The 1055207-nt window shown below is 35.1% G+C and overlaps 28 protein-coding genes and 5 long non-coding RNA genes across 58 annotated transcripts in view; 14 read left to right on the plus strand and 19 right to left on the minus strand.

The window, feature by feature from the left end:
• Positions 1–24594: 24594 nt before the first annotated feature.
• LOC101893470 (endoplasmic reticulum aminopeptidase 2) lies at positions 24595–177895 on the minus strand. 4 transcript variants are annotated; one of them, XM_059127066.1, is made up of 16 exons: positions 174642–174810; positions 163084–163650; positions 144428–145155; positions 82688–82828; positions 62305–62493; positions 57448–57530; positions 49842–50050; positions 45345–45525; positions 44396–45265; positions 44173–44331; positions 41829–42147; positions 41557–41699; positions 41226–41488; positions 28269–28398; positions 27833–28204; positions 24595–27760 (listed from the first exon to the last, which is right to left on the minus strand). In XM_059127066.1, the coding sequence occupies exons 3-16, from the start codon at positions 144579–144581 to the stop codon at positions 27611–27613; spliced, it is 3363 nt and encodes a 1120-aa protein (XP_058983049.1). In that variant the 5' UTR covers positions 144582–145155; positions 163084–163650; positions 174642–174810; the 3' UTR covers positions 24595–27610. The 4 variants fall into 4 exon arrangements, with proteins under 4 accessions (XP_058983049.1, XP_058983050.1, XP_058983051.1 ...); XM_059127067.1 differs by lacking the exon at positions 174642–174810 and adding an exon at positions 174031–174409; XM_059127068.1 differs by lacking the exons at positions 163084–163650; positions 174642–174810 and adding an exon at positions 177551–177895.
• Positions 145242–145700, plus strand: LOC131804314 (uncharacterized). Its single transcript, XM_059126996.1, has 2 exons — positions 145242–145248; positions 145300–145700. The coding sequence occupies exons 1-2, from the start codon at positions 145242–145244 to the stop codon at positions 145698–145700; spliced, it is 408 nt and encodes a 135-aa protein (XP_058982979.1).
• Positions 177896–179019: 1124 nt separating the features above from the next.
• Positions 179020–181263, minus strand: LOC101895653 (uncharacterized). Its single transcript, XM_005180384.4, has 4 exons — positions 181069–181263; positions 179785–180999; positions 179416–179635; positions 179020–179359 (listed from the first exon to the last, which is right to left on the minus strand). The coding sequence occupies exons 1-4, from the start codon at positions 181115–181117 to the stop codon at positions 179269–179271; spliced, it is 1575 nt and encodes a 524-aa protein (XP_005180441.1). The 5' UTR covers positions 181118–181263; the 3' UTR covers positions 179020–179268.
• Positions 181264–183997: 2734 nt separating this feature from the next.
• Positions 183998–185523, plus strand: LOC131804334 (uncharacterized). 2 transcript variants are annotated; one of them, XR_009343083.1, is made up of 3 exons: positions 183998–184374; positions 185086–185217; positions 185273–185523. It is a non-coding gene; the product is annotated as an uncharacterized LOC131804334 (long non-coding RNA). The 2 variants fall into 2 exon arrangements; XR_009343084.1 differs by having other exon boundaries at positions 185103–185217.
• Positions 185176–185827, minus strand: LOC131804335 (uncharacterized). The gene is made up of 2 exons (XR_009343085.1): positions 185552–185827; positions 185176–185479 (listed from the first exon to the last, which is right to left on the minus strand). It is a non-coding gene; the product is annotated as an uncharacterized LOC131804335 (long non-coding RNA).
• Positions 185828–186251: 424 nt separating this feature from the next.
• LOC101895471 (transcription elongation factor B polypeptide 3) lies at positions 186252–197062 on the plus strand. Its single transcript, XM_011292922.3, has 7 exons — positions 186252–186471; positions 193022–194242; positions 194304–194527; positions 194590–194684; positions 194743–194942; positions 195917–196208; positions 196272–197062. Exons 1-7 carry the CDS (start codon positions 186397–186399, stop codon positions 196349–196351), a joined length of 2187 nt encoding a protein of 728 aa, XP_011291224.2. The 5' UTR covers positions 186252–186396; the 3' UTR covers positions 196352–197062.
• Positions 197063–199151: 2089 nt separating this feature from the next.
• On the minus strand, positions 199152–202404 carry LOC101895303 (TAF5-like RNA polymerase II p300/CBP-associated factor-associated factor 65 kDa subunit 5L). The gene is made up of 7 exons (XM_005180382.4): positions 202097–202404; positions 201855–202021; positions 200954–201790; positions 200263–200541; positions 199900–200200; positions 199497–199843; positions 199152–199436 (listed from the first exon to the last, which is right to left on the minus strand). Exons 1-7 carry the CDS (start codon positions 202220–202222, stop codon positions 199307–199309), a joined length of 2187 nt encoding a protein of 728 aa, XP_005180439.3. The 5' UTR covers positions 202223–202404; the 3' UTR covers positions 199152–199306.
• Positions 202405–206882: 4478 nt separating this feature from the next.
• LOC101893133 (peroxisomal membrane protein 11C) lies at positions 206883–218239 on the plus strand. 2 transcript variants are annotated; one of them, XM_005180370.4, is made up of 5 exons: positions 206883–207093; positions 216611–216793; positions 216862–217043; positions 217110–217166; positions 217760–218239. In XM_005180370.4, exons 1-5 carry the CDS (start codon positions 207028–207030, stop codon positions 217974–217976), a joined length of 705 nt encoding a protein of 234 aa, XP_005180427.1. In that variant the 5' UTR covers positions 206883–207027; the 3' UTR covers positions 217977–218239. The 2 variants fall into 2 exon arrangements, with proteins under 2 accessions (XP_005180427.1, XP_058983100.1); XM_059127117.1 differs by lacking the exon at positions 206883–207093 and adding an exon at positions 207300–207441.
• A 27170-nt stretch (positions 218240–245409) lies between these two features.
• Positions 245410–411767, minus strand: LOC101895133 (myb-like protein P). 4 transcript variants are annotated; one of them, XM_059127063.1, is made up of 12 exons: positions 410678–411767; positions 380587–382163; positions 291692–292001; positions 257434–257834; positions 253448–253602; positions 253058–253220; positions 249708–250167; positions 249467–249653; positions 249221–249407; positions 248995–249160; positions 248714–248933; positions 245410–246348 (listed from the first exon to the last, which is right to left on the minus strand). In XM_059127063.1, the coding sequence occupies exons 2-12, from the start codon at positions 380602–380604 to the stop codon at positions 245937–245939; spliced, it is 2679 nt and encodes an 892-aa protein (XP_058983046.1). In that variant the 5' UTR covers positions 380605–382163; positions 410678–411767; the 3' UTR covers positions 245410–245936. The 4 variants fall into 4 exon arrangements, with proteins under 4 accessions (XP_058983046.1, XP_058983045.1, XP_011291222.1 ...); XM_059127062.1 differs by having other exon boundaries at positions 249467–250167; XM_011292920.3 differs by having other exon boundaries at positions 249467–250167; positions 410674–411767.
• LOC109612084 (uncharacterized) lies at positions 348763–349237 on the minus strand. Its single transcript, XR_009343077.1, has 2 exons — positions 349018–349237; positions 348763–348958 (listed from the first exon to the last, which is right to left on the minus strand). It is a non-coding gene; the product is annotated as an uncharacterized LOC109612084 (long non-coding RNA).
• On the plus strand, positions 366509–368139 carry LOC109612049 (hexokinase type 2-like). Its single transcript, XM_020035677.2, has one exon. It carries the CDS (start codon positions 366590–366592, stop codon positions 368030–368032), a length of 1443 nt encoding a protein of 480 aa, XP_019891236.2. The 5' UTR covers positions 366509–366589; the 3' UTR covers positions 368033–368139.
• Positions 411768–415738: 3971 nt separating the features above from the next.
• Positions 415739–419848, plus strand: LOC101892955 (cell division cycle protein 16 homolog). The gene is made up of 10 exons (XM_005180369.4): positions 415739–416371; positions 416429–416591; positions 417592–417707; positions 417774–417943; positions 418008–418268; positions 418336–418415; positions 418471–418676; positions 418847–419040; positions 419103–419271; positions 419329–419848. The coding sequence occupies exons 1-10, from the start codon at positions 415907–415909 to the stop codon at positions 419722–419724; spliced, it is 2220 nt and encodes a 739-aa protein (XP_005180426.1). The 5' UTR covers positions 415739–415906; the 3' UTR covers positions 419725–419848.
• A 97-nt stretch (positions 419849–419945) lies between these two features.
• On the minus strand, positions 419946–421095 carry LOC101894645 (high choriolytic enzyme 1-like). Its single transcript, XM_005180379.3, has 2 exons — positions 420268–421095; positions 419946–420215 (listed from the first exon to the last, which is right to left on the minus strand). Exons 1-2 carry the CDS (start codon positions 421093–421095, stop codon positions 419985–419987), a joined length of 1059 nt encoding a protein of 352 aa, XP_005180436.2. The 3' UTR covers positions 419946–419984.
• A 3991-nt stretch (positions 421096–425086) lies between these two features.
• LOC101894484 (hatching enzyme 1.2-like) lies at positions 425087–426673 on the minus strand. Its single transcript, XM_005180378.3, has 2 exons — positions 425405–426673; positions 425087–425351 (listed from the first exon to the last, which is right to left on the minus strand). The coding sequence occupies exons 1-2, from the start codon at positions 426224–426226 to the stop codon at positions 425091–425093; spliced, it is 1083 nt and encodes a 360-aa protein (XP_005180435.1). The 5' UTR covers positions 426227–426673; the 3' UTR covers positions 425087–425090.
• Positions 426674–434625: 7952 nt separating this feature from the next.
• On the plus strand, positions 434626–439340 carry LOC101894320 (low choriolytic enzyme-like). Its single transcript, XM_005180377.3, has 2 exons — positions 434626–435566; positions 439041–439340. The coding sequence occupies exons 1-2, from the start codon at positions 434658–434660 to the stop codon at positions 439251–439253; spliced, it is 1122 nt and encodes a 373-aa protein (XP_005180434.2). The 5' UTR covers positions 434626–434657; the 3' UTR covers positions 439254–439340.
• A 4811-nt stretch (positions 439341–444151) lies between these two features.
• Positions 444152–445218, plus strand: LOC131800561 (zinc metalloproteinase nas-8-like). The gene is made up of 2 exons (XM_059126997.1): positions 444152–444989; positions 445057–445218. The coding sequence occupies exons 1-2, from the start codon at positions 444234–444236 to the stop codon at positions 445216–445218; spliced, it is 918 nt and encodes a 305-aa protein (XP_058982980.1). The 5' UTR covers positions 444152–444233.
• A 3459-nt stretch (positions 445219–448677) lies between these two features.
• On the minus strand, positions 448678–450468 carry LOC101893971 (coiled-coil domain-containing protein 63). Its single transcript, XM_005180375.3, has one exon. It carries the CDS (start codon positions 450393–450395, stop codon positions 448743–448745), a length of 1653 nt encoding a protein of 550 aa, XP_005180432.1. The 5' UTR covers positions 450396–450468; the 3' UTR covers positions 448678–448742.
• Positions 450469–454272: 3804 nt separating this feature from the next.
• On the minus strand, positions 454273–456314 carry LOC101893797 (glutamate dehydrogenase, mitochondrial). The gene is made up of 5 exons (XM_005180374.4): positions 455807–456314; positions 455455–455742; positions 455092–455396; positions 454644–455039; positions 454273–454579 (listed from the first exon to the last, which is right to left on the minus strand). Exons 1-5 carry the CDS (start codon positions 456189–456191, stop codon positions 454355–454357), a joined length of 1599 nt encoding a protein of 532 aa, XP_005180431.2. The 5' UTR covers positions 456192–456314; the 3' UTR covers positions 454273–454354.
• Positions 456315–457810: 1496 nt separating this feature from the next.
• Positions 457811–763297, minus strand: LOC101897626 (ETS-like protein pointed). Of its 4 annotated transcripts, XM_059126975.1 has the most exons (9): positions 762066–763297; positions 727246–727597; positions 714072–714174; positions 566331–566447; positions 562740–562940; positions 550491–551009; positions 460008–460894; positions 459771–459928; positions 457811–459298 (listed from the first exon to the last, which is right to left on the minus strand). In XM_059126975.1, the coding sequence occupies exons 2-9, from the start codon at positions 727579–727581 to the stop codon at positions 459235–459237; spliced, it is 2385 nt and encodes a 794-aa protein (XP_058982958.1). In that variant the 5' UTR covers positions 727582–727597; positions 762066–763297; the 3' UTR covers positions 457811–459234. The 4 variants fall into 4 exon arrangements, with proteins under 4 accessions (XP_058982958.1, XP_058982959.1, XP_058982960.1 ...); XM_059126976.1 differs by lacking the exons at positions 714072–714174; positions 727246–727597; positions 762066–763297 and adding exons at positions 566622–567013; positions 573911–574060; XM_059126977.1 differs by lacking the exons at positions 714072–714174; positions 727246–727597; positions 762066–763297 and adding an exon at positions 566622–567105.
• LOC131804307 (uncharacterized) lies at positions 659980–669703 on the minus strand. The gene is made up of 3 exons (XR_009343072.1): positions 669274–669703; positions 668824–669050; positions 659980–661476 (listed from the first exon to the last, which is right to left on the minus strand). It is a non-coding gene; the product is annotated as an uncharacterized LOC131804307 (long non-coding RNA).
• On the minus strand, positions 661470–665023 carry LOC131804306 (uncharacterized). Its single transcript, XM_059126978.1, has 2 exons — positions 663107–665023; positions 661470–663038 (listed from the first exon to the last, which is right to left on the minus strand). The coding sequence occupies exons 1-2, from the start codon at positions 664844–664846 to the stop codon at positions 662979–662981; spliced, it is 1800 nt and encodes a 599-aa protein (XP_058982961.1). The 5' UTR covers positions 664847–665023; the 3' UTR covers positions 661470–662978.
• Positions 763298–776683: 13386 nt separating the features above from the next.
• LOC101896392 (vesicle transport protein SEC20) lies at positions 776684–778055 on the plus strand. Its single transcript, XM_005181361.4, has 2 exons — positions 776684–776934; positions 776993–778055. The coding sequence occupies exons 1-2, from the start codon at positions 776854–776856 to the stop codon at positions 777599–777601; spliced, it is 690 nt and encodes a 229-aa protein (XP_005181418.1). The 5' UTR covers positions 776684–776853; the 3' UTR covers positions 777602–778055.
• A 150-nt stretch (positions 778056–778205) lies between these two features.
• Positions 778206–781351, minus strand: LOC109612176 (uncharacterized). The gene is made up of 2 exons (XM_059127106.1): positions 781342–781351; positions 778206–780009 (listed from the first exon to the last, which is right to left on the minus strand). Exons 1-2 carry the CDS (start codon positions 781349–781351, stop codon positions 779726–779728), a joined length of 294 nt encoding a protein of 97 aa, XP_058983089.1. The 3' UTR covers positions 778206–779725.
• Positions 781352–784180: 2829 nt separating this feature from the next.
• Positions 784181–800105, plus strand: LOC101896571 (N-acetyl-D-glucosamine kinase). 3 transcript variants are annotated; one of them, XM_005181362.4, is made up of 5 exons: positions 784181–784462; positions 788809–788915; positions 795592–795802; positions 795929–796154; positions 799174–800105. In XM_005181362.4, the coding sequence occupies exons 2-5, from the start codon at positions 788890–788892 to the stop codon at positions 799776–799778; spliced, it is 1068 nt and encodes a 355-aa protein (XP_005181419.1). In that variant the 5' UTR covers positions 784181–784462; positions 788809–788889; the 3' UTR covers positions 799779–800105. The 3 variants fall into 3 exon arrangements, with proteins under 3 accessions (XP_005181419.1, XP_019891544.1, XP_058983041.1); XM_020035985.2 differs by lacking the exon at positions 784181–784462 and adding an exon at positions 784743–784917; XM_059127058.1 differs by lacking the exon at positions 784181–784462 and adding an exon at positions 788540–788677.
• A 3951-nt stretch (positions 800106–804056) lies between these two features.
• On the minus strand, positions 804057–809770 carry LOC131804319 (cytoplasmic FMR1-interacting protein). The gene is made up of 12 exons (XM_059127009.1): positions 809610–809770; positions 809102–809389; positions 807873–809036; positions 807147–807814; positions 806910–807083; positions 806733–806851; positions 806527–806639; positions 806265–806464; positions 805663–806198; positions 805508–805602; positions 805055–805441; positions 804057–804993 (listed from the first exon to the last, which is right to left on the minus strand). Exons 2-12 carry the CDS (start codon positions 809306–809308, stop codon positions 804787–804789), a joined length of 3870 nt encoding a protein of 1289 aa, XP_058982992.1. The 5' UTR covers positions 809309–809389; positions 809610–809770; the 3' UTR covers positions 804057–804786.
• A 1512-nt stretch (positions 809771–811282) lies between these two features.
• LOC131804316 (programmed cell death protein 2-like) lies at positions 811283–814287 on the plus strand. The gene is made up of 3 exons (XM_059127005.1): positions 811283–811502; positions 811780–812903; positions 813214–814287. The coding sequence occupies exons 1-3, from the start codon at positions 811395–811397 to the stop codon at positions 813467–813469; spliced, it is 1488 nt and encodes a 495-aa protein (XP_058982988.1). The 5' UTR covers positions 811283–811394; the 3' UTR covers positions 813470–814287.
• A 545-nt stretch (positions 814288–814832) lies between these two features.
• LOC101897100 (F-box only protein 9) lies at positions 814833–817888 on the minus strand. The gene is given in 3 exon segments (XM_005181365.4): positions 814833–815751; positions 816490–816938; positions 816940–817888. Coding segments are annotated over 3 exon segments (1473 nt in total). The 5' UTR covers positions 817255–817888; the 3' UTR covers positions 814833–815042.
• Positions 817889–822174: 4286 nt separating this feature from the next.
• LOC131804339 (uncharacterized) lies at positions 822175–823899 on the plus strand. The gene is made up of 3 exons (XR_009343095.1): positions 822175–822412; positions 822473–822526; positions 822581–823899. It is a non-coding gene; the product is annotated as an uncharacterized LOC131804339 (long non-coding RNA).
• Positions 823900–826674: 2775 nt separating this feature from the next.
• LOC105261692 (uncharacterized) lies at positions 826675–830420 on the minus strand. 6 transcript variants are annotated; one of them, XR_009343092.1, is made up of 4 exons: positions 830248–830420; positions 827664–827761; positions 827043–827610; positions 826675–826970 (listed from the first exon to the last, which is right to left on the minus strand). XR_009343092.1 is itself a non-coding variant. In XM_020035994.2 (3 exons), the coding sequence occupies exons 2-3, from the start codon at positions 827749–827751 to the stop codon at positions 827051–827053; spliced, it is 648 nt and encodes a 215-aa protein (XP_019891553.1). In that variant the 5' UTR covers positions 827752–827761; positions 830012–830416; the 3' UTR covers positions 827039–827050. The 6 variants fall into 6 exon arrangements, 1 of the variants encoding a protein (XP_019891553.1); XR_009343091.1 differs by having other exon boundaries at positions 829980–830419; XR_009343093.1 differs by lacking the exon at positions 830248–830420 and adding an exon at positions 829843–829955.
• Positions 830421–833521: 3101 nt separating this feature from the next.
• On the plus strand, positions 833522–834815 carry LOC131804321 (ubiquitin-like domain-containing CTD phosphatase 1). Its single transcript, XM_059127011.1, has 2 exons — positions 833522–833832; positions 833891–834815. Exons 1-2 carry the CDS (start codon positions 833667–833669, stop codon positions 834685–834687), a joined length of 963 nt encoding a protein of 320 aa, XP_058982994.1. The 5' UTR covers positions 833522–833666; the 3' UTR covers positions 834688–834815.
• Positions 834816–837748: 2933 nt separating this feature from the next.
• LOC131804320 (uncharacterized) lies at positions 837749–852252 on the minus strand. The gene is made up of 8 exons (XM_059127010.1): positions 851301–852252; positions 846447–846854; positions 846186–846375; positions 841553–841974; positions 841264–841477; positions 840956–841207; positions 838156–838928; positions 837749–838084 (listed from the first exon to the last, which is right to left on the minus strand). Exons 1-8 carry the CDS (start codon positions 851437–851439, stop codon positions 837855–837857), a joined length of 2628 nt encoding a protein of 875 aa, XP_058982993.1. The 5' UTR covers positions 851440–852252; the 3' UTR covers positions 837749–837854.
• A 35431-nt stretch (positions 852253–887683) lies between these two features.
• LOC109612178 (proteoglycan Cow) overlaps positions 887684–1055207 on the minus strand; it is a 298610-nt gene continuing 131086 nt past the window's right edge. For 3 of the 8 annotated variants that reach the window (XM_059127027.1, XM_059127026.1, XM_059127028.1), the window contains exons 3-12: positions 1007998–1008109; positions 998000–998102; positions 994146–994607; positions 965081–965229; positions 951102–951277; positions 945535–945654; positions 909998–910097; positions 909488–909916; positions 900832–900969; positions 887684–888634 (exon numbers count right to left, since the gene is read on the minus strand). In XM_059127027.1, coding sequence (XP_058983010.1) covers positions 888528–888634; positions 900832–900969; positions 909488–909916; positions 909998–910097; positions 945535–945654; positions 951102–951277; positions 965081–965229; positions 994146–994607; positions 998000–998102; positions 1007998–1008109 — 1896 coding nt within the window. In that variant the 3' untranslated portion in view covers positions 887684–888527. The remainder of the gene's footprint in view (positions 888635–900831; positions 900970–909487; positions 909917–909997; positions 910098–945534; positions 945655–951101; positions 951278–965080; positions 965230–994145; positions 994608–997999; positions 998103–1007997; positions 1008110–1055207) is intronic. The other 5 variants (XM_059127031.1, XM_059127030.1, XM_059127029.1 and 2 more) reach the window with 5 other exon arrangements.
• Positions 922601–930342, plus strand: LOC131804322 (uncharacterized). Its single transcript, XM_059127025.1, has 2 exons — positions 922601–926455; positions 928716–930342. The coding sequence occupies exons 1-2, from the start codon at positions 922786–922788 to the stop codon at positions 928757–928759; spliced, it is 3714 nt and encodes a 1237-aa protein (XP_058983008.1). The 5' UTR covers positions 922601–922785; the 3' UTR covers positions 928760–930342.

The following is a 1055207-nucleotide window of genomic DNA, read 5'->3' on the forward strand; positions in this document are numbered from 1 at the left end:
CCCCCCGCATCCTCATACAGTCCACACAACATACATAAAACCATCATCTTCATCAATTATCAACAAAATAACAGGTACGTGAAATCATTTTCTAAAAGTGAGCGAAAAGGAAAAAATAGAATAAACGAAAGGAAAAAAGTCGCGAGTGCATATTCGGAACATAATTGTATTAAACACATATGTGCTGGTCGTCCATCTATCACCCTAATCTCGGCATTAACGGCAATATACGTATTTGGTTAGCATTGTGTTTCCTTTTTATAATACCCATGCATTGAAGTCCCTTCCAAGAAGTGTTAACAATTTAATATTTGTTAAAGTTTGAATTCGGACAGACATACTTCTCTATAAGCATCATTTATTGTCGTTTAAAAAAAAAAAAAAAAAAAAAAAAAAAAAAAAAGAGCATTGGTTTATGCAGTAGTGAATTTGCCTTTCGTTTTGATCATTCACTTACAGCATACCTACTTCGCCAAACGATCTAGTTGTTTGTTGTTATTGTTATGCCTATTCGCCGTCTCTCATTGCATTGAAAAAAAATAACAATAACAACATATCGATATTCCAACCACTGGTCGCATACCGAAAAAAAAACTATTTGGTTGTTCGCTCCGTTGTTGTGAGAGCTTGCACTTACTTCTTTATTTTTTCTAACAACAACACACTCAGTTGTTGCTGCTCTGCCGCTTGACCGCTTTCTTATGCACCACCACAGGCACGTTGACTACGCTGTCGACGTCGCTTGTGTTTTATTTCGTTTTGTCTGCTTTCGTTATTTCGCTGCACAGTGGGTCGCAGGTGAAAAATTCATAATTTATTTTTAATAAATTTATTAAAACAGAAAATTGGCGTATTTTCTCAAATTAATTAATTTTTTGCTACCAACGGGTTTTTGGATGTTGTGCACGCTACAACCAGCCACATATGTACAAATAAATATTTTTGTCGGCTAAGAATAGTTTTGATTATTTGTATAAAAATATTTATTTGGGTTCTTTTTGCAAATATTATTATCTGTTTTTCATTGAACTTCAGTTTTATTTTCTTGCGTACCCTACATTCGGTCATATACGCCAAAAATAACAAAATTGTTTATTTCTCTTGGAAAATTGAACGAGATTTTCAGATTGTTTTTATATTTTCTTACATTAAATATCAGCTGTGTAGTATTTCTCGGAATTTTACTTTTTCTCTAAACGCACACCCTACGGACAGCCCCACTGAAATTTTGAAAATATAATAGGTGAAATTATTTTTTTGCAGATTTCAAGCATAATTTCGTAGGAAATCAATATTTTTAGAGATTTTACCTATCTAGTGCTCGTTGTTTGCCTTTAACTTGATAAATCGTAGATCTTATTGAGTATATATTTTTTCCGCTGCAATTTTAAGTATTTTTCTGGTTTCTTATTCACCATGCCATTTACCCCATTGGACATGTTTATTAGAGCTTCGGATGCTCTCATTAAATTTGATGCACATTTCAATTTGGTGCGCGATGAGGATATAGATGAGTTTGAACTAGAGGTTCGCGGCGCTGAAATCGAGAAATTGTGGGCTAAAGTTCAGGAAATGTTTGATAAATGCCTGGACTATTTGATGTCATCGGTAGATTCACAAAATGAGGATATCGATTCAGTAGACAGTAAATATGAGGTTTCGCATCAGACATATATTAAATGTCTTTCGGCCATTAAGCGGAGACTTACCAAATATCGGAAACTCCCATCGTCACCTTCTAATTCTATCTTAAATGGTTCTATTGTGTCATTAATTGAAACTTCGGAAAACGCAGTTCCCAATTTAAGTTCGTCGTCCCGAACATCTAAGGATATGGGAACGCAGGTCGATACAATTGCTTCTGAAGTTGATTCAATGAAAAGTGCTAGAAACAACGTCTCGGGTTGGTTTCCTTCGGATAATGTTCACTCTCTTACCCTTCCTCCGTGCGATATTGAGGTTTTCAAAGGAGATTTTCTTTCATGGCCGACTTTCCGGGATTTGTTTACTACGGTTTTCATAAACAATGCCCGCTTAAGTGATATAGAGAAACTTTGCCATTTAGTGCAAAAACATCCGGGGAAGCTAGGGAAATCGTAAACAAATTTCCTCTTACTCACCGAAGTTTCACTTTAGCTTGGACCGCTTTAAAAAACACATATGACAATAAACGAGTCATTGTAAATAGTCATCTGAAGATTTTATTTGACCTTCCCGCTGTAGATCGAGAATCTAGTTCCAATTTAAAAATAATTCAACGGGGCATAAACACTTGTTTGTCGGCTATGGCAGTTTATGATATTCCAACGGATCAATGGGATCCTATTTTAGTCTTTTTGTGCATTCAACGTTTGCCTAGGTTAACGGTCACCTTGTGGGAGCAAAGTATACGGGATAAATCAGCAATATCTTTGTGGTCAGATTTAGATGCATTTTTGACAGAGAGAATTCAGACTCTTGATTGTTTACGGGACATTAAGGGACCTGATTCACATACCAGATCTAATCAGGCCAGGGTTCAGCCTCACTTCACTAGCGCTTCGGTGATTGTTCACGCCAAATCCACTTCGGAATTCTTTTGTTCCCTCTGCCCTAGACAAAACCATTCTCTTCGGTCATGTCCTAAATTCCGAATATTGTCGATAGAAAAGAAATTGTCTGTTGTCAAAACACAGGGATGTTGTTGGAACTGTCTGTCTCGGGGACATTCAGTTAAAGAGTGCAAAAGTTCTAATCGGTGTAGTATTTGCAAAGGCACTCATCATTCGTTAATACATAGACAAAGCAGTGATACTCGGGTATCAAATAGCTCATCCTCGCCCTCGTTTGCCCTATCAAATCCTAACGTCGCATCCACTTCTACTGGTTCTAATCCCACTACCACCAATACGCAAGTTTTTCACACATCGCAGAATAGGAATGTCTTGCTAGGTACGGCTATGGTCAATATCCTTCATCAGGGTGCCTCTTATCCAGTTCGGGCTCTAATTGATCCTGGATCTGAGGCGTCCTTCATTACTGATCGCATTCAAAAGCAACTTCGGTTACCAGTACGTACGGTAGATGCTACGGTTTCGGGTGTTAACGGTTCCGTTTCTGCCACAGTAAGGAAAAATTGTTCGATTTGCCTTGGTTCTAACCACATTCCTTCTGTTAAGCTTGAGACCGTCGCTTTCATTCTCCCTCAGATTTCGGAAAACTTGCCTTCATTTGCTGTTCGGTCTAATCTTTTTGATCAATTGCCAAGCTACCATTAGCTGATCCTCACCTCTTTGACCGTCGTCCGGTAGATTTGTTGATAGGTGCTGATTTGTATCCCCAGATAGTGTTAGAGGGAGCTCATCAAAAGGTTCTAGGGTCACTTGTAGCTCAAAATACGGTATTCGGTTGGATCTTAACGGGCCCATTGTTAACAAAACATATGCAAGTTTTTAGTTCTAGGCTGCATTTCGAAAAAAAGGAAAATCTTTTAGGCGATTCAATATTGTCTCCTCCGATTAAAAGATTTCGCAGAGGTTCAGCTGTACCTCAATCGTTTTGTAATAGAAAACGGGAAGAAAACTCACAAAATTTGGCTTGGAGGCTAGATCGAGTTGTTAAGGTTCACCCCGGCGGTAATGGAATGGTTCGGCTAATTAACGTAAAGACATCACAAGGGCCAATAACAAAGCGCGTCGTTCTCGCCAATTAAATTATGCTACTTTCTCTTGGGTTTCTTATTTATGTCACAATATACGGTTCGGATGGATTATTTAAACTCATGCACTCGTTATCAATTTACAAATGAATTAATAAACAAAATATGAAATACGCTCACTAGAAACTGATCTCACGTCTTCTTACTATTAAGTTACTTTGATTAAGTTCATAACTTGTTGATTCCATTTAATTTATGGTCAAAGGGATCTCGGGATCCGTCGAATTACATTGCTTGCTACCATAAATTAAATGGCCAATACGAATTATATTGATTCCACGCAATTTGGTACAAACGATAATAATTAATATAGCAAACTAATTTATATTTATAATTATTGTAACATTGTCCAATGTTTCAAGGTGGGCGGCAATGTTTAAGTTAGAATTGCAAATTGCCAAACGATCCAGAGAGCCTACGTTCGCTTAGTACGGACCGTAGAGAGATGCATTCTTGGGCTAAAAGGTTGCCTGCTACTTCCCCTTGGAGCCTACGTTCGCTTGGCTCGGACCGTAGGAGAAAGCCTTCCTAGTCTGAAGATTTTCCCTACAACTCTCCTTGGGGCCTACGTTCGCACAGCTCGGACCGTAGGCAGCTTTTCCAAGTCATTTCTCTACAACTCTCTCTGGGTACTCTCTCAGCCCGTGTTGCTGTTAGAGATTTCCTGGAAGCATCGGTGCTTCCAGCCACCTCGATGCATTGCGACTTGGCATTCATAGTAACTCTCTTGCTAGCTACGGAGCTAACCGCATAAAAAAGGTAATCTGTCAACTCGGGTTGACAAACTCTCACAACAATAAACGGTCATTTATATTATATTAATACTAATCCCCTTGGTTTTATTTATCTTTTTATTTCTATACGGTCACGGGTTGTATGCCTGAGAGAACATCAACGTCTCATACGGAGAGAAACATTGTCAATTTCGTATCTGACATAAGTCTTATTGAAACCAGATTTTTACAATACTACTGCTTCACTTTATATAAGATATGGTGTAATTTTTGAAAAAAAAAATCAAATGTGCGTGATGTAACAGATACAGTGGACCAAAGTATTCCACTTCATGTAATACTGACACAAATATTTGGATGTGAAATATTAAAAGATACCTGAAGTTTGATGAAAACTGCTGACATATTTCGCGTGTTATTTGCGATTTAAGTACTCGAAATGTTGACCATTTGCGGTGCAGGTACCAGAAGGAGTGAATTAATATATCTTCACACCAGCTTAGAATGAATCGGATACTTATTTCGGATTTTATGATCGTTTTGGCTATTCAAAATTTTGACCACTTTGTGGGGTAGGTACCAGAAGTAGTGGGCCGATATCTATCATCTTCACACTAGATATTCTTTTAGTACAAATATTGGGACGTGTGAAATTTGAAGAGACTTTTAAACTCAAATCGCATTTTACGATCATTCTGGTTATGCATTTTTTTGTGGCTCGATATATTCCAACTTCACACCAGATCTTGTTTTTACAGAAATATTGGAATGTGCTGACTTCGAAAGGAATCGCATGCTTATTTCACGATTTGATGAGCTTCATGACAATTCAAAATTTAAACCCCCTTGTGGAGGAGGTACCTAAAGGAGTGGGCCGATATATCCTAACACAGATCTTGTTTTTGTAGAAATATTGGGATGTGTATTTTAAGAGTATTGGATGCACAATTTGATTATTCCGCATTTTATAATAGTTGTAATTATTTGACATTTTGACCCGTTGTGAGAGAGGTACTTGATGAAATGGGCCAATATTGTCAATTTTCGCACATAACAGTTTGTACAAAATTGGACGACCCAACTGCCATTGTACAGGTTATTAATTTTCGTGAACTGTCAACCAAGTTCCTGTGAAATATTAAATCAATATATCTAAAAAATAAATAAAACTATTTACGCTACAGTGATGCCCAACTTCTGTGGTAAGGTTGGTCGAATATTGATAATATTTGTGCACTCATCGGAGTTTTTACGAAATTAATAAAACAATCAAAGTTAGAAAGATCCGTCTAAATCCTGGTATAATGTAAAGGATTTACCTTGTGCCATATTTAAATAATAATAAAATTATTAGTTAAATAATTAAAATTATCAATTAAAAAGTGGCGCCCAAATGCAAATTGATTATTTACGACACTCTCTCGGAAAATGCGAAGTAAGCAGTCTTTCTAAACTACTATTTCATTTTATCTATTAACATAAGATCTTGTGTGTAGGTAATGGGCATTGGCCCAATCCCTCCGCAATTGAACTAAGTAACCTAAAACTCCTTTGCTCTTTTACGAAGAAACCAGCCGATCACTTAAGCCAATTATAAAAGCGTTCTAAGTATTCTCACCTTCAGTCAATTTGTCATGTCAGATAAGTCCTGTCTAACATCCTTGGCTTTAAAAGCTGTTATGTGTGGTTCTCATATTCAATAAGCAGATATGACGTATGCCAAAAAGTTGGTTAGCGCAGACTTACACCTTGGCAAACCTGTAATGAAAGTGTTCCTTTTTGGCCACAGTAGATGACATTTCTGAGGGTGAATATCAGTTGGCAAATCGATTGAAAATTAATTTAAATTTCCATGAAAATGGTGGCAAAACTCCTATAACTATTAGTTAGTTTATCGAGTGGATATAATAGAATCAATCAATAATTTATTGACCATATTTTTCAACTGATTGTATTATATTTTGCTTTTCTTTATTTTGAAGAGCATAGCGGTTTATTCAGTTTAGAGTTTAATTTTTAAATGTTGATTTTTTTTCAATACGATTTTCTTTCTTGCACTGTCGTATCAATCTTGTAAAACAGTTTACAAAATACATCATATTTTTCACATGAACTGGCGTTTAAAGATTTGGGGAAAATATGACAGTCACTCCATTTAATTTGTAAACAATCGAATCGAATTTCCAAATTCGAGTTTATCAAAGCTAGCTGCATCAGGTGAACAGGTTTGCAATCAAAATATTTATTTTAAATTTAATTTTCTGATGAAACACAGCAACCCCCACCACTTCTAATCTTTTGACCCGCTTACACTAATGGTACGTTTATGGAAATCGATTACGTTTTTTGTGGTTCATTTGAAATTTTTAAAGAAAATATGTAAACTGATGGTGGATCGTAAAATGTACGAATTTACTCCACTGTTCCATTTTGGGTTGACCGTGCGTGAGAGCAGATTTTAATGTGAGTTCGTGGTACCCCGCGTCAGAGCAAATCTCATCGTCTATTTAATATTGATAAGTAGAGATAACGAGTTTCTTTTATAGAAGCATGAACATCAGAAATGTCCATTTGTTTGGTTTAACTTTATTTGAATAAAGAAAAGAAAATTCAATTTAAAAAGAATTTAGCATTTCAGATAATAGTAAAATATTTTGCGGTGCAACAAAATTTTCAATTATTACAGGAAAATTTGTCCAAATTATGAAAGTAGAGCTAAAAATAGGATACTATCAATCAACATTGTTTTAAATATGGCTATATTACAGGTAAGAATGCGAGAACTGTGTACGTATTTTACTTTTGGACCTTTTTTATCAATATGGTCTAAAACTCTCCTTAGAGGGAATCGTAGCAAGTCAAAATATTTCACAATTGTCTATTATAGGTTTAAAAATACATCAAGAATTCTACATCTCACCTTAACACCAGGAATTGATAAATAATAAAAATCTATTTTAAAACAAGTAAGCAAAGGCTACAGTCGAGCGGGGCCGACCGTTGAATACCCTACAACACTATAATAAACGATACAGTTTATATAGGCGAGATACCCGAAAGAATTCCACAAGATATTGTGACAAATAATAAAAGAAAACCATCTGGTTTCGTTCTCTAATTTTCGAATAATAGCAACTTTAACTAATATGCTCATTTCCAATTTATTGGAAGATGTTGCACGTAAATGGTCTTCCTAGACCAATATTTCCCAAAGACCTATAATCTCTCAGAAGTGGCAAAAGATTAACATTTATTATTGGTTTTTGACTGAAACGCATCTATATAAGATACAGCCATTTGACTATATTCTTCAACGAAATTAGCTTTAACGAAATAGTCAGAAGTGCGTCTTTCCTGTATTTGTGAATTCTCCAAAAAGTCACTGGAATGGACATTTTCGTATTTTGTCTACAAAAGTTGGCAAACTCCTTCACACATTGAATATTTTTGGATGGCCATCCAAAACTGTAAGGATCGGGCCATAAATGCGATCTGTATATGATATCCTGAAATCCTAACTACTTAGTTTTGTTAGCTGTAGAAATATTACCAAATGTTTAATTCAAAATGAAAATATGCCAAAAATATGACAAAATTGAAAAAATATGAGAAAATGTTACAAAATCAATATTTTCATGTTTAGAGAGATATTTTTATGCGATTTTTTAGACGTTTTTTCTTTCCTGCCAAGAGGCCATTCTGAATTAATGAGAACTGTCGAAATCAGTTCAGCCGTTCTCGACATATAAGAGATCTTTCGAGCATATCTTCTTTGATAGACATATATATCGCACATATTCTGCTATATATCCGATTTGTTGGATGTTAACATCAATGTAAAGATCAGAAGTAACCTTGTCATGGCTTCGTGATTTCGCCAGGATTAAAAATATTCGGTTTAATGAAAATTTTTGATTTTTTCAACACAAAATATATGGTCTATTTTACCCGCTAAATATTATCCGATGACCACCCAAATTGGCTTCTTCCCCGCCCTAAACTCTAGCTACATGCGAAATTCCGCGTCGATTGGTCTATAATTGCGACCTGTATAGCTACTGCAAAATCCGAAATTTTTTCAGTATTTGGTCCATTTCAACCCCTAAATATTATGCGATCATCTCCAAAAGAAATAGGGTTCTATTCTGACCTTAACCCCACCTCCATTTTCAATTTCGTGTGGATCGGGCAATAATTGCGACCTGTAGCGTGATTACAAATTAACATGGACAGACGGACAGACGGACGGACGGACATACATAGCTAGATCGACTCAGCTCGGCGATCTAGGAAGATCCATATATACTTTCCTATGTGGGAAACCAATATTTCGAGGTGTTACATAAATTCTGGCCCAATCAAACGTATAATACCCCCAACACATAGTGTTGTATGGTATAATTAAGGCCTTTCTTTATGTCAGCCTACGCTAAATTCTCCTATAAAGCATCAATGTTCCAAAAAAAAATCGAAAATATTTTCTGATAAATTCATATATAACAAGTAAAAAACATTGAGTTCTGCCGGGCCGAACTTTAAATACCCTCCACCATTGGGTAAAAAACAGTTTTATATAAAGTATCTGAATTCACTTTTAAATTCAATTCCACTTCGAACTACAAATACCAATAAGACCGTTTGGATAATGCTGTTCAACTTTTCAAAAAACATTAAAGTGGGTTAGGTCGTTATATGGGGGCCATACAATAACTGGGACCTATATTTAAATTTTATACTTCGACAATCCTCATCTACCAAATCTTCTAAAATACCAAATTTGAAACAATTGCTTGGGTAAATGTGACGAGGATTATTAAAATACCGGATATCTGTGGGTATCATTAAATGCGCGCTATAGAAAGAAGGGCACATAAATACAACCCATTATGACCTATAAAGATCAATTTTTACACAAATCCGTGAAAAAATGTGACAAAAATCATCAAAATACTGAATATCGGGAGGTACCGTTTTATGGGGGCTATACAAAAACGAGGACCGATACAAAAGAAATTGTTCTGCCAAACTTTAAAACGTCCCTGTTATTGCCCACCATATATTTAAAATCAACACAAATTGGAGAGATTTTTTCATATAAAACCGAATTTTTCCATTTGTTGAAACCGGTAATAAAATAAATAAATATTTTTAATAAAATATATAAATAAATAAATATAAATATTTTTAATAACAATAAATATTTTTAATAAAATCCTTATCGAGCAATGTTATTTGGTACTAGAGAGTTGAAAAGAGATTGAGAATTGGATATAGTTTCCAAATTGTGATTACTTTAATACCATCAAATAAGGTTCATAGTTGGTATGATCTACTTCACATAAATTTTCCCAGAACCCATCTCTATCGCAACTCTACGCACCATGACTGACCCTAGTGCAGATTCTAGCTTCAGCCGTCTCGTCTGGGCATGGATTCTCTGTCCGTCAGTTCACTGCTTTTTTGTATATAGATAGTACGAGAACACAATATCCATTATTATGGCCTCAACAATGGTATGGCGGGTATAATAATTTTATGATTCAGCTGTAACACCTTGAAATATACATTTTAGACTCCACAAAATATAAATATTCTTGATCAGCATAAAATTCTATGTCGATTTAGCGATGTCCGTCCGTTTGTAGAAATCACCCTAGCTTCCGAACGAAATTAAGTAGGCTGATACAATTTTACTCAAATGTATGTTATATCTTCAGGACTTTTGGTATTGAAAATTTAGGTCCAAGTTTTGGTATAGCCCCCATATAATGGTACCTTTCTATTTTCGGTATTTGGTGATTAAAGCAACATTATTCACCGTAATTGTTTCAAATTTAGTATTATTATTAATATATAATATATTATTAAAATATTAAACTTCCTTATTGAAAAGCGCATCTGTGTGAAGAGGGAATAAGATCTACATGAAAAGCCCGTAAAATCTGTTTGTTATGTTATCACGATTATAAAGTGCACCTGCAGCCCAATAAATGTATTTATATAAAAATGCCTTCCCTTGAAACAATTTAATTTTTTGTTAGATACTGCACCCAGTGTGAACGCCACAATTCCAGTGTTTACTTTGAACGATATTTAATTAAAATCAAATGGAACTAAAATTTTCTCGAAAAGAGAAACTCACAACTTAAAGAGAAGCTTAAATTATTATATGAAGAGAGTAAGAGCACAACACACGACTACGATACGGAATCAATCGGTGTTGACATTAATCATGACAAGATCAAAGTTCATCAATGACGGAGTGGCATGTGTCTACGATACTCATCCAAAACGGTTCCACTTGTTGTCTTCGTGGAGTTAAAAACTTGTTTGATTTGCTTTTTTTTTGTAATTTTTTTGTTCCAATTGTGCGCAGACTGTGTCAGACATGAAGGCTATAATTAAAATAATACAATTTTTATAGCAACATTTTAGAGTTCATAAAGAGAGTATAACTGAAGAATAGAATTTTTGGGGGATTTTTTTGATTTTTTGGCGGTATTTCTGTAAAGAACATTCAGCTATTAATAACGCAATCATCTTCAGTTTCCCATTAAATTCTTTAGTTTCTAGAGGAAACCAAAACAAAAACAGATCTTGTGATTCTCTATACATAAGTAGTAAGAAGGCCTACAGAGCAGACCAAGTGATCGTTGATTCAGAAACAAAAAAATGGTTGTCATCTTAGGTATGCAACTTTCAAAGTTTCTGTAATGGCAACACATACCTCTGAATTACCAGTACTTAAAAAGAAAGCAAAAAAAATATTCCAGAAAGGAAAGGGGCCGACTATATGATACCCTACACCACTATGCGTATTTAGTAGAGCTCTCGTAAAAGGGTACGAAAAGTACTAAAAATGAAATACTTTTTATCGAACAAACGAAATGAGCTAGAATTCTGAAAATTGGAATGAGAGTCACTTATAGTGCAGGATAGATGTACCAAAGGGCTTTTGGAAATTCGAACTTTAATCTAACGAAAAGTTCTAAAATGTGAACGGATAGAGCTAAAATCTGTGAAAATATATCTTTGAAGACCAAGATTGGAAAGAACGTTTTATGGTTGTGGAAATGTGTACTAAGTGTGCGAACTGTACTAAATGGTTCTAAATTTGGAACAGTTTGGTTTAGAATGAATCTATGGAGCTGAAATGTAGTATTGGGTCCCTTTTGTTGGTCGGTTTGTGATAAAGAGATGGTTTCGGAAATGTATACTACAAGTGTGCGAAAAGTACTAAAATGTACTAAATTTGGTAGAAATTGGTAATGGGTGAACAGACAGTGCTTGAAATCTAAAATTTGGTATTAGGGTCGCTATTCATTGGCAGCTTTGACATATGGAGGTGGTTTTGCAAATGTGCTCTATATTTGAACGAAAAGTACTAAATGGTACTATATTTGACATTGGCTTAAGGGATACAGATAAAATTCTTAAATTTGATATTTAGATTACTGATAGTGTCTGTGTTTGAGATTTGGCGGTTGTTTGGAAATACGTCTCATAATGGTACCATTATTGGTACTGGATAAAGAGATAAGACTAAAATTCTCAAATTTGATATGGATACAATTGTTGGTATCTGAAATTAAGATATGGGGGTGGTTTTGAAAGTGTACACTTTAATTGTACGGAAAGTACTAAATGGTACTATATATGGTATTGGGTGAAGGGATAAATATAAAATTTTGAAATTTGATATTGATGTCTCCCTTGGTAGCTGGAATTGAAATTGGAGGCGGTGTTGAAAATGTGTACAATTATTGTACGAAAAACACTAAATAGTACTAAGCTTGGAGTTGGATAAATTAATAAAGCTGAATTCCTTAAATTTGATATAGATGTCTGTGGTGATGTCTGTGGCTTTGGAAATGTGTACAATAATTCTTTGAAAAGTACTAAGTGGTACTAAATTGTGTATTGGGTGGAGGAAAAGAACTGGAATCCCGAAATTTGAATCGAGGTCTTTTTTGAAATTGAGATATCCAGGTGGTTTTGAAAATGTGTATTATAATTGTACGAAAATTAATAAATAGTACTAAATTTGGAATTAGGTAAAGGGGCTGGAATCCTCTCATTTATTATTGAGGTTTTTGTTGGTATCTGCAATTGAGATATGGATGTGGTTTATAAAACGAGTACTGCGTTTGTACGAAAATTAATAAATAGTACTAAATCCGGTATTGGGTGAAGGAATAGAGCTGAAATCCTGAAATTTGATACTGTTGGCTCTGTTTGTATCTGGAAGTGAGATAGGGAGATTATTTTGAAAACGCGTATTATGATTGTATGGAAAGTACTAAGTGGTACTTTATTGCGTGAAGTGATTGGGCTTGAATCCCAAAATTTTGATTTTGAGTTTTTTGTTGGTACTAGAACTGTGATATGAAGTTGGTTTCGGAAATCAGTAGTATAATTGTACGAAAGTACTAAATTCTGTAAGAATAGGGCTGAAATCCTGAAATTTGATATGCAGATAACTATTGGTATCTTAGGTTGAGATTTGGAGATTGCGTTAAAAAGCTGTAAATTTGAAATTTGAAACTGAAATCTCGGTTGGTGTCTGGAGTTAAAATATGGAGGTGGTCTTGGATATGAGTGCAATCATCTTCGAAAAATATTCAGTGGTACTTAATTGAGTAGTGGGGTGAAGGGATAGAGCTGGAATTCTATTTTAAAGTCTCTGTTGGTATCTGGAATTTATATACGGAGTTGGTTTTGGAAATATGTACAACAATTTTGGAGTGTAGAGAGAAGTAAAGTGTTTTGGATATGCGTAATAAATGTTACTAAATTTGGTATTGGGTGAAGGGATGAAGTTGAAATTTGATACTGAAATGAATGTTGGTCTCTAGGTTTTACATATGGAGACGTTGAAATAGTTTTGGACGGAAAAGGTAGATCTGGGTCGATTGTGCAATGATTTTACAAATATCCTGCTCGGTAAACTTCAAAATAATTTTCCAATTATTTTTCTTTCCGAAAAAGAAAAATTTGGATAATATATAAAACCTTGAATTTCAGAAAATTTAGTACGATGTATGAAGTTTTGATTAAAAATTTTTTAACTTAACAAATTTTGCAGTTGGTGTACCAAAAAGGCTTAACGAGAACTGTTGGGTTGAATCCACAATTTTAGGGCGGACTTTTAGCTGACCAATTGACGGGCCTTGCTAGTTTTGGTAGTAAAACTCGTACAAGTGAGAATTGTTCAATTCGCTTTCAGTTAATTACTCTGCTCACAAACAAAGCTATAGAAGTTTAACGATAGGACATTATATAGTCAATTGTATTCGTAATGATGCTCTGTAATTAGGTTTTTACGCTAACAAGTCCCGGTTGTTCACAAAATATACCTATTTATGTTATTGCCCCGAATTTATTAAAGAAAGATATATATATATTTTTTGAATTTATGGCAAATGTTTCTTTTTTATTTTGTTTTTGTCTTTGTTGTTGTTTTATTACAATATACATTTACATTTAAAGAGTTTTTTGTTTAAATATTATTCCCTTTTTTGTTTTGTTCTGTAGGCTTTGTTTTAATTTTTGTCACATGTTTGTGTTTTATACTTATTTTTATATATATTTGTTTTTTTTTTTTTTGGTTTTGTTTATAAATTATTCTTGTGTCTGGGTTTTGTTTGTTACAATTTTTTTGTTACATCTTCTTTGCATTTAACCAGTGCACATTTGTTTTTTCTGTTTTAAAAATTTACATTTAAATTAATTTAACTAAATTTTAACAAATTTCTAACATATGAATTAAAATAAATTTGAATGATGATACCTATTTTAAAATAAAACGAAAATTTTATTTTAATTTTTTTGGAAACTATTGATTTTGAAGTGAAAATTTAGGGAACAAATTTTAAATGTCGAAAAATATATTTTTGAGTTTAAGGTAGAAAATTTATGAATAAACAAACGTTGTTTTTATAAAAACAACAATAAAGGGATAAGCCTGACCATTTTGCAACAACAAAACAAATAATTGCTTTTTTTTGGGGGGGGGGAAATTTGGTGTAGAAAATTTTTACAAAAAATAAATGGACGGACAATAGTTAAGAGAAGTGATGACGAAAATTACATGGCATTATGATTGGTAGTTAATGAAAAACAGAAAATAAATGAAATAATAGATAAAAGAAAAACAACACACGGTTTGAAAGGGCGCGGACGCCATTAAGAAATGTAAAGAAACTTGCAGGGCAGAATGTAAGCATTTTTCACATAATAAACCAGAATTGGGAAAAATCTAGATTTTTGAGATGTAAAGCGTGAGATGAAAAAACTGCTACCAACTTCAGACTGCTGTCATTTCTAAGCCCCCGATCGACAGCTCTTAAAATTATTCAAGTGACAGCTCATTATGTTTTTATAAGCATACAAAAGCATTTTGGTGAGAATTTTCCAGAAAAAAAGTTATTCGTGATGGAATTCAAGTGTGATAGTGTGATTTCTTTATTTTTGGCTTGAAAACCACAAGTTAGAGCACTCCAGCATTTAAATGTAAATAAATCTTTTGTGTCTCGTACCATCGCTCGTTGCCGTGATACTGGTAGCGACGCCAAGGAAGAGGACGAAAGAAAACAGCAACATCAGCAGAAATGGTCCGAAAAGTAAAGAAGCGACTTGATCGAAACCCACGTCGCAGTGGCCGAAAAATGGCTCGTGAGCTGAACATATCGCAATATTCCATTCGGCAAATATTGAAAAATGAGCTCGGGGTAAAGCCATTGACATTTCAAAAAGTGCAAGAACTTACACCGCAACGGAAAGAAAATAGACTCAAAAGAGCTAAAAAGTTGCTTCCCTTGGCCGAAAGTGGTGAACTGCCGAATTTTTTTTTCTCCGATGAGAAAACATTCGTTGTCCAGCAGTTTGTATGAAAGATCGTGTTTACTTGCCAAAGAGTTCTGCTGAAAATGTGCACCTTCGGTTGGCCACCAGAACTCAAGCGCTGGCCATGGTGATGGTTTGGGCCGCCATAACAGCATCAGAAACCAGTAAAGAAAGTCTTAAAGTCGGGCGGGGCCGACTTTATGATACCCTACACCACTTTGCTAATTTAGTAGAGCTACACATAACAATTAAAAGTTTTTATGGGAGAATTCAATCATACACGCTATGATTACAATTATAACTTAAAGTTCAAAAGACTAAATATGCCGAAGCATATGTATCTTTTAAATTCGGAATTGTACTGCCATTTGGATTAAGATATATATGGGAGCTATATCCAAATCTGAACCGATCTCGATAAAATTTGGCAAAGATATTTCTGAGCTGTATTTGATATATTTCCCTGAATATCGTTGTTACGGAGTGCATATTACGGCGGCAGTGGACAAAAATAACAAATCGGATGAACAATATATATGGGAGCTATAGCTATATCTGAACCGATTTCCATCAAATTTGGCATACTAGCTTCTAGACTCAATTCGGTCGTAAGTGCCAAATTCCATCCCATTTGGACAAATATTAGACGTTTGGTGCACAATAAAAAGTAAATCGGACGAAGTTATATATGGGAGCTATATCCAAATCTGAACCGATCTCGATAAAATTTAGCAAATGTATTTCTGAGCTGTATTTGATATATTTCCCCAAATATTGTTGTTGCAGAGTGCATATTACGGCGGCGGTGGACAAAAATAGCAAATCGGATGAACAATATATATGGGAGCTATAGCTTTATCTGAACCGATTTCGATCAAATTTGGCATACATATTTTCAGGCCTAATTTGGGTGTATATGCAAAATTCCATAAAATTCGGGCTGATATTACACGTTTGGTGCACAATAAAAAGCAAATCGGACGAAAATATATATGGGAGCTATATCTAAATTTTGACCGATTATCTCCAATTTCAATAGGGTTCGTCCTTGGGCCAAACAAATGATCTGTGCAAAATTTCATCTGGATCGGGCAATAAATACGACCTGTACTTTGTTTACAAAAATACATGGACAGACGGACGGACGGACGGACGGACAGACGGACGGACGGACGGACGGACATGCATAAATCGACTCAGAATGTGATTCTATGCAGATCATCAAAAGGAACTATGGGTCTATCTCGTTTCCTTCTGCCTGTTACAAACAAATGCACAAAGACATAATACCCTGACCACCTTGTGGTGTAGGGTATAAAAATGCCGAATATTATCGCGAAAATATTCTGGAGTGTGTGTTAAAACCTTTGCACGCAAACATTTTGGCCGCAGACCTTGGACATTCCAACACGACTCAGCACCATCGCACTTAGCACACGCCATCCAAGAATGGTTACAAAATGAGGTTCCTCGCTTAATTTCTAGCGCACAATGGCCACCAAAATATCCGGATACCAATCCGTTGGACTATTGTGTCTGAAGTATTTTGGAATGCAAGGTTGCACTAAAAAATACCAAAGTTTCGATCACCTCAAGCAAGTACTTCGCCAGGAATGGGCCAAAATACCGCAGAACTACATTCGAGCAGCTTTTGACGGTTCCATTGACAGTTGAAAGCCATAATCCATGCCAAACGTGACGAATTCGAACAAATCTAAAATTATTCTAAAATTAGATGCTATTCCCGACATTTTTTGCTTTCATTCAATGAAATTTAAAAAAAAAATGTAATAGTTATGGCGTTTGACTTTGTTGCAGTTTTTTTATCTCACCCTGTAGTGTGAATGCATAAAATCCTATGATTTCACTTAATTCCAAAATAAACAAATTTTCGTTTTGAAACGGAATCTCTTCTTACATCTTGGTCATGGGTCCACGACCTCTAACCCCACATGTGTCATTGGAATGGAAAATAAAATATGGCTTGGACATTTGTTTCTCTCATGATTGCTGTCTATTCTTTTTGTTGTTTGTTCTTTTTGTTGTAATTTGTAAAATCTATTTTACGATTTGGAATGTAAAGTTTCATTTATAAAGTTCATGTTGCTGTTGTTGATTTTTGTTCTTTGTATGCAATGCAATGTCGTTATTGTAAAAGTTTCTAATTTTTTCTTCTTTCTATAGTTAATAAATGTTATTGTATGTTTGTTGTTGTTGTTGTAGGTTTTTTGTTAATAATTTTCTTGTCGTTTAGAGTAAAATGCATCCAAAAGTTGTTATGTTGTTGTTCTGTTTTAAATTTTTTTCTTGTAATATTGTTCAATGTTTTCTTATGTAGTTGTTGTTGCTTCTGTTACTACGATTGACATTTGTTTGTTTTAGATCGCTAAAAATATCTTTTAGATAGTCTTATTTGTTTTTATTATTATTATATTTTTCATCAAGTTAAAAGAAAATATTGGGGGAAAACAATTCTTGGGTAATTTTAAAATTAAAACAACTACAAAAAAAAATTATTAAAAATAGATGAATGAGAAAGTGAAGACAACCGGGCAAAATCATTAATGGATAGGAAAAGTGTTCGGGATTTTTCGAATTTTGAACTAGAAGGGTATAAAATGTAGCTAAAGGTGCGAAGCATTGTATCAATGGTTTTGAGCGATAGGTAAGAACCAGAACCTATGCCAAAAATGACGTGACAATAATTTGTAAGATAATCGTTCTAAAAGGATACGAAATTCATTTTCCTTGATGCTTTCAATGTACTAGTGAGAATCGCTCTTGATATGCAGGGATAAAATAAAATAGGGGTCTTTTTAAATTCTTACCAAATTGATACGAAAAGCTTTAACTTGTGGAACGTACCATTTACCATGTTTCTTGTGGTACGGTTGTAATGTCAATGTTTGAAAATATCTCCAAAAAGCAAGCTTTGGCAAACAGCTAAATTCTAAGTGAGTAGTACACAGTAAAATATCAAAATCCTATTAACCAAAATAGAATTGACTTTGGCTCATGTAAGTATGTCAGATTTGGTTTATAAATAGCTATAGCTACGACAAATACAGGGTGAGATGAAAAACTGTAACCAACTTCAGACTGCTGTCATTTTTAAGCCACTCGTCCGACAGCTGTTAAAATTTTTCGAGTGACAGCTCATTATATTGTTTACACGGGTAGAAAATCATTTTAGTGAGAATTTTCCAGAAAAAAAGTTATTCGTGATGGCATTCCAGCGTGATAGCGTGATTTCTTTATATTTGGCTGGAAAACCACAAGTGGCTATCGTTAGAGTACTCCAGCATTTAAATGTGAATAAATCTTTTGTGTCTCGTACCAATGATCGTTACCGTGGTACTGATAGCGTAGCCCGACGTCAAGGAAGAGGACGGAATAAAACAGCAACATCAGCAGAAATGGTTCGAAAAGTAAAGAAGCGACTTGATCGAAACCCGCGTCGCAGTGGCCGAAAATGGCTCGTGAGCTGAACATATCGCAATATTCCATTCGGTAAATATTGAAAAATCAGCTCGGGGTAAAGGCATTGAAAATCCAAAAAGTGCAAGTACTTACACCGCAACAGAAAGAAAATAGACCCAAAAGAGCTAATGAGTTGCTTCGCTTGGCCGAAAGTGGTGAACAGCCGTTCGTTGTCCAGAAGTTTGTAAACAAACAAAATGATCATGTTTACTTGCTAAAGAGATGGCGTGGGCCGCTATAATAGCCGATGGTCGCTCTCCGCTCCTATTAATCGACTGTGGCATCAGAATAAATTACGAATATCATGGCGAAAATATTCTGAAGGGTGTATTAAAGCCTTGAGCACGCAACCATTTGGCCGCAGACCTTGGACATTCCAACAGGACTCAGCATAATTGCACTCAGCACGCGCCATCCAAGAATGGTTACAAAATGAGGTCCGTCGCTTCATTTCCAGCGCACAATAGCCACCAAAATCTCTGAATACAAATCCGTTGGACTATTTTGTCTGGAGTATTTTGGAATGCAAGGTTGGCACTGAAAAATATCAAAGTGTCGATCATCAAGCAAACGCTTCGCCGGGAATGGGCCAAAATACCGCAGAGCAACATTCGGGCAGCGTGTGTCGGTTTCGTTGGCCGTTTGAAGGCCATACTTCGTGCCAAAGGTGACAAATTCGAACAAATCTAAACTTATTCTAAAATTTGCTTTCATTCAATAAAATTTAAAAAAGAATCTAAAAATTATGGCGTTTTACTTTGTTGCAGTATTTTTATCTCACCCTGTATGTTTCATCCTATTTCGTATTTAAGTCTCTCACATCCTTAGTATGCACTCCACAACAACGATATTTGGTTTTAGATATTAGGCACATCTCATAAATACTTCTTCTACATTTTGTCAAGATCGGTTCAGATTTCGACATAGCTCCTATTTATATCTTCATCTGATTTCAAGCTTTTTGTGCACCAAATGGTTAATATCATCCCAAATGGAGCGGATTTTGTCAATTCCAACCGAATTTAGCCTGGAAGCAAATACGAAACATAATTTGGTGAAAATCGGTTCAGATATATCTATGGCTTCGATACACGGTTTTTTTTTACATGTTTTAATTTAAGCCTTCTTAATAACAATGGTATTTGGTACTAGAGGTAAAAACATATCCATCAAATTTAGTGGAAATCAATTTAGAGTAGGATATACCTATCACAGTACAGTTATAGTACACAGTTCCAAAATCACCTCCATGTATCCAGGCTATACATGAACAATGACCCTAATACGAAATTTCAGATTTTAAGCACTATCTCTTTTTATTACTTTTGTGTACTTTTGTATATATTTCTGAAGCCACCTCTGTATCGCAAACCTAACATCAACAAAGACCCCAATGCATAATTTCAGAATTTCAGCATCATACATTTACCCTAAACTAAAATGTTAAAATTTAGTACCATTTAGTACAGTTCGCATACTTAGCACATATTTCCGAAACCACCTTCATATATAAAACTTACTTTCCAACCTTGATTCACATACAAAAGTTCAAGTTTTTATCTCTATCCGTTCACAAAATACTAAATGCTACCATTTAGAAGTTTTTGTACGGGTTTGGTACTAGTTTCCAAAAATTAGTACCCTTGTGCAAAAATTCAGCTTTATTCCAACTTCAGCCGTGTGGTCTGCACATTGATTATGGATCAATCAGTACGTCTGAGATCACATACTAAATTAGAACCCCAAATACCAAATTGAGAGCTGAGCCTTTTTGCACCATTAAAAATGAAATATTTTGAAAAACTATCCAAAAACCGGAAAAAATCGAACTTTTGGTGAACGTTTTGCTGCCAAGAAAAACAAATACAATATGTCAAATGCAACGATTTTGGTAACATAATCGACACGAACGATGTAAATATTGAACGTTACGAGGGCAGTTCGGAAACTACTTAGCGTAGCACAATAAGCGCGGTATAAACAGAAAAAAAGTTAAGTTTTTTTTTTTGGAAACTTCCATCTCTGTTACGAACACATGTTAAATTTTGTTTCGATTTAGCAACTCTTTCATATAGAAAAAGGTGTTTAAAAAAGACGTATCCGCAATTTTTTACAATGGAAAAATTAGAAATTCGTGGTTTTATTAAATATTTACATAAAAAAAGGTTTATCAGGACAAGAAATTCATAATGATATTGGGAATGTGTTAGGTGAAAGTGCTCCTTCATATGCAACAGTAAAAAATTGGGTTACTAAATTTAAGCATGGGCGTTCAAGCATTGAGGATGACCATGTAGTGGACGTCCAAAACCCTCAACAACAGCAGAAATTGTAGACAAAGTGCATGATATGGTATTAAATGATCGACGAATAAAAGTGCGTGAAATTTCTAATATCATGGGCATCTCCAATGATCGAGTCCATTTAATTTTGCATGAAGAACTACAGATGAAAAAGCTTTCTGCAAGATGGGAGCCGCATTTGTTAACAGTCGATAAAAAACGCATAAGAATGAACATTTCTCAAGCTTGTATTTTATTGATTGACTATATGCAAAAGGGTAAAACAATAACAGAGTCCAAAAAGGGCCCATTATGGGGGTAAATAAAATTGATGCCAAATTATAGCTGACACTCTTATCTTTCCAAAATGCTACAATTTGTGCGAGTACATTATTTGACACTTTTGGAAAATAGCCGGCCTTTGGTCGGGGCTTGAGATTTTCTCCTCTGAGTATGTCCAACACCGGCTAACGCGAACCAAAATTTTCTAAATGTGGTGTTGTAATCCAACGACTTCGCGCAGCCGTCGTAAACCTTTTTTATTGAAAACATAATTTTAATGAACTGGTAAGAATCGGGTTATGCGGACGGATGCGAACGATACCTATATTGTCAATAGTCTAGTCGGGGTTTTGAACTCGGACTTTGGGGTTAAAAAGCTGGGTTCTCGGGTACGTCCACCAAGAAAAAAATAGTTTCCCGGGATCAGGGTAAAAATACCTACTACTGGAAAAAATGTCGAAAAAATTTAAGAGTTTTTACCAAACTAGAATTAAGCCCAGAGTACTATTGCAATCTTTTGGATCAATTAAATGTACAAATTCGAAAAAAAACGTCCTGACCCACAACACAAAAAGAGGTAGAATTGCTAGAAAAGCGTTGGACTAAGTGCAGGAAAGTTCCAGAAGATTATATTGAAAAATAATTTTTTTTTTTTTGAATAACTAACTATTCTCTTTCATTGATAGGGAAGAAGTTTACGAGCCGACCTCGTTAGTAGTGGACCAAAGGAAGTTTGAAGAATAATTTTATATGCATAGAGAAAGAATAAGATACGTAGTAAATGAAAAAAGTGTAAAATGAAATGATGTTGTCTCTTTTTTTACTTTTTTATATAAATTTAATTTCTGTTTTAGTATTCCAAAATATATATTTTATATTAAGACATCGTTTTTGTATTTGTTTGTATATTATTTATTTTTTTTACTTATAACTAAGTTTGTTGCTAGATTCTAAGTGGTTTTGCGTTTTTTCTTTCCTTTAATTTCTCAGAAAAAAAGATATTATAATTATGGAGGGTAATAAAAATTGTGATTCTAATATTTAGGTAATATTGAAGAGGTTATTACAAAAATATATTATTTAAAAAAAAATCGTATGTGATTATTTGTTAAATTGGATTATTGATTGATTATTTAGTGGCATTCATAAAAAATTGTTTATTAAAATGGGAAGAAACTATGGATTTATTTTTTTTTAATTATTTATTTTGTAGTTGTATGGGGAAATATTGTTATTTTACAATTTCGCGTTAATGTTGGTAATTTTGCTTAAATAAATCTTTTCATATTTTCAAAATCAAAATTGGTTTATATTTAAAATTATTTCTGTTGTATTTTTTGTTGGAAATATATTTGCTTGTTATATTATTTTCATATACATTTACAACATATCTGTGGACATTTATACATTACACATAAATTACAGATTATAATTTACTAAATATTTATACTTAATTACATAGAACTAAAAAGACTATTCACTATAGTTGTATATAAATATCGTTTTAATATTGATAAAATATTAATATATATTTTATTTTTAATAATAAGTTTAATTAGTTAAAATCAAAACAGATTTTTCTTGATAGTATTATAATCATTTAAATAATAATAAACGTTTTATTTTATTAAATGTAGATTATTTAAATTTGTATTAAATCAAAAATAAAATATAAATAAAAATGTTTCGAACAATAGAATTTTACTAGAACAGACTTATTGGTGCAGTTTTTTATGTTACAATAATAATTCAATAATTATAAATAATATTTAAAATTAAACTAAAGACAAATATGATATGATTGATAAGTTTACGAATTTCTCTAACTTCATTATTCTTATTACCTGCTTTCCTTTAGAATTTATTAAATTCCAAGTATATTAGGGTGTAGTGTAAAAGAAATTTCAATAAAAACAAAAAAAAAAAGATTCGGCATTTTTGAATGATTAATTAGCTAAGATATACGATTGGAAAGGACATTTCAAAGCCAAATCGATTGGGGAGAATTACGCATCTTGGGAAGAATTAAACATTTTGCCATTAGATTCACTACAATGGACAGAACGTTACCCCAATTTTATATTGAAAACACACACAACTGTATTAAGAGACCATTGTACAATTAGAAGTGTTAGAAGAAATTTCTAAGAAAAGTTATTCACTGAATTTTATAATTATATATAAATTTATAATTATAATTATAATTATAATTATATATAATTATATATAATTATAATTTATAATTATATATATTTGTACACCCTCCACTATAGTATATTAAGTTTGTCATTTCATTTGTAAGACCTCGAAATATACATTTTAGACCCCACAAAGTATATATATATATCCATGATCAGCATAAAATTCTATGTCGATTAAGCGATGTCTGTCCGTCTGTGGAAATCAAGTAGGTTGACGAAATGAAGTAGGTTGATAAAATTTTACTCAAATATATATTATGTCTGCAGGACTTTGGGTATTGAAAATGGGCAATGTAGGTTCACGTTTTGGTATAGTTCCCACATAAAGGCACCTCCCGATATTCGGTATTTTGATGAGTTTAGCGACATTATCCACCGGAATCGCTTCAACTTTGGTATTTGAAGCTTGTAATGGATACTACAACCTATGACAGAAAATTTTCTGTGCCGATACACGTCTTCGTATAGCCCCCATATAACGGTACCTCCCGATATTCCGTATTTTGATGAGTTTACCGGCATTATCCACCGGAATCGCTTCAAATTTGGTATTTGAAGCTTGTAATGGATACTACAACCTATGACAGAAAATTTTCTGTACCGGTCCACGTCTTCGTACAGCCTTCATATAACGGCACCTCCCGATATTCGGTATTTTGATGTTTTTATCTACATTATCCACCGGAATCGCTTCAAATCTGGCATTGGAAGTTCATAATGGATACTACAGCCTAAGACAGAAAATTGTCTGTGCAGGTCCACGTTTTGGTATGGTTTGGTTTGGTAGCTATAGCTAAATTTTTCACCGAATTTTTTTTTTCAAGTTTCGCATTTGAATGCAGGTCCACGTCGTCGTATATACCCTAATATAACGGCTACATTAGGTAGTTTTAAGATTTTAATATATATATATTTTATGATTTTTTTTTTGAAAATTGTCAAATTCGTTCCAAATGGTGGAGGGTATTCAAAGTTCGTCCCGGCCGAACTTATAGCTTTTTTACTTGTTCATATTCAATTCAATATTTGATGGTATTGTTTACCTTACGATCTCGTCGCTTGGGTAAAAAAAGTTTTTGTCATAGGATTTATTTTAAGATAACCACTGGGGAGAGTATCGCCAGCGAAAAACAAAAGAGAACTGATGAGAATTGGTGGCTATTTTCTAAACCTAGGTATTGCCTGCCCTACACCCTGGTAAACATTACCATCTTTCTTCACTAATAAACGAACGTTGTTTTCAGAAAAACAACAATAATGGGATTGAGCCTTACTATTTTGCAACAACAAAATACTACGCATCCAGAACAAACATGCCAACACTGTTCTATTTTTATACCCTACACCAAATAGTGGTAAAGGTATTATATCTTTGTGCATTTGTTTGTAACATGGAGAAGGAGGTGAGATAGACCCATTGATGATCTGCAAAGAATCAAATTCTGAGTCGATTTATGCATGTCCAACCGTCCGTCTGTCAATGTATTTTTTTTAAAGTACAGGTCAAATTTATTGCCCGACCGGACGAACCCTATTGAAGCTGAAGATAATCGATCAAAATTTAGATATGGCTCCCATATTTATCTTCAACCGATTTCGGGTTAATTGTGCGCCAAATGGCCAATATCAGTCTAAATGGACTGAATTTCGGAATTTCCAATGAAAATACGCCCAGAAGCAAGCACTTCAAATGTATGTGAAAATCGGTTCAGATATGGTGTTAAAGTCTCTCACATGCGTAATAGGCACTCCATAACAATTATATTTGATACCGAACATCAGATACAGCTTGAAAATACCTCTTCCAAATGTTATCGAGATTCGGTAGGGTATCATATAGTCGGCCCGCCCGACTTTTGACCTTTCCTTACTGGTTTCATATTCTATTTTCACTAAGCATAAACATGGACCTATGTCAATATTGTTGGAAAATATTGAAAATCGCTAAAATCGACTTGCAGGACATTGGTCCTTGAGAAGAACTGTACATATTGGTCAAAGTTGTGGTGTAGACCCAATATAGCTGTACCTCCTGATATTCGGTATTTTGATAATTTAAACTGATTTTTAATGGTTTCAAAGTTGATATTGGAGTTGGTATCTGGAGTTCGTAATAGGTATCACCTCGTAGTACAGCAGGGTAATTTACAGGTATACGTTTCCGTATATAACTGTACTAGCCGACACTTTACATCTGGTGGAGGGTGTTGAAAGTTTGCCCTGTCGAACACAACTCCTCTTTTACTTTTTATAAGGTAAATTATGTCTTCGGAAAATGTTGAATCTATATGGGGAGGTACCAGAATGATGGGTTGATTTTGTTCCGACGGCAACTGCGAATCTCTTGAAATGAATTTCGCCCAAAAAGACCTAGTGTATAAAACCGTTATTTCAATGAGACACATTTTAGCCATATCAAATGATATATACCATTTCGTTCTTGTATCATGTTCATTAATTCGTTCGTAGACAGTTCCTAGCTCATGCCCCACGCTTTGTAACTAGCCTTCACATTTAAATAGCTTGATACCTGGTGCATACTCACAGTTCGTAATTATCATTACGTCATTAATAATCCTCACTGCTCCTAGCTGGATCACTGTTCGTGAACCACTTGTGACTGGATCCTTTCATATATTCCTAATGCCTTCTTCTTCTTCAATATTACCTCCATTGAATATTTGAAACAACTTTAGTTCAGTCAAAACTCTTCGATTTATTCAAAGGCATTTTTACCCTGATTCCGGGAAACTATTACTATGATTGCTATGATTTTTTGTTTAATTTTTTTGACCCCCTTAATGGGCCCTTTTTCCACATTTTGCGGTTTTATAAAAAATCCTGGTCTAAAAAATCGATGATTTGACTTTAACTTCCAATTAAATAGCCCGCAACAAGTGACCACTAACTAGTTGGATAGGTATTTTCATAAGCGATACCTATATTGTATATATTGGATCAATATATTGGCCTAGTCAGGGTCTTGAACTCGGACTTTCGGGTCAAAAATCTGGTTTGCAGGGTCCGTCCCCCCAGAAAAATGATTTCCCGGAATCAGAGCAAAAATACCCAACACTGGAAAAAAAATTGAAGAGTTTTTTTTATAAACTTTTTTATCTGCTTTGCAACTTTGGCGAAATTTCTTTTAGCATATGCTGAAAGCAGTCCTTGTTAATTCTGGAGTAATTTAAAAATCTTAAAGAACACATTAAGTAAATATTTTAATTAAAAAAGTTTTTGCTCATGGAAACGTCTTCCCAATGCAAAGTTAAAAATTGTATGTTAAATTTTTAGATATTGTTCCTCAAAATTTTGTTAAATATTTTATTTTATTCCAAAACAAATCTCTATTTCGAGTTTTTATGTGACTATTTTACGTTTATTCTACACCCTACCATATACACAAATATTTATTGTTATTTCTGTACTTAAACTGCTGTTAAAAAATAAAAAAAGTACTTATAATGTTTTGCGATAGATATGGAAAGAAGGAATAATCTATAACCTCAAAAAAGGATTTTATTCTCAAATATTTGCATATGTATGTGTTTTTAGATGTATTTATGTATTCCTGATGATAATTACAACAACATAATAAATATTTCTTTGTTATTTGTTTGTTTGTTTTGTTGGTTAAAAGAATTTTAGTTTTGCTTTTGTGATGCTTTGTTACTTTCATTTTTGTCTTTTCGCTTTTCCAAAGGAACATAATTACAAATGAGGATATATGTGTATGTATGTGTGTTTTCTTTCAAAACATAAGATGAAATATTTTCATTCTTTACTAATTTAAGTGATGTATGTACCATATGTTATTAATGACTTTAATATATATAATAGTTCCTCTTTGATCACTTTTTTATTCATTCATTTCTTATTTTGATTGTTTTTGTTTTGTTGGTTTGTTAAGTTTTTTTTTTATTTTATATATATGTATGAATATATTTTTGTTTTGAAAAAATGATAATAATTATGTATATAAATAAATAGATATTTAATACTATACAGATTTTACATTTAATGTTTGAGTGAGTTTTCCTTCTTGGTAGATGTGTGTGTGTGAGGGAAAGCGTTTGATACCCTGTGGTTTTAATGGGAATGCAGGTTACTTTCCACCCATTTATACAGTGAAGGCTGAGATCTGGCCACCCATTCTACATTGGAAGCCACACTACTTAAGGTCATATTTAAAACTCCCAAACCGGGTCCCCGGCCAAAACGATGTACCAAGGATTTGAGCTAGAAGGAAAAGAAAACAATTGTGTTCTGGAGTTCTCCCGAAAAACATGGCTCCTATATTTTCCAACTTACCTCATCATAATCGAATTTTGTGGCACCATATTGCGTTATGGCCGATATCACTTTGGCAAAGGCCAAAGTTCCCTGGCCCATACGCGATTCTAGTTCAAACCATTTGGCTTGCAAAAATCGACAGGCCATTGCACCACCTGTGGGCGTTCCAGCAATTGCCTGCAACACCTGTACCACCTCCGCTGTGGGCAGCATTGTTACATGGGAGAGTAGGCGATTTTGTAGCCAAGCATCTTTGGTTCTGCCCAGAGCTCGCAAGAGTTGCATGCGTTCCACATAGCTATCGGAGTTTCTTTGCAGCGTTACAAAACGTTCCCAACAATGTTGCCAGAAAATATATTCTCCCGATAATATGGAACCCGTATAAACCACCTGTAGGAGCATATTGATATTTTTGTACATACAAATTTAAAGAGTTGTTATAATGGAAAATTACCTCTCTGAGATTTGGCGGTATTGCTGAGCCATTGTAGAAGAGAAATTGATTTAACATATTTTTTGCCTTGGTTATGCTGTCGATATCTTCCCACAGCACGGAGGCCAGTAAAACTTCCGGTCGCATTAATCTGAAATGAAAATTTTATAAATCGTGGAGATGGATTACAATGAGGAGGAATTATTCTGAGGAGCGTCTAAAAGTATGTTATAACAAGTAAAAAAACATTAAGTTTTCCCGAAGGGAACTCGTAATACCTTCCACAATTAGAAAAGTATCTGGATTCAAACGTATTTCACAATGATCTGCAAATATCAGTAAGATCGGTTGTATAATACAGGTAAAGGCTAGAACCATCTAAATACCGAATATCTGTGGGTACAGTTATATTGAAACCGTGGACGAATATGGACAACGTTATTACACCTGCCGAAGAACCCATTACGAACTATAAATACCGAATTTGAAACAAATCCGAGAGAAAATGTGGCTTAAATCCTAATAAGACCGATTATCCAAAGGTACTGTAATATGGGTGATAATGTAAAACGTGGACTTATATAGACAATGCTGAACTACAAACCCTTAATGCCAATTCCATGGAAAAATGGGGCTAAAATTATGAAAATACCGAATGTGGGGAGGAACCGTTATATGGGCCCTATAGGAAAACTTGGAACGACAAATCTCATTTTTAATGCCAACCATCCAAAACACAATACAAATTGTTGTTCCAACTTTCAAAGCTCTACATCTGTGTCATGACTTTAAATCATATTAGAATTTTATGCTGATCATGAATATATATAATTTATGGGGAATGACAAATCTAGTATAGGATGATATATATTTTGGAAGAAGAAGGGTACATATTCCAAGGCGGAGGGTATAAAAATACTACAGGTTATTATGGAAAAGGTCAGTTTACATATGACTCTAATATCATATGTAGTCGGGCCACTAACTTGTTTCTTCATCAACGTCTAGGCCGAACGGTTTAAAAATGTATAGAACTTCCTATGATTGTACTGTATAGAGTGCCAATTCCAGGATCTATTTATATTAAGTAGATCATACCACCTATCAAAATTTGGCTTTAGAGCAGTTATAGTTTGCTATAAAGTACATGATATCATTTGGAGAAGGATTATATAAAAATATATATATCGCAGTCGAGTTGCACACAATGGAAACGTACGTCCCGAAATTCACTCCATTTGGGCTAATATTAGCCATTATTTGCACAATAAACCCGAAATCGGTTGAAGATATAAATATTTTAATAAAATTTGGCAAAGGTATTTCTGGGTTGTATCTGATAACTAGTACCAAATATCATTGTTGTCGAATGCATATTACGAATGTGAGGGACTTAAACACAAAATCATATGAAACATATATATGGGAGCTATAGCTATATCTGAACCGATTTTTTCCGAATTTAATGTACTTGCATCTAGTCTGAATTCGGTCGGATATGCCAACATTCAGGTAATTTGGACTGATATTGGCCATTTGGTGCACAATTAACCCGAAATCGGTTGAAGATATATATGGGAGCTATATCCAAATGTGAACCGATCTTGACAAAATTAGATACACTTATTTCAGGGCAGCATCTGATATCTGGTACCAAAGATCTTTGTTGTGGAATGCATATTACGCTTGTGAAGGACTTTAACACCAAATCGAATGAAACATATATATGGGAGCTATACCGATTTTCACCAAATTTGAAATACTTGTTTCTACGATAAATCTAGTAGGAACTGCCAAAATTTAGTCCATTTGGGCTGATATTAGCCATTTGTTGCACAATAAACCTGATATCGGTAAAAGATATATATGGAAGTATATCCTAATCTGAACCGATCTCGATAACATTTGACAGAGGTATTTTTGAGCAGTATCTGATGTCCGGTACCAAATATCATTCTTCTGGAGTGCATATTACGCATGTGAGGGACTTAAAACCCCAAATTTGATTTACTTGCTTCTAGACTGAGTTCGGTGGGATGTACCAAAATACAAGTCATTTGGACTTATATTAGCCATTTGGTGCACAATTAACCCGAAATCATTTGAAGATATATGGGAGCTATATCTAAATCTGATCTGATTATCACCAATTTCAATAGGGTTCGTCCTTGGGCCAAACAAATATTGTTTGCAAAATTTCATCTCAATCGGATTATAAATGCAACCTGCATTTTTTCACAAGAATATATGGATGGACAGGCTGACTGACATGCATAAATCGACTCAGAAAGTGATTCTATGAAGATCCTCAAAAGCAACTTGTTATCTTTACTAGTTATCTTTAGCACCAGAAAATCAAGTTTTTATACCCTACACCACATGGTGGTAAGGGAGATATGGGTCTATCTCGCTTCCTTCTCCATGTTACAAACAAATGCACAAAGACATAATACCCTTACCACCATGTGGTGTAGGGTATAAAAACTTGATTTTCTGGTGCTAAAGATAACTAGTAAAGATAACAAGTGAAAACAGTTATGTACAGCGGGGCCAAACTGTTGATACCCTCCACTAAGTAGACAATTTTTCGGCTATGGGTAGAAAATTCCATAAAAAATATTTCTAAATATTTCGGAGTAATTTTTTGTGGGGGAATATATGCAATCGTAGGCCTATTTAAACAATTTTTATTAGAGTCGTATGTACCTATTAAGAACTTCACAAATACCCGAAATGAACTTCAAATTCAGACGTATGTACACGCGTTTTTGGCAGATTCATAATAGCCTATTAGGAACTTAACACATCGGATTCCAGACAAATCCATGCGGCTAAAATCATCAAGAAACCAAATACCCGCTCGTACCGAACTTGACAAACGACAAAAAATTGATCTGTGCAAAATTTTAGCTTGCCAACTTAATTCCTTTCGACTTCAGCGTGTATAGCAAAGACGAACGGACGGACAGAGCTAAATTATCTTATCTCTTCCTTTCTGCCTCAGAGTACTTATCCAGATTTGTGAGTTCTTGATCCAGATATATCCTTAGAATCCATACACTTATTAAATTCTTACATATTCTTATGTTTATGTCTTACCAATACTTGCTTAAGTACTTATTAAAGTATCCTTGCATATGCTTGTGAAGCCTTGCTTGTATATTTATTAAGGTATATTTCCACAGTAGCTTGAGTACTTCTTAAAGTCTACTGCCGTTGTAGTCGAATCCCTGTAGAGCTCTGATTGATTATGTCTGTGGTATCCTTCAGTTCAAGCAGTTGTAGCCTTTTGCATCCTTGCTCGATTACTTTTTCCGTAAAATGCATTTTCTTAAAGACTATCACCATATCCTTTGGAGAACCATATCCTTAGAAACAGGTGTCTGATCTATCAGACTCAGACCTCCCAATTCCCCCTGTCATGAATCCGTATCAAGGTCTCAAATCCGCCAAACTCCGGTTACTTCTTAGTTTTAGTAAAATTAATTGCTTTATTAAGTTCTTTCTTTGAATTCCAACACCTATCCAAAATTTAATGCTTCTATCCTCTCCCAAACTCTAACTCGAATAGGTTCATTATGGTGACTTGTAGAGAGACCAGGGAAATCAGGCGAAATTTCAGTTTTTAGTTAATTTCATTCCATTTCCATTTCGACCCTATACTTAACCTCATGAAAAATTAAAAAAAAAAACAAGTGAAGTATCAGTCAATTTTGTCGACAGTTATATACCCTCAGCTTATGTCCGAAAATAATATATATTTGACTTGATTATTGAAAATCTTCACTCCTTATTCCGATAATACCGAAGGAAAGGGCCAATATTTTCCACTTCGCATATGACCTAAGTGTATATATTGTTACGTTCTTGGATTTTACTTAATCCCGTGTAGACGTTGTTTTATTTCCCAATACAGCTCGTACCAAATAAAACGCGGGTTCTTTCGGATTACGATTATTACAATGATTTTATTCACACAACTTTACTTTGCACTTTACTTCACTCGACGGTTTCAATTCGCGATCTGATTCACAACTGACTAACTGCCTTTCCATTTCCCCTATTTATATGAGCCTCGCCTGTCGCTACAGATGTTTCTAGACGATCTGGTAACGCCTAGATTACGAACAATCTACCAATGCAACGAACACATACAAACTTACATTGAGTGAACAATAACAAGAACACATACAAACTTACATTGAGTGAACAATAACAACAACACATACACAGGCGAGGGGATAACAAAGAAAGAGGAATTAAGCGATCATCAATGATGACGTTTAACAAGAATTGTACGTCAGCAACAAAATAGAAAATGAAAGAGGAAATGGAAGGATGTAGAAAAATCTATACAGTAGTTGTTGTTGTGAAGTTATTCAAATAAACTGCGTAGTAGAAATTTACGTTACAATTCAAATTCTTAAATTAACGGAATTCATCTAAATTAACTTAAATCTAAAGTTATATTCGTAACATTGCCCCCCGCTTAAGCCTGTTCGTCCCGAATAGGCACAGTTCCCGTTCCGTAGGGGGTCAGCCGCTCCAAATGTACAACTTTCATCTTCGACCTGGGACTGTCGCTCCTCTGGATGCGATAAACGACGTCATTTATTTTCGTGACAATCTTGTAGGGTCCTTCCCAGTGCGTTTGTAATTTGGGGCATAGTCCTTTCTTTCGTTGTGGGTTGAACAATAGTACCAGTTGCCCTTCTTGAAACCCATCGGTATTTGCCGCTCGATCGTACCTTGCCTTCATGCGGTTGCTAACCATTTTTATTCGATGTCGGACTGCATCGTGGACTTTACTAAAAGAGTTTTGACTGTCTTCATCTTGGTTCACATCGTCGTTTGGGGTAGCACCGAATATCAAATCGCCAGGTAGCTTTAATTCATTTCCGAACAGAACTTTGGCTGGGGTCCGGGATGTGGAATCATGAATGGCCGATCTATAAGCCAGTAAAAACTTGGGAATATGCTCATCCCAGTCTCGTTGGCCACTGTCCACCACTTTCCGTAGATGTTCTTCCAGGGTGCGATTGAATCTTTCCACCATGCCATCTGATTGTGGATGTAGGGGCGTCGTTCTGGTTTTCTTGATTCCGTAGGAGTCACACATTTCCTTGAAGATCGCTGATTCAAAATTCCTCCCTTGATCGGAATGAACCTCAGATGGAACACCATAGCGACAAATCCAATTTTTGCTGAACACATCCACAATTGTCCTGGCTTCTTGATTTGGGATAGCATAAACCTCTGGCCATTTACTGAAATAATCCATGACCACTAAGACATACCGGTTCCCAGAGTCGCTTGTTGGGAACGGTCCAGCTACATCCATTGCGATTCTTTCAAAAGGGGCTCCTGAATTATACTGCTGCATGTAGCCTCGACTCATCCGTGTTGGACCTTTAGCTCTTATGCACCTTTCACAATTGGCGATCCAGTCGGCAATGGATTTTTGACAGCCGACCCAGTAGAATCTCTGCTTTACCTTTTCAGCGGTTTTTGCTATGCCAAGATGTCCTCCACTTGGCCCATCGTGAAACTCCGACAAGACATCTCTTATTTTGGAGTCTGGGACGACGATCAAGTTCCGGTGAGATTTACCGTCCTCACTTTCCCATTTGCGATATAGGCAACCATCTATTATAAGTAGACTGTCCCACTGGGCCCAATAGGATTTTAAAAGAGGGCTTTCGGAGGTAATTTCTTTGCGACTAGGTCGTTTGCCCGTTTCTATGGCCGAAATTACTTTGCCCAGAATGGGATCTCTTCGTTGTTCCGTCGACCAATCTTCACCCCACTCAAATTGCAATAGTCGGACATCAACGATATTCTCTTTATTCTCAGCCTTTGAGCAGTGCTTGCATTCTACTTTGCATGGCCGACGAGACAGGGCATCAGCATTACCGTGTTTTCCGCCTTTGCTGTGCTCGATTCTGAAGTCATAACTCTGGAGCCTCTCGATCCAACGGGCTAGTTGACCTTCCGGATTCTTGCCGCCAGGTATAGGGTATGCCAAAATGGGGGCTCTGCATAGCATGTCTTTGAGCTTTCTGAATGCCTCCTCCTGGTCGTTGCCCCACTGAAACCTCTGGCCTTTTTGCGTCAAACGGTATAGACAGGCGGCGATGTTGGCAAAATTTTGGACAAATCGACGGTAGTATGTGCAGAGACCCAGAAAGCTTCGCAGCTCATGGAGATTTCGGGGCTGCGGCCAATCTCTGACGGCTTGAATTTTCTCCTTATCCGTCGATATGCCCTCCGGCGTCACGTGGTGCCCCAGGAACTTCACCTCTCGTTGGAAGAGACTGCACTTCTTTGGGTTCAGCTTGAGGCCTGAAGACGAAAGCTGCTGTAGAACATCCTTTAAGTTCTTGATGTGTTCGTCGAAGTTGCGTCCCATGACTATGATGTCATCCAGGTATATGAGGCACGACTTCCACTGCAGCCCTTTTAATACACGATCCATCAGCCTTTCAAATGTAGCCGGGGCGTTGCAGAGTCCGAATGGCATGACATTGAACTGCCAGAGACCCCCATTTACGCCAAACGCTGTTTTCTCCTTATCTTTCTCGGCGATCTCTACTTGCCAGTACCCACTCTGCAGGTCGAGGGTGGAGAACCATGACGTCACGGCTAATGTGTCCAAAGTGTCGTCGATTCTTGGGAGCGGATAGCTGTCTTTCTTGGTGACATCATTCAACTTTCTGTAGTCCAAACAAAATCGGGTGCTTCCGTCTTTCTTCTTGACCAAGACCACTGGGGAGCACCATGGACTTGACGATGGTTCTATTACACCACTCTTTTCCATTTCACTTATCAGCTTCTGAACCTCGTCTCTTTTTGCCAGGGGAACACTTCTTGGAGGCTGTTTAATGGGTCTCGCGTCTGCTGTATTGATTTCATGCTTCACCACTGATGTTCTTCCTTGGTGCTCTTTTGTCAACGCAAAGGTAGAGGCATATTTCCATAATAGCTGCTTAGCCTTGTTCCTCTCGGAAGGTGATAATTGGTGTGTCCACTCTTTTATGTAGCCGTCGAGGTGCTTCTTCTCCATGGCAGCTGGCTTTTCGGTGCTAGTTTCCAAATTAACTACAGCTTCAGCTGGTGTGCATTGTCCAACATCGGAAAATTGGCAAATTTGCTCTTGCTTGTTTGACAGGTTCAAAACTCTAACAGGAATTAATCCGTCCTTGTTGCTTTTCACCAGGGCATTCGCTATTAGGATGTTACTGTTTCTGTTTTCTGTTGGTTCCACCACCCACAACTTCTCGGCTCCACAATCTCCATTCATTGGTACCCATATTATTGCTTCGGCACAGGGCGGTATTATCTCTGGATGGTCCGTGGTCAGACGTCTAATGGGTGTACTTTCATCGTAGCCCACGTTTAACGGAATTTCGACGTTAGACCAGGTCATCACACGTTCTTTCATATCCAGATTGATACCAAAGGCAATCATAAAATCTGCGCCTATTATCACTTCGTCTACGATATCGGCAACTATAAACTCGTAATTCTCCGATTTATTGGCAATAGTTAGTCTCAGGGTAATCTTGCCGTGTACTGCCGCGGGCTCCCCCGTTGCTGTGCGCAGTCTGACTCCATTAAGTTGCGTTATTTTTCCCTTTACCAGATCTGATCTTACGATGGACTTTGATGCGCCAGTATCTAACGTCAGAACTCGCTTATCACCATTGATGTACCCAGTTGTTGTTAGGTTGTGACTTTCCTGTTGTACTATTGCTATGGAGATTGTGGGGCCATCGTCGATGGGAGCCAGTTCATGCCCCGCTGGACTGGCTCGATTTAGTTTAACTGTGACTCATTGGTGGACTGTTGGGCCATTCTTCTACCATCTTTCGTTGGAGGTGGTGACGATGACCTGGATCGTTTGCGCTTAGCTCTGCATTCGCGCGCAATATGACCTGCTTTATCGCAGATGTAGCATCTAACCCTGGGCTTAGTCATCCCAACTAACTTTGTCTCTTCTATTACCCGCCTCATGGCGTCTTCGATCGAGTTAACGAGAGATTTGGGTTCGCAACCTTCGGTCTCCAGTTGGCGAATCTTGTGGGTCTGGGGCTTAACAACTATTCTTGCCGTCTCTTGGGCAAGGGTAACCGACACAGTTTCGGAAAATGGTGCTTTTGGTGACGCATATGTTGCATACTTAATCTCAGGATCACGTATGCCATTCACAAAGGTTTCGATTTTCATACGGTCCAGCAATGGGTGATCCTCTCCTGGATACGTCATTAGCACCAAACGTTCCACCTCAGCTGCAAAGTCTTGTAACGTCTCGTTTGCCCTCTGTACTCTTCTCCTTAATTCCATAAGGTTGATGTTTCGTTTATGTTCGCCACCGTACTTACGATCCAGTGCAGCAATAACATCTTCATAGTTGTTTCTAGAAGCGACAGGAATACTCTGTATAACATCAGCAGCACTGCCCTTCAATGCCAGAAGTAGTGCAACCGCTTTGTCGCTGTCGTTCCACGAATTTCTAGAAGCCACTGTCTCGAACTGTAACTTGAAAACATTGAATGACGTAGAGCCGTCGAATACAGGAGGTTTGATTTTTAGTGTGTTATCAGGAACTCGCACCGGACCACCTTTGATTTCCAGTTCCGAAATTTTCTTCTCCAGATTTGTAACCCTATGGTCGTGGGACAGAAATTTCTCGTCAACCGACTGCACTTTCTTATCCAACTCTTTAATTTGGACCTCCACGGTTTCCACTCTCCTTCCAATAACTTCTGCAATGTACTCGAGTTTCTCGTTCGTTATTCTTGAATTTTCTTCGAACCTTCTGAAATTTTCCTCAAACATTTTGGCTAGCATTTCTCTGAAATCGTCACCCCTGGCAGCTACTGACGAGACTTCCCCACCGTTGGATTCGCCCATTTCCGATAAATCCACTTCATCCTTACTGTCAAACTCATGTGTATCGATGTTCATACCACGGCGCTCGAACTCATCCAACAGACGTTTTTGTAGTTCAGCCTTGTTGCCAGTAGAGGACAATTCCAATTTATTAAGTTCCTTCTTCAAGTCTTCCACTCGTAGATCCTTAAACTTCATCGTAGTATTTTCGTAATCTCACTTCCGACACCAATTGTTACGTTCTTGGATTTTACTTAATCCCGTGTAGACGTTGTTTTATTTCCCAATACAGCTCGTACCAAATAAAACGCGGGTTCTTTCGGATTACGATTATTACAATGATTTTATTCACACAACTTTACTTTGCACTTTACTTCACTCGACGGTTTCAATTCGCGATCTGATTCACAACTGACTAACTGCCTTTCCATTTCCCCTATTTATATGAGCCTCGCCTGTCGCTACAGAAGTTTCTAGGCGATCTGGTAACGCCTAGATTACGAACAATCTACCAATGCAACGAACACATACAAACTTACATTGAGTGAACAATAACAAGAACACATACAAACTTACATTGAGTGAACAATAACAACAACACATACACAGGCGAGGGGATAACAAAGAAAGAGGAATTAAGCGATCATCAATGATGACGTTTAACAAGAATTGTACGTCAGCAACAAAATAGAAAATGAAAGAGGAAATGGAAGGATGTAGAAAAATCTATACAGTAGTTGTTGTTGTGAAGTTATTCAAATAAACTGCGTAGTAGAAATTTACGTTACAATTCAAATTCTTAAATTAACGGAATTCATCTAAATTAACTTAAATCTAAAGTTATATTCGTAACAATATAATATAATTATTGTGATGTGCCAGGTTTGGACTATATCGACTACATCCTCCGTTTTATTTGAGATAGTTGTACATATTATTTGGCAAATGTTGAACTTTCGTGTGGGAGTTAGGATAAAGAGAGGGCTGATGTATTAATACAGTAGTATTATAGTGATAAAAATATGGAGATATGCAAAAATTATTTATTTCCAGTTTTGTAGGATTAATTTGTAATCCACATTGTTTTTATTTTTTGGGGGAGGAATGGTCCGAGTGCCACATCAGATCTCGAATTCAATCATGTTGTTGTCATGTTCGCATGCTATAAGGGATATAAGTAGCCAAAATGTTGACCATTTGTGTGGGAGGTACCAGAAAAAGTGGACCGGTAGATTCAATTTTTCCTGCAGATCTTGTTTTGAAAGTGTTATTGAGATGCACCGTGTTCTAACGGAGTAGGATACTCATTTCATAGTTCTTCAACATTTTGTTGTGGGAGAGAAACCAGAAAACGTGGTCCATTGTAATTATTCAAACTGTTGATCATTTGTGGAGGATGTACTTGATGGAGTGCTCCGTGTTCACACCAAATCTTGTGTTGATATAGCAATTGAATTGTGCCGAGTTTGGACGGAGTCGGATGCTCATTTCACATTTTATGAGCTTCATGGTTATTCTAAAATCCGATGTGGGAGGGGTACCGGAAGGAGTGGACCAATATCTTTTATCTCCACATCAGTTAGTAGTATTCATATATATCCTTACAGAATATTGGAATGTGTGAAGTCTTGAATGGCCCAGTCTATCTATGCTGTCTACTATTTATTACTTAATGATACCCTTTTTATACCCTCCACCATACTATGGAGGGTATATTAATTTTGTCATTCCGTTTGTAACTCCTCGAAATACTCATGTCAGACCCAACAAAGTATATATTCTTGATCAGCGTAAAATTCTAAGACGATTTAGCCATGTCTGTCTGTCTGTTGTAATAAGGCTATCTTTCGAACAAATTGAGAAGGCTTAAATTTTGCACACATGTATATTTTGCCAGTAGGCAGGTTAAGTTCGTAAATGGGCCATGTAGGTCCAAGTTATCATATAGCCCCCATATAACGGTACCTCCCGATATTCGGTATTTTGATGATTTTAGCGACATTATTCACCGGAATTGTTTCGAATTTGGCATTTAAAGTTCGTAATGGAAACTACAGCCTAAGACAGAAAATTATCTGTGCAGGTTTACGTCTTCGTATAGCCCCCATATAACGGTACCCCCCGATATTCGGTATTTGGATGATTTTAGCGACATTATTTAACGGAATCGTTCCAAATTTGGTATTTGAAGTTCGTAATATCATCCCATGCCAGAAAATTGTCTGTGAAGGTCCACGTCTTCGTATAGCCCCCATATAACAGTACCCCCTATATTCGGTATTTTGATGATTTTAGCGACATTATTTGGCGGAATCGTTCCAAATTTGGTATTTGAAGTTCGTAATAGATACTGCAGCTTAAAACAGAAAATGGGCCATATAGGCTTACGTCTTCATATAGCCCACGTCTTCATATAGCCCCCATATACCGTACCCCCGATATTCGGTATTTTGTTGATTTTAGCGGCATTTTTTACCGGGATTGTTTCAAATTTCGCATGTGAAGTTCGTAATGGATACTTCAGCCCATGCCAGAAAATTGTCTGTGCAGGTCCACGTCTTCCTGTAGCCCCCATATAACGGTACCCCCCATATTCGGTATTTGGATGACTTTAGGCATTCGGTATTTTTTTTTTTAAATTTTAACAGAATTTTTAACGGATTTTATTTTTTGAAAATTTCTAAATTTGTGCCAAATGGTGGAGGGTATTAAAAGCTCGGTCCGGCCGAACTTACAGCTTTTTTACTTGTTGTACAATAGATACATACTCCCAAATTTCAATTTTGAGTTTGTAACATCCCTAAATATTCGTCGTGGTTCCCAAAAAGTATATGAATTTATAATCAGCATAAAATTCTAAGTCGATTTAACGATGTCCGTCTGTTTGTCCGTCAGTCCGTCTGTCTGTTGAAATCACGATACAGCCCACACTATTTGATGTGTAGCGTCAAAATTTGGCAGAATGATTTGTATTTTGTCTAGGATGGTTGGTATTGAAAATGAGTAGCGATATATCCACTTTTTGGTATAGTCCACATATAACGGTACCTCTCTACAGGTTTGCCCATATTCGACGGGCCCATCTGGCAACGCCATAACTTTTGACAGAGATGTCACATCGCTTAATGACATATCGCGTTTGAAGCGTCATTCCAAGCAGATTTTTACCATAAATCAATACACGCCACGCGAGCGCTCCACGGATTTGTTTAAAACTTGGTATTTGTAGGTCATGATGGGTTCCAGCTCGTGTGGCGAAACATTGTATGCATAGGTCCACGTTTTTTTCTAACCCCCACCCGATATTCGGTATTTTGACGATGACATATTTTTCCACGGATTTGTCTAAAAATTGGTATTTGCGGGTCATAATAGGTTCTAGCCCGGTGGCGGAACATATAACGGTATCTCCCGATATTCGGTATTTTGATGATGTTTTTGCTAAATTTTTCCAAGGATTTGTCTAAAAATTTGTATATGTAGTTTATAATGGATTCTAGCCCGGTGGCAGAACATTGCATATTTAGTTTCAAGTTTCCTTATAGCGCATATATAACGATACTCGCCGATATTTGATATTTTGATAATCAGATTTTGGTAGATAACAATCATTGATATATAAAATTATATATAGACAGATTTTCTCACTTTATGTTTTTTTTTTAAAGTTTAACTGCATTATCAAAACGGTCTTACTGGAATATGAAGTTTAAAATGAAACACGCTTGAATTCAGATACTTTTATATACAAATGTTTCCTTTACCCAAAGGTGGAGGCTTTTAAAAGTTCGGCCCTGCCTCACTCCACTCTTTAATACCGCTTTGTACAAATTTGTAAAAACCCGCTAATAGCTACCATTATGTGAAATTTCAAGATTTTACGCCTAACCGAATTTTAGAAGTCTATAATTGTTGGTCTATAGAGAACCATGTTTTTGTATAGACCTAATAACAAAATATTGTATATCGACACTTATTGACATATTTTTTGAAGGTGTTTATATCCAAGATCTTAAGTTAAAGAACCTAATTCCCCATCTATTTGATCTAAGCAGAATGGATTTCAAATTTATATTTCCTTCTTACCTTGTTGCCTCATCGCCCTCATCATTCCAACCGATCTTTTCAATAACTGTGGATAACTTCATTTTTATAAATTCCGATAGCATCAGGAAACATTCGGAATATTTCAAGATGCGACGCCATTTTTCCAAATGCCTTAAACTCAAGGCCATTGGACCCCAATTTGTTTCACTTGGCAAATATTGAATCAGGTTCATTGTTATTTCACATGGCAGCAAATTGGCATGGCAGAGAGTAAATGCATCGGACAACAAGCCCAAGCGATCCTGAACAAGAAACAAATACATAAATTATTAAAAGCATTAACAAAAATATAGGCTTTCTATTGGCTTACTTCTCCGGTAAATTTCTCCGGATCATTTGACATATCTTCTATGATATTTGCCCAGTTGTCTTCATTATAAAGCACGCGATAATAGCCTGACTGGCGGGCATTTACCTTAATCCATTTAACACTTTCCGGTACGTTAAAGTTGACTGCGGGAGGGAAGAGAGAGAGAAAAGCACAAAAATTAGGGAGGTGATTTTTCCTACCAAATATTGGTTTCAATATTTTTCGTGGACTGCTATTCTTGAATGATCTTCTTTTCTCTACTTCGCACTTACCATCGACATTCTGCATCCACAGCGTTTCCGTATTGTTGTTAATATCTGTTACATAGGTTATGGGAAAAATCCATTTCATTTGTTGCGGAGGCTTGTGTTTACCGCTGGCCGTTGTTGGGGTCGGCGTTGTTGATGTTGTTGTGCCATTTGTGGAATTCGCTGTGGTCTTGTTGTAATTATTACCATCATAGGTATCATCATGAATGGCTAAAAATTCGGCAGGTTTGAATGGTTTCTGTGATATGGTAATACGATTGCCCATTTTCGTTACGGTCAGCAGGGGAAAACCTGGCTGGTGTGTCCACAGTGACATCATGTCCTGGAGGAAGAAAGAAAAGGGTGATTCAATGAAGTGAAACTTCTAAAAAGAAAGGTCTTCTATAAACGCAAGACCATAAAAAAGTTTTCTATTGACAGAGGGATCTTATAGGGGCAGTAGATTTTCCAAAGGACTTTAAACGGTATTAGATACATAGCTGACCTTCATCTTCGAATAGATAATGTTATAGACAGAATCTTGGAAATATATTTCTGAGAGCAACAAAGTTCGAAGGTTTCTTTTTAAGGCACAACTTATTTCAAATGGCCTTCTATAGAGATAATGTATTGCTATGGTTTTCTTTTAAATTTCACTATAAAAGGGAAGACAGTTCCAAGGTTTCCTCTAATAAGATAGGCAGAATATTTTTCTTCTATAACCTTAGACTTTTCTTCAATACACAGAACAAGGTATTCCGACTATAGGAAACTTTTAACATGATTATTTTCTTGGGAAACTTTGAAATGGGTTTCTGTCTCTAGGAAACTTTTGCAAATTTGAAGACTATTGGAAGATCTTCTCTCTATAGAAGGCCTTGAAAGGTCTTCTCTGTATAGAGAACCTTAAAAAATCTTCTCTCTATATAAGAGACCTTTGCTTTGGACGGTCTTTTCTGTGTAGAACACTTTGGACGGTCTTTTCTCCATAAAATATCTTGGTCTTGGTCTACTTTTTGTAAAATACCTTTTTTCGATGTACAGAAGAACTTAGAAAGTCATTTCTTTATAGAATACCTGTGAAAGTCTTCTGCGTATAAAAGATCTTGGAAGGTCTTAGTTAAAACTGTCTATGGGAGACTGAAAGAGCTCTTCTCTCTGAAAAAGACATTTCTGTCTATAGAAGACATTTCAAATGTCCTCTGTATGTAGAACATTTTGAAATGGCCTTCTGCTTATGAAAGGCTTCGTCTTTGGAAAACTCTTCTGCCCATAGAGGAAAGTGGAAAGACTTCTCTCTATAGAAATGTGAGAGAATGTGATCTTCCTGTAGAAGATCTTGGAAGATCGCCTGCATGTAGACAATTTTGAAATGGTCTTCTGCTTATGAAAGGCTTTGTCTTTACAATGCTCTTCTGCCCATAGAGGAAAGTGGAAGGACTTCTCCCTATAGGAATGTGAGAGAATGTGATCTTCCTGTAGAAGACCATGAAAGATCTTTTGACTATTAAATACATTTGGAAGCTCTGCTGTCCATTAGAAGATCTTCTCTTAGAAAAACTTGGAAGGACTTCTCTGTGTAAAAGACCTTGAAAGGACTATTGTCTTTGGAAGGCCTTTTTAAGTTTTCTATCTTTAGTAGCCATTTTAAACCTCTCTCTACAAAGAAAACTTTGAAGGATACTTCAGAGGTCTTCGTCTACGAACAACTTTTGCTAGGTTTGCTGTTAAATGGCTTCTGTATATGAAGGGAAGTGGAAGAACTTCTCCAGAATATGCTTCCCTTATAAAGGATCATGGAAAGTCTCTGCACTAAGATCTTATGACTGTTAAGAAACTTTGATAGGTCTTCTGTGTATGGAAGAGTTGTAATTGTTCTCTCTCTCTCTCTCTCTATCTAAGATATCTTCGCACTGCTGAAAAAACTTTAATAGATCTTATCTTCCTTTAAAAGTGGCTCCCTCTATTAAATACTTTTGTACGATCCGATCATTATAGAAGACCAGAAGTTTTTTTGCTATAGAATATATTTCAATGATATTGGCTTTAAAAAGCTATCTCTCTTTAAAAAGTCATCTCTCTATACAAGTCATAATTAATTTTTCGCCGTGGATGTCAATGGAAGGATCAACAATGACAGAAAACGCATGTTTTTCTAAAGTCCAGATGTCTTTCATGGGTCTTTGTGGGCATTGAAACTTTAAATGGTCTTTGTAGTCAGAAACTCTTCAGGTGGATATCTATAGACATCGGACTCTGCAAAGGTCTTCTGCTGACAAAAAAAAACCCTCATAGGTCTCATACTGAAAGTTTCAAAAATAGCCTGGAGGTCCCTCAATATTATTTTGCTCCGAAATAAGTCTCTTACCTTTATATTTTTTGCACCATTGGCTTTCTTGGTGCAAATATTCCACAAATCCAGGGGTTCGGCAGTTTTGAAACGATTCAATTTTAGAAAACCTCCCAAGCAACTTCTGAAACGATCTTCTCCTATAGCCGTATGTAACATGGAAAATATGGCGGCAGTCTAAAAGAAAAGTCGATATTATTTCAAAATAGGAACATTTCAACAAGAACTCTCCAAAACTCACTTTTTGTATAAAGAAATCCTCGTTGTTGCCATCATGACTGGTGCCATTCATGATGCTGTCCCAACCCTGGATGGCATCAATGTCCAGAGCAGCTGTGGCCATGTTAAACAAATACATTTCTCTCAGCGGCCAATTTTCTTGCAGCGGCGATAAGGTGTGGATACCCAAATATTTAATAAGACCCTCCCACAACCAAACATCCTTCAAGATTTTCCTCGAAGTTATGCCACCGAAAAACTGTCTAACAATGGCCTCTGCCACCAACAGGGCACTCTCTTGATATTGTACCGTTGTAATGGATTCCGGTTCCGTGAGAAAAGATGTCTTCAGAGTGACCAAACCTAACGACGAGATAATATTCCTATCCAACGATGGCAATGCCACAAAATCCACTTTGGTCAACGGGTAGCTGACCTCCAACCATGTCTGAAGATATTCCAAAACATCTCGTGACGTATGCAGTATAAAGGAAGATCTTTGCAGTAATTCTCGCGGAGCATAAAAAGTGTACGACGGTGCTCGGGTAATACTTGAGCGTGTCGATTGGCTAAGGGCTGTTAAATTTTTGGTATCCAAATCCTTGGGGGAAGCTGTAGTTGTTGTTGTTGTGGTGGTGTGATTTTTACCCAAAATGTTGATATTCAATGAATGCGTCAGGGCCGTGATGTTACGCACCGGTGGCTTTTTATCCTTTTGCAGGGTATAGTTACTCAGTTGGCCGGATTTACGACCACTACCACTTGATGGCGGAGCTTGTGTTGCAGGTAAATAGGCAGCCGAGGGTTGCAATGACTCACGCTGGAAATCACTTACAACCCAAGCCACAGCATCGGCTGGCAGTGGTGGTGTCTCTATGAAGTCATCACGTAACTGAGCGTAAGGAGGAAGAGAAAGAGAAAACAAAATGATTTAATATTGGTTTATTTCGAGATAAAATGGCATTACTTACCAACCCTGTACCCATGTAAAAGCCCACATCCTCTGTTGTATGGACTATGGAATTGGAGAGACCAATATGGAAGCGATCGCGGAATACTGAAACTCGGAAGGGTGCTCTTATGTGAGGCTCATCGAAACAAGGAAATGCTTTTCGTGCTCCATTCGGCCGAAAAACTGTGGCAGCCAATAATCTGCAAAAAGAGTACGTACATTAAATAAAATTGGGATAAAGACCGTATACGTTTCAAAACTAAAAGTAGTCATAAAATGTTATGCAGTTGTACTCTTAAGAGCTTTTTTCAAAAGAAGTTTTAGAAAATAACAAAAACAGTTAATTTAATTAATTACATTTTCTAGCAGAATTGTTTTAAACTCGATATTTAGAGTTCATAGATAATGGGGGGGCATTGTCTACATAGACTATACGTATTCCTATAGACCACATTTAATGTCACCTCACGATATTACGTATTTTAACTGTGTTTCTCTAACGAAAGTATATACGTTTTTGTATTTGATGTTCGCAAAAGGTACCTATTACGAAAATAACTGTTTATATCGGCGTTCGTTTACCTATAGCCCCCATATTTCGGTACATTCCTGTATTTGGTATTTTGGTGGTATTATCCACATATCCGCCACAATATTTAGAATTGTGCTGATACAACGCTGTCTATAGAGTTCAATATTTTGAAATAACCCTCATACATCGATACCTTCGAATATTCGGTATTTTGACAATGTTGTCCACATTTTCTTCGGATTTGTTTATAGCACCCATCTAAATGTAGCTTTCATTCAGTTTTTCTCTCATTTTTTTTTTAAGATTTAAGACAATCGAATTCTCCAAACGATTTTACTAACATTTACAGTTTAAAACACATTTCGTTTGAATATTTAATAACAACACTTTGAAAGCTCTTTTCTCTATAGAAAAAATTTGAAAAGTTTTCGTTTTAAAAAAGTCATTTCTCTATAGGCGATTGACTTTCCCTTTATTGAAGGCCTGCGGAAGAGATAGAGAAAGATAAGTATTTTTAAAATTCTACGAACATTGAATTGCAATTATTTTATTTACAAAGGTTTTCTCTATTTCTTCATGAAAGGCATTAAAAGTCGACCTGGTCGAACATAGATCATTTTTACTATGGTGAATAATGTAGCCAAAATCTTCAAAATACCATACATAGGGAGGTACCGTTATATAAAAGCTATACGAAGACCTGGAACTGCATAGACAATTTTCTGCCTTAGGCTGTAATATCCATTTCGAACTTCAAACACCAAATTTTAAACAATTCCGGTGAAGAATGTCGCTAAAATCCTCAAAAAACCGAATATAGGTAGGTACTGTTATATGGGGGCTATACGAAGTCGTGGACTTGCACAGACAATTTTCTGTCTCTGGCTGTAAAATCCTTAAAATACTGAATATCGGGATGTACCGTTATATGGGGGATATACGAAGACGTGGACCTGCATAGACAATTTTCTGCCTTAAGCTGTAGTGTCCATTTCGAACTTCAAACACCAAATTTGAAACAATTCTGGCGAATAATGTCGCTAAAATCATCAAAATACCGAATATTGACAGGTACAGTTATATGGGGGTTATACGAAGACGCAGACCTGCACAGACAATTTTCTGTCTTATGCTGTAGTATCCATTACGAACTTCAAATACCTAATTTGAAACAATTCAGGTGAATAAGGTCGCTAAAATCATCAAAATACCGAATATCTGGAGGTACATTTATATGGGGGCTATACGAAGACGTGGACCTGCACAGACAATTTTCTGTCTTAGGCTGTAGTATCCATTACGAACTTCAAATACCTAATTTGAAACAATTCCGGTGAATAATGTCGCTAAAATCGTCAAAATACCGAATATCTGGAGGTACCTATATATGGGGGCTATATGAAGACGTGGACCTGCACAGACAATTTTCTGTCTTAGGCTGTAATATCCATTACGAACTTCAAATACCTAATTTGAAACAATTCCGGTGAATAATGTCGCTAAAATCATCAAAATATCGAATATTGACAGGTACAGTTATATGGGGGCTATATGAAAACGTAGACCTATCGTCTTAGAATTTTACTCTGATCAAGAATATATATACTTTATTGAGTCTAAGATCATTATTTCGATGAGTTACAAACGGAATGACAAAATGAATATACCCTCCATAGTATGGTGGAGGGTATTAAAATATATCGGAGCCGAGTTGCACATAATGGAAACGTACGTCCCGAAATTCACTCAATTTGGGCTGATCATTAGCCATTATTTGCACAATAAAACTTAAATCCGATTAAGGATATATATCCAGAGCTATATCCAAATCTTAGCACTTCTCGATAAAATTTGGCAAAGGTATTTCCGAGCTTTATGAGATCTGGTACCAAATATCATTGTTGTCGAATGTGAGACACTTAAACACCAAATCGGCTTAAACATATATGTGGAAGCTATAGCTATAACCGAATTCGATCTATTTGCTTCTAGACTGAATTTGTCGGATGTACCAAAATTCAGGACTTTTGGACACATATTGGCAATTTGATGTACAATTAACCCGAAATCGGTTGAGGATGTATGTATGGGAGCTATATCCAAATCTGAACTGATTTTGACATAAGCCCAAATGGACTGAATCTTGGCAATTAGGACAGAATTCATCTTATAAACCAGTACTTCTAATTTGGTGAAAATCGGTTCAGATATAGCTATAGCTCGCATATATATGTTTTATCCGATTTTGGGTTTAAATTCCCTCACAAGCTTAATATGCATTCCACAACAATGATCTTTGATACCAAATATCAGATACAGCTCCGAAATAAGTGTGCAGTGATATCCGGTACCAAATATGAGGGACTTAAAACCCCTAGACTGAATTCAGTGGGATGTACCAAAATTCAGGTAATTTTTCATTCCTGTGAAGCCCATCCCCTCCACAGATCATAAATATCTATAAAAGGCATTCTCACTGCATTGGTGTGATTGAATAAAAGGAAAAACGTTGTTGCGGAATTTGAGAATTTGTGTAAAGCAGTAAAAAAAATTGGGATGTAAATGTCTGCATGTCTCTCTGCTTTGCCAAATAGGCCAAAAATAATGACAACTACATACCTGTTGCCCAGATTTGGATATAGCTCCCATATATATCTTCATCCGATTTCGGGTTAATTGTGCACCAAATGGCCGATATAAGTCCAAATGGACTGAATTTTAGTACATCGGACCAAATTCAGCCAAAAAGCAAGTATATCAAATTTAGTGAAAATCGGTTCAGATATAGATATAGCAACCATATATATGTTTCATCCGATTTAGAGTTTTAGTCCCATACATTCGTAATATTCACTCCACAACCGTGATATTTGGTACCAGGTATTAGATGGAGCACAGGAATAGCTGTTTTAAATTTTATCGAAATCGGTTCAGATTTGGATATAGCTCTCATATATATCTTCATCCGATTTCGGGTTAAATGTGCACTAAATGGTCAATATCAGCCCAAATCACCAGTCTAGAAGCTAATACGTAAAATTTGGAGAAACCTGGTTCAGAGATAGCTATAGTTCGTAAAATGCACGATAGAATTAGATAGATTTTGATTTTGTACCAAATATCTCATAGAGCTCTGAAATGCCCTGTATAAACCTTTTTACGAGAGCTCTACTAAATATGCATAGTGGTGTAGGGTATCATAAAGTCGGCCCCGCCCGACTTTTGAGCTTTCCTTACTGGTTTTTATCTTACAAAATAATAAGTAACAGAGTGTGCACGTCGTGAGTATGTGACGTACCCAGCTTCTAGTCAGAATATTGCAAATTCAACCTCTTAACTAATTTATTGGATTTTGGTGGGAGTTTAGTAAGCAATTTTTTATAATACCCTGTTTTGTAAAAATAGGGTAAAAATAACATAATAAACCCATTATTTAATAATGACTAACCTTATGGTATTTAATGTCGTGTCATTGATGTTCAGTAAACGGTGATATAATATTCAATTCACATATGACAGCGAATCGGCACGACGAATGGACCAAAAAAATATTACCAGGCGCCTTCCTTTAATTACATTAAATTAAGCCAACGGTTGTACATTTCAAAAGTGTATTTTTTGTGGCGTACGTTCCTTGCTGGTACTTTATACACAAATAAAAATATACTCTATTTTTTTAAAACTGAATTTCTTGAGATCTGACACTCTATTTAAAAAAAAAACTGAACGATATAGAAATGGTATTTAATTTGAAACTATTCGAATAAGAAATAGTTTAGTTAAAAATTAATTTATGGCAATTGCCCTTGAAATAACGCAGACCAACTGAAAATATAAATCCACTTTGCATATCATTGCAAGGACAAGGGTCACCCATTTAATTACAATTCAATGGCTTCCATTATTCTATGTATATACATATATCAAATTGTTGGCGAAACTGTGCTTCTTTTGAAATATTACTTTATTTCATAGCTACATTACCTTTCCAATCCATTCGAACTTTCGTATTGATCCACATAGAAACCCTCCGGCTCGGGGTTGAGCTTTGAATACCAACGCAAATTAAGTGTGTAATTGGATTTCTTTCGCAGTTTATCTTTCACTTCGATATACAGCTGTTGTCGTGGTGGGTATTCCAAGAATTTGACAATTTTAATGGCATTACCTTTGTTGCCCATTGGTACAATGGCCTGAAATGAATTGAGAGATGGAGGGAGACAAGGTTTTAGTAACAATTTCATACAATAGCAGGATTACAAACATGCAACTAAAATATAATAAAGAAAAGTTAAAAACAAAATTATAAGGAATGCCGATAAGAAAGAAAGAAAAATACTATTTCTATTTATGCGTAATACCTAGCATAGGCCGCACAAATTTAACAACGATTACCATGAGGTCAGAGTTTGAATAAAAAAAACAAGTGTTTAATTTTCTATATATATATATATATATACTAGCCGAACCCGGTGCGCTTCGCTACCCCTTTTGATTTTATATGCATTCAAAATTTTATTTACGAATATATGTAGGATAAAGAAAAACAAATTTAAAAATTAAAAAAAAAATATTGCACTAATTTAATGCGTTAATAAACAAAATCATTACAAAAGCAGTAACATGACATGCATACACGAAGGGTTTGTCCTTTGGATTTATTTATTTCATAGCAAATACCAAGCGTGCAGGAAACTGCAATTTTTTTAAGTAGAGTGGCATTTTTATTGCAATTAGTGAATTCGAGATAGCAACATACTTCGCCGTAATAAGCGTATTTCAAATAAATTGTTGTGTTGTTTTTTAGTGTTAGCCTAAGGCGATGTGGGTCAATGGTTCTTATTAAAAATGCAAAATTATTTGAAATCAGATAAAGATATATATGGGAACTAAATCCAAATCTGAACCGATCTCGATAAAATTTGGCAAGTATATTTTTGAGCTGTATTTGATATCGTTGTTACGGAGTGCATATTACGGCTGTAGGTAACAAATACAACAAATCGGATGAACAATATATATGGGAGCTAAAGCTATATCTGAACCGATTTCGATCAAATTTGGCATACTTATTTTCAGGCCTAATTTGGTTGTATGTGCAAAATTCCATACTATTCGGGCTGATATTACACGTTTGGTGCACAATAAAAAGTAAATCGGACTAAGTTATAGATATATGGGAGCTATATCTAAATTTTTACCGATTATCTCCAATTTCAATAGGGTTCGTCCTTGGGCCAAACAAATGTTGTTTGCAAAGTTTCATCTCAATCGGATAATAAATGCGACCTGCATTTTGTTCACAAGAATACATGGACAGACGGACGGACGGACGGACTGACATGCATAAATCAACTCAGAAAGTGATTCTATGTAGATCATCAAAAGGAACTATGGGTCTATCTCGTTTCCTTTTGCCTGTTACAAACAAATGCACAAAGACATAATACCCTGACCACCTTGTGGTGTAGGGTATAAAAAATTACTTTTACACCAAACTCCGCCACACCTTTCATATTTCATTGAAATTGGTGCGTCAAATATGTGAAATCGGCCGAGAATATATATATGGGAGCTATATCCAAATCTTAACTAATTTCACATTTATTATTATAACCAAATTCCGCCACACATTCTGAATTTCATTGGAATCGAACATTCATATTGTGTTTGAGGCATCAAATGAACGAAATCGGTCGAAAATATATATGGGAGCTATATCCAAATGTGAACCGATTACAATATAATTTGGCAAACTTATTTTTGTTCCTAATTACGTTTCGTATTCCAAATTTGGAGACTGTATCTTCAACCAATCATTTCAACCAATTCGAGTCCATAAATTACAAACAAACAAACAAACATACAAACATTTTCCTCTTTTATAGATATATATATATATATATATATATATATATATATATATATATATATATATATATATATATATATATATATATATATACCTAAGTCTGTTTTTACACGGTAGATTGGTTCCAGAAGAAGCCGTGTAAAAAAAGACATTGATCTTATACTAAAATGGGTGATTTGTTCCTAATCTCTAAAACCAATTAATATTAGTGAAAAACAAGAATTTTTAAGAACAAAAATTCATGTTTATTTTATTAAATCAAATATATAATGCTTATTTTCACAAGCATAGTAATTAATGATAAAAAGATATGCACTCTGTAATATAAGTTAAATGTATGGCAAGTTCAGGAACTAAAAAACTATGTTGTGAACGAAAAGAATAGGTTATTCAATTTTTAAGGTAAAAAATAAAATAGCATAACTATCGACGGTTTAAGACTTTTTTCTTTCATAAATACCTTTTTGTGATATGAAAATATTTCGCAAAAATTAAATTTGACAAAAAAATTAAGTACATAAAATTTAAAATCGTGCTAAACGGAATAAAATAGTGTAAAAAATTAAAAATATTTAATTTTCAAACCGTGTTATATCAAAACCGTGTAAAAACAGACTTAGGTGTATATATATATATATATATATATATATATATATATATATATATATATATATATATATATATATATATATATATATATATATATAAAAGAGGAAAATGTTTGTTTGTAATTTATGGACTCGAAAACCGCTGCACAGATTTTCTTGAAAATTTCTAAGTTTACGACAATTTAAAGGTAACATAAGCTATATAAATTTTTGAAATTCCACTTGAAAAAATTTATTTTTTTTCCAAAATTTAGATTTTATATGTACATATCAATTGATATATTACAGATACACTCTCCAAATTTGGAATGCGTAATGGAATTTGAAACAAAAATAAATGTGCCAAATTATATTGAAATCGGTTCATATTTGGATATAGCTCAGCCCATTTCATGTACTTGATGTATTAAACACTATGTGTAAGCCACATTTCAATGAAATTTGGAATGTGTGATGGAATTTGTCTAAAAAATGTGTTTGTTAAATTATATTGAAATCGATTTAGAATTGGATTCAGCTCCTATAAATATTTTAGACTGATTTCGTTTATTTGATGTACAAAACATGCTATTTATCTCTAATTTCAATGAAACTTGGAATGTGTAACGGAATTTGAAACATTTGCCAAATTATATTCAAATTGGTTCAGATTTCTATATAACTCCCATATATATTTTCGGCCGATTTTATATATTTGATGCACCCAACGCGATACGTATGTCAGATTTCAATGAAATTCGACATGGGAACGAAATTTGGTACCAAAAAAAAAAATTGCCAAATTATATTGAAATCGGTAGAGGTGTGGGTATAGCTCCCATATATATACAGAGGTGGGTTTTTGCAAATAATCCGAATCTGATGTTTTAAATATTTTTATACCCTCCACCAAAAAAGGTATGGAGGGTATATTAAGTTCGTCATTCCGTTTGTAACTCATCGAAATAATCATTTTAGACCCAACAAAGTATATATATTCTTGATCAGCGTAAAATTCTAAGACGATTTAGCCCTGTCCGTCCGTCTGTCCGTCTGTTGTAATCACGCTACAGTCTAAACGAATTAAGATAGGAAGCTGAAACTTTGCACAGATCTCTCTTTTGTCTGCAGGCAGGTCAAGTTCGAAGATGGGCTATATCGGTCCACGATATCGTATATCCCCCATATAACTGTGCCCCCCGATATTCGGTATTTTGATGATGTTAGCCACATTTTTCAATGGAATTGTCTTAAAATCCACACAAGTAGTTCCTTGTGAGTACTTTACCCCCTGAGAGAGAATTGTCTATACAGGTCCACGATATAGTATATACCCCATATAACGGTACCCCCGATATTCGGTATTTTTATGATTTTACCCACATTTTTTATCGGAAATGTCTGAAAATCCACACAAGGAGTTCCTTGTGGGTACTTTATGCCTCGACAGAGAATTATCTATATAGGTCCACAATATCGCATAGCCCCCATATAACGGTACCCCCGATATTTGGTATTTTGATTATTTTATCCACATTTTTCAATAAAATTGTCTGAAATTCCACAAAAGGAGTCCCTTGTGGGCATTTTACCCCCTCAAAAAGAATTGTCTATATAGGTCCACGATATCGTATATTCCCCATATAACTGTACCCCCGATATTCGGTATTTTGATGATGTTAACCACATTTTTCAATGGAATTATCTGAAAATCCACACAAGGAGTTTCTTGTGAGTACTTTACCCCCAGACATAGATTTGTCTATATAGGTCCACAATAGCGTATATCCCCCCATATATCGGCACCTTCCGATATTAGGTATTTTAAAGATTTTAACAGAATTTTCAATGGATTTTATTTTTTTGAATATTTTCTAATTCGTTCCAAATGGTGGAGGGTATTCAAAGTTCGGCCCGGCCGAACTTACTGCTTTTTTACTTGTTTTCTAATTCCAACTTAGCTTTATAATTCCAAAATTAAATTATGTGCGAAGATAGAGTTTTTGGTACCATAGCCTGACAGTTTACATATTTAAACACAACCAATTTATGCATTCTAAGTTTTTTTGGTACTATTTAGTGAAATTTCCGATCATGAGCTTTATATGCTTTGGAGCTTCCTGGGCCTACATTCTCTCAGTTTAAAGTCAGTATCCCGACCAAACTATTCCAAACTTTCGGTTCCACATCAAAACTACAGCTTACTTCCGAAGTGAAAATAGATTATTGTGACAAATAAGCATGTTCATTATAATATTGCTACTGCTATGACAAGCATGAAGACAGCTCTGTTGAAAGACTACCATGCAGCATTCTCAGCCGAATCGGCATTAAATGAGGTTTTGATCATAAAGCAATAACATTAAAATTTTAACAAAATTGTCAATTAAGCACATTTCAACAACTATCATGTAAAACTTAGCTCATGCTGATTTAAGAAAAAAATTATTTTTTTCTCCGCCGAACGAATATGGTTGTGTATACGCTTGGACAAAGCTGGGAAATATTGAGACATTACTTAGAAAATAATGATAATGTTACAGAATGTGTGGGAAAATAGCGTAACGATTTTGGAAGAAGGCAGATCCCGTCAGCTCCGTATGTAGATAAGAACAAATAAAAAAGCAGCTAAGTTTTTATTACGTCCACCATTTGGGAGAAACTTTCAAAAAACTTCCGGAAACTACCACTTAAATGAAAACTGTTATATGGAGACTATACGAAGACGTGGATCTGCTTACGAAATTTTTTCTTATATGCTGTAGTGTCCATTACAAACTTCAAATACCAAATTTGAAATAATTTCGATGAATAATTTCGCTATATTCATGAAAATACCGAATATCGGTATGTACCGTTATATGGTGGATATACAAAAACATGAACCTACACACGATTTTTTTTTTGTCATAGGCTGAAGTACCCATTTGGAACTTTATATACGAAATTTGTTACAATTCCGGTGAATAATGTCGCTGAAATCATGAAAATACCAAATATCGGGAGATAGCGTTATATGGGGGCTATACGAAGACGGTGACCTGCATACAAAATTTTTTGTCACAGGCTGTAGTACCCATTACGAACTTTAAATATTAAATTTGAAATAATTCCGGTAAATACTGTCGCTAAAATCATGAAAATACCGAATATCGAGAGGTACCGGTTTATGGGGGCTATACGAAAATGTGGACCGACATGGCCCATTTACGAACTTAACTTGTCAACTGGTAAATTATGTAAATTTTAGCCTTCTATCTCAATTCGTTTGAAAAACAGCGTGATTACAACATACAGACAGACAGACGGACATCGCTAGATAGAATTTTACGCTGATCCAGAATATACATATATACCTTGTAGGGTCTATTATAAATATTTCGAGGAGTCACAAACGGAAAGGCAATGTTAATATACCCTCCATAGAATGGTGGAGGGTAAAAAAGTGTCGGATTTGGGATACAGAAAATCCGCACGAATGCTTTGAAAAGCCGATGCATCCAAAACGAGTCATTGCTTGGTGCGGATTTTTGTCCAGAAGCTAAAAAGGTGATGAATGATGAATGAATTTTTGTTCACAAAGAAGAATATTGTAACATTCGCTTTTAACAGGATGTTTTACGCGTTATCAGTGCTGATGTCGATTGGCCGCACAGGTACTGCGATTTGACATAGTTAGACTATAATTTGTAAGGTGCCATCAAAGATATGTGTAACGCCGACAAACCAGAGACAATTGACGCTTTAAAGGACAAATTTCGTGTAACAAAGCTGCACACAATCGATAATGTGCTTAAAAATTGGCAAGTCGAGACTGCCATGGCCAGCCGAGACAGCCATTTGAATAAAATTATTTTAAATTATAATACGGAAGGTGTGTGTTTTCAAATAAAAAGAATTTAAAAAAAATATTCGCCATGTGAAAAGAAACAAATTTTATTTTAAACCAGTAAAGAAATTCTTACCGCCCGACTTTATGATACCCTACACCACTTTGCTAATTCAGTAGAGCTCCGCATAACAATTAAAAGTTTTTATGGGAGAATTCCATCATACACGCTATGATTATAATTATAATTTAAAGTTCAAACCACTAAATATGCCGAAGCATTTGTATCTTTTAAATTCGGACTTGCATTGTCCATTTGGTGCGCAATTAACTTGAAATCAGATAAAGATATATATGGGAGCTATATCCAAATCTGAACCGATCTCGATAAAATTTGGCAAAGATATTTCTGAGCTGTATTTGATATATTTCCCTGAATATCGTTGTTACGGAGTGCATATTACGGTTGTGGGTAACAAATATAACATATCGGATGAATAATATATATGGAAGCTATAGCTATATCTGAACCGATCTTCACCAAATTTGACATACTAGCTTCTAGACTCAATTCGGTCGTAAGTGCCAAATTCCATCCCATTTAGACAAATATTAGACGTTTGGGGCACAATAAAAGGTAAATCGGACGAAGTTATATATGGGAGCTATATCCAAATCTGAACCGATCTCGATAAAATTTAGCAAATGTATTTCTGAGCTGTATTTGATATATTTCCCAAAATATTGTTGTTACAGAGTGCAAAGGACAAAAATAATAAATCGGATGAACAATATATATGGGAGCTAGAGCTATATCTGAACCGATTTCGATATAATTTGGCATACTTATTTTCAGGCCTAATCTGCTTGTATGTGCAAAATTCCATACCATTCGGCCTGATATTACACGTTTGGTGTACAATAAAAGGCAAATCGGACGAAGACCACCTTGTGGTGTAGAGTATACCACCTGACCACCTTGTGGTGTAGGGTATAAAAATAATGGCAAGGTCGAGTACTACGAGATGTGGGTAGCAATATTCCAGTTAGCAAATGAGACTACCTTTAACGTTTTGCCATGGTCCCATCTATTGTTGGGAATAATTATGATGTCATTAACACATTTAATTCAAGAAGATACTTAAACCTAGAATTTCTTTAATATTGTCAATTAGGCAATATCCTCCTGCCACTCAATGAAATTACAGTGAAAAGATTACATTGTCATATACTGGCATACATAATCAAAAAAAAAAAAAAAAAAGTCGCAGGTTGGCCCTAGCCAAATAAATAGCTACTCACCTTTTCTGTGACATTTAGATCCTGAATGTGCAGCACAATGAAATTGGTTTCCTTCTCAATGAATAGATCGATTGTCACTTGACCTTAAATGTTGGAATGGAAATAGAAAAAAAAATGTGAATACAAATGATTAGTGGAAGGTAGTTTAGAAATAGAAATAAGGGCTAGTGATTAATTTGGAGAACACTTCAATTATATAATGAGTTATGTGTATATTAGGGTGGAATATATCATTGTACATTGTAATGGTGTTTTTAATTATTTTAAAGTAGAACCTTAAACCTATTTACCATTATTTACAAAAATTATTTTTGGAACCAAAGTGAAAGTTTCTATTCGATATGAGATGCCGTCAATGAAATAAAATGGTGTTTGTTTTGGGAAAAAAATTCAACGCTACAAGCATTAATTAATTTGTATAGCTTTAGACATATATTCTGCACTCAGGCTTTAGTATTCTATCAAAATAATATACATGATGTTCGAACTTTAAGACTCATAGTAACTATCATGTTAGGCCCTATAATGTATTTTTTCTGGGTGAGCCAAGTGCGCCCGTCTGTAGATCTAGTTATCGTATTTAAGTCGCATTTTTAAGGAGTTGGGATTTTAGGCTACAATTAGGCTACTGCAACAAAGTCTGATGCCACGGTCGATTAATATGAGCGGAGAGCGACCATCGGCAGTTATGGCTGCCCACACCATCACCATGACCGGCGCTTGAGTTTTGGTGGCCAACCGAAGGTGCACATTTTCAGCTGAACGATCGTTTTGTTTGTTAACAAACTGCTGGACAACGAATGTTTTCTCATCGGAGAAAGCCAAATTCGGCAGCTCGCCACTTTCAGCCAAGCAAAGCAACTCTTTAGCTCTTTTGAGTCTATTTTCTTTCTGTTGCGTTGTAAGTTCTAGCACTTTTTGAAATTTCAATGGCTTTACCCTGAGATCATTTTTCAATATCTGCCGATGGAATATTGCGATATGCTTAGCTCACGAGCCATTTTTCGGCCACTGCGACGCGGGTTTCGATCAAGTCGCTTCTTTACTTTTCGAACCATTTCTGCTGATGTTGCTGATTTCTTCCGTCCACTTCCTTTAAGTCGGGCTACGCTACCAGTATCACGGTAACGAGCGATGGTAGGAGACACAAATGATTTATTAACATTTAAATGCTGGAATGCTCTAACGATAGTCACTTGTGGTTTTCCAGCCAAATATAAAGAAATCACATACAGGGAAATCACAAAGAAATATCACGGTTGAATTCCATCACGAATAACGAATATTTTTTTCTGGAAAATATAATGAGCTGTAACTGGAATAACAGCTGTCGGATGAGTGGCTTAGAAATTACAGCAGTCTGAAGTTGGTTGCAGTTTTTTTCATCCCACCCTGTATGTGTCTTGCGATATACAATTCAAGTTCGACAATGGGCCACATTGGTCGACCAATTGTGGCATAGCCCCCATGTAAAAGTACATCTCGTTATTCAGTAGTTTAATGGTTTGTACCACATTTTTAATGGAACTGAAAGAACATTTTGTATATGCCTTTACCAACATAACGATGTTATATAACATTTTGGGGTTTGGCCGTAGGATTTTCGCGGCCAAAATGCCAGTAATTGGCTATTTCTATACTCTCTGCCAAAAATTTGTAGTTTGTAACACCTTGAAATTGTTCTCCCTATATTAGAAATGTATACTCCTGTTTAGTGTAAAACCCAATGTCGAATAACCCGCGCCGTCCATCCATTCGTGTGTCTGGTTGTATATCATCCTCTTGAAAGATAGAGGTTTGAAATTTTGCAATGACATTGATATTCGGACGTATGATATTGAAAATGGAATATATCGGTACCTCCAAAGTTTCAGTATTTTGGAGGTTTCTGCCCCAATTTCTAACCAAATCAACTCTTATAAAAATAATAGGAAGTGCCCGCTACTTTATCAGCGAAAATCCCACCTTAAAATTTTTGATTCGTTTCAACTGTTCGTGTTTGGCTTTTTTAGTACTCAAAATTTACAATTTTTCAGTTTGGCAAATTTTTTAATCCAAACTCATAGGGTAAGTGTGCCTAAGTTCGGTATGTCCCAGTAGTCGGCACTTTTTATATTTAAGCCCAAATAACTGAAACTATTATAACTAAATGTATTTTGTTTACGTCAAATATATTGCCAGCTATCTTTGTGCACAATTTCGCTAAGAAAAAATGATTTATTCTAATAGAAATTAAATTTTTGTCTGTGAAGGTCCACAACAATTCATATTCTTAAGAAAAGTACAATAAAGACGTCGAATCAGTTTACCTAAGCAAAAATATTATATTTTAATGAATTAATTTATTATTATTGTTAAAAAAAATTGGTATGCCGACTATTGGAACTTGCCATACCGACAATTGGCAAGTGGTGCCGACTACTGGCAAAAAAGCATTGTTTTAATAAAACTACAAATTTATGAAATTTAATAAAAAGTTATTAAACTTATGAATAAATTAACTTTGTAATAATTGAAATGTTCCACTCAGAATGGTGAGCGATTAAAAACGCGAAAATCCTAAAAATGCCGACTACTGGTACACTTACCCTACATCCTACTTAATTTTCAGACTTTCAATGTTTAATAAATTATTTAAGTTGGTCCTTTTTCGGAAAGAGTAATAGGAAAATATTTAACTTTTTTGCCAAAAATTCTTTAAAATCTTTCATTTTTCAGATTACAGAGGGGGATATTAGATATTTTTTTCTGTCCAAAATATTTTCAACGTCTCAAATATAAACCACAGAAACAAACCGTGACTTCAATATCAAATTTCAAATTTCCCTTTATCCAATACCAAATTTAGTAATATTTTGTACGAATATCCAAAAAATCTACATCTCTCCCTCCTAGACACCAACAGTGATCTAAAATTTGTACAATTTAGTATTTTTTAACAAATTGTAAAACCACGTCCATATCTCAATTCCAGATTCCAATAGAAACCTCAATATCAAATTTCCCTATCGCTTCACCCAAAACGAATATAGATCGAATCAGGATTTCAGCTCTATCCCTTCACTCAATACCAAAATTTAGTACCATAAAGTAATTATACCCTCAGCCATATGGCTACAGAGGGTATATATCATTTGATACGGCCAAAACGTGCCTAGTCGAAATAACGGTTTTAGACCCTAGGTCTCTTTGGACCAAATCCGTTTCAGAACATTTGGAGTCGATCTAGCGTCCGTCCGTCTGTCTGTCTGTCTGGCTGGTGCGCACGATAACTCTCGAAGGGAGTATCCGATTTGGTCCAAATTGGCTACATCGTAATATTTTTATCAAACTTATATCGAGTTCGGAGATAGGCAATATCGGTCCACTCCTTCTGGTACCTCCCCCACAAAAGGTCGAAATTTTCAAAAAATATATTTTTTGCACAGAAAGTATAATCCGAATTTGCTCCAACTTTGCAAATCCTAATATTTGCGTCAGTGCTAGGGCAGGTGTGGAAATGGACAATATCAGTCCACTCCATCAAGTACCTCCCCCACTAATGGTCAAAATTTTGAATAATTACAACTCTCATAAAATGTGATGTAAGAGTCCGATTGTCTTCAAATTTCACACATCCCAATATTTATATTAACCCAAGGTCTGGTGTTAAGATGAACAATATCGGTCCACTCCTTCTGGTACCTCCCCCATAAAAGGTCGAAATTTTCAAAAAAAAAAAAACATATTTTTTGCACAGAAAGAGAAAGGCTAATCCGAATTTGCTCCAACTTTGCAAATCTTAATATTTGCGTCAGTGCTAGGGCAGGTGTGGAAATGGACAATATCGGTCCACTCCATCAAGTACCTCCCCCACAAATGGTCAAAATTTTGAATAATTACAACTCTCATAAAATGTGATGTAAGAGTCCGATTGTCTTCAAAGTTCACACATCCCAATATTTATATTAACCCAAGGTCTGGTGTTAAGATGAACAATATCGGTCCACTCCTTCTGGTACCTCCCCCACAAAATATTGCAATTTTGAGTACCCATGAAGCTCATAAATCGCCAAATTAACATCCGATTCCATTTAGACTTGGCACATCTGTCGAAATATTTATATCATATTTTTGGGTCCGATAGGAAATGGGCAATATTGGTCCATTCCTTCGGGATCTGCTCCATAGAGGGTCAAACGTTTGAATAGCCTTTACACTAGTCAAAATATATTTAGATAATCAGGCTGGGGTATATCTCTGGCGGCAATGCCGACTAATACTTTTTAACTTGTTTTCGTACAAATATAGGATGCATTTTAATCTCAACCTCACATACCTCACATTTATATCAAATTTCAGCTATGTAATTTATTACCATTTATTACAATTATAGTACGCATTTCCAAATTAGCTTCTTTTCTCACAGACATCAACAGTGACTTCAATATTAAATTTTTGGATTTCGGCTCTATCCCTCAAGCAAGCGCTTTGCCAGGAATTGACCAAAATACCGCAAAGCAACATTCGGGCAGCGTGTGACGGTTTCGTTGCCAGATTGAATCTAAAATTATTCTAAAATTTGATGATATTTCCGAAATTTTCATTTAATAAAATTGAAAAAAAAAACATAAAAATTATGGCGTTTGACTATGTTGTAGTTTTTTTATTTGTAATATTAAAGAATTCAGTAAGAATGTTAAAAAAATATGCGGATAAAACCACTTATCGTATGCCCCTTACGCCAACCCTAAGAAACTAGGAGCGTTTTCAACATATGTAGGTTTCATTATGGGTACAATTGTATTATGATTCATCGTGTGTTCCACCCTAATATGTTTATGAAATACCTCACACAAAATACACATATGTACATACCTTTAACATCTAACGTCGTTAGATTCGGATGGATTGTCACCATGTAACGCATTGGTCGAGCGTAGGTGGGTAAGGTTAAATTCAGCCATGGAAACGGTTCACCATTCGTCGCAATCGGATTAAAGGGTTCAGTTACATTCTCTGCGTCCGTTTGAAGACCCGTCGGTAATTTACGTGCACACGAACAATCTGGAACGGAAATGAGACAAAAGTTAAAATCGAATGGAATCATTACAGCTATCAACGTCATTGTTGTCAGCACCAACTAAGGCGAACACCAACAAGTGTTGGTGGTGGTTGCCATTCTCTATCATTTCTCTGCTTTAGCTATTTTTCGATACAACAAATAAAACGAGTATTCTAATTTGAGGTTTTTTTACTGTTTTTTTTTTTTTCTCTTTTCTATTTGTAGCTGCTATTGTTATTAATGATGTTGTCTGACGTTGCAAAAAAAAAAAACTGACTTTTACAGAAAGAATTTTGCAGTGACAGCAACATCGCCTCTAACAATAGAAGGTTTGAAGGTGAAGTTGTTTCTTCTTTGTCTTCTTTTTAAAGGATTTTTTTTTTCACTAACAAAAATAAGTTTATAACAGAATATACAATTTGCTTTGAAAAAAATATCGTTTTAAACTAAATAATTATTTAAGAGAGGTGTGTACTAAAATTACAGTGGAGGAAATTTCATAGTTTGTTATTTATAATTTTAATTTGCAATTTTGATGTTATATGATTTAATCCTTTACGTGCCAAGATCATTTTATATTTTTGTAAATTATTGTTAAAAAAAAAAAAACAGTTTCCTTAACCGAAGAGGTAGCAAAACTTGCTGACAAATGAAAGAGACTACTTATATACAACGTTCTCTTTTAATACTTTTTACTAGAAAAAATTGGCAGAACGACTGCATCTGAATGAATAATATATCGACTTCGAAGGATTGGTTCACATTTGTTTTGTTTTCTATTATCAGATACAACTCTTGCTGTGTTCCCTTTTTTATACCCTCCACCATACTATGGAGGGTATATTAACTTTGTCATTCCGTTTGTAACTCCTCGAAATACTCATATCAGACACAACAAAGTATATATATTCTTGATCAGCGTAAAATTCTAAGTCGATTTAGCGATGTCTGTCTGTCTGTCTGTCCGTCTGTCTGTCCGTCTGTCTGTCTGTCCGTCTGTCTGTCTGTTGTAACCACGCTATCTTTAGAACGAATTGAGATACAAGGCTAAAATTTTGCACACAGGTTTATTTTTACAGTAGGCAGGTTAAGTTCGTAAATGGGCCATGTAGGTCCACGTTTTCATATAGCCCCCATATAACTGTACCTAACGATATTCGGTATTTTGATGATTTTAGCGACATTATTCACCGGAATTGTTTCAAATTTGGTATTTGAAGTTCGAAATGGATACTACAGCCTAAGACAGAAAATTGTCTGTGCAGGTCCACGTCTTCGTATAGCCCCCATATAACGGTACCTCCCGATATTCGGTATTTCGATGATTTTAGCGACATTATTCACCGGAATAGTTTCAAATTTAGTATTTAGAGTTCGTAATGGAAACTCCAGTCTGTGACAGAAAATTGTCTAAGCAGGTCCAGGTTTTCGTATAGGCCCCATATACCAGTACCTCCCTATATTCGGTATTTTGACGATTTTAGGTACAATACTCACCGAAGTTGTTTGAAATGTCGTATTTGAAGTTCATAATGGGTGCTACAGAATATGACAAAAAATTGTCTACGCAGGTTCAGGTCTTCGCACAGCTCCGATATAACGTTACCTCCCTATATTCTATACTTTGATGTTTTTAGCTACATTATTCGCGTTTATTTCAAGTTCCGAATTTGAATCTGGTAATGACTCATGACAAATAATGCCTGTGTGGGTCCACGTCGTATAGGCACCAATATAACGGCAATATTCGGTATTTTTAAAATGTTATCAACATATTTTCAGGATTTTATTTCCAAATTCGTTCCAAATGGTGGAGGGTATTCAAAGTTCGGCCCGGCCGAACTTACTGCTTTTTAACTTGTTTTTGCTTTGCGTGAACTGTTTAAAACTAGAAGAAATCCCGAAACTAGATCAGAGTCCTTCAACATCAGTATATCATTCAATTTCTATACTCAGTACTTTCTTGTCAATAAGTTAAAAACAAACCAATTATACCATCTTGAACGTACGGGTACAAAACACGATACCAATTTCAAAACTAGCTGTCACTCTTTAAAAATAATACATCTGCGAATTCGAAGTTGGCTTCGAGGTTACTATTTTTATATCCTCCATACGGAGATACATTAAGTTCGCCATTCCGTTTGTAACTGATCGAAATAATAAATTTAGACCTAAGACCAAAGTATATATATTCTCGATCAGAGTATATATACTTAGAATTCTAAGACGATTATCCCTGTCCCTCCGTATGTCCGTCTGTTGTAATCACGCTGGAGCCAATTTCAAAAATACTGATCTACAATTTCATAGATCAGTCTTTTGTGTTCCGGCAAGTCAAGTTCGAAGATGGTCTATATCGGTCCACGATATCGTATGGCCCCCATTTAACGGTAACCCCCGATATTCGCTATTTTGATGATTTTGAGCACATTTTTTAATGGAATTGTTTGAAATTCTACACAAGGACTTCTTTGCAGGTACTTTACCGACTGTAAGAGAATTGTCTATAGATGTTCACGATATCGTATATCCCCCATATAACGGTACATTCAGATATTCGGTATTTTGATGATTATAGCCAATAGAATTGTCTCAAGGAGTACCTTTAGCCCTGGAAGAGATTTGAGTATATAGGTCCATGATATCGTATAGCATCCATATAACGGTACCCCCGATATTCGGTATTTTGATGATTGTCTGAAAATCCACACAAGGAGTTCCTTCTGAGTATTCTACCCCCTGGAAGAGAATTGTCCACGATACTGTATAGCCCCTATATAATGGTAACCCCGACTTTTGGTATTTTGATTATTTTATCAAAAGTTTGAAGCTCGCAATGAGTACTACAACTAATGCAGAAAATTTTCTATGCACGTCCACGTCTTCGTAGATCCCACATATAACGGTTTTCATTTAAGTGGTGTTTTCCGACTTATTTTTTCTTTAATTATCCAAGATCCTGGAAAATTGTAGAGGGTATTAAAAGCCGAATTTAGCTGCTTTTTACTTGTTTATACCCTCTACCATACTGTGGATGGTATATTAACTTTGTTATTCCATTTGTAACTCCCCAAAATACTTATGCTGGACCCAACGAAGTATATATATAGAGTTACAAACGGAATAACAAATCAGCGTAAAATACTAAGTGGGTTTAGTGATGTCCGTTTGTCTGTCTCTCTGTGTCTGCCTGTGTGACTTCCGAACGAATTGAAATAGAAGGCCGAAATTTTGCACGCATGTGTATTTTGTCCAAAATTTTGCACACATGTGTGTCTTGTCTGTAGGCAGGTTAAGTTCGTAATTGGGCCTGGGATTGGATTCTTGTTCTATGAAAATATGAAATGAATTATATTTCCTTTATAAAATTTTTCATTTGACATTTCTTTCCTTTAAAAAAGTTTTCATTTCACATTTTCATATAACAAGAATTGAGGCCCTGGCCCACATTTCCGTATAGCCCCTCATGTAACAGAAACTCCTGATATTCCGCATTTTAACGATTTAGATCACATTTTACAAACATTATTGAATCCGGTACATAGAGTTTGTAATATGCACTATCTCCTGCAGAAAAAAATTGTCTTTATGGCTCCACGTTTTCTTAGAGCCCCCATATAACTGTACCTCCCGATATCCGGTGTTTTAGGAATTTATACGAATTGTTTAAAATTCGGTTTATAGATTTTTCTTCACTACATTTGGTATTCTGATGATTTTAACCACATTTTTAGGGGAATTGTTTACAATTCGTTATGTAGATTTTGTAATGGGTTATGCCTTCTACGACAGAAGACTGCTGGAATTGGTTCATTTGTTATTTGGTGATTTTAGCCATATTTTTCAAAATAAACAAGGTTTTTATTAGTAAAAATGAATAATATTTTTCATGGTTCATATTGAAAATACAAATTTCTTTTGTTCAAAGACTCGCAATGAAATTTGATCTAAAATAATTCTTCCTTAGACATATTCTCTAAAAATGAAGTATAAAGCGATCTTTTGAATAGGATTGGGTATGTGTTTAATAAACAATAAAAAACACATAATTTTCACTTTAAATAAAAAAAATTGAATGTAATTTTCATAAAAAGTAGTGTACCCAGATATATGGTATATTCTGAGATTAACCCTAAAAGGTATTTTTAATATATATGATCTCCTGACGTTTAGGTAAGATTTAGACTTTTAATGTCTTCTAGGACTTATAATAGAATTTTATGACAAAAAATTTTTTAGAATGCCTTTATTATTTATTGTTGAAAACAATTAATTTTTGTAGCACAGCGTAATTAATTAGATTTGAAAATTGTTTTTTAAAATTTAAACAATCCGAGACTCAGAAGGCATTTTTATATGGGGAACTCCGCTCAAATATGGTCAGACCTAAGCGATAATCTTAATCTAGCATTCTACGAACGATACTAGGTCAAATTTCCAAAAAGTATTTTTAAACGACGTTATTTCTATTATTTCTATATTTATATTGCCAGTATTTTTTCAATGTCAAGGATCTATGTTGGGCGTGGTTCTATATTTCCCTTATATAACGACAACGCCTATTTTCATGTGGTATTACGATTTCTTCACAAACATCCTTCAATTAAAAATACTATTTCTAATATTGATAAATATCCTCCACTGTTCTAACTGATATAATAATAGTAGTATATGTGTACATAAGATATAGACATAGAAAAAGAAAAAAATATCAGCACACAAAATAGAAAAAAGTACAAAAAGAAACAAATGAAAAAAAATACAAAATAAAATAATTGCATTTGGTTTACATAGCAAAACAGCATTGCAAGACCGATATTTAGAATGGGTAAATGATGTGGATTGTTTGTCGGGCTGGCGAGTGTCTAAATAAATGGATGGTAGGTGGAATTCATTGAATGTCAAGCTCTGTGATATGTCCTTTGATTGAGTGGGAAGATACCAAACATGTTGGAATAAATATATATGCCTAAACACACAAATACAAACACACATTATTGGTACACGAACACTATGAATAAAAAGAGAAAGTACAAAAAATAAATAAAATTTAAATAAACATTCAATGAATAACAAAGAAACATCAATATTATTATACAATATTAAATCAAACAGGGATGTTTTTTTGTTTAATTTGGAAACTAATTTCTCTGATGGCTTGGACAAATGCAAATATCTTGTGTGTGTGGGTTTGTATGGAAATATTGGAAAGTCTTTTGGAGTTCTACTTCCATTTCCTAGATATTTGGCGGCAGTTTTATTTTGGCAACCTTCCATCTACTAATTTTTGATTAAAATTATTGAGTGGGCAAAAGCAAACTGATGTACAAATATTTCCATGGCTTGTATTTTTATGTCGTCGAAAATAAAAACAAGTATAAGGCCTTTAAAACATTTGTTTGAAAAGGTGATTTCAAGGAAACCGAAAGCTGTCATATTTTTAATAAACGAATCAAGCTATCATTGTGGGAAATGCCAATAGAATTGTAGTCAATTTGGTATGTAGCTATTTCTTCATCAAAAATAGAACAGAAATTCACAATTTGTTTAGTTTTAAGGTTTTATATATTTTTCAAGTTTTTTTTCGGAAAATATAATAGAAAAATGTTTAACTTTTAATTTCTCCAAAATCTTTTATTCTGAACTTTATCCAGGAGGATGTTCGTAAAACCATTGCACAAGGGACCTACATCCGATTTTTCTATCCAAAAAAATTCAACTTCTCCATATGTGAACTCTAGAAATAAACATTTAACTCAATATCAAATTTAAAAATTTCAGCTTTATCCATTCACTTAGTGGCAATATTTAATGCGCATATCCAAAACAATCTACCTCTCTCCATCCTAGACATCAACAGTGACCCAAAATAAATACCATTTAGTACTTTTACAACATTGATAGAATGCATTTCCAAACCCACCTACAAATCTCAATCATAGATTTTGAATTGCAGATCTATACATCAAATTCCAGCTCTATACATGCAGTCTATATCAAAGTTAGTGATATTCAGTACTTTTCTAACATTTAGTACGCATACCCAAACCAATCTACATCTATCCATCCTAGACACCACCAATGATCCAAAATTAGTACAATTTAGTACTTTTCGAACAATAATAGAACTCATACCCAAAACTATCGCTAGATCTCAATTCAAGATACCAACAGGAATATCAATATCAAATTTCGGGATTCCAGATTCACTAGCACTTAGTACTTTTCGAACAATTATAGTACGCAACCTCAGATACCAACAGTGACCTTTAAATTAAATTTCAGGATTTCAGACCTTTAATTTTCTCATTACCAAATTAAGTACAATTACAGATTGAGATGAAAAAACTGCAACCAACTTCAGACTGCTGTCATCTCTAAGCCACTCGTCCCACAGCTGTTAAAATTATTCCAGTGACAGCTCATTATATTGTTTACAAGCGTGAGAATTTTCCAGAAAAAAAGTTATTCGTGATGAAATTCAAGCGTGATAGTGTGATTTCTTTATATTCCAGCATTTAAATCTGGTAAATCTTTTGTGTCTCGTACCTTCGATCGTTACCGTGGTACTGATAGCGTAGCCCGACGTCAAGGAAGTGGACGGCAGAAAACAGCAACATCATCAGAAAAAAATGGTTCGAAAAGTAAAGAAGCGACTTGATCGAAACCCGCATCGCAGTAGTTGAAAAGTGGCTCATGAGCTGAACATATCGCAATATTCCATTCGGCGAATACTGAAAAATGAGCTCGGGATAAAACCGTTGAAATTCCAAAAATTGCAAGAACTTACACCGCAACAGAAAGAAAGTAGACTCAAAAGAGCTAAAGAGTTGTTTCGTCTGGCCGAAAGTGGTGAACTGCCGAATTTGGTTTTCTCCGACGAGAACACATTCGTTGTAAAGCAGTTTGTAAACAAAAAAAATTATCGTGTTTACTTGCCAAAGAGGTCAGCTGAAAATGTGCACCTTCGGTTGGCCACCAGAACTCAAACGCCGGCCATGGTGATGGTGTGGGCCGCCATAACAGCCGATGGTCGCTCTCCGCTTGTATTAATCGACCGTGGCATCGGAATAAATGCCGAATATTATCGCGAAAATATTCTGGAGGGTGTATTAAAGCCTTGGGTACGCAAACATTTTTGCCGCAGACCTTGGACATTCCAACAGGACTCAGCATTATCGCACTCAGCACGCGCCACCCAAGAATGGTTGTAAAATGAGGTTCCTCGCTTCATTTCCAGCGCACAATGCCAATCCGTTGGATATTGTATCTGGAGTATTTTGGAAAGTAAGGTTGGCACTAAGAAATATCAAAGTGTCGATCACTTCAAGCTAGCCCTTCGCCGGGAATGGGCCAAAATACCGCAGAGCAACATTCGGGCAGCTTGTGACCAATTCGAACAAATCTAAACTTTTTCTAAAATTTGATGCTATTTCCGACATTTTTGTTTTCATTCAATAAAATTTAAAAAAAGAAATGTAGAATTTATGGCGTTTGACTTTGTTGCAGTGTTTTTCTCACCCTATATAGTGTAAACGTAAAATTCTCTGATTCTATTTACGTAAATTCGAATTTCATATATTCGTAAATTAAAAAAAAAACAGTTACTTCTTCGTCTTCTCTGTTTAGCTCTATTTTCTACTGGATTTTTCGTAATTATTTCTCTATAATTGATGAATATTAAGGAATTTTGTCACACAGTATTAGCAAATGTTTTAAACTTCAAGTTCACTGAATTTATTTAAAAAAAATGTTAACTTTTTAAGTAAAAAATATATATATCTTTATACTTGCAACCAAAAATTATCTCACGGCATTACAACTACGTTCTTCTCTAAAGTCTTTACATCTGTTATTACTTTTGACTGAAACAAAACATAGAATGCCAAAAAGGGAAATATGAAATAAGGAAATTCCTATGAATTTGTTACTGCTAGTAAACATCAAACATGCCATGTTGTGTTTTAATAAATTGTGAATTTTCTAAGAAAACCCCAGAGAAGGGGAAGTAAGTGAAACAATAAATAAGTAAGAAGAGGAAAAAATCTGGGAAATATAAAATACTAATTACAAGAATGAAATAATAAATTATATATTTTCAAATATAAATCATAATTCTAAGTAATAACATTCACAAATATGTATATAGTACATTAAAAAAAGAAAGGAAGTTCATTAAGAAAAAAAAAAAAAAAATAAGAATAAATAATGGCATTTGGTTTTTCTTTTTTTCTCATAGAAGTAAAATACAATTGTTGTTGTTCATCATCATCGTCATATTGTTACTCACATTTTGAACCAATCAAACAAGCATAAATATAGAGATATGTATGTATATATTTTTTTGCAATTATCGTATAGTTTTTTTTTATTTCCAAAAAAATATATCATTAAAATAAACAAAATACAAAAAAAAAAAACAAGAAAACATATATAGAAATTATGTTTGAAAGTAATACGGAAAAATAGTTCATTTAGCATTTTGTGGGTTGCAATTTAAATCCTGTTGTTTTTTTTTTTCAACTTTGGTATAAGGATAACAGATGATGGATGTAATGGAAATGGGTTTAAATAAAAAAATGCTATAAAAATGTTTTTATTTGCAGTGACTATGGAAATTATGTAACTTAACCGAATATAAAAAATGTGTTGATATATTTTACATGAATGGTTACGATTAAAAAAAAGTATTTACAAATATTGTTATTTTATTGGCAATTTTAGTTAAACTATTATAAAGGGAATTTTAATAAAAAAAAAGTGTAATAGCTAAGGTTGCCTAAAACAAGGTTGCTATCCAGATAATATAAATAATCTCTCTTAGCTTTTAGCGACCTGTAAAAAATATCGGCTAAATTCCAAATAAAACAAGTAAAACCAGTAAGGAAAAGACAAAAGTCGGGCGTTGCCGACTATATGATACCCTACACCACTATGCACATTTATATCTGCCGAGATGCACAAAATGGAAACGTACGTCTTGAAATTGAATTTTGGGCTGATATAAGCCATTATTTGCATAATAAACCTGAAATCGGATTATGGATATATATATGGGAGCTATATCCAAATCTTAGCCGTTCCCGATAAAATTTGGCAAAAGCATTTCCCAGCTTTAAACGATATTTGGATCCAAATAGCATTGTTGTCGAATACATATTAAGAATAAGAATAAAATCGGATAAACATATATATATATATATATATATATATATATATATATATATATATATATATATATATATATATATATATATATATATATGGGAGTTATAACAAATTTTCTCAGAATTCTATGTACTTGCTTCTAAACTAAATTCGGACGGATATACCAAAATTCAGTATTTTCGGATTGATATTGGTCATTAGGTGCACAATAAACCGATATCGGTTGAAGATGTATATGTATATGGGACATATATCCAAATCTGAACCGATCTTGATAAAATTTGGCAGACGTATTTCTGGGCTGTATCTGATAACTGATACCAAATTTCATTGTTGTCGAATGCATATTACGAATGTGAGGGCCTTAAACACCAATCTGAATTGATTTTCAACAAATATAATCTCATTCCTGGTATCAAACATCATTGTTGTGGAATGCATATTACGCTTGTGAGGGACTTTAAACCCCAAATCAGATAAGACATATATATGGGAGCTATAGCTATATCTGAACCGATTTTATTAGACATTTGTTGCACAACATATACGAAATCGGTTGAAGATACAGGGTTGCTCATATTCGACGGACCCATGTTTTTTGGGCCCATTCCAATCGACGAGACTTGTCCGCAGGCAACATTCTTTGCGTCAATTGAATTTTGTACGGGAACAAATGCAAATCAATGCGAATAATCCGTTGTAAAGTGGACCGAGCCATGCCCAACTACTGAGAACGGCGTTTTTGGGATGTTCTTGGGGACCTCTCAACACTGGCTCGTACGGCAGCGATATTCTCGGCCGATCGCCTTGGTCGACTTTTATATGGCCTTTTCGGATTAGAAAGAGCCTTACCAGTCGAAAATTTTTCGTATAAACGCCTAATGGTGTTCTTAGAAGGCGCACTTCTCACATTTTTTAATGTTTAAAAAGCACGTTGAGTTTTCACAATTGACTTCTTCTGTTGAATGTAAATTTCAACTATTTCAGAGCGCGTGTATTGGTTCATTGTAAAAATCTGCTTGGAGTGACGCTTCAAATGCGGTATGTCATTAAGCGATGTGACATCTCTGTCAAAAGTTATGGCGTTGCCAGATGGGTCCGTCGAATATGGGCAACCCTGTATATGGGAGCTATATCTAAATCTTATCCGATTATCACATAGGGTTCGTCCTTGGGCTAAACAAATATTGTTTATAAAATTTCATCTCAATCGGATAATAAATACGACCTGCATTTTGTTCCCAAGAATACATGGACGGACTAATATTGGCAACCACCCTTAAAACCTAGAAATTAATAAATTTCATGCCCAAATTTCAGAATTCATGCCCTATCCATTTACAGAACGTTAAATTTAGTACCATTTAGTACTTTTCGTGCAGTTATACTACACATGTCCAAAGCCACTTCAATCTCTACACCCTGATACCAAAAATGACCTCAATACCAAATTTCAGAACATATCTTTATCCCAACACCCCACCTCATATTTCTGTAATTTTGCATAATACGAATTACCAAAACCACTTCTATCTCTCAACTAGAAACACCAATAGTGACACCGAAATTTCAAGATTTCCGCTCCATGCCTTCACTCAATACCAAATTTAATAGCGTTCAGTTCTTTTCGTACAGTTAAAGTACGCATTTAAAAAAAAAACATATTTTAATCTCAGTTAACAAAACTGGCCTTAATATCAAAATTCAGGATTGCAGCTCTGTAATTTTTCCCATTGTACAAATTTAGTACCATTTAGTACAATTATAGTTCGTATTTCCAAAACCACCTTTATATCTTAACCCCAGACACTAACATTTATATCCAATTTCAGTATATCAGTTCTATTCCCAATTAAGTACTATTTTTGCTATATTTACTCTTTAGTACTTTTCATACAATTATATTACACATTTTCAAAAAAAAAAATCTCCATATTTTAATCTCAGTTAACAAAACTGTCCTTAATATCAAAATTCAGGATTGCAGCTCTGTAATTTCTCCCATTGCCAAATTTAATACCATTTAGTACAATTATGGTACGTATTTCCACTATCTTTACCATAGACACCAACAGTGACATTTATATTAAATTTCAGTATTTCAGCTCTATTCCCAATTTAGTACTATTTTTACTATATTTACTCTTTAGTACTTTTCGTACAATTATATGACAAATTTACGAAACAAACTATATGTCTTAATTCCAGATACCAACAGTAACCTCAATATCGAATATGAGGATTTCAGCCCTATCTCTTCACCCAATACCAAATATACAAAATAAAGTACCATTTAGTAGTTTTCATACAATTATGATACACATTCCGAAACCACCTATATGTCCAGGCTACACAAGAACAATGACCATAATACCAAATTTCTGATTTCAGCACTACCTGTTCACCCAACACCAAATTATACCATATTTTGTACTATTGTACAAAACTCAATATCAAATTTGGGAATTTTGGCGCTATCCCTTTTCCCAATACTAAATTTAGTTCCATTTAGTACTTTTCGTACAAACATAAGACACATTTCCAAACAACCGCCAAATCTCAAACACTGATACCATCAGTAATCTAAACATCAAATTTCAGAATTTTATCTCAATCTCTTCATCTAATACCTAGTATTGTACCGTTCAGTACTTTTCGTACAATTTTATATGTCCAGACTACATATGAACAGCGGCCCTGATACCAAGTTTCAGATTTCAAGAGCTATCTACTATTTAGTACTTTTCGTATAGTACACATTTCGAAAACCATTTCTTTATCACAAACATACTGTATAAGTGGTTACGCCAAGGTATATGTTTGATACATTGTTCCCCTTCCCCAGTATTCCAATTAACACATTAATTGGCCTCTCAGTTGAGATTAATAGGGAAATCTTTTCTGCCTTACCTAAGGCCAAAGCTCCAAAACTGGCCATCGTGCAGAATTTCCAGATCCTAGTCTCAGCCGTTTCGCCTGGGCGTTGATTCTAGATCAGTCAGTCAGTTACTTCACTACTCTTTATCATGATCAAATGATGAGGGCATATATCTGTCGGAATACCGACTGATGCTTTCTAACTTGGATTTGTCGACATGTTGTTCTTCGTGAAGAAAAAAACACCAGATGGAGTAGTAATTTAAATCGATCTAAACATACGTCCATCTGGTGATTGAAAATATCGCTCCACTTTTCCTGTACCTTCCTCACGATAGTTCAAAATTCTGGAAATTAGGCGATGAGAGAACCTGCTATAGTTTAAATTTAACACATCATAATATTTAGATAAAACTTAGTTTAGGTTTGAAAAATTTAGAATATTGACGCAATCTTTCTTAACATTAACATATTGAATAATAACCATCATAATATGTAAAATCGAGGTCCGACTTTTTTAAAAAATTAGTACATCTCAAACTGAGAGCGAATATAGGAAGTATAATATATCGATCCTCTCTTTCTTGTGTCTCCCCCCTACAAAAGATTAAAACTGTGATCTGATGTTCTCTAAATTCTTGGCATTTTAGTGCGTAAATGATATCAGTCAATATCAGTCTACTCTTTGCAATACCTCCCCCACAAAAGTTCAAAAACTTAGAAGGAAGAAATCATAAATGCATCTCATATAAAACGAATCTTGTGTCCAAGCTTGGTCCTTGTTGATATGTACATCAAACTAAGGTCAGAAGCCATCATGGGAAAAATCGGCACACTACTTATCTTACTTCTCCGAAAAAAGTAAAAACAAAAATTTTCCGCTTTTCTTCAATCTTCGAATATACTAATAAGAAGTCATGAATATACCAAATAATAATCATAAATTTCATAAAAATATTCACGAGTATTTTTCATTAGATCTAATGAAAAAATGGGATTTGTTTGTCCAATCTTTTGATACGTCCCCCACAAAGGGTGTACGTGAATAAGCGTTTATCTAGTGTATTTTATATACGAAATAAATTCCATAAAAATATTCCGACATTTCATACGCATTATATGAGATTTTAATACCCTCAACCATAGTATGGAGTTTGTCATTCCGTTTGTAACACCTCGAAATCTACATTTTAGACCCCACAAAGTATATACATTCTTGATCACAATGTCGATTTTGTGATGTCTGTCCGTCTGTGAAATCACTTTAGCTTCCGAACGAAATGAAATAGGTTGATAAAATTTTACTCAAATGTATATTATGTCTGCAGGACTTTTGGCATTGGAACAATGGACCATGTAGGTCTACGTTTTGGTATAGCCCCCATATAACGGTACTTCCCGTTATTCAGTATTTTGAAGATTTTTGCGATATTATTCACCGGAATTGTTTCAAATTTGGTATTTAAAGTTCGTAATGGATACTACAGCCTAAGACATAAAATTGTCGTGCAAGTCCACGTTTTGGTATAGCCCCCATATAATAGTACCTCCCAATATTCGGTATTTTGATAATGCAGGTCCACGTCGTCGTATAGACCTTAATATAATGGCAACATTCGGTCTTTTAAAATTTTAACAGAATTGTAAACGGATTTTATTTTATTTATTTTATTTTTTTTTTTTGAAAATTTCTAAGTTCGTTTCAAATGGTGGAAGTATTCTAAGTTCGGCCCGGCCGAACTTACAGCTTTTGCACTTGTTTTTTTTTTTTTTAATTTTCGGACTTTTTTGTGGAGGTACCTGAAGATATTGCCTTTTGAGCAGGGTTAGCTATACGGACATGGCTAAATTGACTCAAAATACCTTGAAAAGAATTTCTTCGAACATTTTGCCATTATTTCAATGATGCACATCTTGGCCGTAACAAATGATATTTTCCTTCTGTAGTCTCAAGACTGAGAGTGCAATAAGCTGTAAGAGCTATTTTCTAATGTCTTCGGGGGTTACAATAAAACAAAATTATTATATAATAATAATTAGCTAAGAGGCTGATGACTCGCAACTTTTTGCCAATGAAATTTTTATCAAGAAAATAGTAATATGATTTGGGTAAATTTTGACCAAGGAATAGGGAATGAGGGTTAAAGTAAAATGGAGCTATGTAATAATAATTTACCAGCATGAAATCAGCAAAGTTTGACTCACGACAAATCTATACTAATTGTTTGTTTTTGTATTATCAAAGGCTACGAAAAGAAATGATATGCAAAAAAAAAATCTTAAATATATAAGCGGAAGATATCTTATTAGTTTTAGCACAAAGTATTCCCGTTTGTGGAACAAATAATTAAATTAAAAACATTTTAATGTATTCAGGGATTATCTCTCGCCCAACCCAATGAGCTAGCTGTCCCATTATAACATGCATTTTTAAACTCTTCTCTCAGCTCAGCAAGGTGAACTAAGCGTTTGCGAATCTAATAAAGACCACTTTGTGTTCACAAAGCAAATATGATGAAGCCAAGGATAACTAACAACTCGCAAACAAACGGACCAGTAAACCCGGGAAAATGAATATTTAATTTGCAGTGACTGCCGACATGAGTGATTCCTCGAAGCTGGTCATGGCGAACAATGAAGGACAATAACTAAATATTAGAAGTCTGGATATGATGAATAAAACACACACACCTACACTCGCGCACCCCAACCCCATATCCTGACTTACACACTCACAATAGAAACACAACATTTTAAAAGGCTCCACTTATTGTCATTGCCAGCGCACAATAAACGCCAACCGCAGCAATAAAGGATAACGAAGTGGAAGTGGAGGAGGAGGAGGAGGAACCACAAAACAACAGCAAGGACCAAAGAAACATCATACAGGATGCATTCATTTAATCAATTATTAATGCACTTACAAATGCTCCTGCGAAGATAAGAGATGGTGTGAGTCAAAGAGTATTTTTTTTTTTAAATTGTATCCTTATGTGTTTATGTGTGTGTGCGTTGTTATGCTTCTTTGACAAACAAACCACATACAAGGACCAAAGTAAATTCAATTAGTATACAAATAACTGGTGGCAATTATAATGCCGGGAAAAATGTAAACGAATCGTGGTCATATGCGTATCAAACTGCTTGCCAGCTGCTTATCATTGCCGTTGCCAATAACAGGATATTACTTAATGCAATAAATTGTACTGTTAACCGCAAAATGTTATAAAAAAGGAACGCAAGGATCACGAAATATGGATTTATTGCTCTTGCGAAAACTGAATTTAATGGATATCCAGGTATTTTGGGAAGTGAAAACAGGAATTCTTACATGAACATGTGCATGTTGCAGGAAAATCAGCGTATTGGTTAGATTACAAACTAGTCAAATATAAAACCAGTCTGGAAAGCACCAAGGGACACAATACCGAAAGGATGGACAATTTTGTTCATTGGTACTTTTTCCAGTACAATTTTATTAAAAATATACCAAAGTATTTCCGTAGATAATTTAGTGTAATTTAGTTTACATTTTTCATCATTATACCCTACAACACTATGTGTTGGGGGTATTATAAGTTTGATTGGGCCAGAATTTATGTAACACCTCGAAATATTGGTTTCCCATATAGGAAAGTATATATGGATCTTCCTAGCTCGCCGAGCTGAGTCGATCTAGCTATGTATGTCCGTCCGTCCGTCTGTCCGTCTGTCCATGTTAATTTGTAATCACGCTACAGGTCGCAATTATGGCCCGATCCTTACGAAATTTTGCACGAAGATGGGGTTAGGGTCAGAATAGAAGCCTATTTCTTTTGGAGATGATCGCCAAATGTTTAGGAGTTGAAATGGACCAAATACTGGAAAAATGTCGGATTTTGCAGTAGCTATACAGGTCGCAATTATAGACCAATCGGAATTTCGCATGTAGTTAGAGTTTAAGGCGGGGAAGAAGCCTACCAATTTGGGTGGTCATCGGATAATATTTAGCGGGTAAATAGACCATATCTTTTGTGTTGAAAAAATTCAAAATTTTTCATTACACCGCGAATATTTTAAATCCCGGCGAAATCACAAAGCCATGACAAGGTTACTTCTGACCTTTAAATTGATGTTAACATCCAACAAATAGGATATATAGCAAAATATGTGCGATATATATGTCTATCAAAGAGGATATGCTTGAAAGATCTCTTATATGTCGAGAACGGCTGAACTGATTTCGACAGTTCTTATTAATTCAGAATGGCCTCTTGGCAAGAAAGAAAAAGCGTCTAAAAAAATCGCATAAAAATATCTCTATAAAGATAAAAATATTGATTTTGTAAAATTTTCTCATATTTTTTCAATTTTGTCATATTTTTGGCATATTTTCATTTTGAATTAAACATTTGGTAATATTTCTACAGCTAACAAAACTAAGTAGTTAGGATATCAGGATATCATATACAGATCGCATTTATGGCCCGATCCTTACGAAATTTTGCATGGGGATAAGATGAGGGTCAGAACAGAAGCCTACTCTTTTTGGAGATGATCGCCATATATTTAGGGGTTGAAATGGACCGAAAAACTGCAAAATTATCAGCAGGTCGTAATTATCGCCCGATCCTCACGCACATTTACTTACCGGACATTGCAAAAGGCAAGCAGTTTTGGATGGCCATCCAAAAATATTCAATGTGTGAAATAGTTTGCCAACTTTTGTAGACAAAATACGAAAATGTCCATTCCAGTGACTTTTTGGAGAATTCACAAATACTGGAAAGACGCACTTCTGATTATTTCGTTAACGCTGATTTCATTGAAGAATATAGTCAAATGTGTGTGTCCTATAATAAATGTTAATCTCCTGCCACTTCTGAGAGATTATAGGTCTTTGGGAAATATTGGTTCCAGATCTAGGAATACCATCTAAGTGCAACATCTACCAATAAATTGGAAATGAGCAAATTAGTTTAAGTTGCTATTATTCGAAAATTAGAGAACGAAACCTGGTGGTTTTCTTTTATTATTTGTCACAATATCTTGTGGAATTCTTTCGAGTATTTCGCCTATATAAACTGTATCGTTTATTATAGTGTTGTAGGGTATTCAACGGTCGGCCCCGCTCGTCTGTAGCCTTTGCTTACTTGTTTTTGATATAAGTTTCCCAGTGGTGTTCAATAGACAGTCCACTTGAATTTTATAGGCGGAATACTTTCAAGAGGTCTCCTATGTAAAGAAAATCTTCTAAGGCATAAAACCTTCCACAGAACTATAGATATAAGACCCCCCGAAAGATTCCATACGTAGATTGTCTCTAGATGTCCTTCAAAAAGTCTTCAAAAGGTAGAACATTTTCCAGAAAAGGTCCTTCCACACAAATGGAAAATCTTCCACGGGGTTTCTAAGTATACTAGGAGATAAAATCACTTCCCGATGTATTTTGTCGACAGAAGAGAAGAAAGGATACAGTTTTAGAATAAAAATTACCATGATAGTCCAAAAAGTACCTTTTAAGTACAACTGCATTTTGAAGTTTTCCACTCCCGGTTAGCAGAGCTTATATTGGAATTCGTGGAAAGTAACTCATACAAACTGTGATCATGACTTAATGACAGAACTGAATATAAATTTGATAAAAATGTACTCGATTCAGGAGCTGATGGATCTAATAGTCCTTAAAGAATTTTTGTTTCTGAATTTGACAGTCGTAAAAATCCACGTTTGTGACTTTGAAAGGTCCACAGATTTTTTTCGTTTAAAATCCAAGTTTATGGCTCTGAAGAGTTTTTGTTTTGTGAGTCGTTGAAACTCAGAAACTCACATATGTGCCTTTAAACAATCCATGACCTCCACCATACATAGTATGGAGGGCATATTAAGTTCGTCATTCCGTTTGTAACTCATCGAAATACTAATTTTCGACCCAACAAAGTATATATATTCTTGATCAGAGTAAAATTCTAAGACGATTTAGTCCTGTACGTCCGTCTTTCCGTTCGTTGTAATCACGCTACATTCAAAACGAATAAAGATGAGAAGCTAAAATTTTTATCTGTCTTTTGTCTGCAGGCAGGTCAAGCTCGAAGATGGGTTATATCGATCCACGATAACGTATAGCCCCCATATAACGGTACCCCCCGATATTCGGTATTTTGATGATTTTAGCCACATTTTTCAATGGAATTGTCTGAAAATCCACACAAGGAGTTCCTTTCGGATACTTTATCCCCTGGAAAATAATTATCTATGTGGATCACGATATCGTATATCCCCCATATAACTGTACCTTCCGATATTTGGTATTTTGATGATTTCAGACAAAATTGTTGATGGAATTGCCCTTAAATCTACACAAGGTATTCCTTCTGAGTACTTTACCTCCTACAAGAGAATTGTCTGACCCCCATATAACGGTTTCCCCCATATTGAGTATTTCTATGATTTCAGGCAAATTTGTTAATGGAATTTTCTTAAAATCCACAAAAGTAGTTCCTTGTGAGTACATTACCCCTTGAAAGAAAATTATCTATATGGGTCCTATATAACAGTTCCTCCTGATATTCGGTATTTTGAGGCCATATTTTTCGACCGAATCGTCTGAAAATCTTCACAAGGAGTTTATTGTGAGTACTTTATTCCCTAGATGAGAATTGTCTATATACGTCCATATAACTGTACATCGTATACCTCCCATATAACCTTACCCCCGATATTGGGTATTTTTATGATTTCGGCAAAATTTTCCTTCTGAGTACTTTACCCCCTAGAAGAGCATTGTCTAAATACGTCCACGTTTTTGTATAGCGCCCATATAACGGATATTCAGTATTTTCATGATTTTGGCGACATTATTCACCGGAATTTTTTCATGTTTCGTACATATAGTTCGAAACCGTTACTACAGCCTATGACATAAATTACTTATGCAGGACCACGTTTTCGTATAGCCCCCCATATAACGGTTTTCATTTGAGCGGTATTTTTCGTTTGTTTTTTTTTTTTAATTTTTCAAGTTTCTTCCAAATGGTGGAGGGTATACAAAGCTCGACCTGGCCGAACTAAGCTACTTTTTTACTTGTTTTCTCTAAAAATTCACTTCTTTTGCTCTGATAATCCGCAAACACATTTTCTTTAAAAATCCAGGCATGTTTCTGTATGAGGTACCGTAAGGGTTGGGTCCATATTGCCCACCATCGAACTCGGTCTGGGTTTTATATACATATTACGATATACCACCGTTCTCACAAGCCAGACAGACAACCCTACAAATAATCCTCAAACCCGTTCCAAATCTTTTAAAGCGTAGAGATTACCTGCGATAGTCCCAACTACAGAAACCAAACTTAGCTCATAAAATATGGTGGCGTCCCTGTTGGGGCCTCGCTATATAAATCTCCACAATTAATAGAAGTATTCATTAAATTATTAGTTTATGTTTGTATTTCCACTCGCTGGACGTACCCGGAAATACATTACGAAACTATTTTTGGTTGTCCCACTAAAATATTAAATTAAAATTTGCAAACAATGTTAGAATAGTAAATCTTTCTGGTTCCATCGGAATCGGAGATACCTATTTATTTTAGTTATTATTCATCGTTTCTTTCAAAATAAAGGAATTCTATACACGCTAAACTGAATGGCTTAAAACTTAGCAAACCCCTAAATGTTTTGATAAACTTTATTAAATTCCTAAGCTGTTGTTCATTTAAATCACGACCATTTACTAAGTTAATATAAAACAAAATTGTTTTACCCCAAAATAAAATTCTACGAATTTTTATTTTAATAGTGGTTTTGGTGCAATAAAAACAATATGGAAATATTAAATAAATAAAATGTGTTGTTAGACTAATGAAATGAACTCTAAAAAAATGAGAAACAAAAGCGGAAATAAAAGAGGAAACGAAAAAAAAAAAACGAACACCGGATAAAAGCAAAGCAAACCAACCAAACAATGAAACAAACGAAGTGAATTGAATGACGGCGAACAGTTGTTTGCTTTTGGCGGTGGGTGGGCTTTTATTTGGGGACTATGTTACAGGACTCCGGACTCCGTGTATGTTGGCGGAATGAATGTTCACGGAATGCCAGCAGGAACAACAAAACATTTCAAATTGAAACTAAAACCAAAAATACAAAAACAACAGAATCTCTTACCCGTCGTTGGTCCAGCATAGGCTATGATTAAAGCTGTTAGCAGGAGTGAGCCTAACACCACACCGGCCACTAGGAGGGCACGTTTTTGTGAGCAGACGGCAACACCATTGCGTGTTTGTCGGCCACCGCTGGATTCGCCACCTGCAACAATGCACAAAGAACAATAAGTCAAAAATGTAATAACAACAATTACAACAATAATATAAGAGTACATAAAAAGTCAACATCTGAGAGAATTTAATTAAATATTAATGGTCGGTTTTAATGCACCTGTGATATGAGATAGAGGGCATCAAATTGCCGGAAGGGTATTAAATAACACAGAATTGTTATTATTAAAGTCAATGAGGTTTTTTTGTGGAGCATACTGTAGAAATATTTAATTATCAAGACATGGAAAGTTAGATTATTTTCCAGAGGTCAGTACAGGCGTTACAAAGGTTTTTTAAAGCTTTCGAAAGCCTTCTATTGATTGAATTTCTGGTGAAGGCAGCCTGTTGACCGAAAACCTTTGGAGGGCTTCTATATAAAGAAGACTTTCGGATGTCTTCTTACAAATTACAATTGACCTTGTAATGGAACTCCGTAGACAAAAAAAACTTTCGGAGGTATTCGATAGGGCCTTTGGACTTTTCTGCCTGCAGAAGACTTAAACAAGACCTTGTAACGGTCTTACATAGAGAGAAAACCTTTTGTAGGTACTATATATGGAGAGAAAACCTTGTGGACTTCTATACTAGACAGAAGGTCTTCCACAGACAGAAGACCTAGTGAAGGTCTTATATAGATAGAAGACCTTTTGAAGGTCTTCTACAGTTATCTTTCTATAGAATAAATTCAGAGAGTCTTCTGTCTAAAGAAGAAGGGAGCATATATACTGAAGACCTTGTGAAGGTCTTTTACAGGCAGAAGACCTAGTAAAGGTCTTATATAGACAGAAGACCCAATGAAGGTCTTCTACAGACAGAAGACCTAGTGAAGGGTTCTATAGACAAAAGACCCAATGAATGACTACTATAGACAGAAGACATTGTGAAGCTCTTCTATAGACAGGTGACCTTGTGAAGGCCTTCTATAGACGGAAGACCTTGTGAAGGCATTCTATAGACTGAAGACCAAGTAAAGGTCTTTTATAAACAAAAAGACCTCGTGGAGGTCTTCTACAGACAGAAGACCTTGAGAAGATCTTCTGTAGACAGAAGACCTTGAAAAGATCTTCTGTAGACAGAAGATCTAGAGAAGATCTTCTCTAGACAGAAGACCTTGAAAAGATCTTCTGTAGACAGAAGTCCTTGAAAAGATCTTCTATAGACAGAAGACCTGGTGTAGTTTTTCTATAGGCAGAAGATATTGTGAAGGTCAGAAAGAAGATCTTGTGAAGGTCTTCTACAGTTATCTTTCTATAGAAAATTCAGGAAGTCTTCTGTCTAAAGAAGAATGTAGCATATAGACAGAAGACTTTTTGAAGCTCTTCTATAGACAGATGACCTTGTGAGGGCCTTCTATAGACGGAAGACCTTGTGAAGGCATTCTATTGACTAAAGATTAAGTAAAGGTCTTTTATAAACAGAAAGACCTCGTGGAGGTCTTTTACGGACAGAACACCTTGAGAAGATCTTCTGTAGACAGAAGACCTTGAAAAGATCTACTATAGACAGAAAACCTCGTGAAGGTCATCTATAGACAGAAGACCTTGTAAAGGTCTTCTATACACAGAAGGTCTTGTGAAAGTCGTCTATAATCACAAGACCTTGTGAAGGTCATCTGCAGAAAGAATACCTTGTTGAGGACTTCTATAGACATATAAGAACTTCAGTAGACAGAAGACCTTGTGAAGGTCTTCTATAGACAGAAGATCTTGTTGATGTATTGTATAGACAGAAGACCTTGTGAAGGTCTTCTATAGACAGAAGATCTTGTGGATGTATTGTATCGACAGAAGACATTGTGAAGGTCTGCTGTAAAGAGAAGATTGAATATTTTTCTTTTTGAATTTTAATAATAATACATTTTTTATTTCTTTTATTTGTGTACATTTTACCTGATAGAAAAGCACAATCATCCAAATCTGGATCATTTGTCATTTCGATACGTTCACGTCGCCAAACTTTCGAACCCCTTTGACCACCGCCAACGATCGAAATCTTAACGGGGCCACTACCGCTTTGTCTTCCTGCCAATACGTTCGATTAGACGTTTTGCTTAAACGCAACAATATTGCGGAATTTCGGATTTATTTTTGTTGCGAATAAAATTGAGATAAAAATTTTTCTTTTCGATTTTTTCGACACTTTCAATTTTAAAGACTACATACAAAAATTTGATTTTCCAATGATATTAGAAATTAAGATATTAATTTTGCCAATAAAAATGATTTGAAGTTGTTGATTTCGTTGGTATTCTGTCAACACCACAAAATATAAATAATTGAAATATATACACCACAAAAATCGATTAAATGACAGGTTAACACATTTTGCCCCATAAATATACCCTAAGGACGTGTCTAAGTAAATCGCAACAAATTCCTGTGACCAACATGTATAAAGGGAAACACTTTCAGGATATTTGTAAGTGTTTACTTTTTCCGCCGGCCTGTCAAACTTATAAATTTAACAGCCCACCACAAATGTTGCCTTAGCATCTGTTGAAAACCATAATGCTTACGTATTTTATCGTTCGCCCCAATGAAGCAGAAACGAAATCAAACTTTATCGATGAATTTCAGCAAGAAAAATCTCATCCTACGATTCCGCTCGTCTCGATGATTGCACAGGAAAATTTATCGTCTACAAAACTTTAGTAGGAAAAGCAGCAGAATCCAACAGATTTAGCTAACCAAGTAAATAAGAGGAAAGAAAAGAGACAACCTCAAAGGACTCCTTGCTACGGCAATAATCAAAATAATAATAATTTATAACAGCGAAACCACCAACCAACCAAGAAGATAACCCTCAAAGGAGAATTTTGTATTTCATGTTTTACGAATTAAGGAGCAACTTTGTTACCTTTCGTCCCAAGTCATAAACATTTTTATTTACCTTTTTCTTTCCTTTTTTATTTACTTTCCTGTGAAGTCACTTAATTTTTTAAGAATTTTCCGGAATACATTTTTGTAACAGTAGGTGTTATTGGAAAGCATTTATCAAAAATATATCGCTTATTTAATATGACTACAGAAACACATATTTGCAAAAATGTGACCAGATACCAGTGATATATTTCTGTGTAAAATCAAGCATGGCTTAAAGTATTTAAATATATAGTTTTGTTGATGTATTTCCAAACGTCTTATTAAACAAGTAAGCAAAGGCTATAGTCGTGCTGGCCAACCATGTGATACCCTACAACAGCAAAATATGTTGGAACCCCCCTTATACCCAAATACATTTTGGAAGAATTCGCTTTTGAAATAACGTCATAGAGCCCTACCCAGATGTTACCCTAAGCTTTTTGATCGGGGGAATTTTCCCAATATTTACGTATAGCCCCCATATAACGGTACCACCGAAATTCGGTATTTTATGATTTTAGCCACATTACTCAATTGAATTGTCTGAAATTCTACACAAGGAGTTCTTTGAGAGTACTTTACCTCCTGAAAGAGAATTGTCAATATAGGTCTGTATTTTGATATTCAGTATTTTGATTATTATAGCCAAATTTTTCAATTTAATTGAACTCGTTCTTAGTACGTTACCTCCAGGGAGAGATTTGTCTATTATCTATACGATATCGACTCGCCCCCATACAACTTTACCCCCCATATTCGCTATTTTGATGATTTTAGCGACATTTTTTACCGGAATGGTTTAAAATGTCGTATTTAAAGTTCGCAATGGGTACTACAGCCTATGACAAAAAATTGCCCCCATATAACGATACTTCCCTATATTGGGCATTCTAATGATTTTTAGAACACTATTCACCGAAATTGTTTTAAATTTGTCATTTGAAGCTCGAAATGGGAATTACAACCCATGACGGAAAATTTTTCTAAGTAGGTCCACGTCTACATATAGTCCACATATAAAGACACTTCCCTATATTTGGTATTTTGGTGATATTAGCAGCATTATTATCCGGAATTGTTTCAAGTTTGAGGATATTAAATTCACTTTTTTTACCGGAATTATTTCAAATTTCGTGTTTAAAGTCCGTAATGGGTACTTTGAAAAATATTGTATATGCAGGACCATATCTTCGTTATACTGCGTATAAAGGGTTTTCTTTGAGGGAAATTGTCCACGAAATTTGTCAAGTTCCTTCAACGGCCGAACTTAACTGCTTTTTTACTCAACCAGTAAAGAAAGGTCAACACATATATTTCGGAGTTATAGCTATGTCTGATCCGTTTTTTAATGGTCTCTTGCCTGGAAAGGATAAAATCTAATCGAGTAAAAATATGATATGTGAATATTTTTTGTAACATCTTTTCAATTGTTGAATGAACAATTTATTGAGGGTATTATATATAGGTCGCAATTATCGTCCGAGCCTCACGAAATTTTGCATGGGGGTAGATTAGGGCCAGAATAAAAGCCTATTGCTTTGTACATTAGGGGTTCAAAAATTTTCCATATTTTGCAGTCGCTCTACAGGTCACAATTGAAAATCGACAATCGACATGGAATTTTGTGCGAGAAGAGAGTTAAAGCCAGGACAGAAGTCCATCATTTTGAATGACCATTGGATCATATTTAGCTGTAAAATGGACTACATATTTCGTGTGAAATTGTTTTGAATATCTTACAACACGTTATATGGGGGCTATACGATATCGTGGACCGATATAGCACATCTTCGAACTTGACCTGCCTGCAGACAAAAGACTAATCTGTGAAAAAATTTAGTTTCCTACCTTAATTCGTTTTGACTCTAGCTTTATTACAACAGACGCACAAATGTACGGAGGGACAGCGCTAAACCGTCTTAAAATTTTACGCTGATCAGGAATAAATAATGATAATTTCGAAGAGTTACAAATTCATTTATTACTATTAGTGGGCATTCTATAATGCACAGAACTATAAAGTTTTTAGTGAATGACATTCATGACTATAAGAGGCAAAATAAGTCAGATTTTTAGAAATTTATTTTCTAAGATAAAGAAAGATAAAACAAGAATTAAATTTTAGATTCAATAAAAAAAAAACTTGGTAGTAAATTTTGTGTATCAGAAAAAGGGAAACAGATTTTCCAAAATTTTCAAACTTTGGGCTAAGTAAACGTTTTTTTGGAAATCGTATATTCCGGGTACCAATAATATGATCGGATATTCTTATCAATGTGTATAGGATAATCAATGAAAAGTTCAAACTTTTTGAATGCGTACTTTTCATCAGGAAAAGGTATAAACAGTGGTTAAAATTAAGAGACAAACAAGTAAAAAATCGCCGTTGGAAATATAATTTCAAAATTAAAAAAATCCATTAAAAAATGCCGCTATAACTTTTAAAATTCGAAATATCAGTTGTTCCATTTTTATGGGGCAACAGAAAAACGCGGAACTCTACAGCCAATTATCTGCCAAAGAGGATGGTGCCTAAGTGCCAAGCACAAAGTTTGACATAATTCTGTTGAAAAACATAGCTAAAATCATTAAAATACCGAATATTGGCAGGTACCATTATATGGGGACTATACGAAGACGTGGATCTGTTCAGGCAATTTTCTGTCATAGGAAGTAGTACCCATTGCGAACTCCGAATTCTGAATTAGAAATAATTCTAATGAAAAGAATGAAAGACCTTAAATCTGCCGGTACAGTTATATGGGGGCCTATATCAAAACGTGGACCTATACAGGGTGAGATGAAAAAACTGCAACCAACTTCAGACTGCTGTCATTCCTAAGCCACTCGTCCAACAGCTGTTAAAATTATGCCAGTGACAGCTCATTATATTGTTTACAAGCGCATAAAAGCATTTTAGTGAGAATTTTCCAGAAAAAAGTTATTCGTAATGGAATTCAAGCGTGATAGTGCGATTCTATATATTTTGGTAGAAAACCACAAGTGGCTATCGTTAGAGAACTCCAACATTTAAATGTGAATAAATCTTTTGTGTCTCGTACCATCGCTCGTTACCGTGATACTGGTAGAGTAGCCCGACGTCAAGGAAGTGGATGGCCACCAAAATCCCCGGATACCAATCCGTGGAAATATTGTGTCTGGAGTATTGCAAGGTTGGCACTCAAAAATACCAAAGTGTCGATCACCTCAAGCAAGCGCTTCGCCGGAAATGGGCCAAAATACCGCAGAGCAAGATTTGGGCAGTGTGTGACGATTTCGTTGGTCATTTGAAGGCCATAATTCGTGCCAAAGTTGACCAATTCGAAGAAATCTAAACTTATTCTATAATAGAACAGTGTGGCTTGTTTATTCGGGATACCGTAGTATTTTGTTGTTGCAAAATGATCAGGCTTTATCCATTTATTGTTGTTTTTATAAAAACAACGTTTGTTTATTGGTGGAGAGCAATGGTAATGTTTACCAGGGGGTAAGGCAGGGAATACCTAGGTTTCGGTAAGAGCCACCAATCCTCATCAGTACCCTTGTTTTTTGTCTGGGATATTCTCCCCAGAAGTTATTTTAAAAATAACTTCTATGACAAAAAACATTTTTTACCCAAGTGACGAGATCGTAAGCTCAATAGAAGAGGAACCAAAGAATTATATAAAACTAAAATTCTTTTGGAAAATCTTCTAAATCTTACAACCGCACTTATAAACATTTACATCTTTCTCCACTTGTTATGCTTTCGATCAACCTGAACGAAGTAGCATAACCATGTAAGTTGGTTGTAAGTTATTCTATAATTTGATGCTATTTCCGACATTTTTTGCTTTCATTCAATAAAATTTACAAAAAAAATGTAAAAATTATGGCGATTGACTTTGTTGCAGTTTTTTTTATATATTTGAATTTATATTTTATATACACAAATTCCCAATATAAACGTATGCTTCATTCAGATAAAACTGTCAAATTTACAAAGCTGTGTAGGGTTTCATACAGTTGCTTTCGTTCGACTTTTCCTTACAGAGATTACTGTCGAATTATTAATTTTGAAATCGGTTATGTAAAAATTGGTGGTGCGGCATGGAGAAAAATATGTAATCGTTTAATACCATTATGAACATAAATTCAAATAATTTCAATTTTTATTCAAGCTATATTTGGGTATGTCTTTTTCAACATCCTGAATGTTTTCGTATCCTGTTTCGTTGGATCGCTTATACGACCAAGTGTCACATGTATGTGTATACACTTATGTGTGTGGATGTGTGTACACTTATTAGTGTACGACCTAGCAATATTACTTTTACTTCATTTAAATAATAATGCATTTCTATTTTTAATTCCATCTCAACATATGGAAATATATTTTGCAAACCAAATCCATTTGTATAATTTTCCAATTAAATAAATATTTTTTTTCTTCAGGAAATCCTACAATCAACAACAATGTGCCTGATTTTTCATAAACATTAAGATTTAATGCTGTCGCATGCCATGCAAAATGGAATGAACGTTTTTCAATAATCCAATTCCCTTGAACTCTGCCTGCGGCACGCACTGTAAACACGAAAAACCAGAAGACGAAGAAGAAAAAAGGAAAAAAGTAACCGACAAAAAAAACGGAACAAAAAGAAAATCATAGTTAATTCAAAATATACAAAACCCATACACTCACACAAAGCCATCTCGCACACACGGACACAATCTCCACAATTGCGAAACACGTGCTGCTTGTTAAAAGACATGGCTGGCTATATTGGTAGGAAATTCAAACAAACGTTTATTTTTGGTGGCATAGAAATATTCAGAATAAAGGAGCAGCAGCCCGCCATAGACATGAATGTTTGTCTGGCAGGCTGGCTGTCTGTCTGCCTGTATGGGTGACTGTGTTGAGTGTCTGGCAATCAGCCAAGCCAAACCAAGTAAACCAGACGGCAAGTACTACTCCCAAAAAATGAAAAAGAAACCCCCTCCCCTCTCGACAGAAGGCAGGAATGTTTCGCAAGAGACAAACCCGGCCAACTGAGGCTGACTACAGTGGCAAAAATTCACACACACTCACCCATACACTCAGACAAAGACACAATCATTATTTATTTTATTCAAGTTGAATAAAAATCCTGGTCTCAGCCGTTTTGTTTCCCCGTCCCCTATGTCGGGAACCCTTGTCGCCTTTTTCCGCATTTTAATGTTTATGTGTGTATGGCTGTTTCAGACAGACAAACTTAGGCAGGCGTTAGAAGGGTAATTCATATCGTAATAGTGTCAGCCACTCAGACAGTGAGACCGGCATAAAACGTCAGCATCGAAGTGATTCTGTCTGTGGGTATAAGTGAATATTATATATTGATGATCGTTATGTCATGATAATTAGGAGGCCAATATTGAAGAGGGTTCTCGTGCTCTCAAATTAGGCATGGTCAGATTGGTGTTACAGTAAACGCCAGGATATTATTGTAAATAGAAAAAATAATAAAATATTAAATAAATAAAAAAATAAATAATAATATTTTCAAAGTTCAAAGTTAGAACAGAACGTCCGTTATATGTGAAATGTTACGTTATGGTGGACATATTAAGTTTGTGGAGTACATTTCTTATTAGTTTGAAGTTCTCAGAGTTGTGAAGGAGTGGTCCAATATTGTCCATTTCGCAACTGATCTAAGTCTAATATAAATATTACAACGTACCAGATTTAGACTGTATTTACTAGTTCCTTCAATTTATATGAAAAATGTTGCATGTGCGTGAGGTACCAGATATAATGGACCGAAATGTTCCACTTCATCTAATACTAATAAAATCATGTGTTGCTAAAAATTTGAAGGAAATCAAAAATTTATTTCAATTTAATGCAATTCAAAATTTAAGCCAATTGTAAGGGAGAAACCAGAAGGAGTTGGGCGATATATTCCATATCAACTGACTTGATTCGCAAGTTATAAGAGGTAGGGAAGGTACCAGAAGGGGCGGGCCAATATGCGTCGACCACAATACATCACAAATCACACCAGATCATGATTTAGTAAAAATGTTGGGAAGTGTGAAATTTCCAGGGAATCGAATACTTACTTCGCATCTTATGAGCGTTTTGTTATTCGTAATTTTTAACCCTTCGTGGGGGAAGTTCCAGAGGGAGTGAACCGATGTATCCAATCTTTACAGCGAATCTTGTGTTAGTACAAATATTGGGATGTGTGAAATTTTAATATAATCGGATCGGGAATTTTACCCTTTGTGGGGGAGGTACCAGAAAAATTGGGCCACCATACACGATCTTGACCACAGTTTTTATCTTAGTAAAAATATTAAGATTTGTTTCGTATTTTAAGATTATATTATATTATTAAATTAAGATTATATTGGATTAATTATTCAAAATTTTGACCCGTTGTAGGGGAGGTGCCAGAAGGAGTTTTAATATATATATATATTGAAGTTTTAATATATTTTTGAAAAGAACCAGAAGCTTATTTTGCGTTTTACGAACTAGTGGCTATTTAGCATTTTGACCCGTTGTGGGGCAGATACCAGAAGTAGTGAACCGACACATCCCATCTTTACATCAGATTTTGTGTTAATGAAAATATTTGGATGAGTGAAATTTGAAGACAATCGGTCTCTTATTTCATATTTTGTAAGTGTTATAGTTATTCCAAATACTGACCCTTTGTGGGGGAATTACTTGATGAAGTGGGTCGATATGGCCAATTTTCGCACCTGAAAAAATTATTGGGATTTGAAAAGTTTGCACTTCTTTCTATGAAGTAAATCATATTCTTGATAATGTTAACATTTTATGGGGTAGTGGACCGTTATTGCCCATCTCCGAACTAGATCTAAGTTTGATAATAATATTACGATGTATCAAGTTTGGGCCAAATTAGATACTCCCTTCGAGAGTTATAGTGCTCACCTACCAGCCAGACAGACGGGTGGACGGACGGACATCGCTAGATCGACTCCAAATGTCCTGAAACGGATAAGGACTAAAACAGATATTTCGATGCCGCACGTTTTGGGCGTATAAAATGATATCATAGCCATGACTGAGGGTATAATTAAATACCTTGTATTAACAAACGATGGATTTGGTATTTGGAATTTTGGAAGTACGGAAAATAAATTCGGTATTTAGGGAATTTGTTTGAGGTCACTGTAATTGAGTAGAGGTGAGAGTTTGGAAGTGGTTTTTGGAAATGCGTCCTAAAAAGGTAAGGGCGTAAGGTACAAAATGGTTTTAAATTTGATATTTGGTTAGCCTCGGCCTCCGGGCCGAACTTTAAATGCCCTCCACCATTTGGAAAGAATATGGAAATTTTCCAAAAATAAGATCTTTAAAAAATTCTGTTAAAATTTTAAAAATACCGAATATAGCCGTTATATTTTGGTCTAGGCATTGCCGAAATTTGAATACCCGGGCCGAAATTTGAATACCATCCACCATTTTGAAAGGATTTGGAAATTTTCAAAATATTAAATCCTTAAAAAATTCTGTCAAAATTTTAAAAATACCGAATGTAGCCGTTTTATTGGGGTCTTTACGACGTGGAACTACATAGGCATAGTTTGTCATAAGCATTGCCATATTCAAATTGAAATAAACGGTGGATAATGTAGCTAAAATCATCAACATATCGTATATAGGGAGGTACGGTTATATCTGAGCTGTGCAAAGACCTGGACCGGCGCAGACAATTTTCTGTCATAGGCTGTAGCATCCAACTCGTGTACCTAAACTCGTTAAAATACCGAATATAGGGAGGTACTGAAATATGGGGCTTGTACGAAGACCTGGAGCTGCATAGACAATTTTCTGTCATAGGCTGTAGTATCGATTACGAACTCTAAATGCGTAATTTGAAACAATTCCGGTTAGTAATGTTGCTAAAATCATCAAAATATTGAATATATTGAGGTACCGTTATATAGGGGCTATACGAAGTCGTGGACCTGCACAATTTTCTGTCTTATGCTGTAGTATTCATTTCAAACTTCAAATACCAAATTTGAAACAATTCCGGTGGATAGTGTCGCCAAAATCATCAAAATACCGAATATCCGGAGGTACCGTTATATGGAGGCTATATAAAAACGTGGACCTACATGGCCCATTTACGAAATTAACCTGCCTACTGGAAAAATAAACATGTGTGCAAAATTTACAACTTACAAACAGAATGACAAAGTTAATATAAACAGCTAAACTAATGCATAAACCTGAAATAGAACTTAAAACATCTTGCATATTTTCTCTAAAAATATCATCAATAAATATAAATCTTTAAAAGTTTATCAAACAAAATTTAACAAATTTTCCCAACATATCATAAACTGAACTGTTTGATAAATAACCAACAAAAATAATGTGGAAATGTGTTTTGGAATGAATCATCCATTTGTATTTAGTTTATAGTTTCCATCTGTTATTTTCCTCTTTGTTTTGTTTTTCATGATTTTTTCGCATACATTTTTTATATCCTTGCTCTTGTCCTTTCAATTCAATGTCGTGTTGAATGGGTGTTTTTGTTTTGTTTATATTTCATAATAACAACAACGCGCCATTCCCGGCAAAATAGACCTTTAGGGATTTGTTCAACAGCGAAAAATGCCGGTGGTTATTTATGCCAACCTTCTTCCATCACAACATTTCTGGCTGGTGCTGGACCTTTGGCGGGAATGAAAAATCGGAGTCGAATATGAGAAAAAGGTGGCTTTTAATTGTGTTTGGGAAATTGCATTACTCGTCGTTACGACAGATAACGGGCAAAATAGTGGCAATAACAAATAAAACAAAAATGGAAATGTAGCCGGAACAAAAAAAGAATCACAAAAACAACCAAAAAAACACGTCCTGTGTCTGAGCTGTGTCCAATAGACTTGATGATGATGGCTATAGAACCACCCAACCGAACTGAACTGAACCCATGACAAAGGCAGGCTGACTGGCTGCATGGATACTTACAAATAAAAGCCGGGCGTTTTGTTGCTGTTGTTTGTTTTTTACCCAGCTTTAGTTTCAAGTGTTAATTATATATAATTTTGTATATTCTGCACCAAAAATGGGGATTATGCTGCAGAGTTTGTTTTTCATTTTTTTTTCTCTGACTGTCTGTCTAGCACTGAACGTCATTTAAAGCAAAATTCGAAAAAAATAACAAAACTCAGGAGGCCTATTTGGCTTTGAAACAAGATTGTAATTTAACTTGGAAATTTGTTTAATTAAATTCCCTTTATTTGGGGAAGGGGTCTAAGTAGTGACGCTTGCCAACCATGAATGGCATTTAAGTATCCTTCATGGCAGACAAACTACAAATTTCTTTGTGGGAGTATACAATGCCTCTGTCTGTTGCAATTTGGCAGCCAATTGAATTACGTTGTCGGTAGCTAATTTCATAAAGGATAATTGAAATGAATTTCTAAGAAAAGATAGATAGTTTCATAATGAAATTTCATCAAGATTTATTGTGCAGTTTAATTTTAAAATGTTAGTATGTGACACGGGAATCAGCTATGCTATTCATATATTGCTTGAAATGAACCTTAAAACTTTAAAATGAACGTTCTAAGATAAACAAGTTAAAAAACAGTAAGTTCGGCTGGGCCGAACTATGAATACCCTTCACCATTTTGAATGAATTTCAAAATTTTCAAAAAATAAAATCCGTTAAAAATTCTGTTAAAATCTTAAAAATACCGAAGAAAGCCGTTATATTGGGGTCTATACGACGTGGACCTACATAGACATTGTTTGTTATAAGCCATTACCACATTTAAATTCGAATCTTCAAATAAGCGGTGGATAATGTAGCAAAAATCATAAAAAACCGTATATAAGGAGGTACCGTTATATCGGAGCTCTGCGAAGACCTGGAACTGCATAGAGAATTTTCTGTCACAGGCTGTAGCATCCATTACGAACTTCAATACTACATCTCAATACAAATCCTGCGAGTATTGTACCTAAAATCAAAATGCCGAATATAGGGAGGTACTGATATATGAGGCCTATACAAAGACCTGAACCATAGACAATTTTCTGTCACAGACTGTAGTTCCCATTACGAGCTCTAAATACGTAATTTGAAACTACTCCGGTGAATAATGACGGTAAATCATCATAATACCGATATTGGGAGGTACCGTGATATGGAGGCTATACGAAGACGTGGACCTACACAGACAATTTTCTGTCTTAGGCTGTATTACTTTTTTCAAACTTCAAATACCAAATTTGAAACGATTGCGGTGAATAATGTCGCTAAAATAATGAAAATACCGAATATCGGGAGGTACCGTTACATGGGGGCTAAACGAAGACGTGGACCTGCACAGACAATTTTCTGTCTTAGGCTGTAATATCCATTTCGAACTTCAAATACCAAATTTGAAACAATTCTGGTGAATAATTTCGCTTAAATCATCAAAATACCGAATATCGGGTGGTATCGTACCAGTACCATTTACGAACTTAACCTGCCTACTGGCAAAATAAACATGTGTTCAAAATTCTAGCCTTCTATCTCAATTCGTTCGAAAGATAGCGTGATTACAACGGACAGACGGACGTCACTAAATCGACTTAGATTTTTACGCTGATCAAGAATATATATTCTCTGTTGGGTCTGACATGAGTTTTTCGAGAAGTTACAAACGGAATGACAAAGTTAATATACCCTCCATAGTATGGTGGAGGGTATAAAAATTCAACCGCACCCATAGCATTTGTATATTCTAAGTTTACTGTGTTGTATACTCGATGATGATAATTATACGCAGAATTAGTTTACTTGAAGCGTAACTACAGGCACATTTCTCATTGTCTACCCTAATTTAAAGAAATTTCCTTCGATTCCAATAGCAGGTTTGCAGCAGGATTCTCTCTCGATTAAGACGAAATACCGGATGGATAGTATTTCTTTATTATTCTTTATGACAAAAGATGTTCTGGCCTTCTTAGCTAGAGCCCTGTTTATAGATAATATCATAATTGAGGGCAATATGTGATACTTTTTAGCATCAAACAGGAGCAACCTGGAGTACAAAATGTAAGATTTAGAAGACCTTCCAAAAGAATTGTAGTTTTATGCAATTCTTTGGTTCCTCTTCTATTGAGCTTACGATTTCGTCACTTGGTTAAAAAAAGTTTATTGTCATAGAAGATATTTTTAAAATAACTCCTGGGGAGAATATCCCAGACAAAAAAAAAAAAACAAGGGAACTGATGAGGATTGGTGACTCTTTTTAATACCCAGGTATTCCCTGCCTTACCCCCTGACAAAAAAAAAAAAAAAAAAAAAACAATAATGGGATTAAATCTGACCATTGTGCAACAACAAAACAGTGAAATAAGTTTTATTTATTCAATTTGTATATGCAATTAATCCATGAGTACCAAAGTGTAAAGATTGCACCATATTTCACTTGCATACATTTCTAAATTAACCACAAAAGCATTTAAGTGAAGACTTCCCCAACAGATTTTTTCATTAACCTTGAAACATATTTAAAAATTTTCCCCTAACAGACTTTTACCAGGCACAAAAACACATCGCCTTTAAGAATACACAAAATACGAGCAACACAATAACTTCAATTACACGTTGAACAGTTCCATATGTGTTGAATGAATGCCAGCTTATTATGGCCAAAAATCTCCCAGATACACAATTTAATATTTTCATAAAGAGAGACCTGTTAATTCATCCATATTCATCCATCCCACCACCCCTAACTGTGAACCATTAACCTTGACAGTGACAGTACCCCAACAGAAGCACATTCATGAAATTCTATTAATTTAGCATTTTTTCCGTGTTAATTAACAAAAACATATGGAGAGCAGAATATGTGGACCCTTTAAAATATTTAACAAAGATATCAAAATAATATACACACAACGCATTCAAACTTTATATATAGTATATGTTTGATATTCGTTGTGAGTTTTTGTTTTGTATACTATGCGTGAAAAACAACTTGCTGCTCTTGCTGCCTGAGGAAGTTCAAATTCAGACACACAAATTCACACACATACATTCGTCGTTATTAATGTCAAAGTCAAACATATAATAAATACTTGTGTTAATGGTATTGTTATTGTCCGAACGAAGATGCTGTTACATATAGCATAGCTCTAGGCGGCAAAGTCATGCATGCATCGTTCACATACATTTGAGGGAGGGTATAATTGTATGTATGTGTTTGTTTTGGTAAAAATCATTTTCCTGCAATGAAACTAAAGGCGGGAAATTTCGCTTAAATGGCGAAATTCAATGCGAAAAACAAATAGTAAGCATATGTTTGGGTTATTAGAGATGGGCAATGAAAAGAGAGGAAGAGATAGGGAGTCATTTTTACTGGAAAGAGAGCAAATGCAGAGTAAAACAATCATGCTCTTCGTCTTAGTTCTCATAATTAGTTTTAAAAGTTATCACAAAGAGTTTTTTACCGCAAAATGAAAGAGATATGACATCTGTTCTCTTAATTATTTTAACATTCGAAACATTTCGAAAAGAAGGACTCTTCAACTCTCCCAAAAACCCATTATACATTGAGATGTTCTCCTCTCTTGTTTTCTCCACTATGTCAGCCTTAATTTTCAAGTGTAGACAAATCAGATGCTTTTCAAGTTCTTTCCTCCTCTGTGGAGAACATTAAGGAATATTCCTTTTGAAATAAAGCGAAAATTTATATTCAAAACAAAAAACGAAACAGAAATTCACAAAACATAACGAAAAGAAAATGATGCAGCTTTGTGGGCTGGTTGTTGTGAAAACAAGTCACATACCGAGAGGAAAAGCAATTCAGAATAGAAATGAATAATATAAACACCGAAAATGGTATGAATACATGTCAAAGGAAAAACAAGTTGTAGCTACGAAAATCAGCGTTGCCATCAATGAAGTTTTCGACCAGAGATTTGGACAAAAAAAAAACATGGGTGAGAATATTTTCATATATTCCCAGATGAAACGAATATGGCCAGAATCATAAAATCTGTAAGTTTGAGTTTTTACTAATTCGTACCAGATGCTAGTTGTTTTTTTTTCTTTTCTTGGCTAAAATTCTATTATTTTAAGTCAAGATTCTTCAAATCCCGGTTCTGGGTAATTGTCGATGCGAATCTTCTGATATGGTTGCGTTTTTAGAAATTGGTACTAAACTGTATTATGGCGTTAAATTTTATACATTTAAGGTTACAATATTCAACTTTTGCTTCTAGGTCCCTCTTTATGCGAGACATCATATGCGAGACATCATATGCGATGTTGTTTTTGGAAATTGGTAGTAAAAAGGTATTAAATAATGTACTGTTATATGTATAATTTTGCAATTTGATTTGTAGCATATTCCCATAAAACCAAAGTTGATATCAAAAAGTTGTATCAAAAAGTAACAAAATGCGAAAAAGTAGAACCAGAAATATTAAATTTAGCATAAAGAGGTGAAAAAGTGTCGAATGTATTGACATTTTTACTAAAAGCTACACAATACTAAAAATTATTAAATACCAAGTAGAACTTAATAATAAAATATAAGGACCTTGACTTTAAGCATTTTATGAAATTTATTGAAGTTTTTGACAACTTTTGCTAAAAACCACTAAATATTGAACTTCCAGAGCAAGAATTATACTGGCGAAGCCTGCGAAAGTCTATACTATAATTGATACTTTCCTTAGTATTAATAATGCTTATGAATAGAGCTGGAATTCCGATATTATGTATGATGGTATCTTTTGGTGTGAAAGGTGCAGGGTGCATGAAAATTTGTACTATAAGAAACTAAATACTAGGCTTCTGCAGCCCAAAATTTATACAACATGTAGAAAATACTATCGGAAAATCACAAATTAAGTTAGAATTTTGAGAAATTTAAACTAAATATTAAACAGCTTGAGCAACAATTCTGAAATTAAAAATATTTTTTTATTTGCCGAAATTATATTTGGAAACGGAATTAAAAACGACAGGGTGTAATGGAAATTGTACTAAAAGGTTCTAAGAACGACTATAATCTTAATTCTATTTGATACTTTTGAACACAAATGTTTGCGTAGATAGAGTTCTAGAAGTGTGACATCGGAATTATTTGGTAGATAGGGGTTCATTAACTAAATATTGTAAAATTAGTATAAGGTGAATATACAGAGTGAGAATTCAAATGTTTGATATTGGAGTTTATTTTCTAAATTATTATAAAGGGAACAAAAGCACAAAATTATACGAATTTTTGATTAAATTAGGTTTGGAAAACGTGATTTAAACCGGCACTAAATATTGTAGCACCTGTGTTAAATAGTAAAACACTGTTAGTATATGTAATGAAATGCGCGAATAGAACTAACGTTTTTACCTTTGCTGTGACTTTATTAACATAATTGGCAGTATTTCTAATGGAAATTTGTTCATACTGTGCCCAATGGGGCTTTAAAATGTGTACGTTATACAAAAAAAAAATTGGGAAAATATAACGACTATAAGGTTTAAAATATGAGTTATATAAAAACTAATGAAACGCGAACGTTCAAGATCTTCCACCATGATTTATTGAAAACCTTTGTAAACTGCAAATGACAGTGAAATTATTTAGAGAATGCAGTTAAAGTCTGCAAAAAACGTGGATTCATATGGGCAAAGCTCTTTCACAGCAGACACTACCCATTTTAATCCATATATATCAAAATTTAAACAAATTATTGTCATCAAAGAAGATAGAAGTCGTTTTGGACTCTATATATTGAATTTTAAAAAAAATTTTTTGGAATCAACAATATAAAGAATATCGGGAGGTACCGTTATATGGAGCTATTGTATAATATTACCTTTCTACTAACAAAATACACACACAAGGTAAACTATGCGGCTCCGGTGTGGTCCAACGTCAGTGCTACGCAGTGGAAAAATGTGCAGTCCTGCCAGAATGCCGCCCTTAGAACCGCAACAGGGTGCCTCTCATGACACCTGTCGATCACCTACATAAGTAGGCGAAGGTCTTACCGGTGCGACAGCATAACAAAATGCTGTCAATGCAATAACTGCTTGGGTGTTATAGACAAAGCCATCCAAATCACCATCTTGCGGATAGGCATTCTCCGCCCAGGCACGTTAGGAAAGACCTTCATGATCTAGAGAGAGAGGTACAGAGGTATAAGAGAGAGCCTCTAGATCAACAGGCCTATCAAGCGGGACTGAATAGTATTCACTCTAATGCGGTCTCAGAAGCCATTGAAGTATATCGAGTGAATACTGTGCTAGGAGACCATCCCCCTCCCGTCGCAGCTGAAGAACGAGAGCTGCCCCGACAAACCCGAGTAGTCTTGGCTCAATTACGATCCGGATGGTGCAGCCGCCTAAATTCCTACTGGGCCCGGGCAGAACATCTGCCAGCGCATTAATAAATTTTTGTGTTGAACAAATAAAATCATCCTTATGCTTTGTCGAACCGAAATCTTTATACTCATTTTACCCTGGAGAAGCTCAAGCTATATCCAAATCTGTTGGCCTCAATACCCCTAAAAGTTAGCATTACTTGAAGGAAGTATTGAATACCGAAAATAAGGAGGTACTACTTTATGGCGACTATACTATAATATTTAATCGGGGTACAGTTAAATGGGGGATATTCCAAGTATAAGACAATACTTAACATTATTTGACAATTGTTACAAAACGTCCTTACTGACCTAAAATCTAGAATCTTAAAATTTGGCACGAGTGCCAGTCCTTTTGCAACGGATACGAAAAGTTCTAAAAGTACTGAAATTTGAATTTTTTTTTATTGGCCAAACGGAACTCACTGATGGAGTGTTGGAGTGGTGGTTTTTGGAAATTGTAATTTTAAGGTTACGACAACTTCTAAAATGGTACTAAACTTCTGAATTGGTACCATTTGAATAGAGCTAAAAACTTTGAATTTATTTTGAGAATCAATTTTGGAAAGTAAGTTTGATGTATGAATGTTTTGGAAATGTGTACTAAGTATGCAAACAGTACTGAATTTGGAACAGTTGAAAACAGTAAAATTTTATCTTGCGGTCCCTGTTGTTGACTAGTCTGTGATAAAGAGGTTGTTTTAGAAATGGGCACTACAAGTACACGAAAAGTTCTAATTAGTACTATATTTGGTACAATTTGATATAGGATGAACAGATAATGCTTGAAATCTGAAATTTGGTATTTCGCTCGCTGTTCATGTGTTGCCTGGTGTAGCCTATAATACGTCCTATATTTCTACGAAACTTACTAAATTCTACTAAATATGGCATTGGGAGAAGAGATACGCATGGAATCTTCAAATTTGATATTGCAGTCTCTATTGGCATCAGTAATTGAGATATGGAGGTAGTTTTGGAAATGTGTGCTATAGTTGTACGAAAAGTACTAAAAAGTACTAAATTTGGTATTGGGTGAAGGAATAGAGGTTAGATCCTTAAATTTTATACGGATGTCACTGTTGGTACCTGTAACTGAGAGAAGAAACTGGTTTTGAATATGCGTCTGCAATTGTACTAAATAGAACTGAATTTGGCAATAGGGAAATTACAGATCTGGAATACTGTAATTATTTAGGTCATTGTTTCTGGAAATGCGAACCACCTGAAATGTGATATTGTGGTGCCTGTTGGTTTCTAGGATTTAGATATGTTTTGGCCAATTTTTATTATGAAAAAACTTTGAAATAATTTTGGCCAGAGAAATTTGATGTGAAGCCATTGTGCAAGGGTTTAACTAATATGCTTTTCGGTAAACTTCAAAAAGAAAGACTTTTTTGTAAACATATTTTGATTATGCTTTTCGATAAAGGAAAGACTTGAATATGAATAAAGTGTTATCGAACTCGTTTTATTTGGAAAATTTTGTCTAAGAAATAATGAACAAATTGTGCATGTTGAGTACTAAAATTAATTGTAGAAACTAATCTAAAATTTTAAGGTCGACTTCTCGCTGCCTGCTGTTGCTAATGCTGTTATATAACAATGAATTTTTGAATTCGGCGTTAATTCCTTTATTAAATAATATTAGCAACTACACATACTCGTTTATTTAGGAATAAAAAGGAGTCAATTTAGAATCATCACTTAGGCATTAAATTTTGCACTACTACTACTTAAATATAACTAGTACTGGAACTAATAACATTCCCTCAATTCGAATTTTCATTGTTAGTGCTTTGGTCATTTCCTAACGAAACTTTAGATAACCAAAATAAATCTACTATGGCAATCCTACTGGAAAGTAAGTCACTCTCTAACACATGCATACATCACATAACTCAAAATGTACAATACGATGTGATACATTCATTCATATACAGCCGTACACACATTCATTTGTCTGTCATTTACACCCAAAGAAGATTCCTAGCTTGCGGTGGAAAACAGCATCGATACAAAGTTTTCGTCGCCCACACCCCCTGTGAAATGGGGAAAAACAGAAACATTCTTAACAGAAGAAGTTTTCTTTACGTTTGACAAATCCCCATTACTTTGATTGTAACCAGTTTTGTTGTCTTGTTTCGAGGTTTCACAGCAAAGCTTCATTTTTTGGTTTCAACCCTCACCGGTTACAATTCGAAATGCATGGATGTGCAAAGTGATGTATGAATGGATGTATATACGTGTTTGAATGTTAACTTTCCTTGCCGTTTTAATTTTCCCCCTTTTTTGTAAAACAAAACAAAAAAATTGTTACAGTACTGTCGGTTTATTCTGAAATCGCAACAAAATGAAAAGTTGTTGTTGCTGTTGTTCGAGTATTTGTTATGTTGTATATATGTCAATGGAGTAATTTCCAGTTTTTCAGTTTTTTTTATTTTTCACCACCATCATCACATGTTTTACGTGGGTGGTGTGAGAATGTTTATTTTTTCTTTTTCTGTTTGATTTGATTTGACCGGAGTTTTAATTGGAAATTGAGTTTAATCCAACGGGTGATAAGTATTTCAACCCTAAATATATGGACAATTTATCCACCAAAAACAGGGGCTAATTAACGTATATGATATCGACAATATTTCGATCGAAAGATCAGTGGTTGAACACACCGAATATTAGAATACGATGTGTCACGAAACGTAACGATCAGAGAATGCCTCCCAAATATTCAAATTCTTTGGCTCCGTTCAATAATATCCAAACTATAAAAAATAAGTACAAGATTAGTACGTTCGACCGGGCCGAACTTTTAATACCATTCACCATGATATATACAAAGTCAAAATTAGACACCCACTAGAAAATTTAGCCAATTCCGTTAAAACAATTGGAGAAAACCATCATCTCAATACTTTAGAAAGATAGCGTGATTACCAGACATGGATGGACATGGCTAAATTGGATTCGAATTTTATGAATATACTATACAGCTGTAATATCAAAGCCACTCATCCGACAGCTGTTAAAATATTCCAGTGACAGCTCATTATATTGTTTACAAGCACACAAAAGCATTTTAGTGAGAATTTTCCAGAAAAAAAGTTATTCGTGATGGAATTCAAGCGTGATAGTGTGAATTCTTTATATTTGGCTGGAAAACCACAAGTGGCTATCGTTAGAGCACTCCAGCACTTAAATGTGAATAAATCGTTTGTGTCTCGTACCATCGCTCGTTACCGCGATACTGGTAGCGTAGACCGACGACAAACAAATAGACGGAAGAAAACAGCAACAACAGCAGAAATGGTTCGAAAAGTAAAGAAGCGACTTGATCGAAACCCACGTCGTAGTGGCCGAAAAATTGCTCGTGAGCTGAACTTATCGAAATATTTCATTCGGCAAATATTGAAAAATGAACTCGGGGTAAAGCCATTGAAATTCAAAAAAGTTCAAGAACTTACACCGCAACAGAAAGAAATTAACTCAAAAGAGCTAAAGAGTTGCTTCGCTTGGCCGAAAGTGGTGAACTGCCGAATTTGGTTTTCTCCGATAAGAAAACATTCGTTGTCTAGCAGTTTGTAAACAAAACAAAATGATCGTGTTTACTTGCCAAAGAGGCCTGAAAATGTGAACCTTCAGTTGGCCACTAGAAATCAAGCGCCGGCCATGGTGATGGTGTGGGCCGCCATAACAGCCGATGGTTGCTCTCCGCTCGTATTAATCGATCGTGGCATCAGAATAAATGACGAATATTATCGCGAAAATATTCTGGAGGGTGTATTAAAGCCGTGGGCATGCAAACATTTTGGCCGCAGACCTTGGACACCCAAGAATGGTTACAAAATGAGGTTCCTCGCTTCATTTCCAGCGAACAATGGCCATCAAAATCTCCGGATACCAATCCGTTGGACTATTGTGTCTGGAGTATTTTGGAAAGCAAGGTTGGTACTAAAAAATACTAAACTGTCGATCACCACAAGCAAGCGCTTCGCCGGGAATGGGCCAAAATACCGCAGAGCAAACATTCGGGCAGCGTGTGACGGTTTCATTGGCCATTTGAAGGCCATAATTCGTGTCAATGGTGACTAATTCGAACAAATCTAAACTTAATTTAAAATTTGATGCTATTTCCGACATTTTTTGCTTTTATTTAATAAAATTAAAAAAAAAACAGTAAAGAAAGTTTTAAAGTCGGGCGGGCCGACTTTATGATACCCTACACCACTTTGCTAATTAAGCTCCGCATAACAATTAAAAGTTTTTATGGGAGAATTCAATCATACACGCTATGATTATAATTATAATTTAAAGTTCAAAGGACTAAATATGCCGAAGCATTTGTATCTTTTAAATTCGGAATTTTATTGCCCATTTGGTGCACAATTGATTTGAAATCGGATAAAGATATATATGGGAGCTATATCCAAATCTGAACCGATCTCGATAAAATTTGGCAAAGATATTTCTGAGCTGTATTTGATATATTTCCCTGAATAATGTTGTTACGGAGTGCATATTACGGTTGTGGGTAACAAATATATCAAATCGAATGAATAATATATATGGAAGCTATAGCTATATCTGAACCGATCTTCACCAAATTTGACATACTAGCTTCTAGACTTAATTCGGTCGTAAGCGCCAAATTCCATCCCATTTGGACAAATATTAGACGTTTGGTGCACTATAAAATGTAAATCGGACGAAGTTATATATGGGAGCTATATCCAAATCTGAACCGATCTGGATAAAATTTAGCAAATGTATTTCTGAGCTGTATTTGATATATTTCCCCAAATATTGTTGTTGCATAGTGCATATTACGGTGGCGGTGGACAAAAACAACAAATCGGATGAACAATATATATGGGAGCTATAGCTATATCTGAACCGATCTTCAAATTTGGCATACTTATTTTCAGGCCTAATTTGGGTGTATGTGCAAAATTCCATACAATTCGGGCTGATATTACACGTTTGGTGCACAATAAAAGGCAAATCGGACGAAGATATATATGGGAGCTATATCTAAATTTTGACCGATTATCTCCAATTTCAATAGGGTTCGTCCTCGGGCCAAATAAATGATCTTTGCAAAATTTCATCTGGATCGGGCAATAAATTTGTTTACAAAAATACATGGACAGACGGACAGACGGACGGACGGACATGCATAAATCGACTCAGAATGTGATTCTTTGCAGATCATCAAAAGGAATTATGGGTTTATCTCGTTTCCTTCTGCCTGTTACAAACAAATGCACAAAGAAATAATACCCTGACCACCTTGTGGTGTAGGGTATAAAAATGTAAAAATTAGTGCATTCGTCTTTTTGCAGTTTTTTTATCTTCCCCTGTGGGTTGTTGGGTTCAAAATGATTATTTCAATGAGTTACAAACGGAATGACAAACTTAATATATTCTCTTAATAGTACGTATGGTGGAGGGTATTAACACTACTTAGTTATGGTCACGAAGTAACTAGTTATGTGAAGTGAATAAATATAAACTTTTGGGCGCTAAATATATCGTTAGTATTAAGCATACTTTCATAAAATAAACATAAAGATGACAACAATTTTACACGGGAGAATTCAAAATATCGTGTTACCGTGTTGTGCACAAAATGGCCTAATGACATGAATTTTGGTACATCTGACCGAATTCAGTCTAGAAGCAAGTACACCAAATGGTGAAAATCGGTTCAGATATAGCTATATTTTTAATTTGTATATCATTTGACTCGCTCTCTAGGTCTCTTTGAACGAAATCAACGCATTTGGAATCGATTTTCGATCTATCCGCTCTAACTCTCGAAGGGAGTATCTGATTTGGTTGATACATAGATCGAGTTCAGAAATGGGTAATATCACACACAAAGGGCCAAAATTTGGAATAATTATAACTCTTATAAAATGTGAAATAAGAACCCGATTATCTTCAAATTTCAATTTGTTAACGATAGTTCTGGTGTGGAGATGGTGTTAAAATTTAGAATAATGAAAATGCTTATAAAATGTGAAATATGTATCTGATTCCTTTTAAATTTCGTACATTCCAATATAAAGATGGCATATATCGCTCCTTCTAGTACCTTCCACACAAACGGTCACAATTTTCAATTTTCGCCTGATGCTATACATCTGCCGGCAAATCCGAATAATACATTTAAACTTGTTGTTACAATAAAAAGATCACGTTTTTCTCCCCAACAAAAAAAAAAAAATTAAAATGTCTCTGGCGATTGCAAAAATGCAGAATTTCTACCCAAAAAAAAACATTTTGAGCCACTGTGTGTCGATTGTGCAGAAATATTTATGTTTATATTTTGATACATATTTTCTTTCATTTGGGTCTAATTTTTATATATTCCGATTTTAAAGGTCACCTAATTGTATCAAATTTCCCTTCAATCCATATTAATAAGCCCACCTCTGTGAATGTTTCAAACTAGTTCATGTGGATCAGTCACTTAGGAGACTTTAATTTATACAGTTCAGCTTTACTATAAAAAAAAAACAATACCGAACAAGACCTTGAGCAATAGTGATTTATTTCCAATATTACAGGTAATATACTAAGGTCATGAAGTGGCCATTTCCGCCGGTTCTAACCTCTTGAAATGGTTTTATTATTCATAACAACCTGAAAACCGCTTTTTACAGACACACACACACTTACACTCCAGTAAAAGAAATTTCATTATTTGTTCCTATAACCCCAAAAGTGATTTCAACGACAACTTCTTAATAACAAAATTTGCTCTAATGAAATGAAATTGGGAAGAGTGATGGAGGGGAAGGGGGAAATTATGAATTTCAATTACTTTGCCTTATTACAACTCATTACCCTCACCACGCAGCTGATAATGTGGCTGGCACTTCCTAATGATTTTTCCACGTTGCTCTCTATTACCGATGGTCTTGTTGTTTGTGATGGTGGTTGTTGTGCCGCTGCATAAGGCAAGCATAAAAAAGGCAAACTTCACTTTAATTTTCATTAGAACGAAAAGCAAAAGAAGTGAAAACAGCGACGACGATGACGAAAGGACGTTAGGACGACGGCAACGACAACGACAACGAAGGCAGAGAAACAATTAAGTTTGCCCTTTACATGTACACAAAACGCAGCAAGCAACAAAAACAACAAACAAACAAAAAATGAGGACGCTGCTTTTGAAAGGAAGCAAAGGCAGGAGAATCACTCACACGCACACACTGCTAGGAGAAACCAGCAACAACAACACCAACGAAGTATATGTAGGCTAAGTAGAGTAGGGACATTTTGTAATTCATAACGAAGAATGGAGGCAAGATGTCCTCCTCTTCTGGTCGGCAACCTATTTCCTCGACGTGTGTACCTACTACATCTCCGCCTAATGAAAAAGGCCAGCTTGTTTTTTTTTTTGTTGGCTTTTACCTTTTTTGCTTGTGGCATGCAAACAATACGAAACGAAATCAACTACTTTTCTTTTTCTTGGTGACAAAGAGTCCTCCTTTCGGCCACGTTAACCCAGAAATGGGTAATGTTCAAATAAAAAACAAAACTTTTGAATACTTTTTTCCTCCACGTTGAATTTTGCAATTTAATATTTTAAAAAACACAAAAAAAGAACGAGAAGAAACTTCAAAGGATATTTTCCAAGCTTTGACTTAGTTGTGCTTCTTATTCTTCTTCACTTTTTTTAGGGGTGGTATTTTTCACTATATTTTTTCTTCTTTGGATTCTTTCAAATGAAAATATTTCATTTTCCAAGAAAAACACTTGTACTATTTCCAAAATTGCCACTCAATAATTCGCTTCAATTGATTTCCTTGAAATTTTCCATATAAATTCAATATTTTCCGGATATCTGTTGTGTGGTTCTTGATTTTGATGTGTTCCTTTTTTTTTGGTTTGACACTAGAGCAATTTTTCTTTTCTTTTTTTTTGGGAAATTATTGTTGTTTGTGTAACACTTGACGGATACCGTTAGCCGTAACCGTTTTAGCCGTTAGTTTCAAGCACTGACGTTATTTTCATACGGACTGGCGTTTCCCAACTGGATGCTGCTCGCAACTTTGCCAAACACTTTACTCGCCGAATCAAAGCAAGAAAGAAACCCCCGAATGGCCTTTTCCGATGATGGAGAAAGTTGAGTGTGTGGGTGTGTGTGTGTATACAAGAGTATGTTTTCCCATTACAACCCTCCGCAAAGATATCAAAAGCACAACACACACGAATACTCTCCACTGAAAATCCAAAGGAAAACCCCTGATAGATACTCACAGTTGTACGTGCGGTACGAACTATTTTCAATGCGAGTTATTTTCGAAATTTATCGCTTTATCTCCCATTCGCATAAATAGCGCATGCGATAATGAAATAAGTTCTGCTGCCCTTGTTGTTGTTGTTTTTGTCGGGAGACATGCAAACATGTGTGAGCAGCAGCGGATGGAACCCAGAGATAGGAGATGACAACCGAGCATTTATCAAAACACAACTTGACTGGTACCATCCTTTGGTAGAGACACAGTGTTTTGCAGAGTTATTCATTAAATCATTCATAAGTAAATGCTATTGCAAAATCCGCGATTTGAAGATATAAAGTCGTTTAGATAAAAGACTTTCCACAAATCCTGATTTTTTTTACAAGATAAACGCTGAAATATCCAAATGATTGGCCGGAAAATCTTCGAAGATGTCTAATCTGTTGGTCCTTGAAAAATGTTCATAAAATATAGGCTGTAAGCCTCATTGGGTTGAAGATCCCAATGAGGCTACATCAACCCCATTTCCAAGTATTAATTCACACTCCAAATTTCACATACTTCCAAATTGCACCAAATTTAATCCATTAAACGAACTGTTAAAATTTCTAAAATAAAGACACTAACTCTAAATTTCAGACTTCCAGCACTATTTCTTTCCCAAATACCAAAGTTAATCCTATTTAGCACTTTTCGTACTTTTTAGTACGTATTTCCAAATCCCCCGCCATGTATCATCCGATCCGCACAAAAAGTGATCCCAATGCCAAATTATACGATTCCAATTCAATTCCTTAACCAAATACCAAATGTAGTACTTTTTAGTACGTATTTTCAAAACCACCTCCAATTCTCGAACCTACACACTAACTTTGATCTTAATGCTAAATTTCAGATATCAAGCAGTATTCGATCACGAAATACCAAATTTAGTACCATTTAATACCTTTTGTACGCTTACTGAACGCATATTGAAACCCAACTCTTTATCTTACCTCTACCCACCAGAAAAGACCCCAATATCAACATTTTAAATTTCCAAAACAATCAAAATACCAAAAGGTACAAAATTTAGTGAATTTTAGTACACTTTCTATTCCGAATTTTCAAAAGCCCAGCCTTATCCCACCCCTAAATGCTTGCAAGAAAAAGTATGGCATTTGGGGCACAGAACACCCGCACGTATTCTTTAAAAAGCCGATGCGCCCAAAACGAGTCACTGTTTGGTGCGAATTTTGGTCCGGAGGCATAACGAACAATAAGTGTACGAAAAGTAGAATATAATGTTATATGTTGAACTATTGATCAGGGTGTCGGAGTCGGAGACCGAATCCACTTATGTATTGTAGGAAGATTTGTATTGAAATATATTGGTTTACATTTAGGTATGGCCCTATGCAAGTGGATACGGGTTTTCGGTATTCTGAATGCTTCAGGGTTTCGATTGTTTTAACGTGAAAACTAATAATACCATGTTCCTATTTTGCGCAGCCTCTATCAAATGGGACTCATTAATTTCAAATATTGCAAAGGTTTGATATGAATTTTTCAAACAAATTAACTTCAATTGGGCGAGTCTGGTTCTCAAAGAATGTAATCTCTTCCTATCCTATAAAAACTATTTGCTCGATAGCATATGGTTTTCGGAATTTCAAAGATTTAACGACTTAAATGACATTCGTTTGAAATTTTAAATATGAGTTCAATTTTGCGATTTATAATTTTGAAATCTTAATGAGTAAACATATTCTCGTAAAATAACTTGATTACAGGTCTTAGATTTACCTCCAATTATTTAGAATTTCCTTTCTTCATTATATTTAAAGATTTACAGGACTAAAATTTTCAATCGGGATGACTTTGTAAATACTTCTTCTGATTGAAAGGGAAGGCATAAAACTTTCCATTTCTTAAATAATAAATAGGATTTTAAAATCAATGTTGTTCAATTGGACAACTCCTGAGTTGCTATGAAAAAGTGGCTCGAATAATATCTGCATCTTGCTTTTGTAGAGTTGAGCTACGATTTTGGAATGGCTTATTATGAGTATATGACACTCAGTAGCATTTATTAAACGAATATAGCCACATTCTTAAAACCTGCTTTTAGAGAAACTATTACCTATTTGACTGAAACAAATTGCAAACTTTTCGCCACTTTTCGCACCTCTTTCACAAAAGGTTTGTGAAAATAGCATTTTGGTGACAATTCTCCAGAAAAAAGTTATTCGTGGTGGATTTCAAGAGTGATACTGTGAATTCTTTATATTGGGCTGGAGCACTCAAGCGTTTAAATGTGAATAAATCTTTTGTGTCTCGTACCATCGCTCTATACCGTGATACTGGTAGCGTAGCCCAACATCAAGGAAGTGGACAGAAGAAAACAGCAACACCAGCAGATATGGTTCGAAAAGTAAAGAAGCGACTTTATCGAACCCCGCGTCGCAGTGGCCGAAAAATTGCCGGTTTTCGCCATTGGTTTTCGCGAACTAGAAAACATTTGTTGTCCAGCAGTTTGTAAACAAACAAAATGATCGTGTTTACTTGCCAAAGAGGTCAGCTGAAAATGTGCATCTTCGATTGGCCACCAGAACTCAAGCGCCGGCCATAATGATGGTGTGGGCCTCCGTAACAGCCGATGGTCGCTCTCCGTTAGTATTAATCGACCGTGGCATCAGAATAAATCCCGAATATTATCGCGAAAATATTCTGGCCGCAAACCTTGGACATTTTAACAGAACTCAGCACCATCGCACTCAGCACGCGCCACCCAAGAATGGTTACAAAATGAGGTTCCTCGCTTCATTTCCAGCGCACAATGGCCACCAAAATCTGCGGATACCAATCCGTTGGACTATTGTGTGTGGAGTATTTTGGAAAGCAAGGTTGACAATTAAAAATACCAAAGTGTCGATCACCTTAAGCAAGCCTTTCGCCGGGAATGGCCCAAAATACCGCAGAGCAACATTCGGGCAACGTGTGATGGTTTCATTGGCCGTTTGAAGGCCATTATTCGTGGTAAAGGTGACCAATTCGAACGAATCGAAACTTATTCTAAAATTTGACGCTATTTCCGACATTTTTTGCTTTCATTCAGTAAAATTTAAAAAAAAATATGTAGAAATTATGTAATTTTTTTTTCTTTTACCAAACACTGTGCAGCCAGTCCATTACGACATTACTATACAAATGATGATTATCACAATGTGCTTGCAGTTGATGATTATCATCGTTATTTCATCTACCTACATTCCAATGTTATTCTCTTCACAACACCAGACGCGAGTGAGTTGTTCTCTTAACTTGTGAATTGCTCTTCATGACAAGAGCATCTTTCATGCTCTGGGGTTTCTACTCTTCGTTGTAACACCACGAAAGGCAAGCAGTTAGTGCGTTTCTATTTTTGGTGTTTTATTTCATTAGAGCTTTTGTTGTCCTCATCATTGTCGGCAATTTACGAAGTTTGGTTGTTGAAAACTTTGTTTTGATTTCCTTCCGTTAGTTGCTGTTTACCGCTATGACAGGTTTCTATAAGTGTGTATGTGTGTACATTTCATGAGCACCACCACAACCTCCCCAAAAACAATCTAACAATATTATGAAGAGGATAGAAGGAAAAATATTTTCCCCCCAAATATTGTGTTGTCTTCACCCAAAACAACCACCTGATTTTGTATTCTCCCTCGTCCCGCCGTTCTATGCAAGCCACCGGCTTAATTCTCATCCCTTAGATACAATTTAAACATTTCCCTTTTCTAGTTTTTGTGTCCATCATCTTGCATTACATCGGATGGGGGAAGGGTGGTTACAGTGCTTTTGATTGCTGCCCATTACGATTCCTCTTCTCTTTTTCGTCGTCTTCGGTATATTTCCTTTATGTTTTGCTTCTTTTGTTTTGGCTCTGATACGCATTATTTTGGTTTTATGCCGCTTCTTTCTGGCAATTCAAACAGTCGTTTTATGTTTTGATGTGGTATTTGGTGGCATTGTGTGTGAGTGGTGGTGGTGTGGAAGAACTGGAGGGGGTTAGACATTTATCGAATGTTGCTAGCCGGTATTTTTGAATTATCATTCACAACATGTGCCCCGGCCAGCTAAGATTTTGTGCAATGTTTGTGGCATTCGAATAAGTTTTGTTTTTGGGGAAGCATCAAAACGAGGTCAGGGTATGTGAGGATTGGAAAAAATCTATATAATCCATATATTTATTTAAAACAAATTTAAAAAATGATGTTTTCCCATAGGAATTGAATGAAACATAATTTTTCCTAAAGTAAAAAATATTAAAAATTGATTTTTTCGGTAGGATAAATTCTTATAAAAACGGGAAACTTTCTTACTAATTTTTTTCCCAAATTGCAAAAATTATTATTAGTTGCTGAGGATAGTTTTTATCACAGAAAAAATTACGGAAATGACTTCTTTACTCTTTCGAGTATTTAAAGGTAAGAGGCTCACAAAATAGTCTCGGGTATTCCCTTTATTTTTTTGGAATCTGTTTGAGAAAAATATTTAGATATACCAAGTTTGAAAGAACCGCTTAACTGTGGGGGAGGTATGATAAGGAGCAGACTGATATATATGTCTTCACAGCAAATCTTGCGTTAGTACAAATATTGCAATGTGTAGTATGGAGGGTATATTAAGTTTGCCATTGCGTTTGTAACACCTCGAAATATATATTTTAGACCCTACAAAGTATATATATTCTTGATCAGAATAAAATTCTATCCCGATTTAGCGATGTTCGTCCGTCTGTGGAAATCACTCTAGCTTCCGAATGAATTGAAGTAGATTGATAAAATTTTAGTCAATAACAGTACCTCCCATTTTACCATAATTTTTTCAAATTTGGTATTTGTAGTTCGTAATGGATTATTTTATATTATCGGTATTTGGATGATTTTACCAGAATAGTTTCAAATTTCATATTTAAAGTTCGTAATGGATACTACAGCCTAAGATAGAAAATTGTCTGTGCAGATCCACGTCTTCGTATAGCCCCCATATAATGGTACCTCCCGATATTCGTTATTTTGATGATTTTAGCAACATTATACACCGGATTTTTTTTTGCTTCAAATTTGGTATTTGAAGTTCGTAATGAATACTACAGCCTAAAACAGAAAATTGTCTGTGCTGGTCCACGTCTTCGTATAGCCGCTATAAACCTATACCTCCGGTTATTCGGTATTTGGATGATTTTACCAGAATAGTTTCAAATTTCATATTTAAAGTTCGTAATGGATACTACAGCCTAGGACAGAAAATTGTCTGTGCAGATCCACGTCTTCGCATAGCCCCCATATAACGGTACCTCCCGATATTCGGTATTTTGATGATTTTAGCTACATTATTCACCGATTTTATTTTTCAATTTCGCATTTGAATATTGTAAAGGCTTATGACAAAAATTGTTCACGTCGTCGTATACATACGGCTACTTTCAGTATTTTAAGATTTGAACGGAATTTTTAATGGATTTTATTTATTTATTTTTTTTAATTGCCGAATTCGTTCCAAATGGTGGAGGGTATTCAAAGTTCGGCCTGGCCGACTTGACAGCTTTTTTACTTATAATTAAAAAATTTGAGCCTTTATGGAAGTGGTACCAGAAAGATGGGGCCGATATATTCCATCTTCACGCCAGATCTGGTGTTGATAAAAGTATAAGGAAGTGACAAGTTTGAAAAGAATCAGATGCCTATTTTGCATTCTATGTGAGTTATGGTTATTCAAAATTTTGACCCATTGTGAGGGAGGAATAAAAAAAGGGGTTCATATAGCCCATCATCATACAAGGTGTACAGTCTGATAAAAAAATATTAGAATTTACAAAGTTTGCACAAAATTTGATGATAATTTCTTGTTCTATAAGTTAAATTATTTTCTGTGAAAATTTTGAGCTTTTATGGGGTACCTTCATACAACATTTTTTAGAATAATTTTTTCAAAGATCCTGTATCTTACAAGTATATCTCAGCGATCTGGTGATATAGACCTTTTATCACAGTTACACCCAAATTAAATTATTTTCTGGTTTTAATCAACCGATTTTGCTAAAAAAAATAAATATAGCGTTTTTGTCAGAAAGAAATCTTTAAATTAAAATTTTAAGCAATTTGAACGGATTTTCGAACCGAATTGACTGAAAGTAGAATTTTTCTCAGAGGATAAACATAAACTTTCTGGGTCTGTCAGTTTCGAACAAAATCCATGCTCGGAGTGTTTGGTCTCTAAAGCCAACCATTTGACGTGAGAAAAAAAAGGTTTAGACGATATCTCCATGGACAATAGAAAATCTTAATGAGAGAACACCGCCCTCCCTGTAGCGATTGCTAAGATTTCCGTTTCAATCTCTCAAAAAAAATCATAGGTAACAAAGCGCGGATTTTATGTACAGTGAAATCTTAGTTCCAAGAATGTATTGTTCTTAATAGGAAAATATATTCTAGAGTCTTGATTTTTTTCCATTAGAAGTAACTCTTTCCAAGAAAATAGCACATTTGTTCAACCGTCCCGATCACACTACCTACCTCAAACATCTCCTTCGATTTTTGTTCACTTTGCCACCAAGAAAGAATACAGAATACAAACAAAATAAAAAAGTCGTTATTCAATTTTTTTACTGTCTACGTGTTTCCATACTCTTGGGGGTAGTTGGTATTATCCCCACTACATATATCCCTCCCCCTACCCCACCCACTCACTCTGCCATGAATGTTATGCCAACGATTTATACGTTTGGGGGATTCTCTTGTCTGTCCGTCCACCCGTCTGTATGTCTGGCATTAAGGTCGTTAAAAGTACACTGTACCAATTTTTTTGTTTGTTCCTTGCGCGCCAAGCAATGACATTTGTGGCATTGGCGAACGGTAACAACAACACAACTATACTACAAAAATATTTGATGCTATTGATGTTGTTGCTGCTGTTGCAAGGACATTTTAACTGTGAGAAGGAAATAAAATATGCCATTGATAAAGATTAGCCGATAGCACACGTAGCCGATGAGGTCAATGTGATAAAATTCTCGTAATTGCTTGCAATGGCAGATTTAGTTTTGATGATTTTTTTAACTTTGATTCTGGACATACGAATTTAGTTATGGTCGATTTTGCTTAAATCTCAGGAGGGTATTGGATGGAAATAACCTTCTTGATTGTGAGGCAAATTGGTAAGGGTTGTGAAAAACGTATTAAGTGCTGTCAAGATTTAATTGAGGCTATTTTCAAATGGGTAATATTCATAGATGCTGATAAAGAAGAAGAATTTTTTTTATTGATGTCAGAAACAATTTTTTATTGAAATTTGATTTTAAGTCTTTTGTGTTTGAAGTGTAGATTTTTTTGTTTTAAAAAGCTGTATATGAGTTTATTGTATAGAAATAATATATGTTTCTCGGGTACTGTCATATTCAAACCGTAGTGGATCAGAACTTCCAAAGTTTAAACAAATAAAAAAGCAGCCTCTTATATCCTCCATCATTTGGAAGGAACTTGCAAAATTTAAAAACAGTCCGTTGAAAATACACTTAAAGTTTTAAAAATTCCGAATATCAAGTGTTTCCGATATTTGGGACAATAAAAAAACAATAAAACTTAGACATCTCTAGCCAATTATCTGCCAACGAGGGTAGTGCTTATTCCGTTGAAAAATTCAGCTAGCATCATAAAAATACCAAAGATAGGGAAGTATCGTTATATGGTGCCTATATGAAGACGTGGATCTGCACAGGCAAATTTCTGTTATATGAAGTAATAAAAATCTAACATTGAAATATTTCCAGTGAAAATTAAAAAAAAAAAAACAGTAAAGAAAGTCTTAAAGTCGGGCGGGGCCGACTTTATGATACCCTACACCATTTTGCTAATTAAGTAGAGCTCCACATAACAATTAAAAGTTTTTATGGGAGAATTCAATCATACTCGCTATGATTATAATTATAATTTAAAGTTCAAAGGACTACATATGCCGATAAATTTGTATCTTTTAAATTCGGAATTGTATTGCCCATTTGGTGCACAATTAATTTGAAATCGGATAAAGATATATATGGGAGCTATATCCAAATCTGAACCGATCTCGATAAAATTTGCCAAAGATATTTCTGAGCTGTATTTGATATATTTCCCTGAATATCGTTGTTACGGAGTGCATATTACGGTTATGGGTAACAAATATAACAAATCGGATGAATAATATATATGGAAGCTATAGCTATATCTGAACCGATCTTCACCAAATTTGACACACTAGCTTCTAGGCTCAATTCGGTTGTAAGTGCCAAATTCCATCACATTTGGACAAATTTTAGACGTTTGGTGCACAATAAAAGGTAAATCGGACGAAGTTATATATGGGAGCTATATCCAAATCTGAACCGATCTCGATAAAATTTAGCAAATGTATTTCTGAGCTGTATTTGATATATTTCCCCAAATATTGTTGTGACAGAGTGCATATTACGGTGGCGGTGGACAAAAATAACAAATCGGATGAACAATATATATGGGAGCTATAGCTATATCTGAACCGATTTCGATCAAATTTGGCATACATATTTTCAGGCCTAATTTGGGTGTATATGCAAAATTCCATACAATTCGGGCTTATATTACACGTTTGGTGCACAACAAAAAGCAAATCGGACGAAGATATATATGGGAGCTATATCTAAATTTTGACCGATTATCTCCAATTTCAATAGGGTTCGTCCTTGGGCCAAACAAATGACTTGTGCGAAATTTCATCTGGATAGGGCAATAAATGCGAACTGTACTTTGTTTACAAAAATACATGGACAGACGGACGGACGGACGGACATGCATAAATCGACTCAGAATGTGATTCTATGCAGATCATCAGAAGGAACTATGGGTCTATCTCGTTTCCTTTTGCCTGTTACAAACAAATGCACAAAGACATAATACCCTGACCACCTTGTGGTGTAGGGTATAAAGAATCAGTTGGTTTAGCCGAAAGATGTATTCCCTCAGCCAATGTTCGATTAGTTAAACATATTTTGACTCCTATTATAATCATTCACATGGAGTACGTTCCTTTAGTTATTCAAAATCTTGAACCCTTTGTGGGGGAGGTACCAGAAGAAATGATCTGATCTCTACCATCTTTATGAAAGATCTTGTGTTGATGGAAATATTGAGATTTACCAAGTCTAAATGGAATCGGTTGTTAATTTGGTTTTTTATGAGCTTCATGGATATTCAAATTTTTTACCCTTTGTGGGGGTGGTACCAGAGGGAGTGGTCCGATACATTCCATTTTCTCATCAGATCTAGTGTTAGTAGAAATAATGAGATTTGTGAAATATAAAGAGAACCGGATGCCTATTTTGAATTTTATAATCGTTTTGGTTTTTCAAAACTTTGACCTTTGGTAGAGGAGGTACCAGAAGAATAGGTCCGATATCTACCATCTTAATAACAGATCTTGAGTTGATAAAAATATTAAGAAGTTCGTAGTCTGAATGGAATCGGATATTAATTTGGCATTTTATGAGCTTCATGGATATTCAAAATGTTAACCTTTTGGAGGGGGTGTACCAGAAGGAGTGGACCGATATATCCCATCTTCACGCCAAACCTTGGGTTAATAAAAATATTTCGTGTAATTTGAAGGCAATCGATTTCTTGCATCACATTTTATAAGAGTTATAATTTTTCAAAATGTTGACCCTTTGTGGGGGAGCTACTTAATGGAGTGGACCGATGCTGTCCATTTTCGCACCTAACCTAGCACTGGTGCAATTATTAGGATTCACAAAGTTGGAGCAAAATCGAATTGTCCTTTCTCTCTCTCTCTCTGTGCAGAATTTTTTTTTTTTTTTTTTTTTGAAAATTTCGACCTTTTGTGGGAAGGTACCAGCAATCAGACTCTTACATGACAATTTATAAGCGTTATAATTTTTCAAAGTTTTGACCCTTGTGGGGGAGTTACTTGATACAGTGGACCGATATTGTCCATTTTCGCACCCAATCTATCACTGATGCAAATATTAGGATTTGCAAAGTTGGAGCAAACTTGGATTATCCTTTCTCTTTCTGCAGAAAATTTTCCGACCTTTTCTGGGGAGGTACCAGAAGGAGTGGACCGATATTGCCCATCTCTGAACTCGATCTAAGTTTGATAATAATATTACGATGTCCGTATCAAATGATATAAACCCTCTCTAGCCATATGACTGAGGGTATAACTAGCCATATGGCTGAGGGTATAACGAGCCATATGGCTAAGGGTATAATTAAAAAGCTCTATATTAAATGTTGCGAATTATAGAGCAAAAAAACTTAGGCCCCTGTGTATGGATAAGGCTATATAATGGACATAAAAAATTGGTCTGGGAATACAAAACCCTTTTCGGATTTTTATATACTAACTAAATACTATCAACCCCACTTCGAGTTTCCTTCGAGTGTTATATGTATGTCACCAAAATGAATTGTCTCGTTTCCTTTTGCACAAAGACATAATACCCTATACCACAATGTGGGTATTAAAACATCTTTCATATTTCATAGATTTTTTCCGCTACTGAAATTTACTTGAAATATAATCGTTAAAAATTCGATATGATACAATTTATAAACAAATCAACACTTGTTTAAAATAAATTTGTTAAATTTTTCCAACCCATAAATATTTTGCATTAAGCCACCCATTAATCATTTATTACGCTTAACTAAACTTATAAGCATTCCTTTTCTTTATTACCCACAAAAAATGATCCGTTTAAGGGCTTTATTAGAGAAAAGATGAAATATCATACAATTTCCTTGTGGCTCCAGAGATTATGTTGCTAGGAGATTCCATCAAAATACAAAAAAAAAAAACTACAACCCCTGCTTGTTGTTGCTCATACAAATCTTCCCTCTCAAAAATTACGGAAAAATGTGACATTTCATGGAAATATGTAATTGTTGCAATTATCCCTCATTATCAATGTGATAATGAAGCTTTTTGTCCTCCAGACTCATACACGCCCCTACCGAATGGACATTGACACAAGGCAATGCTCAAGGGAATACAGAAACAAGCAGCCATCAAAACGAAGAAACCTTGATGAGATATTCGATGGCATTCACAAATTTTGACATTCAAGCAAAAGGTCCGGCGTGTCCTTGCCAAGCCTGGTTACTTTATCTATAATTAACCAAACGATTTCGAAATGTTGCGAATTTCCTTCAGATTCTTAATTCCCTAATGGCAATTTCGTTATTCGTTCACAGTGTGAGCGTGAGTGTGTGGGCGAGAATGTCTGGTTGACGGTCGATGGAGGGAGAGGTGTATTTAAGATTTCTGAGAAACGCCAAGCGAATTCGAAGGGTAAATGGAAAATGAATTGAATGCCTTGGCTGATTCAATGAATGATGAATGGGTGGATGGATGGATGAATTCAATTCAATACAACTTCTCACAAAGGGAAAACATAAATGCCCACAGGGCATAATGGAGCCAAAACAAAATCGACAACAATGCCGGGGGCCATAACAACCGCACAACGAAATTCAAAAAACCAAATAACAAGGAAAATAATAATTGCAATACCTAGAAAATCAAAAGCAAAACTTGAAGGGTGGTGATTTGCAGCCACCCTTTATCCGCCATCTCAAGCGAATGAAGCGACCCCACTTGCTTTTCATTGCAGCACCCTTAGAGCTCACCCAATGCGAGTGACTGATGATTGCTGGCTATAGCTCTATTAATATGTTTGTTCTTGTAAGTCTACCACAAAATTTGTTTGTTTATTCTCGACAAGAAATTAAACGAACATTACGCCAACATTTCCGCCACATCGACCTGGCGACCAAACTCAAGAGGTCTCAAGTTGTGGCGATAAATTGAATGAATGATTATGGACAAAAATCCAAAGTTATCGCTACATTTGTTTTGAATGCGATTCAGGGAAGGGGGCTCAGGGGCAGCAGTGTATGTACAGCATTGATCCTAAAGGTATATATTGACCTCCGGTTACTTTTTATAAACATACCTACAACTAAGGATTTATGTATGAGTATGTTGTTATACCATACATTTTCATGGTACAACAGTGTGGTAAATTCGCACTACTTTTATTACCTCCATTGTTTGCAAAAACTAAAAATATTCGCCGGAGACCCCAAGAATTATATAATTTGATAAATAATGTAATCCTCAGATTTAACATTGTTCACCTGTCTGTCTATTAAAACCACACATAATTATACCCTCAGCCATATGACTACAGAGGGTATACGGTGTAAACGTGCACCACCGAAATAAGGGTTTTAGACCCTAGGTCTCTTTGGACAAACCCGTTTCAGGACATTTAGAATCGATCTAAGGATGTCCGTCTGCCTGTCTTGCTAGTGAACACGATAACTTTCGAAGGGAGCTTCCCATTTGATCCAAACTTTTTACATCATCATATTATTATCGAACTTAGATCGAATTCGGAGTTAGGCAATATCGGTCCACTTTTTCTGATACCGTCCACACAAAAGGTCGACATTTTCACAGAAAACTACTTACAAAGAAAGGATTGTTCAATTTTGTGCAAAATTTTCGTATCCCAATATTTTTGTCAGTGGTATGTCAGGTGTATCTCCCCCACAAAGGGTCAAAAATTAAAATAAGTATAACTCTTATAAAATGTGAGATAAGAGGACGATTATCTTAAAGTTTCACACATTCAATTATTTTTACTGACAAAAGATCCGGGGTGAAGACGTAATATATCGGTCCACTCCTTGTGGTTCCTCCAGCACACAGGGTCAAAATATTGAATATTTTATAAAATACGAAATAAGCACCCGATTGCCTTCAAATTTCACACATCCCAATATTTCTATTAACATCTAGTGTGAAGATAAGACATATCGGTCCACTCCTTCTAGTACCTCCATCACCAAGTGTGAATAACAGAACGCGCATAAAATGCGAATTAGGCGTTCAATTATCCTAAAATTTCCCACATACAAATATTTCTTCCAAAAAAATATCTGGCCTGAAGGTAGAATATATGGGACTACTTCACAATGGGTCACATTTTTGAATTATTATGTCTCTCATAAAATACGAAATAAGCACCCGATTGCCTTCAAATTTCACACATCCCAATATTTTAAGTACCATCTGGTGGGAATATGCTACCTCCCCCACAAAGAGTCAACATTTTGAATATCCACGGAGCTCATAAAACGCGATATCAACATCCGATTCCTTTCAAACTCGGCACATCGCAATATTTCTTTCAACACAAGATCTGGAGTGAAAGCGGTAGATATTGTAGATAACCACTCCTTCTGGTACCTCCCTAAAGGCGGATCAAAATTTTGAAGAACCATGAAGCTCATAAAACGCTAAATGAGCATGTTATAACGTTCAAACTCAAAAGTTCAATGGTTTTGAACTGAAAATAAATATTCGAACTTCTTTATTATTATCAGTATTAGATGAAGTGAAATACTTGGGTCCGCTATACATAAAATGTGAAGGAAATAGTCGATATAGGCCAAATTTGGCATGTTGTTTTATTTATATCAGCCAAAAGTCAAATACGAAATGCCCTGAATTGGCACGGAACCACTGTCATGAAGGGTCAACTATAGATTCACTTTTGGACTATTGAATCCAAACCGTCAAATTATAGATGATTTGGTTGAAAATGGGACATAAACATTCAAAATACCGACTGTATAAAACTGTATATTGGGTCTATGCCTGAATGTTGACCGATGTATACCATTTCAATATGAAACATCCTTGGAACAATATCAACGTCTGTGATTTATCTTTAACACCACAAGGTGGCCAGGGTATTATGTCTTTGCGCATTTCTTTGTAACAGGCAAAAGGAAACGAGATAGACCCATAGTTCCTTTTGATGATCTGCATAGAATCACATTCTGAGTCGAATTATGCATGTCCGTCCGTCCGTCTGTCCATGTATTTTTGTAAACAAAGTACAGTTTGCATTTATTGCCCTATTCAGATGAAATTTTGCACATATCATTTGTTTGGCCTAAGGACGAACCCTATTGAAATTGGAGATAATCGGTCAAAATTTAGATGTAGCTCCCATATATATCTTCGTCCGATTTGCCCTTTTTTGTGCACCAAACGTCTAATAATTGCCCAAATAGTATGAAATTTTGCACATACAACCAAATTAGGTCTGAAAATAAGTACGCCAAATTTGATCGAAATCGGTTCAGATATAGCTATAGCTCCCATATATATTGCTCATCCGATTTGTTATTTTTCTCCTCCGCAGCCGTAATATGCATTCTGTAACAACAATACTTGGGGAAATATATCAAATGCAGCTCAGAAATACCTTTGTTAAATTTTATCGAGATCGGTTCAGATTTGGATATAGCTCCCATAAATAACTTCGTCCGATTTACCCTTTTTTATACACCAAACGTCTAATATCTGTCCAAATGGGATGGAATTTGGCACATACGACCGAATTGAGTCTAGAAGCTAGTATGTCAAAAATATATCAAATACCACTCAGAAATATCTTTGCCAAATTTTATCGAGATCGGTTCCGATTTGGATATAGCTCCCATATATATATTTATCCGATTTCAAATTAATTGTGCACCAAATGGGCAATACAAGTCCGAATTTAAAAGATACATATGCTTCGGCATATTCAGTCTTTTGAACTTTAAATTATAATTATAATCGTAGCGTGTATGATTGAACTCTCCCATAATGGTGAGTCATCAGAATACCGAATATAGGGTGATACCGTTATGTGGGTGATATACCGAAATGTGGACCTATGAGCCACATGTGCTGAAATGTCAAAAATGAGGAGTTACCGTTATACGGGAGCGGGGCGGTCTTCGTATATAGAAGACCTTAAATAATTTTTGTCATTTTCAAGAAGACTTGGAGATTCTATATAAAATCAGAAAAAGGCTTTAATTTATTGAAGACCTGGTCCTCTGGCTACAGAAGGCTTGCAGAATTGCAAGACAATCAATTTTTTGAAAGACAAGCAAATTATCGACCCTAGGGAAAATCTTCCTCTTATAGAAGTCCTTTAAATGCTCTCCAAAAGATATTATATCTATAGAAAATCTGAATAAAGCCTTCAATTTCTAGCAAAGACACTCCGTCGAAAGAAATAAAAAAAAGAATACTTAAGCCATAAAAGACACGCAGAAAGTCTTCCTCAAAGGTTCTCAATTCATGGGAAACCTGCTGATGGTCTTCATAGAATTATCTTGAAGCATTATATTCTACAGAAGTCCTGAAAAAAGTCCCGCAGAACTTCAAAGTATCTGATTATATCGATCGAAAAATAACTACTTACTTACTTATAAGTTCAGAAAATTCCATCCCAGACACAATAATGTTGTTATGCCAAATTTTGAAGCTCTACGTCAAGTGGGCATCGTTAAGTCGACTTAGCATTTAATGCAGATCGTGAATATATATACTTTATGAGGTCTACAACGAATATTTAGAGATGTTTCAAACGGAATTACAATATATATTTACCCTCCTTTTCAAAAGGCATAAAACTCCCAGAGTATTTTATTCCCTGCACCATAAGTTGCCTTCATTCAAAAAAAAAAAATACCATGGCTCTATCTTTTATTAATCCCTCAGAAACAAAGAAGGTACATCTTGAACTAGAACTTTTTCGTACGCTTGAAGTACGACCTGTCAAAGTCCTGACTAATTTCACACCTTCACCCATAAAACTGCAAAATCTAGCTTCTAGCGATTAGTTACAGAACTAATGTACTAATATGTTTTTGTCTTCAACCTTTTTTGTACTCTTTAAGAAAGTACCATGTAATTAGAACGAATTTTCAAAAATCCCTTATATCCCACTGCTTTAGAGCATCAGTAACCCTCATGACCACGTTCAATGCTCTAGCTTGGACCTTCAATAAATAGATTTGAGAAAAGAGAATTTTTTTACCAAAAAAATTATTCCAATTCGTAATCATATCGTTCAGAATAAAATCTATTGAATACACTGTATTTAGCTGGACATTGCATGAATCCTCCCGTCCATACTTCACACACACACACATACACAGACACAATTTGCGGAACTGGGAAAAATTGCTCGTCCTACAAAAGTTTAATGCTGCTGCAACAAATCGATAACAACTATAAAGACCAGTCACTGGATAGTACACAACTAACCAACAGCCGGTCAGCCAGCCAGCCAGACCGCCCGCCAGTGAGTGTTTCAGTCAGACAAAAATCAATCATGCACACATACAAAAAGCTATAGCCTTGCTGGCAAAGGTGTCTTGTTCCTGATGATACATCAGGAACATATGTACCACTTTAACCGAACAGTCTTAACGACGTTAATGGATGCAATGCTGTCACAAACAAAGCAGCGCACCAAAGGCATTCATACGCACACACACACATACAGAATATTATCGTGCCACAGCTCCGGCACACATGGACTGGTAGCATAAACGCAAAATGCCAACAGACCATAGACCATACACATGCGACAATGAGCCAAGGCACATCACCACCCACCCACCTCAATTGACACCCAACCATCCACCCTCTTTCAATACACGTGCATTTCCACACCATTTATTTAACGCTTTATCTCTGCAAAAGACTCAAATATATGGATGGCATCGACGAACGATTCGTTGTGGGTGTCAATGGCGGATGTGACGCCAGAAGGCTTTATCGTCTGTTTTGCAATGCATGCTGAATTCGCCTCAGCTGTTTATGGGCAAATGAACACAAGGAGCTATGGAACAACCGACGGGTGTACAGACAGACCGACCGACAGACTGTTATGCACAGTAATGCAGTTTTCTACCTCGAACAACGGATGTTGACAATACTCTCCTCATACACCGGTTATTTTGTTGGCTTTCCTTTCCAACCTTTGGCAGTTGTTTCTTTAACCGCCATCCTTTCGCTACGGAGGAGGATATTTGTGGTCTGTTACATTCTCCAGTTTCTTTGCTTCCAATATTTTGCTGAACATATTTGCTTGGCATTTAGTGTCGTCTGGCGTCTATTTAAAATCTAATCAAATAAACTAATCGATAATTTAGTTGACTTGGAGCAATATTTTCTTAATGTATCACAAAGTGAATTTAATTAACTAGACCGACACGACCGAAAGGTCAGGATGATAGTTGCCTAAGAAAGGATAAAGAATGGAAGATTTCAATTTTTTTTTTCTTTATGATGTTGATGATACATATATGTTCTCCTAGGTATACGAATGGAATAAGAGTGAGATGTTAATTGTACAAAGATTTTCTACTTGGCTGAGGTGAGTTCGCCCCACGAGACTCTATTGAAAGAAGAGACTTAATTTTCCTCTTGGTTATAAGTCAACTATTTATTAATTTGAATACCACACAATTTTAATTATAATTCAATAAATAATAAATAAGGAATTTCCTCTTAAAATAAAAATAAACGATTTTAATTCAGAAATAATATTAACAAGTAAGCAAAGGCTACAGTCGAGCGGGGCCGACCGTTGAATACCCTACAACACTTTAATAAACGATACAGTTTATATAGGCGAGATACTCGAAAGAATTCCACAAGATATTGTGACAAAAAATAAAAGAAAACCATCAGGTTTCGTTCTCTAATTTTCGAATAATAGCAACTTTAACTAATTTGCTCATTTCCAATTTATTGGTAGATATTGCACTTAAATGGTCTTCCTAGATCTGGAACTAATATTTCCCAAAGACCTATAATCTCTCAGAAGTGGTAAATGATTAACATTTATTATTGGTTTTTGACTGAAACGCATCTATATGAGATACAGACATTTGACTATATTCTTCAACGAAATCAGCGTTAACGAAATAGTCAGAAGTGAATTCTCCAAAAAGTCACTGGAATGGACATTTTCGTATTTTGTCTACAAAAGTTGACAAACTATTCACACATTGAATATTTTTGGATGGCCATCCAAAACTGCTTGGCATTTGCAATGCCCGGTAACCCCCATTCAAATGTGCGTGAGGATCGGCCAATAATTACGACCTGCCGACAATTTTGCAGTTTTTTGGTCCATTTCAACCCCTAAATATATGGCGATCATCTCCAAAAAGAGAAGGCTCCTATTCTGACCCTCATCTGATCCCCATGCAAAATTTTGTTAGGATCGGGCCATAAATGCGATCTGTATATGATATCCTGATATCCTAACTACTTAGTTTTGTTAGCTGTAAAAATATTACCAAATGTTTAATTCAAAATGAAAATATGCCAAAAATGTGACAAAATTGAAAAAAAAAAAAATTGAAAAAATTTTACAAAATCAATTTTTTCATCTTTAGAGAGATATTTTTATGCGATTGTTTAGACGTTGTTTCTTTCCTGCCAAGAGGCTATTCTGAATTAATGAGAACTGTCGAAATCAGTTCAGCCGTTCTCGACATATAAGAGATCTTTCAAGCATATCTTCTTTGATAGACATAAATATCGCACATATTTTGCTATATATCCGTTTTGTTGGATCTTAACATCAGTAGGAACTCGTCTATTGAATTTCAGAAATTCCAATAAAAGTGAGACTCTCCATATGGAATTTTATATATTCTATTTTGAATTCAGAAAATTATAATTAGAATTCAGAATTTCTCTCAGTAGTGGGATTCTCTAACGCATTTTTTGAGTTACCGACAAATATCGGTAAAATTAAAAGGCAAAATTTTGAATGAGAAATTAAAGTAGCACATTTATAAATCACTCGTCCGACAGCTGCTAAAATTATTCCAGTGACAGCTGTACCAAAGCATTTTGGTGAGAATTTTCCAGAAAAGAAGTTATTCGTGATGGAATTCAAGCGTGATAGTGTGAGTACAAAATACTTTGTACATACTTTTGAGTGCGGTTAAGGCGCTGGAAAAATCAAGCAATAAACAATAAATATTCTAAAATTACATATTTCCCAGCCGTCATAAAACACTACAGTGAACAATTCGGTGAACTTGTGCGCTGACGCATACGATAATATGTGAGATTATAAAGGCTATGACCCACACGCACAGATATCAATGCGCTCAGTAGATGTACAAGACCACATGAATGAAATGACAAGCAGCCTTCAATGTTCTCCATTCAGTATTAGAATAGATAAGAATAATTGTGTGGCTGCGATTAGGTTAAGATAGATTAGTTGCAGTAGTACTTAAGGAATATACTTTTAAATAAAAATCAGAATTGAATCAACAGCCAAATCATTCGGTCGTATTCTTTTCTCGCCCTTTTACAGTGTGATTTCTTTATATTTGGCTGGAAAAACATTAGAGCATTTAAATGTGAATGAATCTTTTATGTCTCGTTAACGTGATACTGGTAGCCAAGGAAGTGGATGAAAAGAAGCAGCAACATCAGCACAAATGGTTCGAAAAGTAAAGAAGCTACTTGATTGAAATCCACGTCGCAGTGACCGAAATATGGCTCGTGAGCTAAACATATCGCAATATTCCATTCGGCAAATATTGAAAAATGAGCTCGGGATAAAGCCATTGAAATTCCAAAAAGTGCAAGAACTTATACCGCAACAGAAAAAAATAGACTCAAAAGAGCTAAAGAGTTGCTTCGCTTGCCCGAAAGTGGTAAACTGCCGAATTTAGTTTTCTCCGATGAGAAAACATTAGTTGTCCAGCCGTTTGAAATGTAAGATCTGATATCAATATGATAGATATCAGCTCACCCATTCACCCATAATTTTCAATACTAATGTCTATCATAACTTGCGAAACAAGTCATCTCAACCAGAGATCTGATGTGAATAAAAATATATCGGCCCAGTCTTTCTGGCAGTTCACCCACAAAGGGATAAACTTTTGATTAAGTATTATTTTCATAAAATTGAAGATACATTTTATATTTTCTTTAAATTTTGCACATCCCAGAATTTTTTATCAGTATCGATCAAAAAAAATTCACCATAATGGAAAAATAATATGTCGAACAACTTCTTTCTATTTTGTTCGCTTCCATATTCCACAAAAACCATAAGGGTTGCGCAAAATCATAATCTCATATAAATAGATAAATAGGTATCGGCACACTTCGACAAAGGATCCAATCTTCAAATTCCATTTAATGCAAAAGAGTACGTAATGGTACTCTTCTACTTCTTCTTCAAAAAAATTGAAAACATAGAGTTATTCGATCCAAATCTTGTGCATGTTGATAAGATTTTTATTTTTCAAAGCTCAAAAATTGCATATGAAAAACAAAATAACTTAAAATTGTATAAAAAAATGTTTCAGAACCAATACATTGCTAGTTATTTAAGATCATTAAAACTGTTTTTGTTTTACCTTTTCATAAGTGTTGTCACTTTTAAACATGAATTTCGTTAATACAAAAACACTACTCAATTTAAATCAATCTCCCATTCAAATCTACTCATCTGTACGACGATATAATATCACTTGATTTCTCTTAATTGCTTTTCCTCCAAATCATCTTCTAGGTACGTTTTTTGTAAACCCGATTTCACACATCTCCCTATCATACATACATACACACATACATATCTTTTTAATTAATGGCAAATTTGTATTTTCTCTACACTTAATTTAACGGGAAAAAGCTACTTTTTTCAGCTTAAATAAATTTTAATTGCCAACGAATCAGCCCAAAACGCATTACATTTTTTCACTTAACATGAATTCCTTAAGGATACATTCGGTAGTATGAATCTATTTGCCATGGGCAACAGGAAAAACTAAGCGAAAAATCGAAAGTTAATGCTGTTGAATCGCAGATGACACACATTTATGGCACGCTCTTCCTTCACACACACAAGCATTCCAGATCATAGCATCTCAATGAGCCAGAATATGACCCAAGTGCATTTTCTCAACGCAGCGAAGGAGTCCCGTTACTCAACATATCGCCCCGGTTCAGTATATAATTGAGAAAAAAAAGTGAAGCATCCTCAAAGGGTTTGGTCCCGAGATAAAATAAAGTCAACAATATCATGACACTTGAGTGCTAGCGAACGTCGCAAAAAAAAAAAACAACCAAACACACAAAACAAATAGGACAAACATGTGTATGTGTAAAACGATTATGTACGTGTAAAGGATACTATTTAGGAGGTCTTGACAATTAATTTAGAAGAAAGGGTATTTGGATATTCATCAGTAAGTCTATTATCCACAGAAGATCTCCTGATAGTCTTCTATATACTGAGAGGACCTGTTTAATGTATTCTATCCATGGAAGGTCTGTTGACAGTCTTCTCCTTAAAAAAATGTTGAAGGCCCGCTAATCAAAAAACAATTATGGATGGTATTTTATCCGCAGACGACTTTTTGAATGTTACTTATCCGTAGAAGATTAGATAAAGATCTTATATCCATATAAGTTCTGCTGAATCTCGAAAATCTGAAAAGATTTTCAACAGCTCCTCTATTAATAGACCTTTAACCGGTCCTCTATGGATAGACCTTTAACCTGTCCTTTATGGATAAGCCTTTAACAGGTCTTATATTGATAGGGGATTTTTAACAGGTCTTCTATAGATAGGTAAAGAACCTTTAATAATTCCTCTTCAGATAGAGTACCTTCAACAGGTTCTCTGTACTCTTTTAAAGGTCTTTATCTATAGAGAACGTGTTGAAGGTTCTCTATCTATAGAGGACCTGTTGAACGTCCTTTATCTTTAGAGTACCTGTTAAAGGTCCTTCATCTGTATAGGGCCTGTTGAAGGCCCTTTATCTATAGAAGACCTGTTAAACGACCTGTTGAAGGTCCTCTATCTAGAGAGGACCTGTTGAATGTCCTTTATCTATAGAGGACCTGCTGAAGGTCCTCTATTCATTGAAGACCTGTTGAAGGTTCTCTATCTATGGAGGACCTATTGAAGGTCCTTTATCTATGGAGGACCTGTTGAAGGTCCTTTATTTGTAGAGGACCTGTTGAAGAGCCTTTATCTATAGAGGATCTGTTGAAGGTCCTTCATCTACAGACGATCTGTTGAAAGTCCTCTATCTGTAAAGGACCTCCTGAAAGTTTTCCTTCATATACAGGACCTCTTGGAGGTATTCTATCTATGAAAGACCTGCTGAAGGCCCTTATTCTATGATGGACCTGTTGAAGTTACTCTAACTACAAAGGACCTGTTGAAGATATTTTATCTATAAATATCTGGTCTTCTACCTACAAAGAACCTGTTGAAGGTCTTTGGCAAACAAAGGACATGTTGAAAGACTTATTCTACAAAGGACCAGTTGAATTTCTTCCATCTATAAAAAAGCTATGTAATGTCCCCAATCTATGGTCCTCAATCTGTAGAAAGCATCTTTTGAGGTCTTTCGTACATATGGAAAATCTCTTCTATGTCCCTTTCTATGGTGGGACTGTTGAAGTTACCCTACATAAAAGGATCTTTTGAAGAGCTTTCATCTACAGAAAACTCTTTGAAGGTCCTTTGTCTAGTGAAGGCCTTCTATCTATAGAAAGTTTGTTGAAGGCCTTTTATCCATATCTACCCATAAAAGACCTCCGTCTATCCTACAAAGATTTTCGGGAAATTTCCTCCATTTCTCTATAATTTAGTTAACGACCCCTCTTATAAAATATAAAAAAATAGCAAACGAATCCATTTAAAAGAAGTTACTATTTCTCCAGAATTCTAAAAGATGAGAGATATGGCTCAAAGATGAGATACACAGGGCTAAAATGCAACATTAACAACTGGGAATAAAAAGAGGATGCAATGCCATGCAGCCATGAATGTTATCAGATACATTCTCACACACGATTGTAGATACAGTCACAAACGCTTAGAACGTGTTTTTGTAATCTTAAAGAAGGCTCAACAGCTAGAACAACAACAACAGGGACTCATTCATGGTTGCATGTACAAATAAAATAATGTTAATAACACAAATGTTCACACACACACGTGTGTGTGTGTATCTATGTACTTTGTTAACAGGATAAATGTGTGTGTGTGTGTGTGTCTGTGCCATCCTAGCTGACAAGAGAGTAAACAACACTCAAGTAACTTAAGCTTTAAGTGGTCCTCAAAAAACACTGGCAATGCTGTAACGTTATATCAACTTAGAGTAGGGAGCCCAACCGTCACGTCTGACCGTTGTTCAAAATGCTTTCGCTTCCTTCATCCTTGAATGAAGCGGCAAGAAATTGAAACAACAGTGAAGTTTATCAGCTATGTCACCAGCCTACAACACTTTTTTGCCAGTCATTTAAGGTATAGTCGGAGGCATTTGCAATCACTTCTCCAACACCCTCTCCGTTAACCCTTACCCACATAATGAAACATTTTCTATCTATTCATGTTAGTCACTCTTGTAATGATATTTTTTCTTTTATTTTTTTGCTGGATTCCATGATAAAATCAACAACAATCAGAGCAGCACCGACACCAGTCAGTAGAAGAAACAACAACACATGCAACTCGAACGAAAGTGAAGGTGGAAATATGTGTTTTTAGGTCGTCCACGTCGTCATCGTCGTCATAATCATCATCCTCGGCAGCGGCAGCTCCATCAAGCCACTCGAATAATGCAAAATTGTGGTGACTAGAAAATTACATTGTAAGCCCACTGGCGGGCAGGCAGCAAGCAACCTTCCTGTATCTACCAGCCAGTCCAATGTTGGTTGCCGTGATGTCCTCGTGTTATGGAAAATGGATTTTCATTCAAACAAAATTTACCAACATGCAATCCAATCCAATTGCTTCGAACAGTGATTTGTACACCAAAATATAAATATATAACGACATTTATAAATACAATTGAAAATTCAGAATTGAAAACGTATAATCATTTCCTGGAGAATGGTTACGACTCTTTCGTAAAAAACAGAAATTCCTACAAATATATATTTCTATGTTTATAACATGGTCACAAAATAATAATTCAAAAGTGTTGATAGTCAAAGTTTACAAAAACTGTCAAATTATATCGAGCAAGATTGGTATTGTTGTATGGATTCTTAACAAGAGCATTGCTAAGAACTAAGCTCTATATGAAAAATAGAAATATGTAGGGTTCCCTAAAAAAAGTAGGGATTTGAAGCGTTTTTTTTTTCATATATTGATAATGAAGGCAAGACAAAAAACAAACAAAAACAAGTTAAAAAGTTTCAGTCGGTATTGCCGACAGATATATACCCTCAGACTATGTTCGATTAAATAATCGAAATATAGTTGACTAGTGTTACAATTATTCAAACGTTTGACCCTCTATAGAGCCGGTTCCGAAGGAATGGGCCAATATTGTCCATTTTGTATCAGACCCAAAAATATGTTATAAATGTTCCAACGTTCCTGGTATGGATTATATTGACTCACTCCTTCACTTTTTATGAGACATGTAATAATTTTTAGAAAATGTTAAAATGTGCGTGATGTTCCATATAGAGTCTACCGGAATATTCCATTTTTATACTTCATCTGATACAAATAAAAAATATTGAGCGAAATATTGGGCTAAATTACAATAAAGGATATTTATGTCCAAAATCATAAATTCCGATAAATGACATATTCATATCAGGCTTCTTATTGAGAGAAATATTTGAGCATAGCAAGTAGTAAAGAATTGCTAAATTGTTTCGAAAGTTATGACAGATACAATTATTGAAAATTGTGACCCTTTTTGTGGGTGAGGTACCAGAAGGGGTTCGCAGATATATATCAACATCATAACAGATCTTTTGTTAGCAAAAAAATTTATGTGTGAAATTTGAAGAGATTTGGATGCTTATTTCGCTTTATTTGAGCGTTTTGTTTTTAAAATCTTGAACCCTAAGTATGGGGGAGATACCAGAACATGTGTTGATAGAAATATTGAGATGTGCCAAGTCTAAATGGAATCGGATCTTAATGTGGCGTTTTATGTGCTTCATGGGTATTCAAAATTTCGACACTTTGTGGGGGAGGTACCAGAAGGAGTGGACCGATACATTCCATGTTAACAGCAGATCCTGGGTTTATTAAAATATTGAAATGTGTGAAATTTGAAGACGTTCGGATCCTTACATCACATTTTATAAGAGTTATAATTATTCAAAATGATGACCCTTTGTAAGGGAGGTACTTGATGGAGTGGACCGGTACTGTCCATTTTAGCACCTGACCTAGCACTGATGAAAATATTATGATGCGCAAAGTTCGAGCAAAATTGGATTATCCTTTCCCTTTCTGTGCAATAAATTATTTTCTTTGAAAATTTTGACATTTTGTGTGGGAGGTACCAGAAGGAGTGGACCGATATTGCCCATCTCCGAACTCGATCTAAGTTTGACAAAAATATTATGATGTACCAAGTTTGGATCAAATCGGATACTCCCTTCGAGAGTTATCGTGCGCACCAGCCAGCCAGACAGACGGACGGACATCGGTAGATCGACTCCAAATGTTCTGAAATGGATTGGGTCCAAAGAGACCTAGGGTCTAAAACCATTATTCGACAAGGCACGGTTTGACCGTATCAAATGATATATAGCATTTTCAGATTAAATGAAACCTTTTGCAATTCAAATGAAACCTTTTGCAATTCAAATGAAACTTTTTGCAGCGGAAATGAAACCTTTTGCAGTGGAATTGAAACATTTTGCAGTGGAAATGAAACCTTTTGCAGCGGAAATGAAACCTTTTGCAACCGAAATGAAACCATTTGCAACCGAAATGAAACTTTTTGCAAATCAAATGAAACTTTTAAATTTATAGAAGGAAAAATAACAAAACATTTTTATTTTTTGTAGTTTTCAAATTAAATCAATTAATTATAACTAATATATTGACAAAGAGGATTTTTTATTGATTATAAATATCTACATTTATTTATATTATTTCTTAAATTTTCAATTATTGTAATGACAATGGTTCTTTATTGATTTGATATAAAATGCTTCCGAATTGTTAAATTCCAAATGCTTAACGCTAAAAAGAGAAATTTAAACAAATTTTTGTCTTTATAGGTATGGCTTCATTTCCACTGCAAAAGGTTTCATTTCCACTGCAAAAGGTTTCAATTTCACTGCAAAAGGTTTCATTTCCACTGCAAAAAGTTTCATTTGAATTGCAAAAGGTTTCATTTAATCTGAAAATGCTATATACCCTCTGTAGCCATATGGCTGAGGGTATAAATACCTTTGGTCAAAGAATTAAAAAATAATAAAATTTAACGGTTTCACCTCTATCCCTTCACCCAACGTAGTTTAATTTAGTACTTTTCAAATAACCATTGAACGCATTTTTAAACCCACCTTCCTATGTTAACCACAGGTACAAACAGTAATATATATATATATATATATATATATATATATATATATATATATATATATATATTACTGTTTGTATATATATTAAAATTAGAATTTTAGCTCATTTCCTTCACCCAATACCAAATCTAGTATTATTTAGTGCTTTTCGTACACATTTCCAAAAACACCTACATATCTCAATTCCAGATACCAACAGAGACCTTAATATCAAATTTGGGGATTTCAGGTATATCCATTCACCCAATACCCAATTTAGTACTTTTCGAACGATTATTGTACGCACTTGCAAAACTCAACACCAGATAACAACAGCGACCTCAATATCAAGTTTCAGAATTCCAACTCTATACGTTGACTCAATACCGAATTTAGTTACAATTAGTATTTTGGTAATAATTTTAGTACTCATTTGCAAAACCGTACCACATCTCAATCCTAAACGCCAACACTTATTGCAATGTTAATTTCACGGTTTCTGCTCAACCCCATCACACAATCCCACACCAAACTAGTAAGCATTTTTATCTCTATTAACAAATATAGAACCACTCCGTACATTTCTTACAATTAGAGTACACATTCCTGAAACAAACTCTATGTTTCAATCCAATAGTGAGATCAATATCAAATTTGGTGTTTCTAGCTCTATCCCCTTACCCAATACTCAATTTTGTAACACTTAGTCCTTTCAGTACTCATTTGCAATGCGTTCCATATCTCAATCTTAGACACCAACAAAGACATTATTATCAAATTTCACGATCACCCCGATACCAAAAATAGTACCATTTAGTACAATTATAGTACAAATTCCCAAACCACCTCCATATGTTCAGGCTACAAATGAACAGCGACCCTAATACCAAGATTCAGATTTCAAGCAGTACCTGTTCTCCCAATACCAAATATAGTACTTTTTGCCACTTGTTGTACACATATCCAAAACCACATCTTTATCACAAACCAACCGCCAACAGGGGTTTCAATACAAAATTTCAATATTTCAGCTTTATCCATTCATCCTAAACCAAACTGTTCTAAATGTTCAAAACCTTCATACATCAAACTTAACTAGTACCAAATATTTTTATACCCTCCACCATACTGTGGAGGGTATATTAACTTTGTCATTCCGTTTGTAACTTCTCGAAATACTCATGTCAGACCCATGTATATTCTTGATCAGCGTAAAATTATAAGTCGATTTGCGATGTCCGTCTGTCTGTGTGACTGTTGTAATCACGCAATCTTTCGAACGAATTGAGATAGAAGGCTAAAATTTTGCACAATTGTTTCAAATTACGTATTTGAAGTTCGAAAAGGATACTACAGCCTTAGACAGAAAATTATCTTTGCAGGTCTACCTCTTCGTATAGCCCCCATATAACCGTACCTCCCGATATTCGGTATTTTGATGATTTTAGCGACATTATTCACCGGAATTGTTTCAAATTTGGTATTTCAAGTTCGAAATGGATACTACAGCCTAAGACATATATACTACAGCCTTAGACAGAAAATTGTCTGTGCAGGTCCACCTCTTCGTATAGCCCCCATATAACGGTACCTCCCGATATTTGGTATTATGATGATTGCAGCGACATTATTTTCCGGAATTGTTTTAAATTTGGTATTTCAAGTTCGTCTTCGTATAATCCCAATATATCAGTACCTCCCTATATTCGATATTTTGAAGATTTTAGCTACAATACTCACCGAAATTGTTTGAGATGTCGTATTTGAAGTTCGTAATGGATGCTACAGCCTGTGACAGAAAATTGCCTATGCAGGCTCAGGTCTTTGTATAGCTCCGATATTACCTCCCTATATACGGTATTTTGATGATTTTAGCTACAGTATTCATCGTTTATTTCAAGTTTCAAATTTGACTTATGACAAACAATGCCTATGTAACGACTACATTCGGCATTTTTAAGATTTTAACAGAATTTTGAACGGATTTTATTTTTTGAAAATTTCCAAATTAGTTCCAAAAGTTCCGAACTTACTGCTTTTTAACATGTTTTAGGCTCTATTTGTTCGTATAATACCATAGAAATTTAAGTTACTATTGACTTCGAATTTTCAAATCCATTTGTTCATCTATCAGTGACTCTCATTCCAAATTTCAGAATTCTTGCTCATGCCGTTTTCTAATACAAAGTATTCAATTTGTATTACATTTTAGAACTTTTCGTGGAATTTGCAAAAACACAGCATTATCACACACCTTCACACCAAGACTGTCCCTCATTCAAAATTTTAAGATTCTAGCTTCAGTCAGTCAGCCTGTTATTTCACTGCTCTTTTATATATAGATTATGAAGGGTTCTTGATTACGTATATGACCCTTATACACTAAGAACCAAAATATCTACTTCCAACCAATTCGTTCAGAAAATGAGGCTCATAAAGATTGAACAGGTCGGTAACATATGTTTCCGACACGTAAATATGCCTTATATCAATATTAAGCCAAATCGTTGGATTATTGCGGAGAAACCCCTGAAAATACCTAAAATCAGGACCACAATAGCCGCAGCTGATATACAAAAAACTTAATAGATCATGGCATCTTCGACCTGTGTATACATATGTAATTACGAAGCCATTAAGAGAACCTTTAGATACAGCCTATATAAATAGAAATAATAAAAGGTTTACACATTAAAATAAGGTTACAAAAAATACGGAAGTTTTATAGAACTTAAACTCAAATATAATTACCCATTACATTTTAATATCTGATGCTTCATTCAATCATTATACGATCAAAGAACGATTAAAAAGTCACAATGACTGATAAAAATATGGTCCACACAAAACCCTTTAAATTTATTCCTCATTTTGAGCATTTGTTCAACGAAAATTCAATTTTAAAGATACTACGATTTATCTGGAATCATTTCCTTCACTCAACTAAAAATTGTAAAGTTTTTGAAAAAAAAATAATTTTGTCACTTTGTGGGCCCATTCTTTCCCCACAAGAGGCAAAAATTTGAATAACATATATTTTTTTATGTTTGCTACAGAAAAATGTCATTTAAAAGGAGTCATAACTATTTATAAGATATTGTGTATTCCAAATGTGAAATATTTGCTTAATCAGAATAAAACTTGATATTCACATCTAATTCTATTTAAAAAGTAATCAGCCCACTTTTGATAAAATCGATTCAGATGTCCATAGATATAGCCCTGGTATATTTTCTTCAGATCTTATATTTATGGTAAAATTCTAAAATTCATAAAACCCATCCAATATGCTTTCGATTTTGTAGACGCAAACCACAGTAAATGAAATCATTTAAACAGAGAAACAACTTGAAATGGGAAGACAACGAAGTGAAAGCTTTTTGTTGCAAATGGAAAATGGCACAAGTGGAGGAAATGCTAAAATATATGCCACAACTAAATAAAAAAAGAAAAACAAAACAAAACACAACAAAAACGGCTTCATTCCATCACTTCATCCATCTCCTATTCTGAAGTCCCTAACAAACATTGCATTGCAGTTGTCCCTCCAGCCACTGCGGTTCCTCCAAATGCTCCGGTTGCTGTTGCTGCTGCTGATGATACTTGGCAAAGTGGGAAATAATTTTATTTTAACCATAGAAGATGCGGGCTTGAACCACTTGAATTGTTGTAACTAGGCCTTGCAGAGGAAAATGAGAGAACGTCAACGATAACGGAACAGCGGAAAAGGAAGAGACGACATAAACGTTAGAAACTAAATAAAAAAATAATAGGAGTATGGGTTGCAATGCAACTGCAATATGTTGCATGCCTTATGTTGCCACATAGTAATTAAATTGCTGGCATGCAGCAAATGTTTTACAATCCCTGCACTCGCATCTCACCCTCTGTTTTACTCTCCACGAACGACTCCATAAATTGTCATAACACACTTTTGCGGAAAAGAAAGCAAAATTGCACCACTTTCCACTTAATACTAAACTCCTAAATGTATGCTTTCATTTCAGTTCACCCCTTGTGATGGGCTCTTGTTGCCATATGTTCTCGCTCGCTATGTCAAATGGTACCCCAAAACTTTATTACTCCTCAAAGATGAGTTACAGCCAACACCACTTCTTTCCATTTCACACCACTCCAGCATTTCGACGCTAAGGCCGTAACGGCAATATCCACTACTACATTTACACAAAATTGTAATTTATGGCGAACAATTTTATTTCTAATTATGTCAAAAATTGTGGTATAACTACAACAACAACAGCAAAAATACAAACGTGTACTCGTATGTATGCCACACTGAAATGTCCTGGAAAAAGTTCAATGTCCTCTAATCACAACTGGCTTGCTAAAATACCAATAACAATATGTGGTGGTAAATGTGGGCAATATATTTGTGAGTGACTATTATGAGGCGGCTTAGGGGAACACAATGAAGTCGCTGAAGACAGAAGAAGAGGATAAATGAGTCTTTAGAGACGAACCCACAACGAATTGTCTCTATAGGCGACCCGGAGAGCGTCTTTATAGACGACCTGAAGAGCGTCTTTATAGGCGACCTGAAGGGCGTCTTTATAGGCGACCTAAAGGGCGTCTTTATAGACGACCTGAAGGGCGTCTTTATAGACGACCTGAAGGGCGTCTTTATAGACGACCTGAAGGGCGTCTTTATAGACGACTGAAGGGCGTCTTTATAGACGACCTGAAGGGCGTCTTTATAGACGACTGGAGGTCGCCTCTATAGACGACCTGGAGAGCGTCTCTATAGACGACCTGGAGAGCGTCTCTATAGACGACCTGGAGAGCGTCTCTATAGACGACCTGGAGAGCGTCTCTATAGACGACCTGAAGGGCGTCTTTATAGACGACCTGAAGGGCGTCTTTATAGACGACCTGAAGGGCGTCTTTATAGACGACCTGAAGGGCGTCTTTATAGACGACCTGAAGGGCGTCTTTATAGACGACCTGAGGGCGTCTTTATAGACGACCTGAAGGGCGTCTTTATAGACGACCTGAAGGGCGTCTTTATAGACGACCTGAAGGGCGTCTTTATAGACGACCTGAAGGGCGTCTTTATAGACGACCTGAAGGGCGTCTTTATAGACGACCTGAAGGGCGTCTTTATAGACGACCTGAAGGGCGTCTTTATAAAGGACCTGAAGGGCGTCTTTATAGACGACCTGAAGGGCGTCTTTATAGACGACTGGAGGTCGCCTCTATAGACGACCTGGAGAGCGTCTCTATAGACGATCTGGAGGGCCTCTCTATAGACGACCTGGAGGGCGTCTCTATAGTTGACTTGGAGGTCGTCTCTATAGTTGACTTGGAGGTCGTCTCCATAGACGACGATGGCGGACGTCTCTGTAGCTCGTGCAATCATTTTTGTTGTCCAAAGTTTTCGCTTCTACCGTCGCTCGTCACTTTTTTCCACCAAACTTTCCAACCTATTTCTTTCATTTTTTTCCTCATGCAAAATTTGACCACAAACTCAGTTCGGTTTGTCATATATGTCTATCGATCCCTCGGGCTGGAAAACTTTGTGTATTTGCCATCCATTTTAGGTTCATTCAACTTTGAAACATTTTTGACAGGTGATGTTCAACCGATGCTAATAAAAATTGACACCAACCAAAAAGGTTACAGACATTTGTTCAAATGAAAACAAACACACACACGGGCACAGAGAAGTTCTCTCCCTCTCTGGGGCATTCTTTAACTACCAAATTTCTGTCGACAAAATTGCAGTATTCTAGAATATTTATAACCAAATTTTGCAGAATGACTTATGAAATTCCGGTGAACACTCAAGAATCGATGTTGTTGAAAAATTATGCTGCTGCATAGCTTGATTGTTGTTGTTGTTATGAATTTAGTTGAGTTGGATGGAGTTGGTTCAGCATGGCCACAATAACCTCTCCACAGACGGCGGTCGATAAAATTTTAATTAGTCGATTTTTTATTGAAGTATTTGTTCTCAAACTTTACCGATTTCTAAGTGAAATACCTTTTAAATATGTCTGTCGGTCCCAGTATGGCTTCGAGAGCGGTGCATTCATTGCATGATGTTGTTATGCTGTTGCATTTTCAATTGCCTGGAAAACTGTTTTCATGGAGGGGTATAGTCATAATTACAAACGTTTAGTGTTGCAAAGCATTGATCGATAATGGGTTATGTTTGAATGAAATGAGGAAGGAGAAAAAGGCGGACAAAGAGGATATATCAAGCGTTTGACAACTACATGACATAAACTTAAAAACATGACATGTTATTGGAATTTTATTGGAGGATAAAATTGAGCGATGACAATATTACAAAAGCACTAACCGGGTGAGCTTAGAGGGGGGGGGCTTTATAAAAGAGCTTAAAGTAAGTTTATTTTTACGCCAGAGGGGAGCCAACAGAAAATCCTAACAGACGAGCTGAAAGGCAGTCTGTATAAAAAAAGGCTGACTGTAAGTCTGAATGGACGACAGAGAAGACGTCGACAAAATGAATCATTATAGACGAACAGAGGGAAGATTTTATATATAGGCATTTTTTCACACATTTTCCTCTGACATTTAATTGAATAACAACCTGCCGGATATTACTGATTTTATGCAAAGCAGTAGATTTGGGTGCCCATTATTGAAATAATTGAGGTATTTTAAGCCCCTGATATTTGGTGAACAAAAAATTTTAAATTATATTCATAATGAAATACGTTTATGGATACACCAATGCCAACAACAAGTACAAATGCATAAACTCATTCCATTATGAATTCCTCGAATCCGTCAGTAAGTACCACGATTGTTCATTGTTCTCGAAATTCCATAACGAATTCCTGCCGCAACAAAAAAAACCAACAACACGTTTGCAATTAAGCAATTGTCACAATGAATGATGGTATTCGTGAAGTGAAAGAAATACACTCAAAGAAATGAAAAATTCGAAGTTATTAGACACACATCATAGACAACTTATAAAAATAGGATTTACAGGATTTACATTTTACAGAACATGGAAGGTTATAAATGTGGAGTTCTTAGATTTGCAACCAAATCTGGTGTAATCTGACATTTCGGATTCTCAATGGGTAGTTTAACTCTTCGCAAAAATCCTTGTAGGCCCATATTGTGATATAGCTCCCACTTTCCATAGGAAAATAGCTATGAATGGTAGCCTTATTCAGGCCAAAGGTGACCAATTCGAACAAATCTAAACTTATTCTAAAATTTGATGCTATTTACGATATTTTTTGCTTTCATTCAATAAAATTTAAAAAAAGTGTAAAAACTATGGCGTTTGACTTTGTTGCATTTTTTTTATTAAATTTATATTAAATATTACAAAATGCCTAAACTCACGTTTATTTCCTTGTCCCTTTTTGATATATTTTTTTAACCCCCATTTGTTTACAGCATTTGTGATTTCTGAAAAATAATATTTTTAAAATCCACTTTTATAGCTTTTGCTATTAGTCAATTTTTTAAATCCACGTTAGAGCCTCTGTAATTTTTATTCTTTGTAGTTATTGATATCTTAAATCCCAGTTTATCCAAGTGATTCTTAAAAGCAGAGTTTAATGTTTAGAGAAAAAAATTTAAAACCCACCTTTATATTATTTTATAATTTTTATATTTTTAACTTCTATGATTTTGGAAAAACATTTTTAAGTCATTTTTAAATCTTTGGTATTTTTTGAAATATAATTTTCTATTTTCTACGTAACTTTTGCAAAAATAATTGTAAAATCCATGTTTATAGCTTGAATTTTTTGTCGTCCATGATCCAAATCCTCTTAAATTAAGCTCTGGATCTTGGCAAAATAATATGTATTTTTTTTAAAACTTTAAATAGTTTAAAAAAAAAATTCTTAAAAATATTTTTATGCAAAGTTTGTTTAAAAATTAAAAAAATAACTCAAACATTATCCCACAAATTCAATTTGTAGATCTTACAATAAATTAATTTGTAGATCTTACAATAATTTCTAAAAAAAAATTTCATGAAAAATTTCCACCGGTATAATCTGTTTCATAGAAAATCAAGTGACAACCTCTGTGGTCCTTCAAGAAATGTTCAAAAAGGTAAATATTTATTTCATAAATCAATAATCTTAGGCCAAGATGTCAGAGGAAAAATATTCTTCTAAATCCACATTCCAGTTTATTTGACTCCCCGATTTATTCCTCTTAATAAAATCATTATTCGAGTGTAATGCACGAAGGATTTTCCAGAATTTTTTCATTAAACCATTAACACGACGTTCCAACGTACATATGGTCGTGTGTAAATGACAGACAGTAAGTTGAAGTCAATGGCGATGACAATGATGAGGATTATTATGATGACGACAACGATGTGGAGGACGTTAAGATGTCGACGACGTTTGTAATGAATGATTGCATGGAAGGTGGTAGAGTTGGGATGCGGCCTGGCTGACTAGCTGACTGCTTGGCTGGCATAATTCTTCCCGGTGATGAAAGGAAAAGTATGAATGGCGAACGTATACAAAACCACTTAAGGGTTCTTAACTTAATTATGGAATGAATAAAACATTTAAGGGTTGCTTGTCACAAAGCACCAGCGACAGCAGCCGCAGCAACAATAACAGCAGTAGCTCTGGGGAGTGAGTTAGACAATAAAAGGCTGTTGTCGAGTAAATCCCCTCCAAAAAACACATACCCAAAATTAGTTTTCCCACACATACAAATGTGTACCTTATAAATGTGTCAACACAATTATCCTTGTTATATCCTTTAGAAATAACATTTTTATTTTTATTTACTTTTTTTTCTCTCTCTTCAGTGACAATAAAACTACTGGTGGAGCAAATTTTCATGGTTTCGGTACTTACCAAATGTAACACCATTCGTCTGTTTCTCATTATCCTTTTCCTTGTCCTTATCCATTTTCTCGCCGCCCAAGGGCTCCAGTTCTATGCCATCCATTGTGGCAACTTTGTAGTCTCGCTTTGACATGTTGCCACAACAAAAACCGCAACATAACATTTGACCAATTTTGAAACCAATTTTTCTGGTTGTAGCTTAAAAAACACCGGAGAGGAGGATAGATGTAGATATGTGTGTGTGTGTTGTTGTAGAGAATGACCACCGCTACAAACTCCTGTAGTTGTTTATATCTTTTACTGCTTCTGTTTGGTTTTATTTCCCAATAGGATGTCAACCCGGGAGCGCAGAGAGGAAGCGATCCTTAAATAGCTGTGATTTACTGCAATTGTAGGTGTTTTCTGGGTATTACTTATGTGGTTGATTAAAAGTCCGGATTCCAGCTAAGCTCTACTCTTTGGAAAACTTACTACTTAAGGAGTTTCCTAATGATGTATGTGGGAGTTTTGTGTGTGTAATTCAGGATAGTAAAATATTCCGCAATTTTTGTTGTTTTTTTTTTTTTTCTTTTTTTGGTATAGAATAGTGATTTGTTGCTCTAATCTAAGGATTTTAGTGTAAACTTCTAGTCTATTTCAACTAACAGCTAAGGGGGGTGTAAATGATATATATTCAAGTATAAATTGTTGTTGTTTCCTTATTCTTGTGTTAAAAGGTGTAAAAATTGGTCCAAGATCTGAAAGAGAAAGGAACAAAAGAAATGAGAATAATTATTAAAATATAATTTGAAGAGAATAACTAAAGGACTAATATGGCAATATAATGAGCCGCACGTTTTGTGGCCATGAAAATATATTTTGCATTTAGATCGCACTTAAAGACGTCTATGAAGGCGCCCTTAATGTCGTCTATGAAGACGCCATTCATGACGTCTATGAAGACGCCATTCATGACATCTCTGAAGACGCCATTCAAGACGTCTCTGAAGACGCCATTTATGAAGACGCCATACATGACACCTACGAAGACGTCCTTCACGACGTCTATGAAGACGCCATTTATGAAGACGCCATTCATGACATCTCTGAAGACGCCATTCATGACGTCTCTGAAGACGCCATTCATGACGTCTCTGAAGAAGCCATTCATGACGTCTCTGAAGACGCCATTCATGATGTCTCTGAAGACGCCATTCATGACGTCTCTGAAGACGCCATTCATGATGTCTATGATGACGTCATCCATGACGTCTATGAAGACGCCATTTATGACGTATATTAGGACACCATTTATGGCGTCTATGTTGACACTATTTATGGCGTCTTTGTTGAAGCCCTTTATGGCGTCTTTGTTGAAGCCCTTTGTGAAATCCTTTTGGAAAATATTTTTTTCTGCAATTATTTCTCTTCTTTGCAAAAATATTCCTAAAGGAAAACTCCCTGCTGCATTCCCTCTGAAAATCCTCCAATTATAGCTCTCAAGTGAACATCCTTTCGCTAAAATAGCTTCGATGCATTAACATGCATCAGCGAATCCGGTTAGCAGTGGAAAGGGATCTGACATACCTATTGTTCTTCCAGCTACATTCGTTTATTCCTCTTAAAATAAAAACAGAAAACACGTATTCGAAGCCCTTATGGCAAATAACAAAATATTGCGGTGGCATTTGTCTAAAGTGGCCCCAGTAGTCATTGAACCACTGCTAGGGAATAATGAAGGCGAGAGGAGGAAAACAACTCTACATTTTCTTGTATGTTTTCTTTAAACAAAAAATAAAAACAAAAGGTTTCGTTAAAGGATATCCGTTTGCTTGGCTGTTACGAGGAGGTATTGCTGTTTGGTTTTAGAGAAGACGCCCATGCATTGAAAACTACGGACAATTGGAGAGAAAGGCATCGACTGGCAATTAGAGCCATATTTAGGAGGGGTATCGAATTGCAGGCCACATTGATTAAGAAATATATTCGAAAGAGTTAAACGAGAACTCCGACAGATATAAGGCAAATAGTGAAGACTTCCATCGATCGCGGACTAATAAAAAGTTGTCAATGTAGCAAATAATATTAATGTGGATCCTATGTGGCCTACTAAAGAAGTCCTCATTGGCATATCACTTAATTCCGCCTTTTTAAATATTCATATACCCCCAACAGCAGAATGACTGCCAAAAAAGCCGAGGATAATTTTTTTCCACCAAATTGTGACGCTTTTACATTTTCCTTATTTTTATGTTTGCTATTTATTTGTGGCCCCCGGTTAAATGAGGTAATTCATATTTTTGGTATCAAGGATACGATTTGTTTTTTCTTTATTTTTTTTAGCACTGCAAGGTATTCTTACAAATGCATACCTAACCAAACTTAACCTTACAATTGTATAGGTGAACAACACTGCACAAACACTAGCATTTACATAATATAACAATTTTAATTTACAGTGGCCCCAAACATTCACAAGCTTCGGAGGCTCGGAATAAAATTGCCACAGAAAATATAAAACGAAAGAAAAAAACAAAAAATCCACAAACAAATGACCCTGGATAATTGTGGACGGAAGTAATAAAAATGTCCTTTTAATTGGATAAAGTAGAACAGAATAAACTTGGAATCATCCATCAAAGACGGAAAACTTTTGTTTTAAGGAAAGAATGAAAAGTTTTGTTGTAGAAACGAAAGGAAATCCATATAAAAGTGTCTTTGTTACGACTTCACTTCTTTGGCAATAAATTTCACATTTTTACGCAATATTAAAAATTTGCATTTTCTACAGCGCCGCAATCATTTTCTTTGATAACTTAGTTTAACGCTACAAAAGTTTGGTATATTTTGTGGTGATTTGAAAAGGCAATTAAACTTCAAGCAATAATACTAATTTGAATATTAACTACAGAACATGCGGCGAGTGCTTGCTCATACATACAGAAAATAACGTGAACAAATATAGATAATGGAAATCAATGTGGCGTATGATTCACATGGCGTTGAGTGTCACTCATTCGATCCCCTTTATCATGCGTAGTATGGAGTCATTCCATTTGTAATTCATCGAAAAAACAATTTTAGACCCAACAAAGAATATATATATATATATACAGGGTGAGACAAAAAACTCCAATAAAGTCAAAGACAATAATTTTTACATTTTTTTTTTAAATTTTATTGAATGAAAGCAAAAAATGTCGGAAATAGCATCAAATTTTAGAATAAGTTTAGATTTGTTTGGATTGGTCAGCTTTGGCACGAATTATGGCCTTCAAACGTCCAATTAAACCGTCACACGTTGCCCGAATGTTGTTCTGCGGTATTTTGGCCGTTCCCGGCGAAGCGCATGCCTGAGGAGATCGACACTTTGGTATTTTTTAGTGCCAACCTTGCTTTCCAAAATACTCCAGACACAATAGTCCAACGGATTGGTATCCGCAGATTTTGGTAGCCATTGTGCGCTGGAAATGAAGCGAGGAACCTCATTTTGTAACCATTCTTGGGTGGCGCGTGCTGAGTGCGATGGTACTGAGTCCTGTTGGAATTTCTAAGGTATACGGCCAAAATGTTTGCGTGTTCAAGGCTTTAATACACCCTCCAGAATATTTCGGTCGACTAATAAAAGCGGAGAGCGACCATTGGCTGTTATGGCGGCCCACATGGCCGGCGCTTGAGTTCTGGTGGCCAACGAAGATGCACATTTTAAGCTGACCTCTTTGGCAAGTAAACACGATAATTTTGTTTGTTTACAAACTGCTGGACAACAAATGTTTTATCATCGAAGAAAACCAAATTCGGCAGTTCACCACTTTCGGCCAAGCGACGCAACTCTTTAGCTCTTTCATACCCTCCACCATTCTATATAGGGTATATTAACTTTATCATTCCGTTTGAGACTCCTCGAAATATTCATAATAGACCCTACAAAGTATAACAATACTGGATCAGCGTAAAATTCTAAGACGATTTAGCGATATTGGTCTGTCTGTCAGTCTGTTATAATCACGCTATCTTTCGAACGAATTGAAAACAAGGCTAAAATTTTGCATACGTGCATAGTTTACCAGTAGGAAGGTTAAGTTCGTAAATGGGCCATGCCGGTCCACGTTTTCATATAGCCCCCATAAAGCCTTACCTCCATATTTTCTGTATTTTCATGATACTAGCCACATTATTTACCCGATTTATTTCAAATTTCGTATTTGAAGTTCCTATTTGGTACACAGCCTATGACAAAATTTTTTGTATGCAGGTCCAAGTCTTCGTATAGCCCCCATATAACGGTACCTCTCGATATTCGGTATTTTGTTGATTTCAGCAACATTATTCACCGGAATCTCTTTAAATTTCGTATCGTAAGATCCTAATGGGTACTACAACCTATGGCAAAAATTGTTGTATGCAGGTCCAGATCTTCGTATAGCCCCCATATAACGGCAACTCGGGATATTCGGTATTTTCATGATTTTTGAGACATTATTTACCGGAATTATTTAAAATTTCTTATTTGAAGTTCGTAATGGGTACTACAGTCTATGACAAAAATTTTTGTATTCGTATAGCCCCCATATAACGGGTTTTGTCGGTATTTTGACGATTTCAGCGACATTATTTCCCGGAATCGTTTCAAATTTCGTATCTTTATGGGTTATAATAGCAAAAAAATCGTATGCAGGTCCCCGTCCTCATGTAGATCTCATATAACGGTTTTCATTTAAGTGGTAGTTTTCGGAAATGTTTATGAAAATTTTCAAGTTCCTTCGTAATGGTGGAGGCTATTACAAGTTTTTTGTTTCGTTTTTTTGGAATTTCAATGGCTTTACCCCGAGCTCATTTTTCAATGTTTGCCGAATGGAATATTGCGATATGTTCAGCTCACGAGCCATTTTTCGCCACTGCGACGCAGGTTTCGATCAAGCCGTTTTTTTACTTTTCGAACCATTTCTGCTGATGCTGCTGTTTTTTTTCCGTCCGTACGAGACACAAAAGATTTATTCACATTTAAATGCAGGGATGCTCTAACGATAGCCACTTGTGGGTTTCTAGCCAAATATAAAGAAATCACACTATCGCGCTTAAATGCCATCCATAACATTTCTTTTTTTTGAAAAATTCTCACCAAAATGCTTTTGTACGCTTGTAAACAATAGTGGCTTAGAAATGACAGCAATATAATACTACAAGGATTGAAAACGTGGACGTATATATTCAATGTTCTACCACCGGAGCTAGTTATATGGGGGGCTATACGAAGACGTGGACCTGCATAAAAAATGTTTGTCATAGACTGTAGTACTCATTACGAACTTCAAATACAAAATTTAAAATAATTCCTTTAAATAATGTCGCTAAAATCATGAATATATCGAATATCGGGAGGTACAGTTATATGGGGGCTATACGAAAACGTGGATCCACATGGCCCATTGAGGAACTTAGCATGTCTTAGAATTTTACGCTTACCCAAAATATATATATACTTTGTAGGGTCTATTATGAATATTTTGGGGAGTTACAAACGGAACGACAAAGCTAAAATACCCTCTATAGAATAGTGGAGGGTATAAACAATCCACTATTATAGCTCTGAAAGCCCTTCAAAAGCTAACAGTGAAGCTCAGATAGTCCCTTGAAAAACATATTAAACCAGTAAGGAAAGCTCAAAAGTCGGGCGGGGCCGACTATATGATACCCTACACCACTATGCATATTTAGTAGAGCTCTCGTAAAAAGGTTTATACAGGGCATTTCAGAGCTCTATGAGATATTTGGTACAAAATCAAAATCTATCTAATTCTGTCGTGCATTTTACGAACTATAGCTATCTCTGAACCGGGTTTCTCCAAATTTTACGTATTAGCTTCTAGACTGGTGATTTGGTCTGATATTGACCATTTAGTGCACATTTAACCCGAAATCGGATGAAGATATATATGAGAGCTATATCCAAATCTGAACCGATTTCGATAAAATTTAAAACAGCTATTCCTGTGCTCCATCTAATACCTGGTACCAAATATCACGGTTGTGGAGTGAATATTACGAATGTATGGGACTAAAACTCTAAATCGGATGAAACATATATATGGTTGCTATATCTATATCTGAACCGATTTTCACTAAATTTGATATACTTGCTTCTAGGCTGAATTTGGTCCGATGTACTAAAATTCAGTCCATTTGGACTTATATCGGCCATTTGGTGCACAATTAACCCGAAATCGGATGAAGATATATATGGGAGCTATATCCAAATCTGAACCGATTTCGATAAAATTTAAAACAGCTATTTCTGGGCTGTATCTTATATCTGGTACCAAATATCATTCTTGTGGAGTGCATATTACGAATGTGAGAGGCTTAAACACCAAATCGGATGAAAGATATATATGGGAGCTATAGCTATATCTGAACCGATTTTCTCCAAATTTGATACACTTGCTTCTAGGCCGAACTCGGTTGGGTGTGCCAAAATTCAGGTAATTTGGACTGATAGTGGACATTTGGTGCACATTTAACCCGAAATCGGATGAAGATATATATGGGAGCTATAGCTGTTTCTGAACCGATTTTCTCCAAATTTGTTGTATTAGCTTTAAGGCTAATCTCGGTCACATGTGCCAAAATTCGGGCCATTTGGGCTGATATTGGCCATTTGGTGGTCAATTAACCCGAAATCGGATGAAGATATATATGGGAGCTATATCCAAATTAAAACCGATTAAAATTTAAAACAGCTATTTCTGTGCTCCATCTAATACCTGGTACCAAATATCACGGTTGTGGAGTGCATAGTAGGAATGTGATGGACTTAAAGATCAAATCGGATGAAAGATATATATGGGAGCTATAGCTATATCTGAACCGATTTTCTCCAAATTTGATATACTTGCTTCTAGGCCGAACTCGGTTGGGTGTGCCAAAATTCAGGTAATTTGGACTGATAGTGGACATTTGGTGCACATTTAACCCGAAATCGGATGAAGATATATATGGGAGCTATATCTAAATTTGATCCGATTCTCACCAATTTCAATAGGGTTCGTCCTTGGGCCAAAAAAATATTGTTTGGAAAATTTCATCTCAATCGGATAATAAATGCGACCTGCATTTTGTTCACAAGAATACATGGACAGACGGACGGACGGACGGACGGACAGACGGACTGACATGCATAAATCGACTCAGAAAGTGATTCTATGAAGGTTCTCAAAAGTAACTATGGGTCTATCTCGTTTCCTTCTCCATGTTACAAACAAATGCACAAAGACATAATACCCTTACCACTATGTGGTGTAGGGTATAAAAATCTACGATTGTAGTTCGCATTGTCCTCCAAAATATATATATCCTTAAACACCACGAGTCCCTTAAAAAAATAAAAAGTACACAATTATAGCTAATACCGTCCTACAAAAAATCCAGAATTATTACCCCGAACTCTTAAAAAAGTTTCACTGGTCTCCCTCATAAAATATAAATCCATGATTTTTGCTCCGAAAATATTTCAAATATTTTTTAAAAAAATCAACTATTATAGCTCTGGAAGTCTCTCAAAAAATAGTTCTAAAAACTCAACGATTATAGCAAGGATTATCCTTCAAAACTTTTTTCTTACAAATCCGTAATTATGTATCTGCAAGTCTTTCAAACAATATTTGTTATAAAACCACGGTTATAGATCCTATAATCATTCAAAAAAAATCCACGGTTTTAGCATTGACAGACCTTTGAAAAAGGTTTTTGAAAAATCCAGGATATTACAACTCGGGCAGTACTTCAAAAATTATTTTTAAAAAAATCTCCGCAAATATATTGTTCGCGTGTTAAAATTAAAAAAAAAAATTATAAAAATTCCACGATGGACATTTATTCATAGGAATGTATAAATTTAAATTCTGATTGCCCTTTGAAAAATGTTGGAAGTGTCGGATTATTCCTCTAATAATCCTTAAAAAAATCTGAATACCGTTTACCAAACATAGATATCACAAAAGAGCCATACATTTCAATCTCTTATGTTTCCTTTGCTTCACACTTAATAAGCATTTGATTAAACCCCACATAACCCCAGGCTTACTGGTTTCAACTGTAAGAAAATTAAAAAAAAGGAATTCAAGAAAACCTTTCGACATTTATTTTTCCTTAGGATATTCACAAAGGAAAGAAAACAGCAACAAAAAAAACAACTCCCTTTGAAGAAAACAGCAACCCAACAACCAAAGAAGAAATATTTCAAAAAGAAAATCTACAAACATTCCGCATAACCTTTTCGAGATGTGATACAATCCATCATCTAAATGTCAGAGGACAAAGGAAGAAAAAAACACACAACTTTTATTGCTCGGGGGCGAACATGTCTCATTCTAGGAAAATTGACAAAGTGAGAATGTTTGTTTAGTGATTTGTTCCATTTAAGTTGCAAACATGGTATCTTGGCTCCCCACAATTTTTTTTGTGCACATAATTTCTATGTGCGAGTTGTTGCACTTTTCAGCACTCCCGTTCGTCCTTATAGAAATGTTTTTCTGGCAGTTATGCTCGACACACTAACGTCAAGAAGTTTTAATGTATATTAGAAATATAAAATGGGCTCGGTGGAAAAGTTGCAACACGAATGGAGCGGCAATAATTGTATTTAGATGTAGTTGAAGTTACGAGCTGTGCAGCTGCATCATGACAAAACAAATCCACAAAATAATAACAACAATAACATGTCGACTGTGCCATTTCCCAACTTCCTTTGATAACACCGGAAAACCTCGAGATTTTACTGGGTTATATCGTTAATGTTGTTGTTGCTGATGTTTTTTTTTCAGTTCAATTTACGGAAAAGTGTGCTGCATTACAATACCCACATTTTGTGTCCTTTACTATGTGCAACGAACACTGCTTCACAACAATACAACAATTGGGGACACCCAAAAAAAAGGGGAATAAATGCTCAGCAACAGGACAAGAGAATTCAAACAATTGAAGTAGGACTCGGAACGAATATAAAAATGTTCTACAACAATTGCCAATTGTAAACCTGTTGTGACAAATGGCCTCATAATCTATTCGAATTTTGGGAAGAATAGCAATCTGTTATTCCATTAAAATATATTGGTCAAAGTTCACTGGACGCAATACAAAGTTGGCCGATTTCGCACCAACTAAAGGTTTTAAACATGATTTTATCATAGTCACTAGCATGGATAATTTAATAAAAACATGTTAAAAAGTATCCGTCAGTTTTGCCGAAAGATGTACAGGGCGAGATGAAAAAAACTGCAACAAATTTCAGACTGCTGTTATTTCTAAGCCACTTGTCCGACAGCTGTTAAAATGTTTCCAGTGACAGTTCATTATATTGTTTACAAGCGTACAAAAGCATTTTGTTGAGAATTTTCCAGAAAAAAAAGTTATTCGTGATGAAATTCAAGCGTGATAGTGTGATTTCTTTATATTTGGCTGGAAAACCACAAGTGGCTATCCACTCCAGCATTTAAATGTGAATAAATCTTTTGTGTCTCGTACCATCGCTCGTTACCGTGATACTGGTAGCGTAGCCCGACATCATGGAAGTGGACGGAAGAAAACAGCAACATCAGCTGAACATTTCGCAACATTTCATTCGGCAAATATTGAAAATGAGCTCAGGGTAAACCTATTGAAATTTCGAAAAGTGCAAGAACTTACACCGCAACAGAAAGAAAATAGACTCAAAAGAGCTAAAGAGTTGCTTCGCTTGGCCGAAAGTAATGAACTGCCAAATTTGGTTTTCTCCGATGAGAAAACATTCGTTTTCCAACAGGTCAGCTAAACATTTGCACCTTCTGTTGGCCACCAGAACTCAAGCGCCGGCCATGGTGATGGTGTGGGCCGCCATAACAGCCAATGGGCGCTCTCCGCTCGTATAATCGACCGTGGCATCAAAATAAATGCCGAATATTATCGCGAAAATATTCTGGATGGTGTATTAAAGCCTTGGGCACGCAAACATTTTGGCCGCAGACCTTGGACATTCCAACAGGTCTCAGCACGCGCCACCCAAAAATGGTTATTAAATGACGTTTCTCGCTTCAATTCCAGCGCAAACTGGCCACCAAAATCTCCGAATACCAATCCGTGGGAATATTTGAATGGGCCAAAATACCGCAGAACAACATTTGGGCAGCGTATGACGGTTTCATTGGCCGTTTGAAGACCATAATTCGTGCCAAAGGTGACCAATTAAAACAAATCTAAACTTATTCTAAAATTTGATGCAATTTCCGACATTTTTTGTTTTCATTCAATAAAATTAAAAAAAAAAAATGTAAAAATTATGGCGTTTGACTTTGTTGCAGTTTTTTTATCTCACCCTGAAAATATAGATAATATTATCTTCAAGCAAAACATTCGCCTTTACATAAGCTGATAATTTTATCCACAGACGTGAATTTTTTATCTACAATCAATGATAGTTTTGCCCATAGACGTAGATACTTTTATTCGCAAATGCTGATAATTTCATCCGCATAAACCGATAATTTTATCCACAATCATTGATAACATTATCCCCAATAATGGATAATTGAACCCACAATCATGAACGATTTTTTCGACAATTATGGATAATTTGGTCCATAAACGTGGATTATTTTATCGACAGTCATTGATAATGTTATCCAAAATCATTCATAATTTTATGCACAATCTTGAATGATTTTATCCACAATTGTGGATAATTTTATTTACAAACGCGGATAATTTAATCCACCAACGTTGATATATTATCCACAAACTTGAATAATATTTTCCATGAACGTGGATATTATTATCCTCCAAGGTGAATAATTTTATCCACAAACATAGATATCCTAGTTCTCCAATGTGAACAATAATTTCCACGAATTTGGGTAGTTTTATTTATCAATATGCATAATTTTATCCAGAAATATTATAATATTATCAACCAACGTAAATATTTTTTCCACGAACATGGATAAAATTATCATACATTGTGAATAATTTTATCCACGAGCCTAGATATTTTATACATCAACATGGATAATCATGTTCACTAAATTATAGATTTTATCAATAAATGTAGATATTTTTATCCGAAAACTTGAATACTTTTTTCGACAGAATGGATAATATTTTGTTCACAAACGTGGATAATTTTATCGACAAACATGGATAATTTTATCGACAAAAGTGGATAATTTTATCCACCAATATAGATAATTTCGTCCACAAATTCAGAGCAAACGTGAACAATTTTATCTACGAGCGGGGATATTTTTTCCCCACCAAAGTGGATAAATTATATCCACCTATGAAACAATTGTATCCAAGTGGAATAATATTATCCACAAACGTGGATAATCTTGTCCACCAATGTGGACCATTTTTTCCAACAATGTGAATAATTCATTGCGCAAACATAGATAATTATATTGTCAAACATGAATAATTTTGACAATATTATAGTATATATGTAAGCACCCTCTGTACACCACCAACCATTCAAACATTCATAGCCCACTAAACAAACCGCACACCCAGAATAATCTGGACTGGAAGCGGGTGAAACTGGCAGCGGGTGGAAAACAATAAATGCCATGGAATCCTTAAATTACATCACACAAAACCACGACATTACAAACCATTGCATCCAGCAGCAACAACAACAACAGGAACCACAAATACTAGAGAATACGGTTCAATGGCCGTTCTACATGTTGCTCACTTCTATTTTGCAGCAGCAGCACAGTTGTGACATTCTCTCTTGTTGTTCTTTTAAAAGGATACAACAGAGAATCAGGAGGAGCCACAGATGAGGAAAAAGCAGAAACAACAATAACAAAGATGACAAATAATGCTGATGATGCTGGATGTGCGATTTGTTGCGCACTGGCAAGCTTGTTGCCGGCTGGCTTTGCCGCTCTTAACGCTAAATGCTGTTCGTATGCAAATTTTTAAATTGTTATTGTTGTTGCCAACAAAAAAGGGCCTGCTGAGCAGGCTGCCCAAGTATTATGTTGTTGTAACTGCTGTTGCTGCTGCAGAAGCTGTTTGAGCCGGTGTCATTGTGTGACGTCAGGTGTTCTTGCTTGGATGCCTCTTGACTTGTTTTGTTATTGTTATTGTTGTTGTTGATGATGCCGCTACCTTTTACAAAAAAAAGCTGTAAAAAATGCTTTTAGATTTTAGTCGGCTCTTCTTTTTGGGGGTAATGTGTTTCATCGCATCGAAGCGAAAATGTAAGGACTTTGACGAAATTGGAACACCCTTTTTATTGTTGCGTAAATGGATTTCTCTAATGCATTCGGGAGAAAATAAATGGATTTCTATTTGGGAAAATGAATAACACGTATTTCATTTTTGGGACACATATTTTTCAGTGATACTTTCGATAAGAATCAGTTTTGATATGAAAGTGATTTCAGTTTGCTATTACCTACATATTTGATGGGCACTTAAGCAAGGATATTATAGGCCGAAGCCTTTTTGACAGTCTTCAATATGAGGAAGATCTTTTGGAGGCTTAGGTAATTTCAATATTATATGAAGGATAATACTTTTCAAGGATTATTACAGATATATTGGGGGATTTCATATCATTTTTCTAAAGACATTTACCGTTGCTATAGTGAATTTTTAAAAACATTTTTGAAAGGACAACCTCAGCTATAAATGGGGATTTTTTAAAAATATTTTATGAGGGAATATCTCGTTTCGTGTTGTTGTTTTTTTTTTTAAGTTGTAATTGTAGATATTTTGGAAATATATTTTATGAAGCCCTATCGGAGTTATGACTGTGATTTTTTTTAAATATATAGTTGACTATGACTTTGAGATTTACTATTGTGAATTTTTAAAATTATATTTCGAGGGAGTTTCGTAAGAATGTTGAAGAACTATTGCAGCTGTAATCAGTGATTTTAAATAATTTTCTTCTAGACACTACCAGAGTAATAATTATATTTTTAAAGCTACATAAAAAAACAAACAAATTTATTTTTTGAAAATAGTTTTGCAGAAATTACATTTTTTTAAATTTAATTTTGAATGACTATCAGCTGTAATACTTCGCTCTAATCGTGGATTTTTTTAAAATATGTTTTAAAGCACTATCAGAGCTATACTCGATGATTTTGTAAAGACTACCACGTCTGAACTCGTCTATTTTTTTATTTTAATATATTTTTCGGAGTCACTGTGGGTTTTCTAAAAATAATTTCTCATGGAATATGAACATTTAAAAATTTATTGAGGAGCATTTAGAGAATAGTTTTAACCTACTTTTGGAACAGTTTTTGATAGACTATCATAACAATAGCCACTGAGTTTTCAAAAATATTTGTCGATGGGTTATCATAGCTGTAATCAAAGATTTTTTGTAAGATTACAACAGCTGCAAATATTCAGTAGTCGTTTTTGAGGGATTATCTGAGTTATAAGCGTATACAGAAAAAAATTGCAACGAAGTCAAACGCCACGTGTTTTTAAAATTTTATTGAATGAAATAAAACAAGTCGAAAATAGCATCAAATTTTAGAATAAGTTTAGATTTGTTCGAATTGGTCACCTTTGGCAGGAATTACGGCCTTCAAACGGCCAATGAAACCGTCACACGCTCCACGAATGTTGCTATGCGGTATTTTGGCCCATTCCCGGCGCTTGCTTGAGGTGATTGACACTTTGGTATTTTTTACTGCCAACCTTGCTTTCCTAAATACTCCAGACGCAATAGTCCATTGTGCGCTGGAAATGAAGCGAGGAACCTCGTTTTGTAACCATTCTTGGGTGGCGCGTGCTGAATGCGATGGTGCTGAGTCCTGTTGGACTGTCCACGATCTGCGGCCAAAATGTTTGCGGACACACCATCACCATGGCCTGCGCTTGAGTTCTTGTGGCCAACCGAAGGTGCACATATTCAGCCGACCTCTTTGGCAAGTAAACACTATCATTTTGTTTGTTTACAAACTGCTGAACAACGAATGTTTTCTCATCGGAGAAAACCAAATTCTGCAGTTCACCAATTTCGGCCAAGCAAAGCATCTCTTTAGATCTTTTGAGTCTATTTTCTTTTTGTTGCGGTGTAAGTTCTTACACTTTTTGGAATTTTAATGGCTTCACCCCGAGCTCATTTTGCAATATTTGCCGAATGGAATATTGCAATATGTTCAGCTCACAAGTTATTTTTCGGCCATTGCTACGCGGGTTTCGATCAAGTCGCTTCTTTACTTTTCGAACCATTTCTGCTAATGTTGTTGTTTTCTTCTGTCCACTTCCTTGACGTCGTGCTACGCTACCAGTATCACGGTAACGAGCGATGGTACGAGACACAAAAGATTTATTCACATTTAAATGCTGGAGTGCTCTAACGACAGCCACTTGTGTTTTTCTGCCAAATATCAAGAAATCACACAAATAACTTTTTTCTGGAAAATTCTCACCAAAATGCTTTTGTACGCTTGTAAACAATATAATGAGCTGTCACTGGAATAATTTTAAAAGCTGTCAGACGAGTGGCTTAGAAATGCCAGCAGTCTGAGGTTGGTTGCAGTTTTTTCATCTCACCCTGTATGTTTTACTAATATTTTGAAGGACTTTTACAGCTTTAATGGCAACCCATTTGAGTAACATAGCATAGGATTTTAAAAATACATTCTTAGAAGGACTATTTTAGCTATACTTATAGATTATTTAAAAATATGTTTGTGAGACTATCAGAGCTATAATCGGGGATTTTAACAATAGTTGTTAAAGGACTATCAGAGCTGAACTCGTGGAATTTTAACTAATATTGTTGATGGATTTTGCGTTAGCAGTCGTGAATTTTTTTGAAAATAAAACCGTGGATTTTTAAAATATATATTTATAGTCTTTTGTTTTCTTTTTCTGGACTTTTTGAAAATATTTTAAAGACTGTCGGAGCGAAAACACTATTTTTAAATTTTTAAGACATATAAAATCTATAGTTGTGCATTTGTTATTTATTAATTTTTTTTTTAATATTAAAGTTAAAAAATAGATGTTTTTAAATTTTTTAAAATTGTAGATTTGTAAATTGTAGATTATTTATCGCAATTAAAATAGATTTACCAAAAAATCCAAAGACTACATTTGTGTAGTATTGGAAAATTATTTTTGAACAATTATCCAAACTTAAATCGTAATTTTTTAATTATTTTAAAGAACTATATGCTTTATCTATTTTAAAGAATCTATAATCATAGATCTACAGAAATATTTTTAGAGTCTTTAAGAGCTGATTTTAAGGACTTTTAGCGCTATGGCTATGGACTTTTTTAAATTTGTTTTTTGAAGGTCAATAAGGGGTTTAGTCGCAAAAATAGTTAAAGGGCTGTAAACATAGATTTTTTATTTGTTTTCCTTCAAAATACTAGCAAACTGTTTATACCTATGATAACATTTAAAAAAATAATCTCTAAAAATTTTAATTTAAATGGAAAATCTTAAATGTTATTGTTAAAGGACATCTCATATATTTCCCACAGTTCTTTAATAGATACATATTTTTAAAAACTCATCGCCCTTCCAAACTTTTACTATAGACAGAAGACCGTTAAAATGTCTTCTATAATCTGATCATACCACCCCACGCTTGTTTTTCACATCACCACTCGTTTAGAAAATTAATAAAGAAAAAAGAACATTCTTTCACATCATAAAAGAACTCCACGAAAGGGCGAAACGTCTTTGCACCCAAAGTGTAATTAGATGAAGTTGAAGTTAACTTTAAAAACTTCTTGAGGTGCCACTTCACGACCAAAGTCCTAATGTCTGAACACCGCTCAAACTTGCTCACCTTCTCCCTTCCATGTGTGTGTGTCTAGTCGGCAAACTATGAAAGAAGGACTTGAACATAATTCTCAAAAGTTCTTTAGAATTAAATTTCTATTATTAAAACGTCTACGCTTGCAAAGGCATGCCCACAATCATATAAGCTCACTATGACGAACATACAAAGAAAGGAAGCAGGTTACGCAGATATTGAATTGTATGCAAATACTTAGGAAATTCCATTTTAAGATTATGGATGATAAATCCTTAGAAATGGAAAATACATATTTTATTATCGTTTTTACATTTTGGATGCTGAATTAGATAGAATTTGAAAAAAACTATATTATTTGAATATGAGAAAATATATTGTTTTGCTACAGTTATAGCCATATTATAACCCTTTGTAAATATTTTAAAAATAAGCTTCATTTAATTTCCTGATAGTATTTTTGCAAAAATATTTTTAAGAAACCCACATTAGTAATTTTGAAAAAAAAATTGGTTTTCCTTTTGGAAAAAATGCGATTGAAATGCAATTGAAAAATTATGAATTTAAGATATGTGCAGTTATAACACTGATAGTCCTTTAGAAAATATATTTTAAACTAATTTAGTAATACTACTATTACGTATAATAGTTAAAAAATGTGCACAGGGTGAGATGAAAAAAATGCAACCAGTTTTAGACTGCCGTTATTTCTAAGCTGTTAAAAGTATTCCAGTGACAGCTCATTATATTGTTTACAAGCGTACAAAGCATTTTGGTGAGAATTTCCCAGAAAAAAGTTATTCGTGATGAAATTCAAGCGTGATAGTGTGATTTCTTTATATTTAGCTGGAAAACCACAAGTGGCTGTCGTTAGAGCACTCCAGCATTTAAATGTGAATAAATCTTTTGTGTCTCGTACCATCGCTCGTTACCGTAATACTGGTAGTATAGGCCGACATCAAGGAAATGGACGGAAGAAAACAACAATATCAGCAGAAATGTTTCGAAAAGTTAAGAAGCGACTTAATCGAAACCCGCGTCGCAGTGGCCGAAAAATGGCTAATATTGAAAAATGAGCTCGGGGTAAAGCCATTGAAATTCCAAAAAGTGCAAGAACCAACACCGCAACAAAAAGAAAATAGTCTCAAAAGAGCTAAAGAGTTGGTTCGCTTGGTCGAAAGAGGTGAACTAACAAATTTGGTTTTCTCCGATGAAAAAACATTCGTTGTCCAGGAGTTTGTAAATAAACAAAATAATCGTGTTTACTTGCCAAAGAGGTCAGCTTAAAATGTGTCCGTTGGACTATTGTGTCTGGTGTATTTTGAAAAGCAAAAGATACCAAAGTGTCGGTCACCTCAAGCAAGCGCTTCGCCGGGAATGGACCAAAATACCGCAGAGCATTCGGGAAGCGTGTGAAATTTTCATTGGTCATTGAAGGCTATAATTCGTGCCAAAGGTGACCAATTCGAACAAATCGAAACTTATCCTAAAATTTGATGATATTTCTGTCATTTTTTTGCTTCCATTCAATAAAATTAAAAAAAATGTATAAAAATTATGGCGCTTGACTTTGTTGCAGTTTTTTTATCTCACCCTGTATATATAGGAACTATAGTAATTTCTTAACGATTTTCAAAATTTAAATACTTGCCTCCAGGCTAAATTAAGACCTACGTGCCGAAATCCACTCCATATGGGCTTATATTAACCATTTGATGCACAAAAAACCTGGAACCGCATGAAGATATATATAAGAGCTAAATTTGGCATCGATTTTTCGGAGCTGCATGTGATTTCTAGTACTAAATATAATTCTGTGCATATTGCGAATGTGAGGAATGAAGCTATATGGAAGCTATAGCTTATTCTGAACTTATTTTCAACAAATTTTAAAGTACTTCCATCAAGTCTGAATTTGGGCGGATGTGCCGAAATACATCCTATTAGGACCAATACAGGAGCTATATCTAAATTTGGCCCGATTATCACCAAATTCACTAAGGTTCTTCCCTGGGACAAACAAATGATTTGTGGGTGGAATTTCATCTCAATCACAATAAATGGGACCTCTACTTTATTTTACAATAATACATGGACGAACGGACGGACGGTGGACGGACAGACATGCATTAATCGACTCAGAATGTGATTTTATGAAGATCATATGAAGGAACGGTGGGTCTATTTCATTTCCGTCAGCATGTTACAATCTGATGAATTAAAAAAAATCCATGATGCCATTTTGAAAAAATATTTTTAAAAATCTAATATAATCTTTTTAGAAAATATTATTAAAAAAATAATAATAACATCATTTATGACAGTGACAGTGCCGGAGAAAATATTTATCAAGTCCACAATGGCTCTTTTGGAAAATATTTAAAAAATCAACGACAATAACTCCAAGTGTCCTTTTGAAAAATATTTAAAAAAAAGCCAAGTACTTTAGAAAAAAAATATAAAAAAACATGTCGTCTTTTTGGAAAAGACTAAAAAAAGCCTAGAAAATTATTTTAGACATAATCCTCCCTACTAATTTCAAATATTTACTCTCTTTGTTAAAGGCAATTTTGAACATTTATTTAACATTAATGGAATCCATTAACATCCCATTCCCATACATGTTAAATGCAGACGTCAAGATAATATGCTTAATGTAATTGCCCGGAAATTCTAAATAAATTATTAAATGTTGCTGGTTTTTGTTTTTGTGTGTTCTGACGAAATAGAAGAAATAGAAGTCAGACTCAGAAAATTTGCTTAGGGGAAATGTTTAATGGGCGGGGGGCGAAGTCCTATAAATATTTTATTTAACTATGTGAATCCTTGCCAATGTGTGTTTGTTATATGTACATTCACCTATATATATAATATTGTTTATATATTATGTATGTATATAGATACTCACATTATGTATTTGTTGTTTCAGTTGTTATTTCTTGTCGTTTTTGTAGATGATAGATGAAACGTGTAGAATTCCTTCACGCCCTGTTGACTCCTGTCTCCTGAACGGTGGCTGCCGGTACTTTGGAACGTGGAAATGGTAATTTGATAGCAGCAGCAACAATGGCACAATACCAAAAGCTGCTCTATATTTATTAGTTGCGCACAAAATTTGATGTTGAGCGTATAAAATTTCACCGATACTTTGCGATGCAAGTCCTTGAAACTAACACCATTGAGTACTACCGAGGGGGATATGTCGTGTTAATGGTGTGATGATAGTGGGGAGGGACGAAGGTGATGACAACTACGTTGATGACACTAATGATGTGGATGATGGCGGTGTTAGCAATAGCTCTAAAAACGATGACAATATCACGTTGATATTTTCTTGTTAAAACAAATTCGTACCGTAAAGACAAAACGTTTTTATTTTAAGGCGTTTTTTGTTTTGGTGGGTTCTTCTTTTTTGCTTTTTGTGTTTTTTATTTTTTTTCGATACAGTTTTGTTGATTATGTTTCTAAAATTACACTAAAAGATATGTTGGATTTTAGGACAGCTAGAAAAACTATAATTTTACAACTAATGATATCTATATATAATTATATATAATGTTAATTGCTTAAAAGATCGACATTATCTGACAGGTGAGAAAATTGTTGTTGTCCTCGAAAATTGCATCAACAGAATCAGTGATTCGATTTATTGGAACCAAATATGTAGAAGATCTCCTATCTATAGAGGTCATTAAGAAGGTATTTTAAACACCTCGAAAAGATGTTTTATAATATAAAATTTCCAGAAACCGAGACTCCTTTGGAGTTTTGATCAACAAACGAGTGCTATCAAGTCTTCTTTGAATTTTTCGCAATGCAGACTGGCTATTGTACAGTGAAATTATAAGGACATTTGCAGCGGATTGAGAAACATTGCTAATTTTTTTAAAGTAAACAATGTTTTAAAAACAAACATTTATAATATACTAGCTGGCCCGGTCCGCGTTGCCGGCCCATAGTTTTTGTCTATTATGCATATTTGTCAAAGCATGATTATTCAAAGATATGAATGTTATAAATGTTCACGTACTGGTCGATTAGTTTTTAATTTTTAGTCAAATGAGCAGTAATTTGGAATTTACTGTACTTTGTACAACTCGTAATTGAGGGCTAATTGATTTAAGAATAGGCAAAGTTAATTACTTTTTTGAACCCATTAGCACCTCAAATTGTGCATTAGAGTCCTCTTAAGTCCCCCTAACCATGTCGGTCTGTTTGTCCGCCAAAAGGTGGACTTGAGGGGATACTATTACATGGAGAAAATCCTAAAATTTGTAGATATGTTGAAATTTTTGTGTAAGATTTTCATCCCCAAATACTCATTTTTAGCCAAATCCTTTGAAATATGGTAAAATGCGAAACATCGACCTACATTGAAAACTTTCTTCACCCCTTATAATCCAAGATGACAAATAGAGGCCAAATCAAAAATATAGCTATTTTACATCCATTACCGTAAGATGGGAATTAATTTTATTTGCCATTTAAATTGTAAGTTGGAGTCCATATTTTTCATCATAGTATAATTTAATGACGATTCAACAAATATTCGGTCCCGTGCTAATTTCTTATATTTGTAATTTGTTCATGTTTTCACAATTTATTTCATATAGATGTATATCCCAAATCTACATTCCCAACCAATATTCTCTTGGGGGTTACAAATTAAATAGAATACAAATTTTTCTTTTCTGACCACACATTAGATGTGAAAGTGGACTTGGGGATACTCCAATGTGGGGACCAATATGGGCCCTACTCCGAAAATTTTATGCGAAGAGGTTCTCTACCCCCCTTAGAAACAAAGATGCCAAATAAGGGCCAAAAATAGAAGAAAATGGCGAAGGCTCCAAAAATGGCTTAAATCATACGATGATTATTTATGATCGATATCATGACCTGCTAAAGCGATTTAAGGTATCTTAAATGTTCAGGCAGAATTTTTGGAAGGATAGAAATCCTTTTCTTACTAAAAGTCCCATTCGCTCTACTATTTTGCACCCTTTATATTTGGTATTTTACTGATTGTACTCCCAAAAATTTTTGCATTTTGAGCTCTCATTGGACGGATTATTGTCACAGGAAAGAAGTAGGGCCACGCTTTGAAATAAGCCCCATTAGTCTTTTTCGGTCATTTTTGTTTGTTTAAATGTCTGCGCATCTTCCAGCTGAAGCACGATGTAGGCCCTGGAGTTGAAAGGTAGATGTCAGTTACCATCGTATTTCGCACTTATTTCATTTTTTTGGTGAAAAATTGTATATAGTGAAAAATTATTCTTTATTTTGTTCACAAAAAATCCACTGAATTCAATATGATATTACAAATTGAAAAAAATTGACAAAAGAAGAATAACAAATTGAAAAAATCTTTAACTTGTTCGCTGATTTTTTACAGCAACTGTTTAAAGATCCTTACAAAGTTTGTCAATAGAATGTACTTTTATTTTAAAATTCAATTCCATTGGAATTTTTTTCGATATTTTCCCGTTTTGAGAATTGTTGCAATGAGATCTCTTTTTTCGTGTTTCTTTTTAACGATTTTGAAAAAGTAATTTTCTTTTAACTTTGGTGTGACCGCATTAAATTATTTCGGTATCATCTATTCCGTTTCGCCACCACATAATTCGGTACTACACTTCCATGTAACCCGTTATCAATTTCAGTTCTCAAGAAATCAAGTCAATTAAATAAATTGGTATTAATATTCGAATTCAAAAATAAAATATAAAAAACACTACAAATGTACATTAGAAAAAAGTAAGTCAAAATGGAAAAAATCATGCAAAATAAAACATTACTATTGTACATTTCAAAAGTCAAAATGAAAATGTTAACATATCACATTTTTACGCGATTTTTTTGGATATTATCCTTTTCGGATAAGAGACAATTCCAGAGACAATGAATCATTAAAATCAGTTCAGCGGTTCTTAAGTTATAAGCGTAGTAACTAACACAACTTTCATTTATATATATAGATTTGTATGGTACATCTCTATATGTAATAGAGTAGTGAAATAATTTTCTGGTGGAGAATCAACGCCTAGTAAAGGCTAAAGCTAGAATCTTGATTTTTTGCAAGGGGGTCAGTTTTGGCGCGTGGGCTGGGTTGTTGGAGACTCGTACCAAAATAATACGAAAAGTAATGTACCAAAAATTGAATACTTTGTATTGTACAAACGGAATGAGCTAGAATTCTGAAATTTGGAGAGTCACCGATGAAGGAACTTTAAGTTTACGAAAAGTTCTAAACTGAAACAAAACTTCTAAAATGGTACTTTTTGAAAGTAAGTTTGATATATGAAGGAGGTTTGAAAAAATGTACTAAGTATGCGAACTTTTGGTACTAAACTTTAAATGGTACTAAATTTGGAACAGTTTGGCTTAGGGTGAACGGATGAAGCGAAATTTTGAAATTTTGTATAGGAGTTCCTGTTAGTGGTAGGTTTGTGATAAAAAGGTAGTTATGGAAATTTTTACTATACATGCACGAAAAGTACCAAATAGTACAGATAGTGCTTGCAATCTGAATTTTTTCATTAGAGTCGCTGTTCATGTGTACTACAAGCATACTACAGGGTGAGATCAAAAAACTGCAACCATTTCTAAGCCACTCGTCCGACAGCTGTTTACAAGTGTACAAAAGCATTTTGGTTAGAATTTTCCAGAAAAAAAGTTATTCGTGGTGGAATTCAAGCGCGGTAGTGTGATTTCTTTATATTTGGCTGGAAAACCACAAGTGGCTATCGTTAGAGCACTCCAGCATTTAAATGTGAATAAATCTTGTTTGTCTCGTACCAACGCTCGCTACCGTGATACTAGCAGCGTAGCCCGACGTCAAGGAAATGGACGGAAGGAAACAGCAACATCAGCAGAAGTGGTTCGAAAAGTAAAGAAGAGACTTGATCGAAACCCAAGTCGCAGTGGCCCAAAAATGGCTCGTGAGTTGAACATATCGCAATATTCCATTCGGCAAAGATCAAAAAATGAGCTCGGGGTAAAGCCATCGAAAGTCCAAAAAGTGCAAAAACTTACACTGCAACAGAAAGAAAATTCAAGAGAGTTGCTTCGCTTGGCCGAAAGTGCTGAACTGCCGAATTTGGTTTTCTCCGTTGAGAAAACATTCGTTGTCCAGCAGTTTGTAAACAAACAAAGCGATCGTGCTTACTTGCCAAAGAGGTCAGCTGAAAATGTGCACCTTCGCTTGGCCACTAGAACTTAAGCGCCGGCCACGGTGATGGTGTGGGCCGCCATAACAGCCGATGGTCGCTCTCCGCTCGTATTAATCGACCATGGCATCAGATTAAATGCCGAATATTATGGCGAAAATATTTTGGAGGGTGTATTAAAGCCTTGAGCATGCAAACATTTTGGCCGCAGACCTTGGACATTCCAACAGGACTCAGCACGCGCCACCCAAGAATGGTTACAAAATGAGGTTCCTCGCTTCATTTCCAGCGCACAATGGCCACCAAAATCTCCGGATACCAATCCGGTGGACTATTGTGTCTGGAGTAGCTAGGAAAGCAAGGTTGGCACTAAAAATACCAAAGTGTCGATCACCTCAAAAAAGCGTTTCGACGGGATTGGGCCAAAATACGGCAGAGCAACATTCGGGCAGCGTGTGACGGTTTCATTAGCTGTTTGAAGGCCACAGGTGACCAATTCAAACAAATCTGAACTTATTCTAAAATTTGATGCTATTTCCGACAATTTTTGCTTTCGCTCAATTAAATTTAAAGAAAATTTAAAAATTATGGCGTTTGACTTTGTTGCAGTTTTTTATCTCACCCTGTATATGTAATAGAGTAATGAAATAACTGAATAGCAGAGTATAGAAGCTAGAATCTTGACATTTTGCACGGGGGTCAGGTTTTTGGAAAATCGTACTAAATGTGTGAAAATGTGTACTAAGTATGCGAACTTTTATAAATGGTACTAAATTTGAAATATTTTGGCTTAGTGTGAACGGATGAAGCGAAATTTTGAAATTTTATATCTTTGTTGGTATTTGGAATTGAGCTATGGGGATGGTTTTGGAAATGTGTACCATAATTATACGAAAATAACTAAATTTGGTACAATTTGATATTGGGTGTGCAGATAGTGCTTTTAATCCGAAATATAGTATTAGGGCCTGGACATATGGAAGTGATTTCGGTAATGTGTACTATAGTTGGCCTTGGTTGAAGGGATGGAGATAGAATTCTGATATATGATATTTAAATTATTAATGGTATTTGTGTTTGATATTTAGCAATGGTTTGGAAATGCGTTCTATATTTGTACGTAAAGTACTAAATGGTACAAAAATTTAGTATTGGTAGGAGGAATAGGACTGGATTTGGAGTTAAGAATGTTATAGGTGTTGATATTTAGATAATGTATAGAGCTAAAATCTCAAATTTGATATTGAGACGTTGAAATTTTTTTGGACACAAAACTATTCTATCATTGATAGAGCTCTAACAATTGATAGAGCTCAAATCTAATCAAAATTGCATAACTAAACTGTTTTCAAAGAAATATTAATTTTTACGAAACCCAGCTGAAAATCTATCAATTTTTTTAATTTCTTCATTTCTAAAAGTATTTAATTTGCTCTCCACATTCTTTCACAGCTATCGATATTTATATTTCTTGTTTTCCTTGGCCTTACTTTTTCTTCGACGAAAACAATCCAATTTTCTCACCTTCAGAGCCGGCTATAAACCAATATTATAAACATTTATTTTTTTCACTCGAACACATTTATTATTGCCCTGAGCACTCATTCTTGACGTTGAGCTTTTAATATATATATTACGAATTAGAATTCACGTCACGTTATTAATTTTTATTTTTGTTATTGTATGAAAAAAAGGTTGTGTTCTTTTCTTCTGTGTGCTTTTATTGACAAATCTAATGGCAAAGGAGGCATTGATTCACCAGTTTTTGCTGTTGTTGTTTATTTAATTTCGATACACTCACGGAATACACAAAAAGGATGTAACAAAAATAGGAACAAAACAAAATTTAAGGTGAGAGTTAATTCATTACAAGACGCAAAAATAAACAAACACCAACGCAACTAACACGATGTATACATGTGTGTGTATAAAGAGCAAAGAAAAATCCTCACGAACACAAACACTCATAACTAAAAGCGTTGTTGAAACATTTGCGAAAAAGAACATAGCCTCATATAACTGACCCCGTCACGACCCTATGATGCTATACATCACCTTTGATATGTACATAATTCGTCAGGGATTTTGTGAAAATCTTTATGGAAACAATTGGAAAAAAGCATAAAATTTGGTGGGGTTGTGGTTGTCGAATAAGCTAAAAAAATACTGTCAAATGGAAAGAGAACTTTCGCACTGGAACTTCTGACTAATGTGGGTCTATAAAGATTTGATTTTCAATATTAAATTTCTGAATATGAGAGCACCATTTAAAACTTTTCTATTTGTAATTCAAATTGCGTTGATTTATAATTTCAATTTGAATCCAAAATCATTCATTTTGAAATTCGAACTTAGCCACTCGAATTCAGAACTTTTCATTTAATATTTAAATTACTATAGTTCACATCTAAACCCTCTTAGATGTAACTCCAAAGATTGCAACTTTAAAATATAATTTATAAGTGGAGTTTACCACTTTCGGTTAGCAGATAAAAATCCCAAAAGGGTTTTGGGTTCCCAGACCAAACTTTTTTAAGGTCCATTTTATATAGAGTCTTAACCATACACGAATTGCCTCAAATATTTTGATGAAAGCAAAAAATGTCGGAAATAGCATCGAATTTTAGAATAAGTTTAAGTTTGTTCAAATTGACCACCTTTGCCACAAATTATGGCCTTCAGGCAGCAAATGAAACCGTCACACGCTGTCCGAATGTTGCTCTGTGGTATTTTGGCCCAATCCCGGTGAAGCGCTTGCTTGAGGAGATCGACACTTTGGTATTTTTCAGTGCCGACTTTCCAAAATACTCCAGACACAATAGTCCAACGGATTGGTATCCGGAGATTTTTGAGCCATTGTGCGCTGGAAACGAAGCGAGGAACCTCATTTTGTAACCATTCTTGGGTGGCGCGTGCTGAGTGCGATGGTGATGAGTCCCATTGGAATGTCCAAGGTATGCGGTCAAGATATTTGCGTGCCTAAGGCTTTAATACACCCTCCAGAATATTTTCGCTATAATATTCGAGCAAAGAGCGACAATTGGGTGTTATGGCGGCCCACACCATCGCCATAGCCGGCACTTGAGTTCTGGTGGCCAACCGAAGGTTCACATTTTCAGTTGACCTCTTTGGCAAGTAAATACGATAATTTTGTTTGTTCACAAACTGCTGAACAACGAATGTTTCCCCATCGGAGAAAACCAAATTCGGCAGTTCACCACTGTCGGCCATGCGAAGCAACTCTCTTTTTCTTTCTGTTGCAGTGTAAGTTCTTGCACAAGCTCATTTTTCAATCTCGGCCGAATGGGATATTGCGATATATCCAGCTCACGAGCTTCTTTGCTTTCCGAACCATTTCTGCTGATGTTACTGTTTTCTTCCGTCCACTTCCTTGACGTCGGGCTACGCTACCAGTATCACGGTAAAGAGCAATGGTATGAGACACAAAAGATTTATTAACATTTAAATGCTGGAGTGCTCTAACGATAGCCACATGTGGTTTTCCAGCCAAATATTAAGAAATCACACTATCACGCTCGAATTCCATTACGAATAACTTTTTTTCTGGAAAATCCTCACCAAAATGCTTTTGTATAAATTTTAACAGCTGTCGGACGAGTGACTTTAAAATTACATCAGTCTGAAGTTGGTTGCAGTTTTTTTCATCTCACCCTGTTGTGTTTTAACCTTCAATACAGACCATTCGGTTACATTTGGAATCATTTGTACAAAATATCGGTCTTGTTGATCTACGTTTCAGTACGTTTTAGCCATTTTTTAGCCTCACCATACTATGCAGTGTATATTTACTTTGTCATTCCATTTGTAACTCCTGGAAATGCTCATGTCAGACCCAGGAAAATATATATATTCTTGATCAGCGTACAATTGTAAGTCGATCTGTGTGTCTTTGGAACGGATTGAGATAGAAGGCTAAAATTTTGCAAATATTTGTATTTTGTCAGTAGGCAGGTTAAGTTCGAAAATGGTTCAAGTCAACAACCTATGTCAAATAATTACCAATGAAGGTCCACCCAAATTCGGTATTTTATGATTTTAGAAACTGTTTCAAATTTGGTATTTTAAGTTCGTAGTGGGTATTACTTTGTATGCAGATCCACGGTTCGTATAGCCCCCCAAATAACGATACCTCCCAATATTCGGCATTTTGATAATTTTAGCGGCATTATTCACCGGAATTATTTTAAGTTTCGTATTTGAAGCTCGGAAAAAATACTAATGCAAGTCCTCCCGTCTTCGTATAGTCGCCATATAAATTCTTCTTCAAAATGGTTTGAGGGTATTAAAAGTTCGAACCGGCCCAACATAGGCACTTTTTTACTAGTTTATACTAACATTGGTAATTTGAGCTCTTAGTAGAAGCCATCCTTGCAAATATGTTAATGTAGGCCCACGTATAGGTATAAACCTCATATGAAGGTATCACCAATTGAGTTGGTCCACATTTGGCACGTTGGTTTCTAAGGGGGTAGAAAATGTAGGTCAATGTTTTTGGAGTAGCGTCCATAAAAATATGCCTCCTGATTTTACCTATTTCGAGGGTCTTCACCACATTTTTCAATCGATTTGCCTAAAAGCTACTATGAAAACAGAGAACCATTTTACAGAAAAATAGTCCACAAGTAACGATACCTCCCAGGTCCACGTTTCAGCCAATATTGTCGGGGAGTTAAGAAATTTTAAGTGAAGGTAATCGGTTCAGGTAGTTACAACAAATCCCTTAAGTCATAACCGTCTTGGCGGACGTTACACCTTTTTACAACCTGCATTTGAAAGGTTGAAATTTCCATAACTGGAAATGTTTAATTCTATTTTGGCAAGTATTATGACATTTGGGCTATATGGCGCCTTGGTCATTGTGCTCAAAACCAGACAATGGATGAACTAACTGCCAAAGTAGCTGGAAAATGTTTCCAATTTAATAGGAAAAGTCTGAAAATCCATAAAGTGGGCATGAAATTATTTTTCCGATTTTTTTTATAAAAATATTGAGTCATCATCAAATGACAATTGTTTAATAGAAAAAACATTAATTTCGGCCAGGCCAAACTTTTGGCACAATTTGGTTATATGTGCCAAATTCCATCCCATTTGGACTAATATTACACATTTGGTGTTCAATAAAATCAGACGAAGATATATATGGGAGTTATATGTAATTTTTGACCCATTATCTCCAATTTGATTAGGGCCAAACAAATGTTTTGTGGAAAATTTCATATTAGTCGAACAATAAATACGACTGGTACTTTGTTTACAAAATTTAATGGACAGACGGAGGTACGGACGGACATGCATGAATCGACTCAGAATGTGATTCTGTGCAGATCATCAAAAGGAACTATAGACCCATAGTTCCTTTTGATGACCTGCATAGAATCACATTCTGCATAGAATCACTCGCTTCCTTCTCTATGTTACAAACATATAATACCCTGACCACGGTGTGGTGTAAGGTATAATAAAAATGTCGTCAAAATACCGAATTGCACTATACGTGAACGTACATATCCAATGTTACGCCCCGGAGCTAGAACCCATTACGAACTACAAATACCACTTTTTCCACAAATCGGTCGAAAATGTGGCTAAAACCATCAAAATGCCGAATATCGAAAGGTACCTTTATATTGAGACTGTAGTAAAACGTGGATCTATACAGAAGTGGATGCCACTAGAGTAGAACCCGTTTCTAACTCTTAATATCAAATTTTAAACAATTCCGTGAAAAAATGTAGCAAAAATCATCGAAATACCGAATATTAGGAAGTATGGAATATGGAGGCTAAACGAAAAAGATGACGTGTATGTCTCATTTTTAATACCATCCTAGATACAATACAAACTATTGTGCCAACATTTAAAACTCTACGTCAAATAAGGTGGGCTGTATCGTGATTTCAATAGGGTCCTGAATTATTTTTGATATTGTAATTATCACCAGTCTGGCAAATATCTTTTTACCATTCAAAAGGTACTGGAAGAAGCTATTCTAAATCATTGTGCGGTGTTTAGCCGATCATAACGCACAAAATCAATTTTGGTCGTTATGTCCATTGGGCGCCATGTTCCTTGGGCACTATTTCTGAAAGAAATGCTGGAGCTGCCCAAAACAGAAGGAAAAAATTGAAAATACTTCCTAAATGGTAAAAAGCATTCAAAGGGAACAGGAAGAAGCTATTCTGAATAATGTGCGGCGTTTAGCCGATCATAACATACAAAATCAATTTTGGTCGTTATGTCCATTGGGCGTCATGTCCCTTGGGCACTATTTATGTTAGACGTTAATTTTTCCGGAGGCCCTGGCCGTTGGGTTCCATGTAACTTGAGTTCCATATACACTTGTCGTCATGTCTTACACTATTTCCAATGTGAAAAGTTGCCAATTTGGTAGGAAATTGCATCAAATCCAAAAAATCAACAACAAAACTTTTTTCGAAAAAATTTTAAGACTGTGACCTTTGAATTCTTATTAAATTCCCGACCAAAAAACCTACAATTTGAAGTTTCAAGAATAAAATTTCTTAATGAAATTCGCCTACATCCAGTGGTTATTTGGTTAAATACTATCCAATTACGAGGCATTCGACGCAATAAAGGAATGTTGCAGATTTTTGGTTTATATTTATAATTTCATTTTAATATATACAATTATACACACTTACATTTGTTTATTGTAAAATAATCAAAACCAAAAATTAAATGGAAACTATTAACTGTATACAGGGGAGCTCTATCAAAGAGACAACAAACTTTAATTGGCATGTAAAACTAAAAAAATAACAACAACCAAGTTGTACAGATAAAATAACTACAAGAGGGCTGCACTTAAAATTGCTGTATTTTTTATTTGTAATGATACTATGTGCGTATACTGCTGTTTTCAAAGTTGTATTTGTTTTGAATCCTTGTTATTTTTTGTTTGTTTTTGTCCGTCTATCTCACTTTTCTCACTTGTTAAGTTTGTTTGTGACTTTAATTTTAATGGCTTTTTTATGTAAATTTATTTAATTTCTTCTTGTCATCATTAATTATTTATGACAAAAAACAGACACCAAAGGATACACACAAACACACATGCACACATTTGTACACAGTATATTCAGTTTAAGTAGAGAAATCACAATAATGAAATTGACACACATACGCTCCAACAAACGTTTAAGATTTTCACGTCACTAGAAATTGCTACAATAACAACAACATGAATGTGAAAAACAAAATATTTAATTATTTGCTATATTTTTTCATTACAATATTTCAATTTGTTAAGCACCTTTTGAAAAAATCACGATGACTTTCAATAAAATCTTGCTTTGTTTCAAAAAAAATATTCTTTGTTTTATTATTTTTTCACTTAGGCGTTTGTCTGTTTCTTTTGTTTTTGTTGTTGTGGTCTTCTAGCATGGGAATGCACAAGAAAAATAAGCAACCGTTTAGCACAAAGGATGTACTCTTTCTGACTGCCTAAAACTATGCAGCATATAACACAGGCCATAAGGCTGAACATGGATTCTTATATGACTGGAAAAGCTCTCTGGGAAAACAATACACAAAATAATTGTATCTCATCTCATAGGAATTTTCTCTTAACCACCACGTAATAATAACAAGAGAAATATCCTTAGAAATCCACACACACAGTGTCAGAATGTAAAGGCGCGCACATCTCCAGCGAATGTTGTGCCAACTATTTCATCGGATTCGCAATTCTCTTTTCCGAGTTATATCGTAAACTCTTTCACATAAATGTGCTCTTCAAATGGAATATGTACAGCTCTTTCATTTGTAAAAGTTGAAATCTCAGCAATTTATGTATTCCTTTTGTGGGAGAACACATCATGGCGAACCATTAAATCTCTACACCTAAGAGTAAAAACCAACCATCCACCCACTTTACCACAATCGCATCCCCCGTTTAAGAAGCAACCAGCAAACATCCTTTACAGCAACCCTCTTAACCACCCCACCGAGCCAAAGAAAACTCGTGTTAGTTGTGTTGTTTTTATTTCATATTTACAATTTATGCCTAGGTGAATGCTTTGAAAGCTCATGTGGTGTTAGAGATAAAAGACTGGGTCGAATCAAACAGTATTTTGTAAAAAAATATATATTCAGTTATATAAAAAGTAGAGAATATGAAAATATTAAAAAAATCACATTGATGTTCAAAGAGGACTACTTTAATAGGAAGAAGACATTATTTAAGGAAATATTTTTTAAACATTCGGCGTTCAAAAATCAAAAATTCCTTAGAAAATATTTTTGATATGATAGGAGCCTTTAGAATTTGTTTTTAAAAATCCAATGTTTGAAGATTTTTATAAATATTTTTAAAAATATGCTTTCACAAGGAAATAATTTATAATGTGCCACATTTAAACGATGATTTGAGCGTTTATAAAATATTTGTGTAAGGCCTTTTTAGTAAAACCATTGCACAATGCACGTCTATATCAAATTACAGGATTTCAGCTCTACCCTTTCACCCAATACCATATTAGTAGCATTTAGTTCTTTTCGTTAAAGTACGCATTTTCAAAACAATATTCATCCATGAAATGAAAAAGTTGCAGCAAACTTCAGACTGCTATCATTTCTAAGCCACTCGTTCGACAGCTGTTAATAGTATTCCAGTGACAGCTCATTATATTGTTTACAAGCGTACAAAAGCATTTTGGTGAGAATTGTCCAGAAAAAAAGTTATTCATGATGGAATTCAAGCGTGATAGTGTGATTTCTTTATATTTGGCTGGAAAACCACAAGTGGCTATCGTTAGAGCACTCCAGCATTTAAATGTGCATAAATCTTTTGTGTCTCGTACCTTCGCTCGTTACCGTGGTACTGGTAGCGTAGCTGCGGAAGAAAACAGCAACATCAGCAGAAATGGTTCGCAAAGTAAAGAAGCAACTTGATCGAAAACCGCGTCGCAGTGGCCGAAAAATGGTATTCCATACAGCAATTATTGAAAAATGAGCTCGTTGTAAAGCCATTGGAATTCCAAAAAGTTCAAGAACTTACACCGCAACAGAAAGGAAATAGACTCAAAAGAGCTAAAGAGTTGCTTCGCTTGGCCATGAGAAAACATTCGTAGTCCAGCAGTTTGTAAATGAACATAATGATCGTGTTTACTTGCCAAAGAGGTCAGCTAAAAATGTGCACCTTCGGTTGGCCCCCAGAACTCAAGCGTCGGTCATGGCATTGATGTGGGCCGCCATAACAGCCGATGGTCGCTCTCCGCTCGTATTAATCGACCGTGGCATCAGAATAAATGCAGAATATTATAGCGAAAGTATTCTGAAGGGTGTATTAAAGCCTTTGGTACGTAAACATTTTGGCCGCAGGCCTTCGACATTCCAACAGGACTCAGCACGCGCAACCCAAGAATGGTTACACAATGAGGTTCCACACTTTATTTCCAGCGCATAATGCCCATTCGGGCATCGTGTGACGGTTTCATTGGCCGTTTAAAGGCCATAATTCGTGCCAAAGGTGAACAATTCGAACAAATCTAAAAAAATTCTAAAATTTGATGCTATTTCCGAAATTTTAGCTTTCACTCAGTAAAATTGAAAAAAATGACTTTGTTGCAGTTTTTTATCTAACCCTGCATTTTTCATTCTGTCCCTGCAAACGTTTAAAATTGGCTTTTATCTTCTCTCAGCAATTCTTTACTCTTTTTCTTTTCTGACTCTTTTTCTTAAAAAAAGATGATAGTTGGCAATTTTCAATTGTTAACGATATGCAATTAATAATGCGTGACTTTTAGGAAGATAAAAAAGCGACACATCATGTTTTCCAAAAACAATTACTTAAGATTCCATCGCTTAGGTAACTTTCACACCAGCTATTATCTCAGAAGTGGAACAGTTTCATTAGTTATTCTTATATTCTTGGATAAGAATGAGATTGTACATTCTTATCAGCAATAATTTTTAATTGAAGTTTTCGTCACTCAGGCGATAGAAATTATTTGCAGGGATGAAGCCTCCTGTATAGTGAGTGAGCAGCTTAAAATTACTTTAATAGTAATAAAAACTCTTTCCACCCATTTTGATGTTTTTCTAAAAATCTTAGTTCTACGTCAAATAATTCTGTTTAAACATCACCAATTATAGATCTAATTTTAAAATTAATCATACCATCATATGTTATGTACTTTATCTTCTCACATCCACACTCACTTCAAATATTAGCTTCCATCGAATTGCTATGTTGACTTTTGATGTTGTTTTCAATTCACTTGTAAACGTAATGTATCTAATGAATATTTGGTGTAATCCTTGTTTGTTCTTCCTTTCCATTTTCCCCTGTTATAAAAAAGGGGATATGGTGGTGGGTTATTTGGCCGGCCTTTTTTTATTATGTTGAAAGGAAACTTCGCTATTTGTTGTTATTCTTAGTTTGGAATTATAACATGGTTTGTGCTCATCCTGTCTATGGAGTAGTTGATGTTTTAATTAAATCAAAAGTAGCTACCAAGTCCAATTTTGCCTTTTTAGACAATCCGAGAGATTTCCTATAATTTTCAAATTTAAAACCATTTTTTATTTTGGAATGACATATTTTTCAGTGCCTGGTAATTTTTACATTATTTGAGTCACAAAAATTTGAGTCATGAGGATGACTTTAATTATCAAGTTCAAGTGGACCAAAATCCTTTTTGGAATATTTATTTATTTTAAAAATTGCGTGTTTGACCCGTAATCAAGAGCATTTTTATAAACGATTCGTAACGAACGAATGCAAGGGCTTGGGTCAAGGTCCACAATAAAGTCAGACAGAAGCACACAGATCTTTCCCCTCAACATCATGGACCAGATTAGTTTGGACACTGTAGATTTTCATCTGAAATTAGATTAGCCTTTTCAGATAGAAAAAAATAAAATAGCTAAACGGTGGTCTAAGAGTGTAATCGATTGTGTGCTCTGCGTTTGTCCTATCTTAAAAGGCTGGACTAATTTCCGGAATTTTATTACCTATTTGACCAGCAAACTAATAAAGAATAAGTGTAATTAAGTACCTAAAGAAGTACCGTTCCGCGGCTATAAATCAATGCAAAATTTATAGTAAACAACTTATGTGATTTGAATGTCACTTGTCTATCAACATATATAATTACAAATCCAGTAATGATATTTCCGTATCAACTCCACAGGCGTCCTACAACTTCGCTCTAAAAAACTCTGCATGCCATGCGCACCAGTACCAGGCACACCACCCATCCAGTCATGTTTACTTGGTATAAATACGTCGATAGATTAAAAATCAAAGCGGGTTCATTTCAATTAAAATATCACGGCCCAACCGCGTGCAGGATCGTCGCACTTGCAAAATTTAAAGAACGCAATGCTCCTCTCATTACTTATAAATGGTCCTACATTGTTCTGAGAAGTCTTCAAAAGGTCTTCCCTTAGTAAATGCTGGTAAACCTTGTTAAGATCATTTAAAATGGAAAATTTAAATCTTCTATAGGTAGAGGACTTTTCCAAATGTCTTTTGATGACAAAAGGCATTCTAAAAGTTTACTTTAGACAAAAAAAGTTCTAAAGAAGAATTATCAAAAACTTCATCCGTAGATATATGGGATTCGAAAGTTGTTCCAAATAGACTTTTAATATTCATTCTGAGAAAAATAAGTGCATGCAGTGCATTCATGTTAGGCTCCACTATAAGCTTTTATTACATTGTACTTTATTAAAAATTATAAGATTCTAACGATTCTGACAAATTTGTCTATATTTTAAGAAAAAACATACATTATTTAAAACGGTTATACATAAATATTTTGTTTCAAATTAAGAAAATTCAATAGATGCAACTAATAAAAAGATAATGCATACAATATACGAAATTTAGATAAAACCAAATTTGGAATGGAATGGTATATTTGGGAAGTGTTTTATTCTCTGAGACGTAAGTCAATAACTTCACCACCTTCCAAATCTAAATCTGCTGGAGTATCATTAAGTTCTAGGGGTTCGCCATCAAAACTGTAAATAAAAGTGATAGTTTTTTTTTGAGTGGTATTTATTGTTAAATAGCTTACCTCAGACTGATTTTCTCCGTTGTTATGTTCAACTCCTCGGCACATTTTATATACAAAATACGAAATAAATCAGTTTTTTTAATATCAATTTGAAGCGGTCTCTTCCATTTATCCGACTGCACTTTCACACTTATTTGATTGGCGTTGCGATGTTTCTTTGTAACTGCCGTTTTGCCCGTAGCTAATGGCGAATTAAATTTCATAGTTACAACACGTCCGTCTGTAAATGGAAGACAAAACCATAATTCGAAATTGAAACGTGATTCGTTTGAGATCCTACTGAGATTTTCTCAGGTTGGGAATAATATTAGATCCTTCTACTTTTTCTAAAGATATGTAGGATTTTAAGCCATAAAATTATATACTCACTAATAAATTGGAAAATCTTATAATCTATCGACTCGGGAGTATCATCTGCTGTTATAATACGATCATCTAAATTTAAAACAATACTATCCATACCAGCATTTTCACGTTCAGCTAATTTTTGAATTATCACAGCAAATTTTTGGTATTTGCGAAGTTTAAATGATTCGGGTTTACCGTTCCATTTTATCTTGACAGATATTTCGGGATTATCTTCTTCAATTGAAACGTCCAGCGTGGAAGTAGTTTCTGTATGTTTCCTCCTACCAAGACTTATGGGCTGCTGATTGGGATCTATTTCTCCATCAGAGTCTAGAGATATTGTACCTTCGACACGAGGCAATGGACTAGATACTAAATCAACAAAGTCAACCTGTGTAGACCGTGCTGCAAGTTCTGCCATTTGATTTCGCCGAGAACGGGCAGATTGGCTGTTTCTTGTTTGGCGACCTCGCCCGCGAGCTAGTCCCAAGAAACTTTCCATAATGGATGGCAAACCTGCTAATACGCCTACAGGAGATGGTATATAGGTGGGGGCATGCGTATCTGCCTCCCCCAATGCCTGGGGAACATATTCTCCATCTGAGTCGGTATTATTAGAACAGCTATTATCATTCGATAGATTTTCGGCAATAGCATTTCTTCCACTACGACCACGACCCCGTCCCCGTCCCCTTCCTCTCCCTCTTCCACCACGTCCTTTTATTTTGCTGGTATTTTCCTTATCTCTTCTTTCGGCTTCAGCAGCAGCTGCTGCATTTTTTTCTGCTATTTTCCTTAAGGCGTCAAAGCTTTTTCTGGTTACTCTGGGCAATTCCGGTACTGTATCCATAACATCATTATGTCCAGCATTCTTATCGAAATTTACTAAGCAATCTAGGGTTGGAGACAAGGATCTCTCTGAAGACGAAGTAGATCTGCGATGAACTGTCTTTCGACCTTTTTTCTTTGCTTTATCTTTTTTATCTTTGGAGGCAACAGTGTCTTCAGTTCCTTTAGCATTTTTAGACTTTGCTTGCGCACAGATTTCGTCACTGGCCTCAACATTATTCATTTTTCTACGTTTCGAGGGACTTTTTTTGGTTACATTATTGTTCAGCATGGATTCAAAGTCCTTATCCAAATCGCTGTCATCGCTACTGAGCAATCCATTAGTGTCGTTTGCATCCTTAGCGGCATTTGAATTTTCAAGCGATTTGAGTTTATCCAAAAGATTAACTGTAACAGAGAGAATAAAATTGAGCCTTAAATATATGTAGAATTATTCTTGGCAATTTCATCACTTACCATTTTTTAGGGCATCTAAATTCCCAAATATATTAAACTCCCCGCTCATATTTCCAGATCCTTGTAACAAAACAAAGCGAATCTTGCTTGCAAGTGATGCGAAGTTTACAAATACCGCATTTGTAAATACAGAGAAATGGCAAGTTTTTGTAAAAGTAACTGGTAGTCACTGCATAGTTTCACAATGGCATCTTCTTTTTATGCTCTGTTCCAGAACCTGCAAAAATATATATAATTTTGCCATATCTACACTGAATTCGTAGTTCACCAAATTGTACGAAATCGAAATGAAAGAACGAATGAATGAGGAATTCGAACAGAACTCATGATTAGAAATATTGTAGTAGTGTAAATATTCTGTTTAAAAAAGTGATTTTTTTTGTACAAAAAAAAAACATTGCAGTTGATTCACCAATTTCCCTGAGCACATATTTGTTGAAAGGACCACCATCATTTATTTTTTTGTGACACAATTCTTTTAACGTATACGGTCCAATTTGTGAGGGGTTCCGAGGAATTTTGTTTTTCGGTAAGCTGTGACCAACTTGTTTCGGCAACCACTCGATCAGCCTTGACATAGCCCCTCGTTGGTCCTGGTGGCTAGTTGGTCCTGGTAAAATCTATGACAACTGTTTCTTGTGTCGAATTCCTGGGACTGCCCATAAAATACTAGTCAATGATTAATTGATTAAATAGCATTCCACAATACATATTTCACATATTTTAAGATAATTACATTTTTGTACAAAATTTGTTTTTTCTCTTTGCTTTAGTTTATTATTCGTAATACGTATAATTTTTGTTTGAAGAAAAAAGTTATTTTCAAGAAAAAAAATGATGTGGCAACACTTTCTTAACAATTGGTTTCGTCAATTCAGAAGCCCATGGTAGAATAATACATGTAACAGCAAGAGTTTTTGTACAACAATCGTAACAAAAAACACATTAAAATTTGTTTTTGTAAGTAATACAAGTGTCAGAGTAATGTGTCCAAAAATGTAAACAAAATAATTAATTTTCAATAAATTATTTTAATTTCAAAAATATACATTCTTGGAATTTGGATTATTAAATTGAAAATGCAGGAGAATTCTTCTTAAAATATTTAATTTTAATGCTTCCACATCATTCCCCTGAATGTATAGTTGTTAGCTGTTGGTCCTAATCTCTCAACACTTCAAGCAATCGCTAGAAAATCGCGGTTGACTTTCTAGATGAAACCAAACAGCATACATACATAAAGTATTCTACATTTTGCAGTTTTAGGAAACATGAAATATACGAATGTATTATCTAATGTGGTGTCGTTGTTCCTTCGGCGTTTTGTTAGGTACAGCGGCGATTTTTTCTATTATTAGGCAAAAAATAAGTTTACATTGCCCTGCAGTGAAATTTTATATCAAAAAGAGTATACCTACTGTTACCTGTAGAAATTATACCATGTTAGAAACCATTAAAGTTTGCTAATTATTTTAAATAAAAAGACAAAAAAAAAAAAAAATACATTCAATGGTGTATTTGTCATTAAGATAAAATTTTTATTACTTAAAGTCACAAGTTTCCATAAAAATACAATTTCACTTACAAAAACAAATGTGGTTTCAAACCGAAGTTATTTGAAGTGACACAAAAAACGAATTTGTAATTTATTTCATGAAATAAATCTATATTTCAGTTCCTCAATATAAAATAAACGATTTGCATTATGCTTTTTTATTTAAATAAATTTTGCTGTTATTGCCATAATATCAATATGAATTAAATAAACTTGACTTTAAAAGATAAAAGAAGGATGTGATATTTTTCTTACCATATTTAAAATAAACTTGTAATAATGAAAAAACTATTTATGTGTCCGACATCATCATTTTTTTATCTATCGGAAAGATGTAATAACCCATGGTTCAATAAGAAAGGTTACCCATCTCAAAGAAACTAGAAAAATTCAACTCTGTGCTGGAGTTTTATGGATCGAATATTGGGTTTTCTCCACAAAATTGAATTCAGTATAGAGGGACAATATTGTTTAGTCCCAAAATTTTACAATGTGTTGCCCATTAAAATATTCATATATTCATTTATTTTGCAACCGAATTTTAAAATAATTTCAAATTATTTTATTTTCTGAAAATTTTTTAAATTTGATTCGGGTTTGCATTTCTAAAAATCATATTTCTTTTTTGAATTTTAATTTATTGAGCGGAACCAAAATTGTTTATTCCCTCAGCATATTTGGGGGGAATTAAGTAGTAATTTAATAAATAATGGTCGAACAACAAATTAGAGCGAATCACGTGCTATGTTAACTTAGCCTAAAACAAGTCCTATTTATTTTGACATTTCATGTGGAAGGAACAAACGAAATGTCAAGGCGTTAAAAACAGATGAAATGTCAAAATTTATTTACATTTTGTTAGCTTTGTTAATCTTTCGTTCTGTGATTTCAATCACAATAATGCATTTTGACATTACATTTGGTAGGCTGCTGGCATAGCAGAATAAAGATGGTAAAGTTATGCAATCATATGTTTACAATTCTATCAAAATTATTCATTTGACAAAATCTCATTGTCAAAATATATTTGCAAATCCATTTTAAATACACAAATGCAGTGAAATTTGACAAGGTAAATTACAGAAAATGCAGAGACGGATGTGCTTATATACCTTCTTTATTTTACCATGTTGAAAACAATGCACGCACAAACAAAAACCGTGTATATTCTTTGTCAGAATAGGGACTTCAAAAGAAAAAAATTTATTTAAGAGGTATCTTTATTCTACCTTGTGTAATAGTTACCAAGGTATAACTTATGATATTTATATTTGGATTTGAATTTGAAAGGGATTGGGCTTTTCAAAGATTTCCTAGCGATCCCGTAAGTGATACAAGATTTGTACTTGCTGCTGTCAACTTTACATTAACAGCCTGTTCCACGATCTCGAAAGAAAATTTGTGCGAACGAAGGCTACTCACTCACTTTCGTATAAGAATGCGTTCCACTAACTTTCGTTCTTTCTTTCGCATAGCCTTACGTGATTCAGTGTTGCTAAATATTTTTTTGGAAAAATTAATCGCGAAATAAAGCAAACAAAGCGTAAAATGTCTAATTTAAACGCGAAAAAGCAGCAGTGGCTCTGTCTCAACTGACATTTCAGTTGTAAACAAACAAATTGTAAATAAACAAACAAAATAAAATTTCTAGTGATTGTGTTCAAACTATTTGTGCTCTTAGAAAATAAAAAAAAAGGGAACAACTCTAGTTTAGTAAAAACTCTTAGATTTTTTCGAAATTTTTTCCAGAGGTAGGTATTTTTACCCTGATCCCGGGAAACTATTTTTTTCTTGGGGGACGGACCCGGGACCCCAGATTTTTGACCCGAAAGTCCGGGATCAAGACCCCGCCTGGACCTGGATCCACTTACCCGATATAGACAATATGGGTATCGATTGAAAGCTTATGGAAATACCTATCCAACAAGTGGTCACATGAAGGGGTAAGTTGGCATGGTTCGGAAGTTATAGTCAAATTATCGATTTTTTGGACCCGGATTTTTTATGAAACCCCCAAAAAGTCAAAAAAGGGCCCATTATGGGGGTCAACAAAATTGTTTCCAAATTATAGCTGACACTCTGACCTTTCCAAAATGCTACAATTTGTGCTAATACCTTTTTCGGGTCCAGAGATATGGGTCTTTCCATCCGCATAACGCGATTCTAACCAGTTCATTAAAATGATGTTTTCAATAAAAAAGGTATATTTTGCGTAAGCATGAAGTTCAGAAATCTTTGGTTCGCATTAGCCGGTGTAGGACATAAGTTATAGTCAAATTAGCTTTCCAACGATACCCACATTGTCTATATCGGGTAGGTGGATCCGGGTCTAGTCGCGGTCTTGAACCCGGACTTTCGGGTCAAAAATCTGGTGTCCCAGGTTCGTCCCCCAAGAAAAAAATAGTTTCCCGAGATCATGGTTAAAATACCTACCACTGAAAAAAATTTCGAAAAAATTGAAGAGTTTTTACTAAACTAGAGTTAAGCCAAAAAAAGAATATTTCCGTAGCCCTATTTTTTATGGAGGAGGTTCGTAATGTGCCACGGAGGCATTTAAGAGATGCTTCGAATTTATTTGAAGTACCTAACAACCAGTAAGTATGATTGTATTTTTACATTTTTGAAATAATAAAAAATGATTTTTTCTAGGTTTGTGGCCAACTTTCGTGTGTCGAAGAAAGTTTTCGGGCTCTTTTGGATATGATGGAAGAGAAGTGGGTGCCTGGTTGCAGAACTACCCAAACCCGCCCCGATTTAAAACTTCTTCTGCTGCTTCCAAAAATTGGCATTCCTCTGGCGAACACAGGATTCTCCTCCATTTACTCAACTAGTGCCCGCAGCTGTTTTTTTTTCGTGCTGGAATTGAGAAAATAAAAAAATATATATTGGTTATTCACATATTAAATTGCATTTATTATTTTTACTTACATTTTTGTTTCCATTTTCAATCAAGCAATGTTTATGTTAAAACAATTTTCCTTAATTGTTATTATACGATAGCAAACACACAAGTGACTGATTTTGACATTTGTGTTCGCATGCGTACGAAAGAAAAAAGATAGTGGAACGCAAAATTACACTGAAATGCTTACGTTTTCGTTCTGATAGATTTTAGTGGAACGGAAATCACCTGTTTGTCGTGTAAAAGTTGTGCGAACGTGTTCTTTTGATATCGTGGAACTGGCTGTAAGAAGAACGATCATATCCTTTAAGATATAAATATATTAAAATTAAACGCTTGAGGAAGATTTGTTCGGTTTTTTGAATTTAATTTGAATATTTTCTGAACAATTTTTTTGTTATTGAAAATAAAACACATACATAAACAAATAAAGATGACATATTAAGCCAAGGAAATAAAAAAATAAAAATCATATGGTATCATAGCCCTACCTTGATATCATTGTACCATGTTTGGTCATATAATTCTGAATTTCTTTTCAAAAGACAAAGTGGTCTTGACATCCTCCTGCCTTTTTTACGCCATTTTTTATTTTTTATTTTTTTATTGTTTGAAGTCAATGCACCACTGTCAATTTATTTTCGTGCGAACAACCCTTGCATTTAATAACTGACCACAAATACCAACTATCAATACAAATGAATACATTTAGCGATTAGTTGGTAGCCAGATCATTCGGTTTTTTCATTCCTAACTTAATTTGACGGCTCGACATTTTTTGTTTGTTGTGTCTTTAATTAATTAATTAATTAAGCGATAAAGGTGAACTTTTCTTGCTATCCAAACACACGAAGTGGACAAGTAAACCGCAATGACCACTTCCATTGTTGAAGTTATACAACATTATCAGCGTAGCATTGATAACAGCCAAGACAATGAGGCCAGGGTAAGTTGTCGCAGCAGAAATTCACAACTTAAAAAAAGTTGTCTCTTCCGAAAGATTCCATGCCATATGATGGAAACGTATGCAGAAATTTTGTTGGAGGCCTTCTTGGCATTGGGCGAAAACCAAATAGAAAAAATTCATGAAACGGCAAATGCATTGTGAAATTGTAACAATTTTGACAGATGTATGGCGTCTATTTTTATTCCAGTATATATCTATTTCCGATTTCATTGATCCGGGGAAAATCCAAAAGAAATGCATTAAAGTAAGGTGTCACTGCGTACGCCGTCAAAAGAAAAACAAAAACAAGAAAAAGGGAAAACTCAAATGGACCTAAAGAATTGCAACAACAGCAAGAAGGAAAGCGAAAGCAACGATTACAACAACAACCCACAATGTCCCAAGAAACTAACAGATGTTTTTATTTACGCTCATATTGTTGTTGTTTGTTTGTGTTTGCTTTGTGATTGTTGTTGTAGAGAACGCATCATTTGATTTTCCTAGTGTGCGAAGAAAGTATGTTTAGTTTTGAATATATAATACTTGAAAGTGGATTAAAATTAGGACATAGTCCTCTGGGAGCAAGGCTAATTATTTGAAGAAAATAACGTTTTACAATCAACTTGTTTTGCTTGTCAAAAGAGTTATAAGCTCCAATTCTTCAAAAAGATGTATTCTGCTTACATATTATTTAAACCTTTGGATCAAGTAGCTAAGTAGATTGATTGAGCTAAATTTTTCCACAAAAATATGTATAAATTGTCGATAACGTTCCTTATATAAATAATCGCATAGTTTGTCAATAATCTTTTCTAATTGATTCACTATATTTTGTGCTAATTTAGCAAGTTCCCGCAGATATTCTTAATTCATGGATTCAGTTATACATTAAACATCATTTTTCACATACTTCTGGATAGTAGATCAGTAGTGCGATTCTGTACTCAGTTAAGGACAGAATGAACAAAAAGTATCGATAACAGCAAATTTAAATTTGTTAATAACTCCAGTAATTATAGAAAACTAGCTGGCCCGGTCCGCGTTGCCGGTCCGTAGTTTTTGTCTATTATGCATATATGTCAAAACATAATTATTCACAGATATAACTGACATAAATGTTCACGTACTGGTCGATTAAAAGTGTTTTAAAATGCCTGTACCCATATTTAAGCCGTGGGCTTCAATATTTAAACCGTGTGCTTCAAATGTGTGGATGTGCTATACAAACCTATCAAAAATTATATATCAATCTTATCCCCATGTAAGGGATCAAATTAATTTTTAGAATGTTAAAAATCGTAGCAAAATTTTCCAGTCAAATGAGCAGTAATTTGGAGTTTACTGCAATTTGTACACCTCATAATTGAGGGCTGAATGGTTTAAGCCAAAGTTAATTACTTTTTTAAACCCATTAGCACCTTAGATTGTGCATTAGAGTGCACATAAGTCCCCCTAACTATGTCGTTCTGTTTGTCCGCCAAAAGGTGGACTTGAAGGGGTACTATTACATGGAGAAAATTCTAAAAGTTGTACATATGTTGAAATTGTTGTGTAAGATCTTCAGCCCCGAAATACACATTTTTAGCCAAATCGTTTGAAATATGGTAAAATCAGGTGGTACCTTTATATGGGCACTACTCCGAAACATCGACCTTTCTTCTACCCCTTATAATCTAAGATGACAAATAGAGGATGACAATATGGCAGAAAAAAATAACATGTCAAACTGAAAAAATCAAACTGAAAAATCGCGTGATTTAAATAAGTAAGAATAGTTTTATCCCCCTCATAGTTAAATATAATTACTATTTTACACCCATTACCGTAAGATGGAAATTAATTTCATTTGCCATTTAAATTGGAAGTTGGAGATCCCATAAAGTCCGTATTTTTCATCATAGTATAATTTAATGACGATTCAACAAATATTCGGTACCGTGCTACTTTTTTATATTTGCAATTTGTTCATGTTTCCACAATTTATTTCATATAGATGTACATACCTAATCTACGTTCCCAACCAATATTCTCTTGGGGGTTACAATTCAATAGAATACAAAATTTTCTTTTCTGACCACGCATTAGATGTGAAAGTGGACTATCCCCAAGTCCAATGTAGGGACTTTTCTTAAATAAATTCCTATGTGGCAATTATCTGTATGATAGTTCCCTACACCAGGGTAGCATAAATACAATTTTTTAGCCAAATCAATTGATTAATGTGATCAAGGCCAATATGGGCCCTTTTCTGAAAATTTCATATTTTATGCGAAGATTATATCTATCCCCTTGGAAACAAAGATGCCAAATAAGAGCCAAAAAATTAAAAAAAGTGGCCAGCAAAAATAGCTTAAATCATACGATGGTTATATACATATGAAATCGGATTGTACCCTTATCCGTGAGTTATGATCGATATCATGCGATACCTGCAAAAGCGATTTAAGGTATCTTGAATGTTTGGGAAGAGTTTCTGGAAGGATAGAAATCCTTTTCTTACCAAAATCCCATTCGCTCTACTATTTTACACCCTTCATATTTGCTGTTTTACTGATTGTACTCCCAAAGAATTTTGCATATTGAGCTCTCATTGAAATGAGCTCCATTAGACTTTTTCGGTCATTTTTGTGTGTTAAAATGTGTTCGCCTCTTCCAGCTAAACCACGATATAGGCCCTGGAGTTGAAAGGTAGATGTCAGTTAACATCGTATTTCGCACTTATTTCATTTTTTGGTGAAAATTTTTTTATTTTGTTCGCAAAGAATCCCCTGAACGCAATATGAATAACAAATTAAAAAAAATAGACAAAAGAAGAATTACAAAATCAAACAAAAAAAAATCTTCAACTTGTTCGCTGATTTTTTACAGCTAATGTTTAAAGATCCTAACAAAGTTTGTCAATAGAATGTACTATTATTTTAAAATTCCATTCCATTGAATTTTTTTTTTCGATTTTTTCCCCATTTGAGAATTTTTGCAAAGAGATCTCTTTTTCGTGATTTTTTAGCGATTTTGAAAAAGTAATTATCTTTTAACTTTGGTGTGACCGCGTTAAATTATTTCGATATCATTTATCTGTTGCGCCACCACATAATTCGGTACCACACTTCCATGTAACCCGCCATCAATTTCAGTTCTCAAGAAATCAAGTCAAATAAATTGGTATTAATATTCGAATTCAAAAATAAAATAAAAAAAAACTCTACAAATGTACATTAGAAAAAAGTAAACCCAAATGGAAAAAATCATGCAAAATAAAACATTACTATTGTACATTTCAAAAGTCAAAATGAAAATGTTAAAATATCACATTTTTACGCTATTTTTTATACCCTACAACACTATGTGTTGGGGGTATTATAAGTTTGATTCGGCCAGAATTTATGTAACACCTCGAAATATCGGTTTCCCATATAGGAAAGTATATATGGATCTTCCTAGCTCGCCGAGCTGAGTCGATCTAGCTATGTATGTCCGTCCGTCCGTCTGTCCATGTTAATTTGTAATCACTCTACAGGTCGCAATTATGGTCCGATCTTCACGAAATTTAAAATGGAGGTGGGGCTAGAGTCAGAATAGAACTCTATTTCTTTTGGAGATGATCGCGTAATATTTAGGAGTCGAAATGGACCAAATACTGAAAAAATATAGGATTTTGCAGTAGCTATACAGGTCGCAATTATAGACCAATCGACGCGGAATTTCGCATGTAGCTAGAGTTTAGGGCGGGGAAGAAGCCTACCAATTAGGGTGGTCATCGGATAATATTTAGCGGGTAAAATAGACCATATATTTTGTGTTGAAAACATTCAACATTTTTCATTGAACCGCGAATATTTTAAATCCCGGCGAAATCACGAAGCCATGACAAGGTTACTTCTGACCTCTACATTGATGGTAACATCCAACAAATCGGATATATAGCAAAATATGTGCGATATATATGTCTATCAAAGAAGATATGCTTGAAAGATCTCTTATATGTCGAGAACGGCTGAACTGATTTCGACAGTTCTCATTAATTCAGAATGGCCTCTTGGCAGGAAAGAAAAAACGTCTAAAATAATCGCATAAAAATATCTCTCTGAAGATGAAAATATTGATTTTGTAATATTTTCTCATATTTTTTCAATTTTGTCATATTTTTGGCATATTTTCATTTTGAATTAAACATTTGGTAATATCTCTACAGCTAACAAAACTAAGTAGTTAGGATATCAGGATATCATATACAGATCGCATTTATGGCCCGATCCTAACGAAATTTTGCATGGGGATCAGATGAGGGTCAGAATAGAAGCCTACTCTTTTTGGAGATGATCGCCATATATTTAGGGGTTGAAATGGACCAAAAAATTGCAAAATTGTCAGCAGGTCGTAATTATTGCCCAATCCTCACACACATTTGAATGGGGGTTACGGGCATTGCAAAAAACCAAGCAGTTTTGGATGGCCATCCAAAAATATTCAATGTGTGAAATAGTTTGCCAACTTTTGTAGACGAAATACAAAAATATCCATTCCTGTGACTTTTTGGAGAATTTACAAATCGTTAACGCTGATTTCGTTGAAGAATATAGTCAAATGTCTATATCTCATATAGATGCGTTTCAGTCAAAAACCAATAATAAATGTTAATCTTTTGCCACTTCTGAGAGATTATAGGTCTTTGGGAAATATTGGTTCCAGATCTAGGAAGACCATTTACGTGCAACATCTACCAATAAATTGGAAATGAGCAAATTAGTTTAAGTTGCTATTATTCGAAAATTAGAGAACGAAACCTGATGGTTTTCTTTTATTATTTGTCACAATATCTTGTGGAATTCTTTCGAATATCTCGCCTATATAAACTGTATCATTTATTATAGTGTTGTAGGGTATTCAACGGTCGGCCCCGCTCGACTGTAGCCTTTGCTTACTTGTTTTGTATATTATCCTCAGTCCAGCGGTTCTTAAGTTATAAGCGTAGTAACTAACACAACTTTCTTTTATATATATAGATAAAGTAGTTGCTGAAACTCTTCTATATAATCATTTTACAAGAAAATGTACCGTTTGAAATAAAAGGCACGCCTAATTTTCATTGACTTTAGATTTGTAATATTTTTGTTCGCATAGCCAATTTGATATGAGAAGAGATTTGGTTGTAATCAATCGTTTTCTTTGTTGAATTAAAGATTTTGTGGCTAAGTTGAACTCGTTTCATTTTAGAGCCTATATCTAATTGTCGTAGGAATGTAAATTCTTATGGTTGAGCAGTGCAGTGTATAAAATGTATAGGAGTAGCAGTTAAATTTGGAACTCCCGCGGTAGAACTTCTTAAGCTGTATATACCGCCTAAGAACTTCCAGTAAGATTGATACTGTTATCTCCATACACAAACTAAACAAAGTCATTATCTAAATGAAATTTGAATTGTCATGTGCAATAAGCTTGTTGTAATTCGTAATGTAACTTATTTATTTAATTGGCAATTCTGGATATCTGAAATGTTAGCATTTAAATTTATATTTATTTCTATTCATTTTCAATTTGTACAGTAACCTAGTTCATAAGGCCATGGACGGTTCCAAAAACTTCTATACATGACTACTCTAAAAAAAAACCTTATCAAAAGTTTATTAGAGAATTCTTCCAACCGCTATTTCTTCATTCTCCATTAACAAAAGCTTTATTATACCAATTTAAAGAGCAATTCCAGTTTAAATATGCTAACAGGGACACATAGCGCAACAATAGCTCTCTATTCGAATGGAACGCTAATTCCCACATAATGAATCTAATATCTCAAATAATTTCAATTTCGACAAAAAGTGTTAAGATTTGTGTCTAATTTGCAAGTGCCTCCTCCTCCTTCGATTCCACTCAACTGTTACAATAAAAACGTAACGTGTGTTTTACCAGACCCTTAATTTATTCCCGTAAATCTACGTTAAATGGATCTTGTGGGAGGAAATTGTTTTTACACATACCCATATCCAATTCTATGCACCCATTGTATTTTCAAAATTTTTCTAATAATGTCTTCAGAAGAGGACTCCCGATTCGATTCAAAATGTTACAACCACAGGACATACATTTCATTAAGTTTAGCAATAAAAGCTCTTTCTACTGATCTAAGGGGTTTTAATTTATATATTTAAAATAGAAATTAAGGAAGAAAGTAGAAAGATATAATGAGGTAGACCAAGACGAACAAAATCGAGCCTGTTGTACAGGTCAGAATATATACCGTAAAGCAATATTTTACTCGAATATCAACAGATGGGAGAGAAAATATTAAAAAGGCGTAAAATATATCATAGTATGTCGTATAAATCTACCAGAGCGATGTCAAAATATACGATTTTAATATTTACGTACGGTTCAGTAGTATTCAAAGCCATTCTTTTTTTTATAACTGCGGTCGTCGAGCAAAAGTTTTTTTTTAACGAGCATATGTATGTAGATCAGCATTTTGATATATTACTACCAAATATTAGTCATATTCTGTAGAACATTTCAAAATTATCTTAACTTATTTCTCTTTTACTTTCTCATTTCCCAGCTACTTCACTGTATAAATAAACTTTACAAATTACCAATAAAAGTTGAACATCTGCAAGAAACGGGTGTTGGAAAGACAGTCAATTCGCTTCGAAAGTTTAATGGCGAAATTGGTGTGGCAGCTAAAAGCTTAGTAACAAAATGGAAGGCTATGGTAGCAGCCGAAGAGGAGCCTATGGACACAACATCCCAGTCATATGAAAATGAGACGCAACACAACAATGACAACGATGAGCCGGATCCATCGCCAAACAATAACATTATGAATGTGGATGAAGATGAGAATAGAAATCATCATAGCAGCAGCAGCAGACATTCAAATCATTCTGAAAAGGAAAGACATAAAGATCAAAGTCATAGTAGCAGCAGTAGTAACAATACACAACACAAGGAATCTTCTAAACACTCGTCTTCTTCCAAACACACTAGTGAACATAAGTCGTCCTCATCTTCATCGAGCCGGGATAAAGAAAGTCATCACAAAAGTAGCAGTAAAGATAAAGAAAAACACGAACACAAATCTAGAGATAAACACAAGGATAAACACCATGAAAAGGATAGGGAACATAGTGAGAAACGCAAGGAGGATAAACATAAATCAGACAAAGAAAGCAAAAATGAAGAAAAAAACAATCATAAATCCTTCTCCAAGGAAAGAGATAACAGTGAAAGGGAGAAGCCTAAAGAACGATCTGAAAAACACCATAAAAGTTCATCCAGGGATAAACACAAGGAAAAGGATAAAAACCATGAAAAGACTAAAGAGGAGAAACCATCATCCTCATCGAAAGACAAACATAATTCACCTCCAAATGCCACCAAAGAATCATCGGAAAACAGAAAACGCCACAATTCAGATACAGAGTCAAGTGATTTTAAATCACCTTTGCCCAAAATTGCCAAAACATCACAACACAAGAGCTCCGGCAAAGTGGTTGAATCTGTTTCGCCACCTCAAGATGCCGAAGATGATGACGATGGTTTTGATTCAACAATGGGCACTAATTTTGATGACATATTGGGCATGTTGGATAAACCGGTTAAGAAAGGCAAAAAATCTAAAACGTCGTCATCAGTTGGCAGCAGTAGCAGCGGTGGCGGTAGTTCCAAAGAATCTCCTCCCAAACCATCAACAAGTAATCCGCGTAAAAATGGTATTACCAGCACGCCTGCATCGTACAGTCCAATGTCAACACCAACACCTTCAAAACTACCAACAGCGGTAAGAAGTGTACATGAAAACAATTTACCCACCGTTTTTATCTCCATTCCCTTTTATGTAGAAGCCAGATCTTTTGGCTTCCTCCGCCAAGTTGGCGCCGTTGGATCCAAGCATAGCCTTGGAATTGCCGACAATATCAACAAATTACAGACCCATGCCATTGAATCAAACTGTAATGGATTGTGTATTTAATACCTCGTCGAGTTCTTCGTCTAGATCAGCACCTGTGCGCACGTTAAGTGATGCCGAAGCCTTACAGCATGGAATTTCCTCAAAGACCATAAGGTTTGATTTGAACATTTTGAATTTGAAATCTCTCCTAAAACCCAGTATTTTTACACATATAGAACAAAAATCTATTCTGGTACAAAAACTGGTCAAATATATCAAGTGCCCACGTTGTTTGACATGTGTATAAGAATTTTACAAAAGAATATCGATGGTAATTCGAATTTTGCTTTTTGTTCTTTATTTGTTTAACAATTAATATTCTTTTTTAGCATTGGAATATACTGGTGGTGTACCATTCGAAGTCTTGCGACCAGTTTTGGAAAGAGCTACACCACAACAGCTGTTCGTATTTGAAGATTATAATCCCTATTTAATGGAGGATAGTGATGTTCTGTGGCAGGTTCATGTATCGCGAAATTATCGCAATCAAAAACGTCTTGAAAATGAATCGTGGAGGGAAATGTTTATGGTAAGTAAATAATTTAAATGTGTGTTAAGAAGAATTATGAAATGCTATGATTAGAAGATAGACTTTAAACTTAATAACTCAGCAATATTTTCCTAAAAGTGGTTGCATGTTGATTTGGAGGAGATTGAACAGCAATACGCAATACATTACTGTTGTGACATACATACAAAATATTTGGCTTGGGTGATTTATGATTTTATTTGGGCAGGCAAAGTAATAAGTTGTTATTAACACCACTTTTGCCCGCCAATTTAGAAGAGATTGCCACACACGTTGTCTGAGCAACCAATAACTTTCATTCGTATGAGTCAATCATCGACAGACCACTAGACTTTATAATCCGAGAACACCGATTGAGAGTGTCGAGGGCTGATTAGGAGTCATAAAGCAAGACAAATTAGAGGTTAAAATAACAAGCGCGTATCATCGGATTTGTCACCGTTCCGTCGATAAACGTGACAAAGGTTCTATCATCCTTTTTCCAGGGCTTGTTACTGTTACCTAGATTTTACTCATATAGGTTTCAATGTTGCAACACTTTAGATGGCCTAGACACATTTTTCAGCTTTGCTTGAGTACCTTCACTGTCAGCAGAGTTGAAACGGCGGAGCTCATCACGCTAATTTGCTAGACCCCTGGAATATATGGTCTTACTTCAGATATTGGATCAGCTGGTATATATCCAGCGACTGCTGGTATTCACTAACGATTAGTGAACTCTCTGAATTTCTGCCATTTACCTTTCTTATGATTAAGGAGAGAGCGCCATTGAGAGATTATGAAATCGGATAATTGGGAGATGGTTATAGAGACGAGTATTGGATTTCCTCATTTACAATGCCTAATGTAGAGCATTAAGATCAAAAATATTTCTATAAAATGTTATGTCTAGTTGCCGTTTACAATGACATTACTAAATGAACCAAGAAATCATTAAAAACAACAAATTTTCTTTCTCTTAATTTTCTCCGTAGCGTTGCCAAGAAGACGAGGAAAGACGTTTAAGTTTTCTCAAGGATAGCATTAAACAATCACAAAAAATTGCCGCTGCTCCCGTTCGAAAAACACAATTGGCGTTTGTAGATTCAATGGTGAAGCCACCCAGAAATATTCAACGTAAGCAGGAACAATATGGTACAAAATCTAAAATGGTTGCCACACCAGCTGCCCGTGTAGCTGCACTGCAGAGTGTAACACCAAATGCCGCCAAGACAGGAGATCAACGTTTAAAGGTTCCATCTACGGTTAGAGATCATGCTCAAGTTTGTAAGTATTCAGAAAAGATCAAATAATTTTGAATACTAATCCATACCTTCTTTTTCTTTGCAGCACATTCTTCAGTACGACCCAAAAAGGCCCCACTAATGCAAAAAACATTGGCTTTTATGCGTGGAAGACTTAAACGCTAAGAAAATAAATCTTGGCAAGAAAACATTAAATTAATTTAGATATAGTTATTTAAAGAGAATTACTAAATTATTAGAAAACAAAAACATAAAAGTGATAGTCCTCTTTTAGTTGGCTCAAACAACAAAAATACTTTATTTCTTCATTGCCTCATTTATTTTGAAAAGAAAAACTTTCCTATTTAGCTTATAGTTTAAGGGTATATTGTTTATATTATTATCTACTCTTTCATGTCTACTTTCTTTCCTTTCCCATCTTTCGTACAGTGGTTTCTAACTGCCTCTCCTATTTGCATCCTATGTTTAAAAACATAAATTCATTATTTATTATTTTGTTTCATGCAAACAGAAAATAGTGACCTTAAAGAATCCCACAACAATAATCACATCACACATAAAAACAATATAAATACTGCGTACGTATAAGTAAAAAATAAATTGTTTTTTTTTTATTATTTTTTTGTGAATAACAAACCCCCATCTCAATTTCTAAAAAAAAAACATAATTGCAGCTCGTTTGTCTCAAAGGAATTTAAAATTATTTCATGTCTTTTTTTACTTAGTTGTAGGTTTTTCTTTCTTTTTCGAAATTGTATTAATGTTCCATCAAAATTTGCCAATTCTTATTTCTCCCTTCTTATGTCCATGTTTTACAATAGAAAAAAGTTATGAACATATTTTAAATACAATAAAAATAATAACTATAAAAGCAAATATTTATTACTCAGTTTAATATTATTGTGTTGTAAAGCTGGTGAGATCTGGGCAAACGTTGACTTGAAAGAACAAACATTAGAAGTGTCAGTTAAGGTGTTAGACGATCTATGGTTGAAACAAATACGTGAGACCTAATTGAAATTTATTTTAAGGGTGATAGTTTAAACACGTCTTGATATTACAGAGATGCAAACACACAATTCGTTTTATGAGCAATATAAGTTGGGTCCTGTCGGAAAAGTATAAAACAGTCAAAAAAAAATTGCCAAATTATCCATAATACTACAGGGTGAGATAAAAAACTGCAACAAAGTCAAACGCCATAATTTTTACATTTTTTTTTAATTTTATTGAATGAAAGCCAAAAATTTCGGATATTGCATCAAATTTTAGAATAAGTTTAGATTTGTTCGAATTATGGGCTTCAAACGGCCAGTGAAACCGTCACACGCTGCCCGAATGTTACTCTGCGGTATTTTTTGGCCCATTCCCGGCGAAACGCTTGCTTGAGGTGTTCGACATTTGGCATTTTTTGTGCCAATCTTGCTTTCCAAAATACCCCAAACACAATAGTCTGACAGATCGATATCCGGAGGTCTTGGTGGCCATTGTACGCTGGAAATGAAGCGAGGAACCTCATTTTGTAACTATTCTTGGTTGGCGCGTGCTAAGTGCGATGGCGCTGGTTCCTGTTGGACTGTCCAAGGTCTGTGGCCAAAATTTTTGCATGCCCAAGGCTTTACTACACCCTCCAGAATATTTTCGCTATAAATCGGCATTTATTCTGATGCCACGGTCGATTAATGCGAGCGGAGAGCGAACATCGGCTGTTATGGCGGCCCACACCATCACCATGGCCGGCGCTTGAGTTCTGGTGGCCAACCGAAGGTGCACATTTTCAGCTGACCTCTTTGGCAAGTAAACACGATCATTTCGTTTGTTTACAAACTGCTGAACAACGAATGTTTTCTCATCGGAGAAAATCAAATTCGGCAGTTCACCACTTTCAGCAAAGCGAAGCATCTCTTTAGCTCTTTTGAGTCTATTTTCTTTCTTTTGCGGTGTAAGTTCTTGCACTTTTTGGAATTTCATTGGCTTTACCCCGAGCTCATTTTTGAATATTTGCCGAATGGAATATTTAGCTCACGAGCCATTTTTCGGCCACTGCGACGCGGTTTTCGATCAAGTCGCTTCTTTACTTTTCGAACCATTTATGTTGATGTTGCTGTTTTCTTCCGTTCACTTCCTTGACGTCGGGCCACGCTACCAGTATCACGGTAACGAGCGAAATTTATTCACATTTAAACGCTGGAGTGCTCTAACGATAGCCACTTGTGGTTTTCAAGCCAAATATAAAGAAATGACACTATCACGAATAACCTTTTTTCTGGAAAATTCTCACCAAACTGCTTTTGTACGCTTATAAATAACATAATGAGCTGTCAGTAGAAAAATTTTAACAGCTTAGAAATAACAGCAGTCTGAAATTGGTTGCAGTTTTTTCATCTCGCCCTGTATATATATAATAGAGTAGTGAAATAACTGACTGGCGGAGAATCAACACCCAGTAACGCGCATGACTTATACAGTCTTATATAGTTACGCGTCCTAAGTCCTTTATAGGATACTACCAACGGGATCTCACATCAGTACTTTTGTTGACTGTGAGTTCTAAAAGTTCCGCTTGTTTATTTAACTTTAAAGCGACTGCCACTCCTCAAGCTTCTTATGTGAATAAATTGTCAATCCTTGCAAAAACATTTGTGCATATTTCTGAGTCTAAATGTGATCTGTGTGAAGATGTCAAAGTTCCAAAGTTTTTCATTTTTTGCACGGAATAATCGCCGGACGTCTACATTGTATATCAATGTATATCTTGAATTTTGAAAATTCAAATCATACGAAGATTTCGAACCGGGATCTTGTAAACACTAAGGTATTATGAGTAAATGATAAGGTAAGTATGCAATATCAAAATTGAAAGGCAATCCCCTGAATCCATTCCAATGTTTATTAAATGAATTGCTATCTCCAATACTTGAAAGACTGTAACGTTCTATACTGTACATTGAAAACGAAATAAAGGTTAATAATTTTTAATGTGATTCCTATTATTATTTCTTTCTAAAAATTATTAAAATTAATCTTATACACATCTAAATAATATCATTTAAAATAATCTTACATTGTCAAATTGGGATGGACAGTCTTATAATACAAAAAAACGCTCACACAAACATTTTAACAACCTAAACAAGAAATACTTTCATTATTGCTGAAAAATATTTTCACCAAACGCTGACAACTTGTGGGCAAAGCAACAATGCGATTCAATGTGGCCGATGAAGATGATGACGATGAACTACTTTCACTGAAAATAAACCAAAAAATTAACTATTTTTACACACACAAGTAAAAAACTCCAACATACCTCATTGCCGACAACTTCTTGACATCCCATATTCTTAGGCTGCCATCCCGACTACCCGATGCTATGTAACGGCCATTTGAACTCCACACAATGTTTGTAACAGTGGCCGTGTGATCTTTCAGCTCATTTAATTGTGAGCCAGCTGCTAAATCAAAAATGCGGATTTTTGATTCTTCCCCACCAGCTGCCAGCATTTTACCATCTGGACTAAAAATTAAACTGCTGACAGGCTGCTTGCAATCAGAAAATACGCGCATTAATTTGCCGCTGGTAACACACCACAGACGTACTGAAAAATCAGCTGAACCCGTGGCAATGTAATTTCCATTGGGATGAAAAGCCAGACACTATCAAGAATAAAATTAATCATGGATCTCAAAAAAATCTGTTTATTATATCTAACCTCAACATCTTGGGTATGACCAGCATAGGTTATTAAAGGAAAATCCCGTTCAAGTGACCACAATCGGGCAGTTAAATCCTTTGAACCCGTTGCCACATACATACCAACTGGGCTCTCATCCATACACCAAATGGGATAACGATGCCCCCGATAAATAGCTGCAGTTTGAAGATTTTCAGAACGCCAACAACGCATTGTGTTATCTTTGGAAACACTATAAATCAAAGGATAATGATGGGAAAAACGAACATCTGTCACTCCCGCTCCATGACCACGCAGGCTAACACCTCCAAAGGCATTACTAAATAGTTCAGAAATAATATTTTTACATTGAACGCTAATATAAATACTTTGAAAACTTACTAAGAGTTATCTTCATATTTCTTTTCATAGTATTTATCTTTTACATATTCCATTTGTAAATCTTTGCTTTGATGCAGCTCCTTTATAGACTTTTCCATTTCGTCTTCATTTTCTTTACAGAAATTATTTAAATCCCAACGACAATGTTTTGATAAATTACGTCCATAAAGATTTTTGCCTTGGGTAAAATGTTGATTCATTTGCCACAATTGTATGACGGAATTGTCAAAACCCGCCACCAGGTGGCATTCCAAAGGATCCAAACTGGCAGAAGTTAAACTAAATAAAACGTTAATAATGAGACAAATTTAATATAATATGGTCAACAATGTGATAAATCACTCAACGAATTAATAGGTTTGCATAAAGTTCATCCTACAGTAATGAATACTGTATATGTCCTATTCTCCTGTAATTGTTTAACTTCCTGAAAGATATGACTGTGTTTTATTGGATTTCATTTACAATGTCACTTCGATGAAAAACAAGACTTCTCCAATTGAAATCCAATCATAATCTACAATACACCGTCTGGTATCTTCTCTTTTCATTCATAAAATTTTTATTCTTAAAAATAAAAAAGTTTCTTTAAGAAAAATATCCCCGGAAGTTTTTTGAAATTAATTATGAAGAAACCAAGACCCCATTTTCAAAAACCAATTGTTTCTGATATCTTTTTACTACAACTTACCCTTGATTTTTGTCAGCAATCTTAACGACTCGCGGATATTCTAGGGGATTTTTAAAAATTTGTTCGCGACTCTCTTTAATTGTCTTCAGACAATCCTTGACATTGTAACCGCTAACTTTGCTATCGTTGGCATCCATTTCCGTTTTGATTTGTACATCAGCTGGTTCCTCGGCTGATCTTTTATTTGAACTTCTTTCACTAGACGAAGAAGAATGAGATTTTGTTTTAACCACTGGAATTTCACTATCATCTTCATCATCCTGTTGCATTTCATCGGCCGGCATAAAGATGGTATCTTCAGACAATTGCCGAACCTCATTGTCGATAATGTGAATATGTATCCAGTTGTAGATAAGATTTAATATTAAAACATGACCACGTTTTTCCAAAAAGGTTTTCAAAGCATTTATGACAGCCTCATTTGTGTGTATTTCATATTTGGATGATCTATACTGGACAACTTCAGGATCTTGTTCTAGTGTCTCTAGTTTTTGGCAGGCTGATATTTTTTGTATTAATTTCATAAAGAATTCCAATTCGGGATCATCTTCGGCAAAAGATTCTCGTGTGTAGCGTATGTTCAAATGTTGCCAAGCTGAGTCGGATATATTCAAATCAGCTGATGGCACTGAACAGCCATTTATTTTTGTGGGAAAAGGAGCCTCGTATGTGTCAACAGGCGCCACTAAATGGGAATATTTGCGCAGAAAATCTACAGCAGCTTTTGTCTCACGTCCCTTGATCAATTCCAAATATAAGTGGCATAACAATGGGCCATAGAAACGTTTTAGCTCGCAGCGTATGTCTTCTGGTTGGGAGTCCACAAATTGAGAAAATCTATAAAAGGTTAATATGGTCATAAGCAAACTGTATGGCAAAGGGCTCAAATGTTCTCACTTACTTGGCAAATTGTTGATCCACCATGTTATAGTTGTTGGTCAGACACAAAACGTTGGAGTAGACAAAGGAATTGCCTCCATGCAAATCGGCATCAATCATTTTTTGCAAGACAAAATGTTTCTTGTTTTGTAGTAATGCAAAATCCGATTTGCGAAACTTATCAGTGCCCTAAGCAGAAAAAAATAAATAAATAAAATTACTATATTCGAACCACTTGAATAAAAAACATCATTCCCTTCTTACCACAAAACATTTTTGCTTCAGATAGAGACGACCGACAGCCGCCCTTAAAATATCCGTCTTCGATTTTTTTGATTTGTTGCCACTGCAGAGTGGACTTGAAGCGTGGTGGTTGCTTTGAACGCTCATTTAAATGTTTTAAATATTATTCGTTTAGTTGTTTATAATCTATCTGGCCACTAGATCTGATCTTCTGTTTAGGAGGCGAGTTGTACATCTGCTTCTGGGCGCGTAGGAATTGAGAAATGCAAAAAAGGAAAATAAAAAATAAAGAGAAAGCAAAATCCCCGAAAGCCTCTGTTGTTTACGAATGAGAAATGAGGAAAAAGAAATCAGGTGGAAACATTCATTTAATGACAGCGGAACTAGTTGCCAGCGATAAAATTTTGTATGTCCACAGAGATGTTTAAATTTGGCACTTTTAGATATTGCTGATGTTGCCAGATTATAAATGTTTATACCCTCCACCATAGTACGAAGGAATTTATCATTCCGTTCGTAACACCTGAAAATATCCATTTTAGACCTCAAAAGATTATATTTTTTATCAACACAAAATGTTATGATAATATAGCCATGTCCACTTACTCTAGTTTCTGAAAGAAATCAAGGAGGTTGATAGGTTCGATTTTATTGAGATGTATTCATGGTAAAATTAAGAAGGTAAAGTCATTTCAAATAAGCATTTCCATCTTTGCATTTTCTATAATTTACCTTGTCAAATTTCACCGCATAGATAATTTTGAAAAAAATGTAAACATATGATGCATTAATTTTAACATGGATGCCTTTTAGGGATAGTAGAATTTTTGGTATTGATTGGCTGTAATTTGACAGTTTGAGTTCCCAGTAAGTAAAAATATCGTTGCAGAGCACTGTCAATATAGTTCCAATTTCGGTATAGTCTCCATATAACTAGACATCTAGAAATTCGGTATTTTGATGATAGTGGCAACATTTTTCAACGGAACTCAAAATTGGTATTTGGAGCACGCAATAGGTACTCCCTTCTCTTGCAGATATTCAGATTCACGTTTTCATATAGTCCCGATATAACTGTATCTGACAATATTTAGCATTTTAATGATTTGCCATATTTTTCTATGGAATTGTATCATGTTTGGTATTTGAGTCCGTAATGGTTACCATTTGCTTTGATATAATATTAAGGTGAGAGTACATAAATGGTATATCATAAAGAAATGCTAGAGCCGCACTCATATTCTGCCGTCGTCCCCCTTTATAATCTGACATTTATATGCCTAGCCATGATGCCAACCTTCTTATGTACCCCCACCTTTACCAATACAGGTCAACATCTTCGTATATCCCCTATATAATGGTGCCTTCTGATATTTGCCAATTTTAGTCACGTCAAAGGCCATAATACATAAAACGCTTTTTTGATTGGCTTAAGTCATCTGCTGGCTTCTTCGAAAAGAAAAAGAAGCTCAAGGCTCACTTAATTCAATTTCGGCCCATAATTTATACTTGTTAACCCTACGCTTCTTTGTTCTTTTATATAGAATCAGCAGATAACTTAAGTCAGCCAAAAAGCGTTTCATGTATTCTCACCTTAAGAGCTTTTTACTGGCTTAAGACATCGGCTGGGTTCATCGTAAACGAACAAAGAAGTGTAGGGTGAGCAAGAATACATTATGGACTGAAATTGAACAAAGTAAACCTTAAACTCACTTTCTCTTTTATGAAGAAGCCAGCCGATAACTTAGCCAGTCAAAAAAAGTATTTTACATGTCGCCACCTTAAGGCATGTAAAACTTGATTATGGAATGGTTGAATTTTGCCATGGTAGAAGTAATAGGTAGACGCATCGACACAGCTGTTGGGACAATGAACTGTCAAACCAATTTTGGAATTGAAAATGTATTTAAATTTGTAAAAATTGTTGAAAAACGCGAATTATAATAGCCTAAGAATGACGTAGTATAAGAAAACATATGAAGATCTACTTATATTTGAAAACACATTTGAATTTTTTTGACATATCAATGCTCCCAAGCGTTGTTGCATCAACCTGTATTCTTCTGCCATGAATTTTGCTTCAAACCATCATTTTGCGGCAGCTAGGACAAGTATGAAGATCGAAAATATATCGGCTTATTTTGCTACAATATTGGTAAAAGATTGAAAACATTAATTTTCAATCGAATCGGCGTAAATTTAATTGCAAGAAATTGTCAGCGTAAGATTTAGCTTTGCTTTAGAATCCATATAGCAGCATGATACACGCATGGTAGAATTAAGAAGGTAAAATAATTCAATCAGTTTTTCAAAATCAGTTAACAAAATTTTCAACATCTTATTGTCAAAATATTTATTTATAATTCCATAGCATGGTAGAAGAATACAGGTAGTCGCATCGACACAGCTGCTGGAACAATGAGTAGTCAAACCAATTTCGAAGTTGAATTTTTGAATAAAAATTTATTCAAATTTTTAAAGATTGTTAAAAATGCTTATCATCCTACCTAAAGCGCTTATGCGTCTGGCTTAAGTCATTGGCTGGCTTCTTCGGAAATGAACAAAGGAGCCTAGGGCCTAAATCGAACTACGTCAACCTAAAACTCCTTTGTTCATCTACGAAGAAGCCAGCCGATGACTTAAGGCTGGAAATACATAAAGCGCATATTTGGCTGGCTTAAGTCATCGGCTGGCTTCTTCGGAAATAAACAAAGGAGCCTAGGGCCAAAATCGAACTAGGTCAACCTAAAATTCCTTTGTTCATTTACGAAGAAGCCAGCCGATGACTTAAGCCAGCCAAATATGCGCTTTATGTATTTCCAGCCCTAAGCCAGCCAAATAAGCGCTTTATGTATTCTCAGCTTAATTGTTTTTGTAGAACAACTTTACAAAATATGAAAAATCTAAATATTAACATGTAATAAGAAAATAAAAGACTATTTCCAACAATTTTAGACAAACGCCATTAGCAACACGTTTAAAGGATTCCGAATCTATCTTTCTATTATATTCATATTTTATTGCTAATTTCCTTTTTATTTATAAAACTTGTAAAATTGGTGGTGCTTCCTTTCTTTTAATTCTTTTAATGGGGGACAAATTGGTTTGTTTTGACAAAACAGCTGACTAGTTGCAAGCTTCTGTAGAAATACCGTCTGTTTACTTTTCGCTTTTTCTTACAAAAGAGAATAAAACTATCTTACTCTCTCAGAAATATGTTGCCGGACAATTCCTGCAGGAAAAGTAACCAGACACACCTAATATTTATGTGTTGGTTAAATACATGTCACATACACGTCAGTTTGTTTTCGGTCCAATACGATTAATCCACAATTTGGGCGGTATACTTCGGAATACATGGTTTTTAGGCCAAAAACTCGAATACTGTGTAAGTTCGGACAAGAAGACTACAATTGGCAATAATAGTTGTGTTCCAGAACCTACAAATTTGTACTAATTACTGCTAATTCTGCTACAACGCGTTCCCGTACTCCAAAAAGAAGAAAAAAATGGCGTTGAGTGGTGCACATTTCTGCTTGTTTTAGCTACATGAATTTGGCCGAAATTGTAAATTTGACATTTAATTGGCAGAGCTAACAAGATTGAAAAATGTATTGATACATTTCAATGTTCGGGCGTGACAACAAATGTAAAGAAAAAAGATAAACTTAAAAACTGAAAAAAACTAATATTTGTCGTGTAAAAAACAAAAAGAGAAAATATGGAGCAACTGATGTATTCACTTTTGGATGATTCCAGGAGTGAAGAGGGCTGCCTGAATGAGGAATCAGATTATTAATTATTATTATAGATTATTAATTTTAACTTATCGTCTTCAATATTCATTTTTTAAATTTTGGCGTCCATTTCAGTAAGGTTTCACCAGTCCGATTTAGACTGTTTACTTTTGGAATTTTGAATTTTGACATTTTATGACATTTCTGCTAATTTTCCGTCTCCTTATTTTTTGAGAACACCTAAATGAGAACGACATTTCGAACTGTTCTCTCTTCTGCTAGTTTTACTACTAAAAAAGTACTGGAACACAACTAATTTGACGATTAAACTATTACTTGTTACACAACTGTAATTGCAAATCACAATTATATATTTTTAGAGCAAACTTAAGGTGAAAGTACATAAACAGCTTGAAGTCTTCGCATGGCATATTTCGTGACACAACATAAAGGGATGTCAGAGCCGCACTCGAATTTGAATTTCCCTTTATAATTTGACATTAATATGCCTAGCCATGATGCCAAGCGGCTTATGTACCCTCACCTTTAGGTAGGCTAACTTGGAAAAAATTGCAAGCATAGAGGTCTAACTGTTTGGCTTGTAATGTCAGAATTACTATCAAAACAATAAAAAAAAACCATACAACTTGTTGCTTTGATTTGAATGTATAATTGAAAACCACGAAAACTGAATGAAAGGTCAACATTTATTTTTAAAATCATGTTCTATATATCTCTTAAGGTTTATTTTGCTGCAAAACTGTAAATGTTGTCAATGTATACGTTGCAATAAGAATTTTGAAATCACCCGAATTTGAATATTTTCTGAACAATTTTTTATTATTGAAAATAAAACACATAAACAAATAAATGTGACATGTTAGGCCAAGGAAATAAAAAAAATTAAAATCATATGGTAGTTATGTCCTACCTTGATTTTATTGTACCATGGTTGTTAGATGGGATCAATTTTTTCAGTGTAAAAAAGAAAAACTAACAATGTTTCAACCCTGCAAGTGTTATGCTACGTAATTTTACAACCAATCCAACACAGCTGTTTGCGTAAATTTTTAGTTTGTTGATTGAATTCATAGCGGTTAGTGTGTTTTTGCCGGAAAACGGAATCTTAGACACGATATTGGCTCAATATTTTCGGAAGTATTAACAGTGATACGAACTATATACCTGTAATAGAAAACATATCCCAGGAGAAATATGCCATACGATAAATATTTAAACGAATTCTGTGATATTATCGATACCTATGGCGGTCGCGATAAGGTAAAGAAGATAATTAAAAACTAATCTACCTATGTACAACGAACGATTATGGGTTGATCTGTTGTTACCACCTCACACAGTTCCATCCCACAACCAAACAACAGTTAATTCACTTTCGATTGTCGTTTGATTGCCGCCATTCACCTTTCGTCGGTCGTTTGCTCGTTGCTATTGCCAACAAACATACAAATCAATTAGATTTAATTGATTCCGTAAAATAATTGCAAAGCTTGTTGGAATCGAAGAAGAGTCGGTCGGTCTGTAGTTGGCCATTTATTGGAATTGAATTGTACTTTCGATGTTTGTTTACATGTAAAAAAGTTTACAGCGCAACAGTGTTTATAGCAGGTGATCAGAGTCAAGTAACTGCATTGTTGGCATTGTCGTCAGCTTTCCGGAATGCCAACATAACCAACCAACCCTCTTCTGTTATGTAGCTGTGGAAGTTGTTAAACTAGTCTAAACTTTTTCCCATTCCTCAATATTGACTGACTTGCCGACTGTGAATGTCACATCTCCAAACCCAACAGGTTTTCTTTTGAATAAAGTGGTCTGTTTTGTTATTGCTGTTGTTGTTTTTTGCTTTGGGTAGTATTTAAAAAACGGAGATTGTAATGCAGTCTTGCTGATTATAGTCTGGCATTGTTGAGATATTGTTATGTGTGACGAGGGAGTACGTTGATTGTGTTTATGACCAAAACAACAAAGCGAACATGAACTACTAACCAAATTCACTAGTTTGCGTGAAGTTTGGACCTTGAATTCGTCATCTTCAGTAATAAAAGGAAAAACTTCAAACTGTTGATTTTGTAAAGAAAATAAGTTAAAAAGCATCTACCGGTTTTGCCGACAAATATATACCCTTAGTCTATGTCAGTTTATTAAAATATATTTTGACAAGCGTTATGATTATTCAAAATGTTGACCCTTTATAGGGGAGGAATGGACCAATTTATCACATCTCCACATTAGATCTTATGTTGGTGGAAATATAAGCGTGTTTTAAGCTTGAAGAGAATCGGATGTCCGATAGTGTAGTGGACCGATATAACGTATCTCCGAACTCGATCTAAGTTTGATAACAATATTACGATGTATCAAGTTTAGATCAAATCGGATAGTCCCATCGTGCACACAACTAGCCAGATAGACGTTCGGACATCCCTAGATCGACGCCAAATGTTTTGAAACGGATTTGGTCCAAAAACCGTTATTTCGTTGAGGCACGATTTGGCTTTCTGTAGCCTTATGGCGGATGGCACAACATTACTCAAGCTAAGTGAGTCAGATTCACGCAATTCTTTGTATTAGATATCCCAAAGAGAATTTTTTGTTACCTTTGCAACTATTGAAGGCTTGGTGGTACCTTGTCATCGCAACTCTAGAAATCTTTAAAGAAATGATTGTGGCTACAATTCTATATGTTGTAACCGGTTGAATTTGCTTTTTCGACTAGTGTCGGCAAATATTCCTTATATGTTTCGAACGAATAAAAGACTAACATTTGTCACGCAATTCCAAGAACTTGTGTGACGATATATCGGACCATTTCTGCTGGTATCCCCCCCCCAAGGGGTTCAAAATTTTTAATAACCAAAAGTCTCATGAAATTTTATATATACCAATATGTTTATTAACGAAAGATCTAATATAATGAATAGATATAACGGAGCACTCCTTCTGGCACCTAAAATTAAATTGGAAAAAATGCTCGATTTTCTTTAAATTTTGCCAATATTTTAATGAGTATTGGATGAAAAGAATACTTTGGTCCACTTTATGTGGTATATGGTGCACATTTGAACATTTTAAAAAAATTATCACATATCTCACATAAAGAGACTTTTATTCTGTTTACTGTATCTTGAATTTAAACAATCTCAAATAATGTTATTTTTAAATGATTAAAATATGTTGTTTTACAAACTAGCCGATGAAGTAGATTCTAAAGCTTGTTTTCAATTTCCCTCTCAATTTGCATTATGATGTGTACGCGGTCCCTACAGGGATGGGAAAGTGAGGCATGTGAACGGTCTATTCAATAAATTGTGTCCTGAAGTTTGATTATGATTTGATTTTTAATGGACAGAATGACGAGCAAACAGTGCAATGTTATCTTTGGTGCGACACAAAATTTAAAAGTTCTGCAAATAGTAGTGTAGAGCAGAATCATTTTAGAAATTTAAGGTAGAATAACCTGGTTAGATTTAGATACTGCATCAAATGTGTATATAAGCCCAAATAGAAGGAAGTCCGTTAAAAAAGCTATATCTTCCATACATGTATTTCATCCGATTTCATTCCATAACAATTATATTGGGAAACAAGTAAGCAAATACTATAGTCGTGTGGGGCAGACCATGTGATACCCTACAACATTACAATATGTTAGAAGCCCTCTTATGTCCAAATCCATTTTGAAGGATTTCGCTTTTAAAATTATGTCATGGAGCACTGCCTAGATATTACCCTTTGCACTTTTACCAGGAACATTTGCCCAATATTTACGCACTCCATCGTTCTCTTAGTTGTTGTGGTTCATTTTACAGCTAAATATAATTCAATGGTACTCCAAAATGCTAGACTTCTTCGCTGTCCTTAACTCTCTTCTCAGGCGTGTCGATTGTCTTCAATTGTGTGATCAGAAAATTTTTTCTGTTTTTGGTTCATTTGGTATTTTTTACACAAAAGTAGTGGTCCATTCTACCCACTGTCATGGTACAATAAGGAGGTAGAACAGCCTCGTAAAACTACAAAAATACAGCTCTGAGGCTATGCCCGCTTCCTGTCAGACTCATTCAAATTTATTGTTTTCACTTTTTTTATATTTTTCCTCATTTTTAAAATGAGTTAAAAAGCGCGAAGAATGAATGAAATGTCTGGATTTTGCTCTCAAAAATATAATCCTAACCATTCAATCATTCAATTTCATGGCTATATTGGTTAATAGCTTTAATGCGCGAGTCGCAATTTATGTGTCTTCCAATCATTGGTTGTGAAAATTTTCTTGAGGATCGGAGGTTAATTGCAATCTGTACACAATAAAACAAACAAGGTGAAAAAATATTACAAAATATACACTTCAATATTATAAGTCAAAATGAAAAAATCACATGCGATAAAAAATATGAAAAAATGTCACAAAATACTACAAAATCTATATATTAACATCATTATTTTTCATCTATTTATCCGATTTTTTAGAATTTATTATTTTATGACAAGAGGGTATTCTGAATTGCCAAATTTTTGAGATATAAGCATTCTAGCTAACATCCCCTTCCTTTGTATATACATATTGTATATATTTCGCTATATATATCCGATATATTTACTATCGGCATTTATGTAACGGTCAGAATTGGCCTGTTCGTCTGTTTGTGATTTCGCCGGGATTGAAAATATTCGCGGTTTAATGCAAAATTTGACTTTTATTTAACACAAATGTTATGGTCTGTTTCTCCCACTAAATATTACCCGATGACCATCCAAATTGGATTGCTAAGTTCCACGTCGATTGGACAGAGCTAGATCGATTCAGCTCGGCGAGATATGATGATCCATATATACTTTCCTATGTGGGAAACTAATATTTTGATGTGTTACATAATTTTTGGCCCAATCAAACTTATAATACCCAACACATTATGTTGTTGGGTTTAAAAAATGTTTTGGAGATCATTTGAGGCTTACATACAATATCTACAATATGTATATATTTCCTTTTAATTTAATGTAAATAATGCACCAACCATGCTACTTTTGTCCAATTAATTTGAATTCTGAATCAAAGGATAAAGTTCGGTTTAGAAAAAATATCTGAGTAGTTTGGCCCAAATTGATGTAAATATAGCTCCCATGTGTTTCATATTTAAACCTGTGGCCCACCGGTTTTTTTGTCCTGTCCTTACTGGTTTTATTATTTTTATATTATTATTTATGTTATATTTATACCCTACAACACTATGTGTTGGGGGTATTATAAGTTTGATTGGGCCAGAATTTATGTAACACCTCGAAATATTGGTTTCCCATATAGGAAAGTATATATGGATCTTCCTAGCTCGCCGAGCTGAGTCGATCTAGCTATGTATGTCCGTCTGTCCAAGTTAATTTGTAATCACTCTACAGGTCGCAATTATGGCCCGATCTTCACGAAATTTAGAATGGAGGTGGGGTTAAGGTCAGAATAGAACCCTATTTCTTTTGAAGATGATGGCATTATATTTAGTGGTTGAAATGGACCAAATACTGAAAAAATGTCGGATTTTGCAGTAGCTATACAGGTCGCAATTATAGACCAATCGACGCGGAATTTCGCATGTAGCTAGAGTTTAGGGCGGGAGGAAGCCTACCAATTTGGGTGGTCATCGGATAATATTTAGCGGGTAAAATAGACCATATCTTTTTTGTTAAAAAAATTCAAAAATTTTCATTAAACCGCGAATATTTTAAATCCCGGCGAAATCACAAAGCCATGACAAGGTTACTTCTGAACTTTACATTGATGTTAACATCCATCAAATCCGATATATAGCAAAATATGTGCGATATATATGTCTATCAAAAAAGATATGCTTGAAAGATCTCATATATGTCGAGAACGGCTGAACTGATTTCGACAGTTCTCATTAATTCAGAATGGCCTCTTGACAGGAAAGAAAAAACGTCTAAAAAATCGCATAAAAATATCCCTCTAATGATTAAAATAGTGATTTTGTAACATTTTTCATATTTTTTCAATTTTGTCATATATTTGCCATATTTTCATTTTGAATGAAACATTTGGCAATACTTCTACAGCTAACAAAACTAAGTAGTTAGGATATCAGGATATCATATATAGATCGCATTCATAGCCCGATCCTTACGAAATTTTGCATGGGGATAAGATGAGGGTCAGAATAGACTACTCTTTTTGGAGATGATCGCCGTATATTTAGGGGTTGAAATGGACCAAAAAAACTGCAAAATTATCAGCTGGTCGTAATTATCGCCCGATCCTTTGAATGGGGGTTACCGGACATTGCAAAAGCCAAGCAGTTTTGGATGGCCATCCAAAAATATTCAATGTGTAAAGGAGTTTGCCAACTTTTGTAGACAAAATACGAAAATGTCCATTCCAGTGACATTTTGGAGAATTCGCAAATACAGGAAAGACGCACTTCTGACTATTTCGTTAACTCTGATTTCGCTTAAGAATATAGTCAAATGTCTGTATCTCATGTAGATGCGTTTCAGTCAAAAACCAATAATATATGTTAATCTTTTGCCATTTCTAAGATATTATAGGTCTTTGGGAAATATTGGTTCCAGATCTAGGAAGACCATTTACCAATAAATTGGAAATGAGCAAGTTAGTTTAAGTTGCTTTTATTCGAAAATTAGAGAATGAAACCTGATGGTTTTCTTTTATTATTTGTCACAATATGCTGTGGAATTCTTTCGAGTATCTCGCCTATATAAACTGTATCATTTATTATAGTGTTGGAGGGTATTCAACGGTCGGCCCCGCTCGACTGTAGCCTTTGCTTACTTGTTTTAAATAGGTTTTAAATGTAGAGTTTATTTAGTGTTATAGGCTACGAAATAGTAAATTAATTAAGTAATCTCAAATTTACACCAAGAACACTAGAAATATTCCGATTACGGTTTTGGATAACAAACACTTTCGATTATTGGACATATCAACTCGTTATTTTATTCAACACAGGCGACAATTGCTGCTAGTCACGCGATTTAATTATTTATTGAATAATTGAAAGAATTTCGTGGGCTTGTATTGACATCGCAAATGTGTTGTTGTTGTCGACCTAAGTGAAGCATTTAAACAATGGATTATCTAATGCGTTGTTTTGGAATAAATGACGACATTGTCTGTTTCGAATTTAAAGACATTTTGTGACAGTGGGTATACAAATTACAATTTAAACGATATATAATTGATTTATTAATTATAATTAATTTGTTATTAAGTTTCGTCAACTACATTAGGAAGAGATCAAGTACATAAAATATACCTAAGATTGTGTTTTTGCGAAAATAAAAAATAAACTATTTATGTATTTTTTTAATTTGCCGTGTAAACGTTTATGTAAAATTATAATCTATTCTTTTCTGATTGAATTAACAATTTTACATACAGGTATACAATACATACATTTTTCCAATCAGATCCAATAGCAGATTTAATGACCAGAGAAATTTTTAATTGTTTAAAAGATTTTTGTGATGGCAAATCATTTCAAATCAATCAGAGAAATCACTTGCGTGTAATCTTTCATCAGTTTAAATTATTTTTTTTGGAAGGGAAGAAACGTAATATACATGCCAACCTCACCTACCCTCATTTGAAAAATGTTATTATCAGATTAAAAAATATGAAACATCAATTAACCATCTTCATATCTACCAATAGTCTAGAAATGTTTGTTAATAGTAAAATGTCATAACTGTCTATTGACGTTTAGAACAACAATCGAAGATAAAAATAACATGCTTCGCTGACAGGCCAATGACAATAAATGGTATTACGTGAAATACACGCTTGTATCGCAGTTTTGTATGTGTTTTTACAATTGATCATGGAGGTGTGTCGACTTTGTGGATGCCCTTCACAAATGGTGACACTAAAAAAATGCAGGATAAGGCTACAAATTGAATAATTTTAGGGCAACTTTAGGAAAATCTCCATTTAATGCCGTTTTCCTTTGTTTAAACAATTCAGCAATGAAATTCAAATTTTTTAGATTTTTTTTAATTTAATTATTAACCAGTAAAAAAGGAGGCTTTTGCACCTCTCGTACCAAATAACCATACAAAAAAGTGCATAATATGAATTCGAGGAGGATTATAATAAAATGGGAACCGAGTATTAATAAATGCTGTTGTATTTATTTCCAGGATAAATTCAGTTAAATGTGGATTTGGGTAGAAGTTACATATTTGGTGCACAATAACTGTAAAATCAGATGAAGATATTTATGGAATCAGATGAAGATATTTATGGAAGCTATATCAGATGAAGATATTTATGGAAGCTATATCAAAATTTGAACCGATACCGTTCAATTTGGCAGAGATAATTCTGAGCTGTATTTGATATCTGGTGCAATATATCATTGTTGTTGAGTGCATATTTCGAATGTGAGGGACTTAAACATCAAATCGTATAAAACATATATATGGGAGATATAGCTATATCTTAAACGGTCTGTTGCTAAATATCATTATTGTGAAGTGCATATTACGAATGTGAGGAACATAAACACCAAATCGGATGAAACATATATATGGGAACTATAACTATATCTTAACCGATTTTCGTAATTTGAAGTACTTGGACAATAGTTATGAAATCGAACGACACTATATATGGGAGCTTTGATCTGATTATTAACAATATGAAAAGGGTTCGTCCATGGGCCAATTAAATAACCTGTACTTTGTTTACAAAAATACATGAACACATGGACGGACGGACATGCGTTAATCGACTTAAAATGTGATTCTATGTAGATCATCAAAATGAACTAGACCCATAGTTTCTTTTGGTATAATTTCATTTTCGACATAATTCCCTGTACCCTGGGTGTGGGTAGGGTACGTAGGGTATAAAAGCTATATTGTTGCCGATCATCTTGCCAACGTAAACAACATTTTAGTAGAAGAAAACACATTCTGACATCAACTACAGTAAACATTAGATAAGAAATTGTGTTGATAATGAAATAAAAACAATAAGGTAGATGTAAATCTATTGTCCAATAACCAACTGATGAGTCGCTTTATAAGAAGTGTATTACCGTTGGTTGGAGAAAGCAGTTAAAGTGAACCTATTGCATGTTTCAAGTACCAGATTTGAAACAATTCTCTTGAAAAAGGGAAGCACTGTTAAACGTGGGTCCATGAAGCCAATTGTCTGTTGTCTGTGGACAATGTGCGTTTAGCAGGGAAAGTAAAGTTGGGTTTAAGGATGCGTAGTTACCCACTTTGACAACCACTCCTTTCGGAGAATTTTCGGTCTATTGTGTTCATTCTTGAAATTAGATAGAAAGTGGGGAGTGGTGGTATAACAACCCTCACAAATGTTTCTAGGGATAATAAGAAACTTGATCGTTGATTAGAAAATGTGTACTACATTGCTTTCGAGACGTGACGACCTGCCATGTTTCAAAACCGCCGGAAACTTAATGGTAAAGTAACGGCTTTCAATAGTGTACTATCGTCATATAGTCACTGGTCCCTCAAGTTTCTTGGTTCTGGAGGCTAGCAAATCTGGCGAAAATTGCTGCCTGAAACACGCTACTAGCCTGAATGAATATTCTGGGCTTAGACCATTGCAGAACACGTGCTGCTCTCCCTCTTAGACCTATCTATACCCAGTGGGAAAGAGAATCGATGGCCATCTCATGAACACTTCGATTTATTGATTCCATAATAAAAGATAGTTATGGAATCAATGTATAAGATGCATTTCACAATAATATATTTATGGTCATGGTTTTTCTCAATTACATTTAATAAATTCAGTAGCGCAAATATAATAACGCACGAAATTATTGATTATCAAGGTAATATATTCTTAATTTTCCAATATGTAAAATTGTACTGAAATAAGTAACTGATTGAGAATGAACGCCCAGACAAAACGGCTGAAGCTAGGACCTTGACATTTTGCACGAGGTCCAGTCTTGGTACGTAGTCGTGTAAAAGGGCTGGGTTTCGTGCTAAAAGGGTCTGAAAAGTACTAATATGTACTAAGAACTGAATACTTTGTATTAGAAAAACGGAATGAGCTAGAATTCTAAATTTTGAATGAGAATCACTGATGGAGTGCAGGATAGTTGTATCAAAGGGTTTTTGGAAATTCGAAATTTAAGCTTACAAAAAGTTCTAAAATTTTGAATAAATCAGCATAGGGAATTTCGGGATATATCGCTATATGGAATCTAAAAAACGAGGACCTTTGCCACAGTCGTTGGTGTCAACACTTCCGTTTTTAAATTATCATGAAAATACTGATAGAAAACGTGTGCCATGTATTGTCAAAGGAAGTAGGTCCCATTACAAACTATAAATACAGAATTGTAAATAAAATACATATATGTATATGCACAAATTGTGCCTTTTTTACATCAATTTGTTTTAAAGATATTGCGATTGCAATAGACAGATTGACATCGCTTAATCACTTAGAATGCGTTGATCAAGAATATGTTCGCCACATTATGGTGGATGGTATAAAAATTGGAATTGCGAAGCGGATTTACACTACCAAACGGAAATTGCAATTTATGTAGGCCTAAGCATTCTTGCTTCGCAAACAGCTAAACGTTTTGATATATGAGGGGAAGACATTTTCGTTTAGAGTTTTCTTTACGTAGTACAGATTTGGTATAGGATTAGGTACTGATATATAAACAAATTTGCATCTGCCCTGTTTTCATACGGACAAAATATGTTCAATATTTAAGCACATTTTTAAAAATAATATTTTCATTTTTTCCAATTTTAGGTAATGAAAGCCCTCTGTTACGGATCCAAATTAATAGCTGGCTATTATGGTGATCGTAAACCAGAATTGGCTAAACGTTATGCAATTGCTAGTTCACGCATATCCGGAGCAAGAGCAACACTACGTTTAATAGATGACATTCCCATGATACAGTATGCCTTGGAATATGGGTTCGGACAAGGAGTAAGTGAACATTAATCCCTCGTTTTTAAAATTAGAAGTAATACAACTCTTCTCTTCTCTTCTCTTAGGAATCAGATAGCATTATGGCTGTCCTAGGAGTTGCAGCCAATTTCGTTGATCTACTCTATTATCCTGTTGAGAAAATTTGTTGGTTATCAGAACACAAAATCGTTGATATTAAAAATCCCGATTATTGGGATAATGTCAATACGATATTTTGGGTTGTGGGTGTCTATTTGAATTTAATGAGGTAAGACAGTTTGAATTTTTCTCACATAACTATTTTTTTTTCTCACTTATTACATTGGGCTTGCAGAAATATACGCAGTTTTGGTTTAAATCAACAAAAAATAAACAATATTAGGGAGACAAAGTAAGTATTTAAAAACAGCGAACGAAAACAAACGAAACTAATAACGTACTGCTCACACGAAGTCACAAACTTTAAATTTATTTCCAATCGTTTTGTACTTCAAACAAAACAATACCACAAACATTTCAACGCCATATCGTTTGCGAACGAATCGCCCGGAAACGTTTGCTGCGCGAAATGATGACTCATACTTTTAGAGTCGTCATTCTAAATATTGGTTTTTACACTGTTTCCATTGTATGATGGACGTAATAAATAAACAAAAAGATATTAATTTAAAATAATATTAGTTTTTACTTTATTTGCAATGAGTTAATGTACAGGGAAACGTTTGTACAGTTTCTTTTCCTATGTTGCGTCATCCAGCAAAGTACATTTCAGTTTTGTTTTTGTTTCCACTCATCTACGCAAACAGTACAAAATACAAAACATGTCCCGTTATCTTAATATCGGTTTTATTTCGTTTCGTACTTCAAGAAATACGGAACAAAACGATTGCAAACGTTTGGTAAAGTTTATTTTCGTACGCTGTTTAAAAATATCATAATCACAAATTTCACCAATTTCTCATTTCTCATTTCTCTTTCTTACAGAGATAATCCGGACGTGGAAAAAATGTTAAAGAAACATCGCATTGAAATTCTAACATTGATCCGCTTATCCCTAGATTTTGTCCATGCTGGAAGTTATTTGCCAAAAGGCTACCTTTGGGGTGGTAAATTGTCGACATTCCAAATTGGAGCCATTGGAACAGCATCAGCGGCGATAGGAATTTATCAAATTTTTGCCAAACGGAGACTCAATAAATAGACAGAAAATACAGATAATTTGTAAATCATTTTTAACATGGCATTGCTATTATTTATTTTGTTTTGAGACTGCATTGTGTGTGTGGATGTTTTGTGTTTTATTTTCTGTGTTTTACAGTGCAATTTATTGTCCAGATATTTGAATACTTGGTATTGTTTAGTTCCTAAGTTTAAATTTTTGTGTTGAAAAAAGACAATGTATAGAAGAGATTTGTATGTGTATTGTAAATGTTGTAAAATAAAGTTTAGATATTTTTTATAGAATGTATGTTGTTTTTACATTTTAAATCTTATATTATTTCTTCAGATCATTTATATATCATTTTTAGTGATATCTTGAAATATATTATATTCTGGTTTGCAAAAAAATTAAGTAGGGTCAATATTTGCAACACACACAATTTATATGTTTTAGGAAAGAATAATGGAGGTTCTGAAGACCACCTCTATGCCAAATAGGACTGTTAGCAGGCATTTGTAACTCCTCGAAATAATCACGAAAGACCTTACAAAGTACATAAATTCTTGCTCAGTATAAAAGTCTTAGTCTATATAGCGAGGTCCGTCTGTTACAACCACGCTATCATTCGAACAAGAGAACAACGAGAATGCTAAAACTTTGCACATATGTCTCTGCTATCACTTGACAGGGTAAGTTTGTAAATGGCCCACATTTTCCGAAATTCGGTATTATGACGATTGAGCCACATTTTTAACGGAATTGCTTAACATTTGGTATTTAGAGTTTATTATTTACATTTTCCTATAACCTCCATACAAAACAAACCTCCATGTATTTAGTATTTTAATAACTGAGACATATATTTTAGGAGCTTCAAATCTATATTTTAATGTTCACAATAGAGACCAACTAGCAGATAATTGTCTGGTTTTTATAGCCCCTATTATGTTTTATTTGCCACATTTTCCCGAAGATTTTTTCAAAGTTTGTATTTTTTTTTGGATGGCTGTTCTTGTTAACCAACTCGTCGAATCCTATTCTGTCTTTTACCCTTTAAGAAGACAGCACTTGCGATATAGTAGGCAATCTTGAAGTTCTTGAAGGAGAATGCCATCCTTCTTTAATATGCGTTTCCTCCCGGATCTGTTGACACATACTTGGCATGCAACATAGTTTTATTGAAGCGAAGAATCTGGTCTTTCCTCGCAACCTTTAATATTTTAACCAGAGGCTCCATTCTTATTCTCTGATAATGTAAAAAATGAAATGTCTGGAGATATGAGATGGCTGATCTTTTCCATCTTCAATGCCTATATTTCTCTTCTATAGAAACTTCTTTAAAAATTTTCGTTTTCATTGAAATTTATTTATGATGATGGCGTTTTTAGCTATTATTTGTGATAATTTTTTTAAGAATGAATTAATAAAAACTTTAAAATGGCCATAACCCCTCAAATATTGAGTTTTCGGCGTTTTTAGCTATAATTTGTGATCACTCCTTTAAGAGTGAATTAATAAAAACTTAAAAATGGCCATAACTCGTTACATATTGAGTTTTCGGCTTTTTTAGCTATTAATTGTGATCACTTTTTAAGAGTGAATTAATAAAAACTTTAAAATGGCCATAACTCCTTAAATATAGAGTTTTCGACTTTTCTTAGCTATTACTTGTGATCACTTTTTAAGAGTGAATTAATAAAAACGTAAAAATAGCCATAACTCCTTAAATATTGAGTTTTCGGCGATAATTTGTGGTCACTCCTTTAAGAGTGAATTAATAAAAACTTTAAAATGGCCATAACTCGTTACATATTGAGTTTTCGGCGTTTTTAGCTATTAATTGTGATCACTTTTTTAAGAGTGAACCAGTAAAAGCTTTAAAATGGCCATAACTCCTTAAATATTGATTTTTAGTCGTTTTTATTTATTATTTGTGATCACTTTTTTTAAGAGTGTATTAATAAAAACTTTGAAATGGCCATAACTACCTAAATATTGAGTTTTCGGCGTTTTTATCTATTATTTGTGATCACTTTTTTAATAAAAACTTTCAAATGGTCATAACTTCTTAAATATTAAGTTTTCGGCGTTTTTATACCCTCCACCATAATATGGAGGGTATTCAATGTTCGGCCCGGCCGAACTTATAGCTTGCTTACTTGTTAGCTATTATTTGAGATCACTTTTTTAAGAGTGAATTAATAAAAACTTTAAAATGGCCATAACTCCTTAAATACTGAGTTTTCGGAGTTTTTACCTATTATTTGTGATCACTTTTTATACCCTACAACACTATGTGTTGGGGTATTATAAGTTTGATTGGGCCAAAAATTATGTAACACCTCGAAATATTTGTTTCCCACATAGGAAAGTACATACGGATCTTCCTATCTCACCGAGCTGAGTCGATCTAGCTATGTATGTCCGTCTTTCCGTCTGTCCATGTTAATTTGTAATCAAGCTACAGGTCGCAATGATGAACCGATCCTCACGAAATTAAAAATAGAGGTGGGGTTATGGTCATAATAGAACCCTTTTGTTTTTGGAGATGATTGCACGATATTTAGGCTTTGAAATGGACCAAAAACAGAAAAAATGTCTGATTTTGCAGTTGCTCTATAGGCCACAATTATGAACCAATCGACGCGAAAATTTACATGGAGTTAGAGTTTAGGAGTGGGCAGAAACCTACCAATAATTTCAATCCCAGCCAAATCACAAATACATTAAGATATCACTTCTGACCATTACAGTGATGCTAATAGCCAAGAAATCGGATATATAGCAAAATAGGTACAATATATATGTAAAAGAATTGATCTTATTTAGTCTGCTTATAAATCAAGAACCGCTGGGCCGATTTTCACAATTCCCAGCAATTCGGAATGGTCTCTTGGAAGAAAACGATAAAATCTAAGAAAAACGCGGAAAAAATATGCTAATAAAAAAGTGAATATCTTTTGTAGATTTTTTCAATTTTTGTCATATTTTTTATCGCATGCGATTTTATCAATTTGACTTACAATTTTGAATTGTAAATTTTTAAAATTTTTACACACCCCAACACTACGTTTTGAAGGTATTTTATGCATATCACAATTATCGTCCGATCCTCACGAAATTTTGCATGGGGGTAGGGTTAGGGTCAGAATTAAAGCCTATTGTTCTTAAGATGTACATTTAGAGGTGCAAATGGACTAAAAATAAATTTATTTTCTTCTAATTTTGTAGTCGCTCTATAGGCCACAATTGAAAACTAATCGACACGGAATTTCGCATCGGAAGAGAGTAAAATGGACCACAACTTTCCTGTGAAATTGTTTTGAATACTTACAAAACTACGGAGTGCGTAAATATTGGCCAAATTCTCCAGGCCAAAAAAAACTAAGGGTAACCTCTGGGTGGGGCTCTTTGACATTATTTCAAAAACGAAATCTTCCAAAATGGATTTGGATATAAGGGGACTTCGAACATATTGTAGTGTTGTAGGGTATCACATGGTCGGCCCCGCACGACTATAGCCTTTGCTTACTTGTTTAAGAGTGAATTAGTAAAAGCTTTAAAATGATCATAACTCCTTAAATTATTTTGATCACTTTTTTAAGAGTGAATTAATAAAAACTTTAAAATGGCATAACTTCTTAAATATTGAGTTTTTGGAGTTTTTAGCTATTATTGGTGATCACTTTTTTGAGAGTGAATTGGTAAAATGTGAATAAATCTTTTGTGTCTCGTACCGTCGCTCGTTGCCGTGCTCCTGGTAGCGTAGCCCGACGTCAAGGAAGTGGACGGAAGAAAACAGCATCATCAGCAGAAATGGTTCGAAAAGTAAAGAAGCCACTCGTGAGCTGAACATATTGCAATTCGGCAAATATTGAAAAATGAGCTCGGTTTCATTGGCCTTTTGAAAGCCATAATTCGTGCCAAAGGTGACCAATTGGAACAAATCTAAACTTATTCTAAAATTTGATGATATTTCCGACATTTTTTGCTTATCAATAAAATTAAAAAGAAAAAACAAATGTTTTACTTTGTTGCAATTTTTTTATCTAACCCTGTAAATCCAAGACTGTTGCCAGCTCCAACTCAAGCATACCATCTTCTTTTGTACTGAATTAAAATACTATTTTTATTTAGTTTTGTATGTTTTGAAATGCTTTATTTATTTTGATTATATGATTTGTGTTTCTTGTTGTTATTATTACTTATTTTTTTTTACATTTTTTGTTGTCTTCTTTCCAAAACAAAAACTTAAATATTTTTTTAGGCTTTTATATTGTCATTATACATTTTAAAAATGATTTCCTTTTATTTTTGGTTTTGTTTCAAAATTTGCTATTTGGATCAAAATGATGCTATTGCTTTGTTGCTATTGTTTTTGTTTAGAGATACATAATAAATTAAAATTAATAAAATTCTAGTATATGTTTTATTTATTTTTGGTATTCTCGGTTGTTATTGTTAATTGTTGTTTTTGTTGGTTGGCATTCGGTTTGTTTGTCTGTCTGTCAGTTAGTTTTCATTCATTAAATAGTTTATTGCTAAAACATAAAAATCCATACTTATTTGGTTATGATTTTTTTTTAAAACTTAATACAACAATAATTTAAAAACAATTTGAATTCCCTAGTGTTGAAATTTTCACAATTTTTTTTTTTGGTAATTTTCTTTTTTCTTCGTAATAAGTTCTGTTTTGGGTTTTTCATTCTTTTGTTTTTAAGAACTCATAAGGAAATCTCATATTAGTTTAAAAGCTAATATGCTGATTAATAATATGAGTATTTTTTTGTATGTATGTTGATGTTAATGTGAGTGTTTTTATTAATTATTTTGTATTTAAGTATAGCTCATTGTTATTTGGTTGTAATATTATGGTTTTTATTTCAAAAATTTCCATTAACCTTTTTCTATTAGTTTTTCAATAATATTTTTTTTTATTTTTTGTTTAAATAAAAGCTCATATATAAATATATAGGTTTAAATGTTGGGGACTGTCTGTGTGTGTGTTTTTTGTTGTTGTGATTGTAGTTGTATTGCATGTGTTTGTATAGTTTAATATTTTTTGTTTTGTTTCTTTTATATTATTCCTTTAAATATTTTTTTGTCAAAATGGTGTTGACCTTTATTAGTTTTGGTTTTGTTTTTATTTTTATAAATTTCATTTCTGTGGGATTTATTTTTTATTTATTGTGTTTTCATAAAACTTGTCTCGCCTTTTTTTCGTGGTCTTGTGATTGTGTTTTATTGAGTTGTATTTGTTTATTTTTCTTTCTTTCTTTTAATTATAATAATAATTATTTTCTATATTAATTTTTAAATAATTGGTTTTGTATACTGCCTAGCTACATTTGTTGTGGGTTTTAAGTTTGCATTTTATTTGTTGTTTAAATATTTTTAAGTTTTGTAATGATGCTTAGTGTCTAATTCAATTTTAATTATTGTTTTGGCCTTTCTGTTTTGACGAAGTTCACATTACGATAATTTCAGTGAGCATATTTCGAAATTTGTAAAATATTTTGGTTAGTGCCTAGTTTTTCTGCGGAAAATCGAAAATGAAAACGAAACGAAGGCAGTCACCTGAAGTCTACTTGAATTGGGATTCTATTAACTCATAGCTCTCTTTCGACTTAAATTCTATTTAATTGAGAGTTTATTTTTGCGGCACTGAGAAATAATTGAAAATTAAATACCAAAATCGAAAAAAATTAAAAACAAGTAAGCAAAGGCTATAGTGGTGCGGGGCCGACCATGTGGTATCCTACAACACTACAATATGTTAGAAGCCCCTTTATATCGAAATCCATTTTGGAAGATTTTGCTTTTGAAATTATTTCACAGGGCACTGCTCAGATATTACCCTTAGCATTTTGACCAGGGACATCCAAATGGTCATCCAAAATGCTAGAATTCTCCCCTGTCCTTAACTCGTGTCGATTGGCTTCACTTGTGTGATCAAGAATTTTTTTCTGTTTTTGGTTAATTTGACCAGCCATATTTTTCCATCATCTCCAAAAGCAAGAGACCCCTCTGTATCTGCAAAGTCAGACTCATCTATATGATTTGCTTGTCTACGATATTTGACTATATTCGTCAACGTAGTCAGCATAAAAATCAGAAGTTCGCCTTTTAAGTTATTTTCAGCCTTTCGGTAGAATGGATATATTGGTATTTTTTCGCACAAAAGTAGAGGTTCATTCAACCCGTTGCCCTAAACTCTAACTTCATGCGAGATTTTGGGTCCTTTGGTTTCTATTTGTGACCTTTACAACGGCTGAAAATCAGGAAAATTTTTAGTTGTTGGTCCATTTCAATATATAAATATATTTCGGACATCTTTTAAAACAATAGGCCAAGCCCCTCTGAGCCTAACCCTACCCTTGTGGAAATTTTCGTGAGGATCGGACAATAATTGCAATCTATGTATAATATACCCAACCTGTGTTGCAAGGTGAAAAAATATTACAAAATGTACACTGCAATATTATAAGTCAAACATGTGATAAAAAATATGAAAAAACAAGTTAAAAAGCAGTAAGTTCGGCCGGGCCGAACTTTTAATACCCTCCATCATTTGCAACGAATTTGGAAATTTTCAAAAAATAAATTACTTAAAAAATTCTGTTAACATTTTAAAAATACCGAATATAGCCGTTATATTGGGGTCTATACGACGTGGACATAAATATGCATTGTTTGTCATAAGCCATATTCAAATTCGAAACTTGAAATAAACGGTGAATAATGTAGCTAAAATAATCCAAATATCGTATATAAGGAGGTGCCGTTAAATTGGAGCTGTGTGAAGACCTGGACCAGCATAGACAATTTTCTGTCACAGGCTGTAGCATCCTATACGAACTTCAAATACCACATCTTAAACAATTTTGGTGGGTATTGTACCTAAAATCGTCAAAATACCGAATATAGGGAGGCACTGATATATGGGGCCTATACGAAGACCTGGACCCGCACCGACAATTTTCTGTCACAGACTGTAGTTCCCATAACGAACTTCAAATACCAATTTTGAAACAATTCCGGTGAATAATGTCGCTAAAATCATCAAAATACCGAATATAGGGAGCTACCGTTATATGGGGGCTATACGAAGACGTGGACCTGCACAGACAATTTTCTGTCTTAGGCTGTAGTATTCATTACGAACTTCAAATACCAAATTAGAAACAATTCCGGTGAATAAGGTCGCTAAAATCATCAAAATACCGAATATAGGGAGGTACCCTTATATGGGGGCTATACGAAGACGTGGACCTGCACAGACAATTTTCTGTTTTAGGCTGTAGTATTCATTACGAACTTCAAATACCAAATTAGAAACAATTCCGGTGAATAAGGTCGCTAAAATCATCAAAATACCGAATATCGGGAGGTACTCTTATATGGGGCCAAACGAAGACGTGGACCTGCACAGACAATTTTCTGTCGTAGGCTGTAGTATCCATTACGAACTTCAAGTATCAAATTCGAAACAATTCCGGTTAATAATGTCGATAAAACCATCAAAATACCGAATAGAGGGAGGTACCGTTATACGGGGCCAAACGAAGACGTGGACCTGTACAGACAATTTTCTGTCTTAGGCTGTAGTATCCATTACGAACATCAAATACCAAATTTGAAAGAATTCTGATGAATATTGCCGCTAAAATCATCAAAATACCGAATATCAGGAGGTACCGTTATATGGGGGTTATACCAAAACGTGGACCTTTATGGTCAATTTTGAATACCAAAAGTCCTGCAGATATAATATACATTTGAGTAAAATTGTATTAATCTACTTTATTTCGTTCGGAAGCTAGAGTGATTTTCACCGACGGATGGACATCGCTAAATCGACATAGAATTTTATGCTGACCAAAAATATATATACTTTGTGGGGTCTAAAATGTATATTTCGGGGTGTTACAAACGGAATGACAGTCTTAATATACCGTCCATACTATGGCGGAGGTTATAAAAAGTAGAGTAAATACCTGAAGTCTGGTCCGCAATTTAGAAAAAAGAACACAGAAAACCCTTACGGGATAGGAAGATTTTTTCTGTGTTAAGTCACCGGTTTTCAGTTGCTAAACTCCTCAGTTATTTTACCTAAGAAAGCCCATGCATAGAGGGTATAGACGAGGATATCAATAGTTTCACGGAGATTTTAGTAAAGTCATTCGAGGAAGCTGTCTCCTTCGAGAGAGGAAATCTGCCTGCGAAAAACCCAAGGCACACGTAGATATATCGACTGATAGGAGAAATGTGACTGATGAAGCATCAAATATTGATGGTACATGATGCCATTAAAAGTTTCCAACCATTTAAGGCAGCGAGACCAGATATGGTCTTCGCTCCCAATGGAAGTGGACTATATTTTGTCTAACTTTGCCGAAATTCTCAACGCATGCCTTAAATTTGAGTATACACCAAAAACCTGGCTGGAGGCGAGGGTAGTTTTTTTCGCAAACCTGGGAAGGCAAGTACGCAATACCTAAGTCTTATCGACCGATAAGTCTAACATCATTCTTACGCAAAACAATTGAACGTACAGCCGACAAAATAAATAAGAGCAAACGATATGCTTAAACATACATACATACATGCTTACGTTAGAGGAAGATCAGTGGATAACGCATTGTACGAGGTTGTACACCACATCGAGAGCACTTTCGATAAATAGATGTATTTACTGACTGTATGCATTGATATCGAAGACGTTTCTAATACGTCACCACAGATACAGTGAGTTAAATGGGCAGTCTATTAAGGATGCAAACCAACGAAGGATTTGAAGCAGTATGTTATGCAGACGATGATATAAAACTTCTGAGGGGAAAGAATCTCAGCATGTTGTCCTGAGGGGCCGAGTTGGCTCTGAAACTTACATACAACTGGGCTAAACCAACAGGTATAAACGTAAACTTGAAAAAAAAAAACAGAGAAATGTCTTTTTGCTAGGAAAACAAAATTGGTTCATTTCGATGGACCAGTTTTCCTATGCAATACAATCAACATTTCCTGAAAATAATTTCTTAAAAAAGACATAGGATTGTTATTTTGATGAAACACATTTTGAACTAATCATATAATGTGTACCGTATCTGGGAATAATATTCGCAGTTAGACGGAAATATGCCCGTCCTAAACTCTAGGCCTTTTTATTTCGCAATATTCGTTGGAAGGTACAAAGTTTTGAAACGTTTCACAGACAAAAAAATAACATTTAAGAGATAGCTCCATAAAATAGCACTTCCGTTTTTCGATATTTGGTGGTTTTAGATACAATTCACAATGGAATGAGTCGCCTTGTAATATTTCGAATGATTAGTACGTATATATATAGTATGGTATACCGCTGATATAGCTATTGCCGACCTTGGGTACATTGATGGCCAGAGAATGCGAAAGAAAAGCAATATTTTTCATAAGTTTTTTACATTTTTTAGCAGTTTAGGTGGTGGTGTAACACAGGCTTTAAGATTTGTTAACAGTTAAATTGTCGGAAATCTCGCATAATGGAAGTTCGTCAAAATGTGTAATCTCCTCAGGCCATTAATCGGAAAATCTCACTTTCTAATTCAACATTTTAAGAGATTGCATTCAATTGTGTTTTATTCGTCAGCCTTAAAGTAGTGGTGTGAATACCTTTGTTTATATATTTTTTTACTATAGTTTTTTTTTTATTTTGATTTAGAAGCTTGTAAATATGTTTTTCATATATGTTTTTGTTATTGTATGTATATATGTATGTATAATTTATATATTTTGTTTCAAAAATATATGTAATTAATTTGAAACACCTTTATTTTTTTTTCTTATAAATATATAACTTAATGGTTTTTTTGTTTTTGTTTGTAAAAACGTAAAATTGCTATGCATTTTATTGATTGTTAAGGTTATGTTGGGGGTTGTTTAAACAAATTAATGATCATTGAATTGGAAACAATAAGAGTATATTTAATGCCGAACTGAGGAAATAAGAGATATAAAAAAACATGTCAAAAGAGCCGGGTCGAACATTCTATTCCATTAGAACTCAGTATATAAAGAAAAACAGCCAATTCCGTTGAAATATTTGAATGACGTAAGAAATGCAAGAACTTCTTCGGTTTGATGTGATACGGGAAAAATGCAGAAGATTATGAAAAAAGGAGACACGTGTATCGGTGTTTTGAAAGTTTACATTGAAAAGTAATCAAAATAGAGGAGCAAGTTCCCGCCTCTTCAACACTTAAGATTCCTCGGAATCTGTGCATTTTAGGTATATAGTGTCTCCGGCAATATCGCAGACAAAAACAGGAGAAAAATTTTGGTCGGAAATTTTAGTCCTCAAGCGAGCCATCAAAATGCGTCTTTTTGGCCCATTCTTTAAAAGTTAAAATACTCTACAAAATTATTTGTCACAAAATTCTACCATAGGCCCTGGAAGACGTAGAGAGTCTAAATCTTGTCTAAACTCCAGGAATTTATATATTTATATATATATATATATATATATATATATATATATATATATATATATATATATATATATATATATATATATATATAAATTTTGGTCGGAAATTTTAGTCCTCAAGCGAGCCATCAAAATGCGTCTTTTTGGCCCATTCTTTAAAAGTTAAAATACTCTACAAAATTATTTGTCACAAAATTCTACCATAGGCCCTGGAAGACGTAGAGAGTCTAAATCTTGTCTAAACTCCAGGAATTTATATATTTATATATATATATATATATATATGTATATGTATATATATATATATATATATATATATATATATATATATATATATATATATATATATATATATATATATATATATATATAAATTTTGGTCGGAAATTTTAGTCCTCAAGCGAGCCATCAAAATGCGTCTTTTTGGCCCATTCTTTAAAAGTTAAAATACTCTACAAAATTATTTGTCACAAAATTCTACCATAGGCCCTGGAAGACGTAGAGAGTCTAAATCTTGTCTAAACTCCAGGAATTTATATATTTATATATATATATATATATATATATATATATATATATATATATATATATATATATATATATATATATATACATATATATATATATGTGTATATATATATATATATATATATATATATATATATATATATATATATATATATATATATATATATATATTAAAAACAGCCGTACTTTTTGTGAGTTTGTGTGAAATTGAAAATGACAATTACATTCAAAATGTGTAATTTATGTTAAAAGTAAAAAGTATGTTTTTGCTTCCTTTAATGTTAATTTAAAACGTATCCAATTCGAGTCAAAGTCTGCTTTATACTTCATTTTTTGCGGAATGTGTCAAATAAAGAGTTATTTCAGATCTAATTAATTGTGAGTCTCTGAAGAAAAGAAATTTGTTTACTTAATATATACCATAAGACTGGCATACATTTTTGTTAATAAAACAGTGAGGAAAGGTCAAAAGTCTGGCGGAGCCGACTTTATGATACCCTACACCACTATGTGTACTTAGTAGAGATCCCGTAACAAAAAAAGTTTATATTTGGAATTTATGTGAAGTAGATCATACCAAAAGTCATATTAAAACAAGTAAGGAAAGGCTATAGACGTACGGGCCCGACCATGTGATACCCTACAAAACTACAATATGTTAGAAGCCTCTTTATATAGAAATCCATTTTGGAAGATTTCGCTTTTAAAATTATGTCATGGAGCACTGCCCAGATATTACCCTTAGCATTTTGACCAGGGACATTTGACCCATATTTACGCATCCCTGCATGCTGCTAGTTGCTGTGGTCCATTTTACAGCTAAATATAAACCAATGGTAATCCAAAATGCTAGACTTTTTCCCTGTCCTTAACTCTCTTCTCATGCAAAATTCCATGTCGATTGGTTTCAATTGTTTGTTCAGGAAATGTTCTCTGTTCATTTGCACCCCTAAATAATGAAAATATGACAATATTGAAAAAATATGAGAAAATATTACAAAATCAATATTTTCATCTTTAGAGAGATATTTTTATGCGATTTTTTTAGACGTTTTTTCTTTCCTGCCAAGAGGCCACTCTGAATTAATGAGAACTGTCGAAATCAGTTCAGCCGTTCTCGACATATAAGAGATTTTTCAAGCATATCTTCTTTGATAGACATATATATCGCACATATTTTGCTATATATCCGATTTGTTAGATGTTAACATCAATGTAATGATCAGAAGTAACCTTGTCATGGCTTTGTGATTTCGCCGGAATTTAAAATATTCGCGGTTTATTAAAAATTTTTGAATTTTTACAACACAAAATATATGGTATATTTTACCCGCTAAATATTATCCGATGACCGCCCAAATTGGTAGGCTTCTTCCCCGCCCTAAACTCTAGCTACATGCGAAATTCCGCGTCGATTGGTCTATAATTGCATCCTGTACAGTTACTGCCAAATCCGACATTTTTTTCAGTATTTGGTCCATTTCAACCCCTAAACATTTGACGATCACCTCCAAAAGAAATAGGCTTCTATTCTGACCCCAACCCCACCTTCGTGCAAAATTTCGTAAGGATCGGGCTATAATTGCGACCTGTAGAGTGATTACAAATTAACATGGACAGACGGACGGACGGACATACATAGCTAGATCGACTCAGCTCGGCGAGCTAGGAAGATCCATGTATACATTCCTATGTGGGAAACCAAGATTTCGAGGTGTTACATAAATTCTGGCCCAATCAAACTTATAATACCCCCAACACATAGTGTTGTAGGGTATAAAAATCGCATGCGATAAAAAATATGAAAAATATTACACAATACTACAAAATCATCATTATTGGCATCCTTTTTCGATTTTTTTAGACTTTATACTTTTATGCCAAGAGGGCATTCTGAATTGACAAAATTTGTCAAAATCGGTCCTGCCATTCTTGAGATAAAAGCCTTTTAGCTAACATCCCCTTCCTTTGTATATACACATTGTATATATTTCGCTATATATATTCGATATATTTACTATCGGCATCTACCTTTTTGACCTTTATGGTCTATTAATGATAGACCTTTATGGTCTATTAATGATAGACCTTTATGGTCTATTAATGATTAGAATTATTCGCGGTTTAATGGAAAAATGATACCTGGCGTCAACTCCTAAAAAAGTCCGATGAAAAATTGATCACAAATAGAAGGATTTTTTTTGGGAAATAAGGATGTAAATATTCCTCGTATTTCTGCAATATTGTTGAACCCACAATATACTTTAAATGCACGGATCCAAGTGTGGAAGAGTTGGGAACTTGACCCCTTAATTGTTGTTATTTTCTATGCAATTTTTCGTGTGTTCTTTTTTCTATATTTTCATAGTCTGCTGGATTTTCCCCTTAATTATTGAAGAAAATTAAAATTAGTCATATAGTGTAGTGAAACTTCTTTCATTATTTCAATAAAGATGGTGTAAAATCAATGAATATACACAAAAAGATAACATTTCTTGTTTTAAAGATTTTTTGCTTACTACACACACAGTTGGGAAAATAAGGGAAAAGTCATTCTTAAGGGATACACAGGAGTAAATTCCTTCATTTGATGCATAACCCAATGCCTATCAAGGCTATCAAGATTTTCATGGAATTCCCGGGATTTTTGCTAAACTGTATGCCGTCATGGGTGTCTAGAAGACCAAGCCATGTGTCGTTAAATTGGGATAAACGGCCAAGATTGTTTTAATCTGTTGATGCAAATATCGGCATTGAATACTTTTTTTATAGATAATAAAATAAGTGTCATTTTATTTTTAGTATTGCACTTATACTAATTGTTTTAATAGCCTTATAATCTAAGTTTATATCTATTCTGTTTTTGCTATAATGCGGTTTATTAAAGTTTAATATTTATTGGAAGCTACATATTTTTGTGTGTTTTTTTAAATACTTTCTTGATTTTTTTTTGTTAAATGGCACTGCAGTATATTTTTATTTCATTGATAAGGTGGGAAAACAATTTAGAATATATATATTGATGTATATATATTTCATAGTTTGTTTTTGTTGTTGTTAGTGTATATGTTTTTTGTTGTAATATATATGTATATAATTTTAAGGTATATATAAAATCCAATGTTGTTTGTTTTGTTTTTGCAAAAACCTTTTGTTTTGTAAAGTGTTTAACATTTTTTTTTGTTTTTTTTGGGGGGGGGGAGTAGTACATATTTTTTAAGGTAAGTTGAGAAATAAAAAATTAATTTGGTTAAGTGTTAAGGAATTAAAAACGAAGTTTTATTTTAAAATGGAGTAAATTCAATATTTTGGCACTTATGTTTCCGTTTAGTTAACGGCATCAGCTGTTGTTTGTCTATTAAGGATTTAATAAAATTGTCATCAACTGAGAATAAACCCAATTTGTTTTAAACATTTAAAGGTCACATGAAAGAAAACATTAAATTTTGAAATAAGAGGCAAATAATTTAAATTATAATTTTTCGTTATATGTATGAAAATATGTTTTTTTCCTTATTTAAAATTATTATTATTTTTTTTTTTGTTAATTCCATTTTGTCATTTTCACGTTTTTGTATTCATATTACGCATTTTATAAAAAGCACTCACTTTTAATAACAGTTGTAACAATATTTTATGTTTGATTTGTTAATATGGGGTTAATAGGTAATTCTATTACATTTTTATTATTTATTCAATGTTTTGCAATTATTAATTATATTAACACTTTGCAATTCAGAGGAATGAATAAGACGATGAGGGAAGAAGTTTTTCACACATCTTGGACGATATTCGACCTTATTCTATGTGTCGATTCCGACAAAAGTAGACGTCGAATTGGCGAATCGGTATTGTAAATGTCAATATTACCATTTATCGATATTTGTTTTTTGGCATTTTAAAGAAAATGTTGACTTGACTTGACGTTGATTTCTATTGGCTCTGACATTTTCGTTACAGTTTTTGATGTTGACTTGTATTTTTTTCTTTTTTTTAATATAATAAAAATTGAAAATCCCAAAATGAGAATAATAAATTCAAGTCAATTTAATACATTAGTTGAAGAGGTAGAAAAATGTTTGTCTCTGGCAAGAGGATTTCGCAGAGGTACCGTTCCAAATGATTCAAGGAAATTTCTTTCCAAGCGCTTAGTGCTCTTCTCCCACCAAAACATCTAGTTATGAAATGCAAAAGTTAAAGCAAAAATAAACTATATTTTAGAAAAATAGGTTGTTTGACACAGTCCTTCGTACAAGTTTGGGGGACTTAAAATGTAAAAAAAATCAAGTAAAAAAACTGTAAGTTCGCCCGGGCCGAACTTTAAATATCCTCCATCATTTGGAACGAATTTGGAAATTTTCAAAAAATAAAATCAGTTAAAAATTATTTTTAAATTATAAAAATATCGAATATTGCCGTTATATTGGGGTCTATACGACGTGGCCATAAGCCAATACCGTATGTAGGAAGGTACCATTATATCGGAGTTATACGAAGACCTAGACCAGTATAAACAATTTTCTGTCACAGGCTGTAGCATCCATTACGAACTTCAAATACGACGTCTCAAACAATTTCGGTGGGTATTGTACCTAAAATCGTCGACATGCCGAATGTAGGAAGGTACTGGCCTATACGAAGACCTGAACCTACAGTCACAGACTGTAGTTCCCATTACGAACTCTAAAGACGTAATTTGAAAATGATCCGGTGAATAATGACGCTAATGTCATCAAAATACCGATTATTGGAAGGTATCTATATATGGGGGCTATACGAAGACGTGGACCATCATAGACAATTTTCTGTCATATGTTGCAGTATCCATTACGAACTTCAAATACCAATCCCGGTGAATAATGTCGCGAAAATCATCAAAATACCGAATATCGGGAGGTACCGTAATATGGGGGCTATACGAAGTCGTGGACATACATGACCCATTTACGAACTTAACCTGACTATTTGCAAAATAAACATGTGTGCAAAATTTTAGACTTTTATATCAATTCGTTCAAAAGATAGCGTGATTACAACAGACAGACAGACGGACATCAACAGAATGACAAAGTTAATATACCCTACATAGTATGGTGGAGGGTATAAAAAGAATTCCGAGGCGGAATATTTAAGTAACTGACACTCAGTCTGACTGGCTTAAGTCATCGGCTGGCTTCTTCGCAGAGGAACAAAGGAGTCTTAGGTTGACTTAGTTCGATATTGATCCTACACTCCTTTGTTCTTGTCCAAAGAAGACAGCCGATGTCTTAAGCCAGTCAAAAAAGCTCTTTATGTGCTTGCACCTTTACATTTCTGGCTCACAAGTCTTCTTTTCTTATCGAATTACATTCAGGAATAAAAAACATTTTCTGTCTTAAAAAATGTAAACAAAAAAAATCAGGTCCCACAAATGTTAGAGATAACGGAATCAAATTATCGTAAAATAGTCGACGCCGTTACGGAGTACCAAATTAAAGGCCATATCAAGAATACAAGTACATGTGGCGAAAACAGCATCAACCAACCACCCAAGTATTCGTTGGTCGCGAAATGGACAGATCAACTTTCGGGAATATACCGTTTACCTCAAAAATCAAATAATTTTCATTAACATGGTAATGTCGGTTAAAAAAGTTTTTGGTTTGGGTTACGATGATACAGACTTGCTACTGCAGGGGGACTTGCCCACGGGTAGTTAGTGATTTTCTGAATCATTTTCTGTCCTCCGACTATCAAAATCGTTAGCTGGGAATACCTTTTCCTTTTCTGCTTGTTTCGGCTCGCTCGTTGTTCCGCAAGAGCTTCGGTTCGCTTTTCCATATCATAGCTTAAACATTGTTAGTGGAGTGGAGATTTTCCCGTGAAAATAGGTCGAAGAAGTACATATGTGATCGAAGAAGTACATATGTACTTTACAAGGTGAGATGAAATAACTGCAACCAACTTCCGACTGCAGTCACTTCTAAGTCACTCGTCCGACAGCTGTTTAAATTATTCCAGTGACAGCTCATTATATTGTTTACAAGCGTACAAAAGCATTTGTTGAAAAGTTTCCAGAAAAAAAGTTATTCGTGATGGATTTCAAGCGTGATACTGTGCTTTCTTTATATTTGGCTGGAAAACCACAAGTGGCTATCGTTAGAGCACTCCAGCATTCAAATGTGAATATTTTTTTTGTGTCTCGTACCATCGTTCGTTAAAGTGATATTGGTAGCGTAGCCCGACGTCAAGGAAGTGAACGGAAGAAAACAGCAACATCAGCAGAAATGGTTCGAAAAGTAAAGAAGCGACTTGATCGAATCCCGCGTCGCAGTGGCCGAAAAATGACTCGTGAGCTGAACATATCGCAATAATCCATTCTGCAAATATTTGTATTTAGCCTTGGGTACGCAAACATTTTGGCCGCAGACCTCGGACCTTCCAACAGAACTCAGCACCGTCGCACTCAGCACGCGCCACCCAAAAATGGTTACAAAATGAGGTTCCTCGCTTCATTTCTAGCGCACAATGACCACCAAAATCACCGGATACCAATCCGTTGGACTATTGTGTCTGGAGTATTTTGGAAAGCAAGGTTGGAACTAAAAAATACCAAAGTGTCGATCACCTCAAGTAAGCGCTTCGCCGGGAATGTATCAAAATACCTCAGAGCAATATTCGGACAGCGGGTGACGGTTTCATTGACCGTTTGAAGGCCATAATTCGTACCAAAGCTGACCAATTCGAACAAATCCAAACTTATTCTATAATTTGATGCTATTTCCAACATTTTTTGCTTTCATTGAATAAAATTTTAAAAAAATGTAAAAATTATGGCGTTTGACTTTGTTGTAGTTTTTTTTATCTCACCTTGTATTTTACAATTAAAATGTCTTCCATGTATCACACGGTGTACGCAACTTTTATCGTCTGATAGCAGCTGTAGACCCATAGTGGATTACAAGCCATTTGATAATCCACGTTCACATTAAAATTTATAGCTTACATGGCAAATATTTTTCCAATATCGGAATAATTTTGTTAAATTTTTTCCTGACAATGTATTAATAGTTTTTAATAATTGCATAAACATTATTTCTCGTATGAGTTGTTATTGTTTTAAAGAGCCATAATAAGTGTTTCAATTTCGAAATTTTTTGTTTTTATTTTCATTACCGGTAAGCATGTTTCTCTTTGATTTTTTTTACGTGTAGCAGTATTGCATATTTAGTTTTTGCTGCTGTTATTGTTGATAGTATAAAATTCTAAAATGTAGTTCAATGGGAGTTGGTTTTCAATTTTTGAAATATTGAGAGTTTTTGTTTGTATTAAATATTTTGACAAGAATATTTGATTAGTATATTTCGACGATAGTAGTAGAGTGAGTGTTTTTAGGGGTTTGGTTCAATATATAAGTATGTATATAATTATTTATGTATATATTTTGTTTTGGGGTTTCTTTCACTGTGTGTATATATATTTGAAAACTGTTTTTTTTTTGTATTAATGATAATTAATGTTATCATTTCTTTCTAAAAAATTGTTAAAATTTTATATAATATTGCCAGGTTAAAATATTTGTTTTCTTGTTTTTTTTTTAATATTTAATATTATCGTTTTTAAGTGGGAAGCGTTTGATTTTGGTTCCATATTGTTTTTTATTATTAATTATTATTTTATTCATTTAGTTTTTAACTTATAGTTAAAATGGGTTTGAATCTATTACCCTAGGTTAATAGAATTTTTATTTTTTTTGTTTTTGTTGCAAATTGGTCTTTAAGAGTTGCCTTCTTTTAGGGGGAACAATGACTTTGGTATTTTTGTTGTTGTCATGATTTCTATAAATTCCAATTGTTCCGTTTTGTTTAAATTCAATTTATTTGTATTTAATTTTCTTTAACTTCAATTTCATTGTTCGGTAGTTTTAGTTTTATTGTTGTTAGTTTTTGTTTTCTTTTGAATAGAAATTTTAAAATTTTTGTTTTTGATTTAAAGTAAGAAATGTTATCAAGAGTTTAATTTTAATTTTGATTTAGTTTAAAAAAATATTTGATTTTTTGTTTGTCTTTACTTTAAAAATTCCAATGAGAGTGTATAAAAAATTGTCTTAGAATATTTAGTTAAAAAATTTTCGGCTATATAATAAATTGCTTTAGTTTTAAAAACAAAGAAAAAACACATTTAAAATTATATTTTATAAAAATTAGTATTATTATATAAATATGTATGTATGAGTGTTTTAGTTTTTACTTTGGTTTTTGTTTTTTTAGTAAAACATTAAAATTGTTTGCTTCACATTTAAAATTGAATAAAAAATTATATTAATTTTATTATGGAAATTGTTTTGTTTTAAAGTCTATTTGAGTAATTGCCAATATTTTGAAGCATTAATAGTTTGAGTAATTATTTTTATTTGAATTATTTTTTTTTTCGTTTAAAAGCAAAACAAAAATTTACATGAGACAAACATAACAAATATGTTATAAATTTTATGTAACAGAATTTGGTGTAATTGGTTTTCGGTTAATCCGAAGGTTAATCCAACTTTCACAAATATGGGAAATTGGATTTGTCTCCATAAATAAGACGAAATCAACAAAACGTGTGTGGCCTTTGTTGAAAATAATTAATAGATAGTCTTCGGTTATTAATTAAAAAAAATGAAGGATTTTTAAAAAATTCCTTTGAATAGTCTACGATAATAACATCGAGGCAAAACTCAAAATTTAACATATTTAACTGAGCCTGGGTAGTATTTAAAACACGGACCTCAAGCTTACAATTTACTAGATGTCGCATTGGCTATCTTTTCCAGAACGAAAATTAATCCGACTTTCATGAGTCCTGGAATTTGGTTTTTGTTTCACCGTCCAATTCTATTAAACCATCTTTCAAAAGCTGGACAAGATTTCCAAGAAAAAGAGAAATATCCAAGCAAAGAAAGTCATAGATGTTGGTCAAACTGCAAGAGAGCAATATGTTTGAAAAATACGCTAAGTCCGAAGATGATACACTGGCAATTCAAGGGCCCAATAAGACCTATTCCAATATACCCGTATGTAATCTGGTAGACATGGTGTTGCAAAAATGCATTTGTGAGGACTGCACGAAGTAGAACATTAAAGAAAATAAAGAAGTGTGAAGCAGATTGGAGATGAATGGAGATTCAATAACGACGTTGTATCAGGGCAGATACCCGAAAGAAATCTAGTTGATTTGTATGAAACGCTGATAAGTGACAGAGATAGAAAAAGTATAGAAATGTCATCTGGAAACTGTAGATATACGCTTCATCAAATGAACATTAACGAACGGTGAAACCGTAGGTGGAAACCGTAGGTGGTGGATGAGAAAACTGTAACCAACTTCAGACTGCTGTCATTTATAAGCCACTCGTCCGACAGCTATTAAAATTATTCCAGTGACAGCTCATTATATTGTTTTCAAGCGTACAAAAGCATTTTGGTGAGAAATTTCCAGAAAAATAGTTATTCGTGATGGAATTCAAGCGTGATAGTGTAAAATTCTTTATATTTATTTATATTTTGGCTATTGTTGGAGCACTCTAGCATTTAAATGTGAATAAATCTTTTGTGTCTCGTACCATCGCTCGTTACCGTGATACCGGTAGCGTAGCCCGCCGTCAAGGAAGCAGAAGTGGTTCGAAAAGTAAAGAAGCGACTTGATCGAAACCCGCGTCGTAGTGGCCGAAAAATGGCACGTGTGCTGAATATATCGCAATATTCCATTCGGCAAAGATCAAAAAATGAGCTCGGGGTAAAGCCATTGAAATTCTAAAAAGTGCGAGAACTTACACTGAAACAAAAAAAAAAAAAAAAATAGACTAAAAAATATCAAAGTGTCGATTACCTCAAGCAAGCGCCTCGCCGGGAATGGGCCAAAATACCGCAGAGCAAAATTCGGCAGCGTGTGACGGTTTCATTGGCCGTTTGAAGGCCATACATAATTCGTTCCAAATTTGACAAATTCGAACAAATCTAAACTTATTCTAAAAGCTGATGCTATTTACGACATTTTTTGCTTTCATTAAAATAAAATTTAAAAAATATGCGAAAATGATGGCGTTTGACTTTGTTGTAGTTTTTTATCTCACCCTATAGTGTATAATATAAGAACCTGAAAACGCCCTTGCCCATGAGGCAGGGACGTAGTCAGGATTTTATTTCTGGGGGGCAATCAAGTCTGAAATATTACGAATGGATACTTAAAAGTTTATTGAACACTCATTTAGATTTAAGAATACACCGTAGTTTTTGTATTGTTTTTAAACTCTCTGTTTTCACCTCATTTTTATAATTTTTATAATATATTTTCAAAAAAAAGTTATAATTACGTCAAAATCAATATGTGTGTGTTATTAATTGGTCTGAGTAAGGTATAAAACCGGTTGATTCATAATACCCTTCAGGATCTGAGTTAGAAACGTTCGATCTTTATTTTTGTATTCCTAGTTAGTCCTTACCAACGTTCAAGTTTATAGTTTAAAAAATCTAGCGCAAATACAAAAAGAAAACATATTCATGAAAGTCGCTCCTCTATATTTCGTTGACGAATATATTCAAAAATCGAAGATAAAGGCCAATCACTATGAGAACTCTATGACACTATGAGAACTCTATGACACTATGAGAACTCATAGTGTTTGGCCTTTATCTTCGATTTTTGAATATATTCGTCAACGAAATATAGAGGAGCGACTTTCATGAATATGTTTTCTTTTTGTATTTATACTGTGTGGAAGGTACCATAAGGAATGAGGCGATACCTACCATCTTTATACCAGATCTTTTATTGATAGAAATATTGGGGTGTGACAAGTTTTAAAGGAATGCTTATTTCGCATTTTATGAGTTTCATGGCTATTAAAAATGTTATTCCCTTGCGGGGGAGGTACCAGAAGGAGTGATTCTATCTTCACACCAGCCCTTGAGTTGATGAAAATATTAAAATGTGTGAAATGTGAAGTCATGAATATTCTAAATTGTGTCCCTTTGTGGGGTAGGTACTTGATGGAGTGGGTCGATACTGTTCATTTTCACATCTGACTTAGCACGAACACAAATATTGGTATTTGCAAAGTTTACACAACATCGAATGATCCTTTCTATGAGGTTAATTATTTTCTTTGAACAGTTCCTTTGTTTTTTTTGTCTTGGATATTCTCCCCAAGGGAACTGGTAAGGATTTGCGGAACTTTCCGAAATTTAGGTATTCCCAGCCTTACCCCCTGGTAAATATTACAATCGCTCTCCACTAATAAAAATAACAATAATGGGATTAAGCCTGACCATTTACTATGGTCATAATACTATAATACTATGGTATCCCGAACAAACAAGCCATCACTGTTCTATTAACAGACAAGGCGTGGTCGTCGAATTGGTTTTTGTTGTAACAGACAAAACCAACTTACATGGTTATGCTACTTCGTTCATGTAAAACGAAAGCATAACAAGTGGAGAAAGATGAAAATGTTTGTAAGTGCGGTTGTAAGATTTAGAAGATTTTCCAAAATAATTTTAGTTTTATGTAATTATTTTCTATTGAGCCCCCTGCGCACCCCCTGATAACGTCGATGCATTTTTACATTCGGAGGAATATTATTGAATTATGTTGATGAGATGTTGGAGCTTGGAAAAGCGCTGTCCACATTTTTCACCACTTGCAAAGGAATTAAATTGAAGAGAATTAAATTCCACATTAGTTTCAAATTTGCTAAGCTCTTTCAAATTAAAATTAAATATGTGCTAATAGAGCGAGCAAAATTTCCTAACGGCTCAAGTTAACGTTGTTCTTTATTGTTAAAATTTAAAAAAAAATGTTAAAATTTAAATAATACAAATAATAATACTGTTGAACAAGTCCACTTCTGCTTTATTCCAAGGTATAAGTCTAATTTCCCACAAAATTCCCATTTTGTCCAAGGAGTCCGCGTATATTTGTTAAGTTTGCTCGAAAGAATCATGAAAATATTTTTAAGTGTTGATTTAAGAATATTTTAAAATTTTTCTGATTTTGAAATAGGTATTTGTTGTTACTTTAGTGTTTAGAAATAGTGTAAGTTTATATTCATAAAAACAAATTATGTTTCTTTTTTTAATTTTACATTTTGTATTGAATATTGATTATCGGTATTAAGATCGTTTTTTAAATATGCTGTCATTCTGAATATGTTTTTGGTTTTTTTTTTTGGTAATTTGTTGTTCTTGATTTGCTGTCAAGACACATTTTTTAAAATCTTTTTTGTGTTTTTTTTTTTGTTTCTTTATAATTCAGCTAAAGCACCATATTTTGTTTATATATGTGTATATTTATGTTTTTTCTTTAATGTTGTATATAATGTATAGGTTTTTTGTTTACAATAATATTTTAGTTTTAAAATAGAAAACACAAAAAGGCACTGGGATTAAGAAAAATAATAATAAAATTAAACACATTTGTTTTTATGAATCTTAGCAAAAATGTTTTTGTTTTGTTTACTTAACATTTATTATTATTTATTTATATTTATTACTATTTAGTTATTAACATAGTATTTGTTGTCATTATCCGTAGTTTTTCAAGTCATCGTCATTATTATGCTACCCTGTCTGACCTAATGCCTATTTGTGTTTTCAAAAACAAATTTTTTATAAATTAGTTTTTTGTGTTTATTTTAATTTTTTATATAATTTTCAATTTTTTTTTTTTGAATCTTACCAAAGTGTTTGTCAAATTTTGCCTTGAAAATCCCATTTTGATTTTAATTTAAGTTTTTTTTTTGTTTTGCATTCTCACGAATATATATCTAAATATCTGTATATATATTTTTTTTAATTTAACAACTTGGTTGATTGAATAAATAAACAAAATCATGACCATATATGGGGGCAACCTAATCTACAACAGAAACCATAGTTAAGAGGCATTTATGTGGTTGTTGCATTGTTAGGTTAGGGGTATTATTATTTTACTTAGGTATTAGTGTTTAATTATTATTTTCTTTCAGATTTGTTTTAAAAATTTCCATAATTTTTGTTTTTTTTTTTTTTTTTTGGTTTGTCGACTACTGTAAAATCCCTGTATGTCGTGGATTTAAAAATGTTGTTTTTGGTTTCGTGTTTAAAATTTTGTTTTGTTGTTAATTCCTTTCATTTTTGGGGATTTTGTTCTTCTATAATTAATGTTTCAATATGTTTTTGTGATTATCTAGAGAATTTAAATAATATGCCATGAATATGTTTTCATATTATGATGAAAATGATTAGCATCATTTCGTTTTTAGAACGAGTTTAAGTATTGTTGAAATTTTGGATCAAAACCAACTCAAATAGACAGGAAAAATGTTAAAATAATTAACAAAGAAGGCAAATAAGGAGCTAAAGAATTAAAAAAAAAAAAAAACAGTAAGCTAAAGTTAAAAGTCGACTAGCCACTATGTATTTTAAGTAGAGCTCCCGTAACAAAAGAATTTATTTGATGTAGATCATACCACCTATCAACATTTGTGTTTAGAGCAGTTATAGTTTGGTTTCAGAGGGAACTAATATGTATATAGGAGGCATATCTAATTCTGAATCGATTTTCACTAATTGTGACGGACATTTTAATCTTTTATGCTAAATAAAATTGCTATAGAGTGCTTTATATCATTTCGAGAAGGATTATAATGTACGTCCCGAAATTCTATCCGTTTAGGTTGATATTGGCCATTTGGTGCACAATTAACCCGAAATCGATTGAATATATATATGAAAGCTATATCTAAATCTGAACCGATCCTGATAAAATTTGGCATAGATATTTGTGGACTGTATCTGATATCTGGTACCAAATATTATTTGTCGAATGTATATTACGAATGTGAGGGACTTAAAACCCCAAATCGGATGAAACAAAAATATGGAAGCTATAGCTATACCTGAACCGAACCAAAATTGATGTACTTGCTTCTAGACGGAATTCGATGGGATGTTTCAAAATTCATTTCATTAGTACTTACATTGGCCATTCGGTGCACAACTAACCCCAAAACAGTTGAAGATATATGGGAGCTATATCTAAATCTGATCCGATTATTACCAATTTCAATAGGCTTTGTCCTTGGGCCAAACAGATATTGTTTGAAAAATTACATCTCAATCGGATAATAAATGCGACCTGCATTTTGTTCACAACAATACATGAATGGACGGACGGACTGACATACACAAATCGACTTAGAAAGTGGTTCTATGAATATTCTGAAAAGTGACTAGCAGAGAAGATTTCAACAATTTACAAATAACGTTTAAATATTATCTATTTTATCCAAATAACGTTTAAATATTATCCACGTTATCCGAATAACGTTTAAATATTATCTACTTTATCCGAATAACATTTAAATATTATCCATGTTATCCGAAAAACATTTAAATATTATCCATGTTATCCGAAAAACGTTTAAATATTATTCACGTTATCCGAATAACGTTTAAATATTATCCACGTTATTCGAATGCCCTTTAAATATTATCCACGTTATCCAAATGAGGTTTAAATATTATCCACGTTATCCGAATAACACTTAAATATTATCCACTTTATCCGAAAAACCATTAAATATTATCCACTTTATCTGAAAAAATAACATTTAATATTATCCACTTTATCTGAAAAAATAACATTTAATATTATCCACTTTATCTGAAAAAATAACATTTAATATTATCCACTTTATCTGAAAAAATAACGTTTAAGTATTATCCACGTTATCCGAATTACGTTTAAATATTATCCACGTTATCCGAATAACGTTTAAGTATTATCTACGTTATACAAATAACGTTTAGGTATTATTCACGTCATCCGAATGCCCTTTAAATATTATCCACGTTATCCAAATGAGGTTCAAATATTATCCACGTTATCCGAATAACATTTAGACATTATCCACGTTATCCGAATAACATTTAGACATTATCCACTTTATCCGAAAAAAACCATTAAATATTATCCACGTTATCCGAATAACGTTTAGACATTATCCACTTTATCCGAAAAAACATTAAATATTATCCACGTTATCCGAATAACGTTTAGACATTATCCACTTTATCCGAAAAAAACCATTAAATATTATCCACGTTATCCAAATGACGTTTAAATGTTATCCACGTTATTCAAATGACGTTTAAATATTATCCACGTTATCCAAATGACGTTTAAATGTTATCCACGTTATTCAAATGACGTTTAAATATTATCCACGTTATCCGAACAACGTTTAAATTTATCCACGTTATCCAAATAATGTTTACATATCATCCACGTTATCCAAATAACGTTTACATATTATTCACGTTATCCTTATAACGTTTACATATTATCCACGTCATCCGAATGCCATTTAAATATTATCCACGTTATCTGAATAACGTTTAAATATTATCCACGTTATCCGAATAACGTTTAAATATAACCCACGTTACCCTAATAATGTTTAAATATTATCCACCTTATCCGAATAACGTTTACATATTATCCACGTCATCCGAATGCCCCTTAAATATTATCCACGTTATCTAAATGACGTTTGAATATTCTCCACATCCTCCAAATAACGTTTAAATGGTATCAACTTTATGCACATAACGTTTAAATATTATCCACGTTATCGACATAAAGTTGAATTATTATCCACGGTATCCAAAAAGCGTTTAAATATTATCTATGATATCCAAAATCGTGTAAATATTATCCAAAATATCAACCACCCTATCCTAATAAGTTTTAAGTATTATTGACTTTATCCAAATAACGTTTATATACCATATACATTATTCAAATGACTTCATTGTCTAATGTAACGTGAAAATAATATTTCCTTTATCCAATGGAAGTATAAAAATTATACAGAATGTATAAATTAAAATAAATAAAATCAAAAAAACCAACAAATATTTTATTTTCCAAAAGATTTGGAGTATATTTATATTTCAAACAAAATCGTTGAACAAAAAGCTTTCAAAGAAGAAAATATTGAAGAATTTTATTTATGAAAAAATAATTACAACTCTGCATACACATGGCATTAAGTAAACTTAAAAAATAAAAATATTCAGCTCTCAAAACAGAAGAAAAAAACTCAAACGAAAAATAAATAGCCCAAAATAAAATAATAATATGAACAAACAATAAATTACAAAACGAATGAAATTTTAGAGAAAAAGAATATACTAAAAATAATTATAATATTCTATATATAGTAATTTGTATAAACTGAAAAATGAATAAATAACAAGAAATATAAATTTAATAATAAACATTTGACAATACTAAACAGAAATAGGAAAATTTCACAATTTTTTTAATACATTTTTAATAAAAAATTGCAATTTTCCAAAATAAATTATAAAACGAAAACATGAATTCTAAATGTTGTAACATTTTTAAGCTAAATTTAGTAGAAATAAACTCAAGTATTTCTAGAAAATAGCAAAGAATTTTTTTGTAACAAAAAAAAAAAAAAAAGGCACTGACAAGCAAAACATTTGGAACATGAAGAAAACAGAATAAAGTGCAAAACATGGATCAAGAAAAAAGCCATCGCCACTTGTCTTGGCTTTGCACCACAATACATAAACTGAAAGCAGAACTTCTAATGAGTTTTATGAAAAAAAGAGATATAATATAAAAATAAGAGATCCATTAAAAATTCTTCATCTCTTCCTCTATCTCTCGCATTTAAACAAAATGATGCTGATATGTTTTATAAATACAATAATGATGATGGGTTGCTCGTTTGTGAGTGAGCGGGTGTTTGTTTCCTTTGCAAGGATAGAATTCAAAACCTAAACTTGTGTCTCTCTCTTCGAGACGTTAAACTCCCTATTTATATACAACAATGATAATAAATAAAATAAGGCTTCTTAAAAAAATTAACTTCAACATCAAAACAATCAATGTTCTCCTCGTGATTCTCTAACATTTTCTTTATGAGATGTTCTCTAACATCTCTCATCAATTGCTTGATCTTCTCTTTTCTAAAAATGAAAGGCATTCAGAGCAGGAATTTGCTGTTGTTGTTGTTGCTGCTGCTGTTGTGATTGAGAGGATTGTGTCTGCAACTGAAAGCCAGCCTGAGATGTCTGCTGTAGCTGTTGCTGCTGGCGACGATGATGTTGCTGTTGTTGTTGCTGCTGTTGAATTGCATTAAACGATTCTTGTGCTTGCGTTTGACCAACCACTGGCTGGGGAGTTTGACGACAATTCAATACTGGGCGGGAATTAATCGATGGCAATGATGGGGTAGAGGCATTCGATGCAATTGATGCCGTCGAAGTGGCTGGTCCGATGCCAACCAATGTCTGAGATTTCGAATTTCTGCTCAACGGCTTGTGATATTTGACGAGATCGGTTGAGTGTTGCCATTCCCAACAGGAGCGACAGAAGTATCTGAAAATTGATGCATAAAAATGGAAATATTAGTCAATGCGGCATACAAGAAGAGGATATAACTTGAAACGGCAGCCAGTGATAGTGATTCACATAAAGATTGAAAAATTTCTGTATATAAGGAAGATATTCGGCGAATAGCGACTTGTGAAGGGTTTATGCGAACAAATTTGCTAGAGTCGGGGTATAATTCGAAAAAATCGACTCCTACTCAGGGTAATATTTCTTATATCTTTCTTTTTAGTATTAAAGTTTCCATTTTTTTGCATTACATTTCACGCAATGCTTCTTGGAGGAAGGGGTTGATATTATAAATAAAAGTTTTAAAAATGTTTAAAATAAATGAAATTTATCTGTTTAAGGAGTCTTCGTACTATGGTGAAGGGTATACAGGTTTTGAGTGCCCATGGCTTTAATACATCCTCCAGAATATTTTCGCGATAATATTCGGCATTTATTCTGATGCCACGTCGTTTTATACGAGCGGAGAGCGACCATCATCACCATGACCGGCGCTTGAGTTCTGGTGGCCAACCGAAGGTAAAAATTTTCAGCTGACCTCTTTGGCAAGTAAACACGATAATTTTGTTTGTTTACAAACTTCTGGACAAAGAATGTTTTCTCATCGGAGAAAACCAGATTCGGCAGTTCACACTTTCGGTCAAGTGAAGCAACTCTTTACCTCTTTTGAGTCTATTTTCTTTCTGTTGCGGTGTAAGTTCTTGCACTTTTTGGAATTTCAATGGCTCGACCCCGAGATCATTTTTCAATATTTTCCGAATGAAATATTGCGATATGTTCAGTTTACGAGCCAGTCTCACCTGAAAAAGCTTAAAATTCCTACTAAAGATGTAAGAAAAGTAATGCATGGTACTAACTTTGGCACAATTGGTATTTAGACAATGAATAGCACTTGGACATGGAAATTGACAAAGAGCGACTTTGCTATTATAAGGTAATAGTAAAAAATCCGTGAAAGCCAATTTGTGTTGGAAAATCTGTACAAAAAATGCTACTGGAGGGTCATCTGTATGTATAAGACCAGTGAACGTTTTTTGGTGTAAAGAAGAACAGTGGAAGTTCTTTTGTTTCCAGTGTATAAAAAGACCTGCGAAAAGGCTTATTTTTATATAAGGTTCTCCTGTATATACAAGACCTGTGGAAGAGTTGTGTCAGTCTAGTTCAAAGTTCCATACACCAGTCCCTAAACGACTGCTGCCATTTCTAAGCCACTCGTTAAAATTATTCCAGTGACAGTTCATTATATTGTTTACAAGCGCACAAAAGCATTTTGGTGAGAAAGTTATTCGTGATGGAATTCAAGCATGATGGTTTGATTTCATTATATTTAGCTGGAAAACCACAAGTGGCTATCGTTAGAGCACTTCAGCATTTAAATGTGAATAAATCTTTTGTTACCGTGATACTGGTAGCGTAGCCAGACGTCAAGGAAGTGGACGGAAGAGAACAGCAACATCAGCAGAAATGGGCCGAAAAGTAAAGAAGCGACTTGATCGAAACCCACGTCGTAATGGCCGAAAGTGGAGAACTGCCAAATTTGGTTTTCTCCGATGAGAATGCATTCGTTGTCCAACAACGTGTGTTTACTTGTCAAAGAGGTTAGCTGAAAATGTGCACCTGGGTTGGCCCCCAGAACTCAAGCGCCGTTCATGGTGATGGTGTGTGCCGCTATAGCAGCCGATGGGCGCTCTCCGCTCGTATTAATCGATCGTGTCATCAGAATTAATGACGAATATTATCGCGAAAACATTCTAGAGGGTGTTCTAAAGCCGTGGACACGCTAACATTTTGGCATTCCAACAGGACTCAGCATCATTGCGCTCGGCACGCGCCACCCAAGAATGGTTACAAAATGAGGTTCCTCGCTTCATTTACAGCGCACAATAGCCACCAAATTCTTCGGATGCCAATCCGTTGGACTATTGTGTCTGGAGTATTTTGGAAAGCAAGGTTGGCACTAAAAAATACCAAAGTGTTGATCACCTCAAGCAAGCACTTTGCCGGTAATGGGTCAAAATACCGCAGAGCAACTTTCGGGCAAGGTGTGATGGTTTCATTGGCTGTTTGAAGGCCATAAAACTAAACTTACACAAAAAATGTGATGCTATTTGCTTTCATTCAATAAAATTAAAAAAAAAATGTAAAAATTATGGCATTTGACTTTGTTGCAGTTTCACCCTGTATATTCTGTATAGATGGTATATGAATATTCCACACTGGAATATTAAAAGTACTACATTTTTTAACCTTTCAGGATGATTTGTACAAAATGCATAATATTTATACTTGTTTAAGTTTTTTTGGTTTTCCTTTTCAATACTAACCAACCTCTACGGACTCTCACCTGAAGCAACTGAGTTCTCGACAATAATATGGTCCGTGTTGTACTCCGCATATTGAGCATAGAGAATCTTCGAGATATGGATCGATTTGCACTTTTTTGGTGAATTTCGGTGTGCGAATTTCGACGAATGCAGCCGAAATGGCTTTCAAATAGGAGCGATTGTTGTTGAAAGTTACACGTCCCGAACCAATGGGATATTTGTATTTGTCCGTGTCGATACCTTAAAAAGAAAACGAAAAAATAAGAACACATGGCATCTGAAATAGTAGGAAAAGACATACCTGCATATAGAACTCCATCAAAGAGATCATCCATAATTTTGGCCAAACCCTCGGCCGTCAACTTGCCATGCAGGGCACCAACGAATACAGTTTTGGTAGGATCCAACTTTTGAGAAGTAGATTTGACATAATTCGAGTCACCAATTAACCAGGGTATAACTTCAACCTGTCGGACCAAAATGCGATTAGTTTGATGTTGCAGTTATTTCTGGTTTTTAATACTTACATCCTTTGCCTTGATGCGCCTCGAGGAGATTTTAAAATAAAAAATACCATCACCATGTTGACGCTCATCGGCCTGGACAGCACAGGCGGAGAGTAAAGCCTTGACTTGTTTGTCCGATTCGAATATAATATAAACATAGCCTCTTGGTTGTTGGGTGCCTTCCTCTTCCTTGCCTGGCCACTCAACCCTTAAAATAAGCAATTATATTTCAATATCCTCAATAAATAATGTTGTCCATTTTCTTACTTTATCTGGCCAAATGGCCTGAAGATTTGTATCAACGACTGTTCACTAATGTCCCAGGGTATGCCGCCCAAAAACACTTTGGGTGAGAATTGATAGAGACGATGTGACCGTGGTGGCAATTGACCGCTCCATGTACAGGTGGGCTCACAAAACGCTGCAGATCCTCGATAGAACTTTGCTGCTTGCTCTAAGGGGGGCTGCTCGGTACCATTAAAATTAAAAGCGTTGATAAAATTATTACCGTTGTTTAAACGTTGCGGTATCGATGGGGGTACCGTTTGTTGCTGTTGTTGTGGGGGAGGAGCAGGCGGCTGCTGCTGTTGTTGCTGCTGCTGCTGTAATTGCCAGTTCTGAAATTGATTGATGGTATTGTAGGTCTGCAAGAGATTTTGCAGCAAAGGCATTTGTTGTTGTTGAGCCTGCCACAGGGTAACAGCATTCAGGGCCTGCAACTTGGATAGTTCCATATCGAAAGCCGACAAAGCTTCGAAATTTTCCAGATTTTGTTCATCGAAAAGATTTGTAGGATTGCTGATGCTATCAAAATCGGTATTAAGGAATTCAGTTTGTTGTTGTTGTTTTAGGCGCTGTTGTTGTTGCTGCTGTAGGTTTGCATCCTGTTGAATGTTTAGCGACTGTTGTTGCTGCTGCTGCTGCGGCAATTGATTTTGCTGATTGTTGGCAGCAACCTTGAGGAATTTCTAAAAAAATATAATTTTTTTTTTTAATTTTATATTTTAAATTCCTAAATTTTATAATAAAAGACGCATTTTATACTTTATTGATAAAAGTTATCGTTTTAGAAATATTATAGCCCCCACTTTGGAGAGTATATTAACTTTGTATTTCCGTTTGTAATTCCTCGAAATACTCATATCAGACCCAACAAAGTCTACAAATTCCTCTATGACAATCTATGACAATAAATTACTTATGCAGGCATTGCATAGCCCCTATATAACGGTACCTCCAAATATTCGTTATTTTTTGTCACCATACAGAGGTGGATGAAAAAATTGCAACCAACTTCGGACTGCTGTCATTTCTAAGCCACTCCTCCGACAGTTGTTTATATTATTTAAAAGCGTGCAAAAGCATTTTGGTGAGCATTTTCCAGAAAAAAAAGTTATTCGTGATAGAATTCAAGCGTGATAGTGTGACTATGTTCATTATATTGAAATTATGTTTCCAGAATAAAAAAAAAAACTTTAAATATCCGGATCCGTCCTCCAAGAAAAAATAATTTCCCGGAATGAGGATGAAAATGCCTACCTCTGGAAAAAAAATCAAAAAAAAAAAAAAAAAAATCGAAAGTTAAGCCAATAAATGTAAATGAGTCTGATTCCCATTGACTTGAAAATGCTCTAAACTTAAAGAGCTCGCAGTTCACCAAAGTCGTCCAATCAAAATCTTAAAAGCCAAGTGGCCATTCTCTTCGCCGAGATTTGCGAAGATGCTTCGACAGCTTTTTGTACTTCCACAAAGGAGCAATATTATAAAGAATCATACAAGGCGGAATAATTCGTAGATCTCTCCTCCTCTATTCTTCGTTTACCTCCCCATCAAAAACTTAAGCTTTCTTGTAGAAGGCGAAGCAAGCATTCAATTCGGACGTCATAATATATATATCCGACTACATCAGGTATGAAACTGGGCCCACTACTTCTTATTCCTCCCCACACAAAGCTTCAATTTTTTTAATGATCCTAACTCTCCAAAAACGTAAAATAGCACAACAATATCATAAATCCGTCGTCACACTTGTTCTCAATATAGTTTCAAATTTCATATTGGAAGATCTTAATGGGTACTACAGCCTATGAGAAAAAAAATACTTATGCTGGTCCACGTCTTCGTCTAGACCCCATACAACTGTACCTCCCAATATTCGGTATTTTTATGGAACTAGACACATTATAGACCGAAATTGTTTTAATTTTCGTATTTAAAGTGCGAAATAGATACTTGACAGAAAATTGTCTATACAGGCTCACATCTTCATATAGCTCTATATAACGATGCCTCCCGGTATTCGGTATTTTGATGATTTTAGCGACGTTATTAACTGGAATTGTTTCACATTTCGTATTTGAAGTTCGTTATGGATATTTCCACATATGACAGAAAATTTTCTATGCAGGTCCACGTCTTCGTAAACCTCACATATATTGATATTTTGATGATCTTAGCGACTTTATTCAACAGAATTGTTTTAAATTTCATATTTGAAGGTCCTAATGGGTACTACAGTCTATTACATACAAGTAAAAAAGTTGTAAGTTGGGCCGAGCCGAACTTTGAATGCCCTCCACCATTTGGAACGAATTTGGCAATTTTCCAAAAAAAAAAAAATAAATAAATAAATAAATAAAAAAAAGTAAATAAAATCCGTTAAAAAACCGGTTATAATCTTAAAAATAAGGAAAGTAGCCGTTATATTAGGGTCTATACGACGACATAGACCTGCATAGGAAACTTTTGGCTATTACAATATTCAAATGCGAAACTTAATCAAAATACCGAATATAGGGAGGTATCATGTGGGTTATAGTAAAATGAGTCATAGGTTGTAGTATTCATTACGAACTTCAAATGCCAAATTTGAAACAATTCCGGTGAATAAAGTCGCTAAAATCATCAAAATACCGAATATCAGGAGGTACCGTTGTATGGGGTCTATGCGAGGACTTGGACCTGCACAAATAATTTTCTGTCATAGGCTGTAGTATACATTACGAACTTCAAATACCACATTTGTAACGTTTCCGCTGAATTATGTCGCTTAAATCAAAGTACCGAATATCGAGTGGTACCGTTATATGGGGGCTATACCAAAACGTGGACCTACATGGCCCATTTTCAATACCAAAAGGCCTGCAGAAATAATATACATTTGAGTAAAATTTTATCAACCTACTTCATTTCTTTCGAAAGCTAGAGTGATTTCCACAGACGGATAGATGGCCAGACGGACGGACATCGCTAAATCGACATAGAATTGTATGCTAATCAAGAATATATATACTTGGTGGGGTCTAAAATGTATATTTCGAGGTGTTACAAACGGAATGACAAACTTAATATACCCTCCATACTTTGGTGGAGGGTATAAAATTGCGTACGCAGGTGTTCGTATAGCCTCCATATGAGGTTGATAATTTTGAATAATAATTTCTCTCACAAAACGTAATTTTTTTTGTCTGATTTCTTTAACTTTTTATTTTTCAATATTTCTGACAATATAATCTACCTCCTTAAAATTGTCACTGTTTTATACCCCTTTAATAGGCGAACGAAGACAAAGTCAAACCCTTGCCCATCGTAAGATTTTTGTTAAACTTGAGCCAGAAAAGAGGAATTTCTCCCCACAAGTGGACAAAATTGTGAAAAATGTAAAATTAGCGTCCGAATTTCCTCTAACTATTTTCTAACGAGCTTAGGTGAAGTACGATTATAGGATGCATGGGTTTAATTTTAAATAAATCCTCTACAAACTGGTATTAATTTATAATAAACTTGTCTCCCATTAAACTTTGACTATATCTCCCTCTCTAAATTATTCATCAATGGGGAAATGTGAAAAATACTTACCATCATATCAATCAAGTTATTCTCATTCGATTGATTACTATTTTGACTCTCAGGCGATGTGGAACGGGTTGAAGTCAGTCCATTGGTATTGTAACCATTCTGATAGACCATGGGTATGGAGTCCAAAGACAAGCCATTGGCTGAGGATGAATTGCTGCTATCGCTAAAGGATTTCGTTAAAAAAAGCAAAAATTAAATAAAAACAAAATTATTATCAAAACCAGGATATTTTGAAAAATATCAAACACACTGACGAGCACGCACACACATCTACAACTACACACATTGTAAATTATTAAATAAAAATTGAAACGGAGACCATAGCATTAACTAATCACATTTAAAATGTTGTTAATTATTATTTTTTTGCTCATTTCATTTGATTATTACCTGACTAAGGGTGAACTTTGAAAAGAGTTATTATAAAGAGATGTAGGCGTACTGGGCGATAAGGGTGCAGAACAATCGAAGCTGATATTTCTTTGGAACACCTTGAGTGGTGTATTTTGTTGTTGGTGTTGTTGTGATGGTGCAATATTGTCAAACTAGAGATTGTTTTTTTTTTAATAATTTATAAGCGGTAGTATAAGAAAAGAAGAGAGAGAAAGAAAGAAAGAGGTGATATAAGTTTCAGTTGTAGTGATGATGGTGGTGGTGATGGAAAGTTTGGTAGTTAAGAACAGTTCGAAAGCATTACACAGTAGTAGTTGAAAGACGATCATTTTTTTTGTTTGGTTAAAAAGTAGTTAACATGAAAAAATTGATATGAAAAAAAAATGATTGAAATTGAAACACATTATCATTAAACATTGTTTTGCAGTAAAATTGGCGACGAAATAATCATAAGCTGAGGATGTAGTTTAATTATAATTTTAAGAAGATCTAACAAAAAAAATAATAATGTTACAAATTGATTACATTAAAGACAATTTTAAAAACAGCAGGTCCTTCCCCCTTACCATCAATAATGTAGAAACTCCAACAATCTTTGGGGAAAAGATTTTCCAAAATTCTTATACTATATAAGAACTATAGAAGAACTTTCAGAATTTTTATGTAAACGGTTTCGGTCTCGGTGCGTGTGATAAAAATTTAATTCTAAAATTTGGAATGAGAGCTACTGATGGAGTGCAGGATAGATGTACCAAAGGATTTTTGGAAATTCGAACTTTAAGGTTACGAATACTTCCAAAATGGTACTAAACTTCTAAAGTGCTTCCATTTCGTATTATGTGAAGGAATAGACTTAAAAGCTTGAAATTTGTTATGAGAATCAAGGTTGGAAAATATATTTGATATCATGGTAAAATAAGGAAGGTAAAGTCATTTCAAATAAGCAAACCCACCTCTGCTTTTTCTGACAAACAAACAGTACTAAATTTGAAACAGCTTTGTATCGGGGTCCCTTTTAGTGGTATGTTTGTGGTTTGTGGTTTGTAAAAGTAAAAATAAAAGTAACTGCAACCAACTTCAGACTGCTGTTATTTCTAAGGCACTCGTCCGATTGTTTACAAGCGTACAAAAGCATTTTGGTGAGAATTTTCTGAAAAAAACTTATTCGTGATGGAATTCAAGCGTGATAGTGTGATTTCTTTATATTTGGCTGGAAAACCACAAGCGGCTATCGTTAGAGCACTCCAGCATATAAATATAAATATATCTTTTGTGTGGTGTGGAAGCGTAGCCCGACGTCATGGAAGTGAACGGAAGAAAACCGCAACATCAGAAGAAATGGTTCGAAAGTCGCAGTGGCCGAAAAATGGCTCGTGAGCTGAACATATCGCAATATTACGTTCGGCAAATATTAAAAAAATAGCTCGGGGTAAAGCCATTGACATTCCAAGAAGTGCAAGAACTTACACCGCAACAGAAAAAAATAGACTTAAAGGAGCTAAAGAGTTGCTTCGGCTGGCCGGAAGTTGTGAACTGCCAAATTTGGTGAGAAATTCGATGAGAAAACATTCGTTGTCCAGCAGTTTGTAAACAAACAAACTGATCGTGTTTACTTGCCAAAGAGGTCAGCTGAAAATGTGCACCTTCGGTTGGCCACCAGAACTCAAGCGCCGGCCATGGTAATGGTGTGGGCAGCCATAAGAGCCGATGGTCGCTCTTCGCTCTTATTAATCGACCGCGGTATCAGAATAAATGTCGAATATTATTGCGAAGGTATTCTGGAGGGTGTATTAAAGCCTTGGGCACGCAAACATTTTGGCCACAGACCTTGGACAGAACCATCGCAGTCAGCGCCACCCAAGAATGTTTACAAAATGAGGTTCCTCGCTTCATTTTCAGCGCACAATGGCCTCAAAAATCTCCGGATACCAATCCGTTGGACTATTGTGTCTGGAGTATTTTGGAAAGCAAGATTGACACTAAAAATACCTATGTGTCGATCACCTCAAGGAAACGCTTCGGTTGGAATGGGCCAAAATACCGCAGAGCAACAATAGGTAAAAAATATAGTTTTTGACATTGTTGCAGTTACCCCGTATTTTGATTCAATTTGGTAATTGGTGAACAGAGGTGGTTTCGGAAATGTATACTGTAATTCGACGAAAAGTGCTGAATGGTACTAAATTTATTGTTTGTTGATGATATAATTCTAAAATTTGATATTTAGATTACTGATGGTATCTGTGTTCGAGATTTGGCGGTGGTTTGGAAATGTGTCTTTTATTTGTACGAAAAGTACTAAATTGTACCAAATTTGGTATTGAGTGAAGGGATGGGGCTGGAATCCTCAAATTTGTTATTGAGGTATCTGTTGGTATCTGGTATTGAGAAGTGTTTATTATAATTGTACGAAATGTAGTAAATGGTTTTAAATTTGGTATTGGGTGACGGAATAGAGCTGAAATCCAGAAATTTGATATGAATGTCACTGTTAGTGTCTATGGTTAAGATATAGATATGGTTTCGGGAACGTATACTATAATTGTTCGAAACGTACTAAGTTCTACTAAATTAGGTATTTGGTAAAGGGATGGGGCTGGAATCCTGAAATTTGACATTGAGATCTCTTAGATTGAGATTTAGTAGTAAAATTCGGTATGGAGATTACTATTAGTGTCGGTGGTTGAGGGATGCAGCTGGTTTAGGATATGCGTACTATAATTGTACTAAATGATACAAAATTTGATAATGGGGGAAATAACAGAGGTGAAATTCCGAAATTTGAGATTGTGGTCTTTGTTGGTATCTCAGGTGAATATATGACGATTTTTTTAAACGTGTACTTTAACTGTACGAAGAGTATTATTGGTTGAAGGCATAGAGCTGAACTTCTGAAATTTTATATTGAGACCACTTTTGTTTCTAGGGTTTACATATGGAGACGTGACAATGAACGAAATTTTAACAGAATCGGATTTTCCCTATTCTATTTGTGAGATTAATATTTCCTGAAAATTCTGTCTTCTGTTTCTGATCTATCCTCGAACTTCATCTACAAATTTTAAAAGTGTGCAAAAGTTAGATCAACTCATATATTTCCTTTCAGAGTTATTTTGAGCACCAATAAGCCAGATATGCTCTTGGACTGACACAGGTAGATCAATTAATGAATGCTGACAACAAAACAAGTAAAAAGAGGTAAAGAGCGAGAGAGAGTGGTATTACTTAAAGAGTTTTGCTTGGGATGTTAAAATTTTGAAAAAGAGCTTTTAGTGTCTAGTTGGTAAATATTTGATACGGCCAAAATATGTCTTGGGCGAAATCTATTTCGAAACACTAAGAGTTAATCTTGAGATGTCCATTCGTCCGATTGTATGAATAGGGACTTAGTGGGGGCACTTCTTCTGGTACCTCCCCCAAAAAGTCTAAAAATGTTGCAGCATGCGACAAATTTTAACTAACAACTACTAATCTAAAATTTAAAGAAGTGTTCCCTCCAACCAATACTTAGCACATCCGTATTTTTTGTATCAGTATTAATTTTAACATCCGAAGAAAATATACAGCTGCTTATTTATCTCTTATGTCTATGGATAGTGCTGAGCCGCGTCCGCTCCTTCGGCAACTCTTCCATAAAGGGTCAACATTTTGAATTATCGTAACGCAAGTTAGAATATATTTAATTTAGCCACAAATATGGTCCTTAAAATTAAACAAACGAAGTAGCTATTTTTTAAATAGTCAAATATTTCATTTTCAGTCAGCTTATAATTATTTCGTTCGTAATTTCTTCGCTTTTCTATATATATATATTTTTTTTTGAAAATTTAAATCAATGCAAATGAAATATCGAAATACAACAAATAAAGTGAATGGGAATTTTTCTGAGGTGCATTTCGAAGTGCTGGCGAAAGAAAAAAGATCAAATGCAATTATTTTCGATGGCCCATGGGCGTATGGTCATCGTTTACTACAAAACTTACCTGGAACATGTCGAAAGTGTTGCCCGTTGCCGTTGTGCCCGGTGATATGGAGGATTGCGTGGAGCTGGGTGTGAGTGGCATGTAAGCGGCCGCCAAGGCATTTGCATTGCCATTACAATTCAAGACATCGATATTGGTTTGGAGACTTGTGCCATTGCAAGCCGATGTGGTGGATGATGAGGCATTAACTCCGCCTCCAACGCCAGTTATGGCAGCCATGCGACCAATACCATTAGCCCCCACGGCTCCACAAACTTTGCCAATAATCGACGACGAAGAAGTGCTGGTGCTGTTGCCCACGTTAGCTAAATTTAAAATGTTGTTTGTCATTGTTGTTGCTGTTGTTGGATTTGTCGAACGATTGTCCAAGCCAAGAAATTCGGCCGTCAATGCAATGGGATCTGCAATGAAGATAAAAATGGGAAATATTTTTATGAAACACTATCAAATAGGAAAACACACAGAAAGACATACTCCTGCCTATGTACAAAGAAGCTGTAGGAGGTGGAGCAAAAAGCAAAAAAAAAAAAAAAAAAAAAAAAAAACTGCGCTATCAATATAAACAAATTCAAAATTGGGTAGGAGTAGCATATGAAATGTTATGAAGTAAAGCATGAAACGGAGATGCTTTTACATAAACATGAAATGTTTCCATATAACGAAAAAGACAAAGTGGAAGAAGAAGAAAAACAACAACAACAACAATAGGAATAATATACAAGAATTGTTGGACATTTTGCACATAGAAAGAAAGCTCAGTGTTCTGTACAATATCTTGCAAAGATAACAAGCAGAGGATGTGTTCCGAATCGGAAGTTACACTACAATGCCATGTTATCGAGTAAGTACATCCGATTGGTAGAATGTGTTTGCGAGTCGAGAACTCTTTTAAGGCTCGATGTTATTAGTTGTCGTTTTTTCGTTGGGAGATGAACATATTTCCGGTAATTATAAAAAAATCTACATTGTTGTTGCCCTTTTGACTTCCACTTCCTGAAAGCTGGATTAAATATGAGCGAGTATTTAAGGTTTCTATCAGTTGTTTTACAGTTTAATATTGTTTTTATTTTTCTCACTTCAAAAATTTTCAGTTTGGCAGTGATTTGTTTAAATAAAATCATAGTATCTACATAGAAAACTAATTCATGAACAACATGAAGTGTAATGTCTCAGAAAGGGAAGGGTTATTTACATTACTTCTATAGAGAAAAAAAATCAAATTATTACAAAAATAAATATATTCGCAGACATTTAAAGTTAAGGGATCTGCCGGTACCTAGGTACAAGGAAGGGTCCGCTCTACGGCAGCACTGCTAAATGATATTGGTAGCTTATGTAGGTAGTTTATAATGAAAGGGCTAGTCGATTTCCTGGGTAGCTCTTTACGTGTGTAACACTCTGCAACAAGTTTTCAGGGTTGCGAACAAAATAAAATCGCCATTCCGTTATTACAACCTCAAAATATCTGTCGAAGACCCCATGATCAGCAAAAAAATTCTAACTCGATTAAAAGATGTTCGCTTGTCTGCCTCCCTATTCAAGATACAGCCTGTATTATCTGACGTAGAACAAGAAATTTTGCATAATAAATTATATTGTGTCTAGGATGGTTGGTATTGAAAATTATTTATTGGTCCAGATTTTCGTATATGCCCCATATGACGGTATCTCCCGACATTCGATATTTGAATGATTTTAGCCGCATGTTTTAACGGAATTACTTACAATTTAATATTAAGAGTATGTAAACGGCTTTACTTCCGATAGCAGTACATTGTCTATATAGGTCCACGTTTTACAATAGTCCCCATATAAAGGTACCTTCCGACATTCGCTATTTTGATGATTTTGGTCGCATTTTCTATCGGATTTCTTTAAAATTCTGTATTTGTAGTTCATAATAAGTTCTTTCGCCAGAGTCTGAATCACATTGATCCACATATATATATATATATATATATATATATATATATATATATATATATATATATATATATATATATATATATATATATATATATATATATATATATATATGTATATATATATATATATATATATATATTATTCATTTGGCAACATATATATATATATATATATATAAAATGTTCCATGGTAAAGAAGGTAAATTCATTTCAATAAGCATGCCCATTTCTGCATTTTCTGTAATTTACCTTGTTATATTTCACTAAATAAAAACCGGTTCCCATCTTTGATTTGTGTATGTACAAAAGATTTATAAATACAAATTTTGACAATGAGATGTTGCCAAATGAATAATTTTTTAAAAAAAAATGATAATATATGATTGCATGACTTTACCTTCTTAATTCTACCATGAAATGTTCATCAGGCTTGGAAAACAAGAATTTCGAAAAAAGATGTGATTTTCAATCTGGAATCAAAAGCAGTGATTCAACAACTCTGATGCTTTATTTGGTTTTTTTTGTTTTTTTTTTGTCGAAGGTATTTTTTAGAAAATATTGGTTGTAGATTTGTGAGGATTGTGCGAAAGAGGGCCTAATTATTACCTTTTAAATTAGAAATGAACACATTGCTCGAAAACGAATTTTAGAAAGTAAACCTTGATATTTCGAATTATTTTTTAAGTAGTCCATTTATGCATTGCAATACCTGGAGAATTTCGTTCATTCTATTTCTGGAGTATCACATCTGTAGCTTTCCCTGCATGTGTTGGTTTGCAACTGGCCAGGCCAGGTCGAACTTGACTTATTTATTACTTGTTAAAATAGATTTATGTGCTGAAAATAATGCATTTTAGAAATTAACAGTGTACTTTCTCAAAATCGCAACCTGGACCCATAAGTTAAGGAACAAGAAATACTTCAATTATTCGTAATAAATGTTATTACTAAGAATTCTGACAATTTTGGAACGAGGTACCAGAGGTGTGATGTTGTGCCATTTTAAATGCGAAGTTTAGAGGCAATTGGATACCAAAGAGCTTGGAATTAAAAATTTTATCTTCTACAACTGACTAAGATTGGTCTCTACAGGGTAAGATAAGGAACGGCAACAAACGCCATCATTTTTAATTTTTTTTTATTTTATTGAATGAAAGCAAACAAGTTAAAAAGCAGTAAGTTCGGCCGGGCCGAACTTTGAATACCCTCCACCATTTGGAACGAATTTGGAAATAAAATCCTGAAAAAAATTTGGTAAAATTATAAAAATACGGAATATTGCCGTTATATTGGTGCCTATACGACGTGGACCCACACATGCATTATTTGTCATGAGTCATTACCAAATTAAAATTCGGAACTTGAAATAAACGCGAATAATGTAGCTAAAATCATCAAAGTATAGAATATAGGGAGGTACCGTTATATCGGAGCTGTGCCAAGACCTGAAACTGCGTAGACAATTTTTTGTCATATTCTGTAGCATCCATTACGAACTTCACATACGACATTTCAAACAACTTCGGTGAGTATTGTACCTAAACTCGTCAAAATACCGAATATAGGGAGCTACTGGTATATGGGGCCTATACAAAGACCTGGACCTGCATAGACATTTTTCTGTCACAGACTGGAGTATCCATTACGAACTATAAATGCGTAATTTGAAAAAAAATTGGTATATAAAGACGCTAAAATCACCAAAATACCGAATATATGGAGGTACCGTTATATGGGGGCTATACGAAGACGTGGACCTGCACAGACAATTTTCTGTCTTAGGCTGTAGTAACTATTTCAAACCTCAAATACTAAATTTGAAACTATTCCGGTGAATAATGTCGCTAAAATCATCGAAATACCGAATATCGGGAGTAACCGTTATATGGGGGCTATATGAAAACGTGGACCTACATGGCCCATTTACGAACTACTACTACTGTAAAAATAAACCTGTGTGCAAAATTTTAGCCTTGTATCTCAATTCGTTCGAAAGATAGCGTGATTACAACAGACAGACAGACGGACAGACAGACGGACATCGCTAAATCGACTTAGAATTTTACGCTGATCAAGAATATATATACTTTGTTGTGTCTGACATGAGTATTTCGAGGAGTTACAAACGGAATGACAAAGTTAATATACCCTCCATAGTATGGTGGAGGGTATAAAAATGTCGGAAATAGCATCCAATTTTAGAATAAGTTTAGATTTTTTCGAATTGGACAGCTTTGGCACGAATTATGGCCTTCAAATGGCCAATGAAACCGTCACACGCTGCTCGAATGTTGCTCTGCGGTATTTTGGCCCATTCCCGGCGAAGCTCTTCCTTGGGGTGATCGACACTTTGGATTTTTTAGTGCCAACCTTGTTTTCCAAAACACTCCAGCCACAATAGTACAACGGATTGGTATCCGGAGATTTTGGTGGCCATTGTGCGCTTGAAATGAAGCGAGGAACTTCATTTTGTAACCATTCTTGGGTGGCGCGTGCTGAGTGCGATGGCGCTGAGTCCTGTTGGAATGACCATGGTCGGCGGTCAAAATGTTTGCGTGTCCAAGGCTTAAATACGGCCTCCAGGATATTTTCGCGATAATATTCGGCATTTATTCTGATGCCACGGTCGATCAATACGAGCGGAGTGCGACCATCGGCTGTTATGGCGGCCCACACCATCACAATGGCCGGCGCTTGAGTTCTGGTGTCCAACCGAAGGTGCACATTTTCAGCTGACCTCTTTGGCAAGTAAACACGATCAGTTTGTTTGTTTACAAACTGCTGGACAACGAATGTTTTCTCATCGAATTTCTCACCAAATTAGGCAGTTCACCACTTTCGGCCAAGTTAAGCAACTCTTTAGCTCTTTTGAGTCTATTTTCTTTCTGTTGCGGTGTAAGTTCTTGTACTTTTTGGAATTTCAATCGCTCATTTTGCAACGAGCTATTTTGATGAAGTCGCTTCTTTACTTTTCGAACCATTTCTGCGGATGTTGCTGTTTTATTCCGTCCACTTCCTTGACGTCGGGCTACGCTACCAGTATCACGATAACGAGTGATGGTACGAGACACAAATGATTTATTTACATTTAAATGCTGGAGTGCTCTAACGATAGCCACTTGTGGTTTTCCAACCAAATAAAAGGAAATCACAGTATCACTCTTAAATTCCATCACGAATAACTTTTTCACCGAAATGCTTTTGTACGCTTGTAAACAATATAACAGCTGTCGGACGAATGGCTTAGAAATGACAGCAGTCTGAAGTTGGTTGCAGTTTTTTCATTTCACCCTGTATCGGGAACTCGATTCGTTTTATTTAGTTCGTTTTATTTTTAAAATTGTGTAGGAAAGTTACTTAAAAGAATTCTGAATTTCTCCAACATAACAGAAAAATATTGTCCATTTTTGCACCTGACCTGTGTCCTATTTAAGTATTACGATATGCCAAGTTCGCTCAATATGAGATGGGGAAGTACCAGAAATATATATTTATAACGGTATCAGAATGAGTGAATCGATATTGTCCATTCTCGAACTCGATTTTAGTGTGGTAATGATGTATCACACTGATTGCATTTGAAGATACCTGAGGTTTAAAATCATTGACGTAGTCTGGAGTGACCACTGACATTTTTCACACATTTTGCATGGAAAACTCATATTTCGTCCGTTGACCATCTCCCTCCGAGTGGATCCTTTCTCATTTCTGATACCGTCCAATTTTATGTTTTATCCCAGTCTATTTACCTTTAAAAATTATTGGATGTTCGAAGTTCCGAAAGATTATCAAAAAAGTTTATAAGACATCTATATAACTTTTACACAAGAAAAAAGTCCATATTATTTTCCGTCAGATTTTGTTATATTAACGATTTATCGTTGAGTTTTTGTTAAAAAAAAAAACATATTAAGCATTATCGCGGAGCACGAAAAACTGCCTTAAAATAACATAATTTTATTCCAACAAAGGAAAAGAATTAGCTGGCCGAGAGAGTAATTGTGATTTTTATCGCATTGCATTTACCCCCATCTGATTTGGTGGCATGGCTGGGCATTTATTCATAATGCAGCCATAAGACTAATAAATAATATTTGACTGCGTAGAATTACTTTATTTTCGAGAGAAATTATTAGTTTTATATACAGCGATTCGATAGTTGTTTTGTAATAACAACTATTCTTCTCTACCCTCTCCTCTTCGTAGTTTGGCTGCTTTAGACGACATTTATGCAGTTGTAATGCATATTGGCGGAGAACAGATATAAATATAAGGCCTACACATAAATGTGTGTAATGACATATGGTATGAAAATAGACATGTGTGGGTATCAGTAAAAGGACATTGAACATTAAAGTGGGTCGAGGTGAAGAAATGTTTAGCATTATCGGATTTTTTTTATCGCATATTTTCAAAAGTTCCTATTAAGCAATTTAAAAATAGTAATGATATTGTCAATAACAATAATAATATTATTATTATCATTACTGTTAAAAGTAATAATAATAATTTGGACAATAAAATTATTATAATAAACATTTATTGCTATTTCAAAATTTAAATTTTTGAGCTCTCTCTCAAAAAAAAAAAATAATAGTCACAAAAAAGCTAAAATCATTTCAAAAATTTGAACAACCCCTCTTAACATTTCTTCCATGCAAATACACGCGCAAAACGTCAATTTGCACATACATGCACAATTAAATGTGTGTTAGTGTTGGTAAAATCTTTTTTAGATTTGTTTCGCTTTGTCGAATATATTTTATATACTCTGCTGCATATCATGGTCGATGAAAATGAACATTTAAATTGTCACAATAAATATTCATACAAACAAATAAAACAACAACAGTAGCAGCCGTTGTTGCAGTGGAAACAGTGGCAACTGTGAGAGCAAACATCAATGTTTCTGCTCCCAAAAGGGGAAAACCGAAAACATTTTGAGGAACAAAGCAACAACTTATGCAGTCGCAGCAGGACAATAAACACATACATGTATGTGTGTAAGTATGTGAATTAGAGCCAAAGTAATGTGATGTATTTTTTTTTCAAAGCTCTTTACATTTTGATTTTTGAGCTTAAAATAGCTGTTAAGAGAAGTATCAAAAGTTTTTAACATTGTTAATTTTAGGTATATTTTTCAAGGACGAATTCTAAAGGAGATTTTTTCCAGGGCAATTCCAGCTATTTTCAGTCTTGCTATAGAGCCAGATTGGTCGAATTGATCCAAAATTCGGCCATTGGATGTGGGAAATGTGGGTCCATTCCTTATCTCTCACATATTGAGCGAGGAGAGAATCCGAATCAACTCGACACATTGTAATATTTAGATAAGAAAATGAATAATGTGTTCCCACTGCTCCCTCTCCCACCAATGGTCAAAATATTAAATAATAATAACACTAGCAAAATCTGGGTCTAAATTTCATCAAAATTCGCAGAAGCTAATAAATTTGACTGTATTACACCAAAAGTGAAAAAGAAAAAAATGCATATCGGACTTTTTATACCCTCCACCATAGTATGGAGGGTATATTAACACCTCGAAATATACATTTTAGTCCCCACAGAGTATATATATTTTTGATCAGCATAAAATTCGATGTCGATTTAGCGATGTTTGCTGGTCCATCCGTCTGTGGAAATCACTTTAGCTTCCGAACAAATTGAAGTAGATTGATAAAATTTTACTCAAATGTATATTATGTCTGCAGGACTTCTGGGATTTAAAAAGGGGCCATGTAGGTCCACATTTTGGTATAGCCCCTTTATAACGGTACCTCCCGATATTCGGTATTTTGATGATTTCAGCGACAATGTTCATCGAAATTCTTTCAAATTTGGTATTTGATGTCCGTAATGAATGCTACAGCCTATGACAGGAGATTGTCTGTGCAGGTCCCTGTTTTCCTATAGCCCCCATATAACGGTACCTCCCGATATTCAGTATTTTGATCATTTTAGCGATAATATTAACCGGAATTGTTTCAAATTTGGGATTTGAAGTTTGTAATGAATACTATAGTATAAGACAGAAAATTGTCTGTGCAGGTCCACGTCTTCTATAGCCCCATATAACGGTACCTCCCGATATTCGGTATTTCGATGATTTTAGCCACATTATTCACCGATTTTTTTTAATTTCGCATTTGAATATTGTAATGGCTTATGACAAAAGTTACCTAAGCAGATTCATGTCGTCGTATAGACCCTAATATAACGGCTATATTCGGTATTTTTAAGATTTTAACAGGATTTTATTGCTTTTGGAGGGTATTCAAAGTTACAGCTTTTTTACTTGTTTAAGATTAAGATTACCGCAAAAAAATAACTGAAAATTATAAATCGATTTTGGAGTTGGTCTTTTTGGGGGAGGTACCGAAGGAATGGGCGAAAATGGACAATATCGGCCCACTCCTTCTGGTAACTCCCCCACGAAGGGGTTAACATTGTGAGCAACTAAAACAAATCTGCACATCCCAATATTTCTATCAACACAAGATCAGTTTAGAAAATGGAATATATCGGACAACAGTTTCTGGCACCTCTCCCACAACGGGTCAAAATTTTGAAATAAGTATGTCTCTCATAAATGTAAAATAAGCATCAGATACCCATTCTGGTACCTGCCCCACAAAAGGTCACAACTTTCTATATTTATTTTTTTTAATTAAGTATATCGAAATATTTCTCTCAATTGGAGACTTTATGTGAATAAGGAATTTATCAGACCAATCCTGATGATATGATAATATAGTCCAAATCAGAATTAGGTCAGATACGAATAGGACGATAACGGGTCTACCATAACGGGTCAACATTTTGAATAATCATTACCCAAGTCAAAATACAAAGTGAGATAAAAAACTGCAACAAAGTCAAACGCCATAATTTTTAATTTTTTTTTAAATTTTATTGAATGAAAGAAAAAAATGTTGGAAATAGCATCACATTTTAGAGTTTAGATTTTTTCGAATTGGTCACCTTTGGCATGAACTATTGTCTTCAAACGGCCAATGAAACCGTCACACGCTGCCCGAATGTTGCTCTGCGGTATTTTGGTCCATTCCTGACGAAGCGCTTGCTTGTGGTAATCGACACTTTGGTATTTTTAGTGCCAACTTTACTTTCCAAAATACTCCAGACACAATAGTCCAACGGATTGGTATCTGGAGATTTTGGTGGTCATGGTGCCCTGTAAATGAAGCGAGGAACTTCATTTTGTAACCATTCTTGGGTGACGCGTGCTGAGTGCGATGGTGCTGAGTCCTGTTGGAATATCCAAGGTCGGCGGCCAAAATCTTTGCGTGCCAAGGCCCAAGGCACCCTCCACGATCGATTAATACGATCGAAGAGCGACCATCGGCTGTTCTGGTGGCCCACATCACCATGGGGCCAACCTTTTTCAGCTGACCTCTTTGACAAGTAAACACGATCATTTTGTTTGTTTACAAACTGCTGGACAACGAATGTATTCTCATCGGAGAAAACCACAACTTTTGGTCAAGCAAAGAAACTATTTAGCTCTTTTGAGTCTATTTTCTTTCTGTTGCGGTGTAAGTTCTTGCACTTTTTTGATTTTTTATGGCTTTACCCCGAGCTCATTTTTCAATATTTGCCGAATGGAATATTGCGATATGTTCAGCTCACGAGCCATTTTTCGATCACTGTGACGCGGGTTTCGACTCGCTTCGAAGTCGCTTCTTTACTTTTCGAACCATTTCTGCTGATGTTGCTGTTTTCTTCTGTCCACTTCCTTGACGTCGGGCTACGCTACCAGTATTACGGTAACGAGCGATAGTACGATGCACAAAAGATTTATTCACATTTAAATGCTGGAGTGCTCCAACGATTTCCACTTGTCGTTTTCCAGCCAAATATAAAGAAATCACACTATCACGCTTGTATTCCATCACGATTAACTTTTTTCTGGAAAATTCTCACCAAAATGCTTTTGTACGCTTGTAAACAATATAATGAACTGTCACTGGAATAATTTTAACAGCTGTCGGACGATTGACTTTGAAATGACAACAATTCGAATTTGGTTGCAGTTTTTTCATTTAACCCTGTATTTATCGTGTTTGGGGCATCAAATAAACAAACTCGGTCGAAAATATATACGGGAGCAATATCCAAATCTGAACCGATTTCAATATAGTTTGGCAAGCATATTTTTTAAACAAATTCCATCACACATTCAAAATTTCATTGAAATGTGGCGTAGACAGCTTGTTTAATGCATCAGATACATGAAATCGGCCGAAAATATATATGGGAGCTATATCCAAATCTGAACCGATTTCAATATAATTTGGCAAATTTATTTTTGTTCCCGATTCCATTATACATTCCTAATTTGGAGACTATATATGTAATCTATCAATAGATATGTGCATATAAAATCATAATTTTTGGGAGGTACCTCCGATTCTGATTTCATATCTCCAGTTCCAAGTGGAGCCCATAAATTACAAACAAGCATACAAACATTTTCTTCTTTTAGATTTCTTCTAATATTTGATTTTTTTTTTTTTCATTATTAGTTTTTTTTATTATTTTTTATTACACAGATGAAGTTCAATAAAAAAATTATTTGAAATTCGAAATAATTCAAATATAATTTGAAAATTTCGTCTGTGTTTAGTTTTATTTCATTTGAAATTCAAATTATTTTGTTTGTAATTTCATTTTTTTAATTTAAAATTCAAATTACTTTATTTTTAATTCAAATCAAAAACGCAAAAAAAGAAAAGAAAAACCGATTTTGCAAACATGATTTTTTTTTAAATTCTAATTTCAAATGAAATAATTCAAAATAAAACAAAACGTAATTTTTTAGTGATTGTCAATTCTTAAGGAATATTTTTAAAAGGATTAGAGAAAAGTTTTAGTTTGTAGGTCCTTACATTTCATTTGTTATTCGGCCTTATAATTTGCAATTCCAAACAATTCAATTGTAATACGAGAATATCATTTGTAATAGACTCCCAATTGAAATTATAATAAACCAGGTCCACGTTGCCGGCCCGTAGTTTTTGTCTATTATGCATATTTGCCAATGCATAATTATTCACAGATATGACTGATATTAGTGTTCACGTACTGGTCGATAAAAAGTGTTTAAAAATACCTGTACCCATATTTAAACCGTGGGCTTCAAATGTGTGGATGTGCTATACAAATCTATTAAAAAGTATATATCAATATTATCCCCATGTAAGGGATCAAATTAATTTTTAGTATGGTAAAAATCGTAGAAAAATTTTCCAGTCAAATGTGCAGTAATTTGGAATTAACTGTATTTTGTACACCTCATAAATGATTTAAGAATATTCAAAGTTAATTATTTTTTTAAACCCATTGGCACGTCAAGTTGTGCATTAGAGTCCTCATAAGTCCCCCTTACCATGTCGGTCTGTTTGTCCGCCAAAAGGTGGACTTGAGGGGGTACCTTTATATGGGCACTACTCTGAAACATCGACCTACATTGAAAACTTTCATCTATCCCTTATAAACGACGATGACAGATAGAGGCCAAATCAAAAATAAAGCAGAACAACATAGCATGTCAGACTGAAAAAAATTTCGCGTGATTTAAATAAGTAAAAATAGTTTTATTCACCTTATAATTAAGGGCAGAATGATTTCAGAATAGTCAAATATAATTACTATTTTACACCCATTACCGTAAGATGGGAATTAATTTTATTTGCCATTTAAATTGTAAGTTGGAGAATCCATAAAACCCATATTTTTCATTTTTCATCATAATTCAATGACGATTCAACAAATATTCGGTCCCGTGCTACTATCTTACATTTGTAATTTGTTCATGTTTTCACAATTTATTTCATATAAATGTACATCCCAAATCTAAGTTCCCAACCTATATTCTCTTGGGGGTTACAAATTCAATAGAATACAAAATTTTATTTTCTGACCACACATTAGATGTGAAAGTGGACTTGGGGATACTCCAATGTGTATGATGGTTCCCTACACCACGGTAGCATAAATACAAGAGGTTCTCTACCCCCTTAGAAACAAAGATGCCAAATAAGGGACAAAATATGAAAAATGTGGACAAGACCCCAAAAATAGCTTAAATCATACGATGATTATATAAATATAAAATCGGGTTGTACCCTTATCCGTGAGCTATGATCGATATCATGACCTGCAAATACGATTTAAGGTATCTTCAATATTTGCGAAGAACTTACTAAAAGTCCCATTCGCTCTACTACTTTGCACCCTTTATATTTAATATATTACTGATTGTATTCCAAAGAATTTTGTATTTTGAAAAAGAATTTTGTATTTAAAAATCCTTACAAAGTTTGTCAATAAAATGTACTATTATTTTAAAATTCGATTCCACTGAATTTTTTTTCTATTTTTTTCCCGATTTGAGAATTTTTGCAATGAGATCTCTTTTTCGTGATTTTTTAGCGATTTTTAAAAAGTAATTATCTTTTAACTTTGGTGTGACCGCGTCTAATTATTTCGGTATCATCTATTTCGTTTCGCCACCACATAATTCGGTACTACACTTCCGTGTAACCCGCCATCAATTTCAGTTCTCAAGAAATCAAGTCAATTAAATAAATTGGTATTAATATTAAAATTCAAATTCTATATCTATAAAAGAGGAAAATGTTTGTATATTTGTTTGTTTGTTTTTTTGTTTGTTTGTTTGTAATTTATGGACTCGAAAACCGCTGAACAGATTTTCCTGAAAATTTCCATGTATAATACAACCTCGCCTGAAAGTAACATAGGCCATATACATTTTTGAAATTCCATTTGGAACTGGAGATATAGCATCAGAATCGGAGGTATCTCCCAAAAATTTAGATTAACTTACTATTTAAATAACTATTGATCGATTACAGATACAGTCTCCAAATTTGGAATGCGTAACGGAATTTAAAACAAAAATAAATTTGCCAAATTATATTGCAATCGGTTCAAATTTGGATATAGCTCCCATATATATTTTCAACCGATTTCGTTTATTTGATGCACCAAACACGATATGTATGTTCTATTCCAAAGAAATTTGGAATATGTGACGGGATTTTGATTAGAAAATAAATTAGTCAAATAATATTAAAATCGGTTCAGATTTGGCTATAGCTCCCATATATATTTCCGCACAAAACGCGATACGTATTTCCGATTCCAATGAAATTCGACATGAGTGACTTAATTTGGTACAAAAATAAATTTGACAAATTATATTCAAATTCGCTCAGATTTGATTATAGCTCCCATATATATTTTCGTGAATGTGACAAAAAATAATTGGAAATTAGTTAAGATTTGGATATAGCTCCCATATATATATTCTCGGCCGATTTCACATATTTGACGCACCAATTTCAATGAAATATGAAAAGTGTGTGCTACCTCGAATTCACTAATTGCAATAAAAATGCCACTCAACTTCAAAAGATTGCAGTTTCCTAAATAAATCCGAAGGACAAACCCTTCGTGTATGCATGTCATGTAACCGCTTTTCTAATGGTTTTGTTTAATTACGCATTAAAGTAGTGCAATAATTTTTTATACCCTACAACACTTTGTGTTGGGGGTATTATAAGTTTGATTGGGCCAAAAATTATGTAACATCAAGAAATATTGATTTCCCACATAAGAAAGTATATATGGATCTTCCTATCTCGCCGAGCTGAGTCGATCTAGCTATGTATGTCCGTTCGTCCGTCTGTCCATGTTTATTTGTAATCACTCTACAGGTCGCAATTATGGCCCGATCTTCACGAAATTTAAAATGTAGGTAGGGTTAAGGTCGAAATAGAACCCTATTTCTTTTGGAGGTGATCGCATAATATTTAGGGGTTGTAATGGACCAAAAATTTCCTGATTTTGCAGTTGCTCTACAGATCACAATTATAGACTAATCGAAAGTTAGCATGGGGCTACAACCTTGGGCTGGGCAGAAGCCTTCCAAGTTTGATGGCCATCGGGTAATATTTAGTGGGTGAAATAGACCATGGCATTTGTGATAAATAAAAGTCAAATTTTCTATTAAACCGCGAATATTTTTAATGCCGGCGAAATCACAAATAGACGAACAGGTCAATTCTGACCGTTACGTAGATGCCGATAGTAAAAATATCGGATATATATAGCGAAATATATACAATATATATATATATATATATATATATATATATATATATATATATATATATATATATATATATATATATATATATACAAATGCTTGAGCCAGAATGGCTGGAGCGATTTTGACAAATTTTGTAAATTTAGAATGACCTTTTGGCATAAAAGTATAAAACCTAAAAAAATCGCATAAAAAGATGCCAATAATGATGTTAATATAGATTTGGTAGTATTTTGTGATTTTTTTTTTATTTTTTCATATTTTTTATCTTATGCAATTTTTTCAATTTGACTTATAATATTGAAGTGTATATTTTGTAATATTTTTGTACTTTACAACACAGGTTGGGGTTATTATTTATATACAGATTGCAATTATCGTTCGATCCTCATGAAATTTTTCACAAAGGTAGGGTTAGGTTCATAAAGGCAAGGCTATTGTTTTCAAAAATGTCCTCAATATATTTAGGGGTTGAAATGGACCAGCAACTCAAAATTTTCCTGATTTTATAAAGGTCACAAATAGAAACCAAAGGACACGAAATATTGCATGAAGTTAGAATGGACCACTACTTTTGTGTGAAAAAATACCAACATTACTTACAGGCGATATCCGAAATACACAATAGGCGAACTTCTGGCTTTTTATGCTGATTTTGTTGACGAATGTAGCCAAATATCGTAGACAAGCAGTGCGATTCTAATCCTGGATTTTTAAAGAATATTTTTCTAAGGATACTAATAACTCGGAAAATTATAACTCTGTTGTTTTGGCAACAAAAAATTTAACTTTTAATGTTATTAAAATGCCACATTAAAATTAGTGTGGGCATGTTGCTCTCTCTTAGTATCTAATATCACTATCGACACAATTCACCAGACAACAACAGCAGCAACCAGAAAAAGGCGTGCAGTCGAGACAAAACTTTGCAAAAGATGCGGCGAAGATACTCGCAAAACGACATGCATTCGAACTTAATTCCATAAAATATGCTCAAAAACCGAATAAATCAAAATTATAAATTTCTATTTTTTTGTGGCAATGTTTTATTTGTTTATTTTTTGTTGTTATGAGGAAGTGTGTGTGAGGGAGATAGAGAGAGATAGAAAGGACCAGTTTTGTTGTTTGTTTGGCGTAGGCATTATTTGTTTGTTAAGGAGTTGATATTTGCTGTGTGCAGAGTTAGGGGAAGAGCAGGAAGGCCACTAAATAAAGTGCAGTATCCAATCAGCAGTTCCCCATAGTGGTATTGGTAGTTATTGTTGTTGGTGTTGTGCTGTTATTCTTTCAAGAAACATATGGAATATTTGAAAATGGTCCTCTAACTCAGACCAGGAATGGTTTGGGGCTTCTCTGGTAGTTCAGTTGCCATAAGTTTTCTTGGTGCTGTTGTGGCGGCTGGTGCTGTCGCTGCTGTCTATTTAAGTATCTTTTCGAGTAAATACATCTAATAAATTAAAGTAATATGCAATACGAGTGCGATGTCTCTTGTCCGTTTTTTTCTGCTGGTCGTTTTTTTTCTCCTGCAACGAATGCCATTTCTTAGCCACTCATTCACTCACTCGCTCGCTAGCTCACTTACTTATTTGAACATAAAAGAATTCTTTTCATATTTCTTTTATGCGTTTGAACAATTTAATGGCGGCGAAGGCATAGCGACAGCGTGTGGCCGGTCATACGGCCGACCGTTTGGCCAATACATCTCTCCGTCGACGACCGAGCTCAAAAACACAAAACACAAACATAAAACTTCTTAAGTTTCCTTGATAGTTTTCTGCTGTTATCGACTCTTCTCTTTTAAGATGTGTTTTTGTTTGTGTTCTGGGTTCTGTGTTTGTTGTTAATGTGCTTAGATTTGATGGATACAACAGTGGGGAGGGGATGAAAATGCGACCCACTCTATTAGACTATGTGTCCGCAAATGATATATCCTTAAGCATTGTGAAAATATTTGTAGCAATTTTAAAATGTCCTTTTTGAGGGGTATTTAAAATTATCATGGAAAGTTGAGCATATATTATCAGGTATTTAAAATTATATTATTTAATATCCCACGGAAGAAATTAGACTTCAGTAGAATTTTCTTAAGTGGTTAGTAACATTTTAAAAGAAATGTAGCTTCTTCTATATGGATTAATCGTACGGAATAAGGAGTCATATGGCTACAGAGGTATCATTTGATATGACCAAAACGCACCTAATCGAAATAACGGTTTTAGATCCAAGGTCTCTTTAGACCAAATCCGTTTCAGGGCATTTGGAATCGATCTAAGACTGTCCGTCTGTCTGATTTGCTGGTTGGTGTGCACCACAACTTTCGAAAGGAGTATCCGGTGGTTTAGTCAAAACTTGGTACATCGTTATATTATTACCAAACATAGCTCAAGTTCGGAAATGGGCAATATTGGTATACTCTTTTTCGTATCTCCCCCAAATTTTTCACAGAGAATAATTTGTCCCATAGAAAAAGACAAGATCATTCAATATTGTGCAAACTTTGCAAGTCCTATCTTCTATCTTCAGGTGCGAAGATAGAAGATAGATATCGGCCCCATCAATTACCTTCACCACAAAGGTCCAGATTTTTTATAAATTAAACTCTTATAAAATACGAAATAAGCATCCAATTCTTTTTAAATTTTACACATCTCAATATTTCTACTAACACAAGTTCTGGTGTGAGGATGATAGATATCGACACCTCCCCCACAACGGTTCAAAATATTGAATAATTATGACTTTCATAAAATGCGAAAAAAGCATTTGCGTTTTTTCAAATTTCACAAATGGGTCAAAATAATACGCTCCAAAAATACGAAAGAATCATCCAATTTTCTTCAAATTTCACACATCCCAATATTTCTGTTAACACAAGCTCTGGTGTGAAGTTTATTGATAACGACCCACCCCTTCTTATGTAAAATTTAGCAATATATAAAATAGTCAAAAAATGGCAGAAAAGTAGCCACTTCGACTTGGGCTTGGGTCCCCAACCGGTTTACCTCCCTGAATCCGATATAATCGGATCAAACATAGACCGCCGGTATGGGCTTGTCGGCAATTACTGTCAATTTAGTGTGGCCACTAGTACTACTCAAAATGACATGCCATACATCTTTCACAGGAGCCAACCCCTTACTAACGAGCGAGGGCTGAGAGTTACCATAGTATTAATGTCCTCCTTTTCGTCAGACGGTGTGCTTTTGTTAGAAGTCTACAGGAATGCTGTCCTGACTCAATTCAGTCTCGACAATAATTAGGCGGATTTCTTGTCACTGTCTGGAAATGTTGACGTTAGCTAGGTGCAGTGCCTAAGCATTGTTATCTCCCAAGCTTTCCGTCCGTTTCGTTTTGCTAGTGATAGTAAACGTTCCTGAATCACTGTCCGAGTCCGATATTAAGATAAATTTTGATGAGGTGGAGGAATATTTTTCCCTTGCAGCGGGATTGGGTGAAGGTACCAGAAACATAATTGCTTTTTTGGGGTACATGGGGTGAATTATATATTAATCTTCCATACGTCAGAGTTTTTTGAGGTAGACCATGGCATAGCTTCCGTACCATGAACGAATTTGGTAGCCCAATTTGAGATTCATTGAGGTGCCCAGGAATTAACGAAGCTTCATTAGAATACAATCGGTACCCTCACTTCTAACCTATAACACTGATGGGTATATGGTCGCATAATACCTCAGCGTTAGGTGGTCCTCTTTATGTGGCACCGAAACATCGCCTTTTCTGTCTAAGGATACTTATATCGAGACTCACCACGCCGACAGGAAGACATTGATATTATACCAACGATTTTTGGTGTAGCCCCACTGTAGCGGAGCCGCTTGATTTTCGGTATTAAAAAGATTACGGTCCCATTTTTTCCAGTGGCTAATTATTGTCTCACAAATTTATTTAAAGTATCGTTTTCGGCTCTGATTTCCAGTCGAATCAGATGCAATTAACTCTTCTCATAAAATATTCAATACAAGGATGGCCCCAATATAACGGAACTTTAAAGTTGTAGAGATTTTGGGCAGGTATAATCCATAAATAAAACGGTTTTTATACCATACTCCATACATAAAATGGAGGGTATATTTAGTTTGTCATTCCGTTTGTAACTCATTGACATATCATCTTAGACCCAACAAAGTATATGTATTCTTAATCAGCGTAAAATTCTAAATCGATCTATGTAATAATTTAAAATTCTGTATTTAGAGTTCATAACGGCTCCTATATCCTATGGTAGAATATTGCCTATCAACAGGGTGAGATGAAAAAACAGCAACCAACTTCGGACTGCATTCATTTCTAAGCTACTCGTCCGACAGCTGTTAAAATTATTCCAGTGGCAGCTAATTATATTGTTTACAAGCGTACTAAAGCATTTTGGTGAGAACTTTCCAGAAAAAAAGTTACTCGTGATGGAATTCAAGCGTGATAGTGTGATTTCTTTATATTTGTCTGGAAAACCACAAGTGGCTATCATTGGAGTACTCCAGTATTTAAATATGAATACATTTTTTGTGTCTCGTACCATCGCTCGTTACCGTGATACTGGTAGCGTAGCCCGACGTCAAGGAAGTGAACGGAAGAAAACAAAAACAATGGTTCGAAAGAAGGGGCTTGATCCGCGTCGCAGTGGCCAAAAAATGACTCGTGAGCTGAAATTCGCAAAATTCCATTCAGCAAATATTAAAAAATGAGCTCGGGGTAAAGCCATTGAAATTCCAAAAAGTGCAAGAACTTACATCGCTACTGAAAGAAAATAGACTGAAAAGAGCTAAAGAGTTGCTTCGCTTGCCGAATTTGGTTTGCCCGGTCAGAAAACATTCGTTGTTCAGCAGATTGTAAACAAACAAAATGATCGTGTTAACTTGCCAAAGAAGTCAGCTGAAAATGTGCACCTTCGGTTTGTCGGCATATGGCTGAAATATATTCTTATATAAATGTTATATATAAATGTATAAGCTGATGATATATCCATGGCTAACGAACTGATATTCTCTTACTAATTCAAATTCTTTTTCTGTATCCTTAAATATAGTCCGGAAAAGGTCTTATAAAAATTGCTATTTTGATAATAATAAAATAAAAGCAATTTTGGATGTATGATTTTCCATAAAATATTGTTTGCCCGTAATACTGAAAATTTTCACCAAGTTTCGTTATACAATTGTCACTTTGGATACCCTCCTTACTTCCTTCCTGCATTACTTTTTTTGTCCCTCCAATACCATAGATATAATATCCTTTCAGTTTGAAATATTACTGTTACTTTATACCGGTATTCAAAATGTACTTGATGCAACAATCGCTGCTGTCGTTACTGGCGTTTCTATCAACTTGCCTACTTCCCAGTCAGCCTGCCTGTTGATATTTGCAAAAGTTCTGAGGGGAAATAGAGAATTTTCACACAAGGCGACAATTGTTCGTCAACGACAGCCAACGAACTAACCAACCAGGAGAAGGAAATGTTCCAAAGATATTTTTCTTTGTCACAGAGTTTTCAATACAGTTTTTATTTTCCGTTCATTTTTATCACTCATTGTGGATATGACAAAAAGCGAACATTTTATTCTTCACATCGTGTTTTTTCCTTTTGTGGAGATCTATGTGGAAATGAAATATGAAAAATGTGGGTTTTTCGTTCGTTCGTTCGAGTGTCGGCATTCACTTGCATTCGACCGACTTTGATTGATGTGTGGTGGTGGTGGTGTTGGCGTATGAGTGATATGATCACAAATGCATTGTATTTATAACTTAAAAAAGTACTCATACGCACTGATGATACATTTGATAGCATAGTAACAGAGAACAGCAATGTGCGAATTTATACAAATAGACTTTGAATTATTAGCGGGGTTTTTATTGAAAAGTTAATTGAATTAACTTGTATTTCATATATATAAAAGCATAAAAATGATTGACTGACTGACTTATTCATCAATGCCCAGGAGAAAATACTTAAACTAGAATCTTGAAATTTTGCACGAGGGCCAGTCTTGGTGTATTGGCGTGCGATAAGACTTGGTTTTGGGAATTTCGTACTAAAAACGTACGAAAAGCTAAAGCTAAATGGAATGAGCTAGAACTCTAAAATTTGGAATGAGTGTCACTGACATAGTACAGGATAGATGTAGCAAAGGGTTTTTGGAAATTCGAACTTAAAGGTTATGAACATTTCTAAAATGTTACTAAATTTATAAAATGCTACCATTTGGTATTATGTAAACGGGTAGAGCTAAAAACTTGAAACTTGGTATGAGAATCAAGATTGGAAAGTAAGTTGGTGGTTTTGAAAATGAGTACTAAGTGTGCGAACTATACTAAATGGTACTAAATATGGGACAGTTTGGTTTAGGTTAAAGGGATAAAGCTGAAATTTTGTATTTGGGTCTCTGTTTGCATTAGGTTTCTGATAAATAGGTGGTTTTAGAAATGGTACCATGTTTGCTACAATTTGGTATTGGGTGAACAGATAGTGCTTGAAATCTGAAGTTGGGAATTAAGGTCATTGTTCACGTGTTTAGCCTGGACATATGTAGGTGGTTTCGGACATTTTTACCATATTTGTTCGAAAAGTACTGAATGGTACTATATCTTGTATTGCATTCCGAAATTTGATATTTAGATTACTAATGGTATCTGTGTTTGAGATTTGGCGGTGGTTTGGAAATGCGACCTATATTTTACGAAAAGTACTAAATAGTACTAAACTTGGTTTTGGGTGTAGGGATACAGCTGAAATCCTAAAATTTGACAATAATCTTCCTTTTTGAAGTCTGTGGCTAAGATACGGAGGTGGTTTTGGAAATGCGTACTATAATTATTCAAAAAGTACTAAATTGGGTATTGAGGCAATGTATAGAGCTCGAATCCCTAAATTTGATATTGTGGTCTCTGTTGGCATCTGGGATTGAGCTTTGGCGGTGGAAAATTCGTACTATATTTGTACGAAAAGTACTAAGTGGTATCACATTTGGTATTGGAATCCTGAAATTTGATATGGATGTCACTGCTTGTGTCTGTGGTTGAAAGAAGCTGGCGGCTTAGGACATGTGTGTTATAATTGTTTTAAATGTTACTAAATTAAAGGGGGAAATTGAAGTGCTGAAATCCAAAATGTTGATATTAAGGTCACTGTTGGTATCTAAGTTTGAGATATGGAGAGTGTTTTGCAAAAGCGTACTATAATTGTACGAAAGGAATGGCTCCAAATTTGGTAATGAGTGAATTGCTGAAATTTAATATGGATATCACTGATGGTGTCTGTAGTTAAAAAAATGAGGTGATTTTGGAAATGCGTACTATAAGCGTACGAAAGTAGATTGAGGTCACCTTTGACGTCTAGGGTGGAGAAATTGAGTTGTTTTAGACATGCGTTTTGTAACTGTACTTAAAGTATTGAAATAAATTTGGGATTGGGTCTTAGGATAAATCTGGAATTCTGAAATTTGATATGGAGGCCCAGTTGGTATTTAGTTTTGAGAGAAGGAGGTGGATTTGGGAACGCATACTATGATTAATCGAAAAGTACTTAATGGTACTAAATTTGCCGTTGAGTGAAGGGAACGGCTTGAATCCTGAAATCTGATATTAAGAACACAGTTTGATTCTGGGATTTAGATATGATTGTGTCCAAATTTTAGTATTGAAAAAAATTTGAATGTGGAACCAGAAAAATTAAATGTGGAACCTAAAAATATTAAATATTTATTACAAAAACCTAAACTACCCGACGAGATCCCGTAAGATTACAGCTTTTTCTTGGAAAATGAAACCAAAAGAATGAAAAACCTTTTTTGAATATTTTTGGGAGAACCTAAATTGAGATACTAAGCCGAAGTCTTCAAATCAGGTAATACCGTACCTTAATGTCCAAACAATTATGTCAAAAATTATTCATTTGTCTGGAAAATTCTAAAGTCAATCCGTCAGGATAGGCGGACATAGTTTAATCAATTAAGAATTTTATGCTGATGGGCTCGCCGATGAATATTTCGAGTTGTTGAAACGAAATGTGAACGAATACTGATGGTTAATGCTGAATATACACTTTCCACCACTTATTACTTCGTACTTTTTGTACCCCTAAATTGGAAATTTTAGAATAATTTCAGAAGTATTCCACCAAGGCTTATACTCATGAACATTTTCAAAGTCCTTACTGTTACTGATAGCCTTGTTACAATGCTTCCCTTTATTGCTTTCTGAAATATATTCTTATATAAATGTTATATATAAATGTATAAGCTGATGATATATCCATGGCTAACGAACTGATATTCTCTTACTAATTCAAATTCTTTTTCTGTATCCTGAAATATAGTCCGGAAAAGGTCTTATAAAAATTGCTATTTTGATAATAATAAAATAAAAGCAATTTTGGATGTATGATTTTCCATAAAATATTGTTTGCCCGTAATACTGAAAATTTTCACCAAGTTTCGTTATACAATTGTCACTTTGGATACCCTCCTTACTTCCTTCCTGCATTACTTTTTTTGTCCCTCCAATACCATAGATATAATATCCTTTCAGTTTGAAATATTACTGTTACTTTATACCGGTATTCAAAATGTACTTGATGCAACAATCGCTGCTGTCGTTACTGGCGTTTCTATCAACTTGCCTACTTCCCAGTCAGCCTGCCTGTTGATATTTGCAAAAGTTCTGAGGGGAAATAGAGAATTTTCACACAAGGCGACAATTGTTCGTCAACGACAGCCAACGAACTAACCAACCAGGAGAAGGAAATGTTCCAAAGATATTTTTCTTTGTCACAGAGTTTTCAATACAGTTTTTATTTTCCGTTCATTTTTATCACTCATTGTGGATATGACAAAAAGCGAACATTTTATTCTTCACATCGTGTTTTTTCCTTTTGTGGAGATCTATGTGGAAATGAAATATGAAAAATGTGGGTTTTTCGTTCGTTCGTTCGAGTGTCGGCATTCACTTGCATTCGACCGACTTTGATTGATGTGTGGTGGTGGTGGTGTTGGCGTATGAGTGATATGATCACAAATGCATTGTATTTATAACTTAAAAAAGTACTCATACGCACTGATGATACATTTGATAGCATAGTAACAGAGAACAGCAATGTGCGAATTTATACAAATAGACTTTGAATTATTAGCGGGGTTTTTATTGAAAAGTTAATTGAATTAACTTGTATTTCATATATATAAAAGCATAAAAATGATTGACTGACTGACTTATTCATCAATGCCCAGGAGAAAATACTTAAACTAGAATCTTGAAATTTTGCACGAGGGCCAGTCTTGGTGTATTGGCGTGCGATAAGACTTGGTTTTGGGAATTTCGTACTAAAAACGTACGAAAAGCTAAAGCTAAATGGAATGAGCTAGAACTCTAAAATTTGGAATGAGTGTCACTGACATAGTACAGGATAGATGTAGCAAAGGGTTTTTGGAAATTCGAACTTAAAGGTTATGAACATTTCTAAAATGTTACTAAATTTATAAAATGCTACCATTTGGTATTATGTAAACGGGTAGAGCTAAAAACTTGAAACTTGGTATGAGAATCAAGATTGGAAAGTAAGTTGGTGGTTTTGAAAATGAGTACTAAGTGTGCGAACTATACTAAATGGTACTAAATATGGGACAGTTTGGTTTAGGTTAAAGGGATAAAGCTGAAATTTTGTATTTGGGTCTCTGTTTGCATTAGGTTTCTGATAAATAGGTGGTTTTAGAAATGGTACCATGTTTGCTACAATTTGGTATTGGGTGAACAGATAGTGCTTGAAATCTGAAGTTGGGAATTAAGGTCATTGTTCACGTGTTTAGCCTGGACATATGTAGGTGGTTTCGGACATTTTTACCATATTTGTTCGAAAAGTACTGAATGGTACTATATCTTGTATTGCATTCCGAAATTTGATATTTAGATTACTAATGGTATCTGTGTTTGAGATTTGGCGGTGGTTTGGAAATGCGACCTATATTTTACGAAAAGTACTAAATAGTACTAAACTTGGTTTTGGGTGTAGGGATACAGCTGAAATCCTAAAATTTGACAATAATCTTCCTTTTTGAAGTCTGTGGCTAAGATACGGAGGTGGTTTTGGAAATGCGTACTATAATTATTCAAAAAGTACTAAATTGGGTATTGAGGCAATGTATAGAGCTCGAATCCCTAAATTTGATATTGTGGTCTCTGTTGGCATCTGGGATTGAGCTTTGGCGGTGGAAAATTCGTACTATATTTGTACGAAAAGTACTAAGTGGTATCACATTTGGTATTGGAATCCTGAAATTTGATATGGATGTCACTGCTTGTGTCTGTGGTTGAAAGAAGCTGGCGGCTTAGGACATGTGTGTTATAATTGTTTTAAATGTTACTAAATTAAAGGGGGAAATTGAAGTGCTGAAATCCAAAATGTTGATATTAAGGTCACTGTTGGTATCTAAGTTTGAGATATGGAGAGTGTTTTGCAAAAGCGTACTATAATTGTACGAAAGGAATGGCTCCAAATTTGGTAATGAGTGAATTGCTGAAATTTAATATGGATATCACTGATGGTGTCTGTAGTTAAAAAAATGAGGTGATTTTGGAAATGCGTACTATAAGCGTACGAAAGTAGATTGAGGTCACCTTTGACGTCTAGGGTGGAGAAATTGAGTTGTTTTAGACATGCGTTTTGTAACTGTACTTAAAGTATTGAAATAAATTTGGGATTGGGTCTTAGGATAAATCTGGAATTCTGAAATTTGATATGGAGGCCCAGTTGGTATTTAGTTTTGAGAGAAGGAGGTGGATTTGGGAACGCATACTATGATTAATCGAAAAGTACTTAATGGTACTAAATTTGCCGTTGAGTGAAGGGAACGGCTTGAATCCTGAAATCTGATATTAAGAACACAGTTTGATTCTGGGATTTAGATATGATTGTGTCCAAATTTTAGTATTGAAAAAAATTTGAATGTGGAACCAGAAAAATTAAATGTGGAACCTAAAAATATTAAATATTTATTACAAAAACCTAAACTACCCGACGAGATCCCGTAAGATTACAGCTTTTTCTTGGAAAATGAAACCAAAAGAATGAAAAACCTTTTTTGAATATTTTTGGGAGAACCTAAATTGAGATACTAAGCCGAAGTCTTCAAATCAGGTAATACCGTACCTTAATGTCCAAACAATTATGTCAAAAATTATTCATTTGTCTGGAAAATTCTAAAGTCAATCCGTCAGGATAGGCGGACATAGTTTAATCAATTAAGAATTTTATGCTGATGGGCTCGCCGATGAATATTTCGAGTTGTTGAAACGAAATGTGAACGAATACTGATGGTTAATGCTGAATATACACTTTCCACCACTTATTACTTCGTACTTTTTGTACCCCTAAATTGGAAATTTTAGAATAATTTCAGAAGTATTCCACCAAGGCTTATACTCATGAACATTTTCAAAGTCCTTACTGTTACTGATAGCCTTGTTACAATGCTTCCCTTTATTGCTTTCCATTCCTTTTTAAGACGAAGTTCCAAAAAGTGACTCTCATTCAAAATTGTAAAGGTTCGGCTCCGTTCAAACGCTCAATATCAATGTTGCACCTAAGAAGTATGAATTTTCAATAATCTCTTCTTCAATCTCTCTCTCTACCAATATGCCCAAGAACTGACCAAAAATATCCAAACTCTAGCTCTAATTGGTTTGTGCGGTTTCGCACTTTTAATACACTTTCAGTATGAATTTCCATAAATTCCGCCTTATTTCATCCCTATCATAATATTGGTAGCCCTCATGCTTAATTTTCGAATTATAGCTTAACTGCTACGCCTTGAGTTTTAAAGATATATTTTCAGTATCCAAAACAGGGTGAGATGAAAAAACTGCAACCTACTGCACACTTCTGTTATTTCTCAGTGACTCGTCCGACAGCTGTATTCCAGTGACAGCTCATTATATTGTTTACAAGCGCACAAAATCATTTTGGTGAGAATTTTACAAAAAAGGTTATTAGTGATGGAATACAACCGTGATAGTGTGATTTCGTTGTATTTGGTAGGAAACCCACAAGTGGCTGTCGTTAGAGCTTTGCGACATTTAAATGTGAATAAATCTTTTGTGTCTCGTACCATCGTTCGTTACCGTGAAAAAGGAGTACGGAGCATTGACATTGCAAAAAGTGCAAAAACTTACACTGCAACAGAAAGAAAATATACTCCAAAGAATTAAAGAGTTGCTTCGCTTGGTCGAAAGTGGTGAACTGCCGAATTGGTTTCCTTCGATGAGAAAGCATTCGTTGTCCAGCAGTATGTAAACAAACAAAATGATAGTGTTTACTTGCCAAAGAGGTCAACTGAAAATGTGCACCTTCGGGTGGCCACCAGAACTCAAGCGCCGGCCGTGGTGATGGTGTGGGCCGTCATAACAGACGATAGTTTCTCTCCGCTCGTATTAATCGACTGTGGCATCAGAATAATTATCGCGAAAATATTCTGGAGGGTGTGCTAAAGCCTTGGGCACGCAAACAAACAGGCATTAGACATTCCAGCACCATCCAGTACTCAGCACCATCGCACTCAGTACGCGCCACCCAAGAATGATTACAAAATTAGTTTCTTCTCTTCATTTTCAGCGCACAATGGCCACCAAAATCTCCAATCCGTTGGACTATTGTGTCTGGAGTATTTTGGAAAGCAAGTTTGGCACTAAAAAATACCAAAGTGTCGATCACCTCAAGCGAGCGCTTCGTTGGAAATGGGAAAAATACCGCAAAGCAACATTCGGTTTCATTGGCCGTGCAAAAGGTGACCAATTCGAAAAAAATCTATAGTTATTCAAAATTTGATGCTTTTTCCGACTATTTTTGCTTTCATTCAATAAAATTAAAAAAAAGTTAAAATTATTGCATTTGACTTTGTAGCAGTTTTATTATCTCACCCTGTATACATTACTAGCTGAACCCGGTGCGCGTCGCTACCCCTTTTGATTTTATATGCATTCAAAATTTTATTTACGAATATATGTTGGATAAAGAAAAACTTATTTAAAAATTAAAAAAAATATATTGCACTAATTTAATGCGTTAATAAACAAAATCATTGCAAAAGCAGTAACATGACATGCATACACGAATGGTTTGTCCTTTGGATTTATTTATTTCATAGCAAATACCAAGCGTGCAGGAAACTGCAATTTTTTTAAGTAGAATGGCATTTCTATTGCAATTAGTGAATTCGAGATAGCAACATACTTCGCTGTAATAAGCGTATTTCAAATAAATTGTTGTGTTGTTTTTTAGTGATAGCCTAAGGCGTTGTGGATCAATGGTTCTTATTAAAATCATATCCCAATCTGATCCGATTTAAATATAATTTTAAAAAAATTACTTTTACACCAAACTCCGCCACACCTTTCATATTTCATTGAAATTGGTGCGTCAAATATGTGAAATCGGCCGAGAATATATATATGGGAGCTATATCCAAATCTTAACTAATTTCCAATTAATTTATCACATTTATTATTATATCCAAATTCCGCCACACATTCTGAATTTCATTGGAATCGGTCATATATATCGTGTTTGGTGCATAATATGTATGAAATCGGCCGAAATATATATGTTAGCTATATCCAAACCTCAACTGATTTCAATATAATTTGGCAATTTTTGCTGGTGCCAGATTTTGTCTCTCTCGCTTTGGGTGCATCAAATATGTGAAATCGGCTGAGTATATATATGGGAGCTATAATCAAATCTGAGCGTATTTGAATATAATTTATCAAATTTATTTTTGTACCAAATTTAGCCACTCATGCCGAATTTCATTGGAATCGGAAATACGTATCGTGTTTTGTGCATCAAATATGTGAAATCGGCGGAAAATATATATGGGAGCTATATCCAAATCTGAACCGATTTTAATATAATTTGACTAATTTATTTTCTAATCAAAATCCCGTTACTTATTCTAAATTTCTTTTGATTCGAACATACATATCGTGTATGGTGCATAAAATACATGAAATCGGTCGAAAATATATATGAGAGCTATATCCAAATCTGAACCGATTTCAATATAATTTGACAAGTGTATATTCGTTTTAATTTCCGCTACACATTCCAAATTTCATTGAAATTAGAGATACATAGCGTGTTTGGTGCATCAAATACATGAAATCGGTCGAAAATATATATGGGAGCTATATTCAAATCTGAAACGATTTCAATATAATTTGACAAATTAATTTTTGCTCCCAATTCCGTAACTTATTTTAAATTTCATTACAATTGGAAATACATATCGTGTTTGGTCCACCAAATACATGAAATCGGCCGAAAATGTATATGGGAGCTATATCCAAATCTGAACCGATTTCAATATAATTTGACAAATTTATTTTCGGATCAAATCCCGTCACACATTCCAAATTTCATTGGAATCGAACATTCATATTGTGTTTGAGGCATCAAATGAACGAAATCGGTCGAAAATATATATGGGAGCTATATCCAAATCTGAACCGATTACAATATAATTTGGCAAACTTATTTTTGTTCCAAATTCCGTTACATATTCCAAATTTGGAGACTGTATCTTCAACCAATCAATAGATATGTGCATACAAAATCTGAATTTTTGGGAGGTACCTCCGATTCTGATGCTATATCTCCAGTTCCAAGTGGAAATCCAAAAATGTATATAGCCTATGTTACTTTCAGGCGATGTTGCAGTATATATGGAAATTTTGAGGAAAATCTATTCAGCGGTTTTCGAGTCCATAAATTACAAACAAACAAACAAACAAACATACATACAAACATTTTCCTCTTTTATAGATGTAGATAAGAAAAATGTACGGAAGTCTATGGCTCGGGTTTTTCCAAAATGGTTAGTTTTTAGACATTTTTTAACATTCTACATGAATCAGATAGTTTTTTCTAGTTTGTCATTTTTATTATATTTATTTTAAATCAAATATTTTATAACATTTTAGGAAACCCCTGACCATTTATATCACTGCAAAACTCCTTGAAGTCCAACACCTTTATTTAAACCGATAGGCGTTATGAAAAAAAGTTGTTTGCAAACCGTATTTCATTCTTTCAATTTGTATTAACAAAACTGAGCAAAACTCAGAAAAGAACATCGACATTTATATCTGAAGAGTAAATCTCTATTTCTTCAAAGTCACCCACAAATCCAATCATGCTCCCATAGCTCCTACTATCCATCCATTCATTCACTCAGCGATACACCTTGAAGTTTGTATTTGAAAGTAAATTGAAATTAAGTGGTTTTCGAGGCATCATTTGTTCAATAAAACCACAAAGCGGAGGAAGAGGATGTAGAACAACAACTACCAAATATTGTATTCAATGATATAAATAAAAACAATAACAACAGCAGTGATATTGAACAGCCATGGAAGACATATTTATCCTTTATAGCAAGTGCCGGCAATGGTGAGAAAGATAACCGTTTGTCAAATACTTGTCTGCATTTGGGGTCAACTGTGGCCCATAGTATAATAATTATGTTATCTGAATTTACTTTAAAATATGACCTTTGATGGTCAATAAAAAAACATGTATTAAAAATCACCACTGCAGCATGTATTGTGATTGAAAAATAATTTAAAAAGAGAATCCACGACTAAATCTCTGAAAGTTTTCGAAAAATATGTCTAAAATCTGTTATTATACAGTCCTTAAAAAGGTAAGTTAAAAATCTACAACTATTGCTGGTTGAAACTTTTTAAATGTTATTTTTTTACTAAATACAAAAAAATATTTAAAACACATTTTAAAGTCCTCTTATATCATTGTCGAGTAAATGAGTTTGTAAAGATATAGGACTATTACTCTGAAATATGTCTAAACAATTATTTATAATAAAAAATTATAAAAAATTTCATTACAAATTCAGAAAAGTTTTTAAAATGTGATCTTCAAAATTCTAGGCAAATCATTGAAAAATGTGTTGACACCATTTAAAGGTCTTTGCAACATATTTTAATAAGTAGTGAAAAGAGTTAGAAAAGTTAGAACTTTGAATACCCTCCGCCATTTGGAACGAATTTGGCAATTTTCCAAAGAAATAACATCGTTTAAAAATCCTGTCAAATCAATACGGCGATGTTGACCTGCATAGGCAGCTTTTGTCAGAAACCAATAAAATATTCAAATGCGAAACTTGAAAAAAATCGGTGAATAATGTACCTAAAATCATCAAAATTCCGAATATAGGGAGGAGCCGTTGGTTATTGGGGCTAATCGAAGACGTGGCCAATTTCTTGTCATAGTCTGTAGTATTCATTACGAACTTCAAATAAAAAATTTGAAACAATTCCGGTGAATAATGTCGCTTAAATCACCAAAATACCGAAAAATTGGAGGTACCGTTATATGGGGGCTATACCAAAACGTGGACCTACATCACCTATTTTCAATACCAAAAGTCCTGCAGACATAATTCATATTTGAGTAAAATTTTATCAACCTACTTCATTTCGTTCGGAAGCTAGAGTGATTTCCACAGGCGGACAGACAGACAGGGCATCGCTAAATCGACATAGAAATTTTTGCTGATCAAGTATATATATACTTTGTGGGGTCTAAAATGTATATTTCGAGGTGTTACAAACGGAATGACAAACTTAATATACCCTCCATGCTATGGTGGAAAATTTACAACACCTCGAAACATCGAAATAAAATTTGTAACACCGCAACACTAAGCGTTTGAGTATTATATACAAGTCGCTTTTATCGTCCGAACCTTACGAAATTTTGCATGGGGGTAGGGTTTGAGTCAGAATTAAAGGCTATTGTTTTTAAAGATGTACATTTAGGGGTTCAAATGGACCAAAAAATCGTTTTACAGTTCTCAATTGAAAACCAATCGACACGGAGTTTTTTTCCTGAGAAGAGAGCTGAGGACAGGGAACAAGTCTAACAGTTTGGATGACCACTGGATTATATTTAGCTGTAAAATGGACTACAACTTTCGTATGAAATTGTTTTGAATAACTAACAATATGAAGAAGTGCCTAAATATTGGATAAGGTTAACATCTGGACAGGGTTCTATGATATTATTTCAAACACAAAATCTTCCAAAATGGATTTAGAGATAAGGGGGCTTTCTCAAAAAAAAAAAAAAAAAAAAAAAAAAAAAAATTAAAACATAAGCCGATGTGATATACTACAATATGTTTGTAGTATATCACATCGGCTTATGTTTTCATTTTTTTTTTTTTTTTGAGAAATAAAAATATATTAAAAAAAATCACAATGGAAAGTTCTTAAAAAATATTTAGAAATCTAAAAGCCATAAAACACATTTCAAAAAATCCTCAACACTGAAAGTCTTGAATTACTCTGGAAAAATCCACAACTTTGAAAATTTAGAGAAATATTTAAAATACAAAATCACGGTTCTGAAAGTCCGAAAAATATTTTTAATAAACCCTTTCTCTGAAAGTGCTGAAGTTGTATTTTTTAAAAATGTACTCCTCTGTAAGTAATGACCAAATGTTTAAAGATTCTAGAAAGTGGAACTCGTGAGAAAATTCAAAACAATTAACGGGTGTGAAAGTCGACATAAATCCAAGTCTACGAAAATCGTTGATAAAATATTTAAAAAAATCCACGAATGTGGAAGTCGTCAAATTTTAAAAATTTATAATATTTTCTACTTGAAAGCTTAGCCTTGAAAATAATTATATTGTACGACACCGAGAGAACGTGGTAAACATATTCATATAAAATCCACGACGTTCACAATATATTAAAAAAAAAAAAAAATAAACAGAATTCTAAAAGTTCTTGAAGATATTGTTTTTATTCACGTTTCCGAATGCTTTGAACATATTTTGTTTAAATCCAAAAAAAAAAAAAAAAAAAACATTCATTCAAAAATTATGTTTAAATAATCCACAGCATGGAAAGTAATAAAAAAATCTTAAATAAAATATTTTTTAAAAAATTCACGACTATGGAAATCCTTAGAATAATAGGTTTAAAAATAAGACTTTTGAAGATATACAGGGTAAGATAATAAACTGCAACAGTGTCAAACGCCATAATTTTTACATTTTTTCAAGTTTTATTGAATGAAAGCAAAAAATGTTGGACTATTGGTGTGAGAAAAGAGGATTTTCTTAATTCTTGAAAACAAATCTTTTTTATACCCTCCACCAAAAAAAGTGTGGAGGGTATATTAAGTTCGTCATTCCGTTTGTAACTCATCGAAATAATCATTTTAGACCCAACAAAGTATATATATTCTTGATCAGCGTAAAATTCTAAGACGATTTAGCCCTGTCAGTCCTTCTGTCCGTCCGTCCGTCTGTTGTAATCACGCTACAGTCTAAACGAATTAAGATAGGAAGCTAAAATTTTGCACAGATCTTTCTTTTGTCTGCAGACAGGTCAAGTTCGAAGATGGGCTATATCGGTCCACGATATCGTATACCCCCCATATAACGGTACCCCCGATATTCGGTATTTTGATGATGTTAGCCACATTTTTCAATGGCATTGTCTGAAATTCCACAAAAGGAAGATTTGTCTATATAGGTCCACGATATCGTATATCCCCCATATAACTGTACCCCCCGATATTCGGTATTTTGATGTTGTTAGCCACATTTTTCAATGGAATTGCCTTAAAATCCACATAAGTAGTTCCTTGTGAGTACTTTACCCCCTGAGAGAGAATTGTCTATACAGGTCTACAATATCGTATATCCCCCATATAACGGTACCCCCCGATATTCGGTATTTTGATGATTTTACCCACATTTTTCATCGGAATTGTCTGAAAAGGAGTTCCTTGTGGGTACTTTATACCTCGGCAGAGAATCATCTATATAGGTCCACGATATCATATAGCCCTCATATAACGGTACCCCCGGTATTCGGTATTTTGATGAGTTTATCCACGTTTTTCAATGGAATTGTCTGAAATTCCACAAAAGGAGTCCTTGTGGGCATTTTACCCCCTCAAAAAGAATTGTCTATATAGGTCCACGATATCGTATATCCCCCATATAACTGTACCCCCGATATTCGGTATTTTGATGATGTTACCCACACTTTTCAATAGAATTGTCTTAAAATCCACACAAGTAGTTCCTTGTGAGTACTTCACCCCCTGAGAGAGAATTGTCTATACAGGTCCACGATATCGTATAGCCCCCATATAACGGTACCCCCCCATATTCGGTATTTTTATGATTTTATCCACATTTTTCATAGGAATTGTCTGAAAATCCACACAAGGAGTTCCTTACGGGTACTTTATACCTCGGCAGAGAATTATCTATATACGTCCACGATATCGTATAGCCCTCAAATAACGGTACCCCCGATATTCGGTATTTTGATGTTTTTAGCCGTATTTTTCAACGGAATGGTCACAAGGGGTTCTTTGTGAGCACTTTACCCCCCGACAGAGAATTCTCTATAGGTTAGCGATATTCGGTATTTTGATGATTTTAGATACTTTTTCCAATTGAATTATCTGAAAATCCACACAAGGAGTTCCTTGTGAGTACTTTACACGCAGACATAGATTTATCTTTATAGGTCCACAATATCGTATATACCCCCATATATCGGCACCTTCCTATATTAGATATTTTAAAGATTTTAAAAGAATTTTTAATTGATTTTATTTTTTGAAAATTTTGTAATTCGTTTCAAATGGTGGAGGGTATTCCTAGTTCGGCCCGGCCGAACTTACTGCTTTTTTACTTGTTTTTATTATGTTTACGACATAATTTGAATGTTCTCACTAAAATTTATTTGAAATTCGAATCTTTTAAAACGTTTTAAAATCCACGACTGCAACTTTGAAAGCCGTTTCGAAACGTTCTTGATAAAATACACTTTCAAAGTCCGCGTCAATAGATCCAAAAGCACTTGGGAAATTTATTGTAAATATTCTTTGTGGTTTCTAGGAGCCACTGCATTGCCCTTTCTCAATCGACAGACGAAAATCGACCGAGCTACCTTTCCGACATAAATAAAAACACAACAACAGTAACAACTATTTAAATGAAATTGGCATCCCGATTGAAATCGTAATCGCATCAATGAGGGGAATAAAAAAAATGACGAGATTCAATGCCAATGGAAGTCGAAGACAGACTAGGTGGACGATGCAAATCTGATTGTGTTCACTTACCATTTAATGTTGAGGTTAGGGTATCCGATGTTGAGTTTGTTGAATTGGTTAGCGTTGTGTTGGCCGCGTCTCTTGTTGTACTGGCGTGACGGGTTAGAAAGTCCTGGCGTCGCTGCTCAATTATGGAATTAATTGAATGCTGTTGCAGCAGTTCAGTGCCAACTGTGGCCGCAGCGGCTGCGGCAGCAGCTGTCAATGTCGTTGTGTCTGCTGACAGGCCAGTAATGGTGTTGTTGGGAGATCTCATCGCGCCCGGGGATGTAGTTGTATTCAATGAAGCTTGATGGCAGTTGGAATCATTTGAATTGAACTGGAAAAAGAGAAGGAGGAAGAAGAAAATGAAAAAACAACCGTTAGATTGGTGTATTCACAGTTATTCAAATAATTAAGACAATTAAGCTGTGATAATTGTTTGCAAAAACAGCCAAAGAAAGAGTAACACACAAATGTCAAGTGCGGCATAATTGTTGAGAGATTTCCGGTGCTATTGTTGTTGTTGTTGTTGCTGTCGTTATTTATTCGTTGAATGCCAAAAAGAAAGAATGCCTTTCATTTAATTGTGTTAATATTTACACTTGGGGAATTTGTGGATAGACATCACCCAGCAAAAGTCCCTGAGCTCAGCAGGTAAACATTAGCAAAAGAACAACTGTCATCAGAGCAGAAGAGCTCCTAAAGTGTGTCTTGTTAAGGAAACCCCGTTAAGGAGTTGCAACAGTTTGAAACACAGCGGCATGAGTATTTCTAAACATACAGACATACATAGGTGCACGAATACATATATTCACACAAAACACGCAAACTTGTCAATGAAGACTCATTATTTTTCTTCACATACGTCAAGAGTTGGGAGACAGTGGTTTTAATGATTTGTTTTTTTTAAATCTAACATGGATTCACATAGTTATTCGAAAGATGAAAATACTTGTTTTAAATCCATGAATCAAAGCGTGATAGGAATTTAAAAAGTAATTTTGAAAAATCCAAGACCCTCATCCTTAAAATTTTGGACAGTTATTTGATCAAAATAAGTTATAAAAAAAATCACGTCTTCAGAAACAATACTTTTTTAAATCCACGACTCGAGGTGTACAGGCCCATGAAAAAATACCATAATACCATACCATACACGACTCAAGCTGTGTAAGTCTTTGTTTATTTTTAATTCAAAACTTAAGGTATGAAGATCATTGAAAATCATTGAAAGGTCGTTGCAAATAACAATTTTCATAAATCTACTAATTAGGCGTTCAAGACCTTGAAAAAATATTTTTAACAAATTTGCTACTTAAAATCTTCAAAATTGCAGATAAAAAAGCTTAAGGTTAAAAGGTCATTTTAAAAAATAAGTTATAACATGCCACGACTGAAGTCTAATCCGAAATTTTTATAAATCCACGTCATAACTATTAAATTTTCTTGAAAAAAATAGAATCTAAAATCCTTGTCCTTAAATTTTTTTTTGGATTATCCACAACTCAAGGTTTGGAATACTTAAAGGTTATTAATACTTTTTTGACCATAATAAATTATAAAAAATTCACGTCTTCAGAAACTTTACTTTTTTAAATCCACGACTCGAGGTGTACAGCCTCATAAAAAAATACCTTTTTGAAAAATACATAACACAACCTGTAAAAGCCCTTGAAAATCAGTTCTTGGAATATACACGACTCAAGCTGTATAAGTCTTTGATTATTTTTGAAGTCCTCAACTTAAAGTATGAAGATCATTTAAAATAATACGTTTTGAAAATCAACGAGATACCGCCTAAAGGTCCTTGCAAATAACAATTTTTAAAAATCTGCTAATTAGGGTCTTAAATTGTAGATAAAAAAGTTATTGAAAAACCCACGACTTGAGGCTAAAGGGTCATTGTAAAAAACAAGTTATAACAATCCATAACTGAAATCTAATTTAGTCTTAAATTCTAAATATCCTTGAAAAAAATACGTTTTACAAATCCAAGACTAAGGATCTGAAATCATTGCCCTTAATTTTTTTTTTTTGAAAAAATTTACTGGTTTAAATTCTGAAAGTCTATAAATAATCTTTCATTCATTTCTGAAATTATTTCTCTATATCAACATGAGTTTAAAAAGATTTTCAAAAAGTCGCGAAGTCCTCAATTTTTTAAAGTACTTATAAATTTATTTTTTTTAAAAATTTACAATTTAGAGTCTTTGAAAAATGCGCTAAAAACCCGCAACATAGAAGTTCTTAACGAATATTTTATTACGAATACACGACTCAATTTCTCAAAGTTTTCAAAATAACAAGTAAAACAGCTGTAAGTTCGGCCGGGCCGAACTTTGAATACCCTCCAAAATTTAGATCGAATTTAGGCAAATTTCAATAAAAAATTATGTTAAAATCTTAAAAATACCAAATGTAGCCGTCATCTGAACGACGATGTGGACCTGCATGGGCAACTTTTGTCATAAGCCATTACAATATTCAAATGCGGTTAATAATGAAGCTAATATCATATATATAGGGAGATATACCAAAATGTGAACCTGCACAGACAATTATCTGCCTGAGGCTGCAGTATCCATTACGAACTTCAAATATCAAATTTGAAACAATTTCGATGAATAATGTCGCTAAGAAAATCAATATACCAAATATGGGGGCTATACGAAGACGTTGATCTGTACAGACAATCTCCTGTCATTGGCTGTAGTATCCATTTCGAACTTCAAATACCGAATTTGAAACAATTCCGGTGAATAATGTCGTTAAAATCATCAAAATACCGAGTATCGGGAGGTACCGTTAAAATGTGGACCTACATTTTCAAAACCAAAAGTCCTGCAAATATAATATGCTTTTGGGTAAAACTTTAACAACCTACTTCATTTCGTTCTGAAGCTAGAGTGATTTCCACAGACGGGCAGAGAGATAAAAGGACAGACGGACGGACATCCCTAAATTGACATATAATTTTATGCTGATCAAGAATATATATACTTTGTGGGGTCTAAAATGTATATTTCGAGGCTTTACAAACGGAATGACGAACTTAATATACCCTCCATACTATGGTGGAGGGTATAAAAATCGAAGATTTATATTCTTAAAAAATGGGAACTATTGATCTGAATATTCTTTTAAAAACTGTTTCTTTAAAAGTCTGAGGAAAATGTCATTGAAAAACTCACACCTATAGCATGGAATATCCTTGGGAAATTTTCTCTTTAAAACTTCTTGAAACCCTGTTTTTAAAAACCAGGGAATGTAGCTCTTTAGAATATTAAGGACATGAAAGTTCTTGAAATGTATATAGTTTGAGATGACATTTTTTTTCATTTTCAATCACTGTGAAAAAAAAGAAAAAAGAGTAAATTTCGACAAGTTCACCAAAAGATTTCCAGGGCACTTGAGCCCCTTGCAGACGTCATAGTTGTGCCCGAAATGAACAGCAAACAAAATTACGGTACATACAATTTGTCATATGTACGTGTGTGTATGGCCATGGGATGACGACGACGACGACAACACAACGACAGAATGCCACCAGCAACAGCTTCAACAGCCGAAAGAGTGAGCCGTAGCTGTGAAAACTTGAAGAACAAAATGAAGCACTTGAATAAAAACGTTTTGGCGCGCAATTAAAAGAGCATCAAGTGTCAGATAAAGTGGCAGTAAAGTACACTTAACAAAATGCCAAATTAGTACAAATATTGTTATCAGCTCCCACACAACTACTCGCACAGGATGGCAATTTTCCGGCAATACATTTTGGATTTTGCTTCGTCTGTCTGCTTGCCTACCATACATCTCTGGACGGGTTGTGTTCCTTCAATAGTTTCGTTTCGTGTTATTTTTACTTTTTTTTTTCTATTTATGGATGTTTGTTTATTTTCCGTTTTCCTTCACTCATTCTATCCTTGTATTTGCCATGCCCGCTTCGCTACGACCCAAATGAGTGCAGAACACTTGAAGCTTGTTGTTTGAAATACACAAAACACAATTAAACACAAATGACGAAACCAAGATGAGGACGGGCATGACGGCGAGGACAACGACGGCGACGACGATGGCTTTGGTGACGACAGCGGCAACGAATTTGTTTTTCACAACTCATTATGGAAGATTAACGACGATGAACAGTAAATGGCTATGGAATAACAGCAACAACATAAATTCAGCTACAGGACATTCGGTACAGCAACAAAAAGCATTCACACTTTCACAGCCGCAAAACGAATTGCAAGGAAACTGCCTCAAAAGGAAAAAAATAACAACAAGCAAATTAAGGCGGCAACAAGTTGTAAGGGAGAAACGAAAAGAAAAATAACGAATCAACTTATACGAAGAGCCGCAAAATGCCTAGACAACGTAGAGGAAAAAATAACAATCCTTTGGTATCCTTCCACGTTAATCTCCCTCGCCCAAAAAAACACAGCCGTCACATCATTGCAGATTCTCTCGTTCTCGAAAATGTGGCCTCTACTCAATGAACGGGCAACTGAAGTCAAACAGACCCTGAATTAGTCATCCTCCCTCTTACCACCTGCTACACACTGCGATTGACAATTACAAATCCTTTTGATGGGCGTAAAAGGATACTCTCGAAAACTGTGAGTGGGAATAGAAAAAATGTGGGAACAGGCGTCAAACCAAAGTAAACACCGCATGAAAGTGACGACTTCATTTTGGACAGAAAAAAATCTCTTTTTTGCATTCAATTTATCTATAAAATTACATTCGAGAACAACGTCAGAGATCCTTATTCGACTGTCACGTACGTGTTTGGATTTCAATTGATGGGAGCTTTTAGTGTCCTTGTAGGACACTAGGTATGATGTAAAGGATTTTTTTTTGAAGAGAGCTAAAGTTAATTTTTTCAGTTTTCCAACTCGGTGAAGCGGAGTAAAAAATCTAAGGTTCTGCACAATACATTATAATGTCCTCTAAAAAATCCTATCAACTAATTTTAAAATAATTTACGGCGATACTCTTATACCAACCTATAACCATGATGAAAAGATATTCTTAATAAAAATTTATGACCACAGCTTTTAAAGACCTTGAAAATATATTCTTAGAAATACCTTAAAATATGTTTGGAAGGATATTCAGTCCGAAAGTGTCAGATAAGGCTGGGTTTTGGGAAATGTGTACTATGAATAAACGAAAAGGACCAAAATGTTCTATATTTGGTACCATTTCGTATCATGTGAACGATAAGAGTTAAACATTTGAAATTAAGAATGGTAATCAAGGTTGAGGAGTAGAGTAGGGATGTAGTTTTGGAAGTGTATGCTCATATATACGAAAAGTTCTAAAGAGCACTAAAATTGCTACAATTCGAATTTGGAGGAAATTGAAATTTTAAAAATTTTAAATTGAAAATGCTATTAAATTTGGTTCAATTTCGATAAGGTTGGCCCGATAGACCTGGAATGCTGAAATTTGGAAATACAATTATTTTTGCATTGTCGGACTGAGGTATGTAGGTAGTATTGGAAATTCGTACTTATGTGTACTAAATGGTATTAAATTTTGTAAAATTAAAATTTTGGGAGAACCGGTAGAGTTGGAATCCTAAAAAAATTGAAATCTATATATGTATATAGTCGAAACGGCTGAAGCTAGAATCTTCCAATTAAGCATGTTTGTTAATGTTGTGGGTAGGGTGTGATAGACAGAAATTTTGGAAATTCGAAAAATTATTCGACAAATTATTACCTTTTGGTTTTAGTACAAAAATTAATAAAAAAAATAATTTTTAGAAGTAGTATTGATATAAAGAGGAATTATGTGAATAGTGGTAAAATCTAAAAATTTGGGAAATATGAGTATCAATTCTTGGAAATGGGGTTGATGTAAGCAGGTCGTTTTGGAAATGTGTACTAAGTGTAAGAACTGTACAGGGTGAGATAAAAAACTGAAACAAAGTCAAACGCCATAATTTTTACATTATTTTTCTAAATTTTATTGAATGAAAGCAAAAAAATGACGGCAATAGCATCAAATTTTGCAATAAATTTAAATTTGTTCGAGTTGGTCACCTTTGACACGAATTATGGCCTTCACACGCTGCCCAAATGTTGCTCTGCGGTATTTTGACCCATTCCCTGCGAAGCGCTTGTTTGAGGTCCAGACACAGTAGTCCAACGGATTGGTATCCGGAAATTTTGGTGGCCATTGTTCGCTGGAAATGAAGCAGGAACCCCATTTTGTAACCATTCTTGGGTGGCGTGTGCTGAGTGCGATGGTGCTGTGTCCTGTTGGAAAACCTAAGGTCTGCGGCCAAAATGTTTGCGTGCCCAAGGCTTTAACACTCCCTACAGAATATTTTCGCGATAATATTCGGCATTTATTCTGATGCCACGGTCGATTAATACGAGCGGAGAGCGACCATCGGCTGTTATGGCGGCCCACACCATCACCATGGCCGACGCTTGAGTTCTGGTGTCCAACCGAAGTTTCACATTTTCAGCTGACATCTTTGACAAGTAAATACGATCATTTTGTTTGTTTACAAACTGCTGGACAACGAATGTTTTCTCATTGGAGAAAACCTAATTCGACAGTTCACCACTATCGGCCAAGCGAAGCAACTCTTTAGCTCTTTTGAGTCTATTTTCTTTTTGCTTCTGTGTTAGTTCTTGCACTTCAATGTTAGTTAGTTCTTGCACTTCAATGGATTTACCCCGAGCTCATTTTTCAACATTTGCCGAATTTAATATTGCGCTATTTTCAGCTCACGAGCCATTTTTCGGCCACGATCAAGTCGCTTCTCTACTTTTCGAACCATTTCTGCTGATGTTGCTCTTTTCTTCCGTCCACTTCCTTGACGTCGGGCTACGCTACCAGTATCACGGTAACGAGCAATGGTACGAGACACAAAAAATTTATTCACATTGAAATGCTGGAGTGCTCTCACGATAACCACTTATGGTTTTCCAGCCAAATATAAAGAAATCACACTATCACGCTTGAATTCCATCACGAATAACTTTTTTATGGAAAATTCTCACCAAAATGCTTTTGTATAATGAGCTGTCACTGGAATAATTTTAACAGCTGTCGGACGAGTAGCTCAGAAATGACAGCAGTCTGAAGTTGGCTGCAGTTTTTTCATCTCACCCTGTACTAATGAGTACTTAATTTGGTACTATTTTGTTTTGAGTGAATGAACAAAGCTGGTGGTACGTTTGTGGTACATACTTGGTTTTGGAAAGTACTAAATATAACTATATTTGGCACAATTTGGTATTGGATGAGCAGATAGTGCTTGAAATATGAAATTTGGTATTTGGATAATGGAACGCGTCCTATATTTGTACCAAAAATATTAAATGATACAACATTTAGTATTGTGTGTAGGATTAGAAATAAAACTGTGTAATATTTACATAACTATTGGTTTCAGCGGTTGAAATCTGGACGTGGATTTGGAAATGCGTACTATAGTTGTTCGAAAAGTACTAAAAACTAAATGTCGTATTGAGTGGATGTATACAGCTGGAATTCCGGAATTTGAAATTTAGGTCTTTGGTGGTATCTGGTGGTTGTTTTTTAAACGCGTGCTATAATTATTCAAAAAGTACTAAATGTACGAAAAGTATTAATTTTGAATCACTTTCGGTGTCTAGGATGGAGAGATGTAGATTGTTTTGGATATGTGTTCTAATTGTTACTAAATGTATTATTATTTGAAAGGATAGAACTGAAATTCTGAAATTTAACCAATTTTGGTTTCTAGGGTTTACATGTGGAGACGTTGAAATAGTTTTAGACAAAAAAAAAAAAAAAAAAAAAGTAAGCAAGGCTACAGTCGAGCGGGGCCGACCACTATAATAAACGATACAGTTTATATAGGAGAGATACTCGAAAGAATTACACAAGATATTGTAAAAAATAATAAAAGAAAACCATCAGGTTTCGTTCTCTAATTTTCGAATAATAGCAACTTTAAACTAATTTGCTCATTTCCAATTTATTGGTAGATATTCCACGTAAATGGTCTTCCTAGATCTGGAACCAATATTTCCCACAGACCTATAATCTCTCAGAAGTGGGAAAAGATTAACATTTATTATTGGTTTTTGACTGAAACGCATCTATATGAGATACAGACAATTGACTATATTCTTCAACGAAATCAGCGTTAACGAAATAGTCGGAAGTGCGTCTTTCCTGTATTTGTCAATTCTCCAAAAAGTCACTGGAGTGGACATTTTCGTATTTTGTCTACTAAAGTAGACAATCCAAAACTGCTTGGCTTTTGTAATGTGCGGTAACCCCCATTCAAATGTACGTGAGGATCGATCGATAATTACGACCTGCCGACAATTTTGCAGTTTTTTGGTCCATTTCAACCCCTAAATATATGGCGATCATCTCCAAAAAGAGTAGGCTTCTATCCTGACCCTCATCTTATACTCATGCAAAATTTCGTAAGGATCGAACCATAAATGCGATCTGTATATGATATCCTGATATTCTAACTACTTAGTTTTGTTAGCTTTAGAAATATTTCCAAATGTTTAATTCAAAATGAAAATATGCCAAAAATATGACAAAATTGAAAAAACTATGAGAAAATTTTACAAAATCAATATTTTCATCCTTAGAGAGATATTTTTATGCGATTTTTTTAGACGTTTTTTTCTTTCCTGCCAAGAGGCCATTCTGAATTAATGGGAACTGTCGAAATCAGTTCAGCCGTTTTCGACATATAAGAGATCTTTCAAGCATATCTCCTTTGATAGACATATATATCGCACATATTTTGCTATATATCCGATTTGTTGGAAAATAACATCAATGAAAAGGTCAGGAGTAACCTTGTCATGGCTTTATGATTTCGACGGGATTCAAAATATTCGCGGTTTAATGAAAAATGTTGATTTTTTTCAACACAAAAGATATTGTCTATTTTACCCGCTAAATATTTTCCGATGACCATCCAAATTGGTAGGCTTCTTCCCCGCCCTAAACTCTAGCTACTAGCGAAGTTCCGCATCGATTGGTCTATAATTGCAACCAGTATAGCTACTGCAAAATCCGGTATTTTTTCAGTATTTGGTCCATTTCAACCCCTAAACATTTGGCGATCATCTCCAAAAGCAATAGGGTTCTATTCTGGTCCAAGCCCCACCTACATTCTAAATATCGTGAAGATCGGGCCATAATTGCGACCTGTAGAGTGATTACAAATTAACATAGACAGACGGACAGACGGACGGACGGACATACATAGCTAGATCGACTCAGCTCGGCGAGCTAGGAAGATCCATATATACTTTACTATGTGGGAAACCAATATTTCGAGGTGTTACATAATTTTTGGCCCAATCAAACTTACAATACCCCCAACACATAGTGTTGTAGGGTATAAAAATGTATAGATTCTCCTCAGTATATTTAGATAGGAACCTTGAAAGTCTGAAATTAGTACTAAGTTTTAATTTAAAAATGTTTTTAAAAATTAATAAATTGTGCATTTTGAGAATTAAAAAGACCTAACACGAACTGTTGAAACGAATCCAAAATTTAAAAGTGGGCTTTCGCTGACGATGTAGCGGGTTCTTCCTAGTACTGTATATATTGTCACATGGTCACGGTTTTTGAGCAAAACTATGAGACCATGCAAAATTTCGGGATAGTTGAAAATATATTAACAATTTGTTGTTTTTCCTATGGATCTCCGGTATCTCATCATTCGCTCAATCATTGCGACCGGTAGAACTCCTCTAAAATCAAGATGAAATTATGTTTTTTGTCCAACTCGCACTTTTAATAGCTAAGAATCACTTCAGTGTCGGATCATAATGACGACCTGCAGGGTGATTATACCCTACAACACTATGTGTTGGGGTATTATAAGTTTGATTGGGCTAAAAATTATGTAACACCTCGAAATATTGGTTTCCCACATAGGAAAGTATATATGGATCTTTCTATCTCGCCGAGCTGAGTCGATCTAGCTATGTATGTCCGTCCGTCCGTCTGTCCGTCTGTCCATGTTAATTTGTAATCACTCTACAGGTCGCAATTATGGTCCGATCTTCACGAAATTTAGAATGGAGGTGGGGTTTGGGCCAGAATATAACCCTACTAGCTGAACCCGGTGCGCTTCGCTACCCCTTTTGATTTTATATGCATTCAAAATTTTATTTACGAATATATGTTGGATAAAGAAAAACTTATTTAAAAATTAAAAAAAAAAAATATTGCACTAATTTAATGCGTTAATAAACAAAATCATTGCAAAAGCAGTAACATGACATGCATACACGAATGGTTTGTCCTTTGGATTTATTTATTTCATAGCAAATACCAAGCGTGCAGGAAACTGCAATTTTTTTAAGTAGAGTGGCATTTCTATTGCAATTAGTGAATTCGAGATAGCAACATACTTCGCTGTAATAAGCGTATTTCAAATAAATTGTTGTGTTGTTTTTTAGTGATAGCCTAAGGCGTTGTGGATCAATGGTTCTTATTAAAATCATATCCCAATCTGATCCGATTTAAATATAATTTTAAAAAAATTACTTTTACACCAAACTCCGCCACACCTTTCATATTTCATTGAAATTGGTGCGTCAAATATGTGAAATCGGCCGAGAATATATATATGGGAGCTATATCCAAATCTTAACTAATTTCCAATTAATTTATCACATTTATTATTATAACCAAATTCCGCCACACATTCTGAATTTCATTGGAATCGGTCATATATATCGTGTTTGGTGCATAATATGTATGAAATCGGCCGAAATATATATGTTAGCTATATCCAAACCTCAACTGATTTCAATATAATTTGGCAATTTTTGCTGGTGCCAGATTTTGTCTCTCTCGCTTTGGGTGCATCAAATATGTGAAATCGGCTGAGTATATATATGGGAGCTATAATCAAATCTGAGCGTATTTGAATATAATTTGTCAAATTTATTTTTGTACCAAATTTAGCCACTCATGCCGAATTTCATTGGAATCGGAAATACGTATCGTGTTTTGTGCATCAAATATGTGAAATCGGCGGAAAATATATATGGGAGCTATATCCAAATCAGAACCGATTTTAATATAATTTGACTAATTTATTTTCTAATCAAAATCCCGTTACTTATTCTAAATTTCTTTTGAATCGAACATACATATCGTGTATGGTGCATAAAATACATGAAATCGGTCGAAAATATATATGAGAGCTATATCCAAATCTGAACCGATTTCAATATAATTTGACAAGTGTATATTCGTTTTAATTTCCGCTACACATTCCAAATTTCATTGATATTAGAGATACATAGCGTGTTTGGTGCATCAAATACATGAAATCGGTCGAAAATATATATGGGAGCTATATCCAAATCTGAACCGATTTCAATATAATTTGACAAATTAATTTTTGCTCCCAATTCCGTAACTTATTTTAAATTTCATTACAATTGGAAATACATATCGTGTTTGGTCCACCAAATACATGAAATCGGCCGAAAATGTATATGGGAGCTATATCCAAATCTGAACCGATTTCAATATAATTTGACAAATTTATTTTCGGATCAAATCCCGTCACACATTCCAAATTTCATTGGAATCGAACATTCATATTGTGTTTGAGGCATCAAATGAACGAAATCGGTCGAAAATATATATGGGAGCTATATCCAAATCTGAACCGATTACAATATAATTTGACAAACTTATTTTTGTTCCAAATTCCGTTACATATTCCAAATTTGGAGACTGTATCTTCAACCAATCAATAGATATGTGCATACAAAATCTGAATTTTTGGGAGGTACCTCCGATTCTGATGCTATATCTCCAGTTCCAAGTGGAAATTCAAAAATGTATATAGCCTATGTTACTTTCAGGCGATGTTGCAGTATATATGGAAATTTTGAGGAAAATCTATTCAGCGGTTTTCGAGTCCATAAATTACAAACAAACAAACAAACAAACATACAAACATTTTCCTCTTTTATAGATATAGAAGATTTCTTTTGGAGATGATCGCATAATAATTAGGGGTTGAAATGGACCAAATACTGAAAAAATTCCTGATTTTGCAGTTGCTCTACAGGGAAGTTAGCATGTGGCTAGAGCTTAAGGCTGGGCAGAAGCCTTCCAATTTTGATGGTAATCGGGTAATATTTAGTGGGTGCAAAGGCCATGACTTTTGTGTTAAATAAAATCAAATTTTCCATTAAACCGCGAATATTTTTAATCCCGGCGAAGTCACAAATAGACGAACAGGTTCAATCCTGACCGTTACGTAGATGCCGATAGTAAATATATCGGATATATGTAGCGAAATATGTACAATACATATATACAAAGGAAGGGGATGTTAGCAAGAATGCTTATATCTCAAGAATGGCTGGACCTATTTTGAAAAATTTTGTCAATTCAGAATGCCCTCTTGGCATAAGAGAATAAAATCTAAAAAAATCGCATAAAAATGTGCCAATAATGGTGTTATTATAGATTTTGTAGCATTTTGTGACATTTTTTTATTTTTTCATATTTTTTATCGCATGCGATTTTTTCAATTTGACTTAAAATATTGAAATGTACATTTTGTAAATTTTTTTCACCTTACAACACGGGTTGGTGTTATTATATATAGATTGCAATTATCGTCCGATCTCAGAAGAGCTATTGTTTTCAAAGATGACCGCAATATATTTAGCGGTTGAAATGGACGAACCACTAAAAATGTTCCTGATTTTGCAGCCGCTATAAAGTCGCAAATAGAAAACAAAGGACAGCGGGAGGATTGGACCTCTACTTTTGTGTGAAAAAATACCAACATTACTTACAGGCTATATCCGAAATACACAAAAGGCGAACTTCTGGCTTTTTTATGCTGATTTCGTTGATGAATATAGCCAAATATCGTAGACAAGCAAATCATATAGATGGGTCAAAATTTGTAGATGCAGAACGGCTTTTTGCTTTTGGAGATGATCGCAAAATATTAAGGGACTCAAATGAAGCAAAACAGAAAAAAATTACTGATCACACAATTGAAGCCAATCGACACGCCTGAGAGGAGAGTTAAGGACAGGGAAGAATTCTAGAATTTTGAATGACCATTGGATTATATTTAACTATAAAAAGGACCACAACAACTAACAGCACGACGGAGTGCGTAACTATTAGGCAAATGTCCCTAGTCAAAATGGTAAGGGTAATATCTGGGCAGTGCTCCATGACATAATTTTAAAAGAGAAATCTTCTAAAATGGATTTCGATATAAAGAGGCTTCTAACATATTGTAGTGTTGTAGGGTATCACAAGGTCGGGCCCGCACGACTATAGCCTTTGCTTACTTGTTATAATTTAAAATTAACAGATTGGCGTACCACAAACTTTGCATATAGTTAGATCGACTAAGCTCGTCGAAATATGGTGATCGGTACACAAATATTGCATATTCTCTGCCAACCGTTTGCTTTTTACCATAAGACTCGGTCATTAAGTACTGACCCCACTCTATAAATTGCTTCCTACTCTGGACCAGAATTCATTATACAATCTATTCCAATTAACTATAATTCTCAACACCCTTCTCCGTGAAACTAGAAATAAAAGGGACTTTGGAATGAAAAAGGTCATTTGATGACCGAATATAAAGGAAATGCAGTAAAAAAACACAATTCCTAATAACGGTACTAAACCTAACAATTTCCATTGGCACATTCAAACGTACGTCCCCAATAGTAGTACAAAGTTTGGTGCTAAACGAACGAAATTCTTTCACAATTGCTTAGGATTTAAATGTTTCTCGAATGTGTGTTGTGAAAATATTTGCGTTTCTATGCAAAGTGAGTAAACAACGCTACGCTGTAGAAAAGAAAAAGCCTCAAAATACATCATTCAAATTGAAATCGCCCAAAAATACGAACAAAACTTAATATCCTCAATAACAAGTTGAAGAAATATTCCAATAAAATGTTCAGTGTTTGGGTGTGTGTGAGCAGGATGATAGAACAGAGAAGTTTCTTTGTATTGCCATACTTAAACCAGTAAGGAAAGCTCAAAAGTCGGGCGGGGCCGACTATATGATACCCTACACCACTATGCATATTTAGTAGAGCTCTCGTAAAAAGGTTTATACAGGGCATTTCAGAGCTCTATGAGATATTTGGTACAAAATCAAAATCTATCTAATTCTATCGTGCATTTTACGAACTATAGCTATCTCTGAACCGGGTTTCTCCAAATTTTACGTATTAGCTTCTAGACTGGTGATTTGGGCTGATATTGACCATTTAGTGCACATTTAACCCGAAATCGGATGAAGATATATATGAGAGCTATATCCAAATCTGAACCGATTTCGATAAAATTTAAAACAGCTATTCCTGTGCTCCATCTAATACCTGGTACCAAATATCACGGTTGTGGAGTGAATATTACGAATGTGTGGGACTAAAACTCTAAATCGGATGAAACATGTATATGGTTGCTATATCTATATCTGAACCGATTTTCACTAAATTTGATATACTTGCTTCTAGGCTGAATTTGGTCCGATGTACTAAAATTCAGTCCATTTGGACTTATATCGGCCATTTGGTGCACATTTAACCCGAAATCGGATGAATATATATATGGGAGCTATAGCTGTTTCTGAACCGATTTTCTCCAAATTTGTTGTATTTGCTTTAAGGCTAATCTCGGTCACATGTGCCAAAATTCGGGCCATTTGGGCTGATATTGGCCATTTGGTGGTCAATTAACCCGAAATCGGATGAAGATATATATGGGAGCTATATCCAAATCTGAACCGATTTCAATAAAATTTAAAACAGCTATTTCTGTGCTCCATCTAATACCTGGTACCAAATATCACGGTTGTGAAGTGCATAGTAGGAATGTGAGGGACTTAAAGATCAAATCGGATGAAAGATATATATAGGAGCTATAGCTATATCTGAACCGATTTTCTCCAAATTTGATATACTTGCTTCTAGGCCGAACTCGGTTGGGTGTGCCAAAATTCAGGTAATTTGGACTGATAGTGGATATTTGGTGCACATTTAACCCGAAATCGGATGAAGATATATATGGGAGCTATATCTAAATTTGATCCGATTCTCACCAATTTCAATAGGGTTCGTCCTTGGGCCAAAAAAATATTGTTTGGAAAATTTCATCTCAATCGGATAATAAATGCGACCTGCATTTTGTTCACAAGAATACATGGACAGACGGACGGACGGACGGACGGACGGACAGACGGACTGACATGCATAAATCGACTCAGAAAGTGATTCTATGAAGGTTCTCAAAAGTAACTATGGGTCTATCTCGTTTCCTTCTCCATGTTACAAACAAATGCACAAAGACATAATACCCTTACCACTATGTGGTGTAGGGTATAAAAAGGATGTGCGGTATACATGTTGTGTGTGAGTGTGGAAATGTTGGTGTTCGTGCGCCTTGAAAGTGGAACAATTTCATTTGCAAAGAATTATTATCAATTTCCGTACAATTTGAAATCTTGGGACGAGCGGATGGACGGACACACTTATCGGCAGTTCGACATACAACTGAGCACCATTATTATGTTAGTCCCAGTGGGAGATAAATACATTTAAAACTTTTGTGTGGCACTACAAGCCCGCATACCACACACGTACATACATACCATGGTGTCGATGATGGCGACCAATAAAAAAGGGGTTCCGACTGTTGTTTCATTTCAACGAAAGAAACAAAAACAAAAAAGCACCAAACCCAAGAATGTTTGCAATTTTTAACACTCTATTTTATGGAGATACATGGAAAAATGTCTAAATCTTTACATATTACATTTCATGACATTCACTCACTTAGACACACACAAACACACACAGACACAAGCGCAAGTTCACATGTTTGAACTTATATGAATTTGACTGGAAAAACTTTGAAATACAAAGAAATAACGGGGACATTATGACCCCCCATTGAAAATATTATGTCGTCTTGTCTAATGGAACGACATTTAAGAAAAAAAAAACACAAAATAGCAACAGCAGCAACAAAGTTTTGAATACTAAATTGCAAATCCGACAAGCGTGTTTATCCAAACAAGTTAAAAGACACTTTTGATGTCCAAACATATAAAACTATTATGATTTCTTATGTTTCGAAATTGTTTTACATGAAAAGTTCTTAAAAAAGAAATTATTTTTGATGAAGATGATGAATTTGATAGAAGGTAACACACACACACATAGATGAATTTTTTTTTATCAATCAAACAAATATCGTTGCACTTGTTAACACTATGGGTTGAGGGAATTATGATCATTATCAAAAAAAAGTTTGTACTACCACGAAATATTGATTCTGTTATATATCAGTCTTCAGATCTCACCGAGCTGAGTCCATCTAGCTATGTGTGTTCTTCCGAACGTCCGACCATGTAAAATTGTATTCACTCCCCAATTATGATCCATTTTCGCAAACATGGAGTTAGGCTTAGGGTCAGAATAAAAGTCTATTATTTGTGGAGATCATTGCAAAATATTTTAGGGTTAAAATTGAAATTTGAAATTTGCAAATTTTCCTGATATTCAGTTCACAATTATGGATCAACTAGCAAATGTCCGTTACTTCATATGCATATACAGGGTGATATAAAAAAAAGTCTGGAACAAAGTCAAACGCCGTCAAAAAATGTCGGAAATAGCATCAAATTTTAGAATAAGTTTAGATTTGTTCAAGTTGGTCACCTTTGGCACGAATTATGGCTTAAAAACGACCAATGAAACCGTCACACGCTGCCCGAATTTTGCTCTGCGGTATTTTGGCACATTGTGGTTTCCAGCCAAATATAAAGAAATCACGATTGAACTCCATCACGAATAACTTTTTTTCTGGGAAATTCTCACCAAAATGCTTTTGTACGCTTGTAAACAATAAAATGAGCTGTCACTGGATGGAATAATTTTAACAGCTGTCGGATGAGTGGCTTAGAAATGACAGCAGTCTGAAATTGGTTGCAGTTTTTTTTTCTCACCCTGTATATGTTTTTATGTTAAATGGATTTGGAATGTGGAATGTATTAAATAAAAGATCATCATTTCATGTTATTAATTGAAGTGCTAATCTCCATGTACATCGAAAATAGTTGATTTGCATAAAATAAAGTTATACGTATATACAAACGGGACTTTTCTGTCTAATATATTTCTAAAAAGTAAGCAAAGTCGTGCGGGGCCGACCATGTGATACCCTACAACACTACAATCAAAGACATAGAAGTGTAAAGATAGGACAAGACAGGTTCAAGATATGGTAACCCTGTGAAAATAACTCTGTTGTTACGATATCATGACAACATAGTTACCAATGTTGACTGGTTTAAACCGCTAAGGCAATGTGCAAATTTTCGGAAAGGTCCATGGAATAGAATTTTGAAACCAAAATTTTGGATTTTTCAAATTTTTATTTGTTATCTGTTTTTGTAATTGTGGTTTTTATATTAATATGTCTCTGCCATGAGCTGTTACTTTATGTATTGTAGACACAAACCATTTGCTCAAAATGCATTTTGTCTAGTCTTTACCATTTTAGGTCTTTGCTACAATATGTGAGAAGCCACCTCATGTCCAAATCCATTTTGGAAGATTTCGCTTTTGAAATTATGTCACGGAGCACTGCCCAGATATTACCCTTAGCATTTTGACCAAGGACATATTCCCTATATTTATGCACTCCGTCGTGCTGTTAGTTTTTGTGGTCCATTTTACGGCTAAATATAATGCAATGGTCATGTAAAATGCTAGAATTCCTCACTGTGCTTAACTATCTTCTCAGGCGTGTCGATTGGCTTCAATTGTGTTATCAGGATTTTTTTTCTGTTTTTGGTTCATTTGAACCCCTAAATATTTTGCGATCATCTCCAAAAGCAATTTGGCTATATTCGTCAACGAAATCAGCATAAAAAAGCTAGAAGTTCGCTTATTGTGTATTTCGGATATCACATATGTTTAATGTTAATATATTTCGTGAGGATCGAATGATAATTGCAATCTCTATATAAATAATAATCCCCACCTGTGTTGTAAAGTGCAAAAATATTACAAAATATACACTTCAATATTATAAGTCAAATTGAAAAAATCGCATGCGATAAAAAATATGAAAAAATAAAAAAAAGTCACAAAATACTACAAAATCTATATTAACATCATTATTGGCATCTTTTTATGCGATTTTTTTAGATTTTATTCTCTTATGCCAAGAGGGCATTCTGAATTGATAAATTTTGTCAAAATCGCTCCAGCCATTCTGGAGATATAAGCATTCTGGAGATATAAGCATCCCCTTCCTTTGTATATATACATTGTATATATTCCGAAATTTTTACTATCGGCATCTACGTAACGATCAGAATTGACCTTTTCGTCTATTAGTGATTTCGCCGGCATTAAAAATATTCGCGGTTTAATGGAAAATTTGACTTTTATTTATAACAAATGCTATGGTCTATTTCAACCACTAAATGTTACCCGATGACCATCAAAATTGGATGGCTTCTGCCCAGCTCAAAGATCTAGCCCCATGCTAACTTTCGCTTCGATTGGTCTATAATTGTGACCTGTAGAGGCACTGCAAAATCAGAGAATTGTTCAGTTTTTGGTCCATTTCAACACCTAAATATTATGCGATCATCTCCAAAAGAAATAGGGTTCTATTCTGACATTAACCCCATCTACATTTTAAATTTCATGAAGATCGGGCCATAATTGCGGCCTGTAGAGTGATTACAAATTAACATGGACAGACGGACAGACGGACGGACATACATACATAGCTAGATCGATTCAGCTCGGCGAGATAGGAAGATCCATATATACTTTCCTATGTGGGAAATCAATATTTCGTGGTGTTACATAATTTTTGGCCCAATCAAACTTATAATACCCCCAACACAAAGTGTTGTAGGGTATAAAAATGGGTGCACGAATTGATTCTCATACAACATTTAAAGTTTTTACCATTATTCGTTCACATAATTCGAATAGGTACAGCATTCAAATACATTTGGTACACGTGTTGTTAGAATTTCGAAAAACCCATTAGTTTGTCTATCCCACACTACATCAAAGACTCTCAATTCAAATTTCAAGTCCAATTACTTCCTCAATGTTTATATTATTTAGTGCTTTTCGTACTTTTAAGTACGAATTTCTAAATCCCCCGCCAACCATCAACCACACCAAAAGGTAATACTAATGTCAAATTTGAGACTTCCAACTCAATCCCTTACTAAATTTAGTACATTTTAGTTCGTATTTCCAAAACCAGCTCCAAATCTCAATCCTTAACACTAACAGTGATCCTTTAGCAAATTTTAAGATTTCAAGCACTATCCATTCACGAAATACAAAATTTGGTACTATTCAGTACCTTTCGTGCACATGAGTACAAATGTCGAAAACTACGTTCATATGCCAAACAGTAACCTTTATTCCAAATTTCAGGATTCCAACTCTATTGGTTTACCCAATTGTACCAAATTTAGTCAATTTAATTCACATAAGTACAAATTTCCAAAACTGAACGGTAATCTTATATCTAAATTTCAGGATGCCAGCTCTATTGGTTCACCCAAATTCAAATTATATCTAATTTAATGACATTTGGTACACATACGTGAAAATTTCCATAATACAATGCAATAGTAATCTCATTTCCAAATTTCAGAATTCCGTGCACAAATTTCGAAAATTACCTACATATACCAATCCTACCTCCGCCAGTAATGTTAATTTCCAATGTCATAAATCCAGCTCCATTCGTTTCTCCAAATTCAAATTGTACGAAATTTAGTACCGTTTCATCCATATACCAAACATAGAGAGCACTCGGTAGAGGCTACTGGGTAAGCAAATTCTGTCCGACTTGTTCTCCTTCTCATAACGTGAACCAGTAGCAGGCAAAGACTGACTATCATAATTTGTTTATCCCTATCTTCTAACTCTATCCTTCTTCTCTATTTTATACCCTCCACCATACTATGGAGGGTATATGAACTTTGACATTCCGTTTGTAACTCCTCGAAATACTCATGTCAGACCCAACAAAGTATATATATTCTTGATCAGCGTAAAATTCTAAGTCGATTTAGCCATGTTCGTCTGTAGGCAGGTTAGCCCCCATATAACGGTACCTCCCGATATTCGGTATTTTGATGATTTTAACGACATTATTCACCGGAATTGTTTCAACTATGACAGAAAATTATCTGGGCAGATCCACGTCTTCGTATATCCCCCATATAACGGTACCTCCCTATATTCGGTATTTTGATGATTTTTGCGGCAATTTTTCAAATTACGTATTTAGAGTTCGTAATGGGAACTACAGTCTTTGACAGAAAAATGTCTATGCAGGTCCAGGTCTTCGTATAGGCCCCATATATCAGTACCTCCCTATATTCGGTATTTTGCTGATTTTAGGTACAATACCCACCGAAATTGTTTGTGATGTGTTATTTGAAGTTTGCAATGGATGCTACAGCCTGCGACAGAAAATTGTCTATGCTGGTCCAGGTCTTCGCACAGCTCCGATATAATGGTACCTCCCCATATACGATATTTTGATGATTTTAGCTACATTATTCACCGTTTATTTAATGTTTCGAATTTGAATATGGTAATGGCTAATGGAAACAATGCCTATGTAGGTCCACGTCGTATAGATCCCAATATAACGGCAATATTCGGTATTTTTATACCCTACAACACTATGTGTTGGGGGTATTATAAGTTTGATTGGGCCAAAAATTATGTAACACCTCGAAATATTGATTTCCCACATAGGAAAGTATATATGGATCTTCCTATCTCGCCGAGTTGAGTCGATCTAGCTATGTATGTCCGTCCGTCCGTCTGTCCGTCTGTCCATGTTAATTTGTAATCACTCTACAGGTCGCAATTATAGCCCGATCTTCACGAAATTTAGAATGGAGGTGGGGTTAGGGTCAGAATAGAACCCTATTTCTTTTGGAGATGATCGCCAAATATTTAGGGGTTGAAATGGACCAAATACAGAAAAAATGTCGGATTTTGCAGTGGCTATACAGGTCGCAATTATAGACCAATCGACGAATCGGAATTTCGCATGTGGATAGAGTTTAGGGCGGGGAAGAAGCCTACCAATTTGGGTGGTCATCGGATAATATTAAGCGGGTAAAATAGACCATATCTTTTTTGTTGAAAAAAATTCAAAATTTTTCATTAAACCGCGAATATTTTAAATCCCGGCGAAATCACAAAGCCATGAAAGGGTTACTTCTGATCTTTACATTGATGTTAAGATCCAACAAATCGGTTATATAGCAAAATATGTGCGATATATATGTTTATCAAAGAAGATATGCTTGAAAGATCTCATATATGTCGAGAACGGCTGAACTGATTTCGACAGTTCTCATTAATTCAGAATGGCCTCTTGGCAGGAAAGAAAAAACGTCTAAAAAATCGTATAAGAATATCTCTCTAAAGATGAAAATATTGATTTTGTAATTTTTTCTCATATTTTTTCCATTTTGTCATATTTTTTGGCATATTTTCATTTTGAATTAAACATTTGGTAATATTTCTACAGCTAACAAAACTAAGTAGTTGGGATATCAGGATATCATATACAGATCGTATTTATGGCCCGATCCTAACTAAATTTTGTATGGGGATCAGATGAGGGTCAGAATAGAAGCCTACTCTTTTTGGAGATGATCGACATATATTTAGGGGTTGAAATGGACCAAAAAAACTGCAAAATTGTCAGCAGGTCGTAATTATTGCCCGATCCTCACGCGATTTTGAATGGGGGTTACGGGCATTGCAAAAAGCCAAGCAGTTTTGGATGGCCATCCAAAAATATTCAATGTGTGAAATAGTTTGCCAACTTTTGTAGACAAAATACGAAAATGTCCATTCCAGTGACTTTTTGGAGAATTCACAAATACAGGAAAGACACACTTCTGACTATGTCGTTAACGCTGATTTCGTTGAAGAATATAGTCAAATGTCTGTATCTCATATAGATGCGTTTCAGTCAAAAACCAATAATAAATGTTAATCTTTTGCCACTTTTGAGAGATTATAGGTCTTTGGGAAATATTGGATCCAGATCTAGGAAGATCATTTACGTGCAACATCTTCCAATAAATTGGAAATGAGCAAATTAGTTAAAGTTGCTATTATTCGAAAATTAGAGAACGAAACCTGATGGTTTTCTTTTATTATTTGTCACAGTATCTTGTGGAATTCTTTCGAGTATCTCGCCTATATAAACTGTATCGTTTATTATAGTGTTGTAGGGTATTCAACGGTCGGTCCGCTCGACTGTAGCTTTTGCTTACTTGTTAAAATTTAAAAGAATTTTTTAAGGATTTTATTTTTTTAAATTTCCAAATTCGTTCCAAATGGTGGAGGGTATTCAAAGTTCGGCCCGGCTGAACTTACTGCTTTTTAACTTGTTCTTACCTCCCCTTCTTTCCTTTCTCTCTATTAATTCTTTTTCAGAGGGGATGAACACAATGGACCAGCAGGTCACCGAGTGGAGTGGTTATTAAACGCATCCAAACCACGTATCCTTTAACCTAACTTAACCTAGTACCGTTTAGTACTTTTCGTATACAAGAGTACACATTTCCAAAACTTCATCCTTACATCCACCCTACTCCTCAACCGTGATTCATATTCCAAACTTAAAGTTTTTAGCTCTAACCGTTCACAGGATGGTAATCAAGTTAGTATATTTTAGTACTATTCGCACACTTATGGTGTGAATTTCCAAAAACCCTTTGGTACTTTCATCATACACTCCGTAAGTGACCCTCATTCATAATTAAGAGTTCGAGCTCTTCTGGTTCGTCCACTACAAAGGGTACCATATTTAGTACCTTTTCGTACCGTTCTAGTAGTAGTAGAATTTCCAAATAGTAACTCTCACCCAAAATTTCAAGATTTTAGCTTCAGCCGTTTCGTCTTAGTTTCGTTTAGGACAAGACGAGGGGTCATCATTTTTGATGGATAATCGGATAATATTTAGCGGTTGGGAATTTAATGCGCTAAGTCAATTTTCCGCGAGTATTGTATGTATTAAAACGGTATTTGCCAAATGTATTAAAACAGTACTTCCGACCTTCACGTTGATGTTGATTTCGTTGAGGTATATAGCTAGATAACGGAGATCTAGCAAGATATAAGATGGACTCTAAATTGTCAAATATTGTTTTGAATACATGACAATTGCCACGACATTTTACATGGCTCCCTTAAAAATATCGGGTGCTATAACCAAATGTGGACGAAATATACTATTTTAAATTTCTGACTTAAAATTACCATGAGTCAAACATTAGTCATATATGTAGATCGATTAATTCAAAAGTAAGAGTGGTTCTCACAGACGGACATAAGAAAAAGACTAACGCTTATCAAGGCATATGTTCTCTATGGGGTCTTTGAAGGACAAAGGCAGCTACAAACTTTAAATACACTTCCATCACATATTGGACGGTACAACAATTTATTTAAAGAACTTGGTCTAAGTATGCAAATTAATATTTTCCTGATTACTTTCGTTAAATATTTTGATGAACAATAGAACTCATACCTTACCGCGTGTAGATGAGCTCTGAACATTGTTATTTGACTTTTAATTAAACCAAACTGTAAAATGGCAAAGTAACAACAGGCCTCTTACCCCTCACATACCGTCAACACATTGACCGTTGAATACTCTTTTGAAGGTTTCTTAATAATATAGAATCTCTTATTATTTGAATGCTCGTTGTTATTGTTGGACCACCAAGCCTATGTACACGACATACACACAATGGCTAAGGCACACCGTCCGGCTAAGATCCTCATCTCGGTGGAACTATTGTGAAAAACTGTGATTTTTCACAATTCAAGGTGAAGGTGCCAGAGAGTGGGAGTCTGGATGGATGTGGGCCTATGAATAAAATGACAATGCGAATGATGATGACGATGGAACTGTTGCTGACGACAATAACCACATTAACAACAACAACAACAACTGCGTCATCTACCTTTACAACAATGCAGATGTTGAGGACAATAACAAACAATCAAATCATTTTTATTATTGGTCTGAAAACGAGTAGCGAATAAATTGCCATTATTGGAGTAAAAAAGGAGCAAAAGTTAGTGGTGGACCCATGGATTAAGCGAATCTGCAAAATTCTGACTCCATTGAGCTATACACACATACACACGAGTTGTAGTCCACTCCATTGGAGTTTTGTAAGGAGCAATAAAAAAAACAGCAACTTCTTGATGGCCGTCGTTTGTTATTGGCAATGATGCAAATTAAATGAAGAAATTTGTATGACTGGTTCCTCTTTCTCTGCCTCAAAAATAATGAAGAATTTTAACAAGTTCCTTGCTTCAGAACACAGGGTAACAGGGGGATAAGGAAGAGGGTACGATGTTTTAAATAATAAGAAATGACTAGATTAAGAACCAAGCAAATGTCACGCGACTAAAGATGATTCCCTTTGATGAGAACACAAGGAGGTTTGCTAGCAATCATTGCACTCCGGCCGCACCACGACCGCCACCGGTCTGGAGTTCAATGCAATGGAATTGTCAACTAACATGCATTCATTCATTTGTTCGTTCAGTCTCTTTTAGGCCTCTAGGCACATCATTAAATCAAATGTCTACTACAAACATTCACCAATACAGCCGGCCCGCTATGCTCTCTCTCTGCCTTTCCCCTCACTCCAGCTCTTGTTCTTGGCCGGGCTATAAACTTGTACTTAGTCGGTCTTGATCACAAATAAATTTCGTATTGAATTGAAATCCACAAAAGACTTTTGTAAATGTCTTGTTTCGTGTCATGTCGAGACAAGACGAAATGAACAAAAATCAATTTGAAAAATGCGCCCAAAAATTTTTTGAATGCAAATTATTCTGTTTTTATGTACTTGGACCTTGGTTGGCTGCTCAAGAGCAAGCAATGATTTAATATGCAATGAATCACAAAATATTGTATTGTTTAAATATTTTAGACCGTAGATTGGGTGAATCACAGATTTTTTATACCCTCCACCTTAAAAAGGAGGGTATATTAACTTTGTTAATCCGTTTGTAACAACCCTAAATATTCGTCGTAGACCCCATAAAGTACAGTGAGTGTCACCTTGTTTGATGCAAACAGTGAAAAAACAGTAAAAGTCTTATGTCATAAAAAGTATATAAAATATTGAAAATATAAAACCGGGTTTTTAAAGAGAAAAATGTTTGTTTTAAATAAGCATTCCACCTATTTCTTTCTTTTAGTCATTGTGCTCAGATATAGCAAAACATAAATATATAGCATTTTCAGATTAAATGAAACCTTTTGCAATTCAAATCAAACTTTTTGTAGCGGGAATGAAACCTTTTGCAGTGGAAATGAAACCTTTTGCAGCGGGAATGAAACCTTTTGCAACCGAAATGAAATCTTTGGCAACCGAAATGAAACTTTTTGCAAATCAAATGAAACTTTTAAATTTATAGAAGGAAAAATAACAAAACATTTTTATTTTTAGTAGTTTTTAAATTAAATCAATTAATTATAACTAATATATTGACAAAGAGGATTTTTTATTGATGATAAATATCTACATTTATTTATATTATTTCTTAAATTTTCAATTATTGTAATAACAAATGGTTCTTTATAGATTTGATAGAAAATGCTTCCATATCATTAAATTCCAAATGCTTAACGCTAAAAAGAGAAATTTAAACAAATTTTGGCCTTTATAGGTATGGCCAGGACTGAAATGTGAAACTAAGCGTTACCACATTTTTTATAGTTATAGTATACTATTAATCTTACCTAATAAAGGATTCCCGCTTCGCAGCTTTATTGATTATTGAGATAGAGCAGTCGTGATTTCAATAGATAGATAAGTGGAAATCATTAAATCAACTATGATCATGATTGCATATACTTTATGGGGTCTACGATGAATATTTAGAGGTGTTACAAACCGAATGACAAATTTAATATATCCTCCTTTCCATGGAGGAGATTATAAAAAGATACATAATTCGGGTCCTTTAAAAACTACCTTGAAAAACTTTTTTCAATCTTCCTGCATCTACACTTGTGTTTTATGGAAACTTTAAGAAAAAATTTTATAAAAACATATATATTAATAATCAATAAAAATTCCTCTTTAACTATATAATAGTTATAATTAGTTGATTTTATTTTAAACCTACTAAAAATAAAAATGTTTTGTTATTTTTCCTTCTAAAAATCTAAAAGTTTCATTTGATTTGCAAAAAGTTTCATTTCGGTTGCAAAAGGTTTCACTTCGGTTGCAAAAGGTTTCATTCCCGCTGCAAAAGGTTTCATTTCCACTGTAAAAGGTTTCATTTCCACTGCAAAAGGTTTCATTTCCACTGCAAAAGGTTTCATTCCCGCTGCAAAAAGTTTCATTTGAATTGCAAAAGGTTTCATTTAATCTGAAAATGCTATACCTGAAACATTAAACTGAGCGGCTTACTTGATGCAGACAAATTCCAACGGTAAATCTCTCGTAATTTTAAAAATTCGATCGCAGTTCTTTCTTGCCTCGCTTAAGCAGGTTTATTTTAATAAATATTACATAGATTTTACTCAGATAAAGAAGTTGAAAGGTAAAGACACATTAATTTAAAGATGGCTGGCGCACAACTGTTGAAGTACGGGAATTGGTCATTTACCACTTCAAAAATGGGAAATCCCATCGTAAGATAGCTGAAATAGTTTATCTGGCTTCGTCCACAGTTCAACATATTATTGAGAGGTTGTTGCACGAGAATAGAGTACAAAACAAGGGCAGTAATGCACCAAGTAAAATATTATCAGCAAGCGATGAACGGTGGGTTCTAAGAAAGATCCAAGAAAACCCATGGTTATCTGCCCAAAAATTAGCAAGCGAGGTAGAGAATTCTATTGGAAAAAGGTGTAGTGCCTCAACAATTCGACGACTCTTGCGTGCGCATGACTTCCATGGTCGAGTTCCTACTAAAAACCCATACATCAACAAAAACAAAAATCAGATAAGTCAGCTAAACTTTGCAATAACCACAAATCAAAGGATTTGCAATTTTAGAAAACCGTCATTTTTTGCGATGAGTCCAAATTTAATATATTTGGTTCGGATGGTATGTAGGTCTTTAGTGTGGCGAAAGCCCAATACTCAGCTCCAATAATAGAATTTACGTGCAACAGTAAATGACGGTGGTGGAATGTGATGGTATGGGCTTGTATGGCAGCAGCCGGTATTGGAAACTTTGTGTGTTTAGAAGGAAATATGGACAAAACAATGTATCTTAATGTCCTTAAAGAAAATTTGCTACAGAGTGCCGAAAAACTGGGCCTAAGATGCAATTTCCGTCTTTACCAAGACAAAGACCCAAAACACAAATCTGCATTGGTGCAGAATTGGTTCATATGGAATTGTCCCCATGCAATGGAACCGCTAGCGCAGTCACCAGACTTAAATGTAATAGCAAATTTATGGGCATTATTGGAGATAAACATTAGAAAAAATAAATATTCTTCCAAGATGGGTTACAAAAAAGCGTTAATAGAGGAATGGAATAAAATAACGCCAGCAATAACACTAAAACTTGTTGAGTTCATGCCAAAAAGATTGAGTTCATGCCAAAAGATAAAGTACAAATTCTAAAATTATTTACTTATTTTATATATATAAGTATATATATAAGTAGATTTAACTATGTCCGTCTGTCAGTCTGCTGAAATCAGGATACAGCCCACATTATTTGACGTAGAGCTTCAAAATTTGGCAGAACAATTTGTATTGTGTCTTGGATGGTTGGTATTGAAAATGAGATATATCGGTCCACGTTTTGGTTTTGATATTTTGATGACTTTCGCCAGATTTTTCCATGGATTTGTCTGTTTCGGTGGCGAAACATTGTATGTATAGGTCCACGATTTTGTATAGTATTTTTTGTATGTTTTTTTGACAATGCAAAATTTGTTTGCGGTGCCTGCGGAAATTTCTACCAAAAATTACTAAATTCTAATAAATATTAAGTTTTAATTACCGAAATGTACCAAATATGTGTTCTTAGAGCCAAATTTGTATAGTATAGCATTCTAGCATTATAGGTGGAAAACATGAAAAAAGACGGAAGTTTTGAAATTTATTACCAAAACTCACTAAATTTTGCACAGCTCTAAAATTTGGATATAGTTTAAAAAAAGTCAACCTTTGTAAGTACTAAAATTGTACCAAAAGTACTAAATGCGAAGTAGTTGAGCCAGACCTCTAAGTTTTAGAATAATCGTGAAGGGGCAAAATGTTAGGCAATTCGTTCTCAATGTATATAAAGTGCATAAAACGGTACGGCAATCGATATCGGCTACGAAAAAGGTAATCACGTGTCTGTTTTTATATGACGAAGTGATTGCAAAAGAAAAATACCAATCCAAATAAGTTTTTCATATTTTTCTTTTTTTTTTCTTTTGAGTTAAACTCTATTTTTAAAAACACTTTGGAATGGTGTTTTTCTTTCGAATTCGTCATAAAATTAGAGGCTCTAAAAAGCTTTCGAAAATGAGTAAAAACTAAAATTATATTTTTATAAATTTTAGCATTTTGTTTTTTATACCCTACAACACTATGTGTTAGGGGTATTATAAGTTTGATTGGGCCAGAATTTATGTAACACCACGAAATATTGGTTTCCCATATAGGAAAGTATATATGGATCTTCCTAGCTCGCCGAGCTGAGTCGATCTAGCTATGTATGTCCGTCCGTCTGTCCATGTTAATTTGTAATCACTCTACAGGTCGCAATTGTGGCCCGATCTTCTCGAAATTTAGAATGGAGGTGGGTCTGGGGTCAGAATAGAACCCTATTTCTTTTGGAGATGATCGCCAAATTTTTAGGGGTTGAAATGGACCAAATACTGAAAAAATGTCGGATTTTGCAGTAGCTATACAGGTCGCAATTATAGACCAATCGACGCGGAATTTCGCGTGTAGCTAGAGTTTAGGGCAGGGAAGAAGCCTACCAATTTGGGTGGTCATCGGATAATATTTAGCGGGTAAAATATACCATATCTTTTGTGTTGAAAAAATTCAAAATTTTTCATTAAACCGCGAATATTTTAAATCCCGGCGAAATCACAAAGCCATGACAAGGTTACTCCTGATCTTTACATTGATGTTAACATCCAACAAAACGGATATATAGCAAAATATGTGCGATATATACGTTTATCAAAGAAGATATGCTTGAAAAATCTCTTATATGTCGAGAACGGCTGAACTGATTTCCACAGTTCTCATTAATTCAGAATGGCCTCTTGGCAGGAAAGAAAAAAACGTCTAAAAAATCTCATAAAAATATCTCTCTGAAGATGAAAATATACAGATCGCATTTATGGCCCGATCCTTACGAAATTTTGCATGGAGATAAGATGAGGGTCAGAATAGAAGCCTACTCTTTTTGGAGATGATCGCCATATATTTAGGGGTTGAAATGGGCCAAAAAACTGCAAAATTGTCTGCAGGTCGTAATTATTGTCACGCACATTTGAATGGGGGTTACCGGACATTACAAAAGCCAAGCAGTTTTGTATGGTCATCCAAAATTAATCAATGTGTGAAATAGTTTGCCAACTTTTGTTGACAAAATACGAAAATGTCCATTCCAGTGACTTTTTGGAGAATTCACAAATACAGGAAAGACGCACTTCTGACTATTTCGTTAACGCTGATTTAGTTGAAGAATATAGTCAAATGGCTGTACCTCATATAGATGCGTTTCAGTCAAAAACCGATAATAAATGTTAATCTTTTGCCACTTCGGAGAGACTATGGGTCTTTGGGAAATATTGGTTCCAGATCTAGGAAGACCATTTACGTGCAACATCTACCAATAAATTGGAAATGAGCAAATTAGTTTAAGTGGCTATTATTCGAAAATTAGAGAACGAAACCTGATGGTTTTCTTTTATTTTTTGTCACAATATCTTGTGCAATTCTTTCGAGTATCTCGCCTATATAAACTGTATCGTTTATTATAGTGTTGTAGGGTATTCAACGGTCGGCCCCGCTCGACTGTAGCCTTTGCCTACTTGTTTTTTTTTTTTTTAATAAAATGTCGTACTTGTTTATCTTGGTACCGGATTTGATTGATCGTATGACCTCCTCCTGTTTACGATTCCAATGTCAATAATTTAAATTTTTATAAAAAAAAAATTGATATGCAAAATATTGCATAAATCATTTGTTACACCCTCCACCTTGGAAAATACGATTTCAAAATACAATTTGTCATTCAGTTTGTAACACCCATAGTACAATTAGGAGGTAGAACAGCGTCGTAAAACTACAGAAATACAGCCCTAAGGCTATGCCCGATTCCTGTCAAATTTGCATGCAAACAAGCTGTTTTCATTTATTCAATATTTTCTTAATTTTTAAAATCAGTTAGACAGCGCGAAAATTGAATTAAATGCCAGGATTTTCTTTCAAAAAATATGATCTAAATAGTTCGATTTTTCAATTACATGTCAAAACTGGCGAATAGCTTCAATGTGTGTCGGGCAATGTACGCGTCTTCCAATCATTGATTTTAAAAATATTTTCTGTTTATTTATCAAAACAATGAATGCATACAAAAAATTGTCAGAAGTCGGGCACACTTAGAAAAAAATTAAAATCAGCTGGTAGCTCTACCTTATCTTTTTATTGTACCATGGTAACACCCATGGTTAAATTAAAAAGGTAACGTCATTTTAAGTAAGCATTACCATCCTTGCATTTTCTGTAATTTAGCTTGTCAAATTTCACTCCATGGACGCATCCGCAATTTTTTTACAATGGAAATATTAGAAATGCTTGCTGTCATTAAGGCCGACTTTATGATACCCTACACCACTTTGCTAATTTAGTAGAGCTCCACATAACAATTAAAAGTTTTTATGGGAGAATTCAATCATACACGCTATGATTATAATTTAATGTTCAAAGGACTATATATTCCGAAGCATTTGTATCTTTTAAATTCGGACTTGTATTCCCTATTTGGTGCAAAATTAATTTGAAATCAGATAAAGATATATATGGGAACTATATCCAAATCTGAACCGATCTCGATAAAATTTGGCAAAGATATTTCTGAGCTGTATTTCATATATATCTCCCTGAATATCGTTGTGCATATTACGGCTGTGGGTAACAAATATAACAAATCGGATGAACAATACGTATGGGAGCTATAGCTATATCTGAACTGAACTTTACCAAATTTGGCATCCTAGCTTCTAGACTAAATTCGGTCGTCATCCCATTTCGACAAATATTAGACGTTTGGTGCACAATAAAAAGTAAATCGGACGAAGTTATATATGGGAGCTATATCCAAATCTGAACCGATCTCGACAAAATTTAGCAAATGTATTTCTGAGCTGTATTTGCTATATTTCCCCAAATATTGTTGTTAAAGAGTGCATATTACGGCTGTGGAGGACAAAAATAACAAATCTGATGAACAATATATATGGGAGCTATAGCTATATCTGAACCGATTTCGATCAAATTTGGCATACTTATTTTCAGGCCTTATTTGGTTGTATGTGCAAAATTCCATACTATTCGGGCTGATATTACACGTTTGGTGCACAATAAGAAGCAAATCGGACGAAGATATATATGGGAGCTATATCTAAATTTTGACCAATTATCTCCAATTTCAATAGGGTTCGTCCTTGGGTCAAACAAATGATCTGTGCAATATTTTATCTGGATAGGGCAATAAATGCGAACTTTACTTTGTTTACAAAAATACATGGACAGACTGACGGACATTCATAATCGACTCAGAATGTGATTCTATGCAGATCATAAAACGGAACTAGGGGTCTATCTCGTTTCCTTTTGCCTGTTACAAACAAGTGCACAAAGACATAATACCCTCACCACCTTGTGGTGTAGGGTATAATGAAAATGCAAAACTGGTAGTGGGCCTTTCAAAAATATCCGCTCAGTGAATTTGAGGAATCAATAGGAATGTTTCTTTTTGCACAAAAAGCTTTTTTGAGAATATTCACACTTCTATAATGTCGATACGATTTTGTGACATGCCTGATAAAAAGGTTTATCGGGACAAGAAATTCATAACGATATGGTGAATGTGTTAGGTGAAAGTGCTCCTTTATATGCAGCAATAAAAAAATGGGTTGCTGAAGTCAAACGTGGTCGTACAAGCATTAAAGATGAACCACGTAGTCGACGTCCAAAAACAGCAACAACAACATAAATTCTAGCCAAAGTGCATGAAACTGTATTAAATGATCGACGAATAAAAGTGCGTGAAATTCCTAATATCATTGGCATCTCAAATGATCGAGTCCATTTAATTTTGCATGAAGAACTACAGATGAAAAAGCTTTATGCAAGATGGGTGCCGCATTTGTTAACAGTAAATCAAAAAAGCATAAGAATGAACATTTCTCAAGCTTGTTTGGATAGTTTTAAGCGGAATAAAATGGATTTTAAACGGCGGTTCATAACTGTTGATGAGGCATGGATCCAACACTATACCTCAGAGACCAAAGAACAATCCAAACAATGCACTGAAGCTGAAGGTAGTGCCCCAAAGAAGGCAAAAACAACACGCCACACGAGCGCTCTGAAATAGTTGAAATTTACATTCCACAGAAGAAGTCAATTGTGAAAACTCAACATGCTTTTAAAACATTAAAAAATGTGAGAAGTGTGCCTTCTAAGAACACCATTAAGCGTTTATACGAAAAATTATCGACTGGTAAGGCTCTTTCTAATCCGAAGAGGCCATATAAAAGTCGACCAAGGCGATCGGCCGAGAATATCGCTGCCGTACGAGCCAGTATTGAGAGGTCCCCAAGAACATCCCAAAAACGCCGTTCTCAGCAGTTGGGCATGGCTCGGTCCACTTTACAACGGATTATTCGCATTGATTTGCATTTGTTCCCGTACAAAATTCAATTGACGCAAAGAATGTTGCCTGCGGACAAGCCTCGTCGATTGGAATGGGCCCAAAGGTCCGTCGAATATGGGCAAACCTGTATATTTAATCTCTCAACAGATGTTCTTAAAAGTCCCTATCTGTAAGACCTAAGAAGACCTTAAATTGAAAGTCCTATCTCTACCAGAGAATTTGAAAAATCAACTACGTTAAGAAATAAAATACTGAACTTAAAATAATATATACATTGAATATTAACGCATTTCAATATCCTTCCGGCTTTATGGCCATTTTAATTCCTATAGATCGCCTTGCATGATTTAGGCCACATTAAGCTCGCGTCGGCTACTCGGTGGGCAAAAACCCAGGACATGGTCATATCAATTGAACTTTTTTCGACATCATTGAATCGTTCTGGTTAACTGACTACATTAATAAAATAAATAATCGCTTTTGTTGGCCATTTAATTTGTTTCGTTGGATGTCGTTGTTGGTGTTGCTGTTTGGCGGTTCGTTGGTTGGATGCTTCATTTGTCTGTTCATTTGTTGTCGGCTAGTTGGGTCCGATTGTTTGTTTGTTTGCCATTGTTGCTATTTTGTGTTTCTTTTTATACTTTTATTTTGTTGTTGTTGTGGTTGTTCATTCACAGCCAGCAATTGTCAGTTTTAATAATTTCGCAATTATACAATTGTGAAATAAATTAAATCGAATTGAGGAGTCGAAGAGAAAATAGCCTTCAACAACCACCGGCAGCAATAGCCAAGATCCGAAACCGAGCAACAATGCCACGAACATCATGACAACAACAAAACAAACCACTCAAAACCGGAGCAGCACGAAGCTGAACACAACTACTCCGCAGGAAAAAAGGATTCCGTTGTTTTTCATTATTATATTTGCGGATATTTTAAACCATTTTTGTGCTACTCAGAAAAAAGACCGGACCCAGAACTGAAAAGAAAAACACAAACTCTGAAATGAAACTGACAAAAAATACAAAAATGAAAAGCAAGTAACGAAACGAGAGCTGTTTTCAGCAATTGAAACAATGGCTATGTCAGTAGCTGTTAAAAGGGCGATTCCATGATTATTTATTACTGATGTGTACTATTCTGTCCTATTTTAGGGTAGGAAAACGAAATTTGCGCAAAGCTCCACCGGCAAAAAAGTTAGTTTTTCAAACAAAATTCTTTAAACCCGGAGCCCACCTTGACTATGTTGGTGGGTTTTGGATAAAATTTGCAAGTTTATCAGCTGTAATTTCCTATTTCGGTTTCTTAGAGAGTATTAAAAAATGTTGGAAAATTTGAGATTAACCGATAAAACTATAAGTGAAGTTTTCACTTGGTGAAGGATATTAAAACTTCGTCTCAGCTGACATTAACGTTGTTTTACAAATTTCAATCAAGTTTTCTTTACTTTGGTGTTGCAATTTACGTGGAAGTACAAATCACCTTGACCCTTTGTAAACGAATGTTTACAAATGTTGCTCTGCGGTATTTTGGCCAATCCTGGCCGAAGCGCTTGCTTGATGTGATCGACACTTTGGTAATTTTTAGTGCCAACCTTTTTTCTCAAAATACTCCAGACACAATAGTCCAACGGATTGGTATCCGAAGATTTTAGTGGCCATTGCGCGTTGGAAATGAAGCGAGGAACCTCATTTTGAAACCATTCTTGGGAGGCGCGTGCTGAGTGCGATGGTGCTGAGTCCTGTTGGAATGTCCAAGGTCTGCGGCCAAGATGTTTGTGTGCCAAAGGCTTTAATACACCCTCCAGAATATTTTCGCGATAATATTCGACCTTTATTCTGATGCCACGGTCGATTAATACGAGCGGAGAGCTACCATCGGATGTTATGGCGGCCCACAACATTACCATGGCCGGCGCTAGAGTTCTGGTGGCCAACCGAAGGTGCACATTTTCAGTCGACCTATTTGGCAAGTACTCACGATCATTTTGTTTGTTTACCAACTCCTGGACTACAAATGTTTTCTCATCGGAGAAAACCAAATTTGGCAGATCACCACTTTAGGCCAAGCGAAGGTACTCTTTAACTCTTTTGAGTTTATTTTCTTTCTGTTACGGTGTAAGTTCATGCACTTTTTGGAATTTCAATGGCTTTACCCCGAGCTCAATTTCCAATATTTGACGAATAGAAAATTGCGATATGTTCAGCACACGAGCTATTTTTCGGCCACTGCGAAGCGGGTTTCGATCATGTCGTCTCTTTACATTTCGCACAATTTCTGGTGATGTTGCTGTTGTCTTCCGTCCGCTTCCTTGACGTCGGGCTACGCTACCAATATCACGGTAACGAGCGATGGTAGGAGACACAAAAGATGTATTCTCATTTAAATGCTGGAATGCTCTAACGATAGCCACTTGTGGTTTTCCAGCCAAATATGAAGAAATCACACTATCACGCTTGGATTCCATCACGAATAACTTTTTTTTCTGGAAAATTCTCACCAAAATGCTTTTGTACGCTTGTAAACAATATAACAAGCTGTCACTCTAATAATTTTAACAGCTGTCGGACGAGTGGCTTAGAAATGACAGCAGTCTGAAGTTGTTTGCAGTTTTTTAATCTCACCCTGTATTTTGTTGGGTAAAATGCCTCAGTTTAAAAAAAAATTAATATTAATGGCCAAAAATGAAGGCAAATTATTTAAATATTACAATACCTGATGAACCAAACAAAAACACCCACCTTCCCCACTGTGCACTATGGGTTTTTTTTACGTTTATTTTGGCATAAACTCTAATTTTAAAGCTATTGAATTGAAATTTGGTTTGTATTCATTTTTTATGCTCCCAAGATGACCTACCAATTTTCATATGATTTGGGGCACTATCTGGCCGATTTGACCCAACTTTTTTGTTTATAAAGCTATTGAAGTGAAATTTGTTTTGTATACATTTTTTATTCTCCCATGGCGATTTGGGGAAACATACTGCTCATCCATTACTATAATTATACTTTTGCTAAGCCATTTTGAATGTTTAGTTTTTAAAATCGCTCTAATTTACGGTTGCACTTTGCATGCATGGGCAAACACATGTTTATCTGCAAAACACGTGTTGGCACAAAATAGAACAAAAAAGGCTAGTTACTCATTAATTAACACACTTTTGTTAATAACTTTGCATTTATACCTTTTTGCAATGCTTTGTCATTCACAAGTTACACTCCACGGAACACAACTACAATTTATAGATTTTATATAAAGTTATACATTAACAAAACATTTCACAGTATTACAACAACAGACAATTATGAGAAAAAGGGCATCTCGTCTTAATTTAACATACCTGCACTAACGTTTTCCATAATTACACATTTTATTTTTTTTTTCAATTTTGTTAAATCACAAGCACTTGAACTTAGCTGATTTTTACCGCCAGTTGTAGCAAAATAAAGTGACTTTCAAACAACTGTCACCCGCATTGATATTAAATATATTTTTTTCTAATATGGGTATCTACATTTAGAAAATCAGTTAAATTTCAAAATATGAAACCAAAAAAAAAATGACTTTATGCCAAAAAATCATAATTTTTACCCACAGTGCTGTGGTGAAAATCTTTCGTACGGCCGTATTACCAAAATGCACAAGGTCTGTATATCCAATTTTTCGTTATTACAAGTTTCATGTAAGTATGAACTGTCCGATAAGCAAAAGGTCAGACAATCTTCCCTTTATATTTTAACATAAAGTTTACTGAATTCATGTTGTCACATTTTATATTGATAATATGGAAATAAAAGCAACATTAATTTAAATATTGAAATGGATAACGCAAATCGTTTATTTTATATTGAAGAACGGAATTATAAATTTATTTCACGAAATTAATTTCAAATTTGTTTTTGTTTTTATTTTTTTTAAACTAAAATGAAGATGCCATTGTGAAAAATGCAGTGACTACCAGTTATTTTTACAAAAAGGTTTGCCATTTTATTTATTTTACATAAACGCAGATTAAGTGCGACTTTAACCCCATATAGTATTTTTTATTTTAACCGAATTTCCGCTATATGTAAGCTTTGGAGCATTATAAAATATAAAATAAAATTCTATAACGAATAATTTTGTAGAATATCTTGACCCGATATGAAAAAATCTTAATCAAAGTTATTTGAAGAAAATAAGTTTAAAACCCCTTTAATGACCCGACTGAGGGCAATTTAGTTAACAAAAATATTCCCCGAATGGATTTCTTGCCCGGTCTATTATTATTGCTGTAAATATTCATAATTTTGAAAACGTAGATTCACAAAGAGCCAAATTTTAAATACTCGAAAATTTAATAAAGGTAACAATTTTTTCTTTACGATAGTACTACATTTCGAACAGTTTAGAGTGAATGGATGAAACTGTAATTTTGAAAGTTTCTATCAGGTTGGGTTGTTGGTGGTAGGTTTGCGATAAAACTGTGGTTTTGGAAATTTGTACTACAAGTGTAGGAAAAGTGCTAAATGAAGCTATATTTGGAACAATGTGGTATTGGGTGAACAGATAGTGTTTGAAATCTGAAATTTTGTCTTAGTGTCGCTGTTCATGTGTAGCCGGGAGGTGGTTTCGGATTGGTACTGGGAGAAGGAATATATATTTATATATTTATATATAATTATATATATTTGATAAATATTTATATATTTATTATATATTTGATAAATGGTACTAAGTTCGGTCTTGAAAGGTATGGATATTAAAATTCTGAAATTGAATATTTAGATAACTTTCCGGAACAGATATATAAAACTATGATAGTCTGAAAATATAGTACGATGTATGGAGTTTTGATTAAACATTTTTGTTAAACTAAATAAATTGTAAATTTTGAGTACTAACAAGTAAAAAAGCAGCTAAGTTCGGCAGGGCCGAAATTGTAATACCCTCCACCATTTGGAAGGAAAAAATAATGGGGGCTATAGATATGGACCTGCACACGAACGTGAAATAAATTTTAAAATAATAATGGATATCATCTCACGTTGGCGCTCAACATTCTCAGTTGCCTTACGATTCACAACATCTTTGAAGAAGTACGGTCCAATCATGCCACCATCCCATAAACCGCAGACAACTGTGACTTGTTCTGGATGCATTGGAAGCTTTTGCAATGCTTTTGCCTGGTCTTCACTTCAAAATCAACAATTCTGCTTATTTACGTATCTACAAGGATCGCCCCATGGACGTTTTTAATAGAGCAAGCATTTTGGTAATAAGTTTATTGTTCGTTTTTAAGACGATTCATGGTAAAATTTTAATCAAAACTTAAGGTGTTTGACAGTGGAACAACGTGCGTGAGCTGTTTTAAGTAGTGCTGTCAAAGAGATAATGGTTAAAAAATCACCCTCTGTTTATCGGGAAGGCTATATAGAACCTTAAAAAAGTCATCTAAGGATTCGAAACTCTGTTAGGAGTTTGATCTACAAACCAGGCGCTCCTAAGCCCACTTGGAATTTTTTACAGCCCAGACTGGTTATTGGACAGTGTAATTAAAAGAAAAATTAAAGCTTTTTGGAAAAATAACGTAAAATGCATTAAGTTCGGCTGTCGCATTTATGATACCCCTCAACATGAGATTGAAATGAAAACGTTGGGATTGAATATTGGGTCCTCTTCTATTTTTGTCAGTGAAATTAGTTGGTAAAAATTCTTAAAAATACTGTGAAGTCTTAGGTTAAAAAATAAAATCCTTAAAAAATTCTGTTAAAATTTTAAAAATACCGAATATAGACGTTATATTGGGGTGTATACGACGTGGACATACATAGGCATTGTTTGTCATAAGCCATTACCATATTCAAATTCGAAACTTGAAATAAACGGTGAATAATGTAGCTAAAATCATCAAATCCTTATCCTTATATACGATATTATAAGGAGGTGCCGTTAAATTGGAGCTGTGCGAAGACCTGGACCAGCATAGATAATTTTCTGTCACAGGCTGTAGCATCCATTACGAACTTCAAATACCACATCTCAAACAATTCCGGTGGGTATTGTACCTAAAATCGTCAAAATACCGAATATAGGGAGGTACTGATATATGGGGCCTATATGAAGACCTGGACCCGCACAGACAATTTTCTGTCTTAGGATGTAGTATCCATTTTGAACTTCAAATACCAAATTTGAAACAATTGCCGTGAATAATGTCGCTAAAAGTCAGAGACTGTAGTTCACATAACGAACTTCAAAAACCAATTTTGAAACAATTCCGGTGAATAATGTCGCTAAAATCATCAAAATACCGAATATAGGGAGGTACCGTTATATGGGGGCTATACGAAGACGTGGACCTGCACAGACAATTTTCTGTCTTAGGATGTAGTATCCATTTTGAACTTCAAATACCAAATTTGAAACAATTGCCGTGAATAATGTCGCTAAAATCATCAAAATACCGAATATCAGGAGGTACCGTTATATGGGGCTATACGAAGACGTGGACCTGCACAGACAATTTTCCGTCTTAGAGTGTAGTATCCATTTTGAACTTCAAATACCAAATTTGAAACAATTCCCGTGAATAATGTCGCTAAAATCATCAAAATACCGAATATAGGGAGGTACCGTTATATGGGGGCTATATGAAAACGTGGACCTACATGGCCCATTTACGAACTTAACCTGCCTACTGGAAAAATAAACATGTGTGCAAAATTTTAGCCATCTATCTCAATTCATTCGAAAGATAGCGTGATTACAACAAACAGACAGACGGACAGACAGACAGTCAGACGGACATTGCTAAATCGACTTAGAATTTTACGCTGATCAAGAATATATACACTTTGTTGTGTCTGACATGAGTATTTCGAGGAGTTACAAACGGAATGACAAAGTTAATATACCCTCCATAGTATGGTGGAGGGTATAAAAAAGCCTATCTCCAGACCAGAGATTAAAAAAAATCTTATCAAAAAGTTTGGGAGGAATAAAATTTTAAAATAAGCAATTTTGTGAGGACATAATTCAATATTTTACATTTTTCGATACAGCTATAAAGACCGGTACGTCTTTCAAAGGCAGTTCAGAATCGAAAAAACTTACACTTTGTTTTTTGAATATAAAGACAAAATGATAAAAATCATCATATGGAAAATCACGATTTTTTAATTAGTTTTATATATATGCAAAACCTTTCAAACTCCCATCTCAACGTAAAACTACCAAAATACAATATCTTTAGGAGCTTGTGCTAGGAACAATATTCCGCCAATACCATATACAAATAACCTGGTAATTTTAAAATGTAATAGCTCTAATATAAAAAATATGTTTCATATTATATTTCCACCGCCCACTGGCAAACTATTAAATGCAGCGTTCTACTCTCGGCGCTCAGCTCTCGGTGTTGTTTTCTGCTACACTTTTAATAGCATTTTTGTTGTTTTTCTGTGCAGTTTATGTTTTGCAATTTCCACAGAGTTGGGCCTACATTCGCTTAAACATACTCAACATTATTTCTACAGCTACCATATTCCATCATTCTATGTTCGTTTGCTTTAGCCCATTCATGCTCAGGAACTTATATATGTGTGAATGGGTGATCGCCTTCGCAAAAAAAAAGATAAACCTTTCACTCACTCGATGAGTTATAAAGGGCGGCGGATACCATGTGTCTAGAATCTACGCCAACAACAACGACTACAAAAACAACAACTAATGTATGAAACTATGAGAGAAGAAAAGCGAAGAAAAAAACATCACCATGCCAACATGAAGGCAGGAATTTAGCGCCAACTTCAGCAACAGTCTGATCGGCCAACAAACGCCCACACATGCATGCATACATAGGCATGTAGGTGTGTCTGTGTTTCAACAAGCCCAGTAACAACTAACAACATAAGCGTTATAACCCATTGATGCAAGTGAAATCTAAGGACTCACGACCCCAACCCACATGAGGTTTTTATGTGTTGGTAAATAAAAAAGAGTTACCACTTTCTATGGATTGACGACCCTTAAACGGTATTATATGAACAGGAAAACTTCAAAGGGTCTTACGAAGATAAGAATAATCTTGCATAGATATAAGACCATCAACGGGCCTTTTATGGACAGAAGACCTTTAATGGGTCTTCTATTGATAGAAGACTTTCAAGGAGCCTTCTGATAATAGAACATCTTCAAAGGGTCTTCTGTGGATAGAAGACTTTCAAAGGGTCTTCTATTGATAAAATAACTCGAAAGGGGTTTTCATGAATATAACACCCCAAAAGAGTATTCGGTAGACGGAAGTCTCTCAAAGAGCCTAGTCTTTTGTAGAATTCCCTTAAAGGGTCTTCTGTTGGAGAATTTTTAAAGGGGTCATCTGTGAAGAGTAAACCTTCCACCAGCCCTCTGTGGACAAAAGGTATTAAATTTGTCTTCAATGGTTAGAAAATTGTCAAAAGACCTTCTGTGTTTAGAAGGTCTTAAAAGGGTCTTCTACGGATTGAGGAGCCTCAAAGCATCTTCCATAGATGGAAAACCTTAAAAAAGTCTTCAATGAGTAAAAGACCTTCATTGGGCCTTCTATTATTGATAGAAGACTTTCAAAGATCATTCTGAAAATAGCACATCTTCAAAGGGTCTTCTATTGATAAAAGACTTAGAAAGAGTTTTCCCGTGCATAAAAGCGCTCTAAAGAGTATTCGATAGATAGAAGAACTTCATATGGTCTTCTGTAAAAGCCCATCAAAGGGTCTTCTGTTGAAGACTTGTAAATGGATCATTTGTGGACAGAAGCCCTTCCAGGGGCCCACTGTGGACAAAAGCCCTTAAACATGTCTCCTATGGACAGGAGGTTGTCAAAGGACCTTCTGTGGATAGAATACACTAAATGGTCTTCTATGGATTGAAGAGCCTCAAGGAAGACCTTCAGATTTTAAATAAGTAGAAGGCCCTCCTAGGGTCTAATACAGATATCATATTTTATGGATAGAAGACCTTCAATAAGGTCCTTTTTGGATTGAACAAGGTCAAAGGATCTTCTGTGTACAGAAGAATATCTTATATATATAATATAGAAGTACTTTAAAGGGGTTTCTATGTGCAGAAGACCTTCAAGGGGTCTCTTGTGCATGCCTTTAAAGGGTATTCCATGGTTAGAATAAATTTTAAGAGCCTTCTTTGAATATAATCCATCAAATGGTCTTCAAAGAATCTTCTGAGAATAGAAGATCTTCAAAGGGGTTTCTGTAGATAGATGATAAAAAACTGCAGAATGCTTTGTCCAGTTAGATACGAAACATTTGTGTTCAAATTTCTGTAGAAGGTATTCTAATCTAAAATCCGATCAATTTCCAATCAAATTTTCATAAAATGCAACAAAATTTTTTCTCGTGCTCTCTCTTTCTCCCTAGTTTTCTTTCTTCCCTTCGGCATTGGATGTGAAACAACAGGCAGTAGACGTTTATGTTTCAACGGCAACATTTCCGAGTTTCATGTTTGTTTGCCTTCTGATTTTTTTTTTTTTGCAGATGATACGACGATTGCAAGTTTTTTGTTTCGGCGGATCTGGCTGTGTGAGTGTGTTTGAGTGTGGTTTCTGTTCCAACAGTTAACATGAATTTCCGCTAAATGAGTGAGCCAGCGAATAGACATATGAACGAACAGACAGTCAACCAGACATATGGCTGGACTACGACGAGTGCATTGATTGTACGGGGCTCTGAGGAGAGTTGGACAGACAACATTGGTTAGTCGGCAGCTAAACGACATCGGAATTGATGCTAATGTCAAACTAATGCTTGCCTGATGTTCGGAATGAAGGAGTTGAAATGTTTTTGACACGCCCCCTAAATTATATTGCAGATCAAACAAGTGGTTTGATGGTTTCTAAGTGAAAAGCGCTGTTTGTAGTGCGGCTAAAAGCAATTCATAGAAAATTGCTGGAAAATTGACGGTTGAGGAACTAATAGTTGGTTGGAATAGTTGGTTGTGAAATCTGTAATTTTAACTGATAATTAATTTAGTTAAAAGTCAATGTTAGAATGTAAAATAACTGGAAGAGGGCTATATAAAGGGATACTTGAAAAAGTAGCAAAGGTTTACCGACCATATAATACTTTATACCACTAAATTTTGAGGTAAGGTTTTGGTAGATTCAAAACTTTTTGACATTTTCTCATTTAAGTCACTTTTGCTGTATAGACTCGATATAAGCCTGTATTTAAGTATATTCGTGATAAAAGCTTCTAAAGAGTACTGACACTGAAATATTGTACTAGTCTAATTGGTCCTTACAAATGTTGGGGTTTAAAAAAATCGTACTAAAAGTGTTAACATTGGACTATAAGTTCTAGAAGGCATGTGGACTGGATGTGGTAATTCGGTAATAAAGGGTACTGCAAAGTTATTATGAATTGGTATTCAACGTGCTAATAATATACTCGTGAGACTGGAAGTTTTTTGCAGTGTTTTTTTTGTCTGAATTTCTGTTCCATTTGCCAATTGGGGGTTCTGAAAAGGTATCAAAAATACTAAAATTTTCAAAATTTGCGACGAGGATTACTTCTAGTTATTTGAAACGGCTGAATGTGTGGAAAAAGCTTTAATTCTGAAAATTGGTTCGTAATTTTGGATCTACAGTAGAATTTTAAGACAAATATTTTTAAAGATTATTTTGATTTGCTACGATCCTGTTTTAGGTTCTTTTTTATACCCTCCAATACTATGGAGGGTATATTAACTTTGTCATTCCGTTTGTAACTCCTCGAAATATTCATGTCAGACCCAACAAAGTATATATATTCTTGATCAGCGTAAAATTCTAAGTCGATTTAGCGATGTCCGTCTGTCTGTCTGTTTGTCTGTCCGTCTGTCTGTCTGTCTGTCTGTCTGTCTGTCTGTCCTTCTGTCTGTCTGTCCGTCTGTCTGTTGTAATCACGCTATCTTTCGAATGAATTGAGATAGATGACTAAAATTTTGCACACATGTTTATTTTTTCAGTAGGCAGGTTAAGTTCGTAAATGGGCCATGTAGGTCCACGTTTTCATATAGCCCCCATATAACGGTACCCCCCTGTATTCGGTATTTTGATGATTTCAGCGACGTTATTCACCGGAATTGTTTCAAACATGGTATTTGAAGTTCCAAATGGATACTACACCCTAGGATAGAAAATTGTCTGTGCAAGTCTATGTCTTCGTATAGCCACCATATAACGGTACCTCCCGATATTCGGTATTTTGATGATTTTAGCGACATTATTCACGGGAATTGTTTCAAATTTGGTATTTGAAGTTCGAAATGGATACTACACCCTAAGACAGAAAATTGTCTGTGCAAGTCCACGTCTTCGTATAGCCCCAATATAACGGTATCTCCCTATATTCGGTATTTTGATGATTTTAGCGACATTATTCACTGGAATTGTTTCAAATTTGGTATTTGAAGTTCCAAATGGATACTACACCCTAAGACAGAAAATTGTCTGTGCAAGTCCACGTCTTCGTATAGCCCCCATTTAACGGTACCTCCCTATATTCGGTATTTTGATGATTTTAGCGACATTATTCACCGGAATTGTTTCAAAATTGGTATTTGAAGTTCGTTATGGGAACTACAGTCTGTGACAGAAAATTGTCGGTGCGGGTCCAGGTCTTCGTATAGGCCCCATATATCAGTGCCTCCCTATATTCGGTATTTTGACGATTTTAGGTACAAAACCCACCGAAATTTTTTGAGATGTGGTATTTGAAGTTCGTATGGGATGCTGCAGCCTGTGACAGAAAATTGTCTATGCTGGTCCAGGTCTTCGCACAGCTCCAATTTAACGGCACCTCCTTATATACGATATTTTGATGATTTTAGCTACATTATTCACCGTTTATTTCAAGTTTCGATCTTGATTATGGTAATGGCTTATGACAAACAATGCATATATATTGGGGTCTATACCCCAATATAACGGCTATATTCGGTATTTTTAAAATTTTAACAGAATTTTTTAAGGATTTTATTTTTTGAAAATTTCCAAATTCGTTGCAAATGGTGGAGGGTATTAAAAGTTCGGCCCGGCCGAACTTACTGCTTTTTAACTTGTTAAATATGGTATTTAAGAAAAGGACCAAAAATATTCCATTATTGACTTGCTTGAGGATGAAATTTGATGAAAATTTCGATATGAACTTAAAAACGCCGAAACACATGAGTTGCGTTTTTAGCTCTACTTTCATAATCTGCAGGTTTTTTTCCGTAATTATTGAACATTGACTTTTCTTGCACAGTTTTATTAGCGAAATACAGGTTGCTTTAAATATCTGAACCGTTTTGGTCTTATGCGCAATACTAATACCAATACTAATCAGCCTGCGTATAATATACATTTTTGTGCACAATTTCAAAGCTCTAATTTAAATAATGGGGACTCTATAGTGATTTCAACAGACAGATAGACAGACAGTCATCGCTAAATTAGCTTTTAATTTTATTCTGATCAGGAGTACATATACTGTTTGGGGTCTCCGACGAAAATTTCAAGGTATTGCAAACGGACTGACAAATTTAATATAACCTCCATTGTATGGTGGAGGGTATAAAAGGCCATATTATTTGGGGATATTATCCATTTGCTGCGCATTAATTGTGAAACACAAAGCTATTTCAAAGTCTGATTCGAGTAGTAAAAAAATTGACCAAATGGCTGGACACAAAGTACCGGTCCACTTTCTATGATACCACCCCAACTAAAGTTCCAAATTTTGAAAAATCCAATATCTCATATAAAGCTATTGAACAAGAACTCTTGCTGAATAAATTCATTGTAATTTTTTACCATAACATTCAGTTCTGGTGACAATCATTCTTGAAAGTCAACTACAAACCACCGTGCATTAGAAAATGAATGAATGAATAAATGAATGTGTTAGCATTTTTCTGCCTATTCTCTATTCATAGCAAAACAATGAATTAAAACAAGAAAAACAAAACCAGTAGCATCAGAAGCAACAACAACAGATCATTTGATGCTATTCGCATTCGTATTATTCATAATGCCACTATGCCACCAACGCAACCGCCGCGCCACTCCATTGTCTCTGACAGTAACGAAACTTCCTTTTGAGCGTCCTAAAAAATAAAATAAGGCCTCCTCTCCCACTCCCACTCCTTTTACCACCCAATAACATTCATGACGAACGGCACAGGCTTTTCATCAGCCAGACTGTCGATAATTCCACCGAATGCAGTCGGCCCAAGACAAACTTTTCACATTTGCCTTTCTATTAAAATGTTCCTTGCATTCGACATTCCAGTTGGGCTATGTTTTCAGTTTTCTTTGGTTCTGTGTTTTTTTTTTTTTTTTTTTTTTTTTTTTTGTTTTAAATATACAATTTATTTTTTTAACAGCCTACGCATTCTATTATTGGACGATGCAAAAGTAATGCGCCAGCATTTGCCGAAGTAGATGAATGCCCAACGGCATTATCTTCCAGTAGCAACATCATCATCGTCATTGTCCTCATGGGCTGTAAGTAATGGCATTTGCAGGATATACCACTGTGTTTTGTTGTCTGACGGTTATCATAGAGTTTCTTTTTTTACATTTCCTACATGGTCGCAAATAGGGGAAAAACTCTGTTGCTATATTTTTGTTCGGTTTCATGTTTGCATTTCCTTCGTCTGTAACTTAACTTAAGTTTGTAGACTAGCTGGAAAATTGCTTCAAATAAAATTAATAAAATATATATTTAATATTATGAGAGTCCCAATATTGGTAAAATATGTGGATTTGAGAAATTTGAAGAAATATAAGACTTATTAAACGAACATAAATTAACTGCTAATGTTGGACTATACCGGGTACTTGTTTCAGACATATGACTAGAGAGGGTATATATATTTGTATACGTTTCAGGACATTTGAAGTCGATTTAGCGATATCCGTCCGTCTGCCTGTCAATGAACAATATCGGTCCACTCCTTCTGGTACCTCCACAACAGAAGGCCGACATTTTCAAAAAAAAAAAAAAAAATCCTAATATTTGCATCAGATCAGGTGCGAAAATGGACTCCTTCAAATACCTCCCCCAACAAAGGGTAAAACTTTTGAATAATTATAAATCTTTTAAAATGTTATGAAAGAGTTCGATTCAATTTACACGCTTCACAATATTTTTATTAACCCAAGATGTGATGTGAAGAAGGAATATGTCGGTCTACTCCTTCTGGTGCCACCCTCACAAACGATTCAAAACTTTGAATATCCATTAAGCTCATAAAACGCGAAATTCATATCCGATCCATTCAGACTTGGTACTTCTCAATATTTCCATCAACATAAGATATGTTATAAAGATGATAGCGATCGGATCATTCCTTCTGGTACGTGTGTTCAATATTTTGAAAAACAAAACGCTTCAAGAAAGTGAAATTAGCATCCTACTCTTTTCTAATTTCACACAGGGTGAGATAAAAAACAGCAACAAAGTCAAACGCCATAATTATACCCTACAACACTATGTGTTGGGGGTATTATAAGTTTGATTGGGCCAGAATTTATGTAACACCACGAAATATTGGTTTCCCATATAGGAAAGTATATATGGATCTTCCTAGCTCGCCGAGCTGAGTCGATCTAGCTATGTATGTCCGTCTGTCCGTCTGACCATGTTAATTTGTAATCACTCTACAGGTCGCAATTATGGTATGATCTTCACGAAATTTAAAATGGAGGTGGGGCTAGGGTCAGAATAGAACCCTATTTCTTTTGGAGATGATCGCATAATATTTAGGGGTCGAAATGGACCAAATACTGAAAAAATATCGGATTTTGCAGTAGCTATACAGGTCGCAATTATAGACCAATCGACGCGGAAGAGTTTAGGGCGGGGAAGAAGCCTACCAATTAGGGTGGTCATCGGATAATATTTAGCGGGTAAAATAGACCATATATTTTGTGTTGAAAAAATTCAACATTTTTTATTAAACCGCGAATATTTTAAATCCCGGCGAAATCACGAAGCCAAGACAAGGTTATTTCTGACCTTTACATTGATGTTAACATCCAACAAATCGGATATATAGCAAAATATGTGCGATATATATGTCTATCAAAGAAGATATGCTTGAAAGATCTCTTATATGTCGAGAACGGCTGAACTGATTTCGACAGTTCTCATTAATTCAGAATGGCCTCTTGGCAGGAAAGAAACGACGTCTAAAAAATCGCATAAAAATATCTCTCTAAAGATGAAAATATTGATTTTGTAAAGTTTTCTCATATTTTTTCAATTTTGTCATATTCTTGGCATATTTTCATTTTGAATTAAACATTTGGTAATATTTCTACAGCTAACAAAACTAAGTAGTTAGGATATAAGGATATCATATACAGATCGCATTTATGGACCGATCCTTACGAAATTTTGCATGGGGATAAGATGAGGGTCAGAATAGAAGTCTACTCTTTTTGGAGATGATCGCCATATATTTAGGGTTGAAATGGACTAAAAACTGCAAAATTTTCAGCAGGTCGTAATTATCGCCCGGTCCTCACGCACATTTGAATGGGGGTTACCGGACATTGCAAAAGCCAAGCAGTTTTGGATGGCCATCCAAAAATATTCAATGTGTGAAGGAGTTTGCCAACTTTCGTAGACAAAATACGAAAATGTCCATTCCAGTGACTTTTTGGAGAATTCACAAATACAGGAAAGATGCACTTCTGACTATTTCGTTAACGCTGATTTCGTTGAAGAATATAGTCAAATGTATGTATCTCATATAGATGCGTTTCAGTCAAAAACCAATAATAAATGTTAGATTATAGGTCTTTGGGAAATATTGGTTCCAGATCTAGGAAGACCATTTAAGTGCAACATCTACCAATAAATTGGAAATGAGCAAATTAGTTTAAGTTGCTATTATTCGAAAATTAGAGAACGAAACCTGATGGTTTTCTTTTATAATTTGTCACAATATCTTGTGGAATTCTTTCGAGTATCTCGCTTATATAAACAGTATCGTTTATTATAGTGTTGTAGGGTATTCAACGGTCGGCCCCGCTCGACTGTAGCCTTTGCTTACTTGTTTTTACTTTGTTTTAATTTTATTGAATGAAAGCCAAAAATATCGGAAATAGCATTAAATTTTAGAATTGTTCGAATTGGCCAAACGGTCAATAAACCCGTCACACGCTGCCCGAATGTTGCTTTGCGGTATTTTCTCCCATTCCCAACGAAGCGCTTGCTTGAGGTGATCGACACTTTGGTTTTTTTTAGTGCCAACCTTGCTTTCCAAAATACTACAGACACAATAGTCCAACGGATTGTTATTCGGAAATTTTGGTGGCCATTGTGCGCTGGAAATGAAGCGAGGCGTGCTGAGTGCGGTGCTGAGTCCTGTTGGAATGTTGGCTGGGATTGAAAATATTCGCGATTTACTGGAAATTTTCCTATTTTCTAACATAAAAGTAAAAGTAAAAGTGGTGATCGGTTCATAATTGCGACCTGTAGCTTGATTACAAATTAACATGGACAGACGGACAGACGAACGAACGGACATACATAGCTAGATCGACTCAGCTCGGCGAGCTAGGAAGACCCATATACACTTTCCTATGTGGGAAACCAATATTTCGAGGTGTTACATAATTTTTGGCCCAATCAAACTTATAATACCCCCAACACATAGTGTTGTAGGGTATAAAAACAAATAAGCTAGCGCTATAATCATACAGGGACGACCATGAGATACCCTACAACACTACAATATATTGAAATCCCCCTTATGTCCAAATCCAAACAACTAGAATCGCCCTTACATAAGGACAAATTAATGACATATTTATATTTTTAGCTACAGTATTCTCCAGGATTGTTTCAAATTGTTTCGTATGCCTTAGAATCTTGAACGCAAGTCCACGTCGTCGTATAGCCCGATATAACGGTACCTTTCGATATTCTGTATTTTGATGATTTTAGGGACTTAGTACACCCGAATTGTTTCAAATTTTGATTCGAAGTTTGTAGTATTACAACCTATGCCAAAGAACTTCGTATGCAGATCCACGTCTTCGCATAATAGGTATCTCCCTTTATTCGCTATTTTGATGATTTTAGCGACATTTTTCGCCGGAATTGTTACAAATTTCGTATTTGAAGATTTTAATGGGTACTACAGTCTATGACAAAAAAATTACTTATGCAGGTCCACGTCTTCGTCTACTTCCTCACGTCTTTATACTTGTTTTATTTAAGCCTTCTCCCATGGATCTTGGGTTAAAGAGCCTTCAAAACAATATTTGACAATTTAGATTCCTGTAAATATTTTGCACGAGAGTCAGTCTTGGTGCGTGGGCGTGTGGTAAGGCTGGGTTTTTGGAAAGGGCTAAGAAAAGGGCTATAAATTAGTCAAAGAAGACGGATGGATGGAATTTCCAAATATACTACAGCATCGCCTGAAAGTAAAATAGGCCACATTCATTTTTAAAATTCCACTTGAAACTGAAGGTATAGCATCGGAATCGTAACTCTAACTCTAAAGAAGTAAAAAAAACTACACAACAATTTAATTGAGGCTGCAGGGAAGTATGTTGGCATTTGATATGACAATTAATAAATCCTAAGGACAATCTCTTCATGTAAGCGGACTTTATTTGGCATGTTTCTGCTTTTCTCATTACCAGCTGTACCTGACATGTTCACACGTTGGTAGACCGAGCGATTTGTTTACAAAAACATAGTATATCCTGAAGCATTACAATAAGTTCGTTTCATATTCCTGGATATTCCCATAACTGTAACTTCTTAGAACTAAAAGTTTTACAAGCTTTAAATTTCTAAGAAGAAAAATTAAGCTTACAAAAATTAAAGAAACTCATATTAACTTTCTCGGTTTCTTTCTAGCCCCAGAAAACTATTAAATGACCATTAAATTATTTTTTATGCAGTTTTTCAAAGTCACCGCTGTAAGTGATGTTTAATTTGCTGATTATCCAATGTAATTAACCTCATTGGCAGTGATATGACGATGTTCATACAAATCCTGGTTGTCTCTTTTTCTTGTCTCTTCTGTTGTTTGCAGTTTGTGAATGCAATTCGCCACAAAGCCAAACGGAGACAACAGTTGATCCCAGCCGTCACAGCTCGCTCGCTGACTGTCTATCTGTGGCGATGGAATAACCCAACATCACTGCCATCGTACAATGGATAAGCTTTATAAGAATATTTACAGCGATTGTTATGATTAATGTGATGTAAATGACGATTAGAAATGAGTATTACACTGAGTAATCACCAGTGTAATGACGGCGACGACGTCGACAACAGCAACAATAATAATAAAAACAACAACCCAAACGAAATAATAAAGGCAACATTGATGGCAAAGCCACTGCTACCAGCTGCTACTGTAAATAACAATTGCTGTTATTCATTCTCTCTAACTCATTCGGATGTAGATAATCAGAGGCACACTCACACACACACACACACACACAAAGTGGTGGCAATGATGGTTCGAGGTGGGACAATAAATGTGTAGCTGGTGGATTTAAATGACATTCAGAGAAATGTTACAATATAATTATATAGCGAGTTATTTGTGGGACTCGATGGTGCGTATACGTGTTGCCATAACGTATACGTAGTACTTTTAAGAATATTTTACATCTGGGTATGTGTTGTGTTAATCTATTTCGATCGAACGAACTAGTTCCGTGGACTCTGGCCGTTTATATGAAAACGCTGCGTATGAGTGATACGAAATATATGCATTTTATTTAATCGCTCATACGTTCTGGAACTAGATTGACACAACTCTAAATAAGTGCAAGGGTTGTGCGTTAAATACGCAAGTCGTAAAATGGACTAAATATTTCGGTTTTGTCAAAATATGGTTTAGAAAAGGGATCTTGAGAAAAATTGGGCTGCTAGCAGTCTATAATATTGGAGATCCTCTAAACGTGTAATCGTTTTCAAAGAAGTATAGCTTTAATAACTAAGTCTGCACAATTTTTGCTGCTTAACTTATTAGGCATGTTTTTTGGGAAAGTTTCACTTTTGAATGGTTCTGTAGCTTTTTAATGTTAAAACAAGTAAAAACACGTCAAGTTTGGTTGAGCCGACCCTTAAATACCCCCCACAATGAAAAGTATCAGCTGGTTTTGCCGACAAATGCATACCAATGTTCGATTATGTAAATATGTGATAATTCAAACTGTTGACCCTTTATCTGACATAAATATGATATTACAACGTGGCCAACTTGGACTATATCGACTATTTCATTCACTTTATATGAGATATGTGATAAATATTGGACAATTTTGAAATGAGGGTGAGATACTAGATATAGTGGAACGTAGTATTCCATTTGGACAAAATTACAAGAAAATCTTAGATTTATTTAACATTTTTAATGAAATCATAAATTTGGATAAATTCTATTGTTTCGCAAGTTATGTGAGACAAAAGTACTGATTTGAATACTGAATTGTGAATAGAAAGAATGAACCGATATCTAGTATATTCACATCAGATTTTATGTTAGTAGAAATAATGAGGTGTGTGAAATTTGACGAGAATCGGATGCTTATTTCGCATTCTATTACAGTGCTGTTATTTTCAACCCTTTGTAGGATGCGACAACACCTATCATTTTCACAGAAAAAAAGTATTTGGTATCTGGGAAACTTGAGGAAAATTGGACCGATATCTATGATCCTCACAACAGATCTGGTGTTTATAAAAATTTTGCAATGTGCTGAATTTAAAAGGAATCAGATGCTCATTCCTCACTTTATAGGTTTCATGGCTATTCAAAATTTTAACCCGCTGTGTGGAAAGTACAAGAAGATGTGAAACGATATATCCCATCTTCACATCAGATCTTGTGCTAGTAAAAATATTGGAATGTGTGAAATTTGTATACAATTGGACTATTATTTCACATTTTATAAGAGTTGTGATTATTCAAAATGCTGACCCTTTGTGTGGGAGGTACGTGAAGGAGAGATCATGATCCATTTAGCACGGATACAAATATTTGGATTTGCAAAGTTTGACAAAATCAGATTATCCTTTCATGTTCTATACAGTAAATAATTTTCTGTGAAATGTTGTCCTTTTGTGGGGACCGATATTGTCCATCTCCAAACTCGATCTAAGTAACAATGTACGGATTACGATGTACTATGTTTGGACCTAATCAAATTATGTCTTCGAGAGTTATTGTGTGCTCCAGTCAGTCAGGCAGATAGACAGACAGATGGACGGACACCCCTAGCTAGACTCCAAATGTCCTGAAACAGATTTCGTCCAAAGTGACTTAGGGTCTTAAATGGTAATTTCGATGAGGCACATTTTGCCCGTATCTAATGATATAAACCCTCTTTAGCCATAAGGCTGAAGGTTTAATAAACGAATCGGGATTGTATATTGGATCCCTAAAACGTGAACCTGTCTAGGTAATGATTTGCCATAGGATGTAAACTCCGTTACAAACTCTATGTAGCGAATTTTAAACAATTTCGTTTGAAAATGTAGCATAAATGATCCAATGTTATGCAACAGGGAATAAAACCCATTATGAAATCTTTGGAAGATATCGTACCTATGTCGACAATTTTTACTAATATAAACGACAATTTTTACTATATACGCAGTAACTACTACAACTTTCTTTTATATATAGAAAATACTAGCTGGCCCGGTCCGCGTTGCCGGCCCGTACTTTTAGTCTTTAAAGCATAATAAATCACAGATCTGACTTATGTAGGCGGCACAATTTTGATTATAAGTAATGACTTGATTATGAGTAATGACTCCATGACTAAATATAAATTAATATTCATGGGAAAAACTATAATTACCGTCGGTTTTAGATATTTTGAATAGCTTGATCTTATTTTTAAGATATAGGCTTTAATTTGGGTGTTAAATACCTATATGATAAAGAACATATATAATAGCCCCATGTGAAAATTCAGCTCAATTTTTGGTATTGTAAAAAACATTCAAATGAGCTATAATTTGTTTTCCAACGTTTAAAATCCCGTACTGCGTGGTATTTAGTTTTGTCCACCTCCTACTTGAAGGCAGAATCCGATTACCGTAAGATGGGCATTAATTGTTTGTCATTTAAATTGTGCGGTGGAGATCCAATAAAGTAACTTTATAATTTCGTTTTTTTTTCATGTTTCTGCCACAATTTCCGACTGAATGTGTCCTAGATTGACATTTCGGAGTTTATTTCATATAGACGTACATCCCAAATCTACGTTCCCAACCAATATTCTCTTGGGGAGTTACAAATTTAATAGAATACGAAATTTTCTTTTCTGACCACACATTGTTTGGGAAGGTGGACTTGGGGGTATACTAATGTGGGGACTATACTTAAATAAATGCCTATGTGGATAATTATATAAGATGATTTTCTACCCCAGGGTTTTTTACCCCAGGTAGCCTCAAGACTAAGATGCGCCCTTTTCCAAAAAATAAAAATTTTATAAAAAAAAGTTTCTTCCCCCTTAGAAACAAAGATGTCAAATATGGGCAAAAAACAATGAAAAAAGTGGCCAAGACCCCGAAAATACTTTAAATCATATGATGGTGATACCAAAACGTGATCATTTTTTGCAAATATGGTTTCTTCTTAAATTATCAACATAAGCTAAAATTAGTACGAAAAATATGGTTAAAGTGTAGAATATACTTGAAATCGGGTTGTTCCGTTACCGGGACTATGACCCATATCATGACCTGCCAAAGCGATTAAAGGTATCTTGAATGCTTAGGAAGAATTTATATTTTGCGTCCTTTATAGTCGGTATTTGCTGATTGCAGTCCCATTGTATTTTGTGTTCTCATTTGACAATTTATTGAATCGTTATGGGGTTTTGAAATGAACCCCATAACGCTTTTTCGGTCATTTTTGTTTGTTTAAATGTGTTCGCATCTTCCAGCTGAAGCACGATGTAGGTCCTGGAGTAGAAAGCATTTAACATCGTATTGCGCCCTCATTTCATTTTTAATAAGAATGAAAAAGAAAAAGAGTCTTCAACTCGTTCGCTGGTTTTTTTTTTTTTTTTTTTTTTTTTTTGAGGCAAATTTTTAAAGGTCCTTACGAAGTTTGTCGGTAGAATGTACTATTATTTTGAAATTCGATTCCATTGAAAAATTGTTGATTTTCCCGATTTTAGAATTTTTATATGAAGCGAAGATGTGGCTTTATACTACCCAAAAAAAACCTACACATCATAATAGAATTCCAAAAAAAAAAAAAAAAAAAAACAAATGTACATTCGAAAATAGTAAGTCAAAATGAAAAAAAAAAAATCAATATAAAACATTAATATTGTACATTTTAAAAGTCAAAATAAAAATGTTCAAATTTCACATTTTCTGAATCGTTAAAATCAGACCGGCGGTCTTTATGTTATAAGAGTAGTAACTAACACAACTTTATTTTACATATAGAGAAATAGATTTAGAAGTAGGTGCGTTCCTCAGCCCCTAAATAAGTACTTAGGGTTGGATGGAAAGCCAACAGCATCTCGTGTAATAATTCTCAAACCGATATCTTCATTATTTTGCCAAATATAAGGATTTTAGATAAATCGAAATAGTGGGCGTAGTCAATATTTTTTTCTTTAAAAAATGTTTGTACAAAAATTCAAATCGGTCCACCCGTTCTCAACTGATTCCATTACCAATGAACAACAATTGATTTTTATATATATAGAATAGAATAAAATGATAATATATATAATGTTTAATCCAAAAAATGCAAATCCAGTAATTCAAAAATGTGGTATGTCTATGTATTTTGGTCATGATGACCAAACGGTTTGATTAATAATCTAGATTAGTAAATTGAGAAGATTTTAATCTGTCGTAAATTTTTGTAAGCTTGAAAATGAACAAACTACAAGTTACTGAACTTAAGCTATTAAAACTCAAGTGCATTAATTTTTTTTTTTTTTTTCATTTTCTCTCAGTGCAAATTTGACCCTAACATGGCAACAAATCGAATACGGCTAGTGACAATGAAGAGTAAGATTATCATTGTTGTTTTTGTTCTTGAAGCTCATTCTGGTGGTGATTTGATGTTCATACTGTTGCTACTGTTGTGTTAGCAGTGCTCATGGTTCTGGCGCTACTGCTGCTGCTGTTCATGATGATGATGATGATGATGACGACGACGACCAGAAGCTATCCATTGCTCTTAGCCACATTGTAAATATTGTGTTTGTAATTGTTGAATTGTATCCTTTTTTCACCATAAATGCAATGTCATACTTTTTGAGAGTGTGAGTGCATGTGCGTTTGTGTGAGCTAGTCTGTGTGCGATTGTGTTGGTCGATTGAATTGCTAGAACTTGTTCGCGACCTTTTGTATAAAAAACAACAACAATACATAATGCGTTTGGCGTTCAACAGACAAACAACTATCCAGACGAACACGCACCAAGGATATTAAATATGTATAAAATCCGGACCGAATATTCACAAAATGGTTTAGCATTTCATATTGGTGTCTTATTATATAGCCACTGGCTATTGCGTCAATAGATTAGCATACTAAATTAGGTCGAGTTCAATAAATGAAACAAATCACGGAATGTGTTTTATTCGTAAGATACATTTTTTCAAGGTTAGGTGATTCGATATATATTTTGGAGGTAGCTTTAAACAAAAGACTGACAAAATTATATTTTACCATGGAAGATAGCCTCTATCAGAAATTTACTAATCTGGTAGCATTTTTAAATTTGGTCCACACTTTTAGTGGTAGAATTCACACTTAAACTAAAATGCGCTAAATATTGTACTTTTAGAGTCATAATGTAAAACGCAGAAATTGTAAATTTTTGGAAATAATAAGTTGGAATATTTGAAAAATCTTTCATTAAGTTCAGTACGGAATGGTAACCCAACATACCAAAATGGCTTGAGAATAATATTACAATAAGCTTATGAACATAAGCCTTAAGCTTGAGAAAATCTGGAGAAAACATTGAAAAATGTTTGTGTAACAAGTATAGAATAATCGAAACGGAACCCTTATTTATAAGCTTATACTTGAAATAGTAGAATAAGCTTACAAAAATAATATTATAATAAGCTTATTTTTGTAATAGTATATAATACTATTTTTTTTAATTTTTAATCATTTTTCACATTTTTTTTCTTGATGGACATCCCAGTAGTCACTGCCTCATGTGGTATTGATACCCTGACGTTTTCTTCTCCCTTATTTGAACTTCTGCATCTCTTGTATCTCATGTATTGAATTCCTTCAACTTTTTTGATGATTCCAATCTGAAATGGGATTGGAATAATTTATGTGAAAGATTCCCGGATTTATTATTCATCCATACCTAAAGGGTTCGGTCCAGAAATGGGTCCTAAATTCGCATGATTTTGCTTTTTGCCAAAGAAAATAATTTCTTGCTGACAATTTTCACAAAAAATCAAAACTAATTTGTCAACAAGGGACAGATTTGAGAAATGTTTGTGGAACATAAGTGTTTCTCAAGCATTGTTGAAAAATTATATTTTTATAATATTGTTCTCAAGCTGTATTGTATTTTTGGTATGTTGGGACATTTAAATTTAATTGAAATAAACAAGACTTTTCAAAAACGTACAGAATGGTACCGACCAGTCAATGTGTAAAAGTTTGTAGCTAGCATTTTAAAGTTTACACCATCACTCTTGAAAGGTACAAAAAGTAAAGAAGTTACAAATTGTATAACATGTGAAGGAGGCAAGGTGCAGACGGCCATAAACTACAATACATATATGTGTGCGTACTCATAAGAACTAAAAGTTAGTACTTAATAGAAATAAATTCTTAAATGTAATTCTGTAGTCAAAATTCAATACTCTAAAACTTAAGACTTTGACATTTCGCACCATTAGTGGAAAACATGAGAAAATAAAATAACTCGATCTTAGATTTAAAGATCTGATATATGCAATTTAGCTTTGTTTTATGAAATTATATTTTGAACATATCCCTATTTTATACTTTAGGCCCTACAAAGTATATATACAGGGTTAGATGAAAAAACTGCAACCAACTTCAAACTGCTGTCATTTCTATGCCACTTGTCCGACAGCTGTTAAAATTATTCCAGTGACAGCTCATTATATTGTTTAGAAGCTTACAAAAGCATTTTGGTGAGAATTTTCCCGAAAAAAGTTATTTGTGATGGAATTCAAGCGTGATAGTGTGATTTCTTTATATTTGGCTGGAAAACCACAAGTGGCTATCGTTAGATCACTCCAGCATTTAAATGTGAATAAATCTTTTATGTCTCGTGCCGTCGCTCGTTACCGTGATCCTGGTAGCGTAGTCCGACGTCAAAGAAGTGGACGAAAGAAAACAGCAACATCAGCAGAAATGATTCGAAAAGTAAAGAATCGACTTGATCGAAACCCTCGTCGCAGTGGCCGAAAAATGGCTTGTGAGCTGAATAAATCGCAAAATTCCATTCGGAAAATATTGCAAAATGAGCTCGGGGTAAAGCCACAGAAAGAAAATAGACTCAAAAGAGCTAAGGCGTTACTTCGCTTGGCCGAAAGTGGTGAACTGTCGAATTTGGTTTTCTCCGATGAGAAAGTATTCGTTGTCCAGCAGTTTGTAAACGAAAAAAATATCGTGTTTACTTGCCATCACCGGCCATGGTGATGGTGTGGGCCGCCATAACAGCCGATGGTCGCTCTCTGCTTGTATTAATCGACCGTGGCATCAGAGTAAATTCCGAATATTATAGCGAAAATATTCTGGAGGTTGTATTCAAGCCTTGCGCACGCAAAAATTTTGAGCGCAGACCTTGGACATTCCAACAGGACTCAAGAATGGCTAGAAAATGAGGTTCCTCGTTTCATTTCCAGCGCAATGGCCACCAAAATTTCCGGATACCAATCCGTTGGACTATTGTGTCTGGAGTATTTTGGAAAGCAAGGTTGGCACTAAAAAAATACCAAAGTGTCGGTTTCATTGGGCGTTTGAAGGCCATAATTCGTGCCAAAGGTGACGAACAAATCTAAACTTATTCTAAAATTTGATGCAATTTCCGATATTTTTTGGTTTCATTCAATAAAATTTAAAAAAAAAAATGTAAAAATGATGGCGTTTACCTGGCGTTTACCACCCTGTATACCCTCCTTTTTAAGGTGAAGGTTATAAAAAGTTAATGCACCTACTGGTAACGCAAATAATAATAATTGTTAGTGTAACAGATTGTTAGTGGAAGACATATTGAAACATATCTTTTTTGAACTATAACCATACAGAACTTACTTGTTATGTCCTGGATATAAAGCCGCCAATGATCGGTGAACAGTTCTTTTGGGAGAAAATGCAGAAGGAGATTTTAAATTTAAGCCTTAATATACCAATCATAAAATCCGAAGGCAATGAAAAGTATTAAGAAAAGAGATCTCCCGGTACATTGGCCCATGATAGAAAGACTTGAATGACCCCAACCATATATGGAGGTTAATAAGAAAATTGTGCTGCTCCTGAGTTTAAAAGTTATTATTTTTCTCAGCATTTTGCAAGTCGGTAACGCACCAGGGCAATCAAATTTTTAGATTACTGTTTTTATGCCGTCTAACACTTTGTCTCATATCCAATCTATCCACCTGAGTGTAATTTCCAACTTTTAAATGTACTATGTACGATGAGTTTTCCGGCTCAACTTAATTCAACAGATCAAAATGATAAATTATCTAAGAATGACAACAAATTTTTTACTTTTTTCAAACATTTTCCCATTATATGGATTTCAGTGTATAGACGCAAGTCAAGGCCCCTGGTGTATGTGTAAATTTTTGAGTTTTCCTTGTTTTGTTCTACGGTGAAAATTCGACGAAGTCAGAATTAACATAAAGGAATGCACTTTGTTCAAGGTTGTGAGTACGAAACCTCATTTAGTTCGAGTCAATTTTAAAACCAGTAAAGAAAGTCTTAACCCTACACCACTTTGCAAATTTAATAGAGTTCCACATAACAATTAAAAGCTTTCATATACGCTATGATTATAATTATAATTTAAAGTTCAAAAGACTAAATATGCCGAAGCATTTGATATATATGGGAGCTATATGCAAATCTGAACCGATCTTGACAAAATTTGGGAAAGATATTTCTGAGCTGTATTTCATATATTTCCCTGAATATCGTTGTTACGGAGTGCATGTTACGGCTGTGGGTAACAAATATAACAAATCGAATGAACAATATATATGGGAGCTATAGCTATATCTGAACCGATCTTCACCAAATTTGACATACTACCTTCTAGACTCAATTCGGTCGTAAGTGCCAAATTTCATCCCATTTGGACAAATATTAGACGTTCGGTGCATAATAAAAGGTAAATCGGACGAAGTTATATATGGGAGATACATCCAAATCCGAACCGATCTCGATAAAATTTAGCAAAGGTATTTCTGAGCTGTATTTGATATATTTCCCCAAAATTTGTTGTTACAGAGTGCATATTACGGATGCGGAAGACAAAAATAACAAATCGGATGAACAACATATATTGGAGCTATAGCTATATCTGAACCGATTTCGATCAAATTTGGCATACTTATTTTCAGGCCTAATATGGTTGTATGTGCAAAATTCCATACTATTCGGGCTGATATTACACGTTTGGTGCACAATAAAAGGCAAATCGGACGAAGAAATATATGGGAGCTATATCTAAATTTTTACCGATTATCTCCAATTTCAATAGGGTTCGTCCTTGGGCCAAACAAATGATTTGTGCAATATTTCATCTGGATCGGATAATAAATGCAAAGTGTACTTTGTTCACAAAAATACATAGACAGACGGACGGACATGCATAAATCGACTCAAAATGTGATTCAATGCAGATCATCAAAATGAAGTATGGGTCTATCTCGTTTCTTTTGCCTGTTACAAACAAATGCACAAAAACATAATACTCTGACCACCTTGTGGTGTAGGGTATAAATATACGACTCATGAAACACTATTTCCTCAGCGAATGACATAATTAACTTTCTAAAAGCTAATCCATGATGTTCATCTTCAAGAAACCATAATTCTGCAACTGCACACAAAATATATACTAATTGTCATATTATGTAGACGTTACGGCTTAATACCTTGAGTGGCTGTAAGGCAGCCTAATTTGATTCGCTTTTTTCGTAAATCTTTTTTTATTAAAAGCTACAACCATACTTTGAATTGTTCATTTATTTTGCTCTGGAGCTTTTCAATCGCTTCTGTATGATTCTGTGTGTTTTTAGCTTTGATACTGTCTTGTGTTGCTGTTGTCTCTGCTGCCAGCCGATGGCACAGCCACCGTCTTTTGCTGGAGTTCGTTTTTTGTTGTCAACTACCAGATATAATAAAATATAATAAAAATGTATTGAAAACGCTTACGCAACAACTATACTAAAGTAAATTTCAAAATGAAAAGAACAAAAAAAGACAAAATGAACCGCTTCTGTGACAATGATGATGACTGGGTAAAACCGAAACCGAAGAGATCCATCCATGGAACATTTCTATTACATCATGAACATCAAAGGACACCATCAGCGGCAGTACAAGGCAACAACAAAAAGAACATAATCAGCAGCAGCCAAAGCATCAACGACAACAATAAAGACAAGTCACTTGGGTGCTATACAGCACTCACGCAGACACGCTCACTCACTCATACAGTCACTATTTCATACACAATCACACAAATCTACATGGAAATCCTTTCTCATTCCAAAAGGAAAAAATGGATCTGAAACAACTGGAAAAGGCGAAATACCAACAGATAAATATAACAAATTGTAAATTTATTTACAACTAGCTGGCCCGGTCCGCGTTGCCGGCCCCTACTTTTAGTTTTTAATGCATATTTTTTAAAGCATTATAGAACACTGATCTGAATGATTTCAAAGTAGTCAAAGATAATTGGTCTTTTACACTCATTACCGTAATATAGGAATTAATTTATTTTTGTCATTAAAATTGTGCGTTGGAGAACCCATAAAGTCCATATTTTTCTTCATAGTATAATTCAATAACGATCCAAAAAAATAATATTCGTAATTTTTTCATGTTTCTGCCACAATTTGATATTTCGGAGTTTATGGCATGTAGACGTACATCCCACATCTACGTTCCAAACCAATATTCTAGTTAAAAATTCAATAGTATACCAAATTTTCTTTTCTGACCAAACCTTGGTTAGGAAAGTGGATTTGCGGGTACACTAATGTGGGAACTATACTCAAATAAATGCCTATGTGGACAATTATCTGTAAGACGATTCTCCAACCCAGAGTAGCCTAAATACAATTTTTTAGCCAAATCAATTGATGAATGTGATCAAGAGCAAGATGGGCTCCACTCCAAAAGTCAAAATATTATGAGAAGAGGTTTTTTACACCCGTAGAAACAAAGATGCCAAATAAAGGCCTGAAAAATGAAAAAAATGTCCAAAACCCCGAATATAGCTTAAATTATATGATGGTTATGCCAAAACGTGATAATTTTTTGCGAGGATGGTTTCTTCTCAAATTACCAACTTTTGCTAAAATGCGTATGAGTAAAATATGGTTAAAATTTAAACTATACTTGAAAAAGAATTGTACCCTTATCCGGGGGTCATATATCATGACCTGCAAAAGCGATTTAAGATATCTTGAAAGTTTAGGAAGTTTTTTTCTTTTTTTCCTAAATGTCCAATTCGCTCTACCATTTTGAACCCTTTATATTCGGTATTTCACTGATTGCCGTTCCAATGAATTGCATTTTGAGTTCTCATTGGGCGGATTATTGTAATATGAAAAAAATAGGTCCACATATAAGGGTTATACCAAAGCATTGTCCTATTCTTATAATTATTTGAAAAAATGTGTTGTTCTTCCTAAAATCTCAAATTACCAACATTTGAGGAATTTGAAAGGGGCTACATCATTTGAGGGACTACATCAATTTAGGCCGACCCTTTGTGTTTGGTTAAGCTATATAAAATGGACCCTAAAAACGTTTGATCCGAAACCCCTTTTTGGGATTTTTATGTACCAACCAAACAATTTTCCAAGTGTAATTTCCCGCAGTGTAATTACTGATTATAGCGCATAGTCACCGTATAACGTTACTTGGGAGTTAAGGTTACTTTTAAGGTATCGGAAGAATTTCCCGAGGATATGAATCCTTTTCTTTCTAAATTTTCAATTTGCTCCACTATTTTGTATAGTTCGCATATAACAGTGCTCTTCATATTCGGTATTTCACTGGTTGCAGTCCCAATGAATTTTGCATTTTAAGTTCTCATTGGATGGATTATTTCCATATCTAGTCAATTTCCATTGAATTTTTTTTCGATTTTTCCCGATTTGAGAATTTTTGCCATGAGATCTCTTTTTTCGTGTTTTTTTTAGCGATTTTGAAAAAGTAATTATCTTTTAACTTTGGTCTAACTGCGTTAAGTTATTTCGATATCATCTGACTGAATTCCATGCAACCCGCCATCAATTTCAGTTCTCAAGAAATCAAGTCAATTAAATAAATTGTTTTTAATATTCGAATTAAAAAAAATATAAAAAAACACTACAAATGTACATTAGAAAAAAGTAAGTCAAAATGGAAAAAAATCATGCAAAATAAAACATTACTATTGTACATTTCAAAAGTCAAAATTGTTCACGCAGAACAATGCATTTTTACGCGATTTTTTTGAATATTATCCTTTTCGGAAAACAGACAATTCCGAATTTGTATGAATCGTTAAAATCAGATCAGCGGATCTTGAGTTATAAGCGTAGTAACTAACACAACTTACATTTATATATATAGATTGTAACACACACACGCAGACACAGGCACCGACACATATTTGTGGCAAACTAAACCAACACAGACCCAGACGCCTGCACGCAGCTACAGTAGAAAGAGAAATGTCGTCTTCGTCATTTTAAGCCAAAAACAATCTGTTGAGAAATAAGGATGGATTTGCTGTTCTTTGAAGTATTTTTTTTCTCGAAATCAGGCTGTAACGATATTTAAATAGCACAAAATATTGAAAGGATATATTATTTATAAGCCATATCTAACTCGGCTGCAGTTTAGTAAAAGGTCTTTAGTATCTTTTGGAAAATTTTTAGAGGTAGATATCTTTACGCTGATTGCGGTAAAGTTTTGTTTCTAGGGAAATGGACCTGAGGACCCGGATATTCTACTCACATTGGATCCGGATATATCTTATAGATATAGGCAACATACTGGCACTCAAACTTTTTCTAATTTGTGCTCCTTATCTTTTCTGCATCTAAAATATGACGCTTTGAACCCGGCCGACATTAATATTGATTTGAATATAAAACAACTTCAGTTTGACAGCCGGTATTTGACATGCCCCATAGCAGCAAATCTCAAAAACTTTGATTAGGGTAGGAAAGTATACATTTTGGTTCGCGTAGCCCTGACCGACGGCTGGCTACTAAAAAATGTAACTTTAGGAAAAGCTTAGGTTAGCTGATTAATACAACCTAAAATTTTATGATCCTACTAGGAATGTATTATGTCGTATTTTACAATATTTTAGAAGTTTATAACGTTTTATACTTTTCCTACGTTTCCTACAGGTATTTGACTTTTGACTTTTCGACAGTCGAAAAGCTAAAACATTCTCTGGTAAGAGATGAAAGAATATTTATGTATGGGTCTGATGAATTAATTATTTTTTATATACAGGGTGAGATGAAAAACTTGCAACCAACATCAGAATGCTGTCATTTCTAAGCCATTATATTTTTAAAGTAATTCGTGATGGAATTCAAGCGTGATATTTGGCTTGAAAATCACAAGTGGCTATCGTTAGAGCACTCCAGGATTTAAATGTGAATAAATCTTTTGTGTCTCGTATCATCGCTCGTTACCGTGATCCTGGTAGCATAGCCCGACGTCAAGGAATTGGACGGTAAAAAACCGCAACATCAGCAGAAGTGGTTCGAAAAGTAAAGAAGTGACTCGAAACCCGCGTTGCAGTGGTCGAAAAATGGCTCGTGAACTGAAAATATCGCAATATTCCATTCGGCAAATATTGAAAAATGAGATCGGGGTAAAGCCATCGAAATTCCAAAAAGTGCAAGAACTTATACCGCAACAGAAAGAAAATAGACTCAAAAAAGCTAAAGAGTTGCTTCGTTTGGCCGAAAGTGGTGAAGTGCCGAAAAAAATCTAAAAATCTCATTTTTATACATTTGGTATTTTCTCAAACAGATAATGTACAAATGCTATTCAAGCCTCTTATTTTGACTGGATTTAGAATGTGGCCTTATTAAATAAAAGACCACCAGTTCAAGTTATAAAATGGTTGCTTTACATATGACAAAATTACAAAGATTTTGTAGCTATGTATTTTTTCACTAGTAAAATATGACTAAATTGCATATATTTCGCAGTGATCTTAATACCGAAAAACATAATTCTATCCCTTTTCCTACTCTCTAAATTTTCCTACAATCTATAATTTAGCACCCTTTAGTACAGATTTAGTGTAAGATCTGTCCACATTTCCAAAACCCCCTTCAACCACATTTCCACGAATTGAATCTCATTACAAATTTCAAGTTTTCACCTATATATCCGTTCACATTAAATTGTACCAAATTTAGTGTATTTAAGTACTTTTGGCACATGTATTGCTCGAATTTCGAAATATCTTTCAGTATGTCTATCCTACACAACATCAAAGCCTCTCACTCCAAATTTCAGATTTTCAGCTCTATTCCTTCCCCAAATACCAAAGTTAACACTATTTAGTACTTTTCGTACTTTTTACTACGTATTTTCAAATCTCCCAAATGTATCAACCAAACTGCACACAAGGTGATCCTAATGCCAAATTTTAGACTTCCAACACAGCCCTTACCCAATCCCTTACAATTTATAACTTTTTAGTAGGTATTTCCAAAACTACCTCCATATCCCAATCCAGCACTCAAACAGTAATCTTATTTCCAAATCCAAATTGTAACAAATTAGTACACGTAAGTACACATTTTCATAACTACCTATATCTTACAATATTATAGAAATCTTATTTCCAAATTTCAGGATTCCAGCTCAACCGAAACTCCCAAAATTTAAATTGCACCAAATATAGTACAATTTAGTACACATAAGTACGATATTACAAAACTACCTACATACCTCAGTCCAATTTTGAATAAACATTTCGAAAACTTCCTCCATACCCCAATTCTACACTCCGCCATCAATGTTAATTTCAAATTTCAGGATTCCAGCTCCGTCCGTTCCTCCAAATTCGAATTGTAGCATACATTTGATTGGATGTTGTTTCGATGTGCGAAACAATGGTGCTGCCTCTTCGAAAATAAACACAAAATTTTATTGTATGAGATATGCCCACAAACGTTACAATCGGTTCGTACAACAAGCTAAATATCAAAAAATTTTGATTTTTTGTACAACTGAGACACAACTTCGTACAACCGACCCACAAACGATACAATTTTGAATACAACCTGTCCAAGTTGTACAACCAGATGTATCGTGTGTGGCTTGCTTTATAATGTCTAGCATGAATAGCTTTTTTTCATCCCAAAACGTAAAAATATTTTTCTCCTCAAAGCTGTAAATTTGAATCTTACTAAAACATATTTCAAAATTAGTCCTGACTACTGTCATTTTTAAATATGTTTTTGTATTGAAATAAAAACACAAAAGGAATTGCCAGAAAATTGCCCGTTCAAGAATTTTTTTTCTGTTTCTCTTACCCCTCTCCTACAACCAGAGATATAAATTCGGACTTATTAAATAAGAAATCTTGTATTTAGGTGATTTCTATGGCCTATTTTGGAAACTGTTGTACCATGGTGACAACACTAAGGGTTCAGAGATGTGTTTTCCAAATTTGGTCTACCAGACTACCTAAAATATATTTGCATCATGTTTTCATGTAGCAAATATTGTAAATAGGTATTAAATTTTGACACTCACATCAGAAGTGAAATTTTTAAAATATAATTAATTTATTGGAATTATGAATGAAGATCCTTCAGCAGGAATATATAAAATTTTCATTTTTCATATTTTTTCCCAAAAAAAGTTGCTATTTTATTAGACACAATTATAATTCGCTTCATCTTGAGGACAGCCTTTTGTTTCCTTAAGAAACAAACAAAATATAAACCACTCAATGTTTATTGTCGATGGCATCGTTGGCTGTATCTTGTCCTTGTTACAATGATGATAAGGACGATAACGATGACGACGACGAGTATCATCCGCATCATTATTATCTACAAAATTCCGAGTGCAAAAAAAAAATCAACCGAAAAAACTGAAATAAATGGCAACAACAAACAAGTGGTCGCAACACAATGAACACAAAATGATATTCCCACACAAAGGAGTGTACGTACACTCACTCACAACTGCACACACACACACAAACGCCCATGCAATCCTTATTCTAAGAGTCAAACAAGAAACGAAGAAAAATTGCATAATAATCCCTTAGCTTTGAAATCAACAGATTATCCGTAAATATTTGTGTAAACATTGTAACCCAAATGCGTTTTGTCAATACACACACACACACAGATGCACGCACCCACACATGTCCATTCCCACAATATTGAGTGAGGGGAAGGAATATCCTTGCATTCACCCACATCCCTACGAATGGATAACTGCAGCAATGTTGCCCGTCATGAAGGCAAGGCAGCATCGTTATACACGAGCGCACATTGTATTGTGCAGCGATTTGTCTCTATAAAACCCTGGCATATTCACACGAAAACACACACAAACATCCACACCCACACCTAGAAATATGTGTAAATGTAACCAACTAGATTACAACCATATAGGGACAATGACAAGGGAAGACTGTGGAAAAAAGCCAGTCTGGCATTTAATCTGACACACACACTCCGGGTTCGAAGCAATTCACCTATTCATGCTTGTAACGGCATCCGTGCATTCGTCCCCGTTCGATCCCTTGATCATTACCTTATTTAGCAACATCATGACATGGTTCGGTTAACTAGCTATACAACAACGGTAACAATATCATTGTTACTGCCGCACACAAAATCAAAGTTTGGCTTATAAGCCACTGGAGCCCACAGCCACACACACTCACACATTACCAAATCGTGTAATAGTTTAAAGCATATCATCGCATTGCAAGTACAATGACATGGCAAATGTGACGCTTATAAGCCCTTCAATGCCTAAAAACCGCAGCATCGCAAAAAAAAAACGAAACTATTTATAGGGGACCTCTACATCTGACTTCCCCCGTGTCTCGCCCTGGCACTGGAACATTATTATTATAACGGGGTATGTGGAGATTAGAAAGGTTACTGCAAACTAGACGCGTCGACCAATGTTTGCACTTTGAACACTCACAAGCTCACCCACACACACACCCATTGACCGATAATCGCTGGATATTTGGTGTGCCGTTGATATTCAATTTCGGTTTTTTTTTCTTTCCAGATTGGATTCGATTCGCTGCCTGATAAAATGTCGCAGCAATGCAGCTGTTAAATTGAAAATTTAATATCCGGATATTTGCCATGTCTGGTCGGTCAACTATCAATTAACCTTCCGATCCAATGGCATTTGTGATTGGAGTTTGTTTTGGAGAGTATTTCATGTGTAATGAAAGTTGAAGGGGTGGGTGAATTGTCGGCAAATAAATATAAAATACATTGTTGTTGTAAAAGATAAGTTGGATTTTTCTATGGCTACAAAAGTTTAAAATATTTTGTGGCCAAATTGAAGGTAATCCGTTGAATTGTTGTTTTTTTTTTGTTTCCCTTGAAAAAAAATTTGAAAATGAAGTCAATTTTTTTAAAGTATTTGAGTATTTTTTTTCTACATCGAAGACCTCTCAGCTGCAGAAGTCTTTTTTATATGCATCACACGCCTCTCGAAGATCTTTAGCAAATACAATTTCCTTGGGTCAAATTCCAGATTAAGTGGACCTGAACTTTGAAAGTCCGGACACTTTTGTAAATATAAGGCAAATACATTGGGTTGCACTTTATCGGATATCAATACTTCAGACTGTCGGATATCAAAGAGCACTTATAAACAAATAAGCAAAGGCTATAGTCGTGACCATGTGATACCCTACAACACTAAAATATTTTAGAAGCCCTCTTATGTCCAAATTCATTTTGGAAGATTTCGCTTTTGAAGTTATGTCATAGAGCACTATGTCATAGAGATATTTCCCTAAGCATTTTGACCAGGGACATTTGTCCAATATTTATGCACTCCGTCGTGCTGTTAGTTGTTGTGGTCCACTTTACAGCTAAATATAATCCAATGGCTAGAATTCTTCCCTGTCCTTGACGCTCTTCTTAGGCGTTTCGAATGGCTTCGATTGTGTGATCAGGAAAATTATTTGCTTTTGGTTCATTTGAACCACTAAATATTTTGCGATCAAGAGGCCCTTCTGTATCTCCAAATTTAGACTCATCTATATGATTTGCTTGTCTACGATATTTGGCTATATTCGTCAACGAAATCGGCATAAAAAAGGCAGAAGTTCGCCTTTTGTGTATTTCGGATATCGCCTGTAAGTAATGTTGGTTTTTTTTCACACAAAAATAATGGTCCTACCCGCTGTCCTAAACTCTAACTTCATGCGAGATTTCCTGCCCTTTGGTTTCTATTTGAGACCTTTATAACAGCTGCAACATCAAGAACATTTTTAGTTTTTGGTCCATTTCAATCCCTAAATATATAGCGGACATCTTTGAAAACAATAGGACTAGCCCTTCAGCCTGACCCTACCCTCGTGTCGAATCGAATATCCCCTACCTGTGTTGTAAGGTGAAAAAATATTACAACATATTCAATTCAATATTATAAGTCAAATTGAAAAAACCGCATGCGATAAAATATATGAAAAAATAAAATAGGCACAAAATATTACAAAATCCATATTAACATCATAAGTGGCATTTTTTATGCGACTTCGTTTAGACTTTATTCATTTATGCCAAGAGGGCATTCTGAGTTGACAAAATATGTCAAAATCGGCCCAACCATTCTTGAGATATAAACATTCTAGCTAACATCCCCTCCTATTTCGCTACATTGTTCCGATATATTTACTATTGGCATCCATGTAAGAATTGACCTTATCATTATCACTATTTGTTATTTCGCCGGGATTAAACACATTCGCTGTTTAATGGAAAATTTGACTTTTATTTAACACAAATGTTATGGCCTATCTCACCCACTAAATATTACCCCATGACCTTCAAAATTGGAAGTCTTCTGCCCAGCCCTAAGCTCTAGCCCCGTGCTAACTTCCGCGTCGATTGGTCTATAATTGCAACAGCAAAATTTTTCAGTTTTTGGTCCATTTTAGCCCCTTAATAATATGCGATCATCTCCAAAAGCAATGTACTAAAAATTTAATACTTTGTATTGGACAAATTTAGAATGGGAGTCAGTGATGAAATGCAGGATAGATGTATCCAAAGTTTTTTGAAAATTCGATCATTAAAGCTACGAAAATTTCTAAAATGGTACCATTTGATATTATGTGAATGGATAATGCTAAAACCTTGAAACGTAGTATGAAAATCAGGGTTAGAAGGTAGTGAAGTCAGTAAAGGTGGTTTTGAAAGTGTGTACCAAGTGTGCGAAGTCTCCTAAATGGTAATTAATTTTGAACAGTTTGGTTTAGGGTGAACGTATGAAACTAGAATTTTGAAATTTGGTATTGGGGTCCCTGTTGGTGCTCAACTTGTGATAAAGAGGTGGTTTTGGAAATGGCAACTGAAAGTGCACGAAAAGTACTAAATAGTACTATATTTGGTACTATTTCACATTGGATGAACAGATGGTGATTGACATTTTAAATTTGTTATTAAGGTCGCTGTTTATCTATAGCCTGGACGTATTGAGGTGTTTCCTGAAGTGTGTACTATAATATTTCGAAAAGTACTGAATAGTACTATATTTGGTATTGTGTGAAGAGATGGTTTTGAAAATCATTCTGGAAATTTACGAAAGGAACAAAATACCACAAAGTGTGCCGTTCGAGTTGGGATAGATATGGACATTTGGTATCGAGGTCCAAGTTGGTATCTGGGATGGAGAGAATGAGGTGCTTTTGGACATGCGTAGTATAACCGTCCTAAAAGTATGGTAATAAATTTTGGATTGGGCTCAAGAAAGAGCTGGAATTCTGAAATTTGATATGGTGGCCATTGTTGGTATGTAGTTTTCAAGGAAGTAGGTGGATTTGGGAATGCGTACTATGATGAAAAGTACTAAATGGTACTAAATGATATGAAAAGTACTAAATGGTACTTAACTTGCCGTTGTGTGATTGGATAGAGTTTGAATCCTGAAATTCGATATTTAGGTCACTTTTTCAATCGATTGTTTTCAGTTCCCTACCTTGATTTCATTGTACCATGCGATGCATGAAGTTCTGTTTGGAATTTTGTCCAAGAAATAATGAGCATTGGGCATTTTATAGCTCCAATATATCTTCAATCGACTTCGGGTTAATTGTGCACCCAATAGCCAATATAACTCCAAATGACCTGGATTCTGGCAAATTCTACCGAAGATTTGGATATAGCCCTATATATATCTTACACCGACTTCGGGTTAATTGTGCACCAAATGGCTAATATCAGTCCAAATGACCATAATTTTGACACGGCCTACCGAATTCAGTCTAGAACTTTCATCCGATTTGTAAATATATTTATTTTTGAATTCGAATATTAATACCAATTTATTTAATTGACTTGATTTCTTGAGAACTGAAATTGATGGCGGGTTACATGGAAGTGTAGTACCGAATCATATGCTGGCGAAACGGAATAGATGCTATCGAAATAATTTAACGCGGTCACACCAAAGTAAAAAGATAATTACTTTATTAAAATCGCCAAAAAATCACGAAAAAGAGATCTCATTTCAAAAATATTCAAATCGGGGAAAAAATCGAAAAAACAATTTTTTTCAATGGAATCGAATTTTAAGTTAATAGTACATTCTATTGACAAACTTTGTAATGATCTTTAAACAAGTTGAAGATTCTTTCAATTTGTTATTCTTCTTTTGTCAATTTTTTTCAATTTGCATTATTATATTGAATTCAGTGGATTTTTTGTGAACAAAATAAAGAATAATTTTCACTATATACAATTTTTCACCAAAAAAAATGAAATAAGGGCCTACATCGTGGTTCAGCTGGAAGATGCGAACACATTTAAACAAACAAAAATGACCGAAAAAGCCAAATGGGGCTCATTTCAAAGCGTGGACCTACTTCTTCCATGTGACAATAATCCGTCCAGAGCTTAAAATACAAAATTCTTTGTGAATACAATTAGTAAAATACCAAATATGAAGGGTGCCAAATAGTAGAGCGAATGGGACTTTTAATAAGAAAAGGATTTCTCTCCTTCCAGACATTCTTCCTAAACATACAAGATACCTTAAATCGCTTTTGCAGCTTAGATATCGATCATAACTCACGGATAAGGATAAAATCCGGTTTCATATTTATATAACCATCGTATGATTTAAGCTATTTTTTTCATTTTTTGGTCCTTATTTGGCATCTTTGCTTCTAAGGAGGTAGAGAACCTCTTCGCATAAAATTTGAAATTTTCAGAGTAGGACCCATATTGGTTTTGACCACATTCATCAATTGATTTGGCTAAAAAATTGTATTTATGCTACCCTGGGTGTAGAGAACCATCATACAGATAATTGCCACATTGGAATTTATTTAAGTAGAGTCCCTACATTGGAGTATCCCCAAGTCCACTTTCTCATCTAATGTGTGGTCAGAAAAGAAAATTTTGTATTCTGTTGAATTTGTAACCCCCAAGAGAATATTGGTTGGGTACGTAGATTTGGGATGTACATCTATATGAAATAAATTGTGGAAACATGAACAAATTACAAATATAAGAAAGTAGCACGGGACCGAATATTTGTTGAATCATTGTTGAATTATACTATGATGAAAAATATGGACTTTATGGGGTCTCCAACTTAAAAAATAAAATAAAATTAATCCTCATCTTACGGTAATGGGTGTAAAATAGTAACTATATTTGACTGTTCTGAAATCATTCTGCCCTTAATTATGAGGTGGATAAAACTATTCTAACTTATTTAAATTACGCGAAATTTTTTCAGTTTGACATTCTATGTTTTTCTGCTATATTTTTGATTTGGCCTCTATTTGTCACCTTGGATTATAAGGGGTAGAAGAAAGTTTTCAATGTAGGTCGATGTTTCGGAGTAGTGCCAATATAAAGGTACTTCCTGATTTTAACACATTTCAAAGGATTTGGTTAAAAATGTGTATTTGGGGTGTGAAAATCTTACACGAACTTTTAAAATTTTCACGCTAGCTTTAATATACGCAAAAATATTATGATATGCTGAGATTAATAAAAAACGGAAACTCCTTTCACTAGGATTTTTATTATATCCTCCTCCATAGTAGGGAGGATATGTGATAGGATATGTTTGTCGTATCGTTTGTAACACCTAAAAATACCCATTTTAGACCCATATATGCATAAGCATAAAATTCTATGTCGGCTTAGGACTGGCATCCGTCTGTAAAAATCCTTCTAGCCTTCGAACGAAATAAAGAAGTTTGTAAAACTTTACAGCAGGATTTTTGGTATTGTACTAAAATGTCAGATTTAAAATGTTGTAGGTGTTTAAGTCACAATTTGTATTGGCAGTTTGTGTTCCCAGTACGTAAGAAGCATCCTTGTAGAAATATTTTTATGTACAGGGTGAGATAACAAAAAAAAAAAAAAAAACTCCAACAAAGTCAAACGCCATAATTTTTAAATTATTTTTTAAATGTTATTGAATGAAAGCAAACAATATCGGATATAGCATCAATTTTAGAATAAGTTTAGATTTGTTCGAATTGTTCACCTTTGGCACGAATTATGGCCTTCAAACGGCCAATGAAACCGTCACACGCTGGCCGAATGTTGCTCTGCGGTATTTTGACACATCCTTAGATTTTGGTGGCCATTGTGCGCTGGAAATGAAGCAAGGAACCTCATTTTGTAATAATTCTTGGGTGGCGCGTGCTAAGTGCGATGGTGCTGAGTCCTGTTGGAATGCCCAAGGTCTGCGGCCAAAATGTTTGAATATTTTCTCATCGGAGAAAACCACATTCGGCAGTTCACCACTTTCAACTCTTAGCTCTTTTGAGTCTATTTTCATATTGTTGCGGTGTAAGTTCTTGCACTTTCTGCAATTTCAGTGGCTTTTACACCGAGCTCATTTTTCAATGTTTGCCGAATGGAATATTGCGATATGTTCAGCTGAATTTGGTTTCAGTTTTTTCATCTCACCCTGTAGGTGAAAGTTTTGGTGTAGTCTCCATATAATTGTACCTTAAAATAATCGCTATTTTTATGACAGAAAATTACCTGAACAGGTCCAGGATTTTATAAAGCCCTCATATAAACATGGCACTGAATGTATAAAAATGTGAAGTTCTCAAGTCTGAATTCAATGTAAAACGCTCGCCGAACTTATGAAAATCTAGATTATTAAATAGTTATTGTTTGACAATTTAAGAACAATCCTCTCCTTAATTCTTTATAATCTGGATGAATACTTGGCATAAGCCATATCTGGGTGTAGTGGTAGTGGCAGTTCGATGATCGCTAAGCCAAATCATATCGAAGATATTACACTAGGTCTCATGGTAAGTTTAAGAAGATAAAGTCATGTCAAATAACAATATTTAGCTCTGCATTTTCTGTTACTTACCTTGTCAAATTCTACTGCATTACACAGACATTTTGCTAGTTCCATACTAAAAACAATTTTCTTTTTGAAATTTTTAAAATTTAAAATATTTTTTTTTTTGCGTAATGGAAGAAAATGGACATTTCCAGAGAATTCAAGAAATCTGTGCCCCTTTTGAAGTTAACATCGAACAATTGTTTCAAATTAAGAATCAAATCTTGGATGAAATTGCATCGAATTTAGAAACCAAATCAGAATACCAAAAACCCACAAATCTTAAATGTTTCAATACATTTCTACAAGATTTTCCACAAGGTTGTGAACATGGTCGCTCCATAGTTGTGAACGTAGAAGAAGAAAATTTTCGTATCCATTTATATCAAATGAGAGGTCAAAGAGAACCTCTCGTGCAATCTGAATTTTATGAAATAAACTCGAAATTATTGGAAAATGATGAGAATGAGCTGTTCGTGCATATTGCAAATACATTGCAGATGTTCTTAAAAAAGCTGCAATTAGAACGTGAGCCATTGGCCGTGGTCTTTGTGTTTCAGTTTCCTTTAAACAACCAAAATTCGGAGCGAGTTAATTTCACAGAATATACTAAACGTTTCGATTTCAAGAACCAAAATAAAGACGATATTGATGTGCGTAAGTTGTTGGAGTCTATCATAATGACAAAATGTCCCAGGACCCAGGTGGTAGCAGTGATATCGCAAGCCACAGCGGTGTTTTGTGCGGCAACCTGGAAATATCCAAATTGTGCTATTGGAGTATATCTGGGTTCTGAAGATACCAGCATGGCTTATAAAGAGAAAACTGGAAACTTTCCCTCTCCAAATAATCCCTGTCCCACAAAACCTTTCGTTGCTGTCCATTTGGACTGGGGAGCATTTGGTGATAACGGTTGCCTTGATCATATACGTCATGAACTGGATATAAAAGTTGATAAATTGTCCCCTTTTCCCAGAAAACGTATTTATGAGAAAATGATTTGTGGTCAATATGTTGGAGAACTGGCGAGACAAATATTTTTAATATGTACCCAGCAAGGCTTTTTGTTTAATGGAGAAATAGGAAAACAACTCATTACGCCCTTCTCTTTTAATACACGACATATCTGCGAAGTGCTGGCTGAATCTCCAGGCAATTTCGACAACACCCGTTTAATGTTTGATCGTTTGGGCGTAATGAAACCAACGGATAGTGAATGTTCAAAAGTCCATTTTATTTTGGAATGTTTGGCAAAACGTTCTGCCGCCTTGTTAGCAGCTGGTTGTGCATGTTTGGTGGATAAAATATCTGAACCTGATATTCTGATTGCCATTGAAGGCAGCTTCTATGGCAATTGTTTGATTTATCAAAAATTTGTAAGTGAGTATCTAAGACAATTGACCGGAGAGGGAACAAGATTTCAATTGAAAAATGTGGAAGATTCGGTTGGTCTCGGCGCAGCAGTTGTAGCTGCCATAACTGAACAACAAAAATTCCTTTATCAAGCAGAGAAGGAAAACGAGTCGGATGCACTTGGTACTGAGACGACAGAAACAACTGGAAATGAATTGTAAAAAAAAAACCATTTTTAAGTGTATCAAACTTGATCATTTGTGTTTAAAATGGGAAGTTTTACTGGCATTTATAAACCCGCATTTAAATATATATTTTTGAATATGTATATTAAAAATATCATCAAACCACACGAAGGTCTTCTACTGCAAGAGGATCTCCAAAAGCGCATCTAGTAGAAATTTTCCAACTGTATTCTGCCATAACAATCTTAATTATTCTATCTTCAAAATTACCAAATGTAAAGGTCAGAGTACATAAGCAGTTTTGTGACATATCATAAGGGGATGCCAGAGTCACACCCGAATCCTAATGTTATTTCCCCTCACAATTTGGCACTGAAATGTCTAGATGGATGACATGCTGCTTATGTACTCTCACCTTAAGTCTTCAATCAATAGAGCACCTCTCTTAGAACTTTTAGAAATCATAATAATTTGGAAAAGACCGGGAGACTTTCCAAAAGTTTTTTCTTCGTGAAAGATTTATTGCACCTCCAAAAGACTTCTTATCTTCCAAACGTTTTCTTTACATGAAAAACTTTTCAAGGAACGTTTAAGAAGTCTTTTATGGATAGAGAACAATCTAGAGGCAAAAAATGTCGGAAATAGCATCAAATTTTAGAATAAGTTTAGATTTGTTCGCCAACGCCAATGAAACCGCCCGAATGTTGCTCTGCGGTATTTTGAACCATTCCCGGCGAAGCGCTTGTTTGAGGTGATCGACACTTTGATATTTTTTAGTGCCAACCTTGCGTTCCAAAATACTGCAGACACAATAGTCCAGCGGATTGGTATCCGGAGATTTTGGTGGAGGAACCTTATTTTGCAACCATTCTTGGGTGTCGCGTGATGAGTGCGATGGTGCTGAGTCCTGTTGGAATGTCCAAGGCTGCGGCCAAAATTTTTGCGAGCCCAAGCCTGTAGTACACCCTCCAGAATATTTTCACTATAATATTCGGCATTTATTTTGATGCCACGGTCGATTAATATGAGCGAAGATCAACCATCGGCTGTTATGGCGGCCCACACCATGGCTTGAGTTCTTTTGGCCAACCGAAGGTGCACATTTTCAGCTCACCTATTTGGCACGTAAACACGAGAAAACCAAATTCGACAGTTCACCACTTTCGGCCAAGCGAAACAACTCTTTAGCTCTTTTGAGTCTATTTTCTTTCTGTTGAGGTGTAAGTTCTTGCACTTTTTGGAATTTCATTGGCTCATTTTGCCAAATGGAATATTGCGATATGTTCAGATCACGAGCCATTTTTCAGCCACTGCGAGGCTAGTTTCGATCAAGTCGCTTCTTCACTTTTCGAACCATTTCTGCTGATGTTGCTGTTTTCTTTCCTCCACTTCCTTGACGCCGGGTTACGCTACCAATATCACTGTAACGAACGATGGTACGAGACACAAAAGATTTATTCACATTTAAATGCTGGAGTGCTCTAACGATAGCCCCTTGTTGTTTTCCAGCCAAATGTAAAGAAATCACACTGTCAGGCTTGAATTCTATCTCGAATAACTTTTTTCTGGAAAATTCTCACCAAAATGCTTTTGTACGCTTGTAAACAATATAATGAGCTGTCACTGGAATAATTTTAACAGCTGTCGTACGAGTGGTTTAGAAATGACAGCAGTCTGTTGTAGTTTTTTTCATCTCACCCTGTACAAAATTTAGTACCATTCAGTACTTTTTAGTGTGTATTTCCAAATCCGCCTCCAAATCGCCACTCTACTCACTAACATTGATCCTAGCCCCAAATTTCCGATTTCAAGCAGAATCCATTCCATTCACGCAATACCGCAATTAGTACCACTTTGTACCTTACGTATGCTTGCTGAACCATTTCCATATCCAACGTATCCTAACCAAATTGCACAGAATTTAGTACAGCTACAGCAACTACTTATATCAACACTACTTAATTTATATACCCAATATCAAGATTTCAGCTGTATCGGTACCAAATGGTACCATTTAGAAGCTTAGTATAATTTTCGAACTATTCGCAAAATAAAAGTTCGTATTTCCTGCATTCCCTAAAATTTTAGCTCATCCAGTTTGTTCAATACAAATTATGCAATTTTTAGTACCCTTTTAGGTGGAATTTCCAATCAGCCTTAACGCACCAAGACTGACCCTCGTATTCTAGCTTCAACCTTTCCATTTGGGTGTTGATTCTCAGTCATTCATTCTTTAATTTCACTACTCTTTTACATATATAGATTCCCAATTAGTACGAATAAAACAATTTCGCCTTTTCGAGTTAATCTTTGCTTCCTAACATTGACATTCAAAATCATCATTCCTGACCTTTTACTGACCATGGCTATCTGAGAATCATTCACTTTGAAACCGTCTATGACACTGCTAAATGAACAGGTCTGTTATGGCTATGCTACAGTTTTCATATTCAAAAATCACCATTTCTGTTCACCATGACAAGCATAAACCATCGAGGCACAGACACACACAAACAGTTTCATGCATTCATCTCCTGGTTATCTTTTTTTATCCCCTCGAGTTATGTCCGATTAACTGGTATTTGATTATGAGGTTTTGTCATTGGCATTGCCATAACTTTGAATCTTTTAATCCATACCTGACTGTTGTTATCCTGCAGATGATAATTTTCCTATCAACTCTTCTCCTCGGTAGTTAATAGTCAGCCACAATTTTTGTTAAACATCTCCCGTTGTTTTCCACTTAACTTGAAGCTGTTGCTACTGCTCCAGACAACCAACAGCTAGACAGCCACTAGGGCAGACATAGATCCAGCATCCAGGCATGTAGTCATCTGTTATTTCCTAACTAACCATATGGTCGACTCATACCACCAATCATTGCCATCCACCTGATTCATTTAATAATGTCACACACAGAGAGGGAGAGAAAAAAAAAACGACAACGAAGAAGAATAGGACACAGGAGGATAACACAGAAAGATAGTGCCTACATACTCGTACAATGCGAATTGAGCAACTGGTAGTAGGAGGCCAAGAAATGAAAGAATAGGGAAAAACTGCATGGTCGCCCACACAAACACACATAGACTCACACCTAAGCATGGATGCGACTCGATCTTAATCAGATTATTTAACTTTATACGCTTCGTGTCTACGGATGTCTGTAAGATATTATCTATGTGTGTGTGTACGTTTATGATACATGCATATGTATGTAAGTATTTGTATTTCAAAATCAGTGTGTGTGTGTGTGTGTGTGTGTGTGTGCTGGTAAAAGAGTGGGAAATAAATTCGATTAAACTTGTGGCAATACTCTGCCGTGGCAGTGTCACAAAGAAAATGTAGCCAACGTTTGTTATGATGCGTTGCAACAAAACACTCACACCTTCCTGGGGGAAAACGCTACGATTTTCCCTCATGTGCTGTAGTATAAAAATAGCAGACAATTTTTACTAACTTGAGATATTTTATGAAGAGAATGCAATATGAGAAAAATAAAATTGTTGAATAGAAAAGTTTTAAAAAAATCATAATTAGCACGATCTCAATTATCAAATCATAGAAAAACAAGGGGTCTACTCATAAGAGATCAGTCGACAATATAATACTGCTCATGACAAACCGTAAGACTTTCTGTTTATTGAAAATTATTTGTAGACTCTTTAAAGTCTTTTCATTTAAGAATAAGTAAAAAAGCTGTAAGTTCTGCAGGAACGAATTTGGCAATTTTCAAAGAAATAAAATTCATTAATTATTCTGTTAAAATTTTAAAAATAAAATAATATTAGTGTCTGTACGACGACGTGGACCTGCATAGGCAACATTTATCATAAGCCATTACAAGATTCAAATGCGAACTTGAAAAAAATTCGGTGAATAACGTAGTTAAAATCATCAAAATACCGAATACTATTATATGGGGGCTATACCAAAACGTGGATCTGCACAGACAATTTTCTGTCATAGGCTGTAGCATCCATTACGAACGTCAAATACCAAATTTGACACGATTCCGGTGAATAATGTCGCTAAAATCATCAAAATACCAAATACCTGGAGTTACCCTTATATGTGGACTATACAAAGACGTGGACCTGCACAGACAATTTTCTGTCATAGCCTAAAGTACCCATTGCTAACTTCATGCAGACATAATACACATTTGAGTAAAATTTTATCAACGTACTTCATTTCGTTCGGAAGCTAGAGTGATTTCCACAGATGGTCGGACATCGCTAAATCGACATAAAATTTTATGCTCATCAAGAATAAAAATACTTTGTGGGGGTCTAAAATGTATATTTCGAGGTGTGACAAGCTTAATATACCCTTCATACTATAGTGGAGGATATAAAATGTTCATGAAATATTCCGAAATTACGAATTTTTTTGAAAGATATTACTTTGAGGTTTTGTATGAGGATTATTCGAATGGAGGAAAGTTTTAAGAACAATATTCGACCTTTTAATTGGAAATTAATTAATTCCAAAAAATCGAAAATTAGTTGATTAACCTTTATATTTGGAGATTCGTTGATTTAAGTCAAAAGCATTCAAGATATACTGTATTTTTTGCCGAAAATTACTTATTTTCTACTTAAAGGAAGCTTCCCACGGAAGACTAAAATGTCTTCTCACAATAGAGCAAAATGTCATTCTTTTCTTTCGGATATCAAAAATGGTCCTCCTGCAAAAAAAAACATGAGGGACCCCGACACAGTGGATCAAGACCAATGGATGGTCTCACATAAAATCATTTGTATTCTCATTGAAAATCAAAAGGTAACATTAGGTAATCTAATAAGGCCAACAAGTAATCTCATAATTTGAATAGGTCTTACTAATGATCAAAATGTCTTCCCAGCGAAAAGTTCACCTTAAAATCTTAGATTCGTTCCAACTGTTCGTGTTAGGTCTTTTTAGTACTCAAAATGGACAATTTATTCAGTTTGACAAATTATTTTTATCAAAACTTCATACATTGTACTAAATTTTCAGACTTATTGAAGTTTTTCCTTTTTCGAAAAGAATATTAAGAAAATGTTTACCTTTTGCACCAAAAATCTCAAAATCTTTCTATTGAGGTTTATCGAGCAGGTTATTAGTGAAACCATTGCGCAATGGTCCCACATTTAATTTTCTGTCCAAAACTAGTTCCACATCTCCATATGTAAACCCTAGAAACCAACATTGAGATCATTATAAAATTTCACGATTTCCGCTCTATCTTTCCACTCAATACCGAATTTAGTATCAATTCGTACAAATAACCAGAACAATCTACGTACTTCAATACTTTTCGAACAATTATAATACACATTTCCAAAATCACCTCATATTAAATTTGATCTGTACTTTCTGGTACTTTTCGTACAATTGTACAATTTCTTAACCATAGACGCCAACGGTGACATCTATATCAAATTTCAGAATTTCAGCTCTATTCCTCCACCCAGTACCAAATTTAGTACTATTTACTACTATTCGTACAATTATAATACACATTTCCAAACTCATCTCCATATCGGAATTCCAGATACCAAGTAAAGCCTCAATATCAAATTTGAGTATTCCAGTGCTATCTTTTCACCCAATACCAAATTTAGTACAATTTGTAGAACACATGTCCGAAACCACCGACAGTGACATCTATATCAAATTTTTGGATTCTATATTCTTCACCCAGTACCAAATTTAGTACTATTTACTACTTTTCGTACAATTATAATAAACATTTCCAAAAGAACCTCCATATCTCATATTCATATACCAACACAGATCTCAATATCAAATTTGAGGATTTTAGCCCTATCCCTTCACCAAATACCAAATTTTGTACCATTTAGTACATTTCGTACAATTATAGTACACATTTGCGAAACCATCACCATATGTCCAAGCTACAAATGAACAGAGCTGAGTTTCCGATTTCAAGCACTATCTGTTCACCAAATACCAAATTGTACCGAATATAGTACTATTTAGTAATTTTCGTGCACTTGTTGTACAAATTTGTAGTACCATATCGAACCTCAACCAATAGGGACCCCAATGCAATATTTAAAATTGTATGGTTCATACGTTCGCCCTAAACCAAAATTAAGTACTGCACTGAACGAATTTGGTTTTCTCCGTTAAGAAAACGTTCGTTGTCCAACAGAACTCAAAATAAAACAAGTAAGCAAAGGCTACAGTCGAGCGAGGCCGACCGTTGAATACCCTACAACACTATAATAAACGATACAGTTTATATAGGCGAGATACTCGGAAGAATTCCACAAGATATTGTGACAAATAATAAAAGAAAACCATCAGGTTCCGTTCTCTAATTTTCGAATAATAGCAACTTAAACTAATTTGCTCATTTCCAATTTATTTGTAGATGTTGCACGAAAATGGTCTTCCTAGATCTGGAATCAATATTTCCCAAAGACCAATAATCTCTCAAAAGTGGCAAAAGATTAACATTTATTATTGGTTTTTGACTGAAACGCATCTATATGAGATACAGACATTTGACTATATTCTTCAACGAAATCAGCGTTAACGAAATAGTCAGAAGTGCGTCTTTCCTGTATTTGTGAATTCTCCAAAAAGTCACTGGAATGGACATTTTCGTATTTTGTCTACAAAAGTTGGCAAACTATTTCGCACATTGAATATTTTTGGATGGCCATCCAAAACTGCTTGGCTTTTTCAATGTCCGGTAACCCCCATTCAAATGTGCGTGAGGATCGGGCGATAATTACGACAATTGCAGTTTTGTTGGACCATTTTAACCGCTAAATATATGGCGATCATCTCCAAAAAGAGTAGGCTTCTATTCTGACCCTCATCATATCCCCATGCAAAATTTCATAAGGATCGGGCCATAAATGTGATCTGTATATGATATCCTGATATCCTAACTACTTAGTTTTGTTAGCTGTAGAAATATTACCAAATGTTTAATTCAAAAAGAAAATATGCCAAAAATATGACAAAAAATGAAAAAATATGAGAAAATTTTACAAAATCAATATTTTCATCTTTAGAGAGATATTTTTATTCGATTTTTTTAGACGTTTTTTCTTTCCTGCCAAGAGGCTATTCTGAATTAATGAGAACTGTCGAAATCAGTTCAGCCGTTCTCGACATATAAGAGATTTTTCAAGAATATCTTCTTTGATAAACATATATATCGCACATATTTTGCTATATATCTGATTTCTTGGATGTTAACATCAATGTTAAGATCAGAAGTAACCTTGTCATGGCTTTGTGATTTCGGCGGGATTTAAAATATTCGCGGTTTAATGAAAAATTTTGAATTTTTTCAACACAAAAGATATGGTCTATTTTACCCGCTAAATATTATCCGATGACCACCCAAATTTTTAGGCTTCTTCCCCGCCCTTAACTCTAGCTACATGCGAAATTCCGCGTCGATTGGTCTATAATTGCGACCTGTATAGCTACTGCAAAATCCGATATTTTTTCAGTATTTGGTCCATTTCAACCCCTAAACATTTGGCGATCATCTCCAAAAGAAATAGGCTTCTATTCTGACCTTAACCCCACCTTCGTGCAAAATTTCGTAAGGATCGGGCCATAATTGCGACCTGTAGCGTGATTACAAATTAACATGGACAGACGGACAGACATTATTGTATTATTGTATTGTATAGATTCACATCGACTTCATTAAGTATACGTACTTTTCTGAAGACCAATGACTTTTTTACTGTGAACTAAAATATTTTTGTTTTCTTACAGAAGACAAAATCAGATATGACAAATATGTCTTCTTACAGATCAATAATTTTTAATAGGTTAAAAATATTTATTATTTAATGTATCAGATTTTCTCACAGAAAACAAATTTAACTAAGATAAGTCTTTTCAAATAATAATATAAGTTATTCTACAAGAAGACCAACAGGTTTTTCGTAAAAAAAATGCTTTATTCATCAAGTATTTAAAAGGATAAAAATCCGACCCTGTTTACAGCAACAGGAGCATGACTTTTCGAAAACCGACAACAAACACCTACAACAATCTTTTTGCCATGCAAACCTTTGCATTTACCAGCCAGCCAGCCAACAAACCACTTCATTGTGGATGTCAACACACCATCTAAAGCTTATTCAACACCATTGCCACAAGTAAATGCAACACCAGCACCAACATCATCGTCTTCGCCATCGTCACCGTCGTCATCGCCGTCGTCATCGTCATCATCATTGTCATCATCTGTATAATTTAATAGTATTTTACGTAGTTCATATGTTGAGTGTATTGTCGTACTTGGTTTCCGCTACATTTTTTCTCGCCTCTTTGTTTTGTTGGCGTTCTTGTTCCTCTCTCTCACGCTCTGTCTCTTCCTTGTTTGCCATTTGTATTCGTTCTGCTTTCTGGGAGGATATTGAGTGCGTGGTGTTTTGTCTTTTTTTCTGCCCGGACGCCTTTAACCGCTTTCTAACAATAAACTGACTGGCTGGCTGACTAGAGAATGTAGGCAGCCAGTCCTTGGAGGTAGTTACTCCTCCAAGTGGTTAGATGAAGTGGGGTCTGGGTGGAGGAGTGTTTGTTAGAAAAAAAGTTGTTGTGAGATTTAATTTTACTAATTAAATCGTACTTTGTCTTTGTTACTTCATACTTCAGCTGTGATTAATTTCATCAAATTCGTTAGCACATAGACAAATATTTAAGAAGCCAGCTGACAATGGGAAGCTGTTCGTCTGTCAGCTAGGCAGCCATATGCTACTTTGGCTTCATAAGAAACCACTTAAACACCTACTAAGTTGGTGCCCCCATCCATCACCGCCGGCTCCCGGTCTCTTTGCCAATTACTCCCATCTCATCCGCCTCTCGATTGAAGAGTGGCGGCATTGTATTGAATAATTTATGGCAAAACTTTGTTGCAAGCAAATTTTTTTCTAGCGTTCCGAGGCAATGATAGAAACTCTGATGTTTGTCACTTCCAATGTTCAATGGTGGAGAAGTTTTTCGTTTTTGTTTTGAGTTCTTTTTTAGGTTTCCCTGAACTTTACACGCCATCTTAGGCATAAACAACGATGAGTTGAACTTTGTATTGAATGCGGTCTATTGCAGTTAAGATCGATGATGGTGGTTAAGACAAAATTATTTCGAGGGGGTTGGTGAAATCATTTTTAAATATCTTATAGATTTAATAGGAAAGGATTGAGGGATGATGTCTTCTCGTAGTGCGATTAAGATATAACGAGAATATTTTGGGTTAGATAATTTATATTAAGTCTGTAATATTTGAAATTGACTGAAAGTTATGAACGATTATTTTGCCTAATAAGCTTGGAGGTATTCTAAATGCAGTGGTTGATATTTTGAGAACTATATCTTCATGTGAATAAAAATAATATACTATCAGTGGGCAATTCAGTTGGATTCAGTACTGAACCAGTTAAGAAAAGCCCAAAGTCTGGCGGGCCGACTTTATGATACCCTACACCAATTTTCCCATTTACCCATAATAAATAATAGTTTTTATGGAGAATTTATGATAGTTTTTGAATGCATATTATGGCTTTAAAGCAGATATAATTTAAAGCCGAAAGGAACTAATTTTTACTAAATTTTACGGACTGAACCGATATTCATCAAAATCCATTTAATTTAAGCTGATATTACACTTTTTGAAATCGGATGAAGATATATATGAGAGGTATATCCAAATCGGAATCGATTTCTACGAAACTTAACAGATGCATTTCTATGCTGTATCTAATAGCTGGGACCAAATATCGTTGTTGTGGAGAGCATTTTACGCGTGTGAGGGACTTAAATACGAAATCGGATAAAACATATATATGGGACCTACAGGGTGAGATGAAAACACTGCAAGAAGACTGCTGTCATTTCTAAGCCACTCGTCCGACAGCTGTTAAAATCATTCCAGGAACAGCTCATTTTATTGTTTACAAGCATACAAAAGCATTTTGGTGAGATGTTGATGGTGTGGGGCACCATAACAGCCGATGGTCGCTCTCCGCTCGTATTAATCGACCGTGGCATCAGAATAAATGCCGAATATTATCGCGAAAATATTCTGGAGGGTGTACTAAATCCTTGGGCACGCAAACATTTTGAACGCAGACCTTGGACGTTCCAACAGGACGCAGCACCATAACACTCAACACCATCGCACTCAGCACACGTCACCCAAGAATGGTTACAAAATGAGGATCCTCGCTTCATTTCCAGCGCACAATTGCCATGAAAATCTCCGGATACCCATCCGTTGGACTATTGTGTCTGGAGTGTTTGGAAAGCAATGTTGGCACAAAAAAAAAACAAAAGTGTCGATCACCTCAAGCAAGCGCTTCGCCGGGAATGCATCAAAATACTGCAGAGCAACATTCGGGCAGCGTGTGACAATTTCATTGGCCGTTTGAAGGTCATAATTCGTGACAAAGGTCACCAATTCGAACAAATCTAAACTTATTCAGGATAAACTTGATCAGGGATATTTTTCTGTTTTTGGTTAATTTGAACCCCTAAATATTTTGCGATCATCTCCAAATGCAAGTGGCCCCTCTGTATCTCCAAATTTAGACTCATCTATATTATTTGCTTGTCTACGATATTTGGCTATATTCGACAACGAAATCGGCATAAAAAAGTCACAAGTTTGCCATTTGTGTATTTTGGATTTCGCCTGTAGGTTATTTTCAGCGTTTCGGTAGAATGGAAATGTTGGTGTTTTTTCACAAAAAAGTTGTGGTTCATTCATGCAAGATTTCGTGTCTTTTGGTTTCTATTTGTGACCTTGTGAAAATCAGGAACATTTTTTGTTGTTGGTCCATTTCAACCCCTAAATATATTGCGGACATCTTTAAAAACAATGGCCCTTCTGAGCCTTACCCTACCTTTATGAAAATTTTCGTGAAGATCTGACGATAATTTCAATCTGTATATAATAACCTCAAGCTGTGTTGTAAGGTGAAAAAATATTACAAAATATACACTTCAACATTATAAGTCAAATTGAAAAAATCGCATGCGATAAAAAATATAAAACAAATGAAAAATATCACAAAATACTACAAAATTATTATTAACATCATTATTGGCATCTTTTTATGCGATTTTTTATATCTTATTCTTTTATGCCAAGAGGGCATTCTGAATTGACAAAATTTATCAAAATCGGTCCAGCCATTCTTGAGATATAAGCATTCTAGCTAACATCCCTTTCCTTTGTATATGCACATTGTATCTATTTCGCTAAATATATATATATCCGATATATTTACTATCGGCATCTACGTAACTGTCTGAATTGACAATTTCGACTATTTGTGATTTCGCCGGGATTAAAAATATTCGCGGTTTAATGGAAAATTTGACTTTTATTTAACATAAATGTAATGGTCTATTTTACCCATTAAATATTACCCGATGACCATCGAAATTCCAAGGCTTTGCTCAGCCCTAAGCTCTAGCCCCATGCTAACCTTCGCGTCGATTGGTCTATAATTGCGACTTGTAGAGCAACTGCAAAATCAGGAAACTTTCCTATTTTTGGTCAATTTCAACCCCCAAATATTATGCGATCATCTTCTGACCATAACCCCACCCCACTTATAATACCCCCAACACATAGTGTTGTAGGGTATTAATATTACAGAAAAATATTTATATTTTTATTAGCATATTTTATACGATTTTCTAGATTTTATTCTTTTCTGTCAAAAGGCCATTCTGAATTAATGAGAATTGTCAAAATCCGTCGAGCCGTTCTTGAGTTATAAGGTGTTACATAATTTTTGGTCCAATCAAACTTGTACTACCCCCAACACATATGCTTTGTTCCAGAACTGCAAGAAAGTAAAAAAAATTTACTACAATAACCGACTTTCCCTTGCAAATTCTGGAACAGACCAATAGTGTTGTAGGATATAAAAATCGGATACATTCTCTATCAATACAAGGAATTTTTGTGTAGAAAAAAAGCTTACAAGCGATTTTTCCCCAAAGAGAAGACCCTTCACCTTTATATAACATGAGCCCAAATGCATTTTTTTCAAATTTTCTTGTGAAAAAAGTGAAAAATTCAACAGTTTTCTTCTTTATTTATTCATTTGCAACACTGCCACTACATTTACTTACAACAGCAACAACAATCCACACATTGTTTCGAAAACTTGAGTCAAGGGGAAAAACCACATGTCATAGAAAAACGACAACAAAAATATCAATAAACAAAAAACTCTCTTACCCACAACCCCGAAAAGGCCAATAGTAACAACAACGAAAAAGCACATCCGGATAAAAATGACACACTCATTTACATTGACACATTCGAAATTGCATGGCAAGAAATGAGAGATGACAATCTTAACTCATCACTGACTGAATGACTGACTGACTCAACAGCCCATCCAGCCATGAATGGTCATTATGATGAAGGAGAAATAAAAACAATTTTCAAGTGCTGAACATACAGCACGTGTAAAAGTATGTGTTTGTATGTATGTATGTGTGTTGTTGGTCCCCCAGATTACAATGTGGGAGAGTTGATTTCCCTTTTTTGCCATTCCCTCTTTTACTTTGTTTTATTTACATACCTGTTGCAGTGAAGGCATTGTTTTGAATAGAAAATACAATTTCCACACAGAGATTTGTTTTTCCTGTTCCCAGTATTCCTCGGCTCTTGTGGTTGTTGTTGTTACTCCTGCAGTGGCTGATGATAAGGATGTTTGTTGTTGTTGCTGCCGTTACTTCGTTTCAGTTGTGGTTGTTTCTCTGTTTGTGAGATTCAAAGTCAATTTGTTGGTTCGTTCACTCGGTGGGTCGACACAGCCGGTATGCCAGCCTGCCTAGCTTTTAACTCTCGATTTGTTTGTTTGCAAAATAAGTCTCAGTTTTGCTGTTACTATTGTATACAAGGTGTCAATGGAGGAGTTGTACACGGCCACAATACAAACCAAAACTCTGACTTGCACACAGACACACGAACATACACAATATCACGAAAGGAAAGCACGAACCGGCTTTTGGTCCATTAACACGAAGCCAACAAATCAAACAACAAACAGACGACACCAGGAAGAGTTCGTTCGTGTACAAATAACGTAAACATGCATTCAATGTCGAAGAGATTTGCTTATTTTAGCACTCTCACAGAGTGGAATAAACAAAAAATGTTTGGAAAATTGAGAGAGAGCACTTCAAGAATTCGAGAATGAGAATACGGCACGCACCCAAAAACCACGTTGTATTGCTTATCCAGAAAACAGCTGTTTTTCTTTCGGCCTTAGGGAGCCAATGATGAGTATGTGAACATGGGAGCGTATGTGTGCACGTGTTCTTTGCAGATTTTCATCAACACAAGTGGGTAATTCTCTCTCACTTTCTCTCTGTTCCTCACAATATAGAGACTGTGTGTGTTATAAAACTTCCGCTTCCACAAACTGGAAAATGTTGTCTCAGAAGGCGCCACAGATATCTGTTCTACAACTCTAATTGGAGAAGCTTTGCAACATGTCGTGGTTGCAAGTCCTGGCTGTATAATAAATAACAACCAATGTGTGTATGAGTCGGTGTTTGCAATGCCGGTTTGTTTGACAACTTTTTTATATTTTATCGGGGAGTAGTTACAGTTCCGTTGATAGTTGTGTTGTAAAAACCGTTGTAGTTTTTGTTGCTTTTGTAGTAGTTTTTGTAGCAGCAAATATTCTGTTTAGTTGTGCTTTAGTGGTTTCATCATTGAGGAACATTTATTATTTATTTATGTACACACGTCGTCGTCGTCGTCGTTGTAGTCGTCTTGTTCAACGTCTCACCTCTGTGGTTTTTCGTTTCCAGCTCCACCAGATGATGATGTTGAGGATGCTATCCTTCGTTCCCTTTATGTGTGTGTTTGTGGAACAGTGTTGGTCCTGTTCGTTGGGTTTTTTGTATTTGTTGTCTTGACTTTGTGTTCTTGGCTTACTCTCGTTGCCAGCACTCACCGTCACCGTTACTGATGCCGCTGCCACTGCTCTTGCCTTTGAATGATGCAAATTTTATGCCTTGTTTTGATATCTTGCCACACACAATAATTTTGATTTTTCGCACATAATACGAAATCCTGTTGAAATGCTCGTTCGTGTCGCTGTTGATGTTGATGTTGCTGGTACTGGTACTGGTACTACTGCCACAGCTGTAAATAAAAGCCAAAGAGCAGAACAGAAAGAAAAAACACATTTTATGGAGTGAGTGAAGTGGAAATAAAATGAACACAAAAAAGTGGTAGAAAAAGAAGAAACAACTATTACAACACTAAACAATATAAATGAATATATTTTTCTTGGGTACCCTACATTGCGTTGTGATAGCATTTTTATGCCGAACTAAATTTAACGGTCCCACTTTTTGTGAATAGCCTTTGATGAGTTTTAATATATATTCCAGTTTAATGTCACACCAATGGAACTAATCCTTCTCATTTACTGAAATTCTGGTTTGGAATAGATCAGATTGACTGACTGAGATATCTCAGTGTCATAGCAAACCTAGGGGTGATGGAATTTTGTCAGTAGAGCAAACGTCAAAAGGGCTTTGACATGTCGTAGATACCCATGGATTACTTTTTGATTTATATTTCAAGTTGGTTCATAAATGTTTAGGTTTTGGTATAACCTCATGTGTTTAAAATCTTGATTTTTTATGTTTAATTAATATTTGACAAGTACTTTCCCCTAATTTTTGAGGGTAGAAACCTTGCTTTAAAACAATCATCCGTTGAGTCCATATTTCGATGTAACGGCAGATCTGGTTTTCAAGTAAAATTTCCTAAAAATATTAAAAAAAATACCATTTCGGAGGGGATCAGAGCCCCCCTTGCTTCGCCGGTTCTTCTATGTGAGTGCTACACTGAACCGTTCAACGTTTTTATTTCGCAGGAATATCGGAGTTGTTGTTTAATCTTTAGCCATAATTTCGGTTGGATATTTTGGTTTTTAATAGGTATTAACCCACCTTTAACAAAAATTATATAGAGTCCACATTTCGGTGTTGCGATCTAATATCTCTCTTAACCACGATTTCAAATTAGAAAATGGAGATCGAAATTACGACTTCCTTCGATTAAAATCAGGAGCTACTTTAATATGAGAGCTGCATAATAGAGAAAATTTCGAGCTGGAATTTTGAAGTTTTGGCATTGGGATCCCTGTTGGTGGTAGGTCTATGATAAAAAGTGGTATTGGAAATTTGTACTACAAGTACACAAAAAGTCGTAAATAGTAATATATTTGGTACAGCTTGAAAGATAGTGTTACAGTTTAAAATACGAAAAACTGGGAACATTAAATTTTAAATCATCAAAATACCGAATATCTTCAGGTACAGTCATATAGAGACTATACCAAAACATTTACCTAAATAGACATATCTATGGAAGGAAGTTGACTACATGCTGGGAGCACACTGCTAATTTACAGCTAATTCGAATTAAAATTGTGACTGAAACACCATAAATCTGTACCAAAAAGTGGACCAACATGACCAATTTTCAATAATAATAACTGAGTAAAATTTCATCAACCGACTTCATTTCGTTCGGTAACTATAGTGATTACCACACACAGACGGAAATCGCTAGATCGACATAGAATTTTATGCTGATGTTTTTAGGTGTTACAAACTAAATGACAAATTTAATATACCCTCCATACTATGGAGGGAATCGATCTTAGAATCGGAAGACGGTTTCTAAACCTATTTATCGGGTCTTGGTGACAGTTTGGTAAGTACAGGGTGAGATGAAAAAACTGCAACCAACTTTAGACTGTTTTCATTTTTAAGCCACTTGTCCGACAGCTGTTAAAATTATTCCAGTGACAGCTCATTATATTGTTTAAAAGCGTACAATAGCATATTGGGGAAAATTTTCCAAGAAAAAAGTTATTCGTGATAGTGTGATTTCTTTATATTTGGCGGATAACCACAAGTGACTATCATTAGAGCACTCCAGCATTTAAATGTGAATAAATCTTTTGTGCCTCGTACCATAGCTCGTTACCGTGTTACTGGTAGCGTAGCCCGACGTCAAGGAAGTGTATGGAAGAAAACAGCAAAATCAGCAGAAATGGTTCGAAAAGTAAAGAAGCGACTTGATCGAAGCCCACGTCGCAGTGGCCGAAAAATGGCTCGTGAGCTGAACATATCGCAATGTTCCATTTTGCAAATATTAAAAAATGAGCTCGGGCTACAGCCATTGAAATTCCAAAGAGTGCATGAGCTTACACCGCAACAGGAAAAAATAGACTCAAAAGAGCTAAAGAGTTGCTTCGCTTGACCGAAAGTGGTGAACTGCCGAATTTGATATTATCCGATGAAAATACATTTGTCCAGCAGTTTGTAAACAAACAAAATGATCGTATTTACATTCCAAAGCTGAAAATGTGCACCTTCGTTTGGCCACCAGAACTCGGCCATCGTGATGGTGTGGGCCGCCATAACAGCCGATGGTCGTTCTCCGCTCGTATTAATCGAATATTATCGCTCGTAAATGCCGAATATTATCGCGAAAATATTCTGAGGGGTGTATTAAAGCCTTGCGCACTCCAACATTTTGGACGCAGACCTTGGCCATTCCAAGAGGACTCAGCACCATTACTCTCAGCACGCGCCAACCCAAGAATGGTTACAAAATGAGGTTCCTCTCTTCATTTCAAGCGCACAATGGCCACTAAAATCTCCGGATACCAATCCGTTGGACTATTGTGTCAGGAGTATTTTGGAAAGCAAGGTTGGCACTAAAAAATACCAAAGTGTCGATCACCTCAAGTAAGCACTTCGCAGGGAATGGGCCAAAATACCGCAGAGCAACATTCGGGCAGCGTGTGACGGTTTCATTCAAAGTTTGAATTTGAAGCTATCTCATCCTGTATACCCCATATAGTATTTTTGGGAAATATTTAAACTTTTGTAGGGGAGGTACCAAAAGAAGTTGACTGTATATTTCCCATAATATCTTTTAAATTGGCAAAAGCATTTAGATATGAAAATTTCAATGAAAATCGGACTCTAATTTCACAATTTTCGAAATCATTAGTCTTTTTTTTTTCTTCAGTTTTATGAATTTTGACGGGGAAAGTTCTAAAAGAAGTGGACGAATATATCCCATATTTTTTACGATGTATAACAGATTTTTAACATTTTTGGGATATTTCCTTGCCATGTGTCTGGTGTTGACAGAAATATGGTAATGCGACTTTAAATGTCAATATGATTCATATTTCAATATTTTCTATATCTGTGTAAGATATTATTATATATCTCAATTTTAAATGAAATCAAAAGCTCCATTCAGACGGACAGAAAATTTGTCCGATGAAATGAGAAAACTCCTACACAATTGGGACCTATATGTTCATTTGTCTATTGTAGTGACATACAAATATAGGGCAATACGTATTCCACTCAATATGATGCCCAAGCTTCATCCCTTTTTTCATACAAAATAAAAACCCCAAAAGAAAATCATGAATATTTTCTTCATCTCGTATATGTGTGTGTAGGTGTATGTTTTATTTTAAAGGTTATAAATATCAATAAGGTGGTTATTCATTGCATGTTCTTCACGTTGGTGAACTTGTTTTTATTTTATTTTACTTTTTCAATCTATTTTCGTTTGAATTCAAGAAAATGATTAAATAACAGACAATAGATGCAGCAACCATGAATATGTTAATTAAAAAGAAAAATAATTTGTAAGTAGCTTCCTTCGATTTACATTAATGGAAAGGATAACAGTTTTAAATCTCAGCGGAACTGAAAAAAACACTTGTTGTTGGGAGTAGAAAGGAAGTAGAAATTGTAACACAAAAAAAAAACATTTAATTACAAAAACATAAAATGAGAAAAATTCGAGTTCATCAAGAAGTGTAGCATTATTAGGGGAAAATATTCATGATTTTCGGTATATTGAAGGATAAATCTGCTGATGCTATTTCGTTGTCGTATATAGAAACATATATACAGGAATTTACATTTTCAAATATTGTTTTGAATACCCATTGGCACGACACAAGGCGTAAATATAGAACAATCGATACCGAAGAAAACCTGTTTGCATGACCAAATTAAAATGGACCAAACACGTGCATAAAATTGAAACACGCGACATTTTCATCATGCTTAAAAAACAGAGTTTCATGAGGATTATTCAAAGGAAGGACCTACTAATCATAAAATCTACTTTTTAATTGGAAAAAAAAAAACACAGTACACACAAATTAGGGAACGAGCCTTAAAATTTGGTGAAAGGTATAATAGTTCTTGTATGAAAATACTAGAATTTCGGTTCAACAGCCAATATTTTGAGAGGTCTACTGTTTATAACGATCTTTTAAATGGTATACAGGGTGAGATAAACAAACTGCAACAAAGCCAATAATGTTTACATTTTTTTTTTAATTTGATTGAATGAAGGCAAAAAATTTCGGAAATAGCATCAAATTTAGATTTGTTCGAATTGGTCACCTTTGGCACGAATTATGGCATTCAAACAGCCAATGAAATCGTCACACGCTGCCCGAATGTTGCTCTGCGATATTTTGGTCCATTCCCGGCGTAGCGCTTGCTTGTGGTGATCGACACTTTGGTATTTTTTTAATGCCAACCTTGCTTTGCAAAATGCTCCAGACACAATAGTCCAATGGATTAGTATCCGGAGATTTTGGTGGCCATTGTGCGCTGGAAATGAACCGTGGAACCTCATTTTGTAACCATTCTTGGATGGCGCGTGCTAAGTCCTCTTGGAATGTCTAAGGTCTGCGGGCAAAATGTTTTCGTGCCCAAGGCTTTAATACACCCTCAAGAATATTTTCGAGATAATATTCGACATTTATTCTGATGCCACAGTCGATTAATACGAGCGGAGAGAGGCCATCGGCTGTTATGGCGGCCCACACCATCACCATGGCAAGTAAACATAATCATACTGTTCGTTTACAAACTGCTGGACAAAGAATGTTTTTTCATCGAAGAAAACCGAATTCGGCAGTTCACCACTTTCGGCCAAGCGAAAGAAATAACACTATCACGCTTGAATTCCATCACGAATAACTTTTTTTCTGGAAAATTCTCACCAAAATGCTTTTGTACGCTTGTAAATAATATAAATTTAAATTGTAAATAATAGCTGTCGGACGAGTGGCGTAGAAATGACAGTAGTCTGAAATTGGTTTGCAGTTTTTTCATCTCACCCTGTATATCTACATCGGGCATGTTATGGGTCTAAAAGTTACCTCCCTATAATATGTATTTTGTATATACCTGTTTATAGTAGATGTTTGAAAGATATTCTGTCTATAGAATATCGGTCTAACGTAGATTTCTACAGAATATCTTTTAAAAGGCCTTCTTTCATATAGAAGTTTTGTTTGAAGACCTTTCAAAGACCCTTCCTCCATGGAAGTCGTTTAGAAATTTTTCCCGTCCATAATACATTGTTAAAGTGGCATTTCTTTCTAGAAGACCTTTTTATCCGTAGAAGTGCCTTTGAAGGAACCCCTGTCTGCAGGGTACCTGTCTCTATAATAACTTTAAAATTCGTTCTTGAGAAGGCCTTTAACAAATTCTCTGCTCCTCTTTTTTTACTTTTCTACCGTTTCCTCCGAAATTAAAACAGTCATGAAAACGTGTCCTAGTTAAGCAAAAAAACGTTTTGTATATCTTCTTTGTCGACGCTTTAAAGCATATTCTAATTTGATTAGTTTCTAATAACCTGATAATGTTTGAATAATTAACTAATTTCGTTATGCCCATCAACATGTCAGACGGATGTTTGTTAAAAATAACTTTCTTCCCAATTTTCCAACGAACCAATTAACCTGTAACAATAAGAAGACAGCCATGATGGCTGCGTTGATGACAGCGAGACAGGATATGAAAATTACTTAGTATTTTCTAGGAATATGGGTATCAGTGAGTGAATATCTTTTAATGTAGCACGACGGAAGACCACATTGTAAGTTGAATGAAATGGTACTTCAACGACACAGGGGGTGGGCTAAAACCAAAAAAAAATCAAATTTCTTAATAAGTCTTTAGTTATTGTTGGTATTTTCCCCCATTAAACTCCCCTCTCAAACTTACCACTCACTCCACGAAATGACAAATACTCATAATAATTACATTAGCAAAACAAGTCGCTGAAAAGGACAGAAAAAAGCCGCACACATCACACCACAAAACAACTAAGCAGGCATGACTGAATAGGAAAAAATACACATACTGCAAGCAAAGTTATAAAAATGTTCCTTTTCTTGAAAATGGCCGAAAGGTTTAAAACCAAAATGTTTTCTTATGGAAAAACTGCAGCTATTCTTGTAGAAAAGCTGGTCTTGTGGATACAAATGCAGATAGGCAGGTTTCCTCATAGAAGAACAGACCTTTTCATGGCTTTTTCATGATCCTAAAGAAGAGTATATTTTTTATAGGAAGGCGGGTATTCTTATAAAAGTGATGGTATTTTTGTAGAAGAGCAGTTATTTTTAGTCGACATTCTTATAATCGTCTTATAAAATTGCAGGTATTCTTTTAAATGAGAAGATCTTGTTATAGAGGAGCAGTTCTCCTTATAGAAGAGCAGGTCTGCTTTATAGATGAGCAGATCTTCTTATAAAACAGTAGGTCTCTTGGTCGAAGAATCGGTCGGGCTATACTAGTAGCTATACATGGCTTCTTATGGAAGGAAGGTTTTCTCATTTATATGTAATTTTTCTCTTATAGAATATCAGATCTTCTTATGAGAGAATGCATCTTTTTATAAAAGAGTAGGTATTTTTATAGGAGACATTCTTAATTTAGAACAGCAGCTATTTTTATTATAAAAGACTAGCTGGCCCGGTCCGCGTTGCCGGCCCGTAGTTTTAGTCTTTAATGCAAATTTTGCATAGCATAATATTTCACAAATCTAGCTCATAAAGGTGAACAAATTTTAATATAAATATTGATTCGACTAAATAGAAATAAATAACTATGGAAGGAGGGCAAAATAATTTCTGAATAGTCAAAGTTAATTACGCTTTTACACCCATTACCATAGCACCTCAAATTGCGCATTAGAGTCCCCAAAAAGTCACGCGTTGTTATCCGCCAATCGGTAAACATCACTATAGATCGGCGGGCCTGGGGACTATATGGTGACTGTACCAAAATATTTACGTATGTTGACATTTTTCTGTAAGATGGTTCTCTACTCACAAAGTAGCCTAAATACAGCAAATAATGACCAAATCAGTTGAAAAGCGTGGCCAAGACCACGGTCACAGCTGTCAGGTCAGGGATACATTTATATAAGGGTTATACCAAAACGTGGCCCAACCAATATTCTCTTGGGGGTTACAAATTCAATAGAAAACAACATTTTTTTTCTGACCACCAATTAGATGTGAAAGTGGACTTGGGAATACGCCAATGTGGGGACTTTACTTAAATAAATTCCTATGTGGCAATTATCTGTATGATGGTTCCCTACCCAAGAGTAGCATAAATACAACCTTTAGCCAAGTCAATTAATGAATGTGGTCAAGACCAAAATGGGCCCTACTCTGAAAATTTCAAACTTTATGCGAAGAGGTTCTCTACCTCCTTAGAAACAAAAATGCCAAATAATGGCTAAAATATTAAAAAAGTGACCAAGGCACCAAAAATAGCTTAAATCATACGATGGTTATATAAATATGAAATCGGGTTGTCCCTTATCCGTGAGTTATGATCGATATCATGACCTATCTTGAATGTTTGGGAAGAATTTCTGGAAGGATAGAAATCTTTATCTTACTAAAAGTCCCATTCGCTCTACTATTTTCCACCCTTTATATTTGGTATTTTTCTGATTGTATATTGGACGGATTATTGTGACAGGAAAGAAGTAGTTCCACGCTTTAAAATGATCCCCATTAGGCTTTTTCGGCAATTTTTGTTTGTTCAAATGTGTTCGCATCTTCCAGCTGAACCACGATGTCGGCCCTGGAGTTGAAAGGTAGATGTCAGTTGACATCGTATTTCCCAATTATTTCATTTTTTGGTGAACATTTGTATATAGTGAAAAATTATTCTTTATTTTGTTCACAAAAAATCCACTGAATTCAATATAATAATACAAATTGAAAAAAAATTGACAAAAGAAGAATAACACATTGAAAAAATCTTCAACTTGTTCGCTGATTTTTTTACAGCAAATGTTTAAAGATCCTTATATAGTTTGTCAATAGAATGTACTTCTATTTTAAAATTCGATTCCATTAAATTATTTCGACATCATCTATTCCGTTTCGCCACCACATAATTCGGTACTACGCTTCCATGTAACTCGCCATCAATTTCATTTCTCAAGAAATCAAGTCAATTAAATAAATTGGTATTAATATTTGAATTCAAAAAAAAAAAAAAAAAAAAAAAAAAATATATATATAAAAAACACTACAAATGTACATTAGAAAAAAGTAAGTAAAAATGGAAAAAAATCATGCAAAATAAAACATTACTATTGTACATTTCAAAAGTCAAAATGAAAATGTTAAAATATCACATTTTTACGCGATTTTTTGGATATTATCCTTTTCGGAGAGGAGAAAATTCCGAATTTGTTTGAATCGTTAAAATCAGTCCAGCGGTTCTTAAGTTATAAGCGTAGTAACTAACACAACTTTCTTTTATATATATAGATTAGGCATTTTTTATAGAAAAATAGATAGATGTTATTGATAGTCTTCTTAGAGAAGAGCAGGTCTTCTCATAGATAAGCAAGTTTTCTCATGAAATACTAGGTCTTCTTATAGAAGAACAGATCTTACTATAGAAAAGTAATTTTTATAGGACAGCAGATAATCTTATAGAAAAGCAAGTATTGTTGCAGAAGAGATATTCTTCTTATAGAAGTGCGGGTATTCTTATAGATGAGATAGTCTTCTTATAGACAAAACAGGCACTCCTATGGGAGCGATAGTATTTTTATAGAAGAGATAGTCTTTTTATAGGTGATCTGGTATTTTTATACCCTCCACCATAGTATGGAGGGTATATTAAGTTTGTCATTCCATTTGTAACACCTCGAAATATGCATTTTAGGCCCGACAAAGTATACATATTCTTGATCAGCATAAAATTCTATGTCGATTTAGCTATGTCCGTCCGTCTATCCGTCTGTGAAAATCACTCTAGCTTCCGAAAAAAAAATGAAGTAGATTGATAAAATTTTACTCAAATGTATATTATGTCTGAAGGACTTTTGGTATTGAATGAAATGGGCCAAGTTGGTCCACATTTTGGTATAGCCCCCATATAACGGTACCTCCCGATATTCGGTATTTTGATGATTTTAGCGACATTATTCTCTGAATTTTTGTAAATTTGGTTTTTGAAGTTCGTAATGAATAATACAGCCTAAGACAGATAATTGTCTGGCAGGTTCACGTCTTCATATAGCCCCATATAACGGTACCTCTCTATATTCGGTATTTTAATGATTTTAGCGACATTGTTTCAAATTTAGTATTTCAAGTTCGTAATGGATACTGCAGCCTAAGACAGAGAATTATCTGTGCAGGTCCACATTTTGGTATAGTCCCCATATAACAGTACCTCCCCATATTCGGAATTTTAATGATTTTAGCGACATTTTTTTTAAATTTTCCAAATTCATTCCAAAAGGTGGAGGGTATTAAAAGTTCGGCCTAGAGTACTACTAGGTCCTCTCTCTGTAATAGTGTAACTTTAAAAGAGTTAAATTATAAAATAGTTCAATTTTTATATGCCTCTTTCAATTTCCCCTCCTTGCTTGAAAAATCTTTAGACAATTTTTTTTCTGAACTTCCACAAATAGAAACTTAAAATTGGAAATAAATTTTGAAAATTTATTTATTTTTAATCAATTGCTATGAATCAACATATTGCTGCTGGGATTGTGGAAGAGTTCTTTGTTTTCCAAAGGCACATTGACCAAAAGAAATTCTAAAACATACATACACACAAACAGACAAACTGGCATTCAGTCCGTCAGTCACTCATTCGCTCAGTCAAAAGAAAAACAAAAGGAAATAGGCATTTGCCATAGACATTCATAAGAAAGAGGATACGCAGCGACTTGTCTAAGGATGCCGCCGCTGGAAGAACGCAATGGCAACAAAAACAACCGCAACAACAAATAAAAAAGAAATCAGCGATATAAACGATGTTCGAAGTACACAAAAAAAGCAAAAAGAGAAGAACTATTCCTTGCGAGCCGTTACGTCTATAAATGGGTTTTTTATGTAAGTGTAATCCTTTTGCTTTTACGACCATGTCCTCCGCATCTAAGACAGCTAGGACGACAAAGACTACGGATGGCGAAATGGTAAAGAAGCTGCCTGCTTTTGGGTCTACTTCGACGACATAATGCAAAAACGATGAAGAATACAATTTTATGGGAATTCTGACTTGAGATATGTAAGCGCGAGTGTGTGTGTGTGATCTAAGATTCTTGGGGTATCAGCATGTGTACACGATGAGATAGTAGGCTAAAAACTAAAAGCAGACACAATTGGTCAGATGTGAAAAATTCCAACAGTCCCGACATGGGCCCAGCATTAAGTAAAACACTCACACATCCAAACACCCAACACAACACAACAAAAGCCCCTCCATTATTAGAACTATAAATCAGCCTGAAACCGGCTGAACGAAAGACATAGGCATCAGTGAAAGCATTGAATCGCTATTCTCCGCTGACTGCTGCTAATGGCAAGCTGTTGCTTCGGGTATGAGTGGCGGAATGGAGTTTGCTGCACAGTGACAGTTGCGGCAGGATAAAATAAAAGGAGTTAGTACCCAGCAAAAACTTGGAAGCTGTGTGATGTGGTGTCCCTCGAAATTGCAATTTTCGAATTTCGAAAACACGAAATTTGTGCTAAATTGAGCTCAAATTCGCCGAATTTTTTTTTTTTTTTTTTTTTTTTTTGAAGTTCGAAGTAATGTTTAATATATTCGAAAAAAAGATTTTTGAGGGAATTGAAGTTTTCGAATTTGGAATTGTTCTCACTTAGGACATTTTACAAAAGTTATACGATTTTTTTTAATTTAAAGCTAGTACCGATGAAATTTGGAAAATTGGTAAGTTTGGACGAGAAAATTATATTTGAATTTTTACAAAAATTACAACAATTTTTCTGAAAATACGGTTTCTCCAAATATCAAAATCGAAATTTCTATTCTGAACAGAAGAGCTGAGAGGTTTTTTACTTTAGTAAAAACTATTTAAACAAATATCTATCATCTTTACACCAGATCTTGCGTTAGTAAAAATGTTAAGAAGTCTGCAATTTGAAAAGAATCGGATACTTGTTTCTCGTTTTATGAGCGTTTCTCATACAAAATTTTGAACTCTTTGGGAGTGAGGGAGGTACCACAAGAAGTGAGCCGATATACAATCTTCACAGCAGGTCTTGTGTTAGTAGAAATATTGGAATGTGTGAAATTTTAAAAAATGCGGATGTTCATATCGCCTTTTTTCATCGTTTTGCGTGTTTAAAATTTCCACCCTTTGTGAAGGAGATACTTGAAGGAGTGAGCCTAGAAATATTGGAATATTTGTAATTTGAAGACGATCGGACGATCGGAATTTTATCTATCAGCTTCACACTATATCTTCTGTTAAAGAAATATTGGGATGTGTGGAATTTTAAGAGAGTCGGAAGCTTATTTCCTGTCATATTTTGTCTATTAAACTCAAAAATATTTATATATAATTTTAAATCTCTCCACCCGCAGTTGCCTTGGTAACCAACATTTATAAATATAACTCTCCTAAGATCTGTTATTATGGAAATAAGGAAATTCGTATTCATATTTTTCTCTGCTTCTTCATCGTCATCATCTTTTTTTTTAATATTCTAAAACCAAAGATATTTAATCATTGCTTAATCCCCAGTGATAATCCTTAGTTTTCAACTTCAAATGTCAAATGGTATGACGACGGCGACGACTGACTGGAGTAACAGACTTGACTTGGAAATAATTCTCATAGCCATGAAATAACTTCTCTTGTTGCTTCTTCCTTGAAGGAAGATGAAGAAAAGCCAATGGTGTTGGCGATGAGGACAATGTTGTAGGAATATGGAATGAGCTGGAACACACACACATACACCCACAGAGAGAATGATGACAATGAGACAGGTCAAAACCGGCAAAACTGAAGACTTCTGCTGGTTGGTAATTTAACAACTTCAAAGTTCTTTTGGATGCCATGGTTAAAGAAGTCGAACGAAGTGATGGGTTGTGGCGTTGGAACCCCCATCCAATGTAGGTATGTATGTTCGTTTGTGGGTTTGTGTTCATGTTGTGATAATGTTGGCTACAACATTCAATATTCACCACTCACTTACTTACAATTTAAAACAAAGTGGAAACACATGGTTTTCAAGTGTACCAACCAACACTGTTCTGTTGCTGATGGCGGCAGAGGAGAAGAAGTGTTGGTTTGGAATTTCGGAGTTTAGAGGAGTCCTGCGAATGATTCAACTAGTAATAAGTGTGTGGTTGTAAGAGGATGAATCGAAGAGGCCCACAAGATGCAGTGGTGATGGCAAGAGACCTGCCTGCCTGCCTGACTGGCAGTAGCTTATGCTAAAAGTAAAGAGACATTTGTCAGACTGTTGTCGCTCGGCTTTGTTTTATGTTTACGCTTCTTACGTTTTGGCTTTCTTTTCTTTTTTGTTGCCTTGGTCGTCGTTTCATTTCCTTTGAAGTGATGAAATGTGTCGTACATTTTCAAATAGTTTTCTTTGGATATAAGTGTGTGTATGTGTGTGTGTGTGAGTTTCTACAATTGTCCCTAAGAAAATGTGAGTGTGTGAGCCCAGTTATAGCTGTTCCTTTACATCCTTCTCAGCGTTTGTTTTCTTCTCTTCTTTCTTTTTTAGTAGCTCACATTTCGATTACTTCTATTTTTAGAGTCGTCTAAGAAGCTCTAAACCAAATGGCTGACTGACTGGGACAGTCCCAAAAGGCACCACCATCTTTATTATCGAAAGAAAAAACCCATGCGTGTGTTTGCCATTAAATAGTAAAAGTATGACAATGAAGGACGAGCGAATGACGAGGATGACTGTGTTGTTGTTGCTCGTGTTGGTGCCGAAATGTTCTCAAAATTCTACTGAGCTCCATTAAAAACTCTACTCTTCTTATGCTGTTTATATATTTAAATGTGGCGTATGTATGTGCCTGTGAACATTTTGACAGATAATTATGTGAGTGGCTCTGTGTGTGTGCGTGAAGAGTTCAAATCATGTTGACATCTATGTAATTGAATGACAAGAAAGTTTTCATTCTCGGTCAAATGACTTGATCTTGGATTTTGAGGAAATATTCAATTTTTGGTGTCATTTCAGTTTTTGGATGTGCGTTATGGAAGGTTCGGAAGTTAAGCAAAGTGAAGTTCAATACAGAATGCAAGGAAGACCCAAAAGCGACAGAAAAATAAAAACAAAATGTATTATCGGAATTTCTGGGGAATGTGTGGAAAAATAACTTAGGGTGCAAGTCAAGGCTAGGCATATTAATGTCAAGTTATAATGGATAACGACGGCAGGATTTTAGCGCGGCTCTGTACTCCCTTTATGAAATGTTACAAAATATGCCTAGCCATGACTTCAAGCTTCTTATGTACTTGCAGCTTTAGTCTTATACGAAGGGTGGGTTTTTGGAAATTCGGTCTAGAAGTGTACTAAAAGTACTAAAAATCCCTAAATTGCGTAACTTTTAGTATTTTATTAAGGGATAGTGCTAAAATCTTGAAATTTACTATAAAAATTAAGTTTTGGGATGTAATGTTGTTTAAGTAGATATTTCTGAAAATATGTACTAAGTGTAGCAATTGTACTAAATTCGGTACAATTTGCGTTTGGTTGAAATTTTGTGTAAATATAAAATAGGGGTCTCTGCTGCTGGGTAGGGTTAAGATATAGAGTTTGGTTTGGAAATACCTTCAGATAGCTTGCGAAAGATACTAAATTTGGTATTCGCTGGACGGATACTGATTGAAATCTTAAATTTGGCATTAGGATCACTGAGTGTGTGTGGGTTGAGATATGGTGGTGGTTTTGGAAATGCTTACTAAAAAGTACTAAATTTGGGATCTGGCCAATGGGTTTTATTGGAAGTCTAAATTTTGACATTAGGGTCACCATTTGTGCGGCTTGTTTGATACATAGGAATACATACTAAAACATACGTCAAGCACCAAATACAATCAACTATGGTATTTGGATAAGGAATAGAGATGGAAATCTGAAATCTCGAGTGAGAGTCTTTGATGTTGTGTAGAATAGATAAACCTAAGGGTTTATCGAAAAATGTTAAGATGTAATTATGTGAAGGGATGGTGGTGAAATCTTGACATTTAGTATGAGAATCAATTCCTGGCATTGGAGTTGATGTAAGAAGGTGGTTTTGAAAATATGTACTAAGTGTAAGAACTGTACTAAATGGTACTAAATTTGGTACAACTCTGGTTTGTTTGAACGTAAGAGGCTGATAATTTGAAATGTTAGTGGGTAAGGTTAAGATAAAGAATTGGTTTTTGAAATGCGTACTATATTTATACAAAATGTACTTAATGATCCTACATTTGGTATTGGGTGAACGGATAGTGACTGAAATCTTAAATTGGTCATTGGGTCACTGTTGGTGTGAAGGGTTGATATTTGGAGGTTGTTTTTTGAAACAGGTATCAAAACAGTAATACAAAAAGCACTAAATGGTCGCTGATGGAGCATAGAGTAGACGAGCCAAAGGGTTTTGGGGTGGGAAAAAAGATGGATAAGAGGAGGTGATTTTGGTACTTAATGTAAGTATTGTGCAAAATGATACTGGTACTACATTACATTCTAGGCTTTGGACGAAATCCGTTTTAGGAGATTTGGTTTCGATTTAGTCTGAATGTCTGGCCCACATTTGGTAATATTTCTTTTAAAATTAGATCTAATTTGGAGATTAGAAAATCTGTCTCTCCCCAACAAATGTTAGGATTAAAAAAAAATTATAACAATAAATAAACTTTTAAGAAGTAAGAAAACAGTAAGTTCGGACGGCCAAACTCTGAATACCCTTCAGCACTTGGAACGAATTTGCAAGTTTTCGAAAAAAAATATTGCAAAATACTGCTAAAATCATCAAAATACCGAAAAGATCTGGACCTGCATAGGAATTTTTCTCTAACAGGCTACATCACCCATTATGAACTTACAATATAAAATTTGAAATAATTACGATTTTTTAATTACGGGAGGTAGCGTTATATAGGCTGTAGTACCCATTACGAACTTCAAATACCAAATTTGAGACGATTCTGGTGAATAATGTCGCAAAACAATTTATAACAAGTTAAAAAGTGGTAATTTCGGCCGGGCCGAACTTTGAATACCCTCCATCATATCCTCCACTCTACGACGTGGACCTACATAGGCATTGTTTGAGTCATGAGTCAAACAAATTCAAATTAGAAACTTGAAATAAACGGTGAATAATGTAGATACAAGCTACAGCTACAGCACAAACAATTTTCTGTCTTAGGCTGTAGTATCCATTACGAACTTCAAATACGACATCTCAAACAATTTCGGTGAGTATTGTACATAAACTAATTACATACGTAATTTTAAACAATTCCGGTGAATAATGACGCCAAAATCACCAAAATACCGAATATAGGGAGCTACCGTTATATGGGGGCTATACGAAGACGTGGAACTGCACAGACAATTTTCTGTCTTAGACTGTAGTATCCATTACGAACTTCAAATGCCGAATTTTAAACAATTCCGGTTAATAATGTAGCTAAAATCATTAACATACCGAATATCGGGAGGTACCGTTATATGGGGGCTATACAAAGACGTGGACCTGCACAGACAATTTTCTGTCTTAGGCTGTAGTATCCATTTCGAACTTAAAATACCTAATTTGAAACAATTCCGGTGAATAATGTCGCTAAAATCATCAAAATACCGAATATCGGGAGGTACCGTTATATGGGGGCTAAACGAAGACGTGGACCTACATGGCCCATTTTCCATACCAAAAGTCCTGCACACATAATACACATTTGAGTAAAATTTTACAAACCTACTTCATTTCGTTCGGAAGCTAGAGTGATTTCCACAGACGGACATCGCTAAATCGACATAGAATTTTACGCTGATCAAGAATGTATATACTTTGTTGGGTCTTACATTGGTATTTCGAGGAGTTACAAACGGAATGACAAAGTTAATATACCCTCCATATTATGGTGGAGGTTATAAAAATGTAAAAATTATTGCGTTTGACTTTATTGCAGATTTTTATCTCACCATGTACTTTGTAGGGTCTATTATGAATATTTCGAGGAGTTACAAACGGAATGACAAAGTTAATATATCATCCATAGAACCGTGGAGGGTATAAAAATAAAATACATAATACATTAAATTCACTCAAAGCAATACTTCTATTTTTCGTACTTCCCCACCAAGGGTCACCACTTTAAGTAATTATAACTCCCGCACAATGGGATATTCGTATCTGGTTTTCTTCAAACTTTGCACTTCTCAATAATTTAGCTTATACAACAAGAAAGGTCAGTGCGAAAATATACAATATCGGCCCACTCCTCATGTACCTCCCCACAAAGTCCAAAACGCAATAATATAAAATAATAGTGCTGCACCTGCGTTCGCAGCAATAACTTTCGGAATCTTGGTTTCTACAGACGAACAGGCCAACATCATAATCGACTTAGGTGATCACCGATTTTGGACGAATATTTGAAAATGTTACAAACGGAATAACAAATGTAATATACCCTGAATATCGACGGTGGAGGGTATAAAAACAGCATATATTTTTCGAAGTACACAGTTCACAGTACGTGAATACTTCACTCGCACTATGTATTCTCTGTTGCCGAAGAACCTTCGATGAGAAAATCGGTTTCAGTAAATTGGTAATGAAAAATAGAGTTAGTTAAATAATAGAAATAGTACCAATGTAAAAAAGCACATCCAACAAAAAGCCATATACACAATTGCATACACACACTCACTCGCCGTAAACTATTCTTTTTGTACGCATTTAGCAACAACCACACATGAAACACCAATGCATTTAGAAGTGTATATGGGGATGTGTTGGTGTTTGGTTAGTTGTGAATGTGAATGACTATACCAGATGGGAAGAGAGCGGGTATGAGTTGGTGTGTGTGTGTACTGCCAGCCAACAATAGGAATTTTAATATGAATGTTTGGATTTTTATTACAAATAAACTGATGAATAGTCCATTAGTTACCAATAAAACTAACACTCTGTGTTGTATTATTTCTTCTTCTTCTTCGACGTCGAAGTCGTCGTCGTGGTCGTAATCGCTTCTTTAACGTCCATCACTTGTGTTTTCCACCCACTTAGATTATCATTTATATATCTGTGTGTGTGTTTTTTGTCTCCTTGGTGTGTTGCGAACAGGGAAGGAATAACCAGGAATGAAAGAATTGTAGGAAACGATAAGGAAAAGTTTTATTAAAATACGATTTACATTTTAAAATGAGGTTAACATGGAAAAATGTTACCCAGTCATGGTCCAACTGCATTATTTCCTTAGTAGTGATGCTGCTTGAAAGATCTATGGTTAAATGTAGGATTTATTTTTTGCGAAGAAGCAACAAATGAAAAAATACTTATTTGGGTTTTAATCGAAAGTCTGAATGTGCTTTGCTGTGCTTATAAGTCTTGTCCAGGGAAATAATTTAATGAGAAGAAAAGCAAAAATACATTTTTAAGTAAAACATAAATCTTTCCTTATTTTGGTCTCTTATACGAGTACATACAAGTCTCTTTAAAAACTATTCTAAATATGAAGTATCTATTAAAAAGTCTTCTTTAATAGTCGACAGTAACAAGTAATTCACTACAAGGAATTTTGGATCCTTCCGAAGGTTTACTATATAAAAGAAAATTCAAAATCTCCTCTATAATTAAAGACGCTCTAAAATGATTTTGTATGTATTTGTTTGTATTTGTTTATATCTAAATATTGCCAAAACTATGAGCATGGGTATGCCTGTGAACGTGTAGATAGACAATTATGTGAGCGGATTTGTGTCCGTATGTAGAGTTCAAATCATGTTGACATTTTTGTAACTGAATGACAAGGAAGTTTTCAATCTTGATCAAATAACTTGATCTTGGATTCCTTTTCTATTGAGCTTACGATCTCGTCACTTGGGTAAAAAATGTTTTTTGTCACAGAAGTTATTTTTAAAATAACTTCTGGGGAGAATATCCCAGACAAAAAACAAGGAAACTGATGAGGATTGATGGCTCTTTCCGAAACTGGGAATACCTAGCCCAGCCTTACCCTGGTAAACCTTACCATCGATCTCCACTAATAAACAAACGTTTTTTTTTATAAAAACAACAATAAAGGGGTTAAGCCTGACCATTTTGCAACAACAAAATACTATGGTATTCCGAACAAACAAGTCAACACTGTTCTTTTAAGGATTTTAGCTAAAATATGAGCCATGTTCTTTGGCAGATAGAGGTTATAGAGATCCTCGTTTTCGTATAGCTCCCAAATAACTGTACCTCTATTAATGAAAGAACCTTCAATATCACCTTCTGTAATAGAAGTCCTTAAATTTTGACGGTATATGTATTAGACCATTCGAATATAGTAAAAAAAAACTATTAAAGGGTTGTCAGTAAGTATTGAGCCATGTTGTTATCTGATTTTGAGATATGGAGAATGTTATGAAAATACATACTTTAACTGTACGGAAAGGACTAAATGGTACTAAATTTGGTATTGGGTTAAAGAAAAGAACTTAAATCCTGAAATGCTATATGGATGTCACTTGGAATTGCGTACTTTAACGTACGAAAAGTACAAAATGCCACCAAATGTATGGTTGGGTGTTGGGTTGAGATGGAATTTGATGTTGAGGTCACTGTTGGTTTCTTGGGCTTACATATGATGACTTTGAATTGGTTTTTCAAAATTTCATACATAAATAGAAGACCCTTCAAAAGATTTTTTTGTATAGTGGAAGGTCTTTCCGAAGGTGCTTTAGGGCAGAAGGCTCTTTAATATATTGAAAACCTATCAAAAGGCTATCATTACGTATTAGAAACTTCAAAGGGACGCCGAAAATTAGAGAGAGTGAATTTGAAATTAAAATCTTATTAAGTCTAATTTGATTCCAGTAACTACTTGCTAAACAACATCATTTTCCTTAACTATGACATGGATATGCCAACTAGAGTTGAATTTTGTTTGATTTCACCAATTTTTTTTCTTCTTGAGGGAGGAGATGAAGTTTCGATATCTTGGTAGTCGGGCACAGCATGTGCTCAGCCACTGTTCCAAAATTATTTAGTGTTTTTTATACCCTCCACCATTCATTCTATGGAGGGTATATTAACTTTGTCATTCCATTTGTAACTCCTCGAAATATTCGTAATAGACCCTACAAAGTATAGCGATGTTCGTCTGTCTGTTGTAATCATGAACGAATTGAGATAGAATACTAAAATTTAGCATACATGCATAGTTTACCAGTATGCAGGTTAAGTTCGTAAATGGGCCATGTCGATCCACGATTTTCTATAGCCCCCATATAACGGTACCTCCTGATATTCGGTATTTTTATAATTTTAGCGACAGTATTTACCGGAATTATTTCAAATTTCGTATTTGAAGTTCGTAATGGGTACTTCAACTTATGACAAACATTTTTGTATACAGATTATTCACCGGATTTGTAAAAAATTTCGTATTTAAAGTTCGTAATGGGTACTACAGCCTATGACAGAAAATTGTCTGTGCCCGATATTCGGAATTTTGATGATTTTAGCGACATTATTCACCGGAACTTTTTCAAATTTGGTATTTGAAGTTCGTAATGGATACTACAGCCTAAGACAGAAAATTGTCTGTGCCGGTCCACGTCTTCGTACAGCCCCCATACAACGGTACCTCCCGATATTCGGTATTTTGATGATTTTAGCTTCATTATTCACCGGATTTGTAACAAATTTCGTATTTAAAGTTCGTAATGGGTACTACAGCCTATGACAAAAAATCGTATGTAGGTTCACGTATGTAGGTATATCCATCATATAACGGTACATCCCGATAAAATCCCATAAAACTAAAAATTTTTATACCCTACAACACTTAGTGTGGATCTAACCGTCCGTCTGTCCATGTTAATTTGTAATCACGCAACAGGTCGGAATTTTGTCCCGATTTTCACGAAATTGAAAATGGAGGTGGGGTTATGGCCTATTGCTTTTGGAGATGATCGCAAAATATTTAGGGGTTGAAATCGACTAACAACTGAAAATGTTCCTGATTTTGCAGCCGTTATAAAGGTCACAAATAGAAACCAAAGGACAGTAATATTTTCTTATCACACAATTGAGACTAATTGGCACGGAGAGCGAAAAAAAATTTTCGACTGGTAAGGCTCTTTCTAATCCGAAGAGGCCATATAAAAGTCGACCAAGGCGATCGGCCGAGAATATCGCTGTCGTACGAGCCAGTGTTGAGAGGTCCCCAAGAACATCCCAAAAACGCCGTTCTCAGCAGTTGGGCATGGCTCGGTCCACTTTACAACGGATTATTCGCATTGATTTGCATTTGTTTCCGTACAAAATTCAATTGACGCAAAGAATGTTGCCTGCGGACAAGTCTCGTCGATTGGAATGGGCCCAAAGGACCCAAAGGTCCGTCGAATATGGGCAACCCTGAATATTTAGCTGTACTTTATACTCTACTTTATACTATTTTGAAGGTTTTTATGTACAGACACCATCGTCTCTAATGCCTTCCCCATTTAGAATGCGTTTGAAAATTATTCTACTGAATGTCTTTCATGAATTAAATAGAAATGAAAACCCTAACCTCTCCACATGGTCAATTTATATTTCAATTAAAGCAGAAAAATATCCCCGAATGTCACTGAGCATTTTTCAATTTAAATGCCTTTAAGAAATAGTCATTCCGAAAAATTTATGCTTATCATCCTCCCAGTTTCTTTGCACAAGAGTTTTATAAATTTAAGCACGATTTCCAAAAAACATTCCTAGGCTTTGTGAAATTTTAAATGATTTCTTTCAAACATTTTTCAACGTTCGACGCTGTTTCGTAATATTTTTTGTTGCCGCTGTTGTTGTGCGGCTCCATTTGAGAATTTATGATAAATGAATGTAAACATTAAATTTGTTTCATTACATTTCCGGGCAAATGAGTGAATGGAGGCTAGTGACGGAATGATGGCCAAATATAACACTCTAACAGACAGACAGGCACTCATACACCAACACACACAGAGATGCCGAAGGAACATGTGATTAATAACAATAAGCCATGTTCCATATCTGCGTATAGAGGACAATATGTTCGAGGGTCTTTTAGTGTTCTCTCAAATATTATTTAGTGGGTGGTTGTGTCAAACAACAAAAACTAATACCGGCTAAAATTGTTGTAAATGATTCCTTCTCGCCTATAATCGAGAAAATTGCTTTAAGTTTGTATGGCAACTCCATATTTCCAAGGACTATCAGTCATCTACGATGAACTTGTTTCATATGTTCCCCCCGTTGATGTTTGGTGATGATGTTAATGATGGCTGTAATGTCCTTCTCAAAAGGGTCGCTCACTAATGACACACTTTTATATGTATATATGTGTGTGTTCGTGAAAAAATCTAACTCATCGGCCTTTATGTTTTGTTAGTTAGAAGAAGAAGTAAATAAAAATAGCTTTTTCAGCAAAGATAAATAAATACAGATGATAGGAAAGCAAATGTCAGAGCCAACAAATTTGTAGTGAAATGTAAGAGAAAATTTAATTATTTAAAACATGTCAATTGTTATTGTCTCCATTATAAAGACATTTCACATCGGTTGGTTTCAAAATTCTGAGAATTGTGTTCTGTATGCGATATGCCAGAACATCCCAGCAAAAATTCGGTAGTCATAGTTGTTACTTTCAGCATTACTAGTCAGGACAAATGCATACACTTTGCATTAACAGTGAGTAAAAAAAAAATAGTTGTTCCTAGAAAATTTACAGGGGCAAAAACACACTTTTATGTGAGATTGTTCTGAATGCCTATCATCTCGGGAGGAAGTAAATATATTAAAATGCCACCGGTAAAAAACTTAAGGTAAGGTTTTGGCAGGACTGTATGGCATTATTCAAAATGAAATCGATCAAAATGGATTTGAACCCAAGGAGACTTTCCGATATATTATAGTGTTGTAAAGTATCACATGATCGGCCCCGCACGGCTAGAGACTTTGCGTACTTGTTCTTAATTTCAACATACAAAAAATCCCAAAATATGGAAAATTTTCAACTTTGTAAATTTGTACGGTTCGATAACATTCATATTATTACCTGTCTTCATATCTTTTTGTAAACTTTATTTCAACAGCAGATTGAAATTAATCTATTTTGTGGCTTATATGAAAATGTTGAAATGTTGAATTTTAGGCAATAATTTAACAGATTAAATTATTTGAAATAATTTCAAATTGGACCGCATTTTTATGAAGAGAGAAAATTCTTCCGGTACACGTTATGGATTATTTATTACTGGGACAGTAATCGTACACACCAATTATAAAACCAGTAAGTAAAGGTCAAAAGTCGGCCGGGGCCGATACCCATCATGCGTATATAGTAGAGCTCCCGTAAGAAAAAAGTTTATATTGGGAATTTTTGTGAAGTAGATGGTACTAACTATGAACCTTATTCGAATGCGTATCATGGCATATCCAACTCTGTATCGATTTTAATCTTAATTAATTTAATTTAAAACAAAAAAAAAACATTGCTGTATAGTGCATGATATGACTTCGATAAGAATTATATTAAACAAGTAAGCAAAGGCTATAGTCGTGCGGGGCCGACCATGTGATACCCTACAACACTACAATTTGTTAGAAGCCCCCTTATGTCCAAATCCATTTTGGAAGATTTCGCTTTTGAAATTATGTCACGGAGCACTGCCCAGATATTAACCATAGCATTTTGACCATGTGCTATTAGTTATTCTGGTCCATATTACAGCTAAATGTTATCCAATGGTCATCCCAAATGCTAGAATTCTTCCCTGTCCTTAACTTTTATTATTTTATCAGGACATTTTTTCCTTTTTTTGGTCCATTTGAATCCCTAAATATTTTGCGATCATCCCCAAAAGTAAGGGGCCCCTCTGTATCTCCAAATTTAGACTCGTCTATAGCTTGTCTACGATATTTGGCTATATTCGTCAACGAAATCAGCATAAAAAAGCCAGAAGTTCGCCTTTTGTTTATTTCGGATATCATCTGTAAGTTATGTTGGTATTTTCTCACACAAAAGTAGTGGTCCATTCTACCCGCTGTCTTTAACTCTAAATTCATGCGCGATTTCGTGTCCTTTGATTTCTATTTCTGACCTTCATAACGGCTGTAAAATCAGGAACATTTTTAATTGTTGGGCCATTTCCCTAGCCTAGCCCTTCTGAGCCTAACCCTACCCTTCTGAAAATTTTCGTGCGGATCGGACGATAATTGCAATCTGGATATAACAACCTCAACCTGTGTTGAAACGTAAAAAAAATATTACAAAATGTACACTTCAATATTATAAGTCAAATTGAAAAAATCGCACGCGATAAAAATTTTAAAAATTAGAAAAAAATGTCACAAAATTAGATTAGATTAGATTAGATTTTATACTTTTATGCTAGGAGGGCATTCTGAATTGACAAAATTTGTCAAAATCGGTCCAGCCATTCTTGAGATATAAGCATTCTAACTAACATCCCCTTTGTATACATACATTGTATATATTTCGCTATATATCCGATATGTTTTCTATCGGCATCTACATAACGGTCAGGATTGACATTTTCGTCTATTTGTGATTTCGTCGGGATTAATAATATTCAGGATTCGTTTAATGGAAATTTTGACTTTTATTTAACACAAATGTTATGACCTATTTCACCAACTAAATATTACCCGATGGCCAAAATTGGAAGGCTTCTGCCCAGCCTTAAGCTCTAGCCCCATGCTAACTTCCGCTTCGATTAGTCTATACTTGCGACCTGTAGAACAATTGCAAAATCAGGGATTTTTTCAGTTTTTGGTCAATTTCTACCCCTAAAATTATGCGATCATCTGATAGGGTTTTATTCTGGCTCTAGCCCCACTTCTATTCTCAATTTCGTGATGATCGGGCTATAATTGCGACCTGTAGAGTGATTACAAATTAACATGGACAGACGGACGGACGGACGGACATACATAGCTAGATCGACTCATCTCGGCGAGATAGGAAGATCCATATATACATTTCTATGTGGGAAGCACATATGTTACATAATTGTTGGCCCAATCAAACTTATAATGGCCCCAACACATAGTGTTGTAGGGTATAAAAATATTTATTATAGCAATAGATATACCGGACCGAGTTTTACCAAATGGAAAAATTCGGTTGAATACGAAAAAATCTATCCGAATTGGGCTGATATACATATATGGTGAAAAATAACCGAAAAATCGCATGCGAGGGACTTCAACACCAAATTGAATGAAACATACATATGGGAGCTATAGCTATATCTGGACCGATTTTCACAAAAAATTAAAGTAATTGCTTCTAGGCTGAATTCCGTTGGAAGTGCCAACATTCAGTCTATTTGGGCTGATATTAGCCATTTAGTGCACCTGACATCTGAGAAAGATATATATGAGAGCTTTATCCAAATCTGATCTGATCTCGATTAAATTGGACAGAGTTATATTTAAGCTTCATGAGTTATCTGGTACCAAATATGATTCTTGTGAAGTGCATATTACTAATGTGAGGAACGTAATCACCAAATCGGAAGAAACAAATATATATGGGAGCTATAGCTATATCGGAACCGACTTTCAACAAATTTGATGTACTTGCTTCAGGTCATTTGGCCATTTGGTGCGCAATAAACGCGAAATCGGTTGAAGATATATATGGGAGCTATATTTAGATTTGAAACTATTCTCGCCAATTTCAATAGGACCAAACAAATACAGGGACAGACGGATGGACTGACATGCATAAATCCACTCAGAAGATCCTCAAAGGTAACTATGGGTCTATCTCACTTCCTTCTCCATGTTACAAACAAATGCACAAGTACATAATTACCTTACCTCTATGTGGTGTAGAATTATAATTTTTACATACATATGACAATATGTAACACATAAAAACTACTAAATTGTACTATATTTGGTACAATTTGGTATTAGGTGAACAGATAATGCTTATATACTAAATTTTCGTATCAGGGTCGCTGCTTATGTTTAGTCTGGACATATGGAGGCAGTTTCGGAAATTTGGCATTGGTTGAAGGGACAGAAATAAAATTCTGAATTCTGTGTTTGAGATTTGGTAGTAGTATTAAAATGGTACAAAATTCCGTAATGACTAAATGAATAGAGCTGGAATCCCGAAATTTCGTATCTCGTGGTGGTTTTTCAAATACGTGGTATAATTGTTCGAAAAAATACTAAATGGTTGGAAGGAGTGATGTAGATTGTTTCGGATATGCGTACTAAATATTACTAAATTTGATATTGAGGTTTCCAGGGATACGTTGAAATACTTTTGTACAGAAAAATTGGATGTGGATCCATTTTGCAATATTAAATTAATTATAATAATAATAATTATTAATAATTATTTATTATCTCTGACTTACTTTATTTGCTGGCTCAGAATGTGAAGAATGTAATTCGAAATTTATTGTTCGTTATTCTTTTACACTTTTACCCAACCCATTATTTACACTACAAACAAGCTTAAGTATGTATTAATGCTCTTAGATCATGCTAAAAAACTTTCTGAGAACAAATTGGACCAATAGACATTTTAGGCGGCTTTGTGAAAGCAATTGAAGTTTCACATAGTTTGTTTGCTAAATCCTTTGTTTTTTTGGAAAGTAGATCAAGCATTTTTCGCGTGAGGATCCAATGATCAGTAGACAAATAGAAAAGTGAATTACCATAAATTCTGAAAGCCAGACGTGCGGTCTTTGTTTAATCGGCATAATATAACTGCGATTTTCTAAAAAAAAAACTTCATGAGTCCAACATTGCGAATATTTAGAAAAATATAATTATGGAAGAGACTTGCTCGAAACGCTGATGCCAAATAGAAGAAGTCCACATACTTTTTAGAATAAATTTGAAACTAGATAAAAAATACGTATTATTTATTTTAATATTTATGACTGGAATAGTAAAGGAATAATAATAATATATCTGGAATAATTTATTTGTACGCGTATTGGACAAATTGTTCGTTATTTACTCTTTTAACACAATTGCAAAAAAAATTATCACACGGAACAAATTTCCATAATTATAATTCTTTATTAAAAAAACAAGTAAGCAAAGGCTATAGCTGTACAGGGCCGACCATGTGATACCCTACAACACTACAATATGTTAGAAGCCCCCATTAATTTGGATTTGGACATATCCATTTTGGATCTAGATCACAAATAATCCAGATATTACCCTTAGCATTTTGACCAGGGACATTTGCCCAATATTTACGCACTCCGTCGTGCTGTTAGTTGTTGTGATCCATTTTACAGCTAAATATAATCCAATGGTCATCCATTTGAACCCCTAAATATTTTGCGAATGCAAGAGGCCCCTACCTATCCCCAAATTTAGTCTCGTCTATATGATTTCCTTGTCTACAATATTTGGCTATATTCGTCAACGAAATCAGTATCAAAAAGCCAGAAGTTCGCATTTTGTGTTTTTCGGATATCTCCTGAAAGTAATGTTGGTATTTTTCACACAAAATTAGTGGTCTATTCTACCCGCTGTCCTAAACTCTATCTTCATGCGAGATTTCCTGTCCTTTGGTTTCTATTTGTGACCTTTATAACGGCTGCAAAACCAGGAACATTTTTAGTTGTTGGTCCATTTCAACCACTAAATATATTGCGGACATCTTTGAAAACAATAGGTCTAGCCCTTTTGAGCCAAACCCTACCCTTGTGAAAATTTTCGTGAGCATCGGACGATAATTGCAATCTGCATATAATATTCCCAAGCTGTGTTGTAAGGTAAAAAATCTATATTAACATCGTTGTTGGCATCTTTTTATACATTTTTTTTAGATTTTATTCTTTTATGCCAAGAGGGCTTTCTGAATTGACAAAATTCGTCAAAATCGGTCCAGCATTCTTGCTAACATCCCTTTCCCTTGTATATACAAATTGTATATACTCCGCTATATGTATCCGATATCGGCATCTACGTAGGGGTCAGAATTGACCTTTTCGTCTATTTGTTATTTCGCCGGGATTACAAATATTAATAAGGAAATTGAACTTTTATTTAACCCAAATGTTATGGCCTATTTCACCCACTAAATATTACCCGATGGCCATCCAAATTGTAAGGCTTCTGCCAAGCCCTTAGCTCTAGCCTCATGCTAACTTCCGCGACCTGAAGAGCAATTGAAAAATCAGGAAATTTTTCAGTTTTTAGCTCATTTCAACCGTATTCTATTCTGACCATAACCCTACCTTCATTTTCAATTTCCCCAACACATAGTGTTGTAGGGTATAATAATATTCTGATTTTATATTTTTTACTTCATTTAACTATTTGTGGATATCTTAAAAATTGATATTGGTAAACTGACCAAATAAGACTGGCGCCGACGATATCCAACATTTGAAGTTCAATTTTAAAGCCGTTGATTTAAAAAAAAAACTCTAATGTATGTTATCAAAATTATTTTAGAAGCAATTTTTGTTTGAATATTTTCGTTGAGATTTAAATCAAGACTTATTTTGGACTACAACATTATCATAAAACAAAGTATTCCACATGCAACGCTTTTAATATTTTTTGCACAAATTTGACCCCAGTGCAATATAATTTCCTATTTTTAGAAATAGACTGAGGGTTAAACTCTCTATTTAGGCCCCGTATGTGGATATCTCAAAAAAATTAGCAAATATCGGAAATCTGACCAAGAATTTAGGAAGAGCATGCCAAAAAACCTGTATCTAAAAAATGGCATATAAACGCTTAATCATAACTCCGACAATACGTCAACATAAGTAGTTTTATCTTAAAGCCATTGAGAATATTTTTATAAAAATTCCAATTTAAATTACCAAAATTAGTATTGAAGAGCCTTTCATCCTCATGCAAAGCTGTTAACACTTTATATGGGCAAATTTGACCCCAATACAATATACCTTCCTCTTTTTTTATACACAGACTGAGGGTTAAACAAAGAGGCCACTATGCCGCCAGCCTCCCCCCCCCCCCCCCCTCTTCTATCACTTCAACAATTACTGTTCATCGGATGACAAAGTGTTCTAATGTCGAACTTGAATTTCAATGAATTTGTTGAAGTCGGTAGTGTATTCTGCTCTACATTTCTCTTTCTCTTCGCAGGCCATTCGTTCTCTATTACTTCAAGAGTTTGGAGAGTCTTATTTTTAATTAAAAGTTATAAATGATATTGGGAAACATTTTTATTGGGACAATGATAAGAACAACAAAAACAACAACTAAATAAACCAACAAAAATTGCAATACTTGTCGAAATATTTACTAACCTACCTTTGCGACAACGTGCCAAAGCGAAAATGTCTGTAACACGACGAGAGAGGGAGTAGAGCAACAATTTTGTTTGCTACACCTCTTCTCTTTTCCAAATGCACTTCTCCGTCGAAATCACAGCGTCAGCCTTATGGGTCGTAGTGGGATGATGTTGAAGTCAAAGCACATTTTTCGATTTCCAATCAATGGAGATGGAGAACAATGTTGTGGTTTTTGTTACTTTTTAATAATCTCAGTACATTATTTGCAAAAAAAAAATCACTCACTAACAACAATAATTTCATACACACTCACACTAACCCAAAACCAATAGCACTAGCATTTGTAGTTGTTGGTATTTTTAAAAAAGTTTTACAATAAAAGTCACCGAATGAACAGATGAAACGCATAAAAAAATTTCATTCACCGTTAGTTGTAAAAAATGTTACGCTCCGTGTCGGAATTCTGTAATACTGGTGATGATGACGACTCTTCTTACTTGCCTGCCTTCCGAGCTCTTTTTGACACTTGTTCGTATGGTTTTTTCTTAGAGTTCCTCTTTTTTCTCGGCTTGGTTTGTCGGTAGGTCGTTCGGTCGGTTGTTTGGACAGGCAAAAAAGGGAATTACAAATTATACAAATAGTACAACAAAATTTACAACCACACTGCTGCTGCTGCTAATGTTCATCTGCTTGAGATTTAATTTTCGTTTATGTTCCTTTTTTTTCCTGTTGGGGGATTCTCGTTGGGCCTCAGTTCACTTCTTTTTTACAACAGATTTACAGATTTTTTTATCACAAGAAATAATACATAAAAATACATGGAAGTCTTTTGGGTTTTGTCTTTTAAAAACTGCAAATAAGAAAACACACGTTTTTATTTTTCAATTTCCAATTTGTTGGTCCACGGCACAGTTCAAAGTTAAAAATACTATTATTTTCACTTTTTTGCTAAAAGTCTTTAATGGCCAGAAAATACAATAGAAGACCAGTTTTCTTTAGTTTTTCTTTCCTAATAGCTTCTAACGTCTGTCCATTGGTGTTGGCGATAGAGCGCTTTTGGAAAATAAAACCTCACCTTTCGAATAAAACCAAGAGACTGTGATACTGTGTCGCTGATGTTTGCAGGATTTTGAGGATTTGCGTGATGTTAAGTCAAGTTTGTTCGTTCGCTGGTTGCTTGACTAGTTGGTCTAATGGTAAAGGAGTGTTGTAACATCATACATGTTCGATGGAAACATGTTTGATGCTACTCATGAGTTGCCATTGTGTTAAGTTTTGTATTGAAACTATTGATGTTTTGGGATTTTTGATAAACAAGCAAGCATGGTACAATAATTACAAGGTAGGGCAGAATGATTAAATTTTAAAAACACGAAATATTTTTTCAATTTTACCAGTAACAAATGCAGCAAATATACTATCAAAGCGGAAACATTTGTTCTTCCTAAAAACAGTAATATGAATTTAAATTTCAACAGAATTGGAACATTTTTAATTTTTTTTTATTATTCAAAACAATATTACACATACTGTATACATATAATGACGTTACAAGACTACCAAAAGAAAAAATTGTATTCAGGTGATTCCTATACCCTACCTTGTCTTCATTGTAAAGTCCACCTCAAGATTCACCTTTAAGATTCATTTCAACAGTTCGAGTTTGGCCTTTTTATACCCTCCACCATACTATGGAAATGCTCATGTCAGACCCAACAAAGTATATATATATTCTTGATCAGCGTAAAATTCTAAGTCGATTTAGCCATGTCCGTCTGCCTGTTGTAATCACGCTATCTTCCGAACGAATTGAGATAGAAGACTAAAATTTAGCACACGTGTTTATTTTTCCAGTAGGCAGGTTAAGTTCGTAAATGGGCCATGTAGGTCCACGTTTTCATATAGCCCCCATATAACGGTACCTCCCGATATTCGGCATTTTGATGATTTTAGCGACATTATTCACCAGAATTGTTTCAACTTTGGTATTTGAAGTTCGTAATGAATACTACAGCATAAAGCAGAAATTTGTCGGTGCAGGTCCACGTCTTCGTATAGCCCCCATATAACGGTACCTCCCAAAATTCGGTATTTTGATGATTTAAGCGTCATTATTCACCGGAATTGTTTCAAATTACGTATTTAGAGTTCGTAATGGGAACTACAGTCTGTGACAGAAAATTCCCTATGCAGGCCCAGGTCTTCGTATAGGCCCCATACATCAGTACCTCCCTATATTCGGTATTTTGACGAGTTTAGGTACAATACCCACCGAAATTGTTTGAGATATCGTATTTGACGTTAGTAATGGATGCTATAGCCTGTGACAGAAAATTGTCTATACTGGCCCAGGTCTTCGCACAGATCCGATATAACGGTAACTCCCTATATACGATATTTTGATGATTTTAGCTACATTATTCACCGTTTATTTCAAGTTTCGAATTTGAATATGGCAATGGCTAATGGCAAACAATGCCTATGTAGGTCCACGTCGTATAGACCCCAATATAACGGCTATATTCGGTACTTTTAAAATTTTAACAGAATTTTTTAAGGATTTTATTTTTTGAAAATTTCCAAATTCGTTACAAATGTTGGAGGGTATTCAAAGTTAGGCCGGCCGAACTTACTGCTTTTTAACTTGTTAGTACTAAAAATGCAAATTTTTTTTCAGTTGAACAATATTTTTATATCAAAACTTAATATAGTACTAAATTTTCAGACTATTAAGGTTTTATATATTATTCAAGTTTTTTCTTCTTTGAAAAGAATAATTAGGACATGGCACAATTACAGAAGGTAGAACAAAACATATACTCAGTTTGTATGTGTGTGTGTATTGTTTTGAATAAAGAAGAAAATAATTTGAAATTATTTCAAATTATAGACAACCGAAATGCATATTTTTTCACGTTAAAGGACAATAAAATGTATAATTTTGGGATGAAACAATAATGTTACAGTAAAGGACTGAATTTTGCTAGTTTTCTTGAAGTTGATCAACCTTTCTTATTGAGCCATGATTAAGGAAATGTTTACACCAAATTTCACCAAAAAGTCTTCAAAATCTTTTATTTTCAAAATAAACGACGTGGATATTATTAAAGCCATTACACGATGGACCCATATCCAATTCTTCTTTCCAAAACCATTTCAACGTCTCTCTGTGATACCAAAATCAAATTGAAGAATGTTTGCTCTATCCCTTCATTCAATGCCAAATATGGCAATATTTATTACGCATACCCAAAACAGTGTACATCTCTCCATCCTAGACACCAAAAGTGATCCAAAATAAGTACCAATTAGCAATTTTCGAACAATTACTACCACAACATCTGATGTGAAGATGGGATATATTGGTCAATACCTTTCCTATGGGTCGATGTATACAGGGTTGTCCGTCTTTTCATGTATTTTTGTTAACAAAGTACAGGTCGCAATTATTGTCCAATTATAATTCAATTTTCTACAAAACATTTGTTGGTACAAGGACAAACCCTAGTGAAATTTTGTTTAAATATATGTGTAATTTCCATATATTTTTTTTGTCCAATTTCACTTATATTTTGCACCAAATGTGTACTATTACCCCAACCATTTTGATATTTTATGAAACATGAAATATATGTCAATATTACCTAATGTGGTGTCACTGTTCCTTTACCACGAAAAAAAGTTTCGGCGCCATTGAGGTTGGCGTTTTGTAAATTATATCAGTGGTTTTCTATTATTAGGCAAAATATATGTTCACATTGTCCTGACTGAAATTTTATATCAAAAATTACTATTATATACCAAGAAAAGAAAATGAATCAGAAAACTTCATATCGAATTTGACAATAGTATTATAGAGTCAAATCAGCTGGGATGTGCTGCTCCCTATGATAATTATACCATGATCCAGCTCAAGTGAAAAAAAAGAATTAAAAAGAAGAAGAAGAAGAACCACCAATTTTACAAGTTTTATAAATAAAAAGGAAATTAGCAATAAAATAATAATATGAGCAATAAAAGAAATATAGATTTGATGTGTTCCCCAGAATCCTCTAAACGTTTTGCTAATGGCGTTTATTTAAAAAATGTTCGAAATAGTCTTTTATTGTCTTATTACATATTAATATTTACGTTTTTTTACATTTTGTAAAATTGTTCTCCAAAAAAAAAAAAGAAAAAAAAAACATTTAGATCCGTTCGTAGATCTTTCCTTTGTAGTCCACTTTAGGAAAAGTGAAGTATAAAGTTCACATTATTGTAACTGGTATTCACCAGTCACAATGGCATCTTCATTTTAGTTTAAAAATAATAAACAAAATGCTAATTTGTAATTAATTTCGTGAAATAAATTTATAATTCAGTTCTTCAATATAAAATAAACTATTTGCGTTATGCATTTTTTTTATTTAAATAATTTTTGCTGTTATTGCTATATTATCAATATAAAATATGACAACATGAATTCAGTAAACTTTACGTTAAAAGATAAAGGGAAGATGGTCTGACTTTTTGCTTATCGAACAGTTCATACTTAAATGAAACTTGCAATAACGAAAAACGATTTATGTGTCCGACAACATCATTTTTAACAGGCCTTAGTCTTGCTAATTCCAAAATCAAATTTTTCAATTTGAAAGCATAAAAAGAACTAAACAAACAATAGAAAAACATCTGACTCTATGTCGATGAATGAGAAGAAGAAGAGTTGCAAGTGATTGCAAGTACAAATTTGTCCGACAAGAATTTGCAAACTGTCACTGAAAGGACTGTCAAAATTTCTCTCTTTCCAGTAACAATATGCAGGAAAAGTAACCTGACATACCTTTAGTCTTCCTAGTTAGTTATTTCGTTTGTTTTTTTTTACTGTTTGCGAACGGCAACGTTATATTTTTTGAAAAAAAAAAACGAGCGTTTCCCATCAAATTCACATTTGACAAACAGATGTCGCTTTTCGGGAAAAAGCTGGTTCCTCTGCTCATTTAATGAATCCTTCCAGCTGATTGCGCATTTTTCCTAATTTCTCATTCGTAAACAAAAGACGTACTCGGGGATTTTGCTTTCTCTTTATGTTTCACCGTTCATTCTTTCTTTTTGCCTTTCTTATATTGGGGACGCTTTTCATTTTGGTTTCCCGCGCGCTCACTTCAAGAGACCAAGTCAATTGAATTGGACACATTGGTTGGACAGGATTATCAGGACCAAAGCCCTATTAATTGAGTAAATCAATAACTTGCGCGCCGATTACACCATGACTGGTGATAGTGAAATGCGTAACAATACCAGCAGCGCCAGTGATGCCACCAATGGCGGCAGCGGCGGTGGTACCATTGATGTCGAACACTATAGGAAATTGGTAAAGCAATTCTGTGATATGAGGCGCTATCAAACTGCATTGTTTTGGGCCGAAAAAGTGTGCTGTCTAAGTCAAAATGATCCCAAAGATGTCTACTGCCAGGCGCAGTGTATGTTCCTACTAAAGGAATACCATCGTGCTGCACACACAATACGCTACCATAAATTGGAAAAAACTCATATACCGTGCTATAATCTATTGTTGGAATGTCTGTACGAGGCGAAAGAATACAACGAAGCTATTGTGGTCATTAATACGGTGGATATTGAATATTTGGCATCGTCATTAATCAATCAACCATTGGATGGTGGTGGTATGGATGGACCAAGTTTGTTGTTCGGTGAAGAGGGATGTAAAAATGTAAGTTCATTGCAAGTTTGCTGAATATCAAATTATTAATTCTCCATTGTATTTTAGGAAATTTTGGCCTCAATTAGTTTCCTAAAAGGTAAAATTTACGAGGCAATGGATAATCGTGGTTTGGCCATGGATTATTATGTACAAGCGTTGCACAAATCCGTGTACTGTTATGAAGCTTTGGAGGCTCTGGTGCAGCATGAAATGTTAATGGCCTGGGAAGGTGAGCTAGAATTATTCAAATGGAAATCGTTTTCCATAACCATAATATTTAAACAGAGTGAAACGGTATCAATGTAAGAAAAACAAGGTGCGCGAGTTTCTTAAATTTTTGAGTTGGTATAGCCCCACATCTTGTCAAACTTTAATAATTTATTTAGCAAAAATGTTACAATTGTTGTAGAAGCTGCGAGCTCTAATCGGTACTTTTTGAAGTGAGAGAATACAAATATAAGTGTGCTATTTTGAAATTACATTGTGGAGTAAGTAGAGAATGGATCACTTATTATGGATCTTTTTATTATTGGATGGTTTCCAAAATAGAGCAATATTACGGCAAGGAAGGAAGGAATCGTCTAATTGGCTCAAGAATGCAAATTTGGACGTTTGCCAAACAGTTCGCGTTTCTTATAAAAATTTCCAAAACTGTTAATAGTAGTAGATTGATCCACATTGCCTTGGTGAACTATTTGCAACTTTGGGAACTGTGAGGATTTTTTCAGGAATTATGAGGGAACAAATTTGTTTCTTGGAATCAGGCCTTTAGGCATTTCTTATTGCAACCATCTGCAACAGTTCCCCAAATGTGATTTCTTGTGCTTCTCATTGCTGCCCATTTTGGCTCATTGCTGAAACTTTGTCGGTAATCATTAAGTACATCGAAATAATTATATAGCCTTGTAATTTAAAACAGTTCCGTAAGACTAAAGCCACTAAATTTATAAAATCCTACGCGTTTCCCGTGACACCAAAAGATGCCGACTCACATTGCTTTGCAATTTAGCTGACAATTGTAAAAAGCTTGTCAGTACAGAAGATTCTTCAGCAATTGAGTTTAATAATATTTGGAATTCTTAACATACCAGTCCATTCCTCCATTCTACAATAAAGAATTTTTAAAGAAGAAGTCTTTAGGTAGTACGTTCGAACAACGAATCGTTTAAAAGAAATTTAGGGGACTTTGCAATGCTCCCGTTAAATACGCCTTTCGTTTCCGTTTTCAGAGAAAGAACTAATGCAACACTTGCCATTGGAACATCAATCCTCTGAGTCGGATGCCAAGTTTATAAAGAAATTATATGAAACAAAACTGAAAAAGTATTATGAATCTATTGGACCGGTAAGTAAACTCAAACAAAATAACACACACTATGAAATGCCACACATCTCAACACCTTTATTTCAGAATACAAATGCTGAAGAGACTCCCATTGGTAATATGAGCACATTGAAATCGATAAAAGAGTTGAATGATAAAATACAAATGACTCGTAACTCGGATGCTAGTATTCATAAAAATGTACTGCCTAAATTTATGACACCAACACAAAATCAAATTTTGTCACCAGCCAATAAGTGAGTATATAACAAATTTATTTAAAAAGGCAATGAAGAACGCATTTTAATTTCGTAATTTCAGAGTTCTTGAAGATTTGAAGATACCACCATTCTCATTGCAAGTCAGTTTAACCCGTGCCTCTTCCCTGATAAACGATTCACAGCGTTCCCATATGGAGACACCAAATCGTAATCGTTCTAAGGATAGTGCGGATAGTCCCACATCAATCTTGCTCTCAACTAGCATGCAACGCATACAAAAAAGTACAGACGTTATGGCCGCTGAGGCAGAGAAACACTTCTACGACTGTGACTACAAGAAAAGTTTTAAACTTTTAAATGAGTAAGCAAAACGTTGGGTGTTTATTAAAATGTAAAAATTTCATGTATTCTTTTATTTCTTTCCAAAGATTGCTTAAAATTGATCCCTATCACGATGGTGCTCGTACGGTACAAATTGGCTGTTTGGCTGAATTTGGGGATTACAATAGTAAGTAAATTAGTTGGTTTGAAATATGTATCTTATTTAAATATCTCCATTTTAGAACTCTTCTATGTTGCTCACAAATTGGTGGATCGTTATCCAGATAAAGCCATATCATGGTATGCTGTTGGTTGCTATTATGATATGATTGGTAAAAGTGATCCTGCCAGACGTTACCTATCCAAAGCTACCTCATTAGACAGATTGTATGGTCCTGCTTGGTTAGCTTATGGGCATTCCTTTGCCAAAGAAAATGAGCATGACCAGGTGGGTCTAGTTTCTTTTAATTATTTTAAAATATAACCTTTTTTATATAACAAATAATTTAACGGAATCCTTTTGATACTCTATTGAATAAAATGTCAAAGATTGTTGATAGAAAATTTCTCTACGACGAGTTAATACCTAAGTCTGATTTTTAATACATTTTGTTGCAGGCCATGGCAGCATATTTTAAAGCTACTCAGCTTATGCGTGGTTGCCACTTACCATTACTATATATTGGTGTAGAATGTGGCTTGGTTAAAAATCTAGAGCTCGCGGAGAAATTCTTCTATCAAGCGATGTCGATTGCACCTCTGGACGTATTTGTGTTACATGAATTGGGCGTTATCAAATACGAATACGAATTGTAAGTATAAAGCGGAATATGTCAGTACTGAAAACAATTTTTTTAACTTGTTATTTTTTTAGTTACGAAAGTGCTGAAGAAGTGTTCCGGACAACAGCCGATATTGTTACGAATAGAGCCAAACAGAATAAGGAAGAAGTTTCGGCCAGATGGGAGCCGCTGTTTAATAATCTGGGACATTGTTGTCGCAAGAATAAGAAATACAAGGAGGCATTAGAATATCATCAATATGTAGGATATATTTATTAATTTCACTTTTCTTAAGTTTTAATTATTCATTATTTCAAGGCCTTGCTTTTGAACCCCAACACACCACAAACACTTACAGACATTGGTTTTGTTTATGCCCTTATGGGCAATTTGGAAGAGGCTATTACATATTTCCATAAGAGTTTGGCCTTAAACCGTGATTGCATTGTTACCTCCACGATTCTGAAGACCTGCATAGAAGATCTAATGGATGATGAATCAATAATAGATGAAATCTATGGCAAACAAGCCTGGGATAGCTATTCTGCTCACAAAATACCCAAAGCTCCCAATCAATTTCCAACAATCGAAGAGGAAGATTCGCCTTCAGTTAAATTCACTGGCATGAAATTGAAATTTGATGATGAAGATATATCAACAAACTCTGATAATATTGATCCCAATGTTATTATGGATATGAGTATGGATATTTAAGCAATACATTTTTGAGTATGCCTATAGACTGAGTAAAAGAGATCAAGGGTAAGAGGTTTAAGTTTATATAAGTTATCTACAAAGTAGTAATCGAATGTTTGTATGATTGAAAAAAGAAATAAAAACAAAGGTATTAATAAAAGAAATAAATATTTATTTAAATTAAATCAAAAGTAAAATTGTTAAAACATTAATTGGTTGCAAATACAACAATACTGATACAGGTCTTTAATTTTTTTGTTTTCATATTTCGCACTGACTCAAACCACTGAATTATCTCCGAAGCCCAAACCGGTCATAATGCCACTTACAAAGCTATTGATTAGGGCATTATCGATGGCTGCATTACCAGCAGTGGAAGCTTGGCCACCACCTGTTCCAGCCGCAACTGAGCCAGAGGAGGACGGGCAGTCATACATGCGATTAAGTTTTTCAATATCCATATCAGAAAATCCATCACGTTGGCCCATTTTTGCTCCACCCATGGGTTTCTGAAAGTAAATTTAATATGAATAAGAATAAGCTCCGAGCATTCACACTTACCGTTGCTATTATTGTGGGTTGACCATTCGTGGAGAAAGCATTTGATGAATAATGCATAACACTGCCATAATCGTAGGGAACACCAAAAGCCATTGTGTGACTAGCTCTTTCGAAATTCGATGCAGCACTTGGTTGGATGTTTTCATATTGTATCGATACAAATGCATCGCGTTCTTCACGATTCTGTTCATGCAAAAATCCCAAGGCATGCATTAATTCGTGCATGGTCGTCCCTGGTTTAGTCAAACATCCAGGTGATTGCAAATTAACTTCCTGTTTACCACCAACACGTCCCACCGAAGACCAACAACCGGAATTACCACTCACAATAGATATGTAATCCTGTTCCGAGGTGCGTCGAACAAATCGTATACACGTACGGCGATGATATTCAGCAATGGCATGTTCTATGATCGCCATATCTTGAGCATTGAAATTACCTCGGATTTCATATGGTACAACGGCGTTTGGCCAGCGTGAACTTTGTGTGGTCAAACCATTTTTGGTTGTTACTCCATCGGTGGGCACAAGAATATCACCCTCCAAATATGAACCCAACTCTTCGGGATTTACTGTAGCATTCGCAGTTTTATAATTGGCCACCAGCTCAGCTGTATCCTTATGATCTGGTTTTCCGAACATTGCCATTCCATAAAAACTCAAATCAATTACATCCTTTGAGTTCTGCTGAGGAGGCGGTAGGTCCAAAGTATTGGCCGAAATTTCCACAGTGTCTTCATCCTCATCTAATTGAGGTAATATGGGACTAGCTTTTATATAACTGACTACCAAAACCAAAGACAATAGAAAAGGTATTAGTTTAAACATTTTTAAAGTTGAGTTTGCTTTCAACGAGGCTATGGTTATGTTATTGCGAATATTTGCAAGGGAAAACTGATGACTTTCCTCAAGTTGTTTTGGATATTTATGGCAACCCAGCATGTGGTTGTGTCCATAAGTTAGAAATGGAAATTTTAATTATTCCATTATTATCTAAGGCAATTTTTCGATTTGTGCTGTTTTTTATCATTATGTTAGGCGGTGCTTTTCTTTAAAGTTCCGCATGAACACATTTCCACAATTTACCAAAAAATTTAGGAATACTTAGTTATACGGACTCAACATTGAATTGTTTTCTTAAGCAAAGGAAAAATGTAAAAATCTATATTTTTATCTGAAAAACCATCATTAAGATTTGCAAGTAATCTTTAAAAAAAAGTCCAGCAGCAAGTTGGGTAGGGGAACAAATTTTGTCAAATACTTTATTCAAAATTTCTTTCAGGATAAAGTAGTGATTTATTTTCATCCTACATTTTATAAATTATTATTTGTTTTTATTATCTCTTTGGATTTAATAGTCGGGATGAATTTCGTATGTCTAAACTTATAATTAACATAATTGGAAAGTGATGATAATTGACTGCTGATTTAGAACAGTCAGTGGAAGTTGAGACATTTGTAAGAATGAGTTGGTCGTTTGTTGTGAAAACGAGGAGTCCAAGGACTTTTTTGTGAACAATTACGCGGCTTCTGTGTTGTGTGAAAAATAAAATCCGTCCACGTCGCTCAAGAACAACTGATAATATTGTCACTGTGCCCAAGATGTTGTCCATTCTTTAAAATTGGGCATTCTACAAACGTCATTACACCATATTTTGAGTAAACAAGAAATCAAGGCGGCGATCATCAACAATGTTGTGTTTTTGTTGATTGGGCCTTTAAACTAGATGAAAATGATCCGAAATTCCCTCAGAGATTAATATTGACTGGTCAGGCCCATTTACACTTTGGTGTCATCGTCAACAAGTCAAAATTGTCGCATCTGGAGCTCTGAAAACCCAGGATTTGTTGTTGAGAAGTCTCTATTTCCTCAACGTGTGACTGCTAGATGCAGTTTATCTCCAGCTGAGTAATTGGACTTTCCTTTTTTGGAAATGATTAAATATTTTTCATGCTATTTTCTTATAAAAATGTCATTACACTGTGCGACAAAATTTATTTTTTTTTTTCATAATTACAGGTTATGATGGTCAAGACCTCGAAAAAATTCACATTTATATAAAGGATATGACAAGGAACGTTTCTTCGTGTTAAGAACTAACAAGTAAAAAATAAGGTAAATTCGTTAAGGGTAGATAAAAGCAAATATGACGGGAGGCTGGGTGCTATATATATATATATATATATATATATATATATATATATATATATATATATATATATTCTTGATAAAAGTAAAATTCTGAGTCGAGTTTCAATACACGTCAATAAAGTCATTATAAAGGCCATTTAAAACAATCCTTATTAGATGTTGCGAAATATAACTCAATGTAATGGGGTAGTTGATTTTATCTGAGAGCCTTAAAAAGTGAGATTTTGTAACTAGTTAACCATAGAATTAACAACAATTACACTGTGCGGCAAAATTCAGCAGATTATTAAATTAGAGGTAAAACAAGGAGACACGTGTATCGGTGTTTTAAAAGATTCATCGAAATCCGTCCATTTTAGGTACATAGTGTCTTCGACAGATAAAAGATGAGGAATATTTTGGTCGACAATTTTAACGCTCAAGCGAGTTAATAAAGGTGTATTTTCGGATCTTTTATGTCCTCCGCCATTCTATGGAGGGTATATTAATTGTGTCATTCAGTTTGTAACTCCTCGAACTATTCATGATAGACCCTACAAAGTATGTATATTCTGGATCAGCGTAAAATTCTAAAACGATATAGCGATATGTTCGTCTGTCAGTCTGTTTTAATCACACAATATTTCGAACGAATTGAGATAGAAGGCTAACATTTTGCACACCGATTATCTCCAATTTCAATAGGATTCGTCCTTGGGTCAATAAAATGTTCAGTGTAAAATGTGATCTAAATTTTGTTCACAAACATACATGAACAGATAGACGGACCGATGAACAGATGGACTCAGAAAGTGAATCTCTGAGAATTCTCAAAAGTAACTAAGGCTCTATTTCATTTCATTGTATGTACAATGCTCCGCCACCGGAGCTGAACCCGTTATGAACTACAAATACAATTTTTTAGACAAATCCGTGGAAAAATGTGGCTAGAAACATAATAACACCGAAATTTTCAGCAGTGACAGCGAAAAGGAAAGACATTTTGACATTTGAGTTACTGAGAGTCTGCAAATTCTTATTGGGAAAATTTACCCACGAATAATTATCCAGTAACATCAGCTGTTCAATAATCAGAAAACATGAATAGAGATAAGAAATAAATGGTTTAAGAGCGGATAATGAGCTATTTCATTTAGGTGTCAAATCCTGCTAAAAAAATAATTATCTATGGAGATGCATGAATAATAGGTATTTTTGCAGAAGGTATTTTTGGAAACCGTTTTCATATGTTTTTATTATTCATTATTTTTTGTAATGAAAAAGTAAAAAAAAAAAACAGTAAAGAAAGTCCTAAAGTCGGGCGGGACCGATTTTATGATACCCTACACCACTTTGCTAATTTAGTTGAGCTCCACATAACAATTAAAAGTTTTTATGGGAGAATTCAATCATACACCCTATGATTATAATTATAATTTAAAATTTAACGGGCCTAAATATGCCGAAGCATTTGTATCTTTTAAATTCGGACGTGTATTGCCATTCGGTGCACAATTAATTTGAAATCAGATAAAGATATATATGGGAGCTATATTAAAATCTGAACAGATCTCGATAAAATTTGGCAAAGATATTTCTGAGTTGTATTTGATATATTTCCCTGAATATCGTTGTTACGGAGTGCATATTACGGTTGTGGTTAGTAAATACAACAAATCGGATGAACAATATATGGGAGCTATAGCTATATCTGAACCGATTTCGATCAAATCAAAACAACTAGACTCAATTCGGTCGTATGTGCCAATTCCATTCCATTTGGACAAATAGAAGTTTGGTGCACAATAAAAGGTAAATGGGACGAAGTTATATATGGGAGCTATATCCAAATCTGAACCGATCTCGATAAAATTCAGAAAATGTATTTCTGAGCTGCATTTGATATATTTCCCCAAATATTGTTACAGAGTGCATATTACGGCTGCGGAGGACAAAAATAACAAATCGGATGAACAATATATATGGGAGCTATATATATATCTGAACCGATTTCGATCAAATTTGGCATACTTATTTTCAGGCCTTATTTGGTTGTATGTGCAAAATTCCATACAATTCGGGCTGATATTACACGTTTGGTGCAAATCGGACGAAGATATATATGGGAGCTATATCTAAATTTTTATCGATCATCTCCAATTTCAATAGGGTTCGTCCTTGGGCCAAACAAATGTTGTTGTAAATTTCATCTTAATCGGATAATACATGCGACCTGCATTTTGTTCACAAGAATACATGGACAGACGGATGGACAGACGGACTGACATGCATTAATCAACTCAGAAAGTGATTCTATGCAGATCATCAAAAGGAACTATGGGTCTATCTCGTTTCCTTTTGCCTGTTACAAACAAATGCACAAAGACATAATACCTGACCTTGTGGTGTAGGGTATAAAAATAAACTGCATGGATATAAACTCCACTGCAGATCTGTTCGATATAACTGTTTGTTGATATATTTCGCATATAAAGATCTTTTTGCTCTCGATTAAGTTCAGATGGAATTTTTCGCCTTAAATGTTATTTCAGAGAAATATAAAAATTTTTATTTAAAAAAAAAACTTGTTTATTATTCTAATAACAATCTTTGGTTTCAATACTGATGTAGATAAAATTTAATATATGTTCTTTTCATTTATCTCTTACTTCATTTAGTCACTTCATTATGTTCAAGCCGTTGGATCGTCACCAAAACCCAAACCAGTCATTATGCCACTGATAAAACTATTAATAATGTTATTATCAATGGCTGTGGTACCGCCAACGGGTGAGGGTGCAGGAACGGGAACCGGAGCAGGTACGGGTGCCGGAGCTGGAATGGGAGCCGGTACTGCAGAACCATAACCACAATCATACATTTGATTTAGTTTTTCAATATCCATTTCAGAAAAACCATCACGTTGGCCCATTCTGGTATTGCCCATTGAACGCTGGAATAGATTTGAGCATAAAGTTGATAATTTCAAAATAAATTTCTACTCACCAGTGCAACAATGGTCGGCCGGCCATTTGTTGAGAAGGCATTTGCCGAATAGTGCATAACACTGCCATAATCATAGGGCACCCCAAATGCTACAGTCCTTGAAGCCTTATCGAAATTCGAAGCTGCACTGGGTTGAATATTTTGATATTGTATGGAAACATAGGAATCGCGTTCCTCTCGATTTTGTTCGTGCAGAAAACCCAATGCGTGCATAAGTTCATGGATGGTGGTTCCAGGTTTTGTCAAACATCCGGGAGACTGTAAATTAACTTCTTGCCTACCACCAACACGACCCACCGAAGACCAGCATCCCGAACTGCCACTCACAATGGAAACGTAATCGGCTTGATTGGTGCGCGGTACAAAACGTATGCAAGTGCGACGATGATATTCTGCTATCGCATGTTCAATAATTGCTCTATCTTGACTGTTGAAGTTACCGCGAATTTCATAGGGAACAATGCCGCGGGGCCAGCGGGAACTCTGGGTGGTTATGCCGTTTTTAAGGACAATTTGATTTTTTGGCACCAGTATATCACCTTCCAAGTAGGTACCCAATTCCTCAGGATTCACCAGAGCTGTATCGGCACTGTAGTTTGCCACCAGTTGAGCAGTGTTTTTATCATCCGGCTCACCAAACATTGCCATGCCATAGAAACTTAAATCAATGACATCCTTTGAGTGTTTTGTGGGTCTATCCAGGCTATTGTCACTGACCTCAATCATTTCCTCTTCATCACCAATGTTTGGAATAATTGGTGTCCCCACGACCAAGGACACTAGACTTGTCACCGCAATAAGGCTTGTCGCGAGCTTCAACATTTTCTTTCTAACTTTCTCAACAACGTCGTTGAATATTTCTAGACCGTTAGACCTCTGTTGAATTCCTTCGATTTTGTATGGCTATTTATACTGGCTCAGCATGTTGCCATGTCCCTACCTCTATTGGACAGTGATTATTTTCGGTGAAGTATCTTCTATTTTATCTATTATTGTCATTTTTATTGGTGTCATTAGGTAAATTTTATTCACCCCATTATTGGAAGCAATTTCCCATGCGCCCGTCTCCCTGTTTTGCTAATGATTTTAGCAAGCATTACTTCTTATCGTTCATATACTTTGCTGGTTTTTGGTATTTTCGGCATGCTTGTTACTGACCTTCATTTATTTACTCGTGTCTGAAGGTATGTTAATTGTATTAAAATGTTCTATATCGTCTTGTAAATAAATTGTGTTTGTAGCAAAAGGTCTAGGGAATTTTGAATAGATAAATGTGCTTTCTTTAATGTTACTTTGCAAAAAAGATTTGGATTTTGTTTTTTTTGTTTTGTCGGCATGCATTTTAAATTCTATTAAAAATTGCAAAATGTTCTATAGCAAAACCTAGATCGACGAAGCGGCAGGCTTCATCGTCGACCTCAACCAGTAAAAACAATTATTCTATGTATCTGCACTTTAAATTTGTTTGGGCTCGGAAGTTAGTAACACTCAGAAACATTGGTATTTGTTCAACATTTTGGTATATCAAATGTCAGAGGTCAAAAATACTCATCACAAAGCTCCCACAAAATATTTTCGAGTTATCTTCAAACCTCGAACATTGCAAATGGGATATGTAGGTCCAATCTCTATGGTACATCACAAACAACTTTTAATAGCTTCCACCTTAGGTTAAAGGAACCATTAGAAGAAATGTGGCAAAAACCATTAAAATGCCAAATATCGGGAGGTACCGTTATATGGGGGCTATACCAAATCGTGGATCTACACATGCAATGTTTCGTCAAAGGAGCTAGAACACATTATGACCTACAAATACCAATCCGTAAAAATCCGTAAAAAGTGTGGCAAAAATCATCAAATCACCGAACATCGGGAGGTACCGTTATATGAGGGCTATACTAAAACGTGGACCTACACATGCAATGTTTCGCCAAATGAACTAGAACCCATTATGACCAAAAAATACCAATTTTCAGGCAAATCCGTGAAAAATGTGGCAAAAATCATCAAATCACCGAACATAGGGTGGTACCGTTATATGAGGGCTATACCAGAACGTGGACCGATATATCTCTTTTTCAATACCAAACATCCTAGACGCTCTACGTCAAATAATGTAGGCTGTATCGTGATATCAACAGACAGACGGACAGACATACAGACAGATGGACATCATTAAATCTGCTGATTATGATAAATATATACTTTATGGGGTCTACGACGGATATTTAAGGATGTTACGAATGGAATGACAAAGTTAATATACCCTACTTTCCAAGGTGGAGGGTATAAAAAAAATATATAAATAAACGGTCCAACTCTGAGGGCATAAATTTGTCGACAAACCGACTGATACTGCTATCGTTAGAGCACTCCACCATTTAAATGTGAATAAATCTTTTGTGTCTCGTACCATAGCTCGTTATCGTGATACTGGTAGGTTAGCCCGACGCCAAGGAAGTGGACGGAAGAAAACAGCAATATCAGCAATGGTTCGAAAAGTAAAGAAGCGACTTGATCGAAACCCGCATCGCAGTAGTTGAAAAATGGCTCGTGAGCTGAACATATCGTAATATTCCATTCGGGAAATATTGAAAAATGAGCTCGGGATAAAGGCATTGAAATTCCAACAAGTCCAAGAACATACACCGGAACAGAAAGAAAATAGACTCAAAGGAGCTAAAGAGTTGTTTCGCTTGGCCGAAAGTGGTGAACTGCCAAATTTGGTTTTCTCCGACGAGAAAACATTCGTTGTCCAGCAGATTGTAAACAAACAAAATGATCGTGTTTACTTGCCAAAGAGGCCAGCTGAAAAATGTGCACCTTCGGTTGGCCACCAGAACTCAAGCGCCGACCATGGTGATTGTGTTGGCCGCAATAACAGCCGATGGTCGCTCTTCGCTTGTATTAATCGACCGTGGCATCAGAATAAATGCCGAATATTATCGCGAAAATATTCTGGAAGGTGTATTAAAGCCTTGAGCACGCAAACATTTTGGCCGCAGACCTTGGACATTCCAAAAGGACTTAGCACGCGCCACTCAAGAATAGTTACAAAATGAGGTTCCTCGCTTCTTTTCCAGCGCACAATGGCTACCAGAATCTCCGGATACCGATCCGTTGGACTATGGTGTCTGGAGTATTTTGGAAAGCAAGGTTAGCACTAAAAATACCAAAGTGTCGATCACCTCAAATACCAAAAAATACCGCAGAGGCCGTTAGAAGGCCATAATTCGTGAAGGTGACCAATTGGAACAAATCTAATATTATTCTACATTCAATAAAAATAAAAAAAAAACAGTAAAGAAAGTCTTAAAGTCGGGCGGGCCGACTTTCTGACACCCTACACCCTTTGGTAATTTAGTAGAGCTCCACATAACAATTAAAAGTTTTTATGGGAGTATTCAATCATACAGGCTATGATTCTAATTATAATTTAAAGTTCAAAGGAATAAATATGCCGAAGCATTTGTATCTTTTAAATTCGGACTTGTGTTGCCCATTTGGTGCACAAATAATTTAAAATCGGATAAAAATATATATGGGAGCTATATCCAAATCTGAACCAACCTCGATAAAATTTGGCAAATATATTTCTGAGCAGTATTTGATATATTTCCCTGAATATCGTTGTTACGGAGTGCATATTACGGCTGTGGGTAACAAATATAACAAATCGGATGAACGATATATGTGGATGCTATAGCTATATCTGAACCGATCTTCACCAAATTTGACATACTAGCTTCTAGACTCAATTCGGTCGTAAGTGCCAAATTCCATCCCATTTAGACATATATTAGACGTTTGGTGCACAATAAAAGCTAAATCGGACGAAGCTATATATGGGAGCTACATCCAAATCTGAACCGATCTCGATAAAATTTAGCAAATGTATTTTTGAGCTGTATTTGATATATTTCCCCAAAATTTTTGTTACAGAGTGCATATTACGGCTGCGGAGGACAAAAATAACAATCTGAACCGATTTCGATCAAATTTGGCATACTTATTTTCAGGCCTGATTTGGTTGTATGTGCAAAATTCCATACAATTCGGGTTGATATTACATGTTTGGTGCACAACAAATTTTGACCGTTGTTGTCCAGCAGATTGTAAACAAACAAATGATCTGTGCAAAAGTTCTTCTGGATCGGGCAATAAATGCGACCTGCATTTTGTTTACAAAAATACATGGACAGACGGACGGACATGCATAAATCGACTAAGAATGTGATTCTATGCAGATCATCAAAAGGAACTATGGGTCTATCTCGTTTCCGTTTGCCTGTTACAAACAAATGCACAAAGACATAATACCCTGACTACCTTGTGGTGTAGGGTATAAAAATGTAAAAATTATGGCGTTTGACGTTCTTGCAGCTTTTTTATCTCACCCTGCATATTTAAGCACATTTTAGGGTTAAAGACGTACTTTGTGTGAGTTTTTGCAAAAATCTCCAAAAAATTATCATCGATTGAAAAATATGACATGACCCACACAATAAAAAAAATCAGGTGATATCTTCTTATAAGGGTTGTACCAAAAACTGTCCTTACATTGATATTTTTGAAAATAGAGTTTCTTCATAAAATAACTCAAAATGTCAACATTTGGCAAAACTAATGGAAACAAGTAAGCAAAGGCTACAGTCGAGCGGGGCCGACCGTTGAATACCCTACAACACTATAATAAACGATACAGTTCATATAGGCGAGATACTCGAAAGAATTCCACAAGATATTGTGACAAATTATAAAAGAAAACCATCAGGTTTCGTTCTCTAATTTTCGAATAATAGCAACTTAAACTAATTTGCTCATTTCCAATTTATTGGTAAATGTTGCACGTAAATGGTCTTCCTAGATCTGGAACCAATATTTCCCAAAGACCTATAATCTCTCAGAAGTGGCAAAAGATTAACATTTATTATTGGTTTTTGACTGAAACGCATCTATATGAGATACAGACATTTGACTATATTCGTTAACGAAATAGTCAGAAGTGCGTCTTCCCTGTATTTGTGAATTCTACAAAAAGTCTCTGGAATATACATTTTCGTATTTTGTCTACAAAAGTTGGCAAACTATTTCACACATTGAATATTTTTGGATGGCCATCCAAAACTGCTTGGCTTTTGCAATGTCCCGTAACCCCCTTTCAAATGTGCGATAATTACGACCTGCCGACAATTTTGCAGTTTTTTTGGTCCATTTCAACCCCTAAATATATGGCGATCATCTCCAAAAAGAGTAGGCTTCTATTCTGAACCTCATCTTATCCCCATGCAAAATTTCGTAAGGATCGGACCATAAATGCGATCTGTATATGATATCCTGATATCCTAACTACTTAGTTTTGTTAGCTGTAGAAATATTACCAAATGTTTAATTCGAAATGAAAATATGCCAAAAATATGACAAAATTGAAAAAATATGAGAAAATTTTACAAAATCAGTATTTTCATCTGTAGAGAGATATTTTTATGCGATTTTTTAGACGTTTTTTCTTTCCTGCCAAGAGGCCATTCTGAATTAATGAGAACTGTCGAAATCAGTTCAGCCGTTCTCGACATATAAGAGATCTTTCAAGCATATCTTCTTTAATATATATATCGCACATATTTTGCTATATATCCGATTTCTTGGATGTTAACATCAATGTAAAGGTCAGAAGTAACCTTGTCATGATTTCGCCGGGATTTAAAATATTCGCGGTTTAATGAAAAATTTTGAATTTTTTCAACACAAAATATATGGTCTATTTTACCCGCTAAATTGGTAGGCTTCTTCCCCGCTCTAAACTCTAGCTACATGCGAAATTCCGCGTCGATTGGTCTATAATTGCGACCTGTATAGCTACTGCAAAATTTGAAATTTTTTCAGTATTTGGTCCATTTCAACCCCTAAACATTTGGCGATCATCTCAAAAAGAAATAGGGTTCTATTCTCGCCCGACCCTGACCTCCATTCCAAATTTCGTGAAGATCGGGCCATAATTGCGACCTGTAGAGTGATTACAAATTAACATGGACAGACGGACAGACGGACGGACGGACATACATAGCTAGATCGACTCAGCTCGGCGAGATAGGAAGATCCATATATACTTTCCTATATGGGAAACCAATATTTCGAGGTGTTACATAATTTTTGGGCCAATCAAACTTATAATACCCCCAACATATAGGGATAGCATTATATATGGTCGAAAATCTATAAAGAGCCTTAACAACATTTGGCCAAAGAACCCAGAACTCCTTTTGGAGTTTTGATCTAAAAACGACTACTTGACTTTTTCCACAACCCAAACTGGCTATTGTGCAGTGAAATTATAAGAAATTTCACAACAAATTGGAAAAAAGTGCTATATTTTCTAGAAATATTTTTTTTTATTAAGAAAAATTGATGCCATTGTTTATGGTATATATTAAGTATACACATTTCTTTTGGCCAGAGACTCACAATGAAATTTGATTTAAAATAAAGTAAGAATTATTTTTATTATTATTATTATTTGACACTTAAAAAATTAAGAAATATTTTCGGTTTTTTCGGAACATTGATGCAAAAATATTTATGCCAGTAATTTATAAATATATTAAACTTGTTCTCGGATTCCATCGCATAGGCAAATATGTACCCACAAATCTTAAAAAGTATTTATGAATAAAAAGTACCTAAACTAAAGTTTCTTCAACTTTTACAAAATCTCTATTGGGTTATTATACTACCTTCAATTCAGACAAACATACAAAAATTCAAGTTTAAGGTAAGGTTACATGAGTCTATTTATAATGTTTATGTTTTCAAACAACATAATCATGCAAACATAGTTTCATTACAACGTCTAATAGGGGTTTTCCAAAGGTCTCAGCAAAGCAGCTGTTTCTAAACACAGATGGTACCAACAAACCTTATGTCGAGCCTACTGAATTACAAACAAATGTGAGAGACATTGAATTTTATAAAATATCAATAAATAATAATAATATTGGATAATACGACTGACTGGTGTTAAAATGCAGGCATTATTTGCACAGCGCTTAATATTTTGTCGTAAAAATTCATTGAGCTTTCATTCATTTTTTACTGTAGCCGCTTATCAGTCAATTGGAGCGAGTCAAGTTCATGAGGTTTGACAATGCACGTCATCCATCGACTACAACTGATTTTAAGAAATTCTTTTGTTGCTGTTGTTGTTTCTTCTATAGTCGAACGGTTGAAAGCCTACAAAACAAAAGGAAAGCTTGACAAGCCTAAATATTTATTTATTTAATTAATGGTTGTTTAAACGACTGTTTCCATAAACAACAGTAACAACATAAAATGCTCAGGAATATAGTTATCGAGTTCAATGCACTGTGGTTTCAAACAGTTGTTCAGACAGGAGAACAACTGTTTCTTGTGGCAGGATCTATTCAATCAATTGTACAGGGTGAGATCAAAAAACTGCAACAATGTCAATCGTCATAATTTTTTTTATTTTTTACCTTTATTGAATGAAAGCAAAAAAAATCGGAAATAGCATCAAATTTTAGAATCAGTTTAGATTTGTTCGAATTGGTCACCTTTGGCACGAATTATGGCCAATTAAACCGTCACACGTTACCCGAATGTTGCTCTGCGACATTTTGGCCCCTTTGGCCTTTGGCCTTTTTTTCAGTCCCAACCTTGCTTTCCAAAATTCTCATATTGTAACCGTTCTTGGGTGGCGCGTGCTGAATGTAATAGTGCTGAGTCCTTTTGGAATGTTCAATGTCTACGGCTAAAATGTTTGCGTGCCCAAGGCTTTAATACACCCTCCAGAATATTTTGGCGATAATATTCGGCATTTATTCTGATGCCACGATCGATTAATACGAGCGGTGTGGCGGCCCACACCATCACTATGGCCGGCGCTTGAGTTCTGGTGGCCAACCGAAGGTGCACATTTTCAGCTACCCCTTTAGCAAGTAAACACGATCATTTTGTTTGTTTACAATCTGCTGGACAACGTATGTTTTGTCATCGGAGAAAACCAAATTCGGCAGTTCACCACTTTCGGCCAAGCGAGGCAACCCTTTAGCTCTTTTGAGTCTATTTTCTTTCTGTTACGGTGTAAGTTCTTGCACTTTTTGTAATTTCCATGGCTTTACCCCGAGGTCATTTTTCAATATTTGCCGAATGGAATATTGCGATATGTTCAGGCCACAAGCCATTTTTCGGCCACTGCGACGCGGGTTTCGATCAAGTCGCTTATACACTTTTCGAAACATTTCTGCTGATATTGCTGTTTTCTTCCGCCCACTTCCTTGACGTCGAGCTACGCTACCATATTACGGTATCGAGCGATGGAACGAGACACAAAATTTTTATTTACATTTGAATGCTGCAATGCTATCGTTAGATGGCGACTTGTGGTTTTCCAGTCAAATATAAAGAAATCTCACTATCACGCTTGAATTCCATCACAAATAATTTTTTTTCTGGAAAATTCTCACCAAAATGCTTTTGTACGCTTGTAGACAATATAATGAGCTGTCACTGGAATAATTTTAACAGCTGTCGGACAAGTGGCTTAGAAATGACAGCAGTCTGAAATTGGTTGCAGTTTTTTCATTTTACCCTGTATTTTTAATTCTGTGGAATTAAAACCTCATTCAACCAGGCTGAAATTAAGTTTTCCCATGGGAAACCCCCAGTCAGCTAGGCTGAAAGGAAATTTTCCATGGGAAACCCCCTTACAGCTAGGCTGAAATTAAGTTTTCCCATGGGAAATCCACATTCCGCCAGGCTAAAATGAAATTTTCCCAAGGGAAATCCCCATACAGCTAGGCTGAATTGAAGTTCTGATATGGCCTATTCAGCCAGGCTGAATTGAAGTTAAAACAGCTAGTTTTTTGTTTCATAACCACTGTCCTCTGATCGCTGTGATATCGATGAAGTATCATGCTGCCAGGGGGTTTCACTCAAATTGTGCCAACTGTGGTGTTAACTGGGGCTATTTTACGACTTGTTATAGTTCTATTCGATTTTACGTCGATTATTGACACAACATGGTGGTGAATGTTTTTATGTTGTTGTTTTTATTATTATTACTGTTGCTTTATTTCCAATATTCCATTCAGTTCCCGCGAAAAAGTATATATATTTGAATGTATGCGATTCGATTCGAATAGTTGTGAGTTTGAAATTTTCCCAAGAACATTAAAGCGATTGGAGTATGGACTCTGTAAAGTTTTCCTTAATAATTTGTTTGAGCTTCGCAATGGCTCGGTGTATTCCATTGAATGAAAATAATTTGCATGTAAATCTTGGAAATCGTATAGTGGAAATAAATTCGGAGGAAACTGAAGGATTTGAAATAAATCTTGAGGATTATCCGGATATTCCTTTGGAGAGTGATCATTTAATAAGTGGTATATCCAGTGGATTTCCATCTTTGGATGACAGTCATATAGAGGAAATTGGGACAACCACAGAACCAGCTGGCAAGGACCCCAATGTCTTAGATTTGAGTATCTATGGCAGCTCATTATATCGCATACCGGATTATAACAAGACAGCACGTCTTCTCGAAGAATACGAACCCGAAAGTGCCGCTGTTAATCCTGAAGAACTCGGTCCATATGTAGAGGGTGATATTCTTATGCCTCAAACATCGGTGATATTAAAAAATGGTCTCATCTCAACCTCAACACGTTGGCCCAATGGCATTGTTCCCTATGAAATTGGCGCCCAATTTCAACGTCGTGACATGAACGTTATACGAAATGCCATCCAAGAATATCATCGCAGAACTTGTATACGCTTTGTGCCACGTACCAACGAAAAGGATTATATCTCCATAGTTAATGGAAAATCGGGTTGTTGGTCATCGATAGGACTTGTTGGCGGCAAGCAAGAAGTGAATTTACAATCGCCTGGTTGTTTGAGCAAACCTGGTACGGCCATGCATGAACTCATGCATGTGTTGGGGTTTCTTCACGAACAGAATCGTCAGGAACGTGATGGTTTCGTTGATATCAAATATCAGAATATTAGACAAGCTGCCTATGAAAATTTCAAAAAGGTTTCACCCACAATTGCTTTTGGGGTGCCCTACGATTACGGCAGTGTAATGCATTATTCGCCGAGGGCTTTCTCACAGAATGGTCAACCCACAATTGTGGCGAAGGTAAGTTTAAGTGAGAATGGACAATAATTTAGAGAAAAGTAATTTGGGACAGAGTTAATTGTGCAAAGGTGGTCAAATTGTCTGTCCATGTATGGTAAAACCTCAAAGATTATTTAACTTCGAAAGTCATAAGAAAAATACAATTTTCAAGTTGGACTGGAATATTGGGTTTTATTTGCACAAAAAATTAATCCATGATAAAAAGAAAATATTATCCCTTAATTGTAAATTAACGCCGAAAATATGCAACTGAGGTTGAAGTAGTTTTTAATCGTAATCCTCATTATTAATAACAATAAACACACTTATACAAAATGTGTGTAAATTTTGACGGAATAGAGTTCACTCCATCTTATACTTAGCGCACAAAAGGCCAAAATTTCGAAACACCCTGAACACCATAAAATACGAAGGATCTTTCTGTTTGGACATTTTCACACTATTTTTTTCTCCAAAATTGAAGTTAATTTCATACCTTCCCCACAAAAGGTAAAACTTTTGAACATGAAACGTGGTATCCGATTTGTGCCAGTTTTTGCGCTTCTTAATATGATTTTTAAGAATATTTCTTTAAAATGTTTATGTTTGAATTTTTTTGGTGGCTTTACGTCCATAATTGTGAGTTCCATAAAATATATTTTTAAGAGCTTTTTGACCAACATTTGTATGTTTTTTATAAAAAATATATTAAGAACATCCTTTTTTTTAAGAATTCCCCTAGGATTTGCAGAGAATTCCTGCCAAAAATGATGGGTATATTTTTATTGAAAAACTTCCTTCAACGTAATGTAAGGTGACGGTAACAATAAGGTAAATAAGGATATTTTCAAACAAAAAACTTCTCCAATGACCAAAGAGTGATCAGCATGTCAAACTTCAACTCATCACTGTATTTTGTAAACCATGGAACTGAGTTTGCCTTGTTATTGCAATTTGTAGAACTTCCACCCTATTTCAGTCCGAAATTAAAATTTCGAAGTTATTGCTCTCACAGAGCTTTCGATGTCCATAATGTCAACCACAATTTAAAAAAATCTCCATTATCTTAATTTAAAACAAAGCACAGGTTTGGTCATTTTCACTCGGGAACGAAACTTGCTAGCGAGCAGGGTTGCTCGAGAGTGGGAGTTTTTTGTATTGTGTGGAGAACTTCCGAGACACCCCTGTTTGAAAAATTAGAGAAAATGTTTATTCTAAAGTTGTAAATGAGTGGAAAAATATTTAGTTTTCTGATTTTAGCAAACGGGCTTTGATGTTGCTATATGCCGTAGAAGAGGGGAAAGTGGTGGAAAGACTGAGGAAGAGAAAAAAATACAACAAGGGCATGACAAAAATAAGAGTGCGCTTGGAAAGTGTAGAAACTGCTCGATCTCTAACGGATTTTACTCTCGCTCAAGAACGAGGAGATCATGTTAAGTTTGCTTGATTTTTTTGCATCTAGGAGCGTTCCCGCTCGAATTTGTACAAAGAGTGAAACACACTCTTTTCCTTTTTTCGGAGGTCTGATTTAAGCTCCTACCTGTTAGTGATTGCTTAATAACAATCGAACAGCATATCCTACCTTTAAGCACTTTTCGTTCGCGAGAGCAGCAATCGTGTAAATTCCAAACGGTTAGATCTTACCTTTTAGTACATTTTATGCCCTTAAAGTACGAATATCCAAAAATTCTTCCCTCATACAAGATGTTAATGACTCTCGCTCACCGGTTGCATTGCAACAGAGAGGTACTTTATTATGCCTTGTTGTACTTTTTATACCCTTTAAAGTACGAATTACACAAATTTCGTTTTATTTATCTCGTGACCCAGTCAAAACTATATTCGAAATTTTAGAATTTTTGTTTTAACAGTACTAGATTTAATACTTTTTACTACTTAATTCCAAAAACTCTACCTTACCCAATGTTTTGCATTAATTATCTTAAATGTCAAGATTCTAACATTAAAAGTTTAGAAATATGACATTTAAGTATAAAGTAATATTTAATACTTGATACTTAAATACTTTTAATATTTAGTACCATTTAGTATAAATGTTTCCACATACTCCAGTTCATGACCCCTAAACACAAGAAATTAACCCATAATAAAGTTAAGGTTCAATTATACGTGACATACAACATCGCCGTAGCCATAAAAATAACTATAACTTTGCACACATTACCAAATATGGTATTTTTCACAAAACACAATAGAAACTGCCAGCTCTAAAAGAATACAATTTTTGTCCAAAAACACAGACTTTAGTACCTTTTAATACGAATTTATAAAAACCGTTTACAATCATCCACATGTCAACCAAAAAACAGGGCGCCCCAAGCTTTCATTTTCCAAAGGATATTGGTGGGTGATGAGACCCATATACACACAGATAATATACGAAAGTTGTGGTCCATTTTACAGCTAAATATAATTAAATAATCATCCACAATGCTAGGCCTAAGACCAGTCTCTCTCTTCTCATGCAAAAGTATGTGTGTCGATTGGGTTTCAATTGTGATCTGTAGAGCGACTGTAAAATCTGGACAATTTTATTTTGTTGGTCCATTTGAACCCCTATATGTAAATCTTCAACAACAATAGGCTTTAATTTCGACCCTAACCTAATCCCCATGCAAAATTTCGAGAAAATCGGACGATAATTGCGACCTGCATATAATAGAAATTTTGAAAATGTACAATTCAAAACTGTAAAACAAATTAAAAAAAATTGCATGCGATAAAAAATATGACAAAATTTTAAAAAATATAACAAATATTCAATTTTTTATTGTCGATTTTCTTAGATGTTATCCATTTCTGGCAAGAGACCATTACTTATATACTTGACTTATAAGCAAAATAACTAAGACATATTTTTTTACACATGTATTACCTATTTTGCTATATATCCGATATATTGGCTATAAGAATCTCTAAAATGGTCGGAAGTGACCTTGTAATGTATTTTTGATTTGGCCGGGATTACAAATATTCGAGGTTAATTGGAAATTTTCGTATTTTTGACCTAAAAGATATGGTTTATTTTAACCCGGTAAATATTGTCCTATAACTCTTTGCAAAACTCCGTGATCGATTGGTTTATAGTTGTGACCTTTAGAGCAACAGCAAAATCGGGAAAATTTTCTGTTTTCTGAGCATTATGCGATCATCTCCAAAAACAAGAGGCTTCTGTTCCGGCCCTAACCCCACCTAAATTTTCAATTTCGTGAGGATCGGACCATAATTGTGACCTGTAGGATGATTATAAATTACCACGGACAAACGGACGAACGGACATATATAGCTAGATCGACTCAGCTCGGCGAGATGGGAAGATTTATATATATTTTCCCATGTGGGAAACCAATATTTCGAGGTGTTTCATAATTTTTGGCCCAATCATATTTATTATACCCCCAACACATAGTGTTGTAAGGTACGGAGATAATTTTATATTTTATAACTAATTTTTTTCTTCTTGATTATTTTCAGCATCCCGATGGTAATCAGATCATGGGTCAACGCAATGGATTCTCAAATTTGGACATAGAGAAAATAAATCGCATGTACAATTGTTACGCGAATGATTTAAACAACGAAATCCAGCCTTCGGACATTCCCACCCGCACAGCATATGCTCGACCTGGTCGTCTAATTGGGAATATTGTTAGCAATCTTATGTCTCGTCTTACTCAAGTTGTTTAATATTACATCTACATATGTACATCTATTTAGTTACGTATTTGTATAGACTGAATTAGCATCGAACTTCATTTGTTGAAAAAAAAAACTACATATACTCCCGCATATAAAAATAGATAGTTCTTAAAAGTACAAATAAAATATCTATATATATAAATGTAAGTTGTGTTAGTTACTACGCTTATAACTTAAGAACCGCTGGATTAATTTTAACGATTCACACAAATTCGGAGTTGTCTACTCTCCGAAAAGGATAATATCCAAAAAAATCGCGTAAAAATGTGATATATTAACATTTTCATTTTGACTTTTGAAATGTACAATAGTAATGTTTTATTTTGCATGATTTTTTCCATTTTGACTTACTTTTTTCTAATGTACATTTGTAGTGTTTTTTTATATTTTATTTTTGAATTCGAATATTTATACCAATTTATTTAATTGACTTGATTTCTTGAGAACTGAAATTGATGGCGGGTTACATGGAAGTGTAGTAGCGAATTATGTGGTGGCGAAACGGAATAGATGATATCGAAATAATTTAACGCGGTCACACCAAAGTTAAAAGATAATTACTTTTTCTAAATCGCTGAAAAATCATGAAAAAGAGATCTCATTGCAAAAATCAAAAAAACATTTTCAATGGAATCGAATTTTAAAGTAATAGTACATTCTATTGACAAACTTTGTAAGGAAGGATCTTAAAACATTTGCTGTAAAAAATCAGCGAAAAAGTTGAAGACTTTTTCAATTTGTTATTCTTTTTTTTGTCAATTTTTTTTTTGTGAACAAAATAAAGAATAATTTTTCATCGTGGGTTAGTTGGAAGATGCGTACACGTTTAAACAAACAAAAATGACCGAAAAAGCTTAATGGGGCTCATTTCAAAGCGTGACAATGATCCGTCCAATGAGAGCTCAAAATGCAAAATTCTTTGGGAGAATAATAAGTAATATACCAATATTGAAATAAAAGGTGCAAAATAGTAGAGCGAATGGGACTTTTAGTAAGAAAAGGTTTTATATCCTTCCAGAAATTCTTCCCAAACATTCAAAATACCTAAAATCACTTTTGCAGGTCTTTATATCGATCATAACTCATGGATAAGGGAACAACCCGATTTCATATTTATATAACCGTCTATGATTTAAGTTATTTTTGGGGTCTTGGCAGGCCACTTTTTTCATTTTTGGCCCTTATTTGACATTTTTGTTTCTAAGGGGGTAGATAACCTCTTCGCATAAAATTTGAAATTTTCAGAGTAGGGCCCATATTGGTATTGACCACATTCATCAATTGATTTGGCTAAAAAGTTTTATTTATGCCACCCTGGGGTAGGGAACCATCATACAGATAATTGCCACATAGGAATTTATTTAAGTAAAGTCCCCACATTGGAGTATCCCCAAGTCCACTTTCACATCTAATGTGTGGTCAGAAAAGAAAATTTTGTATTCTATTGAATTTTTAACCCCCAAGAGAATATTGGTTGGGAACGTAGATTTGGGATGTGCATCCATATGAAATAAATTGTGGAAACATGAACAAATTACAAATATAAGAAAGTAGCACGGGACCGAATATTTGTTTAATCATCATTGAATTATCCTATGATGAAAATATGGACTTTAAGGGGTCTCCAACTTACAATTTAAATGGCAAATAAAATTAATTCCCATCTTATCATTCTGCCCTCAATTATGAGGTGGATAAAACTATTTTTACTTATTTAAATCACGCGAAATGCTATGACATGCTATATTGTTCTGCTATATTTTTGATTTGGCCTCTATTTGTCATCTTGGATTATAAGGGGTAGAAGAAAGTTTTCAATGTAGGTCGATGTTTCGGAGTAGTGCCCATATAAAGAAGGTACCTCCTAATTTAACCACATTTCAAAGAATTTGGCTAATAATGCGTATTAGGGGGGTGAAAATCTTACACTAAAATTTCAACATATCTACAAATTTTAGAATTTTTATCCATGTTATAATACCCTCTCAAGTCCACCTTTTGGCGGACAAACAGACTGACATGGTTAGGGGGACTTATGAGGACTCTAATGCACAATCTAAGTTGCTAATGGGTTTAAAAAAGTAATTAACTTTGGCTATTCTTAAATCATTCAGCCCTCAATTATGTAGTATACAAAATACAGCAAATTCCAAATTACTGCTCATTTGACTGGAAGATTTTGCCAAGATTTTTACCATATTAAAAATTAATTTGATCCCTTATATGGCGATAAGATTGATATATACTTTTTAATAGATTTGTATAGCACATCCACACAGTTGAAGCCCACTGGTTAAAAATGGGTACAGGTATTTTAAAACACTTTAAATCGACCTGTACGTGAACACTTATATCAGTCATATCTGTGAATAATTATGCTTGGGAATATATGCATAATAGACAAAAACTACGGGCCGGCAACGCGGACCGGGCCAGCTAGTAATAAATAAAATATATAAAATATTTCCAATTTATTTTGATTAATAAACTCATACAGGTTCTAAAAATCCCCCAACGATTTTCGAATTGCATACTTTACCAAAACTATGAAAAATTTATAAAGGTGCAATATTTCATTGTTAGTAACTGTGGATTTTGAAAACATTGAAATGGGGTCAGCTGGCAGTTTCAACAAAATATTGAGTTCATTATGTCATGGAATTGTACAAAGTGATAGAAAGTAATGTGACTTTTGCATTAAAGAGCACAAAAATTACATTTTTCTTGATACCAACTCCCGGGACAAAAATTGTGTCGGCCCTAATTGACATATTTCGAAAGTAGTGGAGAATATTTATGTTTGCACGATGGTTAGTCTTGGTGCGTAGGTGTATGATAAAGTTTAAAACATACTAAGGGGTACTAAATTGGGTATTGTGTGAAGGAATAGAGCTGAAATCCGGAAATTTGATATGGATGTCACTGTTGGTGTCTGTGGAACCAGAGAAGTAGCTAGTTTTGGATATGCGTACAAATTTGGTAATGAGTCAACGTATAGGGCTAGAATTCCGAAATTTATTATTGAAGTCTCTGTTGGTATCTGGAATTGAGATCTGAGTGTGGTTTTGCAAATGCGTGCTATGATTGTTCGTTCTTGTTTTTATATGTTACTAAATTTGGTATTGGGTGAAGGGATATACCTAAAATTCTAATATTAAGGTCACTTTTGGTTCCTTGAGTTTACGTATAAAAACGTTTAAATAATTTTTGACGGGAAAATTGGATGTGGCTCCATTGTGCAACGGTTTTACTAATATCCTCCTCAGTAAACTTCAAAATCCATTGTTCTATCATTCCTTCCGAAAAAAAAACTTGAATATTATATGAAATCTTGAAGTGTACATAGTACTATGTGTTAAGTTTGTGTTAAAAAATTGTGCATTTTGAGTACAAACAAGTAAAAAAGCTGTAAGTTTGGCCGGGCCGAACTTTAGATACCATCCAGCATTTGGAACGAATTTAGCAACTTTCAAAATAGAAAATCCGTTAAAAAAAATTCTTTTAAAATATATTATATTAGGGTCTATACGACAACGTGGACCTGCATCTTCAAAATACCGAATATTGGGAGGTACCGTTATATGAGGTCTATACGAAGACGTGAACCTGCACAGACAATGTTCTGTCTTAGGCTGTAGTATCCATTACGAAATTCAAATACCAAATTTGAAACAATTCCGGTGAATAATGTCGCTAAAATCATCAAAATACCGAATTTCGGGAGGTACCGTTATATGAAAGCTATACGAAGGCGTGGACCTTCACAGACAATATTCTGTCATAGGCTGTAGTATTCATTACGAACTTCAAATACCAAATTTGAAACAATTCCGGTGAATAATGTCGCTAAAATCATCAAAATACCGAATATCTGGAGGTACTGTTATATGGGGGCTATACCAAAACGTGGACCTACATGGCCCATTTTCAATACCAAAAGTCCTGCAGACATAATATACATTTGAGTGAAGTTGTTTTCAATCTACTTCAATTCATTCAGAAACGAGAGTGATTTCCACAGACGGACAGATGGATAGACGGACGGACATCGCTAAACCGACATAGAATTTTATGCTGATCAAAAATATATATACTTTGTGGGGTATAAAATGTATATTTCGAGGTGTTACAAACGGAATGACAAACTCAATATATCCTCCATACAATGGTGGAAGGTATAAAAAGGCCTAACACCAACTGTATGAACGAATCTAAGATTTTAAGGTGTACTTTTCGCTGGCTAGTGGCAGGCACTTGCTAGTACTATATAAAATTTTACGAGAGAAAAGCGTTCTTAAACCCTACACCATACTTCAAGGTATTATGTCTTTGTGCACTTGGGAGAAGGAAACGGAATAGATAGATATTCCCATACATTGAAAAAGAAAATTGGTGAAAGCTTTATGGAAAATATTGCTACTAAATAGTAAAATAGTTCCTGAATGGCTAAACTTAGCTGACTCGTCGAACTTTGCCTTACATTTAAGACAAATTTAAAGCAGAAAGCCGATTTGGTCATAAATTTGCGATACAAACGAAATCTTCGTATTGCTCCAAACGTCTAGATCTTTTTCGCTCATATTCCTACTGGGAAAATCTTATTAATTTTTGTTTGCTCATGCAAATTTCGCAGAGTGGTAAAACATTTCGAACTTGGTTAAATAGATAATAGTAAAGTCATTCCTTCTAGCTTATCAGTCAAATAGTTCAAGTTAAGGTAGAACCTGACAAGGCGTCAAACATCATCACCGCACTCGAAGTTTTGGTAAAGAATTTAATCAGTATTACGCCAAAGATAAATAAACATTTAAATGCAACTTCTAGGTAAATATTTCACAAAACAATGAATCAGGCCATAACTTCTTTTCAGTTGGATATCAGTTGTCGTGGGAAGTATATAAAAGTTCAATATAAAATAAGAATAAGATCTACCATTCTTCGGGCATTACTTTATGGACATTTTTGAAAATGCAACTTGCAAAATTAATAGCCCATTTATTTGTTTACTTTCATTCTACCCAAAGTTTTTCCATAAAAGCTCCAACCTATTTTGCTGAAAATAATGCCGATATATCAAACTCAAGTGCGGTAGAAGTCGTGGTAAATAATGCCATTACACATTTACAAGAGACGGAAAATCAGAAATCTTCAACGAATCCAGAAGAAATCGGTGTGCACATTGAAGGAGACATAGTTCAAAATACAAAATTGTTTTCTAAAAATGGTGTCGTTTCCAAAACGTATCGTTGGCCATATGGTGTTATACCGTACGAAATTGCCGGAAGTTTTAATCAACATGATTTGGAAATAATTCACTATGCAATTCTTAATTTCCATCTCAAAACTTGTGTGCGTTTTATACCACGACGTTACAATGAAACCGATTACATATTGATAAATAATGAAAAATCCGGTTGCTGGTCATATGTCGGACGTCAGGGTGGACGGCAGAGATTAAATCTTGAATCGCCCATATGTTTGATCAATCCCGGTACGGCAATACATGAACTAATGCATGTCTTGGGATTTTTCCATGAACAAAATCGTCAGGAAAGAGATTCGTTTGTCAAAATTCTTTACGAAAATATCCGTGAAGGTTTGCAGAATAATTTCCGGAGAAGATCTCGTACGGCAGCATTTAATGTGCCCTATGATTATGCCAGTATCATGCATTACTCGTCAACGGCATTTTCACACAATGGTCAACCGACCATTGTGGCAAAGGTAAGTTTGTTTTTCCGTATTCTTCTACCCAAATAACAATCTCGATTATCTTTTGACATCCTCCAAGCAACCTGAATATAACAATATAATGGGACAACGTTACGGTCTCTCATCTTTGGATATTGTGAAAATAAATCGTATGTACAACTGTTATGGAGATCTAAGAGCGGAAGAAAAACCAACGACTGTTGCTGAAAGTACTCCGCTATCTATATTAAAACCTGAGTAACTATTAGTAATTGTATGAAAATGAAACAATAAATATGTACTAGTCAAATATACAATATTTGTAATTTTTGGTTCAGGGTTATTCGAAATTCGATATGCTGGGTTGACACTTTCAGCACTCTTTTCCTTTTTGTTAATTTTTCTATGTTTTTTTCGAGATGATGGATAAGAGTAACATAAAATTATGCCATGTTTACGTTAGAACATTTTGCTGGGTTAACCTACTTTGAGAGGATTTATTTGAAGTAAAAGTAATGGATATGACAGTTTAAATCCAAATCTAGTGGGTTAACCCTCATATATATAAACGTACTATTACATTCTTTTTCTTTGGGGAAAGTAACAGATTTTCCTGCAAATTTCGAAATTTACTACAGAATTGTCTGAAAATTAAATAGGCTATATAAATTTTTGAAATTCAACTTGGAACTGGAGATATAACATCAGAATCGGGGGTACCTCCAGAAAATTTAAATTTTGTCTATTGATCGTTTATAGATACAGTCTTCAAATTTGAAATATGTAACGGAATTCAGTACAAGAATTGGATATAGCTCCTATGTATATTTTCGGCCGATTTCATGTATTTGATGCACCAAACATGCTATGTACAGGGTGAAATAAAAAACTGCATCCAACTTCAGACTGCTGTCATTTCTAAGCTACTCGTCCGACAGCTGTTAAAATTATTTCAGTGACAGCTCATTATATTGTTTACAAGCGTACTAAAGCATTTTCGTGAGAACTTTCCAGAAAAAAGTTATTCGTGAAGGAATTCAAGCGTGATAGTTTAATTTCTTTATATTTGGCTGGGAAACCACAAGTGGATATCGTTAGAGCACTCCAGCATTTAAATGTGAATAAATCTTTTCTGTCTCGTACCATCGCTCGTTACCGTGATACTGGTAGCGTAACCCGACGTCAAGAAAGTGGACGGAATAAAACAGCAACATCCGCAGAAATTGTTCAAAATGTAAAGAAACAGTGGCAGAAAAATGACCCGTGTGCTACACATATCGCAATATTCCATTCGGCAAATATTAAAAAATGAGCTTAGGGTAAAGCCATTGAAATTCCAAAAAGTCCAAGAACTTACACCGCAACAGAAAGAAAATAGACGCAAAAGAGCTAAAGAGTTGCTTCGCTTAGCCGAAAGTGGTGAACTGCCGAATTTGGTTTTCTCCGATGAGAAAACATTCGTTGTCCAGCAGTTTGTAAACAGACAAAATTATAGTTTTTACTTGCCAAAGAGGTCAGCTGAAAATGTACACCTTCGGTTGGCCACCAGAACTCAAGCGCCGGCCATAACAGCCGATGGTCGGTCTCCGCTCGTATTAATCGACCGTGGCATCAGAATAAATGCCGAATATTATCGCGAAAATATTCTGGAGGGTGTATTCAAGCCTTGGGCACGCAAACATTTTGGCCGCAGACCTTGGGCATTCCAACAGGACTCAGCACCATCGCACTCAGCACGCGCCTCCAAGAATGGTTACAAAATGAGGTTCCTCGCTTTATTTCCAGCACACAATGGACATCAAAATCTCTCTCACTATTGTGTCTGAAGTATTTTATAAAGCAAGGTTGGCACTAAAAAATACCAAAATGTCGATCACCTCAAGCAAACGCTTCGCCGGGAATGGGCCAAAACTCCGTAGAGCAACATTCGGGCAGAATTTCAGATACCAACAGAGACCTCAATATCAAAATTGGGAGTCCCACCTCTATCCCTTCACCCAATTTTAGTCCAATTAATTATTTAGTACAATTTAGTTATTAGTTCCATTCAGTACTTTTCGTTCAATTATAGAGCATATTATGGAAACCACCATATGTCCGAGCTACATATGAACAGCGACCCTAATACAAAATTTCAGATTTCACCCAATACCAAATGGTACCAAAGGCAGCACAGTTTAGCACTTGTAGTACACATTTGCAAAACCACCTTATTATATCAAACATACTTTCCAACCCCTGATTTTCAAAAGTCGCATTTTGTGTATTTAGTAGAGCTCCCTCAACAAGAAAGTTTATATTGTTAATTTATGTGAAGTAGATCATACCAACATTCAACCAAATAACATTGCTGTATAATGCATGATATGACTTCGATTAGGATTATATTAAAATATATTTATTGGAGCAATAGATATTCCGAACTGAGATTCACCCAGTGGGAAAATTCGGGTAAATATGAAGAAATGTAACTAATTCTGGCTGATATTACATATATGGTGAACAATAAATGTAGAATCGTATGAAAATGTGTATCGAAGCTATCTATATAAACTTCTGATCTCGATAAAATTTGCCAGAATTATTTTCGAGCTGTATCTGATGTCCGGTATCAAATATCATTGTTGCCGAGTGCGTATTACGCATGTGAGGGACTTAAGCTCCAAATTGGATGAATCATATATGTGAGAGTTATAGGTATATCTGAACCGATTTCCACCAAATTTGAAGTACTTATTTCTAGGATGAATTCAATCGGAATTTGCCAAAATTCAGTCCGTTTGGGCTGTTACTAGCTATTTGGTGCACAAAAAACCTGATATCGATTAAAGATATATATGGGAGCTATATCCAAATCTGGACCGACCTTGACAAAATTTTAAACATTTATTTCTGAGCTGTATCTGGTACCAAAGATTTTTGTTATGGAGTGAATATTACGCATATAAGGGACATAAAACCCCAAATGGGATGCAATATATATATGGGCACTATAACTATATCTGAACCGATTTTCTCCAAATTTGATCTACTTACTTCTAGACTAAATTCAGGCAATTTGGACTGATATTGGCCATTTGGTGCACAATTAACCCGAAATCGGTTGAAGGTATATATGAGAGCTATATCTAAATTTGAATCGATTCTCACCAGTTTCAATAGGGTTCGTCCTTGGGCCAAACAAATTTTGTTTGGAAAATTTCATCTCAATCGGATAATAAATGTAATCTGCATTTTGTTCACAAAAATACATGGACAGACGGACGGACGGACTGACATGCATAAATCGACACAGAAGGTGACTCTATGAAGATCGCTTCCATCTCCATGTTACAAACAAATGAACAAAGCCAAAGTAATCTTACCACTATGTGATGTAGGGTATAAAAACATAAATCTTAAATTATTCAAGAATTTTTAGCAGAAAAGTCGTCGAAATATTGATTAGATTTTAGGAAGGTTTTCAAGGGAAGGAAATCATTATTTTGGAGCTTTACATTGTCTCTTTTTTGCTTTTGGCCGATCCTTGTTCAGAAAAAAAACCAAGGCGTGCCAGTTTTTGATCATACAGAAAACTAAGGTGGATATAAACTATATATGCAATAAACTGATGGCAATGTTCCGAACAGGTTGAGATCTTTTTGCTTAGAGGAAAGACCCTAACAACTGAGTTTTTCAACCGGATATTCACTTAACAAACCCGAATTGTTTACCCATAACATTTATGATCCAAACATATTTATTATAGAAGTTTCTGATATTTGTATTTTGGTAAATATTAATATTCTAAGCGTTCCTCTTGGCAGCCAATATGCGTGACCGCGGCAGACGACACTGGCTAATGCTGTGCAGACGATATTGCATTTCGGGCTGAGCGACCTTTTCATATAACTTATGTTTGGCCTCCTCAACAGTGTGTACCGCAACGCCACCATCACCCGCCTCATCCATATTGAAGGCTTCACCTTCGGCACACTCGGGACACTGTTGAGTCAGAACAATATCATTGAGTTCGGTGGGCCATTCACAAATCTTTTCAATTTGTTTGACAACATAATCGCCAAATGCCTTGCTCTCGTCCCTTCGCTCCAAAACATAAACACTGGCCGTTATGTCGAATATACGACGTTCCAAAATCTTTAGGAACCTTCGCACATTGACCAAATCAACGTGACTGTGATTACCGAGCAATACCATAAGCGGAGAGGCATCACATTGAGACAATTTAAAAAGTGTTTCAATACCCTTTAGGAGACTATCCAAACGCTGATCATTCGACTCACGAACCTTTTGTAATTCCGAATTTTTCTTTTGCTTTTCGGCCAGAGTTTGCTCTAGACGTTCTATGGTCTCGTATTGATCCTGGAGAGAATTCAAATTGGTTTTCTTCAATGAGTCGATGTCATTGTAAAGACGATTGACCGAATTCGTTAAAAGAGTCATGTGATAGCTTAGTTCGTTGGCATAATTGAAATAGGAATAGTAGAGACTCTCCTGCTGCTGGAATTTTTCAATGACCTTTTCGACATTTTGTGTCTGGGTATAGTCTTGAATTTTCTCCAAAATCTTGTTGTACAAATTGATTTTCTTTTTGTGGTATTGGCGAAACTTTTCACGACGCGCATACTCCTTGGGTTGTAAATCAGCCAATTCTCGTGCCTTGCCTTTGGTATCCATAAATTCATTTGTATCTGTTTCGGCAGCAATTTTTCTCATCAGACCTTGCATTTCTACTTTGCGCATATCCTTTTCTTTTTTATCTCGTTTCACCAGATTGTCAATTTTCTCATAGATATCTATGCAATTGTCAAAGGTACCCAGGGCGTATTCGATCAATTCAATTAAATATTTTTTGTCACTATTTAGCTTCTGAACCAATTTCGAATAAGATTCATTGAAAAACGTACGATGATTGAGTATTTTTATTAATTCCTCCCGCAATACTGCATTAATGGCAGTAAAACTACATTCTCTGCGTATCCCCACCTCAAGTTGATTTTCCAATATCATTAATTTCTTACGCGTCTTGGCCACATGGGCCTGATGTTGGGTCTCCGGCACGGTTTTACGATTCAATTCATAGATTTGTTTATTCACTCGACTTATCTCCCGTTCCAAATTTGCAACATCCACCTTAAGTTTGCGATTTTCGTTCGACAGCCGTTCCTGACATTCAATATGACATTTGATATTGTACAGACAACGCTTATTTTCGCGTACGTGTGTCAGACCATTGGCCACCCAAATTTGTGCTCTCAAATCATCCTTTTCGAGCTTCAACTGATCGATGGCATTCTGATAGCTAGCCTCGATAATGGTCTCCTTGCGACTCTTTAATTTTGTCGACAGAATCTTTTTATATTCTCGCTGACGTTTACCCAACTCCTTTTGCTTGGCCAAATATGCTTCGAGGAAATTTTTCTTAGTCAAATTGTCCATGGCGAAGGGCTTTCAGTTAAGAATATAATTAAAATAAAATTTAATAACAATTATATTATTTTTAGCAGCCAACTGGGCTCTCAAAATATAAATTCTGAGGAATTTTGTGTGCAGAAAAAATTAAGTAAGGTCGAACTTTAAATATCCTTCAACATTAGAAAAAGGAACCATTTTTGTATAGAGTATCTGGATTCATACGTATTCCATTTTTAAATTAAAAATACCAGTAAGATTGTTTGAAGAATGCGGTAAAGATGGTATGGGGGCGATTCCATCCAAAACCAATTTTATTCTACAAAGATTTTAATCTATTGCGAATCTCTAGTTTGTCTAAGACTATGTCCGCTATTGTCGGTGATAGTGGATTTCCCATTATCATTCCAAATACTTGGTTATATATTTTATCGTCGAACATGAAATAGTTTTTGTATTGGAGGCAGAATTGTAAAATTTGAAGAAAACGTGATTTTGGTATTTCTGTATATTTTCTTATTTCATCCCATTTTCCCATTATGATTTTTATTGCGGTGTGGACTATTTTGGATTAGGAATATTTGTGAAAAGTGACACTACATCAAATGAAACTAGAATGTCTGTGTTGTCAAGTTGGATGTTTTTTATGTTTTGTTTTAAAGAAGTAGAGTTTTTTATATTATAGTTCTTCGAGATTTGGTTTTTTAAAATCTGTCCAAGGTACTTTGAAAGTTCATAGTATGGTACATTCATTGACGAAACAATTGGTCTTAGTGGGATGTTGGGTTTGTGGATTTTCGGCAACCCATATATTCGAGGCGCGTTAGCTGCAGTGCAAGATAATATCTTTTTTTTTCCAACAAAGTTATATTCTTGTTCTTGTATAGTTCTGAGACCAAATTGTTATTCGCTTTTTGTAATTTTTGGGTTGGATCTGTTCGTAATATTTTATATGTGTGTTTGTCCTGTAGAAAAGTTTCCATTTTAGAAATGTAGTCCTTTTTATTCATTGCTACGGTTTTATTTCAAGCAGATAATGCTTGCAAAATAATAACGTCTTTGTGTCTTTGTCTTCTTTCAGTGTATTTACTTTTTTCCTGTGTGTTTCTGTCAGTTTTTTCCTTATTGCATTCGTTCTACTTTTTTGTTTCTGTATGAATGTCTTATAGTCAGTTGGTTCTAATATGGAATGTAGATTGAAATTAAACGTGAAACGTCGGGAATAAAATACAAAATAAAATAATTTTGTTTTAATTTGTATATGAAACCTAAGGTCAAAAAGCCATGGTACAATGATATCAAGGTAGGGCTATGATACCATATGATTTACATTTTTTATTTTCTTGGCTTAATATGTCATCTTTATTTGTTTATGTATGTGTTTTCTTTTCAATAACAAAAAAAAATTGTTCAGAAAACATTCAAATTCGGATGTTTTCAAAATGTTTATTTCATCGTATGCATCGACAAAATCTAGAGTTTTTGTAGCGAAATAATCCTTTAGAGATATATAGAACCTGGTTTTAAAAAGAAGTGTTGACCTTTCATTCAGTTTTCGCGGTTTTTAATTATTTATTCAAAATACATGCAACAAGTTGTTTGATTTTTTATTGTTTTGATACTAATTCTGACATTACAAGCCAAACAGGTAGATCTCTATACTTGTAATTTTTTCAAAGTTGACCAACCTTGTATTCATTGTACCATGCAAAAAGCTAAAACACTCAAACAATGTGAATATCTTTTGTCAATTTTTTAAATTTTTGTCATATTTTTTATTGCATGCGATGTTTTCAATTCGACTTACAATTTTGAATTGTAAATTTTCTAAATTTTTACATTTCTCAAAACTACGGTTTGAGGGTATTATATGCATTTCGCAATTATCGTCCGATCCTCACGAAATTTGGCATAGGGGTAGGGTTAGGGTCAGAATTAAAGCCTATTGTTCTTAATATGTACATTTAGAGGTGCAAATGGACTAAAACAATTTAATTTTTTCTAATTTTGTAGTCGCTCTATAAACCACAATTGAAACTAATCGACATGGAATTTCGCATCGGAAGAGAGTTAAGGACAGGGAAGAAGTCTTGCATTTTGGATGACAGTAAAATGGACCACAACTTTCGTGTGAAATTGTTTTGATTACTTAAAAACACTCGGTAAATATTGGCCAAATTCTCCGGGTAAAAAAATTAAGGGTAACCTCTGGGCGGGGCTCGTTGACATTATTTAAAAAACGAAATATTCCAAAATGGATTTTGATAGAAGGGGGTTTCGAACATATTGTAGCAAAGACCTAAAATGGTAAAGACTAGACAAAATGCATTTTGAGCAAATGGTTTGTGTCTACAATACATAGAGTAACAGCTCATGGCAGAGACATGTTAATATAAAAACCACTATTACAGAAACGGATATCAAATAAAAATTTGAAAAATCCAAAATTTTGGTTTCAAAATTCTATTCCATGGACCTTTCCGAAAATTTGCACATTGCTTTGGCGGTTTAAATCAGTTAACATTTGTAATTATGTTGTTATGATATCGTAACAACAGAGGTATTTTCACAGGGTTACCATATCTTGACTCTGTCTTGTCCTATCTTTACACTTCTATGTCTTTGATTGTAGTGTTGTAGGGTATCACATGGTCGGCACCGCACGATTATAGCCTTTGCGAAACCATCAGTTAACTAATTTTTTTCTATAGAAAAAAACCGAAACCATCAGTTCACTGATTTTTTTCTGTAGAAAAGAAAAATCGAAACCATCAGTTCACTGATTTTTTTCTGTAGAAAAAAATCGAAACCATCAGTTCACTGATTTTTTTCTGTAGAGAAAAAATCGAAACCATCAGTTCACTAATTTTTTTCTATAGAAAAAAAATTGAAACCATCAGTTCACTGACTTTTTTTCTATAGAAAAAAATCGAAACCATCAGTTCACTGACTTTTTTTCTATAGAAAGAAAATCGAAACCATCAGTTAACTAACTTTTTTTCTATAGAAAACAAAATATAGAGAAAAACCCAATCCTCAGTGAACTGAGGTTTTTTTCTACAGAAAAAAATCAGTGAACTGAGGTTTGGGTTTTTTTTTCTATACAAAAACGAGTCCTCTGTTCACTGTTTTTTTTTCCTGTTGAAAAAAAAACGAAACCTCAGTTCTCTGATTTTTTCTGTAGAAACACAACGAAACCTCAGTTCACTGATTTTTCTCAATAGAAAAAATCGAAACCTCAGTTCATTGATTTTTTCCCAATAGAAAAAAATTGAAACCACAGTTCACTGATTTTTTCTATGGAAAAAAATGGAAACCTCAGTCGACTGATTTTTATACCCTGCAACACTATGTGTTGGGGGTATTATAAGTATGATTGGGCCAAAATTATGAAACACCTCGAAATATTGGTTTCCCACATAGGATAGTATATATGGATCTTCCTAGCTCGCCGAGCTGAGTCGATCTAGCAATGTTTGTCCGTCCGTCCGTCTGTCCATGTTAATTTGTAATCAAGCTACAGGTCGCAATTATGAACCGATCCTCACGAAATTGAAAATGGAGGTGGGGTTATGGTCAGAATAGAACCCTATTGTTTTTGGAGATGATTGCAAAATATTTAGGGGTTGAAATGGACCAAAAACAGGAAATTTTCCTGATTTTGCCGTTGCTCTGTAGGCCACAATTATGAACCAAACGACGCGGAAATTTACATGGAGTTAGAGTTTAGGACTGGGCAGAAGCCAATCAATTTGGATTTTTTTCTATATAAAATATAGCAATTGAATGATTTGTTTTTTTTTCAAGAAAAACTGAGGCATGTGTTTTGAAGGAATATTTTTTGTAAAGGAAACCAATCAGATATCAGTTTCTGAGGATTTTCTCTAGAAAAAAGGCAAACCTCTACTTTTAAACATTTATTTTTTACAAATACAAATAGAACCTCAAATTTTAATATGGGATTTAAATGGAATGGGATTTAAAATTTATTGTTGGGTTATTCCAGAGGTTTCCAAGGCCCGGAATATCTTTTGTATCGAAAAAATGTAGGCAGCTGTACGCAAATCGTTACACAAGGCATACTCGTTGGCTACCTCCTTGATACCCTGTCCCGCCATTTCCATTACAGTCTGTAAACCATAGTCCACAATATCAGCTTCCGATGTACAGTTGCGAATTTTTTCCAAATTTGCGTTAGGACAAATATGAGGCTAAATATTACAAAAAAAATAATTAATATGAATTCCCATAATATTTAACCCTCATATGACCTACCGCGTCTCCCCCCAAGGATTCATTAATCGAGTTGAAAATCTCACGAACAACGTGATTGTCACGTTTCGAGGACATTTTACCATAGGAAACATGATTGATATTTTTCAAAAATTCAAAATAGGATACCGTCGCCCCACCGGCATTGCAATACATATCGGGTATCATGAGAATACCCTTTTTGCGTAGAATTTCATCAGCAGCTGGGGTCACGGGACCATTGGCACCCTCGAGTATTATTTTTGCCTGAACCTTGGCGGCGTTGTCCGCATTGAGCACTTTTTGAGTGGCACAAGGCATTAAAATGTCACATTTCTCGCTTAAGAGTGAACCCTGCTTTTCGGTGGCCTTGGAAAAACCTTTGAGGGTCTTCTTCTCGGACATATGGGATATGAGGTCCTGTTGAAAAGTAACTTTTTTATTATTTACTTTTACCTTTCATTATACATACATCAGGATTAATTCCCTCTGGATTCATCAATGATACATTTTTTTCCTCCACCCCAATTAATTTGGCACCAGCCTCCACCACAAACTTGGCAGCGTATGAACCGACATTACCAAAGCCTTGGACAATAACTGTTTTACCTTTCCAACCCGGCTTCAGTTTCAGAAAATCCATCCAATCTTTGTCCTGAAGGAAAACGTCACCAGCCTTCCAGACTCCACGTCCAGTGGCCGAAGTGCGACCATTTATGCCACCCATGTGAACTGGTTTTCCAGTGACAATAGCCAATGCATTGATGTCCTTGTGACCTTAGAACATTAAATCGAAAATTAGAATAAAAAATATTCCTTATTGTCAATCCCATACCAAATGTCTTTAAATACTGATCACAAATCCAATTCATTTCCCTCTCGCCCGTATTTACATCGGGTGCTGGAACATCGATGCCAGGACCAATCATGTTTCGTCTTAACAATTCCATGGTATAACGTCGGGTAATTATTTGCAGTTCTTTGTCGGTATATTTTCTAGGATCTATGCGTATGCCCCCCTTGGCCCCTCCAAAGGGTAAATTAACGCAGGCGCACTTAAAGGACATTAAATAGGCCAAACCTTTGACCTCATCCTCTTCCACATCCAAGCCAAAGCGTATACCTTAAAAGGGGATATATACACTTATTTTCCCACAAATATGTATCTTCTCCACCCCCCAACTTACCTCCCTTTACCGGCAAACGTTGTTTCATATGATGTGCCCTATAACCGGTTATTATTTCAATTTCAGAATTATTTTTCAACAACGGGAAATTAACCTCAATACATGTCGTAACACGCCCCATAAATCTTAATATACCACTAACTCGTGCCTCAACACTTTTCGACTCCAATTTGGGATATTTCTTGATCAGTTCCTGGATAAGTGTGGGTTCCATTAGCTTAGCAGCAGCGTGATAATAATATTCAACCATATGAGCAAAATTTGGATTTTTATCGGTTGGTATCTTTTCTAAATGTTTTGGTATTTCATGTTTGCCACGTTGAGAAAGGGGGTTCCATGAAAATGGATTCTTCGGGGTTACTCGTTGAGGGAGAGAACGAATCATTTTGATTCCTTGCCAATTGAAAGGAGAAATTTTAACGTTCCGATAATTTGACTTTTCCTCTTTCTTATTTTGAAGAAATCAATATTAGGGTGACACGAAGTGTAAATTAGAAATTTGGATACGTAATTAAAAAGTTTAAGTCGGATTTTTCATTGCCAAAAGCCGATCAATGAAATAATCGAAAGACGACTTGCGTATTCCTAATTATGAAATTTCCCAATATATAAGCTTATTTCCAGAACTTCTGTTGATCTGCAGGTTATGCAATATACAGGGTGAGATAAAAAACTGCAACAAAGGCAAACGCCATAATTTTGATTTTAATTTTATTGAATGAAAGCAAAAAATGTCGGAAATAGCATCACATTTTAGAATAAGTTTAGATTTGTTCGAGTTGGTCACCTTTGGCATGAATTATGGCCTTCAAACGGCCAATGAAACGGTCACACGCTGCCCGAATGTCGCTCTGCGGTATTTTGACCCATTCCCGTCGAAGCGCTTGCTTAAGGTATTTAGAATTTGGTATTTTTTTGTGCCAACCTTGCTTTCCAAAATACTCCAGACACAATAGTCCAACGGATTGTTATCCGCAAATTTTTGTGGCCATTGTGCGCTGGAAATGTAGCGAGGAACCTCATTTTGTAACCATTCCTGGGTGGTGCGTGCTGAGTGCGATGGTGCTGCGTCCTGTTGGAATGTCCAAGGTTTGCGGCCAAAATATTTTCGCGATAATATTCAGCATTTATTTTGATACCACGGTCGATTAATACGAGCGGAGAGCGACCATCGGCTGTTATGGCCCACACCATCACCAAGGCTTGAGTTCTGGTGGCCAACCGAAGGTGCACATTTTTCAGCTGACCTCTTTGGCAAGTAAACACGATCATTTTGTTAGTTTACAAACTGCTGGAGAACGAATGTTTTCTCATCGGAGAAAACCATCATCACTTTGGCCAAGCGAAGCAACTCTTTAGCTCTTTTGGGTCTATTTTCTTTCTGTTGCATTATTTGCCGAATGGAATATTGCGATATGTTCAGCTTACGAGCCATTTTTCGGCCACTGCGTTCGAACCATTTCTGCTGATGTTGCTGTTTTCTTCTGTTCACTTACTTGACGTTGGGCTACACTACCAGTATCACGGTAACGAGCGATGGTACGAGACACAAAAGAGTTATTCACATTTAAATGATGGAGTGCTCTAACGATAGCCACTTGTGGTTTTCCAGCCAAATGTAAAGAAATCACACTATCACGCTTGAATTCCATCACGAATAACTTTTTTTCTGGAAAATTCTCTGCTTTTGTATGCTTGTAAACAATATAATGAGCTGTCGCTGGAATAATTTTAACAGCTGTCGGACTAGTGGCTTAGAAATGACAGCAGTCTGAAGTTGGTTGCAGTTTTTGCATGTCACTCTGGACATTTGAGTAAAATTTTATCAACCTACTTCATTTCGTTCGGAAGGTAGAGTGATTTCCGCAGAACGGTCACCGCTAAATCGAAATAGAATTTTATGCTGATCAAGAATATATGTTCTTTGTGGGGTTTGAAATGTACATATTGAGGTGTTACACACGGTGCAGGTTATAAAAAATTTTAAATAAAAATTCGAAGTCATTATTATTTTTAAATTGTATTTTATTTTTAACAAATATGTTTTTTTTTATTTATTTAATTTATGCAAATGTTTTTGAGCATTTTTTACGTTTGTTGGTTTTGTTTTTCTGACTTATAATTACAAAAAAAAAAAAAAAAAAAAAATAATTAAAATTTGATTTTAAATATAATTTATTATATAAGTATATGTAGAGTTCTTGTTTTTATATTAATAATTGTAATTTTTTTACACCTACTTAAAATTAAAGTTTTAAGATTTTTATTTTGTGTATCATCTAAAAAAACTACTTTAAACAATTATGATAATCTTTTCATGGTTTTATTTAATTTTTTTTCTTTCCACGCTGGTTTCTTTTACAAAGTTGGGGATTTTTTATGTTTTCATTTAAAATTGTAATAAATTTTATGTTTTGTTAAAACTCTCGAGTCTCACGGAAGCACTCATGCACTGAGAAATGATTTGTGTATATATTTTAAGGGTTGAATTAAAAATAATAATAATTAAAGACAAAGAAAACTTGAAGTCTAAGACACTTAAAGAATGGGGAAAGGGAAGTTGTTTTAAGATTAAAAATATTTTTTAAAGAAAATTATATACAAAATATATATTTTTAATTTTGTTTAATATCACTTAACTTTGGATACTCAATTACTTGTGTAAGCGGTCTGTTTGTTTTGTAAATTATGTTTTTTTGTTGTATGGCATATTAAATTTTATTCAGGCAATTTTTTAATTTTTTTTTTGTAAATTGCACAATTAAATTAATTTATTGAGCCTTGTTTTTTTGTTATCAAATTTGGGTTTTGTATACATTTTATAAAAACTTAATAAATTAACGAGAACATTGCTGGTTAAAAAATAACTAAAATTACATTTTTCAAACCTATCTTCGGGGAATTTAATTAATTTCAAATTAATTTTTTTTCGTCTTAGCACTTTAAGAAAATATTTTGTTTTTAATTTCCTACGAATCCACTATTTATTGGTTTTCTTGTATTTTTAAATAAAATAAAAAATATATATATTTTTTTTTGTGTAAAAAAACAATTTTCCTTAAAATACATCACGTTTTCAATGATATTTCTTATTAATAATAAAAAAACTATTTAATATATATTAAAAAAAAACATTTTTGTTTTGTTTTTAAAAACAATTACAAAAAAACGGTTTTTTTTTTTGCGAGAAATTAAACAAAATTGTTGCTTTTTTATTGTGCGTCTATGATGGGGGTAGAATAATAACTTGTGCATTTAAAAATTTACATTGAATTCTTAATTACAAACAATTTGTGTTGTTGTAGTTTTTAAGCACATTTGGAAGAATCCACCATTTTGTTTTTGTATCATTTGTTTTGTAAGGGACCAAAACCCCTTTTATCTCTCTTTCTGCGTAAACACAAGAACGGCTGAGATTTATTGGTAATCTAATCATCATCCTTCTTTTCGGTTTTGAGGTCATATTTAGCACACAATTCTTCAGGTGAGCAACTAGAAAAGGAAAGAGAAAAATAATAGAAAATTAGTAAAGACATTCTACATATTATTTTTTCAAAATATTTGTAAAAATAAAATAATCTGTAGTATTTTAAAATGCTGGTTAGCAACTAGTCCATTGTGAATGTTTCGATAGTTGTGACAAAAACCCCGTTGCATCTACAATGAATTAAATCGTAGCATACTTTTAGGCTTGAACAAAAACGACCATTCACATGGTGCCACAAAACGCAACATTTTCATTACGATTACAAATTAAGAAATTTCAATTTTAGTGAATTATTACACCCACAAAACACGGTATTTTACGCGGAAAACTGAGTTGTTTGGGAAAGATTTTTATAACTTGGGTAAGAGAAAAGTGTAGAATAAACGTCCCTGGAAATCAATTACCAAATTACAAAAAAAATTGCGCATACAAATTTGCTATTGTAAAGAAAATAATTTAAACAAAATTAAAGCTTACCCAATTAAACCTTGTAGATCACATACAAAACGATAAACATAACGTTTACCAGCTGTCTTATGAATGATATTTTTATCATAATAATAACGTAGGCCTCGGCTTAGCTTTTCATAATTCATTTTTGGTTTGTTTTTGCGTATACCCCAGCGGCGGGCAACCTATAATACAACAAAAAGAAGAAAAATAAACCATTAGTATCCTTAAACATCATTCTTCCAGATTTGCTTTCAAACTTACCTCATCTGGATCGGTCAGCTTGAATTCCCAACCATCACCCGTCCAAGATATAAATCCCTGACACGTTTTGTCCATTAACAATTCCAATAAAAATTGCCACAACTGAATGGGTCCAGAGCCCTGGAAACATGGCACTCCACCCTGAGTTGAATAACCACCCAGCAAGGCCTTATCCAAACACATCGATGACAAATATGCAGCTGGATGTTGAGCACCATGATGACTGGCCCACTGATCTGCTTGGGCGGCCATACTGGGGAATTGTGGTGTATCATAGGGTGAAAATTCCGGCGAATAGGCATCATGAAATCTTGAGCGACCATAGGCATTGTATTTTTGCTCCACATTGAGGCTATAGAAATCGGCTGGATTACTGTCCAAATAATTGCTGGCCGCCTGGGCTTGATGATCTTGTGAAGACATAGTACTGTGATAATCACTGTCATCGTAACCAGCAGCGGCTGCGGCAGCCACAGCATTGGCATTGGCTAAATGGGCTGGCGTTAGGCCAAATTGGGCTGTGAGATCTGTGGGATCATTGGGATTGGCGGAATTCGAGCCAGCGAGATTACCATAGGCGCTTTGGGTACCGGGCTCCTCTTTCATTTGATGTTGTGTGTAAAAAGCTGCAGCGGCAGCAGCTGAATTACGCATCGACATTTGCATGTAATTGAGATTTGCACCATTGTTGTTGTTATTGTTGTTGTTGCTATTAACACTATTGGGCGAAAGGCTGCTGGGTTGTGAAACTGAAACAGCCGATGTGGCATTTTGTTGGTTTGCATGAGCGGGTGGCAGCATTGAGTTTTGATTGTTAGCAGCATTTTGTTGTTGCTGCTGCTGTGGTGGCGGGCTGTTGTTGCGATCGTGTGTTGATGATCCGTAACCTAAAATGAAGGGAAATTTTAGGATATTGGATTAGAAATTTGTTATAATTTCAATTAGTTTATATCTAATAAAATAAAATAATATTAATATAAAAATTAAAATGTATTTTTGATGACCTATTATGGTTAGTGGTGATTTAATTTTACCTAGAAAATTAATTGTTAAACTTAATTTCAATCATTCCGCAAGAATATACTGCACTTTGTATTTTTAGGTATTTTAATTTTTTTCCAATGATTTTAAAATATGTTTTTATTTTTTTCTGCATTATTAGAAATATACAAGGACATACACAATTGCTCTGTTCAAGAACTGTCAGAATGTAATTTTTTTTACTACGATAAAAGATTTTTCCTCTGTAATATCGAAAAAGATTGTAAAACTAGTAGATTCTTGCAGGTACTGGAGCTGAGCAAATATTGAGAACATTTCCTGAACCTTGTCTAATTTTGAACATAATTTTTCAATACAAAACAAAATATTTTTTTTTCATTAATTGTTTATAATGTTTGCAGTAGAATATAATTCTTTAAAAATCAGTTTTTTATTTATACCAAACCATTTTATACATCATAATAATAATATAATTTATAATACTTCAATATAGAAACATATTTAACTTATAAAAATATATATTTATAGATATATTTATGTTTCTTTTTTATTAATTTGTATTATGTTTGTTTCTATATGATTTACTATTCATTATAATTTTGTATTATTATTTTTTCATTGAAATTTTATATTTTTCATTCTGAAACTTATAATGTCTGTTAATTTTTTATTTTTTATCCAATTTCAATGATTTCAAAATATTTCAAATGAAGCGAATTATTTAAAAATATCGGATCTCAAGATACTCATTTTATTTTATTTTGAAGTAATTTTTTTAATTAACATTTTCTATTTTAAAGTTTTTATTTGTTTTAAACTTTTTTTTTATTTTTTCCATATTTTTTTTTAATTTAAAATTTTTAATTTTTCGATTGTATTTTGATAAATTACCATTTTTTAATATTTTTTTCTTTACATTAAACCAACTTGAAATAATGAATATTTTTAATGTGCCGTAATTTGTTGCCGCAAAAATTGGCAATATGTTATTTTGCCAAATACTTCTTGCCTTAATTCATTTTCTCGCACAGTAATCTTAAGATTTTCCCACCCATTTTTCACACATCTTTTGAAACAACAACAATCAAACGGAGGCGGGTCAATAACATACCAGATTTCAAACACATCAAAGCCAAATAACCCCTTTAATAAGTGAAACGTTTACATGGTTGTGTTGGTTGAATAGAGCTTCGCATCCTCATCATCATTATTATCATCATAATCTTCATCATGCGCATAAAGCGTTGATGATTTGATGGCATTCGAAAACCAATCAAAATCCAATGAATTACCAACACCAGCAAACTAACCCCACCATAAGATATACTCATGCTCATACACAAGAGTATTGTTGGATTTTTGTTTTTGTTTTCATTTACAAATCATTATTGTAAGAGCCATAGATAATGGAGAGTAGCAGAATTACTCAACTCCAAATGAGAGTGAGAGAGAACCATAATAAAATTGCTCACCATAACACCAAATGGGGAAGAGATAAATGTTGGGGGAGCCTTTCAGGTATTAGATGGGGCACCAATACCAACATTTGTCTACTGAGCATGAGTATGAGAGAGAAAGAGAGATGTGTGTGAAATCATGAGTTGTGGGGTGGGGGAAAGCAACAACAAACCTGTTGCTTTTGCAAATTTGAAACTTTTTTCGGCAAAGTTTCTTTGTCTTTTTTCCAAGAAGAAAAAAAAACTTGCTCAAGTCTTATGATTTTAAACTGCGCAGAACTATTTTTGGGAGATTTTTTTCGTTGTTTCGTGGCGATTTCTCCGGTATTACTCCTCCCATTTCATTTTCTTAGAGATACCTACAATGGATGCTCTTGAGATTTAGCGGCACCGAACGATGCCATACAATGTTTGATTGGTATTTGTCGGATTTGGTAGATATTTACCACCCAATCATTTACCTCCCTGTCGGCTTTTTCACCCCTAAAAATCCATTAGGATATAATATATTTTGTAATGAAAAATGTATTGCTAATTCATTTTGTTTGGCAACTTGTTGAGTGCAATGCATTTATTACAGGGGTTGGGGTCGGGTTCGCTTGGTGAGTGTGGTGCTGTTGGTGGGATTATGTGGCCTGCAGTTATTTACCCAGGGTGTGCGTGCACACTTTTGTGTGTTAAATGTCAATAGAAAATTTTTTTAATTTTCAAGAGAACTGAATGGTGAAAAAGACTTTGAGTAAACAAAGATAGGTAGATTAATAATGTGATTTAAGGACTATTAAGGTTAGATTTGGGAGAAAGGCATTCTTAGTGAAATAAACTTTTAATAATTTTGTTGCGTTTTTAGGATTGGTCAAGAAAGTGTGAAATTTTTAATTTAAAAATTTTCATTTAAAATGAAAATTGTCCCTTATGTAGCCTACATAGGCTGTCTTTTGCATGGGCCGTAGAAAATACAACTATTCGCTTTCAAAGTAAAAAAATTCTTCGAATTCTTCAAGCATAATAAAAATAATAAATATAATGGAGTGAAATTTTTGTTTTAATTTTTTGTTTTGAATTTTATCTAATTTTTTTTTTAATTTGTAATGGCCAATTCTAGGCGCATTGAATATCCTTGCTCATATTTTCGGTCGAAGTGGCTGCAGTTGGATATTTTGAGATTTTAATGTGGAGAACATACCTCCGCAGAAATTACCCAAGATTAAGGTTCAGAAATGTCTTCCAAATAATAATATGCCCAATTATTGGGGTTTGAAGGCCCAACGTATTGTATTTACAATTTGGCATTTTGAATTAGGATATTGATTTCAAAATTTCATAAAGTTTGTTTTTCAAAAATACAAAATGTTTTATAAAAAAAACAAACATTTTTCTTCCTAAAATTGTAGGATTATAAAATAGACAAAATTTAAATTTTATGATGCAAGTTTGCGACACCAGCCATTTCCAGAACAGTTAAAAACCCCTAATCTCAAAACAAGTCCTCACTGCAAATCTAAGCAAATTTACACAATGTTCTTATTGAAATCAGTATGCCTTTCATTTCATTTCATTTTTTTTTATTATTTTAACGGTGGTGATGATGAAGTGATAATTATTTATGACTAACTGCTTGGTTTGTTGGTGTGAAGTTCAGACAATGTACCTTGTATTTAAATTTAATATCGTGTGAATGTAATTAAAAATAAGTTCTGCTCTATGAGAAACAAGTCGAGCAAACTAAAAGAGCACAAAGACCCACCTCCCACCACAACAACATCTTGTATTTGTTCTTTTCCCAGCTAAGCCAAGTGGCGTTTCATTTTGGCCAAAATGTGTGACTTGTAGTTGGTTAATTATGTACCACCAGGCAGGTGGTTTTCTTCTCGATTTAAAAGTGGGTTGATGCTGAGGTGGGAAGAGGAGGAGTTGTGTTAATTTTCTGCTGTTGCTCAAATATCTGCTTTGAGTTTTGTGTACAATTTACCATGTAAATATTGCTACTCAAAAAAGATCATTTTTAATTACAATTTATAAAAAACTGGGATTGACGTTTTTGTAGATATCATAGATATGTTTTAATTGGAATTCTTTGAAATGAGATTCTAAAGGAAAACAAGGAAATATTGAACATCCTGCCAAAATAAATCCTTTTTTTCCTTAGAATATCCTTTAGAAGAACTTTAATTAAATATTTTCTAGAAATAATAAATATTTTAAGAAGAGCTCTTTTTTTGGAAAACTTGGTAACACAAAGCTAACTTTTACATTGTTGCTTTGCAAAATCAAATATATCAAACATATTATGTGTATTTTTTGGAACACACAAAATTTTCCCCTTACGAAAACTATTTAGCTTCAAAATGTTTCAAACATGTCCAATATTTTAATACTATTTTTAGATTTCCCAATATATTTGTGGTTAATCTCAATATTTATAATAACAGCAATGTGTTGGGTGGCGACGGACAAAACAACATATTCAAAATATGTCCTTTTGTTGTAATAAAGAAAACAAAACAAAAATAACGTGAAAAATATTTAAACAAATCATTGACAACATGTTGCATTATCCCAATCATTCAAAAGGGAACATAGTTTTAAACCCTTGTCAGAGCAAAAAAATAACGTAAACATAAGACCGACAATAATGTAAACAAATGTTCAACCACATAAACGTAATGTACGGTTATGCACAGAAACACCCCTGCATTCCGAAAAAAAGAAAAAAACCGGGACAAAAGTCATGACCATACCACCATCAGACATATGGTGTCATTTGGGAAACATAACAAGAGAATGAGACAAGTGCAGGAATTTTCGTTTAATTTTCATTCTTTTTTTTTAACAAATTACAAAATAACCTTTGACCGTAAACATTCAAATTAACCCTAATACAGCGGTATACAGTGGAGACTCAGTGTATGGTGCTCTGAGATGGGAGTCGGACAGTTTTTTTAATAAAGGACGACCTTTATAGGCATTTTCTTTTTTTATTAAGTATTTATAATTTATAAACATTAAAATTGACCATGAAGCTAGTGGAAACAGTGGGGACTCGGTTTATACTTTGGATTGAACGTTAGAAATTTTCTAATAATATGCGTTCGTTATAAAAATTAACTTTTTTGCATTTTTATAGAAATTTCAAAAATAAAATCTTGATCTTGATTTCCCTCAAAGGACATTTTTTAATGTTTAATGAAATGCCTGTGGATTTTTGGCAATATACTTAAAAGCTTTCCCAAATATCAAAAAGTTTGTTTTATATCTAAAAAAATTTGTTCTTTTTTGGGTGAATTTTAATTTTCTCTGGAATGTGTTATTTTTTGTTATAAAATAAAAAAATCTTTTTTTTGTTTTAAAAAATAAAAGTTTTTTTTTTCATATTGAGAAACCAATATTTTTGATGAACATTCCTTTTTTTAATTTTTATGAAAATTGCTGGATTTTTAAAATGTATAAAAAAAGTGATTTTCACTTTATCACTTTTTTTCAAGATTCAATAAAATATCAACGATTTGTTTATATTTTTATAAAAAAAAATTAAAAAAAAAACTTTGAAAGAAGATTTTTGGCTTCATTTTTTTAATCTTAATAAAAAATTTATCATGGTATGATAATAAAATTCCTATGATTCTCAATATTTCTTATAAAAATGTCTGGATTTTTAAAGTTACATATATATAGTGCCAAAAACATATATTTCCCTTAGAAATATTTATGGTATTTACCAAATTTTTCATTTCTCCGTGATAAAATTGCGATGATTTTTTTATAAAAAAAATTCCTTTCAAGGATAATTTTTCTTTAAAATTTTTCAAAATCTTTATCAAAAATTCAATCATGGTACGATAAAAAATCAACATCTTCATACAAAATTCAATGATCTAACGTATTATAAAAAAACGTCCCTTTGGGTGTTTTTTTTTTTTTCAAAACTTGGCCATTCCAAAAAAATTTGTTTTCAAAAAATATAAGAAAAAATTAATTCCAAAAAATTTACCTTGACTAAAAAAATTCGCATCAATGTCGGTATACAGCTGGCCCGTTGAGGCACTGTAATCGCCGACATAGGGCAGGGTGTCATTGAAATAACTAATACCCAATGAGGCTGCTGTGGCCGCACTGCCAATACCCGTCAAAAACGGACCAGCCGTTGATGAACAGGACGACGCTGAGGATGCGGCGGCGGATGATGTTGTTAACGAGGCGGATGATGAATTGACCAATGTTGCGGAGGTTGAGGCAGAGGATGAGGGAACAGACGGCACTGAAGCCGATGATGTTGTTGTGGAGGTGATTGAATGTGATGCGCTGGAGGAGGAGGATGAGGATGATGAGGAGCAGGCAATGGCAACGGCAGAATTATTTTGTGGTGTACAAGCGGCAGAGGCATTCGAGGATATGGAGGGTGAATGTGAGGCAGAAGACATTGATGAAGCTGTACTACTACCTCCTGTACTGCCGCCGGATAAACGATGCTGGGCTGGTGGGTGATGTTGTTGGCTGTGCAAGTGATGGTGATGCTGTTGTTGTTGCGAGTGATGGTGTTGTTGCTGCTGGTGGTGGTGGTGTTGTTGCTGCTGCTGATAGTGTTGTGGCTGTGATGTTGGCGGGCTGTTGTACATTTGATGATGGTAGGGTGATAAATTGGGATTTGGTTGTTGTTGCTGCTGCAGGTGGTGGTGGTGATGATGCTGTTGCTGCTGATGTTGTTGCTGTTGCTGCAACGACTGATTATGTTGCACTGTTGTGGCTGTATACTGTGGCGAATGTTGTTGTCCCAATGCCACAGCCGCAGCCGTTTGAGCATGATGTTGCTGTTGCAAATGATATTGCTCATAACTGTTATACGATTGCAAGACCATGTTTGCCGCCGTTATTTTATCACTTAGCTCTGAAGTGTTGTTGTTGTTCAAATAATTAAAATTCTGCAGTGATTGACAGTTGTTGTTGAGATTATATTCCGTCTTGATGTGCGTTGGACTTTGACGATTAACAGCCTTCAGGGGAGAGGTGTTGGCGGCGGTCAACAACGCAATATCCTTGTTATTGGCTAAAACTGGAGTTGTTGGTGTTGTTATAATGGTAGAACCAACTAAAAACGCAGAGGGCGGCATTGCTTCGAATTTAGGGAGAAATAATTTGAAAATTTACAAAAAGAAACAATTTCTCATTGGCGGCTGGCAGCAAAGAAATATGGTTACAGAAAAACTTCATTGACAGCACAACAGTATTCAAAACACTAAAAATGAGATTTTCAGTTTGAAATTGTTTTCACTTTATCAAAATTTTGCTTCTTTCTGTGCAGTTCAAAATTATGGGGGCGTTTTTGTTGTTAATTACGCTCGTTGTTGGTCAGCCACACAGATTTATGTTAAGTGGAGTATTTTTAATTAAAACTTGCTTATGTCAATGTGGGCCACTTGACATTTATGTTGGTTGGTTGTCACTAAAGATTTTGCTGAACATATGCTGGTACTACTTGCAGTGTTTTGAGTTTTTATTTTTTGGGTTCTTTTCTTTTAATTTTAAATTGATTTTGATTCCCCTTTGTTTAGTGTCATATTGGGGGGTTTCAATATTTTTTGCACGTTTTGAAAGCAATTTTTTCTTTGTTGTCTTGAATGTGTTTAACAACCACAACTATGGGGAATATTGTAATTTTTTTGTTTAGTAAACAATTTTTAAAAATTTACATATAAATTAAAATTTCAGCACAATTTATTTGTTGTGTTTTTAAGAAGCTATCGATCACTTGTTTTTCACTTAATTTCCGTTTAATTTATTTTTGTTAAATATTTTGTTTTTCTTTGATAGTTTTATCATCAAAATCTCATTAATAATCCATTAAGAAATTGTTTGCTGGGTTATTGCTATTATTATGTTTTGTGCGAAGTTTTGTTTTATTATTACAGTAAGTTTTTGTTTGATTTCAAGTGTAAAATGCGAGAGTCACGCGTATATCCGTCCGTACCTCTTGCACCTTTGACATCCGTTAATGAACTGAACTCACAACTAACCAATGTTTGAAGTTGTTTTTCTTTGGTTTTTTTTCTGTTCAATTCATTTCATTCTTGTGTGATGCCGCTGCCGCTAACGTTGCTGCCAATGCTCACTCTTGTATTGGTTTCGGTTTCTTTCATTCAGCACTCACTCACACATACGCACGCACACACAACGATCATTTTATTTTTATTGTTGTTGCCTTCGAATGAACACCGACGACGACGACAAACGAACGAACGAACAAGAACGACCACAACAATACCTCTTGAAATTTCATTCATATTTGTGCAAGACCGGTATGTGTTGGTGTGTATCTGTGAGAGACTTGTTCCCACACACCAACACTACATTGTAGTATTCCATAGATAAATTCCCTTACCAAAGAGGGAGAGAGAGAGTTTAATACGAGTTGTCCCCTAACGAAAATGAGTAGAGTTGGGTTGTGAATAAATGAGTAAATATTGCCAGAGTGAAAGAGCCATGGCTCGCTCCCCATCTCATACCAACCAACTACCAGCGAGAATATCAATGTGAGTTTATCATCTTGTACAACTCTGGTCATGGGTGTGAGTAGTGTGTCGTTATTTCACATCATTTGATTTGCGTTTGGTATAAGACAATCGCGGGTCGGCTTGCACATCTGGTTAATACTTTTTATATATACATATATACCTAGCAACATACCTATATACACCTATATTATATACTTGATTAAACAGAGATATTCGAAAGAAATTGCACTGGAAAAAAGTTAACATCTCATAAGTTTTTGTTCTTAAGAGGGGTGAGGGTTGATAATAATCTTTTATACACAAATTTTAAGTTTTTTTTTTTTAAAGAAGTTAGGAGTTTAAGAGGTCCATAGAAGATATACCACTTTTTGAGAGGTCTTTAGCACATGAAAGTTCTTGAAGAGGCCCCATATACCAATGAATTTTAAGTATTTGACTTAATGGGAGAATGGGAGAGGGAATTATTATCATTGTGATTTAGAAACACATTTTTTTTACAAAGTATTACCATGGTAGATGCAATTCAAGTTAGCTATTTATTTGCCATACACTTTATTCTCATATCTTTTGCTAAAATATTGCCTTTTTAGATAGATTTAAAGAAGTATTAAACACAGTAGACCCGATATATTTGTGATTGTATTTGTTTATATTTTTTCTTTCCAAATTGTTATGTTTTAATTTTTATTTTCTTCTACCCACCATTATTTAATTTCATTTGCAATTTTGTTTTGTTTTATTTTGTTTGTTCTCTAGTTTGTTAGTTGTTTCGTTTCATAATTAATAATAAAGCCATTTTAAAATTTAATTAATAAATTTTGGAATGTTTATATTAGAATCTATATAAATCATATTCTTAATTAGAAATAAAATTCAGACAAGCGTTAAGTTATTAAACAAAGAGAACAAAAAACTAAATCAAACACAAAGTCAATGAATTCTTAATGAATTATATTATATATAGATGGAAAAGACTCAAATTAGGCAGACGAACGAAGTGATCGTTATCAATTGCCAAAATATGCTTAAAGGATTTCTAAAGATATATATAGGATTTCTATAGATATATGTTTATAGAAATCGATAAGCTTTTGACTAATGAAATATCACATTTTTAGAAGACATATGCTTTTATTACAAAATGTGGATAATTATTATTTACATTTTATATAGAAACAATTTTCACATAGATAAAATAGCTTTCGGAAACTATATTAATCTAGAGTCTTGACATAGGCGTATGTAAAGGCTGAGTTTTTTGAAATTCATACTTAAAGCGTACAAAAAGTAGTAAAATGTACTAAAAATTGTATAATTTGTAATGGAATAACCTAGAATTCTGAAACGGTTACGAAAGTTCCAATATTGTACTAAACTTCTAATATGGTACCATTTGGCATTATGTGAACGGATAAAGTTAAATACATGAAATTTGGTATGATAATCAATATTGGAAAGCAGGGCTTATATATGAAAAGGTGTTTTTGGAAATGTGTACTAAGTTTGCGAACAGTACCATATGGTACTAAATTTGGAGCAGTTTGGTTTAGGGTGAACGGATGGAGCTAGAATTTTAAAATTTAATATTGGGGACCCTCTTAGTGATAGGATTGTGATAAAGAGGTGGTTTTGAAAATGTGTACTACAAGTAACGAAATATGCTAAATATAACTATATTTGGTACAATTTGGTATTGGGTGAACAGACAGTGCTTGAAATCGAAAATTTGAAGTGGTTTTGGTACTACATTTATTAGAAAAGTACTAAGCGGTTTTAGGATTGGAATTCCGAAATTTGATATTGAGGTCTCTCTACAGATTGAGACTTGAAGATGGATTTGGAAATGCGTATTATAGTTGTTCGAGGAGTACTAAATTTAACAAAACTGGCAATAAACTTTTGGTGCCTATTTTAATTAGAAGAGTTCTAAGAAATCTTCTGTACATATAAAAGGCTATTGTGAGAAAATTCGTCACATAATAGACTTTTTACGGATCATCATAATACGAGCCAAAAATCATAAAAATGTTCATCGTGGGTCTGCTAAATTAAAGACTTATGGATTTTCTATAAATAGAACCCTTTACAAAAATATGGCCTTATACAAGTATATTACAGATTGGAAATTAAAAGTTTGAAGGACTACTTAGAGGTCTTTTTCCGATCTTCTCCAGTTGGAATACACTTTAACCGATCATCTATAGGCAGCAAGTCCACAGGTCTTCTAAATACAGGTCATCTAAAGATAAGTTACAGGTCTTCGATAAAAAGGAAAAAAATAAAACCAATTTATAGCCAAGAGCTAACCCATGCTTGTTATATGGACCACCAGGTTTTTTATAACTATAAGACTTACAAAAATTCTATATACTCTGCTATACTTCCTTTTAAGAAGATACACTTTTTATATTTATATTTCTATTAATAAATTTCCTTTTAAGAAAGACATTTTTGTCATCCATTCATAATTTTATTCTTATTATACGTAAATTAACCAAACGATTTATGGACAGAATATATTTCATACATATATTTTCCATATATGTAAGTGTGGAGCCTCCACAATTATGGCAATTACCAAAATCAAAATTCCATACGCATTGTAATGTAAAATAAATTAAAACTTTTATTTGCAAACAACTTTGTAATATATATTTCAAATGAAAATGGCCAAAAAAGCTTTTAATGTATCCATCCAATCTAAGTGATGTTTGATTGTCAAAAATATCCAGTTTTTCGGGATGCCATTAATTATAATTATGCAAAAAGTAATGAAAAAAAACAACCAATGTTTTTTTAATACACTCGCCATATAAAATGTTGGTAAATATCTTTCGACAAACGCCATTTTCAAATAATAATAAAAAAATAACAAAATTAAAAACAAAACGTCTATGATGAAAGACAAGCCCTCTCTCTGCCAAGCCAATAAACAAAATCTATTGAGCTACACACTCACACATATCTAACAACCAACATACACATCAACTATGATCATACAGTTAATATAAGTTTTTTGAAAAAAAAATCATTAAAAAACTTTTTATATCCATAAAAAATAACAACAACAACACACTACAATCGTCCAACCCATATAAGTAAGTTTTCTTCAAGAGAGTGTGTAAATGAACTGCACGCCTCATTCAATGGAGCAGAAGCAGTGAAACAACAAAACGATCATCGATCGTTGCTGCTTGATTTAAATGTATGAAAGACAACGGCAGTGACGATGACGACAACGTCATACAATGCCACCACAAGCGTAATGTTGAATGTCTGTCTAACTTGGTGGCTACTCGGTCCGCCAGCCATCCATATGGACATATGAATGTTAGAGCAAGCAATAAGCATTTTAACCGATCGACCTCTTATTCCAGTGTGATTTGGTCATTTTCGGAGAGTTGGTTGTATTCATTTTTTCGTTATTTTCTTTAACTCAATTGTATGGGTGTGAGCTTTTAAGAGATCGTTTTGTTGTTGTTTTTTTTTTCTTACAAATACCATTAACCAATCCAAAGCGGCCATAATATATAATAAAAACAACAACATCATCATTGGCGATTAAGTATACAACATATGAATATGCCATATAAGTATGTGCGCACATGTATACATACATACGTTCGAGCAAATGAACAAACATATTCACATTCATATGTACATTGAATATTTGAAATACAAAATTATCTGTATAAAAAAACGTGCTTGATATTCAAAAAAAAAAAATGCTGCAGAAAATCATGAAGAACGAGAACCACATGAATTCATTCGGCAGCGTTGAACTAAAAAAAACCCTACATCCCAAATTAAACTTGGGGATTGTAAGGGTCGAATAACCTATACCTCTTCATTGCCAGTAGGTTGAAAAACACTGGGTTATTCCTTATAATATACTAATTAATGAGAAATGTCGGTACAGAGACAGAATTTCCACAGGAAGGTTGTGAGATCGAGACTTTTCATTGACCAACGAAAATAAAAAAAAATAAAATACTCTGATTTTCTGATGAGAAAAGCCAAAAGTGGATTCTAAAAATATAGTACACTCTTCTTATTTCCTCCACCATAGTATGTAGCGTATATTTAGTTTGTCATTCCTCGATATAACAATTTTGGACCCCATAAAGTATAAATATTCTTAAAAAGCATAAATGCTATGTCCGTCCGTCTGTCTATTCTTCTGTCCGTCTGTGGACATTATTCAGGCTTTCGAATAAAATCAAGAATGTTGATACACTTTTTTCAGTTTTATTTTAGGTCCGTAGAATTTTTGGCATTGGAAATATAGGTCCACATTTTGCTATAGTTCTTGTTATTTCGGTGTTTACAATAGGTACAATTTTTTTAATTTATCTATACAGGTCCATGTTTTTGCACAGCCACAATATTACTGTGCCTCCCGATATTCCAAGTATTGAGATAAGTTACATTTTTAAAAGAATTGCTTCAAATCTGGCATTTGGAGTTCGTAACGGGTACCACCTCTTATGAGAGTAAATTGTCTATACAGGTCCCAATTTCCATATAGACCTAGATAAGTGTTGGTATATTAAGTTCGCAATAGCTTACCTCCCCTCTGACTGCATCTTTACTTGTCTCCACTCTATCCTCGAATTTTAGTCACTAAATAATAACAAATTTTTTCGGGTGACATGACCTTACAAAAATAATGGGTTAGTATTTTTTTTTTTGTAAGAAGAAAACTTAATGGTCTTCTGTTGAGAAAATACTTTGAACAGGTCTTCTTCAGATAGAAGACTTTTAAAAAACGTCTATGAATAGAGGACACTTCACAGATATGCTCTAAAGAGAATGTTTTTTAAAGATGTCTACTATGAAGAAAAACGCGTTTTCAGGTATCTTATAGATAGTTAGACTTTTAAGAAGTCTACCACAGAACGCCCATGGACGTTTCCAGGTATCATAGGTAACCGTTTAGATAAAAGATCTATTACAGATCATCTCTGGGTACAAGACATATTTCCAGGACTTTTATAATTAGAGAAAATTTTCTAGGACTTCTATGGATAAACTTTTGAAAAATTTTCTTTAAGACACCTACGGACAGACTTTTTACAGGTTTTCTATAAATGGGGAGATATTTACGGGTCTTCTATGGATAGGGGACCTTTATAGAGCTTCTATGGACCGAAGCCCCTTTTCAGGTAATCTATGAATAAAAGACCATTTACAAGTCTTTATGAATAAATATATAATACCTATTTCAGATCACCAATGGATGAATAAACTTTTACGGGACTCTTGGGATGGAAAAAATCTCGATATGAAGTCCACGAATATATGACTTCATATCGAGATTCTATATGTACACATGACCCGTTATGGGTTTTATATGACCTTTTATGGGACTCTTTGGATGAAAGACTTAATTTCGAGATTTTATATGTATACATGACCCTTAATGGGTCTTCTATGAATAGATGAACTTTTACAAATATTCTGTGTATAGGATGTCGGCTATACACAGATCATTGCATTTAGAGGGATTTCTATACATTAAATAATTTTGAGGGTACTTTGAAGATAGAAAACACTTGGGACCTCAATCAAGAGCCTTCTATGCTAAAAAATTATAAATTATAAGAAGTTCTTTGCACAAGGTTTTCCACAATTGAAATTTATGTGCAAAGTTTTTTCCTTGCACAAAGAAAACATTTCACAGGCCTTCTGTTGAGAGAAGTACACCCAGGGGCTTTCAAAAATTCCTGCTAGAAGGCATTCCATTAATAAAATACATATTTCTTGGTAAAAAGAAGATCTCTAAGCTTATTTTATTTTAACAAGGACACGTCATAGCAAGTATGAACCTACCAATCTACCACCGGATACCTATAAATAAGTTCAGAATGAGCTGTCATTTTATTTTTAGAATATAGTCGAATTTATGTAATTTTTCACAATACTTATTCCTTTCGATTTGGTACTTCTTTTGGCTTATGGAGCAATTAATTGCAATTTTCTGATTGGTAGTTTGGCAGACCATACCTAACCTCTCCATCAAACAAAGAAAATAACAAAAGAAAACCCGGGAGAAACACAAATTCAATGTTATGAATACAAATAAGTAAAAAAGCAGTTAGTTCGGCCGGGCCGAATTTTGAATACCCTCCACCATTTGGAACGAATTAGGAAATTTTCAAAAAAATAAAATCCATTAAAAATTCTGTTAAAATTTTAAAAATACCGAATATCTGATGATGTCGATATATAAGATATATACGATATTGTGGACCTATATAGACAATTCATTTTCAGGGGGTACACACAAAGATCTCCTTGTGTAGATTTTAGACAATTCCATTGAAAAATGTGGCAAAAATCATAAAAGTACCGAATATCGGGTGGTACCGTTATATGGGGGCTATACGATATCGTGGACCTATAGAGAAGGAACTCCTTGTGTGGATTTTCAGACCATTCCATTGGAAAATGTGGCTAAAATCATCAAAATATTGAATATCGTACCTTTATATGGGGGCTATACGACATCGTAGGCCGATATAGCCCATCTTCGAACTTGACCTGTCTGCAGACAAAAGAGAGATTTGTGCAAAATTTTAGCTTTCTATCTTAATTCGTTTTGACTGTAGCGTGATTACAACAGACGGACGAACGGACAAGGCTATCGTCTTAGAATTTTACGCTGATCAAGAATATATATACTTTGTTGGGTCTAAAATGATTATTTCGATGAGCTACAAACGGAATGACGAACTTAATATATCCTCCATACTATGTATGGTGGAGGGTATACAAAATGAACACAAATTCAATTGCAACAAATTCAAGACTACTTTTTAAATTTATTCATTGTCCCATGGTGGCAGATTGGTAAATACTTACTAAATAAGCGGTTAGGTGGAAGTTTAGTATATAGTTTCGGGTGCCAAAATTTATTGGTAAGGAGATTTTTTGCAGGGTCAGATTAATATTCGAATTGTATGTGCATATGCCAATTCTTCGAAATTTCTTATTTTATTTTGTTTTCTGGTGCTGAGATTTAAAACAACAACCTTAGGTTTGATTTTGTAGTTCGGGCGTGTTCAATCTGTGCCGCCGTTACTCACTTACTATTATAAAGGTAAGATATTTTGGTATGTATATTTTAAAAGAATAACTCATTACAGCTTACTGGTAATGCAAAGGGTATGCATAATTTTTGGTCTATTGGTAATACAGATGGTATAAAGTTATCATTACTAGCAGTGCTAAAAGTAACACATGTACTTACAAATTTTATGCTGGGATGTAGTGTACATGATATACCCACAGATTTGAATTAAAATTTTTGTAATTTATGGTTGTTGTTTTTTCCATTTGGAGGCATGGTTTGAGTGCCGAATTTGCCAAAACTGGCAGCAATGGCGATATGATAATGCGTTGTTGCAGCCACAGATGCTGAATTTTGTGTTTTTGTCTTTTTTTTTGTTGGTCAATAATGGCCAGACAACCCACACACATGAATATGGAGGCTGATTACAAAGATGTGGGTTTGGATTTGGATTCAACATGGCCGTGTTCAAATTAATATGATTAAAAAAATTAAGATAAGATAATAAAATTAAAATCTTATAAAGTAGGAGGTGTTTTTATTATGCTTAAATTTTTTTCCAAATATTAAAATGGCTTCTTTAAAGAAGCGTTTCGACATAATTAATTAGTAAATAAAATATAGTTTAAATTAATTTCAAATCAAAATGTCTGTTTAAGAACTTTGCGGTTTTCATATCACTCAATATGGAATTTTAACATATTCAAGATATATGGCGTTTTTTTATGAATGAGCTTTGCTCAAATGCTGGCAGCAGACACGTTTTCGAATATCATTTCAATGTCTCTTTGGCATTTTCCCCCATTTTGGATTTGTACGATTTTGATTACGTTTGATTTTGTTATTTGTTTTTGTATTAATGATTATAATGATGTGTATATTTGTATAACTTTATTTGGAAGTTTGTTGCCATTTTTTTGGTATTGCTTTATTTAAATACTGTTTTTTTGGCGTCTTCTACTTCAAATAATAAGAATATTTAAATACAGTTATGGTTAAAAAATAAACTGTTTGAATAAAAAGAAAAGTCATATGGCTTTACACGTGGACATACCGGAGCCCAGATTCTCTCATTCCATATCGAAAGAATTCCGATCGATTACAATTTGTTTATTTAATTGAAATTTCGGTAGAAATTGATAAATATAGAAAGTATGAGTTGAACTCCAGTTGTTTTATCAATCTAAAATGAGCGTGCAGTAATAAATTTCAATTGAAATTTGTTCCACATCGAATGCGATAATTTGTCCCCAATACCGTCATTTAAACACAATTTTCGTTTTATATAGAAATTTTCGCTAAGAGCTAAGCCTTATAAAAATATTGCGATTTGGGCAGCTAAGACTAAATCATCCTCCGTCCGCCCTAATGGAATTTATTTCTTTTATGAACGTTTGTGGTGGAGGACCAAGAAACGGTCACAGAAGAGTACTACTGGTTACACTGTTGTTATGGAACTATCGGAAAAGGCTGGAACTGACATTTTGCATCCAGGTTTTTTTCACGTGTCATGGTGAGATATAAGGTTGGACCACTGGAAGTTTGTGCTTAAAGTTACAGAAAGTACTAAAAGGTACAACATTGATGTTGATCGATTGATTGAAATTTTGTCTTTCAAATTTGAGGATGACCAGGTGTGCGATAAGGGCACGAAAAGTGATAAATGATACAAAATTTAATACAACCAAAACGTGCGTCATAAAAATCGCGGTTTAAGAGCTTATGTAGCTTTGGACCAAATCCGTTTCAGGACATTTGGAATCGATCTAGAGGGAGGGGGCGTCGTACGCACGATAACTGTGGAAAGGAGTATCCGCTTTGATCCAAATTTGCTACATAGTAATATTATTGTCAAACTTAGATCGAGTTCAAACTTCACACATCCCAATATTTCCACTAGCACAAGATCTGGTGTGAAGATAGTAGATGCTGGTCCTTTCCTTCTGGTACCTCCCCCACAAAGAAGGACTTTGTATAACCATGAAGCTCATAAAACACGAAATGAATTTCCGATTATTTTCAATATTGGCACATCCCAGTATTTCTATCAACCCGAGATCAGGTGTGAAGATAGAATATGTCGGACTAGCCCCTCTGGGTACACCCCCCCCCCAAAAAAAAAAAATAAAATATATGAATAATTATATCTCCCATAAAATTGGGAATAAGCATCAGATTATCTTCAAATTTGATACAAATTTGAAATCTGGAACGTTGTAAAATTTATATCAGATTTAGGAAATGGAAAATATTTTGCCATTAAACATTTTGAATAATCATTACGGATGTCGAAATATATTTAAATAAACGGACAACATCCGAGGATAAACTTTTGTTAACATGACCGATAACGTAATGGCCGTAATCCGGACCAAACAGCCAGATTTTTTGGGTACATCGGTTTTTCAAAGCATGATTTCATTTAAATCAGACATGAGCTAAGCGGTACCATTCAAGAAATAAACACTCCATAGCAGACCTCAACAGCACTATGGAGGGAAATGAGGAATATCGTAAGAAAACTATAAAAATTTGGAAGAGAAAGAACATTCTGATTAAACACTTTTCCACACTACGACGCCCTCCATACAGAGTGAGATGAAAAAACTGCTATCAACTTCAGACTGCTGTAATTATCCTGTCATGTCCAGTGACAGCTTGTTATATTGTTTACATGCGTACAAAAGCATTTTAGTGAGAATTTTCCTGAAAAAAAGTTATTCGTGATGAAATTAAAGCGTGATAGTGTGATTTCTTTATATTTGGCAGGAACGCAACAAGAGGCTATCGTTAGAGCACTCCAGCATTTAGATGTGAATAAATCTTTTGGGTCTCGTACCATCGCTCGTTACCGTGATACTGGTAGCGTAGCCCGACGTCAAGAAAATGGACGGAAGAAAACCGGAACACAAGCGGGAATAGTTCGAAAAGTAAAGACGCGACTTGATCGAAATACGCGTCGCAGTGGCCGAAAAATGGCTCGTGATCTTAACATAACGCAATATTCCATTCGGCAATTATTGAAAAATGAGCTCAGGGTAAAGCCATTGGAATTCCAAAATGTGCAAGAATTTACAACGAAACAGAAAGAAAATAGACGACTCAAAATAGCCAAAGAGTTGCTTCGCTTGACCGAAAGTGGTTAACTGCCGAATTTGGTTTTCTCCGATGAGAAAACATTCGTTGTCCAGCAGTTTTGTAAACACACAAAATGATCGTGTTTACTTGCCAAAGAGGTCAGCTGAAAGTGTGCACCTCCGGTTAGCCACCAGAACTCAAGCGCCGGCCATGGTGATGGTGTGGGCCGCCATAACAGCTGATGGTCGCTCTCCGCTCGTATTAATCCACCGTGCCATCAGAATAAATGTCGAATATTATCGCCAAAATATTCTGGAGGGTGTATTAAGGCCTTGGACACGCAAACATTTTGGACGCAGACCTTGGACATTCCAACTCAAGGACTCAGCACAATCGTACTCAGCACGCGCCAACCAAGAATGGTTACAAAATGAGGTTCCTCGCTTCATTTCCAGCGCACAATGGCCACCAAATTTTTCGGATACCAATCTGTAAGACTATTGTGTCTAGAGTATTTTGGAATGCAAGGCACTAAAAAATACCAAAGTGTCGATCACCTCAAGCAAGCGTTTCGCCGGGAATGGGCCAAAATACCGCAGAGCAACATTCGGGCAGCGTGTGATGGTTTCATTGGCCGTTTGAAGGCCATAATTCGTGCCAAAGGCGACCAATTCGAACAAATCTAAACTTATTCTAAAATTTGATGCTATTTACGATTTACGACATGTTTTGCTTTCATTCAATAAAATTAAAAAAAAAAATTAAAAAATGGCCTTTGACTTTGTTGCATTTTTTTTATTGCACCCTGTATATTTAGTTTTTCATGCCCACTTTTAACTAGTGTAATGTTAATGGGAATATTAGATATAAATATTTAATATCAACCCTAATATTCAAATTGCATATTTTTGAAGATATAAAAAAATCCACTATCATATAATACTTGCTGCCCTCTTCGCCGTTTCATAGAAACTTTGTTAATTGAAATTGCTCTCATACTTAAAATTCCTATTGCTACTAAATAACACTTCCTTTTTTGGTAGAAAAATAATCATAAATTTCCCAAGAAAAAATTTAAATAATAACAATTTTAATATTTTCCCTAGTTAAGCTTTGGAATGCATAATTTGTTCTCTTTTAGGAAAATAAAAAAACGGTTAATTTGTTTGCCCATGTATGGCCTAAATCTGCAATGAAAGACATTTCCTCGTTTGTCGGTTTTTTCTTCCACTTTTTTCTGTGAAGAGGTTTGTCTAATGAATGGACAAGCGACGACCATGTTTTCCCAGCCTATTTTATTGATCACCTGTCGTGATCTGAAGAGACAGCAGCAGTAAGGTAACAAATAATTGCCACCCATATTCCCCCACATCATGCAACTTCACCCACCAATCACCCCCCTTCCCGGTCGTTAACAATCGAGCAGGTGTGGTGTTGATGTCTACTCTCCTTCCGCTTTTAAATGAAATACTTTTAATAATTCTCAACAGGTTCTTTGGTCTTCTTGTGTTTTGCCTGCAATAATCGTAGTATAAAACAAAAACAACAAATCCGGATAACTGTTAATATTTGTGATTACACTTTTTACTTCTTCTTATTCGTTTTATATGAATTTTCCCCCAACAAATGCAACAACATTAAGTTTTCAAAAAAATCTATGTTACCCACTCAACAAACAAACACATGCAGGCTGCATGGGGCTAGATGTGCTGTTTAGCTTAACAGGTGAGCTACATGGTAATTTCCGATTTGGTTAGATTATTGTCCGCCGGTGTTATTACCAAACAAACAACCAAACAACAACAAACAAACACAGCCACGACAATATCACATGCAATCAGTATTCATGTTTAATGTTATAATAATTATTATTAAAGTTTTTTTCTTTATTGTTCGGGGAGTTCTTCGATTGGTGCATTTCGAATCGAAGAAACGAAACAAAAACTTGTTGAGATTGCACGTTTTTTATGATTTCCTTCCGTTTTTGGTCATATGTCCGGACGGACAAACGGATAAAGTTTACGTGTAACTGTAGCTTTTCCTCTTCAACCTGGTCGTCGGCATTGCATGTGCCATCCCATAGGCGGCTATAACAAATTAACCTGAACCCAAACAATTAATAAATAATATTTCTTTGACGAAGTAACAGGTTCTAGGCTGTGTGTTCTTTATTCTTCATACTTTTTTGTTTGTGGTTTTTTTGGGGACGACAGGTATCACCGTTTTTTCTTCTGTACTGGTTTCACAAGCATTGATCTTCCTTTTTTGTTTATAGAAAGACAACAACAACAAAAACATACTATAAACAACTAGTAACAATAATTTATATGCATTGTGCGTAACTGGCCGGCCAACCAATACTGGGGAGTCGAGCGGCAAACAAGTGAGATAAGATGCAGCACAGTTTCAATTGTTATTATGACAAGTGGGGAAAGGGGTAGGAGGGGACGAGATGCACCAACATATATACCACTTTACACATGCGCGACTAAGTAAGCTCGGTTTAGTTGACTAGTAGTGGTTCGTTGTTTTTTTTTTTTCTAGCCACATGTTTACTGGGCACACATTTTTAACATCCGATTTACATTAACACATACGATCTCCAGTCAGTCAGGCAGTCACTCAGGCAGTAAGTCAGAAAAAAACCATAAACGTGCAGAGGAATATTTCGAAATTCAATGTTTTTGAGAACAGTATAAGTTTTCAATACAAGTTTTCAACACAAAGTGTAGGTTCGGAAACCAAATTCAAGAAACGAAAAAGTAATTTAAGGATTTAGGTCAACATTTTAGAAAATATGTGGATAATAATACTTTGTGACAAAATGCAATTCTTCGAAAATTACGTGTAAAATCCAATAGGTTATGTAAGCAGAGCTTAAAAAAGAAGACAAATATATCGGCATTTTGAAAGTTTACATCGCAAAGTAACACAAATAAGGGGGCCAAGCTCCTCCCTCTTTCATACTTTTGGAAATTTTAGGCCACAGGATTTGGAAAAAAAAAAACTCTTAATAAATGGGATCATAGCAAGTCTAAATTTTCAGGATTCCAGCTCTATCCCTTCATCCAATACCAAATTTAGTACTATTTTGAACTTTTCGTTCAATTATAGTACACATTACTAAAACTAACTCCATATGCCATTTCTAGATACCAGCAGATAATTCAATAACAAATTTCAGGATTTCAAGTCTGTTAGTCCCCATTGCCGAATTTAGTACCATTTAGTACGGGTTTCAAGAAGCAGTTCCATTTCTCAACCAACAGTGACATCCATACCCAATTTTGAGGATTCCACCTCTATCCCTTCATCCAATACCAAATTTAGTACTTTTCGTACAATTTCAAACCAGCGCAAACTCTCAAACACATATACCATCAGCAATGTAAATATCAAATTTCAGAATTATATCTCTATCGCTTAACCCAATGACAAATATAGAACCATTCAGTATTTATCGTACAATTATAGTACACATTTCCAAAACCACCTCCGTATCTCAATTCCATATACCAAAAGTGTCTTAATATCAGATTTATGGTTTGCAGTACAATTTAGAACTTTCCGTACAAATATGGGACGCATTTTCCACCCACCACCAAATCTAAAACATAGACAGTTCTCTTAACATTAAATTTCAGAATTTTATCCCTTTACCCAATACCAAATTTAGTACTATTAAGTAGTTTTCTTAAAAAAAATAGTACATATTTCTAAAAACACCTCAATATCTCGATTCCAGATACTAACAACGATTCCCTTTACACAATACCAAATTTAGTAAAATTTAGTACTTTTAGTACAAATATAGGACACATTTCCATCCATCCGTAATCTAAATACCAAATTTAAGAATTTTATCTCTGCCCCTTCACGCAATAACAAATACAGTACCATTCATTACTTTTCGTACAATTATAGTATGCATTTCCGAAACCACCTCCAATGTCCAGACTACACATGAACAGCGATCCTAATACGAAATTTCAGAATTTATGCACTATCTGTTCACACAATACCAAATTGTGGCAAATATAGTACTACTTAGTACTTTTCGTGCACTTGCAGTACCCATTTCCAAAACCACCTCTTTATCACAAACCAACCACTAACAGGGACCCCATTACAAAATTTCAAAATTCCAGCTTTCTCCGTTCGCCACAAAACCAAACTGTTCCAAATATCGTTCCATTTAGTGCAGTTCCCACACTTAGTACATATTTATAACCTTGATTCTCATAACAAATTTGTAGTTCTTAGCTCTATTCGTTCATGTACCATTTGTACCATGTACTATTTTAGAAGTTTAGTACCATATAGAACTTTTCCTAACCCTAAAGTTTGCATCAGTTACTCTTTTTCCAGGTTTCAGAATTCTAGCTCATTCCATTTGTCCAATACAAAGTAAAGTCAATTATTAGTACATTTTGGTACTTTTCGTACGAATTTCCAAGAACTCTTATCACACACTTACACATCAAGACTGGCCCTCGTGCAAAATTTCAAGTTTCAGCAGTTTCGTCCATATTACGAGGATAGGAATTATCCATGTTTTGTAGGCAAATAATTTTTCACAATTTCTGAATAAATTATTCACATTTTGTGCATTTATCCACACTTTGTGGATAAAAAATGTGTATAATAGGTATACTTTTTTTGTGGATAAAAATTATCCACTTTTTTGGATAAAACCATCACCGCTTTATTCATAAAAATTATCCACGTTTTGTGGATAAAAATTATCTACGATCTGTGAATAAATGGATTGGATACAAATTATCCACTATTTGTGGTTAAAAATGGTTCACAATACATGCATATGAATTATTCATTCTTATGGATAAATACAGGGTGAGGCAAAAAAACTGCAACAAAGTCAAATGCCATAATTTTTACTTTTTTATAATTTAAAAAAAAAATGTCGGAAATAGCATCAAATTTTAGAATAATTTTCGATTTGTTCGAATTGGTCACCTTTGGCCTTCAAATGGCCAATGAACCCGTCACACGCTGCTCGAATGTTGCTCTGTGGTATTTTGGCCCATTTCCGGCAAAGCGCTTGCTTGAGGTGATCGCCACTTTGGTTTTTTAGTGCCAACCTTGCTTTCCAAAATACTCCAGACACAATAGTCCAGTGGAAGTTGCACATTTTCAGCTGACCTCTTTAGCAAATAAATACCATCATTCTGTTTGTTTACAAACTGCTGGACAAATAATGTTTTCTCATCGGAGAAAACCAAATTCTGCAGTTAACCACTTTCGGCCAAGCAAAGCAACTCTTTAGATCTTTTGAGTCTATTTTCTTTCTGTTGCGGTGTAAGTTCTTGCACTTTTTGAAAATCAATAGCTTTTCCCCGATTTCTTTTTTCAATATTTGCGAATGGAAAATTGCGATATGTTCAGCTCATGATCCATTTTTCCGCTTCTTTACTTTTCGAACCATTTCTGCTGATGTTGCTGCTTTCTTCCGTCCACGTCCATGACGTCGGGCTACGCCACCAGTATCACGGTAATGAGCGATTGTACGAGACACAAAAAAAATTATTCACATTTTAATGCTGAAGTGCTCTAACGATAGCCACTTGTGGTTTTCCAGCCAAATATAAAGAAATCACGATATCACTCTTGAATTCCATCACGAATAACTTTTTTCTGGAAGATTCTCACCAAAATGCTTTTGTACGCTTGTAAACAATATAATGAGCTGTCAGTGGAATAATTTTAGCAGCTGTCGTGGACGAGTGGCTTAGAAATGACAGCAGTCTAAAGTTGGTTGGAGTATTTTCATATCACCCTGTATTATCATGATTTTCCACGTTTTGAGGATAAAAATTATGCATTAAAAAAATAGAATTTTGAATAACAATTTTATAGAATATTGATAAAACATACATAATTTTTGGATAATATATCTAAAGTTTTGAATAATCAAAATTAATTTTGAACACAATATCCACGTGCAAACTACGATGAGCGGGTTTGTATGGTCATGTGTGTGAGTACGGCCACTCAATGCACCGGTGCCATCGTAACGAAGATAAAACTTTAATGTTGTTGTTGTTGTTGTTTGGTGATGGCTTACCGGAAGTTCATAAACAATACACGCTCAATATATAACGCGCAACGTATCGTATGGCTCACTAGCTGTTCTCGTTGTTGTTGTTTTATGTTTGGTTGTCGGTGTTGTTGTCATCTAATAAAGTAAAATCTTTTTACGCAAGCGCCCCAATAGTTTTTGTTTTCATTCATTTCTTAAAAATATTTTAAGCAATACTTAAACACGGTTTAGTTCGATTGTTGTTTTTTTAGAAAAGAAATCAATAAATTTCTATTGAAATGATCTTGAACAAAGAAGATTTCCATTGTCTTGACAGGACGTGTAGTCGGCGAGGTTGACGGAGTGTTTGTGTGTGTGTGGGGGTTAAAGGAATTGATATCTGTTATTGAATTGAATTCTATTTGGGTGTCTAAATGCAGTCGATGTTGTTGAGTTCCTCAATATTATCCAAGAGGACACGTGTTGCCGGAAGATTTCTTTTTTTTCTTTTGGATAGTTTGTAAAGACTAAATACGAAGTAAATAGAGGGGGGACAAGAAGAAGAAGAGGAATAAGATGCCTTTAAACAAGTAAGCTTAACATAAATGGTAATCAAATGCCGACGATGTTGATGAAACGATAAACCAAGCAAGCAACCATTCGTCAATGAAGTGGTGGCTTCTTCTTCTTCTTTATATTTTTTATTGTTATAAAACAATGCAACAGCTGTTGGAATCCTTTTCATTAAAATAAAAAACAAAGGCATGGCAATAATAGCAACAACAACAGGTTTACAGCCTATAGGCGCTTCCTGTTTGTCTTCTTGGCCATATTTTTTTTTTTGTTTTTCAAATACAAGTTCTGCTTCTTCCATGGATTTTTTCTCTTCTAGAATTGGGGGTAAGATCAAGAGAAACAAAAAAGCCTAGGACCTCCTACTTTTTGTCTCGTGTTACCTTTACAACAATGGTCCTTTAAATGTCTCCCCAACCCTTGTTGAGTAGTAACAGGCAACAGCAGCATCAGGGGGAAGTAGGGTAGTACTCGCCCTACCAAAAGTGGTTAATTGTATTCACAAATAAGTGTTAGAGCGGCGCGCATTAACAAATTATGATTGTCGTCATTGTTGCTGTGTTTTTTTGTATTTGTTGTTGCCGTTTTTTGTTTTTATTGTTGTAATCCTTTAATATGATTTGTGATTGCTACAAAGGGTTTTGAATTGTTGTGGCAATCGTGCCACAAACGAAACTACTTTGTATGCCAGCCTTGGTGTGCCGAACTATGGCACACACCACATAAATTCGTCATTTGTAGCGTTTGCAGCGAGAAATGTTTATTCTTTTCTTTATATAGCAATTAACATGCCCAAGGGGTGAACGATGCTAGCGTTAGGCCGTTAGGTCATTGGGGCCTCAATATATCTTGATATATTTTAGTCCTGAAATAAGAAAAACGCCTAAATGATTGTGATCTTCTTCCTTTTTGTACTCTCCACCATTAAAGGGAGCTATAATATTTCTGACGAAATTTGTTCTGACCACCTCAATGAATCAGCATCAAGTTCTTAATTATTCACTATTTATGAAGAGCTATAAAATTGTCAAGTATCGAACCTAGATGGAAAGAGTATTTTTGCAGCATACACTAATAAACGAGAATAAATTCCAAAATAAGAAATTAAAAAAAACAAGTTAAAAAGCAGTAAGTTCGGCCGGGCCGAACTTTTAATACCCTCCACCATTTGCAACGAATTTGGAAATTTTCAAAAAATAAAATCCTTAAAAAATTCTGTTAAAATTTTAAAAATACCGAATATAGCCGTTATTTTGGGTCTATACGACGTGGACATACATAGGCATTGTTTGTCATAAGCCATTACCATATTCAAATTCGAAACTTGAAATAAAGGTGAATAATGTAGCTAAATCATCAAAATACCGAATATAGGGAGGTACCGTTATATGGGGGCCATACGAAGACCTGGACCCGCACAGACAATTTTCTGTCACAGACTGTAGTTCCCATAACGAACTTCAAATACCAATTTTAAAACAATTCCGGTGAATAATGTCGCTAAAATCATCAAATACCGAATATAGAGAGGTACCGTTATATGGGGGCTATATGAAGACGTGGACCTGCACAGACAATTTTCTGTCTTAGGGTGTAGTATCCATTTTGAACTTCAAATACCAAATTTGAAACAATTCCCGTGAATAATGTCGCTAAAATCATCAAAATACCGAATATCGGGAGGTACTGTTATATGGGGGCTATACGAAGACGTGGACCTGCACGGATAATTTTCCGTCTTAGGGTGTAGTATCCATTTTGAACTTCAAATACCAAATTTGAAACAATTCCCGTGAATAATGTCGCTAAAATCATCAAAATACCGAATATAGGGAGGTACCGTTATATGGGGGCTATATGAAAACGTGGACCTACATGGCCCATTTACGAACTTAACCTGCCTACTGGAAAAATAAACATGTGTGCAAAATTTTAGCCACCTATCTCAATTCATTCGAAAGATAGCGTGATTACAACAGACAGACGGACAGACAGACAGACGGACAGACAGACAGACGGACATCGCTAAATCGACTTAGAATTTTACGCTGATCAAGAATATATATACTTTGTTGGGTCTGATATGAGTATTTCGAGGCGTTACAAACGGAATGACAAAGTTAATATACCATCCATAGTATGGTGGAGGGTATAAAAACTGCTAAAAGAATTGATAAAGAATTTTGTGCTATTTTGGTCAAAGCGAGTAGCTGAATTTGACATTCAAGATAGAGTGAATGAAAACTGTTTCCGTTTCTAGTTACCATTCGAGCAAATAGTAAACAACATGCAGTTATAGAGCTTAGAACTAGACTATGTTCAAATTTGATACGAAAAAAATCGTTCAATTGCCTTAGAAAAATAGACTATACAGAGTGAGATGAAAAAATGCAACTAACTTCAGACTGCTGTCACCTCTAAGCCACTCGCCCGACAGCTGTTAAAATTATTCCAATGGCAGCTCATTATATTGTTTATAAGCGAACAAAAGCATTTTGGTGAAAATTTTCCAAAAAAAAAAGTTATTTGTGATGAAATTCAAGCGTGATAGTGTGATTTCTTTATATTTGGCTGGAAAACCACAAGTGGCTATCGTTAGAGCACTCCAGCAATTAAATGCGAATAAATCTTTTATGTCTCGTATCATCGCTCGTTACCGTGATCCTGGTAGCGTAGCCCGACGTCAAGGAAGTGGACGGGAGAAAACAGCAACATCAGCAGAAATGGTTCGAAAAGTAAAGAAGCGACTTGGCCGAAAAATGGCTCGTGAGAAAATATTCTGGATAGTGTATTAAAGCCTTGGGCACGCAAACATTTTGGCCGCAGACCTTGGACATTCCAACAGGACTCAGCACGCGCCATCCAGGAATGGTTACAAAATGAGGTTCCTCGCTTCATTTGCAGCACACAATGGCCCCCAAATTTTGCGGATACCAATCCGTTGGACTAATGTGTCTGAAGTAGTTTGGAAAGCAAGGATGGCACTAAAAAATACCAAAGTATCGATCACCGTCGTTAAATAATGAGGTTAAGAATCTTACGCCGATCCAGGATATATATACTTTGTGGGGTCTAACATAAGTATTTCGAGGAATTACAAACTTAATATACCCTCCATAGTATGGCAAAGGGTATAAAAAGTAGGTTCTTCTTAGGAGTTTACAAACTAGCTTTTGCAAAATACACAAGTAATAGCTTTGTGCCCGGGCCCTCTCTGCACCTTCAAATCCCACCCTGTCATTGGCAAATTGACAATGTATTTTATTGCATGTTATTCATCATACACTTCATTTTTAATATCTTGCAGTCTATATATATGTTATATTCGAACAGAAGTACCTCATGATTTAGAGGATAATTATGATATGTTAATAATATATATTTTCCTGTTCTTCTCAGTCTGCTACTGCTGTTCCTCCTCCTCGTTTTTACTCCGGCAATTGTCATATTATGAACGTGAAACTTTTTGGCAATTATTTAAACATTGATTGAATCTCAATTTGCTTGTTTTTTTACCGAGGATATAGGTTTTCAATTGTTTGGTGTTATGGTTTGTTTTAGAGAAGGGTTCACCTATGTATACAGAAATTTCGATGCAATGCATTGGTACGTTCCAATGCACGGTCCCTTGTCAGTGATTCGATAAAAAGGGTGGAGGGTTCATCGCTTCTTGGTGGTTGGTCGGTTGGTCGGTTGGCTGGTTCGCTGCCTGATTGCCTAGTGATGATGGTACGAGTGATAATAATTAAAAAAGGTTTAAATCTACATATCTCCCTGGCATTATAATTGTTGTTGCTGTTGTTATTATTATTATTGATGTCTCTTTGCAATGAATGAATGAATGAATGGCTGGCTGGTTGACTGGCTGTTTGGCTTGCCCTGTTTGCTGCTCATACATTTCATTAATTCAATCCCTAGCAATTCAACCAAATCATATTTTTTGTTTTTTTTTTTCGTGGATTTTGTTGAAAACCTCGCACGTGCTTCAACCGGAAATGCTATATATGCTATGCTTACCTTTTTTACAGTTGTTTTTGTTTTTCTGGTCTCTTTCTCTCTTTCAATACATCTCTGCATGTAATGGTATTTGCCTGGTTGGCTAGTGAAGAGCAGTGTTGTTTTTTATTTTCAAAATTTTGTGTCCGAAAAAAATATTGTCAAATAATGTTTTTTTTTGTCATAATGTAGTTCCTACTACCTCTAGTTAGTGTTGAGTTCTTATATTTCATATGACAGTTGTTTTCAAAGTTTTTTTTTCGGTTTGGTTTTTTGCCTGTCTGTCCACCGTTTCTCAGTGTCTGTGTGGATCGTCTTCAATTCAACTTTTTTATAATATTTTGGCCATTGAGCGAGCAATTCTTGGCTTGAGGTTTTGTTTGATTTCCGTTTTTGAAATATGATGACACTTCTTGTCCAAAAACAAAAACACACCAAGCCTGTTGTTATATATACAAGTTATGGCAACAACAATAACAATAATAACAACAACATTGTCGTACCTTATGTTTATCATTAAATTTATGATTTAATATTTAAATCTGATGTTGAAAGAATTTTAATTTCATGTTCAGCCATCAGGCGATTTGACAATTGATTTGGCTGACGATTGTGTCAGGCCCCACACTGGCCTAGTCATATCCCTCTCTCTCTCTCGGTTTTTTTATTTTACCTGTTATATGCATGTATTCGATTATGTTATAAATTTTACATTTTAAAGGATTTACCTTTTATGGTTTGCCAGTCAACCATCCAACAACACAGAAACCCAGAGGTCATTAAACGCTTTGATTGATTTGACTAAGCAGATAATCGAAGAAGAAGGAGCCCAGAGAAATTACAAATCACAACATCAGGCAGGTGCCAAAAACAAATTATCCACAACTGATTTATAACCTCAAAAATTTGTCAACATAATCATAATAATTTTTTTAATAACATTATTATTGAAGGAAATCCGTTTCCCTCATAAATAAATCAATCAAAATTTAAGTGAACTCACCCAGGACTAACTGAGATCCTTTTTTTACAAATAGGATAAATAATTCATAAATGTATTTATGGCACAATTTGCCGTTAGGTGTGAACAATTCATATGACATTTATGTGTGAATAAATTAATGAAACCTCTATGAATTATTCTATCTTAATCTCAGAGAAAGGTTCGGAGAATTAAAATGGTGCAAGTGTCCGACAAAAAGTGAATTTATATCCATATAAATAATTTTGAGAAATATTTTTATAGAAATCACGTAGGATACAGTTAGAAAGCCAATAAATAATAATCAAGTACCTCTAGAAAGGACAATGACTAGTGGTGTTCAAAAATGAAGATAACTGACAATGTTGGACAGATTTTGACAATGGATGAGACTAATTGTTCAGCACTAAAAAGTAATTCAAACGTAGAATACAGTTATCACACGGTATATTAAATTATATATATGAAAAAAAAAAGGTTGGTATATTGAGTGACCCGAACAATTACTGGTGATGAATCCTTAATACAAACACCTGAATATTTAAATAAAGTTTTTTTTTTTTTATTTTGGGAACTCAATAACATATCAGCATTTTGAGGTGAACTTTGAAACATGGACTATCATTGGTGGTGTACAGGGTGAGATAAAAAATGCAACCAACTTCAGACTGTTGTCATTTCTAAGCCACTCGTCCGACAGCTGTTGGAATTATTCCAGTAACAGCTTATAATATTGTTTACAAGCGTACAAAAGCATTTTGGTGAGAATTTTCCAGAAAAAAAGTTATTCGTGATGGAATTCAAGTGTGATATTGTGATTTCTTCATATTTGGCTGGAAAAACACAAGTGGCTATCGTTAGAGCACTCCAGCATTTAAATGTGAATAAATCTTTTATGTCTCGTACCATCGTCCGTTACCATGCTACTGGTTGCGTAGCCCGACGTCAAGGAAGTGAACGGAAGAAAACAGCAGCATCAGCAGAAATGGTTCGAAAAGTAAAGAAGCAACTTGATCGAAACCAGCGTCGCAGTGGCCGAAAAATGACTCGTGAGCTGAACATATCGCAATATTCCATTCGGCAAATATTGAAAAATGAGCTCGGGTTAAAGCCAATGAAATTCCAACAAGTGCAAGAACTTACACCACAGCAGAAAGAGTTGCTTCGCTTGGCTGAAAGTGATGAACTGTAGTATTTGGTTTTCTCCGATGAGAAAACATTCGTTGTTCACTTGCAATTGTAAACAAACAAAATGATTGTGTTTACCTGCCAAAGGGGTCAGCTGAAAATTTGCACCTTCGGTTGGCCATCAGAACTCCAGCGCCGACCATGGTGATGGTCGCTCTCTACTCGTATTAATCGATCGTGGCATCAGAATAAATCTCCGGATACCAATTAGTTGGACTATTGTGTCTGGAGAATTTTGGAAAGCAAGGTTGGCACTAAAAATACCGAAGTGTCGATCACCTTTCCCGCTTTGCCGGGAATAGGCCAAAATACCGCAGAGCAACATTCGGGCAGCGTGTGACGTTTTCATTGGCCGTTTGAAGGCCATAATTCGTGCCAAAGTTGACCAATTCGAACAAATCTAGACTCATTCTAAAAGATGATGCTATTTTCGACATTTTTTGCTCTTATTCAATAAAATATAAAAAAATGTAAAAATTATGGCGTTTAATTTTGTTGCAGTTTTTTATCTCACCCTGTATGTAATACCTCTGAAAAAAAAACAATCTCGATATGAATTTGATATTTGAAGTCTGGTGCTAGACAAAATTTCATATGGTCAGACTTACAACTAACTAGGATCAAACTAGGATGGCGAATTAAGAAGTTAAACAATACCTCTGGAATTTCGATTGAGGACATCTGAGATTCAAGGCAGTATGAAATATATTTTATTCGGAGATATTAAGGTCCACTGTGTTCATCCTGAAGAAAAGAGGCGTGAATTGGCCCAGTTTGATTTTGGCCCCAAAAAGGTTAAATGTCTTAGGTCCAAGAAAAAAATTGAAGACGTATGTATTCGCCTTTGAATCTGTCCAAGGTAGGTGTTTTAAACGCCTCCTTTAATTTATCCAAGGGAAAATAGAACTAAATATTACGATAACTTTCTGCCGGCCATAACGTAAAAATTGATTTTGGTTTGCATACAGTTGGGCGCCATTTTGCATAAGAAACCTGAACTAATGTCCGATTTGCGGTAATCAATATAAAAAATGTAGTTCCTATTATAGAGAAAAAAAAAACTATATATTGTTTAAATATTATATATAAAAAAAACGATAAAGACTAAATTTATTTTAGCTCGCATGCCCATTAATTTAGTTTGAGGTCAATTTTTTATAAAAAAAAAACACTAAAGATCTGTTAAAGACACACAAAGAATAAGTAATCCAATACAGGGATAGACATAATTAGTTATTCTCTGGATTATTATCTTTAACCATTTATAGTAAAATTTATTAAATCCCTGGAAGAATATTTATCCATTTATAAACCAATATGCAGGATATACAGTACAAATTTGCCATTGTTTACCTTTTAATTGCTTAATTTCAAATTAAGTCGTTTGTAGAGTTTGTAAAGATTTTACAATTGTATTTTTATCACGTCCATATCAATATACAATAATAAAAAAATATCAAATTTTCGCAAATATCACCCCAGTGAAAATCAATATCCACATCAAAATAAGAATATAAGGCCCAATGTGGTTATGAATCAGCACCCCTACGCATCGAACAAAACAAGGAAATAAAACTATCAAAATATACCAATACCATTTCTTTAATTATAAAATATTTTTGTTAAACAAGAAGAAGAATATTGCTAAACCACTTTATTTCCATTATTAAAATGATGATTATGGTCTATATTCGTTTGATAGCTCCCCACCCCAACCCGGACTACCTTTCACTTCAACGCATTGTGATTACTTCACACACTTCAATGGTTGTTGTTATGCTTCCCAAACTCTGTAAGGATATCTGGTTTCATTTCCGGTCTCCATATAAGTAAGAGAAGATCAATAATGTTGTAGATCATAAAAACGACGAGGATAAGATTGAAGAAGACATTCATAAACAAGAGGGAGAGAGAGGGAGAGACAAACTATTTCACTGAAGAATTGAAGAAGAGTAGATTTTTATTTACTTAGAGCAGTAGTAGTCGTCGCTCAACCAACGTAATTGTCTGTCTAAACAAAGAAGAAACTGATCTAAATAAACAAGGCATGGTGTAGTAAGTAAACATCGTCAACATCACCATCTTCCCTTTGGGTCTTCTGAACTAAGCCACACAAATTCATTCATAAATTCCACTACTATTTCATTCATGAATTCCTTTACTCCATTCATTCATTCATGGTCTCCCCATATCAAACAAGAAGTGGTGTTTTTTTTCCATCAAAATCTTGGCTATATTTCACAAAACACAAAATCTGCAAGATTAAGTCAAACAGAAGTAGTTCAAGCATTCTTTTGTAGTTTTGTTTTTCTTCTCATCATCTTGAGAGAGTTTATTTTGCAATTCTATATCCTTGTTGTTATTTCCAAATACACGAAAAACGCATACATACCTGCTCACATGCACATGTGGACCGGGTGTTGTATAACCTTAAAAAAATCCCTTTATCGTTCATTTCCCAAAGGAATTGTTTGTTTTGTTTTTCACATTAGAAAAATATAGCAACAAATCTTTGATTTTTCTATTTGAATTGGCCCAAAGAAAAGCAAACAACGCAGGTCTTTGAGAAAATTTATGAATGAAACTCATATTCATTCATGTTAATCTCCCTTTGGGAAATGTATGGAAAAACACAAAGCATATTCTCATTGCTAAATGAAAAAAAAAAAAACTATTATCATTTTCCAATAGTCATTCGGATGATAACAATTAGCTAATGATGGGGATTTTTTCAAAATGAAAATTATAAATCAATTAGTGGAAATTTTATTGAACAGGACGAACTTTTTGAGGGGAAAGAAACGTAGCGCATATTCGGAAAAATCCAAGAAAATAAGGATTTTCCATAAATCTTAATTTTTTTAACAGTGTGTGTAATTCCTCAAGTAGTGGGATCATATGCACACATGTCGATGTTTTGGAAGAGAGTTTTATCCAAAGTCTATCACTTAATTTTGTATAGGACCCGAAAAATTTGAAATTTGAAAATTTGAAATATGCGTGAGGCACAGGTTATAGTAAAGTATTTCATTTTCACACTTCATCAAATACTGATAATATATTGGTATCTTCAAATTTGAAAGAAAATCGAACATTTATTTCCAATTTTTTAACGAATAAATGATAACCAAAATGGGAGGTGCAAGAAGGAGTTGACCGTTGCATCTCATCTTCACACCAGATCTTGTGTTAAAATAAATATTGGAGTGTGCGAAGTTTAGAAGGAATCAGATGCGTATTTCGCATTTTATGTGCATTTTGTGCATTCCAACTTTTGACCCCTTTGTGGGAAGGTACCAGAAGTAGTGCACGGATGCATTCCATCTTCACATCAGATCCTCTGTTAGTGAAAATAATGGAAAAATTTCACAACAGATCTTGTGTTAGTAGAAATTTTGGAAGTGTGAAGTTTAGAATGAATCAAATGCAATTTCGCATTTTATGAGAGATATAGTTATTCAAAATTTTGAGCCGTTGTTGTAGAGGTATCAAAAGGAGTAGACCGACGCATGTCATCTTCGCACTAGAACTATTGTTAATAAAAATATTGGAAACTTCAAGAGAATAGAGTGCGTATTTCAATCTTCATACCAGATCTTGTGTTGGTAAATATATTGAGAAAATTGAAGACAATCGGACCGTCACTGCAGATTTTATAAGAGTTTGACCTTTTATGGGGGTGTACTTGATGGAGTGCGCCGATATTGGCAATTTTTGCCCCTGATGTAGCACTAATACGAACATTGGGATTTGTAAAGTTTAAACAAGATTGGATGATCTTTTCTTGTTCTATTGGCCAAATTATTTTTTGTGATAATGTTGATATTTGGTGGGGGAGGTACCAGAAGTAATGGACCGACATAATGCATTTCCGAACATGATCTATGTTAGATAATAAAATTATGTTATACCAAATTTGGACTAAATCGGATACTCCCTTTGCTCCCAGCCAGACAGATAGACAGAATTAAGGACAGACACACCTAAATTGACTCCAAATGTCCTGAAACGGATTTGGTCCAAGGAGACCCAAGGTCTAAACCCGTTATTTCCATGGGGTACGTTGGCCGTATCAAATGATACGGCTGAGGGTATAAAAAACGGACTGTATCTGCCCACATATAAGAATGGTACTTCTTTATTTTTAGTACTTTTAAACTTTTAAATGCTTATCAAACATAGGACACTTATGATGTCCTGAAACCGATTTGGTCCAAAGAGTCCTAAGGTCTAAAACTGTTATGAGGCACGTTTTGGCCGGATCAAATTATACGGCTGAGGATATAAAAAATCACTGTATCTGTCAGGTATAAGAATGGCAGTACTCTACTTTAAGTGCTTTTCAAACATATTAACTTAACTAGCCGAATTAGACTCCACAAAAATGTGAAATGTTGTAAAATGCCATGTTGGAGACAATAAAAAGTTTGTCACGTCGTTTTTATACCCTCCACCATAGTATGGAGGGTGTATTAAGTTTGTCATTTTGTTTGTAACACCTCTGAATATACATTTTAGACCCCACAAAGTATATATATATTCTTCGTCAGCATCAAATAAAAATGTCGATTTATCAATGTCCATCCGTCTATCCGTCTGTGGAAATCACTCTAGCTTCCGAACAAAATTAAGTAGGTTGATAAAATTTTTCTCAAATGTGAACTATGTCTGCAGGGCTCTTGGTATTGAAAATGGGCCATGTAGGTCCACGTCTTCGTATAGCCCCCATATAACGGCAGCTCCAGATATTCGGTATTTTGACGAATTTAGCGACATTAGTTACCGGAATTGTTTCAAATTTGGTATTTGAAGTTCGTAATAAATACTATAGCAAAAAAACAGAAAATGGGCCATGTAGGTCCACTTCTTCGTATAGCCCACATGTAACGGTACCCCCCGATATTCGGGATTTTTCATGATTTTAGCGACATTATTTATCGGAATTGTTTCAAATTTGGTATTTGAAGTTTGTAATAGATACTTCAGCATAAAACATAAAATGGGCCATGTAGGTTCACTTCTTCGTATAGCCCCCATATAACGGTACCCCCGATATTCGGTGTTTTGATGATTTTAGCGACATTATTTACCGGAATTATTTCAAATTTTGTATTTGAAGTTCGTAATGGGTACAACTACCTATGACAGAAAATTGTTTGTGCAGGTCCACGTTTTATAACCACCATGGTACCACCCCATATTCGGTATTTTGATGATTTTAGCTACATTATAAATAGATTTTTTTTTCAAGTTTCGCATTTGAATATTGTAATAGCTTGTGACAAAAGTTGCCTATGCAAGTCCACGTCGTCGTATAAACCCTAATATATGGCTAGAAGTCCTTACAAAAACCCCTCAAAAAGCAAGATCTTCTGCAAATATTCTATAGATCGCAGTAATTTCATAGGTCTTTTACAGTTCGTCTACTTCGTGAAGACTTTTTACAGGTCTTTCGTAGACAGCAAATCTGCATTCCATAAAGGCAAGACTTTTTACCGGTCCTTGATAAAGATTAGACATTTTATAGGAAAAAAGGAACTTTCAAAGGTTTTTTTTTTTTGGGAGAAAAACTACTGTGGACATGAGACCTTTGAACGTTTATTTAAGGTCTTCGATAGGGTAAAAACTTTTTACAAAAAAAGATGACATTTTACAGAGAAATGCCCCTTAATAGGTCTTCTAAAGATATACGACCTATCTTATGTCTTATATATAAGGAGAGGACATTTCAGAGAGAAATCTTTTTAAAGATAAATGGCTATATTCGGTATTTTTAAGATTTTAACAGAATTTTTAACGGATTTTATTATTATTATTTTTTTTTTTAAATTGTTATATTTGTACCAAATGGTGGAGGGTATTCAAAGTTCGGCCCGGCCGAACTTACAGTTTTTTTTACTTGTTAATAATTATTTTATTATTATATGTTTTTTTTTAATTAAATAAATATTTCCAAAGGTTTTTTTTCTCCCAAAACGACCTGCAACTCATTGCTCACTCACTCATTGCCTAATCTTCTAAATGCGAAGAAGGATTTCGAAATGTTTAGAGGTTATCTATTTTTATTGAACCTGTAAATCGATTTATAACAGGAGAAAGTAATCTATAAGCACGTGAGACAATGTCGTCCACATAACTTTATGTAGAACGATTTTGCGAATTTTAATAAATAAATATACTCTGGATAATTTTTTGACATCATTGAATCGTAAAATATATGTATACATAAATACCTTTTTCCGTTTATTATTAAATTGGAATCGAACGACTTACCTAAAAATAGAAACAGAAATATTAAATAACTATATGTGTATATGAATAAATTGTAATAAAAGAGTTATATTTGTATAATTTGGTATATTAATAACTAAATAAGAAATTAAGAAGAAGATAAGCTATTTCTATGAAAAAATATTAATATTGTATAACTTGCTTCCCTACATACTTTCAGCAACTCTTCTATGCAAGGGATAACTTTCATATTTTTTAAAACCCCCCAAATAACACTCACTGACCCGTAAAATGAATAAAATTCGAATATTTTCCCATGCATGTCCTCGATCAGAGATCAATCAACATTTATGAAAACTAAACAACAAACAGATATTTTCTCAATTTCATACATCATTAAATTCCAATTAAATTTTAAAAGTTACATTGGGCAATAATAGTTAATAATAATTTTGTTTGTTGTCTAAGGTAAAGTTAAATGTTTTCCCTGGCCTTTTTTTTCATTTTTTCGGTCACCTAATAAAGGCGACAGACACCCTTCATTTGTGTTGTTATTTTCATAATTTTCATTTTAATGTTCCCACGCAAAACTCCCCCAAAACAGATCACATTTATTATCTTCGTCTTTGGGTGTAATTAACAACAAGGACTTAATGTAGTTTCGTTTGTTTTGCTGTTGTTGTTTTTTGTTACAGGACACTTGCATTTGCTGCTGCACTTGCATATTGTTATTTTTGTTGTTGCTCCCTTTATGGCTCATTGAATGCTAATACGGCTGGCTGGTCGGGTTGCTGCCTTTCTATCTTAGGCTAGAATGTCCTTTTTGTGTTGTTTGCTTCTTGTTTTTGGGAAATATTCAAAGTGGTGAATGTGTTGTTGTTTTAGCAAGAGAACCCTTCGTGATTGCTGGTACTTCACCAAACGTGGGAGACAACAGAATCCCTTTGTGTAGTAATTCGTGTCATGTGAGAATTTTTTTAGTTAAGTTATATTTTTGTTCTGGAAATGATTTACGAAAAGGGTTTTAGGACAAATTTCAATTTTTACTTCCCATGACTATGGTTATGGCGAACACTTGTGTTTTGGAGATAATTTTATAATTACTCGGTAGCGAGAGTTGAAAGTTAAAAGGATAATTAATGTTATGATTTGGTTGGGAAACATACATGGGAAATAATTTATGCAGAATATTCGATAACGATATTTCATAAATAAAAAAGATATAATGTTTCAGTAAAAATTGTTTTATATGAAAGAAATAGTCCTATAACTCCTTGTGAAATATTTTAAAGATGACATACTTTTTAGAGGTATTTTGTGGACAGAAGACATTTGACATGTCCTCCATATACTGAAGAGTTTTTTTTTGTTGATAGAAGTCCTTACAAAAGCTCCTCAAAAAGCAAGATCTTCTGCAAATATTCTATAGATTGCAGAAATTTCAGAGGTCTTTTACAGTTCGTCTACTTCGTGAAGACTTTTTACAGGTCTTTCGTAGACAGAAAATCTGCATTCCATAAAGGCAAGACTTTGTACCGGTCCTTGATAAAGACTAGACATTTTACAGAAAAAAAGGAACTTTCAAAATTTTTTTTTTTATAAGGAAAAAACTACTGTGGAAATGAGACCTTTGAACGTTTATTTAAGGTCTTCGAGAGGGTAAAAACTTTTTACAAAAAAAAAAAGATGATATTTTACAGAGAAATGCCCCTTAATAGGTCTTCTAAAGATATACGACCTTTCTTATGTTAAGGAGAGGACATTTCAGAGAGAAATCTTTTTAAAGCGATGTTTTGCTGGTCCTCTGCAGATAGCAGGTCGTTTATAGTGAGAAGGTCTTTTAAAGGACTTTTTGGACGGACGACATTTAACAGTTTTTTTTCAGGCAGACTATATGACTTCTTCACTCAAAAGACTTTTCGACAGAGGGGCTTCTGGGGACGGAAGGTGTTTAAGAGGTCCCTTGTTGACAGTAGATCTTTAACAGGTCTTCTGTAACAAGAAGACTTTTCACCGGTCATTTTTGAAAAGAAGATCTTCACAGGCCTTCTTTAAAAAAAAGATTCTGAACAGGCCTTTTGTGGGAAGAAGACTTTTAACAGGCATTTGGAGGAAGGAAGACCTTTAATAGTCCTTCTGTGAAAAGAAGACTCTCAACAGGCATTCTGAGGAAGGAAGTCTGTTAACAGACCTTCTGTTGAAAGAAGACTGTTAACATGTCTCTGTGAAAATAAGGCTGTTAACAGGTCTCTTTTGGCAAAAGACAGATCTTTGTGTACAGAAGACCTTTAACAGGCCTTCAGTGGACAAAAGATGTTTAACAGGTCTTCGGTGGACCGAAGATTTTTAAAAGTCCTTCTGTTGACCGAAAAACTTTATCAGGACTTCGTGGACAGAAGCCCTTGTTCAAAGGACTTCTGTGGACAAAAGACTTTTAACAGCCTTTCTGTGGAAAGGCCTTCTGTGTATAGAAGATTTTTAAAAAGCCCTCTGCGTACAGAAAACTTTTAACAGACTTTCTCTGGACAGAAGACCGGAAACAGCCTTTTTGTGGACAGAACCCTTAAGCAAACCTTTTTGTGGATAGTAGACTGTTTCACGATCTGCAAAGGTCAAATACGTTTTACAGAGCTTCTATTAACAGAAATTTATCAATAGGCAGTAGACAGGTAACAGATCTTCTGTAGGCGAAATACTGGTTATACTGGTTATTTCCTGTGGACTGAACATTTGCACGTTTTCTATAAAAAAAATCAAACTTTCAAGAGGTTTTGCAAACACAGAAAATTTTTCATAGAATTTCTAAATAAACGATATTTTTCAAATTTCTTTTATGGTAAGGTCATTTTCCCTGTATTAAGAACATTTTCCATTCTAATTTCTTGAATAGCTTGTAAAAATTCCATATTAAAATGTGTTTAGCAAACATTTGCCGAGCTAATTAAACCATTTAAACCATAAACAGAATGCATACTACACAGACATAAGATCCTCAAAATACAATCTAAACTGGAAAGATTCCTTTCTAAAGAAAATGAAAATAACAACTGTATCTTTGTTAACGAGACACACAAAGATTCTCCCTGAGATCTCCAAAAATAGCCACAATTGCTTTCAAATGAAGTAAGCCAGGCTCAAACAAAGCTATGCTGCTGGGTCCCTGCCATGACAGCAGAGTGTCTACCACACCAGCAGCAACAAAAAGACAATCAAAACAAATGCATGAATGAAAAATTTTGAATGGGGATGCGAATGAATGCTAAATGCCAGTCATTCATTGATGGCCTAATAAACAATAACACCGAAGGGAGCCCTACTAAAGTCAAACTAAATAAAAATTAAATGAGCCAGAAGGGGGTTACCCATGGTGAGCTGGAACGAAACGATGATGCAGCCAGGCAGTCAGCCAGTTGAGTTGCAATAAAGGCATAGTAGGGCCAGGATTTCTTTCAAATGAGCTCAGAACTTAGCTGACCATGGTTACAATCCTCTACATGGTGCAGTTGAGTGCAGAAACAACGTACGTACGTATAAAAATAACAACAACAGATTGGTGGAAATCGAACAAGAAAAATAAAAAAAAATAAAACAACAACAACAGCACCACAACTGTTTTTGGTAAATGAATAACGACAACGCCGGCAATAAAGGCGACGACTGTTGCTGATGGTGTTGTTTTTTCTACTTCTTCGTTGAGTTGCTGCTGCTGCTGCCGCTGCTGCGTTCAAAAAGTGCACCTGTCCAACAATCACCATGGCTACATGATACCGAGCCGAACATAAACACACTCGCACACACACACGCATCTACATTTAAATATCCACCTAGTCAAGTGAGAGTGTCAGTCAGTCAGTCCGTCAGTCAACCAGCTATCCAGCCAGCCGTTCATCCACATCCCCTTTTTTGTACGCACAACCGATCGAAGCCAAGCTTAAGCCATGAGGAAAAAAATGCTATAGCAAATGATCCGACCATATGTGAGTTGCGCCTCGGCCGAATGACAACAGTTGTTCATTTTTGCCCAACTGTATGGTGCAATGGCTTTGTAGCTGTTGTAGTTTTTCTCTTTTGGCTGGTAGGAAAAAATTACTTTGAAGTAGGGTTTCTATCAGAATCCTTCTACTTATAAAATCTAAGTACGAAAGACGTTTCATAGTTATTGTAAGTATAGAATATCCCTCAAGGGTCTTCTAAGTATAGAAGTCCTCTCAAACGTCTCCTAACTCTGGTATGAAAGGCCTCTGAGAGGACTTCCAGCACTAAAAAATCTTTCAGAGGACTTCTAAGTGTAGAAGACATTTCAAAGGTTTTTTCAATACAGAAGATCTTTGAAAGGACTTCTATGTATTGAAGACCTCCGACAGGGCTTCCATGTATAAAATATCTCTCAAAGGACTTCTAAGTATAGAAGACGTCTCAAAGGTCTTCTATGTATAGAAGTCTTATCAAACGCCTCCTAACTATAGAAGACATCTTTAAGGTCATCTGAATACGAAAGACCTCCTTTAGTTCTTCTAAATATAGAACAGCTTTTAGAGGTTCGTCTGGGTACAGAGTACCTCTCTCAAAGAACTTCTAGGCATAGAGGACCTCTCTCAAAGGACTTTTAAGTATAGAAGTTCCCTCAAACGTCTCCTAACTATAGAATACCTCTCAAAGGTCATCTGAGTTTGGAAGTCCTCTGACAGGGCTTCCAAGTATTAAAGACCGTTCAAAGGTCTTCTAAGTATAGAAGACATCTCAAAGTTCTTCTAAGTAACGAGGTCCTGTCAAAGGATATCTAAGTATGAAATACCTTTCACAGTTCTTGTAAGTATAGAACACCCCTCAAGGGTCTTCTAAGTATAGAAGTATTCTCAAACGTTTCCTAACTATAGTATGAAAGACCTCTGAGCAGACTTCTAATAATACAGGATCTTACAAAGGACTTCTAAGTAGAAAAGATATTTCAAAGGTTTTCTCAGTATAGAAGATCTCTGAAAGGTCTTCTATGTGTAGAATACCTCTCAAAGGACTTATAGGTATAGAATACCTCTCAAAGGACTTATAGGTACAGAAGACGTCTCAAAGGTCTTCTAAGTATAGAAGTCCTCTCAAACGTATCCTAACTACAGAAAGTATGAAAGACCATTGAAAGTATAAAAGACCATCTAAGTATGGAATACCTCGCAAAGGTATTTTATATATAATATAACTCTTAAAGATCTTTCAGGTACAAAAATCTCTTACTGATCTTTTGAAGGCCTTTTATGTAAAAAACAATACCTCTTACAGATCTCCTATGTGTGGAGATTGAGAAGTCTCCTATGTATAAAACATCTGAAATATATTCCTTGTATAGAAACCTCTCACATGTTTTCTACGTTTATAGGTATCCTAATTTTAATTTTATGTTTTTCATCAAATTCCTTCCACTGTGCAACAATTTATCCCTTGACATTCTCTCTCTAGGGTACATTAGGTTCAAATTCAACCAATGCGTCAAGTATTTTGAGCGGTGGTTGTTCGTCCCTTATCAGTGTTCATGTATGTATGTGTGGTTGCTCAAAGATTGTGCATTTTGTTTCCTCAGCTAAGGATCAGCATTAGGGTTTCTCCTTATGATGAGGTATTTTGAGGAAGGAAGAAACAAGAACAAATTAGGAAAATATCAAACCTCAATAAAAAAAAGTTTTATATTCCATACAACTTTTGGAGACAAATTTTGGAAGAGAGTTTAGTTTGAAAAAAATTGCTGTTAGACAAAAAAATCAAGGATTCATATTACTTTAGGGTATGGTATTTGAGGAAGGAAATAAAAAAGGTTTGAGAACGCACACCTTAATATGTCATATTAATGCTGTGTGTAAAGGAAAGACTATTGATGATAGGTTTTAAAGGAATCATTTTCGATAATTATAGAAAATCAGTCCTGGCCCTCAAATCTTTGTTTATAAAAATATTAAATCAAAACTTTTATAAAGAAAATATATGTCAAATGAAAGAATATTATTAAGGACAAATTTTTCATTTCATATTTCAAATAGAACAAGAATTCACCCTCTGACAAAATGCTGACAAAATGCAACTCTAAAATGAATTACAACTCTGCTAATACCCAATGACAGACCAATGTTTGAAAGGAAAAAGATATACGGTAAGGGCTGCATCATTGCGAAAGAAAGTAATAAGACTTATAATTCTTAAAAAATGCAAAACTCGTGCTTTTGAAAATACCGCAAATTTTTAAAAGTGGTAATCCATGCCACCTTTTGAAAAAAATGTCGTTTCTATTTAAAATACATTTTAATTGTTTTCAAATATGAATCATTTTCTCGGAAATATCTTCTACACTCTAACAGCAAGTCATTGACTTTGAAATTCCGAAAAGCGACAGCAAATAGATTTCACAGCAAAATTCACATGTATACACACGTTGGCAGACAGGATCAAGGACACTGGGACGTAATTAGCCAAGTGGTTGAATGTTGTTAGAACAGATGTTCATTCATTCGATACGCCAGCAAAAACACACAAATTCATTGCGATATTATTTTCTCATTATAAGGATGTATAGTTTTTCCTCTTAGGCGCACAACATTAGGTTCCGTTCTCAAATGTCCTGTGAGAATTTTTATTTCTTGTTTGTCTGTGCAAGGTGCATTAGAAAAGGACTCAAAGAAAGAAGGCGAAGGAATGTGACATAAGGTATCTTTCCATCCATCGGATGATGATTATATCTCTCAAAAACATTTCTCTTCATATCGATTACTTCCACAGATTGTTGAGAGCAAAGAAAAGCAACTCAAAAAAGGCACTCTCTCTCCCACACACAATACCACAATGATGTATGCCTAAGTAGCCTTGATCATGATTTTATCTAGATACTTTTTTATGGTTCGAGACAGGAAGAAAGGAAGACCAAGAGAGAGAGAGAGAGAGAGAGAGAGAGAAAGAGAAAGTGTGATTTTAACGAGTCATGTACCTGCTGTTGCTCAGGAATTCGGTTTCACAATCTCTTTCTCCTTGCTCTTTTCTGCCTCAATGGTCGTGATCTGGGGGATTTTCTCTTCTTTTCATTTTACGAGTTTGCCTAATTTTCTTGTGCGGGCGTTAAATTTCATTGAGAAAAAATCTCAATGGATGGATGAATGAATGAATGGCTGATCTTAAGATCAATTTATCTTGTTTAACAATACAGCATGAACAACGAACAACAACAAAAACAAAGGCAAACACCCTTGGGACAAGCGTTTCTAAATAGAAACCTGCCTTACATACAAGGTGCTGGTCGCTAAGGAATCTCTGCTTTTTTTTGTTTTTGCTACAACAACAAATACCAATGCAACAACAACATACACTAGATATAAAGGAGCAGTGCATTTGTAAGACATTAGTGGTGCATTTTTGGTACAACAACATCAACAACAAACAGGACCATATAACCCATAGGGAAGTAAATTACCGGATGTGATTTTCTCATTTGCTTGTTGTTCTTTTGATTTTTATTGTCTTTCGCCTGGACAAAATACCTGCAAAGAAAGCAAGAGAGGCAGAGAGTGAAGTCCTTGTTCAACTGCATTTAAGGAAACCAATAAACAACAACAGCAACAACAAAAGGAATACCCTTAGGAACCATTTGACGAAAATGATTTGTGCAATTTTTTCTTCATTCGTTGCTTCTTTCTTTCAAATTCATTGATGACAAAGTGCCTCTCTTCGTATTCCTTTGATAGTCCGTCCATTAGTCTTGAAGACTGATGGCCAATCTGTCTACTCTGGCCCATTTGACAAATTGTTGTATTTTCTGCCTTTCTTTCAGTTTTTTTTTTATGAATGAATTCTAGTTATGAATGAATCTCATTTTTATTTCATGAATGAAATTCTTAAAAACGACCACCCGACGACCATCTGAAGCAGAAACGGAAATGTTTGTATTGCGATCGTCTTTTTTTCTTTCCTCTTTTGTCGTTCTTGGTTGTGAATGTGTAATCCTTGAAATATTTAATTGTAATCCTTGAATGGCAACACATGGATTTTTAATGTTTTATTATACAATTATATGCTTTATTAGCCAATAACATTGGTAGAAAGAAAACAAAAATGGATGTGAAATGAAAGGTGTTCCAAAGAAACCGAGACGAAAAAGATCACCACATTGTGTGGTCTGACCTTGCCTGATCAATTTAATAAATAAATTTTAGAAGATCACATGGGAGTAGAATTTTTAGATGAGTAGAATTATTTTTGTAAGCCTAGAATGGATTGGTACTTAATGTAACTTATTGTATAGGCGTAATGAATTTTTTTTTTGTTAAAATTTTAAAAGTCTGTCTCTGGAATATTGAAGCTATTTAAGTTTAGCTATTTTTTTAAAATATGGATCGTTTATTATTGTACCAAGGAAATTAAAAAGAACTAAAGAGAAATCAAAATTACATTAAATTCGGGCATGCGTTTCCATTGAATTGTCTACAAGTTGGAATTACTCGTATATGGATGATGTGGCCATACCTATAAAATCTTCTATATGCCTAAAAGAATAGTGGAATAACTGACTGGCTGTGTATCAAAGCCCAGTCGAAACGTTTGAAAGTAAAGTATTGAAATTTGGCACGAGAGTCACTCTCGGTGCGTAGGCGTGTGATACTAAAAGAGTATTGGACAATGAAATGAGCTAGAATTCTGAGATTTGGAATGAGAGTCACGGACGGAGTGCAAGAAAAAAGAACCATACGGTTTTTGAAAATTCGAACTCTAAGGTGACGAAGAGTTCTAAAATGGTACTAAACTTCTAAAAAGGTATCATTTGGTATTGTCCGAACGGATACAACTAAAAACTTTAAATTTGGTATGAGAATCAAGGTTGGAAAAAAAGCTTAATGTATGAAGTGGGTTTTGGAAATGTGTGCTAAATGTGCGAACTGTACTGAACTTTATTAAATTAAGAACAGGTGCTTTCGGGTGAATGGATGAAGCTGGAAATCTGAAATAACTTGAAAAAAGTGTAAAATAAAAGGTTTAGCCAATTACCGGGCGAACAATTGTAGAGTTAACACAGTTAATGTAAGACCTAAAAAAGTGAGAACAGCAACTTTGGTAATTGACTAATATCCGACACTTTGCTTAAGAAGACATGTCCTTATAAAAACTTGCTTGAGTATATATAAAGGGTTCTTGCAATAGTTTCTTTGCGGAGTATTGCTTAAGTACTTATTATTTTCTCGCAATTCTTTTCTTGCATATCCTTCCAGAGCCTTGCAAAAAAAACATATGAATATCATTTGTAGTAGTATCCGTACCTATCCTTCTAGAGCCTTGCTTGATCACTTATTAAGGCATTTTACAGTAGAATGCTTGAAGTGTCTTGCTTGAGTACTAATTGGGGTCACTCGCAGTAGTAGGATACGCAAGAATTCTTTTAGATCCATGCCCGAGTAGTTTTAAAGTTTTCTTGTGGTAGAAACAGAATGGGCATGGCCTCTTCAAACTCAGAAGTCGATATAGATTTTTCTTAAAGAAAATATCAATCGAAGATTTATCATCGATCTATGGAAGATGTAACCCACGAAAAGCCATTACTCCCACTCAAAGTCACTGTATGGTATGCTGTTTTCGCTGGGGGAGTCATCGGACCTTTTTTCTTCGAAGACGTCGTGGACCAAAACGATTACTGTGAATGGTGATTTTTGTATAACGTGACTTTGAACGGGTATAACGATGGGGTTTTTGAAGTTGCGGGTTTATGTCAACAAGCCTCAGACAGCTCTTAAAGACAATATCCGTCAAGAGTGTGAGGACCTATCGTCGAGAGTTTTGGACAAAATGATGGCAAATTCCACAAAAAAGGGCTCAAAACACAATAAACTGTGGCGGCGGTCATATAGTAAAGGGTATTATATTGTCGTCCCTGCCCGACATAACGTATAATTTTTCTTATATTATTTATCGAACAACGATCTTTTCTACGGTGTCCTACGCGACTGCAATCTAAGTAGTAAAAAAAAAGTAAAAATTGAAAAAGTTCTATTAAAAAAGAAGAAACAAAAAAGTCTACTTAGGATTCTCTTTTTCAGAAAAAAAAAACAATGTACAATTACAATATTGAAAGATTTCATTTTAAATCGTCGTCGTCGTTAAACGCCAAATGACATTTAAAAAAAAATAAATAAAACAAAAAATTAACATGTTATAAGTGGACCACAACAAGGTGGCAAATGAGCCGCAAAGAAAAAAAACAAAAACCGGCTAAATCGACAACAATGGTCAAACAAATAATTAACAAATGTCAACAAAGCCACACCATGAAAAAACGGAACTAAAGCCGAAAAAGGCCCCACTGTCAATGATGACGGTGATGATGATGACTCCCTCTCCCCCATCCAACCAATCATCTTAAGTAAATAAGAAAAAATCGGAACACTATTTTTTGTGAATGGAAAGTGTAAAAAATCATATGGACTTGATGATGATGGTGTTGTGTGAGCGGGTAATGGAATAGGTATGACGACAAGACAAAAAAAAAAACAAAATAACGACGACAAGTAACAATCAAATAAAATAACCCACAACAATCATCCCAAATCCAATAACCATTCAAAACCCAATCTCATCATCTTTAGTTAAATAGCCAACCACAACAACAACAATGAGAAGAAGAGCTTAGACCTAACCTCTCTTTATACACTCATTGTAGAATTTACATAAAAATTAACAACCAAATTGCGGCTCCTTTGAAACATTTCGTCTTTTGGTTGGGTTTTTTTCCTCCAGCAACAACAACGACAACAATGGTTGTCAAACAAAAGGACCGATCTCTTCTTCAAACTCCCGAGACTATGTCCGTCCACACTCTTTACTGCTCTGCTCATTTTGACCAAACAACAACACAAGACGAAGTGGAAGTGTAAGGAGAGAAATGTAAACACGGAAACACACAAAATTTTGTTTGAAGTCGGCGAAACTTCAATAGGTTTGGCAGAGAACAAAATCAAAAAAGCAGCGCGCAATATTCGTATTTTGAATATTTGACGAATGAACGGACGGACCGACTAGTTTGATGTATGAACGAGGTGTCTCTTAATATGATAATATAAAAAAAAAACGATTTAAAATATTAAATTCAATTGCGATCGACTGAAGCATTTCAATTTCATTTGATAGCGAGGACACTTGTGTTCGGTGTCTTTCTTTATAAAGAGAAAGTTAACAGAGTTTCCCTGGGAAATTCTATGAAAAATTGTTTTTCTCTTTGCATATGAATGACACTTTTGAGCAATGGGGAAATCCCTATAAGAAGTGGCGCGGCATATCCAATTGAAGTGTCGAACACAGATGGTTAAATGGCGTGGAAAATTCAAGAATTATGAAAACTAAAAAAAAATATTGTTAGGAAATTATGTAATCTTTCAACTAATTGTTTCCAATTTTTTGTGTCGGATCGCTGGAAGGTAGATGTTGATCACGTCAAGACAATAAACAAACTATATTAACTTTTTCGAATGAAGGATTGCAAGTATAAAAGTGAAATAAATATATAAATAAATGGAATAAAGGATTTTGAAAAATGTTCAGTTTTGAGGATTCCATATACACTGGTGGCCAAAACTAAAGCAACTGAAATTACAAGGAGAATGAATGTCCTGTAACTTTTCAAAAATTAAGAAAATGCGAAAGTTTTTCTTGTTTTAAATTAGGTACTTTATTCACTTTTTAAAAACCCAAAACATAAAACCAAAATTAATTTTTATATAAAAAATAATGTTTGGTAAAGTCAATTAACCCGATTTTGGCTTGGACAAAACAAAAGCAACTCTGTTGTACATTCATATAACCGCTGCAATTTCAGTTGTTTTTACTGTGATATTTATCGCTTTTTGCTTCCTTCGACAATTTCGCTTGTGTAAGCTCGAGATCAGTGCGTAGACGAGTAGTGGCAGCTGGTCTGCATGCCCGTAAGACATCACAAAACCATTTATATCTGAAAAAATCAAAAAGGCTTTCGAAAACGATAATATTAAGTGGAATCAAGCTCAATTAAAAAAACATTATTTCTGGGATGAGTCTACGTTTAATATTAAAGGCTCAGACGTGAAAAATTTTACAGTGAGAAGACCAAAAAATGAAGGACTCAAGCCGCAGTGTTGCAAAGGTGCAGTGAAGCATGAGGGAGGGTTAAAAATGGCGTGGCGCTGTTTTTCTTTCTATGGACTTGGGCCTATCCATAAAATAAAGAAAGTTGTGGATCGGTTTGTTTACAAAGATGTGTTGGACATCACGTTGTTCCCTTACGCTGATAAAATACTCGGCTGAGTTGGGTGTTTCAGCATGACAATGATCCCAAACTTGTGTCAAAACTTGTCAAATATTGGTTGCGGGAGTCAAAAATTCATGTTTTGTTATGGCCGGCACAATCACCTGACCTAAACTCCTTAGAAAACCTTTGGAGTATCGTAGATAGGAAGATCAAGAGAAATTCGGAAATAAATAAGCACAACATTTTCTAAAGAATTCGGGGTGCCTGGGAAAGCACACCCAAGGATCAAATTGAGCGTGTTATAGATTCAATGCCTCGTAGGTGTGCAGCTGCTATCAAAAATAATGGTTATGCTATCGTATACTAGCCAAAATTTAATTATTTTAAAATAAAAAATCAAAAGTTGCTTTAGTTTTGACCAAGCAAAAATTGGGACATTTTAGTTTTCCACATATTATTTTTCGTTCAAAATTATTTTTGTATTTTTATTTTTAGTTTCTTAAAAGTGAATTAAACCCCTCATTTAAAACTGGAAAAATAATTACGATTTGTTTATTTTTGTAAAAGTTACAGGACATTTATTGTCTTTGCGATTTAAGTTGCTTTAGTTTTGGCCACCAGTGTATTTGTAATTTCTTTCCAAAAATGTCCAAATTAATAAAGACACTTAAAATTTAGTTACGCCGACAAAACGGAGACAACTGTTTGATTGATAATATTCTTGAAGGCATTGGTGAAATGTAGCTGCACACAATCGATAATGTGCTTAAAAATTGGACCAATCTTGTAGGCTACTGCATGGCCAGCCGAGGCCCTCAGTCATATGGCTACAGAGGGTGTATAAGTTCGATACTTTGGTTACGCCAAAGTATATGTTCGATACGTTGTCCCCCTTTCCAAATTTATCACATTAATTGGCCTTTCAGTCGAGATCAATGGGGAAATCTTCTCTGCCTCTCTTTTAGGGGTCACATTCGCCAAGTTCGGATTGTGGGGGAGAGCTTACGCTTTCTTCTGCACTCTCTCCTAAAAGTCATATCCGCTCAGTTCGGATGCAGAGAAGCACTTTCCAATGCTGCGGTCATCGGTCACCACCTTGTTCCGCTATTGTGCTCACCTGCAACTACACGTGTTCTATCGTTCTCGTTGTGATCACACGCCAATAGAGGGTATATATCATTTGATACGCCAAATATGTATAAAATGAAATATCGTTTCCGAACATTTGGAGTCGATCTAGGGTTGTCCGTCCGTCGATCTAGGGTTGTCTGACTGTCTGGCTGGCTGAGAGTAACCGATTTGTTCAAAACTTTGTACATCGTAATATTTTTGTAAAACTTAAATCGCGTTGGGGTTGGATAACATCGGCCCACTCCTTTTGGTACCTTCCACACAAAAGCTTAACATTTTCAAAGGAAATAATTTACCTCAAAGAAAGAGAAATTATCATTCAATTTTGTGCAAACTTTAAATATCCCAATATTTTTGTCACAGCTAGATTAGGTGCAAAAATGGACAATATCGACCCACTCTATCAAGTACATCCTCCACAAAGGGTAAATATTTTGAACAATTATTATTAACAAATAAGAGTTTATTGTCTGAAAATATGGCACATTCTAATATTTCTACCAACAGAAGATCTGGTATGAAAATGGAAAATATCACTCCACTCCCTCTGGTACCTCCACCAAAACGGATCAAAATTTTTAATATCCATGGAGCTCATAAAAGGGGAAATGAACATCCGGTTCCTCTCAAACTCGGCACATCCAAATACGATTCATATATATCAATCTTTCACCGAGGGTATACATCTGTCGGTAATATCGACTGATACTTTCAAACTTGTTCTCCATTATTAACTCGAAGGCTTGTAATTTCAAATAAAAACAAAAAACAGTTTTGAGCATTTCCATTTGGCGAACCCTGGAATTGTACTAGGATTTTGAAAGTTTGCATCGCAAATTACCTAAAAAAGGGAAAGTCTTTCCTATTCCACTTTCTTGTGTTTGGGGTATTATAAATTTGATTAGTATAATAAGCTTGTAACACGGCGAAATATCGGTCCTAGACCTACGATGTTATTCAGGGTGAGATAAAAAACTGCAACAAAGTTAAACACCATAATTTTTACATTTCTTTTTAAATTTTATTGAATGAAAGCAAAAAATTACGAAAATACCATCAATTTTTAGAATATGTTTAGATTTGTTGGCCTTCAAACGGCCAATGAAACCGTCACACGCTGCCCGAATGTTGCTCTGCGGTATTTTGGACCATTCCCGACGAAGCTCTTGCTTGATGTGATCGACACTTTGGTATTTTTTAGTGCCAACCTTGCTTTCCAAAATACTCCAGACACAATAGTCCAACGGATTGGTATCCGGAGATTTTGGTGGTCATTGTGCGCTGGAAATGAAGCGAGGAACCTCATTTTGTAACCATTCTTGGGTGGAGCGTGCTGAGTGCGATGGTGCTGAGTCCTGTTGAAGTGTTCAAGGTCTGCGGCCAAAATGTTTGCGTGCCCATGGCTTTAATAGGGTGTACTAGAATATTTTCGGGATAATTTTCGGCATTTACTCTGATGCCACGGTCGATAACTATGAGCGGAGAGCGACCATCGGCTGTTATGGCGGCCCACACCTTCACCATGGCCGGCGCTTGAGTTCTGGTGGTCAGCCGAAGGTGCAGATTTTCAGCTGACCTCTTTGGCAAGTAAACATTTTGTTTGTTTACAAAATGCTGGACAACGAATGTTTTCTCATCGGAGAAAACCAAATGCGACAGTTAACCACTTTCGGCCAATCAAAGCAACTACTTAGTTCTTTTATGTCTATTTTCTTTCTGTTGCGATATAAGTTCTTGCACATGGCTTTACCCAAAGCTCATTTTTCAATATTTTCCGAATGGAATATTGCGATATGTTCAGCTCACGAGCCATTTTTCGGCCACTGCGACGCGGGTTTCGATCAAGCCGCTTCTTTACTTTTCGAACCATTTCTGCTGATGTTGCTGTTTTCTTTCGTCCACTTCCTTGAAGTCGGGCTACGCTACCAGTATCACTGTAACGAGCAATCGTAAGAGAGAGACAAAAGATTTATTCACATTTAAATGCTGGAGTGATCTAACGATAGCCACTTGTGGTTTTCCAGCCAAATATAAAGAAATCACATTATCATGCTTGAATTCCATCACGAATAACTTTTTTTCTGGAAAATTCTCACCAAAATGCTTTTGTACGCTTGTAAACAATAAAACGAGCTGTCACTGGAATAATTTTAACAGCTGTCGGACGAGTGGCTTAGAAATGACAGCAGTCTGAAGTTGGTTGCAGTTTTTTTATCTCACCCTGTATATTATCGTATTGTAGAGTATGACATGGTCGGATTCAACTTACTTGTTTTTTGTCTTTTTGCAATTTACTCAACATTCCTGAATTTACTTTTTTATTGAGGATTGCTTTTATTATCCTGTAGTCCATAAACAAGAAAAAACCCCATCTGGTTGGGATTTCGAATCAAGTGACAATTATTAAAACACTGACGCCTAATGTTTACAAATTTTCAAACCAATTTAAGATAATAGGCTGGATTTGCTGGCTGGGCGGCGTCATTACAAACAGCTAAAGAGTTTTCCCACGTTCATGAAAATGTGAAAAAATAAGAAAATGCTGGCAATTTGCTAAACAGCAGTCAGTCAGTCAATGTAACGCAACTCAACACAAAAGTGACAGACAGACAAACAAACTCGGTTCGGACGCCTCGAGGAGGGAAAACACATTAGCTCAGGTGCAAAGCAGCTTTAAATTACAAGAATTTCTGTTATAATAATAAATTGTCATTGCGTACATTGTTGTTGTTGTTGCTGCTACATAATTTTTCTGCCAGCATGTCCGTCTGTTCATTGGTTTGTTCACTTGTCTGTCACTGCATATCTCAAGTATCGTAATGTTTTTTTTGTCGTTTTTGTCTTGTTTTCATATTGTCTGCATAGATGGTGGTGGTGATAAACTATGAAAAGTAGTTTGAAACTAGATAACCAAGGTATGAGTGCCGCCACTCACCCAGCCCGTCAGTCAGTTGAGCTGAGCTGGACAGCCAATTGTGCCGCAAACACACATGAACATTCCACCATAGTCACTGAGCTCGAGCATTGGTCAAGTGTAAACATATTTCCATTGACTGGCAATCTGTATCCCTTTTTTCGTGTCCCAGGCGACTGACTGTAGGCGTTTTGTTATGCACGAAAGGACACCAACCAAATAACACATTTGTGTTTTACAACGTCGGAGGACTAACCAAGGATATTAATAAAATGTTGACAAATTTCGAATCGAACAAAAACAAAAACGTAGACAACCCCGCCATCTAGTCAGCAGCCAAGCAACACTTGTTGTGCTGTGGTGTTTTGTTAATGCTGGTCGTGTCTCGACATTCGAAAAACAAAATAAGGGCTCCGGCGAAATAAACACCCCTTAGTCCTTTGCCAACAAATAAATGCGGGAAAGAGATAGCCTTTGGAACTAAGAGCTGTCTGTTGAAAATTTTCGAATTGATTTAAAATTCTCACGTTCTTTTCCTTTTTTTTCACTCTCCCTGATCTACTGACAAGGGGAAACCAACTGTACATTGATGCTTTGATCATAATCTAAGATCATGTGATGAGATAAATTGTATATGAGAGACAAACGGATAGACAGACGGACGGACAGAAAGACAGCCAAATAGTAGCTGGCAGGTTGTTGTGTTGCACATGGAACAATAAACGGAGTTTTGTGGTTACAAATCTGTAGTGTGGTCTTGGCATTTTGTAATATGAACGTGATTGGTATTCTCAAGGAGTTGCTGGAGGTGTTCATTTGGGATGCAAAACTGTCCATAGACATCTTAAATTTCATTTGACATTTTGGTCAATGATCATCTGTCATTGGAAGATATTACAAAGTAGGATTTACAGGTTGATCATAGGGAATTCTAAATGAAACGAAAGGTTTGGGGGGTTGGAAGAATGTAGCCAATTTTGAACATTTTAAAAAATATTTTTAAAAACCTTAGATTTAAGCATTGTTAGTCTTTTAAGAAAAAAATCAAAAAAATCAAGATTTTAGCACTGATAGCCCTTAGTTCTTTAAAATTAAATCCACTATTATAGCACTCCTAGTCTTTGAAGAAACATTAATAAACCCCCAAGTTCTTCACAAACTGTTGTTTATAGCTCTGATGGTCCCTAAAAATATTCTTGAAAAATCTATTACATTTTTGAAAATATTCCATAATAATACATACATGGATCATTATCAAACACTTTGTGCTCCGTTGTTCAATATAGGTATAATGGTATATCTCGATTATCGGGGTGCGCCCTTAAAATACCTTATATTGGGCGGAATCATAATATGGTGGTTATACCACAACATAAACAGATTTCGATTATTTTTTACAAATGAAAACATCAAATACCATACCATAGCCTTTGAGAAAAAACTTGACAAGAACCCTAAATACTAAATTTAGCTGATCTCAGTAGAAAAAAATTAAATTTGGTGCTAACATTATATGGGCTATACCAAAATAAGAAACGATATATCCCATTTCCAATTTTATGAGACGCCCAGACAAAATATGATTAGCTCTCTTAATCCTCAAAAAAAAAAAAAAAAAATCGGAAAATTTACAATTATTGTACTGCTAGTCCTTGAAGAGATATTAATAGCTCATTAGAATTAAAAACAAAATTGTTTAAAAATCCATGTATATAGCTCTACTTGTCCTTTAAATAGCTTTTTTGAAAATGGAATAACATTTTTGGAAAAATTCCTTAAAAATCGGTTATTGTAGAACTGGCAGTTTTTGATAAAAAAAATCTTAAAACATTAAAGATTTTAGCTCTGCTAGTCCTTGAAGAAAAATTAATAGCTCACCAGTCCTACACCAACAATATTGTTTACAAACCCACGTTGAAATCTCTGCTAATCCTTCAAAATATTGTATAAAAATCCAATAATATTTTTTAAAAATATTCTTTAAAAAAACTAGAAAAATCAGGTAGTCATTGAAGAAAACTGCTAAAAAAATTAGATGTTTTGAACTGATGGTCCTTGAAGAGTCATTAAAGAATAAATAAATAAAGGGTATAGCTCTGTTAGTCTTCAAAGAAATAATTTCGAAATATACCTTAAAAATCGGGTAGTACTTGAAAAAATAATCTCAACAAATTGCGATCATTGCACGGCTGGTCCATTACGAATCAAACTCAAAGAAAAAAAATAAGGGTAAAAATCCACGATTACAGTTCAAAAATCCTCGATTATAGCTCTGCTAATCCTTGAAGCTAATTTTTCAACAAAAACACGATAACTGCTACTTTTGGAGGAAAACATTTTTGATGGTTAAGGTTCTATCAGTAACTGAAGGAAAAGTCTCTCTCTCTCCTCAAGAATCTTTGAAACATTACCCTTCATAACTACATTTCTCTCTGTCCTCGAGTCCCTCCAATTATAATCTTTGAGAATCCTACAATATAGACCTTAAAGTTCTTGAAAATGGTTTACGTTTAATAAACGTTTGTACCTCTGCAACACCTTTCAAATATTTTTTAAAAATCGAAGATTACATCTCTCTTTCAGTAGGCGAAAAAATTTCAACTTTAAGATTATCTTAAATGAAATTGAAAAATTCTTTACAAGCTTATTTTTCCTCCAGAATCCACATCTCTAGGTCTTCCAGTCCTGCAAAAGTAACCTTTTTAAACACACACGATATTATCTCGTTCATTCCTAGAAATAGTCTTAAAGATGTTGCTCGAGCTAGTCCACCTGCCTTAAAAATCAGCGTTTCCAGCTGTCAGTCCACATTTTTTTTTAAATCTATCATTATATCCCGGTTAGTAATTTGTAATTATTGCGCTTCCAGTCCATAAAAAATGCCTTTTTGGAATTTAGGATTATAGATTCAACTGACCTCCAAAAATGGTCTAAAAATCAAAGATAGAAGCTTTTCTAGACCTTAAAAAATATTCTGTAAAGTTTCAAATGAAAGCTCTGCAAGTCCCTACAAAGTTACTCTTTCAAATTCTACACAATCATAAAATCCATGATTACACATTTTTGTTCTTGAGATTTTTTTCTTTTCAAATCTATAATAATATTTTCTGTGGTTTTTAAAAAATATTCTAAATAAAAAATCAACGATAATATCACTCTTACTTCAAATTTGTCTTAAAAATATGTCTTATTATCAAAGCTTTAACTCTTAACCTTTAAATTGCAATTTATTTTAAATAACTTCCCTGTCTATGTTCCACCTTTCATAAATTTAGTTTGGCTGAGTTGTAGTGTAAAATTACATTAGAATTTCCCCTTAACCACTGCATATAAAACAAATAAAAATCCCCAAATTGCTTGGTTAACCCCAGACTAAATTAAATTAAGGCCACACATAAAAGTTCAATTAACTGGCAAAATTGTCAACAAATATTTATGGCCAAAGGGATGTTTTTTTTCTACAAAAAACAACAAGATATTACTAAAAAGCAAAGAAAGAATGAAAAAGCCCCATAAACAAATCGGAAATATAAAAGGAAATTAAAAATACTAAACCCAAACAAGGATAACTTTTCAACTAAGGATAGAGCGATGGATGGAGAAAAAATGCCATCGTTCAATTTTTTTACCTTTCCGATCTAATGCAACAAATGATAGCTGTGGAAGCGGCGACAGCAACGTAATTTAATAAAACCACCAACGGGAGACATTCAATCTCGTGGATGTGAGATGCAGCCAGTTGACGTCAAAATGTATGGTAATGTTGGTATCTGGTATGGATTATGGCAAGAACAACAAACAAAGCTATTTACCTTTTCTAAATCCAAAGTCCTTCAGGCAGCTTGTTAAGTTTTTTTTTCCAAGACAAGACAAAAATATTATAGTGATATGTTAAAGAGACAATAAATAATAATTATGAAATTGCAAAAAGGAAAAAAAACTTAATATTTATGTAAATGTAAAACAAAAAACATGTTATTAACATTTGCATAAAAAATGAAAAATATATTCGATCACTTAATTGCAATTTAGTAGCAATTAATAAATTTACATATTAATTTCTTTGGCACGTTATTGGTGTTTATTTAATTTTATATATTATTAAACTAAGATCAATATTTTGAAAATTTTTAAACATATAGAAAAACATTAGATCACTAGAATTTTTATGATCTCTTAAGCGCTTCAAATCTGAGTTTAAAAAATTGTTTTATTAAAAAAACATAATAACGCTAAAGCTCGAATTAAGGACTTATTAAAAATATTATTTGAAGGACGTTGATTGTTTTACATATTATTTAAAGGTATATTGGACCTGCAATTGCCATTTGTTTTTTTTAATATATTTTTAGGACTATTGACCTATAAATATTATTTCAAACAAATATTGTTTAAGGACAAAAAATATGGGTTTAAAAAACAATCTTTCAGGGACCTAAATAAGTGGAGCTTTTCAAGGTATTATTTTAAGACCTTTAAATAGTGAATTTTTTACATACAGGGTGAAATGAAAAAACCTCAACTAACTTCAGACTGCTGTCATTTCTAAGCCACTCGTCCGACAGCTGTTAAAATAATTCTAGTGACACCTCATTATATTGTTTACAAGCATACAAAAGCATTTTGGTGAGAAAAAAAAATGTATTCGCGATAGAATTGAAGCGTGATAGTGTGATTTCTTTATATTTGGCTGGAAAACCACAAGTGGCTATCGTTAGAACACTTCTGCATTTATATAGCCCGACGTCAAGGAAGTGGACGGAAGAAAATAGCAACATCAGCAAAAAAGGTTCGAAAAGTAAAGAAGCGACTTGATCAAAACCCACGTCGCAGTGGCCGAAGAATTGCTCGTGAGCTGAACATATCGCAATCATCCATTCCACATCCGAATTTGGTTTTCTCCGATGAGAAAAAATCGTTGTCCAACAGTTTGTAAACAAACAAAATGATCGTGTGAACTTGCCAAAGAGGTCAGCTGAAATTGTGCATCTTCGGTTGGCCACCAGAACTTAAGCGTCGGCCATAGTGATGGTGTAGGCCGCCATAACAGCAGATGGTTGCTTTCCGCTCGTATTAATCGACCGTGGCATCAGAATAAATGCCGAATATTATCGCGAAAATATTCTGAAGGGGATATTAAAGCCTTGGACATTCCAACAGGACTCAGCACCATCGCACTCAGTACACGCCACCCAAGAATGGTTACAAAATGACATTCCTCGCTTCATTTCCAGCGCACAATGGCCATCAAAATCTCCGGATGCCAATCCGTTCTACCATTGTGTCTGGAGTATTTTGGAAAGCAAGGTTGACACTAATAAATACAAAAAAGTGTCGATCACCTCAAGCAAACGCTTTGCGGGAATGGGCCAAAATACCGCAGAGCAACATTCGGGTAGCATGTGACGGTTTCATTGGCCGTTTGAAGACCATAATTCGGGCTAAAGGTGACCAATTCGAACAAATCTAAAATTATTCTAAAATTTGATGCTATTTCCGACATTTTTGATTTCGTTCAATAAAATTAAAAAAAATGTAAATATTATAGCGTTTGACTTTGCTGCAGTTTTTTTTATCCCACCCTGTATACTCAAGGCCGTATGTACTTTGCAAGTTTTTCCTTTTTCAAAAAGAATTACAGAAAAATGTTTTTCTTTTACACCAAAAAGTTTTCAAACCCTTTCATTCTGAAGTTTACCGAAGAGCATCTTAGTTAAACACTTAAACAATGGTTCCACATCCATTTTTTTCTGACCAAAGGTATTTCAATGTCTTTTCATAATAACAATTGGCAACCAACGTTGACTAGTGGCAATTTCAAATTTCAGGATTCAAGCTCTGTCCATTCACTCAAGGGCAAATGTAGTGTCATTTATAATAATGACCTCCATATCAAAATTTTCGAATTCCAGCTCTATCCTAAGACCCAATACCAAATTACCATACTTTTCTTAGCTATGTTACGCATTTCCAAAACAACCCCTTTCTCTCCACCCTAGACACCAACAGGGATATGGATACAAATTTTAAAAATTCCATACCTCTTCCTATACCCAATGGCACATCCTATGGTATTTAACACTTTTCGTACGTTCATAGTAGCACTTTCAAAACCACCTTCTTCTCTCAACCACAGACACCTACAGTGACATTCAAATCAAATTTAAGGGTTCCATCTCTATCCCTTACCTAATACCAAATATAGTACCATATAGGACTTTTATACCCTCCAACTTGGAAAAGAGGGTATATTAACTTTATCATTCCGTATGTAACGTTCCTAAATATTCGTCGTAGACCCCATAAAGTATATACATTCATAATCAGCATAAAATTCTAAGTCGATTCAATGATGTCCCTCTGTCTGTTGAAATCACGGTACAGCTCACATTTTTAGAGCGTCAAAATTTAGCAGAACAATTATTATTGTGTCTAGGATGACTGGAATTGAAAATGAGATATATCGGTCCAAGTTTTGGTATATTCCCCATATAACGGTACAATTCGATATTCGGTATTTGGTTGACATTTGTCACATTTTTTCATGGATTTGTCCAAAATTTGGCATTTGTAGGTCATAATGGGTTCTAGTTCGTGTGGTGAAACATTGTATGTATAGGTCCACGCTTTGGTATAACCCCCACGTAATGGTACCTCCCGATAATCGGTATTTTGATGATTTTTGCCACATTTTCTCATGGATTTGTCTAAAAATTGGTATTTGTTGGTCATGATGGATTCTAGCTCCGGCGGCGAATATATACCCTCCACACTATGGTGGAGGGCATAAAAATATTTCAGTAGGTTCTTTAAAGACAGAAAATCCTTAACATGTTATTTAAAACCCGAGTTATTCTATGAAGCAAGACGGTTGAACGAGTTATTTTTAGTAGTTCTTTGGTAAATAAATCTCTTGGAATTTACACCTTCATATAAGCCCAAGTACCCGCTTTCCCATCTTTTCCATACACACACAAGAGAAAGAAAAATCTCACAAATATATTTTCCCTTACGAAAATTAAATGTCATTAAAATTTAAATTGAGGTTTTCATTTTCAAAATACTACAGTCATTTAGGACAATTTTTAATTTTTGAACATTTTACTTACTTTCAGCCAACAACTCTTTTGCTGGCCACTACATTTCTTTATCTGCGGCAAATTATCGTTCGAATTATGGCGTTAATTTACTTTTCTTATCATTATAATAAATTATTACTGTACTCTAGTTTGGCTGCTACTATTTCTCGAGTTGCTAATTTGCTTAGATCATTAAGGTTACAATACAAAGAAACAGGAGAAGAAGACGAAATAAAATAATAACAAAGGTGGCTAAGAAGGTTGGTTGGTTGAAGATCCCTGGACGGAATGAAATGATGATGGCTAAGACAAAAGAATGATGGTTATAAAATATGTAAATGTTGAACGAATTTGTTACTTGACTTAAGAAAAAAAAAAAAAACTTTTCGTTGATGATTATGGATGGTGGTGCTTGTGGTCGGGGTTGGGGAGTAGCCCTCATTTAATAAGTGCGTCTAACTAATATTCGTCTAGAGCTGCTTCTTTTCATCCATGTAACGAAACTGAAAATGAGGGTATTTTCTTGTCTCAAGATTTTCCGCAGCACGAAAAACTCATTTAAAATCAAGTAAGTGTATTATTATGGCATTTAGCGGTTTTAAAATGACGATGGTCGGACGGTCGTTTGGACATTTGAATTTCTGGATGACAAGACACATCAAGACAAGTAAAAAACCACAAAGAAAACATAGAAAAGGTTTCTTTCAACTCTACGAAAAAAAATTAATCATTTACACTACACCTTCGCAAAACACCGCAGCAGGCAAATGAGTAACCCAAGCGAATAAAAAACCGAACTCCATCAAAAAAGAATTTACATATCATTGAGGGACAATAGCCCTAGCTCACCCACCACAAGCCAGGCGGCAATAAAATGCTTTCAGGCCCTCGAATACCAAATGTAAAACTTTAGCCACATTTTCATTTTTTGTCCATAATGATCGCTGGGATCATGTTGTCATGGCTTTTACTTCCCCGTATTCGGTTGAGAGTTTTAAGCTCTCTGTCCACCCGCTTGTTTCGAGCATTTTGACTTTTCTTTTAACATTTCACTATATGTTCAACTAATTAACATACAAATTTTGCAGCGCTCGACTGGTCAAAAACGAAAAATTTTTTATAGCCTCCATAATCAATCCAGCTGAAAACAAAACCACTATGACAGCTTTTGGGTCAAACACCCCTCACTTCGTTCTGATTGTTTTGTGAAATGTGTGAATTATTTTAAATAAACAAAATTCAGAAGTGAATTACATTAAACCAGCAACGGCTAGTGGGGGCGATCACGAGCAACAAAATGTATTTAAAAGTAGATTTGATGGAATGTCCAAACATAAAGTGATGATAAGCCTCATTTAGTTGGGAGAAAGTACAAGATAAGGTCGAAATCCGAAAAATTAGAGGGTATCTTAAGACAAGGGCTGTACTAAAAGAAGTCAAAATACAAAAATTGGGGAAATTACAGGGTGAAATGAAAAAACTGCAACCAACTTCAGACTGCTGTTATTTTTAAGCCACTCGTCCGACATCTGTTAAAATTATTGCAGTGACAGTTCATTATATTGTTTAAAAGCGTGCAAAAGCATTTTGGTTAGAATTTTCCAAAAAAAAAAGTTATTCGTGATGGAATTCAAGCGTGATAGTGTGATTTCTATATTTGGCACTCCAGCATTTAAATGTGAATAAATCTTTTGTGTCTCGTACCATCGCTCGTTACCGAGATTTGGTAGCGTAGCCCAACGTCAAGGAAGTGGACTTAAGAAAACAGTGGCCGAAAAATGGCTCGTGAGCTGAACATATCGCAATATTCCATTCGGAAAATATTGAAAAATGAACTTTGGGTAAAGCCACTGAAATTCCAAAAAGTGCAAGAACTTACACCGCAACAGAAAAAAAATAGACTAAAAGAGGTAAAGAGTTGCTTCGCTTGGCCGAAAGTGGTGAACTGCCGAATTTGGTTTTCTCCGATGAGAAAACATTCGTTGTCCAGCAGTTTGTAAATGATCGTGTTTACTTGCCAAAGTGGTCAGCTGAAAATGTGCACCTTCTGTTGGCCACCAGAACTCAAGCGCAGGCCATGGTGATGGTGTGAACCGCCAAAACAGCCGATGGTCGCTCGTATTGATCGACCGTGGCATTAAATGCCAAATATTATCGTGAAAATATTTTGAAGGGTGTATTAAAGCCTCGGACAAGCAAACATTTTGGCCGCAGACCTTGGACATTCCAACACGAATCAGCACCATCGCACTCAGCATGCGCTACCCACGAGGTTCCTCGCTTCATTTCCAGCGCACAATGGCCAACGAAATCTCCGGATACCAATCCGTTGGACTATTGTGTCTGGTGTATTTTTGAAAGCAAGGTTGGCACTAAAAAATAAAAAAGTGTCGATCACCGGGAATTGAACAAAATATCGCAGAGCAACATTCGGGCAGCGTGTGACGGGTTTTTTGGCAGTTTGAAGGCCATAATTCGTGCCAAAGGTGACCAATTCGAACCAATCTATAATTATTCTAAAATTTGAAGATATTACCGACATTTTTGATTTCATTCAATAAAATTTAAAAAAAAATATGTAAATTATGGCGTTTTTTGCCGTTTTTAATCTCTCTGTATATATAGTCTTGATCAGCGTACAATTCTAAGTCGATTTTACCCCTTCCAACATTCTGTATTTTTATTTGTATTTTATTTGTATTTATAAAGTGTGGCTACTTTATAATGGAATAGTTTAAAATTTAGTATTTGGAGTTCGTAATGGGATTTACCTACTCCCAATTCTTTGTTTGTCCAAAACAATTTCAACGTTTCCATATGTAAACCCTAGAAACAAACAGTGACTTCAACTAAATAATAATAAAATTTCAAAATTTCCGCTCTATCCTTTCATCCTTTCTATTCCTTCACCCAATTCCAAATTCACACAAAATACACATTCAAAAACCCACCTCCATATCATAACAACAGACATTAACAGTGACACCTATATTAAATATAAGGATATCAGGTTAATTCCTTCACCCAATTCCAAACTTAGTACTTTTCGTACATTTATTGTACACATTATCAAAAGAATTTCCATATCTCATCGTCAGATACCAACAGTGGCCTTAATATAAAATTTCAGGATTTTAATTCTTTAATTTATCCTAACCAATTGTTAATTCCAGATACCAAAAGAGACCTCAATAACAAATTTGAAAATTCCAACTCTATTCCTTGACCAAATGCCAAATTTTTAGTACTTTTCGTACAAATATAGGACACATTTGCAAAACCACTACCAAATCTTAAAGTTATTGTAATCTAAATATAAAATTTCAGAGTTTTATCTTTAACCCTTCACGGAATACCAAAATATAGTCCAATTCGTAAAATTTAGTGCACATTTTCGAAACCAACTCCATATGTCAAGGCTACACAAGGAGGGCGACCTTAATATCCTAATTTCAGATTTCAAGCACTATCTGTTCACCCAATACCAAATTGTACCAAATATGTTATTATTTAGTAATTTTTGTGTTCTTGTGGTACACATTTCCAAAACCAGCCGTTTATCGCAAACCTACCACCAACATGGACCCCAATATAAAATTCGAGCTTCATAACCATAAACCAAACTTTTCCAAATTTAGAACAGTTCGCACACTTACGATACATTTCCAAAATCATCTTCGTATATCAAACGTACTTTACAACATTGATTCTCATACCAAATTTCATGTTTCTAGATCTATCCTTTCACACAGTGCCAAATTACACCATTTGTTACAAAGAAAATTGTAGACCATTTGTAAAGGCTAAAGTTTTTAAAATGATGGTATTCCAAGGAATATCAATTCGAAAATTTCTAAATAAATATTTTTTAATATGCGAATCTAGCTCGGATATATATTGTAAAAGTTTTTTCTTTTTTTAATCCGCTGTAAGTCAAAAATTTCTTAAAAAATATATTTTATGAAATTAAAAATTCCAGTTCTGATATTCCGTGATTTAAGCTCTGTTGGGAATCGCAAAAAAATGAATAAAAATCTCGGATTATAGCTCGGTATGTCTTTGAAATATATTCTCGAAAAATCCGGAAACATATTTTTAAAAGTTCTTTGAGTCTGCGGAATTTGGAAAATATTCCTTAAAAATCCAAAAATTATAGCTCTATTGGACATTAAATAAACATTTTTTTTTAAATTCACATGTATAGATGTTTTAGTTTTTAACAAGTAAAAAAGCTGTAAGTTCAGCAAGGGCCGAACTTTTTAGCAAATTTCAAAAGAAAAAAATAAAATCCCTTAAAAATTCTGTTAAGATCTCAAAAATATCGAATGTAGCCGTTATATTGGGGTCTATACGACGACGTGGACTTGCATAGGCAACATTTGTCATAGAGCATTAAAAATTGAAAAAATCGGTGAATAATGTAGCTAAAATCATCAAAATACGGAATATCGGGAGGTACTGTTATATAAAGGCTATATGAAGACATAGACCTGCACGGACAATTTTCTGTCTAAGGCTGTAGTATCCATTACGAACTTCAAATACCAAATTTGAAACAATTCCGGTGAATAATGTCGCTTAGATCACCAAAATACCGAAAATAGGGAAGTACCGTTATATGGGGCCTATACCAAAACGTGGACCTGCGCAGACAATTTTCTGTCATAGGCTGTAGTATCCATTACGAACTTCAAATACGAAATTTGAAACAATTCCGGTGAATAATGCCACTAAAGTCACTAAAATACCGAATTTCGGGAGTTACCGTTACACGAGGGCTATACGAAGACATGGACCTGCACGGACAATTTTCTGTCATAGGCTGTAGTATCCATTACGAACTTCAAATACCAAATTTGAAACAATTCCGGTGAATAATGTCGCTTAACTCACCTAAATACCGAAAATAGGGAGCTAACATTATATTGGGGTTTGGTATAACCGTATAAACGTAGACCTACATGTCCATTTTCAGACATAATACACATATGAGTTACACATATGATCAACCTACTTCACTTCGTTCAGAAGCTAGAGTGATTTCCAGACACGGACAGACGGACATCGACATAGAATTTTGTACTTATCAAGAATATATATACTTTGTGGGGTCTAACATGTATATTTTGAGGTGTAACAAACGGAATGACAAACTCTATGTACCCTCAATGCTATAGTGGAGGGTATTAAAAAGACTCTGTTAGAATTTGAAAAATATTCTTTAAAAAATCGACTTTTATAATCTGTTACACCACAAAAATTGAATTAAAAATGTTCGATTATAGGTCTGTGGAACCTTGGAAAATATTCTTGAAATGTATTCGTTTATATCACCGATGCAGGTTGGCACAATTATGAACAGAAAATTCGCAATCATATTTAAAAAAAATTCTTCAAAAACTAATATTTTTAAAATAAATTCAAGAAATAAGTTCCCCTAAAAATAAACTCTGCAAATGCTCTAAATTAATTGCAGATTGTATAGTAACATCATGATCGTTCTGATGTGGTACGGTGTCGGTGACGTTGCCGAACGCCAACAAACAACACAGAATTTTGTGTACACATTTTGTTTGTAAAATTCAAAATTTTTTTCACTTCAGTTCAACGACGATTTCAACTAAAGCTTTATTGAGCCCAATGACGCCGAAAATGTAACGACCAACAGAATGGGAACAAAAATACACTGGCAAAGCCTGGCTTCTCATCAACATCAACGAGAAGAGCTGATTTCTTAGCTTCGAGTTCATTTTGATACCTCTGTGGCAAAGTTGAGAGAGTACTCGTATCTTGGATGTGGATTGCTTTTTGGTTTGTATTTTTCATATGAAAAGTGTACAACAAAAATTAAGCACACTGAAAAACAAAAACAACAACAAAAATAAAACACAGATAAATAAACAAAACTCACAAAATAATATTACGCCATAGAAAAACGGTTACGGACGAATTCATTTCGAAAACAAAAGAATTTTTCAACATACTCAGCAAACAGCATATATAGTCAGGCAGGCAGGCAGGCAGTCAGTCAGTCAATGATTGTAGTACAATATAATATGTATACATTTTGTTAAATATATATACATAAGTATGTATATTTGAGAATATAATTGTGTTTTTATTTACCACATTTGTGTTTTTATATATCACATTTATATATCACAATAAATAACTAAATAAAACAACACAAAGAATAAAATACAAAATAAAAAATGTATAAAAATTGCGCCAAACACTAGCTTGCATTGTATGTGGGGTGGGGGAGGGGATGAAGTGGGAGGCATAATAAGCGGCTTAACCGTTACGTCTGATGTTTAAGCTAATGATTTCGAAAACAAAAACGTATTTTCGTTTGATTTTGATTTTATTGCGAATTTGTAGGTATAAGCTGTAGACATGTTTTCAGATTTTGGTTTTTGCGGACGAGGAACAATTTATTTTCAAAATCTACCTATAAAGGTTTTTTTTATTATAAAGTATGTTTTTACTGGACACTATACCAGTCTTACATATACGCAGACGATTCTTAACCATATGCTCATGACGAATCACCATATATGGGAATGATCAAAGTTAAGCATTACTTAAATAAGATATCTCGACCTTTTGATAACTGGGGCATTAAAATCAATCCATCCAAAACCGATACCAATATATCAGGGAAATGCAAGATATATGTGTTTCCTGAAAGTAAAACTTTAGAGCTATCAATAAATGGTGTAGATATTTCTTTAGGTAATACTATGAAATATTTAGGCATTACTTTTAGTAATTTATTAAAATTTAAAAAACACGCTAGGCACGTCTTGAGAAAGGCATAGAGAATACTTAGAAAGCTTGATGCTGCAAACATTTATTGTAAATTGTCATACAATATAATCATAAGACTCACATAATATTTTGATAGTCTGTTTATCATTATAATATTTTTTAAACAAATTAAAAGGTATCAGTCGATCTTGCTGACAGATGTATACCCTCAGCCAATGTTCGATTATTTAGATATATATTTTGACCAATATTGTCCATTTCGTACCGGACTTAAGTGAATATGATATAAATATTGCGACGTGTCAGGTTTGGATTATATTTGTTACTACCTTCACTATATATGAGATAGGTGATAAATTTTAGAAAAAATTAAAATGTGCGTGATATACCAGATATAGTCGACCGAAGTATTCCATTTTCATACTTCATCTAATACCGATAAAAATATTGGTATGTTCAAAATTACAAGAAAATCGAACATTTATATCCAATTTTATATTCCATATTTTTATCCATATTCATATCAGGTTTCTGGTTGAGAGAAATATTTAGGTATAGCAAGTTGCAAAGAATCGTCGATTTGGAAATTGTGACCCTTTGTGGGTGAGGTACCAGAAGGGGTTCGCAGATATACATATATCACATTACAAGAGATCTTGTGTTAGAAATTGAAATTTGTGTTGAAATTTGAAGGGAGTTGGATGCATATTTCACTTTCTTTGAGCGTTTTGTTTTTCAAATCTTGAACCCTATGTAGGGGAGGTACCTGAAGAAATGGTCCGATCTCTTCCATCCTTATGTGCCAAGTCTGAATTGAATCTATGTTATTTTCGTGTTTGATGAACTTCATGGATATTCAAAAATTTGACCCTTTGCGGGGGAGGTACCGGAAGGAGTGGAAAGATATATCTCATCTTCATATCAAAATTCAGTTACATCACATCAAAATTAGTTTCTTTGAGCGTTTTGCTTTTCACATCTTGAACCCTATGTAGGGAAGGTACCTGAAGAAATGGTCCGATCTCCAGCATGACAGATCTTGTGTTGCTAGAAATATTGAGAAATATTTCGCGTTTTATGAACTTCATGAATATTCAAAATTTTAATCCTTTGTGGGGGAGATACCAGGACAAGTGGACCGATATATTCCATTTTCACACCAGACCTTGGGTTAATAAAAATATTGTGATGTGTGTAATTTGAAGACAATCAGGCACTTACGCCACATTTTATAAGGGTTATAATTATTCAAAAATTTGACCCTTTGTGGGGAAGGTACTTTATGGAGTGGACCGATATTGTTCATTTTCGCACCTGACCTAGCACTGATGCAAATATTAGGATTCGCAAAGTGGGAGCAAAATCGGATTGTCCTTCCTCTTTCTGTGGAGGAAATTATTTTGTTTGAAAATGTTGATATTATGTGTGGGAGTGGAAGGAGTGGACCGGCAATATCGATCTGCGAACTCGATCTAAGTTTGACAATAATATTACGATTCAACAAGTTAGGATCTAATCGGATACTCTCTTCGAGAGTTATCCTGCGCAGCAGCCAGACAGACGGACGGACGGACAACGCTAGATCAACTCCAAATGTCCTGAAACGGATTTGGTCCAAAAAGACCTAGGGTCTAAAACCGTTATTTCGATGAGGCACGTTTTGGCCGTATCAAATAATATATCCTCTCTAGCCATATGACTGAGGGTATAAAAATGTAATAATTCTGAAGTCGTGCTGGGCATCATATCTTTAAGTACATCCTCAAATTACTTATTTCGGGCGATATAACCAGTAATAAGTAAATAAATACTATTGCCAAAAATTGGTCAGGAAATCCATTATGGCAATGGTAGGAAGAAGATAATTTTTATAGAGGATATTGGATTAGCCACAGAAAGCTGTTGGCAGAACTTCTATATATGTAAGGCTATTTCCAGGTCTTTTAGCAATATTCCGATTCTTAAAGTGCTGTAACAAAGATGTTGAAACGGGTCTTTAAGCTTAAGAAGGCTTGTGGAATGTAATCTAGATTCAAAAGAAATAAAAAAGTAGACTGCTTCAATTAGGTGATAAAACGAAATTTGCACTGGGAAAGATCAAAGTTGGATGGTAGTGAAGTTATATAGGCCTTACCTCCAATTAACTTTTTTTTCCTTTTTTTAAATAGGATTCCATATCATTTATACTCGAAAATATTTTACCTATCGAATGTTGCGTGTTTACTTAAAGAAAAAAATACGTAATTTGAACAGAACTTATGTCACATATTGTTTTTATTGTTTTTTTACTTTTGATACACTTTAATGATTTTGAAAATGAAAATTGTATGTCAAGCATAGACGACTATCATAAATTGTCTATCTACAAGAAGTAGTTTACATTAGTAAGTAATTGGTAACAACGACTGACTGTCTAGGCCATGTAAACGTTACATTCAATGCATTTAAGGCAATCGTGTTTACATTCATGCGTAAAATCTTGAACTCAATATTTTGTAAGAAAATCGAAAGTTGGTTGTTGTTGTATGTTTAGAATGGAGGGTGGTTTAAATGAGTATACTTTGGGCCAAAGTATTAGGTTTTTTTAAGATTTTAGAATTGGCACGCATCCTATAATTGAGAAGCTTAAAAATACAACAAACCGTCGCCGTTTATTTCCAAACTCTTTTTTCCGGAGATACTAATTTCAAGAATAGTATGTATTCTTGAAATTAGTAATTATTGATACCTCTATCTTAAAAACCCTGTGTTGAAAAATTATTGATACCATTATCTTAAAAACCCTATGTTGAAACAATGGAAGTCTTAGGCTAAACTCATGTTTAGGCAGATTTAGAAATCCTTAAAAAATTATATTACAATACTAATATAAACTCAAGAAGTTACAATTAAAAACTCTTTCAAATTAAGTTTGAATACTAAAATTTACACAAAAAAAATTGGAACAACTAAAAACGTTTTCAAATTAAGTTTTAAAGACTTCCATGATATAATGTTTTTTACTCTTTTTGTTTACTAAAAACAGAATACGTCCAATGTAACATCCAATAAAACCATTTAACTTTATATACTCAACCAATCTACACAAGAACCCCATACATATTGCATTTTACGTAGAATTACTATAATTTATAAAAATCAAAAAGCGAAATAAAAAATTCTCTGAAACCCTTTCTTCGCTTCATGACAACCAATGTACAAAAAAGCGAACCAACGAACACCTGGACATTTGTTGAAGTTGAGTTGCAGCAGCAGACAGTCACTCTTGTTGTGTTTGTTACCTTTTTTAATTACAATTGAATTGCAAATGTCATGGTACCCCCACTCTTTCACACACAAAAAAAAAAACAAAAATGAAAAAAAAACACAAAATTCTGAAACTCTTGGCCACCACCTAATAAAAGGCCATTGTCACCGGCATTTCATTCTAAGCTTAGCTTCAGCTCGATGTGAGTGTGTGTTTCGTATGGAAAATGCTTGCGTTAAAATCACACTTTGTTTCAGTTGTTGTTGCTCGTGTTGTGTTCAACTCTGTATTATAGTTTATTTTCATTTTTCAAATCAAATACGAATTCCCACCAAGCGAATCATACCGACCGCCCGACCGACCAATGTTCCCTCTACTCTGAAATAAAATTCTATTTCAATTTCACTGCATAAATAATGTTTTTTTCATTCTCGTTTATGTTAATTTATAGGTATACGAATTGTGTGAATACACATACAGAGAGTGTAAAAAATTACTGTAGAAAAACTGTGCTTTTTCCAAGCTACAAATTGGAGCTGCTTGAGCCGAAAAAATCATTAAGGGGAAATGTAAACCAACTACCGCCGGCAGCCTATTACCGATAGACTGGAAATATTGGGTTATTCCTTTAAAAACGACAAATGAAAAGATCTTACTTTTCTCATTGAAAAGTAATGAGTAAGTCGGCACAGAGTGTGCCTGTCCGACTGCAAAACCGCAGTTTGGAAGTTCAAGACTCGTCGAAGAAATAATAAAATGCAATGCGTTTTTTACAAAATTACTCAATACAAATCAATTTACCAACATTTGATGTCAACAAAGGCATGTCGCACGAAATAAGTTGTTTTTTCTGGTCCTTTAAAGACCACAAATAAGTACTTACACAAGAACTTGGCAGACCCTCTATCTATACAAAGATATCTCCACGTCATCTGGCCATGGAAGCTCTTAAATATAAGTTTGAAAGACCTTCAAGCAGCAGAAAATAAAGAAAAAGAAGATCATCCAGCTGTAAAATACACAAAAAAGTCTTCCGATTCTTAAAGTACTTTAACAAAATCTTCTACATGTTGGAACGGATCTTCAAACTCATGAATTCTTTTGGAAATTCTGCAAGATACAGAAAATCGTAACAGGGTATTCTAGATGTAAATAACCTCCTGCAACCTAAATAACCTCCTGCAACCAACTAAAGTTGATCTTGGATAGCTCTTCTACATATAGAATGCCTCGAATATGCATTTTTAGCTAGAAAAATTCTAGCCAGAGAATTCTAGCCAGAGAGGAATACCATTCAAATGCATTTAGGATGCGCAGGACATTTGAAGTCTTATGAATTCATTAAAAAGATCTTCCGGATATGAAAGACAATTGCAATATCTTTTATCTTTAGAGAGCTTTTAGCTTAGAAAGTTTTTAGCTTAATGCCTTTCGACGGACTTCTAGCTATGTAAGGCCTTTAAAAGTTCTTCCTCCTTCAGAAAACCCTCACAGCATTTTCTGGACCTACAGGAGACCTTTGAAAAGTCTTTCAGCTATTCAGAACCCTCTGAAATGTTTCTTGTTTTTTAGAAGAGCTTCATGATCAAGAATCTCATTCTACGTTATATTTTATCTAAATGAGACGTATAGAAGTTCTTTCAGCCTAAAATTTCCCAAAGAAGACCTTTTAGCTATTGTGAATCTCAAGAAGTTGTAATAGTAATTTGAGGCCTTGTTAAAAAATCTTAAGAGGGCATTCGACCTACATAAGCCTATGGAAGGAGTATTTTCTAGTTATTTGGGGTCCTGCAAGTACAGACGGCCTTCGGGTTCCATTTATCTTTTGGGAAGGTCTCGCAAGTATTTTTACTAAAGGAGACCTTCAGAAAGTCTTCGAATTATAAAAACAACCTTGGGAAATACTTTTACTACATAGAAGGTCTTGCGTCTATATTCTTCTAGTTAGAGAAGGCACTTCAGGTGCTATATACGACCTTAAGATGGTATAAAAGACTTTTGGAAGCCTTTGAAGCCCTAGGGAGATCTCCATAATGTCATGAAGCTTCACAAGTCCTTCAGGTCATGTTCTAGCTATTGGGGACATTTAGAAGATTCTAAAGGTATATAAGGGTCGTGATTCTAGCGTTACAATAACTTATCAACTGAGCATAGCAACGCCTCAAAAAGACTTCAGGTTGCATTACGTCTTTGGAAACCTTCTTGCTACAGAAGACATTTAACAATAATTCTAGGCCAGCTTTAGCTTTATAAAGACATTTGGGTCTCCTAGCTATTGAAGATAAAGGACCTCTAGAAACTCTTCCACGTATAGAATATATTTAAGATAATCTTCTAGCCATAGTAACCTGAAAAACCTGACTTTTGTTTGGCACCCACTGTATACTTCTATTCCAATAGAGAAGTTAGAATAATGAGAAGACTTCTTTTGGCATACCGAAAACCACCAGTTGATGTTGATAATGGTGGCGGCGGCGGTGGTGGTGCCCATAGCCCATTGTGTATTCCCGAGTTATGCAAATGGCCTGTTGTTTTTGGAAGGGAGATTTTATTTAACATCAATAATATGTTAATTTCACAAGCGAAAAACTAGTGGCACCAGGGTTCACAATGCATAAACCGAACCGAACACCGAACACAGATCATAGATGGCTGACTGACTGGTCGCATTGCCCTTTCGGGTGTGTGAGTGTGTGGTTCATGGAATTCTTGTAAAGCGGGCGGTCGAACGGCCAGTCAACGACATTCTTCTGGACAACATTAATGATTCAAACTGTCGAAATAAGAATCGTTACCAATTAAATATACTGCGCACAATCACATTAAATGGCCACTCACTCGCACTGTTCACAATTCATACACACTGTGTGAGTGATAGACACGAGTGACAGGAGGGGGTCACTGATTGTGTGTGCTTGTGTGTGTGCGCCGTCCCCTACATGCGCATGCGTATTTTGCATTTTTATCTGTCCATTGGCCCGTAGTCGTCTTGTTTGTGATATGTTGCCCCAGTGGCTGGTGTTGTTTTTGTTTTAGTTGTGCATAATCATATTTATATCGTTTCACATATATCCCGCTGTTAATATTTGTTAGATTATCGTTGTTGTTTATGTCGTCTTTGAATTGAGATCAACCTAATCAAATCATAGGGGCTGTCACATGTCAACAATTATCGGTTGCGATAATCTACTCTACTACTCCCTCTCTCCATCTTTGGTTGACTTTCTTGTGTGCGACCACTACCAGCAAATTTTTGATAATGATCTGTCGACGTCTGATAATAAACTTCATCTTAACAATAACAACAAATACACAACAATAATAACAAGATATTATGATGGTTTGTTAAATGTTAGTTGGAGCATAATGTTAGGTTGATTTCAAAATCCAGGGTGACTTATGCGCAAATACATGCAAATATTATTATAAATTATTTGAGCATTAAAATCACTTTAGTTTTCTGTGAAAGGCGGAGGATCATTTAGTTTTGGGATTTTTATGACAAAAATTCAAGTGAAAACCAAAACATTACAGATGTTAATTGAGGTTAAAATTTGTCAATTGACTGACGATTCATCAATATTCAGATGAAACGGCTGAAGATATAATCTTTGAATTTTTGGTGAGGATGAGTCTTGGTCAAATACCCTTTGTATTTGACGAGCCATTTGATTGTCACTGATGGTCACTGATGAACTGCAAATTTTAGAATAAGTTTAGATATGTTCCAATTGGTCACCTTTGGCACAAATTATGACCTTCAAACGGCCAATGAAACCGCTACACACTGCCCGAATGTTACTCTGCGGTATCTTGGCCCATTCCTGGCGAAGTGCTTACTTGAGGTGATCGACATTTTGGTATTTTTTAGTGCCAACCTTGCTTTCCAAAATACTCCAGACACAATATTCCAACGGATTGGTATCCGGAGATATTGGTGGCCATTGTGCGCTAGAAATGAAGCGAGGAGTCTCATTTTGTAACCATTCTTGGGTGGCGCGTGCTCAGTGCGTTGGGATGGTGCTGAGTCCTGATGGAATGTCCAAGGTCTGCGGACAAAATGTTTGCGTGCCCAAGGCTTTAATGCAATATTTTCGCGATTATATTCTGCATTTATTCTGATGCGACGGTCGATTATTACGAGCGGAGAGCGATGGTCGGCTGTGATGGCGGCCTACATCATCATCATGGCCGGCGCTTGAGTTCTGGCCAACCGAAGGTGCACATTTTCAGCTGACCTTTTTTGGCAAGAAAACACGATCATTTTGTTTGTTTACAAACTGCTGGACAACGAATGTTTTCTCTTCGGTGAAAAGAAAATTCGGAAGTTTACCACTTTCGGCTAAGCGAAGCAACTCTTTACCTCTTTTGAATCTATTTTCTTTCTGTTGCGGTGTAATTTCTTGAACTTTTCGGAATTTCAATGGCTTTACGCTGAGCTCATTTTTCAATATTTGCCGAATGGAATATTGCGATATGTTCAGCTCACGAGCCATTTTTCGACGCGGGTTTCCATCAAGTCGCTTCTTTACGTTTCGAACCATTTCTGCTGATGTTGCTGTTATCTTCCGTTCATTTCCTTGACGTTGGGCTACGCTACCAATATCACGGTAACGAGCGATGGCACGAGATACAAAAGATTTATTCACAATTAAATGCTGGAGTGCTCTAACGGTAGCCACTTGTGGGTTTTCCAGCCAAATATAAAGAAATCACACTATCACGCTTGAGTTCAATAACGAATAACTTTTCTTCTGGAAAATTCTCACCAAAATACTTTTGTATGCTTTTAAACAATATAATGAGCTATCTGCAATAATGCAATAAAAACTGCAATAATTTTAACAACTGTCGGACGAGTGGCTTAGAACTGACATCAGTCTGAAGTTGGTTGCAGTTTTTTTTTTATCTTACCCTATAATGGTACGAAAAATACTAAATTGGTGGTATTGGGTCGAGGTAAATAGCTGAAATCCTCAAGTTTGATATTGAAGTATCGGTTGGTGTGTGTGGTCAAGATATAGAGGTGGTTATGGAAATGTATATAATAACTGTACGAAAAGTATTAAGTGGTACTAAATTCGGTATTGGGTGAAGGGTTCCTCAAATTGAAAAATTGAGGTGTCTTTTGATATCTAGGTTTGAGATTTGGAGGTAGTTTTGAAAATGTATACTATAGTTGACGAAATGTACTAAATATGGTATTGGGTGGATGATTAGAGCTTAAATCCTGAAATTGGGTAATTAAATTTCTGATGATATAGGAACGACGAAGAAGCGGGCACTTGTTAGTTAAATTATTATTAAATTGAATAAATTAACGGAATTTAGCTAAAATCGTACATTAAATGAACATTGTAAGATTTAAGATGGATAATGCGTTTTGGAGAACCATCAGAACTAGAATGGTGTTTGGTTTGAAACATATTTTTTCACAAACTTCCGCAGTAGAAATCGCAGATTCTGTAAGAAATATTTTTGGGATACTCTAAAAAGTCGCGCGATTTAAAACCCATATTTCGGGAAAAGCAATACTTTCTATACTTTCTCTACACACAGTAGAACACAATTAACCACACACAAATAAACCGTTTAACTCCAATGATATTAACTTCCAATATTACAACAATTATTTGCTGTTGCATCGAGGTTAAATGTGTACATAGAGAGAGAGAGAGACAGAATTGCAGATGTTCTGTTGCATTGTTGTTGGCGTATTTTTTGCGTGCAAATATCTAAGATATAGACGTACTAGCCCAGATATGCTCTCAACCGAAACAGCCAAAGACCCTGGTTGGCTGTTTTTGATGATTTTTTTATTGTATTGTGTTTCGTTGTTGTTATTCGGAGTTTTTTTTTTCCTAAAATTCTGTTGTTAATACAACAATTCATTGTTGATATATTGCCAGTGTTGTTGTTGCTTTTGTTTTCGGCTTTTTTTTTGCGAATAACTTACAAATGATTTATATCTATACATGATTATATATACATATGTATGTATGAATATATAAATGTTTATATTTATATACGTAGTAGGAGGATTGTAAATATGTATGTTTGTATATGTTTTATGCGCCACGCTTGGATGGTATTGATGCGCCTGAACTTTTTTAAGGGTATTCACAAAAGGTGATGACTAACATTCAAACGTTCATTCATATGAATGGACGCGAAAAGGCAGTAAATAAAAAAAATAATAACAACAGCAAAAATAACAAAAAACATCATTAAAAACATAAAAAATATACAAATCACAGAAAATAAAACAAAAACAGTTTCTAAACCAAAAAAAAAAAAAAAATAAAAATAAAACAAGTAATGAAATGTGACTTGCTACAAAGCCCAGTCAACCATCCACAAAGAATCAGCCATACACAAAAAACAACAACATTTTGGGAAAATTCTTGCGAAAGTTTTCGAAGGAAACCTACAAAGCATTGGCGTAGCAGATAAACTGCTCTCAGAGTTGTGGGAGTAATGTTGTTGGGAAAGTTAAAAAAATATATTAAAAATAAATGAATTTAGAAGAATAGCAGTTCATTACAAGTTTCTTAAAAAGTGTCTTTAAAGCATAAATTATTAAATTTTTTACTTACTTTTGTAATCTTATACGTGTATCATATATTTGAAATTTTATATAGTATTATTTTGGCTGTCATGTTGAGCATATTTTTGAAGAAATCTTGCGTCAATTTTCAGTTAATATAAGAGTTTATGTTTTCAAAGTTTTTTAAAATTTCTTCGATAAACTGTAAGTCTGGAATCATTAAGAGTATTTATGTAGGGCTGTCAGTAATAAAAAGTAATAATTTAATCCCGAATGGTTTTGGGTCAAAAAGAGGTAACAAAAAACTTGAACTGATCTATTCGGCCGTAGCTTTTGAGATACTGTTCTTGGGTAAGACTACATATAAATCTACTTCTAAGATCAATGTGAAGGACCGATAGCAGCCCAGGGCTCCGCAATGCATATCAGCTCTCAAATCACTTACAGCTCAGTCGTGAGAGTAAGAACAAAGAAAACACGTTGGAATCTAGCTTGCCCCGATATGAGATTTGTTGATTTAAGTGAGCATATTTCCCATACAATCATAGGCAAATGATTCTCATTCACTCCATATTCTCAAATATATAAAAAGTTCAGCTTTGATCAAAAGAAGTGGGTAAGAGCTAGAGTTGGACTCAGCATGAGTGATGTTGGCTTTTGTAATTCTATGTGATAACATTGCTTAGGTATTCGGCATGTGATTCGAACACGGCTATGTTGTCACAAAGAAGTGCGACTGCAAACACAATTCGGAAATGCCAGCGAATTCCACTATCTACTCGAATTCAAAATTTAAATCGATTATATTCCATTTTCTCTGCCAGTCAAATAAAACCGAGTATGTTTTGCTCCATTTCGACTAGAGGTAAAATTCGATCGAAATAGAGTAATTTCTACTTATATTGATTACTGTTTCATCCGAACAGCAGCCCGAATACGATAGGGTCGATTGTACATTCCGGTTTTCACCAAGCCGACAATAACAAACTGAAATTCATTGAGCTGAACATAACAATTCAATCATCGTCGAATCAACTACAAGCAGACAGCTAAAACACTATAATCATCAAGCCGACAACAATAGTCCAAGCCCTACCCATCCGAATACAACAGTATCATAGAGCCGACTTTACCAATCCGAATAAAGTCCAGGTGGCTGGCATCAAACCCACAAAATCAGTCGAATACATCGAGCTGACTACTATTACCTGGATGCCATTGAGCCAATTGGCTTTTATCTAAATACTTCCGAACAAACTACCACATAAACTTGATAACCAAGGATCCGACTACCCCAATCCAAGTAAAATACTACGGGAAGAACCCAGCATATTATGGAAGTAGTTGTGAAAGTTTATATCGTAGAGTAACCTAAATAGAGAGGGTAAATCCCCCAATCTTCCACACTTTTGGAAATTTTCGGATGAAGATTCTTCGGAACCTATGTATTTTAGGTATAAATATAGGCAATATTGCAGATAAAAGTACGTAGAATATTGTGGTTAACAGTTCAAGACTCAAGTGTGGTTAAAGAGATTGGTAGCAAAATCCAGGCATATATATTAATGAAATATTTTAGGGTTAATGCCGAACCTTGTGTGAGTTTGTGAGAGCATCTCCCACAAAGCAACGTTTTATAAGGAGGACGTTAAAGACAAAAATATTTTTTTTATCAAATTTCGCTATAAGGCACCGAAACAATCTATATTCATTGTATATCAAAATAATATTTGCAATAATGTTTAAAAAAAAGCTGAAAACATTTTCTAATTTTTTGATGAATTTTTCCTCGGCCATTTTTCGAGTTGAAAACTGAAAGTAACAAACAATGTGGTGGAAGGTGTCAAAAGAAAAAATATTCTACACATAATTTCACAATAAATCCATGAAGTTTAAGTTTAAATTACGTGATAGATGTTTCCAACCAAAATCTATACTTTTACTTTATTTTCTAGGAAAGTGTCAAAGGACGAACTATTCTACATTAAATTTCATACGAACTTAGAACGAAAGAAAATTTTATAACTTATGTGAACACTAAAAATATCATCAATTTCGGTTTACAAAAACTATTTTTTCGACAAATTTTGCACTGTTTCCGAAGTCACTGGTATTTGCTTGGTTATCTCAACTTCGGCGTAGGTAGCGACTCTTCGTATCACTCCCGAAATTAACCTCCCCACGCCCCTATTTCCAACTTCTTTATGTTATTTGCACTGCCCTGCAAGACACTTTGTACCATCTCCGCAATGAAACTCTCCACGCCCCTGTTGTCAAGTTCTTTATGTTATTTGTACCTTGCCTCGTAGCTTAATTAATAAATTATGCAAAACTATAAAAATTTTACTATGGTTTTTAAGATGTTCTTCTTCATCTTGGTTCGGATAAAAAATCAAGAGAATTGTATTCGCTCTCGTCTGAAATTCTTCCCATGTGATAAAGGAGCGTTAAGTTGTTGCTGTAGTTGTTAAGTCAGAAGCCAGTCGGCGAGAAGTCACTGAAACAGAAAACATTGTGATGAAATGATGAAACACTATTTTCGACTTTTCATGCTTGGTTGGCGTTAAAATTAAATGAAACTTCACCTCAGCCCTGGCACTCTCCAACAAGTTAGCCACCCACCATTACACACCTTGAAGCGTTAATTTTTATAAAATACATATTTATGAAGTTAAAGATCTATGCTATGCAACAACTCATACATACATTGCTACCACTACTACTTCTAATGCTACTTAGGGTCATTCAAATGGTTGAGTTTGTATGACCTACATTTGGAAATTATCCGAGCTAAATTAAAAGAAAAAGTGAATTTAGAACATCTAATTTGTAGATTTTTTATTAATGTGTGAAATTATATTACGTATTTACAAAAATTATCGTTGGGTTTTTTTGAGGTAGCCTCTAAATACAAATTTGGTGAACATCGGTTCTAATATAGCTATAGCTCCCATATATATGTTTCATCCGATTTGGGGTTTTAAGTCACTCACATGCGCAATATGCACTCTCCGATATACGGTGATATACAACGAGTAGTGAGAAGTTGTAGTGTTCGGCACATTTACATTTAGACCAAATTTTTCCTGAAAATACATCTTAGCCTCCCGGTAATCGAATGTAAAAACATAATGGACGTTTTAGGTTTTACTCAATTATACATACATATATATATGTATCTTATCAGCAAACGTTTAATTTAATTAATTTTATAGCTACCATTTATTTCCTTGGTGGGGACGGCGGCACCTTTTTGAAAAAAAAAAAAAACGCATATCTGTTGGAAAAATCTTAAATCGAAACCCCCCAACCAAAAATGTTGAAATCCAGTTTTTACCACTTCATTAATTTCACTTTTGTTATCAACGGACAGGAAAATAGAGATGACATCTCGAAAGCTGACCAAATTGATTTGGATATTAATGTTGTTTTACACATCATAATAATGTGTCATGAAAGCATGAATACAATTAATTTATTACAAATGCCAACAAAAACAAACAACAACATGGATAAAAAATTCGAATTTATTGAAAATTTAAAGAAAATAGAGGATGAAGGCACACAACATAAGATGAAAATATGAATGACAATAAAGAATGGGGGCATATAAAGGGCAGTGGTTTAAAAATGAATTAAATTAAGATTTTCCAAAAATTATTTTCAAGATTAGAGGTTAGGTAAGAGGGGCCCTTTTTATAGAAATACTTTCAAAATTCTTGTATCTATAACAACCCATTTTAAGGCCCCTAAACTATCTTCGATAGTATAAAACCATTCTTCTATTGAAATTCTTCGAAGGTCTGTAAACAGTCATCTGTAGTTATAAAATATTCTACATCTTGGAGACTTTACACGATATCTATAGACGCGAGACCTGTTATAATTCTTCTTTACGCTAGAGCTCAACTGAAGATTTTTACAAATAGAAGACCATTTTAAGCCATAGTAAGACGGTGGCTAGAATAGATTTTGAAAGTCGCCAAAGCTACAAAATATTTAAACCATCTTCAAAAAAAAGGCTCTTTGGGGGGTTTTTGGACACAAAAGAATATAACGGGGACTTTTTTAGAAGGAAAACATCTAGAAATTTGTTTTTTTTTAATCAGGAGATAAGAAAGTTTTTATATATTGAAGCATTTTTCACGGTATTTCAAAACAAGGATACTTTTTAGAACTCAGTTTTCTTTAAATATGCATTTTAAACTAAATATAGGAATGCTGGAAACATTATCCTTTTAAATATTATGTAAAGAGGACTGACTTCTATAAAGGGCTTCTATAAAGAAACGAGCTTTTGCAAGTTTTCTATAGAGAAAATACTTTTTGGAATTTTTCCATAGGGAGAACCCTCTTGCAGTAAGTAAGAGATTCCATTGCAGTAATACCCTCTTAAGTTAGAGAACATGTCAAAGCTGCTGCAGGTCTTCTCTATAGAGAAGGCATAATACAGACTTCTTATCTTCTATAGGGATAAAATCATTTTCGATTATCATTTTCACTTTTGACCCCCCTCACAGGCCTTAAATTGAAAGAATACCTCATATATATCTTTTATAGAAAGATTTTTTTGCAGAGCTTCTCTGAAGAGTTTTGGCAACTCTTATATTATATACATTTGTAATTCTTCTATAGAAATATGCCCTTTTCTTTTATTGAGAGGTAGCCCTTGCAGATATTCTACAGCTTTTATATGGGGTGAAGATTTTCCGTAGGTAGAAGAACTTTTAAAGGTCTTCTATAAGCAGATGATAACAGAAGATAATAAGTTCATTTACAAGTATTCTATTAAGAGAAGACATCTGTCTTCTATTGAGAGGAAATCTCTTACATGGCTTCTATATTGAAAATATATTTTCAGATATTCTGTGGAGATTTCTATAAAGAGATGAGATTAGATGGAAATATATCCTTTATCAAATCTTCTATTGACGGATATAGAGAGAAGATCTTGGGTAGGTATATAGAGAGGAGACCTTTAACAGGTTGTCTATAGAGTCAGGGAGAAGTCACTAAAACAGAAAACATTGTGATAAAATAATGAAACACTATTTTCGACTTTTCATGCTTGGCTGGCGTTAAAATTAAATGAAACTTCACCTCAGCCCTGGCACTCTCCAACTAGCAAGCCAGTTAGCCACCCACCATTACACACCTTGAAGCGTTAATTTTTATAAAATAAAAAAAATTGAGTTTGTATGACCTACATTTGGAAATTATCCGAGCTGAATTAAAAGAAAAAGTGAATTAAGAACATCTAATTTGTAGATTTTTTATTAATGGAGATTTCTATAAAGAGATGAGATTATATGGAAATATATCCTTTTTCAAATCTTCTATTGACGGATATAGAGATAAGATCATGGGTAGGTATATAGAGAGGAGACCTTTAACAGGTTGTCTATAGGGAAAATAACTTTCAAAGGTCTTCTATAAGCAGAAGACATGTCTTCCACAGTGAAGTACTCTATAGAGGAATATCCTGGCCTTTCACAGGTGTTTTATAGACCTTCGATAGAAAACCTTTTACATTTACAGAGAATCCTACAATCCTATAAAGATTAGAGTTCTACAAGTTATACATATACAGGAACTAATTGTTATAGGTCTTTTATAGAAAATAAATATCTTATCAATGTTTTCTACAGAGTAAGGCCCTCCGAAATAGGAAAGAAATCTATTATAGATCGGCTATAGATAAAAGATATAAAGTTGTTCTATAGATAGAAAAACTCTTGTGACTTTTGTAAAGATCTTTTATATTGCGAAGATATTTTATGATAAGGATATGTATTCTATAGTTAATAGATCTTTAAAGAAAGTTATTTATAATTAGAAGATCTTCTATAACTAGGAAACCTTTGAAAAATACTATTCCTACTTGCCCTATTGGAATATGAGTCATTTTAAAGCCCTGAAATCTTTTTGACGATGGATACTATTTTGCAGCTCTTTTAAAGTCCTCTGCCGTGAAAAGCCCTTTAATTATTGATAAGACCTGTTAAGAGTAATGATTAGACCTGATAATATTCTTTGGAGGGTTTGACTTCATTTAAAGGTATTCTGAATGACCAGAAGAAATTTTGAATTTATTTAGTTATAGTAGATGTTTTGAAAGTCTAGAGTGGGATAATAATTGAAATGGATTAGAGGTTAACTCCAGGATTCTGTCAGCGGTAAGATATCAAATTTAATACAACATCCTTCCCTGGAACCATACAAAGTTTTTTGTTTTTTGGTAGAACTATCTTAAAAACTACACTTTGCGTAACTTTTTTCCAACCATTTAAGTGATTTAGAGTCAACAATTTCCTCTGATCCACTGTTCAGTCTCAAAGTTATTCTATCTTATTGACCACAGAATAATAATCATATGTAGTCTAAACTCAAAAATGTTTTTGTTACATTTAAAAAACAAACATCAGCAGAATACCAATGCGAGAATAGGCTGGCTCATGCAGTAGAACTCCGACGACAAAAGCATTCATTTAAATTATGAGATTAAATTGAATTAGTTACCAACTCCCAAAAAGACACCAGCGCCAATGATGGTCACCAGCATCATATGGTGCGGCTAAGTGAGACCACCTTAATTAAGTCAGAATCCCCAATGGAAACCTAATGATTTTCATAAAAAATCAACCAAAAATATTTGGTGCTGCTGTTGTACATTTTAAATGGAACATGACAATGTTTGAAGGTCTATATATGTATATTATTTTAGGTATTTTTTCTCTCTCTTTGTTTATATGTTTGCTGGTGGTGGAAAACACATTAAAATGTTAAGGCCATAAGTGAAACTAATTTTTAATTAATTTAGATTAGACATTCCAAAAACAACAAGAGCAGCAGCAGAAAAAATATAATAATCCAAACTAATTTTTTGTGGAGGCAGTAGAATGAACCTGTGGATATGTCATGTGTGTCGATGGTGTATTACAAATAAGGAATTATAAACATTTGTTTCGAAGGGGAAGTGGAGGGGGGATATTCTCAAATATTGGCGCCACTTGTTTCTACTCCATCTCTTGATGCCCCCTTTGTGTCTGGGTGAGCATCATTAGCATTAGCTGGTGGCTAGAGCTACAGCAGCTGCTGCTGCTGCTGCGTTGCATTCTTCTATCCATGATAAATCTTAAAATGTTAACACGCTGTATTAAAACAGACTGCTGCCGTTTTTATTTTTTGTTTTTCTTGTTCCATCTTATATATTTAACTTGTTCGAAATTAATTTCCGTTTCAATATCAATAACATAAATAAAATAGAAATCAAATTAATTTAATTGTTTATCCAAACAAAGTCAATTCGATTTTGTTATGGATGATATTTTGAATCGCCTCTGCTAGTAGGTTGGTTGGCTGCTGGCATTTGAGGTGGTTGGTGGTCCGCAGGTTGTTGTGGACAAGTTGCTGCCAATATTTATGTTGGGAAAGGAACAGATGGAGTTGTTTTAAGAGAAACTACGAGAATCAATGCAGCTGTATTTTCAGACAAAGAATAGATTTTTCTCTCCCTAAAAGAATAGAACTAAGCAGATATTCGAAGGTGTCCTTAAGGACTTTCAAAATTGTCAATTTGGCATGGAATATATTCAATCTGCAAAAGGCCTTCGATGAATGTGTGAAGACAAGAAAAAATTCTTTCCACACAACGCCTTTAAAATATTTTCGATTAATAGGTCTTGAGTCGGGAAAGAAGTCATTCAAATTGAAAGAAACGTTGCGAGGTTTCTATAAAGAGAGAGGAGAAGGAAGAGGAAATCATATTTTGAAGGCATACTATAGAAAATAGAACATTTACACAAATTCTATATAGACCGCAGAGTTTTTCTCCTGTCCGTAGGATTTCTCAGTGTCCCATATATGTCGACAAGCCTTTTAAGGGATTCTACTGGCATTTCAATTTTTTTTGTAGATCGCATTCCGTTTTTGAAGGTCTTCTGCAGACAAATGACACTTCAAAAGTGTTCTATAGACATATGACCTTTCTTAGGCCTTTAGAAGCCTCCTATACGCCGAAGAGCTCTTGAAAGTCTTCCATAAACCTCCAGTAGACAAAAAATTTTGAAAGTGTTTTATAGACCGAAAATCGTTTCAAGGTGTTATAAACTAATTCTAAAAACCGAAGTGCTTTGTTGACATTTTCTTCTGTTGATTTAAGTAATTTTAAAGCATTCCCATAGGCCAACAACCTTTTAAAGGTCTTCAATAGCGCGAGGTCCTTTTGCAGGTCTTCTAGGGAAAAATATCGTTTGAAGCTCTTCTGTTGACTGAAGAACTTTTGAAGTCCTTCTACAGACCGAAGATCCTATGAATTTCCTTTACAAACCTGCCTGCTTTTGTCGAATACCATTTTATAGTCTTCTATAGACCGAGGTCCTTTCGGAGTTTTTCTGAGGAAAAAAGACCTACTGAGAGGCTTTTAATGTCCTTCTATAGACCGAAGATATTCCATAGGCTGAAGGTCTTATATAAACAGAAGGCCGAGGTACTTTTGAAATTTCTTGGTAAAAATATCGTTTGAAGCTCTTCTGGTGACTGAAGGGCTTTGGAAGTGATTCTATGGATCGAAGACATATTGTAGGTTTTCTATATATAAACCGTTTAACGGTTTCCTTAGACATTCTGAATCTGTAGATTTTTTAATCTTTTATAGACATCTATTTGAAGGTATTATAGACCTTAGATTTTTAAGGGGTATCTAGTGTCCTAAGACTTTTTTTATATCCTTAGCCATTTCGCTACAGAGGCTATATAATTTGATACGACCAAAACGTGACTCATCGAAATAACTGTTTTAAAACCTATGTCTCTTTGGACCAAATCCGTTTCAGAACATCTCGGGGAGTCCATCAGTCCGTCTGTCTGGATGGCTGGTTCGCACGATTGCTCTCGAAGGGAGTACCCGATTTGATTAAAACTTGGTATATTGTAAACTTCGATCGAGTTCGGAGATGGGTAATGTTGGTCCAATCCTTCTGGTTTTTTAGGAAAAATTATTTTCTTTGAAAACCAGAAAGATTGGACCGACATTACTTATCTCCAAACTTTGCGAATCCCAATATTTTTGTCAGTGCTAGGTCAGGTGTGAACATGGACAATATCGGCCCACTCCATGAAGTATCTCCCCAAAAAAGAGTAATATTTTTGTATAATTATATTACTCATAAAATGGGAAATGATTCTCTTCAAATTTCACATATACCAATATTTTTACTTAGGCAAGTTCTGTGGTGAAAATGATATATACATAAGCCTACCCCTTCTGGTACCACTCCCACAAAGGCTCACAGGCTCAATTTGCAGTACTTATATCTCATAACTTGCGAAACAAGTCTGCGATTCTCTACAAACGTGGTATATCTACATATTTTTCTCAATCAAAGATCTGATACGAATATGGAACTTTTTCGCTCAATCCTTTTCGTACCTCCCCCCACCAAATGTTAAAATTATGATTAACAATTATTCTAAAAACAAAATGTTTTTAAATGTTTGCATATCCAAATATTTATCCAAAATCTTTGACATTTTTTCTTTGCTTTGAAAGGAGTTTTATGGACCTAAGATCTTCTTTTGTGACGACTGAAGTAATTTTAAAGCTCTTTGTTAGACCAAAGACATCTTGAGGGTATTCTCTTAAAATTACTTACTAAAAATTTGCTGTCTGTGTAAAAGTACTTTTTTTTCAGCTGGTCTTTAGTCAATGAAAGACCTTCAAAAAGATTTACTTGTGTAAAGGATCTGCAAGCGATCTTCTTCCTTTAGAAGAACAAAATCCCTCATTCAAAGACCTTCAAAAAATATTCGTTTTTTTTTTTTTTTTTTTTTTTTTTTTTTGAATGACCGCTATCCACAGAAGCCATCTAGAGGCGATTTTATTGTAGAATTATAGAATAGAGGGTTTCTACCTACAAAAGGTATTCTCACTATATTTTGTTAATGTAGCGCTCAACATAGTCGCCTTAAATAATTTTCACAAAACACGAAAAAAAAAAACAATATCAGTTTGGCTCGTGGCATTTCTACATTTTTATCATCAACTGTAAGCAAGTGTCTACAGCAAATAGTGGATCGAGCGGTCGGTCGTCAACAACAATGTAAATATTTTCAAAAATTAAAAAAAAGAGGCAGAAACAAAAACAAATAATAAATCTAAAATACTGATTATAAAAAATACATATCTTACTTATATTTGTGTAAAATATATGGATGTGTGAATACAAAATAACAACAAACACTAAACATTTTGACACACGCACCGGATATGACCAAAAAATATATTGAAAAAAAAACATTTCTTTCATTGCAACAAATTTATAATTATGTTGTAGTGTTGTTGTTGTTGTTTTTCATACAATGACCCAAGAAAGAACACCAAAAACTTTAAAATGCATTTAAAGCCCAAAACCGTTTAGCCACAAATAAAACAAATAAACAAATTTTGACTCATCCATTTGGGCCCTATTCACACTCCACACGCAATGGCAAGAAAACGAGACCTGCTGCCTGCAACAAGTACTTTGACTGGTGGCACTTCTTCATCGACTGCTTCGTCGATTATTTTTTGTGGGACTTCCTTTTTCGATGTGTCTCAATATCCGGTCGTTTCGATGGAAAATTCATATAAACTCTTGGTGGCTTCTTCTACCATATTTTGATTCATTTTCGAAGTTTCGAACAGAGTAGATGGGAGAGATCGTCAAGACAGGGGTAAAGGTGGCAAAGTGTTAATAAAGCAAAGTTGAAAAAGGTTGAAGGGAATGGATAAAATAGGAGTGGAAATTGCACAAGAAAATGGGGTTGAACAAGGATGCGTGATAATCAATAAATGAACGAGCTAAAGACATTACTGAAAACAAGGGAAAATTTGCAAAGAGATAAGCATTGGAAATAACCACAAAAGGGTTGATGGTAATCAATAATCTTGTGAGCTAAGCACACGGAAATTTTTTCATAATTTTGAATTTTTATGCCCTTAGTCTAATGGATGTAGGGAGAATATACTATTTGATATGGACAATGTGGGCTTTTGAACAGTCTATTATATATAGAAAGCATCCATTTGCTCAATTTCACTCGGAAACGAAACTTGCTAGCTCGAAGATTGGGAGTTTTTTTTACGAAGTCTATTCTACACTATTTTGTGGGAGCACTCCCGAGTCACTTCAGTTCGAGAAATGATTGGGGGAAGAGGGAAGGAGAGAGAAGAGATAACAAGTAAAAAGCTGTAAGTTTAGCCGGGCTGAACTTTAAATACCATCCATCATTTGGAACGAATTTGCCAATTTTCTGTTAAAATCTTAAAAATACCGGATGTAGCCGTTATATCAGGGTCTATACGACGACGTCGACCTTTTGTCATAAGCCATTACAATATTCAAATGAGAAACTTGAAAAAAAATCGGTGAATAATGTAGCTAAAATCATCAAAATACCGAATAAAGGGAAGTACCGTTATATGAGGACTATACCAAAACGTGGACCTGCACAGATAATTTTCTGTCATAGGCTGTAGTATCCATTACGAACTTTAAATATTAAATTTGAAACAATTCCAGTAAAATGTTCGATAATATCATCAAAATACCGAATATCGGGAGGTACCGTTATATGGGGGCTATACGAAGACGTGGACCTGCACAGACAATTTTCTGTCATAGGCTGTAGTATCCATTATGAACTTCAAATACTACATTTAATACAATTCCGGTGAATAATGTCGCTAAAATCATAAAAGTACCGAATATCGGGAGGTACCGTTATATGGGGGCTATACGAAGACGTGAACCTGAATAGATAATTTTCTTTCATAGGCTGTACTATCCATTACGAACTTCAAATACCATATTTGAAACATTTCCGGTGATTAATGTCGCTTAAATCACCAAAATACCCAAAACAGGGAGGTACTTTAATATGGGGGCTATATCAAAACTTTGACCTAAATAGCCCATTTTCAATAAAAAAGTCCTGCAGACATAGTATACATTTGAGTAAAATTTTATCAACCTACTTCATTTCGTTCGGAAGCTATTTTGATTTCCACAGACAGACAGGCGGAAGAACATCGCTAAATCGACATAGAATTTGTACCCTCCATACTATGGTGTAGGGTATAAAAATTACATGAGTGCACGGCAAAAGCAGAATCTACTCGATTTTGAACAAATTTTGCTCCTACTCAAAAACAAGGAAAATATGCTCATATTCGAGCGACATTGAGTTTGCTCCATTTTTTTGTGCTCCCAGGAGCGCACTCGATCAAACTCGTGTGAGTTCCAGCAAGTTTTTATTATAACTGGAACACAGATTTACATATCTCTACAAGTTTATTTATTTCAAAAACAATGTCAAATTCCGAAAACGTTTTATATGGTGTAATTAAAAACAAAATATCATAAACAAATAATTTCTCTCACTGTACTTACCACTGTGATGTTGTTGCTGCTGCTGATGTCTCAGAGTTGCTGTTAATTTATCACTGGCTGCTGTAGCTGAACCATTAGCAAGAGCTATCGCTAAGGCAGAGGAAGACGTTGACGATGTGGAAGACGATGATGACGAAGACGAAGACGACGACGATGATGATGAAGACGATAACGCTGAGGATAAGGAAGACATTGCTGATGTTGCTGCTACGGCAGCCGATGATGATGCTGATGGTGCTGCCGACGACGATGACAAGGATAACGATGAGAACGCATTAAAGTCCTGTGGTGTTAGACGTTGATTATTGCTACTGTTGCTTAATGTTGTTGTCGATGCATTTGTACAGTTAGATGTGGTGGCATCCATGGCCGTTGCCATTATTATATCCGTATTGTTAACATTATTATTACTATTATAGCCTAATTGGTCTGATCCACAGACTGATGATGTTACTGATGCTGTTGTTGTTTGATATGCATTGTTTGTATTTACACACTCGTCCATCGGTTTTTCACAATCTGAGGCAGAGAGAGGGAAAAGAAAAAATAGGTTATTTTGGATAATAATTAAAATGAAACATTTTATTTTTTATTTTTTCAAGAGGACAATGGTAAATTAGCTTTAAGAGTCATTTTGGACTAAACTTCTATTTTTTACAAGGCTAAAATGTTCAAACTCTCCATTTAGGTTGTTATTGATGCGGGAAATTTGTCAAGGTGTTGTTTTTTGCGATTCGTACTCGTAAAAAGAAAATAAAAACCTAATTTGGGTGCTAAATTTTACACTTTTGGAGAAAATATTGTACTGAAACATATTTATATTGAACTTTTAAAGCTAAAGCAATGAAATGTAAGATTTAGCATTGTCTGACGAAGCAATTTTCTTGCTAAATTGGATTGGATGATTAAATGCTGCAGTGTGTATGTATGTGTACTATACTTCTCAAAACTACTTAGTACAAATATGCACAAAAATTGTTAGACAAATTGTTAGAAATGTGACATATCGCACTATCGACTAAATATGAACCAAATATTGTACTGTTAGAATTTGCAATTCTCAAATAAATGTCAATAATGTAAAATGATATACAGGGTGAGATAAAACAAGTAAAAAAGCTGTAAGTTCGGCCGGGCCGAACTTTTAATACCCTCCACCATTTGGTACAAATTTGGCAATTTCCAAAAAATAAAACCCGTTAAAAATTCTGTTAAAATCTTAAAAATACCGAATGCTTATACGACGACGTGGGCCTGCATAGGCAACTTTTGTCATAAATTATTACAATATTTAAATGCGAAACTTGAAGAAAAATCTGTTTATAATGTAGCTAAAATCGTCAAAATACCGAATATGGGGGGTACCGTTATATGGGGGCTATACGAAGACGTGGACCTGCACAGACAATTTTCTGGCATGGGCTGAAGTATCCATTACGAACTTCACATACGAAATTTGAAACAATCCCTGTAAATAACGTCGCTAAAATCATTAAAATACCGAATATCGGGGGGTACCGTTATATGGGGGCTATATGAAGACGTGGACCTACATGGCTCATTCTTTGACTTTGGATGAAGTATCCATTACGAACTTCAAATACCAAATTTGAAACGATTCCAGTAAACAATGTCGCTAAAATCATCAAAATACCGAATATCGGGGGGTACCGTTATATGGGGGCTATATGAAGACGTGGACCTACATGGCTCTTTTTTTGATTTAGGATGTAGTATTCATTACGAACTTCAAATACAAAATTTGAAACGATTCCGGTAAACAATGTCGCTAAAATCATCAAAAAACCGAATATCGGGGGGTACCGTTATATGGGGTCTACAGGAAGACGTGGACCTGCACAGATAATTTTCTGTCTTAGGCTGTAGCATCCATTACAAACTTCAAATGCCAAATTTGAAATAATTCCGGTGAATAATGTCGCTAAAATCATCAAAATACCGAATATCGGGAGGTACCGTTATATGGGGGCTATATGATAACTTGGACCTACATGGCCCATTTACGAACTTAACCTGCCTACTGGGAAAAAATACATGTGTGCAAAATTTTAGCCTTCTATCTCAATTTGTTCGAAAGATAGCGTGATTACAACAGACAGACAGACAGACGGACAGACAGACAGACACACAGACAGACAGACACACAGACAGACAGACGGACATGGCTAAATCGTCTTAGAATTTTACGCTGATCAAGAATATATATACTTTGTTGGGTCTGACATGAATATTTCGAGGAGTTACAAACGGAATGACAAAATTAATATACCCTCCATAGTATGGTGGAGGGTATAAAAACTGCAACAAAGTCAAACTCCATAATTTTAACATTTTTTTTAAATGTTATTGAATGAAAGCAAAAAATTTCGGAAATAGCATCACATTTTAGAAAAAGTTCAATTTTGTTCGAATTGGCGAATGAAACCGTCACACGCTGCTCGAATGTTGCTCTGCGGCATTTTGGCCCATTCCCGGTGAAGCGCATGCGCATCGGCATTCTGGTATTTCTTAGTGCCAACCTTGCTTTCCAAAATACTCCAGACACAGTATTCCAACGGATTGGTATCCGGAGATTTTGGTGGCAATTGTGCGCTGGAAATGAAGCGAGGAACCTCATTTTGTAACCTTTCTTGGGTGTCGCGTGCTGAGTGAGATGGTGCTGAGTCCTGTTGGAATGTCCAAATGTTTGCGTGCCCAAGGCTTTAATACACCCTCCAAAACATTTTCACGATAATATTTGGTATTTATTTTGACGACCATCGGCTGTTATGGCGACCTACACCAACCAAAGGTGCACATTTTCAGCTGACCTCTTTGGCAAGTAAACACGATCATTTAGTTTGTTTGCAAACTTCTGGACAACAAATGTTTTCTCATCGGAGAAAACCATATTCTGCAGTTCATCACTTTGGGCCAAGCGAAGCAACTCTTTAGCTCTTTTGAATCTATGTTCTTTTCGTTGCGGTATAAGTTCTTGCATTTTTTGGAATTTTAATGGCTTTGCCCCGAGCTCTTTTTTCAATATTTGTCAGCCATTGTCAGCGTGTTTCGATCAAGTCGCTTCTTTACTTTTCGAACCATTTCCGCTTATGTTGCTGATTTCTTCCGTCAACTTCCTTGACGTCGGCCTACGCTATCATTATCACGGTAACGAGCGATGGTACGAGACACAAATGTTTAATCATATTTAAATGCTGGAATGCTCTAACGATAGCCACTTGAGGTTTTGTACGCTTGTAAACAATTTAATGAGCTGTCACTGGAATAATTTTAACAGCTGTCGGACGAGTGGCTTAGTAATGACAGCGGTCTGAAGTTGGTTGCAGTTTTTTCATCTCACTCTGTAACATTGCTACTAAGACTTCGGTAAGAGGTTTAGCTTTGATATTTTTAGCGCGGATTGAGTTGAGGTGAGATTTTTGATAAATTCCTACTTTAAGAGCACGAAAAGTGCTAAAAAGTACAACATTGTTATTAAGCGATGGGTAAGAGCCAGAATTTTTGGAAATCACTCTTCTTGTAGGGGACGAAATAAGCAAGAATTTTTGTATTTTAGGTGCCGAAAAATTGTGTGATTTTTTATTGAACGATCGATACGAGAAATAGCTTTGAAATTTTTCGTTCGCACCGTTCTTGCATACGATTTTCGAAAATTTTATTTAAAGGTACTAGAATGAACAAAATTGTACAGCATTATTGTTGAGCGATTAATAAGAGCCTTAAATTTAAATTTCTTTGGAATACAATTTGAGATATAGCGGGAGTTTTCGAAATTCATACCTAATTCGAACGAAGTGTTGTTAAAGTTGCAAAAGTGTACAACGTTGTTATTGAGCGATCAATAAGAGCAGATATTTAAACATTTTTGCGTTTGATTTTTTCTATTTCAAACGCATACTTAAATGATAAGAAAACTTCTAAACTTCTTTATGTATAAGGGCGACACTCTTTAAATCGATCAAATTGAAATTTAGAGAGGGGATTTTCTAGACTACATATTTCAAGAGTAAGATAAGCATTCAAAGTCAAACCGTGTTATTGATCGATGTATTTTATGTAAAAGTAATTACCAAATACTCAAATAGTTCCAAACACGAACGTTTAGAATTTTAGTCTAGATTTTGATCAATTGAGTTTGTTCTTACTCACTTAAAGTCATTTTTGATTTAAGTTTCAATTTCGGCTCTTGATAGCCTATTTATATTTAAAATTACACTAACTTCGAGTGGAAAATGCACTAACTTCGAGTGGAAAAAACCCCTTAAATTGTTCGAATCAAATATGGGACTTATGTCAACAAATTAGCAAAATTCGGAAAATCAAAAGGTACCACAAAATCTATGCCAAATTGTACAGGGTTGCCCATATTCGACGGACCTTTGGGCCCATTCCAATCGACGAGGCTTGTCCGCAGGCAACATTCTTTGTGTCAATTGAATTTTGTACTGGAACAAATGCAAATCAATGCGAATAATCCGTTGTAAAGTGGACCGAGCCATGCCCAACTGCTGAGAACGGCGTTTTTGGGATGTTCTTGGGGAACTCTCAACACTGGCTCGTACGGCAGCGATATTCTCGGCCGATCGCCTTGGTCTACTTTTATATGGCCTCTTCGGATTAGAAAGAGCCTTACCAGTCGAAAATTTTTCGTATAAACGCTTAATGGTGTTCTTAGAAGGCGCACTTCTCACTTTTAATGTTTTAAAAGCACGTTGAGTTTTCACAATTGACTTCTTCTGTTAAATGTAAAGTTAAACTATTTCAGAGCGCTCGCGTGGCGTGTATTGGTTCATGGTAAAAATCAGCTTGGACTGACGCTTCAAACGCGGTATGCCATTAAGCGATGTGACATATCTGTCAAAAGTTATGGCGTTGCCAGATGGGTCCGTCGAATATGGGCAACCCAAAACATGTATTGAACATTTTCATAGAGAAAAAAAATATATGTCCTCCGACAACAATGTGTCGCCAAATTAAAGAAAATTAATTGAGAAAGTGTATCTGAATTAAATATATTATGTATAGGGAGGTATCAATAGTCAATAACAAATAGTAAAGATGTACTGAAGTTTTTATATCTATAGAGTACCCGAAACGTAAATTTACAATTTATTCGATTCCTGGAGCGTTCAAAAAATAAAAGCGCACACTGTAGCCATCTTTCGATCACCAATGGTAAAGAACGCCATCTAGTTGAGATAACTGTATCTAGTTGAAAGTGAAAGTCCAACATTTTGAAGAATTAAATTTGGAAAATAAAATTTAGTACTCTTATTTTTGGGGTTACCCAAGAGTCTTAGATACATTTAAGAGCTTAAATATATTTAACGCCAAAGCAAAATATCCTGAAATTTCACGAATTTTTGAAATTCTTTTCTGATTTTTTTTATAAATTTTGGGTAAAATTTGTTTCAGGACATTTAGAGTCTATCCAGCCGACTTCGACTCTCGAAGGATATACAATGTGTTCCAAAATTTCCACATCGTAATATATGCTTGACAAAGCTTAGGCAGAGTTCGAATATGGGCAATATTGGTCCTCTTCTACTGGCAACTCTCCCACAAAAGTTGAAAATTATCAAAATATTATATAAATTTCATATGAAGCGTATGTATACGTCTTGTACCTCCCATCGACAAGGGTCAAAAATGTTTAAGAATGGACCGATGTATTCCATTTTTACACTTTGTCTAATACTGATATAAATATTGGGATATACAAAAAATATTAATATCCAATTTTTGCGATTACTTATTAATTAAATTTTTTATATTTTGTGAAAGAAGTACCATAAGGAGTGGATCGATTCATTAACATTAGAGTTATGGTTCATGGTTATGGTTCTAGTGAGATACACTAAGTTTGAAGTAAGAGAATTGTAATTATTACACATTGTGGGGGAGGTGTCAGAATTAATTTGTCGAAAAAATCCATATCAGATCCAAGATCAGATCTTGAATTGAGATATACTTAGTTGAAGATATCCTTAGTTTAAAGGGAATCACATACTTTAAGGGTTATAAATATTCTCAATTGTAACCCTTTGTGGGGGAGTTACCATAAGGAGAGGTCCGCTGTATCGCAACTTCACACAAGATCTTGTGTTGATAATAATCTTGGCATGACCGAAATTTGAAGACAATCGAACTCTTATTTGACATTTTATCGGAACTAGGATCATACGAAATTTTAAAGGTACCGTTATTTCGATTATGCAAGGTTTGGCCATATACATACATACGCCTTCTGTAGGCATATGGCTGAGAGTATAATAATTAACATCTTATAAAGGAAAATCTGTAATTCACCTTTTTAAGTCGTATAGTGACAGAAAACAACATGTACAATAAAATTCGGCACAATGTTTTCAATTTTTCCTATTTCAATATAAATAGATGGCCCTATCCGCTGAACAAAAATATACAACCGATTCGAGGTATTTGATACTTCCTTCATGATGTTGCAAACGGAAAAATAATTATTATAAATTTTACATTTTTTAATTAATTAAAACAAGTTGGTGAAAAATATGTTGAAAACAATATAAACTTCCTGCGTTGTTTAGCTAAGATCTTGCAATGGGACCGAATGTATGCAACCCAGTTAACCCAGCAACCCTGGGCCACAATAAATCATTAACTATAAGATTAGAAAAAAGAGTGCAAGGAAGGGAGGGAGGTAGAGAGTGAGAGAGAAATAAAGGTGTTCACGTTATCGTATTGCAGTGACTTCCAAATACAAAAAATGTTACAACTGACCCTCAGAGAATGGAAATATAATTTTTGAAAGTAGACAAGCAACCCGTCCAGTAGTCAATAATCGACACGCGCTGTGTGGTTTATTGACTTCTAGAGTTTCAGCAGCTACAAAAACAATAAACCATAAGAAAATTGCAATACATAGAACGGACGTGGAAATGTTCATACAAGAATATTCCGGTAGATGTGGTGGGGAGGGAAGTCAAAAACCAAACTCTCCCACTAAAAACGGCAAACACTCTTGAATAGCGCTAGCAAGAGAGAAAGAGTTTTCGGCTGCGATTTGATTTGATTGGCAGAATGAACATAGCTGCAACAGGCAATGGTCAAATGTAAAAAGGTTGTTTGGTAATTCTAACTCAATTCAGTTGAATTGAAGTAAACGAAGCGGGGGCAAAGCAATATACCTGCACACATACATGACAACAACGAATGGTAAGCTATTTGCTCCAACAACGACGAATGGGGCGAAATAAAAAAAAAAACATCCACCATCAATATCAGTATTTGGCCTCACAGCATCCATCTGTTTTTTGTTGCCTGGCCCGGCATCGACCGACACCAGCTTGAATGGACATTTTATATGATGGTGATTTTGTTACCTCGAAGACATCCGTTTTTAAGCTGATTTTCCGTTCTATTTATCGGTTACAGTTGCAAGTCTGCTTTGCCGACAGTTTACCTGCCTGCCACCTTGCTCAGAGTAGGTTTTTATTCTCTAGCTGTATTGTAGTTTTGTTGTTGTTGTTGTCGTATTTTGCATGAGCTTATTACCCGGTCAATACACAACTCAATAATGGTCAAAAAGAAGTAGAAAACCCAATCAAAGCTAATAACATTTGTTACGGCGTTGTACAACCTTATTTTTGCAATCGTAACAGAGGTTGAGAGCTCTTGAGCAAGTGCGAAATTTGCTTAGTGGAAATGTGATTGCTCGTATTATGAGAGGCATGAATGACACTGGACAACACCAAAACTTTATTGCAGGGAAAATTCTGCAGATAAATAAAGTAGAGATAAAAAGAAGAAACGTGAATCGGCGTTTTTTTTAAAGTTTACATCGAAAAGTAACCAAAAACAGAGGGGAAATTTCCCCACTAGCACACTTTTGGAAATTTTCGGATTGAGATTCCTCGGAATACCAACATTCTAGGTATATATTAGTTTCGGAAATATTACAAATAAAATATGAGAATATTTTGATCAAAAATGTAAACCTCGAGCGAGTCAACAAAGGTGTCTTTTTGATCATTTTTTGTAAAATATAATTAAAAATTTCCTTTAAACGGCATTTTTCATAAAATTTTAAAATAGGTCCTAGAAGACGTCAAGAGTCAAAATCTTTCCTTAACGTCTAGAGTTCATTTAGGGTTAAAGCCGTACTTATTGTGAGTTTGTGCAAAAATATCAAACAAAGCCTCATTTTAGAAGGATGATGTCATATAAATAAATGGTCTTCATCAATTTTGCTTTAAGTCGCGACAGGAAAGAAATCTCTATTTCCACTGTAAACCAAAAAATAATTGTATATTTCTAAAAAAAAATCTAGAAAATATTTGCTAATTTTTTGATCATTATTTCCTTGGACTATCCCGAGTTGACTCATGAGAGTAACATAAAATTTCGTTTTAGGCGAAAGGTGTCAGAAGAAGAAATATTCTGCACAAAGTTTCACTTTAAATATCAGAAAAAAAAACGTATACAGAGTGAGATGAAAACACTGCAACCAACTTCAGACTGCTGTCATTTCTAAGTCACTCGTCCGACAGCTGTTAAAATTATTCCAGTGACAGCTCATTATATTGTTTACAAGCGAATGAAAGCATTTTGGTGAGAATTTTCCAGAAAAAAGTTATTTTTGATGAAATTCAAGCGTGATAGTGTGATTTCTTTATATTTGGCTGGAAAGCCACAAGTGACCATCTAACGATAGCACTCCAGCATTTAAATGTGAATAACTCTTTTGTGTCTCGTACCATCTCTCGGTACCGTGATACTGGTAGCGTAGCCCGACGTCAAGGAAGTGGACGGAAGAAAACAGAAACATCAGCAGAAATGTTTAGAAAGTAAAGAAGAGACTTGATCGGATCTCGCGTCGCAGTGGCCGAAAAATGGCTCGTGAGCTGAACATATCGCAATATTCCATTCGGCAAATATGGAAAAAAATGAGTTCGGGGTAAAACCATTGAAACTCCAAAAAGTGCAAGACAAACACCGCAGCAGAAACAAAATAGACTCAAAAGAGTTAAAGCGTTGCTCCACTTGGCCGATAGTGGTGAACTGCCGAATTTGGTTTTTTCCGATAAGAAAACATACGTTGTTCAGCAGTTTGTAAACAAGCTAAATTATCGTGTTTACTTGCCAAAGAGGTCAGCTGAAAATGTGCGCCTTCGGTTGGCCACCAGAACTCAAGCGCCGGTTATGGTGATGGTGTGAATCGCTATAACAGCCGATGATCGCTCTCGGCTCGTATTAATCGACCGTGGCATCAGAATAAATGCCGAATATTATGGAAAAAAATATTCTGGAGGGTGTATTAAAGCCTTGAGCATGCAAACATTTTGGCCGCAGACTTTGGACTTTCCAACAGGACTCAGCACCATCGCAATCAGCACGCGCTACCCAAGAATGGTTACAAAATGAGGTTCCACCCTTTATTTCCAGCGAACAATGGCCACAAAAAGCTCCGGACTCCAATCCGTTGGACTATTATGTCTGAAGTATTTTGGAAAACAAGGTTGGCACTAAAAAATACCAAAATGTCGGTTACCTCAAGCAAGCGTTTCGCCGGGAATGGACGAAAATATCGCAGAACAACATTCGGGCAGCGTGTGACCGCTTCATTGGTAGTTTGAAGGCCATAATTCCTGCTAAAGGTGAACAAATCTAAACTTATTCTAAAATTTGATGCTATTTCCGACATTTTTTGCTTTCATTCAGAAAAATTAAAAAAAAATGTAAAAATTATGGCGGGAATGGGAAAAAAATACCGCAGGGCAACATTCGGGCAGCGTGTGACGGTATCATTGGCCGTTTGAAGGCCATAATTCGTTACAAAGGTGACCAATTCGAACAAATCTAAAATTATTCTAAAATTTGATGCTACTTCCGACATTTTCTACTTTCATTAAATAAAATTTAAAAAAAAAAATGTAAAAATTATGGCCTTTGACTTTGTTGCAGTTTTTTTATCTCACCCTGTACATATCGCTTTAGGTGCATTAAATATGTAAAATCGCCCGAAAGTATTATGGGATCTATATCCAAATCTGAACCGATTTCAATATAATTTGACAAATTTATTTTCCGATCAAAATCTCGTCACACATTCCAAATTTCATTGGGATCGAACATACATAGGTGCATCTAATAAACGAAATCGGTGGAAAATATATGTGGGAGCTATATCCAAATCTGAACCGATTTAAATATAATTTAGCAAACAAATTTTTTAGACAAATTCCGTCACACATTCCAAATTTCATTGAAATATGTCTTACACTGCGTGTTTTAGACATCAAATACATGAAATCGGCCGAAAATCTATATAGGAGCTATATACAAATCTGAACCGATTTCAATATAATTTGGCCAATTTAATTTTGTTTCAAATTCCGTTACGCATTCCAAATTTGGAGGCTGTATCTGTAATCGATCAATAGATATGTGCATATGAAAACGTAATTTTTGGAAGGCACATCTGGTTCTGATGATATATCTTCAGTTCCAAGTGGAATATCTAAAATTTATATAGTCTATGTTATAATTGCAGTAACTTAAAATTTTTCAGGAAAATCTGTTCAGCTGTTTTCGAGTCCATCAATCACAAACAAACATACACACATTTTCCTCTTTTTAGATACAGATTAGTACTCGTGGATCTGGGGTTTTTAAAAATATTATTTTTCATCAGAGCTAAAATTGTTGATTTTTTGGAAATATATTATTTTAATCAAATATATATATTTTTTTATATACAAATATATTTTTCAATTTTTTTTCTTGATTTCAATCAAATCTAAAAGTTGAAAATTTAAAAGAAAATCGTAATTTTCGTGTATATAAATATGTTAAACGACTTTCCATGCGATAATGATGGATTCAAACAAAAAATGAAGGCCAGTCCTAATCATAATAAAGGTTAGAAACACTAGGTCTCTCTGGATGAAAAATAAAATTTTATGAAGCTAGTCGTGTCTCGAAGAAGTTTAATTTTTTTAAATATTTTTCAAGGTTTATTTTCATTGAAAAATCATAAAAATTGCAGTACATAATTATATATAAACGTTTAAAAGGGCTAAGAAAGGCAACAAACAAGTGGACACCCCTGACTTTCAAAATAAATCTAATACAATTTATTTATGACAAGGATCCTACACCCATACAAAGAACTTTACATATGGAAATAGATGTTAATAGAATTTATTAAATATAATTATGTTTCATATTTTTTATTATACCAAAAAAAAGGCTAACAACTAATGGGATTTTCTTTGGAAAAAGGTGGCGTTTAGAAATGTAACAAGGGATAACTTAATGTGTATGTGAGGGTGTCTGGGAGAAAAATTGAATTTTCCCTTACAACAAGAAGAAGAAAACATTTTTTATTACAAATCAAATTATGAATGGAAAAAACATGTAATTAGGAAACACAATAAGAATTTTAAATGAAAGTTGACAAAGAATAACAACTAGGAAATGTCCATAAAACCAACAACAACAACAATGCTAGGAAGAGAATATCTTTATTAAAATACTTTATTATGACCCAGTGGAGATTCCAGGGAATTTCTTGGGAAAACATAACTGAAATTATTCTCCATTGAAAGAGGAGCGTGGTGTGCGTCTTGTGTTTTTTTTTTTTTTTTATAAAAAATATAGAAAATATAGAAAAAAGAAAAACATGTTTTTATTGCCGTTGTTATTGTTGTCCATTACCAGTAAATGAAACACTTGATTGTTTCGTGAGCTGTCTGTCTGGTTGGTTGGTTGTTTGGTCGCTTGCGGTGGTGTCTGTCCATCACTGCATTTGATGGCTGGTCCGGTGTGGTTCGTGTGGCATTGTCATCCTCATTTACACTTGTTCTTTGTCAGTAATATTGTCATTTATTGCCTGTCCGCACAGTCCATCATTGAGCGTGTGGCGCCTCCGGCTTCTTAATATGCCAAAAACGTTTCCTCACTTACATTGCTCGACTCAATTCAATTTGTTTCGATTCAATTCAATTCGATACGATTTGAATTGTATCGATCAGCAAGCCTCTATTCCCCTGGCCTTCTCTCTTGCTGTTAGCGTTGGAATGCATAACCTAACACAATACCTGAGAGTTCTTTGGAAGTGGGGGTAATAACAAAAAGTTATCAAATGATTTTCTTTTTTTTAATTCAAAACCACAAACAAAAATCCCTGCACGTATTGATCACATAATGATGTCCAGTCGGAAAATTTTTCCCAATAATACCACTTACCTTTTTGTAATATATCCACATGTTCCCAGAGAATATCACCAGTGTAGGGTGGTGTTATTGCCAGGAATCTCTCTTTGCCTAATTCAATCATATCACGTCCTTTCAGATTTCTGAATGGCTCCATATCCATGGTAAGGGAGAATTCCTTTACGGCCCAATTGAGCCAATACAGAACATGTTCTTCAGTCCATTCGCGGGGATCTAAAAGGTAAATTAAAAAAAAAAAACAAGTAATAAAAATTAAAATAAAAAAAGACAAATAATTTAACAAATAAGTGATAATAACAAGGAATGAAGGCGTCAAGGGGGGCGTTAGCAGGGGCCTAAAAACCCAAAATGTTTATTGTTAATTAAATAACAATAACTTTAATTTGATCATGTTTTTTTCTTCTCCTCGAAAGAAAAAAACGTCATACACACACAATTATCAAAGGAATATTAAGTGTCATTTGGGCCAAGAAGTCCGACTTGGGGTGGTTGTAATGTTGGTTTATGGCAAAGTCTGGCCATTGTAACCAACTGCATAATACTATTGTGGGAAATATTTCCCAAAATGAAAATTATATGTATTTTTAATTGTCTGTATTTACAAGCATAATTGTTTAATTGTTCACAGCTTATTATGGCATTTTCTTTCCAATTATTCCAAACATATGTAAATTATTTCTATGTTGTCTTCAAATATTTAATTACAACAAATAGTTTTCTTGTAAGTTCTAAGAAAACAAGCCGATAATGAATTTTTATTGTAATTTTATGATTTCAATTACAACTTCTTGCCAGAAATGATTTGAAGGAGAAATAAGGCAATTTGGAAATCCTATGGTTGCAATGGGGAAAAGAGAAACTATCTTGATTATTGTATTATTGCTTTGGAGGGTATATTATGACTTTGAGAAGACTTAGATATAAAATAGCATGAATTATATATATGGGAACTATATGTAAATCTGAGGGGCCCATATCTCAAATCGGATGAAAGTTATATGTGGGAGTTATATCTACAGGGTGATATAAAAAATCTGCAACAATATCAAATGCAATAATTTTTACATTTTTTAAAAATTTTATTAAATGAAAGCAAAAAATGTCGAAAGTAGCATCTAATTTTAGAATAATTTTAGATTTGTTCGAATTGGTCACCGTTGACAGGGATTATGGCCTTCAAATGGCCAATGAAACCGTCACACGCTGTCCGAATGTTGTTCTGCGGTATTTTGGCTCATTCCCGGCGAAGCGCTTGCTTGAGGCGATCGACACTTTGGAGTTTTTTAGTGCCAACCTTGCTTTCCAAAATACTCCAGACACAATAGTCCAACGGATTGGTATCCGGAGATTTTGGTGGCCATTTTGCGCTGGAAATGAAGCGAGGAACCTAATTTTGTTACCATTCATGGGTGGCGCGTGCTGAGTGCGATGGTGCTGAGTCCTGTTAGAATGTCCAAGTTCTGCGGCCAAAATGTTTGTGTGCCCAAGGCTTTAATACACCCTCCAGGATATTTTCCAAATAATATTTGGCATTTATTCTGATGCCACGGTCGATAAATACGAGCGGAGAGCGACCATCGGCTGTTATGGCGGCCCACACCATCACCATGGCCGGCGTTGAGTTCTGCTGGCCAACCGAAGCTGACCTCTTTGGCAAGTAAACACGAGTATTTCGTTTGTTAAAAAAAGCAAATTCGGCAGTTCACCACTTTCGACCAAGCGAAGCAACTCTTTAGCTCTTTTGAGTCTATTTTCTTTCTGTTGAACTTTTTGGAATTTCAATGGCTTTACCCCGAGCTTATTTTTCAATATTTGGCGAATGGAATATTGCAATTTGTTCAGCTCCCTAGCCATTTTTCGGTCACTGCTACACGGGCTTCTATCATGTAGCTTCTTTACTTTTTGAACCATTTCTGCTGATGTAGCTGTTTTCTTCCGTCTACTTCATTGACGATGGGCTACGCCATTACGGTAAGGCTATTAAAAGATTTATTCACATTTAAATGCTGACGATATCTACTTGTGATTTTCCAGTCAAATGTAAAGAAATCACTCTATCACGATTGAATTCCATCACGAATAACTTTTTTCTGGAAAATTCTCACCAAAATGTCACTGTAATAATTTTAACAGCTGTCGGACGATTGCCTTAAAAATAAATGGTTGTAGTTTTTTTCATCTCATCTGTAAATATTGCAACGTGCCAAATTTGGAATCTATCGATGCTACATCCTACACATTATATGAGATATGTAACCAATTTTGGAAAGTTGTGATCCTTTGTGGGGGAGGTACCAGGATGGGTACCTTTACACCAGATCTTGTGTTGGAAGAAATATGGGGATGTTTGAAATTTGAAGAACATCGGATGCCTTTTTCGCATTTTAGTTATAATTATTTAAAAATGTGTACCCCTTGTGAGGGAGGTACCAGATGGATTGGTCCGATGTATTCCATATTTACGCTAGATTTTGTGTTGGAAGAAATATCAGGAAGCGCATACGAATTTTTTTTCATAGGCTGTAGTACCCATTACGAACATTAAATACGAAATTTGTAACAATTGCGGTGAATAATGTCGCAAAAATCATGAAAATACCGAGTATCGGGAGGTACCGTCAAATGGGGGTTACCCGAAGACGTGGATCTACATACGAAATTTTTTGCCATAGGTTGTAGTACCCATTATGATCTTTCAATACGAAACTTGAAATTATTCCGGTGAATAGTGTTGCTGAAATCATCAAAATACGGACTATCGGGAGATACCGTTATATGGGGGCTATACTAAAACGTGGACCGAAGGACATCGCTAGATCGTCTTAGAATTTTACGCTGATCCAGAATATTTATACTTTGTGGTTATGAATATTTCGAGGAGTTACCAACGGAATGACAAAGCTAATATACCCTCCATTGAATGGTGGAGGGTCTTAAAAATGTATTCACATATAATGTATATGGTGAGCAATAACCGTAAATTCGGATGAAGATGTATATCGTAGCCACATAAAAATCTGATCGGATCTCGTTGAAATTTGGTAGAGGTATTTTCGAGCAGTATCTGATGCCCTGTTTCAAATATCATTGTTGTGGAGTGCATATTACGCATGTGAGGGACTTTAACACCATATCGAAAGAAACACATATATGGGAGCTATGGCTATATCTGAACCGAATTTCACCAAAATTGAAGCACTTGCTTTTAGGGTGTGCCAAAATTCAGTTCATGTAGGCTAATATCAGTCATATGGTGCACAATAAACCACATGTGGTGCAGGGTATAACTACAGTATTTATTTAGAAGCTTTAAGTACCCTTTCCATCTCTTGTCGTAAACGGGACCCAAATGCTAAGTTTCAGAAGAATATATCTAATATAAGTTCCCAAAAAGTAGGATCTAACTCTGTTAACATTTTCCTAGACAAGGAAAAATACAATTTTCAGATCACTTATTTACTCAGTGCACTTTCATACTCCCTTAAAGTACGATTTAAATAAACTTTAATTTTCCCATGTAAAAATGCCAAAGTACAAATACAAAGCTATAGTTCAGAGTTATGCGACATAAATGCATATGCATTAATTAATCTGTTCTCTTACCTTTGGTTATATTGCGGTTTAGAGCCTCCTTCTCCCATGATGCGAAGGAGGCTTTCAGCACCTCGGTGACTTTGCGATTTGTACCCGGTGTCAGGGGAGGTATTTGATTTGGAACATCTGTAAAAATACAATTAAACAGATAGAAGACACATGTTAGAAGGCTGATTTATAATTAAGTTTGAATAATAAAAATAAGTAAAAAGGAAATGAAAATTCATATCAGTTTGACCTACGAAATTTTGTTACAAATTTAAAAATATTTGTACCTTCTTTCTGAATCCTTTCAATTACCTTTCAAACGATCATTTGTGGCCTTCAATTGCTGCAGTTTTCTGGCTTTGCGCTGAAATTTTTGCGATGTCAAGCAGGACAAATTGCTGGCCACATTACCGCCGCCAACACCACCACCTATGGCTGCAGCACAGGTGCTGGCCATAAGGCACGAATCACGTGCCGAATGAATACCATTGCCTCTGGCCAAATAGTACGGCTGTGGATAGGGGAAACCGTTGACGCGTAATGGGACACGTAAACGACTGTCTGACCAATCGATCCATTCATTTGTCATTATTTGTATTATTTTCGCGATGACGTAAATTTGTTTTAAAATCTGTTTATTTAGGGCCTTTTATTTACACAATGTATATGTTTTTTGTTATATTTTAAGATTATTCATTGCCACACTGTTGGATTTATTTAAACACGTTTTTTAAAATTAAATAATAAAACACCTGAGTTTTCCCCTCTAACAACAAATCGTTTCGATTAGATGCAAACACAAGACTTTTGCAGCGTGTTGACTTAATTTTTTTGTTTCCAACTGAAGCATTTTATTTCGACGGGAACATATGTCATTAGCGTAAGGGGAATGAACGAATAGGTTCAGCGGCCTATTATAAAGGTACACGCGCCCTTCTAAATCAATAAAACAAACATATTTCACAAAAAATATGGATATATTGGTATTATGCTAATATTCATTTTTAATACATATGATTAAAAACACGTCAGACAGGGGAGGTGGGGGTTTTCCGGTAGCAATTTGAACAAAAGTTAAAATATTAAGAACATATTCTTGGTAGACTGTTTGACCTATATCCGTTGATTTTTTGAGAATATTTTTTTACGTACGTTTGCACTTAAATTGTGGATTTTTCAAGAATTAAATGCGAAGGACATGGGACTAATAAAACTGGACTTTTAAGACTAATATTGAAGGAACGTTGCATGTTCGTGACTTTAAGATTTTTTTATGGATTATTGGGTTGTTGATAGCAATTTTTAGGATTCTCTTAAGGATTATTAGTACCATAATTGTGATTTTTTAATAAGATTTTTTTCTCGATTTTATATTTTTTTTTAACCCTTCATAATTCTATGGAGGGTATATTAGCTTTGTTATTCCGTTTATAAATCCTAGATATATTTATGATAGACCCTAAAAAGTATATATATTCTGGATTAGCGTAAAAGTCTAAGGGACACTCTGTCTGTGTGCCTGTCTGTTTTAAACATGCTATCTTTCTTTCACACATGTGTATTTTTCCTAAATGGGACATGTCGGTCCACGTTTTCGTATATCCCCCCATATAACGGTAACTCCCGATTGCTTTTTCGAAGTTTGTAATGGGTACTACAGCGTATGCCAAAAATTTCGTATGCAGATCCACGTCTTCGTATAGCCCCCATATAACGGTACCTCCCAATATTCCGTATTATGATGATTTTGATGATCCGCCGGAATCGTTTTAAATTTCTTATTAAAAGTTCGATAACGGATAAAGCTCGTCATTTTTCGGATTTTTTAGCAAGTTTCTTACGAATGCTGGAGGGTATTAAAAGTTAAAAACTGCAACAAAGTCAAAAGCCATAATTTTTACTTTTTTTGTTAAATTTTATTGAATGAAAGCAAAAACTGTCGGAAATAGCACCAAATTTTAAAATTTGTTCGAATTGGTCACCTTTGACACGAATTATGGCCTTCAAACGGCCAATGAGACCGTAACACACTGCCTGAATTTGGCTCTGCGGCGAAGCGCTTACTTGAGGTGATCGGCACTTTGATATTTTTTAGTGCCAACCTTGCTTTCCAAAATGCTCCAGACAAAATAGTCCAACGATTTGGACTCACGAGCAATTTTTCGGCAACTGCGACGCGATCAAGTCGCTTCTTTACTTTTCGCACCATTTCTGCTAATGTTGCTTTTTTCCCCATGTTTTCTTCCGTCCACTTCCTTGACGTCGGGCTACGCTACCAATATCACGGTAACGAGCGATGGTACGAGACACAAAAAATTTATCCAAATGCTGAAGTGCTCTAACGAAAGCCACTTTTGGATTTCCAGCCAAATATAAAGAAATCACACTATCACGCTTGAATTCCATTACGAATAACTTTTTTCTGGAAAATTCTCACCAAAATGCTTTTGTACGCCTGTAAACAATATAATGAGCTGTCACTGTCATCTCAACCTGTATATCATTTGATACGTCCAAGACGTGACTAATGGGAATAACGGTTTTAGATCATAGCTAACTTTATCTTGGTACATCGTAATATTATTACAAAACTTAGGTCGAGTTCGGGCAATGTCGGTCCACTCATTCTCATATTTCCCATTCAACAACAACATTTTCAAAGCAAATAAGTTTCTTCATTAAACAAGAAAGGATCATCCAATTGTGTGAAAACTTTACAAATCCTAATACTTATATCAGTGCTATGCCATTAAGTACCTCCCCCCAGAAAGGGTCAACATTATGAATAACCATGAAGCTCATAAGACACTAGATGAACATCCGATTCCTTTCCAACCCGCCGTATTCAAATACGTCTACCAACGCAAGATCTGGAATGAAGAACGGTACCTATCCCACAACGGGTAAAAATTTGGAATAAACAAGGCGCTCATAGAAACAAAATGATCAATTGATTACTTTCAAACTCAGATTATCCTTTCAATATAAGATCAGGTATGAAGATGGAATATATCAGGCCACTCCTCCACTAGCATCTCCCCCACAAAGGGATTAATATTTTGAACCAAACGCTCATATAAAGTGAAATAAACATCCGTTTTCTTTCATATTTCACCAATCCAAATATTTTTACCAATACAAACGCTTCCTGCATGGTTTTTTTAAAGACCCCAATAAAAGATCTTAACACAATAATTTTAACTTTCCACTTTAATTATCACTCCATGAAAAATGTCTTCAAAAACATCTTTTAATTCCTTTTGTCAAACTCCACATTAAAATTAAGCGGCAATTAAGACACTCATTAAATCACTTCTTTAATGTCTGACAACAAGTTGCCATCATTCAAAACCCTTTATATGATTTGAGAGGAGTGCCTCCCTCCTCTTCAGACAATTGAAAACAAGTAGACTCGAACTCGAACACCCACACATGTCAATTGTTGGCATTGCTCTATGCCTCACTCTAAGAAGAAAGCACAATTTCCCCTTTCTTAGAGCTCTCCATTTTGTGGGGTGGTGAGGGCAGGCTAATGAATGCCTTGGTTGTTTGGCCTTTTCATTCATTTTCTACAAATTCAATCATAAGAATGCAACAACGCGTGCTATAAATCAGCACTTGTGTCTTGAATTGTTCTTTTTTCTACAACAAATAAAAAAAGAAGGAAAAAGAAAATTTACAAACAAACAACTAGAAGAGAACTCAAGCTGGACACAAGCTGTTCCCCAACAATGCCAGGGTGACTACCAGTAGTAGCTTGTAGAGCAATGATATGGTTACCCATTCAGCTGAATGGCATGTCTGACTGTCAGCTTCTTATGGCTGTCATAGTAAGTGTCTGCTGCTAATCAAATCATAAAGAGAAAAGTATTATCAACATGTGAATGAGGCAGAGAAAGGGTCATGACATACCCCCGCATACAAATGGAACAGAAGGGAAAATATTTGATTACAAGCAGAAGGCAATTGTTGCTTCAGCAAAGGTCAATAAGTTTAAATAAAGAATTGAATTGATTTGTTACACATTCATCCAAACATACAAACACACACCCATATCACGAGAGGGGGCCCCCATGCCAACGTTTATCGCCTTCTGTATCATAATTTCATGTTGTGATTGTTAACCATTATGTGTCACATTTTATCGCTGCCGAACTTCAAAACTAGCCAATTAACCCTTAGATATGCTGCTAGCAAACAATTTCATTTCCATTAAATTTTCATTGTAAAAAGAAATGAGAAAGGGTGAAATAAGTTTGTTTCAATTCTTTGCTGTACAAGCAACTGGTAGCTGCTTACATATCGCCACGCCACCCTCACGGTGGTAAAAAGGGGCAGTCGATATCAAACAATTAAGTTGAGTGTGTGTTTATCGATTCGAAACATGACAAACAAATCATAAAACAATTACAAGGCCGTGAATGGGTGTTATCAAATTTCTTGCTAAATATTACACTATTACCCCGAACAAAATAACTCTTTAATTTAGGGGGGAACCCCAGGTCTCCAGGGATTTTTAGAAAAAAAAATAATAATTTTGAGTAGGAAAATAGCAATAAATTTGGACTGGGGCCAACATTTTATACCCTTCACCATTAGTGTTAGAAATCTTGTTATTCGAACGTTATATATGAACTCGGATAAGGAAATATCTATTTGTTTAGAATCGCAAATAAGTCTCTATTAGATCTATTATTGCAGGAAGAAACTTGTTTGAAATGTGGAAAACCCATCAAAATGGCAAATGTGACTAAAGACCGATACATTTTGGCTATTCGAAATATTAGGTAATATTTAATTACGTATACACGATTCCAGGATATTATATTGAACCAGTAAAGAAAGTCTTAAAGTCGGACGGGGCCGACATTATGATACCCTACACCACTTTGCCAATTTAGTAGAGCTGCGCATAACAATTAAAGGTTTTTATGGGAGAATTCAATCATACACGCTATGATTAAAATTTGGCAAAGATATTTCTGACCTGTATTTCATATATTTCCCTAAATATCGTTGTTACGGAGGGCATATTACGGCTGTGGGTAACAAATATGATAAATCGGATGAACAGTATATATGGGAGCTATAGCTATATCTGAACCGATCATCACCAAATTTGACATACTAGCTGCTAGACTCAATTCGGTCGAAAGTGCCAAATTTCATCCAATTTGGGCAAATATTAGACGTTTGGTGTACAATCAAAGGTAAATCCGACGAAGTTATATGTGGGAGCTATATCCAAATCTGAACCGATCTCGATAAAATTTAGCAAATGTATTTCTGAGCTGTATTTGATGTATTTCCCCAAATATTGTTGTTACAGAGTACATATCACGGCTGCGGAGGACAAAAATAACAAATCGGATGAACAATATATATGGGAGCTATAGCTATATCTGAACCGATTTCGATCAAATTTGGCATACTTATTTTCAGGTCCAATCTGATCGTACGTGCAAAATTCCATACTATTAGGACTGATATTGCACGTTTGGTGCACAATAAAAGGCAAATCGCACGAAGATATATATGGGAGCTATATCTAAATTTTAACCGATTGTCTCCAATTTCAATAGGGTTCGTCCTTGGGCCAAACAAATGATTTGCGCAAAATTTCATCTGGATAGGGCAATAAATGCGAACTGTACTTTGTTTACAAAAATGCATGGACAGACGGACGGACATGCATAAATCGACTCAGAATGTGATTTTATGCAGATCATCAAAAGGAACTATGGGTCTATCTCGTTTCGAGAACTGCCGAATTTGGTTTTGTCCGATGAGAAAACATTCGTTGTCCAGCAGTTTGTAAACAAAGAAAATGATCATGTTTACTTGCCAAAGAGGTCAGCTGAAATATGCATCTTCGGTTGGACACCACAACTCAAACGCCGGCCATGGTGATGGTGTGTTCCGCCATAATAGCCTATGGTCGCTCTCCGCTCATATTAATCGGCCGTGGCATCAGAATAAATGCCGAATATTATCGTGAAAATATTTTGAGGGTGTATTAAAGTCTTGGGCACGCAAACATTTTGGCCGCAGACCGTGGACCCGTTATGTGTGAGGTACCAGAAGAAGTAATTCGATCTACCCCTTCCTCTTCCAAGATATAAAGTTGTTAGAAATATTGGAATATGCTAAATTTGAAGGCACTCAGATGTTTCTTTCACCTTTTGACAATTTTTGAGGGAGTAACCAAAAGGAGTGATCCGAACTATCTTATCTTCATACTAGATCTTGGCTTAGTAGAAATTTTGGCATGTACCAAGTTTGAAAACCATCGGTTTCTCTGTTTGCATTTCATGGGAGTTACGGGTATTCAAAATTTGACCGGATGTGTGGGTGGTACCAGAAAAAGTTGTTCGATATAACCTATCTTCATAAAAGTTATAGAGCTGGTAGAAATATTTGGATATGCGAAATTTGAATATAATCAATCTTATTTTACATTTAATAAGCTTTGTGAATATCAAAATGTTGACTCTTTGTTTGGACCAGAAGGGTAGAAGTGGGCCGATATTGTCCATCTTAGCTTAGACCTGATAGAAATATTACGATATTACAAGTTTTAACGAAATCGGATAATTCCTTCGATCTCTGTGTGATATTCAATTTTTAAAATTGTGTGAATTTTTACCGTGTATAAGGGTACCAGGAAGAAAGGAGTGGGGCGATATTACCCATCTTCAAACTTGATTCGAGTTTCACAAAGCCCCTCTATTTGGGTGAATTTGTGATGTAAACTATCGAAACGCAGATATGTGTCTTCAGTTTTTCCTGTAACTTTTTTTGTGTTACACAGTGTAAAGTTGTGCATGCTAATATTGGTCAAACCATTACGTCCACTTCGCCCAAGAAAAGATCAAGGATTAAATTGGTCTATGTGGGAAAAGTATCAGAATTTCAGTTAATTATTTCGTATTTTATAAGAGCTATCTTCCTTTTTCCAAAATTTGTGGGGAGGTGGCAGAAAAAGTGGGCTGATATTGCCAATGTTTGTATTTGTTAATGCAATAACAATTGCCTGAAATCGGGGCACAATTACAAATATTATATAGTAAGGCGTTTACCGATTAAGCCTAACTTCGCCAATGTTCTGTCTTCAAGTCACGACACAAAAACTTAAATATTCGGCAATATAATTCAATTTCCCAGTACTATATATCAACATCACTAAATTTTTATTTTTTTCAGTTAAGGTTCTAAATCAGAATAAATCCGTAAATATTTATTATTTACAAAATCATAATTAAATTTTTAAAATATGGTAAATTTAACAGCACAGATAAAATCAAATATGCCAACGTTGCTATTGACAAACGCAGAGAGAGGGAGAGATAATGCCTCAAAACTGAGAGAGAAGTAAACTGGAGAGAGAAAACGAGATAAGTCCACGATCAAAACAGAGAGCATAAACAAATGACATTTTGCTTCAGACACAATATTGTGATAAGAATTAGAAAATTACTCTCAGTCTTTTGTTTAACAGGCCATAGTGTGGACCTTATCTGGAAAACTTAAAATAACTTTCAATTTATTTAAACCATGGCAGAAAAAAACAATAAAAATGTATTTTAAATATCTTCTCATACAGGTGTTTCAATATTGTAAACATAATCACGATCGGTGTTTTGTTTTTATCTGACAGATATTTATCTCACAGATGGCTACTTTTCTAGGCGATGCTGTAGTCAAACAATGCCGCCACAATAAGAAAAACACTTGACAGACACTCTTGGCAATTAGCACTTGTGGCACAAATCAACTCAAACACAATCTGATCTTCAGTAAATTTAATTAATTTTTAATTAAAATATTTAAGACACTTTTTAGCATTTTTAACACTTTCAATTTTTCTTTTAAATTAAAATCACAGAATTTCCTCGTTTGTTTCTTTTGTAGAGATCTTATTTAATTATTTTTATTTTATTTTTGTTATTTTGTTGGGCACACGAAATAATTATTGTGTATCTATTGGATTCGTATGAAACTGAACTGAATGCGAGTAAAATAAATGTTCATAACGAACGACAACGACGATCATCATCATATCCTAAAACACACACACACACGCGCAGGCAGAAATCTCGAATGTGTGTTGTGTGTGGGTTTTTGCCTGCATCACAACCACATCAAAAAATCCCAAAACAAAAACGAAAAAAAACAAAACAAACCGATACTCTTTTGATAGTTTCTCACTTATACCATGGCATATTGTATCGGAAAAGTATCTATGTGAATTGTGTTATCGTATCTCAAAAATGCCACACACACTCATCATCTGTACTGTATGTGTAACAATTCTCACATTTGTTATTCTCTTTTTTATTCACATTGACAACTGACCAAACAGCTGACTCTCCAGCTCGTTGCTCTCTTGGATAATTTTGCTTTGATTTTTTATACAGATTGATGGTACGAAATTCATTCACAAACATATCAAACCTGACCACAACACAGCAATGTGCAAAGAGAGAACGACAGAGAGATTGCAATGGTAGGACAAACCAAAAAAAAGTGATGACAATTTGGCGATTTTTTTATTTCTTCTGATATTGATGGTCTATTAGTGATAGAACACATTTTAGAAAATTAAAAAAAGGAAGGCTTAAAATATGTATTATGTAAATTAAAGACGTAGAAAAAGAGCTACGTGGCAATGTCAGTCAGTATAACTAACGCCCAGAAGACTGATAAAACTAGAATCTTAAAATTTTGCATATAGGCAACTTTTTGTGGGTAGGAGTGTGTTAAGGCTGGCTTTTGGTACAAAGAGTGCATATTAGTGTAGGACGGTAGAATAAATAGAGGTAGAAAATTATATACAATTCGTACTAAAATGTCAAAATATTGAATTGCCGACTGTGACGATCTAGACGATCTTAAATTTGCCAAAAATACCAACAATGCTGAAAGTTACTAAATACTATACTATAAATAATCGACGACGTGGTGAGCTAGACGTCTAAATATTTACATATGACTTAGTCTATAATAAGCAATGTAGTGTTGAAAAATGTTTTTGACAAAACTACGAAAATACTAAAAGATACTACATATAAACAATCGAATAGAACAAGCATGTTTTAATTATATCGATTATGAAAAAAATGATGTATAACTAGACTTTTTGAATGTTTGTACTAAACTGTCCAGAAAATACCAAAAAGCACCGAAAATGGTGTCATTAAAACTGAATGATCGAAAAGAACAAGAACTTTAGTATGTGGCTTCCTCTATGACAAACACAACAATGTGCAACAAGACTTTGGACCAAATCTATTTCAGAACCTTAAGAGGCGATCTGGGGGTGTCCTTTGACACGAATTATGGCCTTCGAACGGCCAATGAAACCGTCACACGCTGTCCGAATGTTGCTCTTCGGTATTTTGACCCATTCCCGGCGAAGCGCTTGCTTGAGGTGATCGACACTTTAGTATTTTTTAGTGCCAACCTTGCTTTCCAAAATACTCCAGACACAGTAGTCCAACGGATTGGTATCCGGAGATTTTCGTGGCCATTGTGCACTGGAAATGAAGCGAGGAACCTCATTTTCTAACCATTCCTGGGTGCGACGGTGCTGAGTCCTGTTACAATGTCCAAGGTCTGCGGACAAAATGTTTGCTTGTTCAAGGTTTTAATACACCCTCCAGAATATTTTCGGGATAATATTCGGCATTTATTCTGATGCGACGGTCCATTAATGCGATCGGAGAGCGACCATCGGCTGTTATGGCGGCCCACACCATCTGGAGCTGGAGTTCTCTAACGAAATCACACTTGAATTCCATCACGAATAACTTTTTTTCTGGAAAATTCTCACCAAAATGCTTTTGTGCGCTTGTAAACAATATAATGAGCTGTCACTGGAATAATTTTAACAGCTGTCGGACGAGTGGCTTCGAAATGACAGCAGTCTGAAATGGGTTGCTTGGTTTTCATCTCACACTGTATAGCGGCTCATTTCTTTCTGGTATTTCCCTCACAAAAGGGTCAACATTTTGAATAATTATAACACTCATAAAATACGAAATGGGTATGCGATTCTTTTTGAGTATCACACATCCTAATATTTTTATTAACACAAGTTCTATTGTGAAGATAGTACGTATCGGTCCACTCCTCTTGGTACTTTCCCACATATGGTCAAAATTTGGAATAACCAAACACACATAAAATGCAAAGTTTCAAATGAAGTTGTTAAATATCAGGTCACACCTTCTGGAACCGCCCCTACATAGGGTCACAATTCTCAATACTTATAACATTCAAACTTGGAATATCGAAATGCTTCTCTTAACCAAAATATCTGATGTGATTATGAAATTGATTGGATCACTCCTTTTCGTCCGCTCACCTCACCCACAAAAGCTTATAATTTAAATAAACAATTAATCGCATAAAATTTGAATAATTTTAATAAACAATTATTCGCAATTTTAATAAACAATTATTCGCATAAAATTTGAATAAATGTTCCATATTCTTTAAATTTTGCACATCCCAAAATTTTACTTACATTAGAGAAGTACGAAAATGGAGTCTGCTAGCTCACGCACATTTTATTATTTTCCAAAAATTATCAAATATCTCATGTAAAATGAAAAAATGTAGTTAATGTGGTCCAAACCTGGCACGCCGTAATATTTTTTTCCGATTTAGGTTATCTGTGAAATGGACAATATCGGTCCTTTGGGGCTTTTGTATGTTCCGTGTTGTAATTGACACTGGTATTAGATAATCGAAAAGAGGGAGAATTCTCAAATCACACTTAGTGTTTATAAAATAGTGTTTGAAAAGGTCCTCACTTCATACGACCGATACCTTATAGCGGATACAACCAGAATACTTGTCATTTAACTTGAAAATTAATAACTGTGGGTCCATTTGGGAAGAGAGTTAAGAACGTGTTATCTCAATTTTAGTTCGAATAATTAAGGAGGCGACAATTTGTATTTTGGTCAATTGAGTATCTTTTTTTTTTTGTTAGTATCCCGTCGTTTCAAATCAGAAAACCTCTAAAAATAATTAAAAAAAAAAAAAATCCATTAAAAAATGTTCCACAGACGGGGGAGCTTTAAAATGTCTTCTATAGACCGAAAAGTTTCGAAAAACCTTCCATAGCTAGGAGATATTTTGAAGGTCTTCTATAGACCTTTAAAAGGGTTTTTATAGACAGGAAACCACTGACGAATTACATAAATGCTTCAAAATTCTTTAAAATTGATCTAAACAGAACTTCAGAGAGTCTTCTCTTTATAAAAGACTTTCAGACACAAAAGATAGATATGTATTTTATAGACAGAAGACCTTTGAGAGATATTTTGCGGCAGTTTTATATAGACAAGAACCTTTAGACAGGTCTCACATATGCAAACGATTGTTGAAAGGTTTTCGTTGAGTAGGAAACCTATGAAAGATGTTCTCTTGAAAAAGAACCTCTGAAAGGGCAACATCGGTCCTCGCATTATTCGATAATTTGACGATTACAGATATGTTTTCTAGCATTACCTTGTCTAATTCTAAAATTCGGAATTTGGAGATCTCCATCCTGTGGCAGAATGTTATTTCTATAGGTCCACATTTTCCTATATTTGGAATAAATGATGATTTTAGCAACAATTTTCCACGGAATTGTTTTAAATTTTGTTATTTGAAACTCGCAATAGATAAAACCCCAGAAAAAGTAGCTACGTAGGTTAACGTTATGATATGACATGTATATAATGGTTCCGCTGACTTGGGGACTATTGATGGTTTAATTGCATTCTCCAACCTATTTTAGTAGCACTTGAGTCCCGATACTTCTAGTTATTAACATTTATCTCATGGTTTGTTTAACGTGTTACCTATTTCAAAACGGCTTGAAAATTGCCCCGTGTATTGACAACATTGTCCGCTCCAATATGAGAGGGGAGAGCAATATATTGATCAATTTTTTAAGAGACTTTTTCCCCATTCGGATTTTTTTAGGCTGGCTAATCGACACTAAACAACAAAATTACAAAAAAACAACCTTCCATCCATCCAACCAGCCATACATCTCTGAAAACGGAAACGGCCATCATCATTGTCGACATACTCCACACCAGCGTTGTAGCGCAACCAAATGTTGTTTTTGTTTTATTTATTTTGCTTTATTTTTACTTTTCGTATTTTTTATTCAAATGTTTTTTGTTTTTTTTTTTTTGTTTCGTCCACACAACAAAAAACTAAATCAAACGAAGAAAAAACACTATAATTCTTTACACAAAAAAAGTAAAAAAAACTATCTGATTGCAAAACAGGGTGTGTGTTGGTCGGTCGGCTGATCGGACGGATAGATGGACGGACGAACGAACGATTGGTGTTTGTGTGTAAAGAGAAAACATGTTGAAAGGCAAATATTGGATATGCAAATCGTTTTAAGTACCCCTAACACAGAAAACAACAACGCCACACAAAAAAACTATCAGCGGAACTAGTGGACGCGTCGCAGCGAATTCATTCATAATGGCAGGCTGTCCATTCAGTTTTTATTTTTCACATTTCATTCAGTCATTCATTCATTCGTTCGCTTACTTTGCTGAACACAAAATCCATTGAGTATCACACGCTTCACACACAGATGATCATCACTCAAGATTTGCAATCGGCGAACGTAAATTCGATTTCCAATTAAAATGCAACTCACAAGTGGGAAAAATGTTATTGGTATTCCAAACACATCCTCGAGTGTTTCAAAACAATTTATCTCTAGTTTTTTTTTTTTTTTTTTTTTTTTTTGTCAGCGTTATGTTAGGGTATGTCGAAGTGTGTGCTCCGGCACTTTGGTTGATAATTTACAAGGAGATAAAGTGTTTCAGAAAACTATATGTCGCCAAAAAGCCTAATAAATATAGAAGCGCCCTAAAAATATTTTAACAAAGAACACCTCCTAAAGGTGATCTAAAGTTATCAGACTTCTTAGAGTTTTACTATTTGTAGAAGACCTCCTGAGAATCTTTTATATAAACCTTTTAAGGCTCTTCTATGTATAGAAGACCTTCTGAGGGTCTTTTCTGTACACAAGGCCTCATGTAAGTCTTTATGTATAGAAGATCTTCTGAGGGTCTTTCATGTATAGAAAATCTCCTGAGGGTCTTTTAGATATAGAAGACCTTTTAGGGGTCTATTATGTAAAGAAGACGTTCTGAGAGTCATCTGGGTATACAAGACATCCTGAGGGTGTATTTTTAGGAATAGAAGAGCTTAGTTTAAAAGACCTCCTGAGGTTATTCTCTGCATAGAAGACATCCTGAGGGTCTTTCATTTATAGAAAATGGCTCGTGAGCTGAACATATCGCAAAATTCCATTCGGCAAATATTGACAAATGAGCTCGGGGTAAAGCCATTGAAATTCCGAAAAGTGCAAGAACTTACACCGCAAAGAAAGAAAATAGACTCAAAAGAACTAAAGAGTTGCTTTGCTTGGCCGAAAGTGGTTAACTGCCGAATTTGGGTTTCTCCGATGAGAAAACATTCGTTGTCCAGCAATTTGTAAACAAACAAAATGATCGTGTATACTTGCCAAAGAGGTCAGCTGAAAATGTGCACCTTCGGTTGGCCACCAGAACTCACGCGCCGGCCATGGTGATGGTGTGGGCCGCCATAACAGCCGATGGTCTCTCTCCGCTTGTATTAATCGACCGTGGCGCATCAGAATAAATGCCGAATATTATCGCGAAAATATTCTGAAGGGTGTATTAAACCCTTGAGTACGCAAACATTTTGGTCGCAGACCTTGGCCATTCCAACAGGACACAGCACCATCGCACTCAGTACGCGCCACCCAAGAATGGTTACAAACTGAGGTTCCAGCTGAAGATGTGCACCTTCGGTTGGCAACAAGAACTCGAGCGTCGGCCATGGTGATGGTGTGGGCCGCCCTAACAGCCGATGGTCTCTCTCCGCTCGTATTAATCGGCCGTGGTATCAGAATAAATGCCGAATAATATCGCGAAAATATTCTGAAGGGTGTATTAAAGCCTTGAGTACGCAAACATTTTGGCCGCAGAACTTGGCCATACCAACAGGACTCAGCACCATCGCACTCAGTACGCGCCATCCAAGAATGGTTACAAAATGAGGTTCCTCGCTTCATTTCCAGTGAAGGCTCCGAAAACCAATCCAATGGACTATTGTGTCTGGAGTGTTTTGGAAAGCTAGGTTGGCTCTAAAAAATACCAAAGTGTCGATCAACTCAAGCAAGCGCTTTGCCGGGAATGGGCAAAAATACCTCAGAGCAACATTCGGGCAGCTTATGACCGTTTCTTTGACCGTTTAAAGGCCATAATTCCTGCCAAAGGTGACCAATTCGAACAGATCTAAACTTATTCTAAAATTTGATGCCATTTCCGACATTTTTTGCTTTTATTCAATAAAATTAAAAAAATGTAAAAATTATGGCGTTTGACTTTGTTGCAGTTTTTTTCGTCACCCCGTATATATAGAAGGGTCCACTATGTATAGAAGACCCCCTGAGGGTCTTCTTCGCACAGAAGATTTCCTGAGGGTCTTCATCGTACATAAGACCTCCTAAGGCCTTCTATGTGCAGAAGTCCTCCTGAAGAAAATCTCCTCGTGAATCTTCTAGGTATAAAAGAGTCCCCGGGGGTCAGAAGATATCCTTTTCGTACAGAAGACCTTCTGAAGAGGGTCTTCTATGTGTAGAAGGCCATCTGGCGGGTTTCTATGTGTAGAAGCCCACCTGACGGTCCTCTATAAATAGAACACCACTTGACCGTCTTCTTTGTATTGAAGACCTCGAAAAGTCCTTTCTTGAGTATCTTAGGCATAGAAAAGCACCGTTTCCAGAATATTTTTTAAATAATTGTCCAAAATATCTTTCTATTTTTATTCCTTCAATTGAAATCCACTTTAAATAGTTATTTTTATAATTTTGGTGTTTTGTTTTTCTCAAAATTGAAACCAATTTGATTTCTCGGCACGTTTTAACTTTGCAGACAGCAAACAACATTGTTTTATGGCGAAAATTAATCGGTTTTCCAAAAAAGGACATTAAACAAACAACCAGACAAACAAAACCCTATTACCAAACATGTGAACACAGCAATGTGGCTTTGAAGTTAGTTAATAATTCTAACGTCGTCTATTCCCAACTAATACAGCTCCTAAAAGCCGGCTTAATGAATATTAATAACAATAATTACATAATAGAAGTCTGGCATGGCGTCGAGTCGGGACTAGTCTGTGATCTCAGGGAAAAGGCGCCAAAATCTTATAAACCGAAAAAGAGAATAATAATAAAAAAGTGGTCGGTTTTACAAAGGTCATGGCAAAGGTTTGAAATGTGGGCTGTGAAGAAAAGTATACCGAGCGATCCACAATCACAACATGAAAGGGTGCGGGGCACTCTGAGAGAAAAAATAATCAACAAATGCGGTAACAGTAGCTTTATCCATGTAATTGGTCATTGGTATTATTATTCCCTGGGTACTGACAACATAATTATCTCAAGTCAATTTGTTTGACTTTCTCATGTTTGGGAGAAATAAAAAACAAAAATATTTGAAAAAAACCTACAACAGTATTGACGAAAAGCAACTTCGGCATTGGGCCAGAGGTAATGTGATGTGGATGATGATGATGGTGGTGCCAAGGCATAGAATCACTTGGCAGCCAGACCTGATCCCAAATGCAGTGCATCAGAAACAAATGTGTTGGAATAATGATGATCATATTGAGTATTGGATATAAAATGAGATGTGATGTTAATGTTAATATCTGGCTGCTTGACTTGCCGGCTGCCTGACTGGCTGACTTACTGAATGATGTCTGCTGATGTCTAGCAAAAAGTAACAATAATATTTTTTCTTCACGCTTATAATGCATTTTACTCACGCATCAGTGTTTTGTTACTCGTTACTGTTGTTGTTGTTGTTTTTGTCGTCCATTCATAAGTAATTTGCTGTTGCTTTATGGGCTGATGATCATGATGATGATGTTGTTAGTTCAAAAAAGTGGCCTAAAAGAACTTTTAACTCAATGAATGAACGATGAACAGCAACAACTGATCAAAGGCTAAGGCTGTTAAAGCAATTCATATCGACAAAAGATCTTTCACAATTTTACACTTTCAGGAAGAAGAGAGCAAATAAATGCCAGAAACACACATATATACTAATGGCTACAACGAAGCACCGACATGACACATCAATTTAGACGCAACATAACACTGGCACATAGCAATACAATTTTCTGAAAATGAAAAGGAAGGTGAGTGGAACATTTACTGTTCCCATAGAAGAAGGTTCTCCTCTAATGGAAGTCTTATGGGTCAGGAAAATTATTCAGGGTGAGATGAAAAAACTGCAACCAACTTCAGACTGCTGCTATTTCTAAGCCACACGTCTGATAGCTGTTAAAATTTTTCCAATGACAGCTCTTTACAAGCGTACAAAAGCATTTTGGTGAAAATTTTCCAGAAAAAAGTTATTCGTGATGGAATTCAAGCGTGATAGTGTGATTTCTTTATATTTGGCTGGAAAACCACGAGTGGCTATAGTTAGAGCACTCCAGCATATAAATGTGAATAATTTTATTGTGTCTCGTACCATCGCTCATTACCGTGATACTGGTAGCGTAGCCCGACGTCAAGGAAGTGGACGGAAGAAAGCAGCAACATCAGCTGGAATGGTTCGAAAAGTAAAGAAGCTACTTGATCGAAACCCGCGTCACAGTGGCCGAAAAATGGCTCGTGGGATGAACATATCGCAATATTCTATTTGGCAAATATTGAAAAATCAGCTCGGCGTAAAGCCATTTTAATTCCAAAAAGTGCAAGAACTTACACCGCAACAGAATATAGACATTACAGCCAATGGTCGCTCTCCGCTCGTATTAATCGACCGCGGCATCAGAATAAATGCCGAATATTAAAGCGAAAATATTCGGGAGGGTTTATTAAAGCCTTGGGTACGCAAACATTTTGGCCGCAGACCTTGGACATTCCAACAGGACTCAGCACCATTGAACTCAGAACGCGCCACCCTAGAATGGCTACAAAATGAGGTTCCTCGCTTCATTTCCAGCGCATAATGGCCAACAAAATCTTCAAATACCAATCCGTTGGAGTATTTTGGGAAGCACGGTTGACACTAAAAAATGCCAAAGTGTCGATCACCCCAATCGGGCAGCGTGTGACGGTTTCATTGGCCGTTGGAAGGTGACCAATTCGAACAAATCTAAACTTATTTTAAAATATGATGCTATTTCACCCTGTATTCTCTAAGCACATAAGACCTTCTGGGAGAATAAGACTTATTTACCTTATGCGAGTAGTAACATGTAATTTTCTTACACAGTTAATGCTATTTCACATAAGACCTTCTGGGAGAATAAGACTTATTTACCTTATGCGAGCAGTAACATGTAATTTTCTTACAATGTTCTGCTGTCCATAGAAGTCCGGGATGTCTAATTCTAAGAAAATATTTTCTCATACAAGGTTAGTTTGATATCTACTCCAGAGGGTGTTCTCATTGAAGACCTGTTGTTCTTCTTTTCCTTGAAGATACTGAGATCACTTCGTGAAGAAGATATGTAGATATCTTTGTTGTTATGAGGGATTGTTAAAATCAGATGTTCAAATTATGGTCTTTATCATAAAAATCCCCTAGGATCACTGGATATTCTGCCTATGGAACTCAGAATGGGTTTCTTTTCATAGAAGATTTAACGGAAGTTTTCTTGTCCCACCAAAATTTAGTAGAAGTGGTTCTATCTAATATTAATTCTATCTATCTGATTTCAGTGGTTCATTGCTTAAATTCTGAAAAAAAGGACTCATTGAGACGCGATTTCAGGGAACATTTTATTTCACGTTTTATTTCAGGGTCACGGTCAATTTGCCGCCTAGATCGTACGATCTAACGCCTTTAGACTATGTATATGCTCATATCTATACATGTAAGGCCGATGCTATTGCCGCACATTGAAGCATTTATTCTTGAGATAAAGATAAAGAATTGTGGGAAAGGATATGCCAAAATTGAACTAAGCGGATGGACGATTTGAGGCGCAGTTATGGTCAAGAGTTGCATGAAATAGTCTTCAGATATTAAATTATATGGACCGTACATTCAATTCAAATGAAGTTTTCTTTATTTCATTCTTTATTCATTTTTCTTTTGTATTTTTTTTTTTAAATTTCCTATAACTCTTAAAAAGTCACTCTTCAAAAGACCTTTAGTTATTCTTCCAATATAGGAGAAATAACTCTGCTTATGGTCGAAAAACTGAAGTCTTTTTTTAAATTAAAAACCAGAATATCCTTTTTTATAAGCCCAATGAGGAAGATCTCTCTCAAGGATATTTACTAAGAGAGGACCTTTAGGTCTTTTCAGATACGATACTGAGGTATTGTCTCAAATAAGACACGAAAACTCCTCCAGTCCTAGATGTCTTCTTCTTCTCTTATAGTTAAACTTGAGGTCGCCTTCTCATAGATTACAGGATTTACATATAAAACCTTAATTTCCTCTTTAACTTTTAGTCCTTCTTTATAAAAGATTTTCGGTGTCTTTGAAATTTTCTTATCATGGGAGCCCTTCAGGTTTCTTTTCTTTTCGACCTTGAGCCATTCTCCCATGCTAAAACTTGAGGTTGTTGACTTATAATGGAATACTAAGGACTTCAGGGTATTGTTCTAAAAAAAGATCTGTAGACCTTCTTCAGAGAGAAGACTTTTATGTATTTTTCTCAGTCAAGACCTTGGAGTCTTCTTCACATAGAAGAGGGGTACCAGAAGGAAGGGTTCGATCATCGTGTCTAACAGGCACACAACCGGACATCGCTAGATCTACTACAAATGACACGGATTTTTACTTGGGGATAAAAATATTTTTTCGAAGAGGCACATTTTGTCTCTGGTCCTCTGTAGTCATATAGCTGATGATATACAAATCAGTAGGTCAGCAGGTCAATTATTATTATTATTTTTTTTCTTTATTTATTTTATTTTATTTATTTATTTTTTTTTTTTTTGTTGAGTGAATAAGATATTTGAAAGGAGATTAGTAAATAATTTTTTTAAAGAAGATTTACAAATCTTCGTAGGAGTTCTTCTAATGGAAGACTGACAATAAGGCGTAGATGATGTAGGCATTCAACTCATAAGAGCTCAAATTTTGGTAGACCATCTTCCCTTTAAGCAGATCAGAAAGAATGTCAAATTTTATATAGCACTGATCGTATCAACTACTATCTGTTATCAGGTAATGTAAGTGTCAGATTTTTGTATATATTTTCATTTGGTTTGATATAATAGCGCCTCGTACATTGTGAGCATACAGGATGGCTTTCGAGTTTGAGATGTCACTTGTAAATATTTGAAGAATATTAAAGTCAAATAGTTTTGAAAAAGACCCAATATAGCTTCCGGCCGATCGTGATTATCTTTGTAGTTGATTATCTTAAATCGCTCTAAGTTTAGATTTTGTCCAGTTTATTTTTGGCTTCTTTAATGTTATTTTATTTTTTCTCTTTGATAACTGTTGCATGTCTCCAATTATGTAGTTCAAACCGATAATGATGATGTTGTTGGTATTGCTTGTGTGTGAAAGACTTTGGAAGATTTTCTGGTTGTTAATGCTACTGCCACCATTGGTAGCTCTTTTTCACAATCGACCACTTCTTTTCATTAACTCCAAACAGGGTTACTTACAGCAACCGGCAACCCAGTGCTACTGGTTTCAAAGATGATGATCCAAACAACAACAGCGGCCATAGACGTTGTGTGGTAATTATTATTGGTCATTTCCTTTTTTTCTGGTCATACTTTTAAGACACGTAACATCATTTCATTCATTCCTTTGGTCGTTTCGTTTCGTTCGTTCGTTCACTTAGTCATTAGAGAAACCAGATTTCTTCTTGCCATTCATTCATAGCCAACTTTGGCCGCTTCCATTCATTATTCTTCTTGGTTTAGCTTCATTCATAAAATCCAATCATCATTGGGATGAAATTCTGCTTCTTTTTGTTATTGTTGTTGTTGTTGTGTCTGGATAATCTAGCTAGACTTCGTCGCTATTATCCCCACATTTAAATGCATGTTTTTTTTAAAGCACTTTTTACCTGGCCGTGTGTTACATACAACGAAAACCGTTAAAGTTTCGTAGAAGTGTTGAGCTATTAGAGGTTATCTGATTTTTCTACTGTTTTATCTTCTTCCGAAAAAAGAAGCAACAACTAAGGCAGAATGATATGGAAAAATCATGAATGAATTCAAAGGTTTCAGGGACAAATGGGAGGTGGGAAAGCTGAAATGTTTAATTTTGTTTTGTTGAATAAAATTAAGTAGCATCATTTGGAAATGCTGACCACCTAGAAGTCTAAACGTCAAAGGGGCTTTTTTGTAAAAAATATCTTCCTGCGCGAGAATAACTTGTTAAGAGCAGCTCAAAAAATTATTTCTCATATTGAAGAGAAAGACCCTTTGTATTTTTCAAGGAACTTGTCTTCCTTCTTAAACTTTCAGATTCATTTGATTCCCTTCATTTTAGATATATAGTGTCTTCGGTAATATTACTGAGAACAATACACGTACTATTTTGATAACCATTAAGCAGCTTATAAAATTATACGATTTTGGTCCTGCCTTTTTTCAAAATACGGTTAAAAGTCTAAAACTTACCTTAACGTCGGAAACTCAAAAAGGCAAAAATACATTTGAAGGTTAAAGAATTACTTGATGTGGATTTATATACAATTTTCCTAAAAAGCTTTTTTAAAAGGGATAAAGTCAAAGGCAAAAATATTCCTCATCAAATTTCACTACAAGTCACCAATGGAAATAAATCGCTGATTCTAATGTTGCCGATAAATGCAACCAGTAAGGAAAAGTCAGATGGGACCCACTATATGATAGCTAACCATCCCCCCCCCCCCCCCCCCCGCCACCAATGCATATTTAGTAGAGCTCCCATATCAAAAGAATTTAATTGAAGTAGATCATACCACCAATCTTTTATACCAAATAACATTGCTATACAGAGTGAGATAAAAAAACCGCAACTGCAACAAAGTTTTTTATTGAATGAAAGCAAAAAATGTCGGAAATAGCATCAATTTTTAGAATAAGTTTAGATTTGTTCGAATTGGTCACCTTTGGCACGAATTTTGGCCAATGAAAACGTCACACGCTGCTCCAATGTTGCTCTGCGGTATTTTGGCCCATTCCCGTCGAAGCGCTCGCTTGAAGTGATCGACACTTTGGAAGTTTTAGTGCCAACACCATAGTCCAACGGATTGGTATCCGGAGATTTTGGTGGCCATTGTGCGCTGGAAATGAAGCGAAGAACCTCATTTTGTAACCATTCTTGGGTGGCTCGTGCTGAGTGCGATGGCGCTGAGTCCTGTTGGAATGTCCAAGGTCTGCGGCTAAAATGTTTGCGTGCCCAAGGCTTTAATGCACCATCCAGAATATTTTCGCGATAATATTCGTCATTTGTTCTGATACCACGGTCGATTAATACGAGCGAAGAGCGACAATCGGCTGTTATGGCGGCCCAAACCATCACCATGCACATTTTCAGCTGAACCCTTTGGCAAGTAAACTTGATAATTTTGTTTGTTTACAAACTGCTGGACAGCGAATGTTTTCTCATCGGAGAGACCAAATTCGGCAGTTCACCACTTTCGGCCAAGTAAAGCAATTCCATAGCTCCTTTGAGTCTTCTTTCATTCTGTTGCGGTGTAAGTTCTTGCTCTTTTTAGAATTTCAGTGGCTTTACCCCGAGCTCATTTTTCAATATTTGAAGAATGGAATATTGCGATATGTTCAGCTCCGAAGCCATTTTTCGGCCACTGCTACGCGGGTGTCGATCAAGTTGCTTCTTTACTTTTCGAACCATTTCTGCTGATGTTGCTGTTTTCTTCCTTCCCGTCCACTTCCTTGACGTATCACTGTAACGAGCGATTGTACGAGATACAAAAGATTTATTCACATTTAAATGCTGGAGTGCTCTAACGATAGCAACTTGTGGCTTTCCAGACAAATATAAAGAAATCACACTATCACGATTGAATTCCGTCACGAATAACTTTTTTTCTGGAAAATTCTCATCGAAATGCTGTCACTGGAATAATTTTAACAGCTGTCGGACGAGTGGCTTGAAAATGACAGCAGTCTGAAGTTGGTTGCAGTCTTTTCATCTCACCCTGTATATCATATCTGGAGAACAGCTGTAACCTGGCAAGCCCAGAACAACGTAAAAATATATATACTAGGATCATCAGAACCCTTATGCCTTGGTCTACATTGGACATTGATTATTTCATTGAAAAGTTGCTCAATTCTTCTCATTTTTATTTGCATTGGCCTTGTTAACGAAATTTGATGGAAAATGAGAATGAATGGACACTTTATGAATGAATGAATTGTGGTGACATTGGTACCACTCCATTTATGCTGGGGGAAGATACTCGCATTACATGTCCTCCCGAAAAAACCAACACCGATCGTAGTGAATAACACACGAGCAAACCAACAACTTGTAAAACATACGGAGGGATATAGAAACTCAGATTACCGCAACCGAATAATAGTTGCTTCTCAAAAAAGAAAAAATGATACCCTGTCTCATAACTCTGAGAATTCAGAAGCCATGTCTGTCGGTCGATCCATTTGCCAAGTGTTGAATGAATAACAAATACAACAAAACTGCCAGTTGTTGTAGTTGTTACTGTTAAATTATAGAGCAAAGGCAGTGGCTGTCAGGCAGGCAGCCGGCAGCAGCAACATCATTGTAAAACTATCTGAAAGTTGTTGCGCTGGGGACGTAAATTGATCGTGGTATTGTGAATCAACAACAACAACATCACATTGGTGTGGAGAGGGGGACATTCCAAAGAGGCAAAATAAAAAAACTCGATTTTATGAATGAATTTCTCATGTTGCCTTCATACGATTTTTCGTTAGAGATCCCAACTACCACAATCACAAGTTACATGCACATATAAGGCACACACACATGTACATTCCAAGTGTTGTTTCTTTTTTTTCCTGAAACTCACTCCAACATGGGACAGAAAACACAAAAAAAACTAACATATAATCATGTCTACTACACATGTTCCAAGTTCCGAGTACCTACTCACATGGACTGACTATTCAACAACAACATCATAATGAGCTTGATTGCAGAATTTAATGATGATGATGACAGCGGTGTGGTGGTGGTGTGGTGATGCCTTTGGCCATGATCTCCACTACTATGGTGGTGGCGTTGTATGGTTCTTGTAGCTGCTGGTTGCCTGCCTACCGACCTGGCACCGTTGATAATATTGAGGATGATCACATCATCCACAAGATACTTGATGCCCAATATTGTGGTTATTATTATGTTCTCCATCCAACCGACCTACCATCCATCCCTACTCACGCCTCAGTCCCTTCTTTCACTAGATTTTTAATTCCCTCACGCAACGACCTGCTAAACCACTATGATTGCGGTCGTTGTCAATGCTGATGATGATGATGACGACCACGACGATATTGTAGTATTGTTGCTGCTGTTGTTGTTGCTACAGCTTCCGCTGCTTCCGTTTACTATACTATCATCAAACCATCAATGAATGAACGAAAGAATGAATGAATGGATGGAGGCTTTTACAAAAACATGTGAGGGAATTTAGTTTGTCGCTTCGACTTTTCTTTACTTAGCTGGCATATTTTTTCTCGTTGGCTAGCCGCTAATTTCTTCTATTGATTTTATGTTTGCTTGTCGTGGTTGTCTTTTTTTCTGATACTTATATTTACACATATGATGTAGTTTTTGTCTTTGTTTCCTTCTTAATGAATGTCCAACATTCTTGGGCGTAAGTTAGGTTGGTCACATTCGAGTAATGCAAATAAGGTAAATCTACGACCAGATGTTTTCAAGCAAATAACATCACAGCGACTCATCCCCGCCATATGAGAAGATACCAAGCAGATTGTATTTATGTCATTTTAGTTGGTGTTTACTTTAAAAAGCTCGATATTAAACCGTATAATATTTTATCTACCAAAACCTATTCTGTTGCGGTATTTTATACCAAGGCCTTTTGTTATGTGGAAGAAACCTTATTAATCTTCTGAAGTCCTGGAGGTCAATACGTACGTATTGTGGGGGCCTGGGTTGAAATGGTTATTTTTCTGCAATTTTTGTATATTTTACATTGAAAAGTAAAAAAAAGAACACCTAAATGTCCTTGATACGTAGAATATGCCTGCATCTCTTCCATTCGTAGTAGTAGTAGGCCCCCTGAAGATCCGCCATATAAAGAAGATCTATTGGAGAGGCCTCCTATTCTTGGAAAACTCCCGATGCCTTCTATGCAAAGAATCCCATGGAGACCTTCTATGTCTACAACCCCCCTTTCGTAAGCAAATTACCCCCTAGAGGTATTTCATACGTAAAAGATCCCCTAGATGTCTTCTATACGTAGAGGACTCTCTGAAGATATTCTTTACGTAGAAGACCCCCAGAATAACTTTTACACACAAAATGTCTCCTGGTAGTATATCTCCTCCTTAGGAAGTGCACAGGCCATAGTTCTTGTATGCCTACAAAACCTTCGTCTGGACATTTAGAGGAGTTTTTTCAAATTAGTTATATATGTTTTTCTAATTCGGGTTGTGTTTCTCAGTCTCAAGGATTTTTGTTACTCCTCTCAGAGACAGTGAGAGAGCTCTAAAGAGATACTTATAACATGTAAGTGAAGAGGGGCCAGAAAAAATCTAGTTAGGTTATATCGGATTCTTCTTTAAATCAAAGTGAAAAGTGATTGTGAGCGTGAAAAAATAATTTGTTTTTTTAATTTTTGTCGGGCAAGATGGGATATGAGGGAGAAGAGGAAGTAGGATAAAGAAAGAATAGGAACAATGGAGATGGAGGAGTAGAGGGGGGAAAGAGGGAAACTATGGGGAAGAGAGGAATATGAGGGAATAAAGAGGAAAATGAGCGCACTCGCTCTAATGCGAGTATGTTTCACTCTTTGTGCAAAGACGAGCGAGTTTTTTCGGAGGTCTAAAGTAAAGTAAGATTTTGCTCTAAGAGTGAAATTGAATGGAAAACATTTTTATATTGCTTTTGATGTTGCTTTGGCTGGGTAGTGCCCAAAGCACGAGTGGAGTTTGTGTACAAAACAACAAAAGCAACAACGCTATCTTTTTTGGTACAATATCCTTCAGAGTGTTTGGTTTTGTTTCATTTACAGCTGTGAGTTGGAAATATACATAACATACAAACAAAACAACGGCATAACAAAAAATAAAAGAGTACTCGGCAAGAGTAGAATCTTCTCAATCTCGGGCGAAATTTACTCCCACTCGCACATGAGCAAAGTCTACTCGATTATATTCGAGAGACATTGAAAAATGTGGTTTGCTCCCAGGAAGACATCCGAAAAACTCGTTCGAATTTATACAAGGAGTGAAACACACTCGAATTCAAGCGTGCTCACTCCAGGGAGCAGAAACAAAAATCGAACAAACTCGATGTCGCTCGAATATGAATGATCATATCAAATCGAGCACTGTTCTTGTTATACCGTTGTTTTATTTACATGTATGCGTATTTTTCTGTACACAAGTACTGCCACACAAAACAAAAAAGTGAAGAGTAAAATCCGTAAAAAAAACTCGCACTCTTCGAGCAATCCTGCTCGCGAGCAAGTTTTCTCCCGAGTGAAAATGTGATGTAATTTGTGATCTGCTTCCAGGAGAGTTTCCGCTCGTAGCTACTGTTTGAACTAATATTCATTGTCTTTGACAGTGACATGTAAAAGTGTTATGAATACAATCCCTTTCACATCCGCAAAAAGCTTGAAGTACTCCATATTCAGGAAGACATATGGTGATATATTGTCTGTGGAAGACCGAAAGGTATCTGGGTAAAGATTAGATTCTCATACGAGGAAAACTAAGAGGACTTTTATTATTTACATATGACCCAGAGGATTTCAACTGGTTATAGAAGACCAAGATGTTATTTTGGATCTTCTATTGCCGTTTGAAAACCTAAAGGACTTTCATAGTCTATAAATGAACTAGAGGGTTTTCATTTTTCATAGAAAACCTAGTTATTTATATTGTGAATGGGGTTTAAATCAATTTTCTATCTGATGATCTAGAGGCAAATCGTGAAGCCTTCCGTTGTATTTGGATAACTTATAGGTGTTTCATTCTTTATATAAGTCTTATCGTTCTTCTATTTTCTACAAAAATCCTAGAGGTTTTAACGACTTTATTTGTTAATAGAGGCCTAGATATCTACGATATTCTGTTTTCTACAAAAATCCTAGAGGTTTTAACGACTTTATTTGTTAATAGAGGCCTAGATATCTACGATATTTTGTAGAAGATATCGAGGTATTTTTTGTCTAGAGGCCCTCTTAAAACTACATAAGACCTAGAGATCTTCTAGAATCTAGGGGTAAATGTGATGTCTTACACGTGCAAAACCTAGAGATCTTCAATTTTCTAAAATATATCAAGAGATTCTCCATTGGTCTTCTTTTGTCTTTGGAAAATCAAGCGGATTTTTATTATGTATAAAGGTACCAGAGGGCTTCTATTATTCATAGAAGGCCTAGAGTTATGTTAATAATGGGGTTTTACTAAATTTTTAGCCAGATGACCTAGGCGGCTTCAATTATCTACAGAAGATATTTAGGGCTTCCGTTATTTTTAGAAGACTTATAAGTGTTTTATTTCCTACGGAAGACCTAGACGACTTGCAACGACTTTAGAAGATTTAATGGCACATTTTTTAATTGTCTATAGTAAATACAGTTATATTTAATAGACCTAGAAGTCTACTATATTTTATTGACGATATAGAGGTCTCTGTTTCGAACAGAAGAACTAGTAGCTTATAGAAAGAAAACCATGATACATCGCTGTTATAACTAACGTTTGGATGGAACATACTGATCGCTCTGTTTGGTTTTTTGAACCTCTGTTTGCTGTCTATCTACTGAGTTATATCGACCCAAAGAAATTCAGCCGTGAAACATTCTTGGGGCATAAGCTTGAATTGTCTGATTTTTAAACTTCGACCTACTGGAATCTTTCACCTGAAAAAGGCATTTAGAAGACAAAGCTTAAACATCTTTGAAGTTTCTTTTAAACACAGTACAGTAAACAAAAAAACTTTTAATAAATTGAAAAATCTGACATTTGCTACAACCCCTTTTGTTTAAGAGGCTGTCGCCTATGTGAGCCATAATTAGAAGGCGCTTAACTCTCAACATCTTACATTGTTTATACCGCCCCTCCTTACAATCAACATAACCCTAAAAAAGAAATGTCTATGAGATTAAGAAGATATTGTAATTAAACCACCCTTCATGGAGCGGCATCATTGATATGCCGAACAAATAATAAACTTCTAACCTTGAAATGTAACCAGACATTAATTATAGCTTATGGGCAGTCGGACCGCAGCGAACAGTAGCGAACTGATGAGTGAGGTTTAACTAGAGTTTTAGTTTTTTTTTAAGATAATAAATGATTGGTACTGTTGGTTTGAAAACTAACTTTTTTTGAAACATTTTCCAAAAAGTGATGAGATTTAACAATGCCGGTAGGTAGGGATATGTTTGATGTTTTTAGGTGACAAGTTATTTCCTTGGGAAAAAAATGTTTAAATTTTGAGATCTGCCATTTACAAAATACTTGTATACAGAAGACCTCTAGAAGGTCTTAAGTAGAAGGTTTTTACATATTGCAGTACCGGAAGTCCCAAAGGGATTCTAATATATAGAAAGATTTTGGAAGGTATTTTGGGCATGGCAGCTACCGTCCTATATACAGGGTGAGATAAAAAACTGCAACAAAGTCAAACGCTATAATTTTTACATTTTTTTTAATTTTATTGAATTATTAGATTTGTTCGAAATGGTCACCTTTGGCACGAATTATGGACTTCAAACGGCCAATTAATATCGTCACACGCTGCCCGAATGTTGCGGTATTTTGGCCCATTCCCGGCGAAGCGCTTGCTTGAGGTGATCGACACTTTGGTATTTTTTAGTCCCTACTCCAGACACAATAGTCCAATGGTTGGGTATCCGCAGATTTTGGTAGCCATTATGCGCTAGAAATGAAGCGAGGAACCTCATTCTTTAAACATTCATGGCGCATGCTGAGTGCGATGGTGCTGAGTCCTGTTGGAATGTTCAAGGTCTGGGGCCAAAATTTTTCGCGTGCCCAATGCTTTAATACACCCCAAAGATCATTTTCGCGTCAATATTCGGCATTTATTCTGATGTCACGGTAAATCACCATGGCCGACGCTTGAGTTCTGGTGGCCAACCGAAGGTGCACATTTTCAGCTGACCTCTTTGGCAAGTAAACACGATCATCTTGATTGTTTACAACTGCTGGACAACGAATGTTTTCTCATCGGAGAAAACCAAATTCGGCAGTGCACCACTTTCGGCCAAGCGGAGGAACTCTTTAACTCTTTTGAGTATATTTTCTTTCTTTTGTGGTGTATGTTTTTGCACTTTTTGGAATTTCAATGGCTTTATCCCAAGCTCATTTTTCATTATTTGCCGAATGGAATATTGTGATATGTTCGGCTCACGAGCAATTTTTCGGCCACAGCAATGCGGGTTTCGATCAAGTCGCTTCTTTACTTTTCGAACCATTTCTGCTGATGTTGCTGTTTTCTTCCGTCTACTTCCTTGACATTTAAATGCTCGAGTGCTCTAACAATAGCCACTTCCAGCCAAATGTAGAGAAATCACACTTGAATTCCACGACGGATAACTTTTTTCTGGAAAATGCTCACCAAAATGCTATTGTACGCTTGTAAACAATATAATGAGTAGTCACTGGAATAATTTTGACAGCTGTCGGACGAGTGGCTTAAAAATGACACTTGTCTGAATTTGGTTGCAGGTTTTTCATCTCATCCTGTATATAACCTTCACAAGACCATTTTTCACAGAAAAACCATTGAGTGTCCTCTGTCAATATAGATTAAAGTTTTGTCTATTTTTTTTTAAATCGGCGGTATCAAAATAAGAACATGTGGGGGAAAATTATAGAGCGGCCAGCTTAGAAATTCATTTGGATTGCACCCCCTTAAATACAATGGCGCCAACAAATTGTCCCTCCATACTTAAGGACGTTAAGGGGTTAATGACAGTCGAACCATCTCACAGTCATCGGTTTTATTGATATAAGCAACAAAAATAACTATGTTAACCATCAAATATGACACGAGAGATTGAACACTGATGAACACTAGTAGCAGAATCTCCCTCTCTCTCCTTCTCTCTCTCTTTCTGACTCTGGTCAGACACTAATTACAACTTTTCTTCATGGTAATTATTTTAATTTAGAATCAAGTGATGCTGCCGCCGCCTTGGACTTCAAACAAACAGTAGCAATTCCTGGCATTTTGGTGATCATTGCACATACACCAGACTATAATGACACTCTCTTTTAATAGAAGATATACCATTAAATGTATCTTCTTCCTATGATCCCAAGGAAAGCAATTACAAACACCCAACTGTGGTAAACTCTCATAAAACAAATTGTTATTTCCCCATTTTAGAATTTTGTTTTGTTTTTTTTTTTTTTTTTTTGGAATGTCATATGGGAAACTTGTAATGCAGTTACTGGTCGCGGTCATTACTGGCATAAAGATAGCCTTGCTCCGCTTGTTTTATAACAGTGATGCTGCCCGTGATGGTGTTAGGGCAAAAAGAGTAATGGACCAATGGAAAAGTCATGCGTGCGTGTGTCCTCCGTACACATATATAGTTTAATGACGGATTGTTTATAATTTTTATGGTGAAAAAAAGAACAAAATTATTGTTAACCGGAAGTTATTCGTTTACATTGATTGGCCTTCCCTAGACCTGAGTTTCCCCATTGTTTTATTGCACTTATGGTGTTGTTGTCGTGGTTGTTGTTAAATTATTAATAGTTAGAAATATTTACCCATTACAGAGTAAAAGAAAAAAATTGAATTTTATTACGCTGTTAATGGTCACATCAAATAAAATTATTATTGTGGAAATAATGGCTGAATAGTTGATGGTGATTTGCAGTTTTTCCTTTTTCCTGCTCTTCCATGGCACACCTGCTTCTATGGAACTAACAAATGCGTACGTGGTTGTAAGTGTCAAAGCATTTGAAAGTAGGCTACGAATGTGTGATGTTCGGAGTTGTATGCCCTCTGTAGGAGAGGTATCAGAATTTTTCTCCTTGTAATAGATTCACAGAAAAGTTTTCATATATAGATGATGAAAAGAGAACATTCCAGCTATAAAAGTTCTCAAACTGTTGAAATCTACGGAGGGTCTATGATGTGAAACATAAATCATTCCATTTTACGTCTTTGGCCTACAGAAGGAGTTCTACCCATAGAAGATCTATAAAAGGCATTCTATACATAAAATGCCTACAGAAGGTCTCCTCTCCACAGAAGACCTTAGAAAACCTACCTCCTCTTCCATATAGAGGACCTGTGAAAGGCCTCACTAAAGAATTGTAAAATGTTCAAACCACATTTACATACATATAAAAAGAGTGGTGAAATAACTGACTGACTGAGTGATGTAGAATCAACGTCCAGACGAAACGACTGAAGCTAGAATTTTGAAATGTTGCACGAGGGCCAGTCTTGATGCGTAGTCGTGTGTTAAGGCTGAGATTTTTGAAAATCGTACTATAAGCTTACAATTTTTTTTAAATATAATACTATCTGCAGGACAAATGGATTCAGATAGAATGCTGCAATTTGGAATGAGAGACACTGAGAGAGTGCAGAATAGATGTGGCAAAGGTTTTTTTGAAAATCAAACTTTCAGGTTACGAAAAATTCTAAAATTGTACCAAACTTCTAAAATAGTACTATTTGGTATTATGTAAACGGATAGAGCTAAAAACATGAAATTTGCTAAGAGAATTAAGGTCGGAAAGTACGTTTGATATATGAAGTTGGTTTTGGATATGTGTACCAAGTGCTCGAACTGTACTAAATGGTACTAAACTTCGAACAGTTTGGCTTATGGTAAACGGATGAGGTAGGAATTCTAATATTTTGTATTGGGATCCCTGTTGGTAGTAACTGTGTGATAAAGAGGAGGTTTTGCAAATGTGTACTACAAGTACACGAAAAATACTAAATAGTACTGTATTTGGTACAATTTGTTATTGCGCAAATAGAAAGTGCTTGATATCTGAAAATTTGATATAAGGGTCGCTATTCATGTGTAGCCTGGACACTTGAAGGAGGTTTCGGGAATGTACGAAAAGTACTAAATAATCTCTGTTGATATCTGAACTTGAGATATGAAGTTAGTTTTGAAAAGGTGTACTATAATTGTGGGAAAAGTACTAAATAGTACTAATTTTGGTATTTGTTAAAGGAATTTGAACTCTATTCTATTCCTCAAATTTTATACAGTTGTCACTGTTGATGGCTGGTATTTAGATAAGGAAGTGGTTTTAGAAATGTCTTTCAAAAATTGTTGTATATGGTACTAAATTTGGTAATGGCGGAAATTCAGGACTGAAATCCTGAAATTTGATACAGATGTCATCAAGTCCGTGGTTAAGATATGGAGGTGGTATTGGAAATGTGCACTATAATTGTACGGAAAGTACCAAGAGGTACTAAAATTGGTATTGGGTGAATGGAAAGAGCTGGAGAGTGCTGTTAGTGCCTGTGGTTGAGAGAAGAAGCTGATTTTGGATAAGCGTACTATAATTGTTGTACTAAGTGGTACTGAATTGAGTATTGAGCTGAAATCATCTGCTGGTATCTGTAATATAGATATAGAGGTGATTTTGGAAGTGTACATTATAATTGTATGAAAAGTACTAAATGGTACTAAATGTGCCTTTGTGTTGTGTTGTTCAGAATTGAAATATGGAATGGTTTTGCAAATGCGTACTAAAATTATTGTAAAATAACTAAATGGTACTAAATTAAGCATTGAGCGCTGGAATCCTCAAATTTTATGTTCTGTGATGGTCTCTGTTTGTGCATGGTGTTGAGATATGGTGGTGGTTTTTGCAAATGTGTATTACAGTTGTTCAAAAAATACGCCGATACACGTATCTACTACTTTATGCTCCTCTTTCTTAATCTGCTAAATTTTTCCCAATATTATTAAAAAATTGTAATTTAACGCAAAGTTTTATAGAAGTTTTGCAAAAGGTCATATATTTAAGACGTCCTTCAAACGAGCCTCTTATTCAGAAGACCTCCAGAAGATATTCTAAAATAAATATTCTATCATTTTTTTTTTTTAATTTCAGAACACTCCCCGAAATTATTCTGAAATAACCAATTCGATAAGTTTCTTTTATATAAAAGACCTCCAGAAAGTCCTCTAAAATAGAAGATATCCAGAGGTTTTTCTGATGTAGAAAATTCCCAGAAGGTCATCTAACGATGCCAGAAAATTTGAAAATGTAGAAGACGTGCAAAGCGCTAGATGGAAGATATCCAGATGGTCTCTTAATAGAGAAGATCTTCTAATATAGAAAACCCATAGACCTTTTTTACGAAGACCTCCTGGTGAACCATTAGAGAGTCTTTAATGCAGGAGGCCTCCGCAGGATATTTCAAATAAATAATTTTGGGAAGTCTTCTTTTACAGTAGATTTTCTGTATGTTAAATTATTCGAAGGCTTTTGTAGGACATTTATTGATAAAAGTTTTACAAAAATATCCGAAAATCTTCCTTCAGAGAAATATCACAATAGACCTCCGATTTCGATCAGTAGAATATCAAACTCTGTGGATTTTGGCTAAACATACATAACGCCCACAAACACATCAATTACGTCGTATGAGTTTTCTGCTAATAACACCTTCATCCAATCGATGGATTCTTTTTCAACACTCAATAAAATTTCAAAACTTTTTATGACACCTGGAAGTATTTTTCACTGTAACTTCCGAATAATCTTTATCAACAGGTGATCACATCAACTCAAACAAGTTTACACGCTCACAGAAGCACACGCGCACACACTCTCAAAATCATACACTGATACTGATCATTGAGAATACTTCCTCTCGAATTACAACTGTGTGTGTGTGAAAAACTTTTTCCCAAAATCATAAAAATGAAATCATGGCCAACTGATTTGACGATTTGGTGCTCCATCATTTGGTGGTTAAACACACGGCGGGCAGTTGGTTAGACGATTGACGATGTGTTTGGTCATTAATCATTGCTGCTGACATTTTTATGAGCAGCAATTAAAACATTCGGAAACTTTATTTAAACAAATTGTGATTGTTTAAAAATCAATCACAAGAAGCTTCTTCGTCGTTTTCGAAACCGAAATGAAACAATAGCCAAGAAAATGAAATAAATCTTAAATAAATAAATTAATCACGGCCAAAAAAAAAGTTGAGAAGAAACAAAAGTGAAAATCAATGCCATCGTTCACACACTCGCACACAGCAATAAAATTTAAATTTTATTTTTGTGGAAATTTGAAAAAGTTCCACGAAATGAAAATACACTTGAAAATTAAAGACAAATTCAGCAGTTTAGAGACAACAGCAAATCAAAAAGCTTTGGATGAAAAAAAAAACATTCAACTGAAATTCTGGGGAAATAAAATTTGTGGGGACAGAAGTAACAGGTGGGGAGAGCCAAAGACGATGATCTATAAAGAAAGACATGTTGAAGCAGCAATAAATCATGGTGAATGAATGAAACTTAAATAAAGAAAAAAAACCTCCCCTTCGTAAACTGATTACCAACCAACCAGCCATTCAACTAATAAAGAGCGAGGAGTGTTGAAAACATCGATATTTCAACAAAATAAAAAATATATATTGCAGTAATGAATGAATGAATGAATATATATCCAAGGAAGTATTTTTTCCTGCCAGACAATGTGTCTCTGTTGCTTCAGATTTGGTACAAGGTAAGTCAGGTAAATTCAAGGTATATCAAAATGGGATTTGGGGTATTTAAAAAAGTAATTTTTGAAAAAACTTTGGAAGTATTTTTTGTGGATTTAAAAAAATTTAAACGAAACGGCTGAAATTTTGCACGCGGGTCAGTTTTGATGCGTTGGCGTGTGACAAGAGGGTTTATGAAAATTCGTACTAAAATAAATACGAAAAATACTAAAACAAAGTGAATGCTTTGTATTGGGTGGGGAATTCGGAAATTTGAAGTAAGAGTCACTGATGGACTAGAGGATAAATGAACCAAACTTCTAAAAAGGTAATATTATGTGAACTGACAAAGCTAATAACTTTAAATTTGGTATGGGAATTAAGGTTGGAAAATAATGACGGTGTGTTGAATATACAGGGTGAGGTGAAAAAACTGCAACCAACTTCAGACTGCTGTCATTTTTTAGCCACTAGTCCGACAGCTGTTAAAATTAATCCAGTGACAGCTCATTATATTGTTAACAAGCGTATAAAAAAAAGCATTTGGGTGAGAATTTTCTACAAAAAAAAATTATTCGTGAAAACCACAATTGTCTATAGTTAGAGCACACCAACATTTAAATGTGAATAAATCTCTTGTGCCTCGTACCATCTCTCGTTGCCGTGATACTGGTAGCGTAGCTCGACGTCAAGGAAGTGGGCGGAAGAAAACAGTAACATCGGCAGAAATGCTTCGAAAGTTTAAGAAGCGAGTTGATCGAAACCCACGTCGCATTGGTCGAAAAATGGCTCGTGAGCTGAACACATCGTAATATTCCATTCGGCAAATATTGAAATATGAGCTCGGTGTAAAGTCATTGAAATTCCAAAAAGTACAAGAACTTACACCGCAACAGAAAGAAAAAAGACTCACAGGAGCTAAGGAGTTGCGTCGCTTGGCCTAAAGTGGTGCACTGCCGAATTTGGTCTCTCCGATGAGAAAACATTTGTTGTCCAACAGTTTGTAAACAAACAAAATGATCGTGTTTACTTGCCAAAGAAGTCAGCGGAAAATGTGCACCCTCGGTTGGCCACAAGAACTCATGCGCCGTCCATGGTGATGGTGTGGGCGGCCATAACAGCCGATGGTCATTCTTCGCTCGTATTGATCGACCGTGGCATCAGAATAAATGCCGAATATTCTCGCGAAAATATTCTGGAGGGTGTATTAAAGCCTTGGGCACGCAAACATTTTGGCCGCAGACCTTGGACATTCCAACAGGACTCAGCACGCGCCACCCTAGAATGGTTACAAAATGAGGTTTCTAGCTTCATTTCCAGCGCACAATAGCCACCAAAATCTCCGGATACCAATCCGTTGGATTATTGTGTCTGGAGTATTTTGAAAAGCAAGGTTGGCACTAAAAATACCCAACTGTCGATCACCTCAAGCATGCGCTTCGCCAGGAATGGGTGAAAATACCGCAGAGCAACATTCGGGAGAGAGCCATAATTCGTGCCAAAGGTGACCAGTTGGAACAAATCTAAACTTATTTTAAGATTTGATGTTATTTCCGACATTTTTTTCGAACCGCACTAAATGGTGGTAAATGTGGAACTGTTTGGTTTAGGGTGAATGGATGAAGTTGACATTTTGAAATTTTGTATTGAGGTCCCTGGTGATGATAGGTTTTTGTGGTAAAGAGGTAGTTCTGGAAATGGAAGTGCACGCTAAATGGTATTATATTTGGTACAATTTGGTATTGGGTGAACAGATGGCGCTTAAAATGTGAAATTTGGTATTATGGTCACTACTCATGTCTAGCCTGAACATGTGGAGGTGGTTTCGGAAATGTGTTCTACAAGTGCACAAAAAGTACTAAATAGAACTATATTTAGTATTGGGTGAAGGAATAGAGATACTATTCTAAATTTGATACAGTACTTTTGAGAATTAATTTTTTTTGAAAAGTGTACGAAAATTAATAAATAGTACTATATTTAGTACAATTTGATGTTGGGTAAAGAGACGGAGCTTGGAGGTGTAAATGTATACTATAATTGTACAAAAAGTACTGAATGGTACTCTATTTGGAAATAGCTTAAGAAATATACATAAAATACTGAAATTTGATATTAAGGCCACTGATGGTATCTGGAAATTCGTTCTATATTTTTGAAAAGTACTAAATGTCATTCAATTTAGTGTTGGGTGTAGAAATTGAGTTGAAATCCTGAAATTTAAGATGGAAAGGTGGAAGGAGCTGGCTTTGGATATGCGCACTATAATTATGCTAAATGGCACTAAATTTGACAAGAGGGGAAATTAAAGTTCTGAAATCCTGAAATTTAATTTAAGGTCACTGTTTGTATCTGAGTACTAGATTCTACTAAATTTGGTATTGGGCCAAGGGATAAAACTGTAACCGTAAAATGTTATATTGCAATAACTGATTTTGTCTAGGATGGAGATATTGCACGGTTTTTCAAGTATGTACTAAAATATAGTATTGTGTGAATGTACAGAGCTGGAATTCCGAAATTTGATATTGAGGTCTCTGTTGATATCTGGTGTTGAAATATGAAGGTGGTTTTGGAAATACGTACTACATATGTTCGAAAAGTACTAAATGGTACCAATTTTGAATCGATTTTGAATACTAAATTTCGATTAAAAAAAATTATCAAATCAAATCAAATTAATTGCCTAAAGAGGCAAAATTGTAATAAAAGAGGCTAACACGTATTGTAGGAACGAATTTAAAGGTTGACTTTTCGCAGTCGAAGTAGCGGGCACTTGTCAGTCTTAAAATATTTGTTGCAATATTAAATCAAACTTGTAAATGTCGCAAATAATTAAGTATTTCCTGGCCACTCGAATTTAGTGATAAAAAATAATTATTTCGAAACACCCTTGATGGCAACTCGATTTGTAGTGAGTATATTTGTAAAGTATCACTAAAACTTATGGTAGATATTTACAGGCTATCGGAAATGCAATTGCAAATATTTAAAAATGATTATTATTATACCCTACAACACTATGTGTTGGGGGTATTATAAGTTTGATTGGGCCAGAAATTATGTAACACCTCGAAATATTGGTTTCCCACATAGGAAAGTATATATGGATCTTCATATCTCGCCGAGCTGAGTCGATCTAACTATGTATGTCCGTCCGTCCGTCTGTCCGTCCGTCCGTCTGTCCGTCTGTCCGTCTGTCCATGTTAATTTGTAATCACTCTACAGGTCGCAATTATGGTCCGATCTTCACGAAATTTAGAATGGAGGTGGGGTTTGGGCCAGAATATAACCCTATTTCTTTTGGAGATAATCGCATAATAATTAGGGGTTGAAATGGACCAAATACTGAAAAAATTCCTGATTTTGCAGTTGCTCTACAGGTCACAATTATAGACCAATCGAAGCGAAAGTTAGCAGGGCGCTAGAGATTTTGGCTGGGAAGAAGCCTTCCAATTTTGATGGTCATCGGGTAATATTTAGTGGTTGAAATAGACCATAGCATTTGTGATAAATAAAAGTAAAATTTTCCATTAAACCGCGAATATTTTTAATCCTGGCGAAATCACAAATAGACGAAAAGGTCAATTCTGACCGTTACGTAGATGCCGATAATAAAAATATCGGATATATATAGCGGAATATATAAAATATTTATATACAAAGGAAGGGGATGTTAGCTAGAATGCTTATATCTCCAGAATGGCTGGAGCGATTTTGACAATTTTTGTAAATCTAGAATACCCTTTTGGCGTAAAAGTATAAAATCTAAAAAAATCGCATAAAAACATGCCACAAATGATGCTAATATAGATTTGGTAGTATTTTGTGACATTTTTTTATTTTTTCATATTTTTTATCGCATGCGATTTTTTCAATTTGACTTATAATATTGAAGTGTATATTTTTGCACTTTACAACACAGGTTTGGGTTATTATTTATATACAGATTGAAATTATCGTTCGATCCTCACGAAATTTTTGACAAAGGTAGGGTTAGGCTCAGAAGGGCTAATCCCATTGGTTTCAAAGATGTCCGCAATATATTTAGTTGAACTGTTCCTGTTTTTGCAGACGTTATAAAGGTCACAAATAGAAACTAAACGACACGAAATCTAGTTAGAATTTAAGACAGCGGGTAGAATGGACCGCTACTTTTGTGTGAAAAAATACCAACATTACAGGCGATATCCGTAATACACAATAGGCGAACTTCTGGTTTTTTATGCTGATTTCGTTGACGAATATAGCCAAATATCGCAGACAAGCAAATCATACAGATGAGTCTAAATTTGGAGACACAGAGGGGCCTCTTCTTCTTGGGATGATCGCAAAATATTTACGGGTTCAAATGAACCAAAAACAGAAAAAAATTCTGCTCACACCATTGAAGCTAATCGACACGCCTGAGAATATAGTTAAGCAAAGGGAAGAATTCTGACATTTTGGATGACCATTGGATTATATTTAGCCGTAAAATGGACCACAAAAACTAACAGCACGACGAAGTGCATAAATATTGGGAAAAAGTCCCTGGTCAAAATGCTAAGGGTAATATCTGGGCAGTGCTCCGTGACATAATTTTAAAAGCGAAATCTTCCAAAATTAATTTGGACATGAGAGGCTTCTCGCATATTGTAGTGTTGTAGGGTATCACATGGTCGGCCCCGCACGACTATAGCCTTTGCTTACTTGTTTTTGATTTAATTTTGCAAGGAGTCCAAGACATCTGCTTCGAATTATTTAAAAAATATTCTTGGTATAACAAGTACCCATTTTTTATTTAAACTGTCTTTTATAGCGTTTTTTTATACATATTCAAGGTCTAACAACTGATATTTTTTAAATTTACAAAAAAATAACTTTCTTCAACAGAAGAAAACAGAAAAACTGAGACCATCAAGCCAACAACACAGATATGCCCACATACAAACATAAATAGCAGGCGACAGGTGCTGAGGACTCAATTGAGAGGGTGGTACCGCTGCTGTCGTTGTTGATATTTGATGGTCATATGATAGCGACGTAGTGGTGTAGTTTGCCTGTTTTTCCCTTATTTTCTCAGCGAGGACAAGGGAAAGTACAAACTTCAAAATTACAGCTGAAACAGCAACAGGCTGTCGAAGAAAAAAAGCAAACACAACTGACATTTGCCAGCCACTTAGAAAAAGTTGTGCAAACTAAAAGTGAAAAAAAAAATGCTACCAACAAAATTGTGGGTACAATTTAAGTCACATTGCTTTCTTTTACAGTTGTGTGGAATTTAAAAGCAACGATACAAGAAAATGCATATGTATTAAATGTCGTGGTAATAAATATTTCAAACAATATTTTAGATTACTTTATTTGATTTGCTGCATCTCTGATTTTTTTTTAATATATTCATCAACAATATGAGCACCAACGGAAAGGTCAGAGGCTCGACTTTCATTAATTTGTGATATCCATGATTTTGGTATTTTCACACAATAATTGAGGTCCATTTTACATGCTAAATATATAAGATATAAGAAGATCCATTCGTAACATCGAGGGCATAGGATCAATATTTTGGCCCAATCAAACTTATAATACCACCAAATTACAAAGAATTTGTATTTTTCATTCACATTCATTTTCGTTCGAAATGCCTAAACAGACGCTAAACCAAATATGTACAAATGTATGTACATAATAACATAACATTGTATGACCGTTACCTTACCATCCTCCCCAATTTCTAATAAAGAGTGATCTTAATATCCAATTTCAGAATGTTATCTAAATCTCTGTACCCAATGCTTAATTTAGTAAAATTTACTTGTTTTCGACCAGTTAAATTACGAAGTTTCAAAATAGTCGCCATATCTCAACCTCAGATACCAATAGTGACCTTAATCCATTAGTACAATTAAAGAATGCATATGCAAACCCAGCTTCTCAACCTCAGACACGAACAGTGACATCCATATCAAATTTCAGGACTCTAGTTCTATCCCTTGAGACAATACCAAATGTAGTACCATTTAGTACTTTTCGAACGATCATAGTACACTTTTTTTAAACCAATCTCCCTGTCCCAACCTCGGATACCAACAGTGTCCTTGGTATCAAATTTCAGGATTTCAGCTCTGTAATTTTCCCAATTACCAAGTGTCATAACATCCATCCTCCTTCTCTTAACCACAGACACCTACAGTTATCGCAATATAAAATTGCACTATTTCAGCTATGTCGCTTCCCCCTATGCCAAATTCAGTTCGATTTAGTATTTTTCGAACAACTAGAATACGCATTTCCAAGCCCACTTCTAAATCTCAACCTTAGATAACCACAGTTATATAAATATCAAATTTCAGTCCAAATTTAGTATCATTTAGTCATTTCATACAATTATGGTACGCATTTCCGAAACCACCTCCATATGTCCAGGGTACAAATGAATAGCGACCCTAATACCAAATTTCAGATTTTAGGCAGTATCTGTTCACCCAATACCAAATTGTACCAAATATAGTACCATTTAGTACTTTCCGTGTACATTTACAAATACACTTCTCTATCACAATACCTACTAACAACAGGGACACCTACACGAAATTCCACCTTCATCCGATCACCCTAAACCAATTTTTTCCAAATTTAGTGCCACTTAGTACACATTTTCAAAAACATCGTCATATATTTCATAACAAACTTCAAGTAGGTAGCACTATTCGTTCACATTCTAAGTTTAGTATAACTTTAGAATTTTTCGTACCCCTAATTCCAAAACACCTCTGGTACATTTATTCTGCACTCCAATAGTGAATCTCATTCCAAATTCTGGTTCATTCCGTATTATTATTACATTTTTTTATACATTTTAGTACTTTTCGTACCCTTTTAGTACGAATCTACAAAAACCGAGCCTTATCTCACACATGGCTTCATCGGTGTGACACATAATAAAAGATACATATGGGTATATATTGGAGTATATAAATATGACTTACTACTTTAAAGAATAATGTCCTAGTTCTGAATTCAAAAGAAGTAAAAAAGCAGCTAAGTTCGAATTTTTAATACCCTCCACCATTTGGAAGGAACTTGAAAAACTTAAAAAAAAAAAAAAAATCCGAAAACTACAACTTAAATGAAAGCCGCTATATATGGGGACTATAAGATGACGTGGACTTGCATACGAAATTTTTTATCATAGGAACTTTAAATATGAAATTTGCTACAATTACGGTGAAGAATGTCGTAAAAATCACGAAAATACCGGGTATCGGGGGGTATCGTCATATGGGGGCTATACGAAGACGTGTACCTGCATACCAAATTTTTGTCATAGTTTGTAGTACACATTAAGATCTTCCAAACGATTATAGTTAATAATGTTGCTGAAATAATCAAAATACCGAATATGGGGAGGTACAGTCATATGGGGGCTATACGAGAATGTGGACCTGCATACAATAATTTTTGTCATAGGCTGTAGTACCCATTGCGAACTTTAAATATGAAATTTGAAATTATTCCGGTATAAAATGTCGCTAAAATCATGAAAATACCGAATATCGGGAGGTACCGTTATATAGGGACTATACGAAAGCGTGGACCGACATGGCCCATTTACGAACTTAACCTGCCTATAGGTAAACTTTGCATGTTCGCCAAATTTTAGCCTTCTACTTCAATTCGTTTGAAAGATAGCGTGATTGCAACAGACAGGCGGACAGATAGAGGGACATCGCTAAAATTTTATGTTGATCCAGAATATATATACTTTGTAGGGTCTATTATGAAAATTTCGAGGAGTTACAAACGGAATGACAAAGTTATTATACCCCCGCACCCCAGAATGGTGGGGGGTATAAAAAAAATATATAATTTTTAAGGACGATCAGAGCTGGTTATCTTTCCTTCAAGACCTATCTGTAAAAAATATATTTTTTCCATCGCGCTGTCAGCAACTTCTCTACAACTAATTAAATTCTCACAACTGTTTAAGTTACAAAAAATATTTAGTTAAAATCCCAAATTAAATGCCGACTCTTTCTTACTATCGCTGCTGCTGCTGCTGGTATCGTTGTGGTTGTTGCAATGTTGTTGTTTAGTTGGTGGATATGCGAGAATATATTTTTTTTAACACCGGAAATATAAAATTACATACTCAACACTTGAAATGTGTGTAACAGAGAAAAAGTGTGAGATCGTTTGTATGTGAGTGTGTGTTTTGTGCAAATAATGGAAGAATGATGTATGTGTGTGTGTGTGCTTTTCGGGCTCTAACAAACACCATCGTCATCATATCTCAACTACATCAGCTGTAAATGTTTAAGCATATTTTCCAGGTTTTAAAGCAACATCGAGAGGTAACACCAGCAACAACAGTAACCATTGAATAAATCTTTAATCATTCTATGCTCCCCTGTCCATGGCAGAAAACAGCAAGAACTTTAGCAATGCGCAAAAACATAGCTATAGTAATAAGCGATAGCTGGTATTGATTGAACATTATAATGATGTTGCATGCAACATGATGCTGTTGCTACTGCCACAACTGATGTGCCGCACCACATGCAATTCACACATGAAAATAATGACAATGATGATGAGGACGCTGACGACACTGATGCATTGGGGGATGGATACTAAAGTGCGGTCATGTCAAATATGGTAGAGAATCATTTGTTATTGCATTAGGTTCCCTATATACACACATATTACTGTGTGTGTATGATGCATGTGTGTACCATGCAGCACTTGCAGCATTCATTTAGTGAAGTTTTGTTTGTTACGGACTGTTTATTATTGAATGATGGTTGCACTTGTTGGCTGCATGTTTGGTTGTTCAGTTGCTGCCTTGTTTATTGATGTCATCATTGGTGTTGTTGTTGTTCTTTTCTTTGTGTGATTTAGGTTTTGTTTCATAAACGAAGGGGACAGTGAATGCGTTATATAGTATCTATGACAGATTTTCTTACCCAGAATGTATTTATGTTAACTTTTGTAATAAAATCTGACACTGAAGGAGCGCAGGTAAGGGCTATTGGTAAGAATATTCGTGGGTATTCAAGAACTCTTTGGGATAGAAATCGTGATTTTTTCAAGGGCTGTCAGGAGTTATAATTCCTCTTCATGGGTTTTCAAGGAAAATAGGAGCTATATTAATAGATTTTTCAGAGGCAACTAGGAACTATTACCTTTATTTTTCAGGACTCTATAAGCTACATTCTTATATGGGATTTATAAGGACTCTCAAAAGCTACATTTCTGTATTTTTTCATTATTTTCTAGGTATTATTTTTCAAGGAATCCCAGAAGTGCGTTTTAAAGAACTAAGGATTTTCAACATATTTTCTGTTATTGTCTATATTCGTATATCTTCTACAGATTTTTGGGAGAAAAGTGGATATTTAAGGACTATCGGAATCTCTATGCAAGTATATTTGAAAGACAATCAGTATCAATATTTTTTTGGTCTTTTCAAAGGCTATTAGGATTCTCAATCGTAGATTTTATGTTTTGAAAAATTTCAGGAGCAATATTTGTGGGTTCACAAAGATAATCAGGATCTATATTTGTAGGGATCTCAAGAACTCTCAGAAATTAAAATAAGCAATTTTCTAGGACCCTCAATAGTTTGTGTGCATGGTTTAAGGAGCATCAGGAATTATATTAGTAGATTTCAATCACTTTCAGACACTTTATTTGCAGGTTCACATTCAAGGAATCTCTGAAATCACATTCCCGGACATTTCAAGGATTTTCAAGAGGTACATTCAAGGATATAATTTCAGGAGCTACATTCGTGTATTTTCAACGAAATTTAGGAAATATAACCTTGCATTTCTCTAGGACTTTCAGGAGCTATATTTGTGTTGTGCGGATTTTTTGAGTTAATCTTAAGCTTTGCAAGTACTATTCGCGGTTATCATCATGAGTTGTACAAGTACTGGTAGAAGTTAAGATTGCGCAATTTTAAGGACTATCAGGAGCCATATTTTTTTAGCTTTCTGTTAGGAATTATAATCTTGATTTTTCCAGAACTTTTCAAAGCTACATTTTTGTATGTTTTGAGGATTCTTAAACGCTATATTTGCGCATGTTAAAAAGACCTTTAGGAACTATATTCGTTGTTTTTGCAAGTATTATCAGCCGCTTTATTCGTGGCGACTTCAGAGTCTCTTAGTTACAATCATGGATTTTCAAGGACTCTCAGGAGGTACATTCTATGACCCTTCAAGATTTTCAGAGGCTGTGATAAGGCATCTATCAAGAAGTCCGATGAGGGATATTGAAGTATTTTCAGGGACTTTTAAAAATATAATCGTGTATTTTTTAGGACTCTCAGAAGGTATATTTGTGCATGAGAATTCCATGAGATGCGATGGTGAATCCATTATATATGTTTTAGGTATTTTCCAATTACTCTCAGAAGTATTCAGGACTATCAGAAGTATTACTCACTTGTATATCAAGGGCTGTTTGTAGTTATAAAACGTCGAGATTCAAAGGCTGGATTTTAGCACCTCATATTTGAGGATTTTTCAAGAATGTTGTAAATGAGTTTTCAGAATTAGAATTAAGAATTTTAGAAGAACTCTTAGGTATGTTTTGAGGATTCTTAAACGCTATATTTGTGCATGTTAAAAAGACTTTTAGGAACTATATTCGTGGTTTTTGCAAGTATTATCAGCCGCTTTATTCGTGGCGACTTTAGGGTCTCTTAGTTATAATCATGGATTTTCAAGAACTCTCAGGAGGTACATTCTATGACACTTCAAGATTTTCAGAGGCTGTGATAAGGCATCTATCAAGAAGTCCGATGAGCGATATTGAAGCATTTTCAGGGACTTTTAAAAATATAATCGTGTATTTTTTAGAACTCTCAGAAGGTATATTTGTGCATGAGAATTCCATGAGATGCGATGGTGAATCCATTATATATGTTTTAGGTATTTTCCAATTACTCTCTATCTATCTATCAGAACTATCGGAAGTATTACTCACTTGTATATCAAGTGCTGTTTGTAGCTATACACGTCGAGATTCAAAGGCTGGATTTTAGCACCTCATATCTGAGGATTCTTCAAGAATGTTGTAAATGAGTTTTCAGAATTAGAATTAAGAATTTTAGAAGAACTCTTAGGAGAAAGTCCTTTTTAAAGAAGACTTCGAACGGGTCATCCATCTATAGAAACACCGACGTAGCCAGAAATGCCTTTCGAAACCAATTCGGGGGTCCAACTGATAAAAACTAGATTTTCAAGTAAAATGCTCTAAAATATATAATATTTTGGAAAATTGTTGGGCCGATGTAAAAAAGTCCTTCTAAATGACTAGTGTCTTAAATCACCTATTTACTGCTAAAATACTCGTATCATAGAAGACGCCCAGATGATCTCATAGTAGTCTTTTATAGAAAAAATCTAAAGGTATTTCTCGTGAAGATCTTGCTTACAAAAGACCTGTAGAACGTCACGTCAAATATTTCATGAAATTTTTCTAACTAAATTATACCTCCAGATTTATAGCTACTTTCAAATGTATTACCCTCCAACCCACTGTACCTTAAATGGCCCATAATTCTACGTACTCTAAATGACAAGTATGACAACAATATTACAGAGATGTGTAATGTATTTCTGGCTTTCATATTCTCCCCCTTCTCCACATTTCTTCTGTTTTTTATGTGTTTCATATGTGTATGCGTGTGATTGCACTGCAATTTGGAAAAAGAAACGCATCTCCATGATAGAGGTCGGTGGATAGCTGGATCACATTATCTCCATTGCATGCAATGGTTTTTGTGTGTGTGTGTATTGGTGAGCAACAAAAATAAACAACGTGTAAAAATCCATGTGTGACATAATTAAAGTATTTATGACATTTTGAAATATTAATTGAAATTTAATTGAATACTTGTGAACTGCACGAAAGGCGTTGTGAGAACGAAAAAAACCAATATGAGAAGAGAAAATATTGTTGGAAATGCACATGTGTTGTAAACACACTGAGAAACTATATGAATAAATCAAGGATTTGACATAAAACACCTGCTAAGTGACAGAAATTTGAGTAAGATTTTGTGAAATTGTTATTTCGGAATTTGCTAGAGGTGCCAGTGAAGCCGGTTTAGAATTCCCTGAAGTGAGGTTATCTGAGTTCATTGGGGACTGCCGGTGAAATAGACACTAAGTTTGGAGCCAGTCTCACTATTAATTATGTCAGATGAGTGTACTCGAATAATGTATGAATGATATTGGCAATTTGCTTAACATAAAAATATCACAGACATTTTTCTTAAAAGAGTTTTTAGTTTCCCATCGTCCTCACCAATGACAAACTTTTATATACGAAAAGTACATTCACTGATGATGAACTTCTCTATTCGAAAAGTCCCATCACTGATGATGAACTTTTCAATACGAAAAGTCCCATCACTGATGATGAACATTTCTATACGAAAAGTCCCATCAGTGATGATGAACTTTTCTTTACGAAAAGTCCCATCAGTGATGATGAACTTTTCTATACGAAAAGTTCCATCAGTGATAATGAACTTTTCTATACGAAAAGTTCCATCAGTGATGATGAACTTTTCTATACGAAAAGTTCCATCAGTGATGATGAACTTTTCTATACGAAAAGTTCCATCAGTGATGATGAACTTTTCTATACGAAAAGTTCCATCACTGATAATGAACTTTTCTATACAAAAAGTTCCATCAGTGATGATGAACTTTTCTTTACGTAAAGTCCCATCAGTGACGATGAACTTTTCTATACGAAAAGTCCCATCACTGATGATGAACATTTCTATACTAAAAGTCCCATCAGTGATGATGAACTTTTCTATACGAAAAGTCCCATTAGTGATGATGATCTTTTCTATACGAAAAGTCCCATCAGTGATGATGAACTTTTCTATACGAAAAGTCCCATCAGTGATGATGAACTTTTCTATACGAAAAGTCCCATCAGTGATGATGAACTTTTCTATACGAAAAGTCCCATCAGTGATGATGAACTTTTCTATACGAAAAGTCCCATCAGTGATGATGAACTTTTCTATACGAAAAGTCCCATCAGTGATGATGAACTTTTCTATACGAAAAGTCCCATCAGTGATGATGAACTTTTCTATACGAAAAGTCCCATCAGTGATGATGAACTTTTCTATACGAAAAGCCCCATCACTGATGATGAACTTCTCTATTCGAAAAGTCCATTCACTGGTGATGAACTTTTCTACACGAAAAGTCCATTCACTTATAATGAACTTTTCTATACGAAAATCGCATCACTGATGATGAAGTTTTCAATACGAAAAGTCCCATCACTGATTATGAACATTTCTATACGAAAAGACAATTCACTGCTGATGAACATTTGTATACGAAAAGTCCATTCACTGATGATGAACATTTCTATACGAAAAGTCCATTCACTGATGATGAACATTTCTACACGAAAAGTCCATTCACTGATGATGAACTTTTCTACACAAAAAGTGCATTCACTGGTGATGAACTTTTCTATACGAAAAGTCCCATCAGTGATGATGAACTTTTCTATACGAAAAGTCCCATCAGTGATGATGAACTTTTCTATACGAAAAGCCCCATCTCTGATGATGAACTTCTCTATTCGAAAAGTCCATTCACTTATAATGAACTTTTCTACACGAAAAGTCCATTCACTTATAATGAACTTTTCTAAACGAAAAGTCCATTCACTGATGATGAACATTTCTATACGAAAAGTCCATTCACTGATGATGAATATTTCTATACGAAAAGTCCATTCACTGATGATGAACATTTCTATACGAAAAGTCCATTCACTGATGATGAACTTTTCTACACAAAAAGTCCATTCACTGGTGATGAACTTTTCTATACGAAAAGTCCCATCAGTGATGATGAACTTTTCTATACGAAAAGTCCCATCAGTGATGATGAACTTTCCTATACGTAAAGTCCCATCAGTGATGATGAACTTTTCTTTACGAAAAGTCCCATCAGTGATGATGAACTTTTCTATACGAAAAGTCCCATCAGTGATGATGAACTTTTCTATACGAAAAGTCCCATCAGTGATGATGAACTTTTCTATACGAAAAGTCCCATCAGTGATGATGAACTTTTCTATACGAAAAGTCCCATCAGTGATGATGAACTTTTCTATACGAAAAGTCCCATCAGTGATGATGAACTTTTCTATACGAAAAGTCCCATCAGTGATGATGAACTTTTCTATACGAAAAGTCCCATCAGTGATGATGAACTTTTCTATACGAAAAGTCCCATCAGTGATGATGAACTTTTCTATACGAAAAGTCCCATCAGTGATGATGAACTTTTATATACGAAAAGTCCCATCAGTGATGATGAACTTTTCTATACGAAAAGTCCCATCAGTGATGATGAACTTTTCTATACGAAAAGTCCCATCAGTGATGATGAACTTTTCTATACGAAAGGTCCCATCACTGATTATGAACTTTTCTATACGAAAAGTCCCATCAGTGATGATGAACTTTTCTATACCAAAACTCCCATCGGGGATGATGAACTTTTCTTTACGAAAAGTCCCATCAGTGATGATGAACTTTTCTTTACGAAAAGTCCCATCAGTGATGATGAACTTTTCTATACGAAAAGTCCCATCAGTGATGATGAACTTTTCTATACGAAAAGTCCCATCAGTGATGATGAACTTTTCTATACGAAAAGTCCCATCAGTGATGATGAACTTTTCTATACGAAAAGTCCCATCAGTGATGATGAACTTTTCTATACGAAAAGTCCCATCAGTGATGATGTACTTTTCTATACGAAAAGTCCCATCAGTGATGATGAACTTTTCTATACGAAAAGTCCCATCAGTGATGATGAACTTTTCTATACGAAATGTCCCATCAGTGATGATGAACTTTTCTATACGAAAAGTCCCATCAGTGATGATGAACTTTTCTATACGAAAAGTCCCATCAGTGATGATGAACTTTTCTATACGAAAAGTCCCATCAGTGATGATGAACTTTTCTATACGAAAAGTCCCATCAGTGATGATGAACTTTTCTATACGAAAAGTCCATTCACTGATGATGAACTTTTCAATACGAAAAGTCCATTCACTGATGATGAACTTTTCTATACGAAAAGTCCCATTATTGATTATGAACTTTTCTATACGAAGAGTCCCATCAGTGGTGAGAACTTTTCTATACGAAAATTCCCATCAGTGATGATGATCTTTTCTATAAGACAAGTCCATTCACTGATGATGAACTTTTCTATATGGAAAGTTTTGATTTTTGTAATTAACTCTTATATAAAACTTGCAAAATTTTACCATCCCTCCACTGTGCCGACTATAAAATAAAATTTTTCGAAATTCCATTAACTTGTTGCAATGGCAAAAATGCCATAAACATTAAGACCACCCACATCGTTCAACAATGAATTTCAATACAAATGGCACATCTGGAACAATTACAAAGCGAACAATTTTTGATTTTTTGAAAAACAAAAACAACAACATTGCATAACGATACACGTAGTGATGACAAATTTACATTGGAACATCCGTTACAAGACGTGCTAATTTATTTTGAAAATTTATAGAGCCCCCCGAAAATAGAGCAACGTAAAAAAGAAAGAATTATTTGAAGAGGTTGTTGAAGATATTCAAAATTCGGTTTGAAAATCACGTTCTTGACAAAAATAAATCCACATAAGCCACATCACCAAGTTGAATTTATTGGCTTAAATTGCATGAAATATCGTACCACAAAAAAGAGACCAAAGAATAATCTCCCAAACAAACTTTGACTTCATTTTGCTGTTTTTCATTTTCTCTTTTATCTGAAAATCCCAAAAATTCCCATGTCATGCCATCAATTAATGACAATGTAAAGTAAATCAAATTGAGAAACCAAAAAATAAATTTCAAGCCACAAGGATAACACCAGGTAACACAAAAGTGTATGACTAGTAAGTGTGCAAAACTCGGTGCGTACTTTTAGGCGTCAAATTCTTTTAGTATTTGCTTTGTTTCACAAGCAGCAAGAATGTAAATTTGTTATTACAATAGCTGATTTTTCCTTTATAATATTAAAAAAAGTGGAAAAACTTGTAGATTCTTGAAGGTTCTGGAACAGAGCAAACGACAGCCAAAATGCGCTCGGTCAAAATATGTGCAAAAATTTACTTTATAAACTCATTATATGGTAATGAGATTCTTTGCTATGAATTTGAAAATTATTGGTAAACACTAAAATGTCCTTCAGTTGTCCAGTGTACGTTAATCTAGATATCAGTACTTTTCCACATCCACCACACATATTGGTCTGTTGGACAATACTTAAATGGTGATGGTTTAACCTAAGCAAAAAACGCATTTTCGGGCAAAAATAAAAAAGCTATCCAAAAGGGGGGCAGAACTTGCTACCCATGTGTTGCTGCCCTAAAATCCATTCAACAACAAAGACCAAACGAAGAAAAAAATAAGGTGATTGGGAATAATGAAAATCAGACCAGACTTTACAAAAGAAAACCAAAAAAAAAAAATGAATGGCAAAGAGATTTTGGCGCATCTCCTCAAACAATAGCCCATAAGATCCGAAAATTCCCACGGCTACTGCCAAGCACAGCGGCAACAGAAGCAGTTAAAGACACTGACTAGCTGGCTGGCCAACCGTCTGGTAAATGGCCAGACAAAAGGGACAGACAAATACGTGTATTTGCACTTGTGATGTTGTTGTCGCCATTCATGTCCAGCCAACACACACAGGCTAAAGATGATCTTGAATTGTTTCACAAATTAAGAAAAAAAAAAAGAAATCTCTCGGCTGTCCTTCGATGCATTTAACACAAATTAAAACTGGTTTAGGTTTATTCCAACTCCAAACAAAAAAGAAGAATATATACTGTATTGAGTTTGCATACAAATCCCCCAGATTTACCCTCTTCACTCCCTTTCTCCGAGTAAACTTCATTTTTTAATTCATACATCAATTGCAGAAGCACTTGCCTGGCTTTGTTAAAAAACAATTCTCAAATATAAAATATTAATGTCTTAAAGAAATTTTCTTGAAATAAAGTTCACACAGAGTTTTTTTCTTCAAGTTGGCTTACATTGATTTGTATCGGGAACAAAAGGATGAATGACTTTACGAGGGCGGAGGTATTTTAAATAAACTGACAGAAAGGGGCCTTTTATAAACATGTTGCAGTAGGATTTTTTTTAAAACAAAAAATGAAGGATATTTCAATACTCATAAATCCTCAACGACTTATTATTATTATTATTATTACTTTTTTTTGGAAAACTATCGGCATTCAAAGAATTCAAAGTTCAATTCAAAGATAGAAGGATATTTTAAAATCCACAAAAATTTAGACTCAAAACCTAGAATATTTTTAGAAATTCTGGAAAATGTTTGGCAAACCTTTAAAAGTGGAAATAGGGATAATATTTTCATATAAAAGTGGATTAATAAAATTAAGGAGAATTATTTAAGGAGAATTTTATTATTTAAAAAACAAAATTGAGGTTAATACAGGGTGAGATGAAAAAACTGCAACCAACTTCAGGCTGCTGTCATTTCTAAGCCACTCGTCCGACAGCTGTTAAAATTATTCCAGTGACAGCTCATTATATTGTTTACATTTTGGTGAGAATTTTCCAGAAAAAAAAATTATTCGTGATGGAATTCAAGCGTGATACCAAATGATGGACCAAAATTCCGCAGAGCAAGATTCGGGTAGCGTGTGACGGTTCATTGGCCGTTTGAAGGCCATAATTCGTGCCAAAGGTGACCAATTAGAACAAATCTAAACTTATTCTCAAATTTCCGACATTTTTTGCTTTCATTCAATAAAGTTTAAAAAAAAAAAAACAATTTAAAAATTGTCGCGTTTGTCTCACCCTGATTGTTGTTGAACGATTTTTTTTTAAATTCCAGGAAGAAATTTTTAGGTTCAGTAACGTATGTATGTTTTCTGGTGCGTTCGGAAGCTAGAACTAACGATCTTAGGTTTTATAGTCAGGCATGATCACTCATTATGGAAGTATATTTATATTTTTTAAGAATAACTCACCAATTTTTATCTTACTGGTAATGCAGAGGTCATTAGTTTTGGTTTACTAGTAATACAGGGTGTTTGTAATTGTCGTTACTAGAAATGCTGAAAGTGGCAAAAATGTTTCTCCGTTCTGCTTTTGGGTTTTCATTATTCCGATATATTATTCGATATTAAAACTCAGGACAAGGCCTTTCTCTTTTATGGTTATCCCTTTCTTGTGGCCTTCTGCAAAATGTTTGCCAATATCCTTCTGACCCGTTGGTAAAAATACTCGTATGCATGTGGGAAGAGCGTTGGCAATTTAATTCAGATCTCAATTGAGTTCAGGTACTTTCGAGGCACACATATTTTGTTGTTGTATCTGCCTTGATTTGCTTCTTTAAGACACCAGTGGTACGACGACGACGACGACTCATGGTACTTTTTCTTCTTCGCCATTTGTATACAATTGATTTGACTGACTGGCTCAGAGAGTTTTCTTTTTTTCGGTTTTGTTTGGAAAGGCGGTAATTTGAGTAGAGTTTCGACTGCTGTTGAAATTTTTAGTTTGTTGTTCAACAAACAACAACATATGAATGCGGGGGCTCGAACATTGCGAAAGGACATATGTACTACTGTCTGTCGGACGATCAGGGAGCAACACATATGGTTTTGTGTGCCGGTTATTGTTGTTGTTGTTGTTCGTTCTTTCGCGATTGTGATCTATTGAAATCCTTACAACCTACAAAGCAAAGCAACACCGAGACCAAACAAAAACGTCAGCACATCATTGCTGTCGTCTTCATCTTCGTGACGACGAAGATGAGGCTTGTAAAAATCATGTGAAGTTGTTGACGACACCGTGTCGAATAAGACCTGATATTAGTGAGTTTATTGCTTTTGTTGTTGTGGTTGTTGAAAAAGGCGTGAGAATTTTTTCCATTTCTATGGAATTCTTTATTTTTGCTGCCAACAATTGTCTCATTATGTATATAATTAATTGTTTGTTTATTTAAAATCGGGGGAGGAATTTTGACTGACTTTGAAGGTCAGATATAGCAGGAAAGGTCATTACCAAGATGATGAAATAGAGAATACAGTACATTGTAGAATGCATTCACATGTTCAGTCTTCAAATGATATATCCATAAGAAAGATATTAAAGGACGTCCAGCAAAAATTCTAATGGGTTTACAGAAATCACCAGTAAATATTTAAATAAAAGCAGTGCAAATGGAAAAAATCTTCTTAGAGAATATACCTAGAGGTCACACAGTTATATAAGACTATAAAAAAAACGTGGAACTATATAAGCCTATTGCGAACTTCAAATACCAATATTTAGCTAATATTAGCAAAATATCGAATAATGGGAGTTACCACTATATGGGGGCTATACGAAGGCCTGGATCTGCACAGAATTTTTTTTTTATCGTAGAAAGTAATACCCATAGAGTACTTCTAATTCTAAATTTGAGAAAATTCCGGTGAGAGTCAAGCTGCATTCATCAAAATACCGAATTTTGGGAAGTATCGTTATATGGGGGTTATACGAAGACGTGGACCTGTATATGCAATTTTCTGTCCGTGGTGGAAGTATCCATTACGAACTCTAAATTTTATACAATTTCGGTGAAAAAATGTGAAAAAAAAAAATCATCAAAATACCAAATATCGAAGGTACAGTCATTTGGGGACTTTACCTTGGATCTACATAAACAGTTCTTTGCAAAGATGTTTCCTACATATAGGGAACACAATATGCCCATTTACAGTAAATTTTGTTAAAAAATATGACTAACCCAGCCAAACATCTTAAATCTGGCGGTGTAGGGATATATCAATATGTGGACGTATATGCCACATTTTTAATAACAACAATCTACGTACCTAAACTGTATCTCAGCAGAATTTCATCAACCTACTTAATTTTGTTCGGAAGCATAAGTGATTTCCACAGAGGGACAGACGGACGAACATGGCTAAATCGACATAAAATCTTTGCTGACTTAAACTTCATTTATTTTTAGTCCCTAAAATTGAATTATTAAAAAAATCGAAAATGGCTTAGACCCATATAAACAACAATTTTATAAAGACACATTTATTTATAAGTGGAGAAACAGTGAATAAGGCAGGGTATAATGTGATTTCGAAAAGAGCCACCAATTCCCATCAGTCCCCTTGCTTTTTGTCTATTTACTGTATCCCACACTGTTCTAAAAACATTTTCAGATTAAATAAAAATTAGAATAGAAGTGAAACAAGTAAAAAAGCAGCTAAGTTCGGCCGGGCCGAACTTTTAATACCCTCCACAATTGGAAGAAACTTGAAAAATTTCAAAAAACTTCCGGGAACAATCACTTAAATCAAAACTGTTATATGGAGATTACGAAATTTTTTGTCATAGGATGTAGTACCCATTACGAAATTGAAATACCAAACAATTCCGGTGAATAATGTCGCTAACATCATCAAAAAATCGGAATGTACCGTTATATGAGGGATATATGAAAAAGTGAACCTACATACGATTTATTTTGTCATAGGCTGTAGTATCCATTACGAACTTTTAATACGAAATTTGTTACAATTCCGGTGAATTATGTCGCACAAATCATATGGGGGCTATTCGAAGACGTGGACCTACATACAAAAATTTTTGTCATAGGCTGTAGCACCCATTACGAACTTTGAAATATTTCCGGTAAATAATGTCGTTAAAATCATGAAAATACCGAATATCGGTAGGTACCGTTATATAGGGGATACACGAAAACGTAGACCTGCATACAAAATGTTTGTCATAGGCTGTAGTACCCACTACGAACTTCAAATACGAAATTCGGAATTATTCCGGTAAATAATGTCGCTGAAATCATAAAACCTCTGAATATCGGGAAGAACCGTTATATGGGGGCTATACGAAAACGTGGATCGACATGGTCCATTTATGAACTTAACCTGTCTAATGGTATACTATGCATGTATGAAAAATTTTAGCCTTCTATCTTAATTCGTTCGAAAGATAGCGTGTTTACAACAGACAGAAGGACATCGCTATATCGTCTTAGAATTTTACGCTGATCCTGAATGTATATATACTTTGTAGGGTCTATTGTAAATATTTCGAGGAGTAACAAACGGAATGACAAAGTTAATATACACTCCATAAAATGGTGGAGGATATAAAAGCAGTAGAATAAATGTTGATTAAAAAAAAGAAAGAATGTTTTCAGTCTTAAAATTGTGCGATTTAAAAATAAAAAAAATATTTTTAGACCCATTAACGGTAATTAAAAAAATAAAGAAAAATATTTTAGATCCATAAACGTAGAATCATATACAAAAAATGTACTTTTAATTCTAGAGAATATTTTCAGACCCTTAGCCATTGATTTTTTAAACAATTTTCGGGAAAACAGACCTAGGAATGGTTAAAGTATACGTTATATCCCCACAAAGGGTTGAAATTGTATATATTTTATCTGTAAATAATATGTGGCATAGAAGGTATTTGTTGGTCTACTTTTATCAAAAATGTGTTGAAGAATCACTATACCTGGGCCAAAATGGCATATACTGTAAACTTTTTTTTTGTTGCCAGGTCCGACCAAAATCAAATATTACATTTGCATTCTGTGAGATATTTATTTTTTATAATTTTGTGTAACGTTTGGAACGAATTGAATACTCCCTGCGTTAGTTATCAAATGATATATACTCTATGTAGCCATAAGGCTGAAATAATTAACACCTCTTGGTTTCCTCTCAACTGAATCTCACATAGCTTCTTCAAAAATTCCCAATAATAAAACACCGCCTCATCATTCCGTTAACAATAACTTCCCCCAAAATAAATTTTACAGACCCTAGGGCATAAACGATTTCCTTATTACCTCCTTATTACCCCATCTATGATGGTATAATTTTTGGTAATTTCATCGTTTATCATTCGCTCAACTCTTGTCGCCGTCCGTACCGATCATTTCCTTTTCAGTTTTTCATGACTTTTCACTCTCAAAAAAAAACCTCCGAAGATGGAAAATCATCAAAACTGCCATTAAAATGTTTGATGAATATCAATAAACAATTCGAATCGGAAAATTTGAATGTTAAAACCAATCGGCAAATCAAAATCGAAATCAATTGGGAAAAACAACAGCAACAACAACAAAAATAATGTGTGATTATGTGATTGAATTATGATGATGATTTCGGCTCTGAAAAAATAAATATTTATTTCCCCCCAACAAAAATCCAGAAAAAGTGCATTGAAATATCATTGATTTGAATCCAATTTCGAATTGGTTTTCAAACTTGTTAATGATGGTCATAAACATGCATAATTTATCTGTGGATCAAGTACTCTGGGTGAACATGCAACACAAACACCAACCACATTATAGAAATATTGTTGATTTGCTTTGGAAAAGATTTAAAAGCATTTTCTTAACAATTACAACTCATAATCCTCGCACTTAGTTGTTCTCATCCTCCTCCCGAGTATATTCATCCTGTGTTTGCTGCACTGTAAATAACTTATCGATGGAGGCTAATGCAATTTTTCCAGCCTGCCATAGATCAAAGGAATCGTATTTTGACTTGAGAGCCGTCTCTAATCAAATCAATTGCAGCCGCCAACAACATGCGATGCAGCATTGGCTGAATGTAAGGTGGAGGTGGCAGTGGGGGTGAAGTTGGAGGCGATGCATCATCGGATGAGTTTAGAAGTGATTATGAAGTGTTTAAACAACAAAGTTGTTGTGATGCGTTGTTTTGTTTTCCAAATAAACTTTCTTGCATGTCGGTGCACTTGCTGGCATCTTTTGAATGCATTGCATGATAGAAAGATGGAATGCAGGATCTTTTTAAGTGTTGCAATAAATTTACATTTTTATTAAATTTTCATACTTAGATTTTGAAATGAATTAAAATAATTTTTCGTTTGTTGATATAGAAATTTTGAGTGTCAAAAACAATTGATCTGCCTAACTTCTCACCACTTTGCCAGATCAGCGCTCAAATCCTCCTCATTCGGTGTCTTAAAAAAGACCAGTAAAAGACGTTCGAAAGATTTTTTCTATCTACAGGAGACCCACAGATGGGCTTCAAGTTCCCCAATAAATGTAATAGTTATTCCCCTCATAAAAGACGCCACCAAAGACTTCTATCCACGGAATAAATTTTTAATGTTTTCTGTCAACAAAAGACCTGCAAAATTCCGCTGTATGCAGAAGATTTAAAAGAAATTCATACAGACTATTACCAATCTCTATCCAAACATTTGCCACCAAAGACTATCAATGAATAAAATGAGCAATGACAATTTTATTATTTTAAACAAATAGAAAAAATATTAGCCCTAAGGCCACCTACTACCTTATTATGGTTTTTTCTTTAGGACTCTATTTGCCGACTTCTTTTTTTCCTTGCATTCCTTCAATACCCAGGCCGCTGCATCAATTTGTTTCATTGACGATAGTCTAGACTTTTAAGTGAAATTGTCTAAAAAATATACAGCGTTTGTTTTTCCTACAAAAACAATAGCATTGTTTTGTTGTCATCGAAGGCAACAAAATTGACAAGAAAAAATAAAGACAACAAACGCTAATTGACTGCGACATGCGACAAACGGAGAACAGTGACATGGTTCGTGGCTGCCGCGCATTTCTCCGCCAAAGTATGATGGTTTGTCGCGCGTCTTTGTGTCTATTTACTTGGTCATGCACTTTTACCACAGATGACTTCTAATGGCATTTTGATGGACAAGAAGACCTCAACAAAAAAGCTGGAAAATAAAAGAAGTAGAAATATAGCCAATAAAAGAAGCTGAGGCAGAGGCGAAGTCAACTCACTCTTTTTAAATTTTCCAGCTTCTATCCCATGTAAAGTGAAGCAAGCATTGGATATTGTCCAAACTTGTTACATGATAATATTATATCGGACTTTAGCCAGATGGCCACACACCTCCCCACAAGAGATCAACATTCTCAATAACATCAAATTAAAAAAATGCAAAGTAATCCATGTTAAATTTCCATCAAACTTCGTACACCACATTATTTTTATATCCTCAACCATATGACTACAGAGGTTATATATCATTTGATACGGCGTAGGTTCTTTTGGACAAAATCCGTTGCAGGACATTTGCAGCTGATCCAGGGATGTCCGTCCGTCCATCTGTCTCTCTTGCTGGTGAGCACGATAACTCTCGGAAGGAGTATTCGATTTGATCTTGGAACATCGTTTTTTTGTTCTCAAACTTAGATAGATTTCGTGTATGGGCAATATCGGTCCATTCCTTCTTTTACCTTCTCCAACAAAAGGTCAAAATTTTCATAAAATATAATTTATCCAGTTTTGCGCAAACTTTGAAAGTCCCAAAATTTGTATCATTAGCATGTCAGGGGCGAAAATGTACAATATCAGTCCACTCCATCACGTACCCCCGCCACAAAAGGTCAAAATTTTGAATAATTATAAATCTCATAAAATGGGAAATTAGAGTCGGATTCTCTTTAAATGTTACACTTTTCAATATTTCTATAAACATAAGATCTGACGTAAAAATGGAATTTGTCGTACAACCCCATTTTGATACCTCCCCTATAAATTGTTCACAATTTTGAATAATCATGTCGTTCTTAAAACGCGAAATGAGCATTCGATTACTTTCAAAGTCGGAACGTATCAATGTTTGTACCAAAACCACATCTGATATGAAGATGAAATAAATCAAGCCACTTCTATTGGAACCTCCCCCACAACGGATCAAAATTTTGAATAATTGTATGCGAAATAAGCATCAAATACATTTTAAAATTCACACATCCCAATATTTCTACTAACACAAGATTTCCCTCACAATAATTATGATAAATTTGGAAAGAAGTGTTACAATTCCTTTAAATTCAAAATATATTTGCTACTTCGTCAGCGAAAAGTCCACCTTTAAATTTTAGTTTCGCTCCATCAGTTCAATTTAGTAATCAATATGCACAATGTGTTCCTTGGACAAACTAACATCCATATCAATTGCAGGCCTTCAGCCCTATTCCTTCACCCAATTCAAAATTTAGTACCATTTAGTACTTTTTGTAGATATATAGGAAACATTTCTAAACCACCGCTATAATTAAAACTCAGATACCATCCGTAATCTAAATATCACATTTCAGGGTTTTACCTCTCAATACCAAATTTAGAACAATTCAGTACTTTTTGTACGATTATAGTACCCTGATACCAAGTTTCAGATTTTAAGCACTATATGTTCAGGCAATATCAAATTGTAGAAAATATAGTACTATTTAGTACTTTTCGTGGACTTGTAGTACATATTTCCAAAACCACCGCTTTATCACAAACCTACCACCAGCAGGGATCCCAAAACAAAATTCCAGCTCCATCCGTTCACCCTAAGTTAAATTTTTCCAAATTTTGGTACCATTTAGACCACCAGCAGGGATCCCAAAACAAAATTCCAGCTCCATCCGTTCACCCTAAGTTAAATTTTTCCAAATTTTGGTACCATTTAGAACAGTTCGCAAATTAAGTCTTAGATGAACAAAACAGTCCGTTAACATTAAGAAAACAAATTATAGATAGCTTTTTTAGAAAAATATAAATATATGGAGTTTATATTTAATGTTTTTTGATCATTTTGCTAACATAAAATTAAAATTCTTGCTACAAAACGTCCAAAACAAGAAGGGAGATATTTTTTACGTGCTTTTTGGTTTCTCTCACACACACAAGCAAGCGCAATGTTCATTTTGTGCATCATAGCATTAAGTACACATTTCCAATACCACCTTCTTATACGAAATTACAAGTTTTCACCTCTATTCGTTCACATAATACCAAATGGTATCATTTTAGAGGTTTACTACCCTTTTTGAACTTTTCGTAATTTTAAAAATGGAAACATTTTGATAGTACTATCCTGCACTCTATTTTAGCTCATTCCATTTGACCAATATAAAGCAGCTCTATCACACGTCGGAAAATATATATATATATTAAAATAAACCAAATTTGGCTGAGGATGCTCATCTGTCGGCAATACCGACCGATACTTTTTAACTTGTTTTCTTCAAGTTTTGGATCTCCAATTCGAAAAGTTTGTTTTAATTTCTTTGTGCCATGGAAATTCAATAAAGTTTTATGGTGAGAATTTTATTTGATAGCCAATAGACTACCACTTATCAAGTAGTCCTCATATAACCAAATCTATTGATCAATTTAGGCCATGTTTTATTAGCCTGGGAACAAAAGAAAAAACATCTTAATTCCAATGAGACGATTTAAAATTAATTTATTAACAATAAAATGATTTATGGGTGCGATGCTGATGAAGAGAGAATCGATTGTTTTCTGGAAATGGTAGATGAGATATCAATTGAATAAAAGTCGTTTCAAATTTGTTCAAATTAGTTTTGCAGTACTTGGACCAAAATTTAAGAATTACAAACATAATTAATTCAAAACTTGGCTTGTGGAAAAATACGGATTCCAATAAATTGAATTTATTATTAAAAGACATCTGCTTATCCCTTGTTAAATCTCCAACGGCTGCCCACACAAAAACATAATTTATGCTTGACAAAAGAAAAAATTAACTAGACAATTAATTAGACAATTAAATGAAGGAGATCTGAGGGATGGAGGGAGAATTAAACATAAGAACGTGCCATCATTTAATTGAAAAAAAAAAAAAAAAAAAAAACGAAAGAGAGAGAGACAACAACAACTTGCAATCTAAAAGAAGACATTCCCAATGCTTATGATGACGATGATTAAATCTAATTAAAGTCAAGACCACATTCACACAAAAACAACATCCAATCACTTACTCAGTCATTCACAATCATTCATCGTTGACTTTAACAAAATCATTAATTACTTCAGGCATTAAAAAAATTATGATTGCTGTTTTGCTGCAGCTGGTTGTTGATTGTTGTCTCACATTGTTTGATGATGCCAACAAAATATTGTAAAGAACGAAAAAATGCAACAGATTTTCGTTGCTTCTTTAGCGGAGCCCCATGTTCAACCCAACCCTTGCCTTCCCATTACTTGATAATGTAGTAAATTCAATAGAAACTTAAATGCAATTACAACGCTTAATGCGGCAGGCCAATACCGACCCGATCCACAACAATAAAAGGAAACAAAAGCAATGCGGCTTACCACATGCAAAACGCCCACTTAAACGGACAACAATTACACTATGCGAACAAAGGAAAACAAATAGGTTATGAGTAGAATTAAAAGAAAATGAATCAGAGAATGTCATGGGGATGCCGATTAGCCTGGGGTCAATTTTGTCTACACGGTGAGTTGAAAAAAACTGCAACCAACTGCTGCCATTTCTAGGCCAATTATACCGTATCCCGACGTTAAGGAAGTGGACGGAAGAAAACAGCAACATCAGCAGAAATGGTTCCAAAAGTAAAAAAGCGACTTGATCGAAATCCGCGTCACAGTCACAAATGAGCTCGGGGTAAAGCTATTAAAATTCCAAAAAGTGTAAGAACTTACACCACAACAGAAAGAAAGTAGACTCAAAAGAGCTAAAGAGTTGCTTCGATTGGCCGAAAGTGGTGTACTGCCGAATTTGGTTTTCTCCGATGAGGAAAAATTCGTTGTACAGCAGTTTGTAAATAAACAAAATGATCGTGTTTACTTGCCATAGTAAAAGTTTGCTCAAGCGTCGGCCACGGTGATGGTGTAGGCCGCCATAACAGCCGATGGTCGCCTTCCGCTCGTTTTAATCGACCGTGGCATCAAAATAAACGCCGAATATCATCGCGAAAATATTCTGGAGGGTGTATTAAAGCCTTGACACGCAAACATTCTGGCCGCAGACCTTGGACATTCCAACAGGACTCAGCACCATCGCGCTTACCACGCGCCACCTAAGAATGGTTACAAAATGGGGTTCCTCGCACACAATGGCCACAAAAATCTAAGGATACTAATCCGTTGGACTAGTCTGTTTGGAGTATTTTGGAAAGCAAGTTTGACACTAAAAAATACTAATGTGTCGATCATCTCAAACAAGCGCTTCACCGGGAATGGGCCAATTTACCGTAGAGCAACATTAGGGCAGCGTGTGATGGTTTCATTTGCCGTTTGAAGGCCATAATTCGTGCCAAAGGTGACCAATTCTAACAAATCTAAACTTATTTTAAAATTTGATGCTGTTTCCAACATTTTTTGCTTTCATTCAATAAAACTTAAAAAAATGTTGCAGTTTTTTATACCTCACCCTGTATAACCCGAACACTAATTCCCAACGTTCTGGCATCACAATTCCCGATTATCTCCAAACAATAAAAACCACCAAAATCCTTTCTTCAAGGTATTGGAATCGAGCTTGTGCAGTCGGAGCCTGTGTCTCAAGTCGGGGTCAGAAAGAGCACATGGAAAACTATTTCTGTACATCTCTCGAAAATCTCAGGTCCCAATTCTTAGGAAACGACGAGAATTAAATTACAACAGATTTAAGGAATTGCTAATACCGAGACTCTCTCTATGCACAATTCTTAAATTAACTGAGGAAATATCTATTAACAAAATGGCTTAGTAACAAGCCAAAATTTTCTTACAAAAATCATAATTTTCTGTAAAAAAGAATAATTTTCTAAAAAATCAATAGCTATAGTGCTAAAAAGAGTAAAAGTACGTACTTAAACATATTCAAACAGCTTCCAACATTCAAATCCAAATAAGATAAGTATGTGTTGGCCACAATATGCCGATGTTGCTATTATAATGCGGCAATATATAACATAAACTCTGCATCACACATGATAAACAAATTGAGAAGCCAGAAAAAAACTCTCATCTTCATCAATGGCAACAGCGCCATCAACAACGTTAAGAACAAAAACAAAACAAAAAGCTCATCATTATCATCGTCAGCATGGTCTCATCCGTTGAATGGAAAACCAATAAAAATTGATGATCAAACAGAAATTTACACGATCATAAATAAGACATCATCAACGAACGGATCTACGAAAAATAGAAGAAGATGAGGAAAAAAAATCAATCGAATGGGAAATAAAGAAGCCAAGAAACATCAACGCCGTGCGAAGTGAAATAGATGTTAACCAAAAAAAAAAAAAAGAAACAACCAACATGAAGATAATGATAACGAAGATGAATATCATTATCATGATCATTTCTCTGATCATCAATACCTTCGGCTGGCGTATGGGGGTCAAGTGGTAACCCACCCAAAAAGTAAGCAAAGCCACCAAACAACATTCAAATTAAAATTCATTTCGAATTCTTTGGAAAATCTATTCGAATCAATTCACAACATTTTCCCATCAACGGTCAGTCAACAGAAAAACAAAATACCAGCTATTTATCTACCGATCGATCGCCCAAATTGAATAGAATAGAATAGAACAGAACATAACGTCGAGCCGCTTGTGAGCTTTTCAGTTCGAATTGTTATTTATATCGAGTTGTTAACACTCTTGTTTTTATTTCGGGCATTCTTTTTCGGGTTTTGTTTATAAAGCCATAATTTCCAATTTAATTTGATTTTCTGTTGCTATTTCAATATCAAAGTAAATTGGGAAGCAGGAGGAGGAGGGGTGTTTTGTTTTTATTTGCCAGAATTAAGAGTAGTAAATATTGTAGAAGACCGTTCAGGCCATCATTATGGGAGGTCATAATATTAGTTTTTATTTATTTTTTGGCGAAAATAGTCTATTCTGTGTCATGTAGAAGCTATAAATACCTTTGATTGCCGCATGAAATTTACAGTATTATCCCATTGTGGACTTACCTAAAAATAAAAGAAGTTAGAAGAGATATTAAAATTAAATTTAATTCATTGAATTAACATTTCAAATTAAAATATATCCAACTCGGTTAGGAAAATTAAATAAGATCTGCATTGCTCAAAATATATATTTGACCCATAAAAACATCGATATTTAAAATTACAACTAAATACTTAAAATTTACTCCTCAAAAATGGAATTTATTAAATACTGAAAGAACGATCGCGGATTAGCAAGTATGTAAAGGATCGTCTGAGCCAAGACAATGGTTTTTTAAAATATATACTTTTTAGTATCAAAAAATAACAGGATCATAGCATATTCAGGAAAAAGAAACCATCTTTGCAAAACATTATCAAAATAGGCCTTCCCTTTCAATTTCCATCTTTGCAGGAAATTTCTAATGTAAGTCAACATTTTTGGGTAGCGCCCATATAAAGGTACCTCCTGATTTTACCAATTTCGAGAGTCTTCACAACATTTTCCAATCGATTTGGCTTAAAATATAAGTGTACCTCCACATTTAACAATCGATCTGGCTACTTTGATCGGTGCCAATGTGTTCATGTTATGGTATAGTCCCATTAACAGTGCCTTGTATCAGGTTAATATGGCCAATTTTTATACCCTACAACACTATGTGTTGGGGGTATTATAAGTTTGATTGGACCAGAATTTATGTAACACCTCGAAATATAGGTTTCCCATATAGGAAAGTATATATGGATCTTCCTGGCTCGCCGAGCTGAGTCGATCTAGCTATGTATGTCCGTCCGTCCGTCTGTCCGTCTGTCCATGTTAATTTGTAATCACTCTACAGGTCGCAATTATGGCCCGATCTTCACGAAATTTAGAATGGAGGTGGGGCTAGGGTCAGAATAGAACCCTATTTCTTTTAGAGATGATCGCGAAATGTTTAGGGGTTGAAATGGACCAAATACTGAAAAAATGTCGGATTTTGCAGTAGCTATACAGGTCGCAATTATAGATCAATCGACGCGGAATTTCGCATGTAGCTAGAGTTTAGGTGGTCATCGGATAATATTTAGCGGGTAAAATAGACCATATATTTTGTGTTGAAAAAATTCAACATTTTTCATTAAACCGCGAATATTTTAAATCCTGGCGAAATCTTCTGATCTTTACATTGATGTTAACATCCAACAAATCGGATATATAGCAAAATATGTGCGATATATATGTCTATCACAGAAGATATGCTTGAAAGATCTCTTATATGTCGAGAACGGCTGAACTGATTTCGACAGTTCTCATTAATTCAGAATGGCCTCTTGGCAGGAAAGAACGAAACGTCTAAAAAGTCGCATAAAAATATCTCTCTAAAGATGAAAATATTGATTTTGTAAAATTTTCTCATATTTTTTCAATTTTGTCATATTTTTGGCATATTTTCATTTTGAATTAAACATTTTGTAATATTTCTGCAACTAACAAAACTAAGTAGTTAGGATATCAGGACATCATATAGAGATCGCATTTATGGCCCGATCCTTACGAAATTTTGCATGGGGATAAGATGAGGATCAGAATAGAAGCCTACTCTTTTTGGAGATAATCGCCATATATTTAGGGGTTGAAATGGACAAAAAAAACTGCAAAATTTTCAGCAAGTCGTAATTATCGCCCGATCGCATTTGAATGGAGGTTACCGGACATTGCAAAAGCCAAATAGTTTTGGATGGCCATCCAAAAATATTCAATGTGTGAAATAGTTTGGCAACTTTTGTAGACAAAATACGAAAATGCCCATTCCAATGACTTTTTGGAGAATTCACAAATACAGGAAAAACGCACTTCTGACTATTTATTGAATGAAAGCAAAAATGTCGGAAATAGCATCAAATTTTAGAATAAGTTTCGATTTGTTCGAATTGGTCACCTTGGCATGAATTATGGCCTTCAAACGGCCAATGAAACCGTCACACGCTGCCCAAACGTTGCTCTGTGGTATTTTGACCCATTCCCGGCGAAGCGTTTGCTTGAGGTGGCGGCCCACACCAGCACCATGGCCGGCGCTTGAGTTCTGGTGTCCAACCGAATGTGCACATTTTCCGCTGACCTCTTTGGCAAGTAAACACGATCATTTCATTCTGAAATGTGTTGCAGTTTTTTCATCTCACCCTGCAGTCCCATTAACCGTACCTCCCAAGTTACATCGTATCAGGTTAATATGGTCAATTTTCACAACTTGAGTTCTTAACGGGAGAAAATTCAGCTGTTGATACTGACCATCAATTCAACAAATGGGATGTGTGAAATATACAAAGAACCTAATGCTTATTTCGGTTTTTTTAAACGTTTTGGTTAATCAAAAATTTGACACTGTTTGGAAATGTACCAGAAAGAATGGTCCAATCACTACCGTCTTTGGACCAGATCCTGTGTTGATGGAAATATGCAGATGTACAAAGTCTAACTGGAATCGGATGTTAATTTCGTGTTTTATGAGCTTCATGTACATTCAAAATTTCGATCTTCGGTGGGGGAGGTACCAGAAGGAGTGGACAGATATATTCCATCTTGACACCAAATCTTAGGTTAATAAAAATATTGGGATGTGTGAAATTTGAAGACAATCGGACTCTTACTTCACATTTTAAAAGAGTTGTAATTATTCAAAATTTCGACCCTTTGTGGGGGACGTACTTGATGAAGTAGACCGATTTTGTTCATTTTCGCCCCTGATCTAGCACTGACGCTATTAGGATTTACAAAATTGGATCAAAAACGGATTATCGCTAATCATTCATTGCTGAAAATATATTTTTTGAACACTTTGACCTGTTGTGCTGGAGGTACCAGAAGGTACCGAACTCGATCGAAATTTGACAAAAATATTAAGATATACCAAGTTTGGATACTCATTCGAGAGTTATCGTGCGCACCAGCCAGACAGATAGGCGGACGGACGGCCCTCGCTAGATCGACTCCAAATGTCCAGAAGCGGATTTGGGCCAAACAGACCTAGGGTCTAAAACCGTTATTTTGACTTGGCACGTTCTGACCGTGTCAAATGATATATACCATTTCTCTAGCCATATGACTGAGGGAATAAAAATATCGATTATTGTCCTTTGTGGTAATTTCAAAAAAGCGCTAACTTTTTACTCCACACAAAAAAGTAGGCTATTAAATGCGTTGCAAGTTATGTTATCGCTTCCGCTTTCTTTATTACTACAAATAAATATCAATAAAGTTTGTTATAAAAAAAATGTCATATCATTCATAAATTTTACAATAAATCGTACAACTTCATTGGAAATACCGGCACCAGATATTGAAAAACCTCAAGTGCTTGAAGTTGCTATGATACGGATTTTTCTCCTTCGACTGACTTTTGTTGAAATCATGAATGAAAGTTGTTTTTTTTTCGAAACATCCACAATACTGTAAACATATGTATCTATGAGAAGCGTGTCCGTCTGCAATACCTCTTCGATTCGTGTGAATGAATGATTTTCGTCGTTCGCGTTTTAATGTTGTTGTAGTGGATATTTTGCGTTCAGCATCGGCAACAGTTTTAGTGAGAAGCAATAAACTTGTTTTGCAAATTATATAGATTTATTTCTCAAATGTTGGCTCGTTCATTGGCCAATACACGTCGACGATGTTGGCATCGTCCGTCCATTCATCCGACCGGTCATTCATTCATTTATCCATCCAACCAGCCATTCGTCTATTGTACTGATATAGTGTTGCTGCTATTCGTTTTTTTTTCTTTCAGGTATTAGATTTGATTTTATTATAATCAAAGTTGGCGATAAAGATTATAATTAATTATCGTTTCCGATAGAGTTTGTTTCAACAATGGCCATTGGGGAGAAACGGGCGATACGAAAAAAAAAACAGCTCGTCGATAGATAGAGATTAATTAAAATACTAAAATAAAAAAGTAACAAAGATACAACAACAACAACATTTCATGGCAATACATTCGATTTGAACAATAGTGTGGGAAAATAGAAAAATAAAATGAAATCATTATTAGGGTTTTGTGTTGGCCGTTGACTGACATAATGAGGGGTCAAGGGTCAAAAGGAGTTGCACAAAATAAAAGGAATGGCTTTCTGGAGCTTTTTACTTAGGTTCTTTAAAATATATTTTTAGATAAAAGCAAAATGGACATTTCATAAAATTCAGAATATAAAAGAAGTCGTCAATAGGTGGAACATCCTCTATTGAGGCGTTCCCTTCACTGTCTACTATTTGCAAATCTTTTAAATATTTGGCTTCTTCAAGATCTTATTTGGACAGGTATTCTGCATAGGCAATAAGATGCAGGTGCACAATTGAGTTTCGTAAAAGATATTCGAACTTCACACCTGATATTGTTTTAATAGAAATATTGGGATGTATTAAATTTGAACAGATTTCGATACTCAATTTTTTATTATCGTTTTGGTTAGTCAAAATTTTTACCCTTAGGAACCGAGTTTGAATGGAATCGGATGCGCATTGTTGTATAACCTCCATGTCATTCAAAATGTTGAACGGTTGTGGGGAAGATACCAGAAGGAAATCAACACAGGATGAGATAAAAAAAATGCAAAAAAGTCAATCGCCATAATTTTTACATTTTTTTAATTTTACGAACGAAAACAAAAAATGTCGGAAATAGCGTAAAATTTTAGAATAAGTTTAGATTTGTTCGAATTGGTCACCTTTGGCACGAATTATGGCCTTCAAATGGCCAATAAAACCATCACACGCTGCCCGAATGTTGCTCTGCGGTATTTTAGCCCATTCCCGGCGAAGCGCTTGGTTGAGGTGATTGACAATTTGGTATTTTATAGTGCCAACCTTGCTTACCAAAAAAAAAAACAAAACTCCAGACACAATAGTCCAACGGATTATTATCCGGATATTTTGGTGGCCATTGTGCGCTGGAAATGAAGCGAGGAACCTAATTTTCTAACCATTCTTGGGTGGCGCGTGCTGAGTGCGATGGTACTGAGTCCTGTTAGAATGTCCAAGGCCAAAATGTTTGCGTGCCCAAGGCTTTAATCGGCATTTATTCTGATGCCACGGTCGATTAATACGAGCGGAGAGCGACCATCGGCTGTTATGGCGGTCCACACCATCACCATGGCCGGCACTTGAGTTCTAGTGACCAAACTAAAGCGCGCATTTTCAGCTGACCTCTTTGGCAAGTAAACGCGATCGTTTTGCTGGACAACGAATGTTTTCTCATCGGAGAAAACGAAATTCGGCAGTTCACCACTTTCGGCCAAGCGAAGCAAGTCTTTAGCTCTTTTGAGCCTATTTTCTTTTTGTTGCGGTGTAAGTTCTTACACATTTTGGTATTTCAATGCCTTTACCCCGAGCTCATTTTTCAATATTTGCCGAATGCAATATTGCGATATGTTCAGCTCACGAGCAATTTTTCGGCCACCGCGACCCGGGTTTCGATTAAGTCACTTCTTTAATTTTCGAAGCATTTCTGCTGATGTTGATGTTTTCTTTTGTCCACTTCCTTGACGACGGGCTACGCTACCAGTAACACGGTAACGAGCGATGGTACGAGACACAAAAGATTTATTCACATTTAAATGCTGGAGTGCTCTAACGATAGCCACTTGTGGTTTTCCAGCCAAATATAAAGAAATCACACCATCACCCTTGAATTCCATCACGAATAACTTTTTTTCTGGAAAATTCTCACCAAAATGCTTTTGTACGCTTGTAAACAATATAATGAGCTGTCACTGGAATAATTTGACCAGTTGTCGGACGAGTGGCTTAGAAATGACAGCAGTCTGAAGTTGATTGCAGTTTTATCATCTCACCCTGTATAGTTGTTCGAAAATTACTAAATTTAACTATATTAGAGGAAGGGAAGGTATAGAGTTGAAAAATAACTGTTGGTGTCAAAATTATACGAAAAGTACTAAATGTTACTAAATTTGTATTTAGTGAAATTTCCAAATTTGATATTGAGGTCTCTGTTGGTAACTGGTATTAAAATTTGGAGGTTGTTTTGGAAATGTCCACCATAATTATATGAAAAGTACTAAATATTACTACATTTTGTAGTAGATGAAGGAATGGGGCTGAAATCCTGATATTTGATATTAAGGTCACTGCTGGTTTCTAGACTAAAAATATGGTGTGGTGGCAAATTTTTATTATGAAAGGGCGTTGAATCAGTTTTGTATAGAAAAATTGGATGTGGGTTCATTGTGTAGTGGTTTTACTAACATCCTTCACAATAAACTTCAAAATGAAAGATTTTAAAAACTTTTTGATGTAAAAGGTAAATATTTTCCTATTATTCTTTCCGAAAAAGGAATAACTAGAATAATATATAAAAGCTCGACTGGAATAATATATAAAGTCTCGTAACTTTTATATAAAGTCTCGTGACTGCGGAACCTAGATAACCCATTTAGCATGACTATGTTTAAAACCCCTTTATAAATAATAAAGCTCGAACTACTCTTGCCGCAATTCAATGTCTTGAATACAAGAAAGTGAACGTCTTTACAGATTTCAGAAATCCAAATGTCTCTTTACACTACATTTTTCTCATCTATTGAGGTCTCTACGGTCATATGGATAGTAATTTTCCACCATCCTAAATCAAATATCAATTAAATATTGAGCAGTTTCCTCAACATTTTATTTTCCATAAAAATTATGTTTCCTTGGCACTTTTTTATTGAAACGTACCGTAGCCCCTGCTCCGCCGAACAACGTTTTTTTTCCCAGTGAACAAAATAAACATGCAAGCTGTTGTAAAAAAGTCTCCTTCATTCATGTATTTGAATTTTCACAAATAGATAATAGATCAATTGTAATGAGACCCTCCTCTACCCCCTCCACACTCCAACACCCTGAACCACTCAAAAATCGCAAAACGAAATCCACGTCCGCCAAGATTAGTGAATGAAAATCAAACAGCAAACAGCCAGCAGCCGCAAATCAAACGCTGCTGCCAGTCATTCATTCATTCGCTCGTTCATTCATCCAATGAGGCCACCTTTACCGCACTACGTACGTTCGGACATTTTAGCAATTCATCTAACGTAAAATGCCAAATCAGGCAGAAACGTAAAAAAAAAACAAAAAAACTTTAGCTTGGCTGTCTGTCTTTCTATCTTACCTATCGTTTTGTGATCGACAACCACAACCGCCGCCACCACCAGCAAAATCGACACAAAATTTTCATTCATAAAAAACAGAGGGGGATATTAAGGCTTGGGAGTGAATGGAACGGTGGTATATTTTAAGCTACTGTTGTTGCGTATGTTCGAGCCGGCTCCTAAGCGTGATTGTTTTTGGCCCCAAACAGTTATTTGCCGCACAACTCCTAGCCAGCTTTGCAGTAATTTCATTATCTTGCCTAGCGTGAAAGGGGAGAAAAGCAATGGACTTTGGCGGTTGTGTGTGTGTGCGTATGCGTGTGTTAGGGGGGAAGCATGTATTTGTATTTTAAATTTAATTCATAGTTTTGTTGGTTTTATTTGTTTCTTCTCAATGAAACTGGTTTTTAGAGATCGGTCGGAAACCAGATGGCTTATCTATTTGGCCAAGATGCGCAACCAGGGAGGACTAACTGGGGCACTCGGATAAGGAAGTTGCATTAGAATATTTTGTATTAACAAATGGAGGAAAAGCACCCTCCAGAATATTGTTGATTCCACCTTCTTTTTTTAAAAATACCAAAATGATCATAACCAAATTCACTGAGCCAATTTATTTGAAGCAAAAAAAAAAAAAAACAAGCAAAACATGAAGGGTGAGATAAAAAAACAGCAACAAAGTCAAACGCCATAATTTTTACATTTTTTTTAATTTTATTGAATGAAAGCACAAAATATCGGAAATAGCATCAAATTTAAGAATAAGTTTAGATTTGTTCGAATTGGTCACCTTTGTCACGAATTATGGCCTTCAAACGGCCAATGAAACCGTCACACCCGAATGTTGCTCTGCGGTATTTTGGCTCATTCCCGCCGAAGCGATTGCTTGAGGTGATCGGCACTTTGGTAGTTTTTAGTGCCAACCTTGCTTTCCAAAATACTCCAAACACAATAGTCCAACGGATTGGTATCCGGAGATTTTGGTGGCCATTGGGCGCTGGAAATGAAGCGAAGAACCTCATTTTGTGTCCTATTGGAATGTCCAAGGTCTGCGGAAAAAATATTTGCGTGCCCGAGGCTTTAATACACCCTCCAGAATATTTTCGCGATAATATTCAGCATTTATTCTAATGCCACGGTCGATTAATACGAGCAGAGACTGACCATCGGATGTTATGGCGGCCCACACAATCACCATGGCCGGCGCTTGAGTTCTGGTGGCCAACCGAAGCTGCACATTTTCAGCTGACCTCTTTGGCAAGTAAACACGATCAAACTGCTGGACAACAAATGTTTTCTCATCGGAGAAAACCAAATTCGGCAGTTCACCACTTTCGGCCAAGCTAAACAACACTTTAGGTCTTTTGAGTCTATTTTCTTTCCGTAACGGTGTAAGTTCTTGCACTTTTTGGAATTTCAATGGCTTTACCCTGAACTCATTTTTCAATATTTGCCGAATGGAATATTGCGATATGTTCAGCTCACGGGCCATTTTTCGGCCACTGCGACACGGGTTTCGATGAAGACGCTGCCTTACTTTTCGAACCATTTCTGCTGATGTTGCTTTTTTCTTCCGCCCTCTTCCTTGACGTCGGGCTACGCTACCAGCTCTACGAGACACAAAATATTTATTCACATTTAAATGCTGGAGTGCTCTAACAATAGCCACTTGTGTTTGAAGTTGGTTGCAGTTTTTTCATCTCAACGTTTATTTCTCATATGTATCAATGCTAGACACCAACAGTAACATTCATATCAAATTTAGGATTTCAGCTCTATTCCGTCGCCCAATTATAGTACACACTTCCAAAACCATCTACATACATAATTCCAGATAGAGAGACCTCAGTATCAAATTTCAGGATTCCAGCTCTATTCCTTCACTTAATAACAACTTGAGTACCACTTACTACATTTCGAACAATTATAGTACCAATTTATAGTACCCAAGACCACATCCATATTTTAAACACAGACAACAACAGTGACATACATATCAAATTTCAGCATACCACCGCTATTCTTTCACCCAATACCAAATTTAGAACTTTTCGTACAATTATAGTACACATTTCAGAAACCACCTCCATATCTCAATTCCAGATATCAACAAGGTTCTCAATATCAAATTTGAGGATGCCTGGCCTATCCCTTCACCCAATACCAAATTTAGTACCATTTTCCAATTCTAGCTTATTCCGTTTCTCCAAATCAAAGTTTTTAATTTTAAGTACATTTGAGTACTTTTAACCCTTACAATTGCTCGAAACTCATTTTATTTTAATCTTCTAAAAAATCCAGTTTTATACAATAACTGTGTTTCATGGGTGTCCCTCATTCCATATTTCAGGCTCTGTATCTACTCGTTCCCTTCTATTAAAATTTACTACAATTTGTGTACTTATCTTACCCTTATAGTAAATTTTCCAGAAAAATATACATCACTTTTTCGTCTTGGGAAAAGGACACAAAAATTCAGAGTTCTCCTCATATTTTTCTATTCAACCTAAAAGCTTGCCGATCTCTGCAAAATTTTGTAACAGGTATGTCTTAGTGATTAGTACAGCATTGATTGTAGTAAAATTGCAAGTCGCACAAAGTGCATATCTTTGTATTAGTCTTGTCTATTGTCATTGTTGTTGTTGTTTATTTTCATCCTCCAAAAGCTAAATAACAACAACAAAAATATCAGCAAGCCAAGAAAACAGCTGCCCATCCGGTTGCCGGTCAGTGGGAATAAATAAATGATCTAAGTAAAAATAGACAAGCAATTGCTTTAACAAACAAGCCGAAACTAACCGGGATGACCGACCAGTCGATGCCAATGGACCCTCACCGAAACCAACCACACCGAGAACAAGTCAAAAATTAGATATGCGTTCGCAACGTAAAAAAACCTCAATGCGGAAAATGGCAAATTTCAAAGTGGTCTTTAAGTCCTTAAGATAAGCTTGTGATCGTGGTGGACAAGTGGGGCCACGGAGAGAGCAGCATAGTGGATTCGATGAGATTGTGTCGCTCTAATATGATCAACACTTTTTTAAGCCAAACTCGGTTTGGGCTCCTATGCCGGATTGGTAACATCACTTGGCTGTTTGATTATTGAAAATCCATTTGTTAAGCTGATGCGAAGCGGAGCATACATCAAAGTCCATGGCGTTGTAATTTTACCAACAGGTTTGCTGCAGCGACTCCTTCTTCGTCATTGCCAAAGGTGCTGGTTGCTTCTTGTTGCAGCAATCAGCAATTGGTACTTTTATTTTCTAAGAGAACCTCAAGATGTATGAGGGGGGAATGGTTAAAATATTCCCCGTTATTTCAATAACACAAGTAATTTGGATAACGTGGATAATCATTCTGCATTGTTTGGGTTATTTGGATAACGTGGATAATTTATATAATTTTATAGTCTTCCATGACATTCGGATAATATATCAACGTTGTTCGGATAATCGTTCCATTATTTGGATAAGGTGGATAATCTTTTCAAGATATTTAGATAACGTGGATAATTCTTCGGTGTTATTTTGATAACGTGGATAATCTTTCCGTATTATTTTGATAACGTGGGTAATCATTCAATGTTATTTAGATAGCGCGAATAATCTTTCCACGTTATTTGGGTAACGTGGATAGATTTTCAAGCACATTTGGATAACGTGAATAATCTATCCAAGACATTTGGATAACATGGATAATCGTTATAAGATATTTTGGATAAGGTGGATAAATTTTCAAAGTTATTTGGATAAGGTGGATAATCTTTCCAAGTTATTTCGATAACTTGAATAATCATTCAACGTTAATCGGATAATGTTAATAATTGTTTCAAGTTATTTGGATAACGTGAATAGTCTTTCAAGACATTTGGATAACGTGGATAATCTTTCCGAGTTATTTGGATAACATGGATAATCCATCCAAGATATTTTGGATAATGTAGATAATATTTCACTTTTTTTGGATAACGTGGATAATATTTCCAAGACATTTGGATAACGTGGATAATCTTTCCGAGTTATTTCGATAACTTGGATAATCATTCAACGTTAATCGGATAATGTGAATAATTGTTTCACATTATTTGGATACCGTGGATAGTCTTTCCAAGACATTTGGATAACGTGGATAATCTTTCCGAGTTATTTGGATAACTTGGATAGTCGGATAACGCGAATAATTGTTTCACGTTATTTGGATAACGTGGATAATCTTTCCGAGTTATTGGGATAACATGGATAATCGTTCCAAGATATTTTGGATAAGATGGATAAGTTTTCAAAGTTATTTGGATAAGGTGGATAGTCTTTCCAAGACATTTTAATAACTTGGATAATCAGTCTACGATATTTGAATAAGTGGATATTTATTTGGATACATTTGATGATCATTCCTCTTTATTTGGATAGCGTAGATAATCTTTCCACATTATTGGATAACGTATAATCTTCCCACTTCATCCAAACACCATGAAAAAATTATCCACTCTAGTTTTTTAACTGAAATTCACAAAGAAACCTCATACATTTTTCTATCTTAATGTTTAATCTCCCATCATTGCGCTAGCTGTGGTCATGTCGCCAGGTATGATGCTATGTGTCCAGGCGGCCAAAGAAGATCGATCGGCCGATAAGTTGGTGTGTAAAACAAAAGTCAAAGTCTCAGCAAGCCAAGAGATAAATACATCAACCCAGTTAGAAGTTTTTTTTCCTTGCTTCCTCTTCTACTTCTTGGTTGGGATGAATAGAAAAAATCTGCATCCGTTTTAGCCAACACATCTGTCTGGCTCAAAAACCAATGACAACCAGAAACATGGTCCACCTCGTGAAACATTAGGAAAAAACAACTGTTAGATGAAGGAGAGATACGAGCAAAAAAAAGAATGAAAGAAGCCAAGGAAATCGAGGATGTTCAAATCTTGTGGCGCTTCAAATGTGGCGTGAATGTGTTAAACTAAGCTGACCATCCGACCGAACGAGACCTGATGTCTTCTGTTAGCTGTTGTTGTTTTTGTTGCTGTCTCCTGGTTGTTAACTTTGTTTGCTTTGGAGATTTACACACGTCTTCCCCAATCAAATGTCGATGTCTTAAACCAATAACGTTCATAATCTAACAATGACTTTATTTCGTTTCCCCCCATTTTTTCCATGCGCTGGCTCACAGAAGGGTGAAGGCGACACAAAAAGTGGACTGATGCTGCGGAAGTTCCCAAGAAACAGTTAATACGCTAGGCAAACAGTAGATGCGTGTGTCGCTTTGAAGAAGAAGAAAAAAACACACAAGTATGGAAGCATGTTAAGCCATTGCCACTCTTCGAAAAAGGGGGTTATACAAATCAGGATACATTTCCGCAAGAACTAGTTTTTTGTTGTTGTTTTACCCCATTGCCTTTTTTTCTGGTAACCAGTTAGCTAGCTAGGTAGCCGGCCTGGTAGGCCTGCTACCAAGTTGCCTATTAAAGCAACGAAAGCCAGTATCAAGCTGTGGTTTTTAATTAGTGGGAAAATTGCCAAGGAAAATCTTTGTATTTTCCATTAAAAGGTTATTTAAAACACATTAGAGTTAGACGATTAGAGGAAGTAGACAAAACTGAAGGCAATAATAAAGAATGTAGGGATGTGTGAATGATGTTGGGGAAAAATGTGCTGGGAAATGGAACTTGTTTTGATGATAAAATCAAAAAAAAAAAAAACAGAACGAACTAAAAAAAGAAAAGTTAAAATCACTTTTAAAATTGGGTTAGGGATTATTTTACGACTTTAAAAAATTGTGGATTTTCAATTTATTTCAAACATTTTAGGCCAAGGCACTAAGCCCTTATTCTAAATCAAATATTTTTTTCAAGACCGATCCTGCATATTAAAAATATTTTTTCTAAGCCCCCTCATACCACCAATTGTCAATTAACAAAAAAAGTCCAATAATCCTGAATTTTTTTCTAAATATTTTTCAAACAATCTTTAGTAAAAAAAGTAATGGACTTATTATAGCCTCCATCAAACTATGGAGGTTAAGTTCATAAAGTTCGTTAAATTCGTAAATGGGCAATGTCGGTCCACGTTTTCGTATAGCCTTTATATGACCTGCCGATATTCAGTATTTTGATGAGATTTTCACAAATATCAGTTCAGTAATATTGAAATATCGTGCCAAAGATAATGGTTTGGGGGTTATACCAAAACGAGGATGAGGACCGACATGACTATATCAAATTTAAAAGCTCTATCTTTGTAAGCAAAATATTTGAAGACCTTTTTGTATAGCCAAGAATATACAGGGTGAGATGAAAAAATTGCAACCAACTTTAGACTGCTGTCATTTCTAAGCCACTCGTCCGACAGCTGCTAAAATTATTCCAGTGACAGCGTACTGTTTGTTTACAAGCGTACAAAAGCGTTTTGGTGAGAATTTTCCAGAAAACAATTATTCGTGATGGAATTCAAGAGTGATATCGTAATTTCTTTATATTTGGCTGGAAAACCACAAGTGACTATCGTTAGAGCACTCCAGCATTAAAATGTGAATAATTTTTTTGTGTATCGCACCATCGTTCGTTACCGTGATACTGGTACCATAGCCCGACGTCAAGGAAGCGGATGGAAGAAAACAACAACATCAGCAGAAATGGTTCGAAAAGAAAAGAAGCGACTTGATACAAACCCGTGTCGCAGTGACCGAAAAATGGCTCGTGAGCTGAACATATCGCAATATTCCATTCGGCAAATAGTGAAAAATTAGCTCGGGGTAAACCCATTGAAATTCCAAAAAGTGCAAGAACTTACAACGCAACAGAAAGAAAATAGACTCAAAAGAGCTAAAGAATTGCTTCGCTTGGCCGAAAGTGGTGAACTGCCGAATTTGGCTTTCTTCGATGAGAGAACATTTGTTGTCCAGCAGTTTGTAAACAAACAAAATTATTGTGTTTACTTGCCAAAGAGGTCAGCTGAAAATGTGCACCCTCAGTATACCACCAGAACTCAAGCGCCGGCCTTGGTGATGGTGTGGGCCGCCATAACAACCGATGGTCGCTCTCTGCTCGTATTAATCGACCGCATCAGAATAAATGCCGAATATTGTCACGAAAATTTTCTGGAGCGTGTATTAAAGCCTTGGGCACGCAAACATTTTGGCCGCAGACCTTGGACATTCCACTCAGCACGCGCCACTCAAACAAAAATGTGGTTCCTCGCTTCATTTCGAGCGCACAATGGCCACCAAAATCTCCGGATACCAATCCGTTGGACTATTGTGTCTGGAGTATTTTGAAAAGCAAGGTTGGAACTTAAAAATACTACAATGTCGATCACCTCAAGCAAGCGCTTCGCCTGGAATGGGCCAAAATACCGCAGAGCAACATTCGGGCAGCGTGTGACGGTTTCATTGGCCGTTTGATGCTATTTCCGACATTTTTTGCTATCTTTCACTAAAATTTAAAAAAATATGTAAAAATTATGACTCTTGACTTTGTTGTAATTTTTTTATCTCACCCTGTACATCGGTGAACTTGAGATTTTTTAGCATATTCTTAATGGATCATCGGTTAACGTAGATTTCTTTAAAATGTTTTTTTTTAATACAATTAGAAAACGAGGATTTAATAAAAAAATATTTCTCAAAAAAAAAAAGAAAAATTCTAAAATAAACATGGATTTAAAAAAAAAAAATTTGGGCATTGTTAACAAATGTAGATTTTTAAAAATATTTCTTCAAGCAACTTTAACAACCGTAGATTTAAAAAAATCTTCAAGCTGCTTTAACAAACGTGGATTTCCAAAAATTTTCTTCAAGAACCATTTACAAACATAGATTTCCTAAATATATTCTTCAAGGACCATTAACAAACGGGGACTTTATAAAAATATCCTTCAAAGACCATTAACGAAGGTGGACTTTTAAAAATATTTTTCAAGGACACATCAATAAACGCGGACTTTTTAAAAATATTTTTGTAGAAATTTTAGCAAACCTAATTTTTTTTTAAATATTTTCTAAGAAACTTTTGCCAAAGTGATTTTTTTAAATATTTTTCAAGGATCTTCAACAACCGTGGACCTTTTAGAAACATTTTTCAAAAGAATTTTTCAAAATATTTTTAAAAGGATCTAAGTCTCTAATAAAGTTTTTCCGAAGACCAATAAAAAACGTGACATGTTGAAATACTTTTCCAAGGCCCATTAACAAACATCAAGTTTTTAGTTGTACGTATTTTTTTGCCAAGGCATATAGATTTTTTTCAAGCTCATAGATTTTTTTTAATTTATTAACAAGTTCGTGGTTTTTTTGCCGAGCTTTTTCAGGGGCCTCAGGCCAAGAGGTCTAAAAATATCTTTTCAAGGACAATCTGACAGTTTCTTTTTTTCTGTATTAAAATTCTATATCTTCCATCAACAAATTATTTGACATGCCACCCCAGCACTGGTCACGTCTTGGATAACTGCCTGCGATTGCAGGGTGCATGCATACACACATTGGTCATACATCATCAATTACTAATTACACATTCATTTACATCAATAAATTATATTTGTTTTTGTTGTTGTTTTGTTGTTGCTGTTGTTGTTGCTTTAATTGTAAATTTATTCGCATGACAAACAATTAAACAATTCACAATTCTGAGACAATGGAAGAACCGTCGACTGGAACAGACTTTACGCTCGCATTTACATGTCTGAACTTGCAATTTAATTTCAATATTTATGAATGTATGTATGTATGTTGTGTGACTGACATACGATCCGATCTGATCGACGACCATCATTTAAGGTATTACAATTATCCATTTGTCTATACGCCACGACACCCCGGCGAACATCGATCCATTGTGGTTTATTATTGATAAATGTAAAGTTGTTGAGCCTTATTTAACGTATCGATTATTACAATGACCACAAGAACATCGAACAACAACAACAGCAGCATAATATAATCGAGAAATTAAATGAAAAATTATCCAGATGGATGGCTATTATAAATACAAAGTTGATGCCAAGTTATCGACAGGAGTATTGTATTCCATTGTTAATTGATTTTCATTTAAGATACTGCGAGAACATAAGTAAATTGTGGAGAAATAAAGGAAGTTTTCCTAAAATTAAAAACAGTCACTAAAGAGTTTTTTTTTTAAATCTTGAAAACAAAATATTTTTTTTAATTCTTCATTATTAAGAAAAAATTAGCCCACGTAAAAGCCATTTTTTTATCCACGAATGCTATTTTTGGAAAAATGTGTTACAATAATCCGCTATTGTTGGTCTTTGACAGGAAATGTTTATTTTCAATGTCCACAATTAATGACTGTGAAGGATATTTAAAAACAAATCCCGATTTTTTTATCCATATGGCTACAGAGGGTATACAGGGTGAGATTAAAACACTGCAACCAACTTCAAACTGCTGTCATTTCAAAGCCACTCGTCCGAATGTTCTTAAAATTATTCCAGTGACAGCTCATAATATTGTTTACAAACGTACGGAAGCATTTTGGTGAGCATTTTCCAGAAAAAAAGTTATTCGTGATGGAATTCAAGCGTGATAGTGTGATTTCTTTATATTTGGCTGGAAAACCACAAGGGGCTATCGTTAAAGCACTTCAGCATTTAAATGTGAATAAATCTTTTGAGTCTCGTACCATAGCTCGTTTTCGTCCACTTCCTTGACCGACTCGTGTGCTGAACATATCGCAATATTCCATTCGGCAAATATTGAAAAACAAGCTCGGGGAAATTCCAAAAGTGCAAGAACTTACACCGCGACCGAAAGAAAATATACTCAAAAGAGCTAGAGAGTTTCTTCGTTTGCCCGAAAGTGGTGAACTGCCGAATTTGGTTTTCTCCGATACGAAAACATTCATTGTGGGCCGCCATAACAGCCGATGGTCGCTTTCCGCTCGTATTAATCGACCGTGGCATCAGAATAAATGCCGAATATTATCGCGAGAATAATCTGGAAGGTGTATAAAAGCCTTGGGCACGCAAACATTTTGGATGCAGACCTTGGTCATTCCAACAGGACTCAGCACCATCGCACTCGCACTCACCCAAGAATGGTTACAAAATGAGGTTCCTCGCTTCATTTCCAGCGCATAATGGCCACCAAAATCTCCGGATACCACCCGTTGGACTAATGTGCCTGGAGTATTTTGAAAAGCAAGGTAGGCACTAAAAAATACCAAAGTGTCGATCACCTCAAGCAAGCGCTTCGCCGGGAATTAGCCAAAATACCGCAGAGCAACATTCGGGCAACGTGTGATGGTTTCATTGGCAGTTTGAAGGCCAAAGGTGACTAATTCGATCAAATCTAAACTTATTATAAAATTTGATGATATTTCCGACATTTTTTTTGCTTTCATTCATTAAAATTAAAAAAATGAATGCGTTTGACTTTGTTGTAGTTTTTTTATCTCACCCTGTATGGTAAACTGTAACTGCTCTAAAGCCAAATGTTGATAGGTGGAATGATATACTTGAAATAAAATTTTTTGTTACAGGAGCTCTAGTAAATGTGCATGGTGGTATAGGGTATCATATAGTCGGCCCCGCCTGGCTTTTGACTTTTCCTTACTAGTTTTTTTATACCCTATACCACATAGTGGTAAGGGTATTACGTCTTTGTGCATTTGTTTGTAACATGGAGAAGGAAGCGAGATAGACCCTATGTTACTTTTGAGGATCTCCATAGAATCACTTTCTGAGTTGATTTATGCATGTCAGTCCGTCTGTCCGACCGTCCGTCTGTCCATATATTCTTGTGAACAAAATGCAGGTCGCATTTACTATCCGATTGAGATGAAATTTTGCACATATCATTTGTTTGGCCCAAGGACGAACCCTATTGAAATTGAAGATATTCGGTCAAAATTTAGATATAGCTCCCATATATATTCGTCCGATTTGCCTTTTATTGTCCACCAAACGTGTAATATCAGCCCGAATATTATGGAATTTTGTACATACAACCAAATTAGGCCTAAAAATAAGTATGCCAAATTTGATCAAATCGGTTCAGATATAGCTATAGCTCCCATATATATTGTTCATCCGATTTGTTATTTTTGTCCTCCGCAGCCGTAATATACACTCTGTAACAACAATATTTGGGCAAATATATGAAATGCAGCTCAGAAATACATTTGCTAAATGTTATCGAGATCGGTTCAGATTTGGATATAGCTCCCACATATAACTTCGTCCGATTTACCTTTTATTGTGCACCAAACGTCTAATATTTGCCCAAATAGGATGAAATTTGGCATTTACGACGACGAATTGAGTCTAGAAGCTAGTATGTCTAATTTGGTAACTATCGGTTCAGATATATCTATAGCTCCCATATATATTGTTCATCCGATTTGTAGTATTTGTTACCCACAGCCGTAATATGCACTCCGTATGAACGATATTTAGGGAAATATATCAAATTAGGCCTGAAAATAAGTATGCCAAATTTGATCGAAATCGGTTCAGATATAGCTATAGCTCCCATATATATTGTTCATCCGATTTGTTATTTTTGTTCTCCGCAGCCGGTTCAGATTTGGATATAGCTCCCATATATATCTTTATCTGATTTCAAATTAATTTTGCACTAAATGGGCAATACAAGTCCGAATTTAAAAGATACAAGTGCTTCGGCATATTAAGTCATTTGAACTTTAAATTATAATTATAATCATAGCGTGTATGATTGAATTTTGCCATAAAAACTTTTGTTATGTGGAGCTCTACTAAATTAGCAAAGTGATGTAGGGTATCAAAAAGTCGGCCCCGCCCGACTTTGGGACTTTCTTTACTGGGTTTTTCGTGTGAATGAACGACTATCAGCCACAACAATGTATTTATTTTTATATTCTATTAATAGCTAACGAACATCTAGGCTCTACGATACAAATTTATGGAAACTGCGAAGCGGACGATAAGAAATTATGGAAAATTGCAAATTTGCCACAAACTCTGAAATACCAATAGAGCCTTAAAATTCCATTTACACTATCGTCATTTTTAAAACCTCTCAAAACGAATGTGCTCTCTTTTCAATGTGCTGGGTTAAATTAAAATAAAATTTCAAAACTACAAACAAAAATAATCAACTACATCACTCTTACTATTCAAATTGTATAAAATTAAATCTCGAATAAGTCAGAATACCCTCATGGTTTTACCCCTCCACTACGTCCATTAAACGTTTTTTCTACGTTTTGTTCTCTAGTACAAAGTTAATTCGTTTTCTACATCCAAATCCATAGACCTCTATCGTTGGCTTGGACGAATGAATGAACAAACCAGCGACTGAATGAATGGATCGAAATCGCCATCGCCAACGATCTTCTGGCAGATGGAAGGCGGGGCGGTAAGAGGCAATATTTAGCGGCATAGCTTATGGTTGCCGCTGTATAGTGAACAGTGTATTTAATTTGAGGCAAACTAGCCATGATTAGGAACATCCGGTTTACTAACCGAAAAAACACCAACTATATCGACTACAACAACACATTGAACTGTAAGTGTATGCGCGCATTTAACTTCGATGATGAAAATCAAAATAAAATAAAACAAAAACAAAAAAAAACAGAATCCAACAAAAATTGTAAGAAGCAAGAATGGACAAAGCCCAACCGTGGTCAGTTGAAGACGAAACAAGAAATCGCCCCTCCAATCATCCCAACATACCACACACACACTCGCACGCATCCGATACACGGTCAAACATTACGAGGAGACAGCTCATGTAATATGAATGACAGAATATCACATCTATGCCAAGGCATGCCATTTTATCCCCCAACTTTTCAACAATGACGACATAGGATTTACAAGACGCCCCATGGCAGACTCAACATCTGAAATGATCTTCAATGAATGTTGGTGACAATGTTGAGAAGAATAGTGTTAACAGTACTATAGAAGTATAAAAACAATTTTTTTCCACAGCAAAAGTTGTTATCGGAAATACATAGAGTTGTTATCGAAATATACAGTGATGTTATCGAACAACATTTCATTCTGAAAGTTGTTATTGAACAGTTCCTTAATATACAGGGAAAAATGAAAAAACTGCAACCAACTTCAGACAGCTGTCATTTCTAAGCCACTCGTGAGACGTCTGTTAAAATTATTCCAGTAACAGCTCATTATATTGTCTACAAACGTACAAAAGCATTTTGGTGAGAATTTTCCAGAAAATAAGTTATTCGTGATGGAATTCAAGGGTGATAGTGTGATTTATTTATATTTGGCTAGAAAACCAAAAGTGGCTATCATTAGAGCACTCTAGTAACATTAGCAGAAATGGTTCAAAAAGTAAAGAAGTGACTTGATCGAAACCCGCGTCGCAGTGGCCGAAAAATGGCCCGTGTGCTGAACATATCGCAAATTCCATTCGGCAAATATTAAAAAATGAGATCGGGATAAAGCCATTGGAAATTCCAAAAAGTGCAAGAATTTACACAGCAACAGAAAAAAAATAGACTCATAAGAGCTAAAGAGTTGTTTCGCTGGGCCGAAAGTGGTGAACTGCCGAATTTGGTTTTCACCGATGAGAAAACGTTCGTTGTTTGCAAACAAACAAAATGATTATGTTTACTTGCCAAAGAGGTCAGCTGAAAATGTGCACCTTCAGTTGGCCACCAGAACTCAAGCGCCGGCCATTGTGATTTTGTGGGCCGCCATTACAGCCTATGGTCGCTCTCTGCTCGTATTACAAGACCAAGGCATCAAAATAAATGTCGAACATTATTCCGACATTTTTTGCTTTCATTCAATAAAATTTAAAAAAAAAAAATAATAAAAATTAATGCATTTGACTTTGTTGCATTTTTTTATCTCACCCTGTTATGTTAAGGCATCAAAATAAATGCCGAATATTATGGTGAAAATTTTCTGGGGTGTATTAAAGCCTTGGGCACGCAAACAATTTTCTCGCAGACTTTGGATATTCCAACAGGACTCAGCACCATAGCACTCAGCACGCGCCACCCAAGAATGGCAACAAAATGAGGCTCCTCGCTTCATTTCCAGCGCACAATGGCCACCAAAATCTCCGGATACCAATCCGTTGGACTATTGTGTCTGGAGTATTTTGGAAAGCAAGGTTGACATTAAAAAATACCAAAGTGTCGATCACCTCAAGCAAGCACTTCGGCGGAAAAGGGCCAAAATACCGCAGAACAACATTCGGGGAGCGTGTAACTGTTTCATTAGCCGTTTGAAGGTCATAATTGGTGCCAAAGGTGACCAATTCGAACAAATCTAAACTTATTCCAAAATTTGATTGTATTTCCGACATTTTTTGCTTTCATTCAATAAAATTAAAAAATAAAAATTAATGCGCTTGACTTTGTTGCATTTTTTATCTCACCCTGTTATGTTTACGGTCGGAAAGTTTTTTTGAGATGTTTCTACATTTTTCGTAGAAAAAAATTTACTTCGCATAATTTTGTACCGAAAAAAAAGTATTTTTCACATCTTTTCAAAAGCACTGTACATGTGTTCATAATGACCACTCGTACTGGTACATAGTACCCTGGTCAATGCCTTTCCAGTGATTATTTTCGTTCTGTTTTATTACTCTGGCAGTTGCTTCTTTCTTAAATTCATTCATTCATTCATTCACAATTACCACCAATACAAGCGTATGTACGACGACAGTGAAAATCTATTATCGACCAAGATAGCCTCAAAGATCCAGCTGTTTATTTTATGATGCTGATCTAAGACACAGAATGAGGTTGAGGATTGCAGAGGATGGATAGTACCGAGAGTTTACCAACCAATAAAGGTGATACCTTCAATGTTTGTTGCTTGGGGTTTTTTGTTCGATTCGATTCATGGTGAGATTGTTTCGTTGTTCGCCAAACCAATAGCAACAACATCCATCAGTGATCATTATAATTATTATAATGATGATGATTCTTTTTAGCTACTCGACTTTATTTCGTTCGCTTTGCCTTTTGCCAGCTCCCCAATGTTGTTGTTATTGTGGTTGTTATTATGATTTGGTTGTTGTTTGGCTACTAGTATTAAGCTTTAATTTGTTACTTGTCTTCCTCTTGGCGTTGTAGTTGTTGTACCATTTTCTGTTGTTGTTGTTGTATTTTGTGAGTTCATTTCATGTTTATGTCCATTGATCTCAATTCTCGGCAGTGGTCATATATACCATGCTCAAATGGTTACATTCAAAGTATTTTATTATAAAAATGATGGCATATTTTAATACTTTGAGGTAGGAGGGGGAGGGGAGTGAGGTTGACAAGAGAACTGCCATGAATTATAAATTTGTGATAGGTCCGTTTATCGCTACAATTATTTAAGCCATCAAATCATATCTTTATCCAGATCAGCCAACCAGTCATCCAACTACATATATTCCTCCCGTCACCATTCGGAATACCATAATCTGCCATGAGAATTATCCTTAACATCTGCTGATCAGCGTGGCTTCTTTCCCAGCTGACAGGGTAAGTGTTGGCTATTGGTCGGTCTTTTTTTTTTTTTTGCTTTTTGTTACCAGTTTCACTCGGCTGTGTCTCTGTCCAAGATGATATCTTCATTTTCCACTTAAAATGTCATATTCAACGATTGAACAAGTGAATCTGCATAGTTTGTGGTTTTGCTTTGCAGCAGCATCAGAATCATAGAAATGCCACAACTGATTGCGGTAATTAATTCATTTAAAATGTATGCAAATGTTTAAATGACATTGAATAAAAGATAACCGCGTTTGAGTTAACATTTCTGACAGATCGCTAGAAAAGCATTATTAGTAGATGTGCTGGGAGAGAGAAAGAGGATTAAATTGCGACATGATCTAATAAATTTAAAAAGATATGATTTTTTTGCATTTAGCTGATCATCCTTGGACACATATAAAATTTATACAGACTTTCTTTGGGTTTATATAAAGACATAAGAAATCCTCTTCCCTATATATATATAAAAAAAATAGTGAACTAGAGGACAGACTGACTCAGAATCAACGTCCAGACGAAACGGCTGAAGCTAGAATCTTGAAATTTTGCATGAGAATATGTAGGCGTCTGAAAAGGCTGGATTTTTGGAAATTCGTATTTAAATGTTTTGTATTGGACAAACGGAACGAGCTAAAATTTGGAATGAGAGTCACTGATAGAGTGCAGGATAGCTGTATCAAATGGTTTTTGGAATTTCAAACTTTAACGTTACGAAATGTTCGAAAATGGTGCTAAATATCGAAAATGGTACCATTTGGCATACATGGTGAGATGAAAAAACTGCAACCAACTTCAGGCTGCTGGCACTTCTGAGCCACTAGTCCGATAGCTGTTAAAATTATTCCAGTGACTGCTCATTATATTGTTTACAAGCGTACAAAAGCATTTTGGTGAGAATTTTCCAGAAAAAAGTTATTCGTGACGGAGTTCAAGCGTGATAGTGTGATATCCTTATTTTTGGCTGGAAGACCAGAATTTGAATGTGAATAAATCTTTTGTGTCTCGCACCATCGCTCGTTACCGTGATACTGGTAGCGTAGCCCGACGTCAGCAGAAATGGTTGGAAGAGTAAAGGAGCGACTTGATCGAAACCCGCGTCGCAGTGGCCGAAAATGGCTTTTGAGCTGAACATATCGCAATACTCTATACGGCAAATATTGAAAAATGAGCTCGGGGTAAAGTCATTGAAATTCTAAAAAGTGCAAGAACTTGCACCGCAACAGAAAGAAAATAGACTCAGAAGAGCTAAAGAGTTGCTTCTCTTGGCCAAAAGTGGTGAACTGTCGAATTTGGTTTTCTCCGATGAGAAAACATTGGTTGTCCAGCAGTTTGTAAATAAACAAAATTATCGTGTTTACTTGCCAAAAAGGTCAGCATAGAATGTGCACCTTCGATTGGCCACCAGAACTCAAGCGACGGCCATGGTGATGGCGTGTGCTGCCATAACAGCTGATGGTCGCTTTCCGCTCATTTTAAACGACCGTGGCATCAGAATAAATGCCGAATATAATCGCGAAAATATTAAAGCCTTGGGCACGCTAACATTTTGGCCGTAGACCTCGAACATTCCAAAAGGACTCAGCACCATCGCACTCAGCACACGCCACCCAAGCCACAAAATGAGGTTCCTCGCTCCAGCGCACAATGGCCACCAAAATCTCCGGACTATTGTGTCTGGAGTATTTTGGAAAGCAAGATTGGCACTAAAAAATACCAAATACCAATATCCGGGAATGGGCCAAAATACCGCAGAGCAACATTCGGGCAGAGCGTGACGGTTTAATTGGCCGTTTGAAGGCCATATTTCGTGCCAAAGGTGACCAATTCGAACGAACCTAAACTTATTCTAAAATTTGATGCTATTTCCGACAAACATGTGCGCAAAATGTTTGCCTTCTATCTCAATTCGTTCGAAAGATATCGTTCTTACAACAGACGGACAGGCCATATTTCGTGCCAAAGGTGACCAATTCGAACGAACCTAAACTTATTCTAAAAGTTGATGCTATTTCCGACATTTTTGGCTTTCATTAAATAAAATTAAAATGTAAAAATTATGGCGTATGACTTTGTTGCAGTTTTTATCTCACCCTGTATATTTGGTTTGGGTGAAGAGATAGAGACAAAATTCTGAAATTTGATATTTAGATTACTCATGGGTTGAGATTTGGCAGTGGTTTGAAAGGCGTCCTATATTTGTACGAAAAGTACTAACTGGAACTAAATTTCGTATTGGATGAACGGGTAGGGATAGAATACCCAAATTTGACAATAAGGTCTGTTGGTACCTGAAATTAAGATATGGAAATGGTTTTTGGAAATGTGTACTATAATTGTACGAAAAGTACTAAATAGTAATACAGTTGGTATTGGGTGAAGGAATAGAGCTGAAACCTGAAATTTAATATAGATGTCGCCTTTTGTGTCATTGGTTAAGATATGGAGGTGAAGTGCGTCCTATATTTGTACGAAAAGTACTAAAACGGTACTAAATTACGTATTCTCGATAAAATTCAAAAGAAACAATTTTGAAGACTTTTTTTATGTAAAAGGTAAACATTTTCCTATTATTCTTTCCGAAAACGGAAAATCTTGAATAATATATATAATACCAGGAAAGTGGAAAAATTTAGTACGATGTAAGAAGTTTTTATTGAAAAATTTTGTCAAACTGAAGAAATTGCACATTTTGAGTACAAAAAAGGCTAACTCGAACTGTTGAAACGATTCTAAAATTTTAAAGTGGACTTTTCGCTTACCAAGTAGCGGGTACTTGCTAGTATGTATATAAAACCTTTGATACAGATGCCTTTATAGAATTTTCCAAAAAAAAAATTCATTTGAATTTTTGAGGTCTCATATGTAAAATATCAACCTTAAGCACGTGTGCTAACTTCCAAATATTTATTTAATTAATTGATAAAGAATAATAGGAAAACATAGTAGAATTGTAATTAGTTCCACATACGTCTATTTCCGTTGAATTAGCTATGGTGGCCTCTGCCAGCCTATGCTTTTAATTTCAGTGACATTACAAAAATAAAACTCCCAATAATTTCGAACAAAACACTTCTTCGGTCTTTCTTATCTAAAATGGTTTAATTCTAAATTAATTTCACATTTTTATCACAAAAGCATAACAAATCGCACTGAGTGAGTGTGGAAAATGACATTAAGAATGCATTCGTGTTGTCTAATTTTATGACAAACAAACGAAACGACCAACAACAACAATGGCCCGAGAAGAATAAAAATGACTTGCAATTTATGCAATAAACAATAAAAAAAGAGTGAACGACTGAAGAGCAGAGTGGCCATAAAATTGAAAAAGAAACGAAAAAATAAAATGCAACGCTTCAATGAAGTTTAAGATATGACGATATATATGTGTATCGATGGTTGACTTACTGTCTAAATGACTGACTGCCATGAGTGGACAGATAACAATTTTACACATGCACACACACACACAGTCACTCACATTTCCAAATCGATTCCGTAATAATAAATGTTAAAAGTTGCGCATGCGCACCTTTTAATTTGTTTCACTTTGTTGTGGAGTGGGTTTATTGCATTGAGCGCAACAAACTACAACATCACTGCGGCTGATCAGAGCTAGCAATAAATGAAAAGAACAACAACAAAAACAGCATTGACTGCATTTACGAACGTCTCGTTTTAAGACTCAAATGATGCGTGAAATTGCCAAACAATTTCAGTTTAAAACTTTTCTTGTGCGGAGATCAAAACCAGGTATTTTCCAATGCAATGAAAATGGTAATTCTCCCTCCTATCCACCACCGACACCACCACCATAATTAAATGTCTCATTTTAAGTTGATATCGGCTTCGATATTAGCTTAAAATTCTTCAAATTTTTGTTGTATTTTTTTTTTTTAATTTTATCCTATTAATAATAATACCAACAATGATATCAACAACGGAAGACATTAAAAACTCCATGAAAGTTGTTCTGTTTATAGAAATTCTCCAAAGAAAACTTTTTAAAAAGTCTCCTGTTTAACATAGAACCACAAAAGTTATTTTATCCATAGGAAAAAAAGAAAAAGGCCTCCTGTCTAAAAAAGAACTTTAGAACTATAAAAGACTAGAAAGTAGACCCATAAAAAATTCTTTGACTATAAGAGACTTGTAAATGGTCTAATGTCTTCTGTTTATGGAGGACTTGTATAAAATCTTCTGTCAACAGAAACCCCATAAACGACTTTCTCTCCTAAAGGTATTTTCCCTTTGATAATGAGATAAATGTAATTCAGAAGTTCTTCTCTCCCTAGAAGACCTAACTATAAATACTGTTTAATGCCTTCTTTATATAGAAGTCCTGTAAAAGGTCTTCCCTCTTTAAAAAAAAAACCCGTACAACATTTTCTCTTTGTAAAATTCATATTAAAGGTTTTCTCTTTAAAGAGGACCAGAAAATTGTTTTCTCTTTATAGAAAAATATTTAAAGGTCTTCCCTTTGTAGGTTACGCGCAACTAGAAACCCGGTTCAAGATCTTCCTTCTACAGAAGTCCTGTACAAGATTATCTTTCTGGAAAAAAGTGTTTATCTCCAAACAGTATCTATTAAATGTCTTATCTTCGTAAAAAATGTCCTATCCGCAGAAGACCTACAAATGGCCGTAGACGACATTTTCCCTTAATATAGAAGACAAAAGGTCTAGTCTCTATAAGAACCTGTAAAAGGTCTTCTCTCCGTAGGCGACATGTAAAATTAGAAGACTTGTAAAAAAATTGTCTATATTAAATCCCTGTAAAAAGACTTCTCTCCATATGTCCTGACATGCTGAAGGTCTTGTTGTAGAAGACCTATAATAGATTTTTATTCTACAGAAAAGCAATGAAAAAAGAAAAGTCCCTTTTTTATAGAAGACCTGTTAGCTATACCTCTTTTCAGTAGTTAAAGGTATGTCGTACGAGTTATTTTTTAATTTTTCTAATTATGGCGGATATACATCAATTAATACGGCCAAAACGTGCCTCATCGAAATAACAATTGACCTTACGTCTCTTTGGACCAAATACGTTTCAGGACATATGTAGTCGATCTAAGTGTGCCCGTCTGTGTGGTTGGTGCGCACGATAACTCTCGAAAGTAGTATCGGACTGGTACATCGTAATATTATTGTCGAGTTCAGAGATGGTCAATATCGGTCCACTCGTTCTTGTACCTCCCCCACAAAAGGTCAAATTTTTAAAAGAAAATAATTTACCTCATAGATCGATTATGTTTAAACTTTGCAGGACCCAATATTTAAATCAGTGCTACGTCAGGTGTACCTCCCCCAGAAATGTCAATATTTTGAATACTTTTAACTTTCATAATATGAGAAATCAGATTCTACTCAAATTTCAAATTTCCCAATATTTCAACATCTGGTGTGAAGATGGTAGATATCGAACCACTCCTCAAATTTCACACATACCAATATTTCTATTAACACAAAATCTGGTGTGGAGATGGTAGATATCGATCCACTACTTCTCGTACCTCCCCCACGACAGGTCAAAACTTTAAATAACCATGAAACTCATAAAACGCGATACGATTGTTTTCAATCTCGGCACATCACCATGTTTCTTTTAAAACAAGATCTGGTGTGAAGGTGGTATGTATCGGTCCACTCGTTCTGGTACCTTTCCCACAAAATGTCGAAATTTTAAATACCAAAACGGTCGTAAAATACTAAATAAGCATCCGATTATCTTCAAATTTCACACAATCCAAAATTTTTACTACCGCAAGATTTGTTGTAAAGATGAGTGATATTGGATACCACCCTTTGTGGTATCTTCCCCACAAACGGTCACAGTTTCAATACCTATATTTCATTCTCATAACTTGCAAAATCTAGTGTATCTAAATATTTTTCCCAACCAGAGATCTGATGTGGATATGGAATTTATCGGTCCTTTATTTGCTGGTACCTTCCCCACTATCGCTTACTATTAATGATAAATATGGCACATGTACTTACCTAAAAGTTATTGTATTTATCAGTTACCTTGTGTGCTACATACTTTTAGGCAGCTACAAATCAGACGTTTATAACAAAATAATCTATCTTCCTTCACAATTATTACTGGAAAATTGCTTAAAGAACCGTTTCAAGCGTCAATAACAGTCAAAGTATGAAACAGTTATTGGCTTTGAACACAAAAGATGGTGTCGGCTATAGAAGGAGGGTATGCTTTATTTAGTATTTGTTTTAACAAGTTTTTTTCTTTTTTTGTTTCAAAGAGAGAAAGAAAGGCCAAGCGCTAAATTGTGGCAGGCGAACGAAGATATGCTTCATTTGTTTTATTGACTCGTTTCGCTTCTATTTTGTTTTGTATTGCATTTTCTTGCTCATTTTCATAACGAACTGAAGACTAGGACGACATCGTTCTGGTCGATCGGTTAGAGTTAAGTTCTGTTCACTTGCACATACACTGCGATGAGGTGCGCATGCGCCTTTGCCATACTTTAAATTACCATTGATTGTGTGTTAGGCTGGCATCACACAACCTCTATGTTGTGATGTTGTCAATGAAAACCTGGCTGGCTGGCTGGCTGGCAGTTTGCTGGCTATAAGAGGGGGATCAATCGCCTCTTGGCACTGGAGTACCACAACATAGATGAATGAATTGTTCGGACCTCTCTATGGCAAACAAATGAATAACTTTGTTATGATAACTGAAACTGGAAACTGAGGAAAATTGTTTGAGCTTAGCATTATTTACACAACGCAGGTGCATTTTCCTCAATGCGTTCGTTATGTTCATGAGTGGAACGGCGTGTGTTGGTGTGTGGAAACGCGCTTTTCATAATATCAATTTCATATTCATTGCAGAACATTCAAACGAACTACAATCATCATCGGCTGAAGAAGGCCTAAAACCACATTGGATCATTCGGGGCCAGCAATTGCAAATAGCAAAAGAAGAGAAGAAGAAGGAAGAGGAGAAACAAATGGGTGTTTGACTGGAATGATACCAAGACACGCAGATGAAGAAGCTTCAGATACTTTCTGTGGCAGTTGTTACCATTTTATTGATCAAGTTTTCATTTAATTTAATTTCAACCTCATCTTCAGCTTCTTCTGCCTCCAATAGCATCATAGTCGTCATCGTCTGCTTCCCAGAATGGAGGACCACAGAAACGGCACCACCACCACCACAATGAAGCACACTTCACAATTGGGTTTTAACGTTTTGATTTAAATGCCTTACGCATGAATGCAACACTGAAAGCTGCGATAAACGCTTCTTCTGAGCCCAGCTTGCTTCGCTATCGGTATCTGTGGTCTGATATAGCATTTTCCTTCATCTCTTTTTCCAATAACCACCACCATGGGGCAATTGGCAGTAATGAAACTAGAGAATCAAATCTGTTATTAGCCTGTATTCGATTGGATCGTTACAGTTGAAAATATCTCACCTGGTTTTGTTTGTTGGCAAGTGTTCAGGCAAACGGCTGAATTGCCTGGTAAAGCTTTGGAAGCATCTACCGTGAGTGTGATGGTGGACAACTTGCTCTTAGAGCCCAAACAAAATCCAAGATCACTTTTTTTACCTTGAATGTTGTAGCTGGCAGAAACGTTGAAAACGGTTGGAACCCAAATCCAGAGTAATGAAAAAAAAGCTTTTATATTTCGCTATATTAGAATTCTTTTTATTAGGATGGTACTGGATTTGGACTGTCAGGTTCCAGAGTCGAATTAGAATAGAATTCAATAAGACGCGGAAATTAGACTCCCAATATGGCCATTAGAGAAGGCCGATAAAAAGAAAATATGAAAATGGGAAAAGGAAAAACATAGAATAATTATCTTAACTTCGATAACAGTTCTAATGGATAGTACACTAACAATGGTGCTATTCATATTTAAGATACAGTTTAAGGAAATGAAAATGGTTTACGTTTTGACGTAAACATTCCGCCCCCCATGGCAAGGGGACATGACAATTATATAATCAATTCATTTAGGACTAAATTCATATGACTAAATGACTTAATGCATAACTTATTATATCATAATACAATATGTCTTCAAGCGATTTCAATTGGCATATTAGTATTTAAAAAAAAGGTATCGTAAATTCAGAATAAAAGTGGTGGAAGAGAGTACAATTATTTGTATTAATTTGAAAATGTTCCATATAGCACTAATCCGAAAAGGGTATTTTGAGCTGTAGGAAGTCCATGGCGAATAAAGATGCCGTCGACAATAATTTTGGAATATATGTCAACACCAATGACGATATCAACAGAAGCTGCCTTATAGAATTTGCTATCTGCTAGGACGAAGTTTTTGAAACTGAGTTTTGAAGACTCGGGCAGCGATTGCTTAGGAGTTGTAATTCCAATCCTGTTCCTCATTCGCAATATAGCCTCTATCTTTGTCTTGGAATCGACGCAGGATGTCAAGGTGACGGGGCACATAACTTCATCTTCCAACTCGAGCGTAGACAACCCCAACTTATCTACGAAGCGTTTGGAAATGCAGCTCATGGGGGCCGCGGAATCCAATAAACACCTTGCCAACTGTGTGCTATTTGCTCCGTTGATTTTGACGACTGCAGTAGGAAGAAGAGGGGTGGCATTCTGCCTAAGAAGTGCCGACAAAGAGGTAATACTGGATGTCGATGTTGACCTCGGTATTGAGCCGGTAGTATCTGAAGAGTCCTTGGGGGTGGTGATATCAAGAGGGGTAACCATCTTATTGGTATTTTTGCGGCACAACCTGCAGGCAAATTCCGAATAACGAGAAGACGAAGGACCCTTCATTGTAATATTGTAAATAAAGAACTGAAAAAAAGGAATGAATTAAAAAAAAGAAGAATGGAATTGAATTGAACTAAAATAGAAAATGGAAAAATTATTTGTCTCAGGCTTTGTATGAGGATAAAGTCTAAGACTGGTTATCTGGTAAGATGACCAGCTTTGTAATTGGCCGGGTGATTCTTCCCTTCTGAGTGAGAATATCAGCAACGCGCACTTTCTGATCATTGCCATGATAGACACGAATCACTCTGCCCAAACGCCAACAGGTCGGAGGGAGATTTTCTTCCTGAATAACCACCAGCATATTTTCTTCGACATCGCGTTCTGGACTTTTCCATTTAGTCCTTTTATGAAGTTCCTTCAGATATTCAGTCTTCCATCTGCTACAAAAATGTTGATACATTGATCGGAGTCGTTGCCAGCGATTTTGAATAGAAATGGATGACTGGGAAATTTCTGGTTCTAAGGGAGATAGTATAGGAGAACCGATTAAAAAGTGTCCAGGAGTCAATGCGGTGAAATCTGATGGGCTTTGAGAAGATGGGGATATTGGTCTAGAGTTTAGACACGCCTCAATTTTAGTCAGTAAGGTTTGAAATTCTTCGTATGTGTATTTTGTATTGCCAGCAACTTTGCGGAAATGTTGTTTGAAACTTTTTACGCCGGCTTCCCAGAGTCCACCCATATGAGGAGCTCCGGGAGGTATGAAATGCCATGTCAAATTTTGGTGGGCGTAATTAGACATTAGAGCTTGATTCGAGGTATCGATAAAATCTTTTGCGATCCTCTTGGAAGCTCCGACAAACGTAGTTCCGTTGTCAGAGTGCAAATGGAGTGGGCAGCCACGACGGGAAACAAAACGGTTAAAAGCTGCCAGAAAATTGGATGTGGATAAGTCGGATGTTGCTTCAAGGTGAATTGCCTTTGTGGAAAAACAGACAAACACACACACATATCCTTTGGTAATCCGACAATATCTTCCAGTATAGCTCTTGATATCAAAAGGTCCTGCAAAATCCAAACCGGTATGTGTGAATGGTCGGGATATTTCACATCTTTCTGGAGGCAATGCAGCCATCAACTGCTTTTGGCATCTTTTCTTATATATGACACAGATCTTGCAATTTCGTATAATGGATTTTATAAGATTTTGAACCTTTGGTATCCAGTATTGTGTACGGACCAATCGGAGGACAAGTTGATTGCCCCCGTGTAGACTTATCAAATGGATATATTGGACTAATAGTTTGGAATATTGACAGTTGTATGGAACAATTATAGGATGTCTCTCGTTGTAGGATAACTCTGGACATACTTCAAGTCGACCGCAAATTCGCATTAGACCTTCGGAATCTAAGAAGGGATTCAAACTCAATAGTTTACTAGAAGAAGGAATCGGTCTTTGGATACTCAGCGCCATGTACTCATTTGGGTAAAATAGCCTTTGGTATATGGATATCAGCTTTGAGCGAACATGGATGATTTCTTGAGCTTCTATGACGTTACCATAACGTCTATTATTGGTCTTATATCGTGGATGAGTACCATTTATAAAACGATATACATACGCCATAATCCTTAGAGCTCTTGGGTAGGAAGAAAAATTCGTTAAGTAATCGTGGAAGTTTTCGAAATATGCAAAATGTGTCTTTACCGACTTCTTCTCTAATTCAGTTGGTTGGACATCTTGATTAGAGTAATTTTCCCAAGGAGTGTCAAATTCAGATAACCATGCAGGACCTCTCCACCAAAGATCATTTTGGATTAGATCCTGTGGATAGACACCTCTACTCGCGAGATCGGCGGGGTTGTCCTCTGAACTGACGTGGTGCCATTTTGGTGGATCGACAGTTTGGATGATTTTAGAAATTCGATTTGCCACAAAAGTATTCCAATGACATGGTTGTTTTGCTAACCATGAAATCACAATGGTGGAGTCCGTCCAGCAATGTAATGAGTGACGGTGAACGTCGAATTGAGGCACTAAATTGTCAATTAGCTCAGCAAGGAGAGTAGCTGCACATAATTCCAGTCTAGGAATAGATAGGGACTTAATCGGTGCTACTTTCGTTTTGGAAGCCACTAAGTGGGTGTACACAGTAGTTGGAGAAACAATTCGAATGTATAGTACTGCGGCATAAGCCCTTTCTGATGCATCCGAAAACCCGTGGAATTCAATTTCATGGTCTGGGACAAAGTTAAACCAACGTGGAACACGAATCTCATTGATGGAAGAAAATGAAGACTGAAATGCTTTCCATAAGTCAATTGATTCTGGTGATATCTCTTCATCCCAACCCACTTTATCTAGCCATATTTTTTGCATAATTATCTTGGCTAATACAATGACCGGCGAAATCCAGCCAGCAGGATCAAATAGTTTTGATATTTGGGAAAGAACCTCTCGTTTGGTATAAGTATGGGGAGAAAATGCAATGGAGGAGAAATAAAACTGATCAGAATACGCATTCCAACGAATGCCTAACATTTTAGCTGCACAATGTGCGTTAAAGTCTAAAAAGCCATCATTAAGAAGATCATCGGGTGACAAGTCCGAGAGAATTGTTGTTGAATTGGAGGTCCATTTTCGCATGTTGAATCCTGCGGACTTCAGAGATAGGATTAATTCACGTACGGTTGAAATTGCTGTGTGTATGTCATGTGCCCCTGCAAGGGCATCATCCACATACATGCAATTCTTCAAAACATGACTAGCTAATGGATATGAATCATGGACGTCATTGGCTAGTTGAATCATCGTACGTATCGCAAGATACGGTGCACAGTTAACACCAAAGGTTACAGTTTTCAACTCGTAATCCTTTATTGGTTCAGTTGGATTCTGGCGGAACAGGATTCTCTGAAAGTGGGTGTGAGAAGGAGACACAAGGATTTGACGATACATTTTCTCTATATCACCACTGAAAACATAGCGATAAAAACGCCACTTAAGGATGAGAATAGTCAAGTCGTTCTGTAAGGCTGGACCAGTATACAAAACGTCATTTAGACTTGTACCATTCGATGTTGCGTAAGAAGCATTGAAAACCACACGGACTTTAGTGGTAGAACTATCTGGCTTCACAACAGCATGATGCGGCAAATAGTAGTGATCGGGAAATTCTGAGATTGTAGGAGGTAGAACAGGAATCATATGTCCTAGTTTGACGTACTCTTCAATATTAAGATCATATTCTCTTTTCAATTCTGGATTTTTTAGCAGACGACTTTCATTCCGAATATATTGGGCCATCGCACCTTTTCTCGACTGACCTAAGGTTAGTGAATCGGAATATTCGTCTTTAAACGGAAGCGAAACAGTATACCTTCCATTCCCATCTCTAGTTGTCGTTCTCTGATAAATTTCTTCACATTGTCTATCTGCTTTGGACATTACACGCTGTTGTGGAATATTCTCCACCTCCCAAAATTTCAGAAGACTTTTTTCTAAAGAAATTTCGCAGAAGTACGATACACATGTAGAGAAGGACTTTGGAGCTTTGGTTGGAATGGGGCCAGTGAGGATCCATCCGAATACGGTCTCCTGGGCGAATAAGGATCCGCAAATCGCTCGCTGGCACCCAGATAACATGACAGAAGGAAGTAAATCTGCGCCAATTAGGATATCAATCTTGGAGCTTCGGTAAAAATACGGGTCAGCTAAGTCTAACTTTGGTAGCGAATAGAGAATATCAGACCCTATTGTGCAGGTTGGAAGGTTATTAGAAAGATGAGGCACAATTAAGGCTGAAACATCGATCTCGAAAGCTTTATCCGCATAGGAGCCCAGGATAAAGCGACATTCTTTTTGAACAGCAGCTGAAACCGTGTTATTAAGGCCTGATATGATAGCGGATGTAGGTTTGGAAGGTAACCTGAGGGCATTGGCAAGGTTTTGAGATATAAAGGTACCTTCTGAACCTGAATCTATGAGGGCCCTCGCTATATAACCAACACCTGCATGAATAACTTTTACTACAGCGGTACCAAGCAAAACGCCGTTTGAATTAACCGCGAAACAATTTTGAATAACATCGGTTGAAGAGTTAGTGGACTGTATGGAGGAATTTGGAGAAGCTTGGAATGCAAATGTCCTAGGCGTTTGAAGTGGTGTATTGGAAGCTGAAGGAGAAGTACTAATGGGTATATTTTGTTGCTCAGCATCCTTATGGAGGAGAGTATTATGTCGTTTTTGACATTTGAAGCAAGAATTTTTGCTTTTACAATTTTTGACAGCATGGGAGCTGGAAAAACAATTTAGACAGAGATTGCTGGCCTTTATTTCCGCCAATCTCTGTGCGTAATTAAATGCTAGGAACCGAGGACATTTCCTTATTATGTGGAATTCATTGGAACACAATCGACATTTAGTTTTGTTGACGTTGGTTTGGTATGTCTGATGCCTGTCCTTCTGATTCTTTGTATTTAAAGGTTTGGACTTATCCTCTTTGGACTTGGAATCAGAAGAACTTCTCATTTCAGAGACAGCCTCCAATGTTCTATACCGGTTGGTAAGAAATATATCCAATTCAGACCATTTTGGAATGCTGGTTTTATCCGAGAGTGTTTGTTCCCATAAAGTTAAAGTAGAATCTGGAAGACAGTTGGAACAAATGAACACGAAAATCGGATTCCAGCTTTCAACGTCAACATCATAAAGCTTTAGAGTGGATATACAAGAATTGATATCTCTTTGAAGCTTCTTGATGGATATTGCAGTTTCTGTATGAATATTGACAAGTGAAAATAAATTCTTTAGTTGGCCATTAACCAGCACTCGTTTGTTCTCAAACCTGGAACATAGATTGTTCCACGCTAAGGTGAATCCGGAATTCGTCAAAGGACTTTTCCTAACAATGTCGTGTGCTTCACCTTTGGTCTTCTGACTTAGGTAGAACAATTTTTCTACTGGGCTTAATTTGGAATTGCGTATGCAAATGGCCGTAAACATGTCACGAAAGCTTGGCCAGGATTTGTAGTCTCCATGAAATGTGGATAACTCAATTGGAGGCAAGTTAAAAGCGTTACTGGACCGTAAACTTGGACTAGAAGAGGAAGGAGAGAGAGGTTCCAGAGCTTCATTGAGCTTTGAGATACAACGACAGTAAGTTGAGTAGGATTTCTTATATTTATCCTTCACTGTCGCTACCTCATTGGTTTCTCTATCATCGGACACCTCTTCATCTTCTTCTTCATTTTCCAAATCCGCCAGACATTGCTCATAAGCTTGTTTAAGATGTGACCATGTGGATTTCACCTCTTCAGTGTGGGTTTCCAGCAAACACCGAGTTGTTAGAGGAAACTCATTGGCAATAAGTGCCGCTTCAAATTCTACCAAGCTGTCAGCTAGGCGAATGAATTTGTCGAGTGACATGACTACAAGCAAGAAGTTTGATGGATCAAAGACAATAGAATGAGTGGATAAAAATTATGCAAGACAAGTGGTTATATCGGAGTAGGGCAACTAGGACTGGTGAAAGAAACAACAAACTGAGTTCACCGTGTGTTCCAAATTTGAAAATGATGAAAAAATAGCATAAAATGTCCTGGTAGAAAGTACGGGTACCAATTGAATGCTATTTTAGGAAAACCTAACTTGAAACGAACAGGAGATTGTATTATCATTAATTTCAAATTCCACTGGTGGAATATTTTAGTAATTTTATTGTATTTATTTTATTTTAATTAATTAATTATTTCCTTTGATTTTTATTGAACGTATTTAATTATTATTATTATTTTAATTTAATTAAAAGTATTTTTTTTTTTATTTTAGTTTCAGAAAAATAATATTTTTCTCTAGTAATTTCAATTAATGATTCTCTTGAATTTAAATTTCAATTAAATAATGTACTTGATTCTTACCAATTATAAACTTTTTCCTCAAATATCAATTAATTAATTTTTTTTTTTAATATTGATCAATTTGCTTCTTTAATTTGAACTAATGTGTTGAATTACTCTTAATTAACTCTTGTTTCTTTTTTCTTAACTTCAATTAATTAATTCTCATTAATGACATTTAATTGGTTGAATTTTCAAGTAATAGTGAAAAGCGCGACAAGTATCTATATTTTTTGTTTAATATTTTTTTTTTTTGATTGTAGAAAAGTTATATTTGGTACCACTGTGCGTTGGTATCCAGATATTATTATTTGTATCTAAATGCTTCTAAATGTGCTTCAGAGACATCACAAGCAAAAACACGACTTTGCTAAAGTAGAAAAACAGCTGATCGTTCAAGAGTTCATTGAACTCAATGTAAGTGGAAAGAATTTGGAAGAATTGGAATAAATGGAATAATTTGGAATGATATGCTCCGCTCTGAGCAATCAATCCTCCGTTGGTATGTGTCGGACTCTCAAACAGCGAGAATGACACGTAAAAATAAATAGAGAAAAGAACACAAATGTAACAACTGATTGAGCGGAGAACTCAAACTCTGCAATAGTAGTTACACGGCAATGATACAACAACACGATTGAGTTGTAATCTCACCCACAATTGACTAGCGCATTCTCATTGGACATGCGCACTCAAAGCAGAGAATGTAAACATTGGTTGCAATAGGATGTATGTGGCTGAGGAAGAGAACGATGAGTTGAGCTTTAGTTTCAGCATGCACGAGAGAAGCGCATTCTCAGTGGACATGCGCATTCGAATAATAGAAAAGAAGAGAATGATGCTGGAACTGACTTAAGAGAAGTGTGCAAGCTCTGATCACCACATACATACACAAGAGTAGCATATGCTCATTCGGACCAATGAAGACGAAGAAAGGTAAGCTGAAAATAACTTAAGAGAACATGGCAAGCTTGGATCTCAACATCCATAAATAAGAGCATGTACTCAGTGGACATGCGCGCTGGGAATAAACATGAAGCTGAAAAAGAGAATGGAATGGACAATGCAAGACGAGTGAACAACAATATGGAAGAGATCATGCATGGAGGTTGCTCACTCCCATGTGTATTATGAGTGCCTGGATGATCATTGAGAAAGCACTTCTAATGTATTTTCAGGGTAAACCTGAAATGCATCTGGTACAACAGAGAGATGTTCCCATAAATAAATAGTGAACAGTGAGGCTGTCGCAGATAAATGTTATGACTCTGTTATTAACAGAGTTCTACAGAACACGTTTTTTAATTTAACAGCCTCGGATCTGTTACACTAAGGAGCAAATGTACCACTTATGTTCACACATATTTTAAACGAATTTTGCCCCTTTTTTTATTATTTTTTTTCCAACAAAATGTTTCCTTTTTACCGAAATTTTTAAGAACTTCCCACAGAGATTTTTTTGTAGTCTCACTCAGGGCTATTTTTCAACACACAGGATATCAATATTTTTTTTTGTAAAAAACTTACTCACAATCCTCTTGTTGTATTAAGGCAGTCTCCTCTTAGTAAATCCTCTTAGTCTTCCTCTTAGTAAATCCACAATTCCTAGGTTGTCGATCTTCTCAGCTTAGTTATTTGGGGAATTAGCCAGGAATTTCCAGATATATAATTATTTTGAAGTTTATATTTTGGGGTGAAACACGACACGGCACTTTATATCAAATTGAGTGAATCTTTCGACTTCTTGTTGTGTACTGAAACGACGAAATTATTACAAGAGAAACGTACCTATGGAAATCAAAGGCTTCTGCAGCTGAATTCTCTGGAGAGCAGCTTGTCGATCCGGTTCGACGTGGACCAAAATGTTCAGGCAAACGGCTGAATTGCCTGGTAAAGCTTTGGAAGCATCTACCGTGAGTGTGATGGTGGACAACTTGCTCTTAGAGCCCAAACAAAATCCAAGATCACTTTTTTTACCTTGAATGTTGTAGCTGGCAGAAACGTTGAAAACGGTTGGAACCCAAATCCAGAGTAATGAAAAAAAAGCTTTTATATTTCGCTATATTAGAATTCTTTTTATTAGGATGGTACTGGATTTGGACTGTCAGGTTCCAGAGTCGAATTAGAATAGAATTCAATAAGACGCGGAAATTAGACTCCCAATATGGCCATTAGAGAAGGCCGATAAAAAGAAAATATGAAAATGGGAAAAGGAAAAACATAGAATAATTATCTTAACTTCGATAACAGTTCTAATGGATAGTACACTAACAATGGTGCTATTCATATTTAAGATACAGTTTAAGGAAATGAAAATGGTTTACGTTTTGACGTAAACAGCAAGTTTGTCATTTGATTTTTTTTTCTTTTTTGTCTTTGGGGTTCTCTGGACATTACAACTGTTATATTCGTTGACATAGTCGCTAACATATTGTTAAGATGTTATCTTCTAATTATACCCTGTGGATTCGGGAAACATCTGGTGTGGAGTTATCAAAAAACAATGTTACAATTTGTTTATTCCTATTCTAATTTCGTTAGAAATCTCCGAAATACCGAAACTTGAAGGAACCGTTGTATGGGGACTAAATCGAGGAACGATGTATTCCGTTCTCAATGCCAAATATCCTAGGAACAAAATCAATGCTGTACCAAATCTTTAAGTGCGAGCTCTATTGAGATTCCATAATGGATAAAAATTATAATAACTATATATTTAACCCACCCGCAACTACCATGACCCAATATTAGTACTATTCAGTACCATTTTAGCCCGTATGCCCGTATACCTTACACCACATAGTGATAAGGGTATTATGACTTTGTGCATTTGTTTGTAACATGGAGAAGGAAGCGAGATAGACCCATAGTTAATTTTCAGGTTCTTCATAGAATCACTTCCTGAGTCGATTTATGCATGTCGGTCAGTCCGTCCATGTATTTTTGTGAACAAAATGCAAGTCCCATTTATTATCCAAATGAGATGATTTTCCAAACAACATTTGTTTTGTCCAAGGACGAACCCTTTTAAAATTGGTGATAATCTGATCATATTTAGATATAACTCTCATATATCTTCCGATTTCGGGTTAATTGTTCAGCAAATGGCTAATGTAAGTCTAAATGACCTGAATTTAGCACATCCGACCGAGTTCAGTCTAGAAGCAAATACGTCAAATTTGGTGAAACTCGGTTCAGAAATAGCTGTAGCTCCCATATGTATGTTTCATCCGATTTGGTGTTCAAGTCCGTCACATTCGTAATATGCATTCGACAACAATGATATTTGGTTCCAGATATCTTATAGAGCTCGGAAATACCTTTACCAAATATTATTAGTTCAGATTTGGGTATAGCCCCTATATATATCCTTAATCCGATTTCAGGTTTATTTTGCAAATAATAGCTAATATCAACCCAAATGTACCGTTTTTTGAATCTTTCGACGGATTTCGGTCTGAAAGCAAGTGCTTCAAATTTGGTAAAAATCGGTTCAGATATAGCTACAGCTCCGATAGATAGGTTTCATCCGATTTGAAGTTTTAAGACCCTCACATGCTCGCTCCACATCAATGATATTTGATACCGGGCATCAGATACCGTTCGAAAATTACCAATTAGTGGACCTATAGCGAATATATTTTGCTAGGAATGAACAGACCTACCGGGAATCCTAATTGTCAAGTTTCATCCAATTTGGTTGGAAATTGTGTCAGAAACCTTCAAAATACTTAAAATCGGGAGGTACCGTTAAATGGGGGCTATACTAATTAGTGGACCTGTGGCGAATACTCGTTGCCAGGAGAGAACGGACTTACGAGAACCCAATTGTCAAGTTTTATCTAATTTAGTTCAAAATTGTGGCAGAAACCTTCAAAATACCGAAAATCGGGAGGTAACGTTATATAAGGGCTATACTAATTAGCAGAACTGAATTGGACCTTTTTTACAAGGAGAGAATAGACCTAACGAGTTTCAAGTTTCAACTAATTATGTTGGAAATTGGGGCAGAAACCTTAAAATATCGAAAATCGGGAGGTATCGTTATTAAGTGGGTTATACCAACTAGTGGACCTAAATCGAACATTGTTTGCAAGGAGAAAACACGCCTACCAGCAACCCCAATTTCCACGTTTCAGCTGATTTGATTGGAAATTGTGGCAGAAACCTTCAATATACCGAAAATCGGGAGTACTATTATATGGGGGATATATCTATTGGTGGACCTACTCGAAAATTTTTTGTAAGGAGAGAAAAGATTTAAATAAATCGCAAAATCGAACATCAAGAGGTACTAAATTGCCATATAATTTTATTCTAATCAGGAATATACAGGGTGAGATAAAAAAACTGCAACAAAGTCAAACGCCATAAATTTTACAATTTTTTTAAGTGTTATTGAATGAAAACAAAAAATGTCGAAATTGATGCCACAGTCAATTAATACGAGCGGAGAGCGACCATCGGTTTTATGGCGGCCCACACCATCATCATGGCCGGCGCTTGAGTTCTGATGGCCAACCGAAAGTGCATATTTTCAGCTGACCTCTTTGGCAAGTAAACACAATCATTTTCTTTTTTTACAAACTGCTGGACAACGACTTTCGGCCAAGCGAAGCAACTCTTTAGCTCTTTTGAGTCTATTTTCTTTCTGTAGCGGTGTAAGTTCTTGCACTTTTTGGAATTTCAATGGCTTTATCCCGAGCTCATTTTCCAATATTTGCCGAATGGAATAATGCGATATGTTCAACTCACGAGCCATTTTCGGCCACTGTGACGTGGACTTCGATCAAGTCGCTTCTTTACTTTTCGAACCATTTCTGCCGATGTTGCTGTTTTCTTCCGTCCACTTCCTTGACGTCGGGCTAACGATAGCCAGTTTTGATTTTCCAGCTAAATATAAAGAAATCACACTATCACGCTTAAATTTCATCACGAATAACATTTTTCATCTCTCCCTGCATATACTTTAGGGGTCTCCGACGAATATTTCGAGGTGTTGCAAACGGACTGATAAGTTTAATATACCCTCTATTGTATGGTGAAGGGTATAAAATCGTCATTTACTGTAAAAAGATTTCCTCAGGACAAGAGAAGTAAGTGCATTAGGATCTATGGTTAGGTAAACAATTTTGAGAAAATATATTTTCGTTCGGAAGAACCACTTTTTTACAAAAACCCCTGATCTCGCGAGAACTAATTTTTCCCAAATAATAATTTCTTTCTGAAATGTAATATTCTTAACTACAGAAGTCAATGGTTCTGTAATAAAAATACAATTAGGAAAACGTATGTTTTTTGACACTCCACCTCTACATAGTCATAATATAACTTATCACGTCTTTATCTTTCGCATTATCCCGTATCTGAAATATCAATTTGTAGCTTAATATAATTTATGAACTTGAAATAATTAATTTTGTGCTATTAAAAATTAAATTTACGATTTTAAACTAAAAACCTAATTTTATATCTCGTTTTTTTTTTTTTGTGTTCTCCGAACATCACATAATATATCTTCGCAGCCATGCAGCCAACACTAAAGAGGAGATAAGAAGATTAGTGTAGTGGATAACAGATTAATATCTGAGTTGGAACTGCCAACACAATTTTCAGTTCCTTCTTGCCATTCATGGGAAAGACCCATGAATGTGGCCATTGAGTGGAAAGACAAACGGTATTGAATTGGTGTTATGGTCAAAATCAATGGAGTTATATCTTCGTTCCCCCTTTCCCCTCCTCATCGCCACGATTTTCGTTGTAATTCATTGGTCAGTTTTGGTGGTGGGTATCAATAACAAGTTGTGAACAGCATTAGTTCGGTGTTCGAGATATGAGAACATGGCTATTACACAGATTTGTTGAAATGTATAAACAAAACATAAAGCCATAATTCACCCTCCATTCCCATTCCCACTCCATCCCATTCTCTGCCACCGCCTGTTACTCCCACTTACCGATCATGTGTGTGTGTGTTTGTTTTGATTTTGTGTTCGCTGTGAGGAGCGCTTCAAAGATAGCGCCCATAATAAAAACTGATAAAAAATTGTTTTACATGCAGAGCCACCCAAAACAATACCGACCGGCAACGAAAGAATCCCCAAACGCAAAGGAAATTTATTGGAAACATACTTATTTGCCATGGTATCCCATGGTGTAAGTGGCGCTTAGCATAGAAGTGGACGAAAGAGGGCATGGAGCGAAAGACACACACACGATTTATTTTGTTAACATTCACAAGGCATGTGGCAGGCAAGTGGCAACTGGTTGCACTTTTTAGGCAATGGTGCTTTTGAAAGGGCCTATTGCTAAGAGGAGGGGTGGTTCTTTATCTAGTAGTCACCTGGTTCAGTGAGGGCCATCTTTTTATACCCTCAGCCATATGGCTAGAGAGGGTATATATCATTTGGTACGGCCAAAACGTGCCTAGTCGAAGTAATGGTTTTAGACCGTAGGTCTTTTGGACCAAATCCGTTTTAGAACATGTCCGTCCGCCTGTCTGGCTGGCTAATACGCACGATAACTCTCGACAGGAGTATCCGATTTGGTCCAAACTTGGTACATAGTAATATTTTTGTCAAACTTAGATCGAGTTCGGAGATGGGCAATATCGGTTCCCTCCTACTGGTACCTACCTATCCAGCAAAAGGTCGCAATTTTCAAAATATATATTTTCTGCACAGAAAGAGAAAGGATGGTCCGATTTTGTTCCAACTTTGCAAATCCTAATATCTGCGTCGGTGCTAGGTCAGGTGTGAAAATGGACAATATCGGTCCACTCCATCAAGTACCTCCCCCACATAGAGTCAAAATTTTGAATAATTAATTAAACTCTTATAAAATTTGATGTAAGAGTCCGATAGTTTCAAATTTCACACATCCTAGTATTTTTTTTTTAAACCCAAGATCTGGTATTAAGACGTAATATATATGTCCACTCTTTCTGGTACCTCCCCCACAAAAGTTCGAAATTTGGAATATCCATGAAGCTCCTAAAACGCGAAATTAACATCCTATCCCATTTAGACTTGGCACATCTGAATATTTCTATCAACAAAGGATCTGTTATAAAAACGGTAGAGATCGGACCATTTATTGTGATACCTCCCCCACATAGGGTTCACACTTTTGTTAACACAAGATTTGTTGTAAAGATGCTAAATATCTGCGAACCCCTTCTGGTACCTCACCCACAAAGGGCCAAATTTTCAATACTTTTATCTGTCATAACTTGCGAAATACACTGGTGGCCAAAACTAAAGCAACTGAAATTACAAGGAGAATGAATGTCCTGTAACTTTTTCAAAAATTAAGAAAATGCGAAAGTTTTTCTTGTTTTAAATTAGGTACTTTATTCATTTTTTAAAAACCTAAAACATAAAACCAAAATTCATTTTTATATAAAAAATAATGTTTGGTAAAGTCAATTAACCCGATTTTGGCTTGGACAAAACAAAAGCAACTCTGTTGTACATTCATATAACCGCTGCAATTTCAGTTGTTTTTACGGTGATATTTATCGTTTTTTGCTTCCTTCGACAATTTCGCTTGTCATAAATCCTTTTTGAGAAGCTTTTTACAACAGTATGTGTTTTTCTTTTCGTTTTTTAAGTACTGCCCAAAAAAAATTTAAAAATGGCTAAAAGCAAATACAGTACCCGAATAAAACAGCAAATTATCAGTGACTATCAAAACAACATATCACAGAAAATGATTTCCGAGAAATATTTCATAAATATTTATGTGATTTCATAATTATTTCTGTATACTAAGTCGGTTTTTTGAAACTGAATCAGTAGTAACAGTCTATAACGGATGAAGGCCGTGAAAAACTTCAGCCGGTACTGATTCACAAATTGTGAGAGAAATAAAAAACAACTATTTAAGAGTTCAACTGGATTGGTGAGAGAGCAATCATTGGATATAAGCTCGAGATCAGTGCGTAGACGAGTAGTGGCAGTTGGTCTGCATGCCCGTAAGACATCAAAAAACCATTTATATCTGAAAAAATCAAAAAGGCTTTCGGAAACAATAATATTAAGTGGAATCAATCTCAATGGAAATAACATTATTTCTGGGATGAGTCTACGTTTAATATTAAAGGCTCAGACGTGAAAAATTTTACGGTGAGAAGACCAAAAAATGAAGGTCTCAAGCCGCAGCGTTGCAAAGGTACAGTGAAGCATGAGGGAGGGTCAAAAATGGCGTGGCGCTGTTTTTCTTTCTATGGGCTTGGGTCTATCCATGAAATAAAGATATTTATGAATCGGTTTGTTTACAAAGAAGTGTTAGACATCGCGTTTTTCCCTTTCGCTGAGGAAAATATTCGGCTGATTTGGGTGCTTCAGCATGATAATGATCCCAAACTTGTATCAAAACTTGTCAAATATTGGTTGCGGGAGTCAAAAATGCATGTTTTGTTATAGCCGGCACAATCACCTGACCTAAACTCCTTAGAAAACCTTTGGAGTATCGTAGATAGGAAGATCAAGAGAGATTCGGAAATAATTAAGCACAACATTTTCTAAAGAATTCGGGGTGCCTGGGAAAGCACACCCAAGGATCAAATTGAGCGTGTTATAGATTCAATGTCTCTTAGGTGTGCAGCTGCTATCAAAAATAATGGTTATGCTATCGACTACTAGCCAAACTTTAATTATTTTAAAATAAAAAATCAAAAGTTGCTTTAGTTTTGACCAAGCAAAAATTGGGTCATTTTAGTTTTCCTAATATTATTTTTCGTTCAAAATTATTTTTGTATTTTTATGTTTAGTTTCTTAAAAGTAAATTAAACCCCTCATTTAAAACTGGAAAAATAATTACGATTTGTTTATTTTTGTAAAAGTTACAGGACATTTATTGTCTTTGCGATTTAAGTTGCTTTAGTTTTGGCCACCAGTGTAAGTTAGCGATTCTTTACAAAAGCTCAGACCTCAGTTCTATAGAGTGCAGACCTCAGAGACACTTTTTTTCTATCAGTTCACTGAGGAGCTTTATTTTTCTATAGCAAAAAACATCGCGAAACAGTATATATTTCTATAGGAGAACATCAACCGACCGAGCACATAGAAACAGTTCCTACCTACACACAAAACATGTTTTCTATAGAATATTATTCCTATGGATAATAAGTTCAAAGAAATATTTGTTGAAAAAAATCAGTTATTCAAACCCAAATTTTACCGAAAAAAAAATGCAAAAACAAAAATTAGTTTTTTTCAGATTCTTCTTTTTCTTTTCGTTGCCGGTCAGCACTTGCATTTGTTGGAATTTATTGGCTCTTTTCCGTAATGCAGAAGACAGTTTTATAATCTGTTAAAATGTTTACATCTCAGAGATAAACGAGATGACGAGATCTTTGGTACTGCTGTTTTCGTATATCCGACACTTGTTTTGGAGCTTTACAATTTTGTTTGGTAATTTATTTGACTTCTGTCAGATTTGTGCTATTGCAGCGGCAGGGACGGTGTAAAATTGGATTATTTACAAAAACGTGTCTAGTGTTTGTTGTTCTTTTTAAGTGGCATAAGGCCAGCCAACTAACCGACAAAAAACAAAAACATTCACTTGGCAGGTTAAGGTGTGTGTGTGTGGGTGGTTGATGTGGAGGAGGCTGGCGGTGTTGCAGGAGCTGCAGTAGAAGTTGTTGTTATTTTTGCCGTTCTTTTGTGCCACACTGGCTGCCGTGTAAATATCGTGTGGCGCTTTTGTGTCTGTTGCCGCCGACAAAGGTATATTTTGCTGTTGTTTTTTTTTTTTTTTATTATTGTTGTGGTTTCAATATGCCCCATTAAGTAGCTAGAAGTTACAAATAAAGAAGTCAGCTAATAATAATATAATACGATGGAGAGAACACTCGCACAGACAATTTGTAATAAATTGAAAACACTTGTTGTTCTGAAGTTCGAATGCCATACTTGTTGGTCAGATGTAGAAGAGATCGAATTTCTTATGGACGTTGTAACTCCTCGATATAATCATTTTAGACCCTACAAAATATATTTTGTGGATCTGCATGAAAGTCTATGTCGATTTGGTCATCACCGTCCATCTATGCAAATCAATCTAGCTCCCCAACGATATGCAGTAGGTTGTTAAAATTTTACTCAAATGTCTTTTTGAGTCGTAACTTTGGTATCGTAAATGAACAAGTAAGATCCACGTTTTTAAAAATTAAAATTGTTCCAGTGACAGCTCATTATATTGTTTACAAGCGTACAAAAGCATTTTGATGAGCATTTTTGGTGAGAAAAGTTATTGCCAAAGGTGACCAACTCGAACAAATCTGAACTTATTCTAAAACTTGATGCTATTTCCGATATTTTTGCTTTCATTCAATAAAATAAAAAAAAAAAAATGTAAAAATTATGTCGTTTGAGTTTGTTGCAGTTTTTTTATCTCGCCCTGTATATTGGCAGTTTGTATTTCCAGTGAGCTGGAAGTATTCTTGCATATAGGCCAAAGTTGTGGAATAGAACCCATATAAAGATATGGAGTGAGCGGATAAATTCCATATTACATAAGATCTTTGAATGAGAAAAATATGTTTAAAATGAATCGTTGACTTGTTTCGCTCGTTAAGAGAGATATGACTATTGCGAGTCGTGAACCTTTGTGGAGTAGGACAATATCTATTAATTTCACTTCAAAAGTTGCGCTAGTAAAAATTTGTGAAATTCGAAGAGAATCTGATGCTTATTTCGCCTTATATAGATTTATTCGAAAATTTGACCAGTTGTGAGGAGGGTACCGGAAGGATTGGTCTTACATATGCCATCTTCATACCTGGTCTTGTGTTGATAGAAATATTGAGATGTGACGAGTTTGAAAGGAATCGGATGTTCACATCCCGATTTTACGACCTTCATGGCTGTTAACAATTTTGGGTATTTAAAAAATTGTGGAACAACAAGATCTTGTGTTAATAAACATATTTAAATATATAAAACTTGAAAAGAATTGGATTTTTATTTCATATTTTATAAGAGCTATAATAAATACAAATTCTGAATCTTTGTTATATTATTTCGATGAGGCACGTTTTCGTCGTTTCAAATGATATATATCCTCTGTAGCCATATTTCTGAGGGTATAAAAAATCCGTTATGTTCATATTTTGGTACAGACCTCAAACAATGCTATCTCCAAATATTGTGATGATCTTTCTTTCTGCTTTGAAGTTCCTTGGGAATTCTTAAAAAGTCGTTAAACATTTTTAATTAAAAATCCTTTAGAAAGGATTAAAAATGCATTAAACAAATCCTTTATGTCCTTTAGGTCAATTTTTTCGTATATTCCTAATATACCTCGGATATCTTCTGATATTCGATATGTAAAAGATTTACCTTTTCTCTGATTTCCTCAGAGTACTAAGGATGCATTTTTTCATGGAAGAAGAATTGTTCTCCTTCATTGAATTCAGGTCCGGATTTTTTCTATAAAAAATAGTTTCTCCTCAGTGAGCTTACATTTCTTTCAAAGGAAAAATAATTATTTTCATAAAGTTGAGATAGGATTTTTTTCAATAGACAATATTGTATCTCTTTCGTGAACTGAGGTCGGATTTTTTTCTTTTGCGTCTTCTCAATTCACTGAGGTCGTATTGTTTTTAAATTAAAATGAATTTCCTCGCTGAAGCGAAAGCGGATTTTTTTATAGATAAAAATATTTGGTCTGTCAGATGGGATTTCATTCTGTTATAGGAAATTGTACTGACTCCCAATGTACTGGGAAAGAAATTCCCAGAATGCTAGTGTCCATTTTATTTCTAATAGGAAAAAATCCACCGGTGTACTGTGTCCCATGTTTCCCCTCGTGTACAGGGGACACATTTTTCCCCGTAGAAAAAATACCAATTGTACAAGGGTCCTATTTTTTCAGTAGAAAAATATACCCAGTGTACAGGGGACAAACTTTTTCCAATAGGAAAAAATTCTTTAAGAAACTGAGTTCTGCTAAAAATCAATCAATAATTTACCTTAATAGACAATATGTTTGAGTAAGACATACCTGAAAATGAGAAAAAAAAAACATGGAATTAGTTTAAATTTATATAAGAAATAATTGTATATGTTACTCTATTTTAATCTATTTATTTTATAATGCTACAACTTCCCTTAGCTCCTAGAGCCATCCACATCATTATGGGTGCTTCTATTTCATTCATAGAATTTTCAAAAAAAAAAAACCTACGTATCTCTACAAATTCTGAAAGAAGACCACAATGACCACGAAGTCGTGAACAAATGATATGCTTTTCAAATGATCATAGTCATCTCGTCAGGATAAAAATAGAGGAGAGCACAAATAGAGTGGTGGCCAAATAAAAGTAGTCTGGTGAGTCCAAAGTGTAACAGCAACGGTCAGCTGCTTAGACCAACAAAACTCCTGGGCTAAGACACACTCATTGCTCGAACATATAATAGCACTTACAGCATAGCAACTCTTGGCAAGCTTTGTAACTGTTATGACCACCACATCAACCAACCAACCAAACTAACATTGATAGTTGTAAAAAAGTTTCACCTGCTCATTTTTTGTTTTTAATTTTTAGTGTTTTCGTTTTTTTTTTTTCTGCTAACCATGATTTTCTGGTAGGCCACAATTGCGAAGAAGGCAAACAAAAAATTGTTCGCAGACCAGATGTATAGATCGACACACTCCACCACAAGTCGTATTGTGATTCTATTATTGCACATATTGGCAGCAATAGTCAGTTTGTCTGTCAGTCAGGCAGCCAGGTCAGACCAGGCCAGCAGTTAAGCATATTCTATGATGGGCTGTAAAATAGACTTTGCGGAGACCATGGATGAATGTATTTACCAGCAATTGTTGCACTTGAGAATAGCAGCAACAGCGGCAGTAGCACCACTTGTTATAAAACAGCGATAGCTTTAAGGCAAAACCAAGTAAAACTAGAATAAGCGGTAAGTAATACAATGGTCAATAATGCTGGTGGTATCTATCCCTAGGCAAATCAGAAGTCAAGTAGATGTTATAGTTTACACCAGAAATAAAAATGTTAGTCCAAAAAAGACTATTATTTCTTCAATGTCTCCATGACAAAACGGGAACTATTTATAAACATAAAATATTTGCGTGCCCAAGGCTTTAATACACCCTCCAGAATATTTTCGCGATAATATTCGGCATTTATTCTGATGCTACCGTCGATTAATACGAGCGGAGAGCAACCATTGCGACCCACACCATCGCCATGGCCGGCGCTTGAGTTCTGGTGGCCAACCGAAGGTGCACATTTTCAGCTGACCTCTTTGGCAAGTAAACACGATAATTTTGTTTGTTTACAAACTGCTGGACAACGAATGTTTTTTCATCGAGAAAACCAAAATTGACAGTTCACCACTTTCGGCTAAGAGAAGTAACTCTTTAGCTCTTTTGTGTCTATTTTCTTTCAGTTGCGGTGTAGCTCTTGCACTTTTTGGAATTTCAATGGCTTTACCCCGAGCTTATGTTTCAAAATTATCCGAATGGAATATTGCGATATGTACAACTCATGAGCCATTTTTTGGTCACTACGATTCGGGTTTCGATCTAGTCGCTTCTTTACTTTTCGAACCATTTCTGCTGATGTTACTGTTTCCTTCCGTCTACTTCCTTGACATTTAAATAGTCACTTGTGTTTTCCCAGCCAAATATAAAGAAATCACACTATCACGCTTGAATTCCATCACGAATAACTTTTTTTCTGGAAAATTCTCACCAAAATGCTTTTGTACGCTTCTAAACAATATAATGAGCTTTCACCGGAATAATTTTAACAGCTGTCGAACGAGTGGCTTAGAAATGGCAGCAGTCTGAAGTTGGTTGCAGTTTTTTCATCTCACCTTGTATCATCTTCACAACAGATCTTGTGTTAGCAAAAATGTTTCTATGTGTTTCTTGTGTTGCTAGAAATATTGAAATGTGCCAATTCTGAATAGAATTGGATGTTAATATCGCGTTTTATGAGAAGATACCAGAATGAGTGGACCAATGTATTCCATCTTAATACCAGACCTTGGGTTAATAAAAATATTGTGATCTGTGAAATTTGGAGACAATTGGACTCTTACATCACATTTTAAAAGAGTTATAATTAGTCAAAAATATGACCCTTTGAGGGGGAGGTACTTGATGGAGTGGACCGTTATTGTCCATTTTCGCACCTGACCAAGCACTAATGCAAATATTAGGATTTGAAAGCTGAGAAAAACCGGATCATAGTTACACTTTCTGTGCAGCAAAATATTTTTTTGAAAATTTCGACCTTTTGTGGGGGAGGTACCAAAAGGACTGCACCGATATTACCCATCTCCGAACTTGTTCTAAGTATTTAATCGTATAATTTTACGATTACCTAGTTTGGATCAAATCAGATACTCTCTTCAAGAGTTATAGTGCGCACCAGCCAGACAGACAGACGGATGAATGCCCCTAGATCGACTCCAAATGTCCTGAAATAGATTTAGTCCCAAGAGACATAGGGTCTAAAACCGTTATTGCAATGAGGAACGTTTTGGCCGTATCAAATGATATATACCCTCTGTAGCTATATGACTGAGAGTATAAATAGAATTGATTTTTTATAAAAATCACCTACACCAGAAACTGCTACATCGGGATTTTTCTTAAAAAAACTATTGTCTTTTTTCCCCGAGTGTCTGTCACATATCGGAAAATGTGCATCACAGCTTCTGCCATTATGTATATATGTACGTATATATGATCCGTTTGCCTCGCCATACACCATGGAAAGTATTAGCAATTTATAAAATGGTAAGTAGTACTTTACAGGCTTTGAGAGCAGGCCATCCCGCCATTTCGCAGCTAACATTATTGGCGCTGTTTTACAATGAATTTTTATTTTTGCTCCTGTTTTTTTCCGAATGCGAGTAAAATAAATGCAACACAACAGCAACATCGACCGGGCATTGCATTTCTTTTATTACTTAATGAAATGGTTGTTGGTTGTAGTCACAGTGGCGGTGGTAGTGGCGAAAGATGCTGTTACTTCAGATGACTTCGATCCCTCCTTCTCCTCCACCATCAAACTATCACTTACTTATGCATACGGTTAGCTGGATAGATAGAGCAATAGTCATTAAATTGGTAGCAGTTGCTATTTGGCGTTATTTTACATTTGTGTGTGTGTGTGTGTGTTTCGAGTGCAGATATAAAACTAATAATAATTATAATAGTAAACCAAATAAAACAATAACAACAACAGCAGCAGCAATAGCAACAGTAATAATAACAACTTCAAAGATTTTTAATAGTCATCTACACGAACTTTGATTTAGAGAGAAAGATTTGATACAATTGAAGTAAAAAATTGAAATAGAAACGAGTTGTGGTGATTAGTTGTAGGATCTGAAGACAACAAAAAAAAAACAAATAACATTTTCGAATTGAAAGAGAAAGAGGGATTTCTCTCTCGCTGTTATCTTGTGAGTGATTAATGGTTTTGAATATAAACTGGGTAGTTTAATGGAGTGTTTATAATTATCAAATTGTTAATATGGATAAACTACTGTTTTATTTATGAATAGGGTTTTTTGAGAAAACCTGATTTTTTGAAAAATCTATTAGAATTACACTCGTGAATTGAAAAGATAACTCCAACACATTATCTTGGTTATTGTATGTATATATATATATATATATATATATATATATATATATATATATATATATATATATATATATATATTTTTTTTTTCTTTCTTTGAAGACCACCAGACGTAAAATTTCGATTTTTAAAATATTTTCAGGTGCCATCAGATACATAGTAAACTTCAACAAGTAAAAAAAGCTGTACGTTCGGCCGGGCCGCCATTTGCAACGAATTTGGCAATTTTCAAAAAAAAATAAAATCCGTTAAAAATTCTGTTAAAATCTTCAAAATACCGAATGTAGCCGTTATATTAACTTTTGTCATAAGCCATTACAATATTCAAAATTGAAACTTGAAAAAAATCGGTGAATAATGCCACTAAAGTCATTAAAATACCGAATTTCGGGAGTTACGAAGACGTGGACCTGCACAGACAATTTTCTGTCATAAGCTGTATTATATATATAATTTCGATTTTTAAAATATTTTCAGGTGCCATCAGATACATAGTAAACTTCAACAAGTAAAAAAAGCTGTACGTTCGGCCGGGCCGCCATTTGCAACGAATTTGGCAATTTTCAAAAAAAATAAAATCCGTTAAAAATTCTGTTAAAATCTTCAAAATACCGAATGTAGCCGTTATATTAACTTTTGTCATAAGCCATTACAATATTCAAAATTGAAACTTGAAAAAAATCGGTGAATAATGCCACTAAAGTCATTAAAATACCGAATTTCGGGAGTTACGAAGACGTGGACCTGCACAGACAATTTTCTGTCATAAGCTGTATTATCCATAACGAACTCCAAATTTGCAACATTTCCGGTGAATAATGCCACTAAAGTCATTAAAATACCGAGTTTCGGGAGTTACCGTTACACGAGGTTACCGTTACACGAAGACGTGGACCTGCACAGATAATTTTCAGTCATAGGCTGCAGTATCCATAACGAACTTCAAATACCAAATTTGGAACATTTCCGGTGAATAATGTCGCTTTAATCACTAAAATACCAAAATAGGGAGGTACCATTATATGGGGGCTATACCAAAACGTGGACCTACATGACCCATTTACCCAATACCAAAAGTTCTGCAGACATAATATACATTTGAGTAAAATTTGATCAACCTCCTTCATTTCTTGCGGAAGCTAGAGTGACTTCCACAGACGGACGGACATCCCTAAGTCGACATAGAATTGTATGCTGATCAAGAATATATATAATTATATATATATTCTTGATCAGCATAAAATTCTTTGTCGATTTAGCGATCTCCCTCCATCTGTGGAAATCACTCTAGCTTCTGAACAAAATAAACTAAGTTGATAAAATTTTACTTGGATGTGTTTTGGGTCTGCAGGACTTTTGGTTTTTAAATGGGCTACATAAGCCCATGTTTTGGTATAGCCTCCATGTAAGGACAGATTTAAGGCTTTTTGCTCCTTGCGTAAAAATGTCTATATAGGTCTAACTGGCCATATTGGTATTGTCCACATAATATTTTCACCGGAAATGTTTTAAATTCGGAATTTGAAGTTCCTAATGGGTATTACATCCACGTCTTCATATAACCTTCATATAACGGTACATCCCTATATTCGGTATTTAAATGATTTTATCGACATTATTCTCCGGAATTTTTTCAAGTTTCGTATTTGAATATCGTAATGACCTGTGATAAAAATTTCGCATACAGGTCCATGTCTTCCTATAGCACCCAATATAACGTTAACTCCCTATATTCGGAATTTCTATGATTTTAGCAGTATTTTTCAACGCCCAATTTGTTCAGTGTGACATTATTTATTCATTAAAAAATACACATAAAGAACGATCCTACATCCTACCACCAACAGGGACCCCAATACAAAATTTAAAAATTCTAGCTTCATCCGTTCACCCTAAGTTAAGGTGTTCCAGATTTAGCTCCACTTAGTACAGTTCGCACACTTAGTACACATTCTCCAATCTAAATTCTCAGACCAAATTTCAAGTTTTTTTTTTCAAATCATACCATTTTAAAAGTTTAGATCTTTTTGTAATCTTCAATAAATTTAGTACCAATTTAGGGCTTTTCGTAATCTTCAAGTTTGAATTTCCAAAAACCCTTTGGTGTATCTACCCTGCTCTTCATCCGTTTGTAGAACTCACGGTATTCAATCTTTTGTAAATTTTTTTGTACTTTTCGTATCCTTTAAAAAAAACCCAGCCTTATCATGCGCCTACGCACCAAGACTGACGCTCGTTCAATCGTGCATTTTAAAAATATTTTTAACGAGTATTTATGGTCATGTTTTTAAAAACTATTTAAAATTGTAAATTTTTTAAATTTTTTTTAGATTTACCAAAATTGTAGATATTTTAACATATATTTTTTTTATTTTATAATAGTTAATTTTTCAAAAACTAAATTCTTAAACTTTGAAAACTTTTATAAGAGTCGTAATCTAACATTTTTTCCAGCATGTTTTAATAAATACCAGAGCCATTCCATTTGACACATTGTTCCATTTGTTTACCTATTCCTTTTAAGATAAGCACCCATTAATTGCAGCCAACCCATTGTCGTACAAAAGCCCTACCGTAAAAATGGTTTCATTTTGTTTAACATTCGAAAGAAAGTTGTTAACAAATTGGCTATTAAATTGTTAACGAAAATAACAAATTACACCATTTCAATAACATAGCGACTATTTCGTTTTCTCTTCGATCTTATCTCAGGTTACACAATTTATTTTGATTGATCCACACTTTATGCGTCATGCATCCGTTGGATTTGGGGGGATCTCCATACAAAAAGTAACTAAATCAGGGCTGGTCTCTTTAGGCGCCCCCATCTTAGCAGGTAGCCAGTCAGTCAATCAACTATGCCAAGAAAACGTTTATAAAACACAATTTCAAAGACCACTTGCCGAGCGATAAGAGGAACTCCACCTAACCTTATACACAACCCACCAGCATCCGTCGCTTAGGCATCGGCAAACAATGATGGGGGCTTTAACGCCATCATTTCAAGTGGATCTAATTTAACACTTGTCTCTCCAAATCGAAACATTTGGTTCTTTTGATTGGCTACCGCTTGCTTTTTCAAACGAAAAAGACAAATTGCTGCGTATCACCCAGGTGAATATTTAATGAATATCTCTTTTTGTCTACTAATGCCTGTATCAAATCAATATCACCACAACAAAACAATGGCTTTTAATTTAATCCGGAGATATTGAAAATTAATTTAGAAATCTAGTTCCACGCATGCCGTCACCATCACCATCCGTGTTGTCATCCATTAGCTTTACTGGTTCACTCTACCTCCAGCTGTTCGGCTACTGCTGTGCAGTGGCTGTCAAATGAAGGCGGTGACAACAAATATTAATTAGCTTTATAAGAAAAAAACATTTAGATTATTTGGAGATAAGAAACTAAAGCATCGTTTTTGTAATTTATGGGTGACAGAGGTAAGCAGTGCCACCGATGAATCTAAATTTTTGAAAAAAAAAAAATATTTCAACAAATTAACTTTTATAAATATGTGTTTTTAAAAAAATTAAATTAAAATCAATGGTAATAGATAGACGCTTGTCAAAAAAAAAATATTTTTCATAATGCGCAATAAGGATACTCGTCCTTTTAAAAACAAATCCGCTATTCAAATACTCGTTAAAGAAATATTTTTTATAAATCCACAATTTACATACTCCTTTAAAAATATTTTTAAAATTTCGTGATGAAGTCACCAAATAAACAAATACAGGGAGAGATGAAAAAAACTGCAACCAACCTCAGACTGTTGTCATTTCTAATCCACTCGTCCGAAAGTTATTAAACTTTTTCCAGTGACAGCTCATTATACTGTTTACAAGCGTACAAAAGCATTTTTATGAGAATTTTCTAGAAAAAAAGTTATTCGTGATGGAATTGAAGCGTGATAGTGTGATTTCATTATATTTGGCTGGGAAACTACAAGTGGCTATCGTTAGAGCACTCCAGCATTTAAATGTGAATATCAACAGAAATTGTTCGAAAAGTAAAGAAGCTACTTGATCGAAACCCGCGTCGCAATATTCCATTCGGCAAATACTGAAAAATGAGCTCGGGGTAAAGCCATTAAAATTCCAAAAAGTGCAAGAACTTACACCGCAACAGAAGAAAAAAAGACTCAAAAGAGCTAAAGAGTTGCTTCGCTTGGCCGAAAGTGGTGAACTGCCGATTTTAGTTTTCTTGTTTGTTAACAAACAAAATGATCGTGTTTACTTGCCAAAGAGGTCAGCTGAAAATGTGCACCTTCGATTGGCCACCAGAACTCAAGCGCCGGCCATGTGATGGTGATAGAGCGGGCCGCCATACCAGCCGATGATCGCTCTCCGAATATTATCGAGAAAATATTCTGAAGGTTTGCGCACGCAAACATTTTGGCCGCAGACCTTGGACATTCCAACAGGACTCATCACCTTCGCACTATGGGTGGCGCGAACCCAAGAATGTTTACAAAATAAGGTTCTTAGTTTCATTCCCACTGCACAATGGCCACCAAAAATTTTTTTTTTTTTTTTCAAATTTCGAACATCGGTCTGTTTCAGGTATCTTTCCCGCAACGGGTCGACATTTAGAATGACCCAAACTCTCATAAAATGCGAAATACGCATCCGATTCATTCTAAGTTTCCCACATTTCAATATTTCTACAAACACGAGATCTGGTGTGAATAAGAGATATATCGATTCACTTCTGCTGGTACCTTCCCCATAAAGGGTCAATATTTTGAGTAATTATATCTCTCATAACATGCGAAACAAGTCAGCAATTTTCATCAAACAAGTCAGAGATATTCAGCAAACTTCGTGTATCTCAATATTTCTGTTAACCATCATTCTGCTTAAACTTTTGACTAACAATTATTCCTATAGAAATGTAAATGAGTGTTCGATTTTCATTAAATTTTGCACATCCCAATATTTTTATAAGGATTACATGAAGTGATATGCTTCGGTCCACTGTATCTGGTACATGATGTACATTTGAACATATTCCAAAAATTTCGACATATATCATAACAAAGTACATGTAGTAGCCGATATATGCCAAATGTGGCACCTTATAATATTTATATGAGACTTAGGTCAGATACAAAATGGACAATATTGGCAAACCCTTTCGAAGCTTCCCCCATAAACGATTTAAGACTGCAATAATCATGACGCAAGTCAGTATATATGTAAAGAAACAGGCATTGGCTGAGGTTATACAGCAGTCGGCAAAACCTACTGGTATTTTTTATCTTGTTTTCTACAAATTCCAAAAAAAAACACATTGCAAAAAAAAGAGTTTTAGTACCATTTGTAGTATCAATTAAAAAATCACTTTTTTATCTAATACCACGGGTTAATAGTGACCTACATGTGAAATTCGAAGATCATAACCCTTAAAATATACAGTTTTGTTTTTTATATTACTTTTCATGTTTATTGCTACTAAAATCGATCTATAAAATGGGATTTTGGCAAGCACAATCGAATTGTGTGTCACTTGGTCCCTCATGATTTAAAATGTGAAACATATCACTTTAATCGGTTTCGGCATGTAAAAATGCTATATTTAGTAGCGTTATAGTCTATATTAAAATAATTCATGTAAATATCAACTCTTAAGTAATAGAACTATGTTAAGCCATTTGCACATGGATATATGCTGTTAATATTTTCAAAATAAAATTCTATAGCTAATGTTAATACCATAGCATATTTATGCAGCTCCCTAAAGTAGGCAACACATAATCAAACAATAACAGTATTCATGGCTGTAGTATGTTCTACAACCATTCCAGCAGAAATCTATTACAATTTACTATCAAGCTAATTCAAGCACCCATGATGAATGCCTGAACTATTCGTAACATCCACTAATGCTACTGTTAATAACATTACAAAACATGTAAAATTTCTGCCAACGATAATAAACACTGTAAAAACTGTTATCATAATTACACACTTAAATAATTTAAATGGTCTCTTTAAATTTGATTTATGCACAACCACCAACACCAGTTTTTCTTTAATTATTGCAACCTCTCGTGGCAAATGTTCACAAGCTTTGCAATGCAAAAACAATATAGTTTTGTTTTTTGTGCAATAATAAATTTGATATCATTTGAATATGTATGTCGAGCAAATAAGCCATTGACCGGCCGGCAATCAAACGACGTTTCGTTTTTCGTATTGGGTACGGATGCTGTTAATTTAGAGATATCCGTTTCTATTTCCATTTTTCTTTTTTTTAGAGATAAACGAATTAAACACAGTTTAGACAATGTGAGCTATTCTTCGGCTTATGTTATAATGGGTATGTAAAAATGGAAAATTATATGGTTGAAATAAACAAGCAAATGAACGTCTCATATATGCAAAGAATAAATATAGTCTTCCTAAAATAGAGGACCAGTATATGTCTTCTATCTGGAAAGGCCCTTTAAATGGTCTTTCATCTGCTGACAACCTGTAATGCGATTCTTTATCTATTTCACAACATTTATCGATTACAATAAGTAAAAAAGCTGTAAAGTACCCTTCACCATTTGGAACAAATTTGGCCATTTTCAAAAAATAAAATCCGTTAAAAATTCTGTTAGAATCTTACAAATATGTAGTCGTTATGTTAGGGTCTACACGACGACGTGGACATGCACAGGCAACTTTTGTCCTAAGCCATTACAATATTCAAATGCGAAACTAAAAAAAATCGATGAATAATGTAGCTAAAATCACCAAAATACCGAATATAGGGAGGTACCATTAAATGGGGGCTATACATAAACGTGGACCTGTACAGACAATTTTCTGTCATAGGCTGTAGTATCCATAATGAACTTTAAATACCAAATTTGGAACATTTCCAGTGAATATTGTCGCTAAACCATCAAAATACAGAATATCGGGAGGTCTCGTTATATGGGGGCTGTACGAAGACGTGAACCTGCACAGATAATTTTCTGTCATAGGCTGTAGTATCCATTACGAACTTCAAATAACAAATTCGAAATAATTCTCACGTTTCTTCAAAGGTCTTCTTCTTCCAAAGAACATAGAAAAAAGAAATGTAGAAAAAAAGTTAACTTGTTGCTGTAGATGATCTCTAGTAAGACATTTGTTAAAAGTCTTTTTTAGAAGCCCTCTTCACTGAATAGAAGACTCCCACAAGGTCTTTTGTAAATATAAGTCCTTTGAAAATTTTCTTTCTTTAAAAATCGTTCTTCAATCTATAAAAAATCTTCTATAAGGTACTTTATCCATGCAAGACCCGTAAGTGTCATTCCTGTCGAAAGGCCTGTAAATTGTGGTCTGTACAGGGTGAGATGAAAAAAGTGCACCCAACTGCAGACTGCTGTCATTTCTAATCACTCGTCCGGCAGCTGTTAAAATTATTCCAGTGACAGCTCATTATATTGTTTACAAGCGTACAAAAGCAATTTGGGGAGAATTTTCCAGAAAAAAAGTTATTCGTGATGGAATTCAAGCGTGATAGTGTGATTATTTGGTTATATTTGGCTGGCTATCGTTAGAGCACTAACGAAAAATGGCTCGTGATATTTCATTCGGCAAATATTGAAAAATGAGGTCGGGGTAAAGCCATTGAAATTCCAAAAAGTGGAAGAAATTATACCGTAACAGAAAGAAAATAGACTTAAAAGAGCTAAAGCGATGCTTCGCTTGGCCGAATGTGGTAAACTGCAGAATTTGGTTTTCTCCGAAGTGAAAACATTCGTTGTCCAGCAGTTTGTAAACAAACAAAATTATCGTGTTTGCCTGCCAAAGAGGTCAGCTAAAAATGTGTACCTTCGGTTGGCCACCAGAACTCAAACGACGGCCATGGTGATGGTGTGGGCCGCCATAACAGCCGTGGCATCAGAATTAATGCCCAATATTATCGCGAAAATATTCTGGAGAGTGTGATGGTTTCATTGGCCATTTGAAGGCCAAAAATTGGCGACAAAGGTGACCAATTCGAACAAATCTAAACTTATTCTAAAATTTGATGCTATTTCCGACATTTTTTGCTTTCATTAAATAAAATTTAAAAAAAATGTAAAAATGTTGACGTTTGACTTTGTTGCAGTTTTTTTTTTCTCGCCCTGATAAAAGCCCTTCTATAAGGATCTTTATCCATGCAAGACCCGTAAGAGACTTTCCTGTAGAAAAACCTGTAAATAGTGGCCTATATAGTCACAGAAGACCAGTGAATTTCTGTGATAGACCACCTAGCCGTAGAAACTCCGAGAAAGATCTTCCTGCCATGCAAGACCGGTAAAATTCTTATATCCTCAGAAAATATGCAAATGGTTTTCCAGATTCTTTATATATAAAACGTTTTTCCATGAAAAACATGAAAAACACATATCTAAATGGTATTCTGTTCGTAGATACAATCTTAAAAGCCTTTTGTCAAGAGAAGACCTGTAAAGACCTTCCAACAAAAAGCAGAAAAATATCTTATTTCTATAGAAATATGACGTTCCATATGGACTTACCCTGTACGCTCACTTACCATATTTGCATATTTTTTCTACAACCGACTTTTTTGTTACTATGCTCCAAAGTCAATCATCTAAATTGTTCCAATTTTAACAGCCCCCTCTACAATTGCCTATTAAACAAATTTGCCAAAATTTACAACAATAAATCGTTGCAATTTAGCAAACAAAGAAACCACACAATTACAACAAACACAACGACGACAACCGAAACTGCAAACTATAGTTCACAGGTAACGTAAAAAACAACAACAAAATCAAGTTGAAAATTGAAAATATGAATGAATTGATTTTATGAATGGGCAGGCGGCAGGCAGCAGCAACCAGAATAGTAAAAAATAACAACAACAACCGAGCTTAGCTCAACTCAGTTTTAATGTGTGTGCCCAGAATGTATGAATGAGTAAATAAGCAAATGAAGAAAAAAACAACAACGCCAACAAAAAACACGAATATAAAATAAAACTTATACAAGCCAGCTAGCCAGCCACCAAGCAATTTTTATGAATGAATGAAATGAACGACAACAAAACTGCCTGGCCGACCGACCGAATGAATGAGTGAACGATTGAAAAAAAAAATCAGAAAAAATGTTAACACAGCAATTTAAGGCTACAACAGTCAGGCAGTCGTCAGTCATTCAGCCAGTCGAAGCAAAAACAATCAACAGACGAATTTGAAAACCACAACAGAAAAAACATATTCAAGAGTTTGTACGTAACTGATTTTTCGATGTTGTTGTTGTTTTACCACAACAACAATAAGAATGAGTACACATAAGTCGCAAGACCATTGAGTCGAACTTATTACAATTATTACACACCCCACATAACCCCACACCAATAAAAAGTGCAGCAAAAACAATAATCACACGAATAATAATAATAACGGTCAGTTGAATCGATGAACAAGATTTGTAACCAGAGATGGGAATATGTAATCGTTGTCAATCGAAAGCGTAGAGGAAAATCTTTCAGCAAACATAAAACGTCTTTTCTTATGGAAGACCAGCAGATATTTTTCAAAGAAGGTCAGAAGGTCTTCTTCTGGGAGGTTCTTCTGTCATAGAAGATCTGCCAGAAGGTCTTCTTTCATAGAAGACCAGAAGGGCTTCTTTTAGAGAAGACCAGAAGGTCTTGTGCCATAGAAAACCAGAAGGTCTTCTGCCATAGAAAACCAGAAGGTCTTCTGCCATAGAAGACAAGAAGGTCTTCTGACATAGAAGACCAGAAGGTCATCATCAATATTCTTCTGCCATAGAAGACCAGAAAATATTCTGCCATGGAGGACCAGAACGTCTTTTTCCATATAAAATCTCAAGGTCTTCTGTCTAAGAAGACCAAAAAGTTTTCAGCAATAGAAGACCAGAAGGTTTACTGTCATAGAAGACCAGAAGGTCTTCTGTCATAGAAGACCAGAAGGGCTTCTTTTATAGAAGACCAGAAGGTCTTGTGCCATAGAAAGCCAGAAGATCTTGTGCCATAGAAAAGAAGGTCTTCTGCCATAGAAGACAAGAAGGTCTTCTGACATAGAAGACCAGAAGGTCATCATCAATATTCTTCTGCCATAGAATACCAGAAAATATTCAGCCATGGAGGACCAGAACGTCTTCTTCCACTTAAAATCTCAAGGCCTTCTGTCATAGAAGACCAGCCTGTCTTCTGCCATAGAAGATTAGAAGGTTTTCTTTCATATACGACCACAGATCTTCTTCCAAAAAGAAGAAGGAGGTTTTTTCTACAGAAGACCAGAAGGTGTTTTTCCATAGAAGGCCGGAAGGTCTTCTTCCAAAGAAGACCAGAAGATCTTCTAACATACAAGACCCGAAGGTCTTCTGGCTTAGAAGATATTCTGCCATAGAAAACCAGAAATTATTCTGGCATGAAATATTCTACAATAGAAAACACAAGCCCTTTATCCATAGAAGACCAGAAATAATTCTGCCATAGCAGACCAGAAGACACACTGCCATAACATAACAGATTTTCTTCTGCTATAGAATGTCAGTAGATATTCTGCTATTGAAACCCAGAAGATGTTCTGCGAAGAAGGTCTTCTGTCATAGAAGATATTCGGACATAGAAGGCCAGAAAATATTCTGTCATACAAGAACACAAGTATTTTTCCATAAAAGAATATAAGTTATTCTGCCATAGACCACCAGAAGGCCTTCTTCCATGAAAGACCAAAAGATATTCTGCCATATAAGACAAGAATCAAATGGTCTACTACCATAGAAAGCCAAAACAAATCGTCCTTAAAGATTAGAAGATTTCCGCAATATATTTAAAAATGTCGGTACTCCCATCCATGATGCTACTTCCACACTTCTTCACTCACCGACATTCATACATCTCACCTTGCTCTCGTCAATTGAACCCTGATAACGCCTTTGGACGAAGAACAAAATACAACAGTTAAACAAATTATCGATTCTTTTGCCAAATGTCTTGTTTGGCTGTAACTAAGAAAGAAAGAAAGATAAGATGGAGAGACCCGCGAGAGAGGAATTACCAACAAAAAATAGTGACAGTGATTCCAATGGGCACAAACAGAAAGAGTGCAGCGCAAGATACCTGCAGCAATTGTTGCACATCATATCCAGAACCCCCACCTAAGCACTCGAATGGATGCTGCTCCACCATTCATCCACCATCCGTACATAAGTGGGGCTCGCCTACCACGATTTTGTTGCCGGTTTGTTTGTTGGCGTTGGAATGGTGGTAACGCAGGCATAACCAGTTTTCTGATCTGCTTGCATATATCGGAGTCAAAGTATGTGTGAGTGTAAGTTTCCAATTGAATGGGGGATTCTCCTATCGAACATGAATGAATCAAGGAATGAATGGTGTGATCGAACGATAACGCAGCAGTACACATAAGGCAATGTAGGGTTGAGAATGGATAAAAGACTTGTATGAGAAGGAAGAAGAGAGTTGGGGAGCGAGTGGGGCACAAAAATGATCTACTACCTCAATAGGGAGTAAAATAACAGTGTTGTAAATAAATGTTCGTCAGCATTTGAGTTTGAGGCCATCATTTTTTTAAGAACTTTTAAATATTTAAGATATGTTAATCCTAGAAAATTGGCCTACGAAGCAACTGAATTCAGAATGGAGACAATGGCGGATACGACGCAATAACAAAATACTAGAATTGTTGTAAATAATTATGAAAAAAATAAAGTCTAATCAAGGGACCTTAAAAAATTTGGTCTGCGATCTTAAACTTTATTAGGAAATTAACCTAGAATATCCCACGGTGTTGAAATAATACAGCTCACTGTAAGGCATGTATTAGGGTTAGGTATATGAGGGGGGCTTCCACTGAAAATATTGCGAGAATACTCTTAGCTGAAAAAAACTTAACTGTTACTATATTGGAAATGTGTTTAAAGGGTGGTAAATGTACAGGGTGAGATGAAAAAACTGCAACCAACTTCATACTGCTGTCATTTCTAAGCCACTCGTCCAACTGCTGTTAAAATTATTCCAGTGACACCTTATTATATTGTTTACAAGGGTACAAAAGCATTTTGGTGAGAATTTTCCAGAAAAAAAGTTATTCGTGATGGAATTCAAGCGTGGTAGTGTCATTTTTATATTTGGCTGGAAAACACAAGTGGCTACCGTTAGAGTACTCCAGCATTTAAGTGTGAATAAATCTTTTGTGTCTGGTACCATCGCTCGGTCGACCGGTAGCGTAGCCCGACATCAAGGAAGTGGACGGAAGAAAACAGCAACATCAGCAGAAATGGTTCGAAAAGTAAAGAAGCGACTTGATCGAAACCCGCGTCGCAAAGGCCAAAAATGGCTCGTGAGCTGAACATATTGAAATATTCCATTCGACAAATATTGAAAAAATGAGCTCGGGTTGAAGCCATTGAAATTCCAATAAATGCAAGAACTTACACCGCAACAGAAAGAAAATAGACTCAAAACTGAACTGCCAGAACACATGCGCCGGCCATGGTGTTGGTGTGGGCCGCCATAACAGCCGATGGTTGCTCTCCGCTCGTATTAATCAACCGTGGCATCATAATAAATGCCGAATATTATCGCGAAAATATTCCGGAGGGTGTATTAAAGCCTTGGGCACGCAAACATTTTGGCCGCAAACCAACAGGACTCAGCACGCGATGAGGCTCCTCGCTTCTTTTCCAGCGCACAATGGCCACCAAAATCTCTGGATACTAATCCGTTGGACTATAGTGTCTGGAGTATTTTGGAAAGCAAGGTTAGCACTAAAAAATACCAAAGTGTTGATCACCTCAAACAAGCGCTTCACTGGGAATGGGCCAAAATACCGCAGAGCAACATTCGGGCAGTGTATGGTGGATTCATTGGCCGTTTGAAGTTCGTAATTTGTGCCAATGGTGACCAATTCGAACAAATCTAAACTTCTTCTAAAATTTCATGCTGTTTCCGAAATTTTTGGCTTTCTTTCACTAAAATTTAAAAAATGTAAAAATGATGGTGTTGGACTTTGTTGCGGTTTTTTTATCTCACCCTGTACTTAATGGTACTAAATTTGGATGAGGGTGAATGGATGAAGCTGGAATTTTGAAATTGTGTCTTGGAATCCCTTTTGGTGGTAAGTTTGAGATAAAAAGGTGGTTTTGGAAATATGTCCAATAAGTGTACGAAAAGTACGACCAGTACTATATTTAGTACAATTTGATGTTGGGTGACTTGATAGTGCTTGAAACATGGTATAAGGGTCGCTGTTCATGAGTAGCCTGGAAATATGGACGTGGTTTCGGAAATGTGTACTATAATTGTACGTAAATTGCTGAATGGTACTATATTTGGCGTTGGGAGCACGAATAAAGCTGAAATTCTGAAATTTTATAATGAGTTCACTGTTGGTTTTTGTAAAATGAAATATTGAGATTTAGAATACCGATTTTTGTTGTCTTTAAGGTCGTGCTCATATCTGTCGGGCTTGAGGCTTACATTTTCCGACCTAAGGGGTACTTCTAATAGCAATATTTCTAAAACACTATATGCCTACAATGCAAGGATTCCAAGGGATATAAATCCGAAATTTAAAAAAAAAATGAAGAGGAGTGAACTTTACTCCTCAATTTAGATTACCCTACGATTTATTTTAGGCAAATTGAACCCAAACTTTTGTGATTTAATGTAAATTTGAATTTAGTTAATATTTTTGATATACATGTCGCGCCGCACAGCAGAGCAAGGCTCACACATAAATCGAGAATAGACGATAAGAAACAAGTTGGTAAAGGTGGATCGGCGGTTCGTTCGTTAGCTCTATGCAAGAGATTTCAGTTATTCAGATTTGAAACGCGCGCCCACGGTCAATAGCAACCAGATGCACAACATAAACGTTGTCCCCCCTCGGCTGTATGGGGAGGGCAGAAGAGTTTGGGACGGCGGCAATTAACAACCAAGAAACAAAAAGAAAACAGCATAGGCCGTTGAATTGCCAGTCTCTGTGGTGTGTGTGTGTGTACTGTGCCACGAACGTGGTACGTCGTGGTATGCTGCAGCAACAGCCAACACAAATTCTTACTACAAAATCTAGCAGAAACTTCAGTCATCCAGTTTTTTGTTGCTGTTGCTTTTATTTTATTTCATTCATACAGTCATGGTCCATCTAGCCAGTCAAACTGCCAGCCAGCCAGCTATCCCAGACAAGTTGAGTTTAAATGTTTTGAAATGTTTAGCCCTAGGTTAAGAAGCTGCTAAAGACATTAAAAGCGGCAACAGCGGTAAGCAGCCAGAACCACAGTCAAAAGCCGGTTTCTTATGATTTGAAAAAAAAAAAAAAACTGCCGTTGAAAATGAAATCGAAAAAAGCCCAACACAGACACTTGTCAGCAGCCATGGCAAGAGGTACGCATTGCATACTGAACAGCCTCTGCCACGCATTTAAAGCCAAGAAATACTATCGATTCTTCTACTTCTTGGGGGAAGTGGAAAAAACTTGAGTTATTTTTAAATCAAATTAAAACAACAAATTGCCAAGTTAGACATCATCAGTTTGTCGGTACAAAATCATTGACAACCGGTCAGTTTTGTCCTGGTGAGAAATGATCGTTCTATGGAAGATGGAATTTCAATTTTTCACGATAGGATTGTGGTTGGGGGGTTTTTATATTAAATTATCATTCCGTTTAGAAAAGCTTCGACATCCGATATCTAATAAAATGTCTCAATTTTATTATAGTAGTGGTAGATCTAGTGGTGAATTTTTTATACCCCCAGCATTATGGCTACAGAGTGGATATATCAACTGATACGGCCAAAATATGCCACATCGAAATAATGGTTTCAGGCCCTAGACCCCATTGAACGCCATCGTCCGTCTATCTGTCTGTGTGCACAATTATCCTCGAACGGAATACCCAGTGTGGTTCAAACTTGTTGTATTGTCATGTAAAATAGTATGTAGGGTATATTATGTTCGTCATTCCGTTCGTAATTCATCGAAATAAAAATTTTAGATCCAACAAAGTATGTACAGGGTGGGATGAAAAAACTGCAACCAACTTCAGACTGCTGTCATTTCTGAGCCACTCGTCCGACGGCTGTAAAAATTATTTCAGTGACAGCTTATTATATTGTTTGCCAGAAAAAAAGTTATTTCTGATGGAATTCAAGCGTGATAGTGTGATTTCTTTATATTTGACAGGAAAACCACAAGTGGCCATCTAACGATAGCACTCCAGGATTCAAATGTGAATAAATCTTTTGTGTCTCGTACCATCGCTCATTACCGTGATACTGGTAGCGTAGCCCGTCGTCAAGGAAGTGGACGGAAGAAAACAGCAACATCAGCAGAAATGGTTCGAAAAAAAAGAAGCGACTTGATCGAAACCCGCGTCGCAGTGGCCGAAAAATGGCTCGTGAGCTGAACATATCGCAATATTCCATTCGGCAAATATTGAAAAATGAGCTCGGGGTAACGCCGTTGAAATTCCAAAAAGTGCAAGAACTTACACCGCAACAGAGAGAAAATAGACTCAAAAGAACTAAAGAGTTGCTTCGCTTGGCCGAAAGTGGTGAACTGCCGAATTCGGTTTTCTCGATGAAAAAACATTCGTTGTCCCGCAGTTTGTAAAAAAACAAAATGATCGTGTTTACTTGCCAAAGAGGTCAGCTAAAAATGTGCACCTTCGGTTGGCCAACAGAACTCAAGCGCCGGCCATAATGATGGTGTGGGCCAGCATAACAGTCGATGGTCGCTCTCCGCTTGTATTAATCGATCGTGGCATCAGAATAAATGCCAAATATTATCGAGAAAATATTCTTGTATGTGGTGTATTAAATATTTAAACATTTTGGCCGCAGACCTTAGACTCAGCACGCGCAATCCAAGAATGGTTACAAAATGAGGTTCCTAGCTTCATTTCCAGCGCACAATGGCCACCAAAATCTCTGGATACCAATCCGTTGGACTATTGTGTCTGGAGTATTTTGGAAAGCAAGGTGGCACTAAAAAATACCAAAGTGTCGATCACCTCAAGCGCTTTGCCGGGAATGGGCAAAAATACCTCAGAGCAACATTCGGGCTGCTTGTGACGGTTTCTTTGGCCATTTAAAGGCCATAATTCGTGCCAAAGGTGACCAATTCGAACAAATCTAAACATGTTCTAAAATTTGGTACCATTTCCGACATTTTTACTTTTGTTCAATAAAATTTAAAAAAGTAACAAATATGGCGTTTGACTTTGTTGCAGTTTTTTTATCTCACGCTGTATATTTAAATAAATGGACATTGGGTAAATTTATATTTAGAAGTGCGAGCTACAGCAAAACAAGGCATATAGTGAATTTTTGAAGGTTTTATTTTATTTTTTTAATCAATATTAGTTTGACATTTTCTGGAAATGAACCGTTGGGTTGCATTTCAACATCGTACCTGTTGGATATAATCCTGAAAATTAACCTGAATTCGAGAAGGGCCCCAAACAGATTAGTGCAAATGTTTATGGAAACTATGGCCTTCATCCATTCCGAACTTAGGCCCCATTAGTATTTATGAGAAATTTAAGTTTCCCCATTCACATCATCAAAATAATTTTGTCCCTATTGTCCACCATCAAAAAACAACTATTGCTTCTTTCACTTGCCCTTTAAAAGAATCGAAAAAAAACCCTCACCCTGATCGATTATCTTGCCCCAAAGAACCAACTCACACACATACATAAAACAAAAAACATAAAAGCCAAAAGTCATCATCTTTCGCATCTTCCTTCCTCGGAAAGAACAACCATTCCGAATCGAATTAATGATGCAAGAAATGTAGCACAAAGGAAACTTAAAAATAAAAATCGGCTACAAAACCACTTTTTTAAGCAAAAAATCATGAATGAATAAAAGAATCGGGCAACGGCTAAACGACCGAATGAATGAATCAAATGACAATCGCCACAATTGTGGATCCCCAACGGCAGCACTACCACATTTACACTGCCGGCCCGTAGTTCACGAAATGATCAAAACAACAACAAATCATAAAGGTATCCACAAATCGCAGAGAGAGGATCCCCTCAAAGAAAATTCAATGAGACTGTTGCGAATAAAAACAACGACAACAACAACAACATCCACGAAACCCAACACACAAAAAATACGCCTCGGCAAAACGACTTAGTTTAGGTTCTATTCACAGACAAACACACATACGCACGTATGTGGTGGGGATATATCAAGATCCGAATTCACAGGCAAATACATACGATACATACATACGTATGTATGTATACACGCCCCATGTTGATACATACATACGTACATCATCTGTACATACAAACAAATGTATGAATGAAAATAAACGCGCTGAATCCAACATTGCAGCACTCATTCATCGTCGTGGTCTTTAAAAAAAACAATGACAAACCAAGACGCAGAGTTGCCGTTTAGCTGAATTTTTCTTACCGTTAGTTTAGAACTAAATGGTCGACTCCATTCCGTTTATATGAAATATATGATTATTCAAAATGTTGCCCGTTTATCGGGGAGGTTTCAAAACGGATGGACTGATATATCCTATATTTACACTAGATAAAGTGTTTTCTAAAAAAAAACTTTATTTGGCATTGAAAAAACAATTTTTGGGACAAATGATCAGGCATTTATTTCCTTCACTAAAAGCACAGTAACCCAAATGTGCTAAATTATGGAATCGTCGCAATATCCAATCTGTCGGAATATGGAACCGTGTTATCGATTTGGTTATAAGGAATGTATGCCGTTAACAACACTGCGACACATATAAAACTGTAGGTTATAAAAATGTAACCAAAAATATTTAACTAAATGGGGAGAATGTAAGTTCCCCACTTCATTTTTTTTCTTCAGATTAAGATTTCTTTAAATCCTTACTTTTAGGTGTATTTTACGATTTATTTCAATTGTTTTTATACCCTACACCACAAGGTGGTCAGGGTATTATGTCTTTGTGCATTTGTTTGTAACAGGCAAAAGGAAACGAGATAGACCCATAGTTCCTTTTGATGATCTGTATAGAATCACATTCTGAGTCGATTTATGCATGTCCGTCCGTCCGTCTGTCCATGTATTTTTGTAAACAAAGTACAGTTCGCATTTATTGCCCTATCCAGATAAAATTTTGCACAAATCATTTATCGGTCAAAATTTAGATATAGCTCCCATATATAACTTCGTCCGATTTGCCTTTTATTGTGCACCAAACGTGTAATATCAGTCCGAATAGTATGGAATTTTGCACGTACGATCAGATTGGACCTGAAAATAAGTATGCCAAATTTGATCGAAATCGGTTAAGATATAGCTATAGCTCCCATATATATTGTTCATCCGATTTGTTATTTTTGTCCTCCGCAGCCGTAATATGCACTCTGTAACAACAATATTTGGGGAAATATATCAAATACATCTCAGAAATACATTTGCTAAATTTTATCGAGATTTGGATATAGCTCCCATATATAACTTCGTCCGATTTACCTTTTATTGTACACCAAACGTCTAATAGTTGCCCAAATGGGATGAAATTTGGCACTTACGACCGAATTGAGTCTAGAAGCTAGTATGTTAAATTTGGTGAAGATCGGTTCAGATATAGCTATAGCTCCCATATATATTGTTCATCCGATTTGTTATATTTGTTACCCACAGCCGTAATATGCACTCCGTAACAACGATATTCAGGGAAATATATCAAATACAGCTCAGAAATATCTTTGCCAAATTTCATCGAGATCGGTTCCGATTTGGATATAGCTCCCATATATATCTTTATCCGATTTCAAATTAATTGTGCACCAATAATACAAGTCCGAATTTAAAAGATACAAATGCTTCAGCATATTTAGCCCTTTGAACTTTAAATTATAATTATAATCATAGCGTGTATGATTGATTTTAATTGTTATGCGCAGCTCTTCTAAATTAGGAAAGTGGTGTAGGGTATCATAAAGTCGGCCCCGACCGACTTTAAGACTTTCTTTACTGGTTTAATTATGAAGTTGGTCCAAAAGCATTATTGAAGCTAATAATTTGATTTGTTGATGATTGCGAAAAGTAAAGAGAAAATGGCTGATGAGCGGGCTCTTGTTCTTGGGCAGCGCAATACGAGGATTACTTTGGTCATCATTTTTAACCCTCCTTAGAGTCACCGAAGTGGTCTTTTTGGTAAGTTTTCAAAATATTTTAAACAACTTCCTTTAAACCATTAAAGTATCATACAAAATTCTATATATATAAAATTCTACAATAGGTATCAAAATTCATGAAAACTCTAAATCTTACCTAAACCCTAGGCATTTATAAATTTTATTCACACTTTTTAGCATTTGTGAAAAATTCTGCTACATCATTTTAGTAGGATGATCTCAAATAAACAAAAATATTCTTTGTCAAAGAAAAGAAATCCTTCTTTCCATTGCATTTCAAGAAAATATATGTTCAAATTTTGCCAAAGAAAGAAAAAAAGTTATAATATTACCATTTTTGACATGGTCTCTTTTCGATCGATGCATAGTTTTAGGCCAAAAATGGTAAAATGAAAAAATGCGCAAAATACATATCTAGATGAAATTTTTTTTAAGAAAATTACTTTCGAAATTTTTGTATGCTCTAATCGATTGATTGATAACTATGTTGCATCGTTTTGAACCATTCAGTACTTTCATGCCCTTTAAGTGCGAATATCCCAAATCCCGCAGCATATATATAGAGATTTACACTCACTCTAGCTCCTATCGATCACTAAATAGCAATGTTGAACTATTTTGTACATTTTAATTTGTATACCCTCCACCTCCGGTTGGGCTGAACTTTTTCTACATAAGTTCACGTTTTCCAACGTTAACGGTACATCCTGATATTCAGTATTCTGATACCGATTAGTTTCAAAGTCGGTATTAAGAGTTTGTAACGGGTTCTACCTCTGGTGGCAGAATAATGGCTTTATAGGTCCACGTTTACCATAGACCCCATATAACGGCAATTGCAGGTAATATTCGATATTTTTACGATTTATGCCGAATTTTCTATCGGATATGTCAAAACATTGTCTATATCTATCCAAGATTTTCATATAACGGTTCAAGTGATATTCGGTCTTTTGATTACTCTAGTTCCATTCTTCCATTGTGTTTTGAATTTAGTACTTAAGACTTGCAAAGATAACACTCATTGAATTTCAGAATCTTGGCTCTAAAAGTACTTTATTAAGTACCTTCTTAGTACTAATTTAACGCATGGAATATTCGAAGATTTCTTTAAAATGTTAGTCCAAAAAAACAGATTTTAGTACTTTTTAGTATCTAAAACACAAAATTATCGAATGTGTTGTAACAAGAGTGACCTACAGTTGTTCATACTTTAAAAATACATTCTTATACCAAGTTTACATGGTACACAAGAGTGACCTTCAGTTGTTCATACTTTAAAAATACATTCTTATACCAAGTTTACATGGTACGCTCTCGCTCTCCATTCGTGGCCCATTCAAATCACTCTCAGACCTATATTAAAATATTTACCATCTCTAACAAATGAAAGTATTTGTCTATAAAATAAAATTTATTTATTAAATTATTGTATTTAAAATGCAAAATTGAAAAATTGGACAAAATTTAAAAAAGTTTTAGAAAAACTATCAATTATGAATAAAAAGGAATGTTGTTTTCTCCGTCGTCTGATGTTAGGTTCTTGTCCACGAGCTCGAATTTCCGCAGAAACCATGAGACAAAAAAAGCCATCCATTTGCAAATTTGTGTACCAACAAATATAACTTTGGCAGGCGTATCTCTTGTTGTATTTGAATATATAAATATCAGCATTTTTTGAAAAAAAAAAAAAAATTGGTAAATAAATAAAAATTGGAAGGAGAGCTGCGGAAGTAAGTAAAATAAATTTGAAAGAAAAATAAATATTTCTTCTTCTCATATTAGTACGTATTTCATGTTTTAGAAACGAAAAGTTCTTAAAAAGAAATAAACGTTTTTAAAAGAACTGCTGAAGAACAAGAACTCTATCGCCAACAATTAAAAGAGACCGTTAAATATAATAAAAAATGAATTTTTGTTTTCTCTTAAATAATCGAAAATCAGGAATTGAATGGCCTCAACATAACAGTAGACCATATATCATTTTAATGTCCTAGCCACATTATGGAATATTATATGTAATTTATTGAATTGTACTGTAGGCCCAAAATATACCAAAAATGGCAACTCTGAAATAAAACAACATCAACAATGTTGCTGACAGCAATAGTGATCGGGATTTTGCTGTTGTCGTTTTTGCAAAAAATAGCGATTCCTTTTTCGCTTTTTTTTCTTCAATGATTTGATCTTTTCGCTTTTCTTTTGCTTGGTTATTGTTTTGCCTCACATTTCGCTTTTTTCTTCTCTTCAATGAAAAAAAAAAGAAACCGAAACGCTTAATGAACGATTGAAAATGAAAGAATCAATGAATGGATGTTTATTTTCCTGCAGAAAACGAGGGGGAAAACCATAAAAACAAAAAATAAATGCTAGAAATTGTGAGAGGATTTCGCTCTCTCTCTCTCTTAGACGGATATTTTGTGTGGAGAAGAGAACATTTAAGGCAACGAAAGAGAATGGTTTGGATTTTCTCTTATGAATTAAACGTTGCGATAGGACTGGTCAGGGAAGAATAGTAAAATACTAAGTGAGTAGAAAAAGTTAAAATTTATTTCTTACCATTCTGACAAATTTTGCAAGGGATAATTTGGTAGAAAACCTCCAAAATATATAAAAAAAGTGTATTTTTTTAAATTATTTTTAATATTTTACTTCAATTTGACCAATCAATCGCCTTAGAAAAAAATTCTAATTTTTTTAAATATTGTTTTAGCTAAAAAAAACTAAGTTTTCAATTACATATATCTTAAGAACAAATATCCAATGTTTTGAAAATAATCCGAAGTCTGAGTCCTTATCCGGCGGTTTAATTTATGCTCTGTTCCAGGACTGAAAGTGTTAATATTTTTACTACGATAACCGATTTTTTCCTTATGATATCGAAGAAAACCTTCAAAACTAATAGATTGTCCCAGGTTCTGGAACAGAGCACTAGTCGTATTATAATTTGGTTACAAAAATATGTCACTTCAATATTTCAATTGAAAACAAATTATTCAACATAGTTCATTTATCAGTCGCAATTTATTGGGTGGATGGAAAAACAATTTTTGACAGACATGTCAGACCATGGCGGGCACAAAAAAAAACATTAAAATATCATTAAATGACGACAACAAAAAAATGGCAAACAATTGTTTGTAGGAATAGACAGAAAAACAAGCAAAATGTGACATTGGAATGGAGATTTTCAAGAACTGATAAGAGTTTGTTTATTGGTTGTGTTTTCAGCAAAAAAAAATATACATTTGATAATAACAGCAAAAAAACTGTCAAGTTAAAAAAAATTGTGATACAATGTACATGCATGGATATGAACACTGGCATATGGTCTACATATGCACATACATATGTATGTATTATTTAGAACATAATCGTATATTTAAAAATCTATTTAATCTTGTTACAATTTGTTATTCTGATTGTAGATATTTCCTTTCTTAGGTGGCCCAAGTAAAAATAACACTGTCAGACAAAATTAAAAAAAAAAAACTCAGCAGATTATGAAAAAGAACAGAAAACGAAATTGGGGCCCTCATCTACCTCCACCATAGTATGGAGGGTATATTAAGTTTGTCATTCCGTTTGTAACACCTCGAAATATACATTTTAGACCCCACAAAGTATACATATTCTTGATCAGCATAAAATTCTATGTCAATTTAGTCTGTGGAAATCAATCTACCTTCCGAACGAAATGAAGTAGATTGATAAAAATTGTACTCAAATGTATATTATGTCTGCAGTACTTTTGCTATTGAAAATGGGCCATATAGGTCCACGTTTTGGCATAGCCACCATATAACGGTACCTCCAGCTATTCGGTATTTTGATGATTTTAGCGACATTATTCACCGGAATTGTTGCAAATTTGGTATTTCAAGTTCGCAATGGATACTACAGCCTAAGACAGAAAATTGTCTGTGCAGGTCAACGTCTTCGTATAGCCCCCATTTTACATCCCGATATTCGGTACTTTCTTGATTTTAGCGACATTATTCTCCGGAATTGATTCAAATTTGGTATTTGAAGTTCGTAATGGATACTACAGCTTAAGACAGAAAATTGCCTGTCTTCGTATAGCTCCTGATGATGATGATTTTAGCTACATTATTCACCGATTTTTTTTTAAGTTTCGCATTTGAATATTGTAATGGCTTATGACAAAACTTACCTATGCATGTCGTCGTATAGAACCTAATATAACAGCTACATTCGGAATTTTTAAGATTTTAACAGAATTTTTAAAGGATTTTATTGTTTTTGAGAATTGCCAATTCGTTCCAAATCCGACCGGGCCGAACTTGCAGCTTTTTTACTTGTTTTTTTTTTTTTTTTTTAATTTCCGGATTTAGACTCCTCTGAATCCTTGCTTTATAGGGTTTTAGTATCGGCAATATTACTGGTAACAATACGGGGTTTATTATGGTCGCCAATGGAGTCTTTTTATGACCAAATCTAAATGAAGTTATTAATATTAAATTTATAGAGCAAATCTGTAACAGGTTTTTGAATACCCACACCAATTTTAAATTTTATGTCTCTTTGGAAATACATATAAGCTTATCTAGCGAACCCTTTGCCTTTGATCAAGGTTATGTTTATAAAGTTCCATAAAAAGAACAATTGGTCCAGACGATGTAGGAAAATATGGTAAAAAATTAAGTAAATACTTCAAATTGGGGTTTACCCTTACACTACGGCTGTTCGAAAAAACCAATAAATCTGATAGTAACTCAAAGCTTTCTATAAAATTTCAAAGCTCTATATTATATTAAATGTTGCGAATTATAGCTCAAATTGTTGAGGTCCGTTTCTTTATGGTTAAGGCTATGTAAAAGACCGCAGAAAAATTTGACGTGGGAACCATAAACTTCGTTAGGGTTTCGTAACGGAACATTTTCAGCGAATTCGCAATAATATGAAATCAAAATGCCCACATTTGGAAAAATTAAACGGAAAATACAGGGTGAGATAAAAAACTACAACAAAGTCAAATGCCATCATTTTTACATTTTCTTTTTTAATTTTATAACGAAAGCAAAAAATGTCGGAAATAGCATCAAATTTTAGAAAAAGTTTAGATTTGTTCGAATATGTCACCTTTGACACAATTTATGGTCTTCAAACGGCCAATGAAGCCGTCACACGCTGCACGAATGTTGCTCTGTGTGGTATTATGACCTATTCCCGGCAAAGTGCTTGCTTGAGGTGATCGACACTTCGGTATTTCTTAGTGCCAACCTTGCTTTCCCAAATACTCCAGACACAATAGTCCAACGGATTGGTATCCAGAGATTTTGGTGGCCATTGTGCGCTGGAAATGAAGCGAGGAACCTTATTTTGTAACCATTCTTGGGTGACGCGCGCTGAGTGCAATTGTGCTGAATGCGATGGTGCTGAGTCCTGTTGGAATGTCAAAGGTCTGCGGCCAAAATGTTTGTGAACCTAAGTCTTTAATACACCCTCCAGAATATTTTCGCGATAATATTTGGCATTTATTCTGATGCCACGGTCGATTAATACGAGCGGAAAGCGACCATTGGCTGTTATGGCGGCCTACACTATCACCATGGCCGGCGCTTGAGTTCTGATGGCCAACCGAAGGTGCACACTTTCAGTTGACCTCTTTGGCAAGTAAACACGATCATTTTGTTTGTTTACAAACTGCAGGACAACGAATGTTTTCTCATCGGAGAATATTTGCCAAATGGAATTTTGCGATATGTTCAGCTCACGAGCCATTTTTCGGTCACTGCGACGCGGGTTTCGATCAAGTCGCTTATTTACTTTTCGAACCGTTTCTACTGATGGAAATCACACTATCACCCTTGAATTCCATCACGAATAACTTTTTTCTGGAAAATTCTCACCAAAATGCTTTTGTACGCTTGTAAACAATATAATGAGCTGTTACTGGAATAATTTTAACAGCTGCCAGACGAGTGGCTTAGAAATGACAGCAGTCTGAAGTTAGTTGCAGTTTTTTCATCTCACCCTGTATACACCCATGATTACGTCTAAACACCGACTTATATAAACAATTGAAATCGATTATTGTATTTTTCTAAAACATATAAATATTTCATAATTCAATAAAAATGCATTTCATTGTCTCACCGAACCATTCATTCATACGTACGCAAATTGTATTGCTCGCTCTATGCTAATGCCATGAAATTGTATTTATACCTCAACAAATTAAAAAAAGCAAGAAACAACCACAAGAACAAGAAGAAAATTATAGAAAATGAATAAATAATTTTATATGCGCCATTCAGTTTACATTTGTATTTGCATAGTTCATTAACTTTTGACTATTAATAACTATAAAAAATAAATGAGTATGTGTGTGTGTTTCTGTCCGCTTGAGTAGTGGAAAATGCAAGCTAAAGAAAAAACCAACGAAACACTCACAAGATTTATAATAAGACAATTTTCTGACACTTGGTTAATTTCAATCAAAAACACACCTACTTTTTTTGAGTTACAAAACGGTGCGCTACGGCACAGAACACCATTCCCCATCAAGCAAGCCATCCATCCCATCCATCCACCTATCTCTTCAAACCAATGAGCCAACCAACTAGTCATCCATCCAACCATTCATTAATCCAATCGTTGGTTTGTGGCACTGTCACACGGGGCAACCCACAGTACGATTTACAATTATCAAATGCACCAGCAACAACAACAACAACAAGAGGAATATTTAGAAATTATGTAAAAAAATGGCAAAAGTGCAATTTTGGGGGGGACCAAGAAAGAGGGGAGAAAGAAAGGTATCAATGAAAATAAACAAAAATGGTAGAAAAAATAAACTTTACTAAAGTGCAATTTTCTTGTGCGTGGTGTCGTCGTCAGACATAGAGGCCTCCTTCGATAAATTGAAAAAGACACTGAAGACAATTGTGTTCTTGCAAAGAGCACATGCGATATTCTCTATATGTAAAACCTCTAAAGGTAATAGACATATTACAACGTTTTCATTCAGAGATTACATAAATATAAACGGTCTGGCATAGACCTTCAAAAGGCCATTGGGTTCCCATAACAAGGGGTATGGGAATATGGCCTGGGTTTTTGGAAATTTGTAGTAGAAAGATACAAAAAGATCTCAAAGGCACTGAATATGGTACAATTTTTACTAGGCGAATGGTTAGAATTAGAACTCTGTAATTTGTAATGAAGGGCCACTGAGTGTAGCATAGACGTAAATTTTGGAAATTTAGAACTGTAAGTGTACGCAAAGCACCAAAAGCTACTAATTTGGTACAAAGATATCTTCTATGCTCCATAGATGAGTTGAAGGTCTTCTATGGTCTATAGATGAGTTGAAGATCTTCTATGATCTATATATGTGCTGGAGGTCTTCTTTGGTCCGTAGATGGGCTGGAGGTCTTCTATGGTCTATAGATAAGCTGAAGGTATTCTTTAGTTCATAGATGAGCTAGAGGTCTTCTTTGATCCATAGATGAGCTGAAGGTCTTCTAGGGTCCATAGATGATCTGAATGTCTTCTATGGTCCATAGATGAGCTGGATGTCTTCTATGGTCTATAGATGAGTTGGAGGTCTTCTTCTATGGCCCATAGATGAACTGGAGTTCTTCTATTGTCCCTAGATGAGCTGCATATCTTCAATAGTCCATAGATTAGCTGGATGTCTTCTGTAGTGCATATATGAGCTAGCGTTCTTCTATTGTCCATAGAGGAGCTGAAGGTCTTCTATGGTCCATAGAGAATCTGAAGGTCTTCTATGGTCCATAGAGAAGCTGAAGGTCTTCTATGGTCCATAGAGGAGCTGAAGGTCTTCTATGGTCCATAGGGAAGCTGAAGGTCTTCTATGGTCCATAGAGGAGCTCCAGGTATTCTATGGTCCATAGTGAAGCTGAAGGTCTTCTATGGTCCATAGAGAAGCTGAAGGTCTTCTATGGTCCATAGAGGAGCTGAAGGTCTTCTATGGTGCATAGAGGAGCTGAAGGTCTTCTATGGTGCATAGATGAGCTGAAGGACTTCTATGGTCCATAGATGAGCTGGAGGACTTCTATGGTCCATAGATGAGCTGGAGGTATTCTAGGGTCCATAGATGAGCTGGAGGTCTTCTATGGTCCATAGATGAGCTGAGGTCTTCTATGGTCCATAGATGAGCTGAAGGACTTCTATGGTCCATAGATGAGCTGAAGCACTTCTATAGTCCATAGAGGAGTTGAAGGTCTTCTATGGTCCATAAATGAGCCGGAGGAGTTGGAGTTGTTATGTGCTGTTCTGCGAAAAAACGAAGTCCCCCTAAGGGTCATCGATAGATAAAAGATCCTATAGATAAAAGATAAGTGTAGAAGTTCGCTAAGGGGTTTTATGTATATGAGTTTTCACTCCATGACCTCCAAAGGACAGATAGCCCCTCAAGGATCTTATGAGGAAGAAGGAAGATATAATGTTTCATTATGCTCCTTTGTTGCACCCAGCTGTGTTTGAATGCACTATTGCTTAGTCAGCGCGGAAAGTCATAAGCCAAACCATCTGCTAGGGTGGGTGCAATGCAATTCAATCATTTTTTATGCCATTCATAATTTCTATTTCTGTAGTGTGTGTTGTGCGAAACGATTAAGTGCGTTTTTGTTTTTACTCGAGGCTCTCGCAGCGGGACAAGGCACAACAACAAAACGCAAAAATCAAAACAAACAAAAAAAAACTTAAAGATACCAAATAAATTACAATATGGTTACAAATGGTCGCATTATACGATAAGAGGGAAGGAGGATAGAAGTATGGCAACAAAACTGGACGAAGGGTTGGAGTTGTTATGGGGGTGCTGCGGAAAAAAAACGAAGAAGACAAGTCGAATAGAGAAAAACAACAAATAACGTAGCAATAAAAACATGAATGCCGCCAATGCACATTTGGAGGAGTTGCAACTTTGCCTGTCGGCTGTCTATCCCACTACTGTTTGTTTGGGATAGTCGGTTGGCCCAACAACTGCAACACTTAAGACTAGAAGTTGCATACACACGCGGAGGAATCCTCCAACAAAAACAAAATAGCGCTGGTGTTTAGGTTTTGTTGTGTATATTTTTTTTTAACTTTTTGCTGGCAGCCACTTAGAGCTCCTTATGGGCCGGCATGCAAATAAGGTTCTCTAGGCGCGGGCATATTTTTGTTGTATTTGCTCTTTTTGTGATTTGTTCATCATCATATTGTTTTTTTTTTTTTCTACATATTTTATTTGTTTGATATGGACGTTGTTATTGAATTGTTGTTTTTGTTGCTGGTTGGTTGGTTATTTGACCGGAAATAAACGACGTGACTTTTATTTGATGAAAATTTATACGAACGAACTCAAAGAAATATCCATGAAAACAAATCTGTGAATATTTTTTGATTCAATTGAAAACATGGCTAATCATTTGGTGCCTTCAGCGAATGGCAAAACGAACTGAAGGAAAAAAAGAATTGAAAAGAATATTGGTGACCACCACGTTCCCATAATTCGATGACCACCCGCCGGCCAAATAGGCATTCCTCAACCACTCAGCAGCATATGTTGTGCATTTTGCATATGAAATTTTGAACTTTTTGAACGTTCTGATGATTTTAGATATGAATGATGGCTTGGATTGGTTGACAGGTTACAAAAACCTTCATATTTTTTTACAGATTGGCTGTAATACATATAAGAAATTATATATTTTTGGAGAATTAAAAACAAAATTCTTCCTTAGTGGCTCTCTAGTGACCCTGAGTTTATGGACCATACCATAAAATAATGTAAGGTCTTCTGTGGTCTATACAATATTTTGATACCTCTGGTCTACAAAGGTGCTGAATCTCTTTTATGGTCCACTGAAAAGATGGAGATCTTCGAAGATCTATAGAACAGGAGGTCTCCTATGATCCAATGGGGAGTTAAGGTCCATAGATGAGTTGGAGGTCTTCTATGGTATACAAAAGAGCTGAAGGTCTTCTATGGTCCATAGAGGTGCTGAAGGTCTTCTATGGTCCATAGAGGAGCTGAAAGTCGTCTATGGTCCATAGAGGAGCTGAAAGTCTTCTATGGTCCATAGAGGAGCTGAAAGTCTTCTATGGTCCATAAAGGAGCTGAAGGTCTTCTATTGTCCATAGAGGAGCTGAAGGTCTTCTATGGTCCATAGAGGAGCTGAAGGTCTTCTATGTTCCATAGAGGAGCTGTAGGTCTTCTATGCTCCATAGATGAGCTGTAGGTCTTCTATGCTCCATAGTTGAGCTGTAGGTCTTCTATGCTCCATAGTTGAGCTGTAGGTCTTCTATGCTCCATAGATGAGCTGTAGGTCTTCTATGGTCCATAGATGAGCTGTAGGTCTTCTATGGTCCATAGATGAGCTGAAGGTCTTCTATCGTCCATAGAGGAGCTGAAGGTCTTCTATGGTCCATAGAGGAGCTGAAGGTCTTCTATGGTCCATAGAGGAGCTGAAGGTCTTCTATGGTCCATAGAGGAGCTGAAGGTCTTCTATGGTCCATATATGAGCTGAAGGTCTTCTATGGTCCATAGAGGAGCTGAAGGTCTTCTATGGTCCATATATGAGCTGAAGGTCTTCTATGGTCCATATATGAGCTGAAGGTCTTCTATGGTCCATATGTGAGCAAAATTTTCAAATTCCAGCATCCCAACAAGGCTCTTTGAAAAATTCTTTAGAAATTACACCATTACCCAAAATGTAGAAGGTCACAGGGTATTCCTCTCCCACAAATGTCATAACACGCAAACTCTTTTTCATTGGCGCAGAGAGAAAAAAAACACAAAAAATGTGAATAACAAAAATATCTGTCGCCTTTTTCCTTATCTTATCACCGCTCACTGGCGTTATTTAGTGTCGCAGAGTTTTGTCTTTATTCTGTGTGTTTGGTTGATACACCAAAAACAACAACAACAGCAACAAAAGACAGAGTGTAATGAAATATTCGATTGAAATTGTTTATACTTTTCTATATAGTTGTGTTTTATTTTGAACCAACAACGAAGTAAAAAAAGAAACGAAGGCAAAGCTTCAATGATAAATACCTGCTGAATTATTCATTTATAAGAGGGAGATTGGCAAATTACGGAATTTCTTAGGGCAGACAATAGAATAGAAGAGCTTGATGTCTTCTATTGTCAATGGAAGAGCTTGAAGTCTTCTATTGTCGATAGAAGAGCCTGAGGTCTTCTATTTACATATAGAAGAGCTTGAGGTCTTCCGCTGTCGATAGAAGAGCTTGATGTCTTCTACAGCCCGTAGAGGAGCCTGAGGTATTCTATTGTCCGTGGAAAAGCTTGAGGTCTTCTATTGCCCGATAGAAGAGCTTAAGGCCTTCTATTGCCACATAGAAGAACCTGAGGTCTTCTACTGGCCTATACAAGAACTTGAGGTCTTCCGCTGTCGACATATGAAGTTTATATTGCCTGATAGAAGAGCTTGAGGTCTTCGATTGTCCGATAGAAGAACTGGGGGTCTTCTATTGTTCCTTTTCTATTTCTCCTTTTAACACTTTTTCCTTTAACTTATTGATCGACCACCCTTAGGTACCACACACCTTTCCTTCATTGATTTTGCCTGATAATGTTATTCTTTTTTTTCATTTGACGATATTTGACTTAATTAGAAATTGCGCGTGCAAAAATATAACAACATGGAATTCCAAGAACTTCTGGCATACCCACAACCCTACCTAATACCCCTGCTCTAAAAATGTAACCTTTGTTAGCCAAATCAAGCAGATACTGCAGCGACGTAGAGTGAATGTGGCACCCCCTAACAGCAAAAAAGCTAGCGCTGTCTGATATCGTTCATTTGTGTATGTTCTACCGTTGTATTTTTAATTGTTTTCAAAAACAACACTATTTTTGTGGATTCGAATCTTATCACAAAGTAAGGCACAACATTTTCATATTTAAAACGATCGCAATAAAAATAGCGTTAGAAAGGAAAAAAATAGAATGTGGTCTGAGATTTTTATTGAGAAAGAAAAAGAAAATCCATTAAACTTACCTAATGACGCCTCATGATCTGAGATATCCGATATACTGCATATTGGCGGTGGCAAATCCTTCAGACCATCTAGTGGTTCTTCTTTGATGAATATATTTTTGCTCTGTAAGAAAAAAAGAAAACGAAGAATGTAAATTCATAATATCGAAAGTCGGGAGATACCGTTATATAAGGGTCATAGTAAAAGGTGGACATATGTAGCCTATTTTCAATACCAATCATTCTAGATATAATTCCAAATCTCAATGCGGTGTCTATCGAAATATAGACGGGAGGACATAGCTAAATCGCCTTAGGATTTTACATCAACCAAGAATACAGGGTGAGATAAAAAACTTCAACAAACTTCAGACTGCTGTCATTTCTAAGCCACTCGTCTGACAGCTGTTAAAATTATTCCAGTGACAGCATTTATGTAAGAATTTTCCAAAAGTTATTTGTGATGGAATTCAATCGTGATAATACGATTTCTTTATATTTGTCGAGGAAGTGGACGGAAGAAAACATCAGCAGAAATAGTTTGAAAAGTAAAGAAGCTACTTGATCGAAACCCGCGTCGCAATGGCTCGTAGAGAATGGCTGAACACATCGCAATATACCATTCGGCAAATATTGAAAAATGAGCTAGGGGTAAAGCCATTGAAATTCCAAAAAATGCAAGAATTTACAACGCAAGAGCTAAAAAGTTGCTTCGCTTGGCCGCAAGTGGTGAACTGCCGAATTTGGTTTTTTCCGATGTGAAAACATTCGTTGTCCAGCAATGTGTAAACAAACAAAATGGTCGTGTTTACTTGCCAAAGAGGTCAACTGAAAATGTGCACCTTCGGCTGGCCGCCAGAACTCAAGCGCCGGCCATGGTGATTGTGTGGGCGGCCATAACAGCCGATGGTCGCTCTCCGCTTGTATTAATCAACCGTGGTATCAGAATAAATGCCGAATATTATCGCGAAAATATTCTGGAGGCTGTATTAAAGCCTTGAAAACGCAAACATTTTGGCCGCAGACCTTAGACATTCCAACAGGAGGTTCTTCGCATCATTTCCAGCGCACAATGGCGACTAAAGTCTCCGGATACCAATCCGTTGGACTATTGTGTCTGGAGTATTTTGGAAAGCAAGGTTGGCACTAAAAAATGCCAAAGTGTCGATCACCTCAAGCAAGCGCTTCGCCGGGGATGGGCCAAATACCACGGAGCAACATTCAGGCAGTGTGTGACGGTTTCATTGGCCGTTTGAAGGCCAGAATTCGTGCCAAAGGTGACCAAATCGAGCAAATCTAAACTAAAATTTTTTTGCTTTCATTCAATAAAATTAAAAAAAGGAAAAATATGGCGTTTGACTTTGTTGCAGTTTTTTTTTATCTCACCCTGTATATTCTGTTAAAACTTTGTAAATATTTCACCCACGGTCTAAACATTCTTATATTCTCAGTCCTCCTCTCCATTTGTCAAATCAATCCGATGATCCATTCCCAAAATCAAAACATAAATCTCAGCAAACATTAAAATATTGCCAGAACCAATGTTTATGTTTCTTTCAAACCACATCTAGACCTTGACAAAACAAAAGGGGAATAGAAATTTCAAACAAAATGAACATGCAAAACAACAAAAAGCGAAAAGGGAAGAAAGAGACCCAAGAATACCCATTTCATTATTTGTTTATTGAATTGATAATTGTGATATTTGTGAAACATTTATTTGACTATTTTGACCTCCATTATCATAATAAATGACAAGATCGTTAGCAGACTTGTTGTGTGCCCAATATTACCCCCAAAAATCAACACGAACAACAACAACAATAAGGAAAGACATCAACATTATCATCAGCACGATTTAGCTGTAAAATAGATGAGGATTCCTGACAAGCCATTCATCTATGGACAAAAATTACGTTTTCTGTCACATCAACCCCTTATAGTCCAAAAAACAATTGGGGGACTCTACACACACAAACGCTCATTTATTTCTGTCATTCCAACATATAAACAAACATCTATTATGGGAAACATATACAGTGACAGTCGCTCGCTCACTCACTCACTCACTCATTCATTCATTCATCCAACCATCCATCCATCCACAATATTAAACAAGTCAAAGATACAATTGAATTTAAGTCCCCCCAAATAATAAAAAGTCATGAATGTCAGCCGCAGTCGGTCGTCTATGGCTGTCCGCCCTCTACGTTAAAACACACACAACATCAAGCATCTGGGCTACCTATCTTCATTGAGATACCCCCTTTCAACTCCTCCACAAAATGGCTCATAAAATTCTCAATGTGTTGATAGTTCTTTTTTCAGTTGGATGCTGTTGCCGTGATGTTTATCAGACTGAGAATCGGAACAATTCTATCAGCTCTCAACCCAGATGAACTCTTACACTCAATGCGTTTGATGTTCTGATCAATGTGGGGAAAGAATATTAAGTGAGTTTCGAAACAAAATAAGGAACAGTAGTTACAAAACTCAACTCAAACAAACATGTTTTAAAATCTATATAACATATGTTTAAAAAGGTGGTCGACTTCGACCTCCAGAATGGCCATTGTGCAAAATAGGTGTGGTGGCCATATGTCCGAAACTATGTTTAAACGTTAAATAACAAGAAATTATCTACCGAATAATTCTTTTTCCCATTTTATAATTTTGCACGTTTTGTATATAAATTTCAAATCACTAAGCTCTTAGAAAAACACCCTTTATATAATCGAGTAGTGAAATAACTGACTGACAGACCCAGAGTCAACGACAGTAATAGGTACTAAAAACAGGTTAAAAAGTATCAGTCGGTTAAGCCGACAGGTGTACAGGGTGAGTTGAAAAAGCTGCAACCAACTTTAGAGTGCTGTCATTTCTAAGCCACTTGTCCGACAGCTGTTAAAATTATTCCAGTGACAGCATTTTGATGAGAATTTTCCGGAAAAAAATTATTCGGGATGGAATTCAAGCGGGATAGTGTGCTTTCTTTATATTTGGCTGGAAAACCACAAGTGGCTATCGTTAGAGCACTCCTGCGTTTAAATGTGAACAAATCTTTTGTGTCTCGGACCATCGCCCGTTATCGTGATACTGGTAGCGCAGCCCGAAGTGGACGGAAGAAAACAGCAACATCAGCAGAAATGGTTCGAAAAGTAAAGAAACCGGCGTCGCAGTGGCCGAAAAATGGCCCGTGAGCTGAACATATCGCAATATTCCATTCGGCAAATATTGAAAAATGAGCTCGGGGTAAAGCCATTGAAATTCCAAAAAGTGCAAGAACTTATACCGCTTCAGAAAGAAAATAGACTCAAAAGGTAATGAGTTTCTTCGCTTAGCCGAAAATGGTGAACTGTCAAATTTGGTTTTCTCCGACGAGAAAACATTCATTGTCCAGCAGTTTGTAAACAAACAAAATGATCGTGTTTACTTGCCAAAGAGCTTAGCTGAATATGTGCACCTTCGATTGGCCACCAGAACTCAAGCGCCGGCCATGGTGATGTTGTGGGCCGCCATAACAGCCGATGGTCGCTCTCCGCTCGTATTAATCGACTGTGGCATCAGAATAAATACCGAATATTATCGCGAAATTATTCTGGAGGGTATATTAAAGCCTTGAAAACGCAAACATTTTGGCTGCAGACTTTAGACATTCCAACAGGACTCAGCACCATCGCACTCAGTACGCAGCACCCAAGAATGGTTAGAAAATAAGGTTCCTCGCTTCATTTCCAGCGCACAATGGCCACCAAAATCGCCGCATACAAATCCGTTGGACTATTGTGTCTGGAGTATTTTGGAAAGCAAGGTTGACACTAAAAAATATCAAAGTGTCGATCACCCCAAGCAAGCGCTTTGCCGGGGATTTTCCAAAATCCCGAAGAGCAACATTCGGGCAGCGTGGCCGTTTGAAGGCCATAATTCGTGCCAAAGGTGACCAATTTAAACAAATCGAAACTTATTCTGAAATTTGATGCTATTTCGGAAATTTGTTGCTTTCATTCAATAAAATTTAAAAAAAAAATTTAAAAATCATGGCATTTCACTTTGTTGCAGTTTTTTACCCGGTATACCCTTACTAACCATATAACCGTGGGTATAAAAATTTAGACCGACAAAGTGTAATCCTTTTGCCTTTTTTTCAGAGTAATGATCATTCAACGATTTAACCATTTATGGGCAGGGCACCCAAAGGAGTGGAGCGATATTACCCGTTTTCACATTTATCCTAGGTCTGATACAAATGTCACATCGTAACGAAGTTAGAATCTAATCCGGATATTTTTCCAAGGCATATTTTGATCATAGGACTAATAAACACTCTCTGATTTTCTTAAAAAATATATATCTCTAGTGTTGTGGAACCACTGTTTCCCTTTTCATAGATTCCCGCCAGACTTGGAGCCTCATATTTCCAGTCTTACTCATGGATCATACGAAATGACCGTTGTTGCATTGTATGTCAGACAAGCGTTCATGCACCCATACATGAATACAAACATACAAGAACGTTTGTTACACTCATCTATTTAATTGGGTAAAAGTGTATCACATGGAAATGTTGTTGTTTCTGTCCGCCTTTTGCTTGATTTTTTTTTTTTTTGTAGTTATTGTCGAATTGACAAGAACGACAACCGAACAAAAACTCATTTGCATGTATGAATATGCGATCCAGTCGAATCACTCACTCATGGTGATAGAACCGAGTCTATGTTCAAGTGAAATAAGTATAAACAAATTCAATATTTTTTAACACTCCGCCGAAGTGAAACACAAATTGTTTGGCTAGTCCAAGTCCATTGGGGCAGATGATAATGGACGAAGATGATGATGATAATCTCTGACAGTTATAAATAGTAATTTATGACATTTTTACGAGTTGTTGACTTAGATTTAGAAAATGATGACGATGGAGGCTTTGATGGAGATTAGATGTAAATACAGGGTGAAATAAAAAAAACTGCAACGAAGTCAAACGCCATAATTTTTATTTTTTTTTAATTTTATTGAATAAAAGCAAAAAATCTCGGAAATATCATCAACTTTTAGAATAAGTTCGAATTGGTCACCTTTGGCACGAAGTGATCGACACTTGGGTATTTTTTAGTGCCAGCCTTGCTTTCCAAAATACTCCAAACACAAAAGTCCAATAGATTGGTATGAGGAGATGTTGGTGGCCATTGTGCGCAATGAAGCGAGTGCGATAGTGCTGAGTCCTGTTGGAATGTCTAAGGTCTGCAGCCAATATGTTTGTATGGCCAAGGTTTAATATTCGGCATTTTTTCTGATGCCACGGTCGATTGATACGAGCGGAGAGCGACCATCGGCTGTTATGGCGGCCCACACCATCACCATGACCGAAGGTGAACATTTTCAGCTGACCTCTTTGGCAAGTAAACATGATCATTTTGTTTGTTTACAAACTGTTGGACAACGAATGTTTTCCAATCGGAGAAAACCAAATTCGGCAGTTCAACACTTTCTGCCAGACGAAGTTACTCTTTAGCTCTTTTGAGTCTATTTTCTTTCTGTTGCGGTTTAAGTTCTTCCACTTTTTGGAATTTCAATGGCTTGGGGTAAGCTCATACTGCAATATTTTCCGAATGGAATATTGGGATCTATTCAGCTCACGAGCCATTTTTCGGTCACTGCAACGCGGGTTTCGATCAAGTCGCTTCTTATCGTTTCGAACCATTTCTGCTGATGTTGCTGTTTTCTTTCGTCCACCTCCTTGACGTCGGGATACGCTATCAGTATCACGGTAACGAGCGATGGTACGAGACACAAACGATTTATTCACATTTAAATGCTGGAGTGCTCTAACGATAGCCACTTGTGGTTTTCCAGCCAAGTATAAAGAAATCCCACAGTCACGCTTGAATTCCATCACGAATAACTTTTTTTCTGGAAAATTCTCACCAAAATGCTTTTGTACGCTTGGGCGTACTGTCACTGGAATGATTTTAACAGCTATCGGACGAGTGGCTTAGAAATGACAACAGCCTGAAATTGATTGCAGTTTTTTCATCTCACCCTGTAGTTAGTCTATTCTTTAAAGATCTTCTGAAGATACTTCTACACAAAGATCTTTTGAAAAAAGACTTCCTCAAGCTCTTCCTCAATATACGGCCTTTTGAAATTTTGTGTCCTTCTGAAAGTATTTTATTATTTTATGTTCTCGAGAAGCTCCGCTATTTAAAGAATTCCTTTTGGAGAACTTCAGAAGGTCTTCTAACTAAAAAATACATTTCTGCACATCTAGAATATCTTCTATTATTTAGAGCTCTTCTATTCATAGACCACCACAAAAAAAGAACTTGAGATCGTTTATCAAAGGAACACCTACTGGATGTCTTCTGTTAATTGGAGATACCTTGCCAATGGGAGTCGTTGTATAGGTCTTTAATCTATAGAAAACCTTTTCTTTAGGTCTTCTATAGATCGAATACCTCTTCTGAAATTCTACCGGAGATCTTCTTCTTTCACGGACCTTCTCCAGGTATTCTATCCACAGAGCAAGCAAAACTTTGTAGGTCTTCTATAGATAGATATTCTACCGGAGTTCTTCTTCTTTCACGGACCTTCTCCAGGTCTTCTATCCATAAAGCAAGCAAGTATTCTGGAGGTCTCCCATCTAAAAAGATCTTCTAAAACCTTCTATCGACAGAAGGCTTTCTAAAGGTGAAGTCTTGGACTTCTATTCGTAGGCTTCTACCTATGGAAGACACTCTAAATCTTTCCCATCCATAGAATATCTTTTGGAGTACTTTTATCCATGGAAAACCTTCCCGATGTGTTCTACCCTCGAAAGACCACAATAAAGTTTTCTATCAATAGAAGAAACCTTTGAAGGTCTTCTATCTAAATATACCTTTTTGAATCATTTTATTCATATAAGGCCTATTTAATTTTCTCTATCCATAGCAAAGCCTAGAATAATTGGAGGACTCTGTTGACCTTCTATCTAAAGAAGACTCTCTAAAATACCCTTTGAAGGCCATCTATTCATAGAAGATTTTTTCAAGATATGGTTATTGAAGATTTTCCTTCAACAAAAGACCTTTTGGAAACGTTATTTTAATTTAAGGCCTTTTCAGCGGCTTTATTCCATAGAAACCAGGCCTCCAAAAAACTGGCTCACTCTCCACTCTGGCACCACTCGAATTCGAGCGAATGAGCTCTGGAAGCTGAAAAAAACGAGCAACTCAATTTTTTGATGTTGCTCGAATATGAGTGAGGATATTTTCCTTGTTTTTGAGTGGGAGCAAAATTCGTTCAAAATCGAGCAGATTCTACTCTTACCGAGCACTCTTTTAGTTTTTGTTAAACCGGTGTTGTATTTGCGTGTTTGTGTATCTTTCCGCTTTTTTTCCAATCATTTTCACTCTTAGATAAAACTCTCTCCGTTTTGAGCGATTCTACTCTCGCTCTAAATTTTTTCAAACAGGAGTACTCCCACACAAAACAAAATACTGAGGAGTAGACACCGTACAAAACTCCCAATCTTCGAGCAGAAAATTGGCAAATATGTGCTCTGATAGCGATCCTTTGTATTCTTGAAGGACTCATTCGAATTATACTTTCTTTTGGGTCGTTTCGAAAACATATCAGAGAACACCGCCAGTTGGTAGTAATATATTATGATACGCGAAATATTAAATTCCCTGAGAAAGAGGCTACATTATTCCTTCCCAAACTTTCCCTAGTTTACAGACCCCCGAATCATAGACTGAAAACTTCCTTCACAATATTCGTGAACAAACTATCGAAGTCCTTGGAAGACATCTTCTATTTTAAGGATATCATGCTCTTATAAAAATTGTGTATAATTTAGCCACCTCGGTCATCATAGAAATCAGTCTAAGTCTAGTTGTTGGAATTTCAATATCAAAAAGGCAACAGTCTTCTTTTAATAAAAAAAGATGCAACATTTCCACTGAACCCTCAAAGGAAGTAATTTAACCGCAACAGACTCCCATTTTTTTCTTGCTAAAATAACTAAAGTCCAAAAGTTTGTTAACCTAGATTAAATTACCAATTAAGCCACTACCACAGACTACAGCATTGAACCTTAATTGGCCGATGGAGTTCATAAACTGGACAAAAAGAGAAAGGTTCACTAAACTCCAGAGGTTTTAAAACACACAGCCAACGGAGAATTTCTAAAACTTTGCAACCAGACACAATATGTTATCCTTTCCAAACACAAAAAAAAATAAAAAAACGAACAGCAGACCAAATGAAATCCCAAAAATGAGTAGCCAAGTTTATCCTTGGATATCAATTTACCGGATGGTTATGGTCTAAGGTGGCATAGGTATTCAATTACAATTCCCAAAAAAAAAAATCAAAAACATATTGATCATTGTCCAAGGGGGACTCAACGACCAAGAGGGTCTCAACACCAAGGAGATGACGTTGAATCCAACTTGGGTATCTTTACGTAAGACAAATGGACATCCTTATATGAAGAAATCAAAATTCGTTTTTTCATCGATCATTTTTTCGTTTCATTTTGTTCTCTTTATCATCGTGTGTCATTGTGGACGTTGCTCGCCGTTTTTTTTTTTTCTTGCAATTCTCCTCTTTTTTTGCTCATATTATTTTAAAGCCATATAAGGACCTCGGCACTATATTTATGCGTTCCATATGTTAATTATAATTTTTATAGGAGCTTGACTTTTTTGCTTCTCATTCCCAGTGTACCTCCCTCTATCCCTCCCTCCCTCGCAACCCTAGTGACAGTAACATGAAACATTTTTTTTTTTTTTGCAATCAGCATGTGTTGCTTTGTCCCCACAAATACATGAGGCTATTTTATTGGGCCCATGGAGTTGAGTGTACGTGTGTGTGTAGTTGAACAATTTTTATGCAAAAAATCGTCAGTAATGTAATGACAAAAAAATAAAAATTATCTATTCTTCTATGGGTTGTGTGTAATGAATATTAATGTGAGAACATCGCACAAGGCAGGCAAATGAAAATGCAATTTTTTTTGGCAAGTGAATCGTTGTGTTGTGGGTTGCCGATCATCTGAGTTCGATGGAACAATAAATAGTCTGGAATGGTTTTTAGTTTAGTATTATTTCAAATTGAGATCGATTATTTCTATGATGCTAAAATTTTCTTCAAATTTGATTCCGAGAACAGTGATAAGTTGGAAAGTCGCAGTTGGTATTCCGACAGATATTTATGAATATCATCTTGGAAGAAGTTTTTACAGTAGATGTTATGCTATTGTGTGTGATATGGTCTATCGTTAAGCTTGGAAAATAATTGTACATCTTACGAGAGTTATGCGCACAAAATTTAATTTTTTTTTCAATTACTGCAGGATAATCTTAGAAGATTATAACAAGTAAAAAAGATGAAAGTTCTGCCGGGCCGATATTTGAATACCCTCCACCATTTAGAACAAATTTTCAAAAAAATAAAATCCGTTAAAAATTCTTTTAAGATATTAAAAATACCGAATGTAGCCGTTATATTAGGGTCTATACGACGACGGGACCTGTACAGGCAACTTTTATCATAAGCCATTACAATATTCAAATGCGAAACTTGTAAAAAATCGGTGAATAATGTAGCTAAAATCACCAAAATACCGAATATAGGGAGGTACCATTATATGGGGGGTATACCATAACGTGGACCTGCACAAACAATTTTTTTATAGGCTGTAGTATCCATTACGAACTTTAAATACCAAATTTGAAACAAATCCGGTGAATAATGTCGCTAAAATCATTAAAATACCGAATATCGGGAGGTTCCATTATATGGGGGCTATACGAAGACGGGGACCTGCACAGACAATTTTCTGTCTTAGGCTGTAGTATATATTACGAATTTCAAATACCAAATTTAAAACAATTCCGGTTAATAATGTCGCCAGAATTATCAAAGTACCGAATATCGAGACGTACCGTTATATGGGAGCTGTACGAAGACGTGGACCTGCAGAGACAATCTTCTGTCATAGGCTGTAATATCCATTATGAACTTAAAATACCAAATTTGAAACAATTCCGGTGAATAATGTCGCTAAAAATTACCCAAATACCGAATATCGGAAGGTACCGTCATATGGGGGCTATACGAAGACGTGGACCTACACAGACAATCTTTTATCTTAGGCTGTAGTATCCATTCCGAACTTCAAACACCAAATTTGAAACAATTCCGATGAATAATGTCGCTAAAATCATCAAAGTACCGAATATCGGTAGGTACCGTTGTATGGTGGCTATACCCATTTTCAATACCAAAAGTCCTGAGTAAAATTGTATCAACCTATTTCATTTCGTTCGGAAGCTAGAGTGATTTCCACAGACGGAAGGACATCGCTAAATCGACATAGAATTTTATGCTGATCACGAACATATATACATTTTGGAGTCTAAAATGTATATTTCGAGGTGTTATAAATGTAATGATAAACGTAATATATCCTCCATATTATGGTGGAGGGTATAAAAATAGAGTCCAATATAGAATGTACGTGCATCGCCGTTTGGGTAATAAAACAGCTTCCTTTTCTACTACAACGCATTATTAAAGAAGGATGTCCACAAAAAGCCAAATTATTTCTTTATCAAATGTCCTTATAAGTCGCGAAAGAAAAGAAATCTCTGTTTCCATTATATATTAAGAAAATTTACCACGAAAATCAAATTTCGTAGTGAGTCTCTAAGTATACCATAACAAGTTAGAAAGTATCAGTCGGTTTTGCCGACAGATGTATGATTTCCGACAATGCCCGTTTGTTAAAATAAATTTTGACTTGCGCTATGATTATTAAAGTGTTAACCCTTTATTCGGATGGTACCGAGGAGTGGGCCAATATTTCTATTACATATCGAATATAAATACATAAGTCAGATAAATACATTACAAGTGTAAAGTAAAATGGTGAAACATGCGAGAGGTACCAGAGGTAGTTCACCGAATATTCCACTTCATGCAACAAAGTCAAACGTCATAATTTTTACATTTTTTTTAATTTGTTCGAATTGTTCACTTTTAGCACGAATTATGGCCTTCAAACGGCCAATGAAACCGTCACACGCTGCCCGAATGTAGTTTGGCCCATTCCCGGTGGTATTTTTTAGCGCCAAGCTTGCTTTCCAAAACACCCCAGACATAATAGTCCAACGGATTGGTATCCAGAGATTTTGGTGGTCATTGTGCGCTGGAAATGAAGTGAGGAACCTCATTTTGTAAACATTCTTGGGTGGCGCGTGCTGAGTCCTGTTGGAATGTCCAAGGTCTGCGGCCAAAATGTTTGCCTGTCCAAGGCTTTTATAAACCCTCCAGAATATTTTCGCGACAATATTCGGCATTTATTCTGATGCCACGGTGGATTAATACGAGCGGAAATCGACCATCGACTGTTATGGCGGCCCACTTGAGTTCTGGTGGTCAACCGAAGGTGCACATTTTCAGCTGATCTCTTTGGCAAGTAATCACGATCATTTTGTTTGTTTACAAACTGCTGGACAACGAATGTCTTCTCATCGGAGAAAACTAAAATTCGGCAATTCCGCACTTTCGGCCAAGCGAAGCAATTCTTTAGCTCTTTTTAGTCTATGTTCTTTCTGTTGCGGTGTAAGTTCTTGCACTTTTTGGAATTTCAATGGCTTTAACCTGAGCTCATTTTTCAATATTGTTCAGCTCACGAGCCATTTTTGGTCATTGCGACGCGGATTTTGATCAAGTCGCTTCTTTACTTTCCAACCATTTATGCTGATGTTGCTGTTTTCTTCCGTCCACTTCCTTGTCGTCGGGCTACGCTACCAGTATCACGGTAACGAGTGATGGTACGAGACACAAAAGATTTATTCAGATTTGAATGTGGAGTGCTCTAACGATAGTCACTTGTGGTTTCCCAGACAAATATGAAGAAATCACATTATCACGCTTAAATTCCATCACAAATAACTTTTTTTTCTGGAAAATTCTAACAAAAATGCTTTTGTACGCTTGTAAACAATATAATGAGCTGTCACTGGAATAATTTTAACAGCTGTCGGACGAGTGACTTAGAAATGACAGCACTCTGAAGTTGGTAGCAGTTTTTGCATCTCACCCTGTAGTACTATCGGTATAAATTTTCATATATATTGCACCTTCGCAAACAAATGTGGCCCTTTATTAACTTGATGAATCCTAACTCTACTCATTCACAATCTGTATATTTTTAGAGGACACCCAGAGCCATAATATTGGATTTTAAACGAATTTTATTTACTAATTCTTTTCAAATTACTTTCGGAGCCAACATTTATTTCGGAGATATTATTCAGACCTAACGTCGCGTGTTCATAATTTTATACAAGGGACTATCAGACTATGATCGTGGATTTTTTAATAATTTTTTTTAACGACTACAAAAGTGATAATTTTTATAAAGAACCATCAGAATAATAATTAATAATAATAATTTTTATGAAGAAATATTTAATTATTTTTTGTAAAGGTGTTTAATTGTGGATTTTAAATAAAGTGTTCACGGATACTATAATAGAGGCATATTTAATATTTTTTTCTGAAGGACTATTATAGCTTTTTTGGAAGATTTTTTTAATAATTTTTATGAAGGTCTACCAGAGGTATATTTAGAATTGTTTAAAATAATTTTATTGAAGGACAAACAATTTTTTGAAGGACTATAAGATCTATAATCGTGTACTTATTTCCTTTAATTTCCTTAAAATCACCGATCAAGATAGGTGCTAAACAAGCCTATTAAGACATACAATAGCAATTCCTACAGGCAAGGACATCACTTAAAAGCATGTTACGAAATATCCTCAGTTTCTCTTTAAACCATCGTTAAATTAAAAAAACCCAAAGAACAAGCAACAAATCCGACATTTATTGACAATGTCAATCACTTCAATCAGCGATTAACACCACTGTCAGTTGAATATGGAAATTGCACTTTAACTGGAAAACGTGATGACAATTACAAAAAAATTTACAACAACAAAACAAACAACAGAAAAGAAAACAAACGACAAAAAACATGGCCATCAGACTGGCAATAACAACCGTAAAACATTCTCTCGATAAAAATCTATGACCATAAAAATAAATTAAAACATATATATATATATAAATAAAGACTAATAAATAATTCGTAGTTTTATTTAAAAAAATAACAACTAAAAGAGACAGAAAAAAAACTCACCTCAATTAGATTGGGAAGAAATGTTACTTTGCGATTCTTTTTTAGACGCATTGTACTGATGGTGGTGTTGCTGGAATTGGAAGACAGTTGAGATTGTGACGTGGAATTTGTTGTATTATCACAATTTGTTGTTATGTTGTTGTTGCTGGCCTTATTAAATAAATAATTATTGGGAAAATTTAAAATATCACTAAAATTTGCTGTATCCACCAAATGATGATTGTGGAGCTGATGCGAAGAATGATGAGATTTCTCAAAGAACGCAGACGGTGATGTTGTGGGCAACATAAATTTCGTCGTGGGTGGTAATTCCGTTTTACATATACCCAATTCCATATTTATGGGAAGGCATCTGAAAGAATAGAGAATAGAGAAACAAATTTGAGGAGTTTTGCAAATTATATAAGGTGAATCAGAGCTATAAGCGATAAAAGAGTATTAAAATAACTGACTGACTGGTACTACATTTGGAACAGTTGAAGTTGGAATTTTTAAATTTTGTATTGGGACCCTGTTCGTGGTAGGTAGATGTGGTTTTGGAAATATGTACTAAAAGTACGCGAAAAGTACTAAATACCACTACATTTGGTACAATTTAGTATTGGGCCAACAAATAGAGTTTGAAACCTGAAATTTAATATTAGGTTCGCTGTTCATGGAAGTGATTTTCGAAAATGTGTACAATAATTGTACGAAAAGTTTTGAGGAGTACTAAATTTGCAAATTGGAAAAGACCTGAAATCCTGAAATTTGATATTGAGGTCTCTGCTTGTTTCTGCGATTGAGATATGGAGGTGGTTTTGCAAATGTGTACAATAGTTGTACGAAAAGTACTACATAGTACTAAATTTTGTATTTGGTGAAGAAATAGCGCTGAAATCCTGAAATTTAATATTGAGGTCTCTGTTGGTATCTGGAATTGAGACATATACAGGGTAAGATAAAAAACTGCAACAAAGTCAAATGCCATTATTTTTACATTTTTTTAAATATTTTATTGAATGAAAGAGAAAATGTCGGAAATAGCATCAAATTTTAGAATAGGTTTGGAATTGGTCGCCTTTGGCCTTCAAATGGCCAATGAGAAAGTTACACGCTGCCCGAATGTTGTTTTGCGTTATTTTGACCCATTGCCGGCGAAGTGCTCGCTTGTGGTGATCGATACTTTGGTAGTTTTTATTGCCAACCATGCTTTCCAAACTACTACAGACACAATAGTCAACGGATTGGTATCCGGAGATTTTGGTGGCAATGAAGCGCGGACCCTCATTTTGTAACCATTCTTGGTTGGCGCGTGCTGAGTGCGATGGTGCTGAGGCCTGTGGGAATGTTCAAGGTCTGCGGCCAAAATGTTTGCGTGCCCAAGTCTTTAATACATCCTCCAGAATATTTTCGCCACGGTCGATTAATATGAGCGGAGAGCGACCATAGGCTGTTATGGCGGCCCACACCATCACCATGGCCGGCGCTTGAATTCTGGTGACCAACCGAAGGTGCACATTTTCAGCTGACCTCTTTGGCAAGTAAAAACGATCATTTTGTTTGTTTACAAACTGCTGGACAACGAATGTTTTCTCATCGGAGAGAACCAAATTCGGCAGTCCAGCACTTTCGGCCAAGCGAAGCAACTCTTTAGCTCTTTTGAGTTTATTTTCTTTCTGTTGCGGTGTAAGTTCTTGCACTTTCTGGAATTTCAATGGCATTACCCCGGGCTCATTTTTTCAAGATTTGCCGAATGGAATGTTGCGATATGTTCAGCTCACGAGCCTTTTTTCGGCCATTGCGATGCGGGTTGCGATCAAGTCGCTTCTTTACTTTTCGAACCATTTCTGCTGATGTTGCTGTTTTTTCCTTCCACTTCCTTGACGTCGGGCTACGCTACCAGTATCACGGTTATGAGCGATGGTATGAGACACAAAAGCTTTATTCACATTTAAATGCAGGAGTGCTCTAACGATAGCCACTTGTGGTTTTCTAGTCAAATATAAAAAATTTACATTATCACGCTTGAATTCCAGTCATTCGTAAGACTTTTGTTCTGGAAAAATGCTTTTGTACGCTTGTAAGCAATACAATGAGCTGTCACTGGAATAATTTTAACAGCTGTCGGACGAGTGGCTTAGAAATGACAGCAGTCTGAAGTTGGTTGCAGTTTTTTTATCTCATCCTGTATTTTTATCTCATTCTGTATTTCTTGTCGTCGAAGTTCTCTTTTTTTTCAAGAATGTTTCAAGAATTGTATAAATGTTCATAGGAATCATCTTTAAGCTTTTTAGAAAGAATTTTGAAGAGAATCATCTTAAGCTTCTCCCTGAAAGAACTGCCTGTCAAGTTATCATATTTAATTATTTTTTCTCTCCTATTTTTACTTTCTAAGAATTTATTTTTTTAAAATAACTTAACTATATTCACTTGTTTCCAATTCATTAGACACGAAGACGACACAGAATGCAAACGACACATGTATTAAACCAAGTGTAGCAGGAAAACTAAAAGAAGCAATCATCAATAAATTGCTATGAGAAGACACCGATAGTGCGGCATCTTTCAAATACATTTGTTCCCAAAAGATAAAAAATTGTATGTACACATGTATGTCGGCAATAAAAAAACAACAATATAGAGAAGAGCATGTACAAATTGTTTATCCCCCGCCCTCTCGCCACCTCTCCATCACCTTTCCAGCGCTGGTTACCTTTTGAAGTTAGGCGTTCTAGTGTTTACCGAATTCCACTATTCAAATGAAACCAACTCTCCGTGGAAATGTTGGCGAAGTAGGGTGAAACAAAGGGGGAGATAAAAGAAGAGTAGGGCTTTAAGAAAACCCACAAAACTATTTACACGAAATCAATATTTACATAAATAAACATTTACGAGGAAGTGGGGAGTTACATCGAACGGAAGATGTGCCCATCTTTTCGAAAGGTAATCGCTGTTGCACCAGTACTCTACCTACCATTATGCATCAATTAGGAATGATGTTGCATTTTTTTTTTTTTTTTTTTTTGAGAAAAAAATATTTGAGCCATAAAAATTATTAAAATTTTCATTCATGATTTCAATTTAGTTCCATTTTTTTTTTTTTTTTTTTTTTTGATGTTGCTTAATTCCCAAAATCATCTCCACAATGTCTGGTACCTTCAAGACTTTTGGAATTGACTGATGTTTACTGGGAATTGATTTTTGGGAAAATGAAAAGGGGGAAAGTCCTCATAAACAAACACTTTCCATTCACAAATCAATACAAGCAAACTTGAATGAAGATGCACGAGTACTGTAGTGTGTGCAATAAATTTCCATTTTTTTTTTGTTAAAAGTAAACAAAATTAATCGCTTATTTGCAAATAATAAACAATGTTGTAAACAAAAACAAGATGGGCCATGGATCAAGCGCCAAAGACGAGAGTGTTAATTGCAGTAAACATGAAAATGTGAGTTGGAAAAAAAAAATATTGAAAAAAACACAAACCAGGAGGATGTAATATTTTTATTTGAAAGAAATGGACATTTAAAAAAAATCCTTAGTGAAGATCCTCGGAGATATCGTATATTTTTATTATAATTATACCCTACACCACAAGGTGGTCAGGGTATCATGTCTTTGTGCATTTGTTTGTAACAGGCAAAAGGAAACGAGATAGACCCATAGTTCCTTTTGATGATCTGCATAGAATCACATTCTGAGTCGATTTATGCATGTCCGTCCGTCCGTCTGTCCGTCCGTCCGTCTGTCCATGTATTTTTGTAAACAAAGTACAGGTCGCATTTATTGCCCGATCCAGATGAAATTTTTCACAGATCATTTGTTCGGCCCAAGGACGAACCCTATTGAAATTGGAGATAATCGGTCAAAATTTAGATATAGCTCCCATATATATCTTCGTCCGATTTGCTTTTATTGTGCACCAAACGTGTAATATCAGTCCGAATAGTATGGAATTTTGCACAAATCAATTGTTTGGCCCAAGGACGAACCCTATTGAAATTGGAGATAATCGGTCAAAATTTAGATATAGCTCCCATATATATCTTCGTCCGATTTGCCTTTTATTGTGCACCAAACGTGTAATATCAGACCGAATAGTATGGAATTTCGCGTGTACGATCAGATTGGACCTCAAAATAAGTATGCCAAATTTCATCGAAATCGGTTCAGATATAGCTATAGCTCCCATATATATTGTTTATCCGATTTGTTATTTTTGTCCTCCGCAGCCGTAATATGCACTCTGTAACAACAATATTTGGTGAAATTTATCAAATACTGCTCAGAAATACATTTGCTAAATTTTATCGAGATCGGTTCAGATTTGGATATAGCTCCCACATATAACTTCGTCCGATTTATATTGGATTGTGCACCAAACGTCTAATATTTGCCCAAATTGGATGAAATTTGGCACATACGACCGAATTGAGTCTAGAAGCTAGTTTGTCAAATTTAGTGAAGATCGGTTCAGATATAGCTATAGCTCCCATATATACTGTTTATCCGATTTGTCATATTTGTTACCCACAGCCATAATATGCACTCCGTAACAACGATATTCAGGGAAATATATCAAATAGAGCTCAGAAATATCTTTGCCAAATTTTATCGAGATCGGTTTCGATTTGGATATAGCTCCCATATATATTTTTATCCGATTTCAGATTAATTGTGCACCAAATGGACAATACAACTCAGAATTTAAAAGATACAAATGCTTCGGCATATTTAGTTCTTTGAACTTTAAATTATAATAATAATCATAGCTTGTATGATTGAATTCTCCCATAAAAACTTTTAATTGTTATGCGCAGCTCAACTAAATTAGCAAAGTGGTGTAGGGTATCATAACGTCGGCCCCGCCCGACTTTAAGACTTTCTTTACTGGTTTTTCATTAGTTTTCTTACGGGGATTTTTTAACCCTTCTTAAAAAGAATAACCAAAGCTTTAATTAGGATTTTTTTAACATTCTTTATGAAAAAGTAACAGAGCTGTATATATTTCAAAATTTTCTACGAAGAATTTCTATCAAAGCCATGATCAAGGTTAATTTTTTTTTAATTTTTGTAAAGGACAGAGCTATAATTAGGGATTTTTAAATACTTTTTTAAATGAAGTACCATCAGAGTTTTAATAATTTGCTATCATATATATTTTATGATAGATTTTAGAAATCAGGTTTTTAATAGTAAATCGGAGCTATAGCCGTGAAGTTTTTGAAATCATGTACCAAAGACTATCATAGATTTAATCAAGGAATTTTCTATAAAGGACTATGGGAGACGTGAGCGTGATATTTGCGATTTTTTTATGAGAACAATTCGAGCTAAAATCGTGGATTTTTAAAATTTCTTTAAGGAATATCAGAACTATAACATTTCGTAATATTTTTATGAGAGACTTAACTGCTTTTAGCTATAATTTTTAATTTTAAAATAATATTTTAAAGGACTATTAGAGTTATTATCGCGGGTGTTTCATATTTTTTTCTGATGGACAAGCAGGGCTATAATTTTTTTTAATCATTTCTTCTGACGTACAGTCAGACAACAATCTTTTTTTTCCTTAAGGATACAGTAATTTTATATATTTTTTGTAATTTGAAATTAAAATATTTGATAAAATTTTCTAAGAAGGATAATCAGAGCTTCAATTTTGAATTTTTAATCATTTGTTTTGAAGGAGGGTCAGAGCAATCGTGAATTTTGTTTAGATCTTTTTCTGAACAATAATCGGAGATGTAATAGTGAACTGTTTAATATTTTTTTTAAAGGACATTAAGACCAATAATCGAAGGAAGAGAAATTTACATTGGCTTTTTTTCTATAGAATCTTTGTCAAACATCCGCAGTCTGGTGAAGACAGATTGTAAAAAGGAGGCATTAGAAGGTCATTTGTCTGTAAAAGACATCATAAAGGTTCCCCATCTATTGAGGACCTGCCCAAGGTTCTATATCTATAAAGAATCTCTATCTCAAAAAAAGACCGCTCGCAGATCTTCTAACTTTAAATGAATCACCCAGACTCTTCTGTCAAAAACGAACCGGTTAAAGGTCCCCTATCTACACTTAAAGATCCACTACCGTTGCGTCGGTGATCAATCTACCTGGGATCTCCCGAAGATCCTCTATTTGTGGAGGACTTCTCACAGTATTTATATATGAAAGACCTCGTTTTCGGCGGAGTCTCTAAATGATCATTTATTTTTATAGAGCCTTTCAAAGGTAATCTTTCAAAAGAGGAGCCTTAAAAGTCCTCTATCAAGTTTTATTTTCTATCAATAGCACGAACCTAAAAATCGAACAGATTTATTTATTTACAAAATTTACATCATAAAACAAACATTAACAAATATATGTGAAAATGTTTTATTCATTCATAAATCTGTTTTAACAAAAATTAAAAAAAAAAAAAAAAAACCCACATACACACATTAACGAATCACGACAAAATATGAATGAAAAGTGAAATTATGTCATGCAAATCAGAGATGAGATTACCGGGAATGTGGCCGTATGAGGCAGTCACATGCCGCAGTCAGGGGCTTGGATAATTTAAAATGTCATTTTTGAGAGCTTTTTTTCTTTGCGAACAGCCAAAGACCAAACGAATAATTCACTCAAAAAAAACTTTAGTATAGAATTGTGTGCACACACATACATTCATTCTGCATGTGACATATTGTTGTTACGGGAATTCGGATGTGCTTGTTTGTCGGATAAACAAAAACAAACACATCCAAAAAAAATATGTTTAAATATGTAGAGCAAAAGAACTTCCGGTGATAAAATAAAAACAAAAACATGCCTACAAACATATTTGCAACACCAAAAAAAAAGAAAAGACAAACAGTATGGGATAAAATTGCACATACAAATAGGAGACCGTCTCTATCTAATGGTAAACTGCCTATAAACACAAAGGCTGTCGAAGAGGCCAACGCAAATATTCCCGAGATAGAATACCTCCCATAGAGGCATTTGCCATACAGAACATCCCAAAGGTTCGCAAATACAAGATACTTAACAGAGATCCTTGATCCTTTCACACGTCTTTTTTTATATATGACCTTTAAACGCCTCAATATATATAAAAACTAGGTCCTCTAATAAAAGACAATATCTCGAAAGTAGACAAATTTGCAATGATTGTCTTTCAATAGAAAAATTTTCAAATGTCCGCCGTCTTGTAAAGAGAAAACAGTAAAAATATTTGAAAAGGATCTCTATCTGAAAAAGGTTCCCTCGAAGATCTTCTTAAGGGCTATCAAGCCTGCTCTATAAATAACGAACCGTTTGAAGTTTCTTATCTACAGCTAATGGTCCACAACGTTCTCTATAGGACCTCTTAAAGGTGCTCAACATACCTGTGACCTCTTTTTTTAAAGACCCTCTATGAGTAGACGACCGCTTGATGTTAATCTTTCAAAAGAGGAACCTTAAAGGTCCTGTATCATTAGGGGACCTCTCGATACATTCTTTATTATAAAAAGACCTAGTGCAGGTCCTTTATCTTAAGATCAAAGGTGTTCTATGCATAGTGAATCCCATAAAGGTATTCTATTTCTTCATGACCTCTTAATGGTGCAAATGTTCCGAGAACTTCTTGGAAAGATGCTCTATCCACAGAAAATCCTCAAGACTTTCTTTTTTAGATGAAAGGTCATCTCCCTTTATATCCTTTATAGATAAAGTAGCTCTGAGAGGTCAACTAAAAAAGGAAGTAGATCATTTAATCTTAAACGGCCTTTGGGGGCCATCGAAAAAATATGACTGAGGAGTGAAATTATGTCATGAAAATCAGTACCTATATCGCTCTGCATATCCATTATCTTTAGGTGACCTCTAAGGGGAGCTCTATGCATAGAGAATCTTGTGTCTTGATAATGCCTCAAAGATCTAAATGTTTAGAGAACTTCTTAAATATTGTGAAATGATTTTTTTTTTTTTTTTTTTTTGATTTTTAAACGATCATCAGAGGTATTCCTCGTATGTATTTTATAGATAAAGTAGTTCTGAGAGGTCGTCTAAAATAAAGGATTTTAGTAGATCGTGTAATCATAAACGGCATTTGAGGGGCGCTCCATATATAGGACGGTTGAAAGGCACTGTAATAACGAAGGACTTTCTAGAGCCTCTCCGAAAGTGGCAGTCCTATACGAGGTCCTTGAAAATGTTCCCTTAGCAAGAGTACTATTGAAATGCTCTCTAATAAACAGGTCCTTTATAAATCTGACCTTTGAGCTGACCTGTGTTAAAGCAATTTTTCAGAAGTCATATAGTAACAGAGGATGAAGTCCACCATTTATACAGGAATCCTCTAGGGTATTCCAAAGACCTGCATATCCTCCATTTACTGAGCGCCTTACAGGACCTTACTCAATAAAGGATCTCTCGAAAGTAAGCCATCTATTGGGGGATTCATACAGCTCCCTATGTATAAAGGGCTTCTGAAAAGTCATCTATCCTAGAAGACCCCGCGAAGATCTTCACTTGTAGGATGCTCTCTAAAATGAATAACTTTCAATAGGCCTATTTCGACTGTACTGTTCCAAAGATGCTCCATTTACAAAGGACTTTAAAGGTCCTCTAGCAACAGAGAAACAACAAAGGGTACTCTTCCATTTACAGAGGACTTTTGAACGATCTAGAGTATTTTTCAAAAGTCTATCCTAGAGACCGCTCGAAGGTCTCCAATCTAGAGAAGATCTGCCACAGGACAAAATGTTCTCCCGAAATAGAGATCGGTAAAGACTCCTGCATTCTTTCACGCTTCTCTAGAGTAGAAGTCCTCTAGCAATAGAAACACATATATCCTAGAGACCACTCGAAGGTCTTCAATTTTAAGAAGGTCTGTTACAGGATTTGAAGGCCCATCAAAGGTCTCTCATATATAGGATATCCTTCAAAGGTTGTTATTTATAGAGGAACCCTTCTATCACTAGAAGACCTCTCCTAAAGGTTTTTAATTTAAAGTACATCCTATTAAAGATATTCTATCCATAGAAGTTCTACCAAGGTATCAGTTATCAATAGAAACCGCAATAGAAACCGAAAGTGTTTTATCCATAAAAGACCTCTTTGAGATCTTCGGTTCATGTGAGCGTTTTTAGATTCATACAACATGTCTCTAGGATATCTAATATATATTAAATCGTCTTACCTTTAGGTAACCTTTCAAAAAAGTCATATAGAAATCCAAAATTTTTCCTCCACTGTTACAGCGCTGACCAGCCCTGTCATATGTTAAATTTATCACAACAACAAATTGAATAACAAAATTGTGATTGTTATACTGTGTGTTGTTATTGTTGTTGTTATTCTTTTTGTGGCATTCTTTGCATTTTGCTTTAGTTTGCATTCAAAATGATAAAAGTTCACAAATTTAAATCAGAAAACTGTATGGCTTAAGTGTTCCATTCGCCATTTGACTGTTTAGAAAAAAAAACATTTCAAAGTTTTTATTTTTTATTTCCAATTGATTGGCGCTGCAGCAAATAAGATGGTGGAGATATTTAGAGAATTATAGAATGATAAAAGTTCATAAATTTAAATCAGAAAACTGTATGATTTGCGGTATTTTCCACTTATCGTCGGTGTCAGGCTTAAGTGTTCCATACGCGATTTGACTGTTTAGAGAAAAAAACATTTCAAAGTTTTTATTTTTTATTTCCAATTGATTGGCGCTGCAGCAAATAAGATGGTGGAGATATTTCGAGAATTATAGCAGATATTGGAAAACTGATTAAGAATCCCATACATCTCAAAACTTCAAAAACTGCGTATGGAACACTTAAGCATGAAGCCGATGTTATGCCTAATTACGAAGGGGTTTGATTGCCACCATCGGAAAGCTGTGGTCCTCAGTGAATGATCCAATCATATGCTACCCATGTTGCCGCATTGTATGACGACTACCCGGCCAGAGAAGTGACGAATTGATACAATTTTAAAATATATACCGGCGGTCTGCATATAACCAACTCAGTCACTTGTTAATGCAGATAATTTTTCCAGACCAAACATAGAGATTAAAGCGATTTAAGCACTCCAGTCCAAAACACACACACAACAACCCGAAGACAACAAAAAATGCAATCAAAATGACCTTCGTATCAATTCTTGGCGTAATTTTGTTTTATTTTCTTTTTTTTATTTTTGTGGCCGACTCAGAAATGAATAAAAATTGTAACAATACGAGAAAGAGAGAGATAAAAACCGCATTAAATGCAGTGATAATGATGTGGCTGGTTGGATGATGGAAGAGGTTGCGGCGCTGCTGCTTAGAATGAAGATGAGTCGAAATGGACAGACAGACAACAGTAGAAAAATCTAATAATTTAGGTTTATGAAGATTTATAGACGTATATTTCATATGGAAAAATAACAAGAACACATAACAACAACACCATCAAATGAAAGGAATTTTGATTTTGCTGCTAATTTGGTTATCTTATCAGTCCGAAAATGCGGCAGAGTCAAGTGTTCTAATGCCAAACCTGTTGTGTGATTCAATGTTTGCGACAACAATTCCAGTAAAATAGTACATACGCTTGTACGTATGTGTATGCACATGTCTATACACGTACAGAACACATATGAATGGGGTAATGAACTAATTCAGGGAAAGAATTCTAAATTTGATTTTCAGAAGAATCAAATAGTCCCAAAAAAAAGTATTCTATTCTATATTCAGCGAAATTAGAATAAAGAGCTGTAGTTCTGAAAAAACTAGAGCTCTAGATATTGCCGATCGAACGAAAAAAGTACAGAATAATACAAAATGGTATAACATTGTAACCAAACAATCAGTAACAATGTGGAGCCTAAAGGCAGGATTTTCCAGAATTTTTTTTGTGGGTACGAAACGTTCTAAAGTATACAACATTGTGGTGAAATTGTCCTTTGAACTGATTGAACTTTTAAGTAAGTGTTGGGATAGGTTGGAATTTTCAAAATCGTACTAAAAAGCCATGAAAAATTCTAAGAGTTACAAAATAGCTCAGCATATTTGTTGAACCATCGAGAAGACTATAAAGTTTTGAGTAAACGATAAGTTTTGAAACCCGAACTTTAATTTGTTATTTTATGATTGTTAGAAGCAACACATTTGAATTGTATTGAATTGAATGAATTGTACTCGGGAATAACTCTTGAAATAAACCTGGATTTTTGGAAATTCATACTTCAAGGGCACGAAAAGCACTAAAAGAGACGAAATGGTACAACATTGTCACAAAGTAATCATTTACAATATAGAGAGTTGAAATAATGTAGAATTTTTCAAAACTCCCATTTATACTTTCGAAACGTACTAAGAGGCACAACATTGTACATCCTACAAATTGAGCAACCAATAAGAGTTACAACTTTGAAATTTTGATTTTTAAAATGGGTACGAAAAGTCTTAAGAGTTACAAAATAGCAGAAGATTATAGGTGAACGATCGAGAATACCTAAAGCTTTGAAGTTTTGAGCACGGATCACTCTTTGGGACCAAAATAGTTCTAAATTCTAAATTTCTAAATTCTTCGTTTTGATCCGTTGAGAACAGTGACGTACCCCGTAATAATTATGGAGCTGCACCGTGTCATAATCCCCACGACCATAATCCCATTAGAATTATGAGGATTATGACCGTTTTTTCGTTCATAGTCCCCAGAAAGTACCGGACATAATGTCCAGAACAATGGGGATTATGGCCAAAACGATTACGGACTTTTTTTAATCTGATCACTTTTGTAAGTAGCCGGCCTTAGATTAAAGTCAATATCTTTGGAACTAGAAGATATATCAACATATATGACACCATTTTGGAAAGGCAAGAGTGTAGATTATAGAGATCTTAATACGCCATAATGGGTCCATTTTCGTCTTCCATTTTCTTTAATTTCTACGGAATCGATTCAAACGACCCCACTTGTTGAATAGGTATTTCCATAAGCTTTCATTTGATAACCATATTGTACATATAAATTTTGTAGAACCGTATAAAACTCGGATTTTGTATCCGAACTTTCGGGTTGAATAACCGGATATTTTCCCCACAAAAAATTGCTTTGCCGTTAAAAATACCTACATGTGAAAAACATTTCAGGTCAATACGAACATAGCCCCTAAACTCAACTTAAGACTTGTTTTCCTTTTCGAAAAATTTTCGTACGTAGTCTCCAAGGAGCAACCAACGTGGATTCTTTAAATAAATATATTTCCAAAGGATCAACATTGGTTGATTTTTTTAAAAATATCGTTTTAAAATAAACGTGGATTTAAAAAAAATATATGTTTTTTCAAAGGAGCAACAGATGTGTATTATATCTTCCTATCTGTTTAAAAGATCAACAAATGTAGATTTTTTTAAAAAAATAATTTTTAAAAGAGCAACATTTTTTAAAGGAACATTTAAAAAAAAATAAATTATTAACAAACATGGATTCAAAAAAATATAATTTTTCAAAAAAGAACAATAAACGTGGAGTTTTTAAAAAAATATTTCTTCAAGAGACAATAAACGTGGACTAAAAAAAATTGTTCAAAAAAGAACAAGAAACGTGGATTAAAAAAATTGTTCAAAAAAGAACAATAAACGTGGATTAAAAAAATTGTTCACAAAAGAACAATAAACGTGGATTTTTTAAAAAATATTTTTTCAATAGAACAATAAGCGTGGATTTAAAAAAAAATTCAAATAGGAACAATAAACGTGGATTTTTTAAAAAATATTTTTTCAAACCAGAACAGTAAACGTGAATTTTTTTTTTTAAATATTTTTTCAAAAAAGAACAATAAATGTGGATTTTTTTAAAAAAATATTTTTTCAAAAAAGAACAATAAATGTGAATTTTTTTAAATAAATATATTTTGAAGGAACAACAAACGTGTTTTTTAATATTTTTTAAATTACCCACAAACGTGGATTAAAGAAAAATATATTTCCAAAACAACAAACAACTTTAAATAACATTTTTTTTCCAAAGGATCAACATTCATGGATTCTTTAAATAAATATTTTTTCAAAGGATCAATATTCGTGGATTTTTAAAAAAAAAAATCTTTTGTTTTTAAAGAGCAATAAACGTGTTTTAAAAAATATCTTTTTTTAAAAGACCAATAAACGTGTTTAAAAAAAATGTTTTTTAAAGATTAATAAACGTGGATTTAAACAAAAAATATTTTTTAATTAGGAAAGGAACAAAAAATGTCGATTTTCTAAAAATATTTTTTTAATAAGAATCAAAGGAACAATACATGTAGATTTTTTAAAAATATTTTTTTAGTTATCAACAAAAGAGAATTTAAAAAAATATTATTTGTTCAAAGTAATATTAAATGTGAATTCTTTAAAAGGTGCTTTTTTTAATTATAAACAAACGTGGATTTCAAAAAATATTTTTTTAGAGAATTAACAAACGTGGATTTAAAAAAAATATATTTTTTTCAGAGAATCAAAAAACCTGGATTTCTATAAAATATTTTTTTTTAATTATCAACAAACGTGGATTTATTTTTTTTTTTTAATTAATCAACAAATAGTTTTTAAATTATCAACAAACGTGGATTTAAAAAAAATATTGTTTTAGAGGAACAAAAGAGTAGTAGTACTTTTTCAGAGAATTAAAAAAAGTGTTTTTTTTAAATATATATATTTTTATTTTTATATATATTTCAATATATATAATATATTGTTTTTATAAAAACAACAATAAAGGGATAAAGCCTGACCATTTTGCAACAACAAAATATATTTTTCAGAGAATTAACAAACGTGGATCTAAAAAAAATATATTTTCTTCAGAGAACTAACAAACGTGGATTTTAAAAAATAAACGTGAATTTAAAAAAAATATATTTTTTTTTTTTCGTAGAATTAACAAACGTGAATTTAATTTTTTTTCAGATAATTAACAAACTTGGATTTTTTTTCACTTGCTTCTTCGCAACACCTCTCAATGTCTTACATCAGAAGAAGATTTCAAAAAAATTAAAGAACATAAAAGCTCTCCCAACGGTCTTCTACTTTAGAAAATCTATCAAAGTTGTTCTGTCTGTAGAAGGACTTTGAAAAATATTAAGCCATCAATACAGCTTCTATATCTTGGAACTTCAGTCCCTCGATATCTTATTTAGTCAGTCACTCATTATTTTTATTCATTATTATTAACTAAGTATTCTGTGGTTTTATTATTATTCGTTTATGATTGTTTTCGATTGAATTTATCACCAAAGTGCAAAGTATAAATAAATACAAACAAACACCATGACCAACAACAACAGCAACAACAATCGCAACCATAGTTAAGACGACGACTGCGACAACAATTATGATAATAAAGACGAGATGGATTTTATGGTGGGTGGGTTGGTGTTTATCAAAGAAGAAAAAACGACTTGATATGGTTGCACACAGCAAGTCAGTCAGTCACTCAGCCAGTCGGTCCATTGCAGCCGATATGTGTTTATGCCTGGTCATGGCATATGGGGGGCAATACCATACCACCGAATGATTCCAAAGGCGCATGGTGCAGCATTACTTTTTTATGAGCAACTTTAGTTTGGAGTATCTTGAATGGCCCGGTGCGTTTGTGTGTGTGTGATAATGCTATTTGAGGAGGAGTAGTATTTGTTGTTGGATTGAAAGAAAACAGCGTGGGCTCCTCTACCACACTGCAATCTACTGCATTCGAATTGCAGCATGAACAACAAAAACAACAATAAAATAATAAGAACATTAGCCCCTGCGAATTGGCCTAAGTCCACAACAGCTACAATTCCAACAACATAAAAACCAACGTGATTTGTTTTTCTGTTGGTATTTTCTGTGTGCTTGGGTGTGTGTGGCAGACAGGTCCGTTCAGCCTCTCAAGCAGCCACCAAGTCCAGTTCGCCTCCAAATGCAAGTGATCTAACTTTTGGAAAAATAATCAAAAAGAGTGCATGCATGTATGTGTGTGTGAGTGCGTGGCAAGATTGTCATAGATCATAAAAATTGTGACAAATGTTTTTTGTTCTTTTTGTTTTTCACTGATAAGGTCCATATGCTGGTGTGGGTTGGGGAACTTTTTGCTAACGATAAAATTATGAATGAAGAAGATTTTTAATATTTTTATGACTACTTTCAATGTTGTAAAATATGGGCCGTAATTTTCCACGTTTAATATAAATGAGTTTAACACTGTGCAAAACAAAAAATAATTACGGGGAAAATCCAGCAGATTATGATAGTAGAGCTAAAAACGAAGACACATGGAATTGTTCGGATTAAGATTCCTTGGAATCGGTGAATTTTAGGTAGATAGTTTCTTCTGCAATATTGCAGATATAAATACGATGCTATTTTAACCCATGAGTCAACATGGGAGTCTCTTTGGTCCTTTTTTACAAACACTTGCTGTAAACGGGACCATAGCAAGTCAAAAATATTTTCCATAAAATTCAACTATAGGTCCTAGAAGACATCAAAAGTCTACAACTAACCTAAACGCCAGGAAATCATAAATATTAAAAGCAAATTTTTGGGTTGAATCCGTTTTTATTGAGTTTGTGCAAAAATCTCAAGCAAGGCATCATTTTTGAAGAATGACGTCAAAGACAAAAATATTCTTCATTAAATGTTACTATAAGCCACCAAGAAAAATAAATTTCCAGAAAAAATGTTATTCGTGATGGAATTCAAGCGTGGTTATCGTTAGAGCACTCCAGCATTTAAATGTGAATAAATCTTTTGTGTCTCGTACCATCGCTCGTTACCGTGATACTGGTAGCGTAGCCCGACGTCAAGGAAGTGGACGGAAGAAAACAGCAACATCAGCTGAAAAGTTCGAAAAGTAAAAAAGCGTCGCAGTGGCCGAAACATGGCTCGTGAGCTGAATATATAGCAATATTCCATTCGGCAAATATTGAAAAATGATCTCGGGGCCACTCTACACTTGTATTAATCGATTAACCGTAGAGCAACATTCGGGCAGCGTGTGACGGTTTCATTGGCCGTTTGATGGCCATAATTCGGGCCAAAGGTGACCAATTCAATCAAATATAAACTTATTCTAAAATTTGATGCTATTTCCGACATTTTTTTCATTCAATAAATTTAAAAAAAAAATTAAAAATTATGGCGTTTGACTTTGTTGCATTTTTTTATCTCACCCTGTATAGATTCCTATAACGGGAACCAATATTTCGAGTTGTTGCATAATTTTTGTTCCAATCAAACTTATAATACCCCCACACATAGTGTGTAGTGTAGGGTATAAAAATATTCGCACAAAAGTTCCAAAAAACTGTCGAACTGGAGATCTTCTGATTGACAGATGGACCCATCACACTTTGTCACGCTTACGAACATTAATTTACAGGGTTGCCCATATTCGTCTCAGAGAACGGCGTTTTCGGGATGTTCTTGGGGACCTCTCAACACTCGTACGGCTCGTACGGCAGCGATATTCTCGGCCGATCGCCTTGGTCGACTTTTATATGGCCTCTTCGAATTAGAAAGAGCCTTACCAGTCGAAAATTTTTCGTATAAACGCTTAATGGTGTTCTTAGAAGGCGCACTTCTCACATTTTTTAATGTTTTAAAAGCACGTTGAGTTTTCACAATTGACTTCTTCTGTTGAATGTACATTTCAACTATATCAGGGCGCTCGCGTGGCTTGTATTGGTTCATGGTAAAAATCTGCTTGGACTGACGCTTCAAACGCCATATGTCATTAAGCGATGTGACAACTCTGTCAAAAGTTATGGCTTTGCCAGATGGGTCCGTCGAATGTGGGCAACCCTGTATGTATAACAGCGCCGATATACTTTGGCAATCTCTTTGTATTTTCATATTTTTAGTTTGTTTTAGGCGTTTAGATTAGAACCAGCGTCCTCGGGACTTGTAATCTGGGTAGCCCTTACTAATTAAAGTTAAGTTGTTTTACATTGTATTTTTGATAGGAATTACACATAATTTTTAAGCTTACTGGTAATGCAGACGGTAGGTATTTTTCATTATTTTTAGGATGCTAGTAAGCCGAGGGTATGTAGTTGTCATTAGAAATACTTAAAGTGGCAAAAACGCCTACTAAAATTTTGTTCGGTTCCCTTCTTCCCAAGCAAATATATTTTCCCTTTTCAGTGGCTTAACAATGAATAATGTCTTGCGCATGTCCTCAAGGTTTGTTTTACCAACACTATAAAAAACGATCACACACAGATAGTGGCTTGAAATGTGATAATTTATTCTCAATTATCGATGTGTATTTGTGTTATTGGATTGTTATCCCTCGTCGTTAAATTTTAGGGTTCGTGTGTGTTTGAACACAATGTAATGGTAGTATTTATTCTGCTTCTTGTTTTGTGTTAAAATAATCGATAATAATATTTTATGTTTTATGCCATGTTACCCACACACTCACAATGATCTATCAACTCTCTGTACATAGCAGCAGCAGGATCGAAAGTGAAGAGGGATTCACTTCAAAATGAATATCGACCATGGTTTGTTGGCTATTTTGTTATAGGTTCACATATATTTCTTCCTCGTTATTTATCATATTCTCTGTGTTGTTTTTTTTTTTTCATTTTCATGTCATAGGATTCCCCTTCATTATTATTTTCTGTTTTTCTTTTGTTTTATGTAGAATGACCCTTTCTCAACAGAATCATATCCCTGTGGTCTTGTTGTCGGCTGATGTTGTCTTGTGTTTCGTTTATCTGGCTTGTCAAAATGCCACAGGAGTAAGCAAGAGAACAAAGAACCCAAAAAAAATCAGGGGTTAAAGGCAAATACAATGAAACACTTGCTTGCCATGCCGTCATCAACACAAATCGATGGGGATTTGCATCAGGTTCTTATTTTTATGTTTTTTTTTTTCTTTCTTTTCGAAGGGTTATGTGCCATCAACACTTGGCTGGAAGTTTTTTTTTTTTTTTAATTTTATAGCGTATTTTTGTGAAATAAATCAAGGGGCGGACGCTAATATATAATCTCGATTCGAGATACAATAGAAGGAGAAGCTAAACCTGTATGTAAGTACTTTGACTATAACCGATCGAATAATCAGCCAAAAGTACAGGATGAGAAGAAAAAACTGCAACCAACTTCAGACTGCTGTCATTTCTAAGTCACTCGTCCGATAGCTATTTTAATTATTCCAGTGACAGCTCATTATATTGTTTACAATCCTACAAAAGCATTTTGGTCAGAATTTTCCAGAAAAAAAGTTATTCGTGATGGAATTCAAGCGTGATAGTGTGATTTCTTTATATTTGACTGGAAAACCACAAGTGGCCGTCTAACGATAGCACTCCAGCAGTCAAATGTGAATAAATCTTTTGTGTCTCGTACCATCCTCGTTACCATGATAATGGTAGCGTAGCCCGACGTCAAGGAAAAGGACGGAAAACAACAGCAACATTAGCAAAGTTAAAAAGCGACTTGATCGAAACGCGCATCGCAGTGGCGGAAAAATTGCTCGTGAGCTGAATATATCGCAATATTCCATTCGGCAAATAATGAAACATGAGCTCGGGGTAAAGCCATTGAAATTCCAAAAAGTGCAAGAACTTACACCGCAACAGAAAGAAAATAGACTCAAACGAGCTTCGATTAGCAACCAGAACTAAATCGTCGCCCATGGTGATGGTGTGGGCGGCCATAACAGCCGATGGTAGCTCTCCGCTCGTATTAATCGACCGTGACATCAGAATAAATGCAGAATATTATCGCGAAAATATTCTGGAGGGTGTGTTAAAGCCTTGGAAGCGCAAACATTTTGGCCGCAGACCTTGAACATTCCAACAGGACTCAGTGCCATCGCACTCACCACTTGCCACCCAAGAATTGTAACAAAATGAGGTTCTCGCTTCATTTCCAGCTCACGCTGGCCACCAAAATCTCCGGATACCAATCCGTTGGACTATTGTGTCTGGAGTATTTTTGAAAGCAAGGTAGGCACTAAAAATACCAAAGTGTCGATCACCTCAAGCAAGCGCTTCGCCGGGAATGGGCCAAAATACCGCAGAGTAACATTCGGGCAGCGTGTGACGGTTTCATTGGCCGTTTGAAGGCCATATGTCGTGCCAAAGGTGACCAATTCGAACAAATCTTAATTTATTCTAAAATTTAATGCTATTTCCGACATTTTTTGCTTTCATTCAATAAAATTTAAAAAAAAAATGTAAAAATTATGGCGTTTGACTTTGTTGCAGTTTTTTTATCTCACCTTGTATAATAAGTTAATCTATGAAATATATCTCATCCCCTTTTCTCTTCATTTGGGCAGAAAAAACTGTGATTTATACCCAAAAATAGGAACGATTTTAATGGACCTGAACATATGCAATCGAATCGAATGCATTTGAATAAAGATTGGCGATGACTGGCCAATGGTGATGCAAGTGACAACGCATGATCACTCACCGCACCGAATGCAAAGACATTCATTTGCACGGGTGTCTGCAGGAAATATTGATTGAATCACTTGCTGCGTCGTCATATTTGAATGAATTTTGGCAGGCGACGTGAATATTTTTTTTTGAAATAAAATGAAATCTGTAGATTTTTGTCATCCAGAAACCTGGTGATGAATGTGTCACACATTCACATATTGTTTCCAATTTTTATAAATTTTCGAATTTTGACGATTTTCGGCATATTTTTAAAGGGATTTGGAATGGAATCATACAATATAACAGCTAATATAGCTCCACATTGTGGTATAACTTCCATAACACTACAACACCACATTCGGTATTCATGGTGGAGAGTATCTTAAGTTCGGCCCGGCCGAACTTACTACTTTTTTACTTGTTTTTCTTCAAAATGATAGGGAAGGCACTAGCAGAATTAGACCGATGTATCCCATCAGTGCTCTAGATATACGAGTAGTCCTGACAGAAATATTTGAAGAGTATCCAAAATGAGTGGACCTATTTGCATCAACTTTGGATCAAATCGGGAAGTATTCGAGAGCGGGCGGAAATGGCTAGATCGACCCGAAATACCTAATAAGTCTAAATTGTCACATCTGGGGCTCGGAAGCCTAATAGTTATAATACCCTACAACACTATGTATTGGGGTTATAAGTTTTATTGGGTCAAAAAACTTATAACACATCGAAATAATGTCTTAGACCCATGATGTTATTTATTGATTTTCCTATATCGTCGAGCTGAGGCGATCCATCTGTCCTTCTATCCATGTTAATTTGTATCACACTATATGTCGCAATCATAGCCCGAATAGAAGCCTTAGGGTCAGAATAGAAGCCTTTTGTCAAAACAAGATGCATTCTGAGAAAATGGTTTGTGTCTATACTATCTAGAATAACAGCAAAATAGACATCCAATTCCCTTCAAATTATACATATCCCAGTAGTTTTATTAACACAAGATTTGGTGTAAAAATGAGATATATCGATCTATTGCTTCCGGTAGAAGCCCCACTAGGCGATTAAAATTTTTGAATCGCCAAAGCGTGAATAAAATGCGAAATAAGCATTCGATTCTCCTCAAATTTCATATATCCCAATATTTTATGCCAACACAAGATCTGGTGTGAAGATGGTATATGTCGATCCACTCCCTCTGGTGCCTCCCACACAAAGGCATTAACATTTTGTATAAGTTTCGTGTGCAGGAGGTAGATATCATTTACCCCCTCCTGGAACCTCTTCCACAAAGAGGCACAATTTTCAGCACGTATGTATATCTCTGATAACATTTGAGCCAAGTTGATAATTTATAAAGGATTTGTAAAGTTTTTCTATCGATAGGAGAACTTTTCTGGGTTTCCAATAGATATTAATTGTTTTACAGGACAGAAGTGTCTTGAGAATTTAATATGGAAAGAAGACGTGTCTTCTGTAGAAGGATAACTTCACAGGTCTTATAAAGAGCTTTTGCGGGAAATTTTCCTAGTTTTCTGTGGGCCGGCGACCTTATACAGATTTCCTATAGGCTGAAGTCTTTATACTGGACTTCAATGAAACATAACTTTACCCAAAATACATTTCCAAGTCTCCTATAGAAAAAAAATATTTTACAACTTTTCTATAGAAATAGCTCTTCTGTAGACAATTTTCACAGTTAATCTATAGGCTTTTGTCTAAATTGCTTCTGTCTTTTATAGTCAAAAGAACCTTTTTTTTATCATTTGTAGTCTTTTTCATGTCTTTCTTGTCTTTTTCCGTTTTTTGTTTCTATAAATGATAACTTTATTCATTTTTTCTTTATTCCAATTATTACACCACCCCCCCTGCCATGAAAAATATGTCATATTCACACATAACTCAAACAGCCGTTTTGTGTCTTTTTGAGATTCTGAGCATTCTGTTGGACAATGGAAGGCATTTTATTGAGGGCTTATGACGATGGCATGCAGTGAATGCAGGCCTATCAGAGTTAAGGTTACGTGATTAAACAGAAGATGTAACAGATTTTGTGTGGTTTTTCGTAAAAAATTAAAAAATAAAAGATTTAATGGTCTATGAAACGATTACTGTCATCACCCAAGGTTATTAGGATGTTGATGATGTTGATGATGATGGTTGTTTCAAAGAAGAATTTCATGTAAATGAGGCAAAAGTGAAGTTCCTGACAATCAGCCATGATCAACAAGGGTTGGGGGTACAAAAGCCATAAAACAAAGGACCACCATACAATCGTCGCCAAAGAAGATACGAAGAAGAAACATTCAACTAATCTATCACTGCATCACATTCTCTGTCCATTTATCTTGTTTCTTTCATTTTATAGTTTTTCTGCAACAACAACAACAAAGTTGTTGCAAGTTCCCCTCATCACGGGAATAACACATTGGTATTCAGTTTATATTCCACTTTCAGTGTTTCATTCATTCATGGGACCGTCTCATTTTTTGTGTCTTTCATTTATTTTTCCTTTTTTTTTGGTAGTTGTCAGTTTCATCTCACTGACTGACTGGTGAACGATGAGATCGCCGCTCCTTCCCCTCTCTCTTGCATGAGATCTTTGTGATGGCCATTTTGCAACAATATTTATTTGTATTGCTTATCATGATTTTTTTTGTCATATATATAGGCATTTTTTAAACTGTTAATGTATGCGATTTATTTTCATACAAATACATATACATACCAATTATTTGTATTTTTTTTTTTCGATTTCATTTCATTCATAAGAAAGTTCTCGTTTTCCATTTCAAAAAAAGCCTCGCGGTATGAATGACCATTAGCTGGTATTTCTTGTGAAAGGGGACCTTCTCATAAATTTGAGACCTTATGCAAGTTCTGTTTTATATAAAAGAAGTCAATAAATAGGCTTTCTGTAGAATTTTAGAGCCCCATATGGATAGAGTACAAGTTTCTAAAGAGGACCTCTGAGAGGTCTTCTTTGAGTAGAACAGAAAAGTTTGCCGAAGGACTTTGAGAAATGAAGTGGAGGGTTGTATGAACTATCTATCTTTGGAAAGTAGTTTTTAAAGAGAAGAGTGTACACGGTCATATAAGCAGACTCCAAGAGGTCTCATTCAGACAGACGACACAAGAGATGTTTTACATAGAAAGAAAGACTCATGAATGGCTTTTCATAAAGGAAATGCATTTACGACGCCTTTTATGAAGAAAAAAAACCTTGGAAGGGTCTTCTATGGAGATAACACCTTCTGTAAAAAAGATTAATTTGAAGAGGTCTTAGTGCAGTCCTTTAAAGGCAAGAAGCCTTTGTGGAGCCCTCTTTACACAGAACCCTTTTAAGATGTATTCCATTGAAAGAAGATTCTTGAGAAGTCTTCTGCAAAAAGAAACCCTATGAGAAGTCTTCAATTATCAGAAGGGCTTTGAGAGATCTTCTGTAGAGAGAGAAGTCTTCTGTACGAAAAAAATATTTTTTAAACGTATCTACGACAGAAAAAAAAAACATTTATTTTAAACGTATCTATGACAGAAGATATTTCTGAGGACTTCCGAAGACAGAAGATCTTTGATAGGTAGAGTAAACACCTTCGATGGATCTTCTGTGGAGAAAACACCTTTAAGAGGTCTTTTATAATAAGAAGATATTTGAAACTTCTTCTTTAGAAAGATGAGTGAAGACCTTTGTAAAGTCTTTTAAAGACAGGACTCCTTAGTGGACTCCTCTTTGCAAAGAACACCTTTGAGATGTCTTCCATTGAAAGAAGATTCTTGAGAAGTCTTCTGTAGAAAAATACCTGTGAGATGTCTTCTTTAGTCAGAAGGACTTCGAGAGATCTTCTTTTATCAGAAGGACGTTCAGAGATCTTCTGTAGACAGAGGGGTCTTTTAAAGGAAAAATACACATAATTTTAGAGTATCTATAAACAAAAGATCTTTAAGAGGACTTCCGAAGACAGAATATATTTGATAGGTAAAGAGAACACCTTTGAAGAATTTTCCATAGAGAGAACACCTTTAAGTGGCCTTCCATAAAAAAGAAACATTTGTATATTCTCCTATAGAAATATGAGAGAAGACCTTTGTGAAGTCTTTCAAAGGCAGCACAGCTTCGTGCAGTATTCTTTACATAGGAAACCTTTGAAATCCCTTTCACATAAAGAATATCCTTGCGAAGTCTTCTGTGAAAGGAAGGCTGTGAGATGTCTTCTACAGCCAGAAGGGTTTTGAATGATCTTCTATGGGAAGAACAAATTTGTTTTAAACGCATCTACAGACAGAAGACCTTTGAAAGGTAGAGTGAACACTTTTGAAGGATCATCTATGGAGAGTAAACCTAGAGTATCTATAGACAGAAGACCTTTAAGAGGACTTCCGAAGACGGAATATGTTTGATAGGTAAAGAGAACACCTTTGAAGAATTTTCCATGGAGAGAACACCTTTAAAAGGTCTTCTATAAGAAAGAGGAATTTGAAAGTTCTATAGAAAGACAAGAGAAGACCTTTGTGAGGTCTTTCAAAGACAGAACACCTTTGTGGAGTATCCTTTACATGGAATAACTTTATGATGTCTTCTTCAAAAAAAAAAAAACTTAAAAAGCCGGTTAGATGTCTTCTATAGTCAGAAGTGGTCTAAAAGATCTGCTGTAGATAGAGGCGTCTTATATAGAAAGACCATATTTATATAAACCGTATCTATAGACAGAATATATTTCAGAGGACTTCCGATGAAAGAAGCTATTTGATTAGAGAGGTGACATGCTTTCTGTAAAAGCGGGGAACCTCTCACTGCAGGTAGATACTAAACTTCTTCTATAGACAAAATACAATTAAGTGGTCTTTGATACGTATTCTGGAATGAGAAGGCCATTCGGATGTATTTAGTGGACTGGAGGCTTTTGAAAAGTCTTATGCAAACATAAGTCTTTTGAGAGGACTTGTCAAAAGGCAAACAATAGTTGAAACGTCTTCTTTAGACGGAAGACCTTTGGAGATGTTCTTTAGACAGAAGACCTTTGATATATACTCTGGAGTTGGAAGACCTTTCAGAGGTATTCTGTAGGCAGCGTGCATTTGAAAGTTCTTCTGTAGACAGGAGAACCTTGAGAAGACTTCCATAACGACAAGATATGTTAAAAGTTTTTTATAGACATCATAATTTTAAAAGGTCTTCTATAGACATAGGCCTTTTCAGAGGTATTCTCTACTATAGAGTCTCTTACATGTATTATGGAGTCAAAAATCCTTTGTAGGGTCGTCTATAGATAGAAAATCTTCGTTATACATTCTGAAGTAAGAAGGCCTTTCAGAGGTCTTCTGTGGACAAAATGGTCTTTGAGGGGTCTTCTGAGAAATCTTCTCTAGAGATAAAATATGTTTAAAGTCGTTTATAGACAGAAGAGTTTTAAAAGCATCAGCAGAAATGTTTGGAAAAATAAAGAAGCGACTTGATCGAAACCCGCGTTGCAGTGGCCGACAAATGGCTCGTGAGATGAACATATCGCAATATTACATTCGGCAAATATTGAAAAATGAGCTCGGGGTAAAACCATTGAAATTCCAAAAAGTTCAAGAACTTACACCGCAACGGAAAGGAAATAGACTCAAAAGAGCTAAAGAGTTGCTTCGCTTGGCCGAAAATTGTGAACTGCCGAATTTGGCTTTCTCCGACGAAAAAACATTCGTTGTTCAGCAGTTTGTAAGCAAACAAAATGATCGTGTCTACTTGCCAAAGAGGTCAGCTGAAAATGTGCACCTTCGGTTGGCCACCAGAACTCTCGCGCCGGCCTTGGCGATGGTGCGGGCCGCCATAGCAGCCGATGGTCACTCTCCACTCGTATTAATCGATTGTGGCATCAGAATAAATGAATATTATCGCGAAATATTGTGAAGGGTGTACTAAAGCCTTGGGCACGCAAACATTTTGGCCGCAGACCTTGGAAATTCCAACAGGACTCAGCACCATCGCATTCATTACGCGCCACCTAAGAATGGTTACAACAGTAGGTTCCTTCATTTCCAGGGCACAATAGCCATCAAAATCTCCGGATACCAATCTGTTGGACTGTTGTGTCTGGAGTATTTTGGAAAGCAAGGTTGGCACTAAAAATACCCAACTATCGATCACCCCAAGCAAGCGCTTCACCGGGAATGGCCAAAATACCGCAGGGCAACATTCTTGCAGCGTGTGACAGTTTCATTGGCCGTTTGAAGGCCAAAATTCGTGCCATGAGCAAATCTAAATTTATTCTAAAATTTGATGCTATTTCCGACATTTTTTGCTTTCATTCAATAAAATTAAAAAGAAACTTAAAAATTATGGCTTTTGACTTTCTTGTATTTTTTATCTCACCATGATATGGAAGAAGACCTTTGATAGTCCTTCTATAGAAGGATATTGCCAGGTTTTCTTTGTAAGGTCTTCCATATGCACAACACTTTTAAAGAGACCTTTTGTATTCAAAAGTCTCCAGAGAAGTCGTCCCAAGACCTTTGAGAGATCCTCTGTAGATGAAAGATCTTAGAGAGGTCTTCTGTAGACACAAGGGTGATTCGAAAGGAATCGGTAAATAAGACACACAATTTTCATTGAACTTTTAGACCTCTCCTTTTAGAAAACATGCTAATTTTTTAAAATGTACTATCAATGTTATCTTAGCAATTTCTTCGCATGTACTCTTTTTTAATTTCATTTATAATGTACAACATGTGTGTGTTGCTGTTCAAATTGTTCTTCCCTATCTCAATGTTAATTATTTCTTGTTTTATTTTTTTTCTCAATGCAACATGTTTTAGAGCGATAAGTGAAACATGTTAGACTGCAACATTTGCCAAGCAAATATAATAACATTGAAGAAAATTGTGATTGCAATATGACAATTGTTTGACAATTTTTTTCGGTTTGACAACCTCTTCTGTTGTTCATACCAATATGCTATCAGTCATGTATATAATATTGATTATAAATAATGGCATTTTTTTTCTTTATTAAAAAAAGAACAAAAACTGCAGTTGTACATGACTTCTAGTACATGTTAGTTGTTTATAGGACTCTGTTAGATATAATGTAGAACTTTTAATTATATTATGAGAGATTGCAATGAAAATAAATGTGATTCAATAACCACTGTTGCTGCCGAGTCTCAGCATCTACTCTTTGGTAATGCCAAGAAAAAATATTGAAGCCTTTAAAGAGTCTAAAAATGGAATTGGCTTTCTATTTAAAAAGAATCACAAGCCGTTTTTTCCAACATATTTTCAACACAATTGAAAAAGACATGATTCATCCCGCCTTATATTTTTTTTTTTAAATATTTGCAAAATATTTTGTTGTTACAAAATCGTCAGGCGAAATCCCATTATTGTTGTTTTTATAAAAACAACGTTTGTTTATGAGTGCAAAATAATAAGATTTTATATTTATGCTTGTCAGTGTTTTATGAGCCCTCGATTATGTGATTAGATAAGAATCTAACAATAAGGTTATTTTTATCAAATATAAACCCGGAAAAATATGAAATTGTAATAATAGCCACTAAGTTTGTCTCATCACTCCTACAAATCAAGGGAATTCCCCGACATGAATCAAATGTTACTGATTGTTATATTCCAAGGTTGACTATATGATATCCCACACCACGAGGCATTTCAATCCACAACAAATAGATACGTTTATATTGAGATGATATTGTGTGGAGCAACTTATAGCACCTATAATCGCTATTGGACGGCTATAATGGATTTGGAGGGACTAAGTGAGCATTTTTGGTGAGAAAAGTTATTCGTGATGGAATTCAAGCGAGATAGTGTGATTTCCTTATATTTGGCAGAAAACCAAAAGTGGCTTTCGTTAGAGCTTTCCAGCATTTAAATGTGAATAAATCTTTTGTGTGTCGTACCATCTCTTGTTACCGTGATACTGGCAACATCAGCTAAAATGGTTCGAAAAGTAAAGAAGCGACTTCATCGAAACCCGCATCGTAATTGCCGAAAAATGGCTCGTGAGCTGAACATATCGCCATATTCCTTTCCGCAAATGTTCAAAATGAGCTCGGTTTAAAGCCATTGAAATTCCAAGAAGTACAAGAACTTACACCGCAACAGAAATAAAATAGGCTCAAACCAGTAAAGAAAGTCTTAAACTCGGGCGGGGCCGACTTTATGATACCCTACACCACTTTACTAATTTAGTAGAGCTCCGCATAACAATTATAAGTTTTTTATGGGAGAATTCAATCATACACGCTATGATTATAATTATAATTTAAAGTTCAAAGAACTAAATATGCCGAAGCATTTGTATCTTTTAAATTCGGACTTGTATTGCCCATTTGGTGCACAATTAATTTGAAATCGGATAAAGATATATATGGGAGCTATATCCAAATCAGAACCGATCTCGACAAAATTTGGCAAAGATATCTTTGAGCTGTATTTGATATATTTCCCTGAATATCGTTGTTACGGAGTGCATATTACGGCTGTGGGTAACAAATATAACAAATCGGATGAACAGTATATATGGGAGCTATAGCTATATCTGAACCGATCTTCACCAAATTTGACATACTAGCTTCTAGACTCAATTCAGCCGTAAGTACCAAATTTCATCCCATTTGGACAAATATTAGACGTTTGGTGCACAAGTAAATCGGACGAAGTTATATATGGGAGATATATCCAAATCTGAAACGATCTCGATAAAATTTAACAAATGTATTTCTGAGCTGTATTTAATATATTTCCCAAAATATTGTTCTTACAGAGTGAATATTACGGCTGCAGAGGACAAAAATAACAAATCGGATGACAATATATATGGGAGCTATAGCTATATCTGAACCGATTCGATCAAATTTCGCATACTTATTTTCAGGCCTAATTTGGTTGTATGTGAAAAATTCCATACAATTCGGGCTGATATTACACGTTTGGTGCACAATAAAAGGCAAATCGGATGAAGATATATATGGGAGCTATATCTAAATTTTTACCGATTATCTCCAATTTCAATAGCGTTCGTCCTTGGGACAAACAAATGATTTGTGCAAAATTGCATCTGGATAGGGCAAAAAATGCGAACTGTACTTTGTTTACAAAAATACATGGACGGACAGACATGCATAAATCGACTCAGAATGTGATTCTATGCAGATCATCAAAAGGAACTATGGGTCTATCTCGTTTCCTTTTGCCTGTTACAAACAAATGCACAAAGACATAATACCCTGACCACCTTGTGGTGTAGGGTATAAACAGCTAAAAATTTGCTTTGCTTGCTCGAAAGTGGTGAACTGCCGAATTTGGTTGTCTCCGATGAGAAAACATTCGTTGTTCAACAGTTTGTAAACAAACAAAATGATCGTGTTTACTTGCCAAAGAGGTCAGCTGAAAATGTGCACCTTCAGTTGGACACCAGAGCTCAAGCGCCGGTCTTGGTGATGGTGTGGGCCGCCATAACAGCCGATGGTCGCTCTCCGCTCGTATTAATCGACCGTGGCATCAGAATAAATGCCGAATATTATCTCGAAAATATTCTGGAGGGTTTATTAAAGCCTTGGGAACGCAAACATTTTGGCCGCAGACCTTGGACATTCCAACAGGACTCAGCACGCGCCAACCAAGAATGGTTACAAAATGAGGTTCCTCGTTTCATTTCCAGCGCACAATGGCCACCAAAATCTCTGGATACCAATCCGTTGGATTATTGTGTCTGGAGTATTTTGGAAAGCAAGGTTGGCACAAAAAAATACCCAACTGTCGATCACCTCAAGCAAGCGCTTCGCCGGGAATGGGTCAAAATACCGCAGAGCAACATTCCGGCAGCGTGTGACGGTTTCATTGGCCTTTTGAAGGCTGTAATTCATGCCAATGGTGACCACTTCGAGCAAACTTAAACTTATTCTAATATTTGATGCTATTTCCAACATTTTTGCTTATTTATGTAAAAACCATGACGTTTGACTTTGTTGCAATTGTTTTTATCTCAACCTGTATATGGTACTGAATTTGGTATTGGGTGATGGGATAAGCTGAAATCCTCAAATTTGATATTGAGGTATTGAGGTGGCTGTAGAAGTGTGTATTATTATTGTACGAAGGATACAAAATGGTGCTAAGTTTGGTCTTGATTGAAGGGATAGAGATAATATTGTAAAATTTGATATTTTTGTTACTGATTATTTGAGATTTGGCAGTGGTTGGCAAAATGCGTCCTATGATAGTGAGGTCTCAGTTGATATCTGGGACTAAGATATAGAGTTGGTTTTGGAGGTGTGTATTATAATTGTGTGAAAAGTACTAAATTTTGTTTTGGGTGAAGAAATAGCACTGAAATCCTGATATTTGATATAGATGTCACAGATGTATGTGGCTAAGATATTTAAAATAAACGATTTTGAAGATTTTTTGGTGCAGAAGGTAAACATTTTGCTATTATTCTTTCCGACAATGAAAAAACTTGAAAAATATATAAAACCTTGAAAATCTTAAAATTTACTACGGCGCATGAAGGTTTTATTATAAAATGTTTGCAAGCTAAAAAAATTGCGCAATTTTGCATTGTCCTACAACTGATTTCATCCAATGAGACCTAGGGTCCAAACCATTATTTCACGGTGGCACAATTTGACCTACTATTTGTATTTTACAAACAAATGCATTACCGTATGGCGTAGAGTATAAAAATTAAAAACAACTTCCGCCCAAAACTGACAGCAAAGAGATGTTAAGATCTGCATCGCCTTACACGACACTTCAGAAGAAACAACTGTAACATTGTCAAAACTGTTTCCCGGGGTCCATTCCCCCCTCCCCCTTTTTCCTGATGACAGACTGACACCTCATGATAACAAAGAATGACCAAAAGAAAAACATAACATTCAAATTTGTTTACCTTTCAGCTTATAACACCTAGGCAAAGAAAATAGAACTCCCAAAAAAAAAACAAAAACTGATACCAAAAACAGAAGTGGTTTTCTATTTAATTCATAAAAAATCCTGTTTTGAGATTTTACAAAAGATGTCGGTGTACCATGTCGTCTCAATGATACGCACTACAATGATGCGGATGATGATCATCATCATCATTATTTTTATGGTCATTATTATGCTTTGATTTTAATTACAACAATTTTATTGAATGTGCTCCAAGCCGTCTTCATTCATTGCTCGCTACCGTGGCACTCGCACGCCGTTCCGCCAAGAATGGACCGGGATCACAACTGGCCACAAACAAATGATCAGTCACTTGACAAGCCTTTTGACGAAGAAGAAGTAGAACTACCAACCACTTGGCCGTCATTAAATGTGTTATTATTTTTGTTTGTCTGATGCCACAGCGGCTGTAGCTTCTGTTTAGCAGCAGCAATGGCAGCATCATTTGAGGATGGTAATGATGATCAGACCTTTTTCCTTTTTTATCGCTGATTACTTTAGCTGTTGTTGTTGATATGATTATGTGTATCTCTTCGCCAGTTGGCCATCGTCTAATACTAGTTTCAAATCGAGTTTTGTTTTTTTTATTATTTTATTTCCAACTCCTTTCATTACACGATCAAGATAAATTTTATTTTTAACTAATTTTAAACTATAATTAATTATATTATCTTTATAACATCTGATACTCGTATTTTGTTTCAAACTCATGCAGGCCCATACATGCTGCAATACCTTTAAGGTGAACTACAGGTTGCTTCCAGTTTAATAAGTAGTAGCACACAAAATTAAGATTATTCAAATAAGGGGAGGTAATAGGAAACATGGTAATTGGGAATAATCTTTTTAGAATATATTCTTGGGACATTATAGTGGCAGACCAAAGGACCATTACTTGGTTTAAATTTTTAATCAAAATACAGATGACATTTTATTGTCAATTTGAGAAAAAAAATTTTCAAAGTCTTTTGAAATTGGTGCCAATTGGTTCAGATTTGGATGTGCCTCCTATCAATATGTTCACCCGATTTCACTTACACCAAAGATGCAATATCTGTCCAAATATAATAGATAGCCTAGAAATTATTTCACGAAATGTGCTAAAAATCGGTTCAGAACTTTTTTAATATAGATAAAAATGTAAGGATTTGATTTCCAAATGTAATCGAGTTATTATTATTCAAAATTTTGTCGGGTAGGTACAAGAATGAATGGACCAATACTGTCTATCCCACAAGACCTATGTCTTTTTTCCTTCGCTCTGCATGATATTTTTTCCCAAATTTAAAACTTTCCTGGGGTTGGGGTACTGGGAGGAGTGGTCTGCTGTTGTCCAAGTTCGAATTTGGTTGGTAAAAATATTACGATGTACCAGGTTTGGGCCAAATCAGATAATCGCTGGGAGAGTAGATCTACAGGGATCTAAAGGGATTTCGGTGAGTCACAAATGATATATACCCTTTGTAGCTATTTGACTGAACTTCTAATCGGCCGAACTTTTCCGATTATCCTCCATGAGGAACTGAAAACATTTTCCCATTTTTTTCCAACACGTGTTATATTTCCTCAAAAAATCGAATATCGGCCGTTGACAATAATCTGAGGACTACTTCGTAACATGGATTATGCATAGTGGGCCCTTCAATATTCAAACTCATGATATATTATGAGTATTTTTATACCCTATACCACATAGTGGTAAGTGGTAGTGGAATTATGTCTTTGTGCATTTGTTTGTAACATAGGGAAGGAAGCGAGAAAGTCCCATAGTTACGTTTGAGGATCTTCATAGAAGCACTTTCTGAGTAGATTTCAGTCCGTCCGTCCATGTATTCTTGCAAAAAAAATCAGGTCTCATTTATTACCCGATTGATATAAAATGTTGCAAACAATATTTGTTTGGCCCAAGGACGAACCCTATTGAAATTGGTGATGATCGGACAAGATTTAGATATAGCTCCCATATATATCTTCATCCGATTTCGAGTTAAATGTGCACCAGATAGCCAATATAAGTCCAAATAACCTGAATTTTGGTACACCCCACCGAATTCAGTCTAGAAGCAAGTACATCACATTTAGAGAAAATCGGCTAAGATATAACTATAGCTCCCATATATATGTCACATCCAATTTGGTGTTTAAGTCCCTCACATTCGTAATATGCATTCGACAACAATGACATTTGTGACCAGATATCTTATTAGGCTCGGGAATACCTTTTCCAAATTTGATATATATATATATATATATATATATATATATATATATATATATATATATATATATATATATATATATATATATATATATATATCCTTAATCGGATTTCAGGTTTATTGTGCAAATAATGACTGTTATCAGCTCAAATGGAGGGAAATTCGGGACGTATTTTTCCATTGTATGCAACTCGGCTCCGATACATATATTTTTTAATATAACCCTTCTCCAAGTGATATCATGCACTCTATAGCAAACCATAACTGCTTTAATGACAAATGGTATGATCTACTTGAAATAAATTCTTTTGTAACGGGAGATCTACTAAATATTCATAGTGGTGTAGGGTATCAAAAGTCGGACTCGCCCGACTCTTGACTTTTCCTTACTGCTTTGAAGTTCTAATCTTTGTCCTTTTTTTTCTATAGTAAACTAAAAACTCTCGGCAAGAGTAAAATATGAAATTTTTATGATTTTACTTGAACTGTTTTAGACTTGGTGGACAGAAAATTGATCATAAAGTCCCTATATAACGGTAACTCCCCATATTAGGTATTTTGTTGAGTTTAGCTACATTTTTTAACAGAATTATCTCAAGATTTGTGCATTGAGTTCGCAATGGGCACATCCTTCTCTGGCAGATAATTGGCTGCAAAGGTCCATGTTATCGTATAGCCCCAAATAACTGTGACGCCTGATATTCGGAATTTTTAAAATTATAACCGTATTTTTTAACGGATTTTTTTTTTCCAATTTTCAAGTTCCTTCTAAAATGTGGAGGGCATTAAAAATTCTGCCCGGCTGAACTTAGCAGTTTTTTATTTGTTTTTATACCCTCCACCTTGAAAAGGAGGGTATATTAACTTTGTCATTCTGTTTGTAACATCCCTAAATGTTCGCCGTAGACCCCATAAAGTATATATTGATGATGAACACCATAAAATTCAAAGTCGATTTAACAATGCCCGTCTGTCTGCCGTCTGTCTGTTTGTTGAAATCACGATACAGCTCACATTATTTGACGTAGACCTTCAAAGTTTGGCAGAACAATTTGTATTGTGTGTATCGGTCCACGTTTTGGTATAGCCGGTACCTCCCGATATTCGGTGTGTTGATGATTTTCGCCACATGTTTCCACGGATTTGTCTAAAAATTGGTATATGTAGGTATTAAGGGGTTCTAGTTTCACTACCAGAACATTGCATGTATAGGTCCACTTTTTCGTATAGCCAACATATAACGGTACCTCCCGATATTCTGTAATTTTGATTATTTTTGCCACATTTTTCCACGGATTTGTTTAAGAATTGGAATATGTAGGTTATAATGGGTTTCAGCTCCAGTGGCGAAATGTTGTATGTATAGGTCCACGTTTTTGTGTTGCCTCCATATAACGGTACTTCCCGATATTCGTATTTTTGAAGATTTTCGCCACATTTTTCCACGGATTTGTCTAATAATTGGTATATGTAGGTCATAATGGGTTCTAATTCCGGTGGCGGAACATTGCATGTATAGGTCCACGTTTTCGTATAGCCCACATATAACGCTACCTCCCGATATTCGGTATTTTGATGATTTTTGCCACATTTTCCCATTGTCTAAAAATTTGTATTTGTAGGTCATAATGAGTTCTAGCTCCGGTGGCAGAACATTGTATGTATATGTCCACGTTTTCGTATAGCCCCCATATAACGGTATCTCCCGATATTGGGTTTTCTTACGATTTTTGCCACATTTTTCCACGCATTTGTCTAAAAATTGGTATATGTAGGTCATAAGGAATTCAAGTTTCACTGGCGGAACATTGCATGTATAGCCCCCCATATACAATCGTTGGACGCTTATTGATAGAGTTCTAATGCCATCCCTGGTCGGCGAAATGTTCAAAATGTCGAAACAATTTTTGTCGGATCCATGACAATGGACATGGGGTCGGGTCTATTATAAATCGAACGATAGTGGACTACGAAAAATTTAATCTAACCAATTACTATTTAATGACAGTCTTTAAATATTTGAGAAAATGAAATTAAAACGTTGTAATTAAATCATTAAAAAATTAAAAACTCCTTTTCTTCGAACCCCTCCTGGAAGATTAGTAGAGCAGAGTAGAAGGAACAAGTGTTTAAAAACAGTTTTGAGTGTGGGTTTCGTGTTTCTGTTGGTTTAATACACACTCTAAAAATTCATAAAATCTTTGGCTGTCTGCCATTCTGTTCGTCCGTCTGTCTATTTGGTTGTTTTTTTTTTTTTTTTTTTTTTTTTTTTTGTTCATAAAAAGGTTTGTGGGTTTACCTACCTGCGTTTAAAACTGTTTGGCCGACTTAGTCGAGTAGACGACGACAAGAAACATGCTATGGTGGTTTAGCGTTGCTCGACCAAAAATTGCTGCAGGGTTTGACCAATTGACTTGACTTGGATGATGGACTGACTGACTGGCTGACTTCTTGGCAGTGGTGGCCTTGTTGTTGCTACTTCTTTTTATATTTTGAAACAAGAACAACTCCAAACTGAATTATATCCAAAACGTGTTATTGTTGTTGTTGCCCGTTGGTTTCCAAACAGATTAACTTCTTAGGCGCAAGTTTAGCTCACCGAATTATCCCAAAAATCAAATTTTAGCTTTATTTGAAATTTTCAATTTAAATAATGGAAATAATTATTGCAATTGCCACTTTGATTTTTTTTTTGTTGCTGTCAAACGTCATAGATAAAATAAAATGCAAAACAAACCGAAAAAAACTGCGTGGTTGTATGCCGCGATTCGATTTTGACGTTGTTGACTATTTGGTTGGTTTTTTTTGTCGTCGTTGTTGTTTTATAATACATAAAAACAAAACCCCTCTATTTTTCTTGGCATTTTTTTCTTTGAAATTGTGGGCAGATAAGCAGGGGCGTTTACATTTTCCAAAAAAAAATTGGAAAATCACCACTTAATTTACAAAAATAATTGGTGGAAAATTATTATATTTTCCCAAATTAAGGCACTTGATATCACAATATTGATTGCACTTTTATTTAGATTTTTTTGTTTCGAAATTTTGCAATCTTCATCTTCGCTTTCTTGAAATTATTCTATACAAAAATTCTAGCCTTTATTCTTGTTGTTATTGTTGTTTCTTTTTAATTTATATTTGCAAAATTTCCTTTTCAACACTTTCTGTTTTATTTTAGCCAGAGAACTTATTTAACGACCGGCCGCCAGAACGCACACGCACAGCAATTTTAAAAACAAAACGCCGCGACACCAGTGATGTTTTGGTTCTTTTGTTTCCTCTTGGTTTTCTTCTTCAATGCACTTGTCACTTTTTCCTTTGCACAATTTTATTGCTTAATTTTCTTTAGGATAATTTATATTCTTTTTCTTGAAAATTTTCCCTTTTTATTTCGAAAACAACAATTTGCTACCGAAAATCTCTTCTCGTTCTTTAACAATTTTTTTATCAAACAAAACAATGAAGCGCCTTCGTCAATCGCCACATTCAACGTTGTGAGAGTTTCATTATCAACTGATTTTATTGCCCTCTCAGCGTTTAACAGTGAACCTCGTACAAAACAAAACAACATTTCATTTCTGAAGAGAATCAAAACAACAATCGGCAATCTCGTCCGCTCTCATATCTGTTGCTCACACAATTTAGCTCTCGCTCTCTGCCTCAATATCAGTATGGGACCAGTGTTGCCGTTTGAAATGTTTATTTCAGCCCAAATGTTTTCTAAAAACCGCCCAAAATCGACCATATCCGCCCAAACTGTAAAAAGTTGAATAATTTATATGTAGTTTGTATTCAAGTAAATTTTATTGAAAATTTTACACTATACATAAAAAGGTACTCAAGTTTTATTACATTCAATGTATTAAATACATTAGAGAAAATAAAAATGTTATGTTATTTTACTTCAAGTTTTTTTTGTATATATATATTATATATATATATATATATATATATTTGAAAAGTAACGTAATACAAGAATTCAATGTATTAAATACATTAAAATCATTATTATTATTCAGGTTTTTATACCCTACAAACTATGTGTTGGGGGTATTATAACTTTGATTGGGCCAAAAATTATGTAACACCAAGAAAGTATATATGGATCTTTCTATCTCGCCGAGCTGAATCGATCTAGCTATGTATATCCGTCCGTCCGTCTGTACATGTTAATTTGTAATCACTCTACAGGTCGCAATTATGGCCCGATCTTCACGAAATTTAGAATGTAGCTGGGGTTAAGGTCAGAATAGAACCCTATTTCTTTTGGAGATGATCGCATAATATTTTGGGGTTGAAATGGACCAAAAACTGAAAAATTTCCTGATTTTGCAGTTGCTCTACAGGTCACAATTATAGACCAATCGAAATTTAGCATGGGGCTAGAGCTTTGGACTGGCAGAAGCCTTCCACTTTTGATGGTCATCGGGTAATATTTAGTGGTTTAGTAGACCATAGCATTTGCGATAAATAAAAGTCAATTTTTCCATAAATCCGCGAATATTTTTACTGCCGGCGAAATCACAAATAGACGAACAGGTCAATTCTGACCGTTACGTAGATGCCGATAGTAAAAATATCGGATATATATAGAGAAATATATACAATGTATATATACAAAGGAATGGGATGTCAGCTAGAATGCTTATATCTTCAGAATGGCTGGAGCGTTATGACAAATTTTGTCAATTTAGAATGCCCTTGTGGCATTAAAGTATAAATACTAAAAAATCGCATGAAAAGATACCAATAATGATGTTCATATAGATTTTGTAGTATTTTGTGACTTTTTTTTAATTTTTTCATATTTTTTATCGCATGCGATTTTTTCAAATTGATTTATAATATTGAAGTATTTGTTTTGTAACATTTTTTCACTTTACAACACAGGTTAGGGTTATTATTTATATACAGATTGCAATTATCGTTCGATCCTCACGAAATTTTTCACAAAGGTAGGGTTAGGCTCAGAAGGGCTTAGCCTATTGTTTTCAAAGATGTCCGCAATATATTTAGGGGTTGAAATGAATCAGCAACTCAAAATGTTCCTGATTTTGCAGCCGTTATAAAGGTCCCAAATATAAACCTAAGGACTGGAAATCTCGCATGAAGTTAGAGCTTAGGACAGCGGGTAGAATGGACCACTACTTTTGTGTAAAAAAATACCAACATTACTCACAGGCGATACACAATAGGCGAACTTCTGGCTTTTTTATGCTGATTTCGTTGACGAATATAGCCAAATATCGTAGACAAGCTAATCATATAGATGAGTCTAAATTTGGAGACACAGATGGGCCTCTTGCTTTTGGAGATGATCGCAAAATATTTAGGGGTTTAAATGAACCAAAAAAGAAAAAAAATTCCTGATCACACAATTGAAGCCAATCGACACGCCTGAGAAGATAGGTAAACACAGGGAAGAATTCTGGCATTTTGGATGACCATTGGAATATATATAGCTATAAAATGGCCCACAACAACTAACAGCACGTAAATAAAAAATGTCCTTGATCAAAATGCTAAGGGTAATATCTGGGCAGTGCTCCGTGACATAATTTCAAAAGCGAAATCTTCCAAAATGGATTTGGACATGAGGGGGCTTCTAACATATTTTATTGTTGTAGGGTATCACATGGTCGGGCCCGCACGACTTTAGCCTAATGTATTATATATATTATTAAAAAACTTAACAAAAATCTATAAAATAAATAACGATTTATCTCAATAAAAAAATATAAAATTCAGTTAGTAATAAAAAAATTAAATTACGTAAAAATAAACAATGAAAAATAAATTTGTACCCAATATGGAAAAAATCCGCCCAAACCACAAAATTTATCTTTTTTCCGCCCAAATTTGGACGGGAACGCCCAAAACGGCAACACTGTATGGGACTCTTATTTTCTTTATGATAAAAATGGTGAAGCCACATGTTGCGGGTGTGGAGATTTGGACGGGTGAATGTTGGAATATTCAGACAAAAAAATCAAAATAATTCTTTGTAAAATTTTTCGATTTGTGGAGGCAAATTATGACATTTGAAAGTAAGGTATGTTTGCTGATTTACCAAAACAAATTTTTGCTATAGTATTTTACAAGTTGACACGTTAAGGCCAGTTATTATTAAAACACATTTTTTAATTAAAAATATACATTTACAACCATGGTATAATTATATAGATAATATCCAGCCAGAACTTCAAGAATGTAAAAGTTTTTACTACGAAAGCCGATTTTTTTCCTTTGAGATATCGAAGAAAATTGTAAAACTAGTGGATTCTTCCTTGTTTCGGAAAAGAGCTACACTGTGGAGGGTATAATAACTTTGTCAATCCGTTTGTATCTCCTCGATACAATCCAACAAAGAATGAATATATATATTCCTGATCAGCCTCAAATTCTAAGACAATTTAGCGATGTCAGTTTGTCTGTGGTAATCATGCTATCCTTGAAACGAGTTGAGGCAGAAGGTTTAAATTTTGCACATGTTAAATTCGTATATTTCGATCCATGTTTTCCTATAGTCTCCTTATAACGATTGATTCCGATATTCGTATTTTGATGATTTTGGCGACATTACTCAGCGGATTTTTTAACATTTCGTATTTACCTTATATAATTGTTTTCTTTTGGAAAATTGCTTAATCAGTACCACGTCTTCGTATAACCCTTATATAATAATTTTCAAGTTTCTTCCGAATGGTGAAGGATATTCAAAGTTCGGGACCCAATTTTAACTCCTCTTAGAAGGAATAAAAAATAAGGAAGGATATAAAAACTAAAATATTACACTCATAAGTCATGTAAGGCTTAATTATGGAACTGATTTAATAATTGAATTTTGTTTCAAAGTATCAAAATAGACAATATCGCGACTCTTTTTGCTATAATGCTGGTAAAAATTTGTCATCTCGAATTTTTACTCCAATTGGCCTTAATTTCATTGCTGAACATTTCACCGAGAATGTTCCCTTAAGATGAAGAGTTTAAAATATATATTTGTATATATTTCAGTTTAAGACCAGATAAATAGAATTCGTCCTCCTAAAATATGGAACATATAACCAAGAACGCCGAAAATAATAGATTATATATTATTTTTGTAAAATTTGGTAAATTTTGTCATACGTAAATATTTCAGATATGATAATAAATTTTGATTGAAAAATATGGTATAATTATTACAGTTAGCAGCGAACCACAGCAGTGTGAAATTTTATTTAATTTTTTAAATACTAAAGGTATACACTTTTTTGGGCATACAGCTAACAATTATACATTCAGGGGAATGTTAATTTTGCATGCAAACAATTTGTTTTCATTTATTCAATATTTTTCCTATTTTTTAAAAACAGTTAAACAGTGAGAAATATGAATGAAATGCCACGATTTTCTTTCAAAAATATGATATAAACAGCCCGATTATCGAATTACATTGCAAAACTGACGAATGGCTTCAATGCGCGTCCCACAATGTACGCATTTTCATTCATTGATTTTGAAAATATTTTATTTTTATTTTTCAAATCAATAAATACATACACAAAATTGGCAGAAGTCGGGCACACTTAGAAAAAAATTGTAATCAGCTGGTAGCTCTACCTTACCTTTTTATTATACCATGTAAGAACTATTCTTCTGCATATGAAATATAAAAATACAAATTCAAAAATGTACATTTTTCAAATTAAAATAATTTAATGAAAACTAATTGTTTCGTTTACATTTTTGGACTTATAACTCTAGCACTTGTATACATACCAAAACAAATTTATATATGATTGGTGTTAGGTTTGTTGTACAACAACACTTGCTGTTACCTGTATTATTCTACCATAGAAAAATTATAAGGTCGAGTACTTAAGAAAAGGACTGCCATATTCGATTTAGCAAATTGTTTGGTATTGATTTACAACTTTGAAATATAAAATTTGTAAAATATTATTTTATTTTTACTTCTTACCCTAAAATTAAGGTACGTAGGTCGACGCCATGATCAAGAGCAAGATGCGAAAAAATAAATAAATTGAAATAGCACTACATGAGGTAGTGTACCACATTGAAAGGACCTTCGAAATATGCCATTCATTCAGGGCACTCCAAAAATGCGAATTATATTATTTTGCTGAAGGGCCGAAATGGTACAGAAGTTTGTATACATTTTCGAACAGAAAAAAAACGAATTTAATTATCTTCAATATTTTCAGGAAAGTTAAACATTTGGAGTATGTACTTATAACATAAAAAATCTCTTAAAAAGACGATTAAACATTGAGCTGAAGATTTTTAAATATATGATTAATGGTATAGTTATGTCAATCGAGGACTTCCGTAAGAAAAAAGCCTCTATGTTTTAAGATGAGAATGCATAAAACGCTCTTTGGACTGGCTTAAGTCATCGGCTGACTTCTTCGTAGAGGAACAATGGAGTTTTAGGTTGACTTAGGTCGGTTTTAGCCCTACGCTTCTTTGTATTCTCACATTTAGGCTGTTCATGGTAGAAAAATATGGGTAGCCGCGTCGACACAGCAACTGTCAAACCAATTTTGAATGAAAAATGATTGAAATTTATGAAAAATGTTAAAAATGCATGTTATAACAACCTCCGATTTGCGCCGTATAAAAATATATAAAAATCTACTTATTTTTGACAACACGTTTTTAAAATTTTTAATTAATTTTATCAATTAATTATCTTTAATATTTTCAGGAAAGTTAAACATTTGGAGTATGTACTTATAATATAAAAAAATCTCTTAAAAAGACGACTAAACATTGAGTTGAAGATTTTTAAATATAGCATTTTCAGATTAAATGAAACCTTTTGCAATTCAAATGAATCTTTTTGCAGCGGGAATGAAACCTTTTGCAGCGGAATTGAAACCTTTTGCAGTGGAAATGAAACCTTTTGCAGTGGAAATGAAACCTTTTGCAGCGGGAATGAAACCTTTTGCAACCGAAATGAAACCTTTTGCAACCGAAATGAAACTTTTTGCAAATCAAATGAAACTTTTAGATTTTTAGAAGGAAAAATAACAAAACATTTTTATTTTTCGTAGGTTTAAAATTAAATCAACTAATTATAACTAATATACAGTTAAAGAGTAATTTTTATTGATTATTAATATTTATGTTTTTATAAAATTTTTTCTTAAAGCTTCCATAAAACACAAGTGTAGATGCAGAAAGATTGAAAAAAGTTTTTCAAGGTATTTTTTTCAAAGGACCCGAATTAGGTATCTTTTTATAATCTCCTCCATGGAAAGGAGGATATATTAAATTTGTCATTCGGTTTGTAACACCTCTAAATATTCGTCGTAGACCCCATAAAGTATATACAATCATGATCATAGTTGACTTAATGATTTCCACTTATCTGTCTATTGAAATCACGACTGCTCTATCTCCATAATCAATAAAGCTGCGAAGCGGGAATCCTTTATTAGGTAAGATTATTTTGTTTAAATGTCACTTTTTAGCGCTAAGCATTTGGAATTTAATAATATGGAAGCATTTTATATCAAATCAATAAAGAACCAATTGTTATTACAATAATTGAAAATTTAAGAAATAATATAAATAAATGTAGATATTTATAATCAATAAAAATCCTCTTTGTCAATATATTAGTTATATTATTATTAATTATTAATTGTTTTAATTTAAAACTACTAAAAATAAAATTGTTTTGTTATTTTTCCTTCTATAAATTTAAAAGTTTCATTTGATTTGCAAAAAGTTTCATTTCGGTTGCAAATGGTTTCATTTCGGTTGCAAAAGGTTTCATTTCCGCTGCAAAAGGTTTCATTTCCACTGCAAAAGGTTTCATTTCCACTGCAAAAGGTTTCAATTCCACTGCAAAAGGTTTCATTTCCGCTGCAAAAAGTTTCATTTGAATTGCAAAAAGTTTCATTTAATCTGAAAATGCTATATATGGTTAATGGTATGGTTATGCCAATCGAGGACATCTGTAAGGAAAAAACCTTAATGTTTTAAGGTGAGAATACATAAAACGCTTTTTGGACTGGCTTAATTCATCGGCTGACTTATTCGTAGAGGAACAAAGGAGTTTTAGGTTGACTTAGGTCGGTTTTAGCCCTACGCTCCTTTGTATTCTCACATTTAGTCTGTTCATGGTAGAAGAATATAGGTAGTCGCATCGACACTGCTGCTGAGACATGAAGTGTCAAACAAAATTTGATTGAAAAATTATTGAAATTTGTAAAAATGTTGAAAAATGCATTTTATAACAATCTCCGATTAACACCGTATAAAAAAGAACGTATAAAAATCTACTTATTTTTGACAAAACGTTTTTAAAAATTTCCAAGCGTTGATGCATCTACCTGTATTATTTTACTATGAATCTGTTAATGGAGACATTTAAATGAATCAAGAATCTTGACCATCCCAAAAATTGCTAAACACTGGTAACACTACGCTTTAAGAAGAACACTTGCCCACTCACTCTCTCAACGTTTATTTTTGTATATTTTTTTATGAATATCTTCTTATTTCATTTTGTTTGTTTCGCATTTCGCACTATTCGCAGTTCGCTTGTGTTTCTGATCGTATATTTGTAAATATGAACACATGCCGTACTTATATTTGCATAAACGTAACATACATATGTACGTACCCACATATCTATTTAAGTACGTTTGGACGTGGGTATTTACACTGGCTGTGAACTTTTGGTGGAGCACACCAATGGAATTGTTCTTAGCGTTTTTGTTTTTTGTCATTTTTTGTTAGCTTTTCCACTGGTGTTTTGGCTGCCGCTGATAACAGCAATGAAAAGTGAGAGTGATTTTGTTCGCTCTCTCTTTTGCTTAGTCACAAAAATAAACAAAACGAATGAAGAGTCATTTTTAATGATAAAGACTTTATTAGCATATCGTTGAATTACTTTTTTTGTACTTTTAAATGCGATTTTAAAATCTTTTATTTTTAAATTCCATATAAATGCCGGCTGTTTTTCTGATCTTTTGTAAGTGATAAATGAGATTGTCATTGTATTAAGAGAATGTGAGTTGTCTTCATCTCTCTTTGTGTTCTCTTACCTATAATCAGAGATGGAAAATGAAGAACATTGATAATGTTTGGTACATTTTATAATTATTTAATAAATATAAGTTGTTCCGTTAGCCATCTAATTAACACAATTTTTAAATTTTAAATAGTATAATGCCATGTTTACGTTAGAACTTTTTGTAGGGTTAACCTTCTTTGAGAGGATTTATTTGAAGTAAAAGTAATGGATATGACAATTTAAATCCAAACCCTCATATATATAAACGTACTATAACACATATTAAAAAAATCATGAAACAGAATGAGGTTATGTATGGAACAAAGAATGGTGTAGATGACCGCCACGGCTTTGCTGGCGCACACGCTATATTTTTATGAAATTTTCAACGATCATTTTGCATAGATGCTGCGGTATTTCATTAATGCAGCATCCCAATCTCATATTTTAATTCTTGAGTCGTCGTCGGCATATTCGCGTAAACCATAGCTTTCCAAAAAATCCCAAAAAAAGATCTTATTGTGTTACATCGCACAATCTAGGCGGTCAATTCTGGTCTCCAAAACGCGAAATAGAACGATCGGGAAATGACTGATGCCTTGTAAGGGTCTTAGACTTTTCGTTTCTGATTTCCTCGTATAACTGGCGCCCAAACAGGCAGTCACGACCCAAAGTTTCAAACATGACTACTGATTACTATGTTCGAAAAGCATGACCTTGTACTATATTGTTTTCGGAATCCGTGTCGGTGGTCGGTTACTGGGAAGCACCCTCTTTGATGACGGAAACGAGTAATAGCCTCCATTATTGGCGACAGAGGTTTCATGTAAACTGAATGCGTCACCTTGCTGATATCTTTGCACCCTGCCCATTTCCCAAGCTTTGGGAACTATTAAAGTGGCTAATAAAAAGTTTCGAGCTTCATTAAAACAGGGTGAGATAAAAAACTGTAAGCCACTCGTCCGACAGTTCCTAAAATTATTCCAGTGACAGCTCATTATATCGTTTACAAGCGCACAAAAGCATTTTGTTGAGAATTTTCCAGAAAAAAAGTTATTCGAGATGGCATTCAAAGGTGATAATCATTTCTTTATATTTGGCTGGAAAACCACAAGTGGCTATCGTTAGAGCACTCCAGCATTTAAATATGAATAAATTTTTATGTCTCGTACCATCGCTCGTTACCGTGATACTGGTGGCGTAGCCAGTCGTCAAGGAAGTGAACGGAAGAAAACAGCAACATCAGCAGAAATGGTTTGAAAAGTAAAGAAGCGACTTGATCGAAACCCGCGTCGCAGTGCCCGAAAAATGGCTCGTGAGCTGAACATATCTCAATGTTCCTTTCGGCAAATATTTAAAAATGAGCTCAGGGTAAAGCCATTGAAATTTCAAAAAAATTCAAGAACTTACACCGCCACAGAAAGAAAATAGGCTCAAAAATCTAAAGAGTTGCTTCGCTTGGCCGAAAGTGGTGAACCGCCAAATTTTGTTTTCTCCGATGAGAAAACATTCGTGCAGTTTGTAAACAAACAAAATGATCGTGTTTACTTGCCAAAGAGGTCAGCTGAAAATGTGCACCTTCGGTTGGCCACTAGAACTCAAGCGCCGGCCATGGTGATGGTGTGAACCCCCATAACAGCCGATGCTCGCTCTCCGCTCGTATTAATCGACTGTGGCATCAGAATAAATGCCGAATATTGTGGCGAAAATATTCTGGAGGGTGTATTAAAGCCTTGGGTATGCAAACATTTTGGCCGCAGACCTTGGACATTCCAACAGGACTCAGAACCATCGCACTTACCACGCGCCACCCAATAGTGGATACAAATGAGGTTCCTCGTTTCATTTCTAGCGCATAATGGCCACCAAAATCTCCGGATACCAATCCGTTGGACTATTGTGTCTGGGGTATTTTGGAAAGCAAAGTTGGCACTAAAAAATACCAAAGTGTCGATCACCTCAAGCAAGCGCTTCGCAACATTCGGGCAGCGTATGACGGTTTCGTTGGCCGTTTGAAAGCCATAATTCGTACCAAAGGTGACCAATTCGAACAAATCTATACTAATTTTAACATTTGATGCTATTTTCTATATTTTGCTTTCATTCAATAAAATTAAAAAAATTAAAATTATGGCGTTTGACCTTGTTGCGTTTTTTTATCTCACCCTGTATACTTTACTCTTGGTTCGTCCAGTTGCTGAAACATACGCTTGGATGGCTTCCTGCCTCTAAGGACACGGTGGATGCATTTTGAATCGTCCTTTTAATTAATCTGATCTCCTTTTTGATTCTGTAAGATAGTCATGCGATTATTTTTTTTCAGGTTTAGAGAGAAATTTAAACCTTTGCCAGATCCGTGCGTATCCTTAACGAAAATTATTCTTTACACGGTTTTTATCGGTTCGTTCAGCCTCAATAACTGGTACTAAACACTCTAATATTAAGCAAGCTTGATATTACCCATGGTAGAATTAAGAAGGTAATGTTTACAATTTTTTTAAAATTATTCATTTGACACCATCTCTTTGTCAAAATTTATATTTATAAAACCGTTGTATTTACACAAATCAGAGATGGAAACGTGTTTTTTATGTTTATGTGACAAGGTAAATTACTGAAAATGCAGATATGGGTATGCTTATTTGAAATGAATTTACCTTATATGCATATAAACATAAGTTGTGTATTTGTATGTATTTCACTCCGACAAATCATGGCGACAAAATCTCTTCTAAAATCCTTAACACTGCTCCCCTTTCATAGAGGAGATATTTCCATATAACTATTCCCTTAAGAACTCATTCATGTCGAATTTGTGAAAGAAACAGCATTTAAGGCGGCAAAAAATGCCTAATTAATGACGATGCAAAAATCGACGGCAGTTCCATGGTCATCATCACGGAGGAGGGAGGGTTGGTCGGTCAGTGGAAATTTGCCGCCCAAAACCCTATCGCCACAGAGACAAGGGATAATAAACATTTTGCATTTGTAGTGACAACTCAAAATGATCAATGACAACCAAGAACAACAACAATATAGTCCTCTAGCTAAATTGCCACATAGAAATGTCATCATAAACAAAGACAAAACAAACAACAAGCTGACAAATGCCACTACCACCAGCAAGGCAGCAGCCATGTAGAAGGAAAATGAATGAGCAAAAAAAAAAACAGTTGAGTGTGACAATCGAATGCAACACGTGCACCAAATATGTTTTATATTCACATCGAACCACAAAACTATCTATCTTCAACTAGAAATGCACAGGCCAGTGGACCTGTGTTGACAAACAAACCGACTTCGTTGGCAGCCATAAGAAATGGATGCTGATGTTAAGTTTGATCAAACATTTATGTTGGTCGTGGTTCAGATGTGTAATAGAGTGCCACATAAAATTAGCTTTTACCATAGTAAATAGAAGAATAGTTCTTAAAACATTTAATTTTAATGCTTTTAACTGCAACCACCTTCAGACTGCTGTCATTCCAGGGACAGCTGATTATATTGTTTACAAGCTTACAAAAGCATTTTGGGTAGAATTTTCTAGAAAAAAAGTTATTCGTGATGGAATTCTAGCGTGATAGTCTGATTTCTTTATATTCGGCTGGAAAACTACAAGTGGTTATCGTGTCCAGCATTTAAATGTGGCTATAGTGGCCAGCATTTAAATGTGAAAAAATCTTTTGGTTCTCGTACCATCGCTCGTTACCGTGTTGGCGTAACCCGACGTCAAGAAAGTGGACGGAAGAAGACAGCAACATCAGCAGAAATGGTTCGAAAAGTAAAGAAGCGACTTAATCGAAACCCGCGTCGCAGTGGCCGTGTCGAAAAATGGCTCGTGAGCTGAACATATCGCAACATTCCATTTGGCAAATATTAAAAAATGAGCTGGGGGTATTCCAAAAAGTGCAAGAACTAACACCGCAACAGAAGGAAGGTTCCTCGTTTCATTTCCAGCGCACAGGGCCACCAAAATCTCCGGATACCAATCCGTTGGACTATTGTGTCTGGAGAATTTTGGAAAGCAAGGTTAGCACTTAAAAATACCAAAGTGTTGATCACCTCAAGCAAGCGCTTCGCCGGGAATGGGCCAAAATACAGCAAAGCAACATTCGGCAGCGTGTGACGGTTTTATTGGCCGTTTGAAGGCCATAATTCGTGCCAAAGGGGACCAATTCGAACAAATTTAAACTTATTCTTAAATTTAATGCTATTTCCGACATTTTTTGCTTTCATTCAATAAAATCTAAAAAAATGTAAGGGTGCAAGTACATAAAAGGCTTGAAGTCAAGGCTAGGCATATTAATGTCAAGTTTTAATGGATAACGACGACAGGATTTTAGTGCGGCTCTGTACTCCCTTTATGAAATTTAACAAAATATGCCTAGCCATGACTTCAAGCTTCTTACGTACTTGTAGCTTAAAAATGATGGAGTTTGACATTGTTGCAGTTTTTATCTCATCCTATCATCACCCAGCTGATTAAATTTTTTTCTGAGGGTGACCGACTTCTGACAAATATTTTTGGAAATATTTTGTTTTGAGTATACAATTTAGTTACGATTTCAAAAGAAACAACAAATATTCAAAATTGTTATTTGAACAGAACACTTGATTTAAATAAGTGAAACTGTCTATGGCAAATGTAAAATGTTGAAGATGTTTCGAAAAACATTGCAATATAACCTGGATGAGATGAAATACTAACAAATTTAATAACCAAAAATATATCAAAGAACTATATTTCGGTGGAAAAAATTACCATAATATTAGGAAATCACGTGATAAATAGACTGAAAAGGTCTTCACAAATCCAGAATTGAATTATAGCTCTTCTTCGTGGTACCGAATGCAGAACTTTGAAATAATTCAAGAGAAAGATATTAACATTAGGGCTAAGTTGTATAAACATACATAAGCATCTGTCAAAAAAAATATAGAATGTTCAAAAGGAATTGGCCGATCGAACATAAAATCATGAAATTTCAATACTTATTTACGTCTCCAATCGTTAGTGGGCATGTCGCATACAATTTCATTTTGTATGTATTTTCTAAGAGGCAACACCATTGTTTCACACATCAAAACAACACGAAATCCAATCAAATGTGTGATTTTAATATACACATAAAATTGAATTTTAATTTAAAAAATGGAATTTCAAAAATTAATACGAAATAAATGCTATTGAGCCAATTATAGAACATGATTTTTTTTCCGGTGTCATCTTAACTCCAATAACATCTACGAAAAGTGAAGTTGTACAAAGAGGTTGTACACAAAGTTATATCGTTTGTGGCCGAAGCATACAACTTTGCTGCCCTCTAAGTTGTAACAACGGTTGTATTACATTACAATTTGCATTACAATTTGACATAAATTATGCTTATGTACTATGGTAGAAGTATACAGGTAGATGATACAACACTTGGAAATATTGATATGCCAAAATTATTTAAAAATATCTGCAACAATAAATGGATGGTTGGTATGATATGCGATTTTCAACAAATTCAATTAACTTGAATAAATCTTCATTCAAAAATCTTTTGACAGCTGATTGTATCAGCTGTGTTGATGCGCCTTCCTGTATCATTTTATCATGATTGAATCTTTGGCTCCTATGAATAAACTGCATATTTGTCATCGAATTTCTACAACCCCGATTTCAAGTCAATTTGTCATGTGTAAACTCTAAGAAAGCAACAAATAATCCAGAGAGTAGAAATTTTTCTATTGATCACTTCAGTGAATATTTCTTTTGAACAATATCGACTCGCGACGACACATCTCTAGTCCCTTTGTTCATTTAATGAATCGCGTAGCTGTTTCGTTGTTTCAGTTTTGATTTTGATATTTATCGCACATTCCGTTTTGGCTTTTGTTTCTTATGTTACGGCGGTGGGTTCTCTTATAGGAACTTTGTGCTTTACAAACTGATTGAACTTGTCATTCTGTGAAAACATATTATTATTTAGAAAAATAACGTAAAAAGGAACAGGACATTCTGAATTTTAAAGTAAATTCCCAATTCAATTCATTCCAATCAACCCAAAATGAATATAGAGAAATACACACTGCAGTCAATAAGGCAGGATTTAATTGACAACAATCTACAGGCAAAGGCCATCATACAGGTGAGGATTTTCGACTACGTTTATATTCACGTATGACTAATTAATTCCCTTTTCAAAGGACATTGTTACATATCGCGGCTCAATACAAGAATTGGAAGCCCTTAATGAGGCTGGTCGTGCAAAATTGGCTGCGTTGAGGAAAAACATTGATCGCCTAAATGATTGGGCTCGTGATACCGGTGACCCGGCCTTGTCCAAAGAAGTCGACACCCAAAGAGAACAATTCTCAAAAGTGCTGCAGGCATTTCGTAAAGCAAATGTGGCTACTATGTTAGAAATTGAAAAGGCAAATCGTGAAGAACTTATGGCCATAACAGGCGAAACAGATTTACGGCAACGTCACACCGCTGGATCAGCGACACGTCATAATCGTGGCAGTTTGGTGTCACAAGAAAATAATGTAACTGAGAAAATGCTGGCCATATCACGACATCTTTCAGAGACAACACAAAAGAGTGCCATTACATTGGAAAATTTGGTGGCATCCTCACAAAATGTGGAGGCGACACGGGATGAACTAACAAATACAGCCGGTACCATTTCACAATCTGGCAAACTATTAAAGAAATATGGACGACGTGAATGTACCGATAAAATGCTATTGTTCTTTGCCTTTGCTTTCTTCTTAGCCTGTGTCTTTTACATTATCCACAAGAGATTGTTCTAAACATCTGTACCAAATCTCTAAAGTCCAAAATATTCAACAATGTCCCCACACTTTGCTAAGTAAAACATCTTTCCCCTCTCTATTGCCGTACGTTGAATATTGAACTGCTGATGAAAGATGATTCGTTATTATGATTTTATTTAATTAGTGTTACGGAATGAAATTTAATGATGACTGATGTTAAAGGCTGGCCACACTCAGGGTTTATTTTTCTCCCTTGTTATCTTTCTCTATTAAGCACAGAAAAATAATCCTATCGTTCCAAGAATGTTTTGTTTAGGGAATTAAAATTAGTGTAACAGAAAATGCTAACTAAACAATGTTCTAGTATATGTATGCATTTGTATATGTAGGTTAATAAAAACGACAAAAATTCACAATGTAACTTATAAAAAGCTTAAATTTAGTTTAAAACTAAAAATTAAATAAAGATCTAAAACTATTTTAAATTATACTTAAGAGTCGAATACAGTACCTGTAAAGCAATGAGGTTATCCCGAAAGGAGACTTCGATGGATAAGACATTTGAAAAGATTCAATGGATAGAAAGCCTATATAAATAAAATTGGTTATAAAGTTTATCTAAAGATGGCCTCTAGATACAGGTCTATACGACAATATACATAAGAAGACATTTAAAGGGGCTTGAATGAAGGAAATACACTTAAAAAGTATCCTTAAAAGCTAGACCATTAAACTTCTGTACATCAAAGGCATCCAAGAGAATGTTGATGTATTTTCTACAGTTAAAGGACCTTACAAGGTCTTTCAAATGTCTTCTGTAAAGGAGACAGTCTATACAGGGTGAGATAAAAACTGCAACCAACTTCAGATTGCTGTCATTTCTAAGCCACTCGTCCGACAGCTCTTAAAATTATTGCAGTGACAACTCATTGTTGTTTAAAAGCGCTCCAAATAATTTTGATGAGAATTTTCCAGAAAAAAAAAAGTTATTCGTGATGAAATTCAAGCGTGATAGTTTGATTTCTTTATATTTGGTTGGAAAACCACAAGTGGCTATCGTTAGAGCACTCCGGCATTTAAATGTGAATAAATCTTTTGTGTATCGTACCGTGGTACTGGTAGCGTAGCCCGACGTCAAGGAAGTGGACGGAAGGAAACAGCAACATCAGCAAAAATGGTTCGAAAATAAAGAAGCGACTTGATCGAAACCTGCATCGCAGTGTCCGAAAAATGGCTCGTGAGCTGATCAGATCGCAATATTCCATTCGGCATATTGAAAAATAAGCTCGTGGTAAAGCCATTGAAATTCCAAAAAGTGCAAGGACTTACACCGCCACTGAAAGAAAATAGACCCAAAAAAGCTAAAGAGTTGCTTCGCTTGACCGAAAGTGGTGAACTGCCGAATTTGGTTTTCTCCGATGAGAAAACATTCGTTGTCCAGCAGTTTGTAAACAAACAAAATGATCGTGTTTACTTGCCAAAGAGGTCAGCTGAAAATGTGCACCTTCGGTTGGCCACCACAAATCAAGCGCCGGCCATGGTGAGGGTGTGGGCCGCCATAACAGACGATGGTCGCTCTCCGCTCGTATTAATCGACCGTGGCATCAGAATAAATGCCGAATATTATCGCGAAAATATTCTAAAGCCTTGGGAACGCAAACATTTTGGCCACAGGACTTAGCACGCGCCACCCAATAATGGTTGCAAAATTAGATTCCTCGCTTCATTTTCATTTCGGGCAGCGTGTGACGGTTTCATTGACCGTTTGAGGGCCATAATTCGTGCTAGAGGTGACCGATTCGAACAAATCAAAACTTGTTCTAAAATTTGATGCTATTTCCGACATTTTTTGCTTTCATTCAATAAAATTAAAAAAAAAAATGTTAAAATTATGGCGTTTGACTTTGTTATAGTTTTTTATCTCACCCTGTAGATGAGACGGTCCTCAGGAAGGTATTTTATAAATAGGAAATCCATGTGAATTTTCTATGTAGAAGGTCTTCAAAATGGGTTAAAAAGATATATATATTATTTGCCAAACAACTTTTCTTTTTGAAAAACTATAAAATTATTTACATTTATTTTTTGATTTGTTCCTAAGACACAAATTTACACACATAAAATTAGACAGTAAGAATATCTTTGCTCTGCAATTACACATTAATAAGGACACTTGGGAACACCACCGGGATTGGTGAAACCATTTGCATTAACCATACGACATATATCCTTATAAGATCTTTCCTTTTTCGGTTGTGCAGGCACATTGTAGCGTTGTTGTGGTCTAGGTGGTGGTGGATAATAGTAATAGCCATTGGCATTATGTGTATACTGGGGATAAACTGGTTGTGGCGGATACTGATAGGAATGGGCATTGTAATATTGCCTCTGTTGCTGTGGTGCCGTCATAGCTTGACTAACTATCGTCGTAAGAACCAATATCACTATATAGCAATTATATAATATTTCACAAAGGAAATTCATCGTTTTAATTGTACTTTTTAAGCAGTTTCCTCTTAGACTACTGAATTGAGACTGTGTTCCGCTTTCTGTATGTTTAACATGTTTAAGATTGTTCTCTTCATTATGAATATTGATAAGAGATCTAACCTTGTACTATATTCTATTTGTCTCAGGTCTTTCATTGTGTGTAGACTTGGATGTCGATTGTTTATTTGATCTCTTGACATCCATGTTGATCTTGAAAATGTATGAGGCATACCTATAAATGGCAATGATACAATGTAAAAGTTTCGCGAATTATTTTAAGGAAATAATTGATCTCAAGTTCTCAGGATGTGTTTTCAAAGATTGGAAATTTTTTAAGTAGTATTTGAGGTTTATGTTTATAAATAAAATTTCCCTGCAGTTTGAATTTTTAAGTCCGTATTAATCAAATACGTCGGTTTCATATCTTTAAATAAATAATATACCAAATAATAACGTTTTAAAAATGATACTTTATTAAATTCACCCCTTTGTATAATTTTCCAATTACAACGTTACCTAAAATTCAGTCGACATTTTCACCACAGAATTGAAACACATGTAATTATAAACAGTTACTAAAATACGTCGGGCGAAAAAAATCCAAAGTTGAACATTTTCAACATTGACAATTGAGCAATTTCTTTTTTGTGTGTTGAAAATATAAAAGAATAATACAAAAAATTGAATGTTTGTAACAGCGTTACCTTAAATTCAAATTTTACATAATATTTAGAACTCTAAACTTACATACTCTCAAACTAGATTTTTTAATCTATAGTAGTTGTAAGGTTTATATTTAATTATCGACTTGGTCACTATCAGACCTAAAAAGGTGGATTTTCAAAAATTCAGAATCTACAAGAGGTATAAACGATAATACATAAAAATATATTTTTTTCAATGTACGGGACACTTGATGTTGTCCAAATTTGGTACAGTATAATTTTTTACTTATATAACATGTGAAATATGTGACCGATTTCAAAAAAAATCGAAGAAATTTTACTAAACTAGAGTTAAGCCTTTGTTTTCCATAAATTTTCAAATTTAAATTTTGTATTGGTAGGTTGTCATGCCGTCATTGCACGAAAAATGCTACAAGACTAGTAGATTCTTGCAGGTACTGGAACAGAGCAAAACTCTTAATAACCTCTCCACATATTTTTTATTAAGAACTTATTGCTATAAACACACATGTTATATTATTTCCATGCATTTTCCGTACCTTTGTGTTGATATGAGCGTATTTTATGGTTTAACGATATATAATAAATAACACAAAAAACATGTTCGCATTTTTTTCCTGAATATCCTTTGTTTTTTAAATAAAGAGCAAATTTATTCTCCTCATTACAAAAAAGCGTCAAATTGAAAACAAATTTAATTGGGTTGGCAACATCTTAAGGAGGCTCATGTTGGCAAAAAGAGGAATGAGTGCGAGAGAAGATAGAGCTCATTCAACTTGCCAAAAAAGCGAACAAAAATCATTGATTGGGGTGTGAGAGTACCGGCACATTTTTTCTCACAATGTGAGCACATTTTTGATTTGCAGTGAATTTTGCATCCAAGGGGGGTTGGTGGGTGAAATGGGAGGGTAAATACAAGAACAAAAGAAAGCATAATATTTAAGGTAGAGTACTTTATAGAGTTGCCAATTTTTTTTGACATTGAACGTTTGTATTTTTTCTCGAAAGCGGCCCCAGTGAATAAAATATGATCAAAGCTGTAAAATTGGTAAAATAAAATGTGATTCTGGTTGAGTCGATGAAAATTATTTTTTCCCCATTCATCTTTCTCCTTTTGGCGAGATATTTAAAAAAGGCACCTACCTCCTGTTCTTTACTTATATTCAGCATATCTGTACTCGATAATTTTTGCGGCATTGAATATGCAATTCACCCAAAAGTACAGTAAATTAGACAAACTATATTGAGAAAGTCTTTTTTTAAGTTGCATTGAGAATGGTAAAAAATTGCTCGAAAACGTTTGTATGTTTTAAATGGATTTAATATTTTGTGGAAATATATTTTATATTCACCATAAAATTATAAGTTTTCTTGCAATAAAATTTCTAACTCTCTCAAAAGAACTCAAACTGTTTCGCAACTCTAGGAACTTTTCTTCGACATTTGATGAATGTACATACTACTATTAGAAGAAATATATGAAGTTTGCACTGAAAGTATTAGAAACAATGGGGACGAAAAACTAGGAAATTTGTCAAAATTAAAAATCAAAAATCAACAGTCTGCTAATCAGTATCTGCCAATCATACTCCCATATTTATTCAGCCAAAATTGTCTATTATAATTTTTTATTGCTTTTATTAATTTTTCGGGCACCCTGTCATAACCGCATCCACCGCAGGTTGATTTGTTTTGCTTAAGCCGGTTACAAGAGTACATCTACAGAGACAAAATTACTTCTGCAGTTAGTTTTCGTCTTCATCGTTCAAAGAAGCTCAGCCGAAATGTTTACGAATTTTTACAGAATGTGGTAAAGGGAGGCATTTTGACTTTCTCAATAAGAATTTCCAATCAATTTCAGATGATTTTTGGATGATATAGACTAATAAATATACATACAACCATTTTGCGTATTCAATTAGCTTGTTAAGCTTGTTGGACTTCGAAAATATATTACTATTTTGCACAGAATTTGTCTAGCCAATAAGTTCGAGTAAAGAAAGCTATGTTGACAGCTGAGTTATTTATTGCTCTGTAGTGAGATTCTCTAACTCATTTTTTAAGTTACCGACAAAAATCGGCAAATTTGAAACCGAAAATTTTGATATAAAAAAGAAGTTAAAGTTGACAACATTGGTATATACTTTGATTTCGTCGCTAATATGCCGATCACTGAAATGATAAGCATTTTATGCGAATAAAAAATGAGCTAGAGAATTCCACTACTATTTCAGAATCCGCAAAAATCTACTAGTTTTGTAATTTTTCTCGATATCATAAAGTAAAACTCGATTTTCGTAGCAAAAGTTTTTACATTCTTGCAGTTCTGGAAAAGAGCAAATGGTTTGCAAAATATTACTGAAAAAATTGCTTAGGAGGAAATTTTCAGAAACATCAGCCGATTGGAAAACTGTATTTTATAAAAACCTCCGATTTGCGTCATATAAAAAACAATTAAAAATCTACTAATTTTTGATATAACATTTTAAAAATGTTGGCATATCAATGTTCCCAAGCGTTAATGCATCTACCTTTATTCATCTACCTTGGTACATACCTAATGTCATTTATTTGTTTGCTTATTTCTCTCATTATGCAGTTGATAGGCTGTTATCCAATGTAATCTTTTAAGATTATTGGTATCTTGCAGTGGTTAATATTTTTAATATAATATATTTGAATACCTTGAATATATTCGATCAAACCACTGAAGCGATATAGGTGTCCGCTGCGAACGTTTTATACCAAAGACTTAAAATGGTAAAGACTGGACAAAATGCATTATGAATAATAGTTAAGTTAAAAATATGTAGAGGCGCTGCCCACAAAAGAGACATGTTAGCATAAAAAAATACAGAGCAATTTTACGAAAAACATTTTCTGTTAAACAAAAATCTGGGCACAAAATTGTATTCCACTGACGTTTTCAATTAATTGAAAATTGAATTTTCTGTAATTTACCTTGTCACATTTCACTACATAAAAGCAGGTTCCCATCTCTAATTTTTGTATGTATAAATACAAAATTTTGGATTTATAAATAAACATTTTGACAATGAGATGTTGTCAAATGAATAATTTTTGAAAAAAATTGTAAATATATGATTGCATGACTTTACCTCCCTAATTCTACCATGGTATGTATATGGAATTTTTGGAAGTTTGGGGGAGGAGGAGAGGAGGCTATACCAAAGAAATGATGTTTTATTATTATAAATTTAATCTAAATACTGAAATAAAATAAATACCAAATGAGACGTTCATTTCTAATACAAGGCTTTTTTATTTCTCTAGTGGTTGAAAGTATGACCGACCAGTTTTGCACAATTTCCCTACAATATTTTTTATCTAAAAACCCATTAATGGCAACACTGATACTCGCCGAACAAGTGAGTGAATGGTTTGTTGGCACACTGTGAACAGCAGGTTTCAACAGAGGCGTTATGCACCACCACCAGCATTCCGAACGTGAACGTTTAACCGTCGAGTATTCGCCGTTTTGCAGATACGGAAGTGAATCGATTTTCGGTTTAAAAAATAGAAACGAAACTAACGTCGTAAAAGTAGTTTGACAACAAAAATTCATTAGGTGTTGCTAATAATAGTGCACAGTTGTATTTAATAATAATTATTGCAATATAATAAAAAAAAATTATTTGAACAAAATACCAAGCCCTCAAAGCAAAAACAAATTACTTCAACATTTATTTGGAAGTAAATGGTAAATTCTTTTGTTTTTTTTTCGCAATCGAATCTCTGTATTTGATATCAACACTTTTAGTGAGAATAATGAATGAAAAATATTGTTTATTTTATCAAATCTTCAAACGAAGCAAATAATAAACTAATCTTTTCTGTTGGTGTTGGTTTTGTTTACGTGTCGTTTATTCGTTTGTTTTATTTGAGTGTAATTTGGTGTGTTGTTATTTATTTAGTTGGTGTTTGTTGTCGTTGTTTCATTCTCTGTTAATTTGTTTGCATTTGTGTTTACGTATTGAAATGTGGTCAGTCGGTTTGTGGGCGAGCGGGTCTCATGTGTGCCTACCTGTCGACCGGTCGGTTGGTGTACATAGACACGCAGCACGCTTTACGATTTTAAAGTGCATTTTTGTGGTTCTGTCAAGTTACGTTTCATCAACTACCGGTTGTTGTTGGTGATATTTTGATTCAATTTTGGTTAGTGGGCGCACAGTGGTTTGTTTATGTATACAATTTAGGATTTTTAGTGGGTACAAAAATTGCATATATAATTTCGGAACAACTCTAGTTTAGTAAAAACTCTTAGATTTTTTCGAAATTTTTTCCAGAGGTAGGTATTTTTACCCTGATCCCGGGAAACTATTTTTTTCGGGGACGGACCCGGGACCCCAGATTTTTGACCCAAAAGTCCGGGATCAAGACCCCGCCTGGACCCGGATCCACTTACCCGATATAGACAATATGGGTATCGATTGAAAGCTTATGGAAATACCTATCCAACAAGTGGTCACATGAAGGGGTAAGTTGTCATGGTTCGGAAGTTATAGTCAAATTATCGATTTTTTGGACCCGGATTTTTTATGAAACCCCCAAAAAGTCAAAAAAGGGCCCATTATGGGGGTCAACAAAATTGTTTCCAAATTACAGCTGACACTCTTACCTTTCCAAAATGCTACAATTTGTGCTAATACCTTTTTCGGTTCCAGAGATATGGGTCTTTCCATCCGCATAACCCGATTCTAACCAGTTCATTAAAATTATGTTTTTAATAAAAAAAGTGTTTATTTCGCGTAGCAGTCGTCGGAATAACAAAAGTTTTCTAAATTTGGCACTTTTTGTAAATAGCCGGCCTTCGGCCGGGGCTTGAGGTTTTCACCTATGGGTATGTCCGACCCCGGCTAACGCGAACAAAAGGTTCATAATTTCGGCACTCTTTGTAAATAGCCGGCCTTCGGCCGGGGCTTGAGATTTTCTCCTCTGGGTATGTCCTACACCGGCTAACGCGAACCAAAGTTTTCTAAATTGGATACCTTTTGTAAGTAGCCGGCCTTCGGCCGGGGCTTGAGATTTTCTCCTCTGGGTATGTCCTAAACCGGCTAACGCGAACCAAAGTTTTCTAAATTTGACACTTTTTGTATATAGCCGGCCTTCGGCCGGAGCTTGAGATTTTCTCCTCTGGGTATGTCCCACACCGGCTAACGCGAACCAATGTTTTCTAAATTTGACACTTTTTGGAAATAGCCGGCCTTCGGCCGGGGCTTGAGATTTTCTCCTCTGGGTATGTCCCACACCGGCTAACGCGAACCAAAGTTTTCTAAATTGGATACCTTTTGTAAGTAGCCGGCCTTCGGCCGGGGCTTGAGATTTTCTCCTCTGGGTATGTCCTACACCGGCTAACGCGAATCAAAGATTTCTGAATTTCATTCTTACGCAAAATATACTTTTTTTATTGAAAACATAGTTTTAATGAACTGGTTAGAATCGGGTTATGCGGATGGAAAGACCCATATCTCTGGACTCAGTAAAGGTATTAGCACAAATTGAACCTTTTTGGAAAGGTAGAAGTGTCAGCTATAATTTGGCATCAATTTTGTTGTCCCCCATACCCATATTGTCTATATCGATACCCATATTGTCTATATCGGGTAAGTGGATCCGGGTCTAGTAGGGGTCTCGAACCCGGACTTTCGGGTCAAAAATCTGGGGTCCCGGGTCCGTCCCCCAAGAAAAAAATAGTTTCCCGGGATCATGGTTAAAATACCTACCACTGAAAAAATTTTCGAAAAAATTGAAGAGTTTTTACTAAACTAGAGTTAAGCCATAATTTCTTATATATTAATTTCTTATATATTTCTTTAAGATTTATCTCCCTCTTCCTATTTGAAATTCCTTGGGAAAATCCATGGTAGTATTAACATTTTTTTCAAAATTATTCATTTGACAACATCTCATTCTCAAAATGTATATTTAAATTCATTGTACATACACAAATCAAAGATAGGAGCCTGTTTCTTATGCAGTGAAATTAGACAAGGTAAATTACAGAAAATGCAGAGATGAATGACATAATGTTACCATGGGTTAATCTATTCTAGTCATATTGCACTGGTACACATCATTGTATAAATATTACAGGTGGCAGCAAAACCCAGCTGATTTAACTCTATAGTAATACTAGTGTTAAATTCGATATGACGTTTTGTGATTTAATTCCATTTTTATACCCTCCACCATAGTATGGAGGGTATATTAAATTTGTCATTCCATTTGTAACACCTCAAACTATACATTTTAGACCCCACAAAGTATATATATTCTTGGTTAGCTTAAAATTCTATGTCGATTTATCAATGCCCGTCCGTCTGCCCGTCTGTGGAAATCACTCTAGCTTTCGAACGAAATGAAGTAGGTTGATAACATTTTACTCAAATGTATATTATGTCTGCAAGACTTTTGGTGTTTAAAATTGGCCATGTAGGTCTACGTTTTGGTATACCACCATATAATGGCACCTCCTGATATTCGATATTTGATAATTTTAGCGACATTATTCACCGGAATTATTTCAAATTTGGCATTTGAAGTTCGTAATGTATACTACAGCCTAAGACAGGAAATTGCTTGTGTAGGTCCACGTCTTCGTATAGCCCCCATAATAATATATAATATATATAATGGCAACACAAGATATTCGGTATTTTAATGATTTTATTGTTTCAAATTTGGTATTTGAAGTTCGTAATGGATACTACAGCCTATGACGAAAAATTGACTGTGCAGGTCCACGTTGTGGTATAGCCCCCATATAATGGTACCTCCCTATATTCGGTATTTTGGTGATTTTAGCTACATTATTCACCTGTTTTTTAAGTTTTGCATTTGGATATTGTAATGGCTTATGACAAAAATTGCCTATGTAGGTCCACGTCGTAATATAGACCCTAATATAACGGCTACATTCGGTATTTTTAAGATTTTAACAGAATTTTTAACGGATTTTATTTTTTTGAAAATTGTCCAATTCGTTCCAAGTGGTGGAGTGTATTAAAAGTTCGGCTCGGTCGAATTTAATGTTTTTTACTTGTTTGTTTTAAAATTTATTTATGGTCTAACTACTTTTCCCACAAGAATTGTTCAGAAATTGTAATGTAGTTTTGTTTTCATCTGTGAGAGAGATCTGTGAAAAGTATACAGAAGGAATCTCTACGAAAACTTGCCAGAAATCATCTGATTTGTCCAAACAATTAGTCCGCTAAAAAAGAAACAAAACTACTAAAAATGTATTATATAGAAAACAAGCCAAAAAATGAACTCCTCCCGATTTTGGCTTGCGAACGTCAAAAACATTTTTTTTAATTGCTTGCACAATAACTTGTTACCGGATACTTAAAAAAGGAGAAGAGTTGAAAGTGATTCCAAGATGAAATTTAGCAGGCAAGGACTCCAGTAATGAACTTTCAAAATTTTTCTCAAATCCCTAATTTTTGCAGAAAGTTTGTGTTAACACGGGACTTTCTTGCGACAATTTGCAATGATTTTTACAAGTTTTAGGGTAAACAGACGGGCCAACAATATTTATTGTAATGTGGCGCCGAGTTGTTTTCATTAGAGTTTGACATCTATCGCTTTTCATGAAATTACAAAGTTGAAATTGCGATAACTTTGGGGAAATTCTAACCGAAGTGAGCTTAAAAATATATAAATGTGAGAAAAATCAATTCGTTTTTAAATAATTGCACTAAACCAAAAACGAAATAGTTAAGGAATTTTGAACCTAAGCAAAAAAATGATAAGAATGTAACTGAAAATCATTCATCAAGTGCATGCTTGCTAACGCCACACATTCAATGAATACCAAAAAACTTTTAAATTCGTTTTAAACTGCGTTTTTCGTCATTTGTTTTTTGCTTGCGCTTATTATTCTGCAATTAAGCACAAATTGTGTTACGATGGAAAGGTAAAAAACCGCAACACAATCAAAAGATAACATTTATTGCTTGGATCATGGAGTATTTTAAAATATATTGTTTGGATATCTAAACTTTTATTTTACGTTGTTTTATCTATTTCTGTTTTGTTTCTATACAGGTTACGCATTCATAAAAATTAGAGGCGTTTTTTTAAAAGTCGTTAAATTGGAACCGGCAGAATTTAGGACGAAAAATCACAATGAAATACTTTGGTGGAATTGAAGGGTAAGTTAAACCAAGAGTTGTACACATATTCATATATACAATATGAAATTTTAAAGTACACATATATGTGTTCACAAAATCGTACTGTTTTCCCATTAATACTGAAAATATGCATTTCTGTTGCAACTGTATTTAAAATAATTTCAAATTGTTTCCTTTATTATTCACAACTTAAATTTCCGATGTTCTTTTTTGGCTGTATTTAAAAAAAGAAAACCTTTGATTCTTGCGGATTTTTATACCCTTCGCAATACATAGTATGGAGGGTATATTAAGTTGTCATTCCGTTTGTCACTCATTGAAATAATCTTTTTAGACATAACAAAGTATATATATTCTTGATCAGCATAAAATAGACGATCTTGATCAGCGTAAAATAGACGATAGACGTCCGTCCGTCTGTTGTAATCACGCTAGAGTCAAAACGAATAAAGATAGGAAGCTACAATTTTGCACAGATCAGTCTCTTGTCTGCAAGCAGGTCAAGTCCGAAGATGGGCTATATCGGTCCACGATATCGTATAGCCCCCTTATACGGTACCCCCCGATATTCGGTATTTTGATGATATTAGCCACATTTTCCAATGGAATTGTCTGAAAATTCACACAAGGAGTTCTTTCTGAGTATTTTACCCTCTGGAAGAGAATTGTTTATATAGGTCAAATGTATCGTATAGCCACCATACAACGATACTCCCCGATATTCGGTATTTTGATGATTTTAGCCACATTTTCCAATATAATTGTCTGAAAATCCACATAAGTATTTCCTTCTGAGTACTTCATCCCCTGGAATGTTATTGTCTAGCACTTTACTCCCTGGAAGAGAAATAACGTTCAAGATATCGTATAGCCCACATACAACGGTTATTTTTTTTTAAATTTCCAAATTCGTTCCAAATGGTGGAGGGTACTCAAAGTTCGGCCTGGCCGAACTTACTGCTTTTTCGGTTTTTTACTTGTTTTTAGAAGTTGTTGATCATTGCTTTGTAGCGCTCACCATTCACAGTAACCGTTTGGCCCCCGATATCCTCAAAGAAAAAGTCTGATGACTCCTCCACCGAAAACAGCACACCATACAGCGACTTTGAGCGGGTTTAATGGCTCTTCGTGTGTTATACACGTATTTTCAGTGCTCCTAAGATGGAAATAGACCTCACCACTCATCATCATCATCTTCCTCTTGCTGGGCTTGAGGTTATGTTACACGCGATTGGCGGTCAACAGCTAACAGCAGGTGCAACATCTATACTTTGTACTAAAACATCTTCAAATCTTGTAAAGATCGTCGACTGATACCCATTTGCGGGGCACGTCGTCCGGTCGATGTCGTATTTTAAATGACTTTACCTTCTTAATTCTATCATGGTTTTGCCAAAGTCACCGACCAATTATTGGTCAAATAAATAGTCAACAATATTTCGCGTTCTGGAGCAGTTAACGTGTATTTCGAATGTGTTTACAACAAAAATGTCAAAAAAGAACTGACATTAGGGGCCAATCGTAATATTTATATATTTTAATTTATGTAAATTTTATTAAATGTCGGAAATAGCATAAAATCTAAGAATAAGTTTAGATTTGTTCGAATTGGTCACCTTTGGCACGAATTATGGTCTTCAAACGGCCAATGAAACCTTCACACGCTGCCCGAATGTTGCTCTGCAGTATTTTGGCCCATTCCCGGCGAAGCGCTTGCTTGAGGTGATCAACACTTTGGAAGTTTTTAGTGCCAACCTTGCTTTCTAAAATACTCCAGACACAATAGTCCAACGGATTGGTATCCAGAGATTTTGGTGGCCATTGTGCGCTGGAAATGCGCAAAATGTTTGCATGCCCAAGGCTTTAATACACCCTCCAGAATATTTTCGCAATAATATTCGGCATTTATTCTGATTATTCTCCAGAATATTTTCGCAATAATATTCGGCATTTATTCTGATGCCACGGTAGATTAATACGAGCGACACATGGCCGGCGCTTGAGTTCTTGTGGCCAACCGAATGTGCACATTTTCACCTTTGGCAAGTAAACACGTTGCCCAGCAGTTTGTAAACAAACAAATGTAAACAAACTGCTGGACAACGAATGTTTTCTCTTTGGAGAAAACCGAATTCAGCAGTTCACCACTTTCGACCAAGCGAAGCAACTCTTTAGCTCTTTTGGGTCTATTTTCTTTCAGTTGCGGTGTAAGTTCTTGCACGCGGATTTCGATCAATTCGCTTCTTTACTTTTCGAACCATTTCTGCTGGTGTTGCTGTTTTCTTCCGTCCACTTCCTTGACGTCGGGCTACGTTAACAGTAACACGGTAACGAGCGATGGTACGAGACACAAAATATTTTTTCACATTTAAAGGCTGGAGTGCTCTAACGATAGTCACTTGTGGTTTTCCAGCCAAATATAAAGAAATCACACTATCACGCTTGAATTCCATCACAAGTTTCTTTTTTTTCTGGAAAATTCTCACCAAAATGCTTTTGTACGCTTGCAAGCAATATAATGATCTGTCACTGGAATAATTTTCACAGCAGTCTGAAGTTGGTTACAGTTTTTTCATCTCACCCTGTGTATGTTTTGACAGAATACGGGCAACATTGTATTTAGAAGGTAGTTTTGTTCTACCTTCTGTTATTGTGCCATGATTCTACCATGAAACAAATGCTCCGTTCCAGAACCAGCATGAACTTACTAGTCTTACAATTTTCTTCGTTATCGTAATGGAAAAATCGGTTACCGTAATAAAGAGTTGTTCATTCTTGCAGTTCTGGAACAGAACAAAAGGTAAAAACTCTATGAAACTTTAGACCTATATATGGAACTATTATACATTTTTACAACATTTTTGACATGTTTTGATGTATATAGTTGTTTCATTATCTCTCTACGTTGTGCTCACTCCTTACTTTTAACAGAATCATGATGCATTAATTGAACTATTTTGCGTACACCTTTGTTCGGCATCAATCTAAGCGAATTAAGCTACAAAATGTATAGATTCACTCAATTACAATCAATTCGCTTCAATTGAATTTCATTCAGGTTACATTGTTGGCACAAATTCATTTGGTTTTTAATGAAGTTCAGTGACTTTGTGGTCAAACGGTGCATCTGGAAGATGTATGACAATCTATTTAATTGGGATCATGACTTTCTTTCTTGCCCTAACCAAGATTGTATAATCAAATCAATTTCAATTTATGACAATAAGTGCGTATCAGAGAGAATGTCGTTGCTGCTATTATTGGTATGGGTAAATGTCCGTAACAGATGTTATGAATGTAATTTTCCTATTTTTTGTCATGGAATCAATGAATGAATGACAATTGTCGATGTCGCAATAATCAATTAATCAATAAATTATTTGCTTCTACCGATAAACAGATTTCAATGTTCGTGGCCTACGGTTCAGGAATTTTTTATTGGACCCTCCCCGTTGTGGGCAAATATTTTTCAATAGATAAGCAAGAAAAAATTCAGTGCGTCGCAAGAGCAGGGAATCATTGCAAATAAAATGTAATTTCTTTGGTGATTTACAATTATGTTTTTATATTATTGTTGTTTTTATTTTTCCGCTATTGATTGTCGATGAAATTCATAAATAAAAAATATATGACGAGTGTCGTATTTACACTGCGGAAGCTTTATTGTATTTTATCAATTGGGTTCTATAATTTAAGATATTACAATACATACCGATTTATTGTATGTATTCTACAACATATGTTAATGTAAATACTATAAAATATCAAAATAAGTTTTTAATTTCTCAATAGATACTTTACAACCTTACTTGGAACGAATTTTCGGAAATTTTTTCCACAAATATGAGTTGTGGTGTAGAATGTATTACTACCAGAAAACTTATTCCGCGGGCGGGGATCTCTGGTCCTCTGTTTTTATCCTGGATACGTAGAAAACGTTTCACGATAGATTAGTATACAGGGTGAGATAAAAAAACTGCAACAAAGTCAAACGCCATAATTTTTACATTTGTTATTTTAAATGTTATTGAATGAAAGAAAAAAATATCGGAAATAGCTTCAAATTTTAGAATAAGTTAAGATTTGTTCGAATTGGCCACTTCAAACGTCAATGAAACCGTCTCACGCTGCCCGAATGTTTCTCTGCGGTATTTTGGCCCATTCTCAGCGAAGTTTTAGCGCCAACCTTGCATTCCAAATTACCCAAGACACAATAGTCCAACGGATTGATATCCGGAGAGTTTGGCGGCCATTGTGCGCTAGAAATGAAGCGAGAAACCTCATTTTGTAACCATTCTTGGGTGGCCCGTGCTGAGTGCGATGGTGCTGAGCCCTGTTGGAATGTCCAAAGTTTGCCGTCAAAATGTTTGCGTGCTTAAATCTTTAACACACCCTCCAGAATATTTTCGCCATAATATTCGGTATTTATTCTGATGCCACGGTCGATTAATACGAGCGGAGAGCGACCATCGGCTGTTATGGCGGCCCACACCATTACCATCACATGGCCGGCGCTTGAGTTCTGGTGGCCAACCGAAGGTGCACATTTTCAGCTGACCTCTTTGGCAAGTAAACCCGATCATTTCGTTTGTTTACAAACTGCTGGACAACGAATGTTTTCTCATCGGATAAAACTAAATTCGGCAGTTCATCACTTTCGGCCAAGCGAAGTAACTCTTTAGCTCTTTTGAGTCTATTTTCTTTCTGTTGCGGTGTAAATTCTTGGACTTTTTGGAATTTCAATGACATTACCTCGAGCTCATTTTTCAATATTTGCCGAATGGAATATTACGATATGTTCAGCTCACGATCCTTTTTTCGGCCACTCCAACGCGGGTTTCGATCAAGTCGCTTTTTTACTTTTCGAACCATTTATGCTGATGTTGCTGTTTTCTTCCATTCACTTCCTTGACGTCGGGCTACGCTACCAGTATCACTGTAATGAGCGATGGTTTTTGGTTTTCCAGCCAACTATAAAAATAACACTATCAAGCTTAAATTCCATCACGAAAACCTTTTTTTTCTGCTTTTGTACGCATGTAAACAATATAATGAGCTGTCACTGGAATAAATTTAAAAGCTGTCGGACGAGTGACTTAGAAATGATAGCAGTCTGAAGTTGGTTGCAGTTGTTTCATTTCACCCTGTACAATTGGAAAAAAATCCTGAGGGCTTCTCAAAAGAGGATTTGTGTCTTCGTTTACAGCATAGTCGATCTCTCCGGCCAAAACCCCATAGAACTTCGATTTTTAAAATAAGCTTGATCAGATCTGATGTTTGCCACCTGCATAGCCGCGATGTTACTTCGACCCAACTTTTATTTTATTTTTTCAGGACCACCCTCTCAAAGCTATTAACTGATCTAACAAATAAATCTATTATTTTTTGTTACTCATCAGTCTGCCCCATACCCTTCATCGGCACTGGTTATGGTTTCAGGATTTTCGCTAGAAAATGTGGTGACCTGGTCGTTTAGGAGGGTCTCAGATTTTCTTTAAAAAATAATGGCCCCATTCTATTAAGGGTCTCAAGATTTTCTCTAACAAAATTGGCATCTTTGTTCTTTTGGGCGTTTTATGATTTTCGCTAGAAAATATTGTGAGGTTTCGGGATTTTCTTTAGTAAGTTTGGTGACCCCGTCCTTTTGAGTTCTATAGACTTTTTACAGAAAATTTGGTGGCCCTGTCCTTTTGGGGAATTCACAATTTTGTTGAGTACGCTCTTTTTGGGGTTTTAGGATTTTCTCCTGAAAAAATTGTCATCCCTTCCTTGGGTGTCTCAGGATTCTTTCTAGAAAATTTTGTAATCTCCTCCTTAGGGGATTTCTGGATTTTCTCTACAAATTTTGTGGTCACCTCCTTAGGAATCTCAGGATTTTCTATAGAAAATCTCAGAATTTTTCTAGAAAATATTTTGAGTTCATCCATGTCTGATCATAGAATTTCGTGACCCATATTAGAATTTCCTTTAGAATATTTTATGGCCTCCTCATTGGGGGCTCAACATTTCATATAGAAAAAATTGTGATCCCCTCCTTGAGAGGTCTACGGATAATTTGGGAACCACCTTATATAGGAAGACTAAGTATTTTGTTTAGCCATTGATGGTCTCAGGATTTTGTTGAGTCGCTTCTTGAGGGTCTTAAGATTTTCTCTAGATTCAGTCCTTCTGGAGGTCTTTGGATTTTCTGTAGAAAATTTGTGACTCTGTAGATTGGGGGTCCAGGATTTTCTGGAATCTGTTTGGATGTATTAGAATTTTCTATAAAAATGTTGTGAGTTCCTCCATGGGGTGTCTCAGAGTTTTTGGAATAGCTAGAGGTACATAAAGGTACAATAGATTTGCTGGAAATAGATTTCAGTTTATTCTCTGTAGGATGTTGAAATTGGATTCGCAAATAATACAAATAGGAGTTTTCCCACAAATATCAATTGTTTTATAAGTCCTCTATTGATTGCATACCTTCTACGGATCAAACAGTATGGGCAAGTTTTCTCTATTCTTTTTATAAACGATCTTTTGAGCTATTTCCTTCCATACTTCCGGGACATAATTTATGTCTGAGAAATCTGTAAAAGGTGTTTATATTCTTCCTTAAGTGCTTTGCTGTCGAAAAAGAACAATATCTTTTATATCCAATTTATCATCCGAATTCTAATTCATAAAATTGTCTTTCTTTTTTCTTTCCAAACAGGGGCGCTACCCATTCACGTTTAGTCATCTGTGATGAAAAGGGTGAATGTTGTGCGACAACAACCGGTCTGGGTACCAATCATTGGCATATTGGCATGACTGAATGTGCTCGTCGCATTGCCGATATGGTAGAACGTGCCAAAACAGAGGCGGGCATACCACAGGAGACACGTTTAACAAGTTTAGGCTTAAGTTTGAGCGGTTGCGAACATGTATGTATTAAAAAAAGTAATCCAATCTTAACATAACCCTTGATGTTTTATGGTTTTCTTTTGAATTCAAGGTCAGTTAATAATTTGCATATACTTTGTGTTTTCCTTTTTTTGTGTCTTTTATAGGAAACTAACAACCGGGAATTGGAACAGGAATTGCGAGCACAATTTCCCAATTTGTCAGACAATTATACGGTAACAAGCGATACGGTCGGCAGTATTTTTACTGCATCGCCAAACGGTGGCATGGTTGTTATCTCGGGTACAGGATCCAATGCTTTATTACGGAATCCTGATGGAACTTCGTACAATTGTGGCGGCTGGGGCCATTTTATGGGCGATGAAGGGAGTGGTGAGTGCAAGTTCATCAATATTTGGGTCCTTAATGTGTAAGAGGTTTCTATCGGGTTTTTGTCAAAAAAAAAACTTACAGAAGTCCAACGCAATTAATCAGTTACCGAACAGGAATGATTAGCAGCAATGCAATGATGTGAACCTTTTATATCATACGTTAGTGAATAGAAGTTTACTATCGACACTAATGTTGATCATCTAAGTACAATGCCCGGTTGTTAGACTTTAAAACTGCTGCTGGATGAGCTCGTGTGCAGGCGGATACGAATGAATGGCGAGTAATTTTCGCGATGACATAACTTCAGATAACTCCAAGCTAACTCCATATAATGCATAACTCACAACTTTAAGTCGGTATATCACTTGTATATTATCAACAATCTTCTCCCAATATAAGATGGTTTCACCATCCCCCACGTACTTCAACCTAAACTACCCTGATTTGTCTTGACAGCCCACTTTCTTCGCCTTGTCTAGAAATTTAATTTTAACACAGTTCGAGTTGAAACAGTAAAACTCAGTATAAGATGCTGCCACTGAGTATTATATTAGTATGAGGCAACATAATATATTTCGCAGCAGTACTGCAAAGGAATTGGATCGATGCCATTTTTTACATGTTCCCACTCTTGGCATCTATTGAATTATCTCTTTGTTAAAATTATGCATCCTATCGTCAGTTGAGTTCTTTTTTTGCCCCTTTGGTAAGCCACTTGAAAAATTTTGACTTATTTCTTCAAATCGCGCGACGGGATTACACCTCCTGCAAGCCTCTTTATAGATCTACTTAAAAACTTTTCCACGTGAGAAAGTTGTTTTAGGTTAAGGTTTTATCAACTCGCTCAGAAATTGATTCAAATGTTAAATGTGAGATGATCTCAATTTTGGTTTTTATCTCCATGTTTTGTGATATGATAAGATCTGCTTCTGCCTGTGTCACATCCTACACACACGTTTCACACATATTCGAGTACAATGGGAATGGGCGACTGCATCATCCTAAATATAATTCGTTCAAAACTCGTCAAGGCTACAAATGTTTTTCAGCTGCAATGAATGAGGGTGGACTTCAAGGAAAGCATCATTCTGTAATGGTTCATAATGTCGGTGACCCTCTCTCATCTCGTGAGACCTCCTTCTCTTGATCGTGTGCATCCCTGAGCAAAGAAGTTCTAAGCATATGATTGATGTGGTCTGACGTATGGGAAGAACCTTTGACTGCTCATGCAAATGGGCTACAGGTGTCATGATGTCGGTGACTCATAGAGGCCCTCTGTTATCTCGTGAAATCTCCTTCTCTTGATCGTGTGCATCAGTATGTAAGGAAGTTGTGATTGATTTGATCTGACGTATGGGAAGAACTTTGTATGCTCATGTAAATGGGCTACTAGTGTCGTGAGGTGGCACCCTGTTGCAGTTCTTAGTCCGATATTCTCCCAGGTGTGACTACTTCTCAACTGCGTAACACTAATGTTCGCAGATAACACTGTATTCGCATACCTGAACACAGACCGATCGACCTATTACTTTCTAAGATGTTAACAAGGTCTTTTTTTCCTCTCCAAGCACTGCAGTGTAGAGCATTTTCACATTGATCACAGATATTAATAAGAGTTGCGCGGGCTATTGTTCTAGTTAGTTTGTGCTCGAAATTAAGGGTACCTCGAACTGTACATAATGTTGTATTCCTATCTCCGCAGTCTATGGGGTTAAGAATTTTAGGGGAATATTTTTATATTCCTCGCTTCGAATAAGCGCCCGATTACAACCTAGCACATATATCATCAACTACAGAACCAACTCCATGCCATGCAATCGTTCGCACAGATAAATATCTCAAAGCTGTTTTGAGGGTGAAGTTTTGCGGAAAGATAAATGTTAAATGGTTTCTTATGAAACTGTCTTTCCTTGCGTTTTTGGACTTCTTGTAAATATTTCCACGACGCGTTCAGGGATATGTTTGATTATCCAACATTTCTGACAGCATCACTGCATCAAAGTCTATTGATTAGTCTAGAGTCACCTATACAGTTCTATGGCCACCTATACAGTTCTCTGGCACGACCTGTTCTGGTGAAGATCTCTAATAATATATTTGGATGTGACGTGTACTGATTTTATGGAGCTATGTTGCTGATGGAATAAGTATAGCTTTACCCGCCCCATTTTCCATGATTCGAGAACGATATCGGTGCTTAGCGACAGGTTGAGGACTTTTAAAATGGGCTCAACTTCCGGCGTTTCCACCTTTTTCAATATTGCATGCCAACATAGCCCATTGTCAAAGGTAGTAGCTCCACTCCGGAGGGAAGGAATCTATATAGCACCGTTGTTTCTCCCTATATATCGGGGTGCTCGACAAATTGTGCGTTAACGTTGCCAGCCCACCTTCTCGGATTAGTCACAATTGCATCGTCGAATGAGGTCCTATCAAACTTTTTCCCTGGGTTCAATAGCGATTCAAACTCCTCTTTTTGGAACGGCGGAGCTCATCTTGCTCATTTACTGGGCCTCCGCTGAGGAATTTTGACGAATTTATTGTATAAAGGGGGCGGCTGCAGTTGTGATGATGCACATAACATTGTTCACAACTATAAACCAGCTATATATAGACATTATTTCCGATTCCTAAAATTTATTACCTCATCTAACTTTATTCGGAGTCCATTGAAGATAGCACAATCAGCTACATGTGACGTGAGAATGTTGCAACACAATTCCTTTCTCTGTTGTCTCGTAACCGGGTTAATCCGAAACGATTCCGAAAAAGCACCCACTATCTGAATCTATTGCATCCTTCCCAGACTGATCTGCGTTGAAAGATGTTTTGATATATTTTTTGGGGGTTATGGTATATAAGTGTAGGGGATGGCGGTATAATCGTGCTTATGTATGATTTAGATTTGAACGTAGGCGTACATAAACCAACTTTTTGTATCCTGTACATCTTAGATGTATCCATTTTGTAGGACAATATAAATCGTATCGTAAAACAATGAATTTCCCTTTTCTTGCAGCATGGTACATCTCTCATCGAGCGGTGAAAATGATTTTCGATGATATGGATAATTTTGAAAAATCTCCCTACCCTATTGACCACATATGGAAGTTAGTCAAAGAACACTTCAAAGTCGAGAGTCGTCATGAAATTTTGACTCATTGCTATGCAAAATTCGATAAACCATTTTATGCTAGTCTATGCAAGAAGCTATCTCATGCTGCCGAGCAGGGTGATGAATTGGCCAAATTTGTATTTCATGAAGCTGGATGTCATTTGGCACGAAGCATACAGGCTGTTCTGCCCCATGTCCATGAGGATTTGGTAGAATCTGGTGATTTGAATATTGTCTGTGTTGGTTCTGTGTGGCTAAGCTGGACTCTGCTAAAGGATGGTTTCGTCGAGACGCTGAAAAAGAAAAATATACCATTTGGTTTAAAACTTATACGCATAACCAAAAGCATGGCATATGGTGCATGCTACTTGGGTGTAGATGGTATTGGCTATCCTTTACCACGTAATTATTCAGATAATTTTGAGGTAATGTATTGCTACAAGAATCTCTACACCAATGGTGCCATGAATGGTAACAATGGAACAAACGGCTGTTCTTTAAAAGTGTAGTATTATTTGGTTACGACAAAACATTCCACATACTAAATATTTATATACATATTTGTATTAAAATAGCTGTATATTATATTTTATTGTTATTATTATCAATTCCATATCCCTTATCTTCCAAATCATATATACATACCTATTATTAATTATATTTACCTGAACATTTGTATAAATTTTTACAAAGTACCACTTGAAATCCATACTATGCTTCCCTTTTTATAGGTACATACATATGTATGTAAGTTTATTTATAAAATTGATAGAAACAAAAAAACTGATTCATTCTTCACTAAGATAATAAAGTACCCACTTTTATACACATTGTAATTCCCCTGTTTTATTTATTGTTGTTATTTACAGTCACAAACCATGTTTTGTAATAGAAGCTTTGGTAAATTGGGAAAAGTTATTTGAAACTGATAACCAACAAATTTTAAAGGGAATATGGTTACAGTGCCTAGCCTATAGACCCAATACCGGTGGTTTAATAAGGCGCAAGGTTGTGGGTTATTGGGTTAAGCAAAATTTAGTTGGCCTTTTAACAACTGCTGCCACCAACAGTTATTTTCGAAGAAGAATGCAACCATAAAGCAAGTAAAAGTTAAGATTTTTTGGAAGATGTATTCAGAGGTAGGTATAAAGGGTGAGATGAAAAAACTGCAACCGACTTCAGACTGCTGTCATTTCTAAGGTAATTCAAGCGTGATAGTGTGATTTCTTTATATTTGGCTGGAAAACCACAAGTGGCTATCGTTAGAGCACTCCAGCATTTAAATGTGAATAAATCTTTTATGTCTCGTTACCGTGATATTGGTAGCGTAGCCCGACGTTAAGGAAATGGACGGAAGAAAACAGCAACATCAGCATAAATGGTTCGAAAAGTAAAAAAGCGACTTGATCGAAACCCGCGTTAGAGTGGCCGAAAAATGGCTCGTGAGCTGAACATATCGTAATATTCCATTCGGCAAATATTGAAAATGAGCTCGAGGTAAAGTCATTGAAATTCCAAAAAGTGCAAGAATTTACACCGCAACCGAAAAAAATAAACTAGACTCAAAAGAGCTAAAGAGTTGCTTCGCTTGGCCGAAAGTGGTGAACTGCCGAATTTGGGTTTCTCCGATGAGAAAACATTCGTTATCCAGCAGTTTGTAAACAAACAAAATGATCGGGTTTACTTGCCAAAGAAGTCAGCTGAAAATGTGCAACCTTCGGTTGGCCACAAGAACTCAAGCGCCGGTCATGGTGATGGTGTGGGGCGCCATAACAGCCGGTGGTCGGTCTCCGCTCGTATTATTCGACCGTGGCATCAGAATAAATGCCGAATATTATAGCGAAATTATTCTGGAGGGTGTGTTAAAGCCTTGGGAATGCAAACATTTTGGCCGCAGACCTTGGACATTCTAACAGGACTCAGTACCATCGCACTCAGCACGCGCCACCCAAGAATGGTTACAAAATGAGGTTCCTCGCTTCATTTCTATCGCACAATGACCACCAAAATCTCCGGATATCAATCCGTTGGACTATTGTGTCTGGGGTATTTTGGAATGCATGGTTGGCACTAAAAAATACCACAGTGTCGATCACCTCAAGCAAGCGCTTTGTCGGGAATGGGCCAAAATACCGCAGAGCAACATTCGTGTAGCGTGTGACGGTTTCATTGGCCGTTTGAAGGCCATAATTCGTGCGAAGGGTGACCAATTCGAACAAATCTAAACTTATTCTGAAATTTGATGCTATTTCCAACATATTTTGGTTTCATTCAATAAAATTTAAAAAAAGTAAAAATTATGGCGTTTGACTTTGTTGCAGTTTTTTATCTCACCCTGTATTTAATCTGATTTTGGGGAAGTATTCTTTTCTAGAAGACGGATGCAGTAACAAAACTGTCCTTAATTCAGGGTACCAACCCCAGGTTAGAGTCGGTTCCATTGAACTGATGTGGTTAATATGGACCTCATCGGAAAGGTGGTTATTTAAACCGATGCGGAAGTTAAAAAGAAAAGAATCTGTTTTTTAAACCTGGACTTTTTTCTAAAAGCCACACCATTTGAATACATATCATGTTGGGTAGTCCCCGAGCTATCTGCCTACTTTGTCTTTCTTACTTAAGGCTCTCAGAAGAACATTACTTGCTTTGGGCTTCGGCTTTGCATACAGCCAGCTCATTCTTCTCAACCCAACTGCGTTCATCTGACACCAGAGTAGACCACTCAGTGTAGCTTAAGTAGCTGCTTGGTAGATATTTTATCATTTGCCTCTGTCTCGCCACGATATCTCGCTGGAGGTACTGCCTGCAAATTTATTGCTGCATTCATTCTTATTATTCATCGCTTGGCCCTTTTATTCTAAGGTGTTTTGGGTTGAAGAGCAGAGATTTCCCCCCTATATCCGCATTCACAAATGTCCCCTCGATGAGCTCAGAAATCTTTTCTGAAAAGGTCCTCGAATTGAGTTCATTGGCCCATAGCAGCGCAACTGCTGTTCTTGTTATACCCTCAATCCTATGGCCTAAATCTATGTGGACGTTTCAGGATTTTTGGATTTAATTTAGAAGTTTCCGTCCGTCTGTCTGGCTGGTTGATGCGCACAACAACTCTTTAACTTGGTACATTGTTATGTTATTATTATCAAATTTATAACAAGTTCGGAGATAGGCAAAATCGGACCACTCCTTCCGTTACCTCTCCTACAAAAGGTAAACATTTAAATAGAAAATAAATTACTTATTGAACAAAGACGAAATGTCCAATTTTGTGCAAACATTGCAAATCCCGATATTTATGCCAGTGGTGAAAATGGAAAATATCAGTACGCACTATCACGTATCTCCCTCACAAAGGTCCATTATTTTGAATAAGTATAACTCTCATAAAATGGGAAATAAGTATCCAATTAATTTTGAACTCGGCACAAGATCAGATGTGAAGATGTATTATGACAATGGATCATAAATTGTGAATAATAACATCTCTCATAAAATGAAAAACAAGTAATCGATTCCTTCAAATTTCACAGGTTTGCAACATTTTATTAACAAAATCTGATGTGAAGATGATAGGATAGGTCGGCCTACGCCATCTGATACCTCCCCCACAAAGGGTCACAATGTTAAATACTTATATGTCCCATTACTTGGGAAACAAGTCAGCGATTCTATTTAAACTTGAAATATTTAAATATTTCTCTCAACCAGAGATCTGGTGTGTACCTTCCCCACAAAACGTTAAAATTGTGATTAACTGTTATTCCCATAAAATTTGTGATAGATGCCTGGTTTCTTTAAATTGTGTCCATCCATAATCGAAACACTTCAGCCCACTATATTAGGTACCTTCTGCACATTTCAACATTATCCAAAAATTAACACATATCTCATATAAAGTAAAGGAAGTTGTCGATATAGTCCAAAATGGCAACGTCAGAGTTAGTTCAGATAAGAAGTGGACTCCTTCCGTATCTCCTCCATAAACGGCCAAATTTCTAAATAATCATAATGTAAGTCAAAATATATTGTAGTAAACTAACATATGCCGGCAAAACCGACTGATACCATTTAACTTGTTTCAATGAAGTGTTATCATTCGTTAGAATCAACAATGCTCCGTTTGAATAGAGTCGTTATTCTGAATATTGAAAACATATATTGAACTCCCCTTAAGTTAGTATTCCTACTGGGTCGTATTGAGACCCTCTCACAAGGGTTGTTTTTTTCGCAATTACGTTCAAGATGGTGCAGTCGTCTCAATTTATATTGAGCACGAATTAATGAAGATGTGCGTGACGTCTGACGTCAACGAGTGATACAGGACCGCACAATACGCTGCACCTCTTTAATTGCACCGCCAAACCTACCCAACTAACTCCAGAATATCTCTGGTGACAGCCCATTAAGGTAGCCGAATTTCGAACCTCGAACCAGATTAGCAGAACCAAAACATCTGCATGTATTACTGCTATTCACGATAACTTATTTAATTCGCACTTACTCAATATAAACAAAAAAATATTTACCGGTCTGGTCTGACGTCCGCAAGAGTTCGCCAAATGCTGATATTTTATTCCTTAGAGAAGATTTCCCCATGTTGCTCCACGCTACACATTATTTTTGATATTGAAAAGAGCTCTTGATGTCTTCTTTGAATATACCCGGCGTTGTACACACATTCAAGAACAGATATAGGTAGATATTTAAAAAAATCAACACCGTCCATGGTCAAGGCAATGGCAGGGGACCTTTATGCTTCTTAATTCTAATAAATAAAACCAATTTAGATATTATATTTTTGGCTACGATTATAAAAAATTTCGTTTTATTGAAAGAAACTTGATTCCTTTTGCTTTGTTACATTTATGCCATTACGTATTATATTCATATATTGAATGATAGATATATGCATAAAGTATATTTGTAATATATTTATTTATGTATACATAGCGCTATACCAAATAACTATGAAAATGTAAATATAAAAAGAATATCTAAAACAGAAATAGAGAAATGCAATTCCATTGTGTGTAAGTGTGATTCATTAAAATGCATTCGTTTGAAAAACATCGAGTGAATATAATACTATTAAAGAAAAGGAGCAGACAAAAAAGGCATGTGGTTGATTGACTGTAATTACAAACCAATAGAAATTGCGTTATTTTTGAAAGCATAATAAACAAAATATGATCTTTGGCCTCTTCATACAGGTCTTGTGTAGTGGTCTTGGTGGTTGATGGTGGTGATTCGTAAGGAAACGGTTTTTGTTACTTAAATTTTAATAAAATGCAAATGACAATGTTGGGTAATTTCTTCTTTTTTGTTATTTTAATTTTTTTTTGCTTATAAATGAAAACAAATATAAAGGAATACTAATATACTGGCTAAGAAGAATATTTGTTTTTTTGCTTATTGTTTAATTGTTTTAACTATTAAATATATATGTTTGTTTATATAAATATTGTGTTTAATTGTTGATGCACATTTTTGTGCTTGTTAAATAATTGTGTATGCATGCGTTTAATTATTCATACTTTGCCGTAGTTTATTCGGATCTTGATAATGTGAAGATATTACAGAAGGATGCTGCGGTGGTGGAAAGCAACGCACATGTTCAACATTTGAGCCCTCCACATCACTACCTTTTAGGTATTTATTCAATATAGCAAATATTTGTGAATTTAATACTTGGAATCTTCGTATACGATCCACCATGCGTTTGAGTTTCTAAAATTATAATAGATATTATATGAAATGAAATAGGATTTTTGAATTTAAAAGAACTTACAATTCCTTTCACATCCTCGTCTTTGCCATCGACTCGTTGTACTCTCAAAATATGATAGCAAAAATCTAAGGCTTCAAAACGCCTTTGTTGACCCAATAGCACAATCATTGCACAACCGGCCCAATTAAGGCCCTCTCCAAATAGTTCCTCAATTGTGTATTCTGTACCACGTACCGGAATACAATAGACAAACTGTAAAGCTGACCATAAACGATGAAATTCTGAACATTCATCAACGTGAATAATGCCATTGGCTGGAGCTGGACCTGTCCAAACCGGGTCATCTAAATAACTTTTGATGCGATTTAAAATAACTTCGAAAATGCTAAGGCCACAGCAGAGACGTTCACGTGTCAAGAGATCACCTTCACGGGCAATCATTGCTTGCTAAAATCAAATGTTGGCGTTATTTATAATATAATAACATAATTAATTCTACAAAGCGTATCTTACCTTTGCTGTGCCTAACTTTTCAACATTAGAGACAATTTGAAGATTGGCAAACTGGGCTTCCAGACGTTTTTGTTTGGCCTCTGGTTTTTCATTTTCTGTAAAAGTATGTACGATTTACAAATTTTATTTAAAAAATAAATAACTCCCACACCTACCTTTGCAGAACGGCCTTGGGAAAATATTCTGAAACAATGCAGCATGCAACAAATCGCACACCTCTTCCTGTGACAAGGCCTGTTCAATCAACAAACAGAATATAATGCAATTACCAAATTCACGGAATGATTGAAATAATTCGGTTTTTGTATCCGGATATTGGACAATATCAGTCAAATGGGCTTGATAATAACTCAATACACCCGGTGAACCATATTCGCAACGTGGCAATTTGCATGACTTTGGCATAGCACTCATAAGCGTCTTGGTAAATTGTAACAAAGAGCCCTGTATCAATGGTTTCACAATATCTTTGAGTATTATGTCCATAACAACAGCAATGCCTTGATAGCCCAACAGACGACACATGGCATGGAAATGGGGAGCGCCAACAAAGCCGGTGTATTGACCATACTGAGTCGAATAAGCAGCGTTCAATTGTTTCGAACCCCAAAGATAGTAATGAGACATTTGTGGAGGCTTTTCACGCTGCATGGGCTGTGCTGAGGCCAAATTCACTTTACTGCGTACAAATCTGTTAAATGATAATTATGTATTAATCTTAAAACATTTAGTTTTTTTCTGCAAGTTAATAGCTTACCTATTTGTGGCTGCGTTATAACAGTAATTTACCAAGAAATCATAATTTAGTTCGACAAACACATGTAGTGTTATGCGACCATATGGTGCCAAGACATTGTGATTGGCCTCCTTTACCATAGCCTCAAAATTGTCTAGGGCTAGATATTTACTTAATAATTTGTGACAAATTCGATTGCATTCCAAAAGACCTTCCAGTTCCTAGGACAATTAGGTAGATGTAAGTTACTTATATATAATGTATTACTGTTACTATTACTTACCACAATGCCCGTAATATCATTGCCTTCAAAGCGACTTATTGCCAATTCAATACTCTTGTGCATATTAGCATTGATACGTTGTGTTATAAGCTTGTTCAAATCAATAGACCGTCCTATAAAATTTTAAGTTTATGTAAGTTTTCTTTTTTTTATTTCCAGTATGTTTATTTAAACGAATTAATGTATAAATATCTCACAAAACTTACCCAACAATTGTACATGTCTCTGTTTGAGTAAGGTTTCATAACGATTATTTCGAGGATATGATTGAAAGTTGAATCCCAAGACTTCACATTCCAAACGGAAACGTTTGTCCAAGAATATACTATAAGGAACACAATAAAATTATCAATTAAAATAAATACGAAAATGAATTATATTACCTTCCAGCCAATTGTTTATAGTGAGCAAAGATTTGTTCACTCAACTTATAAACAAACTGATCAAAACACAAATTAACCTCAGCTTCAACCTCATCATACAAGAATTGCTTGCGGAATACAGTTAAAGCATAATGAGCCGAATCGTTGTACAAATCCAGGGGATATAAGACAAACCTACAACAAAATTTATATTATTAATTTATAGTGATCTGTCATCATTTGTATTTTTTCACTTACTCCATCATTGATGGCTCCTTGGTTTGTAAAATATGATCGGTTAATATCCATGGCATTGACATTTCAATAGGAAATTGAATACGTTTTTCCATGGTTATCAAATCCTTGCACTCTTCATTGTGTTGATGACGTACCGTACACTTATTCACCTTACGACCCATGGTCATTTCTAAATAGAATTCACGATACCATAGTTGTGATAGGTCACAGCATTTTTGTAAAGTATCACTAAAGTTGAGTAAATAGCTCCAATAGAATGATGTTTTATGGAATGAATCGATTTGCATAAGGCAATTTCCATCAATATCTTTACGTAGGGTTCTTTTACCGCCGGATTTGTCAGCGATCAATGATTCCAACATGGTACGTACCATATATAGTTGGGTAGACGAAGGACCCACATTCAAACGTGGAACATGTATACGGAATCCACCATCGGGATCCTTTTTGCCCTTTATGACTGGATCATCTGTTGGCTCATATCCTTTCTGCCAATCCGCGGCAGTTTCACGTACAGACATTATTATACTACGTATAAGATCCTTTTTATTTTTGACTGCCTTTCGTAAGGGTTCACGTAGGGTAAGTTGAACAAAATCTTGTAATTCGGAATAAATGTTACGGCGTATGGCCTCACACAAAACCGTTTCAATTCGGGCCATTAGGACCTGGAAAACAAAGAACAACATTAAACAAGCCCTTTCGTTAAAATTAATGACAACTTACCTGTAAACCCTTAATCATGGCAATGACTTCAATCAATGCAAATTTCTCTTCCGATGTATAATTATATCGGGTAGCCCTTTCGTATTCTTCTGCCTCTACAGGACATTCTTTATTCTGATGATGATCGGTAGGATGCAATAATTTCCACGAATATAATTCTGTAACAACACTTGTCCATTCTGATAGCAATTGTAAACCCCGCAATGCCAAATCTGCTGTTGCTCTATTCTCAGCATCCGATGGATTTTCTTTTACTGTTGTCGTCACTTCGTTTGTGTAACGTGCCAACTCCGATATATATTTTACATGGTCTTCACGTATTTGTGGTAAATGAACCATGAGGTCTGCCTGAGGACTGGCAGCATTCGAGCTAGACAATGGCCATTTACTGGGATCATAATGCTTACTTCTCTTTATGTAATTGAATGGTGCAATTTGCATATCTCCAAATAGGGGCACAACTTCCAAGTTTTTAAATATGCGATCAATTCGATCTAGACGAATTTTTTTCTTTTGATCCAACTTATTGATGTTACAAGCATCACTATCCATTAGGAATAGGCCAAAGCCCATTACCTTTACCAGCATATGTTTTTCTTCTGGTGTTAAATACATTTTCGTCTCGAACATGTGCACACAAATATTAACCACATCAGAGAGTAAATCTTCATAGCCAACAATCTTCTCCAAAGTGTCTTTGACTGTGTCACGTATCTTATTTTGTGTAGCCAAAAACATGGAAAGATTTTGGGACTCCTGCAGGGTATGCGAGTCTGACATAACTTTTAGAAATTGAGCCGCTCTTCGATATGTACTGTAATCGTTTTTGACACTAGACTTCATGTTCTTCAATTCATCCAAGACTGCAAACATATTGATAAAACGACCCAAAGTCAGTAGATATGCTTCGGATACAAAGTCTTTACGTTTTTCTGTGTGACAAAGACGTTTGACTTCGCCCGAAAATGCTTCAATGGCTTTTCTTTGGAAATACATAAAATTCAATAGCTTATTCACTTCTGGGGCCAATACCTCGACAGTTTTTTCATATATCTCAACGCGATTGGGCTGCTCATTTGACTTCGGCTGAGGTATGGCTCTGGAGCAGCAACGCCATGTGTATAACATAACAGAATGCTTCTGTCCTTCATCAAGTAATATATTCTAAAACAATTGGAAACATTTTAAACTACTGTCACATTTTTTTTTTTTTCAATTAGAGCACTTACCAAATTTGCATGAGTTGTAGCCTCTTCAATATATTTGGCAATACCAGTCACAAACCCATTGCGGTCTTCAAAATTAGTATCAAAGTTGGCCTTATATATGACCGAACACGGTTGGGCCTCTATGCAGGGCTGTTCGTCGGGCAGGGACAGTTCATCAAGAACCTCCACATTAGACAAGGCATCAGCCAAAGTAATTTTTTCCGTCATGATTTAGGCTTATTCTAAACACAGTGGACCATAAATTATTTACATTCGCTTCCGAAGCACCCCCTCACATTCACTTTGGATCTAAAATTGTAACACATATTGATTATTAAATCTATGTCATCATATAGTCATGCCACCCTAATGTTCATTTAAATCATTCCTTCACTTGCACCCACTGACAAATCCGATAGGAAAGGGGGTTGGGTGTGTCAATTATTTCTTTATATAGTTTATAATTAGTTTAGAAACATTCATATTTCATATAATTATAATTCGCCAGATATTGTATTGTCTTTTCTACCTTTTATTCGATAAATTTTCACAAAAATTCGATCCACAACACAAAATTAAAAACTTTTTTGATGAGTAAACAACGGAGCAAAATAATTTTTCATTTTCTCGGACACAAACACACACACCCGCATAGAACGAGGTCTCTCCAGATCGAAAACGTGAGAAATTAAAGAAGAGACACAATTTTATTTTCATCTCCTTTCCACTCGAAGAACAGTCGATTAATCGAAATGTCAGTGTTGAAAAATGTTTATGCATATTATTGCTATGTTTACATCTCGGTAGAATGAATACAAGGTAAAAGCGTATTTACAATGCTAGAAGAATATAAGCGTCGCATCGACACAGCGGCTGTGTGTGTAAAATTTTGAATAGTAATGACAACAATTTATGACTGTTTCGTATTCAGTTGAAACAGAAAAGCCAATGTTCGATGTAAATGGCAGTATTAAAATATTCTCCATCTATCTTGGACTCAATTTTGTGGAATAACCCCAAGAATTTTGTGAAAAATGTAAAACAAACAATACCAATTGTTGCACGTTTAAAAGTCTATTTGACATAATAAGACTATAGTACAAAGTTGAATTTTTTCTAGTTCCTTTGAAGTTGAAGTCTTATTGAGCCATGCCTACAATCATTCCACTCGGATTATCCTTCATTGTCAGGATTAATGTGCTTAATGCGGGTTTATTTTATCAGAATTATTTTCATGGGTATGCATAATCCAAATAATAACCAAATGCATCACTGTTATTTTTTTACTTCGAAGGCGAAGGCAAAAGGGAAATCGGTTATCACAGTAAAAACTTTTACATTCTTGCGGTTTGGGAACATATAAATCATTTGTGATATACAATGAAATTAAGGTAAAATCATTTCAAATCAACTTCCGAGGGCTGGATTCTTGTTCTATGAAAATATGAAATGGAAAATATTTCCTTTATAATTTTTTTCATTTGACATTTCTTTCATATTAATTTCACGTTTTCACAGAACAAAAATTGAGTCCCAGGGGCCGGATTCTTTTTCTATGAAAATATGAAATGAAAAATATTTCCTTTAAAAAAATTTTCATTTGAAATTTATTTTCTTTAATAAAGTTTTCATTTTACATTTTCATAGAACAAGAATTGAGGCCCTGGGCCGAATAGAAAACCGGTCCCCATTTGATTATATAGAATTGATTTTGACAATGAGTTCTAGTGAAAGGTGTAATATTGAAAAAGTTGTAAAATCATATGTTTAACGTTTATTTTTCTAGTTCTTCCCATGGTACCTTGGTACAATTATAAAAGGTAGAACAAAGCTACCCCCTAAATATTTTTTTCTTTTGGTGACTTTATTCTGTCAAAACAGATACACCTTTTGTGTATGTGTGTATATTGTTTTGAATAAAAAATACAATCATTTAAAATTAATATGCATCAGTTTTACAAAAATGAAATCTCTTTTTTAAAACAATCTAAGACAAACTTCAATTTCTTAATTTCCGTTAAGCAATCCGATGCGCGCATATTTGTTTTGAATTTATTTTTCAATGAAAAAAATCAATAATTTCATTTTTCAAGCCTTTAAAATTATACCCAAATTAAAACAAGTTACCAACTCGAAAAAAATACCAATTTTAGTAGAGTTTTTCCACTGCGGCAACCATACACAGCGCCCGCTGATTGTTTTACACTTGATATGCCGCCGCCAATTAAAGTTTGTTCCGCTTCGTTGTCTGTTCGCAAGTGCAAAATCAAAAATTGATTGTTGAGTGACTTTAAATTAAAATAAAATTCCAAACATGGCCAAAAATAAAAGCACAGTCTACTTAGGCTACGATGATGAAGAGATTACGGATAAGCATACATCCTTGTTGAATAGTACTATAAATAAAATTGGTGGTAGTGCGGTATGTTCTATAGTATTTTTTATTTGCTACTATATATTGGTGTATTGGTATGGCGTGGTGTGAGTTGAACAGTGGAAAAAATATATAATGACTGTGCTAAGCATTCCGTCATATAGAAAATGAATTGAGAATTTAGCATGGAAAGATTTTTCACCCAGTACCTTTCGCTGTTGACTGCTGAAACTTTTTTTAGGGATAAAAGACTGAGAATATCCTAATATCGACATCACAATGTGCGATTAATACTTGATTTTTTTTCTTTATTCAATTCTTACAGGACTGGCCAAATGGTGAGATAAAGATTCCAGCATGTCCTTTATGTGGCACAGTACGTCCATTGATAGTACAATTGTATGCGCCTCTAGAAATGTCTCAATTCCATCGTACGCTTTATATATTTGCCTGCTTGAATCCGGTTTGTTCGCAAAACTCTAAGAGTTGGCTATGTGTAAGAACTCAACACTTGGATACACCCGATCACAGTGATATTATTAAAGCTGTGGCATCACCCAAAAATAATAAACAAAAAAAGAAAAAGGAGGCGAAACAGGCAACGGGAAAATTGTCCTGGTGTAGTGGAGCTGATGATTGGGGAGCCGTCGATGACCAGACAACTGTGCGAGAAAGTATAGAACAAATGGATACGGAGGCAGATGAATGTAATGAGTCCAATGAGGAAAATGGCAATATAATTAGTGGAAAAAATGTCAATTTACCAATGTCTAGTGGTGGCGATGAACGTCCCTCGTCGAATGAAGATGATGACGAAGATGAAAGCAATTCGATGGATAATGAACTGATTATGAATTTTAATCAAATGGATGTGAGGGCAGCGCAAAATGTAGCCGAAGACCCTAACGCCAACTGTGCTGATGCCGCTGCTGGTGGCGGCAATGGCATTGCTGCTGCAGCCTCTGTGGAAAATGAAGGAAATTATGCCTGCAGTGGTGCTTCTGCTGCAATATGTGCAGAAATTGAAGGACCCGAAACGGATGTTGTGCTAGTCGAGACACCTCAAAAGCCTGAACGTGATTTAATAGCCTTACTCAAACATACACCTACACCGGCCGCCTTAGGACCTTTAGTAAAATTATCAGATCTTACAATTAAGCCCTATTTTATTGCGGTTGATTTAGATATGAATGCATCGGGTCAGGATTATGATTCATATGGAGGCTCTCTATCGGCTGAACATATTCGTGAACTCTATCAAGAATATAAGAAGCAGGATGAATCAGCATTGTCACCAGGAAGTGCTGGTGGCAGCGGAGCTGGAAGTGGTGTTGGGGCTGGTACACCCGAAGATCAAGAAACCTATGAAAAAGCATTACCGGCACATGGTGATCTAATGTTCCATCATTTCTTGAGTACCATCCAGCAGAATCCGGGTCAAATTTTAAGGTAACAAAATAGTTTGTTTTTGGGTCAAATTAGCGTTTAAAAGTAGCATCCTGATATGATGAGATGTATAGGTGTAACATGATGCTGTTCATTAAAGTTTTAAGGATAACCGTAGCAAAAGAAAACAGATTTACCAAATGTACATATCCCCTATCCTTAAACTATTTTTGAGTATCTGAAAGTCTTTTTACGCAGAAAATTGTTCGCATAGACTCTGTTTATGGTCAACTTTGTACTCATTTATAGTTTTGTTGTATTGCCACATACTTTTCCTAATAAAAACAAGAATCTACTTTTATTTATTTTGCAGATATTCTCGTGACACCTTGCCTTTACTTATAGCCCCATTGCAAGAGCCAGTACCCAAGTGTCCAAATTGTAACGGTGATACAATTTGTGAAGTCCAAATTTTATCTACATTAATACCCAAATTGAGAATGCTACAGAGCAATGAGAACACACCCCTGGAATATGGAAACGTTTTAGTGTTTACATGTTTGAAAAGTTGTTGGGATACGCCTGATAAAATGCGCTATGAAAAGATTATAGTACAAGCTGAAAAATAATTCAATAATGTTTTCGAGTCCTAAATTCGAAACACACATTGAAAGTGTTAAAAAAAACTACAGAAATACAGAGAGGCTAAGTAAGCAGCTAATACAAAACAAAATAAAAATTAAACCAAAGCAAACACTTAGAAAACGAAACTTTAAACGATTGTTTATCTACAAACTACTTATATAACCCTTTCCAAAAAATCACTTCAAAGTGATAAACAAAAGCCATGTATAACAATAATTACATAAATATATATGTATTTAAAGTTGTGTTATCATCTTGACAAATTTCAATATTTATATTTAAAAACCCAGACAAATTCTGTCCTCTAAGTAAAATCACTAAACGGCTTCACTCAAACGGAAACTTGAACATATTTATAAGATGAGATTGATTTTAAATAATTAAAATGATAAAGTATTTTTAAAATAAAACGGAGACAAAATGAAAGAAATATATTATTAAAATGTGTATGGTTAGCATTATTGATTGGTCAATTTCGGAGTCCACTTTTAAAATATACCGAGTCTACGTAAAAAAAGAATAATCAACATTCATCTAGGCATTTATTAATTTATTATTTACTTGATCGATTGTCCCTTTTTAATGATAGTCTGTAAGTTTGAATTTAATACTCATTTTCCCAATCTTATTCATTTCTTCTCAAATGAACGCAAATGTGATCTTTTCAATTTCCAAAATATACTATGTTGAGCCATATGAAAAAAAAAAAAAACAAAAAATTAACTCAATTTAAATTATTATTATGCTTTATGTAGTTTTAAAAAATTAAAATATAAATGAAATAAAAGTATTTAGTGTACAATTAGATGTTTCTTTTTTTAATATGTGGTTGTGGTGAAAATCAACAAATTTAAATCCATGCGGGTCACCGTAAAACTACCCTACAATTATTCTTCTATATAAATATACGAATCAACTTAAGCTGATGGTCATGTTTAGATTCTCGGTATGGTATACTTCCTAGTGCAGGGAACTACAAGCGAACATAGTTCTTGCTGTTAGAAGTCGGAAAACGCGGCTACAGGTCTTTTGCAAATGTTAGGCTGTAGAAATCCTTATATGGCACAATTTTTTGAGGGAATATTTTGAATTATCGCTCTACAACTCTGTGAAAGTAAGCTCACATACAATGATTCTCCCGATTACGGCTCAGTAAACTGAATGGTACCATGGGATATACTGGACTAACTACGTGTGTACGGAATCGCTCTGTAGTGCAAGAAATTATGTTATTGGCCACACTATAAGCTGACTATGAACATTTATAACCAATCGAGGTGTGGGGTTTGAACCATTCGGTTACTCCACATTTTAAGCACATTACAAATTATTAAGTAAACAATGGCATTTCTATTATTCATTTTAATAATTCTTCAGTTTTATTTCAAAATATATACACGTAGAGAGAAAAATAGTTATAGCGACAGTTAAGTTATAAATTTATATACGCCGGACCAAAAAATGTATTAAAGCTTAAAACTATATTAATTTTAACAAAATCACTCTTCATAAAGCTGTTGCATTTTTTATTTCCTCGTTTCCTTCTTATTCAACAATTTATATAAGTGGATTATCTGCCACCAAATGATAACTGCGCACCGGTGAAAACCACAATGGCGGATACTTAGATGGTGTTAGATCAAATTCAGAAGTTGTTTCATGTTTATTACGTACTTGGACTACAGAATAACGTAGCCATGCCAATTGGGCAAATTTTCGCCTTGATGTATTCAATATACGAAATTCAATGCAATATTTAGTACTGTTTAATGCAGCATCGTCGTATACCGAACTTCCACGTCTATGCCTATTGTAGCCACCAACGTTTGTACTGGTTATGAACTTTGTAGTTTGGGACTGTTGTTTGCCCAAGACAATTGTAAGTGTACTACCAAATAGGCGGAAGCGACCTTTCAAAATATCCGGACGTAATTGCTGAAGATTTCTTAAACGTGTCACACCCTGTTGCGGTTCATCGGCATTCGTCATCATATAAACAGTACCATCAGGTAGAAAGCGTATATAACGATAATATTCCACTAATTGCACCGGACGATAATATTGATCTTGGAAACTATTTTCACCCATTCGAACGTATGTGGTTTTGCTTATATAGCAGCCATTGAACAGCACACGTTCGCGTTCAATGAACATTTGCCGCCAACTAGAATATTTGGGTATTATTGGACATTGTCCGTCTAATGGTGTAGTTTTGTCCTCATCTGTTTCGGAATGAGTTAGAGTGCCAACATTGGGTCCCCAGACTCTGAAAAATTAAAATAAAACATTATAAATATTAAATTAATACCAGTAATAGACATTTTAAGTTTAAACTCTACACTTAGTGGCCTATTTTTCCACACCTAAAAACCTTCATCCACGACCTCAACTTCATAATCTTCTTGGAAATTTTAAGATCACTTATCTCAGAAAGTATGGTCTTCCCACACAGAAGAAATTGGCGAAAGTTCTACTATCTACTTATTTTCCATAAGCCCCATTTGCATTTTCAATTTTTATTTATATAAAGATAATACAAAGCTTCGTCGCTAAAAATTTTACATTGTAATAATTCAGGTATTATTACATGTGCAGACTTCTGTATATAAAAGGTTTACCTCTTACTTCTGTCTACTGACAATATGAGGAAGGCATTCTATCTTGCAAGATCTGTGTGAAGTTTTTTTTTTGTCGATAGAAGGCCTGTGAGTGGTCTTTTTGTTTAAGAAGATGCTTTCTTTTTCCAAACAATTGCTTCTATCAATAGAAAGATTATGTTGGGATAAAAATTTTAAAATATCTCTTAAAAGAGTACATATGATAGTTCTTCTACTTAAAAAATGCCAGCATATACATTAATCTATACAAGACATTTCCCAATTACTATACCCACAGTTTCTTCATATAACCCCAGAGGTTTTTAATCCAACAGATTTGCTTCCAATTAAAAAAGGAAAATTTAGGAATTTTCAAATGTAATTAATTTATAAAATTTTCAACTCACTTGACACATGCTGAACGCCAAAGCTCTTCATCTCTGGCCACCAAATACATTCCTTTGCAGACTGCAGCACACTGTTCTAATGAACGCATATCCAACTGAGAGGATACAACCCAACGCATTATATACAATAGCAATTCTGGTGGTAATTCGGAAATATGCATTTCCGTGGTAATTACTCCAGGATCGCGACTACTTAGTATCAATTTGCCGTTGTGGTTGTGCGATAAATCAGCTTGGAATTTTTCATATAAATCATCAATTATATCTTCATCCGCCAGATCGTCCTGGCTATCCAACGACTTCTGGTTATGTTCTGCATTCTTAATATTGATTTGTTGCTGAGCATTGTTCTTGAGTTTTTGTTGTTCATAGTAGGTGAATTCAACGTTAGGCTCAATTTGCAATGCTTTCCGATAAAATGGTATGGCATCATAGACTTTGCCGCGTTTTTTCCAATTCAACAGCTTTATGAAAATAACTTTTTGCCAAGGCATCCTGATCAGAAGTTTCTTTTGGAACGACCAGGGGACCTACAACATCTTTAGCCTCCTTTTCTTCCTCTGCTACATCATCACTTTTAGCTACATCATCGCCTGCTTGCTTTTGTTTCAATTCCTTTTGCCAATCGGCTCGAAAATCTTCCAAAGCTGCATTAAAATCTTTTGGCATGCTTTGAAATGCCTGCAAAGAAGATTCCAGTGAGTCATCTTCTCCGCCACCAGCACTGGCATCGGTTGGACCACCACCACTTGATGGGCCAGACATGTTGGCAAGAGACCTTGTGTGAAATATACTTTAGTTTTTAAGACCTATGTGATGCCTTATCTTTTTCTTGTATTACTATGAGCTATTCAATTTCAATCCTTAAACCAATTCTGAACTGCCGTCTAGTTCACGGTCTGTGTATCGGTTTATAATAAAAGGTGGGGCGTATTGTTGATAGAACGTGGTTAACACTAAAATCTTATTTGGCAAATTATACTTGGAAGCTGACAAAATTTGTTGGTAAATATTGGAGCAGCTTGTGGCCATTATAGGCGTGGAAATACTTCGACGTAAAATTGTCAGTGTTTTTATGAAACTATATGAAGTATGGTTTTATATATTCGAAAAGATTTTTCACTTTTTCGATATTTTCGTTTTCAAGTCCTATTGCAATATCCTTCTTTTTAAAAATTTATTGCATTTTATGGGCGTATCGAACCGTATGAATATTGCGATTTCTTTTCTCTACACATATATTTTACACCGGTCCTTCTTTAAAGTTTCCATGACCTTGTTTTGATTTCAAAGAGCAAACAAGGATGTTGTAAGAATTTGACATTACGTCCCGTCCCACGTTTACTTATTTGGGGTCATTTTGCGTGTTTTTTTTTTTTGTTTGTTGTGACAGTGTCAGCTGACGTAGTTTCTGGGATTTTAAAGAAGGGTTGCCATCGTAGTTTTATAGGTTTTTATATTGGTTACTCACGATCGCGTAGATAAATACGCCGCTTGAGAAATTAATATTTATTTCACCATAATATGAAAAAGTATAAACTCAAAGAATTTGACATATAATTTCACAATGTTATATATATAACATTTGTTTATATATTTGACAAAATTCATCCTTGAAATTGTACGCAAATGGTACAATTAATTCTAGGTAACCTCTATAGCTCAATAAGAAAGCTTGTTCGACTTTAAATAAACAAGAAAATGCAACTCTGTACTGGTGTCTTATTATGTCAAATAGACTTTTAAACATTTAACAGTTGGTTTTGTTTATTTTACTTTTTCTCATTAAATTCTAATATTGGAGGAAAAAATCACAAAATAAGAATGGGGTTAACCACAAAATTGAGTTTAAAATAGAAGGACGATGTTGTTTTATCCCACAATCGTATAGTATATTACGCTTTAATATCGGTAATTTGCATTTCTGTTGCAACTGAATTTGAAATAATTTATTCAAATTTCTTTAATATTCAAAACAATACACTCACATAGAAACTGTGTACATATTTTGATAGAATAGGGACACCAAAGGATAAAATGCACACAGGGGATAGTTTTGTTCTGCCTTCTGTTACAGTACGTTTACATATAAATGGGTTAAACCACTGGATTTGGATTAAAATTGTCATATCCATTACTTAAACTTCAAACAAATTCTTTTAAAGTAGGTTAACCCTACAAAAAGTTTTAACGTAAACATGGCATTACATAAGTAACTTAAATTCAAAAAAAAAAAAAAAAATAAAGAAACAAAATAGCAACTTCTGATTTTGTGCCAAATTTAAATTCATTTAAATTCAAATTGACTTGTCAAAGGAAAAATTTAGAAAAAGTTGTCATGGTATAATTATTACAGGTAACAGCAAGTCCCAGCTGATTTGACTCTATAGTAATACTAGTATCAAACTAGATCTGACATTTTGTGATTTAATTCCATTTCCCTAAGAAGATTAGAATTCAGTTGGTACATGCATTAATAATGCCTCACTTTTTATATTGTATTGAGATTTTTGGGGGTAGCTTTAACTTTAACTTTTCGTAAGTTAAAACTATTGTTTCATAGAGTAATGCGATATGTTTTTTGTGTCAAACGTCGTGATCATATATCTCCTTCTGTGAAAGAGTTTCTTGGTTGTTCGTTTGAGTGTTTTGTGAATTTAAGGTCAATGTTGTTCTTCTACAAACATTTTAAATTGAGGACATCTTCTACACTTTTGGACCTTTTTAAGTTTTCGAGATCTGTAAGGAACCTGCAAATTGTTATACCACGCTCGACTCCTCTGTTGGAAAAATCCTTCTATGTAAGAATTGCTCGCATTTTCAACAATCTGCCACCTAATCTTAAGACATTCAATTCTTCCCTAAAATGTTATAGGCGTAAATTATATGCTCATTTCAATATTGTTTAAAATATATAGTTTTCTTGTGATAATTTGTTTTTTTCCTTGCATAGTTGATTTATCTAAATCTTCAATGAATTGTGATTTTTGCTAATCTTTTTTTTTTTTTTTTTGTTATTTTTTTAATGTTATTTTTAAGATTAAGGATGTTATGAATAGTTTTGAGTAGTCATGTATAGGAGTTCTTGGAACCATCAATCAATTGTTAATTTTATTCATTTTTTGTTAATTTGTTTTAGTGTTTCATTTTAAGTAATTCTTTTAGGATTAAGGATATTATAATAATTTTAGAGTAGTCATGTATAGAAGTTTTTTGAACCGTCCATGGCCCTGTTGGCTAGGTTTCTGTACTAATTGAAAATAAATAAAATAAAAAAAAAAAAATAATATGCAATAGGTATACCCTTTTTGATATAAAATTTTACTGCAGGGCTATATGAACATATTTTTTGCATAATAGAAAAAATCGCCGTTGTACCTAACAAAACGCCAAAAGCGATGAGGTTAAGGAACAGCGACACCACGTTAGATAATATATTCGCATGTTTCATATTTCATAAAAATGCAAAATGTAGAATACTTTATGTATGTATGCTGTTTGGTATCAAATTGAAAGGGATGTTGCCTTTTTCAATATTGCTTGAAGTGTTGAGAGATTAGGATCAACAGCTAACAACTTTACATTTAGGGGAATGATGTGAAAGCATTAAAATTAAATATTTTAAGAACTATTCTTCTGCATTTTCAATTTAATAATCCATATTCCAAAAATGTATATTTTTGAAATTAAAATAGTTCATTGAAAATTAGTTATTTTGTTTACATTTTTGGACACATAACTCTGACACTTGTATTATGTACCAAAACAAAATGTATGTGAAAAGTTGTCAACAAATTATTACACCTGCAAAAAATATTTGCTCTGTTCCACAACCTGCAAGAAACTACTAGTTTTGCAAGTTTTTTCAACATCATAAAGGGAAATTCTGGAACGGACCATTTGTATATAATTTGAATTATCCGGTATCTAAATACTATAAAAATAAATGGATACATTGAGTAATAGACCTCATGAACATTGTGAATCGTATAATAGAGAAATTTATAATTTTACTTTTACTGAAATGAATATTTTAGTATATTTATTTAAAACGAAGAATTTTTCTATTCCATAATTTAAATTTGCCGCGCATAACAAAATATAAACAAATGACTAATAAACTGAAAACAATTTTTTTCCTGAATCAAGAATCCACTTGTTTTGCAATTTTATCATCGATATCAATAATTGAAAATCGGCTACCGTTATAGCACTTGTTATAGCGACATTTTCACTACTTACAATAACAAATTCGTATGTGGTTGTTGTTGAATTGTATATGTTGTAGTCTCGTTTCTACCTTCTAATAATTCTACCATGGTAGAAGAATTGTTCTACAATGAATTCTACCATGGATGAATTCTGATATAACGAAGGGTTGCCAGTACCGATTTGGTAAATGAAAAGGTTTCTTTTTTTTCAGCCATACTCAGTACTTGCTTTGTTTTAGAACTGCAAGAATTTACCACGGTACAATGAATTCAAGGTAGGGCAGAACTACCATATGATTTAATTTTTTTTTTATTTTTCTGGCTTAATATGTCAACTTCATTTGTTTATGTAAGTGTATTCTTTTCAATAATAAAAAAATATTTTCAGAAAATATTGAAATTCGGGTGTTTTCAAAATGCTTATTACGACGTATGCATCGACAAAATCTACAGTTTTTGTCGCGAAATAAACCATAAGAGATATATAGAACATGACTTTGAAAAGAAATTTTGACCTTTTGTTCAGTTTTCGCGGTTTTAAATTATTTATTCAAAATCAATGCAACAAGTTGTTTGCTTTTTTATTGTTTTGATAGTAATTTTGACATTACAAGCCAAACAGGTAGACCTCTGTACTTGCAATTTTTTCAAAGTTAGCCTACCTTGTATTCATTGTACCATGGAATTTACTACTTTTTTCGATATCATAAGGGAAAAATCTGTTATTGTAGTAAAATGTTTCATACTTGCTGATACTGTAACAGATCAATTGCTCAGTTCCACTACCTGCAAGAATCTACTAGTTTTGCAATTTTTTTTCGATATCATAAAGGAAAAATTGGTTATCGTAATAAAAACATTAATGTGGCGTTTCCACTGCACTTGATTCGCTCTCTATTCGTTGTTTGACCCTTAACTATGAAAAAACTACTTAATTCTTCACACAAAATTTCCTGAGCGAACACTCATATTTGTACGTTGTTCAAATCAAATCACTCTCAGAACAACGAAAAAATATGTCCCATCCCTAACAAATGAGAGCATTTATCGAAAAAATAAATTATGACATTTAAAAATTAAAAATAGGAAAATTTAATGAAATTTTAAAAATTTTTGGGAAGACTGAAAATTATGAATGAAAACTACAATGTTGAATGGCGTATGTACATTCAAACGAAAGTACATTTTGTTTTCTCTTTCATCCGAGGTACGCATTTTGTCCACGAGTAGAAATTTTCACAGAAAACTGCAAACAAAAGAGGCAATATTTTCAAAATGTTTGTATTGACAGAAAAAATGTTTGACAAGTGTCTCTCCAGCAGAATTTAAAAATAGAAAAATACAAAAATATATTCAAAATGTCAACATTTACACAAACAGTTGAAAACGTGAATGAAAATTATAAAATTATTGATATAATAAATCTTGGGGAGAAAAACAATCATTTATTCTATTCATATTAGTGAGAATTTAATGTAATTTATTAAAATTCCCATTAAAATCAACAAACAAAATTTTTGAAAAAAGGAATTATTTTACTATGAATTACGAATCGTGCCGTATGAACGGGTTAATTCGTGTACCTAATTCTGAGAGCGAACAACGTTGTTCGGTTTCCAATGGAAACATGTTATAACAAAATCTTGGCCGAATGAACAATATCGAAGCAGTGCCTGCCAATCATAAATACTGGCAACCCTCTGATTAAAAATGTAAATAAACAAAAAGAGCCGTTATATTTTTGACAATAATCATCAATGAACATATTTCAGATTATCGCTTCCACAGCAAGGAGTTACTGAAAAAAGAATGCAAAAAAATGCCAAGTGAGTTTATATTATAAGACTATTTTATATTGTTTAAAGCCTTTATCTTTGTAGGCGATAAAGCCGAGACATCTGTGGCGCACTCCTATGAAATAAGAGTTATAAAAAAAAGATTACCCACAACATCGGATATGGTCGATGATGCCCTAGTTAATTTACAAGCGAAAATGGGAGTTTCTTTGAAAAAAATAACATCTTACATTACAGGCAAGTATGTAATTTCCATGAGCGGCCGTCGAAACGCACTTATTAAGCAAAGACTAAAACATTTAATGGAAACAAAATATGTAGTTAATGTGACCGGTGTTGGTTTAAAAGGTAAAATAAGGATAGTTAGTATTGCGAAGTTCCGAAAACTGATCGAAACACAGAATTCGAAAGAAGTAAAAGCAAACAGAAACTCTACTGTCAGAGAAGATACAAAATCAGAAGGCATGGAGGCTGACGGAACGCCATCTCTAGAGCCTCAAAGAACACCCCCAACTCGAAAACGGTTCAGTGTGTTTGACACACCACCAACTGTTACGTTGTCACAAATAAATGGTCATCATAATATAGGGGATGATATAAGGGACTCGTATAGCACTCCAGTACGATCAACAACGCCACCTAAAAAGAAACGGAGTCTTACAAAAATATTTAATATGCAGTAAATGTAAATATGTTTGTTATTTTTTGTATATACTTTAAAAGTAATTTCGTTTTTGCCAAGATTTTGAAAAAGTTTGTATATAAATGTATTTGTTAGTACTTCACGTTATGGTGGGATTAATTTGAAATAGTTTAAACATAAGATTAATTGCATTTATAATGCAAAGAAATAGTGTCTCAAATATCGGTCTTTAGAAATTCTTATGGTTCTTATTAAACTTAAAAAAATATTGTAATGAAGATAATAATATGGAGGAACACAGCCTAAAACATTTGTAACTACAATGTCAAGAAGCAAAACAAATATTTGTTTATGCGAATTAAATTATTTTTTCTTTAAAAAAAAACATTGAAAACTATTTTTGCTCTTTTAGTTTTAGAAATAAAATTGGTAAATAAAAGATGTTATAATATTGCATATAGGCAGACATTTTTAGGAATATTTTTCTGTTTGCGAAAAATATTTGCTTAAATGTGTATGCGGTAAATTATATTTTTCTATTATTATAATGTTAAAATGAACTGTTTTTGTTTTTTTTTTATCGCTTCATGTAATATTTTTTTATTTATATAGTAAGAACTGTTATTTGTATTAATTATATTTTGTAATTTCATACATTAAAAACTACGGTAAAGTTCATTTTATTGTAACGTTTATTTATAATCGATATTTTTGGAATATTTTACTTGTGGTCCATGGTAAAATTATATAAGGTAATCTCATGTTATCATAAGAAATACATTTTTTTTCGTTAAAAAAAAAAATAAATAAATAAAACATCCAATTTTGAAAATTCGAAATTTGTATTCCATCTAAACATTCTGCCTTTTTTAACATTTGAAATCGTCAGATAATTTCACATTCTAATTTTACAAAAATATATGCAAATACGTCTTGCTTAATTTGTTGGAAATACATTTTCAAATTATTTGAAAATGATAAATGAGTTCCAATATGAACAAGTTAAAAACAGTAAATTTGGCCGACCGAACTTTGAATACCCTCCACAATTTGGAATGAATTTGGGAATTTTCAAAAAATTAAATTCTGTTAAAGTTTTAAAAATACCGAATATAGCTGTTATATTGGGGTCTATACGACAGGGACCTACATAGGCATTATTTGTCATAACCATATTCAAATTAGAAACTTGAAATAAACGGTGAATAATGTAGCTAAAATCATTAAAATATCGTATATAGACCTGGACCAGCATAGACAAATTTCTGTCATAGGCTGTAGCATCCATTACAAACTTTAAATATGACATCTCAAACAATTTCTGTGGGTATTGTACCTAAAATCGTCAAAATGCCGAATATAGGAAGGTACTGATGTATGGGCCTAGATAATTTTCTGTCATAGGCTGTAGTATCCATTTCGAACTTTAAATACCAAATTTGAAACAATTCCGGTTAATAATGTCGCCAAAATCATCAAAATACCGAATACCAAGTTTGGAAATGGAAAAATTTGGTTTAAAGTGCAAAAACTAAAGTTTGGACTGATATTACATATTTGGTGCACAATAACGTTGAAATCGGTTGAAGATATCTTGATAAAATTTGTCAGACGTATTTCGGAGCTAGTATCTGGTACCAAATATCAATGTAGAGTGCATATTACGAAACGCATATATAGGATCTGTAGCCATATCTTACCGATTTTCAGCAAATTTGAAGTAGTTGCTTGTAGGCTGAATTCGGTTGTATGTGCCATGATCAGATAAGCGTAAATGCGAGATTCCGTGTCCTCTGGTTTCTATTTGTGACCTTTATAACGGCTGCAACATCAGGAACATTTTTAGTTGTTGGTCCATTTTAACCCCTAAATATAATGCGAACATCTTTAAACACAATAGGCCTAGACCTTCTGAGCCTAACCCTATCCTTATGAAAATTTTCGTGAGGATCGAACGATCCTGTGTTATGAGGTGAAAAAATATATAAATATTGCTAGTTGAAAACTTAAACCAATACCCTGCCATGGGGACGTGAAATACCGTCCACTACGATATTTTGGTGGTTTTAGCTACATTCCTAATGGTAGGATGTAGAACAGCTTCCTGTCTAATTTGTTGTTTCCATTTATTCAATATTTTTCTTCATTTTTAAAATCAGTTAAAGAGCAATAAAGGTGAATGAAATGCCTGGATTTTCTATCAAAATCATGATTTAAACAGTTCTATCTTTCAATTCCATAGCAAAACTGGCGTCTTCCAATCATTGATTTTGAAATCGATGTACCACGGTACAATAAAACGGTAAGGTAGAGCTCTCAGCTGATTACATTTTTTTTCTAAGTGTGCCCGACTTCTGCCAATTTTGTGTGTGAATTGAATTATTTTTGTGTTTTTATTTACGTATAAAAATATATATTTTGCACGGAAATTTTGTGAAAAGCAAACAAAAAGTCGAAGACTCGAAATAAGAAAAGAAATCAAGAAACAACCATCACAATTAGGATAATTTACAAAGGCTGCTGCTCCAAACAATGTATTTTGCCGTGGGTTTCTAAAAATGTAGATTCCTTCAACACGTCAAATCCTCAAATTTTAAAGATAATTACCGGCTCCCAAATCGAGGATATTTGAAGAAAATTCCGGGTGTCAGTTGTGGCTATATTTCGAAAGCATATTTGCGGATCCCAAATAGTGGATTTGTTGATTTATTTCACGCCAAAAATTATTATTTTTGGAATGAGACCAATTGTTTACCTTGAAGTCCTAAAGGAATCAATAAAAGTCCAAGTTTTAAGAAAAAAAGTTCAGTCGGATTTTCGACAGAAATATATCCTCAGAATTTGACCACTTATTTACGTTTACTTTATTTGAAGGACGTATCATAATTGTTTATCTCGAAGCCCTAAAGGAATCGCCCATCAATAAAAGTCCAAGTTTTAAGAAAAAAAGTTCAGTCGGAGCTTCGACAGAAATATATCCTCAGAATTTGACCACTTATTTATGTTTACTTTAACGTTTAAATAATTCAAACTTTTCACTAAATCTAGTATTAATACTTTGAAAAGAACTGAGAATAATATCACATTTTCTGTGAATAGTGATTATTAAATATTTTGTAGAATAGGTACCAGATCTAATGTTCAAATATGATCGGATGAAGAGATTATGAAAGAACATAGACTATTGTCTGGATCCAAAGAGACCTGGGTTCGAAAATCGTTATTGTATTTATTTATATACAATTACACTTATAATTAATATAAGGGAAATTACAACAGGAACATTACCTTCAAAAGCCATCAGCTCATGCTTGTTTGCGCAGATGTCTATTGTAATGTCTGAATTACAATTATAACAAATGAAACAAGTTGTTTTGTTTAAAATCTAAACTTTAAAGTTTTTGCATTGATTTTTAATAAATAAACAAAAAACTCAAAAAATGAATTATGGTCAAAATTTCTTTTCAAAATCATGTTCAATATTTAAAGATTGTAACAATTGTTTATTACGCATTTAAATATAAAATGCAATTAAAAATATTAGTATGTATAACAATTTAAAAATATAAGAAAAACAATACAAAAATATAAAAACATGTATAAAATACTTCGCAGTTTAAGAACTACAAGGAAAATTAAAAACAAATTATACATATTTACATTTTTATCAATTAACAAAGATAGCTATTTACAAAAATAACTGTATATACATAGAAAAAGTTTACAACAATAAAAAAATTAAAAAAATCAAATAATAGATAATTATAAAAAATAAAATGTATACATTTTTACATCTATATTAAATAGCCAGAAACATTTTTGCGTAATGATCTGAAATACAAAATATAAACGTAATAAAACAAACTAAATTAAATATTTCGGCAAAAAAATTTAATAACTTACATAAAATTCTAATATACCTTTCGACGACGTATTTTTTTCCCAGCAGAAGATGTCCGTGGGGTTGTTTCTATGCTATTCAATACGGATTGCTCTTTAATTTCAGTCTGTAAACGGTGTGGAGCTAATGGAAAGTTTATTGCCGGCATTGGTGTCGAAGCATGTCGCGGAGCCATTGGAGTATCGAATTGATCATCGTTTATACACAAAATATTTCTGTTTCGTGCCATTAATTCTTGGCTGGTCCCGGGTTGATCTAATTCATAGACTTGACTTAAAGGTGGTGGATCATCCACGGGAACGTTCTCTTGTGGCCTTCTTAAACTCTTGAGTGGTTCATTTGTATTTCTGGTTTCAGTACGGGTTTGATTTGTTGTTTTTATTTTTCGTTCGAATTCTCTTCTGTCAGCCAGTTTAAAGCGTCCCACTAAACCACGACCTTTTATATGATGTATGGCTTGGCAATCCATTAATGCAGTCATATATTTACTAACTAACTTTTTTCTGAGAGGAGTTGTTTCTGCTGAATATGTGAGATGCATGAATTTCAAAATGCCAATTATTGTTATACCTGTAGGGGATTGATGGGGTATAATTAATACATAAAATAACCTACATATTTACCTTTCCTTCCATCAGAACTCATTAGAGCTGCATTCACCATTTTCGCGATTGTTGGCAATCTTTTTGGTTTTTTCTGATTCGATGCCATAATTCAAAATCTATAAGTAAAAAAAAAAAATAAAAAAATATTACCCAAATACGTCTAGTCCATATTATAAAATCTTCCAATTATTAACGTTGTAAAATTGTTTTAAAATCGCCCAATTGATATATTTTTTATTACAAACATTCCCATATTTTTTGTATAATTCACTAGCGTTTCTGGACCATGGTTTTAGTGTTTAATGCATATTTTTATGAAAATAATAATACACAAAACTACCTCATATAGGTTGTAAAGTTATGTATATGTTTTCTATTTAAACTTAACTAAAATTACTGTTGCTGTCAATGTAACAAATTATCGGTTTTGGAATCGGTAGTAATTCCACCGAATCGGTAGTAATTCCTGAATAGAAATAAACACTTAAATGTTTAAAAATGTCCTGACTACATTCTAAGCCACATGACTTTAATTTGAAACTTAGACATTTTATAGGTATACAGTTTGCCCGACTTCTGCAAAATTTGTGTATGTATTTAATTTTTTTAAAAATGAAAACAAAATATTTTCAATACCAATGATTGGAAGACACGTACATTGCGGCTTGCGGCATTAAAGCTATTAACCAGTTTAGCCATGAAAGATTGAACAGTTTACATCATATTTTTGAATGAAAATTCATTCATTTCAATAATTTCTCGCGATATTTAACCCATTTTAAAGTGAGGAAAAATATGAAAAATGAAAACAACTTGTTTATAGTTTTGAATGAGTCTGATAGGGAGCGGGTATAGCCTCAACGCTGTATTTCTGTAGTTTTACGAAGCTGTTATACCTCCTTATTGTACCATGATTGAACCATGGTCCAGCCTTTCTTGAGTTAAAAGCGTAGTAACTAACTAACTAACTAATTTGTTTCTCAGGTCCTCCTGTAAGAATATCTTAAATAACTATACACAATTTGGTATAACCCATGGTGCAATGAGAAGGTAGAAAAGCTTCGTAAAACTACATAATTGCAGCTCTGAGGCTATGTCCGCTTCCTGTCAGAATTATTCAAAATTATATGCAACAAGTTGTTTTCAATTATTAAATATTTCCTTTTAAATATGATACCTTTCTTTTAAAAATATGATCCAAACTGTTCAATTCCATGGTAAAACTGGGTACATATAACATATGATTGCATGACTTTACCTTCTTCATTCTACCATGACAAATACAAAGACAACAAGAATAAAAATGATTGGAAGGAACGTACATTGCAAGACGCGCATTAAATATATTGAGCAATTGATAAATTGAAAGATTGAAAATGTTGGATCATATTTTTTGGATAAAAATCCAGGTATTTCATTCATCTTTTGTGCTATTTAATTCATTTTAAAAATTAGGATACATGTCAAATAAATGAAAACAATTTGTTGCATATAATTTAGAATAATTCTGAAAGAAAGCGGGAATTATCTCATGACTGTATTTCTGTAGTTTTGGAAAGCTGTTCTACCTCCTTAAGGTGTAAGTACATAAGAAGCTTGAAGTCATGGCTAGGCATATTTTGTGACATTTCATAAAGGGATTGCAGAGTCGCGCTAAAATCCTGCCGTCATTTACATTCTTGCAGTTCTAGAACAGAGCATATGATACCTCTTGATATTCGATATTTCATTGAATTTTTTTTTTCCTGTCAAGATACCATTCCTAATTGCTGCGAATTGTCACAATCAGTCCAAGCGCTAATGAAATATAAGTGTAGGAACCATGGTACAATAAGGGGGTAGAACTACTTCGTAAAACTACAGAAATACAATCTGAGGCTATGTTCGCTTCCTGTCAGAATTATCCAAAATGTATGCAACAAGATTGATTTTATATATTTGATATTTTCCCTTATTTAATTAAAGAGATACGTGGATCGAAAAATATTATCCAAACTGTGCAATCAAATCAATAAGTTTTATATGGTAAAACTGGTTAATATCTATAGTACCCACCCCGCAATGTACGTTCCTTCCATTCATTGATTTTGAATATATTTTGTTTTTATTTTTCAAACCAATAAATACAAAACACAAAATTGGCAGAATCCGGTCACACTCAGATAAAAATTGTAATCAGCTGGTATCTCTACCTTACCTTTTCATTGTACCAAGGTAGAAACCATGATAGAAGAATATAGGTAGATGCATCAACGCTTGCGAACATTGTCCCAGCAGCTGTGTCGAAGCGACTACCTCTATTCTTCTACCATGTTAGAAACTAACATTACTCACTTTTATGTATAGATTGTAACAAAATTATTTACATTTTTGATGGCGTTTCTTTATTGAAAAAGCTATTTGGAACAATTCGACAACGACTTTTCTGGAGGTTGTTCTCATAATGTTCATTCGAAAACCCTTTCACTGCAATAACAAGCAACCGATGGAAATTTAAGTCGAATCGACCCAGCCGTTATCAATTGATGGGTTGCTATAAACTTGTTGCACTATTTTTATACATATAGATTTATGGGAATTTTTTATTTATTGTTCTATTTACAAAATATAAGAGGAAGTTTTTGTAGCTTTTTTGGGATCCTCTCAAAATTTACACCGGAACGCGGCCAAGAATTACATAGACTTTGGAATTATTGCTGTATTAAAAGTACCGTTACTTTTAATACGCGTTGATGTAAAGGGTGTTTTTTAAGTAAGATAGAACATTAAAATGTAAAAAGTAACACAAAAAATTAAATTTTGATAAAACTTTTATTTGTTTCAGTATACTCTAACAAATCATCATGAGTAGACTCACGCTTGAACAATGCTACGAAATTATCCAAATTTGCTTTGAAAATCAGGCTCAAGAGCTGTTGGCAAACGTCCCGTTGTTTTATCGCAAAATTGTGTTTAGCGATGAGGCGCATTTTTGGCTGATTTTTGACGGGTTTGTTAATAAACAAAATTGCCGCATATGGAGTGAGACCAATCCACAAGAGACCCTACAGACTCCATTACATCCAGAAAAATGCACGCTGGTGGCATCGTCGGGCCTTATTTCTTCATTCAAAATGAGGCCGAAGCTCGCGTTACGGTTAATGGAGATCGTTACCGCACCTTGATCAATGATTTTTTGTTTAAAAATATGGATGACATTGATCCGGAGGAGATGTGGTTTCAACAGGATGGCGCTACGTGCCATGCGGCGAACGCAACCATCGACTTATTGAAATCAAATTTTGGCGATAAGTTGATTTCGAGAAGTGGACCTGTCAATTGGCCTCCAAGGTCGTGCGATTTGACACCTCTCGATTATTTCCTGTGGGGCTACGTGAAGTCACTGGTTTATGTCGATAAACCAGCAAGAATTGACGCCTTGGAGCCCAGCATTGTTCGTGTTATTCGTGACATCCGACTAGCAGTGCTAGAAAAAGTGGCCAAAAACTGGACGTCCAGAATACACTTCGTCAAGAACAGCCACGGTGCCCATATGCCCGAAATCATTTTCAAATGTTAATGTCACGTATTGATCTTTCAAATAAAAAAACATTTGATTTGATTTTTGTTTTAATTTTTACAATTTCAAGTTCTATCGAGCTTAAAAAAACACCCTTTATAAACGTCAAACTACAAAAGTGGTTAAAGGGTAGAAGAAGATAATCATTGTTAGTTGTTTTGTTCAAAGAGTTTGCATAATCAGCTGGTAGCTCTACTATATCATTTTAGTATACTAAGACCATGGCCCAATCATAAGGTCGACAAGTAAGGCCAGCTGATGCCAACATAATTTTAATTCTCCTGACAACTGCAATATATGTCAACAATCTGTTTTCAGTGTCAAAAAAGGTTTATTTTGAAAACAAATTAACAATTTAATGAACCATTTAACTAATGGTAGAATCAAGAAGTTAAGGTCATGCTATCATATGTTAACAATTTTATCAAAATAATAGATTTGACATAACATAATTGTCAAAATATATATTTATACATCCATTGTATATACACAAGTCGGAGATGGAAACCTTTTTTCTATTAAGTGACATTTGACAAAGTAAATTAAAGAAAATGCAGCGATAGTTATTATTATTTAAAATGACTTTACCTTCTTAATTTTTCCATGACATGAGGAATAATTCCAAATAAATGAAAACAACTTGTTGCATATTATTTTGAATAATTATGTAGCTTTACGATGCTGTTCTACTGTTCTCCTTATTGTGCCATGAATAAAGCTACATCCATGGTAGAATAATACAGGTAACAACGACACAGCGGCTGTGTCGAAGCGTCTTCATATATTCTTCTACCATGGTAGCAGAAAAATCCAATTGATTCAACTCTACTCATGATAGAAGAATACAGGTAGACGCATCGACACAGCTGCTGGGCAATGAACTGTCAAACAAATTTTGCACTTGAAATTTTTGAATGAAAAATTAGTCAAATTTGTAAAAATTGTTGAAAAATTGGTTCATCAATTTTTTTCGGTTAAGGAACAGCGACACCACGTTCGTATATTTCATGTTTCCTACAATTGCAAAATGGGGTATACTTTATGTATGTATGTTGTTTGGTTTCAACTTGAAAGGGATGTTGCATTTTCCACGATTTTCTAGCGATTGCTTGAAGTGTTGAGAGATTAGGACCAACAGCTAACAACTATACATTTTGGGGAATGATGTGAAAGCATTAAAATTAAATATTTTAAGAACTATTCTTCTGCATTTTCAATTTAATAATCCCAATTCCAAAAATTTATATTTTTTAAATTATTTAAATTAAAATAATTTATTGAAAATTAATTATTTTGTTTTTGTATGTTGTTGTTGTTACGATTGTTTTACAACAACACTTACTGTCACCTGTATTTTTCTACCAAACATATTTCCTAAAATTGTTAAATGTAGAATACCTTATGTATATGATTCAGTTTGTTTTTAGTTTAAAAGGGATGTATATTACCATGGTAGAACCAATAAGGTAAAGTCGTGTATTCATATGTTTACAATTTTTTCAAATTTATACATTTGACAACATTTCATTTTCAAAATCTATATTAATGCATCCATTCTATACACATAAAATCAGAGATGGACACTGTTTTTTATGCATTGAAAATTGACAAGGTAAATTACAGAAAATTCAGAGCTGGGATTGCTAATTTGAAATGAGGTTTCCTTGATTTCATTATACCATGTATATAACAAAGATGTATATACAATGTACATTTTTGAAATTTAAATAATTTATTAAAAATTTGTTGTTTGAAAGTTTGTTGTACATCCCCACTTTCTGTTGCCTGTATTATTGTTTTTTTAGTTTACTTTTTGATATTTATCAGTTATATTTCTTTTATTATAAAATTTCGCGTCAGTGCTATGTTGAGGATACATACGCAAATGGGTTCGTGGCTGTACAGCAAGATTGATAGTGAGTGGGACTGTCAATCTAATGGTTAAGCAATGGTAGAATCAAGAAGGTAAAGTCATGCAATCACATGATTACAATTTTTTCAACAACATTTCTTTCTCCAAATGTATATTTATGCATTTATTGTACATACACAAATCAGAGATTGGAACCTGTTTTTTATGCAGTAATATTTGACAAGTTAAATTACAGAAAATACGTTTAATTTCTTAATTTTACCTTGGGTTGGGTGAAAAATAAGTTTGATTGAATTTTGTTTGTAACCCTTAAAAGTCAATGTGTGGCCAGTAGCCTTTAGAAGTAGAATGCGAAATATTTTTCGCCATCCTCCATTTCCTCAGTCTCAACTTTCATATCTCTTTGCTTTCCACATTCTAAACAAACTTTGCAATTTTGTTGTTGTTCTTCATACTAGGATATCATTTCACTTGGCAATCTCCTACATACTCGGATATCAGTCTACTTAGTATACCAATGCATCATTTTGGCGAGGCAAATGGTAATGGTTAATTAAGGAATAGAAATTAATTTGAAATATTGGCAAACATGAGTGAAGTTCGGGAAATTACGATTGTGGTTAAGTGGAGTGCCAAGGAATATCCCATAACCGACTTAACGGATCAGGATACGGTAGCTGTGCTACGTCATGAGATATTCAAAAGAACTTTGGTGCGTCCCAATCGCCAAAAGCTGCTCAACTTGAAATATAAAGGTAAATGTGGTGAAAAAGTGTGTTGTGTGACAAATTTGAGTTATTATGTTTATTGTAGGTAAACCGGCGGAAGACAGCTTAAAGTTAGGGAACTTAGAGCTTAAACCCAATTTTAAATTGATGATGGTCGGTTCAACAGAGGCTGATATTGAGGATGCCTGCCAAAAGCCCGATGATATTGGTGAGATCATCGATGATTTGGAAGATAACGACAACGAAGAAGAGTCCTTGGAAAATTCGGCAATTTATTTGGCCAAAATTCAAAAACGCATTAAGGACTATACCATTACTGAACTCAATCCCCCACGTCCAGGAAAGCATTTATTAGTTTTGGATATAGATTACACTTTATTCGACCATCGTTCTTCCGCTGAGTCAGGATCCGAATTGATGCGACCCTATTTACATGAATTTCTCACATGTGCCTATGAGCATTATGATATTGTTATTTGGTCGGCAACGGGCATGCGCTGGATTGAGGAGAAAATGAAACTTCTGGGTGTTTCGAATCATCCATCTTATAAAATTATGTTTTATTTAGATTCGCACGCCATGATCTCTGTGCACACACCGGATCGCGGTGTAATCGATGTTAAACCCTTGGGTGTTATATGGGGTCTTTATCCTCAGTATTCAGCTGCCAACACAATTATGTTTGATGATATAAGACGTAATTTTCTTATGAATCCACGTTCTGGCCTACGCATTAGACCTTTTCGCCAAGCCCACTTGAATCGTAGCACGGACAAGGAACTGCTAAAACTATCTAAATATTTAACAGATATAGCTACGAATTGCAAGGACTTTTCAAAATTGAATCACCGCAAATGGGAGCACTATGATCCGCGTAAATAGTATAACAATTTTTTGTATTCAAATTATAAATGTACATTTGTTTTAATATATAAGTGCTCTTAAAGAACAAAATTGAAAAATGAAACCAATGAGAAAGGGGGATTTGTAGCTTAAGCTTTTTTAAATAATGCATTTTAATTCGCATTTTGTAAAACAGGGTTCTGATTGTGACAGCTATACGTTAGGAATGAAATCTCAATTTTATCTCTCGCTTAAAAAAATTATTAAGAAAAAAAACAATTGTTATATATGAATGTCCAGAAATAAATAGTGCTTGCACTGTCGTGGGGATTCATTGAATTGTGTTGACGTCTTTTGTCCTCATTGAAACATCTTTAAAACAAGCAAGTAAAAAAGTAGTAAATCGGCCAATCTTTTAATGCTCTCCACCATGATATATAAAGTCAAAAAAAAAGGACTTATATCAACATTTTTTTTGTAAGTCATACACCCTTTAGAAACTTTTAGAATTTTACAGAATTTCAGACAATTCCATTGTATAGGGTATAGGTATAGGTATAGGGTGGTACCATAAGGAGGTTGGTGGAACCTGTAACAAGTTTTAAATACCATATTCCAGACATTTTCAAAGAAAAATGTGCCGAAAGTCGTCCAAATGAGGGAAGCCGTATGAAAAAATTGGCTGATACAAATTATCTCCTTTTGGATCTGCAGATTCGAAACACATGTGTATCAAATTTCAGCACTATATCTCAATTCTTTCGGAAGATAGCGTGATAACAACAAACGGACGGACATGGTTAAATAGGATTAGAATTTTACGCTAATCATGAATATAAACTTTTTGAGGCTAAAGTTATGAGTTACAAACGGACAGACAAACTTAATACACCCTCCCTGTTATGGTGGAGTCACTAACAGTTTGAAAAGCTTTACAATGTATTATTAAAAAATGGATAAAATGGATGTAAAAATTATTCAAAAATTAAAACTGTCAACTAAGAAATCCAGGAAATGTAACCTGAGATAATATGTGTTGTTTATCCCGACAAAACAAAAATGCATTAAATCAATTTAATGGCGCATGGAATTTCAACAATTAATTTGACAAATCATCAATCTAACAAGTAAAAAAGCTGTAAGTTCGGCCGGGCCGATCTTTGAATACCCACCACCATTTGGGTATTTTGGCAACTGACAATTTTCTGTCATAGGCTGTAGTACCCATTACGAACTTCAAATACCAAATTTGAAACAATTCCGGTGAATAATATCGCTAAAATCATCAATGTACCGAATATCGGGAGGTACCGTTATATGGTGGATATATGAAGACGTGGACTTGCACAGACAATTTTCTGTCATAGGCTGTAGCATCCGATACGAACTTCAAATACCAAAATTTGAAAAAATTCGGGTGAATAATGTCTCTAGAATCATGAAAACAATGAATATCGGGAGGTAGCATTACATGGGGGCTATACCACCCATTTTGAATACCAAAAGACCTGCAGATATAATACACATTTGAGTAAAATTGTATCAACCTACTACATTTCGTTCGGAATCTAGAGTGATTTCCACAGACAGATAGATGGGCAGACGGACGAACTCTCTCGATCGACATAGAATTTTATGCTGATCGGGAATATATATACTTTGTGGGGTCTAAAATGTATATTTCGAGGTGTTACAAACGGAATGACAAACTTAATATACCCTCCATACTATGGTGGACGGTATAAAAATTAACCAAACAACTATTTACTTTTGTTTAGAAGAATTGAAAAAAACCCACTACTAAACTTCAAACTTAAGTGAATGTAAGTCTAAAGCTGGCCAATTTGAGGTCATCACTTTGAATACATCATTGCAAGCTAATCGCAAATTCTTATATTGACAACACAAATTTATAAATAATGATATGGAATGCCAGAGAAATTTTGAATAAGTTTAGTTCATATATACTTATTGAATCCAACACCAGTTGATTCCATCACTGAACACGTCTTTAACTGCAGACACTCATACTGGAATTGTGAACGGAACAATACGTAGGAAAATATGCCGTTTGACGAGATTCAAATTCAAATAGATTTCCTCCCAAACATTTTATATGTATATACCATCGGATCCAAGAAGCCGGCTGCCTAACTAAGATTTTTCTTGACAAATAACCCACACAATTTCCATTTTATAAAAAAAAAACATTAACGATTTATGCTCTGATCACTTAAGTTAAAACATACGTTGTTATTTCGGCAAGCCATTATTATGTTAGTTTAATTATAATAAAGCTAACAAAAAGCAACATAGAACTATATTTACCAATACCATAACCACTTTCATTGGAAATAGCGTTTCTCAACAAATACAAAGACTTCCCAAGAAGACGACTCTGGCTTTTAGACAAGTTTAAATATAACACAGAAATATTTAAAGATGCAATTTAAAGAGATGTAGAGGAGTAGTGATCAAAATCATTGAACCGTTTGAACAAACGAATCCAAAACGAATTATGTTTCTTCGGAATTAAATTATGGCACAAAACGTTGCCCGAATTAGATACTTTTTTAAACCCACTATGGAGAACTTCTAAAGTATTAAAGTAAAGAACTAAACACATTTTCAATACCATAAAAACTTCCATTGGAAATAGCGTTTCTGAACAAACACAAAGCCTTCCCAAGAAAACGACTCCGACTTTTAGAAAAGTTTTAATACAACATGTTTACAGATGGAATTTTAAAAGGTTGACCCATTTGAACAAACGAATCCAATACGAATTATATTTCTTCCGAATTAAATTATGGCACAAAACGTTGCACGAATTAGATACTTCTTTAAACCCACTATGATGAATTTCTAAAGCATTAAATCAAATAACTAAACACATTCCTACCGTCAATCATACTCTGGATTAAATAAGTGTGAAATAATAGCTAACAATTTTAATAGACCATAATCATGCAAATCATTTTAGTGGTCCTCAGACTATAACTGTCTCGTTACCTAAATGCAAGAAACAAGAAATTAAACAATTCGTTTAAAAAAACACCAGCTTAGAATATTGGTGTATAGATCCAATGTAGTATACATATGTATTTTCAAAACATGTAATTTATTAATGTATATATTATTGCATCAATATGGAGTTGTACAAAATAATAAGCACTATATTCTACACACGTATATTTATCTACCATTTACAATGTATAGCCGCCCTGATCGGCCCAGTGTACACGACGCCCTTCCAGGTATTCTAAGCTTTCGTGAATTTTGCGACGTTCATCATCCATCATTGCCAAACGTTTATACTTTTGGATGACAAAACAACAGCTAAACATTAGACCAATTTGAAATATTAGCCAGAATATGAGTAGGGCAATGAGTAGACTTTGATTCATGCAAATGCTTTCCATGTGGAGTTGATCATCTGTAGAAATATAATAAAATACAATGATGTTATTCAGAATACATAGATAGAGAAAGTTTAAAAGATCTTACCAATACCGGCAATTAGTAAAACACCCCTCTCTCCATATATAAAGCTGTTCGTATTTGTATTGTCTGGTCCACGGACATGTAAGTTAAAATTCAAAGGTATCGAATCCGAAGTGGTTTCATTTTCACTGGTAGTAGGAGTTGTATCCTTTTCTGGTAAGTTTACAACATCCATTACCGTGGAAATATAAACTGGATTTTGAACTTTAAATTGCTGAAAATTATTCTGTGGTGGAACAATTTGCCGTCTTCTTCGTCTTTTACTTTTTGTCATTTCCGATTGTATTGGATACCAAGCTGAACCGCCACCGGCACTTTGTGTTGAACTCAGACAATTATCATCAGGACAACGATTTGAACAGAAATGTATGCGGACATCAAAATTTACCAATGATGAACCGGCAAATTTAAAGGCATGAAATCTTGCCATTAATATGTTACGGTTATTTAAGCGTTGACGTTCGAGCCCTGGAAAAACTGTTACATCAGTGGGACAACCACGTGCATCGAGTAGCAAGACAAAATTTTGTTTATCCATTGTTTTGGCAATTAATGAAGTGGCCCGGAAATCTGGTAATGCTGGTAGTCCAATGTGGGCAAATTCTCTTTGCTGTTGCGCGGTGTATTCTGCCACAATTTGCAATTCCAAACTTTGTCCGATTTGCACATCATTTGTTTCATGGTCATGGGCTAAATCAATTATTTGTAGTGTGATTTTAGGCATTGGATGAAAATCACTGGCATTGAAGTGTAGAGAACCTTCATTTGGAAGAAAACTAAAAATGTGAGAAAAATAAATACTTGACCGTTGAAAAATAAAAAATATATATAAAAATATAATATTCCGAATTAGTTTTATGTTCACTGAGAGAAGGTTTTGTATCCTTTTTATGTATTATACCCTCCACCTCGAAATATACATTTTAGACCCCAGCATAAAATTCTATGTCGATTTATTGATGTCCGTATGAAAATCACTGGCATTGAAGTGTAGAGAACCTTCATTTGGAAGAAAACTAAAAATGTGAGAAAAATAAATACTTGACCGTTGAAAAATAAAAAATATATATAAAAATATAATATTCCGAATTAGTTTTATGTTCACTGAGAGAAGGTTTTGTATCCTTTTTATGTATTATACCCTCCACCTCGAAATATACATTTTAGACCCCAGCATAAAATTCTATGTCGATTTATTGATGTCCGTACGTCTATCTGTCTGTGGAAATCACTCTAGCTTCCGAACAAAATGAAATTAAATAAATTTAACGGTACCTGCCGATATTCTGTACTTTTTTGATTTCTGCGACAGTATTCACCGAAATTGTTTCAAATTTGTTATTTGAAGTTCGTAATAGATACCAAGGCATATGACAGGAGATTGTCCGTGCAGGTCCACGTCTTCGTATAGTTTCCATATAATGGTACCTTCTGATATTCGGTATTTTGATGATTTTAGCGACATTATTCACCGGAATTGTTTCAAATTTGGTATTTGAAGTTCGTAATGAATACTGTAGCCTGAGACAAAAAATTGTCTGTGCAGGTAAACGTCTTCATACAGCCCCATATAACGGCACCTGCCGATATTCGGTACTTTGTTGATTTTAGCGACATTATTCACCGAAATTGTTTCAAATTTGTTATTTGAAGTTCCTAATAGATACTAAAGCATATGACAGGAGATTGTCCGTGCAGGTCCACTTCTTGGTATAGTTTCCATATAATTGTACCTTCTGATATTCGGTATTTTGATGATTTTAGCGACATTATTCATCGGAATTGTTTCAAATTTGGTATTTGAAGTTCGTAATGAATACTATAGCCTAAGACAACAAATTTTCGTACAGCTCCCATTTAACGGTACCTGCCGATATTCGGTACTGTGTTGATTTTAGCGACATTATTCACCGAAATTGTTTCAAATTTGTTATTTGAAGTTCCTAATAGATACTAAAGCATATGTCAGGAGATTATCCGTGCAGACCCACGTCATCTTATAACCACCATATAACGGTACATCCCGATATTCGGTACTTTGGTGATTTTAGCAATATTATTCACCGGAATATTTGAAGTTCGTAATGAATACTACAGTCTATTACAGAGATTTGTCTGTGCAGGTTCACGTCTTCTTATAGCCCCCATATATCGGTACCTCCTTATATTTAGTAGTTTGATGATTTTTGCGACATTATTCATCGGAATTGTTTCAAATTTTGCATTTGAAGTTCGTAATGGATACTGCAGCATTAGGCAGAAAATTGTCTGTGTTGGTCCACATTTTGGTATAGCCCCCATATAAAAGTACTTCCCTCTATAGATGATTTTAGCTACATTATTTACCGATTTTTTTCAAGTTTCGCATTTGAATATTATAATGGCTTATGACAAAACAGACGGCTTTTTTACTTATTTTCATTTAGGAGGACTGTCCTTTTTTAAGAATTTCGTGTCAACGACTATCATTGTTATACATGCGTATATTTAAGGACTGTCGCAGATCGTGTGCTCTAAGAACGTATATTTAAATTAAAATTATTTAATTAATTAAATAATTATTATTGTTATTGTTAATATTTTCAAGGGTCATACCAGTTATAAACTTTGTCTTTAAGAATATTTTCGAAGACTATCCGAGTTATAATCGTGGGGTTTTAGATTTTTTTTTTTTAAATGGCTACCAAAGCTGTAATTGTGATTTTGTATATTAGTTGTATTTTAAATGTTTCAAGTAATTATGTTAACTATTTTTTTTAATTTAAGTTTTTCCAATTCAAAATAGCTAGATTTTGCCCCTTACCTTTGGGCAAACTCCAATGAAGATTCCAGGGCAATGGCATTTGGCATGTTGTCCTCGTCCTTATCCTGTTCCGTGGTTTCATCTTCATCGCCATGATTCAGATTAATTTCGGTGCCTTCTGAATCTTCATCATCAGAGCGCCTGTCTGCCAGCGTTGTATTACTCATAATACATCCGACCTTTATCAAACGATCTCCCTGGGTTTGGACATTTGGATTATTTTGTATTACAACCAATGTTGAAATAAAAATTCTAAAGCAGGAAATATAATAATGAACACTAGTTTCGAATTAGTTTCTATTATCTACCTTTGATACTCTTTGGTGACTTCATAGGCACGCAGTATACCACATTTATTCTCTTTAGCCTCGCTGCCAATAGCGAGCTTGAGCACAGTGCTTTGAGTGCCATTACCATGGACCATACATTCCTTGGAATGCATGCTAACATACATTTTACCCTGGAACCAATCTTTTGGACTGTAACGTATTGACATTTCATTAGGTGTACACAAGACTTGCACTAAACGCGAAATGAGAAACGAGAAAGGAAAACGGAAATTAAAAAAATACTCTCCCCTTCAAGGTGCCAACTTACCATCCAAACATTTAACCCTTCTCATGTAAACGGAATTCATTCTCAGCTTTAGACTCCGTGGTCCCATTGAAATTATATCCTCAGAATGAAGTAGACATTCAGATTTGTCCAGATCTCCATCGAAGTAGAACGATACACCTTGGCAATAGAAACGAGTCTCGTGCGAGCAATAAGATTGACATTCTTTTTGATTGAGACCAGCAATTTTCGTTTCCGCATAGAGGAAGGTACTGTTCGCATATAGTTCATATGAACATTGATCATTTTCCACAGGCCGTTCGTAACATTGATTTTCCATATATTCCTCATCGTATGGTGCTGCCCGAAATGCATCCGGTTGTATCATCTTGTCTTTATCACTCAATATACATCTTCCCAAAATATTTTGATGTTTTGCAGCAGCTGTTTTTTCTTGAAGAAATCTATAACATTTCAATTCAATTTATCTATAAATAACCAATATTCTGATGACTGGTAAGATATTGTAAACTATAAAAGATATGATGCTTCTTATTTTTTGCAATTTTTTGTTTTAATTGTGGATTATCAGAACTGGAATCGTGAATTTTTACAGATAATATAGATTTTTCAAGGTATATCTCAACAAGGTTCGTTTCTTTTTGTGAAACCTGATTCAAAGAGCTGAGCGAAGTCACCAAGCATAATTTAATTTAACACTTTTTTGAACAAATCCTCAAATGAATCTAGTCGGTTAATGCATGTTTCTCCGTCTGTCCATGCTTTTTTTGTGAATACACATTTATTGTCCTATTTATATGAAATTTTACACAGTTCTTTTGTTTGGCCAAAAGGTGATTCCAATTGAAATTCAGATTTCCCTGTGGTTATGTAATATCCGCCCAGAATGAAATTCAGCCTGTCAAGTTTGGCCGACATTTATGGAGATCAACACATATATTGCTTTTATATATTAATTCCATCCGATTTTCCATTTAATCCGCTCTAACCCTCGAAGGGAGTATCTGATTAGGTTCAAATTTGGTATATCGTAATATTATTATCAAACTTAGATCATGCTCGGAGATGGGCAATATCGTTGCACTGCTTGTGGTACCTCCCACAAAAAGGTAAGAATTTTTAAGAAAATAATAAATATTTTACCTCATAGAAAGAGAAGGGATCATTAGATTTTATTCAAACTTTGCAATTTCTAATATTTGCATCATTACTCCATCAAGTGACTCCCACACAAAGGGTAAAAATCTATATATATAAAAGAAAGTTGTGTTAGTTACTACGCTTATAAGTTAAGAACCGCTGGACTGATTTTAACGATTCATACAAATTCGGAATTGTCTCTGTCCGAAAAGGATAATATCAAAAAAAAAAAAAAAAAAAAAATGATATATTAACATTTTCATTTTGACTTTTGAAATGTACAATAGTAATGTTTTATTTTCCATGATTTTTTCAATTTTGACTTACTTTTTTCTAATGTACATTTGTAGTGTTTTGTATATTTTATTTTTTAATTAGAATATTAATACCAATTTATTTAATTGACTTGATTTCTTGAGAACTGGAATTGATGGCGGGTTACATGGAAGTGTAGTACCGAATTATGTGGTGGCGGAAGGGAATAGATAATATCGAAATAATATTATTTCAAATTATTTTTTCAAAATCGCTAAAAAATTACGAAAAAGAGATCTCATTGCAAAAATTCTCAAATCGGGAAAAAATCGAAAAAAAATTTCAATGGAATTGAATTTTAAAATAATAATACATTCTATTGACAAACTTTGTAAGGATCTTTAAACATTTGCTGTAAAAAATCAGCGAACAAGTTGAAGATTTTTTTTTAATTTGTTATTCTTCTTTTGTCAATTTTTTTCAATTTGCATTATCATATTGAATTCAGTGGATTTTTTGTTATTATTATTTATTAAAGAATAATTTTACACTATATAGAATTCTTCACCAAAAAAATTAAATAAGTGCGAAATAGGATGTTAACTGACATATACCTTTCCACTCCAGGGCCTACATCGTAGTTCAGCTGGAAGATGCGAACACATTTAAACAAACAAAAATGATCGAAAAAGCCTAATGGGGCTCATTTCAAAGCGTGGACCTACTTCTTTCATACGACAATAATCCGTCCAATGAGAGCTCAAAATGCAAAATTCTTTGGGAGTACAATCAGTAAAATACCAAATATATAAAAGGTGCAAAATAGTAGACCGAATGGGACTTTTAGTAAGAAAAGGATTTCTATCCTTCCAGAAATTCTTCCCAAACATTCAAGATACCTTAAATCGCTTTTGCAGGTCATGATATCGATCATAACTTACGGATAACGGTACAACCCGATTTCATGTATACATATAACCATCGTATGATTTAAGCTATTTTTGTGGTCTTGGCCACTTTTTTCATTTTTTGGCCCTTATTTGGCATCTTTGTTACTAAGAGGGTAGAGAATCTCTTCGCATAAAATTTTAAATTTTCAGAATAGGGCCCATATTGGTCTTGACCACATTCATCAATTGATTTGGCTAAAAAATTGTATTTATGCTACCCTGAGGTAGGGAACCATCATACAGATAATTGCCACATAAGAATTTATTAAAGTGAAGTCCCCACATGGAGTATCTCCAAGTCCAATTTCACATCTAATGTGTGGTCAGAAAAAAAAATTGTATTCTATTGAATTTGAGACCCCTCAAGAGAATATTGGTTGGGAACGTAGATTTGGGATGTACATCTATATGAAATAAATTGTGAAAACATGAACAAATTACAAATATAAGAAAGTAGCACGGGGCCGAATATTTGTTGAATCGTCATTGAATTATACTATGATGAAAAATATAGACTTTTATAATTCCCATCTTACGGTAATGGGTGTAAAATAGTCATTATATTAGACTATTCTGAAATCATTCTGCCTCAATTATGAGGTGGATAAAACTATTTTTACTTATTTAAATCACTTGGATTATAAGAGGTAGAAGAAAGTTTTCAATGTAGGTCGATGTTTTGGAATAGTGCCCATATAAAGGTACCTCCTGATTTTATCATATTTCAAAGGATTTGGCTAAAAATGTGTATTTGGAGGGTTAAAATCTTACACAAAAATTTCAACATATCTACAAATTTTAGATTTTTCTCAATGTAGTAGTACCCCCTTTTGGCGGACAAACAGATCGACATGGTTAGGGGGACTTATGAGGACTCTAATGTACAATCTAAGGTGCTAATGGTTTTAAAATGTAATTAACTTTGGCTATTCTTAAATCATTCAGCCCTCAATTATGAGGTGTACAAAAGACAGTAATTTCCAAACTACTGCTCATTTGACTGGAAAATATAGCTACGATTTTTACCATGCTAAAAATTAATTTGATCCCTTACATGGGGATAAGATTGCTATATAATTTTTAATAGATTTGTATAGCACATCCACACATTTGAAGCCCACGGTTTAAATATGGATACAGGTATTTTAAAACACTTTTAATCGACCAGTACGTCAACACCTATATCATTCATATCTGTGAATAATTATGCTTTGACAAATATGCATAATAGACAAAAACTACGGGCCGGCAACGCGGACCGGGCCAGCTAGTTTGGAATAATTATAACTCTTATAAAATGAGAAATAAGAGTCCGATTGTCTTAAAATTTCACTTATTCCAATATTTTCATAAACAAAAGATCTGGTGTGAAGGAATTTCACATATCACATCTAACACAAGTTCTGGAGTGGAAATGATAGATATCGGTCTACCCCCTCTGATACCTCTCACACAAAAGTTCACAATTTGTAATACTTATATCTCTTTTTTTTTCAAACTTGGCATATCTACAAATTTTTCTCAAACAATAATCCGATGTAAATATGGAATCTATTAGCTCACTCCTTCTCGTGTCTCTCTCACAAAAGTTTAAAACTATGATTCCAAAAAAATGATTTTTTTTTTAAATTTTGCACATCTAAATATTACTGAGGGCATACATCTGTCGGCAAAATCGACTGATACTTAACATTTTCAACAGAATTATACCTCTGCCTACTTTTTCTGGTAGGTAATTGGCTGTCCACGCCTCATATTCGGAATTTTAATAATTTTAGCAGCATTTAAACGGATTAAGTGGAGGGTAGTAAAAGTTCGGGCCGTTTAAACTCAGCTGTTTTTTACTTGTTTGTTCTGTTATCTTTACATAATTGCTATCCAATATTGGTAAATTTCAAACTTATTTGAGTTAGGCTATCTCATTGTTTTGCTGTACCTGATATTTCCTCTCAAATGTTTCAAGTCTAGATTTTAATCAGAAGTCATTTCAACAACTGAAGCGCAAAATTTGAAATTGTCTAACATGCTAATATGACTTCATTGCAAACTGCCCTCTTTCCCACTAAAAATGAGTTAAGTGTTTCTGGGAGAGCTACTCAGTTGCCTGGTATAAACAAAAGTGACATCATGGTAAACAAAAATGTTCTCCGAAATTTTCTAAATTGGACATTTGACAAACCGAAAAAGGCTTAATTATAATGCAATCAAAATTCTAATTTCAATATAAAGCTGCGAACGCGCTTCCAAACAAACAGCGAGCAATTGGAATACAAAAAAAAAAAATAGTTTCCAAAAATCAAATCGTTTACCTCTCATGGTTGTTACGGTGCGAGGGTGCAAACGATGCAGATAAACACTGGAATTCATGTTCGAATAGACATCTCTCGGCGCATTCACGTCGCGTGACCAATGTTGATATTGTTTTCTTTCCCTGGAACACTAAACTATTTCCGGGTATTTTTGTCAAGGTCCATAAACGTTGTTTGCATGTATCGGGTACTGAAAATTGATGTGAAAAGTTTATTGTATTTTGTTAGCATGTTCAGTTTTTTAATTGTTATCACACCCACCTTTCAAACATGTCTTCTCATAGAATACAGCTTCACCATCAGCCACAAGTGGTAAATTATTTCCCACGGCCATATACATTTGACTTCTTTCAAAATATGAGTAGCCATAACATTCGTTGGTATCCAAAAGATGGACATAGGCCAGACAGCCATCATCATTACTGCAAATACGCCAACATTCTGAACTCGCTGTACTTTGGAATTGTAAGACGCTATTGTTTAGCAATGGAGGTGGTGTCTGCTGATCCATGATCGGATAACCGTCACGTGCATAACGATGGCGATCTTTGTAATGGTTGTCAGGCTTATAGATTAAATTGTGCTCCGTCATATACTCCAGAGGTGGTCGAAACCCGACAATTTTTTGCAAATGCATTTGATACAGTGGACACTGGAGTATTAGGGCATCTACATCATTCAAGATAAAAATAGAAAATAAATACAATTTTGGTGATACATATTTACTTGCAAGACTAGCATTATGTAATACATGGTATTTTCCAGAAATGCAAGAATGTAAAAGATTTTACTACGATAGCCGATTTTCCTTTTATGATATCAAAAAAAATGTCAAACTAGTAGGAACAGAGTAATAGTAAACGGAAATGTATATTTAGCAAGTTTAATTGTGTTTGTACGAGAGAGGGGCACGAAAATGGCAAAAACAAATACAGGGTGAGATGAAAAAACTGCAACCAACTTCAGACTGCTGTCATGTTTAACCCACTCGCCCGACAGCTGTTAAAATTATTCCAGTGACAGCTCATTATATTGTTTACAAGCGTACAAAAGCATTTTGGTGAGAATTTTCCAGAAAAAAAATAATTCGTAATGGAATTCAAGCGTGATAGTGTGATTTCTTTATATTTGGCTGGAAAACCACAAGTGGCTATCGTTGGACCACTCCAGCATTTACATGAGAATAAATCTTTTGTGTCTCGTAAAATCGCTCATTACCGTGATACTGGTAAGTCTAACCTGCCGTCAAGGAAGTGGACAGAATAAGTCAAGGTGAGCTGAACGTATCGCAGTGTTCCATTCGGCAAATATTGAAAAATGAGCTCACAGTAAAGCCATTGAAGTTTCAACAAGTAAAAAAGCATTAAGTTCGGCCGGGCCGAACTTTGTATACCCTCCATCATTTGGAACGAATTAGAAAATTTTCAAAAAATAAAATCCATTAAAAATTCTGTTAAAATCTTTAAAATATATAATATCGGAAGGTGCCGATATATCGGGGGATACACGATATTGTGGACCTATAAAGACAATAACTTTTCAGGGGTTAAAGTGCTCACAATGAACTCCTTGTGTGGATTTTCCGAAAATACCAGAGGAAAATATAGCTAAAATCATCAAAATACCGAATATCGGGGGTACCGTTATATGGGGGATATACAATATCGTTAACCTATATAGAGAATTCTCTGTCAGGGTGTATACTGCTCACAAAGAACATCTTGTGTACAATTTCAGAAAGTTCCGTTGAAAAATGTTACCCCCATTTTTCATTCTATACAAGAAGTTTTATTTTTGAGTACTTTACCCCCTGAAAGAGAGTTGTTTATATAGGTCCACGATATCGTATATCCCTCATATAACGGTACCCCCCGATATTCGGTATATTGATTCTTTCAGCCACACTTTTCAATGGAATTGTCTGAAATTAAACACGAGGAGTTCATTGTGAGTACTTTATCCCTTAGAAGAGAATTATATATATAGGTCTACTATATCGTTAGCCCCCCATATAACCCTACCCTCCGATATTCGGTATTTTAATTGTTTTTGCCACATTTTTTTCACGGATTTGTCCACAAATTGGTATTTGTACTTCGTAATGGGTTCTAGGTTGTGTGACAGAACATTGAATATTTAGTTCCACGTTTTCTTATAGTGAGCATATAACGATACCCACCGATATTCGGTATTTTGATAATCCTAGTCACATTTGTCCATCAAATATGAAACAATTAATATTTGGTATTTTAGAAGGTTTGATAGATGACATTCCTTGAAATATAAAATTGTCAATAGAGGTTCCCGATTTTGGTATGGGCCCATTCACTTACTTATGTTTTTTTTTTTTTTTGGTAAATTTAACTGCATTATCCAAACGGCATATGAAGTCTAAACTGAAACACGCTTGAGTTCGGATACTTTTATAGAAAAATGTTTCCTTTACCCTAAAGTGGAAGGTAGTGAAAGTTCGGCCCGGCCGAACTTTTTTTACTTGTTGTTTAATATCTTTGTTTTATTTAATTTTTGAAAATGGCGTTCTAGTTGGGACACCCTTTTATCTGAACCGATTATCACCAGATTTAATACATTAGCTTCTGGTCTGAATTCGGGCAATTCAATTCTTTGGTGGACAATAAACGTGAAATCGGATAAAGATTTATATGAGAGATATATTTAAATTTTAACCGATTATTAACAATTCCAATAGGGCTTATCCTTGGACCAAACAAATGATTTGTGGAAAATTTAATTTCAGAATGTCCAGAAGGTCCTATTCTCAGTACAAATTTTCAAACTCTTAGTAACTTAAATATGATAATTGTTCATTTGCTGGACTTTTGGGTTATCAAACAACACCCAGTCGATAGATTTGCACAAATTGCAACAAATTATTGGATTATCGTTAATTATTTAATGTAATAATTGGTTGCCAGTGCTGTAATTCCCTTTGTCCAATTGGAAAGTCTAACGTTAGTTCATTTGTGTGAGCCATCGAAATTCTTTTAAGTAATTACATGTTTACACAACTTCTATAAATCATTTGTTTAATTTTTTTTGAATACTATTCTTCACTTTCGGCTAATTAATGATTACATAGTTATATTGTTTATTAAATACAAACAATAGAACGAAAAATATAAAAAACTAGCTGAACCCGGTGCGCTTCGCTACCCCTTTTGATTTTATATGCATTCAAAATTTTATTTACGAATATATGTTGGATAAAGAAAAACAAATTTAAAAATTAAAAAAAAAAAAAAATATAGCGCTAATTTAATGCGTTAATAAACAAAATCATTACAAAAGCAGTAACATGACATGCATACACGAAGGGTTTGTCCTATGGATTTATTTATTTCATAGCAAATACCAAGCGTGCAGGAAACTGCAATTTTTTTAAGTAGAGTGGCATTTCTATTGCAATTAGTGAATTCGAGATAGCAACATACTTCGCCGTAATAAGCGTATTTCAAATAAATTGTTGTGTTGTTTTTTGTTTTAGCCTAAGGCGTTGTGGGTCAATGGTTCTTATTAAAATCATATCCCAATCTGATCCGATTTAAATATAATTTTAAAAAAATTACTTTTACACCAACACCCCGCCACACCTTTCATAATTCATTGAAATTGGTGCGTCAAATATGTGAAATCGGCCGAGAATATATATATGGGAGCTATATCCAAATCTTAACTAATTTCCAATTAATTTATCACATTTATTATTATAACCAAATTCCGCCACACATTCTGAATTTCATTGGAATCGGTCATATATATCGTGTTTGGTGCATAATATGTATGAAATCGGCCTCAACTGATTTCAATATAATTTGAAAATTTTTTCTGGTGCCAGATTTTGTCTCTCTCGCTTTGGGTGTATCAAATATGTGAAATCGGCTGAGTATATAAATGGGAGCTACAATCACATCTGAGCGTATTTGAATATAATTTGTCAAATTTATTTTTGTACCAAATTTAGCCACTCATGCCGAATTTCGTTGGAATCGGAAATACGTATCGTGTTTTGTGCATCAAATATGTGAAATCGGCGGAAAATATATATGGGAGCTATATCCAAATCTGAACCGATTTTAATATAATTTGACTAATTTATTTTCTAATCAAAATCCCGTTACATATTCCAAATTTCTTTGGAATCGAACATACATATCGTGTATGGTGCATAAAATACATGAAATCGGTCGAAAATATATATGAGAGCTATATCCAAATCTGAACCGATTTTAATATAATTTGACAAATGTATATTTGTTTTAATTTCCGCTACACATTCCAAATTTCCTTGAAATTAGAGATACATAGCGTGTTTGGTACATCAAATACATGAAATCAGTCGAAAATATATATGGGAGCTATATCCAAATCTGAACCGATTTCAATTTAATTTGACAAATTCATTTTGGCTCCCAATTCCGTTACTTATTTTAAATTTCATTACAATTGGAAACACATGTCGTGTTTGGTCCACCAAATACATGAAATCGGCCGAAAATGTATATGGGAGCTATATCCAAATCTGAACCGATTTCAATATAATTTGGGAAATTAATTTTCGGATTAAATCCCGTCACAGCTTCCAAATTTCATTGGAATCGAACATTCATATTGTGTTTGAGGCATCAAATGAACGAAATCGGTCGAAAATATATATGGGAGCTATATCCAAATCTGGACCGATTACAATATAATTTGGCAAACTTATTTTTGTTCCAAATTCCGTTACGTATTCCAAATTTGGAGACTGTATCTTCAACCAATCAATAGATATGTGCATATAAAATCTAAATTTTTGGGAGGTACCTCCGATTCTGATGCTATATCTCCAGTTCCAAGTGGAAATTCAAAAATGTATATAGCCTATGTTACTTTCAGGCGATGTTGCAGTATATATGGAAATTTTCAGGAAAATCTATTCAGCGGTTTTCGAGTTCATAAATTACAAACAAACAAACAAACATACAAACATTTTCCTCTTTTATAGATATAGATACGCTCAGTCATTGATACTAAAACACATTCACACACACACATACACTCAGACACTAGATATGATTACCGGTGATGTTACCAACTCTATAATTGAATACTTACTGCAGTTTAAACATTTCCATTGTATTGTTGTTGCTATTGTTAATAAAATTATTATGGCTGGGTGAATATTTGCTAACGCTTTCAAAGAATGCGAGAACGGCTTAATGATGTTACGTTGCGGCGACAACTGTAGGGTCATTGTGCAAGTCCAGGGTTTATTTTTGCGTTGACACTCTATTAAAGCTAAGTATTTATGGTTTGTTGTTGTTGTTGAAGCTACACTAATGATGTTTCGGTTTGTTTTTGGTTTATAGCTTTTTGGTGTGAGTTAAAAAAAATATTCATATTTTACGGCACCTTTTTTGAAGTTTTAATGTTTATTTTTTCACTTTGTTAAACGTCATTATTTTTATTGTTGTTGGTTTCAGTTTTGAAAAACTTTAAGACACACATTTTTCCAAATATTTTTACATTGAAACCTATTATATTATCGCTCATACGCAACACATATCTGTTTTAATTTTTACAATCCCACGTTTAAATCAATGTAAAGACAACTATTTTCAATAGATATCAGCTCTATAATAATGTTTTAATGTCTAATTAATATCTGTACACCAAATTCGATTGAAATTAAATTTTGTATGTGAATTTTAACTTCATTTAATTGAGAATTTCTGCAGAAACAACTACCCTGCAAAAACTTGGGAGCTATCTGTGCCGGATCACTCATTAATGAATTGTAAACAGAGTATATTATATTTGTCATTCCGTTTGTAACACCTCTAAATATTCGTCGTAGAGTCCATAAAGTATCTATATTTAGGGTCAGCATAAAGTTCTAAGACGATTGAACGATGTCCGACAGTCCGTCAGCTGAAATCACGATACAATCCGCGTTTTTTATACCCTCAGCCATATGGCTAGAGAGGGTATACAGGGTGAGATGACAAAAACTGCAACAAAATTCAGACTGCTGTCATTTCTAAGCCTCTCGTCCGACAACTGTTAAAATTTTTCCAGTGACTGCTCATTATATTGTTTACAAGCGTACAAAAGCATTTTTGTGAAAATTTTACAGAAAAAAGTTATTCGTGATGGAATTCAAGCGTGATAGTGTGATTTCTTTATATTTGGTTGGAAAAGCACAAGTGGCTATCTTTAAAGCGCTCCAGTATTTAAATGTGAATAAATCTTTTGTGTCTCGTACCATCGCTTGTTACCGTGAACTGAACATATCGCAATATTCCATTCGGCAAATATTGAAAACTGAGTTCGGGGTAAAGCCATTGAAGGAAAGAAAATAGACTCAAAAGGGCTAAAGAGTTGCTTCGCTTCCCGAAAGTAGTGAACTGCCGAATTTGGTTTTCTCCGATGAGAAAACATTAGTTGTCCAGCAGTTTGTAAACAAACAAAATGATCGTGTTTACTTGCCAAAGAGATTAGCTGAAAATGTGAAGGTGGTTGGTCACTAGAACTCAAGCACCGGCCATGGTGATAGTGTGTGCCGCCATAACAACCGATGGTCGCTCTAATAAATATTATCGCGAAAATATTCTGGAGGGTGTATTAAAGCCACGGGCACGCAAGCATTTTGGGCGCAGACCTTGGACATTTCAACAGGACTCAGCACAATCACACTAAGCACGCGCCAAACAAGAATGTTAACAAAATGAGGTTCCTCGCTTCATTTCCAGCGCACAATGTCCACCAAAATCTCCGGATCTCCAATCCGTTGGACTATTGTGACTGAAGTATTTTTGAAAGCAAAGTTGGCCTTAAAAAATACCAAAGTTTCGATCACCTCAAGCAAGCGCTCCGCCGGGAATGGGCCAAAATACCGCAGAGCAACATTTGGGCAGCGTATGATGGTTTCATTGCTTGTTTGAAGGCCATTATTCGTGCCAAAGGTACACAAATTCGAACAAATGTATTTATTCTAAAATTTGATGCTATTTCCGATATTTTTTGCTTTTATTCAATAAAACTTAAAAAATGTAAAAATTTTGGCTTTTGACTTTGTTGCAGTTTTTTTGTCTCACCCTGTAACTTCGAGATGTGTTGCGCTATATCAACATCAATATAATCCAGTTGGTTCGAAATTTGTTCCGAAAATTAGGGGTAAACCAAAAAGTTAACCTACATTTAAAAGTACTTAAGAAAGTAAATCTACCCACAGAGAACCAGATATTTGAAGTTATAGCTGACATTGTTGGAAATTGCGACAGAAACCTGCGGAACATCTTAAATCAGAAGGTACTCTTATATGGAGGCTATAATTAAACAAACGGACATGGCTTAATATATAAATATATACTTCTTATTAGTGTCTTCGGTGAATATTTCGAGGTGTTGCAATTTTAGATATTCATTTGTAAAACACTCTTTATTAACGTTAATGCACTCACTATTTCTTTGATATAAGGATTCAGATTTTATAATATTAATGAATTATTAAAATTTTATTTTTTATTATATAAAGTTTTAACTTTTTATTTTTTTTAAATTTAAATTATTTTATGTTTTGTAAAATTTATGAAAAATGTTTCCATTTACATTTTCATATTATTGTGGCAGTTAAAAATAAATTTATATTATATAATTTATTTAATATTTTGTTATTGATTATCTTTAAATTTTGGTATTCTTTTGTGGAACTTTTTATAATTGTATTTTCATTTTAAAATTTTAACAACAGCAGTTTTCAACTTCCCGCCATTTTTGTTCTTTTTATTGTTTTCGTAACCGTTTTCCGTTGTCTTATTTTGCTTATTTAATATCGTGTTTTTCAGCGAGTTTTTCCAAACGCACCTAGCCAAAGTTAAACTTCAACTAATTGATGAATGTCTACAACAACCCCTCGAGTCAGACAGAGATCTACAACAAAACGAAAAATTTGCGATATTGTCATTTACATATTTTTTGTTTTTGTTTGAATTGTTATTTTGTTTTTTGTAAATTGAAATGCACGATTCAAGTTAACGGCTGCGATCTCGTCAGCGTTTGCGGTGAACGACGCTGATGATGATACTCTACGGTTCGTTTGAACACCCGCTGTAGTCATCTTTCCAACGCTCGCTTCAATGATCTTTAATGTTCAATAGATGAAGGGAGCAATACGAATTATTTGCAGCACACACCTCCCCACCCAAAAATCGCAACAGAAAAATCTACAAAATAAAATTCCAACGATTCTCCACCCAACCAACCAACACCTTTACTTGTGGTTGTTTCCCCGAAAATTAGCTTAGCTGGAATACTCTATTGATGATAGTTCTCATCAGTAACCAAGGTGGGGATTTGTGTACGTATTGGTGAGTCGGATATCTCAATGGGGAGCATGTATTTGCTGCACTTGAAGCGATTAACTCGGGTTTTGTTTCCCAAAATGAAAAATAACAAACGCGATGACAGATGCTTTGCTCACGTGCCTTTATTGCAATGCTTGAACTGTGATGACTGACTGAGTGACTACTGTTACTATTAATAAGCCTGAAACTAAAAGTGTCACATTGGGATAGATTTTGACAAAATGCGAAATAATAGGTAAGTTTTATAGGTGGAAGACATCGAGGTAGAATATTTAAAAATGAATATACTATATTATCAAAACTTTCATGTCCGCTCTTCCACAAAAAAATTTAAAATATCAAAAAACAAGTAAAAAAGTAGTAAGTTCGGCCGCGCCGAACTTTTAATACCCTCCACCATTTGGTACAAATTTGGCAATTCCCAAAAAAAAAAATAAATAAATAAAATCCGTTAAAAATTCTGCTAAAATTTTAAAAATACCGAATGCTTATACGTCGACGTGGACCTGCATAGGCAACTTTTGTCATAAGTTATTACAATATTTAAATGCGAAACTTGAAGAAAAATCAGTTTATAATGTAGCTAAAATCATCAAAATACCGAATATGTGGGGTACCGTTATATGGGGGCTATACGAAGACGTGGACCTGCACAGACAATTTTCTGGCATGGGCTGAAGTATCCAATACGAACTTCACATGAGAAATTTGAAACAATCCCGGTAAATAATGTCGCTAAAATCATCAAAATACCGAATATCGGGGGGTACGGTATATGGGGGCTATACGAAGACGTGGACCTACATGGTCCATTTTCTGTTTTATGCTGCAGTATCTATTACGAACTTCAAATACCAAATTTGGAACGATTCCGTCTAATAATGTCGCTAAAATCATCAAAATACCGAATATCGTGGGGTATTGTTATATGCGGGCTATATGAAGACGTGGACCTACATGGCTCATTTTTTGACTTAGGATGTAATATCCGTTACGAACATCAAATACCAAATTTGAAACGATTCCGGTAAACAATGTCGCTAAAATCATCAAAATACCGAATATCGGGGGGTACCGTTATATGGGGGCTACACGAAGGCGTGGACCTGCACAGATAATTTTCTGTCTTAGGTTTTAGTATCTATTACGAACTTCAAATGCCAAATTTGAAACAATTCCGGTAAATAATGTCGGTAAAATCATCAAAATACCGAATATCGGGAGGTACAATTATATGGGGGCTATATGAGAACTTGGACCTACATGGCCCATTTACGAACTTAACCTGCCTACTGGCAAAGTATACATGTGTGCAAAATTTTAGCCTTCTATCTCAATTTGTTCGAAAGATAGCGTGATTACAACAGACAGACAGACGGACATGGCTAAATCGTCTTAGAATTTTACGCTGATCAAGAATATATATACTTTGTTGGGTCTGACATGAGTATTTCGAGGAGTTACAAACGGAATGACAAAATTAATATACCCTCCATAGTATGGTGGAGGGTATAAAAAAGAAAAATCTACAGTAGCAGAGATGCCGGCCATGGTATACACTTCACATCATACTATACAGTGTGATTTCCGTAAATCAGAAACCCTTTGCATTGAAATGCATGAATCTCTCACGACCGTTCGAATATGACCATAATCATTAGACAAAGCCAAATTCTCCGACTGCTTCGAAATCAGCATCAATTTAAAGGACAGATTTCGTTGATGTGACTATGGTCTAACTCTAACTTAGTAAAAACACTAGGATATTTTTCATTTTTTTAAGGTGGGTATTGGTGCCTTTAATTTCTGGGAAAGTAAATTTTTTGGGGGACGGAGCTGGATATCCTGATGTTTGACCCGAAAGTACGAGTCCAAGACCAGCGTTAGACCCTGATCCATTGAACCGATATCCATAAAAAAGGCATAATTTTTAAAAAAAAATCCCCTAACAATCGAAAAAGATTATTTGTTATTATCTTTCTTGGATTCAGATATATGGGTCTTTGAACACGGTGTTTGTTAAAAGTTGTTTTCAGTATAACAAATATTACTTTGCGTAGCCGGTGTTGGACACATTCAGAGGAAAAAATCTCATGCCCCGACCGAAAGCCGGCTACTTATAAGAAGTATCAAATTTAGAAAAACTTTAATTCGCACAGCCGGTATTTGACATACCCAGGCCCCGGCCAAAGGCCGTCTACGTAAAATAGCATCAAATTTAGAGAAACTTTAATTTGGATAGCCGATGTTGAACGTACCCAGAGAAGAAAACTCAAGCCCCGGCCGAGGCCAAGCTACCTAAAACAGTATAAAATTTAGAAAAACGATGGTTCGCGTAGCCGGTGTTGGGCACACCTACAAGAGAAAATCTTAAGCCCCGCTAAAAGGCTGGCTACCTAAAAAACATTAAATTAAAAAAAATAGTTCGATGTATTGAACCAATAGGCTCAAAGGCCCATATCCCTAGATCCAGGAGAGAAAATATCGCATATCTTAGAATTTTGGAAAGGTTAGAGTGTAAGCAAATATCCGGGGAATCCGGAACCGTCCACAAAGAAAAAAAAACTTTTCCGGAATCACGGGGCAAATACCTAACTCTGGAAAAAACTCGAAAAAAATCCGAATGTAGGCAATAAAGTAGCACGTCACACAAAGTGTCGAAATTTTGAATAATATTAACTCTTATAAAATCAGAAATTATTCATCGTTTTTATTTTTATATCCTCCTCCGTTCGTAACACTTCGATATATGAATTTTGAATCATTTTCTAAACAAATATTCTGTATTTTATTGCTTTTTGGCACCTTTAGTACACTTGTAGTTCGAATGTCAAAAAACCATTGGTATGTCTGTCATACACTCCATCAGCCATCCTCATTTAACATTTGTAATTTTTGGTACCTTTAGTACACTTGTAGTTCGATTTTTCAAAAACCCAGCTTTAGCTCACCGCGTCACACCAACATTGATCGATATTTTCGCGGTTTTTTATTAACTAAGATTTTTTCCATTTGGAAAGCCAATCCGAAACAAATCCTCACAAAATTACATATCAAGAAACAACCATCGATTTTTCGAATTTTCCGACTTTTCTGGAGGAAAAATATATAATTTACATAGACCCATAGTTACTTATCATTTTCTGAATCGATTTATGCATGTCCGACCGTCCGTCCGCAGTTATTATCCGATTGAGATGAAATTTTGTAGAAAATATTTGTTTGGCCCAAGGACGAAACCTATTGAAATTTTTGATAATCGGATCAGATTTAGATATAGCTCCCATGTATATCTTTTATCCGATTTGGGGTTTAAATTCCCTCACAAGCGTAATATGCTCTCCACAACAATGATCTTTGGTACCAGATATCAGATACGGCTCCGAAATAAGTGTATCAAATTTTGTCGAGATCGGTTCAGATTTGGATATAGCTCCCATATATATCCTCAACCGGTTTGGGGTCAATTGTGCACCAAATGGCCAATATCAGTCCAAATGACCTCCATTATGGCATGTCCGATCGAATTCAGTCTAGAAGCAAACACATTGAATTTGGTGAAAATCGGTTCAGATATAGCTATAGCTCCCATATATATGTTTCATTCGATTTTGGTGTTTAAGTTCCTGACATTCGTAATATGCATTCGAAAACAATGACAAAGACCTAAAATGGTAAAGACCAAAGACCTTTCTATGTCTTTGACAATGATATTTGGTACCAGTTATCAGATACAGTTCAGAAACATCTCTGCCAAATTTTATCAAGATCGGTTCAGACTTGGATATAGGTTCCATATACATCTTCAACCGATTTCGGGGAGAAAATCGATTTATTGTACAAATAACGGCTAATATCAGCCCAAATGGAGTGAATTTCGGAACGTACGTTTCCATATTGTGTAACTCGGCTCCGATATATATTTTGTTAATAGAATCCTTTTCCTCAAACTGTAACTGCTCTAAAGTCAAATGTTGATAGGTGGTATGATCTACTTGAAATAAATTCTTTTGTTACTGGAGCTCTACTAAATATGCATAGTGGTGTAGGGTATCATAGAGTCGTCCCAACCGACTTTTGACTTTTCCGTACTGGTTGTAATTAAAGCAAGTTAAAAAGCAGACAAATTCGGCCGGGCCGAACTTTGAATACCTTCCACCATTTGGAACGAATATGGAAATTTTCAAAAAATCTTAAAAATACCGAATATAGCCGTTATATTGGGGTCTATACAACGTGGACCTATACAGGCATTGTTTGTTGTAAGCCATTACCATATTATAAACGGGTATAATGTAGCATCTTCAAAATACCGAATATAGGGAGGTACCGTTATATGGGAGCTATACGAAGACCTGGAGCTGCATAGAAAATTTTCTGTCACAGCCTGTAGCATCCATTACGAACTTCAAATACGACATCTCAAACAATTTCGATGAGTATTGTACCCAAAAACGTCAAAATACCGAATATAGGGAGGTACTGATATATGGGGCATATACGAAGACCTGGAAATGCATAAAAAAATTGTGTCACAGACTATAGTTCAATGCAAAATTTGAAACAATTCCGGTGAATAATGTCGCTAAAATCATCAAAATACCGAATATAGGGAGGTACCGTTATATGGGGGCTATACGAAGACGTGGACCTGCACAAACAATTTTCTGTCATAAGCTGTAGTATTCATTTCGAACTTCAAATACCAAATTTGAAACAATTTCGGTGAATAATGTCGCTAAAATCATGAAAATACCGAATATCGAATACCGTTATAATGGGGCTACATGAAAACCTGGACCCACATGACCCAGTTACGAACTTAACCCGCCTACTGGCAAAATAAACATGTGTGCAACATTTTAGCCTTCTATCTCAATTCGTTCGAAAGACAGCGTGATTACAACAGACAGATAGACAGAGAGGCAGACAGACGGACATCGCTAAATCGACTTAGAATTTTATGCTGATCAAGAATATATATACTTTGTTGGGTCTGACATGAGTATTTCGAGAAGTTACAAACGGAATGACAAAGTTAATATACCCTCCATAGAATGGTGGAGGGTATAAAAACAAAAATTTTGGTAAATTCTCCAAAATTGTTACTAATATAGGGCTCATTTTATTTTTGTTGGTAGCCTGTATTGTGTCGTGGATGTGTCAATATAATTCTCAAAATATTCTGTGATATCACTCTCTATTATGCACAGTAGGTGTTTATCATGAGTATCACTCCCATCATCGTCAATCATGTCATATTTTGCCAGCAGGGAATCTTTTGTTTTACCCTTTTATTTTACCATCGGTAAAATGTGTTTCTGCTGCTGTCATGGTTTGGATCATTCTATCTTTTCTAAAAAATCATATATTTTTCAGAAATAATTAACATGTAAAATAACTTTTAGGGTGAAGATAATTCCTCCAGTTTTTATTTTCAGTCACATTTGTGTGAATAAAAAGGCCAACGCTCTAAAATTCGAATTTCTCTGAAAAATCGTAATAATAATAAGTATTTTTTTTGCAGATGTGTAATCATAATAAATTCGCGATAAATACTACCAGTCATTGAAGAGCCTTTGTGATCCACACACTCCAAATATGTCCTATAATGGATTTGTGGTAATTTTTTTGCTCACCATTTTTAGTCGTAATTTCGAAACCAAACCATACATTTTTTACATTGTCCATTTCTGTCTGTTATCATAACAACCTTGACTCTAATTTGATATTTTGGTATCTACTGGACAAAATGAATTCCTGTTAGAATGTATAATATGCTACATGACCTGGACCGTGTTTCTCGGTCAATAGTTTAAGTATTTAATGCATATTTTAAAGAGCATCATAGTCTACAAAATATTGCAAACATGTTAGCTTGCAACTGAAGTCTATCTAAAAATTGCCGGTTTTCGTGGTTAAAGATCATTGATGTTTTCTGAGTTATTGCTGTAGGCTTTTTAATCCATTTGTTTAAGAGGCACCATATTTATGAAGAATAAAGGATATTTTTCCCCTTCGTTTTCTAATAAGTGGGATTTTATTCTAAATAGATATAAACATAGGAAAGTTTAAAAAAAAAAGAAACAAAAAAACGGTGACGAAAAATCAAAGTTGGGCGAGGCCAACTATATGATGCCCTACACCACTATGCATATTTTGTAGAGCTACCCGTAACACATAAACACTTATACTGGGAATTCATGTGAAGAACTGGAAATTTTCGCAGCTGTTATAATATGGAATAAGACGGAACTAATATATGGTAGGTATATCCGAACTGATTTCCACCAAATTTGACGAAGACATATTCACCTCAAATAACATAGCTATAGAGTACAAGATATGACTTCGAGAAGGATTATATTAAAGAATATATATCAAAGCAATAGATATATGGGAAACGAGTTTCACAAATGGAAAAATTCGGTTGAATGTGTAAAAATCCAACCAAGTTGGACTGAACTTACATATTTGTTGTACAATGTGAAATCGGATGAAGATATCGGGTAGAAGCTATATCCAAATCTGAACCGATCTCTATAAAATTTGGCAGAGGTATTTCTGAGCTGGAACCTGGTACTGAATATCATTGTTGTGCATATTAAGAATATGAGTTACTTTAACAAACAAATAAAACAAACGAACTATACCTATATCTGAACCTATTTTCACCAAAATCACTACATTTGGGCTGATACTTACCATTTGGTTCACAATAAATCTGAAATTAGATAAATTATTAATGGCAGCGTATGTGCCAAATTCCATCCTATTTGGACTAATATTAAACATTTGATCCACAATAAAATACACATCGCACGAACATATACAGGGTGAGATAAAAATAGTGCAACGAAGTCAAACGACATAATTTTTACATTTTTTTCAAATTTTATTGAATGAAAGGAAAGGGATGTTAGCTAGAATGCTTATATCTCAAGAATGGCTGGACCGATTCTGACAAAATTTGTCAATTTAGAATGCCCTCTTAGATTTTGTAGTATTTTGTGATATGTTTTTATTATTTTTCATATTTTTCATCGCATGCGATTTTTTCAATTTGAGTTATAATATTGAAGTATATATTTTGTAATATTTTTTCACCTTACAACACAGGTTGGGGTTATTGTATGCAGATTGCAATTTTCGTCCGATCCTCACGAAAATTTTCATAACAGTATGGTCAAAGACCTAGAATGGTAAAGACTAGACAAAATGCATTTTGAGCAAATGGTTTGTGTCTACAATACGTAGAGTAACAGCTCATGGCAGGGAAATGTTAATATAAAAACCACAATTACAGAAACGAATAACAAATAAATTTTTTAAAAATCAAAAATGTTGGTTTCAAAGTTTTATTCCATAGACCTTTCCAAACATTTGCATTTTGCCTTAACGGTTTAAATCAGTTAACATTGAAAACTATGTTGTTATGATATCGTAACAACAGAGGTATTTTCACAGGGTTGCCATACTTTGACTCTGTCTTGTCCTATCTTTACACTTCTATGTCTTTGGTATGGTTAGGGTCAGAAGAGCAAGGTATATTGTTTTTCAAGATGTCCGAAAGATATTTAGTGGTTGAAATGTACCAACAACTAAAAATGTTCTTAATTTTGCAGTCACAAGTAGAAACCAAAGAACACGAAATCTCGCATGAAGTTATAGTTTAGGACAGCGAGTAGAATGAACCTCTACTTTTGTCTAAAATGCCAACATTTCTATTTTACCGAACTTCTGGCTTTTTTTTTCCTGATCTCAAATATCGTAGACAAGCAAATCATATACATGAGTCTAAATTTGGAGATACAGAGGGGCCTCTTGCATTTGGAGATGAACGCAAAATATTTAGGGGTTCAAATGAAACAAAAACAGAAACATTTTCCTGGTCACTCAATTGAAACCAATTGGCACGGAATTTTGCATGAGAAGAGAGTTAATGACAAGAAAGAAGTGTAGCATTTTGGATGACCATTGCATTATAGCTGTAAAATAGATCACAACAACTAACAGCACATAGTGCATAAATATTGGGCAAATGTCCCTAGTCAAAAAGCTAAGGGCAATATCTTGGCAGTGTGCTATGACATAATTTCTAAAGCGAAATCTTCAAAAATGGATTTAGACATAAGGGGGCTTCTAATATATTTTAGTGTTGGAGGGTATCATATGGTCGGCCCCGCACGACTATAGCCTTTGCTTACTTGTTTTTATCTCACCTTGTATTTGACGTAGAGCTTAAAAATTTGGCAGAATCATTTGCATCGGTCCACGTCCTCCCGATATTCGGTATTTTGATAATTTTCGCCATATTTTTCACAAAATTGTCTAAAAATTGGTATTTCTATTTCAAATGGATTCCGACTCCGGTGGCAAAACATTGTATGAATAGGTATATCCCACATAGAACGGTACCTCCCGATATTTGGTATTTTGATAATTTTTCCCACTTTTCTTCACTGGTTTTTCTAAAAATAGTAGTTCAAAATGGATTCTGGCTCAGATGGCGGAACATTATATGTGTAGGTCCACATTTTTGTATAGCGCCCTTTTAACGGTACCTCCCGATATTCGGTATTTTAATAATTTTTGCCACATAAAATTGGCATTTAACGATACCCACCGTTACTCGGTATTTGGATAATCCTAGTCACATTTACCCATGAAATTGTTTTAAATTTGGTAATTAAGAATATTTGGTAAATTATAATCTTTGAGGTATAATATTGGAGGTTCCCGTTTTGGAATAGCCCCCATACAACGGTCTCACCCACTTTATGGATTTTTGAAAAGTTAAACAAAAGTCCAAACGATCTTACTGGTTTTTGTAGTTTAAAATGGAACACGTTTGAATTTATGTACTTTTATATAAAAATGCTTTCTTTATCCAAAGGTGGAGGGTATAAAAATTTCGGCATGGCCGAACTTAATGTTTTTTTACTTGTTTAAATAACAAATCATATTTTTCAGTCAGTTCTATCTCAGTAGATGTTGTTTTTGTGACATTCAATATGAGTTTATATTTTCTGTATGAAAATGACTTGCACAATTTGCAAATTGTTTAAATTATTTTTGTGCATTTCGCATAGTACTTGCTTGTTGTTATTGTTGCTGATTTGTTCCACTTCAGTTAATATTGCATTGGAAATGGAGAAATTTCAAAAAAATTTCAAATGTTAATTACAGAGATGATGTTAAAATAAATTATGTAAATTATACGCATATTTGTGTTAAATTTCCAAGTTAATTAGTTATGATCATAATTAATTGTTAGAAGCATTTGACTATTTTATCTAGAATGTAAGGAAACCTAAAATAATCACCTGGAACTCCCATTGCTAAAAAGCTTTTATGGGACTTCCAACGACCCAAGCCAACTTTAGTGGATTTTCTAATGAAATAATATTTTATCATGAAAATTAAAATAAAATCCAACCCTTAGGCTATAAGTTAAACATTCATTACTTTTCAAAGATTTAATAAAAATTCCCACATCATTTCGTCTCACATCATTCGTTAGCCTTGATTATTTGTCATATAGAGCTTTCCATTACAAGCTGTCCGAAAGCCAATGACATAACCAACAATTTTATCGTTTAAGCCAACAAATTGATTTCATATTTAGGGCCATTGAATAGAAGAAAAAGGTTTAAGGTCGAATTGAAATTGAATCGATTGTTTTGTATGGGGCTGGCAATTCAAATTTTCTGCTTAATTGAAAACCTTAATGGACACTTGAGTTGTTTGACTTTTATTCGGCCATCTCAGCATAGTTTTTTATATTTTCGCAAGCATTGAGGCCTAGCATTTTCTTGTAATATCTGCATACACGTTTGCGCATAGAGGGCAGAATAGTTCGTAGAATATGCAAAAATACTAAATTGAACGAATATCATCTACGACAAGTTCCAAAAATTGTTCATGCGACATAAGCAGAACCGGCAAACAGTCATCGGAAATGCAACAATGCATAACATTTTTAAGAAGAAACAAACTATTATGCCTATAATGGAGACACACATATATACACACTCACATGTAAATAATTTGTTTATATATTATTTAGCAGGAAAATGGGTACCGTCGGGTCATGCAAGAGTTAGGGTTGAGGGTCAAGTGGATATTTAAAACAAAAAAAGAAATAATAATAAAGCAATAAAAATATATGAAGCATTGAAAGGTCGCATGTCAAACCGTTTTTGTTGACAATGTAAGGTTGACAACCTTCAATAGATACAATTATAAGGTTAGGTGAAGTTTAAAAGTTTGAAGCATAAACACGTTGGTCTACATATTCATATATAGAAACAAACCTTTAATACGACCTTTTCTAGGTCTTCTTAATCTACTCTACGTAGGTTACAAGTTAGAAAGTATCAGCCGACAGATATATCCCTTCTTTGCACAAATTTCTAATATACCAATTAAAGTACTCACTTCTTGTGTCGAATTCCAGATAATTCCATTGCAAAATGTGACTAACTTCATATACGATGACGTGGACTGATATAGCTCATCTTCAAATTTGACCTGCCTGCAGACAAAAAAATGATCTGTGCAAAGTTTCAGCTTCCTATCTTCATTCGTTTTGACTATAGCGGACAGGTCTAAATCGTTTTAGAATCAAGAATATAATACTTCGTTAGGTCTAAAATTATTATTTATATGAGTTACAAACGGAGTTAGGACTCTGTCCAGTCCTAAATTGTAACTCCATGCAAAATTCCGCAATTGGTCTATAATTGTGACCTGTAGAGCAACTTCAACATCAGGATTTTTTTCTTTTTTTAGTCCATTTCAACTCTTAAATATTTTGCGCTCATCTCCAATAGGTTTCTATTCTGACCCTAACTCCACATACAGGGTGAGATGAAAAAAACTGCAACCAACTTCAGACTGCTGTCATTTCTAAGCCACTCGTCCGACAGCTGTTAAAATTCCAGTGACAGCTTATTATATTGTTTACAAGCGTACAAAAGCATTATGGTGGGAATTTTCGGAAACGATCTCGCAATTGCAACTCGTAACTCGTAATGTTTGACAAAAATTGAAGTCATTGTTCCTGTTATTTCTTTTCACTTTCCAAAAACTTATCTAGATAAACATAACAGACCGGGGAACTTCATGTAAGGCAGCTAGGCTCTAATGATCATAAATAGAATGGAATGATCTTATATATGACCTATGCGTATACAAAATAGGCAGAAGGCTTTGTACATGTTTTCCGATAATAACATTTATGACCTTTTTTAAGAGACCTTTTGTAGGTCATTTTCCTAACCTGCATGTTGATCCCCACGCATCTAATAATAAGCAGCAAATGACGCAACCATGCATTGCGAAAATTATTACAATTAACACACTTCAACAGAAGAGGCAAAAGTTCAGACGAACAGAAGAAAATAAAATAAATTAAATTAAAAAAAAAACTTTATACAGAAGTCAACAACGACAACAACAAAAACCCAGTTGGAAAACAAAATGCCACAAAATCTATGCGAGTTAAAAAAAGCCAACTACAAAAGCTGAAGAATGCAACAATAAAAACAAAAAAGGGCTAACAACATAACGAACGGCAAACGACAACAATTGAAGGCTTTTGCACTCAGCTGGAGGGAAATTAAATTAAGTCAGCCACCAACCGCACACACACAAATGACCTATAAAATCTAGGCTAAATTCACAAGTCAATTGGTGGCGGAAAATAAAAGTAAAACTAAAGTTTTGTTAAGCCGGCAATAACCGGTTTGTCGAAAGTTATAAGAATATCGAGACGGTATTATACAGGGTGAGATGACAATTATTCCAGTTACAGCTCATTATATTGTTTATAAGCATTTTGGCGAGAATTTTCCAGAAAAAAAGTTATTCGTGATGGAATTCAAGCGTGATAGTGTGATTTCTTTATATTTGGCTGGAAAACCACAAGTGGTTATCGTTAGAGCTCTCCAGCATTTAAATGTGAATAAATCTTTTGTGTCTCGTACCATTGCTCGTTTCCGTGATACTGATAGCGTAGCCTGACGTCAAGGAAGTCGACTGAATAAAACAGCAACATCCGCAGAAATGGTTCGAAAAGTAAAGAAGCGACTTGATCGAAACCCGCGTCGTAGTGACCAAAAATGGCTCGTGCGCTGAACATATCGCAATATTCCGTTAGGAAAATATTGAAAAAAGAGCTAGGGGTAAAGCCATTAAAATTCCAAAAAGTGCAAGAACTTACACCGCAACAGAAAGAAAATAGACTCAAAAGAGCTAAAGAGTTGCTTTGCTTGGCCGAAAGTGGTGAACTACCGAATTTGGTTTTCTCCGATGAGAAAACATTCGCTGTCCAGCGGTTTGCAAACAAACAAAATGATCGTGTTTACTTGCCAAAAAGGTCAACTGAAAATGTGCACCTTCGGTTGGCCACCAGAACTCAAGCGCCGGCCGATGGTCGCTCTCCGCTCGTATTAATCAACCGTGGCATCATAATAAATAAAATAATCCAAAATGTCGATCACCTCAAGCAAGCGCTTCGCCGGGAATGGGCCAAAATACCGCAGAGCAATTAGCCGTTTGAAGGCCATAATTCGTGCCAAAAGTGACCAATTCGAACAAATATAAACTTATTCTGAAATTTTATGCTATTTCCCACATTTTTTGCTTTCATTCAATAAAATTAAAAAAAAATGTAAAAATGATGGCGTTTGACTTTATTGCAGTTTGTGTCTCACCCTGTAAATCGACTCAAAAGGTGATTCTATAAAGATCCTCAAAAGTAACTATGGGTCTAGCTCGCTTCCTTTTCTCTGTTACAAACAAATGCACAAAGACATACCCTTAGCACTATGTGGTGTAGGGTATAAAATGTACGCTAAAGGAGTACATTCTGCTCGATTTCTGACGAATTTCATTCTCACTCGAAGATAATCAAAGACTACTCGTTCTTATTAGAGTGGCATAGACAAATGTCGAGTATGATTTCTTTTTTTATATCAGAAACAAGTTTCACTCTTTACTCGAATTCGGGCGAGCATTTCAGAGCTATGATTTTGTCAAACCGATTATCGAGTTAACGCTAACACTTAAATATACGACTGCATCCATCCGCAACATATTTGTTGTAGCAATAACTGAAAAAAAATTTTGCCGTCAGATTTCACGAATGTGTTAATGAATTGAAAATATCCACAAAAGAACTTCATTCATTCCACACTTCTTCTGTCTTGCTCTCGTTTGTATTCAAATTGAACTACGAGTATGTTTGTATGTTGATAGGTATGTCAGTTGATTTTTTTTGGTGTTTGGTACGCGTGTCAGTGATGTTGCAAAACATGCAATGGCACTTTTGTTTTGCCTTGCATTGCCACCACATGCCAAATATTCAACAACTCCATCACCATTACCCCCCCACAATCCCGCGCACCAAATCACCTACAAAATCAGACTTAAAACAAAAAGGAATGAGGGGTGACCCATAGACCCAGTGACTGAACTCGGTTGAATTGAAATGAATTCAAATGAAATGAGACGACATCCAACGTTCATGTGAATGTGGATAAGGCTGACGATGATGACGACGGCGGCAACTACGATGACGATGATGATGAATATAAAGCAAATGTTTATGAATTTACCTTGAACTATAAACAGAAAAACTCGAAACAAATAAACTCGACAAAAATATATAATCACTGTAGCAACTTTTCAGCAGTGCATAGTGTTTTATGAATTAGGGAAGAACGTATTTATAATTTGTCATCTCGTGAATAGTCGCCATAGACGAATTGAATTGAGAAATTGGTACTTTTTTTTTGTAGATAATTAAAAGGTAACAAGTAAGAAAACATTAATTTAAGCCAGGGTGAACTTTTAGTACCATCCACCATCTAAATTCAAGCATGTACCACTTTACACTACATATACCAGTAAGACCGTTTAGTTAAACTTATCAAAAAACCATAAAGTGAGTGAGGCCGTTATATGGGGCCATACCAAAACGGGTATCTATGTAGACATCTTGATATTGCAACGATTATTACCTATTGCGAGTCTTTAATGCCAAATTTAAAAAAAAAATTGGGTAAATGTGGCTGGGATCATCAAAATACCGAATATCGTTGGGTATAGTTATATATGCGTTATAAGAAAACATGGACTAGACAGTCAATGCCACCCGAGCGAGAACCCATTAAGAACTATAAATACCAATTTTTCGGCAAATTCGTGAAAAAATGTGTCAAAAATCATCAAAATACCGTATTTTGGGAGGTACCGTTATATGGGGACTACACGAAAACGTGGACCTCTATATACAATGTTCCGCCACAGGAGGGAGGTACCGTTGAGATAAAAAACCTACAGGGTGAGATAAAAAAAACTGCAACAAAGTCAAACGCCATAATTTTTCCTTTTTATTAAATTTTATTGAATGAAAACATAAAATGTCGGAAATAGCATCAAATTTTAGAATAAGTTTAGATTTGTTCACACGGCCAATGAAAGCGTCACACGCTGCCCGGCGAAGCGCGTGCTTGAGGTGATCGACACTTTGGTATATTTTTGTGCCAACCTTGCTTTCAAAAATGCTCCAGACACAATAGTCCAACGGATTGGTATACGGGGAATTTGGTGGTCATTGTGTGCTGGAAATGAAGCGAGTAGCCTCATTTTGTAACCATTCTTGGATGGCGCGTGCTGAGTGCGATGGTGCTGAATCCTGTTGGAATGTTCAAGGTCTGAGGCCAAAATGTTTGCTTGCCCAAGGCTTCAATACACCCTCCAGAATATTTTTGTGATAATATTCGGCATTTTTTCTGATGCCGCGGTCGATTAATATGAGGGGAGAGCGACCAGCGGCTGTTATGGCGGCCCACACCATCACCATGGCCGGCGCTTGAGTTCTGGTGAACATCCGAAGGTGCATATTTTCAGCTGACCTGATCATTTTATTTACAAACTGCTGGACAACGAATGTTTTCTCATCGGAGAAAACCAGATTCGGCAGTTTACCACTTTCGCCCAAGCGAAGCAACTCTTTAACCCTTTTTGATTCTATCTTCTTTCTGTTGCGGTGTAAGTTCTTGCACTTTTTGGAATTTCAATAGCTTTACCCCGAACTCATTTTTCCATATTTGCCGAATGGAATATTGCGATATGTTCAGCTAACGAGCCATTTTTGGTCACTACGTCCTTAACGCCCAGTTACGCTACCAGTCTACAACAGCTCTATTAATTAATCACATTACTCGAACCACCCCATTACATCATTTCTGTGTGTTTGCATATGTTAATATCGGTTTTTATACTGTCGAACTCAGACACGACAGGTATGACTATTTTGTAGAGTTCCAGTGTCAGGGGTTCCGATACACTGCTAGAAAGTTATGCACGCGATTTTAACAAGAAATTTATCAGTACAGTTTTTTTTTGTTTTCAACACTTTTCGTTGGCTTAGAAAAAACACTTTTGGTACTTGGCATTCGATAGAAATTTATATTACTGAGAAATTTCCGTGGAAAAACTATGGGTTTTTTGTGTTGCCAATCGATTGCATATGATTATTTTTGGAATTTTGTTCAAGGTAATATTTGAGGGGAAAAATATGCATTCACACAAAAGTTTATAAAAAAAGTTTCTTTATGCGATTAAAAGTGAAAGTGAAGATAATCAGCTTTCTTTGACAAAGAATGGGAAAGTTGTGAAAGAAGATTGAAGATAGATATTATCATGATGTGAATCCTTGGAATTTTTGAATGTCATCACTCAAATAGCTTATAAATAGCTTTTGCTTAAAGAATATTCCATTTGGGAGGATAAAAACTGCTTAATAACCCATTTATGTCTTGACGAATTTACTTATTTGCACCATAAACTATCAAGAGGTTACATGTCAATTTTGATTTATTTACAATCATCAGTTCACACCATATCATTCAATAAATTTCAATACCATTTTAAATATGAATGCCATTTTATTGTGTCTCGATTGACTGCATGACATGAAGCTGAAAGTGAAACAAGAACATTTAGACATAAATTAAATAAACGACATCTCTGGCCCATGAATAACGCAATAATGTCAAAAAATAAAGTTAACATGTCAAAAAGAAAAAAAGCGAATTTAAATGAACAAACAAGTGATGATAAAATGGCTAATTAAAATGCCAAAAAGTTGTCAAATACCTAAGCCATGTTTATGCGTAAAACGACGACTAACAACAACAAAATAACAGACGTAATATTAACATCAAAAAACAACAACAACACTTGCAACAACATTATTACCATTATTATGTCTAAACGTGACACAATGTGTATGAAAACAAAACAAAAACATTATCCGTAGCTTAAATGTGTAATTGGTTGAATGTTGGGTGGTGCCAATATTAAGGGGCCTCAAGTTAAGTAATTGGATCGGATGTTGCCAAACTCATTACTCATTAACTATAATTCTTTAAATTTTCAATGGTCGAACTATTAAAAGAACGTCATAATCTTACTCAAAGAGAACTACTTTACCTAGAATGTAAAGAAACGAATAACTAGTAAATGTTTCAAAATTAGATGGGAATCCTGCAGGCTTTACTGCTTTTTCCAGCAAGAGAACTGTTTTCCAGTAAAAAGATACAAAAATGGTAAATGTTGAAGATTTTTTGCATGTAAATAAACGAAGCTAATGTGACTCATTTACAATTCAAATGTGAAAATCATGCTACCAAATGAAGTGAAACATCCCAATAGTGGACACTCTCTCAAGCAGGCACATCCCTTCAATGGAAAACTCTCAAAAATGCAACTTCATATACAAATTTTCATGTATATTAACCTTACATTTGTGGACACTCTCTTATATGGACATGGATACCATTTTATACACTATTTCGGTTTTCAAAAATATCACGATTTTAAAACAAGAAAAAAAATTCGGTTTATTTTGTTTATTTGGAATCTATAACTGTACTGTACAATTGGTGGTTTACCTAAAACTGCTTATAACCGTGGCGGCTTATGCTATCTCAAGTTGTGGGCGCAGATGAATTTGGTCATCCCTGCTCCGATTTTTATACCCTACACCACATAGTGGTAAGGGTATTATGTCTCTGTGCATTTGCTGGTAACATGGAGAAGGAAGCGAGATAGACATGGGTATATCTCGTTACTTTTGGGGATCTTTATATAATCACTTTCTGAGTCGATTTATGCATGTCCGCCCGTCCGACCGTCTGTTCATGTATTTTTGAGAACAAAATGCACGTCGCATTTATTATCCGATTGCGATGACATTTTCCAAACAATATTTGTTAGGTTCAAATTTAGATATAGCTCTCATATGTATCTTCAACCGAGTTTGGCGTTAATTGTGCACCAAATATCTAATATCAGCCCAAATTAACTGAATATTGGTGAAAATAGGTTCAGATATAGCTATAGCTCCCATACATATGTTTCATCCGATTTGGGGTCTTAAGTCCCTCACATTCGTAATGATGAATGCTATTTGATACCAGATATCAGATACAGCACAGAAATGCCTTCGCCAAAATCGGTTGCGATTTGGATATAGCTCCCATATATATCTTTATCCGGTTTCATGTTTATTGTGCACCAAATGTCTAGTATCAGCCCAAATAAAGTGAATTGGAGCATCTCCGAACGAATTCAGCCTAGAAGTATGTACTCAAATTTGGTGAAAATCGGTTCAGATATAACTATAGCTCCCATATATATGTTTCATCCGATTTGGTTTTAAAGTCCCTCATTTACGGACATATATAAGGTCGACCGGTAAGCCCATCTGACAACTAAGTTTCAAAGATTATATTTCATTTGTAAGTACCTCTTATGAGAAGAGAGTGATTCAACAGACATTTTCAAATATCCGCTATAGAACAAAAGAAACAAGTAAAAAAGCAGTAAGTTCGGCCGGGCCGAACTTTGAATTTCCTCCACCATTTGGAAAGAATTAGGAAATTAAAAAAAATAAATAAAATCCATTAAAAATTCTGTTAAAATCATTAAAAAAACCGAGTATAGTAAGGTGCCGATATATTGGGAAGATATACGATATTGTGGACCTAAACAGACAAATCTATGTCTGGAGGTAAAGTGCAAACAATGGACTTCTTAAAAAATGTGGCTAAAATCATCAAAATACCGAATATCGTGGGGTACCGTTATATGGGAATATACGATATCATGAACCTATATAGACAATTCTCATTCAGGGGGTAAAGTGCTCACAAAGAACTCCTTTTGTTGAATTTCAGACAATTCCGTTGAAAAATGTGGCTAAAATCATCAAAATATCGAACATCGGGGGTTTCATTATGTGGGGGCTATACAATATCGTGAACCTATATAGACAATTCTCTTTCAGGGGGTGAAGTGCTCACAAAGAACTCCTTGTGTAGAATTTCAGACAATTTCCTACAAAATGTGGCTAAAATCATCAAAATACCGAATATCGAAGGGGACCGTTATATGGGAGCTATACGATATCGTGGACCGACATAGCCCATCTTCGAACTTGACCTGCCTGCAGACAAAAGAGATCTGTGCAAAATTGTAGCTTCCTATCTTAATTCGTTATGAATGTAGCGTGATTACAACAGACGGACGGACGGAATCGTCTTAGAATTTTACGCTGATCAAGAATATATATACTTTGTTGGGCTTAAAATTATTATTTCGATGAGTTACAAACGAAATGACGAACTTAATATACCCTCCATACCTCCATGGAGGGTATAAAAAATGTAATACGATGGGATTCATGGATGAAATCACATTAAATTTTTATCGAAAAGACAAAAACCTAAGTTATTTTTGTCATATTTGTAAACCGAACACATTTTAGATTCTAATGAGTACCCCTAATGAACGTGTGCACGTATTCTCTATCAATACAAAAGCGGCAACACACCGTTGGCAAAACAAAAGTAAAAACAATCCCATATTGGAGTTCAAATAGAATTATGCATAATATTGTCGTCATAGATGACATCAATAAAAGCACAATAACAAGCCAAACAATGTTTGTTGATAAACATTACCACGCTAATATTAACAATGTATATTTTTGGGTACAGTATATTGTGCGTGACTTACTGAAGAAATACAATTTGATACAAGGAATCTGCGAATATTCATCGCATGCAATGTCTAAGGTTACGATTTACATATCTGACAAAAGGCGTTAAGCTAGGCCATTAGCTTCACAAAACTAGCCAACTCGTTAGAAAATATAATAACAGGCTCTAAATGCATAAAATTTGGGATTTGTCATAAAATTATTTTGCAGCAAATTCAAGACACTGAGAAAGCGGAAATGTGATTCTATGCAGATAATTAAAAGGAAATATGGGTCTATTTCGTTTCCTTTTGCCTGTTACAAACAAAAGCACTTTTTCTTACTTACTTCTGAGGATATATTGATTCCATTACTTTCTGAGTCGATTTATGCATGTCAGTCCCTGTGTCCGTCCATGTATTCTTGTGAACAAAATGCAGGTCGCATTTATTATCCGATTGAGATGAAATTTTGCAAAAAATATTTGTTTGGCCCAAGAACGAACCCTATTGAAATTGGTGATAATCGAATCAGATTTAGATATAGCTCCCACATATCTTCACCCGATTTCGGGTTGATTGTGCACCAAATGGCTAATAAAAGTCCTAATGACCTGAATTTTGGTACATCTGACCGAGTCTAAAACAAGTAAAAAAGCTGTAAGTTCGGCCGGGCCGAACTTTGAATACCCTCCACCATTTGGAACAAACTTAACAAATTTCAAAAAAATAAAATCCGTTAAAACAATTCCGGTAAATAATGTCGCTAAAATCATCAAAATACCGAATATCGGGAGGTATCGTTATATGGGGGCTATACGAAGACGTGGACCAACATGACTCATTTTCTGCCTTAGGATGTAGTATTTATTGAGAATACCAAAATTGAAACAATTCCGGTAAATAATGTCGCTGAAATCATCAAAATACCGAATATCGGAGATATCGTTACATGGGGCTATACGAAGACGTGGACCTAAATGACCCATTTTCTGTCTTAATACGTAGCATCTATTACGAACTTTAAATATTAATTTTGAAACAATTCCGGTAAATAATGTCGCTAAAATCATCAAAATACCGAATATCGAGAGGTACCTTTATATGGGGGCTATACGAAGACGTCGACTTGCACAGACAATTTTATTTCATAGGCTATAGTCTACATTACGAACTTCAAATACCAAATTTGAAATAGTTCCGGTAAATAATGTCGTTAAAATCATCAAAATACCGAATATCGGGAGATACCGTTATATGGGGGCTATACGAAGACGTGGACCTGCACAGACAATTTTCTGTCATAGGCTATAGTAATCATTATGAACTTCAAATGCCAAATTTGAAATAGTTCCGGTAAATAATGTCGCTTAAATCATCAAAATACCGAATATCGGGAGGTACCGTTATATGGAGGCTATGCGAAGACGTGGACCTACATGGCCCATTTTCTGTCTTAAGCCGTAGCATCTATTACGAACTTTAAATATTAATTTTGAAACAATTCAGGTAAAAAATGTCGACAGAATCATCAAAATACCGCATATCGGGAGGTACCGTTATATGGGGGCTATACGAAGATGTGGACCTGCATGACCCATTTTCAATACCAAAAGTCCTGCAGACATAGTACACATTTATCTACCTACTTCATTTCGTTCGGAATCTAGAGTGCTTTCCACAGACGGATAGACGCACGGACATTGATAAATCGATATAGAATTTTATGCTGATCAAGAATATATATACTTTGTGGGGTCTAAAATGTATATTTCGGGGTGTTACAAAACGGAATGACATACTTAATATACCCTCCATACTATGGTGGAGGGTATAAACAAGTAAATTAAATTTGGAGAACATCGGTTCAGATATAGCTATAACTCCCATATATATGTTTCATCCGATTTGGGGTCTTCCGAGAGGGACTCAAACCTCATATTCGTAACAATGAGAAAAACTTTTGTCAAATTTTATCGAAAACGATTGGATTTGGATATAGATCCCATATATATACTTAATCCGATTTCAGGTTTATCGTGCAAATAATGGCTAATATCAGCCAAAATGGGGTGCATTTTGGGACGTACGTTTAATGTTCAAATTTAGTGAAAATCGATTCAGAATTGGATATGCTTCCTATTATTAGTTCCCTCTGAAACCAAACTATAACTGCTCTAAAGCCAAATATTAATAGGTGGTTTGATCTACTTCAAATAGATTCTTTTGTTACAGGAGCTCTGCTAAATATGCATAGTGGTGTAGGGTATCATGTAGTCGGGCCCGCCCGACTTTTGACTTTTCCGTACTGGTTTTGATTGTAAAAGTGAAGAAAACCATATTACTGTTTCTCCGTTCCTTAATGCACCGACACAACCTTCCATAAATCTCCAATCAATAAGAAACCAAATTCGGTTGGAAATTGGGATTAGAAGCAGTGAAGTGCCGAATGTACAAATGTTGGATTTATATCCTCTGATGTGGAAAATACCTATCAAAGCTTTAAAATATCAAATATCTGCAAGAATTATTATATGAAAACTATGCCAAACAAGAAACTGATATAAAAAATATTGCGACCTACCTAGTTACTGTAGCAGACAGACGGATAGCGAGTCTGACAGAGTTTAGTCGTAAACGAATTTTCTCTTATCAAAAGTCCTACTTCATAAGATCCCCAATGAGGGTTTTGTCCTGTTACATATTAATGACAAATAATTATGAAATCAAAAAAATCGAAAATTGCTCGTGAGCTGAACATATCGCAATATTCCATTCCGAAAATATTGAAAAATGAGCTCGGGGTAAAACCATTTAAATTTCAAAAAGTGTAAGAACTTACATCGCAACGTAAAGAAAATAGACCCAAAAGAGCAAAAGAGTGGCTTCCTTTGGCCGAAAGTGGTGAACTGCCGAATTTGGTTTTCTCCAATGAGAAAATATTCGTTGTCCAGCAGTTTGTAAACAAACAAAATGATCGTGTTTGCTTGCCAAAGAGGTCAGCTGAAAATGTGCACCTTGAATTGGCCGCTATAACAGCCGATGGTTGCTCTCCGCTCGTATTAATTGACCGTGGCATCAGAATAAATGCTGAATATTATCGCGAAAATATTCTGGAGGGTGTATTAAAGCCTTGGGCACGCAAACATTTTGTCCGCAGACCTTGGACATTCAACAGGACTCAGCACCATCGCACTCAACACGCGCCACGCGAGTATGGCTACAAAATGAGGCTCCTCGCTTCATATCCAGCGCTCAATGGCCACCAAAATCTCGTATCTATTGTGTCTGGAGTATTTTGGAAAGCAAGGTTGGCACTAAGAAATATCAAGCAAGCACTTCGCCGGGATTGGGCCAAAGTACCGCAGAGCAACATTCGGGCAGCATTTGACGGTTTCATTGGCCGTTTGAAAGCCATAATTCGTGCCAAAGGTGACCAATTCGAAAAAATCTAAACTTATTCTAAAATTTGATGCTATTTCCGACATTTTTGTATTCATTCAAAAAAATTAAAAAAAAAAAAAATAAATAAAAATGATGGCGTTTCACTTTGTTGCATTTTTTATCTCATTTTGTCAGTGTCATCTGCATTGACCGCAGTTTTACAATTGTGACAATTTATTTTATTAGATTTTGCCAAATAAATTTGTTTGCGTGTATGTCAAATATAATTAAAAATGGTTGGCATAAAATTAATTGTTTTATTGGAATGTGACATTGCAGTGTTCGTCGTTAAGTTTGAACCTGTGTCGGTTTAATATTTGCATTGATTGTGAAAAATATAGTTTTACTTAGATAAATAATATTTATACAATGAATATGAATATATAAATGTACAAATATTTGTGTATGTAATACGATATGGTACCATAAAATGTGAATGCATTCCGTTATTTGTGTATTAGATTTTTTTTTTTTACATTTTAAGTTGGAAAATATATTTGAGTTATACACTATAATACTGTGTGTTGAGTGTATCATACGATTCATTTTGTAGTACCTCTTGGACACCTCATATAGTATATCCATCTTCTTATCTCGTCGAACTGAGTCGATCTAACAATATTTAGGCGTTTAATGGAACAAAACCATAAATTTTGTCGTATTTTGCAACCGCTACAGATGCCTATCATTTTGAGTCTGAAATTTATGATCGTTACTAAAGCAAAATACGGTGATTTATCTACTTTATACTTATTTAGATTTCATAGTTTTTTTTTTTTTAAATTGGCTCCAAAACTTCGAAGATTATTCGAAAGGAGTATACAATTACAATATATGTTTTAAAATTGGTAAATAACACATCTATATATTTATATAAAAACCCATAAAAATGTGATAAAATACAATTTTTTTGTATTGTTTGTCATTTTTATACCCTACACCACATAGTGTATTTATGTAATAAGTATTTTTGTAAACAAAATGCAGGTCGCATTTATTATCCGATCGAGATAAAATTTTGCAAACAATATTTGTTTGGCCCAAGGACGAACCTAATTGAAATTGGCGAGAATCGGTTCAAATTTAGATATAGTTCCCTTATATCTTCAACCGATCTCGGCAAATATCAGCCCAAAATACCTGCATTTTGGCACATCCAATCGAATTCAGCCTAAAAGCAAGTGCATCAAATTTGGAGAAAATCAATTCAGATATAGCTTTTATATATATATGTTTTATCCGATTAATATACAAGGATGGTATTTGGTACTAGATAACTTTTGGATAACTAAAATATCTCTGTCAAATTTTATCGAGATAGGATCAGATCAGGTCCTATATATATCCGATATCAAGTTTATTGTGCATCATATGGCTAATACCGGCCCAAATGGGCTGAATTTTAGCACATCCGACTGCATTCATTCTTGGAACCAGTATTTCAAATTTAAATGTAAATCGGTTCATATATAGCAATAGCTCCCATATATATATTTTATCCGATTTGGGGTTTAAAGTCCCTCATACACTTAATATGCACTGCACAGGAATGGTATTTGGTACTAGATAACTTTTGGATATCAGAAATACCTCTGTCAAATTTTATCAAACTCGGAACATATTAGGATATAGCTCCTATATATATCCGATATCAAGTTTAATGTGTATTAAATGGCTAATATCAGCCGAAATGGACTGGATTTTGGCAGTTCCCACTGAATTCATCTTAGAAACAAGTACTTCAAATTTGATGAAAATCGGTTCGGATATAGCTACTGCTCCCATATACAAGTTTCATCCGATTACGTGTTAAAGTCCCTCACATGCACTCCACAAAACTGATATTTGATACCTAAAAATACCACTGCCAAATTTTATCGATATCTGTTTAGATTTTTCATAGCTTCGATATAAATCTTCATTTAATTTTATGGTAATTACCATATACGTAATGTCAGACCAAATTGAATAGATTTTTTCAACCGAATTTTACCATTTGGTGAAACTAGGTCCTATATATCTATTGCTCCAATAATATTATACTTTTAATATGATCCTTATCATGCAATGTACAGCAATGTTATTTGGTTCATAGCTGGTATGATCTACTTCACATAAATTCCCAATGTGAATGGTATTATGTATTTGTGCATTTGTCTGTAACAGACAAAAGGAAACGAGATAGATCCTTAGTTCCTTTTGATGATCTGCATAGAATCACATTCTGAGTCGATTAATGCATGTCCGTCCATCCGTCTGTCCATGTATTTTTTTAAACAAAGTACAGTTCGCATTTATTGCCCTATCCAGTTTTTTTTTTGCACAAATCATTTGTTTGGCCCAAGGACCAACCCTATGAAATTGGAGATTATCGGTCAAAATTTAGATATACCATACATATCTTCGTCCGATTTGCATTTTATTGTGCACCAAACGTGTAATATCAGTCCGAATAGTATGGAATTTTGCACGTACGATCAGATTGGACCTGAAAATAAGTATGCCAAATTTGATCGAAATCGGTTCTGATATAGCTATAGCTCCCATATATATTGTTCATCCCATAAAAACTTTTAATTGTTATCCGAAGCTCTACTAAATTAGCAAAGTGGTGTAGGGTATCATAAAGTCGGCCCCGCCCGACTTTAAGACTTTCTTTACTGGTTTATTATAATTTTTCTATTAAATTCTGATTGATTGAATATTGAAAGTAAAATTAGTGCGCAATACGATTGTAGTTGTGATTTTGATCCTAAAGAGGCAAAAACTGGAGCTTATATAAAAATGTAGATCAAAATTCCATCCAATGAGCAATTATAGTGAATTTGGTTTCAAAATAAGCCTAAAATCAGTGAAGTACCGAATTTATAATGATGCCGTTCATTCATTCGATAGCCAAAAACATGCAAAAGGACGAATGTTTATTGGAAGTATTATGCCTAAACGAGGCGGATATATTTCTTTTTAAATATTAGTCATGCAAGAAATTTATATTAAAAGATGTGATTTTTATAGAAAAATAGAATATATGGAAAAAGACCACTATTTCTTAATTTAAAGTTAAAAATTGAACGACTAATTTCAATTCACCACAAAATACTTACCTCATATAAGGTACATTCATATGTATATACAAAGTCGTACATTTCTGTGAAATAAATTTCTAAAATTAATTTTAAATTTTCGTTTGTTATAGAAATCTATATTTCACAGTGATCTTAACACCGAAATATCTAATTTTAACTCTTTTTCTACCCTATGTATCAAATTTAGTGCCGATCAGTACTTTTCGTTCAAACATTGTGCGCTTTCCAGATCAACCTTTTTCTATAATATATTTCAATGTTCCAGCTTTATCCATTCGCCCGAAACCACATTGTACCAAATTTAGTACATATACTTAGTACACATTTCCAAAACCTGCTCGATATATCAACCGTACTTCCCACACATGATTCACATACAATATTTAAAAATATTTTTTATTACAATTAGTACTGAATAGGTGCATTTTAAATTTTTTGGTAGACATATTGTTTGAGTTTCGAAAAAACCTTTAGTTGTCCAAAGACTTTCCTTCCAATTATTAGATTTCCTGCTATATTCCTTCCCCAAATACCTACATTAATATTATTTAGTACTCTTCGCCCCTTTTTTTGGTACGCATTTCCAAATCCTCCGCCATTTATCAACCAAACTTTCGTATTTCCAAATTTCAACCCTAGACACTAACAGTAATCTAATTCTAAGTTTTAGATTTTAAGCAGTATCAGTTTACGCAACACCAAATTTAGTTCCATTTTGTACCATTCGTACGCTTGTGGAACACAATTCCAAACCCAACTCTTTATCTTAATCTACCCACCATCAGATAACCCAATACCTACATTTTCAAATCAGATAAAATGGTATTGAATTTACTACCATTTAGTACAATTATTACACTTAGTAGATATTTCCAAACAAATTACTTTCCAAATTTATTTTTATACTAAATGTCAAGATTTTAGCTGTACCCGTTCACAAAATACCAAAAGGTACGAAATGTAGTGCTTTTTAGTACAATTAGAATACTTCTAGTTAGAATTTTCAAAAGAGCCAACCTTATCTCAAACCTTCCCGCCAACATTGGCTCACATTTAAAATTTGAAAATCGTCGCTTTAATATAGGGTGAGATAAAGAAAGAACTGCAACAAAGTCAAACGCCATAATTTTAACATTTTTTTTTTTAAATTTTAATAAAAAAAAATATTGGAAATAGCATCAAATTTTAGAATAAGTTTAGATTTGTTCGAATTAGTCACCTTTGGCACGAATTATGGCCTTCAAACGGATAAAACCGTCACACGCTGCCCGAATGTTGCTCTGCGGTATTTTGGCCCATTCCCGGTGAAGCGCTTGCTTGAGGTGATCGACACTTTGGTATTTTTCAGTGCCAACCTTGCTTTCTAAAATACTCCCACACAATAGTCCAACGGATTGGTATCCGGAGATTTTAATGGCCATTGTGCGCTGGAAATGAAGCGCGGAACCTTATTTTGTAACCATTCTTGGGTGGCGCGTGCTGAGTCCTGTTGGAATGGCCAAGATCTGCGGTCAAAATGTTTGCGTGCCCAAGGCTTTAATACATCCTCCAGAATATTTTCGAGATAGTATTCGGCATTTATTCTGATGCCGCGGTCGATTAATACGAGCGGAGAGCGACCATCGGCTGTTATGGCGGCCCACACCATCACCATGGCCGGCGCTTTAGTTCTGATGGCCAACCGAAGGTGTACATTTTCAGCTAAACTCTTTGGCAAGTAAACAGTTGTGGGTATTTGCAATTAATTGGATATCCGCCTGATTGAACATATTGTGCCATCTTTGTATTTAAAATCCCATTCCAGCTTGTTTCCCCTGCGTTCCTGATCATTTAAGTCTTCCACGAGAAGAACAACCAATACATACCTTTAATACATTTACCATTTAGTCTAAACACAATTTTTAAATTAATAAATATTAGCATAAAATGATTTTTAGTTTCTTTATTTAATAATCGCTTACTCTTGTTCTTACTTTTATAAATAAATATTTTGTTTTTATAATAATAAAAATTATTATTGTTATTATTATAATTATTTTTAAACGGAGAACGCAAACAAATCAATTTGGGATTTTAATTTTCTTAATACTGGGCAACTTTAATAGAGGATATTAAAATAGAAAATCGATACTGAGAATGAATGAGTAATTAGTTAAATATTGAAATATATAACCCAATACAGATGGAATGAAATGTATGTGGCTATTGTAATACCTGTGAGTTATTTATAAAACTTTGTTTTCAATGTATTTTAGAGAGTTTTGTTTGTAATCTTCTATAATTATGGATTTATTGTGGAAATTATAATTATTTCATTGAAAAATAATGATGTGATAGGTATTGAGCATATTATCTAATGGGATTCTGAATAACGGATTTTTTATTTTTTTTTGATAATTTATGATTTGTTTTTTTTTGTTATGCCGCAGTTTACACTCTACAACAGCTATAAGCTTATTTTGTTTTTCCTTTTACCTTATTTTCACGCCTTAACCTTAAATATATATTTGTTTCTAATTATTATGTTATGATTTAAATTTAACGGTGTTTCAGTTGCAATTTATGTATTATTTTTATGACGGGTTTTAATGGCTATAAAATTTCTTGTTTTGTTGTTCGAAAGATTATTTTCTATGTGTGGGAATGATTTTTACTACTGTGAGTTTTTAAATTGTGTTGGTGAGCCTATAATTAAGGAGAGATTTTGAGAAAGCCTTGTGTTATAAAATTGGGTTAATGTAAACTTACCACAAAACAAGCAAATTTTAGAATGTGTAATAATCTTGTAAGATCTACTTTAAAAACAAGTTAAAAAGCAGTAAGTTCGGCCGGGCCGAACTTTTAATACCCTCCACCATTTGCAACGAATTTGGAAATTTTCAAAAAATAAAATCCTTAAAAAATTCTGTTAAAATTTTAAAAATACCGAATATAGCCTTTATTCTGGGGTCTATACGACGTGGACATACATAGGCATTGTTCAAATACCAATTTTACAACAATTCCGGTGAATAATGTCGCTAAAATCATCAAAATACCGAATAAGGGGAGGTACCGTTATATGGGGGCTATATGAAGACGTGGACCTGCACAGACAATTTTCTGTCTTAGGGTGTAGTATCCATTTTGAACTTCAAATACCAAATTTGAAACAATTCCCGTGAATAATCTCGCTAAAATCACCAAAATACCGAATATCGGGAGGTACCGTTATATGGGGGCTACACGAAGACGTGGACCTGCACGGATAATTTTCCGTCTTAGGGTGTAGTATCCATTTTGAACTTCAAATACCAAATTTGAAACAATTCCCGTGAATAATGTCGCTAAAATCATCAAAATACCGAATATAGGGAGGTACCGTTATATGGGGGCTATATGAAAACGTGGACCTACATGGCCCATTTACGAACTTAACCTGCCTACTGGAAAAATAAACATGTGTGCAAAATTTTAGCCACCTATCTCAATTCATTCGAAAGATAGCGTGATTACAACAGACAGACAGACAGACGGACAGACAGACAGACAGACGGACAGACAGACAGACAGACGGACATCGCTAAATCGACTTAGAATTTTACGCTGATCAAGAATATATATACTTTGTTGGGTCTGACATGAGTATTTCGAGGAGTTACAAACGGAATGACAAAGTTAATATACCCTCCATAGTATGGTGGAGGGTATAACAAATGTATTTCAGAGTCAATGGAAATCCTTTTTAACAAGAAAATTAGATTTACTAAAGGACTACATCCGTGGCAGAAAAGGTGTGTATTCTTTGTAAATTTTAATAGATATATAACAACGAATTTGCAAACATGCAAAATCGTAACATGCAAAATCGGAAATAGACCTATACCGAAAATATGTTTAAGCATGAACTATACATCTACTATTCTTTCTTAATTTCAACATCGAAGAAAAAACCAAGCCAAGAGAATGTACATTGCAGTATCAAAATGTGCTCGACATGTTGCTTTACGTTGCTCAATAAAAAATTGAAAGCTGAGCTGTATTTACCTGGACAAATTGCATCCTGCAAACAATTCCCTTTGCCAATGTATATAAAACGTCACTTCCAGGATGCGAAGCCTATCCCCTGCAATTTTACATCTTCATCCAGTCTTTATCTGTCTCATTAACATATCTTCTGTCTGGCTGCTATAATATTTTTTTCTCGGACAGACAGACATATGGACGATCATCGTTAGATCAACTCCATATCCCCTGAAGATGCTTTCGTCCAAAGTGACCCATAGTATAAATCGTTACTTTTAAGAGACAAAATTTGGCCGTAGCCATATGGCTGAGATTATAAAAAGAATCACTGTCTGTGGTTAAGGCTAATCTTCAAAATATATCCGAACAGGATATCATCATCTTATTCTCTTAGAAGGCGACTATGTAAATAATATAGCCAATGTTATGTTTGTCCACCTGCCTTCCCATACAAGAAATGTCAACCAGTTTGGTGGTGCAAACTTGTAGTCAACAACGGGCAGAAAGCAGTCTTTAACAAGTACAATGGTAAAATCAAGAAAGTCAATTGCAAGTCATGTGTCTGCTTCACTGTGCCAATATAGGATGTCTAAAACGCGAATCCTTTAAAAGGATTTAAAGGATCCTAATTCCATTGGAAATACAATACGTGGAGATGGTTTTTAATCTGGTAGACTCTTAATTCCCAAACTGTACAGATGCAATAATCGATCGACAGCGCGATAAACGAAATCGCAAATGAACTGAATTATAAATATTCCCAAAATAAAGTGGGCTGTTGGACCAGTGATTCACCTGTGGGGGAAACTAACTGGTAAGTCATCAAGTTACCCACTTCCAAAGAACTTCAGAACTATTAGTCTTTCCTCATTTCTGCTAGAAATTCTAGAAAAGTTAATTGAAGTTGAAACAGGGCTCTACCTCAAACCGCCATTAGCATGTCTGTATGAAAATCAGGTCTCTTGAGACAGCGCAGCACGACGTCGGACAGTGGCCAAAAATGGTCAAAACCATTTGTTCGTAGTACAATCTGCATCAATAAAGATTGATAGAAAACACAAGGTGGTGTTCAGCCACCACTATTGTGGCTTGTGGTGATAAACGGTATACGCAAGGATCTATTACAAGGTGGAACAAATAACGTTACATATGCTGCCGAAGCGGTTCTGATGATAGTACGAAAATTCCTGCAAACAATCTCAGACTTAATATAAGGAGCTTTCGTTAAATATCAAGATATGTACGAGGCACCGGCCTATTTGGAAACTTGTCTAAAGCAGAGCTTGACTTCTTCAAGAGGAAACGAAAAGTCCCTGAATTTTCACCACTATTGCTAGATGAAGTCATGCTAGGCCTATGCTCAGAAGCCAAATATATCGGTACTCTTCTCGATCATCAACTAAAGTGGAAGAGAAATGTTGAGAAAGCTCGTAGATCGACTTAATTGAACTTTAAGAACTCTAAAGGTAAAATATGGAGGATAAAACCACATGTAATTATATGATATATGAGTCAATTGTCCGTCCGATTCTCATCTATGAAGCTCCAGTTTGGTGGCACTAACTATGAAGCAGTCCTATCAGCGAGGAGTTGGTACAGTTCAAAGAGCCACATCGTTATTAATTATCATTGTCATCATTTCGAAGTACACCTCAAACTGCATTGGACACATTACTTGATTTAAGTGGCAGAATTTTAAGAGAAGAACTGCACTCTGAGACTCAGAGAAATGATACAATGGCACAGCCGATTCATTGCCAATTCATCTACTGATTTATTGCCAGAAATGTTGGGTTCCAGGCCATCACTATTTTTCGGACAATGAAGCAGCAGAGGAATTTGCATGACGTGGATGCGGTGCAATCGATATTGAGATGCCACTTTTTTCCCAGTGATTGACAATAATTTCTTCGGGAGATTTCAACACAATTAACTAAATGAAAGAGAATGTAATGTCTCGAAGAAAAATTTACATTACACTCTTCAGGAACCTTGTTCGATGAAATCCATGGAGAAATCTTAGGTCTTGTGGTGGGAATCATCACAGGACACTGTAACATGACTTCTATGTGGGATGGCGACACTGGGCTCTGTCGAAATAACGAGGAGACTGAAACAGTTGAACATATACACTGCCCCACTCTCTCTTGTAAGAGCCATGGGCCTATGGAAGAGAAAATTATGCACGAGCTGTCTTAAATCTCCAACGCAGAGAATGCAGTTATTCTTCGATTAGTCAGTTTCTAATGACGACACAGTAATATCTCTTCGTGGATTTCAAAACTATTTTTATACCCTACACCACATAGTGGGAAGGGTATTATGTCTTTGTGCATGTCTTTGTATAGAGCTCGGAAATACCTTTGCCAAATTTTATCGAGATCGGCTAAGATTTGGATATAGCTCCAATATATATTCTTAGAGAGAAATTCATACCCTCTACCACTATGCGTATTTAGTAGAGCTCCCGTAACAAAAAAGTTTAGATTGGGAATTTGTGTGAAGTAGATCATATCAACTATGAACCTTAGTTGAATGCGTATCATGGCTTTAGAGTAGTTACAATTTACAAACTATATCCAATTGTGAATCGATTTCCAACTAATTTGACCGACATATGTTTTCAATTGGTGTAACTCCGCTCCTATATATATATTTTACTATAATCCTTCTCGAAGTGATGTCATGAACTCTATAGCAATGTTACTTGGTATAAAGCATGGTACAATGAAGAGAAGGTAGGGTAACTTTGAAAAAATTGCAAGTATAGAGGTCTGCCTGTTTTGCTTGTAATGTCAGAATTAGTATAAAAACAATAAAAAAATCAAACAACTTGTTGCATTTATTTTGAATAAATAATTGAAAACCGCGAAAACTGAATGAAAGGTCAACACTTCTTTTCAAAACCAGGTTCTATATATCTCTAAAGGATTATTTCGCTACAAAAACTCTAGATTTTGTCAATACATACGATAAAATAAACATTTTGAAAACATCCGAATTTGAATGTTTTCTGAACAATTTTTTTGTTATTGAAAAGAAAACACATACATAAACAAATAAAGATGACATATTAAGCCAAGAAAATAAAAAAAAATTGAAATCATATGGTATCATAGCCCTACCTTGATATAATTGTACCATGGTATAAAGGATCTCAACTAAATACGCTTCGGTGTAGGGTATTATAAAGTCGGCCCCGCCTGACTTTTGACTTTTCTTTACTGGGTTTTTCATATTTTTCTTCCCTTAGCTAAGCACAGTCTTCCTACGACACACATTTCCACGCTTTTCTTTTAAGCTACTCGCAAAAGCAATTATTTATTTTTTAAGGAAAACCGAAACGGAAATTTAAATAATATAATAAACAAATATTTGTTGTTGTTGTTGTTTTTTTGCTATGATGCATGTTTTATTAATGTTGTTTTTAGCTGTTATAATTGTTCATTATTACTTTTGTTTTTAATATTTGGGCGGAATATTATTTAGCAAATATTGCAAAGAAAATATAACAAAAGAACCACAAAACACAATATAACAGTTTTGAAAACCAAAAAAATTAATTTTTATTATTAATCTCTAAGTTTTTATTAAATCGTGTTTTCTTATTTAAATATGACAATAATTAGAGCGCAGCTTATATTAGAATCGAAACCAAAACCAAGAGAGTTAACTTAACCATTAGACATTGTAGGGGAAACGAGTGGGGGAGAACCAAAACAGAAATCGGTTTCTTTACAACAGAAAGCATTAAAGCAGTTCGCAGTCATCTTTCGCTACTTTTTTGTGTCATTTTCTTTTTCATTCGTCATTTACTTCCGTTTTGTTTGTTGGCGCATAAATTTAAATATGGTTGCATTATTTCACTTTTCTTAGTTATTGCTGTTGTCGTTAAATCCAATTACATGAAAAATATTCAAGTTTCCGGCTTCTTTATTCGTTTCCGGCTGGCTTTAATTGGCTTCGTTACTACGTTTGGCCCGTTTCCTTGTATTTCTTTTGCTACTTGGTTTCCTTCTGTTCCATTCTTGTTTCATTTTTTTTTTTTTTGTTTTATTTTGGTATGATTTTGTTTTAATGATTTTGTTTTTGTAGCATGAAATTGAGTTCTGTTTTCAAATGTAGTTTTTGTTTTTAAAAATTTTCTCTTTTCTCTGTTCTTTCTTTTAAATGAAAAACACAAAAATAATAATTTCCTCGTTTTTCTTTGTTGTTTTTAACTATTTTTTTTTGTAGTTTGTTTTTTTTTTCTTATTTTTCTTTTTTATATGGAATGAAGCTTTTGTTATTATTTTTTAAGTTCGGTAATTATTATTATAATTCTTTTGTTGTTTTATGTTTTTGTTATGGACATTTTTGTTGTTGCTGCTGAATCTATCCATAATTTAAAATACCATAATTTGATCGGCACTACCTTCCGCACTGTCATCATCGTCGGTCTCTTCATCTTCATCATCGGACGTTAGAGATGACGCATTATTTACCACGGATTCTGGAAGGAGAAAATATATGAAAATTATTTAGTTAATTGTCAAAATAAACAAGTAAAAAAACTGTAAGTTCGGCCGGGCGGAACTTTGAATACCCTCCACCATTTGGTACAAATTTGGCAATTTTCAAAAAAATAAAATCCGTTAAAAATTCTGTTAAGGTCTATAAGACGACGTGGACCTGCATAGGCGAGTTTTGTCAAGCTATTACAATATTCAAATGCGAAACTTGAAAAAAAATCTGTTTATAATGTAGCTAAAATCATAACAAGTAAAAAAAAACATTAAGTTCGGCCGGGCCAAACTCTTAACACCCTCCACCTTATGGTAAAGAAAACAGTAGAAGAAATGTGGCAAAAACCATTAAAATACCGAATATCGGGAGATTCCGTTATATGGGGGCTATACCAAATCGTGGACCTACGCATGCAATGTTTCGCCAAAGAAGCTAGAACCCATTATGACCTACAAATACCAATATTCAGACAAATCCGTGAAAAAATGTGTCAAAAATCATCAAATTACCGAATATTGGAAGGCACCATTATATGGGCACTATACTAAAACGTGGACCTATAATTACAATGACTCGCCACACGAACTTGGACCCATTATGACCTACAACTACCAATTTTCAGAAAAATTCGTAAAAAAAAAGTTTCAAAAATCATCAAAATACCGAATATTGGGAGGTACCGTTACATGGCGACTATACCCAAACGTGGACCTATACATACAATGTTTCGCCACACGAAGTAGGACCCATTATGACCCACAAATATTAATTTTTAGACAAATCAGTGAAAAAATGTGGTAAAAACCATCAAAATACCGAATATCGGGAGGTACATTATTTGGGGGCTTACCAAATCGTGGACCTACACATGCAATGTTTCGCCAAAGGAGCTAGAACCCATTATGACCTACAAATACCAATATTCAGACAAATCCGTGAAGAAATGTGGCAAAAATCATCAAATTACCGAATATTGGAAGGCACCATTATATGGGCACTATACTAAAACGTGGACCTATAATTACAATGACTCGCCACACGAACTTGGACCCATTATGACCTACAACTACCAATTTTCAGAAAAATCCGTAAAAAAAAAGTTTCAAAAATCATCAAAATACCGAATATTGGGAGGTACCGTTACATGGCGACTATACCCAAACGTGGACCTATACATACAATGTTTCGCCACACGAACTAGGACCCATTATGACCCACAAATATTAATTTTTAGACAAATCAGTGAAAAAATGTGGTAAAAACCATCAAAATACCGAATATCGGGAGGTACATTATTTGGGGGGTATACCAAATCGTGGACCCATACATGCAATGTTTCACCACCGGAGCTGGAACCCATTATGACCAACAAATACCTATTTTTAGACAAATTCGTGAAAAAATGTGGCAAAAATAATCAAAATACCGAATATCGGGAGGTACCTTTATATGGGGGCTATACCAGAACGTGGACCGATATATCTCATTTTCAATACCAACCATCCTAGACACAATACAAATTGCTCTGCTAAATTTTGGCGCTCTACGTCAAATAATGTGGGCTGTATCGTGATTTCAACAGACAGACAGACATACAGACGGACATCGTTAAATCAACTTAGAACTTTATGCTGATTATGAATACTTTATGGGGGCTATACGAAGACGTGGACCTAAATGGCTCATTTTCTGTCTTAGGGTGTAGCATCCATTACTAACTTCAAACACCAAATTAAATAAATAACGTCGTTAAAATCATCAAAATACCGCATATCGGGAGGTACCGTTATATGGGGGCTATACGAAGACGTGGACCTACATGACCCATTCTCAATACCAAAAATCCTGCAGACATAATACACATTTGAGTAAAATTTTATCAACCTACTTCATTTCGTTCGAAAGCTAGAGTGATTTCCACAGACGGACAGACGGGCAGACGGACGGACATTGCTAAAATGTATATTTCGAGGCGTTACAAACGGAATGACAAACTTAATATAGCCTCCATACTATGGTGGAGGATATAAAAATATACATTTCAAGAAATATGGAGATTTTAGATCATTGACAAAACAGGGGAAACTGAGTCCCATTGGATATGTATGTGAGTTCACAAAGACAATTGTAAGAAACTAATTGTTTTGGATTTTCTTTCGAAATGGTACTTGCCCCTCTATTTTGGTTAATTTTCGATATAAACTCTTAAAACGCCGATACGTGTCCCTCCTTATTTAGCTCTACTGTCATAATCTTCTGGATTTTCCTGGTGTTGCACAGTGCAATGAACAAAAGTAACATCAGCATTAATACCAATTTTCCTTATGTAATAATAATTCTGCGACACATAATTTTATGAAGAAACTACTGTTGTCACTGTTTAATGTCAATTTCTAACACATGCTAGAAAAGTATGTTCATTTCATTGCATGTTACTTCCCTGCAAGATTTTTTTCAACCAGTTGAAGAAATCGTTAGTTGTAAATGCATTATTCCACAACTAACTATAAATTGGTTGAAAAGTCATCTGGAGATCAGAAGGTAATAAATCACAACTGGTTGATATTCAGATGACTTTTCAACCAATTTGAAGTTAGTTGTAGAATAATGCATTTACTAACTAACTTACCAGCGGGGCATTTTTCAACCAGTTGAGAAAATCGTTAGTTATAAATGCATTATTCTACAACTAACTTGAAATTGGTTGAAAAGTCATCTGGATATCAACCACTTCAAACACCAAAACGAAAATAAATTGCAAAAACAAAACACATATAAGAGAAAAAAACAGCCCAAAAAACAAAGATGATTTTTTATATCGAACTACTTTGCAATAATTCGCATTATACATTTCCAAAATACTTCGATATAAATGCAACGTACAATAATACAAGCTAGTGCTGCTAACCTTAATACACAAGTACATAGGCTAAGAAAAACAGTGCAGCCAGGATATCTGAAAATATCACTCCTTCAAATAGAAAATAAAGAATTTAATTAACAAAAAAAATAAATAAATAAAAAAATTGAAAAAGAAATTTTTGAACTTTTTTAACATATTTTTTAACTGACTAAAAATTGGCTTAAAAGTAATTGGTTTATAGTTAGTTTAAAAGTAACTAGTTTATATTTAGTTTCAAAGTAATGCAGGAATGGACAATTGTCCACTGCCTAGCTCATCCCCATGTTAAAATAGTTAGTTGGCGTAAAGGAAATAAGTCAAAAAAATAACTAGTTGTGGTTTTTTTTAAATTAATTTTAAATTAGTTTTAATCCAATTTATTTTCCTGCAGGGTTACTTATGTCTAAACATAATCGCTACATATGCGCATAGATGTATATGTATGCATTTATGTTTATATATAATTTATTACTTATGTAAAGTTGTACACATTTATGTTGTAACAAATTTATGTTGCCATTTCTTGGGTCCATTTACAATTGAAAGACAACGATATGGTCCGGAATGACGGGAGAAAGGGGGGCTTTGAATGTTTCAGAAGAGTAAAAGATGTTAGAAATTAAGTAACACATGTTCCAGTTGCATTCATTCGTAACATAATAATGTACATGTCTAACATTCTCAATCGTAGTTTGTACATATGAGTACATAACTACATACATACCAATGTACATACGTAGTGAGTTGTACTCTGTAGTGGCAAAAACATGAAAACACTACAATTATGTTTTACATCCTAACATTAAGGCGGCACCTGGTGTGGGAATAGTTCTGTCGGTCGATAGAGAACACTTAAGTCACAGTCAGAATAAGTAACGAATTGTCATTGTAAATTGCACTCACATTCCAATCCCCTGAAATACTGCATGAAGGCCAAGGTCAAACCAGAAAAGATGTTTATATTTTTCGATCGTAATAAACAGGGTATAATTACACTGTGCAATATAAAAAAAAACTGTAAGTTCGGCCGGGCCGGACCTTGAATACCCTCCACCGTTTGGTACAAGTTTGTTAATTTTCAAAAAATAAAATCCGTTAAAAATTCTGTTAAAATCTTAAAAATACCGAAAGTAGCCGTATATTAGGGCCAATACGACGACGTGGACCAGCATAGGCAACTTTTGTCCTAAGCTAATACAATATTCAAACGCGAAACTTAAAAAAAATCTGTTTATAATGTAGCTAAAATTATCAAATAACCAAATATACGGAGGTAACATGGGGGTAATAAAACGTGGACCTGCACAGACAATTTTCTGCAATAAGCTGTAGTATCCATAACGAACATCAAATGCCAAATTTGAAATACCTCCGGTAAATAATGTCTTTAAAATCATCAAAATACCTAATATCGCAGGTACCGTTATATGGGGGCTATACGAAGACATGGACCTACATGGCCCATTTTCTGTCCATTGCTGTAGTATCCATTACGAACTTCAAATACCAAATTTGAAACAATTTCGGTAAACAATGTCGCTAAAATCATCAAAATACCGAATATCAAGAGCTACTGTTATATGGGGGCTATACGAAGACGTGGACCTGAACAGACAATTTTCTTTCATAGGCTGTTACGAACTTCAAATACCAAATTTGAAATAGTTCCGGTGAATAATGTAGCTATAATCATCAAAATACCGAATATAGGGACGTACCGTTGTATGGGGACTAAACGAAGACGTAGACCTACATGGCCCATTTTCTGTTTTATGCTGTAGTATCTTTTACGAACTTCAAATACTAATTTTGAAAAAATTCCGGTAAATAATGTCGCTGAAATCATCGAAATACCGCATATCGGGAGGTACCGTTATATGGGTGCTATACGAACCGTGGACCTACATGACCCATTTTCAATACCAAAAGTCCTTACATTTGAGTACATTTTTATCAACTTAATTCATTTCGTTCGGAAGCTAGAGTGATATCCACAGACGGACACACGGATAGACGGACGAACTTTGCTAAATCGACATAGAATTTTAAGCTGATCAAAAATAAATATACTTCGTGGGGTCTAAAATGTCTATTTCGAGGTGTTACAAACGGAATGACAAACATAACTATATTTAAACATACTATGGTGGAGGGTATAAAAATAATTATGGGAAAACACAACAGATTATGTATCGCTAGAAACAGACGACAGGTATATCAGCGTTTTAAAATTTTACATCGAAAAAGGGGAAATTAGCCTAACAGCCGTTCCATATTTTTTGAAATTTAGAATCCTTAGAATTATTGGAATCCTTACATTTGAATTATAACTTGTTTTCGGCAATATTTTAAATAAAAATACTATGATTAGAAAGTAGGTCTTTTTGGTCCCAATATCAAAATTTTGTTAAGAACCTTTTTTCAAATAGGATCATAGCTAGTCGGAAAATTCTACAAAACTACAAGGTGAGATAAAAGAACTGCAATAATTTTTTTTTAATTTTTTTTATTTTATTGATTGAAAGCAATAAATGATGGAAATATCAAATTTTAGAATAAGATTAGATTCGTTCGACTTTGTCACTTTTGGGACGAATTATGGCTTCAAACGGCCAATGAAACCGTCATACGCTGCTCGAATGTTGCTCTGTGGTATTTTAGTCCATCCCGGCGAAGCGCTTGCTTGAGGTACTTTTGTATTTTTTAGTGCCAACCTTGCTTTCCAAAATACTCCAGGCACAATAGTAGAATGGATTGCCATCCGGAGATTTTGGAGGCCATTGTGCGCTGGAAATGAAGCCAGGAACCTCATTTTATAACCATTCTTGGGTGGCGCGTGCTGAGTGCGATGGTGCTGAGTTCTGTTTTAATGTCCAAGGTCTGTGGCCAAAATGTTTGCATGCCCAATGCTTTAATACTCCCTCCAGAATATTTTCGCAATAATATTCGGTATTAATTCTGTTGCCACGGTCGATTAATATGAGCGGAGAGCGACCATCGGCTGTTATGGCGTCCCACACCATCACCATGGCCGGCGCTTGAGTTCTAGTGGCCAACCGAAGGTGCACATTTTCAGCTGACCTCTTTGCCAAGTAAACACGATCGTTTTGTTTGTTTACAAACTGCTTGAAAACGAATGTTTTCTCATCGGAGACTACTTTCGGTCAAGCGAAGCAAGTCTTTAGCTCTTTTAAAACTATTTTCTTTCTGTTGCGGTGGAATTTCAATGGCTTTAACCCGTGCTCATTTTTTTAACATTTTCCGAATGGAATATTGAGATATGTTAAGCTCAAGTCGCTTCTTTACTTTTCGAACCATTTCTGCTGATTTTGCTGTTTTCTTCCATCCACTTCCTTGACGTCGGGTTACGCTACAAGTTTAACGGTAACGAGCGATAGTACGAGACACAAAAGATTTATTCAAATTTAAATGCAGGAGTGCTCAAACGATAGCCACTTGTGGGTTTCAAGCCAAATATAAAGAAAGCACACTATCACGCTTGAATTCCATCACGAATAACTTTTTTTCTGGAAAATTCTCACCAAAATGCTTTTGTTCGCTTGTAAACAATATAATGATCTGTCACTGGAATAATTTTAACAGCTGTCGGACGAGTAGCTTAGAAATGACAGCAGTCTGAAGTTTTTTCATCTGACTCTGTATTTGATATAAAATGTAACTGTATTTTCCAAAAGGCATAAAAACCCTGAATATTATCTAAAGGCCAGATATTTCTATATTAAGATGCCTTTTAGGGTTAAAGTCTTACTATATGTGAGCTTATGCTAAATTCTTGTACAATGCATAGTTTTAGAAGGATGAAATCAAGAATAAAATTATTCTTTTATAACATTTCAATAAAACAAGAACCTCTATTCCTATCATATATCAAGAAAACGTTTGCATCAATAATGCCGAAAACGCGAAAATAGGTCTTAATTTGAAACAACTCCGGTGAATAATGTCCCTAAAATCATCATGGACCAATAAATCCCATTTTCGAACTTGACCTGTCTTCAGACAAAATACTTATATGCGCAAAATTTTAGCTAAAAAATGTTAATTCGTTTTGACTCAAGCGGAATCTTAGAATTTTACGCTGATCGCTGAATATATGTTCTTTTCTTAGATCTAAACTTATTATTCTGATAAGTTACAAACAGAATGACGAACTAAATATACCCTCCATACTATGTATGTATGGTGGTCCTTAGATTTGACACGTCAAATACTAGATTATTTACAAATGTGTCTCCTTCGACATCTCTAATGTTGATTAAAGTGTGTCAGTGTACTTATATAAATGGTTTTTGGGCAACGTAGAAACATCTGTATTTGATGCACATTTAATTTGTTATGGTTGGAGCTTTAATTGGTTGTGGTGTTTATGTTGGACAGACAATTCTCCAAAATCGTATAGGCCATACATGTGTAAGTATCAATGTATTAGAAGCATGTTCTAACACATACAATTAATTACATATAAGTTACTGGTTACGGGAAATAAAGTAGCGATTTGTGAACTATAAATCAAGTCAATTTTTAGACATTGACAGAGAATTGCTAAATAGGTTAAATAATTGATGATAAATAATTGACCTGCACACACACGCACACAAAATGTTTGTCAATTAGAAACCAAAGAATGTCGATGTTAACCATAGATAACAAGGTTACAAAACATGGAAATTTGAAAATTATTATACCCTCCACCTTGAATTATTATACCCTCCACCGTTTGTAACATCCATAAATATTCGTCGTCGTAGACCCTATTAAGTATACAGGGTTATATCAAAAAACTGCAGCCAACTTCAGACTGCTGTCATTTCTATGACAGCTGTTAAAATTATTCCAGTGACATTATATTGTTTACAAGCGTACAAAGGATTTTGGTGAGAATTTTCCAGCAAAAAGTTATTCGTGATGGAATTCAAGAGTGATAGTGTAATTTCTTTATAATTGGCGGGAAAACCACAAGTGGCTATCGTTAGAGCTCTCCAGCATTTAAATGTGAATAATTTTTTTTGTCTCGTACCATCGCACGTTATTTGTGATACTGGTAACGTAGCCCGACGTCAAGGAAGTGCATGGAAGAAAACAACAACATCAGCAGAAATGGTTCGAAAAGTAAAGAAGCGACTTGATCGAAACCTGCAATATTCCATTCGGCATATATTAAAAAATTAGCTCGGGTAAAGCCATTGAAATTACAAAAAGTGCAAGAACTTACACCGCAACAGAAAGGAAATAGACTCAAAAGAGCTAAAGAGTTGCTTCGTTTGGCCGAAAGTGGTGAACTGCCGAATTTGGTTTTCTCCGATGAGAAAACATTCATTTTCCAGCAGTTTGTAAAGAAACAAAATGATCGTGTTTACTTGCCAAAGAGGTCAGCTGAAAATGTAAACCTTCAGTTGGCCACCAGAACTCAAGCGTCGGCCATGGTGATGGTGTGGGCCGCCATAACAGCCGATGGTCGCTCTCCGCTCGTATTAATCGACCGTGGCACCAGAATAAATGCCGAATATTATCGCGAAAATATTCTGGAGGGAGTATTAAAGCCTTGGGCACGCAAACATTTTGGCCGCAGGCCTTGGACATTCCAATAGGACTTAGTACTATAGCACTCAGCACGCGCCACCCAAGAATGGTTACAACATGAGGTTCCTCGCTTCATTTCCAGCGGTATCGCATCTCCGGTAGCGAAACATTGCACGTATAAGTCCGCGTTTTTGTATACCGCTCATATAAGGGTACCATCCGATATTCGATATTTTGATGATTACTGTCACACTTTTCAAAGATTTGTCTTAAAATTGGTATTTGTAGTTCATAATGGGCTCTAGCTCCGGTGGCAGAACAATTTGAAAATTTAGGTCCACGTTTTCCTATAGCGCACGTATAACGACACCCACCGATATTCGGTATTTTGATAATCCTAGTCACATTTACCCACTAAATTGTTTCATCACCCACTTTATGTTTTTTTGGAAAGTTTTACAGCATTATCCAAACGGTCTTACTGGTATTTGTGGTTTATCGTGGAACACGTTTGAATTCAGATACTTGTATATAAAAATATTTTCTTTACCCAATTGTGGAGCGTATTAAAAGTTCGGCCCGGACATACTTAATTTTTTATTTTTCACTTGTTTTTGGTATCAATTATCTATTTAATTTTTGTCAAGAGGCTGTTACCAGCAGTAATCCCAGTTTACTCTTTCATTGTATCCTTCCTTCTCCTTTCTGACATGCTCCATATTACATCATTACTTTAACTTCAACAACCAATGTGTGCAGCAGAATGAACTTAAACGGCTTCACCTTATCCTTTATAAGACACTGACAGTTCATTAAACTAAAGCAACGTTAGATCAAAATGTTAATAGAGTTATAATTATTCCCATGAGTATTCCCAGAGTATTTAGATACGTATATGTATAATATGTGCTCTTTCGTTTCTCTTACGACTAATCAAATGGTACCCGTGTTCGTTCTTATAACATTTTTCAGGCAAATATTTATAGAATATGTAAATGTCAGCGTAATCCTTGGGAGAATAACATAATGTGGGTTAGAAAGGATATGATTATTTCTCACATATGCATTCAGATTTGTATACATTACACAAAAATATACGTTTAATACAAGTTTACGAAAAAATATAGATGATTTTTAAAATAGATTAATTGCCTTCATTGCGGTGAAAGTAAATTCAGAAAATGATGCAGTTAGAAAGTTAGAAAAATAACCTGGAAAAATTGTAGGCACTTGAGCCGAACTCAGTGCAAGGTTAAAAATAATTACATAATTCTTTAAAATTTTGACAGACAATAAATATTCAATCCCTAATTTGAAACTATTAAGGTCAAATTTGGACACTACTTAAAATGTAATGTAAACTAAATATTACGAAGAATTAAGAAAATTGGATATTCAAGATGGGTAACTTAAATCCCTATAAAAATACCAATAAATACATAAAATGAATAGAAAGCCATACGAAGCTTTATTATTAATTTTAGATATAATTTGATGATCGAGGTGACAAGAATTTAATATTTTTAAAATAAACAAGTAAAAATGCAGCTGAGTTCGGCCGCGATGAACCTGTAATACACTCCACTAGGAACTTGTCAAATGGAAAACAAACATTTAAAAAAAAATCCGCTAAAATTATGAAAATTCCGAGTATTATTTGTTGCAGTTATATGGGGCTATAAGAAAACGTGGACCTCAATAACTAATTATCTGCAAACATAGGCGGCACCTGTTAAAAAATGTAGATAAATCATCAATATACCGAATAATGGGAGGTACCGTTATATGGGGGCCATGCGAAGTCGTGGATGTGCATAGGTAATTTTCTGACATAGGAATTAATACCCATTGCAAACTTCAAAATTTAAAATTCAAAATATTCAACTGAAAACTGTAGCAAAAATAATCAAAATACGGAATATACGAAAACCATGTTTGAAAAAATTCCTGTGAAAAATGTTACACAAATTATCAAAATACTGAATATTGGAGGTACAGTTATATTGGGACTATACAAAAACGTTGAGCTATACATACAATGTTTAGCCTACGAAGCTAGAACCCATTATGAACTACAAATACCGATTTTTAGACAAAGCCGTGAAAAAATGTGGCAAAAATCATCATCAACACTAAATATCGGGAGGTAACTTTATATGGCGGCAAGAATGTTTCTAACGTAATAGGAGTCCTTGCTGCAAATTTACAACAAATTTGAGTTAGAATTCAAAAACCTTAAATCTTTCAGTAGAGTTATATGGGGTCTATACAAAAACGTGGACCCATATTGAAACTTTTCTGTAACATTCGTTGTCCAGCAGTTTGTAAACAAACAAAATGATCGTGTTTACTAGCCAAAGAGGTCATCTGAAAATGTGTACCTTCGATAGGCCACCAGAACTCAAGCTCCGACCATGGTGATGTTGTGGGCCGCAATAACAGCCGATAATCCCTCTCCGCTCGTATTAATCGACCGTAGCATCAGAATTAATGCCCAATATTATCGCGAAAATATTCTGGAGAGTGTGATGGTTTCATTGGCCATTTGAAGGCCAAAAATTGGTGACAAAGGTGACCAATTCGAACAAATCCTAAAATTTGATGCTATTTCCGGCTTTTTTGCTTTCATTCAATAAAATTTAAAAATTATGGGGTTCGACTTTTTTTAATTATTTAAAAATTTGACCTGCTGTGGGTGAGGACATGATGGAGTGGGAAATTATTGTTCATTTTCGCACCTAACATAGGATTGTTACAAATATTGAGATTCGACAAGATTGCACAAATTTGGATGATCCTTTCTTGTTCTACACACTAAATTGTTTTCTGTGAAACATTTTATTTTTTGTGGGGGGAGGTAGCAGAAGGAGTGGACTGATATTGCCCATCTCCGAACTCGATCTAAGTTTGAGAATAATATTAAAATGCACCAAGTTTTGATCAATTCGGGTACTACTATCGTTAGTTATCGTTCGTCGTTCTAAAGTTGAAGCCGCCAGAGAGGGAAGAGTTCTAGTAAAATTGAGGAAGGCGAATAAATCATGGAGTAAAATGAAAATATTAGCTTTAAATCAAATTAATTGGAAACACTTTCTTGTGTCCCTATCTTCATCCTAGGAACTATAATAATAATAGTTTTGAATGGGTTTTTAAAGTTAAAACGGTATTTGTATATGTTATTAGAATAACAGCTGACGGCAAAACCCGACAGATTTAAAACTTATCCCCTTAACTTCGAAAATTATTCATGCGATAATCTCCAAATAATTTCTAATAGTTATCACCAACAATCAAGTGATCGTTTATACCTCCTTTATACTACATATTCACATCAATATTCCACAATCCATAATCTCAATTAGTTCATATGCCAGATATTGTTCGCCGGTCACTTTAATGAAGCCCATTTCATAAGAAATTCTATTTTGCGTAATTTGAATGAGTAAACTTCGTATTTATTCTAACACTTAATTGCACTTAGATATGTAAAAGTGTTTGAGTTTCAAACTCTTGTTAATTTAAAATGCCAGACATGTGTTCGGAATCTTACAATATGTAAGGATTAATTATGCATTCAGTAGAGCAAAGAAAATTCAAAAATTTATTAGAGTGTAATGCAATAAATATTATGATATCTTTAAAATTCCCATTAAAGAAACTCATCTGATTTCGCATTTTCAAATCGAGTTTAAAAATCCCTCGAGGATTTGTTTTCACTTCATGCTCGTCTATCTACTTACCACAATTTGGTTTGCCTCGTGTACGGGTATTGGCAAATTCGACACCATGCTTATCCACACACCAGCAGACACCAACCGAGTTATGGCATTGGGTTGGCTTGTAGAAACCCTGGACATCACAATCTGGTGCATATGCTCCTGTTCGATTCATGCGGCAGGAGGAGAAAAGACAGAGAGGAAGAAAGAAGAATCAAATTTAAATATTTTCGCATCGCATTACCAACATTCGGAGAACAAACGAAAGCCATTATGTGCAATTAACAAAATTCATAAATGAATGAAAGAGGTTTTACAGAGAAGGAATTACATTTTGCAATAATATGTTTGTATGTAAATATATATTTTTGGTTTGAGATAAGGAGGGGCAGGTACAGAACGAACAGAGAAAAAGTTATTGTTTTTTTTTTTTTTTTTTTTCAAAGCAAAAGCAGTTTACAAAAAAGTTCATAATAACGTGTATAAATGTGTGTGTGTGTTTAAGTGTATATAATAAATAATTTAAACTGTAGGCAATTGTTATTGTTTTGGTTTTTTGTAATAATTTGTCAGAAAATAGCAAAATTTGAGAAGAAATAAAATATAAATTGTTGTTACAAAAATTTGCAACGATTTAAATAATTGAAAAGATTGGAGGGTAGTACTTGTAAGTATAAATATAGGTGGGTACTTAAATTTGTTTTGTATTTGGGTTTTGCTTGGACTAGTATGGGAAGAAAGGTGTTGAGGTGGTTTTTGGTGTAAACTATCAATCCATAATGAATTGACATACTAAATAAAGTGTTATATATGGTTGTCATATGTGTTATATACGGGTAACTACTTAGATTTTGTTTGATATTGAAGTTTGCAATAATTGTCTACTTTACGGACTACTCTATTTTAATCGAGGTATTAAATGACTTTTAAAATCGGAGTCCTAATATCTATATAAATGTTCAGTAATAAGGAACAATTTCTAAATGTATGAACAACAACGTGTCAAAGAAATTACGAAATATATTTACGGAACCGTGATATAATTTACAAGAACACTTTTAACAACTATACTCCTAAATTTAACAAAAAAATGTTGAACCATTTATATCTACCAACATGGAACAATTTAAATTATAACTTAGTCAGTTGACTTAAATATCCCTACATTTGAGTTATAGTAACAGCCTAAATAATCAAATCTGAAAAAGCTCAAGCTACAGTATGACGTAGCGTATAATAAAGCTAATACCCTATGCCATACTATGTATTTTTATACCCTCCGATATATAGCAAGGAAGGTTTTTTTTTGATGCAAAATGGTCAGTCTTAATCTCTTTATTGTTGTTTTTATAAAAACAACGTTTGTTTATTAGTGGAGAACGATGATAATGTTTACCAGGGGTAAGACAGGGAATACCTAGGTTTCGGAAAGAGAGAAGGTATACTTAATTTGCCATTCCGTTTGTAGTATCTCTAAATATTTGTCGTAGGCCCCATAAGTATATATATTTATGGTCAGCATAAAATCAAAATCGATTTCAATTTCCATATCCTCCACCACAAAGTGGTCAGGGTATTATGTCTTTGTGCATTTGCAAGGAAACGATATAGTTCCTTTTGCTGATCTGCATAGAATCACATTCTGAGTCGATTGATGGATGTGTGTCTGTGCGTCTATCCATGTAGTTTTGTAAACAAAATACACGTCGCATTTATTGCCCGATCTAGATTTTTTTGGATTTTTGTACACACGACCAAATTAAGCCGGGAAGTAAGGATTCCAAATATGATCGAAATCGGTTCAGATATATATATAGCTCCCATATATTTTGTTCATCCGATTTGTTATTTTTGTCCTCCACAGCCGTAACAACGATATTCAAGGAAACATATCAAAAAAAAAAAAAAAAAAAACTCAGAAATACCTTCCAAATTTTATCGATATCGGTTCTGATTTGGACATAGCTCCCATATATATCTTTATCCGATTTCAAGTTAATTGTGCACCAAATGGGTAATATAAGCCCGAATTGAAAAAGACAAATGCCTCGGCAAATTTAGTATAAATGGATTGAGAGCAGGATATTCCTTTTATATATTAGTTCATAATTGGAATGATTTAATCCTCACAAATTACCCACTAAATCTGTTATTTGTTATGTGAAGCTCTACTAAATATGCCAAATGGTGTAGGGTATAATACGTTATTTTTTTCGTGAAATTTCAATTGAATTTCGAAAATTCCATTTATTATTTGAAACATTTATATTGTAATTTAAGAATCTTATTTGTAATTCGTAAAATTCCATTTGAAATTCGAAATAATTTATTTTTAATACAATTTTTTCTATTTTTTAATCGAATTATTCTATTAAATAATTTTATTTTTAATTCCAATCAGTTTATTTGCAATGCAAATGCAAAAAATATTTGCAATATTTTTGTGTTTCCGATTTCAAATTAATTATTTCGAATAAACAATAAAACCAAGTAAAAAGCTGTAAGTTCGGGCGGGCCAAACTTGGAATACCCCCCGCTATTTGGAACGAATCTGGCAATTTCAAAAAAAAAATAAATAAATAAATAAATAAATAAATAAAAAATAAATAACGGTTTTTAAAAATTCTGTTAAAATCTTAAAATTACCGTATGTTTCCGTTATATTAGGTTCGATACGAAGACGTGGATCTGCACAGACATATTTTAACATAAACCATTACAATATTTAAATGCGAAACTTGAAAAAAAATCGGTGAGTTATATAGCTAAAATCATCAAAATACCGAATACAGGTAGGTGCCGTTATATGGGGACTATACCAAACCGTGGACCTGCGCAGACAATTTTCTGTCATAGGCTGTAATATCCACTACGAACTTCAAATACCAAATTTGAAACAATTCCGGTGAACAATGTCGCTAAAATCATCAAAGTACCAAGCATCGGCAATTTTCTGTCATAGGCTGTTGTATCCATTACGAACTGCAAATACTGAATGTAAAACAATTTCGGTGAATAATGTCACTTAAATCACCGAAAATAGGCAGGTTCCATTATATGGGGGCTATACCAAACGTGGACCTACATGGACCACTTTCAATACTAATACCTGCAGACATAATATACACTTCAGTAAAATTTTATCAACCTACTTCATTTCGTTCGGAAGCTAGAGTGATTTACACAGACGGATATACGGGCGGACATCGCTAAATCGACATAGAATTTTATTCTGATCAAGAATATATATACTATGTGGGGTCTAAAATGTATATTTCGAGATGTTACAAACGGAATGATAAACTTAATACACCCTCCGTACTATGGTGGAGAATAAAAAATCAAATTAAAAAATATTGTATTGTAAATCGAATTTAAAGAATAGCAAATAAAATTCTTAAATTGGAATTGAAACTATTCGAGTTACAAAAGGAATTTAAATTAAAGTTTTCGAATTTAAACTAAAATTTTCCGAATTAAAAATAAAATTCTCCAAATATTACTAAAGAAATGATTCGAATTAAAAGTAAAAAAATCGAATTACAAATGAAATAATTCAATATTTAAATGGAATACTATAAATACCAAATATAATTTTAGAATTACAATTAAAATGTTGCGAATAACATATAGAAATCTCGAATTATTATTGAAATATTATGAATTACTGAAAAGCCTTATTTTATATTTGGAATTCTTAATAATATGCATTCGATAGCAATAAAGTCGATATAATGTGTATACGTCCATCTGTTTGCGTTATTTTGAAATTTATCAGCAGATGGTAATAATGCATTGATTTTTTGCATGAGCTAGAGTTGGGATCAGAATAAAAGCTTTTTGTTTTTGGAGATATTCACAAAATATTTAGGGCAAGAAATATTTTTCTTTAAAGTCTTTCTAAAGTTAACAATTATTGATCAAGCGTAGCGTAATTTGACATGGGGTTGGATCAGGACAGAAGCATACTATTTTGGATGGTGATAAATCATGTCATATATAATTGATAAAATCGGTATAACTGCTAATACCACAATCTACCCGTCGAAATAAAAAATATATGAGAAGGATACTTTAGACTTTTACATCAATGGTAATTCCGTTGACGTATATAATCAGATATCGGAGATGTAGAGAAATATATACAGGAAACTGTATTTTCAATTAATTTTTTTTGAATACCACAAACATTACACAAATATAATTCTTGTGCATGACTATAGCAATTATTTGAAGAATGAAATAATATGTGGGATGTTCTTCCAGCGAACGTAGTTTTCGGGAAAATATTGTTTTCAGAACTAAGAAGATTCTTCGAACTATGGAACATAATAATGACAACATCCGACTCTAAACTACAGATTAATACCTTAACTTTTAAATCTCAATTTTTTATTTTTAGAATAATTATAAAACTTGAAATAAGAGTTCACGTTTTGGTATAACCGCCATATAACGGTACCTCCCGATATTCGGTAATTTGATGATTTTTCCACATTTTTCCACGGATTTGTCTAAAAATTGGTATTTGTAGGTCATAATAGATTCTATGTCCGGTGGCAAAATGTAGTACATATAGGTCCACGTTTTTGTATAATCCTCATATAACGGTACCTCCCGATATTCGGTATTTTGATGATTTTTCCCATATTTTCCCACGAATTTGTCTAAAAATTGGTATTTGTAGGTCATACAATGTATGTATAGGTCAACGTTTTTGTATTACCCCTATATAGCGGTAGCTCCTGATATTTGGTATTTTTATGAGTTTTGTTTCATTTTCCCACGAATTCATCTAAAAATTGGTATTTGTATTTCATAATGGGTTCTAGCTCCGGTGGCTGAACATTGAATATTTAAGTCCACATTTCCCTATAGCGTACATATTACGATAACCAACGATATTCAGTATTTTGATAATCCTAGTCACATTTACCCACGAAATTGTTTGCCAATTCTTGAAGTATAAAACGGCCTATATGGGTCCCCGGCCTCACCCACTTTATGGTTTTTTGAAAAGTGTAACAGCATTATCCAAACAGTCTTACTGTAATTTAAAGTGGAATACGTTTGAATTCACACACTTTTATAAAAAATCATTGAAATGTGGAGGGTATTAAAAGTTCGTCCTGGCCGAACTTAATGTTTTTATCCCCTTCACCATACTATGGAGAGTATATTAACTTTGTCATTTCGTTCGTAACTCCTCGAAATCCTCATGTAAGACCTAACCATGCATACACTGGTGGCCAAAACTAAAGCAACTAAAATCGCGAAGACAATAAATGTCCTGTAACTTTTACAAAAAATAAACAAATCGTAATTATTTTTCCAGTTTTAAATGAGGGGTTTAATTCACTTTTAAGAAACTAAAAATAAAAATACAAAAATAATTTTGAACGAAAAATAATATGTGGAAAACTAAAATGACCCAATTATTGCTTGGTCAAAACTAAAGCAACTTTTGATTTTTTATTTTAAAATAATTAAATTTTGGCTAATAGTCGATAGCATCCATTATTTCTGATAGCAGCTGCACACCTACGAGGCATTGAATCTATAACACGCTCAATTTGATCCTTGGGTATGCTTTTCCAATCACTCCGAATTATTTAGAAAATGTTATGCTTATTTGTTTCAGAATCTCGCTTGATCTTCCTATCTACGATAATCAATAGGTTTTCTATGGAGTTTAGGTCAGGTGATTGTGCCGGCCATGACAAAACATCAATTTTTGACTACCGCAACAAATATTTGACATGTTTTGATGAAGTTTGGGATCATTGTCATGCTGGAACACCCAAATGAGCCGAAAATTTTACTCAGCTTAAGGGAACAACGTGATGTCCAACACATCTTTGTAAACAAACCGATCCATAACTTCCTTTATTTCATGGATAGGCCCAAGTCCATAGAAAGAAAAACAGCGCCACGCCATTTTTGACCCTCCCTCATGCTTCACTGTACCTTTGCAAAACTGCGGCTTAAGTCCTTCATTTTTTGGTCTTCTCACCGTAAAATTTATCACGTCTGAGCTTTTAATATTAAACTTAGACTCATCCCAGAAATAATGTTTTTTCCATTGAGCTTGATTCCACTTAATATTATCGTTTCCGAAAGCCTTTTTGATTTTTTCAGATATAAATGGATTTTTGATGTCTTACGGGTATGCAGGCCAGCTGCCACTACTCGCCTACGCACTGATCTCGAGCTTATATCAAATGATTGCTCTCTCTACAATCCAGTTGAACTCTTAAATGGTTTTTTTTATTTCTTTCAAAATTTGTGGATCAGTACGGGTTGAAGTTTTTCACGGCCTTCATACGTTATAGACTGTTACTACTGATCCAGTTTCAAAAAACCGACTTAGTATACAGAAATAATTATGAAATATTTCTCGGAAATCATTTTCTGTGATATGTTGTTTTCATAGTTACTGATAATATGCTGTTTTATTCATGTACTGTGTTAGCTTCTAGCCATTTTTAAACTTTTTTGACCAGTACTTAAAAATCGAAAAGAAAAACACATGCTGTTGTAAAAAACTTCTCAAAAAAGGATTTATGACAAGCGATATTGTCGAAGGAAGCTAAAAGAGTAAAAACAACTGAAATTGCAGCAGTTATATTAATGTACAACAGAGTTGCTTTAGTTTTGTCCAAGCCAAAATCGGGGTAATTGACTTTACCATACATTATTTTTTATATTTTATTTATTTTTTGGTTTTTTGTTTTAGGTTTTTAAAAAAGTGAATAAGGTACCTAATTTAAAACAAGAAAAACTTTCTCATTTTCTTAATTTTTAAAAAAGTTACAAGGCATTCATTCTCCTTGTAATTACAGTTGCTTTAGTTTTGGCCACCAGTGTATATATTTTTGATCAGCGTAAAATTCTATGTCGATTTAGGAATATCCGTCTGTCTGTGTGTCTGTATGTTGTAATCATGCTATCTTTCGAACGAATTTATAAAGAAGGCTACAATTTTGCAGACATGTTTATTTTGCCAGTAGGAAGGATAAAGGTACATCCCAATATTCGGTATTTTGATGATTTTAGCGACATTATTCACCGGAATTGTTTCATATTTATTGTTTGAAGTTCGTAACGGATGCTACAGCCTATGACAGAAAATTGTATGTGCAAGTCCACGTCTTCATGTAGCCCCCATATAACTGTACCCCCGATATTCGGTACTTTGATGATTTTAGCGACATTATTCACCGGAATTGTTTTAAATTTGGTATTTGAAGTTCCAGACAGAAAATTGTCTGTGCAAGTCCAAGTCTTCGTATAGCCCCCATATAGTGGTACCTCCTGATATTTGGTATTCTGATGATTTTAGCGACATTATTCACCGGAATTGTTTCAAATTTCCCATTTGATGTTCGTAATGGATGCTAGAGGCTGTGACATATAATTGTCTATGCAAGTCCAGGTCTTCGTATAGCTCCGATGTAACGGTACCTCCCTATATACGGTATTTTGATGGTTTTAGCTACATTATTCACCGTTTATTTCAAGTTTCGAATTTGAATATGGTAACGGCTTTTGACAACAATGCCTATGTAGGTCCACGTCGTATAGACCCCAATATAACGGCTATATTCGGTATTTTTAAGATTTTAACAGAATTTTTAACGGATTTTATTTTTTTGAAATTTTCCAAATTCGTTCAAATAGAGGGTATTCAAAGTTCGGCCCGGCCGAACTTATTGCTTTTTAACTTGTTTTTTACTTGTTTCAACCTACAGCTGCACATCAAACAAAATAAAATCCGTTGAAGAGCATTACCTTGGGAGTTTCTCTACGCATTTATCAAAATTCCATATTGTGAAGAATGGATTATAGCTTTGCTATTTCTAATCTTTCGGTTTCTAATCTGGTTTTGTATCCGCGGTGAACGCGTCATGTAATATAACATAAAATTCATTTGAAAGAAAAATATTTGAAATTAGACACTATCGCTATATGGAATCAACTAAAAATAGTTTATTCTACTTGTTGTTTAGATTAAAGAGTTGTTCGTTTAAATGTTGGGGAAAATACTTGCAAACTACTATGACCGTACAACATGTACTAATACAACTAAATAAAATCGAAAATAACAGAAAGATGGATCTATCGAGATCTGAAGGAAATTCTTTACATTTGTATAAAGATTAGTACGACACGGGTGTAACAAAGTATCGCTTTGAATGCTAAATACGAATCTTTGTCTTTAACATATTTGGAATTGTTGCTCCTTATAATGGATTTTCAATATTCTTCCTTATCTTAATGAAATTTCAAATAATAATTGTATAAAATTAGTACGACCCTGCTGTAACAAATTTATTTTAAACACATTTGTGATTGTGGCTCCTTATAACAGATTCTTGAACATAATTATTTCCGACTGTATATTATAGAAGTGACTTGAATATTGATATTGAGTTGAAGAAAAAAATCAAAGCATTTAAGTTAAAAAACATCAGTGAAATTAATTTCAACAAAACCATATGTATGTAGTTTATAAAAGAACTTAAAATCTGCGAACTTCTGAGTTATTTAATGTTCTTCCAGCTTAATGTCTGTTGTTGCTTGTATTTCTTATTTTTTTTAGTTTCATGTATTTCTTGTTTTTTAATTTGAAAAAATAAAGAAAAGAAAAATAACCAGAAATTAAGATGTCCACCTGTACCTATCTCACCTGCAAAATCGCCAGCGATTCTTCGTCGTACGGCAGCACAAGGACGATCCGTTTTCTCGAAGCAACGACACCATTCGCGTGTATTTATTGAATTATCCTGATCCAAATCGCAGGTATCGATGAACGGCTTAATGCATCGCTCGTTTTGATCATGTTCCAGATCGTACATTTCCTGAAGCGACAAATAGCCATCGTTGTTCAAATCCAAATGACCGAACATCCATTTGGCTTCGGTCTTGCAGGCGGGAGGGAAGTGAGCTTTGGATTTTTGACTATGTTGACGACGTTTCTTGCTATCGGCCATAATGACAGAGAACCAATCGAGCAGGCGATTGCCAATGGCGGTCAATTGTTGAGGCTTGCATTCAGGCGATTTGGAGGGATAACCTGAAGAACGAGATGAAGAAGAGTGGGAAATTCCTTAAAACGGTGTTGATAGTTTATGGAAGATGGGCTGACATTTTTGGGAGTAGGGCAGAGAAATATGTAGCTTTGACTTACCATTGTTGAGGTTGTTGTTCTTTTGGTATTTCTGAGGTTTCTCAATTACTTCATTGTAGCCACGGATTTTATGTTTATCCTCTTGGTATTGTTGGTTGTCCTAAATGTGAGAAAAGGGTTAGATACATAAAGATGGAATTTTTTTTAGAAATACAAGTCTTCTATACGGCGAAGAGTTGCATGAGGTCTTTTATACAATCTTTATAGAATACTTATTATAGGTCTCTTAGGAACATAAGACCTCTTATAAACTTTCTATAGAAAATATACTGTTTTCTGACAGAGAGAAGCTCTCTTAAAGGTCTTAAATGGAGAGATTTGCCTGTAGTCGGTGCCGATTACTAGAAAAATATCATTTTGGACCAATTTCACCAAAACTTGAGAAAAGTATAAAAAAATAATCCAAAAACTACTCAATTAAAAAAAGCTTAGAGTCGGTAGTTGCTTTTATTTGTGCTTTTTGACCAACTTTTCTAAATTAAGTAGGTTTTTTACATCAGCTATTTGACGTTTTAGATAGCGGTGGTTTGAAGAAAATGTTGGCTATCTAAATGAAAAAGATCAATTCACAAATTCCAAATATAATAATAATAATAATAATAATAATAATAATAATAATAATAATAATAATAATAATAATACTAATAATAATAATAATAATAATAATAATAATAATAATAATAATAATAATAATAATAATAATAATAATAATAATAATAATAATAATAATAATAATAATAATAATAATAATAATAATAATAATAATAACTGTTCAAAAGAACATATTTTACTAACACATTTTTTAATTTTGTTTTTATTATTATTTTATTCTATGTCAGCATATAACTGACCTATATAATTATTGTTTGCCTTATGCAGGCCAATAGCCTAAATAAAGAAACACCTCGATTGGTTTCACATTGCATGGGTTATTGGCTGAAGTAATTTATTGCTTAGTTAACTTTAAATGCTAGTTTTAATGAATTCAAAAATGTATAAATAGAAAGCAAAAATAAATATTCTTGGTAGATTACAAGAAATTGTAAACATACCAAGGTTACACAATTCAAGTGTTGTGTATATCTGCTTTAATTAATATTAATAAACATTTTTTGGTGACCCCGACGTGATCCTGACAAGGATTACTTGATTCACTCATAAATTTCGAATTTCCCCCCACCAGTGGTAAGGAATTTGAAATATTTATTTGTGAAAGGAGCTAGTTACGTACAACTAGTAGCACCATCTAAGAGCCAGAAACATCTGGAGAAGAAGCCAGTACCTACATCAAGAATCTGAATCAACTGATAGCTAATCACCGTAAGGCGGATACAGTATGGATCTAGCTACAGTAATCGAGCAACAACAAGCAGCAATTGCCGAGTTGAGGAAGGCAATTGCGAACGTAAAAAAGGCTCCATTGGAAAGAAGAACGGTGGAGTTCTACAGCAAAAAGCTCAAGGAAATGGAAGCACTCTGGGCAGAGATCGATCGCAATGAAAACAAAATTCGTGCAGATCCTGCGGCAGAGTCACATCTCCATATCACCAATAACGAATACCAAGTCATTGGTGAAGAGTACAGAGCTGCAATCGACAACATCGAGGCAGACATCAAAAGGGGCAAAGAACAAATGCCTCAGAAACCGCTTCCCGCAACAAGGGAGGGGGTGCAAAAACAATCAGGCCAGTTTACTGCAACCAGCAGCGTGACTGCATTAGTGAGACGTCAGAGGGCTCTAATGCAGTCCATACAAACGTTAATAAGGGGCAATTCAGGCCAAGCTGCTCCCTGTCAGACAGTGGCTGCAATTGAAAAACTGTGGACACACGTGGAAGATATCCACTTCAAAATGTTCGAGGACTTTGATGACCCAACGTTGGTGGGGTACGATGCATCAGCCTACGTTCTCTTAGAGGAAGAGACGTTAAAGTTCAAAGAAAAAATATCGACGCTAACACAGGTCGATCATTCGTCGTCTCAGCAGAGATCAGGCGGAAACTTGGCAAATCAAGTTAATCTGCCAAAAATTACAATCCCTCAATTTAATGGGGATTATTCGAAGTGGCAGACGTTTGCTGACATTTTTGGGAAAATGATCAACGAGCAAGCCTTGCCACAAGTGCAAAAAATGTGGTATCTCAAGGCCAACGTGACTGGGGAAGCCGAGAAACTCATAAGGCACCTCGAGTTGACCGAGGCGAATTACGACATTGCCTGGAAGACACTCCAAGACAGGTACAATAACAAGAGAGCTCAAGTGTCAACTATACTTGAGAGAATGCTAAACCTGCCCAACATGTCTGGCGATAGCAGATCAGTGAAGGACTTTCATGATAGTCTTCATGAATCGTTATTGGCATTGGAGGGTCTTGGAGTAAGGCCAAAGGAATGGGATCCACTCTTAATCCACATCCTAACAAAGAGGATGGACAAGACTACTCATGTGTTGTATGAGCAGTCGATTGTCACGTTGGCCTTGAGATACCACATTTTTTGCACTTGTGGCAAGGCTTGCTCGTTGATCATTTTCCCAAAAATGTCAGCAAACGTCTGCCACTTCGAATAATCCCCATTAAATTGAGGGATTGTAATTTTTGGCAGATTAACTTGATTTGCCAAGTTTCCGCCTGATCTCTGCTGAGACGACGAATGATCGACCTGTGTTAGCGTCGATATTTTTTCTTTGAACTTTAACGTCTCTTCCTCTAAGAGAACGTAGGCTGATGCATCGTACCCCACCAACGTTGGGTCATCAAAGTCCTCGAACATTTTGAAGTGGATATCTTCCACGTGTGTCCACAGTTTTTCAATTGCAGCCACTGTCTGACAGGGAGCAGCTTGGCCTGAATTGCCCCTTATTAACGTTTGTATGGACTGCATTAGAGCCCTCTGACGTCTCACTAATGCAGTCACGCTGCTGGTTGCAGTAAACTGGCCTGATTGTTTTTGCACCCCCTCCCTTGTTGCGGGAAGCGGTTTCTGAGGCATTTGTTCTTTGCCCCTTTTGATGTCTGCCTCGATGTTGTCGATTGCAGCTCTGTACTCTTCACCAATGACTTGGTATTCGTTATTGGTGATATGGAGATGTGACTCTGCCGCAGGATCTGCACGAATTTTGTTTTCATTGCGATCGATCTCTGCCCAGAGTGCTTCCATTTCCTTGAGCTTTTTGCTGTAGAACTCCACCGTTCTTCTTTCCAATGGAGCCTTTTTTACGTTCGCAATTGCCTTCCTCAACTCGGCAATTGCTGCTTGTTGTTGCTCGATTACTGTAGCTAGATCCATACTGTATCCGCCTTACGGTGATTAGCTATCAGTTGATTCAGATTCTTGATGTAGGTACTGGCTTCTTCTCCAGATGTTTCTGGCTCTTAGATGGTGCTACTAGTTGTACGTAACTAGCTCCTTTCACAAATAAATATTTCAAATTCCTTACCACTGGTGGGGGGAAATTCGAAATTTATGAGTGAATCAAGTAATCCTTGTCAGGATCACGTCGGGGTCACCAAAAAATGTCGAGATTTGTGTTTACAACAGACATTGAAAAGATGTACAGACAAGTGCTAGTCGACAAAAGAGATCGCAAATATCAACTAATCGTATGGAGAAACACTCCAGACAAGGAACTCGAACATTACATGTTGAATACGTTAACATATGGTACGACGTGTGCCCCATATCTTGCTACAAGATGTCTGAAAAGGCTAGCAGATACGAACATACAAAGATATCCATTGGGGGCGATGGTATTCCGGTTCACAAATTAATCTGGTGTCAGAGCGACTAGTGCAGAGGTTGGGTATCGAACCCATTCAAACATCTCTCTGTATCGAAGGTGTTGGAGGTAGATTACAAGAAATTGTAAACATACCAAGGTTACACAATTTAAGTGTTGTGTATATCTGCTTTAATTAAATATTAATAAACATTTTTTGTCTTCCTTAATAATGACCAATTGACCAGGTTCCACGTTTGGAGATGGTGTACTCCATTTCCTTCTTTCTTGCAGAGTATTTAAGTACTCCGTGGACCAACGTTTCCAGAACTCATGCCTAATTTGAGATACGACCTTCCATCTGCTTGTCAATGATGTTGACCATTGGTTCGCTGATGGGTCAACCTGTGCCGTTAACGGTTCTCCCACAAGAAAATGACCAGGTGTTAATGCAGCTAGATCATTTGGATCGTCAGAAATAGGAGTCAACGGTCTGGAATTCAGGATTGCTTCTATTTCAATAACAACTGTTTCCAACTCTTCGTGGGTTAATGATGCACTATTAGTGGTGCGAAGCAACAGTTGCTTGGCTGACTTCACCGCGGCTTCCCATAAGCCACCAAAATGTGGTGCTCTTGGGGGAATAAACTGGAAATCGATCCCTTCTCTTGAACACGTCTCCGCTATTATTTTTTTGCCTTTCTCCCCAAAGACAGCCTTATTGAATTCATCGAGCTGATTTTTAGCACCTACAAAGTTAGTCGCGTTGTCTGAATATAGGGTTTGACATTTTCCTCGCCGAGAGATAAATCTCTTCAATGCTCCAATGAATGCTTCCGTTGTTAGGTCTGTAACTACTTCCAAATGTACAGCCTTTGTTGCGAAGCAGACAAAGACAGCAATGTAAACCTTGTGTGGTCTCTTGCCTCGTATTTTGTAGTGGACCCATAACGGTCCGCAATAGTCAACGCCGGAGACAATAAACGGCCTTGCTGGTGTGACTCTGCTCGGTGGGAGATTTCCCATGATTTGGTTGTATAACTTTGGCTTCGCCCGGGTGCACCTTACGCAATTTTGCACAATGTTGCGAGCCATAGCCTTCCCCTTGATTATCCAATATTTTTGTCTTGATGTTGCCAGTAATAGTTGTGAGCCACAGTGGCTATTCTCTAAATGGATCATGCTAAGAATGAGTTTCACAATTGGATCGTTGTATGGTAACAACATCGGGTGTTTTGTGTCGTATGCTAAGGTTGCCTCTTCCAACCTGCCACCGACTCTAAGTATTCCTCTGTCATCAAGAAACGGAGTTAAACTATGTATGGAGCTTGATTTGTCCAATGCTCCATGTTTCCTCAATGCTGAATTTCTTTCGCAAAATCTGCCACCTGTACGGTCTTGACTATTAGTTGCATCGCCTGATTCAACTCCATAGGTGTCAATACATCTGTCGAACTTCCATGCTTGCGTCCCTTTATCCTTTCTGAAAATCGCAGGACATAACCGACAATACGTTGTAATCGTCTAAATGAAACCTTGTGGTTGATTCCATAGATCATATCCTGTAACCAACTCTGTGAGGCAATTGCTGATACTGTAGATTTTGTCTTGAATTCAAGATCGGATTGATTTTCTCTATTCTTTGAGAAGGGCCCCGGCCAGAGAGATTCATTTCCATGTAGATACGTGGGTCCATAAAACCACATCAGACATCCCGACAGACGATCTGGTTTCATACCTCTGGATATATAATCGGCAGGATTATCCTTCGTCCCCACATGTCGCCATTGAGTGTTTATCGATCTGCCTTGTATATTTTTTACTTTGTTGGCAACGAACGTCTTTAGAGCTGATGGTTCTGAATTGATCCAGTACAATGTAATCTCTGAGTCTGACCAATAAATAGTCCTTAGATCTTCGTAACCCAATTCGGCTTTGACCTTAGCAGTAAGTTTTGTTCCCAATTCAGCGGCACAAAGCTCTAACCGTGGCAGCGTGATCTCCTTTATTGGTGCTATTTTTGATTTTGAACAAAGAAGTCTGACTATATGCCTGCCGTCTGGCAGCATAGCTCGAAGATACACCACAGCACCATATGCCTTTTCTGACGCGTCCACGAAAGTATGTATCTCAATTTTTGTTGGTTTCTCTCCATCAAACATGTGTCTGGGTAACCTGAAATCATTTAACATCTTCAGACCTTCTCGGAACGATAGCCAATATGCTGCCCTTTCTGCTGGCAGTTCCTCGTCCCAGCCAAGTTTATTCTTCCACAGTTGCTGAATAAAGATCTTAGCTGCTGACACCACAGGACCCGCAATTCCTAAGGGGTCAAACAATCTTGCCAAATCAGATGTGACCTTCCGCTTGGTGACCTTGGTGCATTCGTTCACATCACTCTTCAAACAAAATCGGTCTGCTTGAGGAATCCATGTTAATCCCAAAACCTTGGTTGATGATTTGTCAAAATTGAGATCTACTTCTCTATCTTCTGGAGGAATTCCATGCAGCAGTTTTAAGTGGTTAGCACACCATTTTCGTAGTCTAAATCCAGCTTCCAGTAGTAACATATTAACTTGTTTCTGCATCTCAGTTGCCGTTGTTAAACTGTCAGACCCGCACATGCAATCGTCAACGTAAAAATTCTTTTGCAATACCATCGCCCCCAATGGATATCTTTGTATGTTCGTATCTGCTAGCCTTTTCAGACATCTTGTAGCAAGATATGGGGCACACGTCGTACCATATGTTAACGTATTCAACATGTAATGTTCGAGTTCCTTGTCTGGAGTGTTTCTCCATACGATTAGTTGATATTTGCGATCTCTTTTGTCGACTAGCACTTGTCTGTACATCTTTTCAATGTCTGTTGTAAACACAAATCTCGGCAGTCTAAACCGCAACAGCATTCCAAACAGATCTCCTTGAACCCTGGGACCTGAATGCAAAATATCATTGAGTGACCATCCAGATGATGACTTGCAAGACGCATCGAACACAACCCTCAGTTTTGTTGTGCTGCTATTTGGGCGTAGGACACAATGATGCGGGATATAGTAATGATTACCACGCACCTCTCTTGATTGTATTTTCGTCATATGTCCCAGATCCTCATACTCCTTCATAAATTTAGCATACTGCTCGTGAAGACTTGCATCCTTAGATAAGCGACGTTCCAACGCAAAGAATCTTGATGCTGCAATATTCAAGGATTCAGAAATTTTCTCAGGGCCGTCTGCAAACGGTAATCGCACCACAAACCGACCATTCTCATTCACTGTTGTATTTTGGTTGAAGTGATTTTCACACTGTTCCTCTGCTATTGTCAACTTCTGGTCTTCACAAACATCGTCTTGTTCCCAGAACATCTTTAATAAATCTTCTAAAGCATGTTCATCTTCTCCGAAAACGGCGCATGTCACAGTTTCTGATTCAGCCTGAACTCTTCCACTAGCAATCCATCCTAGTTTTGAGTTCTTCAATATAGGAAGCTCTTTGGACATTCGAAGTTCTTGTGAGAGAATCAGGTTGAAGTAGAACTCTGCTCCAAGTAGTACGTCAATCCTGGTCGTTTGATAAAAATAGGGATCTGCTAGTTTTATGTTTTCTGGAATAGGCCATGATGTGATGTCGATCTCAGTGCTTGGTTGGGGTGGCACTATATTTGGTAACACAAAGGCTTCTAGGCGTGTTCTGAATTTGCTGGTGAGTGACTTAAGCTCCACGTTGACCCTGTGGTTTGCGGTTCTTGCTTCAAGGATGACCATCAGGCAAAAACGTGTACAAGTGGGAAGTGCAGGAAGTGTCAACAAAAACACAATACACTTTTGCATTTTTCAACGAGGCCACAAGTAGAGAACAAGTCAGCAGATTTGTCGGTTCAACAGCCGCCAACAGTAGCATCGGCGAATAGATCCCAATCATACGTACTTCTTGCAACCGCACGTGTTGCGATCAAGGCAAATAATGGAAGAAGCTATGAGTTTAAGGCGATTCTGGATTCCGGTTCACAAATTAATCTGGTGTCAGAGCGACTAGTGCAGAGGTTGGGTATCGAACCCATTCAAACATCTCTCTGTATCGAAGGTGTTGGAGGTAGATTACAAGAAATTGTAAACATACCAAGGTTACACAATTTAAGTGTTGTGTATATCTGCTTTAATTAAATATTAATAAACATTTTTTGGTGACCCCGACGTGATCCTGACAAGGATTACTTGATTCACTCATAAATTTCGAATTTCCCCCCACCAGTGGTAAGGAATTTGAAATATTTATTTGTGAAAGGAGCTAGTTACGTACAACTAGTAGCACCATCTAAGAGCCAGAAACATCTGGAGAAGAAGCCAGTACCTACATCAAGAATCTGAATCAACTGATAGCTAATCACCGTAAGGCGGATACAGTATGGATCTAGCTACAGTAATCGAGCAACAACAAGCAGCAATTGCCGAGTTGAGGAAGGCAATTGCGAACGTAAAAAAGGCTCCATTGGAAAGAAGAACGGTGGAGTTCTACAGCAAAAAGCTCAAGGAAATGGAAGCACTCTGGGCAGAGATCGATCGCAATGAAAACAAAATTCGTGCAGATCCTGCGGCAGAGTCACATCTCCATATCACCAATAACGAATACCAAGTCATTGGTGAAGAGTACAGAGCTGCAATCGACAACATCGAGGCAGACATCAAAAGGGGCAAAGAACAAATGCCTCAGAAACCGCTTCCCGCAACAAGGGAGGGGGTGCAAAAACAATCAGGCCAGTTTACTGCAACCAGCAGCGTGACTGCATTAGTGAGACGTCAGAGGGCTCTAATGCAGTCCATACAAACGTTAATAAGGGGCAATTCAGGCCAAGCTGCTCCCTGTCAGACAGTGGCTGCAATTGAAAAACTGTGGACACACGTGGAAGATATCCACTTCAAAATGTTCGAGGACTTTGATGACCCAACGTTGGTGGGGTACGATGCATCAGCCTACGTTCTCTTAGAGGAAGAGACGTTAAAGTTCAAAGAAAAAATATCGACGCTAACACAGGTCGATCATTCGTCGTCTCAGCAGAGATCAGGCGGAAACTTGGCAAATCAAGTTAATCTGCCAAAAATTACAATCCCTCAATTTAATGGGGATTATTCGAAGTGGCAGACGTTTGCTGACATTTTTGGGAAAATGATCAACGAGCAAGCCTTGCCACAAGTGCAAAAAATGTGGTATCTCAAGGCCAACGTGACTGGGGAAGCCGAGAAACTCATAAGGCACCTCGAGTTGACCGAGGCGAATTACGACATTGCCTGGAAGACACTCCAAGACAGGTACAATAACAAGAGAGCTCAAGTGTCAACTATACTTGAGAGAATGCTAAACCTGCCCAACATGTCTGGCGATAGCAGATCAGTGAAGGACTTTCATGATAGTCTTCATGAATCGTTATTGGCATTGGAGGGTCTTGGAGTAAGGCCAAAGGAATGGGATCCACTCTTAATCCACATCCTAACAAAGAGGATGGACAAGACTACTCATGTGTTGTATGAGCAGTCGATTGTAGATTCGAAAGAACTCCAAACGATGGATCATTTCATGAAATGTTTGAGGAGTCGTTTCGAATCATTAGAAGCTGTCAATGGGATTCAGAAGAGCAAACCGTCAGCAACGACTGCTTCCACCACGATCCGTAGATGTCACATGTGCAAAGGTGACCACCCCCTATATTACTGCAAACAGTTCTTGGCAATGACAGTGCCCGAAAGACAGAAATGGGTTGCTAGACACAAGATGTGTCTAAATTGCTTCAAGGATGACCATCAGGCAAAAACGTGTACAAGTGGGAAGTGCAGGAAGTGTCAACAAAAACACAATACACTTTTGCATTTTTCAACGAGGCCACAAGTAGAGAACAAGTCAGCAGATTTGTCGGTTCAACAGCCGCCAACAGTAGCATCGGCGAATAGATCCCAATCATACGTACTTCTTGCAACCGCACGTGTTGCGATCAAGGCAAATAATGGAAGAAGCTATGAGTTTAAGTCGAGTTTAATGCAGTGGCCGCTAGGCAGAATAACCCGAACATATAAGGGCAACGATGGAGCCGTTCGTGTAGTCGACGTAAAGACACAAAACGGCGAAATTAAAAGAGCTATAACCAGATTAGCTCCTTTATGGAAAAAGGAAAAGGAACCTCTTCCGCCTATAGAGACCAAGAGTAGGAGTGAAGAGCCATCTCCAAAGCGATTGAAGACGTCAAGCAGCATGCTAGTATCGATGATGCTTGTGGCTTTACTATTTTTACCTCTATGCTTGTGTCATTCGTTCAACATACACAAGTTTGAGAATAAGCCCGGCATCTATTTTGAAGGAATTGGAATCACAAAAGTAGTAACAGCAGAGTGGAAACTGATCACTTATTATGATCTTTCCCCATTTTGGGCAGATATGGATGGCTTTTCTACCGGGATAGGAACCCTTCAGAAGTTGTGTAAGATAGCAGTTGAGAACAGAAGCTGTGAGATACTTTCAGAAAATCTTATTCAAGTACAAAAGCAGTTGGAATCAAATACACTGAACATATTCCCCAGGCGCATCAGGAGAGGAGCTCTAAACATAGTCGGGAACCTCGCACACTCGTTATTTGGTGTCTTGGATTCGGAATATGCGGAGCAAATGACTGTGACAATTGAGAAGGCAAATGAAGACAAGCAACATTTGTTGGATCTTCTAAAAAATCAGACATCTATTATTGATTCAACAATCAACATAATTAGAAAGGACGAAGATACGAGCCAAAGGAACTTCGGCAACATGCAAGTGGAGATGAACCTTTTGGCAAATAAGGTGAAGAAAGAAGAAGATGTTGTAAAGACAACACAATCAATTATGTTTCTCACTTCACAGCTCATGCTACTTTCATCAAGGTTGAAACATATAGAAGATAACTTAATCGACGTTTTAACGGATGCTCATCATGGTCGGATAAGTCCGTTGCTACTTACGCCACATCAATTGCTACAAGAGCTCCAAACCATCAAGGCTCACATTCCTCCATCTCGTGCTCTACCCGTTCGCGAAGATAATGTTTCGGATTTCTTCAAATTAATGAAGAGTAAGGGAAGGGTTATTAAGAACCATATCATATTCGAGATTCGCCTTCCATTAGTGGATCTCCAGCAGTATGATTTATTCAAAATGATCCCCGTACCTATGCTACGATCCGGTCGATTTATTTCAATAGCTTTGAAATCAACATTATTGGCAGCTAACGTCCATCGGGATGAGTTCATATCGCTAACCGCAGAAGAAATGAACAGCTGCATACATACCACAAATGACGTTTTTATTTGCGACAACCAAGCGAAATTTAGCAAAGGCGATCGATCACATTTATGCGAGGTGATTTTCTTATTGAACAAATCGTCAGAAGCGTGCGACTTGCAATCGACCATGCACCACCAAACTTGGAGACAAATGGAACAAAAGAATAAATGGATGTTTACTCTAGCCAATTTAACAGAATTGTCCTTTGTTTGTGGTACAAAAATGACACACCTGGAGGTGCAAGGAGCTGGAACTTTAGAAATTGGGCCAGGCTGCATTTTCAAAGACAACACATTTACAATATACGGTCACTACGAAAACAAAACAACAGTGCACACATCATATCTGAGACTTAAGCCACTGGATTCCATAATCTCAAGCAGTAAGCTTGTCTTGCTCAACAAAACATTAAACAGCACCTATGAAACACATGCTGCTGAACTCGTCACCTTACACCAACAGCTAAAAACTATTGAAATCGGACGCCTTCCACAATTAATGAAATCGACGGCCATTCACCATCATACCATCAGCTATCTAGCTCTTTGCATTGGAATTGGAGTAGCCATATACGTCATTGTCAAGTTTCGCCACCACAGAACTTCCAACAATAACATGAACCCAACACCTACCCCTCGGCAGTCAGTCTCATCATCATACGTCATTGACCAGACAGTTTCTTGAACGTTCCTCGTTCAACGTGGGGGAGAATGTTCAAAAGAACATATTTTACTAACACATTTTTAATTTGTTTTTATTATTATTTTATTCTATGTCAGCATATAACTGACCTATATAATTATTGTTTGCCTTATGCAGGCCAATAGCCTAAATAAAGAAACACCTCGATTGGTTTCACATTGCATGGGTTATTGGCTGAAGTAATTTATTGCTTAGTTAACTTTAAATGCTAGTTTTAATGAATTCAAAAATGTATAAATAGAAAGCAAAAATAAATATTCTTGGTAGATTACAAGAAATTGTAAACATACCAAGGTTACACAATTCAAGTGTTGTGTATATCTGCTTTAATTAATATTAATAAACATTTTTTTCAATTGTTTTTTTCAAGTTTCGCCACCACAGAACTTCCAACAATAACATGAACCCAACACCTACCCCTCGGCAGTCAGTCTCATCATCATACGTCATTGACCAGACAGTTTCTTGAACGTTCCTCGTTCAACGTGGGGGAGAATGTTCAAAAGAACATATTTTACTAACACATTTTTTAATTTTGTTTTTATTATTATTTTATTCTATGTCAGCATATAACTGACCTATATAATTATTGTTTGCCTTATGCAGGCCAATAGCCTAAATAAAGAAACACCTCGATTGGTTTCACATTGCATGGGTTATTGGCTGAAGTAATTTATTGCTTAGTCAACTTTAAATGCTAGTTTTAATGAATTCAAAAATGTATAAATAGAAAGCAAAAATAAATATTCTTGGTAGATTACAAGAAATTGTAAACATACCAAGGTTACACAATTCAAGTGTTGTGTATATCTGCTTTAATTAATATTAATAAACATTTTTTGGTGACCCCGACGTGATCCTGACAAGGATTACTTGATTCACTCATAAATTTCGAATTTCCCCCCACCAGTGGTAAGGAATTTGAAATATTTATTTGTGAAAGGAGCTAGTTACGTACAACTAGTAGCACCATCTAAGAGCCAGAAACATCTGGAGAAGAAGCCAGTACCTACATCAAGAATCTGAATCAACTGATAGCTAATCACCGTAAGGCGGATACAGTATGGATCTAGCTACAGTAATCGAGCAACAACAAGCAGCAATTGCCGAGTTGAGGAAGGCAATTGCGAACGTAAAAAAGGCTCCATTGGAAAGAAGAACGGTGGAGTTCTACAGCAAAAAGCTCAAGGAAATGGAAGCACTCTGGGCAGAGATCGATCGCAATGAAAACAAAATTCGTGCAGATCCTGCGGCAGAGTCACATCTCCATATCACCAATAACGAATACCAAGTCATTGGTGAAGAGTACAGAGCTGCAATCGACAACATCGAGGCAGACATCAAAAGGGGCAAAGAACAAATGCCTCAGAAACCGCTTCCCGCAACAAGGGAGGGGGTGCAAAAACAATCAGGCCAGTTTACTGCAACCAGCAGCGTGACTGCATTAGTGAGACGTCAGAGGGCTCTAATGCAGTCCATACAAACGTTAATAAGGGGCAATTCAGGCCAAGCTGCTCCCTGTCAGACAGTGGCTGCAATTGAAAAACTGTGGACACACGTGGAAGATATCCACTTCAAAATGTTCGAGGACTTTGATGACCCAACGTTGGTGGGGTACGATGCATCAGCCTACGTTCTCTTAGAGGAAGAGACGTTAAAGTTCAAAGAAAAAATATCGACGCTAACACAGGTCGATCATTCGTCGTCTCAGCAGAGATCAGGCGGAAACTTGGCAAATCAAGTTAATCTGCCAAAAATTACAATCCCTCAATTTAATGGGGATTATTCGAAGTGGCAGACGTTTGCTGACATTTTTGGGAAAATGATCAACGAGCAAGCCTTGCCACAAGTGCAAAAAATGTGGTATCTCAAGGCCAACGTGACTGGGGAAGCCGAGAAACTCATAAGGCACCTCGAGTTGACCGAGGCGAATTACGACATTGCCTGGAAGACACTCCAAGACAGGTACAATAACAAGAGAGCTCAAGTGTCAACTATACTTGAGAGAATGCTAAACCTGCCCAACATGTCTGGCGATAGCAGATCAGTGAAGGACTTTCATGATAGTCTTCATGAATCGTTATTGGCATTGGAGGGTCTTGGAGTAAGGCCAAAGGAATGGGATCCACTCTTAATCCACATCCTAACAAAGAGGATGGACAAGACTACTCATGTGTTGTATGAGCAGTCGATTGTAGATTCGAAAGAACTCCAAACGATGGATCATTTCATGAAATGTTTGAGGAGTCGTTTCGAATCATTAGAAGCTGTCAATGGGATTCAGAAGAGCAAACCGTCAGCAACGACTGCTTCCACCACGATCCGTAGATGTCACATGTGCAAAGGTGACCACCCCCTATATTACTGCAAACAGTTCTTGGCAATGACAGTGCCCGAAAGACAGAAATGGGTTGCTAGACACAAGATGTGTCTAAATTGCTTCAAGGATGACCATCAGGCAAAAACGTGTACAAGTGGGAAGTGCAGGAAGTGTCAACAAAAACACAATACACTTTTGCATTTTTCAACGAGGCCACAAGTAGAGAACAAGTCAGCAGATTTGTCGGTTCAACAGCCGCCAACAGTAGCATCGGCGAATAGATCCCAATCATACGTACTTCTTGCAACCGCACGTGTTGCGATCAAGGCAAATAATGGAAGAAGCTATGAGTTTAAGGCGATTCTGGATTCCGGTTCACAAATTAATCTGGTGTCAGAGCGACTAGTGCAGAGGTTGGGTATCGAACCCATTCAAACATCTCTCTGTATCGAAGGTGTTGGAGGTAGATCAAGAACCGCAAACCACAGGGTCAACGTGGAGCTTAAGTCACTCACCAGCAAATTCAGAACACGCCTAGAAGCCTTTGTGTTACCAAATATAGTGCCACCCCAACCAAGCACTGAGATCGACATCACATCATGGCCTATTCCAGAAAACATAAAACTAGCAGATCCCTATTTTTATCAAACGACCAGGATTGACGTACTACTTGGAGCAGAGTTCTACTTCAACCTGATTCTCTCACAAGAACTTCGAATGTCCAAAGAGCTTCCTATATTGAAGAACTCAAAACTAGGATGGATTGCTAGTGGAAGAGTTCAGGCTGAATCAGAAACTGTGACATGCGCCGTTTTCGGAGAAGATGAACATGCTTTAGAAGATTTATTAAAGATGTTCTGGGAACAAGACGATGTTTGTGAAGACCAGAAGTTGACAATAGCAGAGGAACAGTGTGAAAATCACTTCAACCAAAATACAACAGTGAATGAGAATGGTCGGTTTGTGGTGCGATTACCGTTTGCAGACGGCCCTGAGAAAATTTCTGAATCCTTGAATATTGCAGCATCAAGATTCTTTGCGTTGGAACGTCGCTTATCTAAGGATGCAAGTCTTCACGAGCAGTATGCTAAATTTATGAAGGAGTATGAGGATCTGGGACATATGACGAAAATACAATCAAGAGAGGTGCGTGGTAATCATTACTATATCCCGCATCATTGTGTCCTACGCCCAAATAGCAGCACAACAAAACTGAGGGTTGTGTTCGATGCGTCTTGCAAGTCATCATCTGGATGGTCACTCAATGATATTTTGCATTCAGGTCCCAGGGTTCAAGGAGATCTGTTTGGAATGCTGTTGCGGTTTAGACTGCCGAGATTTGTGTTTACAACAGACATTGAAAAGATGTACAGACAAGTGCTAGTCGACAAAAGAGATCGCAAATATCAACTAATCGTATGGAGAAACACTCCAGACAAGGAACTCGAACATTACATGTTGAATACGTTAACATATGGTACGACGTGTGCCCCATATCTTGCTACAAGATGTCTGAAAAGGCTAGCAGATACGAACATACAAAGATATCCATTGGGGGCGATGGTATTGCAAAAGAATTTTTACGTTGACGATTGCATGTGCGGGTCTGACAGTTTAACAACGGCAATTGAGATGCAGAAACAAGTTAATATGTTACTACTGGAAGCTGGATTTAGACTACGAAAATGGTGTGCTAACCACTTAAAACTGCTGCATGGAATTCCTCCAGAAGATAGAGAAGTAGATCTCAATTTTGACAAATCATCAACCAAGGTTTTGGGATTAACATGGATTCCTCAAGCAGACCGATTTTGTTTGAAGAGTGATGTGAACGAATGCACCAAGGTCACCAAGCGGAAGGTCACATCTGATTTGGCAAGATTGTTTGACCCCTTAGGAATTGCGGGTCCTGTGGTGTCAGCAGCTAAGATCTTTATTCAGCAACTGTGGAAGAATAAACTTGGCTGGGACGAGGAACTGCCAGCAGAAAGGGCAGCATATTGGCTATCGTTCCGAGAAGGTCTGAAGATGTTAAATGATTTCAGGTTACCCAGACACATGTTTGATGGAGAGAAACCAACAAAAATTGAGATACATACTTTCGTGGACGCGTCAGAAAAGGCATATGGTGCTGTGGTGTATCTTCGAGCTATGCTGCCAGACGGCAGGCATATAGTCAGACTTCTTTGTTCAAAATCAAAAATAGCACCAATAAAGGAGATCACGCTGCCACGGTTAGAGCTTTGTGCCGCTGAATTGGGAACAAAACTTACTGCTAAGGTCAAAGCCGAATTGGGTTACGAAGATCTAAGGACTATTTATTGGTCAGACTCAGAGATTACATTGTACTGGATCAATTCAGAACCATCAGCTCTAAAGACGTTCGTTGCCAACAAAGTAAAAAATATACAAGGCAGATCAATAAACACTCAATGGCGACATGTGGGGACGAAGGATAATCCTGCCGATTATATATCCAGAGGTATGAAACCAGATCGTCTGTCGGGATGTCTGATGTGGTTTTATGGACCCACGTATCTACATGGAAATGAATCTCTCTGGCCGGGGCCCTTCTCAAAGAATAGAGAAAATCAATCCGATCTTGAATTCAAGACAAAATCTACAGTATCAGCAATTGCCTCACAGAGTGGGTTACAGGATATGATCTATGGAATCAACCACAAGGGTTCATTTAGACGATTACAACGTATTGTCGGTTATGTCCTGCGATTTTCAGAAAGGATAAAGGGACGCAAGCATGGAAGTTCGACAGATGTATTGACACCTATGGAGTTGAATCAGGCGATGCAACTAATAGTCAAGACCGTACAGGTGGCAGATTTTGCGAAAGAAATTCAGCAATTGAGGAAACATGGAGCATTGGACAAATCAAGCTCCATACATAGTTTAACTCCGTTTCTTGATGACAGAGGAATACTTAGAGTCGGTGGCAGGTTGGAAGAGGCAACCTTAGCATACGACACAAAACACCCGATGTTGTTACCATACAACGATCCAATTGTGAAACTCATTCTTAGCATGATCCATTTAGAGAATAGCCACTGTGGCTCACAACTATTACTGGCAACATCAAGACAAAAATATTGGATAATCAAGGGGAAGGCTATGGCTCGCAACATTGTGCAAAATTGCGTAAGGTGCACCCGGGCGAAGCCAAAGTTATACAACCAAATCATGGGAAATCTCCCACCGAGCAGAGTCACACCAGCAAGGCCGTTTATTGTCTCCGGCGTTGACTATTGCGGACCGTTATGGGTCCACTACAAAATACGAGGCAAGAGACCACACAAGGTTTACATTGCTGTCTTTGTCTGCTTCGCAACAAAGGCTGTACATTTGGAAGTAGTTACAGACCTAACAACGGAAGCATTCATTGGAGCATTGAAGAGATTTATCTCTCGGCGAGGAAAATGTCAAACCCTATATTCAGACAACGCGACTAACTTTGTAGGTGCTAAAAATCAGCTCGATGAATTCAATAAGGCTGTCTTTGGGGAGAAAGGCAAAAAATAATAGCGGAGACGTGTTCAAGAGAAGGGATCGATTTCCAGTTTATTCCCCCAAGAGCACCACATTTTGGTGGCTTATGGGAAGCCGCGGTGAAGTCAGCCAAGCAACTGTTGCTTCGCACCACTAATAGTGCATCATTAACCCACGAAGAGTTGGAAACAGTTGTTATTGAAATAGAAGCAATCCTGAATTCCAGACCGTTGACTCCTATTTCGGACGATCCAAATGATCTAGCTGCATTAACACCTGGTCATTTTCTTGTGGGAGAACCGTTAACGGCACAGGTTGACCCATCAGCGAACCAATGGTCAACATCATTGACAAGCAGATGGAAGGTCGTATCTCAAATTAGGCATGAGTTCTGGAAACGTTGGTCCACGGAGTACTTAAATACTCTGCAAGAAAGAAGGAAATGGAGTACACCATCTCCAAACGTGGAACCTGGTCAATTGGTCATTATTAAGGAAGATAACATGCCTGTAATGCAGTGGCCGCTAGGCAGAATAACCCGAACATATAAGGGCAACGATGGAGCCGTTCGTGTAGTCGACGTAAAGACACAAAACGGCGAAATTAAAAGAGCTATAACCAGATTAGCTCCTTTATGGAAAAAGGAAAAGGAACCTCTTCCGCCTATAGAGACCAAGAGTAGGAGTGAAGAGCCATCTCCAAAGCGATTGAAGACGTCAAGCAGCATGCTAGTATCGATGATGCTTGTGGCTTTACTATTTTTACCTCTATGCTTGTGTCATTCGTTCAACATACACAAGTTTGAGAATAAGCCCGGCATCTATTTTGAAGGAATTGGAATCACAAAAGTAGTAACAGCAGAGTGGAAACTGATCACTTATTATGATCTTTCCCCATTTTGGGCAGATATGGATGGCTTTTCTACCGGGATAGGAACCCTTCAGAAGTTGTGTAAGATAGCAGTTGAGAACAGAAGCTGTGAGATACTTTCAGAAAATCTTATTCAAGTACAAAGGCAGTTGGAATCAAATACACTGAACATATTCCCCAGGCGCATCAGGAGAGGAGCTCTAAACATAGTCGGGAACCTCGCACACTCGTTATTTGGTGTCTTGGATTCGGAATATGCGGAGCAAATGACTGTGACAATTGAGAAGGCAAATGAAGACAAGCAACATTTGTTGGATCTTCTAAAAAATCAGACATCTATTATTGATTCAACAATCAACATAATTAGAAAGGACGAAGATACGAGCCAAAGGAACTTCGGCAACATGCAAGTGGAGATGAACCTTTTGGCAAATAAGGTGAAGAAAGAAGAAGATGTTGTAAAGACAACACAATCAATTATGTTTCTCACTTCACAGCTCATGCTACTTTCATCAAGGTTGAAACATATAGAAGATAACTTAATCGACGTTTTAACGGATGCTCATCATGGTCGGATAAGTCCGTTGCTACTTGCGCCACATCAATTGCTACAAGAGCTCCAAACCATCAAGGCTCACATTCCTCCATCTCGTGCTCTACCCGTTCGCGAAGATAATGTTTCGGATTTCTTCAAATTAATGAAGAGTAAGGGAAGGGTTATTAAGAACCATATCATATTCGAGATTCGCCTTCCATTAGTGGATCTCCAGCAGTATGATTTATTCAAAATGATCCCCGTACCTATGCTACGATCCGGTCGATTTATTTCAATAGCTTTGAAATCAACATTATTGGCAGCTAACGTCCATCGGGATGAGTTCATATCGCTAACCGCAGAAGAAATGAACAGCTGCATACATACCACAAATGACGTTTTTATTTGCGACAACCAAGCGAAATTTAGCAAAGGCGATCGATCACATTTATGCGAGGTGATTTTCTTATTGAACAAATCGTCAGAAGCGTGCGACTTGCAATCGACCATGCACCACCAAACTTGGAGACAAATGGAACAAAAGAATAAATGGATGTTTACTCTAGCCAATTTAACAGAATTGTCCTTTGTTTGTGGTACAAAAATGACACACCTGGAGGTGCAAGGAGCTGGAACTTTAGAAATTGGGCCAGGCTGCATTTTCAAAGACAACACATTTACAATATACGGTCACTACGAAAACAAAACAACAGTGCACACATCATATCTGAGACTTAAGCCACTGGATTCCATAATCTCAAGCAGTAAGCTTGTCTTGCTCAACAAAACATTAAACAGCACCTATGAAACACATGCTGCTGAACTCGTCACCTTACACCAACAGCTAAAAACTATTGAAATCGGACGCCTTCCACAATTAATGAAATCGACGGCCATTCACCATCATACCATCAGCTATCTAGCTCTTTGCATTGGAATTGGAGTAGCCATATACGTCATTGTCAAGTTTCGCCACCACAGAACTTCCAACAATAACATGAACCCAACACCTACCCCTCGGCAGTCAGTCTCATCATCATACGTCATTGACCAGACAGTTTCTTGAACGTTCCTCGTTCAACGTGGGGGAGAATGTTCAAAAGAACATATTTTACTAACACATTTTTTAATTTTGTTTTTATTATTATTTTATTCTATGTCAGCATATAACTGACCTATATAATTATTGTTTGCCTTATGCAGGCCAATAGCCTAAATAAAGAAACACCTCGATTGGTTTCACATTGCATGGGTTATTGGCTGAAGTAATTTATTGCTTAGTCAACTTTAAATGCTAGTTTTAATGAATTCAAAAATGTATAAATAGAAAGCAAAAATAAATATTCTTGGTAGATTACAAGAAATTGTAAACATACCAAGGTTACACAATTCAAGTGTTGTGTATATCTGCTTTAATTAATATTAATAAACATTTTTTTCAATTGTTTTTTTCAAGTTTCGCCACCACAGAACTTCCAACAATAACATGAACCCAACACCTACCCCTCGGCAGTCAGTCTCATCATCATACGTCATTGACCAGACAGTTTCTTGAACGTTCCTCGTTCAACGTGGGGGAGAATGTTCAAAAGAACATATTTTACTAACACATTTTTTAATTTTGTTTTTATTATTATTTTATTCTATGTCAGCATATAACTGACCTATATAATTATTGTTTGCCTTATGCAGGCCAATAGCCTAAATAAAGAAACACCTCGATTGGTTTCACATTGCATGGGTTATTGGCTGAAGTAATTTATTGCTTAGTCAACTTTAAATGCTAGTTTTAATGAATTCAAAAATGTATAAATAGAAAGCAAAAATAAATATTCTTGGTAGATTACAAGAAATTGTAAACATACCAAGGTTACACAATTCAAGTGTTGTGTATATCTGCTTTAATTAATATTAATAAACATTTTTTGGTGACCCCGACGTGATCCTGACAAGGATTACTTGATTCACTCATAAATTTCGAATTTCCCCCCACCAGTGGTAAGGAATTTGAAATATTTATTTGTGAAAGGAGCTAGTTACGTACAACTAGTAGCACCATCTAAGAGCCAGAAACATCTGGAGAAGAAGCCAGTACCTACATCAAGAATCTGAATCAACTGATAGCTAATCACCGTAAGGCGGATACAGTATGGATCTAGCTACAGTAATCGAGCAACAACAAGCAGCAATTGCCGAGTTGAGGAAGGCAATTGCGAACGTAAAAAAGGCTCCATTGGAAAGAAGAACGGTGGAGTTCTACAGCAAAAAGCTCAAGGAAATGGAAGCACTCTGGGCAGAGATCGATCGCAATGAAAACAAAATTCGTGCAGATCCTGCGGCAGAGTCACATCTCCATATCACCAATAACGAATACCAAGTCATTGGTGAAGAGTACAGAGCTGCAATCGACAACATCGAGGCAGACATCAAAAGGGGCAAAGAACAAATGCCTCAGAAACCGCTTCCCGCAACAAGGGAGGGGGTGCAAAAACAATCAGGCCAGTTTACTGCAACCAGCAGCGTGACTGCATTAGTGAGACGTCAGAGGGCTCTAATGCAGTCCATACAAACGTTAATAAGGGGCAATTCAGGCCAAGCTGCTCCCTGTCAGACAGTGGCTGCAATTGAAAAACTGTGGACACACGTGGAAGATATCCACTTCAAAATGTTCGAGGACTTTGATGACCCAACGTTGGTGGGGTACGATGCATCAGCCTACGTTCTCTTAGAGGAAGAGACGTTAAAGTTCAAAGAAAAAATATCGACGCTAACACAGGTCGATCATTCGTCGTCTCAGCAGAGATCAGGCGGAAACTTGGCAAATCAAGTTAATCTGCCAAAAATTACAATCCCTCAATTTAATGGGGATTATTCGAAGTGGCAGACGTTTGCTGACATTTTTGGGAAAATGATCAACGAGCAAGCCTTGCCACAAGTGCAAAAAATGTGGTATCTCAAGGCCAACGTGACTGGGGAAGCCGAGAAACTCATAAGGCACCTCGAGTTGACCGAGGCGAATTACGACATTGCCTGGAAGACACTCCAAGACAGGTACAATAACAAGAGAGCTCAAGTGTCAACTATACTTGAGAGAATGCTAAACCTGCCCAACATGTCTGGCGATAGCAGATCAGTGAAGGACTTTCATGATAGTCTTCATGAATCGTTATTGGCATTGGAGGGTCTTGGAGTAAGGCCAAAGGAATGGGATCCACTCTTAATCCACATCCTAACAAAGAGGATGGACAAGACTACTCATGTGTTGTATGAGCAGTCGATTGTAGATTCGAAAGAACTCCAAACGATGGATCATTTCATGAAATGTTTGAGGAGTCGTTTCGAATCATTAGAAGCTGTCAATGGGATTCAGAAGAGCAAACCGTCAGCAACGACTGCTTCCACCACGATCCGTAGATGTCACATGTGCAAAGGTGACCACCCCCTATATTACTGCAAACAGTTCTTGGCAATGACAGTGCCCGAAAGACAGAAATGGGTTGCTAGACACAAGATGTGTCTAAATTGCTTCAAGGATGACCATCAGGCAAAAACGTGTACAAGTGGGAAGTGCAGGAAGTGTCAACAAAAACACAATACACTTTTGCATTTTTCAACGAGGCCACAAGTAGAGAACAAGTCAGCAGATTTGTCGGTTCAACAGCCGCCAACAGTAGCATCGGCGAATAGATCCCAATCATACGTACTTCTTGCAACCGCACGTGTTGCGATCAAGGCAAATAATGGAAGAAGCTATGAGTTTAAGGCGATTCTGGATTCCGGTTCACAAATTAATCTGGTGTCAGAGCGACTAGTGCAGAGGTTGGGTATCGAACCCATTCAAACATCTCTCTGTATCGAAGGTGTTGGAGGTAGATCAAGAACCGCAAACCACAGGGTCAACGTGGAGCTTAAGTCACTCACCAGCAAATTCAGAACACGCCTAGAAGCCTTTGTGTTACCAAATATAGTGCCACCCCAACCAAGCACTGAGATCGACATCACATCATGGCCTATTCCAGAAAACATAAAACTAGCAGATCCCTATTTTTATCAAACGACCAGGATTGACGTACTACTTGGAGCAGAGTTCTACTTCAACCTGATTCTCTCACAAGAACTTCGAATGTCCAAAGAGCTTCCTATATTGAAGAACTCAAAACTAGGATGGATTGCTAGTGGAAGAGTTCAGGCTGAATCAGAAACTGTGACATGCGCCGTTTTCGGAGAAGATGAACATGCTTTAGAAGAGTTATTAAAGATGTTCTGGGAACAAGACGATGTTTGTGAAGACCAGAAGTTGACAATAGCAGAGGAACAGTGTGAAAATCACTTCAACCAAAATACAACAGTGAATGAGAATGGTCGGTTTGTGGTGCGATTACCGTTTGCAGACGGCCCTGAGAAAATTTCTGAATCCTTGAATATTGCAGCATCAAGATTCTTTGCGTTGGAACGTCGCTTATCTAAGGATGCAAGTCTTCACGAGCAGTATGCTAAATTTATGAAGGAGTATGAGGATCTGGGACATATGACGAAAATACAATCAAGAGAGGTGCGTGGTAATCATTACTATATCCCGCATCATTGTGTCCTACGCCCAAATAGCAGCACAACAAAACTGAGGGTTGTGTTCGATGCGTCTTGCAAGTCATCATCTGGATGGTCACTCAATGATATTTTGCATTCAGGTCCCAGGGTTCAAGGAGATCTGTTTGGAATGCTGTTGCGGTTTAGACTGCCGAGATTTGTGTTTACAACAGACATTGAAAAGATGTACAGACAAGTGCTAGTCGACAAAAGAGATCGCAAATATCAACTAATCGTATGGAGAAACACTCCAGACAAGGAACTCGAACATTACATGTTGAATACGTTAACATATGGTACGACGTGTGCCCCATATCTTGCTACAAGATGTCTGAAAAGGCTAGCAGATACGAACATACAAAGATATCCATTGGGGGCGATGGTATTGCAAAAGAATTTTTACGTTGACGATTGCATGTGCGGGTCTGACAGTTTAACAACGGCAATTGAGATGCAGAAACAAGTTAATATGTTACTACTGGAAGCTGGATTTAGACTACGAAAATGGTGTGCTAACCACTTAAAACTGCTGCATGGAATTCCTCCAGAAGATAGAGAAGTAGATCTCAATTTTGACAAATCATCAACCAAGGTTTTGGGATTAACATGGATTCCTCAAGCAGACCGATTTTGTTTGAAGAGTGATGTGAACGAATGCACCAAGGTCACCAAGCGGAAGGTCACATCTGATTTGGCAAGATTGTTTGACCCCTTAGGAATTGCGGGTCCTGTGGTGTCAGCAGCTAAGATCTTTATTCAGCAACTGTGGAAGAATAAACTTGGCTGGGACGAGGAACTGCCAGCAGAAAGGGCAGCATATTGGCTATCGTTCCGAGAAGGTCTGAAGATGTTAAATGATTTCAGGTTACCCAGACACATGTTTGATGGAGAGAAACCAACAAAAATTGAGATACATACTTTCGTGGACGCGTCAGAAAAGGCATATGGTGCTGTGGTGTATCTTCGAGCTATGCTGCCAGACGGCAGGCATATAGTCAGACTTCTTTGTTCAAAATCAAAAATAGCACCAATAAAGGAGATCACGCTGCCACGGTTAGAGCTTTGTGCCGCTGAATTGGGAACAAAACTTACTGCTAAGGTCAAAGCCGAATTGGGTTACGAAGATCTAAGGACTATTTATTGGTCAGACTCAGAGATTACATTGTACTGGATCAATTCAGAACCATCAGCTCTAAAGACGTTCGTTGCCAACAAAGTAAAAAATATACAAGGCAGATCAATAAACACTCAATGGCGACATGTGGGGACGAAGGATAATCCTGCCGATTATATATCCAGAGGTATGAAACCAGATCGTCTGTCGGGATGTCTGATGTGGTTTTATGGACCCACGTATCTACATGGAAATGAATCTCTCTGGCCGGGGCCCTTCTCAAAGAATAGAGAAAATCAATCCGATCTTGAATTCAAGACAAAATCTACAGTATCAGCAATTGCCTCACAGAGTGGGTTACAGGATATGATCTATGGAATCAACCACAAGGGTTCATTTAGACGATTACAACGTATTGTCGGTTATGTCCTGCGATTTTCAGAAAGGATAAAGGGACGCAAGCATGGAAGTTCGACAGATGTATTGACACCTATGGAGTTGAATCAGGCGATGCAACTAATAGTCAAGACCGTACAGGTGGCAGATTTTGCGAAAGAAATTCAGCAATTGAGGAAACATGGAGCATTGGACAAATCAAGCTCCATACATAGTTTAACTCCGTTTCTTGATGACAGAGGAATACTTAGAGTCGGTGGCAGGTTGGAAGAGGCAACCTTAGCATACGACACAAAACACCCGATGTTGTTACCATACAACGATCCAATTGTGAAACTCATTCTTAGCATGATCCATTTAGAGAATAGCCACTGTGGCTCACAACTATTACTGGCAACATCAAGACAAAAATATTGGATAATCAAGGGGAAGGCTATGGCTCGCAACATTGTGCAAAATTGCGTAAGGTGCACCCGGGCGAAGCCAAAGTTATACAACCAAATCATGGGAAATCTCCCACCGAGCAGAGTCACACCAGCAAGGCCGTTTATTGTCTCCGGCGTTGACTATTGCGGACCGTTATGGGTCCACTACAAAATACGAGGCAAGAGACCACACAAGGTTTACATTGCTGTCTTTGTCTGCTTCGCAACAAAGGCTGTACATTTGGAAGTAGTTACAGACCTAACAACGGAAGCATTCATTGGAGCATTGAAGAGATTTATCTCTCGGCGAGGAAAATGTCAAACCCTATATTCAGACAACGCGACTAACTTTGTAGGTGCTAAAAATCAGCTCGATGAATTCAATAAGGCTGTCTTTGGGGAGAAAGGCAAAAAAATAATAGCGGAGACGTGTTCAAGAGAAGGGATCGATTTCCAGTTTATTCCCCCAAGAGCACCACATTTTGGTGGCTTATGGGAAGCCGCGGTGAAGTCAGCCAAGCAACTGTTGCTTCGCACCACTAATAGTGCATCATTAACCCACGAAGAGTTGGAAACAGTTGTTATTGAAATAGAAGCAATCCTGAATTCCAGACCGTTGACTCCTATTTCTGACGATCCAAATGATCTAGCTGCATTAACACCTGGTCATTTTCTTGTGGGAGAACCGTTAACGGCACAGGTTGACCCATCAGCGAACCAATGGTCAACATCATTGACAAGCAGATGGAAGGTCGTATCTCAAATTAGGCATGAGTTCTGGAAACGTTGGTCCACGGAGTACTTAAATACTCTGCAAGAAAGAAGGAAATGGAGTACACCATCTCCAAACGTGGAACCTGGTCAATTGGTCATTATTAAGGAAGACAAAAAATGTTTATTAATATTTAATTAAAGCAGATATACACAACACTTAAATTGTGTAACCTTGGTATGTTTACAATTTCTTGTAATCTACCTCCAACACCTTCGATACAGAGAGATGTTTGAATGGGTTCGATACCCAACCTCTGCACTAGTCGCTCTGACACCAGATTAATTTGTGAACCGGAATACCATCGCCCCCAATGGATATCTTTGTATGTTCGTATCTGCTAGCCTTTTCAGACATCTTGTAGCAAGATATGGGGCACACGTCGTACCATATGTTAACGTATTCAACATGTAATGTTCGAGTTCCTTGTCTGGAGTGTTTCTCCATACGATTAGTTGATATTTGCGATCTCTTTTGTCGACTAGCACTTGTCTGTACATCTTTTCAATGTCTGTTGTAAACACAAATCTCGACATTTTTTGGTGACCCCGACGTGATCCTGACAAGGATTACTTGATTCACTCATAAATTTCGAATTTCCCCCCACCAGTGGTAAGGAATTTGAAATATTTATTTGTGAAAGGAGCTAGTTACGTACAACTAGTAGCACCATCTAAGAGCCAGAAACATCTGGAGAAGAAGCCAGTACCTACATCAAGAATCTGAATCAACTGATAGCTAATCACCGTAAGGCGGATACAGTATGGATCTAGCTACAGTAATCGAGCAACAACAAGCAGCAATTGCCGAGTTGAGGAAGGCAATTGCGAACGTAAAAAAGGCTCCATTGGAAAGAAGAACGGTGGAGTTCTACAGCAAAAAGCTCAAGGAAATGGAAGCACTCTGGGCAGAGATCGATCGCAATGAAAACAAAATTCGTGCAGATCCTGCGGCAGAGTCACATCTCCATATCACCAATAACGAATACCAAGTCATTGGTGAAGAGTACAGAGCTGCAATCGACAACATCGAGGCAGACATCAAAAGGGGCAAAGAACAAATGCCTCAGAAACCGCTTCCCGCAACAAGGGAGGGGGTGCAAAAACAATCAGGCCAGTTTACTGCAACCAGCAGCGTGACTGCATTAGTGAGACGTCAGAGGGCTCTAATGCAGTCCATACAAACGTTAATAAGGGGCAATTCAGGCCAAGCTGCTCCCTGTCAGACAGTGGCTGCAATTGAAAAACTGTGGACACACGTGGAAGATATCCACTTCAAAATGTTCGAGGACTTTGATGACCCAACGTTGGTGGGGTACGATGCATCAGCCTACGTTCTCTTAGAGGAAGAGACGTTAAAGTTCAAAGAAAAAATATCGACGCTAACACAGGTCGATCATTCGTCGTCTCAGCAGAGATCAGGCGGAAACTTGGCAAATCAAGTTAATCTGCCAAAAATTACAATCCCTCAATTTAATGGGGATTATTCGAAGTGGCAGACGTTTGCTGACATTTTTGGGAAAATGATCAACGAGCAAGCCTTGCCACAAGTGCAAAAAATGTGGTATCTCAAGGCCAACGTGACTGGGGAAGCCGAGAAACTCATAAGGCACCTCGAGTTGACCGAGGCGAATTACGACATTGCCTGGAAGACACTCCAAGACAGGTACAATAACAAGAGAGCTCAAGTGTCAACTATACTTGAGAGAATGCTAAACCTGCCCAACATGTCTGGCGATAGCAGATCAGTGAAGGACTTTCATGATAGTCTTCATGAATCGTTATTGGCATTGGAGGGTCTTGGAGTAAGGCCAAAGGAATGGGATCCACTCTTAATCCACATCCTAACAAAGAGGATGGACAAGACTACTCATGTGTTGTATGAGCAGTCGATTGTAGATTCGAAAGAACTCCAAACGATGGATCATTTCATGAAATGTTTGAGGAGTCGTTTCGAATCATTAGAAGCTGTCAATGGGATTCAGAAGAGCAAACCGTCAGCAACGACTGCTTCCACCACGATCCGTAGATGTCACATGTGCAAAGGTGACCACCCCCTATATTACTGCAAACAGTTCTTGGCAATGACAGTGCCCGAAAGACAGAAATGGGTTGCTAGACACAAGATGTGTCTAAATTGCTTCAAGGATGACCATCAGGCAAAAACGTGTACAAGTGGGAAGTGCAGGAAGTGTCAACAAAAACACAATACACTTTTGCATTTTTCAACGAGGCCACAAGTAGAGAACAAGTCAGCAGATTTGTCGGTTCAACAGCCGCCAACAGTAGCATCGGCGAATAGATCCCAATCATACGTACTTCTTGCAACCGCACGTGTTGCGATCAAGGCAAATAATGGAAGAAGCTATGAGTTTAAGGCGATTCTGGATTCCGGTTCACAAATTAATCTGGTGTCAGAGCGACTAGTGCAGAGGTTGGGTATCGAACCCATTCAAACATCTCTCTGTATCGAAGGTGTTGGAGGTAGATCAAGAACCGCAAACCACAGGGTCAACGTGGAGCTTAAGTCACTCACCAGCAAATTCAGAACACGCCTAGAAGCCTTTGTGTTACCAAATATAGTGCCACCCCAACCAAGCACTGAGATCGACATCACATCATGGCCTATTCCAGAAAACATAAAACTAGCAGATCCCTATTTTTATGTTTTCTGGAATAGGCCATGATGTGATGTCGATCTCAGTGCTTGGTTGGGGTGGCACTATATTTGGTAACACAAAGGCTTCTAGGCGTGTTCTGAATTTGCTGGTGAGTGACTTAAGCTCCACGTTGACCCTGTGGTTTGCGGTTCTTGATCTACCTCCAACACCTTCGATACAGAGAGATGTTTGAATGGGTTCGATACCCAACCTCTGCACTAGTCGCTCTGACACCAGATTAATTTGTGAACCGAAATCCAGAATCGCCTTAAACTCATAGCTTCTTTCTCGTCTGTTTTTTTTTTTTTTTTTTGGTTTTCTCTCTCAAAACAAAACAAATCCGCAAATAAAATTCATTGAGTATCCGATCTTTGTTGAAGGAGAGGGGCACAAGTCCTGTTTCACAAGGGCACAAGTCCTGTTTCTTTTGAACATTCTCCCCCACGTTGAACGAGGAACGTTCAAGAAACTGTCTGGTCAATGACGTATGATGATGAGACTGACTGCCGAGGGGTAGGTGTTGGGTTCATGTTATTGTTGGAAGTTCTGTGGTGACGAAACTTGACAATGACGTATATGGCTACTCCAATTCCAATGCAAAGAGCTAGATAGCTGATGGTATGATGGTGAATGGCCGTCGATTTCATTAATTGTGGAAGGCGTCCGATTTCAATAGTTTTTAGCTGTTGGTGTAAGGTGACGAGTTCAGCAGCATGTGTTTCATAGGTGCTGTTTAATGTTTTGTTGAGCAAGACAAGCTTACTGCTTGAGATTATGGAATCCAGTGGCTTAAGTCTCAGATATGATGTGTGCACTGTTGTTTTGTTTTCGTAGTGACCGTATATTGTAAATGTGTTGTCTTTGAAAATGCAGCCTGGCCCAATTTCTAAAGTTCCAGCTCCTTGCACCTCCAGGTGTGTCATTTTTGTACCACAAACAAAGGACAATTCTGTTAAATTGGCTAGAGTAAACATCCATTTATTCTTTTGTTCCATTTGTCTCCAAGTTTGGTGGTGCATGGTCGATTGCAAGTCGCACGCTTCTGACGATTTGTTCAATAAGAAAATCACCTCGCATAAATGTGATCGATCGCCTTCTTTATTTTTTACTTTGTTGGCAACGAACGTCTTTAGAGCTGATGGTTCTGAATTGATCCAGTACAATGTAATCTCTGAGTCTGACCAATAAATAGTCCTTAGATCTTCGTAACCCAATTCGGCTTTGACCTTAGCAGTAAGTTTTGTTCCCAATTCAGCGGCACAAAGCTCTAACCGTGGCAGCGTGATCTCCTTTATTGGTGCTATTTTTGATTTTGAACAAAGAAGTCTGACTATATGCCTGCCGTCTGGCAGCATAGCTCGAAGATACACCACAGCACCATATGCCTTTTCTGACGCGTCCACGAAAGTATGTATCTCAATTTTTGTTGGTTTCTCTCCATCAAACATGTGTCTGGGTAACCTGAAATCATTTAACATCTTCAGACCTTCTCGGAACGATAGCCAATATGCTGCCCTTTCTGCTGGCAGTTCCTCGTCCCAGCCAAGTTTATTCTTCCACAGTTGCTGAATAAAGATCTTAGCTGCTGACACCACAGGACCCGCAATTCCTAAGGGGTCAAACAATCTTGCCAAATCAGATGTGACCTTCCGCTTGGTGACCTTGGTGCATTCGTTCACATCACTCTTCAAACAAAATCGGTCTGCTTGAGGAATCCATGTTAATCCCAAAACCTTGGTTGATGATTTGTCAAAATTGAGATCTACTTCTCTATCTTCTGGAGGAATTCCATGCAGCAGTTTTAAGTGGTTAGCACACCATTTTCGTAGTCTAAATCCAGCTTCCAGTAGTAACATATTAACTTGTTTCTGCATCTCAGTTGCCGTTGTTAAACTGTCAGACCCGCACATGCAATCGTCAACGTAAAAATTCTTTTGCAATACCATCGCCCCCAATGGATATCTTTGTATGTTCGTATCTGCTAGCCTTTTCAGACATCTTGTAGCAAGATATGGGGCACACGTCGTACCATATGTTAACGTATTCAACATGTAATGTTCGAGTTCCTTGTCTGGAGTGTTTCTCCATACGATTAGTTGATATTTGCGATCTCTTTTGTCGACTAGCACTTGTCTGTACATCTTTTCAATGTCTGTTGTAAACACAAATCTCGGCAGTCTAAACCGCAACAGCATTCCAAACAGATCTCCTTGAACCCTGGGACCTGAATGCAAAATATCATTGAGTGACCATCCAGATGATGACTTGCAAGACGCATCGAACACAACCCTCAGTTTTGTTGTGCTGCTATTTGGGCGTAGGACACAATGATGCGGGATATAGTAATGATTACCACGCACCTCTCTTGATTGTATTTTCGTCATATGTCCCAGATCCTCATACTCCTTCATAAATTTAGCATACTGCTCGTGAAGACTTGCATCCTTAGATAAGCGACGTTCCAACGCAAAGAATCTTGATGCTGCAATATTCAAGGATTCAGAAATTTTCTCAGGGCCGTCTGCAAACGGTAATCGCACCACAAACCGACCATTCTCATTCACTGTTGTATTTTGGTTGAAGTGATTTTCACACTGTTCCTCTGCTATTGTCAACTTCTGGTCTTCACAAACATCGTCTTGTTCCCAGAACATCTTTAATAAATCTTCTAAAGCATGTTCATCTTCTCCGAAAACGGCGCATGTCACAGTTTCTGATTCAGCCTGAACTCTTCCACTAGCAATCCATCCTAGTTTGAGTTCTTCAATATAGGAAGCTCTTTGGACATTCGAAGTTCTTGTGAGAGAATCAGGTTGAAGTAGAACTCTGCTCCAAGTAGTACGTCAATCCTGGTCGTTTGATAAAAATAGGGATCTGCTAGTTTTATGGAAAAAGGAAAAGGAACCTCTTCCGCCTATAGAGACCAAGAGTAGGAGTGAAGAGCCATCTCCAAAGCGATTGAAGACGTCAAGCAGCATGCTAGTATCGATGATGCTTGTGGCTTTACTATTTTTACCTCTATGCTTGTGTCATTCGTTCAACATACACAAGTTTGAGAATAAGCCCGGCATCTATTTTGAAGGAATTGGAATCACAAAAGTAGTAACAGCAGAGTGGAAACTGATCACTTATTATGATCTTTCCCCATTTTGGGCAGATATGGATGGCTTTTCTACCGGGATAGGAACCCTTCAGAAGTTGTGTAAGATAGCAGTTGAGAACAGAAGCTGTGAGATACTTTCAGAAAATCTTATTCAAGTACAAAAGCAGTTGGAATCAAATACACTGAACATATTCCCCAGGCGCATCAGGAGAGGAGCTCTAAACATAGTCGGGAACCTCGCACACTCGTTATTTGGTGTCTTGGATTCGGAATATGCGGAGCAAATGACTGTGACAATTGAGAAGGCAAATGAAGACAAGCAACATTTGTTGGATCTTCTAAAAAATCAGACATCTATTATTGATTCAACAATCAACATAATTAGAAAGGACGAAGATACGAGCCAAAGGAACTTCGGCAACATGCAAGTGGAGATGAACCTTTTGGCAAATAAGGTGAAGAAAGAAGAAGATGTTGTAAAGACAACACAATCAATTATGTTTCTCACTTCACAGCTCATGCTACTTTCATCAAGGTTGAAACATATAGAAGATAACTTAATCGACGTTTTAACGGATGCTCATCATGGTCGGATAAGTCCGTTGCTACTTACGCCACATCAATTGCTACAAGAGCTCCAAACCATCAAGGCTCACATTCCTCCATCTCGTGCTCTACCCGTTCGCGAAGATAATGTTTCGGATTTCTTCAAATTAATGAAGAGTAAGGGAAGGGTTATTAAGAACCATATCATATTCGAGATTCGCCTTCCATTAGTGGATCTCCAGCAGTATGATTTATTCAAAATGATCCCCGTACCTATGCTACGATCCGGTCGATTTATTTCAATAGCTTTGAAATCAACATTATTGGCAGCTAACGTCCATCGGGATGAGTTCATATCGCTAACCGCAGAAGAAATGAACAGCTGCATACATACCACAAATGACGTTTTTATTTGCGACAACCAAGCGAAATTTAGCAAAGGCGATCGATCACATTTATGCGAGGTGATTTTCTTATTGAACAAATCGTCAGAAGCGTGCGACTTGCAATCGACCATGCACCACCAAACTTGGAGACAAATGGAACAAAAGAATAAATGGATGTTTACTCTAGCCAATGTAACAGAATTGTCCTTTGTTTGTGGTACAAAAATGACACACCTGGAGGTGCAAGGAGCTGGAACTTTAGAAATTGGGCCAGGCTGCATTTTCAAAGACAACACATTTACAATATACGGTCACTACGAAAACAAAACAACAGTGCACACATCATATCTGAGACTTAAGCCACTGGATTCCATAATCTCAAGCAGTAAGCTTGTCTTGCTCAACAAAACATTAAACAGCACCTATGAAACACATGCTGCTGAACTCGTCACCTTACACCAACAGCTAAAAACTATTGAAATCGGACGCCTTCCACAATTAATGAAATCGACGGCCATTCACCATCATACCATCAGCTATCTAGCTCTTTGCATTGGAATTGGAGTAGCCATATACGTCATTGTCAAGTTTCGCCACCACAGAACTTCCAACAATAACATGAACCCAACACCTACCCCTCGGCAGTCAGTCTCATCATCATACGTCATTGACCAGACAGTTTCTTGAACGTTCCTCGTTCAACGTGGGGGAGAATGTTCAAAAGAACATATTTTACTAACACATTTTTTAATTTTGTTTTTATTATTATTTTATTCTATGTCAGCATATAACTGACCTATATAATTATTGTTTGCCTTATGCAGGCCAATAGCCTAAATAAAGAAACACCTCGATTGGTTTCACATTGCATGGGTTATTGGCTGAAGTAATTTATTGCTTAGTTAACTTTAAATGCTAGTTTTAATGAATTCAAAAATGTATAAATAGAAAGCAAAAATAAATATTCTTGGTAGATTACAAGAAATTGTAAACATACCAAGGTTACACAATTCAAGTGTTGTGTATATCTGCTTTAATTAATATTAATAAACATAATAATAATAATAATAATAATAATAATAATAATAATAATAATAATAATAATAATAATAATAATAATAATAATAATAATAATAATAATAATAATAATAATAATAATAATAATAATAATAATAATAATAACAATAACAATAATAATAATAATAATAATAATAATAATAATAATAATAATAATAATAATAATAATAATAATAATAATAATAATAATAATAATAATAATAATAATAATAATAATAATAATAATAATAATAATAATAATAATAATAATAATAATAATGAAAATGTGCACCTTCGGTCGGCCACCAGAACTCAAGCGCCAGCCATGACCGCAATAACATCCGATGGTGGGTCTCCGCTCGTATTAACCGACCGTGGCATCAAAATAAATGCCGAATATTATCGCGAAAATATTCTAGAGGGTTTATTAAAGCCTTCGACATTCAAACAGGACTCAGCACCATCGCACTCAGCACGAACCACCCAAGAAAGGTTACAAAATGAGGTTCCTCGCTTTATTTCCAGCGCACAATGGCCACCAAAATCTCCGAATACCTATCCGCGTTTGACTTTGTTGCAGTTTCTTTGTCTCACCCTCACCCTTCCACTGATAGAAGACCCCGAACATACCTTTTGTAAATAGGACTTCAACAGAGACAAGATATCTAACAGAACTCAAAACAACAGAACATATCGAGCAGGTCTTCTATGGATAGAGGACCCTTTTCAATTGACCTTTAAAAGTTTGTGATTAAGGAAATATCGCAAACAGATATCTTCAAAGAGAATGTGTAGAGTAGAGCTTGAGAGGGTCCTGGAAGAGAAGACCTCTAATTGAATAGGTCTTCTAACGAGAGAATAAACCGAACAGTTTATCTACAATCGAACTGGTATCCTATGGAGAGAAGATTTATAATCGATCTACTATAGAAGTCCTGAAGTCTCTTAGGGAAAGAAGGGAAGACCTCTAACAGGTATCTATGAAGGGAATACCTCCAATATGTCTTGTATGGGGAGAGTTTTTGCAGCTTTTCTTCTCCCACTAGAAGGCCTCTTAGAAGGTTTTCATGGGGAGAATTTGCTTTGCTATATCGGTATGGTCAGCAGAAGTTTTTTTTGGTCCACGATCTCTCATAGATTAAAACTCTAAACAGCTCTTTGATAGACAGGAATTCAAAAGATAATGCATTGACAGAAGGCATGTGCAAGGTTTTCAGAGGACCAAAAAATGTTTATATGTATCCTATGAGTAAGACACTTTTCAGATAAATTTTGTGGTTAGAACCATTAAAAACTCTCTTCCATATTCAGGGGGCTTAAACTGCTATTTTATAGATAGAATAAATATTACAGGTACTTTAATTAATTTAAATCCCCCATAATCCTTCACAAATCTGTATTAATTTTTTTGAACTTCTGTTCCACATTAGATATCTACTATACTTAGTTTTCCCCGAGTAGTTCATAACTGACACCAACACCAAAAAAAGTGTCTACGAGTATATAATAGTTCTCTATTATTGTCCCAAAAGTGGTACTCACCTTTTTGTAAGCAGTGTACTTGAGATATTTGTAGTGTTTGTTGTCGTATTTGATCTCTTCTGGCGTGAAAGTGAATTGCGAATTGATGTGATTGTAATGACGATTATTATCATCCTTATCCTGTTGTCGTCGCCAGTGTGTGTGCGCGTGTGTTTATGCATGACATACATTCAGTCAAACAGTCAGTTAGTTAGTCGTTGCGGGGGCCAAGCAGGAAGTGGAATGATTGGTATTTGTGGGTATATTATTGGCATTGTTTATGATTGTTTTTGTACAAGCGCCAGAAATGTACAAGGCGTCATGATCATCACCATCATCATCAGCAGCATCGTCATCCAAAATGTCATGTATGAAAATCAAATAACATTATATGAATTACACGCCATGTGTAGATGTATGCGTGCAATAATCCAGTGTCAGGACATAGATGGTGTGGATGGAAGGATGTGTGTAGGGATAGATGAACGAGCGAACGATTCATAACATGAATGGTTGGATTAGGGGAAGATAAATCCAAGGAAATAACATTTTCGACAATCACGTTCAGACACCGCACACCCGTACATACGCATACACACACAGTCATTTTGCAAAGAAAAGAGAGCAGCAAATAACGACAGCAAGTAGATGAATTGAAACCAACGATGACGACAATTCATTGTGGCGGATACGTGATGTGAGTTTCACAAAATGCAGGAAACGGATATACAGACGAAAATACAACAACACGCCCGCAGCCAAACGACAGTCATATAATGAAATAAAAGCATTGTTCCACAAGAAACGACAATAAAAGAGAACAAAAACCATATTTAAAAGATTAATAAAAATGATTTACATGAAATTAAATAAATATTAACAAAATGATAAGTGACGAGGTTAGTATACATCAGGCAAGCTCAAGAGATTCATTTCCGTTTGCAGTTTGTTAAAAAAAGGTTCAAAGAAAGTCTTCATTTGGATTGTCTATTGAAGAACTTGTTTTGCTGATATGAAATATACGCTATAGATCGTGTATGAAAGACTATTTTAAGCTCGTTATACAGTTTCAGAATTTACATCGTATATATACAGCTAGGTAGAGTATAAATAGCCCTTAAGCTTGTCAATAAGCAGTCCCTTCAGTTCGCCTTATAACCGTTCTTCATATTGTCTAATTCCTTAATTACATTCCTCCTGCCCGTCTGTATTCAGTCCTTTTTTAGTTCAATTAGATGTGATATACAACAACGCCGTAGCAATAACTCTAACTATAACCATACACACATTTAAAATTTTCGATTAGGGGTGACATAACCATAAACAGTTGTTGTTTACGGGCGAAAAATATAAATTGAAACATACAAATATATTTAAGTTTTCGTAAAATACCGTAGAAATATGACAAATAAATAAACAACAATCACTTCTTTTGTTATGGTTAAGGCCGAAACCCAAAATGCAATTGGTATTTATGGTAAAGGTTATGGTTATGGCGTTATGCTATGTAACAAAAAATAAATTTACTGGAGCTAGTGTATTAAGAGTCCCTTACGCTCGTGTACTTACATCTACAATCACATATACAACTCACAATAAACATTCCTTTCAGCTTGTATATTAACAGTCCCTTTAGTCGTGTATCAACAGTTTAATAACAGTCCTTTCAGTGTAATAACAGAAATAAAGAGTCCCCTCAGCTCGTCAAATCTGTATCATTTGCTCTCTAAAAAAAACTTCTTTTGGCATATTACGGGCGTTTCAGCTTACCCATCAGTGACCATTTAAATCGTCTAAGATGGGTCGCTTCATCTCGTCTAAAAACAGTCCATTCAGCAATCATATAAAAGGTCCATACAACTCGACTACCAAAAGTCCCAACAGGTCGCTTAAATAGTCCCTCTAACTCGCTTAAAAGAGTCAAATCACCTACAGGGTGAGATGAAAAAACTGCAACCAACTTCAGACTAAGCCACTCGTCCGACAGCTGTTAAAATTATTCCAGTGACAGCTAATTATATTAAAAAAAGTTATTCGTGATGGAATGCAGGCGTGATAGTGTGATTTCTTTATATTTGGCTGGAAAAAAGTGGCTATCGTTAGAGCACTCCAGCATGTGAATAAATCTTTTGTGTCTCGTACCATCGATCGTTACCGTGATACTTGTAGCGTAGCCCGATGTCAAGGAAGTGAACGGAAGAAAACAGTAACATAAGCAGAAATGGTTCGAAAAGTAAAGAAGCGACTAGATCGACACCCGCGTCGCAGTGGCGGAAAAATGGCTCGTGAGCTGAACATATCGCAATATTCCATTCGGCAAATATTGAAAAATGAGCTTACCCCGAGCTCATTGAAATTCCAAGAAGTGCAAGAACTTACACCGCAACCGAAAGAAAATAGACTCAGAAGAGCTAAAGAAGCAGAGAACTGCAGAATTTGGTTTTCTACGATTAGAAAACATTTGTTGTCAAGCAGTTTGTAAACAAACAAAATGATTGCGTTTACTTGCCAAAGAGGTCAGCTGAAAATGTGCAGGTTCGGTTGGCCACCAGAACTCAAGCGCCGGCCATGGTGAAGGTGAGGGCCGCTATAACAGCCGATGGTCGCTCTCCGCTCGTATTAATCGACCGTGGCATCAGAATAAATGGCGAATATTATCGCGAAAATATTCCGGAATGTGTATTAAAGCCTTGGGCACGCAAACATTTTGGCCGCAGACCTTGGACATTCCAACGCACTCAGCATGCGCCACCCAAAAATGGTTACAAAAAGAGGTCCCTCACTTCTTTTCCAGCGCACAATGGCCACCAAAGTCTCCGGATACCAATCCGTTGGACTATTGTGTCTGGAATATTTTGGAACGCTAGGTTGGCACTAAAAAATACTAAAGTGTTGATTACCTCAAGCAAGCGCTTCACCGGGAATGGGCCAAAATACCGCAGAGCAATATTCGGGCAGTGTGCGACGGTTTCATTGGCCATAATTCGTGCCAAAGCTGACCACTTCGAACAGATCTGAACTTATTCTTAAATTTGATACTATTTTCGAAATTTTTGCTCTCATTCATAAAAATTTTAAAAAAATGAACAAAATTATGGCGCTTGACTTTGTTGCAGTTGTTTTATCTCACCCTGTAGTATACAAAAAATCTCTATTGCTCGCCTTAAAACAGTTCCATGAACTCGTGCAAGAATTGTTCCATCATCTTGTCGATATGCAGATCCTTCATCTCGTTGATATAAAGTATTTCAGCTCGGAGACGTATCGTCCCACAGTGGGATAGAATCACCAAAACGGAGATTAATTCAGCGAAGTATTCTATTGCTCTGAATATTTGCTCTGACATTTATATTACCCCTAGTAAGTATGCTATTCAAAATGTAACATATCGGCCAAAGTTTCGGTAATGCCCCCATATACTTCCTGTTTATTTTTGGTATTTTGAAACTTTTTGACCACAATTTGCTCCAGTAATTGGTATAAGCTCTATATTGCTGTTCCTACTAATTTTCAGTTTTAAAGTTTCGGCCATAATTTCAAACCCAATCATGAGTAACTTAACTTTTTTAGTTCTGAGCTGACAAAATCTCTCCCTGTTAATTTTCTGAAGAAAATCTACTATTATGTATTGACAATATTTTTATAGAATCTCTCTCACTAAGTTTTGTGAAGGTAAGTCCACTATTATATCGGCCCTATATAATGATACTTCCTAATTTTAGGTATTTTGAGTGTTTCAGACAGAGTTTTTTACACATTTTGTTTCTCAGTAGATAAAAACTACAAAAATTGCAAATATAAAACCATCCAATACCGTAGGTCTTTGTAGGGCCCATTGGGCTTAGATCATAAAAGTCAGAGATAAAAGGAAGCATTTTGTTACTCACATGCATGTTACTCTCTTTTTTTAATTTTCATATCAGTACCAAATAACAAAATTGAGTTAAGCCAGAAAAAATAATTTATACTTAGAAAACCTTCTTAAATCTAAAGACAAAAATCCAAATAAAAAGTTTGTGAAAAACTCTGTCTGAAACTCTCAAAATACCTTAAATTTGGGGTAACATTATATGGGGTCAATATAAAAGTTTACTTACCTTCACAACATTTTGCAGAGAGAGAGACAGATTCTTAAAAAACCGATATGTTCCTATATTAATACCAAACATCTAGGGGTAATATAAATGTCTGAGCAAAATTTCGAAGCTTTTATCGCTATGCTTCCCTGAGTTTATGTCCGATTTTGGGGATCTCACGCCACTGTGTGTCCCTTCAGCTCGTCGAGGTATCGTCCTTTCATCTCGCCTATAAACAGTCCTTTCAAATTGACTAAAAAGAGTTCCGGCTTGTATAGCCTTCAACTCGCTTTAGGCCTCTCTATAGGGACCTCTTTTTCCCTCAGGCCCCTCTATAGGGACTCCCTCAGGGTTTTCTAAAAAAAAATCGTTTAGACGCTTCTAAACAGTGTCCCTTAGAATCTTATATAGAGTCTGCCTTCAGGCTTTCCTATAGAGAGCCCTAGGCATTCAGCTTATCTTTAGCGACTCAATTTTAGCATTCTGTAGAAAGACTCTACTCAGGGAATCTACAGAGACTACTCCAGTTTCCCTCATGCTATTCTATAAAAACTCTTCCGCAGGATCGTCAGTAAAACCCTTCTCTGACTTTTCTATGGAGACCCTCCCCTAATGCTCGACAGGGTTTTTTGTAAGACTCTTTTCTTCCACCCTTCCATCTAGTTATTTAAAACTCTCCTCCTGTTTGCGTTTTAAGACACTCCCCCGGTTCTTCTATCGTATCTTTTCGGACTTTAAATCCGCTTAACTATAAGAACTTCCTTCAGATGATTTATGAATAATCTTTTTAGGCTAGTCTATACAAAAACTTTTTTTTATGACCATTAAGTCATCGTATTTTTGTCGTTTAATTGCAGTATACAGTCTGAATCCCGGTGGCCTCTATTTGCTTCCATTCTACATACATCTGTTCCAGACTATTTTTTACCCTGTTTTGGTTTTTTTCTGATGGCTTATAGCACACATGTTAATGTGAAATGTCAGTGTCAGTTATTGTCCACTCGGTGTTGCTTTTGCTGCTGTTGTTGGCATTGGTGTCACAATTACTGTAGCTGATGTTTCTGGCAATGTTGCAGAGTCAACAGTCATTGGTATGTGTGGGTGTATGTGTGCAAGTATGTCATTGTTGTTTGGATTAAAAATGCCTGATACAAGTGATGTAAATATTTGTCCTGATGTCGACCTTGTTTGTTTTTGTACTTCATGATTATTGCATGGTTGTTGTTTTTTCTGATCTCTTTACAATATCAACAACTGGAGCCACAAACAAAGTGGCACAGCGATACTGAGACACAATTTACTTCAGTGTATCCCACATTATTTGTCCATCAATACAAGTTTAAATTTGTTTACATCCAATAAACTAAGGTCCTATACATGGTCCAATACTTTGACCACAATTCAGCAAATGCTCTTGGAGACATCTTGTCTTGACTGAGGCACACTTGAATGGAGTGTCAAATGTCCAATTCTAATCAAATAGTACAGCTCTAGCAATCGGGCATTACTTACATCCATGATGGTATTGAATTCATTGTTGTTGCTGCTGCTTATTATGTTATTGTTGCTATTCTCTTTGTATTGTTGTTGTTGCTTTTCCTGTTGTTGTTCCATGGTCTTCTTATACTTGGCATTGAAGGCATTCTGTCGTTCATTAAGACGTTGTAGACGTTTCTCATTGATGTTGTCTGAAATGGGGAGGAAATGAAAATATTTGTGAAAACTATTACTGATCTAAGTTTCTATTCGATGAGGAATTAGAACATTATAGAACTAAGATTAATTTTACTTATAATAATCGCTGTTCGTCAAGTAAAAGTAAATTTATAATGGTTGGTTGCATTAGTCCTTCAATTTATTTATGAGTATTTTTAATATAGTAACGAACGAACGAACGAACAATTTTTAATTGAAATAACTTAAAGAAAGTAAGACAAATTAAGGCCAGTATGGAAAGACTAAAGTCAGGGAGATGACCATTATATCATTCCCAACCCTATGTAACAGAGAAACCTGTAACAAATGTGCGTTTAGATTGATAATTTGTTTGAAGGAACCCCATGGCAACTCTGGTTGATTTTAAATGCTTATTACGACTTTAGATTGGTTTAAATTTAACTATTATATGAGAGCTATGCCTTAATATAAACATATTTCCACTAAATAATATTTTTTTAGTGAATATTATTAATGTATTAAATATAAAATCGGATGACAACTATAGCTATATATAGCTATAGCAATATAAATCAAGTTAGAACAAATTTGGAATATGTAATTGAAGCCATTTTAATCTTATGCTCCGAAAAGCTACGTTTGTCTATTTCATCAGGTGTACCAGATTTACTATTTATATCAAATTTGAAGGAAATATACAGGGTGAGACGAAAAAACTGCAATCATTTCTATGCCACTCGTCCGACAGCTGTTAAAATTATTCCAGTGACAGCTCATTATATTGTTTACAAGCGTACAAAAGCCTTTTGGTGTGAATTTTCCAGAAAAAAAAGTTATTCGTGATTTAATTCAAGCGTGATAGTGTGATTTCTATATATTTTCTATATATTTAAATGTGAATAAATCTTTTGTGTCTCGTACCGTCGCTCGTTACCGTGGTACTGGTAGCCTAGTCCGACGTCAAGGAAGAGGACGGAAGAATACAGCAACATCAGCAGAAATGGTTCGAAAAGTAAAGAAGCGACTTGATCGAAACCCGCGTCGCAGTGGCCGAAAAATGGCTCGTGAGCTGATTATATCGCAATATTCCATTAGGCAAATATTAAAATATGAGCTCGGGGTAAAGCCATTGAAATCCCAAAAATGCAAAAACTTACACCGCAACAGAAAGAAAATAGACTCAGAAGATCTAAAGAGTTGCTTCGCTTGGCTGAAAACGTTGAACTGCCGAATTTGGTTTTTTCCGATGAAAAAATATTCGTTGTCCAACAGTTTGTAAACAAACAAAATGATCGTATTTACTTGCCACAGAGGTCAGCTCAAAATGTGCACCTTCGGTTGTACACCAGAACTCAAGCACCGGCCATGGTAATGGTCATAACAGTCAATGATCGCTCTCCGCTCGTATCATTAGAATAAATGCCGAATATTATCGCGAAAATATTCTGGTGGATGTATTAAACCCTTTGGCATGAAAACATTTTGTCCGGAGACCTTGGACATTCCAACAGGACTAAAAATACCAAAGTGTCAATTACCTCAAGCAACTATTCGCCGGGAATGGGTCAAAATAAATAAATTTCCGACTTTTTTGTTTTCATACAATAAAATTTAAAAAAAAATTAGAAAATACGGCGTTTGACTTTGTTGCAGTTTTTTATATCACCCTGTAGATATACCTTCTATATATATCTTCTTCCGATTTGCTTTTTATTGTGCACTAAATGTGCTTTATTTAAAGTTTTTGAACGTTCCTAACGCCACCATTTCCCAACCCAACCTCCATTACGTAGGGATCACGTGCTCACCATGGCCCATACTCACTATCCATGGATCCATGGAAATTGAGCCTAGAAACAAGTGTGTACAATTTGGTGGAAATCGGTTCAGATACAACTGTAGCTCCCATATATATGTTTCATCCGATTTGGTGTTTTTGTTCTCAAACCCTCAAAATTCTCACCACAGCAACGATATTTTGACCCAACTATCAGATACGGCATAGATTGTATACGATTCAGATATGGATATAACTCCCATATATATCTTCATCCGATTTTACGTCTATTGTACCTAAAAAGTGTAATATCAATTCAAATAGGATGGATATTGGTCCATACATAAATGCCTCCGTCAAATTTAGTGGTTATCGATTAAGAGGAGGATATACCTCCCGTATATTAGTTCCTTTTCGCTTTAAATTATAACTACTCAAGCCTATAATACGTATTCAAAATTATGATTCCCCATAAAAAGGTTTATTTGTTATGGGTAGCTCTACTAAATATGCAAAGTTGTGTAGGGTGTCATAAAGTCGGTGATCAGAATTGAATATATGTTCCATACAATTAAATACAAACGGTTTAAGTCATTTTTCACCATTTAATATTTTTCCATCTCTATCATATTCAATATCAACTGTTGCTGGTGAGAAAAACACGTAAACTTTTGTCTATCATTAATTTTAATCAGCTAACATTTGCTCAATGCATCACATCATTTGTATTAACAATTAAACAACAAAAAATTGATTTAAATAAATATTTCATATCATATTTTTGCAATGAAATTCATGTAATCTGATCGCAAATTAAACGATGTATATAATTATTTAATTGCTGACACGGCAATTAGCATAGGTTCAATCACAAATAAGAAAAAGCATTTAAGCAAAATTTAATAAATCCACAAGAATTCGCTTGATTGGCATTTAATCCACTCTTGATATTTTTTTTTCCATCTGCTAAAAAAAAGTTCGACAAGGCTAAAAAAAATTGGAAACATTCAAATTACCAACCAATCGTGCGTGTGAAAATATTTAAAATTTTCTAACGCTTGCAAAAAACTTGCTCTGGTTTTATAACTGACCATGAAACCCCCGTTATTGGCATTTCCAGTGGCAAAGGCAAAAACAAAGATATCCAAAAACACTCACACAAAAAGCAAGCTGGAAAATCTCTACAAAATAATAGAAAAAAACATCTATGACATGATTACAAAAAACAAAGAGGGAGAACATGAGAAAAACTATTCAATTAACAAAAATCAATTAACCCGCACAGAGGATGACCACCCAACATTTTCATTTAGTAAAAATTAAAGGAATAAAAAAACGAACGTGCAGAGAAAATATTTTATCACTGGCCGGCTGGGGAAAACCCACACTAATGGACAAGAAAACAACCATGGCAATGTAAACAATAACGTGCAAAAAAAAAAAAAAAGCAAGAACTCAGAACGACAAGCTATTGCTTAGAGGAGGAAAACGAATTCAGTTTGAAAATTCAATAAATATTTTATAAGGCAACAGGAAATGGATTGAAGTTCTACATTATCGTGAAGTAAACAATACAACTCAAAGCAGCCGAAATAAAATACAGAATCTGGTAAAAAAAATGTCGGAAGCAATACATTTATATAATCGTATCATGGATGGTACGTTATGAACTTCTTGGCCAAAACAAACGCCATATTGTGATATTGCGTTTAATTACGATTTAGGACCAACTCAATTTTTTGATTTTTGTAGAATAATTAATCATGTCAATTTTTTGTACAATAATTTTATTGGAATTTTTATATCTATTTTAACTTAAGATCAACTACGAAAATTTTCTAATTCGGTCCTTATAATACCTTTACAATCCAATTACACAATTTTGATTTAGGTTGTAACTTTCCTCATCATAATGCTTCGATGAAAATTAGTCAGCTTCTTTTGGCACAAATTTAAATAATTATTATTAATTATTTTCTTCGACGGAGTAATCAGAAACTTACACAGCTTTTATACGAATTCTGTGTTTAATATATTGCCTCATGCAACTTTTGTAGTAATGCAAAAAAAAAAAAAAACAATAAATGTAAATTGAAATATGGAAATATATAAAATTTATTATGAATTTACCCAACATACCAAAAATACAATACAGCTTGAGAACAATATTATAAAAATATAATTTTTCAGCAATGCTTGAGAAACACTTATGTTCCACAAACATTTCTCAAATCTGTCCCTTGTTGACAAATTAGTTTTGATTTTTTGTGAAAATTGTCAGCAAGAAATTATTTTCTTTGGCAAAAAACAAAATCACGCGAATTTAGGACCCATTTCTGGACCGAACCCTTAAGGTATGCATGAATAATAAATCCGGGAATCTTTCACATAAATTATTCCAATCCCATTTCAGATTGGAAGCATCAAAAAGTTGAAGGAATTCAATAGATGTGTAGTCTTAGTGGAAGAGATGCAGAAGTTCAAATAAGGGAGAAGAAAGCGTCAGGGTATCAAGGCCACATGAGGCAGTGACTACTGGGATGTCCATCAAGAAAAAAATGTGAAAAATGATTAAAAATTAAAAAAATAATAATATTATATACTATTACAAAAATAAGCTTATTTTAATATTATTTTTGTAAGCTTATTCTACAATTTCAAGTATAAGCTTATAAATAAGGGTTCCGTTTTGATTATTCTATACTTGTTACACAAACATTTTTCAATGTTTTCTCAAGATTTTCTCAAGCTTAAGGCTTATGTTCATAAGCTTATTGTAATATTATTCTCAAGCCATTTTGGTATGTTGGGTAATTTAACAGTAGTGCTGCCATTTGTGGCAATACAAACATGCAACAAATATTTGCCAAAGGGTGCATTAGTTTGTACACCTTTTATGGGCTATTCTGAATAAATATGGGGGAAATGTTCATAACGTAAAAACACTGTTTTAATATCGTATTGCATTTATAAAATAAATATTTAATTTTATATTAAACCCTACAAAGTTAATATTTGTGATCGGAATAAAATTCTTGGTCGATATAGCAAAGTTCGTCTGAGGTTACATTGTAGTATTAATTTTTATCACAAGATACAACATAGATGAAAAATTGGCCATGATAAATTTGTCATTCCGTTTGTAACACCTCTAAATATTCGCCGTAGACCCATAAAGTATATATACTCATGATCAGCATAAAATTGTATATCGATTTAACGATGTCCGTCTGTCTGCCCGTCTTTCTGTTTAAATCAAGATACAGCCCTATATTTACGCTCTCTGTCGTGCTGACAGGTATTCAAAATCACTTCACACAAAAGTTATGGTCCATTTTACCTGGGTCGTGTGGTTTTCAAATGTGACCTGTAGAGTGACAGCAAAATCAGGGATTTTTTATTTTTTGGTCCATTTGAAGCCCTAAATGAATATCTTCAAAAACAAAAGGCTTCAATTCTGACCCTAACTCTACCCCAATGCAAAATTTCGAGAGGATCGACCGATAATGACCTGTGTATAATACCTTCAATAAATATTGCCGAAAGGAACTAAGATATCGGATGTATATCCTCCTCTGAATCGATGAATCTGCACCGATATTCATCAAAATGCATCATATTCGTGCCGATATTACACTTTCTAGGCACATTAAACATGAAGTCGGATGAAGCATGGTATGGTAGCTACATCCAAATCTGAACCGATTTTTTTTATCAAATTTAAGGGAGTTGTTTCTATTCTGTATCTGATAGCTGGCACCATATATACGCGTGTGAAGGGGGTTTATATTAACCAATTTGGTGCATAATAAATTTGATATCGGGTAAAAATATATATGCAAGTTATGGTCTATTTAATGATCTACATATCGTCCGATGATTAAACTGTAGGCTAAATTGTAGGCTTCTGCCCAAAGCCTTAAACTCTAACTGCTTGTAAGATTCCGTATCGATTGCTCTATAATTGTGGCTTGTAGAGCAACAAGAAATTCAGGAAAATTTTCTGCTAAATAAAAAAAAAATTGCGATCAGCTCCAAAAACAATAGATTTTTTTTTATGCTGACCTTAACCGCACGTCGATGCTGAAGGCACGCGCGTGAGGATCGGGCCAAAATTGCTACTTGCAGTGTAATTAAAATTAAGATGGACAAACGGACGGAATATTATATATAGCTAACACTCATCTCGGCGAGATAAGAATATCGATATATACATTCCCATATGCAGGACAAATATTTCGAGGTGTTACAAAATGTTTGGCCCAATCAAATTTGGGTTCAAGATTTTAAGACTCGCAATAGACTTTAACCAATCTCTCCTATTGGCCATTTACTTGTAGTGCTGAGTAAGGTAGTGTTGTTCGAAATTAAATTAACAAATCATTACAAAATAAAGTTATGATTTAGAGAGATATCAGAGATTAACTTTCCAATTTCCGTTTTTGAAAATAACTGTTCAAATAAAATCTTTATTTAATTTTCAACACATACCAATACTATTGTATTGTTTCAAATAACGTCAAATATATGGCAAGCACAGTTTAAATTTTGTTCTAGGAAAATATCCCCTCAACAACACTAAATGTGTAGATAATAAAACTTATATTTTCCCATCAATTAAACAATACTCATGTATGTGGGTATGAATGTGGAATAATTCTATTCGACATTACGGTGATATTTCGGCAAGAGCGCACTTTTCCAAGAAACTGTTGTTCATATAATTCCATACAATTTGTATTTAATATGTTCCTTGGAAAGAGAAAATACCAAAAACGAGATATTGAAAACAAATTTAATACCGAATTTCCCATTTATTATTTCCTGGAAAACTTTGTGGGCGATAGAATGGAAATTTAATAAGAATTGGAATCAACACACCGTTCTGTGTGACCGTCAGAGGCAACAGGAAAATGGGTAAACATATATTTGCCAAAGGGCCCAATGGTTAATATTTCAAGCAAATTTTTTGTGCTTTAAGATTCCAAACAAATAAGAAAGAAACAAACTCCAATGGAAATGGCTGCCCTGAAAAAGTGTGCATAAATTGTAAATGCAGCGTGGAAATTAATTTGCAGATTGTGTCCATACAACGAATATAAAATGCATTGCAAAACGGAAAAGGAAAAAATAAACAAAATTTAATTTTATTATTGAAGTACAAAAATGATTTATTCCAGAAAATTCTGAGAAGGGAACAAAATTAAAAGAAAAAAAGTAAAAAAGCTATAAGTTCGGTCGGGCCGAACTTTGATTACCCTCCACCATTTGGTACAAATTTGGCAATTTTCAAAAAAAAATCCGTTAAAAATTCTGTTAAAATCTTAAAAATGCCGAATGTAGCCGTATATTAGGGTCTATACGATGACGTGGACCTGCATAGGCATCTTTTTCACATGCTATTACAATATTCAAATGCGAAACTGCGAAAATGTTTATAGTGTCGCAAAAATCATTAAAATACCGAATATGGGCGGTTCCGTTATATGGGGGCTTACGAAGACGTGGACCCGCACAGACAATTTTCTGTCATAGGCTGTAGTATCCATTTCGGCCGAACTTACTGCTTTTTAAGTTGTTAGTATTGAAACTGATCTACGTTTCGGTATAGTCCCTATATAACCGTACCGGCAGATTCAGGGTACTTTGGGTGTATTTTTTCACACAAAATTGTGGTCCACTTCACCAGCTAAATGCTGTCCGATAATCATCTAAAATGCTAAGCCTCAGCGCTGTCCTGAATTCTAACCTCATAAAATATTCTATGTCTATTGGTCCTTAATTGAGAATTTTAGGCACCCTACAACAACTAGACAATTTACTAGAACTCAAGGCTATGGTGATGGTGTGGGCCACCATAACAGCCGATGGTCGCTCTCCCATCGTATTAATCGACCGTGGCATTAGAACAAATGTCGAATATTATCGCGAACATATTCTGGAGGGTGTATTTAAGCTCTGGGCACGTAAACATTTTGGCCGCAGACCTTGGACATTCCAACAGGACTCAGCACCATCGCACTCAGCGCGCCCACCCAAGTATTGTTACAAAATTAGGTTCCTCGCTTCATTTACAGTGCACAATGGCCACAAAAATCTCCGGATACCAATCTGGAGTATTTTGAAAAGCAAGGTTAGCACTAAAAAATACCAAAGAATCGATCACCTCAAGCAAGCGCTTCGCCGTGAATGGGCCAAAATTCCGCAGAGCAAAATTCGGGCAGAGTTTGGCGGTTTCATTGGCCGTTTGAAGGTCATAATTCCTGCCAAAGATGACCAATTCGAACAAATCTTAACTTATTCTAAAATTTTTTGCTTTCATTCTATAAAGTTAAAAAATGTAAAAATTATGGTGTTTGACTTTGTTGCAGTTTTTTATCTCACCCTGTATATATGTAAAAGAAATAGATGTTAGTTATTTTGCTTATAAGTCAAGAACTGCTGGACTGATTTCCACAACTTTTATCAATTCGGAATGGTCTCTTGCCAGAAAAGAATAAAATCTAAGAAAATCGCTTAAAAATATGCCAATACAAAAATGGATATTTTTTGTTACACTTTTTAATTTTTGTCATATTTTTATCGCATTTCGAATACATAACACGGCGGAGTGCGTTAATAAAGTTTACATCTTGGTAGGGCTGTATTACATTATTTCCAAACTTGGACAAAGAATTTGATTTTTTGAAGACTATCAGATCTGTAATAGAGTATTTTTAAAACTATTTGCAAGAACTAACAGAATACGGAGTATTTACAAGTAACTTTGTAATGTACCACTATTGGATGTGTTAGAAAATATAAGCAGCTTTAGCGAACGTAAAATCTTGAACTTTTTAAATAAGCCTTTTTGAGGATCACAAGATATATAATTATATATTCTGAAATTATCTTTTTTTTAGGGGGGACCAGAATTAAAATCGTAGATTCTTAAAGAATCTTTTATATATTCAAATTCAATAAATTCTTAACTTGTCAAAGGCTTCAAGGGATAGATGTTACAAATAGGACAGCAGTGGCGGTTTACCATTTCTCCTAGATAATTGTTTGCTGACTAGGATACAAGTGACATCACATACTTGAAAATCACAAATGTATTTTGGAAACTTTTACTCAGGTTCTTGGATTCTAGGGTGATTTCATTAGACTAACGGATATGGTTTTATGGTCCTGATATTTTATTATGACCAAACTATAAGAGGCTCTTAAATTATTATTTTCATGAGCTTCAAAGCCTTAGTACTGTTTTATGTGTGTAAAAAAATGCTAATGCCCACCAGCCACCTATGTTCGTTTACATCGTTTTTAAATTACATGATATGAATTCAGTGGCGTTACACATTCTGTTAAATCAAGCACCTACTTTTGCAATGATGTGTAAGTGATTTAGCTTTCAACCGTTAAAATGGTTCATTGGTTTTTTGATAGGTGGTGGTCATACAGCAGCAGCAATGGTGACCTCAGACTTTGGTTTCTGTGGCGATAGAGTGATTTGTTCGTCAATAACGGTTATATTAAAAAAGTTTTTTTTTATGGGAAGTGCTTCAGAAAACCATAGTTTCATGAATTTGAGGTTATGAAAAGTTGACCGATTGTTGGGGGTATTTTTAAATATGTGTGAATAGGTATTACAATCGTTATATGAAACCATGTTAGAATAAAGAGGTAAGGTAGAGCTACCTTTTAAGTGTAGTTATTCAGTTTAAAGGCTTGATTTCTCAAGATAATCGAGAAATGTACTACATCTTTTTTACTTAAAATTCAAATAATTCTTGATTCGTAACATTATTAGAGAATTCCATTTGTAATTCAAATTATTTCAGTTGCAATTCAATTGTTTCACTTGTAATACTATTATTCCAATTGTAGTTCCATTCCATTTGATTCCATTTGTATTTCGACTTATTCGGGTTTTAATTTGAATTATCCCATTTTTAATTCGAATTATTCCAAATGTAATTCGAATCTTTCCATTTGTAATTCAAATTATTATAATTTTTTTTAAATGGAATACATCGAATTACAATTGGAATAATTCGAATTACACATGGAATCATTTAAACTACTACTCGAATTCTAGAATTAAAACTGAAATAATTCGAATTACAATTGGAATTTTCGAATTTTAACTGAAATAATTCGAATTACAATTGGAATTCTCAAATTACAAATTAAACTCTTCAAATTACATTTTTAAATTTTTTTTTTTTCAATTCCAAAACTTTTTATTCGCATATTTTTATACCCTCCACTATTCTATGGAGCGTATATTAACATTGTCATTCCGTTTATAACTCCTCGAAATATTCATAATAGACCCTACAAAGTATATATATTCTGGCTCAGCGTAAACTTCTAAGACGATCGAGCGATGTTCATCTGTCTGTCTGTCCGCATGTCTGTAGTAATTCCGCTCTGTTTCGGATGAATTGAGATAGAAGCCTAAAATTGTGCATAAATGCATAGTTTACCAGTAGGTAGGTTAATTTGGTAAGGCCTACGTTTTTGTATAGCCTCTATATAACGGTACCACCCGATATTCGGTATTTTCATGATTTGTCGTTAAAATTATTTACTGGAATTATTTCGAATTTCGTATCTGAAGTTCGTAATGGGTACTACAGCGTATTGCAAAATTTGTCATATGCAGGTTCACGTCAGACAGTCGGTATTTTGACGATTTCAGCAACATTATTCACCGGAATCTTTTCACATTGAAAGATCTTCAAGGGGCACTATATCTTATGGCAAAAAAATCGTATGCAGGTCCACGTCTTCGTATAGCCCTCAAATGACGGTACCTCCCAATACTTCTTATTTTCATGATTTTTGCGACATTATTCACCAAATTGTAACAAATTTCGTATTTAAAGTTCGTAATGGGCACTACAGACTATAAACAAAAAATTTATATGCAGGTCAACGTCTTCTTATAGTCCCCATATAACGGTTTTCAATTAAGTGGTAGTTTTCAGATTTTTTTTTTTTGAAAATGTTCAAGTTCTTTCCAAACGGTGGAGGGTATTAAAAGTTCAGCCCGGCCGAACGTAGCTTCTGTTTTACTTGTTTATTTTAAAAATGTTGAAACAATGGAAGAATTAAGTACATTTTACAACTTCACGTATTCCTTTAGTTTGACAATACTCCTCATATTATATAACATAAGGGCTAGGATTTCATACCTAAGTCATATAATACATTTGTTTTCTTTTAATCGGGTAAAAATTATGGAGTATTTTGTACTTTTAGAAAGTTTTTTTTTTGCATACATAGAGATATTAAGATCTCTAGCTCAACTCCAATGTCCCACACATGACCTAGCATTAACACTTTTGGTATTTCTTAGAAACCATGAGTACGAATGACAACGCCGAATACTTTTTATTTTGGTTAAAAAATTTCTCCATCCCCTCACCGGAGATAAGAAAACTACAACATAAAGCCAAAATTTTATGCTGTCAATGAATATTGAAACCACAACGACAGCTGGGCTCGTCGTAAAGGTGTGCTTATATTTTATGGCCTGTTAAAATAACCCCAAAAGCTTTTGTAATCACAGAGCAATCCTAAACAAAGAACAGTCATCAAAAAGACATTTAAAATCTAATAAAAGTCTAAGGTGTTGAAACATTGTTCATTTCTTGGGACATTTTCACGAAACAAAAAACAAAAGCCACACCTCGCATACATTCGTATCGTATGTACACGGTGAACATTTTAAAAGGACTAGGAAATACGAAGTTTGGGGAGGAGAGTTTATTTTTTTTAATGGTTTCGACTTACATTTCATTGACATTTTAACTTGATTTATCTTTCAAGTCAAGCGAAACAAAAGTAAAGAGATATTTTATCACCGGACAATAAAATTTAATTTGAATTTAAATTGAAGGTAAAAACGGAAATTCCAACTATGTTGGGAATAAGGTGCAGGTGTAGGTGTAGATACTACAGTGACAAACTATAAAAAATGAAACATATACAGAGAAAAGTTCTATTCTGTGGCATGCTTTTGTGATTCGAGAATAACTTAAAATTAAGTTAAGAAACAGAATTGAGCAGTGTAGCTAGCTTCTGGAAGGATAATGTCATAGGAGAGATTATTATCTTCACTGATAACCTATATGCTGAATTGACATTTACTTCTACTTTACGTAAAATTAAAGATTTCAAATCGGAAGGAAATGTTGTGAAGGTGTCAAAAATGTGGCATTTTTAGTGAATGATTTTTACTCTGGCTGCACAAGGCTATAGATTTTCATTAAGTTCAAACCAAGGTCTTGTCTTTAGGGTCAGTCTCATATACCCTCACTCTTATAGTTTTTATACCCTACACCACAAAGTAGTAAGGGTATTACATCTTTGTGACTTTGTTTGTAACATGGGCAAGGAATCGAGTTTTTGATTAGTTTTGAGGATATTCATAGAATCACTTTCGGAGTCCATCCGTCCGTTCATGCATTCTTGTGGACAAAATGCATGTTGCATTTATTTATCATCTCAATTGATAAGATTTTACAAACAATATTTCTTTGGCCCAAGGACGAACCCTATTGATATTAGTGATTATCGGATCAGATTAAGATATAGCTCCCATATATCTTCAGCCGATTTCGGGTTAATTTTACACCAAATGGCCAACATCAGAATATTTGACATATCCGACAGAATTCATATAGTCCAGAAGCAAGTACATCAAATTTGGGGACAATCTGATCAGATATAGCTATAGCTCGCATATACAAGGTGAGATAAAAAAACTGCAACCAACTTCAGACTAATGTCATTCCTAAGCCACTCGTCCGACAGCTGTTATTCCAGTGACAGCTCATTATATTGTTTACAAGCGTACAAAAACATTTTGGCAAGAATTTTCCAGAAAAAAAGTTATTCGTGATGGAATTCAAGCGTGATAGTGTGATTTCTTTATATTTGGCTGGAAAACCACAAGCGGCTATCGTTAGAGCACTCCAGCATTTAAATGTGAATAGGCAATTTGTCTCTAGTACCGTCGCTCATTACCGTGATACTTGTAGCGTAGCCCGACGTTAAGGAAATAAATAGCAAAATTAGTAGAAATGGTTCGAAAAGTAAAGAAGCGACTTGATCGAAGCCCGCGTTGCAGTGCCCGAAAAATGGCTCGTGAGCTGAACAGATCGGGCAAAGCCATTGAAATTCCAAAAAGTGAAAGTACTTATACCGCAACAGAAAGAACATAGACTCAAAAGAGCTAAAGAGTTGCTTCGCTTGGCCGGAAGTGGTCAGCCAAAGGGGTCAGCTGAGGATGAGGTTTCTCGCTTCATTTTCGGCGCAAAATGACCACCAGAATCGCCGGATACCAATACCAATTGGACTATTGTGTCTGGAGTATTTTGGAAAGCAAGGTTGGCACTACCAAATACCAAAGTTTCGATCACCTCAAGCAAGCGCTTCGCCGGGAATGGGTCAAAATAAAGCAGAGCAACATTCGGGCAGCGTGTGACGGTTTTATGAAAAGATATGGCGTTTACCTTTTTGTTGCAGTTTTTGTATCTTACCCGGTATATATGTTGGCTCACTCGATCGGAACCTCCTCCATAAAGGGTCAACGCAAGGCAGAGGGCATTCATGTATTGGCAAACCGACAGATACATTTCAACTATTTTTATGGATTTCATATATTATAAAACAATTTAAACATCAGACCAAGCCTTTCCTGTTAACCCAATAAATTTCTTGCATTTCCTACGTGATTTACGTAAACCTATTACAGATACATCAAGTGGCATTCTTAAGTTCACAATAATTTCTCAATTCATTAGACACGATTCCACTTCATACTGTTACCGGCTATACCCGTTAAGATACTCTTCAGGGTGTTAATGGTATTATTGCTTAGAGTGATCTAAGTCTCTTAAGAGTGTGTCGTCATACCCACCCACTAACTTCCCCTCCATTCTAGCGGTGTTCTAAAACATCACGCTATTAGTATTTCCTGTAACATGGATACACATTGGACACACAGAACAACAAGGCAACGTTACTTCTATTCTCTACTTACCCTTGCACGGACAGAATCCTTTGCAGGCAATCCTTATGGATGTTGCATGTATGCAATTGTGATAATCCAATCTGCATAACGATGAATACGTTCTATTGTCGTTGCCACAAAGGAATGTGGGTTTTGCTACAGGACACGGTTTGCAATTGCTGTAGTATCCTCAACAAAAGCAGCAATCGTTCATTCGTTCGTACGTTTGTGTGTGTGTTAGTTAGTTGGATGGTTGGTTCATTCATTCATTTGCACAGCATTCATGACACATATCCGGAAGGTAAGAAGATATTAGAAACATTGGCACGAGAGCAGCGCCATCATCATCCAGGTATTTTGTTGAGGTTGACAGGGTTGACGGGTAGACAGATGGTTAGGTGGTTCGTTGCAGATTCCGAGAAGTAATTTTATTATCATGCAAAAAATGTGAGAAAGAGCAAAAGAGAACGAGAAGAAAAATAAATCATTAACTTAATTAGTTTTTGTTTTAATATTATTATTTTAATATAATTTCATTATGTGGTGTCATGGCGTCCGTTGTGGAATTTCTTATCATTTGCATGGATGCAAAGAAATTTCCAGAATTATAGAAACCACAATTCTATGAAGACATACAGATTTCGATTTCCTTAGAAAAATTGTGCTTCAAAAATCAAATATTGTAAGGTTTAAAATGATTATTTAGAGAAGCGTTTCTCTGTCTTTTTGCCAAAAGACAAATTCTGTCAGGTTAGTTTCACATTTTGTAAAAGTTATTATTTTTCTTCAAAACTATGACCTTTTGTGGTGGAGGTACCAAAAGGAGTTTACTGATATATATCATCTTCATTTTCTGGATCTTGTAATTGCAGAAAACATTATAATGTAGAAAAAGGGAATAATTTCATATTTTATAAATATTTTTGCTATGAAAATTTGTTCCCTTTGTGGGAGTGAAAATTAAAGCCGATCAATTTTGGTACCAGAAGGCGGGCTTATACAGGGTGAGATAAAAAAAACTGCAACCAACTTCTGACTGCTGCCATTTCTAAGCCACTCGTCCGACAGCTGTTAAAATTATTCCACTGACAGCTCATTATATTGTTTACAAGCGTATAAAAGCATTTTGGTGAGAATTTTCCAGAAAAAGAATTATACGTGATGGAATTCAAGCGTGAGAGTGTGACTTCTTTATATTTGGCTGAAAACCACAAGTGGCTATCTTTAGAGCACTGGTAGCGTAGTCCGACGTCAAGAAAGTGGACGGAAGAAAACAGCAACATCAGTAGAAATGGTTCGAAATGTAAGGAAGCGACTTGATCGAAACACGCGTCGCAGTGGCCGAAAAATGGCTCGTGAGCTGAACATATCGCAATATTCCATACCGTAAATATTAAAAAATGAGCTCGGGGTAATGCCACTGAAATTCCAAAAAGTGCAAGAACTACACCGCAATAGAAGGAAAATAGACTCAAAAGAGCTTAAGAGTTGCTTCGCTTGGCCGAAAGTGGTGAACTGCCGAATTTGGTTATCTCCGATGAGAAAACATTCTTTGTCCAGCTGTTTGTAAACAAACAAAATTATCGTATTTACTTGACACCTAAACTTCGGTTGGCCACCAAAACTAAAATCTAAACTTATTCTAAGATTTGATGCTTTCATTCAATAAAATTTAAAAAAAAGATGTAAAAATTATGGCTTTTGACTCCGATGCAGTTTTATTATTTTAGATTCGTTCCAACAGTTCGTGCTAGACCTTTTTGGTACTTTAAATGCACAATGAGTTCAGTTTGGCATTTTTTAATCAGAACTTTATAATTCGTACTAAATTTCTAGACTTTCAAGGTCTTGTATATTATTCAAGGTTTTCCTTTTACGGAAGAAACGATGAGAGAATGTTTACCTGTTTCACGAAAATGTATTTAAAATCTTTCATTATAATGTTTACCGATGAGGATATTAATAATTATTTCTACATCTTCATATGTAAACCCTGGAAACCAGCAGTATCCTTAATATTATTATTAATTATAGAAGGCATTTGCGAAACCACCACCAGATCTCAATACTACAAACGAACAGAGATCTCAATATCAAGGATCGGTATTTCATCCATTTCTCTTCGCCCAATACCTAACGTAGTACCACTTAGTACTTTTCGAACAACTATAGCACACATATCAAAAACCATTTCCATATCTAAACCACAGATATCAATAGTGACATCTATATTAATTAATTTGCTCCAATCCAAGATATCAACAGAGCCCAATCCTTCATACAATAGTAAATTTATTTCCAAATTTCAGGATTGCAGCTCTATCGCTTCGCTCAAATACAAATTGTACCAAATTTAGTACGAATTTCCACAACTTCCTACATACACCAATTCTACACTCTAACAGTAATCTTAATCCCAAATTTCAGGATTCCAGCTATAAATTGTACCAAATTTAGAACATACAAGTGCAAATTTCAAAACCAACTCCATATTCTAATCCTGCACTCCCACACTGAACTTAATTCCTAATTTCAGCATTCCAGCTCTATCGTTCGACCAACTCGAAACTGTACCAAACCACAAATACCAACATTTACTAATTTTCGTGCACATAAGTACAATTTTCGAAACCTACTTTCATATTTCAATTCTCTTCGCCGTCAATTTCGGCATTCCAGCTCCATCCGTTCCTCCAAATTAAAATTGTAACAAATTTAGTACTTCCAAAACTACCTCCTCACATCGACCCAACTCCTCAACCTTGAATCCCATTCCAAATTTTAAGTTTTTAGATTTTACCGTTTAATGATACGAAATGGTACTAGATACGGGTGAGATAAAAAACTGCAACAAAGTCAAACGCCATAATTTTTACATTTTTTTAATTTTATTGAATGAAAGCGACAAATGTCGGAAATAGCATCAAATTTTAGAATAAGTTTAGATTTGTTCGAATTGGTCACCTTTGGTACGAATTATGGACAATGAAACCGTCACTCGCTGCCCAAATGTTGCTCTGCGCTATTTTGGCCCATTCTCGCCGCAGCGCTTGCTTAAGGTTATCGACACTTTGGTATTTTGTAGCCCAACCTTGCTTTCCAAAATACTCCATACACAATAGTCCAACGGATTGGTATCCGGAGATTTTGGTGGCCATTGTGCGCTGGAGATGAAGCGAGGAACCTCATTTTGTAACCATTCTTGGGAGCGATGGTGCTGAGTCCTGTTACATTGTCCAAAATGTTTGCGTGCCCAAGGCTTTAATACACCCTCCAGAATATTTTCGCGATAATATTCGTCATTTATTCTGATGCCACTGTCGATTAATACAAGCGGATAGTGACCATCGGCTGTTATGGCGGCCCACCTCATCACCATGAGCGTCGCTTGAGTTCTGGTGGTCAACCGAAGGTGCACATTTTCAGCTGACCTCTTTGGTAAGTAAACACGATCATTTTGTTTGTTTACAAACTGCTGGACAATGAATGTTTTCTCATCAGAGAAAACCAAAATTCGGCAGTTCACCACTTTCGGCGAAGCGAAGCAATTCTTTAGCTCTTTTTAGTATATGTTCTTTCTGTTTGGAATTTCAATGGCTTCGCCCCGAGCTCACTTTTCAATATTGTTCAGCTCACGAGCCATTTTTGGCCATTGCGACGCGGATTTCGATCAAGTCGCTTCTTTATTTTTCGAACCATTTCTGCTGATGTTGCTGTTATCTTCCGTCCACTTCCTTGATGTCGGGCTACGCTACCAGTATGATGGTAACGAGCGAAGGTGCGAGACACAAAAGATTTATTCACATTTATTAATTTTAACAGCTCTCGGAATAATGGCTTAGAAGTGATAGCAGTCTGGAGTTGGTTGAGGATTTTTCATCTCACCTAGTTTCGTTCATTTCAGTACTTTTCGCAAATTTATAGTGCAAATTTGGTACACTTCATCAGTGTCCCCCGTTTCAAATTTAACAGTACTGGTTCGTCAAATACAAAGGACACCGTAGTTAGTACCTTTTAGGACTTTTCCTACCGTTCTTGTACGAAACCCAGCCCTAGCTGACACCTTCAGACCAAGAGTGACCCTCACCCAAAATTTCAAGATTCTTCCTTTTATTTGAATCTTTTTATCTAAATAAGACAATGCAGACCACAAAATAAGTTCTGTCAATGTTGAACATTTGTACGTTCGACGTATCGTGTGGTGAAAAATGTCAAAGATTTACGTCAAGTATTTAAATTTGAATACCCTGCACCATTTGGAACGAATTTGGCAATTCGCAAAAACAATAAAATCCGTTAAAAATTCTGTTAAAATCTTTAAAATACCGAATGTAGCTGTTACATTAGGGTCGACGACATGGACCTGCATGGGTAACTTTTGTAATAAACCATTATAATATTCAAATGCGAAATTTAAAATAAAAAAATCGGTGAATAATGCAGCTAAAATCGTCAAAATACCGAATATCGTGAGGTACCGTTTTATGGGGGCTATACGAAGACGTGAACAGGCACAGACAGTTTTCTGTTATAGATTGTAGTATCCATTACGAACTTCAAATTCCGGTGAATAATGACGCTAAAATCATCAAAATACCGAATTTTGGGAGGTACTGTTATATGGGGGCTATACGAAGTCGTAGACCTGCACAGACAATTTTCTGTCATAGGATGTAGTATTCACTACGAACATCAAATGCCAAATTTGAAAAAATTCCGGTGAATAATATCGCTAAAATCAACAAAGTACCGAATATCGGGAGGTAAAGTTATATGGGGGCTATACCAAAACGTGGACCTACATGGTCCATTTTTAATTCCAAAAGTCCTGCAAAGTGAAATATTATCAATCTACTTCAATTAGTTTGGAAGCTAGAGTAATTTCTACAGACGGACAAACTGACGGACAGACTTAATCGACATGGACTTTTATGCTGATCAAGAATATATATACTTTGTGGGGTTTAAAATGTATATTTCTAGGTGTTACAAACGGAATGACAAACTTAATGTACCCTCCATAATTTGATGGAGGGTATAAAAATTAAGAAACGTAATAACTTGATCGAATAACAAATGAAATTCTCGAATTGCAATTAATATGAAATATTCAAAGTGCAATTCAAATACTTCAAAATGCATCTGTTGAATAGCTCTGTTACTTATTGATGAAATTAATTTGATTTTTATAATTCGCCAAAGTATTAAACAAATATGGAATGCGAATTAATTTGTCTGATTAACAAATTAATTGATAATGATTAATATTTTGTTCGTAAAGTTCTTTGTATAAAATAAATATGTATTGAACATAAATAAAAATAATAATATGACGAATATATTGATAGTTAAATAAGTTACAGTGTTTAAAATGTTCCAAAAAAAAAATCATCCAGCAAAAATTCCAAAAATAATGATTGTTCTAACCAATTTTTATCAATCGTTACCAATACACATCACAAGAAATATGACGTCACCAGAATATGAAGTTGGTATTTGACGACTATAAGTTTAGAATCAACTTTTCTACATTTTTCTATTGTCCACTGCTGGTATTGTCCGAGCTCAATACAAGCAGCGGCTAAAATCTACTGTTAATTCAGAAGATAGTTTGTTTACATTATCTGATATTGGGTTATCCGTCGCATACAGTTTCTACCTTGTTTCTGAGAAGCTTTTATACTTTGCTAGCATAATTTCATAGGAATAAAATTTTTCCTAGGAAAAAAAATGTTACCTAGTGTACATTTTTCCTTTTGTGCCTTCTTTCACCTGCATAAATCAGTGAATCATTTGAAATTTATGTGAATAATTTTTATCAGCAGCGTCATCATCATCGTCTCGTTATTGCATTACAATTGAGTGGTGATGTCGATGGGCCAGTTGCCGGTGCTCATTCATTCGTTTAGTAATTCATTCGGTAATTAAATCTGTTCCATGTCGAAAACTCATTCATGCATTTCAAATTGAATTTTCCCAACAATATCAGTTTGTTTTTGCAGCTAACAAAATGCGTTCATTTCAACGAATATATTAAATTCAACTAAGCGTTTGTTACAATGCATTCGGTGGTTTGTTTTGGCATGAGCGTCACCGTCGCGATGGTGTGAAAGGGGAACGAAAAGCACTAAAATTTACAACATGGCACAGCAGTGTTATTGAGGGACCGGAAAGATCTTAAATATTACATTTTTGGTACTAATTGTGTGGAAAGGTGAGACAAAGTGAAGTTTTCGCTATTTAAGCCACGAAATTGCAGATTATCGGAATTAACATAGAACTTTAGCATAAGTCATGTTTATACTGGGTGAGACAAAAAAAAAAAAAAAAAAAAAAAAAAAAACTGCGACAAGGTCAAACGCCATAATTTTTGCATTTTTTTTACATTTTATTGAAAGAAAGCAAAAATTTCGAAAATAGCATCACATTTTATAATAAGTTTAGATTTGTTCGACTTGGTCACCTTTGGCACGAATTATGGCCTTCAAACGGCCAATGAATCCATTACACGCTGCCCGAATGTTGCTCTGCGGTATTTTGGCCCATTACCGGCGAAAAGCTTGCTTGAGGTAATCGACTCTTTGGTATTTTTAAGTGCCCACCTTGCTTTCCAAAATACTCCAGACACAATAGTCCATCTGGTATCCGGATGTTTTGGTGGCCATTGTGTGCTGAAAATTAAGCGAGGAATCTCATTTTGTGACAATTCGAACAAATCTAAACTTATTCTAAAATTTGATGCTATGTCCGACATTTTTGCTTTCATTCAAAAAAATTTAAAAACCAGATAGCCTTAAAGTCGGACGGGGCCGACTTTATGATACCCTATACCACGTTGCTAATTTAGTAGAGCTCCTCATAGCAATTCAAATCTTTTATGGGAGAATTCAATCACACTGAGATTATAATTTAAAGTTGAAAGGACTAAATATGCCGAAGAATTTGTATCTTTTAGATTCGGACTTGTATTGCCCATTTGGTGCACAATTAATTTGAAATCGTATAAAGATATATATGGGAGCTATATCCAAATCGGAACCGATCTCAATAAAATTTGGCAAAGATATTTCTGAGCTGTATTTGATATATTTCCCTTAATATTGTTGTTACGGAGTGCATATTACGGCTGAGGGTAACAAATATAATATAATATAACAATATATATGGAGCTACAGCTATATCTGAACATATCTTCGCCAAATTTAACATACTAGCTTCTAGACTCAATTCGGTCTTAAGTACCAAATTCCATTCCATTTGGGCAAATATTAGACATTTGGTGCACAATAAAATGTAAATCGGACGAAGTTATATATGGGAGCTATATCCAAATCTGAACCGAACTCGATAAAGGTTAGCAAAGGTATTTCTGAGCTGTATTTGATACATTTCCCCAAATATTGTTGTTAAAGAGTGCATATTACAGCTGCGGGGGACAAAAATAACAAATCGGATGAGCAATGTATATGGGAGCTATATCTAAATGTTTACCGATTATCTCCAATTTCAATAGGGTTCGTCCTTGGGCCAACAAATGATTTGTGCAAAATTTCATCTGGATCGGGCAATAAATGCGAACTGTACCTTGTTTACAAAAATACATGGACAGACGGACGGACATGCATAAATCGACTCAGAATGTGATTCTATGCAGATCATCAAAAGGAACTATGAGTCTATCTTATTTCCTTTTGCCTGTTACAAACAAATGCACTAAGACATAATACCCTGACCACCTTGTGGTTTAGGGTATAATTATGGCGTTTGACTTTGTTCCTGTTTTTTTATCTCACCCTGTATATTGTAGATTAATACATTTTTAATAGTTCCTAACAATCTAAAATTGTGAATTCCGATATCTTGAATGATTCGTTCATTTGACCCAATAAGGTTTTAAAAGTAAAAAAACTTTACAGCTAATTATGCTGATGCTGTCCATTGCTTGATTGTATTCATCATTTTTTAAAACTGGAGTAATTTTAAGATGCGACCACTTCCATAAAATTACCCTATTCTTTCCGCATGCAAAACAGACAAAAAAATTTCAAATATGTGGTTTCATTTTCATTTATTTTATTATAAAAATAAATACCAGAGCAATCAATGTCTTCTTAGCTACGAAACTCTACAGTCAGTCAGTATTGTGACTTCGTATGGAGAACTGAGATTTAATCAACCATAAAAATTGAACAACATTCTCGCATTTACGGAAGTGTCCATCGTTGATTGGCAATACTGGGAATTGATAGGTGTGTTTATGTTGATTTACTTCAATGTTCTATTTTTATTTTTCATCAATCCTATAAGGCTGCCACAATTTTCAATAGAACAACTATTATTCTAAAGTAATTGAATTAATAGCCTTACATGCTAATAGGCACATAATTGATTGTGGGATGATTGCAGCGATTACTAAAATAGCGAAAATCCGCAATACAAGAAGATAAATGTTTCGATTCATTGATATTGTCGATTTAATTTAAATTACCATTGTCACAATCAATTGAGAAGATTTAAAGGTAGATTAATATGTGGAGCAGAGCGAATGCCATTATATTAACCTGTATTGTAAAGTATGTGACTATTGAATTTGGAAATTGCTTAATTCTCTGCAATAAAATCAGGAAGTGATTCTTGTGTTCAATGTAAATTACATACACTCCGAAGTGTGGATACAAGTATTGGTATTACAAATTGATTTCCGGTCAATATTGTCAAAATCAAAATTGTTTTATGTGTTTGTTTTCTCTTTCGAGACGAGCTTAATGATTTGAAATTTGCAGTGAAAATGAAAGCCAGATAGACACTATCACACACTCACCACTATGCGACGCGTTTCGCCGTTGGTTAAGCGGCTCATCAGGCATTGTAAGCAATGTAGTTGTTGTGGACAAAAAATCCATCACTACAAAAACAAAACTTTGCTGTGAAAAAGATCTGCCAATAGAACTTGAGTCGAACGTGGAGAGTTTCTAGTGTATAATTCGCATATGCTAATTTGCAATAAGTTCGAAATATATACTACTTTCCAGAGAACGGCCCTTGTAAGCCATCATCCACACCAAATATGCCTGATGAGCCGCTTAACCAACGGCGAAACGCGTCGCATAGTGGTGAGTGTGTGATAGTGTCTATCTGGCTTTCCTTTTCTCTGCAAATTTCAGATCATTAAGCTCGTCTCGAAAGAGAAAACAAACACATAAATCATAAAACATATGATCTTCGCCTTAACAAGGCAAAACTCAAAAATTGTTTTAATTAACAAGTAAGCAAAGGCTATAGGCGTGCGGGGTGGAGGATTTCGCTTTTGATATTATGTCACGGAGCACTGCTTAGCATTTTGACCAGGGACATTTGTCCATTTTACAGCTAAATATAATCCAATGGTCATCCAAAATGCTAGAATTCTTCATTGTCCTTAACTCTCTTCTCAGGCGAGTCGATTGGCTTCATGTGTGTGATCAGGAAATTTTTTCTGTGTTTGGTTCATATTTTGCGATCATCTCCAAAAGCAAGAGGCCCCTCTTAGACTTATCTATATGATTTGCTTGTCTACGATATTTGGCTATATTCGTCAACGAAATCAGCATAAAAAGCCAGAAGTTCGCCTTTTGTGTATTTTGGATATCGCCTGTAAGTTATATTCAGCAATTCGATAGAATGGAAATATTGATATTTTTCACAAAAAAAGTAGTGGTCAATTCTACCCGCTGTCTTAAACTCTAACTTCATGCGAGATTCCGTGTCCTTTGGTTTCTATTTGTTACCTTTATAACGGCTGCAACATCAGAAACTTTTTTATATATTGGTCGATTTCAACCCCTAAATATATTGCGGACATCTTTGAAAACAATATGACTAGCCCTTTTGAACCTAAACCTACCCTTTCGTGAAGATCGGACGATAATAGCAATTTGTATATAATAACCACAACCTGTGTTGCAAGCTGAAAAAATATTACAAAATATACACTACAATATTATGGGTCAAAAAAATCGCATGCGATGAAAAAAATAAAAAAATAAATAAATGTCACAAAATACTACAAAATCTATATTAACATCATTATTGGCGTCTTTTTATGTGATTTTTTTTGAATTTTATTATTTTATGCCAAGAGGGCATTCTGAATTGACATTGTCAAAATCGGTCCAGCCATTCTTGAGATATAAGCATTCTAGCTAACATCCCCTTCCTTCGTATATAAACATTGAATATATTTCGCTATATATCCAATATATTTACTAACGGCATCTACGTAATGGTCAGAATTGACCTGTTTGTCTATTTGTGATTTGTGAGAAATGGACTTTTAGTTAACACAAATGTTATGGTCTATTTCACCCATAAACCAGTAAGGAAAGCTCAAAAGTCGGGCGGGGCCGACTATATGATACCCTACACCACTATGCATATTTAGTAGAGCTCTCGTCAAAAGGTTTATACAGGGCATTTCAGAGCTCTATGAGATATTTGGTAGAAAATCAAAATCTATCTAATTCTATAGTGCATTTTACGAACTATAGCTATCTCTGAACCGGGTTTCTCCAAATTTTACGTATTAGCTTCTAGACTGGTGATTTGGGCTGATATAGACCATTTAGTGCACATTTAACCCGAAATCGGATGAAGATATATATGAGAGCTATATCCAAATCTGAACCGATTTCGATAAAATTTAAAACAGCTATTCCTGTGCTCCATCTAATACCTGGTACCAAATATCACGGTTGTGGAGTGAATATTACGAATGTATGGGACTAAAACTCTAAATCGGATGAAACATATATATGGTTGCTATATCTATATCTGAACCGATTTTCACTAAATTTGATATACTTGCTTCTAGGCTGAATTTGGTCCGATGTACTAAAATTCAGTCCATTTGGACATATATCGGCCATTTGGTGCACAATTAACCCGAAATCGGATGAAGATATGTATGGGAGCTATATCCAAATCTGAACCGATTTCGATAAAATTACAAACAGCTATTTCTGGGCTGTAAATTGTGTGCCAAAATTCAGGTAATTTGGGCTGATATTGACCATTTAGTGCACATTTAACCCGAAATCGGATGAAGATATATATGGGAGCTATAGCTGTTTCTGAACCGATTTTCTCCAAATTTGTTGTATTTGCTTTAGGGCTAATCTCGGTCACATGTGCCAAAATTCTGGCCATTTGGGCTGATATTGGCCATTTGGTGGTCAATTAACCCGAAATCGGATGAAGATATATATGGGAGCTATATCCAAATCTGAACCGATTTCGATAAAATTTAAAACAGCTATTTCCGTGCTCCATCTAATAGCTGGTACCAAATATCACGGTTGTGGAGTGCATAGTAGGAATGTGAGGGACTTAAAGATCAAATCGGATGAAAGATATATATGGGAGCTATAGCTATATCTGAACCGATTTTCTCCAAATTTGATATACTTGCTTCTAGGCCGAACTCGGTTGGGTGTGCCAAAATTCTGGTAATTTGGAGTGATAGTGGACATTTGGTGCACATTTAACCCGAAATCGGATGAAGATATATATGGGAGCTATATCTAAATTTGATCCGATTCTCACCAATTTCAATAGGGTTCGTCCTTGGGCCAAAAAAATATTGTTTGGAAAATTTCATCTCAATCGGATAATAAATGCGACCTGCATTTTGTTCACAAGAATACATGGACAGACGGACTGACATGCATAAATCGACTCAGAAAGTGATTCTATGAAGGTTCTCAAAAGTAACTATGGGTCTATCTCGTTTCCTTCTCCATGCTACAAACAAATGCACAAAGACATAATACCCTTACCACTATGTGGTGTAGGGTATAAAAATGGAAGGCTAACTTCCATAAATATCATGCGATCATCTCCAAAAACAATAGGGTTCTATTCTGACCCTATCCCTACCTTCATTTTCAATTTCGTGATGGTCGGGCCATAATTGCGGTCTGTAGCGTGATTACAAATTAACATGGACAGACGGACGGACGGACATACAAAGACAGATCGACTAAGCTCGGCGAGATAGGAAGATAAATATATACTTTCCTACGTGGGAAACCAACATTTCGATGTGTTATATAATATTTGGCCTAATCAAACTTATAATACCCCCAAAACATAGTGTTGTAGGGTATAAAAAAGCTATACTTCTCATTGTACAAATATATAGAATCTTAACTTAAAATTGTGGGACCCTTCCTTAAAACCCTTATTTCACTACCGATACCTGTAATATGGTAATTTTGCAATAATACCCATAACATAAGAATAAAATGTTGTGTTGTAAATTTATATAACAATTCCTCGTATCTCTTTTCACCGCAATCTTCTCAGAAGATTTGTAACAAATTCGCTTAGCTATAATCCCCTAATGTATTTCTCTTTAGTTTAATATTCAACCTAGTGCAGAGATTTTTTTTTCATTTTTCCGGAAAAATCATGAATTTCATTTCAGCATAAATCATTGACAAATAAACGTTGACATGGAAAACAAAAGTCATGTGTATTGAAAACAAATAAACATTGATCTATGCTTAGTTTCATGGAATTGTATTTACCCTTCGTCAACACACTAGAGCTTGAAATTGAGGTACAAAAAAAGGAAAATACTGGTATATGCCAAAAATTATAGAAAAAATACGACTTTAATTCCAGAGAGCTTAAAAAACTGTATTTATATATAGATGGACATAAAAAAGTTCTTTGTATCAAAGAAAATACTCAGAATGTCTTCTATACTTAGAATTTCAAAAGCCTTCTAGCTTTAGAAAAGGTTATATTCTTAGAAGAAATTATAGACATATAGGAGCAATAGATAAGCTTCGGAAAGTATTCTAGCTTCAGAGAGCCATTAATCTGTAGGAGAGCTGCATAGGAAGAGAAGAGAGTTTTAAAAGAAATTATAGACTTCAAAATATATTTTATCTATAGAAGAGTTTTAGAAGGATTTATATAAAAGAGCCTCACAAGAGCATTAACCTATATGCAAAATTCAGAGGGCCATCAATCATCAATCAAAGAGCGTCAGAGTGTTTTCAGACCAAGGAGAGCTTAAGAGAAATGTATCTCCATAGAATAAATTTTGAAGTTCTTTTACCCATACATGGGCTTCAGAACCTCTCCTCTCTATCTTTAGAGGAGCTGACTTCTAGTTATAATAGCTCTGCATTGGCGTAGTTTTGTGGGTCAGGAAGTCTTTATTGTCTTTAGCGGTTTGGGCGGGTCGGTAAGTCAAGAATTTTTTTAGGCTTTCTGTCCTATGGGACAGAAATCTTTACGGGGAGGATTTAATATTTTTATATTTATAGGGCACCTGAAATATCAGCCATAAGAAGCCTCAGAGTCGTTGTAGTCAACATAAAGAGGCAGTAAGCCTTAGACGGCTCAGAGTATTAATAAGCCAACCAGGAAGCATTTAATGACGACATTTGTATGCATGGACTTTCTTTAATTTTCAATGGAAAACCATGGAGGCAGGGAATCTTTATACACGAACTCGACATCCAAAAATTGCTATGATGGTCTTATAGAACTCTGATAGTTAAGTAGTCACAATTTATAGTATCTGGATCGCGTGCATAAACTACCCTCGAAGGATCTATTATGACGCAGATCAGAGTATTTAATTGCGACCTTTAGAGACATGGATTTTTAATGGGAGATCTAGGGCCAAGGTGCTTTCTAGAGGCCTTTTGTGGCAGAATACTTTTCGGATGTCTGCTATGATGGTTTTAAAGAGCTCTGATACCTACGACTTACAAACTATAGTATCTGGATCACATGGATAAACTAGCTTCGGAGGTCTCTATAATAGAACAGCTGGCCTTGAAGGTCTCTGCTTTAGAGTAGCTGGGTAGACCTTTGCTATAGCTTAGCTTAGTAAGATTCTACTATAGAGTGGATAGTCTTAGGGCAAGTAGCTGACCTCGAAGGCCCCTGATATAGACTACCTAGAGGTACCGTTATATGGGGGGAGGACCTGCACAGATATTTTTTGTCTTAGGCTGTAGTACTCATTATGAACTTCAAATACCAAATTTGAAACAATTTCGGTGAATAATGTCGCTAAAATCATCAGAATACCAAATATCGGGGGGTACTGGAATATGGGGGCTATACCAAAACGTGGACCTACATGGTCCATTTTCAATACCAAACGTCCTGCAGACATAATATACATTTGAGTAAAATTCTATCAATCTACTTCATTTCGTTCGGATGCTAGAGTGATTTCCATAGACGGTCAGACTGACGGACATCGCTAAATCGATATAAATTTTTATGCTGATATACATAGTTTTGTGGAGTCTAAAATGTATATTTCGAGGTATCACAAACTTAATATACCCTCCATACTATTGTAGAGGGTATAACAATTGTAGGGTGTCAATGCAAATAAAACTTTTTTTCATATGTAAACCGTTAGGTCTCGATACCCGTGTGTTGCGGTTGATTTGTGAGTTTTCTGTTAGGGGTTATAGAACACAAATATCTAAGCCACTTGTATGACTTGTTCTCTTCCAACGGAAATGAATTGATTGATTTTATACAGACATACAAAAAATGCATATGTGTACACCGAATCAGAACAAACATATAACAATGTCATAGTACATTTACTTGTATGGAATTTTCAAAATAAAAAAATGGAATTGAACTGCAATAACAAGAGAGTCTCAGTGAGTTTTTCATGTCAAAAATATGGTTTGATTTACGGAAGTTGAGGTGTATTTGGGGTGGGTATTGGAAGGCAATAATGAAATAAAAACCATTCGAAAAAAGTTGTTACTATTACATCTTTAAAAACAAAATCAATAAAACTTTATATAGGGGTAAATCTGCACGTTTTTGGAAATATTTTCTTAATTTCTGTGAAAGTTATGAGTTTGAATCAAGAGTTCTTTAATACAGGGTGAGATGAAAAAACTGCAACCAACTTCAGACTGCTGATAGAGTGATTTCTTTATATTTGGCTTGAAAACCACAAGTGGCTATCGTTAGAGCACTCCAGCATTTAAATGTGAATAAATCTTTTGCGTATAGTACCATCGGTCATTACCGTGATACTGGTAGCGTAGAGTGGACGGAAGAAAACAACAACATCAGCAGAAATGGTTCGAAAAGTAAAGAAGAGACTTGATCGAAACCAGTGTCGCAGTAGCCGAAAAATTACTTGTGAGCTGAACATATCGCGCTTTGCCGGGAATGGGCCAAAATACCGCAGAGCAACATTCGGGCAGCGTGTGACGGTTTCATTGGCCGTTTGAAGGCCATAATTCGTGCCAAAGGTGACCAATTCGAACAAATCTAAACTTATTCTAAAATTTCCGATATTTATTCTATTTCCGACATTTTTTGCTTTCATTCAATAAAAATTAAAAAAATGTGAAAATTATGGCGTTTGACTTTGTTGCAGTTTTTTTATCTCACCCTGTATACGTTTATACAAATCATCTGTCCCTGAGCATTACTTTAAGGAGCTCCACACGTTTTGGACGCACTAATTGGCAATGACCTCCTAGCCCAGTAAAACTGTAAGTTACAACTCAATATAACTGCAAATCACTCCTTATGCTGTGTAGATATGAGCAGAAAATTTGACAAATACTACATGCGGAAGTTCTGATGGTTCTGATATGTATTCACACTATCAAATGAAAATGCACATACATACACACCCTCATAGACGAAAAAGTTAATTTGTATTCCAATCATGTGTCGTCAAGCCAAATAATTCTCAGATCTCACTTTATTTTATTGTTGAGAAACCTGAGTTACCGCGTCTTCCTGATGACTTTTGTGTGCCAGGGAATATGAATTCGTGTTACTTGGGTTACCTGGGGGAGTGTATTGAAATACTAGACTGTATTTACAAAAAGAAAAATAAATAAATAAAAACTTTTGTGGAAGTTGTTAATTTTTCAAAAAGAATGTGATTTTTATGTTTTAACTGAAAACAATGAAACAAGAGGATACAAGGTTGTCAGGACTTATTGTATCTGTATGTGGAGAACGAAGATTTTTCGATTCCAAAATGGTCACAAAAATCAACAAAGTAAATTGGACTTTCAATGTTTAAAAGTATTTTTATATGTGAGATGATATCCATTAAAATAACAACGACGCCCATATTCGTACACATATGTACACGTTTCTTAAACTTTGTAATCCTTCAGAGAACGAGACAATATTCCAATAATTCACAGGTGTAGGAACACCCACATGTTATTGTCTGCGACACACAGTGATTTAGATTCGTTTTTATGATCAAAATTCTTTGATCTTAAATTGATGAGAACATTTTAGAAAATTTATCTTCGTTGGACAGATAATATCATAAGCTTTTCTTCAATGTTTATTTCATAAAAATTTATCAACTGATTCTATGTATACAGGGTGAGATGAAAAAACTGCAAACAACATCATAGTGATGTCATTGCTAAGCCACTCGTCCTACAGCTGTTAAAATTATTCCAGTGACAGCTCATTTTATTGTTTACAAGGATACAAAAGCATTTTGGTGAGAATTTTCCAGAAAAAAAGTTATTCGTGATGGAATTCAAGCCTGATAGTGTGATTACTTTATATTTGGCTGGAAAACCACAAGTGGCTATTGTTAGAGCACTCCTGCATTTAAATGTGAATAAATCTTGTGTGTCTCGTACCATAGCTCGTTACCGTGATACTGGTCGCGTAGCCCGACGTCAAGGAAGTGTACGGAAGAAAACAGCAACATCAGCAGAAATTGTTCGAAAAGTAAAGAAGCCGAAACCCGCGTCGCAGTGGCCGAAAAAATGCTCGTGAGCTGAACATATCGTAATATTCCATTCGGCAAACATTGAAAAATGAGCTCGAGGTAAAGCTATTAAAATTCCAAAAAGTGCAAGAACTTAAACCGCAACAGAAAGAAAATACACCCAAAAGAGCTAAAGAGTTGCTTCGTATGGGCCGCCATAACAGGCGATGGTCGCTCTTCGCTCGTATTAATCGACCGTGGCATCAGAATAAATGCCTAATACTATCGCGAAAATATTCTGGGGGTGTTTTAAAGCCTTGGGCACGCAAACATTTTGGCCGCAGACCTTGGACATTCCAACAGGACTCAGCACTATCGCACTCGGCACGCACCACCCAAGAATGGTTAAAAAATGAGGTTCCTCGTTTCATTTGCAGCGCACAATGGCCCCAAAATCTCCGGATACCAATCCGTTGGTCTATTGTGTCTGGGGTATATTAGAAAGCAAGGTTGGCATTAAAAAATACCAAAGTGTCGATCACCTCAAGCAAGTGCTTCACCGGGAATGGACCAAAATACCGCAGACCAACATTCGGGCTGCGTGTTACGGTTTCATTGGCAGTTTGAAGGCCATAATTCGTGCCAAAGGTGACCAATTCGAACAAATCTAAACTTATTCTAAAATTTTATGCTATTTTTGCGTTTGACTTTGTTGCAGTTTTTTTATTTACCCCCTGTATATGGGAGCTATATCTAAGTTTTAATCGATTATCTCTAATTTCAATAAGGTCCGTCTTTGGATCAAACGAATTACTTATGCAAAATTTCGCCTGGATCGGGCAATAAATGTTACCTGTACTCTGTTTCTAAAAAAAATGGGCGGGTAGAGGGACGGACATGCATAAATCGGGTCAGAATGTGATTCTAGGACTATGATTCTATCAAAAAGAACTATGGGTCTATCCTGTTTCCTTTTGCTGTTACAAATAAATGCACAAAGACATAATATCGTTAAAAAGAAAATTGTTAAATTCGTTCATTCTTGCGTTGATTTGAAAGCTTAGGGATTCGATTCGGGAGTTATAGACAAACTATAATTTTTTTGACGCGGAAGTTTCACTTTTTTAAACCCCCAAATCCCCGACCCATATAGCTAGCATTTCCAAAATGCTACAATATGTATAATAATCTTTCCTGAATCCAGGGATATTAGTCGTGTTACCATTGCTTTTATCAAAAATTAAATTAGACCGAGGGCTAAAAATCACGGTTCTGGGGTATGTCCAACATTGGCTTTCGACAGGGGTTTTGGGTTGTCTAAAATCGATAAAAGGCTTAGGACGTCGTATAGAATTTTCTACTCTGGGACATTTCCAACACTAGCTACGTTCATTTCAATGAATTGAGAAAAATCAGGTTAATTCAAAAACGTTTATCTCTCGATTCAGAAAGATAACGCCTCGAAACTCATAATTTAGGTTTGCCATTGCCATTTATTATTTAGCATATTTGTGGACCCCCATAATTGACTTTCTATAAACTTTTTGGCGGTTTTATACAAAAATCCGGATGGGTTGTTTTGCCATCACTCCACCCCCTGGGTATGTTTTCATGATGACATCTATATCCATAATGGTCTTTCGGGTCAAATATCCGGGTTTCTTAAAATTTGCTTAAAAATATTTTCTTCTAAAAGTTGTTTTCAAACCATTGAAACTTCACCATTGGAAATTTTTCAATTAAAAAAAGAAATTCCGCAAAATAATGTAATCAAAATACCGAAGATACGTAGGTAGGTAGGTACCGCTATATGGAGGCTATATGAAGGCCTGGATCTGTATATCCAGTTTTCTGTCATAGTCTAAAGTACCCATTGGGAAAATAAAATACCAAATAAATACGAAAATAAAATACGAAATTACAAACAACTTCGATGAATACTGAAAATACTGAATGTAGGCTATACGAAGACGTAGACCTGCATAAACAATTTTCTGTCACATGTTAGCTACTTGGAGACCTGGATTTGACTACCCAATTTTCTCTTTAATGGTGTAGTATCCATTAGGAACTTCAAATACGAATCTTGAAACAGATCCGGTGAAAAAAATCCACTAAAAGGCTACACAAAGACCTAGACCTGCATATCCAATTTTCTGCCATAGGATGTAGTACCTATAAGGAATCTAAAATTCGAAATTTGAAACATTTTCGGATGAAAAGTGTGACACAAATTATCAAAATACCGAATATAGGGAGGTACAGTTATATGAGAACTATACCAAATGTTAGACCTACATAGTTCTATGCAAGGATGTTTCTTACTAAATAGGAATACATGCTGCGGTTTAGCCCGAAAAACGATTCTTGAATCACTGTGCAATAGTCGCAAAAGTTTTAATACTTGTTTCGGTTTTATTTATTTATTCCACGAAAAATAAACTTTTGTATCTTCTTCATCAACATTGATATTATGTTCTTGCAATCCAGCAAAAGTAGAGAACAATAACATCATCAACATGAAAAACATACATATACGCACACACATACGGCATGGCGGCTTTGAAAACAATACACGAAAATACCAACACATCAAAGTCAACAACAACAATTACAATAACCAATGAAATGGCATTTGCCTAGCGACCTACCTTTATTCAAGTATTTTTTTTTCGGCTGAAATCTCGCTTTTGTACTCTTAGCTGGAATTTTGGGTAAATTTTGCTGATTGAACTGTTCCTTTTGCAATGTTTTATCTGTTTTTATTTTTATTTTTTGGATGCTGCTTGTTTTTACGGCATCAATACAATTACAACACGCACACAACGAAGCACGTAAGCCACAATCTTTGTCAAAATACAGACGTTGTTGTTAGACAACACGAAATTGTTTTTTTTCTTGCTTTCCTATTGAAAATTTTCTTTTGTTTTCTATGTCAATGACTTGACTTTGTTGTGAAAAATGAGTTTTACTTGTGAGGCCACCATAACTTTATTTAAAAAAGTTTTTGTTTTTGCATTGGGTTCTCTAAGTAAATTGACTTATATGTCAATGGCATACATGCTTCCACAATTAAAAAATAAAAAAAAAACTTTTTGTTTTTGGAAAATCAGACTTTCAATTTAATTACCCATCAGAGCGAAAAGTGTACACTGAAATATTAACAAAGTTAGGAAGTTTAAAAAATATTCAGGAGAACATTTTTTTGTGTTCTTTGAAATCTACTGTAAATTGGATTTATTGAAACAATAACTTTGTTATTAGATTTTGTTTCTAAGGATGACTTAATTGATGTGTATCTGTGATTTAATAGGGCTATGGCGTGGAAATACAAACGTGCATGAATTGTGGGTAGAGGCAAATGAAAATATTAAGTCGGCTTAAAGATTTAACCAATGCTACGAACATCAACTACCAAAATGTATGGTTCGTATTCCAATTTGTCATAAAACGTAATTCAGATAATGGTCTTTTTTAAGTGTTTAAATTGCCCTAGCTACATGACTTTAATTTAACTATCAAAAATAAGGTATCATAGGTTTTTAAATGATAGGGACTCAAAAAAGTATGTAAAATAGCAAAAATCTTTGTTGATTAAATTGTGTTCATGTGACTCTTCGGTCGCTATTTGCAACAACGAAAGGGGTCGCCATATTCAATATACCTATTTGTAACTTTGTACAGGCCTATATATTATTAATGGTACAATGAAATAAAGGCCAAAAATATATGTGGGATCTATATCCAAATCTGAACCGATTTCATTATAATTTAGCAAATTAATTTTCTGATCAAATTCCGTCACGCATTCCAAATTTCATTGGAATCGAACATACATATCGTGTTTGGTGCATCAAATAAACGAAATCGGTCTAAAATATATATGGAAGCTATAACCAAATCTGAACCGATTTCGATATAATTTCGCAAAAAAAAAAAAATTTTTGAGATAAATTCCATCACACATTCTAAATTTAATTGAAATGTGGCGTACACAGCGTATTTAATGCATCAAATACATGAAATTGACCGAGAATATATGGGATCTATATCCAAATCTGATTTCAATATAATTTTTATTTTATTTTATTTTTATTTTATTTTTTCCAAATTCCGTTATGTATTCCAAATTTTTAGACTGTATCTGTAATCAATCAATAGATATGTGCATATAAAATCTAAATTTTTGGGAGGTACCTCCGATTCTGATGCCATATCTCCAGTTCCAAGTTGAATTTAAAACAAGTAAAAAAACATTAAGTTCGGCCGGGCCAAACTTTTAATACCGGTTATGACCTACAAATACCAATTTTCAGACAAATCCGTGAAAAAATGTGGCATAAATCATCAAAATACCGAATATCATGAGGTACCGTTATATGGGGACTATACCAGAACGTGGACCGAGATATCTCATTTTCAATACCAACCATCCTAGACACAATACAAATTGCTCTGCTAAATTTTGGCGCTCTACGTCAAATAATGTGGGCTGTATCGTGATTTCAACAGACAGACAGACGGACAGACAGACGGACAGACAGACGGACATCGTTAAATCGACTTAGAATTTTATGCTGATTATGAATATATATACTTTATGGGGTCTACGACGAATATATAAGGATGTTACAAACGGAATGACAAAGTTAATATACCCTCCTTTCCAAGGTGCAGGGTATAAAAAAATATATAGCTTATGTATTTTCAGGCGATGTTGTAGTATACATGGAAATTTTCAGGGAAATCCGTTCAGCGGTTTTCGTGTCCATAAATTACAAACAAACAAACATACACACAATTTCTTCTTCTATAGATATAGATAAAAAATATTAAGTTCGGCCAGCGAGAACTTTTAATACCGACCACCATTAGAAATAATAATTGAAATAAAAATATCTGGATTCGAACGTTAATTTATTCTCAGTAGGCAGAACCCGCTAAAGGCTAAAATCAACAAAATACCGAATATCGGTGCTATAGGAAAACGTGGTCTTATATGTTCAATGTTCTGTCACCGGAATCGGAACCCATTACGAACTACAAATACAAAATGATAAAATACCGAATATGCTAAGTTACCATTATATGGGTGCTATAATAAAACGTGGACCTATATAGACAATGCTCAGCCACAAGAAGAAGAAGAACTCGTTACAAACTCTTAATATCAAATTTGAAGCGATTCTGAGCACACTGCACTGTGATTTCAACAGACAGATAGACATCGTTAAATAGTCTTAAAATTAAATAAAACATTTTATGCTAACCATGAATATATACTTTATGGTGTCTGCGGCGGATATTAAATCGTGTTCCAAACTGAATGACAAACTTAATATACCCACCTTTTCAAGGTGCAGGGTATAAAATCTAGTCCATTCGATTGTAAAACTTCGCTAGGAACTTTAAAATTCTAATAATTTTCCTCTGCGGCTACGTGGGATTTTTATAAAACCAGGACATATCATGTTTTATAGAGGTGATATACAATTGGAAATCACATTAGGACCATGATACTTGAAAACATGATTAGAATGTAAACACTACTTAAAACATGCGGAACGTGAACATGGTTGACGTTTTTATTTTGAAATAACAGCCGGTCCGGTGGCCGAAGCCTCCAAAATACAGCAAATATGTACTTTTAAGAAGGGTTAATATATTATACGAATTAAAAACTATATACAACTATAAAAAAATATATCAAATATTTTTTCTAGATTTCTCTAGATTTTTTCCTTTTTAAATTGGTGAGAAATGTCAGAATCAGTCCAGCGCGACAGGACTTATTTGCGAAAACTTATTTTGCTATATATTCGTTATATTGGATATCAGCATCAATGTAACGGTCACAAGTAACCTTTTAATATATTTTTTTGATTGTGATAGTGGAAAATGTCGTATTTTTTACATACAAGATATGATCTATTTTTATCCGATGGCCAAACAAAATGATAGGCTTCTTTCCAGCCCTAAAAAAAAATTTCGAGTTAATTGGTCTAAAATTGTGATCTGTGGAGCAACTGTAAAATCACGAATTTTTTCTGCTTTTGGTCCTTTTCAACCCCTAAGTAGTTTGCTGTCATCTCCAAAAACGATAAGCCTCTATTCTGACCCTCACCTCACTTCCATGCAAAATTTCGTGAGGACCGTAATCGACTCAGCTCCGCGAGATATGAAGATCTTATGCCTTTTACCATTGGTAACCTACATGCTAAATTTCAAAATTCTAGCACATAAAGTAGAGATATTACGGACAAAACCACAGTGTTTGGTGCTTTCGTGTAGCTTTTTAAGTACGAATTTCGAAAATCATAATTTTCTTCTAATGCATCTCTTAAAAAAATGATCCACATGTGCAACTTGAGGATTCTAGCTCTAAAATTATATTAAGTACTCCTTAATACCCTTTTGGTACAAACTCCGAAAGGCAACACTCCATCTGATATTGGGAGAATCGGAAGAATATAGCCCAAAAAATGAGGAACTTAGGTTTTCGTTATTTTTATACCCTCCACCTTGGAAAGGAGGGTATATTAACTTTGTCATTCCGTTTGTAACATCCCCAAATATTCGTCGTAGACCCCATAATGTATATATATTCATAATCCGCATAAAATTCTAGGCCGATTTAAGGATGTCCGTCTGTCTGTTGAAATCACGATACAGGCCACAATATTTGACATAGAGCGCGAAAATTTACCAGAATAATTCGTATTGTGTCTAGGGTGCTTGGTATTGGAAATATCCATATCCATATCTCGGTCCACGTTTTGGTATAGTCCCCATATAACGGTACCTCCCGATATTCGGCATTTTGATGATTTTTGCCACATTTTTTCATGAATTTGTCTAAAAATTGGTATTTGTAGGTAATAATGGGTCCTAGTTCGTGTGGCGAAACATTGTATGTATAGGTCCACGCTTTGGTGTAGCCCCCGATATTCGGTATTTTGATGGTTTTTGTCACATTTTCCCACGACTATGTCGAAAAATTGGTATTTGTGGGTCATAATTGGTTCCAATGTTTCCATTGCCCTAATGCTAGGAACACAATTGGAGCGAACGACGAATTTTTTCGCGGCGTATGTTCGTCGTCAAAAATAAAACACATATGTGTATATGGAAGTGCACACAATCACGGCACCGGCGAAAATTTCGTCGGTCGCCGCGAACTCAATTAGCTTTATTTCTATTTCATACGCCGGCGACCGGCGAACAAAACAGTACAAGGTGGCCATACTTGTACGAATTTTATGTGTTTTAGTAAATAAAGTTACTTTTTACTTTAAAATGTGTTATGGTCACTCTACTATCTGTTACTCGTATAAAAAAAACATAATTAATTTGTTTATTTATTTGTGTACTTGCGCCTGAGTGAAGATGGATATCAGTGAATTTATAATAGAGAAGATGGACATAAGTGAAATTATAATAGAGAACGTAAAGAATTATGTGTTCTTGTATAATTCATTGTAGTCAACAAATGAGCAAAAAGTAAACAACTTCATCAGCTGTTTTATAATTTCGTCGGTATTGTGTTCCATACGACGAATTTTCGCGGCTCATTTTGTCGCCGCGTAGGGCGAAATTCGTCGTTCGCTCCAATTGTGTTCCTAGCATAAGGTGGAGGGTATTAAAAGTTCGGCCCAGGCGAACTTGATGTTTTTTTACTTGTTCTACATAACATTTTGAGATATAAACTATTTTGGTTCTATCCATGCAATTTTTTAAAATCACAAAAATGAATTGACAGAAACGTCATTTTTCATGTCTCCTAGAAAATATATTAAATTAATTTATTTGATTCTGCTTCGCTTTAAATCTTCTAGTGTATTAATTAAATATTTTAACCCACATCTTTCAATAAAGCCTCATCTCATTATTTATAAATCGTATAATAAAAGTCATTAACAGTGATTTATGTTGATGGAAAGCACGATGCCCCAGTCACTTCATTATACACAATGTACGGAGAATACCTTGATTTGTTCTTGTTTTTTCTATAAATGTACTACATACAAATATACATGTGGTTATTTGTTTTTGTTTGATTCAAAGTTATCGCTAAAATTTCTCAATGCCAACACCGCAACCACCATCACCGCCACCATCGACAACAACTAAACAAATCAGCCATGCCAACAACAGCAGTCAAACAATCACATATCAATGTTTTCGTTTTCATTTGACCTAAACCTAAATTTAATTCTAACACGCGATTAAAGTTGCACCATCAAGCGTACCAGCCGTCCAACCATCCATCCATCCCATCTCTCACTCCGTTGGCGTTTTAAGCTATTCATGTGTGGATAATACCCCACCCTGTTTCAAAATCCTTGACTTGTATTCAAGTGAAAATAACATTCGGTCAAAGCTAAATGCAGATGGGATGAGCTAACCTGCTGGTGTTGTAGTTGTTTACTCGGAACTCGAACCGCTGGATTAAACAAAAAAACTGTTTGCTGTTGTATTTGGTTTTGTCGAACTGAAGTGTGCTTCGATTGCACAAGAGAATGTTGAGCGTTATCCTTTTCGTGTTTATATAACACTATTATTGGCTGCCCTGCACTTCTTTACTTCACTTCGCCATTTGACCTGACTTTTATTTCAAGAACCGCCCGACGCCAGTACCACCTCGACCACCATACATTTCTTTATTAGCCTCATGACTCAGAGAATGTGGTTGGAGTGCACACGTTTGTGTGTACGTACGAGTATGTTTGTATATGCATGAGTAAATAAGTTTCATTACATTCCGTGAATCGAAAGTGAGCACCATGAAAATACATTAAATTTAATAAGAAAATTACTTTAATAAAGAAATGTTTGTATGGTACACATACGAGTAAATGTGTGTAGGTGGCAAATAATGTAATTAAATTTTGTATGCATATTTTAATAATTTCACATGAACTTGGTAGGGGCTAGAGCTCAACTTGCGTACGTATCATAAGTTGAAAAATGTATGTATTTTTCCATTTTCAAACTTATTGTGCATTTATACAGAAGCCTACGCCACACTGTGGTACAGGGTATTATGTCTTTGTGCATTTGTTTGTAACATGCAGAAGGAAACGAAATAGACCCGTAGTTCTCTTTGACGATCTTCATAGAATCACATTCTGAGTTGGTTTGCAAACAAAGTACTGGTCGCTATTATTTTCTGATTAATATTAAATTTCCCACAAATCATTAGTTTGACCCAAGAACGAACCCTATTGAAATTAGGGATCAGATTTGAATATTGGAAGATAAGTTTCTCTGGCAATTTTTGTGAATATCGGTCCGATTTAGATATATATCCCATAATTTTTTTGGGCCGATTTTTATTTTATTGTGTTCCATATGTTTAATATTCGTCCAATTCGAACGAACCCAGTCCAGATGCTAGTACTTTAATGTTTGGGAAAATGGGTTTAGGTATAGCTGTAGCTCCCATGTATATGTTTCATACGATTCCGTGATTTAGTTCCTCATATTCCCAATATGCACTACGAAACAATGATATTTGGTACCATATGTAAGATACAGCTCAGAAATATCTCTGCTAATTCGCCAAAATAATAAATGTCGGAAATAGCATCAAATTTTAGAACAAGTTTAGATTTGTTGAACTGGTCACCTTTGGCACAAATTATTCAAACTACCAATCAAAACGTCACACGCTGCTCGAATGTTGCTATATGGTATTTTGGCCCATTATCGGCGAAGCGCTTGCTTGAGGTGATCGACACTTTGGTATTTTTTAGTGCCAACCTTGATTTCCAAAATACTCCAGACATAATAGTCCAACGGATTGGTATCCGGAGATTTTGATGGCCATTGTGCGCTGGAAATGAATCGAGGAACCTCATTTTGTAACCATTCAGGGGTGGCGCGTGCTGAGTGCGATGGTGCTGAGCTCTGTTGGAATGTCTAAGGTCTGCGGTGGCATGGCCAGCGCTGGTGGCCAACCGAAGGTGCACATTTTCAGCTGACCTCATTGGCAAGTAAACACGATCATTTTGTTTGTTCAAAAACTGCTGGACAACGAATGTTTTCTTATCGGAGTAAAAAACAAAATTCGACAATTCACCATTTTTGGCCAAGCGAAGCAACTCTGCAGCTCTTTTGAGTCTATTTTCTTTCTGTTGCGGTGTAAGTTCTTGCACTTTTTGGAATTTTAATAGCATTACCCCGAGCTCGTTTTTCAATATTTGCCGAATGGCTCAGCTCACGAGCCATTTTTCGGCCACTGCGACGCGTGTGTGGATCAAGTCGCGTCTTTACTTTTCGAACCATTTCTCCTGATGTTGCTGTTTTCTTCCGTCCACTACCTTCACATTGGGTTACGCACCAGAATCACGATAACGAGCGATGGTACGAGATACAAAGGATTTATTCGCATTTAAATGCTGGAGTGCTGTAACGATAGCCACTTGTGGTTTTCCAGCCAAATATAAAGAATTCACACTATCACGCTTGAATTCCATCGCGAGTAACTTTTTTTTTGGAAAATTCTCACCAAAATGCTTTTGTACGCTTGTAAACAATATAACGGTCTGTCACTGGAATAATTGTAACAGTTGTCGGACGAGTGGCTTGGAAATGACAGCAGTCTGAAGTTGGTTGCAGTTTTTTCATCCAAACCTGTATGGGAACCGAGTTTCACAAAACGGACAAGTTCGTAGAATGTGCACAAATCCATCAAATTTAGGCTGATATTAGATATTTGGTGCATAATAACCGTGAAATCTGAACCGGTCTAAATGAAATTTGGCAGAGGTATTGATATCTGGTACCAAATATCGTTATTGTGGAGTGAAATTAATTCCGAGTTATGATCTATTTTATTCGCAAAGTATTATCCGATAACCATTCAAGCTGGTAGATTTCAGTCCTGTTTTGTAGCACTTAATTATCAAATTTTGTATTGCTACCTGTAAAGTTATAAAAATGTTACATGTGCTGTCGGGGGCCCCACATAGACCCACAAAACTAGATAGACTCAGCTAGCCGAAATATGATGACTTGTATACCACATTGTGGGTATAGAAGCAATGTTTCGGCTGTTACAAATTTTTGGTCCAACCATAGGAAGATTTTGCCGACACAAGACATTGAACTTGACTTAAAAAAAATAATAATAATGAAAATAATAATAATAATAATAATAATAATAATAATATAATAATAATAATAATAATAATAATAATAATAATAATAATAATAATAATAATAATAATAATAATAATAATAATAATAATAATAATAATAATAATAATAATAATAATAATATAATAATAATAATAATAATAATATATAATAATAATAATAATAATAATAATAATTATAATAATAATAATAATAATAATAATAATATAATAATAATAATAATAATAATAATAATATAATAATAATAATAATAATAATAATAATAATAATAATAATAATAATAATAATAATAATAATAATAATAATAATAATAATAATAATAATAATAATATAATAATAATAATAATAATAATAATAATAATAATAATAATAATAATAATAATAATATAATAATAATATATAATAATAATAATAATAATATTAATAATAATAATAATAATAATAATAATAATAATAATAATAATAATAATAATAATAATAATAATAATAATAATAATAATAATAATAATAATAATAATAATAATAATAATAATAATAATAATAATAATAATAATAATAATAAATAAACAAATAAAATAAATAAAAAATAAAAAGAATTATCGTATCAACAAATAATAAATTTGCTAGGTACCTTTTGGCACCAATAACTACTAGAAAGTAAGTACTGAAATTATTAGGAAACATAATTAGGAAACTTTCTTTCAACCTCGGAATTTGGATTATTCATTTGTATTGCAAGACTCACATAACAGATATAATATAAAATCCAATCTAATACTCGACATCCAAATGAAATATTGAACCTCAGCATAATCCAAGAATGATTTTAAAAAAATTAAGAAAATGTATCAAATGATTGATTGCAAAAAAAATCTACAGAGCCTTAACTCCCTTATCTAAAGATACCACCCATTTAAGAAGTTACTACATTTTTATTACAAATTTTATTTGAAGAATCTAAAAAAAATCAAATATAATTTCGACCTTCAAAAAAATGTTTACAAAGTTATAAATAATTAATATAACGTTGAAGGCCTTAAATCTTTATATTTTAATAAAAACCCCAAATAATCCCTGACTTAATAAATCCAAAAAATTAACTGTAACTGTATTTTATTACATTTTTTAATTTTTAATAGTCAAATTGGTATTGTGGACAGCTGTCATGTTTATTTCTCACAAATTACTTACTCTTCATCCTCTTCGTCATCGTTGTTGGCATTCTTATTATCCAAGCCGGCGTTACTTTCATAGAAGACATCATCCTCCTTGGATTCAATATCATCGTTGTTGTCATTCTTTAACAGGTTTTTGTTATTGCCATTTGTATTCTTGAGACTTGTGCTTGCCAGCTTGACATTGCCACCGCCCATCAGATTGAGATTGGAATTGAGGCTGTTGTAATTCTTTTCCTCATTTCCTGATAGGATGTCAACGTTATTATCGTCACCATTGCTAATGTCCATATCGTCTTCATCATCTTCGTTGTCATCGTCATCATCGGTCTCGTGATTATTGTTATTTATAAGATTGTTGTTGCTGTTGCCGTTATCATTGATACGGGCATTATCATTGTGATTAGCCGCTGCTATGGCTGCGGCTCTACGTTTCGCCTGTTCTTCCAAATATTTTGATTTCGTGATAATTTCATCACTGCAAAGACAATTGGAGAAAGGTGCGGGCAAGATAATTAATTAATTGTTATGGTTGTGAAGAGTAGTGAAATAAAAATAAATAATTTAAATAATTGTTTGTTGTTTCTTTCACTACTGCAATTACATTAAACGCTAATTGCCTTAATGAAAATTAAAATCCAATTGAAATAATTGTTATTATGGTTTTAATAGTGTATTTCCTGTAATGCTATTTTTGGCGGGGGATTGTGAGTTGGTTTTATATCACATTGTGATGAGGGTAGGTAATCGTTTTTGGGTCCCCGTGGATGTAAAACCTTATTGCCAAAAATATTTGTATACCCTCCACCCATGGTACAATAAAAAGGTAAGGTAGGACTACCAGCTGATAACAATTTTTTTTCTAAGTGTGCTCGACTTCTGCCAATTTTGTGTATGTATTTATTGTTTTGAAAAATGAAAATAAAATATTTTCAAAACCAATCATTGGAAGAAACGTACATTACCGCTTGCGCATAAAATTTATTAACCAATTTAGACATGAAATTGAAAGATTTAACAGTTTGGATCACATTTTTGAGAGAAAATCCAGGCCTTTCATTCATTTGTCGCCCTATTTAACTCATTTTAAAAAGGAGGAAAAATATGAAAAAAAAAAAAAAAAATGAAAACAACTTGTTGTAAATAATTTTAAGTAAGTCTGGCAGGAAGCGGACATAGCCTCAGGGCTGTATTTTTTAAGTTTTACGAAGCTGTTCTACCTCCTTATTGTACCATGCCCTCCACCATAGTATGGAGGGTATATTAAGATTGTCATTCCATTTGTAACACCTCAAAATATACATTTTGGACCCCCCAAAATATATATATTCTTCATCAGCATAAAATTCTATGTCGATTTAGCGATATCCGTCCGTCTGTCCGTGTATCCGTCCGTGGAAATCACTCTAGCTTCCGAACGAATTGAAGTAGATTGAAAAAAAATTTTACTCAGATGTATATTATATTTGCAGGACTTTTGGTATTGAAAATGGGCCATGTAGGCCCACGTCTTGGTATAGCCCCATATAACGGTACCTCCCAATATTCGGTATTTTGATGATTTTAGCGACATAATTCACAGCAATTGTTTCAAATTTGGTATTTGAAGTTCGTAATGTATACTGTGTATGTCCACGTTTTCGTATAGCCCCCATATAAAGGAACCTCCCGATATTCGGTATATTGATGATTTTAGCGACATTATTCACCGATGTTTTTTTAAATTTCGCATTTGAATATTGTAATGGATTTTGATATGGACCTATGCAGGTACATGTCTTTGTATATGCCCCAATATTACAGTTACATTCGGAATTTTCAAGATTTTAACAGAGTTTTTAACGGATTTTATTGCTTTTGAAAATTGCCAAATTCGTTCCAAATGGAAATTAAAAAGTAAGCAAAGACTACAGTCGAGCGGGGCCGACCGTTGAATACCCTACAACACTATAATAAACGATATTGTTTATATAGGCGAGATACTCGAAAGAATTCCAGAAGATATTGTGACAAATTATAAAAGAAAACCATCAGGTTTTGTTCTCTAAATTTCGAATAATAGCAACTTAAGCTAATTTGCTCATTTCCAATTTATTGGTAGATGTTTCACGTAAATGGTCTTCCTAGATCTGGAACCAATATTTCCCAAAGACCTATAATCTCTCAGAAGTGGCAAAAGATTAACATTTATTATTGGTTTTTGACTGAATTGCATCTATATATTCTTCAACGAAATCAGCTTAACGAAATAGTCAGAAGTGCGTCTTTCCTGTATTTGTGAATTCTCCAAAAAGTCACTGGAATGGACATTTTCGTATTTTGTCTACAAAAGTTGGCAAGCTATTTCACATACTGAATATTTTTGAATGGCCATCCAAAACTGCTTGGCTTTTGCAATGTCCAGTAACCCCAATTCAAATGTGCGTGGGGATCGGGCGATAATTACGACCTGCTGACTATTTTACAGTTTTTTGGTCCATTTCAACCCCTAGATATATTGCGATCATCTCCAAAAAGAAAAGGCTCCTATTCTGACCCTCATCTTATACCCATGCAAAATTTCGTAAGGATCGGGCCATAAATGCGATCTGTATATGATATCCTGATATCCTAACTACTTAGTTTTGTTAGCTGTAGAAATATTACCAAATGTTTAATTCAAAATGAAAATATGCCAAAAATATGACAAAATTAAAAAAATATGAGAAAATTTTACAAAATCAATATTTTCATCTTGCAGAGACATTTTTATGCGATTTTTTAGACGTTTTATTCTGAATTAATGAGAACTGTCAGCCGTTCTCGACATATAAGAGATCTTTCAAGCATATCTTCTTTGATAGACATATATATCGCACATATTTTGCTATATATCCGATTTGTTGGATGTTAACATCAATATAAAGGTCAGAAGTAACCTTGTCACGGCTTCGTGATTTCGCCGGGGTTTAAAATATACGCGGTTTAATGAAAAATATTGAATTTTTTCAACACAAAAGATATGGTCTATTTTACCCGCTAAATATTATCCGATGACCACCCTAATTGGTAGGCTTCTTCCCCGTCCTAAACTCAAGCTACATACGAAATTCCGCGTCGATTGGTCTATAATTGCGACCTGTATAGCTACTGCAAAATCCGATATTTTTCCAGTATTTGGTCCATTTCAACCCCTAAACATTTGGCGATCATCTCCAAAAGAAATAGGCTTCTATTCTGACCCTAACCCCACCTCCATTTTAAATTTCGTGAAGATCGGACCATAATTGCGACCTGTAGAGTGATTACAAATTAACATGGACAGACGGACGGACGGACATACATAGCTAGATTGACTCAGCTCGGCGAGCTAGGAAGATCCATATATACTTTCCTATATGGGAAACCAATATTTCGAGGTGTTACATAAATTCTGGCCCAATCAAACTTAAGGGCTAAGTACATAAGAAGCTTGGAGTCATGGCTAGGCATGTTTTGTGACATTTCATAAAGGGATTACAGAGCCGTACTAAAATCCTGCCGTCGTTTTCCATTATAATTTGACATTAATATGCCTAGCGATGACTTCAAGCTCTTTATGTATTTGCAGCTTTATAATACCCCCAACACATAGTGTTGTAGGGTATAAAAATTGGGTTATCGTTTTAATACAAAATTCATAAATATATTCTATATATATTGACTAAATTTTCCGCCAATTATTTTTAGGTTTATCCTTAAAAATTATCTTCCAATAATTCATCATTAATCAGAGAAATAGTCTTATATTTTTCACAAAAAAAAAAAAAAACAGTTTTTAATTTACAAATATTGATACGAAGGTTCAACATCAAAAGCGGTGTATGTAACATTTACCCTTTTGACACTTACCGATTTTTGTGCAATTCCTTTTTGGACACACAAACTGCACTATATTCATTTTCCAGCAGGCATATTTCACGTTTCTTGCAGCTCAACGGGCGGCAAAGATCGCCTAAAAAAAGAAAAAGAGAAAAAAAGTTGCAGTATAGGGGAAAAGAATCTAATTAAAATTTAATATTTGTCAGTTTTTGCTTTGCTCTGACATACATACACATGTACACAAAACCTTATGACGGTGTTGTGGTAAATTGTTTTGCTCCCAGCAGCTCCAACATGAGAACAATAAAAGTTTTGCTAATAAAATAAAATTTAATAAAAAGGAAAAATTAAATTGCTTAGAAAAGTAAAGTAGGTCATATTTAGCGAGCAATTGTGTCTCCCACTCTGTCTGTCCGTTGCAGTGCCATCAGTGATAGTTATAACAACAATAATGGGGCTGCATGTCTAGCAAATGTCGGGTTCTATGTACAGACATCATAAAGAGAAAAACTACAGCTGTTGCTTTTTGATTCAATTTTTAACTGTGGGGCAGCATACACTTAAGAGTATTACTCTAGTATTATGCTATTTATTTTTGTGTGTACTCTCGTTTTTGTTTAGAAAATCACCATGTTCTCCAGTCCAGTGGGTTTTGTATGTCTGTAAATGGTAAAAAAACCCATTATCCAGCAATATTCCTAGGCATTTGCAGTTTGCCATCATTTGTTGCAAAGAATAGAAGAACAAATTTCCAAACCAAGGCATCAGCCGACATATGTGACAGTTTAGTTCTCCCATTATGGCCCTGATGTCTCACAAGAACGTTTTAAAGTTGAAATTATGTTTTTTCACTCTTCAGTTTTTCCACGACATACGTGGCTCGAGTTTCCTAACCGTAAGGTAGCCACATTGTGCTACGCTCCAATAGCCCACTTTAAAATACATATATATGAGAGCTAGTATTTATTTTGCCTCAAAATATTCTCTTTCTGAACGAGACATTTTGTTGGGTATATTTAAAAAAGGGGGTGAGGAATATTAGAGACCGCTATGAAGAGTGTCCAAGTTATCGTAACCAATGTTTATTTTACAACACGACAACAAAAAATAATAAATCTACTATTGAATGTAAATAGTTTTAATATTCAATGTTTAGTTTTGATATAAGTTATAAATTAAAACTTTTAATCTAACCAATTTTTCCGTATGAAAGGCCTATACTTGCTTATAAACTTCAGCTTGTTGGTATTTATACCCTACAACACTATGTGTTGGGGGTATTATATTGATTGGGCCAAAAATTATGTAACACCTCGAAATATTGATTTCCCACATAGGAAAGTATATATGGATCTTCCTATCTCGCCGAGATGAGTCGATCTAGCTATGTATGTCCGTCCGTCCGTCTGTCCATGTTAATTTGTAATCACGCTACAGGTCGCAATTATGGCCCGATCCTTACGAAATTTTGCACGAAGGTGGGGTTAGGGTCAGAATAGAAGCCAATTTCTTTTGGAGATGATAGCCAAATGTTTAGGGGTTGAAATGGACCAAATACTGAAAAACTGTCGGATTTTGCAGTAGCTATACAGGTCGCAATTATAGACCAATCGAATTTCGCATGTAGCTAGAATTTAGGGCGGGGAAGAAGCCTACCAATTTGGGTGGTCATAGGATAATATTTAGTGGGTAAAATAGACCATATCTTTTGTGTCGAAAAAATTCAAAATTTTTCATCAAACCGTGAATATTTTAAATCCCGGCGAAATCACGAAGCCATGACAAGGTTACTTCAGACCTTTACATTGATGTTAACATGCAACAAATCGGATATATAGCAAAATATGTGCGATATCTATCAAAGAAGATATGCTTGAAAGATCTCTTATATGTCGAGAACGGCTGAACTGATTTCGACAGTTCTCATTAATTCAGAATGGCCTCTTGGCAGGAAAGAAAAAATGTCTAAAAAATCGCATAAAAATATCTCTCTAAAGATGAAAATATTGGTTTTGTAACATTTTCTCATATTTTTTCAATTTTGTCATATTTTTGGGTTATTTTCAATAAACATTTGGTAATATTTCTACAGCTAACAAAATGAAGTAATTAGAATATCAGGATATCATATACAGATCGCATTTATGGCCCGATCCTAACGAAATTTTGCATGGGGATCAGATGAGAGTCAGTATAGAAGCCTACTCTTTTTGGAGATAACCGCCATATATTTAGGGGTTGAAATGGACCAAAAAAACTGCAAAATCAGCAGGTCGTAATTATTGCCAGATCCTCACGCACATTTGAATGGGGGTTACGGGCATTGCTAAAAGCCAAGCAGTTTCCAAAAATATTCAATGTGTGAAATAGTTTGCCAACTTTTGTAGACAAAATACGAAAATGTCCATTCCAGTGACTTTTTGGAGAATTCACAAATGCAGGAAAGACAGACTTCTGACTATGTCGTTAACGCTGATTTCGTTGAAGAATATAGTCAAATGTCTGTATCTCATATAGATGCGTTTCAGTCAGAAACCAATAATAAATGTTAATCTTTTGCCACTTGTGAGAGATTATAGGTGTTTGAGAAATATTGGTTCCAGATCTAGGAAGACCATTTACGTGCAACATCTTCCAATAAATTGGAAATGAGCAAATTAGTTAAAGTTGCTATTATTCGAAAATTAGAGAACGAAACCTGATGGTTTTCTTTTATTATTTTCACAATATCTTGTGGAATTCTTCCGAGTATCTCGCCTATATGAACTGTATCGTTTATTATAGTGTTGTAGGGTATTCAACGGTCGGCCCCGCTCGACTGTAGCCTTTGCTTACTTGTTTTTCAATAAAATTTGCTCAAAGTCACAATATTAAAGATGTCGTATCCCTAATATGATTATTGAAATTGCCCCAGGTGGGAAGTATTCAGACGCATTTCTTGGCTGAATCTGCTGTAACTTAGTATTTTTGGTTACCAATGAGTAAGCTAGTTCCATTCAGAATTTAGTCCATAAAAATTTATTTTTGTCCTATAGGTGTATGTTAACTTTCGAATCTTGGAATCGAAGTGATATCTTGATGTCTTAATTAAAAAAGGTATATGGTTTTTTTTATTATAGTACTGATCGATGTTATGCTTTTGAGCATGGCACCTTTATCAAAAATGATATGTCCCCTAAAACCTCGAAATATTTAATGGGTGTATAATTTAGAATGGAGTAAAATGAAAAAAAAAAAAAAAAAAAACTAGTAGATTCTTGCAGATTCTGGAACAGAGCAAAAATGTACAATTCAATATTGTACGTTAAATAGACAAAATCTCATGCGATAAAAATATATGTATAACAAATATTACGAAAAAAACATACTTTTTATGGCAACTTTTTATGCGTTTTTTGTGCTATTCAGAATTGTGAAATTTTTCGATTTGTCGTTCTCGAGTTATAAGCGGGCTTCCTAATATCTCCTTCCTACAGGGTGAGATAAAAAAAACTGCTACAAAGTCAAACGCCATCATTTTTAAAGTTTTTTTTTGTATGAAAGCGAAAAATGGACGGAAATAACATCAAATTTTAGAATAAGTTTAGATTTGTTCGAACTGGTCACCTTTGGCCAGAATTGTGACTGAGTCCTCTTGGAATTTCCAATATCTGCGGCCAAATTGTTTGGGTGCCCAAGGCACGATCGATTAATACGAGTAGAGAGCGACCATCGGCTTTTATGCCGGCCTACCCCATCACCGTGGCCAGCGCTTGAGTTCTGGTGGCCAACTGAAGGTGCACTTTTTCAGCTTACCCCTTTGACAAGTAAACACGATCATTTTGTTTGTTTACAAACTGCTGCACAACGAATGTTTTCTCATCGAAGAAAACCAAATTCGGAAGTTCACCACTTTCGGCCAAGCGAACGAACTCTTTAGCTCTTTGAGTCTATTTTCTTTCTGCGGCGGTGTAAGTTCTTGCACTTTTTGAAATTTCAGTGGCTTTAGCCCGAAGAAAACCAAATTCGGCAGTTCACCACTTTCGGCCAAGCGAAGCAACTCTTTAGCTCTTTTAGGTCTTTTTCCTTTCTGTTGCGGTGTAAGTTCTTGCACTTTTTGGAATTTCAATGGCTTTGCCCCGAGCTAATTGTTTAATATTTGCGGAATGGAATATTGCGATAAGTTCATTTTTCGGCCACTGCGACGCGGATTTCGATCTGGTCGCTTGTTTACTTTTCGAACCATTTCTGCTGATGTTGCAGTTTTCTTCCGTCCACTTCCTTGACGTCGGGCTACGGTACCAGTATCACGGTTACGAGCGATGGTACGAGACACAAAAGATTTATTCACATTTAAATGCTGGAGTGCTCTAACGATAGGCACTTGATGTTTTCCAGCCAAATATAAAGAAATCACATTATCACGCTTGAATTCTATCACGAATAACTTTTTTTCTGGAAAATTCTTACCAAAATGCTTTTGTACGTTTGTAAACAATATAATGAGCTGTCACTGGAATAGTTTTAACAGTTGTCGGACGAGAGACTTAGAAATAACAGCAGTCTGAAGCTGGTTGTAGTTTTTTGTTGTCACCCTGTTAGTCCAATATCGGAGTTACATGGAATCATTTAGAGAAATCTAAATTTTCAAATATTATTGTGAATGTTTATTAATGTCCATTGGTTTCGGTCAAAAGACAAAATTAAACTTTAGCAGGATTATGTAGGTTGCAGTTTTTTCATCTCGCCCTGTGTATCTATATATAAAATGTATGTATGTATGTATGTTTGTTTGTTTCTAATTTATGGACTCTAAAACCGCTGAACAGATTTTCCTGAAAATTTCGCCTAAAAGTAACATCTATATATATAAAAATCAATTGTTCTTTGTTGGTAACGGAATCAGTTGAAAACGGCTGGGCCGATTTGCATATTTTTTTGTACAATCGTTCGTCATACCCCGAGTTAGGTTTTTAAAGAAAAAAATATTGACCACGCCTCCTTTTACGCCCACTATTACGATTTATCTAAAATCTTTATATTTGCCAAAATAGTGAAGATATCGGTTTGAGAATTATTACACGAGATGCTGTTGGCTTTCCACCCTAAGTACTTATTTAGTGGCTGAGGAACGCGCCTACTTTTAAATCTGTCTCTCTATATGTAAAAGAAAGTTGTGTTAGTTACTACTCTTATAACATAAAGACCGCCGGTCTGATTTTAACGATTTAGACAAATTTGGAATTGCCTCTTGGCTGAAAAGAATAAAATCCAAAAAAAATCGCGTAAAAATGTGAAATTTGAACATTTTCATTTTGACTTTTAAAATGTACAATACTAATGTTTTATATTGCATATTTTTTTCCATTTTGACTTACTATTTTCGAATGTACATTTGTAGAGTCTTTTTTTTGGAATTCTAATATGATATGTAGGTTTTTTGGGTAGTATAAAGCCACTACGGATAAAACTGTTATTTATAGATTTATGTATTTATTCGTAATACCCAATAAATACATAAAATCTATAAATAACAATTTTATCCGTTGTCGCTTTATATGAAAATTCTAAAATCGGGAAAAATCTACAATTTTTCAATGGAATCGAATTTCAAAATAACGCAGTATTTTTTGCTTACCTGCACAATCAAAAATTGCACGACATCTTGTGCAGCAATGCCCAAAATGCAGGTAGCTTCATTGCATTTATCTGCACAATGAAGCAGGTATCTTTAATTTTACTTACGTGCACAAAAAGTGCAGTTATCTTTAATTTTCTATTCGTGCACAACAAAGCAGCAGCAGCATAACCATCTTTTAGTGTGGGAGAGGAAGCGATAATATGTTTTTAATGCATGCTCTTTTCTTGTGTTGTTATTGTTTTTGCGAATACAAAAACAAAAACGAAGTGGTAGTTTTTAATGTCTTTTTTGAGTTTTGAGTTTCCAAAAAATTTTCTTGTGCAGATAAATACAACTTTTGTAACCAAATTAAAAAAAATTACCAAATTTTCGAGGCAGGAATGTCCAATGTGCAGCTATCGATTGGGCACTTAAATACAATTCAAATAAAGGGATTCAGAAAAAATGGCATAAAAAAAGTTTTTTGGTCTGCAAAGGCCAATGCGCAATGTTGATGCAGGTAAATAGAAACCACTGTAGTACATTCTAGCGACAAACTTCGCAATCACCCTTAAAAATTTGCCGCAAAAAAAATTAACGAACCAGTTTTTTTTATTGGTTTGAATTCTGTATGAATAATATTAAAAATGAAATGAGGGCGCAATACGATGTTAAATGCTTTCTACTCCAGGACCTACATCGTGCTTCAGCTGGAAGATGCGAACACATTTAAACAAACAAAAATGACCGAAGAAGCGTTATGGGGTTAATTTAAAAAATTGGGCCTGCTTATTTCATACGCCAATAAATTGTCAAATTAGAACACAAAATGCAAAATACATTGGGACAGTCAAATACCGGCTATAAAGAACGCATTATATATGGATCATAACCCCTGATAACGGAACAACCCGATTTCAAGTATATTCTACATTTTAACCATATTTTTCGTACTAATTTTAGCTTATGTTGATAATTTAAGAAGAAACCATTATCACGTTTTGGTATAACCATCATATGATTTAAGGTATTTTCGGGGTCTTGGCCACTTTTTTTTCATTTTTTGGCCCTTATTTGACATTTTGTTCCTAAGGGGGAAGAAAACCTCTTCTTATAAAGTTCTGCTTTTCGGAAAAGTGCGCATCTTAGTCTTGAGGCTACCTGTGGTAAAAAACCCTTGGGTAGAAAATCATCTTACAGATAATTATCCTCATAGGAATTTATTTAAGTATAGTCTTCACATTAGTATACCCCCAAGTCCACTTTCCCAACCAATGTGTGGTCAGAAAACAAAATTTGGTATTTTATTGAATTTGTAACCCCCAAAGAGAATATTGGTTGTGAACGTAGATTTGGGATGTACGTCTATATGGGACTCATTCAGTCGGAAATTGTGGTAGAAACATGAAAAAATACGAAATTATAAAGTAACTTTACTGGATCTCCACCGCACAATTTAAATGACAAATAATTAATGTCCATCTTACGGTAATCGGAGCAAAAGAGTAATTTTTTGGCTATTCTGACAACATTCTGCCTTCAAGTATGAGGTGGACAAAACTGAATACCACGCAGTACGGGATTTTAAACGTTGGAAATACAAATTTCAAATTATAGCTCATTTGAATGCTTTTTACAATATCAAAAATTAAGCTGAATTTTCACACGGTGCTATTATAGACGTTCTTTATCATATAGGTCTTTAACACTCAAATTAAAGCGTATAGCTGAAAAATAAGATCAGGCTATTCAAAATATCTAAAACCGACGGTAATTATAATTTTTTCTATGAATATTAATTTATATTTAGTCATGGAGTCATTACTCAAGTCGTTACTTATAATCAAAATTGTGCCGCCTACATAAGTCCGATCTGTGATTTATTATGCTTTAAAGACTAAAAGTACGGGCCGGCAACGCGGACCGGGCCAGCTAGTAGTCTATATAAATTTTTGAAATTCCACTTGGTAATGGAGATATAGCTGATCGGAGGTACCTCCAAAAAATTTAGATTTTATATATTGATCGATCGAAATTTGGAATATGTAACTTATAAATGTAAATATAACTTATCAATGTAAATTATATTAAATTCAGTTCGATTTGGATATATCTCCCATATATATTTTCGTCCGATTTCGTATATTTGATGCATAAAACGCGCGGTGTTCGCAAAATTTTAATGAAATTTGGAATGTGTGATGGAATTTATCTAAAAAAAGTTTTCCATATAATATTGAAATTGGTTCAGATTTGTATACAGTTGCCATATATATTTCCGACTGTTTTCATGTATTTGATGCACCGAATACACTATATTTTTCCAATTTCAATGAAATCTGGAAATAAATTTGTAAAATTATATTGAAATTTGTACAAATTTGGATATAGTTATTACATAAGTTGTTCGCCTGAAATCGCGTATTTGATACACCAAACATGTATGTCAAATTTTAATGAAGTTTTAATTTATATATTTATATATATAGAATTTAATTTATATATATAGAATGCCTCCAATAGCCACAACAATTTTGAATGCATATAAAATCAAAAGGGGTAGCGAACGCACCGGGTTCAGCTAGTTTAGTATAAAATGAAAACTTTTTATACCCTTCACCATACATAGTATGGAGCGTATATTAAGTTCGTCATTCTATTTGTAACTCATCGAAATAATCATTTTAGACCCAAAAAAGTATATATATTCTTGATCAGCGTAAAATTCTAAAACGATTTAGCCCAGTCCGTCCGTCCGTCTGTTGTAATCACGCTACAGTCTAAACGAATTAAGATAGGAATCTAAAATTTTGCACAGATCCCTCTTTTGTCTGCAGGCAGGTCAAGTTCGAAGATGGGCTATATCGGTCCACGATATCGTATAGCTCCCATATAACGATACCCCCCGATATGCGGTATTTTGATGATTTTAGCCACATTTTCTAATGGAATGATCTGAAAATCCACACAAGAAGTTCCTTGTGGGTACTTTATCCCTTGAAAGAGAATTATATATATAGGACCACGATATCGTATAGTCACCATATAACGGTACCCTCTGATATTCGGTATTTTGATGACTTTAGCCACATTTATCAACGGAATTGAGTGATCGTCCACACAAGGAGTTCCTTGTAGGTACTTTATGCCTTGGAAGAGAATTATCTATATAGGTCCACGATATCGCATAGCCCCCATATAACGGTTACCCCTGATATTCGGTATTTTGATGATTTTAGCCACATTTTGTAATGGAATGATCTGAAAATCCACACAAATAGTTCCTTGTGGGTAAATTATCCCTTGGAAGAGAATTATCTATATAGGTCCATGATATTGTATAGCCCCTATATAACGGTACCCCCCGTTATTCGGTATTTTGATGATTTCAACAACATTTTTCAACGGAATTGTCTGAAAATCCACACAAGGAGTAACTTGTGGGTACTTTATACCTCGGAAGAGAATTATCTACATAGGTCCACGATATCGTTTAGCCTCCATAAAACGGTACCCACGATATTCGGTATATTGATGATTTCAGCCACATTTTTCAATGAAATTGACTGAAATTCCACACGAGGAGTTCATTGTGAGTACTTTATCCTTTGGAAGATAATTATCTATATAGGTCTACGATATCGTTAGCCCCCTATATAACGGTATCCCCGATATTCGGTATTTTGATGATTTTAGTTACATTTTTCAACAGAATTATCTGAAATTGAACACAAGAGGTTCTTTGTGAGCAGTTTACCCCCTGACATATATAGGTTAACGATATCGTATATCCCCCATATAACGGTACCCCCGACATTCGGTATTTTGATGATGTTAGCCACATTTTTCAATGGAATTGTCTGAAAATCCACACAAGTAGTTCCTTATAGATACTTTATGCCTTGGAAGAGAATTATCTATATAGGTCCACAATATCGTATATCCCCCCATATATCGGCACCTTCCGATATTAGATATTTTAAAGATTTTAAGAGAATTTTTAATGGATTTTATTTTTTGAAAATTATCTAGTTCATTCCAAATGGTGGAGGGTATTCAAAGTTCGGCCCGGCCGAACTTACTGCTTTTTTTACTTATTTAAATTTTTTCGTGTTTTTTATTTTTTTTTCCAATTTTTCTATTTTCAACAATGTTTAGCAAACAGTTGTATTTCCACTTTTTACAATATTTTGATAGTCCTTATTTCATGAAAGAGTTAAGTAAATATTATCCTGACAATCGACAATTATAAAACGAACCTTAATAGTCTAATTATGTATCCCATTATATTGAGGAATTCATTCATTCTAGATAAAATGTTTTTAGACTTTACAGCAAATTATAGTGGTGTAGGATATGGCATGTTCAGTCACGCCCGTCTATAGACTTGCATACTTATATTTTTATGTGTTAAATTTGTAGTACTCACTTGTTGGATCGTGTATCCATCGTTTGCGTTCACCATTCATGCTTGAACCGATGATGCCGATGCCTGAGCCAGATACGGAATTCTTTGATGTCATTTGGGCATTTTTATTAACCTGAAATTAAATTAAAAAGTAAACAATTGTTATTTTTTTGTTTTATTGTAATTCAATTGCAAATTATTTAGGTAATTATTTTGCAATTAATTTTAATTGTTGTTTATTTTATGTGGTGGGACAGTACAGAGATGCATACATATATTTGTGCTTTTTGCTGGACCCATTAACCTCTTCGGTGTATGAAAAAAAAACAGAGTACAACATTTTACAATGAACAATCAATAGCTGTGAAAGTTCAATCACAACTAACGCATCGTCTGAGTGGTCTAAAGGACCCTTGTGTATGTTTGTATGTGAGTGTCTCTCTGTGTGTGCTTTTCATTTAATTTGCCACACTCTGTTAACGCTTTTCAGCATAGTCTTTTGGCCGCATTTTGTTGTCAAAATTAATTGCTCTTTTTGCATTGCATGTTGCTTGACCATTGTTGTTCAATGTGGCCTTGTTATTTTATGATTTCTTTATTACTCAATGCAGTCGGCTTGCAGCCGTTTTAATCGTATTGCGTATTCAGACTGAATGACAGCGGACATAATAATGATTGCGGATTGACTTACACACACATACGTTCGAATATCTGTTGTCATCGTTTATTTTTAATATGTATATAATTCATACATAATTGATTAAATTTGCATAATTTCTTTTTCTCTTAACCCCTATCTGGGGAATTGGCGTTATGGCAGAGGTCACACCCGTTGCATTCAGTGGAAATTGAATAAATTATGTGAAAGTTTATTTTTAATTGGATTTCAAACAAATTTTAATGAAATATTTAAGCCGCGCACTCAAAGGGATTGATGCAGTTAATATGTTTTCGGGGGCGTATGAGTTATGCAAGCTGCAGGTGTGTATACGATATACTAAATGCGTTTATTTGCGTTTTATTAGACAAGCATTTTGTAATATCGACCGCAAGTTTCACTGCATGTTCGAATTGGTCTTAAACCAATATGAAAAGAGTTATATTATTATAATGTCCGTCTGTCCATGTTAATTTGTAATCACTTTACAGGTTGCAATTATGGCCCGATCTTCACGAAATTTAGTATGGAGGTGGGGCTAGGGTCAGAATAGTACCCTATTTCTTTTGCAGATGATCGCATTATATATAGGGGTTGAAATGGACTAAAAACTGAAAAAATCCTGATTTTGCTGTTGCTCTACAGGTCGCAATTATAGACCAATCGACGCGGAAGTTAGGATGGGGCTAGAGCTTAGGGCTGGCTTCCAATTTTGATGGTCATCGGGTAATATTTGGTGGGTGAAATAGACCACAACCTTTGTGTTAAATAAAAGTCAAATTTTCCATTAAATCGCGAATATTTTTAACCCCGGCGAAATCACAAATAGACGAACGGGTCAATTCTGACCGTTACGTAGATGCCGATATTAAATATATCGGTTATATATAGCGATATATATACAGTGTATATATATAAGGAAGGGGATGTTAGCTAGAATGCTTATATCTCAAGAATGGCTGAACCGATTTTGACAAATTTTATCAATTCAGAATGTCAAGAGGGCATAAAAGTATAAAATATGAAAAAATCGCAGAAAAATATGCCAATAATGATGTTAATATAGATTTTGTAGTATTTTGTGACATATTTTTCATTCTTTCATATTTTTTATCGCAAGCGATTTTTTCAATTTGATTTATAATATTTCGTAATTTTTTTCAATCTTAAAACACAGGTTGGGGAAATTATATAAGTATTGCAAATATCGTCCGATTCTGACGAAAGTTTTGACCAGGGTGGGGTTAGGCTCAGAAGGGCTAGGCCTATTCTTTTCAAAGATGTCCGTAATATATTAGGGGTTGAAATGGACCAACAACTAAAAATTTTCCAGATTTTGAAGCCGTTATAATAGTCACAAATAGAAACCAAAAGACACGAAATCTCATATGGACCACTAATTTTGTATGAAAAAAATACCAGCATTACTTACAGGCGATATCCGAAATACACAAAAGCCGAACTTCTGGCTTTTTATACCCTACAACACTATGTGTTGGGGGTATTATAAGTTTGTTTGGGCCAAAAATTATGTAACACCTCGAAATATCGGTTTCCCACATAGGAAAGTATATATGGGTCTTCCTAGCTCGCCGAGCTGAGTCGATCTAGCTATGTATGTCCGTCCGTCCGTCTGTCCATGTTAATTTGTTATCAAGCTACAGGATGCAAATATGAACCGATCCTCATGAAATTGCAAATGAGGTGGAGTTAGGGTCAGAATAGAACCCTATTGTTTTTGGAGATGATCGCATAATATTTAGGGGTTGAAATGGACCAAAAACTTAAAATTTTCTTGATTTTGCAGTTGATCTATAGGTCACAATTATGAACCAAGTTTGGGACTGGGCAAAAACCTACCAATTTGAGCAGCCATTGGACAATAATTAGCTGGTAAAATAGACCCCAACTTTTATATTAGAAAATAGGAAAATTTCCACTAAACCGCGAAAATTTTTAATCCCAGCCAAATCACAAATACATTAAAAGATCACTTCTGACCATTACAGTGATGCTAAAAGCCAAGAAATCGGATATATAGAAAAATAGGTACAATACATATGTAAAAGAATTGATCTTATTTATTCTGCTTATAAATCAAGAACTGCTGGGCCGATTTGCACAATTCACATCAATTCGGAATGGTCTCTTGCCAGAAAAGGATAAAATCTAAGAAAATCGCGGCATAATATACGAATAAAAAAGTTATATCATTTGTTTCATTTTTTTCCATTTTTGTCATATTTTTTATCGCATGCGATTTTTTCAATTTGACTTACAATTTTGTATTTTAAATTATCTAAATTTTTACACCCACCAACACTACGTTTTGAGGGTATTATATGTATGTCGCAATTATCGTCCGATCCTCACGAAATTTTGCATGGGGTGGTTCGGAATTGAAGCCTATTATTCTTAAGATGTGCATTTAGATTTTTAAATGGCTAAAAAATTTTTAATTTTTCCTAATTTTGTAGTCGTAGGCCACAATTGAAAACTAATCGACACGGAATTTCGCATCGGAAGAGAGTTGAGGACAGAGAAGAAGTCTAGCATTTTGGATGACCATTGGATTATATTTAGCTGTAAAATGAACCACGACTTTCGTGTGCAATTGTTTTGAATACTTCACAATACTACGGAGTGCGTAAATATTGGCCAAATTCTTCGGGTCAAAAACCTAAGGGTAACCCCTGGGCAGGGCTCTTTGGCATTATTTCAAAAACGAAATCTTCCAAAATGGATTTGCATATAAAGGGACTTCCAACATATTGTAGTGTTGTAGGGTATCACATGGTCGGCCCCGCGCTACTATAGCCTTTGCTTATTTGTATCAATTTTTTTTGCCACAACTTCCTACTGAATGAGTCTCAGTTTGGCATTTATTTATTTCATATATACTTACACCCAAATCTACGTTCCAAACCAATATTCTCTTGGGGATTAAAAGTAGAATACACTAATGTAGGGACTATACTTAAATAAATGCCTACAGGGTGAGATGAAAAACTGCAGCCACTAGTCCGACAGCTGTTATTCCAGTGACAGTTCATTATATTGTTTATAAGCGTTCAAAAGCATTTTGGTGAGAATTTTCCAGAAAAAAGTTATTCGTGATGGAGTCCAAGCGTGTTAGTGTGATTTCTTTATATTTGACTGGAAAATTACAAGTGGCTATCGTTAGAGCACTCCAGCATTTAAATGTGAATAAATCTTTTATGTCTCGTACCATCGCTCGATACCGAGATATTGGTAGCGTAGCCCGACGTCAAGGAAGTGGGCGGAAGAAAACAGCAAAATCAGCAGAAATGGTTCAAAAAGTAAAGAAGCGACTTGATCGAAACCAACGTCACAGTGGTCGAAAAATTGCTCGTGATCTGAACAATGCGCAATATTCCATTCGGCAAATATTGAAAAATAAGCTCGGGTTAAAGCCATTGAAATTCCAAAAAGTACAAGAACTTACACCGCAACAGAAAGGAAATAGATTCAAATGAGCTAAAGAGTTGCTTCGCTTGACCGAAAGTGAGGAATTGCCGAATTTGGTTTTCTCCGATGAGAAAACATTCGTTGTCCAGCAGTTTGTAAACGAACAAAATGATCGCGTTTACCTGCCAAAGAGGTTAGCTGAAAACGTGCACCTTCTGTTGGCCACCGGAACTCAAGCGCTGGCCATGGTGATGGTGTGGGCCGCCGTAACAGCCGTTGGTCGCTCTTCGCTCCTATTAATCGACCGTGGCATCAGAATAAATGTCGAATACTATAGCGAAAATATTCTGAAGGGTGTATTAAAGCCTTGGGCACGCAAACATTTTGACCGCAGACCTTGGACATTTCAACAGAACTCAACACCATCGCACTCATCACGCGCCACCCAATAATGGTTACAGAATGAGGTTCTCGCTTCATTTCCAGCGCACAATGGCCACCAAAATCTCCGGATACCAATCCGTTGGACTATTGTGGCTGGAGTACTTTGGAAAGGTAGCTTGGCATTAAAAAATACCAAAGTGTCGATCACCTCAACCAAGCGCTTTGCCGGGAACTCGCCAAAATAACGCAGGGCTATATTCGGGCAGCGTGTGACGGATTCATTGGCAGTTTGAAGGTCACAATTCGAAAAAGGTGACCAATTCGAACAAATTTAAACTTATTCTAAAATTTGATGCTACTTCCGACATTTTTTGCTTTCATTCGATAACATTTAAAAAAAATGTAAAAATTATTTAAAAAATTTAATAAAAATATGTAAAAAATCTGTTGCGGTTTTTTATCTCACCCTGCATATAGATGTTATAAACGGAATGACACACTTGATATATATCATATATGCATATATCAATATGCATATTTCCGCTTGCGATTGTGTGTATTGATATACAAATTCCTTATAAAAATCTTAAACAATGCCACAATAAATTTTTAAATGACTGCAACCCACATCATAGCCACAAACGCGAGTGTAAAAATCGATAATTACATATGGTACCTTTGCGTTCAGTTTCGCTAAGAAACCACTGTGACTGAATGGCAACCATAGACTGGGATATGGCAACCATAGACACTCAGTTTGATAGTTTTTCGGTTTTCGACTGTCAAAAGATTTTATTTTTTTATGTCGAAAACGTCATATACCCGAATATAATATAAAACAAGTAAGCAAAGGCTACAGTCGTGCGGGGCCGACCATGTGATACCCTACAACACTACAATATGTTAGAAGTTTCCTAATGTCCAAATCCATTTTGAAGGATTTCGCTTTTGAAATTATGTCACGGAGTACTGCCCAGATATTACCCTTTGTATTTTGACCAGGGACATTTACTCAATATTTATGCACTTCGTCGTGCTGTTAGTTTTTGTGGTCCATTTTATGGCTAAATATAATCCAATGGTCATCCAAAATGCTAGAATTCTTCCCCGTTCTTAACTCTCTTCTCGGGCGTGTCGATTGGCTTCAATTATGTGATCAGGACTTTTTGTTTGTTTTTGGTTCATTGAACCGCTAATTATTTTGCGATCATCTCCAAAAGCAAGAGGCCCCTCTGTGTCTCCAAATTTAGACTCATCTATATGATTTGATTGTCTACGATATTTGGCTATATTCGTCAACGAAATCAGCATGAAAAATCCAGAAGTTCGCCTATTGTGTATTTCGGATATCGCCTGTAAGTAATGTTTGTATTTTTCATACAAAAGTAGTGGTCCATTCTACCCGCTGTCTTAAATTCTAACTTCATGCAAGATTTCGTGTCCTTTGGTTTCTATTTGTGACCTTTATAACGGATGCAAAATCAGGAACATTTTGAATTGCTGGTCCATTTCAACCCCTAAATATATTGCGGACATCTTTGAAATCAACAGGCTTAGCCCTTCTGAGCCTAACCCTACCTTTGTGAAAAATTTCGTGAGGATCGGACGATAATTGCAATTTGTATATAAATAATAACCCCAACTTGTGTTGTAAAGTGAAAAAATATTACAAAATATACACTTCAATATTATAAGTCAAATTGAAAAAATCGCATGCGATAAAAAATATGAATATGAGGTTAGCTGAAAACGTGCACCTTCTGTTGGCCACCGGAACTCAAGCGCTGGCCATGGTGATGGTGTGGGCCGCCGTAACAGCCGTTGGTCGCTCTTCGCTCCTATTAATCGACCGTGGCATCAGAATAAATGTCGAATACTATAGCGAAAATATTCTGAAGGGTGTATTAAAGCCTTGGGCACGCAAACATTTTGACCGCAGACCTTGGACATTTCAACAGAACTCAACACCATCGCACTCATCACGCGCCACCCAATAATGGTTACAGAATGAGGTTCTCGCTTCATTTCCAGCGCACAATGGCCACCAAAATCTCCGGATACCAATCCGTTGGACTATTGTGGCTGGAGTACTTTGGAAAGGTAGCTTGGCATTAAAAAATACCAAAGTGTCGATCACCTCAACCAAGCGCTTTGCCGGGAACTCGCCAAAATAACGCAGGGCTATATTCGGGCAGCGTGTGACGGATTCATTGGCAGTTTGAAGGTCACAATTCGAAAAAGGTGACCAATTCGAACAAATTTAAACTTATTCTAAAATTTGATGCTACTTCCGACATTTTTTGCTTTCATTCGATAACATTTAAAAAAAATGTAAAAATTATTTAAAAAATTTAATAAAAATATGTAAAAAATCTGTTGCGGTTTTTTATCTCACCCTGCATATAGATGTTATAAACGGAATGACACACTTGATATATATCATATATGCATATATCAATATGCATATTTCCGCTTGCGATTGTGTGTATTGATATACAAATTCCTTATAAAAATCTTAAACAATGCCACAATAAATTTTTAAATGACTGCAACCCACATCATAGCCACAAACGCGAGTGTAAAAATCGATAATTACATATGGTACCTTTGCGTTCAGTTTCGCTAAGAAACCACTGTGACTGAATGGCAACCATAGACTGGGATATGGCAACCATAGACACTCAGTTTGATAGTTTTTCGGTTTTCGACTGTCAAAAGATTTTATTTTTTTATGTCGAAAACGTCATATACCCGAATATAATATAAAACAAGTAAGCAAAGGCTACAGTCGTGCGGGGCCGACCATGTGATACCCTACAACACTACAATATGTTAGAAGTTTCCTAATGTCCAAATCCATTTTGAAGGATTTCGCTTTTGAAATTATGTCACGGAGTACTGCCCAGATATTACCCTTTGTATTTTGACCAGGGACATTTACTCAATATTTATGCACTTCGTCGTGCTGTTAGTTTTTGTGGTCCATTTTATGGCTAAATATAATCCAATGGTCATCCAAAATGCTAGAATTCTTCCCCGTTCTTAACTCTCTTCTCGGGCGTGTCGATTGGCTTCAATTATGTGATCAGGACTTTTTGTTTGTTTTTGGTTCATTGAACCGCTAATTATTTTGCGATCATCTCCAAAAGCAAGAGGCCCCTCTGTGTCTCCAAATTTAGACTCATCTATATGATTTGATTGTCTACGATATTTGGCTATATTCGTCAACGAAATCAGCATGAAAAATCCAGAAGTTCGCCTATTGTGTATTTCGGATATCGCCTGTAAGTAATGTTTGTATTTTTCATACAAAAGTAGTGGTCCATTCTACCCGCTGTCTTAAATTCTAACTTCATGCAAGATTTCGTGTCCTTTGGTTTCTATTTGTGACCTTTATAACGGATGCAAAATCAGGAACATTTTGAATTGCTGGTCCATTTCAACCCCTAAATATATTGCGGACATCTTTGAAATCAACAGGCTTAGCCCTTCTGAGCCTAACCCTACCTTTGTGAAAAATTTCGTGAGGATCGGACGATAATTGCAATTTGTATATAAATAATAACCCCAACTTGTGTTGTAAAGTGAAAAAATATTACAAAATATACACTTCAATATTATAAGTCAAATTGAAAAAATCGCATGCGATAAAAAATATGAAAAAATAAAAAAATGTCACAAAATACTACAAAATCTATATTAACATCATTATTGGCATCTTTCTATGCGATTTTTTTAGATTTTATACTTTAATGACAAAAGGGCATTCTAAATTTACAAAATTTGTCAAAATCGCTCCAGCCATTCTGAAGATATAAGCATTCCAGCTAACATCCCCTTCCTTTGTATATAAACATTGTATATTTTTCGCTATATATATCCGATATTTTTACTATCGGCATCTACGTAACGGTCAGAATTTACCTGTTCGTCTATTTGTGATTTCGCCGGCATTAAAAATTTTAGCGGTTTATGGAAAATTTGACTTTTATTTATCACAAATGCTATGGTCTAATTCAACCACTAAATATTACCCGATGACCATCAAAATTGGAAGGCTTCTGCCCAGCCCAAAGCTCTAGCCCCATGCTAACTTTCGTTTCGATTGGTCAATAATTGTGACCTGTAGAGCAACTGCAAAATCAGGAAATTTTTCAGTTTTTGGTCCATTTCAACCCCTAAATATTATGCGATCATCTCCAAAAGAAATAGGGTTCTATTCTGACCTTAACCCCACCTACATTTTAAATTTCGTGAAGATCGGGCCATAATTGCGACCTGTAGAGTGATTACAAATTAACATGGACAGACGGACAGACGGACAGACGGACAGACGGACAGACGGACAGACGGACGGACGGACATACATAGCTAGATCGACTCAGCTCGGCGAGATAGGAAGATCCATATATACTTTCCTATGTGGGAAATCAATATTTCGTGGTGTTACATAATTTTTGGCCCAATCAAACTTATAATACCCCAACACATAGTGTTGTAGGGTATAAAAAGCATAAACAATATTCAATTAGCTTGTATATCCGTTCTAGTTTCCCTCAAAAACTCTTATTATTTGCTTATGTATACGACTTGTTTTACATATGTGTAATACGGCGGAAGAGTATGTCATATAGATTGCATAATACTTTAGCATAGGAATATCTCATATTCTTCATATAGCAAGTCCCACTCATTTGCTCATAACCCATATTGAATGATTGAACGACTTTATTTAGTAGGTGTTATCAATCGTCCAATTTTCCGTTATGTCAATGTTTTGAAGAAAATAGTAAATCTATAGCCGTCATAAAGTTTTTGCATTAATAAGGAAATATAAATTTATAAATATTTAATTTATTAATGTTAATATTTGAAAGGGCAAAATACCTAACAAAATTGAGCGGAAGAATTGAAACTAAATCCATATTTTTTCGATTTCTTAAATTGATCTGCTATATATATCAAATGAACTAACATTGAGAAAAGAGGAAGTAATTGCTAGAAAGTTATTTCTACATTCATGTCTCAATATATATATGCACCAAGAAACTCCATATAAACTGAACTTTAAATAACGGTCATTCTTAACTCTTAGTCATATCCGTTCTCACATTGATATCTCCTCCATACATTTCCTTAGTTTGGATGCCGCGCACATCCAACATCGAACATTTCTAACATTTCAACATTTTCGTATTTGGCATTTGGCATTTGTTCTTTTCAACTGAGTGGTGCTACATTTTGGCATTTATATACTTTATCTACAAAAATTCTGATAGAACATCAATATGAATGTAAAACTATTAGAGAAGTGGCGGAAGGCAATGAATGAATTCCATTGTCAAACATTGACTTTCGAAGTGGATGTAAAAGTTTTTGGAGATGCTCATACTTGATTTTTTTGTTTTGTTGGAAAATAATAGTACCCTCAACCTATGGCTTAACCTAAGTTTTTGGGAATCTTTGAACTTTTGATAAAATATCTTATATTGCTACATTTATTTAGATATGTAATGTAGGAAAAAAATATGACATCAATTTAATTTTTTTTTTAATTTTTTTTAATTTTAATTACGTTTTATAATCTACAACACTATGTGTTTGATTGGCCGAAAAGTATGTAAACCTTGAAATATGGGTCCTGTATGTAGGATGTTATATATGGATCTTCCTATCTCGCCGACCTGAGTCGATCTAGCTATGTGTACCCGTCCGTCTGCGCGTCTCTGCATGTTAATTAGTAATATCGCTACTGATTACAATTAAGATGCAATCCTCACTAAATTTTGCACGAAGGTGGATTTATGGAAAAAATAGAAGCCTATTGCTTTTGTAGTCATTTGCTGAATCGGCCAAAAACTGAAAAATTTACAATTTTTTTTTTTTAATTTAGTAGAGCTCCACATAACAATTAAAAGTTTTAATGGGAGAATTTAATCATACACGCTATGATTATATACAAATTAGCATTTGTATCTTTTAAATTCGGACTTGTATTGCCCATTTGATATATATGGGAGCTATATCCAAATCTTAACCGATCTTGATAAAATTTGGCAAAGATATTTCTGAGCTGTATTTCATATCGTTAATTAATATCGTTGTTACTGAGTGCATATTACGGCTGTGGGTAACAAATATAACAAATCGGATGAACAATATATATAGGAGCTATAGCTATATCTGAACCGATCTTCACCAAATTTGATATATTAGCTTCTAGACTTAATTCGGTCGTAAGTGCCATTTGGGCAAATATTAGACGTTTGGTGCACAACAAAAGTTAAATCGGACGAAGTTATATATGAGAGATATATCCAAATCCGAACCGATCTCGATAAAATTTAGCAACTGTATTTCTGAGCTGTATTTGATACATTTCCCCAAATATTGCTTTTACAGCGTGCATATAACGACTGCGGAGGACTAAAATAACAAATCGGATGAACAATATATATAGGAGCTATAGCGATATCTGAACCGATTTCGATCAAATTTGGCATACTTATTTTCAGGCCTAATTTGGTTTTTTTGTGCAAATTCCATACTATTCGAGCTGAAAGTACACGTTTGGTGCACAATAAAAGGCAAATCGGACGAAGATATGGGAGCTATATCTATGGGAGCTATATCTAAATTTTGACCAATTATCTCCAATTTAAGTCGGGTTCGTCGTTGGGCCAAACAAATGATTTGTGCAAAATTTCATCTGGATCGGGTAATAAATGCGAACTGTACTTTGTTCGCAAAAATACATGGACAGACGGACGGACATGCATAAAGCGACTCAAAATGTGATTCTATGCAGATCATCAAAAGGAATGGGTCTATCATGAGTCTATCTCGTTTCCTTTTGCCTGTTATAAACAAATGCACAAAGACATAATATCCTTTTGTGGCCATTGTACTCGGGAAATGAAGCGAGGAACCTCATTTTGTAACCATTCTTGGGTGACGCGTGCTGAGTGCGACGGTGCTGAGTCCTGTTGGAATGTCCATTGCCGGCGCTTGAGTTTTGGTGGCCAACCGAAGGTGCACATTTTCAGCTGACATCTTTGGCAAGTAAACACAATCATTTTGTTAGTTTACAAACTGCTGTACAATGAATGTTTTTTCTTCGGAGAAAACCAAATTCGACAGTTCACCACTTTCGGCCAAGCGAAGCAACTCTTTAGCTCTTTTGAGTCTATTTTCTTTCAGTTTCGTTGTAAGTTCGTGCTCTTTTTGGAATTTCAATGGATTTACCCCAAGCTCATTTTTCAACATTTGCCGAATGGAAAAATGCGCTTTGTTCAGCTCATGAGCATTTTTCGGCCTCTGCGACTCGGATTTCGATCAAGTCGCTTGTTTATTTTTCGAACCATTTCTGCTGATATTGCTGTTTTCTTCCGTCCAATCCCTTGACACCGTGCTACGCTACTATTATCACGGTAGCGAGCAATGGTACGAGACACAAAAGATTTATTCACATTTAGATACTGGGGTGCTCTAACGATAGTCACCTGTGATTTTCCGGCCAAATATAAAGAAATCACACTATCACGCTTGAATTCCATCACGAACATTTTTTTTCTGGAAAATTTTCACAAAAATGCTTTTGTATGCTTGTAAAAAATGTAATGAGCTGTCACTGGAATCGGACAAGTGGCTTAAAATGACAGCAGTCTGAAGTTGGTTGCAGGTTTTTCATCTCACCCTGTAAAGCCTTTGCGGATTTGTTTGCAACATGCAAAAGGAAAGGAGATAGAAACAAAATTTATTTTAACAATTCGTAATCATAAATCTTTTTACACGTGTCCACGTATTTCTGTAAACAAAGTCAAGGTCGCATTTATTGTGCAATTGTGGAGAAATTTTACTTCGTTCATTTGTATGACATAACGACTATCTCTATTGAAATTGGCGATATTCGCGTCAAATTAACATAGAGATGCCATATATTTATTCACCTGAGTTATTGAAATTTGGTGAAAATCTGTTAAGATATAACATAGCCTCCTTGCGATTTGTCATTTGAGGCCATCAAAGCCATAATATGCTCTCTATAACAAAGAAAGGTCAAATACTGCCTTTGTCCATTATTTGGAAATTGGCTAATTTTTTTCTGCTCACAAAAATGTTTAATACAGTTAGACTATTTGTATAGATTCCATATAAGGGTACCTCATGAATATCGGTATTTCGAAGGTTTCTGCCGTATTATTCTATCATGGTGTCTGCCTTAATTTTTAAAAGAATCGCTTGTAAATGTTCATTCTGGCGTTTTAATATACTCAGCAAGGGGATTCATCTCCATAAGGATTTTACACATTTAGTGATAACTTATAAACAGCTAGAAAACGCGATGTAAAACATTTTTAGTGGTTTTATATGTGGTGTTTTGTTTATTATCATGCTACATGGGATTGAATGTCCCGACGCATCAAAAAACAAAGCTTGCCTCAAATCTCTCCCTGATTGACACAGGAAGCCAGTGACTTAGGTTGTGGTGTAGTTTTTATTTTTTTCATTGCTGAACGCACAAAAAAAAAACTTCCCGAATTTTAAATTGTTTTGGCCTTTATCTGCTGGTTTGACACTTTTCTAGATTGCTATGATAAGCTTAAGGTTTAGCATTGGCATATTCCCTATTAACATACATACATCCCCAGTCATGGTATTGCTTAGATGAATGCTATGCCGGATATCCCATATCATTGTGCAGGCTCATATGATGTCAGAATTATCGTGGCTGGGCATAGATGAATGCCAATTTTGTAGGCATGTTGATACTTGCAGTATATTTACATACTTACATACACGCTGTGTTATGTTGTCAGGATTTTACGCATTCCTTATATTTCTGCTCGCCGAAACACCCACCCGATATCGAGAGCAGGAAGCGATATTTTCACAGATGAACTTTTGATGATTTCCATAGACGTTTAGAGGATATTGCCTATTGGGTCGCTTCGTCTGTAGTGTGTGTGTCTGTTTATTTGTTTGAACATATACCGTGAGCAGCTACCCAGAGTACAAAAAGTTTACAATAGCCGAAGTTCTGAAGTGAATGATGGAACTGCACTGAAATATTGCAATTTTGTTTTTGTTGTGCGGGTCTTGCTTTTTGGGATGGCTCTGCTTGAGTTGCGTTGTGTTCATGACTAAATGCAACGATTTATGGGTTTGTTTACTTAATGCATTGGTTTCTAGAGAGGTTGAATATTGGATAGAGCGCAATTGCCACAGTAACACTGAGCCTCTACACTACATGAACGTTATTGTACATTTTAATTCCTTTACTCTTATAGCTGGCTACGAAGCGTACTTACGTACAAAATGTATCAAATCATAAGTTGCATATAAAGCGTTTGAAATCCAAAATGTAGTCCTAAATATATAATATTTGTATCAAACATAAGGGGATCCTACCAGACAAAAAATCAAACATTCTTGAATTTCGTAAAATTCGGAAAAGATTTTTGAGTTGGCTCAAATTTTCCTGATACATAGTAATTAAAAGGTACGGTGGAAGGAACGACTGTATCGGAGCATGTGGGGCATATAACGTACCAAAACGTTTTTCTTCCAAAAGATGGGACGAGATCCATTGCAGGACGTTTCGTTTGATCCAGCCACGTTAAAAATTTGTCCATCTGTCAGACCAGATAACCACAGCTTCCTTAGTTGCAAAATTTTCTTAGAAACATTCAAAATAATATGAGTCGGGAGGTGATATGGTGGCCTTCCCATGAAAATGAAATGTAGAAACTAATTGTCCCCCTTTTCGAATAATCATCATAGATCTGGCACTAATACTTTCCAATGATCTCTAAAAAGCTTCTCTATTTGGCAAATAAGATATTCCTACTACGTCAAATATCTAATTCGCTCTTTCGGATAGATAAGAAATTCCACATTATTTTTTCCATATTGAACATTTTATTTTCATTTAAATTTTGAAATAATGCCGTATAGCCCTGCAAAAGCTTTATCTTGGCTTTTGACCCAAAGCATAATGCTATGCCCTGTATTTACGCTCCTGCCATATACAGAACAATATATGAAAAGAATTTTCCAAAAAAAATTATTCGTGATGGAATTCAAGCGTTATAGTGTGATTTTGTTATATTTGGCTGGAAAACCACAAGTGGCTATCGTTAGAGCACTCCAGCATTTAAATGTGAATAAATCTTTTGTGTGTAGCATATCCCGACGCCAAGGAAGTGGACGGAAGAAAACAACAACATTAGCAAAAATTGTTCGAAAAGTAAATAAGCGATTTGATCGAAACTCGCGTCGCAGTGGCGGAAAATGGCTCGTGATCTGAACATATCGTAATATTCCATTTGACAAATATTGAAAAATGAGCTCGGGTTAAAGCCATTGGAATTCTAAAAAGTGCAAGAACTTACATCGCAACAGAACGAAAATGGACTCAAAAGAGCTAAAGAGTTGCTTCGCTTGGCCGAAAGTGGTGAACTATCGAATTTGATTTACTCCGATGAGACAACATTCGTTGTCGAGCAGATCGTACAGCTGAAAATGTGCATCTTCGGTTGGCCACCAGAACTCAAGCGCCGGCCATGGTGATAGTGTGGGCCGCTATAACAGCCGATGGTCGCTCTCCGCTCGTATTAATCGACCATGGCATCAGAATTAATGCCAAATATTATAGCGAAAATATTCTAGAGAGTGTATTAAAGCCTTGGGCACGCAAACATTTTGGCCGCAGACCTTGGACATTCCAACAGGACTCAGCACAATCGCACTCATCATACGCCACCAAAGAATGGTTATAAAGTGAGGTTCCTCCCTTCATTTCCAGCGACTATTGTGTCTGGAGTATTTTGGAAAGCAAGGTTGGCATTAAAAAATACCAAAGTGTCAATCACCTCAAGCAAGCGCTTCGCCGGGAATGGACCAAAATGCCACAGGGCAACATTCGGGCAGTGTGTGACGGTTTCATTGGACGTTGGAAGGCACAATTCGTGCCAAAGGTGGCCAATTTGAACAAACCCAAACTTATTCTAAAATTTGATTGTAATTCCGACATTTTTTGCTTTCGTTCAATAAATTAATTTAATATTAAAATTAATTTAAATTATGGCGTCTGACTTTGTTGCAGTTTTTTTTATCTCACCCTGTATGTACGCTCACCTTTATTTCTTAGTTTATAAAAGTTATTATAATTCCATTGTTGATCCTTTGTGGGGGAGGTTTATGATGAAGTGGGTCGATATTGTCTATTTCTATTCTATTCTGAAATGGAGTGATCGTTTCTCTTTCTATAAGGTAAGTTATTATCTTTGAACATTTGTGGGGGAGGTAACAGAAGAAGTGGATACATGTTGCCGAACTCGGTCTAAGTTTAACAATAATATTACCATGTACCGAATTTGGACAAAATCGGATAATCCAATCGATAGTTATCATGCGCACCACCCAGACAGACGTACGGACGGAAGGACATCTCTAGATTGACTCCAAATGTCGTGAAACGGATATCATCTATAGAGACATGGGGTCTAAAACCTTTATTTCGGTGAGGTATGTTTTTGGCGTATCAAATGACAGTATCCATATGGCTGAGGGCATAAAATATCACAAAATATTACAAAAAAATTGTATCATTTTTGTTAACATCTTTTTATGCGTTTTTCCAGATTTTATTCTGTTTTTGCCAAAAAGCTATATATATAGCTATAGCTATTTTGCTATATATTCGATATTTCGAAGTGACCCTTTAATGTATTTGTCACTTCGCTGGAATTAAAAATATTCGCCTTTTTTTGGAAATTTTCGTATTTTTTACGTAAAAATTACGATTCTTTTCACTCTGTAAATATCATTCGGCGACTATCCAGATTTCTGGGCTTCTTCCCAGCCCTAAACTCTAGCCTCATGCAATATTCCGAGTCGATTGGTCTATAATTGTGGGCTTTAGAACAACTGCAAAATATTTCTGATTTAGGTCCAATTCACTCCCAAATATTTTACGATCATCTCCAAAAACAATAATAACAATCATTTTTTATTTCTGATTTAGGTCCAATTCACTCCCAAATATTTTACGATCATCTCCAAAAACAATAATAACAATCATTCATGCCAGCCAGACAGACGGGTATTTTGAAAGCTAATGATTCAAAAAGTGTAAATTTGACGAAATAAGTGAAAGGAAAGGCACAAAGAAAGGGGAAACTTAAACACTAATTGGAAATAGACCCTCAGTGAAGATTGCTACATCTACTCCAAATGTCCTGAAAAAGAATTCGTCCAGAAGGTTATACATAAGGACCGTTTTCGCGCTGTCATAAGATAACCACCCTCTGTATGTATACATAAGTAGGGAGACGTTTTTTCCTGAAAGATTTTAATATTGTTATTTCGCTGAGCTCCTTTTCTGCTGAGTTATTTAAAATCAGTACCTAAGGAATTCTTAGCAATTCTGCTATTCCAATTCTCCTAACCACTGTTCGCCAGCTGCTGTTAAAATTTCACTCCCGTCTATGTATATACAAACACAACTGAAATGATTTTTTCCGTAGAGCAAAAGTATCTGTTTGGATTTGAACTCAATCATATACGTAAACTAACACTCACACGCACGAGTACATACTACATATTGCATGCATTTTTGTGGGGGGAAAGGCCACACAGCATTCTCAACAGATACATATCTACAGGGTCATAAAATACCATAGCCAAGAATTGTAAGAAAAAGATAACTGAAAAGCAATCATTCTGTCTTTTGTGTGCTGTTCTCCACTTTTTAAGCCTATGTTTACCGCTGACAGTTGGACACATGGATTTCGTTTTAAACTCCAACAAATTGGTTTTACATCAATGAATTTTAAATTTTGATTTTGAGACAAGAGATTATTTCAATTTCCTTGGAAAATATAGATTTTTGTAATGGGGGTATAATATAATCGACAAACGTAAAATATTGAAGAGGTGTTGTATGGGAAGGATGTGTGTTTATAACTTTTTTTTTTTTGAATATTGAATTAATAAGGTTTAGTAAGGAATAAAGGGGGGATTTAACGGGTTGCAAAGGGTAGTGTATAAATCTCAAGGTAGGATAGATTATTTGCAATATATTTCTGCCAATCAAGTGAAATACATTTAATCAAACAAGTAAAAAAGCTGTACGTTCGGCCGGACCGAATTTTGAATACCCTTCAACATTTGAAACGAATTTGGCAATTCTCAAAAACAAAAAATCCTTTAAAATCTTAAAAATACTGAATGTAGCCGTTATATTAGGATCTATACGACGACGGAGACCTGCATAGGCAACTTTTGTCATAAGCCATTATAATATTCAAATGCGAAACTTGAAAAAAATCAGTAAATAATGTAGTTAAAATCATCACAATACCGAATATATGGAGGCACCGTTATGTGGGGGCTGTACGAAGACGCGGACCTGCACAGACAATTTTCTGTCTTAGGCTGTAGTATTCATTATGAACTTCAAATACCAAATTTGGAACAAATCCGGTGAATAATTTCGCTAAAATCATCAAAACAACCGAATATGGGGACGTACCATTATATGGGGGCTATACCAGAACGTGAACCTGCACAGAAAATTTTCTGTTTTAGGTTGTAGTATCCATTACGAACTTAAAATACCAAATTTGAAACATTTTGTTGAATAATGTCATTTAAATCACCAAAATAACGAAAATAGGCAGGTACCATTATATAGGGGCTGTACCAAAACGTGGACCTACATTTTCAATACCAAAAGTCCTGCAGACATAATATACATTAGAACAGAAGGACGGCCGGACATCGCTAAATCGACATAGAGTTTTATGCTGATGCAGAATATATATATATATATATATATATATATATACTTTGGATGTATATTTCGAGGTGTTACAAACGAATGACATACCTAATATACCCTCCATACTATGGTGGAGGGTATAAAAAGTATGAAAGCGTAAATTGAATGTAATAAAATAAATAAAGACACTAAGTTTGGTACTATTTGGTACTATGTGAACGGATAGAGCTAGATTTTGACATTTGGTATAAAAGCAAGCTAAATAGTCGGTTTTGTCGACAGATACATACCCTCAGCAATGTTCGTTTATTTCGGTATATATTTTAAATTGAGTTATAATTATTCAAACTGTTGAGCCTCTATTGTGGAGTTGCCATATAGTGGGCCAATACTGCTCATTTCATATCTGACCTAATTCTTGTGTGATAATTTTACAACGTAACAGATTTGAAGTATATCGTTATTATTCTGGGAAATATCGAAATGTGGGTGAATTGCCACATATAGTGAACAGAAGTATTCCACGTCATAATAATATCTAATATAATTTTAAGAGAATCAGATCTTTAATTCGTATTCTATTATTCTTTTGGCCATTCATAATTTTAACCTCTTGTGGGGAGGTACCAAAAGGAGAAGCCCGGTATTATTTGAAGGGAATCGGATCCTCAATTCACATTCTATTATAGTTTTGGTTATTTATAATATTAACCAATTGTGGAGGAGGTACCAGTAGGAGTAGCCCAATATATTCCCTCTCCATACCAGATCTGTTGTTGGTAGATATACAGGGTGAGATAAAAAAACTGCAACAAAGTCAAACGCCATAATTTTTTTTTTTTTTAATTTTATTTAATGAAAGCAAAAAATGTCGGAAATAGGATTGGTCAACTTTGGCACGAATTATGGCCTTCGAACGGCCAATAAAATTGTAACACTCTACCCAAATGTTGCTCTGCGGTATTTTGGCCCATTCCCTTGCTTGAGATGATCAACATCTTGGTATTTTTTAGTGCCAACCGTGCTTTCCAAAATACTCCAGACACAATAGTCCAACGAATTGGTATCCGGGGATTTTGGTGGCCATTGTGGGCTGGAAATAAAGCGAGGAGCCTCATTTTGGCTAAGTGCGATGGTGCTAAGTCCTGTTGGAATGTCCAAAGTCTGCGGCCAAAATGTTTGCGTGCCAAATGATTGCGATCAAGTAGCTTCTTTACTTTTCGAACCAATTCTTCTGATGTTGCTGTTTTCTTCAGTCCACTTCCTTAACGTCGGGCTACGCTATCAGCACGGTAACGAGCAATGGTACGAGACACAAAAAATTTATTCACATTTCAGTGATGGAGTGCTCTAACGATAGCCACTTGTGATTTTCCAGCCAAATATAAAGAAATCACACTATCACGCTTGAATTCCATCAGGAAAAACTTTTTTACTGGAAAATTCATACGAAAATGCTTTTGAATGCTTCTAAACAATATAATGAGCTGTCACTGGAACAATTTTAGCAGCTGTCGGACGAGTGGCTTAGAAATGACAGCAGTCTGAAATTGGCTCTAGTTTTTTCATCTCACCCTGTATTGGTATGTGCCAAATTTGAAGACAATCGAATTTTTGTTTCACATTTTGTAAGAATCAAAATCTTGACCTTTTGTGAGGGAGGTACCAATGCTGTCCGTTTCCACCCTGACCAAGGATAGTTTTAAATGAAGGGCTCACAGCTATACCGAACTAAGTCATAAAAACATAATTCCAAGATATTTAGAGGTAAAGTAAATGTACTGCAATTAATTTCTGGAAGCAATATTTTAGTCTACCAAAAGAAAATGTAAAAGTCTATATTCAAAATTAACTAATGATATAAAGTTAAAAGAAAAATAATTTAAATATATTACTAAAAAAATATTCAAAAACAAAAAACCTGCTTTGGTTCGTTATTACTCTGAATAAAATTTGAAGGTTTTACAGCTAAAGCGAACCAAGTCAAAAAAATAAATAAATTGTTCATTTTATGACTAAATATAGTTGATGTTCCGCTTGTAATAAGCAACTGATGTTGATAGCTTTGGAAAAGGCAATGCTTTTTGAATGTCGAAAGTACAGAAATAGTGCTCATCAGATGGCACTTCTGTATTCAGTGAGTTTCGAGCTAGCTGTGCTGCTTTTAAGTGAAGTTCCTTTTGCCAAATTTAATGTTGATAGCTTTGGAAAAGGCAATGCTTTTTGAATGTCGAAAGTACAGAAATAGTGCTCATCAGATGGCACTTCTGTATTCAGTGAGTCTCGAGCTAGCTGTGCTGCTTTTAAGTGAAGTTCCTTTTGCCAAATTAAATTTGTATTTTCGTCTTCATAGAATTTTATTTTCATGTTAAGTTCATCACATATTCGAAAGTTATCCTTATTCGGTCAGTGCTCCAGTGGTCCATTCCAACAAGTACCTCCCCCACAAAGGGTAAAAATTTTGAATAATTATAACTCTTATAAAATGTGATGAAATTTTCCGATTGTGTTCAAATTACACAGATCAGAATATTTTTATTAACCCACGCTCTGCTGTGAATATGGAATATATCGCTCCACTACCTCTGGTATCATCCCCACAAAGGGTCAACATTTTGAATATCCATGAAGCTCATAAGACGCGATATTATTCGATTTCATTCAGATTGGGTACATTTCAAAATTTCCTTCAACACAAGATCTGTTATAAAGATGGTAGAGATCGCACCATTTCTTCTGGTACCTTCCCACACAGGGTTCAAGATTTTGAAAAACAAAACAGAAAGAAAACGAAATAATCATCCTACTCCCTTTAGATTTCACACATACAAACATTTTCGCTAACACAATATTTGTTGTGAAGATGGAATATATCTGCGAACCCCTTCCGGTACATCACCCTCAAGGGGTCACAATTTTCAATGCCTTTATCTGTCATAACTTGCGAAACAAGTCGATGATTCTTTACAACTTGCTATATCTAAATATTTCTCTCAACCAGAAACATGAGATGAATATGGAATAATGTACGATTTTCTTGTCATTGTGCCCATACTAATATTTAATGTGTATTAGGAAAAAGTATATCAAATAAAAAAAACAGTAAGTTCGGTCGGGCCGAGCTTTGAATACCCTCTACCATTTGGAAAGGATTTGGATATTAAAGAATACTTTTAAAAATCATAAAAATACCGAATATAGAGAGTTATCGTAATATGGGGGTATATACGAAAATGTGGACCTGCACAGCCAAGTTTTGTCATAGTCCATTACAATATTCAAATGGGAAACTTGAAAAAATCCGGTAAATAATATCGCAAAAACATCATAATACCGAATACGAAATATGAAAAAAATTGGTGAATAATGTCATTAAAGTCATCAAAATACCGATCATTTCCAATACCAAAAGCCCTGTAGACCAAACACACATCTGAGTAAATTTTATTAACCTACTACAAACGCCTCGGAAGCTAAAGTGATTTCCACAGATGGACAGACAGACGGATGGACATCACTAAATCGACATTGAATCATTGCTGATATCTATATATACGCTGATTCAAAGTGAAACACACTGACTTGGTTCATTTTTGCTTTGAATAAAAACGAAAATGACAGTCGTGGACTTAGGTTTTTTAACGTTATCTTTGGAACGAAACACTTTTTGACATTGTGCTTTACAGAGTAAACAGAGTTGCCATATGCGGGGACATTGGCACTAGTTTCGGCATTTTTTATTTTTCATGACTTGGTTCGGTATAGCAGTGAGCCCTCCAAATATAGATCAATGTTTCGGAGTAGCGGTCATATAAACGTACCTTCTGATTTTACCTATTTAGAGGGTCTTGAACACATTTTGTAATCGATTTGGCTAAAAATTTGTATTATGGCTACTTTTGGTGGTAGAAAACCATCTTACAGAATAATTTTAACATACGTATATATTCGGCATAGTTGGTAGCTCCTAGAGCCACTAATATGAGTCAGATCTGTGAATTATTATGCTTTAACAAAATATGTGTTAAAGATTAAAACTACAAGCCGGCAACACGAACCGGGCCAGCAAGTCCAATATAAAAAACAATCTGCAATTGGTTATCTTACATTTTGCGATACACACACACATACTCAACCCATCACTCAAAGTTTTCAGAAAGTTTTCTTTTAAAAATTCCATGATTTATATATATGAAAAAAATATTCATCCCGTGTTGGTCGCTTGGAAAAAATATTTTTTTAAAAGTTCACATTTTTAGTGCAATTTAGAATTTGTGTTTTCTTTTGCATTTTTTTATACCCTACAACACTATGTGTTGGGGGTATTATAAGTTTGATTAGGCCAAAAATTATGTAACACCACGAAATATTGGTTTCCCAAATAGGAAAGTATATATGGATCATCCTAGCTTGCCGAGCTGAGTCGATCTAGCTATGTATGTCCGTCCGTCCGTCTGTCCGTCTGTCCGTCTGTCCATGTTAATTTGTAATCACTCTACAGGTCGCAATTATGGCCCGATCTTCACGAAATTTGGAATGGAGGTCGGGGTCGGGCCAGAATAGAACCCTATTTCTTTTTGAGATGATCGCCAAATGTTTAGGGGTTGAAATGGACCAAATACTGAAAAAATGTCGGATTTTGCAGTAGCTATACAGCTCGCAATTATAGACCAATCGACGCGGAATTTAGCATGTAGCTAGAGTTTAGGACGGGGAAGAAGCCTACCAATTTGGGTGGTCATCGGATATTATTTAGCGGGTAAAATAGACCATATCTTTTGTGTTGAAAAAATTCAAAATTTTTCATTAAAACGCGAATATTTTAAATCCCGGCGAAATCGCAAAGCCATGACAAGGTTACTTCTGATCTTTACATTGATGTTAAGATCCAACAAATCGAATGTATAGCAAAATATGTGCGATATATATGTCTATCAAAGAAGAAATGCTTGAAAGATCTCTTATATGTCGAGAACGGCTGAACTGATTTCGACAGTTCTCATTAATTCAGAATGGCCTCTTGGCAGGAAAGAAAAAACGTCTAAAAAAATCGCATAAAAATATCTCTCTAAAGATGAAAATATTGATTTTCTAACATTTTCTCATATTTTTTCAATTTTGTCATATTTTTGGCATATTTTCATTTTGAATTAAACATTTGGTAATTTTTCTACAGCTAACAAAACTAAGTAGTTAGGATATCAGGATATCATATACAGATCGCATTTATGGCCCGATCCTTATGCAATTTTACATGGGTCAGAATAGAAGCCTACTCTTTTTGGAGATGATCGCCATATATTTAGGGGTTGAAATGGACCAAAAAAACTGCAAAATTGTCGGCAGGTCGTAATTATCGCCCGATCCTCACGCACATTTGAAAGGGGGTTACCGGACACTGCAAAAGCCAAGCAGTTTTGGATGGCCATCCAAATATATTCAATGTGTGAAATAGTTTGCCAACTTTTGTAGACAAAATACGAAAATGTTCATTCTAGAGACTTTTTCGAGAATTCACAAATACAGGAAAGACGCACTTCTGACTATTTCGTTAACGCAGATTTCGTTGAAGAATATAGTCAAATGCCTGTATCTCATATAGATGCGTTTCAGTCAAAAACCAATAATTAATGTTAATCTTTTGCCACTTCTGAGAGATTATAGGTCTTTGGGAAATATTGATTCCAGATCTAGGAAGACAATTTATAAATTGGAAATGAGCAAATTAGTTCAAGTTGCTATCATTCGAAAATTAGAGAACGAAACCTGATGGTTTTCTTTTATTATTTGTCACAATATCTTGTGGAATTCTTTCGAGTATCTCGCCTATATAAACTGTATCGTTTATTATAGTGTTGTAGGTTATTCAACGGTCGGCCCCGCTCGACTGTAGCCTTTGCTTACTTGTTTTTTTTTTTATTTTGACACAGTTAAAAACATCCCACGAAGACATTTGTCCCACATTTAATATTGTAATTTGCCAACACAATTAATTTTTCAGAAAGCATCTCTTAATCTATTTCACTCCACTTCTTTCGCCCATTATTTCTGAAACTATTCATGCAAGCATACATTGGTGCGTATGAGTAATTGTTGGTTGGTAAATGTCAACACTTATACGCAGTGTGTAACGTATAGTGCATTAGCGCCACCACTAACACCACCTGCCACCACCATCTGCTGTCATATCAAAACACCAACCAGTCAAGTCGCAACACTGCCTCAACCACATCCAAACAGTAACTTTAGTAACAACAACGACTTTAATATTGTGACAATATTACTTCCCTCCCCCTTCCCTATATTCGTAACCTAGCACTACATTGATTGTGTTTAGCACTTCGACAATCATCGCTTATTTGACAGTTATAGAGACACTTTGGTGTTATTGTGTACCCGTAATGTAAACATCTGACAAACAACTGGATTGTTTCAAAATTGAAAAATGTCGAAGTGCGTTTGGCACAAAAGCTACCAACCTGCAACAACAGCGCAGCAGCTCTGTATTGACACTTTTTGGCAATAAAGACAACAACAATTTCTAGGTGAATTGTGGTGTTGCAACTTTCTAATTTTGCCAACAACAATGACACAAAAGGTAATATTACTAACTCGAGTGGAAAGGTGGGTCTATTGAGTGCATTGGTACATTGTGGGCTTTAGTGTAGGGGGGAAATACCACACATACACATTTGAGCACGTTCTAATGGAACATTTTAAATTGTCTCTAAAGAGTGCATGTGGATGTGCAAGATTTTTTTCCATTTGGCCAAATTCAATTCACCAACACACAGCACAGCACTAAAGGCAACAAATATTTTATTCACAAATTGTTGTCATACAATTTGATTGAATTTATTTGGCATTTGCAATGGCATGGAATTGGATTGACTTAATTTTCGATCATTTGGTTCGGCATGAAATTATTTGAAAGTGAATTTATTGGATGTGGAATTTTTAATCGGCATTTATGCTTATCGAATTGTTATGGACGATACATATTTGTGTGACCCATAAAGTAATATTTGATTGTTAACCATGTAACATGTGGTCCTTAATTTATGCTGGCAGTATCTAAGGATATTTTGAAATTGTTAGGGAGATAATGAAAGAGTTAACAGAGTGACCTTTTTATACCGAGACATATAACGAACGAAACAAACTACAAATCTGATTTGATTTTGATTGTGGTTCAAATATTATAATATTTATACCCTACAACACTATGTGTTGAGGGTATTATAAGTTTGATTGGGTCAAAAATTATGTAACACCTCGAAATATTGGTTTCCCACATAGGAAAGTATATATGGATCTTCCTAGCTCGCCGAGCTGAGTCGATCTAGCTATGTATGTCCGTCCGTCTGTCTGTCCGTCTGTCCGTCTGTATATGTTAATTTGTAATCACTCTACAGGTCGTAATTATGGCCCGATCTTCACGAATTTTAGAATGTAGGTGGGGCTTGGACCAGAATAGAACCCTATTGCTTTTGGAGATGATCGCCAAATATTTAGGGGTTGAAATGGACCAAATACTGGAAAAATTTCGGATTTTGCAGTAGCTATACAGGTCGCAATTATAGACCAATCGACGCGAAATTTTGCGTGAAGATAGAGTTTAGGGCGGGGAAGAAGCCCACTAATTTGGGTGGTCATCGGATAATATTTAGCGGGTAAAATAGACCATATCTTTTGTGTTGAAAAAAAATCAAAATTTTTGATTAAACCGTGAATATTTTAAATCCCGGCGAAATCACAAAGCCATCACAAGGTTACTTCTGATCTTTACATTGATGTTATTATCCAACAAATCGGATATATAGCAAAATATGTGCGATATATATGTCTATCAAAGAAGATATGCTTGAAAGATCTTTTATATGTGGAGAACGGCTGAACTGATTTCGACAGTTCTCATTAATTCAGAATGGCCTCTTGGCAGGAAAGAAAAAACGTGTAAAAAAATCGCATAAAAATATCTCTCTAAAGGTGAAAATATTGATTTAGTAAAATTTTCTCATATTTTTTCCATTTTCTCATATTTTTGGCATATTTTCATTTTGAATTAAACATTTGGTAATTTTTCTACAGCTAACAAAACTAAGTAGTTAGGATATGAGGATATCATATACAGATCTCATTTATGGCCCGATCCTTACGAAATTTTGCATGGGGATAAGATGAGGGTCTACGGCTACTCTTTTTGGAGATGATCGCAATATATTTAGGGGTTGAAATGGACCAAAAAACTGCAAAATTGTCTGCAGGTCGTAATTATCGCCCGATCCTCACGCACATTTGAATGGGGGTTACCGCACATTGCAAAAGCCAAGCAGTTTCGGATGGTCATCCAAAAATATTCAATGTGTGAAGGAGTTTGCCAACTTTTATAGACAAAATACGAAAATGTCCATTCAAGTGACTTTTTGGAGAATTCACAAATACAGGAAAGACGCACTTCCGACTGATTTCGTTGAAGAATATAGTCAAATGTCTGTATCTCATATAGATGCGTTTCAGTCAAAAACCAATAATAAATGTTAATCTTTTGCCACTTCTGAGAGGTTATAGGTCTTTGGGAAATATTGGTTCCAGATCTAGGAAGACCATTCGAAAATTAGAGAACGAAACCTGATGGTTTTCTTTTATTATTTGTCACAATATCTTGTGGGATTCTGTCGAGTATTTCGCCTATATAAACTGTATGGTTTATAATAGTGTTGTAGGGTATTCAACGGTCGGCCCCGCTCGACTGTAGCCTTTGCCTACTTGTTATATAATACCAAACTAACAAACCCTATCAAAATAGTAGGTATATGCATTTACAATAATCAAATTCTTCCCAAGAACATTTCCAATAATTGTCTGTTATTGGATTTGTTAGAAATATTATATTTGGCACCAACTAGGCTATAAACAGATTATATCTCTTGACAGACTAACAAGGTTATAAGCGTAGAATTGTTAAGAATATATATTGAAATTCCAGATTATTTTCTGTGATATAAAAATGTTTTAAAAACATTTCTTTCCATGACCCACACGGATTTTAACTGAAATTTTTAGGAATTTTAATGATTTTGTAAAAAATATTTCTTCAAGGATAAACACTTCTATTAGTCTAGAGTTTTAAAGAATTGTTTTTTTAAGAATATTTTGCAAGGACCATAGGATTATATGTTTAATTTATTTTTTAAACTAACATAGGGTAATATCTTTAATTTATTTTTTAAACTAATTTAAGGCTTCGAGCGCAAATTCCTTAAAATTATATTTCCACGGACTGACAATGCTATAAGCATAGATCGCTGTCTTAGTAACATCTTTTCAAGGACTAACAATACTATAAAGGTGGACTTTTTATTACTATTTTTATGGGACTCTAAATAACTAAAAGCAGGGACTATCTTTACACAGGGTCTGTACACAAAAATCTATATTTTTTAAAGCATCGTTTCTACATGGAATGAAGTGGAAATTAGGACTAAAACATATAAAACACTTATAATCGGCATTTACCCTTATGTAGGCACTTTACCAAAAAGTGGACAGATTTTTTTAACCAATAGTTCTTGAAGTAATTCAAAGCTCTTTATATATTTTAAAGCCTAAGACATATTGAGATATCTTTGCATACATTTCCATATACGATTTATTTCGAGATTTACAATCACTTTTTTTGTTCCTATCTCGCCGAGCTGAGTCGATCTAGCTATGTATGTCCGTCTGTCCGACTGTCCATGTTAATTTGTAATCACTCTACAGGTCGCCATTATGGCCCGATTCTCACGAAATTTAGCATGGAGGTGGGGTTAGGGTTAGAATAGAAGTCTATTGCTATTGGAGATTACCGCAAAATATTTAAGGGTTGAAATGGACCAAAAACTAAAAAAGTTCCTGATGTTGCGGCTACTATAAAGGTCACAAATAGAAATTAAATGACACGAAATCTCGAATGAAGTTAGACTTAAGGACAGCGGGTAGAATGCACCACTACACTTGTGTGAAAAACTATAAATATTTCCATTCTATCGAAAAGCTGAAAATTACTTACAGGCGAAAATCAAAATACACAAAAGGCGAACTTCTCACATTTTTTTCCTGATATTGTTGACGAATATAGCCAAATATCGTAGGCAAGCAAATCATATATATGAGTCTAAATTTGGAGATGATCGTAAAATTTTTAGAGGTTCAAATTAATGGGAAACAGAAAAATTTTCCTTATCACACAATTGAAACCAATCGACATGGAATTTTGCATGAGAAAAGAGTTAAGGACAGGGAAGAAGATGATGATTTTATCAACCTGAATTATTTCGAATTTCCTATTTGAAGTTCTTAATGGGTGCTACAGCCTATGACATAAATTTTTATATGCTGGTCCACGTCTTCGTATAGCCCCCCTATAACGGTACCTCCCGATAGTAGGTATTTTGATGATGTCAGCAACATTATTCATCGTAATTGTAACAAATTTCGTATTTGAAGTTCGTAATGGACACTACAGTCTATGACAAAAAATTTCATTAAATCGTAGTTTTAGGGTTTTTTTTTTTTTTGGAAATTTTTCTGAAATATTACTGCCCCTAATTATGAGTAAATAAATACCACGCAGCACGTTATTCCAAACGTTGGAAATACAAATTCCAAATTGCAGCCAATTTGAATGGAAAATGTTGCTAAGCTCCTTACAATACCAAAAACTGAGCTGAGCTTTCACATGGGGCTATTATAGATGTTCTATATTATATAGATTTTTAACACTCAAATGAAAGCCTATGGCTGAAAAAGAAGATCAGGTTATTCAAAATATCTAAAAACGACGGTAAGTTAACATCTATTATAATTGTTTCCATAAATATTTATTTCTATTTGGAAATTGTTCCGATTACATAAGTCAGATCTGTGATTTATTATGCTTTAACCAGTAAAGAAAGTCCTAAAGTCGGGCGGGGCCGACTTTATGATACCCTACACCACTTTGCTAATTTAGTAGAGCTCCACGTAACAATTAAAAGTTTTTATTGGAGAATTCAATCATACACGCTATGATTATAATTATAATTTAAAGTTCAAAGAACAAAATATGTCGAAGCATTTGTTTTTTTTTTAATTCGGACTTGTATTGCCCATTTGGTGCAAAATTAATTTAAAATCAGATAAAGATATATAAGGGAGCTATATCCAAATCTAAACCGATCTCGAAAAAAATTGTCAAATATATTTCTGAGCTGTATATGATATATTTCCTGAAATATCGTTGTTACTGAGTGCATATTACGGCTGTGGGTAACAAATACTAGAAATCGGATGAAAAATATATATGGGAGCTATAGCTATATCTTAACCGATCATCACCAAATTTGACATACTAGCTTCTGGACTCAATTCGGTCGTGAGTGCCAAATTTCATCCCATTTGGGCAAATATTAGACGTTTGGTGCACAATAAAAGGTAAATCGGACGAAGTTATATATGGGAGCTATATCCAATTCTGAACCGATCTCGATAAAAATTAGCAAATGTATTTCTGAGCTGTATTTGATATATTTCCGCAAATATTGTTGTTGCATAGCGCATAATACGACGGCCGTGGACAAAAATAACAAATCGGATGAACAATATATATGGGAGCTATAGCTATATCTGAACCGATTTCAATCAAATTTGGCATACATATTTCCAGGCCTAATTTGGGTGTATATGCAAAATTCCATACAATTCGGGCTGATATTACACGTTTGGTGCACAATAAAAGGCAAATCGGACGAAGATATATATGGGAGCTATATCTAAATTCTGACCGATTATCTCCAATTTCAATAGGGTTCGTCCTTGGGCCAAACAAAATTTCTTTGCAAAATTTCATCTGGATCGGGCAATAAATGCGACCTGTACTTTGTTTACAAAAATACATGGACAGACGGACGGACGGACAGACGGACGGACGGACATGCATAAATCGACTCAGAATGTGATTCTATGCAGATCATCAAAAGGAACTATGGGTCTATCTCGTTTCCTTCTGCCTGTTACAAACAAATGCACAAAGACATAATACCCTGACCACCTTGTGGTGTAGGGTATAAAAATATGCATTAAAGACAAAAAACGGGCGGGTAACGCGGGCCGGACCAGCTAGTATAACTTAAGTAACACTAGAGCGCTCACACATGAAATATGAAAAAGTGAATAAATTTCGTTTAAAACTCCTACTTTTCTAGCACTTTCGAGTACAAACACCCCAAGTTTGTACTCATTATGGCGAAGGATATTTGTGGATGGATACTTAATAACTTCTCTTTCGGGATGAACTCTGGATGATCTAAAGAGATACATTGATAGTTTATTTTTTGATACAAAAATTCGTTTGCTAAGGATGACAAGCATTTTATCATCGTCGTCCTCTAAAAAAAATTATAAACAATTAGGTAATTATTGAACAATTAAGGATCGAACAAAGAATATAGAGTAAATTGTAAAAATATAAAAAATTATACATGTTCTATGTCTAAAGCACCTTTCTAATGCATTTCACACTATCCTCCACAATCGTAAATGACACAATTAAAAATGAAAATAATTAAAACAATTATCCAAAGATAAATTGCACCTGTGGCCACATCATCTTAAATGGGACACATACATGTATCCCAATTGTGTTGCTGAACATTTCTAGCATTAACACAGTCTTGCTCATTATTAAAGGACTTAATAGAAGCTTTTCATTTATTAACTTCTTCATTTTTTTGTTTCAAAGCTTCTCTATTCCATCCCCCTCCCTACTCTCTTCATAAGACTCGAGCATTACCTAACTCCATTTTGAGGGCTTAAAATGTTCTTTAAACAAAAAAAAGGAAAAAATGTCTTGTACGTGCCCGGGAAGTTTTCTGCTGTTTTCAAACTAAGTTTTCACTTATTTTGTTAGTAGCTAGTGTGTCGTTGTTGTTGTTATTTTTGTTCTCATTGTTTTTGCTGTGACATAAAATGCTTTAAGTGTCATTTTAATTCAGGTTCCTTGTATATTCACCGTCACCACCAACAGTTTCCCGTTTACGTTGTGGTTAGTTTTGGGTGTGTTTTTTGTTGGTTTGCATTTTAAATGGTATTGTTGTTGATTCTGTCATGTACGTGGAGTTCCAACGTGGAGCAGCACCAGCACTTAGCATCCTCAGGGAATTTGGTGGTAATGATAGTAATGTTGTTGTTATTGTTGGTAGTGTTGGATTTTCCCTTTGGTTTTTAATAACATTTTAGTTGTGCTCGCTCCTCATCCTGAATGCCAAACATTTTGTGATGGCACAGCATACATTGTGTTGTTCACACTGTCAGCTGTTCGAAATATCTGAAGTAACTATAGCTGAGAGTATTCAAGTGTTTATGTGTGCCTAGAGCGGCATCATATATATTCGGAATGAACTTTAGCACAGTGTTGTAGAGAGGAACTTAAAAAATGGTTCTACAGGTCGCAATTATGGCCCGATCTTCACGAAATTTAAAAATGAGGTGGGGATAGGGCCTGAATAGAAGCCTATTGTTTTTGGAGATGATCGCAAGATATTTGGACATTAGGGGGCTTCTAACATATTGTAATGTTTCCATTTACTTGTTTCCAATGCAAATAAATAAAGGAAGGATTAAGAATGCTATACAAATAAGTAACAAATAACTGTCACCTCGAAAAATGAGAATGCTATTCTTTCATTTAGTACTGACCCCTTGAATTAAACTTTTAAAATGTACTTCATACCAAAGTAATATATTTAGCTGGATACAACAGATTCTAAAATGAATCCATTTGAACCCACTGTCCTATACTTCAAACTCTAGCTGCACACAAGTTATTGCACATACACATTCATACATAAATAACAGGTTACTGTAAGTATATTCAAAAAGAAGGGAGATCGTCTATGGATTCTCTGGTGGTTGCCACAAGACATGCATGTGTTAATACAACAACTTTGATATTGTCATACGAGCATTTTATTTTAGTAATTCTCCAAATTGCTTTTGGCTTAATTTTCTATTGTATCTCTTGTTTAGGGTGCAATTCGTGGCGTAACTTCTATGTATGTAGGTTTACGGGTGACGTTGAATTTTATTTACTTCCGCGGCATCACTTTAAATGAGTTACAAAGGAATATTTATGAATTAAATTTTAATTTTCAATATTGGGAGTTTTTCACTTTTATTTTACGAGAAAGAGTAAGGAGTTAGGCATTAATAATCATATGCTTAAATTGCTAGAGTTTTGGTGCAGATAATATTTGTAAACAAGTAAGCAAAGGCTACCGTCGAGCGGGGCCGACCGTTGAATACCCTACAACACTATAACAAATGATACAGTTTATATAGGCGAGATACTCTAAAGAATTCCACAATATATTGCGACAAATAATAAGAGAACACTATCAGGTTTCGTTCTCTTATTTTCGAATAATAGCAACTTTAACTAATTTGCTCATTTCCAATTTATTGAAAGATGTTGCACGTAAATGGTCTTTCTAGATCTGGAACCAATATTTCCCAAAGACCTATAATCTCTCAGAAGTGGCAAAAGATTAACATGTATTATTGGTTTTTGACTGAAACGCATCTGTATGAGATATAGACATTTGACTATATTCTTCAACGAAATCAGCGTTAACGAAATAGTCAGAAGTGCATCTTTTCTGTATTTGTTTATTCACCAAAAAGTCGCTGGAATGGACATTTTCGTATTTAGTCTACAAAAGTTGGCAAACTATTTCACACATTGAATATTTTTGGATGGCCATCCAAAACTGCTTGGCTTTTTGCAATGTGCGGTAACCCCCATTCAAATGTGCGTGAGGATCGGGCGATAATTACGACCTGCTGACAATTTTGCAGTTTTTTGGTCCATTTCAACCCCTAAATATATGGCGATCATCTCCAAAAAGAGTAGGCTCCTATTCTGACCCTCATCTTATCCCCATGCAAAATTTCGTAAGGATCGGGCCATAAATGCGATCTGTATATGATATCCTTATATCCTAACTACTTAGTTTTGTTAGCTGTAGAAATATTACCAAATGTTTACTTCAAATGAAAATATGACAAAATTGAAAAAATATGAGAAAATTTTACAAAATCAATATTTTCATCTTTAGACAGATATTTTTATGCGATTTTTTAAACGTTTTTTCTTTCCTGCCAAGAGGCCATTCTGAATTAATGAGAACTGTCGAAATCAGTTCAGCCGTTCTCGACATATAAGATATCTTTCAAGCATATCTTCTTTGATAGACATATATATCGCACATATTTTGCTATATATCCGATTTGTTGGATGTTAACATCAATGTAAAGATCAGAAGTAACCTTGTCATGGCTTTATGATTTCGCCGGGATTTAAAATATTTGCGGTTTAATGAAAAATTTTGAATTTTTTCAACACAAAATATATGGTCAATTTTACCCGCTAAATATTATCCGATGACCACCCAAATTGGTAGGCTTCTTCCCCTCCCTAAACTCCTGCTACATGCGAAATTCCGCGTCGATTGGTCTATAATTGCGACCTGTATAGCTACTGCAAAATCCGACATTTTTTCAGTATTTGGTCCATTTCAACCCCTAAACATTTGGCGATCATCTCCAAAAGCAATAGGGTTCTATTCTGGTCCATGCCCCACCTACATTCTAAATTTCGTGAAGATCGGACCATAATTGCGACCTGTAGAGTGATTACAATTTAACATGGACAGACGGACAGACGGACGGACGGACATACATAGCTAGATCGACTCAGCTCGGCGAGCTAGGAAGATCCATATGTACTTTCCTATATGGGAAATCAATATTTCGAGGTGTTACATAAATTCTGGCCCAATCAAACTTATAATACCCCCAACACATAGTGTTGTAGGGTATAAATATTTGTGGGTATTAACTTTAATTATAAAGCCATTAGTTGAACAAGCTTTGAAAAGATGTTCACTTTTTAGCATATCTCTCTCCTTTCTATAATTCAAACGCAATATATTATGCAAAATAGTTTTTTCACGATTTTGCACTCATTGCATAGGGCACAGTTAAGAACTGATATTACCCATATTTTGGAAAAACTTAGACTTAAATCCAGAATTGAGTTTACAATTTTGAGTCCTGTTTAAATAACATTTTTGAACATTTGAACATTTTTGGGAAAAATAATAAAATTTCCATATCCACTTGAAAATTAAATTGCTAAGATTTACCTTGATAGCGATCACATTAGCGTAAATAATCAGATAATGGATGAATATATATAAGAGTATGTACCTTATAATTATCTATATCACTGAGAGAAGAGGGCATTATAAGTTTGATGGAGCCAAACAGTTTTGTAATACCTTGAAATAGTGAAGCTAGACCCATAATTTAGTATGCCGTGTGTCCGATCATATATTTATATTAAATTGCAATCATACATGTTTTAATTTTGATTCGATCTTTACGAAGCTTAGCATGAAAAAATTCAAGAAATCCAAATTCATCAAAATTTTTTTTTATTTCCTAAGGCATGACGAAAGAGATAAAGTCATGCCGAAGTCGTGCCATTACACGTATTACGGATGAGATGCATCAAGTTTTTTTTTCCATTCAACAGCGACTATTTTTGATATTGAGCTGAGAACTTCCTGGCGAAATCACAAAAACATGACAATGTCACATCTGACATAGACAATGAAGTTGATCTCGGTGATGTATGTAGCAATAGATATACATAGAGTTACATACAGGAGACTAACTTTCCATATATTGTATTGAATTCCACAAAGGTTATAATTATATACCCACTTTAACAACCGTCGGCTTTTTTGCTGTTAATTTGTTACTGTTAATTTGTTACCACGCTACAGGTGGCAATTGTGGTACGATCCTGGAGGTGGGGATAGGGTCAGAATAGAAGCCTATTGTTTTTCGAGATGAACGCAAAATATTTAAGGGTTAAAATGGATCAAAAACAGAAAAATTTCCCGATTTGCTGTTGCTCTACAGGCCACAATTATGAACCTATCAACGCGAAATTTTGCAGGGAGTTAGAGTTTGGGGCTGGCCTACCAATTTGTGGACGATGTCAAAAAATACAACAACTTTCCTAAACCGTGAATATTTGTTATCCCGGCCAAATCACAAATACATTACAAGGTCACTTCTAACTATTACAGTGATGCTGATTGTCAAGATATGGGATTTATACCAAAAAATGTACAATATATATGTAAAAGAGATATATTTTAGTTATTCTGCTTATAAGACAACAACCGCTGGACTGATTTTCACAATTTCTATCAATTGGTTTTTTCAATTTGTGTCATACTTTTAATTGCATGCGATTTTTACAATTAGACCTACAATTTGGAATTGTAATTGTTTTTAAAGTTTTTCTGTACCCCGCAACACTATGTGTTTAGGGTATTATATACAAGTCACAATTATCATCCGGTTCTCACGAAATTTTCAATGGACGTAGATTTATTTAAAGTTTTTCTGTACCTCGCAACACTATGTGTTTAGGGTATTATATACAGGTCACAATTATCGTCCGGTTCTCACGAAATTTTCAATGGACGTAGATTTAGAGTTAGAATTAAAGCCTATTGTTTTTGAAGGTGTATTGTGCTCAAATTGATCAAAAAAACAAGTAAGCAAAGGCTACAGTCGAGCGGGGCCGACCGTTGAATACCCTACAACACTATAATAAACGATACAGTTTATATAGGCGAGATACTCGAAAGAATTCCACAAGATATTGTGACAAATTATTAAAGAAAACCATCCGGTTTCGTTCTCTAATTTTCGAATAATAGCAACTTAAACTAATTTAAATGGTCTTCCTAGATCTGGAACCAATATTTCCCAAAGACCTATAATCTCTCAGAAGTGGCAAAAGATTAACATTTATTATTGGTTTTTGACTGAAACGCATCTATATGAGTTACAGACATTTGACTATATTCTTCAACCAAATCAACGTTAACGAAATAGTCAGAAGTGCGTCTTTCCTGTATTTCTGAATTCTCCAAAAGTCACTGGAATGGACATGTTCGTATTTTGTCTACATAAGTTGGCAAACTATTTCACACATTGAATATTTTTGGATGGCCATCCGAAATTGCTTGGCTTTTGCAATGTGCGGTAGCCCCCATTCAAATGTGCGTGAGGATCGGGCGATAATTACGACCTGCTGACAATTTTGCAGTTTTTTGGTCCATTTCAACCCCTAAATATATGGCGATCATCTCCAAAAAGAGTAGGCTTCTATTCTGACCCTCATCTTATCCCCATGCAAAATTTCGTAAGGATCGGGCAATAAATGCGATCTGTATATGATATCCTTATATCCTAACTACTTAGTTTTGTTAGCTGTAGAAATATTACCAAATGTTTAATTCAAAATGAAAATATGCCAAAAATATGACAAAATGGAAAAATATGAAAAAATTTTACAAAATCAATATTTTCATCTTTAGAGAGATATTTTTATGCGATTTTTTAGACGTTTTTTCTTTCCTGCCAAGAGGCCATTCTGAATTAATGAGAACTGTCGAAATCAGTTCAGCCGTTCTCGACATATAAGAGATCTTTCAAGCATATCTTCTTTGATAGACATATATATCGCACATATTTTGCTATATATCCGATTTGTTGGATAATAACATCAATGTAAAGGTCAGAAGTAACCTTGTGATGGCTTTGTGATTTCGCCGGGATTTAAATATTCACGGTTTAATGAAAAATTTTGATTTTTTTCAGCACAAAAGATATGGTCTATTTTACCCGCTAAATATTATCCGATGACCACCCAAATTGGTAGGCTTCTTCCCCGCCCTAAACTCTATCTACACGCGAAATTTCGCGTCGATTGGTCTATAATTGCGACCTGTATAGCTACTGCAAAATCCGAAAATTTTCCAGTATTTGGTCCATTTCAACCCCTAAACATTTGGCGATCATCTCCAAAAGCAATAGGGTTCTATTCTGGTCCAAGCCCCACCTACATTCTAAATTTCGTGAAGATCGGGCCATAATTGCGACCTGTAGCGTGATTACAAATTAACATGGACAGACGGACGGACGGACATACATAACTAGATCGACTCAGCTCGGCGAGCTAGGAAGATCCATATATACTTTCCTATATGGGAAACCAATATTTCGAGGTGTTACATAATTTTTGGCCCAATCAAACTTATAATACCCCCAACACATAGTGTTGTAGGGTATAAAAATCTAAAATTTTCAAAATCACAAATGGATGTCCTTTATATTACTTTATATTAATGCTGTTCTGACCTTTATACTAATGTTGTTTCGTTGACGAATACAGCCAAGAAATCATAACTAGAAATCCAAATTTTCAAATATTGTTTTGAACACCCATTAACACGACATAGCGCGTAAATATAGGGCAAAATTACGAAGATTTGCATGACCTCGTGGTTTCGGTCAAATGCCAAGATAAAACTTTTGCAGAACTTTTTGATACTACTTCTTAAATGACATGTCATGGATAAAATTTTTGAATGTGAAATTTCTGTTGGAACGTCTGATAGGACAAAAATTTATGCTTTCTTAGATAACGGATGTCTTTTAAAAAAATGGTTCCAGATCTTGGATGATTATTCGAAAGGATAGTATATATGGGAATGTTTCTTAGGGGAATTTTCGTTCTAGTCAAAAGGGTTTCAGATCTGTTGAAACTTTGCCGCAAATTGTATTCAAAAGTCAAAAAGTCGGACCCACCCGACTAATGTCTTTAAATAATTGTTTACTATGTTTTATTCATTTTAGTCTGAGATTCGAAATCACAACCTTCAGTTTTGTAGTCGGATGCGCACACTCTATACCGACGTCAATTTTTACTCAGTTCGTAAATGGGTCATGTCGGTTCACGTCTTCGTATAGCCCCCATATAACGGTACCTCCCGATATTCGGTATTTTGATGATTTCAGCAACATTATTCACCGGAATCGTTTCAAATTTCATATTGGGAGATCTTCATGGTAACTACAACCTATGGAGAAAAATTCATATGCAGGTCCACGTCTTCGTATTGTCTCCATATAACAGTTTTCATTTAAGTGGTAGTTTCCAGAAGTTTTTTGTAAATTTTCAAATTCCTTCCAAATGATGGAGGATATTAAAAGTTCGGCCCGACCGAACTTAGTTGCTTTTTTATTTGTTTCGAAATATGTTTGGTTCATGTGGCTGCTATATTTGGAAATGATTATATGCTAAGGTACATTGCTACCGAATAGTACCTTCTAACTCCTATCACTATTTGGATTCATTAAAATCGTTTATGTTCTCAAAAATATTTTTATTTGTATCCAACTTTTTTAAATATTTTTTCCACTAACTTTCCGACACGACATTGGTTGTTCATTTTATACATAATGTTATTTTTGTCGAACAAAAACAGATAGCTAATGATTTGAAAATATTGAAAACAATGTTAATTGAAAGTAAATATTACTAGCAAAACTGTAATGGTCTAAATCTAATTTCACTGTTTACCCTGACATGTTCACTTGGCTGAAATGGCGGAAACACAAAACAAATAACATTGTATTGAATTATATATTTATCCAACATTATTTCGATTTTAGTGGTTATTGGCTATTCAATCTATTAAAATTTTATATTAATGTAAAATGGAGTTGAAAATGCATAATTAATTTTGGGAGCAAATTTAAAGTTGGGTCTTGAATCTTTCTCATTTTGAAGTTCCGCTACGGCTGAAATAAACAAAAGGAATTAATATGTTAAAAAAAGAAACCATAGAATATATATCTAAGTATAGTGGAATCAGTAGAAAAAGCCGCAGCACTAAATTTGTGGACAACAACAACAGCTACTTCAGTAAAGGGTCATTGTTTGCTCGACATATACGCTCTGTGGTGTTGCGACATACACATATTTCACTCTAGACAATAGCCAAATAAAAGGGGATTGGCCAACGGTAGAATGCAGGAAATACATTAAAATAATGACTTGTACAACATTGCCTTATATCTTAAAAGGTGGCAATTTTTTTCTTCGTCTACTATAGACGATTTCCTCCCACTCCCTCCATAGTCATATGTACCTGCTTTGGTGTGTGTATGTGTGGTGTGACATTAATACCATCAAATGAAATAAATCGATTTTGTGGCCAATACAAAATAACACGCAATCATTACTCAGTAACATGTTGTCGTATTTCTCACATTTCTTTCTTTGTGATTTATTTGCCATCTGTTCTGTTACCTTGGCTGGCAGACAGATGTGATGGTTTTTCAATTGTTATGTGACGACCAATAAAAAGTCATTTGCTTTTTTTTTGTTATGTAATGGATGTGGAGTGTACGTAGAGGGTCGATCGCTTGTTTGCGATAACAATGTGTCAATGTACCTTGTACTTTTGTGTCTTGACATAAAAATTTGTGTATTTAAGACGAAGCGATACAGAAATTTGAATTCAAATAATGGGAATCATGATGGAAACATACGGCAGTAATGTGATTCAGCCAAGAAATCGTCCTTTAAGCTATGGTATTATATCAATAATTATAGGATTAAAATTACAAAAGTATTAACTAATTATCAAGTAAAAAACAGTTAAGTTCAGTCCTCCACCATTTGGAAAGTAACACCATAAAAAATGTCTATAAGTGTATGTATAGTATCGGAGCAGTAGATATTCTGTCTATTATTTTCAATTTCGAAAAACTCCAGTAGAAATTCTATTAAAATTATGTGTGTGTGCAGACAATTTTCTGTCATAGGAGAGTTGTACAAATGCATGTTTATTTATCGTATAGCTAGGTTTAAGCCATTTTACCTATGTTAGTTGTAAGTTTTTGAATTAATAAAACGGCCATAGGCTAAAACTGAAAAAAAAAAAACTGTCATAGGAGAATACGTGGGCTGTGAAAACGAACGAAAAGTTAACGTAAGCCTGTGTAGATAATTCCCAACATCGAATGACAACTATATCATGAAATACCGAATATAGGAAGAGACACGGCCCACGGTAAAGTTTCTGCAGATCTGAAATCTTTTTAACTAGAATGACGATTCCTCTAAGAAACATCTCTATATCTACTACATAATCAGTGCAAATGTTGAACTTAATTGCTCCTCTTTTCGAATAATCATCATAAATCTGGAACCAGTTTTTTTCCAAATATATACTATTTCTAACAAACATCCGTATTTGACTTCAGAGAACAGAAATTTTGTGTTGGGGGTATTAAAAGTTTGATTGGGCCAAAAGGTATGTAACACCTCGAAATGTTGGTCCTCCACATAGGAAATTATATATGGATCTCCCTATCTCGCCGAGCTGAGTCGATCTAGCAATGTACGTCTGCCCGTCTGTCCATGTTAATTTGTAATTACGCTACATTTCGCAATTATGGCCCGATCCTCACGAAATTAAAAATGGAGTTAGGGTTAGGTTCAGATTTAAAGCCTATTGTTTTTGAAGATTTACATGTAGGCCACAATTATAAACCAATCGACGTGGAATTTTGCACGTCATTGTTGCGGTTAGAGATCAGGACTGGGCAGAAGCCTACCAAATTGGATGGTCAGCGGACAATATTTAGCGGTCACTTTTTACTGTTTCAGTGATACTGTAACCAAGATACCGGATATATAGAAAAATAGGTACAATCTATATGAAAAATAAACTAGTGTTTGTTATTCTACCGCTGAACTGATTTTCGAAATTCTCATCAATTCGGAATGGTCTCTTGCCAGAAAAGGATAAAATATAAAAAAATCGCTTAGAAATATGACAATAAAAAAGCGAATTTTTTTTTTTTTTCAATTTTTGTTATATATTTTATCGCATGCTTTTTTTTCAATTCAATTGAATTGAATTCAATTTTGATTTGTACATTTTCTAAAGTTTTTCTACACCAAAACACTATATGTTGAGAGTATTGTATACAGAGCGGAATTATCGTTCGATCCTCATGAAATTTAGGTTCAAAAATTAAGCCTATTGTTTTTTAAAGATGGTTTAAAAAGGTTTAAATGGAGCAAGTCTAAAATTTGGGATGACCATGGACTCTCGTGTGAAATTGTTTAAATGCCTGCTAGCACGACGAAAAGCGGACTTTTTGTATTAAAATTTGACCATGTAGGTTCACGTACCCCATATAATGGTACCTTGTACCTCCCTGTTTTCGGTATTTTGGTGATTTAAGCGAAATTATTAACCGGAAATGTTTCAAATTTGCTATTTGAATTTCGTAATATACATTACAGCATATGGTAGAAAATTGTCTGTGCAAGTCCACGTCTTCGTATAGCCCCCATATAACGGTACCTCTCAATATTCGGTATTTTGATGATTTTAGAGACATTATTAACCGGAAATATTTCAAATTTGGTATTTAAAAGTCATAATGTATACCACAGCCTAAGACGGAAAATTGTCTATACAGGTCCAGGGCTTCGTATAGCCCTCCGATATTCGGTATTTTGATGGCACCTCCCGATATTCCGTATTTTAATGATTTTTTCCTCGTATAGATCCTAATATAACGGCTACATTCAGTATTGTTAAGATTTTAACCGAATTTGTAACGGATTTTATTTCTTTGAAAATTGCCGAATTCGTTCCAATTGGTGAAGGGTATTCAAAGTTCGTTTGGCCGAACTTACAGCTTTTTTAATGGTTTAATTTTACTTTAATAAACATAGTGGTGGAGCGTATAAAAAGTTCGACCAAACCAAACTAAAAACCCGTTTTACTTCTTTTATTTTCATTTTGTTCTTGAAATAATGTCACGTACTCCCTAAAAAATTTCATAAAATATAACAGAAAAATATTTACATTTTTATTGGCATCATTTTATGCAATTTTCCCACATTTTATATTTTTCTACCAAGAGGTAATTTAGAGTTGTGAAAAATTGTGAAATCCCTTAAGACTTTCTTGAGTTATAAGCGGTCTAACTAACATCCCGTTCTCTGGTATATGACTTTGTATATATTTTACAATGGATTAATGGTCATTTTCGTAGTGTTTACCTAAAAGTTATGGTCTATTTTAGCCGCTAAGTATTATCGAATAACCATTCAAATTGGTAGACTTCTGTCTCCCCCTAAACTCTTATCCCGTGGTTTGGTCTTTAATTGTGAAATGTAGAGCGACTGCAAAATCTGGAAATTTTACTGTTTTTGGTCCCTTTGAACCTACCAAAAAGCAAGTTTGTTTTGGAAAATTGTACTTAATACTATCCATCCTTTGGTCTAAAATAGGATGTATATATTAGTGAAGTGAAGCAAAGGAAAGCTAAATAAATCGAATTAATTTTTTTGAAGAAGCTCAGACAAATATCACATATTTACAGAAACTTGAACAAAATTGTATAAGGAAACCTTAAAATCCATTATTCCCACTCTGTCCAAGTATAACCCTTAAAAGTAAATTAAGGGTTTGCCACACGGATTGCATTACCGATTTTTAGACCTTTTAATTAAAAACCTTTTCTAAATATAACAGACAGCAGCTACCTATTCTACCATATGAGGCTACACATAAGTTTGAGGTGGGGCTCGACAGATACAAATGAATGCCAAAAAAGTCAAGTGTGGCATGTGGCATTGTTTCCATTAATGACATTTTCATGGTATCGTATTTAACGGTTTAACAAAAAGAGTATAGATGAAAAAACAAAGATAAAAAATACATTCGGTTGTGGAGAAATTAAAATTAAATGTACGCTAAAAATTTTTTTAAATATATAACAATTTAATTTTTTTAAAATTTAAATTTAGAATTTTTGAATTTCATAATCACACCTAATAGTTGTAAAACTCTTTGCTCCTTTCGCTCTTTTGAACTTAAGATTTAAAAAAAATATAGTTCACATATAAGTCAAAACTAGTAAAGAAAGGTCAATAGTCGGTCGGGCCCGACTATATAAAACCATATTCAACTATGCATATTCAAAGACATAAAACTATAAAGACTGGACAAAATGCATACGGGCTTTAATTTTTCCGTCAGGTAACAGATGGCAGGCGACATAACAGAAATGCATTGGAAATTTTAGAAAAATATGTTATTCCGATATCGCCGAAAAATGGCGGAAATACGCGGAAAAAATATCAGGTATGATAGACATGCTCTGAAAAATCTATTCCAGAGCATTTCCTTGTACATTGAATCGATAAAATCACAACAACCCTTAAAAAGCGTCAGCTCTGTTAAACTATAACATAATGCTATGTCACGATATCGTGACATAACATACTTTTCCACTACCAACGCCATCTATTGAAGAAAGTAACAATGTAATGTCCCATCTTATTATATTATATGTCTTTGGCATATTTAGTAGAGCTGTTACGTATAGCATACATAATATATATTTAATTTATATTGGGAATTTATGTGAACCCGAAATAAACTAATATATGGAATGTATATCCCATTCTGAATCGATTTCCACTAATTTTGACGGATGCCTTGCATCTCTCGACTTTCAAAACGTTTATATTGAAAAAAATATTTTGTTTGATTTCCATTTCTTAATTTTAGTATAGGAATATACGGGGGCTATATCAAAATCAGAACCAATTTACTGGTTTGAGGGACTTAAATACAAAATCGAATGGAACATAAATAGCCGTTGTTAGCCGAATATAGCCGTTGTTTTGGGGTCTATACGACGTGTACATACATAGGCATTGTTTGTCATAAGCCATTACCACATTCAAATTCTAAACTTGAAATAAACGGTGAACAATGTAGCTAAAATCATCAAAATATGGTATATAGCGAGGGTACCGTTATATCGGAGTTGTGCGAAGACCTGGACCAGAATAGACAATTTTCTGTCACAGGCTATAGCATCCATTACGAACGTCAAATACGACATCTCAAACAATTTCGGTGGGTATTGTACCTAAACTCAAAAATTGTAAAAAACTCAAAATACCGAATATAGGGAGGTACTGGGGCCTATACGAAGACCTGGACCCGCATAGAAAATTTTCTGTCACAGACTGAAGTTCCCATTACGAACTCTAAATACGTTATTTGAAACAATTTCGGTGAATAATGATGCTAAAATCATCAAAATACCGAATTTTGGGTGGTACAGTTATATGGGGGCTATACGAAGACGTGGACCTGCACAGACAATTTTCTGTCACCGGCTGTAGTATCCATTACGAATTTCAAATACCAAATTTGAAACAATTCCGGTGAATAATGTCGCTAAAATCATCAAAATACCGAATATGGGGAGGTACCGTATATGGGGGCTATATGAAAACGTGGACCTACATGGCCCATTTACGAACTTAACCTACCTACTGCAAAAATAAACACGTGTGCAATATTTCAGTCTTCTATCTCAATTCGTTCGAAAGATAGCGTGATTACAACGGACAGATAGACGGACAGACAGACGGGCATGATAAATCGACTTAGAATTTCACGCTGATCAAGAATATATATACTTTGTTGGGTCTGATTGGGTTCGGTCAAATTTTAGAATAAATTTAGATTTGTTCGAATGGGTCACCTTTGGCACAAATTGTAGCCTTCAAACGGCCAATGAAACCATCACACGCTGCCCGAATGTTGCTCTGCGGCATTTTGGTCCATACCCGGCGAAGCGCTTGCTTGAGGTGATCGACACTTTGGTATTTTTAGTGCCAACCTTGCTTTCCAAAATACTCCAATACAATAGTCCAACGGATTGGTATCCGGAGATTTTGGTGGCCATTGTGCGCTGGAAATGAAGCGAGGAACCTCATTTTGTAACCATTCTTGGGTGTTGCGTGCTGAGTGCGATGGTGCTGAGTCCTTTTTGGAATGTCCAAGGTCTGCGGCCAAAATGTTTGCGTGCCCAAAGCTTTAATACACCCTCCAGAACATTTTCGCGATAATATTTGGCATTTATTCTGATGCCACGATCGATTAATACTAGCGAAGAGCGATCATCGGCTGTTATTGCGGCCCACACCATCACCATGGCCGGCGCTTGAGTTCTGGTGGCCAACCGAAGGTGCATATTTTCAGCTGACCTCTTTGGCAAGTAAACACGAACCATTTGTTTATTTACTTGAAAACTAGAATGCCTAGTAATATTAAATTCCTTAGGAATATGTCGTAAAAATCTATTGAAAATATACTAAATTTAAACTATTTTGTTAAGTTTTAAAAAATTGGAGTAAAAAGCTTAATTCTTACACCTTTTGATCGATTTAATTCCATACCCTTTATAACTTAAGAACCCACCCAAGCCATGGTGCACATTATCAATTTACTCCTGTCCCTTTTTGGGATATTTATTGCATGGATGTGCGGTTTGTTTATTGCTGTCCACTTTGCACGAATGCAATTTGTCAAGCTTAATATGGCAGAATACAATAAAAACAAATTACATACATATGTATTGGTTTTGGCTTTTTTTTGCTGAATTCTTTGCAGGACATCTATACACACAGATATTATTGTGGCAGCATTGGATGCGAGTAGCATCTTATTTCCTTAGTCCACATTCACCTTCTTCTTAAATGTGATAAAATTCGTCCGTTTCATTTCCATCGAAATGACGTTCTGTAATTCTCCGAACAGATATGAATTTCTTTAAAAAATGCTAAGTAATTGGTTTTTCAGATTACATTTCGTCAAAGAAAACAACGGCATAAATGCATGCGTATGAATGTATATTGGACTGTATGTGAATTTTAATGGAACTGCAAAATTACTCGATTATTGGTTTTTTAAACGCATTTGTCCATTTCATTTGTTTGCTGGAGTTGATGACTTGAATGCTCTCCTCTTTCCTATTTTCCTAGCTTTTTCTTCTTTTCTTGGTTAATGCACTTTTAATGATTTCCCTTTTAAGTCTCATTTAGCGCCATTAATAAATGCAACGATTATCATTATAGTTATTATTGTGCATTCTTCTGAGCATTACCTGTAAGGTTTTAAAATGTAGTACATACTTCGTAGTACACAGAGAGCAAAACTGCTTTTGTATTTGTGGCTTAATCTGTTTTCGGTTATTCTGCGAGCTGTGCCACAGTATTGTTTGATTTTAAAGCGTTATTAACTTAAAAGTGTGTCCTTATATGAATTAATTATTTCTAAATGTAGTAAATTGTTCAATACCTCAGAATATTTTGAAACTAATTTTGGTCATGATGTTTTATATTCCCAAATTTGGATGTACCATAAGGAGAGAATCGATTTTGACGATATTTTGTTAAGATATCCAAGTTAGACTTTTATAATTATTCAAAATATTGTGGGGAAAATTATAAAGGAGCGCTATTAATGTGGTTGAAAGTATTGCGTCCGTCCCCTCTGTGGGGGGAGGAGGAGGAGGTGTGTGTTGAAAAATCCCATATTCATACTAAATGAAATTTAGGAAGACGTATGGCATTGCGGGATTTGAATATGTAGGTAAGTGTACCATTAGTCGGCACTTTTAGGATTTTCTCGTTTTTTAATCGCTCACCATTCTGGGTGGATCTTTTTTAATTTATTACAAAGTTAATTTTATTCAAATTCGAAATTTTGTATAGTTTTTGCAATAATAAATAAGTTTTTTTTTAATAACTTTTTATTAAATTTCATAAAATAAAATTTATGTTTTTTTTTTTAAACAATGTTTTTTTTTGCCAGTAGTCGGCCACCATTTGCCAATTGGCAGTATGGCATTTTCCCACAGTCGGCCAAACCAATTTTTTTGTAAGAATAATTAATAATAATAATAATATATTAATCATTAAAATATGATATTTTTGGTTTAGTTAAACTGATTTCGAAGTCTTTATTGTAATTTTCGTTAAGAAATATGGATTGTGGAGGACCTTCACAGACAAAAAATTTAATTTTATTAGAATAAATACCGAAACTTAGGCACACTTACCCTATATTTGGTCAAATTTTTGGAGGTTTTTTATTTTATTTAAATTACACAATTTTTTCAAAA

Source organism: Musca domestica, unplaced genomic scaffold (assembly GCF_030504385.1).
Source record: "Musca domestica strain aabys unplaced genomic scaffold, Musca_domestica.polishedcontigs.V.1.1 42, whole genome shotgun sequence".
NCBI classification, from domain to species: domain Eukaryota; kingdom Metazoa; phylum Arthropoda; class Insecta; order Diptera; family Muscidae; genus Musca; species Musca domestica.

Excerpts from the sequence above, each read along its gene's own strand:
- LOC101893470 (XM_059127068.1), bottom strand. The coding sequence starts at position 144,581 with ATGTTATGTTGCGGTTTTTGTTGTGGCAACATGTCAAAGCGAGACTAC. Across the intron at positions 45,266-45,344 it reads TTTACATGGGTACAGGGTTG|TTACGTGATGACTTCATAGA; the intron begins GTAAGTAATGCC and ends CCTTACGCTCAG. Across the intron at positions 41,700-41,828 it reads GTGGATGCAGAATGTCGATG|TCAACTTTAACGTACCGGAA; the intron begins GTAAGTGCGAAG and ends TCCCTCCCGCAG.
- LOC101895653 (XM_005180384.4), bottom strand. The coding sequence starts at position 181,117 with ATGAGCGGGGAGTTTAATATATTTGGGAATTTAGATGCCCTAAAAAAT. Across the intron at positions 181,000-181,068 it reads TTTAGATGCCCTAAAAAATG|TTAATCTTTTGGATAAACTC; the intron begins GTAAGTGATGAA and ends TCTCTGTTACAG. Across the intron at positions 179,360-179,415 it reads ACGGAGAAAATCAGTCTGAG|TTTTGATGGCGAACCCCTAG; the intron begins GTAAGCTATTTA and ends TTTTATTTACAG.
- LOC101895471 (XM_011292922.3), top strand. The coding sequence starts at position 186,397 with ATGACCACTTCCATTGTTGAAGTTATACAACATTATCAGCGTAGCATT. Across the intron at positions 186,472-193,021 it reads GCCAAGACAATGAGGCCAGG|CTACTTCACTGTATAAATAA; the intron begins GTAAGTTGTCGC and ends CTCATTTCCCAG. Across the intron at positions 194,243-194,303 it reads CTTCAAAACTACCAACAGCG|AAGCCAGATCTTTTGGCTTC; the intron begins GTAAGAAGTGTA and ends CCTTTTATGTAG.
- LOC101895303 (XM_005180382.4), bottom strand. The coding sequence starts at position 202,222 with ATGAGCGTTCAAAGCAACCACCACGCTTCAAGTCCACTCTGCAGTGGC. Across the intron at positions 200,201-200,262 it reads AAATATGAAGATAACTCTTA|TAATGCCTTTGGAGGTGTTA; the intron begins GTAAGTTTTCAA and ends TGAACTATTTAG. Across the intron at positions 199,437-199,496 it reads AAGAAGTTGTCGGCAATGAG|TGAAAGTAGTTCATCGTCAT; the intron begins GTATGTTGGAGT and ends GTTTATTTTCAG.
- LOC101893133 (XM_005180370.4), top strand. The coding sequence starts at position 207,028 with ATGCCATACGATAAATATTTAAACGAATTCTGTGATATTATCGATACC. Across the intron at positions 207,094-216,610 it reads CCTATGGCGGTCGCGATAAG|GTAATGAAAGCCCTCTGTTA; the intron begins GTAAAGAAGATA and ends TTCCAATTTTAG. Across the intron at positions 217,044-217,109 it reads GTCTATTTGAATTTAATGAG|AAATATACGCAGTTTTGGTT; the intron begins GTAAGACAGTTT and ends TTGGGCTTGCAG.
- LOC109612049 (XM_020035677.2), top strand. The coding sequence starts at position 366,590 with ATGGAAGAAAATGGACATTTCCAGAGAATTCAAGAAATCTGTGCCCCT.
- LOC101895133 (XM_059127062.1), bottom strand. Across the intron at positions 257,835-291,691 it reads CCTAACCTCAACATTAAATG|ATCCCATTGCATTGACGGCC; the intron begins GTAAGTGAACAC and ends TCTTCATTGCAG. Across the intron at positions 250,168-253,057 it reads ATAACTTGATTGATATGATG|AAATTCCTCAAGGTTGCTGC; the intron begins GTAAGTATTTTT and ends ATATTTTTTTAG.
- LOC101892955 (XM_005180369.4), top strand. The coding sequence starts at position 415,907 with ATGACTGGTGATAGTGAAATGCGTAACAATACCAGCAGCGCCAGTGAT. Across the intron at positions 418,677-418,846 it reads AAGAAAATGAGCATGACCAG|GCCATGGCAGCATATTTTAA; the intron begins GTGGGTCTAGTT and ends ATTTTGTTGCAG. Across the intron at positions 419,272-419,328 it reads CATTAGAATATCATCAATAT|GCCTTGCTTTTGAACCCCAA; the intron begins GTAGGATATATT and ends CATTATTTCAAG.
- LOC101894645 (XM_005180379.3), bottom strand. The coding sequence starts at position 421,095 with ATGTTTAAACTAATACCTTTTCTATTGTCTTTGGTTTTGGTAGTCAGT. Across the intron at positions 420,216-420,267 it reads AACCCACAATAATAGCAACG|AAACCCATGGGTGGAGCAAA; the intron begins GTAAGTGTGAAT and ends ATTTACTTTCAG.
- LOC101894484 (XM_005180378.3), bottom strand. The coding sequence starts at position 426,226 with ATGTTGAAGCTCGCGACAAGCCTTATTGCGGTGACAAGTCTAGTGTCC. Across the intron at positions 425,352-425,404 it reads GGCCGACCATTGTTGCACTG|CGTTCAATGGGCAATACCAG; the intron begins GTGAGTAGAAAT and ends AATCTATTCCAG.
- LOC101894320 (XM_005180377.3), top strand. The coding sequence starts at position 434,658 with ATGGCTCGGTGTATTCCATTGAATGAAAATAATTTGCATGTAAATCTT. Across the intron at positions 435,567-439,040 it reads AACCCACAATTGTGGCGAAG|CATCCCGATGGTAATCAGAT; the intron begins GTAAGTTTAAGT and ends GATTATTTTCAG.
- LOC131800561 (XM_059126997.1), top strand. The coding sequence starts at position 444,234 with ATGCAACTTGCAAAATTAATAGCCCATTTATTTGTTTACTTTCATTCT. Across the intron at positions 444,990-445,056 it reads AACCGACCATTGTGGCAAAG|CAACCTGAATATAACAATAT; the intron begins GTAAGTTTGTTT and ends ACATCCTCCAAG.
- LOC101893971 (XM_005180375.3), bottom strand. The coding sequence starts at position 450,395 with ATGGACAATTTGACTAAGAAAAATTTCCTCGAAGCATATTTGGCCAAG.
- LOC101893797 (XM_005180374.4), bottom strand. The coding sequence starts at position 456,191 with ATGATTCGTTCTCTCCCTCAACGAGTAACCCCGAAGAATCCATTTTCA. Across the intron at positions 455,040-455,091 it reads CAGAGGGAATTAATCCTGAT|GACCTCATATCCCATATGTC; the intron begins GTATGTATAATG and ends ACTTTTCAACAG. Across the intron at positions 454,580-454,643 it reads AATCCTTGGGGGGAGACGCG|CCTCATATTTGTCCTAACGC; the intron begins GTAGGTCATATG and ends TGTAATATTTAG.
- LOC131804306 (XM_059126978.1), bottom strand. The coding sequence starts at position 664,846 with ATGTCCAAAGCAGATAGACAATGTGAAGAAATTTATCAGAGAACGACA. Across the intron at positions 663,039-663,106 it reads CTGAATTAGAGAAGAAGTCG|AGCTCTAAGGATTATGGCGT; the intron begins GTAAAGACACAT and ends TTCCTACCCAAG.
- LOC101897626 (XM_059126975.1), bottom strand. The coding sequence starts at position 727,581 with ATGGAATTGGGTATATGTAAAACGGAATTACCACCCACGACGAAATTT. Across the intron at positions 562,941-566,330 it reads AAACCGCAATATAACCAAAG|ATCCCCGCGAATGGACTGAA; the intron begins GTAAGAGAACAG and ends TTTACCTTTTAG. Across the intron at positions 460,895-550,490 it reads GCAGCAACAACATCACAGTG|GTTACGGATCATCAACACAC; the intron begins GTAAGTACAGTG and ends CCTTCATTTTAG.
- LOC101896392 (XM_005181361.4), top strand. The coding sequence starts at position 776,854 with ATGAATATAGAGAAATACACACTGCAGTCAATAAGGCAGGATTTAATT. Across the intron at positions 776,935-776,992 it reads AGGCAAAGGCCATCATACAG|GACATTGTTACATATCGCGG; the intron begins GTGAGGATTTTC and ends CCCTTTTCAAAG.
- LOC101896571 (XM_005181362.4), top strand. The coding sequence starts at position 788,890 with ATGAAATACTTTGGTGGAATTGAAGG. Across the intron at positions 788,916-795,591 it reads TACTTTGGTGGAATTGAAGG|GGGCGCTACCCATTCACGTT; the intron begins GTAAGTTAAACC and ends CTTTCCAAACAG. Across the intron at positions 795,803-795,928 it reads GTTTGAGCGGTTGCGAACAT|GAAACTAACAACCGGGAATT; the intron begins GTATGTATTAAA and ends TGTCTTTTATAG.
- LOC131804319 (XM_059127009.1), bottom strand. The coding sequence starts at position 809,308 with ATGACGGAAAAAATTACTTTGGCTGATGCCTTGTCTAATGTGGAGGTT. Across the intron at positions 807,815-807,872 it reads CCATGATTAAGGGTTTACAG|GTCCTAATGGCCCGAATTGA; the intron begins GTAAGTTGTCAT and ends TTTGTTTTCCAG. Across the intron at positions 806,465-806,526 it reads ATGATATTACGGGCATTGTG|GAACTGGAAGGTCTTTTGGA; the intron begins GTAAGTAATAGT and ends TAATTGTCCTAG.
- LOC131804316 (XM_059127005.1), top strand. The coding sequence starts at position 811,395 with ATGGCCAAAAATAAAAGCACAGTCTACTTAGGCTACGATGATGAAGAG. Across the intron at positions 811,503-811,779 it reads ATAAAATTGGTGGTAGTGCG|GACTGGCCAAATGGTGAGAT; the intron begins GTATGTTCTATA and ends CAATTCTTACAG. Across the intron at positions 812,904-813,213 it reads AATCCGGGTCAAATTTTAAG|ATATTCTCGTGACACCTTGC; the intron begins GTAACAAAATAG and ends TTTATTTTGCAG.
- LOC105261692 (XM_020035994.2), bottom strand. The coding sequence starts at position 827,751 with ATGGCATCGAATCAGAAAAAACCAAAAAGATTGCCAACAATCGCGAAA. Across the intron at positions 827,611-827,663 it reads GAGTTCTGATGGAAGGAAAG|GTATAACAATAATTGGCATT; the intron begins GTAAATATGTAG and ends AATCCCCTACAG.
- LOC131804321 (XM_059127011.1), top strand. The coding sequence starts at position 833,667 with ATGAGTGAAGTTCGGGAAATTACGATTGTGGTTAAGTGGAGTGCCAAG. Across the intron at positions 833,833-833,890 it reads GCTCAACTTGAAATATAAAG|GTAAACCGGCGGAAGACAGC; the intron begins GTAAATGTGGTG and ends TGTTTATTGTAG.
- LOC131804320 (XM_059127010.1), bottom strand. The coding sequence starts at position 851,439 with ATGACCCTACAGTTGTCGCCGCAACGTAACATCATTAAGCCGTTCTCG. Across the intron at positions 846,376-846,446 it reads TGAGAAGACATGTTTGAAAG|TACCCGATACATGCAAACAA; the intron begins GTGGGTGTGATA and ends ATCAATTTTCAG. Across the intron at positions 838,929-840,955 it reads TCATTGGAGTTTGCCCAAAG|TTTTCTTCCAAATGAAGGTT; the intron begins GTAAGGGGCAAA and ends TCACATTTTTAG.
- LOC131804322 (XM_059127025.1), top strand. The coding sequence starts at position 922,786 with ATGGATCTAGCTACAGTAATCGAGCAACAACAAGCAGCAATTGCCGAG. Across the intron at positions 926,456-928,715 it reads CAAAGTAAAAAATATACAAG|CAACATTTGTTGGATCTTCT; the intron begins GCAGATCAATAA and ends AATGAAGACAAG.